General features: G+C 44.5%; 1 protein-coding gene across 4 annotated transcripts; it reads right to left on the bottom strand.

Annotated features, from left to right (window-relative positions):
- Window positions 1–209,902: 209,902 nt before the first annotated feature.
- Window positions 209,903–1,036,075, bottom strand: ITPRID1 (ITPR interacting domain containing 1). Of its 4 annotated transcripts, none has more exons than XM_069613212.1 (15): window positions 1,035,797–1,036,075; window positions 933,490–933,639; window positions 836,006–836,049; window positions 756,191–756,238; window positions 703,678–703,729; window positions 616,172–616,252; window positions 543,081–543,283; window positions 518,224–518,798; window positions 436,800–436,854; window positions 327,862–327,944; window positions 322,050–323,345; window positions 290,610–290,737; window positions 284,237–284,348; window positions 266,467–266,715; window positions 209,903–210,750 (listed from the first exon to the last, which is right to left on the bottom strand). In XM_069613212.1, exons 2-15 carry the CDS (start codon window positions 933,546–933,548, stop codon window positions 210,604–210,606), a joined length of 3,132 nt encoding a protein of 1,043 aa, XP_069469313.1. In that variant the 5' UTR covers window positions 933,549–933,639; window positions 1,035,797–1,036,075; the 3' UTR covers window positions 209,903–210,603. The 4 variants fall into 4 exon arrangements, with proteins under 4 accessions (XP_069469313.1, XP_069469314.1, XP_069469315.1 ...); XM_069613213.1 differs by lacking the exon at window positions 1,035,797–1,036,075 and adding an exon at window positions 1,030,999–1,031,529; XM_069613215.1 differs by lacking the exon at window positions 209,903–210,750 and adding an exon at window positions 232,851–244,118.
- Window positions 1,036,076–1,153,433: the final 117,358 nt, after the last annotated feature.

Here is a 1,153,433-nt window from a genome sequence, read left to right as displayed (position 1 = left end):
GAGTGCTTTAGGAATCATTGTATATCTATGGTAAGATTGTGTCCCATTCATAGCATTCAAAAGCGACCAAAAGGTGCGTGAGTTCGTATTGCACAAGGTAAGGAGCATTGCTTCAGCGTCTTGTTGGAGTAATGAAACATGATTGATCTTTAACCATCTTCCCTAGGCTAATGCAACTTGTTTTATGGCCAGCTGCTTTTCCGCACTAGAGCCATAGGCATCTTTCTTGCTACTCCTGATACTGGCCCGCATTAATCTTCTTTCTCTAATTACGATTGAGTTATAGACATGCCTATGCTTTGGAGGAAGTTTATTCTGCATGTGCCCCAAGGCAAGGGGCCTACCCAACATGTCGGCGACAAACCCCCCCAAATTTCAGAGCACCAAAAGCATCCAATTCCCATTCAAGATGAGAGGAGCTTAAGATAGAAGAATCCATCGAGTTAACCCTCGTTATTCTCTTAGGATTCCAACCAATCTGATTACCAGCCAGATTAATAATGATGTTGCAGCTTAAAGATTCAGGGATAAGAGAGAACCTCATAGGAAACAGAAAGGATGCAGAGGGGTAACTATGATCGCTGTGCAAATTATCGCAGATCAACAAACAGGAGTGGACACATAAATATAGTCTAGAGTGGAACGAACTGAGCCGTTTGACCATGCTCGGAACATCACCTGGAACTGATCCATTGAGCATTATTAAGCCCATCCCAGTTACATTTAGGGTCCAAATGTTCCCATACAGTACTTTTAATGACGAGACTGGTTTAGCAGCTTGGTCGAACTCTACAGAACTACAACATGCATTCAAATCACTCAACAGAATAAGATGGCCATTCTCATGATCAGCCAACCATTCATTAGAGTCAACAACGATATGGGTGACAAAAGAGGCAAGTGGACATACACCGCTATGCCAGTATATATTATATGCAATATTTACCAAACTGTGTCCAGTCGAAGTATAATATGAGTAGCCAGGATGCCATAATTTGTAGCTACAGAAGACACAATAGATGCTGGACTTGCTGTTTTAACCAGAGTCACCAAACACCAAAAGACCTACCCATCAAACCCTTCTTATCTGGCTGATGCACAATTTGATAACCGTCTAAGGCAGGGCATTGGGTGAGCCAAGCCTCTTGTAAAGCAACCACAGTATGAGCCAAAAGCAGGGTGCCCACTCCAATATCTTAAAGAAGAGTCTTGTGGCCCCTAATATTCCACGACAACACAAGTAGACTATGCTTTTGGCATGGAGCTTATAAAAGGGAAATGTGATCACTAGATTTCCCTTCCTGGAATTGAATTACTCGAATACGTGTATTAATTAATCAAAACCAAAAAAGCCATTGCTTCTACAACCTTGGCAGTTGTCAATTATTCACACTGGCTGAGATCAGCTGTATTTGTATTTAGTTTATTTGTTTAGCGCGCCTGGCCCAAAAGCATCTGGGTGCATATTTTAGGTTACAGAATGTTATAATGACATAGTATACACCAAAAAAACAGTCCATACAGAAATAAACATACATAATACTTAAAGCTAGTTACATACAAAAATACTTACAGGATAATTACAGTGCATTTACATAGAGAATGCTAGTAGGCGACTTAGAAGATCATTATGTGGTGGGATTGAGGCCAATGAGACCAGTGGTTTACGTGTCTTGTTCAATAAGCCATAATTTAGCTTTGCTTTTGAAGGAGTGGAAGGACTTTTCTGATCTAAGAGGGATGAAAGTGAGTTCCATAATCTGGAGGCATGGACCAGGAAGCTAACAAGTCCAACTTCTTTGCCATTATAGATTGTCCAGGTGTATGGGGGCAGTGAACTACATGCATATTGCCAGGGCATTCCCCAGCAATGAAGCAGGTTTTTATGACCCAAAGACACAGCACACTCACAATCTGCACCTGATTTGCAATACTATCCTGTTCAATGCACACTGTTGCACCCACTTTCCTGGATCAACACAAAGCTCCATGATCCAATGAAACAGCACTTAGACCAGGTTCATGGAGTCACACAGCCAAACCTGGGTGAGGCTGCTACAAATGTAACAGGAGAACCTCAGTATGATATGAGCTCTCTCCCTCTACCCTACCCTTTCACTTTCACAAACCGTTCCATCCCTCCACTACCTTCCCTTTTAGAATATGAAATAATGACAGCAATGTGAAGCCCATCAAGAAGGATGAGTGATGTGAGCCTCAAGGCATTCCCCGTCACTGCTTTAACAATATACCCAATAAGGTTCACATGTCTGATTATTGTGTCCTTATGCAATTCAACCGTTACATGTGAGACTGGGTACCTTTGCTTGCAATGGCTCTTTATCCCCCATCTGTAAACCAAGAGACCAGCAGGAGGCGAACAGTACTTGAGACATACAGACCCTTTCCTATGCATAGAGCACGCATGTGTCCTTCAAGAGGCCTGCTTGATGTGCTTGCCTCTCGTAGGTGGAGCCCTGCAATACAGCTCAGAGTAGGTTGGCAAGATTGTCATTTTCAGCTGCATGTTGCCAACCATTGCGATCAGGGGCCACATGCCTATCTATGCCTGACCTGCAGCAGCAGAGTCCAGACAATGCATTGATCCTTCTGGAAGGGTATTGGGAAAGATTTCATCGATAGTGAGGGAAGTGGTGAGGTAAGTTCGGTAGTGCAGCAGCCAATCTTGTGAACCACTACTTGAGAGCCTGCCTGGTTCTCACTCTTGGTAAAGATGCAGCACACCTTTACTTGTGTGGTCTCAGTAGCACCCAAAGATGGTCAACACGTTATGCAGGAACTCTGGTTCAGATGGAGAGCTATCATTTAGCTGGGCAATGTGAAACGTGATCCATGCTTCAAGAAGTACCCATTCAAGCTGTTAGGTGTGGAGTGCACTGATCATATATTCAGGATCCAGTGGTTAGGCTGGCAACCACACCAGAGCATTGCCCATATGTTACAAATGGGGTTGTAGTGTACTTTCTCTCTGACATACCCAACAATAAAATGTTTGGTGGGCATGTTAATATATGATTGACTATCTAAAAAAGCTATTTTAATGTATACTTTCTTCTGGATAGCTTTTATTGTGCCTAGAGGCTGCCTTATAGACATATTGCGTAGCCTAATTTAGCAAGGGTTTGCTACCTAAGCAATGTGCTCATGTAATCCTTAACGGATGGGACCCAAATGTATGTACACACAAATAATAAACTAGCACTGCACAAAGAGCACAAATAATGGAATATTAATAACTGCATTAGGCCATAAGATTATCTTGCATGCTAGTATTTGTGTTCCCGTTCCCTCTGAAAGCTGTTGATAACCTACATCATGACACCCTGCTCTCCAACCCCATAGAAACCTCCATGCAGGCCCTTCACTAGCTTCCCTGCCACGTGTCCCCTTACTCACAGGGCAGATGACATAGAAATGGGCTCTTTTGGACCTGGACCTGTCACATGATTGGCTTACTAAGGCTGCACGTAGAAGGAGTTCCTGTTAGGGCCTCTGTTGTCGGTGAGTGGCCAACTCCTTTTGCCCACCCATGTGGGATGCACCACATGCCAGCAGCTGTGCGTGCATATTCATGGGGAGCGTCAGCACCTCAAATCTACCATTTTCAAGAAACAAAAGGATACACGTTCCAGCCTCTTTAGGGTGCACATGATTCTGTCTTTTTCACATCATCATTGTGTGTCTTGTGCATCAATGTAAAAGGTCAGAGTAGCCACACAATAGAGGCTCACGGTGCAGAGGCCCACAGGGACATTTGCAGACATTTATGTAGGCCAATCCACCAACCAGTGCACCCAGCTGTGTGCTCCAGGTAGCTGAATGGTATGGCAGTGATTCCACCATGTTACATACATTGGGTTTGCTCTATCCCATTTCACTGCGTGAGTGGAATTACTGGCGTTCTGACCAATCAGAGGGGCAGAAGGTGGCCATCCAATTAGGGGGCACAACAGACTCACCGTCGGAATGTTCTGCTGTACATTATTGGCCAAAATGCCATGAACTATATAGCCAATTGGGTGGTTAGAATGCTTTGACCTTTCACAATGTCTGCAATGCACGCATGGCATTCCAGCCCAAGCAGGCCAATAAGCAAATAAGCAGAATAGAAAATGCAAATTAGAATCCAGAGGCTGGACTTGCCCATTCTGCTCACAGACGTTCCCCTACCAAAAAAATCTGGATTGAAAGTGGATTGCTACTGGATTTTCCCAAACATTTAAATCCTCTTTAAATCCTCTTCCCTCTCTACTTATTAAACAATAACATGCTCTCTGTAAAGCGCATTGAAATTCCTTGGACTAGCAAGGGCCAAGCTATGCCGTTCATTTTTCGAAAGGCGCACTTCAGAGAAAGACAAACATTGCTTACTCGAATGTATAATTTTTGCAGTGACCTGAAGCAGGAGAGAGCCTCTTCAGTGAGCTACGCTGGAGTTCTAAATGAGCATCGCTTAATTCAGCTAAAGCAAGTGGGAATCAGTGAAATCTCTCTAAGGTTCTGAAAGCATAAACCCTACATTCATAGCTGAAAAAATGCATTGCTCACTATATAATGCACGCTGCCTCCCTGCATGACATCAGCCAATCTATGGTATTTCACAAAACCAGGGCTTTCAGAATATGGAAGCTAACCCCCCCCCCCCCTTTCTTGGCTCCCAGGCTGCTAAGGACAGTTCTGGTGACCGCTGACCTATGACCTCCTTCCTCATTCGTGTGTCACTGGGATATGGAGCGCATATGACTCCCTGCACTCGGCCCATCACCCCACCATCTGTTGGAAGGAAAATGGCTCGCTCGGCACTGCTCATCACCGAGCACTTTTGTGAAGAACGCATACATATTTAATGAAAATGACATCATCATGACACACGAGCGAGCTTCGGTTCTGCATTTCACATTTCAGTGCCTCATTTCATCATCCAGATGGGCACTTGCAAATCAAAAACATGCCGGGGCGCGGCTTCCCGCTCCAGTTACACGATTGGGGTCTGCCTTGCATCATTTACACAGCGCTGCCCCCAAAGCTTTCCATTCTCAAATGGATGGAAGATAAGTGGGCCATTGACGACTGCTGCTGAATCCACTGATTTGCGCGCAAGCAAGCCTTTGCGATGGCAGTGCTGCTGCGCTACAGGAGTCTTCTCTGGGCGCCCATTATTGCCAAGTAGTCTGCCATTATAGAACACTAGGCTTTCCTACGGTGACATGTTTATACTTGAAACGAGTGGACAATGTTTTTTTTTGTCAGAATGCGACACTTTTGTAACCTTTCTTCCATGTCTGGTTATATGTAAGCTACCAGAACATTGGAATCTATGTTTCAGATGCAGCAAAGTGAAATGTTTAAAGTGATAATATTGCGGTATGTTATAATTGATTGGGTATGCGATGCGATTGGTTTGGTTTGTGTTATTTGGAGGAAGGGGGCACTGCAGTTTCTTCGAGTGTGATATTTGGTAAAGAGGGGTATAGAGTCTCCAAGATACAATCACCATTTGCAAGCACCCAAGGCAACTAGTGGACACCATGTAAAAGACTGGACATGCACGCAAGATGGTGTGTGGAAGTTCACACACACCGGGGCCAACTATTTTCTAACATGCCTGTGCCAGATGGGGGCTGCAGCTTGCCACCCACTGCTGCCATCACCCTACGCTGCTCGCCACAGTGACAACATACTTGGGGTTTACAGGTTCAATTCCCAACGGATCATGGGGGTTATGTGTGCATCAAACATGGCAGATGTGTGATTTACAAATACCAATGAAAATATAACTACATCGTAGTTGTGTCTTGAAATGAGACAACGCATTTGTAACAGCTTCTTTAAACACATCACCATTATCATTTTCCTCTGATACTATAGGTGTAACATTTTGACTGTCTATTCACAGAGAAAAGAGAAAATGCTACTTCCTCTATTAAAGTAACAGGAAACACAGAAACATCCTTACTAAACTGCTGAACTTGCCTGCCAAGCACCTTGTCATAATCATAGCTTGTAGCTTGATTATGTGGCTTAGTGCTGTTTAGTGGGTGTTTACATCAGAGTGCAAGTTTAGTGTTCTTACCTGCTTACTGGGCTGTGAGGTCATGTAGAATATTTGAGTCTCATGGAAGGTTTGGGGTTCTGGGATTCTGGGAATGACAGTTGAAGGCTGCTCTGGTTGAGTGTGGATTTCCTGGTATTTTCCTGGGTACTTTCCTGCTTGTAACTACCATACATAATAAACCTGTATTATAACTTACCGGACCAACTTACTTTGATTATATCACTGGCGACGAGGATTCGTGCTGCCGGGAAGGTGTCACTGGAGGAGTGGTCCAGCATGTGGGGACGGCTGGTGAGGTGCCGGCTGTGGGCCTGTGGGTGTCGGGTTCCACGAACCGCAAGGGTAGTCTGCACAAGTTGATTGCAGTGCGCATGGAATGTGTGTTGTGCTGGGTGGTGCTGTGGCATGGAGCGGGTCCGTTTCTGTGAGGATTTTGGCAGGCCGAGGGGCGTGTTGTGCAGGGCGGCACAGCAGAACCGGAACAGTGACATGGAGTATGCCGGAGTAGGTGTGCTGGTAGGAGATGTTTCTCCTTTGGTGCCATCGTCCAATATGATGACGTCGGGTGGAGGAGGGCCGGCGTCGGTTGGAGGAGTGCCGACGTTCCAGCATCATCAGCTGCAATGCAACATTGGATGTCTCAGCAGCGTTTGTTTGGAACACAGAATAGGCAGAGTTGTCAGCGCGGTCCTGTTGGCTTTTCGAGTGATTCCAGAGCGGTGGGGAATGGTTGCTTTTTGGATGATGCAAGGTATATGGAGAACCAGGGCAGAGCAGTTTATGGCAGAAACTGCAAAAACGGAGGAGTGGTATGTGAACATCGCTCAGATGATTAACGTGGAGCCTGGAGGAACCTGTTTAACAGAAAAAATGTGTGTGGTAAGCACTGAGGACGGCGGGTGCAGGATCATGTGCCCTGCGGTTGCTCAGAACTTGAGGGAGTTGGATCCAGACCTAAGGGGTCAATTCAGGAGGATGATGGTGTGCACCAAGAAAAGCCTATGTTGGTGTATCAAGATGTGCACCGTTGCGGAGGACTAATTGGGCTAGGTGTTGATGAGGCCTGTAATGTTCGCGTTGTGTATACGTTGTGGCCTCGGGGGGTAGTTGCCGTTGGGTTGAACCCTGGGTTATTGTTAGTGGTTTGGTCCTGTGATATTGAATTTTGATTGATGTTGCATTTATGTGCGTGGCCTATGGGTCTAGGAGATTGCAGGGTTTTGGTGGACTTGTGGGTGCAGGGTCCTGGTTCATGCTATTTGGTTGAGACAATGATTGTTTTTACAGGAAGGGGGTCTGGATGGACTTTATGGACTTTTCCTTTGGGGTATTAATGTTTTTTATTTTTTTTATTTTCCTTCGGGACTTGAGGGTGTGGGGCAGCGTTGTTCTTCAGTGCATTTGACAATTAAACTATACCTATGTGCATCTTATTCCAGAATGTAATGCTTTGTTGTTTTATCTGTTGTGATGTTGTGTTTTTTTGTTTGTTCGTAGGCGAGATTTCCCCTGGTTATTTCTGGAGTGGCCGGGTGGGCTCTGGAGGGAGGTTAAGGGGCAGTTAGGTGCTGTCTAGGTTAAGGGGCAGTGTGGTGCTGTCCAGTGTAAGGGGCAGTGAGATGCTGTCTAGGTTAAGGGGCAGTGAGGTGCTGTCTATTTTTGCGGTTAAGGTGGCAGTTAGGTGCTGTCTAGGTTAAGGGGAATTGAGGTGTTGTCTAGGTTAAGGGGCAGTGTGGTGCTGTCTAGGTTAAGGGGCAGTGAGGTGCTGTCTATTTTGCAATTAAGGGGCAGTTAGGTGCTGTCTAGGTTAAGGGGCATTGTGGTGCTGTCTAGGCTAAGGGGCAGTGAGGTGCTTAAAAGACCAAAGAAATATCGAGCCTTAGTACAACAAAATGAAATACGCCAATCACGGGTCGAAAGAAACAAGTATCTTTATTTCTGTACAGATTCAAAGCAAAACAGATAGCTATCTGGCTCCCACCACCTCGCAGTGTGTACCAGCAGACACAGTGAGGGGTGAGAGTGCTGGACATTTTAATGCAGGTTCTTTTATACATTTTTCCAATCATTGTCCAGCCCACTCCAAACTAATAATTTACATGCTAGGGTTCGTGCACAGTTCACATGACAAATATGACAATATTGTTTAACATATTTAACAAGTTTGCTTGTCCATGAAGATACAATGGCAGTGTTGGGTCACCGGCTCATAGTAAGCCTAGTTTCAAGAAAGAACACAATATATTACAACCAAAGCACACGGTTTGAGTTTGCTCTACATTGTTCCATTGTTTAGATGAGGATGGGGCTTGTGAGTGCAGACAACACTTGGAATGCAGTTCATACGAGTCACAAGGTTTCTTTGCACAGAACAAACAGTCTGCTCTCGGTCAGCCTGAATGTAGACTTAACTCAAAGGTCGTTCGGCTCGGCTGTAGTTGAAAACACAGTCCATCATTTTAGGACACAAAGCAACAGTTAAAATCAAAATGCCAGATAGTTCTTAAAATGGCGCAAAGTCGATTCGAATCAGAGCATTCCAAAAGTGGTTTTCTGCACAACGCGAATTGGCTTAGGCCATTATTCATAACAGGACGGTATTACACGTATACAGTTTAACATGCTGTCTATTTTTGTGGCTGGCAGTTAGGTCATGTCCAGGTTGTGGTGGATGGGCATGGTGTGGGGTAGTTAGGTTACTGTTTTCTGTATTGGCGGGGGTAGAATGTTGTGCATTGTGGAGTTGAGTATAATGGGCACAGGCATGGTGGTCACATGTCTGTGTGCGGTTTTGGTGTCAGGTTGTGCAGGGTGATTAACGTGGAAAAGAAATGTGTTGTTATCCAGTCGGTATGCATAGCGCTTGTTGTTTCATTGAGCTGGATATGGTGGTTGTGGACCTGCATGTTTAGGTAGGGTGTAGGCATTTTGTTTCAGTGTTGTTTTTGGTTTCATTAAAGGATTCTAGCAGTTTTTCCTGTGACGTGAGATTTTATCTCAAGGTTAATGTGAGTTGCAGGTTTTCTTCACTGGGTTGTGTATGTTGCTTTGTTCTACTTGTTGTTGCACAGTGCTATTGGTGGAATCCTTTCCACCATCGGTTTGTTGCGACAATGGTAAGGAGGGAGATGTGTCATAATCATAGCTTGTAGCTTGATCATGTGGCTTAGTGCTGTTTAGTGGGCGTTTATATCAGAGTGCAAGTTTAGTGTTCGTACCTGCTTACTTGGGCTGTGAGGTCATGTAGAATCTTTGAGTCTCATGGAAGGTTGCCAGGGTTTGCGGTTCTGGGATTGTGGGAATGACAGTTGAAGGCTGCTCTGGTTGAGTGTGGATGTCCCGGTACTTTCCTAGTATTTTCCTGGGTACTTTCCTGCTTGTAACTACCATACATAATAAACCTGTATTGTAATTTACCGTACCCAAGTACTTTGATTACATCACACCTCTTCAGATTCTTCTATAGGTTGGTAATCAGCGCAGGCACTCCCCATTGCCAGTGGCCCTTTCCCAGGCATTCCCCTATGCTGTTGCTTTTGGCTGGTGACTGTCTGGTACTGACTGCAGCCATGTGCCAGTTTGTGTTTAAGTGAGTTGGAGTCCTGGTATGCACTTAGGTATTTGTGCACCCCATGATGGCTGCATTCCAGAAGACAAGTTGAAAGTGCCTACCTTTAATCCAAAGGTTTACAACAAACATACTGAAAGGGAACCCATGATACCTCAACGTGTTTCAAGCCGTACATGGTTGATAATCAGGTGGACCAAGAGGTTTGACCCATGTGGGGTAGTTTCAGCCCCAAGACAAAAGAACATTGCGTCTGGCTGACTGGGGCCTAAAAGTGCAGAAATACTTTCCTGTGATTTGAAAGCACACTGTTGACTGGCAGACCAAAAGGCCAGCCTGGACATTTCAACACTGCTCTGAGGAATTCAATCATCCACACCTGAAATTTGTGCTCACCTGTGCTTTTTTGATTTTTAAAAAATGAAAATACATGATGAGCGATCAACCTCCGAAAATATGTGAGGCCATTCAGCACACATTTCCCTGCTCACTGCATGACAAACACATAGTCACATGTACTCAGGGAAGACACAGTCTACAGGCACCGTCCTCCCCTGTCATGTTCAGCTCTAATGTGACAGCCACGGGTACATCAAAAGCATCTCAGAGGGGGAAGGCAACACCTTCCTCCGGCCATGGTCAGCCTAATTAAAATATCAAAGGCTCCATGGAACCGCCCTGTTCTATTGTCTAAGTTCTGTGTGGTGGCGGCACATACTGATGAGAGTTAATTGAATAGGCCTGGTCACAGAACTTAACAATGGGTAGGAAAACTAACACCTCTTTGATATGCAATGTCTCACCTTGTAGCAAGCTCCCAAGGACAGTGAATGGCATGTCTGGGAATCTCACACAGCACTATAGAGTACCGTTCCAGTAGAGGGAGACACACAGCGGTAACGACAGACTGCGAGATGGCAACAACACTAGTCATCCTAATTACAACACTGTGACTCGATCTTGACGAGGATTAAAATAAATCAAGGTGCACACAAGGCACCAGACACAAGGAATATCGGCCCGAGAAACCGAATACAGAAAACAGATATACTACTTAGCCAAGAAAAAGTTTGGATGAGCAAGATCACACCAAAAGCCCCCTCTCCTTTCTACCAGTCCTGAAGAAAGTATGACAACTACTACAACAGCAGTAGAGACATTGTTCATGCTGAAAACACGAAATGTGTCGGCTTGATATGTGTATTGTAATAAAAGCTACACAATAAGTCACTTAACTTACTAACCCTCTCACTGTGTATTCAGCACCCCGAGGTACCATTATATGATTGTATAATATGACGTGTCAGTGTGGTTTCCAAGAGAATTGTGTTACAACTTGGTAATACATGCAAAAGGTTTTTTTCAGAGCCCCAAGGAGGCTTGTTTTAAATATTTATGATAAATAAAATCTCGATTTTTGTAAAACAAACCAGTGGTGACCTACTGAATGTTAAATACAGTTTTATTTGATAAACTGTTGGTTGTGGTGTACGACATACCTGTAAGTGTTGAAAGGTAGGGGTAGCCTAGATCCTTTCTATATTTAATTTGTGTAAACCCTCATGACACAGGCTCCCCGTAAACAAAAAAGAGGGTCCCTCTACCCCATAGTGTAATCTCTGTGATTTGAGAGAGACAGAAGTCTTTTCTCACCACAAACCTCAAGGGAGACCTGCACTTTGATCAAGAGCTACAGAGTGCTCAGTTAACCAGAGAGACACTTTGATCTACAACAGACAGGAAGATGGGTGGGACTTAGGAGTACATGTTGTCACCTCTTACCCTTCCTGTTGCAAAGCACTCTGGTCCTGACCTCACGCATAGCAGAAGATTGTTGGTGGGGACCCCGGATTGGTTCCTTAAGGCAGGCTTAGCCTGCACCAATCACTGGGTCCCATTTAGCTTCAAAAGGGGGCTAAGCCCCTCACTTAGCAGATCATCTGGAGGCTTCACCAGAAGCAGGAAAGAAGAACTCAGCCTTGGACCTTGGCTGAAGGTACAGTCTACCTTACAGCTTCGGCCAGTGAAGGACGGCCAGGATTTCCAAGAGGGAAGCAAGATTCTTCTCCTTAATATCTCCCAGGGAATAGAGGGACATACCAGACTCGGGGGACCTATTCAGCAGCTCCAGAACCGGTACCCAGCCTTCATCAAAATGCATTCTAGCCACACAATAACACTTATCATGCTTGCTTTATCATGCGTTTTAAGTAAGCCGTTTCTTACTGTGGCATACCATTTTGTACTGGGCATCTATATTACAGTATCAGTAAAAAATGTCAGGCTATAGTAAGAAATGGCTAGAGTGATTGCATCAAAATGACAGTCTAGCCACGCAATGACATTTATCATGAATGCTTTATCATGCATTTAAAGCAAGCATGATAGGTGTTATTACTTGGCTAGGCTGGCATTTTGGTGTTGTAAGTAAACTTCTCATTATTCGTAAATCTTGTGCGTGTGCTGTATGCATGAGGTTGCTATATGAAAGACTGCATTTTGATTTTGTGTTGTTTGCTTGGATCTAGATCAGGAAGTTAAATCTTGAGTATCTCGCAAGAGTTTGCCTTCACCCTAGCAATTATTGCATTTTACCTAAGTGGTGTTTAAACCACCAACAATATGGGATAACATATTTACGAACTGCTTTGTAACATCAATTTGACACCTTGCTAACTTGCTATTCTTGACTGAAACCTTGATGTCACTGTTGCGATTCTGTCCATTTTGTGCACTGTGTGATTGAGCTAAAACGCTCATTTGCCTATTTGTACTCATAATTCCATTAGAAATTCAATTCCCAGACCCCGCTGTGCCTGAAAACGACATAAGTGGTGCATTAGCGCTGGTGCGTTTGACAGGCCGGTTACTGCCAGTTTGTGTGAGGTTTGCGAGAGGGCGAGGCGTCGTACTCCCTACAACCTGTTCTCCCCTGAGGTAAGATCCTACTTCACTCTTTAAGTGCCTCCACACCCACGTTTACTCAACTATCAGTGTGTCTACTACGGGACGGCCTGATTATTATTCTAATCACGCTGCAATAGTAGCAAAATACCTTGCAATAGGTCTACAGCATGTAACGAATGGCAATCGTTTAGGCATTGCTTTACTTTCAGAACCTGATAAACCCACTTGCCGACCATACCCCATGGTAGAATCTGCCATAATGGAAGAACTGAATGATTGTTTGGATGATACTCTCTTGCTACAAGCATATGTTCTGCAAAATATACTGGCCCAAAAATATCCTCTTGCCTTTCACTGAACACTAACAGGGTATCCCAGATCATCGCCCCTTTTCTATTTCCCTTTTGAACACCCGCTCCCCGTGCAAAGGCTGCACTGAGGTAGTGGACTTAGTCAACACGCATAAACCAGACATGTTTGCAGTCACTGAGACCTGGTTACATGATGCTGCTCAGATATCTGCAGATAATGCTACTCCACCAGGCTAAAATATACAGAGCAGATTGTACCGGGCAAAGAATTGGAGGTGTAGCACTTACAGTGAAAGAACACTTAGACTGTCACTACATAAACACACCATATATCGATGGTTGTGAAAACCTACTAATAAAAATGAAAGTGAACCACAATATCTCAGTGACCATCCTAATCTTGTACAGAGCCCCACAAAACCTGCCCCTCTTTGAATGACAATTCCTTGATACATTGAACAACATCATGAAAATGAACCCCCCCTATTATTGTACTGGTGATGTCAATCTTTTGGGTGAAAATCCTGCCAACTCTAAAACATGCGCCCTATTAACTCCATCAAAAATGTTGGACCTTTGCCAAATGGTAAAGAAACCTACTCATCAATGTGGTCACACTCTAGACTGGATTCTGACTAAACATCATTCTGACATTTATGTTGGCACTGATGCCTGTCCATGGTCAGAGCACTCAGTAGTTAACATGACTTTGTCACTACAAATGCGGCCCCCCTTATTCTTGACAACAACCTTAGGATCGACATAAAAATTTAAGATGTAAAAATTCTCTCCTGCGGTTGAGCCCCATTTCCATCGGAGCAGCTCGGCAGGTAAATCAAAGATCTAGCCCCAATTTGCTGTAAAGAAAGTATTGTGAGCCCCCAGGCTCCTACCCCCCTTCCCACGCTCTCCGCTTCCTCCCCGCACTCGCTTCCTGGTCTCACCGCCCTCCCGCCTCCCGGACCGCCCACCCCCCATCTGATTGGTCCTTAGGCCTCTGCCTCGCGCGGTGTAGCAACCCGCTCCTGCGGTCGAGCCCCATTTCCATCGGAGCAGCTCGGCAGGTAAATCAAAGATCTAGCCCCAATTTGCTGTAAAGAGAGTATTGTGAGCCCCCAGGCCCCTACCCCCCTTCCCACGCTCTCCGCTCCCTCTCCGCACCGCTTCCTGGTCTCGCCGCCCTCCCACCTCCCGGACCGCCCACCCCCCATCTGATTGGTCCTTAGGCCTCTGCCCCGCGCGGTGTAGCAACCCGCTCCTGCGGTCGAGCCCCATTTCCATCGGAGCAGCTCGGCAGGTAAATCAAAGATCTAGCCCCAAATGTAGGCCTCTTGGGCCTATTTCCTGGTGTCCCCTGCCCGCATCCACCCCGTTCAGCCCTCCCTCCCCCCAGACCATTTCCCTTCCGTTTTTGTATCTCCTCCCGCCTCCCCTGATTGGCCGGACTGCTTCCTCCTCAACCCCCATTGGTGCAGATGAGAAGCTCCCCATTTCTTTGCTGGTCCTCCTAAGGCAGCCCTCTGCCTGGCAGCCCTGCGGCTGAGGACCCGAGGCAAAGGACGACTCCTTCAGGGAAGACTCCAGATCGTATCTGCAGGCATCCGCAGGAGAAGCAAGAAGCCAACTCCAAGTAAGTGTGGCAAGGGCGGGGCCAGAAGCAAATACTTCAGGCCATACTACCCTACCACTCATCTAACAAAACATCTCCACCGTAAATTCATTATAGTTGCACTCAGAAACTCTGTCCTTTGCATGTGAAAGGTGTACCCAATTGCATTCAGAAGTTGTGCCCAATAGTCCCTCTGAGAAAAGTTGCATTTAGAAGTGTGTCCAATTGCATTTAGAAGTGTACCCAATTGCATTTAGAAGTGTGCCCAATTGCATTTAGAAGTGTACCCAATTGCATTTAGAAGTTGCGCCCAATAGTCCCTCTGAGAAAAGCTGCATTTAGAAGTGTGCCCAATTGCATTTAGAAGTGTACCCAATTGCATTTAGAAGTGTGCCCAATTGCATTTAGAAGTGTACCCAATAGCATTTAGAAGTTATGACTAATAGCCTACCTGAGAAAAGTTGAATTTAGAAGTGTACCCAATTGCATTTAGAAGTTGCGCCCAATAGTCCCTCTAAGAAAAGTTGCACTTAAAAGTGTACCCAATTTGCATTTAGAAGTTGTGACCAATAGCCTCTCTGAGAAAAGTTGCATTTATAAATTTTGCCCAATAGCCTCTCTTTGAAAGTTTAATTTAGAAGTGTGCCCAATAGCCTCTCTGTGAATTTAGAAGTGTGCCCAATAGCCTCTCTCTGAAAGTTGCATCTAGAAGTCGTGACCAATAGCCTCCCTGAGGAAAGTTGCAGTTAGAAGTGTGCCCAATTGCATTTAGAAGTTGTGCCCAATAGTCCCTCTGAGAAAAGTTGCATTTAGAAGTGTGCCCAATTGCATTTAGAAGTGTCCCCAATTGCATTTAGAAGTTATGACCAATAGCCTCTCTGAGAAAAGCTGAATTTTGAAGTGTACCCAATTGCATTTAGAAGTTGCGCCCAATAGTCTCTCTGAGAAAAGTTTCACTTAAAAGTGTACCCAATTTGCATTTAGAAGTTGTGACCAATAGCCTCTCTTTGAAAGTTTCATTTAGAAGTGTGCCCAATAGCCTCTCTGTGAATTTAGAAGTGTGCCCAATAGCCTCTGTCTGAAAGTTGCATCTAGAAGACGTGACCAATAGCCTCCCTGACAAAAGTTGCATTTAGAAGTGTGGCCAATTGTATTTAGAAGTATACCCAACTACACTTAGAAGCTGTAACCAACAACCTCTCTGAGGAAAAGTTGCATTTAGAAGTGTGCCCAACTGCATTTAGAAATGTTTCCAATAGCCTCTCTCTGAATTTAGAAGTGTGCCCAATAGCCTCTCTGTGAAAGTTGCATTTAGAAGTGTGCCCATAAGCCTCTCGGTGAACTTAGAAAGTGTTCCCAATAGCCTTTCTGTGGAAAGTTACATTTTGAAGTGACCACAATAGCCTCTCTGTGAAAATTGCAATAGTGTAATACCATGCCGGACCGAACCGATCAATCTCCCTAATAACCTCTCGGTACAAAGTCCCTAATACCCTCCCTGTATAAAGTCGAATTGAAAGAAGTGCACCTACTAGCGTGCCCTAACTAATCATATTAATATAACTAACAGTATAGCTGTGTAATGTAGAATCTAAAACGGTGACTAATAATCTAATACAAAGTTCATTTAGATTCATGCCTAATACCCTCCCTGTATAAAGGTGAATTGAAAGAAGTTCACCCACTAGCGTGCCCTACTCAACCCTATTAGTTTAACTAACAGTATAGCTGTGTAATGTAGAACCTAAAACGGCGACAATTAATCTAATACCCATCTAAGCAAATTGAATCTAGAGGCTGACCAAATATCTTCTCTGTGTACAGGTGAACAAGTGTACCTAATAAACTAATATCATCTCTCTCTACAATTGTATCTAGAAAAGCACCAAATAGTCTAGTATCGTCTTTGAGCAGTTGAACCTGGAAGTGTGCCTAAAAGCGTGACACCACCGATCTTAGAACTACAATCAGAAAACCCTCCTAAATCAACCTAAAAGCTCAAACCAATCATAAGCACACCCACTCCACCAGAGTCTGTCAGAAACGACCCCCGTAGTCCACCTCCACTCTCCGATCTGCCTTCCCTCCCACCCCCCCTCCCAAATCACCCCACCATCCTTCGCACTCCCTGCCATTCTCCTCTCCAAACACCAAGCCAGGGGGGCACGATGGCGAGCCACTCACTCTAAGACCACTCATCCCCTGAATCCCACCCCCGACCCACCAGCATTACCCACTCCCCTCACTATCATACCTGGCACACCCCACCCTGCAATCACCCACCCCCCGCCTTGCCCTCATACCCCTGCCATCTTCCCCCCCGACCGCACCCTTTCCCCTCCCTAAAAACTGCGTGCCTAGCGCTAGCAAGAACCAAAGCTGCCTCCAAAGCTGCCTCCATCTCCCCCTCTGACCCCCTACCCTCTCTCACACAACAGTTGCAGCAAAGAAACTAAAGAAACGTTCCTGGTCCCCCTCAATCTCTCAGCACTCCTCGCCTCCCCTGTCTCGACCCACCACCTCTCTCCCGCAATCTCCTCCTTCCCCCGTGGCTTCTCCCTTCCTGAAACCCCTCTCCCTCGATTTCTCATCAACTGCAACTGAAACCCCTAACCGCCCACACCCCACCTTCAAATCCCCCATTCCAAACCCGATCATCCTATCACACGCAGCCACCCAACCCCACCCGAAGCCTGCCAAATTTTCTGCTCGCCCACTATTCCCATCTAGCATCACCCACCTTACCCCTCTCCCTCCACTCTCTCTGCCACTGCCCCATCCCGCTCCAGCACCGAGACCTACCTTGCCTGCCGATGTGAACTGTATCCTATTTAACGCCCGATCTGTAGCAAAAAACAGACATTGCATCTTTGACCTCCTCGCCTCTGTCAAACCAGACCTAGTTTTCATCACTGAAACCTGGTTCTCTGACGAATTCGGCCCAATCGCTAATGAAGCCTTTCCTCCTGACTACTCCCTCATCCCACTGAACCGTCCGTCCAGAGTAGGGGGGGTAGCATTCGTCTTCAAATCTCTCTTCCACACCTCAATCATCGACAACCAACCCTCAATTCCATCCTGCGAATCTCTCCTCGTTAAACTATCCCTCTCCCCGTCGCTCTCACACAGCTTCCTAATAATCTACAGGCCCCCTGGCTATGATAGACAATTTGCAAACAACCTTTGCGATTCTATCACCACCCTCCAACTAAACCATCCCAACCTCACCCTTCTTGGAGATTTCAACATATGGCTAGACATCCCCACCAACCCTATGACACACTCCCTGGTTGACGGTTTAGATGCAATTAATCTCCAACCCCATATAAACCCCTGCCGTCTCAACAACCAACTAACCCCTGAGGCCTTTGACTCATGGCTCAACGCATCTCTGATGCGACTCACCTCCCCGTGCAAACCATCAACCCACCGTGGCCTTTTCCCCAGATGGTTCACTCCTGAGCTGAAGACCACTAAACAACATTAGAAATACCTAGAACGCAAATGGCAGAAAGAGAAAACCCACAAGAGCAAGACCAATGCACGTCAAACCTCTAATTAAAAAACCTTCGCTTGACCCTCTCGAGCCCAAAAACTACCGCCCAATCTCAAACACCAGGTTCCTTGCCAAACTCATTGACCGAACTGTCTACTCTCAACTAAATGCCTTTGTCGAAGCCAACAATCTCCTAGACCACGCCCAATCAGGCTTCAGAACACGTCACGGAACTGAAACCGCCCTAACCTCGATCTGGGATAACCTTAAAATGACAGCAGACTCCACAGGATGCGCCGCACTAATCCTTCTCGACCTATTGGCCGCCTTTGACACAATAAATCACTCAATCCTCCTAGACCGCCTCCACTCCCTAGGAATTAGTGCAACCGCTCTTAAATGGATAGCTTCATTCCTCAAAGACAGGCACCAAATAATGACATTCTCCAGCTTTACCTCCCAAGCCCGACCAGTCGACACGGGGGTCCCTCAAGGAGCATGTCTATCCGCCATCATGTTCAATCTCTACCTGATCACCCTCCCACCAATAATTCGTTCACACAACATCGTGTGTTACAACTACACCGATGACACTCAACTAATTCTAAAATTCCTGAACTCGAAACCCAACTCCCGACCTGACCTGGCATCCTGCCTCCTTAACATAGAACTCTGGATGACCCAAAGCCACCTCTTGTTAAACCCCTCCAAAACAAAAATCATGGTTTGCGGCAACTCCGATCTTCTTCCGCACCCACTACCCTGGCCACCCGCCTTGGGCAACTCACTGACACCCTCCAACACAGTGAAAAATCTTGGATGCACCCTGTACTCTGACCTAACACTCTCGCGCCAAGTCAACAATGTCTCAAAGTCCTGCCACTACCATCTTAAAACCCTTAGGCGCATCTTTCCATACCTCTCATTCCCCAACAGACTCTCCGTGGTCCAATCAATCGTTAAATCAAAATTGGACAACGGAAACCCCCTATACCTCGGAATTCATGCCTATCAACTGAATAAACTCCAAAGAGCACAAAACGCGGCAGCCAAAATGCTACTTGCGCTCGGTCCAAGAGACCACGTATCCCTAGCCCTTAAGACACTGCACTGGCTTCCAGTAGCCCGTAGGGTGGCTTTCAAAACCTTATGCCTCTCCCATCGAGCACTGCATAAAACTGGACCTCAATATCTTCAAGACAAGCTCATACCTTTTCATCCCACTCGCACCATAAGATCAAGCTCAGCCGGCCTCCTAGTAATTCCTAAAACAAACTCAGTCAGGTTAGGCGGATCATCATTCTCAGCCCTGGCCCCAACCCTGTGGAACTCGCTCCCACCCCACATCCGCCTAACTGAGGACTTAACGTCCTTCTGCAAACTACTGAAAACCTGGCTCCTCCCCTAAAACCAACCGATTTTCCAAACTAGCATCATCACAATAACACCGACCCAACAAACTACCTGAAGCAAGAAATGGACAGCTAATAAACTCGAATGTAAACTAGAAAGACAAACAGAACTAAACAAGTAATGTAGATCAAAACAGTGAAGTGGATAATAGGAATAAATCATTGGGAAAGTAAGGAGATCTAAACTGAAGAAATGGACATTATGAATGAGGAGGGAACGTAGTGAATGACATAGATGAAATAGTTAGAATGGATGAAGCGCATAGAACAGATGAATACACTAAGTGGAAGAGTGCATTTGTGGAAGAACAGACGACTAGAAAGATCAAATGAGTATGGAGATCGGATGAAATAGATGAACATACTAAAGCCAATGAGTGTGTAGAGTGGTTGGGTGTGTAGAGCGGATGAGCGTGTAGAGTTGATGAGTTTGTGTAAAGTTGACAAGTACGCAAATACAGAGAAGCGAATAGAACGCAGGAGGGCGTAGAACTGATGACTATACTGAACTAACAGACTGGATGAACGTTTGACCAGACGAACGTGTAAGAGCGAACGAGCATGTAGAGAGGATGAGCGTGGAGAGCGGATGAGCGTGGAGAGCGGATGCGTGTGGAGAGCAGAGGAGTGTGGAGAGCGGAGGAGTGTGGAGAGCGGAGAGCGGATGAGTGTGAAGAGCGGAAGAGTGTGGCGAGCGGATGAGAGTGGAGAGCGGATGAGTGTGGAGAGCGAATGAGTGTGGAGAACAGATGAGTGTGGAGAGCGGATGAGTGTGGAGAGCGGATGAGTGTGGAGAGCGGATGAGTGTGGAGAGCGGATGAGTATGGGGAGCGGATGAGTGGGGAGAGCGGATGAGTGGGGAGAGCGGATGAGTGTGGTGAGCGGATGAGTGTGGAGAGCGGATGAGTGAGGAGAGCGGATGAGTGTGGAGAGCGGATGAGTGTGGAGAGCGAATGAGTGTAGAGTGCGGACGAGTGTGGAGAGCGGACAAGTGTGGAGAGTGGACGAGCGTGGAGAGCGGACGAGTGCGGAGAACGGATGAATCTGTAGAGCGGATGACTCTGGGGAGCGGATGAGTGTGTGGAGCGACTGAGTATGGAGAGTGGGTGAGTGTGGGGAGTAGCTGAGTGTAAAGAGCAACTGAGGGTGGAGAGCGACTGAGTGTGGGGAACGGTTGAGTGTGGGGAGCGGATGAGCGTGGAGAGTGGAGGAGCTTGGAGAGTGGAGGAGCGTGGAGAGCGGAGAAGCGTAGGGAGCGGATGAGCGTGGAGAATGGGTGAGTGTGGGGAGCAGCTGAGTGTGGAGAGCGACTGAGTGTGGAGAGCGACTGAGTGTGGAGAGCGGATGAGTATGTGGAGCAGATGAGTGTGTGGAGCAAATGAGTGTGTGGAACGGATGAGTACGTAGAGCGGACGAGTACGTAGAGCAAACGAGTACGTAGAACAGACGAGTATGTGGAGCAGACGAACGTGTGGAGCGGATGAGTAGGTGGAGCGGATGATTGTGCGGAAAGGATGAGTCTGTGGTGCGGATGAATGTGTGGAGCGGATGAGTGTGTGAAGCGGATGAATGTGTGGTGCGGATGAGTGTGTGGAACAGATGAGTGTGTGGAGCGGATAAATACACAGAGCGGATGAGTGTGTGGAACGGATGAATACATAGAGCAGACGAGTAGTATTGTCAAGCGGACAAGGAGTATGTTGTGCCGATGAGTGGGTGGACCGGATGAGTGTTGTGGACCGGATGAGCATGTAGAATGGATGAGTGTGTAGACTGGACGAGTGTGTAGATTGGACGAGTGTGTAGATTGGACGAGTGTGCGGATTGAACGAGTGTGTGGATTGGACGAATGTGTGGAGCAGACGAGAGTGTGGAGCAGACGAGAGTGTGGAGCGGACGAGTGTGTGGAGCGGACGAGTATATGTGGAGCGGACGAGTGTGTGGAACGGATGAGTGTATGTGGAGCGAAGGAGTGTATGTGGAGCGGATGAGTGTATGTGGTGCGTATGAGTGTGTGGAGCGGACGAGTGTGTGGAGCGGATGAACGCATGGAACGAATGAGTGTATGGAGCAGATGGGTATGTAGAGCGGATGAGTATGCTGAACGAATGAGTATGCTGAACGGATGAGTACGTAGAGCGGATGAATAGTACATAGAGCGGATGAGTCTTACGTTGAGCGGATGAGTATGATGAACATAGAGCAGACGAGAAAAATGCATAGAACGGACATGACCGCACAGAATTGTATGACGTACATAATATGCTTTGGAATACAGGGAACATTTGAAAGAGCATACATCATACCACATCCCATGCTTACTCTCACCTTTTCACCACCACTCAGAGATACCATGACGCCATTCGGTATAACTGTTCTCATATTAACATCTCCCGCTTACTCCCCATCACTCGAAGTAAACACTGCTGGTTTCACACCCCCCAGCCAGGCGTTCTCCTCAGGCCTAACGCAGCCACACTCGGTCTGGATAAACCCGGCCAGAGCGAACACATACTCCTGATCTCTCAACCACCACACCTACCGCTAAGAAGCAGCTACCACTCGTATTACGCACCAGCTGCACACATACCTGGTGCGCACTCGCACCTTTGGACTCTCTCGACTCTCTCTACAGACCCGAACTTCGGTTCCCAAGGGCGTTCAACCTACCAGCGCCTTCAGACCATACCAATGGTATATAAGGTGCTATATAAATGCAAAATAACAATAACAATAGCAAGCAATTCAAGATGAGTTCTTGAATAAGACCAATGGCCATCAAATTTACATTGCTAATCAACAGGCTCACCTCGCCTGCCATGGCAGTGTGAAAGACAAAAGGAATGACTCCAAACTCGTTCCCACTTTCGAGTTTCAGGAATGCTCAGAACTTGAAGACTGTGCAATTATCACAAAGCTCAAATCAACCTCTTCTCTAGGGGACTCATGCTCCACTGACATCCTTTAAAAATCTTTGTACGTCTTTTAGCTTTGGATCACTAAAATGGTTAATATGTCTTTCAGAAACAGCGTGGTACAATCTAAAAGATATATGGGTAACTCCTTTAATCAAAAAGAACACCTTAGATCCTTCAACTGCAAAAAATATAGGCCAATCACTAATATGCCATACCTGCTGAAGATCATTGATCAAATTGCCTATGTGCAACTGCAAAGTTTCATTGAACACAACACATCTTAGGCACTTATCAATCCAGTTTTAGGCCATTACACGTGACGGAGACGACACTCCTCATTCTTAAATCTAGTATCACAACCATCATTGAAAAAGGCCATCCCGCACTATTAATGCTGTTGGACCTCTTTGCGGCATTTGACCTCATCAATCATAGACTTCTTGCAGAAAGATTAGCAAACGTCGTCAACTGCTCAGAGAAGGCATCCTTATGGATTCTTTCCTTCTTGGTCCCTAGAACCTCGAGAGTTGCAGTCAAGAATGCCTCTGCCTTCTCCATTTCCACGACATGTGGAGTCCTGCAGGGTTCCTGTATATCGTCCATTTTGTTCAACATCTATATCAGACCCTTACTCGACCTCATTGATGACCTGGGTGTCCAATACGCTAACTACGCAGATGACACCCGAGTCCTACTTCAACTAACGGGAAAATACAGTGATGACAACAAAACACTGAAAAGCATCTACTTCGAAATGTATTCATGGATGGCCTGTAACTCCCGCTCAACAATGAGAAGACTGAGTTTATCATTGTTACATCTGGTCCCCATCTAAAATAATTGGAGACTGCATATTTCTACTTCTCTGTCATGGACAATAGCATTCCCGTGAGTACCTCAGTTAACCTCAGTACCTCAGTTAAAACACTCAGGGCCTCTTTGCGCTGATAGCGTTAACGCCACCCGGTCTGGTGCTATTAGCATATTAACAAGGGTTGGGCGGTCATGGGTATTCCTCATTCCCCATTGCGTCCAGTGGATCCAATGGGGCATTTTCGCCGCAATTAGTGCGCGCTAATTACGCTAGAAAATGGGAATTTTTTTGGCACATTTACACCCAGCTTGGAGCTGGAGGTAAATGCTGCCAGACTCGTGATTGGGCAGACCCTTAAATGCGGCGGTAATAGCGTTACCGCTGCATTTAAGGACTACTGCCCAACTCGTGATGACCCCATCAGTGTCATTTTTGACTCAGTGCTATCCATTAAACATTACGTATCGAGTATATGTTCCTTGTGTGGGTAAGTCATCAAACTGCTTCACCAAATCAGGCCCTAGCTTGACATAAGAAACAGATCCTTATTAGCCACTGCACTAGTGAACTTATGGTTGGACTATTGGAACCGCTTGCTCACCGGTACACCTCAAGCCAACCTAGGGCATCTTCAGACCACTCAGAACGGTGATGTTAGAGCTATTTTTGGACTTCAAAAGCTGACCATGTCTCTGATTCCAGAAGTAGCCTTCACTGGCTCCTGATTAAACAAAGGATCAGACCTAAAATCCTGACACTGGTTTACAAATGTCAGAACGCATCGGTGCCTCAGTGCCTGAGAAAGATACTCTCTGTCAAACAACCCACAAGAGTTTTGTGTTCCAACAATAACCACTTTCTGGTCCAACCTTGCTTCCGATTAAAGACATTTGGTGGCACCTGCTTTGACACCCTTGCCCCACAAGAGTGAAATGCTTTGTCCTTGGCAAGTAGGTCATTGTCCTCCCTAGTTCTTTTCAAGAAAGCGATAAAAACACTCTTGTTTAACTTAGCGGATTAGCTCCTCTAGCTTCCTTGCGGCATGACTTCCTGCTAATTCCTTTGCCTCTTAATATTGTTGTGGGATGATGTCTGTTTTTTTGTGCGCTCTGAGGATTATGGGCATGTAGCGCTCTGCAAAAATCAAAAATAAATAAGTCTAGCCATTTCTTACTGTGGCATGACATTTTCTACAGGCCATCTATGCTCAGTAAAAAATGTCATGCCACAGTAAGAAATGGGTAGAGTGATTTAATCAAAATGCATTCAAGCCACGCAATAACACTTATCATACTTGGTTTATCATGATTTTAAAGCAAGCATGATTAGTGTTATTACTTGGCTAGACTGGCATTTTGTTGTATTAAGTGTAGCCATTTCTTACTGTGGCATGAAATGTTTTACTGGGCATTTATAATACAGTATCAGTTTAAATATCAGGCCATAGTAAGAAATGGCTAGACTGATTGCATCAAAATGTCAGTCTAGCCATGTAATGACACTCCTCATATTTGCTTTATCATGCTTGTAAAGCAAGCATGATAAGTGCTATTATGTGGCTAGACACACATTTTGGTGTGGTAAGTCTAGCCATTTCTTACTGTGGCATGGCATCGACCACAGTAAGAAATGGGTAGAGTGATTTCATCAAAATGCCAGCCTAATCATGTAATAACTCTCAACATATTTGCTTTATCATGCTATGATTAGTGTTATTACTTGGCTAGACTGGCATTTTGGTGTATTAAGTGTAGCCATTTCTTACTGTGGCACAACATGTTTTACTGGGCATTTATAATACAGTATCAGTTTAAATGTCAGGCCATAGTAAGAAATGGCAGGACTGATTGCATCAAAATGCCAGTATAGCCATGTAATGACACTCATCATATTTGCTTTATCATGCTTGTAAAGCAAGCATGATAAGTGTTATTTTGGTGTAGTAAGTCTAGTCATTTCTTACTGTGGCATGACATTTTGTACTGCCCATCTACCACAGTAAGAAATGGGTAGAGTGATTTCATCAAAATGCCAGCCTAACCATGTAATAACTCTTATCATGTTTGCTTTATCATGCTTGTAAAGCAAGCATGATAAGTGTTATTATGTGTCTAGACTTGCATTTTGGTGTAGTAAGTCTAGCCATTTCTTACTGTTGCTTGACATGTTATACTTGGCATAGATGGGCAGTAAAAAAAAAATATCATGCCACAGTAAGAAATGGCTAGACTGATTGTATAAAAATTCCAGTCTAGCCATGTTATCATCCTTTTAAAGCAAGCATGACAAGTTGGTTATGTGGCTAGAATGCATTTTCATGCAATCTGTCTAGCCATTTCTAACGGTGGCATGACATTTTTTATCGGGCATCTATAATACAGTATCATAGATACCCAGTAACAAAATCTCTCACCTGCGACCCCTGGTGACACCCAAATGTGCCTGCTATGTTTTCAAGCTTTTTTTGCAGATCAGCTCGAAGGCAGACTTCAGTATGTCTTTAAATAACAAGAGTACACCCAAAATCTCAGGTCAAGTCCAAGACTTTCTTAACCTGCAAATAGATCCTTTTGCTTTCTTCATTCTGGAAAGTGCAGGATAGTTTCCATTGGAGACCCTGTGATAGATCCAGTCCTTGGGTCAGCCCATTGCAAGACCCCAAGAAATTCTTGGCAATCACCTCTCTCAGTAGGAGGGTGCAGTGTGATCATGCCCACTGCAGTTCTCCAGTATTTGTGAGGAGTCGGTTGTAGAGAATGATGTCATGGGGATCATCAAAGAAGGTTACTGACTAGAATTCCCTTTTACTTTACCACATCGACTAGTAGTGGTGAGACATTTGCCCTGTCTCCCAGCGATCCCCTTGCAATCATGTGGTGATTCAAAGGGTTATTCAGATATTTCCCAAAAATCAAGCTTTTGCTCCAGTCCCACCTTCCAGCAATGGAAGAGGAACCTACACCAACATTTTTCTAATACCGAAGGCTCCAGGAGTTGATCACCTTGTTCTCAGGCAAGGGTCCGGACCACCACTTCATCTCTCTAGCCTTCTTCAAAGTGGAGACTCTTCAAAAAACATCCCTCTCATCTCCAGGTCCAACCAATTAGCATTGTTAGCATGGTTAGATCTGTAAAACCACTTACCCGATCCAGCTAAGGAATTCCTTAAATTGTCAGTACCTTTTAAAGTCTATTTTGTGTTTTTAAATCTTTGTCTCAACACAGGTGTAACACGAACGTCTAAAATTTCACTTCATACAATACCACCCCACAATTCAGGGCAATGACTAGATAGGGTTGCATTCAAAAATCGAAATCTATTTGAAAGAATGATGTAACTTCAATCAAACTGGAGATCAATAAAAAGCTATAGCAAAACCAATTGCCAAGGAAAAAAATGAATGACCTGCCTATATGAATCTCACTATTATCAGTCCATATATTCAGTCTTAATCCATATATATTTTGAATCCTAACTATACTATACATGCTAAATATGTCTATTCTACATTGGCTTCAGCCTAAACAACATATTTGGTCACAAATGATGTTGGCCGTTTTCTGAGTTGCAATCAGCATGATGTGTCAAAGGGTCAATGAATACTGTCTGGTTATTTAGCGCCTCGCATCCTTATTTGAGAGGACTATTGCTAGGATTTAATAGTGCCTCAAGCATAGAACCATGTTATCACAACACCACCCTTAGATTGGGGTGGATGTGGTGTTTGGGGAGCAAATTGACTCCCCCCAGTGTTGTTCTGAGGATAGCACCCTAGGCACATGCATTGAATTGTGTTATTGTACAACCTGGCCAGACTCGGCCCATACCACCTAATTTAATAGAAGGATTAATGCTCTCCCTGTCCAGCCAGAGTGGAGGGGATTTGGCCAGAGATGTTTGTGCAGGACAGACCTGCTACCTACACGACAAGGAGTGGACCTCTTTGCTATGGCTTGGGATGATTACTGGGCTTTGTTGGTCTGCGTACCATAGTTTCAAGTGTTGTCGTGCTCCATCAGATTACTGTATGCCAAGGCTTGAATGCAGGGCACACAATTTGAAGTACGCAGGACCTCCCTTGTCACTACCCACCGACACCAAGTCTATACTCCACCCGCAGTGCCACTCAACCTTAAATTGGTCTCCGGAAATGCAAACTGACACAAAGCAACTCGATGCGGCTGCAACATAGCCTAGCACATGCCAACATTACCATGCTGATACGAAACCAACACTAAAACGGTGTATGCTATCTTTAAATCCAATACTCATTTTCCAATGTTACCGACACAATGGGCCTCATTACACGGGAGGCGGTAGGGGATTACCGGCACCGGTAAGGGCACCGGTGCCAGTAATCCCCACCGCCCTACTATGAGGTCCCTCAGTGGGTCCCGTCCTTAACGTGTGGTCAGACCACACGTTAAGGACGGGACCCGCTGAGGGACTTCAGTGCAAATAACGGTACCGCAAATTGCGGTACCGTTATTTGCTGCTTCCCCATTCCCATTGAGCCCTCTGGGGGCTCAATGGGAATGGGGAATGGTTCCCGGAATGGGGACTTACCGGTCCCACAAAGGTCAGAGTAGGCCGGTAAATCCCTATTCCGGGAACCCGGCCTCCGACGGCGGTAAGTGGGTAGTAGTAGCTAATAGCGCCATGGCTACCGCCTTCCGTGTAATGAGGCCCAATATACTTTAATGTGTACAGTTTGCCACGTGTTCCACCAAGCATTCCTTTGTGTAAGAAGAGGAAGGGACTTTCTTATGGAAAGGTCTGCTCCAACCGTACAATGTCTCAGAACGTGAAGCCTTGGCTCGCTCTGTGAAATGTCTGCTACCCCTCGCCCCCAAACACTAAGATGTATGCCTACTTAAGTCCCTGTCCCATGATAACTTGAAATGATCCACTTAATATCGAAATCAGTTTCATACACAAGAAAGGTGAATCTTGAGCTCACAGGCCCCTACTATAAAAAATGCACACAATCACGAGCTCGTCCGATGACATCGCCAGAGAGGAGATTAGAGTCTGACAAACAAAAATAGTTTTTTTAACAGAAAGGTCGAAAAATAAACCTGAGCGCTCATCCCATTGCTCTCCACAGAAAGTCTGTTCTTTTTCGTCTTAACATTGACTCTTAAAAAACGAAGGCCTGATTCTCAAAAATGTACTCTGCAGCAAATCAGAAAGTGGCCCTGAGCAGCTCAGATTTGCTCCTGCTGCCTTGTGCCTATCACTGAAGCAAACCTGGAGATGCCCAGAGCATCTTTGAGATGCTCACGTGAAAATGTGATTCACAAAGATTTGTCAAGGGCTTCTCAGAGATGCTGCAGGCATATTCACATTTGGTGACATTTTCGGTTTTCAGAATCAGCTACAATGTTGCAGGTGCTCCACTGCAAATCTTTGAGAATCAGCCCTGACTATTTAGCAAACGAGCAGTAATCAATGTCCGAACTGTCCGATCATTTTCTGATCAAGGCAAAATAAACAACTATTGTTTCAAGTGCATTCTCCTAATTTTAAGGTACAGTCCTATGTGATAGTTAGTGGGTAAACTCTCCATGGAACACTAACCATATGAAAGGTTAGGTTACAGGGTCACGGAGGTCTCTGCTACGCTCTTACTGCCTTCTGCTGCCAGAATAATGATCAGATTTATTGATGTCAGCGGTCAATATCTCGAGAGAAAGGAGTACTGCAGTGTTCTAGGGATGGTGCCTCATTTAGGAGAAAATATGTGTAGGGGAAAAGGATCCTTTGTGAGTAACAAAAAAGGCCTGATTTACATTCTGTAGAATAGGTTGGCTGTATTGTGAGCACACAATATGTAAAGCAACACTGGTTCATTAATCCTTCATAGGCGTCGTTTGAACACAGCAGGGCAGTATTACAGAAACCTTCCACCAATGCACCTGCAATGGACACTAAGGCACAACACTTGCTAGTGCAAAGGGAATACCCTTTCCATGCATTTTTGGAGCAATTATATGCGTACCCTTGTTCGGGTGCTTTGTCCTGGTGCAAAAATGCATTGAAATCATTTTTTGTTTTTTTCTGTTTTTATTAGCAACATGTTTGCAATACTACTAATTGCACTTGCACTGATGCAACGTTTCTGTAATTGGGCACTTAATCAGTGGCGTAACACACAATTTGGGGGCCCCTTTGCAAGCCATGCTGAGGCACCCCTGACCCCAACTTGGCAACAAGCGACGGGTCACTCCACACTTTGGGCCGGCCTACATTACCACACTTGTGCAATATGCACAATAGTGCTGCTGCAGGGGTACGCCACACACTGCACTAGGACAAAGATATAAATATGTGTTTTAATGCATTATACAGCACACTTTCTGAGAAAAATTGGCTAAAAGGCCTGAGAGTTTGCTATTGTTTTGTAGGGTAACACTAATCCAGAAATCTAATGCATGCAAGTCACCAACAGTGCACAGGAACATTCATGCTTTAATTAATATAATGCTTTGCTATTAAACATGCCATGAAACAATGAAAACATTTCCAACTGGCTGCACAACGTTGAACAGTTTAGACACGTAATAAAACATCAAAATGTCAGACAAAACAATGACACTTATCATGGTTATTTTATCACAGATTCCCAGAAAAATATACAATGCTGCAGTACGAAACGGCTAGACTGGCAGCACCAGAATGCCTCTCTAGCCATCATGCCTGCTTAGCCTGGACATGGATGACCATTACAGTTGATAGCACAATTCCCATTCCACCCCACCCCACACGTCCCTCTCGCTCCCCCTGCCCCAACCCCCAAAATTAGCTTCTCTGCCCAGAATTACTTCCAGATCCCTTTTCCATGTCCCAGTGCTTACGTATGAGGCTCCTTGCCTCATAGGTAAGTACTGGGATGAGGAAGAGTGTGACTAGCAGTGATGAAGATTGCAGGTAATTTAGCCAGGCATTACCTCTGCCTCATCCGAGTACTTGTGTATGACTCAAAGTGCCTCATGCACAAGTACTGGGATGCGGAAGAATAGGGCTATGAGTAATGAAGATTACCAATAAGTAACCAAGGGATTAAACACAAGTAGTGGCGCAACACCATTGAGCTGACTGGACATCAGCCCTCCCCCTGCCCCATTTGAAAGTTTGGGCTATGTTGACTTGACCTGGCTGACCTACAGAGCCGTTGGCAGACAGAACAGGGCGGAGATGTTAAACGGCACCTGGGTTTCGCTGTTAAAAAGGCACAGTAGTAACTAACGTAAAGCATTTCACTGTAAGTACCTGTATTCAAATGCATAATTCTTAAGGCAATTGAAATCTTGATGTGGGTTTAGTACTTGCATGCCAGAGAAGTAATTGGAAGGGTAGAGAGGGGGCGGGAGACTTCTTATTCTCACAGCAGTCCATAAGTGGGTGCTTTCAGACTTAAAGGAGAGAGTTAACTGCTTGTAACATTGAAGCTCCACTAGAATAGTCTCATTAGAATGCATAAATAAGTGAGATGCCCCATACAAATAAGTTTGCCCCTCCCCCACCACCTGTGAAGTTAGCACCTCTCCCAACATTTGAAGGGTTAGCACCCCCCCAGAATTTAGGTTTTGTTGCACCCTTGAACGCAAGCACACACACCATTCACCATAAACACACATGCACACCCAGCCACCCACACATCTAAGTGTGTACCCTTTCAACATACGTCACACCTAGGGAGCCACCCATATATTTAAGTGTGCACCATTTCACCATACTGGCACACACACCCAGGCAACCACCCATACATGTAAGTATGCACCCTTTCACCATACACTCACACAGGCAGCCACCTATACATTTAAGTGTGCACCCTTTCACCATACAGGCCCACCCAGGCAGCCACCCATGCATTTAAGTGTGCACCCTTTCACCATACACTCGACATGCACACCCAGCCACCCATACATTTAACTGTGTACCCTTTCACCATACACTCACATAGGCGCGCGTCATGGGGGTGAGGGGAGCCCTATCACTTCCAAAAGAAATTGTTTATTATATATAATATATATTTTTGTATTCACTTCTTTATTTTTTTCATCACACCAAAACAATACAATATTATCTAAAATACTACAATATATACAATAACAATATAATACAACAAGTGCATGCACACTAAAGCGAGTTGGCTAAGCACAGTCCATAAATGAAATTATTTCCAAGAATCTCACATTCCTTTATGTAGGCTCATTTTCTTTCAATTGCCCAGAATGACCTTCTCCATCAGAGACATTTTACATAAATCCTCATAATTATTTTTTCCTGAGAGAGCTGCCCTGAAAAACCAACACCTTTGAGGGTGGCTCAAACCTTCCAAGACGGTGTAGTCCCCCAGGATTACAGTTTGGAAATCAAAATCAACATCCATTATCAAAACTCTATTCATTGTTCTAGTCCCCTCCAACCAGAATATTCCCAGATCATGTGCTCAAATGACCCCTCCTTGTGACCACATCTCCAACAAACATACACATCACTCAAGCCTCTTACAAACATCTTGACTGGAGTCCAATACACATTATTCAATAATTTAACCTGCCAGACTCTCTCCCGAGACTCAGGGAAGCCAGTGCAACATTTCCACATACTCATTAAGAATTTGTACATACCAGATACATAGTGACCTTTTGTTTTCAGTGCTATTAGGTGTCTTCTAAATATTTAATCGTCAGACACTTTCAGTTCTCTAAATGCAAGTCTTAATTTGCGATTATCACCATAAGTACAACCACTGAGGCCTTTTGTTTTAGCCAAAGTGTGGAAGGGAATCCATTCATTGTCCTGATCAGATCTCTGGTCCACTGTATGTCACTTACCAGTGTGGCCAGAACAGTAGTTTTCCTTCTACTCGTGCATTTGTGTTCATCCAAAAGTTTACCTTGCCTTTACTGAGTCTTTCTCTCCAGTCAATTCCTCCATCCTCATCCACAATTTCCTTACACAATCTGTTGCCGCTGACGTTTTATAACTTTTATTGTACACGGATGTCAAAAAAGCCTCAGGACATAGTGGTGTGCTCAAACTAGACTCTACCCTTGCCCAATTATCTGGAGATTCCTCCAGGAACGGTATCAAGTGTGCTGCAGAGTGTGAGAGATGGTACAATGCAAAATCGGAAATCCCTAGATCTCCTTTTTTGCATTGGAGTTGCAAATTCCACAGTTTAAGGCTGCAGCTGTTTGTTATCCCACAGGAGGTTTTGCAGCCAGCCATCGATCTCTTTAAAGCTTTTCTTCTTGACATGTAAAGGCAGCATACTCAGTATGTAATTGATTTGTGGTGTAGATGACATTTTGATGGCATTAACTTTCCCCCAGAGTGATAGCTTCAATTCTGACCATCTTGCCAATTCCGACTTCAGTTTTGATATCATGCTCTTCATATTAACTTCCACCATTCGTTGTACCTCATTTGTTAACCAGGTTCCCTTTTATCTGGACACCAACACAAATCTGAACCACAAGACATATGTGCTGATGCAGCCAGACGAAACCGTCACGCCTCTGGCTTGCCCCAATTGATCTTATAACCAGAGAAAGATTGAAAGTTCTCAATTTGCCGCTCCAGCGCCACCAATGAGGAGTTCAGCGTCCGCAACACTAAGACCATGTCATCTGCATATAACCACACCTTCTGTATTACATCCCCATACTAAACTCCTTCGATCTTCCTTGTCATACCTGATCTTTAGCGGAAGCGGCTCCATCGCCAGCACAAACAGAAGAGGCAACAACGGCATCCCTGACTCGTTCCACAGCCCAATTCGAACTCTGCAGATGAAAATCCATTTACACCCGCAGCAGCTGTTGGTTTCGATAAAGTAATGAAATCCATTCAATGATATCAGCACCAAATCCATAGCATTTCAGTAGAGCAAACAGGAAACTCCACTCGATCCAGTCAAATGCCTTTGCAGCATTCAGTGAGAAATCAGCTGCACCATGATCCAGCTTATTGCCTTCTTGTAGGGTCAGTATCATTTTCCATATGTTAGATGAAGTGCTCGGAGCCTGTCTGGACCAGGACATTGCCCTCCGTTTAAGTGGGATGCCACCATCATCAATTCTTTCACTGAAAATCCTGAGCATAATCTAGTTTTAATCAATTCGGGTAGCTTCTTCAGGGCACAACCATCTAGGTAACTTGATAGTCTTCCATCAGCTGTGAGACCTTCGGAGGTATACAACGCAGAGTAGAAATCTCAGAATTCCTTGTTGATCTTCACAGGTTCAAATGGCAACCCCTCGGTGGTTAGGGAAATGGCACTAGTTGTTGGAATTGCCTCCTGCACTCTCAAGCAATGTTCTAGTAATCTGTCACATCGTTCACCCCTTCATAGTAATTACACCTGGTTCTAAAAATGAGTCTCAGTGCTCTCAGTCAAGTGCTTGTTTAGGTGATATTTTTTATGGATTAACTCCTCCTTGGCATCCACTGACGGCTTTAACATATTTGTTCTTTCTAGATCCAGGACTTCTGCTTGCTGTTTATTCAACTCACTCCTCAACACTTTGTTTTGTTTGCTGGACAGACCTATCAGCATACCACGCATATAACATTTAAAGGCTTCCCCGGTCGATATCACACACACATCTGGAGACCAATTCACTGATACAAAGAATTCTGCCTCCTACATAATCCTATCAACCAATTCTGCATCATTCAACAATGCTGTATTCATCTTCCAGTAACTGGATTTGGGGATTATGAAAGACAGTGACATCTCAGTCCATACTGGTGCATGTTCAGAGGTTAATATTTCGTTTATTTCAGCATGCATGAAATTTTGGGTATATTGGCCAGCAATTAAGAAAATATCAATGCGTGATAAAACATGGTGACATCCTGAGTGATATGTGTAGTTTTAACAGTGGGATTAACTAATCTCCACAAATCTACAAAATGAATTTAATCAACTAAAGCATATGATTCCCACCCATACAATTTGCCAGTCCTCTACTCCGATCCACATATGGATCCATTGTTTCATCGAAGTCTCCACCCAGAATTAGATAAACCTGCCCAGTTCCTTGAAGAAAATGGGCCAGAGACCTAAAAAAAAGCCATTCCCCCATTTGGTGCATATATATTACATATCCCAATGGTAGAGTCCTGAATCTTAATTGTAATATAAATGATTTGGCCCTCGTCATCCTTTTTAGTTGAAATTACAGTCAAGGGCAGACCCTTTCTCAACCAAATACAAACCCCTCTTGAATCTGAGCAGTAACAAGGTGAATAAACTGAGCCCATCAACCTCCTTCTAATCAGGTCCACATTTGTGTCCACCCAAAAATTCTCCTGCAGAAGGGCTACACCCGCTTCCTTTCTGTCCAAAAGACCCAGGACCCTGCTTCTCTTATTGAAGTAATTGATTCCATTCACATTCCAAGAAATCACTTTCAGACCTTGCTTGCCCTGACTTGACATCTTGAAAAATCCCCCCACCCTGCCTAACTACAACACCAGATAGACAGGCACACAGACAAATACAAAATTAACAACAATAAAATACAGAATCACTTCCTGGTATTATCACACCCATCTGAAAAGCTCCAAACAAATGCAGTTTTGATGCAAGGGAATGGTGCTCTGCAGAGCCAGGGCAGCCATTTTGCTGGTAACTGTTGAAGTGCAGATTGGTAATGGAGGGGAATTCTGCTGGGTGGGTAAATGTACTCCATACCGTGCTGCCAGATGTCAGCAAACATGGTCTAGCAATTATAGACAGCCTGAACATATTGTACCATTCAAGTGCTTGGCGTGCGCACTTCACATCCCAGTTTCGGTTTTCACTCTAATGCTATCAGAAGTATCCAGACCCACACAATTAAAATACTGCTTGAGTGCTGATACAAATGGTCAGGTTGACAAAACCCAGTCACTGAGCACACACGGAGTCTCCTTTCTCAGGTTGGACCACTCACCAAATGCCCTGTTCTCCTTCCTACTCCTCAGCGCAGGACGCAATTCCGAACCTGTGAACAACAAGAGCTTGCCCGACCCCGTACATCTGACACGATAGCCCTCCATTACTCAATGTGCCACCCAGAAGTTCTATGCACCATATTCCTGCCCTCAGATCTCTGTCTCCATTACACAACGTGCATATCAAGGAAAGGACCTAGGTACCCACACCAAAGCTCCGGGAAACCCCGATCGTACGAGCCAGGGATGCAATGTTTTAAAAGCAAAAATAAACAACTAGCCAACTATAAAAAACAACATTATTTCTGATAACCGATAATTCCAAATGAATTTAAGGCCAGAAAAAACCTTAATAAGTACATTTATAAACAAAAGATTTATTTTAAAAAAAAACATTTAAGAAGCAGTCACACCAAGGGGGCAATATGTTATATTGTGTTATTCCAAATCAATTCTTGTTGTGCATTCCTTCAGTCATTGAACAGCTTCAAGGGGACTTTTTGCACTCCTGGTCAATTTTTCAAGGAAAATCTTAAAAGTTGCTGTTTTGGTTAAAATGACACAGCTCTTCTGCTCCTTGGCTAGTGATTGCCTAAGGGTAGTCAAGATATATATAAACGGCCGCGCCTTCATACGAAATGTTCATCTTTTCCATTACTGCCCTCAAAACCTTTTCTTTTGCACTTGACTTGGTTAATACCAAAAGAAAATGCAGGGGTTTACCACTAATCAATATGGCCACTCTGTATGCACAATCCCTCCACTAGCTTCCACTTGACTATCACCAAAAATTCCCAAATAATTGTGAGGATCCTCTCCATAAAGTTTGTGTCCAAATCCGGGATTTCAAGCAAGCCCAGCAAGCGCAAGTAAAGTTTTCTAGACATCATTTCCAGTTTCAGGTTTTGGGCTTTCAAAGAAGACACCTCTCTCTGCATATCCTTGTAGGCTCTGAAGGTCCTGCCAACTTCAGAGGTCAGACTTTTAGTATCATTTTCCCCTTTCTCCACCCATGTCCCCGTATGTCCTACTTTAGAAGTGAGTTCAGAATGGTACAGCTACATCTCTCCTAAATCAAAACCCACCTATGTAGAAGGTTGTAGATGTCCCCAGCCCCAGGAGCCTCCTCAGAATCAGGAAACTGTTTTGAATTATTTGGAATAGGGTTCTCAGGAACGTCAATCTTCTTCTTATTCATGTTGAGGGTCAAATCAATGGTAAAATCTTCAAAACAGGGAGAGAGCAGGAGCTGCTGCCTGGTCAACAGATATTCTGGAAATGGTTTTATTATCTGTTAGATTTACTGTCATTCTTTTATAGCAATTGCTTACATGCATATAAGTGTTTGTTTTCCTGGCCCTAAATTCTACACTTAATTAAATAGAACATACTGGATACATCCCCACCAAATTAAGAAAGGACCATAATGGAGAAAATCTATTTGGCAAATTGCTTGCTATTCACTATAGGAGTGTCAATACAAGATGCAAATACACTGCACCATCAAATCTAGGAATAACTGTCATGATGCCTACCCCCGGAGCACCAGGCCAGGCCCAGCACCCCCGGGAGCAGGCATCACGCCCCCGGGTAAAAGCCCAGCAGCCCTTTATAGGGGCTCTTTGGACTTTGGCGCCAGGCTCATGTTGGACATCAGTCCTGGCGCCATAGGCGCCAGGCTCATAAGGGGAAGTGTTTGGTTCACTTACCTGAAGCAGATCATGCTGCACACTCACCTGATGCAGACCATGCTGCATGAAGAACCAAGCCGAATGAGGCTTAGGAGGGACTATTTTTCTGAAGGAACTATTTTGTTACTTGGGTGGGGCTGTGGAAGAATACTCACCTGGAACTTCTTCCAAGGCTATTTAAGCCACGCCCGGACAGCCACACGTGCTTCGCGTTGTTCTGCATCCCAGCAGCTGAACGCTCACCGTGTCTGCTCCTGCACCTGGACTCCAGCCACGCCCACCTCGAACCTGGAACACCTGTAAGGAAAGAAGAGAAGAGAAAGGTGAAAACCAAGAACTTATTCAACCTTCTTACCTGCATCCGGAATCTTCACGCCAGCATTCCTGAAGGAAGACTTCCATTTAAAAGCACCGCGTTGCTCGCTGCAGCGCCGCGCTTCACTCACCTGTTCCCGAGACGCCACCCGGCTCCATCGCGGCTCTAGCACAGGTAGCCACATCTCTGCACCTAGGGGAGAGAAGAAGAGACAAAAGGTGAGCAAGGGAACACAAGAGGAAAGCCGAATTTTCAGCCATATTACTTACCGGCTTTTCTTGGTGAACCATTCCACATCTCGGGTCGGCGCCGCATCTTTGGCAGGTACCGCACCCCGGCCCCTATGGGGAAAGGACAAAAGACATTACTGGAGAATTATAAAGACATTTAGAGGGATCGCCCTCATCACTAACTCACCTGATTTTACCACTGGCAATTTAACCCCTCAACGCATCGCCTTTGTTCTGCACCTGAAATAAAGGACAGATCACAGGTTAGGAAAAACAACATAAAGAAGGCTCACACTTGAACTTTTGCATCTTCATACTTACGGCGTATCGCTCAGAAAAGTCAAGTGGATTTGCCAGCGGCATTCTGAAAACCAGTGAAGTAACTGGACGAACGCGCGCCCCGGCACCAGAAGCAGGATGGAGAGTTCATCCTTCCAAACCATAAGGTGAGCTTAAACCGGGGGTTTTGGAGGAAGTCAGAGAAGAACGAAGGGGGAAAAGGGGGAGCAAGCACACTATTCAGCAGACAGTTAATCCCCTTTCTCATCTGCAGAAGGATATTCCTACGGGCCAGACAAGCAAGATTTGGGGGTCCTGTTCAATCGGTGGTCCGAATTCTGCGCATCACGCTTGAAGAGACCACAGCAACCCAGACCAGACCAGCGCCTCCGTGGGAGCCAGGTGAGCGTTACAATAACATATATTTAGCCATGATATGCTAAGAAATGAAGAGAGCAGGAACACTGAATGGTTTAGGTTTTTTTCAAATACAGGTATAGATATAAAGTAACTCCAGAAAGTTTTGCATTAACCAGACAAACAGGGTGTCAAAGGGGAGAGTTCTTGCTAATGTCAAGCTCCGGTAGAGGGATGTTGCTTAGGCCATTGGGATGAATCCAGTGGAGTCATGACTGATTCCCTGGCAGTGACCTCCTCCCATGTGGTCAGGGGACATCAGTCGTTATCTGATTCTGACTTTGGGGTGGATATATGAGGGAGGATCACATGAGAAGAGACAGCTGTCGGGGGGAGGTGGTGACTCCATCAGACGAGACACAGTATGCTCCCCTTCTTCCTGAAGAAGACCTTATAATACTCAAGTCCTTGATGGATTTTGTCATCCCACAAATCCCCCTATTTTAAAAGCCAGAAACCCCTTCCTTTTTGTCACTCTTGTCAAAATCTCATTTATACCTCAAAATACACAACACACATATAGCATCTCCTGTTTCTGATGTCTTTCTGTTTATAACTTTTGAATAACATCATTTCATAAATCCAATAACATTTATGGACTTCATCTCCCATAATCCCTCTGGTACTCAGATGAGGAGGAGGGCAAGGGTTTTTGTGCAGATCGACAAAAGCTCAAAGAACAACAAGCAGTCTAGTTGTTTTCCAAACCCTGAAGTGCGTGGGATTGTTAAAACCAGAAGCCCCACTGTGGGAGGAGAGAGTGCAGAAGAGGACTTCAGGGCCTAGCTGGAGACTCGCTGATGCGAAGCACACTGTACCCTAGAAGGCTGACGGTGCTTGGGGAGGGATGGCACTGATGAGCACGGAATTTCCCAGAGGCATTGGGAGGAAAGCAGAAGCTCCCAGGTGGCGGGTTGCTCGAGAATACAACAATTACATATCCAGACCGAAGAGGTAAGCCGACCTGTAAACACAGAGCCACACAAACAGCTAGAGGGACATCCGCACACTCAAAGCTGGAGAACGGGTGAAGAAATCATCTCACCATGACACCAACGGCATTGTAGGTGCAAAGAAGACCCTGTGACTCCACCTAATTTTGCTGGGGACTCAGTGATGCTCTGAACACAGCATCAGCATGTGAATACAGAAAATATATATTAATTGTTTGAAGACTAAAGCCAAGATTGTTTAAATACAGACAAAACACAATGTTCAAACAATGCCCAAAAGGAAGAATATGTGAATACTGACAGGATAAAGTGCAGCAGCAAAACCTGAATGAATATCTATGCATAAAATGTCAATGTTGGGGGAAGCTGGAGCAAGTTTTATCCTAATAAAGCACAAGAAAGTTGATATGACTGTGACATAGTGAAAAAAGGACAGTTCAAACAATAAGAAGTCGCAGCAAAAGGAATACCAAGTTAGTTGACATTTGGGGAAAGGTACCTGGCAGGGAAGTATACCAGGGGATCTGTAGGACCCCAGCAATTGATTTCTGGAAACAGAGTATACCAGACAATCCACCAATGTTGCATAACATATCTGACATTGTGGAAGGATAACTGGCAGGAGAGTATGCCAGGGATCTAAGAAGTCCATAAAAGGAAACCCTGGCAGCCAAATATACAAGGCATTTTTAAACTGTATAAGAACTTGTAAACTGAGGGAAGATACCTGGCAGGGGAGTATACCAAGGAAATTAAGAAGCACATGAAAGAATTCCTGGTAGGTAGATACACCAGGCAATTGGAGTTATAGAAAGACCTTTAACACTGTGACAGGATACCTGGCAGGGTAAAGAAGTGCACCAGGCAGTCTGCTAAAGTACAAGAGAAGTTCAAGAAAGCTTAGTGTGGCATTTATCATATGAATAAGACATATTGTGAATCTAGTAGTAACTTTGTGGATCCAGTACAAAGAAACCAAGGAAGTGTTGGATGTCAGGGAATGTATTGTACGAACAAGAACATCCTGAATCTAGTATATAGAACCAAGAAATTGTTGTTTGGAAGATACACTTTTGCCATCATACCTAAATATCCATGGGAAGGGAACCACCCTCTGGATCCAAGGGTTTCTCCTTGGGAAACATTTTCTGTTTGCTTCATCTTTGCAAAGTGACACTTTGTTATACCAAGAAACTGTTGTTCGAAAAGGGACAATTTTGGGATCCTACCTAAATATCCTGCGGAAGGGTACCACCCTCTAGGTCCAAGGGTTTCTCCTTGGAAAACACTTTTCTGCTGGATATATCTTACATTTTGGTTATAAACTCTTTTTCACTAAACATGAGTCAGAGACATTTCCTTGTACCCCTTAGTTGTTTGTTTCTAGTGTGAGGGTTATATTCAACTTCTTTAGGATAGGGTCAGAGAGACGTTTATCCAACCCATTTCAGTTTAATAAAAATGTCTGACAATGAAAATATTATAACTTTGTGTCCGCTTCTCATTTCTGACCCCTCACACCATCCATTCTCTGATCCATTTTGTAGCAAGGTGATGACATGCGTGCATCTGAACGAGAAAGTACTACAGAGAGTTTGACCTGGCACAGCTGTACATAGGAGTGCAAGGGAGAGCTCCAGCCACTGCCAAGCTCTCTGATACATGAATAGGATAGAAACAACTGCAGAGGTCTAGACGAAAAACAATTGCAATTCTAATCCATTTTGAGGGAATGCAATGATATTCTGGTCCACCTACAAGAGAAAGGGAACTTAAGAAAGTTATCCATAAACTAGCCACACAGAAAGCTACAATGGGGTGTGTGTGCCACTGCCATAATCTCTGATGGATGCTTTGAGGTAAACTGCACAGGCCTAGGCTACTGGAAATCCATGCCCTAATTCCTTTTCTGAGAAAGCAATATCAGTGGAGTCCTCCTGCAAGAGAAATACATCTATGAGTAGAGAGATTGCCATTTACCACTAAAGGGAAATCTCTACAAAAGGAAAGGATGGAAAGGAAAACTACATTTAAAATGAAATATATGGGCTGCATCCTGCAAACAGCATTTGAATGAAAAACATGCAAGGAAATATTGTGATGTCAGCAGCTCATCTACAACAAGAGTGTATTTGTCCACAGTAAATGACAAGGCCACAAATACATCCTTCAAGTTATATGAAAATATCCAGCAACCTTTATTAAAGGAAGAACAATCAAATGTGGGACGAAAAAGCCTAGTATGTTAGAAAAATGTAAAAATCAAATCGAGGCAAACATTATTTCTGCTTTCTCTGTTGTCAGAGTAGAGCTTCCTATTTCAAAGCCATCCATCTTGGTGGTAGTGAAAACTCTTATGACCAACATGGAAACCATATATATGAGACTCAGAATCTTAATCAACCATTAACCCCACTAAAACCCTTCCCATAGGATATATTCAATAAACAGAGTAAATCAAATAAAGTTGAAAACTACATTCGTGAAGCAAAAAGTAACCAAAACATTGGGGACTTCAAGTCCCACAATACCGTAAGTACTGGGACAAAGAAGGGGGCCACAGAGGCACAACACTGCAGTATGTAGTGTAGTGGTTCAAATGACACACACCTGAGTGGGAACTTTGAATATTAAAAGCGACCTAAGGTGCAGGCCATTAGAACAAGAAAATGGAGTAGTAGCAGGAGATGCAAGCCACAATTGCAGCAGCAGAGACAGAGAAACAGAGCCGTTGGAGCCGTCAGTGTCTTTGAAGTAGATGTCGGTCCTCAGAGGGTCTCCGAGGTTGATAATATGAAGTGCAGAGGTTGCACAGTGGGAATGACTGTTGTTACAGGGTTTCCCCTTGGAGAGAGAGGCTCTCCTAATTACATGCCTTGCACCGGTGGCTTGCGAACACTGGAGTGTAAGGGGAGTGAGAAAAGCTCCTTTTCTGATGGGCGTGGGCCACAGGAAAAAGACCAAAGCAATCAGCAGTGTAAGGGAGCAAGAAAAGCTCCTTTCCCGATTGGCTCGGTCTGTGGGAAAAAGACGGAAGCAGTCAGCTATGCAGGAAGCATCTGAAGAAGAAAAAGTAGCAGCGGATCTAACATAAGCATATAAAGAAACCGGTGGGTTTACCTCTATAAGGTAATCCAGGAAATCTCCATACTAGACCACGGGCTGCTGATAATTATTTTGAATGCTCAACTAATGTAAGAAAGACATATTGGCGTAAAAACAACTTTGCAAGAGTACAAGAAAAGAAAGGTTATAATAACTATTAACAAAGCCAAGAGTATTGCCAAGATAAAGAGGGGGCAATATGGAAGCAAGCTAAGAACCAGCATTGCCAAAGTAAAGAGGGGATAAAACTGCTGAAAGCATCTAACCCACATTGTCAAAATAACAAGAGAACACTATTGCAGAAAGATTGTAACCATTATGGCCAGAGTGAGGAAGAGGCAACCATTGAGAAAGACATCTACAAGCATTGGCTAAGCCCAAGAGGGGCAAGTGTAATAAAGAGACACTGTCAGCAGTTATTTGATGTGAAAGTGGGAAAACAAGAGTGGCATGAGAGAAGCCCTCCTGATAGGAAGTAGCAAGGAGGAGAGCAGCATAACCTGCATTGCACGTGGCAAATCAAACAGTGGAACAAATAGCACACATGTGTATCCTGTTTTCCCAGAAGAAGTTATGAATGTTGTTGCTGTTGAAATTCAAAGACTTTTCTAAAGGTTTGAAGCAAGCCTCACCACAGAATACTTGTAGACGCATTTGGAGTTTTCTCCTGGCAGGAGAGTATACCAGGAAAAGGAACTTTAGCATTAGTCCTGGCAGGTTAGTGAACCAATAAGAAATCATTGAAGTACTACAGTGTGGTTGGAGATTGTGAAGAAGAGGAAGTGGCAAGACCATTAATGTGTTTTATTAATTGTCGTGAAATAACCTTGACGAAACATTGTTGTTTATACAGAAGAATTGTGAAGGTGGTTGTTCTCTCAAGAAGAAGAGGTTATGTTGAGCTATTCATTACGAGTGGAGAGATTAAGGCGTTTTTGTTTGGTTGAACCTTTGTTAAAAGCAAAGTAAAACACTTTTGGAGTAAGAAGAACTTTATAATCAGAACTTGGATAAGAAAAGGAGCTTTCTTATTTAGAACTTTGATTGAAAATCCTGCTTTGAATCTGCTAAAGGGGATCTCACCGCCGAGCTTAAAAGGATACACAGTTAATAGGTATATGTTGAGCATAACTATTATTTCTGTTAAACCCAAATTGCCAAATTCTACCTTGATGAGTTTAATGCATGTATACGTGTGAAGGACAGATTCCTTTTATTAGATTGTTTTCCTTTAGTTTATTTTGATAGGTAGGGAAATCTTCTTTAGGTTAGGGATAGTGAGGCATTTGCCACACCCTTATGAGTTAATAAAATGGCTATTTGTGGAAAACCTCTACCATGTTGTCCACCTCGTATTTCTGACCCCTCACACTTCCTCAGTGCACATTGGCACACAAGAAGAAGGAGGTATATCTCTTACCTGTGCCCGATTTACCTTTATAATTATTGTGGCTATTGGTTTGCAGAAGTGTGAGGCTAAGTGGGCACTTTAGCCCCTCGTCATCCTTGTACTCCTGCAAGGCAAGAGCCAATTCATCACACTCAATACCTGCTTTAATGAACTCTTTAGCAAATGTTGACTAATGCCTCAACTACTCATGAATACATAGTTAATCTCATAACACACCTTCAGCATGATTTTGCATGTGCCCAACACAATCTAGAGCTGTATGTTGAAGTGTAGCATGACCTGAAAACACCATGTGAGGTAGGTGACAGGGTTTATTTCTATAACTTTCTGAGGAACCAATCCAAGGCGAAAAAAGTTTTTACTCTCTTGGTGAGGTGACATGGAAATTGTTTTAAAAATCTCCCCCGTCGCCTTTAATCTGTACTCCAAAGGGAGATCTTGCTGAAGAAAAATGGGTACTTATCAATTAAATAGATGTCACCTTGACTTGCTTTGAGAATGATTGAGGAGCCATCCAAAGTCAGGGTTGAAGACAATTCTGAAGAATGAAACCTGGAGAACAAAAAAAGGAAAGTAGTAGCAAGGGAATTTAAGTAACACAATTAGAGTGCCGAGAATTACTGTTTGAAAATATCAATATTATACAAATTGGTGGTTAATTATAACAATCTCACAATGGAATGTGATTTTTTTTATCTGTGTCGCTATATGTTAATTAACTAGCCTTTCTACCCCTCTCTATGATGAGGTAAAAGGAAATTTGTTCCAGTGCCAAAAGGAGGGGGATGGATCCGCCCCATGGAATATCTGGACAGGGGAGACGACCCATAAAATAAACACCCATAGTACCCTAAAATAAAATGAAGACTCATCCATGGCCGTCGAGATAGAGCCCAGAATAAAAGAGTCTGTTGTCCTCCCCCTTTTGTTACTGCAAGGAGCAAGAGCAAGCGGACGGGGGGCGTAGGGAAATCTTTACAAAAGGAAAGGATACAAAGGAACACTCTGCATTCAAAAATATATATATGGACTGCGACCTGCGCATAGCATTTGAAAGAAACTCATACGAACAAATATGTTGATGTCAGCAGCTCATCTACAGAAAGAGTGTGTTTGACCACAATAAAAGGCCAAACAAATCCTTCCAGTTAAATGAAAGTATCCAGCAACCTTTATTAATGCGAGAACTGCCAATGTTTGGATGAAAAAACACAACAAGTTATAGAACATTTTAAATCAAATTCAGGCATACATTATTTCCGCTTTCTTCTTTGCAAGACTGAGAATCAATATTATAAAATAAAAAACCTACAGAGAATTGAAGTGTAAATCCTTGACAAGAGCCTGATTTCAAACATGTTATAATGTTCCCCAGTTTAAAGAATCAATTATAACATGGAGAAGTGGAAAACAAAGTTACCTTACATACAGCATTTGTGAATGAAACCACCAACTTTGGGGTAGAAAAGTTATGTTTTATCTGACTCCAGCCACATAGATGAGGAGATGTTTTCCCAAGGAAATGAAACCCAAGCCTATGAGCCTGGGATATAAAACACTATGACACTGCCTGGATACAGCAAAGGACCAAATGTTCTAAAAAGAATGGCCTTGCTATGAACCACATGCACCCATTAACTGACTTTAATTGTCTCTGGGTCGAAGCAACAATTCCCTAAAAATACAAGGAATATGTTCTCAAAACCTGGACTTTCAGTGGACTTGATCCAGGTAATCAGCAACTTTCATCAAGCAGGTTACAAGGGAAGGAAAATTATTGCAGTTTTAAATTTCACACATGGGACCACATTTTCTTGAATTTCTTTTGATAGGGATGTCATTGTAACTTACTTTCTTGAATTGTTCTGAGTGAAAAAATATATATTTTGTATAACTGGTAATTATTTGAATGTAGATATTTGTTCACATAAACATTGTACGCCAGTGATTCATATATCCTCTTGTCCATGCCAGCTAGGCTGATATTCTGAGATGGGAATAGAATATTTATGTGAAAGTATCAGAGAATAAAAAGAAACAAATCTGTCATATGCACATCACATGCCATTCCAAGGTGAGAATAGCATTCATTTGATTCACCTAAGTGAGAGGAATCTGGAAGTCTAATTAGTAACTTGACTACATGTGTGGAACATACAAAATCAAAATTGTTTAATGTAGAAATCTTCAAAATGACATCACATCACGTGTGAGGGAAACTGGGTTTATTCCTATCAGACTGCCCTCCTTACTAGTATACCCAATGAGTATGAAGTGGATGGTTTAATGTGATGTCACTTTTGGAACATGGTCCAATCACATAGACTGACCAATTGAAATAGAACAATGACACACACCGCTAAAGGGAGTTGTTTCTAATCTATAAAAGTCCAATCCCATAGATTGAAAGGACTCACTTATTCAAAGATGGACTGACTGAAAGACTAACTGGTAGAAGAAGATAGGAGGAAGTATTGACAACAGGAGCGAAAATAGAATAGCTTGCTTTCCAAATCTTGGATTTCTGGCAGACCATTGTCAGAGGCTTATATGGATTTCAACCCCAGCCCTTCCTCGGTGTTAAAAGGAAACAGACAGGCCCAGTATAGAAGGAGAGAAACCAGACAGTGGAGGGGAGTTGACCCAACTTGCTTTCTGATGCCCACCAGTTACTAGAAGGCGGGAATGCGACCAGTCCTTACAAAGGTACCTACATGCCTGTGAGATAGCCAAAATAAATGCCTGTGCAAGTATAATGCCAATGGGAAATATAATTCTGAGGGGCAGTAAACTCTGAAGGGGAATAGAGTAAATAGCAGTTCCTATTATTTGTGAAAATAGTAGGGGGTTATATCAATTGACTCTACATCCTGGAAAATTAATAAACATTTCAGAACTGACGCAAACGGTGTGTACATTGGGATATTGCTGACTCTGTTTCTGTGCAATGGACAAGTGCAAACTGGGAGCCATATAATATCTCATTTTGCACATGCCTAGAAAAATAATGTCATTGAAGTCATTCCTTGTTTATATCACAAAGCAGAGTCCACCAGCTCTGAACCTCTCAAGGAAATAGGGCGAGGGTTTCTAACTGCAACCCATTATCCCAATTCAAAGTGGCAAATGAAAAATGACAAATGTGCACTTTAAAAGTTTAGAATGTATTGAAGTGACTCTAGCAAAAATACATATTAAAATAGACATTTTTATTTTTTCAAGTGATTTATGTTAGGAATGTCGAGAAGCCTATCTTTAAATTAAGTTTTCTAGAATGCTTTTTGAAATACTGACATGTCTATTGAGTAACAAGGAGGTGTTTATTTTTCAATAAAGAAAAAATGAAGCGCTTTAGATAGCAGGTATGCTCTGATTTAATTTTGTTTTTCTATAAAATGAAACCTTTGACCTGAATGCTTATTCACATGTCAACTCATGCTGAGTGTATGCTCTGGGTAAATCATAGTGATGTGTGTGCTTTAAAAAGTCTACATTCAAGTTAAATGCAGCTTTGACAATTAAATTAACCCGTATGTATGAGCATTCATTGGTGTAGTTATCATTGACATCAAGATTTCATAGTGAATGGAAAAGATGTTGAATGTATTACATTGTGTATTTTCTATATTTATTAAATAGACATTCTGTACAACCCTATGTATTTCTAGTCCATTGAAAGGGGAGGGTGGATGTGGGGAATCAATAATGTTAAATTGGCATATCCCAGGTTCAGACATTTCCACATCAGATACCCACACATCCCCCATCGTCCACCCTCCATACAATGCATTGACACGAGAGCCATATAACCCATCTGTTAATATATAATCAGACTCCCAGACTCCACATCCGACATACAGAGATTCCTTCACCCCTATCAGACACTCATGCTCCCCCACACTCCATCAGACACAGAGGCCCTGCACCAGCCCCCCTCAGACACCAGGGCAATCCTACTTCCATCAGACATCCAGTACCACGTCCATAATGGACACATATCCACCATATGAGAAAACAGGCCCTCCACCCCCATTTCAGACACCCAGGCCCTCCCTGATACAAATGACCAGGATTTCTCCCATATCAGACCCCCAAGCTCTTCCCTCATATGAGATACACACCCCATATCAGACACCCATGACCTTAATTCCCCATTGAAAACCAGGCTCTTGCAATGCCCATGCAAAGTCTCTAGTAACAAAAGTGTCATTCTCTCTGTTACCTAATTACATTCTAAAACACAAACCCCTAGAATGTATGCTCTAGAAATTAAAATCCCAGCTTTGTCCAATTCTAGAGCACAGGGACCAGATGGTTTAGCAAACTCCATCTTAACAATGAATCACAAAGATTGGGTTGTAATTGTGGACTCACTCTACCCTGACTACTTTCTGAAATATAAAATTGGAAGGGGAGCATAAGTATACCCAGTCACATGAAAGAAGACAAATGATCCTAAAGAACATATCTCATGATTGCACTGTTAGATGCTTTTGGAAAACTGTTTGCAGAGCAACTCTTGGATGGCCTCAAGGGCTGGGCCACAGACGCAGATATGTTGGCATTGGAACAAACAGGATTTCAACCAAATCAATAAACTGTGGATAATCATTTGCCGTTGCCAAGACTTACTGAAATAAATGTTCTACGGAAGAATTTATATTTGTATTGTGCATTTGTTGATTTTTTAACAGCATTTGATTTTGTTGACTTGAATCTTTCATGGAACAAGTTATTCTAATTGGACATTTTAGTGGGTTTTCAAGTTTAATTGTAGAATTTTACACTGACACCTGAGTTTGTATACAACTTGACGGGTTGGGAAACACAACATCTACACTAATAACATACCATGGCCTGAATCAAGGCTGTATCTTAACCCCCATTTTGCTTCTATTATATATAGCTAATAGGCCTCCTTTTAGAAAATATAAGAGAAGCCAAAATCACACTCTCCACAGCTTGGCGGTAGACAATGTTAATCAGCATCATATGCTGACAATACTATCTGCAAGGATCTGACCTCCACTGGGCTAAAGCGTACTCTAAATTCTCCACTGGAATATTGTAACATTCATAATTTACGCATTTCTGTTTTTGTATTTGTATTTAGTTTGTATTTATTGGTGCTTTGCGCCAAAACCTTCTACATATAATCACAACACGGTACAATTAAAGGGCAACAAAATTGACAAATAACCAGCGTGCTCCAGTGTCAAGGAGCTAGTAAAGAAAATGAGCGAAAGAGGGCCTGGGAACAGGGTGGGTGGTGAGGAACAGTTAAGAGACAAAGAGACTGTGAGCGAAGAGTACCGGGGAAGAACAAAAAGACACCAAGGAAGAGCAGTTATGAGGAGCGAGATTGCAAAGGGATTTAAAGATCACCGAAGAAAATTAAACTTAAGACTGAGTGAAAGGGTAGCCAGCGGAGAGAGGACAGAGCAGGAGCAATTGAATCACAAGGTGAGAGAGAACAAAGAAGACATATCGAAGAATTGAATATAGACTTGAGAGGACTAAGACTGAAAGCAGGGAGGCCAAGAAGGAGGCAGGAGCAATAATCTGAATGAGATAAAAGTTATGTTTTTACTAAGAGAAGGAAGCACAGTCATTTCAAGTGGTATGTAGAATCAAGACAACTGGAAGCTGTTGATGATTTTATTCATCTTGCTATTAAGTTTGACTCCACTTATAATGGAAATTCTCTCTTGAAAAGGCAGGAACCTATCATTTCTCTAGTCGCTGCTACTCTAATAAAATATTCTATGTAACACGGAATGTGCAGTCTACCAGTATTATGAAAAAATGTTAACGCTACACTCCTGCTTACATTATTGTATGGATGTGCTTGCTTTGGGTTGAAAACCTTACAAGGAATGGAGGTATTTTAGAGTTGTGTATGGAAAGGACTGTTAATAATATGTAATTCAACATCTATTCAAGCAGCAGTACATTTAGAGATGGTTTTTACCAGGTATATAATTGAAAGCTCCTTTCCACATAGTTATATCATATTGGTCATTAGTGCACTCTTCCCCACACACATTCAGAAGATTGTATATGATGATTTTAAGAGGGTATAGGACATTAATGCAGAGTACTCGACAGCCCTGAATACTGCCTTAGAAACGTTAGGCTTAGATAAATGTCCTTTTGCTGACGTTCCCTCAAATTAGTCGCTTAAGAGGAATATTAAGGATAGGGTAGTTTGCTTTCATTACAGAAAAGGGGTAGAATATTGCCATAGATTCTCCCAAAATTATTTTTTAATACGTATGGCTAATCTAGGATCCCCACAAAAGTACTAAGCTGAATGATAACATCCCGAATTCCAACACTTACATTTTAAATTGGGCAATATACACACATATGCTGTTATGGGAGCCTGGAAATGTATGCATAAAGTGCATAGAGTATGCTCCTTGTTTAAAGGGGGCATATAGGATCTCAGACGAGTGATTTTATGTATGTCCTGTTAGCTACAGAAAGACAATTATTTTTAAGGCTGATGTTTTTAACATTTCAAATACACAGTATAAAAGGTCGGTTAGGGTTCTGTATTCCTCCGAATAATATGGATTTGTTACAGTATGTATACATCTTTTAAATCTTATGAATGTAAGATGTGACTGTGTAGGTAATTGTGACCTTTTATGTTTTTGTATAATCTGCTATAAGTGTTGTAATGTTATTTGTATGGCTTGAGAACATGATGAAAATACATGAACTAAACTGATAGATTAACACTTTTTGAAGAGATCTCTCTATGGCCAGCCAATGCACACTTAATGTGTGCGTACACATGTTGTCGGGGGCCCTAGGAAAGATCACAGAAGGGCTTTGCCACCTGTTTTTTCCTGATAGTGCTACAACCTGCTCGGGAACACCATGCACTTTAGCAGACTCACAAGTCTGATCAATGTGGAGACAATGGGCCTCATTACGAGAACGGCGGTAGCCATGGAGGTATTAGCTCCATGGCTGCCACCGTTCCGGGCTCCATTACCGGGTTCCTGCAATGGGGACTTACCCGGTAAGTCCTCCATGCAGGAACCCTTCCCCGTTCCCATTTGAGCCCACATAGGGCTCAATGGAAATGGGGAGGGAGGTAATAACGGGCAGATTACATCTGGCCCCTTATTGCCTCCCTCTTCCCCTCGCGGGACCCAGAAAACACACCTGGTTTCACCAGGCGTGCGATCCGGGTCCCGCGATGGGAAGCTTGTAATCGGCGCTCCCAGATTGAAGGGGGCCGGTGCTGTACCGGCCCCCTTCAATCCGGGAACGCCAGGATCGTAATGAAGCCCAATGTCATGCTTTGTGTCCTTAAGCAATTTGAACAGAAGCACAAGCCTAGTGTTTGATCAAGTAAACTAAATAAATAACATTTAAAAAAAGCTGCTCCGTGCTTAGAAACCTCTGGGTGTTTATAATTATAAAAAATTATAATTTCCCCTAGGGCAGAATGAATGAAGCATGTGGGGTGGTGGGGTTTTTTACTTTTGAAGACCCAGCACCGTGGCCTACAAAAGAGCAGCCATTTAACTCTTCAAATTAGTTAATCCCCTAGGGTAGCATGTGACTTCAAACCCAGAAGTTGTGAGTCTGGAGCAGAGGGAGTGTGTGTGTGTGTGTTTCTGTGTGTGTGCACATTTCTGTGTGTGGCGCGCTACATTTGCAGTGCTGTTTCTGCTGGGTTGCATCATTTTTTGGGATGCCTAGCAATGGCATGTTTTTGCTATATGCGTGCACTGTGCTACATTATTTATGTCATGCCTGGTTTTGAGGTGCTACACTCAGATTTCATATGCTACACTGTGTGATGTTATGCTATGCCATGTCATGTTTTAAGCGGTAGAAACATGTTATGTAATGTCTTGTTCTGCTGGGATCAATGTGTTCTGTTCCCAAAGCTACATGCACATTAACTAGAATGTACATGAGTTCCACTGTATGAACCTATAAACACCTTCTGGGGAGGGTGGGGGAGTGGTGCTGGTTTCCTTTCATACTCGATGTATAGGTAATGCATATGATGAGGTTTCATTATGTTTTGTTTTAAATGTCTAATTTTCAAATGCCTTTCGAAGCTGCCGTAAGACTTCAGATAGCAAAACACTGAACATGGCAACAAAAAACAAACAAAAAACAAAGGATAGACTCGAAAATCGAATCTTATACACCCCCTTTTTGGCCTAACTTTCACATGATGCCCTGAGAGGATCGCCAAAGGGCAACGCGCTCGTCTTGGAAACAAGAAATGTCAGAGCAACACAGGTTTGAATCCCGGCCCTGCACTTAGAGACTGTTATTTGGTATTAGGCATGTTATAAAAGATTAACTATCAACAGGACATTTATTTATTTATTTATTTGCATTTATAAAGCGCAGCAACGTCCCTGAGGCATTGTGGCGCTGTTACAGAGTGCAACTTGACGAACAGAATTGTGTAACAATAAGCAAGGAGGCAATACTATTGTTCATAAGGTTACATTTGAACAAACCTAGTTACACATAATGGATGAGATCTAACAGATTAGAGATGTTTTAAGCATTTTGCGGAATACAGTGTAGGATCTCTCATTTCTTAGGGTAGTGGGCAGTGCATTGGTTGTCCCTGCCACCGTTCCCCACCATCCTAAGTAGATCCAGGTCCTTGCGCACCATGTGGGTTTCCTATATCATTGCCAGTTGTATCCCATGTCACTTCAGGAACCCCGCTACACTCTGGCATTTCCACTTCTTAACTAGACCCTACACATTCCAGGTTCCAATTTTCAGGAAATTTTCAGGCAATCACCCCTTGTTCCTTTTGCCATCATCCTCTTCCTTCCACCTCTTGCCCATCCCTGCGGTTCCCCCTGTCCTCCTGAGGCCCCTTCCTCCATTCCGTTATTTGAATGGCCCTCTTACATTCCATAGGCCTCGCTTACAACTTCAACCAAACCCAGGCAACCGTGCCCAACTCGTATATATCCCTAACTTTCTTCCCCCACCGCCCCCACCATTCCACTCCCTCCACCCTCCCCTTCCTTCCTCCCCCTGAACCCCCTCTGCTTCCTCACCCAACCCCCGCCTAGCCCTGGATCAGTTCCCCACCCCCTTCTTCCATCAAGCTCCCCAACTACCTCCCCCCGGCAGCCCCCCTTCATCCCCGGACTCTCCCCAACCGTGGTCCGAACCCCTCTCCTTCCCCCACCCCCTCCCTCAACCTGCTCAACCAAGACCACCCTCCATCCGGCGCCTGTCTTCCAGCGCGGTAGAGGATTCTCGGTTTCTGGGGATGGCTAACTCCTCTTCCCGCTCCAGCCGCATTGCACTATGCACCTCTGCACACTTTTTCCAGCGAGCATCACCCCCTCCTCCCTGCAAGCTATGCAAGCAGTTCTCAACCAACTTAGTCGCCCCCAACTTAGTTCTCCACCAGGCTGCTGTCGTCCTTCTCCTTCGGGTGACAGTCGCCAGCCTCTTGAGGCATCCCCTTCGGTACTCTCCTGTGCCTAGTACATAGTACAATGTACTCTCCTGTATATAGTAACTGAAGCCCAGAATGAGCAGGCTAGTCAACGGCAGGATTATGTAAATTACTCCCATAAGCACCCATTCTCGGCCTAAGAGGATTCCTGCCTCACACACCAATATAATCATTACCTCAAAGGCCCTATCAGGACACAGAAACCTCCAGGAAGGCCGACTGGGGCTTCGCCTCAAGGAAGCCGTGGTTGAAATCCCACCCTCAATTTAATGGGCCCATATTTCCTTCCAGCTTTCGCATCTATAGCACTTGGCCATTTGTTGTTCAGGGGAGTGAATAGAGGGGCTTTGTACACTGTGTTTCTTTGGGAATGGTTTCTACATACCTTTCCTCACCATGGCCCTTTGGAAGGCTCAGAAGTCTGACCACGGCTAAGCCAGAGAAAGGCTTGCTCTTCTTAAGCACTTTGCTGGGGAGCTGTTGCAAAAATTGGCAAATTCAGATTTCTGTCATGCAACCCCTGCCAAATGTTGTTGGGGGACTAGGGAAGTAAGTCGAAGGGCGCTGCCACCTGTGTTTTCTAGTGCATGGCTTCAATATGCCTCAGCTCACTATGCAGTGAGTACATTCCAGACATACACCCTGGTGCAGCAAATACCTCTTCTCCAGCTACCTCTCCTTTTGCAGCGCCCCATAAAATAGCACAATAAATTAGGTCCAATTGTACGCATAGATCTTAAACCTTTTTCCTCTAATGCCTTCCTGAACACCTGATCTATCCCTATCCCTCATCCCAAATATCTACCGACTATGTCCCTCCCTACCACTGCTGAATGTTCTATAATACTCCTCCTTTGCATCTCTGACAGGCAAAATGGTTTCAACTGCATCAACTATGGCAGTAGGCGCTATACAAATGCAAGAGAACATAACATGACTTTTATCTCCTTAGAGAATATGTGTAACCCATCAGCTACACCTTGTAGCTTTTCTCTGTAGCAAAGATCCTAAATAAAGCAATGGAGGTAGGGGGTGAGTGGCTGCAGATTATTATGGGACAGATGTATTGGCCGCAGCATAGCACAACAAAGCAAGGCAGTCAGCTGGTAGCTGAAAACCTAAATGAAAACTTACGATGCTAGGCCTGGGTAATATATTTACAGAAGTAAGGTGATCTACTTACTGACTGAATGATTCATATATTCGAAGGGAGATTCTTGTACAGACAGTGATTTATTTACAAACTGAGCCAGAGAGAGATTTATTTACAGTATACAGGCTGTCGATATCTTGAGGCAATGCTGAGTGACCCAAACTACATGTTTTAACGGTGTCATGATGCATTGTTTGAGGGCTGGCAGCCCTTGCTTAAACCCCAAGACACTTGTTTAGGCCATGCCCAGCCCTCGTTAGGTTACATCTTGGACTTTGCCCACACCACTTCATGAGACCCTTCTCGATTTCAAAACCCACTTAAAACACTGAGGGCAATAGAGTGTATGTGACTCTGGATGCTCTCACACAACAGTTGTCATTCTCAGCTATTTTCTTTAGCCATGAAACTCCCAATGAGTTGTGAATTCACTTTAATCATTTCTACAAGGATGTGCAAATTATTGTTTTCCTACTCTTACCCTCTTCCCTGAAAATTGCATCCTCTCTTCTGTTGTCACTGAAGAGCTTCCCACTTTGGATGGCTCCCTGGGAGATAGGCTGATGATAATGGTATTTAAAGTTCCTTGACCATGTGGTTAGAGCACCCAATGCATTTATTCTACTGCCCAGTAGGATATACAGGTGCTTCCTCCTCGTTTCCCAACCAACTTCTTTTACTAAGATCATCTAATCATCCTGGGCAGTGAGCGTCTATCAAATACCTGCCTCTCATCAATTCAAATGGTGACCTATTGGTCGTAGCCTTTTTCTTCACTCTATATGCATACAACATGTGACAAATCTCCTCTTCCAACTCCAACCGTGACATTTTGCTCAACTGAATAGTTTCCTTTATCACCCTATTGAAACATTCCACTAACCCATTTGCTTGGAGGTTGTACAGCGGATTAGTGATATGCTTCATTTCGCTTTCCCTCAAAAATGTAGTCATTTAATCTGACACAAACTGAGTCATATTATCCATGTCTATTTCTCAGGATACATTTTTACTGCAGAAAATGTCTTCCAAACTTTTTATCACCACCTCAGTAGTAGTTTCTCTGGCAAATCTCCCTGCCCGACAATGCATATAATAGTCAATCAACACCAATGCATACATTTTCCCTGACTTAACTCGGTGGAATGAACCAATAATATATCCATAGCCACTTTCTTCCAAGGTTCTGACAGCACATTTCCCACCGTCAACGGTGGAGTCCATTTGACCAACACTTTATTACTCCTTCTGTACTGTACACACTCTCTGACATACCTGTGAAGCTCCCTATCCATTCCTGGCCATCAGAAATATCCCCTTAGTAAACCTTTCATGCCTGTCATACCAGAGTATCCTATATGGCAATTTGCTATTATCGGGAGGTATCACTCTCTCTCCTCTCCTCAATATTTCTCCTTCAAATGTCAATTCCTCTCCCACAATCCCATAAGGCTTAACATAATTTGGTTGATTCTTTGGTAGAGGCCACCCTTCTACAATATATCTGCATATCTCTTTCATTTCCTCATTTCTATTTTGTGTCATGTCAACAGGGGCCTTCTAACTTCCATGATCAGTATCCTGGACAAACAATCAGCAGTTTTGTTATACTGTCCTTCTATTGTATGCAGTAATTATATATCAACTTTGAAGCTATTCTGAACAAACCTGGTGGCGCATTCTCTCCCCGATGCTGACTATTCGAAGTAGATGTTTATGATCAGTTCCTAGTGTAAATGAGGCACCCCATATGAATTGTCTGTAATGTTGCACAACCCATGAACATGCTAATGCCTTTCTCTCTTTCACTGAAGAGGCACATTAAGTCTTTGACAATGTTCTCCACGCAAAGCGTATAGTAACTTCCCACCACTCTCTCATAATCCTGCGTGAGAACTGCCTCCAAACCTTTGTTGCGTGCATTAATAGTTGTAATAGGCTTCGTTTTGTATCAAAAGGTTTTAGTGTTGGTGCTTTCACTGTGGGCTGTGTGGGATGTTTTACCCATGCATCCGAGCCCTACCACAAAAACTGTGCAGTACTGGCATGGAAAACATCATGATGGCCAGAGCTTCCCAGAAAATGCCCAGGGAAATGCATGAAGAATAGGCTGCCACCCATTTTTGCCGATGTTATGGGCACAGAAGGGCACTGCCTAAAACCACCATTGGACTACCCACACAGTAGCCTGAAACCATTGGGAATGGCAATGCTAATTGCCAGAAGCAACCTAGAACTGTGGGGAATTCATTTTCTTAAATCCCAAAAATGGTTGCATTACCAGTACTCACCCCTATCAGAAAGCTGGCGTTTTAAAACCACCAGGCTTTTGTGTAAAACTGAATAAATGAACCCAAAGCAGGCCAAAGAAAGACTTACTAAGAGGTGGATACAAATTAAAGTTATATTCTGAAGTGACTTGAAGGTTTATAACAAGACTGGCTGAGCTCTGCAGGTCTGCAGCGGCTTAAACTGAAACTGGATTTAAAATTACCAAAAATCGAAATGTGTAAATAAACTGAGGGACAGACTTGTGACTGCCACATAGTTTGTCACTGTTAAAATGTCCATTCCAGCTGCATGTGTAAAAATTGTTAGTTTTGTTTGAATGCAGAAAACTGGGTAACTAAAAGTGACAGTAGCTGGGGCCTGGCTTAAGGAACTGAATTTTGCCCACCAGCTACCCCCGACAGGAGTTGAGACTTGCACAACAGCTGTGTTCCCAGGCCTAGCTGCCTTTTGCTGTTCCCACCAAAAGGGATATGACACTTCTCTGATTGAATTACCTGGGCTCTGCAGGAAATTGAACAAAGCCCTGTCCTGATTCAGGCAAATGTTTTATTGGGGGGTCGTAAAAATGGCTTCCTCCTGGAAGGAAAGGGGAGGAGCACTGCCTGTGAGAGCAAGCTGGCTTGGCAGAACTGGAAAAACCAGAAATTCAACCTTGTGCTGGGGGGGGGGGGGGAAACCACACCCCTTTGGGGCCAGAACATAAATCTAAAAAGATGTATCATCCATAGAGCGGACTTGTGAACATTTTATAAGTGATATCATTATTCTTGTGATTTTTCTGTGCACATTTGAAGACGTGTTAGGACCCGGTGGTATGTTCAGGGGGGTTTTTAGCGGAAAAGAGGATATTACTCTAAATGTATGTATGTTAAAAATCTGACACTCCACCACCTAATGCCCACATGCTTTGCGAACATTTGTGTAAATGCGGGGACAAATCCAATATTGGTAACCCGACCAAAAAGTGAAATATGTTGCCATTTTTGAACCCAAGCTCCTAGAAACGACAGAATTGGAACAGGGGCTACCATCAGTAAATGCATGATGTGTGTATGCAATGCCAAACAACTGTCTATCGGGGAAGTATGTATTTGGATCAGATATAGATTGTGTGTAAAGTTGACCGGGGTGGGTTCTCTGTATCATAAACAGACCTCATCATGATGACACTTCATTTCATTCCCCCAATCAAGGGGAAGAGGAGGAAGTGGCCAATGACAAGTGGAGAGGGGTAGGGCCTAGAAAGCTAGCCTCTCCACCCACTTTCAAAACACATAAAAGCAGACAGTCAGGACAGATAGAGACATTCTATTCCATCTGCTGCGGGACGCTCTGCCGGGAAAATCCATACTTTACCTCCATCAACCTCCAGAGAGCCAACACAGAGACTTCAATCTATCCACCTTCAGAGACCAAGACTTAACTTCAGAATTTGTAGCAGAGAGGTCAACTACAAGCTAAATCCCTCTTTAGCAGGCCTCAAATCATTGCAACTATTCACAGCCAGGCGAGCTGTTTGAATTCTTTGCAAGAACTCTTGCTATTTGCCAGAAAGCAGTGTTGTATCCAGAGAGAGACCAGCTGAACCGGAGACCGCTGTATCCGGACCCGCAGACCTAATCAGAACCAGAGACTCAGATCAGACCAGCAGAGTAGAGCAGACCCGGACGCTGTGTGCAGAGACCGTCCGTGGCGAGTGAAGAAAACCTGCTGACCAGATCGTTACGAGGCCCAGTCCTTCTAAAAATTAGGAGTGAGTATCCGCCAACACTGTGCAGAACCCAATCTCTTAGTTAAAATAATCTAATGCAAGCTATTTTAACTTGAGTAGAACTGTCTCCTAGAGATCCTGTCACCTGTCATTCTTAAGCTGCGAGCTGTCATATGTAATTCCAAAGTTGCACGCTGTCACTTGTCATTTTGAGTTGTTTTAAATCCGAAAATCTACCTTTACTAAATCGTTCATAACTCCGGAACCGTTTGGGTTAGGAATGAAATTTAACTTTCATCTGGAAGCTGAGATCCTAGGCTGTCCTAGGACCCCAAAATGATAGTGCTACTCCTTGTAGTCCCTCTGTAATCACGCCCGTCGCACTCAGAAAAATCTGCCGCAATTTGACATTTTGCCGCAAATTGAAAGGTTAGCTCACGTGTAAAAATCTGCAGCTGCTTGCCTTCCGTTGCAAAAGAAATTGGTTTGCAACCTGACAACCATTCATAGAGCATTGCTAAAGTGATCCTGAACTCATTCAAAGTATCTATCACTCACCCTTAACCTCTAGAGGGAATTAAAAGCATTTTAGCCTATTTTTCACTCCCTTGCAAACCACATTCAAAGCATTTTGGGCCTGTGTTTAAAACTCCGACCTGTTTTCCTCTAAGCTTGCTGGGGGGGAACTGAATTTTGTATTGTATTGATTGCATTCCTGAGAACTGTGTGCTCTTCTTTCCATCTCCTTATATTTCATAAAGGGGGGAGTGAATTTTCAAAGAAAAGTGATTACATTGTCTTTTAGTGAAGTCCTATCAAGTCGATTTCTGTGCTGCATTCTTTTTCATCTGTGCAATTCATTGAAACCATAAAGCATTCTCTGATACTTTATTCCCCTGTTCCTAGTCATAAGACACCAGAACTGTGCTATTGTAGGATTGCTTATTGCTGATTACTGCTCATATGCCTAAGTGTGCTATCAATTATTAATGTATTATCAAAGTGTGATATATCTATAAATTGTTAATTTCTCAAATAAAACTTTTAAATTTGCAAAACAAACCTACTTCTTGACTCAGTGGGCTCAGGGGGATTCTAAGAGAGGGGTGTTATACAGGGGTAGTCATCCAGAACTCATGAACTGGGCATAAAGATATATCAATAAGGGTTTTCATTCAGTATTCTAGACTAGGCGTTGACTTAGCTGTAGTGTTGGATTGAATCCTCTTACAGCTGGGAGGAGAGCACAGGGGCAATGCATTTGTCTTGGAAGCAAGACAACGCATATCAACACAGGTTTGAAGCCCCATGCCGCGCTTAGAAACCGGTCTCAAGTATTCAGTGTGTTATGAAAGAACAATTATAATTATGCACTCCTTTGCCCTTTCAAATGCAATTTGCTGTCCCTGCAACAACTCAAATTTCACGCCCTTCCTGAGTAATTCTCTGAGCAGCTCAATTATGGTGACAATATTTTTCATGAATTTTGTATAATATTTGCACATTCACAAAAAGGACATGAACTCAGTCTTATCCTTTGGCTCTGGCACTGCTATGATACCCTTCCCTAAGGATTCTTTAAGACTAATACCATCCTTTCATAATTGGTGCCCAAATATTCCACTTCTCTTTTGTACAATTTGCACTTTTGCATTTTAACTGTCATATCATACTCCTTGAGTATTTTCAAGACTTCTTTAAGTTTGCTTGTATTTTCTTCTTCTTCCTGCTATCTATTTTAAAATATAATCTGGAAAATAGATGAGCTTCAGCATATTTTTGAATAGGTTACCTATTAGTTTTTGGAAAACAGAAGCTGCCAAAGCCAAACCAAAAGGCATTCTATTGAAAAGACACAGCCCAAAGTGTGTAATGAAGGCCATCAGTTCTTTGCTTTCTTACGACAGCTCAATTTGGTGATAAGCACTTTGGAAGTCTATAGTTTAAAATATATTGGCATCCTTCACACTATGTATCAGTTCAGTTATATTGGGCAGTGGTGATTTTCCACTATGAAGTTGTTATTGAATAATGGTGTGCAGGATACAGAGTCTGCCATCAAATTCATTGCTATTCCTCCAATTTCTACTGTACACATAGGCCTCACAATGTTGACAAATGTCTGTCCCCATGTGTTTCATCATGATTGTTGTTTATGGACTCTTCGTCGACCAATGCTACTTCCATTTTGTCTTTTGCTCGTGTATTTTTGAAATACCAAATCCTGCATGCCTTGGCAATGTGTCCCATTTTTCCTCAAACATTGCATATTTTCCCTAGAGCTGGCCAATTCTTTGAGGTTGCAATGTGGTTGTATCCCCCACAACTGAAACATTTGATCCCTTAGTGTGTTTTGCTACTTGCCTCATTTTTAAAAGAGTGTTTCTTGTCTCTCTTGTTGTCAACTGTGCATATGTGTGTGCGTTTCTTCACCTTTTCCTTGGTCATTTTCTTGCAGGCCTCCGAAGATCTTTCTTTGCTCTTAGCTATGCGAATCACCTACTCGAGATAAGGCTCGGATTCCTTCCACATTCGTTCCCTAATCTTATCATTCATAATGTGTACCATAAATTGGTTTCATAACACTTACTGCAAAACCTGGCCGAAATTGCATCTGGCGGCAATGCCTCTGAGAGCAGCAAGAAATTAATCAATGGACTCGCCCGGTATTTGATTTCTGGTCTAGGAAGCGTTTATATCCAGAATGACACAATCCTTTTTCTTGTATTGTTTCTCCATTCTAAGTACAACTTCATCAAATAAATGTAAGCCCTCCCTTTCCTGAGCTTCCAGCACTGGTGGTAGTGTCCTGCATACCTCTTGGCCTTCCCAACTCAAGTTATGCAGAAATATTGCTTTTTTTCTGCTTGCTGACAGTCTGTTCCCATCAATCGCCTCAAATTACATGTTAAATTCAGCCTTCCATTGGCACCAAGGTATTGGAGACTTTCCTAGATTTTAGTTACTCTTATGCAGCTCAGTTTAGATAGTGTATTTGCTTTGTAAAAATGTAAAAACTGTAAAAATCAAAGACAAAGACGATGGACACAGATGCTCATTATACACGTGCACTATTGCATTCCAAATATTTGGGACAATGTTTGTAAAATAACCAAGATGAAGAAGATGGTCGCAAAGGCTCATTATTCATGTGCTTCCACTGTATCTCTAATAATGGTGTAGATGTCGGACGCTGGAGGTTTACCGGCTCAGGCTGTAATATTATGGACACGATGAGTCATCAGCTGGTGAGTCCTTTTTTCAAAACCAGCCCGTCTCGCAGAGCCGTACCGCACGCTCCTCAATCAACCCAAAAGCCTACGGGCTTTGGTACGCGGAATGGGCACTCGCCTTATGTACAAAACAAAAACGCAATCCGATCCTGCTGACGTCCCAATGCTGCCTGTAGGTCCAAAGGAGGACTGGGGCCTTTAATTACCTGACGTCCGTCTGGCCAGGAAGCAGTTGTCGGAGCTGGTGGGGCTCGTCATCACTTTATGGTATTTAATTGAAGATCCTTGACCATGTGGTTATAACATCCTATGCGTTTATTCTTCTCTCCAGTAGGATATACAGCTGCTTTCTCCTCCTTTCCCAACCAACTCTTAACTGCTATGTTTGTTCCATTCTAGAATAAAAGAAACAAAACATCATCAGCAGTTCATAAGATACAACAATGATGAATGCTGATAACTGAAACAATTAAGCATTCTACCCATACTGATATTGCTGGACCAAATTCTCAGGGCCTCATTACACGGAATGCGGTACCGGTACCGGTAAGTGCACCGATACCGGTAAACCCTTACTGCCTTACTACGAGGTCCCTTTGCGGGACACGACCTCAACGGCTGGCTTTACCAGCTGTTAAGGAACGGGCCCGCAAAGGGACCTTGGTGCTAATTACGGTACCGCAATTTGCAGTACCGTAATTAGCTCCTTCCCCATTCCCATTGAGCCCTATGGGGCCAAAAATGGGAATGGGGAAGTGCCTTGGTGAATGGGGAATTACCGCCCCCGCTCACCTTGGAGTAGGGCGGTAATTCCGCCATCCACCAAGGCGGACACGGTAAAATACCGGCGGCAACCATGGAGCTAATAGCGCCATGGTTACCGCATACCGTCTAAAGAGGCAAATTTCTGCCAAGCTTCTTGCAGTATTTTCGTATGTTGTTCATGCTGATTTGTTTCGAGCAATATGAATTCATACCTTTTGATCCGGTGGATCTGCTGCTCTGATCTGTTTAATTCCCACTTCTATTCACATTGTATGATTGCTTTTTTTTTACATTCATAGCCATAAACTGTAATTTTTGATTGTTGTCCCATCTTTTGTAAGCTTTGATGAACTAAATAATTATCAATGATTTACCAAAGTGTTACAGTTCTCACTTTGCATATTATCCATTCTCTCATCATGAAACGAACGAAGGTGCAAACATATTGTTCCTATCACTCTATTAAGAGTAACCTGATTTATAACAAGTTTACTTGATCCACAAATCAATGTACCCGTATTCTCCTTTTTAACCAGCTGTTCTTGATATCTCATGTGGTGCAGTCAATCTCTCACCAGTACTGCCCTTTTAGTGTGGAATACAGTTTTAGTTTCTAAGAGAATGGGGTTCCTGCTCTGACCTTTTAGGAAGGCCTTAAGGTCGACGTTATTTCAGTGCAGCTCCATTTGAGAGTTCGTCACTATTTGTCTTCATTTTATGGACAAGTTTAATGTTCTGTTTATTGGTAGGCTGATTTATTGATGTTCTTTTAATATTTATTTTCGGAGGGTTTTGCCTTACATCCAGCATCATGTGCTATTGAATTTTGCATGTAAGAAAAGCAAGCTCTCAGTATCTATGATCAATTATTATTTCACTTACTCATCTCAAACTGTCCCAGTACCAGCGTGTGACTGGGATTCCTGGCCTGTGTACCCATCATCCGTCCTCACTATAACACATAGATTGTTACGAACATTCCTTTAATTATTCAACGATCCACTGACTCCTGGTCTTTATTGTTCGACAATCCTCTCTTATCTGAAGCATCCCTAGAATGAATTATCTGCCCCTAGTTCCAACACAACTGCCATTTAACTGAGCAGATACACCATTTACTTTCATTTCCTTTTATTTTTGTTCTTTCAGTAATGCCTATCCTGTCAGAAGATGTTTCCAATCATTAATTAAACGCTGGTAAGATAGATCAGCGGGTTGAGCGGTAACTGCTGCGATCTGAGCGTGATCTGCAGATCGCAGGTTCGAATCCAGGCAAGATCAACTCAGCTTTTCATCCTTCCGAGGTCGATAAATGAGTACCATTTTCGGTTTGGTGATATTGTATGTAAATATGTGCTCTGTAAAGTGCTTTGGATTAAGGCACTATATAAATATCACATCATTAGTTATCTCTTATGAAAGAGAAGAGCATATACGAATATAGGACCCCTATGCAGCAGGAAACAAGTGTCTTTAGCTGTCACATATTTGGGATACATTTGGAGATACAATGGCAGCATATTCTAGTGCGAAGATATATGGTGGTGCAGAGCTCCAGAACCAAAACATGAATAATTTGCTTGATGGGTACAGAACATCTTTTGGGAAGGCAACGTTAGCAGCCTAGTCAGCTGGTAGCTAGGTATCCCTTTGCTGAGGTAAAGTGACGGCTCACCAACAATAGCTTTTTGCACAAGAATCTTAAAGTCAATAATATGTGGTCTCACTGGCAGCCAGCGTAACATTTTCATGGCATGTGTGGCATGGTCAAATTTCTTTACTACAAAAGTGAGGCAAGCAGCATGAGTGTGTACTCTAAATACATTGCACAGTGTTTTAGCCTAAATACATTTCCAGTAATCCAACCTGAACATAACAACTGAAAGGATAAGTGTGATCCCTGGTCCCCCTTGCAACAAGTCCATTTGAGTTTTGTTGAGGTTCTATTGCCCTTGAACCTGATTGTTGATCATAGTTTGTTTGTGTTTTTTTACACATGCTCCTGATTCCTTCTTTCTCCTCTTTACAGTATCTGCAATTGTGTGGGCGTGTGTCTGTGTCGCCAGTATGTTGCACTCACTTCTGCCTTGCCTTGGACTTTAAATAGACATGTTTTTTCGGTCATATGTATTATTTATAATTGGCATGTTCATGTGCATTTTATTATTCATTTAGGGTAAAACTGTCAAACGCGTTGATAAAATAAAAATAGAGGACGTGGTGGCTGTGTTATAATGTTACGCATTAGAGTATTGTTCTCTGAATATTTGTAATGACATTTAGCTGCAGGTGCTAACATGACTATGCCCACCCTAGCCCGTGTGCTCCAGCACCTTGAAGCATCTTGTGTGCTAGATGGAATTACCAATAACGATCTCAGACCCAAATAACCGAACAGTCTCAAAGAATATGGCAAAGTACTACTTTATTATCAGCATAATATAAAGTAGGGCAATTTGGCGAACAACAAGCTGCAGTCCATTACGCTCACACTGAAACTTGACTATACAAAGGTTTTATACCTTAATGTACGTCAGCTATGCCGTCATCCTACGTGGCAAACTGTAAAACCTATTGAAGGGAGGGAGTGTTTAAGGGAATATATAAACCTATAGTATACATAAATGTTAATACCATCATTGGCTGCCCCATAATTTATCGGCACACCTTGAACCACCTCTAAATACATAGAATACTGATTATAGCTTAAAGAAATAGCAGCGGGTTGGTCTTTGCAACATTGTATAGCAAGTTGCTACATACACACTCTGAGTGGTTGGCATGCCTTCCCAACCTTGGACTTCTGGCTCGTTAGCAGCACGTAAGCAAAATGGACGCCAGGTGCGGAGAGTAACGTCAGACTACTCCTGACTTTCCCAATTAGTCCATCATTTCTCATCGGTCTGGCCCTAAGCCAAGGCTTCTCCTTTGTAGTTGACCTTTTAGCATGTTATTCTCTATTCTGGAACGTTTGAGCTTTTGTAGGTACACCATTATCTTCGCCTGGAGCTTAATGAATAGCCCTTGTCCTTGACTTCTGAATCACATGTGAGAAGACCACAATTGTGTCCATTTTGACCTTTTATTTACTGCTATTTGATTTAATTTTAATGGGTGTCATTACTCCTCTCGGCCTCTAGAGACTTGCTCACTGACCTTGTATAGGCTTTTTTCATCTTAATTTGTCCAATATTTGGCTCTGCAGATGTTTTCCTCTTTACTTAATCTAAGAGAAATATGTCTTACGTAAATGGCTTATCCTTTCGACTCCCCTTGTGTCTTGCAATTATTCCTTGAAGTAGCATCCTTGATACCGGCCAGTAGACTTCTCTTTATTCCTCACACAAAGCTGTTTTTGCCAGCGTCTCCTGATTCTGCACTCCTGGTCTGTCACTGAGGTAGCTTGATTGGTTTTAATATGAGTCCGGCCTCCATCTTTCCATCATGGCCACCCTAGTCACATTAAGTTTTTCTCTGGAGCAAGCTTCTATATGTCTCGTCTACCTTGTGTTTCTGCATATACACACTTATTAGTCATCAGATTACTTTACCTTCTTTTCATATGATTTCTCTGTATTTGATTACATGTTTTTCTTGTTACTTCAGTTACATATTTATTCTTAAGTATTTGCATATCGTTTCAGTACATCTCAGTATCTTTCCTACATGACGTCACTCTGCCCTCGTCAGATTTCTCGTATAGCTCTATGATGTCCAATGCTGTGTGCCGATATCCTTGCACCCTTTCAGTGCGAGGGTACATTTGGTACGGTTGCCTGAGTGCAAATCGTCGCTCATAAACTCAATGTGGTATTGTGATGATACCTGGTGTCCCACGTTGGGCTCTTCTCCTGCTGTTCCAGTATGATGGAGGTTAGGGGGCAAGAGCTAGGGATGACGTGTCTACCTGCTCTTCTACACCAGTGTCCCCCTCCCTCGCTGACCCTAGCCTACACATCATATTTTATTCTTCTATTTGTATGCATGAGATTTTTCCTTATTAATGTACCTCCTCCTTGTACCACGTTCCATTGTGCACCAGCTAGGTGTGTGCTATATGAAACCCAGCACATACTCATACATGAATACATGCCAAGGTCAAGAAAGAGCCTGCATCCACACATAAAAAGACACATCTGCCTTACGTAACACAAATGCCTGTCGTGTAACGAAATATGCATGATGTTTATTATTATTCAAGGTGGACCATGGCGGTGGTCAGTCAAAAGGCCGAAAAAAAATATCGAATGACAAAAATATCTAAAAAAAATCTCGAAAAAAAAAAGCAAATTTTTTATTTATTTGTTTATATTTTTGGGGTCTGGTAAGTAAAAAAAGGGGTAACATTTAAAAAAAATGAAAAAATGGGGGTTTGGGGGGATTCCCCCCATTTAAAAAAATAAACGTATTGATTTTTTTTTTGAGATTTTTTGGTTCGACCTTTTGTTTTTCGATATTTTTTTTCGGTCTTTTCACTATAAACCAACCATGGCTACTTAGCAGTACAAACCTGGAACGATTTTGCGATTTGGTTTCTCTGCTTTACATTTAAATGCGAAATACTGTTTTTGCAGTTAAAATATTGGATCTTTAAAAAAAAGACTGTGCCAGAGGTAAGGGAGAAAGGACGATCCATTGACGAGCACGAGACATTTCCATTCACTTCTACAACAGGAAAGTATTTCATCCTTTAAAAATATCGGCAGCCGTTGGAGCACTTTCCTCTGCAGGAGCTGCGTGTGAGCAAGTCTGATTACAATCTTTCGAGGTTAACGCAGGCTAGACCAATCAGTAGTCAACTCTCCTTCGTGACAAAAAAGGCTCCACAGAAAGCACTAAGTTCGAGGTTAAATCCAAAACAAACATTGAATCAGCTGAAAACGCGTTTGCCTCCAACTCAGCGAGCCCCTGGAGTCGGAAATTCGGAAACACAAAAATACAAGTGGAAACTTCGCCTCCAAAATATTCACTCAGATGGCAACGAAGTTAATTTAAACAGAGGAAATATTCTAAAATTGCTTGCTTGCATTCCACCTTTGCGAGCGATCACATCAGACGACATCAAAATTGTGGAATATGTCTCTGAAATGTCCTCTGATCATGTTCTTCTTCATATAACTTCTGCAGCAGTAAAAAATATGCTACTTCAAGCAAACGAAGATCTTTTGGTATATGGCTTTGACCTCACCCTCGAGCCATTGGCCTCGAATCCCATTTCATCGACTAAAACAAATTTTGATCACGAGGCAAACCTTGGAGCTGCCAAGCGATCAGCCCTGCGTCAGTCTATGGTCTCATCCCCTGACATCTTAGATGCTGCCACGCATCAGTCTTTCGAAAGAAGAGCTAATAACCTGAAAAGATTTCCACATGGGCCACGCAAATAACAACGATCACAAACTAAACAACAAGAGCTAATTCTATTGTCATGGAATACAAGGGGTTTCACACATTTATTCAACACATTCCAGGAATCTCTGGAGAATGTATTCATCATATGTTTACAAGAAACGTGGCTACGAGATCCTCCCACATGTGATGGTTTTTCCATATTAATAAATCCAGCTGGAAAGAACCCCAAAGGCCGGCCTTTTGCAGGATTAATAACTCTCTTGAAAATCTGGAATTGGTGGACGTTGGTGACGTCTACAAACCCTAATCCATTCATGCAAAGCACTTTGATTAGACTATCATTGAGAGCTACGGTTTCTAATCTCTTAATTATCAATGGATATTGGAATCCCGCCATGATTTCATCCTCATCTTTCATTCAGTCAGTATTGAATGAAATTGATCTTACCTTTCTAAAATACGAAAACGTCTCTGTACTCATCTGTGGAGACTTAAACTGCAGCTGGTTTAAGTTTGATCTGCTCTCCAAATCAAATGTTCGGCTGCCGGATTCTGAGGTTACTCCGAGAGGGCAACTTTGGGCCAAAGATCTTCTAGATTGCAACTGTCACATGCTGAATGGAGCAATTCAGGGCGACTCTCCCGCAAATCCAACATGGCATAGCATGACTCGGACGAATACACTTGATTATATTTGGGCCTCGTCTGACTTTTTTGAAAAATCCATCTCTCTAAATGTGCAGCCGATGACATCTAGAGATCATGACTTATTGCGATTCGTTTGGTGCGAAGAGCATTGTGGCATGCCAGAAAAACACTTAGATCGACTTCAAATAAATGCTGCAGGAAATCGACTGAGAACCAACGGCTCTACGATCGCCCATTTAAGTCATAGCTTAAATGTACTTCAGACAGTAGAGTACACACCGCTTCTGACAGACCAAACTCAGATAACCCTTAATTCAAGAGTCCTTGGGACAATCCCGAAACACTTATATAGTTTAGAAATAGCAGAGGAAAAAAAATCATTAAGGAGGGACCTCATACAAATCAAAAGAACACAGTGTGATCAGAATTGTAAGGCTTTGGAAGTGAAGAAGCGGCGGCAATCATATAGAAACTGGTTAAGATCACATCTTGTCATAATCGATCAAGGACGAGCAGAATCCATGTTAAAACTTCTGGTACAGAAAAACACATGTAAAATCTGGGCCATTTTAAATGGAGGTCGCTCGAAATCCAATCCTTCAATTTCTAATGAAATTCCGAGCGAGAAATGGCGTGAATATTTCACTTTATTATACGAAAACTCGGAAGTTTCTCTCCCGCCGAGTGTGTCAAATTCCAGTTGGGACCCTATACCTTCGTGCGAAGAGATTGAATTTGCAATCGCTAAGCTAAAAAATTCAAGAGCTGCCGGCCCCGATCAAATATCAAATCTGATGCTTAAAAAGCACAAATCACATTGGGCCAAATTCATCCACGAACTATTTCTTCAGATTGCTACTAGCAAGAAGCTGCCCTCTTCCTGGTCCAAGGCAATAGTGGTCCCGATATATAAGAAGGGTTGTCGGGCTGATCCTGCGAACTATCGCCCGATCACCCTTCTCGACACTATTGGCAAGATTTTCGGATCCTTCTTGCGCCAACAGCTGGTTAATTGGGCCCTCTCAGCTGGTAAATTTGACTCCAGACAATCAGGCTTCACAAAAAATGTTGGCACCGATATGAACCTTATACTCTTGTCATTTCTAAAATTGTCAGCACTGGAAGCGAAAAAAAAAATCTTTTTTCCATTCGTCGACCTTCGACAAGCTTTTGACGCCATCAATCGGACCAAATTATGGGCAAAATTACGCTTGTGGGAGTGCCCAGATCATCTGTTAGATCCCATCATCGCCCTGCACTCTGACACCTCGATCCAAATCAGAGTCAATTCACAAGGCGACCTCACAGATCCAATAAGAACGTTCAAAGGCGTCAAACAAGGCTGTCCACTCGCAGCAGACCTCTTTAAACTCTTTATAGCCGACCTACCAGAGTGGCTAAAGTCTGTCCATTGCTTTCCTCCCAAGCTTAATGGTCACACTGTAAATCATCTGGTCTACGCTGACGACATAGTGCTGGTCGACCAGACTCAAATCGGCCTCCAACATCTTCTCTCCCGCTTGCAAGAGTTTCTATCCGCCAATGAGCTCTGTTTGAATGCAGAGAAAACAAAAATTATCTGCATTGGACGATCCAAGTCAAAGAAAGATAAATCTTTCCGTTGGCATATAGAGCAAAAAGCCCTAGATGTCGTTAAGTCGATCCGCTATCTAGGTGCAATGGTCAATGACTCGCTATGTGAAGCTGCCTGGATAGATGACTTGATAGCTAAAACAAAGATCTTGAGTCTTCAAGCGGCCAAAATCAACTTTGACTATGGGAAATTTTCCATCACGCCTGTTATCATGTTCGACCTCCAAAAACTAATACCAACAATAACCTTTGGCGGTGAAGCTGCCTTGAACATCGATCATAATGTCTGGAGCCGTCTGGAAGGAAAATTTTGGAGACATGTCTTGAATCTTCCGAATTACATCTCAATATCAGCACTGAGATATGAGTTAGCTCTGAACTCAATATACATGACAATCGTCTGGAAATCTTTATCAACTCTACGTAAGATACTACTTGGTTCCTCTATTCCCGCATATAACATTCTCAAGCCAAGTAAAGATTCCACGGATAACGTACTGATTCATGCATGGAAGCTTAAGCTAAACTTGATTATGGCTGAAGCAGGCATACTTGAAGAAGAGTTAATCCAGCGTCCACAACACGCGAAGAAGAAGCTAGCAACATGGGATTGGATTACAACATACAACAGCCGCTCAGCCCTCAAGTCCACCCTTCCTTCCTCCAGAAGTATGGTTAAATTACATTCTCAACCAAAATTTCTCACAGACTGCCCTTCGCACCATCATAGGGCACAATTTTTGAGGTTACGATTGAATGCTCTAAACACTAATGAGATGCTCTGGATGCGTAAGAACAAAGATACAGTCAACAACAAATGCCGCTTCTGCAAAACATCAGCAGTCGAGTCTCTAAAACATCTGGCAGCAGCATGTCCCATGTTGACTAAACTACGTGAAGTACATTTAAAGGAATTCAAATCACTATCCAATGAGTCAGACGATTGGTGGGACTATGCTGTGGCAGGGCATAACATCAAGCTGTCCTGTCACTTAATTAACTTTTTTGATGAAGCTTTAAAGTCAGTTCCTATCTGAATGGCATAACTGCGCAATCGGAAACAACCCATTTATATTGGATAGTACTCCGTGAGACCGACTCTCCCAATAGTCTAGCTTGAACTGTTAAATAAGATCTGAGTAATACGAAGGAAGAGTTGGAAAGAAGGAAAGGAAGAAATACTTAACTTTTTTTCTCTCTTTTAGATGAAATGTAACAAAAACATGATATAATTTTATCAAGTTGAAGTTTTACAATAAAAAAAAAAAAAAAATTACACATTTTATTATAATCCGCGAGGTGTTACATCAAAAGAGATTTCATCGACCAGATGCTCCGTTCGTGATATAATTCAAAGCAGCTTCTCAATGGCGCGATGGATGCCTCTGGAGTGGCAAGCTCCTTTTAATGAGCCTTTCTCTCGCTGTCTATCCAGGTGCCCGGGTGCAATGAGGTGGAACACACTGGAATTACAAAGACAGATTGTTCTTGTAAGACTGGACATCTGGCCACCTTATTGTGCACAAACATTCCCCATTGTGCGGCTGGGGGTCTACATTGAATCTCAGGCTCCACCTGAAGATGACATTTTAGCATTTGTTTTCTGCTGAGCACTTATGTCAATTCAATCGATTAAGGGTGCTCGAACAAAGGTGGAGGATATTAAAATGGCGACCGTGTGCTCTTTATGACAGCCTTGCAGCAGAATAAGAAACCCCCAGATCCACAAAGGAGTTGAGAACCTGGCTTTTCCAAAATGAACATTTCTTCCTCTAACCCTTTTTTTTTTTCCCTGCCAACTTGCTTGTGTGCTCTAAGGCCTCTCGTGGATTGTAACACTTTGCACACGTGTAAATAAATAAATACATATTGATTACCTATTCATTTTGCTTAGTCTTTCATGGCATATTATCATTGATTGTAATCTTACCATGATCAGACCAAGGTACCACACAAACACGCGATCTCTCTCTTTCTCTCTCACACGCAGACACACTCACACACAATCACGCAAAATGCACTCTGACTCACACTAAATCACACACACGTTCACAATCTCAAATTCTCTCTATCTTTCGCTCTCGTTCTCTCTCTGCTCTCTCACACACTATCACTCAAGCTCTGCAGGCAATCCCGAAAGAGTTAAGTATGTTTTATATGCCATCTACCTCAAGCATAAAACAAATCAAGCATATTTGAGCATTCCGCAGGGGAGCAGTTTGCATAGAGCAGATGGCGGATGCTTTTCTCGTTGCAGACATGATATGTTTGCGAAGTGTTCAAGGAAGATGAAATACTAAAAGGCACCTCCAAGGATCCAGGCAAAGGCATGCGATGGTAGAGCTATCGAACGGCATTAGTGTCACACAAAACATAAATGCGGCATTTTTAAGGAATGCGTTGCACAGTCTCCTTCAAACACCTTGTAAATCCCAATGCTTCATTTGACTTTGTACAAATATGGACCGAGGAGGTGGGCTGCACAGGCGAAAGCGCTGCAAAGTTGAGCAGGGAAATTTGCGTGTGGATGGGCTTCATGAAAAAGGGCCTTTGCAGTGATTTTGAGATGCCCGTTGAGCTACACGTTTGCGTTCAGCGTACATTCATGGTATGAACTAGCACTTCATCCCTTCAATACTTCTCTTTTCAATTTGAGTGCAGGGGCATGTAGGTAAAAAGGCAACTGGCTTGCTTTGTGGGGTGCATTTAAAGGCCCCAAACAGAAGTTCCTTTCACATGAATGGCAGGGTTTTAAACACTGAAACAAAAACTGCCTGGCCTTTGTTGTTGTTTTCCGAAGAAAATTAAAGAGCCATGTGGAAAGGATCCTATCCGTCATTAACAATGGATAAGCAGCATTTTAATGTATAATAGGAGGAATAAAAAATCCATGTCACGTGGAAAACAGGATTTTTAAATATTGAAAACAAAAAACGCCTTGCACAGGTGTGTGCAAATAAAAGCAGTTTTGAAAAGTGAAAAAGTATCACTGCTCTCAGAAAAATGTCAGGAAATCAAAACAGGATGTGCGGGTTGACAAAAGAAATGCATATTATGTTTCACCCATAAAACTCCAGTGACATTTGAAGAGCAATATGTTTTCATGATAAAAATGTCAGCCCAAGGCAGACCTTTTTGCTGACTGTGGGCAAAACTTCACAAGGAAATCTCCCACTTGCAGCCTGGATGTCACATCTCCCATATAAACACCATTTACAATAAAATGGCCTGCTAAAGGTGACAACATTCAGTGTTCTCCAGGCCTGCTGGCTCTGAAAGCATTGACTTCAAGAAAAGTTACACTTGGATGGAGCATGACTATATGTGTGAAAATGGGGGAACCCACTTCAAAGAGCAAGCTTCCAACACAAAGGAGACTGGTAAAAAAAACTCTGCGCACAGGCTGGCCCAGTGAAAACAAATGGCCGGAAGGCAGGAGGAGGGCCATTTACCCCACATGAAGATTCACAATTCATTTAAAAGGACTATTATCATTTAGGCCTTTTTCTCAACCATCATGAGGCAGATGGATTTCATCTATGTACCATTTAATGTAATTTCCAGCCGATTTTGGGGACATAAAATTCATCTACCTGTGACTCGGGAACTGTAATGGGCAGTTAAACTAGGTTTCTGGCTGATCTGAACAGGTACCAAATGTGAGAGTTAGTGAGTGGGGGGAAATGAAATTATGGAGATGCTTAATAACTTGCATATTCATAACTGTTGTGCTCTTTATGGAAACGGCAGGAATGTGCCACATGCCCGTGCTTCATGGTACGGATTTGGTGGCTGGTTTATCTAATTATCCATGATTAGCTGAATCAGAAAATATGTTTAGTATGGCAGTTGCTAGAAAATTATGAAGTTGTGATACATAACTGGTTTTTGCCAAAAAAGTTGAAAGGAGAACAAAGGGTGATTACAAATGGAAATTGCAAGGCGTTGCTCCAGACACCTAAACCAATCCCAACTTGGAGGCTGCGTGAAGGGCAACTGCCCAATCCTAATGGCAGGAATTATTGCAAGGTACTTCCCCAAGATTGTAAAATTGGTGGTGTTATCGCTGCTATATTAGGGGGACTGCACTAGGACAGGAGACAGAAAAAATACAAAGACAGGAACAGACAGAAAGAAGAGATAGACCATCAGGAAGCCTGCTGAAACTTACCATCTGACAGCTGTAAGGCGACACCAGAGGAGATTGATGAGAGTGTATCTGGGTGGAGCTGTCTATTCCTAGGAAGTTTGAAGTATAGTGGGTCACTCTCTCTCGCTCACCAAGCCAGAGACAAGAAGTATGTTTATAAGGTAAGTTTAATTGTAGAGAGAAATACTGAGACATCCACCTTTGCCAGTTCAGCAGCTCCAACTGCCACTGTGGAATCCCCAGAGCCCTGACACACCAACATTCCAGTGCCATCCAGCAACACTAAGGTTCCATGTGACCTCACACACAACACACACTAAAAGCCATGGAACCTTAATTAGCATAACCCATTAATCTGCACCCAGATCTAATTACAACACTTCTCCTTCCCTTAATCGGCATAACCCACTAATCTACACCCAATTGGATATTACAACACTTCACCTTCCCTACCATTTCACGAAGAAAACAAATCAAATCCTCAACCCCACTAGAAGCACGCCCATAACAGCAAGAATTGAACTAGAAAAAGAGGGTCACTGAATAACCTGCACAACACCCTATCCCCAAACCGAACAACATTGGAACAAAGACCAAAATGCCCAATGGAGGAACTATCAACTTCACCACCATAACCGGAAATAAACAGCACCTCACTGCCTGCCAGAAACACCGGCAACCCCCCCAAGAGCCACACTGCCACTCTGTTTACCCAGAACCTAGCTGCCTGCAGAAAACACCGGCAAACCCCCCAGAGCCCACCCGGCCACTCTGGATTACGCAGCACCTAGCTGCCTGCCGAAAAACACTGGCAACCCCCAGAGCCCACCCGGCCACTCTGGATTTCACAGCACTTAACTGCCTGCCAAAACACTGGCAACCCGCCAGAGCCCACGCGCCCACTCTGGATTACGCAGCACCTAGCTGCCTGCCGAAAAACACCGGCAACCCCCCAAAGCCCACCCAGCTATTCTGGATTTCGCAGCACTTAACTGCCTGCCAAAACTCTGGCAACCCGCCAGAGCCCACACTCAGCCACCCTGGATTCTGCAGCACCTCACTGCATGCCAAAACACTGGCAACCCCCCAGAGCCCATACTAGGCCACTCTGGATAATGCAGCACCTAGCTGCCTGCCGAAAAACACCAGCAACCCCCCAGAGCCCACCCGGCCACTCTGGATTCCGCAGCACCTCACGGCACACATAACACTCCCAAAACCCACTCGGCCATCCTGGGAATTAAAAGAATACACCGGGGAAAACTCTGGACATCACTTGCACTGCCGACTCCATGAGGAACACATCGCCAGCCACTTTGTTCCCGCCGGTCTCAGCCATGATCCTGGCCCGCTTTTGTAGTGCCACGCAGCCACTGATAGCCTCCCCTTGCCGCTAACCATCTGCCCCTTCCCAGCAGACTAACCATACTTCACTGGCGACGAGGATGATTAGTCTGCTGGGAAGGGGCAGCTGGCTAGGAGTATGGCCGTCCTGAGGTGACATCCATTTCACCTTGCCAGATCTGGCCGGCCTGAAGGAGTTGGCTCGGCAGATCCTGCAAGCCGGGTGGTTGCACGAGCAGCAGAGATGCCCTGTCAGGGTCCAGGAAGGGGGCCCTAGTGAAGGGGGAAGGATCACAAGGTTCGGTGGTATTTACCGGTACCAGGCTAGCTGACAGGAGGCTGGGCTGGCCAGGAAGAACAGCAGTTCCAATTCCAGCCAATTCCAGATGGGCCGTCAGGAGGTTGAGGTCACCGCTGTAGGTGGGGTGGCTTGTGTAGTGGTCTGGACGCCAGCCAGCAAGGAATGGGCCGGTTTGTGTTGGCCGTGGCTGCGGTGACGGCGATCGAGGAGCACCTGTCAGGAGGTCCACGGCTGCGGTGACCGCGCACAGGGGACAGTCATTGGGAGCTCCATAGTGAGTGTTTGTGGAACGGACTGTATCACGGCCAGAGCTGCTACCCTCTGTAAGGTACTTTGGGGCAATGTGGATGCCTACTGTAAGTTGGGCATTACGGTAACAGGCTGCCGAGGGCATGTTTCTTGCAGTCAGGAAAGGAGCAGACAGCAGTGTTTACTCTACGGAGCCGATGGAGGGTATGGTTACGTCGGCAGGTGGTGAGCGTGCGTTCTAGCATGGACAGCTGGAACGCAACGTTGCTGTAGATGGCGGCTTTCAGTTGGAACGCAGCGCAGGCATGCAAGATTGTGGAGTGTCTCCGGAAGAGCGGGGGTCATCCGTTGGCATGGCGGTGCCTGTTGCAGGAGCAGCAGGTTTAAATGACTATGTCCTGGGTTGCAGGGGCAGACAGAAAGTCATTGGAGCGCCATCGGATCTAGGCGGGAGACGTGTGTCAGAGGAGACCATTACAGGAACTGCTGGTTCTCATGCTGGTGTTGAAGGGCGGAATAATTAGGAGTGTGGCAGAACACGGCAATTATTCCTTGGTTGTGCAAATAGCACGGAGGACGGTTCCAACGAGTTTGTGGTGGTGAACACATGCTTTATTTGTGCCAGGGGGTGGAGCCGGCGACAGGAGTTCTGTGTCAAGTGCTGTGGAGTCGCTGATAACTTAAGAGAGTTGGATCCTGACTTTTGGGGTCTATACATGAGGATGAAGGCTCTCACGAAGACGGAGGACTAATCAGGGTAGGTGTTGGTTGAGGCCTGTTTTCTTTTGTTGTCGTGTGTATGTTGTGGCCTCGGGGGGGGGATAGCTCCTGTTTTGGGGTTGGGCCCTGGGTAGATGTTAGTGGTCAGGCCTGTTAATGATATACAGAGGTTTGTTGTGTTCATGTTGTGGCCTGTTTGTCTAGGACACTGATTTGGGTTTCAGTGAGGACCCGTGGGTGTGGGGTTCCTAGTCATCTATTGTATTTTGGATATTGTTTTGCTTTGCACGGGGGGTGGACTCTCTTCTGAAGGGTTGTGAAACTGCTTCCATTTGGACATTAAGGTGCAGGGTTTAGCGCTGGACTTTGGCGCTGTGACTTTTGTTGGGGTGTACCTGTGCGTTCCAGTTTGGGATGTGATTCTCATTTGTTTATCTGTTTGCTTTGTGGTATTCTGTGTCTGCTTGTAGGGGAATTTCCCCGGGGAATTTTTCGGAGTGGCCGGGTCGGCTCTAGGGGTGTTTGCTTTCATTGGGGGGCAGTAAGGTGCTGTCTATATTAGGCAGGGGCAGTGAGGTGCTGTGTATTTATGGTGGGGCAGTGAGGTGCTGTCTATTTTCGGTAGGTGCGTCTATATTAGGCGGGGGCCGTGAGGTTCTATTTTCGGTGGGGCAGTGAGGTGCTGTCTATATTAGGTGGTGGCAGTGAGGTGCTGTTAGGTGGTGGCAGTGAGGTACTGCCTATATTAGGCGGGGGCAGTGAGGTGCTGTCTATTTTTGGTGGGGCAGTGAGGTGCTGTTAGGTGGTGGCAGTGAGGTGCTGCCTATTTTTGGTGGGGGCAGTGAGGTGCTGTCTATGTTAGGCGGGGGCAATGAGAGGCATGTTTTGCTGTCTATTTTCAGTGGGGCAGTGAGGTGCTCTCTATATTAGTTGGGGCAGTGAGGTGCTGTCTATTTTCTGTGGGGCAGTTAGGTGCTGTCTATATTAGGCGGGGGCAGTGAGGTGCTGTCTATATTGGTTGGGATCATAGGTGCAGTGTTGCAGTTAGGAGTGGTGTTCTCATTTTTAATGGTTGTTGTTTCACCAGCGGGCTGTTAGCTGGTGTGGGCATTTATTCCTTAAGGATTACCTGTGGCATGTTTGCTCCAGTGGTAATATTCCTTAGGGATTATCTATGGCATGTCTGCTCCAGTATAATATTCCTTAGGGATTATCTGTGGCATGTTTGCTCCGGTGGTAAATTTCCTCGGGACTTTTTGTGTAGCAGTTTTCCTTTATGATGATTTTGTTTGTTCTATCCGTTGTAGGCGTGCCATGTCTGTGCTGTTCAGCCGGTTTTGGTTGCTAGTTTTATCTGTTAACAGCTTGTGGGTCATGTCTGGGTTCGGGTGGTGCAGGGTAGTGCTGTCGCTTGTGTAAGGCGGGAGAAGTCTGAAATCAGGGTCTGTGGCTTGATTATGCAGTCGCTTGTGTAAGGAGGGAGAAGTGTCATAATCTGGGTCTGTGGCCTGATTATGGGAATCTGGGTGGGTTGTGGGTTGTGATGTCACGGTGGAACCTGGAAGGTGGGCATTGTGGGGGTTCTGGATTCCAGGAGTGGCGGTTGGACCTGTTGTATTGGGCCTGCTGTACTGGCTGGGAAAGGATGTCCGGGTATTCTTCCACTTACAATCGTACCTACCAATAAACCCACGTTACTACCTGCCTGCCAGAAACACCGGCGACCCCCCCCCAAGAACCACACTGCCACTCTGTATACCCAGCACCTAGCCGCCTGCCAAAAACACCGGAAAATCCCCCCAGAGCCCACCCGGCCACTCTGGATTACGCAGCACCTAGCTGCCTGCCGAATAACACTGGCACCCCCCAGAGCCCACCCAGCCACTCTGGATTTCGCAGCACTTAACTGCCTGCCAAAACACTGGCAACCTGCCAGAGCCCACACTCAGCCTCCTGGATATCGCAGCACCTCACTGCCTGCCAAAACACTGGCAACCCGCCAGAGCCCATACTAGGCCATTCTGGATAATGCAGCACCTAGCTGCCTGCCAAAAAACACTAGCATCCCTCCAGAGCCCACCCGGCCACTCTGGATTTCACAGCACCTCACTGCGCACATAACACCCCCAAAACCCACCTGGCCATCCTGGGAATTAAGAGAATACACCAGGGGAAAACTCTGGGCATCACTTGCACTGCTGACTCTGTGAGGAATACATCGCCAGCCGCTTTGATCCCGCCGGGCTCAGCCATGACCCTGGCCCGCTGTTGCAGTGCCATGCAGCCACTGAGAACCTCCCCCGGCGGCTATCCTCCACTGTCAGAAATGTACAACTTCGGCCGCTGCAACCAGCCACCAAAATGGACCAATCCGTTATACCTTATGGTGATGTCAGCACAACCACACGACCCTCGCCGCCAGGACACTGGCCGTCTGCTTAGTGTTGCCACCCTGAACAACCCTGCTGGGCCACACCTGAGCCCAACTCCAAATAGACTACAAGCCTGTTCATCCCTGTCTCAACTTCGGCCCACTGCCTGTCGGCTCGATGACAGGACTTATCACAGGACTTCCACGCCGACAATACACCTGCTGGTGCTGTTAATGTCCCCTGCCCTATCTTTCCAGAGTGTCCTGGGATGCAGCTGGCTTTTCCTGAACCTTAAACGGAGGCTTGCTGAGTAAGTAGAACTGAGCCCTGGGAAACCAAAAGGTGGGGGAGTCTGCTTGCCTTGAATGCTTTCCATTTATAGTGGGTGGGGCGACAAAACTGTGTAGATCCTTAGCCTATTTAACCAAAAATATTAATTTAATTAATTCCCCATTTGGTGAATTTTGTTAAATTTCGAAAGCCCAAGGTCTTTCCAGGTTTCAAGCAGATGGTCGAGGAAAGGATCAATCTTGGTGATGCCTTAAAACCAAGGAACAAAGAAAAAAAAACGAAAACAAGTCTTCCTGGAATTCCAAGATATCTTTTCAGTGGGCTCATATGACTGTGGACGCACATCCATTCATTCAACCACCATTCCCAGGGATGTCGAGATGGCTCCAGTATTTGCGAAACAATAGCGGTTACCTCTCACATCCATGGAGTCACCCACAGAAAGTATTAACAATTTAGCATCCCGTGGAATTATTCGTCCGATCCACAGTACCTTCAATAACCCGGTACTGGGGATCCTCAAACCAAACAGCTTATGGAGACTATGTGGAGACCTGAGCGAGTTGAACAAACAGTTCCACATGTCAAAATGGCCCCTTCCCTACATCGATCAAGGACTGGCACAGATCCAAGGGTCAAAGGTGTACACCGCCATTGACCTGACCAACGGTTACTGGATTGTACCCGTGATTAGTGAAGACCAGTACAAGCTGGCCTTTATCTTTGGGGGCAGTAGTACACATGGACCCGAACCCCCTTTGGATACATAAACTCTGACAATGAGTTCAACATCTTCCTACATAAAACCATGCCTGATTTGGGCGAAAGGGGAAACCTCGCCTATGTGTATGATGTTTTGATCAAGAGCTCAACTGTGGAGGAACATATAGCAGAAATGTGCTATGTTCTAACCCAGTTGCAGAGGCCAGAGCAAAACTGTCCTTTCAGAAGGTACAGTGGTGTAAGACTCGAGTGAACTTCTTAGGGCACGAGATCACACCTGAGGTTCTTAATCACCAGGCGAAGAAGGTGGAAGCCTTATTGAAATTAAAAGACCCTACCACTCTGCAAGAATTAAGAAGCCTTCTTGGACTTACTAATTATAGTCGAAAGTTAATTGAAGACTATGCAGAGGTCACTCGACCCTTGGTCCATTTATTAAAGGCCGGAGTCAAGTGGGAGTGGGGTTCAGAACAATCTGAGGCAGTAAAACAACTGAAAAGAAGCCTTTCCCAGGCTCTTTGTTTGACTTACCCCATAAAGAACAAGGAATTCTTCTTGGAGACAGGGTTCTCATATACTTGCCTAACAGTGGTATTGTACCAAAATCATGATAAGGTCAACAAAGTCATCTCATACGCGAGCAAGACTTTGACCACTGTGGAGGAAAAATTCAATGACTACGAGAAGGCACTCTTGCAATGGTGTGGGCACTGAAAAATTTCTGCCCATTAATACAGAGGGAGCACATCATTGTCGAGACTCCTCACCAACCCCTGCAGTATCTACAAAGTGACCGAATCTGGGCGGGGAATGTTAGAAATTCCAGAATTACTTCCTGGATTCTGTCCATGCAAGACATTCCCGTGGAGGTCAGATATGGCCAAAACACGAAGAGTCCCCTAGCTCAAGGGTTGGTGGACATGCGTGATTGTGCTCACGAAAACTCGAGGACAAAAGTCTAATGACTGACAACAACATGGAGATGTACTTAACCTCCCCACACAAGGTCTATCAAGAAGACATGTGTTAGGGGATACCCACAGTTCATGTGGATGGGTGCTCCTACCATGTTGATAACAACGGGGAAAAATAACTGGTGGCTGTCATTAGGAATGCCTGGGTGAATGATACCCCAGAACCCTCTGCTGGTTATAAAACAGGATCCCGAAGTAGTCAGGTTGCAGAGTTGATGGCTGTTTATCAAGCCATCCTCACTGCAGTGCACAACCAACTCAATGAACTGGTCATAATTACTGACTCTGATTATGTCAGGAATGGGTTTGTGGAGCACCTGATTAACTGGAAGAACCGAAGCATGCGTTGTGCCAACAACAAACCCCTAAAGCATGCCAAACTGATCCAGTCAATCAATGATTTGGTGACCTCCAATGCGATGAACATCTATTGGAAGAAGATAAGACTGGGAATGACCTGGCTGACCAGCTGGTTAAAACCAGAGCTCTGCAGGGGCATTTCATAGAAACAGAATCCCTGCTCAGTGAAATCCAAATGGCATTTGTGATGTCATCTTTGATGTCCTGGGTGTTAGTCTTAGCAATGCACGGTTGTGGTGTGAGTTATGGTTGCTTAGCTTACCATAATGGCGAATTTCAGGGGTTTTTCGGTTTTACTTGGAACCATAATGTCCCTTTAACAAAGTTTTTTTTCACTGAATTTCATACGTTTTTAGTAGCGCAACTTAACCATAACGTCCCTTTAACAACTTTCTTTTCACTGAATTTCACAGGTTTTTAGTAGCACACTTAACCATAACGAGACATGAGTGAAAACAGTGGTACTAATGGAAGACACTACACTTCTCTATATAAACCAATTATTACCCATTACTGTATGTGTACTTACCAAATTTTACAGAAACAGAGATCTTAGAAAATTATCTGCAGTGAATGGTGTAAAAAATTGATCTATTAAACGAATAGTGCGCTCAGAAATAATATTGTCCCGAGGGGTCGGGCATGTGTTTCTAAACATATGTTGATCGAGCGTACAAACATTTCGTATGCACCTTACCGTAGTTTTCCTCTATTTTACACATGCAAAATCAGTCAGCAGGGCGCGGCCACCTTGTGATAATCTTATCCGTTGTCGCATCGTCCAAGGTAGACTGCTCTGGCGGCACTAACTGATATGCCCCGCTCCTGAGGCTGATATCAACAAACATAGTGTTATTCTCTGTCTATCTCCAGGACGTTACTTCGCAGCGCAGCCAAACGCACCCAGTCATCACCTACGTCATAACCTTAGTTGACGCAGAACCCGGAATATCAAAACACACATCACCTCACAGCACTGCGCGTCCCAATTTTGATTATAAAATCATACATTTAAAGGAAATAGCTAAACTGTACCATTTTTAAAGTACTATTATTTCACAATAAACGCTCCGGTAACATCCGGCATCTGCCATATTCAAGCAAGTGCGTAATTGTTTTCTTTGTTCGCGATCACAAATGTTTATTGTGAGTCACACGGTGTGCCATTTCGGTATAAAAAGCGCATTGGGCGCACTGTGAAGCGCAAGGCTTTGGCATCAGCTTGCCGCTAGGCCACCATAAACAATGTGAGGTTGCTCCTTATCACTGGTACCGCGTAAGGGCATATCAGCGCATGATGATCGTCCCAAAAAAGAGTCATTGTTATGCACCCATTCAGTTGTATATGCAGCTGGCGGTTGAAAAACCTGTCAGTTTGTTAACTGGAATCGATGACAATCACAGAAAGCAGGATGTAGCTGTTTACAAAACGATTACAGAAATGTGTCTCAGTAGCCGATCTTTAGTACAGTTTATCATTTTACCCATTCATTTGGCCCCGTGTTAAAACCAATGATGAACACAGACGTCAAAACAATGGGAACACAAAGACGGAATTTTAATTAAATATTAGCGTTCAATTACGGGTTTGTGGAACGTAGGGGAAAAGGTCACTACACATACGCTGTATTTGCGTGTCATTGCAATATGACACAAACAACAACTGAGTACAATGTAAGGCAGCAATAACGGTCAGCGATTGATAACTTGACTAGTGTGTCTATAAAATTGTCGAAAGTGCAACTTAAATAATATTTGGCATTTCCATTCTGTCGATGTAAAGCTGACACTACATTCAGGGTAACACATTTTCATAAAGTGAAAATACATGTTGCTTTGTCAAGTTTTGGAATGGTGAACCTTATCATGCTTGACAGTGTTACATCCCTGCCTTCATACCTTCCTTTTCGAATGTTAGCTTTGGTTCAAGGTCAAAAAACAATTGAACCTTACACTGTGTACTATGCGTGGGTTTCCTCAGCTCGGAAACAAAAATTCAACACCGCTGACCTTCACTAACAATGGCAGCCAATAGCCCTTCAGACCGTAGTGCATTCAAATCTTTTATGTAAAAAACATGATTTTTTTCCTACCATTCACCAATGCGAGCGACATTTCTACGGATTTACTGTGTTCCTATGCAAAACTTTGCACTTTCCAGATACTTCCACAGGCAGGCCAGACCACCTCTCACCTCAGCCCATCTCCTCTTCACACGCAAAATCACGTGAACATTTTTCGCAAGGAGCAAATCTCGTGCCCTGAGAAAATGTACTTGTACGAGAATGTCCTATAATGTCCTATAATGTGTACATGGGTGTTTGTACTATCCCACTTTGTGACAAAAGCGAAGTGAACGGTGTGGGGGTCTTGCCACCTTACAAATACAGACACATAGTAAATACGTAATAGTAATGTCTCGATTCCCCTAGCAATTTAGGGTAGGACCCAAAGTTACGTAAATATGCAAAAAACATGGGGGATCCTGGGAGTCTCTCTGCCACACATTAAACCTGGGTGCGAGACCCTTACCCTGATTCTTTCGCTCACTATCTTTCACAGAGGAGAAATATAACAATCATATTACTCTTTGCCCTGCCCAGGGGCAGTCCAGCACCGAAAAGCTAGACAATCCAAAATGTTTGCTTCCATGGGTACCTTATGCTGCAGCGCTTGTTTCCAAACACTGCAATCTTGACTGCATGGCATGGCGAAAACTCTTCAGACAGCCTAACCAAAAAAAACCACTAATTATATAATAATTAAACTCACCAGTACCACAACATCACTAAGCAGCCCACATACCACAGTCAATATCTTTGGTAACATGGGTGTGTTATGCTGCAGTGGTTGTAGCCAGGGCCTAGAGTCTTGGATGCATGGCGGAAGGCCTACGGCACTTTGGCCATGCACCCAAGACTCTAGGCCCTGGCCACAACCACCGCAGCATAACACACCCATAGATAGAAACACCCACTAAATTACCACAACCCAAACACATAATACATCCACCTCAAAACCTACCCACTTCCATTAACATTCTAAAAAATAATTACAACCAACGTAGAAACTCTTCAATACATACCCTCTTCAACCAATGCTCTTCTAACGACCCAAAACCAACATCATAGTAAACTAAAATAGCCAGTAGTGCGCCCAGTGTTCATTATGTCTGCGGACACCAGGGACACATCACGGCCTTCTCCCACCTAAACAATACAGCATTTGACCCATCTCTTACTCCCCCACCCTCTGCAAGCACTCATACACACCAACACACTCCCCAAAATTGTATTTATGCTCACTTCCAACGCATGTCCACGTGTCCAATATGGCGGGAATACAGAAACAATTCGACGCACCTCACGCCTCCTTCCAGCCAATCAGAGAACACATTGCGTGTCCGCGGACACAACGCAAGCTGGTTATCCAATCGGTGTCCTGTCTGCGGAGCGAACAGGGAAGTGTGTCCGCAGAGCGGACATAGTTATCACTAATATTTTTGCCCTACATTTTGGTCATTTAAATAAAAACTACTGGATGGATTTACACCAAGTTAACAAAGCGTGCATTCGGGACCAAGCTGCCACCCCTGCCGTTAATTTGGTGAAAATACACCCAGCGGTTTGGGCTGTAGGCGCAACAGACATTTTTTCCCATTATGTATATGCAAAAAAAAAATGTTGGGACCTCCCCTAAAAATTGGGACCCCCCTAAAAATTCAGAGTGGGCCATGTACTTTTTTTGCAAAGTTTGCTGAGGATTCGTCCAGGGGGAGCGAAGTTATAAGACGCCCAAAAAGTGCTCTTCCTATGGGTTTAGCAACTTAACCATAACTACATGGCCGCTACCGCAGGCCATGTAATATATATATATATATATAAAAGAAAAGATTGGGCAGAACGCAGCAGCATTCAGGCTGTAATACAGAGAAGAATAGGGACTCAATCTCAAATCTGGCTTTAAAAATAGTCCTTTATTAATTCATCTTGCGTGGACAGAGTGGGCAGCAAAAAGAAAAATAAACTACGCGTTTCACCCTTAACGGGCTTCGTAGGGTTTAGACATAGACAGTGTACCCGGGTCCTTTATAGCAGAGTTAGTCCTACATTGCTGTTACTGCTGATGAGTACTTAATACCATGGCTCAGTGCAACCATATGCATACAGGAAGACATCTTGAAATATCCTATGTCACTATGCAGCGTTCTGTTTATATATTCCTCTTTGTCATAAAAACCAAACAGATCACTCATGCAATTCAATGTAACGTGACATATGAAACATAAGAGCATAGAAGCCTGTATAGCTGCTATTCACTCGTTCATTAAGATAATGTTTGCCATCCATTGGTTTAACAATCTCAACCACCTTATGAATGACATATGTCTCATGTCAATGGTTTGATTATTTACTATGCAAACACACATCCTCTGGAGTGTAAGTGGTTATAATAGCGGGGGATTTTGTCATGTAAAATCGCGTATAGAAAGTGCAAATCTCATATTGGCATGCTAAATAGCCTATTGTACCAAATTTCACGATATATCATAGCATTCACAGATCTCCCTCTGTGATTAATTCTAAAGTGTGGTGTGACTTGTGCAAAAATGCCAAAGATGCCAACCCAATAAGTTGTACATGGTACCAACCTTCGCACATTATACTGTGCAAATGGCACGCACTCCTCTACATTTGAATTTAAGCTGCAGTGCGCCAGATGTAAGGCATGCCCCCTTGCCAGCTGTATTATTACTCTATGGTTCGCAAGGTGATATAAACATAGTCTGTCGTCACCAGTGGGCGCCCCCTACATCTAATATATTAAAATGTAAGGTGCTATGTGCTATGTGCAAAAGTAATACATCAGAATGTGCGTTTCCGCATTGTATGCTATACCGTACAATTTGCATATGCTCCTTAGTACTTGAATGTAAAGTGCAATGTGCCGAATGTATGACCCATGCCATCACCATACATGACACACTGTCCCAACCTCCACAGAGTTTTGTGCAAATAACAAATCTTCCCCTGTGGGTACTAACAACGTCTGGAAACGTAAAGTAATATGTGCTCTGTAAACTGATGGTACCCAACTGTTGCCCACATATTGCTATTAGGCACCTGTACATACTAAAACATTAGACTGATAATAAAATGCTATGCACTAACATACTGTACAGTGAATTACAAAGGATTGTGCAAATTGCTGATCTTCCCCTGTCGGTACTCTTGACATGTGCTATGTAAACTGGTGGTATCCAGCTAAAACATGAACCTAACAATAAAATGCCATACGCTCATATATAGTGCAATGCATAACAAGGGGTTGTGCAAATAGCTAATCATACAGTTTAGATACTCTTAACATCTAAGAGTTTAAAGTGCGATTAGCTATATGTGCTAATGGTGCCCAACTGGTAACCATCTATGGCTGTTGGGCCCCCCAAATATACTAAAGCATTAGAATGGTAATACAATGCCATGCATTGTGCCAATAACACTATCCATCCACTCTGATATAAAAGTGCCATGTACTGGAGCATCACCAGCCTAAACATATGACAGGCAGTAATTTATTTGGTGTTATTGTACAAATGAAGAAAATAAATAAAATATGTTTTGTGAAATGGTGAAAATGTAGGGGTGTAATTGTATGTTGTTGTTGTAGTAAATTTGATGTAAATCTTCCTGGGAAATATGGGTGTAAAAAGTACTGAAACTCTTTTTCTATCTTTTATTAGAGAACTAACCTCCTTAACTTCCAGCCTGGAGGTGAGAGGGGAGTCTGATGAGAACCTCAGGGACCTGGAAAGGAAGGAGGAAGAAAGGGGGTGCCATGCCATACCCTCCAACCCAAAGATAGAAGGGGAGGTTGGAGTGCCCACTCCCAAAAGAACGAAGAAAAGGGGGTGCCATGCCATACACCCCAACCCAGAGATGGAAGGGGAAACTGGAGTGCCCACTCCCTGATGAAGGAAATTACGCCCAATGAAACCCCACTATGCACTGCTCTTGCCCAACAAAGACTCATGAGAGAATGGGGGGGACATGTGGGGTGCATTTAAAGGCCTCAAACAGAAGCCCCTTTCCCATGAACGGCAGGATTGTAAACACTGAAACAAAAACAGCCTTGCCTTTGTTGTTGCTTTTCAAGGAAAATTAAAGAGCCATGTGGAAAGGGGCCTACCTGTCATTACCAATGGATAAGAAGCATTTGAATTTACAAAAGAAGGAGGAATCAAAGATCCCTGTCAAATGGAAAATATGATTTTTAAACATTGACAACAAAAACGGCCTGCTAATGTGTGTGCAAATAAAAGCAGTTTTGAAAAGTGAAAAAGTATCAATGCTCTCAGAAAAATGTCAAGAAAACAAAACATGATGCACGGGTTGACAAGAAGCAATGTATATTATGTTTCACCCAAAAAACTCCAGTGACATTAGAAGAGCCACTATGGGGGTCAATACGAGGAAGGAGGTAACCATGCTGCAATTTGCGGCATGGCTACCTCCATTCCGGGTACCGGGTCCGGGTTCCCTGAATGGGGAAGTACCGGGCCATTCCAACCTAGGAGGGCCCGGTATTTCCCCATTCAGGGAACCCGGACCCGGTCCATCCCCATTCCCATTTGAGTCCCCATAGGGCTCAATGGGAATGGGGAGCATGCTAACAACGGGCCCGTTAATGACGGGCCGTTGTTACCATGCTGGGCTGCTCGCAGGTCCCGCTAAGGCCGCCTGGTAAAACCAGGCATCCTTAGCGGGTCCCGCGAGGAGACCTCGTAATGAAGCGGTAGAGGGTTAACGGGGCCGGCTGCTCTACCAGCCCTGTTAACCCCCTACCGCCAGGGTCGTAATGACCCCCTATGTCTTCATGAAAAAAAATGTCAGCACAAGACAGACCCATTTGCTGGCTGTGGACACAACTTCACAAGGAAATCTCCCACTCCCAGCCTGGATGTCACACGTCCCATCTAATTACCAATTGCAATACAATGTCCTGCTAAAGGTGTCAAAATTCAGTGTTCTCCAGACCTGCTGGCTCTGAAAGCATTGACTTCACGCTAAGTTACCCTTGACTGGAGCATGACTAATATGTGTGAATATAAGTGCATCCACTTCAAAGAGCAAAGAGCACGCTTCCAACACAAAGGAGGCTGATAAAAAAAAAAAATTCTGGGCACAGGCTGGCCAGAAGGCAGGAGGAGTTCCATTTGTCCCACATGAAGATTCATAATTAATTGAAAAGGACTATTTTTATTATTTAGGCCTTTTTCTCAGTCATCATAAGGTGGATGGATTTCATCTATGTACCATTTTGTATGTAATTTACAGGCGATTTTGGGGAAATAAAATTCATCTACCTGTGCTTAATAGCTTACATATTCATAACTGTTGTGCTTTTTATGGAAACGGCAGAAAGGTGCCACATGGCCGTGCTACATTGTACAGATTTGGTGGTCGGCTTATCTAATTCTCCATGATTAGCGGAATCAGAAAATATGTTTAGTATGGCAGAAGTTGTGATACATAATTAGTTTTGCCAACAACTTGAAAGGAGAACAAAGGGTGATTACAAATGGGAATTGCCATATGTTGCTCCAGACCCCTAACCAATCCTGACTTGGACGCTGGGTTTGTGAGGAGAGAGAAGGGTAATTGCCCAATACTAGTGGCAGGAATGATTGCAGGGTACTTCCCCAAGATTGTAAAATTGGTGTTGTCATCGCTGCTATATAAGGGGGACTGCACTAGGACAGGAGACAGAAAAAGACAAAGACCGGAACAGACAGACAAGAGACAGACGATCAGGAAGGCTGCTGAAACTTACCATCTGACACCTGTAAGGAGAGACCAGAGGAGATTGCTGAGCGTGCACCTTGGTGGAGCTGTCTATTCCTAGCAAGGCCTCAAAGCTGACTGGTCCTATAATGGAGAGCAGGAGGTCATCTTTGAGAGCGGAGTGACCAGACCCCTGCCCTATCTTTCCAGAGTGTCCTGAGATGCAGCTGACTTTCCTGAACCTTAAACAGAGGCTTGCTATGTAAGTAGAACTGAGCCCTGGGACACCAAAAGGTGGGGGAGTCTGCATGCCTTGAATCCTTTCCCTTTATAACGGGCGGGGGGAACAACTGTGAAGATCTTTACCCTATTTAACCAAAAATATTAATTTAATTAATTCCCATTTGGCAGAAAACTACAAGGTGAATTTTGTTTCATTCTAAATTAAAACTCACTTCCCAGTGTGAGCTGAAAACTATAGCCTATAATTTAATTGAGTAATCCTTTTTGTCTTGCTGACCCCGACTTCTTTAAGGAAGAGGGGTGTCGCTGTTCTTAAATCAGTTCAACCTTTTTATCCAGCTGCCCCAACACAGGCCTTTCAGTAAATCATTCCAACTTTTCTGTATGACTTCCCAACATAGACCAAAGCAAGGGGGGTCTGAAAAACAAACCGATAAATCACCCTGTGTTTATTTTAAACCAAAAATGTGGTGGCAAAATCATAATTACAAATCTTGAAATCCTATTGCTAGCCTTTTAAGCCTGCTGGAAAATCAAAATCGGTCAACATCACATGATAAATGCCTTTGTTATTGATCAGTGTAATTATTCATGAAGGGACATTTGCAGAAAGTGAAGAATTGTGATTGTGTTCTTTTTAACTCACTTTTGTGATTTATTTATGCTGGGAGAAGTTGATTGTGTTATGCCACAGATAGAGTGGTGTTCGACATTTTTGTGCTAATTTCTATGATTTTTAATTTAAATAAATACTGATATATTATCGTACTTCGGCCTGGTTCTTGGCTCATTGTTAGCTCAGGGAAGAGGGATGGAAGTGGCATGATATGTGTATGAGATAGGGCTAAGCAATAATCTGCTAAAAACAGTTTGTTGCATAATTCCTTGAGTGGGGAGGGAAGGAACTCACTGTGTTTAGGGCGGCTTCTCAATAAACAGTTACAGCTTTCAAGATTGCCAATACAATGCCAACTATTACCCTTTGTGAAGCGCAAGGGTAACTGACCTTTTGCATCATTGGGGCACATTTCAGAAACATTGAAGCACATTGTAAACACGTTGGGCCTGATTCACAGAAGTGTATCGTAATGGCGCCATCCCATTGGAATACGCTCTGTGAATCAGGCCCATGAAATTTGGAATGCACATTTCATACAAATGGCAACAACAATATGAGTGCAATTAGTAATATTATAATCAAATAAGGGTTAACGCCGGGGGCATACACATTCATCCTACCATTTTTTAAATCCTATTAAAATGTAATACATTGTGGAATAGGACTATAGAAAGCAAATCGAAAGGGTACATATGTAGATTACAAAGATTTGGCAAATTCCACGGCTCAGCAGCTACGTGCTTCCAGTCTGTGCACATTTTGTGGCTGGGACACAGTTTGCTTTGGCCCATAGGCATCTTGGTTTTGGTCGTGCCGAAACTGCAGCGGAAACCCCTTTTGGGTTGCGGTGGGTCATGTGCTCTTTCAGCTCTGGGGCTATGTTGCCAGCAGCACAGTGTTGGATAACTGGTGGCGGTCCATTGCAGTATGGTGCAACTTCATTGCAACGGCAGGAATATGGCCAATGTGTAGTCTAGTTGTGTTTGCGTTTGGGGTCTACAGATTTCCGCCAAACCTCCTTCCATCACTCCTCACTGTTGGAGTGGTTTGAAATGGATGCCATTTCTTACCAGTTTCTTCTCAACTTGTAGAAGTAGGTTAGGTTTCCATCTGGGAGACCACAATTCTGTTCACTGGAGAAACTGGAGTGTGCCCGTGGGATCCATAGGATGTAGAGTGTGAATGGAGTAGCTAGCGCCCAAGGCACACACCCAAAAGAAGCCAGAACTCCATGCAAAAATGCATTTTTACCTATAAACCTATGAATGCAAAGCAGTCTGAACCAATTATGATTTTGAGGGCTTCCCAGAGAAATGTCGGTAATAAAAATCGATTTTATACCTCCCGACTTTCCAAACATGATTCAAATTCACCACTCTTCAACCTCCACTTGATAGCAAATGGCATGCATTTAGCTTTGTTTTGAAAAACTGCTCTAGCTCTATAGCATATACTGACACAAACACACACACACACACACACACCAATCCTCAAATGAAACTCAGGGTGGCACAGGATACGATAAGGTGACCCACCACACATTAAAAATGCATGGTGCATCGAATGCAAATACTCCACATAACAACAAATGCAAGAACAGGGATAGGCAATCTAATTCCCTTACTCCTCTCATGTATTTTGCCCAGTCATCAAATATAACATGTCTTGGAGTAATACGGTGTGAGGTACTGGGCAAGTGTCAAATAAAAAAGCACTGAAAAACAAAAAAGAACACAAATATTTAATAGACAGCATGCCAAATTTACCTGTATGTGCTCCATGTTCCAGTTAAAGTTAAGCTACAAAAATCTTCTGCATCAACCAAAGTGGAGATTATCAGTATCTGTAATCAGGAATGAAAACGGAGCAGATGATTCAGAAAATCACTGAAACCTTGTATATGAGCCTTTTAGAACCATCTTGGACAGCCAACGCCAGGCCCAGTAAGTGGATCCTTCGGCGGCATAGTTTACTTGCAAGGGCTGTAGTATATGATATATCACTCATCAATCCAATTAATCTAATCACTGGAATGAAGGCCATACGTCTCCCAGAACAGCGCGCAGTGGAGGAAGTGCGGTGGTGAAGTGTTGTGGTGCTGTCTAGCTGTCCAGCTGCACCTTTCTCTGTTGGATTTCCGAGACGTGAGTTGCCGAGTGATGGATTGCCCAGCGCGAATTTGATTGGCTATTGAACTTGAGGCTTTGTCCCGCCTTGCATATAACTCCCGAACCCGCGCAGTGGTGCGCACGTAGTGGAGGAAGTGCGGTGGTGAAGTGTTGTGGTGCTGTTTGGCTGTCCTGCTGCACCTTTCTCTGTTGGATTTCCGAGTCGTGAATTGCTGAGTGACGGATTGCCCAGCGCAAATTTGATTGGCTATTGAACTTGGTACGAAGCATTTTCATTCTAAAAACATGCCGGCGGAGCTCTCAACCAGTGTGCAAACTGTTAACTGTCTAGTAACCACTGGTAACGGAGCATTGTTTTTTTTTTGTTTTTTTTTGCTGTAGAGGCTTTGTCCCGCCTTCCATATAACTCCCGAACCCGCACAGTGGTGCGCGCGCAGTGGAGGAAGTGCGGTGGTGAAGTGTTGTGGTGCTGTCTGGCTGTCTAGCGTACTAGCTAACACATACTTGCCAACATTCTGTGACCAAAAAGATGTAGGATTTTTAAAGTTTCAAAAATTAATAATTCCCATAACAATGACATTGCGGGAAAATACATAACATACATTGTTGGCACCATTGAAGTATTCTAAAATACACAACCCATCAAACAGCAAAATATGGAAAGATGTTCAAATTTTGAAAATGTATAATTCTGAAAGGTAACTTAACACCAAATTCAATTACCTAACTTCACAGAAGGTAATTACACAGAGCTGGTGGGCAACGTTTACCTCTGCTCTGTAGCAGCATCCCAGGCAGTACATATTTATTGCAAGTTGAACACTGAATGACATGGTGACTGATACCCCCCTTAGTCTGATAGGCAGATGTTGTGTGAAGGTGTTACACTCTGCCACTTGCCTTCGCTGGTGGTTCACCAAAGGGTTGTCCTGGCCAGAGTGCAGGACAGTCACGTAGCTGTCAGGTCAGTGGATTGGTCTGAGCCCAATCAAAGTAATCACCTACCAGTCCACTGTACAGACAGACTAATTAATGTATTGCATGCTTTGTCCTGGAGCTTGCCTTATAGTCATATAAATTACTTGCCACTATAAAAAGCAGTAGGATCTGTCACTGAAATCTGTAGGCGGTAGGACTGCTTAAAAAGCAGTAGCCTACAGCCTAAATCTGTAGGGTTGGCAAGTATGCTAACAGGTTAGACAGCGTGTGGCAATCACCATCTTAACACCTTAAGGTGAGCAGGCATCCCTAAATCGTGATAATTGTTGTGGCTCGTTTTGAAACTGTATTTTGTTTTCAGTTAGTAAGAATTGTCGCTGCTGCCGGTGTGAGTTCTAGGAAAAATGGTGGCGCGGAAATTTACTTTAAAAACAGGCATGCCGCGTATAGTCGGATTGTCGTCCTCCATGCAATTGCAGGCGGTATCAGACAAACGCCTGACGACTAAATCAATATTTCCCCCAGCAGGTTTGTCGAACAGTAGACCCCGGCGCTCACTTTCCCTTTCAGCAGACATCCGAACCTATTATAACGTCGATACATGCACAGGAACCGAGAGTTTGGTAGATTTAAACAAACCAATGCACTCTCGTGTATGCACGCACATACCACCATCAGCTCTAGTGGTTCTAAGTGAGTCTGTAACATTGCCTGATCAACCTGTGTTCCACCTTAATTCAGCCATTACTGAAGCGCCTGTTGGCATCGCTGAAATACCAAAAAAACAAACTCTTATGTCACTTACAGCTAATATGTCTAATGTGACGTAAAATGAGCTTACCACATTATTAAACGAAGTTACTGACACAACATTAGAATCAGCATGCATTGCTAGCGAGCTCCAATCTTCAGAGCTGCAACATGCAGCATCATGCATGATCAGCGCTAAAGTAGGGCATGTAAATGAAAAGAACGAGCACAATGATTCTCCAACATCTGTGCCTATGCAAACCGCTGTACAAGTTATGAAGCCTGTAAAATGTTCTGTGGAAGCCCAAATAAAGCTTCGCAAAGCATTTGATCACTTGACAGTAATGGTTGAAATAGCCAAAGACACCCTTGATTTTATGGATGTGTCAAGTAGTTCTGAAACTCAGCAATCAGACATTTTGTATATTTGTTCTAATTCTGGTGATTAAATTCAATTGCAAGAAGAACACAGATGTACTAATACACCAGAATCAGCTGAACATGGCCTTGCTGTACTCACCTCTCCCCAGTTCCCCCCCGGTTCCTAATGCAGAATCACAACAACCAAACGAGCCAGAACAGTCACATAACCAGATAATTGAGGAGTCGCTCTCGTTTATAGCGCCCAACCCGCGGCGCAATAGATTTGAAGAAGCAACGCGTGACTCTGAATTCTTTATACAAAAGGCTCAGATGAAGCGCTTCACTTTTCCTGAGGCGCCTGCACTCAACAATACGTTGAGTGCCATGAACACTGCACTCTTGTCCTTGGCAAAATTATATGAAGTTCTAGATAGCAAAATGACTTACCAAAAAAAGTTAATGGAAGAACTTATTAAGGAAAAATCCTCCACTAAAGATACTAATGTCCAACCCTTGAATGTGATAGACCACGTGCAAATTGAGAGTGAACATGTCCATGAAAATGCAAGTGAATCTTCTCACAAAATTAAACAAATACAAGCTGAAAGTTCCATACAGTCCATAAAAGATCTAGTAAGTCACACCCCTGAATCAATAGAAAAAATAGCTCTGACTGTGTTAGCGAATGTGACAAATGTGAACACTCTATCGACTATTAGTCAACAATCAACGAACGAGGATCAATCTAAAATTACGGCGCTGAAACTAGTCAATAGTTCCATTTTGCCAAAATCGACAAATGTTTTTGAGATGTTTTCGTCGAACACTAACATCCAGGCTATGGTACCTTGCCAACCCCACCAATCAAAGGCAGGAAGAAGGAAGCCCATAAAATCTAATCTGAAAAATCAGTCCACAAAATCAAAAGTGAACGGACATAGATTTATAAAAGCTCATATAAGATCAGTGAAAAACACGCTAGGTCCTGACACAATGGTTCCAGTGTTTCCTGTAGTTACAGTGTACAAACCACTAGACGACTTAGTATTATTTGCGACACAATCAGGTCCTCAGAATGTTGCGCCTTCCACACTAAATCCGAAACAAATCATAGCACCAGCAGTTACCATTGAAACTGATCAGGTGAATTCTAGCACGCCAGCGAGCGTATCGAGTCCTGAAACTATATCTATTCAGGTAACTATCGAAAGTCTCTGAGCGGAGATTAGAGCCTCTATTAAAGCATATCACTCACAGCAAGTAATAGCATCCCTAGCACAAGACTCTTCACAGGGGTTCACTGCCAAGTCTACCACTTTGGTAAAGACAACTAATCCACATGATCCTTTGGAGACAATTAGTGGACAAAAATCTGAAGCCTCCTCCATGATGGTAGGCATGTCCATGTTTCCGGAACCAAAAAAAAGTGCTGCGGCCGTGCCGCAAATATGTTGCCCAGCAGCTTTGCAAGGCCAAGTGCAGTCTGTACAGAAAGCCGGGAACACTGAGGCAAGGAGTAGCGATCCATTAGATCAAGCTGTACTGTGTAAAGAAGACCTAAGAGAATTGATTAAGTTATCAGTTGACTCTTATTTAACAGATTCGCAAAATCACACGGCAAGCTTAAACCTAGCGGAAAACATGGCATTTCTGGATTTGAGACCATTAATCCAAGGGCCTGTGACTATGAATAATCCACTAAATTAGCACGCAGACACCAACTCTCACCTTTCCACCCAGGTACAACAATCCCTATTGGCGTTGTCGAAGTTAAACTATTCCGTCTAAACAATCAAGCTCTTATTGCTTGAATCTAAAGTGCAGAGATTTACCCTTTCCGAGATACGTTCTCAACCGAACAAGCGTTCTTAAAATATGCACAGAGGTTCCGACATTAAGAGAGCTGACTACAACTGATATTGACCTAGTTGAATTTGTGAAGCAGGCGGACGCATCTGAAGCGAACATATATGTGCAATCTGGTCTAGTGTACAACATGCTGTGGCAGGCAAGAATGAATTTGTTTGACAGGTTTTACATTGCTCCAGGTCACTCTCCCGAATTGTCGTCAATCGGAAAGATCACAAAGAAAAATATATAGATCTGGCCAAAATGTTCCATCTAAGGGCCCTGAACTGAAACAAAGTCTAGTGCCAATTGCTCACACTTATGGAGGGAACTCATAACAAACACCTATACAGAATATAATCACCCTCGTCTCCTGGAACACTCAAGGTCACAAACACTTCATACATTCTACAGTGAGTGATTTGGGGAACCTAGATATTATTGCACTTCAGGAGACGTGACTCATTGAGACCCCATATGGGAATCTCATATAATTTATAATACCTTGGCTGTTAAGAAAGCAAAGGGCCGTCCATCCGGTGGTCTTCTATTAGCAGTTAAAAAAAAACTTGTGGTTTTAGAGGTATAGAGTGTCCATCTCCTTCCCCTTATTTTCAAGTTGTGAAACTCATTAGAGCTAGCTTTGGTATTGCCATCATTAATATATATTGGAGCAAGTTAAATTTGACATCGAATTTGTTTTTTACTCATTTATTGTGGCATTTAGACAAGATAGCCTTGGACACCTTTGTAATAAGTGTATTTATAGTAGGTGATTTAAACTTGCATTTGCTCTCTGATACTAACATAATGCAGACAAATGATGAGAGCATCTGGACTAAAATCATGAAAGACAGAGGCTTTGTTATGGTAAATAATCATGTAATGGACATGTTCCAGCTAGTGTCACCTGGCAAAGAGGCCCCCAACGTGCTATACTTGACTATATCTATGTGAACAGCACATTTCTCTATCAAGTACAGTCGTTGGAAGTGATACCATCTATAGCGAGTGACCACAGTAAATTAAGCATGTCTTTTAAATTCCCATGTGGATGGCAGGCTCAACATGGAAATTTAAATTCACGGAACGTCAATGTGAACAAAAGTGGCACTCGCTTGAGATGGAATTCACAGAAGCTAATTCAATTTAGAAATAGCCTCAATTAAATGTCTAACTCAGTTTCAACTAATGGTTTGAACTGTTAAGTTAAATAAATGCAGATATTCAAACAAACTGTCATGCCTGATTTAACTGTCAGGCATAAACATCGACACCCGTTTGATGCTAATGTACAGCAAGCAAAGGCCGACTTGAGACGAGCACTAAGAAATCTGATGCACTATCCTTTAAGTATTCGATCATGTATGAAAAGGAATTTAAGACTTGGCTATACACGATGGCTGAAAGAGCGAAAAATGCATCATAATCAGGAAAACGGTGAGCAAATATTGAGACATCTAATTAAGAAATCTACGAGTGGTATTTGGGCATGTTTGAATGGAGCTACCTCGAGAACCCAAGAAGCAGCACTCATTAATCCAATATCAAACGAAGAGTGGAAAGTGTACTTCAAAGGTCTATACTGCTCTCCCTTTCCAGACTTAGTCTGGTCTACTCATCTACCCTTCATGTCTCACTCGTTTCCGATAGATATTGATGACATCTTGTGTTGTATTAAGTCTCTGAGTCGGTCATGAGCCAGCGGCCCTGACGGGCTGCACAATGGCATGCTTAAGGACTACCCTCAAGAATGGGCATCGATCCTATTACAGATCTTTAAGAATGTTTTTGTTACAGGACAACTTCCAGAAACCTGGAAACAATTGATTATAGTGCCAATCTTCAAGTAGGGCAATAGGACTGATCCTAAGGCTTATCATCCTATTTCCCTTCTAGACTGCCCTGGCAAGATCTTCGCACACCTAATCCTGAAACGATTTAATTCATGGCTAAACACAAATTGTTTATGGGACACATTTCAGACTGGCTTCCTACCGGAACTAGGTACTGCAATACATATCATCACCTTAAACAGTATCATTCATCAGGCACAAGAGCGGAAACAAGTCATTTATATGACCTTCATTGATTTCCGTATGGCTTTTGACGGTGTCCCGCGTGAATTGCTATACAAGAAATTAATTGATAATGGTTGTCCATGGTCCATACTAAAACGGATCATTGATTTTCATACCAACACCACTGTCCAAATTAGACTAAATAGTGACGGTCTGCTCTCAGAGTCTATCAACACTGCACAAGGCCTAAAACAAGGATGTTTGTTAGCATCTGCATTATTTAATTTTTTTATTTCGGATATAAGCCGCCGTTTAACTTGACCGTGACCGACTCACCAAAAATCAACAGTGTTCAAATCCAACATCTATTATATGCAGATGATATGGTTCTATTCTCTAAAACACCCAATGGACTTAGAGCCCTGCTGAAGGCATTGAAGGTATACTGTATTAGTAACTGTATAACAGTTAACAGTACCAAAACAAAAGTAATTCAATTTGGCACTCTAAAAGAGCAGTCCAGAGTCCATCGATGGCCTCTGCAGTCAGAAATTCTGAACACAGTTTCAGCATATATTTACCTAGGTACTCTGATAACACATCAGATGGCCACCCGCGAGCAGGACATCTATCTGAGACAAAAAGTTTTAACAACGGTGTCCCAGGCTCGTCTAATCAAAGCCAAGTACTGTAAATTCTCACTGATGCCTATTATTATATACTATAAGCAGAAGTTTATTCCGGTGGTTACATATGGTATGGAAGCATTTAAAATCAAGCTTCATGAATTCTGGGCACTAATCGAGGGGTATTATTGGAAACAAATCTTGAACCTACCTGTATCTGAACCTATATGCATATTGAGATATGAATGAGGGCTGTTGTCTTTGTATGCCTCCTATAAATGGAAAATCTGTTCACTTTACAGGAAATGTTTAATGGCTTCCAATGGCACTGGCATTTTGAATGTTATAGCTGATTATCTGTTAAACTCGTCAGATATTTTTCCATCATTGTGGAGGACGAGGGCACAGGGAATCTTAGATGATCTAGATTTACCTGTAACAACATTACTTGGAAATCCTGATAATGTCAAAAAACATATATGGAGAAATGATTGGATTCTAACAAGGCGTGCATGCCTCACATGTGGTGTGTTTAAAGATAATCCTTTCAATTTGAAATGCTATGGTACAGTTGAACCCTACCTAATTATGTTCCCAAATTCGGGTCAAAGGAATGATTTCCTGTGCTTTCGTCTGAACATATGGCCGACCAAAGAGATTTTATGTAGAAGAAGAATGCTATCTGTGAGCGAATTATCCTGTCGGTTTTGTAAAACTGCCCCTGAAACATTGAGACATCTGTGTACAGAGTGGCCAAAAATGCTTCCACAAAGGATTTTTATTTTTAAACCTTTATTTCAAGGATCTTGTATCATGACCACTGCGGAATTATGGAATTTGTTATATCATACCACGAGGAAATCAGTCAGATATGCAATTCTAAATTTTTTATACAGTTTAAAGCTGGTCACCAAGGCGCCCATCAAAAGTAAACTGTGACCTTTTTAAAGCTAATTTTAGGGCAGCACGTCAAAATTCACTCATCAAAGAAGTGCTTAAATTTTAAATTCACATCTGAAATTATTATTCTGTGCAATGTTTAATTGTGGAGCACCTGATTCTCAAGTGTTACATCCACTATCACTTTTCTTTAAATTTAATACATTGTAGACACCTGTATAATGTATGTTTCTTCTACTTTTATATTGTCATATGTTTTATTTTGCTTCTTTATTTTTTCTCTTTTTTCTGTATGTTATTGTATGTTGAAAAAAATCAAGATTTCTTGATTAAAACAACAATACATTTTATTTTTTAAAAAGCACAAAGACATGTTCTCCATGTACCCAAGAACACTGAACCCTTGAAACACATGACTATGGCAGAAGATCATGTCATGAATGACAGACCACAAAGCCAGTCCCAGGTGGGCATGGCCACTTTAATCCTATGTTTTGTCCCTTGTGGTCATGTCCAGTAGCCAGATTGTCCGGATCATGACCTTATTCCATGACCCGGACAATCTGGCCACTGCCCATTGCCACAGGCTACCCCTCGGTCACTAAAGGTATACCGCTATTTTTTGTAGCTACATTATGACACTTGTGAAATAATAAAACACTGGCACATTTGTAAAACCATGCTTGTAGGTCCTTGCCAATGTTCCTTACGCAAGTTTGCTGGAAATCCACCCATGTTTTATTTTTTCAAAAGTGTCAAATGTATGCACATACAATCGTCATATAACCTAGCCCCCACTTGACAAAATCCATTCAGACTTTACGAAAACATCTATATCAAGATCTATAATCTTTTTGCAAACCTTTGTGTAGATTTGTCAAATGGCACCTCATTTATGAGCCCTTACATTATTTTGGAACCCCACCTCTAATTTTGCCCCCTCATGACAGAATCCCACCAAACTTGGCAAACTCACTCAGAATCGGGTCAGAAATACACATGCAAAATTTCATGCAGTTCCATTAAGTGGCGCCAAAGTTATAAGCCATCCAAGAACTGCATTTCACCAACACTGTAATGCAGAGGTGTTCGTGAACTTTACAGGCCTGTTCACGAACATCCGAACTGTTCGGGGACTTTAGCGGCAAAAAGCACCTGTTTTTTTTTTGCTTCTTGCAGCCATATCCCATCCCATCCTCATCACCCCTCACCTCCACAGAGATTATTTGATGAATTCACCATCCAATCAGCGAACAAGTCGCATGTCCGCGGACATGACGCAAGCTGATTAACCAATCGGTGTCCTGTCCGCGCAGCAAACAGGCAAGTGTGTCCGCGGAGCAGACATAGATATCACTCATTTTTTGTGACCTACTTTTTAGTTGTTTTTAAAAAAAACTACTGGATGGATTTTCACCAAATTTACAAAAGCATGCTTTCAGGACCAAGCCGCTGCCCCTGCCGCAAATTTGGTGAAAATCCGTCCAGCAGTTTGGGCTGTAGGCATGAGCAAAGTTTTTTCCCCATTCAGTCTATGGGATAAAAATACATTTTGGGACCCTCTATAACTTTGCCCCCCCTGGACCAAACCTCACCAAACTTTGCAAAATAATTCAGAGTGGGTCATATAAGTTTTTTGCAAAGTTTGGTGAGGATTCGTCCAGGGGGAGCGAAGTTATAAGCCGCCCATAAAGTGCTCTTCCTAAGGGATTAGCAATTTAACCATAACTACACAGCCACTCCCGTGGCTGTGTGATATATATATATATATAGTAATTGATGATGTGCCCTAAAATCCCTTGAACTCCATGTTCTTTTAGTTAAAAAGAAAGTTTTTAAAAAGTAGAATTGACAAATTGCTATCACTGCTGGTAAATGTGGAGCATCGAAAATAAGAGTGAATATTAGAGACAATATAACATAAATGTATAACAGTTTATGTGAGGAATTCAATATAAAATCTTGTGTAATGAAAGAATTCGAACAAATTCTAGAGAGGAAGAGCCTGGATCTGGCTGAGATCTAGATTCCTGTGATATGGTTGTAGAGCACTGGAGCATTCACTCACACCCCTTTGTGTGCATAGTACTGGTCTGATAGGAAGGGGAGAACAGGGAAACTCTGCAGCTGGACACTTTGAATATGAATGGACATAATGAGCATGTGAAGAGGGAAAATGGCTGCTTAGGGTTGAAATGGCATTACTTCAAGTGACACACTTGTCAGATGAGGGGACAAGGAACTTCAGAAACAATGGAGGGAAAGAGAAGACCTTGACTGTGACTAAATTGCCTCCTTAGGGCTCAATGTACTGATCAGAAGAGGGTGAAATTCGAAAATAGGAAAGGAGATGAAATACCAATGTATATCTATCGAATATAAATCCAGGTCAGACAACACACAATGGGCCTAATTCACAGAAGCGTTTGATAATGGCAAAACCCCATCTGAAAACCCTCTGTGAATTAGGTCCAATGTCTCAAATGGCATGGCACAGCCACAAAGGCAGAATGTCATTAGAAGGGGTGACTTAACACTATTGCTGGATCCAACCCTACACAGAAGCAATGGGACCAAAATTAATGAGAATAGAAACGTTAGAAGGCTGCATATGCTTTTGGGGCGTCTGGACCTATAGTACTCATGGTGTCTTGTGAATCAAAAAGCACAGCAGCCTCTCAAGGATAACTTTATATGTTCTAAGAGATTAACATATACTGTAAATGACTGAATAATTGGTTGCAGACATGTGTCCGACCCATGCCTTGGTTGTGCTGAATATCTGCATGGAAGGAGACCAATGGGGTTTAACCATGCGACTTCGCAAAGAGAAAGACTTGCTTCAGATGCTGCGAGAAGTGACTAAGCAATTGCTGACAATAAACAGTCTTGAATTTCAACACAGTATGGCAGACTTTAAACTGATTCCTCACAGGAATATCATTGTTAACTCGCTACAGAAGAGAAAGAAACGTGCTAAAGAGCTGGCAGACCTATAAAGTGCGCTGAAGGGCCTCAACAAAGAGTACAACAAGGAGACTGTAAATCTAGTGATACATTAGAAAGTGGAAAGTTTGAAATTTGGGGTCAACAAGTATTAGATGAAAGGGGCTGTTCTCAGACACATCCTGAAGTACTGGGAACAAAGTGACATATTTGGGGGGCTATTGGTCTATTGACTGCAGCACAAGCACAAACAAAACATAACCCAGCTCATCAAAGACACGTATTTAATGAATAAAAATAATTGCAAGAAGATAAATGGGGAAATCAGAGAATATGATCAAAGGTTGCACATGAGTCATGAAAAGGATGGGTGGGAGGGGGTTGAAGGCTACATGAACTCTTTGGATTCCAGGGACTGAACATGGGAGAAGGGGCCTATTGGAAGAATCCATAATACAAGAGGATATTAAAAAAAAAACACCTTCTAGGGGATGAGCTACACATCTGCAACACGTCCCCATGGACAGACAGGTTTCATGACAGATTCTGTAAGTCACTTGAGAGCATAGTGCTCTTACAAAACATATATGGGCACTGCCTAAACACGTACGATTTTGATTAAACAATGAAGGAGTTATACATGTTGGTTATCTAAAAAACAGGTAGACATCATCTTCAGTGTGCTAGCTCTCATGCGATCTTTCTGACACACGAGAATCCAAAGATCATAGGAAGGGTAGGAAATTGTTAAGGGCTTAATGAGCAGAACAAATGAAGCTGCATCCTGTTATGCCATTTCTATAACAACACTGTGTGATTTTGCTGACATACGTAACTATGCAATAAGAAACAATAAAGATCCAAGGCCAGTTCTGTAGATGCACACATAGCATTTGAATTTGTCAATTAAAACTATCTGGAAACCGTCTTGAGAGACATGGACTTTGGGTTTGATTTCAGATGATGACAAAACGTTCTGATATGAGAATATCATAGCACCAGTCTCAGAGAATTGGCATCTCTCTAGGAACTTCCACATAGAGAGAGGGGCAAAACAAAGCTGCCCACTGTCTCCCATCTTGTTCAATATCTGAAAATAGTCACTACTGACAGCTATGATAATTAGCCCGAAGGATACTGAATACTGGCTCAGGGATGAAGAGTTCAAGCATTTGTCCTATGCAGATGGCATGGTCCTGTCTGTGACTAATCCAGATCAATCTGCTCTTGCCATTATGACCAATAAGGCAAACCATGGTGCCTTGTCAATCTACAAGGTCAACTGGTGAAAGTCTAGCATTCTGTAGAGGTTGAAGAGTAGAGGCCAAATCAATGTGCCATGATTGTTCAAATTAGTGGATGATCACATTCAATACTTGTTTATAAAATGTAGGTGTAGCAACAGGGGAATACTTCTTTTGAATGTGGATGCTCTCATATGTGTCTTGACTGAAGACATAATGAGTGAGTCAGTGTTGAAGCTTCGCATAAGGGCAATATAGGCATAATGAAAATTAGTTTTTACCAAAGTGTTATGTATCTGCTAACAACATCTAGGTAGTCATTTTACCCATACATGACCCAAACGTAAACTCTGTGAAGTGAGAGAGGAAGGGTATAACAATGGTGATCCAAGTGGCCATTGGAAGAGTGTAATGCCATTTGCAGGATTAAAGATAACCTTTGACCTACCAAGATCTGCGCTATATGAATACAGTAGGATTAAAAGAACACTATAAACACTCATTTCGGAACAGGGAGGAGTAACCCATGAGCTGCCAACGGTAGTGAAATGGATCCTCACTGTGGATAAGAAGATCCCTTCTCATTCTCATCTTCCAGGGGGTGAGAGGGCTGTCACAGGAAACAAGCTTAAGCCAGATCAATATACATTAGATTGAGTAGCGTGGGGAGCAGCATCAATTTCTTCCAAAAGAGAGATGGGTGTGAATTGTGTAAAAAATATCAAAAGCATATGTTTGTGGAATATTATACTGTAACTAGATTGTGGGAAGGATTATTGCAAGGAACCCAATTTATATATGGACAGGAATTGAAATGGAAGAGGCAACTGATCCTCTTCAACAATACATGGGTACACAGATCACTTGGAGATCTAGCATGGAGCTGGGTCAAAAGAGAGATTTTGATGGTAGAAAAAATGAATGCTGCAGCACTGGACATCGCCAAAACTGTTGTGCATTAAAGAGTAGTTGAGTATATGAATGCAGCTACACTGTAGAAAATAGTTATGCAGTTAAGATTCTTTTGATGCAATCTGGGATGATTCCATAGGACTATGTAACTGAATAAATAAAATGCATTGTACAAGCTAAGGGTTCCTTAAGCAGTTGGACTCATCTACACAGTAAACTAAACATGGGGAAAAAAGACCACCCCTTGGATATATTAGGAAGGGCATCCCAAGGAAAGAGCATGTCTACGAAAACATAGCAAGAAGACCCTGGACATGTTTGGGGTTGAGCCGAACAGTATGACATATACTAATAAGACCAATGATAGGGGTGGGGGTTTTAAGATTCAGATCCAGGCTATGTTTCTGGGTCATGATACATTTTTGTGCCATCTTAATGTAAGTCAATTTCAATGTTATGAATTAAGAGAATTCATAACCTAGAAACAATGAGGGAAGGCTTCTGGTTGTTATGCATGGATTGGGAAAATTCAGAATATAACATTAAAATAATGACCATTTTATACCAATTTGAGGTTTGCCTGACCTTGAAGCTAATGTTTGGAAAATGCATAATCTGTACTTCTTTGATGAGTGATGCATGCAAAAAATGAAATAAATATAGAAATGAGGAAATAAAAAAGAGCATGCATCCACTATTGATTTAGCATTGTTCAATGTTGTTGAACACTTCCACTGCTTGGTAAACCAAAGACCTAGGTAACAGTAGTTGTCAACCTTATTTAATGTTACATTATCCATACTTCAATTGCAATTAATAGATCTTTTTTTATTTTATTTTATTGGACATTTCTATAGTGCCTATACACAAGTGTTTCCAGGCGCCACAAGACAAGAAGGGGTGTGGGGGAGCATGGGATATCATCAGAAAAACAGCAACAGGAAAACAAAGAGACAGTTACATTGGCCTTGTGACAATCCTATCGTGCAAGTGCTTAATGGAGATAGGTGCAAGGTGGTGGGGGTAGAGGGAGAGGTGCCAAAGGGGGGGACACACAGGGCACAGGGCAAGTGCGCTACAGGCCAACGCGACAAGTGCCAAGGGAAAAGGGGGGGAGGGGAAGCAAAGTGCAGTTGGCAGGCAGACTGGGTAGGGGTAGTCCAGGGAAACGGGGCCAAATGACAAGTGCTGGCGAAGGATGCTGAGAGGGACTGTTAGAGGGGTGGACTGGTCCCTGTATGACTCAGAAGGGACCAGGCCCCAGTCGCAGCGGCAGGTGGAGAGCTAGCAAGAATGCTGGGAGGGACTGGTGGGGGGGTGGTCAGGTCCTGTATGACTCGGATGGGACCGGGCCCCAGTCACAGCGACAGGTTGAGAGCTTAGCAAGGGAGGAGGAGTTGGAAGGAAGAGGAGAAGAGGAAGGTCTTGAAGTTTCCGTAATGTGAGAAGATCCAGCTCAAGTCTAATGGGAGAGGGAGGCTGTTCCAGAGGGAGGCGCCAGCCGAGGAGAGGGATCTACCTCCCACTCTCTGCTTGGAGAAACATTTCACTGGAAGAGAGTTGTAGCCAGAGGAAAAAAGGGTTCTGGCTGGACAGTATTTAGGGATAGAGAGCTGGAGGTAGAGAGTTCCCAGGCCCCAGACAGACTTGTGAATGATACAGAGTGATTTGAATTTGATCCTTGCACTCACTGGGAGCCAGTGTAGAGATTATTATTTAATATCCCATAGACATAATTTACATTTTGTTCTAATGTATTTTTAAATCCTTGTCCCTGTCAAATGGGTGTTTGGTGAACCAGAAATGTGTAAGTTTCCTAGGTCAAACGTAATAGTGGTTGTGAGCCCAATTTAGGAGGAACAGGGTTTATCCAGGCCAACACGAAAGAGAAATTGACTAGAGAAAAACAAGGTTCAATGCAATATTGTTTAAGATCCCGTTCTTGTTTTTAGTATCTGACAACAATCCCGCTGATGGTATTCACCATACAAATTTTAAATCATATATCCATATGCAGAGATACAATTTTCCTTAAAAGCTGTCTGGGAATACCTCAATGAACAAAAGTATCCAGAGAAGTTCATGGGTGCCACTTTAAAATGGCATGGATAACTCCATTAAACAACAGTACATTTTGGAACCTTTCCCTCTGGTAAATTTGCCCACTACTCAAGCCTGTGTGCAGAGTGGCATCAGAGGGCACTGTACAATGTACTTGAAAGTGAAGGCTGGCATACAACAAGGATGTGTTATGGCCCCCTTAGTGTTCTCATTGTATATTAATGGGTTACACAATGCCTTCACACAGGCTTCTTGTGATGTACCGAGAATGGGAGGGAGATTACTCCTGGTCTTAGCTTACGGCGATGACACAGTTACTGGGATAATTTCCATTGACATAGACCACCAAATAAACTCCAATATATGAAACAAACATATCATTTTAGGTTTTAACAGAGTCAAACTAATATATTTCAAATTGTAAATAAAACATCAATTTTATTTGATCATGTCCATTGTGTGCCCTATTGGGAGGACGGTTACATTTGGAAAATCAAAAGGCACTACTGTCTGTCAAAGTGCTCAAATGCCTCACTTTTTGTGCTTAGTGGAGCAGCTGCTTCCTATTTAAAATGCCAGCTGCTCTTGAAATTTAAGAGTGACGAGAACTCAGGGAAATCCAGAAGGGAACTAATATAATTCTTGTAATAATCTCTTCTGACACAATCCAAAAGTATTTGTTATGGGCAAACAATCCGTCTGAAAGAAAACCATTAACCAAAGCAAGATTTAACTGTATCCCACTAAGAACAACGCTGTCTCGCTGGACAAACGGCAGGGAAGGAAAGGGTTGTCCCTTTTTCCTAGAGGTTGAGAAGGACCTCTTGCACTTGGTACTGTTTTGTCCAGAATGTAGAGATATCAAAGCAAAGACCTAGATGTCTATATTGAGAGACACACAGTTTATGTAATGTCACTTGGCATTGTTTTACCTGCTGTGGGCAGATAACCCGTTAGCAAGTTGGTCCCTATTGCAGTTTTTAAAGCGAGCACTAACCAGAAGGATGTCTATGTTGTCCCAACAAGCTACACCCGGTTGCTCTATCAAACTCTATTCTTGGCAGCATAAATCCTGTCAAACTTGCAGATTTCATGAACAATTGTATTGCATGCAGAGAGGGTTTTTTTCAATACATCTTTCGACGAGGCATTGTGTTGACCTCTTCTCACTCAGGACCCTATGTTTTAGCAAATTATCAGTGATCTGGATAAGGTGAACAGATTGTGATATTCAATACTTATGCTACAACCCATAATAGAGTAAACCTTTGGGGTTTCAAAAAATTGGCTTAAATAATTCACTAAATAATGTCTGTGTGTTGGAGCCATAAGCACAATTTGGTATCCACTGATAATAGAGAATACAATTACAGAGAATGCTATAACAGAGAAACAAAAACAGAGAAAAAACATTATATATTTTAAAAAATAGATATGGGGGTGGGGTAAGGCGGTAAAACAAGTGGGAATGGGTTTGGAGTTGTTTTAAGCACATAGAGAAATGGGGAGTATGGTGCGGCCCAAAAAAAGGTTTCAATATTTTTTCACTGTTATTGTTTTCACCGAAAAAGCCTTCTCTGTTATGTATTCTCTGTAATCACATAGAACCCACAGCTTTCCCTATTCCAAGGCCTAAAAATATGTTGTTCCATAAAACCATCTACTCCTTGTTATTTTGACTGTCTTGTAAATTATTTAACATGCTTCAATTTCAAATACACTATTTCTACTTTTAATCCTTTTTTATAGCTATTTTATTTCCAAATATTTGTCATTTCCATCAAGAGTTCCCTAAGCCATTCTCAAATCCTTCCATGTATTTTATAATGAGAAAATATGATCAAATAAGACTATGACCAGACATTCATCCTTTGAAGAGCTTGAGCTAATCAATTTTTTAAACATCGATCAGTTACCAGGTTGATCATATTCAGAAAAGGATGTAAGGGTTTGCCAAATATTAATATTAGACTGTTTTACTCTTAATTATCCTATACATCTCCCCTTCGGTTGATAAGTAGCATTCCATTTTATTAATGTAGCACTTATACCTTGAAGTAATGGTTGTGCTTTCTAATGTCATATGGCCTCACTTTAAAGAGCGTGACAGTGAAATAAACCAATGGTCACTCTATTTTCAAGAAGTCACCCTCTAAGTAGCACATGGAGGAAAATGAGAAAAAAATAATCAATCATAATCCAAAATTAAGTTGCTAGTGGATGACAAATGGCTCTAGCTTGCAAGAAATTGTACCATGAGTAGGTTTCCAAATTTTAAAAGTCTAAGCTTTCAACCAAAAGGCAACATGCTTGTTTCATTTGATATATGTATTATCTGGAATCAGATTGTGAACTATATTATCATATTCATGTATGATATCACCTGTGATCATCTTTGGATGAACACATGCAATAAATGTAGCCCTGACTCTCAAATTATGTTTTCATTTTGGTAGCACGATCTCTACAGCCATATTCAATTAAAGTCTTGTTTGCATCCTTTCAGTGTTCTCCCCCATTGTTGGGAAGTTAATTGATATTTGAGTCTTACCTAATACTTTATTATCATACTTCATTTCAGTAAAGCCAATTTTGTTTTTCAGTTGTACCAGTGACTCATCAAGGTCAATAATTTTGAGACTATCTGAATATCACCAAAACAGTTCCAGGTCGCCAGCAGACAAGACATACAACCTAAAAATGACAGCCTAATCCTTAAATTGATAGTCTGTTAATGTCGCTCAGTGATATGTAAAGTAGTAGCCACTAATGTTGCTATAGGGCAAATGCTTTATGGTATTGCCTGTTTTTAAACTAGGGACCCATTCTTCCAGAAATATTCTAGTAAAAGTAAGAGTCCATGGAAATACAATTTTTACAAATTACTTAATTAGATGTCCAATTCTCTACTCTAACGTTTTTATTGAAAGGTGATGAAAGCATATAACTGACCCTCCCATTAAAATGTATACACCGGAAAGCTCAGTTATTAGTTATTTCCAATAACGCAGTCAACATAAAATCAAGGGATGTTCTTGTTTCTCATACTGGCCTCAAACCCTCAACCACTGATCAGAATTTGTCTTTGCTCAAGAACAACACCCCACATTCACATTTTGGTTCTTCAGTCTACCTTTTGCCTTTAGGGTATTACTTAAATGTCCTTCTACCATTAATATTGTCTACAACAGCTATAATTCTTGATTTATTTGTTCTATCTTTACTTCTTTTTATTTATCTTTTTTTAAACATAATTTTTATTGTTTTCTGATGCAGAAATAAACATTAACACAAATTATTTCTCCCAACTTCCCTCCCCCCCTCCCCGGAAGAGTGGGTCCTCATCAGTTTTCAGTTCTGGAACATTTACGTACTGAACATGTCTGATATTTTAATGTTATGTGGACACCATTGGTCCATGTAGTCTGATTTCAAATATTCTAGGACTTGTCCCCATTCCTTCATGAACGTGTTGTTTTGGTCCTGGAGATAGTGCGTAATCTTTTCCATGGCCATTTGGGACCTCACCTTTTGCAGCCAGGTGAATACCAGCGGCGGGTCTCGTTTCTTCCAACTTTGGGCTATCGTTGCCCAGGCTGCAATGACTAAACCCATGAAGCTCCTCCATTGTGCTTTGTGGAGTCTCTTGGCCTGTGGGTCTTTAAATCCGCACAACCACACTCTTTCCCCCATTTGGTCTGCCTCTGGGAACATTTTCTGGATTTCCAGTCGCACTTCCTTCCAGAAGCCCTGTACCCCCTGGCAGTCCCACCAGATATGCCTCCAAGTTCCTGCGTCCGGGCACCCCCTCCAGCAGCGATCCGACGTTGCTGTGTACATTGATTTGAGCCTCTCTGGGGTGTAGTGCCATTGTGTGGTTATTTTCAACAACATTTCTCTGGTTTGGACTGCCCTGGTGAGTTTTGGGATGCCCGCCCAGAGTTCTTCCCATTGTTGCCTGGTTATTTCTTCCCCGAGCGTGGCTTCCCATCTCCTCATATATGCCCATTTTATTTCCTCTCCTTGTGTGTTAATGTGGGTATATAGGGTTGACACCAGTTTTTTGTCTCCTGGGTTGGAAATTATGTACTGTTCAAATGGTGTAAGGTCCCTTGAGGCCGCCTGGAAGATCTCTGGTGTACTTAGCCAGTGTTTTAATTGCTCGTATCTATAGCGGTCGGTCTCTGTTAGTTTCCACATGTTTTTGCATTGCTCGAACGATAGTATTTCATTATCCTGGATCATTTTGCCTATTTTCCTGCATCCAGCTGTTTCCCATTTCTCAAAGGCGCCGAATTCCTGTCCCGGGGGGAACTGAGGGTTTCGGCAGATTGGCGTGAAGGGGGCAAGTGGGGTGGTCATGATTCCCTTCCTGGTTTGGTCGTCCCATGCGTTGAGGGTTGCTTTCATGACCTCACTAACTCTGAGGTTCTGGTGTCTGTGTTGTTTTTGTTTCCATAGTAGGTCCTCCAGGGGGGTCCTGGCCACTGCCCTGTCTTGTGTTGCCCAGATCGTCTGTTGGTCCCCCCCAACCATTCCTTGAGGATCCAGAGTTGGGCTGCCTGATAATATTTTTTGAAGTGGGGAGGGACATACCGCCTGCCTTAGTGGGTGCCGTGAGAATGGCTCTGGAGATCGTCGGTGGTTTCCTATTCCACACGTATTGGGATATGGCTTTGGAGAGTGCTTTGAAGAAGGAGTTAGGGACTGTCACTGGGAGGGCATGGAAGTGGTATAGCACCCTGGGGAGTATATTCATTTTTACTGCTTGGATTCTGCCCCACCACGAAATCCTAAGCGGGGACCATCTTTCTAGATCCTGTCTGACTTTAGCCAGGAGATGTGTGTAGTTGTACTTATAAATCATGTCTACTCTGTGTGTTAGCGTCACCCCCAGGTATTTGATACCCTCTTCCACTATTTTTAGACTTAGCATGCCTGCAACTGTTTCTGTTGTCTCCTTGTCTCCGGCAAGGAGCATAATCTCTGATTTATTCTTGTTAATCTTCAGGCCTGAGATCACCCCAAATTCCTCCAATATTTCTATGGATCTTGTCAGGGAGTTCACAGGGTCTTCCAGGGCCAATAGCATGTCGTCTGCATATGCAATAACTTTATGTTGCCTGCCCGCCATCTCGATCCCTCTTACCCCCACCGTTTCCCTTATCTTGATTAGGAGAGGCTCCAAAAATATGGCATATAGCAGAGGTGATAGGGGGCATCCCTGTTTCGTACCCCTCGTGATCTCCACCCTCCCAGTGACCTCTCCATTTATTGCTATTCTTATCGATGGGGAGTTGTAGTTGGCCTTAACCATATTTATAAACTGCTCTCCGAACCCCATATTCTTCAACGTTTTAAGGAGGAAGGACCATTCAACCCGGTCAAAGGCCTTCTCGGCGTCTAGTGAAAGTAGGATTGCTGGTGTGTGGGTGATGCCTATTTTTTCTATAAGGTGGATGACTCTTCTTAGATTGTCGTGTGTTTGCCTACCTGGGATGAAGCCTGATTGATCTGTGTTTATTAGGGTCGGGAGGAGTGGTGATAGTCTGGCAGCCAGTACTCTAGTGTAGATTTTGGCATCTAGGTTTATTAAGGCTATCGGGCGGTATGAGGCCGGGAGAGTGGGATCTTTACCTTTTTTGTGGAACACAAGGACTTTTGCCTCATTCATGGAGAAAGTGACGTTCCCACTGTCCTTGAATGTGTTTAGCAGCCTCGTCAGGAATGGAACTAAAGTGTCCGCATATTTTTTGTAAAATTGGGCCGTGAAGCCATCCGGGCCTGGTGCCTTTGACATGGGGAGCCCCGCTATTGCCCTGTGGACCTCTTTCTCTGTAATCCTTGATTCTAAAGCCTGTTTGTCTTCTTCTGGTATTGTCTGAATGGGAATAGATTGCAGGAACTTGTCTTGTTTCTTTTCGTCCGGGTGTTCCGTTGCATATAGATCTTGGTAGAACGCCTTAAAGGCCCCCCCTATGTCCTTTGAGTTTGTATGAGGTATGCCTTGCGCATCCTTGATGTTCAAGATCGTCATTGCTTTCTGTTTTTCTCTAAATTGTCTTGCTAGATATTTGTCCGCTTTGTTGGCCTTGATGTAGTGTCGTTGTTTTAAATATAGTAGGGAAGTCTCTGCTTTTTTGTTGCGGAGCATCTCAAGTTGACCATGCACGTGTTTCATTGCTTTCTTGAGAGTTCTAGTGGGATGGAGTGTTAACTCCTCCTGTATGTCTGTTAGTTTCTTTTCAAGCGTTCTTTCCCATTCTTGATGTTGTTTGTCTTTAGCTGCCTTTTGTGCTATGACATGACCCTGGGTTACTGCCTTAAAGGCTTCCCATACTGTTCCCAGTGGAACTTCTCAATTGTCGTTTATGTCAAAATATTCCCTGATTTTGTCCCTTAGATCCTCTCCCTGCACCAGGTCCGTTAGAATGTTGGACGGCATTCTCCATCTCCAGAGACCTCTTCCCCTTCCGGGGGCCTGTACATCGAGCCATAGCGGGGCGTGATCTGACAACGCTATCGCTCCCTTTTCGATATCCTGGATCCTACCCATCAGTCCCACCGACACCCAGATATAGTCAATCCTCGACATCGTGTTGTGCACGTGCGAGTAGTAGGTGAATCCTGCATCTTGTCCCCTTATTTCCCTCCATGCGTCTCGTAGTGCCATCTGTTCCATCCTTTGCTTTAATCGTTTGGAAGGGGTCCCATGTGGCTGCGTTCCCCCCGCACTCCTATCTATGTGAGGTTGCCAGGCCAAGTTCAAGTCTCCTCCCAGGATTATCTCTCCCTTCGCAAATTCCTCCAGTTTCCCCAGAGTATCCCGGAGAAAACCATCCTGCCCAGTGTTCGGCGAGTATATTGCTGCTAGGGTGAGTCTATAGCCTTCTAAGGAGATATTAACAAATGCAAACCTCCCTTCCCTGTCTACTCGAGTGTCTATGAGGTTTGCCGTCAGACCCCCTTTCGCAGCAATCAGTACTCCTGCTCTTTTTTCCCCAGCATTCGCCTGCGCCCAGATGGTATATCCTCTGAGGTGTACTTTCTTTTTGTTCTGTGCCTTAATGTGTGTCTCCTGGAGGAGCAAAATGTCCGCCTTTTCCCTTCTCAGCAGGGCCTCCATTTTTTTCCTTTTCACCGGTGAGTTCAGCCCCCTTATATTTTGTGAGAAAATTCTGAGCTTCCCCATCTCTTCTACTCTGCTTGTACAATTATCGTTCCCGTATACTGTGATCCCTTCCCTCTTCCGGATTGTCCCCCACCCTGTTTCCCCCCCCAACTCCCCCCCAACTATTAACATGAATTCAACTTCGATCCCGAGGAGGGCCCAGGCACCTAAGGTTGCTAGGGCGTTGCGCCTATCGCTCCCTGCCCTCTCATAGCTCGGGATTAACTGTGCGGGGGGTCCTAAACCCCGCTTCATCCTCTACCTAGGGTACTTCCCTCCCATTCCCCCGCCGGGCCTCTTCTACTTGGTATTCTGAGGTTTTCTAGTTAACCTTCTTCCGCCCTCTCCCTTCAAGGGGGGACGAGCCGGTGGCCCTGTTGATCATCTCTAGTGGTCTCCTGCTGGTTTCCCCGTTTTCCCCCAGCCATTTGGTTTCTTCTTTTGTCTCACTACCTCCCATCCTCTCAGCCTTTTGTGGGTCTCCCTTTTCGTCCTGCTATCCCCTGTGTCCGTCTCTTCCATTATATTGAGCCCCTCCTCGCAAGTAGTCACCCTTCTCTGCTTGCCCTCCCACTCGAATACTAGGCCGAATGGGAACGTCCATTTGTATCTGATTTCTTTCGCCACCAATTCCTTCACCAATGGGGCCATTTCCCTTCTTTTTAGGAGTGTTGCTGAGGCGAGATCTTGGTACAACTGTATTTCCACTCCATTCATCCTAATGTGGTCAAGGTGCCTCGCTTTCCTTAGGATCAGTTCCTTTTGTGGGTAAGAAGCGAGTGCTGCTAATACGTCCCTGGGTCTCTCCCCTGGGGTGCCAGTTCTTCTCGGACCCACCCTGTGGACTCTGTCTATCCCAATGTTCTCTGATTCTTGTTCTTCGATTATATCTCTGAACACCTCTTGTATCGCTGTTTTAAGGTCTTTGTCAGTCACCGATTCGGGCACATTCTTTATACGGATGTTGGATCTGCGGGAACGGTTCTCCAGATCTTCATACTGGATTTCCAGGTTATGGGTTAGCCGGATCAAGTGTTCTTGTGTTTCGCTGTTCTGTTTCGTTTCCTCTTCTATATTTTGTACGATTCTCTCTACTGTGTCTGTCCTTTCCTCCAGCTTGGCCACATCTATTTTCAAGTCCTGTACCGCCTGCTTCATCTCGTTTTTCATGGAGGCGAATTGGTCCTGGACTGTGGACATAAACTTGTCCTGGAGCTCCGCAAACCAGGCCTTCATATCATCCTTTGTCGGGAGGAGAGCGCTCTGGTTTGGGAGATTCGTGTCGGAAGGGAGTTCTTCTCCTGACCTGTCTCTTGGGACTGCCTGGGCTTCTGAGGACCACATTTGTAGCAGACTTGTGTCCTGTTTGTGAGATTGCGATGTGGATTGAGAGGGGACCCCTTTCCCCTTTGCTCGTGACATCCTCCTTGATTGTAAGGGGGGGTGACTGGTGGTGTTGTGGTCCCCCACAGGGCTGCCGGAGATTTCTTATCGGGGGGGGGGTTGTTGCCGCCTCCCCTATGTCCTCCTTGAGTGCGGGGGTGCCTTGAGTTATATTGGGGTCTTATTCCCCCTCTAATGTCGTTATGGGGCGGGGCACTCCTCCGCGCCCGGGCTGGCGTCTTGTGTATGTGCCCCCGCCTGATCGTGGCCTTATGTGCTGGGGATAGTGTACGGAGGGGGGGGCGCTTGTGCGGGCGCGCTCACCTCTCGATCTCCTCTCTTATGCCAGCAATGCCCGCCGTGCCGTGAGTGCCCGGATGGTACCTCCTCCTCCTCTCGTTGCTCTTCTCCCCCCGTCTGCGGTGATGCGGGGATTCTTCTTGGTGCCGGGCCGGGTCCCGTTCCTCTTTTCTGTGTCGGGATAGTAGGCGGCCCTCTCCCCGTGACTCTGTTCTTCCACGGGTCTGCCGCTGCGCGGCCACCTCTGCTAGGCCGCCGAGGACGCCCTCGGTGGGGGAGGGGCAGTTGCTTCTTTCAGCGGCGGGATCGCCGGGGGCTGTGTTGCCGGGGCTGTCTCCGATCGCCACCGTGTCCACTGTCTCTTGGGTGTTGCGGCTCTGATTCCAGTGCGGGAACCGTCGGAAAAGCTTGTTTGAAGTGCTTTTTTGTTTAGGCCCTGCGGGAGCGCGATCTACATGCGACCTCCACTGCCGGCGGCCATCTTGGAATGCTTTTTATTTATCTTAACATGATGTATCTGGAAGTTATCGTAAGAGTGAAATATGCAAGTAGGGGAAGTTTGACATGTGCCTGGTGGCACTATCTCTTTTTTTTTACCTGAAGAGATGTGCCCTTAATCAGATTTGCCCCAGGTGATACATCTATATTGAGAGTATCTTAAAAGGGAACAAATCATGAATGATTATGGCATGATGTAATGCAACATTATCTGGTACACCAAGAACAAGCTTAAGCAGCAAAGTCATGGTAAATTCATCAGGAACATCACAATCCTTTCTAAATCTAGAACAACATATCTCTGATAACGTTTCTATCTAAGAACATATTTTGTAAGCACATCATTTCACATATTTGATTCTTCAACTACTAATTAAAACATTTGCTCTTACCCTCTCCAATGATCTCTTATTAATTGTCCCTGTTAAACAAGGACCCCTAAATCCTATTATAGGGTAGGGCCATTTTAATAACAAAGAACGATTTACAGGCTGTAAACAATATACAACATCACACAGATAGTCTGGACTAGCACCTATTCTTGTTTGCTGAGATATCCTAGTTCGCCCCATTCTCATAGTTTGATTAAAGAACAAGATTGAAAGAGTCATTCCAAAAATGATATGTAGAGACCCCATATCATGGTGTTTGACCAGCAATGAAGTTTACTTATTGTTTACATGACCCAGAGTGAAGGAGATGAACTGATCCGTCTTAGGCCAGTGCAGAAAGACGACTATTTTATCTAATATCAAAATTCAAATAATTAATATCCACATCCAAAACCCCATCTGACTATAAGACAGACGGGCACAAGTCTCAGCAGGTTTTGCCACATTATACGGAAACCAAAAGAAGGGATGGCTGGAAGGTTTGGAATTACTCCTAACCTCTGGCATTGCTCTGGCCAACCCTCCAGGCCATTGTTATTCACATGCCAAGCCATTACAAAAGAGGAAAGACAATATGCAAATCAGGCTTGGTACAACCCCAAAAGGAGCAGTCCAGCCCGCACTACTTGGTCACATCCCTTCTGCAGGAGACTGCAAGCAGCCCCAAACATGTTTCAGCCTTTTTGGCCATCATCAGTGAGGAGTAGCTTGGGTCTCTAGGTCTTCCTTCCTTCCTTCCTTCCTTCCTTCCTTCCTTCCTTCCTTCCTTCCTTCCTTCCTTCCTTCCTTCCTTCCTTCCTTCCTTCCTTCCTTCCTTCCTTCCTTCCTTCCTTCCTTCCTTCCTTCCTTCCTTCCTTCCTTCCTTCCTTCCTTCCTTCCTTCCTTCCTTCCTTCCTTCCTTCCTTCCTTCCTTCCTTCCTTCCTTCCTTCCTTCCTTCCTTCCTTCCTTCCTTCCTTCCTTCCTTCCTTCCTTCCTTCCTTCCTTCCTTCCTTCCTTCCTTCCTTCCTTCCTTCCTTCCTTCCTTCCTTCCTTCCTTCCTTCCTCTGTTTCCTGATTGTTCCTTCAATTTGCTCTAATTTCACATTTTCTTTCTTTCCAATGCCTCTGCTCATTCTTCCTTCTCACAGGTTTATCTCCCATGTCCTTACTTACAAAATCCTTTTTCATCTTCCCTCCATCCCTTCACTTTTCCGTCTTCTTTTTTGACTTCCTTCTCTCTTCCCCTATTGCTCTTGTTGCCGTTTTACTCCTGCTTTCTTTCACCCAGTCCTTCCCTGTTCCCTCTTTCTTTTCCCCTCTCATATTTTTCTTTTCCTTGTGTACTTTTGCCTCTCCTCTCTCTCAGACACTCTTTTTCCACCATTCCTCCCTCTCAGGTTTCTCTCTCTCTCTCTCTCTCTCTCTCTCTCTCTCTCTCTCTCTCTCTCTCTCTATTTCTCTCACTGAAAACCTCTGGCATGAGAGTAAATCATGACATTGCTGGAGGCCTTTGGTTTAGTCCCAATAGTTTTTTGAGCTCTAGCAAACTCTGTTTGAGAAGGTTCTTAGAGACAGCTACAGTATTCTCACTTTCCTCCCAAAAAAGGCACACAACATTGTCACTGGTTTGTTGATTAACACTAACGTGGATTATGCTGGCTTTGTGAACCATACGATTCAATGTCTTCAGCAAGTTCAAAATCCTGTTGTTTTAAATGCTGGCTTGTTTGTGGCCTCACACATCATAACTCGCCTTTTCCAATAAGTCTAATATGTGGGTTCCTATACACTGTAAGATCTCTTTTAAGGTCCTTTTTTTAGCTTTTAAATGTCTGCAAGGCTTAGCCCCCAAATACTTAGAAGAGAAAGTACCAACTCACATAGACCATTAAGAACGACTTCTTGTGGAAATTCCAAAGGGTACACTTAAATCTAGAGGTAACTAACATTTTTAGTCTTTGCTCCATAACTCTCCCTTCGGATATCTGGAAGATAGGATTATATCTTCCCTTTAGGAGAGCATTAAACACTTTTATATTCTGTTGACTAAATCTCTTGTTCACCAAAAGCAGCTCGTCCATAATGGCCAATGGGGCACTGGGCGGCCACCGTCACCCACTAACGATGAGTCATTGCCAGCACAGTGAATGTGCTTCTAAGCACACCTGGGCTGGTTTTAAATGTTTTCCTTTGACAGTTTAAGTTCTTCAGCATGCATGCTCAATTGGACATGCAAGGCCGGGGGAGTTTTTCTTCCCAAACCTTGCATGCCTACTCAGGATGCGCATGATGAGCCTATGTTGGTGGGCCATTCTGGATTTATTGTCTTATTGTTGCATGGTGTGCTTTAATGGACATCATATATAAAACATGCATGATATGTGTTAGTATGTGGCAAGACTGTCCTACGTTTGGGGATCAGTCTGGATGCATTTACTGATTGTGACCTGTAATGTTTTAATGGGCATCAAGAGTAAACCAAACATGGTAAGTGTTATTATCTGTCAGTGGTACGCCAGTATGGATCTATTGCCTTACTGTGACATGATGTGTTTTAATACGCATCAAGAGTAAAGAAAACACGGTCATTGTTATTACCTGGCTAAACTGTCCTAATTTTTCAGTGCCAGTCTGGTCATATATTCTTACTGTGTCATGGTATTTGTTACTGGGAATGAAATGTAAAGCAAATATGATACGCATTATTACGTGGTAATATTGCCCTATGCTAGTGGGCCAGTCTGGATATATTTTCTTACTTTGGCAAGTGATTTAAAGGGACCTAAATGTAAAGCAAACAGGATAAATATTCACTAACAAAAAACCTTGTTAAAGGGATGTTATGGTTAAGTTGTACTACTAAAAAACCTATGAAATTCATTGGAAAAACGTTCCTACAGGTGAAAGGGGCCCCTAGGGGACCCTAACGTCTATGGAAACAAGGCGGGTTACCACACACGATAGAGACACCAGACACAAGGTTGTATTCCCAAAGCTAGGGTTTTATTGCAAAGCAAAAGTCTCAGTTGGCCAACTCGGTCTCACGCCCCGCGACGTGTATCTCTGGACCTTGAGGGACAAAAGAAGTGAATTACGTACATCAGTTACATATATACAAAATGCATATCAAACAATCAGCTATGACATGTTTAACACACCCCCTTTATTGGGTTTCTTTGAACTTGGTGTGATGATGGACATCTCCGACCACTATGACACCTTCAAACATCTATTCTAGTAACAATTTGCAATTTGTGAGTGCGAAGGCATCTTTTGATTATTGAATAGAACACAGCGCTTCTGTTCTTGGAAGCGAACTACATACGGGGGGGAGTTGCATTCCGGACCTTGCTATCTATCAGGTGCTATTTGCGTCCTGGGAGCCGACATGCTCTAACGGGCTCAGCAAAGGGGGGCCGTTAGAACAGCATAATTCAAGCCTTTAGCGGTATTATTCTAACATATTCTACCATATAACGAGACTGGCTGTCAGCTGTGAAATGATTAAATGCCCTGCAGCACTGCTTCAAGGCTACCTTCGGGAGGGAGCCGGGCATTCCTTCTGGCGCTGCCTACGTTTGTGTTTCAGCAATCTCTTGTTATCCTCACGGCCCTGCGGCCTTGTCCTTTTCACATACAGACAACAATGTTCCACAGTCGAGCAGTGTAAGCGGAAAATATACTGCGAAGCAATAGGAAAAGAAAGCAATGAGCAATGGTTAGAAAACAAAATGACGATTCTTGCTACATCAAAATGGCTGTTCATTGGCAAACTCGAAAACCTATATTTTGTCGTATCGTGCATGAGATGCTTAGTCCACAGCCACCAAAATGCGTTTGCGGTCTCAAAGTAGAGGTATCCGTATTTCTAGACTGACAAACCCTCCTTTGGCCGTATGCCAAACGTCTCATCTATTTATTGAAACCTCCTCTAGTGATGATGAATCTGAAGTACTTATGTCTGAGTCTTGCATGCTATCGTGGACATCATTGTCTTCATCAATATCTATTACCATCAACTCTTTCACTGCTCTCATCTCATTTGGGTCTGGGCTAGTTCGATCATTGTCTTCATCAATATTTATTGCCATCAACTCTTTCACTGCTCTCATCTCATTTGGGTCTGGGCTAGTTCGATCATGAGGTTGTTTTTTCTTTGTTATCATATGCATGCATCCTTCCGTACATCCCTCAGTTACCTCTGCGCAAACTATGGGTAAACAATGTATACAACAACAGGACGTTAGGAATATTCTGAGCACCACTACTAATATTGAGATCAACTTCCATCCCCAAGATCGTAGTATTCCCCAAAACCAAGATCCTATTCCCCAGCTCCCTTCTCCCATGGGGAGTTCAGAGCTTAGAAAGTGCATTTTCTTTATTGCTTCAAAGATCGTGGGGGACATCGACATAAATGCAACATGCTGATCCCACTATTTTGCAAATTCCCCCACGATCAACCAGGATTACATCGAGAGCCATTCTATTTTGCAGCGTCATTAACCTTATTCCTCTTTCTTCCAACGTCATGTTAAATAATATATCTGTTGTTGTGTTTATTGTATTCTTTAGGATTCTGGACAGTTGCCTTATATTATAGGAGTTCACTATCTGTCCTAAGAATGGAATGAATGATTTCGCTACATCAGTTGCTAGTAAAACACCTTTGTCAGTCCTTTTGACTCTAGTTCTGGAAAATCTGGCCATGGCTGCTGTTTCTAAGAGGAATACTCCTGGGAACAGTAGCCCTAGGTAACATGTACCTCCCCAGTTTCTGGGCAACCAAGGGTATGCTTTCTCTCCACATATAAAATAAACTGGATCACCTACATATACTGGTTCTATTTCCCATTTTAGTACCACTGTATTCATACAACCAGTATATGTTCTGACTGAAAAAGAGCCTTTCTTTTTTAGACAAAAAGGGACAGTTCTTGGGCTATAATTCACCGTGTAAAATGGGGGAATTGCATCTTTGTCCCCTTCTGTTCTTACACGAAACGTCATTACAGATGTTTTTTCCGGCAGGGACAATCTATCTCGTCTATTTTGTCGTGTTATCTTCTGTGTACTTTTCCTTATGGGCTCTGGGCCTATTACTTGTGCTTTATGGAAAATGGAACAACCCACGGGCTTCATTATTATCTCCTCAAACTCATTCATGTTGGTTCTGTCCAATTGACCCATATTACTCTTATTCCATTTCCCATAGAACATTGCACCTAAAGATGCACTACATGCAGAACTTAATGGTAATGGCTGCGCATACCACCCTATTCCTTTTCCGGCATGCTGTGGTAAATGGGCATTATCTTTAGTGACAGCATACAATTTGTTTTACCATGCGTTTTTCTTAAATAACTGACTCATTCTCAGCGGTGGTGGTGCAGGAGGAGGCTGGAACCGGTCCCGGCATGTTTCTTGTCATCCTTCTTCTTCCTTATCACAGTTTGTTGTGGATATCTCTCTTCGTCGCGCTTGCTCTGATGTCTATAAGTTCAATGGAATTCTCACAGTTCATTTTTGCCTGTCCTTTTTAGCCTGGATTCGATTATTCGTTTTTAGGCGAGATCACTTGTCCCTTCTCATACTGCTCAGAGGACCTTTGATCAGTTATCGCCTCAGTATCATGTGCGCTCAGCTTGTCCGCTCTGGTTCCGGACACATGTACTTTTTATGATCGCACAGAGGAGCCGCTAGTTGTCCGATTTGCACAATTCTCACGCTTCTCTCCTCTACACCCCTGGTTCCTTCTCCATCCATGGGCTGAACCAGAGGTTGACATAAACACCAAAAAAAAAGAATGCTGATCACTTTGTCTTCCGAGGCAGCAGGTTGTATCGCCTTGCTCATGGTATCGTATGATCCGTGAACAGTGCCGGTGCACTTTCAGATTCAGGCTTGAAGTCAGCCTGTGGCACTACTGCAGGTGCTGGTGGGCAGCGCGCCAATGATGCAGATCCATTTTTTGGCGTGCTGGCAAGTGCTGGCGGGCGCCAAAGGGGTACACAATTTGGTTTTGCTGGTATCTGCAAGGCAGATTTCACGTCGGTCAGCAGTGATGTCGATTCTGCTGGGCAACGTTGGGATACTCTTTGCCCTTCCCCCTTTTCGGCAATCGTCTCAGGCTTTGTTTCGAGTTTCACTTCTCGTTTTGGCAGATTAGGTGGCTGCTCACTGGCAACAGTTTCTTTCATTTCTGGGACCGCTGTCTCTTTCCGGTCATCAGTGTCAGGCAAGACTTTCAGTGCAGTTGGAATCATTTTGGCATGGGTGGCATGGATCCACGACTTCCTTCCATCCACCCGTATTGCCGTCTGCGTCGCCAAAAGTACTTGATGGGGCCCGCGCCACCTGGGTGCTAATGATGACTTTCTTTCAAAGTTTTTTAGCAGCACCCAGTCTCCTGGCTCCAGCGCATGCCCCGGACCGGTGTACCTTACTGGTAATGCCTCCTGCACCTGCTGATGAATCAAATGCAATTTCTGCATTAAAAGGCCACAATAAGTACTAAGCACAGGATGTTCTATCTCACTAAGTCGTTTTGGCTAAGGTGCGCACCAAACATTTGCCGGCCTCCCCATTACGATTTCGTACGGGGAGAGCCCAGTTTTAGCCTTTACAGACGTACGCATGCATAATAGTGCTATTGGTAATGTATCCACCCAACTCAACTTGCTTCCCGCACAAATCTTGCTAATCTTTGATTTAAGAATCCCGTTGTGCCTCTCCACAAGACCGGCAGAACTCGGATGCCTTGAACTATGGAATCTCTTATCAATCTGGAGACCAGCACATATCTGTAATACCACTGCACCCACAAAATGCGGTCCATTATCAGACCATAGGACCCGGGGCAAGCCAAATCTGGAAAAATACTCCTTCAACATTACTTTTGCCGTACTCATTGCTGTGCAATCTTTCAAAGGATATGCATCCACCCACTTACTGAATGCACAGATTACCACCAAGACGTATTTTAATTTTTTGCACCTCTCCATCTCTATGAAATCAAAATGAACTACCTCAAACGGCATGGAGGGCGGGCCAAAACTGCCTGTTGGAGTCACTGTTCCCTTTCCTACATTGTGTTGTAAACACGTGATACAGTTCTGCACCAACCTCTCTGCATACTTTTTTATGTTTACATTCTGCCATACTGTAGAAAGGTGCTGTATCATTTTGTTTGCACAGATGTGCGTAGGGCTGTGGGACATTGTGACCAGTGCAGTCACATACGAATTTGGCAACATCCATTTTCTAGTTCCCTTGTCCACCCAACAACCCTCCAAATCCAACTCAGCAGATCCCTCTGCCCATCCCTGTATTTCATCGGCTGTAGACTCGGCCTGCATTTCTTTGACAGTCGCAACTCCATCTTCTATCATACAGGGTACTTCCTCTGTGTGAACCGTCATCATCTTGGTATTCAAATAAGTGGCAGTTTGTTTCGCAATTCTGTCTGCAAACGCGTTTCCCTCTCCTATTTTGCATGTTACTTTTTTATGTGCCTCGCATTTCACTATTGCTAGGCGCTTTGGAAACATGAGTGCAGACAGCAATCGTACAATCAAAGGGCCATGTTGAATTCTGGCACCATGTGATGTCAGAAACCGTCTCTAAGCCCAGAGTCGACCAAAGTTATGAACCACTCCAAAAGTATACTGACTATTAGTATATATATTCACATTCAAATTTTCAGAAATCTCGCAGGCTCTGGTTAATGCTATTATTTCCGTGGCTTGTGCTGAATTATAGGGGATTCTTTTACTTTCTACAACACTCTCTAGGGTAGTGATAGTTGTCGTGCCATCTGGTAATTTAAAACATGAGCCGTCACAAAATAACTCTCCATCCGGCTCTTTTGTGGAATATCGCTTAAATCAACTCTTCCCTTGGTTTCTTCCTCAGTGACCATTAAGCAATCGTGGGGGGGGGTGATTCGTTCTTCCCAATTTCTTTTATGGTTAGTGGCATTAATTCTGCAGGATTCAAAGCGCTACACCTCATAATTTGGATATGGGGCGCGAACAAGATAATCTCATATCTTGTCAATCTAGCATAGGTGAGGTGGTGTGTCTGTGTCCTATTTAATAGAACGTCTATGGCATGTGGCACCATCAGAATTAAAGTGTGCCCCAATACCATCCCTTCCGTTTGTTTCACTGACGCAGCAGCCGCCGCGACAGATCGCAAACATCGTGGTAGTGCGCGCGCTACAGGGTCCAGCGCAGAAGAAAAATAGCCGCACGGCCTATTTCTTCCATCTTGTTCCTGGGTCAAAACCGCCAATGCACATCCTTCACTTTCACACACAAATAGTCTAAACATTTTCTCATAGTTCGGCGTACCTAAAACTGGAGCCGAGCATAATGCAGTTTTCAATCCATCAAATGCTCTCTTACATTCCTCAGCCCACTGCAAAGGCATAACTGCATCTTTTCTAGTTAAATTCACTAATGGTTTCACAATTAACGCAAAATTACCAATCCATTGTCGGCAATATGAAGCCATGCCTGTTATGGCTCTGACTCCTTTTTGTGTCTTTGGAATAGGCATACAAGAAATACTTTCTATGCGTTCTGGCGTTAGTCTTCTCCCTCCTTTCGAAAGTAGGTAGCCCAAATAAGCCACCACCTTTCGATCATACTGAAATTTCTTCAAACTAGCTTTATGGACATGTGCCGCTAGGTGTGACAGTAGTAATACAGTGCTTTCTTTACAAATCTTCTCTGTGTCTGCAGCTAGCAATAAATTGTCTATGTATTGCAAAAGTACACAACCCACGGGTAATTCCAGCATGTCTAGCTATTCTTTTAATGCTCTACTGTAAATACTTGGACTTTCTGTATAACCTTGCGGAATCCCCGTAAATGTAAATGATCGTCCTCCTAATGTGAACGCAAACAAATATCTACTGTCCTTGTCCACTGTAATACTAAAGAATGCATTTTTCAAATCTATTACACTAAAATATTCTGCTGAAACAGGTATCATTGTCAATATTGTAGTGACGTCTGGCACTAGAGGAAATTGCGGATCTACTACCTTATTCAATGCGCGTAGATCAATTATGAAACGGTATGGTACCTCATTACCTCCTTTTTAATAAACCGGAAGAATCTGGCTTTTGCATGTACTGCCTGTGATTTCCTCTATTACCCCTAATTTCACTAAATCGGTAACAATACACTTCAATCCTTTCTCATCTTCAACCGAAATTTTGTATTGGGGTATTCGCGGTAGGGTAACACCTTCTTTTAAAATAATCTTTACTGGCTTTATCTTTAAACATCCCACATCGTTGTCATGCATTATCCATACACAGGTTGGTACTTTACTTAGTTCCCCTGGTAACGCTTCGGACATGAATTCTGACACAGGGGCATCGTGTGGCCATATCGTTAGAAAAACTCCGTCTGCCGTGCAATGTATAACAGAACCTAGTTTTTTCAACAAATGTAATCCCAACAAATTTTCTCCACAATTTTCTGTTAGAAGGAAAGGACAATGTTCGGTAAATGGTCCTATGGTAACTGGGACTGGTTTGGACACTGGGTTTCTGACTGGTGTACCTGCAAACCCTACGGAAATATTCTTTTGCCCTGGCAGTGGTATATTCGGAACCAAGTGATGGTCTATTGAACACTTCTGTGCTCCTGTATCTAAAAGAAAGTGGTGCTCCTCATTCCCGACTCTCATTTCTACGTAGGGTCCTCTCTGATTCACGGGAATAGACACTGGTTCCGACCCCTGTCCTGGGCTGTCCTATTGGGGAAATAACACATAGTCCGATGTGTAATCATTACTATTACTGTAATACGTGTTTGGCTGTGTATCGAAAACATTTCCACTCTTCCGTCTATTTCCCCCACTCTGATTTCCATATTGTTGATTTTGCTGTCCCTGACTCTGGTTTGGGGCATTTTGGTTTTGGCCTTGGTTTTGATTACCTCCGTTATTATGATGCTGCTGCATACTATTCCTATTTGGTCCATTTGCTCCCGGGTGTCCTCTATGCTGTCTCCTCTGACCAGACCCATTTCTATTCTGTAGATGCGGGCATTGCGCTCGCCAATGTCCTTCCTCTTTACAATATGCACACTGATTAGGCCCCACTGTTCCTCCATGCATGTTCGAACTACTCCCTCCTTGTACGTTCCCTCGCCCTCTATTATGTCCTACTACTTGCTGCACTAATACTCGTGTCTTTAGATTTACCCTATCCCTCTCTTCTTTTTCTTTTCCTGCAGTCACTCTGCGCTCATAATATTGGGCCATATGCAGTACTTCGCCCAACATTTTTGCTTGCCATCCACTCTCTGATGTCATTATTAGATCCTGAATTGGAATTGGAAGTTTTAACCCCCTCACATATTTGTCAACAAATAATCTCTTTCCTGCTTCTGAACCCACATCTTGCCCGCTGAAGTCTGTGAATACTTCTTCAAATCTATTAAAATAATCTGTAGCCAACTCATCTTTGCCTTGTACACATGCAGTCAATTTGTCCCATTGGATTCTTTTCTCTGGGTCAATTGTTTTTAACTTCTGTACTATACGTGCTGGTAATGCCACCAGGTTCGGTCCTGGTGTTCCTCCAACCGCTTTATTTCTATCTTCTATTATCAAGTCCGGCCATGTGGCGCCAAAGGCCGTTGTGTCATCTACCTTCCTTATTTGTTTCCATGTGTCTGCTGGCAGGATCACCGGGAATATTAGGTCTATATCACCCATGGTAAGCACGGATGATTCTAGGCAGGACTCTACTTCCTTGTAAAACCCTGCAGGATTCTTTCTTATATCAGGAATCGTCTGCTTTATGTTGTTCACCTCCTGTCTGGAAAAGGGGACATGCAAATATTGGGCGGTGTAATGGGCTGGTGTCACCTGCGCCGCTGCACCGCCCACTGCGGGAACCACCACTTTGGGCACAAAGGTAGGTGGGACCTCTCTCATAGGAAATGCCCCACTTACCGTCCCTCTCCCTTCTCTTAGATGTAACAATATTCCCAGATCCAATGATAGGGCTGTTTCTCCTGTTCCTCGCTCTACTGCTCTTCTATATACTGCCATTATTTCGGGCGGGCTGGCCTTATCGTTTTTTATATCTTTATCTAATAAATGTTCAACCATCAATTGTAGCGCTTTTCTTTTCATAGGCATGGAATATTCATCAAATATCTCGTGTATCTCCATTGTGGGAATACTAGGATCTGACATCCATCTAAACGCTTCTCGCATATATACTTTTAACTTGTCGCCCCTTTGTACTGACAACATCGAATGTCGTCATTGTATATATGGTTCTACAGTTTCCTTCCTATTTCTCCCAATATCTCTACTCCTGTACCCAGGTGCAGTAAACATTTCGGCATAGTCATTATCTAATTCATCTTTAAGCTCAAAAAGTTTATACACGTGTTCTCTCACTGCTTCATCCCTCTCCCTACAGGCTGTTTCCATTTCTCCACCAAATATTCACCCATGCATTCCTACCCTACCTGTCTTTCGTTGCTTCTACGAAAGTCATATATCGAAGCCAATGCTGCCGTCCCATCATTCCCGTCTATATACATCTCTGCCTGTTGCTGCAATTCCACCATTGTTTCTTTGCTGATTGTGCTGCGGGTTACCCTCGTGCACTACCGTTGGTCAGTCCCGCCTCTTGCCCCCGCGGTTTCAACTTCAACCCCAGGAGGAACGGACGGTACCGAGTCTGTGTGTAAGGCGGGAGGTGCGGATGGGACAATGGGAACAGGGAGTGTCTGTTGTGGGCCTGGTTGGCTAATAGGAAGTGTTACATACGCGATCTGTGGCTGTGGGAGGGCTTGAGCTACCGCAGAGGGAGCTTGGGCTACGGGCGGGGTCTGGGCAATAGCTACTGATGTGTCTGGTCTTACTTCTGATCTTGGGCCTTGTTTTGTATGGGTCAATATATTTTCTATCAATTCATCTGCTATGTGTAATTCTCGCTGTGGGTATATCTTTTCTATATTCAACTGGTCACGCCTGCCTGCCCTTCTTAGACTCTCAGTCCACTCCTCCTCTTCTTTTTCTTCCACTATCTCACCTTTTGATTTATGACTGCGCGCATGCTTTGCTCTGCTTTTAAATCGGAGCATTCCTTCCTTTCTCCAGTCTTTAATAGTCTCAAATGCTGCAGGACGCGCTTTCTTTCTTATCAACACCCTTTCCAAGTTATCTATCCTCGCCATCTCAAAAATACCATTAATCAGCCACTGATGGTCTTGTTGCTTTCTGGTTTGCCTATGCCAAGTCTCACAGAATATTATCGCACCCACTCCATACTTCACATACATCTCATACGCCGGCGTTCCCCCAGGTGGTACAAATTGGCCATCTTCCAAAGATTGTCTACCACAGCGGAAAAACCCAGCTAGGGTGGACAATACTCCAGGCATGTTTCAACCTTCCTCCTGGTTAATCAACCTTACCTAGGGCGTTTGATTTTGCAAAGTCAACTCTCAACCAATATCAGGATGCTTTGAATCGGGGAATGACTCACCTGATAAATCAAATCGTCTGTATGCTGATGCACCAAAGGACGTCGTGTCTGCGTTTCTTGGCTTCCGCCTCGTTTCGGGACCCTCACCTCCTTTTTCTCTAGCCAGGCACGTCGATCAGGGATCAGATGTGTGCAGATCTGCAAAGGAGTCTCTCATCACTTTTACAGGGTGCCCCGAACACCTCTTGATCCCGGCTCGATCGTCCCGTCCTTGCCGTTCTCTGCCTTTCTCAATTACAACGTTACAGGAAGGAACAAGTGGGGGAGGGTCCCTATTCGGGCGCCATCTTGAAAGGGGCCCCAAGGGGACCCTGACATCTATGGAAACAAGGTGGGTCACCACACACGATAGAGACGCCAGACACGAGGTTGTATTCCCAAAGCTAGGGTTTTATTGCAAAGCAAAAGTCTCAGTTGGCCAACTCGGTCTTACGCCCCGCGACGTGTATCTCTAGACCTCGAGGGATGCAAGAAGTGAATTACGTACATCAGTTACATATATGCAAAATGCATATCAAACAATCAGCTATGACATGTTTAACACCCCCCCTTTATTGGGTTTCTTTGAACTTGGTGTGCTGATTGACATCTCCGACCACTATGACACCTTCAAACATCTATTCTAGTAACAATTTGCAATTTGTGAGTGCAAAGGCATTTTTTGGTTATTGAATAGAACACAGCGCTTCTGTTCTTGGAAGCAAACTACATACGGGGGGGAGTTGCATTCCGGACCTTGCTATCTATCAGGTGCTATTCCCGTCCTGGGAGCCGACATGCTCTAGCAGGCTCAGCAAAGGGGGGCCGTTAGAACAGCATAATTCAAGCCTTTAGCGGTATTATTCTAATATATTCTACCATATAACAAGACTGGCTGGCAGCTGTGAAATGATTAAATGCCCTGCAGCTCTGCTTCAAGGCTACATTCGGGAGGGAGCCGGGCATTCCTCCTGGCGCTGCCTACGTTTGTGTTTCAGCGAACTCTTGTTATCCTCACGGCCCTGCAGCCTTGTCCTTTTCACATACAGACAACAATGTTCCACAGTCGAGCAGTGTAAGCGGAAAATATACTGCGAAGCAATAGGAACAGAAAGCAATGAGCAATGGTTAGAAAACAAAAAGGCGATTCTTGCTACATAAAAATGGCCGTTCATTGGCAAACTCGAAAACCTATATTTTGTTGTATCGTGCATGAGACGGTTGGTCCACGGCCACCAAAATGCATTTGTGGTCTCAAAGTAGAGGTATCCGTATTTCTAGACTGACACAGGGACGTTATGGTTACAGGTAAAACCGAAAACCCCCATAAATTCGGCAGTTATGGTAAGGTACGCAACCATAACTCACACTACCGCTGTGCACTGCAAGGACTAACACCCATGACCTCAAAGATGACATCACTAATGTCATTGATGATATCACTGACATCACATATCTGGTCCACTGGTTTTTGTTCACTGACATATCTAGGGCAGGTGGTTTTCTTCAATAACAGCCAGAATATTAAAATGAAAAAGGTGCTGTATATCTAGACGTTAACCTTGTCATATGTTCTTAAAGTACTTTCCTTAGGGTTTGGTCTCAGCTCATGGTGCACATACATGGGGCAATAGGCAGGCTTCAAACACACAATTAATTTGTATAAACGAAGATCAACTTTTATTGCTATTGGCATTTTCTGATGATGCTGCTTCTTTCTTCCTTACTGTAGTTTCCCTGTATGTGCATCTGATGTGTATGCATTGTGGGTCTTCATATGTAATGTTTGTACTAGCAGAAGTTTGTAGTAAGTCTTGAATTGTTAGCTAGTTATTACATGTTTAACATTACACAATCACACCTGACATCTTGTTACCAACATTATAAACACAACCCCTTGTAGGGACTTTTCATCAAAATTAATTTCACATGTGATGTCATCAATGATGTCATGATGTCATCTTTGAGGTCATGGGCGTTAGTCCTTGCAGTGCACAGTGGTAGCGTGCGTTATGATTGCGTACCTTACCATAACGGTGAATTTCTGGGATTTTTCGCTTTTATCTGTAACCATAACGTCCCTGTAGAAACGTTTTTCCAATGAATTTCATAGGTTTTTTAGTTGTGCAACTTATCCATAACTTCCCTTTAACAAGGTTTTTTGTTAGTGAATTTCATAGGTTTTTAGTAGGGCACTTTAACCGTAACATTGCTTTAGGCTAGTTTTTCCAATAAAGGGGAAATGTTTTTAGTAGCGCAACTTAACCGTAACGTCCCTTTAACAAAGTTTTTTGTTAGTGAATTTCATAGGTTTTTAGTAGGGCACTTTAACCATAATGTTGTTTTATCATAGTTTTTTTTAGGAAAGGTGATAGGGTTTTAATAGCACAACCGAACCATAGCATCCCTTTAATAATGTTTCTTTCACTATATTCCATTATTTTTTAACAAGATACGCTTAGTTTGTATAGATGTACTGTGCAGCATACTGAAGCCGGTGGCTCTATAAAAATATCCACAGTGTTTGGGAACACTGATTCTGTTTGCGGATATCGGGTGGAGTCCAATGTGCCGAGAAAGGGAGGGGTGGTCATAAAATGTGGTAGCATGCAGCAAATACAAAAATCAAACAGCAGGAAGTGTGTGAATGGGAAGGGAAAATGCAGTAGCTGTACAAAGTCTGTACTTTCACAACAAAGAGCGCAAAGGCATAGGGTATGTAGCATAATGGAAAGCACCAACAACAGAAGTGACGTTTGCCTTCATCAATATAACTGCACACCTGATTCACAAACGAAGAAAGGACGAAGAGGCAAAGGTTGAGACGTCCACTACCGAGATCAGAACGTCACTGTAACGGGTTGAGTACGCAAAGTTTTATGTTGTAATTGCACAGGCCCGGTAGTGTACAATGGTAGGAAAGCATGATGTTTTCTGTTTGTGCGCAGCAATGGCTACCACCCTAGAATGGCTGGAGGAGAATTTTCCCCATGAAGAAATTTGTGAGGACGATAGCCCCATTGCTACCCGCCGCACTGTGAAAAGGGAAAGAGTTACTGCAAGGGCAAGCACCTTAGAATGGCTGGAGGAGAATTTCCTGCATGACAAAATGAGTGAGCATAGTAATGCCATAGGTAAGGGATGCGATGGCAAGAGTAAGACAATTGCAATGTAGTGCTTCATGTAAATTAACCACATTTGTTTTCCTTTAACAGAACCTACGGGAATACAAAGGTGTATACCAGAAGTGGCACCTTTTGCACAGCAACATATGGCCACTGAAACTGAAGTAAATGCTAGACATATAAAAGTACACCGCCTGGCCGCCGAAATGGAGGAATTGCTCCTCCAATTTGCCACCTTGACATTTTTTGTAGAAGAACATAGTATGGGGAAAATAAGATATCACTGCCCGACTTGCACTTGCCCGCCTTCCCCGTTTCCCAGCATCCCATCCCCGCAAAATGCGTGTCATGATAGACGCTTCGATGAGATCTCAATCCCATCTTCCCCTCACCAGCAGCTTGTTGAAATGGCAAAATCCCTAGTATATGTATCTGTTTCTGGCCCCCCTTCCCTATCGGAATAGTGGCTACGAATGTCTGCTAATAAACATTTATAATTTAATGTGTACTGATTGTACATGTGCCTTTTCCTTTGTGTTAAGAAGGCCATTGTAAGTGTTAAGGGCACAGCACTAGTGCCATGATTGCAAGTGAGGAAAATGGAGGAGTCGTACGACAGCCGCACCTGGCTGCCCTATACACAATCACAATGAAAGCATCCGTAGGACGCCAGTTCAGGCCGCATGTTTGCATGCACAGAACCGCCTGTAAATAGTTGCAGGACCATTTTTTTCTCGGTCGCACAACTGCGCACATGCGTATCTCGTCCTGTGATGCCTGGTAACACTGTCCCATGTCATGATATCCGAAGAAACGTGGGATGTAGTTGTAGTAGGTGGGAGCGCGCATCCACGTCCTGCGAGTACCTTTGCATGTAAACATTCCACCTACTGTTTCGTGCTCACATCAAGCTTATGTGCAAATGTTCAATGCATGTGTGCCATACATTTAAGTAGTCAGGGGATAGCAAGAGTACCCATAGGAGAGCTATGCACACAGCCACAAAGTATTACAGCCAATGTACGTCCCGCAGACAGGCATCCAAATAGAGAACAATGGCGACGTCACCATGGTAATAGAGCAACGCTGCGCATGGTCCCTTATTTGGCAGACACGAGCCACAATTTTCTGCAATGTATGGAGTGTTACAGTGACAGTGCACCCTTACAGAGATCCTACACGCTTCCTTATACATGTAGGAACTGTAGGTGAACTGTAGGTGAACACTTAGGCCCACTTTGCGGTGGCACGTGCTCCACAACACTCCTATAAAAGGGCACACCCCACAAGTGCGCTGCAATCCCTGTTTTGTTTTCCAGAGAAGAGCAGCGGTCCACATTGGTTCATGCAGAAATTGCTTTATCAACAATTGTGTGCCTGCAAAGTACCTCTCCAAGTAATGGCCACCAGAGCTTCTGCTACTACCTCTGACTCAGGAGCCCCCACACCCTCACCACCAATACCTCATGCTGAAGGACCTGAGCAAGGGAACAGGCATCATAATGTGGAAGTCCATCAAAAAGGAAATGAGAATAAAGTAGAAGGAATCCCCATTGCCTGCAGCCAGCGTGAGGTGTGGGTGTGGAAACTATTTCGCACCATTGGGGATGTGCCAAAATCTTGTGCAAACCAGGTAAAATGCACTGAGTGCAAAGGAAAACCTGGCTTGTACAACTAGGGCACCACCTCCATGCGGCGGCACCTGAAAGTGAACCACCAGGCAGCTATTCGGAGGGTTGTCCCCTTCCAAGCAGGCAGTAAGTTATTTTCCTCTACAGCATTCTCCGCATCTGCTCCTACCACCACTAGGGACACTCCAGTGGGCCACCGCCTCCCGCAAGAAACCTTGGAGGACATACGCACTGCAACAGACCTGTACCTTTCAAAGGTCACTGTATTGTGCATATACTTTGATGGGGTATTGTGTATGGGGGAACATTGTTCGCGCTTTTGAGGCTTTCGGTCCGGGAGCATGACAAAGAGTGCCCCCTACCCAAGTGAGGTGCACCGCACATCTTCTACTCTCCACATTCTATTTCTTACCACTGTGATTGGTAGCCTTTGCCACATTCCCCTTCCACTGCTGGCTTTTGCGGCGTGTCTTATAACAACAGGAAAAATTCTACAGAACCAGAAAGGGGGAGGGGACAAAAAGGCTCTTATCAGAGCCACCTTGCACTGTAGAAAAATAGAAGTTGAAAGAAAGCATGCAGGCGGTGGCACAGCCTATGACTGCCATGTACAGAGATGGCAACAATGGGAGGTGGGACTCGGGCAAAAGCATTGTACTCATTTGCAAAACGAAGTGGTGGCTCTGAAAAGAGCCTGTTTGTGCTGTTTGTGTTTGCAATGTTGGAAGTGGTGAACTATCACAGGGAAAATGCTTGCTACACTTGCAGGAAGCGCCCCACTGCATTTTGAATATTACGCAGAAACAGCTCATTGCCAGCATCAGTCAGATGAACTCCATCTGAACGTAAAATGTTGGTACTACGTAACATAATGTTTTCATTGTGGAAGGAGAATATGCCAACGTTGCGAGAAAAAATGATGTGTGAATTTGGAAACATTTCCATGAGTTGCCGAAATGTCTCCTTCATTGCAAACTGCAGTCGGATGCCACTAACATGCCCTAAACTGTTCCCTCCACAATGAACCATAATAATGTCGGATGAGGGAGCGTCACCAAGCTGGCACAAAGAGGACCCATATGGAGCCACTTCATCCCACGTATTCCATACCAGTGTACTGTGACATTATGGAACCTCAGTCCACCTACTGAACGGCACCACCATACCCGTAGCCATCTCGACTCCTATTTGCAAACACACGTTCTGGCACAATCTGTTGCTACACACCACACCGAGAAAATCATATTGACCAATCCCAACTCCTGCACAGTCCCATTTCCATTGCAGCCACCCTGAAAATACCTGGATGTAACACGTGCGCACCACCAAATGTCATGGCTTTCACAAACATATTGCCCTGTGTGGGGGGCTGCACAAACACATTTTTATTGTCATAGAAAATGGCCATCTTGCTGGAAGTTGTGAAAAGTGTTTTTTTACTAATTTTGCTAAAGCGACGTGTAAAGGAATGCCTTTTTGCGTGCTCCTTGTGACGAATTGCTCTCTGCTTTTCCTCCTCACATTACTACATGAGTGTCTGCAGCGTTCATTGTATATAGTGCAATAGATGGTTAATTTCAATAGGGGGAAAAAAATATCAACACCACTGACAAACGTCACACTAGAAGCACTAAGGTTCTCCTGGGAACAAAAGAACATCCTAGCATGGAACAGAAAAGCATACATACACCGGAATCGATAATACGTAGTCCCATTTTCATGACGAGCACATTAAGAAGGGCAGCATGTAGCATGTGCAGTTTGGCCAACTACTGCAAGGGCCAAGCCCCAGGAAAGCAGGGTCAGTCCTTCTTCCCTTTACACTACTCTTTTACCAGCACTCCCTGATTGGCTACTGTTAAACAATTACATATGCATCCACCAATTTAATCCAAGCATTGTTCATGTAACGCTATCACATCTATTGACCAGTCCATACCAACCGTTAAACACGCAGAGGTCAAATGTCCTGTAAATCAAAGCACCTGCACGGGAAAGTACAGTAAAACGACCTACAAGTTCAACACCCACATACATTGTATCTCTACCCATCACAATGCCTAGTAGGTAATACTATTTTTTGTACAGTACAGTGGCAACTGTGTTATACCTTTGTACCAACAGGGTACCTAACAGTGAATCTCCATAACATACTCAAAATCTGTACTGTTATTTCTCCCACACCTACCATTAACTGGCTCCTACTGTGGTAGGTGGTGGCAAAGTTGGCATTTGCCCATAAAAGCCATTGGTATATGGAAACATTTAATGTTCTTTTGGTCCGTGAATTTTACAATGCTTTCCCTGAGTAATGCAACTCCTACCCAATGTGTACAAATCGCACCCAAAATGATCATGCAGCCTTTCCCACCAAACTAAGCCAAGTGCATACATTGCAAGCATAACGACAGTTTCCTGCCGCACATCATACATAACAACAGTAGGTAAGCAATAAATAAATGTATGTGTGCATACACAACAGTAACATGCATAACTTTGCATAAGGAAATTAAAGCCCAAAAGCAATGCCTGCAGTCAAATAGGAAGCGTACATATGCAGAGAAGTACATGCAAATGCACACACAAAAACATTCTGCTTTGCACTATGTACATCTTTCCACACTTTTTTGTCATCCTTCCACAATGCGAAGTAGTGCATTTTGAACGTAAATACACCTACACTAATATATACAAGTGTTTCATAACAAATCATACAATACACTCCCAAATAACGCACCTAACCCCTTAAGAAACATGCTGAGGCTCCCATGTGCCCATCCATACCGCAAGCCTTCCATTTATACACATATTTCCTCTTCCTGCCAAGACATACCCCTATAATTTTGAAGAATGTATTGCACAAATGTAAGCACTATGCCATTAGCCAACATATTTTGTTACCATCTTCTTATACAGGTGCAGTACCCACCTCTCTCTGGAAAGCCACTAGAGTGCGCACTTTAAAATACATCTTGCAATAAACCTACCCTCAGCAAGCAACAAAGTAAGTACAATACCATCATACCGTTGTATGTCTTACTAGAAAAGTACACTATTGTTGTATTGTATCACGTAGATGTGCAGCCATACACCAGTATGTACTCCATTGTTACTGATCACACCTCTACAGGTGCTCAGTGTTTCTTATGTCACCACCATTAACTAATCCCCACATAGTAAGATACAGTCCCCAACCGAAAGGTAGACACCACTGCACAGTGACACACTTCCAGTTAAATGCCTACCCTCCTATTCACCCACTCATGCACATTGCACACATATACATTTCAATTTATGCACACCCACACTTCCCTTTCTTCATGACAGCAACTACACAATGCCTACCAAACTGTAACTCCATTGAAAGCAATGCAGAAAGAGAGCCACGCAACCTAAAAACACAGAAAGTATCCATGCATTGCAAGATGAACGTGAACAGAAAGTTGCAGGAGAAGAGGTAATTCAGTCAATAAGGAAAACAGATGCATCTACTAGTAAAGACAGTGTAGTTGATCTGTCAAACTGTGAGAATGAAAAGAAAACCACTAAGTACAGTGCAACGCACACTACTGCTAAGAGAGCACATACACATGGTAATGTGACCACAAGCAAGCATTCGAAAAAAGTAATTATACAAAAAACGTTCCACCACAGAGTCCTTCAGAACCTTATGAATAGAGGGCAGTAATCACACTCAACCCTCAAAACCTACCGCAGAAAAGTCATCCAAGAAGCTCTTGTAGAAAGTGCAATGAGCGTAAAACGGAAATTTTTCATAGTAATTTTGAACAGAATTAAACCACTAACAAGATTAATTGGTAAATTGCAAGCACTACTTCGAAACAAACGCAATGTCAGCATAGATACCTTTGGCCACATCTGTACAGGTGAGTGGATTCACACCACCAACACAGAGCCATACTTCAATGAAGAATCATACAAACAAGAACAAACACACCAAATTGCCTTACATCGGAGTGGACAAGGGAATGAAAAGATACACAATACCATAATGGAAGAGGAAACACTGCTTTCAGAAATATCCCCATCAAACTTAGATGGCACTCTCCATTCCACCAAAGCAACACGCCTCACCTACAAATGGCCTTGCACATCAATGTGTAACATTCGCCAATGCTTAATCAAATCTTTGCAGCAATTCCTCAATCAGTATGTCAAAGGCAATGACAAAAGAAAAATAACACAAGCTATGGACTTCTGTCAAGTGAGCACCTACATTGGAATACGAGGACATTCCTTAGCTTGTATTTCTGGACCTGCTTGCAAAAGCACCTTCCACCGTATCAAAATGTCAGCAACCCACGATTCAACAGTCAGAAATCTATTTTACAAACTTTACTATGCAAAAAGTCCAGTTTTAGCACTCCAACATTTAAATGATATTCTCCTACACGGTACATCCAAACAAGTGCTCCATGAAATAGAGGACATCCAAAGGAAGTTTGTGGAACTGAAGAGCACTTACAAACTCCAGCATTTTCAGACAACAGTACTGACAACAGTGCAGCTATCAACTTTTTATTTCACATATACAGAAAACAAATACAAAAGTTCAAATGCACATCTGCTGAAATGCCAAACCAAGTATGTGTGTGTTGTCGTAGAACTTTCTATAGAAAGAGCACCAAAACTATAGATATAATGCAGAAAATAAAAGGCAATGAGGAATCGCAATGGTTTCAATTAGCTCTGTACCTTATGGCTGAAAACAAATACGAAATTACAAACACCTCCATACCGTGCACATACTGCACTGCAAAACTTGACAATAACCAAAGGCCTTCACGGGCAATTAGTAATAATTTGGAACTATTTCCACTGCCAAACGCGCTGCAGAAGCTTAATTTGTATGAGACCATTATAATCCAAACAGTGCACTCATTCCAAGCAATAATACGACTTCAACCGAAAACTGCAAAATTGCCTCCCACCGAATTACTGAGAGGCATTCGTGGTAAAGTAGTTTATTTACCATTAGATCTCAAAGAATATGTAGACACTCTACAAGTGCAAAGGCCAATACAAGAATCTTTGATTATCCTGGTAAATGGTGCACCTACAAAAGACAAACATATTTGGCAGCAACTAGTGGACTTAACCAAAGTTAGGGAAGTGTTGCAATGCCTTAAAGAAAACAATGAATACTACAAGGAAATAAACGTTCAAGAAAACCTAAGCAAAACCACCGAAATAATTCAGGGCTCCTCAACAACCAGCCAATTTGAACGTCTAGATCCTAGTGCTGCCTGCAATATTTTAGACCACTACACAATTCACCCACTGCACTCCAAAGACACCATAGACGATGCACTAGAAACATATCAAATGCAGCAAGCCAAAGGAGCCTCAATCAGTATTAGGGAAAAAAGTGTGGAAGCACAAGCCTTTCCTCTAATGTTCCCGACTGGAAAAGGTGGAAGATATGATGAAAGAGGCACACAAATAACAGCATCAGAATACCACTGTTTACAAATGTATTCTGAAGACCCTCGATTTAGACAGAACATGGAGTACACATTCCACCTGCTCTTTGAAAGTGAACTGGCAACGCTATGTTATGGAGCTGCTCGCACATTAAAAACAGGTTCCCACTTTCAAAACATGTCTGCTACACAGCTACTTCAAAAAGTGAAAGAGAGGGACGAAGTTTTACAGTCAAGTATTACAAATCTGTTGGCAAACATGCGTGGTATGAAAGAGTACTGGTTCCAAAAGCACACAGATGAACGGTGTATGCTATGCACCCTTGGCCCACCCACATGGTTTGTCACTTTAAGTTGTGCAGAGTATGCATGGGAAGACTTGCACACTCTCCTATGCATAGCAATCAAAAACAAAACAGGTGTAGACATGAAAACACCAGGAGAGCTTTGCTCTCTCGATCCAGTAAATGTTTCACGCTACTTTCATCATCGCTTCCTTGCCATGCTGCACTTCATTTGCAATAAAACACTTCCTCCCCTCAGAGAAGTGGAACCCTTCTTTTGGAGAAAAGAATATCAAGCCCGAGGAACACCACACATCCACATGCTTTTGTGGATTAAAAATACTCCTAAATTTGGTGAGGAGAGTGATGAAACTGTTGTGCAGTTCATTCACAAATACGTCACTTGCGAAATCACATCGGAAAGTACACATAGTGACCTACGAGCACAAATTTTGCAATTCCAAAGACGCAAGTGTGGCAAGTATTGTCGACGCAAATATAAGAACAGAGGCAAATACTACACCGAATGCCGCTTTGGTTTCCCTAGACCAGTTTCAACAACAGGGCAAGTAAACAGCTTTATGTGTTCGTTTCGACACAGTGTGAACGGAAAATCTCCTAAGAACACATACTGCATAAAAAGGAGCAAAACATCAAGGTACATCAATGATTATAATGCAATTATTGCCCTCCTTTGGAATGCCAATGTTGATGTACAGTACATTGCAGACAATTCCACTGCAGTTGCACGATATATCATCACCTACTTAACCAAAGTAGAGAAAACAGAGCTCAACGAACTCTGGGATGACATATCCTCTGACAAAGCACTGGCACAAAAATTGTACAGCTTTGGCATAAAGTCGCTGACCGTTTAAATGGGAAATCTGACAACATAGTGTGGCTAAGCCTTGGCCCTGCAGCATCCAGAAAAAGAGTACTTAAATCGTACAAAGACATACAAACAATAGCCAAAACCAATCCCAACACCCAGGACATTTTGAAGAACAACTTATTGGACACATACTACCCAAACAGGAATATTACTTTGGAAGCCTTGTGCCTGTACCAGATAGCCCAAAACTTTGCATACAAAAACAACATTAAACCAAATGAGGAAAAATGTAGATACAGAGTGGAAAGTTGTGAAGGCAGCCTGGTGAAACTTACCAAACGCAGCCTAATTAATCATTTGAAGTTGTCATTAAAAACTTCTCAACACAAAGAACTGTACTACATGGCTCTACTGCAACTTTCCAAACCATGGAGAAAAGAAGAGGATTTAATAGCCGCCTACACCTCCTATGAAGATGCTTTCAATGCCAGTGAAAGTACAATTGCAGATGAAAACTTTACACAGTACAAAACCATATTGGACAATGAACGCCAACAAAAAGAAGAACTTCAAGCACAACTAAATGTAGACACTTCTGAGAGCAGTGAACCTTCTCAAACAGGCAGCCAAGAACCACTTGGACAGCTACTCATAGCAAATGAGGCAGAATTAGCTATAACGGAAGTAACCACCACTATGCTTCAGTATGAGCACTGTGCAGAAGAGTCGGCAGTACTGAAATACCAACTAAACAATGAACAGCGTACCATTTTTGTCAAAGTAAGTGAAACCATTGAACATGGTATACAACACGAAAGTAAAACTTGCACCTGTGACAACTGCAAACCTGTACTGCTGTATGTAAGTGGAGAAGCTGGGCCAGGCAAAACATTCTTAATAAAAATGATCAGTAAATGCCTCCAACAATTAACAAACAACAACCTTTCTGCTGTTATAACCACCCTTACAGGTTTGGCTTCCTACAACATAGGTGGAGTCACTCTTCACTGATTGCTACTCCTTCTAATAGAACACCTTTTTATAACTATACACTTTCAGCAGAATCTGCTATGGAGCTACGCAGAGTTCTGAAACACATGAAAGTTTTCCTAATAGATGAGGTGAACATGATCTTCAACCTAATGTTGGCTTTGATTCACCTCAGATTGCAAGAGGTCCTCAAAACAGACTATGAAGAACTCTTTGGAGGAAAACATGTAATAGTTTTCGGAGATCTCCTTCAATTAACACCAGTCAAAGGTGAACCTATCTTCAAAACCTTAGAGTGCCGTAGAAGTCTTGGAAGCATCAGGAATGTAAATCTCTGGCAACATTTCCAATACAGAGAACTAACTCAAAACATGCGTCAGTCTGCAGACCTCACGTGCCAACATTTAAAAAAACATACGGATTGGTATACTATCAAAAGAGGCGCAGTCTACCCTCAATACTAGATGCATCAATGAGCTGTACGGGCGTAACACATGTGCTACTGATGTCATAGAACAATTAGCTCAGAAAAATATCAGCTGTATGTCCTTATGCCAACTCTAGCAAGCTGTGCACAATTTAATGCAACAATGCTACAAAAACAAAAACAACCACTAGTGTAAATTCATGCCACAGACAAACTGGACGTACACGGTATGACAATACCTCTGTGTCAACAAGGCATAGCACAACTACAAACTCTATCTCCAACACAGCTGGTTTGGAGAATATTTTAACATTATGTGTCAACTGTTGAGTTATGTTAAAGCGTAACATTGATGTAGAGCAAGGTTTAGTTAATGGAGCACTTGGTACAGTTGTTGGCTTCCAGACATACCCACAGGACAACAGCATTCAGTTTGTAAATATCAGGTTTGGCAAACATTCAGAATCAAACATATAGGACGCACAACGGCGCAATTCATTCTTTTCAAAGACATGTATGTACGCAAAGAACAGTTATCTCTGTTGCTAGCTTATGCAGTAACTATTCATAAATCGCAAGGTCTAACCTTAGATCAAGCATTGATTGATATTGGCAGCAAAGTCTTTAAAGAAGGCATGAGTTACGTAGCACTGTCACGGCTACGTACACTGGAAGGACTATATCTAGTGAACTGTGATGCAACTGCAGACAGTGCAGACATTCCTTGCATTATAGAGTATAATAGACTATGTGCACTGTACACACCCCATCTGAAATTGTACTCTATTCCTCAGAAACCAAAAGGTTTGACAAAAAGGCTCATGCAATCAGAAGTTATAAATGATTTGGCAACATTACCATTAAATAAATTTAAAGCAACTCATACTACATCAACTACCAAAAGCACATACAAAAGGAGTTAAAAAGACAAACCATACCCAACTCCACCCATAAAAAATGCCTTTGCAAAGAAACCACATGCCCTTCTATCAAAGTGCTCAGACACAGAAGTACCTGGCCCATTCAAATTTTCCAATACAACTGGTGTTAATTGCTATGCAAACGTAACAATGAATGTTCTATTCCAAATACCAGCAATTGTGGAAAACATGTATTTAAATGTTGCAGACCAGTTGTGTTTGCAAATGCTCGTCCTTCACAGAAATGCAGTAAGTAATCCTGCCACCATTTACAGTGTCTCAGGAATAAGGCAAGAATCGGTCTACAGTGCTGGAATGGTGAATTTCACTTTAAACCGACAAGAAGATCCACAGGAATTTCTATGTAATTACTAGAAATACTGGAAAGGAAAAACATACTCATGAATGAAATATTTCACATTTCGTACATGTGGAAACATACATGCACTCTGAGCAACCATGTCATTCAGGAACAAGAACCTAACGAATGCTTCGTGGACAAATCAATACCTAACTGTCTCTCCATTCCATTTCAATAACTGGTGCAAAATGCAAACAGTCAGAGCCCCGCAGACACAAGGCAGGAGCCCTCTTCCTCTCCTATGCTGCAGGAGTAGCTGCATCAACACCCGGACCCGACTGCTGCAGGAGCAGCTAGTCGGGGACGCGAGCTGTGCCGCTCAGCATCGGATTCCCAACAGGCCCACATCAGCTGATCCACAACTGATCTAAAATACCAGAAGAGACAGCCAATCCATCTGGTGCCATTCTGCTTTTTCCTCATGAGCACCATTAGCCTCGTGCTAACCGATGGCCGCCTCTTAGTTTTGCCCACTTTGTTGCTGAATGTGGTTGCTAGGCAACGCATACGGCTGTGCTCATAGGCCGCTTCCAGTGACCGGAAGGCGATAGCTGAGCCCACCTCGATGAAGGCCCACAAGAAAAAGGCCCTACCTGTCTGGGCCCAAAGTCAGAGCCCCGCAGAAACAGTGCTGTAGGAGTAGCTGCATCAACACCCGGACCCGACTGCTGCAGGAGCAGCTAGACGGGGACACGAGCCGTGCTGCTCAGCGTCGGATTCCCAACAGGCCTGCATCATCAGCTGATCCACAACTGATCTAAGGTACCAGGAGAGTCAGCCAATCCATCTGGTGCCATTCTGCCTTTTCGCCTTCAGCGCCATTAGCCTCGTGCTAACCGATGGCCGCCTCTTCGTTTTGCCCACTTTGTTGATGAATGTGGTTGCTAGTAGGGGTGTACCGAACTTCGGCTTCAAGTAAGTATTCTGCCGAAATTCGGCTGAAATCAGCTATTCGGTATTCGGCAGAATACTTCCTGGAATCTTACTCGAAGCTGAAGTTAACACACCATACACTCCTTCACTGAAAAGACCAGCTCCCATGTAAAAGCATCGAGTGTGTTCGCCTTGTATGCAGAGCTTAAATATAACAGTTGCTGCACAAACCATTGAGCCACTAGATGGCAGTCGGATTGCACACAAAAGAACTTGCTTTGAGTGAAAACCGAGCTTCTAGAACTATCAGCATGAAGGGTGTTAATATCGCGTCCCTTCTGTTGCCACCAATACAGTCAGTTTATATGGATTTTCTGCACAATTTGTTGACCAACCACAAAAGTGAAGTTCACACTGTTAAATATGCGAAAGGACTATTCAGCATCGCTCTTCACATCCGCTCACTCCCTTCTCTCATACTGTTGGGCATGTGCCCTCCGAGCTGCAATACCCCGGTGTGTGTGTGTAGAAGAGGCATGGGTCTGCTGCAACTTCGAAGCTGGCCTTCTGATCGGTAGGGGCAGGCGTGGAGTGTGGACTCTGAGCTGACCTTTAGGCTGCGCTGTCAAGTTAGGGGCTCAACTCAGTTTACACCAAAGGACCACCCCTAGTGCCATACGCACAGCTGCACCTGGGCTTTGCATGAACCCAATAATGTTTTTAGTGTGCTCTGCGCAGTGGAGAGCGGACGTCATCGTTCTCGCTGCACAAACAGAAAGGCCTTGTTTGTTTCTTGTGCAGTGCAGATCGGAGACAGTTTTTATGGGTGTTCTTTTGACACTACCAAAAATGAAGAGTCCTGTTTTGCAGTGAAAGAGGGGCCAGGGATTTTGGAGCCAGAAGATATGCACAGGCTCAGCACTATGAAGCTAGCCAGCCAAAACCAGAAGAGGGCTCACTGCACCGAGCTTAGCACAGCCCGCGGGAGGATGCTCACAGTGACTATCGCCCCCCTGCAGTTGTGCCCACTGACAGATAATGCCAGACCCCCTCCCCCCACACCTCAACGGCGCTGGGCAGGCAATGATCATTTTAGTGGCATCTCTTTGTGTGCCAGTACAAAGAAGTGGCCCCTTAAGCATGTGTTGCTGGCTGCATTGTCGAATTTCAATAGCAGTTAGATTACTGAACATTCTTCAGTGAATGCAGGCTTGCTCTGCTAACATGGCTGCCAAGTAAATGTGCACAATGCTGCATCTCTGTGGCTATTTGCAAGGCATGAATATGCGCAAACTCCTTGCTTGCCCCTAATTGTTCGGCCACTTACAGAGATAAGTACATCAGTTTTTAAAAGTTTTATAAATGAATACCATTGTTACAAAATGCTCCGCCAAGTTGAAGTTACACAAATGCAAACACAGAAGAGTGCAACCCAATTACAAAAGGAGCTAATGGAATCCTGTGCCCCCTCCAGGTCCCAGCACACAAAACTGGAACCATCAAGTCCACATCACATAACGATAGAGCTGGGGGCAGATACCCTTCTCGTGTTCCAAGTGACTAGGGGGGTTGACTTGCCATTCTCCTAACAGAATTATGAATAGATGTGAAAAGATATTTCTTCATAGAAGATAATATCTTTGAAAGGGAAGGAATGGGAAGTCACCCTTGTAAAGCTTTAATGAAGGTTTGTTTGTTGCAATTACCTTTGAACAATGGGCCTGTGAATGAAAGTTCTCATTGGGACAATTTATAAGCACTATGATATGATATGACGTTTATAACACGCCTATACACAAGTGTTTGTATACACTGTGCATGTCCTTCACTGAAGTCGTGTTAAAACAAATATTGGCAAAGCCAACAGCTTTTATATGCCTCGGTACTCGCACCATTTTGCACCTGCAACCATCAATAGCCAGTTAATAACACTACGGCGGTGCCTGACAAGTGCCTTTCCCATACCTATACAAAAGCCAAAACGACTATTCGGCTCACTATTCGGTTCCGGCCGGATAGTAAATTTACTATTCGGTACACCCCTAGTTGCTAGGAACACATACAGGTGTCCTCACAGGCCGCTTCCAGTGACCGAAAGACGATAGCAGAGCCCACCTCGACGAAGGCGCACAAGAAAAAGGCACTACCTGTCTGGGCCCATAGTCGGAGCCCCGCAGACACAGGGCACGAGCCCTCTTCCTCTGCTAAACTGTAGGAGTAGCTGCATCAACACCCAGACCCGACTGCTGCAGGAGCAGCTAGATGGGGAGGAGAGCCATGCCGCTCAGTGTCGGATTCCCAACAGGACCGCATCATCAGCTGATCCACAACTGATCTAAGGTACCAGGAGAGTCAGTCAATTCATCTGGTGCCATTCTGCCTTTTCGCCATCAGCACCATTAGCCTTGTGCGAACCGATGGCCGCTGCTTCGTTTTGCCCACTTTGTTGTTGAATGTGGTTGCTAGGCAACGCATACGGCTGTGCTCATAGGCCGCTTCCAGGGATCGGAAGGCGATAGCTGAGCCCACCTCGATGAAGGCCCACAAGTAAAAGGTCCTACATGTCTGGGCTCATAGTCAGAGCCCCGCAGACACAGGGCAGCAGCCCTCTTCCTCTCCTGCGCTGTAGGAGTAGCTGCATCAACACCCGGACCCGACTGCTGCAGGAGCAGTTAGACGGAGACACAAGCTGTGCCGCTCAGCGTGGGATTCCCAACAGGCCCACATCATCAGCTGATCCACAACTGATCTAATGTACCAGGAGAGTCAGCCAATCCATCTGGTGTCATTCTGCCTTTTCGCCATCAGCGTCATTAGCCTCGTGCTAACCGATGGCTGCTGCTTCATTTTGCCCAATTTGTGTTGAATGTGGTTGCTAGGCAATGCATACGGCTGTGCTCATAGGCCCCTTACAGTGACCAGAAGGCGATAGCAGAGCCCACCTCGACAAAGGGCCACAAGAAAAAGGCACTATCTGTCTGGGCCCATAGTCAGAGCCCCACAGACACAGGGCACGAGCCCTCTTCCTCTCCTACACTGTAGGAGTAGCTGCATCAACACCCGGACCCGACTGCTGCAGGAGCAGCTAGATGGGGAGGCGAGCCATGCCACTCAGTGATGGATTCCCAACAGGTCTGCATCATCAGCTGATCCACAACTGATCTAAGGTACCAGGACAGTCAGCCAATCCATCTGGTGCCATTCTGCTTTTTTGCCATCAGCACCATTAGCCTTGTGCGAACCGATGGCCGCCGCTTCGTTTTGCCCACTTTGTCGGTGAATGTGGTTGCTAGGCAACGCATACGGCTGTGCTCATAGGCTTCTTCCAGCGACCGGAAGGCGATAGCCGAGTGTAACAAAGTGGACCTCCAGTACTTCAGGTAAGTTACAGGTTCCTTTATTGTCCATGTCCAGTACTCTTCCTCAAGACACAGGGATGTTAGGGGACACAAGATGACAAGGGAAACACCGGGCTCACCCCCACACCCATCTTCTCAGCTCACTCTTCACTCTCACTCCCAACCGTCACTCACAGAACCCTGCACACCAACATTCTACAAAAACATTCCAAGTAGGTGATGTCACACACCCACCTAACCTGAAAGCAGATTACTACACTTCTCCCCCCCTTAGAAACACAAAAGCCAACTGCTACGCCAACGCTTCCCAGGGAAGACAAAAAGGAATGACAAGGTAGTGTGACCAGCACGGGACCTTAACACCCCAAGACACCACGCTACCAGAAATTCCACAACACAGCGGCCGCCTATGTGCAGAACCTCTGGCAAAACCAAAAACGGGAATCCAACAAAAGGACAGCATTAACAGGACACCAACGGACCAAGAAGGAAAAGATTGCCAACGGCATGCAACCAAAACAAAACAACACCACTCCCTCGGTCACATCTCGAGGCCACAAAAATAAAAAACAGAGCACTTACGCCTGTCCCGAGCTGCCCCTCAGGACCTAGGGCTGCCACCCCTAGCCAAAACTATTGTTAGCGAACACTAACACAATTCACACCTAACCAACCTACCCACCTTAGCACAAATCACCTTCCACTTCGGTCTGCCACCCCAAAGTCTCAGAGCTGCCCCTCCAAGCGCTAACCAACCGCCCCCAAAGGAAGCAACAACAAATGCCCAACAAACCGAGGGACCACTTAAACAACTTTGACAACAGTATGAGGAAGAACCACAACACCATGCTGCTACTCTGCACAAAACCGTTGGCCATTCCCTCTATCCACAAAATCCATTTCGAACACACCAGGAGACAACCTGACATACCAGACTCGGAATCAGGAGGCACACTGGCAAAGCAAAATTGACACCACCTCGTCCAATAGGGTAACACTATGGAGAGTAAGAAAAACTCCACTCAACTCAGGCATAGCGACCAAAACAGAGATAACAACGCTATGAATCACTACAGCGAACAACTGCCCTGAGAATAAGACTCCGCCAAAAGTGACTTACCCTGATTTAAGCTCAGGCACTAATGACCACAACATACAGGCCAAAGTGACCAAACCTGAACTATCAGGCACTAATCACCACAGTAATGAGGGAGATACTAAATCTAAAGTGACCTACCCCGGAAAGACCAGGCACCCAAGAACATCTAAAGTGACCCACCCTGGACAGACCAGGCACCAAAGACCATAATCACACCTCGCTCCAAGACACCTAACCTGAAACCACACAGGTAGATGCAACCAAAGGTCAAGAGATCAACAACACACGCAAACATAGTGACCAACCCTAGCACAACCAATGCCAGGCACTAAGAACCAAATGCAGTTGAAAACACATGACCTCAGATGCGCCAGAACACTTGCACGCACCCATACAGTGCGCTCTCGGACCAAACACTGATAACATTAACCAAACACAACATGACATAGCAATAAGCATTAATGCAGGCATCATAAAAACACATTTCAAGATTGAAAACATTGCACAACACATGTTGAAAACATTGCACAAAACATGTTAAAAGATTAAATGATGACCCCCCCTGCAAAGTCCTCAGATGTAAAATAGCACTAAAAATATGTGCAAAGACAATGTCACTGTTGCTTGCTTGAAATCAGTGTTCCCAATGAAAGTTGACACGTGGACCACCACCCTCAAGTCCATGAAAATTCTAGACCCTACACTTTACTTCATAAGTAAGAACGCACCCCAATCTACACCACTAGGGGTTAACATTAGTCCCAGTAACGTTCCATCCACCAGGTGAAACCTTAACATAGTATTGGCATTTACAATCGCAAAAGTGGTTAATCAGTACACCTCCGAAGAGCATTTAATTACAAACCACCCACACCAACCCTTCAATTGCAAAAAGGGACCACCCTGAGCCCCCTATGCTAGGGTACAGATTCCCCACCGGGCCACAACACAGTGACACCACAGGAAACAAACAACGGCCACCTACACCTAAGTGAGGGAAATCCCCGCCTTGAGACTAATCAAAGGCACTTATATCTCCAAACAAATGGGCCACAACAGATACAACACTCAAACACAGGCACGCGGCCCCACACTAACCTGACCCCAAAATTCGGCAATTCATTAATCCGGAACTTGTTCCAAGGCCCGCACATTATGAAACCAGGCCACAGAGTTTCTATCCGGAAACACGCTCAGGAACACACGGAAGAAACGAAATGCCCTTGAAGAAAAAAAAATAATAATAACATTTCCTGGTCCGTACATCCATAAAGTAGTAGGATGACTCCTTGGCAACCAAACGGGCACGACTCACGTGACTACTCAGTAGTCGTAGTCCTGCCGTGACATCACCACACTTGCTGGCAACACAGGCCTGGCCATCTCAGCTGGCTGCTCCAATAACGCTCCACACACAAAACGTGTGCTGTCCGGCCCCAACGTAGCCTAGCGGGGGCAGAGCACAAAGAAGGCATGCATTCCACTGCAGTCCCGACATAACTCTGAGGACGTGCTGCTCAGAGGGAGACATCACTTCCTGAAATTGCGTTGATAACTCTCACAGGTGAGTGCGCACCACAGCGCCACCTGAAGGTTGCAGGCGAAGTTAGCACCCTGAAAATGAAACAAGCATGTCAAAACATACGGAGGAAATCCCGATACTTCAGCCTTGTTGGACATCCGTCTTAAGCCCTGTTGGACATTCGCACCCGTGGAGCACAGGCTCCCAGGGCTCTCAACCAAGGCTGTACTCGCCGAGAACTGGCACTCCGGCTCCGGACCCAGGGGAAAGGCACCCCACTGCGGAAGAACGGGCAATGGGACAACACACTCCGGTACTCGCTGGCAAACCACAAAGCTCCGACTCTGGACCCAGGGGAAAACTCCGTGCCACAGATCATAACGGGAGACCCCTTGCTGATCCTATGTCCGGCCATACGATCCGAACATCCAGCACACCATGGACCCTTACTTCCTCTTGCGCTGCAGCCGTGTTGAACCACCACTGTCAGGGAACACGCAACGCTGGATAGCCGCCAGTCCAGGTCACCAGGCCGCACCACAAATCACCCTCAACAACGTGACAGAGGGGAGGCCAACGGTTTAAATGGGCAGAGACGACAAACTGAGCCCAACGTAGTCCCACAGAGGAAGGGACTACCCACGACGAGTCAACACGACACAGACCCGCCTGGGTGTGGGGGAGATTCACGGGGGCGGTGTTCCTGAAGTGCTGCACCCCCCCCAGCAGCGCCAACGTGAAGGCAGTCCACCTACCATCCCATCCTCGTCGCCAGTGTAACAAAGTGGACCTCCAGTACTTCAGGTAAGTTACAGGTTCCTTTATTGTCCATGTCCAGTACTCTTCCTCAAGACACAGGGATGGTAGGGGACACAAGATGACAAGGGAAACACCGGGCTCACCCCCACACCCATCTTCTCAGCTCACTCTTCACTCTCACTCCCAACCGTCACTCACAGAACCCTGCACACCAACATTCTACATAACATTCCAAGTAGGTGATGTCACACACCCACCTAACCTGAAAGAAGATTACTACACCGAGCCCACCTCGATGAAGGCTCACAAGAAAAAGGCTCTACCGGTCTGGGCCCATAGTCAGAGCCCCGCAGACACAGGGCAGGAGCCCTCTTCCTCTCCTACGCTGTAGGAGTAGCTGCATCAACACTCGTACCCGACTGCTGCAGGAGCAGCTAGACCGGGACGTGAGCCGTGCCGCTCAGCATTGGATTCCCAACAGGCCCGCATCATCAGCTGATCCACAACTGATCTAAGGTACCAGGAGAGTCAGCCAATCCATCCGGTGCCATTCAGCCTTTTCGCCATCAGCGACAAATGACTCCATTACTATAATACCATCTATGTTGCAATCTGTATGTTTACTGCTAATGTATGCACCAATGTGTTCTGTAACATGTGATTTCAAGAATACTTGATGGGCGGCTTTTTGTAACCCTTAAATATGCCTTCTTACGATCCGTTTTAAGCGCCTCAATGCCCTTGGGCTGTAGAGCGCTCTACAAATGTAAAAATATAAAAAATAAAAATAATAAATATGTTGAATTTCCTGACTACTGCATTGTATTTAACTGCCAACTGTTGCTTATAGACATTCCCACTGCATTATTTGTATCACGTCGCTCTGTGTTACTTGAGGAATGCTATTCCCATTTGTATAACAGTCTTCACGGCCGTTAGTGCCTGATCGCCGCACCTCGCACACTAGCAAAAATTCAAACTCAGTGACTCATGTAATCCTGTGATGCCTATTTACTTTGCGACTGCAAACGGCATAATCTAGCAAACGTTTGATGAATGCCTCTTGCTCAGCTCGGCTCCCATAAACCGCAATCTGTATCCTGCCTAGGGCAACACCTGTTTACTCAGATCCGCTTAACATATCTAGTGTTCAGCTCATTAGTGCCACAGCTGTGCAATTGCGCCCCCGTCCATTCGCCATTAGGTACAATCGAACCATTTGTACCTCGTGTGACCTTTACTAGAAAGGCCATTGTTATAAGTCCTGGCCGGTGCTCTGCCTGACTTCTGTGCGAGTACCATTGCAACCTCTTCTCAAATCTGTCATATCTAGGTAACATGCTTTAAACTGCCAATACCTGATCTATGCCAATACTGCTAGTGCAGAAAGGTCGACTTTTGGGGTTTTCACATATCACCTGGGGGTTTGTCCATGAACTGATCGAAAGTCCGCGCAATCACAGATTGGCCGGTTCCAGTGAATATAAAACAACTACAGTCTTTTTTGGGGTTTGCCAACTTTTACCTGCGGTTCATCGCTGGTTTCTCTTCTATCGTCGCCCCTCTCACTGCCCTGACCAGCCCTCTTACCCCTTTCTATTGGTCCATAGAGCAGCAGGTAGCTTTCGATTCCCTAAAGACGGCGTTCACCACAGCACCGGTGCTTCAACACCCTGATGCCGAACTCCTGTTTTTCTTAGAAGTGAATGCTTCGTCTTTTGCATTAGGTGCTGTGCTTTCACAACCCTGTCCAACAACTGGCCATCTACATCCCGTAGCATACCATTCATGAAAGTTTACGTCAACTGAAGTGCCTTATACAGTTACAGAGAAGGAGCTCTTGGCCATTAAAGACGCAATGCAAGTCTGGAGACACCATCTTCTGGGGGCCAAATACCAGACTGTGGTGTACCCTGATCATAAGAACCTACAAGATCTCGCTTCCCTTAAATGCACGAACAGTCGACAAGTGTGTTGGCATTTATTCTTCGCGGCGTACGATTTTGTGATTAAGCACAGACCCGGGGTGGTTCATGGGAAGGCGGATGCCCTGTCTCACTCCCCTGGAGGGGAGTCCCCCCGTCCTTTCCTGATACCTTGTTAGAGAAGGGACACATTGTGTGTGCTTGTACACCATGACGATCCATGTTGTCCAGCATACGCCAGTGGGTCTCCCAGTATCCGCACACAGTGGCAGAATGGGATCCGGTTTTTCAAGATGGGTTGCCTTTCGTACAGGGGAAGCTTTACTTACCCACGAGTGAGACACGTAATCAGGCACTAGACTGGTCCCATGATGCTGCCATTAACGGTCATCCGGGACAACAGCGCACCTTAGACCTCCTCAAACGCTGGTGCTGGTGGCCATCGATGAAACATGATGTAGAGAAGTATGTAAAGTGTGCGCTCAGTGTAAATCACGCAGGGGCCGTCCACTGGGACTTCTTCAACCACTTCCAATACCCCCAAGGCCCTGGCATACGGTTTCAATGGATCTGATCACCGACGTACCCCGTACACAGGATTATGACACCATCTGGGTGGTGGTAGATTCCTATACTAAGATGGCACGTTTTATACCATGTATTGGGATACCATCTGCTCCATCATTGGCTAAGCTGTTCTTCAAGTCAGTTTTCTGTCTCTTTGGGTTACCACATGTCTTAGTGTCAGATCGCGGTACGCAGTTTACATCCCGATTCTGGCAGGCCCTCGCCAGGTTACTTGGCATCGATGCTCGGTTCTCCTCCGCCTAACATCCAGAGAGTGATGGGCAGACGGAAAGGGTGAACCAGGCATTGGAGCAGTACCTACGTTGTCTGACCCTCCAATACTAGGATACTTGGCTCAATTTATTACACCTTGCAGAGTTCGCTTACAACAATACGCTGCACTCTTCCACTGGTTTTTCTCCCTTTTTCGCCCTTTATGGTCAGCATCCCCGCACCCTTCCTCTCCCGGACTTTTCCTCTTCCAGCACCCCTGGGGCTTCTGCTTGTGCCCGCGATTTGGTTGCTGTCCATGCCCAGACCCTGGTCCACTTGCGCGAGGCTCAGGCTTCCATGAAGGCGGCTGCCGATACGAAGCGGGTGGCGGCACCTATGTATCGGGTGGGGGATCGGGTGTGGCTGTCATCTCGCCATTTACACATCCCTGGTTGCCGCAAGTTGCTCCCTCGTTTTGTTGGCCCCTAAAGGGTTGCCAAGGTCCTGAACCCTGTGGCCCTACGCCTAACGATTCCTTCGGTCTGGTGGATCCACCCGGTTTTCCATACCTCACTGATTAAACCATGTTTGGGTCCCACCCGCCTTGTTGCCCCTCCTGCTCCTGTCTCGGTTTCCTCCCCTGATGTGTTTGAAGTGAGTGCCATTCTGGGTTCCCGTGTCTGCAGGGGTTGCCTGCAATACCTTGTGGACTGGTTGGGTTATGGTCCTGAGGACCGCTCATGGGTTCCCTCCTGGGATGTTCACGCCCCTCGATTGGTTCCCCGCTTTCATCGCGATCACCTGTCTAGCCCACAGGGTCCTGGGCCTTTGGGGGGGCTCTGTCATTTCCGATCACACATCCACCACTCGCCCAGTCCCTTGTGTTCCCCGGTCTCACTCACGTACCCAACGGCAGCGGCAACGGCTCAGCCAGAAACAGGGTTTACCAGCTGGTAGACCAGGATCCTTTCAGCCTTTTCTACATTCGCAGTTGCCGTGGCGATTCCCCCGTGCTCAGCGGCACTACACAGGCGTTTGGGAATCCTTGCTTCACGTGATCAGGAAACCACAGCAGCATCAAGTGAGGCAACACCAATCCCTGTCTACATGGCGAGACACGTGACACGCAGCCCGCGGTCGCGTGACCCACGTCATGTGATTTTCTTTGCATTCAAATGGATTGAGCAAACGTGGAAGCAACGCTTCACAGCTGCTTCCTCAGAGGACTGTTTGGCATTTTGGTTTTCTCTTGCAATTCCTGCCTTATCACGACCATGGAACGTTTACCTGGACTGTCTTTGATTCATCCTTGGATTTAGGCGCAACTTTTGGTTTTCTGGTATCGACCTCTGGCCTGTTTACTGGACACTGAAATGGACTTCCCTGACTCTGGTTTATGTTTTGGTTTTCAACCTCGGATTGTGTTCTGGACTGATCACGAATCAACGATCTTGTTCTATAATTGTCTCAGATGTGTTCTCAGAGTGCCACAAGATCCTCGCCAGCCTGCTGCTGCCGCCGGTTACTTTCCTGCTTCCATTTCTTCAGAGTCCCTTCCCGTTCCCACTAGGTAAGCTCCTGATATTACCCTTATCACACTGAAGTACTTCTCACTGTCACTGTGTAATATAACCATTCATTGCCTTGCAGTGGTCGGAGGGTTCTTCCGGCGTTCCCGGTTCCAGGCTGACGACACTCTACACCTGTGGCCTCAAGGATTGCACGAGTAGTGGTTTTCCTTCTACTCGTGTGCTACTTGGGGACGGAGGTTCCTACGATCTGCACGACCATCAAGACAGAACACTGTATATGTGAAGGCCTACGCAGATTATTTATTAAAGAGAGGAGGCCATCTCTGGTTTCTGCTGCTGCTGATGAATGTATTTGAATAGGCTCCTCAGGATGTTAATGATACAGCATCCATTTTGTAATTGGTAAGACCGAAGCCCCTGCATCCCATTTTCCTTTGAAGATTGAAAATGCATTTATACACAAGGTACCAAAGTGCCCCATATATTTAGGGTGTTCGTTTCCCAGTTCAAAACCTCTCAATATTCAAATCCTGTTACTTGCATCCCTCGCGAGCCTTGCATTTATTGTATTCCTCTTTGCAGTATCCATAGCAATATCCCCTCCACATCCTCGGTGTCCGCCCACACATGCCATGAAGTACCACAGCCCACTTGAACATGCCTTCCGCGAAACGTCTGTTATTGAAATGAGCTACTCTGTTTTACATCTTTATGGGCACAGAAAATAAAAGGAACCTCAGAATCCCTGTTCCAACGAGAGAGCCCGAGAAAGCGAAGGGAGCTTTGATCTTTTAAAAAGGATGATCTTAATGAAATTTAATTCCAACAAGCAAACAGTACTTTCAATATGAGCATGTACATGGATTCTCTGTCTAGAATCAGAACTTGAAAACATGTACATGGTGAATTATTCAATCAATATAATTTATTCTGTGATGAGGGTGAGAGCAGATGTATAGTTCTAATTAAAGGCTTGCATGCTGCTTTGACAAATAGTGAGCCATGCTAGTTCTAACATGCATACTTTTAGATTACGGAAGAAACCCATTTTTCACATTAATATGTGGTCTATCTTTTCCTAAGAACCTCTACTTTATCACAGTTGCCCAATAGATATACTACAGTTAATCTAGCAAAGAAAACACATTGTGCACCGCATCTATTGCCTTAATGTATACAACGCAATGTCCTAAATTGTGGGATTTGTTTCCTTGCTTACGGGGAGTGAAAAATAGGTAAACAAAGTAGTCCTCAGAGAGTGTTCAGGTGCGAGCCCTGCAATAGCAATCACAGTAAAAGTGCCTTTGTTTTGAACAAGCCTACAGTCACAGCCAAATCCGCACAGTTTAAATGCAGGGCAATAGATGGACCGCCACCACCCGACACCTGTTATCTCACTACTGAAGTGGTCTCATGGAATCCCTGTGCCAAACTGAAGTTATATTCATGTCCTTGGCCTCTTCCTTTTTTTCAAAGTCTGGTATGATATGGTATATCATGTATAACACGCCTGTACACAAGTGTTTTAGGCGTGAGACCTGTACACCAGTCTTACTAGACCTGGTCACCGTAGGTCCTACCAGCAGAAAAAAATCACCATGCACACAACAAGATGGCTGCCTGGCCCTGTTGTCCTTTCCTCCTATCCATTTCATTTGACTCAGTTCTTGCTATTCATCTCCCGCAACCATTTAACAGGGTGTGTAATTCTGACAGTATGCAGAGTCTAGGTGTTAGGCGTTATGCAGTCTTCCTTCTTTGCAATTCTGCCACAGATTTCACATTTAAAACAGGTGGTAGTAAGATCATAGGAGGTTGGTGGAGGGAAACCTGTGAAACAGGACTTATTGGACGAGGTTTATGCGGAGGAGTGTCAGATTTAGTATCAACTGAGTGAATTAAAGAAAGTTGGGAAGAAGCAGTGACATAAGAGGCGGAGGATGGAGGGAAAATCCCTGAGGAGGAGATGCTAGATTATAAGGAATGGGAGGAAAGTATGGATTGTCCGTTGTTGGGGGAAGGTGATGGTGACAGAAGAATTGTGTTGTTGGGACCATAGGAAAATGTACAGGAAAAACTTGTAATATGTTTGTGGGTGAGCAGAGTACCATATCCCTGGGTGAAATTTTAGTTTTTGGTGGAAGGTGGGAAACTGAATAAGTTGTGCTTGAACAGCAGGAGGAAGTCAGAAGGAGACATGATTAGAGTGCACAGCCATGGCCAAGAGAGTTGAAAAAGCCAGTAAGGATCCAGAGGGGCAAAGAGAAAAAGGAAATAATTTGGGAGGAACCTATACATGTGAAGAAGGAGTTTAACTCTCTCCTGCCATCTCGAACAGGCCTACTGATCGCCTATACCTGGGCCCGCCCAACCAGCCAAAGACAGACTACCATAAGAGCAAAAGCGGGGTGTGGTCCCCTAGGCCTGCGGAAACATATGTCCTTTTTGTTGATTATGCAGAGAAGGGGTGGAGAGGGTTTGGGTTCCCTAAACCTAGACCTCTTATGTCATCTTGCAAGGTTCTGGTGAGAATCAGGTTGTGGGCCCCCCAAAACCCAACTCTGATGGGATGCCATCTGTGAGGGTGAAAAATGCCTTTGTTTTTAATGAAATGCTGCTGGTAATTCTATTCGTGAAAGCAAGGTCTGGTAATCAGACCACCCCTTTCATAATGCGCCTTGCCAAAAACATATTGCACGCATGTGCCTTTGTTGTGACAATCTCCTAAGACCTCCAGCAACTTGGGGGCAGGACATAATGTATTTCTTTCTATTATTATTTCTGTTATGGTTCAGAATAGGAATCTTTCGTAATACAACAATCAATAAAAACATACATCATATATTAAAAATAACAAAAGAAAAAGGAGAAAAAGAAACATCCAATAAAGATAAAAACAAGTGTACACCTAAACAAGATAAGAACCAAGTACCAAGGTAGCAAATGCCAAAGTGCATATATTAGGCCCATAAAATCAGTTAATAAAATTTACAATTTCATTACAGTTAGCGATGTATGGTTAAAGGAAACACTGATTTCAGAAACCTAATGTCGCCAAAGACAGCAAGATCTGCGACCTTCTGAGTAACTACTGCCACCATCCTCTGCAGTAATGAGTCTACAGTCTCTCATTAAACACTGAAAGTGCTGATGTCTCAGCTCTGATTGTCCATGACTCTCCACCACTACATGCTCCAAGGTTTCAATCGTATTCAGGTCTCTACAAAAACAGCATGTTCAATGTGCCCTAAGACCTTGAAATGCAGGAATCTTTAACACAAAATTCCAAAAGGCAAATGTCGCTTTTTAATCGGCCGTGCTTCTGATTAAAACATAAAAATTATGTACCCCAGTCAGCCTGGTGGCATGTAAATCTGTAAATATAAACAACGCCTGGTTATTGCATAATGGCTACTCGGGGTAACACACTTATACAGTCAGAGCATTTGTATACCACATTAGTATCAGCGTGGTGAACAGTTCTTCAGCCATGACCGATCTGCTGTTCAAACCTTGGTCCTCTCCCATCTGGATGACAGCAATGATGTTCTGAAAGGTTTTCCAGCATCCACCCTGGCACCACTGGGAAGTGTCCTACATGCTGCAGCTTGACTCATCAAATGAGTATGCAAGTTTGGCTGCCTCTTCCTAACCCTCAATGAACTGCACTGGCTCCCACTGCAAACAGGTATCATCTTCAAATCCTGCCACGTCATCTACAAGGCTGTCACTCGCAAGTCCCAAATCTAACTTGCTTAGATGTTTGGCATCTCCCGAGGCCTATAATCCACCAGAAGCAAGGGTATGTTCTATTTTGTTTTATACCACATACTGGTGCTATTTTCATGGTCTCCAGGGACTCTGGTGGATCTGATAAGGAAAGAAGTTTGGGAGGGCTTAGTTAGTGGGATTGAGAGGGGACAGTGCAAGAGCAATTTGATGTGCTGTTGGTAGCTTCAGTTTGAAAACACTGGTCACAGTGTGCTGGTTTGTTTTTAGTTGGAAGAAATTATGTGGTGTTTGGTGCATGAGTGTGTATGCCATGATTTGTGTGTGATTGGTTTAGTTTCCTGTTGGGTGTTGTGCAGTTTGTGCTGGTTTTAGTTTGTTTTCTCTGCGGTGGAGGTGTGTGTGATTTGTTCAGTGTTTGACGATAAGAGCATTCAGAGTAATACAATGTTTTTAGTAGGTTACTGAGAAATCATCAGAGTCCTTTTGTGCCAGTTTATGTTGATCTGTCAAGTTAATATTATTCTGTGGTGATTCGCTGAAGAATTATTTATTTCTTTGGGTGGCCCTGTTTCGCTTTATCAGGTTTCAGTTGTTTTTGGTGTTTCTTTTGTGAGGTGCTGGCAGTTTTCCTTCGATGATGCTTTGCATTTAGCTTGGTGAGTTAAAGAGCCATGTTTTAACAATTTTCTGAAATGAAGGTGATCTTCTGTTGGGAGCAAGTTCCAAAGTCTCTTCGCTATGCAGAAGAACACTGTTCCCCCAAATTTACGCTTTGAGTATTGTTTAGGTTTGAGGCAAATGTCGTTGCTGGACCTTAGTGTTCAATTTGCTTTGTAGATTTAAATGTTTACCTGTATGAATTCTGCTTCTTGGCCATGGATTTCTCTGTGTGTTATGCAGAACGTTTTGAAGAAAATGTGTTTCTTGACCGGTAGCCAATGTAGGGTTCTCCATGCTGTTGCTATATGTTCTCTCTTAGTGAGTCTGAGATTTAGCCTTACTGCTGCTTTCTGTATTTGTTGTAGTTTTTTGATACGGTAGTCTGGCATTCTGAGATAGATTCCTTTGGTATAGCCTATTCTTGACATGACAAGAGAAATGGTAGTGAGTGTTCTATGTGGGAAAATGAAAAAGGGAAGTATCAATTTGATTGTGTGTAGGTGGAAGAAGCTTTTCTTTTCTACTGTGTTAACTTGCAGTTCGAGTGTTTTTGACCACATTGGATGGTTCTGGTCGGTTTCCCAATTTAGTAGGCCATAAAATATAGCAATGGTTCAGCAAGTCAATGGGCGCGATCATGATTTCTGTTTTGTCCGGGTTGAGTTTAAGGATGTTGGTACTCATCCAGAGGTTTATTTCTGCGAGGCAGTTGGTAAGAGTTGGGTTTTGTTCTTTGCTAGCATTGATTTTGTAATTGTGTGTGTCGCCTGTGTAATTGTAGCAGGTGAGACAGTATCTTTTGATGAGGTAGATGAGAGGGGTCATGTATATGTTGCATAGCAGTGGTTAGAGGGGTGGCCCTTGTGGGACTCCACAAGTTGTTGAGCGTGTGGTCGAGTTGTAGGAGGTTAGCCAAGTTGTTTCTTTTCTTTCTGTCATGAAGGATTTTAGCCAAAGTAACGCAGTGCTACCGATTCCTATATCTTCAAGTCTTTTAATGAGTGATTTGTGGTGGACTGTGTCGATGGCTGCTGCTAGATCAAGTAGTATTGCTTCCAATTTGATGTTGGAGTCTGCATTGGTGTTTTTTATCATCCCATTTTGATAGCAATGCTGTTTCTGTTCCTCTCATAGATCTGAAGCCAACTTGTGCCTGGTCTAGTATATGATTGTTTCTACATGCCCCAGGATTTGTTCATAAATGTAGCTTTACAGAAATTTCGTCAGCTATGGGATGTTTGAGATTGGTCGGTAGTTGGTTAGGTCTTCAATATTTCCCGATTCGTCTTTAAGGAGTTGCTTGATGTATGCCAATTTGAAGGCTTGCTTGTGGCACAGTTCCTCTTGCTAGTGAGTGGTTGAAGAGGATGAGGAAATATTCAGCAGGTGTTTTTGGGGTGAGGATAGTCTTGTATATGTCTGGTGGGCAGGGGTCTGTTGTAGAGCCGGCTCTGTTGCTTTTGCTCACTAGGCTGTTGAGGTTTTCTGTCAAAATAGGTAGGTAGTTATTCAGGCTTGTAGATGGTTCCGGAATTGGCTGGTTAGGGGTGTTTTTGAAGTCGACTGCAAGGTCATCGCATTGTTTTTGTGATGGAGTGGGAGTGTTTTTTGCATGCTATTGGGTTTCTTAGCTCATTGATGATAGTGAACATATCTTTCTGGGTGTTGCTTGAGTTTGTGATCCATTGGTTCTAGTATGTCTTTTTTGCTTATTCCAGTTTCTTGTTAGTTTTCTTCAGTGCTCTGGTATGGGGTGTGAACCATCTCACCATTGTTTTTCTTTAGTGGGGAGGTGGATGATCTTTCTGGTGCAATGTCATCTAGTGTTTTCATGATCCATGTTTGTATTGTCTCAGTTCTTTCATCAATGCTGGATGAGTGTAACTCCTCCCGGAACACTATCCATGCCCCCTCCCGATTTGGAAAACTACACTGCATATTGGGTTGACTGATATGGCAATGGGGAGTGCAGCTTTTTGAATTGCACAACAGTAGAATATCTAGCAATAAGGGGTAGCTTGCCTGGGGTGTCAAGTATTTGGATGCCTATAGGGGTATACCACAGCAGGGAGAAGAACGTTTTGATCAATGGATTGATCGAAGGGAGGAGTGTAAATATGCAGATGCAATGTCCACAAGGAGGGCACATTTACAAACTACAAGAGTGATGTGGTGACATAAGGGTCACGTGGTCGGCAACATCAGGAGTGGTGACTTCGAGGCATAGAGACTTTAGAGTATGCATAGTGTGTCACATGTCAGGGAGCTGGTGCTGCACAGAAAACCATGCACGCAAGAGAATTGAGGTCTAAAGGTAGGGTTTTAGCACTTATTTAAGGGTAGGTAGAAGGGCAAAGAGATGGAGTTTACTTTATAAATAGATTTAGTGTCGTTATGTAGGAGTGTAGGTGTTTTTATGAGCAATATGTGAACAATAGGGTGACCATGATTTTGTAGGCCCATGGTAGAAATGTATTTTCAGCCAGCCATATTAAAGGCTGCAAGCTTCATTTTTTAGCTGTTTTTTAATTTTGCCTTGGGCAGACAACAAGAACAGTGAAGGCCAGGATGACAGACAATGCCAGACAGTATCCAAATATTTGTGGCAAGTGGAGTTCTTTCTCATGGGTAGGGTAACACAATCTAAACCAGAGCATTCCCAGCGGATAATGTGAAGGCCACAGTGCCACACATGTAGAAACCCAGGCAAGATTAATAGGGTCAAAAATTAATTCAATACAGTAAATTAAAATCCAGCAACAGTGCTTTGCATGTTTTTTCAAGCACACTTGGCAACGTGTTGTGAGAAGGAAGTTGGCAAGGTAGCATAGCCGAGCAGGTGCAGAGAGGCGAATTTGGCGACAGAGTGTGCAGCAATGTTCTTGACCTAGCTGATGTCTGCACAGCACCTTTTTGGTCAGGCTCACACTTTCTCCAACACAACGGTCCAATTAGCATTAAGCTGGTTATCCCCTCATACTTTGAAGGATGCCAGCCAATGGGAATGTAGGGTTTTTGTCGGTCAGCACATGTTTATGTAATTGAGGGGTGGGATGTTTAGCGTCATGAAGAGGGGTTATGTTTTGTTTTCCAAGAAATGGGGTGTTAAATCCCAGTGACTAATGTATAAGGTTCTTTAGAGGCCTGAGTACGAGCGCCCAATCACTGTGTTAGAAATGCCCTCAAAATGAAACAAATGTGATTTATGCAAATGTGTGGATTCTTTCCTTAAAATGTACTGTCTGCTAGGGGCAGGTCGAGAAATGTTTGACCAGTTCAGTTCCGCTGTGCTCTCTGTCTGTTTTTTCTCCCAGCTGTTTGGTCAATAAAGCTGTTTTCTTTCTTGCACTTGTGTGAGATAATTTTCTTATTACTTTTGTAATTTTACCTGGATTACTTGTTGAGGAGAGCCGCTTTACACAGTGATTGATGGTTTTGTGCTTTCCAGTCTGGTGTTTAGGTCTGCAATGTTTATGAATTTCCACTTTCTTTTCAGAATTGGAGGATTTCTTGGGAGGTTTTATAGTATTAGCGTTGGCATGTGCATCACAAAGGGTATTATGAGGTGGTCACTCCAGAGGATTTTCATTGGAGGTGCAGTTGTGACCAGGTTTTTGTTGCAGAAGATTGCGCTTAGGATGTGGCCTGCTGCGTGTGTTGCTCCCTTCACCACTTGTTGTAGATGCATCATTGCTAACTGATTTGTTAGCGTTTTGGGTGAATCAATGTTTTCTTCTTCAAACCAGATATTGAAATCTCCCCGTATGATCAGATGGTCATGTTTAATGGTGAAGTTTGTGATGGCATCCAGGAGTGTGTCTGTGAAAGTAGGTTTGTATGTCGGTGGCATGTAGATAAATTGGAATGATAGGTTGGTTTGTTGGTCTAAGGGCAAGTGCAGGAGGAGTGAATAACAGTTTGGAATGTTTAGTGGTGGTGCTGTTGTCATCTTTAGCTGGTCCTTGTATGCAACAGCGAGACCTCCTGGTATTTTTCCTTCTCGATCAGTTTGCTTGAATTTGTAGTTTTTGGGTAGGGAATTGTGTGCTGTTACCTTGAAGTTTTGAGTTAGTCAGGTTTCAATGAGGAATAGGATGTCTGTCTCTCCATCGCTTAGCAGTTCGTACATTTCTTTTATGTGTTTTGAAATTGGTGTGGCATTGTCTAGGTTGCAGTGAATCTTTTTGTTTTCTGGGGTTTGTTTGTCCTTTAGCTTTGGCATTTGTAATTTCAGTTGATATTGATTCATTTTTCCATCAGGTTGTACCTTCGGTTTTGTTGTTTCTGTTTCTTCGTTGATTAGGTCAAATAGGTTGCATTTTGGGTTGATGTTTTCTTCCGGTTCGTCTGTTTGCTTACCTTGATGATTCTTTGTGCCATGCCAATTAATAGGACGAATGGTGTGTTGACATTGTTTCTTTCCGTTGTGGTTCTGTGGATTTTAAGTCTTTCTGCCGTGTTTCTGGTGATCCCCCTTATGTGCTTACGCTTCTTTTGGTTGTGCAAGTGGGTGGTAGGTTGATAGGCAGTGTGATAAGTAGAGTGATTTTGTTCTTTTTACAGCAAAGGGGCTCTTTTCCAGTGGGCGGGTAGGTCTGCTATTTCTTGGTGTTGGTTGGTTCCCGGTGTGGTGTTTTGTTGTAGTTAGACTTGTTCCAATTGGTTTGTTCTGTTTTGGCTATTTCTTGTGCAGTGCTTTTTGTGGTGTTGGCTTGTTGCGTGGGTGTTGGGTTTCTTGTTTGTTTCTGGTATTTCCCAATCATGTTAGATATTTGATTTCTTTTCATTGTGGTCTGTTTGTTCTCGTGTTTATTTCTCTCTTCGCTTGGGCTGTTTTTTTCTATTCCAGCATGGAGCATAGGTGTCACATGTGTACTTTGTAGGATAATATCATAGGGCTGTCCCAGTGGTCTACCTGTCCAAGGGGCTTTTCTGTGGGGGTAGCCTTATCCATGTTCTAAATGATATCCCAGGGACACAAACCTTATCCTTGGAGCGAGGCCTATACCAGGAGTGGGGCCTATCCCAGGGGCGGGAGCTATCCCAAGGGTGTAAGCTATTCCGGTGGTGGGATCTGTCTTAGAGACAGGAAATATCTCTGGTGCTGGAGCTATCCCAGGGGCATGATCTAGACCAGGGTTTGGAGCTGTCCCAAGGGCATAACTATCCCAGGGACTGCGTTATTTCAGGGCAGAGCTATAGCTTGGACACAAATTTCAGGGCAAGGGTCTTCAAGGGGTTAAAGTATTCCAACCGCAGAACTGTATCAGGGGCTGAACTATCCAGGTGGTGGAACTATCCCAGGTGGAAACTACCTTATGTGAGAGTATTTCAGGTGCAGTATTATCCCTCGTCCCATGTTTTCTCAGTCTGGTTTTCCTGTGATGTAGGCTTCTTAGTTCTGAGAGCTTGTGATGGGGAGGTGTCCCAATGGCAGGATCTTTGAGTGATATGTCATTACTATATTAGGGTTCCAAGTTGTGAGTCTAAATAGCAATGGTGCCTTGTATTGGTTGATGACTTAATGTGGCTTTAGCTTCTAGATGGTTTGGGCTCACTTTGTTAGGGCCTTGTAGTGGTATCGGGTTTCCATATGTGAAGACTTGAACTCTGCAGGTGCCACAAATAAATAACCAGAAGACAGGCATTCTCTGTCTATGACACCAGACTCTGGAACCTCCACCCCTCTAACACCAGATACACCCCCTTTGATTTGATATTTTAGGTAGGAGCTCAAGGCCCTCCCCTTAACGGAATGGATCCTCCTTAACACCTAGGTCAACACACCTTGCACTCCCCAATTTATCTGAGAATGGGTGATTTGCACCCCCACGTTTCGTCCCCTCATTGCTTGAAGATCCTTTTCTGCCAAATTGCCCAACCTCCCACTCCCATGTTGTCCCTTGTATAATAATAGCAATAATAATAAAAATAACAATATCAGCTATCTGGCCTGGACATCTCCATATCAACATTTTGGGATCCAAGACCTGGAAGCTGCATCTTTGAGAACCCTGAGGAACGTGACTCCTTCCTGCAAGGGCACAGCAAGTCCCCCTTGAATTCCCCTGGGAACTGGTAATTCAAAGGCAGCCTTGATATAACAGTGCCACTTTCACACCAGGATGTTGAACACTGAAGTCCATTTGAATGAGGTAGATGTGGGAAAGGGTTGGAGTTAGAGTAGCCACAGGACAGATTTATACTAAGTGAGGAGTTACACTATCTTGGATTCTGTTAGGGCTCTCTTCACTTCCTGCCCTACCCCACTTCCTATATTTGAAGGTGGCCTTGTCCCCATTAGACCTTAAATTGACATACCGACCTTTAACCCCCTTCTTGCCTTTAAAAGACATTTCCATTGCTGCTAAAATCAGTTGCTTGTGCACCCCTGCCTATCAACTCAGAGTGCCCTTTATTCTCAAAGTCTGCATTCTCTCTGATTCCTTTATGGCTGCTTATTTTTCGTGCTTTCAATTAGTTTTGTGCATTGATCGATTTTATTAAAATTCCAATTTTTCTAGAGCATTGGTTGGACATTCTTTATTTAGCTGTTAAAATGGCTCAGCGGATTGATCGCTGTCTGTTGTGATCTGTTTGTTATCTGCAGGTTCCATGTTCGAATCCCAGGAAGGCAAACATATCCTTTCCTTCTTTCCAGGTTGATAAATGATTACTAACTGCGGCTGGATAATATTATATGTAAAGCTTTGGTGAAAGCGTATTACCATTTTGGTATCACTGGAATATTCTTACTTGTGTTGCAAAAGTATCAGATCACACCCCTCATGAAGAGTATATCCTGCCCTTGGCCTGCATCATCAAAAGAGACACATCTAGTACACCTGTCAGACTGTGCATGTTTCAACTTCATGATTGTGAACACTGCTGGTTTAGTAGTAGTGTGGGGCTGAGTAGGCGTTTTTTTACACCATTTATCCCTGTACTCCAGCAGAACAATAGTCATTTTATCACACCGACAGAAGTACATCCCAGGGAGATCCACCGAAGTGCACTGCAGACATTTGGACCCTGGGAAATGCAAGAAGAACTAACACCTTATTTCACTCCCATGTATTAATTTGCCCACACTTTGTTAATGGTTCCTAAATAAGCACTTTACTTTTAGTTCATGTGTGTGTCTGGTCATTCATCAGTTGGTGCCCATCCTGGCAAGAGGGTGAAGGGAGTGTTTGCCTTAAGGATGGATGTGTGAAGGGTGAAGAAGCAGCAATTGGGAGGATTGAGAGTTTGTGGTGGGCTATGGAATATTATTTCTTTCCAGTCATTTTTATCTTTTCAAGAAGAACGTTCTTTTGAAAGAAAAATCACATTCTTATTTGGATTTGATTTACTTTGTGAAGCGGATCACGGGAATAAGAAAGTGATTTGAGTGATATTAGGATGGGGTTTGGGGTAAATTGGCTCGAAGGTGAATGTAGAATGTGTTAAATTGTAGCACTTAATTGAATGTAAAGTTTGTGTTTTAGTCTTATTGTTTTTCCAACAGCCATTTCAATGATGATGTCATGTTATCAGTGATGTCATTAGTCTACCCTACTTTACAATGATTTTCATTGATGATATCATAACTGATATAGATGATGTCACATGTGTGTATATCACTGATACCATCAGTGATATCATCAGTGTGCTTATTGACTATGCACCGGGAGCTCATAGTCATGGTGGAAAAGATTCCAACCCTTGCTTAATTTCAAGCATTTTGTTGCATCAATCTGGCAATTTAGTCAGTGGCGTGACGAAAAATGGAGGGGCCCCACTGTGAGCCCGGGTGAGGGCCCACCGGCAAGTTCCTCAAAGAACCCCAGGACATGGCGCAGCCTTCCAGGCCGCAACACCAATGCAATGACCATTTTGCCACCATGGTGCACTGTCTGTAAGCTGCATTATCTGAAAGATATACCTTAAAATGTTCACATATCATAGTAGCAAGGGCGGGCAGCATGTGGCCCATTGTGTTGAAACATGCCAGTGGCCACTGCCTTTAGCCATTAACAGAATTATGCAAATGCCAGTGGACCTGGCTACTGATCTGTTTGTGCTCCACGAGTCAGGAGCCGCAGCTGCCAATGGACGAGGCAGCTATTTTAGGAAGGGACTGGATGGAACCGAGCCTAGCAGGGGAGCCATAAGTAATGTTGGTCAGTTGGCCGGGAATCTCCCATGAGAGCTTTTAAAAATTATGCATTGAAATGGTGGACAATTTTTGAGAAAAAAAGGGGGGAACAAACTGTACAATTTAAAATTGGTTCTCAATGGTTACACATGAAAAGATTGAGATTGATGCCATGTCACCAACAGCATACAGGGGCATTTTCCATCATTTGCAGGATGGATGTGTCTAAATATATGCCAGCATTGTCCCTGTGAGTTGACTTTATGCAGCTCCACCTACCATATAGGCCAGCATTGCAATGTAAATCACTTCATGAAGATGCACACATAATATTTTCCAGCATTCCCATTGTAACTCACTATGATATTACAGTACAGGGGACTTTTCTATCATTTGCATGATGGATGTCTCTAAATATATGCCAGCATTGTCCCTGTGAGTTGACTTTATGCAGCTCCACCTACCATATAGGCCAGCATTGCAATGTAAATCACTTCATGAAGATGAACACATCATATTTTCCAGCATTCCCATTGTAACTCACTATGATGTTACAGTATCACCCCATTACTGCGCAGACCATCACTGTGAATGCAAACATTTTGCATGTTTTAAAACAAAATAATGCTAAAATGTAGATGAGGATTAAGGGTATTTTTTAAAATTGGCAGAGCTGCGGGGTGCTCCGCTGCATCTATTTTGCATAATTTGGTCAGAAAAATGTGATATTTTTGCATTCTCAGTGATGGATGCAATTTTTTTCACATAGATCCAATGTTACAGCCACAATCTATGCCAGTATGGTCAAGGTAAACCACTTTCCTGAAGCTGCATCCACAATCTTTACCAGAATTCCCAATATAGCACTTTGATGACGCTGAACACATACACTATGCCAGCATAGCCACTATTAATAACTTTCAGGATGCAGCCTCCTGCTGTCAAATACATGCACACATTGCTCTTGCACAGAGTGCCGCAAAGCACCAATACTAAATCATAGCTCCATTCATTAAGAAACCATAGTGCTTCCAAGTACTGTGGGAACTGTGAGAAACCTGAAGATGTCTCCCTGTCTAAACCTTGCATATCAGTTATCCTGGTGGCAAGGACACGGTTATCACTATTGGATGCAGTTTCTGGGGGTGGACCAGTGAGGGAGGATCATCTGGATGTGGGGTCCTAGAGGAGTGGGAGTGGGACACCGATGGGTGAGACGCGGTATCCCTTTTCCTTTAACACCTTTTCCCCATTCTCTCACGTTGGACATTCAAAACCACTGTCCCCTCCTTTTCTGACATGAACACTTTCGCACAACACAAAGTACAATGGACTAACACCAGAGCCGTTTACCTGACATGTCCCAATACAAGGGCCAGGCAAATTCAGGCAATTAACCTGAATCACACACACACCTGACAGCCCTTTCCCTTGCCCACAGGAATAAAAGATGGAGCCCAAGAGCACAGTACGTGCACGGCAGACAGCACGACGAGGCAGCTAATCAAGTGCGGCAGTTCAAGGGAAGGAGAAAGGCAGCAGGAATTGAGAGGGTGGCAAGGAGAGAAGTGACCTTGGACTGTTAGTCCCAAACCCACGGATCCTTCATGGAAGAGAGCATAAAACCATGAACAATAGCAGAAGTGCCTTGCAGCAGATATCACCGGCACACAGGGCAAGCTTACGGTGATAAGCAGCAGCGAGGGAAGCTCCCATGCCCATGGTACCAGCCTTGACTCTGGAGAGGAAAGAGGCCATGCGGTGAATTACAGATGGTGAGCCGAGAGGAGAATCGATAAGAACCAGAGTGTGTTCATTGAGGATCGCAAAGTGGAATGTTGTAACCAAGTTCAATGAACTATGAAAGAACTGTAAACGTGTTAAGGGGAGACCAGCTGCAGAGGGAAACAGCACCATGTGGGTGCTAACTCAAGAGACTCTGGTCGATCCCCATTTGAATGAAACTATAGAAACCAAGAGACCATAGCAGGGCCACCAAAATAGGTCAAAGTGGTCATACTGAGGGTCAAGCAAAATCCCCATGCAATCAATAGACTTTGATCTACAATCGGTGTGAGAGAAAGGGAAGTGAATCCTATATCGAGTGAAAAGAAATCAAGTCAATCCCAAGATGGGCACAGTCTAAAAGTACCGAGAAACAGTATGTTGGCAGATGTGAACCCCGGTGAGGGATGTCCACTATGAACTGTTTGAAAAGATGTTGAGAACTTGAGGGAAGAGGAATCCTGCAAAAGACAAGAGGTGTCAGAGCCCGAGGGAGATCCAGGGGTGAAGCCATCTCCCAAGCACCTAAAGACAAGAGGGGTTCCAGCCAGACCAAAGGAGATCAGGGGTGAAGCCCTCACCCAGGCACCTACAGAGAAGAGGGGTCCGAGCCCAACTGAGGGAGATCCAAGGGTGAAACTAATGCCCAAAGTTAAGTGATAAAGGAACTGTTAATTTGTGCAATACGATACGTGAAGGGTCAGTGCCCAGAAGAGGGGGACCCAGGGGTTAAACCATCACCCTATGTGAACTTTGGAAAGCAATTGAGAAGGGTTGGTGCCCAGAAGAGGGGAACCCAGGGGTGAACCATTTTCACCCTAACCAACACTCATTTGGTAAAAGGAACTTATTGTTTTAGTCATTTTGAACACGTCAGGCCCTTGAAGGCAAGAGACTTTCAAAGGAGACGAGACTTGGCCATCGACGGTCTTGAGAGATGCCATTGGACCTGTCATCTCGTGCTGGAGAAGCCAGAGACTGTACTGTGCTCGAAGCTCCCATCCTACCCCATGCTAAAAACGTGGGGAAGGGTGACCCAAGCTGCAGTATCCTGACATATTATTTGAGAACACTTCTTTCTTTTCCTGAGAACTATCCCACACCCCTTTTTATATTAGTTGTAAGGTTTGGCAATATGTTTCTTAGTATAGGCCCTTTTTATTTTGACACAACGCTACTAGGACTGCCTTATTTTTCATTTGATGGTTGACGCTTGCTCCCATCTTAGATTTAGGTTTAGATTAGGCGTTTTTCCAAACCTGCATACAACCTACATTGTTCAATAAACACCCTTGAACCGTGATCACTTGTGTTTGTCTTACTTGTTGCCACCATGAGTTTCTTACAGAACCTAACGTAATGTTACACAATATAATCTAAACAAAATGATGAAAGGCTGAAGCTGTCATACAAGAAATGCTTCGGTTTTGTGGTCTGCAGTTGGCCCAAACAGCACAGCATCAGTTGTTCAAAACACTGAGCTAATATCCCAGTACACATTCTTAAAGACCAGGAAGACACAGCCAAGCAGGTTACTTTTCACCTCAACTGGCAGTAATGTGTGTGTATTTTCTAGAGGAAAGATTGGTGACAGGTCCCCTGTTTTTACAACTATTATGTACATGTTACCTTTAACAAATGTTGGGAAGACATTACGACAGCTAAAAGGTAACCTACGTTACAGTGATTTTTATACTTGTGTTTCATTTTTTGCTGTAATAAGATAAACTAGTGCCTTATGCCATTTATTCTTTTTCATATAATTTGATGTTATACCAGCGTTGTCTACATTTTACAATAAATTGTTACTCAACACAATGGTACACAGTTTGTCGACCTAAGAAGGATGAGAGGATGTGGGTATTCGAATCTGCGATCGATAGCTTACATTTATTCAGACATCAGAAGTTGAAGCTCAACGGGTTTGGCTATCTTAACTTGCCTTCCCTTGTTAGTTGCTTCTATAATTGTGATGTTTACAGGACTCCAGAGGCCTATTAACTTTTCAGGAAGCTAAATACATAAAACTTAAAAACTGGTTTTGGGGGGGTTACATCAATGCAGGGCCCAGATGTGAGTCTGTGTCCAGAGAGGGACACAGCGGGCAAATGTGACTTCTGTCACTAAAACAGTACATGTTTCCACAGGAAAGCAGAGGGCTCCATGAGTCTTTCTGCATAAAGATGTAGTTGTAGCAGGGACAGCATCAGGGCGTTTTACCCTTTAGTTCAAAGATGCTTTGAGCCCCAGGGGGACCCCCAGCAACTGCCCCTGTGTTGCCAGTCAACAGTTTTATAAGACGACAATGTATTCCCACTGATAATATTTGTTGTTCTGGGCATGGGTCAAGTCCTAAAAAAAGAAATGGGGGGACTCTTTAGCATAGTCAATGGGAAGTGACAACGCTGGGAGTGACATCACCGGAAGTGACATTGCCAGGAGTGACATCAGTTGTACTGTCTGCTTGTTACAGGGTACTACATACATTTGGCCACAGTAGACTGCATTTCCTGTGGTGCATCCACGCCAGAGAAAACATCAGATGAAAAAGACTCTGTTCTGTTTCATCCAAACCAAAAAAAGGCTTTATACTGAAATTGGGACTAAGACATGTAATACAGTTCAGCAGGCAACAACACTCACCTAAGAGGAAAAAATACCTATTGCATTAATTTGTATTTTATTTGTATTTTTATTCAATTTCTATCGTGCTTATTGCCCAAGTGCTATAGAGTAATCAATGGTACAATTGACATGAACAGATAATCAGAAAACCAAAGATCAACAAGTGCATAGATATGTTTTGAAACATGACTTGAAAAGAGGAAAAGAAGAAATAGAAGGAAGAGAATTCCAGGTCTATGGGCAAGAAGGGCCAATGAATGGGCCACGAGAAACAGCCAACAGAAAAAGAGATTCAGAATGAAGGGAACAAACTGGAGAATAAAAAAGGAACTAAAAAAGAAAGATAAGAAGGGATGAGACGGTAAAGGCACTTACAATTACATTCAAACAACATTAAAAAGTCAGTGATTTTCTAAGTAAAGCCAATGAAAGGAGTGGAGAGCAGAAGTGATTGAATCTCGAGGAGCAAACGTACAGAAGAATGATAAATGGAGCGAAGAGGAGCAAGATGAGATGCAGGAAGACCAAAAAGCAGAGAAGAACAGTCGAACACACCAGAAAAGGCTAAAGAGGAGATAAGAAGCTTAGCACAAGGAATGGTAAGAAACCAATGAACTTTTTGAATAATAAAGAGTTGGTAGCGACAAGAACAATACATAGAACATATGAGCAGAGAAAGATAGTGAAGAATCAAAAATAACATCAAGATTAGGAGCTGAATTATTAACTTTTAATAAAGTTACTTATTTTCCTGCAGTTGTCACATTTGGCATTACATCCTGTTTATTGAATTTACACAAAATCAATGTTTAACAATCCTCAAATGCACTCATTTCTCCTCATCAGGGATGTTTGCATGGTGACAAATGCTGGCATCAAAGAAACTCCCACAAATCTGCAAACCTTTTGTTATGGTGGGTTGTGGGATCTACTTTGTGTGACTGGTTACCATCTGCATTGCGATGTGAAGACAGCCAATTATTCACATATGGCATAGGATCCCAGTGCCAGAGGATGGCCCACGAGGTTTATCAACATTAAGGAGGAGAGACGGCTAATGCTAAGAGTATTTCTTACAGGTGACAGGATTAAGTTCATTCTACTGAAGTTCACAGTGACTAGATGCTACTAGCAGGGTGTTTACTGCCCTTACAATGGGTTGCAACTGTTTGGGAACTTCATCCCCAACGTTGTCGATGTAGTCCTGTAAACCTTCATCTATAGATTTGTAATTCAGCAAAAATCTCCTGTACAGGATTTCCAGATTATGTTCGCTCTCAAGCAACAGACTGTCAATGTTGCTGGGCCACTTCTAAGAATTAAGAACATCTATCTGGGCAACAAGCGCCTCAAATTCATCAGCCCAAGGACTATTGGTTGACCTATTACTTGGGGTCATGACATATAATTGTGAACATAAATTATCTGCCAAATTCTGTAAAATTGGGGCAGATTTATTCTCACCTGTCCTCATGACTCCTCCTGGTTGATAGACGTCCCTTTAAAGGACTCTTTTTCAATGGAATCAGTTACTTCTTTCAGATGTTGCCAGGCACATTCTTGTATCGTTCAATGGCCCGTACAGTTCGGTTGATGAGCTGATAGGCTCTTGGAAGAGTGACATCATCCCTCTGCAAAGCTTCAGAAAGAACCAAAACTTCACTTACTGCATCTGCAATACCAGCTAAATTAAAAAGGAAATCCTCCGATGTCATGATTTTATTGAGCCCAATGAATGTAGCATGATGCTTGCTGTCACGTGAAGTACGTTATTATTACATGAGCTTGCCCTCAGGAAATGATTATGAAGCTCTAGGTAAGACTCCCATACTCCTCGAATAGCCCTCTGGCTCGAGGCAATCCACCTAATAGAAAAGATTTTGTCAATCCTAAGAATTTGAGCTTTGAAATCCTTAGCACATTCTGAAAGTTCACATTGAATATCCATAATATTGGATTCGCATTTGCATTCAAAAAGACATGAAATTAGCTAAGTTTTAGTTTCATGTACTTGCATTTCATGCTCCATTATGGAGTTGCGGTAATGAACAGAAAGAAAATTAACAGGAAAATAATGTTATGAACATATCTTGCATGATGAATTTGTATTGTGGTCATGAAACAATGGCATTATTGATTTGCCCAAATAGCAGACAATAGTACTTTAGAATGTTAAAGGCAAAAAAAGGGATTGCTTATCTGGCCACGGTTTTAGAAAATTATCCACGTCGGTGCAATATTGTATCTGTATGTAGCTTACTTTATCAATAGTTATTGGCCAATACATGCCATGGTTTTACCTCTGCTGTCGACTACTGATGAATCAGCCTCTGTGCTGGGAAAGGGAGGCAAAGTGTTGGTGGGGCCACTGCTTGATGGGACTGTCTGTTGACCTTTGTCATCTCCCAGATGGGCTCGCAACCAGCCCCCTCACGCTGCGGGGGGAAGATGGTCTATGGCAGAGGCATGCAGAAAGTCTTCGAGGATATGCGCGTGGGCCTCCATTTGATTGAATTGCTGACCAAATAACCTGCTAAGCTACATCACAAAAACACTAATATTTTAACCTATGAAAGCTACAGGAATATCTGAAAAGGTTCTCCTTTCTTTGTAAACAAATAACATCATTACATTTCTTATTTGCAAATGAGTTTATCCAGTCATTTTTTTTGTATATACGTTTATTGCTTCATTGCCAGCATAGTTGCTACTTTCTCCAAGAATAGCAGACATTTTCAAGACATTTAGAGTGAGTATTGCATGTTCCGTTTTATGTTCAATTGTAATTGATAACTTCATGAAGCTTCATCTTAATATCTCCATTGCAAATAGGTTTGTCAAATTTTGTCGCTTTCTCAACTAACGCACTGCACCCACAAATCCCTGCACACTGCCCCTTGGCTACTGATAATCATCATAGTTTTTGTAGAGTGCATATTTTAAATGCAGCCCCTGCTTTGCATAGACTTGGCTGTCAAATGACCACCTGTGACCTCTGAACCGACTCTGTGCCGCTGTTAGAGCAGACGCTGCAGGTAAGGATACTGATGCAACAGGACACGGGTAAACACCTAGCTGTCAACCTTTTCTCTCCCCAGTGCGGGTAAAAAACACCCAATTTTGTGAATGGTAGGTAAGCACCCATTAAAGTGAATGGGCGAGTAGGGGGCTTGGTGGGTGTGTGAACTGATTTCATGGCAGGTGACACCCGCCAAAAGCATGTGATTTGAAACATATGTAGACACTATTCTGTTGGCATAGAGCTAATGATAGGCAAATTACCCTTTCAGTGATGGAATTACTGCTTCATTTTGGTAATAAAAAGAACAAAAAAAAACAGGACTTTGACACCCTTGCCAGTGGGCAATATATCAGAGTTGGCATTTTTTCTCAATTTTATTATGTCCCATTCTGTGACGTTATGGGTGAAAGGTCATGAAATGCTGCCTCCTGTGTTGTCATCAGATATGTACATGAGCGCCTCCACACAAAAACTGGACACTTTGCTTGCACGACATTCAAACTCGCAATGCCGATTCTGGTGATAACTGCCTTCCTTGACATGGGTTTGTGAGTCAGACTCGGACAAATAAATCCAAACTATCGTACGATAGTATTGGCACTGGCACGCGTTGGGTGATCATCCATTTAAGGCGATAAAAATGTGGAAGTGAATGCAGCACTTATGTGTACTCAAGCTCTATAATACACTCATATACCTCCTGAGGTGTTGTCAGATAATGTTAAAGGGTGATTTTTCACTTGTGATGGGAACGGCTGCAACTTCGTATTCTTTTATTTTAAAAAGAAACTGATCTGGAATGGTTTTGTTTTAAAATAAAAGTGTAGGAAGATGTTGAAACTTGCACTTCAGTGCACTGTTCTGAACATTCCACGAAACAGCAGGTGTGTTTGGGGTTTTGGACTGCGTGTGAAAGGGGGCGTGGTGACAGGGTTTCTGGGAAGCGGGGAAGGCCAGCAGGGAACAGAGTTCCACTACTTCTTTTCATACACTTCGACCACTGTTCAAAAGGAACTTTTAAAAGCACAGTGATATATAATGTTGCCGGTTTGTGAAGGAGAAACAGCCAAATGTGATGAGGAGCATCTGCTGCGCAGAGTGGCGGGATGCAGAGAGTATTGTGGCATGCATCAAAACAAAGGGAAAAGGTTAGAGTTGTGGGAAATTCAAAATGAATGCGATCTGTCTCCTTGATGTGGTGTGTAGGATGTTTTTTATATGGGGCCTAATTTACACAAAAAAAAATCATTGGGACCGTCCCATTTAAAAACATTTTTGCCCACACACTACTCAATTTTATTTTACTGAAGAGGATAACTCTGGAGAGTCTCACATTTGTTTTAATTGGGATAGGTGCTACAGTTTCAGCCATAGGCATGGTGGGCAGTTACATATTTACATGGCTGTTCTGTGCACTCATTGGGGACTGTTGCGGTTAGAAATGTGCATGATTGGGTCATTATCACTGGGATGAAACACTAAGTAAAAAACGCTTTTTTAAACTTGGAAAGTCGATCAGGCCCACTTACCTGGTGGTCTGCACTTTTATTTACATTATGGGTTTCTACCAGAAGCATTCTTCTTTTAAACAATTACTAACGGCATGCTTTATCGCATAAATGTAAGCCAGGGGAGAGTTTACCATGATCTCATGTTGTCCCACGTCAGGTGTGATATATACAGTTAGGCTCTCATCACTTCCATGTACATTGGGAAACCAAAACTACATGTATAATGAAAGGAATGTGCCTAACAAGCTGGACCTGCCGTACATCTCAACCCCAAGAGGGGGCAAGCAGAGGCTGCTCTGTTTCCACATATTTTTGGAAAATACTTGTACATGTAGTCGTGCTTTCAGCGGTGTAGTCCTAATCTCAATTCTTCCAGAAGATATGGATAATTGGAAATAACACCTACAGGTTATAGTTTTGACCACTGTTATTAAACCAATTTTGTTTAAAATGCAACATGTGCAAACAAATTTGCCCCCAAAACTTCCCCTTTTTACTACTCAAACAGTCTGTCACAAAAGGAATGAATTGCCCCATGCCCCTATTGGACACTTTTTTTTGAGCCGAGCCAATTTTATGCCGCAGTCTGACCCTGATGGCAGTGTATTTGTGGTCTATTTAAGTGCTTGCTTCTATGCGAATGATTGCAGGAAAGGGAGTGAGCCTGAGCTGGAGTGCATCTTTGGCTAGTGTAGATGGGGATATTGTGCAATACTTGACACATTAAGATACTATCATATATATATTGTGAATACCTGCTCATGTGTCGATAACTGACATCAGGGCATCGGGGCATATGAATGCACAAAAGAGGGGCGAGTACCTGGGCACATTATTTCAGTACCTGGAGAATGATACTGTTATTAGGCCTTGCATATCACAATTTCTCCAATTTTTAAAGCCTCTGTGCCTTTTGATACTTGACACGAGATAGGCGATATCCACTCTGTTAGGGAGAATTCTCAGAAATGTGCTAATTCCCTTCTACCTTAGAGACCCCCAGCTCTTTTGCTGGACTTTAGAACTTTTCATTTCGATCATCGAGAGGGTGAGACCTTTTTCCACTCTCTCATGTATTTTTCTTTGATTTAAACACTGTGTTTCTTTTGGTACTGGATTCTTACAAACTCCGTAAGAATCATCTTTTTACATTGTGACACACAGCACCTTCAGTGTAGTGGCACAGGGACGTCCTTTAGATTTTTCAAATGTTTGAATACTTTCTCTTGGATAAACTACTGTTTCTAAGAGCAGTAAAGTGAAATTGACTTCACTTACCTTTTGTAACTTTGTAGAACCAGCCCACACTATCTTACAAACAGTGCTGGGGGGGTTACTTAGCATCCCCTCTGTCTACTTTCTCATGCAACATTTTGATGGTACTGTTTCTACCAATAATGGCTGGTGGCAGTGGTTTACTTTTTCCTACCATTGTGTGTTTTTAATGCGGGCTGCTCTCGCAGCTGCAGTATAGCACCCATGGGTACCCATTTTGTCAAAATTGCCCAATCTTCTTTTTTTGCCATTTCTTGTTGTAAAGGTCCTTCATGAGATTCACTCTGCACGCCAAACCCAGTTTGGCCACTTTGTTCATTTGTCTTTGGCAGGATTCAATGGTGAAGCCCACCTCTGGCTCCAGCGTGTCTGGCAGGGCAGGAAGCGAGGGAGGTGCCCGAAACCCCCTGTGCTTAGTCTCCTTGGTTACAGGAATGAACCCAAAGGTGATTGGCTGGCTGGCTGTGCTTGGAGGACAGCCACCCTGCTGCGTGAGTGACAGCTAGACTGCAAATGAATGGGAGAGACTTGCATAAAAGGCAAAGTCTTTTGCAAGGAAGGCAGAGTCGACTACTGGATGAAGGAATCTGAAGAAGAACTTGGAAGAGAACTCCTTGACCCTTGGTTTGCCAGGGGAAGCCCCGCTGCAGTGCTGAAACTCTGAATTCGCCTTGACTAGAGAACCCCTGCAAAGGATGACTTCTCACCTTGGGTTGGTGGGACCAATCGACCCCGAGACGAACTCGACGGGAAATCCTCTCTGCTGGCTGTACTTCCATTGCTGCTGCAGGAACCGAGTGCCAGGGGACAGGAACACCAGAATCGAGTGCAATGTTTTTAAGCCGGACCTGAGCTCCAGGAAGATACTCCGGACTCCCTCGAAACAGGGCTGACCAAGTCTGAGCCACCACAACAGAGTGCTGGACCCCAGAAGCAAGGAAAGTCCACAAGGTGTCCAAGAACGTGGTGGTGCTATTCGCGAGAAGCTGAAGCCTCGAAATGCTGCTGATCTGAACTTTGTCCATTGCTGCCTCCGACCTTTGGATCGTAGTGCAGGTGTCCCCAGACGTCCTCCCTCTTGTCCCCACGACAGAGGCCCAGGAACAACAGGTTCTGCAGGAACAGCAACAGTAACAGAAGACAGCTGGAACCATTTCTTCAGATCTAAGGTACTGTGAACTAAGGGGTACTTACCTCTTGCGTGAGTAGCTTGCCAGTTCTCATTTGCATTTGCTGACTTCTGCAGAGTTGCTTGCAGCTTTGCCCTTCACAAGCTTGCCAGCTTGTGGCCCAACAGTGATTTCCTTTTCAACAAACTCTCTTTTAACATTGTGCAATACGTTTATCAGCCTTCAGGACATGCCTTAGTTCCCGTAGACTTGGCTCCCTCAAGACTCTTCTAACCTCGACTTTGTGTTTAACTATCCCTTAAAAAAGTCATACATACCTTACTTGTATGAATGGGAAAGGGTTAATCTACATTGCATGGGGGGGTTCAAAAGTGCCTACCTATTGAAGTCGCCTCAGGGTGTAGGAAAACTGTGTTTCATTCCAAAAGGGTATCTAGTTACTTTATTGAACTGAAGGAGTGTATTTTGAAGTATATTTTTTATTATTGCCAATTGCTCCCTTCTAGAGAAGGCTCATTTTAAAACTGACTGTTAAATTAATAATTATTTAATCAAGATACATTGAGCGTGTTATTTCGATTCTTGTCACTGTGAAATTCTATTTTGCAATCCTACAGCTCACATTGACCCTTCTTGAGATAAGCCTGGCTGCTCATTAACTCTACCAACTTGTGTTTTACATGCTTATACCAAAGGTTGGATTACCTATTGCCAAGAGGACAAGTCTGGTGTAGTCTCCCACAGGGTTTCTACATACAATCTTGCCTAACACACTCATACAATCACAGAAGCAAACCATAAACCAACACTCAAAAGCTCTAAATGAATAGCCCCATCTACACATAACAGTATACATTTTAAAGAAGGTACACCTACTGGACTTCACAAGGCTGGCATCGATTAAGAATGAAGGTCCATGTCGGCTTTTCAGATGGGTAGCAAAGGGCCGCTGTTCTCCTACTGGAGAGTGGAGCACACCTAGGAAGTGGCAGGGTATGGATTAGGTGCAGAACAGGGAGGAAAAGAACAGCGGGGGAGCTTCGCAGTACTGCCATCTTTTTTCTAAGATTGTTGAAATCTGGCTGCAAAGTCCTGGCTAGGAATTAATTGGGGGGGAGTGAGTAGGTTGGAGGAAGAACGCACGTGTGGATAGAGCGAATAAGTGGATGGCAAATGGGGTGGGTGCAGAAATATAACATTGTATATTCCGAGGTAATTGTCTCTAGAGTGCCTGAAACCAGACTCCCAGGTCTTCCACCTGTGCAGGGGACACCAGGTTCCTTCTGATTCCGTGACCAGCACTGGGGAAGGGAGGGCCCCATCACCCCGCCACAAACAGGTAACATACAGACATGGGCACTATGGAGACAGGGATAGTTTAGAATGGGTTGTGTTTCAGATTGTCGCAGGGAAATCAGAAGAAAGCTGAACTGAAAATTCATCATTTTGGATTCTAATGCTCTCCTAAGACCAATGTATTCGAAAAAAGTACCCACCCAAATTCGCTAAATCCAGCTTCCAATGTAACCTATTTTTACCACGAGGACTCACAGAATCCATTTTTGGCACCCACTTGTACATTAAATGTAGTAAGTATGTGTTTCGGGTAGAGATTCCCGCCACAGAAACAGTGCAAAAAACCTATGTATGGAGCTCAGTGGGTTAATGCACATTCACGTATTAGCCATTTTAGATTTCTCCATGGATCATATGGCATTCATTCTAGCGTGGAACAGCTTTAAAACTGTGTCAGAGACGGGAAAGAGCTGCTCGCATTGAGCGCGTAGTGACTGAGACACATATTCACCAACACTTACCAAGTACTTTACAGCAAAGAACTGCTATCAAACACACAGAGGTCCTCTCTGCTTCGTCAGTCTCTCAGCTGAGGTTTGGACTCTGCTAGGCCAAAGCCAAACACGCAGTGGCTCAAGGGCTGGACTGGGAACTAAAAGAGGCACTGGAAATAATTACTGGGGACCAAAAGAGGCCCTGGAAATAAAGCTCAAAGTGGCCCCATATGACACATTTTCAGCAAGCCCAATGCTTTTCCTATGAGAAAATTTGGAAATACCACAGAAAAGAGGGAAATACCACAGAAAAGAGGCCCAGGGTGCAGAGGCCCACCGGGAAATCTCCAGAGTTCCCTATAGGCCAGTCCACCTGTGGCTCACAAGGCCTATGCTGGTAATCTGCACGGACCGCACTGCATCAAGTGAAGGCAGCTCCACTATGGCTCTTGTGCGTCACTGCGCCCACCCCACCAGTGTTAACAAATGTCATTGGTTGACAAACAACCCATGAAATACATGTACAAATTCCTCTGTTACTATGCAAATCTATGCTGCAACACGGGAGGCTGTCTGCTATATACAAACTATTTGCACCTATTTAATCAGCATATCTGGTGCAGGGGTGAAGACCCCGGCCTGATGACCGTGCTTCGAATCCCGATGATGGCATTAGTTAAACAATGTTTCGTATTATACACAGTACACATGGCTCCAAAATATCCAGGGGGACGGTATCCACGCCGTCCATCTGCATGTACCCTCAACTTGAACCTTGGTTCTGAGGCTTTAAATGTGTGCTTTGCAGCACTCGTGTTACAAGCTCTGTTTGCTGGAGCCCTTCCGGTCTTCACTTCCCTTGGGGTATGCAGAAGTGTCATCATCTTGATACCTTTTAACACCGATTCCTCCACGTCAGCCCATTGCTGACAGCAATGGATTTATAGCTTTTCAGTTGGCATTTAGTGTTTCAGCTCCCTGCTGACTGGTAGCTGGGGTCTGTCATTATGGTGCTCAGTCAAAGGACTGGGGCAAGTAATACTCAGTAGGGGGCCTCAAGGTGGTGGCTGTAGTAGGAGTTTGGGTTTATGGAGTGATAAGAGGGCTATGGTTGTTTGGGTCCTTTTTAGAACTAGGCAGAGCTCTGACAGTGTGCAACTTCTGCATTGGGTTAATTGGCCATCCCTTGTTAATACTTGGCCTTCAGTGACATTCAGCATTGTGTTCATAACAAATATTATCCTAACACTGTGTCGGCCACTCAACATTTCAGATCTTGGACATTGCTTAGGGTAGTATAATGTTACCATAGTAGCAGTAGTGTTACCAATTGTAGTACTGCACAGAGAGCGTCTCTTTACTGGCTGGATGGATGGCATGAGCCTTTTTATGGATGAGTGATGTAGACAGAAAAGAGGTTGTTGGAGTCAAGCATCTACTGACTACCATTATTGTGGGACAATGAAGGCTAACAATTGACCCTTGAGAGTGCTTAGCTGCAGCAACTGCGTTTTAGTTGCATTCTATTGTTTTATCACCTCGTTAACATTTAACAATGGTTCCTCCAAACAAGTCACTTGCTGACAAAGAAGGATTTGTAGCTTGTTAGTGGGTATTTCGTTTTTCAGCTTCCTGCTGGTTATTAGTCTTTTGACAATCAGCGACTATTAACCCCTGGCTGTATTTCTTTGTCTCCATCATAATGCATGCACCCCACGGGTGCCTCAGACTGCTTTCCACTCTAAGCATAATTTTGAAATGGGCTGCCACTCAGCTTCAGCCTGGTCTGAGTTGTAGCCACGGTCCTTAGCTGTCACTGTCTGCAGATATTCAGTAAGAAATCTGTAAACCAACCAGAACCTCAATCCATGCTCCTTCTAGTCAGTCTCATGAGCATTATTCAGGGCTCCAGTAGAGGGTGCACATGGGTGGACGGAGTCCCCTACTTTCCCAGGAGTCCCCCCACTTTTTTTCCGAGGGCACTTTGATATGCTAATTTCTGGTGATGCTACATTCAATTGAGTCCCTCCTTTTTTTTCTTTTTTTTTAGGACTTGACCCATATATACTGACTTTCAAAGCTGCTCGTTGGGCCTTGCAATACCTCCTCTGCTTCATGACAGTCCAGCCCTCCACACGAATCAGCGGGAAGAGGCAGCTCATGTGCGATCAGAAGCTGCAGTAGAGAGCCGTCTTTCTTTCTGCTGGTATGCTGCTTCCCTGTGAAGCTCGCGCTCTGCGTGCTGAGAAGAGGACGTCACTGACAGGGCTGTCAGTCACGTCCTGTGTGGAACATCACAGTAAAAAGAAAAGAAGATATATTTTATTCTGCTTCGGTGAAATCTGCTGCCCCATGCTGTCAGAGTGCTTGCAAATACGGCTCTCCTTAAGGGGCCCTCCTTAATACAGGGGCCTTCAGAACCACCGCACAGCAGGGGCTGCGGGGGCCTCTGTTAGGCCAGTGACCTTAGTGTTACTTAGGCTAATGTTGTTTTACTGAATTTTGAGTTTTTCTTTAATGCTCTACCTCTGGGCATCAGTGGCATACCCTGTCTTGTGTAAAAACGGTTCAATGCAAGTTTTGGCTTCACCATATGAAGAATCCCCAAAACCACTATCATTCATGATGAACCTACACTTACATGTGTACACCCTCCACCCACCTCGGTACTTTGTGTTCCTCTGCACCTACAAGTTATAACTTTGAAATCTGAACTTGCAACTTTATATGAACTTAAATTTGAATTCAGAGCAATACTATCACTTACTGGTCAAGACTCACATAGCTACAGCCCACTGACAAAAAGTGCCCACTAGTGCATTCACTTTAATTCTTAATCCTTCTGTAATGAACCCCACTACCCACCATTTTCATTTATGCCACCCTTTTTTTTTAAACTTGGAAATAAACATTCCTCTTTTCTTAAACATTTGTCACAGATAGCCTTAAGAAACTGTGGAGTCTCCAGGAAGATTCAAGGGTTTTATTTTAAAAAAAAAATACATTTCAATTTAAGATGTTTTAATTGCTGTTTTCATCAATGGCTGGAAAAGGAGGTAAATAGATACCGATTGTTTCTTCCTCGTATGCTAAAGTTTACATACTCTTTGATGCCGGCCTAAAGGCAAACACATTGGGGGTCATTCCGAGTTTGGAGGCAGCCATGATGCTATTAGCACCATGGCTGCCTCCAAACTCGGGGCTGGGTCTGGGTAGTCGGAATGGGGACTTACCGGGACATTCCGACCTATGCGGACCTGGTAAGTCCCCATTTCGAAAACCATTCCCCATTTGAGACCCCATAGGCCTCAAGAGGAATGGGGAAGGAGCTAATTTTTGGGCCCCCAAATGGCGGGCCCGTTATTAGCTCCATGGTCCCTTTACGGGTCCCGCTAAGGGCGGCAGGTTGACCCAGCCGTTCCTGGTGGGACCCGCTAAGGGACCTCGGATTGTGGCGCTAAAGGGTTAACGGCACCGGCATTCTTACCGGTGCCATTAATCCCCTACCGCCAGGGTCGGAATGACCCCCATCATCTGTCTAAACTCCCCTAGGGACATCCTGTACTGGCCCTAAACTATCAACAATGTTAGTTCTGAAGGTATATGGGGTTGTTCCTTGCAGGTGCTCAAGCCCCTCATTGTCATCTTCAAAGAACAGATGTTTCTCTCCTCACCCCTGCACAGGGATATAGTGCCCTGATCACTTTCCCAATACAATCAATCTCACTTTTCTCACCCCCACACTTCTCTCCTGCACCATACTCTGGCCCTCCTCTCTACTATCTTCACTCTCTCAAAACATCCACTCCCTCTCACTGAACCTACTATCTTCACTCTCCTACACCTATCTCCCACGTTTCCCTCACTGCTACCCCCAACTGCACAAAAACTCTCTCCTTCGTGTCTTCACTTTCGCAAACTGGTACCACTGTCCCTCCTCACAAGTATCTCACTTTGCAAACTGCCTGCCACCATACTGCTCTATACCATCCTTCTTTCACCTGGCCTCTTGGTCTGCCTATGCCGCCTCTCACTCACCCGAACAACCCACACTCCTCTTCTCCTTCTGTCTCCTTTTATACTATGATCCTGGTGGTTCTACCTCCCCCTTCAATTGGCTTCAGCACTCACCTGACTCTATGCACCAATCAGTGGCTGCCTTTTCCCCAGAATCTAGATGACACAGGTGAGAAGGTGTAAAAAGCCATCTAAACCCTCTTGCCCATTTCCAGGACGGTCTCAGAAATAGCCCCAGATGTGGTAGCAGCCAGGGGCTCAGGATACTCATTTCCCTTGCAGCTTTTCTCAGGTGTTGTAGAGCGTTGTTACCATTTTGGTTTGGTGAAGGTTTCTGTCTCTCTGTTGACACCCTGCAGTCTTTCCTTACTCCCAGTTTGTTTTCTACTGGCTCCACATTGGCTTGGGGTCTGTCTAGGATTGTCAGGTCAGGTTGTGGAATCAGAAAATACAATATTAAGGCTTTTACACCATGCAAAGAGAAATACACCGACACAGGCTTGTAAAGATTCCCAGAATCTTTATTGCAATTCTGTACAGTTTACAAACAAAGTACACAAATAGCTATTTGGCCGTCAGTACATCACAGAGACCACCAGCAGGGTTCAATGTGAGCAGTGAACAGGATTTGCTAGCTGGACATCAGCATATTTATACAGTTTTGTTATAACAATTTCCAGCCTCTTACAAGTTAATCATGTAGTGGGCTAGGGTCACGCCAGGTTCGTTCCTAATGTACATATCTTGTGCATGCGGTTTACTTTTTAATACATTTACTAACAAACACTATTATTCTCTAAGTTTAACTTTACACTCTTTACACATTGCTTTAATACAGACCAAACAAATGTTTCGCATGTCGTGTTTAGATAGCGTTATTGTTCTTGTATACTTGTAGGTTAACATCGCCAATTCAAGTAATCCCCTGATCCCGAGGTCAACAAAGGACAAGGTCTACATGACCCTAACATGTAGCCTGAAGGGAGGTTGGACATTAACTCTCCTCCAGAGGTTGAAGAGGTTAAAGCAAGAACAAGAGGACACAAGACGGCCATTTTAGGCCACAGGGTGACTTTGTACAATAAACTAAAATGGCGACTCTAACGTAAAATGGAGGCTTGATTCACTTAAGGTCACAACCTTGTAATACGGATTTCCTCGCAAAGCGACTGGGCATAGGCCAACATATACAATGAGGACGAAACAATATTATATCAGTTCTAACAAACCCTCCTTTTGGCCTATGCCAAGCGCTAAACTACCTTCAATCACTTTGCGACTAACTCCACATTTCAACATCTATACACCCCGCATCATTGTCAGACATATCTATTGCCATTAAATCAGACACTAGAGTTTCTTTCAACACATACTCCTTGGAAACCTTATCTGGGGCGTAAATTTTATGCCCTAATACACTTGTTGCTTGCATGCAACACCCCCCTAATACTGAACATATACCAGGGAGACACTGTATACAACAACAAAGGAACAGAAAACTTCCCAAGATAATGAGCAGGGCAAAAAACAACATCCATCCCCACGACCGTAGGAGGTCCCAAAACGATGCACTAACTTACCAGTTTCCCTCAGGAACATGCACTTCTGAACTAAGAAAATGTAGATTTTGGATAGCCCTAAAGATCGTTGGAGAGGAGTCTGGTACGTAAACACAGCAAGCGGACCCCACTAATTTACATACTCCTCCACGCTCAGCCAGAATGACATCTAATGCCATCCGGTTCTGAAGAGCCACTAATCTTATTGCTTTCTGTTCTAACGTCATATTATAGAATATGTCAGTGGTCCGGTTGATGGTTCTCTCCAATACTCTCGCTAGTCCCCTGATATCTTCTGAATTCGTAATCTGCCCAAAAAATGGCACAAAGGATTTCATGATGTTCCCTAGAGTTTGCGCTGGAGTATCCCCTTTCACACCTCGTCGTGGACGAGTCTTTGAAATTTCTGCAGTCCCCAGGTAACAGAATCCCTAAATAGCAGGTTCCTTGCCAATCCCTGGGCAACCATGGAAATGCCACATTACCGCAAACAAAATAGACAGGTCGCCTACGTACAGAGGTCTGTTCTCACTAGTCAAATTCGCAACGTTGGCGCATTTTCTAAAATTACCCATTGACCGTGTTCCATTCCTCTGCATGCAGAAGGATACTGAATCGGGGCTATGATTAACAGAATAAGATGGATGCGTGGTATCCTTATTGCCTATAGGAGCCATTTTGAAAGAGATCAAAGACTGAAAAGGATGAGATAATCTATCAGAGGGCCTAACAAAAGCAACGTTTGGTTTACTCCTATTTGCCAAAAGCGAGCATCCCAAGGACATCAAAACATGTTTTTCAAAACTGTTCAGATTTGTACCATCAAAGTTCCTTGAGATGCTGTCATTCCATCGGCCAAAGAATAGTGCTCTACGAAAAGCATAACAAGCAGTTGTCAAAGGTAAAGGATGAATATACCAACCTAGCCCCTTATCCCCATGTTGCGGTAGATGTGAACAGATCCAGCAATTGCTCCTATTTAAAATTGCATGAGTGGCATTCATTATTTACAAAAGGGTATTATTCTGATAGTTCCGTCTATGTGAAGAATCTCTAGGCGATAAAGTATGCAATTGCACGGAAGGAGTGGGGGAAACAGATACATTTTCAATAGGTAGAAAGTCTTCTAGCAGATATGCTTCCTCCAGATACCATAACCCAAAACCAACAGTTACTAAAAACCCAGTTATTATTACAAAAAGGCAACAATACACTTTGGGGGTCCCATTGCATGCTTGATCATTGTCTCTGCTAGTCACATATTTATCTAAAAGTTCGGTACGAGCGGAAGCGGGTGAAGGCATTATAGTCTTCAATCGAAAAAACACCAATTGTTCATTTGCTGGCGACTCCAGTCGCACGTCTTCTTAATGTATTTCCCACAAGCCTTAGCCAACAGAATCCTTTCGTACAGTCGGGCCAAAAGGCAAGCCCTCAAATGATTTCCTCAATCGCACAGTCAAACCGTAGTGTACGTCTATTTCCTTGGACGTAAATTATATTTCACAATTTCTGGTGCCGAAGGATCAGAAAGCAAAATGTCGTCACTTCCCACTGGAGGTGGCGAGTGAGCGGAAATGGGATCAGAAAATGATTGATCCGGAAGTACCACTGTTGGAGAGTACAGAGAAAAGATGGGCGTTTTGTCTGGCCTTGCGAATTCTGAAACGGTCTCCAATAGTCTCGTGTCGATTGTTGCTGTTTCGGGCACGTTGGTTACAGCAGTGGAAAGGGATTCTGTGTCTTCTGTATCGTATGGCACGGGCTGCGGGATTCGTTTGGTGTGCAGCACGTGGATCCAGTTCTTACGACCCGCTACCTGCACAGCAGTCTGGGTGACTAGCAGGACCTGGTAGGGACCCCTCCACCGAGGTGCAAGGCAAGACGACCTCTCAAAAACTTTTGTGAGGATCCAGTCCCCCGGTCATTGTAGACTGTGACCAGGACACTCGTAACGTACAGGTAATGCCTCTCGCACCTGGTGATAAATTGAAAACAAATTTTTAGTCATCTGGTTACAGTAATCTGAAAGAAGCACATTCTCTTTATCCCACAGCGAGCGATTTTTCGGCATACCCCAAATATTAGCAGGTCTCCTCCCCATTACCACCTCAAAGGGAGAGAGCCAAGGCTTAGTTTGAGGGGTTTATCTCATCAACAGCAACACGATCGGTAAGGCGTCCGGCCATTTTAACTTGGTGCCAGCACACGTGTTAGCGAGCTTGTTCTTTATAATGCCGTTATGCCTTTCCACTAATCCGGCACTTTGGACATATCTGGCCAAATGGAACTGTTTATCAATCTGTAAAACTTTGCATATTTGTAGGATTACAGCAGCGATAAAGTGTGGCCCATTATCCGACCAGATGACTCTCGGCAGCCCGAACCTAGGAAGGCCTCAACCCACTTACTAAAAGCACAAATGACAACAAACACATATTTAAGATTATTGCAACGTTCCATTTCAATAAAATCAAAGTGAATAACCTCAAACGGAACAGAAGGTGTGTTGGGTGTCCTGACCCACGTTTGAGCTATCATGCTGCAACATTTGGTGCTGTGGGCTTAGAAAATCCAAGATGGCCAAAAAGCCCACATGTGCACCAGAATCCAGGAGAACCACGCAGTTTGTGCGTCCACCAAAATGGCTGCCTAACTTGCCACCCACCAGTGCGAGCATGATGGGCAAGGGTGCCATGAGTGGAATGGGTGCCAAAGGTAAAACAGCAGCGCCTGTTAGCTCAAAAACGCTTTAAAATTACCTTTGGTTTCTCTGAATGCCAGCTCAAAATGCCTATTTTCAAACATTGCAACACATCCAAAAATCTCACTGAACACCAGCGGACATCTGGCAGAATGAAGTATGTGTGCATACAAAATCTGGGAAGATGAAGAGCCCAAAACAATGTTCATAACAAAACTGGCTGAGCTATGCATGTCAGCAGCCTAACTGAAACTGGATTAAAACCACCAAAATCGAAATGTTTAAATTAACTGAGTGACCTATTTTTGAGTGTCACATAGTTTGTAACTGTTAAAATGTCATAGTTTTGAACTTAGAATCAGCATTCTAGCTGCATATGTAAAAATTGTATTGACTTAAACTGGGGAACAAAAAGTGACATTTTAGCTGAAACCTGGCTTAATGAAACTGAATTCTGCCTGACATCTACCCCCACAGGAGTTAAAACCTGCTCAGCCACTCTTCCCCTTGCCAAAAGGAGTTGTCACCTCTCTGATTAGATTAGGGGTGGAGCAGCTGGGGACTACAGGGAGGTGAACAAAGGCCTGTCCAGGACTCAGGCAAATGTTATATTGGGGGCGTCGTAAAAGTGGCTTCCTCTTGGGAGAAGTGGGAGGAGAAGTGCCTCTGGGAGCCACCCGAGCTGGAGGCGGGGACAGGCAGAAGCTTCCCCCATGTGCTTTGGAACCTAAACCACACCCATCTGTGCCAGAGCATAATTTTAAAAAGATAGATAACTCATAGTGCGGACTTGTCAGAATTATATAAGTAATATCATTATTTTTGTGATTTTTCTGTGAACATTTTAAGATGCGTTAGGACCCTGTGGTGTATTCTGGGGGGTTGCTAGCGGAAAATAGGGTCTCACTCCAAATGTCTACATGTTAAAAATCTGAAACTTCATCAATTCATGTCCATACTCCTTGCGTGTAAATTTGGGTAAATGTCCGATATTGCAAAACCAGTTAAAAAGCGCAAAATGTTGTCATTTTTTAATGCAAGCCCCCAGGAAGATCAGAGGCGGACAAGCATGGACCATAAGGAATATATAATGTGCACATGTAATTTCAACAAATTGTATATCTGGGAAGGATGTATTTGAATCAAATATAGATTTGTGGGCAAACTGACCAGGGGAGGATCCTCTGACCCATAAAACCTACAGCATCACTCTGACTCACATTTCCTTCCCCCAATCATGGGAGAGGGGAGAATTGGGCCAATGAGAAGTAGAGAGGGGCAGGCTTAGCTAGGCCCAGGCACACACCCATTTCAAAACACATAAAAAGAGACTGCTGGGACAGGTAAAGAGATTCAAATCCAGTTGCTGCGGAGCGCTTTGCCGGACCACACAACATCCAGAAGATACCAGTTCCAGACTGACTCCAGCTACATACTCCAGAACCTAGAACTTATACTTTAGAACCTAAATCAGAGGCCTAAAACCACAAGCTGAGTTCTCTGCAGCAGGCCTCAAATCATTGCAAGCTACTCACAGCTGGGTGAGCTGCTTGAATCCCTTGCCAAGAACTTTTGCCAGGACCAGTGCAGAGATCCAGGAGCCGTGCAGAGACCGCTGTATCCGGACAGACCAGACCAGTGCCAGACCAGACCGTGCAGAACCGCAGACCCAGAGACCAGATCGTTATGTGAAGTGCCGCTAGCCTGATTGATCAGATCCGTGACGAGACCCAGTCCTTCCAAATATATTGTGAGTACAGCTAGGACGGGGCAAAACCAAATCTCTTAGTTTAAAGTAATAATTCAATCTATTTAACCTAAGTAGAACTGCCTCCTAACTGTCACCTGTCATTTGTAAAGCTGCACCACTGTCATTTGTCAATTCTGCAGCTGCAAATCTGTCACCTGTCATTTTGAGTTTACTTTAAATCCGAAAAAACAACCTTTACGAAATCGTTTATATCTCTGGAACCGTTTGGGCTACGAACTTGGATTAACTTTTCCGCAATCACGATTCACGCACTCGCGAATTTTACCGCGATTTGCGATTTGGTTAAAAATCCAGCCACGTGTAACCATCAGCAGTCATTTCTTTCCTTGCTAAAAATTTGTTTGCCTCTTAATCACCATCTCTGAATCATTGCTAAAGTGAGCCTGAACTCATTCCAAGTATCTCTCACTCACCCTGAACCTCCTAAAGGGAATTAAAAGCATTTTCAGCATATTTCTCACTTCATTGCCACCACATTCAAAGCACTTGGGCCTGTGTTTTAAAACTCATACCGGTTTTCTCTAAGCTTGCTGGGGGGGAACTGAATTTCGTATTGTATTTGATTGCATTCCTGAGAACTGTGTGCTCCTCTTTCCATCTACTTCCATGTCTTACATTGCATAGGGGAGGGGGGTGAATTGCCAGAGAAAAAGTGATTATATTATCTTTTGCTAAAATCATCTCAAGTATTTCTGTACTGACTTTTATTCCTCATTACTTTTCCCTTGAAATCATAAAAGTATTTTTGCTACTTGATCCATCCTATACTAACTCCTCATTGATTATAAAGAAGTGTGCTAGTGTCAGATTACCCATTGTTGATTAACATTATATTTATAAGGGCGATATCGATTATTAATTTATTATAAAAGCGTGGTATCTATATTTTGTCTTATTTCTCAAATAAACCTTTTAAACTTGCAAAACAGAACTACTTCTTGGCTCAGTGGGGTCAGGGGGATTCTAAGAGAGGGGTGTTATATAGGGGTAGTCATCCAGAACTCATGAACTGGACATAAAGATATATCAATCAGAGTTTCCATTCAGTATCCCAGACTAGGCATTGACTTAGCTGTAGTGTTGAATTGAATCTTCTTACAAAGTGGGGGCTCGAGCCGGGATATTCTTGGTTAGATTTACCATTTGTGCAGATTAATACAGTGTGCCAGCTGACCAGATACCCATATCCGGTCGGATCACCATGCTGTGTTACGCTGTAAAGCACTCCTCAAAGGAACACTCTAAGGAAACGGTCTGTTTTGCAAAAATAAAATACAAACTTCTGTAAGTCAGGAAGGAACTCAAATTCCAGAATGACGACACTGGTAGACATCAAAATAGCCAGAGAGCACTTCTTACATAAGCTATTTGTGAGAGGTGAGTGGACTCATCAGGACCTGGTTGCAGGCAATCGCGCAACAGGTCACTGAAACAGGGTCAGATATATGGGGAGATCAGGGTCCCCTACATGTGGCCCTGAGTGAACTATATATGGCCCCTAAAGCCAAAGATGAACATAATAAGATTGCCAGGATAGCAGCATATTTGTATCTTTATATGGGAGCCATGCAGGACAAATGTGCTGAAGGCCAAGATCTGGCAAATAGGCAACAGCTGGCGTTAGAAAAGGCCCAATCTGACCTGGTCTCTTCTGAGCAGAGGCTGCAGAGGAGCCAGGAGTCAGAAAATGATAGTAGACAGTATATCATTAAAATAAAAGAGGACATGGATATACTGCAACAGGAGAAGGCTGACTCCCTTCTGCAGAGCCAGAAAAAGCTGGAGCAACAACTGGACTTCACCAGGGCATGCACAGAACAGGTAGCCACCCTGCAAATTCGATTAGACAGAGAGAAAGAGGAAAGCAATAAATTGATTCTGAAAGACCTGGATACCCAGGCAGAGTTTGATCAGGAGCACCAGAAAGCTGGTGCCTTCCAAAGGCAAAGGGACAACCTGGCGGCACAGATGCAGGCTCTTAGTCAGGAAAGGGACACCTCAGGCCAGGAAGTCTGCCACTTAAAAAGGAAAATGGAAGAAAATCACCTTGCCCTCCAGGGACTGGGTGACCTCCAAAAAGAACACCAGAACTTGTTACAGCACACCAGGAGGGTGGAGGATGCTCTGGCAAGAAAGGAGCAGGCCAATAGGGACACAGCTCAGGAGGTAAACCTCCTGCAGCAGAGACTGGCCCAGTACTCCAGGACCAATCAGGAGGCACAGAGAGAAAATGAGGCTCTCTGTCAGCACAATGATAGGCTCCAGCAACAGGTAGCGATGCAGGAGAGACTGATAGAGTCTAGTAAGGCCTTAACTGAGGAACTGAAAGCGCAGGCTCTTGCATTGCAACAGGGAGCAGGGGCGGATAGAGACCAGGTTCGCTGGGAGAGGGAGACTCCTGAGCATAACCTCAGGAGCCCTGGTACAAGAGGCCTTCATATCTCTCAGTCCCTGGACTCTGCCAACCCCATGTCCCTTGGCGCACATGAGCACCGGGCCACAGGGATGGCAGATTACTATCCAACCAGAAGTATGGGGCTCATAGGCCAGTACCTCCCAGGAATGGAGGGGCGGGCATCCGGGTAAGGGCACCCAAGCACAGTGCAATTTAGTGGGGAACCCCAGGAGAGTAGGCCAATTAAGGGCATTCCTAAAACTTCTGCCCAGTTAGGTCAGTGGGGGGGGTATCCATCAAATCCTGGCAGCAAGGAGGAATCTGAAGACTCCTCTGAACGGTGCAGGACACAGGAGACCAGGTCCCCACATTCTGCCAGCCATTCCCAGGCTCGCAGAATCCGGGAAAACCTGGAAGATCAGACAGGAACCTCTGGGAGCAGTGCCTCTGAGTCAGAGGATGAATGGACCAGGGTTACCCGAACCAAAAAGGCCAATAAGGCAAAAAGGGCCTTGCTTAAGGACCCATTGAAGCAAATAAAGGCAATAAGGAGTGTTATTACGCCTTATCATAAGAACGCCAAGTATTCTGTTTGGGAGCACTTAGAGCTGTTTGAGCAAATGATGGAGACTTTTCATTTGAAGGACAGCCAAAGCTGTATTCAATATGTAAAGTGGACCTTCTCACCAGAGTACTCCAGTTTCTTTGCGGGGCTGGAGGACCAAAATCATTCAAGGTGGTCCACATACAGGGCGGCCATCTTGAAATATTTTTCCGTGCACAGAAATCCCCAAGAGGCTCGCAAGGCAGCCTACAATTTGCAATGTGGGGAGGCTCAGGCCCCACAAGAGTTTGTGTAAGAATTAAAGCGTGCTTTTGCGCAGACCACCAGAAGGGTGCGCACAGACAGCAAAGAGTTTGTCAATACATTTTTCCATGCTCTCCCTAAATATATAATGACCCAGCTCGTGAGAGATTTTCATGAGAAAAGATCTTTAGACTGGGTCATTGAACAGGCTACCCGGATCTATGAGGTGCAGAAGCCTATCGAAAATAAAAATAACGCGCTGAAAAACCCCAAAACCAACAGCACCCCGGCTGCTGCCAAGGTGGCAGAGGTAAAGGTTGTCCCCGTTTTAGATTTGGAGATGGGGGGGCCTAAAAACCTGCCTGCACCAAATAATTCACAGCCCAGAAGGCCCTCGGGCCAGTCACAGACAGGGAGTTGAGGAGGTAGTCCCACAAATGGGGTCCCCCGCTCCCCTGACTATGTAAGTCCCCGCTACAAGGGAAACCGACCAATCCTGGGTTATGTGTGGACTCCTCCAGCCCAAGGGGGGTATCCAGCCAAGCACCTAACCCAGGCAACTTCCCTCCCAACTTCCCACAGGAGGGCAGAAATTCTCCAAATCCTGGGCAGAACTTTTTCCCCAGGTATCCACCCAATTTCCAGCCCCAAAATCCAAAATCCAGTGCCAAGGGTGGAGGGGTACCAAAATCTTCCCAACCAGGGGTACTACCAGAGAAGGGATAGCTACCCAACAGAACCCTCAGATGAGCATGCCACCGCAGAATGCCCCAAACTCTGGACCTGGTGCTCCAGAACAATGACGGGGCAGCACCCCGATATTACACCGGTTCCCAGGGAGGAGGAACAAGGGGAAGGGGGGTGTAAAGCCTTGGAGGAAGCTACCTTCCCAACTTGTAAACAGCCCCTGGAAAACCAGGAACCGGAAACAAAATCTCCTACCCCTGAAAGCCTGCCTCCCAACGAGCAGAGGGGGAGTAGGAGAAACAAAGGACCCAAACAGACCCACTTTGTGGAGGAGGTACAGGTCTTCCAATTTGAGGGAGAGGGATCCTCAGAAGATCCTGGGAAAAGGATCTTCTCCTTCAGAGATGGGGGGAACTCCTCCCAAAGAAAAATGGGTCCCAAGGGATTCCAATCCAGACTGGGGAGAAATGGAGACTGAGCTACCGCCGCCCATCATCTCACCCCAGAACCGACAATACCGAAATCCCCTGGTTCAAACCCATCCTGGTGACTGCCTCCAAAAAGGGGGGGGGCGGCCCAGAACCGGAACCAGGGGAACCCACAATGGCTCTGATCTCCAGTTGCTAACTTTGTCGTTCAGATTCCCAAGACTCTCCACAGAATTCTGCCCAAATCTCTTCTCTCGCCATGTCCAAAACCAGAAAGTTAGCCCACCAGCTGTACAAAAATGTGCATTATCTGTGCCCCCTTGAGGAGAAGGAGGGAAGATACTATGCCCCGGTACAAGTACAGGGGCAGGGTACAATTTTGGCACTGGTGGACACTGGATCCCAAGCTACCCTTCTGTCCAAAAGGGCCTTTGGGGAACTAAATGCAGGAAGGGGGGAGAATTACTGTATTCCGCTCACCTCTCTTCCTGGACAACTGCAGAACTTTGACGGGAAGGAGATTCCTGTCGAGGGGACTGTAGATTTGGACATCAAAATTGGGCGACACAAGGTGAAACACCCGGTCATAGTAATGATTCCAGAGGGCACCCCTTGTTTACTAGGGAATGACCTCCTGAGAAGGTTGCCACCCCTAATAGATTGCGTAAACAAGGTCCTCTGGACCCAGACTAGCCGACCAATAAAATTAAAACAGAGTGTCAACCATGTTAGTTTAAACGGCACCTGCCACATGGTTGAACAAAAATCTGACCAAGTAGAATTTCACTTCCAGAACAACCAAACTCCAGACGTGACAGTAATAGCAGTAGGACAACAGACTGGTGATGGGGGGGTCCTCTCTATTTATGAAAATCAACCTTCCTTCCAGTTTAAGGTGGTATTCACACTGGAAGGAAACACCCTGAAATTCTTTACTAATCCACAGTCAGAAACTCCCACTCCTATAGTCCAGAAAGATGTGAAATCAGCTCAGAGCCTGGCTGATATTCAGCAAATTGGAGAGCAGTGGTTCATCCATGTTCAGTTAAATGATGGGAAGGACTCTGTTCTCGCTCGAGTGTGCGTGAACAACGGTAAGAGCTTCATCAGCGAAGCCATGTTCCGCCAACTCCCAAAAGATCCAGCCATTCCCACATTCAAACTTGAGGAGAACCATCTCCGGTTCCGGAAGCACCTCAAAACCTTCCTCTTTGCTTCTGCTTTCTCTCTCCCTCTCCCCTGCTGAACAGCTAATAGTCCTCACTGAAACTGCACTGATTCTGCAACTGGACCACTCTTAACGGCCTCGGTCCTGGGCCCAGCCACTCTCCACTTGCACTGATGCCTTGGAACCCCTCTGCACTGCGGGACTGTCTCTGTATCCCTACAGCCCCCCCCTTTCCCAGCACTTGTTCTGCACCTACCTTGCACTTGCCACCAGCTGGCCCTATTTATTTATTACTTTACGCCACTTACCTTGTACTGAACTTCCCCTCCTCCCCTTGCACTTTTTCCCCCTCCCCCACCCCTGCACTTGCGCGATCTGAATGACACCTGGCCTAGTAGGATCGTTGTCTGTCTCCCCTTGTTCCTCCCCTCCCTGCCTCGTCGCGCCTTGAAACACCTGTGTATAGGCGCGTTACAAATGCCATATCATATCATATCATATCATATCATATCATAGACAAATGGGAAATGGACCTGGAAGCACCTAATTCCAAACATCTCCTGCCAAGCAGGTGTATGCTCAAAATCTCCATTGGCAACAAGAGCATAGTCCATAATTGTTGAGTCGTGCGAGACGTCACTGCCGCCTTTTACTTAGGCAGTGACATTCTCAATCGCTTTGCCATTAGTTTGGACCTAATAAACTTCAAAGCTTGGTCCCGATTAGCGGATAATCCCATGGGCTTTGATGATCCAGAAAAAGCATTTAGGTCAGCTCAATTGCTAACTTATGCAGTTGAAATTCAGATCAAAGAGGAAGTCACCATCCCAGAAAGGACACGACAATTCTCCCTGGAAGTGAAAGTTAAAAGAGGACAACATTTGAAAAACCCTGATGCTTACATACATCTAAACGCTTCTCTCCAACAGCAAGGGTTGGGGGTAAACCCAACTCCATTAGTCAACATAGAACATGACACCATTCTAATAGAGGTGGATAACAGCGACTTAAAGAGTATTACTCTAGCCGCAGGCACCATTATTGGAATGGCGGTTGATGGCCGACATTTTTCCATCGATTTAGGAAATGAACTGTTAGGACCAATCCCCAAGGTCTGCTTTGACAGTGACAGTGATGACAATACAACACCAGACAGGATTTTTACCCGGCATGGGGGGAACTTCCTGGTGTACACTTCCTGCCCTTATGGTAAGGGAGATGTGACTTGTGACTTCAGGAGGGATGAGGTGATTTTCCAGGTCCATGAGGGTTGCCTTTCCCACCTGAGGCCTCCAGTCCAAATCAGCACTCTGACCAGGGACTTCTCCACCCAGCTGGAGGAGGCCGCTGAGATAGCCAAACCAGAAGTCTTTCAAGGCTTCAGGCAGATGGTGGAAGAGAGAGTCAACCTAGCTGATGCCTGTGTGACTCTGGAACAAAAGCAAAAGTTGAAACAGGTTTTCTTGGATTTCCAAGATCTCTTTACGGTAGACTCATATGACTGTGGTCGCACCGACATCCACACAACAACTATTCCCACGGACCCTGGAATGACTCCAGTATTTGTGAAGCAATATCGCTTGCCTCTTGCATCCATGGAGTCCCTTACTGAAATAATTAAGAACCTTGAGTCCCGGGGAATAATTTGTCCAATACACAGCACCTTCAATAATCCGGTGCTGGGAATATTGAAGCCAAACGGCCAGTGGAGACTCTGCGCCGACCTCAGGGAGCTCAACAAACGGGTCCATACTTCCCGATGGCCTCTGCCCTACATTGACCAAGGGCTGGCCCAGATTCAGGGGTCACAGGTATTCACAGCAATAGACCTGACCAATGGATACTGGACCGTGCCTGTCAGTAGGGAGGACCAATACAAACTGGCTTTTACCTTTGGGGGCCAGCAGTACACATGGACCCGGACTCCCTTCGGATACCTCAACTCCGGCAATGAATTCAACATTTTCCTACATAAGGCCATGCCCGAACTGGGTGCGAAGGGTAACCTGGCTTATGTAGATGATGTCCTCATCAAAAGGTCATCTGTGGAGGAACACATAGCGGAAATCAGTTATGTTCTGACACAGTTTAGGGCCGCCGGAGCAAAACTTTCATTTCAGAAAGCACAGTGGTGTAGAACCCGTGTTAATTTCTTGGGGCATGAGATTACTCCTCAGGGTCTCCGTCCCCAAGAAAAGAAAGTGGAAGCACTCCAGAAACTGAAAGACCCCACAACTCTGTGGGAACTAAGGAGCCTCCTTGGACTGACTAATTACAGCAGAAAGTTCATTGAAGGCTACGCAGAGATCACTAGACCCCTGATTCATCTCTTGAAGGGGGGGGTCAAGTGGGAATGGGGTCCAGAACAATCCGAGGCGGTAAGACAACTCAAAAGAAGCCTCTCACAAGCGCCTTGCCTAGCTTACCCTGTCAGAAACAAGGAGTTCTTCCTGGAGCCAGGGTTCTCTAATACGTGCTTGACGGCAGTATTATACCAAAAGCATGACAAGGTCAATAAAGTAATGTACTATGCGAGCAAAACTTTATCCTCTGTGGAGGAAAAATTCAACGATTGTGAGAAGGCACTCCTGGCAACGGTGTGGGCATTGAAGAATTACCGCCCGTTTATCCAGGGGGAACACATCATAGTGGAGACTCCACACCAGCCTCTGCAATATCTCCAAAGTGACAGAATCCGGGCCGGAAATGTGAGTAATTCCTAAATTACTTCCTGGATTCTGTCAATGCAAGGCTTTCCTGTGGAGGTCAGATATGGCCAAAACAAGAAGAGTCCCCTCGCGCAAGGTCTGGCTGACTTGCATGATTGTGCCAGAGAAAACTGTCTCGAGGACGAAAGTCTAAAAATCAAGAACAACATGGAGGCATACCTTAATTCCCCACACAAAGTCTTTGAAGAAGACAAGTGTGAGGGAATGCCCACTGTCTATGTGGATGGATGTTCTTACCATGTTGCCAACGATGGGGAGAAAGAACTGGTGGCTGGCGTAGGGAATGCATGGCTGAAGGAGTTCCCAGAACCCTCCGCTGGATACAAAATTGGTCCCCGAAGTAGTCAGGTGGCAGAATTGATGGCTGCATCAGGCCATCCTCCCTGCTGCCCAGCATCAACTCCACGAACTGGTCATAATCACAGATTCAGATTATGTACGGAACGGGTTCGTGGAGCACCTGGTCAACTGGAAAACCAGAGGCATGTTATGCGCTAATAAAAAACCCCTGAAACATGGGAAGTTAATCCAAAACATTGACGATCTGGTCACCTCGAATGGGATGACCATCTACTGGAAGAAGATCAAGGGTCATTCCAAAGTAGAGGGACCAGACAAAACTGGAAATGACTTAGCTGATCAGCTGGCCAAAACCGGGGCCATCGAAGGGGATCTAATCGAAATAGAGTCCCTGTTGGTGGAAATCCAGGTCACTGCTATCACTAGGTCCCAGACAAATGCTCACAATGATCTTTCAACTGCCCAATGGAGCAAGGAGACCCCTGATGCTGATTTGATTACAGCTCAGAAGGGGGATCCAATTATTGGTGAGTTTTACCAACACCTTGAGGACCCAGAGAACTTTCCCCTGACGGATACCGAATACATTGGGAAAGAGGACCTAAGAGTGTTGATGAAATGTCCAAAAATGTTTGTTGGTAAGGAAATCCCAAGCTGGCCATAATCAGTGGGTGGTTCCTACCTCATTCCGAAGCCTGATATTAAGTCACGCCCATAATGCGGCCACCGCCGGTCATAGGGGGTTTCACACAACACTGGAAATCTTAAGAGAGGTTGCATACTGGCCACACATGGGCCAGGACCTCAACCAATATTTGAAGGGTTGTCGTGTGTGCACAATTTCAGCCAACATCCCTCACACACCGGGCACCTCTCCAAAAGAGGGGAATGACACTCCCATGGTCAGATTTGCAAATTGACTTTGTAGGCCCCGTGATTCGCTCTGCTAGGGGGAATAAGTACATGTTGACGGTTACATGCTTGTTTACCAAGTGGGTGGAATGTCTCCCAGCCCCAAACTGCAAGGCAGAAACAGCAGCTGCCCTGATGATTAACCACATCTTTTCCAGTTTTGGTCTACCTCAAAGGATTGAGTCAGACAGGGGTAGCCACTTCACCAGTGAAGTAATGACAAAGATGTGGGAGATACTAGGGGTTAAAAGGAAGCTACACATTGCTTACAGGCCAGCTTCTTCTGGAGCAGTAGAGAGATATAACCGGACAATTGTGAGCATATTAAAAAAGTTTGTGGCAGATTCTGGGCCAAGTTGGGATATCCGATTGCCGCTGGTCCTAATGGCCATCAGATCTACCCCTTCATCTGCAACCAAAATGTCACCATTTGAGTTGATGACTGGACGCAAGATGGTGCTTCCCCAGCATTTGCTCTACAGAACCCAAGAGCAAACGTTGATAAATGCCTCCACAACTCATGAGTACGTGGAGAATTTAAGGAAACACCTTCAACATGCTTTTGCCTATGCTCAGCGGAATCTAGAAAGATCAGCCGAGAGTATGAAGACCCACTATGACCTGAAAACTTCCAGGAAGGAATATCAGGTGGGGGGCCGGGTCTATTTATACAACTTCCAAAGAAACCAGGCAAGACAGCGCACATTTTTGCCTACATGGAAGGGACCCTTTGAGATTATAGACAAGATCTCCCATGTGGCCTACAAGATCCGCATCCCCAAAGGCGGTTTGGCAGAGGGGGAAGACAAGTGGGTCCACATAAACCAGTTGAAGTGTTGCCATCCCAGGCACACTTTGCAGCAACTGGAGGAGTCCTCTGTAATCCCACAGGGTACCGCTCCAGAGTAATTCAATTCCATCCCTAAAATATCCTACATATAGCCTATCAAATTCTGTGTTTCTCAAGTTTATGTGTTCCTGTCGCTTAATTTAAAAAAATGTGCATGTTCATATCTGTTGAGTTCTAAAATATATATGCCACCCCACTATATCAATGGTGGGGGAGAAATGTCCATGAATAGGTATTGCCGCTTTTCCTTTGTCATCCTAGGAGAAAGAAAACCTGGAGACTGGCCAAGGAGGACGATCCGGAGACCGGGAGCAGAGACCCAAGGGGCCCGGGGTACCGCCCAATATTCCCATCAGGACCGGCGAGGAGAACCGATCGATCAGTACCGGATGGAGGAAAAGATGCTGAACTGTGCCATTTGCAGAATTGGAAGAAGATTATGCGGACATACCAGTGCATGGGTCAAAACCTTCTGTGCACCCGACTCCCCATCGACTCAAATTCAAAGTGCAGTCGCGTGGGGGGCCTTGTTGGGTGTCCTGACCCACGTTTGAGCTATCATGCTGCAACATTTGGTGCTGTGGGCTTAGAAAATCCAAGATGGCCAAAAAGCCCACATGTGCGCCAGAATCCAGGAGAACCACGCAGTTTGTGCGTACACCAAAATGGCTGCCTAACTTGCCACCCACCAGTGCGAGCATGATGGGCCAGGGTGCCATGAGTGGAATGGGTGCCAAAGGTAAAACAGCAGCGCCTGTTAGCTCAAAAACGCTTTAAAATGACCTTTGGTTTCTCTGAATGCCAGCTCAAAATGCCTATTTTCAAACATTGCAACACATCCAAAAATCTCACTGAACACCAGCGGACATCTGGCAGAATGAAGTATGTGTGCATACAAAATCTGGGAAGATGAAGAGCCCAAAACAATGTTCATAACAAAACTGGCTGAGCTATGCATGTCAGCAGCCTAACTGAAACTGGATTAAAACCACCAAAATCGAAATGTTTAAAATAACTGAGTGACCTACTTTTGAGTGTCACATAGTTTGTAACTGTTAAAATGTCATAGTTTTGAACTTAGAATCAGCATTCTAGCTGCATATGTAAAAATTGTATTGACTTAAACTGGGGAACAAAAAGTGACATTTTAGCTGAAACCTGGCTTAATGAAACTGAATTCTGCCTGACATCTACCCCCACAGGAGTTAAAACCTGCTCAGCCACTCTTCCCCTTGCCAAAAGGAGTTGTCACCTCTCTGATTAGATTAGGGGTAGAGCAGCTGGGGACTACAGGGAGGTGAACAAAGGCCTGTCCTGGACTCAGGCAAATGTTATATTGGGGGCGTCGTAAAAGTGGCTTCCTCTTGGGAGAAGTGGGAGGAGAAGTGCCTCTGGGAGCCACCCGAGCTGGAGGCGGGGACAGGCAGAAGCTTCCCCCATGTGCTTTGGAACCTAAACCACACCCATCTGGGCAAGAGCATAATTTTAAAAAGATAGATAACTCATAGTGCGGACTTGTCAGAATTATATAAGTAATATCATTATTTTTGTGATTTTTCTGTGAACATTTTGAGATGCGTTAGGACCCTGTGGTGTATTCTGGGGGGTTGCGAGCGGAAAATAGGGTCTCACTCCAAATGTCTGCATGTTAAAAATCTGACACTTCATCAATTCATCTCCATACTCCTTGCGCACATGTGTGTAAATTTGGGTAAATGTCCGATATTGCAAAACCAGTTAAAAAGCGCAAAATGTTGTCATTTTTGAATGCAAGCCCCCAGGAAGATCAGAGGTGGACAAGCATGGACCAAAAGAAATATGTAATGTGCACATGTAATTTCAACAAATTGTATATCTCGGAAGGATGTATTTGAATCAAATATAGATTTGTGGGCAAACTGACAAGAGGAGGATCCTCTGACCCATAAAACCTACAGCATCACTCCGACTCACATTTCCTTCCCCCAATCATGGGAGAGGGGAGAATTGGGCCAATGAGAAGTAGAGAGGGGCAGGCTTAGCTAGGCCCAGGTACACACCCATTTCAAAACACATAAAAAGAGACTGCTGGGACAGGTAGAGAGATTCAAATGCAGTTGCTGCGGAGCGTTTTGCCGGACCACACAACATCCAGAAGATACCAGTTCCAGACTGACTCAGCTACATAATCCAGAACCTAGAACTTATACTTTAGAACCTAAATCAGAGGCCTAAAACCACAAGCTGAGTTCTCTGCAGCAGGCCTCAAATCATTGCAAGCTACTCACAGCCGGGCGAGCTGCTTGAATCCCTTGCCAAGAACTTTTGCCAGGACCAGTGCAGAGATCCAGGAGCCGTGCAGAGACCACTGTATCCGGACAGACCAGACCAGACCAGTGCCAGACCAGACCGTGCAGAACCGCAGACCCAGAGACCAGATCGCTGTGAAGTGCCCCTAGCCTGATTGATCAGATCTGTGACGAGACCCAGTCCTTACAAATATGTTGTGAGTACAGCTAGGATGGGGCAAAACCAAATCTCTTAGTTTAAAGTAATATAATTCAATCTATTTAACCTAAATAGAACTGCCTCCTAACTGTCACCTGTCATTTGTAAAGCTGCACCACTGTCATTTGTCAATTCTGCAGCTGCAAAGCTGTCACCTGTCATTTTGAGTTTACTTTAAATCCGAAAAAACAACCTTTACAAAATCGTTCATATCTCTGGAACCGTTTAGGCTACGAACTTGGTTTAACTTTCCTCTGAAAGCTTAGAATCTAAGGGACCGACTTCCTACTCCTTATACTTTTTCCGTAATCACGATTCACGCACTCGCGAATTTTACCGCGATTTGCGATTTGGTTAAAAATCCAGCCACGTGTAACCATCAGCAGTCATTTCTTTCCTTGCTAAAAATGTGTTTGCCTCTTAATCACCATCTCTGAATCATTGCTAAAGTGAGCCTGAACTCATCCCAAGTATCTCTCACTCACCCTGAACCTCCTAAAGGGAATTAAAAGCATTTTCAGCATATTTCTCACTTCATTGCCACCACATTCAAAGCACTTGGGCCTGTGTTTTAAAACTCATACCGGTTTTCTCTAAGCTTGCTGGGGGGGAACTGAATTTCGTATTGTATTTGATTGCATTCCTGAGAACTGTGTGCTCCTCTTTCCATCTACTTCCATGTCTTACATTGCATAGGGGAGGGGGGTGAATTGCCAGAGAAAAAGTGATTATATTATCTTTTGCTAAAATCATCTCAAGTATGTCTGTACTGACTTTTATTCATCATTGCTTTTCCCTTGAAATCATAAAAGTATTTTTGCTACTTGATCCATCCTATACTAACTCCTCATTGATTATAAAGACGTGTGCTAGTGTCAGATTACCCATTGTTGATTAACATTATATTTATAAGGGCGATATCGATTATTAATTTATTATGAAAGCGTGGTATCTATATTTTGTCTTATTTCTCAAATAAACCTTTTAAACTTGCAAAACAGAACTACTTCTTGGCTCAGTGGGGTCAGGGGGATTCTAAGAGAGGGGTGTTATATAGGGGTAGTCATCCAGAACTCATGAACTGGACATAAAGATATATCAATAAGGGTTTCCATTCAGTATCCCAGACTAGGCATTGACTTAGCCTTAGTGTTGAATTGAATCTTCTTATAGGTGGGGCGAAACTTCCTCTAGGAGTCGAGGTACCTTTTCCTACATTATGCTGCAAGCAGACCATGCACCCTTGGACAAAGCGCGTCGCAGTTTTGAAAATCTTATCATTGGCCCATACACTGTGTAGCATTTTAGTCAATTTACGCGCGCAGACATGTGTCGGACCATGAACCATAATAACCATCATTGTAATGTAGGCATCAGGGATTAACCATTTTCCTTCAACATTGTTCACCCAACACCCATCATCATCCAACCTTCCGGCACCCTCGACCCATCTCTTGGTTTCCTCTATAGTAGCATCTGCTTGAATGTCTTTTACAGAATCAATACTTTCACCAAAAGTGCAAATATTTACAGTTTCGCTTACAGCATACATTTCTAAACTAAAATCAGTGGCAGTTTGCTTAGCTATCTGATCAGCGAAAGCATTCCCTTTTCCTATATCATCTGTAACTTTTTGATGTGCTGCACATTTTATAATAGCTAACTGAACAGGGAGTGCGAGCGCTGAAAGTAATCGCACTATTAAAGTGCCATGCTGAATTTTCGTGCCACGTGAAGTCAAGAAACCTCGTTCTTTCCAAAGTCTACAAGCTTGAGTTAACGCTATAATTTCTGCGGCCTGTGCAGAATTATGCATGATTCTTTTGGTTTCCACAATCGTGTTTAAGGTAGTGACGGCATAAGCAGCCGTGGATGTACCATTCGGAAGTTTAAAACAAGAGCCATCACAAAATAGCTCTGCTTGTGGGCTATTCAAAGGCGTGTCTTTCAGATTGGTTCTACCTTTAGTCTCTTTTTCTGTTGCATAAAGGCAATCGTGTGACATTTCGTCACCATCAACAGTATCTTGCGGGACAGGTAAAATTTCAGCCTTATTTAATACACAACACCTCTGAATTTGAATGTGGGAAGCAAACAAGATCAGTTTGTATCTTGTCAGTCATGCAGAAGTGAGGTGTTGCGTTTGATTTCTATTCAATAAAATATCTACAGAGTGAGGTACCATTAGGGTTAACGCATGACCCAGGACCATTCCCTCACTCTGTTTTACAGACGCAGCAGCAGCAGCAACAGCTCTCAAACATCTCGACAAAGCTCATGCAACAGGATCAAGGGTGGATGAGAAATAGCCGCACGGCCTATTCTTCCCTCCATGTTCCTGCGTTAACACAGCCAAAGCACATCCATAACGTTCATGCACATACAACACAAAGGCCTTTTCATAATTTGGAGTTCCTAAAACTGGCGCTGAACACAGCGCGGTTTTGAGCAAGTCAAATGCTGTATGGTGTTCCAAAGTCCATGGCAATGGCAAAGAAATGCCCTTCTTTGTCAAAGCCAGCATTGGTTTAATCGTTAACGAAAAGTTAGGGATCCACAATCTACAGTAAGAAGCCATACCTATGAGGGCTCTAACTTCCTTCTGCGTATTTGGGACAGACATGCCAGAAATAGTCTTTATTCTTTCAGGTGTCAACCATCTTCCCTCCTTTGACAGGAGATAGCCTAAATAGGCGACTTCCTGACAACAATATTGGAATTTTTTGAGTGAAGCTTTGTGGCCATGTTTCGCTAGATGACAAAGCAACAACACGGTGCGTTCTTTACAGGCACTCTCAGAATCAGCAGCCAAGAGGAGAGCATCTACATACTGTAGTAACATGCAAGAAGTAGGCAACTCGAGAGTATCGAGCTCTTTTAATGCCCTACTATAAATACTTCGACTCTCAGTGTACCCTTGTGAATGTGAACGAGCGTCCACCTAGGGTAAACGCGAACAAATACCTACTATCCTTATGTATAGGAATACTGAAAAATGCGTTTTTGAGGTCAACAACGCTAAAGTGAGTGGCAGAAGCCGGAATCATGGTTAGTATCGTTGTAACATCAGGTACAATAGGAAATTGAGGAGCCACAATTTTGTTAATAGCACGTAAATCAATTATAAACCGAAAGGGAATCGCATTATCACCTTTCTTGTATACTGGCAAAATCGGGCTTTTACACAAACTACCCGTAATTTCCTCAATTACTCCACGATGTACAAAATCAGAGATTATACATTTCAAAGCCTGTTCGCCTTCAACTGAGATCTTATATTGTGGGATGCAAGGCAATTTAACTCCATGTTTCAGAATAATTCTAACAGGTTCAATTTGAAGGATGCCCACATCATTATCATCAATTGCCCATAAGCATTCCGGAATATTACTGAATTCTGGCGGTAAAGGTCTAGTCAAGAACTGAGAGGCGAGTGATTGCTGAGGTGAAATTGTTAACCGAACTCCGTCCGGAGAACAATGTATTACTGCATGCAATTCCTTCAACAAATTTAACGCCAGCAAGTTCTCCCCACAGTTTGTGGTAAGTAGAAATGGACACTGCTCCGTGAAGGGACCCAGTGTTATCGGTACTGGCAAAGAGACCGGAAAAACTACAGGTGTGCCTGAAAACCCTACGGAAACGTTGGACTGCCCTGACAGGGGAATATTTGGAACCCGTGAATGGTCAATGGAACATTTCTGTGCTCCCGTATCTACTAAAAATAGATGCTTCCTATTTCCCACCGCCATCTCAACGTAGGGGCCTTTCTGATGAACGGGAATAGGCGTCGGTTCCAAATCCTGCTTCGGGCAATCCTAGCGAAACAGAATATTGTCAAAAGGAAGCTCTTCGGAGAGGTACACGGCAGAAGGGTGATCAAAAATGTTTCTATTATCCACATTTGAAACTTGCTTATCCTGTGAAGGAGGTTGCTGTGATTCTGGTGCAAACTGACCTCTGCCAGGGCCCCCTGCACCTGAGCGACCTCTGGATCGTCTACCCATCTTCCCAAATGACCTTTGCTGCAAGGTCGGACATTGTGCGCGCCAGTGGCCTTCCTGTCGACAATAGGCACACTGGTTAATGGTTACCGGAGCCAGGGGCGTACTTCCCTGTGGAATGTACTGACCTCTAAATTGATTACCCCCTCTAGGGTTTCTAACAATCTGTTGTAATAGGACTTTTGTTTTCAGGTCACCCTTTTTTTCTCAAGTTTTTCCTTTTCATTATTTACACGATTTTCATAGTACTGAGCCATGTACAGTACTTCTGATTGAAACTTCACCTGCGAAGTGCTTTCAGAGGACAAACAGCCTTTTCCCTGACTCTGTGCCTAAGTCTTGTCCACTGAAATCTGAAAATACCTGTTCAAACCGATTGAAGAAATTGGTAGCACCCTCAGACTTTCCTTGGACATAAGCTTGTCCCAAATGATTCTTTTTTCAGGAACTATAGTTTTCAATTTTACAATAATCCTATCAGGCAAAGTTAATATCACTTGAGGCGGTCGCTAGCCAGGTGGTCTTTCTCTATCGAGCCTAACCATGTTATCCCATGTATCTCCTAACCCAGGTACATCATCTATAGTCCTAATCTGTTTCCACAAATCAACTGGCAGGAGTACAGGAAATAATAAATCAATATCACTTAAGGTAAATACCGATGACTGTAAAACCGGTCGGATTCTTTCTTACATCGCAATAGATTGCATTATGGTGTTCAGTTCCTGTCTTGAAAACGGGACGTGAACAAACTGTGATAAGTAATGTGCAGGGATGTCCACCGCGAGTATTCCTCGTGCAGCATCGGCCGCAATCTCAACTTTCGGGACAAATGTCGGAGGGACCTCTGTCATAGTCAACTGAGAAGTAGGCAGCAACTCCGAACGCTTACTAAGCAACAGAGCCAAATCAAGCTCTAAGGCAGTCGAAGAAGTATCAATCGAAAAGGCTCTTTTATAAACACTCAACAATTCTGCGGGACAACAAATCTTTATTTTTACACACTATTTCTGCAGGTATTCTACCATAACCTGTATCACTTTCTCTTGCATTTCTAACGTATACTGACTATATGTGTCATATACTTCATCTGGAGTTATCGACATATCCGAAATCCATCTTATCGCATCCTTTGTACAAATTCATGCTTCCTCACCTTTTAATTCACGGCGAGGAGAAAACCGTTTCTGTAAGAACATAATACCTAAACTATCACCTTCTGCTTCCTCATTCTGTAACTCTTCCAACTCCTTCCTATACACAAAAATCCTCTCAACATGCTCATATACCTTCTCCACAGAATCTCTGGACAACGCTAAGGCGTTCAAATCCCATAACCCTTGTGGGAAATCGACATTGTTTAATCTATTCCACATTATACTCAAATGAATCCCTAATCCTTCAATAAAAATATTTTTCTCAGGAATACCTTTTAAATTTTCGAGTGTGGAAAAAACATCAGCTTGTTCATCCTTCTCCATACAATGTTTAGCCCAAGCAATCAATTCATTCTTTTTTTCTGGGGACACAGTATTACGAGTCACAACCCTTGATCCCGCTCCCTGGTCTACTACAAGCGATGCGGAATCACTTTAAGAGGAAGAGTAGGCACATTCTGAATATCAACAGGTGGAGGCAAGGGGGCAGGCAAAGGAGCTACAGCTGGAAGAACAACAGGAAGAACAACAGGGAGGACCGGAGGAACTATAGGAGGAGGAATAACAACGGGAAGGGGCAAAGTGCCAGGAGGAGGGACGTACGGAGGTGGCGCGGAGGCACCGGGCCTTCGTTCATGCAAAAGTGTATTAATCAATTCATCTGACGTATGAAAATCTTTTGAAGGGTACATTTTCTGAATGCCTAATTGAACCGCCCTGTCCGTGTTCCTAACTGACTCCAATTGTTTATTTTGATCATATAACCGTGCCTTTTCGACACTTGTCATATGTCGACGCATATGTTTCTCTCTACTCTTTTGTTGCTGCAAAGCTTCTGTTTTCCAACTATGCAATGTGTCAAATGCTGCAGGTCTAGCCTTTTTCTTTACTAATACAGACTCTAGATATTCTATACGAGGGATTTCAAAGCTACCATTGGTTGGCCACCGAAGATTAGAGTTATGGATGGTCTGTCTACGCCAAATGTCATTAAATGCTATACTACCAAAGCCTTTCTTACAGTACATAGTACATACCGGCGACCCCTCCTGTGGTGCGGGACGGCTATCTTCCAAAGATTGTCTGTCGCTGCGGAATAATGCCCTAAAGCAGGCAGACAATTTCCCAGGCATATCAAAGTTCTGGTGTTACCTGGTCAAATAATTGTGCTCGCGAGTACAATGCGCCAAATTCAAATTGTCAGGGTTAAATTAAGAATCCGGTCACGATTCACCTGACCAAAGCACTGGGAGGCCCGATCGGGTTACTAAGGACAATGCTAAGGACCCACGTGTCTGGTGATTTCGGCAAATTTACCCACCTCGATATATGGACCCTCGTCAAGACGTTGTCTCGGGCTACAGCTCACCGTTCAGGGATCGGATCGTGCAGTACTGTCGAGGAATTCACTTCTCATCCAGAGGGGCCGTTTCTGTTGGCACCGTCCGATCCCGGTCCGATAGCCGAGCCAACCTTCAACGAGACTAAGTCAATCTTGAGGGTCCCTATTCGGGCACCATCTGTGGAATCAGAAAATACAATATTAAGGCTTTTACACCATGCAAAGAGAAATACACCGACACGGGCTTGTAAAGATTCCCAGAATCTTTATTGCAATTCTGTACAGTTTACAAACAAAGTACACAAATAGCTATTTGGCCATCGGTACATCACACAGACCACCAGCAGGGTTCAAGGTGAGCAGTGAACAGGATTTGCTAGCTGGACATCAGCATATTTATACAGTTTCGTTATAACGATGTCCAGCCTCTTACAAGTTAATCATGTACTGGGCTAGGGTCACGCCAGGTTCGTTCCTAATTTACATATCTCGTGCATGCGCTTTACTTATTAATACATTTACTAACAAACACTATTATTCTCTAAGTTTAACTTTACACTCTTTACACATTGCTTTAATACAGACCAAACAAATGTTTCGCATGTCGTGTTCACATAGCGTTATTGTTCTTGTATACTTGTAGGTTAACATCGCCAATTCAGGTAATCCCCTGATCACAAGCTCAACAAAGGACAAGGTCTACATGACCCTAACATGTAGCATGAAGGCAGGTTGGACATTAACTCTCCTCCAGAGGTTGGAGAGGTTAAAGCAAGAACAAGAGAACACAAGACGGCCATTTTAGGCCACAGGGTGACTTTGTACAATAAACTAAAATGGCGGCTCTAACCTAAAATGGAGGCTTGATTCACTTAAGGTCACGACCTTGTAATATGGATTTCCTCGCAAAGCGACTGGGCATAGGCCAACATATACAATGAGGACGAAACAATATTATATCAGTTCTAACAAGGTGCTGCGTTTCTCATTTTTGTTTGCAGAGATATTCACAGTCCATTCCTTGGCTGTGCTTGTTTCTGCTTTCCTGGCTCTAGTACAGGTTTCTTTGTTGCTCCCAGATGCACTTTGGGAGTTGGAGTACTGAAATAGAAAAGACAGAACACTGGCCAGAAAAAAAATGTTAGGAATTATTTGCAACAGAAGGTGGTGTGAGTATCTACATGCATAGCACATGAGGGATTCTTAGAGGATGGGGTCCACCCATCTCTCTTCCATCCCCTGACAGGGTCATGACCCTGTCACACATTGCAATGTTTACAGAAATAGTTCTTAATTTTCTCTATGCATGCAGGATGAACCCACTTTCATTTCCTTTTTATTATACTTCTTTAGTTCCTCCTCCTAACATCTTCTCTTCCTGCACCAACAATCAAAACAACTCCATTGTTTTGTATATGTCCATTATATGCATACATTGCAGCCCTCCACCGAAACATCACAACCTTTGCCAAATGAGTGCAAAACAATCTCTGCACAGACACTATCAATACACACCCAAGTAATATCTCAAGGGGCTCACATATTATTTCACAATTCGTGTTTGAATGACTCAAAATATAATTCTCAACCCTAATACTAATGTTTTCTATGTTCTGCACAAACCAACCATTACAAAATACAGACTACATGTGTTTCGCTAAACCTATTACATAAATTCTGTTAATAGGTGAAAGGGCGTTTGTCTTTCACATTCTTGTCAATACTGAGTTGATTTCCCAATGTTCTTGAATCTGTCAATCCTTAGGTTGGGTAATTCAATTCTATGTTGCCACACAGTGGGCCTCATTACGCGGTAGACAGTAAGGGATTACCGGCACCGATAAGGGCACCGGTGCCGGTAATCCCTTACCGCCCTACTACGGTATCAGGTAATATTTTCGCCAGCAAAAATATCGCCGAACATATGGTCGTCGGGAACGGCCATAGGCAATATTTTTGGTGGCGAAAATATTAGGTGCGGGGATTGCGGGGGTGTCCCCCGCACATAAAAAAATGATGCGGGGGTTGCGGGGGTGTCCCCCGCAGGGTCCATGTGTTATTTTCGCTGCAAAAATATGGCGATATTTTTGCATCGCAATATTTTTGCGGCGAAAATATCACATGGAACCCCTACTACGAGGTCCCTTAGCGGGTCCCTTCCCTAACGCCTGGTTTTAACAGGCATTATGGAAGGGACCCATTATGGGACTTCAGAGCTAATAACGGGCCCGCTAAGAGCGGGCCCGTTATTAGCACCATCCCCATTCCCATTGAGCCCTATGGGGGCTCAAATGGGAATGGGGAATGGTTCCCAGAATGGGGAATTACCGGGTCCTCCAAGGTCGGAATGACCTCGTAAGTCCCTATTCCGGGAACACGAACCCAGAATGTGGTAAGGGGGTAGCCATGGCGCTAATAGCGCCATGGCTACCGCCTACCACGTAATGATGCCCAATATCTTTTTGATGTGTGTGTTAGAAGGAGCTTCTATAGCCTTTCAGAACACATCGGCAAGGAAAGGTATAGCTTCACTGTGTCTGCATTTTACAGCTGATATGCATTTTCGGGATCCCCAAGGCAACATGAAGAACTTGTAAGCTCCCTCACTTCGTAGTGTACTAATCCTAAAAATCACACAATCCCACACGTGCCAGTTCCCATTCTGAATGAAATGCACCCCTAAGTGGTCAATATGTTGAATGTTAACACCATGCAGTATTAGTCTAACAGAATGTGGTCGTTTCCTACAAGGATTCATATTTATAGTCGGTCAAGTGGCACAGCGAGTACCGTGCTCACTTTGACACCCGGGCAGAGCTTGCTAACGCAGGTTCGAATCCCGGCAGGGCCAAACTCAGCCTTTCATCCTTCCGAGGTCGATAAAGGAGCACCACACACTGTGGGTAATAATAAGCAGCGCTCAGATACCTGAGGGTTCGTAGCGCTATATAAATGCGAAATTATTATTTGATGTGGCAAGGTCATTTAAAAAAAAATGAGAACATAATAGGAGCCATTTCACATCCATGGCATATGCCCCTAGTCTCTGGGAAAGGCTCTGTCTCTTCAACACATTGACCCCATCTTAAGAGGGACCTTATAGCTTTAGAAGTTGCAACGGAATTCCCTGATTTATCAATGTGGCCCATGACAAATCTCAGCTCACATTATCCAAGGCTGCCTTAAGGTCCCCCAAAAAACAATATAATAAGCATTGGGCGGGTGTGGCAGTCAATCAGATTGCTTGGTTAGATTGCTGAGTCACACAATCCAAGCTTGCATTCTGAACAATGTGAACTCTGATCGTACCCGCCCTGCTCCCCCATGCTCCCCTTCCTTCGAGTCTCCTCTCCCTTCCCTCCCCACTTACATACTTCCTTCATCGGCGGTATCACCACTGCTGCGCCCCATCCCAGGCTGCCTTGGAAATTTACTCCTCATGGAGCCCTGCCTTCTATTTCCATGGTGGCTATCTTAGTTAAGTATTTGTTATAAACTGCGGGTCCTGTTCCTTCAAACAAAATGATTGCTATCAGTACCACTGATTAAAAACCGGGGTGTTAATGGTAATAATACTCTGGCTGTCAGGTCGAATCAGATGGTAACGCCACTGGGGCGCCTATAACTTGGGCCCCCGGTCATTACCACCTGATCAGGCACACCGGCTCGGTTGTTATTGCTTAAATCTATGCCCCAACATCCTTGGTGGTCTTCCTATGTTGTTTATCCCACAAAGTAGCGTTAAATGCAGAGGTTAATTTTTTTGTTTACTATGTAAAACGTTTTGTCTTGGTCAGAATGAATAAAACATAATAGATGTTTTAATTAAAGGTTTGATGCATATGCGTAGAGGTGTGTGTTTGGTGTATGCATCATCATGCTATATGCAATGCTTTGACATACAGTGCACATTTCTTGTGTACAAACACTCATGTCACTGCAGAGCACCTGTATTCAGTATATATTACATGATGAATGAATAATTGTAATTTGTGATGTTTGAATGCACATTTATTCTTCACAAATGTAAACTAGGGAATCATGAAACCTTTGATAAGCACATTCAAAAATGTGGTGTAAATGTTATAATTTTGTAACCCCTGACCGCCCTATTCCGAAGTCCCTTAGCGGGTCCCACCAGGAACGGCTGGTCTGACCTTTGGGACCTGGCAGCTAATAAAGGGCCCGCAAATTATTAGCTCCTTCCCCATTCCCATTGAATCCTATGGGGGCTCAAATGGGAATGGGGAATGGTTTTCTGAATGGGGACTTACCGGGTCCTCCAAGGTTGGAATGACCCAGTAAGTCCCCATTCAGAGACACCGGACCCGGACCCGGGTTTGGAGGCAGCCATGGTGCTAGTCGCACCATGGCTGCCTCCAAACTCGGAATGACCCCCTAAATCTTCACATCACAAGCAGGTGAGTGATTATAAAGACGCTATGTTGAATGCCAAAAATTAGATATTCAATACTAGAATACACAATGCCAAATCGGGCATGAAAGAGCTCTTCTCCATATTACGAGAACTGGAATCCCCTGTGCCCCCACTGATGATTGCATCAAGGACAAAACCTGGTGCAACAACATTCAACAAGCTCTCTCAAATAAAATAACCTTACTACAAGCTAAAATAGAAGCCAAAAAAGCCAGTCTCATGGCCAAAGACTATCCAAGCAACCAGCACACCCCACAGCCCCCTGTTTGCCCCCTTTTTCACTTCTCTCCCATCACAGAGGAGGAAGTCATAAATATAACAGCAAGCCTAAAACCTTCTAACTGTCTAGGTGACGTCCTGCCTCAGTCATTAAGGACGGGGCCAGAGACCTTGCCCAATTCATCACATCTCTGATTAACACATCGTTCAAAAATGCAACTGTCCCAAACAAAGAGGCTGGGTCTTACCCCTGCTTAAAAAACCCAACCTGGACCCCAACACTCCAACCAATTATAGACCCATTACAACAGTCCCATTCCTCCTAAACATACTAGACAGAGTAGCCTACCTCCAAATACAACAACATTTCGAGAACAACAACCTTCTAAGACTGTGACAATTTGGCTTTAGACCTAGGCATGGGACAGAAACAGCCTTCCTGGATCTAAAAATCCAGATGGATGAAGCCAAAGACAATGGCAAGCTGGCCATCCTGCTCTTGTTGGATCTGTCCGCAGCCTTCCACTTAGTCAACCACAAAATTCTCACCGAACACCTCTCCTCGGCTGCTGCATTCTCCCAGGATGCCACCAATTGGATTTGGTCCTTCTTATCGGACAGAACGACCAGGGTCTTCTCCCCATCTGGTGGCACTGCCGCCGACCCTGTCCCAATAGAATGCAGAGTTCCCCAAGGTTCCTGTATCTCCCCACACTTTACAACATCTTTACCAAGCTCCTCTTCGACCGCCTTGACAACCTGGGTGTCACATACACTAATTATGCGGATGACACCCAGATCCTCATTGACCTCACGGGGAGTTATAATGAGGATGTTGCTAAACTAAACGAGATTTACCTAGAAATCCAAGCATGGACGGCCACCCACAGCCTCTGCTTAAACGATGATAAGACGGAACTGCTTATTGTCGGCTCACAGAATCGCCTCAATAAACTGGATCCGAGATACCAATTCGTCTCCATTGATGGCAACATCATAAAGTGTCGAAAGAAGTCAAAACTTTGGGGATGTACCTTGACTCTACACTTTCTCTTAAGAAGCAAATTAATGCCACAATCTCAGCCACAGCCCATACCAACAAACTAATAAATGCCTGCAAACCATTCCTATCCAACAAAGGCCGCCTTACATTGGCTAGAGACCTCATACTGTCCAAGTTATACTATTGCAACACCCTATTCCTTGGTTCTACTAACAACAACCTGAATAGACTACAAATAATCCAAAATAATGCTCTCTGCTGTGCTCTGAATCTTCCACGTAAGGCCCACATTTCCACACTCAGAAATGAATCCCACTGGCTCCCCATCCGTGATAGAATTAAATTGCGGATGTTGGTCATTACTCAAAAATGCCTATACCAGACTGCCCCACGCTACCTTTCAGCCAAATTCACGAGACAGAACTTCACCAGACCTACCAGATCCCCTTACCTTCACCAACTCAATATACAAAAGTTTAACCTGAAAACAGCTGGGGGAATTAGCTTACCTGTACAGGCAGCCAAACAGTGGAATGCACTGCCCACGGCAATAAGAGCCGACACTTCATTCTGGTCTATTAGAGCCAAAGTCAAGGAACTGCTTAGCACCCAACAATAATCAGACTATGGCTCTTAGCTATTCCTAAACGGATCCAGTACCTTATTTATGTATTTGCAACTAATCTATTATCTGCCTGCTCAATCAAATGTATGCTATGCTTGCGACAAACCTAATTGTAACCAGCCTGCCATAATCTACTATGCTTGCGGCAAACCTAATTGTAACCGGCCTGCCATAATCTACTATGCTTCTCCCTGGACCACTCTGTAACCAGGTCCCTCGAACAATACTGGAATATATCATTCTCATTTATATGTGCAACAATCTGTAACTACTGCTGTACTTAAAGAATTAGCGCCCAGTTACCCGAGGTTTCGGCAGCGCTTTACAAATAAACTAACCAAAGTAAACTAAACTAGGGTGTTGACTTTGTTGTGCGTGGGGGAGATCACAATTTTCTTAAGATACATGGATGTGGTCAGTGCGAAAAGCGTGCTACTCTGGGTTGTTAAAATCACAGAGAAAGACATTGGCCCTCATTACAACACCGGCGGTAACCAATGGCGCTATTAGCACCATGGTTGCTGCCGGTATTGTAACGAGTCCGCCATGGTGCAATGGGGAATTACCACCCCATTCCAAGGTTGGCGGGGTGGTAATTCCCCATGCACCATTGGCCCTTCCACATTCCCATTTTTGCCCCATAGGGCTCAATGGGAATGGGGAAGGTGGTAATTACGGTTCCGCAAATTGCGGTACCGTAATTACCTTCAAGGTCCCTTTGCGGGTCCCTACTTTAACGGCTGGTCCAGACCAGCCGTTAAGGTCGGGAGCCACAAAGGGACCTCGTAATTAGGCGCTAAGGGGTTAACGGCGCTGCAGCCTTTTACGGCACCGTTAACCCCTTAGCGCCAGGGTCGTAATGAGGCCCATTATATGAATGTGCTAATTTGACAGAGGAGCGTACGTTGGAGATGTCTGCAATGCAAGAGTCACTCCTGTGAGATGGTCTGCAGATGAAGTGGAAGCTGATGGATTACTTGTGTGATAGAGGGAACCAGCAGGTGAGTGATTCAAATGAGCTTGTTCTGGGAGAGGGGATGAGGGGATAATGGAGCATGCATACTCACTCCTGTGGATGATTGCCACTTTGACTCCTGCCCTTCTTGCCTGTTGGCATGTTGGATGCAATAGACATGGGGTAGGAGGATGTTGAAAAGATGTGGGGAGAATGGGGTAAACCATGTTTCAGTGATGAACAGGGCATCACGTTTGTTGTACGAGATGAGGTCAGCGATCTCTGCAGCTTCAGTGACTGCTGCGCAAACACTGATCAACAAGAGAGGGCATAAACCTGGTTGGCAAAGTTACATGTGGTTTCACCAAGGTGGGGCAAAGTTAGAGGGAATCCCAATCTTTGTGAAATCCCAATTAACTTGCATTTTAAAACATTTGTGTTGTACCTAAAACACAAACCACTGTATAGGTTTTCACCAAATTTGTGCAAGGAGTGACAGCTTGGTCCGATAAGTGTGCTTTCACAAATGTAGTGTTAAATCGTCTATCATTTTCTTTTTGAAAATTGCCAGAAAGTAGTTCCAAATAAATATCTAAATAACTTTGGAGTCTGAGGCATGCTCTACAGCCATAGCCAGAAGCCAGAACGAACTGTGCATGCCTGAAGACCATGTCCTGGACCATCTAACCACTGGCCATGACCGCCAAGGACAGGCGTTGTACTTGAAGTGGCCACTGTGTCCGTCCACAGGCCAGGCCTAATATCTACTGAGATCCTTCGAGGGCATTCAACATGGCTGAAGTCTAAGCTCCAGACATTGTTCACATCTGCTATGGCTGCAAGCTATGCACTTGGGCCAAGGGTCCAATTATGTGTTCAAAGTGGCTACTGGGCCAGGCCGCAGACAAGACCCAATGTCTCCTGTGAGTTGCTTGGCAGGGTGTGCATCAAGGCTGACGTCTATGCCCCATGAATTGTGCCACTTACCATGGACTGTGTCCCATAGTCCCATTACGAGGGTACAGTGACAATTGGTGAATCTGCAGGCCACATCCGGTGGCTATTGTGGATGGCTTAGCAGTGAGGCATGGGCCATGCTCCTAACAACTCATCCATTACTTTCATCCCTAGCATGCCCTGCTCAAGGTGACACACATCAATGTGCACTACAAAAATATGTTTGTTAAAGGAACATTATAGTTATGGCATATTTGTTAAAAGAGACAATTTTATTAACTTACAAACAGAGATGGACCCGCATGAAGCAACCACAGTTATAAAGACTTCTCAAATTCTTTGAAATAACTTGGTTCAAGGGACGTTATGGTTCAGTTGCCCGTTTGCAGCACACCATCTTCCCTCCCTCTCCCTGGCATCCCTGCTTCTTTCTCCCCTTTTTCCCTAATCCCTTTCCACCTCCCACTTACCTGAAGGGGTTGTGCTGCCACTGCGCCTCTCAAGTCCGTCAGCTTTCCATGAAGATAGAAGATGGATTCTTCTCAGAGCATTGCTTCTATTTCCACTGGGCTATGTTAGGTGAGTATGTCTTTGAAAAAACAGGCTGCGTGCTCCTTGACCTGTTCTTTCAAAGAAATGCATTCCTATTAGCACTCTGGAACATTAACCGGGACTGCTAATAGCCATAATCCTTTCTTCTTAGTGCTGTACCAGGTGATAACGTCCCAGTGCCCTTGTTAAAGGCTGTTGCTTCATTCGGGCCTATTAACTTGGTCCATGGGCTCTTAACACCTGGTACAGACCCAAGGACACGTGGATATGGCTAAAATACCTTAGAAACAGTGTTGGAGCATCATGAAAAATCTTCAGTTATAAAAACTATTAAAATTCAGTGAAAGACATTGTTATAGGGACGCTATAGTTAAGTTACCCTAATAAAAAACCGGTGAGAATCTATGGAAAAACATTGTTAAAGGGGTATTATGGTTAAGCTGCCCTAAGAGAAACCTGTGAAAATCAGTTGGAAAAAGTTGTTAACGGAACGCTATGGTTAAATAGCTCTTTTAAAAACCTTCAAAATTACACAACCATAACTCCTCCACCATGCACTGTGCATACCGCTATGCATGGCATCACAGATGACATCACAACTTGGTCATTTATGACATCACATATTACATCACTCTCTGTAACAATCCTGACAGGAAATGCTTACAGAGGGTTGTGTTTAGCGTATTGCAACCAACAAATGAAAGGTGGCAAGTAGGCCCGTTTTGAGTTAATACATGTATATATAAAATATACCTATTCAAGCAGAAACTGCCTTCTGAAATTCTGATGAGAATATGGCAACCTTACAATACATTAACCTAGGCAATGGCTACATCATGGACTATGGAAGCAGAGTATTCTGAGCATGGTAGACTTGGCCAGTGTAATTATAAGTCTAAGTCTATTAGAACTCTGAGTAAGGGAGTGAAGGGCTAAATATACAACATATACCAGGCACATGGTTGGATAATTTAGAGCATTGATGCATACCAATCATAAACATGGAGAGTTAACATCTTTTAAGGGGCAAGCAAATACTATGGTTTAAATCATGATGGTCCCACAAAGTGGACCAGGGGGACAGAGCCTCTTTACAGTACCTTTATTCTTGTCTTTGCCCGTCAGGGGAATTATGCCAGGATTCTAGGCGCTCTAGCTGATGTTGAAATGTCTGCTCCAATGTGATCCCATGTGCGTTCAGCGTTGAGTCAATTCAAAGGTGCAGACTCCCGATGGTTTGAGTTGGCATCCGAGACAGCAAGATGACAGTCTCCAACAGATCCGAGCGGTAGTTGAGTCAGCTGTGCGATAATGGCACTGCCGGTTAGAGCCAGCATGAGAGGCACGCAAGTCAATGGCGTCCAGAAGTCAAGTCGGCACTTTAGTTACTCCAAAGATGTTGAACCAGAAAACTGAGTTTATTGAGGCAATCTTTTGCAATGGATCAAGCTAGCATCTGTATGGCTCAAAGTGCAGCAACCCGTTCGAAGTTCATAGAGTTCCAAAAACAGACCATAGGTCATATTGAAGTGCATTGAGGATTGTCAAGTTGGCTCACAGATGTCTTGACGTGGTAGAACTTAATTCCATATGCTTCTTTCAGCTGTCCCAATGCAGGGGCTCCAGGACCATATGAGTCATTTACCTTTGAAGTTCTACTCCACGAGGTTGACTGGCACCTACTGAGGGTCCTTCACCTCCAGTGAACATCTACCGGTTCCATAGCAACCTGCAGAGATGACTTGGTTCACATCTGTTCACCCATATTGTCCCTTCGGGGTGGTGATGTGAAAGAGCTTACCTCTGCCTTGGATGCCTTCTGCCTTCCTCTCTCTGGCAGATGACTTTGGAGTAGACTGTATTCCAAACGGAGGTCCAGTGAATAATTCAACTTTTCTTGAGAGTCTAAATATGAATAAAATAAGGAGAGGCTACTCCCTTCCTTATAAATTCAAAATGTCACAGGCAATCAGTGCAAAATCAAGGGGTCCAATCCAGGCTTTTTAACAAATTAATTTCTGACATAATACCCAGAGTGCCTTGTCCTGCAGAACATAGGTTGGCAAGACGTGGTAGAGAGCCCTAACAGAAGCTAAGATTGTAGAACACTACTCTAAGCCTACCTTTCCCTTCTAAGTACTCTAACCTCCCTCCCTGTCAAAACTGAATTGTTGCTCGCAGAGCTGACATGTGTGTGGTATCCGATTGTTGTGACTGTACAATTGTGTGATCCTAACAACCATTGTGCCATACCAGGCCAAGCTTATATTTACAGTGTGATGTGCCAGCAGGCTGAGAAGGTTACACAATTATTATAATTGTTATATGAGGCATAGACTGTGAATAGGTCCTTTCTGACTAATGTCACTTTGGGTTCCATTAGCTGTTAGGGATGCTCATGTGACCTTTCAACCTGATCTGTGCCACTGCAGGGCTGGTGCTGTAGAGTAGATGTCAGGAGACTAGTACAACAATGTCAACTTTAATAGAGTATGCGATTGGCATGAGATTTATGAAAGTGGAATCTGAATAGAAGACCATCCTTTCTGGAACAGAATTCCCTGCATCATTTTAGGTAATAAAAATGTAACAATCTATTTGTATTATTTATTTATTGCGTGTTAATGTTTAACCAACAAGAAATAAACTTTTCACACAAAATATGAGAATTAAAAATACACAATTCCAATAAACCTTAAGAACAATTCAAATAAAACAAAACAATTCAATTCATCAATTCATAAGAATTATGAATCCAAAGATATTACATCACACCACAAACTACCTAATTCATCATACAATTTTAAAACAAAATACAAATGAATATCGGGATATAAATCATTAGAAGATATTTCACAATTAAAATCCACATTTTATTTTAATTTAATCCCCCCATGATATAGTTCAATAGGGCAATAGATCCAGAAATATCATCTCTAAAAATCTCATAGCTTCAATCATCACAGACACTGGTGGATCACTAAGCAAGGTGTGTCACATTTGTTCAGTCCCTTCAAGTCTTGTAACAGACAGAAACCTTCCTATTGTGTTATCGTGCCGAACTGCAAGTTTATAACATGCCATTACCAAGTGAAAGAGGGTTTCATTTTCAGTATGACAAAGCCGGCATAACCACTCACATCTTGCAATATTTTCTTTAAACCCTTTTATCATGCACGTGGCAAATAAATGTAGCTTCAAGTAGAGCCAAGTGCACATACATTTTTTACAGGGGTATTTTTGTTATGTACCATTCATTCTCCCACTAGCACTTATATCGTAGATAAAGTGCACAAACACCTTATATGATGACAACAACCTCCCATTTTCAATCCAATCCAAATCAAACAGGCAATTCCTGGCTGCATTTGGTCTACACACAAGCATTTCCTCAGAAATACCATACCCTGCCATAATCATAGTACATTTTTCAGCCCATTCAGAGAGAGGTTTACAAACAAAGAGACACCTTGGTGGACAAGAGGGCTTCTATATAGTTGCAGACTACTCCAGTCTATCCTGGCTTGGATTGATATTAATGCCTTGTATGTGTCTTATTGCTGGCAAAGAGGTGCCCTGTGGCAACAAGAGCACCTTACAAAAAAGCTTGCCCCCAAACTTCGGCACCATGCATAACACTACGAATAATTTTTGGGTGTCAAACTTTCCGTACAGGGAGGAGTGAAAATCGACCATATTTCCTAATTGCCTCAACTGAGATATTGATTTTGTGATTGCAGTCTCACTAGGTGACCATTGTCCATAAAGTTTATTAGTGCTACATATATTAGTTCCCAGATATGTAAAACGTTGGACTTATTTCTGTCCATCCAAAGACCAATGAAATGTCCTTGTTTTCTTCATTCTTAATTTATTTAAAATGAGAATGTTGGATTTGGCAACACTCATTTCTAGACCCACACTCTTGAAATAATAACTAGCTGCCAACAATGCTCTCTGAAGACCTATTGGGGTGTAGTCAAACAAAGCCAAATCGTCCTCATACAAAAGGTACGGGATAAAAAAAGGCTCCCAATCGTGAAGGATAGGTAGTAATTTCTGCAAAGGAGGTACCCAAACATGGTACATAGGCTTTAAAGAGGTAGGGGGCCATAACGCAGCCTTGACGTAGGCCCTTCTCATTCCTTATCCACCCTGAGGTATTTCCAGTGGTATCCAATCTCACTTTCAATCGGGTTTCAGAGTAAAGAGCCTTCAACATGTCAAGCAATGCAGGAGGACAACCCTGAGATGTTTGCTTTGACCACAAAAGGGCCCGATTAACACAGTCAAGCACCTTTCTCATATCTAGAAAGGCAATACAAATCTGTCTTTTGGTGACATGAGCCTTAGTCATCAAGAGTCAAATAATGTGGCAATTCAGGGAGATATTTACCCCATTCTTAAAACCTGATTGGTAAATATCATTACACAGCAGTACTTTTGTTTGATTACGTAGATAATTCAAAACCAAGGTTGAGAAGATTTTATACGACCCATCCAGTAATGATACAGTCTGGTAGTTTACTGGATCCAAACTATCTCCTGCCTTATGTCTAATCACAACTATCGCCTCCTTCCAAGAGGTAGGGATGGTTTTGTGTTTTTAATATTCACAAAAAGCTCTGAGAGTTTCCAAGACCAAAGGTCTGTATCGGATTTTATGATGAAATTGAAGTGGACATCAGGTCCAGGCGCATTTGAACTCTTGACTTAATAATGGCACCATATACCTCCTCCGGACTAGTATCTATAAACTAAGTGGCTCTGATTTTTCACCCTCATTTAATTTGCTTACTTCCAGGGGCAACTCCCCATAAAGGTTTGTAAAAGACTCAGCCCAGACCTTACTCGCACTCAGATTAGGCTGCAACGATTTCTGGCAGTTTCTTTCTTTACCCAAGGACCAGAAGGATGAGCCATTTTTCTAATTTAGAGCAGAGAACATTTTTTCTGCATCATGTTGATACTTTAAATGCCGCTTTGCATTAGTCCATTTCGAGTAGTCTTGTTTTAGTTTTTTTAACATAGCTAGTGCTTTCACACTCTTACAGGTGCCCCAAGGAGCAATGTCCACAACCTCTCCTACACTGCCCAGTCCTGGGTTTCAGAATAGTTTCTCTGCCACCAGAGAAGACTGTAAGAGTGAAGGAGCCTGAAATCATATTCATGGTGGTGGTCCCTGGGAAGAGGGTAAAGCTAGGGAATAAGGGAAAGGGAATTGGCTTTGTCCTTGGGTTAAGGACAATGAGTAGCCATGTTTGCCAGTGGCACGGGAAACTACACCTGGTTATCCAGATGCCACAGGCAGCAACCCCTCCTGCAGTGGTGAAGAGTGAGAAGAACACCATAATATTGCCCAGGGCAAGGGTGCAACAAATCTGTAACATTGGTTAAGCCTTGGCAAATCCCCTGCAAATGTCAAACTTGCCTAATCAGTCCAAGGGCCACAATCAACTGTGGTCAGCAGCAGGCTCCTGTTGTTGGTGCCACCTCAACAAGTGATTAGGAGCAGGCACACCACAGGCAGTGCTTGTCTTTGGGAATTACCCTATTGACTACATAATCAGACATCTAGGCATCGACTGCCTTTATTGCGGGCAGTTCCTTAGGTGGGGGAGCTAGTCAGTGTAGTGCTGGCAGCTAAACCTCCTGTAATATGTTGTGCAGAGGGAAGGAATGAGGCAGTAATTGGGGAGTGGTTGGCCTGACAGGGAGACTGCCTGCCTGCATGAGCAGCAGTGGTCTGTGGGTGAGCTTGACTAATTTAGTGGTGAGAAGCCCCCTTTGAAAGAGCTTGAGGCCTTTAGTGGGAGGGTGCACCCTGTGAAAGACCTGAACATTTGTTGGGATGGCTTTGAATTGTGGGAGAACCCAAGAACTTTAAGTAGTGGCTCTGCCTTGTGACAGAACCTGAGAATCTTACAAGGTGGCTGCACCCGTTTAGAGAATCTGAGAACCTTAAGTGGTGACTGCATCCTGTGGGAGAACCCACAATTGTTGGTGGGAGACTGAGCCCTGTGGGTGGCCGCACTCTGAGAAAAACCAAGAACCTTAACAGGTGGTACCTGTGAGATGATGCAAGAGCATTAGTGAGCGGCTGTGACCTGTGAGTGAAGCAGATAATGTTGGTGCTTCGATACGCTCTCTGGGAGAATCTGAAAACCTTGAAAGAGGGCAGTATTCTCTGAGCGAACCGGAAAACATTTGACTAGTGATATGATCATTAGAAAATACAAGAAAATTACAAGAAAATACAAGAAAATTACTCACACCACATGCAGCAACGCTGATAAAACAACAACCGGTCAAGGTCTATCAGTCACTAGGACAGCTCTCCGTTTGGCAATGGCATGTACCATGAAATAACCCCACTCCAGTTTTCAGCACCTGACAAATAACAGGTAACAAATCTTCATCATCGGGCTATTGGTAGATGTTGTTCTTTGGTCTTCTGCAATGAATTGAGCCTTTTGTTTTTGAAATGTCAATTGTTCAACATGGAAATAGAAACAATAATGTCTGGCTGCACTGAAAGGTCCCTCAGGCTGCACACTGGTGAGTGGGCAACTTAGTGATTAAACAGCAAGTTTCGCAAGTGCTTCTGGACAAATAGACTACTTACTGTACCAATACTGTAAGTGGGTCATCATGGTGAAATGTGCAGTAGACAGATATCAAACATCCCTGTGAAGGATGGTCTGTTCCTGTTGCTGGCCCATCTGTATTGAAGAAGCTAGACATATTGATTAGGGTGTCACACAGATTCTCATCTCTGAAGCATGTGTCCACTCTGCTCACACAGCCTTGAACAGGTGTCAGTGATGTATTTCCCATTGGTGCATCAATTTGTAGCTTGACTGCCCAATGTGCTGGGCAGACATTGGGTCTGATTGGGCTGCTTTCCTTCATCAGCTGATGATGCAAGTGCCGCACAAAGCATATTTTTACATCTTCAAGCTGCCCTCTCCTTGTGATGGTTGCTGTGAGTCCACCTTCCCTGAGACATCTGGATGAAAAGCAGCCTTTTTTACATTGAAAGGTTGGTCTGTAAAGGAAGCAACAAAGTCCTCAATGTTTCCTTTAAATTCACCCATCAATGGATCACCTTGCGATGTTGAAAAGAGGCCCCTCATTAGCTGTGCCACATAGGCATTAACTGCCAAGGCACCGGTCTTCCTCAGGTTGGTCATTTTGTGCTCAACCATAAACAGCAGATGGAGCACCATGTATTGTAGTGACTAACCCACCTGGTAACATCCTCAAAAGACCCCATCTAGAACTCTGCTGTGTGTGTTACAGTAATCTGTGATGGCATTGTAATGCTCCCCCCAGCATGTCCGACATGTGCAAAGTAGAGTACACTATGGTACTATGTATGCACATATAACCTATGTTGCACCTGGAGTTGCTGCAGTACATTCTTGACATCATGAATCCAGCTCAAAAGGGGAGTTGCTGTTCTGGGCCACAGCATCCATTTCGTTCACAGACCCGTAATTGCAGATACAGCATGTGACCATGAGGTGAAGAACATAATTGATGCAGGGGATGTCCATTGACACAATGTGTAAGGCAACACAAACATTTACTGTATTGTCTTCTGCAACAAAGCCCAAATGAAATCTACAAGGCCTTAGCCATTGTGCCTCCATCTCCTCCACCTTTCACCAGATGTCAACTCCCTGTGTCTTCTGCTCTGAAACACTTGCATACACAATGTTGCCTGCTGAGGAATGGCATACAACTGCAGCCCCCTTGAATTCCTCTGGGAAATCTCTTGGCTATTAAAGGAAGAAAAGGCCACCCAATGTGTTGTGATGGTCATGCAATCAATGTTCTGTGTCCACTATTCAACATGCCTATGGTAAAGTGGACTGTTTACCCCTTGGACAGATGTAGTGCAATCCCTACTAAAGCCATAGCCTTCTTGTGCATTTTCTGAAATGCTTCACTAGTGACAAAATATCATTCAGGGACATCCCAGTGGTGGTCAACTTTTCCCATAAAGAGCAGGAATTCAGGATTTTCCACAAAACAAATGAAAAGCGATTGATTTCTAGCATTCTAGCCAGGTTATCATCAAATAAGTGCTGTCCGCCATGGGATATTTGATATTTTGGCACATTCAAATGCTTCATCTCAAACCTGTTAAAATGGGGTATCACTGCAATGAACTGCTGAGATACAGGGTGTGGAGCTTAGCGCCCCACTCTCACTCCTAAGCAATAACAAAGTTGCAGTATTTTCAGGGGTAATTATGTGGACTGGTGGAGATATGCGGCTTGTCTAATGGTATGGGGAGGGATGCACCTCAGATCTCATGACTTCTGTAAATGGCTGTACACGACACTGCACCATTTAGGACTGCATAGATGTGGAAACGAAGTTAGTCACTGCTTGTTGTTAGCTGATTTGGTTGTTGTGTTAAGCACTGTCACAGCACTGACTTTATATGTGAGCTAGCAAACATTCTGGGCTCTTGAGGGCATGATGGTGCTGGCGGTGATAGTGCCTGTGCTGCTCTGGATGCCACATAATGATGTGATGTGGTGTCAGATGTGCAACAGGAAGGGCGTTTCTTGAAGAGACACAACACAGATGGGATGGAGAACGTCTATTGATAAAAGATCCTATGCATCTTTGCTGTCATTCTCATCCTCCTCCTCGGTATCAATGTTTACCAGCAGCAAGGCTCATTCCTGTCTAGAGTCTGATGGATACTAATCGTTGTCTGATGATCACCCATCTCCTTATTATTATTGTCTCATTTGTCAATGGACAGGGTTGGCATAGATGGAGACATGGGATTGTCAAACTCTTCTTGTTCAACTGCTCATGTGTTGTTTTTCCCTGATGTTTGATAGATAACATCTGCACACTTCTCCCTTCTCTCCCTGAGAGAGATGATGAAACAGAACAAGCAAACTCTTCTGTTGGTCTTTGTGGATGTCCATCATTGTGGTGCAAAAACCAGGCATTTATTTTTACTGCTAAATGTACCCTATAGCAGTTTGTGACAGTGGGGTGAGGGTTTCCCTACGTTGTACCATAAGCAATTCTGGCATCCCAATGCACAGATCAAGTTCTGTGGATGGAGTGAAAAGACCACACGAGACATGTCTCCCCTACCTTTGGCACATTTGGATGCTGATCAAATGTTGTTCTAAATGTGTTGTGCACAGGGAAGCCATTTCACCAAAATTTCAGGGGAAGCGGAAATGACATCACATGGCCCTTGACCTCTGATGACATCACATGAAGTGATATCATTTGACCAGGCCGCCAAGTGACATCACAGGAGGTGATGTCACATGACCTTCAAATGCATCTAACACCCGTGTATCCAGGCACTCTAATTTTAGCCAGATATAAAAACCGAGGCACAGACGGAGGCGAGATTTGTCCATGATTACACATTTGGGGAATGTCATTTTCCAGATTCAACGTGTTGCACCGGAGCAGGGCCTTGGCCGAGTTTGCCGTCCCTCTCAACCATTCGCATCACACTTGAATGCGTTCAAGGTGAGCAGAGCCCAATCAGTGGCATAGCACACATTTGGCGGCCTCCTGCGAGCCATGCTGAGCCCCCCCCAAGCTCCTTAACAAAGCGCAGAGCATGCTATGGGCCGGCATGGACCACCACGTGAGTGCAATGTCCATGATGATTACGCTGCTGCAGGGGCATGCGCTACTCCAATTAAAAGAAGTAAATATGTTTTTTTAATGAAAGCTTAAATGTATCACCTAGCTTATAAAGAAGGGGGTGGTGCCTGGTCCCAAAATATACCAGCCACCAATGGTGGCCTGTGAGTTTTTTCTTTTGAGGTTGTACATATTTGCCACAAATATGCGCATACGACCGAGCATAGTGAGGGGGTCTGAACTAACAAAAATGGATTAGGGGGCTGAGGGGGATTGTTCCCCCTCCCATGAGAAAATGTTTTGAATAATGGGTTAAAATGGTGCATTACACAGCACATTTTCTGTGAAATTTGGGTAGAAGGACAGACAGTTTGCAATCGGGTTGTAGGGTAACTCATGGAAAAAAGTACAATAGATGCAAGTCACCAAAAGTGCACAAGCACATTTCCCAATGCATTGTCATGCCAGTTCCTCCAATATATGCCAGTATATAAAACATTTTCATGCTGGCTATGCCCATACATTTACATGCTGGCTCCACCAACATATGCTGGTATTCCCATATAAGAACATACTCATGTTAGCTTTGAAATGTTATTTATAGTATAGCTGATATACCCAGCATTGCCCCGGCTTTCATTACCTCATAGGTACAGGTAACTGCAAAATGTGGTGCAGATTGGTGAAACAGTGTGGAATTCTATAAGGAACAAAGCTTTTCCAAGCCACAAACCCACAAACAAATGTTGACTTTTGCTGAAATCTGGGGAAAGGGGTGGGGTGTCCAAAAGTCATGTTGCTTGTAATGGCCAGAGGGTCCTAACAGGTGACTGTGCAATTTATTTTGCAGATTGGTGAAATGGTGTGGAATTGTGTATGGAACACATGCTTAGCCACCAGCCCACACACACATTTTCCTTTTTGATGAAATCCTGGAAAATGGCTGGGTGTCCAAATGTCATGAATCCAGTAATGTCCAGTGGGTCCTAACAGGTGACTGTATAAAATGTGGCGCAAATTGATGAAACAGTGTGGAATTGTATAGGGAGCATGCGTGAAGCCACACACCCAAATCCACATTTTCACTTTTGCTGAAATCCAGGGAAAGGAGTTGGGTGTCCAGATGTCATGGCCCCAATAATGTCCAGAAGGTCCTAACATGTGGCTGTGCAAACTTTGGTGCAGATCGGTGAAACGTATGGAATTGTATAAAGAACATATGCAAAGCCACAAACCCAAAAACCTGCACCCAGTTTTTAACGTTTGCTTAAATCTGGAGAAAGGAGTCGGGTGTCCAGATGTCATGTGGCTAGTAATGTCTGGAGGGTTCTAATAGGTGACTCTGCAAAATGTGGTGCAGATTGTTGATACAGTTTGGAATTGTATAGGGAACATGCACATTTTATAGGGAACATACGCAAAGCCACAAACCTACAAATCCACACCCAAATGTTCACTTTGCTGAAATCCGTGGAAAGGAGTCAGATGTCCAGATGTCATGTAGTCAGTAATGTCTGGAGGGTCTTCACAGATGACTGTGCGAAATGTGGTGCAGATTGGTGAAACAGTGGGGAGTTGTATAGGGGATAGGTGCCTTGCCACAAACCCACAAACCCACACATTTTCACGTTTATGTATATAGATAACTGGCACTAGGCACACAGCTGGCTCTGCCAATATATGCCAGTACTCCGATGTCAGAAAATACTCCCGTTGGTTTGGCAATTAAAAGTGGCACGTCACGATAAGAAAACATGTCCAAACTGGTTCCAATGTAAGACAGTCTAGACCCATAAGAACACTTATCATCCTTGCTTCATCATAGATGCTCAGTTAATAAAACGTCATGCTACAGTAAGAAATATACAGGCCAGTGCACCAAAACGTAAGTCTAGTGAGGTAATACTACTTATCATGCTTGCTTTATAAAAAATGCTGAGTAATACATGTCATGCCACAGTAAGAAATGGCTAGACTGGCTGTACCAAAAAGCCAGTCTAGCCAGGTAATGACACATATGATCTTGGCTTTGCCTGAAAATAGAAGTAAAACATGCAAAATAAATAAAGGATGTGTCAAAAATGCTGTAGTGATCCCCAGTCTCCCAGGGCCTTAAACACAAAGACGCGCGCAGGCATCCCCTTTCACCCACCCCCATACAGTTCCTCTCACATTCATTAACACTGCATTCACCACACAGGCATGCACCCATATACCTTCTCTCACATACACTTACACAGCACCCACTCACCCATAAAATTTAAACACACACTGTCACATTTTTACGCATTCACCCAGCACTCACTGGCCCATACACCTTCTCTCGTGCCCACTCACTTTTCATTCCCCACACAGGCGTACCCATCCAGAACATTGAAACCCAGTGTCACATTCACACTTATTTACCCACCAGTCACTCACTCATACACCTTCTCTTACATCCACTCTCACTGCATTCTCTATAAAGGCACACCCCCACCAAGCCCCCAGAACATTCAAACACACACACTGCCACATTTCATCTCATTTAACCACCACTCAATGACCCATATCACATACATACATCTGGCACACCCTTCTCACATGCAAAATGCACAACATTTTTTTTTAAGCCTTCTTACCTTTTTTTCCAGCTTTGATCCGTCACTCCAGGGCACCCTCAGCTCCTCCATGTTGCTGACAAACAAGAATCAGGAAGCTGGGAGGGCCTCCTGGTTCCTGTATATGAGCCGCGAGGAAGCCAGAGGAGTAGGTGTTGGAGCCGAATGTGGCATGTGACACATGTCACAGTCAGCTCCAAGCCACAATGAGCACGTCCTTCTCACACTCCAAGTTCCGGCCCAGCCTTCACCCTGATGGGTGAAGATTTCACCAGGGCACCCCCAGACCTGGTGTGGCGGGGCCCCTGCATCTCAGGGGCTATAGGGGCCCTGCAATTCCAGGAGCTTAAGTTTAAAATAAAAAAAAGATGATGTTTATTTCTTTTTTTACATGGCTAGCCAGGGAGATTGCAGGGGTAGCAAGGGAGAACACAGAGGTCGTGGCTGTGACCCCTGGCAACTCCCAAATGACATCCCTGGTTGTGCACTCAATTACTGGAATATCATCAGACTCAAAAAGTCTCTGCTGCTTCCTACCCACAAAATCAATGGAATGTGCCTCTCCCACAAGCCACCCCAGGGGATTTCCAGCTCCTTCCTCTCTTCCAAACTGTCACCTGACGGCACATACCTCATTCACCTCACACGAAGAGACAGACACTTACTGGTATGTTATCTGAATCCCTAAATCTCTGCTGATCAAACACAGTAACATCTTGAGAGCATGTCTCTGCCACAGGCCTCCATCAAAGTTTCCCAGCTCCTCCTGCTCATTCTTCCATCTGTCACCCGATGGTGCATGTCTCGTCCAAGCACTTCTAGAGATGGGCACTGCCTGCTGTGTTAGGTACGTGCCCAAATCTCTACCGCACCCTCCCAGCAAAATCGAGCAACCATGTCTCTCCCATAAACTGCTCTTAGGGATTTCTGGCTTCTCCCTCCATGCATCACACAGTCCCTTCAGCAGACAGATACTGACTGATGTGTCACACACCTATCTGAATCTCTGGTGATATCATGTGTTTGCATGACCACTTCAGATCATTTAAGGTGTTGCACAGCCCTGTGTAATCAAAATCAACCCTACATCTAACTCTCACACTGGGTCCCCAATCATTCACTACCTCTCTATACGCAGCTTCCTAATCAACTCCTCTACGTGTAGTCCATTTTATCAGTCCTTACCTACATTTCTAAACATGTTTTCAGTACCGACTTCTCTGAAAGCTGCACGAGACTGAAAAGGAGCTTGAACCAGCATCTCACTTCACACCTTGTGGCTGAGCTCCAGATGAATTAGTCAAAAAGCTTGTCTGAGTTTTGGCCTGCTTGACTCACCTGAAATGAGGTTCATGCAGGAAAGTATTACCAACCCTATAACATGTACATTTGGCAACTTTAATGTAAACGTCTCCATGACAGAGATAATTGGTCATTGCAGTTCCAAATCTGCCACTCTAACCCGCTCCACCTTGTTTATATAACACTTGCTGACACGCTTAACATTCCTTAACTTAATGTACTTAGTTCTCAATCTATTGGCCACTGAAAGATGGTGGTCTGAGAGGGCTATCCTGATTTACGTTTAGCTTTCCATATGTTTTTACTACATCCCCCATCAGCACTAGTCAGCATAGACAAAAAGGTGAGGGATAATGGGAATTGTAGTCCAAAACATCTGCACAGCCAAAGGTTGCAGGCCACTGTGGTATTCCAAACTGGCACAACCCTCAATTTGAAGACAGATCTTCGGAGCAAGTGCTTAATTCACTGATATAGCTTACTATCATGTTCACCATATCATCATCACAATGATTATATAACACTATTCTAATGAGTTTGCACATTGTTGACATGATACAAACAGAAATTAAAGCACAATCCCATTTCATCACTTGTCGATGTCATGTCCCCTTGGCTTTCCCCCTTTACTTTCCCCTTCCCCCGTCCCCTGCACTTGCGCGATCTCAATGCCACCTGGCCTAGTAGGATTGTTGTCTCTGTCTTCCCTCTGTATCCCTTTCCTTGCCTCGTCGCGCCTTGAAACACTTGTGTATAGGCGCATTATAAATGCCTTATCATATCATATCATATCATATCATGCAATCATGGTGTCTTGCTTCAGTAGTTAAGTCATCATTGTCAGATGAATTGCGCACATCCGTTCTTAGTTTCCCATTTTTACAAAGGAATCACAATACAGAAGCTAATAGTTATGTTTTATTTTTACAAAGTGTAAACAAAATGAGAGAGTTTGGGAATCTCCCGTATTACTTTACATGTCACAGCATATCCTCAGACCCATGTTTCCTAGCATTGCTACATCCTTGTCCAACATACATTTTCTACTTCATTTCAGACCTGTTACATGGTTATGAGGGAGATGTTGTTATGATACAAGTGTTGCAGTTTACCCTGAGGATATAATGGATAAACTACAGTGGCCCTGATTCATGGAACGTTTTCCTATCGGATTGCGCCATTATAAAACACGTCCATGAATCAGGCCCTTTGAGGTTTGCTGAAGGCCATTATAGGCAATCCACACATTATGGACACGTTTAAATGACCCAAAGTTTAGAGGACAATGTTTGACTTTCCGCATCTTCATTATATTAATATATATCTCCTTCTCTGCACATCTGTTCTGAAAGCAACCCAGACTTAATTTCCATCAATGTATTGAGGTTTGACTTTCAGGGGAACCAGAAGTGGCATTTTCTCTAGTGATTTGAAGAACAATAGATGACTATTATCATTGGCAGCCACTATTCAGGATCTCCAGGTGATGTTTGCATGCCTAGAATTTGTTTAATAGAGTCTTCACATCCCATTGTTGCAAGAGATTGAAAACTTGCATAAACTACCAACCGGAAATAGAAGTGATGTGATTGCATTCAAAAGTGCACGTTAGATTATTGTTTAATAAAAATACAAGGGAATCTTTCAGATATGGCTAACTTTCTCCCACAATTCAATATACTTAAAACCTCCAAACATTTTATGGGAATTTTGGAGCAACACTTTCCAACGTACATTGAACCATGTCACCTGCTGCACCAGGTCCAATCAGTCTTCAAGCCACTGAGGCAGAAAGTGGTGGTATTGACAGGACTGTTGGCTGCATTGGACACTGTCATTGCCACCATCTTGCTCCCTTACCTCCGTGAAATTGGAAGTGAAGAGCAAGCGTTGTAACTTATCCAAGCCTTTTTTGCAGATGCCCACCACCTGTTCAACACAACACTGAATAGTCACAATACTCTGCCATCTCGAATGGTGTCCCAGAAGCCTCTGCTCTGTTGTCTCTGTTTTTCCGATTCTGCTAATACAAAACAAATGTAATCTTGGTGTTAACTAAGACACCAAGTAATTGTTAAAATGACAGCCAGCAATCCTAAAAGTGTCTACAATTTTCAATTGTCTCGGTTAAAACAGATGGATAGGTCTGTTGAAATGTACTAAAGAAGAACACGAGGCAAACCAGGATTATTGCCGTTGCGAAGCTGACCCACATCAAGCCTCAGAATCTCTGGACCTGACTTTTAGGCCTCTAAGTATAATCAGTGAGCATTGCAACAGACCTCGGGTTTTTTTTTATATTGAAGTATGTATTCCATAGGGGTGGCTACCATAGAAAATAGTGTTGTTGTTTTTTTTTTAACTAGGACTCTAAAGCATGTCTCAATTTCTGCAATGCCTTGCTGATTTATAGCTATAATACTACTTGCCCAATCAAACATGGACGCTTTTAATAGTGTCTATCTCTTTTTTTTTCTTTAAAAATAAGACTGTATTGGATTTTAAAGAGCACAACCAGAGTTGAGAATTATAAAGTCTACATAAGCAAATATGAAGTCACCAGGCTGGTGAGGCCAGCTTTCCATGCTATTCATATTCCAACTCCAATCCAACGCAAACGTAAGACCAGTGTCTAACAAATAAAAACTTAAATTGGTGTGATACAGACAGGTTCCATCTTCTCTATATCAGTATAAAGATCTCATATCTATTGGCTTGTGATATATAGCTGGGTAGTCATTCCCCTGAACAAATTGGATAAAGGGTCTCCATCTCGTTGCCCAGCATGGCTGTATTTTGGCCATTGCTGCTGCGTGCCAGATTCTCGCCCACCATTCCCAAGTCTCTGGAGCCCCCAGTCTCTTTCTATTGTGGGCTATCGTTATTTGAGCTGCCATTAACAGATACGTTATAAGCTTTGAACTTTTACCTGTTATCCTGTACTGTCTATCCGTGGTTTCATTGCTTAAAGGAGGACTATCGGATTCAGTGGCAGTTACATGCCCAGAATTTGTTTAATATTGGAGAGAATTTCTTGCCAAAACTGTTCAATCAAACTGCAGCTCCACCAGATGTGGAATAGAGTACCAGGAGCTTGTTCAAATCTCCAGCACACCAGAGAGGTCACGGGGAACATATTACTCAGCCATGTGGGTATGAGATACCACCACATCATCAGCTTATAACAACTCTGCGTAATTTGCATGCATGCCGAAGAACCAGCCGCCCTACTCCAAATATTATACCAGAATACTTCATTTATTTTGTTTCCCAAATCGTACTCCCATTTGGCCATATAAGTTTGAGGAGAATGATTTTTATTAGCATTTAGTATTGCATAGACGGTGCAGATTTTGTGACCTGGGGGTCCACTATATGCAAACCTTCACATTTCATTGTTTCCCTGCTACCACTTTGTCTGATGCTTCAGTTATCCACCGAATGTTTTATCTGGAGGTATGTACATCCGGCAGATCCCTGAAGTAAACATTCCTGCTTACACTCATATTAAAGAATGGTATTACCTCAAATAGTTGCCCTAATACAATCAGCCCCCCGACCCAATGTGAGAACCTATTGGTGCTAAGCCCTGGGTTATTTAACATTGGCGAGAGTGGGGATGGACAGGATGAGGCGTGGCCTTGCTTTATCACCTGGTCCCAACAATACTGACTGTTAACCTGATGACCAGAAGTGCATAAGATAAGCCTGTCCCTTCTTTCTTTTGAGAGGAACCGGGAGCAGCGACCCAGCACAGTTGTTAGAACACCCCGTACCAGCTCTAGCCATTTCCTTGTGCTTCGGAGCACACCCGAGTTTAGTGTGGGAGCTAACTGCGCCGCACAGAGATAACCTTCCACGTCCGGGACCCCTAACCCACCATATATTTTGGTCACACACATTGTTTTCCTGCGGATTCTGGGTGCCCCTCAGCCCAAATAAATTTAAATATGTGTGTTTGCAGGTCATGTATAGCCTTGATCAGAATCATAATAAGGTGAGCCTGAAACATATATAAACAGTCTAGGAAAGAGGGTCATCTTTACCGCCACGACTCTGCCCAGCCACAATATTTTCTGCTTTATGCACTGTGCTACGTTGTGGTTAATGTACCAAATCTGGGATGTTATATTGATACAGCAGATGATGCGATTTCGCCAAGTGAATCCCCAGATATTTCAGCTTATCCAACTTCTAAGGGAAAGCAAACCTGCCTGCTAATGTTTACACTGTTCCACTGGATTCCGAAATATTCAGAATGTGGAATTTGCTATAGTTGATCTTAAACCCTGTGACTCTGCAAAATACCTCCAGCTGGGCTACTATATCGGTTAATGTCTCCATGGAATTTTGCATGTAGAAGAGGAGATCATCGGCATAAAGTGCCAACTCATGTTGTGAGTGCCCTGAGTCAATCCCTTGTATATGCTGTGAGTTCTGGATTTGTGGCCCAGAGGCTCACTGGTGAGCGCAAATAATAGTGCCGGAAGGGGACACGCCTGACGTTTGTCCCTCCCCAATGGTATGCGATCAGATAGGATTCCATTTACTTTGTAGAGTCTATCGCAAGGATACCAGTCCACATGCAGAGAAAACAGACTGCAACAGCATGGCTTCTGCTCTGCCTGAGCCGCAGTGAATAGGCTATTCCTCTGTTGGCCTCTCTTCACTGCCTGTCAATGACACATGCTGAGCTTAAGACAATCTATGCAGTTTGCCAGACATTCTATGAACAAGGTCCCCAGTTCCTGGCAGAGAAATGTTAACATGAGACCCTGAGGCAGCTACCTAAGTCCACTGACTCCTGAAATCTCACAGTCCTCGGACTTGACAGGGAAAAAGTCAGAGGACGGATGATTTTGGTCACTCCTCAAACAATGAGGACCCGGCGTGCACTCTACTTGAGATGGAACACTGTTCATCTTGGGTTCAAGAAAATACCTACAGCTGATCTCTTTTCCAAATCTTCACGAGACTCGACCTCTATTAACTAAACATTCATTTCTTTTGTGCATTGAAGACATTTCAATGCTAAACTTAAATAAATAACATACTAATATATTCCTTTATTGCGTTTTAGTACTTCCTGTCCTATGTTGTTTTTGTTCTCCAGTCATCTATTTCCCTACAATTTTCAACTTCCCACCTGTGTCGTTTCTCTTCCTCAAACCTCTTTTGACCCTTTACTGCCCCAATTGAAACTGCTAACTTAATTTAAACAGTGTGTTCCATTAAAACATTCTACACGCTTACTTAACTAGGCCAAAGAACCCCCTGCCCACATCACCCTGTTACCAGACCCAGCCAATAATACAATGGTGACAATAATATGTTATATGAAAAAACAGCAACTCGTGCTTGTGTAAGTTTTCCCTGACCTCTCTCTCTCCCAAACCCTTTAGAAAGAAACAGTATCAAATTAGTGCATTCATTATCATCGCGTTATAGCTGCATCTGTTTGACTTGGGTATAGATGTGGGCTAAAGGTCATCGGTGTACCATTCCAGCCTTGTCTAGACAGACTATCTCACCGATTCAGTGCACTGCTCACGTTTTTAAATGATGCTGGTCATCTCAATGAATGCCCCCAAGACCGTATGCACTATTATTGTTCTCAGCTGTGAAGAAACGCACACACATTGGCTGCCTTCCTAAGTGTTCAACTTTGGGGTCTAGCTTCAACTTAGTCTTGTCAAGCTTTCCTGCAGAGTGGGCATCCTGTGGCACTGTGAGAGATACAGTTCAAATTCTCTTACACTCTCGCTAAATATTTTGCATTTTGTTCATCTGAAGCTTGAACAAATCCCAGCTATGTTTCCTATAGCTTTATGGAGGGGTCTTTATCGCCTATGCTTCAACTGGATCCGTTTTAATAGACGCATTGGGTATAATGTAAAAGTACATGGTTTCTCTTCATGAAAGTGAAAGCATTTGTAAGGCATTAGCTTTTACTTTACTACTTTAAAAATGGATGTTGCCTGTAACAATGAATGTGCAAGTGAAAATATTTATGCTGACAAAAAGGGAGTGTCTTGCGGGAAGAAATCTTTCTCAGAAATTGTACTGCTGTTTCTTGAATGTAGAAAAGTGCTTTCTACTGTTTGCCTCTCTGCTACCGAAATCAGAATGCTCCGAATTAACTCAATAACATCAGTTATTGACTGCATCCCCAGCATTCTAATAGTTCCGGATTAGGTCACACATGAATTCCGTGTACTAAGAGAGCTTATTTGGTCTCTTGATTATTTGCCAAACTATGAAGGCATAAGCACATGCGCAGTTAATCATTCCCAGCTTACTAGAGAATCACAGCCCTGTGATCAGACTTCCCTTCCTTAACAAGGTCATGGAGATAAGCTTTGCAAATCAGTTGCAGGGGCTTCCGAGTATTCATTATTGTTTCTCTTTCAACCAAACCAGTATGTGTCCAAATATGGCCCCCAGACTTCTTTTCTAAAGCCTGGTTACACCCTGCCACTAGTCGGATATGGACACTGTGCTATTCTAGGACATCTCAAATTTCAGACAGCACTTAACACTGTAAATCGCCAAGAATTGCACAAAAGGCTACCTCACAGTTCCTCCCATTCTATTGCAGAGTTTGCCTGATTCTTAGAACAGGAGAAGTAGGTATTATACCTTGGGTTTCCCTTCTCTAACAAATGATTCATTGTATGGGTGTGGTGTATAAAGGTCCCCACTGTCTCCCGTGATATTTGTTAGGATAGGATTCCATGTTTGAGGGATCTGTTGTTTCTCTTATGGGACCCCTAAACTTTCTGTGTTTTCCCTTTTGGTTTTTTGATACTCTGACCTCTTTTTGGGGCCAGAAGAACTTCTACTGAAGCACACCCTACCACTGAACACTTTGTATTAGTACATGGTCCTATGACAGCCCATGTGGCTCACAGGACTACAGTGCATTTTAAGGGCGTGCCAGTTTGCCCCTAATGGGATTATTTCACCCCACATTGGTTCTAGAGAATAGGCCTGTGGCAGTTTTAATTAGTTTTGGACTTACCAGGAGTACAGCCTTATGTACTGTCTTAGTTCATCAATGTACCTTTTTGTTTTTTGGGACATTACTTTGTTTGGGGAAACCGCAAAGCCAGCCTAAAATAACCATTGTGCAACATGGACACACTCTGGGCCATCCCTATTCACTATATAGTGGTTTGGACTGGTTTAGATGGGTGCCTAGGCCCAGGCACATAATGCTTGGTTGTGCCTGGGCGTTTGGTAGTTTTTAGGATGAGCCGGATATGATGCCCACCAAAACCTTGAGTGTCCCCGTCTCTGAGTAGAGGGCTGGTTTCGGCCAGCCTATTCGTGTTTCATTATATCTAGGGGAGCCCCTAAACTGCCTCAGTTATACTAGGATTTTGGTGGGTTCCTTAACTGCCTGAAGCTTCTGCTGCTGAAATTGTATAAACAAGTATGGCCATACCCACTGGGTCTAGTGTCTTTTCCTATTTTCTGGTGTCCTTCATGTCAGATGGACCCCATGTTCATACTATTTCCGGGCTGTTTTACCTCTTTCTTCCATAAATACCGCCTTGATTGTGCATGTTGGGGGTGGGAGGATGCCATCATTGAGAAGAGTTGTGGGACACTACCACCCTAACTCTGCAGTTCATGTGGACCATCCTTGGTTGCCAAAAGTGTTGTTTCTCCTGTGGGACCTTATTGTACTGGATAGCTACACCTCTTTGAGCTTCAAGTGGTCAGAACCTGCTTGTATTCTTACTGGAGCCACCTGTGCAGTGCTTTTCACTCCTGGAGGGTGGGCCTCACTCCTGTGAAGGAGTATTGTTCTTCTTTTGGGTCTCCTGTGTCGTTGTTGGTCCAGAATTCAAGTGTCAGGTTTTTCAGTTCCTGCAACTCTCCCTGCAAAGGAAAGCCTTTACTCGCCGGTTTTTCGCAGTCCCGGAGCCATGTTTACAGGAAATGTCACTACGAGTATTTGCATGTGGGACCTGCGTTGATTGTTTGTTCTAGATACCTACCCTCGGGAGTCTGTGTGGTTACTGGTTGAGGGTTTCTGCGAGCCGCCTTGAACCGTGTTTTGCCGTTGACGTAAATTGGCTTGATTCTTCTGTGCTTGACTGCTTCCTAGGGCTGCTCGGTGTTGAACCCACATTGGAGCTCTTTTAGAAGGTGTACTCTGGCGTCTCCTTATCCACACCTGTGGGCATAATAAAGACTTATCTGGCTTTTGCCAATAGCTGCACCTGGGCCTACAGACCTGCTTAAATCCTATTGGGAATTTTTTCACCAACCTAAAACTGTTTTAAAGTGATTAAATGGGTACTTGCATGAACATCAGCACTCTTCCGAGTCCCCCTTGTGTTCTTGGAGTTTTGGGTACAAAAACTGGAATTTTCATATATGTTTCTTAACTTTTAAGGTATTTTTTAAGTATACACTCCTGGCTATTGCAAATACTGTGTTACAATGCGTACCTGTTAGTTTTTAAAGTATCTGTTTTCTGGGAGTCTATCAAGACCTTAGGGATGCCGTATTGTCAGTCTAATCTAAACCTAACATGTGGCTGCCCTCTCGGTCTATCACTCTTGTTGCTGTTTTTAGTATATTGTGGGCTGTGGGCATTTCCTTCCTGTATGCTGCTGCTCTGTACTACAGGTTTGGCAATACTGTGATTATTTTCTGAGTTTGCATTTGGGGTCCTGAATATGACTCTGTGTATCTATTACTCTAATGTGTCCAGGGTTCCCTTCCTTCCCACCCTGTAGCCTTCTATTGTGCCTATGACAAAGTGGTGGGCAAAATATGTAGTTTGGGAGCGGGTTGACTCCTTAGTATTACTAGTTGCATAAATGCACTGTGTTATTACTATGTGTTATGTTTAACTCACAGTACATGTTTTAACGAATAGAGATCTTATATGTGATTTTATAATAAAGTGTACATTTTCAGTATTTCAGTCCATACTTTGAGGTTAACTGTGTGAAATACTTCACTACCAGCCAAACTTCCGCTCTTGACTTAAGCCTGATGCCCTACCACAGCCAGTACCACTGTTGAGTGTTTGGTCTTTCCTTTTTGTTAGAACCCTGTTGCTGTAGGTTCAATGCTTTCACATCCCTCACAACAGGGATGTGGAAAAATTTCCCTAACAATATTCAAAATGTATGTCAATAATCATTCCTTTAAATTAAGGCAATCCACTGGACTGCGAATAGTATGTCGACGACACACACCTATAGCCGGATCACAAGCAACAAGGATTCATTTAATGCACTTGATAAGTATTTGTTTGTATTTGAAGATTTCACGATGAACAGGTGTTTGTGGCCAATACTGAGGGAGGAGCACAGTGTTTAGATGCCCTTCCCCTCATCACTAAAAGTACAAATTGTTACCTTGTTCTGAACACTGTGCTTTTCCTTAAACTAACAGGAATGGCTTTTCAGCTGTGCAACCATAACTTTGTGTTTAAATTAGTCTCACTCTCTAACACACGTCTTGTTTCAGGTTCCTCTGTAAACTGATTGTAGTAGTGCCACCTTTGGTGGCCTGCACACTACCATTTCTCATAAGTTCCAGGTTCCAGTTATCTGCATGGGCTGTTACCTTAACACAAGGTAGCACGTCTTATGTACTTGAATCAGTTTGAAGCCCCAGTCTGGGTTTGAGATCCTTCCTGAGAGCATCCCTTACTCATCTGTCCAACAAAGAACACCACTCTGTCTCCTAATCGGCACTCAGATTATACAAGCATTACTGTTCTTTCCAGTTTAGGCTTGGCTTCAACTCCTGACATGCATTATACAGCACTAGAAACATAGAGGATATTTAGCAGTTAGGCAAAGCTACCATCTTCATTGACATTGTCCCCTCTTGATTCCCTTTGTATTTACCTAAACATGGCATCATCAGGGTCTAAAGGCCACTCATCTTCCAAATGTGCACATATTGTCACTGCATTTCATAGGTTGAAGCAGTTGAATGGTCTCTGGCTGATATTTTTTTTACCTACTTCTTTAACATCTAAGGTCACTGCTGCAACCATCAAATGTATTCTGGTGCACAGGTAGGTGTAACTTCTTTCTAAATCATGACACTACAGCACACATCGTATGTGTGTTGCTAAATTGACATCCCGTTGTGAGCTACAATATGTTCTTATGGGCTACAAGACCTCTTTCTCTCAGAACATTATCTATTTCAGTGATTAACATTCTGCACTATGCACAGTCATTTCTTTTTAGGTTATTTTGTTTTTGTCTTGTTGGAATACATCCTGGTCCAGAGGCTACAGAAAATACATCCACAGAATGTGTTTAGCTTACATTGTAGCAGTCTTTCCTCACAGGTATATGTTGGGCCATGTATAGAGTTCCAGCACTACAGTACCCTGGTGGCCAACCTGAAATAGTTGAACATCATGGGTAAGATATTTTATTATCTACCGTTGCCCAAGTAGGCAACCCACATGTGTTGAGTTCCGCTAAGACATTTACCGGATTTATACTTCAAATTGCAGGTGGGGACTTCAAGTAGCATATGGGGTTATCATTTAGATCAAACATATTACCAACAATTATTTCCTACAACAAACACATATATCATCAGACTGCATCTTAAACTGGTTACTGGAACGATTCCTCGCTTGATTACACTGCACTTACTTGTTTGCTGTGGGATATTTGTGGGGTACCACGCACCACTTTTGAGCCACCTCAGGCAGACTTGATGTAGGTTATGATTACGGAACCTAGGAGTAGGGCATACCTTAGGTTGTGTAAAGGTGTAGCGTAAGCTGGTCAAAGGCTGGATGTTGCATTCTGCTAACTAGAATTGTGGTCCATGGATGTGATAGATTGATAAAGAAGCCCTGGTTTATGAGGAGCCCACAGAGCTTCTGGCCCCTGGTGCTTGGTGGAAGGTGAGGCATCTTAAACAGCTGAGCAAGAAGGTCAGTGAAAGCTTTGGAGAGTCCTGGTGGGAAGAAGAGAGGACATTTCCCTGCGTTTGGGGTTGGAGGCGGGGGGTGTCTGCTGACACCTCATACTGCTTGGCCTGCCCCACAGTGCAGGATCAAGACCTGATTTAGAAATTAATTCACTTGTTTGTTGAATTTAAAAAGAATTTGAGCAAAGTTAATGTCAGTTATCTGCAGTTTAGTGGTTGTGCTTTCTATCCTGGAGATTACATTTGTAGGCAAAGTATTAGGGATTTCATTAGACTTGCAACAAGCTGATATTATCTTTGCTTATTGGTAAAAAATCATTCTATACAGTAGATCTGTTCTAAGAAAATATAAAACAATGGATGCATAAACATGTAATTCCAATACCTACATAAATGACTGCTTCCATAAATGCAACGGCTGCCCACTTACACTAATAACATCAGAGTTTATAGCTCTTGTGAGATGGCGCAACAGGCCAGCATTCGGCCAAAGCACCACGTGTATGACATTATACCAGGGCTTTGATTTAAGATGGTACAAGATTTTAAACCCCAACCTAACATTTCACGAAAAAGTTTACAATTTGTCAGATCAGTTCAACATTTCATTAAAAAGTTGAATACGTTCAATCAGTTAAAACACTATGTAACATGTCTGAAAACGGAATATTTCTAATAACACTATTAAGAACACTTTTTAAATATGTTTAAATAGTTGTGACCATTGATTCTACCTTGTGATCTGTAAACTGAAAGACAAATACATTGCATGCATACAAGCAAATGTACAATATTATTAAGCAACTTTTCTAGTACAAGAAGTGCAAATACAGTGCTGATATGAAGGGGGGGGTCCAAATCCAAAAGTGGAGTACAGCATTGGTGCTAAGTGGAAGGATGCAAATGTGCTCAGTGTATGTGCATTATACAGTAGATCTGCGTCACACTATGTGCCATGTCTAGCAGCTGGGTTATGTCAACAGTACACTACAAATTGTAGGTTCAGTCGTGAACTTGTGTATACAACGGACCACCGCCACATGATCCTGAATCTGACATCTCATGCCTCCTGCTATGTCAATGCCTCTCGCTTTGTGGATTGAGAACATGTCCCCAAAGGTTGCATGATATCCACACTTTAGTAAAAGTGGCTTTCTCTAAAGATCTTCTTTTGGATTTCTTGCTGATTTTCATTCTGCAGTTTCACTTGCAAAGGAACTTCTGAAGGATTTTCTCAGCTGCAAGAAAAGTAATAAATAGTTGTATTGCATTTTTTAGACACAAGCATCTGAATGTAGTACGCGTGTGGATACAACTGTCCACTATCCTTTTATTACGGATGAAATATTCCCCACAATCATTTACGTAAATTACGATCCATAATCATGTACACAGTTGTTCACATGATGGAGATGTTGGAAGGAATATGTTATTGACAAGATCCTGACCAAAGCCAACACTCAAAATGTTGGCATACCCGCAAATGTACTGGACGTGTTGTTTTAAAGGTCTCAAATTGAGTAATTGAGTACAGGTTTTTATCAACCACAGGCAATTGGCATAACTGACGAAATAAAAAAAAGGCAGCATTGGCTTAATAGTATGTATATGTCTATGGGTTTTGTCATTTACCCACATATGGTGCATCATCTTTTGTAAATTCAAAGATGCAACTGTAATCTAAAGGATGATCATAATGACAGGCCTGCTTGTCTTGTAGACAAGCAGCTATACAATCAACCTTTGTATAAATATCTTATCTGACAAGCTTTTTTTCTTCTCCTGCTCTCAGTTTTTCGAAATTCCACAACCGTCTGGACACTGTTTTTACCTGAACAGCAGTATTATTATTTTTGTTAATGGCCCACAACTACTACTTTTCCATTTTGTGCAACTCCACCAGATAAATCAGGACATCTTGTAATTGCCAGGCATGCTAGCAGTAGAGGGGCCTTTTCTTTTCTAAAAATAAAAACAATAGAAACAATAAAAGGGTACAGTGGAAAGTGTATCTTTGCATGTGGACTTAACACGTACACGGCCCTGTGCTGTTTCTCAAAGCGCACATGGGCATACAGGTTCTTTTAACGACAGGTATTGCAATTCTGTCAATGTTCTGGGCGCTGGCATCAAATGAACGAATTCTGTCTAGAGACCTTCCATGTTGAATTGATAATTTGTTACTAAATGTGCTTTAAATCGCCATGGTAAGAGGCCTAACAATGTGTCTAATGGGATCTTGCTTCTAAATTATAATTCTTAAGAGGTTTAAGTTTTGAACTATAATTAACCCAGCCCTAATACGCAAACCCTTGGGTGGGACCAATATGATTCTAGCCATTCCTTTGCTTATAGACTTAGCTGGGAAGCCTAATCATTAATTGTTACATCTGAGCTCAGACAAGTAATGAAACATTTGTTCTGAAATGTGTATGGAGAGATTGTCCACTCCATGTTCAGCATGTGAAGCCCTCGTTCTGTATTGACTCATCATTAGACTTCCCTAGAAAGTGTGAGGGGAGGAGGACAGAGGGGAGAACGCTTTTTTGGAAAGCAGAGGCCTAAACCATGTTGGAATTCTGTGAGATCAGAAAGTATGTTTTGGGATTGTTCAAACCCTATCCCCCTAGATTTGTAGGTTTGGCACCATTCATACCAGATATTTGGACCATGAGAATTAGGGCTTTCTGTAGTACATTTCAATCTAGAGTGACTAACTCTTGTGGAAACCATGGGGTAATAAGTTTTCTGGTTCTCCTGCTAAGAAGACAATCAGAGCCGTTATCTATTATCTAATGTCTTTACCATGGACTAAGGTTTTGATAGCACTGCTGAACATGGCAACTTCCATATTGACTTGCAGGTCGATGTCACTCTCTCCTCTACTGGATTTCCTATCGGACTGTCTTATAGGAACCAGAGTACCTGGAGACTTTGAGAATGACATGAGGGCCTAAAGGGGAGAGACACCAGAAGCCTACAATAGTTTCCTGCATCCAACAAGTCGGTGAATCTGTAGAAAATCTAGTCAACTGAGCGCTGTAAGCCCTGAGCTCTGCAGCTGCCTGCATAGGAACATGACTGAATTTCTGCTCTGCAGAGGTACGGGGAAGGGCTTCCTGATAAACATTAAGCCCAGAGTTGGAGCCCTGTATCCATGGCAGCAATTGGGGTTTGTAGTTTTTAAGTTGAAAAACAGCACTGTGCCATTTCTCAATTTATAAAAAACCAACTATTAGCATCCTGGTAAGCATCCCGGGATGCTAATAGCAATAAACCCCTACGGGCAGAGGGCTTTACTGGGGCAGGGAATGCCTGGTCTCCCGTTAAAGCCCTTGCTTTGCTCTGGCTTCTAACTGTCCCAAGTATTACCTGGCCCGGTAAGGCCCTTGCCCACCGGGTCTTATTGCTTTAGTAGTGGTAGTAGCAGAATTAAAACTTTTAGCTATGGCCCTATAGAACAATGTAGCAGTCACTATTGAGGGATTATGACCCAACACGAAGTGATAAGGGCCTTTAGTTGGGGAAGGGTCATTATTCTAAGTGATAATCACCCCACCCAAGGTCTATACGGCTATTAGCACATAGTAGCAGTAGCAATGCCTGTTTTGGAGTTTTTGTGGTGAAGCAAAAATGCCACTTTAATAGTGGTTGAAGTAAATAGACAAACTGAGTTAGTAAATTAAATGTGGTTTCATACTGTAGTATTTAGATAACATGTTATCTTCATAAGTTAAACATTTTAATTGCAAACAGGTTTAACATGAGCATGCAATAGGTCTGATGTAATAGGACATGTTTTCGGCTGAAGAAAGTTAAAGTATGTTCCCATATTTTAGCTGTCTCATTCACCGGTTAAATATGATGTTCCCGCAAAAATAAGTTGCTCCTAGAGAGGAAGTGTCTTTTTGAAATGAATCTTGCCTGGAAATTGTTTTATTGTTTCCCTGTCTGCTTTTGACAACATGGCCCTCAAAACAAGTTTTCTGTTAAAACACTGGTAATTCTGTCATGCCAGTATTACTGTTTCTCGCAGTCTGGCCGCTGGAATTACCAGCACATTACAGGAAATTGGGCATGCGCACACCCACTGCAGAAAACAGTAATACTGGCACAAAGGAACTACCGGCATCCAGAGTAAATTGCTGGTGTTCCTGGCAGAAATCTGCCAGAAATAGCATTACCAGCACCCAAATTTAGCACCTCGGAAATAGTGACATCGGAGGAATGGGAAGCTCATCAGCGTCCATTTTGAAAACACAATCCACTCTAAATCACCCACTTCCTGCTACCATCCACCAGAACTGGATGCCAAAACATGACTCGGAGCAGAAAATCCTGAGTACTAGAGATCCGGCTGAGGAAGCTGAATGACACAATGGTGCCGCACCCAGTGGCCATCTTTGTGGCTAGTAACTGGAGGACCAGCTAGAGGAGGAAGACAGCCATCTGGCACAAGGTGGCATACAAGGTCACAACTGTGGGGACTGTCCTACGCACACCTCAGGACTGCCACAAGCAGTGGGATAACTTGCAGCATAGGGTCTGAAACTTCCTGGCCAGACACAGGAGTGAATCTGCTATCACAGGAAGAGGGACGGTGGCACCCCTGATCCTCATGCCCTGGGAGGAGACGTGCCGCTCCATAATGCACATGCAGGGCATCGAGGCAGTAGGTAGCAGCCGAGGCTGGAGCAGGGGCCCAAGACGACAATGTTAAGTCCAACAAACACCATGTAAATGCAAATTTTCAGTCCAAATACATGCATCCCGAGGCAGTGAAACACCGAATGGGCAAGGGGACATGTCCAACGCATGTCATCCACAGCAAACGACCCAATCACACACACATATCAGGGGATGCAGGCAGATGTAGCCATGCACAAGCACTGGCCAAAATGCACAGACCGACATATGGACACATGGCTAGCGCCCATGTGGGTCAAGGGACAACAGGACAGGAATCATAGGTCCACTGCACACGCAACAACACGCCACCTTGACAGAACAACAGTCAATGTGCACTCCTAGCACCTACATGTAGAAGCACACATCGGAATAAACAGACCAAAGAACAACATTACAAGAACAGGACACTCACAATGCAACATGAGTATAATGCAAGCCCACAAATGGGACTCCCAGAAGACTAACAGCATGCTCATCTCACCCCAACAGGTGCATCCTCTAACAGCAGCCCAAGGCCCTGCTCCCAGTGGCTTTCGTCGACACCTGGGCCTGCCAAGAGCCCTGTGACAATAAGGCAGTGCAAGTGACACTCATCTTCACAGTTTAATTCACTTTGTGACTATGGGGTATTTGGGGTGTTTGGTGAGGAGGGTGTGTGGAGAGGGGGGGTGTTTGGAGTGTTGGGAGAGGGGATGTATGGGGAGAGCATGTGTGTGGAGAGGGGGTGTTTCAGGAGAGGGAGGGGTATCTGTCAGGGAGGGTGTGTAGGAAGGAGGGTGTTTTTGGAGGGGAGGGAGCACAGGGTGTAAGATTTGTAACTTTTTTCAATACAATATTTTCTAGTTGAAGCAATGAGTGGACATTCCGTATTTTGGTACAAGTATTTATTCTGTGTGCGCATCATATGCAGCAAGGTGCAAAGGAAGTGCAGAGTGAAAGGGAAACTCAGAAAAAGTTCTCTATGGGTTCTTGACGGGCCATGCGTCCATTCATGTCCTCCATGCACATGTGCATGGTCCTGGCTGGTGCTTCATCAGCATCATCCTCTGGCGGAGGAATGTCCAGATCTGGGTGCAGGGGATGCTGCTACTGATGCAGATATTATGAAACATTGCACAGGGCAGGACTATCTGCCCCACTTTCTCTGGCCTGCATATGGGTGTAACCCCAGACCATTGTAGGCATCTGAAACGTGCCTTCAAGAGCCTGAAGGTCCACTCGATTGTCACCCTGGTCCTCACATGCACCCTGTTGTATGCCATTTCCTCCTTCATCTGGGATTCCTCAGTGGAGTCATCAGCCATGGAAGCAGCGGGTATCCTGAGTCACCTGCAAGTGGTGCTGCCTGTGAAAGCAGATTCTCAAAGGTAATTCTGTACATGCATGTCCCATGTCTCACCAGGTCATATATCTCATGACCCTAGGTGGCCTAGTCTAAAGATTCACTGGCATTGGGGGGGGGGGGTGCATTCTGGTACTTGTAGCGCATTAAATGTAAATGTCCTTTTAGGTTTGATATGGCCTGGTCAGTGACTACTACATTTCCAGTCATGTACTACTTATGTGTGTTGTGGCCTGTCATTTGAGGTGTGCGCTGGTTGGTCCTGCATGTGCAGGGCGCTTGCCGCTCAAGCATTTGTGACATAGTCCTCCACCCCTCCTTTGCCTGTGGCCCACGCTGCAATGTAGGTGTAAATGTTCACATACTCACCCAACATTCAGGTCCTTTGTCCTCTGTGACACGCCATGTAATCCGGTAGGGTGCTATTCTGCAGAACCATGGAGTCGTGCGGTGATCTTTGGAGCCGGGCACATCAGTGTGTGATGGTCAGCTCGGTGTCACAGGCCACCTGAATATTGAGGGAATGGAACTGGTTCCGGTTCCTGTAGACCTCCTCCGAGGCATGGGGGGCACCAGCTCTACATGCGTGCAGTCCAATGCTGCCAACACACTGGGCATGCCGACAATCACATAAAAGCAGGTCTTGGTCACGTTTAACTCTGCCTGGGTGGTGGGGAGGGAAATGTGCTGGCCCACATGGAACAGGAGGGCCTCCAGTACCTTCACCAGCACTCTGAAGATGGCAGGCTGCAAAATGCCATGCAGTTGAGCCACAGAGTGCTTGTACGTGCCACAGGCCAGGAAGTGCAGGACCAACACCAACTTCAGCAGCGGTGGTATGGCTGTCCTGATGCCTATCCTGCTCCCAATGTCCTCCTGGATGTGGGTCAGGAGGCCATGAATGATCTCCCTGTTTGGGGCATATAGGTTAAGTATTTGGCTGTCTGGGAGAGCCAGGGTGTGGCCCTTGTGAGAGGGATTACAGCATGCCTCTGCCTCTCCACCTGCATCACCCATATTCCCATCCTCCTCTTCCTCCTCCTCTTTCATCTATGCCTGGCCTCCTGTTACCACTGCTGTTGCTCTAGCACCAGCAGCTGGACATCAGCACGGAGCACCTCTAGGTCCATGGTAGCGGCAATGAGTGGTAGCATGGTTGTGTTGGAAAGTGTTTTGGGGAAGGTGTGGCCCCTAAGTAATGTTCCTGTGTGCATTGGGTGCACCTGGGTGGATTGTGTGCACCTGTGGCATTGCTTCACTCACATGTGTCCATTTACTGGCTGTTCTGAGGCGTTGTTATCTCCATCTTGGTTTCGCTGGCATTACTTTGCAGGACTGGTAAAAGTGCTGGTAAACTGTATTACTGGCACTTTCACCATTTTCCAGCAAAGTTATTACATGATATTATAAGGCATTTATAATGCGCCTATACGCAAGTGTTTCTAGGTGCGACAAGACAAGGGAGGGAAGACATAGGGAGGACAAGAAAAACAATCTTACTAGTTAGTCCCTGTGTCATTCGATCGTGCAAGTGCGACAATAGAAGTGCAAAGAGAAGGAGAGGGGTAGTGCAAGGGAGAGGAAAAGGGGAAAGTGCGATCAGGGCAGCATGGATCTGAGTAAGTGCCAGGGCAGCGTGGCTCCAGGTAAGGGCAGTAGGCAGGGGGGCTGCAGGGGATACAGTTACAGCCCCTAATTGCACAGTAGGCCAGGAGGCAGTGCAAGGAAGACTGGTCGTGGAGGAGCCTGGTATGCAGTGAGAGTCTGAGGGAACCAAGCAACCAGTCAGCGCAGCAGGCAGGTAAGTTAGCAACAGAGCGAGAGAGAGAAGGCAGAGGAGAAAAGGAGGGTCTTGAACTGCTTCTGGAACTTCAGATGGTCTGTTTCAAGTCTGAGAGGGGCAGGGAGGTCGTTCCAGAGGGAGGCACCCGGAGATGAGAGAGATCAACCCCCTCTCTCTGCCTGGAGAAGCATCTGACCCTCAGAGAGTTGGAGGTACCTGAACGAAGGGCTCTAGAAGGAAGGTATTAAAGAAGAGAGAGTTGGATGTAGTGCAGACCCTGGCCCCAGAAAGACTTGTGGGCAATGCAGAGGGTCCTGAACTTGATCCTTGCAGCCACCGGGAGCCTCTGGAGAGATTTCTGGGCTGGAGAGATGCAGTCCCTGGGCTTGAGGCACATGATAAGTCTTGCAGTCCTGTTCTGGATTATTTGCAGGGGGTGAAAAGTAGAGGTAGGCAGATTGAGAAAAATGCTTTTACAGTAGTCCAGCCTGGCGAGAACTAGGGCTCTGGAGACAGTGAGCTTCTGGGGGATGTTGTATGGCCATAATGGTCAGAATTGAACCAATAGTAGTAGTTATTGCCTGCACGCTAAACACTCTGATTGGCTGAGAGGAGGGCAATAACGATCTCTATATGCTAATCAGAATTATTGCATCCTTCAGCATTACAAGTAAAATAAAAGGCATAACATGTTCCATCTATATAAAAATAAGACACACCAACTTGGAAAAAAATGTTTGAGCAACCATCCTCTAGAAATGTACTTTTAATTTGTTAATGCTACTAATTCCAGATATATCAATATTTCAACACATATCTGCAAAATAGCTCTGAGTGATTCATTACCAGAATGGAAATAGATGATTACACACTACTGCAACACTTAGCAGTAGGAACCCAATTAATTCTACTACGCCCTAACACAATACATAATTCAAACAAGTAGTGCTGGCACGCGTCAAGCCCTTCCTCTCTCTGGATAGCTTTAGATCCACCGTTCAAGCACTGGTCCTATTCCACCTGGATGGGAGCATTGCCCTCCTCGAAGGCCTTCCATCGTCCTCCCTTGTGCCCCTGAGAACTGTCCTACAAGTGGCTGCATGGCTCATCAAGGCAGATATGACCACATTACCCTGACCCTCACTGGATCCCACTGCACGCACAGATCACCTTCAAGTCTTGCTGCATCATCTATAAGGCAGTTGCCCTCAAGTCACCCAGCTACCTCGCTGATATACTCAGCATCTCCGATGGACAGCGCACCACCAGAAGTGAGGACACGTGCAGACTTGAAATCCGTTGCTGCAAAAGGAAAGGACCAGCAAACACGCCTTCTTTGTCTATGCCCCAAGACTATGGAACCTCCTCCCTGTCTCTCCTCCTCAACGCCTAGGCCATCACATCGTCCCCGTGCCACCTGACTCGCAAGACGCCATCTGCCCCTCTCCCCATCACACTTTACAGCTCTACCCCTCCTCTGTGCCCTCTGTATCCTACCCCTGATGTATATCTGTTGTGTTGTCACCTCTGAAAAGTGCTCACTTATACATCTGTACTGTTGTATACCTCTGTAAAGCGCTCTGTTGTGTTTCTATACTGTTGCATACCTCTGTAAAGCTGTTGCTTCGCAGAGCTAGGTCTGCACTCAATAAATACCATAGTAAAAATATTAATAATAATATGGACCACCCTCCACCTACCCCATTTAATGCATAAAAGGGAAAGAATACCTTTTTTGCAATCAATAAAAGAAGCAATAATGATAGGATCCACTACTGTACTCATTTTATATCATCAAAATGAAAATTTAAATAGATAACATTCAATAAAAAATACAACAAGCAATATTTCTGGAATACCAGCAATACAACTACACTTTCTACTTGTGCAGTGGAACAACTATTACTAGATGGACTTTTAACAATACTGTCAGTGGTAGTGGTAATTTACTCTGTGGTATTTCTGGAAATAAACTGCCCAGACTGTACTGTACCCAGAAGACTACAATAGGAGTACGTTCTAATACTAACCACATCTTATTACCAGATATATGACTCAACGCAAAGTCTCCAGACACCTATCACTACACAGACAAACCACCCAACACTCAGCAACTCCATAGCTAATATATTAGCCTTAACATAGATATGCAAAATCATAGTCCCCCATAGAGATGTTTACAGTTTTCAGTTTCCCACTGTGCTTCCCAAATGGGATTGTGCATATTGTCAATGTAGCTGGAGAAGAAATGCTATTAGCTTTTTACTTTTAAGTCACATACAGGAACTGTTGGTAATGCAATTCTTTTAGCAGTATCAGGGATCCACATCCTATGTTGAATTCTATGAAAGTTGGGTGAGTTATACTATTTGAAAAAGCTGCAAAGGAAGCTGAGAATGTTGACTGACTGTTGCTGAAATGTCGTGTTCAAAGTTGTCTATAAGTTCTAAGGCTTCTTTCCAATTCCCTTTGAAAAATGTGCTGTTCACCATTTCGCCCTGAGTATGGGGTGCCCCCCACCCCCAGCTTCACATGGTCAGTTGCTTATAATGGGGTATCAGTCTTGGAATTTCAGCCGCCTTTCAGGATGGCGACTGGGATCAACAGACATGATTTAGTGTACACAATTTATTAAAGTAATCCATCTAAAGATTCCCTCATTGGCCCTCATTAGGACCCTGGCGGATTTTTTCCGCCGTCGGCGGACTTTTCCGCCATGGCGCAAAGTCCCTTTACGCCATGGCGGATGGCGGACTTACCGCCCCATTCCGAGGTCGGCGGGGCGGTAAGTCCCCATTGACCCATTTACCCTTCCCCATTCCCATTTCGGCCCCATAGGGCTCAATGGGAGTGGGGAAGGTGTTAATTACGCCACCGTACACTACGGTGGCGTAATTAACACCGAGGTCCCATAGCGCCATGGATTTTTACGCCCGCAAAAAGCGGGCGGAAAAATGACCATGGCGCTATGGGAACTCGTAGTTGGCGGTAAGGGGTCGGCGCAGCTAACGCTGGCGCAAACCCCTTACCGCCAGGGTCCTAATGAGGGCCATTGTGTTGGTAAAACTGAAAGAACCGAAAGTTCACAAACTGTGGGGCCTGGAAGAAAAATGCAGATGTTTGTAAATGATGGCCTAAAAGAACGGTGTGAAAAGTGATTGTAAGTGAATCTAAAATGGACATGAGTAACAAGGGCAAAGTTACAAAGAACGAGGGTGAAATCATTGCTTTATCCAGTCATTTTTCAAGCCTTTCAACAAACTGCCCTCCTTGTCCCTGTGATATTTCTGATGCTCCTAATCTTGTTAGAGTTATTTTACTTACACCTAATAAGGAAATTCCTCTCATATCGATAACACAACTAAAACATGCAGCACCCACTAATAATCGTACACAAATGTATGGCAGATTAACAAAAGGCAGAGGTGCTAAATCTATAAAAGCTCGACCAGTGAAACATCCAGCTAAGCTTTCCAGTTATATAACGCCTAGTCCAAGAAAGGTCACTGCACTAAGTGTAAACTCAAAAATCACATCAATGATGAAACTAATGAGAGATGAACAACCAATTGAGAATACTATTGTTATGTCACTTGTACTGGAAACTTCATTTTTGATGTCAGCCAGTCAGAATCTCAATCAATTGTTTTAAGAAACAACTCAGTCAAGACAAGGGCATAAGACAGTGAAAAATACCCCACCCAAACTAGTCACTTTTTCAAACGAGGGGGTCATCCCTTTAACTATCAAAGATGTCAAGCTTAGTCGGTCAACCCCTGTCTACCTGATATAAGCTCCTAACTCAAAGGTAAACGTTGAATCTACTAAGAAGACAGAAGAAGGTGCCCCAAAGCCACCAGGCCAGTCCTATAAACCACTACATACATTTATGACAGTAAATGGTTTAAGATTGTTTCACTCTCACCCAAATAGTTTATCTTTTCTGAATCATGCAGGAATGTTAAAGCTTCTGCCCAAAGCAGCACCCTTAACAGTTGTCTTAGGGCAAGTTCCAAGGGTACAAACTGATTCTTATAAACCTACTGTCACATTGATGAATCACTCTATACATTGGATTAACTGGAGCTACAGGGGTCCAAGCTTTAATCCCCAATCACTACTCATGGCGAGATGTGTTCCCTGGGTTGCCTCTACTCTTAGAGATCTGGATGACGATTGCATTGTTGCAGCATTTAATAATGCTTTTACTGTGTCTAAGATTATTAACTCGAATTTAGCATTAACCTGTTGAGGTTTAAACATTGGAATTATTCCAGTTAGGGATTTTTATTCCTGCACTATTGACGGGCCACACAAAGTAACTGCCAGAAGACCCTCATTAATTCTGAGAGAGGTCTTGTCTCTCTAGAATAGATTTTCCCCACTATATTCTCTGGATGAGGCAGACTGTCTTACTGCCCAGGAATCTAATTTCTCCTGATAGTACTTCCTCTTTTGCAAACGACTTCTCTCACATAAATTCCTGTGGCTCTTTGCACCCTCCTCTGTCTTCTAGGGCCAATGCCTCCCCCAACCTTTCTCTTTCAGGTTATTTTCAACCTCATAAAGATAAGTCAAACTCTAACCTTCCTCCTTCAAATGTTGTACCACCTGCACTTCAGAAACAGTATCCAGTGATTACAGAGAAAGCAATCACAGACAGTGAATTTATAAAGAAACAAAAACAGCGGAAAAAAAACACCAAACTTTTGTGGAAACATAGATGGGGTGGGGTAAGGGGATACAATGGGTGGGCAAGGGATTGGGGGGCTTTAACGTATAGGGAAACATAGGGTTTGTGGAGTAGCCCTCCAAATAGAAAAAGAAAAGCAGTATTTATTTCACTGTTTTTGTTTTGTAAAAAATGGCCTCTCTGGAATTGTTTTCTCTATAATCCCATAGAACCTTCAGAAACAACCTCTGTATTATTTGTACCTATAACTGTCTTCCTTTACTTCACCTCCACTTTCTTGATATTCCCAACCTACTCCATAACCTGTTCCTTGACTCCAACTCCCTCCTGGTTTCTCCAATTCTTTCCTTAATCTCCTTCTTGCCTCTGTCTCCCTCGTGACATTAAACCTGACTTTACTTCAATTCTTGTCCAGTTCTCTCCAACCACCACCAAAATCCACCAACCACCATCATTTAGTGAGCAGGATACTATATCCCTAAGGAAGAAGGAGGAGGTGAAATCTTAAGAATTCACCTCCTCTACCTTCGTTTGGGATATAGCATCCTGCTCACTAAATGCCCACTCAGGGATATAGTGCCCTGCTCACTGAAATTGGTCCTGGGTTAAAATGTCCTTGTGACAGATTGCCAACTGAAAAGGGTGTGAAATCCCTGTTTTTTTTATTTTTATTAATTAATAAAATTATGGGGTAATTCCATCACTGAAAGGGTAATCTGCTGATCAGATTCCCCTTTCTTATACTCCATACCGAAAGCATAGGGTGTATCTGGGTCCTGCTCCATCAGTATCCTGATTTGCAGTGCCTGCTCTACCAGTGGTCCAGAGTAGGTTCAGAGGCCACAGATGTCCATTTAACGTTGCAATGACAGCCATGTGCTGCATTTATAATAATCGCCCCTGCAGAAAAACTATGATGATTAGAAGTAGCCCATGATGGTGGCAGGTTAAACTCTAAAATAAAGCTATGCCTGAGTTAAGGCATGGTGCATGACACTACTTATAATAAATGCAGCCACATTCAATTTTCTATCACACGTGTCAGCTCCTTTTAGCCAGCTCAAGCTAATGAAGGCGATGTGCATTTGTGCCAGAGAGGCTGAGCCTGCTAAATGAAAGGACAGGAACCTAAATGGCAATGACTCTTCTATTATCTCTTTGTGAGGGTAGGTAACACCCTCCGCCAGAGACAGCACCCACCAAACAGCTGCCCTGGGCCCAGGCATCAAAGGAACACACCCATTCAAAGAGAGAAGCCTAACACCAGGGTGCTGCATTTCAAAAGGCCTTTGATCCTTGTGAGAAGGGAAGAGGGTCACGTTAGGATGCTCAGGAAGGCTCTGTGCAGTGAAAGGAGACTTCAACCATTTTGTTTCTCTCTGCATTTCTCACTCCTTCCTGTCCCTCTACTTTCTCTAGAGCAAAACACTTTGGGTGTGATGCCAGAAGGGCCAAGTCCACTTCTTTCAAGAACAGGGATTGGAACAATAAGGCAGGCAAGCTTTAGTCCAATCACCCGCAGAATTTTACCTTTAAAAGAATTAGCCCCCCGCCACTTCTCTTTTGGGAGAGTTGTGCTTTCCAAAGCCCTCAACCACTGAGGTGAATGGGGACTAATTTAGCCCCCTACCGACTGCAGGGCACATTGAGGGCGACACTTGCTGTGGGCCAGTACCTGCCATTGTGTCTCAGAATCTCCAAGGGCTGGGAGAGAAGACCCTGAAAAGACTCACCCTCTCCTAGAGCCCCTGAATTGGGTTTCACAGGACCTGGTGGATTAGATCTGCTAAGGCGCCCTGTTCTGCTAACTTGAACCCGGTCGGGCAGCCATCGAAATGAAACTGATGCCATCGAAGAGAGATCCTGCCAGTGCTAACTTCTTGCACTCCTCCAAACCTTAAGAAAATGGTTTGCACAAGGAGCCACTCAATGATGCATCGTTCTCTAGCTGAGACTGTCACCTGCTAGGCTCAAATCAACTGATTGATGCCGGGACACAACTCGAACAGCTCGAGAGTCACTTGCCAACTATAACTAGGGGCTACACCACAACTTGACCTGACTAGCCCTCGAACTGCCGTTTCGCTGAACAGCACATCGGACCAACTAGATGACCATTTCAACAACCACCGCCCACCTACCCAAACCGCTGGAGTGTCACTCAGTGACCCTTCCCAGTGGTTACAACCCGAGTCCACCTGGCTGAAACTTGAAGATTTCCTAGTGAGTGCCACAACCTGAACTGCTGAAAGCCACCCTCGGGCTGCAGCGAGCTACAGAATTTGAACCTGCTCGACGCTCACTTGTCGCTTGGACATCCACAATCCAGTGTACACTAACATAGCTTGATCAGCTCCCGCCATTTCTCAAAACCAAAGTTCGCCACTGTTGAACCACCAAGAACTGCAAAAAGGTACAATTGACTATTAACTGCCCGCTTGGTCCTTTTCAAAGAAACGTATGGTTTTCAATTGCTTTACACCCCCTATTTATTAATCAGAGTGCTAAATTGTAATATCTTTGCTTGCTCTCTATTCTTTCCTCATCGGTGGGATTTGTATGGTGTCTTTCTATGTAGTTATTTTTCAGATGGTCTATTTCATTAAAGTATATCTATTTTTATAGAACCTTGATTGGACATTACCTTTATTTTGGACTGTTATGCTTTGTTGTTTGGGTCACAACTAAATCACATTCACACCCCTTTTAGGAGCATAGCCTTCTCTCGGACCACGTTACCACAAAAGGCAGGGCGGGGAATATCTCTTAACTGTGCCTGTTTTACCTTTATGATTGTGTTGGCTCCTGGTTTGTAGCAGTCTGAGGGCTGAGTGGGCATTTTAGCCTCTACTCCTCATTGTATGTCTGCACAGTCCTTCTCATATAAACCACATCCAGGTGTATATGTCATGCTCACTAAAACTACACCCAGGATTATGCCCACATGTTCACTAAACTGTTTCTCCCCATCTACACTCTTACCAACTCCATTACATACTCTGCTCCTCCAGTCTCTTACTTTCTGCTCTTTTTTCTGCTCTCTTTTCACACCATCTCCTCTCCCCAACATATTCCCACCCAACACATTTTCTGAGAGCTTCTTTTATCCTTGCTTAAACCCTGCCAGCTACCAAATTAACTGGTTGCAGCTGTGACTGCATCGTTGTGCTCTGTTCTGAATGGTCATGTGTCCTTCCTTCCTGTGCCTGCTTTAGTTTCATGGGGACAAAGACTTTAAGAGATGGGATGGTCATCGTGGATTCCAGTATAATGCCTGACATCCTCCTGTCTGTCTGCACCCTTCCTTCTGAAGCAAACACGATAGGCTCTGGCTTCTTATTGTCCAGGCTTCCCTAGACAGAAATACTCACACAGGCCCTGCTGGATCCTTTGCTGTGCTAGGCATGTGTTTCCCATTGGTTTGGATTTCCCTGTTTTCAGCAGGTTGAGTTGAATGTTACAAACACCTGGAGAGGGAAAGAGAGGCTGCAATGTTGTTTTTCATCCTTCCTATAGGAGAGGGTGTGGGTTCTCTTGTGCTATTTTCCGTGGGTATTAGAGAGCACCTCTGTGGGTTGATCCTTTCTGCCCCAACTCCTCCCATTGCTGTGACTGCAAATGAAGTTTCCAAGTCTGGTCCAGGTTTACAGTTTTGAGTGACCCCAGGCATTATGAGAGTTGTCCTTCCCTTCCTGCTCGGTCTTATGAAGTTGTTTGCTATTGAATGAGACATGTGACTGTTCCCTGTGTGAGAAACCAGAAGGTGTCTCACCCACTAGTCCCCGGGGATCTGTAATCCAGCTGGCATGGACACAGCCATCAGTTTTGGATCCAGTTCCTGGGGTTGGACCAGTGTGGGAGGATCACCTGAGGGAGGTGTCTTCGGGGAGTGGGAGTGGGACACCGGATGGTGACACACAGTATCCCTTTCCCTGAAACACCTTTTCCCCATCCTACCAAATTGAATACTTTACCCCCCTTTTTACAACACACTTTCTCACGGACGGCCCGCTATGAGAGAAAATGAACACCCGAGCCGTATACCTGATGTGTTCCAATACAATGGTCGGGCAAGGTCAGGCAATTACTGATCATCACACACACCTGACTTCCATCACACTTCCCCAAACGGATAAAAGGCGGAGCATGGGAGCACACTCGGAGAAAGTCAAAGCACACAAGAAAAACAGCAGTTCTGAGATGGCAGCTTCACGAGACGAGAAAGACGGCAAAACAGAAGGGGGTCGCAAGGAGGGAAGTTCGCTTGACCTTTTTGACAAGGAACCGTTACTTTTGCGAAACCTCGAGAACTGAAAGCGTAAGACCAGGAAACCAGGCTGAATATTCCGGCGTTGTGTGTTGGAGGTACCCGGAGCCCTTCCGTATCAGTGATCATGGCGGCGAAAATCTCCAGCGAATGGGGTACCGTCCATGGCTCCAAGTTCAAAGCAGCAAATCAACACAGTCGGTCAGTTGGGGAGACTGATACAAGACCGGTCTGTGTTGAAGCCAAGGTTGCAAGCAGCAATTTGTATGGCGAGTGATGGAACGAACATTGTTAACATGCATGTGATAAGAAACCCAAGTGAAGTTAAACTGCTGATGAGTGATTGAACTTTGAAACCAAGACACAATACCTTTGACAGAGTATTCCAGCACCGCGTAGGTGCTCAATCGAATGTTTCTGTAAGGTATCCAGCTTAGAATTGGCTAAGTGAAAGTAAGAAAGAGAGCACATCAATAAAAGACCAAGTAATTGTGAATCAGAGTGGTCCAACGGCGGGATGAGCAAAATCCAGCGCAAAATGATAAGTCTTTGATTTCTGAAGTAAAGAAAGTTTGGAAAAAGTAGAGCAAGTTGGTCCGAGCCCAGTGGAGGGAGATCAATTTGCTTGCTGTTAAAGTGGGTCTGAACCCAGCAGAGGGGAATCTGGGGTGAACAGTGAATCACCCGAGAAGGTTTTGTGTATTAAAGGGGTCTGAGCCCGGCAGAGGGGGTTCCAGGTGAATCGAAAATCACCCAAGATGTTATACTAGAATCCTAAGGAGAAAGGAACTTTTGAATGTTTGTCTGTCAAATTAGGCCCTCTGAAGTAACAGACTTTGAATGGCAATGCTACTTTGACCTAGAAGGCCCTGATACTGAGATTTAAAGTGCATCCTCGTGTTAGAGAAGCTAGAGACTGTGCTAAGCTTGAGTGTGCTGCCTTGTCCCATGCTGAAAACATGGGGACGGGAGGCCAACAGCTTGAATATCCTGACATAGCATTTCTTGAACACTTTTCTTTCGCATAACATTGTTTTCCACACTATTTATATTTAGAAGTAAGGATTGGCAATAGGTTTTTTAGTATAGCCCCTTTTATTTTGACAAGACACCACTAGGAAAGCGTAATTATTATTTGATGGTCGTAGCTTGCTCCCATCTTTAGATTTATGTTTAGATAGGTTTTTTCCAAACCCAATTGAAGTTCAATACACACCCTTGAACTGTGGTCACTTGTGTCTGTCTAACTGTTTGATACCATGCCTTCCTTACACCTGTTATGAAGAGGGGGTGCTACATAGGTGATGCAGAGCTTTATGGTCACTCTACTAAACACCCCTGAACGTAACTTGTCCCGGCTTCCCAACCTCGAGCATCCCTTTCTGCGTCGCTCCCCACGTATCTTGTCCCTGCTTCCCCTACCTAGCGCATCCTTCTAAGTGCTGCTCCCACACAACTGTCCCCAAACCCCTGGCCTACTGCACCCCTTTAAGAGTTTCTCCCCACCCAACTTGTCCCCGCTCACCCAGCCTTGCAAATCCTTGTCAGCGTTGCTCCCCACGCAACCCAGAACCGGTTCTCTCCTCTCCTTCCTCCTCAGGCTCTCCTGAGCCATGCCCAGTGCATTGTTCTCTGCCTCCTACACATTTGCATCCTACGCCCTTACGTACTGAGACCATTGTATTGTCATTCCACTGTATTGTATTCACTACTGTATTGTCATTTCACCGCATTGCATGCATTTCCTCTTACTTCAAGGTTTCCTTGGACTACCAGTGTTTGTGTATTTTGTTTTGTTGGGTTACTATTGTATTGTATATGTGCTGCATCGCTTGTATTTCATTTCTCTTCTTCCCCTCTAGGGCCCCTATAACTACCAGCTTTGTAGTCTGTACAGTACTGGCATTCTCACGCCTCTGAGTTCCATTGTAGTGTACATTTGTTGCTTGCACTGTTTTCTCCTCTCATGCTAGGACCCTGAAAGGCTCCAGTGTTCTTCTTCTGTGGTGTACTTACTGGCTGTCCCTATTTTGTATGTGACCCCTGTGTGCCTCCCTCCAGTTTGCCCCTAGCGTGTGACCCCCCCCCACGCTTGGGCGGCCCCCCTTACTCTCTTCCCTGCACCCTCTATGGTGCTCTCTGTCTCCCCTATATTCTCTAACTGCTATTCTATCGACTATCCTATCCCTCTCACTAAGTCTGGTAGGAAGAAGCTCCAACACAGGCCTTCCTATTGCTGATACCTACACCAGTGCTTCCTCCAGACAGACCCTCACTGACATCCCCTTCGTCGTTTGCCGACTCCAGGCCTATGGACCCCCATATGGTCTCTGTTCTCTCTCCTTTTTCCTCCTCTGCCATTAATGGTGGCACCTGGTGGGAGTCCCTCCTGGCCCCCTTCCACTCATCCAAGACCATCATTAATGTCTACTTACATGGAACTGTCTTGGTGCAGGGCCATCAGGCCAATCTCCTCCTTTTTGATAGACGCTTCCCGCATCTTATCAACTTCCTTTCTTCTCTTGTTACTCCTATCTACCACTCTCTGGGTCCTCTGCTGCCTCCTTCCCCCGCCACCTCTCTGGCACCCTCTGCTGCTTCTTATGCCACTCTGATGCCTCCTTCCTCAGCCACCTCTTTGGCGCCCTCTGCTGCTTCTCTGGCCGCTCTGCCTTCACCTCCCTCAGCCTCCTCTGAGGTACCCTAACCTGCTTCTCTGCCTGCTCTGCCTTCTCCTCCCTCTGCCACCTCTCTGGCACTCTCTTCTTGATCTCAGACTACCCTGCCATCTCCTTATTCCTCCTCTGCCAATTCTCAGGCATGTCTAACACTTCCGTAGGGCGTATCTCACGCCTGTACCACTCCACGGAAGTCTTGCAAGATGGCAATCTGTTCCACGTCGCTACTCTTAACTCTGGCTCCACTGTCAAACATGCCTGGGACATCTGCCATCTCCTCGAAGAGCTTCATTTGTATATACTCGGTTGCACCGAGACTTGGTTCAAGGCAAGCTCTGTCACAAGTTTTGACATGCTACTCCGTGATGGCTACAAGATCATCTCTGAACCCAGAACCAACTGTCCTGGTGGGGGAGTAGCTCTGATCTTCCCAGCATGGATCCCAGTTTATGTCATTTCTAAACAGGCCTACTCCTCTGTTGAATGTCTGCAGGCTCTCTATCTTCCAGGCCTCTCTCTCACTGTGGCCACCATCTAAAGGCCGCCTGGCCAGGTTGCCCTCTTCCTCTCAGAGTGGGCTGACCTCTCCTCATCCCTCCTTGCCTACACCTCTCAACTTCTCCTCCTCTGAGAACTTAACATCCACTTGGATGCCTCTAGCCCCTCCTCTGGGCTCTTTTGCAGCCTCTGCGACTCTCTATCTCTCTCTATTCTACCCTCTGGCCCAACTCACTCTGCAGGGAACACCCTGGATGTTCTGATCTCATCAGATCTCCCCTCTCCAACCCTCTCACCACTCCTCTATCTTGGACTGACCACGTTCTTCTCTCCTCTCACCTGTCGCTCTCTGCCCCTCAGGTTAAGCTGACCCCAGCACTGCCGCCCACCTTCTCGGTCATCCGGCCCATGAAGTGTGCGTCAGTGAAGGCTTTCGCCAATACTTTCTCTCCTCCTCCTACACCTTTGGCTGACTGACAATCCGACACAACCCTTTCCAACCTTCATCTCTCTATCGCTAACACTCTTAATGTCCTTGCCCCTGTCATGAGGATCTGTTTGAAGCCTGCATCCAAGTGCAACTCTTGGTACGATTCTGACCTCGTCACCCTTAAGCGCAAATGTAGGAGGCCTGAGAGTAAGTGGAGGGCATCAAGCACATCCTCTGACAAACTGTCCTGGCGCCAGCTCCAAAGGCAATACAGATTCTCCTGTACTCTCTAAGAAGAGAGCCTACATCCAAGTCCATGTCTCACTGGCGTCTAGTTAACTCAGCCAAGCCTTTCAACATCTCCCCTGTTCCCTTCCAGGCCCTTTGAATGGCTTCGGCATCTCATTTCACCACTAAAACTCAGGACATCCTGTCTGCTCTCTCGTCCCCTACCTCCTCTTCCTCTGCCTCTACCGTTCCAGGCCACTCTCTGGCCATTTCTTCTCTTCTTTTCTTCTCCTTCCCCCTGTTCACTCCCGACAATTTTTTTAGATAAGCCCGATCTATGAAAGTCTCGTCAAAGCAGGTGCTCCCCTACTCCTCCAGAACCGTTAAGGACCCCATTGACACCCATGCTCCAGCCTTGAGCGATTTCTACAATCACTCTTTTGCCACTGGAGCCTTCTCTTCCCCCCTTAAGCACTCCCTTGTGCACCCCCTTCTTAAGAAGCCCTCTGCCGATCCTTCCTCTCCGGCAAATTATCGCCCGATCTCCATCATTCCTATCCTGGGCAAACTCCTGGAAAGATGGCCATATCCCATCTTAATCTACATACTGAATCTGCTGGTTGTCTCCATGACCACCAGTTTGGCTTCAGAGCAGCCAGAAGCATGGAAACTGCTCTCCTGAAGACCCGTGATAACTTGCTTTCCAATCTTGACTTTACCTTCCTTCTGTCCTCATTACCTTCGATCTATCCTATGCTTTTGACACGGTCAACCACGCCATCCTTCTCAATCGTCTCTGTGACAACCTGGGTATCTCTGGTCAGGCACATGCCTGATTGACCTCCTTTTCTTACTGATCGACCTTCCTCGGTCCAACTTGGGTCTTTCCTCTCTTCTATCTCTCTCTCTCTACTTGTGGTGTTCCCCAGGGGTCTAACCTCTCTCCCAGACTTTTTAAACACTACTTGGCACCTCTGGCCCACTGCATCTCTACCTTCTGCTCTAACTTTCAGTGTTATGCGGGTGCACCCAGCGGTCCTACCGGCTCTCCTCAGCCTCCTCTTCTCCTTCTCTCATACCAGACTGTCTGTCCGCAATTCAGGAATGGTGAGCCTCCAACAATCTCTGCCTTAATGCCAGTAATACTGAGATCCTCCTCATTGGGACAACTGCTCCCGCTTTCCCTCTCTTACTCTGCTGCCCACCCTGGGCCCTCTACCTGCTCCTTCCTGTGAAGCTAAGAACCATGGTGTCATTTTCGACTCCACCCTCTCCTTCTCTCCTCACATTTCTGATGTCTAAAAAAAGTCACACTATCAGCTGCAACTCCACAGAGTTATTCTTCATTTTCTCACCTTACCCCAGAAGATCACTGTCTCCAGAGCCCTGGCCCTCTCTAGGCTGGACTACTGCCTGCCTCTACTCTTCACCCTTTACAACTTATCCAGAACAGGACTGCAAGACGTGTCCTTGGCCTCAAGCCCAGCGATTGTATCTGTCCAGCTCTGAAATCTCTCCACTGGCTTCCGGTGGCTGCGAGGAGCAAGTTTAAGACCCTGTGCATCATCTACAAGGCTTTCTGGGGTCGGGGCCCACACTAGATCCAACTTTCTCTTCCTAAGCATCTTCCTTCTTTAGCCCTCCGCTCATCCACCTCCAACTCTAAAAGGGGGTCAGTCGCTTCTCCAGGCAGAGAGTGGGGGGTAGATCTCTGTCCTCGGCTGGGGCCTCCCTCTGGAAGAGCTTCCCTGCCTCGCTCCAACTTGAGCAGGACCACCTAAGGTTCCGGAAGCAACTCAAGACCTGCCTTTTCACTTCCGCTTTCTCTCTCCCTCTCTCTTGCTGATGCCCCTGTCTGCTGCGCATACGGGTTACCTGGCCACCCACTGAAATTACGTGACCAGACTCCTGCATGACCAGTCGCCCTTGTACTGCCTCCAGGCCTCACAACCACTTAAGGGACTGTATCTGCAATCCTACAGTCCCCTGACTCTCTGCACTTATGAGCCACCTCCAGGCAGCATTTACAAGTTACTTTGCACTCTGCCTCCCCCCCACCCACCCTGGAACTTCTCCCACCCCCCACCCCACACTTGCACGATCTGAATGACACAAGGCCTAGTAAGATTGTTGTTCTGTGCTCCTTCTGTCCTCCCTTCCTTGTCTTGTTGTGCCTAGAAACAGTTGTGTACAGGTGCATTATAAATGACTTATCATATCATTATATCATATCTATCAAACTCACATACACACACAAAGCAGCGGCTAAGCTGGTCTCACAGCACTGTAAGTTATTAGATCTTAAGTTCTCCTTTCCAAATACACTTACCAAGGCATCACCATCAATCCGCGTAGAGTCACTCTGGCACAGAGGACTCTGGTATGTTTGGCCTGCACTCATCAACGCCTCAGTTTTTGCCCCTGAATCCCCTTAAATCCCAATATCAACCCACACCCCACAACCCTCTCTTTCCTGTTGAGCCACGTGCAAGGAAGCCAAAACATGTCCTTACAAGCTTGCCAGTAATTCAGCAGAAAATCCACCACATTACTGCAAAGTAGTGTAAATCTCAATTTTGCATTTCACAGGACTTCATGGGGATTTTAGCAGAATTGCACCATGCAGTAATTTCACCATGGTAATTGTGCTGGTTTTTGGAGGTAAAGTAAATGTTTTACCTCCAGCATCTTGGAGGAGAATCCTCCACTTTACAGCCAAACTCGGGATTCCGCAGTGCGGTGAAAGGGGCAGTAATTCAATTATTGCTGAAACAGTGGCAGTAACGGAATTATTGCCACTGTTTTACTGCCCCACCCCCCAAACTCGTAATGAGGCCCTATTTTATTTCACTGTTCACACCACAGATGATAAATACAATGGCACATTCACAGAATTGGTGATTCTTTTCACACAACAACTTGACAGCGTGGAAACAAACATAACTTGAGTTGGAAACAAACATAACTTGAGTTTTTACATTTTTCAAGAAGCTGCTGAAGTCGGCTTTCTTCTGCTGGTTTGATGCTGGTGTTTCTTTGCTGTCCACTGCCATCTTCTGCAGGTCCTCTGACAAAGAGCACTCGGCTGCTAGTGACTGTGGATACTGCCTGGTTCCCATAAGATTGGAAGAAGAGCGTCGATGTTGTGCTTTGCCTTCTTCCCTCCAATCAGTGAGTTCAAGCTCGGAATGGAGTTTGGCTTGCTCTTCCAAAAGCTGGTTAAGTTGCTGAAAGAGAAAATGAGGAGTCACAAAGGTGATCTGCAAACAGAAGGCATAGAGAGAAAGAGAAAGAGATTGAGACAAGCATGTCGTGAATATGTTGTGACCAAGAAAGATATTGGGCCTCATTAGGACCCAGGCGGAGTGGGTTTCCGCCAGCGCTAATCGCGGCGGACCCGTCCGCCGTACTACGAGTTCCCTTAGCGCCATGGAGGTTTTCTCCGCCTGGTTTTACAAGGCGGAGAAAACCATGGCGCTACGGGACCTCGTTGTTAATTACGCCACCGTATTTTACGGTGGCGTAATTAACTCCTTCCCCACTCCCATTATACCCTATGGGGCAAGAATGGGAATGGGGAAGGGCAGAATGGGGACTGGGGATTTACCGCTCCGCCGAGGTCGGAATGGGGCGGTAAATCCGCCAACCCCCATGGCGCTATCGACGGCTTTCCGCCGTGCTTCGCGGTGCATTTAGCACCGCGAAATCCGCCTGGGTCCTAATGAGGCCCATTGTAACATAACTACTGATACGTGGGCACTGACTGACCCACTGAGACCATTTTTATTCCTGAGTCACTGAAAAAGAGAAAATGAATCAGAAATATGTGCATTTCATGAATTGCAATACTTTGGACCAGTAACAGGAGTGGGGTCATGTACTCCAGGAACATGGATTACACTTCAGCCCCCGTGTGTTAATTACATGTATTCCACACAGGAGCTCAGACTATGTTTCACATATTCAAGGGAAGGCTCAAGAGTAAATGCAAACTGGGGTTAATGACCTTATAATTTACTTAGTCCAAATGATGTCTTCGAGGGAGGGTAGGTGACACCCAAAAGGATCACTAAAAAGTTGTATTAATGAATGTTGCAACACAATTTCCTGAAACATTAGATGCAACCTTTTGGCATGGAATTTTTATCACACAATTGTTCAATGCGACCTTACAAAGACTGTGAAGATCCTAAAGCAGTTAGCCATTACTATTGTGTACTTATTCATCAGCAACATGTGTAGCTATTCAGAGGTTTCCACACCCAGGGCACGGCTTCCCCACACCACTTTACAATGTTTTTCAAAGCCTCACACCTTTCCACCAGGCCCTCCATTACACAACCCATAACCCATAGTTCCTCCTGTTGCTTGTGAGTCACTACAAGACAAGGGACTAGGATCAATTCCGAGTTCCAGTTCTTTGTTTTTTTCCACCCTCATTTTCTCTTCTTGCAACGGGTCCCTAGTCAATATGAAAGGCATTTCGTAAGCATTGATAAATCAAGCAATCTTCTAAAATGCCTTACTTACTGAGCTTTATCCAGGCATGTAAAGGGCATACAGCTGTACATTCTCTCAACTAGCAGTGAGTGACCATTGTCTAAGTGGTGTACTCAAAGCTTCGAGAATGCATGATCTGCCTGTGAAAGAGAAATGCTTATCACTCTTTGGGAATTTCATGCAAACATTCCGCCTGGTTTAAGTGTTTTAGAAATATCAAGCACACATTTCTCTTTGTCTATGGTTTCTATGCAGCGTGGCTTTGTGCGGGTTATGAGCCTGCCCTCTTCGGAATGAAAGATGATGCAGTGGGCACGAAACGTGTTATTTGTGGGTCCTATTGCAGGGCTAAGGGCAAGAAAAATGGCCAGCCTCTAATGTCAAATCTCCCATCAACAATTACAATGCTAAAGCTGTTAAGATAGCCTCTGAAGCAGAAGAGGATAACAGCTGCATGTCCTAAGCGTTTCCCTCTTGCTGATTGGGAAGGAACGTGGTAAATGAACCAGAACTGAGTCCATACTTAAATTTGTACTTGGGAAGGTCTGGGCACTATTCTTGAAATTGGTTAACAAGGCTCTGGACGCATATATTCTCTCAATAATTGTTAGATGTGGTTGAGATTTCAAGGCAAACCTTTTTAGGAGGTGGCCAGGATGGATGGGATATGGGATAAAGTTATCATTTTATATTAAAGGTTGTCACAGTGTGGTAGGGTTTCACGTATTTAGGTTAGTCAATCAATTCAAGTTTATTTATTGACACATATATGATATGATATGATATGATATGATATGGCATTTATAACACGCCTATAAACAAGTGTTTCAAGGCGCAACTGGGCAAGGGAGGGGAACAAAGGGAGGACAGACAACGATCCTACTAGGCCAGGTGTCACTCAGATCACGTGGGAAGGGGGCAGGGACAGTGAATTACATGGGAATAGATAATAACAATAAGTAAAGTAACGGCCAGCATGTGGCAAGTGCAAGGGTAAGTGCAGACATCAGGTGTCAAGAGCTGATAGGGGGACTGTAGGGATACAGAAACAGTCCCAAGTGCAGGGGTTGCCAAGCGGGCAGTGCAGGTTTGTGACGCTGGCAGAGAAGGGACCTTGGCCCGAGATCAGAGGGTGTCCAGGTAGCCAGGGCAGTTCTGGTTACAGCCAGGAAGTCAGCCGGGGAGAGGAGGAGAGAAAGCAGAAGCAAAGAGAAAGGTTTTGAGGTGCTGCCGGAACCGGAGATGGTTCTCCTCAAGTTTAAGGGAGGCAGGGAGGCTGTTCCAGAGGGAGGCACCAGCCGAAAAAAGAGATCTACCACCAACTCATTGCTTGGAGAATCGACTGACCCTGAGGGATAAAACCAAAACGTAAAACACCCATCTGTCTGTGCTCAAATTAAGTCATGATATAATAGGGCCATGTCATAGACACAGGTGATTAACAGTAAACATTAATCATATGAAATAAATACGACCCACAGAGTAATACAAAACAATTTCACCCATTTGACCTTTCACAACCCTACTTTGCCCTCCATCAACTTATTTCTCCTTGAGGAGACTCTCCTTAGATAGCATGCAAAGGCAAACATCTCCCTCACATCTGTTGAACTTAGAAAAAACAGCAGCTCTGGTCGGAAAAGCCTCTGTAAACTTTCTTCTAGTAAAATATGTGTTTTAATATTTGAGCATAAAGGACAAAACAAGACGAAATGAATTAAAGTCTCATGTGCCCCAAAGAGACAACTTTGGCAGTTCCTTCTGTGTAATCCATCAGCCATGTATGTGCCACTGCCTATAGAGGCACAATGTTAACCTTGCTTGGTAATGAGCATTCTGTCTTGATTGTTGGTTACCAACTAAAGATACCCCTCTATTGTGGAAATCAGCAGCTATGCCCTTTCCTGAGGTTGTACAAACATAGAGTATTCTCTGTTTGAACCAAAGCATTGCAAGCCTTTAAACTTCATTGCATTTTTTGGCATACTGAGGATGGTCTCTGGGCTATCAAAATAAGACGTTAAGTTTTAGTGAAGCCGACTGCTCGCCCCCCCCCTTTGACTGCATGTGCGTTTGTTATTGTTGTTGTTTCATGTGTGCCCTGAGACCCATGGACATGTGGCACGGTATAAGTAAACAAAGAAAGAAAAAAGAGAGGTTGTAGATTATTCATACAATAATGATCTAGCATAGACTAACCAACCTCTTTTGTGATAGCCACCCAATGAAATTAAATTCCTAATCAAGGCTTTCGTTAGTGCCCTGTATCCACCAGTCCATAGAGCATTCTGTGCTAATATAGGTCTTAGAGCTAGCATGTCTGTTAAGTAGTTGGAGGTAGTTTTTAAATGAACACTATACAGAGAGGTAGAGGGAGTGGCTACCCGCGCACAGGCTAACAAGGAATTATACAACTTTTGAATATTGTCCAACTTCCAATTGCCCAAATCTACAGCCATCAGAGCCAGCAATTGAGATGTTTCCCCCACTGTTGACCAAACATCAACCTAACACCTAGAATCCCTGATCATGCCAGAGCCCCACACAACCATAGCTGGAAGAACCAAGCCAGTGATCTCTGATCCATGGTACAAGCACACCCAGTAGTCTTCACACCTATGATAATGGTTTGTTCCTGGTCACAAACTCCTCCACCTAAAAGCGTGGGACATTCTAGCAATAGCTACATCTGCCAGTACATATTGCATTTACCTGTTAACTAGTCAAAAATGTCTAGTCATGTGCGTCTCTAGGACCAAAATAAAATGTGCCCTATTTGTCCTGGATGGTCAACAGCTTGACCAGTGATTTTGTTTTGATTACCTGGGGATCGGATTCAATAATAGGCTGACCTGGGACGATCATTTTACTTAACGAGCTGCCAAGATGAGACAGGTAGCAGGCAGAATTGTTATATTTGCGAGGACTTTGCAACATTAATTTGTGGACCATATGTTAAGTGTACCGGGAAAAATTGGTTCCCGCTGGCTCCAATGAAAGTGTGATTTGGCGCTATTGAAAGGTGGACTGTCTGCAAAAGACAGAGACCTTTTGTAGAAGATGGTCCTCACCTATCTAACAGGCAAACATGCCTCTAGGAGAACTGAACAGTTAGCAATACAGGTGGTTTGAATTGCTATTACCCAGAAGGTTGCACACAGAACGTCATGGAGGCTTGATGGAAACATGTTACATTGATATGGCATTGAGACCACTGGCACTGGTATCAGGGAAATCTAAATGGGTGGTCAATGAGACACCTGACATGGTGCCTACCCTGGAGGAGGTGCCCTCCTTTCTGCTCAATGCAAAGAAGTTATTTTACATATTCTATGAAACGTAGATAGCATATGTGTTGACATGTTACAGTGTGCTGCTTTGTCTCTGAGCCTACTGCCTGGCAGGTATTGACAATAATATTCTCTTCTAATCAATTAATCCTGTACTATCTTCTGTGTTCACTCCAGTCCATAAGGTGTCCGTGACTTTGTGCTAATTGTGATTTCCAATTAAAAAAGGACAGAAGGGGGTTGGATAATTATAAGAGCATTTCTGGGATGTGTACCATGCCCTGCACACTCCGAACGACACTGGAATGACAGGGGACATGGATTGGTAAGGTGGCAGATAGGGCCCCCTGAATTCCACTGATTCAGAAACCCACCAGGCCAACATGTGCTGGATGGAGATGATGAGGTTATGGTAGATTGTTCATGAAAAACGTGTATAGTACCAGTGCTAACTGTGCAAAATGTTGCCCATGCTATGGGTTTTGTGGCTCATGCCAGGAAAAATATGGATATAGCTCCCCGCATGCTGGAGAGGAGGGTAGATGTAACCATCTCTGCAGAAGGACAACCGACAGCTAGTTTCCACCAATTCTCCATAGATTTTCAGGATGCAGGAAGCCACAGAGGAGACCAGCCATGAACTTGCATTTGCTCCTCTCAACTTTCAACCCTGTCTCTTTCAATATTCTCAACACTGTCCTCAAACTAAAATCATACTCTTCCACGCCTTTCCCAAATATAATCATATTGTCTTGATACACCAATGTCCCTTGTAAACACTTCAGGATTTGGGTCATGGCCCTCTGGAACACAGCCGCTGCTGATGCCAATCCAAAGGGCATCCTAAAAATAGTGGTACATTCTGAATGGTGTCACAAACACCATCAAATACCTGCAGTTTTCCATCAGTCTTATCTGGTGGAACACACTCCAGAGGTCCAACGTCGTGAAAACCTCTGCATCCTGTATACAATAACATTTCAGCTATTATTGGAAACAGAAACTTGTCCACAAGTAGGTTCTTGTTTAAGTTCCTCAAATCGACACAAATCCTCAATTTTCTTCAATGTAACCAAATGGAGCTGACCCATTGAGACGACTCAATCGTTTCAATCACCTACTCTCTTTCTAACATATTCAACTCTTCTACAACCTTTTCCACCAGATTCAATGGTATCTGCCTTACTGTCTCCTGAACAACTGAAATTGAATCAGGTTTCAGTATGATCCTGTGGGAGTACCCCTTGAGTAAACCCAACCCGGACTGGAACACCTTCACAAACTCTGTGTTCTTGTCAGTGCTATACCGATCATGATCTTCAGTCATGCCTTCCACATACTGGACCGGGTCTGCCTTGCGAGCGACAAGCCTTATTTGTAAAGCCACTTGGTCTCTCCACCGAGAACATCCACAACCTGTTCAGCATTGTAGTTTTTTACTTCTACCACTCTGCCTTTAAATTGGACTACTCTCTTTATCCAACCAATAAAATCAGTCTTCGACCCCCTCAAAACCCCTAGGATTCTTTATATCAGGTTTATGTAACTTCACTTTCAGGCCCTTGACTTTTAAGTCCTCCCATTTATTCTTCATAAAGATGGTATAGGGCGAGCAACTGTCCACCACGACCTTTAACTACCAGTTTTGCACTATTAGCTCACAACTCGGGTATTTAAAGGTTTGATTGCACTTCTCTACACTGCTTTCACAAGCCACTACCACTCTCGCCTCCTCCGATTCTTCATGTACCACCAACACCCTTTTCTTACTCCTGCAGACCATCACAAAGTGTCCCTTGATTTTATACAAGGCACATTCCTGCCCTAACACAGGACAATTTCTGGAATTCGCATAGTGGCCTATCCTGCCACATCTGAAGCACATATCTTAGTCTTTACCATCATTTTTGTAAAAAACCTTTTTCAAAAACATCGTTTGGTCCTCTGCATCACGTTCTCCAGACTTCTGTAGTCTCACCTCATTTTGGTCTTAGTCTTTATCTACATGTAACGTGGGCTACTTCCTCTTCTTTACTATGCTGACATGTGTTCGCGGTGCATCCTCCCCTTCTCTGCTGCTCTCAGTCTGAGTCTGTTGTGCTTCTTTCTTCTTGATTTTCATCTCTTTTGAGCAGAACTGTGCGTGCTCAATTTTCTTCGCTATAGCTATAGCTTCCTGCAAAGATGGGTCACCACGCATACACAACCCTTCTTGGATGGTTGAATCTTTGGTATGGATTATTATCTTGTACCTAATTAGTTCGTCCATCGTTATGCCAGCTCCAAATTGACATGTCAGCACTAAATTATTGACGGACAGCACATCTTCCTCAAAAGTATCATCCTCCTTTTGAGCTCTAGTGTAAAAAGTAAATCTGTTAATTATGACATTTGTCTCTGGAGCATATGGTCCACTCATGCGCATCCAAGTCTCCAGCTTCAATGTCTGTCAGCAGAGGCAACTCCCTGTATTTCTGCTGTCCCTCTGGTACTACAGCATGTAGGAGAAGCGCTCTCCTTTTTTCTGTGGTCAAACAGTCACGTTCCAGCGTCTTGACATAGTTCCTTCAATATTCCCTCCATTCAGACCATTGGATGGACAGTTTACCAGTATAGGGGAGGAAACTTTCTGGAGGATGCACCTTATTCCTCTTCATAATGGGTCACCAACACCAAAATACTTCACCTTTAAAAACAACAAAGGCCGTAATCGTCAATCTCCTATACAGTATTTCTCTGTGTGCTACTGTGTATCCAGCAAATAACTTCTCTCCTTTCATATATTTTATTTTAGTAAAGAGACAGAGAAGAGGGGCAAATAAAGATTGCCATAGTCATTCTGAGAGAACGAAAATCACTTGCCATATAGAATGGTCGCATGTCCTCTGATGCCACTGGGTCCTGTCCTCCTACCCCTTTGTTGTCTTGACAGACACCTCCTGGAGAATGCATGGCACATCTATAGGGCAATTCCTCAAGTCTTCAGCCAATGGCACAGTGGACATTACCAATGAGGTGCATGCGCCTCCTGTTTGTGCACGAATCAGGTTCCAAATGTCACCTTCTAGCAGTGCTCCAGTGCACTCACCACTCAAAGAGGGAAGAGCCCCTGCCTCAATGAGGGACAGGATCATGTCGAGAGTAAGGACAAAGTGCCACACCAATTTGGAGCACAGAGCGTCCGGCTGCCTCGCAGTGAGTTTGGACCGCAGGTGACTCTTGTTGCCAAATGGTGCTGCTCCCCCCACTCCACAAAGGACCAGAAACAAAATGGAAGATGTGTTCCAACCTTTTATTCAATGAAACACTATCAGTCATCAGTGCTCCTTCTTCCCTCCACCAACAGATGAAGAAGAGGTGCAAATAAAGATCACCATAGTCATTTCGAGAGAAGAATAATCACTTGGCACACAAAATAGCTGCATGTCCTCTGACACTGATGGGTCCTTTCCTCCAACCCCTTTGTTGTCTTGACAAAAACATTCTGGTGCATGCACGCCGGGGCACATCTATAGGGCCATTCCTCAAGTCTTCAGCTAAAGTTCACAGCGGATGTTACCAATGAGGTGCACAAGCCTCCCATTGCTCGTGCACAAACTGCCTGTCAAATTTCCTATTGTGGTGGTATTCCAGTGCACTCACCACTCATGGCTGGATAGAGCGTCTTCCTTGATGAGGGAACAAGGACAAACACCCATACCAAATTGGAGCATGGAGCGGCAGGCTGCCACGCAGTGGGGCCGGACCGCTGGTGACTGTCGACACCAAACTGCGCTGCTCCCCCTCTCCGGATAGGACCAGAAACAAAGCAGAAGGTGAGTACCAACCTTTTATTCAATGAAAAGCCAATGTTCTTCAGTGCTTCTTCCCTCCATCAACACACTCGTACTCTCAACTGTCTTCCCACATTCTACAAGCCCTCACATTATATGCCCATCAGAAAAGACACTGAAGACATTAAAGTGTCTATGGTTAAAATCAATTAAGACCTGAACATAGAAACTTGGAACCCTCAACCCTAAAACCATCTAACCCCAGAAGCAAACAGACCCAGGGAAAATATCCCATAAAAAAAACCCCATAGCTAATGGCCTAGTAATCACTCAGAGTCCTTACCCTGAAAGCAAATATGCTCTTCCTGAGCATAGGAGGGCAGGTCAGAGTTTAAGAAAGGAGGACCAAAGAATCATGCCTGGGTTCCTATTTAACTCAAAGAAGCCTAGATTTCAAAATCTTCCTCATCCGTTGATTTTTCAAAGACCATGACCCCAACATCAAAAGTATTGTGCCCAAACACGGAGTGACATCCAAATTGCCAGAATAAGCAGGGCCACCATAAAACAACAATGAATGTGCACAGATTCCAAAATCCTCTGTCAACTCCATTAATTCAATAATGCATGTCTCTACATTGGGCTGAATGGAACATTGCATATGGGGTAGCTATTATCATGTGAACACAGGGTGTTATAGAGAAGCAGATGTGTATATCATTAATACAACCTGCCCCCTCACCTCCGACCTACTGGATGAAGAACAAGAAGACACTGTGCATGACACCAGGTATAATTCCAATACCACACTGAGTATATGAAAGATGTTATGCACTCAGGCAACCATACCGAATGTACCCTCAAATTGAAGTGGTAGCAGGAGATTTGCAGACACCACTGTACATTGAGGAGCTGTAGAGAAAATCTAATGGGTGTAAAGTGATGCCATAAGAAGAAATACAATGACACACAGAAATGATATAAGAAAACTTAAAGAATTAAAATGTAACTGAAGAAAAAAAGTAAACCTACATGAGTGAGAAGAAACCACATATACATGAAGAAGATACGTAGCGAGATGAGTAGTAAATGTATAGACGCTGAAACACAAGGTAGATGATTCACATAGAAGCTTGTTGCAGTAGAAAATACAACATGGAAAAAGCGGGCATGTTGAAAAGATGGACGTCGGCTCTGAATGATTCTAAGCAAAAGTCTTGAAGGAGAGAGAACAGGGCTGCAAAGCTGACAGCTGCTGGAAATTGATTTGTGCATGAACAAAGACTATGCTGTTGGCCAGCGAGCAAAGCAATTGTGGAGTACAAAGGGAGTCAACGACAATAAGAAATGTATGCAGGACATTTTTCTCTTAGATTAAGTAAATGAGCAAAAAATTGTGAATGGCAAGTATTGAACAATTAAAGATGCAGAAAGCATATGTGGGATGGAGAAACCAAGTCTCTAGAGGCCGAAGAGGGTAATCACACCCAGGATAATTGAATCAAACAGCACTAAATAGAAAGGTGAAATTGACAAAATCATGACCTCTTCACACGTGGTGTAAGACCAGAAATGAGGCCTATCCATGAGCTCCAGATGAAGATGACGATGTACCTTAACTCACCTTAAAATTCCAGACAAGAGAACACCCAGCAAGGTCAAGCAAAAGGAAGAGGCCTTGGCTGAAGGGTTGGCTGATGGGAGATGGTAAACTAATTGGGCAAGTGGGCAGCCATCTAACATTGTTATCTGCGCATGGGTTGGAAGAGAATGCCAACTAATTGTAAGGGCCTATGGAATGGTGAGCATACATTGTTGCCGAAGCCAATCCGCTGCTGTTATGCTCCTATAATATGTATTATACGTTGTATAGGGTGTGCCAACCCCTCCACCCTCAACTGAACATAGATAACATGATAGGCAGATCAAAAAGTTCCATCATTGAAGAAATCAGGATTAGATTTCCTTTATTAAAAGTAAAAAGTGCACATGGCACTGTGAATATTAGGGTTGGATGGCCCAGGAAATAAAGGGTGCTTTAAATATCATATACATACCATAACTGTATAAGGATATATTATGAATAAAGCATACAAAGTGAGGGATGCATAATCACATAAAATAATAGCTCCCTGAAGAAAACTACAGTGTCGGACAAAAATATATTTCAAAATGGATACTCAAGTGCAAAATAGTTTCCACTCCTAAGCCAGGTGTGGAGGACTTTGAACCATGCCAAGAGTTCAGACAAGCAACAGAGGCTGATACATTTGAAGACAGTCTTTGGCAGCATCTCGCAGTGAGATAATTCGATTTGTTAGGTTAAACATGGAAATTGGCAGAAAAAGCAGACAAGACTGTGATAAGGCCAGATAAGTAATACAAGCTTAGATACATGTATCTAGGTTTTTATTGAAGAGGGCACAACGTGTGTCATGCAGACTATTCTGAGAGACCAGCTGTATTATTTTGGCAAACATAAAATAGAGTATATATATTTCTCCAATAGTACAAAGCATTAAGTAACTTGGTAGGACCTCAGCAATCAGATAAGGATTACCTATCGGTGTGTGAGAATGTTCTTGGCAGGAGTTGAGCACTGTCATAGTTGTGTCCAGCCAGGTCTAAAATAAGCATATCAGTTTCATGTGTCAGAGAAAATTGTGGATGCCCGCTAAGCTAATGTGGGCTCGTTGTACACATAAAGATAAGCTATCAAATGATACTGAAGGAATGTTTTTTTCTCTCACTAAAGGGACCTATCAAAAGCATACCATGTACAAGGTGGTCATTTGCATAAACATGTTGCATAATATTTAAAGGCTATAAAGCAAGTTAAAGGCAAAAATGTCTTTGAGTGTGTCCTGTTATTCCAGCAAATAAAGACCATGATGAAAATCCTCCCAGGCGTCTGATTTCTATTGCCTCCGTCTGGCCAATGAATTGTTAATTGATGCCTGGTGCTTGATGGGATGGGAAGAGGACACCATGCTCAACATATTTAGAAGGAAGTACATGGTATGCCTGCTAGATGAGGGGCAGCCAATGATGTTACTAACATGTATAGAGACTATAAACGTATATGTTCCCCTAACCAATCCCTCAGTCTCATAGGTTTTATCATTTGCCACGTAAGATGAAGTCACAGTTGACGTACTTTGATGTAGAAAGCCTTTGTGTAACCAAAATGTAATCGAGAGTGTGTGAGCTACGATTTGTTGTTTGCCAGGGTTCCCCACTTTATTGAATTGATAATAAAGTAGTATGTTGCCATATTCTTTGAGTCTGTCTGATTATTTGGGCCGGAGATAATTTATTATGGTAATCCCTTTCTGTGCATAAGAATGCTCAAATGTGCTACTGCATACTTTGAACAATGATGTTGTTCGATCATTAATTACTGGGACTCAGGAAAGAGGAGAGATACCTGTTGTGAGTAACCCAGAGGTGTCTCACCGACTAGTCCCAGGTGTCTCTCTCTCTTAGGTGGTCAGGGCACGGCTAGCACCTTTGGATCCAAACCCTGGTGGTGGACCATTGAGGGAGGATCTCCTTGGTATGGGGTCCTCGGGGAGTGAGAGTGGGACACCTTGTGGTAAGACACAGTATCCCCCTATATTCCCTTTGACCCATCATAACAGGTAGGATATCTAGGGACTGTAACCCCACCCTTCCCTTCATAAACACTGCTACACAGACAGCATGCTTTGGGATAAAACTGACTACTACCCGAACAATGTACCAGACATGTCCCATTACCATGGTCAGGCAGAGTCAGGAAAATGCCATTATAGACTCGCACCTGATCTCCATTGAACTTCCCCACATGGATAAAAGGCAGAGCACGAGAGCACAATTTGAGTGAGGCAGAGCACAATGAGAAGCAGTTTATTCCAGGCCACAGCTGAAGAGAGAGAAAGAGATGCCCTTCACTTTTCGACAAGTGATCATTATACTCTTGAGGATTTGAAAGCAGCACATGTAAAGCCAGGAAGCGAAGCTAGAGAATTCTTTTCTGTGCGTCCGAGATAACCAGGGCCCTCCTGCATGACTGGTCAAGTCAGGGAGGAACAGCAGCTGCTGTGGTATCGTTCTTGGTTCCCGGATCAAAGCTGAAAGCAGTACTTTTAACACAACTGGTGAGTTGGGACGAACTGTACGAGGCCGATCTGTGTTTAAATGAAGGTTACGAGCAGTGACAATGTATCCTCAGAGAGTGAATGTTGAAGTATTTGATGAAAGACACAAGTAAAATACAGAAATCTGATAAGTGTTTTAAACATATTATGAGAGAAACAAAAGATACAGGTTTGCAGAGTGGGCTTGCGCCGCATGGGTGCTCAATCCAAGGTCTCTGGCGAAAGGTGTCTTACAAAGAAATGAAGCAGCAAAAACTTTGACATTTGAATAGCGACTTTGCAAATGAAAACCTGATACAATTAAATGTTTATGTTTATTGAATTTATATAGCGCTTTAAGACCAAAGCGCTTTACAGATTAACAACTGGGTCAAAAGTGAGAGAAGCATAATTACAACATGAAACAAGTCATTAGAACAATAAGTAGAACAATTTACTAAGGGAGGGGGGAGAGTGTGAGAAGGGGGAGGGTTAGGTGATGGGGATACAATGACTGTTTTGAGGTCAGGGAGGTGGGGGGAAGGTGGAAGGGGGAGGGGAAGGGAAGGGGGAGTGGTCTGGTGTTGTCAATCCCCTAAGTGGTATCAGTGATGGTTTTGAGGACATGGGGGAAGGGGGAAGGGGGTAGGGGAAGGGGGAGTAAGGAAGGGGAGAGAGGTGGGGAAGGGAAGTCAGGGGGGGAGTGAAGAAGAAAGGATTTCAGGGAGGAGCGGAAGGATGGGTAGGTAGGGGTGGAGCGGATGGAGTGCGGAAGGGAGTTCCAGTGTAGGGGGGCCAGGAGTTGGAAGGAGCGGAAGCATGAGGAGGCACATGGGGCAGGGGGAACCGTGAGAAGGTAGAGGTCAGCTGAGTGGAGAGAGCGGGAGGGGAAGTAGAATGAGAGGAGGGAAGAAAGGAAGGGGGGGCATGTCATGGAGAGATTTATAGACAAGGCAGAGGAATTGAAATTTCAGTTGTGAGAGGAAGGGAAGCCAGCCGAGTTGAGAGAGAGAGAGGAAGACAGAGTCCTGAGGGTCGAGAAGACAGAGTACGAATAGAGGAGTGGTAGATGGATTTTAGGGGAGTTAGGTGAGAGACAGGGAGACCAAAGAGGAGAGAGGAGCAGTTGAAGAGGCCGGAAAAAATAAGGGAGGAAATTAGGAGTTTGAAGCATGGATGTGAGGGAGGAGCGGATCTTGCGGATGTTGAAAAGGTGGTGCCGGTAGGCTAGAGAGGTTAGAGAAATGTGATTGGAGAAGGAGAGAGATGAGTCGAGGTGGAGGCCGAGATTGCGGGCATGGGTAGATATGGGGAGGTTGGAAGGTGGAAAGTGGATGAAAGGAGGGGGGACAGGGAGAGGGTGTTAGGAGGGAAGAAAAGCACCTCAGTTTTGTCAGTATTGAGGGAAAGAAAGTGGGATGACATCCAGTTTTTTATTGCCGTGAGGCAGGAAGAAAGTGTGGTGGAGATCAGAAGTGAAGGAAGAGAAGGAAAGAAAGAGTTGGGTGTCATTGGCGTAGAAGTGGTGGGAGATACCGAAAGAAGAGATGACTGGGGCAAGAAGGGAGGTATAGAGAGAGAAAATAAAGGGTCCAATTACGGATCCTTGAGGGATTCCAGAGTTCAGAGGGAGGCTGGAGGCAGTACGGCCACCCCAGGAGAAAGTCAAGAATCAATTGGAAAGGTAAGAGGAGAGCCAGGAGAGAACAAAGACTTTGAAGCCGAAAGAGGACAGAGTGCTAAGAAGTAAGGGGTGGTCTACAGTGTGAAAAGCTGCAGAGAGGTCAAGGAGGATGAGAATTGAAGATAAAGTGGTCATGCAAGGGTCTGAGAAAGATCCTTTGCACAATCAAAAGTCTTTGATATAATTGAACTACTCATGAAAGTGAACCCTACCAAGGTCCGAGCCTGGCTTAGGCAGGCATATTGCGGTTGCAAGTCACAAGTGGGTCTGAACCCAGCTGAGGGAGACCTATTATGCCTTTGAGTTGCCAAAAAAGGGTCCAAGCCCTATGAAGGGAGAACCATTGTGGCATTGTGTAAGAGTCTGAGCCTGAGTGAGGGAGACCAAAGTGAATGATATATCTGAAAATGAATAAGAGTGAACTTTTTAGGAGCGAGAACTTAAATTGTTTTTTGGTAACCCGTAGCATTCTGCGAGCGAGAGACTTGTGGAGTACGAGAGACTTGATTGCAGAAGGTCAAATTTGATTTTGAAATGCATCCTTATGCTCAAAGAAGCTAGAGTGTGTTCCAAGCTCATGTGTGATGCCTTGTCCTGTACTGAAACATGTGGAAGGGGAGCTTATCGCTCATCTGTCCTGACATATTGTTATTTGAACACTCTTTCTTTTGCATACACTTTTTCCCACGTGATTTTTATTATGAAGTAAGGATTGTCAATAGGTGTATTAGTATAGCCCTTTTTATTTCGACAAGACTCCACTAGGACTGTGTTATTTTAACTTTGATGGTTGTAGCTTGCTTCCATCCTTAGATTTAAGGTTAGATAGGTGTTCAACCAACCCAATGAAGTTCAATAAACACCCTTGAACTGTGATCACTTGTGTCTGTCTTCACTGTTTGATACCATGCCTTCCTTACAAGGTCTGTGGAGTGACAAGTCAGATTGATGGGTGAAAGCGTAAATCAACTATTGAAGGTGAACAGGATTGCCTGACAAAAAGGTAACAGACTCATACAGTGAGGGGTGGACACAAGGCAACTGAAACACAGAAAGGATCAAACCCAATGGGGCCTCTCACATTTCATAAATGGTGGTGCAAACTGAGAGACAATCAACATGTAATGTCTCCAGAACCTCAACCACCAACCTACCAAATGCATCTTGAAAGATGGGTGATATTAATTAACTCCAAATTCAGTTTTTGGGCCTTTTTTCAATGTTGTGTTTTTTCTCTTTTTTGAAGCCTCATTTTGCCTTATTGGGGGTTTGCTCCACACTACTTTTGGCCCATGTGACGAATCCAGTGAAGTCGTCACCGATTTCCCAGGGAGAGTGAACAGCTCACCAGACGCAAGATTAGTCAATGGACCGGGAGTGCAGACGCTGGTGATACACGAGGAACGCTGAAGATGCTGTCCACGACCGGTAAGCCCAGAGAAAGTGAACAAGTTACCGGGGAGCCATTAAGTGAATTGCTGTGTACCATGCACTAGGCTAGAAAGCCCAAGAGTGAATATTGCCGAAATTAACATTGTTGAAGGAACAATCCTAAGTAAAGGCACAGTGAAAATTACTGATACAAACATTGTTGAAGGAACAAGCCTAAGTAAAGGAAGAGTGAATATTACTGATATGAACATTGTGAAAGGAACAAGCCTAAGTGAAGGCAGTGCAAGTATTATTAATAGGAACCATGTTGAGAGAAATAACCTAAGTAAAGGCATTGCAAGTATTTCTGACATGAACATTGTTGAGAGAAAGTACCTGAGTAAAGACAGTGAAATCCTTGCAAGTATGAACAGTGTTAAAGGCAAAGCCTAGACAAATGTGATGGAAGTACGAAAGGGTCGCTGACCCTATATTGGAACATTGTTGAAAGCTAGATAAAAGAGAAAGTGAAAAATAAAGCAGATAAATCCTGGCAGGTTAGTGAACCAGGCATCCAGTGAGTTGGGACTTACACCCAAGCAAGAAAGTAACAATACTGTGGCAGGCGAGTAAACTGGGGGTAATACAGATAAAGAATAGAAAGGGATGGTCCATCCCCCTTTTTCAGGAACAAGGAACAATACCCTGGAAGGAGAGTGTACCAGGAAAGAAAGGAGGATTGAGAAAACCCCAGCGTCAAACCCCCAATATATAAAAGTGTGCAAAAGAAAAGGGAGGAATCATACCCCTTTAAGGATTCAAGAGAACTATGTTGTGAACTATGTTGTGATTCAAGAGAACTGTGGGGGTCATTACAAGGTGGGCGGTAAGGGCTACCACCCATCTCGTAATGAGGCCCTGTGTTTTGATTCAAGATATTTGTATACTTTTGAGGAGGCTCAAGGGAAGAGTGTTCCACCTTGAACAACTTGGAACTGTGATAAATATTATCAAAACCACTGGATAAAATCAAGGGGAAGGGAAGCCCCCTTTCCTAGTGGAACTTTATTACTTTTCTTTTTTTGCACCTTTGAACTTTATGTTTGAAACTTCAAGAGTAAGCTATAAGTGAAACCCCCATTTTCACCTTGTATTTAGTTTAGTTTAGATTTTAAGGGTCAGTATAGGATTTTGGACACAGGACTGAAGATGCTCTGCTTGTTTAACATCCTGCCACAGACCTTCCTTAGTTTTGTTGAGGTAGGGAAACCCCCATAGAGTTAGCGATAGCTAGGACTTCCCCAAGCCCTCTTATTGTGTTGATAATAAAGGTTTAAAACAAAAGCCTAAGATGCCACTGTGTCTGAGTCTTACTCTTGACCCCTTACATCCTCCACTACATAATTCAGCCCTTACTGAAAACACCTGTGTTCACAGTGAGGGACACTGATGTAATTCCTAAATCCTGAATTCTTTCACAGGAAAAAAGAGCTTAGCTCATTTTTAGATTATTTCATCAATCTAGAGGGTTATCCTGAAAATAAGAGTATTTTTCTTTCATTGCAGAGATTACTCAATTGATTGAGTATGAATTGAGACTTTCAATCTAATCAATCCATTGCGATGCCCAAAGAGGAGGGAATCCCTTTCAAAAGTTTGTCTGAAAGACCAAAAGAGAAAAGGGTTATGTTTGAGACCAAATTGGGAAAATGTAAAGATCAGAAGAATACAACTAGACCATTTAATCATACCAATAGGTCGCAAAAAATACCCAAACGTTAAGGGTCAGAAACAATGAAGTCCTAAAAACATAGACTCCAGGTGTGGGATTCAGAACTAAGTTGTACATCATGAATCTAGTAAAGGCAGGGAAACCTTTAGGTCACACAGGACCTCACAGATTAATGTCTCTCCCGAATATGCCCATAAAGGTAACATTCAGCAGGGCAAGTTGGGGGAAGGAGGGTTGGAAAAACATATCTCTTTACAGGAATATGAAAATTATTTCTTACCAGTAAAATCCCTTCTCTAGTCTGACGAGATCGATCATCCAGCTGGCATTCTAATTCGGCGACTTCCCGATGAACTGCACGACGCAGCACTTGCAGTCGCCTCATCTCCTCCCTAGGGTAAGTTAAGCATAAAATAATGTTAATGTTACATTTGGTAAATATTACTGAAATCCAGCTCAACTCTAAATGGCGCAACATGAAATGGTATTACAGAGCTTTTCATTTCTTATTTGTTGACTGGAGGAAGATAATAGCATCAAATTGTCAACACATCTGTTGATATTGTACATTAGACAACATACGAATATGAAGCTAGGTGGTTAGAAATTGAATTTCTGTCCTATTGATTTGAATGTTTAAAATGTCCTATATAAATGTTTACCTATTTCCTTGTCAAGATCAGCAATGCAGTTGTCTGTATACAGTATTTATAACACATTGTTTAAATGCCTGAGCTTGTTCCATTTCCATGGGCAATAATCAAAATGTCTCTATATTCTCACCTTTGTTTCTGATTATTCAGCTCTTGATAGCAATTCCCTACCCTTTCCATCTACAACCCTGTCTATAAGAGTGTATATCAAAACAGAAACATTCAACTACTTAGGAAGATTACTTGTCATATAGAATTGTCAAACTAGACACAAAAGCCTCCCAGAAAAGAACTGTCCAGGAACAATTACTTTTAGCTGTCTTCCCCATGTCCCCTTTGTCTTGTCACTTGTTGCACACCTTATTTGTTGGTGTACTCAGAAGAAAAATAAACTAACAATGCTTATCAAGCAACACTTTTGGAATCTTAACCTTTTGCAGTGCCAGCCAGAATTTGAAAACAACTAATCGATTGAATTTAAATAAAGGCAAAGGACAAGGATATACTTTATCCCTCTCTTTATTTAATTCAGTGATATACACATTGGCTGCCTGGATGAGAACATATCAGGTATACGTTGTTGAGTAAAAAATACAAAGTGCTGTTATATCCAGGTGATAAAGTAGTGCTAATTAATATTCTTGAAACTACTTGTGCCCCTCTGAGAGATAAATTGATATAATTTAGCAGCAATTCCTTTTCACCAACTTCTACCCATTACTCATTTTCCTTTCCAACCTTCACATTTCCCCAGCGTGTGCTCTCTCCAACTCTCTTTCTTCTCCAGCAACCTCCAAACTACAGTCTCCTGCTCCAACAAATCACAGTGACTGACTGAAGACTGTGAGTTTTTTAGTGTTCTCCCGCCCCTCTTCGTTGTTTGGGCTCTTGGTGAGCTTTAGCACTTGTCTCTTAATTGGGGCAGTGTTGTCATTGGCTGTTGCTGATGGGTGAATCTGAGCTCTCTAAGGGGGGGGGCTTTACTGTTTGAATTGCATGCTGGATAAGTGCTAGCGAGGTTGTTTAAACCCTCTGAATTTACAGTGGATACTAGCATATGGTGAATGTACAACAATGTACATTCAGAGAGTGAATGCTCCGCTGGGAGAAAATACATTGGTAACTCTGTATCACAAAAGTCTGAAGCTAAATGTTAAACAGTCTGGGTGATTCAGCTGATCTCTAGGGAACTCCACAATGTGGAGATATGGGAGAGAATGAAAGGGGACGATCATCCCAGCTTGAGAGTGATCGGCCAGTAAGGAGGTGAACCAGGAGAGGTCCAAGGGCCCGATGCCCACTCATGCCAGGCCATAAAGGAGATTAGTACAGTCAGTGTTAAGTGCCACATATAGATCAAATATTATCAGGCCAGTGGCAATGCTGCCATCTTAGGTCATGCAAAGGTCATCAAGGGCAGCTATCAACACCAATTCTGTACCACAAGTAGGGTGAAAAATAGCTTGAAAAGGGTCCAGGCCAGATGATGATTCAAGGAAGTCTCTGCACGGATAAGAGGCAGAAATCTCAAGCACGTTAGCAGGGGCTGACATTAGCGAGCTAGTGCTAAAACTATATATCATGAGGGTTCACTTTAGGATTTTCTTAATAGTGGAATAAGAGTTGCAGACGTAAGTGGATTAGTCCCCTCATAGTCGTGAGAAAGGGAAATGGCAGCATTATACATTGATCTGCAAGTACTGAATAAACACGTTGTAGCCATAAGGTTTCTTCTGCAGAAAATATCCAAATTACTAACAGACATTCAAGAGGCAGTTGTCTTCTCGCCAATCGACCTCAAGGCTGCATACCCCCAAGTGTGTCTCCATCAAGAATCGGGGTTCACGGCGTCAAATGGTCTATTTGTGTGCAGAAGAATGACGTTCATGCTGTTGTAGGCCGCCAGTGTATTCAAGAGCATTATGCACAGATTGGTGGGAACGATAAATGGAGTTAAAGTCTACCAAGATGATATATTAGTTTTGGGAAAGGGCAAAGCAGAACATGACTGATGATTGTGGAAGGAGCAGAAGACACTGGAGGAAGCTGGACTGTCGGTCAGTCTAGATAACTGCAAGTTCCATCAGACAGAGGTAACCTGCTTGGTCCATCACATGTCACAGAAAGGTGTGGTACTGAAAATGAATGCAGTCCAGGCAATTACAGCCATGAGAATATCTGAGGACAGTAAAGAAGTGGCGTTGTTCCTGGGAATGGTGGATTGTTGTTAGATGTTTGTGAGAAATATGACTAAAAAGACTCGGGAGCTGTGGAAGCTCAAAAGAAAGTGAATTTCATTGGTCTGGTCCTAAGCGTGTGATACAGAAATCAGCAATGACAGGAAATAAATTGTAGAAGCAACAGTCCTCACACTATTTCATGAAGAGAAAGGGATTATTGTGTACACAGACATCAGTGAGACAGGCCTCGGGGCAGTGATGGCACAGTCTAATGGCATACCAGAGAGTACAATAGCTTTTTTAACCAGAACCCTCAAAGGGGCACATACACATTACTCTATAATTTTCTTTAACAGACTCTGGGGAGTATTACAGCAAGATTGCACCAGTGCAAGTGTAATAAGTACTATTCCAAAAATGTCCCAAGTTAAAAAAAAGTGCATTTCTGCAACAGGGTGAGGTTGTCCGTAGTCATAGTCCTTTTGCCTTGGTGCAAAATACATTGAAAGAATATACTTTTTGCGCAGGAAAAATGTTTGCCCTGCTGATTGCCCTGGCACTGCATTGAAGTTTCTGTAGTACCACCCAAGGGCTCATATTATAGAAACTTTGCATCAGTGCAAAGACAATTGGCACTAGGTCAAATGAATTGCCCTTGTGCAAAAAAACATATGTTTTCAATGCATAAGTGAAGCAGGGCAAAGGACTAGGAGTTGAGTAAACAAGGACTGGTATAAACATGATTTGAAAAATATGTTTTTTGCACTCAGACAATTTTTGCCCTAGTGCTAATTGCACTTACACAGGTCCAAAGATTCTGTAATTACCTCCTCTGTTGGCTCCTCTATCTTAGTAATTGTGGGATCTTTACCAGACACCATACTACAGCCATGCATTGCTTATTTTGAGAGGTTACCCTGCCACCAGACTGATAAGGCAGGCAATGATTATAGCATTGGTTCATGTGAGGTTCAGAAATGAAAATGGTGCCCCTAGATGCAGGGACATTATGTCCAGTGGCAGTCAGGAATTCACCTGTGAGCTTTGACCCTGACATATGTCACTGAAGAACATGTGCTGAACATGTCAGAAGACTGTTGCATATATAGATACATGGATGCACTGTTCCAACTATGACAACATACATAATGTGTTGAATTGACTAAATGGTACCCTACTCATGGCCAACAGATGGCATGCACCTATTTGTGATTTTGCAGCTCAGTGACCACTAATTTATATATTTTAGCAACACAGCATTGGCTTTCGTCACCATTTGGTATGTTTGATTCCAACAAATACTAATCAATCCATCATGATAAGTATTCTGTTCACTTGCTTTGTATGCTGTTTTTAGATTTGGAATTTGCCAGATTTTGGGAAAATAGAATGAGTTCACTGAGTTAATGAATGCTTCTTAGGACCCCCAGAAGACTAACATGTTGAGGTGATTGCCATCCGGTCATCTCAGGTGGAGACATTCTCCAGTATGTGGGGGTCTTGAACTGTCTTCCTTTAACAACTTTAGTGCTTATTTCTAATAAGGGATTTGGCTTTGTACTGTGTTCTTCCTTACTTACTATGGGCCTGCATCACGAGTTGGTGAATCGGGCAGAATACCAGCCAATGCAATAACTGTTACCGCCACTTGGTCCAGCGGTTTTGGTGTAAATCCCCATTTGCTTTGAGTCCATTGGACTCAATGGGGCATTTTCTGTGCAATTGCTGCAGAGGTAATTGGTCCAGAGTAATTGTGCCACGGTAATTGCACTAAAAATGGACAGAAAGTCTGCACATTTAGCCCATCTCAGAGCTGGAGGTGAATCCTCCAACTTTCCGCCCAACTCATTGACCTCTTTCCTCTCCAACCGATCCTCCCAGGTGCAACTTCTCCATGATAACATGGGTATCATCGGTCAGGCCCTGGCCTGGCTGACCTCTTTCCTCTCCGACCGACCCTCCCAGGTCCAACTTGGGCCCTTCCTCTCTGCTATCTTTTTCTTTACCTGTTGTGTCTCCCAGGGGTCTAACCTCTCTCCCTGGCTCTTCAACCAATACCTGGCACTTCTTGCCCACCAAACTGCCGCTTTATTCGCCAACTTTCAGTGCTACGCGGATGACACTCAGCTAATTTTCAGGCTACCCTCCGCCACCTCTTCACCGTCTCTCATCACCGAATATCTTTCTGCTATCCAGGAGTGGTGTGCCGCCAATGACCTCTGCTTTAAAGCCAGTAAGACTGAGATTCTCCTCATCGGCACACCCACTCCCTCCTTTCCTGTCTCTATCTGGCCAGCCTCTCTTGGCCCTCTTCCTGCTTCCACCTACAAGGCAAAAAACCTCGGGGTCATCTTCGACTCCACACTCTCCTTCTCTCCTCACATCTCTGACGTCTCTAAGAAGTCACACTTCCAGCTGCACCTCCTCAGAGGTATTCTTCTTTTCCTCTCCTTCCCCCAGAAGCTCACTGTCTCCAGAGCTCTGGTTCTCTCTAGGCTGGACTACTGCAACAGCCTCTTCTAAATCTGCCTGCATCTACTCTCCGCCCTCTGCAACTAATCCAGAACAGGACTGCGAGACTTGTCCTTGGCCTCAAGCCCAGGGATTGTATCTCTCCAGGACTGAAATCTCTGCACTGGCTCCCAGTGGCTGCAAGGATTAAGTTCAAAACCCTCTGCATTGTCCACAAGGCCTTCTGGGGCCTGGGGCCTCAATACCTTCAACTCTCTCTTCCTAAATATCTTCCTTCTTGAGCCCTGCGTTCCTCCGCCTCCAACTCCCTCAGGGTCAGTCGCTTCTTCAAGCAACGAGTTGGTGGTAGATCTCTTTCCTCGGTTGGGGCCTCCCTCTGGAACAGCCTCCCTGCCCCCCACCCCCGGAACTTGAGGAGAACCATCTCTGGTTCAGGAAGCACCTCAAAACCTTCCTCTTTGCTTCTGCTTTTCTCCTCCTCTCCCCTGCTGACCTCCTGGCTGAAACTGTACTGGCTACCTGGCCACCCTCTGATCTCGGGCCCTCGTCCCTTCCCCGCCAGTCACACACACCTGCACTGCCTGGTTGACAACCCCCACACTTGGAACTGTTCCTGTATCCCTACAGTCCCACCACCAGCACTTGACACCTGATTCCTGCACTTACCTTGCACTTGCCACCTGCAGGCAGTTACTTAATTTGGGATTACTTTTCCCTCGTACTGCACTGTTCCATCCCCCTCCCCCTGCACTTTCCCTTCCCCCATCCCATGCACTTGCGCGATCTGAATGACACCTGGCCTAGTAGCATCGTTGTCTGTCCTCACTTTGTTCCCCCTTCCCTGCCCCGTCGCGCCTTGAAACACTTGTGAATAGGCGCATTATAAATGCCATATCATATCATATCAGATCATATTGTTGGGGAGCGCAGTAATGCGGTGGTAACGCTATTCCCGCCGCATTTTTACTGCACCACTCAACATGTATTTTCACTGTATTGTGGATGATGCATTGATTTGTTTAGTACTATCTTGGGGCTTATGTGGGTAATCTGGAACCAACAGTAAAATGAAAGCTAATAATTGTCGTTTTTTGGTATTTTACTTCGACATACATTACACATCAAAGGTGCATGTTATAGTTGTATACATTCAGCATGTCTTGCAAATATTTAGTTCCGCGTCTGTAATTTCTCAAAAACAACTGACTCGACTGTTTGGCCAACCTCTGCCGCAGGCATCAGAAAACATGGTACAGTTGAGAATGAATTACAAAATTCAAAGACAAAGGAACACATCTTCTACAGTAACATAACATTTAACAAAAATGAGGGATTAAAAAATGATTACCTTCCTTCATTTGTGAATTCACTGGGTAGCAGCGTCTGTTGCTCAAAGAGAAGTTGCTCCGTTTCCACTAGCTGATCCCGGAATGTCTGGCAGGATTTTTTCATAGTTTCTATGTCACGCACTGTACACTGTATAATACAACAGGCATGACTAGTCAGGATTTCATAGACTCTCCAGGAGTACAAACACCTGAGATTTAGACTTAACACAGATTTTAAAATGTTACTTATTAAATCCAACTTGCTGTAAAGAAGCCAAATAACATCAAGTTCACTATTGTGCACAGAGGATGCCAGTGGCCGAATAGAAACACTGGGTAACTAAACACACTCACTAGTACTGACACAAGCTTTTTGTGGATCATTGGTCTCCTAGAGATGATGGTTCAGTGTTAAAATATCAATGCATAAACACTGGTGACTATTTACAGAAATGATTTCACATTTGTAATCCAGAGTAGTCAAGACCATGCTTGAAAAACCCATGAAGCCTTGTTTTTATTTATTTTATTGGAGTGCTCGGTTTTACATTTTTTTTATTTTTATAGAAAATACAAAATTAGCTTTTTTCTCTGTGAGCCTTCCTGGTAGGGCAGATGACAAGTGCAATTTAGTTTCCTTGATGTGTTTTCCCAACTTGCAACAGTCTGGACTGTGGCTCGGGACTAGCCTCTGTGTTCCTTTCTTTCACAATCTCTGGGCGCAGATCACAACGTGTCTTTGATTTGATAGCAATTGTACCGTGGCCTTAGCACAGCTTGAGCCCATCAGACTTGTCTCCCATCTCTTTGCAACCCCTCATGATAGTTTCTCTGTGTGTTTGGTCGATGGTGGTTGCTAGCATGTTCCTCTCTGTATCCACTCACTACTTCTTTCTGTACTCTCTCACTCAAACTTTACCTGACTGTTGTCCTCTTCCTTCCTCTATCCATTTTTCTTCCAAATCTGGCACTTCTTCTTTCTCTTAATTTGTCCCTCCTCAAATGGCATTATCTACCTTGATACCTTCTTACCTCCTCCTCATTCCTTTTTCTCTCCTCTTAAACTGTCCACTCCTTCATGTTCTCTCATGCGCTTGTCTTCCTGCTTTGCTGCACGTGGTGTTAAACGGTCATTATATAGAGCCTCCTTAAATATTTATATTGGCCTAAGCCTAGTCACGCTATACGGAAAACCATGTTGCAAAGTTCCGATTTTGGGTCAACTTCGCCGCTATTTTAAGATTCATCCGCCATTTTGATTTCTACTCGTGTGTTCTTCATTCTAAAATGGAGGACTATGTTTTCAACTTGCAACCAAGCCTCCCGACCTTTGCGTTCTGTTAATGTTTAGGCTGTCCGAGAGCCGACTGTTTAGACTAGGCAATGAGACCTTTTACTTCATATAAACTGTTGTTTAAGTGTTGTCTTCGCTCACAAGACTCATCCTTGTTTACACATTGGGACAATGAAGAACAAACCTCGAGCGTATACATAGGCCGAATAGAATTGTAAAGAGACGTTGCACAAGGCTTATCCGCGGGATCCGAGAACATACATCACCATTGTGCCACCATGGAAATGCAAACATATGTAATCCTTTGCATAATATTGTATAATCTGTATGTGAACTAGGCACAAACTCTAGACCACGAATTGTTAACGTGAATAGAGGCTGGACAATATTACACAAAATTGTATAAAAGCATGAATGTTTAGACGTCCAGCACTCTCTCACCTCTCTCTGCTGGGCTGCTACACATTGCGAGGTGTTGGGGGCCAGATAGCTATCTGTCTTGCTTTGCAAACTGTACAGTAATAAAAGATCTGTGAATCCTTTTAGCCCGTGATTGGTGTATTTCCTTTGTGGTACTCAGCCTCAATATTTCCTTGTTCTTTCAGATAGCGCCCAAATAGGACCCCTCAAGATTGATGCCACCTCGTTGAAGAGTTGACACGGCTATCGGACCGGGATTCGACGGTGAGAAAGGGGGCCCCTTCTTGGATGAGACGCGACACCTCAACAGTACTGTATGCCGGATCCATGGACGGTGAGCTCGCGGTCCGAGACGGCATCTTGATGAGGGTCCATATATCGAGGCGGGCAGTTTTTGCCAAAATCACCAACCAAAGTATCCTGATATTTGGTTGTAGTATTGTTCTCGTGTGCGCAGTCGGTGCCAGGTAACACCGGTAATCTGATATGCCTGGGAAATTGTCTGCCTGTTTCAGGGTGTTATTCCGCAGAGACAGACAATCTTTGGAATTTGGCCGTTCGGCACCACACGAGGGGTCGCCGGCATGTACTATGTACTGTAAGTACGGCATTGGTAGTATAGTATTCAATGATATTTGGCACAGACAAACTAGACATGCTTCTGAACTTCAGTGGCCAATCAATGGTAGCTTTGAGATGAGTATTAAGAATCTATATTGTAATAAAAAGAAAGCTAGACCTGCAGCATTTGATGTAATAAAAAATTGGAAAAAGGAAGCTATGCAGCAACTTAAGAGTAAAGAGAAGCATGCACGTCGGCATATGTCAAACTCTGAAAAGGCATTATTGTATGATCAACAAAAACAGTCAGAGTCTGTTAGAAACATGGATAGGGCTTTTCAACTTGGTACACAGAAAATATATCAGTCTAAAGATGTTCATGCATCAGATGAACTAATTGATAAACTCTTAAATGAACATAGGCCTGGTGCCACTGCACCACCTCCTTATGTACCTATTCCTGCTATCCTACCTCTTCCTGCCGTCGTTGATCCTCCCGTAGCTATTCCTGTTTTTCCTGTTGCTCCTCCACCGCCAGTTATTGCTCCACTTCATGTTGTTGTTCCTCCGTCTATACATACACCTTTACCGACTGTTACGGTTCCAATAGATCCGTCTTTGGTGCCAGTAATAGTGTTTCCACTACCTATTGTATGGGATCTGTCTACTCTTTCTTTCCCAAGCGGTTCTGCTCCACTTGCAGCTGATAAATGAGCAAGTGTTGAATCAAAAGTTGTAACTCGGAATACAGTTTCCAAAGAGAGAAAGAGAGACTTGAATGCATGGGGTAGACAATCTATAGAGAAAGGTGAATGATCTGCTGTCTTAGCTACACTCTCTAATCTAGAAAGTATTCCCAGTCAGAATGTATTTATTGAAGGGATGGGGATACATTTGGCTGTGGAATAGACTGACGGACACAGACGTCCTACAAGGTTTGAGGGATTTGAATGTTTTAGCTTATTCAAGAGATACTGCAGAGAAAGTACATGAACATGTAGAGAGGGGTTTTGAGTTCAGAAGGGAGTTAGAAAGGTTGCAGAATGATGAAATAGATGGTGATAGTTTGGATGCTTTTAACGTACAGAAACTGTTCCTTCCTCTTTGTAAGTTGGTGAGTGAAGAAACGCGAATTTGCACGAGAGATGTACTTAAATGGATTTCAGATATGTCGATATCTCCCGTAGAAGTATATGATATGTATAGTCAGTATACTCCAGAAATGCAGAGGGAAGTGATACAGGTAATAGTAGAATACCTGCAGGATGAATGTATAAAGAAAAAGATGTGATGTCCCGCAGAATTATTGAATATCTATAAGAGAGCTTTTGCATCTGACACTACTTCCACCACTTTAGTGCTCGATTTGGCTCTGTTGCTTAGTAAGCATTCGGAGTTGCCTACTTCTCAGTTGCCTATGAGAGAAGTTCCGCAACATTTGTTCCCAAAGTTGAAATTCCGGCTAATGCTTCAACGGGTGCGGCAGCCTATGATGTTGAAGCTCATTACGTATCACAGTTTGTTCACGTCCCGTTCTCAAGACAGGAAGTGAATACTATTAGACAGTCGATTCCAGACATTAGGAAAAATCCAACAGGGTTTACAAAGAAATAGAATCTGTCTTGCATTCGTCAGTTTTTACTCTGGGTGATATAGACTTGTTTCCTGTGATCCTACCTGCTGATTTATGGAAACAGATTAGGACTGTAGATGATGCAGCGGGGTTAGGTGACACATGGGTTAATTTGGTTAGGCTAGATGAAGAAAGGGTAGCTGGTGAAAGACCACCACATGTGATACTGACTTTGCCAGGAAGAATAGTAGCGAAATGAAAGACTTTAATTCCTGAGAGAAGGATTGTTTGGGACAAACTCACTGCTTGTACCCAAGGAAAATCTGAAGGTGCTACCGAATTCTTTAATCGGTTCGAACAAGTTTTCTCAGATTTTAGCGGACAGGATTTAAGCACTGAGTCAGGAAAAAGATTATTTGTGGATACATATGTGCATGGATTGTTGCCTGATATCCAGTCACAAATTATGACTTCCGAGAGTGCTTGGCAAGCTAAATCACAGTCCGAAGTATTACATATGGCTCAGTACTATGAGAATAGAGTCAACAATGAGAAAGACAGGATTGAAAAGAAAAAGGGAGATCTGAAAACTAAGGTATTAGTGCAACAGATAGCTGGAGGGCCTAGAGAGGGTAGTATACAGCTTATTGCAGACAAGAGGGTCATTGGCGAGCACAATGCCCGATCCTCCAGCAAAGGTCGAATAACACATATGGTGTCATGTGTAGACGATACAGAGGCCGCCCTGGGGTTGGAGGGTCCTGGAAGAAGCCAGTTCGCTCAAAATTCTCAGTCTTTTTTGCAAGATAATCAGCAAACTAGTGTAGATAGCAGAAATATCTTTGATAATCTTTCCACTGCCTATCTTTCTGAAGATCTTGTCTTTGACGATATATTGTTTCGTTAGGACAGCCCGAAGCAGGGTCTCGAACTGACGCCTATTCCCGTTAATCAGAAAGGTCCCTACGTTCAGATGATGGTGGGGGATAGGAAGCATCTATTTTTGATAGATACAGGAGCATACAGGAGCACAGAAGTGTTCCATTGATCATTCACGGGTTCCAGACATTCCACTGTCAGGGCAGAAAAATGTTTCTGCAGGGTTTTCTGGTACGCCAGTGGTTAGTCCGGTTTCTTTGCCGGTACTGATTTCACTGGGTCCATTTATGGATCACTGTCCATTTCTTTTGACAACGAACTGTGGAGAGAATTTGTTGGGGTTGAATCTGTTGAAGGAATTAAATGCAGTAATTCATTGTTCTTCAGATGGAGTACGTTTGACGATTTCACCACAGCAATTTTCTGCCTCACAGTTTCTGAATAGACCTTTGCCACCAGAATTTAGTAAAGTTCTGGTGTGTTTAAGGGCGACTGATGACAATGATGTTGGTATTTTGCAAATTGAGCCTGTTAAAATCATTTTGAAACCAGGAGTTAAGTTGCCACGAATTCCACAATATAAGATTTCAGTTCTTGGTGAGCAAGCTTTGAAGTGTATAGTTTCCGACTTTGTACATCGTGGAGTAATTGAAGAAATTGCTGGAAGTTTACACAATAGCCCAATTTTACCGGTGTACAAGAAAGGGGATAGTGCGATTCCTTTCCGTTTTATTATTGATTTACGCGCTATCAATAAGATTGTTGCTCCACAATTTCCAATTGTGTCTGATGTAACGACGATACTAACAATGATTCCAGCTCCTGCTACTCATTTCAGTGTTGTGGATCTTAAGAATGCCTTCTTTAGCATTCCTATGCACGTGGATAGTAGATTTTTGTTCCCGTTCACCATAGGGGGACGCTCCTTTACATTCACCCGTGCGCACAAGGGTACACGGAGAGTCTGAGCATTAATAGTAGGGCTTTGAAAGAGCAGCTCGATACACTTGAGCTGCCTTCTACTTGTACATTGCTGCAATATGTCGACGACCTTCTTTTAGCTGCAGACTCAGAAAGTGCTTGCAAGGAAGGCACTGTGTTATTGCTTATTCATATAGCAAAGCATGGACATAAAGCCTCATTGAAAAAGTTTCAGTATTGTCGACAGGAGGTCGCCGATTTAGGCGATCTCCTGTCAAAGGAGGGAAGAAGATTGACACCTGAATGGATTAAGAGTATTTCTAGCATGTCTGTCCAAAATACACAGAAGGAAATCAGAGCCTTCATAGGAATGGCTTCTTACTGTAGACAGTGGATACCGAACTTTTCGCTAGTGATCAAACCAATGTTGGCATTGACAAAAAAGGCCATTTCTTTGCCATTACTGTGGAACTTGGAACACCAGAGAGCTTTTGATCTGCTCAAGACTGCACTGTGTTCAGCACCAGTTTTGGGCACACCAAATTATGATAAGGCCTTCGAGTTGTATGTGCATGAACGTGATGGATGTGCTTTGGCTGTGTTAACGCAGGAACATGGGGGAAGAATAGACAGTGCAGTTACTTTTCCTCCACCCTTGATCCTGTTGCATGCGCTTTGCCAAGATGTTTGAGCGCTGTCACTGCTGTGTCTGTAAAGCAGAGCGAGGGTGTGGTCTAAGCCATACTCTAACCTTGTTGGTCCCTCACTCTGTAGACGTTCTATTAAATAGAATGCAACCACAACACTTTACTTCCACACGATTAACAAGATATGAACTGATCTTGTTTGCACCGCATATTCAAATTAAAAGGTGTTGCGTATTAAATCTGGCTGAACTGTTACCTCTTCCGTAAGATATTGCTTGCAGTGACGAAACGTCACACGACTGCCTTTATACTACAGAACAAGAAACTAAAGGCAGAATTAATTTGAAAGATACACCTTTGAATGATCCACAAGTGGAGCTGTTTTGCGATGGCTCCGGCTACAAACTTGCGGATGGTACATCCACTGCTTCTTATGGCATCACTACATTAAGCACGATTGTGGAAACCAAGAGAATTTCGCATAACTCCACGCAGGCCGCAGAGATTATTGCACTGACTCGAGCTTGTGAACTTTCCGAAGGGCTTAGAGTTAATATATTTACTGACAGTCAGTATGCCTTTGGGGTGGTTCACAACTTCGGTAGACTATGGGCAGAACGAGGTTTTTTGACCTCACACGGAACAAAAATCTAACATGGCACCTTGATAGTCCAGCTACTCTCAACGCTTGTGCTTCCCACTCAACTAGCAATTATGAAGTGCGCGGCACATCAGAAAGTAGTAGATGATGTAGGAAAAGGAAACACTTTTGCTGACAGGATAGCCAAACAGACTGCTACTGGTCTATACTCAGATATGTATGCTACAAAGGAAGCCACAAACACTTGTATTATAGATGAAGGGATTGACTCGATAAAGAATATTCAAGCAGATGCCACTCTAGAAGAACTTAAACAATGGGCTGAGGGTTTCGCAAGGTTGGATGAAGAAGGGTGTTGGGTAGATAAATCAAAAGGAAGATGGATGTTACCCAATGCATGTGTCACCGCCATGATCACATTGGCCCATGGTCCCACTCATATATGTGCTAGCAAGATCTGAAAAATGTTAGAATCTGTTTGGGAAAATGTTAACATCTCAAAAACTGCTGAGCGTTTTGTCCAGAATTGTATGATTTGCTTACAGCATAATGCGGGGAAGGGTACGATGACCCCTAGGGGTAGTTTTGGTCCACCCTCTGTGCCTTTTGAAGTGATTCATTTCGACTTCATCGAGATGGAGTGCTGTAATAATTACAAGTATGTTTTGGTAGTCATTTGTGCCTTTAGCAAATGGGGTGAAGCCTTCCCTGTGAAAGATGCCACAGCAATGACAACGGCAAAAACCATGCTTAAGGAATATTTTCCTAGGCTTGGTTTGCCAAGGGTCATCTGGTCGGATAATGGTCCACATTTTATTGCTGCTGTTATTCTGCAAGTGTGCATGGGATTACAGATCGATAAATGGTTCCATTCGGCTAGACACGCTGAAAGTGCTGGACTCGTAGAATACCACAATGGTATTTTGAAGAATAAAATTGCTAAGGTCTGTGCCAGTAGTAACTTGAAATGGCCGGACGCCTTACCTATAGCACTTCTGTCCATGCGGACAACCCCACAGACTAGAACTGGGCTCTCCCCATATGAAATTGTCATGGGGAGGCCAGCAAACATTTGGAACCTGCCCAAGCCCAAACATTTGAAGGATGTATAGCATTTGCTTCTCTCTGAATACTTTGACCAGTTAACTCAAAACTTGTATTTGATTTATCAACAGGTCCGAGAAGCCCTCCCAGTTAAATACGAGGGGCCAGGTCACAGAATTCGACCCAGTGACTGGGTGCTGACAAAGTCATTTGAGAGAGCATCCAGCCTCGCACTGCATTGGAGAGGGCCATTTCAGGTCCTGCCGTACGAGTGGCTGGGAAACGACACTGGATACACGCTACGCATGTCAAGAGGATACCTTTCCCTTTGCCACACGACGGAGAAGAAAAGAAGAAAACTACTTGCTCTGTTTCTGACGATCATTCGGTCTTGAACAACATCGAGGTATTTCGGAGACATTTCCTGAGCACGCGGGGCCTGGGGAGACTGCTGCTTTGTCTCTGAACTCTTCTCAGGATCTTTCTGCACTCTTGCATGATTCTGTCACTATTTCACCACTTCCATCAGATCACGCAGTACCTGGAGTCTTGAGGTACGAGCTGCGTCCACGGCACTAGACTTACTGCACAGCATGGCTGTGCCCGCAGGAAACGACTGTTGAGCTTGTCCTTTGCCACTTTTGTGCTGAAACATAAGCAAGTGGCTGGGGACTGGGAAAAGCTATCTTCAATCAAGATCACGTGGTCAGGAGATCACCTGTAAACGGACTACAGTGTTTTTCGCAGAAACTTTTCTGGAAAGAGCTTTGAGGAACAATGCCTGTTGATATCTCTACTCGTACGGAGTAACCGATCGATTGTGTGGCTAATAAAGACATTGGACAGACAAATACATGGTCCTTGAGGACATATTGTTTTCTTGTAATTATGTTAACTGGTCTAACAGTAGTAATTGCTCTTGGGTTTTGGTACATTGAAGGAGTGCGTCCACTTGAAATATTTTTGCCTACTGAGAGTGTTCCCACTATGTCTACACCTTTTGTGCACCTGCACACTCTATCTCCTAGGGACTCCCAACACAGACCTGAATAGAACTAACTGCTGTATCTGTTTGCATTTGCAACAGAACGGGGAAAAAGGGTTGGGCTGGTTTATTCATCCTTTGCCTCTAACTACTGCATGTTATGCCTCTCTAAGGGCACTATTCTTTGGTCATTGGAATGATAGCATCTCAGGGAACTTTGATGGGACTAATTTAAATGAGTTTGAAAGGAGAGTCCTGACACCTCTGGGATGCTCCCTTTTTGCAAATAGGAGCAAGCTTAACATTGCTTCTATTAGGCCTTCCGATAAACTATCTAGACCTTTTCAATCGTTAATCTCTTTCAACATCGCTCCTGTAGGCAACCTGGATGCCACGCCACCTTCCTATACTATCAATCATAGCCCCAACTCTGTTTCCTTCTGCATACAAAGTAATGGTTTTCAGTCAATGGGTACTTTTGAGGGTTGTACCAATGTTGCGAATTTGACCAGTGAGGACAGATCTTTGTCTGTAGGTGATCCTGTTTATTTCATTTGCGGTAATGACGCTTATCCGTGGCTACCTCGGGATTGGCAGGGTACTTGTTATTTGGGTATCTTGCTACCAGGGATATATGTAGCTAGTACCACTGAGGTCTCTAGGGCTCGTCCAAGGCGGGACGAGAACGGTGATACTCCTTCACAAGTCATGGGTGATGTAGCAAAATCCTTTGTCCCATTTTGGGGACAGATCATGAATTCTGAGGATGTTAGGAGACTGGCAAGAGTATTGGAGAGAACCATCAACCGGACCACTGACATACTCTAGAACATGACTCTAGAACAGAAAGCAATTAGACTAGTGGCTCTACAGAACCAGATGGTGTTAGACCTCATCCTGGCTGAGGGTGGTGGAGTATGTAAATTAGTGGGATCCACTTGTGTTTTTGTACCTGACTCCTTTCTGACCATATTCAAGGCAATACAAAATCTGCACGTCCTAAACTCAGAGTTGCATGTTCCTGAGGGAAACTGGGATCTTAGTACTTGGTTCTGGGACTTCTTACGGTCTTGGGGATGGAAACTTCTCTCAGTCTTAATGGTAATCCTTGGTATTCTGTTCTTCTGTTGTTCTTGCATACAATGTCTTCCTGCCATATGTTCGATGTTAGGAGGATGTTGTGCGCAAACTGTAGGAACATTAGGACCAAAAATACACTCACCTGAGAAGATGACTAATGTTTTTGTGATGAAGGATATTACTATCAAAGATCTAACGGCAATTGATATATCTGATGAATGTGATTCAGGATGTACGGACATTGAAACGTGGAGTTACGAGTAAAGCGGCTATTTTTAGTAAAGCTCTTGGCTTGGGCCAAAAGGAGGGTTTGTTAAACAGTAATTATATAGTGCCTCCTTAAATATTTATATTGGCCTAAGCCTAGTTGCGCTATACGGAAAACCGCGTTGCAAAGTTCTGATTTTGGGTTAACTTCGCCACCATTTTAAGATTCATCCACCATTTTGATTTGTACTCGTGTGTTCTTCGTTCTAAAATGGTGGACTATGTTTTCAACTTGCAACCAAGCCTCCCGACCTTGAGTTCTGTTAATGTTTAGGCTGTCCGAGAGCTGACTGTTTAGACTAGGCAATGAGACCTTGTACTGCATATGAACTGTTGTTTAAGTGTTGTCTGCGCTCACAAGACTCATCCTTGTATACACATTGGGACAATGAAGAACAAACCTCGAGCGTATACATAGGCCGAATAGAATTGTAAAGAGATGTTGCACAAGGTTTATTACTGGATCCGAGAACATACATCACCATTGTGCCACCATGGAAATGCAAACCTATGTAATACTTTGCATAATATTGTATAATCTGTATGTGAACTAGGCACGAACTCTAGACCACGAATTGTTAACGTGAAGAGAGGCTGGACAATATTACACAAAATTGTATAAAAGCACACATGTTTAGACGTCCAGCACTCTCTCACCTCTCTCTGTCGGGCTGGTACACATTGCGAGGTGTTGGGAGCCAGATAGCTATCTGTCTTGCTTTGTAAACTGTACAGTAATAAAAGATCTGTGAATCTTTTCAGCCTGTGATTGGTGTATTTCCTTTGTGGTACTCAGCCTCGATATTTCCTTGTTGTTTCAGTGGCTCTTCTTTATCAACCACCATCCTAATTCCCTCACCACGGGTCTGTCTGCATCCCCTTTTATATTCATGGGCATGACGGAATTAGGGCACTATCGGTTTATTGTGAGACACAGAGATCTTCATGGTGTTGAAGCACTGGATTGGTTCATGGCCATTGGGTCATCCTCCTGACCATGTGTGTTCAATGGTTTTCTGATCCCTTGTTGTGGCCAAGTATCTCCATGAGCCACAGCAACAAATAGTGGGGTCACAATCTGGAAAACCTGTGACCCTGTTATGTCAGTCACTTGACCCCCATCACGGTATCTCTTTGTCTATGTGTGTGCCTTGGCTCCACCATACCCTGGCCTCATGTTCCCTGACTGCATGCTTCTTATTCCCTGGGCCGTGTTACAGAGAACCATGGGTTCTTTTAGTTGATGAACGGTCTGATGTGGCTGAGCAGTCGGCGGTGGTATTGGTAGCTCTTGTTTATTTGGTTCACATGTAATTCTGCACTTAAGGAGCCCTCCAATGAAATGCCTAGTGGTAGTGTTTTTTTCTTGTACTGAACCAGCTTGACAGATTTCTTAATATGGAAGTTTTTATACTCCGGGATAAGTTTAGTGTGGGCCTGTCAAGAGCCAAACATAAGTATTTCAGTTTTACTGCCATTTAGGCACATCCAGTTCATGGTCATCCAGGACTCCACGAAGTTTTAGACTGTCTGGCGATTGCTAGCATCCTGCTCATACTCCCCAATCAGTTCCAGTAGCAGCTGAGTGTCATTAGCATCATTCGTAAAGAAAACTCTGGTACCCTCAAGGAGAGAGCAGAGTGGTCTGAAGTATAGGTATAGGTTAAACAACACAGGTGCAAAAACTGGCCCCCTGTGGCACGCCACTGGACCTTCAGTTGGATAAGAATGATTGGAACAATTTTACCAACCCCCCCCCGTTGTGTAGTTACTCAAATGTTTCAAGGACCATAGGATCTGTTCATGGTTAAGCAATTCGAAGGCCGTGGGTAAATCGAGTAAAACCAGCATACCCGATTTACCCTTATCCATGATGCATAGCATGTGGGTCTGCAAGTTGATAAGTGCTGTTTCGATACTGTGAGCAGGCCTGAACCCTGATTGTTGTTTATGTAAAGTGTTATTAGCTTCTACAAAAACTTGCACCTGTACCGTGGCACACTAATCCAGGATTTTGAATAGGAAATTGGTGAAAAGCCTTAAATTGCTTGGGTCTTTTGGGTCTTACTCAGGTTTCTTAACTAGTGGTGTTACTGTGACTTTATTGATTGATTCTGGAACATAATTGTCTCTGAAAGAGGCGTTTACCATACGTATAAGGAATGGGGTGAAGAGGTCATAATGTTCCAGTATTATCCTGGGGGGCAGAATGTTCTCCGCGCAGGAGGTTGGTCTCATAGCGGACAGTAAAGTCTTCATGTCTCTGGTCATCATAGGTGAGAACATGAAGCTGTCGACTTCGTGTGACTTATGCTGGATACCAGTGAGGGTTTGTGTCAAAGGAACTTGAGCTTGGATGACTCTGATAGTTTCCTTGGCCTTGAGAATTCTTGCCTCAAAAGCCTCTTGCACCCTTATGCAGTCGGCCTGTGTCGGTTGGACCAGGGCGGATAGAGCCCTGGGCATTTCTAGAGATCTCAAGATCTCAAAGAGCTTGCCTCTAGAGTTGGATGCCTTATTGATTTGGTCATTGAAGAAATTCATGTAAGGGATCCTGCGATATTTAAGAACTTTGTAATACACAATCTATAAAATCCAACCAGCCCCAAGATCACCCTAAAATGTTTCTTGCTCATCCGTTAAGAGATTATCTGGACATTTTCAATTTTTCCTGTTTAACCTGTCCACCTTGAGCACTGTGTAATTGACAGTCAGTTGTGCAAGATGACATGTATATTGGTTGATCATCAGGCTAGTGTTCATTAAGGTCTGTGCCACCCAATAGGGATGTCTCATATGGTCTTCCCAGATCTTGTCATTAACATAAGTACCTACAAACTCATGATGTCATTGCAGATGGCAGTCTATGCATCATTGTAATGTAGCTGGGGCCAAAAGTAGCTCAAAGGGATGCACAGTAAACGGAAAGAACCCATCAAAGGTAGAGAGTGTTATTCACTCTATTCTCTAGTGTTCACCGGGCTTGCCAATATCCCTTGGAGGGATCCAAGATGGAGATTTTAGTGGAGCTTCAAATCATTTATGTCATTTTATCTATTTGGGAAATAGGGTATGGATAAAATTGGGATAGCTTAATGACTTTCATAATATCAATACAGGAATGCCAGCTGCAATCTGGTACATAGTGGCACAAACACTGTCTCCAGGAACATTTAAAAACCCACAGATTAAACAGTTTCAGGATTGTGCCATTGATTGATTAATGTTGGGCTTCAGGTATTTGATTGAGGGCTTCAGGTATTTTATTCATAAGATCACAAAACAACCAAGTTCCCTGGAGTTGTATGGATGCGATAATACAGAAATCCTGTTCTCTCTCTGGTTGGTCCAAAAATACTTCATCTAATTGGGCCACAAAATTCTGCAGGCATTGTATCTGGAATTGTTCTAATCCAGGGTCTATCTCCATGACATCGGTCCTTTCTTTTCTTTTTGCAGTAGCTACTATTGGTTTCTTACCATTCCCTCAACCAATTGGCATGCCATATTTGTGAAGGTTCTTAGTGACCCAAATGTTTTTCTTTATAGTTCAGAGCACTCACCACTTTAGTTCTCAAATTGAATCTGCACCGCAAGGCCAAGAGCTAATTCTTAAAGGTGGGAAACAACACTGACACCTTATCCCTAATCTGGAACTTCCATAGCATGGTCAAATGGAAGTATAGTTTATTTTATGCCTGCTTCAGTTATTGATGTACCATTTCATGGACTTATATCATTCGGTATCGGTTTGCTGAATTAATTAGACAGTGTGTGTGTGATTATCTTGAGCATCCCAACCTTCCCTGAGCATATCCAGCATATCATGAATTTCTCAAGTGTAGATAAGTTCAAAAGGTGAAAACCCAGTCGATGCTCAGGGAATTATTTGGACTGAAAAGAGGGTCCATGGTAGTAGGTCATCATATTTTTCCCTACTTCCACCTCCAGCTCTGTAAAGGATTCTTCAGTGTTAGATTAAGTCGATCCACCAAGACATCTATCTGCAGTCTATCTATAGTACTGGTAATCAGAATTCAAAATATCGTCCAACACGTTAGGCACTGTTTGTGCTGAAACAACACCTGTTATCTCTGTGACTGCCACTTCATTAATTTGTTTCCTTTTTCCATTGTCACAAGGCCTAAAGAGAGTTCCACGCTTGTGCTAGATGGAAACTGTGTTGCCAAAGTGCAAGGTTTTAGCCAAGCTAAGCACATGGCCATGTATGTGGATGTTTGAAGGCTTTCTATGGGTTTCATGCTTATGGTGCTGGTGTGAAATGTATAGGAGACACATGCTTTTGAAAGAGGTGAAGCTTGTAAGAGCTAGGTTTGCATACACATCCTCCAATGCCTTTTGTAATTGCCTTTGTATTTTTTTATTTCATTTTGTTGCTTTTGTTTACCCATTTACTAATGGAAAAAACATACATACTTAAGGCAATTTGGGCTGAAAGCTTATGTGCTCTTGAAGCAGCAATTATTCTTTGTGTCTTGCTTGGCCCATTGGTGCTTTCCACAGGTCTGGATAAAACATCCAGGGAACATACAGTGTTTGGAATATTCTGACATCCAGTGTATTATTTTTATAAATGCTATTAATTAGCTTGATTCAAACCATGGGTCAGGTCATTCCCACCCAACAAACAATTCCCAATCTTTCTGCCCACCCACTGAACATCACTATGCCATGCTGATGGGTCAATGTGTGTGTTGCTTAGTAATAAAAACCTAAAGAACTTGGGGCACCATGCTGATAGTATAGTGTGTTAGCCTCCTGCAAAGGTATGGCCTTTAGTCCCTTTGTGGCTTACGACATTACCGACACCCAGCTTGATAACCACATCCATGGGGGGGCGGTTCTCCCTCATCTTGTGGACCGAGGTCACTTTACGACAGCCATATTGCACTGAAAGTTCAGGTACATGAGCCCTGCAACATTCACATGATGGAAGATGGACGGACTGGTTGGGGCCAATAGGCTGGCATCCCTTATGGATAAAGTTGGAACATGTATAGGGTTCATTCAATCAGCTGTGCAGTCTTTTACTGTATGTTGTTGCGTCATTATGATGCTGTGTAACTTTAAACGTTTCTGCTTATACCTCTTTTTGGCAGAATGTTCTTGGCAGCAGAGTTCTTTGCTGTTGCTCTCATCTGCGTGTGAGATTAAACTTGTTATCCTTACAAGATCGACTTGGGCCTTTCTTGTATTCTCTCTAGTGTGAGCATTTAGGGGCGTGCCGTCAATGGTCTAGCAATTGTGAGGGGTCAGTAATGCGAAGCGGACAATGCTTGAAGATTTCTCATAATAGGCCATTTTGGTAAACAAAATATAATGAAATAATTACTCACTTGCCCTACTCTACTGAGGAATTCCCTCCCTAGTCTAAAGAGTGAGGGAAAATTCTCTAGCATGGCTAAACTGTCCCTTGCTCTAAACAACCAATATAAAAAGAAAATGATATAGCAGCACACTATAATAAACAATATAAACACAATGGGCCTGATTCATGTTAGTGTTTTATAATGGCACAATCCTATAGGAAAACGTTCCATGAATGAAGCCCAATATCTTTATGGCCTTCTCAGTCTGGGGCCGGGGAACACATTATCTACAACTGTCTCTCACCAAATACTCTCCCTTTAGATTGTTATGCTCCTTTCGGCACAGCAAGTTGGTGGCCAATCTCTTTCCTCAGCTAGCTCCTCCTCTGGAACAACCTCCCTTTTGTCTCCGTCTTGAGCTGGATCTCCTCAAATTCCAGAAGCTCCTCAAGATTTTCCTTTTCACCTCCTCCTTCCCCCTCTCCCTCCCTTGCTAAAACCCACAGTCGCTGAGATTGGTGACCAGGGCCCTTATGTGTCCTTCTGGGTCCTGGCCTCCCCCGCACAATCATCTTCAGCCTCTGTCTACTGCCAGCACTTGCCTTTGGGCACCCATTGGCCTGTGCTGTCTCACAGGCCTGCACTTATTGTATTGACAGTTGACTACTCTTACTAAGTAAGTGATGTCTGCCAGGCACTTAACAGCTGCTTGCAACTTACCCCCTAGCACTTCCCTCCGTGGAACTCGTAGCACTCACCCCCCTCCCATGTCCCTTCTCTCTCTATGCACTTGCATGTTCTGAATGCTCACATGGCCTAATAGGACTGCCTCTTTCTTTCTCTTCATTGCTATTATATTTGCCTTTTGTTCCCATGTTCACTCCCCGTTGCCCTGTGGGCGCTTTGAAACACAATTTACTTGATGTATAGGTGCCTTACAAATGCACAAAAAATAAATAAATAAACAAAATAAAACTCAATCCCCAGGCTTCAAAGTCACTTCCAAACGTTCAACAAAAGAATAGAAAGGTTTCAACCCAGTACTTGAAAGTTCAAAGTCAAAACAAAGATCCGCTGGTAGCCGCTCTTTATCCTTGGATGAAAAGTTCCTCTTCCAACTTTCAGGAATAAAAATAGTATAATGGTAATCCTGGTTATGATGATCACTGGTCTCTACGTCTGGATAAATTGCCACAGTTCAAAGAAAGTGTGATATTCTTCAATTGTCCATAATATACACTTGACAACTTCACCTGATAGAACTTTACATCGGGTATACTTGTCAGGATGTTCTGCTGCTTCTACTTTCAAACACCACACTTTTACTCTTGGTACTATGAGAACAGTCAGTTTTTCCTCATAGCACAATATTGCTTCAATCACTTTGACGTGACATCTGCTGACAATGTTATACACCACCACAGTTCAAGTGTAACTACTACTACTTCAGTATGTATGACTTGTTAGGTAGATTTTAACCAAACACTCAACCTCTTCAGTTAGGCAAGGCACTCTTCCTTTTAATGGTTTTCTTAAAAGGGGCAGCCTCTTTGCCTCTTCAGTCAGTCTACCTACCACCAGAACAACCTGCTTCTGCTCACATGACCCTTTCCCTTCTATCTTCAGTAGTCTGTTGCACCACAGGTTGTTTTCTACATCAGGTTATTCTTCACAAGCATCTGTTTCCCCGTTCCCAGCTTTGCACATACCCTTCCGCCAGGTATCAATCTCAGCAGTTACCCAAAAACTTCTGTGCCACTTTCTTAGCTTCAGGTAGTAATGGCGTACCTGCTTCTTATGCCACTTAACTGTTAACAACCTCTGTAATGCTTAGCAAAACAAGTTTCAATCTGCAAAGTGAGGTCTACTGCCTTGGCTAATGCTTGTTCTTCTCCTTGAAGCTTTTAGTCTCTTTACTTCTTAAAATGATGTGAATGTCAATTCTGGATACAATCCAGAGTTTCATCTTCAGCGTGAAAATATAATAAGGCAGACACAACCTTTCTTTCAGGCAGTTCCCAAGGTTTAAAGTTGACACAAAACCTTGCGTTCCCGTGTAATAGCAAAGAATGAAGTTCAGGCTCCCTTTGGAAATTAAAATTAGGCACACACAATTTCCCTTTGTTAATGTTTTCACTCTGCTACTTGTAACTCGTTTAGAGACAAAGTTCACTATTCAGTCAGGTTTAGGAAGCATTCTCTCAACTTAATTAGAGACACACGACCGCTTCATTGTTCAGCAAACAGTATTGGATACATCAACAATGGGTTTCAAGTGTTTTAGCTTCTTCTGTGAACAAGAATCTTCAACGTTATACGCAGTGCTACACCTTCATTGATGGAGAGACCTTTGATACAACAAACAAGGGTTTCTCGCATTAACTCTAACACAAGTCAATTAAGAGCTGATTACAGTTACCAGCAAGATTTTTGCAGTGCACCTGGAGGCCATGCTTCACTCACCAGCTTCAGTGACACTAGTTCTGCGGGACACGCTGCTTCCCTGGCTTCTTACACTTCTTCTGATACTTCTGGCCTGCTGGAGACACACACCCCTCTCCAGGACGGGTGTCTTTGGCCCAGCCACTTGCTGTGGAAGATTCCTTTTCTCCCGAGACCTTCTGCTTCTGGCCTTAGACTCCTTCAGCACTTCCACAGCTCTGCAATCACTGCAACATGACTCACATTGGGAACACTCAGCCTCCTGCACGTCTTCAGGTCCTTGCTGAAGCTCCTCGCACAAGTTTGATGGAATCCCGTCCAGCACTTGGGTCTGTAGCCGCAAGCAGAATTTCTTTACCCATTCAAACCTAGTGCCTCGGGCATGCTGCATGCCCAACAAGCAAATCAGAGGAGACATTTGCAAAACTATGCTTTTAGGTCTTTTCTGATGCTCTTCACACACGTTTGCTGCAATTTCATCCAGCACTTCGGGCTGCAGCCGCATGCAGACATTTTTTTCCCTTTCACACCTATCCTGATTTCAAAAAACATCACCACATTACCGGAACCTGGTGGCCATGCCCACTTTAACCCCATTGCCTGTCCCTGGTGGCCATGGTCAGTGGCTATTGCCACAGGCTATACCTCACTCACCAAACACTATTTTTGTACCGACAACATGACACTTTAAGAAGAAAAACACTGGCAACAATTGAGAAACCATGCTTTTTGGGTCCTTGCCAATGCTCCTCACACAGGTTTGCACAAAATAATGATATAACTTAGCCCCCACTTGACAAAATCCATTCAGTCGCTGCACAAACATTCAAGGTATGGTCTATAATCGTTTTGCAAACTTTTGTGCAGATTTGTCAAAGGACCCCCAAAGTTACAAGTCATCTAAAAATGTTGAGACCCCCCATTAATTTTGCCACCTTTTGGCGAAACGTCATCAACCTTTGCAAAAGCATTTGATGTTGGGTCTAAAATTATATTGCAAAATGTCATGCAGTTTCATTGAATGGCGCCAAAGTTATAAGCCATCCAAAAACTGCTTGTCTCTATAATGCAGAAATAGGCATGGATGTCCTCGAACTTTTGCCAAGTTTGCGCACATTGCAACAATATCCCCAAAGATGGTTGCAGCCGTGGGAGAAGAAAAATCACCTGTTTTGTGGCTTTTTCTGGACATATGCCATCCCATTCTCATCACCCCTCACATCCACAGAGATTGTTTCATTAGTTTGACAAGTGTAATTTTGCATTTTTTTGTATGCTTTTGCTGCAACATCTGCAGACTACGGGCGCAGTTTGTGAATCAAACATGGCACCCATTACAAAAGTTTTGATGCACCTCATGTTTTTAATTGACCAGTCAGCGGGCGCATGCGATGTCCGCGAATGTTACGCGGCTCTCTGATTGGTCCAGAGGCGTCTGCGGATACAGAATCAGGAAGTGAGTCCGCTGCCGGGCGCAGATATGACACATTCTTTCAACCGAAGTTTTGCCTTTACTGGATAGATTTACTCCAAATTTGCAAAATATTGGGAAAGGTTAATTAAATATGAAAAAAGTTATTAAGAATGAAAAAATGCTGTTTTTGGTCTACTCCCATTCATTTTCAGGACCAGGTATGAAACAACTTGGTTATGAATCATTGTCCTGATTTCTGGGAAGGGGTCTGTGGTTATTCCATCCAGTAGTTGTTAAAATATTTGGCGGAGAAGCGGTTGCCCCCTTTTCTGCGAAAAGTATAGCTATATCGCCCATGGTTCATTGCAGCAGAGAGGCTGAGAGGCTTTTTAGAAATGGTTTTCCCCAATATTCTATTGCGAATCAGTGTTGACTTGCTGGGAAGATCTGGATGGAATTTTTAAAGGAAAACGTTTGTCAAGGGCCCCCCAAAGTGAACATTTTGGGAACAATATGTTATGAAATGAAAATGCTATTAAGAAAACAAAACACCCCAGTTTACAGTGTTGCCTTTTCATTTTCCCATAGAGCAAAAGTGGAGTTCTTGAACGCCCATAACACGAAAAACCGCTGGGCAGATTTCGACCAAATAAGAAACAAACTGGGCACAAAGCTGTGACTTAAATTTCTTGACAGGTCTGGGGTAAATCCATACAGTAGTTTTTTTTAATATTTGACAGATAAAGGGGTTTCCTCCTCTCCTTAAAGCCTTTATATCATCCTTGGTGCTTTTACAGCAGAGGGGCTGAGCAAGGATAATAACTTTTGACTTGCTGGATGGATTTGGATGGAATTTTCCGAACAAACAGTTTGTCAAGAGCTCTACTAAACCAGAGATTCTGGGAACAATTTGTTAGAAAGAAGTAGGAGGTTAAGATTGGAACTTTGCTAGTACAAAAACCACTATCATGGTTAATACTAATAATAATTTGCACTCATATAGCTCTACGAAACCTCAGGCATCTCAGCACTGCTTATTATTACCGACAGTGTGTGGTGCTCCTTTATCGACCTTGGAAGGGTGAACGGCTGAGTTTGGCCCTGCCAGGATTCAAACCTGCGTCAGCAGGCTATGCATGGATGTCAAAACGAGCGCTCTACTCGCAGTGCTATCTGACCGGCTAATGGTGTCCCGATAGTTATGATGGTGGATTCAGGAGCGAAATACACACTAATTCCAGAGGTTATATAGAGGAAATCTGGACCCAAATATTTGCACAAAGTGGATATCAAACTAAGAGCGTAAGGTGGTGCAAAGATTGACCTGATTGGTAGGTTCAAAGTGCCAAAGTAATATATTTAACAGCAACTGTTATGTGGCGAGACCTTGTAAATAATTGAACCCATGAAATGAATGTATTTGAGATTGATATGTTGTTTTTGTATATATTTTTTATAGATTCAGTTGTTCAAATCTACTGTTGGGGTATAAAGTCTATCTTGACTTATTTTGAAGAAATTCTGTCCTGAAGATGGCCATAAAAAAGAAAGTTTAAAGACACTATGGATAGTGTTTGGAATAAATTAAAGGCCGAAACATGTCGACAGCGATCTAGAATACCCATGTTAATTCACTGTGGGATTATGTTTTATATGAACAAAGTGGTCAGAATAATATGAAACCTTGTTATATAATTGTTTGTGTATCCCTCTTCTTTGACGTTCGATTGTTGCGCAACATATTTTTGTTTTTGAGATTTACAGCTTTTTAATCCAATGGCAAAGTGCCTAAAATGTGCATTATCATGTGTTTGGCACTTAGTGCCTTTTTAATGTTATACAACATGTGAAAACAATAAATTTCCAAAAAATATTTATGTAAATATTGTATACGCATTGGGTTCATGATTTTAGACAGTAGCTTATGCGTGAGGCATCTGTGTTTGGTGTAATTGTGGCTTCTCTTTAGAACACTGGGGAATGGAAAGAGGGGTACCAGACTCGCTTTCATGTTTCATATTGTGCTCGTTTTAGAGCTAGTTCCCTTTGAGTCTTGGTCCCCTGATAAAAAAGTTGGGAACCTTAGCAAAGTTCCAATCTTAACCTCCTACTTCTTTCTAACAAATTGTTCCCAGAATCTCTGGTTTAGTAGAGCTCTTGACAAACTGTTTGTTCGGAAAATTCCATCCAAATCCATCCAGCAAGTCAAAAGTTATTATCCTTGCTCAGCCCCTCTGCTGTAAAAGCACCAAGGATGATATAAAGGCTGTTTTTCGGTAACACTGTTGAGGACAGCCCTTTGGCTGGCAGGTTGATTTTTTGAATCAATCAGTGGGTATTAGAGTGATCTTGTTAGACATTCTGACCACATCTTTGTGAAATGGAAAATGTAAACACTGTAGCGTTTTCCGACGAATACTTTCAGAGGTTGATAGGCCTTCCCTCGATAGTAGCAACTGACCGTCAAGGGGATGTTCCCCTGACTGAATTAAATGACTTCGATACTCTGATTCAAAAAAAGAAAAAAATGACTAGAACAGAGTCTCACGGTCAGATGATACTTGCATATTTAAAAGCTGGCATTATTCCTGAAGGCCTACAAATTAAAAATGTTCCTTGCGTCTTCACAGATAACCCGAAGTTTAAAGGCCAGTTCAGTGCAGTAGGCAATAAATGTTCTAGAGATTTTCTGATTCTCATTATAGACACATCTGTGGAAGAAGCAGATAAACAAAAGGAAGAAATCGCAACCCTAGAAATCAAAATAAAGGGCAGTGAATTGATCAAAAACATCAAAGAAAAACTTGAGAAAATAGAAGATGAGATCCAGAAATTTAAGAAATTAACTCTAGATAAAAAGATCTGGAAATATAAGAACGATATAACCAACTATGAAGAAACTACAACATATCCTTACCTTGTAGAGTCCTATTACACTGACCAAAATAAAATGACACAAAACAGAGGGCAATTTGGAGGATGACGAAAAAACAAATATGTCAGTTTTTCAAACACATCCAATTCAAGTTCTGGAAGTGATTCTGATACTATAGCCCCCTCAACATCGGCCAACACCAGTGGACAACCACATTTTTTCCGCGGGAAAGGGAAACGTGGCCGCAACAGGCAACAGGGACCACCAAGAATGCAGACCCGCAATTGGCAGGGTCCACCAGCGACTTGGTGATCCCGGTGTTTAATCTCTCAACACATGTTCTAACTGCCCTAGAAAGCGACATTTTAAGAAACGGTCTTAGTTTTGTCCCAACCACTAAAGCTCGGGATTTTGAAACACAGATCGAATTACAAATGTTTTTTCGATCAATACGCCTTAAATACTTTTTCAATAACGCCCCTTCTTCGAATAAAGAAAAAAGCATTACAGGCTTAAAACCTCCTTCCACCTTTATTCCGAACAATTCAATGGTGTCGCCAGCTGTACTGGCTTTTGAAAACAAAGTTCTAGAGGACACTCAGGTGCTTTTACAAACACGGAATCATGTAAGAGATAATATGTCTCATGGACAAAGAGAGGCTTTAAAATCTCTTCAAAACAACTCCTCTTTTCTGATAAAACCTGCGGATAAAGGCGGGGGAATAGTGCTGTGGGATACGGTGTTATATGAAAGAGAAGCTCTGGCTCAACTAAACAACCCTGTGTTCTATAAACAACTAGACCGTGATCCCACCCCCAGAATTAGGGATGAGATAAAAAGCCTGATGGATCACACAATAAGAGAGAGTTGGATTACTGTTGATGAACATAGTTTTCTGATCAACAAAAATCCATCTATCCCGGCTTTTTATCTATTGCCAAAAATTCACAAGAATAAAATTACTCCACCAGGAAGACCGTTTGTGTCGGCTTTAAATTCGATTTTAGAACCCCTCTCTGTGTACACGGATTGGTTTCTGAGACCTTTTGTGAGGACTATGAAGTTCTTTATTAAGGACACCACCAGTATGATCAATCATCTGGCAGATTTGGTGATCGATCAAACAGATCTGTTAGTCACTTTAGACGTAACAGCGCTATACACTAGTATACCGCAACTAGAATGTTTAAAGGTCATGGCATTCTACCTGAACAAACGCACTACAACCCAAGAAGTGGTACCTACAAATGTTATCTTAGAGTGTATACGTCTTGCTTTAACAGAGAACTTTTTCCTATATGATGGTTTATTTTTCCAACAGATTCACGGGACAAGTATGGGTGCGACATTTGCCCCAGACTTAGCAAATTTATTTATGGACTCTTTTGAGGCAGCATCAGTTTTCCATGAAAATAACCCTTTCAAAGGCAACGTGACCAGATGGTTTCATTACATTGACGATGTGCTGATGATATGGAAGGGCGATCAGGCTAGTCTAAATCTTTTTCTGAATTGGTTAAATGCACAAAACAACTGCATTCAATTCACTATGGATAGTAATCCTGAACAAATATCTTTTTTAGATATTTTAATTAAGAAGATGTTTTCGGGACACTTGCAAACCACTCTCTTTCGAAAACCGACTGATAAAAACACCCTGCTGAGATACAACAGTTTCCACCCGCTCAGTCTTCGAGATAACCATCCAGTGGGGCAATTTCTGAGAATTAGGAGGAATTTTTCCTCTATTAGTGATTTCATGAACGAAGGTAAAGATCTAAAACTTCGCTTGAAGTCACGTGGGTACCCAAAAAGAATAATCCAACGAGCCTTTAAACGAGCCCAACACACCAACCGAGAAAGGTGCCTTCACCCAGAGAAAACCATCAAAGATGATAAAATGACATGTGTCACGACATATAGTCCCATTAGTAACGATCTGAGAAGAATCGTGAAAAAACACTGGCATTTCTTAAAAACTTCTGACTTCAACCCGACCATCCCAAAATTTGCATTCAAAAGACAACAGAACTATTGGGACCTTTTGGTACATACCTATCCCTTTAAACAAAGTGGTACGCCACAGTCCACACTTTGGAACTTGCCACGAGTAACAGGCCACCATAAATGTGGTCGCTGTTCCGTGTGTGACCTTACAAAGAATATGTCCTCGGTTGACTTAAATGGTAAATTTTGGCAATTACGATCTTTTACGACCTGCACCACCGACTGGGTGATCTATGGGATTAAATGACCGTGCGATTTACTGTATATCGGAAAAACGACTAGGCCAATTAGGCAACGTATCTGTGAGCACAGATCATGCCTAAAAAATAAGGTGGCAAATAAACCTTTAGTTGCTCATTTTGTACAAAGAAAACATAAACACACAGATTTTCTGTGGTTTGTTATTGAAAAAATTGCTAATACCCCTAGAGGGGGTAATAGAGAAAGGAAACTGTCGTTGTGTGAACAAAGATGGATTTACACTTTAAAGACTGCCCAACATGGCCTGAATTTGTCAGTAGAATGGAATACCCTCTTGTAAAGCCATTATCTGTAATCGGTTGATGGCGAGGTTTTTGTGATTTTTTTTTTCCCTATGATAATTTTCCATATGACATTTTTGTACTGTACACTGGGTCCGGTGCGAGGTATTTGAGGAATCATTAAACAATTACAGTTTCCCTAAATTGTAACCCCTGTGGATTGGTTATTGCTGTCAAAACTCTGAGAATACTCCACACCAGAGAATCAAAATCTTGTTCATGTACCTTTAAGAAAAAAGTAGACCGTGTAACAGCACCTGTTTTTGATTCTAACAGTGCATGTTGATATTTAGGAATTAGAAAATAACACACAATGTGACATTAACCATACCCGGATGTGATTTACATCATTTAAACACACCGTGAGATCCTTTAATTTAGTAACTATTACGGGAGTTGCAAAAGCACTCACGTGATAGGACGTGTCTCAGACGGGCCGCTGGAAAAACATCATGTGATTTCAGTCAGGGCTATAATTAGCAACCCGCTCAGTGGTTCGCTTGTGAATGCAGTTGAAGCAACACTGCGTGAACGTGGACACCGACGGAAGATGATAAGCGTATGCAATAAACGTTGGAGGATAATTGTGCTTTGATCCTGTGAAAAGACAACAGCTTGGCATGCCTGTTTGACTGCATTGTGCGTGTATTTGTTCCTTTCGCTTTCTTGATTGTTCATAGATTGATTCCCGTGAGGTGGTTTACGAACCTTGAAAGGAATTTTTCATTGCGCTGCAATGCCGCGAGATCCGAAATATAAGCAACCCGCGCATGCGTTTAAAAACAACGTGGTCTCTGCTGCAATAGGGTAAGCACATCATTAGTGAAGTGGTTTTTAAATAACCTGATGTGGAGAGTTTTGTGGAAACAACAGAATGACTGCCAGCGTTACCATGACAATAGTAACCTTTTCTTGGAAAAGCAGTGGTGACGAAGTTTCTTTTGTCCCTTGTTTTTTCAGGACAGTGTAAATGACCTTTGTAATTTGGCATTGGCTCCACCCGGATGATTTTGGCAGCACAAGAAGCTGTGTAGCAGTGCCGCGGTATAGTTTCTCTGAGAGGCCTGTATATATAACAAACTACTGGCCATAGCTGGGAAAAGGAAAATTTGTATTTTCAGATGACAACAGTAAGTGGAATCATTACACCATTTTTTCATGATTTATAAATAGAACCAGGCTGATTAAAATATGCACGGTTCGTATAATACTTCGTCCCTTTCAGGGGCCATGATGGGTGCTGGTGGAATGTCCTTGACCTGTAGGTTAAAGAACCAATGCCAACAATTATGAGCAGATAGTTAAATAAATAAGTAGATTACAGGGCTCATCCTGGTGGAGTAATTAGATGTGATACCTGGCATTTTAAGAAAGATTATATAAGAGATGAAAAGCTTATTAATGACTAGCTCTAATTGAATTTGGAGAAAGATTGCAAGAGTCAACATCATTTATAAGTTGTAAATTGAGTAAAGGAGCTGTATTTTCGAACAGCTCGCTTACATTGCCCTGTTGTGCCCCAAAGTTTTCTTTTTTTAAAGTGAAGCATGTTTAGTGTTGTTTTAGTCTTAAACAGGTCTATTCAAATGAGTAGTAATGTGCCAAAGTAATATATTTAACAGCAACTGTTATGTGGCGAGACCTTGTAAATAATTTAACCCATGAAATGAATGTATTTGAGATTGATATGTTGTTTTTGTATATATTTTTTATAGATTAATTTGTTCAAATCCACTGTTGGGGTATAAAGTCTATCTTGACTTATTTTGAAGAAATCCTGTCCTGAAGATGGCCATAAAAAAGAAAGTTTAAAGACACTAGGGATAGTGTCTGGAATAAATTAAAGGCCGAAACATGTCGACAGCGATCTAGAATACCCATGTTAATTCACTGTGGGATTGTGTTTTATATGAACAAAGTGGTCAGAATAATATGAAACCTTGTTATATAATTGTTTGTGTATCCCTCTTCTTTGACGTTCGATTGTTGCGCAACGTATTTTTGTTTTTGAGATTTACAGCTTTTTAATCCAATGCCAAAGTGCCTAAAATGTGCATTATCATGTGTTTGGCACTTAGTGCCTTTTTATTGTTATACAACATGTGAAAACAATAAATTTCAAAAAGATATTTTTGTAAATATTGTATACGCATTGGGTTCATGATTTTAGACAGTAGCTTATGCGTGAGGGATCTGTGTTTGGTGTAATTGTGGCTTCTCTTTAGAACACTGGGGAATGGAAAGAGGGGTACCAGACTCACTTTCATGTTTCATAGAGTGGTGGATGTCAGACTTATTGTACAGTGGTTATTGATGTATTGACTAGATGGGCAGAGCTGACAATGACCCTGTATGTAACAACAAATAGAGTTATTAAGTTTATTCAAGAGTTGAGTAGTGGTGAGTAGAAATATCGACTGATAATGGTTCACAATTCAGGTCACTGGAAATAGAAAAGTACCTTAAAGAAAGGTCCATTGCTCGCACAACCAGTGCCATATATCATCCCCAAATAAATGGCATTGTAGAGAATCAATATAGTGATTAATGAAGCAATTAGGTGGGCGTGGTCCAATGGGAGAGATTGGAAAGAGGTTGTGAGGAATACGATTGTGGCGCATAGGTTCATACCCCATAGTATAACCAGTGTGTCTCCTTTCGAGCTCAGCAGTGGGAGGAAGGCCAACACCAAATTGTTTCCTGGTTGGATGGGAGATGTGAGTGGTATGGAGGTGGAGCTTAATGCTGTGAAGGGCAACATCAGGAAGAGACAACTAAGCAACACGTATTGGCAAGACAATAGACAGTTTAAGAAAGCCAAGGGTCCTTTGGTGGGATGTTGGGTTAGGATCAAATTATCAGTTGTGCTAAGGGAGGATGGCTGTCAGTGGCCCAAACCACTTGAAGTTGTGGAAGTGTTCAAGCATGCTGTGAGAACGAAGGATGGTAGAGTGTGGAACAAAGAAAGAGTGATTGTGCTGACAAGAGATGGTGAAGGAAGTAGTGGAAGGAAAGTTGAGGGGATGAATAGAGAAACTAGAAGAGCATGGAGTGGAGTTTCCTTCTCAGAAGGTACAGCCACTTTGACGATGACATTGAGATTCAGTAGAAGCTACCGGAGACCAAGATATCTGGACGACTATGCCAAATTGTAATAAACCAGGAAGAGCTGTTCGTGTGACGGAAGGGGGATGCTCAGTATATATATATATAATAAAACGTACTTGTGTTCCCTAACCCATGTCAGCGGATTCTTCATATTGCCAGTTTGCAACTTCCCAAATGCTGAAAGTTCAGCATGGGAAGACAGGTTTAATTAGGCATTGCTACCTGCCAAGAGATTCTCATGCTGGAGATACAAAGATTCCATTTCCCCACATGCTCAATAAACAATACTATAAAGGCTTACACAGTGTGTTTCAAGCCTTTAAATTACATGTAGGAATCTTCGAAGAGGACACCACATGTGGCACATGAGTAGTTCAGAAAACGACGATCAGGAGCCAATATGGTGTACAGGAAACCTATCGACCTGATCAGGCCTCCTCGGCTTAAGGAAGACAGCCAATCCCAGTTCTCACTAAATCACAACCCCCCAGGTACAGACCCTCACTTAAAGACATACCCAAGTGAACTCACTATAAATGTGACCAGCTCCTGCCAGGCAATATAGACTGCCGTAACAGGAGGCTCATGTTTGGGGGAAGCTGAAGACTGTAGAGCAAAGGAAGACAAAGTGGTGGAAGCGATGGAGGAAAGTGGATAGGTAGCAGCAGTAGAGAGCAGGAAGTGGTGATGAGAGCTAAGCTGGTCAAGGAGGAGGTGGTGCAATAACAGGGTGAGAGTGAAGAGGAGGGGGATAGTCAAAGAGGAAGTAGTGGCAACAGAGGGTTGTATTATCCAGGAGGCTGGAGGAAGTGGTAGCTAAGGAGGAGATGGTAACAACTGAGGAGAAGGTGTTACAGGAACAGGAGTTGATAGCCAAGGAAGGAGGAGGTAGACACAATAGAGGATGAGAGTACCCAGGAGGAGGTGGGGAGAGTAAAGGAATCAATAGAGGTGATATTAACAGAAAGAGATTGCCAATATCAGGAAGAAGCTATCACATCAGGGCAGAAAAGCTGAGGATAAGTAGAGGTAGCAAAACCCAGGGTGTAGGAGGAGGTGGTGACACACAATGAGGTGAAGGAGGTGCCAACATCCGAGAGTAGACTTGATATCGAGGAAGTAACATCAGTGGGAGAGGCTAATATGGAAGATGAGGAAGAATTAACATGCCAGGGAGGATGTGGCAGGAAAGGTGTTAGTAAACTTGGTTCAGAATTAAAAGGAAGCTGAGATTGGAACATCAGGTGGCAAGGAAAGCTACAGGGAGAGCATTCCTATTTGCATTATTGCCTTACTACAAAGAGGCAGTGGTTTTTGCATCTTGCCAGAGCCACGGGCCAGTAAAAAATTGAATATGGCAATCACTTGGTCTGACCGGATTCCCTGCATCAGGAGGCAAGATTTATTCCTTGCTTTCATGAAAGACCCTGCCAGTTATGCTTGTTATCCAGCCCGGTGCTCAAGTTTGGACTATGCATCTTCTATGGTGATTTTATGGAACTGACAAGGGGTGTGTTTACCCAAATTTATTTTTCCGAAGACACTGACATCTGCCCCTGATGATTAATCTGCCTATTGTGCGTCAGGAACAGAAACATAACATGTTATGTAGGGCATATATGCACACAATGATATGTGTGGATGATAATTGAGTCTTACTATGAAGCACAGGGCTTGCATGCACAGCATGTTGTGTGCTGGTATAAATGGATCCTCACAATCAGACAATAGTGTTTTCCCTTTGGATACATTTTGAGGACAATTGGTTGTAACCATTGCATTTTGATTATGTTTGTTTGGGATTCATTTTAAGAAATATATTTGTGCAAATAGAGTGATTTGTACATTTTGTGAGTGCTTGTGGGTAATGGTTATTTTTTGTCACTTGCAGTAGGAATGTCTGGTTTTAATTTTTGCACGGGTGTTCTTAATGACTACATTAATTATGGAATGACACTCTTTTAACAATTGTATTTTTGCTAAACCAATAAAATTGATTTTAGTTATACAAAACCCTTTCCAGATGAGATGAGGATAATACCTTTCTGCACACAACCAGTTTGATCCAGACTGTGTTGTTGCTATTGGGCAAAGAAAGGAGCCAGGAGGTGAGAGAAAAGCAGGAAGGTCCAGTGAGTCAGTCAGCCCAGGAAGGACCAGAAAGTAGGAGGAGGAATGACCAATGGCCAAGGAGATCACTCTGAGAATAGAGAGGTTGGGAAATTGAACCCAGGAGAAAATCCAGACAGGCCCCAAGAACTCTGCTCTACTACTCCCCACCAGACATGCCCACAGACCCTTCTTCTCGTGAGCCTTTACAACAGAATGAGCTGTGGTTTATGAGATCTCAGAAAGCCCACATCTAGTTCAGACCAAGAAGAAGGGTTTGATTCACCTTAAAGCTGACAGTAACATGATAGGGGCACAGAAGAGGGGGGGGGTGATCCCTTTTAAACTGTACACACCTGGACCTTCATTTGATTCTGAGGCCAGGAAGGTGTTGCTACACATATCCCACATATGACAATTGGGCATGGCAAGGTTTCTGAGGAGGAAGGGTAGCAAACCACAATAAACCTTTATTTTGTTTCGATAGATCCCATTTTAATTTGTTTTGCATGTTCATATAACCAACTATCCTAATATAGATAGTTGAAACTAAGAAATGACTTTGGCACCCTTTCTGGTCCAATGTGGAACCCTGCAGCAGGTCACCAAGTATCAACAATTACCTAGCACCTATAACCTGATTTCTTCCCTGCTTGAAACAGACTGATCTCACCACCTGACTCTCAGAACCCCATTGCTGTTGGCACTGTTGATTTGTCCAAAGGTAGACCTCTATCTTAGACCTCACTGCCAACTTCCTTCTCCTGTTTGCCCCTCCACCGTTATTAATATTATTATTATTATTATTATTATTGTATTTATTGAGTGCTGACCTAGCTTTGGGAAGCAACAAAACATTTTCCAATCACATGGGGAAGAACACAGTGCGGGAAGCAGAGAATAAGGGAGCAGGACGCTAACAGGGGAATGGGAGGGTGAATTGTCAGCAGGGGATATTCATGCAATGAAGGGAGGAGACAGTGGGGAGCAGATCACAGAGTTTCAGGTAGGCTCGGGAGTCCTTCTCTAATCGTTCCATTCCTCCAATGTTCTCCACCTTCTATGAGGACAGAGGTAAGCCTCTGACCTCTGGCACAGACTCAACAACACGTGTGAACCTGTTTTAACCCTTTGCCCTCCTCCTTCTACCCTGCCCAAGGACAGCATACTCTACCTTTGCTTGCCACCATTCAACTAAAATATAACACTGGGTTGATTCCTATAGATAAATCGATTCGTCCTGTGCACAATACAAGTCACTTAAATAAAAAAAAATAGAATACAAAAAATGCTTAAATTTACATGAACTAGACTAACACAAATTTGGATGAACCCAAAAATTTAAATGTTATATACTCACAGGAGAAATATTTTTCATTGAATCTTGAAGGACTTTTAGCGTTCTTAGTAGCTCCAACTCCATTGTGTTATAATTGGTGCAGAAGGGCATCGAGCATGTTGGCTGTGATGGTATTGCAAAACTGCACAGAGAACAACAATGATGATGAAAGCAGAAACAACAGCAATGGCAGGAATGGCCACTCTTTATAGGACACATTTGAGGGGGATTTGTTTTTGATGGCTGTGTCCTAGCAAAAAGACCAGTATCTACTGAGGATGATTCTGTGAGCGTACCACGCCTATGATGCAGACAGCAGTTTCTGGTGATACTTTCATAGTTATCCGTTTGACTTGATGCCTCCTTCATCTGTTTTGCTTTACTATCATTCATAGCTCCAAGACCTAACGAGTTGTTATCTTCATCGCCAATGTTTTTTGAATCCATTCTTGGACATTTGTATGTATAATCTTTAATGATATTGTCATTTGAAGGAACATTCTGTAAACTTGATGTTAGGTCTGACGACATTTGGATAGTTACAGACTTATAGAAATGGGTCGTCTTTTTGGAAGTTTGATTGGGGTCTTTTGTCTGAACATGTGTCGCACTGCCAATGTTACCAAATTCATTTGCCTGCAGGATTTCCTCCCAACCTGTTTCTGGCATGAGAGTCTGTTTGAGATTGTTGCTCCTGCCTTGAAGATTAGCAAGTCTTTCTACGCTAGCATGTGTTGCACTTTGTGCTTCAGAACAGACAGACATCTCCACTGGTGGATCAATAACAGGGAGATTATTCTCACAACCATCAATATTTTCTTCAAATTCATGCTCATGTCCTTCTACATTTTGCTGTAAAATGTCCAGGTGTTCATTTTCAGTATTCCCATCCATTGGCTTCTCTATTTCTTGAAGGGTGTGAACCCTATAAAAGAGTTCATCTGTCCACTGATTGTAACCATGCCAACTTGCCAACTTATCATCTTTCTCTTCTCCCATTTCAATTGCGGCTGGATGAGCACCAGAGAGAGACATATTCCCATTATGTCCATCTGGATGCATATACAGGCTGTGATATGGAGAATTGTCTTTTTCTAAGAAATTCATTAATTGGCCCTCTTCTCTATGGCCTCCATATTGTGCATTTTCATGTGGTACGTTAATGAATGTATCAGAATCTGTCGTTGTGGTGCTGTTGATGCTTCCTTTTAGATCTTGTCTGTAGTCCATGTGCGCACTTCCCATACCACTTAAAAGAGTTGTCTGGCTATCTGAGCTGTCAGAACTCATATTCAGGTTTTCAGGAAGAAGTGAATTCTATAAGAAAAATATATTTGCATTTAGTTTTGAAGAAAAGTATACATGTTCACATCTAGCACCAATCACCATACGTTCCCTTATTTATTCAACCCTAAACATCTATTATTTTCTTATTTTCATAAGCTCAGATTTTGAGGTTTCACACAATCTCAAGAATGCCAACTTTCAAGAAAGGCACGTATTTTAGAATGATATGCTGAATGTGGTATATTACATATCTTCTTAACTACTACATTCAGCTAGCACTTAATTTAGCAACATAAATAGCAATATGAGTGAAGTATAGTGCATATAGTCACGTAAATGCACTACTGTTTAATGGAAAAAGAGGGAAGGGCATGGACGAACTGCACATTGGAGGGACACAATTTTCCCTTTGCAAAGGAGGCAGAATTCGAACCCGGAAATTGTCTGTGGTGATTGCAAAAGGGCTGGTTCTCATTGTAAGATCCGTTTTACCATAGACTGTCCTGGTCTTTAGGACAAATCGTATTGTGAACGTCTATTTGTGAGTTGTCTATCAAATTTGAGAGGGTTTTTATAGGATAGGTTTCTGGATTGCCAGCATGTTGTTACCAATTGTTGTTTTAATTGCTATCCTCCATTTGTGTCATTTAGCTGGTTGAGATTGGAGGATAGGAATGGTTGGTATTATGAGATAGGGTTTATCAAGTATGTTGGTCCTTATTCCCAGTTGATTTTGTGGGCCATGTTTTATCTGGCTCTTATTGATGGAGAGCCATTTAGCGTGTTTAGGGCTAACAAGATATATTTGCCTTTTTTAGGCCAAAGATGTATCTGGCTGTGCTCTTCTGGACCAGATTTATCTGTTTAGTATGGTACATGGACAGGTCAAGGTAGAGGTTGTTACAGTAATCTAGTATGTGCAGAGCTACTGGCTCAATTAACTCGTCCTTGTTATTTATCCCCGAATATGGAAAAACTGGGCCTCATTACAAGTCTGGCGATAATCCCGCCGGTGCTACCGGAGGGCTGCTGCTGGACTTGCAAGATTTACCAGTGCCTTTGTTTGCCGGTAACACCGGGGGATTACAACCCCGGCGTTCTGGGAAGTCAGGAGTTGGTAAATTGTAAATCCCCATTCCCCTTTGGGTCCGATAGGACTCAATGGGCATGGGGACCATGGAAGCACGGGGTTCGTTTGTAACGCTACCCGTGCTTCAGTGAAACTCTGCGGGTGGGTGCCGTTCCACCTGCCAGTTCTGACCCTGGGGGCGGGAGGGCACCCACCCGTAGAGTTGTAGTGTGCCGGTGCTGGTAGGCTTATCGGCACCATTGTTATAGGACCGGCACAGTTGTAATGACGACCACTGTATTTTAGTAGGTTTATCTGCAAGTGAGAGGTTTTGATCAAGGGATTCCTTTGAACAATGATGGAAAGAGAATTGTCAAAGTGGATTCCAAGTTTTGTGGACCCCTTTGAGGGTATGGATAGAGTTTATAGGTCTCTTTTGCAGGTGAAATTGATATGCTGGAGATATTTGTAACCAATGTGGATGATGTCAGTTTTAATATGATTAAACAAAGTGGGCCTCAGTACAACCAGGTGGTAGCCGTACCGGTTTACAGCACTTGGCCATGGCGAATTACCGGGGCATTACAGCCCCGGCGGTCCCGGTAATTCCCCATAGCCAGGCACCGGGATAAATGACTCCCCATTCCCATTGAGTCCCTTCGGACTCAATGGGAATGGGGAGGACGGATGCACTGGCACAGTTAATAACGGTACCGGTGCATCCCTCAAGGTCTGCGAGCGTGTGCCTTTCTGCCTGCCAGGTCAGAACTGGCGGGCAGAAAGGCACCCATTTTCAGAACTCGCAGTATGCCAGTCCAGTAGCAACAGTGCTGGTAGCTTACCGGCAACATTGTTACCGGACCAGCATACTCATAATGAGGCCCAGTGTATTTTCTGCCATTCATTGGTGGATATTAGCAAGATGTTCTGTTTGTGTAATGTTGTTGTTGTGTCCCTTTACCAACAGTTGTGTATCAAATGTTACAGAACGGTGTCACCATGTTTCATCACGTGTTGTTATTGTTTGGAGTCCTTATCTGTCTGCTAACTCACAAAATGCTGAAGAAGCTGTTTTCCTGGCTAAAGAGCATTGATGAAGTTCAAGCCAGAAGCACAGCATTGCACGTGCTTGACAGAAAGTGTACGGCTGGAGCCAGAGGGCAATACAAGCATTCCTTAGCCAGTGGCAGGCAGAATTGTAAAGGGGGGTCCCTCCCTTGCTCCCCACCCCATTGCTGAAGTGTGAGTCTGAGCTCTTAAATATCTTGACAACACGCCATTTTCCTGCAGGCACTGTCATAGACTAGTGTGAAGCAGATCAGCAAGTCCAGCTTTACAGGGGCAAGTGACAAATATCTTGACAGGGCATGTTACTTGCAAGGTTAACCTTTGATACATCAAAGAATGCACACATGGTTTGGAGCAATATATCCAGCCACCTCTGAACATACACATAAATAAATGGAGACACAGTAGCTCTGTAGGCGAATTATAGCAACCACATTAGACTTGTGCTTTTATTGTAGCGGTTTCATTCAAATGATTTGCTGTAACTGAAATCAATATCTTGTGTGCTCTCCCCACAGGAAATAATATCCTTGTTCCAGAATTCTAAGGTCTAGTGAGGTAAATGCCAAAGAAGTGGGTGGTGTTGGTTACAAAGTGTCACTGTGCCAATCTATTTGTCCATGTCAGTAATATTTTTCTTCCAGAAACTAGGCACTGTTAGCATCAGGTGGGGGGGGGGGGGAGACCCTGACACCTGCCGGTATGAAAATGTGTACAAGAAATGAAAGGTAGTCCCCTCACACCTGTGTGCTCAATATAAGTGATCAGTAATTCAAAAAACGATTCTGTTCCTTGTTAGCTTTGCTAGAAGTGCTTATTTAATCAAGTAACTTGCTATGAGGAGGTTACATCATAATGATCAGATGTGTACTTATGAAATCATAATCAGCCATCGCATACAATGAATGCAGTAAGAAACAGCCAACAATAACCGCTTGGTGCGCGTGCCTTTTGTTTCGCCAAACAACTACGTTAGTTACACAATATCTGGCGGAGATATCGTGTAACTAGCCTGGAGGAAGCCATTGTTTGGCAAAGCAAGAGGCACGTGCACCAAGAGGTTATTGTTGGCTTTTTCTTACTGCATTGTATGCAATGGCTGATTCTATGCCTATTCCTAGAACAGTCATTGATGCTTGCTTTCCTCTGAATGTTTTTGAAAAAGGTAATAAAATCATTAGCAAGTCAACTGCAGGCAGGTTGTTTTTATTTTCTGTTAGCAAGCTTCCTGTATTTATGTCGAATATTGTGGGTGACGTACCCAACATTGCAAGTTAGGGTACCACCTTTCATTTCATGATTTATTATTTTGAAGAAAGCAGGATATTCAGATTGTTGGGTAGGATTGCTGTAGCGAGGGTTATGGGATCAGGAATACTTCTATGTAAAAGGAATTAATTATTTAAAGGGTAAATACATTCCGTAGACAGAAGTCATTACAATATGTTTGAGGACGTTTCCTGGTCGCAAATGCTACTGCTAGAAACCTGTACTAACCAGAAACCCAGGTTTGGTACCTGTTAGATCACATTTTTCATCTTCTTGAGATATTGAGCTTTAGGTCAGTAAGACTAGTTGCTACAATGTTCTTTTACTGGCCAAATCTGGTTCCAAAGCATGTCATTCTGGTTTCTACACTACAGGCTATCCAAACAGAATATCAGAAGCCAGTGACGTGTGAGGATGGCTTTGCATGCTCCTCGGATCACAGCCCTATTGCCATGAGGATTTGAAGATTGCTAAAAGCAATGGCGTGACGTTTGTCAGCATTTTTCAAATCATCTCCCTTTTCACCATTCCAACTCATGAAATAAAGACAGCTTTCTGCAAAGCCCTCAGTAAACCGCCAGCAGGTGTTATTGTTCCTATGGTTTTCGTGACTTTGTTCTTAATGGGACCCATTCTTATCTTTCTGGCCACACCTTCTTAGGTTCCCGGGGTGATCACTCTTCCCCTTCCTTTCCTCTCTGTCATGGTGTTCCTCAGGTCCTGCGCCCTCTCCTTTTTCCCCTTTACACCTCTCCACTTAGTCCCATCAACTCTTCATTCAGTTGCTCCTATCATCTTTGGGCTGAAGACTCTCACATCATTTTAACCTAGTGCACAGCCCTAACTAGAACTGACCATTGTGCGCCATGGCACCGCAGAATGGCTTGCCCACAGGTACAGTCAATTGTATTAGGGCTCAAGAAAAAAAATATATATATCAGTTTTTGAGCAGGGGACACACATGAGAACAGCCATAGCTGTGTTTTACTTGTGTTGTACAAATCATGTGCAGATGAAAATATCAGAATATAGGAGAAAAGTTACCAGCAGGATATTCCATAGCTGCAAATGGAAAGACATGCAATTATGAAATGCGAGACACACGATGGAGTGAGTGAGTGAAGAATACCCATATCCTACCTGCAAAGGTACATGCTCAAGTGGTTCCTCGAGAAATCCGCTGCTGTCCGACTGGCAACTGTTGGCTCGGGTTATCTCCGTTTCTGAAAGAAGAAGTAGGGGTTTAAGCGAGTTGCAAAGTGAGAAAAAAGTGAACTCACGGTAACAGTTTCACAATTCCAATTATTTAATGATTTATGTCAACACATTTTGGTGCCCTAATCCAAAAACTGTGTGAGGGAGGGAATACAATATCGAGATGTCAACCTGCCTCCACGAGGCCCCATTTGTGTCTGCTGAGTCTTCTGTGTTTGATGTGTGCCTTTGTCACTGTGAGAAGCAGCAAGGAGACTTCTCAGCACCAAAGATCCTGCCGCACCGTCAACTGACAGAGAATGGCGCGCCTGGAGGAAACAGTTCCCCTGTTCCTTCTGCAATATATCTGTGAGAGACTTTTTGGGTGAACACCATGCACTACCTGCCATATATTTACTGGGCAGCAGCTAATCAGAATCTATGACAATAAACCCTGGCACTCTGCCACTCAAGACAGTGCTTTATTGTGCACGTTCATGTATTTGTATTTTCCTCTTGACAGTTTCCACATACATGTTTCCCATGATTTCCAAATACATTTTCTGTCCACCTGTTCTTTTCATCCGGTGTGTTAAAGAAAAACATGTCATTTAAAGTCATTCTCTGCTGGATTCTTTCATGATCAGATTAAGGGATTGGCAGTTTATGATGTCATTAGAAACTCTCAATAGATATGGTATAGATCATATATCCCTAATGCTGACCTGACTTCAAATTTAAGGCGTGAGGAGAGCTGCCATTGACTCTCAGTTTAACGTGGTTAAACCGAATGATGGCAGCAAGATTTAGGGGCGCATTACAAGTTTCCCGTTATCCCGTCAGCACGCTCCTTCACCTCGAAAGCAGACGTCAAAGCGAGCGAGCTGAAAGAGTCCCCATGAGGAGGACTTTAGGGTGTGGAGAGGCAGGAATGGGTGGGACTGGCCAATTAGCATGGCTATGGGCAGGGAATGGGAGGGCTCATACCCAAATAACACCTATACACTGTGTGTCCCTCCACGAATGGCATTGCTGTAGGTGCCTCATATGCCATTCTTCCCTATGTGTACATGAATCTGTATTTGAATGCAATAGTTTGGGCTTGATAGAATAGCACAATCTAAAAAAAGACTGCAGCAGGCACTATAGGCTGCCTGTTGCAGCTAAGTAGCCAATGTATCCTCGGAGAAAATGTCCCTGGATGTTATCTCACCTATGGGTGCCAACTTTTGATTTTCACTAATAGGTCAAAATCCCCCCCCCCCCCATGAGTATGTGCATGCGAGAGATCTCAACCCCTCGCTAGGTGGGAATGGTAAATTTTTGGGTATATTGTACAGAGGGAATTAAAAAAAAAAAAAAAGGTTTATATATGCCATAAAGTACCCGCTACCGTACATTGTAAGGATATTGTGAGGAGTTCTGTGACCAAATAGAGGAACAAGGTCAGAGGCCTGGTTACAGAACTCCAAGGTGACTTGCAATATCATTTTTACTTATGTTGAGTGGTATTTCATTCCTTATAATGCATGGCCTCACACTGATATTTCCTTTAATACCTGGCCTCTTACTTACTCTAATGTAAGAGACCTTCAATTTGCTGATCGTTATAATCAGTGTAGAATCTGTTCGGATTTAAAAAGCTAACATGCAAGTCGTAATGTGTTGCAGAAAAATAGTTTAAACAGTTTAATAAAATGATTTGAAAAAAACGTTTTTATTGTGTGCTTTAAAATAAGTAATGACATGCAGATTCTTGCACAGATGTCTTAACCTCCAGCAGTGTGAAGTGCCACAGAACACTATTTTATAAGCACGGAATTTGAAAAGCTTGTCACTGCTTTAATTAAGTGTTCAGTGACAGTTGGAATTCTGCTCTCCACCTGCTCAAGCAGCAGGCATTTTGACATCACAACTGACGTGTAAAAACCAATTACAGAGTGGTTGTGATGTAATTTTCTTACTGCAGGTCAGTTGTGATGTCAAAAGTAGCTTTTAATAAGCACATTATTTCCAGGCTTTTATATAGATATTGCAGACTGACATGTATTGTAGGTTGATTTCAGCATATGTTATATCTCAGCAACAGTCACCTAAACTGCTGTGATACCTTGAGTTTTCTGCTTTTGGGGCTGTTACTCAACTTTAAAGAATTCAACATTGCAGGTGAATCCCTGGTAAGTTTCAAAGTCACTGCATTTGCAACAACGCAGTTCATGAATTCATGGCGTAAAAGTCAATTGTGCCTTATCTCCTGCAGCATTGACAATGCGTGTGGTCTCATCTGGGAAGCACAGTCATCCGATGAATAGTCCAAACATCTCAACAAGGAAAGTTTGGTTCCTGCCGCTGCTTCTACAGAAGGGGGCAACTGCCACTTTTGCCCCCCAGTACTCTGTACCTACGTTCCACACTTGCATGAATGAATGGCAGGTTTAATTCTTGTTATAGCCTGTGTCTGTCTGTGCCTTAAACAAGGACACTGGAGGCTGAATCCATGATGAAGTCAGGCATGGCAAGAGGAATTCACACAGCGAAAGACTGACACATTTTTGGAATCTGTCATGGTCCAGCCACACTTTATAGCAGAAGTAATGCAGCAGGGACAGTAGAGGGCAACATTTCCATTGAGTACCTTCCTTTCCTCATGATGGTATGTGTTTTTTCTGGCCTCACTTCTCATCTGAATAACATAATTGTTCTTGGTAGACGACATTTGGTGGGCTCCATAATATTGATGGGTTTCTGGGGGTACAAATTGCACTCCATGCCCTTTTAAAGGAATAGTGCGCTCAGAAATATTATCTGCTAAAATGATGGCCAATAGTCTAAAACATAGTTTAGACATATTTTGAATGAAAGTTACTATGTGAACACTTTGAGCAAACGAGGCTCAAAGCATTTACATGGGAGCATCCATTTTACCATTTCAGGCAGCCTCCTCAGCTCTGCCCTGGCGGCACTAAACAAGCAGCAAAAGCCCCCTACTGGTAGCTTTTGCTTACTGCAGCCAGAGCAGAGCTGCAGAGGCTGCCTTCACGTTCAATTTACGTTTTCAGTGCTCCCCAAGCCCAGGGAAGCACAGAAAACATAAAATGAAGGCAAAAAGCCATGGCGCGTCAATTAAAAATATAACGTCATTGTATTTGTATTTGTCGTGGTTGGAAAACCACGGAAATCATAAATACAACAATGTTGTTATTCTGACTGCGGCGGCTTTCGCGTGGAGTATCCTGGGCTCCCCCAACCCTGAGGGGTTGCATTCAGAATAACAACATTGTTGCATTTATAAATACCACAGCATTTACAAATACAACAAAGTTGTATTTCTCACTGCGGCAGCTTTCACTTGGAGTCTCCTAGACTCCCTCTGGGTTGGGGGAGCCCAGGAGACTCCACGCGAAAGCTGCCGCAGTGAGAAGCACTGCAGCATTTCAAAACACAGCCGTGTTGTGTTTCTGCCTGCTGCGGCTTTCACTTTGGGGCTCCCGGGCTACCCCAGGGGAGCCCGGGAGACTCAAAGTGAAACCTGCTGCAGGCAGAAACACAGCGACTTGGAAACACAACCACGTTGTGTTTCTGCCTGCCTTGGCTTTCACTTTCGGTCTACCGGGCTCCCCGGGGGAGCCCCGGAGACCCAAAGTGAAAGCCAAGGCAGGCAGAAGCACTGCAGCCTTTTTGAAACACAACCGCATTGTGTTTCTGCCTGCCGTGGCTATCACTTTGGATCTCAGGGGAGCCCCGGAGAACCAAAGTGATACCCATGGCAGGCAGAAACACAACACGGTTGTGTTTCAAAAATGCTGCGGTTTTTCTTTCTAAGTATTTCGGGCTCCTCCGGCTTGGAGGAGCGTGAGAAACTTAGAAAAAAACCTGCAGCGTTTTTAAATACAACATTGTTGTATTTAAAAACGCTGCAGGGGGCTCCAGGCTGAAGCTACCACAAACATAAATACAACGTTTTAAAAGCTGCGGTTTTCTTTTTTTTTCAGTTTTCCAGGCTTCTGCCAGCCCAGAAAACTTAGAAAAAAAACTGCAGCTAGTGCTTATTTAAAAAAAAGAAATGAGCACTTACCGAGATGCATCTTTCTCTGTCCTCCGGCACCAATGAAGCAAAAGCCACCCAATGGTAGCTTTTGTTTACTACAGCTGGCTGGCTTTTGCTTCATTAGTGCCACAAGGGCAAGCACAGGCGGCATCCATTTCACTAAATGGATGCCTCCTACTGCTTCCCATTTTAAAGTTTGAGCTTAATTATCTCAATACTTTACATAGGGACTTTTAAAAAAAATAATGTTTAGATATTTTTTTGATTATTGGCCATCTTTTTTGCCAATAATATTTCTGAGCGCACTATTCCTTTAAGTATATCCCAAGCAGGTAAAGGGTACATGAAGAAAGGTTGGTAAGCCGGTGTCCAGCCATAACCCCCACGCCCTTATCTCTGCCTTGCTGGCGCAGGATGGGTCTCTGGTGCCCTTGTTTATGAGCATTCACACAACTCTAATTTATCATCCTGGTCAGTTTCTGGGACTTACTGGCTTGAGCGTGTGGAGAGAAGGCAACGTTGGAAGTGGATCAAGATTGATGGATGTCTCTCCCCTTCTAACTCTAACAGGAACATTTGCACTGTTGCAGTGATTTGGATGTGGCCTGCAAGACTGTCTCTTTGGTCTGCAAGCAGTGTGGACGTATGGGCATATGCCCTTGTCTCTTCACAGTCTGTACCAAATGAAGGCTTATTGCTTTCCCAGATATAAAACCAACAAAGTTGTCAAAAACGTTCATAGTTTTACCCTACTCTTTATGGGGAGAATAACACCCGCCCATCCTTGTCCTCTGCCTGTGTTTTTCTGTCGTCATGCAGAGACCTATGAAAAGGCTCAAATCAAGCTGTTTTCATTTCCAGTTGCATGCTTATGAAAGGTAAGAACGGGTCAGCGAGGTTGTGCTGTTCAAAACTTCAAACCATATATCCCCCCCACGCTCCCTTTACCCATGGCTACTTACCTGCAGGCTTGTTTGGTTTCCTATTCCCTAATCCCTACCCATGGTCCATTGTTGAGGGCTGTACAAAGGCAAAATAATGAAATTCACAGTTTATGTAGTCCAGAAATTGCAGATTTGTGCTCCTTGAAATTGTTCTGGTGCGCATGCCAGGTGAGTCACACATTATGAAACAGAATTGCAGCCTATAGCCACACCACACAAACTCTGATGATCCTGTGAGGTTGCAAATCTGGCTTTAAATCATGTGATTCCTGGTGCTAGCCTTCACCCATGGCAAACCAGACACCGTAATAAAAAAAGCATTGGCAACACCAATAATTTGGGCTTCTGTGGGCATCTAATAACAGTGCGTGCAAAATTCCTAATACTTATACACATGGTCAATCAATGGGTGGGCAAATAACCAAACATATACAAGCTTTGCTTCCTCTCCAACATACAGTACTCACACAATCCAAAGAGATGCTACAAAATGCACCAAAACTGAAGTGCCTGTCACTTCAAGTAATCAATTCTGTTGCATGCTTCTGTGAAGACAATAAATAGCACGGCTCAATATGGATTCAGTTTCACTGTAAATGGAAGAGGACACCATGTCACCAGGGCCACAAATACTGAGTACTGACTAGGTTATGAAAATGCATTCTGGGACTTGTAGTCAGATCATTTTAACTGACGCAAATGGACAAAAGCACCGGGTTGCAATGTTTAAAAACATAAATCACATATGCCCCCGCAATCAGAAAGCACAGCTGTAAAACAGACCATAGTTGAAAGGCTCAAGAATGCACTCTCGATCAGTAGCCTTTGCAGCAGAAACTGCATTTAACATTTAAAAAAAATAATGCAACCCTACATCTATCCCCTATGGGTCAGTGAAATAAGACGTGCATAACGCAAACTGTTGAGCACACATCAATTATAGGTAATTTAACACTCCTGCACTTAGATTTCAGAAGCCCCTGCTGAGCCTTAACCAGTTTTGGAATTGAATGAGCAAAAGGAGTGCTCCCATACATGTTCCCAATGGACCCTAGCAACCCTACGCCTCCTTCTCATCATGTGAGTTACAAGTTACGTACTAGCTTCTGACGTGGTTAGTTCTGGCGACTAGGATGTGCGTGTCAGGCAAGGGAAAAGAGTTTAAATATGTTCCTGAGTGCGACTATAGAGCGATGAACACAGACAGAATTATTTCCTGAGGTCCCACAGCAGACAGCACACAAGAAAAATAAAAACATATTTGCAATAAAAACATGGTGAAATTTTAAAAAAGATTATACACAAGAGATGCATGGTATCTTTCCCATTCAAAGATGCCTGCTAGTTTCGGCTTGTTTCCAGAGAGCTTCCTTCATCCAAGATGGCTGCCTCTATGAAAGAGCTCCCAAAATCTCAAAGGGTTCCGAGATGGGTAGGAATTGGTGGCATTACCCATAGGGATTACTTTGGCTAAGGACAGGGAATGGGGGATTACAACTGTGAATCCCTCCTCAAATATCTTTTCCATTGGAAAAGCATAACAGGCCCTAATTCAAAGCCCATATTTGAAGCTCTTGTGTTAATGACAATAGTTTTGGCTTTAAAGGTAGCGCTTTCAGCGCCACCTAAAAGGAGACACAGTATATAAGGGTTGCATACTTGTGGATCGAGTTTGGATATCTACTACTTGTTTAAAGATGATATTGGCTCTCAATGCATTTTCCCATACCTTCTAGCTAGAGTCACAGATAACACCTCAGACCGTATAAATAGATTCACTTTGTAAATGCTCTCATCACATACAGGAAAGGGTTATTCTAAGACTAATTCACATGCATAGTCAGCACTGAATGTAATGTGTTGCTGGCAGAAACTGCATTTTTCTCTGTAATACATTCAGGACATGAATGCTGTTCCCTGACAGATGGGTGCATTGCCATGTTTATTGATTTACAGCAGGTCTGGGGCCTTGCAGGAGTATTGTACTGCAGTGTGACCTTTATCCGCAAAAAAGCTCTAACATCAATGAACTAATATAAGTGGTTTCTCTTCACAGCCAGCAAGCATGTTGTCTCAGTTTAAACATATCCCTTAAGTATTGCTGGCTCAGCATAATAATTCCTTCATAAAATGGTGCACCCAAATGGCACTTACCAATAACTTTTTTCAGTTCATGGGTCAATTCTATAAACAGATTGAGGGTACAGCAATGGGGGCAGCCATGGCTCCCAATGTGGCCAATCTATATGTCAATATGTTCGAGGAACAGTAGTGTACTCCAATTTGAACCCATTTCAAGACAATTTAGTCTGTTGGCTACGCTATATAGATGACGTTTTCATCATCTGGAAAGGGAATGAGGAAGAAGCACAAGCTTTTGTCAAGTGGTTGAACCAACAAAATAGGTATTTGAAATTGACTAGCGACACCAGTAATGAACAAGTACACTATTCAGATATTTTTATATATCATGATCAAGGAAGTTTGTTGGTAAGGCCATATACTAAAGATACCGACAAGAATGCATTACTGCACTTTAGCAGCCGTCATGCCCAGCATGTGAAAAATAACTTGCCATTTGGGCAATTTTTGCGCTTGAAAAAGAACAGCAGTACCAACAAATCCTATGAAAGAGGAGCAAATAATCTGATTGATAAATTGGTACATCGAGGGTACCCTGTACCCATGGTCAAGCGAGCAGCTAAAAGAGCGTTTAATAATAATCGCAAAGCTTTACTTGACAAACAAATACAAGGAGACGATAAGACAAAAGAGACACCTCTTTTGTTTGTGAACACATTTAGTAATCTATCATACTAAATCAAAAGCATCATCAATAGAAATTGGAAAAAAATCATGACAAAAGAAGCAGGTAGACCACTTGTAGCATTCAACAAGAATACCATTGTATGAAATCTAGTCATGAGAAATGATATAGTCAACAAAAAGAGCAAACAACAAAAGACTAACCTATGGGCTCTTCCCCCGGTTTTAGGTCACTATCTGTGTGGCAATTGTGTAATGTGCACCCAAACGAATGTAGATTTGGGTTCAGATAAAATGTGGAAACTCAGTGAACAGACAAACTGTAATACCAGTAATGTAATTTACCTAATCAAATGCCCTTGCAGGAAGATCTATATAGGCAAGACTAACAGAAAATGTAAGACAAGGATGATTGAGCACAAAAGTTGCATAAAAAACAAAGTAGAACAGGCTCCCCTTGTAAAACATTTTTTGGAAAAAAACCATGGTTGTAATGATTTCGAATGCGTGATACTTAAACATATTAAAGGTCATTCACAAATTGAGATCAATAAAAATTGCTACATTTGGAAAAAAAATTGATTTTTTTGACAAAAAGCCATATCCAAGGCCTTAACGAAAATGTGGAATGGCACAACGCATAAAACAACTTTGAGGTGCTGGATCATCCTTGGGCAATAGAAACTGAACTGCAATCATTATGAAGTGTATGTTGGAATAGTGGACGGTTCCCATCTGTTTTGAGTCCACGCATAATTGTTGTATAAAGTGTTACAGGGTATTGATGACTCCACACACCCTGGGATCACATCATAAGGGATACATTTGATCAAGTGGTGATAGTGATATGTGTGTATGTATACATTAGTAGAGACCAATGGTTTCCACACCAGAGATGCTATATTTGTTCTATATGTAGATGCTCCATGAGATAACACCTGCACTATGTAATGAAACTTTGACTATCCCCTAAGACTGAATACCTGTTTAACCAACCTCTTTGAGTCTCCTGGAACGTTCAAAATACAATTATTGGTAACATAGAGTACTGCCAGTGAGGTGTATACTTCATATTATATAGGCTGCTACCCATACTAAGGAGTCCTTTTCCTTTTGGCATCCTGGGTAGATCGCTATGGAATTGAGGCCATTATGAATATTGCATGTGAATAGTAGACTAGGATTCTCCGGCATCTAACATTATACGTAACTAAATAAAATTAAGCAGGCTTATTTCAAAAAAGCATCTACACACTTGGGAGGATATTTGCCATTTTCCGATGTCCCTCAGGGTTATTATACACTTGGGACTTCAATTCAGGGTTTTTTACGCATACGCGATGACGTCATGACGCATACACGATGACGTCATTACGCGATGATGCAGTGATGTCATAAAAAGTGCCGATTTTACATTCGTGGCATTTTCGTGCTCGTAAACAGGAGTTCCGTTTAAAGACAGTGTGGCTTACAACTAAAGGAAAGCCCATGTGAGTATTCAGAGGCCTTTTTTTTAAAATAGAGGCCATAAGACAGAGTGAATACTTATTCAATTATTTAACCTAGAGGTGGGGGCTCTTTGTCGTTTTGTCTTTTTGGGTTTTGTATCAGGCTGGATAGACCTTAAGAAGAGTGGTTTTGCCTGTACTGCATACTACTCCATTGGGAGGATTAGAAGACTAGAGTGGAGAATACCATTTTCATATGCAAGTAAGTGGGATTCTGGACATCTACGTTAGGAATGGGGTACCTCTATATACCTCCATAGCTGACAAATGTTGTGGCTTGTTTGTTTTATTTGCAGACAACAACAAGCATTATTCCTGAACTATTTTGGGTGTCTTTAGACCAGCAACACCCAGTAGGTGTTTTACAATAAGCGGACAATTGAAGACCCAGCCAATATTGGGTAAGACTTCTCCCTTTCTCATGTTTTCTATTAAGTGAGTTAGGGTGACATTTTTGACATTAGAAACTTCTAAGTCTGATTATCTATTATGCACTAGGTTGGGAGCTAGAGGAAAACAAAGGCAATATTTCCGCAATCAATTGGAACCTGCTATTTATAAACCAAGTTAAAGGTTTAAGAGACTCCGGGACAATTATCTCACGAGACAGAGAGGTATGTGATTAATACTATACCTTGCACCCTTGGGGGTTAGGGTTACTAAATGGTTAAATTAAAATGACCTATATAGAGAGATGGGGTACTAATTAGTGCCTTCTTTTTTTACCTGCAGGGTATCCCCTCAATGTTAGAAGCTTTTTTGAATACAATCGACATTTTATACCCCTGAAGAATGTCCTACATTCTGTGTGTCTAAGGGACAGAAACTTGTGCAAGTTGGGAACCTATTGAATACATCAAAGAATATGAAACAGCCAGATTCTTCTGTGGCTTAAGGATCTGAGTGTGAATTGTTGACACTGTTATTGACCTTAGAAAAATTGTACCATTAGGACCCACTTATACAGATGTACTTGTGTTGCCTTTTTACTTTTGTAATTGTTTTATGTGATATGATCATTTTTTATGATTGTTTTTATTGAGAATGATCACTACATGTGAGTAATAAAATGTGAGTATATGTTAATGAAATAATATGGTATGTTATTGTTTGCTAGTTAGGATATCCTTTCAGATAGGCACTTTTGAATTGTTAAACTTCTTTTTGTATAATATAAGTATTTCTCCATGGAGTAAGACGTTGTGAACCCCCCACTGTGGATCAAGCCGTTTTGAGAATAGTGTCAGCATAATAACCTCCACAAGGTCAGGCAGTGGAAGTGACTAACTTTCTAATTCCTGGGGACTCACTGGTGCTTCCAATTGATATAGCTTCTGCTAATTATGCAACTATCTGCATAAACCTCCTCGTAGATTGGTATGCTAGCCACATCAATCTAAGAGTGGGGTGCACCTTATGTAGCAAGGAAATACACTGACAACTTGCCGAAACAAAGACCGTGTGGGTTTTTGAGAATAAAAACTCCTGCTGTTTTTTAATTTTTTGCAACGTCACAGACCAATAAATATTCCTAGGAACATTATCTTTTTTTTGTGGTGGGGCAAGCACCATTAGAATTGCTGCACTGGCAGCAATAACACAGGGGAAACAAATAGCTCAATGAGTAGAACATGCATTTATGTATTTATTTATTCATATACAGGACAAACAATGCTCTTATGATCACAAAAGAAAGTATAATAGATAAGAAATCAGAGTGGATGGGAAGCAGTGAGCTTCCTACAATGGGGTCAGTTTGAGGGATATTTTGACCAGGTTGTGGAGGGGAGTAAATGAAACAGTCACCGTGGACAATACATTAGTGGACATACAAAAAGGACAACAAACATTCTACATTTCTAAGTGCAGGTAGACGGGACGGCCAGCTGTGCTCGGGATGTGACCATGATGGGTGAAGTACTAGAGTGGAGGCAGAGGAAGTGAAGGACAGAGGCAGGTTTGAGGTGAGCGAAAATGTTAGCTAGCAGGCAGATGAAAGGTATGTTAATAGGGTAACTCGGAGGCAAGAAGGTAGGGTTTTAGTTTGGTGGACTGTTTCAGATGTCCAGGGCAAGAGAATTCCATGCAAGTGGAGCAAGAACAGAGAAGGAGCAGAAGGAAGAGGAAGCACAGGGAGGACGAGAAGCTAAAAAGGATAGTCAAGGAAGCAGAGCAGAGATTACAAGAAAGCTTGTAAAGTTAGATGGAGGAGGATAGATACAGTGGTGCCTTAACATGGATAGATTTGTGAACCAGTAAAAGAGTCTGGCCCTGTTTTGCATCGTCAGCCATCCAGCCTGGTGACGATACGAGGAAGTAGGTGTGAAGTGAGTGAGTTCAAAGAGAGTGCTGGTAGCAAAGTTAATGATCTTGTTGAGAGGACAGAAAGCATATTTGGGGAGACCAAAGAGGATGCTGGCCCAGTGGTCCATTTTAGAGAAGACAAGAGTGGTTAAGAGATGCTTGATGGTGTTGAAAGGAAGGAGGTGCTCAATTTTCCTAATATTTAGGAGGTTGAGGCAAGTTACTTTTCCAGTTTTGGAGATGAAAGTAGAGAAGGTGTGAGAAGGGTCATCGATTACGCCGATGTTTCTAGCTGAAGAAGAGTAGGGTAGAGTGTCAGGTGGGAACTGAATAGGCAGAGGAAGAGATGAGAGAGAGCTTCTGGCAGGGAAGAAGAGTACCTCTGTTTTGATAGACTTTAACATCAGAGAGTGTGATGACATCCAATATTTAATGGAAGAGAGGCAGTTGGAAATTTTGATAGAGAGATCAGAGGAGAGTTAGGGAATAGAGAAGAGGATTTTGACGTTGTCTGTGAAGAGGTGGTACAAGAAAGCAAAGGATGAGATTAGTGGCCCAAGTGCAGAAGTGTAGAGTGTAAAGAAGAGTGGAACCAGGACAGAGCCTTGTGGTCCACCAAAAGTTAGAGGAGTGAGTTGAGAGATGTCATTGCTCAGGAGACCGTGGCTGTTTTGAAAACGTAGGGAAAGCAAGCAGAGTCAAAGGACAGGTTGATGAGTTCAGCGAGGTGAGAGCCCACCAAAGGGCAATAGGACTGACTATCCGAGGAGCAAGAGGATCTGATGGGGCACAAGAGGGATTAGCCTTCATCAGTAGAGTTAGAACTTATTCAGTATTAGTGTGTCCAAATTGGGAATTAATTGGCAGAGGATGATGGTAGAGAAGGTGAAGTGTAGAATCTCGGAGGAGTGAGTGTAAGGAAGGTCAAGAGAGAGTCCCTCATTTTGAACAGTGTTGCAGCAAAGTATTCAGCTAGGTCATTAGCTGTGAGAGTGGAGCTGATAGTCGCAGATTTAGGAGGGGTGAGGGGGGAGTTTGGGGTGCCCTGTAGCTGGCAGGGATGGTTGGAGGGAGAGTCAATGAGGGTTAGGTAGAATTCCATTTTCGCTTTATCAAGAGCAGACTTGAGAGAGTTCAGGGCAGAGAGGTAGTGTTGCAGTTCCTCATGCGAGTGGCTATGCCTTCATTTGTGCAGCAGCCAACGCATGTCTGTGCAGAGGGCGTGTATGTGGGTGACCCATGGTTGAGGATGCAGAGACATAGGGGTGAAAGTAAGCAGTGGGAAGTGAGAGAGGAATAAGTCATATAGTAGGGATTGGAAGCTGGAGAAGACAGTGTTGGTAGAAGAGGCATCCAGTGTGAAGGAGGAGAGTGAGAATTGTAGGTCAGAGAAAAAGGGGGAATGGCAGATGTTTTACATTTCCTTTTACTAATAGGTGAAGAATGTGGCAAGAGAAAGTCAGAGGGTTGAAGGGTTATGGTAGTTGAAAAAATTGATCAGATTTGGATGGTGTGGCAGTAGTATTAGTAGCTAAGAGAGAGTTTAAGACGAATAAGAGGTCTAAAGAGTTACCACATGTGTGGGAAGGTAGATTGTGATAGAGCAGAGAGTGTGGTCACTAAGAAAAGACTGAAGTTCAGATTTCTGAAAAGTGGTTGGAGAGGGAAGTCACCTAAAAGAATGAGATGATATTTAGTGCAAATAGAATCAAGGAGTTGCCGAAGATCATCAAAGAATGGTCCAGTGGGACTAGGAGGCAGTAGATGGAGATGATGTGAACCGAGTGAGGCAGCGTGATATTTGAGATGGTGAATTCAAAAGAGGTAGGAGAGGACGTGGCTTTGTAAAGTTGTGAGGCATTGAGGCGGGAAGAGAGTAGGTGTCCAATGCCTCCACCTCTGCCAGTCAGTCGAGGCGAGTGAATAAATGATAGTTTGGGTTTTGTAGGTCTGCCAGAGTAGCAGTGGCAGATGGAGAATTCCAGGTTTCAGTGATAGCAAGAAGGTCTGGGGGAAGAGTGCTGGAGTGAAAGTAGTCAGTGATCAAGAAAGTTTTGTTGCATACAGAGTGAGCATTCCAGAGTGCAATGTTCAGTTGATGAGGTAAGGAAGAGTAAAGAAGTTGTGTCTTAGCGGAATAGAGGTGAGGTGGATTGGTGTTAGAGTAGGTATCATTAGCTCATCAGCTTTATTTGTTTGAAGCAGGTGGAGAAGAGATGGAGTAGTGTGAGTTTTGAGTTGTGCGTTCTGTAATTGGGATAGCAAAGAAGAAGTTGTAGTGTGATTGGAGAAAGCGTAGGGAAAGCTGAGTAGGAGGAGCAACAGGAGGAGCAGTAGTGAATGCATTATAGATGGGTAATACAGTGGGGAGAGATAGTACAGTAATTAGAAAGCTTGGGGTACTCACAGGTGCAACATGGAGAAAGGCACAAGCAATGGCTCATAGGTTAAGATGCAAAGAGGCTGGTCAACAGCTTGTCTTCACCCTTCACTATTCGACCCTTAACTGGGACACCCCTGCTGGATGCCTCTAGGGAATTCTAAAGGGATGACACACGTTTTTGTCACCTGATCACCTAGTCCATCAGTGGTTGGTCTCTCTAATATTGTCCCTGGTGTTGTTGGGATGAGGTGATTTCCTCCTGTTTGGTGTTCCCAGAGGAGCCTCTTGTGACCTTCAGCTGGAGATGGGGTTGATACAAGATGGCTGCAGAAAGTGATGTCACTGATTTAAGATAGCCACAGGAAGGGATGTCACCAATGCAAGACGGCCAACACCAACATGAGACTAGCATTGTTAAGTTTAGGTTTCCCAGTCCCCCATCCCAAAAACGCATGATGTTGAGTAAACATGCAATATTTAACTTCTACATGTCTTTAAAAACAGGATTCTCTATTTCCAAAATACATGCAAACTGGCTTTGTTCCTATGTGTGCCTGGTTTTAGTACGGTGAGTGGTTCAAGAATGGATCCCTGCCTCTTGTTTCAGGGTTCAAGGAAATAATGTTATACTTTTTTCTGCACCATGATTTCGGCAAACAGGCACAAGCTGTTACAACTGTACCCATGTTTGGCCGAACCAGCTGAACATGCCAGATGCTTTCTTAGGGTGGAAGTTAAGCAAGAACAGGCTGGGCTATTCATTTGATGGGAGACTGACTTGAAAGGATAGGTTTACTTTTTGCATGCTAGGCGTTCCCCCTTCCAACCACTATCAATACAGATACGTACACAGTAGCATAGTATGAACAATATTGAGCATTCCAAGACATGGGCTTCTCTCAAATGTTGATCACTCACACCTTGATGTCACCTCTTTATTTTCTTCTGGAGCAGATGTTTTTCACTCATAGGTGTTAAAATATACTAGGTCTCCCAGTAACCGCATCAACAATATCCCGCCAGATGGAAGTAGGATTACAGGCAAAGAGAGCATGGCACAAAAGAAACCTCTGCTATGTTGGATGAGTATTTAGACTTCACCATATAGGGCCACACTTAAGGATCTGTTATCCCAGGAGGGAGGCCAGTCAGGCAGGTATGTGGTGTCATTGCATCAAGGAAACATAAAATAAGCTATGGTTAATTCTGGACTAATATAGAACTCATCAATAACACCTCTAAGGAAGCACTGAAAGAAAGTATGCTTTGGTTGAAGAGTCAACTACAGAAAGCAGGTTTGCTAACTCTCAAAGGAAATGTTCCATTGATTTCAAATGGTATTTAGATGTACTGAACCCGAAATTCTTACGTGCACTTTACATTAAATTTAGGATGGGCATTTTACCCCTAACTGCCCGAAAAACCCATAGTAATGCCAATGTCAAGGTCCAGTGTCTTGTGATATAATGGTAGAGAATAAACTCAATTTCTTTCTAATTTGCCCCGCTACCTGCAGTTACCAAAATTGTACTTGAAACCATTATTCATGATGAAATCAGAAGCATTACTGGCGTGCTGTTACAAGACTGATGAGGAATTTATAGTGTACGAAACAGCCAAATATCTCTTCAGGGCACGGACAGAGAGGCAGACTGAATTGCATATGGCCTTATGATTGTTCAGATAAGTCTGTGGGCATAGTATCACTAGGATGTAAATATGTTATTTATTATTATTATTATTATTATTATTATTATTATTATTATTATTATTATTATACAATTCTTGGAGGGTGGAACCCGCTCGAAGGCCTCAGTGCACACAAGTGAGGAAGAAACCAAAGGGAGAGCCAAAGAGAAGGAGTGAAGAGATAAAGTTGGGTCAGAATCAGGACTCAAGATTAGAAGGGGAAAAAACATCAGGGAGGTCTAATCATCAGAGTAAAAAAAAAAAAAGAAAAAGTCTTAATTTTTTTTTTAAGCCAAGGAGAGAGGGGGTATTTTTCTGTTCCAGTGGGATAGAATTCCAAAGACATGGGGCACGAACATTAGCGCTCGTGCCACCAAAGTTCTTGAGTTTATGTCTAGGAATGTATAGATGTTCAAGATCGCTAGAACATACAGAGCGCTTAGCTGGGACTTTCTTCCACCTTTTCACTAAGTAAGACAGAGCTTTCCCTGCTAAACATTGATGTGTCAATGTGAAGATTTTGTAGTTGATGGAGTGGTGAACAGGTAGCCTGTGGAGAGATCTCCGAGCCTGAGTGACATGAGCAATTCTTGCCTGTCCATAAACAGCTCTGACCGCACCGTTTTGTGCCACCTGTAAAATTTTCGGATTATTTTTGGAGGTACCTGCAAGAAGACTGTTCCAGTAGTGTATTCTTGAATTAACCAGAGCCGTGGCCAACATAACAACATTTTTATGAGACAAGTAGAGTTTGATCTGCATAATAAGGTTTGTCGTATAGGTGCAATCTGTATTACATGTTTCTTCATGTTCAGATTACAATCCAGATGTACCACAAGCGTTTTCTCCCAAGCACACAGGAATAACACAGTCAGCTACTTTGAATTGACTGTATCTAGTCTCCAGCTTACCCAGAAGTTGACTTGAACCAACCAGCAGAAATTATGTCTTACTGTTGTTTGAAGCCAAGGAATTGGCATCCATCCATCCTTGCATCAGGCAATATATCTAATTGATTAACTGGGTATCAATCTCGTAGAACCCGACAGCTCAAAGGTCACCTGGGTGTCATCTGCATAGCTGGTGTATGTAGCGCCAGCCAGAAGGTGGGAGAGCGGTCGGGTACAGAGGTTAAATAAGCATGGAGAGAGACATGCTCCCTGTGATACTCCACAGGTCAGCAACTCTGGAGGTGCCTGAAATCCTTCGACAGCCACACGCGTCATCCTTTGTCCAAGAAAGGAGGCCATCCATTGCAGTGTGGATTGGGAACAATTGGCCATTTCTTCCAGCTGCTCGAGCAGCAGAATCATCAACAAAGCCACTTTAACATACCACAATACCAGCCAAGTTGTTTCTCAGGTCTAGCATGGCCATTTTGGTGCCGTGAATAGCACGGAAACCAGACTGTAGTTCACCTAATAAGGCGTAATAGGAAGATAATTCCCCATAAACCCAGGATCCAGTGTTTCTTTTTTAAGAATGGGAGTTATCAATAAATCCTTAAAAAATAGGAGGCACCATGGATGAGACAAACAAGGAGTTAATGATATTAGTAACATAAGGGAAAAGGGGAGTAGTGGCATCCTAAATAACACTGGCTTTTTATACATCTCCACTACAGGTAGATGGCTTCAGACTCTTTACAGTCTCTAAGACCTCCACCTCAGTTAGTTGATTAAGGCGGACCACGGGCAGACTTTATATTTTTAAGTAATTCAGTCCTGGATACGTTGCTCTATTTGATTTGAAAAGATGGATAGCCACTACAATAGTTTTTTCAGAACCCAATGTGGTATTATTGGTGTAGTGAAGACATGTACTCTTAACGGTCAGCCGACACGTGTTTTGACCTCAAGGGTCATTTTCAAGGCTGTTATTGAAAATACATGTAAAATACTGATAATTTGTGACAAGTGAAGTAATTGTGACATATGTAGATTTAAATTATAGATGTGTTTAGAAGAACAGAAAGAGGGGGTGGCCCCGGTCGTCATAACAGATATATGTCAATCATACAGGCGATATACCATATATTGCAAATACAGAACTGTCATATAACATGATCTTTCATGTTTAAGGTTAAAAAACAATTCAATTTTCAGAAAGTGTACAAAGGGGAGAGAGGCGAGAAGAAGGAGAGAGACATAGATTTGAAAGGTTAGTGTCTTGAGGTTTAAGTTAAGCGTGATGCCAGCATGAAAGGCTAATATTATTGTCATGCTCATGCACTGTTCTTACCTAAAGCAATTGTTATGTCAAGCCATCTGTGAGTTCTTGGGCTGGTGTTGCTGTCCTGGTTAGGCTGGGGAGAGATGGCATGTATATAAGGTTAGAGGGATGGGTGGAGGGTGCGGGGATCACTAATACCCCTGTGTTCCCTATGCGTCCTTGTGTCTATGACAGTGCCTTTGTGTACTTGTGCCTGTGATGGTGGTGTGACATTAAGTAGAGGTCTATATCTCCATATCAAGTTATCTTTACAAATTGTTCTATGAGCACAGACTGATTGTTAGAGGGAGCAAGATCTTCAAAAAGAGGTATAGGCAGGTCCCCAAACATTTCAGGAGTAACTCTATGGGTGTTCCTCACTTTAGATACTATCCTTATATGGTTGTTAGTTTTTTCCAGCTTAGTGGGGAGAAAAGGTGAAAATGTAATCAAGCAATGGTCTGACCAAGGGCACGACGTGATCGTCATAGGAGCGATAAGTAATTCATGGGTAAACACCCAATCTAAGATGTGCCCCTCTTCATTCATTGCAGTCTTAACCAATTGGGATATCCCAAGTGCCTGGAGTGCAGTAAGCAGAGAGTCTGCTTCTGGGTCATGCTTCTGGGTCATGCTTATTGCTAGGTGACTTTAACCTTTGGTAGGCCCAAAGGTTAAAGTCACCTAGGTTAAGTGCAAACAAAGTAGTCTTAAGAACAAGGAGGCTAATAGTGGTGTTAACATTTATACCCAATTTAATTAGGGTATATTCACTATTGTCCAAATTGGATAATGTGCAAGTGTGCACTCTAAATGACTCCCTTAGAATGATAACAGTGCTGTCATCTTTTCCAGTCTGACGGTCTGTTCTGAAGCTTCTATAGACCAAGTGCAGATGCAGAAGAGCATTTGAAGTATCATTAAGCCATGTTTCTGTTATACAAAGAATATCCAAAACCATGCTCACAATCAGGCCTGCTACCTAAGTGGTGTTTTTCACAAAAGAGCGTGTATTAAGGAGACCAATTTTTATATCTCCCATATCGGGTAGGAGTGGGGAATAGCGTCCATTCTTCCTGTCCAATGTAGAGTCATCTACGTATTTATTTGTTGTTGCTTTGGGAAGAGACCATTTGGGCCTTGTAGCCATCCTGCTTGACAGCAGAGATTTCTGTGAGTTGTTCCTCCGAGCGTTGACGTACATCAGAATGCCTATCTTCACGATCATCCGTAATGGAATTAAGTACAGAAGTGATAGTGTCTGCGTCATGAGCTTCCAGAGGCAGATTGCTCGCATCGTTACACGGCAGAGTAGGAGTGTATAGTGCCATGTAATGCTTCGCTATCTCCTCCCTGTTTTTCGTTCCCACCTTACCCCTAGTCAACCTAGTGGCTTCATTCATTCCTACATTACTCTAAGTCAACTTGATGGCTTCAAGGGGATGCACATTGAAAGGTGGACTTAACACAATATTATGATAACTAAAAGGACACCGGCATACCTTACAACAGCTAGACTGCTACACGATCGGCACGCACCGGCAAAGACTGGTTGTTACTCCCACGCCTGGTTAGCAAAGAATGCTGCTGGGAGATGTCGTTTAGAGATAAAAATGAAACAAATTGAATGTCAGCTTAGACTTTTCTACGGCACTACGCTTTTGTCTGAAGTTGTCCCGAATTACAAGACAAATACAAAATATATAGCCCTCATAATTATTTTTCAAAACAGAAGCTAAAATATAATTGCTAAAAAGAGTAAACCAAGTAGAAGCACAATTAATAAATATGAATACATATTTTTCCCAATATTTGTTGATTTTAGGCTGAGCGAAAGGAAAGTAAAGTCATTTGACACTTCTACCATTTATGCTTTTCATATTATAAGGATGCTGTTTTTGAGTGACTGATATTTGCTATGACCCTGATGTTATTTTCTTGATAAAGGAAATAATGATCAAAAAGATAAAAAGGCGATTGCCTGCGATCTTGGATGGTTGCTGTTGTTGCGCTTTATCTGTTTATAGATGTACTCTTTTACATTTTTTTGAGTAGGTTAAAATAATTGTGTAGGTTTAATTGCTGTTTATTTTCTCTTTTATGGCGTTCCGCCAAAATAATGTACTTTGACCGACTGACTTAGGGGTTACGGTCGGCACACGGAGATACATATTTCTTATTAACAATGTCTCATTTGAATAACTGCCTGGAAATCCTTAATCCCGTGGATGAAGCATTGGCTTCCTTCCTTGTAATGTTTTTTTTTATTCTCCAGATAATACAGAAATCCTTGATCAAGGAAAGGAGACATGCTTTGGCTATGCTATGGATGGTTGTTACTCTTACAAGAAATGTCCAGGTCAAGTCAAATTAGGGCCCCATGTGTAGGTAAACTTAAACTGCAGTAGTTCTCTGTATGATCTTCAGAGGGTAAGTATGCTACGGGTATGCCTGGAACATCAAGAGTCGGTTACAAAGTAACTACCCTCTACCGCAAGAGGTGCTGTTCAGGGATAATGGGGCTTTTCTCTTAAATGCAAACACAATATTATTCCCTCCAAGGGTTAAAGAATGGAATGGGTTAAGCTACAGCTAATATTCTCCAGGAATAGATATTTCGCTTTGCCAAGTCAAGCTTTGCCATGCAGCACAGAAGGGGGAAACATACCAAGCTGCTCTGCTCTGTTGGATCAGAAGCTGGGTAATTAATATGGTATTTCTTATGAACGAGCAAGATACTGGGCCTCATTCCGAGATTGGTGGTAGTCATGGCGCTATTTGCGCCATGACTGCCACCAATGATGGGTCTGGCACCGGTGTAGTTCAATGGGGACTTACCGGTCTAGTCCGACCCTGGCTGGACCGGTAAATCCCCATTGAACATGCCATTCCCCATTCCCATTTGAGCCCACCTAGGGTTCAATGGGAATGGGGAGGACGCTAATAACGGGCTCGCAACGTGCAAGCCCGTTATTAGCGCCCTGGTCCCTTAGCGGGACCCGTAAGGGACGTGTGGTCTGACCACACGTTCTTTACGGTCCCCGCCAAGGGACCTCGGAATAGGGCAGTAGGGGATTAACAGCACCGGTCTCTTTACCGGTGCCCGGTATCCCTTACCGCCCTACTTGTAATGAGGCCCACTGTTTCAGTAAAAAGAATGGGTCAGATGACACCTTCTTAGTGATACATTTTCTAACCAGGCCAGATCACCTGTTGTGTAAAACATTCATTCCTCAACGCTAATCCATCCCAGTCGCATCCTCTGTAAATCTATGGTCAATCACATATCATTCATCCTCTAGCGCTTGGAAAAATGTACGCTATTTCTTTCAATAGGCCTTCTGCAGGGTAACCAACATTGATGGGTTCACGCCTAGACAGGGGTGCTTGCCAGTTCGTGTAGACAAATGGCTTGATGAAGTGTATATGCTACTTGCCTTCTGCATGCTTGGGTTTCATCTAAGGTGGAAGTATGGACAGATCCCAAGATGGGCCCCCCAACTCGTGTCACGCCTTCATTGTATACATGGTGCTTTTCCAACATGGGTAGTAATGGTTGATGTTCTGTGGTCTGTCTTCCAGACAATAAATGAAGGGCATTCTCGCTGCAGTAGATTTTCCATTCCCTAATAAGTAATGGAGAGCTTGTCTACGAATGGGGGCTGCCTTCTGTCATATCCCCCAACACAGAGGGCCTCATTGTGAGTTTTCCGGTCCGGAGACAAGGGTACCGGTAAGCTTGCTGGTACCGTTGTTTCCAGACCAGCAAATTACAAGTTCTGCAAGCGGGTGGCTTTCAGCCCGCCAGCTCTGACCTGGCGGGCAGAACGGCACCCTCTCGCAGACCTTGATGGATGCACCGGCACTGTTGCACACATTCCCATCGAGTCCAATGAGACTCGATGGGAATGGGGATTTTCTTTTTTCCAGCGCCCGGAGCTGTAATGTAGTTCCCCATTCCCAGGTGCCGGTAAATAAATTACTCCGGCACCAGCAGTGCCAGTATATACTGGCTAGGCTACCGCCAGAGTCATAATGAGGCCCAGTATCTTTTTATTTATGCTCACATATTGTGTCATGTTGCTGTGCTTTGGTGCTATGCTTATTGTCTTGGGAGGATAGCTCAGGGGCAAGGTGCTCGCCTTGGAAGCAAGACGATGCAGAGCAACACAGGTTCCATCCCCTGGTCCGTGCTTAGAAACCTGTGGGTATTAAGTGCTTTATAAATAACCACTTACAGTTACAATTACAATTCACCGCCCTGTTGTGTCAGAACACTGAATCCTCGTCCGTACAGGGTTTTCTGATAGTGGTCCCGTTCTCATGTCAGTCGCCCAGGCAAAATACTTTATTTCGGCAGAAGATCATAAAAGTGTCCAAGAAACAACAATGAACACGTAGAGTACTGTGGGCACATTATGAGATAAACACATCAAGATTCAGTGCAAAATTAACAAAAGATTAAAATGCCATCTGATCTCAGCATTCAAATACATTTATAAAAAAAAGTTTTTGGGTGATGCAACGATAACGATGTAAAGTGCAAGTGCATTTCACCACGAAATCGACTAACGTCTCATTAAGGGGTTCGACATCTCATACTGGGCCCGCAGCTGGCATGCTCGCATCTTGGCAAATTGGAATGCGCAGGTGCCATGCGGTGGTCTTAACAATAGTAATCATGCACACTATTTTAAGTTGCAATAAAATAAAACTGGGCACAATTCATGGGTAAAGTTGAAGCATGGTGTAACAACATGAGTGCTGCATTGTGGCTCTAATTGAAACAGGAGGTTATTCTAGAGGTGACATGTAATATCAATATCGAGCACACTCAGAAAGCATGCGCATAGAATGCACGAGGTACAGGATGTACAAATGCGCATGATATAAGTAGCCAATAGTAACAGCACCAATGACCGCTTGACCGATGACACAATGGTTATCTGTAATCAGACCACTGGCCCAAACAGTATGCCTGTCTATTCAATAGATCTCAATAACATAGATCTTCTCAACCAAGATCTGTTGAAAAACCCGGCTGTGGCAAACAAATTCTCAAGATTGGTAAACCTTCTACAGAGAATCATAGCCTCGTTTGGTGCAGTGATTCGATGTGACAGAAACCTTGGTCTCAAATGCGTCCTCCTGAAATGAAGATACAGGGGAGACGCTAAAAGATGCTCTATGCCGGTTTTTATTCTATTCACACGGGACGGACATTTGTCTGAAATACTATGGTCCGCCTTGTGCAATCTGTAGGCAACCGGCAGTATTATAAACCTTAGCTTGATGTACGAAGGAATCTGGGTTTCAAGATATCCAAATACGATTCATAGCCCAAAGTGCACTTGTTCTCCCAATAAGTGCTGAGATGAAGTAAGTAGCTCTTGCGGGCATTTTTCATGCATGATGTTTGATGTGTTTTGCAATGTTTGGCCCTCAAGTACTTGCACAGTAAGTGTGCATGAGTAAGGGACATCATGTCCCCTGGCATCGTTTGCTTCTCTGTTTTAGGTCTACTTGAAAAGAGAATGATTCATGGAGAAGATGTTGCAATATTCTGCCTGGTGGTTCAAGGCGCAGTGATACACCACAAGTTTCTTTTTTCTCTAATACCGCCTTGTTAATAATATTGGCCCAGAATCACTTGGGGTTGTTTTGAGTGTGTTGTCCATGACTATCCTTCACATGCATATGCATGTGTAAAGTTCTTATCAACTGCCGGGGTAAACGCTGAATTTTCAGTTTGGTCTCATAACCTCTGGTACCCAGAGTCATGGGGTGGTCAGCCCAAGGCACCCATTGTTTCAGTGGACAATGGATATCAATGAAAGGTTTGTCATACCTTACTTCTCACAGGTCAAACAGTTGATAGGTGAGTAGATTTCAACCACAGCTTCTCAGTGGTAAGGATATGTTTCCTCGATCACAACAACATTTTACCAAGGGCATCTACGCTGAAAGATACAGAGTTTTTTCAGCCAGTCTACATTGTTATTTTTGAACAACGTTGACTGAATTAATCTCTTTGTATTTCTAAGAATGTTAAGGTGAGCAGGCATCATTTTGGAGACTTGCTGGTCACAGGCAAGACTACATCCTTGGAATGTGCATTCATACTTAAACACGCATCTACCAGTACGTGTGGGTAGAAACATGCACATACACTAGAGGAGCTATCAGTTACTGACTCCCTCTCAAATTCTACGGTCACTCACTCATCCTGCAGACCCTTGATAAGATTCTTTTTCTTCCATTGCTCCTCTAGCTTGTCTGGGTACTCTATCCCTGATGTCCTTGGCAGAAGTATATAGTATACTGCTCTTCATATAATCATTTATTAAGAACTATGATGAGACAAGGGTGGACATGAGGTAATGGACCAGAACACACCCATCAACAGCCACTGCACCCCGCCTCTGTTCCACTTCACCAATGTCTCTGAGGATGAAGTCAAGCCATCCTCATTGGCCTCAAGCTGTCCCGCTGCAAATGGGAAATCTGTCCTGCAAGTCCCTAAAAGACTGCTCAGACCACCTAACTCCACTCACTACCACCTTTATCAACGCATCCTTCACTACAGGATTAGTCTGTACCAGCCTCAAAGAAGCCTGGCCCTCCCACTTATCAAAATGCCCACACTGGACACAGCAATCCCTACGAACTACTGTCCAATCACAATTGTCCCCCTTCTACTTAAAATCCTTGACAGAGCAGCCTACTTACAAATTCAATGAAACCTCAAGGCCAACCAAATCTTGGGTATGCACCAATCAAGCTTTTGCCCAGGCCATGGGAACAAATCTGCCCTTATCGACCTAAAAATCCAAATTGATGAAATAAGGGACAACGGCAACCCTGCCCTGCTACTACTCCTAGACCTCTCAGCTGAGTTTGACCTAGTCGACCATTCAATCCTAGGTCAGCACTTAACAACATCAGCCAACTTTTATCCAGAAGCCTCAGCCTGGATATCCTCCTTCTTAGGAAACAGATCCATGAGGGTATTTGCAGAGGATACTAGTGCACCAGCAGCTCCCATCTCCTGCGGGGTCCCTCAAGGATCCTGTCTGTGACCCACCTTATACAACATATTTACAAAACCACTATTCACTCTCCTGGACGCCATTGGCATATCCTATAAAATTATGCGGATGACACGCAGATCTTACTCCCGGTCTCTGGGAACTACCAAGAAGATTCTGCTTCTCTTAACTCCGTATACCTGACAATTCAATCCTGGATGGCCTTGCCCAGTCTATGCCTTAATGATGAGAAGGCCGAGCTTCTCATAATAGGCCCCCCTCATTAATCAAAAAACTAAACCCCCAATACTCCTCATTTAACATCAACAAAATAACTATCCCAGTCTCCCCAGTAGTGAAAACACCTGGTGTATATCTGGATGCGTCACTATAGTTAACACGACAAGTGAGTGCCATCTCCTCCAACGCTGCATACACAACCAAACTACTCAATGCTGCTGGACGTTTCCTCTCCTCAGACAGTTGCATGACTATAGCCTGTGCCACCATAGGGTCCAGACTTGACTACTGTAATGCCCTTTTTGCAGGTGCCATAGACTAACATTCGAAAAATGCAAGTCATCCAAAATAACACTCTCCAAGCTGTGCTTAACATCCCTAGAGCTGACCACATCACTGAAGCAGGAAGACTTGCCCACTGGCTCCAGATTTGTGAACGGATCATCTTCAAAACCCTCTCTATCACACACAGATGTCTATCAAAACTGCCCCCTTACCTATCCCAAAGAATCACCAAATCAAACTCATTGAGACCAACTAGAACAGCTCACACACACTGCATTACTCAACCTAAATTCAAACTGCAAAAAGCCGGAGGATCCATTTTCCCTACAGTTGCGGCCAGGCAATGGAACCTTCTCCCTCCCACCCTCGGGCCGTACAGTCCTACTGGACCTTTAGGAAATCTTTAAAAACCTTATTGTTACCTAATCCCCGCTCCCACTTTTCCCCCTAACGCCGAGTAACAAGCAATGAAGAGCAACCAACTTTTTTTTACCACCAGTTGCATGTATCGATCACTGGTGCAAATTCTTCTTTTTAACATCAATGTATCACTGCTGTATATATTCTGATTCTGCTATGTATAACTGGTTTCTGTTGTAACAAGCTGCACCTTGATGCCCACGGGCTTAGTGCGCTATACAAATGTAAAAATACATAAATAAATGGCCTATCACCTGCGATAATCCTTATAACTCCTTGTTCACCCGTCTCACCACAGTTCTTAAGGCCTACCCCGTCCCCTCCTGGGTCTTTCTGCCTCCTTTTTTAGAGCTTCATACTCCTTTTATGAAGTAGGGGAACATTCCAGACATTTTTGGCAACTGTGTTGGTTTCTGTCTGGGAAAGCAGGGAGCCACCATCTAGTAAGTACTGACATGAGACTTGTAGACTAGGCGCAATGAGGATTATCATACAAAATCAGTGATTTCTGCCAATTTCGCCTCCGGGTTGTCAGTTTAGGGCTGACCATTACTATTATTTTTGCTCGGCATAAGAGGCAGACTCAGATGAATCCAGTCATTCACTGACGGTGGGGCTAAGTGGCTGCACATGTGCAATCTGTGAAATGCCACACCCCCAGGATCTTACTTGAAACTCTTGCTAAACGTTCTACAAGTGATAATAAGATAAGGATGGCCTGAAGCTCTGATTTCCTTTGTACATTATGAAGGCTCATTGAACCCTTCTAGTTTTGTTCATTTAGAGGGCTGCAGGGCTAGCTGTTTTTCCTACACTCTTACAATACAAAAAAATACAACAACAAAAAACAAAGGTAGCTTCATAATGGCTTGCTTGAGAAAAATCCTGTGCTGTAGTATAAGATGACGCAGGATAAATCTTGGCTAGTTGCTAGTCTTTACTTCCAGCAGGCTGCAGCGGCTTGCTATGTTTTAGGAGCTTCAGATTTCTTACATCAAAGACTCTCAACAACCATTTCCGATAGGGTATCCTGGCCCCCTCAGTGCAATTAGGTTATATGTACCAAGTGACTTTTAAATCATTAAAGTACTTAGAAGAGCAACATAATCACTGACGTTGGAATATATAGGTGAGAAGATTTTGGATCCGGTACTATCCCTAGAAAGAGTGGTGGTGCGTCTACTTTCTTTCAGTGATGTCCATGAATGGACAAGTTAGATATGGGTTCTATTAGTTGACCGCCATTGGGATCTCTATGTCCAGAACACACAAATGTTGTGTCCTTCAGTCAGTTCATTACCACCTCTTATAGATAATCCTACAGACTTATTTTAATTTTTTTAAAAGCATCATCAGTGGTCTCTCATAAATTTAATTTCTGGAGACACTACCAAATATTTCTGTGAAAACATAGCATAAACATATCTAGGGTCACGGTATCTATTATACTAATGATGCACCATCTGTAGAATGTCTAATTGTGTCATATAAACGTTTTAATATCAGCTGTTTTAAAATAAAGAATATTCCACTTTCCCAACCACTCATCTGCAGGATGTAACATCAGTGTCCACACTGTAAGTGATCAGCTGTTAGCACTGCTGATACAAGCCTCGGCATGATTTAGTTCCATAGTTCTCACTCCTCAAATGTTTCACCCTATGGCGAATCAAGCGTGATATCACTGCAAACTATTTCTGCAGTGGTACCTCTACCTATTCGTGCTGGATGCTGAATTATACCCACACTGTCCTCTACATGTCCAGTTAAATGAAGCTTAGAGATACCGCGAGATAGATGTATTACTGGAGGACTGCATCGCACTCCAACACCACCAAACACTTGCCTGTGAATCTGTCACGCAACCGCCTCTAGGAACTCCCAATGCCACTGAATTGTAACCACAAAGCTAAGCAAAGTATCATAACTGGGGTTGAGTGGGCATCTTTTGGTCAACATCAAGTAACTCCCTCCATGCCAACAAAGAATACCAACCTTGTGGATAATGACTTACAGACAGTCCTCAACTTTCTTAATAGCTTTTTGCCCACTGCAGCAAATTGACCTACCTCAAGCTTGTTGAAGTATGTGTTCATAACAACATTGTGCAGTCATTCCTTTATTTAAAGCAGTACTGTATTACTCTGCTTTCATGCCTACCCCACCCCCCACCTGAGCAATGATCTTGATAACTCGACCACAGCGACAACTCGATGAGAGAAGAGAAGCTTAAAGAAAACCTGTATCGCTAGGTTTAAGTAGTTTGCTTCTGGTTCTAAGCGCAGGTCATGGAATCCTCCTTAATATGTGGCCTTCTCTATCTTATGTGCACTCTAAACCAATGGAGAAAAAGGTAGGCTAACGTATGTGCTAATCCCTAAACATATCTACAAGTATTTGCATCCTGTCCCCCTGACAAATAACATTTGAAGTGTCAGTATCCATGAGTTATGTGTTGTCATTGGTTTACCAGAGCACACTGCAAACTTGGGCATTTACCAATTACCAACCACCACACATATCCTAAGTATAAATTATGAACAGATATCATATTTAGAACGTATATTCAACACACTATAGAACCTGCATATATCCATTCTAATGCCCAACTATAGAGTTTAGAATTACTTTATCTGAAAGGATGATCTTTCCAGCAATTATAAGAATCCTTATGAGATCCACCATTTTTGACATCTAATGTATTCACTAAGAGCATAGCCGAACATGGCCAATGGTATAAGAGAGATAAAGGTTCTCAGTTACGTGCACAGAAAAACTTCAGAAAAGTTTTTAAAGAAGTATCCCACATGCACTTTAGACCCCGATGGGATAACATGCCTAGCCTCCAAATCGCAAAACCCATCAAAAGGAAAAACAGAGGGAAGAGAAAACCCAACTAGTAGGATGAAGTCTCATCCAGGATGAAGACAATCATTGCAAGCATACATGACATTCTTGTGCGTAATTGCTGAATATATAAGGTCATGACATAGATTCAAGAATGGAAATTCTAAAGAGACACATAAGCTTTCAAGAAAATTATTGGCAATAGATGGGGGAAAAACATGTCACCCTTTTCACCAATACTGGCAGGCAGTGTAGAAATGATGCTTGAATGGCCCTGTATTTGGCCCAAAGAAGGAGCAGAGCCTCAACTCCTGCTATGTCCATCATAGGAGGCAGCCCCAGAAAGGATGGGAAATAAGCACTTGCATTCAGCAGAATGTAGGCAACAGTGAGCCCAGATATCACACGTGCTATATGTTGCAGTGGGGAAGAGGACACTGATCCTGTGTCTTTGCTGGGACACAGAACCAGGGAAATAATATAATCCAGTGGACTATATGTCTTGATCTCCATTACCTGATCCGTCTGATGATGTCTCCATGGTGGAAGAATATGTCAACTTCCGCACCCAGATGCTCCTATCTGGCCCAATAACTTCAGACAGCATTGGGGAGTGTACTCAGCAGGATGACACACTGCAGAAGGTATAGGAGCTGATAGCGTCACAGCAATGGGGGTCGGTGTTTCCAGGAGCATCTCCAGAGAGAGACATTTTAATGTTTGGATCTGTACACTTTTCAACAGGTAAAGGATGAACTCTCTGTGTCCAAGGAAGGCTTCATCATGAGAGGTAACAGACTGGTAATTCCCTCAGAGCGTTGATAGCAAATTGTTGACTTAGTGCATGAAGGCCATCGAGGGATTGTGGCTACGAAATGATAAATTAGAGACAATGGGCCTCATTACGAGTCCGGCGTTAACCGAGGCGGTAAAACCGCCTGGTTAACGCCAGACTCGTATTACCATTCTGCCTCCGTGATTCCCGGAATTACCGGGGCATCACAACCCCGGTTTTCCGGGAATCACGGAGGCGGAATGGTGTAAATCCCCATTCCCATTGAGTCCTATGGGACTCAATGGGAATCGGGATCATGGAAACACCGGCAGCATCTTGTAATGCTGCCGGTGTTTCCTCGTCCGCCTGCAGGCGGGCGGTGTTAAACCCGCCAGGTCAGACCTGGCGGGAACATCACCTCCCGCCTGCAGGGGTCGGGATCAGGCGGTCCGGAAACAACGGTGGCGGCGGGTTTACCGCCACCGTTATTTCCGGACCGCCACGGTCGTAATGAGGCCCAATGTGTAGTTTCCTGGGATTGTTACGCTTATTGAACACACCACCAGATCCTTTCATCTGTGTCAGAGCATGACGTGGGTGGACTAACCAGAACCTCTTTGAATTTTGGAGTTACCAGGTGCTGTGTCGAGCTATGTTGCGGTTGACATCTTTCGAACGTTCAGAGATGGCTAGTACTGGCTGGTTTTCATGGATGAATACTCCCGGTTCCCCATTGTACAGATGCTTTCCTCCACTGCTCCTAGTAGGGTCATTCTGGAACTAGATAATGTATTCTCAGCATGATGAATTCCAGAGATACTCAAGGCTGGCAATGGGCCTCAGTTTAGTGTATTGGAATTTGCATGATTCATGCAATACATGGGAATTCATCATAGGGAGGTAACTCCTCCATGGACTCAGGCCAATGACATGGTTGAGAGATTGATGGACATACTCAATAAGGTTTTGCAGCAAAACTAATTGTGATCCATGTCACTAAATCAGGCTTTGTGTAAAATGCTGTGGGATTTTAGGAATTGGCCGCATGGGACCACGGGAAAGTGTACTCAGATTTAATGTTCAGGAAAAAGCTGAGGATGCATCTTCCTCATCATTCTAGGCCCGTTTCCACTCTTGATCAAGAAGTGACTACGAGGGATCATGCAAGCAAACAAGACATGCAGAGATATGCTGAACGACAGAGACATGCTGTAGAATCATGAATACAAGCTGAAGGCCCAGTACTCGTTTGTCGCAGACAAGATAGAAAGTCAGACTCCCGATTCAATACAACGGCCCTCACAGTGTCACATGTAAAGGGGTCAAAGATGATGGCGTGATAGCCGATCAAGTAATAACTCGACCAAGAGGTATGTTGAGAGAGAAGAAGAAGAAGGGGAAGGTGACAGTGTGCATCCCAAAGAGGAAATTGGAAGTGGTCTCAACATTCGAGACCAGTACTGTGTGTTCGAGGCCAGTGTACCTTATTGAAGAAATATGAAACTGACTATCACTATATGGACTGGGGCACTTGTTTGTCTCACCTTGGGGAGATGTCATGCCATAAGCACAAAAGGGTTAAACTGGCAAAAGCATCTCGCGTAAGAGACGCGTTTTGCGCACGGCTGCCTAGGAGCACCCTTGCGGTTGCGCATGCGTGTTAGAAGGAAAAAACACGTATGGCCAGCAGGGTCCATGCACATAGTGAATGGACGCAGTTGCAAGTACACCTGGTTCCTCTTGATCATTTCCACCAACCACACACTACATGCAACACACCCCCTGCGACAAACTCATTTGACAACCACAAGGTTGCATTCATTCAAACCTTTGGTAGAAATACAATCACCCAGAGGCTGCCACAATCAATTTTCACAGGATTCTCTACAGGCTTTCTGTCAGATGAAGATTCAAATTCTGAATACAGGCCGCATTCGCCAACAGGTCATATTGGGTTCTTTCATATGTAGCGCTTACTCTTTGAGTAAGGCAGTAGCCATGAGCATTTATGGCAACATACCGATGCCTCTCAGTCTCTCATAGGAACAATGTCTGGTCACTAGACTAACTACCGGATTTACATGGGGGTTTCAGATAGGGAAACAGCAGGCACAGGTACCGCAGGTTGCACCCGACTAGAATCCAACAAAGACTGCCATCCACCAGTGGGGCAAACAAAGACTTGGGGTACGCTAACCCCAAGAGATGTATCATCTGCCAGGGTGCACAATCAGTATTTACACCTCTATTGAATCATCTGTTTAGCAATTGCGGAAGTTTGGGTAACCCAGGCAAGTTTCAATCAAAAATACTCAGGGCCTTGCACTAATTACTAAATGGTGTTTTCAGTTTCACACACACCTTATCATCCGGGATTAAGAGCCATCTTTACTTTTACAGAACTATTAATTACTATCTGAAACAGGATTTAGGTCCAAAGCAGCCCTTCCACGGGTGTACATTGTTTTAAGGACCCTGGGTGTGCTTACAACTTGCCTTCTCGGTTTATTGGCTAGAAGTACTGGAGCTCAAAATGGCTCTGGAGTACTTTGCCACATTGTGCGACTTAGAGACTGCAGGACACCTTGAGCTGCTCCAATGTCTAGCATGGTCTTGTATAGCTACGGATTGGCACAGCCAGATACATTTCTGATTCAGGAATCCGTGTGTGATTTGTGGTTGCACCTTTTATGCCTGACATGACCACCTGTGCATGTCATTCTTCTAGGACGATGGGTAAAGTGCCATTGCACAGGGTGATAACAGCTTCTGTTGTTGGAATGCTTAGAAGTGGCAGGAATTTGGGCATGGCACTTAGTAAATGCAACGTCTCATTATCCTCTACAGGTTTCCCTTGTATAGATGACGTTGAGTGAGAGCTGAGGGATATATGTCTTAGCTTTCCAGTTTATAAATTGCTCTGGTTATTGTGCTGTTCAATATCAGAAACACGTTTCTGTCCAGTGCTAGTTCTACTCAGTTGCACAACGTTCAAGGTGTATTAAAGCGCATCACTTTGTATCAGATACAGGCTTAGCCGTTCATCAACATGCTGTGTTCTTTCACGCAGGAATCAAGATTCCCTCTTTCGTCCCTAGTCTTCCATATAGCTTTGCAATGTTTTTTGTTGCTTATTCTTGGGACGCAATAGAGAATAATCCTTGTTGAGTTAATGTTGTTCAGTGAAGCTGAAAGTGGACACTGCCCCAGGAGAGGGAGTATGAGGGGTCTAGGGTGGTAAACACTGGTTGTGAATGACGTTCTTATTCATACTCTTCTTTGTCAAAGACTGTATCTCTTCCCAAACATTTCCCTTTTTTCTGCTCAGGAGTTCCTAAAAACCGAATTTATTAAGAGGAAGTGGGCTAATTATGCAGGTTCCTTGCTCAGGGTACTGAAAAGTACAGAAGAATAAGCCAAAAGAAGAAACTTGTTCTTTATCAACAGCGCACCAGTCTTGGTTGTGGACACACCTCACTGTTAAGGACTGTGAAAAGGAAGAGAAAGACCCAGAGCAAAGAAGGAAAATGTCAGAATTCAGGCATGACAAACTGTTTCCATCCTGCAGATCAGATGACCAGGAAGCCCGATGCCCAAGCATGCCCAAAACCATGGGGAGGTTCATGATCTCCTTGAAAGGAAAGCGCAAGCATCCGTATTCTGATCCGTGTCTCATTGGAGAGGCCCTCGCCTGGAGCCAAGCCAACCTTTGCTGCTGGTGAAGAGGGAACAATGAGGGAAGGCTGTGCAGGTTTAGGACCAATTATTATTGGACTTCTATTACTGTAGTTCTTGATGGGGAATGTTAGCACTTGGAGGAAGTGCATTACAATAGCACCATCCTATCCGGTTCTTTTATTACAGTCTGAGTTCGGGTGAATAGGTCTTACTATTAATTATTGATCACTATTTAAGACTGGCACCAACAGTGGATTCCTGCCTCTTCACCACTCAACTGATTGGACTCTTAAGGGTGTATGGCTCAGCATGGTTGGTAGGGGGACCTGCCTCTGAATATTGCAAACAGGTCTTTGAGGCGAGCGCTTAGCTGGATCAGGTATCTCACAGGCATGGGGCTGTCACTGTGAATTGAATAGCCACATTTTCAGTTGTTTTCTGAAGGCTAGCTGATCTTCTGTTGTTCTTATTTCCTTTGTCATAGAGCTCCATAGTTTTGCTATCAAATGGGAGAATGTGGTTCCACCAAATTCCCTCTTCTGATAGTGTTTTGTTTCGATTTGGAGATCATTGTTCAATCTTAGGTTTCTCCTTGGTTGATAGTTGTTTTTGGCTTGAAGAAATGCAGCCCCTTGCCGTGTAGTGATTTGAGAGTTATGCAGAGGGCTTTAAATGTAATATGTTTTTTACTTGAGGCTGGTGTGATATGGTCTCCTCTGTTTAGTCCCAAGAGTAGTCTTGCTTCAGTGTTTTGGCTGCATAATAGTTTTTTTGTGAGGCATTCTGGCATTCCAAGGTACAGGCTGTTTGCATAGCCTATTCTTGATAATACCAATGAGATGATTACAAGGGTTATGTGTGGGAAGGTGAGGGGGGCGTGGCTTGGAAGCCATGTGAGAGGACGCGCTCTTGGGAGAGCTCCCGGAGATCCTACATTCATCCTGTGCAATAGTGCATTGGCACTAACTCCCGCAGGCCAGAAACGAGAGTACCTGTCCATGAATATGAGCTGCACAACTATGGAAGAGCTGGAACCTCCACAAGCCCGGCAACGGTAGATAAATGCCATCGAAGTTCCTGGAGTCGCGGACCGGACGGAATGAAAATGGCGGCCACACCGGACAATGGAGGGGACACAAACGCGTTGAAAGGAACACCCTCGCGGTGATCGGCGGCGACGTGGGCGGTGCAGGCCGTGGAGATACAGATAAGCCTTTGGGAGAGCGTCAGCGCGTCTCTGTGGGCACCGATGACCTAACGCGGGCCTGGGAAACGGTCGGCGACGGTCGGCGGTCGGCACTAGGACCCGCCTGAGCTGACTGGTGCAACGGACTACGTGCTTTGGCCCTGACCTTTGGGGGACACTCGGATAGTGGTTGATCCTACGACGGGGTCGCGTGCACGGGCCCACGGCTTACAGCGGCTGTGGAATGGCGAATAAGGCCGTCAGACAGAGAGCAAAACAGCCCACATTGGACGAGTTTACCAAGACACCGACGGGCCCAGAGAGTGCTCGGACCAAGGAGAAGCCACCCATGGCCGCGGCTAGCCCAAATCAGGACGTGCTGGCTGCTCTCGCTGAACTGAAAGCGGACTTGAAAAGCGCTTGGGAGGCCAAGCTTGAAATGGTGGTGGCGGACCTGAAAACAGCGCTCGACCTCAAAGTCGGAGAAGTTCGGGAGGAGGTGAACCTACTTCGACAGGATGTGAAGGCCCTATCGGAGCGCACAGAGAGTCTGGAAAAGGAGGGCAGCGCCAACACGGCAGATTGTGCCTCACACAAGGCCGACCTGCATATTTTGGAACAGAAAGTACGCAACTTGGAGAACAGGGCCGAAGAAGCGGAGGGGCGCGCCCGAAGGAACAATATCCGTGTTGTGGGCATCCCGGAAGGATTAGAGGGTCATAATCCCACGGACTTCATTGAAAATATGTTGCTCCAAGAGATCACCGGGGGTGTGCTGTCGCAGGGTTTTGCGGTGGAGCGAGCACATAGAGCATTGGCTAGGAGGCCTCCACCGGGCGGTCCGCCCAGGCCGATGATAGCCAAAATCCTCAACTACCGTGACCGGGAAAGGATTTTAGAGCATTTTCGTAAAGGAGGAACCATCAAAAGGGGGGAGGCCACTATAACGGCCTACCCAGGCTACACCATGATGGTGCAGAGGAGTCGGATGAACTTCGGGGCGGTCAAGAGAAGATTGAGAGAGGCAGGGAAGAAATATATGCTCCTCTACCCGGCCAAATTAAAGGTGATCGACAATAATAGATCCTTGTTTTTTGAGTCACCGGAGGAAGCCATGGGTTGGCTGGACATGCAGGGCAGCCCCCAGGAGTCGGAGGTCCGGGCGGATGAAGGTGGCAATGAGAGATAAGTGCTCTACGACGAGAGAGGGTGTTGTCGGAGACTATGGGACTTGACTATAGTTATTGCTATGGCCTGGGGAGGTCGGGCCTAGAACTGGATGTTAAATGCACTGTTTGCACTGCAATTGTTGTCGTACATGGGAGCCTTTCGGGGCTGGTCCATTCACCCCCGTTTAGTATTTCTTAGTTAAGTGGCCGCTAGGGCGACTTTACCCTACTGGGCTCTGTGTGTAACAGCCGGAACTAGATGTGGGGGGGCCTGAGTTCCCGGGATGGAGCTGGGCAACAGTTGGGGAGGGAGTTGGGGGGGAGGGGATGGGTAGGGGGAATGGGGGGGGTGGGGGCAGTTGGGGTGTACATAGTGTTGGGAGGTTTGAATGGGATCGCGAGCCCTGAGGGAAGATTTTGGATGAGACTTCTGGATAGCATGAACGAGCAGGGATGGTCGGGGGGGAGAGTGCAAGATATCAGTACATCATGGGGGAGCTAAAATTGTTAACATGGAACGTCAGGGGCCTCAATAGCTATCTTAAACGGAACAAAGTTATGTTGTACTTGAGGCGACAAAAGATAGACGTCGCATTACTGCAAGAGACACATTTGACCCGAGACAAATTAGAGCTGGTGAAGAAAAAGTGGGGTGGAACGGTGGTAGGATCCGCATACTCAGCTTATGCTAGAGGCGTGCTGATCTGGGTGGCGCCGCATGTCCCGTTTCAACTGCAGCAGGAACGTGTGGATACTGAGGGGCGTCTGGCTATGGTGAGAGGGGTAGTCGAGAACAGAGAGATGTGTGTAGTGAACACGTATGCCCCGAACCAGGGCACGGCAGAGTACTTCCGGACCATGAGTACCAACTTGAGTTGGTGTGTGGGGAGTGCGGTGTTCTGGGGAGGGGATTTCAACTGTGTGTTGGACCCGGGGATGGACAGATCCGACGATAAGGTGATTAGGCCCGCCCCGGCAGCCCGGGTGCTGCGGACGCTGCTGCGGGACTTTGAGCTCGATGACGTGTGGAGGACCAAGCACCCCAATGAGAGACAGTACTCGCATTACTCGGCCCCGCAGCGGCTGCACACCAGGCTAGACTATATTTTTGCCACGTCGGACGTCCTGGGGGATGTGTCTAGTGCGGAATATAGAGCGAGGGTCCTCTCGGACCACTCGCCTATGGTGGTGGGATGGCAATATGGCCGCCCCAGAGCGCGGATCCCGACGTGGCGCCTGCGGGCAGAGGCGCTTAAAGACCAGGCTTTTAGGGAAGACATGCGGGAGGAAATAGTTAGCTATTTCGATACCAACACTGGCAGCGTTGACTCGGCGGGAACTCTGTGGGAGGCCTTTAAGGTTGTGGTACGAGGGGTGGCGATTGCTAAATCGAAAGGTTTGCAGAATGGGGCCCTGGTCGATTTACAGAAGGCGGAGAGAGAGCTGGAAAAGGTGCTGAAGAGCGAGCATATAGATAACGAACTGGTGCTTAAACTGCAGCAGCAGTGTACAGAACATTGGGGGAGGCTCTGTAATCTAAATTACAAAAAGTATATTGAAAGGCAACATGCGGGAGGAGATAAAACGGGTCGTCTTTTGGCATGGTTATATAAAAGAGAAACCCCGAGGCCCCCGATTAGGACAATAATTAGAGAGGATGGGGAGCAGATAAATACCCAGGAGGGTGTCAATGAGGAATTCGCAAATTACTATAAAGCATTGTATGGGGATCCGGGTGGCGGCGACCGGGAGGAAATGTTGGAGACCCTGCAAGATATCGGGCTGCCCAGGATAAGCACGGAGGAAAGAGAGGAACTAGATGCCCCAATAACACTAGGGGAGTTGGAGGCGGTCGTCCGGCAGCTACCCACTAGCAAGACCCCAGGAACGGACGGCCTGCCTAGTGAATTTTATAAAACTTTTGGAGCGGAAGTGCTCCCCCCGATGCTTGATATGCTTAATGAGGCGTTCGAGAAGGGGAGGTTGCCGGAATCGCTCAGGGAAGCGATTATTATACCGCTCCCTAAGCCTAATAAACCCGGGCATAGTTGTGGGTCGTACAGACCAATATCTATGCTGAATCAGGACAGCAAAATACTAACGGCTGTCCTGGCCAACAGACTGCGGAGAGTGATAGGCAAACTGGTACACCCGGACCAAACGGGATATGTCCCGGGGAGAAACATTGCCCAAAACCATAGACGACTCCACCGGGTGATTGAAATGGGATTTAACAGTGATGGGGAAATGGCGATAGTGTCGTTGGACGCTGTTAAAGCCTTCGACTCGGTTAATTGGAAGTGGCTGCTGGCGGCCTTGAGAGAATACGGACTGGGACCAGGATATATTAGATGGGCGGAGCTGCTGTACAGCGCTCCGCTGGCTAGAGTTCGGACGGGCATGATTATATCCGAGAGATGGCAGCTTAGTAGAGGCACTAGACAGGGGTGTCCTTGGTCCCCGATGTTGTATATCTTGGCCCTGGAGCCTCTGGCACTGTACTTGCGGCAGCAGTATGATATCGCGGGCATTAAGGTGGGGGGAGAAAACCATCTGATATCCCTGTATGCGGATGACTTGTTACTGTACTTGAGTCATCCGGAGGAGAATTTACAATATATCCTGGACGTGATGGGGAGATATGCGAGGTTGTCGGGCATAGCGGTCAACCCCCAGAAATCGTACATTTTCCCGTTGGGCTGCTATAGGGGTGTTCCCGCGGAGCGGCTGCCGGTGCTCCAGGTGCCCTGGTCAGTCAATACATTCCGTTACCTGGGAATAGATATCTACCACACGGTGGAGGAAGAATACAAGCGCAACACAGAGATGGCTGTTGAGAAGATACGCGCATGTATGAGCTTTTGGCAGAAGTTGCCCTTAGCGATGATGGGGCGTGGGGCGATGATCAAGATGGTAGTTCTGCCTAGGCTGCTACATTACTTTAGCAACATCCCATACATGATCCCTAAGGGTTTTTTCACTAAAATAAATGGGGTTTGCAGAGAGTTTCTGTGGCATGGTACTCGTAACAGAGTAGCGCTCTGGAAGTTACAGAACTTTCATGAAAAGGGGGGAGTCAAACTCCCAAACTTTGAGGCGTATTACATAGCGAGCCAACTACAGTTTGTGTCTAAATGGCTGTCCGACGAAGAGACCCCAGAACTCAGACTATTCGGGCAAGATTGTGCCCCATTTTTCTTAAAGGAGGTCATTTGGTTGCCCGAGGCTGTCACGAGAGGGTACCCGGCGATGGTGAAGCTGGGGTGGAAGGTGTGGAGACGGGCATGTACAATGATGGGTGACCCACTTCCGTGTTCTCCGCAAATTCCACTGGTTGCCCTGGCGGGGGTGGATGGACAGCTGAGGGAGATTATTAGGACCTACTGGGAATCGGTGGGGTTGGTGACATTGGGCGATGTGTGGCAGGAAGGTGCTATTAAGGGGTTTGTGGAACTTAGCGAGGAGATTGGATTGCACGAAGGCCAATATGTTACATACCACAGATTGGGGAAGAAAATACGGGAACTGTGGCCTGAGAATATCATGGCAGACGAATCGGAGGTTACGATGGCGGGGATATATGATACAACGGAAGGGGGACATGAAATTTCTAGGCTGTATGAGATGGTGATGTCGAAAGTTGGGAAGGAACTGGCATGCCTACGATTGGAATGGGAGAGTGAGGTGGGGATCGAAATGGGAGATGGGATGTGGGAACGGGCTTTGGGGTACCACAGGAAAGTGTCTCGAAATGCCAGACTGCAGCAAATACAACTGTACGTCACGCACAGAGCGTACATGACCCCGCTGAGGATATCCAAATTTCGGAATGTAGGCAGACAGGCGTGCCCCAAATGCGACGAAGAAAATGCGGACATGACGCATATGTTTTGGGCGTGCCCAGTGATTGAGGGGTTCTGGAGGGAGGCGGCGCGCAAGCTGAGAGAGAGAGGGGTCACGTTTGCCATAGACACCGCCTGGGCATGCCTTCTGGGTGGGTTTCCCAGACCTCGGCAGCAGAAACATGTAAGCAAACTGAAAGACTTAGCGTATGTGCTGGCCAAACGACGAATAGCCATGGCCTGGAAAAAATGTAGTAAGCCACGGGTTGAGGTGTGGTGGAATGACCTACAGAAATGGGCGGAGGCTGAGACAGCGGTGTGGCAAGAGGCGAGTTGTATGTCTTGGGAGGAGGAACTGGGCTCTTTGATGGCATGGAAGACACTGATATCCTGCATATTCGGGACAGGGATGTTGGGAGATCCAGATGATGACGATGCTCGCTCATGTGCAACAGAAGCGGAACAAGACATGGAAAATGGCTCGCGAGGGGGGAGGGATCAGGGGAGTAGTGCGCACTAATGGTTAAATGTTTATTGAAATATTGTTTATTGCACTGCTGTTTGGTTTGTATCGTTGTTTGTGTTGAAAAATCAATAAAAATCTATTTAAAAAAAAAAAAATGTGTGGGAAGGTGAGGTAGGAGAGTATCCCTCTGATTAGTCACAGGAGGCAGAAGCATTTCATTGTTATTTCATTGCCTTGTGCTTCTAGTGAGAGTCTGTTGTCCCTGAGTATTCCCCTCCGTTTGGGTTCTTATGCATGGTGGCCAACTCAGGTCAGTCTGTGTTGCGTTGTCCTCTGGTGGGAGATCACTATTTCTGTTTTGGTTGGGTTTAGTTTGAGACTGTTGATTGTCATCGAGGTGTTTATATCCACAATTGTTGAGGGTGTTGTTTGGTTCTTCGGTTGAGGCTATCTTGACAATGTGTTGGGTATTGTATGCATATTTGTAGCCGGTTAGTCCATGGGTGTGCATGAGTTTCATTGGGGAGACATGCAGATGTTGAAGAGGAGGTGGGAGAGGCTAGATTCTTGTGGTACCGTTGGTGGGCATAGGGCACTGGGAGATCCGGTGAGGTTGGTGTCTTTTATTAGTTTGATGAAGGTTTCTTCGTTTACAGGTTTGAAACGGTCGAGTGTTGTGGCAGTTGGTGGTACGCTGGTTTCTGGAGGTTCCAGATTTGTGTTTGTTGGTGCACAGCTTGCATTGATGGTCTGTTGGATTGTTTCTATGTTTGCTCTTAGATGGTTTGTGATGTTGCCACATAGGGATTGTGATGGTATGATGGATATGTTTGGACAATGTTGAGTTTTTGATTTCCTTGATGACTTTCAATAGTTCTTTTTGTGGGTTTAATGCTGCTTGGGTTCTTGTGGTGCAGTATCCTTTTTTTTGTTTTTAGGACTGTTGCTTTTTACATCCTGAGATGTTGTCGGTATTTGTTGTTGTCTGATAGGTTGTAATGGTTACTCCACTGTTTTTCCAGTTTGCGGCTTGCTTTTTTAATTACCTCAGTCCTTCTGTGAACCATCTTGCTGACATTTTTTTGCAGTGGCTTTGAAGAGCTTTGTAGGTTCTATTTGGTCAAGGGCCTCTGTGATCCAGGTGTCAAATTCTTCTTCTGCTGAGTCTGCAGCCATTCTGTTTAGCTCAGAGAGGTTTGGTTTGGTTGATTCCATTACTTCTGTTACAGTTTGCGTTCATGGCTCTTCGAGTTTCTTTTGTTGCTAGCATGTAGTATTACATTTCTGGGCAGTATGTAGTTCGGAATTTTGACTGTGAATGGGATTAAGTGGTGATCACTCCTTATGATTGGTGGGGCATTGGTCGAGAGTAGATTACTTCCAACGTGTGTCCAGCACAGTGGGTGGGTCAGTTCAGTATTTGTTTGAAGTGGAGGGTTTCCAGTAGAGTGCTGACAGGGTTTGCTGAGGTTTAGTTATCCCTTAAGTTAAGAACCAGATGTTTAAATCCCTCAGAACAATTATGTTATCATGATATGTGGAGAGTTTCACAATGCTGTTGCAAAGTTGGGGTTGTAGGATGGTGGTCTGAAGATCAGGAGGAAGGGCAGGTTGGCTTGGTCATTGATCTTGATGTTGATAAAGAATGATTCACATTGTTTTATGTTGGTTGGAGGCGGAGTGTGGGACAGTTGTGGGCTTTGTGTGCTATCACAATTCCACCTCCTTGTCTGTTTTCTCTGTTGAAATATATTTATTTGAAGTTGTGTGAATTGGCTTCATGGGTGATTGTTTTGTGGTTGTCCGATAGACATGTTTCTGTGAGGAAGAGTGCCTTGGTTTTCCCCTTGCTTAGCAGGTCATGCATTTCAGTTTTATGTTTGGCAATGTATCTTACGTTGAGTAGGCTACAGTGTAGGGATTGCATATTTTCTTTATTATCGTTGCATGTCCCCTCCTGCGTCTCGGTCAGTGTGACGAGTGTCCATTTTTTGTTCTCTCTTGGAAGAGGCTGTTATTTTCTGATAGTGTGTGTGGTGCTCTGTTTGTTAGTTGAGAAGTTCAATTCAACTGAGCAATTTTTTTGTTGTTCCGGTTCGTAGTAGTGCGTTGTTCGTTTGTACATGTGGTCTTTTTTCCAGTTTTGGTTATGTATGATTTGATATTTTATTTATAGCACGGCTATGCACTTGTGTTTCAAGGTGCTCCGAGGCAGGGGAAGGGGACAAGGGGGCACAAGACAGCGATCTTACTATGCCCAGTGACATTGAGATCGCACAAGTGCAGGGGAGAGGAAAGGGGAAAAGTGCAGTGGGAAGGGGAAGAGGAGCAAGTGCAGAACATAGGACCGTACATCGAAAAAAACAAAAAGTGCAGCCAGCAGGTGGCAGTGCAAGGGTTAAGTGCAGACAGCAAGTGTTAGATAGTGCAGGTAGGGGGACTGTAGGGTTGCAGATACAGCCCAAGTGCAGGGTTGCCAGGAGGCAGTGCAGGTGTGCAACTGGGAGGGCAGGGACATGGGCCGAGGTTCAGAGGGTAGCCAGGTAACCAGTGCAGTATTAGACAGGAGATCAGCTTGAAAGAGGAAGAGAGAAGGCAGAAGCAATGAGGAAAGGCTTGAGCTGCTTCCGGAAACCAGAGATGGTTCTGCTCAAGTTTCAGAGAGGCAGGGAGGATGTTCCAGAGGGAGGCTCCAGCCAAAGAGAGAGTTCTGTTCCCAGCTTGTTTCTTGGAAAAGCGACTGACCGTCAAGGAGTTGGAGGTAGAGGAGTGAAGAGCTTGAGTAGGAACATACTTCAGAAGAGAAAGCTGGAGATATTTTGGTCCCAGGACCCAGAAGGCCTTGTGGACAATGCAAAGGGTCGTGAACTTGATCCTTGGAGGGTGTGGAAGGTTAGGAAGTCTAGTTTGATTTTGCTTCTTGTTGAGGTCTTCCCAAAGATCTCTTTAGTGTTACTGGGTTCTGTGTGTTGTGTTGTGGTGTGCGGTTCGGCATTCTGTTGTGGTCCAGGTTTGTTTGGGGGTTTCTTTGTGGGTTGTTTCTGAGTTGTTTGTTTTCCATTGAGGTGGGGTTGTAGGTGGAGCGGTAGCAGGAGATGTACTCTGTTTTCGTTCTTGTCTTGGTCGGTATCCTTAGTCTGTTTAGTGGCAGTTGATGGGGATTTTTAGGTTTTGCGGATCCTGTTAGTTGTTTTCCATTCCACAGGGTTGTGATTTCCTTCCAGGTTCTGTTTTCCATTCTTGTTTCTTTATCCTTCTTATATTGTGGCCTGTTTGTGGTCTAGGTGTCTTGATCTAAGATTTGGGTCTGTGGTATATTGCAGGGACAGGTGCCCTCCTGGGAAGCTTACTTTCCAGGACTTAGTTGTTGGACAGTTGGCACTATACAGTGGTGTTTGCCTCGCTGTGGCTGTAGGTTGTATCCTCCGTTTTGGAATAAGTATTTGATTGCGGTAAATTGCATTATTTTGCAGGGGAGGGTGTGCCCTCCTGGGTTGGTTTTTTTCCTGATCTCTGGCTGGATCAGTGTGTTCCAACACCCACTGGTCTCTGTCTCTCTGTGGTTGTTGTATTGTGTTTTGGGTTTGAGGTGTATTTGTGATATAGTCCAGGCGCAGGTGTTTTCCTGGGTTGGTTTCTTTCCTGGTTTTGGGTTAAATCAATGTGCGCTGACACACAGTGGCATCTGCCTTGCTGTGGTTGCTGTATTGTGGTTCCAGTTTGAAGTGTTGTTGTGATATATTCCTGGGGCGGGTGTCCTCATGTGTTGGTTTGTTCCTGTTTTTGGGTTAGATCGGTGTGGTCCAACACACAGTCGCGTCTTCCTCACTGTGGTTGCTGTATTGTGGTTTGGGTGTGAGGTGTATTCCTGATATATTTCTGGGACGGGTGACCTCCTGTGTTGGTTTCTTTCCTGGTTTTGGCTTAGATTGATATGCTCCGATACAGTGGTGTCTGCCTCACTGTGGTTGTTGCATTGTGATTCGGGGTTCGTATGTTTGTGATATATTCCAGAGGTAGGTGCCCTTCTGGGTTGCTTTCTTTCCAGGTTTTGGGTTAAATTGTTGTGCTCCAGTACACAGTGGTGCCTGCTTTGTTGAGGTTGTTGTATTGAGATTCGGTTTTTGTAATTTGGGTTTGAGGTAGATTCGTGATAAAATGTGATCTACCCACTCTTTTCCTTTTGTGGCGTTTCTTCCGGACTCTGCAGAACAGACATTTGAACTGACCGAGATTTCTGTTTTTCAGCTTAATAGTTATGCAGCATTATAGATTCAAAACCACCTTAGTCTGCTACCACCACTTGGCTTTTAACTTGTTCTCAAGAAGATTGTGAAAGGTGTAGAAGCCTACTGTTTGAAAATGTTCTTGATCACGATGTCCTCCCAAATTACCTATTTTCATGCAAATGCCTGGGCTTCTTGTAACTATTTTGGGGTATTCATAACTTTTGCCCAATTAGCTTTCTCTCACGATCAAAATCATTGCTACATAGCGAAATTAAGAGGCACTACTATGTAAAAGGAATAAGAGGCCATCTGCATTAAACACTTGAAAAGCACATGCGTCAACATTAAAACTATAAATTCAAATGGCAGACAACTTATACTGCTTTTAAAACAAAATCTGTTAATTACCCTTTTCACTGGAATGCTTTTACAGAACTTCGAAACATTTTCACGGAATGACCTCCAGGGGGCAGCAATTCACAGTTGTGCGGAGGATGAATATCTAGCGACGCAACCAATGTATGTAAAGTTAAATCGTCGTTTTAACAATTTAGTTATATTAACTTGTTGTTTATAAAAGCACCATGAAGATGTAGTTACCGTCCCATTTAAAAGTCCAATGAACAATCATCACCTCATGAAGTCAATTAGAAAATAAGGATTTTGACAGTGAGGCTAGTTACTTTTATTTCTGCTGCCACCTAGTGACGTAAAGGTGGATGAGAAGACCAACAGGGGGAAGGAAACACGTCCTTCCGAATGCTGCGAACATCCCCCCTCCCCCCCGCGCCATGAGCACGCGCAGCAAAATATATCGTTTGTAGCCGCGTGTGTGAAAGGTGCTATGCAGTTTTATTCAGGAGGTCGATTAATAGTATTTAGACAAGCCGTTTCTCATTTCCACACCAAGTATAGGCACAGACTCCCACCAAAGGAACACTTGGGTCAGGAGGCATGTGCCTGTGACCATATTCAGTAGCACATCTTTGGAGACTGTCATTAAGAACGTTTATCTGTAGGCACCTGTGTGCTTTTAAAAGCACATTAAACCTGAAATGAAATGTATTTCATCGAAAAGATTTAAACAACGAGAAAGTTTAACTTTGTTACATTTTACCTGAACACATTTTTATTTAATTGAAGTAAAAAGTCCATTGCGTGCCATCAGCACGCGGGAGTGGGTCACGTTTATGAAGCCAGTTTAGATCCAGCTTCTCGGAGAGCGTGTAAAAGATCATAGGGCTGCATGTAAAACCATGTCTCAGCGACATTTCCAGAACATCGTCGCGGATATTTTTTAAGTCTACGAGAAAGCTTTAGCCCTGTTGCAGGGCTCTCGGGGATATTAGAAAGGGAACCCTGTGCTAGTCACCTCTTCCGTGATGCAGCCAGAATGGATGCATCGCAGTGATAGCTCGGCTCCAGCCACCATTTTGTATGGACAAGTGAAGATTTCTACATTGGAGAGAGACTTGTAAATCATGCCTTCAAATGCAAGATTTTCTCTGTATAATGGTGAACTGGGGTGTTTTTCAAATCACTGCTGCATTAGGGTTTTGTTGTTATTTTGATTCCAAAGCCTGCTCTGTGTCGTGGGAAGAAGAAAATGTACATTTATTAAGCAGGACTTATTCATTTAATCCAATCCTTATTTCTAACGACAAACCATTCCCCCTCGGTGGCTAAAAGTTGTCTATGACTATACTGAATTCAAATTCCTTAAATGGCCTTGTACAACCATTGACACTGTTGGAAGGTCTGGATAAGCACTGGCAAAATAATATCTTTTTATCACACATCACTGCAAGTACTCCCTTGAAGCAGTGTGCTACAGAAGGGAAAGGATTTACTGGTTTGAGGAATGAGTGGCAGCAATTATTAAAAGCTATATGATTGGAAGACCTTTTTTGTTTTTCTGGAAAGATTGTTTTGAATTGTTTCTATGCGAATACTTCAATCCCAATACGCCTAAACATTCTACACCTATTTTGGTTGTGTATGGCTAAGTTGATACAGTAAAGCATCAGGCATATATGCAGACACAAACGCCTTCACAAACAAATTAGAGATGTGGAGAAGTTACCGCCACAATGTGTCGAGAGACAGATTAATGTGTCATCCATGGCGTCAGCACCACCCTTTCCTCTATATCATAGAAATGAGAGAAGCCTATCAGTCCTGACAACTGCCCCCTAAGACGACCCTATCGGCCTTACCCTGGAGCGATCGAAGAGTAGATGAACCTGGAAGATCTAGGATACATGAACATGCGGTAGCTAAAGAATAACGAAAGCAAGTGACGTCACCCCACTTCCGACACACGTAGGTGCATGAGACACTAAGTAGATATACATTCATCACAAAGTTACATGAGCATAAGGTCAACCTGCATGTATACATGAAGAATGTACATTTTACTCAAGAGACACTAGAAAACATATACTCAAATATATCCGCTGTAACTCCAGATGCATAAGAAGACTCCAAACAGAGGTTTTGGGGTAGATCTTTATCCTCTGCAGGTGCCTCCCTCTGGAACAGCTTCCTTGCCTCTGCCCGTCTTGAGCCAGAGCACCTGAAGTTCTGGAAACTCCTCAATACATTTCTTTTCCTCCTTCTCTCTTCTTCTCCCCTGCTAGTCTCCTTGCTTTTCTCTCCAGCTACCTTCCTCCTTCTCTTCCCTAACTCTGTTTAGCTTATGCTGACTGGTCGCCTGGTTCACCTCCACAGCCTCACAGGGCTCAGGCTTTGCCGCCAGTCCTTGCACTTGCCTCTGGGCCTCTGTGCTATGTTCAGTGCTATTGCACTTACATCTCACGCTCCATGAGTGGGGCAACCTCCCTGCACTTATCGCAGGGCCCTGCTGGACTGGGCACACTTGTTCCCCCCGCTCCCCGTCCTCGCATCTACGTCTGTTTACATGCATGACCTGAATGTTCAAGGACTAAAATGTTTGTTTGTCCTGTCCGCCCCCCACCTTTTGTGTCTCCTCTCCGCAGCCTGGTCGCGGCTGTAAAACTTCATACACTTGCACTAGGGGAAATTCTGCCAGGCCTAGTACGCTAGTTATTTCTGTTATTTTTGTTATTTTTTGTTATGTCCTTCGGAAACATTCCAAGGCCTAAGAATAATCACTGTATTCCCTTGCTCCCTTCCTCCCTTAATGCGCTTTGAAGCACTCCACTTGTGTATAAGCGCTGTATAAATAAACAAGTACAATTACAATTACAACACACATAATGCTTGCTTAATGCAGAAATGTGACAGTGAAAAGCAGACATTTTGGATAAAATGGAGAGCTCTGCCATGCCCAAATGAATGGGAGAGCTTGGTGGAGCATCAAAGCTGCAGGAAAAACAAACCAGCTGAATTAGCCAAAAAGAACAGAGATTAACAAATCAGACAGTAGCTGCACAGATTGCTAAGGTTATTACAGAAAAGGGAGGTTTGGACTCATATCGAGGAGTGCACGAGATAAACAGTTCCCAAGTTTAAAACATATTTCTCATAGATTAAATAAAGAAACAGACAGCCATCAAGGAGCAGGTGCTCATTGATTAAGACTAATACTGAGAGAAAATAGCTCAAACAAGTCTCCAGTGGACAGAGAGGGTAATGGCACCCATGGTAAAATAGATTAAAATCTTGGTAAACGCTGAGTTTAATAATTCAAAACGTGGTCTCCTCACAGGTGACTTAGAGCTGGAGCACAAGGGCTATTCATTAGCTCCAGACAAAGAGAAGCCAAGACCTTCACTCCCTCCGAATTCTCTGAATAGAATATACAAGATAGAACCCAGTTCAAACAGAAGCCGTGGTTCGTGGCCTAGGAAATCAGAGATGGTGGGTTATAATTTAGAAAGGCGGAACCTGAACGTCGATCCCCCTGCCAAAAAATGTTGCTATTGTGTTGATGACCTGCCAAGGAATAGAGGCTGGTGAAGCCAATGCCAACCAATCATTGCTCTCAAATAATGTTGTTTTTCAACAGTTGCTTTAACCAATCAAGGAGTGTAGAGTTGACATGTATTCACCTTTATCAATTTAGAGGTGCTGCCAGGTGGAGTCATCAGATAGAGAAAAACCAAACAGAATGTTGACTCCTTTAGATTATATACATATATGATACAGCTAACCCAATCCCACCTTCCTGTAGGTTTTACTAACCCAAATAACGTTGAGACGTCAGAAGTGACATGTTTTGCTTTTAAACTTTTGTTTTGAAGTAAGAGAGTTTTGAGCTTACTGTTGTCCCTATTGTACAATTGTTAAATAAAACAGTTACATCCCAGGACGATCTGGGATCATCTGGTTCATCCATATAACACTACAGACCCCAATAGGCCTGTAGAAGAAACACAAAGGGAATTATGGTAAAATGCATGACTCATGGGACATTCTCCATGTGGAGCTTACGCTGTGTGCCCACAAACCAAGCGCAGTAAAATAATAGGTATTGGTTTGAGATACTCTTCGGTGCAAAAAAGACTTTACCAATTGTAATACAGAAAATGTTGTTAATCTGATTACATGCCATGCAATTTTGGATATATCGGCATGATGAACAGACCGATAAAAATTTTTTATAGAACATAACTCATGTATAAGAACAAAAAACATGACAGCACTGTTAGTATAACTCTTTGTCCAATATAATCCTCTAGCGGACAGCCCATCTTGTACTATTCTGGAACCAATCACAAAATCAGTAAGAGGCAGCAATTTAACCTCTGCTATTATTTATAGAACAAGGATGTTCAGGCTGCACACATACGGGACTGGGCTCAATGAGGAAATCCAATGGCATTCCCTAGCAACAAGACGAATGATCAACTGTGTTGGGAACACTGAATATGATGTTCTTCAAAACATAGACCAAGCCCACAAATGTTTTTTCCACATGTTTTTTCCAAATGTTTATTCCAATTTCATTCACAGCTCCCATGTTCTACTTGCACTTTTTTGCATTTCATAGATACATTTATACAAATGCAATGCCTCTCCTAATAAAATGTGAGCATTTTAACAAATAGTAACGTCACGCATACGCCCTCTAACAGAATGACATCATGTGTGCCGTTGTGAACACATGCATGTTTAAAGTCCAAAATGGTGGACATAATTTAGATAGCATCGTACAGTACTTTTGCAGTGTTCTGAGCCAAGCCTCTCACTCTTTAGGTAAGTTGTCAATATCTTCTTTCTCCTCTACAATATCACAGGTATTTTCCCCACTGAATCATTAGCAAGATTTGTGTTTTTTCAGTAATTCGCACATTGTTTGTTTTATCATGTTTCCTCATAGAAATGAAAAGAATCTACCCAGATGTGGAACACCTGCTCTGGTTCTCTGAGCCAGAAATCAGATGAATTAGCCATTTCACAATCTTGATAAAGGTAATATAACTGATTACATTGCAGAAACCGGTTCACCATATGTCGATGGGATATCCTTTTAATGTGTTGGAGATACCTTTCTCTTGCTTCAGTACTTTTGGTACTTCTTATTAACCATTGAAATCTATTGAACAATACATATTCAGATGTGGGATGAATACATTATCAGAATGCATTCTCAGATGGATGATTTTTAATGTCACCGCAGTTGTGTGTCATATTGGAGTAGACTTGGTTAATCTGTGCCCTATAGAGCGTTAGAATCACATAATCTTTAGGAGTATTTCTTTATCCCCTTTAGATAGGTAGCACGCCGCTGACATCTACAGAAAACAGACACTACCAGGGACAGCATAGTTCTTTGTGAGAGACCACTTTGCACTTAACATTTTTAAAAAAAGGTTTGCCCCCTTTTTTGTGTTATATAAAATAAAGCATCACCATAGATGGTTTAAAATACATGGTGTTTAAATGTTGACTCTAAAAATGGAATGACATTCCAATTTTTTACTTCTAATATTATACATACACTTGATTTGTGTACATCTTTGCACGGTTTAACATGAACTTGATATCACATGTTTAATAAAGTTAAATGCAAGAATACATTTACATTTTTCCATATCAGCACTCACATGCTGTGGTTCAGACGATGTATGCACATCGAGTGCAAGCACACAGATGTTTACTTGAAAACTGGATCCAATCTGTACAATACAGCATTATTTGTTCTTTAGACAACACAGAGCTCATTCGTGTTCCCATGAGAAGAGCACATGAATAGTAGACGAGAGAGACAACATAACCAAAGCTACCCGGTGGAGGAAGAGTCAAAACATAGCAGTCCCGCTCTAGTACTCTAGCACTGGCTGACCTTACTGTACTTTTCTTGGCAATCGTCATTGCTCACTTTAGGGACAGCCAAATATCCAAAATGGTCAAGTCACAATTTTGTTTTCCCCCTATGTTTTCTCATATGTAAAATGGATGGCATGGTATGGTATCTTATGTAATGTGGGATTTATGAAGCTCCCCTCTGATTTTTAAAGGACTGCTTGGGGCTGGTGATCTTGTATGATTGCTGAGTAATCAAAGGGGCTGCAAGGTCAAAGTTTTACTGATGGGCAGGTCGGGGGGGGGTTATTGTGGTTTGGGAAAATGGTTGGAAGCCTAGTGGCCCTCCTCATCACCTTACCATCCGGGTTTGTAAGGAGAAGGCCTGCTGATAACAATTTTAAATAATATCACTTTTGTGATCGATTTGGTATCCCAGACCTGTCTAGGAAGTCACTATATATGAAGTTTTCATGGATCAGCTATTTCATTATTTAGGCAAAATAATCTAGATATGTAGTTACAATAAATTATGAGCGGGGAGTTGATTGCTTTGCCATTTGATTTGTTTTCCATGTTAGCTGCTACAAAATGGAGGGAAGCAATTGTTGTGGTGTACTTTTACATGTGATCCAATTTGAGATCCTGCCTCTGAAGTATCAAAAATTAGGTGTTCCACGCATCAAATCCATGAACTTGATCATGATCAAGTGATCTGTGATAAGGACAATTCTTAGATTTAATGAGTCTGGAAAAATAAAATCTGGGTTTTATGCCACTGCTAGGCAGGTAAAGGCTCTGTCTGACACCCTGTCTTTGCCCGTTGTCACAGTGACGTGTTCTGGAAAATGCATTTGTGATTCATCAACTGTTCTGGAAAATGCATTTGTGATTCATCAACCAATGTGTAAATGCAAAACAAGATTATCAAGGAAGATGGAGGAAATATTTTTGCTGAACACATCATCAAAAGAGAAGTAGCCGGGGTGGAGAGACAGAGATCTTTTTGTGAGTTGAAAAGAGTGCTTAATATTGAAATTAGTTTCGACCTTTGTTATTATTATTATTGTATTTACTGAGCACTGACATAGATTCAAGAAGCAACAGAGCATTTTACAGAGGTATTGAACAATGTAGATACACAAAGGAGTGCTTTACAGAGGTATACAACAGAACAGATGCATAAAGGAGTGGTTTCCAGAGGTAACAACAGAGCCTATATACAGTGGAGTGAAGGATACAGAGGGGCACAGAGGAGGGGTACAGCTGTACAAGGTGGCAGGGAGGAGAGGGGTGGATGGTGCCTAGCGAGTCAGGTGGTGCGGAGGATGATGTGATGGCCTAGGTGTTGAGGAGGAGAGACTCCTTGAAGAAGTGGATCTTTAGTTCTTTTCTGAATTGAAGGAGCGTGGGGGCAAGTCTGATGCTGATGGGATGGAGGTTCCATAGTCTTGGGGCGTAGGCAGATAAGGCTTGTTTTCTGGTCCTGACGAGTAGAAGTTCAAAGTTCAGTGCACTGGTTAAAAGAAGGTGTGGTATCTATGTACTTCATTTTATTTCATCTGGTAATTGTGTAGAGTGCCAACTTTTAGTGGTAGCACTTCAATGTGCTAAGACAGGAAATGAGATCTACAATGCAGGCTGCCTGGTAGCGTATTGCAGGCTGCCTGGTAGCGTATTGCAGGCTGCCTGGTAGCGTATTGGGATGATCAGAAAGGCTGCTAGTCATACATTGGCTGCAATAAATGTTATGGTACTTGATAAGGACACATTAAAAGATTTAACTTAAATGGGAGAGATGTAACAGTTTTTCACAGGACAAATTTAACCAGCCATATATGTAACAGAGTTTAGTGTGGTAGAAGTATTGATCATAAACTGTCAAGAGCATACGTGAAGGTGGCATGCTGTTAAGGTCAATAAGCTCATGGTGAGTGGGGTTCACCTGGGGATTTTAGGGGTGATTGCTTGTGGATGGTTTCTGGGAGCCGCGGTTTTAGCGGTTTCTTCCTCCTGCAGATGGATTTTTTTTCAGTTGGGGTGGGTAATTGCAGTGTTTGGCTCCTAATGTTAACACAATGGGCCTCATCACGAGTTGGGCGGTAACGCCGGCTATTAGCGCCGGATCACGGGTTTGGCGGTAATGGAATTCCCCATTCCCCACTGAGCCCATTTGGGAATGCCCCATTCCCCATTGGGCTCAATGGGGAATTTTTGCGCTCCTACCGCCGGCGGATTTCCCGCCGGCGGTAATAGCGCACATTTTCAGTGGATTTCCCCCTAGCTCAGAGCTGGGGAGAGATCCGCCGAAGCCCTGATAAGGCAGACCCTTAAATCCGGCGGTAATAGCGCGACCGCCGGATTTAAGGGTTATCGCCAAACTCATGATGAGGCCCATTGTCTGCCATGTACCGTCGAGATGACAGGTTATTGTTAAGAGAATATCTAAGGGGCTGTTCTCCCTCTCCCTGTGGGGGTTATCTACTGGTGGCGTTCAGGTAGGTAGAGCAGCTTCTCTTGAGTATAGGGAAAGTTAGACAGAGGGCCTTATGTGGAAATGAACAATCTCTCAATTAGTAGCCATTTTAGGGATTTAAGATCTGATGAAATATGATCTCATTCCTTCAGCCTAAGGATAATCCCGGTTGTTCTAATCTGAATTAGTTGGTGTTGTTGTAATTGAGACTGCTTTAAACTGAGCTACAGGCTATGAGAATAGTCTAAACATTAAAACAGTAGGCCCTGCACACATAAATGTTTTGGTTGGTATCCAGATATGGATATTTTTCCTATGGATATGAAACTGGGATTTTTGTGCCATTAGATTGTTTGAAGGGTGGGTTTGTTCTTAAATCCCCAGCCCAGATTCTTGAATACTTAAATTCTTCAGAGGAGTTAGGTGCCACTCCCATCATCGTGGGACATTTAAAGGGTAGAGTGTTATGGGTTGGAACACCAGAAGAGAATTATCCCTGCTTTAGATACATTCACAACAAGGTCATTGCCAATGGTTCAGTCTTGGATTTTCTTAAGAATAGCTATGATTTGCATATTTTCATCATGGTATGCTAGATTGAGGAATGGTTGTATATAATCTGTCTATACAAGAAATGAAGGGGGGGCGAAGCAGTCAATGAAATCTGACACCAATTTAATATTAACATTGCAACGCTATGGAGACATTGGGGAACCTTGCGAGGCTCCATAAGTGACCTTAGCATTTTAACATTAAAAATCCCCCTTTTTGAAGTCAGCTATGCAGTTGATTAGTTGGGTATCCACCCAGATAAATACCATCAGTGTCTGTTTGTGGTACGCGTCTCGATAGAAGGGTATTAATGTTGACCATGTCAAATGCATTAGATTAAGAAGTAGTAGTGCTGCAGGCATATTTTTGTCCAATGATTTCAGTATTTATTTTTTCATATTCAGGAGTCTAGTTCTACTGGTCCTGTTTAGGCAGAACCACAATTAAGTTTTGTGTAGAAGATGGATGTTTTCACTTAACGTAGTGAGTTGAGTGGAGGTTATTTTGTGTAGTAACTTGGAAATGAAGGGGATGTTGGTACAAGGGCAGGAGGTGTCTGGGAGGTCAGGTTTTGCATTTGCTTTGTTTAGTTGAGTTTTAGAAATACTTTTTTTGAGGGATAGGAGTGGTTTCTCTGTAGACAAGGAGGCATTGCACAGTTGTTGCAGTAGTTTGACTGTGGTGAAAATGTTGTCCTTGAACCATGTTGGTGGGTACAGATTGCATTGATCGTCTTAGTTTCTTACGTTATTTGTTCCATTTCCTCTGGTGAGGTTTTGGAACATTTCTGGAATTCTGGGGGAATAATTGAATGATCTCCTGTGACACTGTTAGATTTTTTGAAAGTTTTGTATTCTTTTGGATTTTATGCATGTAGTGTTGGAAAGAGGTTGCTAAGGAGATTAGGGCAAATTATTGTTTTTGCAAGATGTCTTAATTAATTCCTTAATTTGAAGGCCAGTTTAGCATTAGATGTGTTCTTGAAGGACACTATTTTCCATTCTAATGTCTTGAGCTATCCTCAACAATTGACCTTGCAGGTCAGTTTGCGTTAGGGTAGTTGGTTCTTCCTTCACTTATGTTTGTGTCTGGTCCTGTTTTCTTTATTATTGGAAGCTCCATCCCTAACAATTTGCTGTATCTATGGGATACTGGCTGTAATTACTACTTGGTTGTTTTGTTTAAAGAATGTCTATTGTATTTGTATTGTTCTTGCCTAAATTATCCAGCGGGATGTTGGGATTGTTCAGTGAGGCTTGATCAGTTATTTGTTTGCTAAGGTTTACAGATACCTGTTTCAGTACAAGTGTATGTTTGTTCCGTTTGGTATCAGCAATTTGTTTGGGAATTTTATTTAGGGGGCACCCGCATTCATTAAGTAACTGTATTTGTATTATCAGGCACAGTTTTACAGCATGCACATATTTTAGGTCCCATTCATTTTTATGATATTAGTGCTTTATCATGGTTGTACAGCAAAAGTACTTACAGTCTCTAAAGCTTTTATGCTGCAGACTTTATGACATGGGTTCTAATTCACTTTCCACTTCATGATGTTTTTAGCTTGGTGGTGAATTAATTTGCCTTGCATGGTATGTTCCATCTCTCTTCATATTTTCCATTCGTAGGCATGTATTCTATGACACTGACGAAGGCGGCCATATTTATAGATACACGCCGAAACTAGATGATCTTCTGATGAAAAATCGAACCTTCAAAACGCATAGGCAAGCTATGCATAATATATATTATTGGATGTAAATCATGTACAATACAGTGAATTATTGCTCCACCAATTTAAAATATGAAGCAATGGGCTTTCAGATTCCTCAATGGTGATGTGAACAAAATTAAATTTCAATATATAGTGTGCCATCAATTCAGCAGTTTTTACGCTTGCATGTTAAATATTTCTATTTTGAATAAATATATGCAATTCTTAATGTGACACCCCAAAGCAATTATATTACTTTTGACCTCTATATACATCAGTTTGTATTGTGACTATGGATCAGTCGAATTTACGTATTATATCAAATTGAATTTAGCTTTCCTCAAAGTATTTTTTTCATAATAGATAGTGTTACCCCTGAAACCTGGGTATATATTGGGGTTTTTCTATCCCTTAGTTTATAGGAACAGCCTTTAGCTTGTTTCTAGCAAGTGTGTGCCGACACTGACAGTATGTCTTTCCCCCACCATTTCTAAACAAGAGAACACGAGGCAAAAAAAAGGAACACTCATTTTCTTGTTAAGCACCAACTTACTGGAACACTATCTCGATTGCAATTCAGACAGCCACAATGCTCTTGCTGTTCAGGGGAACCGGGAGATAATGCTCTTTAGGGAGTACCTAGGGAACACCTAGGATCCTCACCTCATCCTCCCAGGAGGAAACCATAACTGTGAGACAGGGCTGGCTTACATTGTACATTACTCCTTTGCTCGCTAGATCGGTTTGCACTACATACGCCCAGATACAAAATACAACTACTAACATGTTTGTTTATACACCTGAGTTCATGAATTGTACTGCAGGTCCATGGTGGCCTCAGGATCCACAATCGAGCCATCAATATTTGCTGGTACCCAATTCTTAAGGAGTGACCTGTGAATATTTGTTGGTCACATCTTATGGAGCTCGGGCAGAAATAACTAACACAGAAACAAAGGAGCGGAGAAAGCACTTTGGTTGCATATTATTGACATATATAGCAATATGTTGGGAACACATTCACCCACGGTTGCACATGAACACTTTTGGTAGTAGTGCCAGCTTAGCCATACAGTGATGGAGCGGTATTAAGCAATGTATGATGGTTATTGGTGTTAGGCAGTATCGAAAGGATGACCTAGTTGAAGAGCTCCCCAGACACTGAAGACAATTCAGAACCATTGACATTCCCCTTCAGGTGGCTCAGAAATTCCTCACAAACAGATTATATAAATATTGCATACCCATAGCAACGTAACAGATAGCTAGAACCCTGGACAACCTGGCAGCAGAGAGCACGGGCAGATCTTGTTTAGCTGCATGGCACGAGTACTTGGTGCTCAAAAACGAGTAAATGAAGAGTGGGCAGTTCTCCAGAAAATGTTCTTACTGCCACAGAGCCCACACATATCCCTTAAATAGACAATCAATATGGCATACAAATAATTCTGCACAAATGAGAACCGCCCAAAAAACCTTTGTAGGTTGTAGCTCTAGAACACTGTACTCGTGGTTTTTAACATACATGTCCTCAAACAATCTTCCAAAGACAGTGTGTGCAGCACTAACAGTGAAGCAATGGACCTCTGCTCAGCAGAGAACGCAGATCAGAGGCAATCAGATTATTCAAATTGCACGTGTTTCCAAGATGGAGCAATACAACCACACAAAAATATTTCACAGCAATATAATTGTAAAGTCCCCCCTAACTGCAAATTAAACATAATGACATAATAGAGCTTAAAGAGTATGTGTCAGAAATCGCACCACTTTATCACTGACAGAAAGGGAAGAGGGCCCCAAGCCTCAAGGGTTGCTCAAGCCAACGTGCTACCATAGAAAAATAGGAAGTGGGGTTGAGCCAAAAGGGAGGGGTGAACTGATTGAGGGACAGTTATTTCCTCTAAAATGTATTTGAAAAAGATATATTGGATCACTTTATTTTCCACACTCCCAAGAATACTCCTCCACAAGAAAAATCAAAATATTGCTTTATTACCCGCAACTGAAGAAGAATAACATACCCACACACCTCTCTCGGGAGAGGAGTCACTCTTGTAATCCCGCAACCCGTATTTTGACCAAAGCGAGCCACCCGTATCCCTCCTCCTGAAAAATGGGTGGCGAAAAGGAGCCCTCCCTTGAGGAACATACCAATGGAGGTTTCAGGAAGCGTTCTCGATCCGAGAATCTGACAGGTGAAATGGTTTCTCCAAGCCATAGCAAGATGGCGCCAGACCAGTGAGTTAGCCTAGGCCCTTCCTGGAGTGCCTGGATGGAAGCGTCTCCTTGGGTAGTGACTGTGATCACACAACCTTGGAGTGAGCATCCAATATACGCCTCCAGCCCAGTGCATATCAGCACAACTTTGAGTATGGAGGGTTTATTTTGGCCTCGTTCGCAAACGCGTGAACTTATAAATTATCTGAGGCATAAATAAAAATCTCTCAACAGTCAATCTTACTTGTCATTATTTTCCAGCCTTTTCCTCACTTACATTTCTCGTCTGAAGGGGCCTTTTGCAACATGCATTTAATAAGGACCAGTCACGTTACAGATCTACGTCATCTACCTAAGTCTGCTATAGGTCTGCTCTCGTGAGTTTCCATTTTTTTCCCCATTTTCTTTTCTTAATGATCTCTAAGCATAAAGGTTATTCAAAATTATTGCTATAAAAAAAAAATGTTTGGCTTCTCCATCTTGAGCAGGTACCAAACTAAACTGATAGGCTTCTGTGTGTGTTCACTGAAATACGAGGAGGCCAAGATTCTTGAGAACAGCATAAGACTTTAAAAATAGCCTGCAACGTGAGCTCGTTGGCACAGGATTGCCAATCTAAACAGAAACTAATGGGATTTGACCTTCACGACAGAGTTCGCAAACAAAAACGTAAGAGAACAAACCTGGCAAAGAAAAAACATTCAAATCACCTTTTAATCTTCTTCCTGTTCCTAGGTAAGAACTGGGCAGCCGGCCAAGTTGTGAGCTTTTATAAATTATATATATTTGAACATAAACATTTTATCCTGAAACAGATAAATACAAACCCCCATCATTTTCTAGACGCTATTAAACAAAAATGCATATGGGCAGCCGGTCATTACTAATGAGGAAAGGAGAAATAGTGATAGGGTTGAGTGTAAAGAAATTTCTAATTGCTAATACATTTCAGTGAATAGAACATATATCAACAATGGATTCTGCAAACCCTACCCACACTGTACACATATTGAATAATATGTTATGAGGTTTCTGCAGGATAGTATCACACAGTGTATTTCCTTAGAAATGTTATGTCATGATGTCAGCTGACATTTCTCGGCTCCACCAAGTATTGCAAACTCTGAAAATAAAACAGAGTCTGCTTAATATCTGTGGGTTCTGTTTAAACTTGATTTTTTTTTTATTTTTTTTTTTTTTTTACACGTGGCCCTCTTACGACAAACGTTCCAAACGGTATTGACTTTAACATATTTATGCCCTGGTTAAACAAGCACACATATGCTAAGTGTCAAAACAAACAAAAACTTGGCATGTAATTACAGTGACCAGAAAGGGTATCACTATGCTTCACTTATGCTCACCTCCCTGTCAGAAAAGTAAGTCTAAATGAGCACTTGCAGTAAGCAAGTGAGCCAGATTTTCCAAATTGTTTTTGGGGAGCAAGTGATGTGCTCAACTCATAAAAGAAAAACTTGTGGCCACATTCAGATGCCCTGTCCCACCCACGTTGCACCTCTGCGCAATTAAGGGCACATTTCTGTGCTTTTCAATGCATATGCCAATTCAGATCCGGACGCACTTTGAAATAAGTAGAAATGTAACCCATTTCTCGGTGCTAATTGGAGTAGGCACAGCAGGGTGCAAAATGCATAACATAAATCAACTGCTGCTATCCCACTTGCATTCCTATCCTACAAACAAGAATAGAAATGCTTTCTTTCCTTACATTTCACACTCTGCAAAATCCATTATTAGTAACCATGAGTGTGATGGGAGCATGTAATATACTAGTGTTGTTCCCGACACTAATGTAATCAGGGGTGGTCGCCGGTACATTTTTGCACTGCCGCGAGTCATGTGACCTGCAAACTTAAAGTGCACATGTGTTTAGGGTTACAAAGGTGTAAGCATAAAACGTTTGATTTCTTTGAACTAAGAGACATAAAACAACAGTAATAATTGATTATTAGACTTTAAAAATTAAACTATTGACGTCAATCAGAGAACATTAGAATCAAAGTTGAGAAAAAATAGTGAAAGAAGTTTCTAAAAAGTGTCAATAATAAAATCGCAGAATAGCAAGAAACAATAGGACTATGAACAAAAGAATAAAGATGACATTATTGTATAGGGTTTAAAAAATTGGTTAAAGAATAGTTTTTGGGTCATGGGCGGTGATTGGTCGTGCTTGCCCGAATTGATTGTTGTGGTATAATTGATTAAAGCATGAAAGAAATAAAAGAACCGGTAGTGCTGACAGTTAAAAATGCCTTATCATTATGGGTGACACTCCCCTCCAACATATATGTTAAACATTAACAAGATACACACCCAATATTAGGAAGTACCATGATGAGCGGGTAAAAGGCACGGTTCATAAAATGTTCATGCCGTGGCCTCAAGAAGGATTGTTATCAAGAACAGAATTGCAACATATGCCAACATACCTACAGAGATTAGCCATTTTAGAGCTATAGAAAATAGAGAAAGAGGACCCGCCCAAAAAGGAGTGGATGCTATATCAGCACAAAGGGGAAGACACAATGCCCTCCGCTCCTCTTCCTTCTTTTGAAAACAAGGGTATAGACACTGAGAAACAGGGATTTTATCCTTTAAAGTAGTTAAAAGCAGCAGTTGGGTATGTTACTCTGACATATGTGCCCCCTTCTGATAATAGTGAGAACAACATGGCAGAGTGCAACATTAAAGAATGCCAATATATGTAAGCACACAATGAATATAAAGAGTGTGATGAAAGAAGGGACAGACAGATAGAGATAGAAGAAGAAGCTAAGAAACAAAAACAAGGGAAGGACAAAGGCAAGGAAGTGACAATAGTACAGAACGAGTGGATGGGAGGACAGATATTCAAATTAGACAGAAAGATTTTAGAGAGAGAGAAGAAAGAGAGGAACAGGAAAAGAAGGGAAAAGAACATGAAACGGCATACAAAGAGGAGAATGAAAAAGAGAGGAAGCAAAAGGAAGAACAAAGAAAGTATGGAGAACAAAATAAAGAGAAAGAGAGAATAGAGGAGAAGAGACGTGACAAAATAGATACATAGAGATTGAAAGAACATAGGCTGCAAAGAAGGCGAGAAGAAGGGAAAAGTGTGATGAGAAGAAGGGAAGAAGAAATGAGAAGGGAACAAAGGGATGACGAAATAGATCACAATGTTAATAGATATATAGTACCAACCAAAGCACGAGAACAATGGGAAGAAGACAAAGGGTCACAACAGCCCCGCAGGGAGCTGCAAGGGATACCGAGAATACAGATATAAGCTGGTGAGCATCAGGCAGAAAGTATAGGGAAAAGGATTGGGGATTTATAATGACAAATGAGGGAGAAAGATGGCTACCAAACCAAAGGGAGTATCGAAGGCTCTCCACCAAAGGAAACAGGAGAAAGATTGGATGACATAATGATGGATGAGCATAGAACACTGTACTTAAGCAGATTAGATCTTGATGACAAGGAAAGGGATAACAGCCATATAAGAGTGCAGAGAGAAGGTGCATGTGATTTTTTGATAGATCCAAGAATGGAAAGAGGGCTAAAGTGGTCAGATTTAGAGGACTCAAAAGAAAAAAACACCAGAACTGACACCATATTCATAACGACCAGTGTCACGCAGTGCAGGTGATATATCCCCACCTTATGTAAGAAGATTATGGTCATTGCTAGGACAGAGACGAATAGGCAAAACTAGCCCTAGACATGGGGTGTAGGTTGATATGATTGTGGACCAGGGTTTAAACAATTCCCATAATTAGAGAAAGGAGGAGGACAACCACAATATATACCGTGGCCCTAACTTGATAAAGATCATTTTGAATGTAAATTACCCAGTTTGTCTGCAGGTGCGGGAAAATGTATTTATGAGATAGAAATAATGACAGCGGGAATTATGTTAGCAGTGGGTGACATAAAAGGCCATCTAGCAGCTATCCCAGGGGAGAGAGCTGATGACATTTGGTGATGAGTATGATATGCAAGTCTGACAGCACAAAACATGACACATAAGGGACTGCCATTTAATAATTGCAGAGCAGATGTATGGAGAGCGCTTGAGTACAAAATACTGTCACATCAGACATGGGTGTGATTATGACAAAGAGAATGGGTGAGGTTGAACATCCTGTTGCTTTTATTCAAGAGATCCAAGAATGTTGGGGTCTTGAGATGAGGAAACTGTGACATAAAAAGGTGGCATTATTATATCATATTCTATGTAAAGGACCGCCCGAAACAGATGAAAACAACAGGTAGGGTTGTAAGCGAAACCATGGCCAGAAATGCAGGTGACTATTGTCCATCATTTTCAATTGTTACAAGAGTAGACTAAGAAGAATGCTAAGAGTAGAAAGAAGGAGGAAGCAAAATAAGTTCAGAAATAATTGGCAAAATTTGCCATACGAGGAGCATTATTGACAAATGGTGAAGGTGTGGCAACATGAGAGTTACAGCCAACCCAGCCAACTAATCTAGGGTATCCTATAGATCAAGGTGGGTATGACTTCTGACCAAGAGGTAGAGGGAAAGGACCAAGAGAAAGAGGCAGATTTCAAAACCCTCAAGGGGGCGGAGGCTTTAATGGATGAAAGCCGCAATAATGCTGGAATTGTGGGAGAATCTAATTTAGCAGTTCCCAATTGGTGCACTGTGTTTCACCTTGTTCTGCCAAAATCGATATTAGCTATGTCCAGCTGCTGCATTGTTTTTTGGACATTGTCCTGCCAAAATGTATTTAGCTGTGCTTAGTGGCTGTGTGGTGTCTTCATTTCTGTTGTGCGCAACCCTCTGTCTCACTCCCACCGTGTGCCTCGCACCCCACCCCACCCCACCCTCTTCTCCGTGTGCATCAGTGCTTCAGACTGGTAAGTGCCCCCCTCCTCTGCAGCCAACCATGTTGCTATCTATCTCTCCTATCTTCTGTAACTGCTCCACTATCTCCTATCCTTCTCCTATCACTACCACTGGCAGGAACAAACTTAAGGACATTCTGGGCTACAATCCAGGCCTTCCTATTGCAGACACCTATGTCACGGCTTCCGCCAGACAGACTCTCACTGATATCCTCTTCTTCATTAATGCACCTGACCTATGGATCTGTTACATTGTCGGCTTTCTCTCTCCTATCGCCTCTTCTCCCATTAATGGTGGCACTCGCTGGGAGGTTCTCCTTGACCTCTTTGCCATTTCCAGAGTCATCATTAATGTCAGGGTCCTCAACCCAACCTTCTTCTCTTTGACAGTCTCCTCCCTCAACTTTCTAGCCTCACATCTCCCTCAGACCACCTCCCTTTCCCACTGTGCCTTCCTCCCCTACGGCCAGGCTCACTTGCCCTCTGTGCCTTCCTCCTCATCTGTAAAGGCACCCTCACCCTGCCGTACTGTCCCGGCCCCCTTGTCGGCCATGGCTCCCTCACTATCCTCCACCTTCCCTCTGGCCCTCTCGCCACGCTCGGGTGGGACCACAGTCCCCTGTGCCCCCCCGATGAAGACCCTCAAAGATGCTCCACAATGCCACTGTGGTGCCATGGGAATCTTCTTGGACCATGAATGGGCCTTGAAGCATAACATTCCTCGAGAAACTAAGGAAACAATCCAAGCTGTCGAAGGAATTGATGGGAAACCACTGTCTTCGGGACCCATAACCCAGCAAACCACGGAATTGTTGCTCTCAATCAACAACCATCAGCAGATGCTTTGTTTTGATATCATCAAGGCAGCACACTACCCCATGGTTCTGGGGATGCCCTGGCTACAAAAACACAACCCATACATCCATACATCAATTGGGCAGCCAGATCCTTATTTCTAGCCTCCGATTTCTGCTTGTCCCATTGTTTATCCCAAAACATGGTACAGAACATATCTATGGAGCCCCAGATCCTCGAACAACCATCCATCTGTGTCTCCAGTATTTCCCAAGTACCTGAGATTTACCAACAATACTCAGATGTGTTTTCAACAGCCATTGTCCAATCACTACCACCCCATCAACCAGAAGATTGTGAAATCGATACTGAAGACTCTGCAGTGATACCATTTGGAAGAATGTTTATTCTTTCCAAACCTGAGAAAAGGGCATTACGGGTTTACCTGGACACCAATCTTGCCAATGGAACCATTCGACCTTCTAAATCTCCAGCCGGTGCCTCTTTGTTCTTCGTGCCCAAGAAGGACGCTAAGGAACTTCGACCCTGCCTGGACTATCGGGGACTGAACCAAAGCACCCTTAAGGATCGTTACCCTCGGTTGCTCATTTATGACATATTGGAAGCCATTCAGGGTGCTGTAATCTTTACTAAACTCGACTTATGGGGCGCCTATCATCTCATCCAGATAAGGGAAGGCGATGAGTGGAAGATCGCCTTCAGGACCCCCTTTGGACATTTTGAATTCCTGGTAATGCCATTTGGTCTTGCAAACGTCCCTGCGGTGTTTCAGCGATTCATGGACAGAGTCTTTTCGGATATGTTGTTTCTCTTTGTCATAATGTACTTGGATGACATATTGATCTATTCCAATGATTCCCAGTTACATCAGGAACATGTGGCATCGGTCTTACAACGCCTACAAGAGAACAAACTGCTGGATAAACCAGAAAAATGCATATTTCATGTCCAAACAGTTACATTACATTACAGTTCGTTCTGAGTGCAAAGGAAATAGAAATTGACCCCACCAATGTTGAATCTATCCTATCTTGGCCAGCCCCTACAACAGTAAAACAGATTCAATCCTTCCTGGGACTTGCCAATTTTTACCGGAAATTCATTCCCACCTTCTCTGACATTGTACAGCCGATAGTTGCACTGTTGAGTTGAAGAAGGACATTCCCTTCATTTGGTCTGATGCTCAAAAGACAGCCTTTCAGGAGTTAAAACGGAGATTTACCCAAGGTCCCATCCTGGTCAACCGGATATCAATAAACCCTTCCTGGTAGAAACAGATGCCTCAGATCATGCAATAGGTGCTATGCTAAAACAAGAATCCGAGGATAAAGCGGAATATCCCATCGCTTATCTATCCCGAACATTAACTCCCAGCGAGACCCACTATTCAGTCCTGGAAAAAGAATTGCTCACCACCCGGCAAGCCTTTACTGAGTGGCGTCATTTACTCCTGGGTGCCAAATTTCCTGTTCAAGTGCGAACTGATCACAGAAACCTGCAGATCCTGCAATCCCTAGAATGCAGGAAGAGTCGCCAAGCTCGTTGGGTCTTTTTCTTTGCCCAGTGTCAGTTTTGCATACATCATGTCCCAGGAACTAACAACATAATCGCTGATGCATTATCCAGGCGTCCTGATTACGAGCTAATGGAGGCCTGCGCCTTTCCGAATATGTTTCCTGCCACAGTGTTCGTGGCTCAAGCCAACTCCTTATTGGAAAATATCTGTGCTAAAACACCACCTTCTGATCTCTGGAAGGATTACGTCAAGACAAACCAATGGACCTTAGTCGCAAAAGATGGCTACCTCTTCAAAGATAAGAGACTGGCAGTACCCACGAAAAAATTGAGAACCAAGATTATAAACCTCTGTCATGATACCTTCCATTCCGGGCATCGAGGCATTACTGCTACTCTTCGCCACATTCAGAGACAATTTTGGTTGCCTAACATGACTGATGGAGTAAGGGCGTATGTCCAAGCCTGCCCTGTCTGCAGCCAGAATAAGTCTGATAATAGAAAACCTGCAGGTCTTCTCCATCAACCCACATTGCCAGAGAGTCCTTGGGAAATAATCGCTACTGACTTCATTGTGGAACCGCCCCCTTCTAAAGGGTTTACTACCATTATGGTTACCATCGATCTATTCACCCACATGGCTCACTTCACCCCGCTGTACAAGTTGCCTTCAGCACAAGAAATGGCAGGAATATTTTTGAAGCACATCTTTAGACTACATGGCCTCCCTTCCAAGATCATTTCAGACCGTGGTCCTCAATACATTTCCCAATTCTGGAAACACCTATGCCACATGCTGGGCATCCAACGTGCCTTGTCTTCTGGATACCACCCCCAGACCAATGGGATAACAGAGTGAGTAAATCAGACCCTAGAACAATACTTTCAGTGTTTTTCAGCCAAGGTCCTGGATGATTGGTCGATTTTAATTCCAGTAGCTGAATTCGCCTATAAGAATTCTGATCATTCTGCTATCAAGACAAGCTCTTTCTTCTGTAGTCAAGGTTTCCATCCATCTGTCCTGCCAACAATCCTACCTCATTCCACCCCGGTTCCATCGGTCGATTCCTGGATTGAAAGACTGGTCATGACCATAAGGATGCTAAAGAACAGTGAGAAAAGGCTAGAATGGATATCAAAAGACATGCTGATGCAAAACAGAGACCTGCTCCCGTCTATGGAATTGGTGACAAGGTCTGGTTGTCTTCTAAACTCTTGCCTCGACATCTGCATCCTAATAAACTGGCCCCAAATTCTATGGGCATTTTTCTATCAAAGCGGTCATCAACCAAGTGGCATATCGACTTCAGTTACCAGACTCCTGGAAGAGGATTCATCCCGTTTTTCACACTTCCTTGCTCAAACCTTCTATTAAATCCACCAGATCAGCTCAACGCCCTAACCCAGTGCTTGTCAACGATCAGATTGAATTAGAGGTTTCCAGGATTTGTGACTCTAGATATAGAAGAGGTCGGCTACAGTACTTAGTGGAATGGAAAGGATATCCCCCCAGCGAACGAACACGGGAACCACTCTCCAACATGAATGCCCTTCACTTAGTGCGGAGATTCCATCTAGCTCATCCAGACAAACCCGGTGGATCGAGTTTTAGGAGGGGGCATGCTCTCATGATTCGCTGTTTACACCCCTTCTGGACTTCCTGGTCCATGATGCACCGCACAGTTGGAGCCGTTCTCCTCCCAACATGGCCGGTGCCACAGTCACGTTGCGGTCTAGCGTTTACGCAGGAGCCCTGGCTTCCAAGAAAACATGCATACCCCCGCGGCGCTGCGCTTCTCAACTCTCATTTTCGAGTTCACAGCTAGTGTGTTCATTGTTTCCTTCCTTTCCCTTGTGCCATTATCCAATACTTTTCCATATTCCTTTTCCTTCCTGGAGTGTTAGAAACGGCCTGTTGCCTTCGCCTGAGGCCGTCCAATTCATTCCTTCCTGGACCCACTTCCATGCTTCCGCGCTCACAGCCTCATCCCAGTACTCTGTGAGTAGTGCTTCCCTTCCCTGGTTCCGCACTTAATCCCGGATATTGACTGCTGATTCCTTACCTTCCTGGAATCCTGAACTCTTGTCTCCCTCCGAGTCTGCTCTCGCTCCACACTGGATACGGAGGACCACCGGCCTTACCTGTATAAATCCCGGACAACCCAGAAGATGGAGAAACCTTCAAAGAAGAAGATGACAGAGGACAAACAGGTAAGACCGGGGGCACAGTGTGACAGAAACTCATCGGGCGGGCCATCTGAAAAACTGGCCTGCAGCCTCCTTCAAAGGCAATATCGTCTCTGCATCCACCCCAAGAAAAGAGCCTTTATTCAAGCCTGCATCTCTGCGGCATGAAACAGCACAGCCACACTTTTCAAAGTCCGCAAGCAACCCACCAATCCTGCAGTAGCCGCTTCTTCTGTCACACTCACCCAGGACCTTTGCTCTGCCCTGGCTGCACACGTCATCACAAAAACCCAAGACATCCTTTCCTCCCTCTCTTTCACTCCACAGCATACACCAACACTAGAGCCTCCCTTGGCCCCCCTCCTCTTACCCTCTCCTCTCTATCACCTGGCACACCTGATGAGGTCACCAGACAAGTCCAGTCCATGAAGATTTCATCCAAACAGGTGGACTCCTGCCCCTCTAAAACCATTAAGGACAATATTGACTCCCTCGACCCAGCCTGGCTGATCTCTGCAAGCTCTACTTCTCCACTGGAGTTTTCCCTACTGCCCTTAAGCACTCCCTTGTGCACTCTCTGCTCAAGAAACCCTCTGCTGACCGCTCCATTCTGGCAAAGTACCACTCTATCTACATCACTCCTTTCTTGGCCAAACTCCTGGTGAAATTGGCTATCATTTAGCTGGCCCTCCACACTGAATCTATTGGTTGCTTCCATGACCATCAGTCTGGCTTTAGAACATCTGTCCTCATTCTCCTTCACCTCTCCTCTGCCTTTGACACAGTTAACCACAACATCCTGATCGCACATGTCTGTGACACCCTGGGAATCACAGGTCAGGCTCTGGCATGGCTAATCTTCTTTCTCTCCGACCACTCATCCCAGGTGGAACTTAGACCCTTTCTCTCGACTATTGCTCTCTCAACCTGTGGCGTTCCCCAGGTATCTTACCTCTCCCCTGGTTCTTCAATGTCTATATCGCTGCCTTGGCATGTGTGATTGCCCGTTTTTACCTCTAACTTCCAGTGTTATGCAGATGACACACAACTATCCTTCAGGCTACCTTCAGCCACCTCCCCCTCCTCTGTGTTCATATCTGACTGCCTGTCCGCGATTGAGTCATGGTGTGCTGCAAACAACCTCTGACTCAATGTCAGTAAGACTGAGATCGTTCACATTGGGACCCCTGCTCCTGCTTTTCCACTTTCACTCGGGCCAGTTTCCCTTGGCCCTGCACACAAACCCACTTGTGAGGCAAAACACAGTGGGGTCATCTTCGACTCCACTTTCTCCTTCTTCTCTCACATCTCTCACATCTCTAAAAAGTCTATCAGCTACAACTCCTCAGAGGTACTCTACCTTTTCTCACTTTCCCCCAGCAGCTCGTTGTCTCCAGAGTCTTGGTTCTCTCTAGGCTGGACTATTGCAACAGCCTCTTCCTCAACCTTCCTTTTTTGGCCGTGTGCCCTCTGCAACTCATCCAGAATGGAACTGCGAGACTTATCCTTGGCCTCAAGCCCAGGGACTGCATCTCTCCGGTGCTGACATCCAGTCACTGGCTCCCCGTTGCTGCAAGGATCAAGTTCAAGACCCTCTGCATTGTCCACAAGGCTTTCTGGGGCCTGGTACCTACCTACCTGCAACAATGCCTACCTAAATACTGTCCTTCATGAGCCCTCTGCTCATCTACCTCCAACCTGCTGCAAGTGAGCCAGTTCCCCAAGCAGAAATTAGGATGGAGATCCTTATCCTCAGCAGTTGCCTCCCTCTGGAAAGGCCTCCCTGCCGCCCTCTGTCTTGAGCTGACCTTCGTAAGTTCTGGAAACTCCTCAAGATCTACCTCTTCTCCTCTTCCTTCACTCTCCCTCTACCCTGCTAACCTTGTTCTCTGCTCTCTCCATCTCTCCCTCATCTTCTCTACAGCTTGCTGACTGGCCACCTAGTGTACCTCACTGTCTCACCAGTCCTGGGGACCCTCGCCAGTCCTCTTTCACACTTGCCTCAGTGCCCTACATCCACCCACCTTCACAGCACTTAGAAATAACCCAAGAGAGTGGCTCTCTCTGCACTTAACCTGTCTCCACCGACTGGTTGCATTTGGACCTCCCCCCATGTCACCGTCTATGCACTCGCACAATCCAAATGCAACGTGCCCGAAGATTTCTGGCTGTTCTCCCCTTTTGCACTGGTAAAACTGCAGAATCGCTGTCAGGCCTATTTGCTGTGTATCAAATGTTAAATGTATTTTTTTCACTTACTCTGCCTGTGCAGACTGTTATCGTCTCAGAATTTCAAGGGCTCTGAACGACTGTTGTTTTTTCCCATGTTCCCACCCTCTTGAGCGCTTTGAAACACTTTCCTGTGTATAGGCGCTATATAAATAAACAATACAATACAATACTATAGACCGAACGTGCAGAAGTAGAGGGGGCATGCAGCAGAATTGGCAAGCTCCAAGAGGGGAGATGGATATTCTCCACAGTATAATAAAGAACAGCAGGAGTATTATGGCTAAAATCACACACAGAATCGGACACGTGCGCCACACATACAGCAAGCACAACAAGTTCAATCGCAATCACAATCACCACAAGGGCAACCACAGCAAGCACCTATGCAAAAACAACAAGTACACACTCAGCAAGCACAGACACAACAAGCAATGGTGCCACAATGAAATCCAAATACACAAGCCAAAGAAGCATCCACACCCAGGATAGGGAGTGTGACCGTGGTAGGAAGAAATACTTTCATGGGTACAGGGATGAATTTATATCCACAATAAGAAAGCCCACAGCACGACCTGATGTGTTCAGTAATATCAGTGACATCAGACCACCAAGAGGAACCGAGGGCCAGGTTAACGATAGGTGGCAAGACATTTTTGTTTCTTGCAGATACTGGAGTGACTCATTCCTGTGTTTGAGAGGGAAAGTACCCGATATCTGGCAATGCCATTAATACACAGGGATTCTCTGGGGCTATGAGTTTAGTTCCTTTTACTGATGAATTACCAATCTATATAGGACAACATGACGTGTCTATGCCACTATTCTATTCTCAGCAGACACCAGTCAATATATTAGTACATGACTTGATGACAAAACTAAACATAACACTATCTTTTACTGACAAGGGGATAGTGTGTTCCACTCCATGGACACATGAATAGGCCTGATTCACAGAGTGTCTTTCTATGGGATTGTGCCATTCTAAAATGCTTCTGTGAATCAGGCCCATTATATAAATGTAAGAGAATTCATACTAGCATTTGCAGGCCAAAAGGTAGTACGAGGTGTCCCCTTGGATCCAGAAGTATTTTTGTACGGAGTAAATATTTTGTTGACAATATGAGAATACTTTAAGAATGAAGATGTAACAAAGTAACAAAGTGAACACTTATGTGAATAATGAAGAAATCATATACACTGAGAAGATAACTGAGAAGATATGCAGTAGATGCAGTAGATGTACGTATGAAGAAACGCAAGGTAGATAGAAATATAGAAGCTTGCTGCAGTAGAAAATATAACACGGGTAAAGCAGCCATGATGAAAAGATGGACATCGACTATGTATAAATAATAAGCAAGAAGCCTGAAGGAGAGAGACCAAGGTTGCAGAGGCTGACATGCACTGGAAAACAGCTTCATGCAAGGAACAAAGAATATCTGTTTGGCTTTGGGTCAAGGATACCACATCAAGAAATAATTGCAAGCCACAAGTGGAGTCAAAGAAGTTAAGCTACATACGCTTGACATATTTATTTTAGATTAGGTAAAAGAGTGAACATTTGCGATTGCCAAGTATTGAACAGAAAAAGTTGCCGAAAGCATATGCAAGACGGAGCAACCAAGTCTCTAGAGGCCAAGGGGAGTAATAGCACCCAGTATAATTGAATGAACAAAATTGTGGTCTCCTCACACTTGGCCTATTTATTAAGCTTCAGATGAAGATAGCAATGTGCCCTCACTCCCTTAAAAGTTCTGGAGGATAAACAGTCAGCAAGGTCAACTACAAAGAAGAAGCCTTGGCTTAAGGCCTAACTGATGAGAGATTGTAGGCTAATTGTCCAAGTGGGCTGTGGTCTGCACTGTTCCCCGCACCTAGGTTTAATTTTACTTACGTGCTGCTTAAGAGCCGAATGTCCAAGATTGGGAGAGAATGCTAACCAATCATGAGGGTCTATGTAGCGATGGACTACACATTGTTGCAGAAGCCAATCTGCTGCTGTTATTCTGCTATTAATCTGTATTATACATAGTTAGAGGTAGTTCAAGGCGTTCCTACCAGATAAGGGGCAGCCAATTGTCTTACTAACATCTTAACAAAGTATAGGTATATATGTTCCCCTAACCAATCCCTCCTCGATAGGTGTTTTACCATTTGTCATGTAGGATGACGTCTGGTAAAGATGGTGATCCTACCGAAGCTCCTGTACCTGTTTACCAACATCCCGATCCTGTTACCCTTCTTGAAAAAACTAAAGAGTATGGTCCTGGAACTGCTATGGGTAGACAAACCTGCCAGAGTAGCCCATTCAACACTTACCCTCCCGGTGACCAGTGGAGGACTGTCCCTCCCAGACCTCGAAAGATACTTCTGGGTGGCACAAGCACACTTCCTTAGTCACTGGTATGCCGAGCAGTTTGTTAGACCCCACTTTCAAGTGGAGCGAGCCCTAGCAACTCCCAATCTACTCTGTGCAGTCATCCTCAGCCAGATTCCGGTTCCCAATAACACATTGTGCTCTCCACATACAAAGTCTGGATGAAGATTGCCCAAAAATATGAAGTACAGACCCGATACTCACCCCTCCTCCCTGTCAAATTCATACCGGGCATACCACTGACATCGGAGACGGGGGGTTGAGGGATTGGCGCAAAGATGAAACCACCCTAATGTGGGTGTGAATGTTTGTAGTTAACGTTCTCTTTTGTCATAAAAACCAAAAATAAAGGTTTAAAAAAAAAATGTAGGGTGACGTCATAGCTGACCATTTGTGTAACTGAAATTAATTGAGAGTGAGTGAGCTGCAATCTGTTTGTTCACCAGGTTTCCTTACTTTATTGAGCTGCTAATAAAGTAGTATTTTGCCATATTCTTCGAGTCTGTCCTGTTATTTGGGTCTGAGATCGTTTATTGGTAATTCCATCTGGCACTTGGAATGCTCCAGGTGGTACTGAACAAGTTCCTCCCCACAGATGCAAGCAAACATATAACAATGTTATATGTTGCTTCCCATTCAAGGGAAAGGAGCTGATATGCACACTTGCTTTTAGTTCAGCATAGAAGCGAAGGAAGCCTTTCTGAAACTAGCAGTGATAAAGAGAGTTGCATGTTAGCTCATTATGTATGTATGCATGCATGTGTGCAAGGAGTGCGTATGTAATGTATGTGCAAATGAGTGAGTGTGTGTGAATGAGTGTATGATATATGAGGGGCTGGGTCCGCAGGTAATGAGCAAGTGTATGGTGAATGGGATGTTGAAATGAGTGAGTGAATTTGTAGCTGTGTTTGTGTGCGCGCTTATGTGTAATACTGGGCCACTACCATTTGATACTTGGGCCACACGCCAGATAACCCTTGGGTAGAACAGGGGAGCAAAGCATCCACGTTTGCCCCACCCAGTTTCTGAAGTGGCCCCTCCGATCACCACTTAAGCCCTGCAAAGTGCAGGTTTTGTTGTGCCCCTGAGTGCCTAACACATGAACCTATTAGTCAAAAACATATGTTCACTTGCTGGTGAAACAACAGGTGATATTTTAAATTTTTCACAAAAGTGTATAAAATATCAAAATGTATTAAACATTGAGTGATGGTTATTAGTGCTCTTTCTTTAAGTATACATTGCATATGCACTATTTCTAAATCAAGTGTGAGGAATTGTTCATGTCTTTAAAACAACATAAGCGGACATTGTCAATAATAAACATCCATTCAAAATAACAGGTTTGATGGTATGGTGTCTTGTTAACCTCTAGGGTGGGGAATTGAGAGGGTCTGTGCTCTTTTGCACTGGGGTTACCGGGTGGTTTTTAGGTACAATGTGGGTTTTTGCCAAAGTGTGGCATATTACAGAACACTAAAATAGGTAGTTTATGGCAGACAAGTTTCCAGCATCCTATGTGTCCATGCCATGTGCCCTACCACAGACCAAATGCCATTGGTGTCTACTGTGTTAAACTCAACAGCAACAAAGCAAGTACATTGTTAATTGCAACAGAAACACCAGTTTACTGTTCATCATGGGGTTACCAACACCAACAACAGCACAACAATTAGTGGAGGTTTGTCTACAAAAAGTATCTGGAAGGAAAAAGCTTGCTGCCATACACGTATGGATATATTGAATTAAAGGTATGTGTCCAGTTGTCACGTGCCTTTGTGCTATTGCAGTGACTGTAAGTTAGTGAAACTGCCTGTGAAGGTGTATTGGTTGAATAAATGTACATAAACCTACTGTTAACACACTTGTTTATCTCAATCGTCATAATTTGTCTCTTCATTCAATACTGTTTTTCTATGTGATAATGTGGAGTATGCAAACTAAATATGCTACCAAAAAGTCCACATGATACCTGGAAGAAGGGACGGGCACCAGAGAGTGGAGAGCTTTCCTTAATTCTCTGAAGAAGGAGTGAGCAACAACAAGGATGTAGCCTTTAAACCCATCAGAGGGTTAGAATTGTTGGACACTATAGAAAGAAAAGAATTACTAACCCCATAAATAGGCAGAGAGGCCTTGTGGACCCCAGAAGAGGGGCAAACAAATCAACACCAGAATCAGCTAAGCAGCCAAGCAAGTAAACAGCAGGCCTGAAACTTTGTGTTATTCCTTTTGTTGTTCATTTATCTCCAACCATTTTCCCCAAGGACTACATAATCAAATGACGTTTAGGTTAGCATGATCCACCATTCTTATGCCTTACGTTTATTCAATAATAACCCATGAACTGAAACCTATTTTGGTGCCAGTATATGTCTATCCCCTTGACACTGAGACATGTCAGACAAGCAAGACTTTTGCAAAATCTAGTCATTTTGGGCATAGACCACTAACCAAGGAAGCAGTGATACAACACAGAGATATAGCTACGAGACATCGCTGAAAGGATTCCTTTTAGCACAATGGACATGGTCTTTCTATACAGTTTAGCAGCATAGACCAGCAATTTGGATCAAAGGAATGATATGATATGATAAGTCATTTATAACGCACCGGTATACAAGTGTCTCTAGGTGCGACAAGAAAAAGAAGAGAAGACAGAAGAGGACAAAAAACAATCTTACTAGGCCGTGTGTCATTCAGATCATGCAAGTGCGGAGGGGGTGGATAGGGAGAAATGCCAAAGGGGGAGGGCAGAGTCCAAAGGAACATGTAAGTGCTGCCAGGGAGGTGGCTCATAAGTGCAAGAAGTCAGGGCACTGTAGGGTTACAGATACAGTCCCTAAGATTTAGAAAGAGGCTGTTGCAGTAGTCCAGCCTACAGAGAACCAGGGCTTTGTAGACAGTGAGCTTCTGGTAGAAAGTGAGAAAAGGAAGAATACCTCTGATGAGGTGCAGCTGATAGTATGACTTTTTTGAGATGTCAGAGATGTGAGGAGAGAAGGAGAGAGTGGAGTTGAAGATCACACCAAGGTTCTTAGCCTCACAGGAATGTGCAGGTAGATGGCCCAGGGTGGGTGGCCAGAGTGAGAGATGGAAGGCGGAAGCAGGTCCCAATGAGGAGGATCTCAGTATATCTGGCATTGAGGCAGAGATCGTTGGAGGCACACCGTCCCTGAATTGCAGAGAAACAGTTAGGTATGAGAGAAGGAGCAGAAGAGGCTGAGGGGACCCTGAAGGAGAGCTGAGTGTCATCCATAGAACACTAAATGTTAGAAGAGAAAGTAGAGACGTGGTGGGCCAGGTAGTGGTTAAAGAGCCAGGGAGTGAGGTTAGACCCCTGGGGAACACCACATGTAGAGAGAGAGAGAGAGAGAGAAGAGAGGAAAGACTCAAGTTGGACCTGGGAGGGTCAATCTGAGAGAAAGGAGTTTAACTAGGCTAGGGCTGGACCGGAGATACTCGGCTGTCATGGAGACAATTCAGCATGGTGGGGTGGGTGACCATGTCGTAAGTAAAAGACACATCTAGGAGAATGAGGACAGAAGGAAGGCTAGAGTCTAGATTAGCAAGCAAGTCTTCACCTGTGTTTAGGAGAGCAGTTTCCAAGCTTCAGGCTGCTCTGAAGCCAGACTGGTGGTCATGGAGACAACCAACAGATTCAGTATGTAGATTAAGCTGGGAGATGGATAGCTTTTCCAGGTGTTTGCTAAGGAAAGGAGTGATGGAGATCGGGCGGTAGTTTGCCGGAGTGCTGGAGAGAAGGATCGGCAGAAGGCTTCTTGAGGAGGGGGTGCAAAAGGGAGTGCATAAGGGGGAGGCATGCAAATGTTTGACCTAAAGTAAGTCTCTAAACCATTTCAAAATCTCTCATAATAACGAAATGAATGCTAAAGTTTAGCCTCAAGAAAAATGTATAAATATTCAACAATATGTTTTTCAAACAGGAAACTGGCATCAACTGTGTTCCATGTATGCCAACCTAAAAATGGGTCAATGCAGGAACTTCTAGGGACAGACATAAAACTAAAATACACAGAGACTGTTGTACTTTGGCTTTGGTATATTGAGTACCTCTTGACCATCAGGAATAATGAAGAAATTGACTAGAAGAAGTTAACAAAAATCTTAAACAATAATAACTTCAAACTAAGAATTACAGAGTAACACAGTAGATTCACCTTTGCATACCTTAAGCCATGTATTGGAGAGCAGTGGATACAAAAATGTTAAATATTTCCAAATCAATAATACATGCTATCAGTAATCACTCAAAGAACCTTAAAAGGAGAATTACCTATGGGGAATTCATCCAGATGAAAGGTAACTGCTTCATGGAAACTGACTTTGTGACTCAAGTGAAAATCACAGGAAGGAGATTTAAACAAAGATGTTATACCAAATAAGTATTGGCGGACACATATTCCAATCCTGGGAAATGGGCCAAAGATAATTTACTAGTGATAAATAAAGGCCCATGCAAAAGGAACACTTCTAAATCAGAGAACAAGATTGATTACTACTTTTCACAACAGATTGAAGCAAATGAAAAATATCACCAATAAGAACTAGAAAATACTTCAAGGTCATCTAGACTTAGAATCAATTCTAGAGAACAAAGCATCAATAGCTTATCTCTGCCTCAATTAAGGACACAGTGTTTCTTAGCTGTTTCCATAAGCAAATTGAAACTCACACACCATGGCTACCAATCAGAAAACTGGGTTTAACAAAATGCAATGTGTGACCAATCTATGGCATTCCTGCTTGTCACATCAATTGCATAAGAAATGGATGTGGGAGTGCTTCTACTGGACGTTACGGGATAGCATCCATCCTTGTTGAAATGCATATATGATAACTGCTCACTTTTCAAACCAGTATATCAACATATATCTTACTGTAGAAGTACAAAATGTTAATTTTCTAAGAATAAACACAACAGTAAAACATTAAAAATAAGTGTTTAATATCGCAAGAGAAACTTCTACTACTGGATCCCAATAGTATCCCATTGTTGTGGCCCACAAGCCACGGAAAGATATAGCCGGCTCCTTCTCCCAGAATGTAGAAATAAAAAGTCAGGAAGCCTCACAAATGCACATAACATCTAGCACCTAGAAATGCTTCCCTCTTCAGCAGAACATAACGACTGAATTTGTAATTAAAATTGTTAATGACTACCTTTTCCGAACCTGTCATGCAAAATGATAAATATGGTTTAGATACTTACAAGGGGCTCAAAATAAGATAACACAGGCATAAAAAAGAGAAAACATTTATTCTGTTTATTTTGTTTTTACGGCAACTGATTTTCTTATTTGTTTTAATGCAGCACCTGCACACCTTTGCAGTCACTTTGTTGTGCTTGATGGAGATGCAACGAGAGTGGCACAAGAAATTACCAGAGAACCTGTTCAATGTGTTATTGCTGATGTTATGTAGATAGTCAGGGCGAGATTCAATGATATAAATTACTGGAACATCTCGACTTGATCATCAAATTCACAATACAAGAGTTGCACTATGGACTGGTTTCATGACCATCCATTATCTGAATGTTGGATGTCAGGTGTCAGGAACTTAATTTCAGACTACAAAGCACCCAGGAACCAAAGGCACAAATGAATATACTGTTCCTGCATATTCTACAGAATCTTGAGAAATTGTATTCAAGCCTCAGGCCGAGAAGGGAGGAAAATTAGAGGGTAGAGGCTTGTGAATGGGGAGATATCTACCGAAACTCTTTGCAAATGGAACTCACAGTGGCTAAAATCCTCCTTGGTGATGACCATAACAGTCTGGTTTGAACATCTCAGCAGAGTACCTCAGAGTTTTGAAGGAAATTCTTTCCCTGATCAGGCACCAGTACACAGCTCTTTCAGGTTTTGTTATGGTGCTGAAGCAGACCAAGCAAAGGTTGACATGAGTAGCACAATTCCAATACTTTGGAGTTATGCCATTCAATTTGCAGAACGCCCTCTGCATTAGGTTAGTCAAAGCATAATTATTCCACCACAAGGACTGGGATTATCCTTTTTATTTTGTATTTGTTTATCACGCCATATCCCGCAGGCATCAGGGCGTTCAACAAACAAACATTATAATAACAGAACATGGCAATTTGCTGAGCTACTCGAACAATATTGTTTTCACATTTTTTCAAAAGGTGATGTATTGTTCCTCTGATCGCATAGATATAGGAAGCTCATTCCAAGTACTTGCAGCCCTGACAGGAAAGGATCTGCCTTTTCCTCTGGCTTATTTGGCTGGTGGTATAGTAAAAAGATGTGCAGCACTTCAGCGCAAGGTCCTGCTTGGTGTGTGTTTTGCCAAAGTTTGCTTTAAATAGTCTGGTGCCTTCCCCTGTAGATACTGTATGAGCTAGGGTTAGTGTCTTAAATTGGATTTGGTTTTCCACAGGCAACCAGTGAAGCTCTCTCCTGTAGTTCGAAATATGTTCTCTCCTTGAGAGATTATGGATTATCCTGACAACATCTTTCTGGATGCTCTGCAGATTCTGGATGTTCTTATTGCTAGCTCCACAAAGTAAGGCATTGCAGTAGTCCAGCCAGGGCATGATTATGGCTCTGACTAGAGTTTCACAATTTTTCCGTGATGCCAATGGATTTATTTGACTCAAAATGTTGAGGTGATAATGTGCATTATTTGCAACATTATTGACACGGGCATCCGAGGTAAGTGATGCCCCAAGTACTGTGCCTAGTGTGTTAACCTTATCTGCCACCTTGATGGAGCAGGTATCTAGTATGAAACACGTATATGCTTGATTAAGCTTGCTCCTGGCTTGATTTGTTCTAAATATCATGAGCTCAGTCTTTGTGCTATATAAGCACATTCAGTTACTAATCATATATTCCTGGATCATTGAGTAGATTTTGTTTTGGTTTGTTGTGTTAGTAACATAGTCACCACTGAGATACAAGGTGAGCTGAAAATAGTCAGCATAGTTGGTGAATTGTGACATGGGCATTATTCCGGTCAAGAGGGACAGCTGCTGGAAGACATTTTTGGTGACCAACTTGATTTGAAGGAGGAAAGTCAGGTTGTTCACAAAAATTACTCATAGATTTTCACCTTTTTCACAGTTTGGGGCAGAGTACCCAAGGAAGGATGCACATCCAAAAGGAAGGAATGCTGGGTTTTTCGTTCAAGCAGATGAGCCTCAGGTTTGGATGCATTGGGGCAAAGTTTGTTTTGGTGGTCCATCATTAAACTTGAGAAAGGTTATCTTAATCCTTTCATTTAATCCTTTGTAAAGTTTCAGGAGTTGCTGAGTGTTATCAGCATAAAAGTGATATTGTGTTAATCAAGCAGTAGTGCGAAGTTAGCTTGTTGGAAAAGATCAGGTACAATATCCATTTACTGAGGGGACTCTGTAGGTGATGTTGATCAGCTGTAAAAGAAATGTGCTGTGCTTTATTTGGTGACAGGTGTGGTTTTTAAAGAAGAAAGCAGTGCTACATCACAAATAATTGATAACTCAGTAAAATGAGAGAAAGATATCTTGTGATTTTGGCTGTCAAATGCTCAAGTTTTGTTGCTAGGGAAAAGTAGATCATTTTGTATATTTAAACATGTTTTGAGTACTCAGAGAGTATCAAGAACACTTCCGTATTGTTATTCTTGGATTTTGCTCTATGCAAATAAGTCACTGCTAGTGAGCAATCCTAGCCTTGAGCATGGTTGCTTGTACCCCCATTGATGCATTACAAATGCTGTTCTACCAGCTAAAAGTTGAAACAGATGCCCTTGTTTTCGCATTGTCTGTCCAATGCACTTTACACTGTCACTGATGTGTTGTCTGAAAGCTGAGACATGGCAATGTCTTTATAGAGAACCATTTTTTGCTGATGTTTTTGAGATTTGATTTTTTAGAGAGTTTCATTGGTGTCAACTGGACTGGGGCATTACTGATACTGTCCTCAAGTTGGATCAAAGTGACTGTCAGGCTGCTGCTGATTGTGCAGAGTGTTTATGACTGAAATGCTTCCTGAAAGATGTCAAGGTGGACAATATTTAGGTTCTACGTCAGGGCAGCAGAAGGTTTCCTCCTCATTCACAACAACATGCTCAGACTAGGCAAAAGGAGTGTAGCTGGTTGTTTTAAGACATCAGTAGATCCAGTCAGTGGGCCTCATTAGAAGTTTGGCGGTAGCCTTGCCGGTAAAACCGGCAGGCTGCCGCCAAACTTCTGAAAATTCCTGGCGCCCGCGAATAGGCAATTCCTGGGTCATTATGGACCTGCCAGACCCGGTAATTGACCTTTCACGGGCGCCGGAATGAAATGCTCCCCATTCCCATTGTGCCCCGTAGAGCTCAATGGGAATGGGGAGGTCGGATGCACAGGCACCATTTTAAACGGTGCCGGTGCATCCGAAATGCTGTGCTCACGGGTGCCTTTCTGCCCGCCTGGTCAGACCTGGGGCGCAGAAAGGCACTCGCAAGCACAACTCGTAGTTTTCCAGTCCGGGACCTACGGCACCGTCAATATTACCAGTACCATAGTTCCTGGACCGGCAAACTTATAATGAGGCCCAGTGTCATCTTAACTGTGAGGGTTTAGTGAGCAATTTAGAGAAGTCGCAATTATCTATGTCTGTTAATAAACTTTGTGTGCAGGTGTTCACCTTATCAAATGTAATGGCAATCTAGGAAATTATTATTTCAGATAGTGGGATTAGATATTAGGCTAGGTGCATCGGGTAGTATCGGGAATGAGAATCCCATTAAGGGGGACATGTGAACGTGAAGGAGGTAGCTTGAACTGTGATGCATTTAACAAGTACATATTACAATTAAATACATATATTTATAGCCAGGGTTTCACACAATAATATTTCAGTGGCAACAAAGGTATCTCATCCTCCACTGCCTTGTTCTTAGTTATTGCATATTATGTTGAATTTCACTGGGCAGAGGTAAATGCGTCCTGCGTAACTGTTGCTGTTGAACCACCACTCCGTTGTGGCAGGGATCAGGGCCAACCTAAGGAATTTTGCGGCCTGGTGGCACAGACTCATTAACAGCACCCCTCTCAACCAAAGAAGTTACAGGATCCAAAATCTCTGATTGCCACAGTCCTCATCCCACCTTCACAATCTCTCTCAGCCTCTCTACTTCAAAACACCAAGACCGACATAAAGCTTTTAAGGAGCAGGCAACACCCCATTCTCTGTCGAATATTTTAAAAGTACTGGATGGATTTACCCTGAGTTAAGAAAATTAAGCCAACGCTTTGTGCTCCAAATATTTCTTGTTTGGTACAAATCTGCCAAGCGGTTTTAATGCTACATCTGTTCAAAAACTGCACCTTTCTCTAAGGGGAAAGTGAATAAAGTAGGCTGAAAACTGCATTTTTTATGTTTTCATAATAGATTTTAAATCTTTTAATGACTTGTTCCCATACTTTCTGGTTTGAGGTGTGGGGGGCGCATGGCAACCTTTTTGTTTGGAAATGTCATCCAAATCCATCCACCAGTCAAAAGTTATTAGCCTAGCTTAGCCTCTCTGTGGCAAACACAGCAAGAACATAAAGATTTAAAGGAGCAGGGAGCACCCGCTTCTCTCACATATTTTGAAAACTACTAGATGGATTTACTGCAAACTAGTCAAAGAAATTACATCAATGCTTTGTGCCCAAATTGTTTATTATTTGGTCCATATCTGTCCCACAGTTTTTGTGCTACAGCTGTTCAAAAACTGCACTTTTTCTTTATGGGAAAACGAATACGCTGCAAACAGTAGTCTTTTCTTTTGTTTATATATTTTTCATTTTATATCGCATTTGGGGGTGCCCTTCACAAATGTATTGTTTTCAAAATTTCACCCAAATCCATCCAGCAAGTCAAAAGTTATTTGCATTAGAATTTTGGAGAATAAGTTGCTGCTTTTTCATTTCTGAAACGTCTCTCAGATACTCTGCTGCAGAGCACCAAGAGAGATACAACTCTTGTTTTGGGAGCAGGAGGCACCCTTCCCAATTGAATTTTTTTTAAACTCCTGGATGGATTTACCCCAAAACTGTCCCAGAAATCAAGTCAACGCTTCGTGCCCAAGTTGTTCTCACTTGGTCCAGTATCATCCAGCAGTTTGTGTGCTTCGGTACAAAAAAATGCTTTCTTCATGACGTTTTCATTGTTTAACAAATCTTTCCCAAGATGTCCAATCGGGGGGATCCGTGACAAACCTTTTGCTTGGAAAATATCAGCCAAATTTGGATCTAGGCAATAACCTTAATGATAATGCGGTGACTGGCATACTATAATATATCAATATCAAGGTTTCGGTTATCATATAGCGGCATCCAGATTTCATTGCTCCATGAATTCCCAGAAAAGAAACAATCACTCGGGCACTCATTAATAGAATAAAGTGCTACATGCACATGTGCAAAATGTATTATTTGGTTAGCAATAATCAGGCCATGGATAGATGGAAAAATAAACACCTGCAAAGTTGAACATTTGGCACACATTCTGTCCACTGACTGGACTCGAGGAAGGGCCCTTGTTATGTATTTATTTATTTATAGACATCACAGGGAAAGCAATGCATTTTTGGCACAAAAACTCGTACAAAAGTTGCCATTGAAAACAGTGCAGAGGACATGACTCCTTGACAATGGGGTGAGAGAATGTAATTTAAGACCAGATGTTGTAGGGAAAGGTGGAAAAATGGTGGAGGAAGTGCTAAATTATGGATAAAGGGGTGATGGAAAAGTGCTGTAGGGTAGTCTGTGAGGGTAGGGAGAGGGGGAAGCAGTGTGATGGAGTAGTGTAGAGTGCTAGGAAACAGCTTCTTCAGAATGGAGGAGAGCTTTTAGGTTGGATTTAAATAGTGGTAGAGTTGAAGTAGTACAGAGAGGCAGAGAAAGTGCATTCCAGAATTAACGAGTCCTGGGACCTCATTATGACCCGGGCGGTAAGGGATTACCGGTACCGATAAGGGCACTGGTGCCGGTAATCCCTTACTGCCCAATTACGAGGTCCCTTTGCGGGTCCCTACCATAACGGCTGGTTTTACCAGCCGTTAAGGAAGGGACCCGCAAAGGGACCTTGGAGGTAATTACGGTACTGCAATTTGCGGTACCGTAATTACCGCCTTCCCCTTTTCCATTGAGCCCTATGGGGCAAAAATGGGAATGGGGAAGGGCCAATGGTGAATGGGGAATTACCGCGCCGCCAACCTTGGAATGGAGCGGTAATTCCGCCATTCACCATGGCGGAATCGGTAAAATACCGGCGGCAACCATAGCGCCATGGTTACCGCACGGGTCGTAATGAGGCCCCTGGCGTTTTTGACAATAAATCGCTGCTCACTAGGGCGTGCAGAGAGCAGGGAAACTGTAGTTTTCTTGAGGCATTGAGCCAGTTGACAGCTATGTCATTTTTGTTAATCAATATAACATACACATTTATCAAATTTACATCACCACTCATGCTTCCGTTATGTGGAAAAATAGTATACTTCCACAATATGTTTTTACACACTCCTGAATGCAAAAGCCCAAACAGATTCAGAGCCCCTAGAACCTATGCATTATACACAAGACAATGTTAAGAGGGGCGGACTAGAAAACCATATTAAAATAGAAATTGCTTTCTCAATAACAGACTTCCCATTGTGCAGTATTTGCAACAGATGAGTGTGCTGGTGAGCTTCCATCTCATGAGGGCAGGCGCGCAACACACAGAGCAGCATGCCTACTCCCCGTTGCCCTTCCAGCTCTTTAAAATATGAGTTGCATAATCCAAAGAGCCAACTTACTAGGCAATAACTGCAGCCCCTGCCGGGTGCCAACTCGGGCTGTTCAGCAGTTGCCGGGTCCTAAAGCGGGGCAGCGCGTACAGCTTCATTACCGAACAATGGGCTTGGCTGCCAGGGCCTACAGATTTGAATAATCAACAAATAAGCAACATCTGCTCTAGCATATGTGTTTGGTGAAAAAAGTCACAAAATAAAAGAATTTGTAAATGCCAAAAGCAACACTAAACTGCCAGTGCAACTGTAGAGTGAATTTTTAATTGCACACGCATGCAAGCAGGCTGTGGGTGTTAGTGGCACATATGTCTTCCTCCTGCCAACCTGGGAGTATAGATGAATTTAATTAAATAAGGATTATCCCTTTTCCCCTGTACAATTACTTATTTATAACAATGTTGGAATCACCTAATAAAACATGTGTAATATTTTGCACAAAGCTGGAGAATAGATCTTGTTAACTGGGGGACTTTCAAGGATTTGGGGTTTTTATAGGCCCTCTAAAGTGAAACCTCTTCCTGCTGTCAACCCGTGCGCCAAATTGCCATTTTACAATGTGGGATGCAGCCTGGAACAGAGAAAAGTGAAACATCACAGGTGCCTGAAACAGCACTTGCACTCGGGGAAGGGGCAATCAAGCTGCTGCAGGGGCATATGGGAACATGGCATTACATCATTGGGCAAAACATGTATCGGCAGGCATTCTGATCAAAGCTTTATAATATGAATACATGCATTTATATATAGGATAAAGCACCCCCTACCATAAGTCATAAGGATATTGAAAGTGACAGGTGAGTTCTGTGGCCAAACAGAGGACCACGACCAAAGGCGGAGTTCCTTTATAAGGTCACAGAACTCCAAGGTGACTTGCCGTTTCTATTTTACATACAGTATGGGGTATTTTATTCCTTATAATACATGGGCACAGGCTGTCATCCACTTTAGACTGCTCTAATACCTGCCCCCTTGTCTCATCTAACTAATGATAGAAATATTCCAGGTGCAGATACATAATGTAGAATCTGTTTGGATTGAAAAACAAATAAATCCATAGGCAGCTGTAAATTTGTTGCGGAAAAATCGTTGAAGCAGCTTATAATAAAATGCATCAAACATGTTGAGTGATTTAAAATAAATAATAACATGTAGATAGATTCTCGCTCTCATGTGTTTAACTCCAGCAGCGAACACAATAAACATGCGCCAAAAACAGTTCCTTATCATTGAATTGCAATTGAAAAGCTTGTCACGCCTTTAATTAAGTGCTGCAGTGACAGCTGGGCTCTGTTTTGGCTCAAGCAGCAGACCCTGGGATGTCACCACACAATTGAAATAACAGATTATACAGAGAAGCAGGTATGTCATTTTCTTATTACAGGTCAGTAGTGATGTCACAACTAGCCTATCATAAGAATATTATTTACCGGGTTTAATACATATCGTGTACATGTTACCCATGTCGCTATGATACACAAAGGACCCTTCTGTGCTCGCACACAGAAAAACCATTCTATTTAAATGTGATCGAATACTCCATAGCATCCAATTACAGTTATGCACATGTGTAGTAGCAAAAACAGTGGCCACTATGGCACTTCCAAGTGTTCCATGTGATAATATCCCCGCAAAAATGTTGCCATGCAAGAATGGCGCCGTATTTTTGCGCCGGCATTATCACATGGAACCTCCAGGTAATACCCCTGGAACACCCACATTTTTTTTAATGTAGCGGGGGACATCCCACAACCCCTACTCCTGTTTACCCCATATATTGTCCCCATAAATAATGTCACCTTTGCCGTTTCCCGGCGACTATATGTATGGCAAAATTATTTGTGCGGATATTACCTGATACCCTTCCAGGTAATTTGATACAAGTTGACAATATAAAGACATAACACACCATAACCAAATCAAACATACTAGCGAATCACTATCCAAGCCAATTATCCTCAATGCCAAGGCCCACCATAAAGACATGCGCCAATGGATGCCCAAAACCAGTCCTCCTCTCTCTTCCAGCCCCCACACTGTTAAACAGTACACCCATTTGCTATACAAAAAAACACCTTTGTCCTGGAAACCTGCAAACTCAGAAAACAAAATAGAAAAAGGCATAGTTACCACTTTTGTACAGGCATTGCCTTGGCATTTGGCAGGCACTGGCATCACATGTCGAAGTACTCGAACCATTTCACCGATATTGTCATTATGAGCAAAGAGAGGTGCCATCATTTGCCAAATATTGCCATACCAGGCTCTTATCCCCACAGCTGGACATCATCTAGCAGGCATTGCCATCAGAAGCCTAGGTGCTCATATCATTTCCATGTATTGGCATTAACATGCCACACACACACACACATTAACGCAAACCAAGGGCCAGTGCCTCAAATCATTTCTGCGTGTTATCTTCAGTCAATGTAACAGTGACCCTGGCCATTATGCCCACATAGTCCAGCTTGAATTTCTTTATGCCGAGTTTGCATAGCAGTGCCATATTCTCCTGTTCCCACTTAAAAAAGGGGTGCCAGATACCATTATGCCCAGTTAGCACAGCCAGTAAGTTCCATTATGTTCATTAAGGCAGTGGTGCCAGATTTCACACTGACAATGCCGTCGAGAAATGGTGATTCCGTTCTGCCCATTAGCACAGCAAGACCACTTTTAATCATGATAAGTTAGCGGAACAGAGGCAGCCCTCATTGGGCACGTTTAGCGCTGCAATGACGGATTTAAATGTGCACAGATGGTAACGCAGTGACACATTCCACTATTGCATTACGAGGTGCATTTAACACCAGTTTGCACAAGATAAACATATGTTATTATGCCCACCCCCTATCACCGAAGTGCCAGATAACACACTGTGCATTAAGGACAGGAGTACCAGATTCCAAATTACAAGGAATCATACAGTAACACAACTGAAGAGGGATGGGTGGAGGAATTTGCATATAGCCTTTCACATTCTCTAACGGAATGAGAAGCTGAAAAAATATTTGTTTGGGTGGTTGCCCTGAGTAGTGCTAATGGACTGGACTCATTCAAAACCTTCCATCTATCGCTCTTCAGCAGCAAGGCCAGATTACGCCCTGCCTAGTTAGCATGCAGCACTAGATTCCATTACGCCCAACTGCACCCAAAAGTGATCGGGTACAACAATTAAGCCTGGACGAACATCATTAAAAGACACCAGAGGTACCTTTACATTTCTTAGGGGCAATTCATTTAATATCAGGATTGTATGATGGATCTGGTGCTGTTGCATCCCAGGTCTTAACCATGGTGGGTTTCCATGTCTCCTGCATTCATTAATGCTCCAATCAGGAGGCTGCGATCTCTGATCAAAATCTTTTTGTTCATCCAATTACAGCCCTCGGATCCCCAAAAGAAAATGTGAGACTCTAAAAAAGACCCACATCCCTTTAAGCTGCTTAGCGGGGTTGGCAAGGCTGTGATTGGAGATGGCATACAGAGTAGCCTCGCAATTGGAGGGGGGTTTGAGCGTTTTTAAGGAGTTTTAGGAGCAGATTTGGGATGTTGGTGTTTGCTTTGAGTAGTAGGGTGTAATTTGTAGAGTTCTTTTGTCTGTTTTCTTCCCCTTTATCTGCTTATTGCTTGTTTAGTGTTTTCTAAGTTTCCCCCTGTTAACAAAGCAGAAGCAAATAAACTACTGAGCATCCCTTTTTTCCTTTTAATTCCCCTAACAACATTTTAAAAATAAAAAAAAAACGTTCGAATTGCCATTCATTTCCCCCAGAAAAAAATACAAAACACCAAAACAAGTTGTTTATCCTTTCTCAGTTTCCGGTGTGTTAGTTGTCATTGCAGATTTGGATTACTGTGTTGTTTTGCAATTTGCATCTTATTCCTTGGGTGTGGTTCCCTGGGTCATTTTGATTCTGTGGTTGTCTTGCGCTCGATAGTTCCAGTTTTCTTGTGACGGGTATCATGATTCTGGAAAAGTAAAGAGCTGGCAGTAGAACTGCAGCTTTGGTTACTGACAGCGAACCCAAAATATCATCCTTGGTAATTGGCCCGGGTATACATGGTGGGTATACATGGTGGTGCCGCAACCTGGACCCTGCAATGCCGTTCCTGTGCGGAGATCTGCTGAGTGTCTGCCAGCGTAATGTGGGGTTGTGTAGGTGGTTGAACCGCAAGAGAGGACAGTGTACATGATAGGACAGATAGCATTGGGTGTGCGCTGTAACTTGGCAAAGTTACGCAGGTGGAATAGGGTGTAGTGATCAGATCCTGGGCTGCAGACACAGGCCGCTAGGGACACGGAATGCTGAGACGACCAGCAGCAAGAACAGAGGACAAAGCGGACGTGGTCAGCCACGGCAGGAGCTGCAGCGCTGCCTGGCACACAATGGTATTGAATGATTCCTGCTCCGGTGTCCGCGCCGGCCTAGCTTGTTGCTGCCGCTTGAAATTGAATTTGTCAACAGGCAGTGAAGTGCATCCAGCTGTGATTACAGTAGCATGGTGGCACTGGAGGCCGGTACTGCCCACCCCCCACCCCCCTTGCAGTGAATGTGGCTCTGGGTTTTTAGAGTCCAGATCCCTCTATGCCTTCATACCCTGTGCATTCAGGCTATGGCCATTGTGTTCATATGCAAAGCTGCTGTTGCTACTGGTAAGGCTTTTGCATGTACGCCTACATGATATGATATGATAGTTTATTTATATAGCACCTATACACAATGTGTTTCAAAGCGCTTGAAGCCAAGGGAGGGAACAAGGGAAAAATACAGTGACACTCTTACAGGCCATGAACAATAAGAATGTGAAATTAACTATTGTACTAGGCCTGATGACATTTCAGATAATGCAAGAGCTAAAACACAAATCAGGGAGGGAGGGTGTGAATGGGAAGGAAATGGGAACAGACAGGCGACTGCCGTACTAGGCCTGACAACATTTCTGGTAGATCTGCAGATTGACAAGAGGAAGTGGGAGCAGAAAAGCGTAGAGGAACAAATCAAGCGACTATCGTACTAGGCCTGATGACTTTTCAGATAGTGCTGGACGGCAGGGGGCCAGGAGAAAAAAACAAGTTGGAGGAGGGGGAGGCGACAAACATGGTTGCTACCATACTAGGTCTGAGGAAAATTCTGATAGAGTAAGTGCATAGAGAGATGTAGGGGAGGAGGGAGGAGGAGGGAGGAAGGAGAGAAGAGAGTTAGAGCAGTTGCAGAAGTCAATAATAGCACATGATATTGCAAGAGAACAGCAATGCAAGCAAGGATTAAAGATGACAATGGGCATGGCATCGCCACCCAGCATTCAAGACGCAGGGGAATTCACCATGAGAATAGAAGTACAGAAGGGTAAGTACCCAGAATCAAAAGGGTCCATAAAAGTCAAATTCAAGCATTGGTCACAGGTCGGTGATGGCAAACTCCTGCAAAGATTAGCTAAAGGGGGGGGTAGAAGGAGAGGGCTTACAAAGGCAGCCAGAGGGGGCATGGGGGACACAGCGAGCATCAAGGGCAGCAAGAGTGGGGTGGGGGGCACAGCAAACATCACGGGCAGCAAGAGGGGGGTGGGGGGGAGAACATCACGGGAAGCAAGAGTGGGGTGGTGGGACAGAGAACATCACGGGCAGCAAGAGGGGGATGGGGGGCACAGTGAACATCACTGGCAGCAAGAAGGGGTTGGGGGGGCAGAGAACATCACGGCAGCAAGAGGGGCATCTTCGTTCACATATTCATGCTTGGAAGATTGTGCCTGTGATTGAATAATTGGGCACTGATGTTGGTGAGGCATTCTAGCCTGGTGAGGCTCTGTTGGGCAATTGCAGTGCCCCACCTGAATACCTATTATTGGGGCTTGGGAGTAAGATTTACAGGTTAGCCGGAATGGAGTATTAGGTCTTGAATGGGAGGTCGACCTCCAGTCTGCCTGCAGTGTTCTGCGGGAGCTGCCTGCTCAGGCTGAGGGTCTATGGCCTCCCAGCACCTAATTGTAGGCCCACTGGGGTCCTTTTTTGAACTCCCATTGCAACACATTGTGACTTCTGCAACTTGCAGCAGGTGGAGATTTGGGCATAGAACCTACTGTGTGGAACTGCGCATTTGCTGAATACAGGGGTTTGCCTACTCCTGCATATTTCTACTGATCCATCACCCAAGAATTACAAGCATTACAAGACCACATGGTAAAACCCCTCTAATCAGCATTGTTCGGCATTGTACGGCCTACCTAGTGGATGGGCAATTAATCCTGCTTAGCTGCCTCCTGCAGCCAAAACCTTCCATTTGACTCTCTCCACTGGGCTGGACTTCCCTCTCTTGCCCCTTATTCATCTGCTCTTGCCTTGTTGTTAAGCATCCTGTTCCCCTAACTGTTTGCCTACCTCCTCCGATTATGGAGCTGCGCAATAACCCGCTGTGGCCTAGCTGATGTCGTTCACGTGATTCGTCTGTGCCTGTCTTGCTGCTAGGCCGCCTGGTGAGTTCATTGTGCTTTGTGCAGTCTCCTTCCCTCTCTCTCCCCCTCACATCTCCCTGTCCTGTCCCTCCATGGTGCTCTCCATTTCCCCTGTCTACTCTAACTGTTACTCTACCACCTATGCTATCCCCATTTGCGAAGCCTGGAAGGAAAAAGTTCAAGAAAAATCTCGTGGTCTCTACCCAGGCCTGCCTATCGCTGACAACTACATCAACGCTTCATCCAGGCAGACTGTCACAGACATCCTCTTCGTTGCTCCCTCTCCAGACCTATGGACTCCCCACATGGTCTCAGTCCTCTCCCCTTTCTCCTTGTCGCCCATTAATGGTGGCACCAGATGGGTGTTACTCTTGGCATGCTTCTCATTGTCTAGGTTCATCGTTAATGTCTATCAGAATGGCACTGTCCAGGCCCAGGGCTCAGACCAACCTCCTCCTCCTTGAAAGGTGTCTTCCATCTCTCCTTTCCCCTGCCTCTGCTCTGTCTGCCTCCCTCTTACCCCTTACCCTTCTCAGCCATGTGTACCAGATCCCTGTACCCCTCCTCAGAAGCCCTTCAATGGTTACAACCAGCTTTACCTAGCTACTGTCAACTCTCTCTCTGCTGTTAAATAAACACTGTTAAATAAACACTCCTCAACATTTTCTCCCTTGAGCCAGCCTTGGTCGATTTCTGTAATCACTCATTTGCCACTGGCTCCTTCCTGCTACCCCTCAAGCACTCCCTTGTGCACCCTCTCCTCAAAACTCCCTCTGCTGACACTTCCTACCCCCTACCTCAGCAAACTCCTGGAGAAGCTGGTCATCCCTCAACTGATCCAACACACATAATCTGTTGGTTGACTCCACAACCTTTTCTCTCCCCTATCACACTTTCCACCTGCGGTGTCCCTTAAGGCTCTATCATCTCGCCATGGCTCTTCAACATCTACCTTGCCCCTCTGATCTCCTCCTTCTCTCCTCACTTCCAGTGTTATGAGATGACACACAGCTCACATTTAAGCTTCCCTCTACTGTACCATATTCCTCCTCTCTCATCCCTGACTGTTTATCCTCTATTCAGGTATGGTGTGCTGCCAATGATCTGAGCCTTAATGCCAGTAACCCCCACTCTCTCCTTCCCTGCTAACCTCTGGCCTCTCTCTATGGGTCTCCTCCTCACCTTCTTGTGAGGCAAAGAACATTGGTGTCATCTTTACCTCCTCTCTCTCCTTCTCTCCTTACATTGCAGACCTTGCCAAGTAGTCCCACTATCAGCTGCACCTCCTCAGAGGCATTCTTCCTTTCCTCACATTACCCCAGAAAATCAAGCTCTGGTCCTCTCTAGGCATGACTACTGCAACATCCTCTTCCTCAATCTTCCTTTATCCTCTCTTTGCCCCTTCAACTAATCCAGAATAGGACTGCAAGACTAATCCTTGAGATCAAGCCCAGGGACCACAACTCTCCATCCCTAACATTTCCCAACTAGCTCCAGGTTTTTGCTAGAACTACATTCAAGACCCTCTGCAGCATCCACAAGGCTTTCTGGGGCCTGCGACCCCACTACATCCAACTCTCTCTCCCTAAATACCTCCCTTCTAGAGACCTTTGGTTGTCCTCTAGCTCCAACTCCCTGCAGTTTTGACGCTTCGCTAAGCAGAGAGAGGGAAGTAGATCTCTCTCTCCTGCAGGAGCCTCCCTTGGATTGATCTCCCTGTCCCTCTCGGGCTTGGGCCGGATCTCCTTAAGTTCCGGAAGCTCCTCAAGATGCTAATTTTCTCTTGTTCCTTCCCTCTACCCTCCTAACAAACCCCTCTGCTGCAGTGTCTGGCTGCCTGGTTCCCTCTGAGTTCTATAGGGCAGCAGCCTCCCACTCATTCAGTCCACCCCCCTCCTCGTATTTAGGTTGTGGATCCTCACTACCTGCACCCCATGCAAATCCCTGGCAGTTGCCAACCTTACCTCCCCTTAGCACTCTCCTAGCCCATGTTTCCCTTCCCTCCTCCACCCCCCTACACTTGCATCTTCTCCTTTTACCCAGCATTTCCCTACCCACACTAGCACTTCGCGCTTGCGCAGACTGGCAAATGTCTGACACCCTGTCCCTTCTTGTACTGCACTTGCACAACCCGAACGTCACACTTCTTAGTCAGAACGTTACTGTTATCTTTATACCCTGCCCCCCACATTGTTTTGCCTTGTGGCACATTGAAACACCCTCTGTTGTATATGTGCCTTACAAATAACCATTAAAATAAAATAAAAAATAAATACTAATCTATTTGACTTTCTCCCTCAAAATTCACACAAGTGGGAATCTGGCAGATGATGCCATCAGAGATTCTTCCCTCCTCCGTCTATCCCTCCCAAGTTTCATCCGATGATACATTTCACATTGACTCACTTCAAGAGGAAGACAATGACTGGTTTATCACCAAAAACCCTATCTCTCTGGTCATTTCTACCACAAAAATCACTTGAGCGTGTCTCTCACGCAAGCTGCACTCAGGGATGTGCTGCTTGTCGCCCTCCCCCTTCCAAGTGTCACCTACTGGCAGGCTCGGGCTGTCCAATAGGGCAGTAGGGCAATGCCCGAACCAAAAATGCAAAATGGTAATGTGGAATGTTTTTTTTGGTCAAAGTGGACCACATTTTTTGGCCAATGTGGGCCAGGAAGATAAGTTACTTTACCATGCAGCTAGTAGTTTTGACGAGCGTTACTGAATAAATATTCTTTAAAATGCAAAATTTGCATCACATTTTATCAAAAACTCCCCTTTGGGAACATTATCATTGGTGTCCGAGACAGTTTTATGCCACAGTCCGACCCTTCCCATGGTCATGTGTCTAGTTTACGTGCATCACTTTCTGAGGTATATAAGAGGGTCTGCCATGATCGGAACACATCCTCCTCTGGCGGGATGAGTTCCATCATGGCTCCTTCACTCATATCTTTTTTATGTAAGTATTTCGGAGCCGCACAACGGCTATTCTTGCATTTTGCTTCTTTAAATCTAGCTTACACTACCTTTTGCACTCTCACTTGTCTTTGCAGTTTGAGCGCTGGAAGAATATTTTCTGGAATTGAATTTCATTTCCTGGGTCTAGCTCAGTGTGACACCGATTGACTTTGTTTTAAGTGTAGACAAACATTATTCTATTATTTAACTTTATACTATAGCATAGTACATTTCGTTTACTGTTGGTATTTTCTCTTGATTTTAGCACAACTCTCTACCGGTTATTGGACTGATAGACCTAGAAACTTTCAGATTGTCAACCAATCTAAAATTATTCACTCTTAGTGATAAGTGATGCTTTGACCTGGGACCTTAGTTTTCAGTTGTTATTTTGTTTACTTTACCTTCTGAACTACTTCACATTTGACTGGGTTTACTCCTCCTAGATTCCTGATTGTGAAAAGGGTTGATAATCTCTCTAAGTAAGGTTGACCACTTTATGAATTAAGTTGAATTAGCTCTCTAACTTTGTTCAAAATTGTCAAATGGATGTGTTGATTTCAAAGGAAATATACTTTTGTTAGCTTATCAAATTAATTTGAAATGCTGCTTTATTGTTTATGGAAGTACAATTACAAAAACATTCTAAGATGTACCCTCTTCAATTTTTTCTAGAAAATGTAAAGAATTGTGATATTGCCTCTGAAGAAGAGTGCAAACTCGAAACGCGTTGGGTTTAACATTGTACAATAAAAAACTACGATTGTTTTGATTCATAAAATTGTCATATTGAATTTGTTGATTGCTAAGAAATTGTACTAAACAGTTTATATGAACCCTAGATTACCTTACTAAATGACTGATCTGTTGTACAGATAATAGATTGTGTGCAGTGGACGGGAGTTCCTAAAAACCCTTTGGGAACAACCACCCTTTTTCTATGTGTCTAGTTGAATCACATCAAGAGATGGACACTGACACATGTATTTCCCACATCACTGAATCGCTTACACTTTCTCCCGAAAAAATCACTTGAGCATGAGTATTGCAGAATCTGCCTCAGTGAATCCCTGCGACTCTTGATCTACCTCCCAACTGTTAACCAATGACACCTCTTTTTCGATCACTTCAAGAGACAAACACTGACTGAAATATCTCACATGTTTGTGAATATCTGCTACTTTACCTCCAAAAAAGCATCCAAAGTTAAGTCTCACTCAAGCAGCCATCACGGTCACTCTGCACCTCCTGCTCCTTCTCCCAACTGCCTCATTTGCTCACTTAAAGAAATGGACATTGACTGGTGTATCTTCTGCCTCCCTGAATCTCTACTGCTTTCTCCCTCAGAAATCAAGTGAGTGTGTTTCTCAGAGAAGCTTCCCTCAGGGATTTCTGCTCCTCCTAACCATAGGAACAAAGACAATCTGCCATAGAGCATACACATATATACCCTAATTCTTATTATCTGAGCTCCAGTAAACTCACTATCTCTCCCAAGCTTCTTACATCTTAGCTATCATATATCCATTGCATTTTAATAAACCTTAAATAAATGTCTTTATCCTGCCTGCTGGAAGAACCTCATGCCTTTCTGAAAGTGGCCAAGAGTGAAAACAAGTTCTAAACTTGGACAAGGCTGCAGTGTTGTGCGACACAGTTACGTAGGAGACACTGCCCCATGACACATAGTACACAATGCAACTTTCCACTCTCCTGAGTCTTTAAGAACAGAGGATCGGACTCTATGCAACAAAGCCCTTGCAGGACAAGGATGCAGTGTTGTGTCCAACTTTCTAAGCTTCCGAGCCTTTAAGAACCAAGGATTGGACCCTATGTCGCAAAACCCTCACAGGACAATGCTGCAGTGTTTTGCAATGCAGGTATGCAGGAAACACTGCCCAATGAAACGTAGCATGCAATGCAATTTTCGACACTGCCGAGCCCTTAAGAACTGAGGATCGGACCCTCTGCGGCAAAGCCCTCCCAGGACAAGGCTGCAGTGTTTTGCAATACAGGCATGCAGGAAACACTGCCCGATGAAACGTAGCTCGCAATGCAATTTTCGACACTGCCGAGCCTTTAAGAACTGAGGATCGCACCCTCTACGGCAAAGCCCTTGCAGGACAAGGCCGCTGTGTTGTGCAATGCAGGTGTTTGGTAGCGATGAGATAGCAGTGCAGATTATGAGCACGGACAATTTCTCCCTCCAATTGCGTCCATAAGGTAAGAAGGTGCGGGGAGGGAGAGTAGCATTGCTGCACTCCACCAACTCCCTGTCCTTGTGCATCTATCCCATTCCCTTCTGCCCCTCGAACATCCCCCTTGCAACAGTCTGAGCTCCCCCCGCTTGTGCCTCTGCCCCTCCTACCTTCCCCATGTGCGCTCCCTAGCAACTTAGGCCCTGCTCCCCCTTCGCCTGCACGTCGATCTCCTCTCCCTTTCCCCACTTGCATTCCGTAGTAACTTAGGCCCTGCTTTCCCCTGCCAGCCCGTCTGCACCTTCTCCCTTCCCCAAGTGCCTCCCTAGCAAATTAGGCCCACTTCCCCCCACCTGTGCGTCCATCCATTTTCCCTATTCCTGCTTGCGTGCCTTTGCAACTTAGGCCATCTTGCGTGACACGTGCATCTGCATGCAATAGTCCCCTCTCCCCCTGCTTGTGCGCGCCCCGTGCTACCCCTTTGCAATTTAGGGCCAGCTCATCCCCATCTTGCGCACCACGTGTGTCCCCACGCAACTTGTCCCCACTCCCACGGCCTAGCGCATCCTACTAGCATTGCTCCCCATGCAATTTGCACCCGGTCCCTGTCCTAGCGAATCCCTCTCTGCATTGCACTCCACGTAAATTGATCCTGCTTCCCCAGCCTTGAGCATCCTTCTCAGCGTTGCTCCCCATGCAACCCAGGCCCGCCTCTCTCCTCTCCTTCCTCTTCAGGCTCCCCTAGGCTGTGACCATTATTTTGTTCCCTGCTTGTGTCTCTGCATTGCACGCCCTATCATATTGTGTCTATTGTACTGTCAATCTATTTCATCGCTTGCATTTCTTCTTACTTCCAGATCTACTTGGATTACTAGTGTTTGCATATTTTGTTTTGTAGTGTGACCAAAATCTGCAAGAAGCAGGCCAATCCTGTTGCAGACTTCACCTCTCCTGTTCCCTCCAAGGCCCTTTGCATTGCACTGTCATCTCATTTCACCACTAAAACTCTGGATATCCTCTACCTCTCCCTCTACCACTACAGGCCCCTCTCCGGCTGTATCTCCTCTTCCTTTTGCCTCCTTCTCCCTTTTCACTCCAAACAATGTTTCAAAACAAGTCTGATCTATGAAAGTCTCATCAAAGCAGGGGCTCCCCTGCTCCTCCAGAACCATTAAGGACCACATTGACACCCTTGCTACAGCCTTGGCCCATTTCAGCAATCACTCTTTTGCCACTGGAACCTTCCACTCCCCGCTTAAGCACTGCCTTGTGAACCCCCTCCTTAAAAAACCCTCTGCCGATCCTTTCTCTCTGGCAAACTTCCGCCCGATCTCCATCAGTCCTTTCCAGCTTAATCTACATACTGAATCTGTTGTTTGTCTCTTTGACTACCAGTCTTGCTTTCAAAAAGCCAGAAGCACGGAAACTACTCTCCTGAACACCCCTGAAGACTTGCTCTCTAATCTAGACTCTAACGTTCATTCTGTCCTCATTCTCTTTGATCTATTCTCTGTCTTCAACACAGTCAACCACGGCATCTTTCTCAATCATCTACTTGACAACCTGGGTATCACTGGACATGCCTTTGTCTGGTTGACCTTCTTTCTCTCCAATCGACCCTCCCAGGTCCAACTTGGGTCCTTTCTCTCTCTTCTCTCTCTCTCTCTCTCTCTCTCTCTCTCTCTCTCTCTCTCTCTCTCTCTCTCTCTCTCTCTCTCTCTCTCTCTCTCTCTCTCTCAATGGGGTGTTCCCCAAGGGTCTAACCTCTCTCCCTGGCTCTTTAACCACTACTTGGCACCTGTGGCCCACCACATCTCTACCTTCTGTTCTAACTTTCAGTGTTATATGGATGACACTCAGCTCACCTTCAGGCTCCCCTTAGAATCTTCTGCTTCTTCTATCATTCCTGATGTGTCTGTCTGCAATTCAGGAATGGTGTGCCTCCAATGATCTCTGCCTTAATCCCAGTAAGACTGAGATCCTCCTCAATGGGACACCTGCTCCCGCTTTCCCTCTCTCACTCTGGCCGCCCACCCTGGGCCCACTACCTACACCGTCCTGTGAGGCTAAGAACCTTGGTGTCATCTCCGACTCCACCATCTCTTTCTCTCCTCACATCTCTGACGTCTCTAAGAAGTCACACTATCAGCTGCACCTCCTCAGAGGTAGTCTTTCTTTTCTCACTTTCTCCAGAGCCCTGGCTCTCTCTAGGCTGAACTACTGCAACAGCCTCTTTCTAAATATGTCTGCCTCTACTCTTAGCCCTTCACAACTAATCCAGAACAGGACTGTGAGACTTGTCCTTGGCCTCAAGCCCAGGGATCATATCTCTCCAGCCCTGAAATCTCTCCACTGGCCCCCCTGTGGCTGCAAGGATCAAGTTCAAGACCCTCTGCATCGTCCACAGGGCTTTCTGGGGCCGGGGATCACACTACATCCAACTTTCTCTTCCTAAGCATCATCCTTCTTGAGCCCTCCGCTTATTCACCTCAGATTCTCTGAGGGTCAGACGCTTCTCCAGGCAGAGAATGGGGGTAGATCTCTGTCCTCGGCTCGAGCCTCCCTCTAGAAAAGCCTCACTGCCTCTCCCAAATTTGAGCAGGACCACCTACGGTTCCGGAAGCAACTCAAAACCCTCATTTTCGCTTCCGCTTTCTCTCTCCCTCTTCCTTGCTGATGCACCTGTCTGCTGCAGAAACTGGTTACCTGGCCACCCACTGAACATACGGGACCTGGTTCCTGCACAACAAGTTGCCCTTGCACTGCCTCCGGGTCTCCCAACCACTAAGGGACTGTATCTGCAACCCTACAGTCCCCTGACTCCCTGCACTTATGAGCCACCTCCCTAGCAGCACTTATGCATTCAATTGCACTCTCTCCTCCCCCCTCACCCTCTCGCACTTCTATGCTTCCAACCCCCAACACTTGCGCGAACTGAATGGCACAAGGACTAGTAAGATTGTTGTTTTGTCCTCCTGTCTTCACTTCCTTGTCTTGTCACGCCCAGAAACACGTGTTTACAGGCGCTTTATAAATAACTTATCACATCATAAGCGTGTCGTTCCTTTCTTCTGAATGTTAAAACATGTTCAACACAGACAGCGTTATAGTTAAGATTTAATGTACTGCCTCCTGCCTCCTGTCTATGTAAAATTACATTGAAGTTCTCTTTGGGCCGAGTGGCTTCCTTTATGCTGGGGGTGGGGGAGGGCAATCTCAGAGTATATCTGTTACTGGTGTATCAAAGGTGTGTGCAATGTTTCCCACGATACCTCACAGCCTTTCATTAAAGAGCTAAAGAGATTTCAATAATTTAGAATTCCTCTTCTGTCCATCCAGGCAGTTTCTGAAAGATTTGCACAAATCTTCTGGCTGATTCGGATACACTTTTAATCAATTCTTTCATTAATAATTGTAATTTCAATTTAGAAAGGCAAAAAGTTAGCATATGCCTATACTTGTATGTAGAGCCTCTGTAAAGGTTTAGGCAGCCAGAAACAAATCGCAATTTTGGTGCAGACTTCCGTTGCAATGAGGCCAGATTTGTTGTTTGTAGCACCAACATGGTGCCCTACTAGTGCCCCCCTGAGGCTGGTACCTGAGGCAACTGCTTGTATTTGCCTTATTGCACCACTGGCCCTGATTAATTAGGTCGATGGACAAACAGGTGTAGTTGGTTAAGCTAATAATGTGTATGCCAACTTGCGATAATAGATTGCGACTGGATCCAGCAGCCCCAAAGAACCAAGTCCAATATAGACATGTCTCGTGCATGTTGAAAATAGCAGGTGCAATTGGTCGAATTCACAAAGCAAGTGCACTTGCAACTAGAAATGTTCGGTTCTGTGCAAACACATCAAGCAATGTGAATGTTACCCTCTTGTTTTTATTGACCGTATTACTCACAGCGTAGTCCTTCATATGGGCCCATTGGATGCACGGTAGCTCAGGCCCAACCAGTGACTTATTTAGCCAATCATATTTTAAGCATGTAACATGTTTGCTGAAATGGAGAGGACGTACATCCCTTCCCCTTCGGCCAGAAGTGCGAAAGATCTTATTAGGGCCTGAGATGAGTGACACATTAGACCTAAGATACACTTATTTCAGCTAAACGCTTCATGCATCAGTCCCCTTGTGTTGTTGATGCTGGTGTTCGACAGCTTTTGAGGCAAGATGACATAGTTGGATTGTTCCATTGTGCACCTCAGGCGGGAGAGATTGTCTGACATTTTGTTCAAGATCCATTCACAGTCTCTTAATTTGTTCCCGGAAGACAGGATGAAAGGGCTTGTAATGTATTCATGTTCTTATTCCGTTTGAGGCTTTGCATTGCACAGACCAGACCCCAACAGGCATGGCAGCGCTGATCACATCCATGTGTAGCTGAGTGCTATGCAGGGGAATGTGGATGAAGTACACACAATACATGATAGTAAGGGGAACAGTTAAAGTAAGGATTTGGGCAAAGTGTAAGAGTGTTAAACCTATACCATTCTAGTGATGACAAGTTACACTAAACAATAAATAGAGCACATTGTGCGAGAGTAATCTACATATGCTGGCATTTTACAAAATGCTTCACGTACAGTGACTCTGACAATCTCTTGATTTTATGTTACATCCACCACCTTGTATCTAGTGCCCATGCCGCCATGGAAGGTGTTAACCAATGTTCAGTTCCCCTTGCCCCCCTTGAACAAGAGACTGTTTCTTCATTTTTGACTTGCATGTTTTTTAATTGTTGGCCAATTTCTGTGTGGGAGGAGCAGGTGTTAAACATAAGTAGCCTCTGGGAAAAATGACTGCTCACCAGCCATAGAGGTCTCTTTGCATTCCATGATTGATTCTGGAAAAAACAGTATTGGCTGTGGAATCAATCCTCTCTACCAATCTATTTTTTTTCTGAATATAAAGACTACTGTTGTGTTGTGCTGTCCTCCTGCCTTGCCTGACCTGGATGGATGTGATGTCATGAGTATTCTAAGAGTAGATTGTGGTGTGAGTGTTCTCTGTTGAATTTTGCCGGGATGACAATTCGTGAGAGGCTGGCTCAGAGAGAGGCTGTGCCGATGGATGCTCCCCAATGTACCTTTGTCATGTAACCAGTGGGCTCATCCTATCTATGCTGTAACTAATAAAGGGCAATTTCTTTTCTACATGGAGGCTTCTGGGTCCCCTGTGAGGAGGCTACCGTGCTTCAACTGCTGTACCTTTATAGCAGGTGTTTGAATTTGTTTTCATACACAGCTTTTTGTCTGGGCAGTTAACATTCATGTTAACTGCATGAAGCCACTTCATCATCAATGAACACATGTGGCCCTCCAAATCTGGTGCACCTATGCCAGAGGGTAATAGTTGAGCAAGACGTACTGGTTGAGTCCTGAAAATGCTGTCATTAGTTGCAATTCAAATGTGTCGCCAGTTTGACCCATCCAACACAACCAGTAGTGGTACAGCATGGGATACATACTGTAGACAGGCATCTTAATCATCATCAGTAGAAATCGGTAGATTTTCCTCAGTTTGTCCACCTTTGGTCAACCAATGCCTGTTTACTCCATGATTATTTAGGATACAGATACGCCAAAAAGTATTTCATGGTAATCAGATAAGTAATTAGCCACAAAATACCATTTAAACTTATTTTTTACTCAAAGACTTCTCCAGCCAAAGCTGACATTATTTCACTGTTAACTGAATCCTTGCAATTTTCTTGACTATCAACATTGTCCCTACATATTTAGCTAGCCAGTGTTCATCTGTTCCCTCATGCACAATCTGTCATCTGCATATACATATCAAGTGTAGGTCTACAGCCTCAAAAGCCTCAACAATAGCCATAAAGCTCAATTTTCATTCACAGGTAGAGGCAGGCAGCAATGACCTAAACATGTGAGGAAGTGTTCTTCCTGCATGATGCCATGCCAGCATCATTAAACACATAGGCCCTCATTACGACCCTGGCGGATTTCGCGGTGCTAAATGCACCGCGAAGCACGGCGGAAAGCCGTCGATAGCGCCATGGGGGTTGGCGGATTTACCACCCCATGCCGACCTTGGCGGAGCGGTAAATCCCCAATCCCCATTTTACCCTTCCCCATTCCCATTCTTGCCCCATAGGGTATAATGGGAGTGGGGAAGGAGTTAATTACGCCGCCGTAAAGTACGGCGGCGTAATTAACAACGAGGTCCCTTAGCGCCATGGTTTTCTCCGCCCGGCAAAACCAGGCGGAGAAAACCTCCATGGCGCTAAGGGAACTCGTAGTACGGCGGACGGGTCCGCCGCGATTAGCGCTGGCGGAAACCCACTCCGCCAGGGTCCTAATGAGGGCCATAATAGTAAGTAGTTAAAGCCTGAAGGGCACATTCAAGGAGGGTACAGTAGGCAAGGGGGTAACCGGTTGTATATTGAAAATGCCATTGTTAGAGGGAATGAAGGACCCCCGTTGGATCTCTCCTACATGACCAACGCTAGAATGGGACTTGGACTGTAGAAGGGCTTAATCTAATGTCAATTATTTCCTCAGTTAGGCTACCTTTAGTCAAACAATGCTCTTGTATACAATGTCTATTTGTGGAAGCAATCATCCAAAAACAGTATTTCACAGTGGTCAGTTGAGTACATACAAATACATTCTTTTTTTCTGCAGACTCATCCGCTGACCCAGTTAGTAGATGGTGACTATTTTATGGTTCCCTCAATTACTGCAATTTTCTTCAATATTACCACTCTCACTAAAATGTGCACATATGCCCCCTCACCCACACAGTGCCAGCTGCATTTGCATATCAAGTTGGTGGGGAGCAAATGCCCCAAAATCCTCAGTAAAACCATGAAAGCCTCAATACATTTTCAGCTGTGGATGCTTTTGGGGTGGAAGCAATGATCATAACATGCTGTACAGGAGTCTGGGATTTTATTCTCTGTGAAATAAATTAAGGAACTTTTATTAATAGGACCTGTGTAAGGGCTGACCTCAGATGTCTGCACTCTAAAATAGCTCACCTCTCAAGAAGTGAATGCATGTTAATGTTGTCATTAAACCAAGTTTATTTCACAACGGCCGCTGCCAGAGTGGCTAGATAATTCCTTGGAGGTTGAACTAACCTTAGTCTCCCTGAACCACAGAACAGATACAGTATATATACATTTCCAGAACCGTTAACACATTCGCACATCTCCCTCATGTTCCCTTACAAAGTTATCACCCAAAATACAAATGGGTTGGCCATATACAAGGAAATCTAAACCCTACAATCACATTGGCTGCCTGCACCGTGGCACCATGCCTTTAGACATACAATTGTCATGACATTGCAAGTTCAAGCCCAACCCTCTTCTTGGGTTTCTTTCTGCAAGAAACACAAACCTAACATGGGATTCCACTTGGTCACAGACCTGCAATGCTAAATCTGACATGCATGGTTTATATATGGACACTTTATGAGGCTATAGAGTGATAACAAAAAGGCTCCTTTGATTGGGCACTAACTGGTTTTTCCAAACACTCTGACCCTCTGGATATTTATTCTTTGCGTCCTCTTGTGTCCTTTTATTATGCGATCACCAGTTCTATCCACCTGGCCTCCATTCCCATTTTAATCTTTTTCCTGCTAATCTGTTTGACCTTCGGTCATCTCCGCTCTCAGTCACCCTTTTACAGTTTTAGCCACTAACTCTAGATTGACACTGGTCAGCTTCAAATAGCCACTTCCATGCTGTCACAACTGTTCCTCTGCCAATTGATACTTTCCACCTTGGCCAGCAAGTCTTCCGAAAAGCTAGAAATCTATTTTACAACCCCAGGCCTCAGCTTACATGTGTTCAAAACAACCATATCTCCTCGTAATATGTTTACCATTCAAGAGCCTTTTTCCACTTTGTATGAAGCTCTGCGATTTAAATCTGATTCTGCTTTTGTACACCATCTTAATTATGTTGCTATATGTATGCAAATCTAAAATGTATCACACTAGACACAAAATAAGTCTAACAGTAACCTTTATCAACCCTTAATTAGCTAGCCTAGATACATGTAAAACTTCAACATTGTAACAATATCACATTCACTCTTATCATTACTATGGTAAGCGCAACATGAACCTATCCTTCCCATTGAGATAAAATTCATCTACCCCAACATCTGCTAATTTAATTCAGAAAGTAACTACCCACCAATGTTTTCATTAGTAATATTAAACTCGAGATAAATACATTGCCTCATAGAAATGTAAACCCTCACTTTGAGGTGAACTTTCCATCAGTCACAGCTCTGAAGTTTGGTTCTCTCATATTTGTTCTATAAACAGTAAAGCACATTTGAATCAAGCACTGATTGGCATTACAATAATAAAATGTAAATAGCTGAGAGTTCTTTGCTTGGAATGGTGAAAGATAATGTATTTATTATTATTATTATTATTATTATTGCTATTATTTGTGTGGTTCATAAAGACCTAAAATTACAAAGATTATTTTTTTATTGTTATTAATATTATTAGTAGTAATATAGTTAGTAGTCATAATAATATTAGCAGAAATATGACTATGTGTTAATTGTAGGCCAATATAGGCTCTTTTAGGTCATCCATTTTTCAGATGAAAATGAAAGCAGTAAAGACAGGTTTTTAACCCAGCTCTCATGGTTGCTCTCTTCTTCAAGTCTAGTGTCCAAACCTCTATACTAGCTATGTTGCGCTCAATAAACAGCTAAAAGCATATATAGGCTTAAACATGGCATGATTTGTCACAATTCTATCTGCCTCTCATTACGATGGCATTGAGTGGCTACTCTGCAGGACAACAGCTAGTGCAACATGTTGGGAATTACTATAATCTAGCCCCTTGTCAGTGCAGGCTTCACCTAGTGAAGGTTCTCCAAACTGCCGCTCTCCAGATGTTTTGGACTATGACTCTGATGATCATTCACCATTGACTATGCTGGCTGGCGCTAATAGGAGTTGTAGTCCCAAACATCTGGCAAGCCAAAGGTTGCAAACCTCTGTTCTAGTACCACACCATGGAGAAAATATAGAGGGGCAGTTAGTTTACCTTGTGACCTTATAGATGATGGGAAAAAAAACAATGTGTTAGAGGCTGCTCACTAAGATGCAGGGTCCTGTATTATGGCCATGCTCTTGTGTGCCTTGCCATCAATCAACCTGACATCAGGAGAGCCACAGAGGTTGTGTAAATCTCCACCAGAACCACATTTTAACAATCCAGCTGGGATAGCGCTAAGGTTAGAATGACAGCTGTAAATTCCTCTTCCCTCCACAGAAATATTTCACTTAAGACTCATAACATGGCATATATGGTTTTTACCCAAATGGCTAACACAAGAATGCACGTTGAATTTTGATTACAAAAGAAATTATAGCATGTCATGTCTGATGTTTCCAATGAACAATGCACATCACAACCCAGACCATCACAAGAGTGCTCAGAGATGTTGAATAAGGTAAATAAAACAACCACAGTGAGGTAAAAAAAAAAACACAACCTGTCTATCATGAAATAAAATTTTAGGTAATATAAGGTCACCCAGGTTTTAAATAGTATTGAGAAATTCACTCTACAACTGGGCATGGTAGGATTGAGCCCGTGGTATTGCAATAATGAGAGTAGCTGGTATTGTGGCGGATTCAACCTTATTTAATAGTTTGATGCGATAGGTCAGGAAAAAGTTAACCCAAGAAAGTCCTTAAAGCTAATAAGAGTTTTCATTCTGTTAATCAGGGACTGGTTTTTAATGGATGAGTGATCAGTATTTACCAACACATAGTTAGTCAATTCATCCAGAATGCAATGTACATCATTAAGATTTTGTTGAATAGCTATCTCAGCACTACTATGTAGCCTTACAATGATAACATTGTAGCAAGCTAGCATTGCAACACACATGTGTGCATCAGAAACCAAAAGGGGGTGATTTTGGGGTACTAACAACTATTATAGGAATCATTGAGGGGACTAGATTTGCAGGCCACAGGCTCTGTGTGCACTAAATATGCTAGCTGATCATGGTCAGTTTCAAAATAATATAAAATTGAGAAGCTGACACCGGTACTTGTAAAACAAAAGGGCCTTAAACATAAATGCCCATTGTTCACTCAAAGCAAGCATAGCAAGAGAGGCTGGTATGTTGCATGTTCTTCCGAGCGCAGGAAGAAATTGGTAAGTGTGCAGCTTGCCAAAAATCCAGAGCGCTGTGCTGGAGATTTACACGGCATGGGTGAATGGGGGGACAGTTGGATTTTTCACAAAGTCTCTGTCTTGTGTTAAGATTGGGAGTGACACAATAGATACGTTGGAGTGAAGGAAGTGACATTGTCAGAGAGGTGTATAGAAATGTGCAGGATCTATATGTCCTGGGCTAGGTTCGGAGAAAGACATTAAAGGAACTGCGAGCTGGAAGGAAGGGCTTTTTGCCTGTGACTCATTCCACAGGGTTTTTGCATGTGACTCATTCCATGTGCTTTTTGCACATGACTCGTTTCATGGGGCTTTTTGCCTGTGACTCATTCCATGGGGGCTTTTGCATGGTCCTTTCAGCGGGGCTCCTTGATGCATAATGGAGACAGCTCTGGGCCTTGTGACAGAGTAACTTTAAAGACTGGGCATGAGATTTAACAAGCTTTGATTTTTTTGAGTAAGGCCCGGAGCTGTGTTCTACGAATGTTGGAAGACTTTCCTCGATTGTGAGAGCTGGGCTGTGCTGTCTTAGCATAAAGGCATTTTGGCAAAGCTCGCTGGAGCCTTGAAAGCTGCGGTGAGCTGAGTGGTTATCTGTGTGCCAGGCTACGTGACAGGATTCCAAGGCAGTGTTCCGGATTGGCTTGGGCTGAGTGGTGTGGGCTGTGACCGGTGGTGAGCCAGGCCAAGCTGCGGATACCCGGTGGATCTGGGGTCAAAGAGGTCTCAAGTAAATGTAAAGTGAGTATCAATAGAGATCCTAGAAACTGCAATGTCTTGCAAGGGGTGATTTGGCCAGGTAAAACTGAACCAATGGCAACTCGCTCTTTCTACATGTTACGTGAAGACCAAGGAAGTTGCCTGAACCAAGACCATGCAGGTTGTTTTGGTGAAATTAAAGCAGAGTTACAAAGTGAGCTAGTAGTTTATGGGTCTACCCCAAAAAAGAGGCTGTAAATAAAAGTAAGCATTGACCAAGATTCAGGATTTAGAGTTTAGTTGATAAGTAGAGGAGAAACATGCCTGTCTTTAAGGTACCCCAAGGAAGGCTATGCACATCAAAGAAAAGTAAATAGGAAGACAGAGTAGCGGAAGCTTATCTAGAAATAAGCATGAAAGGCATAATTTAAAAACTGAGTATACTTTGTAGTGACCACGAAGCTAACAACATCAGCCGAGGAATGAATGCCGCATTCTGCACACATATCTGAAGGTGTTGGGGTCAGAGAGGAAAAGGTATTAAAAACAATAGGAATTAATGGAGTAATACAGTAACAACAATAGGTGGTGGAAGTCATTCTGAAAAAGACAGAAGTGGCTGAGAACAGAATATGTTCCACTTGGTGGCTTTTTTCAGGCTTGGCGCAGGGTGGGCAATAAGTGAAACATACAAAGAGCCCTGGAGCTGAATCCAGGTAGCTCATGAGTGGGCAAGGCCTTGATGAGGGTTGAACCTGTAGTAACCCTTTATTTATTTTGGAAAGGAAAAAAGAGTTGTACAACATCACTGTACTGTATGAGGACCGGTTCACAAAGTCCCATGTGCCTAAGGAACCAGCAGTTGGTAACCCAACCTTACATAGGCAAAATGTATTTCAATTAGGCAAAGAATCCTTAGTTGGACATATGAGATTCTTAGAGTGTGTGGATATGGCTTTTGGACTATCTAATGTCCCAGTGACATCCCACATATTTATTGTTAAGGGTTCACATAATCCTGAAAAAGCATCACATTACTACCACACTCCTGTTGTATAATAAACAGTCCAAAGTCCAATTAGGGCATCATACTGTCAAGTAGGGAAAGTACACAATTAAAGCTTGCCTAATGGTTCACCTTAAGTAGCTTCATCGAGGCAAAACATTTAAAATATAAAGATCAATTCCTCTTGTGGACAGCAAAATTGTACCATTATTTCAATCATTTCTAAAACCACTAATTAACACTAATGCCCAATTAAGTAACATGAACAGTTATAGCAAGAAAAAAAATATACAAAGCCACGTGCAATATACCAAATTTACATTCAAAGCTGATCAAGGTTATACTAGTTCAGTCACATGGTGGCAATGTGTTTAATAAGAGTTTCTTCTTTTTCCTCTGTGTGTTGTGTTAATGAATTAAAAGTGATGATAAGGACAGATAATCAAGTAACATTCCTTAGTCAGTTAGATACAAATTGAACTTGAGATTGAACACAAAGTTCGACCTGAGGGAAACTGCTGAGAAAACCATATATGCTTTTTACATTAGGGATTTGGGAGGTAGTCGACCTGAAGCTCTTCAAATGTTTTCCCCTATAACTTCCATCATTCCTACCTAGTAAAGTTGATGGGTGAGAGATCACAGTAGTTGTGGGTGGTGGTAAAAGCTGGTGAGCCAATGGTTGCCCGTCCCAGTGAGGATATCAAGGGGTGATCAAGAGATTTAAAATAACCAATTTAAGATGTCATATAAGAATATGGCTACTTATTTCCTTGAGAAACGCAATGTGACATGGCATGAGGAGATCCTGGAAATACTGGTGATCATACACAATACTGTCTAAAAAGAAGAAGACACATATGGCAAAGTGCAGTCAAATAACATTTGCATACAAGGGTTGAAACTGCAAGGAATGCATGCTAGCCAATCCTCGACATGATGTGAAGGATAGTTTATTCACAAATGTATTAGATTTAATTAGTGCCTCATAATCCATAGGGTTCACTATGCAAGCACAGAATATTGTTGAGAACAAATATTAAATGTCATAGTTTGAACAATGACATATGGAAACAGAGTATGGAGGATGAAAAGGATACTCATGTTTTATTTGTTGCAATTATGTAAAGGTGTTACTGCTAATTCAATATAATGATTGAAAAGTGTAATGTAGTTTGCTGGCAAAAAGTACTTACATTCATCAACACAATTCATCATCAACACAATTCATCATCGTCTTATTGGGAATGATACATTCATAAATCAAAAGTCAGATACATTTCAGAGAACATCTCCACCCATTGCTTAGCAAAATACACACTCTGGACCGTGTAACAAAATTCCAGTGATTCATCAGGCTAGGCTGCATAAACAGATCCTAACTTGACAAGATTCCTATTCTTACACCCCTGGCATAAATAAGGGAATGTAATTGATATTTAAACTATATCCTAAAAGACTGACAAGTTCCTTTTATGACTTTCAAAGTTCCAGTGTGCTGATTCAGGTTTGCATATGTATTTTTCCTTCTGTAAAGAATATGATTTTGAAGTAAACCCGTGTCCACCCTGCCCCTTCCAGCTCCCTTGTAGCTCTGCTTCCTTCACTGTGCCCTTCCCTGTATGATTGCAAAGTGTTTTGTTGCTTCCCTGAGTACATACGTAAGGAATAACCCCCTTGATGCCAAGGAGATTTTAATAAGAGACTCCAAAAGAGGAGGCAAAAAGATGTGTGGGCAAAGGGCATATCCTCTGTGTTTCCTGACTTGGAAAAAGGTTCAGATATCCTAAGTGTGCAAATGTGCAAATCTGATATATCGCACAATATACAAATGAGTAATTACTGATGATATTAAAGGAACAATCTCAATTATCCAAGGAATCCGCCACAGATAGAATTTCAGTGGCATCAATCGACAATATGTAAATTATTCCCTGGAGTAGGGTATACCAAATATATCGTCATGTTCTTATGTACTACAGTGTTCACATATTCATCTAACATGTACCTAATTATAAGCAAAACTAAAATAAAACTAATAGGCAATTGGTGTATTTCTCTAAATGCTAGAAAAATGCTGGATTGCAATCTGCAAATGCAAGCCATCAAATGAAAAACGCATTCAAACTAGTAATAGTTCAAAACCAAAAAAAACAAAAAAACAAAGAGAAATGCATGTTGTTTTATGCACTAGAAAGGGAACCATGAAAATTATTTCTCTTTGCAAATGAGCAACATGACCACATTCAGTAGGGTGCACTTGTTCTTGTTGCCTTGAAAAAGTTTTTCTTCTTTCCAGAAAAGTAGTACATTCAATTAAAGTAATGACTATATAATAGTGGCAGACATATTTACCTTCATTGTTTTTCTGACTACTTACTTACCAGAAGGGTTTTCAAGGTTACTTCCTCTTAAAACTTCCTCTTCAAAGCTCTGTATCTGTGAAACATGAACAGAGAGAACAGATGAACGAAATCGGCTTGTCGTAAAAACAAGAATAAACAGGACAAAATAAGGAGTGTAACATGCTGAATATGTGGAAATACAATGTCATAGCACCTCAATAAGGCAATGGGCCTCATTATGAGTATGGAGGTGGCCATGCCGCTACCCCCATATTGGGTACCGAGTCCGTGTTCCAGGAATAGGGAATTACCGGGTCATTCCAACCTTGGAGGGCCTGGTAATTCCCTTTCCCGGGACCCGGACCAGGTACATTGGGAATGGGGAGGATGCTAACAACGGGCCCGTTAATGACGTGCTCATTGTTAGCATCCCGGTCTGCTAGCGGGTCCCGCTAAGGACGCCTGGTGGGACCCGCTGCAGACCTCGTAGTGAGGTGGGACCCGCTGCAGACCTCGTAATGAGGTGGCCCGGAATGAATGGTGCCAGTCCCTTACCGGCACCGTTCATTCCGTGGCCGCCTTCCTCGTAATGAGGCCCAATGTCTTGACTTGCACAAAATAAATACAAACATTTTTCAGCCCTTTGCTTTGATTAAGGATGAAGATCGATTTTACACCATTTTCCTCATATTGCTGCATTACAAAGTGTATGTGATCCTCTCATGTAGTTCTAGAGAAAATCCAAGGGAATCATCAAAAAGCAGAAGTCTTTGTTCTCAGGAAAGGCAGTACAGGAGGATCTCGACTGTTTACTCAAATCATAGTTTGAGGAGCAGTAGGCATTGTAGGTTTGAGCACAAGGTATTCCATACTTTCTGGTCGTGGGAAAGGAGGTACAAAACTAACTCAACTGTTGTAGAAAATCATAGATTGAGGAGCCGCAGGGATTATACGGTTGAGCATAAGGTATTATTACATCCTTTCAGGTCTTGGGAAAGGAGGTACAGGACTAACACGACTGTTGCAGCAAATCAGAGATTGAGTATCAGCTGGCATTATAGGGTTGAGCATGTGGTATTCCGTCATTTCACGTCTAGGGAAAGGAGGTACAGGACTATCTTGACTATTGCAGCTAATCATAGATAGAATGAGGAGTTTCTGGGATTATAGGGTTGAGCACAAGGTATTCCATCCTTTCAGGTCTCGGGAAAGGAGATACAGGACTAGCTTGACTTTGCTGCAAATCATTCAGGAGAAACTAGGATTATAGGGTTCAGCACAAGGTAGTTCATCCTTTCTGGTCTAGGGAAAAATAGCTACAGGAGTATCTCGAATGTTGCAGCAAATCATAGATTGAGTAGCAGCAGGGATTATAGGGTTGAACACAAGGTATTCATTGTTTCAGCTCGCAGGAAAGGAGGTACAGGACTATCTCGACTGTTGCAGAAAATGATAGATTGAGGAGTTTCTGGGATTATAGGGTTGAGCACAAGGCAATTCATCCTTTCAGGTCCAAAACTGCTGTTGGAATCCTAAAAAGTGTTTCTATTCACCATGAGGTTCATATTTGGGCTGAGGATCAGAACTCAGTCAGATATTAAACTGGGAAGAGGAACCTTTAAGGGGAAAAATAAAGGTTTTAATTGCCTTACGGCGTAGCAGTTGGATGTTCATGAGTCAAATGTTGCAAGCGATGAGAGAGATGCTTCTTTTTCTTAAACCCACTCTACAAATCTTGGGAATGATGAGGAGACACAGTGATTAAGATCTCAATTACCATTTGAGCTTTCTTCATCAGCTATCATGCATTGTTCCTATGAACCCCTCTGTGTACAACAGATTGAGCCTTAAAATCAAGTCACCTTTTAGCAGATAACCATTGCAGGAACTCAGCACAGAAAAGCATTAAATTTGGCCCTTTGTCTCACCTGTCTATTTGCACCTGTTGAAACATGGCAGTGGTGTGTGATGAGTTACCTAAATATACACTACTGGAAGCCATGAAGGAAGAGACCCAATCTACTCCTCACTGTTGACACCCAATGAGGCCGAAATATGTCTGGGGATGCTTGTGGTCTCATGCTGAAGGGATGTGGTCTAGCCTTTCGGGCTGGACTGCTCCTTTTTGGTAGGGACCAAGCCTGATTTGCATATGGTCTTTTCCCTTCTGAAATGGCTTGGCAGGCTGAATAGTGATGGTTTGGGGGTTTGCCCAGAGCAATGCCAGAGGTTACGATTATATTGAACCTTCGAGGCCATCGCCTCTTTTGTTTTGCATGAGTTATCCTGAGTGGGACAGGTATATACAGATGTGGGTCTCGAGCCTGCTGCGCCTAGAGGCCCAAGCTACTCCTCATGATGGTGCCCAATGAGGCCAAACATGTCTGGGGATCCTTCTGTTCTGTGCAGAAGGGATGTAGTCTAGCAGTACGGGCTGCACTGCCCCTTTTGTAGTGGGACAACCCTGATTTGCCTATGGTCTTTCGCTTTCAGTAATGGCTTGGCTGTCTGAAGAACAGTGGTCTGGAGGGTTGCCCAGAGCAGTGCCAGATGTTAGGATTCATTCCAAACCTTACAGTCATCAACTCTTTTGTTTTGCATAAGTTATCCCGAATGGAATGGGTATGCACAGACGTGGCTCCCGAGCCTGCTGGGCCTAGAAACCCAAGCTACTCCTCTATGATGGTGCCCAATGAGGCCAAAACATGTCTGGCGATGCTTGTGGTCTCGTGCAGAAGAGATGTGGCCTAGCTGTTAGGGCTGGACTGCTATATACTGTGAATCTGTGAAAAGCGTCAAGCTCCCTAAACTTATTTTAGGGAAGGATTCATAGTGCAATCGTTGTTTGTATGTCTTCCTTTGTATTGTGTACATTATTGAAGTGTCATATGGTTACAATGCAACCTTATAAACTGTATGCAAACATTTATAAGAGTGATACATTACTTAGACAATAATACAATCATTAATATAGTGCATACAATTCAATGTATGCTACACCTGCAAGTCTTATAAACATCCTTAGTGTTGAGGTAGTTACTAGTGACTGAATACTATCTCATCTTCTAGCATGTCATAACTAACATCCTCTACTCCATAAGGGCATGGGGATTACAGCATACAATGTCCCCTCTTGTCAGGTATAGAGAGTTTCTGGTTTGCTACCATAAGTATTGTTATGACAATAGTCATGTACAGATCTAACGGCCAGTCATGTTGGAGGCCTGACCGCAGAGGAATCCTTTGCACACATGAGAGTGGCAGTTGTCTGTGGGAAAGTTGGAGAACTTGGGAAACACAGTGTGGAAGAGCATGAGAGTTTTACTGGGAGACTGCACTGTGTGAAAGAGCCTGAGACCCTTGGTCAGTGTCTGCACCCTGTGCAAGATCACAAGAACCTTGGTGGGTTGTTGTGTCTTGTAGAAGAACACTAGAACCTTTTACAAGTGGTGTGACAATTAGGTAATCTAAGAATCTAAAAACACTACTCACATAGTAGTCAATGGGATGTGAAAGACAGCAACTGGTTAGCACCTCTCATTCACAGTCTCTACTTCAGCTATTAATTTCCCAAACACATGCAGCATAAATCAGCAGAGCTCCATCTTTAATGCCTGACATATACCAGATAACACATCATTGTCATCATATAAGCTGATGTGTTGCCTAGGGTTAATCTGGAGCAATTAAATGACGGTTCATTTTTATATATGTCAATTGTTCAATATGCAATGCTGTTTAAAATGTTCCTGTGATTAGAGAGAATAACCCCAGCCTCACTAAAATCATTCTTGGACTGAACACTAGCTGGGTTTGGTGAGTGGGCAGCTTAAGGATTCTACACAATTCACACAAGTGCCACTGTCCAGACAGACCACTTTCTGTGCCAATAATTCAATTACACTATCCCATCCCGCGAGTAGCGTTTGCTGACGATGGGCATCAATCATATGTCTGGCTGGGGCTCTGCTGTCTGTTCTTTTTGATGACCCATGTGTATTGAAAATGCCTGTGTCACTGTGCAAGGTACCCCATAGATTCCTGTTCCCCTTGGCTGCACCAAGACTGCTCACACATCTTAAAACAGCTGTTAGTGATGCAATGCCTACTGAAGCCATAAGTGGTGAGCTTAATAATCCTGCTGTACTTGGCAAAATGTGGTCTTGTTGGTGTTCTTCCTGCTGCCTGTGTTCTTACTAAAATTAAAGTCGCAGGTGCTGCAGCAACGCATCCTTGCACATTTACACAGTGTCTCTTTTTTATGCTTTCTGTGAGTCCTCCTCCCCCAAGACATGCAGAGGAAAAGCGTCCACTTTTACATTGAAACATTGGTTCTCAAAGTAAGCCAGCACATTCTCAATTACAACTATTAGCGGATCACCAGGCAAGCTTGAATCCAGGTCCCTTACCTGGTGTGCTGCATCGACATCAGCTGCCAACATGCGTGTTCTCTAAATGTTGATCAGGTTGTGCTCAGGCACATCACCAGAGGGAGAACATCACTCAGGGAAGCATTGGGACAACTAACATGCTAAGCAGACTACTTGAAATGTTGTAGCACTGGTCAGACGTTGCAGGGCATCTGCAACTGGAATTGTGTTACAAATGCCCTGATGTGAGTGTTGCAGTAATCTGTAATGGCATCACGCTACTCAAGAGCCTGTCCAAATTGTGCACCTGCAGCTGGCACGGTGCATTTTTGCATGGTAAGCCCTTCTGAAATGAGAGCTGATCTTGCTTTCACAGGCTTACACATTCTGAAAAGGGGTTTGACCACGAGCTGAAGGACATGCTAAAAGCAATGGATCTACATTATACCTTAGCGACTGTGCATCCAACTTCCACCATATGCCATCTTCCCTGTGGCTTCTGCCTTGAACCCCTTTCACGCATAGCATGGTATGGTGACAAATTGCATTCACCCCTTAAATTACTCTGGGTTCAGCCCTGGCTGTGTGCTGTGATGGTCATGTAATGAATGCTATGCTCTGACCACTGGTCTGCATGTCCAAGGTAATACTGACTTTTTGCTGGCAAATTTCTGGATGTCATGTAATAATGTGATGTGCTTTCTGGGTCGTGGACTTCAACTCATCATATTCTCTGTCTTCATCACATCCATCTTGTCATCATTATTACTGTCTGGCCTATCAGGTGATGGGGGCGATAGGAGATAGAGACCTGGGATTTTCACTCTCCTCCCACTGTTCATGCACTCCATGTTTAGTAATTTCCTAATCTTCTGTATATGAGATATGTAGACCCATTCTGTCCCTGATACAGTGGACAGAACTAAATGTTCTGTCTTCTCTCATGGTCTCAGTGGATGTTCATTGTCATGCTAAAAATCTTGTGCATTTTCTTGCAATGGCACATGCATTCCAGAGTGAGTAGAGTCTGGTCCAAGAAATGTGAAGTGTTGGGTAATACCTTTCATTGATTTTGTTCAAGTATCTTGTTCAAGTCACTCACCCTCACACACAAGTGGCTCTACCAGATGGCACCCGCCTACCCATCCAACAGCTTCACGCTGACACAACGCTCCAGACCCACCCGAGCAACCTATCGGCACTGCCTTGCCACTCCCAGATTCAAGCTTCAAAAGGCCTGCGGTTGCAGCTTCCCCACGTTTGCCAGCAAACTTGGGAACTCACTTCCTCTACCACTCAGAGCGCAAGGCTCCTTCTGGATTTTGAGGAAACAACTTAGAACACACCTCTCCACCAAAAGCTTAATCCACCTAGCCACCCATCTCGCCTAGCTACTCACTACCCCATCACGCTCCCACCTGTTATCTCTAATTCTGTATGTTAATTGTTACTCTCTGTCCAATTGTAAAGTCTTTTTATTTGCATGTGATATCCTGGTAGCACAAGGATATCAGGCAACCCTGTAACACTGTTACTTCTGGTTTTTACCGGCAACCTTGTAATGAGGCCCACTGACTGTTGTGTTACCTACTTGTCTAAATCTCTGTCTTTCCAAGAGAAATTAGTCATGTGAAACCTCTTTCACAAGCTGCCCCATGGATTTCCAGCTCCTCCACAGAGGTGCCACAGAGGTGCCAGCTGCTGGCATATGTGTATCCATGTACTTCAAATGAATGACTGGTGTGTCCTCCCCCTCCTCAAATCCCTCCTGTTCTGAGTTTGACTTCCACCAGCTGCCCTCAAGGATTCCTGGCTCCTCCTACTCCACCTTATATGTGTCACTTGACGGCATATGCTTCATGTACTCACCTCAATAAATGTGTACTGACTGGTGTGCCACCCACCCAGCTGAATCTGCTGCTCTCCACCAGCAGAACCAGGTGTATTAGCCTCTACCACAATTTGCCCTTAGGGACTCCTGGCTTCTCGTGCTTCACTTCCCTGGTGGCACCAGATGCCATTCTTCTTGTCCTCTCACTTCAAAAGTTGAACACTGACTGGTGTGAACCTTCTCAATTCTATGCTCCGACATTCCAGCAAAATCAGATAAGCATTTTTTCCCCAGAGGTTGCCCTCACAGATTCCTCTCTCCTCCTGGCTCTCCTGCCAGATGTCTAACTGGTGTCTAACCCACCTCCCAACATTTCTGGGGATGGCACTTCTGTTGTTCAACCTCTCCAAATCATTCAATGTTTCACAACGTGCTGCATAAGTAAACTCCAAAGCTTCTCTCTGTTTGGATTCATGTCACCCATTTGAAACTGAAGTTAATAAAAACAACTCTTATGGTTAACAATAGCCTTGTGCACATTCCATTCCACATCAGTCCAAGCAGGGGTTTGAAGATATCACACTTGATATGATATGATATATGATATGGCATTTGTAACGGACCTATACACAAGTGTTTCAAGTGTTTCAAGGCGCGAAAAAATTGACAGATAACCTTTAAATCAACATCATCAATCAATGCTATAGCCAAAACAAAACCATATTGTGTGATGTCATGACTCACCAACATATCTCTTACAGATAAAACCCTCAAGAACAAATGCAACATCCAACTATTCTCTGAAGAAATTATGCAAAATGGAAACAATTTCTGTCACTAACTTTCAAATATTTCCCAAACATCCATCTGTCACTCACATAAGGCACATTTGTATTAAGACAGCATCCTCAGAATCACAGTATTCAAGTCCCCTAACAACTGATAGCTCACCAATTTATGAAACATGATGAAAATAAAAATTAAAACACAAAACTGTCAACATCCTCAAATTCTTGCGGATGCCTTACATTTAGCCTAACTCGGAAATGACTTCCTCATCACACACTCAACTACTGCTGTTTAAACCTGGGGACCAGCAGAGGCAAAATGTTCTTATGTTTGGTGATCTTGGCCCCCCACAGGAAATCACCAGCGTATGCTCCATAAAAGCAGTTTGACCTTAAACAAGCACTGAAATGGCTATAATGCATACATTAAATGTTATGAAGAGTCAAAGAAGTATCTTTTAGACTTACTGCTCACCTGTGGTTTGCTGGTGGTCTTACTCTTGGTGTCCTACAAATAAGGACGGTTCTCTCTGCCCGCCAGGACTCCCTAAGGTGAAACAGGGTGGACCAGACAACAGAGAGGCCCATCTCCCAAGGAGAAAAAAACCCATAAGGGGTAAAAACCTTTTTCAGGAGTATGGTGTTGCTGAACAACCGGACTGACGTTGTTAGAGGCTGTTATGTGTTTACATTAATAATAATCTAGAGACCATAACAGGTAAACCTCATCCTTTAATCTTCTTCATATAACTGCCTTCGCCACATTCCAAAATCCTCCAAACATTCTTTATATTCCATTAATGACCTCATAGCATTCTAAATCTGAATAACTATAAACAGCACAACAATCCCACCTTACTCATCATTTAACTTTTCATTATGCCATTTACAAAATAGAATATTACTAAACTCTGTACTTACAGCTTGTTGGAAGTTGACATTTACATTTGCTCAAATAGTCGTTCTGGCTTACGTACCACTCGAAGAGGACGGCTTCTCATATGCATATTTCTAAAATCAGGTTCTCCACTACATTCTAAATCACCAGGAAGTGGCACGTTATTTTCAGGATTTAAATCACACATACTTTTATCCCCAAATCCAGTAACTTCTTTATTAGTTATAAGATCTCCGGAGTCCACAGAAATACTGTCCCTCCTTGAACTGTCAACCTCAACCACCTCACCATCTGGATCAAGTTCTCCTTTTTCCCCAGCAACAACATCAGAGTCAGCGCCAGTGTCTTCTTGAAACATTCACCTAAAGAATGATGCATTTTGTGTAACTTCATGATTCTCCTTGTCAACCGCAGTGATCATGGATCCTTTTACCTTTTTCACTTTCAAAACCACTGGCCTGTATTTCGAATCCAATTTGGAGTACACTCTTTGTCTCACCAACACCTTCTCTCCCACCACAATTTGATTGTCTTTGGCTTTCCTCTTCAGATCAGCCCACTCTTTGACCCTCTTTCTCTTTATTTCTTCCCTCCGTCTTATTTCTTCGTCGTCTTCCAATGCATCATCATTTAACTGTGGAATCTGAATTCAGGCCTTATATCGAACCATTAATTCGGATGGTGAGTATCCAGTCAATTAATGCAGAGTGTTGCAATAACTCCTAAGCATTTGTGACACTGCCTGGGTCTTCGGCATATTATCTACCATTGCCTTTTGTCTTATTCTTTTAAGATTAAGCATAAACTTCTCAACCACGCCATTTGTTTGTGGCCACAAAAGAGTCATCTTTTGATGTTTAAATCCCAAGTATTTTGCAAATCTTTCAAATTGGTGTCCTTGTAATGGTGGACCATTGTCCTTTTTGATTATTTTGGGAACTCCCCATTCACTGAATAACTCATCCAGGAAACCTACTACATGATGGAAAGCAGTTGATTTTACATGCTTCACTAGCGGGAATCAAGAATATTCATGCAATAATACTAATAAATATCCTCCATCTAGAGGCCCATAGAAATCCATTGCTATTCTACTCCACGGTGCCTCCGGTAATGGCACAATTTGAAGTGGACCAGCATTGATAACGTACATAGCTACTTGACATGCGAAACACTTCTTCACAACGTCCTCAGTTATTGTATCCATCCACGGGAACCAAACGTGATTTCTCAACATTTTTTTTTAATTTGTTATTCGTCTGTGCCCTTCATCTGCTAGCATCACCAGCATTTTCCTTAAGCTTTTTGGTGCCACCAATCTATTGCCTCTCAAAAGCATTCCATCAGCTGTTGATGTTAATTCCCTGCTTACTCTAGCTATTCTTTCTAGATCCTTTATGTCCACTCCTCTTTCAACCTTCTGTTCTTTAACCAGCTTTTTCCACTGGCCATTTATGATTAAATGTATTGCTGCTTGGATTGTCGGATCATTTCTACTTTGTTCTGGAAACATTTCTCTCGATATTGTTGGCGGCAGGGCATTAGTAGACAAATATGACACATAGTTTTCCGCTTCCCTCTGCATTTTATCATCAGACTCTTTCCGAGGATGTTGAGATATATAATCTGCAGGATTGGCTTCCTTCCCTGGTTTGTGCACAATGATATAATCATATTCTTGTAGGCGTATTCCCCATCTCTCAATGCGAGGGGGCATCCTAGTTCTTGTATTCCCAAACAGCGAGATCAAATCTTGATGATATGTGATAAGTGTGAATGGCCGTCCGATCACAAAATTATTACATTTCTCACAGGCCCATACAGCAGCTAAACTTTCCCTTTCTGCCTGTGAGTATGCTTGTTCTATCTTATTTAGTGCTCTACTATTATACAACGCAATAAGTCTGATGTCCTAGTCCTTTTGTGCCAAGATTGCCCATAGTTCCACAGGACTGGCATCTACTGTGACTTCAGTTTCCTACTCCAGATTGAAATAGGTCAACTGTCTACCACTGACAAGTTCCTTCTTTATTGACCCAAAACTATTTTTACATTTCTCATTCCATGTAAATGCAGTTTCTTTCTTTCACAATTGTCGTAGAGGATCTGTCAACATTGCAAAGTCAGGGACATAATGAGCACAATATCCTGTCATCCCTAAAAATGATCTTAACTCCGTTACATCCTTTGGTGGCTCCAAGTTAAGAATGGTATTCACTTTCCCTGGATCTGCTCTTATTCCCTTTTCTGAGAATATATGTCCAAAAAAACACAAACTTTGTTTATATCACATTTTGATCCATTCAAGTTTATTCCACTATTTTGTAACGCTGTGCACAATTGCTCTAGTGCTTCATCATGCTGTTTTTGAGTGATCCCATACAGCAGGATGTCATCACTATAATTGAATGCATTCTTCACAGGTGCAATGGCTTTCCTTATTGTCTCCTGGAATATTTCTGCTGCAGATGATATCCCAAAACTCAGCCTCTTGTACCTATATAAACCCTCATGCGTTGTAAATGTAGTGATGCATCTAGACTCAGGATCAATTTCCAGCTGATGATATCCTTGATTTAAATCAAGTTTCGTAAACCTAGTTCCTCGATTTAATCTAATAATCATGTCTTCAATATTAGGTCCCAGGTGTCTTTCTCTTTGTATAGCCACATTAGGGATTCTCATATCTATACATAGTCGAATGCGTCCATCAGCTTTCGGTACCACTACTATTGGGAACACCCACGGTGTGGGACCACTCTCTACCTTCTCAATTATGTCATTATCCATCAATTGCTTTAGTTCTTTAGAGACTTTCTCCTGAATATGAAATCCTACCTTCCTTGGATGCTGAGGAACCAGTTTAACCTGTGGGTCAATATGAAGATGTATCGCACCTCCTTTCAATTTCCCTACTCCTTCGAATAAGTCAGGAAATTTCTCTTTAAGAATGTCTATGTCCATCTTTCTTTCTGTCATTCTTTGTACATCTTGTCTTTGTGAAGGTATACCTTTTATCATCTCTGACTTGTTGTAGTTTCCATTTATACGCTTTAAGCTGCTTGCAGTTTTGCAGCTAATGAGACCTATTCCTTCTACAGGGCTGTCTATGATAAATATTTCCACAGGTATGTGAATGTCCTTATGCACCAAATCACATGTATATTTTCCTTTTACAACTAATGGTTGCATGGCTCCCCACTGGAATATGTTAGCCTTTGACGGTTGCAGAGGATATAATTGTGCTATCTTCTTATATAAGTTGTTGCTCATCACATTTACTGTGGCACCAGTATCCACCAAGAATGGAATGTTCTGATCTCCCAAACTTATGTTCACTTTTATGGCTGTACTGCCATCTGATATATCATTATCAATCTTACATATTCTTTGCTGTAAATGTCATAGTCTACATACTCATTATTCATATTCACATTCATACCTCTATCTTCTACTGGAAGATTTTCATATGGATCATCGTATTTTGCCTTTGCTTGGGACTGATCGTTATCTACTTGTGTTACCAAGGTCTGTTGAGGCTCTGTTTCTCTACTCTTGTCGATTTGTAGAGCATCCATTGTCCTCACGAACCCTGGCTGAATATTTGGTTGAATTGAACTTTCTCTCACACGTTCATTTCATCTTTCCATATTTGGTCTCATTTAAAAATGTCTTTGGTTGTCATATCTTTGAACTGGAATCATTTGCGAATTTGACTTTTGAATAGGTGTCCAGGGTATCTTTTCTCTACACATAGGTTGAAAATGATTTTCCTGACCACAACTTGGACACATGTGATCCAGAGCTGGACACTGACCTCTGTGTGGAACCTCAAATCTGCACCTATTGCATTGTCTTTCCCCACCATTTGTGCGATTGCTATTCCAGTAAGGCTCTGTTGTGTCTCTTTTTTGCCATTGTGGACTTTGCCTTTGATTCATGGCGGCAATGGTGTCCAAACCTTTAGGATCTTCCATGTTGGCTACTTGTGTATCCACTCTTTCATAGATCCGTGCCATTTCCAGCACCTCTTTTAGAGGAAAAGATTTTTTTAGCAAGTGTTTCCTAAACTGAGATGATACACAACCTTCAATAATTCTTAGTCTGATTGCTTCGTCATCATTAAAGTGTGAGAAATCACAGTACATCGCTTTCCGCTGAAAACGTAAAGCAAATTGTGCCATAGTTTCCTGGGGCTTTGAGTGCACTGATTAAAGATGTAACGCTCATAGTCATGGTTTGGTGGTATTGTGATTCTTGCATTTATCAATGTCACCAACTGCTGATATGTTGTCTTTTCTTCTGCTGGTATTATTTTAATGACACTTTTCATTTCTCTTCCCACCAAATTTGTGAAAATGTCCAATTTGTTCATAGCATTTTGGTTTCCTACTGCTCTCAGAAATTCTTCAAATTCATCAAGCCACTCCTGCCATCCCTGTCCTTGTTCATCCTGCGGTTCTAAGTTAAATGGAGTAGGCTTTCTCAAATAGTTTGTTGGATCTGTTGATATTACTGGTATTCCTGTCATTGCTTGTGCTGAAACGTTCCCATCACCGCCTGCATTCTCAGACAACATTGTTTACTTCTGGTGTAATGTTGTGATATTCAAGTGTTCTGTGTTTTATATATTATTATATATTTTTTATATATATGATGCTGTTTTTATATGATATTCATTCCATCTGTGTTTCCCTTTGTTCATTTTTTTATGTATATTTCACTTTGTTGCTTGTCCAATGTTCACAGTCCGTGTTACAGACACAATAAATATTGTTAGTGAAGACGTCGCCGCTACAAGAAGATATATACTGCCTTCAATATTATTTTGTTGTGAGGTCGTTTTAATGTTATCACCACATGTGATACAACGTGCAACCCTTATTATTGTCCGCTTTACTTTGTCATGACAACGTCTCATTAATGGTGGCTTTCAAAATGGAGGCGGCATGTTTTATGACGCTTCTGGGTGCTTTTTTCTAATATGTGCGCATCCCCTTTACAGTAACAAGCAACTCGGAAGCTTGCGCTTTGTCACTCATGCGCGTACGTACGTTGCTTACTGGTTTAAACCATGCAGTTTTTTTTTTATATACACGCTTCAGTTCCGCTAGTATTAATAATGACTCTTTGCCCAAAATGTTATCCAGTTTGGCGCATCCTACCAGTTGTATGCGTTTTCTTCTTTCTTCTGCCTTTTTTCAGGTTGTTTCCTGATTCACTCCTATTCTTTCCTGTTGTTTCAGCTTCAACCCTTGTGGTAGAAGTCAGCATCTTTCCTGCGTTCCGCTTATCCTCGTCGCCATTGTACTGTGTTTACATTAATAATAATCTAGAGACCGTAACAGGTAAACCTCATCCTTTAATCCTCTTCATATAACTGCCTTCCCCACATTCCAAAATCCTCCAAACATTCTTTACAGTCCATTAATGACCTAATAGCATTCTAAATCTGAATAACTGTATACAGCACAACAGAGGCCAACGTTATTGCAGGTATGCAAGTAAAAGTGGAAAGGCAAGTTCAGCAGCATAAAGGAAGCAGTATCCAGCTGACGCCAAAAAAGGATGGGAAAGGCAGTAGTTCACAAGGTAACACAGCAGCGTGCAGGAACCAAGTAACACGAGCAGGAAAGAGCAGAGGAAGGCAGGAGAGGAGAACCCCGAAGGGAAGAGTGCTCAGTGGAAATACAGACCTGGAGCAGAAAGAACCAGCTGAAGCATGAGGAGAACAAAGCCTTATAAACAAACAAAGTTGCAACACGAAGGGCCAGCATTGCATTCCGTATTTGTTTGGGAACACCAAAGCCCTTCCTGAAAGGTTGGCCACGGCAATGTGTCGCCGAGTGCTTGGCAAGTCAGCGTTGGTTTTCCAGCGGTGCAAAAAGGACCAGATGGGACACCGAGATGTAACAGTGGCAAGTGAAACAGCTGAATACATCAAGCTTGGGAAAGGGAACACTATTCCCCCTATGAAGTCAGTGTAAAAGTAAAACACTAGAACACAGATGATGTTCTTAATGTCAAAAGGAAGAAGCGAATGTTTTATCTAACTTGACTGGTCCAACTTGGCACATGTTTGATGTGCAGATCCTGTTCAACGCCCATTAATCTAGAGCAACCTTGCAGTGTTTCCCGTCTTCTACAGCCATTGGAATAGATTCTGAGAGCTCAGAGGATAAATAGAATTTTGAAAGAAGGTATTTTATAATTATTTTCATTGGTTTTAAACAATACATTGCAACACATAGCATCAATACCCCAAATTGACAGCAAAGAATGAATGTTGTCAAAGCAACAACTAAGTCACATAGAGATAAGTTCTAATTGTGCAAATTATTAGTGTCACATCTAAAGGGATGGCTGAGGAAATGTAAATAATAGCCATCACTGACCTCTTGAGGGAAAGTGTTTAGTTTAAGAACGGTTATAGGTAGGGGCTTAAAGGTTTCTTTATGTGTTCTAAAGTGTAAAATGTAACTGGAAGACTATATTGATATGGTACAGCACATATTTGTTTCATCGGAGAATAATATGGATTCATAGACAAAGGGAGAGGTCATTTTCACCGGATAATGAACTCCCTCCTTTGCCTCGGGCCATAAGTTGGGGAAGGGTCATTTTCCCAAGTGATATTGACCGCTCCCGAGGTTGATACAGCTATTAGTACATGGTGGTGATAGCAATACATGTTTTTGAGTTTTTGTGCTTAAGCTAGTTGCCACTTTAATAGTTTGTAAAGTAAATAGACAAACCTAGTGAATTAAATATGTTTATATTATGTAGTATTTAAATACAGTTGTCTTAATAAGGTTAGCATTTAAATTCAATCTTGGTTACAATGGAGCGGATTTAACATGAGCATGCATTAGGAGCAAAGTAAAAGTAAATCATTTTAATATGAGAAAGTGAAGGCATTTTCCTATGTGTTAGCTTTCACGTTGTTTTGTTCAATAGGATGTTGCAGTAAACTAATGCTCCTCCCAGAGAAGACGTGTTGTGGAAAGAAATCTTGCCTGGAACTTGCCTTGCTGTTTCCCTGATTGGTTTTGAAGACAGAATGCAGTCAATACCAGTAGACTGAGGCACAAAAAATCCATGCACAATAAGCTGAAACAAAGCAATTCTGGGGGGACTAAAATGGGTGTCTCGCATACCATGGGCGAAGCACATGCCTTCATAGGGCTCCCAATGTTCTTCATGTCCCCCACTGGCATGGTCTTTGCCATATGTCAGGTGATCAGATGATCAGATTGAGGTCACAAGATCACAAGACATAAACCAACACACATGTACATGTTTTCTTGCATGTCCACAGCTATCAGAAAAAGGGAATACTATGGTCATTGGTACGATAGCTGACAGCTCATATGGCTGAAAGGAACCAAAAAAGCCAGGGTTGAATAAACAATCTATCAACTAACCCCTTCATCCTTCAAGGGTTGGTAAATGGGGTACCATTAAACTGGGTTCAGCTTAAAGTGCTATAAAAGATGTGATATTAGTATTATTATGATCTTCAGAAGGGTAAATTGATAAGTCTGCCATGCCAGCATTTGAGCATGTGATCTCCGAATGCACAACAATGTCTGCAGCAGGTCTGTTAATCCATTGCTCTATCTTGTTAAATGTAGATTAAAGTTTGTGGCTCGCAGGGCGATTTGTGAAGATTCAAGGGGGGTCACAATTTTTCATTAACCACATCAAACTATTTGATTCGCTCAAAGAAACTTTGAGGTTCAATTGAAATTATTTTTGCCACTTTCAACCATGACTAATTCTCAGTGACATATAACATATAGGCATTAAAAGAAATACAAGTAGGCGTTTCAACCCTTCAAAAATGAATAATGCTGTCATTTGAAGATTATTCATTAAAGATCTAAACAATGTGCAGTGTTTTGTTTTTCACTATGATAGATGTCATTCAGTACCCACAATGTTATTGCAATATACATGAACCACTGGCTTTTAATATGGCATTCGAGGTGCTTACCACATTATTATGCCATCATATAATGTCAGTCTTCCTCTTTGAATACTCACTGCATATGTCTTGCCAAAGCTCAACTTTACACCATGGGTTTTATTCTGTTGGCTGGCTTGCCCCCCATCAAAAATTCGAACCCAGGGCCAAATGCCCCTCTGCCCCAATCTAATTAGACTTCACCTTACCTTCAGTGCTACAAAGCTTCTAATTTCTTCCTTAATTTTCTTTTTATTATTCTACTGTTCTGTTCTTCTTTTTGGTCTTCCTGCCTACTGTCTAGCTCCCATTAAATCTATTTTCAATTCCTCTACCGGTCTCTTGTATTCCCTACCTATTTGTGACTCCATTCCCCCTTCCTTGGCATCTTTTCACTGGCTACCTTTTCACTCTCAGCTTAAATTAAATGTTCTCTGTATCATATTTTTTAAATCTCTTTATGGACTTGCTCCTCTTACCTTGCTTCTCTTGTTTCCTTCTATGCCCCCTCTTGTACTCTTCGTTCCCAAACCCACTTTCTTTGAACTGTTCCTTGTCCCCCTTGTGCTTCCTCTTGTTTCCGTTCTTTTTCTGTTCTGGCTCTTCTGGCTCCTCTTTACTGTAATGCTCTACCTCACTCCTTCTGTTGTATTCATTCTTACTCCATCCTCTGTTCTGCCCTAAAGACCTTTTTACTTCTGCCTTAATTGCCTCTACTGTCAACACACCTCTCATCTCTGGCAATTTCCCAGCAGAATTCAAAATCTCCTACATCAAGCCCCTGCTCAAAAAGCCCACATCCATCTCCCTTGTCCTGACCAATTAAAGACCCATAACAAACAACCGATTTATAGCTAAACTAACCCACCAAACAGCATACTCTCAACTATGCTATTTTACAGACCCCTGAACCAGATCCTCGACCATGCCCAATCCGAATTCAGACCCTGACAAGGAACTGAATCATGCCTTGTCTCCACATGGAATGATCCGAAAAGTCACTCAGACTCGAAAAGCTGTGCCACCCTAATCCTACTCGACCTCCCGGTAATCTTTCGTCACCATTAACCCTCACACACAGACTCTACCTAAGCCCCATTCCCACACTCATCTGATCCCATGGCCTATCCTGCTATAACTACGAGATGACTCCATAATCATCATCAAAATTCCAAACCACCCTCCCCCCCCTTTACCTCCCCGGATCTCACAAGATATCGCTTAGAAATCAAGTTCTGGACACTGCCAACCACCTCCTATTCAACCCAAGCAAAACAGAGATCATGCTCTTGGATGCATTATGGACACGGACCTGCCCCCATAACCTCACATCAACTCTGTGACAAAAAACTGCTACCTACACATTATACTTCTCTGCTGCCTTTTTGCCTTCTTGATTTTCCCACACAGAGTTTCCGCGATCGTCACTATCATCCTTTCACGCTTAGACTATGCCAACACCCTTTACCTGGGGGCACCTGCATAACAGCTAAGAAATTACAACAGGTACAAAAAAACTGCAATGAAGCTCCTCCTAGCCCAATGCCCCAGAGATCACATCACACCCGCCCTCTGCATCCTTCACTGGCTTCCAATCGAGCAACAATCAATCTTCAAGGCAATGTGCATCAACCACTGAGCTCTCCACAATATAGGACCGGAATATCTGCAGCATACACGTACACTCTACAGGCCTAACGAAAACCTCAGATCAGGGGCATCACTTTTATTCCAGTGACAAAATCAGCCAGAATAGGGGGCTCTGATTTCTTTGTCCAAGCACCCACCATCTGGAACCTGATCCCATTAACCATCCATTGCATAGAAGATCACCCTGCCTTCAGGAAGGCTCTCAAAACATGGCTCTTCCCAGTTGCACCCTCATAGACTTAACCCATCTCCTGGGTACACTATTACTCACCCGCTAATGGGAGTGAGGGGGCACCTGAGGAGTCGACAAGGTGGGGCATATCATTCCCCTTTGGATGCATCTTGTCAAGGACTTTATGATACACTCTGCAATGCCCCATCTAATTAGGTGTTATTCTTTCTTCACTGCAGCATCAAACAATCCATTACAACAGAAAATAGGTGTATCCCGCCTGGGGCATGGCCCTCCCTCCTACATACATCTGCAATAAACACAGCTGGACTACACCCAGCACTTCACTTACCATTCCCTTAATGCACAGTACTGTAATGCTATTCCCAAAATAGCCCCCACCTCTAAATATAGGAGCCCCGCTCAGTGAGGCCGTACATTTAGGGGTTGGGGCTGGCACACACAATGCACAAAACACTTCACCCGCACACTCACAAACAACAAACACCAAACTACATACATACATGCATACAATCCATACATGCATGCAAACATAAATATTAAATACAAAAATGCACTTACGTTGTCTGCATGCACATGCCCGTGCAGCCACAGGAGGACCGGATGGCCCTCCCTGCCTCTCTGAACATTGACATGCTGCCTGAGATGCGAGGAGACGTCTCCTGTCAGTCAGCGTGTTCGTGTTGTGGTTCTCTGCAATGTGAACAGTCCTCCTCTCCTCTAAGGCAGAGTGTCTACACTGCTGGTGTAATAATGATAGCAGTTGGGGCTGTCTTCCTACACCCCGCTGGCTCCCATTATTCACTGCAACGTTTGTTGCGGAGCCCAAGGGCTCCGCAACACACAAATAAGGTAGCATAGTGTGGGATACGGCCCTCCAGCACAGTCCCCCATTGAACATAAAGAAAACAGCGACTCTGCTGCCTGTAACTCAAAGTGGCGGTCTGCCAAACAGGCCACCACTGGGAAGTATTTCATATATTCGTAGGCCCCAGTGACATCACATATTGTAATATTGAATACTTGTAACATGAGTAATATAATAACATATAGTATTAAAAGCCATTTAAATTATTAAACATATATTAGCTATGATGCTACCTCAATTTGTCATGGGTGCTGCATGTTATGCCAGGGGCAAACCCAGCAGTTCTAACGCATGCCAGTAGCAGTTCATTGTTATGCCAGTGTAGCTAGTCACTTCCATTTCAGGCCAATATAAACCTCAACCATAGCCATAATATGCTAAAGAAAGCTTTACATAATCAGTAACTGAAGAACCCACATGCATGCATACTGTAGGCCGAACCCCGACCCTCACCCGGAATGATTTGTCTCACAATGTTTTGTCAAGTGTTGACAATAAAAGGCCGTAGGATTTTATTGTAAAGATATGGTTATGCAGATACACAAATAATAACATATCATAATAACATCATACTTTTGGGCACCAGGTCCCGAGGTTACCCCCTCTGGCCCGTGCTGCCACACACGGGCAGGTTACCGGCTGGCCGTGTTCCCCCAAAAGTATCTCCTAATAACAGTCTCTAGATGCAAGAGTTGCCGTGATTTCTAGAAAGAAATGTTCCATGCCTTGGATTGATAGGTGGGTGCCATCCTTGTGAAAAAGATCAGGGTCACCCAGGGTAATGGCCGGTGTTTTATGAAACCCAGCCCTCTCGCTGTACAGAATTTCTCTAATTCCCTGTTGAGTTTTCTTCTAGCAATATCTACGGCTTTGTAACAGTGGGCCCCCCAGCCATTTCTTTCTGGGAAGAATGGCCGAAAAATATATTTCCGTTTCCCTCCTGTTTTGGGAAATGCCTGCCAATGAGGAGCAGATTTCCTCAAATAGGTTTTTCCTTCCTGAGTTCACCAGGTCATTACTCCCTAAATGTATTATGAGAAATTCGGGGGGGTCTCTGTATGCGACCAGCTCTGCTAATGTTTCGTGGATGTCGGTCCACCGTAGGCCCATCGGCCTGTTCTTAAAACAAATGAGTGGCCGACAATCCATGCTGAGTTGAGCGAGGTCTTCCTGGCGCCTGTAGGTTCTGCAGGGGGGGAGGGAAAGGAAGAGAAAAGGTGGGGATGGCTATATTAGCTGTGGTCTGATGTATCTTTTGTAGCAATCTGACTTCCAGCCCCCTATGTTTTTTAGTTGTAATGGAGCCAGGCCTCCTTGCCATGCTGAGGTGGCTGCACCTATTCTGAAGGAATGGGTGCCAAAGTCCTTGAGGTCCCACCCTGCGGTGCTGATTGCTTTCATCAGTACCCCTTTAAATTGGTAGTGGCTTAGTGCCGAGGCTTACCTGTGGATCAGGAACCTCCCCCCAACCTTGGGCCTTTGTGCGCAATAGAGGTTGGTGATGCATACTGGGCAGTTTGTTGCATCGTCGATACAACAAATGTTAATGGTTCTTGTGGCCCCAGTTTTTGACTGTTGGATTTCTATGTTGACGCTGTCTTGTCTGACCCTGACCTCCATAACACCTAAACCGTTTGTAGCCTTGGTGCTGGAAGCGATAAGCTCTCCCACCCAAAAAGCCCCGAAATAGGCCAGAAAAAATGCTGTTTTGAACAATATGAACTCACAAGGGTGCCAGCATATGCATTCTAACTGGTCTGCTATTTTTACCAGTTTGTTGAAATCAAGGGGGCGGCGGGTGTCTACCTGGGGCCCTTCTGCTCTGGTCCATCCTTTCATGGCATAGGAAATGAGGGCGTTCTGGGTGGGGTCTGGGTCACCCCGTAATTTTGAGAAATATGAAATTGCCACTAGGTGTCTTTTAGCCCAGTCTCTATTAAAACCCTGCTTGTGCGTCCATTTTAAGAATGTTTCTATGTCTTTAATCGTTATTAACTCGACATGGTTTAAACCTGTGGCTCTAAATACTGTTTGCAAGCACTTACTGTACTGAGATGCTGTAGTGCTTGCCAGGGCTTTCTCTGCCATCTCTATTAAGAAACCTGTGCCAAGGTTCTTATTTTCTATTGGCTGGGGCTTGTTGGAACCAGTCTTAAAGGTGCCTGTATCACGTTGGACATCCCGGCCTAGGCTCTCTGGCGCTGGCGTTGATGTCGGTATTTTGTTGGCACCCATTTTTGAGGTGCCTGTTTTTTGAGCACCCAAGCCATTGTTCTTTGGCGCCGGCATTGATGCCAACATTTTTGAGGCCCCCATTTTTGAGGTACCTGCTTTTTGTTGAACACCCCGGCCATTGCTCTTTGGCACCGGGGTTGATGCCCAACTTTTTGAGGCCCCCATTTTTGAGGTACCTGCTTTTCGTTGAGCACCCTGGCCATTGCTCTTTGGCGCCGGCGTTGATGCCCTTATTTTGTTGGCACCCGTTTTTGAGGTGCCTGATTCTTGATGGGCAACCCGGTCATTGCTCTTTGGCGCAGGCGTTGATGCCATTATTTTGTTGGCACCCATTTTTGAGGTGCTTGGTTCTTTTTGAGCACCCTGGCCATTGCTCTTTGGCGCTGGCGTTGGTGCCGTTATATTTGAGTTCCCATTATTGCCCAGCATTCTGCTGGTATTGGCGTCATTGGTTCCTGGGCGTGCAGTGCTAGCTCCCGGAATCTTGGCCACTGAAAGCGAGATAAAGCATCTACAATATTATTGTCTGCTCCTGCAATGTGCTTTGCTTTCACCACAATGTTTTCTTGTAGTGTGACCGCTGTAATGGCTCGTAGGACTTTCAGCACTAAAGGGCATTTAGTGGATCTTCTGTTTATGGAGCCTACCATGGCCATGTTGTCGCACCAGACCAAGAGTGCCGAGTTTGCTAGCTGCCTGCCCCAGAGATGTAAAGTAAGCCAGATGGGAAATATTTCTAGGAGGGTGATGTTTCTTGTCCCCCCTGCAGCTTGCCATGTTATGGGCCAGTGTCCTGCCACCCATTCTGCTTCTAGTATGGCTCCAAAACCCCTGCTCCCGGCTGCATCAGTGAAAAGGACCCTTTTTGTCGAAGTGTTCAATGGCGTATGCCAAAGTGTTCTCCCGTTAAAATCTTTAAGGAAAGTTCCCCAAATTTCTAGATCTTGTTTCACCTCTGCACCTAGTCGGATGTGTAGGTGGGGTTAGGTGTAAGATTTGATTTTTAGTTCCAGACTTCTGGAGAATACCCTCCCTTGAGGGATAATTCGGGCTGCGAAGTTAAGGCTTCCCGCTAGTGACTGGATTTCTTTCACTGTGCCTTTTTCTTTTGTTGTCAAGCTTTGTATTTTTTCCAGGAGTTCTGCTATTTTTGTTTCTGGAATTTTGCATAGGCCTTTCAGTGAGTCTATTTCAATGCATAGAAAAATTATGTTGGTTGGTCGTTTTTTCGGCTGCCAAGTGGATGCCCCATTTCACGGCCATTTCTTCTAACGTTGCCAGGGCTCTGCTGCATTCTTCAGAGTTTGCCGGCCCCATTTCCATGAAATCGTCGAGGTAGTGTACTACCCTGGACCCTGGTCTCTGTTTTTGAAAGGCCCATTGAAAAAAGGAACTGAATTGTTTGAATAGGGCGCAAGATACTGCGCATCCCATGGGGAGGCACCTGTCCACATAGAATTTATTATTGAAAGTGAAACCTATCCATTGCTGTGAGTCTGGGTGGACCGGCAGCAATCTGAAAGCGGATTTGATGTCCAGTTTAGCCATCAGGGTGTTCCTGCTGCATTCCTGTATGAGTCTTACCGCTTCATGAAAGTGCAAGTACGATACCGCTGATTCCGTGTGCGGAATGCCGTCGTTTAGTGATCGGCCTTTGGGATAGAATAGATGATGAATTAGCCTCATTTTCCCAGGTTCTTTTTTGGGGACCAGACCTAGCGGTGATATTATGTAATCTTTGAGGGGCATGCGGCCCCCAGGTCCCGCGATACTGCCCAGTAGTAATTCCTTCTCAATTCTGCTTTCGACCATTTGTGGGTTGTCCCTGGCTGACTTTAGGTTTTTAGGGACATTCAGGGACCCGCTGCCCATGAAGGGGACGACAAAACCCTGGGTGAAACCTTGCCGGATTGTTTCACTGGTTTCTCTGTCTGGGTAATTCATGAGAGCCTCTCTAAAATTGTCTGGATTGATGGGTGAGCATCCCGGGGTTAGATAAAGGGTTGGCGAGATGCATTTGATGTTATTCTTTTGTATTTTTGGCTGGTAGTTTGGTGCAGTTAGTCGCTGAGTGGTCACTGTTGCAGTTTGTGCACGTGTGCTTGTACCAGCATTCTTTTCCCCATGTGCACTGGTTTTTCCCAAAGTTTTTACAAGGGGTGTTGGCTTTCTGGTTTTTGTTCTGCCTGTGGGCATTAGATTTAGCCCCCCCATGGCTGGTTCTTCCGAAAGGGCTGCTCCCCTTTTCTGTGGTCTTCATTGTCGGAGGGTCTGGGGCCCTGTGAGTTTTTGTTTTATTTGTGGGTTAACTGCATGGTCTCTTCTTCTGAAGGAGGCTTTGCGTTTAACATGTATAGGTCATTCTGTACCTCGTCCCATTCTATTGATGGCCTCTCTGACATGCTTCTCCTGAATCTAATGTCGTATGCTAGCCAGGTTTTCCCTTTTTGAGCAACTTTAACTTCTCTGATTTTGAACACGTATGCCCATATTTTTCTGCCATCGTGGGGGAATTTTTCTTCGTAGATAGTTGCCAAAATGGCGAAAGCCTGTAGCCAGTTGTCCCAATTCTGTTCTACCTGGGCGTTTCTGGCTATGGCTTTCTCTTCTATCTTTTTGGGATCCCTAAATGCATCTTTCCCTTTGCGTTGGGCTCCTATCAGTGAAAAAATCTCAATGAACTCTTTCGCCCATATGGCTTCTTTGATTGTTTGGTCAATGTTCCATGCTAAACACCTTTTGTATGTGTTCAATATTTCTGCTTGAAAAAATTTAGTTTTTGATCTAATTGGGAACTACTAATCATTACCCTGTCCGATGGGTTGTTGTTGCTTGCTCCTGACAGCCCTGGGGTATTTGTATTGGGGACTGACCATGCTTTTAAAGCACCCATTGTGTCAGTAGCTGTCACTGTTGTCGTAGTTACAACTGTGACGGTTGATGTTGGTGTTGTTGGCAATGGTGGTGCTGTAGCTGTTGTTGGTGGGAAGGTGGTAACTGTGATGTCTGGTACTAGTGGTAAGGTGGGGTCTGCCTGGCTGGACTCGGCTGTGGTATTTGTTTGCCCCTAATTTCTAGCAATAATTGCTGCATCTCACTCATGTTCTCGTACAATTTAGACAGTTTTTTGTTACCTTTTCCCATGCCGTCTGCAGACTTCCTTTTCTTTGCCGGTGTCGTCTCGTCCTCATGCCTGGTTGGTATGGGGATCCCTTCTTTTGGTAAGCCGTACATATTTTCTCGGACCCAGGGCCAGCTGTAGTGCTCCGCTGCTAGCCATGGCTGCAAGCAAGTAGGGTGATTTCAGTTTCTGTGCCGACCCTGGAGGTTCCCGTGATTTTTTCTTGGGACCCATGTCTTTCCGGTCTGCAAAAGCTGAAAAAGACACGGATGTCTGCGTCTGTGCGCTTTGTCTGTTTTTCCTCCGCGCTCGCTCGTGCCGGCCTTGGATCCTGCTTCTACCGCGTTCTCCCTGGGGTGTCCTCTGTTTCAGCGCGGTTTCTCGCTGCTCGCCTGTAGTTGAGAGTTTCTGAACAGGACAGTGTTCAAAGGGGGGAGAAAAGACACTGCGTAAGCAGTGAACTTTTAAAGGTTGCTAAAGAAGCAAAGTGTGGAAGACGCTGAGTGAACAGAGAACCTCCTGTCAGTTTGGGTCCCCGTTCAGGGTCCACAAACAGATTGTGTTTTCTTGGGTCTTTCCTGGGTCTTTGATGTGTATAGTAGTGGGGGCTGTGTGCCAGCCCCAGGCCGGGTAGCCAACATGTCTGGCCCCCTGAGGAGGGGGTCGGTCTTTGAACCTGGACCCTGCGTGCCTGTTGGTTTTCCGTAGGTGCTTAGCACCTTGTTGTTTGGAGGAAGGGCTAGGCGCATGTTTGCACCTCACCCTTCCTCGGCATTGTGTGACAGAGACTGCGTGTATCTTTGCTTTTGGGGGAGAGGAGCAGGCATGGGGGTGGGAGCTGCCCCTCTCCTGGCCTGCCGAATGGTAACATCATTTACTCTGCCTCGTCTTGGGCGGCCCTGCGTCATTTCCCAGGACTGCTATTATATGACAATAGTTGGCTCATATACCCAAGTAGTGTCTTTTTATGTCGGCAGATCCGTATATGCTGTGTATAGTAACAGCATGCACGGTGAAGCCTCAGAAGCCCAAGTGATGTTAGCACAAGCCAAGTGTAGCCTCAATTGCCTAAGTACTGCTATTGTATACTAAGTAAAGCCTGATGTGCCAGTTATAATAGAAATATGTAATATGCAGGGTTGCATGTGCAGCTGTTCCCATTACATGTTCAGTGTGACTCATTCACCTAAGCACAATATTGTGTCAGTAGGCCATCCGTACGCCATTCGCCCCACACCCCCAGCACTGGTAGATTTAGCAGAAATGGCTCTCTAGGCAACAATGTCATAGAGAAACAGAAATGATAGTGTCTGGGTGTGGGTAGATGGGAGGCTTAGTGTTTGGGTGAGAGACAAGGGCACATTTAAGGGTTAATGATTCAGCTTGTTGATTAGAAAACATAACTGAACCACGTTAATGTGATCTCAGTTTGAGCAATTATGGAAAATAAGACCATATAAGTAAAAGAGAATTGCCTAGAATCACACAATTTGCTCAAGAACAAAAGCCATGATTTGATAACAGCTGCTCTTCTTTCAGAACCTTTGATTTACCAAGTAGACCATATCTTCTGCCTTCCCAGATTTACATCAACATACTTATATTTTGCAATTGTTTCCTTGCATGTGCCGAATCAGTTGCTTTTGTTTAATAAAGCACATATGCAAAGCATCAAACCGTATTCTAAACGAAAATAAAAAAAGAAAGTTAGCAAAACTGCCTGGGCAAAATATCTATGATTTACTCGCTTTCTTTACAGTGCTCGCTAACTTCGTATTTTCATTTTTAAGCACTGCAATCTACAGATATCAATGTAATCCAAATAACGGTATACAATTTTGCAACACTGTAAGGATAAACGTCAAACCTATGATGAGCTGCAAAATGATTTTATTTACAAGCAAACACAGTTTAACTAAACTGGGCTATGTCCATCACTTACAACTGTCAAAACCAAAGTATTTTATTTTAACTGTATAGGCATCAAAGTGGGAAGGTTAATAGGTCCTGGGTCGACAGGCAGTGCGGGGGGGTGGGACCAAGGAAATGCCAGGGGTAGCAGCTGCAGCCTCTGCATTCCCCCAAGTGACGTCGATGCAATCAACCACCATTTGCAATTATCAATATTTTTGGTATTTGTACTGCATAAGCCACCTTAAGGAATCTGTTCACTGTATAAGTCAATTTTCTGCCTCCAGCTAACAATAAGTGCAGCTATGTATGTAAAACCTCTTTCCCTGAACAATGGGATCATGGTCTCCATTCTTATTTGCTCATGATCGGGACAGAGAAGTGTAAAGTGTATGTGTTTCAAAATCAGTTGGACAAAATGGACACCTGCATTCAAAAGTTGTCATAATTACACCATCCGGCAGTTATATTGTTATGGTGCAATACATAAAATACTTGAATAGAGCCAAATACACGTGTATACTTTGCAAGATGGCTGACATTGAGTCTGGAAATCATCTACTGTGCACTTACCAGAGACTCACAAAGTAAAGACTACACACTCTACGAGCAAAGGGGGCCACTGACACTCTGTGGAATTTGATACTGAGGGAAATGACATATCACTCATCTATCACATTTTGAGAGAAGATTAAGATCAAACGAATTGGCACTGAAACTCCCATTAAATGTGTTGTTCACACCACGATGTAAGCAGACTCCAACTGTAATTCATTGTGTTTTTCCTATTTCTTATTTCGAATGTATTAATTCTAAACTGTAGATATGTAGTAGACAATTATATATCATTGGATTGTTTTTACAAGATTGTTAAAAAAACGCCATTATTGGCTGTATTATAATTAATAAAAGTATATTCAATCTAAATTTTTTATATAGAACACGGTCAAGGTTGCATTGGCATAAGGCTCATAATTCGTAGGCCTTATTAGAGGGCTCACAGCATTCTAAAGTCTGCCTGACTGCATCTTGCGTCTTCAGGAACTTCCCCTTAACAACCACCCAGCTATTCTTCAGTATATTGATTGTCTCCTCAAACTAATGAAATGCCCCTATAAACATATTTATTACATATGTGGGACATGGACTGTTCATTACACTGTGAGAACTAATAACTTCTTTCAGTATTAGGTTCGAGAGCGCAATCTGCAGATTAGTCCAGATGTCAACCCACCGCAATACAGGAGTCAATGCAATCCAATTCTACTCGTAACCCAATCCCAGGTCCAAATGGGCCACACATGACAGAGACGAGAATGGGAGTGGCAATATGCTATTGCAGAACGTATTTTCCATCCCTTGAATTTGGTTACAAGATTCATATCCCCAAATCTCTCTACCATTCTTAGAAAAAAGGAGTGCACATCTGAAATCATTTCAGAACTGTGGACCTGCATTTGTCTTCTTAACCTAAATATCCCAGCCATGTCCTAAGGGTATCAGGGGTTCCTTTGTTTTCCAAATGTTTTAAGCCTCTACACACAGAGGAGAAACAGACCCCCATATAACTAAGATGGCATAATAATTTTCTAAGTTTGTTTAAATTTAATAAAATTGGTCTGAATGCTCCCTTCCTTACTTCCATGACCACTGATTTAAGCTAATTTACTTTCAAAACTCTTCCCTTCATAAATGATGCCCGGGTATCCTTAGGGTCTAGAGTGCACATGGAGTCCTGACCATCTGAACTGTGTCATCAGTGTAATAAAGCATGTATATTATAGAGGTCCCAAAAAGTGGGACATCAGAGGAAGCTTTTTCCATTATTGTCTGCAGGCCATTCACACAACACTTGGGGTGCTGACAGCAATGTAACTTTGTATTTGAATGAACGGGACATGCTCAAGACATCACGTTCAGTCAAACAAAATACTTACCAAAGATGGCCACTGTGGAGATGGAAGGTGTGGGTCCATTCATTGTACCTCTTCCATTTTCATGGCAGCCACCAGGGAGTCAGGTTTTCAAAAAGAGTCACTGCCGAAGGAATCAGGTAAGTGGGGAAGGGAAGAGACAGGAGGGTTAGGGAGGGAAGAGGGAAGTTAGTGGGGTGGGAGTGCAGCCTTCAGGTTGCTCAGAATGTGGCTTGGATACTGAGATTCGATCCAAGCAAAAAGATTGTCTGTCTCCCCCACCCCAGGTGTTAATTTGTGACAAACTCATGGACCTTGAATGATTGTGCCTCACCCCAATAAAATGTTTAACCCATTCTACTGAGGGGACATTGGTTTCAATAGTATTTATGGTATTATTTAACACTATTTAACAAACTTAGACTATGATTGTCCAGAGGTTATGACAATTCACTTCTCTCGATGCCTCACAAAACTCTTCCCACAGTTCTGCTGACAGGATCACTACCGTTTACTCTTTAAGTGCTTGTACAATTGGCACTTCTGATCCCCTGCGATTCTTTGACCTCATCCTTTTATCAGCCCTTCCAAATGGAATCACGTGCCTTCCTAACACTCGTTATGAAACTAACCTGTTTTCTGCATTTTGACACCAACTTTGATGTTCCTCACAAATTTCTTTCCTAGGGCTCCACCAAAATCTAAAAATTATTCTCATTCTATGAGGATATTGAACCATATGTAGAAAGTCAATGATATATATCCCTACTGCCCCCACTATGTTTTGCTCTTCTTTTGTTCTATTATAATGCCTCCCATCTTATGTGCTTTTTTGCAGTACCCGCCTAAGTATACGACTTTCTTTATTCTAAGCTAATTATATATTTTTAATGATAGTGACAGTGGATAATGGTCACTCTCTGCTTGAAGCGGCACTCTCATTTCTAATCATTTTGTCCATAGATTTGCACTTAAAATAAATAATCATTTATTTATGAGCCTCTTCGTCCAGAGGATGTTACCTTCCCCAAACACTGACGCAGTGTATATACATTAACTGACGTCAGGCCTTTTTCACGAACAAGTAGGTTTAGAGCTTGAAATTGTACATCAACTGGTTCTGGTGCTGGACTTCCACGCAGGCCATATTGTTGGTCATTGAAGCACCCATCCAGTAAACCTGCCCCCAACCTTAGAACATCTCCTCCCAGTACTATATAAGGTGGTGAGAATATGTGATTACCTAAAATATAAAAACATTTGCACTTAAAATAAAATAATCAATTTTTGATGAGCCTAAGAATGATACCTTCCCCAAACACTGGAGCATCATACGTCCATTAACTGACAACAGACATTTTTCATTAAAAAGCCGATTTAGATTTTGTGACCCTGGTCTCACTTGTATGCAACCCAGTTCTGGTGCAGGATTTCGAAATTAGGCCATCTTTTTGGTCATCAAAACACCATACGGGTAACTCTTTCACCAACCTTAGGTTAAAATCTCCATCTTATTACTACACAAGGGTTGGGAGTACGCTATTACATAGAATATGTCAAAAATAAAATCAGACTGCCTGTAGACGAGTCACTGGAGATTTAATCACCAGTGCACTGACATTGCAATGAAAGAAATTTGTCACTGGAATATAAAGGGCACTTACACAATATTACTAAAAAGATCAATATTAATTGTGTTGCACCTACATCCCAGACCTCTGGGACAATTTCCACCAAATATGTTCAGGTGGTCTGGTATGGAAAGCTTCCTTTCATACATTTGGTGGAAATCTATCCAGTATTATTTTGAAGATTACCAAAAAGTAGAACTATTTGTGATACAATCTTGGCACCTGAGTTGTGGCTTGAAGTAATGGCCACCGTGGACTAGATATGCGAGAAAAGTAGGGAATGTGTTTTTGGTCCATGGTCACATTTTGGGAGCCATCTGACTATTGTGAGTAAGTTGGTGGGGCCTGGAGCATGATCAAACCTCATGCATCAATGCAGCTATAACTTGTAACCCCTGCATGCACTGCTAGAAAGTGACACATAGCAAAAACCGCAAATAAACTATTTGTTAAAAGAATATCAAAGGCAGAGAGTTGCAGAGAGTGTTACCAGTGTACCAGTGTAGTGCTGCAGTCTGTCTTCTGTTTATATGGGTGAGGAGGAGCATCGGCACAAAACCCCTTTGCAGACACGGAGCATAGCAGAGAGTTGCAGTGTTTCCTGGGTCTCCCGAGTTCCCAGCTCAGCGGCATGGAGCTGGACGTGAACACGGGTGCCCCTCTGAGGACAAAAAGACAAACGCGGCAGCAACTTCTATCTCAGACAGAGAACCCGAGGCAACAACAGAAACAAGAGTTCCAAGGTAGGTGTACACTTTGAATAGTAGTAACTGTACCTTCACTCCGAACTTGGAAGTGGGTATTTTCTTGATGGAAAAGTTGGCAAACTCCTTGAACCTACGTACCACCAATGTCACGTCAAATAGTAAAGAATTGTTCATAATCATCACAGAACTAGAAACTCCCATCCCACCACTTAGCCCAGCTACAGTAAGCAAAGCCTGGTGTACCACCATGCAGGACGCGCTAGCTTCCAAAGTAAACACACTTCAAAACAAAATTGCTCTGCAGAGAAAGGCTCTAGCACACACTGCTGAGCTCACCCTGATGCCCCCGACAGACACTACAGTGACTACACCTCTATTCCACTTCACCGCAGTGACCCCTGCCCAGGTACTTAATACTATAGCTTCTCTCAAACCCTCTAATTGTAAAGGTGATACCTTTCCTGCTAAACTAGTTAAGGCCGGTGCCCCCACCCTAGCTCCCATCATCACCAACTTCATTAATACATTGTTCAGCTCCAACTCCATCCCAGCCAACATCAAAGAAGCCTGGGTAACACCCCTTCTTAAAGAAAACCACACTAAACCCCACTAACTATAGAGCCATTACCACAGTTCCCTTCCTGCTCACAATTATAGACAAAGTTGCTTATAGCCAAGTTCAAGCCCACCTTGAAAACAACCATCTGTTAGGGGACATGCAATCTGGTTTCCGACCTAGGCATAGCACTGAGACAGCCCTAGTGAACTTAAAAAAACAGATGGATGCTATCAGAGATTCAGGGAATCTCTGCATATTAGTTTTAATCGACTTGCCAGCTGTGTTTGTCTTAGTGGAACACAACAAACTTTGTCTAACATTAGCAAAAAACTTTCACTTCTCCAAAGAAGAAACATCATGGATTAAATCATTTCTGGCAGATTGTACTTCTAGAGTAGCCATAGGTGATGAAGCAGCTAACCCCAAAACAGTCCCTCTGGGTGTCCCACAAAGCTTCTGCCTCTCCTCGGCTCTCTACAATGCTTATACCAAACTCCCCTTCGCTGCCTTAGACCCCATGGGAGTAATATACACCAATTTCACCGATGACACACAGATTCTCATACCTATCACAGGCAATCTAGACCAGGATACCATCTGTGTAAACAAAATCTACTCAATTATCCAGAACTGGATGGCGACCAACAGCCTCTGTCTGAATGGAGAAAAAACTGGGATTCTTATAGTAGGTGCCCCCGCCCGCTTAAGTAAGCTATATCCAGAGTACAACTCCATCATCATATATGGCACCCCAATCCCCAACTCAAACCAAGCCAAACCCCTAGGCATGTACCTTGACTCGAGCCTCACCATGAAACACATTAATTCTCTGGCCTCCTCCACTGCTTACACAGCAAAACATATTACCCTGAGTCGACCTTTCATACATCCCAAAATTACATCACACTTGCAAGAGCCCTCATCATGGCCAAAATAGACTATTGCAACATACTCCTACTAGGGACCCTTAAGAAAAACAAATAAAATGCAACTATTACAGAACAATGCCCTGAGAGCTGCGCTAGGTATAAATAGAAGAGATTACATATCACAATATAGGAGAGAGGCTTACTGGCTTCCCATTCAAGCCAGAATACTGCACAAAACACTCACCATCACACATAAATGTGTCACCTCTAACACCCCTAGCTATCTCAATTAATGCCTCACATGCAAAACAGTAACCAGAACACTCAGATCACATTCGAATACGCACCTACTCATCCCCTGATTCAAGAACTCCAGAACAGGTAGCTCCAGCTTCCCGGTAGCTGCCCCCAGAACCTGGAACTCACTCTCATCCAATTGATGCAACAAGCCATCCCACCCACAATTCAAGAAACTCCTTAAACCCTGGCTGTTCAATACATTCTAACTCTATGTGAGTATTCAACTCCCGCTGGTCCCAGGCCCGAATTACTGTATTCTTGTTAAATGTATTGTATCACTGTCTTATCATTCAATTGTATCAAACCATCAATGATCTAATCCAGTTTTTCCTCGCAAATTGGCCCCTTGAAACTACTACTCTTGTAACCAACTCAAAGCTCCCTACCTATGCAACCTATAAGTCTTTAGGTTCTGTAAGTTCTGTGTAACCAATTAAGCCTGAAGTACCTTTGTAACCTAAGACGTGACTGCGTAACCAATTAAGCCTGACGTACTCTTGTAACCTACGCCGTGACACCCCTGGGTTTGGGTGTATAATCAAATGCAATAAATAAAAATAAAACAAAATAAATGGAGGTGACGGCACTTCTCAATGTTGTGGGTGCCAAGGAGGAGGAGTCCTACCGTTCAAACCCCTACAAGACTCTGTACCTCCCTGGATTCGAAGTTGGTGAGTAGACCTATTGCCCAGATATTTCTGACTGCTAGTGGAAGAAAGAAATCGGCTCCCTCATCCTCTATGGAGGGAAGTAGATTATTTGTGGTTAGATCCCCTTCACTGCATAATAGCATTAATTCTGAGATTGAAGATTCAATTCCCCAGGTGAGTAGAAGGGAGAACTATGGGAATGGTCAAAGCTGGAGGTCCCCGACATGCTGGTGGGACTGTCCGGAGCGAAAAACACCATCAATGCTGATGTTGTGGAGGGAGCCGTGATGCTAAACTCTCTGGTTGTGCAGATCAGTGAACCACATACCTATGCTGAAGGGTGTTTGGTCTCAAACATAACAATATCAGAAAATTGTAGCGGACCACCACATGGGATCTGTTTGGATCTACTTATGGACACAGACCAGCTACCAAACCTGGAAGTGAATCTTGCCTCGCAGAGCATAATTGGCCCTGAAGACACATAAAAGCTGCCCTTTACAGACTCACTGACTTCTGTCCTTAACGTGGAATTTTCTAAGAGAGTGGAATCTGTTATGATTCATGCTGCACTGGTGATTGCGCATACAGCTTGGAAGGCACTAGAGGTAGAATAAACCGTCTGTACTGTTATGTAGTGGCCTCCTGTATGTGTGTGTGTCTGGTAAGGGAAGGAGATGTGTTATGTGGTGGCTGTCTGTGTAATGCTGTCTTGCTGTGAGCCTGTGATGTCACATGGAATGTCACTGTGTGGATGGTGGAATGTTTATCTGAGGGTTCCATACTGAGGCAGTTAGAGCTCCCCTGCCTGGGTGATGGGGCCAGTGCTGATATAGTCCAAACTCTCATGTATTTATCCTTCCTGTAACCATGTCCTTAAGTTCCTGTAATAAACCTAAGAAGTAACCAAGAAAGCCTGTGTTGTGTAGTTACCTTCTGTGTGTGTGTCTGGTAAGGGAAGGAGATGTGTTGTGTAGTGACCTCCTGTATGTGTGTGTGTCTGGTAAGGGAAGGAGATGTGTTATGTGGTGGCTGTCTGTGTAATGCTGTCTTGCTGTGAGCCTGTGATGTCACATGGAATGTCACTGTGTGGATGGTGGAATGTTTATCTGAGGGTTCCATACTGAGGCAGTTAGAGCTCCCCTGCCTGGGTGATGGGGCCAGTGCTGATATTGTCCAAACTCTCATGTATTTATCCTTCCTGTAACCATGTCCTTAAGTTCCTGTAATAAACCTAAGATGTAACCAAGAAAGCCTGCAAGTCACTCCATAACAATGGCGACGAGGATGTCTTCAAAGATGAATCCCGCATAATAAGAAGTTGTTGAAGCCTGAAGGAGCCTGCTGCGGGGGGTGCAGAAGAGAGGAGGACAAAGTGGTGGTCAGCACTGCCCCCACATACAAGTAAGAGACCCATCACCCAGGGCCAGGGGGGAGGAGCAAGGAAGTCCCATTACAGGCGCCCCTGTAATATGTGAAGCCCCTAGCAATGGATGTGTAGACAAGGGCATTGTCACAATCCCGGAAGATGTTTGCAGCTGCAAATGAAGGCTGCTTATTTTCTAACGTGAAAATGAAGTGTAAAGCTAACCCGGCAGTCTGAGGCTTGTATGGGTGCCCCAGAGAAGGGTGTCTTATTGTGGGGAAATGAGATCACTCATACCAGGAGCGCCAGTGTGTGCAGGAAGCTTTAAATCTACCTCGATTGTCTGAGGGAATTGAGTTGGCCAGCCACAGCGAATGTCCCGGCTGGGTGACGGTTGGCTGGAGGAGGTCCGTACTGCTCCATTGGAGCGGTGTGACTGATGATGTCACAGAGTACGCGGCAGGAGTTGGTGGACAAATGCGCGTCATGCTGATGGAATTGGAACTGGTGAATGTCCATATAAAGTTACGACGCTCCCTGTCTGTATGAAGAGCATTGTAGTGAAGTTTCGAGTAAAGAACCTGTTAGAACGTGGTTCAAGACGTGCTGACGTCCAGATCTGCGGATAGCGAGGCCGTTTGTGTGAAAGTTGGCCCGTGTAAATCTATACATTCCCGTGGAGTGGGGGAAGTGGCGCCGGTAGCCGGTAGAAAGATATAATGACTTGGCGCAGATGTCCAAATGGAAGTGGATCTGTGGAAGAGAGTCTCTGTAGGGAAGGAAGACACTGTCCATTGCGAGGCAGATTGGTTACGTCAGTTGAAGGACTCGAGCAAGAGTGCGTTTTACTCTGTCCTGTGGCTGAATTCGTGTTGCTGCAGAACTATCTCGTCGCACTGCGATTTTTTTCCCACATGGACAGAGAGACAATTAGAAATGCGTCACGTCCGTGTACAAGGGTGGAATGCGTCTCGTTCGTGCACGAGAGCGAAGAAGGAAGACCTGAGTCCCTGAAAATTAATATATCCTTTTGTGAATTTTGTTTTGCTAGCTCTAATGTCCATCTGAAATGCACTGCGGCGCAGTTATCGCTGTTAAGATGTGAAGAATGACTGCGGGTGTAGATAGTTTGTGGATGAAGTCATATAGAAGTTTATGTGACATGGATAATATATTTAGGATTCAGGGTCATTGGTGTGGAAAAGTAAGTTTTATGTGATGTATAAAGTAATTTTTTTTGTGGATTTTCAGGATGGACATTTTGGACACTTCATGGACGATATAGTTTTGAAGTTGTTTGCATTATAGAGTAAAAAGGAGATGTCCAATTTTGAGGATTGGAGTGCTGGATGAGAGTGCTAGATTTAATCATTTTGAGGCATTTTAGGGTGCGTTGCAAATGACAACAAGGGTTATAGACCTTATTACATGTGCTTTGGGTGTTTAACAGGATGTGTACTGAGGTTATTATGAAAATATGCACTAGCACTAACGTTTTTGAGGCATTTTAGGTGGGGTTAGAGACCAGTATGGACTTTTAGGTATGTTGTGGTCCTACTTAGGGTCATAAAATGGCCATGGACTTGTAGGACTACACAAGTCAGTTTAGGGTCATAACCTGGCCATGGACTTTTAGGGCAGAGATGTTGAAACGTATGCTGTTCTAAAGTTTTGAGTTGCATTTACATTATACTACAGTCATAACAATACATTTAAAAGCTGTGTACTGCAAAATATCTTATGCCTGAGTTAAGGTTGACTGTGTAATGGATGCACAAAGAAAGGCATGAAGGTAATATGAGGCAGGTTGTCACTCAGAGGTAGCGCCTTTGGTGTGAGTGACGCTGTGGTTATAATGAGAGGTAGCGCCTCTGTTGTGTTTGTGTCACGATTGGTATTAGCATGAGGTAGCGCCTCTGGTGTGAGTGACATTGTAGTAGTACTTAGAGGTAGCGCCTCTGGTATGTGGGTCACGAATGAGAGAGGTAGCGCCTCTGGTGAGTGTGGCTCAATTGGTATTTGAGGGAGGTAGCGGCTCCGGTTAATCTGGCAAAAATGGTAATGAAGAGAGGTAGCGCCTCTGATGTGCGTGTCACTAGGGTGTTTGATGGAGGTAGCGCCTCCAGTTTGTATGCGAAGAATTGTAGTGGAGAGAGGCTGCGCCTCTGGTGTGCATGGACCCAAGTGTACGTGAGGGAGGTAGCGCCTCCGGCTTGTGGAACATTGTGTTGTGAGAGAGGTAGCGCCTCTGCCAGTACGGAGTAGGGCTGGTATCAAAGTAGATTAGTGTCACGTTGGATTGTTTCCACAAATATTGAAAGGAGGTAGAGCCTTCTTTTTGTGATATTTTTTCTATATTTTTTCTATATGTTGCTGTGCCAAAGACTGCGCTTTCTCCAGACAGTCTGTTTGACATGGTACTCTTGTAATGCTGTTTTGGGTCATCAGTAGTCAATTGCCGGGTACGCAGATGGATTTGGGATGTCTGGCCAGTGTCTCATGGTGATCTGTGGTATTTGAATGTATTGACTGATCTGGTTACACCTGATAGGCTGTGTCTATTTGGAATTCTGTATTGCTTTGCCTCTGTGTGTGGGTGTGTCTGGTAAGGCAAGGAGATGTGTTGTGTAGTTACCTTCTGTGTGTGTGTCTGGTAAGGGAAGGAGATGTGTTGTGTAGTGACCTCCTGTATGTGTGTGTGTCTGGTAAGGGAAGGAGATGTGTTATGTAGTGGCCTCCTGTATGTGTGTGTGTCTGGTAAGGGAAGGAGATGTGTGATGTGGTGGCTGTCTGTGTAATGCTGTCTTGCTGTGAGCCTGTGATGTCACATGGAATGTCACTGTGTGGATGGTGGAATGTTTGTCTGAGGGTTCCATACTGAGGCAGTTAGAGCTCCCCTGCCTGGGTGATGGGGCCAGTGCTGATATAGTCCAAACTCTCATGTATTTATCCTTCCTGTAACCATGTCCTTAAGTTCCTGTAATAAACCTAAGATGTAACCAAGAAAGCCTGCAAGTCACTTCATAACATGTACAAGCGTGTCTGGCGGGTTATCACAGAATATTTAGGATTTATCTCTACAATTAAGTGGATGACAAACAAATGTCTTGCCGAATGCTGGATACCTTAGTAAGGAGAGTACGAAGCTGCTACAGAACCCCGAGACAAATCTGGCAAAACGAAGAAAGATGAATGACACTGCCCTGTCACAAATGGACTCTGGGGAGCATATTAATGAAGCCCGTGGGATAGACACAACAAGTAAACGACTAAGAAGTGGACCCCTGGTGGTTCGAACCAGGGAATGCAACAAGTGTTAGGAGTGTTCTATCATCACTGTCTCCTTCATCCATGTATGCAAGTTCATCGGAAAGGGAGCATGAGGGCCCCCAGTGTTGTCCAAAAAGGTCTCTCCACTCATTGATAGCGGGCATACCGATGGCCCCAAAGCCAACCGTCCCGTTGAACACCAAAGCTGTACGTATGTCTGCATCGAACATCTCTTTAGCTCCCTTCTTGAAATTGTATGGAAATATTAATGACGACTTTTAGGAGCAAACAACCCTAACTGCTCTGATGCACTCGAAATGAATCTACATTGAGGCCTTTATCGCTAATGTTAAGGGTAGCTGGGAGAGAGACAGAGAGAGAGAGAGAGAGAGAGAGAGAGAGAGAGAAAGAGAGCGAGAGAGAGAGAGAGAGAGAGAGAGAGAGAGAGAGAGAGAGGTGCAGAAATAGCAATTAGGAATGTCCTTCTAGGTCTTCTTAAAGAGGTGAGAGAGGAGAAATGGTCCCTGATGGATCTAGTAAAACAACCCATAAATACAAGATCCAAGATGAAGCTGGGGGTCCAAATCTGATGTCAATGGGGCCCTCACTCCTAAAAGAAGATTATGTGTTTTTGGCAGATTTGCCAAAGTCGAATTCTGAAATAATCATTAACAATCCCTAAAAAACACCTATGGGGGCGATCCAAGTTGGAGAGGTTGATCAGATTGAGAGGCAGGAGTTACCAACCCAAAGCAATCAACAAGGGTGACATACTTTCCAAAGGGCCACATCGGAGAGGACTGCTAACACTGACCGTCAGGAAGCGGCGCAGGATCACAGTCTGATTGAGGTGGATGTTATGGGCCCTCATCTCGACTCCCCTGTGGAGCAAGGTTCACAGAGCCTGGCTCAGGGCTCTGCTTCTAAAGGGTCTTCCAGGCAGGAACAAAAGTATATGATAAGCAATCCCAAAAGAAAACCAAGATCCCCTAGCAGGGGTAGGTAAAACAAAACAGACAAATAAAATAAAAAATATGAAGTTAACCAAGAAAGCTAAATGAAATGACTGAAGAATCTTTTTTCAGAACTTAAGATTCGAACTTCCAGAGCCACCTGCGAAACAAATAAATAAATCAAAGCCAAACTTCAATGAAGAAAATGTAATATCAGGCAATCCACATGAAGATGTTGATGACTCACAATTGAATAGTATTGAGCAAACTCTTCTGGATCTCTCTGTCCACGAAGATGATGATTTAGTCGAGATTAATAGAGGGATCAAGGATCGAGGAGGGATTCTTCCTCCTAACCGGTACCGAAGGAAAGGAGCAGGACGGTAGTCATCGGTAATCAGATGGTAACCAGCATGGGGACCAATTGCTCCTCAAACCGGCCTTTTAAGACCCTAGCTGAGAAAAGGACCTTATCTGATAGGATTCACCAAGATGCTAAAAAGCAAAAAACAGGGATAAAAAATATAGCAGGAAATTGTGTGAAGGGAGCTAATCAAGCACCATTGTGCTATCAATCTAGCAGAACCTCGCATGGCAGAGAGTTGGCAGAAGTAAATCAGGGCCTTGAACACTGTTTAGCCCCAGAGAGAATAAAAAGCGGTCCCTAGCCCAACTTTGGAAAAATCACTGATATTTGACTGTATCCTTAGTATAGAGGATGGATTAATTCTAAATCGGAATAACATTCTGCGCGCATTCTGTCGCGTTTCAAAACTAACCGCCATAGACTCTGCTGATAGAACAGCAGTAGAGTTTTGTGACAAATATAAAATATAACCTAGTGTGTCTACATATTCCATCAGCTTTGATGCGTAACCAATTAATGGAGGAGGCTTCTGCCTTAAGTGCTTTGGGTTTTGACATTACGGAGAGTAAAAATGTAAACCTCAATTCCAAAATTCCAAAAAAAGAGTATGTTCCTCGACGAGTAGCTCCTCGAGAGATATTTCCATTTGCTCCACCAAAACACCTGCTAGAGAGGCCTCTCAATATGTTCATAGTATAGCAGAAATACCACAAAGAGAAGTGATGAAATTTTGTACAGACTTTAGCTCGCTTAAAGTGACTATTAATACAACAAATAGTGCGAGGCAGACCCTCTGTGAAGTACAAAACATAGAACAATAAGATGACCAGGCTGAATCCTGGGATTGGTTATCACGAGCCCTGGCGACTAGCCATAAAAATGAACGTTCAGTTGAAAGCCTTCATGAAGGCTAACCATTAAGTATTGGAACACTAGGGGCTTGGTCCATTTATTTAATAACTATGAATGTAAAGGAATGTCAGCTGATATCTTTTGTATGCAAGAGATGTGGCTGAGGGAAAGCCTTTGGTTGATGGCTACTCTCTATACTTGAATGTGGCAAAAAAAGGCAGGAACGGGCGACTTATGTCAGCCTTACTAGTTATGGTAAGGAACGGCATAGGGTTAAGAGTTAAAGATAACATTGACCCCAATCCGTACCTTCAGGCACTAGTGGTTGAGATGGTAAAATATGTATCCGAGAGGTGTGAATGGTTGTGTCGGCTAAACTTGTATTGGATTCCTCCTGCAAGAGAAACTATCAAGTTTGCTGATCAGGTGGCCAGAATACGGGAAAGAGACATTACTAGCTTACAATTGCTCACAAATGGGAAAGAAAGCAGGACCATAACATGGCTGCAAGCTATGGGGGAGAGACATATGTATATGCTAAATGGCAACACTACGGAGGAAAGTGCACCAAATTGGTATTGAGGTTCCCAGAGGGCAACTCTTGATTATATATTTGTATCAGCCAAAATCTAGCAAGAATGTACAACTTTGGAAGTAGTGAAAACAAACTTTAGCAACCATGATATGGTGAATCTAGCCTGGTCATTTCTTTCGAGGAATAAGTATGCAGGCTGGCCTAGTAATGTGAAGGTTAATCCAGGGAGAAATAGACTAAGGATTTCACCAACAGAGGTACCTTCCCTCACAAAACATCTGTCGAAAAGGCATTACTAACTATGCTAGAGAGACAGATTATAGGCCTCTCCTACTTGACTTTGTGGAAAAAAGAATGGAGGGGGCAAATCCCTTTTTAGTTGAGTATATAGGTTTGATAAAGATCTGGCTGAACAAAGGAAAATGATGCGATCAGATATAAAAAAATATGCAAAATTTGCCGACTGTGATAAGAGAAGAGCAAAGGAGAAAGCAGAAACAAAGATATAGAAATTGGGTGGCCTCCCATAAAACTATCATGCTGCAGAATGATGGTGAAGTAATGCTGCAGGCAGTTTTCACAAATAACAGTAGGAATTTCTGGGAAATCTTAAATAATAGAGTATTACCACAGGATGCCTTACAGAGCAACCCAGTAACTGAAGAGAGATGGGTCTCCCAATATGGACCCTTATTTGATACACTCAAAGATAACTTGAACCCCTTTGCTTTGGAGACTTTAGATTATTGGCCTACTACCTTTGATAGAGATGAGATCCAGTATGCAATCACAAAACTCTCTAACTCTCGTGCTCCAGGCTCAGATAGTCTTACAAACTCAATTCTGAAGTCCAGCCCTGAAAATTGGACGGAATTATGTTTTATACTTTTCTCTTAGATCGTCAAAAAGGCTAAGATCCTTCCTTCCTGGAAACTGCCAATTCTAGTCGCCATCTTCAAGAAGGATTATAGGTTGGACCCACAAAACTATCAACTGATCGCCCTTCTAGATGTGCTAGGGAAGGTATTTGCAGCCCTATTGTTGACTAGATCAAATAGGTCGGTGTTATACTCAGGAAATTTTGATCACCATCGGACTGGGTTTATCAAAAGTGTGGGTACCAATCTTAACTTAATTCTTATCAATCTACTGAAGATACGATGCCTAAAAAATAAAAGACCATGGTACTTGGCCTCTATCGACCTTCAACAGGCCTTTGATAGCATTGAACAGAACAGATGATGGCAAAAGATGAAAAATTGGCATTGCCCGCTGTAGGTGATCTCTGCGATTAGCGCTCTTCATGAGGGGACCATGGTGCAAGTTTGCCTGAATAATCAAGGGCTACTATCGAGAACAAATTAGTCATTTAGAGGCTTAAAGCAGGGATGCTCTTTGGCCCTAGCTCTTTTCAACCTATTTCTCTCAGATCTTAGGAATGCCTTAAATCTACCATCTACCTACCCACCCTCCAAGGGTCAATGGTACCCCATTGGGGTGGATGGTCTATGCTGACTATGTAGTAATTTTGGACCAGACTTCCATAGGTCTTCAGAGCAGTCTTGATGCCCTAAAGGGGTACACTGAGCAGAATGGCTTGAAAATCAATGTAGAAAAATCAGAAATTATGGTGTGGAGAAATTTGGGGGGAAAGGAAAAAAAAGGTTGCTTTTTCGCTGGAAACTGGGAGATGACATGGTCATGGTTGTAGAGTCAATAAAACATCTGGGAATACGGATAAGCTTGAATAACAACACCCCGTGGGCAGTGGATTTGAAATCTAGAGCGAAAAACCTGATGGCTCAAGTTTTAGACCTACACAAGAAATATGGAAAATTCTCTCTAATCCATATGATTAAATTCTATAAGCACAAGGTCATACCTGCCCTACCCTATGGGGCAGAGACCTCTTTGCCATTACCATGGAAAATTTGGGAAGTACTTGAGGGATCATTCTGGAGGCAAATCCAGTTGTAGTCATACAAGATGAGTTGCACCTCCTATCATTGTACATAAGGGTGGTCTGGAACTCCCTAAAACTGTATTGTAAAATGATCTCGGAAGAGAGACCGCCTCAATTCGAAAATCTTCAGCGTTAAATCTGGAACCCCTCCAGATTCGACCTTGAGATCATAGTATTCATTAGGTAAAAACATTCTACATAATATTCACTCCTCAGAATGGTCCCTCAGGTTCAGGCCTCAACTAGTTAAACGCAAACTGTGGTGCTTAGATTGGAGAGTGACTGAATGTAAGAAGCTAAAGTGTAAGTTGTATGCCTTGATGAAAGGTTGCTCTGCCTTTTTAAACGTGGTTCCAAAGTATTTGACAAAGGTTTCGAGCCAAAGACACAGATAGTTTTTTAAGGCTCAGGCTGAATATTTTGCATACAAGAGAGGTGCTGTTTAATAGACATCAAGAGTGTGTGAATAACATGCTTCGCAGATTCTGTAATGACAACACAGAGTCAGTGCAACATTTAGCTATTCTCTGCCCAAGCCGGAGCTCGATGAGAACAAGTTATTTGGGTACTACAATCGCTACGAAACCACACTTAAATGCCAATGAGTAGTGGCCGTGCCTGTGTGAAGGAAACAATTTTGGGATGATTTTTGCTCTGACGAATTTTATGAGGGGGATTCTGTGATGAATTTATGAGATAGGATTTGGTGGGATTTTCGTAATGTGTATTATATATGGATCTTTATCCTTTATTATATTATTGTGCATTTCCTTTACTCCCCTTTTTCTTGCTCGTATTTGATTGTTAAATAGTTTTTAGAGGTAAAAGTTTGTAATAAACTGTAAACCTAAACAAAAAAAAAAAAACAGAAAACAAAATACTAAATAATCTGAGTTTGTTTTATATACACTAAACGAGAACTTTTTGTTAATTTACATACAGCATGAAAATATTATGATACATCTTCTTTAATAAAAAAAACATTCAAGTTCAGTGCAAAACGTTGATAATGGGATGTTGTGGTTATGTTGCCTTAATAAAAACCTGTGAAATTCAGTGAAAATCCTTATCAGTCAGTCAATATGTTTATTCAGATTCGAAATCCATCAAACACATAAAAATACACAACAGAAAATGAGTGACGCTCAATACAATCCCTTCGCTCACACATCCACATAAATTCAGCACCACATATTACATATCAAATCACAATGCATAAAATATCAATTTATACTAGAAAACTAATACTAAGAACATGGGATAAACAGCAAACATTCATAACAACAGCCCTGTTGAAGATAAGATCCAATAATCACATAGCCCAATTCTTGGGGAGGAATAGAACAGTACAGATAGCCAGATACAATCATTCAAACAACCCCTTCCTGAGTTCCTGAGATGCATGGCTCTTTAAAAAAAAAGAAAGTAATGCCCACGCAGTTAAAACAGAGTCAGCACTCAGAAGAAGCGGGATAGCAGGCTTATGGAAGTGAATATTAGCCTCACTTAGGACTGGCAATAGGGTTGATCTATCCCCACTGTAACCAGGGCAAAACAATAGCAGGTGTGCAAGTCCTCTTTTATGTGGCCCCAGACCAGATACCCAGCCAAGTCCGGGTCACCACTCCATTTAACTGTGTTTCCCCTCAGGAGAAGGCAATCAAAACTTGCCACGTGTGATTAGCCAGCGATCTTTCCTGGTAGAGCCCCACATTAAATAGGGCTGTATCTCCTTTGCCCGGCTAATCACTGTGTGCTCTTTATCTGAAATAATCATATGCTCCCGAAAGGTTCTTTTCATTGCAAACACTTCCCCCAAAATGCGTTTGTAGCTTCTCAACTGAACTTTAGTCAGGAGTGCATCTGGGGGAGAAAGAACCCTTTATATTGCCCTCTACCAAGGCTTTGTCGATATAATCAAGCCACGGGATTCTTCTTCAACCTTAATTAAAGGGGCCAACGGGTCTCCTTCACATGTATCTAATGTGCTTTTTGAAAGCCCCATAATGGAGCGCCATACAGCATAACCACTTTTGTTTGTGGTGAAAAAAAAATTTGAGCACGTCATCTAACGGTTGGTCCTCACAACGAGACAGAAAATGGGATATACCCCCTACTTGTTGATTTGGTCTGACTGATTGTTTTTTTACATGTCCCATCCCAATTACAGATTCGGAGAATCTGATCCAAAGGTAATCAAAATCCTTCACCCTTGGGATGATTTCTCCATTACATACCATAGGACGCATTTTATTTTCGCGGACTGCTTTCTGCCTACACAGGCCATTACATCCGATTTCTTAGTATTGACCTTGAGCCCCAAGTTACCCATAAAGGTTGCATATGTCTTAATAAGAATCTAATGCTCTTGGGGTCCTGGCTAGCAAAACGGTATAATCTGCATATGCCAGCACAGGAAAAGCCCTTCCCCCAAAACCAAATAATCTGCCTTTGTAACAATCAGATCCTTTACGAGCCCATTAATATACATACAAAAGCAGATGGGTCCCAGAACACATCCCTGCCAGACACCACACCAAACCTTAAAACAGCCTGTGCAGTGTCCACTCGGGCCACTGCGAACACAGGCCTCATTATCACCGTGAATTTCCACCAAAACCTTCAGGATATCCCCTGGGCAACCCATGGACCTGAGCACGGCCCATAATGTTGACCTATTTACTTTGTCAAAGGCTGTGCTCAGGTCCATGAATGCAGGGTGCACCCCTTCACCCTTACAGAAAACTGAATTGGCCACCAACAGGTACAGATTGAGGCTCTGCTCAATGGTGCCCACACCGGGGTGAAAACCAAACTGCATATCGGACAAAACTGACTCCTCCGAGAGCCAGGCCTCTATTAACCCCCGCAAAACCCTCCCAAAGATCTTAAAGGGCGTGTCCAAGAGCAAAATAGGTCTATATGATGTTGGGCTCGCTGGGTCCCTCTTCTTAAACATAGGGAAAATAATGGCCTTTTTCCAAGAGGAGGGATAACGACCCTTCTCCATACAAGCATTAAACACTACAGTTAGTAGCAGGCACAAAGATCCAAAGGATCCTGAAATAGTAGCGGCCCACAGATCCAAAACCTTTATTAAGCAGATATCATGGTTAAGTACCCCTAATAAAAAAACGTTACACTCAGTGAAAACACTTTGTTAAAGTGAAGTTGTGGTTGTGGGGCAAACCTATAAAAATTTGCCAGTTATAGTAAGCTAGGCATCCGTAACTCAAACCCCCACCGTGCTCATACCGACACATGACATCACATATGACATCATAAATTGCATCATCATTGACATCACCGGAGACATCACATATGACATCCACAAATATATAGGTGTATGTTAAAGTTTAAAAACCTATGCAAAAAGTTTAAACAATATGTTCCGCCCACACAATGACTTATTCTCTGTTCGTTCTAATGATTTCTTCCTAACCAGCTGTTAGGCACGGCTAGTATAGCACAGGTTCCAATACCAGGTCTGTGCTTAGAAACCTCTTTGGTATTAACCGCGTTATAAGTATCCAATTATAATAATTACTTGACTGCATCATTTTTCGTTGCGCAAATGTCAGGAGCCCTAGAGAACGTGATGCCATATGTGATGTTATCAGTGATGTCATCCATTATGCCATTTATGATATCATCTGGGATGTCGTGCGTGTGGCTATGTGCAGTGCAGGGAGTGGGAGTAAGTTATGGTTTGATAGTAACTATAACTTGTGAACTTCTATAGTAGATTAAATCACAGGGACATTGTGATTGCAGTGGTAAAAAACAAAACCACAAATATGTGTTGCCCATGTTTTCTAAACCAACTATTTCAACTCGGAATTGTATCTCTGTAGAATTCTCCAAGGCAGGAGAGAGAAGTTCATGTAATAGTTCACTCTTTTGGACTATAAATGAGTCATGAGATAAAGTCTCTGTAGTTAGAGATCACTGAATGGGCTCCACGGGTAGCCCCACTTCAGACAATTCATGAGCAAATCAAGCAATGAAATACATAGAGAGAAAATTACATTCCTCAATTAATGTGTATTATTTCATACAGAAATATTTAACTAAACAAGACTTACATAATGATCACAGTTACATACATAGTTATTGCACTGACATGAAAAACAACAAAAATCAAAATAAAGAACAGTTAGAATTCTTATTCAATGGACATGAAACAATAGTTACAAATATGGTGCTCCATGACGTCTCCTATGGCCATGAAGAAATCAGTATTCTAACAATGAACCAATTTCTTTTACAAAGACAGTGTGTAAATTGAGGAAAACACATTGTGAAAAGCAATTAAGAAATCTTAATTTTCGGCCATGAAATTTCGAGTGCAGATACTCTAAAGCATTAGGGAATCAAACAATAAAGACAACTGAGAGAAAGTTTAAAGAACAATTAATTAGATTCGGTTATAATAGACTGAATTGTTTTGTGTCCCATGTTTCTTGTTAACATTAGGAGAGTACGGCTCTTACTAGTACGTGTTAGAAATGTAATGTTATGTCCGGGTCTGGTTTTGGTGATAGCCTAAACCAACTATGACTGCTCCACTGTGACTCAGCCAATACTCTGCACTGCACATGCTGCCACAACATAACATACATTTCCTGGGAAATCGTGTCAACTATTTTATTTTTACATTTCTTATGTAGTATTTCTTTGCGCTTTCCATCATATGAAAAGTAAACACACCGTAGACGTTATTTTTCTCTGTTGGCCCTCCCATGAAATATAAACAAACCATTATGTTTTGCAATTTGTTTTATTGTTTCTTTTTGTTATTGATGTCAGTTGAAAGTGTGTTTTTGTACATGTCATGTGTGGTGCCATGGGCAGTGCTTGGATGTGTCTGAGTTTTGATGCAGTTGCTTTAGAAGACGAAACTTGGAAACGTTTGAGGTTTTCCTTTCCTGAGCTGCAACAACCATGTCGCTTCAAGAAAAAAAAAATCACTGCATTTAATCGGTTTTTATTTGGTCCACTTACCTTTAACGTCTTTTTAAGCAAAGTTCGTTCACTGGATGTCAGTGTTTTTTTTTAATGCTATCACACCTACACGGCTCATTAGGTTTCTGCCAGGCCGCAGGCCTACTAAACCACGCAAAGTGTATTTGGTCCTTGCCTGCAGCGAGCCAGTGGCCCCTTCACACACTTTTGTGGCCCATGGGCCACTCGCTATTGCCTGTAGCATGGCCAGGGGCACCTTGGCCCAACGCATGGAATTTGGCAATTTCCAAGCCTACCAACATACCCAAAGTAGCTCTTGGACCAGCCCAGTGGCTACTTCATCTTCGTTGTGGTTTGTGCAGCCATGGCCATAGAAAGTAGCATTCTGCAGAATTACCTTCCGCTATGCCCACTCCCCATCAACACAACCAAAATGAGCACTGTGCTTGGTCTGCAGCCAGGCTCATTGGCCACTTTGCCCACATTGTGCGTGTGTGAGTCCCTAGCCATGATGGAGGTGGCTCCAGGGAGCCACCCAAACTGGCAGTGGCTAACCTGTTTTCAGGCTCAGTGGCCACTTTGCTCCTATTCCGAGTATGTGGAGGTCAGCTCTCTGTGGCCCACGAAAGCATTTGGCAGCTATGTGTCCTTCAAACATACAGAGCCTGATTCACACATGGTTTCTAAACGAGATGCGCTGATTGACAAACATTTGGCGAATCTTGTCCTTTAACTGATGGAAGTTAGCAGTTTTACTTGTGAATAAGACCGAACTACAGACTCCTACTGCAGCTTGGAGACAGCCTCTGCGTGCCAAATACATGTTGTAAATCAAAGTACAGTGCGAGTGCTGTCAATTTCTGTCACGTGAACGATTCGGGGCGACGGCGACTCTCGCATCCCCTAGGCACATTAATCACCGTCACATCTGTGCCTCGTCTCCGCCATGATGGTAATATTAATAGCTCGCGTGGTATTTAGAAGTGGCATTTAGAACCGCGCTGCACACCTGGAACGGGCAGGAATCCGGCTGAACACCAGGGAGATTCCTGCTAAGGACATGGCCTTTTCAGACGCCGTGCCTACTATTGCGAATACCTGAATTCGTGCGTATATTGAAATGTATGTATGCAGTTATGTATTTTATCAGTCGTTTTTATCGAGCGTTGCTCGCCTGGTTGCACAGCTTCACAGCGCATCCATGGGAGGGGTCGGATTCCAGTTTAGTTTTCTAGCATGAAAGTGGTTCATTGGTGGGGGGGGGGGGACTTGTAGGTCTATACAGACAGGAACTTAAGTGTTTTGGGACATATCTGCGGGGAAAAAAAGCGATGTTGGTCTTTTGAATCAACGGCAGCCTGAGCCTGCAAGATGCCAGTACCTCTGCGTGGGAGTCCAGAGAGCAAGATGGATTTGCTGGGATTTCTTTATTATCCCAATTTGAAAATAATTGACGAGCAAAGCCAGAGATCTTAAGTTGGTCAGTAGTGAGCAGCCCATGCCGTCCTGCTTTTATGTTGCAAATTGCAATCCGGGGCTTGTGCTCCTGGATGAGCTGCTCGCGGCTATGATGGGACAAAGCTGTAGCTCTGGGAAAAGGCAGGGTGTGTTCCAGTTCCACAGTTGTTCCTGAAATTATGATTAACAAATGTACTTCAATTTTTTGTAATCTGTGTAATAGGTTCATAGATCAGGTTAAAGCACAAGCAAGTCCCATTTTTAAGCCAGTGTGGTTTTCCTATTACAAATACCTATGTACAGGCACAGTTGAGAGTTCAAAAGTAACAGCAACCTACATACCGGAAATTCGCTGTCTTCTTAACTTCACGGTTGAGGATATAGAGACTATTATTAGCATTTAAGATGTAGTGGTGCTGATGGGTTTGCAAATGTCACTCTTAGACACCTTATTTGTGGGCAGCAATACTATTTAAACGTTTTGATCAAGTACTGGAAAAGCGTTGCTTGCCTGTATGTTAGCAATCATTATACATAGTGCCAATTCACAGCAAGGGCGATAAGTCAAACTTTTTGAATTAAAGACGTATTGCCCTTCTTGATGTAAGCAGTATGATTTTTGCGAAATTGGTGCTCAAACATTGGCAGCTAAAATCAACACGTTGCAAATTTATCAGACATGTTTTGTAAGAGAACGCAAACTAGCATACATGGCTATGTTTACCCTTCTGCAAAATCAAGCTAGCTCTTGTCCTGGAGCATAGGCCTACGTTGCTTGTATAGACCTTGCTGCTGCTGCATTCAATAGCAATAATCCATTAACAGGGTAATTCATAGAATTCAGCGGCTGGCGCACAGTGTGCACATGCGACAGTCTGCACCAGCCACGTGCGCTAAAATCCATTTCCGTGCACAGCGTATTCATGGATTTCAACATCCAAAACGAGCCGTGGTGCAGAGTGGCACAGCGACCCTGCAGCAGCGCCAGTTACACCCCCAACCTCTCCCCGTGCGCCATGCACAGCGCACACATCCCATACATAGCGCACAGGCCCCCAACCACGAAAACGCGAGTAAAACTCCCAGCGCACCACTCCGAATACATGTACACCCCGGCGCGGGGAGTTTCACACGCGATTGGTCCTGTGCGAGCGGGTTACGTGTATTACTTGGGTTCGCAGGAAGTTTTACATGCGATTGGCCATGTCCGAGCGGGTTACGTGTATTACTAGGGTTCGCAGGAAGTTTCACACGCGATTGGCCCTGTGCGAGCGGGTTACGTGTATTACTTGGGTTCGCAGGAAGTTTTACATGCGATTGGCCATGTCCGAGCGGGTTACGTGTATTACTGGGGTTCGTGGGAAGTTTCACACACGATTGGCCCTGTGCGAGCGGGTTACGTGTATTACTGGGGTTTGCGGGAAGTTTCACACGCGATTGGCCCTTTGTGAGCGGGTTACGTGTATTACTGGGGTTCGTGTGCAGTTTCACATGCGATTTCGCTGTCAGAAGTTTCACACGCGATTTCGCTGTAAGAGCGGGGTACGTGTATCCAGTGGGATGCGCGGGGAGTCCCACACAGCCCACACCACAGGGGACTACCCTGCAACCCTGGCCATGTCATGCAGGCAGCCCATCCACCATGGGCATGCCCCCCAGCCAAGCCACATGTCAAATTGCAATATGATCACCAACCCATGTCCCCCAGCACCCCCACCCCTCAGCAGTGAGGGTCACCTGCCAGCAGGCCCCCACTCATGTCCCCCAGCACCCCCACCCCACAGCAGTGAGGGGCACCTGCCAGCAGGCCCCCACTCATGTCCTACTCATGTTCCCCAGCACCCCCACCCCCCAGCAGTGAGGGGCACCTGCCAGCAGACCCCCACTCATGTTCCCACTCATGTCCCTCAGCACCCCCACCCCCCAGCAGTGAGGGGCACCTGCCAGCAGGCCCCCACTCATGTCCCCCTCCTACATGAAATAAAGATGCACAATCATGGCCCAATTCTACACCAAAATACCACAGCATGCCACCCCATTCTTGAGACGCAATGATTTCCCAATCCACCACACACTGACATGCCTATCTCAAGACACAAACAAAAAGTCAACTATGTACATCAACACATGTCCGTCACACACACACACTGGTTGCCATTGATTGAGTAAACCCACATGTCGACATGCATGAACCCAATGAGCAAATCCCACACATTGAAATAAAACATCAAAATGTATTAACATGAAAATCATTGTAAAGTAAGTAAAGCATAAAATAATGGCAAACATGAAATGAAATGCATGTCCAAATGAAAAAAAAAAAATCCTCAAGAAATCCCAAGTAATCCAAAAGAAAAATGGCCAAAACTCTCTGTCCACCAAACCAAATCCAAATGAAACGCAAAAAGGTAAATCCATTGATCCATGGTGAAATTAAATTAAAATGTCGAAATAAATCCAACGTCCAACTATGTACAATCCAATTTTCAAGGGTCCATGAGCCCAACTAAATAAATGAAACCTATCTAATAACCTACCTAACAAAAAAACTATATACAAAAGTGTGGGGCATAGTCCAAAAGCCCCAAAATAAAAAAAAAGAAAAGGAAACCTAACACTATTTACAATGGCGGCGGGCAAGTCCTGCGGCTCACTCAGTGATGTTGTCGGCCAGGGCATCATCGAACTCCATGTCTATTTGCTGGAGGCGGGCATTTGTCCTGGCCCCGAGGTCTCTCAGGGAGGCACTCATGGCCTGTTCCAACTCCCTGCGAGTCACCTCGCGGCGCTCTACCCGCCTCAAGGCCCGACGCATGGAGAACTCCGCCCTGACCATGGTGAGCCGCGCCTCTTCTGCCCGCCGCTGCTCCGCACCTCTATGCTGGCCCAACCACAGCCACACAGAAGAGACACCCATTCCAGGGTCCTCCTGCCCTCTGGCCGATGCCTGACCCCCTGATGTCGATGGCCCAGAGCCATCATTGCTCCCATCTAGAGCCTGCTCCTGCTGCTGCTGCTGCTGTCCATGTGCCCTGTCCAATGATGCCTGCACATCCTTCATCAGCTGGTCTCCAGTTGTGGTGTCCACCCCTGCTGGACCGTCGACTCCCGACTGTGGCAGGGATGGGATCTCCACCAAGCTGGCTGTGTTTGTCAGGCCAGGTCCACAGGGGGCCCTGGTAGAATCTGGGCCGGAAGACGGCAGGGAGAATGACTGGCGCATAGTCTCCACAGAGGAGGAGAGGTCTGCCAGAGTGCGCGTCACATGTAGGAACCCACCGACCAGGGCCCCTCCAAACAGTGCCACGTCGCAACACTGCTGTTCGTGATGGCATACGTTCTCCGCCCAGGAAGAACGCACGTCATCACGAATGTCACGCGTGTGCAACGCAACACCAATCAGGACGGAGCCCATACATTCATTGGACCCCTCGTCCGCAGGTAGTGGAGAGGCAGATGACATGGCACTCTCCCCTACCTACGGATGGGCCTGGGACGGGGCATCCCTGCTGGTGCATGGTGGTGCAGTTGCAGGTCTAGGACAGAGACATGCACAGGCCCCTCCGCGGTGACCGGTGCTGCCCCCTGGCCCTGGACTGCACCACTTGCACCAGTGGTACTACCCCCACCAGGCCCCTTGTGTGGCTCAGTAGCGGGCTCCTCCTCCTCTGTGGAGACCACCAACCTGGATGTCTCTGCACCGTCTTCCACCATTGCAAGCCCCTGTGTGGGCTCACCCGGCCCTTCCGCCACAGCCGTAGTGGCAGACGCGGCACCATCCCCCTCGCTCCCGGATGATGACAAGTCCTTGGAGGTTGGCTGAGCCTTGCGTCGCTGTCCGGTGGAGGCATCCCCGCCGCTTGGCTCCACAGCGCCGTCTCCGCCCTCTTCTTCACTTGACGCTGCGTAGAGGGAGACATAGAACACAATCATCAGAATACAGTACAATATTCCCCTAGACAGGAAGCAATAACACATGAGTGCCAGTGTTAAACATCACTTCCATCCTGTCCCTCCACAACACATGGGTGCATGCACGCAACACACATGAAGAAACAGGCACAGCGCCTGCAATCAACATCAGCATCGATGTACATGGGCCTCTATTAACCAAAATGTTGCCTTCAAACTCACATGCATCATGGCTCACACTGATCCCATGCACACACATCACCGGAGGGTCATGCATCATGGCTTGTACACCACACAGTGGATAGACACAGTGCATACAACGGTGACCGCACTGCATGAGTGAATCTACACATCACCACAGACATGTGTCATGCATCCATGGTGTTTCAAAGTCACACACACACTTTTCAGACACACACACATGTGCACCATACATGTACATGACAGCAGCACCCATCCCTCACACCCCCTCCATGTCCAAGAACAGAGATTGGCATGCTTTCATGTGTGCATTTGGCATACAGCTATCCATGTTGCATTGTAACACATGCACCAACCATGTGGTTCACACATTACTGGTCTCACATGCATGACCATGATGTCCCTGCACACATACATCTATACATGGAATATGACACACATACAGGCAAGTATCAGACTACCATCACACTGAAACATGCCCTGTCTCACACACGAATGCTTGGCCACTCACTGCTCAACTCCAGACGTGTCTTCCTCCGAAGGATCTGTGCGTGGAGCGCTGGGCATACGGGTTCCAGGACCTTCATCTGGATGTCACTCATGCTGACCCGGCCCTCCTCCGCGAGGCGCCGGGCCTTGTAGAGGGTCCTGGACCTGAAGTCCTCCGAGCACTTCTTGATGTGCTTCATGTCGCGGGTTGCCACCCCCTCCGCGTTGATGGTAACCACTACGTCATCCCAGATCCTCTCCCGTCCTTCCTTGTTGGCGCGTGATGTTCTGAAAGAGGGCATCAAAATGCCCCAGGACATGCTACACCAGGACACCAACTTCCTTCACACTGAAGCTGGTGGCCCTCTGCCTCTCTGGCTGGGGGTCACCAGTGGTCTCAGATGGTATTTGCCCCGACATGGCGACCCCCGAGGCAGGCGTGGGTGGGCAACTGGGTACTGGGCCTGGGCTGTGGAGCGATGGTATCCCAGTTGGGAGTCTTCTGTTCCAGCAGGGGTGGACACATCAACTGGAACCCTGGCTGAAATGCAGGCACCAAATACCAGGGCACGTGGGCAGCAGGCAGGCAGGGAGCAGCAGATGGCAGGTGGGAGCGTGCTCGGGTCTCTGGGGGGCAGTAATTCGGCCTTCTGGGCAGGAGCGTGGTCTTCCGTGTGTTGTTGCGTGGCCAGCTTGATACGGAGTGATTTGGCACGTGAAAATCTTGCACGTCTGCGTATAATTCGAGGAAAGGCCCTTAGCGTGGGCATAGTGGTTCAGCGTGCGTGAAAAAACCGCACGTCCGCATGTGAATGAGTGTAATCCGAGGAAAGGACCTACGCGTAAGTGACGTGACGTGCACAGGTGTTTCCCTCAGCACGGGTTAAATGTGAGCAAGGCCAGCAGTTCGCTGTACGTGCCTTTCGTGGAGACCGAGTGTGTTGCTGCTTTGTGTTGTTTCGTGCGCCATCACAACTTCACAGCGGATCGAGGACGTATCTCTTCTTTTGGCGGGGGTATTGGCTACGTGTGTTTTTCATTATCACACTAGTCAGATGGTGAGCCGCACATACTATTTTTCCCACTGCGGGTGCTCCTGTGTATCGCACCCGTTTTCGAGGTCATATTAGACTGCGTGTCCCACGCGTATGCGTTTTTCGCGTTCCTGGGTGCCACCGTGTACTGCGAGAGGTTGATTCCATGCACGTAGACCTCAGGGATGCATGCACGGTTTTACTGCAGTTTTGGGGTGACTGAGTGTTGCGTGACCCGTCACTACATCACTGGGGTCACATACAGCCTTGCAGGTGCAGGGGGGCTGTTAACATCTTGCATCCCACCCTCTTCACCCCAATTGCCCAGGACAATTGTGGTGTACACCTCTCATTGGCACTCCTCCATCTGTGCTGGCACTACTCCATTTGTGCAATGGTTGGGAGGCCACCAAAGGTGAGGGGCGCCTCAGCTGGGCGTCCTCCTTGTGGCGGGCATGGTCAGGGACGTGGCCGGGGTGACCAGGGAGTAGGGGGACTCCAGGGTGTCCAGGGTGGCCGCAGAGGGGGAAGAGGCAGGGGTGCAGCACTTGAGCACAATGTTGTGCCATGTGTCAGTGCAGTCTTGCCACCACCCCCTGTGGTTCCGGGAGATGCAGCTTCAGCATCTGACACTGGCGCCCGTGTGACCCGGCAGTCTGTTTCATCGACTGCCACTGGCTCAAGGGTAGTGGCAGCTGCAGGTGCAGCTGTGGACACCACCACCCAGGCTCAGGGTCTGCCAGTGCAGGCTGTGTTGGCACTTGAAGAGCCCTTGGTAGATTTCCAACAGGCCAGGAGGGAAACCGTAGGTGCACGCAGGGCTGCCGTGACCAAAACACGTGTCCCGGGGGCAGTAATGTCATCTGCTGCCCCGACCAGCCGGGTGTTGGCAAGTGCAGGGGCAGATGCAGCCAACAAAAGCCCGGTTGTGAGTCTGCCAACCAGGACAGTCGCGGTCAATGACACTGCCACAGTGGATGTTGCTGCGCAGGGCCCATTAGAGGGCACCCAGCTCCCACTGACGCAAGTCAGGCCTTTGGTCGACCCTCCACCTGTCACTCCCGTGGCTCAATGCACTGGTGCTACTGGCCATAGTGATCAGGGCGGCATTTGCCAGCCAGGGTCTGCGCCACAATCCAAGAGGAGGAAGGTTGCACCTGCAGCACACAGCCACGACCTCCAACACGTCAAGGAAGAAGCCTTTCTGCAACCAGGAACTGGACTGCCTCGTGGACTACGTGCTGGGCCACAGCCGTGACATGCTAGTTGGTCCTAATTGTCAGACTACGGTTGCCCACCGTGGTACCCACTGGAAGCAAGTTGCGGAACATGTGCGTGCATTCGGCCATGAGGTGTGCATGGCGCAAGAGTGCAAAAAGTATTGGAATGACCTCAAACGCAGCGCTAAGGCTAAGCGTGCCTCAAATTACAACTTGACTCTGGTGACTGGCAGTGGGCCTGCACCTGAGGAGAAAGACCTCACTCCGCATATGAGTCACTCGTTGCAGAGTTCATACCATCTGAATCGGTCGAAGGAGTGGGAGAGATGCCAGACTTTGATGTCCAGTCCAGTGAATGTTGCTGCGTGTCTGTTGTGGACATGTGTGTTTCACTTGTGTGATGTGTTGTGCATGACTGCCCCTACATGTCACGTGTACATGATTCTGATGTGCAAGTAATGCAATGCTTCCCTGATGCATGTCTGCTCTGCTGGATGGTGGACATGTGGAGCAGACGGGGAGTGTCCGCATCACCACTATTGCACCCTACTCACATGCTGGTCACCAGGATGGCCCTCAAGTCCATGTTCCAGCTCACTGGCCCTTCAGCATGTAGCGTGGGGTGACCTTCCTCTCAGCCCAGGGACTATGTCATAGCATGACTGACGTGCATGTGTCCTGTGCCAGCATGCAGGTACTCCATGTAGGCATGCTCCATTGCCCCTCCACCCCCCCTCTGCACCCCAATTCCACCTTAACACTGGTATGCTTCAATTTTGCCATTGAGTACTTCCCTGTTCATGAGTCCTGTGTACATGCTGACTTCCAGCAGCCAATCTGCCAGACATATGCTGTGTGGTAGATCCTTTGTACTTGTTGAAAGGTGTCTTACTTGGTCTGTGCCGAGGTCAGATGCCCAGCAGCGACATGAGTGCCCATTCATGCTCCATGTGTATTCCACTCATGCCCCTATGTGTCCTTGACTGGATGATCATTGTGGTAGGAGTCCAGAGGGACCAATATTGCATGTTCAAGAAGTACAGAGTATCGGTGAGCTCCACTAGGATTTCTGCTAAAACGGTAGTTATATTGCTTGCACTGTAATCTTTATAGATGTTTTGACCTGGAGCTTCCAGTCTGAAAAAAGATCCTATGGCATCCGGATCTCAATGAACAGTTTAGAAGAAAAGTAAAGTAGCATTACCTTACTTACGACTAGAGCTCTCACTTGACCCCTGGCAGGTTGCGCAGTTAAATTCAAATATTCAATGAAGTATTCAATATTAATTCATTGATACGCAAAGGTTGTAGTGAATTCTTCAACAAGAAATGTTTTATTCACATTTCTAGGTTAAGTGTCACCAATTCAATTCTCATATAGTGAGGCAACTTCGAAAAACATAGGTTGTTTCATCAGTAAGCACATATGCCAATGCATTTCGTTCTATGACCATCTTCAGGGCCATGCTTTAGTGAATATACCATCAACTAATCATTTGTTTAACAATGCAGCATTTCAACGCAAAACATATATTAATAGTTTCAGGATAATACAAGAATAGGTAAAGCACATACCCCCAGGTGGATCCGTGTGAGTGAACAAGGGAGAAAATAAATGGAAAGTGTATCAATATCGTTAAACAACTATGTATTTCCAGTGTTTAACTATTCCCAACGTGCGGCAGTCTGTACCTGCTTTAAATTGGTTGTCCTCTCATATGGGTATTCTCAATAGTTGTCTCCAGCATTCCTGTTAAGTAACAGTAGGAGAGTCTGAGTGCTTCTACCTGTTCATTTACATACAACTAATATATCCGCACTAAAGAGTATCTTACCTTCGTGCGCGGAGATCGCACGCAGAACCGATCGCGTTGAAAGCGAAAGTGTAATGCGCGCGAGCCCAGACGCCATCTAAGATCGCCATGGGAACGTGGGCGGGGCGACGCTGAGCAGCGTGAACGCTGCTGCACATCCACCTCGGGTCCCACCTCTCTGCAGTGTTGCAGAGGGGCCGATTGTTGCCACGGTGACCCGTTTGTCATGAAACGTTAGCAATATGATACTGTGCTCAAATGTCAGTGTGTAAACGATCGCTTCATTACATAATCCTGAACCAAATAATAAGAATTTAGACATAAGAAATAAGAAAGAAGAACATTAATATTAAAAAACCATGTGCAAATACTAATCCAAATGAAACATCTTAATTAAGGAAAGAACGTATAGCCATATCCGGAATTCATCTACTATACATTATTACGTTGACCGCATGATGTATATGGAAAAAATGTAACAATTGTGTCCACAATGTTCTGGTTCACAGTGCTACAGTAGGGAACTGCAGACATGCACTTGTTATCTAAATTAGAAAAAACACATGTGATAGATACTGCTTCCCAGAATATCGGTCCAGAAGCAACATCTGTTTGTGTTTATTACAGGAAACACATGTAATTGATATCTTCATTAATTCCTTTTGGGGTGAGAGATCTCAATCTATCAATCCAAAATGTCTCAAGTTTGTCCGGTCTTCTCTGTAAATCCTCATGTTTCTCTCTTCTTTGGACTCTCTCAAGGATCACAAATTTTATCTGTGCCAGATTGTGTTGTTTGTTCTGCCAATGTCTTGCCACCGCCGAGCTTATAGTCTTGTTCCTAATGCGTGATCTGTGCTCGTTCCACCTAATTTTAGCTATACGTTGCGTTTGTCCAACGTAGTACAATCCGCATGGGCCTTGCAACCTTGCAAACCTTGCAAGAGGAAGCACATGTATCACGGGAGGTTCTGCATGCAGACTTACGTGTGATCGGCGCACAGAACCAGGCTCACCAGCCCGGCAGACTTGCTGCCGACGAGGGGCAAGCTGCGGCTAGGCATGGTCAGGCTCCTGTGCCATGTCCTCCTTTCCAGGAAGAGCCAGACTCGGACGACAATCTATCTCCCACATAGGTCGGGCTGTGCAGGCAATGAGCCCATGTTTTTTTTTTTTCCTCAACATCATTGCATGTGGGTGTTGAGCAACACCCTGTACCTCCCCCTTCCTGTGTGCCTCACCCCCCCCGGGTCGTATGTGGCCATTTTTGATTTTTCTTTTAGTTTAGTTAGTTTAGTTTAATTTTGCTAGTTAGTTTAAATAGGTAATGTAGGTTTTTCATAGTTAGTATAATTAGTTAATATAGTTTAAAATTGTTTGTCTATTGTGCTTTCATGTGACGGTGTGATGCTTTGTGGCTTTTGAGAGCATCCACTGTCTGTTCCAGCTGGGCCATTCAAGCTTGTCTTGTGTATGTGTTTGTAGCTTGGGGTCCTTGACTCACATATGCCACTCCTGCTTCCCTTACCCATGGGCTTGCAAGGATGGTTCGGTGTAACAGCCTATTACACACGGGTTCTGGACTGTCATATCTGTGGCATGTCTGCTGCTGTGAAACTTGTGTTAACACCCCTAGTGGGGATGAAAGGGGTGTTATTGACCACTGTTCTTCATTCGCTAGATGGGGGTTTCATGATTGATGTGTACATTCATTGATATTCATTGTGTAGTATGTTTATTATCTATACTGTACATGTGCTTGTTGCAATTCATGGCGTAGATGGTGTGTTCAACAGTTTGCCTGTGAAAGACGGACTGATGGTGTGATTTGTGTTGTACGTCTCTGACATGGTCCAGTCATGTAATGCCTGAAGAGACACACACAGATGATTTTAAAGCATTAATCATGTGTTTCATGCCCTTTCTGCAGGGGGATGAGCCTCCAGACCACCTTTGCCAGCAGACATGGGCCTTTGGAAGTCTGGAAGCTGGACACGTTTGGTGGTGCCGACATGCGCATGTGTGCGCAAGCAGAGCCACAGGGATTGCGCTCATACATCCGAAAACAGCTGACGTATTTCAAGGGACTCCAGGCAAGGTGAGCAGGACAGGGGGGCCACAACGCAGCAGACCTTCCACCTGGCCAGTTGCACATGCATGCTTAGTAGCAATACTGACGGTGAGCTTGGACAAATATTGGTGTTGAAGCGCACAATACAGCTGAGATGCGTTGGTGGACTAATGGCTAGTTGATGGGAAAGTTGTCTGGGGCACCTGCAGGGCCAGTGGCACATACCCTCCGGTCCACCATGGACCATTGAGGAACTTGTATTAGCCATGTAGCATTCCGAGACATGGAAAGAAGCAGCTCACAGGGACAGACAGCAAGGGACAGACTCGTGTGCAGTGCATTTCATTACCATGTAGAATTTGGCACATGCACTACCTACTTTTTTTGGGGTCATGGTGGAACATGACTTGTTCTGAAGTCATTCCTTGCTATATGCGTCTGGCTGCTTACCCAGGGAACATTGGATGTTGTGTGATTCGTGACACATTGGTCTTCCATTTGCAACACACCCAGAGGCGCATGACTACAGGGGTAATGTTACGTATGGGTATGAAGCATCCACACCAGATTGTTTGTTTGTAGAGTATTTTGTTACTTTGGGGCATATATGGTGGTGTGTTTGTGTGTTATAGGCACGCACAGATTAGTAACTGTGGCTCTCTTTGCAGCATTAAACTGCTCCTGTTACCGGACCTGAGAGTGCGCAGGCAGGAGGCCAGCACTCACCCCAGAGATAAGTTTCTGTTTGTCTTCCATTTCAGTAATTTGTTACTATATGCATGATGATCAGGTTTGGTGTACTTGTGTATGTGTTAATGTGAGTGGTACAGTTTTGTGCATGTCCTACTTTCCCATGTGAATCCTACTCCGCTCTCCTGCCCCTCATTCCGGTTATCCAGTATAGCAATGCTTGTCCCGACTGCATATCCCTGACCCTCCTTCCCCACCAGGGTCTCAGAGGCCTGTGTGAGTTTAACCTTGCAGGCACCCAGCCACAGTGGGGGTGGTTGGTTCGTGCCACTCCTGCACCTGTACACGGCAGCAGTGACTGTACACATCAGTTTGTGGTGCATTATTCTGTGTTATGTACCACACAAGGTACACATCCTGTTGTGAAATTGATTTACTGTACTAACTTGGTTGTTACGTCATTGTGGTAGTAATTTGGCTTTGTGACGTACTGCTACTTCAAGTCATCTACTGGAGGGTCTTCTGGTTTGTTTTGCTGCCTGCAGGCTTTTTGCTTGGCTTCTGTGTTGGCCTGCTTTGAGTTCTCTTTGATGTGGTGTTTTTGCAAGTCAAGGTAGTATCTGAGGGTGCTGGACACTTTTTGCACACAAGTTGGGAGATGGTGACAAAGGGGAAGGGTGATCCTGTGGCCAGGTGAACTTCAAGGATGAAGGCTAGATAACCCATGTGCAGTTGTTCAGTGGGTCATGGTGATTTGTGAGGGGGGGGGGTGTTTTGTTGTTGACAGTTGCCTTGCCCTACATTGTGATGCACACCCTGACATTGCAATTGCAGTATCCTATGTACATGATGTATTCTGCTGATCAATGCCTGTTCATGTGTTGTGTTTACCTTTCAGGTGTGAGGGAATAGTTGTGGCTTGACATGCTGGGGTATACACATGATGAATGTCCACATGTGATGTGTAGAGGAAACTGATGGTCACTTGATTGCACATGCATATATTGAGTGCATGTCCCTACTGACCCACACACTCGCTCTATGATCCACTACATATACAACCACCCTGCCATGTCCACATGTACACTCTGTTTGCCTTCTGGTGCCCACTGTGTCCCTGCAGCACATGGTCTATGACCAATTGTGGATCCTGTACATGCGTAATTTGCTTTTTGATGTATTTTGTCACTTGGATGTGATGCTCAGGGTGTGCATCACACACAATGGCTGTTCACTATACTGTGCACTGAGCAGTGTGTTGCATGAGGTGGGCACGGCACACAGAAGCTGCAGTGTTGATTTTGCAATGCACAATGTGCATGTAGACAGGCATTCATTGTTATGTTACAACTACAACTGTTGGAATGCATTTGGGTATGACTTCTTTTGGGTGGGAGGTTGTTGGTCAGTCATTTCATCTGATTCCATGTCAGGCATCATTGTGTGATGCCACTTTACATTTTTCACATGTCAATGTGTACCTTATTGGTACTGTGTTGGTGTATAGCTATTGCTTGCCATGTCATGTTGTAGTTTGGGAGGGTTTGGGTGACATAGCAGTGATAGTCATGTCCTGTTTTGCAGGTCTGTGTGATTCACACCTTGCATGTGTGCCTTTTGGTCACACAGGATTGCTTATGTTTAAAGAGCTAGGGATGCACACAATGTGGCACTTGCATGGCAACATTCTCAGGGTGGTAAGGTTGTGACAGTTGACTGTCTCTTTGTCATCATCGATTGTCACCTGGTATGTGCCAGGCCTGTGTGCATTCCGCAGGGGTGGGAGTTTAGGTGAAAAATGTGGCCACAAGCTGGGTCCGGGCTGCCTCACCACGTGCCCTGTTCCCTCCCATGGGCAGCACCTGTGCCTCTGGTTGGGGATGTGGGGGCACCACCATGTCCACCTGTACGCCCTGCCATGTTGCAACATTGTGCAGGACACATGCTGCCACAACGATCCTGCACACTACTGGGGGTGCATAGAGTAGCTTCCCGCCAGAGCGGTCAAGGGAGCGGAAGCGTGACTTGAGCACTCAGAATGTGTGCTCCACTATGGCCCTGGTTGCAATATGGGCAGCGTTGTATCTTACCTGGGGTGGTGTGGTGGGGTTCCGGATTGGCGTCATCATGTGGTTGTTCAGAGGGTAGGACCTGTCCCCTGTAGAGGTGATGATGGTTGTGATTATTGGGCTTTGTGTATTTGTGTGTGTGTGTGACATGCATGCATGTGCACAGGCATTTGTACTCACCTAGGAGCCATGTGTTGCCATGCTGCCCAGCTTGCAGGGCCCGGCTCAGGGCGGACATTCTGTATATGAAACTGTCATGGGTGGAGCCAGGGTAGTTTGCATAGACAGAGGTGATGATTCCTTTTGTATCGCATACCACCTGCACGTAGATGTGCTCAGTGGCCATAGGTGGACGTAGGGCCACATGGGTGCAATCTATGGCACTGAGCACTCTGGGGAAGTGTGCCACCCTGTAAAAGTCCTGGACAACGGCCTGCCTTGCTGCGGGTGTTCTGGGCATGTATATGCGCCTGCGGACTGAGGGGCGCGCTGTCATGATTGCCAAGACCTGGTGTAGGCAGCGTGACTGCGTGGCCTGTGAGACCCCCCCCACTATGGCAGTAGTCCATTGAAATGACCCAGTGGCCAAAAAATCCAGGACATTGAGCACCTTCTCCAAGGGGCTCAATGCTTGGGAGCAGCGGGTGGGGGATGTAAGGGCATCTTCCCACTCCCTGACCAGGTCTAGGATGATACGAGGTGGAAACCTATACCTGCCGTAGACCTGGTCGTCAGGCATCCCAAAAAGGCTTGTCCGGGGTGAAAAAATGCATGCCCTGGCTATTCTCCTCCTCCTGCGGTGTCCCACGATCAGTGCTGCGACAAATGGGGCATTCATCATAGCGGTATATACGTGTTTGTTGTTTGTGTGCACTTTTATACTGTGGCCGGGGAGGCTTCCGCCTGCCTTCCTCTGGCGGGCACGTTGACGCCTATGCACGTCTTTTGCCGTGCGCAGGTTTCCCGTATTCGGATCCATGAATACGGGTTGTTCGCGTGCGTGTGGACGTTCCGTGTAGTTCCCTGCAGTACTTCCCCAGTTACGCCTTCTTTTTCCGCATTATTCCCCATTCCACGTGTTACGCCCACTGTTCCGTCCACTTTTGTTGTGTGCGCCGCGCTATGTGCGCTTTCACTGTGCGTGTAGCGCACGCCGTTTAATGACGTGTGCGCCCGCGTGCGCCACGCACGGATTCGGCGCACAACCAGTGGTATACACGTGCAGAGCCTTCCATGAAGCGTACGCTTTCTCACGCTTGCGCCACCTTGCGCCTGCTTGCGCTGGGATTTTCGGCACACGTTTGTTTCATGAATCGGCCCCTTAATGTATGGGTCAAGTAAGCTTGGTGGGCTATGCCTCAAGGATTTCTGAACTTGCTAATTGCATTACACACTAATACAAAGATTCATATAAGTTTAGACCACCAGTTGTCTCTCTCCCCAGCAATTAGCTACAAATAGGTCTTAGACAGTGTTGCGTTCTCACACCCTGCCTATTGAACTAATTTCAATCAGATTTAGAGTAAGCATTAGTTAAAGTTTCCATTTCCTCCTCGTTTAGACCAACCTAAATTTCCTTGGGTGGCCTACACAGACTATTTGATGATTCCTGACATTCCTCCAATAAGACTTCAAAGATCTATTAAGACTTTCCAACACTATCAAAGATCTATTAAGACTTTCCAACACTATGGCATGAGCAACGACTGGCAATAAACTGGTGCATGTTAACCAGTTGACCTGCCTACGATTTGACCTTTACAAAAAAAGATGTGCCAAAGATGAATTTACAAGACTAAAAATGAAGGTGGCAATGTTTGCAGAGAATATAAAAAAGGTTAACCAAAAGTGTTTTCCATGTTATCAGTTATTAGGTTCTATGAAATGAAAGTGGTTCCAGCTTTTACATAGGGTCTGCAGATGACGGCCCGGAGCCTAATTCAGAAACTGAATGAATTAGAATGCTTGCTCTGGCGAAGAGTCATCCCCCTATCCACATATGGTATGTGTTAGGGTTGTTATCATGGTCAGCAATATCTAAATGGAAAAGGATGCAAATGTATCAAAATGTACAAGGATGCCTATTAGGCTCTCGTTCATTTCAATCACCCCATCAACAGTATTGCACCAAATAAGAAAGGATCCCTTATGAGCTTACTATGCGCTCACCACAAGTCACTATCTCTCCCTCAGAAGAAAGAATCTATTGACCCTCAGTAGCACATCAATCCCTAGGCAGCGGTTGTGTGCTGCCTATCTAGGAAAGGGGATACCAGGAGAGACACCCTAAAAAACGTGCTTCTTATCAAGGGCACCATATCTAATATTATGTCAAAAATATAAAATGCAAATTAAAATCTGAGGTAAATCCCCAGACTTTATTCCGACCCAATATCACAAATAAATAATAAAACCGAGCTTATTATCCTGGGTACACCGACCAACTTTAAGAAACTTAGCCAGGAGTATTCATCCTTTATAATTGATGGCAACCTCATCAAGGTAGCCAAGGAGGTGAAGACCTTGGGGATTTACCTTGATTCCACACTCTCCTTCGCCGAACAAGTGAACTCCATAGCCTCCGCCACCGCTTACACCTGTAAACTCATCAGAACCGGCAAACCATTCCTTTCTGATGACAATTGCATGATCCTAGCCAGAGCCCTCATACTCTCTAGGCAGGACTATTGCAACGCCCTATACATTGGCGCCAACAAATCAATCACCCAGAGGATACAAATCCTCCAAAACAAGGCCCTAAGCGCGGCACTCAGCGTGGCAAGAAGATCACACATATCTGTGATTAGGCGCCATAATAATTGGCTCTCAACCCACAACAAAATCCTGCTAAAAACGGCATCCCTTACCTACAAAGCACTGAATAATGCCGCCCCCAGCTACCTCACAGACAGATTCCACAGAAGAACATCCACTAGACCTATGAGACTATCTAACACCAATTGCCTCACCATCCCAAGGTTCAAGCTCTCGACAGTTGGTGGTTGCAGCTTACCCGTCAAAGCAGCCCAACTTTGGAACTCCATGCCATACTCCTTCAGAGAAGACCTGAATTTCAGACTTAACTACATTAACTGGCTTAAGTCTGCAGATCAGTAAGACCTACCTTTGATTACCTACATTCACTTACTCCATCTACTTGAACTAGACTCTGTGGGCCTCATTACGACCCAGGCGGTAAGTAAACTACGTTTACGCCATGGTGGTTGGCGGACTTACCGCCCCATTCCGACCTTGGCGGGGCGGTAAGTCCCCAATCCCCATTTACCCTTCCCCATTCCCATTTTTGCCCCATAGGGCATAATGGGAGTGGGGAAGGCGTTAATTACGCCACCGTAAATTACGGTGGCGTAATTAACTCCATGGTCCCTTAGCGCCATGGATTTTAACACCTGCTAAAAGCAGGTGTTAAAAGCACCATGGCGCTAGGGGACCTCGTAATTGGCGGTAAGGGGTCGGCGCAGCTAACGCTGGCGTAAACCCCTTACCGCCAGGGTCGTAATGAGGCCCTGTATATAGATTGTACATATTATGCTTGCTGTATTTCATTGATGTATCCACTCCTGTATCTGTACCTTTCCTGATGACATCCTGTAACTTCTGTACCTAAGCTTTGCATATCCTTAACTGCTGCACCCTAATACCCTGGGGTCTGGAGCGCATTATAAATGAATAAACAAACAAACATAAGCACAGAGTTCCCTGTCAGAAGCTGAAGGGTCATACGTAAGTAGAGAAATCCTACTTGCTGAACAAAGATGTCATTTTCTACATTGACAATCGCTCTTCGCTAACAGTTTTTGTAAACCTAATCTTTAACCAGTAGTAAATTTTAATAATGGGATCATTCATTAAACCTTCCAACACCACAGGGATTGAGCAAGCCGGATGCATGGAATGCTGATTAAGTATGCAGTTAAATTCATCACAAATAGATTGCATTTAAGTATGATAACATGCCCATTCTTCCATATACCTCTCTTTATTCACATATGTCTATACCTACTTCCAGTTACCCAACTACCCAAGACCTACACACATCTCTGACCATAGTACTTCTCCCATCATCTCCCCCAATGTACTGCATTACTTACAGAGCTTCAGGAAAGCTGGAGTAGCTGTCAAATCCACACATCTTCTCTGGGGATATATGAGCCTGACATTAAAATAGGGTGGTACGAGAAAGAGTACAGCTAGCCATTAAAGGGATTTTTACCTGCAATGCAGCAATGCAGTTTCAGACTGTGGAAATACAGAATATTGTGGAAAACTATGGAACAACATCTACCAATAGCAAATCCAGCAGCTAGGAGGATGACAGTGACTTGTTATACGATACATGTCAAACACTGAGAAGTCGATAGAGGTCGTTTCACGGTCTGTGTGGTTTGGAAACAGACAGCTCTATAAGTGAATGAGAGACCCTGATCAGTTGCTTACTTCATGATAAGAACATGCCTTGCTTTTTGTGCCAGTTCTTGTTTTGAGTCATACTAATGTCACAATCGCAACAACCACTTGTTCCCCAGCTTTCTCATGAGCTGGTTAGAATGCTTGATTTGACGTCTGTGTGCAGCCTCCTGACGCAGGTTTGAATACCGGCATGGCCAACCATCCTTCCAAGGTCAATAAATTGAGTAGCATGCATTGGGATAATGATATCCACCTTAATCTCAGCACTTAGATGCCTATAGGGTTTGTAGTGCTATATAAAACCAGAGATGATTATTATTATTATGGAGTGTCACAACCCACTAAAATTCCCAGGTCCCCCACAGATTTCAGCAACCCCCTAAAGTTCATAGGCTATCGCTGAAAGCACTGCCATGCACTAAAGCTCTCATCCACTTCCTGTGAGCACTGCCATGCACTAAAGCTCTCATCCACTTCCTGTGAGCACTGCCATGCACTAAAGCTCTCATTCACTTCCTGTGAGCACTGCCATGCACTAAAATTATTGGGGTCTCCTCAGAGCACAAAGACTACCTAAGCCGCTTAGGCTCTACCACAGAGTGCAACCACTCCTTAAGATCTTGGGCACACATTCTCCATAAATATCTACAGAGCAACCTAAGTACATATTTCCAACAGAGCGCTGCCACTCCCACATATGAGGAGTCTTCTTGAAAGGGCAGTTACTCACCATAGACTGAATCATTCCTTCCCTCTGCACAGTCACCTAAAGGAGGAAAGGATGTGCTGTAGAAAATCATTCTCCATGGCAGCTTTAATTGTGTAAAGTCGAGCTCCCCCCTTTTTTCAGGGCCCAAGTAAAGCAACCTGTAGGTGCCCATGTGCCTCATTATGCAGTCTTGTGGATTGTGCCCAGACATAGGGTGATGCAAGTGATTTTGTGCCTCCAACCACTTTTTGAGACAGCTTCAGTAACACTGGTCGTAAATTGGCCACAGTTGCAGGTGCCTCTGGCACTGATTCTGGAGGTAGGGCCATTGCAGGAATTCCTTGATGTCTGGCATATCTTGCAAAATTATGGCATTGTGCTGAACGATAGCCCTGGAAGTTACTTTGACCCACATCATTGCCACATTTGAAGGGGCTGTGTTGGCAGCCAGGACACTGGTCCGGTCATTGGTTGGTGGGAATCATATGCCTGGTAAATCTACTGGTTCCAACAGCAAATGTGGTTGTGCATGGCCACCATCCCCAGTTTGTTGCCCTTGTATCTCTGCCTCTGCCCCAATGTGCAAACTACCTCTCACTTGTCCATCTAAAAAGTGTTCCTTTTGAAAGGTAAATATACTGCCACACCCAAAACTATGAGTGCTTTGTGGGGGAGACTCATTGCCCCATAGAAATCCTGTACCCGTCATGCCACCTTTGTAATGGCAGGTGTATGATGAGGCGTATACTCCACCACATCTTTGTCCCCCTCCTCCATCCACCTCTTCCTGCTCAAGCAGGACCACCACCTACTGTGGCATCACCTTTGCATTGTCCTCCACCTGAAACTCGAGAGCAAGGACATCTCCCACCTTTGCATTCTCACACTTATGGTTGAAGACCACTTTCTCCTCTGCAATGAAATCCACACAGCCATGAATAGTCACACTGTACTCCAGTGTGTTTATGTCTCTGCCCCCTCCTGCCACATGTAGGACAAGCTTGTATCCTCTCCCCAAACCTCGACGTGCCCTCCTGTTCCATCATGGGGTATGCCTCTGTGGGGGCCCTCACCATATGCCCTCACCCCCTGTCTCTGTGAGACCCTAATCCCAAAGCCATACCACCCTGCATCTGTGCTCATGGGGGCTTGTCAAATGGCCCTGTCTCATTGTCCACTGCTCCTTCTCTGGTAGCCGCCCTCAATTCCTAAACCTCCCACTCCAAATCAGAGGCCTGGCACTGCTGCATGGCCTGTGCCCATGAACATGCACCAACAAATATCCTGAGGATCCAACCCTCCTTGTCAATCACCAGGGAGCCCCCTCCTCCTGCTAGGATAAATACAGCTCATCCCCCTCTTCCCTAGGTTACTTCCCTTCCCAGTGCCACAGGCACACATTTCCCCTCAAAACAGAATTTGAAATGTGTAAAACATGAGAACCAATAACATCAAGAGAAATGCACCCAAGGAACAACACACACAGCACAAAAACAGGTCCACGGATAGGACAACAGAAACAAAACATGCACAGGGTAAATGCAGAAATGGACAACTAGCGTTTATTTTGGATTTGTTCTTGTTTTTTCGGGAGAAAAAAGGATAACACCATGTATTTAAAATGTTATCAGGTGAGGCCAAAGGAGAAAAGGAGAGAGGCTATTTTCGTTCTTTTTCAACATGGAGAACCCAATAAAACAATGAACATACATTAAGAAGGTAAATGGCCCAAAAATAGACAACAGAATATCTGCAGACAGCACCAAAATGCGCACAATTAAACACTAAAATTCCACAGCTGATTGTACAACTCGTCATAATACTGCAAACACCCCCCAATTGTGAGCCTGCCCTGGATAACCCCTTCCAACGCAGCACAGAAATACAAACAAATGAGCAGTGAGATGTGCCTTTCAAGCTTCCTTTGTAGGCTCTGACGGGCTGAGCAAATATGACAGATCTGTAAGAGAGCACTTTGAATGTCTGGACAAACCTGACAGATACCCTGAGATCCCACCCTGGAACCGCTCCCAACTACGGCTAAACAATCTGGACCCCCGTTACACATCTATCAACATAGACGTTAACCAAATCACTGTAGCCAAAGAAATCAAAACCCTAGGGGTCTATCTTATTCCACACTCTCGCTCAGAAAACAGGTGAACGCTACAGCCTCCTCAACAGCTTATACAAATAAGCTCCTCATTGCCTGCAAACCCTTCCTTTCGCCTTCCAGCTGCATTACACTAGCCGGAGCACTAGTGCTCTCAAAAATGGACTACTGTAATACCCTCTTTCTTGGCACATCAGAACGTAACCTGAACAAATTGCAGGTCATGCAGAATAATGCCCTCAGAGCAGCTCTGAGCATCCCATGGCACTCACACATCTCCAACTTCAGACAAGATGCCCATTGGCTCCCGGTATGAGAGAGAATCACCCTCAGATCCCTTGTCATTGTCCAAAAATGCCTATCTAATGAAGCCCCCAAATACTTGGCAGACCAGTTCAACAAACACACCTCAACCAGACCAACCAGAATGCTGTACTCTCACTGTCTTTCCATCCCCAAATTCTGACTAATAAAAGCAGGCAGCTCCAGCTTCCCGGCCATAGGCACCAAACAATGGAATGCCATACCACTGAACCTTAGAGCAGAACCCTCCTTCTGGACCTTCAGAGCAAAAGTGAAGGCCTGGCTCTCCAACAAGATCTCCACCTCGTTCTGACTCACCAACTAATGTACTTATCCTGTGTCTGCCTATCGACCACCATGTAACCCGGTCATCTGCACTTACTGCCATTATCTTGTATGTCTATTTTCTACGTGTATGTATTTACTCTGCTGTAACCGCCTCTAAGTCTCCGACACCCAGTTACCTTAGGGTTCGGCGCGTGGTACAAATAAAGAAACTAAACTAAACTAAACCACAGTTCCTGATCGGAGCACAAATTAACACAAGAAAACCAAAACATGCTGCAAGTTTTATCTGGGATTAAACATCGCCAAAAGCATTGTGTACACCCAGAAGATAGGACAAATCAAGGTAAAATAAATGATTTGAGGGAACTAAGTGTCATGTATATTAGTGATCTGTGATTACTTTTAATGGATTCCAATATAATATCCTGATTTTTAGGCAAGTCTCCTTTTTGACATCATTTTCTGGTTGAACGATTAAACAATTAACAACTTCATGACTTCATTCTCTCTCCCTGCCTGTGTGTGTAAATATAGCCATTATCAACATGTTGCTGTATCTAGTGCGATGTGGCAAATGCATGTCATTGAGTATGCATGTAATTCTCAAGATGATGCCCAACAATAGTTAGCTGTTGTCACAGATGGCCTCAAGAGCATTTCAACTTTTGAAAATAGTTCAAGGGTTTCCATTATATTATTTAAGGGCAGCTAAGTAAAATCCTTCCCTCTCCTACATCCAAGCCTTGTGTCCTCCAAGAATGATGATGGTCTTCAAAACTGAAATTATACCTTCGAAAAAACCCAGGTTTGACTTGCTCTTGTTTCACTTGCTCTTATTCCCCTGAGTTTCACATTCCACACCCTGATATTCCTTCCTTACCCTTCATTCTACTTGCTCCCTTCTACTCCTCCCATCTCTATTTTAGCCCCCTCTTTCTCTTGCCTGTAACTCCCATGTTATCCTACTGATTAATCCTGTCCTCCACTCTACTCTCCATACCATCAGCTCTCACCACTCTCCACTACTTTCCATTCCCACTACTCTGCAATCCCACTACTCTACATTATACACTATGCTCCACCCTTCCTTCTCTCACACTCTCCCTCCTTTTACTCTCTCACTCACCTTTTTATCACACAACCTCGCTCCCCTTCTCTTCCACTTAGACTCACTCACCTAACTCACAATACATTCATTCTCACACCCAAGTACCACATTCTCTAACCAACCAATACCTCACCTTCAAATCTCTCCCAGCTAGTCTACTTCACACTCTCCTCCACCATCCTTCCACCACCTGGTCTCTTGGTCTGCCTCCTTGCCCCTTTATCTCACTCAAACAACCCACACTCTGCCCTTTCCTCATCCTTCTTTTATATGACTCAGTGTGGGTTGTAGCTGTCTCCTCCCCTTCCCATTGTCTGCTCCCATGAGCCAAACTCTACCTGACATTTCCATGGGGGCTGAGTTGCACATGGGCACACGTATAAAATATACATTTAGTCTGCTCCTTTTTCCAGCACAGATCCACTGGCCTCAGCACCCCTGATACAACGCAGTGAGGCTCTGCCAATGGGTGCAGGATGGGTGCTTCATCACTTTGTTTTTTTGGTATTTCTCTTTCTCATAGGTTGGATATGATCTTGTTCGCTGCCAGGATTTCTGGTAACTGGAGTTGTTGGCACCTCTCTCTCGCTCTCCATATAGCCCAGGGTTCCCCTCAGAGAGTGCTGAAAGAGAACAGAGAATACTGGACAGCATGTTGTATAGCAGGCAATTGGTTATTAAAAGCTGTACTTCCCATTTGGCAGATGCACATGTGATGCTGGAAATGCATTAAAGGGACAGGACCTCCGTGCCCTTGTCCTGTACTCCCTTATAATGTCTGTTCTGTGGTGTTTTCTGCACTGGAGTCCATGTGGGACTCCTGGCAGTGCAGCTCTTCCTCTTCCTGGTTGTGGTGAACAGACCCTTGGGTTACCCTTATGGCACCCTTGGGTGGGGGTACAACCATGTATCCCTAGTGTATGTTTTTGGGCACCTTTGTGTGGCCCACAGAGCAGGATATGGACTGGTGGCAGCTTCATGCAGAATTTGACAGGTGCTCTGAGTATCCTCCATTTTGGGATACCCAGGCCCAGATAGGAGACAAGCTGGCCCCTGTGGCCTCTTGGTATATATCACCTTTTACCTTGTTTTCCCAAAGTCCTGGGAAGCCCTGACTCTATCCCTTCCCCTGACTGGATGTTGGGTGGAAAAAACATATATGGTATTGTGGGGAAGTCCAGGCCAGGCTGACTGGAGCCTTCCCAGTGACTGTATGTTGTGGGTACACCCTTGGGCTGAGACCTGAGTGAATGGAGTGTGTGACCAATATGCACTTCATGTTATGGGTGTCTGGTATCTGTGTGTGTGTGAGACACAAAGAATGAGGCAGCCCTGCCCGAAACTGACATGCATGCAGTGTGGTGTGCTGAAAGGCTGGGTGCTTGCCCCAATCCACATTCCTTGTTATGGATGTCTGGATGGAAGATAATGGCATGAATGCCCTTCTGAATGCTTCGCTCAGCAGTGTGAATGAGAGACAGAACAGTATATCTGGGGACCTCTCACTTACCACAATTGTTCAGAAGCTGAAGTTGAAACTTGATACTTAACCTCAAGTCAAGCTGGAAGGAGAAGGTTCTGTCGCTGCTTTCTTTCGATTCAATCTGAAAGCTGCTGTGTCTCCATCCAAGGTCCTCTCTTGGATCAGTTCTCTTGAACTGATCCAAGAGAGGACCTCCTCTAGGAGGTTGTAGGTCAAATGCTCGAATCTAAATGGTCGACTGGACAAATGGTCGACACCAAAAGGTCGACAGGTCAAATGATCACATTTTTTTTGGTTGTTTTTTCACATTTTCTTTTTTCTGGGGGGGTGTCCACCCAACCCCTTATTTTTTGCTAAAAACCCCTTTTTTCCCTAAACAAAAACCTAAAAAAATATATATAACTAAAAAAAAATTCGATCATTTGTCCTGTCGACCAAATTGTGTCGACCATTTGTCTGTCGACCATTTGACTAGACACCGCTCTAGGAGACCTCTTCCCGAGCTTGTGCAGAAAGCTTATCTTCACCGAGGTACCCTGGAAGTCAGTCCCGAAAGACTGTCGACCAGAGACGGGGCCGCCGAGGAATCCTGAAGTGAAGCACCCGGACATCGAAGTCCATCGTCATCGAGCAGGGTTCAGAGAACCGCCGTAACCGCTGTCAAGTCCTGTTGTCCAGAAGCAGGGACAGCTTGACGCTGTTCTGCCGACGACTGCTGCCACAATGCTCCACCTTTGACTAAGACACTTTGAAATCAAGGACTCCCTTGCCATCACCGTCAACCGTTTTGTCCTGCCGCAGAAAGTTGAGGTTTTTGGCGAATCGAGGAGAATCCACCGGTGGGTTTCCCGCCACCCGAAGTCTACAAAGGCGCTGACAGAGATCCCAAAGCCAGCCGCGGTCGAGTCTCAATCATTGACGCCAATGCCAACACACGACGCCCGCTGCCGGGCCTACGTTCTTCATCGAATCATCTCTGCTGCAATTAACTCTTGCCATCGAGGTGCACTGTATGCCTCATCTTCACAGGACGTCCACGACCAATCGTCGACGAGCACCACAAAGGTCGAAGCTTCTCTCTCGACGACAGTGTTCCCATTTTCTTCAAGGAATCTCGATACCCTGTGGCTCCTGCTCTAGAGGGAGTTCACCCTCGAGGGATCCGTTGACGAACCATCAAAGAAACTGCTAAACATGGTACATTCGGGTAGTAGAACATTTTTAGCAGGAAACAAGACTATGTTAAACATATATGGACTGGGCTTATTGATACACTTTATTTACAGGTTGTCCCGGTGGGGGGATCCTCACACAGAACGGTTTCATGGCAGTGGATAAACTATTCTGCCATTGTTTAACCTAACTTGTTTTCCTTCCTATGCCTGATGTTGATTTACTTTACTATTTGATGTGTATGCCTTTGAAACTGTAAGCAGTTGGTGCATTTTAAAGGAGTCAAGAGTGAACTGTGGTACCACATAGATATTGTACATATTTATCATTAGTATTGCCAAAGCACAAAGTGTGTTATTGATTGTGAATATACATTGAACCTTATTTACATTGAACCTTATTTATAAAAAGAACTGTGTTATCACCTAACATAGTGTGTGGACATTCCTTTGTGTGGGCTTTGGGACTACACTGTACTTAAGAACCGGCCTGCATCACCTCCTGAGAGCTTAAGCCTTGATTGCTCGTCCATTGCTACCGCATAGAAAATCTTGGCTTGGGTGCTCCGTGCTTCTACTCTGCCATAATGAGGGCAGGAGTACAGATACCCCCCTCCATTCTTTACAGCACATAAGGGGGGATCAGAAAGTGGGGCCCTCCAAAGGTTCACCCATTCCTCTGGGGCAGGATTGCCTCTGACAACCTGCCTCAGGTTGAAATGGGTGCTCACCCCCCACCCCTTGACACTCTCAGTTCCCTGATCCTGTTGCACAGTTCAACATGGAAGCAGGAGCTCTTGGTTTCTATTCCTAAAAGGAACACATATAAAAAAAATAAAATCTGTATTTCTCTTAAAATACACATTTCATACAGTGCTGCATTGTTCACTTAAGTCTATACTCCAAATGATTCATGGTAAGGTGGATACCTGGTGGCTCAGCGTTTCACAAATCGGCCATCTGGTCCGGTGGGGATTTAAAACACATGTTTTGCCACCCAGCCAATTCGGTTTCCCCAAACGTTGTACCAAACACCCATGCCCACCTCATTAGAAGTGTAAGAGCCTGACCAGGGTTATGAACTGGTCTAGACCAGTTCAACCCACTAAAAATACTGACATTGTGGGCTCATTAAGAGTCCACATGTGCACAGAGGCCATGTTAGGCTTGTCTCATTGTTTCCTCGAACAAATGAAGCCCCTTACATAAAATGGATGTGAGTAGGACTTACAAACCCGATTAGTACCCAAATGTCTACCATGTAGGTATAAAGGGCTATACATGTGGAAAATTCAGCTTGAACCCTTGGTGAGGCCAAAACGAACTGTTTTCTGCCACCAGCCTACCCCAGTAAAATCAATGGAGGATGATATAATCACCCTGGAGTACAAAGGAGGTGCTTAAGGAAAACCAATTACCTGAGAGCATGTTGGCAACCCACAACCATATACTCTTATGGTGTGAAAAAGGGATGTAGTGGTAGGGGAGCTCTAGCACAAGTCCCTCTGACCAGGAAAATAGATCAGAAAACCCTAAAAATAAGGATGAAAAATGCAAAAATATCAAGGGTCCCTAAAATGACACTGCAGAAGCCCCAAAACCAGAGTTCTGCCCTAACTCCATGTTCATCTTTTTTCTGGCACTAGTCTTGGATGTTATCTTACATTATGGCAGGTACTATTTGTAGAGCACAATGTTCAGCATTCCCATTGCTTGGTTGCACTGACCATAGTCATAGATTTCATGGATTATTTTTCCAGGGCTTTTATTGCCATCAGGAAACATGCCTGGGTGCCATTGTCAAAATGGAGGTGTTGAAACAAGGGACAGGTATGGAGTAAATTCCTTTCTATCCAAACCTTATATCCCAAACATCAACAACGAGTGAGGTTCTCTAAACAGAAAAGATGAATGGAACTATGGAACTTTTAGACTAGGGTGGGCTTTAAAGTGTGTCCCATATGGGAGCAATGCCCTGAACTGGGCTCCCTGAAAAAGATCTAGGACTCCATGAGCTTTGTGAGGACGGCTACATGGTGTGGAAGGATGAACGCCCCCTGGCTTTAATAAAGGCTCTTTTAGGAATTAATCTGCATAGTCTAACATGTTTTACCACTCTGGACCTGGGACACGGTTAAACCCAGTTCTGTTCAAAGAGGGGAGCAGAGTAATCGTGGGTCCGACAAGTTTGTAGGGTCAGCTCACCAGCTTATATGACATTACATGCATGGACATTAGAATTACAGCCTTTTTGATGGACTGTATGACACTATATGTGGATCATTTCCTTGTATAGGTGTTTTGTGCAGTGTTACATGGCACAATTGGCTTATTCAAAATCTTTTCAGCCTTGTCGATGGTGGCAGGGTAGAACGTTCTGGCTTTATGTACTTAAGTCATTGTGATTGTCTTATCGGACCATGGATACATTTGCTTGCTATAGAAGAGAAGCGGCCAGTGAAGGTAGTCTTTCTAAATGAATTGAGTAGACTACAGATAGCACAACAATTGCCCCAGCCAGCACTGGTGTTTGGGGTCAAAGTATACTGTTTTGATGTGTGAGATATTCAGCAACATAACAGAACCAAACTGAACTTGTGGGCATTTTTTTTTATTTACCTAACTACGGTATGTCATACACTACACAGTAACATGGATTGCAAAGCTAACCGTTTTGGCTTTTGTGTAGGCATAGGATTGTCATTTGCTAGGCACTGCCATTATTGTAATACCTGGGCATAGAACATACCAGTTGGAAAATTGGTATGAGTACCTAGGCATATGATAATAGTGTCTGGCAAATGCCTATCAAATACATATACAGATACCAAAACTATTGGCTTGTCCAATGCATGTTTTTAACAAGGCTCAAGGTGTGAGTACACCCATACTGCTTTTAAATCAAGTAGCTGAAGGCACAGTTGGTTAAGACATTTTTGTTGCACCAGTAGCTCATTTACAGCCACAATAAACATCTTTGAAATAATACTTTCATGCCCTTCACAGAAAACAGTTGGATGTTAATGATTGGTAGAGCTAGCTCAAAGGTATCCCAAGGAGTGTTTTTGCGGTGGAGATGAGCAGGTAGCTGGTGGAAATGTACACATCTACTAGATGGCCAGCAGTGGTTAATGAGTTTGTAGATAACCAGACTGCACCCACAAACTGTCTCCCTCACCACATCTCAGCTCTCTCGTATCTTGAATGTTCACTTCCCATGATATGATATATGATATGATATTTTATTTGTATCACGCTCGTACACTAGTGTTTCAGAGCACAACTAGGCACAGGAAGGGAAACAGGGGAGAACACAAAACAACAACGATCTTACTAGGCCCAGTGACATTGAGAACGCACAAGTGCATGGGAAATGGAAAGGGAAAAAGTGCATGGAAGGGGTAGAGTGGAAAGTGCGGAGCAGAGGAGAGCAGATAAATAAATAATAAATATAATAAATAAAAATGAATAGACAGTAGACAATGGTAGTGCCGCCAGCAAGTGGCAAGTGCTGTGTTTATGGCATCAGACTGGGTAAGTCTGATAAGTGCAGAGAAAGAAGAAACAGGGGGGCTGTAGGGGTACAGATACAGTCCACCAGTGCAAGGGGTGGCCAGGAGGCAGTGCAAGAGGGCGGCAGGGTGAGCAGGTACCTGGGCCCAGGGGAAAGAGGGTGGCCAGGTGCACAGTGCCAAGAGAGAGCCGGTCAGCAGGGGAGAGGGGGAGAGAAGGCAGAAGCAAAGAGGAAGGTCTTGAGGTGCTTCCCGAACCGGAGATGGTTCTCCTCAAGTTGTAGAGTGGCAGGGAGGCTGTTCCAGAGGGAGGCCCCAGCCAAAGATAGATATCTACCCCCAGCTACTTTTCTGGTAGCTGAAGGTATTTTGGACCCAGGCCCCAGAAAGCCTTGTGGACAATGCAGAGGGTTTTGAATTTAATCCTTGCATCCACTGGGAGCCAATGGAGAGATTTCAGAGCTGGAGAGATACAATCCAAGCGCTTGTGGCCAAGGACAAGTCTTGCAGTCCTGTTCTAGATAGGTTGCAGAGGGCGGAGAGTAGAGGCAGGTAGATTTAGAAAGAGGCTGTTAAAATATTCCAACCTAGAGGGAACAAGAGCTTGGGAGACAGTGAGCTTCTGAGGGAAGGAGAGGAAGGGCAGAGTACCTCTAAGGAGGTGCAGTAGCAAGTTTGACTTTTTAGAGACCTCAGAGATATGGGCGGAGAAGGAAAGTGTGGAGTCAAAGATGACCCCGAAGTTCTTAGCCTCGCAGGTAGAGATAGGAGTGGGGCCAAGGGAGGCCAGCCAGAGAGTGGAGGAAAACGATGGAGATGATGTGCCGATGAGGAGGATCTCAGTCTTGCTGGCATTCAGACAAGATCATTGGCGGCACACCAATCTTGAATGGTGTGCAGTCAGAGATGAGAGGGGGAGAGGAGGTGGCTGAGGGCAGCCTGAAAATGAGTTGAATGTCATCAGCATAGCACTGGAAATTTGAGCAGAAAACGGCAATGAAGTGGGCAGGTATTGGTTGACAATAGTTTTCACTTATAGACAGCGATTTCAGCATCACCTAATAACCAACATTTTAAATGGCTAAAAGTTGAGGAAGGAGGCAGCTTTTGGCTATGCCATCAGACAAATAAGGTAATAGCACTTACTGTTCAGGACCTCAAAGCCATAGTCAGCTATATATTAGCTGTATGCAAAGATTCTACCTTCAAATTACTATTGCAAAAATTAAAAAAATAAAACTAAATGCTTATTAAACACTATGATGAGTAGGTTCAGTAATGTTATAAGGTCTAGTGTTTCTGCAATGTACACAACCTGCAGCATTTGCTCTGTCACGCTGAAGTCTCTCTCCAGCCATTTCTGTTCCTCTGCAATCTGGTATGAAGACGGTGGCCAAAGAGCTGACTTCAACTTTCCAATTCTTTGTCAATCTGCAAAGATTCCACCTGCACAGTGCCCATTTTCTGTGTCACATGATTCCCTTCAGTATATACATGATGCCCCCCAGCAGTTCATATTAATGACTGTACTCTCTCCACCACCTCTCTCTCCACATGTGGTATCCCCCAGGGCTCTACCCTCTCTCCCTGGTTCTTCAATGTCTATCTGGCCACTTTGGCCCACGTGATCTCCACCTTGTCTTCTAACTTTCAGTGTTATGCGGATGACACCCAGCTCTCCTTCAGCGTTCCCTCAGCTGCCTCATCTCCCTCGCTCATCCCAGACTATCTATCCATGATCCAGGATTGGTGTGCCTCCAACGATCTCTGCCTTAATGCCAGTGAGACGGAGCTCCTTCTCATTCCGACCCTTGCTCCCACTTTCCCTCTCTCACTATGGCCGTCCTGCTTGGGCCCTCTACCCTACTTGTGCGGCAAAAAACCTTGGTGTCATCTTCGACTCCACTCTCTTTCTCTTCGCACATCACAGACGTTGCCAAAAAGGTCCACTTCCAGCTGCACCTCCTCAGAGGTATTCTACCTTTTCTCACTTTCCCCCAGAAGCTCACTGTTTCCAGAACCCTGGTTCCCTCCAGGCTGGACTATTGCAAAAGCCTCTTTCTCAATCTACCTGCCTCTACTCTCCGCCCTATGCAACTAATTCAGAACAGGACTGCAAGACATAGCTTGGCCTCAAGCCCAGGGACCGTATCTCTCCAGACCTAAAATCTCTCCACTGGCTCCTGTTGGCTGCAAAGATCAAGTCCAAAACCCTCTGCATCATCCACAAGGCCTTCTGGGTCTGGGGCCCAAACTATATCCAACTCTCTCTTCCAAAATACCTTCCTTCTAGAGCCCTTCACTCTGCTACCTCCAACTCTTTGAGGGTCAGATGCTTCTCTAGAAAGAGAGTGGGGGATAGATCTCTCTTCTCTGCAGGTGCCTCCCTCTGAAACAGGCTCTCTGCCCCACTCAGACTTGAGCCGGATCACGTGAAGTTCCGGAAGTAGCTAAAGACCTTCCTTTTTGCCTCTGCCTTCTCTCTTTCGCCTCCCTGCTAACTTACCTGTCTGCTATGCTGACTGGTTGTCTGGTACCCTCAGAGTCTCACTGGGTACCTGGCTCCTCCTACACCAGTCTTCCTTGCACTTCCTACTGGCCTATCATGCACTTAGAGACTGTAAGCTGTAACCCTTATAGCCTCCCTGTCTCCTAGCACTTACCTAAAGCCACCCTTCGACGGGCTGCACTTACTCGGAGCCAAGCTGCCCTGTTTGCATTTCCCCTTCCCCTCTCACTTGTGCTGCCCCCTCTCCCTTCCCCTTGCACTTCCTGTTGTCGCACTTGCTTGATCCAAATGACACAGCGCCTAGTATGATTGTTTGTCTTGTCTTTCCTCTTTCTTCCCTCCCTTGTCTTGTGGCGCCTAGAAACACTTGTGTACAGGCGCAAAATAAATGCCATATCATATCATACTTTGCCACCTCTGCATGCTTCAAAATTCGCTCACTATTGCCTTCAGTCTCTTAATTCCCCTATAGTTGTGTAATGTTCAAGAACAACAGTTTCAATGTGTTCCTTTGTAAGACTGCTGCAACTGAATAAAATGTATTTTATTTTCAGGACAGAACAGTTATGAATCAAAGGTGTCCTAAGTAATCATTTTGTAAAGTTAGCCATCACAAACCCAGTCAATTTTTCCCTTCACAGTGTTTTACTTGACTTTTTTAGACGCATCTGTGCAATCTCCGATTCACTTCTCTATGAAGCTGACAAATGGACGTTTGACAGCTAAAATATCAGCTATTATTGAGTCAGAAGATTGAAGTCTCCATTGAACACATTTATCAGGCATTGGTGCTCAGGGCAAGTCCGCCAATTGTGCTTCTTCTCTTTATTTTCCAATTAGTTTAGTGGTTTGCTGGTAAACCTATTCTGGAGTGATCCCATTTGGTAGTCTATCCCCTTATGTCCATAAAGTCCCTTATGTCCATATAGTCAGCTGTTATATCACTCCTTGGTATGCTTATGCATTGGTATTTCCAAATTGCTTATAAATATTCTGCGTTTATATTTAAAAAAAATGATGCATTCTATTATTACTATGTAAGTCTTCCGAGATTGTTCGTAAATTGCATGTAATTCTTTCTTACTTTTGATGCAGGGTCTTTTCACATTATTTGACTGGGAGTATGAGGCAAGGGTGCATTACACTCCACTATGCACCCTTGTCTCATACTCCTAGTCAAATAATGTGAACTTGGTGTTGCACTTCATATTAAGTTTACAACATTAGAGATGTGTGATTATGATGCATACATGAGCCCATAAGCATGTCAGGTTGATATCCAGACATTCAGTTCAGTTGGAAATGTAAGAAAGGGCGGTTCTATACGAATTGTTCGAACTAAAATTGTTCGAATTACAATTGACCTTTGCACAATTGACCGAATTGTGAAGGTCAATTGTTACATATATGTGGGGGAAACCCCCAGCAACCCCCCATTATATATATATATATATATATATATATATATATATATATATATATATATATATATAGTCAATAGTGCAAAGGTCAATTCGGACCCTTGACTTTCGGTCAATTAGGTAATTCGAACAATTGCGTTCGAACAATTTGGGTAATACCCAAAGGGCACATCTCTAACGAACTTGACAGGTCTCAACATAACCTTTACTGACATTCTGTATAATGTATTTGCAATAGCACAACATCCAAACAGAACATGTTTGCCAACATTATTTTTTGTATGGGATTTTTAAAGCGTGAGGCTAGCAAGGAAGCAACTGAGCAATGGGTACAAACATAGGGAGAAGTGAGAGAGGGACACGTGGGGAGGAGACATGTGTCTTTACCCGGCTGTCAAAAAAAGATATGTTTCCCAACCTTATGCATTAATGTATGTATGGGTTTTACATAGCATGAACGTTGCCAGAAAGCATCGGAGCAGTGCACAAAAAAAGAGAAGGGCTGCATATAGAGCCATTACAATGGCTTGGTATGTGTGTTTTGTGTTAAAAGTACAGATTTGTACTGTAATATACAATAAATAAATAATGAAAATAATAATAGAGCGAGGGGACAAGGCGAGAACAGGGAGAACAGGGAGAGAGGGAGAAGTACAATCCAGAGGGTCAACAGGTAACAAGAGCATGTGCTAGCTGATATAATTTACACATATCAGTGACCTTACCTCTTCCATTTCAAATGAATCTGTAGGATGCCTGTGAAGACCCGATGCTTTTTTGAGTGTTTTGGTGAGAAATAACGTAGACTTCTTCCGTGTTCTGTCTTTTAAAGGCATTTCTGAGGAAAGGAGAGGCGGCTTTAAGGCATGTGCAGAAAGCGGCACCTTGGCCTTCAGGCCGCCCGCTGACTGAGGAGGAACGTCTTCTTTATCTTCGCAGGCAGCCTGCTCTTCAGTGAGGAGCGCTAGAGATTTGGTCTCGGGGAGGCGCTTTCTTGGCTTTCTCACTAGTTTGACTCTGTCTGATCTACTAGTGCTGGGTGATTTGTCTTCTGAATTTTTAATAGAGTCTGTTTTTCCTGTGCCCATTAGGCTCTCCTGGTGCATTAGGGTGTGTTGCCTGGAAGCTTTTCTGAGCATCTGGCACACTCTCCTCCTTTTCCCTATCTTGATTTCTTCGGGGTCCAATAACTTTTCCTTGTCATCCACATCCGACTTCGGCTGCATTGTGTTTACATCTGACAGCAAAGAGGCGAAGGCGCTGGTCACCTGGTCCAGGACCTCCACCTGCCGAAAACGTCCTGCAGTTGTGAAGGAAAAAAGGGGCTTATTATTGCTACGATGTCTTAGTATAATGTACAATACAACAAAATACGATACTATGAATACTGATGCTGGAAAAAGTAACTGCATTTTCCACCTTGTGTTGTTTCATGCTAATCATGACGCTTGAATACTCAACCCTATTGGCTATATTATAGAACATTTATAGGGATAAACATGATTTTCCACCACCTCCCCACCTGTAAATACAGCTCTGATTCAGATCAGATCAACTGTTATAAGGAATTGGAAATGCGGCCTTGCCTTCCTGTGGCCCACTAGTCAGGAGCCTCCACCTGACACATGGTTATGTTCCTGTAATGGCACACCATTCCACTGGCTAATTATGCACCTACTTCGGGATAACCATGCTGCAATTTACTATGTTTCTCTGCTTTAAAGCCTTGAATATATGCCAAATCACCCATGAAAGTGGCATCTGAAGATCCTCTGTTAAAGAACGAAGCTTAAGTATTTAACTCCATCAAGTTCATCATATGTTTATGCACATTCAAAATGTTAAAATAATACTGTGAGGAATTGCCATCTGGCAAGGTTGCAAAGCCCTATCTTTTTTTGCTTTGTATTAATACATGAATACAGGTAACTCCATCTCCAAAAGGGTAATCTGCTACCCATATTCCCCTTCTTTAACAACTCCATGCAAAAAGCATAGTGTTCTTGTGCCGGATCAGATCAGGCTACTTTGCCAGTAGCCTGATCTGCAGTGCCTGCTCCACTCATGTCACTCACTTTAAAGAATCGTGGTGGATGTATAAACTTCAGGCCATTACAAAAGGCCTGAATGAAGCACAGCCCCAGAACCAACTATAAAATATTTAATCTCAATGCTCTATACCCAATGAGTGCATTTTTTTGCATTCCCCATTCCGCTCATTCACAGGAGTTTACACATCCTCCACTCCATCTAGTGTATAGGGGCGGTACCTGACAGCTATCCAATTTTAGGGATTTTTATTGCACAGCCATTTTGTGAGTAACGTCCTTCCTTGTCGCTTACTTCAAACTGCCTTGTTTACCATGATTTATAGGCACCTAGCCCGGCGCTACAACCGAACGAAGGTTCGGGCTTAGACTCCTCCCATCAGGATTGTTTCTTGCCGGTCACTCTGACATTCCGGAGCTTCATGCGCGGAGCCGTCTGTTGAGTTTAGAACTCCAGTGACTGTACGCATGACGGTTTACTTCTGCGCACACGTTGCCAGGCGACCTAGATGCAGACCTTGCAGAGCCCTACAGCACATGCGCGCTGGATCAGCGCACGAAATAAGGCGCATGCTCAGTACCGCATAGCCCTGCAATGTCGCATATCTCCTTGCCGATCTGACACAGGCAGTCGGAGCTCCGCACTGTTGACTGACTCCCACGTTTAAGGTAAATTATTGCCCTGGCAGTCAGCCATTGTCTGTCCCTCCAACCTCCCTCCATACTAGGCACTAGGCATGCCATTTTTCTAACTCTGATCTTTCCTTTGCTTAGGCAGACGCTTGCTGCTCCTCTCAGCTTCATGTGCAGAGTTCAGCACACCATTTCTTTTCTAGCCTACGCACTCCATAGCAGCCACAGAATTCCATGGGATTGCTTTGCGGCACTACAGCTTTTCCAATACACGTTTCCTCCATCTGGTGTATTTGGGCAGTATGTCCTTTCCAAATTTTTTATTTTTATTTTCAGAGGAATATTTGACATATTTTATTACATTTTTATTAGCAATTGCCTTCTTTTCTGAATTTAGGTCGATGTGTGGCCAGTCATTGGTCACCAATTTGAGTATAACTAGAAATGTACTTCCGAGTTTAAATCATGGGGTCTTGTTTTCTTGTGACAATAACATGATTATGTACATATCCCCGCTTTTTACCACTATGTGCCTTTCACATTTCTTGTTACTTCACTCTAGTAACCCTAGCTCCCCTAATTTTTCACAGGGGACTCCTTTCCTTGGCTCCGTGAAGAAGGCTGTGACCCACTAAAGCCGAAACGTCCTGGAACTCCCCTACCCAAGGGGTGTGGTGGGGTCCCTCCCAAATCCAAGTAGAGATTCATTTCAGTGACGTCGATCAACTACTTTTTGGTCACCCTTTAGCCTGGCTTAGTTAGACCTATCCAAGGACTTTTACTTTCGAGGATAATTTTCTACAATTTGTAAAATAAAATGTATGAGCAGCAATGGAATGTCGTTATATTTCTGTCAGTATGCACATGTATGACTTTGTCTTGTCTTTTGCTACATGTCTTTTTTCTACTTTTTCTATATTTGTTTACATTTTTTATGTGTGACTTTGGTGAAAAAATGTACACCCATATATTTTGTACCTACAGTTTCTTTACAAAAAAATATGTAAAAGAACAAGGACAGCTACTTAATAAAAACTGTTCCTTTGCAGACTAATGGTTTAGTACTAGTGGATTATTAAGGTTCTCTCATGTACTGCTATCCTTGGTAAATATACAAATGGTGACACCCAAGGATAACACATTGTCTTTAAACCTAGACTGCAATCAATAAGCGGCAGTTGGCTTAGACTTTTCCAGTCAGGACACCCCCACTCTTTGTCCACTCATGTCATAGAGCAGGTTCAAAGGTTACAAGGTTACCACTCGACCGCTGCAACACTGGGGCAACATTTTAGATAAGCCCCCAGAACCATAATGAATATGCTCATAAGTAACCTGTGTTGGTGGCAGGGAAAACTACAACATAAAGCTTTGCCTGAGTTTAGGCATAGTGAATGGTGCTACGTATGAACATGGCCGCCCCATCCCTATCGATATCACACAACACATGTGTCAGCTCCTGTGGGTCAGCTCTGCTGTGGAAGGTGATGTGTATTTTGGTCAGACTGTTTGAGACTGCCAAAGGGTAGATCTGAAACCCAAAGACCAATCCTCCTCTTTGATTCCTTTGTGAGGACCAGTAACACCCTCGTCTAGAGAAAGCCGCACAGCAGGCAGTTGTCCGGGGCCCAGGCCTCAAAGTAGCACACCCATTCCAAATCAGTCGCCTAACACCAGAGTGCTTTATCTTCAACATTTTTATTGTTAGCAGGAAGGGAAGGGGGCAGGATGCAAATACGTAGGAGGACTTTGGTCATTGGAAGGAGACTTCCACCATTTTGTTTCTCTCTGTCTCTCTTCACTTCCCCTGAGGCAAAGCACTTTGAGGGCTGACATTAGAAGGGCAAAGTCCACTCCATGCAGGAGTAGGGATTGGTCCATTAGGGCAGGCTAGCTTTAGACTAACAAGCTGACCAACCACCTTGCCAGCAGATCCTCCCGGATCCTTTTAAATCCCTCAGGAAGAATTCTCTGCACTTCCTTTGGGAAAGTTGTACTTTCCAAAGCCCTCAGCCAGAGGTGAAGAAGGAGCCATCCAAGGCAGAAGGAAAGTCTGTTCCATAACTCTCCCAGGGCATATTGGGAGTGACATTTGATGTGGACTAGGATCTACCACTCTGCACCGGAATCTCCTAGAGCAGGGAGAGCAGAACGTGAATGGAACCATCCTGTCTTCGAGTCCCTCTGAGTGGGCCTCACAGCAGCCGGAAGGCCAGGCCATCCGAAGCTCTCTGTTCTACCGCACTGAACCGGTCGCTCCATGTTCACTGCATCTTGAACAGGAGGGAAGGTGCTGGCTTCGGCTTTTGCACTCTTCCACCAATCGGAACTATTTCTCACACTTGAAACACCTAGACCCTGCATTGTGCCCTAGCTAAGCCCGTCACCTGCTAGGCTCAAATCACCAGCTCAATGCTGGGGCCCGATGCTAATCACTGGTGAGTCACACACCAAATCTGACCATTGGTTGCAACCAAGGCTCAACCCAGCAAGCCCTTTATTGGCCACCTCATCGGCCTGCACATCAAGGGACCCAAGATTGCCACTTCGATGACCGTCGCCCACCGACTGAAATCCATGGAGCGTAGCTCATCGAACCTTCAGGGTGACTAAAGCCCAACTTGGCCTGGAACAACTGTGAAGCGATCCTGGGACCTCCTGACCTTCACCCTTGAGAGCAGCCCTCCTACTGCACCGAGCAAGCACATTTGCCACTACTCGATGTCCACATGGTGCTTGGGCCTACACAATCCAACTTGCTTGAACTGAGATTGATCTGCTTGCATTAACACTTGACACCGTGTCTGACTCCATGAACCCACCAAGAACTGAATCCAGGTAATGTTGACATTGAACTGCCCCCTCAGTCCACTTAGTTCCTATAGACTAGTTAGGTCATGATTGCTCCGAGTTTCATCAAAGACATATCATTTTTGAAACTATGCTTAGAGGGCTACTTTTCTCAGCCTGTTGCATCTCTGTGCTCTTCCTTTGGTGTGAGCTTTTGTACAGGGTTTTGTATCTGTTCTATGATCATGTGTTTGATTAAAGTATATATATTTTTATAGAACCCTGATTGGACAGTCCCTTTATTTTGGACTGTGACACTGTGTTGTTTGGGTCACTACTGGTTCACATTCACACCCTTTTAAGAACATAGCCTCCTCTCGGCCCATGTTACCACACAGCCTTTATATTCTTGAGGTACGTCAGAGTGATGTCATCCTATGTTGCAAATACCAAAACCTATCAGGTGCTGGGATTGGCTAAGGGATACATCTAGTTATACAATCATATAAATGTTACTCCTGCAGGTGTCTGCCTTCTATCAAGTGGGCAGCCTGAGCCTACCTCTCAACACGCAAAACACAAGGAATATCAGTTATACAGCCGCTGATTGGCCCTTCAATACTATACAGTCCATCATTATACGGATTCTTATAATTGGTTTGGCATGCTTGTACCAACCTAGGACATTTGGTTCATTAGTAGAATGTAAGCTGAGGAACCAGGTGCATTGGGTTTTGATTTGTAGAAGTGTAATGGCTAAATGGGCCATTGTACCCCATACTCATCGTTGTACTCCTGTGAAGCAGAATCCAATTTGTCACAAATACAATTTTGTCCTTCATGAGTACAATTTCATAGCCATTGTTGTGTAAGAGATATCAAAGTTCTTCTATTAATCAGTGGTTTATGAGGTACACTTTAGTTTTGAAACCACTAGCCATTTGGTATTTTGATTTTTAAGCCAATACATTATTTGTGATACAGATTGGGTTTCTTGCTCTAAGACCCCTTTTCATGCCCTTTATGGTGCTTTTCAAGCTCTGAGTCTGCATAGTTATCTGTTTTAAGATGTTGATATTCTTCAATTGGGAACTGCCTGTAGAGAAACAAAATCTAACGAAAGAAAAGGTTTGGTCATTCATATTACATTACTCACTATTTTGTTTAGAATATTTGATGATGCTTTGTCAAGGTACATGCCTGTTGCTGGGAACTTTGTAGTGGCATGTATGATCATGAACTGCCTTATGGAATTGATGGGTAGCATGGTAACTAAAGCGAATGAAAGTGTCAGTGAAAAAAGGCCATACTTTGTCCCACTGAAATATGGTGAGAAGAACGTTGGGTACTATGATATTGGCTTGCGGGTGAGGTTGGTTGAAGTGCTTTGCCCAGTAGTCTCCAAAGTTCAGTACAGCAGACCAATGCTTTCTCAAGGATTGTAGCCATGATGGGCACTTTGGTTATGGGCATAGACTTTCAGGTGCATCTTAGTTTCTTCCATAGCAGGGGAAACACTGCATATGCTAGAGACTCTGGAACAACAGGGTATGATGGCAGTTCTGAGGAGTTCGATAATATGAAAGATTATCAGAGGATAGGATATATGATGTAATCATTATAATAAAATGGTTTTATATTTACGTTATTGCTGGGGTGAAAGTAAAATTAATACTCTTTTCGCACATAGTTGTGGACTGCATTGAGTGTGTGTACATTTGGTTTTCTGGGCAGGAGAGTGCACAATTAACTGCAATGGTAAAGGGTTAAAATGGGTACAATCAAATGTGTTTTCTTGGTTGTGACACGTCTAGGACTAGGTGCTTTTCTGTAGGTAGTTTGTGGCATAACAGTTCTTTCTTGTGGTTTTTATGAAGTCGTTGTCTGTTTTGTTGCAGAAAAAAAGATTGGGTATAGCTATTATCGCTGAAGACTGCCAAAGATTGTAGCACATGTAATCCCTCTAAAAGTCTGTAATTGGTATTTCCAGTTCATCTAGACAACATCAGTGGCCGGATGATCAAATATACACCGCCTGTGCAAGCGGCACAACGGGGTGCACCTTGGTATTACAGGATGTGCTACAAGCTTGAACATATGCTTTGGGAGTGTAGTCAGATAGGTAGCTTTTCTAGGAAGGTTACAGTGACCATGAATGGAATCTTAAGAACACACATGGGCTTTACATTTGAAGTTCTGATTTTGGGGGGAAACTCCCGGATTGAAGACTCGTCATTTGCACATAGATGTTGGGTATTCAGGGAGGCAATGACTGGGACAAGCTGATACTAGGGGTGTGGAAGAAGACACGGCCACCCTTAGAGTTTGAATGGGTGCAGGGAATGCACAGGATATCACTGTTGAAGAGGGTGCATTGGAACAGGATAAAGAAGAAGAATCTCTTTGAGGAGATTTGGTCACATTTCATAGAGATTTCATGGTAAACTACACAATGAGGGAATGGAAGGTGGTCTAATTCTTGGGATTGTACTCTCTATGAATGTCAGTTTCATGTATATGGCCCTCATTACGACCCTGGCGTTGGACCATGGTGCTAATAGCACCATGGTCCATGCCGGTAACTTACCGACTCCGCCATGGCGGAATGGGGAATTACCGTCCCATTCCGAAGTTGGCGGGGCGGTAATTCCCCATGCCGCCATGGCCCTTCCCCATTCCCATTTTTGCCCCATAGGGCTCAATGGGAATGGGGAAGGCGCCAAGTACGGTGCCGCAAATTGCGGCACCGTACTTAGCACCAAGGTTCCTTTGCGGGTTGGTTTTTAACGCCTGCAAAAAGCAGGCGTTAAAATTTTCAACCCGCAAAGGGACCTCGTAATCAGGCGTTAATGGGGTAACGGCACCGCCACCTTTTACGGCGCCGTTAACCCCTTAACGCCAGGGTTGTAATGAGGGCCTATGTGTTTTAAGTCTTTGTTTCTCTTATTTAATAAAGGCAAAATTCTGTAGTACCCTGTGTGTGCATGCTTTGTGTTACTGAAGCATTTGTGCAGATAATTGTGCCAATATCCAAAGCACAGCACTGCTGGCACTTTTGGAGAAGGAATAGAGAATCTCGGGCACCCAGCAGTCGGCTCTTCCATTGTGGTCAGTCAGGTATCCTGAAAATGACGGTCAGTGCACGTGCGCTAACCTTGCCAGCATGGAAGCATATATGAACATGGGGTGCCATAGAAGTATGCTGTGCCACCATAGCACACGGCGACTGCGTGGAAGGACAGCGTCTTTGTTTGGTAATTCATGCAAAGTTGGGGTATTTACGTTGCTAAGCTGGATGTTTGATATCTCATCCTTAGAGAAGGGCTTTATCTTAACAGTTTCAAATAGCAGTTTGCTGGTTGAGTGGTGTTCTTCCTATAAGGCTTTAGGCCCTGACAATCCTAACTCAAAATTGCCGAAACATTTGTTTTCAGAAATATTGATGCTCTGTCAAGACGTCACTCTCCAGTTCATGGCGTGTTAACAGGGCCATGGGAAGATATTGGAATGTTACAGGTAAGATGAAGCTGAAAAGAATGTGTATGAAGAATGCCTTTCTCTGACACATGGCTGTTTGAGCAAGTTGGACCTCTGTCTGTGCCTGATCCACAGGAGGTGCTACTTAAAATACGCTGTTCTATTTCTCCTAGACATTACAAATGGGGCAACAGCGGGGACTACTAACGTTTCCCAACTCCCAATGTATATGACTTTCTTTTTCACCCTAAAAAATGGATTAAATATCTGGAATATTCCATCAGAAAAGATCGGCCATTAGGCTTTCCACTGAGTGGAGGCTGATGTCTTGATAATGGAGGGGTCAAGGGGCCAACTGTAGGGATCTGAAGAATATCTCCTGCTGCCAAATTATATGCATCAATAAAGCTGAAAAGGTCAAATCTGACTCAAATAAACATCTTTATTAGGAAACAGAATGTTGGAGAAGCATTGGCAAGTCAATGGGCCTCATTACACAGTAGGCGGTAGGGATTTACCGGTACCGGTAAAATACTGGTACCGGTAAATCCCTGCCGCCTTACTACGAGGTCCCTTAGCGGGTTGGTGCTTTAATGCCTGCTTTTTGCAGGCGTTAAAAACCAACCCGCTAAGGGATCTCGGAGCTAATTACGGCAACGCAAAATTGCAGTGCCGTAATTAGCGCCTTCCCCATTCCCATAGAGCCCTATGGGGCAGAAATGGGAATGGGGAAGGGCAATGGCGGAAGGGGGATTTACCGCCCCTCCAACCTTGGGATGGGGCGGTAAATCCCCTTTCCGCCAAGGCGGTGCCGGTATTTTACCGGCATGAGCCATGGCGCTAATAGCGCCATGGCTCACCGCCTACCGTGTAATGAGGCCCAATGACATGTCAGGTAACCCAAAATGTAATGTTTCCTCTTCCTGGATATACGTTTTGGCATAATGGGGTATTTTATGTATGTAATTCCCATGTCGTGTTTTGATATAGATAAAAAACAGTTTCCACTGAGCAAAGTTCATTGTGAGACTTCATCTTGGTGTGGATAAAACCTGAGCTTACTTTCCAAGGAACTCATAGTAGAGAGAGCAAACCAACAATCCATAGAAAATAGAGCCTGTATTCTTCCCGGATACACTTTTGGCATCGGCTTCAGGTTATACATGATAAAGTTATCCATCAGCGGCGATCGGCTCTTCGAGCTGTGCTGACTAATGCTGTAGTGATAGATACAGGTTAGAAGGCAGTTATTCACCATCAGGTGCGTGCATGGAAGGTCAGACGATTTGGAGCCAAGATGATGGGTACGTTGACTGATGTAGGCAAGGTGATGAGGGCGTCGCCACATGATCAATCTGCCCATCTAAATATCAGTCAGTAAAGTGGTAGGTGGAGCAGTCTAGATGCCAGAGGTGTCAGGAGAGCTGCGTCCGTGCTCTCCCGCTCCCTCTATTCGTTAAACACCTAGAGCTGCCAGTGATATATGGAGCTGGTTGGGTGCCTGAGATGTCTTTAGAGATCTGCATCTTTGCTCATCTGCTTGCTCTGTCAATTAAAAACCTAGAATTGAACAGAGGGGAGTGGTCGGCGGAACAGTCTGGGTAGTCCGGGCTATTCCTCCCTTCTCAGGAGGTGCAACAAGGTTTTTTATTCACTTCCCCTTTGCACATCAGCAACCTTTCCATTACAAACAGCTAATGTCCTCATGGCCACATTCTACATGACCAAAGCATCCCTCTTTCCCTGAGCACATCCTCTGAGGTCAAGGTAGCAATTCTTTTTTAAATTCATAGCCACATAGAGTTGCTCAGATGTGGTTCCTTCTTTGATTTATTTTCCGACAAAGGTCTGCAGTGCTTTATAAGACCAAGAAAAATATCATCCTTTTATATTGATGCTATTTGCCTCTGGCTGGCATCTCTTTCTTTGACTTTAGACACCATTGTTCATGTTTGTTTGGTACCGTTATTTGAATCAACTGGATTCCAGCAATGTATGTCCACTGTCAGTCTGACCGACTATGGCCCCCGCTCATTGGCTCTGGACATTGATTTATTGATTCATAATCTGACACAAATGGATTAGAACTGATTTTTTAGAAGTCAACTATGTGAGTTATGTTTCTTGAATTACTGTAGCCCTCATTACAAGTCAGGCGTTAAGGGTTTAACAGCGCTGTCGGCTCCGTCAATCCTTAACGCCTGATTCACACTTTAACGCCTGCTTTTTGCAGGCGTTAAAATCCAAGGCGCTAAGCGGCCTTGGTGCTAATTACGGCACCGTAATTTACGGTGCCGTAATTATCGCCTTCCCCATCCTATGGGGCAAAAATGGGAATGGGGAAGGGCAAATGGTGAATGGGGAATTACCGCCCCACTCACCTTGGAATGGGGCGGTATTTCCGCCATCCACCATGGCGGAATCCGGCATGGACCATGGTGCTAATAGCACCATGGTCCACCGCCTGACTTGTAATGAGGGCCTGTGAGCGGAAAAATTGCACAAATAAGATTGCTCTGTCAGTAGCTAATTTGTGTTTTTCTCATACAACATTTGTGTCTTCCATTTATTTGCTTTGCTCTCCTTTTTTTTGGGTGTCTGTGGGTAATTTATTTAATTATTTTTTTTATAATGCGCCTAAAATCCAATACCTGACCTGAGTTTGGTTTCTAAGGGCGGATCCGTGATTTGAACATCTGTTGCTCTGCGTGGTCTTGTTTCCAAGTCCAGTGCCTTGCCCCTTTGCTATCCTCCATTCATGGATATCCCTTGAGACCAGTAACACATTGCCCAATTGGCAGTACCCACATTTGATGCCTTTACTGAGCATCTGCTTGAATTAGCTTTTGAGCTCAGTGTTATTTTGCTTCTTTGGATGCATCCATTTGTATTACAACTGGATGACTGTGGGTAAAAAGCCTTTTAACGCAAGGTTCATTAGTTTATTTGGATGTAGTAGCATCTGCCTCTTTAGCTGAGTCTCTGTGGGCATTAGCCGTGAACTTAGTATCACTTTATTGGCATCATTTTGGCCTCAGGATTTAATTTGAATATCTTAATTTATGTAGAAATCTGTGGGCAATAGCATTTGAAACCAGTAGTGTTACGGTCTCTCAAAGCAGCACCCCTGTGTGGGCAATAGTAAGGTAGTAGATGAATAATTGAGTCACTGAGCAAATGTCAGTTGCCTCCTTGCGCTCCTATATTTATACCATAGTTTCCATTCAGCTTACTACTTAAATCATTTGTAGCAATCATTTAATTTTCAGTTTCACCAAGACACACACTTCCTTTTATCCTGTATAGATTGATAAAAGGTCAGTAACCCGCACAGCACCATTACTGAAGCTCAGGCATTTATTGATGAAATAGAGTTGTTTTGTTATAAAGTCTTAAACTAAAGGGAGAGATAACGTGTCTTCCTTCTAAACAAGAATAATCCAGGATTAATGGCTCTCACAAAGGGTTTAATGCAGCCCAGCCGTTGTGCAGGTGTGCAGGGTTACCCTATTAGTATCTAGTGTATAGAAACACACAGAGAAATACTCTCTTGCTCTTGAGCGAGGTCTCCCAATTGTACACCAACTTGTGAGGACCATCTAGAAAGATATGAGGTGGCCCACAAACTGTACTGAGCAGGCAGGCAAAACTGTGCTTTCCCATATTGCCCAGAACATTAAAAATACAATGTCATTGAAAGTTTGGAGGAGGAGGATGTATTTAATAACAGGTCTCCACATCATGATATTGCTGATGCCATTCCCTTGGAAAACCAATTCACTCCTCTATTTCAGGAAGATGACCAATCTAACCACGTTATTGGAGACACTAGGAGGAGTGAACATGGAAACATGCAGACACTATGAGAGAGAGAGAGCAAAGTGTTCCAGACCATGCACATGTTGCTTGCTCAGGGTATGCAGAAAAATGAAAGTTGGTGATTGGTATGCAGTCTGAATTAAAAGAGCAAAACATTTCTGTCCATTATCTTCATTCTGTATCAGTGCCTCCTCAAATCCCTGTATGTCCCTCTGCTTTTTCCCCCACATGAACCTTTTCTCTGCGTGATCTATGCAAATTTAAACCCTCACTCTTTATTTCTGCTTATACTTCTGTTATTCTGCTTGTACTTCTGTTCTTCATCCTTGTTCCTCTTTCTAAGCTCTCACTTCTGACGAGGTTGCTTCTTCTATTTCCTTGTGCCTCTTGTCCTCCCTTGACTCGCTTTACCCATTATCTCCCTTCCATCCTACCCACAAACCTTACCAACCATGGTTTTCCCCTCATCTTTGCTCTATGCACCGTTTTCTCTGCTGTCTTGAAAGACACTGTCTAGTCTCCACAAAGCGTCTCTACTTTTCTGATCTCTTACCCACTGAGTCTTCCCATAGGCATCTTTTTCCAATACTCACTCGGCTTTTGTCTCCTCCTACTTTTGACTATTCTGCTAATTCTACCTTATCTGCCTCTGACTGTGCTAAATTTTTCTCCTCTAAAGTAACCTCTCGTCATAAAGATATCGAAGCTTCCATCCTATCTGAAGTTGGGACTCCTATCTCTGCACCTCTTACTTCTATTGCCAGTTTTTAACCTATCTCTAATACTGATGTTTCCCTTCTAAAGCTCATCCTACTGCATCCCCTACTGCCCTGATCCCTTCCGCCCTTATTCTTAAGGTCTATCCTTCACTAGTCTCTTATCTTACTTCCTTTTTCAATGTCTGCCTCTCTACCACTAACTTTTCCACGTACTTCAAGCACACCTTCATTATCCCAATTTTAAAGAAAGCTACCGATTATCCACTGATTGTCTCTAACTTTTGTCCTATATTTTTACTACGCTATCTCTCTAAATTATTAAAATGGCTTGTCTACTCCCAAGTCTGCACGTTTGTCTCTGACTCCTCGTCTCTCGATGCTGAACTCCCTTCTTTCTGTGCAAACTCTAAACACTCATCTTTTCTCATCCTCTTGGATCTATCTGCTGCTTTTGACACCGTTGACGACTCTCTACTTTCTGGCATCACTTTCTTCCTTTGGTCTGACGGGTTCTGTCCTGTCTTGGTTTCATTCTTATCTATCTAACAGAACATTTTCTGTTTCTTGTGCCGACAAGTCATCTAAATCTTTCTGGCTTGCCCACAGTGTGCCTCCAGGATCCGTCTTGGGCCCTTTTCTGCTCTCTCTTTACACCTCCCCTCTTGCAGCTATCATCTCTTCCTTTAGTTTATCACATCACTTTTATGCTGATGATACTCAACTCTTTCTCACTTTTTCTTTATTTTCATCTGAAATTCACCATACTCTTTCTGCCTGTCTGGTTGCCATTCAATCCTGGATGTCCTCTCACCATCTTATGCTTAATGCCGAGAGAATGAAGTCCTCTTTTTTCCCGGCTAACACCTTCCTCTCACCCTCCACCTTCCTTTATTTATTTTCCTCGATCACAGCCTTCAATTTTAAATGATATCTATCTGCAAATCCATGTCTGGATGGCTACCCAAGGCCTGTGCCTTAATGATTATAAGTCTGAGCTTCTTATCATAGGCTCCCAACCTCATCTTCTAAAGTTAGATAAACTCTGTTATGTTATGTTATGTTATGTTATGTTACTTGGCATTTATATAGCACCTTATGTATCATTGGTATGATCTCAAAGCGCTGGTAGGTTGAACGCCCTCGGGAACCGTAGTTCAAGTCAGTAGAGAGAGAGAATGTGGTATGGTGTGTGGGTGTACGGGATATGCGTGCAGCTGGTGTGGATGTTGGATGATAGCTGCTTTCTAGCAATAGTTGTGGTGCTGATGAAATCAGTTGGATGTGTTCAGTCTGGTGGGCGGACACCCAGACTGGGTTCTGACTGCGTTAGGCCTGAGGAACGCCTGAGCTAGCCGGAATGTGCTCAGCTAGCTGTGTTTTATTAGGGTGATGAGGTGTGCGTGGGGTCGTGTTCGTATGAGAACAGCTAGGCCAAATCATCATGGTATAGCTGTGTTGTAGTTGAATGTATAGCAGAGAGTAAGCATAGTGGTGTGATATGGTGGATATCAGTGAGCAGGATAGTGGGGACCAAATTAGCGACATACATATATATATTGACAGGATGGATAGTGGTATATATGGGATACAGATACCTAAGCAATACCGGTACATGGCATATATAGGCGATACAGGCATTAGGTAGCTTTGGGACTAAATAAAGTGAGACAATTAGGCTTTTGGCACGCTGTCAAGATGTGAAACCCGACACAGTGAAACAATTTGGGTACCTTCGATGATATTTGGGCGCACGATCTAGAGGTGTGACTCAACACGTTGGAACCAGATGGGTATACTCAATTCTATTTGGGTACATGGTCTAGATGTTACGCTCGGCACAGTGAAACTCTATAAATCCTTTAACATTGATGGCAACATCATTAATGTCTCCAGTGAGGTCAAAACACTTGGTATCTATTTAGATTACACCCTTTCCCTCATGAGGCATGTCAATGCTACTGCCTCAGCTACTGCCTATACCACTAAACTGACTAATGCCTCCAAACCTTACCTATCCTACCAGAGCTGCATAACCTTAGCCATAGCGTTGATCCTTTCTAAGCTTGATTACTTTAACACCCTATATCTAGGTTCTAATGAATTTAACCTTAACAAATTACAAGTGCTTCAGAACAACGCACTCAGATCGGCCCTAAGTATCCCTCGAACCAGCCATGTATCTGAAATCAGACGAGAAATACACCTGCTCCCTGTCTGTGATAGAATCTCGCTCCGAACATTAGTAATTACACATAAATGTCTTTCTAACACTGCACCAAAATACCTGGTCCACATATTCACCAGGAACTAATCTTCCAGACCTACCAGAACAAACTACTCACATTGCCTTCACATTCCCAAGTACAAACTCCAAAAAGTGGGCGTGTCCAGCTTTCCGGTACTAGCTGCCAAGCTTTGGAACTCCCTTCCTAATGCTATCAGAGCCAAACCGTCATTCTGGACCTTCAGAAACAGAGCAAAAGATTGGCTCTTTGTGCAGAAACAGTAATTCTGCAGAATCACCCGCAGGTCTTGCTTTCTGCACCAACATTAATGAATCCCAGTCAGTCATTGTTCTCTATATCGAACCATGGCCTGGCTTCATATCTAGCTGCACGCTTACTTCAACATGCTGTTTTATCTGTTCACATTGTATTGCTTGTACGGTACCTACAGGCACTTTGTCGCCTGCTAGCTGACCAGATTTGTAAGCTGTATCTCCTGCACTTACCTTGTTTATCATTTTTGTAACCACTATCTGTAACCTTTGTTCAAGTGCATGCGCCCAGATACCTCAGACTTAGGAGCGCTCTATAAATAAATAAACTAAACTGATCTCACCTACGGTCCGAAATCTTGGCCTTCACTTTGACTCTGATCTTTCCTTCTCCCATCATATCTCTCTAACCTCGTGCTCCGGTTGCTTCCACCTCAAGAATATTTTCAAATCTCATCCATTTCTCACCTTTCAAGCTTCTAAACACCTAATTTCCTCCTTAATTTCTTCCCGACTCTTCTATTGCTCTACTGCCCTCTTTGGACTTCCTAGCTCTCATCTTACCCGTCTTAAATCTGTATTCAATTCTTCTATTCATCTTCTATGTCTTCTCTCTTTTTAAAGAGTTTATTTCCCCTTCTCTTGCCAATTTGGCTGGTTACCTTTTCATACTCAAATTAGATTTAATTTTATTTGTCTTGTTTTTAAGTCCCTCTATGGTCTTGCTCCTAGCTTTGATAATTTTCTATACTCCTTCTTGTTCTCTCAATTTCTATTGGTAGCACCTCGTCCTCCCTGTGCTCAATCTCGTTTTCGCACCTTCAAGCTTCTAGCCCCTCTTTGCTGGAATGCTATTCCCTACTCTCTTCATTCTATTTCTATCTATTCTTTATTTCATGGGTCGCTGAAGTCTCATTTGCTGCAAAATCCCTGATTGATTGTATTCCGAACATTTGGTTTATTCATTATTTGTGTATTTTCTCTTATCCTCTGTACAGTGCTTTATAAAATACAAATAAAATACAAAATATCAATACCTGCACAGGTGGTTTGGATCCCTCCATGGGGCTAGAGACTTTAAATCTTAGTTTGTCCAGTGATTAGAGTATTATCTGCAAGGAACGCTATTCCTCCTAGCTTACAATCTTAAAAACCTCTTTGTCTCAGCTCTACTCCCCACATAAGGGATCTACATTATAATACAGAAAAAGAAATAACGAGGCCAACAAAAACAATTTTATTAACTGAATTCCAAAAATACCTTTTCTTTTACTGCACTTTTTTCCATTGTAAAAGTGGTGCGAGACCCCCCTAAAATCTCACCCACATTCCGCACACCTTAATTGATTCCCTTACACCACCCCTATCTATTTGTTTGGGAACAAAGTGCAAGAAAATCAAACAATTCGATTACAAAAATTCTGCCTTTTCGGCCTTGCTATGTTCAACATATTTCTTTTCAGTTGCGTCCCATATAGGAACTCCCATTCATCATGGTTCCAACAAATATCCCACTACTTCTAGAATACTATAAAAGGATGGTGCCATCCTTGTGACAAAGGATCACACAAAAATATTGTTAAAAAAACACATGGTTGAAATGATCGTATTTCGGCTGTACCAATATTACGTACAGCCGAAAATGCCGAACATTTAGACCATCCGTTTTCATTATAGCGAACAAGGGAAGTGTAGGGAACTGCAGGTCTTCGGTGGCACAGAGCAAAGTGTGCCGCCAAAAGGTAAGTAAGGGAGTGGACCATTTAGCTGTGGGGTGCTTAATTCGAATACAAACATTTAGAATTCAACATTTTTGTCTTCAAAATGTTTGTACTCAAAATAATTACATACATCCTTGTGACAATACTACAAGATATGTGCATATGATCATAACTACCCAAATTAGCTAAAGGGGTATACAGGATGAGGGAGTCCCTTATAAAGAAATGCATACATTGGCTAAGACAAATAATGGGTGGTCTTTCAGTATTTAGGAGTGGCATTTGTTTTTGAACTCTAATTAATGGTCCTGAGAATCCTTCATTTGATACCATAAAGACTGTTTTAGTCTGGCTGCAGGCCACCTGTCAATGGAATGTTTCCCCCTACTGGATTTTCTATTACCTTATGCCCTCCATATACCAAATGAAATGCTCAAATTGAATCCATATTAACATTCTCAGCTTAGATCTTAAAGTATTTACAAAGCACAGGGTAAAAGGGTGATGTCAAAGACCTCATTATCTATGTTTGATGTATTCCAGCCCAACTAGTTTCAATAACCTCAGAAGGATCATCACACCCAAAAGAGGATATGGTGGTGACCATGGGGGGAGGGGATATATAAAAATAACTTGGAATGATGCAGGTCTATACATTAAAATATAAAATATCGACTGGCAAGACTTTGTCAAGCAAGCCACCAAGAAACCTGGGGTACTGGTCCTTTTTATTTCCAAGGTTTTTCCTTCTGTTTTAAACAAACTGTCCAAGGCAAGATGGGTTGTTCCTACGAGGGTTTGTCTTTTTTGTTCTCCCTTGATGTAAGTGTAAGAATCAAGCAGTTGGACTTGTTCTGCCAAGGTCATCTGGCATTTATATTATATTTTATAGGAGGTGTCCAACATTTGTTAATTAATATATATCTTCATATCAAATTTGGATACTATAGTTATATTCAATATCCTGCTCAGCCTCTTGACTGATATCACATAAATAAAATATGAAGACCATATAGTGATAACAAGTGATTTGAATGTTCATCATGGAGGGTATTCAAACTTAAGAAGATGAGGCATTGGATAAACCAGGCATGACCATCCCAAGCCCCACAAAGTAACACTACTCTCCTTTGCATTTAGTGAACATTATGAATGGGGCAGGTTTTCGTGCATGCAACTGGCAATACTATGGAGACACCCGGACAAACCTGACTTTTCGTTGTAATTCACGATTCACCTATATTGACTACAAACTAGCCTATCTGCTTGGTTAGATGTTTGTAGTACATTTTTCTGTCATATAACATTTAGAGAGTGACCGTGATCCCCTTCCGCTTATGGAGAATCCCCTGATGTAGTACTCTTGTCCTACATAAGAGCACAACATACTACCACTGTAAGTGTGTCATCCAACAAACTGAAAGTAAAGTTGTTAGAACTGCCTGGCGAGTTTGCTTTTTCCTGTCTAGCATATTGGCATATTTATTAACTGATGCTAATCCAGACATGATGTGACACCCTAACAACAATCACTGAGCCCTATGTGATGACATCCCAGGTTGTTGAAGAGACCACCAATTCTGAGTGAATTACCTAGTTTGATTGAAGAGTGTAAAATGGCAAAAAAAAGGCCTTTGTTACCACATTAAAGGCTGAACCAAAAAGTAATCTTGAGTTAATTACATATCTGAGAAGAGCATATACATCTTTAATCACTACAATAAAAGGCATTAGAAGTACTGAGATGGGAAGCTCAGAAGCTGGCAATTGATACTAAAAAAATACAAAAAGGTTTGACAGATTTTGTAGAAGTGTTGCCCTTGATTGCACTGGAAGCTAATACCCAGGTGAAGATGTGGAATTCATTTTTTAATTTCTTATATGGCTAAGGGGGCACAACTCAGGAATGTGTGTCACAGATATTCCTGAACCTGAAACATGGCAATAACGAGTCTTGCTTTAACTTCACGTTGGAGGAAATCAACACTGCATTGCTGGAAAGGCCCCCTAGCCTAGACCATATGACCATTAATCTATTTAAACGTGAGCCAATAGAATGGTTTTGATATACCCTTTTTTTAATTTTATTAATCACCATCATGTCTTTTCTACTTACTAGTAGAAAGAGGGCTGAAGTTATACCTAGCTCTAATTCCTACCAACAGGTTCTGAGGGATTAGCACCCAATATCACTGGTTAATAATATTACATTTATGTCAAAATTATATTGGATCAATTCAATGAATAGTGCATGGAAATACAAATATCGCATACCCAAGAAGGATGTCTCCAAGGAATCAGCACAGTGAACCAGATGTTTCACCTGTCACTGATGATGCAATAATTTGTTGTTTTAAGAAAACAGACTCTTTATTCTGTATTTATTGACATTACAGCTGTATTTAACAGCATTCCAAGACACAAGTTATGGATGATCCTTGAATAATTGTTCATGTCACAAGTGTGACATTGTCTGCCATCTACAATGCCTTTAATGGCAGCTATGCTAAAATTAGATTTGGGTTGGTAGGTGCATGCACTTTATGGTTAATAGGTGTGAGTCCTGGTGCCCCGTCTCTATTATGTTTAGTTTACATAATGGCATGGCAGAAGATGTATTGAATTTGGAAGCAGGTGCTCTGTCTATTTGGAATCCTTCTATTTGCTGACAACTTGATACTCATATCCAAATCCTTGTTGGTTTCCTGAAACAACACTCAGCATTCAATTAGAGATGCCAATCTAATGGTTTACAAATTACTACATTTTAAACTAAAGGTATGGCTATTCATTTTCAGAAAATAAACTGACATTTCAATTGTTTCTGATGGATTGCCAAATAGATCACGTCAATACATTTGTCTACCTTGGCATTTAAATAAGCTAGAATGTATCGGCACCACTGGCGGAAAAGAACACATTAAACTTGGCTTGGCAAGGAGCAGAAATTAAACATTTTGCAAAAAAGAGGTGTGGTTAATGCATTGGGTCTTATATAGCGTTTAATGTAAGGAGCAGGCTTTTAGCATCACCACATACAGTGCAGAACTTTGGCGAGCTGAAAATATTCAGATCCTCAAATCACAGGAGAAGTGCATCTTGAAGAAACTACTCACCCTACCCAATGTAATCCAAATGTATCCCTGAAATTACAATCTGGCTATTTGTCAATCTCGAAGAGAACAAGAATCATAAATAACGTTATGGAACTCATCACTCTATCAAGTGTAAGGAAGCACTTGAGGATGTGTTGTGCCAGATTAGAGCTCCTTCTCTGCTATTGTACAAGTCAACTAAGTAGCTTGCATTTCAACTGGAACTTTCAGTCATCTGGGAAAATCAATCCCCATCTGTGTCTCAAAACAAAAAGAAAGCCAACAGTTATAACATGACTGGACCCTTTTGTCCAAAGGCAAAGTAAAATTGTGATGTCTGTCTTGAATTTAAGCACAACGATGATTTGGAAATTTACTTGAACCAACTAGCACCATATACAACAAAAGCCCTGTACTTGAAGTTGTTGGAATGTTGCCCCTAATCTCATTCACATCAAAATGGTCCAACAAATCTTTGGATATCTGCTCTCATTTTAATTCATACAACAATGACATAGGGCATTGTTTTGATCCGCTACCTGTTATGTAGTAACAAGTGAGCTAAGTGGCTAAAACCAGCTTTTAAGTTCAACCACATTAAAGCAAGACATGAAGCAGCCCTTGACCTCTGTCGCTCTACAAGGAACAGCAATGTTATGTTTGTGGAAGCACAGTTTTTGGGTAGAGCATGGCTTTAAACTTGAGGTTTTCTGAAAGCATACAAGTGAATTACCCGAATCTTAAATAGTGAGACATCTGCTCTTCCAGCAGAATCTTGTATTCATTTGTTGATTAATGTTGTGATTGCATTTATTTTTTAATATTAAGATATTCTGATTTTAACTAGTTCTACAATTATGTTTTTTCATTTGTATTTCGTAATACTTTTTGGATAATTGAACTTGTACTAGATGTTTATAAATAGTAACTTTTTTATGGGTATAAAATAAGTGCTTTTATCAAGTAAAATAGAAATTATATTATCCGAGTCATCTTCAAATGTAAATTTCAACATATTTTGATGTTTAGAAGAGAAGAGATAAGTGTTAACCATCGAGAACAATATTAAAGAGACCCTATGTCCTGTAAATTAGGGCATAGGTTACGAAGACCAAAATGGACTGCAGTCCTCCACAGGCTGGTCTCTGCCTGATGGATTGCCATGGCATTCACACATATGGGTGCCTTGCTGTGCTGAGTTGCAACTGGTGATAGTTCTACAGGCTTATGTGTTTAGGCTAGAAAGGATTCAAACCACTTTTTTAAAACATAATATTTCCGAAATGTAAGTAACAATGATGGGAGATCCACACAATTGAACATGGCACTGAAGGACAGAAGGCCAATATATATATAGATGTCGTTCCGCTGGTGATTTCTGGTAAAATACAGGCTTGGAAATGTTGACTTTGATTTAGCTTTCAGCTCATTCTGAATGTGTATATTTCTCCTTTTGGTAGAAACGATTTATGGGAACTTGATCAGCTTGCTAAACTCTTCCATGCTTCCCTCTTCCAAACTGAGAAGCACCAAGAAGACTGAGGTCCAGAAGGCCACTCACTCTCCTAACAGCATTCCCACTTATGGGTATAGGATTTCTTTGGTAACAGGTAGATATTATTGTAGCACAGCAATGATTCAGCGTTGGAAAAATGAACATTTATATATTTTGTAAGATAAGTTAAGTCACATATAAGCTTTCTGGTACCTCAAACACATCAAGACCCCATACATCAATGACATATTAAGTGAGTTTCCCTTTAAGGATAACAGGTCATAAGAATGTTGACAAATGTTTCTGAAGTATAGTGTGGGGGTCACCAGACAAAAATAGAACTATGTCTGTGATAGTATGTAAACGACCATGGAGATATTACATTTCAAAAGATATATACTACATTTGGGAATCAGTCATACAATTGACCAGGGACCAAGACCATGTTTGCTATTTGGACCAATTTAACTTTTAACGTATACAAGACACAGAATATTTGGGTAGAAACTGAATCTAGACAATTCACCCAACACAGTTTAAAGTACAGAAAACCTTAATGTTAAACTTGATGTAGACAGATAAATGCCCCCAGGATCTTGGAAATTAGCAGTGCATTTACCGATTTTTAAGAAGGGGAATATTGCTGCCCCTGCTGCTATAGACCTATTTCACTACGGGATGCTGTGAGCAAGCTTTTTGGGAGGGCATACTATGACAAAAATTTGACCTGGACCAGCGTTTCCTATCCCTTTTCAGGAATACAGTATGGTTTCAGAGATGTGGTGGAAACACAGGAGCACATATTGAATTTAATTGTAATATTATTGAGTTTAATGCCAGATATGGGTCACCAGTATATGCAGCATTTGTGGACCTCCTGAATGCTTTTGACATGTTCTAACCACTGTTGCATAGCCATACAATTTTAAATCCTCTGCTAGGAATGGTGAAAGCTCTCTATTCAGCCTTTAAAATCCAAATTTGGAATGCCCCTTTCTGATAATTAACATCTGCATTTCCCTCCCAGCTGGGAGTGAGGCAGGGATGTGTATGTGCCCCCTTATTTCCCAGTCCTTATGTCAATAATTTAGGGTGGCATTCCGAAACCTGTATGGCTATATTTGGTTGATGCAGTCCGGCTGGTTACGATCCCAAAGACTTTGAAAAATATGATAGACGCCTTTGCACATTTTATGAACCCTTAGGGGTCTAACCATTAATAAAGCAAAATTTAAGGTCACCACCTAAATTGGTACTGTGCAGGCGTGAAAGGCATTAATGGGTTGAAAGTTATGACTACTTGGGCATTTCCATTGTGAACAAATTGACATTGTCAAAACAGGTGGTTAAAATAACTGCCAGTATGAAACAGGCCAATGCTGCGCTTTTTCTTGTTGCTTGCTCAACGGAGGGGGGGTGGAGTCTAATATGAAGATGATCTGATAACTCAGCCCGTTGTTTTACCGGGTTCAATCACGGCTACTCAGTAAATATTTATAACCAGACATCTTGTGTCTGATGTTATGATGAGCAAGGTTACCGGAAGAATACCTTGGCTTCCTTACATCAAAAAAGAGCGAACTCACTTTGGCATAGATATGTGGTACACAAAGCCACATATAATTCAAATTAAAGCTAAACAGCTGGATTTACAACAGGCCAATAGAGAACAAGTGTGCTTAGAAAAATGCACAATAAGATGATTCTACTTTCATTTAAAACCATCTTGGCCCTAGAACTATACCTAGTGTGGTTAAAAAACACGTTTCCCCACATAATTATGACAAAATTGAAATTAAATATGTTGCCACTGAATGGGTTTAGAGTAGCCTAGCAAGATGCTACACTAGAGAGTACATTATGCACCTGCCCTTTACCTGTTGCCAAAGATTTGCTACATTTCTGAATTTCTGTCTAAAATGTACTGCTATTTAATGCTCCTCCGGTGTGTTTTGAAGTCAAAACATGTTTTCAATGGGTGCAATTAAAATTCTATAATTTCTGCAATCTTTATTAATCTCCATGTTTAAAGGTGCAATATTTCATGTTCTATTTCTAAGGCAATATTTAATTCATATATACTTTTTTTCCAAAATAAAGAGGTGCTTGATTGATTGATTGCAATGCCACCCCCAAAGGAGCACACTTAAACTAAACATGTTTACAAAAGAACTCCTTTCCCTCAACTATTAAATGGAGATCTTCATAGCACTAGTGTTGAAGACACTGGTCTACAACATCACACCCATGCCACTCCCTATGAAACAGATGCACAAACTGATGCAAACCTATGAGTAGGCAGCTACTATTTCCCTGGATTGAAAACATTCAAATATATCATACTAACTTTGAAAATACCCTTGCATCTTCTTCTAAAATACAGTCACATTCAGCTCACAGCTATCCCCAGGATACTGTACCCTAGGCATGAACCCCATACAGACTCAGATCAAACCACTCATTCTTGATAAGCAGTAACAAATTCAAATGTCTTCAAGACAGATCTAAATCTGTTAGAGACATGGCTCTCAATGCCGACATGTAGTTAAACCCTCTATGAAAGTCATACATGAATAATGTAGTCTCCGAGAACATTTTGAAGATGGTAAGCTTTTGGAAGATAACAGAGTAGCAGAACAACATTCCCCTACTGCTGGCTCTGACCACTGACATCCCTTAATACTCACCGCTCCAATGGACCAACTAAGTGGCTTGCTCATTGAGGGTTTTCTCCCAGCAGCAAACATCTCACTATGATTTGAAAGCTGACTTTGGAAACCTATGTCGAATGTGGTATGATTTGGATCACCAATTTCAGGTTGAAAACAAAATGCACATTTGAAAGTATTTAAGACACATATAGAGACATGCACTGTACCGAATAACGCATTGCAAAATGTTGTTTCAATAATGTGCAGCTTCTTACCATCAATTCTCCTCATCTGTTCCTTCCTAACTTTTCCTAATCTCTGTCTTTGGGATAAGAAAAGGATATTCTAGATGTTTGTACCAAACTAAAGTAGCCGACTTATGTATATTATGAATGTATGAATGCATTGTACTAGTTACCCCAAGCCGTTTAAAAATAAAAAGATGGAGGGATGTAGGGATAGGAGGAGCCATTTGGAATACACATCATGTACCCTGCTTTGGTGCAGGATCAATTACTGTGCAACTGTATTAAATGCTTTATTTAGACCCTTCCATGTAAACCATTGTCTTCTGCATTACTCTAAAAACATGATTTTTATTGATTGTGACTTTTGATTGATGGTTAAGGTAGCTCACCGTATAAACTGGCATTCTCAGTTGACATTCGGTGCTTTTGGGATTCTAGAAAAACCCGAATGTTGATGCCTTTTGATGAGGAAGTACTGTTGATGAATCGAAAAGGGATCCTACTAGTGATGTCCGGTTCCTCTTTACCGAAGCCCAGGTCTAGAAGCAGATCCACTGGATCAGCGTTCCATTGCTTCATCAGTTCAGGGATGCTGTGCCAAAGACAGGAACAAAGTTATGCCACAGATACATAGGATCAATGTCAAAGCACATATTTAGAGCCTTAAGACTATTGCTAAAACATACATTATTCATATTGTCAACTAGCGAGTAAAACAAATTGATTGCAAACATGCATTGACTTTCGCAGTGATGATGTTAAACATTGAAATACTGTGATTGTGGAGAAATGACAGAGAACATTATAATCATGGAACTTTGAAAAAATTCTGGTGTGAAAATATGCCATTTGCTTTGTCTGAAATAAGTTTGAAGGCTGAATTGGAAGTACAATGGGTGAAGCAAGTAAGCATATGCATATGTAAGCCATAAAACTCTTCATAACAATCTTGAGATCACATAAAGGGAAGGTGGAAGGAGTGTGAAAAACAAATGATTTTCTGTATTTCTTTTGTTAAAAGCATGTAATTGGCAACCTTGATGCCAATATTTAGGCTTACTTTTTGCTCTTAATTTGTGCATCTGTGGTGGGGGACTGTAGGAAACAGTCGTTTTCCACCAGCAGTTGCAATTCAATTTCACCTTCTAGGTCTTAGGGATTTATTCTGTGCAAGCATTTGTAGACAAGGTATTGATATTTGGATGTGAGTCAGCATTCTATTAGGAGCTGGTGGAGATTCCTCAAGAAAAAGAAGATTGGTCAGTGTTTTCAGCTGTCAGTTCCGAGTAGCTCAGCAGCCTTTCGGACCAATTACAAGTGTCTTGATTTCGTAGTCTGGAAGCCAAGCACAACGAATGCTGATATATTAACAATCAGAGATGACACAAGCACCACTAACATCTGCATGACTCTCATGAGGGATAAAGGAGAGGATTTTCTCAAGAGTCTTGAGTTGTAGATAACAGGACTTGACAACCACCCTCATTTGGTAGCTGGTGCTTGCAGCTGTAATCAATATGACAACGTGGTTTGTGAACTTCAGGATATAAGTGTAAGTGAAATTATGTGAAAGAAGGGATAAGATTTGTTTTTTTTAATAGATGTTTTGATCCACGTTTCAACGTTTTTGCTCTTGTCATTTAGATGTGATAATGTATCCATTCTTCAAAGAGAGCCAAACCCCCAAAAATATTTTAAATGTATCCTTGTCCTCTGAAACTCTCAAGTAGATGTGCACATCATCTGTGTATGAAGAGAAACTCATCTGTTTTTCATGGACCAGATGCATGAAAGGTTTTATATAATTATAAAGAGGAGAGGCATAAAAATAGACCTGCGGGTCTCCACATGCAAAAGACACAATAGGTGATACAAAGTCCTCTTCTTCTCTAAACTGACTCTTTGGTAGTGGCTGGTGAGTAGCTCAGACCACTGATTAAAGGTCTAACCACACACATCAGACACATGCTCTAGAGGTTCAAGGATTCAAGAGTGCGTGTAAGTAGGCCTAGATGAACGTCCCCACAAAGAAAACAAATAACCCACATTTTTGTCGATTCCTCAAAGATGAACCCCAGATGAACATTTGGCAAAGTTTGTCTGAATTCTGTCTAAATAGATTAAAGGGGGGAACAGGGCATCTTGCCTTTGTATTGTTGATGTTTAAAATAAAACATAATACCAGAGAGTTAGGAGGTTGTTGCTTTTGTGATCTCCAGAGGCACTGTGCACTATGATTATACCTAGGTTAAAAAAATGTAGTATGATGAGTTGGATTTGTAGGTGATCAAAATGCTGATTGGGGCAAAGGATATTTGCGAGATATGAAGGGTAGATTTGACAATGGTAGATAAGAATCCAGAAAAGACATTGGGATGTAAACTAAGAGATTGGAATATTGGACATTCGATTCAGTGAAATTGAGAAATTGGGAAATTAAGTATATAGTGAAATGGTATATTTTGTGTAAATGGCAGATTAAGGAGGCTTTAGCTGAATTTCAGGGGTTTTATTGCATTCAATTCTCACCTTAAATTCCCTGCAACCAAAGATTTTCCTTGAATTTCAAGGGTTTTGTTACAATGTATTTTGCTCACCTGAACATCCCTGCAACTAAAGTTTTTTTTCTTGAATTTCAAGGGTTTTGTTATTGATTACATAATTCACATTAATAATACAGACAATCCAGCTCATGAAAACATTGTATTATGTATAGAAAGTAAAATAAAAAGCAACTAGACCCCCACATAAACCTGTTGTTAAAAAAAAATGAGCCACAAAAAATGAGTTCACATATATACTTATCTTGTTAAAGTATTTAAATGTATATGTACTGTTCATGAATAGTTATTAAACTCTTACAGTAACTGGCAATACATTTTAAAATAAATATTTACCAGACTATACATATGCAGATATATGTATATTTTTTGTAAACATTTTTTTTATAGCCGCGTCTACTATGGATACATGCGCGGCTATGCACAGCAATGACTGGTAGGGCGGGGTTAACCCGCGTGTGTGAAATGAGCCATTAGAACTTCTGCATCCTTTCACATTGCAACCACGCCTAAATGCCCTCATACTAAATAAGATCAGAAGACTGCACTGCAACAAACCTCGCCACCTCCCACTTGCATTGCGTTTAAATGAGTTAATTTAAAAAAAAATATATACAGCCTTCAACCCTGGTTTGCCAGAATTGGAGGCCCAGCTTTTAACCACTAAGCTTGGTGCTTCATGGGGCCTACATTTCATACCTTGCCTATAATTTAATATGTTCAATGATAAAAGGCTAGGTATGAAACTCGTAAAAATCCAAACAATAACATCATTGTATCATAATGGTGCTACATCTCCATTTCCTTAAGGGTAGGGCTCTCTGATAGCAGTGTCCAGCATAAATGTGTTTTTACTCGTCTTTTTTTCTGTTTTATAAAAATGCGGATGGTGTGTGTTATGAGATATTTAAAACTAAGAAAACACACAGCATTCATGACCGTGGACTGACTGCCATCCATGCAGTAACCAGGACCAACCCTGGTTCTTTTCAAAGCGAGGAAGGATCCAACCCCCTTAGGCCATGTTTCTCTAACTGTTCTTATAGGTAGGGCCCCATATATTAGGCAACATGGCCTTAGTGGGCTGACCAGTTTCTCACTTTGAAGCTAAGCAGGGTTTGTCCAACCAACTGTTGCTGTAAAAATACCTAGTTTTTTATTATAGACTGGGAGAATACAAATACCAGAATGCAAATCAGCAAAAGGTAAATAATTGCAAAACACAAAGCTTTCTGTAGCCTCGGCTATAACCTCGAATAGCCGACATCTGAAAGCAAACTGCGTCACAGAAACAGCGGGTGTTGTGGGTGAAAATGGAGAGGGAAGGGGAGGTAAGGAGGCCATCTGGGGAGTGGGGGGAGCGGGCATAGATGAGGGGGGCACTTTGTGAGGGACTGGGGGGCAGGAAAACATATGTTCAGCCTTTTTTCTGATTTTCGCAGCTATATACGGGGCTATAAAGGACTACATATACCCATGAGTAAGAGTAGTTCCATGCCCGCGGGTATACATTTTATGATGTCATCAGCATAATTAGTGAAATGAACACCCAACCTGTACAGGAAATCACAAAGCGGGTGGCAATATATGTTAAGAAGGGAGGGAGAAATACAGGCACCCTGAGGTACACCCCATATAAAAAGTTCCTCTGATGACCATACATTGACCCATGCTATTTTAAACATGCAACCTGTCAAAAAAGACTTAATCCAAGCCAAAGCGTTGCCTGATAAGCCTCCTGTGTTCCTCAAACTACCTAGAAGTTTGTCATGACCGACAAGGTCAAAGGCTGCTGATAGATCCAGCAACATCAGCAGCCCCGCCTTGCCTTGATCCATGATCTTTGTGCCATGATCAGCCAGGAAGCCTGATTGTCTATAATGAAGGGCTCCAGAAGTTTCTATAAATTTGTGAAATTGCAGGGTGGCCACCTTCTCCAAAATCGTCAATAAAAGGGGGGCATTGGAAATAGGCCTAAAGTTGGAATAGTCTTTTTGATCCAGGCCGGGTTTATTTAGTAGGGGGTGACAGATACCTTCTTCAAGGCCGCAGGGACACAGCCATCCCTAAAACTAGCATCAATAAGGCATATGAGAAAAGGGAGAAACAACGCTTTATTATTCATAATAACTTTAGATGGAAGAATCTCTCCTACACAGGTGGAAGGCCTCATATTGGTCATGATGTTGGCTAGAGCTTCCTTCGTTATGGTGCTGAATTCAATCCATGGGGGAGTACATTGATCTATGTTATCAGCAGGTAGGGTGGGGTTAGTACGCTCCATCCCGACCAGGCTAGCATTTATTTTAATTTGTGCTGCCAATATTTTGTCTGCAAATGCTGCCTGAATGTTTTCACAGTGTGCATTAGTGGGAGTGATTTGCTGTAACATAGATGATGGTTTTTGAAGATCCCTAACAATCTGAAAAGTTTCTTTGAATTGTTATATGCCTGAACAATTTGATTGTCCAAGAAAGACTTTTTGGCAAGGAGGATCTCTGACTGATACACTCCCTCAATCGCCTTCCATTTATCCCTATTAGCTGGAGTTCGGTCCTTCGTCCAGGCTTTTTTTACCTTCCTTTTTTCCTTTTTTTTAAATGTGTAGGGCCTCACCATACCTTGTGTGATCATTTGCTTTCTCTCTAATCATTTTAGTAGTGATGGAAGCAGCATGGTCTAACATATCTGAGAAGCAGCTCTAGAATTGGGACACTAGATAACTGGAGGAGTCCAGGCAGATGTTGATGACAGCAAGGATAGAAGACAACCTTCTAAATCCTCTTGACGAATTTTGTTAAAATATCTACTTGATACCTTACAGAGAGGATTGGTTCTCTGGACATGTAAGCAGGGCAGAATAAAAAAATGACAAGGGAGTGGTCAGACCAGACGCAAGGTTGTACAACAACTGTGCTTCATGTTAAATTTTGAATAGTCACCCAGTCCAGTATATTGCCCAAATTATGCATTGGTTCCTTGCCATTTCCAATGACAAATTTGTTTATAGTAAGAAATTGTGCAATTTAGCACATTTGGAGTACTGTTTTGATGTTGTGAAGGAACACTATGTCCTTCATGGGTTAGGTGTACTCCATCATGTCTATGGAAATTGGCCATGTAGAACTCTATGTTGTTTTTTGAACTCCATAATTGGTTGTGGTCTCTCATGAATGCTGAAGCTACGTTATTAATAGTTCTCTGTGATTGCTGAGGTTTACCATTAAATCTGGTGGTCCATCTCCATTTTTGCATGTGACTCAAATTGGAAAAGATATAGATGGTGTGAGGAAATAGTTCCATTAGTTTTCCCATGTCTTGTTTCAACATAAAAGTAAGGGACACACCTTGTACATTTCCCAAATCATTGCCTCCATAATGAATTAGTATGACGTCTGGCTGCCATGTACTTCTGAGACTGAACAATGTTGGAAAAACTTGGAACCAACGCATTCCCCGCAATCCAAACCATTTAATTGTAAAATCTCTCAAACCAAGGTCCATGTTAATATTTAATTTCTCGCAGAAAGGAAGTAACCAAAACAGCCAACTGTCTCCCATCAGCCACACAGTTTTCATACCAACCATGATATCTGCAGTCTTTCTCTGTTTCCAGGAAAATGAAACCTAGTTAGAATTTCTAGTAGTTTGTATGAGAAAGGTACGTATGATATGTGTGTTTTGGAGCTTGTATTTGGTTTATGGTACTGTTGTAATTACCTGCAGGTATCCAGAAGCCACTCAGTATGCAGCATTGGTACGCGTGGGTAGATTTGGACCCCTGCGCAGCCGCGGCTATATTAGTGCAAATGGAAAGTTGTGTGTTTGTGGATGCATGGTACCTGCGGCTATCCGATATTTTGGTTGGAGTAGCATCATAGATGTATTGAGTTTTGGGGGGATGGGGAGAGGAAATACATTTTTAATTAATAGTTTTTGAGAATAGCGGCGGCTAACAGCAAATGTCCATGAAGGACTTTTGTAAAACCACATCTGTAAAAAACACGTGCATAGGCACATCAACGGTTTCCATAATTTTATTGGTTGTGCCCATAGACGCGGTTATATTTATAGCCGCCTCTGTAAATATAATTATGCCATGCAATAATCATATTCTTATGTGGATAATACAGCACAGAATTTTATATGTGTGTGTTATTTGATCTGCTTAGCTGTTCTCTTATTTCATTTGAAGTTTTGAAGGCCGGCTTAGTATGATTTTGGACTTGCATAAAAATTTAAGTAAAATAGTGAATACGAAGCAAGCTCTACAGCCACGTCTAATACCTGCAGCTAGGAAAGATACAGGGTGGGGAAAACATTGATTTCTGTGAGTTTCAGTGTTTGTTATTGGTTGTTCATACTTTTATTTTTCTGCAGCTGTCTGTGATAGGTTGTGGTGAAAATGTGTCATCCATTTTAGTAGTTTTATTTCCATATAGTCCTCTTTTTGGTTAATTTTGGAAAGTGTAAAAGCCACCATTTTCTGCAGTTTCATCATTTTGATTGCAGAAGTGGAGTGTGGGTGATGTATAAGTAAGTGTTATTAAAAATGGACATGTTTGAGTGTTTATTTGCAGTATTGTGTGTGTACGTTATCAATTACTGCTATCAGATGGTATACACTATCATTTTTCCATCTGCTCTGATTGTGTGGCAAGTATTTTTTAATGTATTTTTCAACTTTCACTAGCATGGACCTACAAAATTAGATTTGTCAATCAATGGCATTAATGGGCCTCATTCCGAGTATGGCGATAAGGGATAGCGGCCACCGGTAACGAGACCGGTGGCGGTGATCCCTTACCGCCATACTCCGAGTTCCCTTTGCGCCCTCGCCCTTAACGCCTGCTTTGAGCAGGTGTTAAAGTCGAGGGCGCAAAGGGGCCTCCAAGCCAATAACGGTGACCGTAATGAACGGTCACCGTTATTTGCATCTTCCCCATTCCCATTGAGCCCTATGGGGGCTCATTTGGGAATGGGGAAGAGCCTTGGTGAATGGGGAATTACCGCCCCGCCAACCTTGGAATGGGGCGGTAATTCCGCCATCCACCAAGGCGCTGCCGGTCCGGGTACGGCGTCAACCAAGGCGTTAATAGCGCCATTGGTTATCGCCGTACTCGGAATGAGGCCCAATGTGTAGGCATTTAGTTTGTATTCATGTTAGTGAGGTTGATTGTATTTGTTGTCATTTAAATACAGTTTGAGCTTTGCAGTGTCTCTTAGCTGTCTTGAGTGTTCTGTTAGGTAGTACATTTGATGGTGATTTGTATGTTCATTTTAGTCGTTTTTCTTTTTTTATTGTGTTGTAGCTGTTTCGTTCTCATCATCCCAGTGTATTTGCATTAGTTGTTGGGCAGTTAACTTCTTTGACAGGTCAACCTATATTCAAAACATAGTGGTACTGCTGGAGATTAGAGTTGCACATGTGTAGACAGTTTTTGAAACACCTTCTTTTTTAACCACTCTAGCATGTCTGATGATTCTTAAAATGGAGTGCTACAGGTGGTTTAAGTCTCTGGTTGTTGGTGGCAGCACCTTTAATGTGTGGAGTTTGATTCGGCACAACCACTGCTCACATCTACCTTTTTTAATGTATTTTTTTAATCCACGTTTGATTTTTTTTTTTCCAAACACCCAATGATTACTATGTGGCAAGAGAACAACAGTGTTGCATACACAAATGCTGTATCTTATATAGCACTGCATACAAGATATGATGGTCATAAAAACATTTATATTAAATTGTGTTTCTTAAAGTGTGTGTGTTGTTAAACTGATTATGTTTTCTTTTTTTCAGATAGGATATTATTTTTTTTTAAACATAGATGAATAACTGCGGCTACGGTGAGGCTCAATGGGACGTTACATATTGGAGGCGCGGTTAACCACAGCAATGACTGGGGAGGTGGTAGCCACAATTCATTGATCCATAGCTGCGGCTACAAGCCACAATGTGAAACAAGTACACGGTTTGTACCTGAAAGAGTCCTTTCTAGGACTGATCTATAATACATAAATTTATAAAGAATCTATGTGACTTGCCACCTAAGGTTTAATATTGTAACCGTGGCTAGAAAAAAAGTCAATGAAAACTAGCCACGGCTATGAGTAAGGAGTTATTATGTACTTTACATCACTCTTTTTATATACTCTTTTTACTGTCTCATTTGCTATTCATATTCTACGTTCAGTTACTTAAAAACATATAATCCTATAGCCGCGGCTATTGCAAATGCAGCGCCATTGGTATATTAATGATTGCGTTTAGGAGTAGCAATGACTGTGGGGTGTTTGTCGCGGCTATACCAGACCCACTCTAATGTAGCCATGGTTATGGAACATTTTGGGGGGAAAAATTACAGTGGGTGGTGTTTAGTGTAGTATTTGTAAACAGTCATTGTAACATTTGAAATACTATGTATTCATTAATTATACATATAACTGAACATACCTGAAAAAGTAAATACATAATCAAAGTTTGTTGAAAACACATATAATTGGGGGGGTGTGGCTCTGGGTTTCCTTTTTCTTTTAGTTGGAATACATGACACATTTTCTTTAGCCAATGATCTGGATTTTTACTATCCATGATTTGTCTTTGATTTTCAATGTTCTTTTTGATTGATTGCACTTGTTTTTTTAACACTAATAAATAGTTGTTTTAATTCTTCTAATGAATCCATGAATAATATTTGGGGTAGTTTTTGTGGGGCTTCTTGTTTGATTCTTCGTGATACTTGAATGACTTTGTCATCTGTTCGAAAATATTTGAAATATTAAAGATGTAATACACTTTAACTTTAAAAATATTTGTGTTGCTTGTATAGACATTTGATAGTAGGTAGATGAAGTATGTTTGGCGACTGATATTTGTTCCTTCCATTATTATTGTTAGTCTCATTTTATATAAATATAAAGAATGGATTTACAAAATCCTGAATGCTGTGTATGTTCTTTCTCTACATTTTCTTCAGCGTCTTCTTTTTTAATTTCTCCTCTGTAGGATAATTGTCCTCCACCCATTGCATGTAGTTTTTCATTTTAGTGTGGTATAGAGAAATACTGCTTGTCATTTCAGATATTAGAATTAGCAATAGAAGAAGAGTAAATTAGGAGAGAAGGTGGAATGTTTGTATTTACTCTCTGATCGGTTCTTCATTTTCTGTGTGGTGAGTGGCTGCCAATAGGATGTCAAGGACCTCAGATACTGTTGAATTTTTGAACCTATCAGAGAATGTATTTTTTGAGTGATGTTTTATATGCCAGTACAATGTAGATTATATTGTATTGTACTAAGACTTTTTCTACATAGCACCTTTTTGTTGCTTGAGATTGAGGTATAGTTGTAGGAGATTGTGCTAATTTTGGTGTTATATTTGGATATTTTAAACATGCAGCCAATTTCAGAAGGAGAACATTTTGATTGTTCAGAAGACTGTGGAGAATTTGAGAATTTTGAGACTGGTGTTCATAGTGATGTTGACGACATAGGTGATGTGCTGTCAAAGCATTGGCTTACATCATTTTTTTTATATATTGGTAAAAGAACCCAAAGGCTCTTTTAAGAGCTACCCAGAGATTTTTTAAAGTATATTGGAAAAGGAAACAACCGCTAATGCCTTTTTTTTTAAATAGTCGAGGTCACGGCAGCAGCCAATGAAACGTTGTGCCCTGTCAGATTCAATTATAGCCGAGGATATCACCAAGCCAATGCGACATTGTGTATTTTTGACAAGTGCTGCCATGTCTATGACTATCGCCTTAGCCACAGGTGTGGCAATTCCTATTTCTGTGCATTGATCATGTTGTTTCATTGGTTTTACACTACACCATTTTACATGTGTTCATGATTCTATGCCCTCATGTGTACCTTTATGTTGTTTAAATTGTCACACCGTGTTAGTATGTCTTTTTGAATCTGTAAAAATGTTACCAGTAGCAATGGCTATAGATGGTTGATTCAATCCACGGCTACGAATGGTCCAATCGTATTTGGTCATTTCCAGCAGGCGTTGGTAGCTGCAGGTATGAATCTGCTGATTGTACCCGTGCTTATAGCTGTTTGTATTTTGGTGCAGTGATCATATTTTTTTATGGCTGTTTTAGCACAGATTTTTACATGTGTTTCTATTTGGATTTTCTCATGTCAAGGCATGTCTGAGTTAAATTTGAAACATTTGCAATATGTGTTTTCCAGCACATTTAAAGCATTTATGTGTAGCCGCATCTATACGCGGTCTTCACTGTGTAACCAGGGTTATAGCCGCGGTGATGTTATTTGTCAAATTAAGAAAAAACATGTTTTATTTAATTGTTTTTGATGATGTTCTATAAAGTATTCTTTGGAAGGATTGTGTTGAGGTTTATTGAATGTTATAGGCTGTAATAAAAATGGGTTGGCCATTTTACTTGTTTGCTTTCTACAGTCCTCTTTTTGTGCTATTGATTTCTGAAAGTTAAGAAAGTGACCTTTTTGTGAACGTTTGACATTATAATTCCAGAACTCAGAGTGTGCACATGATCTGTGTTTGGCTATTGTGAAGATCTATTCATTATTTGGTGCAGCTGCCATTGAGTGATTGTGTGTTTTTCAATAATTTATGTATATTACGAATTGTTGTATTTCTAAGATAAATTAAGTATCTTTAGGTGCCTGATTTAGTCAAGTTTTCAGTGTTTTAGGCAAGTGAAGAAGCAGTATCACATTTTATGCTATGATTATTTGTGACAGAAAATGTATTTGCAATTAAAGGATGCTGCTCACTGACATTGGATGATGTGATATGAACGGTGGTGCATAGGACATTCTAGTGTCTACCAAGCAGCATAACTGTATCCTTGACAAAAATTACATCTGTGTACGTGCCTTGTAGTTGGATATTGAGGTGTTTTCAGTGACCCTATATTGATGATTTCCTACTGTGGTAGAATTGTAGAAGTGTTTGAATGTGCCTTTAAATTGGAGAGGTTTTATGAGGCAGTGCACATGACAAATGCAAAATTGGTTAAGATGTTTGACAATGTTCTTTTGCTTATTTGTGGAGATTTGTGGATTCTGATAGCTTACTGGGAAAGTTAATTTTAACTGGTAAGTTTGGAGTGAACATTGTGGGGGTAATTCATAGAATTCAGCGCACAAGTGGCGCACGCGGCTGGCGCACAGTGTGCGCGTGTGAATCCCTGCGCCAGCCGCATGCGCCAAAAAACATTTCCGCGCACAGCGTATTCATGGATTCCAGCCACCAAAACAAGCCGTGGCGCACAGTGGTGCAGCGACCCTGCAGCAGCGCCAGTTACGCCCCCAAGAACGCCCCTTGTGCAGGGAAAAGGCATCAAAATCCCCAATCCAGCGCAAAGGGCTGCGCTAACCCTGTACCAGCACGGCAAGCGGGGTACGTGTATCACTGGGGTGCGGGGGAAGTTCCTCACGTTATTTCAGCTGGGTACGTGTATTTCAGGGGTGCGCTGGAAGTTCCACACGCGAATGTCCTGGGTACGTGTATTTCGGGGTGCGCGGAAACTTACACACGTGAATTCAGCAGGGTACCTGTATTTCTGGGGTGCGCTGGAAGTTCCACACGCGAATGTCCTGGGTACGTGTATCTTGGGGTGTGTGGGAAGTTTCACACGCGATATCAGCAGGGTACGTGTATTTCAGGGGTGCGCTGGAAGTTCCACACGCGAATGTCCTGGGTACTTGTATCTTGGGGTGCGCAGGAAGTTTCACACGCGATATTAGCAGGGTACATGTATTTCAGGGGTGCGCTGGAAGTTCCACACGCGAATGTCCTGGGTACGTGTATCTTGGGGTGCGCGGGAAGTTTCACATGCGATATCAGCAGGGTACTTGTATTTCAGGGGTTCCGTGGAGTACTACACGTGAATTGGCCGTGTGGGTCCTCCCAGGTGTTCGCTCCACAACCTCCACGGCCCCTGCAGACAGCCCACACCATGGGGGACTAGCCTGCACCCCCACTCATGTCCCCCAGCACCCCCAGCACTGTGGGGCACCCTCCAGCAGGCCACAACTCATGTTCCCCTGCACCCCCACCCCCTGGCACTGTGGAGCACCCTCCAGCAGGCCCCCAACTCATGTCCCCTTGCACCCCCACCCCCCAGCACTGTGGGGCACCCTCCAGCAGGCCCCCACTCATGTCCAACTCATGTTCCCCTGCACCCCCACCCCCCAGCACTGTGGGGCACCTGCCAGCAGGCCCCCAACTCATGTCCCCCTGCACCCCCACCCCCCAGCACTGTGGGGCACCCCCCAGCAGGCCCCCACTCATGTCCAACTCATGTTCCCCTGCACCCCCACCCCCCAGCACTGTGGGGCACCCTCCAGCAGGCCCCAATTCATGTCCAACCCATGTTCCCCTGCACCACCACCCCCCAGCACTGTGGGGCACCTGCCAGCAGGCCCCCACTCATGTCCAACTCATGTTCCCCTGCACCCCATCCCCCAGCACTGTGGGGCACCCTCCAGCAGGCCCAAATCATGTCCAACACATGTTCCCCTGCACCCCCACCCCCCAGCACTGTAGGGCACCTGCCAGCAGGCCCCCACTCATGTCCAACTCATGTTGCCCTGCACCCCCACCCCCCAGCACTGTGGGGCACCCTCCAGCAGGCCCCCAACTCATGCCCCCCTGCACCCCCACCCCCCAGCACTGTGGGGCACCCTCCAGCAGGCCCCAACTCATGTTCCCCTGCACCCCCACCCCCCAGCACTGTGGGGCACCTGCCAGCAGGCCCCCAACTCATGTCCCCCTGCACCCCCACACCCCAGCACTGTGGGGCACCCTCCAGCAGGCCCCAACTCATGTTACCCTGCACCCCCACCCCCAGCACTGTGGGGCACCTGCCAGCAGGCCCCCAACTCATGTCCCCCTGCACCCCCACCCCCCAGCACTGTGGGGCACCCTCCAGCAGGCCCCAACTCATGTTCCCCAGCCAACATGTCATCACAATCTAGATCCCTGGTCCCTATGGTCAGCCTCCAAATGCCAAACACCCACCCGAGTATTGCATCCACCCGCTTAGAAATGGCAATAACATGATAGAACCCCAATTGCAAGTTTGGAAATGAACACATGTCCCTCACATACACCCAATGGGTGTCAGTGAATCTCAAAACCCATATCATGATATGCATGAAACCAATGAGATGATACTACACATTTAAGTTTGAACAAAAAATATGTATTGAAGGAAACATACATTGAATCAAAAATAAACAAACAGAAATGGGAATTCAAAAAAATAAAAAGCAGCATGTCCGTGAAATAATGCAAAACCAAAAATCATAATCCAAAGGAATGGTGTCCAAAGTCACAGTCCACAAAAGAAAATCCAATGGAAAATTATAATTGAAAGCCATTGCTCCATGGGTAAATTGTAAAAAAAAAAAGAAAATCCAACAGTCAACTATATACAGATGAACAAGCCAGGGTCCATGATCCCAACAGAAGAAATGAAACCTATCTAATAACACTACCTAATAAAAAAAACTATATACAAAAATGTGGCCCATTGTCCCAAAGGTCCAAAAAAAATGCAAAACCAAAGGAAACCTAACACTAACTACAGAACTATTTACAAGGGCAGCGGGCTAGTCCGACGGCTCACTTTTGGATGGCCAGGGCATCATCGAACTCCTGCTCAATGTCCCGGAGGCGGTCCTCCTCCATGGCCCTGAGGGTCCGCAGGGCCGTCGACGTGTCCACCTCCAACCCCCTGCGGATTGCCTCGAGGCACTCGGCCCGCCTCAGGGCCCTCCACATGGAGTTCTCCGCCTTGACCATCGTGAGCCGTGCCTCTTCCGCCCGCTGCCGCTCTGCATCTATGGCGTGGCCCAACCGCTGCCACACGGAAGACACTTTCTGTCCTGGGTCCTCCTGCCCTCCGGCCGATGCCTGCCCCTCCGATGTCGAAGGCCCCGACCCATCATGGCTCCCACCAAGTTGCTGCTGCTGCTGTGCCTCTGCCCGTGCACTGCCTCCTGCTGCCTGCACATCCTCCGCTGGCTGGGGTGCAGTCGTTGATGTGGCCACCCCTGCTGGATGTCCGACTCCCGACTGTGGCAGGGATGCCTCCTCCACCAGCTTGGCCGCACCGTCAGAGGCAGCTCCACAGGGCACCCAGGTGACTGATGGGTGGGAAGATGGCACGGAGGACTACTGGCGCATAGGGGGTTCAGTTGAGGAGGGGGTCGCAGCGAGCCCCATGAAACGGAGGAATCTGGCCTGGGTGACCTGTCCCAGTAGGCCGACGCGGTCAACGAGCCATTCAAGATGACGTGCAGTCTCCTCATGAAAAGACTGCAGGTCACCTCGCATGGCCCATTGATGCAACGCCACCCCAGTCAGGACAGGCTCAACCCGGACCCGGATAGCCACGTCCGCAGGCAGAGGAAGGCCAGTTGTCATGAGCTCATCCCCTGCCTGAAAACGGGTCTGGACGTAGGCATCCCTGCTGGTGCAAGATGATGCAGGGACAGGATCAGGGACAGGATTGCACACAGGCACCTCCGCGGCGGCCTGTGCTGCCTCCTGTCCCTGGTCCTGCACTGCACCACTAGCACCAGTGGAATCCCCACCTCCAGACCCCGTCTCTGTTGCTTGAACGGCCTCCTCCTCCACCAAACCCCCCACCAACCTGGATGACTCCGTGCCATCTTCCCCCGTTGGGCCCTGTGGGGTCCCAGCTGCCCCTTCTGCTGCCAAGGAGTCCAACTCCAAACTCTGCCTCTTGGACCTCCCCCCGGCAGCTGCGTCCTGGGACGAGGCACCGGACTCCTCACTCCCCGACGAGATCACAACCTGGGAGGGGAGCCGGGCCTTGCGTCTCCGGCTGGCGGTGGGATCCCCGCCGCTGTGCTCCACAGCACCTTCTCCGCCCTCTTCATCAGTTGACGCTGCAGACAGGGAGAAATAAAACACAGGCATCAGGGCACTGTACAATGGACACATACACACATGACAGTTGTACATGAGTGGCATTGGCAAACCTCAGACATGCCATCACAATCCCCAACACACGTCATTTCAACCTGCACACATGAGCCATACCACAGCCATACCGCAACTGCCAGCACCATCCATACACATACAACAGCATGAGCAGGCAATGGTGAGCCAGACATCACATGCAACACAGGGAGTGCACTACACTTGTACACACACCACCACACTTGCATGCATGTGTACACCTCTGCCAAGTGTCGCAGTGTTCAGATGGGCATCCATGTCACATCTGCCAATCAGGCTTCCACATCCTGCTGTCACATGCATCCATGTTGCATCACTGTTGCACCCTTGTCAAATACACACACATGCACATGTACACAGTGCTGATACTTGCAGCTGAAAACAACATACATGCGTGACATCATGAACATGCCTACTTACATACACATTCATCCAAACATGTGTGCCCACACAACTGCATTTGGCATGCAAGCCTACACACACAAGTACCATCCCTGTCTCACACATTACAGCCCTCGCATGTGTTAGCCTCACGGCCCTGTACACCCCCACCCATACTCAACCCCATACAAACAGATGTGCAACCTGCACACTACTGAAACATCACCACACGCACAGCTCACAATCAGGATGCATGTACACTTACCGCTCGACTTCAGATGGGTCTGCCTCTCAAGGACCTGGACGTGGAGCGCTGGGGATATGCGTTCCAGGACCCTCATCTGATCTTCCGACAAGTGGCCCCGGTGCCCCTTAGCATCCGCTGCCTTCAAGAGGCGCCGGGCCTTGTTGAGGGTCCTGGACATGAAGTCCTCCCAGTGCTTCTTGACATGTTGGAAGTCGCGGACTGCCACCCCCTCTGCATTGATGGCAGTCACGATGTCCGTCCAGATCCGAGTCCGTCCTTCCTTGTCGGCGCGGGAACTTCCGAAGAGGGCATCATACTGCCCCAGGACTTGCTCCACCAGGACACCAACTTCCCTGGCACTGAAGCTGGTGCCCCTCTGCCTCTCTGGCCGGGGGTTGTCAGTGGTGCCAGATGTTGCAGTGCCCGACATGACAACCCCAGAGGCAGGAGTGGGTGGGCAACTGGGTCCTGGGCCTGGGGTGTGGAGCGATGGAATCCCAGTCGGGAGTCTTCGGTTCCGGCAGGGGTGGTCACAGCAACAGCACCCCTGGCTGATGTGCAGGCAGCAAATGGCAGGGCACGTGGGCAGCAGGCAGTCAGGCAGCAGCAGATGGCAGGTGGGAGCGTGCTCGGGGCTCTGGGGGGCAGTAATTCAGCCTTCTGGGCAGGAGCGTGGTCTTCCGTGTGCTTACGCGTGGCCAGTTGAATACGGACTGATTTGGCACGTGAAAATTCTGCACGTCAGTGTGTAATTCGAGGAAAGGCCCTTAGCGCGTAAGCGTGTCTGCACGCATACGCAATTTCATAGGAGAGAAGGCCCCGCAAGCGCCCCTGTGATGTGACGCACGCAGGCGTGCATGGGCATTTCAGCGCGCGTGAAAAACTGCACATCCGCGTGTAATCCGAGGAAAAGGCCCATGCACGTAAGTGATGTGACGCGTGTGGGCGTTTCCCTCAGCACGGGTTAAAGGTGAACGGGGCCAGCAGTTCGCTGTACGTGCCTTTCGTGGAGACCGACGTGTGTTGCTGTTTCCTGTTTCACGCGCCATCACAACTTCACAGCTATCAAGGACGTATCTCTTCTTTTGGCGGGGGTATTGGCTACGCGTGTTTTTATGCATCGCACTAGTCAGACGGTGAGTCGCACACGCTCTCTTTCCCACTGCGGGTGCCCCTGTGTATCGCACCCATTTCCGATGTCATAGTAGCCTGCGTGTCCCACGCGTACACGTTATTCGTGTTACTGGGTGCCACCGCGTACTGCGGGAGGTTGAATCCACGTACGTAGGCTGCAGGGTTGCGTGCACGGTTTTACTGCAGTTTTGGGGTGCCTGAGCGTTGCGTGACCCGTCACTACATCACCGGGGTCACATACAGCCTTGCAGGTGCAGGGGGGCTGTTAACATCTTGCTTCCCACCCCCTTCACCCCAATTGCCCAGGTCAAGTGTGGTGTACACCTCCCATTGGCACCACTCCATCTGTGCCGGCACTACTACATCTGTGCCATGGTTGGGAGGCCACCAAAGGTGAGGGGCGCCTCAGCTGGGCGTACTCCTCGTGGCGGGCGTGGTCGGGGACGTGGCCGTGGTGACCAGGGAGTAGGGGGACTCCAGGGTGTCCAGGGCGGCCACAGAGGGGGGAAGAGGCAGGGGTGCGCCACTTGAGCACAATGTATTGCCATGGGTCGGTGCAGTCATGCCACCACCCCCTGTGGTTCCGGGGGATGCAGCTTCTGCATCTGGCACTGGCGCCCGGGTGACCCGGCAGTCCGTTCCATCGAATGCCACCGGCACAAGGGTAGTGGTAGCTGCAGGTGCAGCTGTGTACACTGCCACCTAGGCTCAAGCTCTGCCAGCGCAGGCGGCGTTGGCACTTGAGGAGCCCTTGGTAGATCTCCAACAGGCCAGGAGGGAAACCATAGGGGCAGGCCGGGCTGCTCAGACCAAAACACGTGTCCCTGGGACAGTCATGTCATCTGCTGCCCCGAACAGCCGGGTGTTGGCAAGTGCAGGGGCAGATGCACCCAACAACACCCCGGTTGTGAGTCTGCCAACCAGGACCATTGCGGTCAATGACCCTGCCACAATGCTGCGCAGGGTCCATTAGAGGGCACCCAGCTGCCACTGACACAAGTCAGGCCTTTGGTCGTCCCTCCACCTGCCACTGCCTCGGCTCAATCCACCGAACCCACTGGCCATACTGCTCAGGGCGGCATTAGCCAGCCAGGGTCTGCGCCACAGTCCAAGAGGAGGAAGGTTGCACCTGCAGCACAGGCTGGGACCCCACACATAGCAACGACCTCCTGCATGTCGAGGAAGAGGCCTTTCTGCAAGCAGGAACTGGACTTCCTCATGGACTACGTGCGGGGCCACAGCCGTGACATGCTAGTGGGTGCCAATAGTCAGACTACGGCTGCCCAACGTGACACCCACTGGAAGCATGTTGCGGAACATGTCAGTTCATTCGGCCATGAGGTGCGCACGGCGCAAGTGTGAAAAAAGCTTTGGAATGACATCAAACGCAGCACTAAGGCTAAGCGTGCCTCTAATTACAACTTAACTCTGATGAGTGGCGGTGGGCCTGCACCAGAGGAGGAAGAGCTCCCTCCGCATGAGGCACTCATTGCGGAGTTCATACCACCTGAATTGGTCGAAGGAGTGGGAGAGATGCTGGACTTTGATGCCCAGTCCAGTGAGTATTGATGCGTGTTTGTTGAGGACGTGTGTGTTTCACTTGTGGGATGTGTTGTGCATGATTGCCACTACATGTGACGTGTACATGGTTCCGATGTGTAAGTACTGCAATGCTTCCGTGATGCATGTCTCCTCTGCCTGCATGCGGTGACTCCATGTAGGCATGCTCCCTTGCCGCTCCTCTGCCACTCTGCACCCCAGTTCCACCTTTGCATTGGTCTGCTTCAATCTTGCCAATGTGTACTTTCTTGTTCATACGTCCTGTGTAGATGCTAACTTCCAGCGCAGAATCTGCCAGAAATATGCCGTGTGGTACAGCCTTAGTACTTGATGCAGGGTATCTCACTTGTACTGTGCATAGGTCAGATGTCCCGCAGGGACATGAGTGCCCATTCATGCTCCATGTGCATTGCACGCAGGCCCCTATGTGTCCTTGACTGGATGATCACTGTAATACAAGTCCTTGGTTACATACATTGCATGGCATCTCATCAGCCTTCCCATGTCAACTGTGGCTCAGTACTGCGTTGCACACATGTTTAGGGTCTGACAATCTGTGTGGCTCACAGGCCTCAGCCTGTTCAATGGCCAATGACTCTGTCCAAGTGTTGTTGTGTCTTCTTCACACATGGGCGGAATCCAGAGTTTTCATCATGTGTCCTGCTTACTGTCCCATCATCATTTGCAGTGTTGTCACTTGAATCACATTAAGCTGTTGATGCCAGTCAACACTGCCTGTCAATACACAGGTGTATGGTCATCCTTTTGATAACATGCTAGGCATGCCTGCTTTGGTACTGGGGTGGAGGGGTGCTTGGCTTCTAGATATGGTACACATTGAATGCACAATGCACGTGATGCCAGAATTTGACCTTGCACTGCCTTCACATTTCCTGGCACACACCATGGAGTCCTTGTACATGTAGGTAGTGAGTGGCGTACACATTTTCTGCACTGCATAGACCCACTTCCATGGAAACTGCCACCTTTCAACAGGTCTGATCACAGAAGCAATTCAAAGTTGATCCAGCATGCATGCCAGGTTATATGTTGTGTATCACATGTCTGCTTGATGCGTTTGCTGTCGGTGTGTGTGTGTGTTGTGTGCTTCTGACATGTGCAGTGACCTTTTTTCTCTCTATTTTTCAGGTGATGATGCAATGGAGGCGGAGGATGGTGTTGTCATGCCAGACACAGGGTTGTTACCACTACATCAACCCGGCACTAGTGGGGGTTGTGGGGTGTTAGGCCACGAAAACCCCCAAGTGCTACAGTCCATCTTGTCTCTTGCTGCCTATGAGTCCAGCCTTGATGACGACTCTGACGTCCATGTTGAGTTGGATGAGCTTCAAGTCCATGTGTCAGGGGTGAGTGATTCTGATGTTGACACTCCTCTGTTTGCGACACCTGCACTGAGGGATCAGACAGTCTTGGTTCCTCCGCCCGTGGTGGATCGGGACGCAGGGTCACCCTCCACACCAGTCACTGATGTGCCTGGGACATCACGTCGACGGGGGCATGTAGTCGTGCAGCCGCGGGCGGTGCCAACACAGCGAGGGTCCCGCAGGGGTCAAGCCCGGCAACGCGGTCGCCGCGCGCAACCGCAATATACTGAGTCGGAGCAAGACATGACTGCCAATTCCGAACGGCAGGGGTCAGCAATGGAGAACATCGCTGAGAGCATTGAGCGTGTGGCCCGATCTGTGCTCCCCCCTGCTAGGCAGGTGCTTCTCCAGCAGCAGGCGGCACGGTCCACGGCTCGCTCGCTCAGGCTGGGCATGGCGGCCTCAGACAGGGCACGCCAGGCTGAAATGTCGTCTCTGCGTCAAGCAATTGCTGCTCACGCAGAGGCGCACATGGATGCCCTGAGGGAGGAGTATGCTTCCCTCAAATCCACTCTGGGTGTCCTTATGATGTCCCAGAGGCAGCGGGCAGAGGAGAGGTTTGCACAGCTTGAGCGTACCATCTCGGCTGAGCTACAGGCTTGCCGTGAGGTGCAGCGGTTGTCCAGCCAGGCCTTGCAGGAGGAACTCCGTGTTACACGTGCTACCTTGCAAGAGGAAGCACGTGTATCACGTGAGGTTCTGCATGCAGACCTACGTCACATCGCCACTCAGAACCAGGCTCACCCGTCCGGCAGACTTGCTGCCGACAAGGGGCAAGCTGCGGCTAGGCGTGGCCAGACTACTGTGCCACGTCCTCCTTTCCAGGATGAGCCAGACTCGGACGACCATCTATCTCCCACATAGGTCGGGCTGTGCAGGCGTTGAGCCCATGGAGTTTTTTTGTTTGGCTCAGCATCATCGCATGTGGATGTTGAGCAGCACCCTGTACCTCCCCCCTCCTGGGTGCCTCCCCTCCCCCCCGGGTCGTATGTGGCCATTTTTGATTTTTCTTTTAGTTTAGTTAGTTAAGTTTCTGTTTGACAGTTAGTTTAATTAGGTAATGTAGGTTTTCCATAGTTAGTGTAATTAGTTAATATAGTTTAAAATTGCTTGTCTATTGTGCTTTCATGTGACGGTGCGGTGCTTTGTGGCTTTTGAAGGCATCCACTGTCTGTTCCAGCTGGGCCCTTCAGGCTTGTCTTGTGTATGTGTTTGCTGCTTGGGGTCCTTGACTCACATATGCCACTCCTGCCTCCCTTATCTATGGGCTCGCAAGGATGGTTCGGTGTCACAACCTATTACACAAGGGCTTTGGACTGTCATATCTGTGGCATGTCTGGTGCTGTGTTACTTGTGTTGACACCCCTAGTAGGGATGATTTCGGTGTTATTGTCCACTGTTCAGCTTTTGCTAGATGGGGTGTTTCATGATTAATGTGTACATTCATTGCTATGCATTGTGTAGTATGTTTCTTATTTTTACTGTACACGTGCTTGTTGCAATTCATGCCGTAGATAGTGTTCCATGTAATCCAGAATAGGCGTCCCCAGCACCATGAACTCAGGGGAGAACCAAAACAAAACACACCCACCAAGGGGGAGAGAGGGTTCATGCGAACAAGACCATAGAATCAATCAGTGGAATATACTGCCCACTGTGAGGGAGCTAAATATGGGGATAGATCAGGTCAAGGGACATAGAGAAGTATTCAATCAATCTTTAATAAACACATATTCAATTACCATACAAATAAAAACAGCATAAAAACACATAATTAATGCTGAACGTATCCAGTTAAAGTGCATATTATTTTACTAGCCATCCTAGGATGTAAGCATAAGTGCATTGTGCATAACTTAATTCAAAAGTACACAACATCCGTAGACAGCAAAAATCCTCAATTGGTACCCAATCTGTATTCAAACAAGGGGATATTTTGTAACCAATTTATATATATGCAAGAATTACTTAATGAGGCTTGAGGAGTTATATAAGGCACCACAACCAACGCAGGTCAACAATAATCAATATTTTCTGCGGGATAGAGAAGGTTGTGCCTTAATCAAGCCCACCAATTCGTTATAGAAAACAGACAAGCGGGGTAGCATCAATATATACTACAGCAAAACCTGTGCTTGTCTCCAATCTGACCAAAGTAGTAGATAGTGTTCCACACTTGTATGTGAAAGACGGACTGATGGTGTGATTTCTGATGTAACTCTCTGACATGGTCAAGTAATGTGATGCTTGAAGAGACACACACAGATGACTTTAAAGCATTAATCATGTGTTGCATGCCCTTTCTGCAGGGGGATGAGCCTCCAGAGCACCTTTGCCAGCAGACATGGCCCTTTGGACGTCTGAATTCTGGACACGTTTGCTGGTGCCCACATGAACATGTGTGCACAAGCAGAGGCACAGGGATTGCAGACCTACATACTAGAACTGCTGACGTGTTCCAAGGAACTCCAGGCAAGGTGAGCAGCAAAGCTTGCACCAGGCGAGTAGCACGTGCAGGCTTAGTCACAGCATTGAGGGTGAGCTTGGAGGAATATTGGTGTTGAAGCACACAATGCAGCTCAGATGTGTTGGTGGACTGATGGCAGTTGATTGTAAGGTTGTCTGGGACACCTGCAGGGGCAGTGGCACATACCCTCCGGTACACCAAGGTCCATTGAGGCACTTGTATCAACCATGTAGCCTTCCGAGACATGGAAAGGGGCAGCTCACAGGGACATACAGCAAGGGACATACTCGGGTGCAGTGCATTTCATTTCCATGTACATTTTGATAAATGCATTGCCAACTTTGTTTCGGTCATGGTGGTACACAACTTGCTCTGAAGTCATGCCTTGCTATATGGGTCTGTCTGCTTACCCAGGGAACATTGCATGTTGTGTGAATTGTGACACATTGGTGTTCCATTTGCCACGCACTCACCGGCGGCTGACTTACTGCATTGACTGTGTATGACCCATCACAGGGGTAATGTTATATATCGGTACGAAGCATCTACACCAGATTGTCTGTTTGTAGAGTAGTTTGTTGCTATGGGGCATGTTTGGTGGTGTGTTTTTGTGTAATGGGCACGTACAGGTTGTTGACTGTGGCTCTCTTTGCAGCATTGCAGTGCTCCTGTAACGGGACCTGAGAGTGCGCAGGCAGGAGGCCAGCACTCAAAACCAGAGCTAAGTGTCTTGTTGTTTTTCTTTCAAACTGCTCTGCATAGGCTTGCTGGGGGGTGCACTAATGCATGGCTGAATGGGTAATTCAATTTGGTATGTTTTTTTCCACCTAATCACCCGGAATCCTATCCAGTTTTGAACCCTGTACCCTCTACCCGGTGTTCCTGCTTCCCGTACCTATCCAAGCAACGTTCCCTAACCCTCTTTCCCCGCTGGGGCTGTAGATGCCTGTGTAAGCCCCAAACTTGCAGGCGCCAAAACCCTAGAGGGGGTGGCTGGTTCGTGCCACTCCTAAGCCTGGACTACAGAAGGACATGACAATGATGTCCAAGATTGTTTGGATTGTGTATGTGTTCATGCAGGTAGTACATTTTCGTGCATTCACTACTTTCATGTGTCATTCCTCCTCCCCTCTCCTGCCACTCATTCCAGTTATCCAGTGTGCCAACACCTGTCCCGACTGCATATCCCTGACCCTCCTTCCCCACCAGGGTCTCAGAGGCCTGTGAGTTTGACCTTGCAGGCACCCGGGACACGGTGGGGGTGGTTGTTTCATGACACTCCCACGCCTGTACACGGGACCTGTGACAGTACACATCCGTTCATGGTGCATCATTCTATGTTATGTACCACACATGGTTCACATCCTGTTGTGACATTGTTTTACTGTGCTACCTTGGTTGTTACATCATTGTGGTAGTACTTGGCCTTTGTGAGGTACTGCTAGGTCAAGTCATCTACTGGAGGGTGTTCTGGTTCGTTTTTCTGGCTTGTATTTTGTGAATTTGTAAATGAGTGTGGACTCTGAGGGTGCAGGCACCCTTTTACACACAAGGTGGGAGATGGTGACGAAGGGGAAAGGTGATCCTGTGGCCAGGTGGAATTGAGGGTTGAAGGCTCCATGACCCAGGTGCAGTTGTTCAGTGGGCCATGGTCATTTGTGAGGGAGAGGGGGGGTTGTTGTTGATAGTTGCCTTGCCCTGCAGTGTGATGGGAACCCTTACATTGTAATGGTGGTATCCTATGTACATGTTGTGTTCTGCTGATCAATGCCTGTTCATGTGTTGTGTTTACCTTTCAGGTGCGAGGGGATAGTTGTGGTTTGACATGCTGGGGTGTACACATGGTGTATGTTCACATGTGATGTGTAGAGGACACTGATGGTCACTTGATTGCACATGCATATGTTTAGTGCATGTCCTTACTGACCCACACACTTGCACTCTGATGCACTACATGTACAACCACCCTTGCATATCCACGTGTACACTGTTTGCCTTCTGGTGCCCACTGTGTCCCTGCAGCACATGTTCTGTGACCAATTATGGATCCTGTACATGCCTAATTTGCTTTTTGATGTGGTCTGTCGCTTAGATGTGATGCTCAGGGTGTGAATCACACACAATGGCTGTTCACTGTGCTGTGCGCTGAACAGTGTGTCGCAGGAGTTGGACACAGCACACAGAAGCTGCAGTGTTGATTTTGCAATGCACAATGTGCATGTAGACAGGCATTCATTGTTATGTTACGTCTTTAACTCTCGTAATGCATTTGGAAATGACTTATTTTGGGTGGGAGGTTGTTGGTCGGTCATTTCATCTGATTCCATGTCAGGCATCATTGTCTGATGCCACTGTACATTTTGAACATGGCAATGTGTACCTTATTGTTACTGTGTTGGTGTATGGGTATTGCTTGCCATGTCATGTTGTGGTTTGGGAGGGTTTGAGTGACATAACAGTAATGGCCATGGCCTGTTTTGCAGGTGTGTGTGATTCACACCTTGCATGTCAGCGTCATCTGCTTCTCAAAGCAACTAGCTGGGGGTAGATCTCTCTCCGCGGTAGGGGCCTCCCTCTGGAACAGCCTTCCTGCCTCACTGGAACTTGAGGAGAACCATCTCCGGTTCGGGAAGCACCTCAAGACCTTCCTCTTTGCTTCTGCTTTCTCTCTGCCTCTCCCTTGCAAAATTCTTCACTGGAACTGCACTGGATCTGCAACTGGGCCACTCTCACCGACCTCGGTCCCTGGCCCAGCCACTCTCCACTTGCATGCCTCCCTGGCAACCCCTGCACTGTGAGACTGTCTCTCTATCCCTACAGCCCCCCCTTCCCAGCACTTGTCTGCACTTACCTTTGCAGTTGCCACCAGCTGGCCTATGTATTTGTTTTTTAGTCTACTTACCCTGTACTGCACTCCCCCCCTCTCCTTCCCCTTGCAGTTTTCCCTTCCCCTACCCCTGCACTTGCACAATCTAAATGACGCCTGGCCTAGTAGTATCGTTGTCTGTCTTCCCTTGTTCCCCACTCCCTGCCTCATCGCACCTTGAAATACTTGTGTATAGGCCATATCATGTCATGCCATATGTGTGCCTTTTGGTCACACAGGATAGCTTGTGTTTAAGTAGCTAGGGATGCAGACAATGTGGCACTTCCATGGCAACTATCTCAGGGTGGTAGGGTTGTGACAGTTGACTGTCTCTTTGTCATCATCGATTGTCACCTGGTATGTGCCAGGCCTGTGTGCACTCCGCAGGGGTGGGAGTTTAGGTGAAAAATGTGGCCACAAGCTGGGTCCGGGCTTCCTCGCCACGTGCCCTGTCCCCTGCCATGGGCAGCGCCTGTGCCTGTGGTTGGGGATGTGGGGGCACCACCATGTCCACCGGTACGCCCTGCCGTGTTGCAACATTGTGCAGGACACATGCTGCCACAATGATCCTGCACACTACTGGTGGTGCATAGAGTAGCTGCCCGCCAGAGCGGTCAAGGGAGCGGAAACGTGACTTGAGCACTCCGAATGTGCGCTCCACTATGGCCCTGGTTGCAATATGGGCGGCGTTGTATCTTACCTGGGGTGGTGTGGTGGGGTTCCGGATTGGCGTCATCATGTGGTTGCTCTGAGGGTAGGCACTGTCCCCTGGGGAGGTGTAAATGGTTGTGATTATTGGGGTTTGGGTATTTGTGTGTGTGTTTGTGACATGCATGCATGTGCAAGGGCATTTGTACTCACCTAGGAGCCAGGTGTCGCCATGCTGCCCAGCTTCCAGGGCCCGGCTCAGGGCGGACATTCTGTATATGAAACTGTCATGGGTGGAGCCAGGGTAGTTTGCATAGACAGAGGTGATGATTCCCTTTGCATTGCATACCACCTGTACATTGATGGAATGCCAGTGCTTGCGGTTTCGGTAGATGTGCTCAGTGGCCCTAGGTGGACGTAGGGCCACATGGGTGCAATCTATGGCACCAAGCACTTTGGGGAAGTGTGCCACCCTGAAAAAATCCATGACAATGGCCTGCCTTTCTGCGGGTGTTCTGGGCATGTATATGTGCCTGCGGACTGAGGGGAGCGCTGTCATGATTGCCAGTACCTGGTGTAGGCAGCGTGACTGCGTGGCCTGTGAGACCCCCCCACTATGGCAGTAGTCTGCTGAAATGACCCAGTGGCCAAAAAATGCAGCACATTGAGCACCTTCTCCAAGGGGCACAATGCTTGGGAGCAAAGGGTGGGGGATGTAAGGTCATCTTCCCACTCCCTGACCAGGTCTAGGATGATATGGGGTGGAAACCTATACCTGCCGTAGACCTGGTCGTCAGGCATCCAGAAAAAGGCTTGTCCGTGGTGCGAAAATGCGTGCCCTGGCTATTCTCCTCCTCCTGCGGTGTCCCACGATCAGTGCTGCGACAAATGGGGGATTCATCGTAGCTGTATATACATGTTTGTTGTTTGCGTGCACTTTTATACTGTGCGCGGGGACGCTTCCGCCTGCCTTCGTGTGGCAGACGCGTTGACGCCTGTGTGCGTCTATTTCCGTGCACGGGTTTCCTGTATTCGAATCCATGAATACAGGTTGTTGGCGTGCGTGTGGGCGTTCCGTGTAGTTCCCTGCAGTACTTCCCCAGTTACGCCTTCTTTTTCATGCGTTATTCCCCATTCCGCGTGTTCAGCCCACTTTGGTTGTGTGCGCCGCGCTATGTGCGCTTTTGCTGTGCGCGTAGCGCACGCCCGTGTGTGCCTGTGTGCGCCATGGCAGGATTGGGCGCACGGACAGCGGGAAACACGCGCAGCGTCTTCCTTGAATCGCACGCGTGCGCTGCGTTTCTCACGCTTGCGCTAGCTTGCGCCTGCTTGCGCTGGGATTTTCGGCGCACGTTTGCTCCATGAATCGACCCCTTTATCTCTTGGGAAGAGTTTTGGGAATTGTACTGTGTGGTATTATTAAAGTCATTTGGCATTTCAGGCAAAATACACCAGGTAAATGGTTTCTGAGAAATTATGAAGCAAAGTGAAGAAGAGAAATTCATAGTGGCTAAGTGGGTAGGTTCTTATAATTTGGATTTTAGCTTTTATGCAGTAATGTATAAAATGTGTTTGACTGTTTCTAAATAGGCTAGACTTTGTCAATGACATGGTCAATGCATATATTTCTCTTAATATGTGCATTCTTTATTATGAGTTGTTAGGTTATGAATGAAATGGGTACTTTGGCATGTAAGATTAGCTCACTTTTCATTTCGACTTAACATTTAAAAAATGTACTGTGCCAACCAAAGATATATCATAGCCTGGCAAACTTAACGCCCACCTAGTGAAACTTCACTTGCCTTATTTACACTTTATGAGTTGCTGAATAGCATCCCACATGACTCAAGCATTATTCCACTCCAATTTAATTAACCAAGCAGCATACATATACCATTGAAAAATATTGGTGCTGTGTTTGTGCTCTGAAGTTGGATAGCAAGCTTTTCACTATGATGCCATATTTGTAATTACTTTTGTGTTAGATTTGTGGACGAATTTGAATGTGGCTTTAAATATGACAAGTCTTATGATGGAGTGCAGCTGATGAATGCTAACTTGGTTTCGATGTTATTTTTTTATTTGTGGTGATTTATGGATCCTGCTATGTTATAGGGAAAGCTATTTTCAATTAATACGTTTCCAGTGAACATTTATTCTCTTTAGAAGTGGTTTGGGAATGTTACTCTGAAGTTATGGTTACAGTATGTAAGGTATTACTGAAGAAATGCTCAGTGGGATGCAGCAAGGGTATTTTAGATGAGGTTTGCAAGGGTATCTTTCTGGGGCTGCCCAGGGTACTTTGCCATTCAAACACTAGTGAGAGTGGGGATGGGTAGTGGAGGAAGGATACACATGTTGATATCTTTTGTTGAGTAGCAGTAGTGATGATTAGTTTGGAGGTGAAATTCAGGTTAGCGGGTCAGGCCATTGGCCTTACGATGCTTGAATAAGTGCAAACAGGTGAGATGCTTCCCTTTGTATGTTCTTTGATGAGGATGCCTAAGAAGGACTGATTAAATGGGTGGCGGGAGGAGCAAGGGTTAGGCAGGGCTCAGTTATGTGACCAGCAGTAAAATGAATGCTGTCTGCCTGGTGTTGGCCTACTCTTGTTAAAACAGAGGCTTTTAAGCGTGAACACTTGAGTTGGGTGGAGTAACGAAGTGGCAGTGCATTATCTTGCAGCTCTCATCTTTTATCACCTTTGTAATGAATTAAGGACAAAGCAGATATGCATGAATGGTAGATTGGTGCATCAAAGCAAAGATATGTAAGAGATTATCGTGCAACACCTTTATGAATGTGAATTAAGAAATGATGCTAATTTCTGATATGTTTACTGTGTTTAGGGCTAAGATGCCAAGTTTGCACCGTTAGTTTATAGTGATCAATACATGTAGAGAGAGAAGAGCATATGCCCTTCTTTCAAATTTCTGGTAAAGGAATGCGTTTTGTTTAGTAGGCTGACATAATTTTTGTAGATTGGTCTCATATGATTGGCGAAGGTGTGTGAAGGATTGCATGTAGTGTAAACAAGATTAGCAAAGTAGAGTTTGAATGGATGGTAACTGAGTTTCCCAGTTTGTGATGCATTTGTGGTTGGGCATTTTTTCGAGATGGTAAAACTGCTTGAAACCTGAGGTAATTGTACAAGTGATAGTGAACATTTGTTGAAGAGCCTTAGAAATCGTGATAAGGGATGCATAACTATAGCATAACATGTGCTACTGTTTGAAACCTCATTAGAAAACACTGAAATAGAGGGGGTAATTCATAGTATTTAGTGCACAAGAGGCGAACGCGGCTGGCACACAGAGTGTGCGTGCGACAGTCTGCTCCAAAACCCATTTTAGCGCACAGCGTATTCATGGATACTAACATGCACAATCAGCCGTGGTGCAGGGTGGCGCAGCGACCCTGAAGCAGCGCCAGTTATACCCCCAACCCCGACCCATGCGCCAAAACATTGCACAAATCCAGTACATGGCGCAAAGGCCTGTGGACCAGCATACATCCCCACAACCACGAAATTGCGTGTAAAAATCCACACGCACCCCTCGGAATACACGTACCCTGCTCGCACCAACGAAATCATGTGTAAAAATCCACACGCACCCCTTGGAATACATGTACCCCGCTCGCGCCAGGGAAATTGCGCGTAAAAATCTTGCAATTTTAAATCAAACACTTCTGACTGGAACTGTAGAAAGTTTAGTTTCTACAATGCAAATGATAAATACCTAGATGGAACAATTACAGCAAGAGGAAATTATGATCCATTGCTTTCAAAGGATCTGATTTTTCAACAGTACAAAAAAAATATTGCAATATTTGAGTTGTCTTCTATTGAAAGACCTGACATTGTTTTTATATTGTGTTGACACACTTTGAATATGTTTCAAGTGCATTTAGGAGAACATTAAACACAGTGTACAAGATGTGTGGAAATAACTATTTGTATTTGTTTGTAGAAAAATGATTTGACTCAAGTGAGTCACATCATGTCTGTAGACACGGTGTTGGGTTTTTTTAATCCAAGAAGTATTCCTCTTAGAAGTGTCTTGAATAACAAGGTAGTGCCCGATATCCCTGTTATGTTTCAAGGGACTGCATTCAAATCTGCCTAAAATATCATTAGTGCAAGGTGTAAGAGGCAACATTGAGTATTTGCATCTCAATTTGGAAGAAAATTGTCACGGAGTTCTAAGAAAGAAGCGTGACACTGCAAGTTCTTTGTTTGTTTTAGCAAATGGTGTTGCCACTAAAGATAAGAGCATTTGGCAACAGCTTATATTGTATTGTATTGTTTATTTATTTATAGAGCGCACCTGGCCGTTAAGCACCTGGGTGCTTACAGAAAATAAATCTTGGGTTACAGGTACATAAATAAGTTACATTTCTTATGTTACAAGATCATATATCAAGCATTTCTTATGTTACAGTGTCAGAAGACTTACATTAGAGATATGTTACATATATCAAAACATTTCTTACGTTAAAATGTCAGATGACTTACATGAAAGATATGTTACAGTTACAAGTGTTTACAATAAATATACAGAGTATTTGGTACAGTTGGGGCATTTAGCAGTCTTTGGTGTTAAGCCAGAGTTTAACGTTAGCTTTGAACACATGGAAGGAAGGGGTGGCTCTAAGTGCATCTGGGATGGAGTTCCAGAGATGAGCTGCTAAAACCCGGGAAGCTGGACCCACCAGTTCTTTTCAGTTTAAAGTTGGGGACTTTGATACTGTTTGAGAGGGCCTTTCTGATGGGACGTTCAGAAGTGTGCTTTGTGAATTTTTCTGTGAGGTATGCAGGAGCTTTGTTGTTCAGACAATTGTGTGTAATGTTCAGAGTTTTAAGTTTGATACGGTCATTGATGGCCAGCCAATTGACAGCTCTTCTATGGGCAGCTATGTTTTGCCCTTTGGGAATTCCTAGCGCTGTTCTAAGGGCATTGTTCTGCAGGGTTTGGAGTTTGTTGATGTTATGTTTACTGGTGCCTAGGTACAGTGCATTACAGTAGACTAATTTGGAGAGGATGAGGGCTTGTGCTATGGTGGTGCAGCTATTTGTGGATAGGTATGGTCTGCAGGCGTGGATAAGTTTGCAGGTGTAACTGGTTGCTGAGGCTGTAGCATTTACTTGCTTGTCGAGGGTGAGAGCTGAGTCTAAGTAGAATCCTATGGTTTTAACTTCCTTGGCTACCTTGATTTTGATGCCATCGATCATGATGGAATTGTACAGCTGGGGTAATTTATTCAGTTTATTGGCAGACCCGATGATTAAGAGCTCAGTCTTGGCGTCGTTAAGACATAGGCCATGTGTGGCCATCCAAGTTTGGATGATTTGGTAAATTTTATTTATGAGTCTGGTGTCCTTTTCATAGTCACCCTGGATTGGGATAAGAATCTGGGTATCATCAGCATAGTTGGTATATGAGACACCTAGTTTGTCCAATATATCAAAGAGAGGCTTTGTAAAAATATTGTATAATGTGGGGGAAACACATGACCCTTGAGGGACTCCACAGGTGATGGGGACTGGATCCACTGCTGATGAAGGTGAGAAGACTCTTATGGTTCTCTGGTCCAGGAATTAATGTATCCATGCCGTGGCTTTTGTAGAGAAGTTGGCTGCCGATTTGAGGTGATTGCAAAGTACCTTGTCATCTACCAGGTCGAAGGCAACTGATAGGTCTAGGAGTAGGAGAATAGAGATGTCTCCTCTGTCTTTGCGCTCGTCTAGTTGGTTTTTAAGATCAAGGAGAGCCGTTTAGGTTCCATGTCTTGGCCTAAATCCTGATCGTCTTGTCCGTAGTAGATTGTTGATCTCCAGATAAGCTTGGATCTGAAGATATGCAGCTTTATCTAAGATTTTAAGGAGGAACGGGACAGTTGTTATGGGCCTATAGTTCGTTGGGACATTGGGGTCCTGGTTATCTTTTTTTAGGAGAGGTAATATCCAGGTATCTTTAAGGTTAGTTGGCACAGAGCATGATTTAAATGAGGAGTTAATAAATGATGTGACGAAGGGGGCTAGTTCATGTGCAGCCTCTTTAATAATTGGGGCTGGACAGGTATCACCAAGGCATCGATACGGTTTGAAGGACAAGATGATGTTCTTAGTTTCCGCAGTAGAGATGGCTATAAAGCTAAATTGGTTAGGGGGTTTAGTTTGGTTGGCGGCAAGTTCCTGGAGGAAGCTTTCTTGCGTAGAGAGGGCAATGTTGTGGAGGGCAGATTTTTTGGCAAATTTTTTGTCTTGTAACATTGTGATTTTGTTGCATAGGGCTTTTTGAATGTTAGTGCACCAGGCTTTGTCTTTGGTACAAGAGTCTATGGGTGCAATTGGGGATTCTAATTCTCTCAGAATGGAGAAGATTTCCCTGGTATTCGAGTTCACTTTATTGATTATGTCATTAAAAGTCTTTTTTTTTTGCCTGAATGATTTGTTTTTTGTAGCTGTTAGTAAGGGCAGTGAGAAGGTTTTTGTTGTGGGGAGAAGGGTTTTTTCTCCAACAGGCTTCTGCATGTCATTTCTCTTTGTGTAGGGCTTCTAGTGTGGGAGTGAACCAGGTGTTCAGATGGGCAATAGGTTTAGATTTAGTGAGTTTCAGCGGCGCAATGGCGTCAATCGCCGAGTTGATGGTGTTATTGTACAGGTCGACTAGATCATTAGGGTTAGAGATCTGGCTAGAGTGATTAGTGATAGGTTGCATCAGGGGGAGAAGATTTGCGAGTGTTATATTTTTTTTGCAGCGGGTGAGGGCAGGTGGAGCATGAGGTTTGGTAGATTTAGGTTGGGGAAGGTCTGAAATGGTCAATAAAATCAGATAGTGATCTGTCCATATGCAAGGTTCAATTGCTGTTATGAGGGAAACGCAATTGATATCTGCGACCCAGTCCAATGTGCAGCCTTTAGAGTGCGTAGGGCCATTATTCCAAATAGTGAGGCCTGCTTCCCCAATAATGTTACCTATGGTGGAGGCATTGGAGTCTTTTAGGTCCTTGTAGCCTAAGTTAAAATCGCCTAATAGGATGATTTGTGTACCCTGTTTGGCATTAGTGTTTAATAGGGTGGTTAAGTCGTCTTCAAAGGTGCCTAGTGGACCAGGGGGTCTGTAGATAAGGTGTATTGTGATAGTACATGAGGCGGAGATTTCTAGTTTTAGGGAGAGTAGGTCAGCTGGCAGCATAGTGAAGCTGTCTATTTCTTTGATGGTGAGGTTGGTTCTGCAGATAAGAGCTATGCCTGCTACTTTGGAAGTTTCCCTGTCTTTTCTGAAGATGGTAAAGTTTGGGGGTATGGCTATCATAAGGGCAGGGCCAGCGGCTTTGTGTAGCCATTTTTCGGTAACTGCTAGGAAGTCGAGTTGGTTACAGGTGATGATGTCAGCAATTTCCGAGGCGTGGGCTATTAGAGATCTAGCGTTGATATAGATATTGGAAAGTCGAAAAAAGCATTGGCATTTCTATTGGATCACTATGATTTATACAAGGGCAATCTGAGTGTACCAGAGTTGTCTATGCTTGATGTTGAGTTAACAAGCAAAAGCAGTGAAGGCCAGTTCCAACGTCTATCTGTTGCAGAAGGGAATAGTTTTTATGAACATTACACTATTCATCCTCTACACTCACGTTAAGCCATGGGTGACATTTTAGAATTGTATCAAATGAAAGCAACGAAAGGTGCACAAATCAGTGTTTGGGAAAAGACATTAGTAGCTTGTTGTTTCTCTATGCTTTTTCCTAATAGTACAGGAGTCAGATTGCATGATCGGAAAATAAAATCTCTTCTTCAGAATTTTGTTGTACAAGAATGTATTCTGAAGATTCCCGAGTCAACACCAATGTTGAATATATTTTTCACTTATTGTATGAAAGTGAATTTTCAACATTATGTTATGATGTTGCTCATACACTTCAGACTGGAACTAGACTTCATAATCTTTCTGCATGTGAGATGCTGCAACTGGTGAAAGAAAATAAATGATGTTTAAGAGGGTAAACTTACCAATGTTCTTGCTGCAATGCGAGGAACCAAAGAATATTGGTATAGGAGATATGCCGAGGTTGGTATTCGGTCATTTTTTCGAAAACGTATTTTCGAAACACCATTTTCTCAAAGATAGTTTGCCAAAAAAAAATTTCTTGAATTTATCATTTTTTTAATTTTATGTTTTTTTGGGTTTCGTAAGTAAAAAATGTTTTCAAAAAGGGGGGATTTGGGGAACCCCCATTTAAAAACAAAAATTAAAAAAAGAAACATTGGAAAAAAAAATTGGCAAAATTGTGTCGAGAAAATAGCATTCGAAAATATGCCATTTGAAAAAATCACTATAAACCGCTGAGGTTAGATGCATGATCACAAACTTGGCTCCTCCAACTTGATCTGTGACCTTAAATTGCACTGAGTATGGTTGGGATGACCTTGCAGAGTAATCCACAGAAAGAAGGCATAGAACACATGACACCAGGAGAATAGTGTTCCCTTGACCCTGTAACTGTATTGCGGTTCTTTCATCAGAGATTTTTAGCTATGTTACACTTTATATGTAACAAATAAAATGGTCCATTATGCACTGTGCAACATTCTTTTGGAGGAAAGAATAGCAAGCACGCGGGGCTCCACATATACATGTGCTGTTGTGGATTAAAGATGCTCCTCAGTTTGGTAAAGAAAGTAATGGCTGTGTGATGGAGTTCATAGAGAAATAAGTTACTTGTTCTTTTCCTGCTCTGCATGTGAATGCTGATCTATGGAACAAAGTGGAAAGGTCTCAAAGGCACTCCTGTGTAAAATACAAAATAAAGATGAGCACTACACTTAGTGTAGATTTCGCTTTCCAAAGTCTGTGACACCAGTTGGTCCTGTGAATAATTTGACGCCATCTGTTCAACCCCATGTTATGGGTAAGTCACCACAAATACATATCATTTAATAAGCAACAAGGAATGTCAATTCATTAATGTTTACAATCCTGTCATTGCTCAGCTTTGGAATGCAAATACTGATGTACAGTATATTGCTGATGATGCAACAGCTGTTGTTCATTATGTTACAGAATACATGCTAAAATCTGAAAAAAGCAATGCAGCTGAGGTCTGGGCAGATTTATCAGCTGGTAAAAGTCTTAGTCAAAAATGGCTAATCTTTGGTCTGAAGATGGTCTCAGATAGAGAGTGTGGTAGCTACGAAGCTGCAGATTGGCTAACTAGTTTGTCTCTGTATGGATGTAGCATTAATGTACTTTGGTTAAGTTTTCGTCCTGCTAGTTCTAGAAATTGAGTACTGAAGGCTTTGAGTGATATTTGGCAGTTAGATGAAGCAGTACCTGACAGTACAGAGATTCTGAAAACAAACTTGATTGATACATATTATCCAAATTGATCCGTAGCATTGGAAGATCTTTGTTTATATCAAGTAGCAGAAAGCTACTCATATCGAAATACTTAAGCAACCAGTGACAGAGGATGGTTTAAAGTACATGGATGTGCTGGTTGTCTAGTCAGACATGAGAAGGCAAGTCTTATGAACAACATGAAACTGTCTTGCCAAACTGCAGAAAAAAATGTATTCTTTTATTTTTGACTTTTGTAGTTGTTCTTCCCATGGCATGCAGAGAGTAATTTGCTTGAAAGTTTTGATACTTTCGAAGAATCATTTAAAAATAAAAAAAGCTTAAATACATATCCAAAATTTGAGCAGTACTTTGAGTTAGTCGAGAAAGAACTACGTTAATAAGAGCTTTTGGTTGCTGAATTGGCAAAAGAGACTCCTGAGGGAAGACAACATTCTGTAGCAGGAAGTCAAAATGTGCTTGGTGAGCCAATTATTAAAATTGATGTTGAGCTTGCCATGGAATAAGGGAATTGCCCAAAAAGACCAAAGATAAATTACCAAATGGGAGATTTGGTCGAATTGTGGGCATACCAAAAGTTTGCATGGCTAAAAATGTTGACCAAATCCCCCATTCAGTGTCATTGTAAAGAACAAGGGTTGTGGCGACTCTGGGGGTATCCCCTGCACCATTTTCCACTATAATGTCACTAGTGGTTACAGGGGTGGCCCCTGCAGCCATTTGCATAAATGAAAAAATAAAGATTGGACTCTGCGGTGCCTGTTCCCGATCACAGAAGTGAATGGATTCAGGCATGGCAGCGACTCAGCAAGTCAGCCGCAGACAGTAAAAGGCAAAGCTGCAAGGTGAGTATGTGGCAGTGGGTGGGAGTGGGTAATGTATGTGATCTGCATTGTTTTACTGTAACGAGCAAACCATATTTTCAGCCAAAACCACTACGGTCTGTTCAGCCACGGTTTATTGCATTACGGTAGAACATTCCAAATTCTGAAGAAGTAGAAAGTGCAATGCAGCAAACTAAAGTTGCAGGTGTGAATTGTGATAAAATAGTTAGTAAACTGAATGTAGAGAAAAGAATAGTTTATTATAAAATTAAAGATAGCTTTTTACATGGTTTACAGCATGACACGCATGAATGTTCTTGTGTGTGATATAAACCTGTATTGTTGTATTTAAGTTGGCAAGCAGGAACAGGTAAAAAATGTATTTATGCAATAAGAGCTATGATCCAAAATGATTGCTCTTTGTAATGTATTGTAACTACTCCAACAGGGTTAGCAGCATTCAATGTAGGAGGTGTTACTTTACATTGGCAGCTAATGCTACCAGTGGAGCACGACAACAAACTAGAGTATGGAAAACTTGTATTAAGTGCAGCACAAGAAGTAGGAACGTTTATTAGAAAAATAAATACTTTGTTTTTAGATGAAGTAAGTATGGTGTCTAACTTGATGCTGGCTTTCATTCACTTGCAAATGCAAGTGATTTTGAAGACTGACCACAATGTTTTGTTTGGAGGCGAACAAGTACTTTTTTTTTACACTTGTTAGAATTAACTCCTGTAAAAGATCAACCAGTTTTCAAAATGCTGCAATCTAAGGATAGTCAAAAAAGTATAGGAAACATTGGTCATTTTAACCTTTGAAATTGTTTTGAATTCCAGGAACTTACCATTAATATGAGGCAATCTGCAGATTTAGAGTATGCAGACATACTTAATGAGATTTGTATAGGTGTTTTTGAGGAGAATGTGAAAGCAGTATTAACAGGAAGACTGATTTCTAACATGCTTCATGCAGATTGCAGTCCATCAGATGTCATGTTGACTCTTGAGGAAATAAACATTTCTTGTGCTGGTTTGAGTGGACACTTGCAGAGTATGATGTTTTAGATGGTCATGTTATTCCATTAGAGTTGAATAAGACAGCAAAAACGTGATTAGGTCAACTAGAGAATTCAATTTCTAAAACAGCTGATCTAGAAGCTGTTTTAAAACTGAGCATCACTGTACGAGTAATGTTAAAGAGCAATTTGAATGTAGGAATTGGTCTAGTCAATGGAGCAATGGGAAGACTGATTGCATTTCACACATTTCCTTACAGTACAAATACTGAACATGTTGAAGTGAAGTTTGATCAGGTAAGAGAAACTCATTGGATTTCTTGGAACTCTGCACGTCTCATGCTTCTTAAGGATACTTTGTTTCCATTGTTCTCTGCATATGCAATAAATTCATAAATCACAAGGGTTGACTTTATTTTTTTTAAACTATATTTTTGGTTTTTATTTCTCAACATGATACAACTTCTCACCCACATTAGGGTGGATTCAACTGTGCGCCTCGCTCCCTCTCAGCCTACCTCCCCACCCTACCTCCCCCCCTCCAATCCACACTTCAAAGTTCCATGCCCTCGAGAACAATTGTTTGTTTCCACACTCCAGCTTTGGAAGCTAGGTCACTATGTCAAGCCTCACGTCTCGTCGTGCTGGGTTATTCGCTGAGTTCTTGCTGGGGAGTTCGGGCTATCAGCAGTTTCTTCCATTAAAAATATTCTCATTGGGCCCCAGATATCTGGTGGCCGTGCGTGTAAAGGCAGCGATTTGATGAAGTCCGTCTCGACGTCCTGGCGTCCTGGCAATAGAGGATATTTTTGCGCCAATTGGGGATTGTGGGAGGGGGCTTCGGCCCCAGGACATGGCCACTCTCCTGATGGACAATGTTAGTAGTAGTCCAGCTAGTTTCCAGATTGACACCAAAAGGAGTCTCGTCATGCCCAGCAGGGCTGCTGTTGGGATGGGCTGTATTTCTTCTCCCACGATTGCTGCTGTTGTCTCGAGGACTTGGTTCCAGAAGGGAGTTAGCTTGGGGCAATCCCATGCTAGATGGACAAAGTCAGCCATAGGTGCTCCACATCTTTCGCAATTTGAAGAGGATTCAGGGTGGTGTTTGTTGGCTTTTGCTGGTGTATGATATGTTTGGTGGAGATAGTTAAATTGGATCAACTTAAAGCGCGAGTTGAGGGCTATTTTTTGTGCCTGTCGGAGGATCCAGGACTAGTCCTCTTCTGGAATGGTTATGTGAAGGGCTTCTTCCCATCTGGTCTTTTTACGGTTGTTGGTAGAGGTGTCGGTGATGATTGCCCTGTAGATTTGTGACACTAGTCTGCCCTCCCCTTGCGCTTGTATAATGTTGTGGAGTAATTGCCAGGTTGGGGGTTGTTGTGGGAAGTCTGGCAGGTGTGCCTGCAGGGTGTAGCGAGTTCTGAAGTAGAGGAAAGTGTCGAGGGCGGTGGTACCTCCCTTTAGTTTTGCCTGTTGCGGGGTTAGGAAGCCTTCCTCGGTGAAGAGGTCGCCTATGGTATTTTCGTGGAGTTTGTCGATCCATTGGAGGAAGACTCTTTCTGATGTCAGCGGAATCCCGGTTATGAATTTAACGGGAAGAAGAGGTGAGTATCTTGTCTGTATCTTGTATCTTTGGGTGATTTTCTTCCAAATCATGTAGGTTGAAAGCATCACGTTCATGGTGGTGTACGGGACTGAGATTTGACTGATTTTGACTGCAGTTAGGAAATTAGGAGTTGCCAAGGCCCTCTCTATTTGTACATGCGGTCTGATTACAAGGGTGGAGTACCAATAGTTGAGGAATTGGGCTTGGGCCGCCCAGTAGTATTTTTCTAGATCAGGCAGAGCCATCCTCCCTTGCGTTACTGGAAGGGTCAGGGTCGTGTACGCCACTCTGGCTGGTTTGCCTGCCGAGAGGAGTTCAAGAACCCTACTTTTTAGCTTTTTCATAAAGGATTGTTGTAGCAGTATGGGGATGTTAGTAAACCGGTACAGGAGTTTCAGAAGGATGACCATTTTTACCAAAGAAGCCCTTCCCCACAGGGTCAGTGGTAGGGCTTTCCAGAGTGAGACCTTATCTTGCAGGGTTTTGATGACTTCTTCGTAGTTGTCTCTGAATACCTTGTGATGGTTTAGTGACATTTGAATTCCTAAGTACCAGACTCGGGAAGTTTTCCAAGTAAATTGGAAGTCATCTGTGAATTGTTTGGTCGCCGGTGTCAGTGGGAAGATGATGGATTTTGTCCGACTGATCTTTAATCCGGAGGCCATCCCAAATTTGATGACTTCTCTCATGACTGGGTTTAGGTTTTCCTCGGGATCTCGGATGAATAGTGCCACGTCGTCTGCATATAGGGACATGATCAGCTTATGTGGGCCTATGGTGATTCCTCTGGGTTGACGCTGCTCGCAGAGATTGGAGGCTAGCGGTTCCATTACCAAGGCAAATATTAGTGCCGACAGCGGGCAGCCTTGTCTTGTGCCGTGTTGTAGTTCTATGGGGGATGACTTTGCCGTCCCCACGATGATACTGGCTTGTGGTTTAGTGCATAGAAGCGATGCCAGTTTTATGAATCAGGCTCCCAGCACCATTCTGGTGAGCACCGTGAAAAGGAATGTCCATTCAACTGAGTCGAATGCCTTCTCCGCGTCGAGCAGCACCGCGATTGCTTGCTGGGAAGGGTCGAGTGCAGCCATGACGCCAAAGAGTCTTCTGATACCAAAGGTCATGTTGCGACCGGGAATAAATCCTCCCTGGTCTGCCAGCACCAGTGCCGGCATTAGTGGCAACAGTCTGTTTGTGAGCACGTTTGCAAGGATTTTGTTATCGAGATTAAGGAGAGAAATGGGCTGGTAAGACGCGCATTCCTCTGGAGGTTTACCTTGTTTGTGTAAGAGGATTATGTTGGCATTGCGTGTCGTCTGGGGAAGGACTCTGTTTTCCAGTGCTTCTTCATAGACTGCAGCCAGAAGGGGGCCAGGATCTGGGCAAATGATTTATAAAATTCACCGGTCAGGCCAGTTTGGGAGGGAGTTGATAGCCTCGATGATCTCCTCCGGGGAGACGAGTTTGTTGAGAGGTTCCCGCAGTTGACTCTCGACCCAGTAGAGTTCTGTGTTTTCGAGATATTCCAGTGCAACTTGTGAGTCTGGTTTGTGGTGGGTTCTGTATAATTCTTGGTAGAAGAGTCTGAATTCTTCTGCGATTCCTTCATCTGTGTGTGATGTTTCACCCTGCGTGGTGCGTATATTATCTATTGGTGGTAATGAGCTCTCCGCCTTGATCAGTTTTGCAAGGAGTGCGCCGGGTTTTTGGCCTTCTCCATATTGTCGGATCTGACTGTTAGGGTTCAGAAATTTCACTTCTCTGTCTGCTATGTCATTGAACTTTATTAGTTCTTCTTTGAGGGCCGCATTTGAGCTGGGATCGTTCTTACCGGTTATTTTGAGTTTGAGGAGTTTGAGCTTCTCTTCGCTGGTTGCCAGTTCTCGCCTGATGAGCTTGAGCATGCCATTTTCCTTGGCAAGGCAGACTCCCCGGGTGAAGCATTTTAGTGTCTCCCAAATTATACTTGCTGGGGGACCCAAATTCATGTTTGTTTTGAGGAATGATGTGATCTCCTCTCTCAGCTCAGATGCAAACACTGCGTCTCGCATCGAGCCGGGCTTGAAACGCCAGCGGTGTAGCGGGTGACTGGGGTTAGCTAGGTTGAGGGTGAGGGTCACAGGCGAATGGTCAGAGAGGAGCCTCGGTAGGGGCCGCAGATTAATGGTCCGTTTGCTGACGAGAAGATGTAGTCGATTTTGGAGCTCGAGTTGTGGACAGCCGAGTGGAAGGTATACTCTTGTAGGTTCCCATTGCCAGCTCTCCAGGCGTCTTTTAGGTTGAATGCTTCGCATATTTCTTTTATCTGCAGACTGGCTTTGGATATGGGTTGTGGCGTGGGTCGGGTTCGGTCTCTCAAAGGGTTGAGAACTGTGTTCATATCGCCACCTCACACTATTGTTGCTGAATCTTGAGTGGAGAGGTGGGTGGCTACCCAGCCGAAATTATTGCTACCGTCAGTATTGGGTCCATAAGAGTTGAATAGGGTTATATTTTGGCCTGCCACAATTCCACTTACTAGGATTGATCGGCCCTCAGTGTCTTTTTCTGAATGGATAAGGCGAAAGTTGTTTTTTATGCTAATTAGGATTGCGACCCCTCTGGCGTATGACGAGTATGAAGAGAAGTATCAGTGACAGCACCAGCTCTTGGCCAAGAGGTGGTCTCTGCTTGGAAGTAGATGCGTTTCTTGTATCATGGCGATGTCTATGTCGTGCCTCTTTAAGTACTGGAGGATTTTTCTTGTTTTGGATGGGATGTTACCTCCTCTTATATTCCAGGTAGCAACCTTGACTGAAGCGAGATGTCCAATGTCTTCACTCTGGTATTGCTTGCTTCAAATGAAAGAGTTATGGGTGGGCTTGATTTCCTTAGTGGGTAGTTGAGTACCGGGTCCGTAGTTGGATGGAACTGTTGGAGTAGAGGTGGTCTAGGGGTTCCGACTCTTTCTCGAAGGCTCTGTAGAGGTAGTGGGCTTGCCAGGGCGGAGAGGCATGGGTCGGGGTCAGGCATAAACAAGTGGCGCATGTCCAAACTGACACCTTTAGAACTTTTCCCATAGCGCAGACAACCCCCAACTTGTCCGTCGGGTTCCCCCCAACTTGAACGAGGGAACAAATGCAGTGCTGGGGGCGCTTGCGGCTTCCCCAATGTCCCTGCCCTGCTGTGTTTACTATATTGAGCTTGTTCCGGTTGGTTTGTTGTGATTAAATAGGGTGATTTCTGGTCACCGTTTCCTGAAGGAGGATTCCTGGGGTTTCTTTCTCTCGGGGGACGGGGCTGACGAGGATGGTGATCCGGGCATCCATTCTGGCCTAGGAACGTGTGGGCCTCTTCCGGAGACTGGAAGAAGTGGACTCCTCCGTTGTGTTGCACTCTGAGCCATGCTGGGAACAGCACTGAGTAGACCAGCTGGTTGTCTCTAAGTCTTTGCCTGACATTGGTGAAAGCTCTTCTCTGTGCTTGGACTGCGGCCGAGAAGTCGGGGTAGAGGTGGATTTTGTCCCTGTCGTGAAGTAATTCTCCCTTCTCTCTGGCCAGGCGGAGCATGGCGTCCCGGTCAATGTAATTAAGTAATCTTGCAATAATGGGTCTGGGCAGGGCACTAGGGGCTGGTCTGGCGGACGGATTCCTGTGCGCTCTCTCTATCATAAACAGTTGTGAGGGGGTTCTCGGCCAAAGAGAGAAATGCAAAGTGATTCAACATAATCTTCCATCTTTGTCTGGGGTTTGTCTTCTCTTACTCCAATGATTTGGATATTGTTCCGTCTGGAGCGGCCTTCTAAGTCCTCGCACTTGGCCATGGTTGCAGTCATTTGGCTTTCAAGCCTGGCTACCTTGCTCAATAGGGACGCAGCGCCATCGTCCAGGTCGGAGACCCGCTGTTCAACCTCAGTCAGCCGCTCCATGTGGGTATCGATGCAGTGTTGTAATAGGTCTACTTTAGAGGACAGGCTGTCCATTTTACTGTTTAGGCTGCCGATGCCCACTTTCAGCTCTAAGAGGAGTTATTTTATTTCTGACAGATTGCTCCCTGAAATCAAGCATGATGTGAGCCGCCAGGTGTGGGTTCACCCTCGTCTTGTAGGCGGTGGGCTTTCGGAGTCGTGCCATTTTCAAAGGTCAGCTTCCTCTGCATTTTATCTGCTTTCCCCATCTTGCTTTGCTAAATATGTGAAGTTTCTAGGCAGTGGGTGTAGGTTTACCACAGAGCAGGGGCCCCGTGGTGTCCCTTGCAGGGGCAGAGGTTGACAAATGCAGGCGAGAGCAAAGAGGGTTTGGGCTGTTGTTTCTGCTTTCTGGTGGAGTGCTTCCCGGTTGCAGGGAGGACACAGCTGTGGCCTTGGGGTATTTAAGAGCTTGCACTGCAGCCTTGACGGAGAATAGGAGTGGTGACTGCTTGATTCTTGATGTTTGATTGGAGTTGGTCGATGAAGGCTTTCCACTGTAGAGGGTTGCGTGCGGTGAGTGATGCTTTGTATGTCTTGGAATAATGGAGGCTTTGACTAGGATAAGTATGATCGTGGCACTGTATGTATCAGGTTTCAACTGCAGTCTGAGTGCCTCGCTGGTGAAGAGGCCCTGGGGGTTTTATTAGTTGCAGCTGTGGATTGCGCCACATTGCTCGCCCAGGGTGCGGAGTCCTATTGCCGCGGGTGTCGGAGAGCAACGCGGCTTGTAGTGGGGGACCAGGTGGGCTCGCCCCGGGAGGGGAGGGCTTGGTGTGAGCGCTTATACTCGCGATCTACTCCCCTTCCAAACCCCCGGGCCCCGCTGCCTGTACCTCAGTCTGTGGTCCCGACGTGGGTCTGCCTCAGCTTCCACCATCGGATCACGTCAGCCTTGGCCACTCCAGCTCCCACCGTGACAGAGCTTCGATGCGTTGGCTCTCCGGAGCCCGTTCCGCGTCCGGCCAACGCGACCCAGCGTGAGGAGAATGTTCGTGCACAGGGGACTCCAGGGCTGTCTCCGGGTCTGAGGCACCAGCAGACCTGCCGGTGTGGCGCTGATGGCCAGTGCCCCCCACGGCGATGTCTCGCCGGCCTGCACCTGATGTGGTGGGTGTCTGGGAGGGGGTCTTTCTGGTTTCCTCTGCGCTTTGTGCTGCAAACGCCTCTGATTGAACTGCGGATGATAGAACAGCCTCGGGGTCGGAGGTGCCAGGAGCCCGTGTTCTCTCGGGGCTGCTCGTGCACCAAGGCAGCCCGCCGGGTGCGTGTGAGATGATGGGCCTCAGCACCAGGTGGGTTGTTCTGGGGTATAGAGAGGCCGATTTTCCTCCAGATTCGAGGGGAGGAGAGTCGTGAGGTTTAGGAACCGGGAACCGCACTTGGTTATGTAGAGCCAAGCCGGGAACAGCAGGATTCGTACGGATTAATCCATGGCATAGTGGGAGCTCATCTTGGGTGGCCCTCTAGCACACAGAGAAGTAGCTATGTGTGGAACTTTCAACTCTTAAATCATTCGGCAATGTCAATCCGAAAATGTAGTAACTGTTACAAGTGGAAATCAACAATTTTCTCAAAATACACAGGAAGATAGTCAAGCATTTTTAATGACTGTCTTAGATTTATTGGTGTAGGAAAGTGTTAGTGTAAATAGGTATGTAGGAATTATATGTATCCACAATGTAAGAAAGATTACACCACTCAAGATCTTTCTAAGAGATTTGCATATGTTTCTATTCGTGATCAGAAAAGTGTAAATTGTTCTGATCTTCTAGCTGAAGCAAATCATGACATGCAGTGCAGTGACTGTGGTTGTAATTAACAATCAAGACTGCAAAATCTAGTTTTTAATAAGTATGTATTTATTATGTTTCAAAGATACAATGTAGATTTAGGAAAATGAACATGTCAGTAACTAATTTTGTATATAGTCAAGTTTCTATTAGTAATAAAACTTTTAAGACGTGTGCAATTATTTTTCATGAGGGGGCATACATCCACTGAGGACTTTTCACAACACGGGTGGCTTGTTTGTAATGAACCTATCTTCACACACCAAGCTAGATTACCAAAGGTTTTAAAGAATGCTTACTTAATGTTGTTAGAACCAAAGTTTTAAAATGTATGTTTTGTACACGACGCCGCACGTGCTGATTGGACAGTTCAAATGCATGGATGTCCTCATACAGAGTGGGCATACTCGCAGTAATACATTGCAGCATGTGATTGGACTGTTCATTGATGCAGATAAGAATCACGTGCTGGCGCCGAGCCGCAGCGCGGGATATGATTGGCTGACATATCAGGCACGAAGATGCATAGCTGCATTGAAGGAGCTTGATGTCCTATTGGCTAATTTCGCACGCGTGGGTTTCATGAAACGGCATGGGCGTACTTGCGTCAATACATCACAACATGTGATTGGATTGTTCCTTGACAAACATAAAACTCATGTGTAGGTGGGAAGCCGCAGCATGTGATATGATTGACTGGCAGATCAGGCACCAAGATGCATAGCCACGTTGAAGGGGCTTGATGTTCTATTGGTTAATTATGCATGTGCGTGTTTTCGTTGGCTCTTTCAAAGATGTGTCTACACAGCCCATAATGGGATAGGCCGTTACAAAGAGGCGCAAAGCCCTATAGCCGCGTCAACGTAACTTTCAAAGTAATTGGGCATTCCATTGATGCGGCTACTGCCATATGCAGACGCGGCTCCTCATTGGGTGATGTGATTGGTCAATCATTTAGGCACGAAAACATCATTGCGCTTGGGTCTACCTGCGTGAATGTACAACACATTCCGGTTGGCTATATCGTGTAATCGCGGTTACACCCCTCTCCCAAATCTTTTTTTCATGTTTTCTGTCTTTGCTTTTGGTCTCTTGGTGGGTGAACTTCATTGTGAGCCTTAGGGAACTTTTAAAAGCAGTGCCTTGATGTATCTATTTCTTTTTTACCTTTCTTATTCCTATACCTTTTTCCTTTGTATAGGGCTTTATAGATTGTCAGTTTTTATTTGAAATTCAAGGAAAAAACTTCTGTTGCAGTGACGTTAATGTGAGTATTACATTGTAAAAATTGAAATTCAGGGAGAAACTTTAGTTGCAGGAACATTAAGGTGGGAAATACATTGTAAAAATGAAATTGAAATTCAAGGAAAAACCTTCAGTTGCAGAGATATTAAGGTGAGAACTTAACACAACTAAACCCTTAAAATTCAGCTAAAGCCACCTTAACTTTGAGCCCCCTTTGCGCAGCCTATGACCACAATGATGACATCACAGATCACATCACTGATTACATGACTAATTATATTTTGTCATTGATGTTTTTAAAGGAACATCGCATTTCTTATGACAGTTAAGTGAACTCTGTCATGTCTATAGAAATTGGCCAGTAAGAAATGTATGTTATTGTTCGAAATCCATAATTGGTTTTGGTCGCTCATGAATGCTGAAACTGCTTTATTAACATGTCTATGGAATTTCTCAATGTTACCATTAAATCTGGTGGTCCATCTCCATTTTTGCCTCTGGGTCAGATTGGAAAAGATAAAGATGGTGTGAGGAAACAGTTGGATTTGTTTTCCCATGACTCATCATTAAAGTAAGGGACACACCTCATGCATTCCTCAAATCCTTGCCTCCGCAGTTAATTAGTATGAGGTCTAGCTTCCCTGTACTTCTCAGACTTAACAATTTTGGAGAAACTTGTAACCAATGCATTGCCCGCAATCCAAACCATTTTATTGTAAAATCTCTCAAACATAGGTCCCGGTTAATATTTAGTTTCTCACAAAAAGTTTTTAAATCAGCCATGATATCTGCAGTCTTTCTCTGTTTCCAGGAAAATCATAACTAGTTTGAATTTTCCAATGGTTTGTATGAGCAGGGTGTGTTTGATGTGTGTGTTTTTAAGTTTTTGACTGGTTTATGGTACTGTTGTTCTTATACGTGGCTATGCGGCAGCCACTCTGTGCGCAGTGTTGTTACCTGCGGGTAAATTCAACATAGTTTTGCAGCCACGGCTATATTATGGCAAATGGGATGTTGTTTATTTTTAGCCGCGTCTATTACAAAGCATGTGTGTAGGCACGTCGATAGTATTCAGCATTTCATTATCTGTGTTTCTAAGCGCAGGTATTTTTAAAAGCTGCATCTGTAAACTTACATTTTCTGTGCAATAATCATATGTTTACATACAGAATGTTATTTGGTTGTTTTATTTTATTTACTTTGTTTACTTATTTGATTTGAAGGTTTGAAGGCCCATTTAGTTTGATGTTGGGATTGCACAAAAAAATGGATGTAGCCACGGATACAAAGCAAGGACTGCAGCTGTGTCAAATAGTTGCGGCTATGAAAGTGACTTGTTGGGGAGAAATAGATTTCTGTGAGTTCCATTGTTTGTTATTGGTTGTTGTTACTGTTCTATTTCTGTAGCTGTCTGTGAAAGGTTTTGGTGAATATGTGACATCTATTTTAGTAGTTATATTGGTAAATAGTCCTCTTTTTTTAAAATTCATTTTGGAAAGTATAAAAGCCATAATTTTCTGCAGTTGTATCCTTTTGATTCCAGAACTCTCACTGTGCACATGGCAGGAGTGTTGCTGATGTGAAATTAAGTGTTAATACTTATTTACATGTTTGGAGGTTTATTTGCAGTGTTGTGTGTGTTAGTTATATTAATTACTGCTATCAGATGGTGTTTATTGTCATTTTTTTCATCTGCTTGGATTGTTTGACAAGTATATTTAAATGTATTTTTTAACTTTCACTATCTTACAAAATTTGATATGTCAATCATTGGCATTTATATGTAGGCATTTAGTTGGTGTATTCATGTTAGTGAGGATGAAGGTTTATGTGTTTGGTTTGTATTTGTTGTAATGTTACTGCAGCTCAGCTATGCAGTACGCTTAGCTGTTTTGAGTTCTGTGAGGTATTACAATTGATGATGTTTTGTTACGTACATTTTAGTCATTTTCTTTTGTATTGTGTTTTAGCTGTATTATTCTCATCATCCCAGTGGATTTGCACACAATGTTGTTCAGTTATATTCTGTGAAAGGTCAACCTATATTCAAAACATAGTATTACTGCTGGAGATGGAATCAGCACATTTGTAGACAATTTATGAAAAGCATTTTTTGATCCTCTCTAGCATTTCTGATGATTCTTGAAATGGAGTGCTGCAGGTGTTTCAAATCTCTGGTTGGTGGTTGCAGCACCTTTAATGTGTGGAGTTTGATTATGCACAAACACTGCTCACACCTAGTATTTTAATGTTTTTTTTTAATCCAAGTTGGATTCTTTCCCAATGACCCAATGATTAGTATGTGGAAACAGAACAACAGTGTTGTGTTCACAAATGTTGTATCTTGTATAGTGCATGTGATGGACTGCATACAAGATGTGAGGGTCATACAAACATGTGTATTAAATTGTGTTTCTTAAAGTGTGTGCGTTTTCTAACTGATTATGTTTCTTTTCGATGGCGGCCATTTAAAACAGTAAACAAACTAAACAAATAAGATGGCCGCCATGGAACGGGAGAAGGCATTACATATAGTCTCTTTTATATAGTATCTCCTCCCTTTCCATGACAGCCATTAAAAAGATAGAAAAAAAAGAAACTAGTTGCCATGGAAAGGGAGAAAGGAGTGCATGTAGTCCCTTATCTCTTTCCATGGCAGCCACTCACAGAACAAACACCAAGGGATGTAGTGGTGACCGGTGCCTTGTCAGGATGCTAAAGACTCAGTGATGGCCAATCAGATTGTTTGTAAAATACGATTATCCCTTGTCGGGTACTTTAAACTGCCTACTTGGATAACATTAGAAAAATTAACACATTCAAGAATAAAACTGTTACATGATCCGATTACCTGCTACAAACAGGTGTGAAGCCGCGTAGCTGAGTCAATGCAGCTTTCAAAGTGATTGAGCCTTTCCTGAACGTGGCTACGGCTACATGCAGGCACGTCTTTTCATTGATTTAAGTGATTCATCAATAATTTAGGTATGAACATGTCAATGCGTTTGGGCATTTCCACTTAAATGGAAAACACATTGTGGTTCGCTATATCACGTAACCACCATTGTACCAATCTCTCAAGCACCTTGTTCTTGTTTGCTATCATTGCTTTTTGTCACTTGGTCTGTGAACTTCTTTGTAAGCCTTCACAAACTTTTAAAAGCAGTACCTAGATTTATCCATTCTTTTATTTACCTTTCTTCTTCCTATACCTTTGTCCTTTGTCTTGTGATTTGTACTTTGCTATTTTGGCTTGTGTAGATATATATATATATATTCAGTAAAAAAGTTTTGTTAAAGGGACGTTATGGTTAAGTTGCGCTACTAAAAACCTATGAAATTCAGTAAACAAAACTTTGTTAAAGGAACATTAGGGTTAAATTGCGCTACTTAAAACCTATGAAATTCAGTTAAAAAAACTTTGTTAAAGGGACCTTATGGTTCCAAGTAAAACCGAAAACCCTCTGAAATTCGCTAGTTATGGTAAGCTAAGCAACCATAACTCGCGCCACCACTGTGCACTGCTAAGACTAACACCCACGACACTGCTAAGACTAACACCCAGGACATCAAAGATGTGCGGACAGTACCCAAAAACTCAGGGGGTATCTTAAATTGTTATATCATGCCATATGAACACTGCACAAGTTCAAAAACCAGCACACAAACAAATTATATGTAGTACTAAATAAGAAGTGGAACCTATATATCTAACACATCAACCATCCATTTAAATACCATATGTACTAAAATGGAATATACCAAAACAACAATGATATGCTTCTGACATTATTACCTCACAGAAACTTTACAACTAGGAGCAACAGCAGATCTACAGACCAGCAAGAACACAACGTACCAGAAGCTAGTACGTAAACTTCATTTGTCTTACATATTTCTAAAATGTCTGTATTAGATACAATAAAAGTAATATATATTTTTTTTTCTCACAGAAATGTCCAGTACTTTAGAGTGACTTGAGGAGAATTTCCCATATGAGGAAATGTCTGAAGATAATGATACTAATGAAAAAAGTACAACAAAAGATACATTGGAAAAGACTCTCCAGCGCATGGAAGAAAAAATGGACATGCTCATGGCAAATTTCAACGATTTGAAAAAGTTTGTGGAGGAACACATAAAAGAAAAAATTAAATACCATTGTCCCACATGTACCTGTCCCCCATCTCCATATCCCAGTCAATTATCCCCAAACACTCTCCACGAAGAAAAAACGTTTTGATGAGACTTCATCCCTTCTTCTCCTACTATGCATACTCTTGAAACCCCCAATTGCCATGTGTTTGTGTCAGTTTCTGCTTCACCTTCTCTTTCATAAATTGTACATCTATATATGATAAAATAAATATTATGTGTGTTTGAATTCAGTCCTTTTTCTTTTTTTTTTAAAGGCAGTTGGGCTGTCCACAGACAGTGCGGGTGTCCGGGATGTCCATAAATAAACAAAATGGGGGGTCTTAAGGACACTATGCCTGTCCGCAATGTCCGTAGTCAAGTTGAAACTGTTCTAAGAACACATGCAGTGTCCGGGATGTTCATAAATAAACAAAATGGGGGTGTCCTAAGGACACTATGCCTGTCTGTAATGTCTGCAGTCAAGTTGAAACTGTTCTAAGAACACACGCGGTATCCGAGATGTTTGTAAATAAACATAATGGGGCTGTCCTAAGGACACTATGCCTGTCCATAATGTTCGCAGTCAAGTTGAAACTGTTCTAAGAACACACCCGGTGTCCGGGATGTCCGTAAATAAACAAAATGGGGGTGTCCTAAGGACACTATGCCTGTCCGTAATGTCCGCAGTCAAGTTGAAACTGTTCTAAGAACACATGCGGTGTCCAGGATATACGTATATAAACAAAATGGGGTGTCCTAAGGACACTATGCCTGTCCGTACTGTCTGCAGTCAAGTTGAAACTGTTCTAAGAACAAACGCAGTGTCTGGGATTTCTGCAATCAAACAAAACATGGGGGTGTCCTAAGGACACTATGCCTGTCTGTACTGCCTGAAGAACATCTACGCACATGCGCACTGCACTCATAAATTCTACGAACATCGTGCCTGTCCGTAACTGTTCGTCTCACTTGTGTCGCACTTTTATTTAGTTTCAGGACCCGAACACTGTCCCTTGAACACCAGCGTGCATGTGCACAACCGTTCATGTGCATTTGGTGTCCCGCGGACACCTGTTCCCTTCGCGGACATGTTTGCGACGCCATCATGTGACTGCACCCACGCTGAGCGTGTGTCCTGAATTGCGGACACTGTCCGGGTCCCCGAACATTTTAAAAGTACCTTTTCAGGCAATCCACAGTATTTTATAGTAACAATTCACCATAGCACCATTGCATGTCCCAGCCAATGACCCTCACTTTCTACATACTTTTTGGAACTTTTTGAGCCTTATTTGGGTGTTCGATCTGTCCGCAGACAGCTCGGGTGTCTGCAGAGCGCGCACACGCACCCCTATAAAAGGCCACACCACAGAGCTCATCCTCATTGTGCTTTTGGCTATTTGACAAAGCATTGTGTACTTTGGCTGGTATTTTGCTGCTCTTGCTGCTGCTTCAATGCTTGCTGCTCCAGCTGGTGCTACATCTGTCTCAGCACCACCCCCACACCCCACACCGCCACCACCTCCCCAGGGGCCTGAAGAGGGGAACAGGCATGAGGATGTAGAGGAGGAGAATGAAGAGGATGACGAGGATGAGGTAGTGGAAGTCCCTACTACCAGCACTCGCCGTGAGCCTTGGGTGTGGTGTTTGTTTACCATTCTTGGTAACGTACCCAAGGCGCGTGCAAACAAGGTCACCTGCAACCAGTGCAATATAGTGCTGAGGCCTGGTTCGTACAGCTTTGGTACGACAACTATGAAGAGACACCTAAGGTCGTTCCACGGTGGGGCCGTTCACAAGGTTGTACCTTGTGAGGAACGGAGTAGGTTGAGTTCCTGTACTACATCCTCTGTTTCCGGTCCTCTTACCACAAGAGACACTCCTGTGGGAGAGTGCATCCCTCCAGCTGCCTCACAGGCCATTCACAATGCTGATGACCCTTACCTTTCGAGGGTCACAGTTTTGTGTATGTACTGCAACGCAGTACTCTGCAGGGGGGAGAGACTTCAAAGTGCTTTCGAGACTACGGTCTCGAAGCACGAGAAGACCTGCCAACTACCTTAATAAGGCCCACCCTACATCTTCCTCTCTCCACCTGCATTTTCTTATCCTTGTGGTTGGTGTCCCTCCTTTCCCCTCCTCTCCGAGTGTGTCGTGTGTAAAAAACCCAAAAAATCTAAAACAACAAAAATCCCCCCAAAAAAGCCGCCTTTCACAGTCTAAAAATAGAAGTGGTAAATAAATGTAGCAGGGCCTTGTGCATTTTTTTTAGAAGTCAGTGGACATCTAAAATTTTGGGGTGCTGCCCTATCAAAAACATTGCACTTTTCTCTGGGAGGAAGTGTGGCTCTGAAAAGAGCCTTTTGGTGGTGTTTATTTGTGTTTCAAAAACTTGAAATAATCAACACCTACTGCAAAATGATGGCTGTAATTCCAGAAAAGGTTGCAATGCATTTTGTACATTTCTCAGAAAAATCTGATTACCAGCATAATTAAGATGAACTCCATCTCTGCAAAAAAAAAAATATATGTGCTACAAAACATAATATTTTCATTGTGGAAAGAGGACATGCCAACATCTCTTAGTAAGGCACAAACGGCCTTATTAACATTCCGCCTTGCTTTCTCCATTTGTGGACCAAATGAAGAAGAACACAGCCACATTTGTCTCTGCGCAATACGAGAAAATATTACTTGGGAATTTGGAAACATGTCCATGGCCTTCCCAAGTCCTTCTTACTCGCAAATTGCAAAGAAATTCCTGACACATGTCCTAAACTGTACCCTCCACAATTAATTATAATTATGTCTGGATGAAGCTCTGTCTACAAACTAGCACAGAGAGGTACCAAGTCCAGCCACCTCATTCCACGCAAACCATGCCAGTGCACTTCCACATGAGGGAATCCAAGATCTGCAGCTACTCCACAGCGTTCTGCATGCACCTCCAACCAATGTATCCATGAGTCTCCCAAAATCCAGACAATCTGTTTTCTGAAACACACAGCCATAGCTAACTGTTCTTCTCTCAGGGAAAAAGACTTTCTGACAAACTCTCTCCTTACACAACACACCCAGTAAACTTTACTGACCAATCAGTTGCTCTGCTCATTCTCATTTGCATGCCTCTCCACCCCAAAATCCATGTATGTAATACTCGATGTCCGCAGACTACCGCCATGTCCGCGGACATATTGTAACTTGGACAGCCCTTCTACCATTCCCACTTCACTCTCTGTGTCATTCCCTCATTGGATACAGCTAACCAGTCACACAACCATCCACCAATCAAATCCAAGACCTCTACATCTAACTCCATCATCAGAGTTCAGCACTTCAAATGTACTGTTGATTACTCTGAGTACCAGTCTCATATCATTGGAAAGCACCTACTACAAAAACTACTCTACAAGTCTCCAAGATTTCTACTTGCAGCTGCATGCATATCCACATGCATGAATACAAACTACAGGTATGCATATTTTCTGCACATTACATGTACAACTCTTATAAATGCATATAAACAGAGTAACTGCCACTTAACTTGTACAGCCTATAAAATGAACTTATTGTCATTTTTTCCATCTGCTATAATCAAATGTCACTTCCAAACCTGTCTGCTATCTAATTTTCGTTTTACACACACACCTATCCAAACAATTATAATATTAGAAGATGGAAGAAATAACAATATAATTGTGGAAAAACACTTAGTAGTGTATCAAAAAATTATACACAGACAGTAACATTCCTTGCATCTTCATACACTCGCACACAGACATTTTCATTGAACTGCTCCAAGCTGCAATAACACAACTACCTGTAAATCACATCCTTCTACTTTATTACCCACAGCTTCACAAATACATGTATTCCATGTTTTTCTATACAGTTTCTGCCATTTACCTAATAACAATTGGAAAATAAATATAACATTATTTCTTCTTTTTCCTATCATTCTATAACACAGCTTTAAAAACCCAAGTGAATTTCATACACTTAATATTCTACTCATTTACAAAGCATGTTGAACTAACATATTATAAATAAAATATAAAGGCTGCACATAGTCAAATGAAACTGCATGCAAACACTATGTTCAGAAATCAAACAAGAATACTACTACAAAGACATACAAATGAATCTCTCAATTAACATCACTGCTATAAACACTCAAAAGTACAAACTTCTTTTTTTTACAATTGCAGTGAAGACCACTCTCCTGGAAAACAGCAACATCTGAACTACAAACACCAACTACATAGAAACCTGCTCATTCCACAAAAAAAGAAGTTTCTCTGCCTAGTCTTTAAATCTCTCCACAATCTTGCTCCCCCATTATCTCTCCTCTCTCCTCTCTTTCTGCACTCCCTCCCACTCCTTTCACTCTCCTAACCACTTTCTTCTCACTGTTCATCCTTCCCCTTTTACCACATCCCGTTTCAGCTCCTTCCATCTCCTAGCCCCCATGCACTGGAACTCCTTACCTCTCTCACTCTGCTCTATTTCTACCGTTTAATCTTTCTGCACTTACCTCACATCTCTCCTTCTACATTCCACACCATGAAACCCCTCTCACCTTCTTGCCCCCTCCCCCCTTGCCTCATCTCCTTAATCATCTCCCTCCCCTCCCTTCTTGAAAAAGGATAGGGCACTCAACAGCTCGATTCCTTCTCTTCAAAGACATGTATGTACGCAGAACTCTTGCATACGCAGTCACCATTCATAAATCACAAGGTCTTACCCTAGACAAAACATTGATAAATATTGGTAACACAGTCTTTAAAGAAGGCATGAGCTACATAGCACTATCACGCTTACGTACACTTGACAGTCTATTTCTAATCAACTTTGATGCAAGTAAGATAAACGCTGATATTCCTTGCATTTTAGAATACAATAGACTCAGTTCACTATACACCCCCCCCATCTAAAACCATATCCTTTTGCACGAAAAGGAAAACATAAAAGAAAACTAATTCAAACAGAAATGTAACAGGATCTCACTGCAAATCCTCCAAAGAGAGGAAAAGAAGGTAATACTTCATCAATTACCACAACAAAAGAAGAACCTATTACTCAAAGTAACTCAGGTACTTCTTCAAAGAAGCAACACACAGACCTATCTGGTCCATTCAAATTTTCAAATATAACTGGTGTAAGTTTCTACGCAAATGTAGCAATGAATATTCTATTTCAATTACCACCAATTGTTGACATTTACTTACATAGTACAGACCAATTGTATTTGCAAATGTTAGTACTTCATAGAAACGCAACAAAAAATCCTGACAACACGTATAGTGTTAATGGAATAAGACAAGAATTGGACTACTGTGCTGGAAGAATTTCTAATGTACTTACTACAAGTACTGGAAAACAAAAACATACCTATAAATGAAATCTTCCAGATTTCATACATGCGGAAACATAAATGCACTCTCTGCAAAAATGTGACACAGGAACCAATCCCTAATGAGCGCTTCGTGAATGTATCCATACCTAATTGTGAATCTGTTCCATTTCAGCAACTTGTACAAAATGCAAACCATGGTAGATTATGTACTATCTGCAATTAAGAAAATCGCTCCACCTTACTAATACAAACACATAGTAAATACGTAATACTAATGCTTCTACGTTACAATGCGGATGGTACCAAAAACAATTGCAAGCTGACTGGATTCACACATGGTCAAGTATCACTTGGTAAGAAAATCTTCACAACAATAGGTATAATCTACCACACTGGAGCCACAACCAATGCAGGTCACTACACTGCATATATTAAAAAGAAATGTGGATGGTTCGAATGTAATGATAGTACCATTACCCTAAAGCAGAGATTACCAGCAAATCTTACAAATGCTTATTTAATCTTCTTAAAACCAAAATTTAATAACTAATCTGTACTTAAACATTAACAAAACTTCAATTAAAAAACTATAAACTGTTAGAATACGCCAACAGGTATCTAACTGCCCCAAGATTCTATAACAACCAAACAGATAAATCAATACCACTAAATTATAACAAAAAATAGACAGTTAGAATACGCCAACAGGTATATAACTGCTCAAAAATCTGCAACAAGCCAACAGATAGAACATTAGCCAGAAACAACAAGTGAACACTGAAAACAAACAAACAAATAGACTGTAGCATAACAAAAAAGGTTTTTTTTTTATCCGACATGGATTTTTTTTTTCCCACAGACCCACTGATTTGAAAAACAAACACAGGAACTGAGCAATTTGCACAGTACACTGGTTTGTAATATACTAAATATGAGGGTCAAAATGAATAAAGAATGTCTATTATTCAATGTTATAAGTCCTTACAAACTACCAATACTAAAATGATATTTTCTATTATCACAAAAATTGACAAAGAATATGTGTACTCCACTTACCAAACCAAACAGTAAGTACATTACAATAAGTAGAACTCAAATACTGCTCCATAACACAACCATTGAAGCAAACAGTGCATATAACTTCACTCTTGGGTGCATGTGCACCCAAGACTCTAGGCCCTGGCCACACCACCGCAGCATATCACACCCATGTTGGCTTATAACTTCAGTGATTATAACTTCGGTCTTGGGTGCATGACCTTCGGCCATGCACCCAAGACTCTAGGCCCTGACCACAACCACCGCATGCACCCAAGACTCTAGGCCCTGACCACAACCACTGCATGCACCCAAGACTCTATGCCCTGGCCACAACCACCGCAGCATATCACACCCATAGATCACACCCATCGAATCAAACATTTTAACTATGCAATATGGGCATTTTTTATGTCCGCAGACACGTGAGTGTTCTTAGAACAGTTTCAACTTGCCTGCGGACAGCACGGAAAGGTATTGTGTCCTTAGAACACCCCCATTTTGCCTGATTACGGACATCCCGGACACCATGTGTGTCCTTAAAACAGTTTCAACTTGCCTGCGGACAGTACGGACAGGTATAGTGTCCTTAGGACACCCCCATTTTTGTTTAATTACGGACATCCCAGACACTGCACGTATTCTTAGAACAGTTCCAACTTGCCTGCGCACAACACGGACAGGTATGCAAAATTTTTACTTCCATGGATATGTTATACTGCAGTGCTTGTTACCACACTCTACAATCTTAATGGCATGATGTAGCCAAACTTCATATACAAACTTTGCAAATCAATCACTGCGTAAAGTGTACATTTGCAAATATTTCATACATATTTGATTCTATTCGTGTGATATGCTGCGGGGGTTGTGGCCAGGGCCTAGAGTCATGCGCCCACGACTCTTGGCCCTGGCCACAACCCCCGCAGCATATCACACACATGGTGGCTTATAACCTCAGTGCTTATAACTTCGGTCTTGGGTGCATGGACGGAGTGTTTTGTAAAATAGTGAGATCATTAGAGGCAGGTTATATTTGAATGTATATAAGCTGCCGGTGATTGTATACCATTAATGGTGACTTCACCAGCATAAGGTTAGTTGTCCATGTTTGGTTTTGATTGATTAGTTTAATACATTTGAACATTTACAGGGTAATTCATAGAATTTCGCAGAAAAGTGTCGCAAGCGGCTGGCGCAGAGTGTCCGCGTGCGATTGACTGCGCCAGGCACGTGCGCTAAAACCGATTTCCGCGCACAGCGTATTCATGGATTTCATGCTCCCAAACCAGCCGTGGCGCAGAGTATCGCAGCGACCCTGCAGCAGCGCCAGTAACGCCCCCAAGAACGCCCTCGCGCAAGGAAAAGCCATCAAAATCGCTAAATCATCGCAAAGGGCTGCGCTAACCCTGGACCAGTTTACAGGGCTGCCAAACAAGGAACGCAAAGCGGGTAACGTGCATATCAGGGGTACGCGTGAAGTTATACACGCGATTAGCCAGGGTACGTGTATTACAGGGGTACGCGGGAAGTTCAACACGCGATTGGCCAGGGTACGTGTATTACAGGGGTACACGTGAAGTTATACACGCGATTAGCCAGGGTACGTGTATTACAGGGGTACGCGGGAAGTTCAACACGCGATTGGCCAGGGTACGTGTATTACAGGGGCACGCGTGAAGTTATACACGCGATTAGCCAGGGTACGTGTATTACAGGGGTACGCGTGAAGTTATACACGCGATTAGCCAGAGTACGTGTATTACAGGGGTACGCGGGAAGTTCAACACGCGATTGGCCAGGGTACGTGTATTACAGGGGTACGCGTGAAGTAATACACGCGATTAGCCAGGGTACGTGTATTACAGGGGTACGCGGGAAGTTTAACACGCGATTGGCCAGGGTACGTGTATTACAGGGGTACGCGGGAAGTTTAACACGCGATTAGGCAGGGTACGTGTATTACAGGGGTACGCGGGAAGTTTAACACGCGATTGGCCAGGGTACGTGTATTACAGGGGTATGCGGGAAGTTTAACACGCGATTAGCCAGGGTACGTGTATTACAGGGGTACGCAGGAAGTTTAACACGCGATTGCCCAGGGTACGTGTATTACAGGGGTACGCGGGAAGTTTAACACGCGATTAGCCAGGGTAAGTGTATTACAGGGGTACGCAGGAAGTTGAACACGCGATTGGCCAGGGTACGTGTATTACAGGGGTATGCGGGAAGTTTAACACGCGATTGGCCAGGGTACGTGTATTACAGGGGTATGCGGGAAGTTTAACACGCGATTGGCCAGGGTACGTGTATTACAGGGGTGCGTGGGAATCATCACACGCGATTAGGCTGGGTGGGTCCTCACAGGTGTTCCCTGTACACCCTCCACGGCCCCTGCAGGCAGCCTACAAAACAGGGGACTACCCTGCACACCTGCTCATGTCCCCCTGCACCCCCACCCCCCAGCAGTGCAGGGGCAGCCTCCACCAGGCCCCCACTCATGTCTCCCACCACCCCCACCCTCCCGCCACCAGGGGCAGCCTCCACCAGGCCCCCACCCATGTCTCCCAACACCCCCACCCACCAGCACTGTGAGGCACGTGGCCAGCAGGCAGTCAGGCAGCAGCAGATGGCAGGTGTGAGCGTGCTCAGGGCTCTGGGGGGGCAGTAATTTGGCCTCCTGGCCAGGAGCGTGGTCTCTCGTGTGTGAACGCGTGGACAGCCTGATAGGGAGTGAAATCCCACACGTCAAACCCGTCAACAGCATATGCGCCTATAGTCACCTGCACGTGCAGGAAATTGTTGCGTGACACGTCCCAGTGTCAAAGCGTGTGATTGGTGAAAATGGATGTACACGCAGAAGTGACAAAGCGTGTGATTGGTGAAAATGGATCTACACGCAGAAGTGACAAAGCGTGTGATTGGTGAACGTACACGCCGCGTAAGTGACGCTGTACGTGTGGGCCTGTATATAAGGTACATGTAGAACACCATTTCCTTGTACGTGCTTTTCGTGGAGAGCGAGTGGGTGAAATCTGTACTTCTTGTCGTTTCACACGCGATTTACTTCACGGCGTTTCCAGTTCGTATTCCCTGTTACCTCTGACAGCTTTTTCTCTTTTTTCTCTTTTACTGGTTTACCTGGGCCTGTTCCCTCAAACAGTGTCCCCTTCTACTGTTGTCCTGTCTTCTCAGACAGCGTACACATCTTCTTTTGGCGGGGGTTTAGCCAGCCAAACGCGCTCATTCTTCACGCTCTTTTACCTGGCAGACGGTGAGTCACGCACGTATCCAACTTCTGTGCTTGCCCCGTGTGTAGCCTACCCCTTCAGAGGTCATTCTAGGCTGCGTGTGACACGCATACGTTCATTCTTGTGTTACTGGGTGCCACAGCGTAGTGCAGGTTTTTCTTTCTGCACACGTGGTCTAGGAGGGGTTGCGTGCACGTCATCTCCCATTTTTGGGCCTCCTGTGCGTTGCGTGACCCGTCATCTTTCCCCAGGGGTTACAATCAGCCGTGCTAGAGCACTAGGGTACAATTACCATCTGGTACCCAACCCCTTTGACCCCCATTTGCCCAGGACAATTGTCTACAGCCACTCCCATACGCACATTAATATCAGTGCCATGGCTGGGAGGCGAGGATTCCGTAAGGGTGGCAAAGGTGGAAGAGCCACAAGTGGTGGCCGTGGTGGATCCGGTAGGGGACGTGGTCGTAACTTGCAGGGTGAGCCTGTCCCCCCACGTGTGGAGGACCAGTCAAGGGCACCCATCATCCCCCCCCTCCCCCCCTCCCCCCTCCCGTTGAGGCTGAAGTGGCTGACACCATCCATGCTCAGCCATTGTTGGACCAGCCCATTGTGGCACCAGACCTGGCTGACTCCATGGCTGACTTCCAGGTCAGCAGGGCTACGACACGTGCGCTGGTGCACGTTGATGCCATCATGCCACGTGGATCTGGGGCAGCAAGGTCATCTGCTGCACCAAGGAGGCAGGGCGGAGTGGCTGCAGGGGCAGCTGCGGCTCCATCCACCCCAGCCCTCACACACCCAGCCAGGACAGTGTCGGTCCTAGTCCATGCTGCTGACATTCCCCCTGACACCATCACACTAGAGCCAATGCCTGCACCAACTCCCATGCTGAGTGTGCAATCCCACACTCCTGATACAGAGTCCACCAGGGCTCCTGCCCCTAGTGTCCAGAGCTGCGCAGGACACTCAGGATCACCACCACCTTCCAAGCGGAAGAGGAAGAGTGCTCGTCCGGCACAGGCTGATGCCCCAGACACGGCTACACAGTCCGGCCCGTCCAGGAAGCCCAGCTTCACGGATGACGAACTGAATGCACTTGTCGAGTATGTGTCCGGACATGACAACGAGATGGTCATTGTTGCAGGATCCAAGACCACACCTGCACAACGCCAGGCACACTGGCAGACCGTTGCGGACATCGTAAGTGCCCTTGGAATCGTGAGGCGCACAGCCAATGATTGCTATAAGCGCTGGAATGACCTAAAGCGCAGGGCAAAGAGTAAGCTGGCCTCAAGTCATGCCGCAACTCTAGTGACTGGAGGTGGGTCTCCAGTAGTAGACATGGAACTCACTCCACATGAGTCAGTCGCTGGGACCTACGTCACGGAGGAACAGATCCAAGGCGTGGGAGATCTGGCTGATTACGAGGCATTGTCCGGTGAGTGCACATGCATGTGTGTGTCATCCATGTGCATGGTGTGTGTGTGAGGGCTTCTGTTTGGGTGCCAGGTGAGAGTGTGTGCGCCTCAGTCGTATGGGTCAGCCATGTGCTTCATGCAATACTTCCTGCGCAGCTGCATTTGGCCATAGCAGTATCCCTTCTGCCAACAGTAGACATCTAGCACAACTGCACGCCAGTTGCCCTTGAAGTGTCACCTTGACACAACATATTTGCTTATTTTTCACTGTTCATTCAGTCAGTTTGTTTGCATTCCACCACTTTCACTAGGCATGTCGTTGTCCACTAGTCACATGTCTGACATGGGTATGGTAAAGTGGAGTGACTTTGTTACCTGGATATCATTTGTACACACATGTCCCAGTGCAATTTGACCATTTCAGACTGGCAGCTCCAGGTGAAAAATCTGACCTGTTAGAATCAGAAAAGCTATTAGATGCGGGAACTGGACTGAATGAATAGGTGCTGCCCTCCTCTCCATCTTCACTCAATAGCAATAGTACATGCCATCTGTGTGATGGCATGTGTGTTTTACCTGCCAATCACAGGCCAATGTGTGATGCCACTGCCAGGCAGCATGCAGAAAATTTGTTCATCTTCCATCTTGGTGTCATCAGTGTGTGCCATTTGCCTGCACTTCATACGCAGTGAGGGTGCATGCATGGGAGGGTTTTAGTCATGTGGGACATGTGTCAATCAAGTACTTGTTCTCTTGCTACTCAGCCCTCAATGTGTGCCATGGTGCTAATGCCTGTTTCCATTACTTTGTTTTCATGTCTTTGCAGGGGAAGACGCACCTGATACTGCTGGGGTTGTGGAGATGGTGCAGACCCAGGAGGTGTCCCAGGGCCGACCAACCACCAGTGAGGGACGTGGTGTGGTGGTGGGGGAGAACCCACAAGTGCTGCAGGTCGTGCTCTCAAGGGGTGTCTCTGGCTGCACCTCCCCCAAGCTGTACTCAGGTGTTGATTCGGATGAGACCTACGTGCCGTCGCTGGTGAGTGTTCCAGGGAGGGATTCTGTTCTGTCTCACCCACCTGCACCAGGGTCAGTACCCTCCATGGGGATGTCAGTGTTGGCAGCTACGCCTTCGGTGGTTACGGATGCAGGGTCACACTCCGCGACATCTGACCCTGTTCCTGGGCCAGCAGATCAGAGGGGGAATGCAGTCCTGCAGCCTCAGGCAGTGCCGGCACAGCAAGGCGCAGTTCGCCTTGCCCCAGACAGGTGTGGTGCCCGCCGACGTGGTGGCCGTACGCCACCCAGCAATACCGCATGGGAGCAATCCATTTACGGTATGGCTACCCAACAGGCTGCATCATCCGAGATGATGGCTCAGGCCATGGATAGGGTGGCCACTTCCATTGTCCCCCCAGAAAGGCTGATGGAGCGACTAGAGCAGGCAACCGACTCCATCTGCCAGTCACACAGGGAGGACATGTTGGGGTCCAACAGGGACAGGCGGGCGGCACTGGCGACTCTGCAGGAGGCCATCTCCATTGAGTCCCAGGGCCACAGGGAAGCCCTGAGGCAGGAGCTCCTACACCTCAGGACGACTCTTTTTGAGCTTGAGGCTTCAACACACCAAAGGACAGAACAGCAGCTGGAGCGTCTCACCCGTACGCTCTCAGCTGAGATGCAGGCAACGAGGGCGGAGGTCCGGGCATCCCGTGAGTTGTTGCATGGGGACCTCCGCACACTCATCCTCCAGAACCAGACCTACCACACCCGCATGCTTGCAGCCATGGAGGAGCAGACTAGGGCCTTGCGTGGGCTGCCTCCCATAGTGCAACCACCTCCGGATGCAGCTGCACAGGGTGATAATAGCGACAGCAGTGATACTCCCACAATAGGGTAGCCGTGTGGGCCATGAGCCCATGGAGGTGTTTTATCTTCCCAGGATCCACGCAGGTGGGTTCTGGTGTGCATCCTGTCCTCGGACCTCCTGGGTGGCCTCCCCAACCCCCCCGGGCCCATCAATGGCCATTTTTGATTGTTTCTTATTTTTATTATTATTTTGATTTCTTTTATTCCCAATTTTTTTGGTACGATCTGTTGGCTTCGATCTGTTGGCTCCGATCTGTTGGCTCCGATCTGTTGGCTCCGATCTGTTGGCTCCGATCTGTTGGCTCCGATGTGTTTGCTCCGATGTGTTGGCTCCGATGTGTTGGCTCCCATGTGTTGGCTTCGATGTGTTGGCTTCCGTGGTTCCTGTGGGCATACGCTGCATTGTGGCTGGGCACATGCAGGCTTGTAATGTATTTGGTTCAGATGCTTGGGTTTGAGTCACACACACCCCTCCTGCTTCCCGTTTCCATGGGCTTGCAAAGGGTGTGCCCAAGTGACAGTGAATTACACAGTGACGTTGGACTCCCATGAGCTGTGTGGCCAGTCTGTAGTCAATACTGTGTATACATTCATAGTGCATATTGCTGTTGTGTTGTACACTGCATGTTGCATTGATGTGTAACTCTTCTTCTGTGTCTACCTCCCAATTTGCAGGTCCCTTCCTCAAGTCCACACAAGGACCTCTAGTCTGGCGATGGGGACCATGTTGGCAGCAGTGCACCTACAACTCTACAGGGCGCCAACACTGCACAGTTGGTAGTGGTGGGAGTGCAGGCATTTCCAGGTGGTGAGACTACTAATATGTAACATTTTTGATGTCATGTTAATGGTACTACGTGCTCAAGTATGTTGTTGGTCCGGCATTGCTGTGAGCATTTCAGGTGTTGCAGGTTTCGAATAGTGCCACTGTACATAGTGAGAGTGATGTCATGTTGTGGGGATTACTTTGTTTACCTGCAATTAGCATGACATGGCACGGTGTGTCGTGTGGCAGTGCTGGGGTTGGGTTGGCTGACATGGCACTGTCCTCTTGTTGCATTTTGCAAGTGGGTATTCATTTTAGCAGCTTCAATGTGTAACTTCACAAAACTGCATTGGTGGTGTCTGTGTGGGTAGGGATGCACACATTGTGACACTTCCAGGTGAACAATCTCAGGCTGACATGGAATTCCCGGTTCATTCTCCACACATTCAGGATCAGTGTCAGGTTGAGTCATCATTGATTGTCAGATGGAATGTGCCAGGGCAGTGTGCACTCCACAGGGGTGTGATTTCTATGTGAAGTAATTAGCCACTAGCTGTGTACGGGCTGCCTCCCCCCGTGCCCTTTCCCCTCCCATGCGCAGCGGCTGTGCATGTGGTTGGGGATGTGGGGCCACCACCATGTCCACGGCCAGGCCCCGGCGTGTTGCAACGTTGTGCAGGACACATGCTGCCACTATGATCCTGCACACTACTGGGGGAGCGTATAACAGCTGCCCGCCAGAGCGGTCAAGGGAGCGAAAGCGTGACTTTAGCACTCCGAATGTGCGCTCCACTATGCCCCTGGTTGTAATGTGGGCTGTGTTAAATCTTACCTGGGGTGGCGTGGTGGGGTTCCGAATTGGCGTCATCATGTGGGGGCTGAGAGGGTAGGCACTGTCCCCTGTGGAGGTGGGGATTGGTATCATTGGTGAGGTTGTGACCTTGCTCAGTATCCAACATGCATGCATGTGCAGTGGCATACATACTCACCAAGCAGCCATGTATCGCCATGCCGCCCAGCTTCTAGGTCCCGGCTTAGGGTGGACATTCGGTAAATGAAGCTGTCGTGGGTGGAGCCGGGATAGTTGGCATATACTGAGGTGATGATTCCCTTGGCATTACATGCTACCTGCACGTTGATGGAATGCCAGTGCTTGCGGTTCCTATAGATGTGCTCAGATGCCCTGGGGGGACGTAGAGCCACATGGGTGCAGTCGATGGCACCTAGCACTTTGGGGAATCGTGCCACTGCGTAAAAATCCAGGGCGGCAGCATGCCTTTCTGCAGGTGTTCTGGGCAGGTATATGTGCCTGCGGACTGATAGGCGTGCAGTCATGATGTTCAAGACCTGGTGTAGGCAGCGTGACTGGGTGGCCTGTGACACCCCACCCACTATGGCACTTGTCCGCTGAAATGATCCAGTGGCTAAGAAGTGCAGTACATTGAGGACCTTCTCCAGGGGACTGAGTGCTTGGGAGCACAGGGTGGGTGATGTGAGTTCATCCTCCCACTCACTCACCAGGTCCAGTATGATGTGTGGTGGAAACCTGTACCTCCCATACACCTGGTCATCAGGCATCCCGAAAAGGCTGGTTCTGGGTGTGAATATTCTGGCCCTGACTATCCTCCTCCTCCTCCTTTGGTAGCCCACTGCCACTGCTGCTAGGAACGGTATGTTCATCCTGGCGTCTGAGCTTGTTATTGTTAAAGTCCGCAATTTATGCTTAGCGCGTGTTCTAGGCGAGCGTGTGACCCGCGCACCCCTGGAATCCAGTTCCCAGTCCAATAGCGTGTGGAAATTCACACGCACCACGGGATACAGCGTGTGACCCGCGCACCCCTGGAATCCAGTTCCCAGTCCAATAGCGTGTGGAAATTCACACGCACCACGGGATACAGCGTGTGACCCGCGCACCCCTGGAATCCAGTTCCCAGTCCAATAGCGTGTGGAAATTCACACGCACCACGTGATACAGGTTCGCTGACGTACTTGCGTGTGTAAGTGGCCGCGCTCCCATTAAATACACGTACATAGGCCAATCGCGTGTACGCGCACTTTTGTCCAATTACACGCGATGACACTCTGACGTGCAGTATCTCCACTTGTGCCCCGTCATCACGTGCTGAGTGGGGAACACCCGTGCGGGTCACGTCACAGACGCGCTTACACGCTGAGGGACTCTGGTCCAATAGAATCGCGTATGCGTGCTGACGCGCTTACGCGCTAAGGGCCTTTCCTCGGATTTCACGCTGACGTGCAGGATTTTCACGTGCCAAATCACTCCGTATCAAGCTGGCCACGCGAAAACACACGGAAGCCCACGCTCCTGCCCAGAAGGCCGAGTTACTGCCCCCCAGTGCCCCGAGCAGCCTCCCACATGCCATCTGCTGCTGCCTGCCTGCCTGCCTGCCTGCTGCCACCGTGCCCTGCCATTTGGTGCCTGCACATCAGCCATCTGCAGGGGTCCAGTTGCTGTGTCCACCCCTGCTGGAACTGAAGACTCCCGACTGGTATTACATCGCTCCACAGCCCAGCCCCAGGACCCAGTTGCCCACCCACACCTGCCTCTGGGGTTGCCATGTCGGGCACTTCCACATCTGGCACCAGTGGCAACCCCAGGCCAGAGGGGCAGAGGGGCACCAGCTTCACTGTCACCGAAGTTGGTGTCCTGGTGGAGCATGTCCTGGGGCAGTATGATGCCCTCTTTGGATCGTCCCGCGCCAGCAAGGAAGGACGGCAGAGGATCTGGGCCGACTGTGTGGTTGCCATCAACGCGGAGGGGGTGGCAACCCGCGACGTCCTGAAGATCAAGAAGCGCTGGGAGGACTTGAGGTCCAGGACCCTTGTGAAGGCCCGGCGCCTCGTGGAGGGGGGCCGGGGCCGCATGAGTTCCATCCAGATGAGGGTCCTGGAACGCGTACGCCCAGCGCTCCACCCCAGATCCTTGAGAGGGAGGCCCGTCTGGAGTTGAGCGGTAAGTGTCCATGCATTACTGTGTGAGACAGGGCATGTTGCGGTGTGCTGGTTCTATGATACTTGCCTGTATGTGTGCCATAGGCCATGTATGCATGTATGTGTGCAGGGACATCATGGTAATGCATGTGCGACCAGTGATGTGTGATGCACATGGTTGTTGCATGTGTTGAAATGCCGCATGGGGAGCCCTATTCAGATTTTGAACATGAGAGCATGCCAGTCTCTGTACCTGGACATGGGTGGGGGTGAGGGATGGGTGCTGATGCCAGGTACATATATGGTAGCCATGTCTGTGTGCCTGACCTGCGTGTCTGTGACTTGTGCATGCCATGGATGCATGACACATGTGTGTGACAATGCAGAGATTCAGTAAAGCAGCCAAATTACCCTTGTATCCGCTGTGTTTGGTGTGTTTGGGGCCAGATGGATGTGACTGAGGTGAAGTGTGTGCATGTGATGGGCATGAGGCATGATGCATGTGAGTTACATATCATTGAATGTTTCAAGAGTCCATTGGACATGCATGGAAATGTCCATGGCATGCACCATGCCTGTTACTGTGTGTGTTTTGCCTGGACTGACCCATGTGTTGTGGAGGGACATGATGGAAGTGTACTTTGACAGTGGTGCTCATCTGCTATTGCTTCCTATCTAGGGGACCATTGTACAGTGCCCTGATGCTTGTGTTCTTTGTCTCCCTCTACGCAGCGGCTAGTGAAGAAGAGGGCGGAGACGGCGCTGTGGAGCAAGGCGGCGGGGATGCCCCCACGGCTGCAGCGGAAGGGGTGGGTGAGCCCCCACAGGGGCCTGCTACGGTGGGAGACGGTGAGGAGCCATCCAGGTTGGTGGTTTGCACAGAGGAGGAGGAGGCCGCCACTGGGGCACACATGGGGCCTGGTGGGGGCATCCCTGCTGGTGCAAGTGGTGCAGTCCAGGGCCAGGGGCAGGAGGCAGCACAGGTCACCGTGGAGGGGCCTGTGCATGTCGCTGTCCCTGACCCTGTGAGTGCACCACCATGCACCAGCAGGGATGCCCCGTCCCAGGCCTGTCCGCAGGTAGAGGGGATGTCCATGTCACCTGACTCCCCTCCACCTGCGGACGTGGGAACCCCTGGCCGTGCGGAGAAGGTCCTGATTGGGGTCGCGATGCGCACGGCTGTGATTCGTGATGCCGTGCGTGCTTCCCGGGAGGAGCACGCACGTCATCACGAAGTGCACCGTGCCGACGTGGCCCAATTGGGATCGGCCATGTTCGGGGGTTTCCTGCATGTGTTGGCCAATGTGGCGGCCCTCTCCTCCTCTGTGCAGGCTATCCACCAGTCGTTCTCCTTGCCGTCTTCCAGCCCAGATGCCACCAGGGCCCCCTGTGGACCTGCCCCGACCAATGCAGCCAGCTCGGTGGGGATCCCACCCCTGCCACAGTCGGGAGTCAGAGATCCAGCAGGGGTGGACACCAGAGCAACTGGACCCCAGCAGATGGAGGATGTGACGGCATCATCGGGCAGGGCACGTGCACGACGGCGTCGGTGGTTTCCATCAGCCTGGATGCCGTCGTGCTGGCACAGGCAGTTGCGTCGGAGGCAGCAGCAGGCTCAACGTGGGAGGCATCATGGCTCGGGGCCATCAACATCAGGGGTGCAGGCATCGGCCGGAGGGCAGGAGAACCCTGGAATGGGAGTGGCTTCCGTGTGGGAGAGGTTGTGCCAGCGGATAGGTGCGGAGCGGCAGCGGGCAGAGGAGGAACGGCTCACGATGGTCAGGGCGGAGGACTCCATGCGGAGGGCGCTGAGGCGGGCTGAGTGCCTCGAGGGTCTTCGCAGGGAGTTTGAGCTTGACACTGCGTTATCCCTGCGGGACCTCGGGGCCAGGGAACATGCCCGCCTCCAAGCCATTGACCAGGAGTTCGATGATGCCCTGGCCCATGACAACAACCAGTGAGCCGTCCGAATAGCCCGCTGCCTTTGTATATAGTTGTATAGTTAGGGTTAGGTTTCCTTTGTTTTTTTGATTTTTTTTTTGGTTGCGATTGGACAATGCACCACTTTTTTGTATATAGTTCACTTTTTAGTTAGTAGTCAGTTAGGTTTAATTTTGTAGGGCTCATGGACCCAGGATGATCTTCTTAATTGCCTTATTTTGATTTTTCAGATTTTTTCCTTGGACATTCATCTTGTTTTGTTTGATTTGCTTTGTGTTTTTTCTTATTTGCTGTTCAATACATATTATTTTTTTGATCTTCAATTTGTCGTATCATCTCATTGCTTTCAGGCATGTCATGTTGGGTGTTTTGTCATTCACTTGCAGCCATTGTGTGTGACAGACATGTGTTAAATTGCATTATTTACATTGGGGGTTTAACATGTAATTGCCTTTGATATGTGGGTGGGTGTGATAGTTGGTTGGGCCTTTTAGCAGGGGAGGATGGGCATTACGGACATGATTGGGGAATGTTGGGACCCAGGTGCAGGGGGGCATGGATTGGACATGGGTGGGGGCCTGCTGGCAGGTCCCCCACAGTGCTGGGGGGTGGGGGTGGTGGGAGACATGAGTTGGACATGGGTGGGGGCCTGCTGGCAGGTGCCCCACAGTGCTGGGGGGTGGGGGTGGTGGGAGACATGAGTTGGACATGGGTGGGGGCCTGCTGGCAGGTGCCCCACAGTGCTGGGGGGTGGGGGTGGTGGGAGACATGAGTGGGGGCCTGGTGGAGGGTGACCCTGGTGGCTGGGGTTTGGGGGTGGTGGGAGACATGAGTGGGGGCCTGGTGGAGGGTGACCCTGCACTGCTGGGGTGTGGGGGTGGTGGGTGACATGAGTGGGGGCCTGGTGGAGGGTGCCCCTGGTGGCTGGGGTTTGGGGGTGGTGGGAGACATGAGTGGGGGCCTGGTGGAGGGTGACCCTGCACTGCTGGGGTGTGGGGGTGGTGGGAGACATGAGTGGGGGCATGGTGGAGGGTGACCCTGGTGGCTGGGGGGTGGGGGTGGTGGGAGACATGAGTTGGACATGGGTGGGGGCCTGCTGGCAGGTGCCCCACAGTGCTGGGGGGTGGGGGTGGTGGGAGACATGAGTTGGACATGGGTGGGGGCCTGCTGGCAGGTGCCCCACAGTGCTGGGGGGTGGGGGTGGTGGGAGACATGAGTTGGACATGGTTGGGGGCCTGCTGGCAGGTGCCCCACAGTGCTGGGGGGTGGGGGTGGTGGGAGACATGAGTGGGGGCCTGGTGGAGGGTGACCCTGGTGGCTGGGGTTTGGGGGTGGTGGGAGACATGAGTGGGGGCCTGGTGGAGGGTGACCCTGCACTGCTGGGGTGTGGGGGTGGTGGGTGACATGAGTGGGGGCCTGGTGGAGGGTGCCCCTGGTGGCTGGGGTTTGGGGGTGGTGGGAGACATGAGTGGGGGCCTGGTGGAGGGTGACCCTGCACTGCTGGGGTGTGGGGGTGGTGGGAGACATGAGTGGGGGCCTGGTGGAGGGTGACCCTGGTGGCTGGGGGGTGGGGGTGGTGGGAGACATGAGTTGGACATGGGTGGGGGCCTGCTGGCAGGTGCCCCACAGTGCTGGGGGGTGGGGGGGGTGGGGGACATGAGTTGGACATGGGTGGGGGCCTGCTGGCAGGTGCCCCACAGTGCTGGGGGGTGGGGGGGGTGGGAGACATGAGTTGGACATGGGTGGGGGCCTGCTGGCAGGTGCCCCACAGTGCTGGGGGGTGGGGGTGGTGGGAGACATGAGTTGGACATGGGTGGGGGCCTGCTGGCAGGTGCCCCACAGTGCTGGGGGGTGGGGGGGGTGGGGGACATGAGTTGGACATGGGTGGGGGCCTGCTGGCAGGTGCCCCACAGTGCTGGGGGGTGGGGGGGTGGGGGACATGAGTTGGACATGGGTGGGGGCCTGCTGGCAGGTGCCCCACAGTGCTGGGGGGTGGGGGTGGTGGGAGACATGAGTTGGACATGGGTGGGGGCCTGCTGGCAGGTGCCCCACAGTGCTGGGGTGTGTGGGGGGGGTGGGAGACATGAGTTGGACATGGGTGTGGGCCTGCTGGCAGGTGCCCCACAGTGCTGGGGGGTGGGGGGGGGGTGGGGGACATGAGTTGGACATGGGTGGGGGCCTGCTGGCAGGTGCCCCACAGTGCTGGGGGGTGGGGGTGCAAGGGGACATGAGTTGGTGTTCATTAGTTCAAGGAGACATGTGCCTTTGCTGGGGGGCATGCCCATGGTGGGTGGGCTGCCTGCGGGACATGACCAGGGATGCAGGGTAGTCCCCTGTGGTGTGGGCTGCCTGCAGGGGCCGTGGAGGGTGTACAGGGTACACCTGGGAGGACCCACACTGTCAAATCACATGTGGAACTTCACGCGCACCCCTGAAATACACGCGCCCAGGCTGTTCGCATGTGGAACTTCCCGCGCACCCCTGAAATACACGCGCCCAGGCTATTCGCGTGTGGAACTTCCCGCGCACCCCTGAAATACACGCGCCCAGGCTGTTCGCATGTGGAACTTCCCGCGCACCCCTGAAATACACGCGCCCAGGCTATTCGCGTGTGGAACTTCCCGCGCACCCCTGAAATACACGCGCCCAGGCTATTCGCGTGTGGAACTTCCCGCGCACCCCTGGAATACACGCGCCCAGGCTATTCGCGTGTGGAACTTCCCGCGCACCCCTGAAATACACGCGCCCAGGCTGTTCGCGTGTGGAACTTCCCCCGCACCCCTGAAATACACGCGCCCAGGCTGTTCGCGTGTGGAATTTCCCGCGCACCCCTGAAATACACGCGCCCAGGCTGTTCGCGTGTGGAACTTCCCCCGCACCCCTGAAATACACGCGCCCAGGCTGTTCGCGTGTGGAACTTCCCGCGCACCCCTGAAATACACGCGCCCAGGCTGTTCGCGTGTGGAACTTCACGCGAACCCCTGATATACACGTAGCCCGCTCCCCCAGACCCGATCGCGTGTGAAACTTCACGCGAACCCCTGTGATGCACGTACCCTGCTGAAATCGCGTGTTAGACTTCCCGCGCACCCCGGTATACACGCACACGTATTTTTTGTCAGCGGGTGTCCGTGTTTGTGGGTACCCCTTTGCACGTCTTTTTTCCTGGAGGGCCACAGTATGGGACATTCATCATGGCAGTATATAGGTGCGATTTGTTGGCGCACCTTTTGGCGCACATTTCTTACAGCCGCAGAGACGCTACCGCCTGCTTTCTTGTGGCGGTCGTGTTTGTGCCTGTGCGCTGGTTTGAGCGTGCGCTTTTTTCCCCTATTCTATTCCATGAATACGTGTTGTAGGCGAGCGTGTGGGCGTTCCGCGCACTTGTGCCCTGTACTTCCCCCGTGACGCCCACGTTTTGGCAAGTTGTTCCCCATTCCGAGTGTTACGCCCGTGTTCCGCCTACTTTTGTTGCGTGCGCCGCGCTATGTGCGATTTTCGCTGTGGCCTGTGCGATTTTCGCAGTGACCTGGCGCACGCTGTTAGATGGCCTGTGCGCCAACGTGCGCCGCGCACTTTTTTTCGCACATCCGCTGGTTTTCTCGCGCACGGCCTTCCATGAATCGACGTGCGCTGCTTTTCGTGCGATTTTCGCAATTGCACTGCGATTTTCGCTATTCCACTGCGATTCGCACGTTTTTGACCACTTGCGCCGCGCTAATTATTCCATGAATCGGCCTCTTAGTTTTTAGATCAAAAACAGCCTGTTTCTTGCCTAAAACCTTGGGGTGTCATTATTTTAAAGTGGGTTTTGTTCAGGGGATCACCTTGGTAGAACTAGTCTATAAATCAATAGATCACTTGACAGCTCAGAATGGAAAAACACATTTGCACCAGTGTAGGGTTAATCCTAGTACCATTTTCCCCCCGCTCGGCACGGGTGACCCCAACCAATTCATGCATTAGTGTTGGGGCACACACACAGTTTATGCATTTATAAGGGACTGGCTGTGTGTGCAATCAGGTGATGTGACTAACATTCTGTGCATTCATACTTCTAGACACAGATGCAGCTTGAACTCTGTATCCAGAGATTCTTTGAACACCTGCCTCTTTCTTTCTTTTGTGTGCATCTGCTCATCTCACACCTTCAGCATTACAAGGTGCAATCTCAAAGATATACCTCTTAATGATGGGATTAATTCAGAACATAAGTAATGGAAGAAACATGTACTTGAGTCAAAAATTGAACAGCACTGCCCCTTGTTGCATGGACAAATATATAGCGCATATATAGCGCCTATCCAATAAGGGGCTGTTTTCGTTGGGAGTGCCAACCCATGAAAGGAACCAATGGGAAGACTCAAACAATGAGACATTATTATGTTAAAAAAACACTGCATGGGAAAATGTAGCCTGTTTTTAAGTACAAACCCATACAAAGTGGTGAGAGCTTTTAGCTTTCTCCCATGTCTGTTCTTGTGCTTTTTGCAGTCAGCCAGTCCCATCCATATGTTTCATGCCACCTCATGTTTCACAAAAGGTTTCAATACAAAATTAGATCCATTTTACAAAGTTGTCTGTGTCCCCTTCTACTGAAAGAGCCTTTTACAAATAGTTGCCCTTCAGTGATGCACTTGAAAATATCGCATGTGAAAAGTAAACAAGTTAAAATCCACTGCCCACTTTCAAAGGTTATTATAAACTTGCAAACCTTGTAGGGTGTACAACAGGTACGTCTGATGAATCTTGCCTTGCCGAGAGAGGAGGAGACTCTAAGTAAGCCTTCAGTGACCTGAAAAAAGAACACAGAGTGAAATGAGCTTTCTACCTAACAAATCTTAATCTTCAAAGTTGAATTCAATTAGTGCCCCTTTTATGAGTAACCTCGGCTAAGGTCAATGTAAAGAAGCTGAATAGTATGACTTATGAAGATTCCTAATAAGTTTGTAGATTAAAAGATGTGCACCTTTTATTCACAAAAGATACATATGTTATGTGATTTCTGAAAATACATCTCTGTGAACAATCACTAGTTCATCTGTGCTAATGGTGAATGACTTGATGTGTGGTGGGATTACTCTGAGGTAAAATTGGCAGCCATGGTTGCCTTTAACAAGTAATAGTATCATAGATGGAATTGTGCATGTTCTATCATGTGTCCTGGGCCAGAGGCAGAGTGGACCTGTGACAAAATAACTACTGCTCTGCAGGAGTAGATGGATGAGCAGTGGCTAAACCGCTTATTCAGCCCTACACTACTACGAGCAGTGATCCCAATCATAAAGGTCAAACCAAAACATTACAGTCCGATGGGTATTCCTCCTTCCCCTTCTGAGTTAACATGGGCCAAGAGGAGGCTATACTCCCAGGATGAATGTGAAATACTAACAGTATAAACCATAACAGCAATAGTAGAGTCTCCAAAATAAAAGAACATCCATTCGAGTTTATGTAAACATATATATCAACTTTAATTAAGCAATCAGCAATCCAATCAACTAATTAAAAGCACAAGCAAAAACACACATCTAGGGGGAGAACATAGAAAATAAAAAAAACTGGTATAGAATAGTACTGTTGGTACTTGAGCAGGGGTGATCACTGTTCAAAAGAAGATGTCTTTCAAGAAAAAGTATTGAAAAGAGGGCTAATAAGTGACTATGGTACAACAAGTGTAAAAAGGGCACAGGCCTCTTGACACTATCTTTTTCTTGGTGATCCAGGCAGCGAGTCTTCATTGAGTCAACATTGAGATTGGGCACTGTGCAGTTTGAATCAGTGTTTGATGTGTTTAGTTTTGAACAGCCCAACATGTTCGGGTTGGCAGTCGAGTCAGTTCGAGATGAGGTTACCTGGGGTCAAGTTGTCACATGACACAATGCCATTCAGCAGTTAGAATTGGTAATCAAGTCAGGTCAAGGCAAAGCCAGTCTGGTTTGACATATTACTTAAAGGAGTGGCAAGTCGGAGATTTCCACAGGGGTTTCAGAGTGTTTGAGTTGAGGAGGCAATGCTGGTGTGAAGCACCATTGAGCTAGTTCCAAAATGCAGGCGAGCAGTCCAAGATGCAAGAGAGTCGAACATATAATTGCAAGTCCATTCAGTGGTTTGAAGCTGCTCTTCGGCCTTCTGGTTGCTGGGACAGGATAAGTAATGTTGTTCTTAACTCCCACTTCAGGGGTCCTGGTTTGCACCTATAGAGGATCCTTCACTTCTAGTGAGGAGCTGGCACATGGGCAGCACTCATCACCAGTAAACACACAGGGATTGCTAGGGGAATTAGCTCTCATCTGCCTTGGATGTCTTCTTTTTTCACACACTTTTGGAGGACTTTGGAATGGACTGTACTCCGAAATGAGGTCCAGTGAATTATTGTCGTCTGGAAAGTCCAAAGATGAATTAAAGAGGGAGTTGGAGACCCCTTGTTTATAAACCAAAATTTCACAGGGAATTGAAAAAAGCAAGCCCAATCTATGTCATTGTAACAAGTGAACGTTGCATTTTTATATTTTACCAAGAGTGACATGTCCTGCAGGAAATGGAGAGGACAGGAAGAAAAAGAGCCCCAACAGAAAAGCAAGATGGTTTACCCCTTTCCCATGTCCACGGTTCCCTCTCTTGCTACACTAACTCCAAACGTTTCCATGCCTGTTGACTTCAAAAACCCAATGTAGTGCAGCACTCTGGTGTGAGGCTGGCCGGTGTTATGTGAGAGCCTCTTTGAAGCTGGGTTCTCAGAAGATCTGGTGGTGAGAGATCCCGTGTCTCAGTGGAATCAAAGAAAGGCAACAACCTTGCTGAAGTCAAGACAGGCTACCATGAATAAACATTGTCCTCACATAAATTGTATGGGCTCACAGAGCTGACACTTGTATGATATCATTTGTTGTGGCTTTTATAATTGTCTGCTCTCATTAGTTGCTATAACATGACCAGGTATGGCTTATTCTTATAGATTATCCTGCTGCCAGATGATGCGCCAACCACTATTACTTTGAAGATCAGATATGCACAGGTTAAACTGCCACCTCTGGCTGCAGTGACTTTGGGTCATGCCTGCTGTCAGGGATGCATATGTGATCTTTGAACCTGCCTTTTACCACTGAAGAGAAAATGGGGATGTTTTAGTAGACCAGTGCAACAAAGATACATTATTCACTTTGCTTTTGGGATGTAGTTTTATGAAAGGCAGTCTTATTAGCACACTCTCACCAGAAGCATTCTGTCACAGGTACATGATAAGAATGACACGGTTCACATCAATGTGAAAAAATGTATGTGTGCTGCCATACTGCATTTTCACAGAATGCCACACATGTGCTACTTCAACATCCACAGCAATAATCTTTACGCTTTCTGTGGAGATGAAGTACATTTAACAGACCCAGCCACTCAATTTAATACCACAACACATTGGATGTTGGGTTGCAGTTGTTTTAAATATTGTTGTTTTTTTGTTGTTAAAACATTGAGCTTTGCATTGTGCACTATTCATTCCGTGTTTGGTGTCCTGTGCCATAGAACGTACAGCCAGTGTTTTTGAGATCATTCCTGTGTTTCCTTTTTAATGGTGGAGGGTGATTGGTGTTTGGGCGAGGGCTTTCTCTGTAGTATACACTTTACTTCTGTGTGTACATCAAACCATATTTGTGTGTTGGCTGGCTGTGTGTGGTTTTGAGTGTTTGGAGGAATAAATATAAACTGACCTTTCTGTCCATGTTTCCGATGTTGTGTGCATTGTTTATTAATGTTTTTGTGTGGTGAATGTTTGAAATTTCAATTGCTTTAACCCACCACACCAACTGCACAGTATAGAAATATTGTTAATTATTTTGCCGCTAAAAGGTGTGACTATCTCGATGTATGGCTGATGTGATTTATTACGTTTTTGTGGCATTCACTACTAAAGCCTAACACCTTTATGTGAACCAAAAATCTTAAAGTTTTAATCAGAATATGTTCAGCTATTGTGGTCTAAAACGTGAAATAGGGCATTTTACAGCTTCTATCAAACTCCAAATGCAAAATAAAAGGAAAGAAATACAGTTCCTTATTCAGAAATCACTCTGGGCATTAAACCGTTAATGAAAATCCACCAAATTTGGTAAGTGTGTTTGCATTCTGCCTGCTTAGTTGGAGAACATTCCAAAACAAGAATTAAAGTTTCAGAGGAAAATATGTTTACATTTTCCTATGTACATTTCAATGTAACCTTAACTTAAACTCACATGTACACGAACAAGCACAATTTGGCTGGCTAATGACTTTGGCTCCAGACCCCATTTGAAGAATCTGCATGACGCATTTCCAAAAAGGAGACCTGACTCTGAATTATTATTAAATGTGTTATGTGGATTTGTCAAGGGGGGAAGTTATCTGGGGGGATTCCAAAATGTATGTTTTCCCATTCATTCACCATAGATTCATTTTCTGTGACCTACAGCCCGAAGTGCTGGACAGATTTTCATTAAAGTTTCTGCATGAGTGCCCTTTATTTCCAAAAGTGTCCTAAAGCAAATATGTTGGATATCTGTACAGAGGGTTCTATAAAAAAAAAAGCATTGAAAAGTAGGCACAAATTACTATGGTGATATCAGGCTTCAATCTACGAACTTACTTCCAGGTGTCTGCATTAATGGTCCATTTGGAGAAGAAATAGATGGGATATATGGGAAATGTATAATCTTATTGGTTGGGGACACATAAATATTTTGAAATGTCCACCAGTGTGGTTTGTAAACTTTTGCAGTTACTTAACTTTTAATTTACAAAATGTTTTCCAAGGGGCATATTGTTACCCACTTGGGGCACCCTCCAACACTAGGCCAGATGAGGCAGGATCTTACATTTTTAGTGGTGTCTTCAAACCTGAGCCAGGTTCCTCAAACCCAAACTCGGATTTCTGAACTTTCCAACACTAGACAAACAGGCATATTGCTGCTCTCTTGGCTGCCTCTAAGCCTAAGCAAGGTGAGGGACAGACAAAGAGGAGGGCAATATCTCCCCAAAGGGGCAGAAAGATGCATTTTGACCCTGGGATCACGAAACATGAAAACAGATCCCTAAACTTGCCTCCACAGCTAAACCTTTTGAAAGGAGCATGTCACAGACTCCTTGGCTGCCTAGGTAAGTTGACGGGGCTTGGGACACGGTCAAAGACCATGGCCCAGTCAATGTGGCTATGGTCAGTGGCCCATGCTTTGTATTTTGCATTTATTATGATTTATATAGTGCTTTCAAAATATGCACTTTACATAAGGAAATGGCCATGGTACAATAACAAGCAGAGTAAAAATGAACTGCAGATCATTCGGTGGAGGTGTAAAGAGTCAGATAGAAGAGAAAATAGATGAGCCGTTAGTTGGGTATGAATGATGGGATACTTGGAAGACGAGCGGATAGCAAGGGGAGAGAGTTCTAGTGATATGGTGCTAATAGAGAAAAAGAGTGAAAACTAGAGGCAGCATAGGGGCTAAGAAACTACAGGTCAGAAACTGAACTGGGGAGAGAGGGGGTTGGAGGAAGAGTAAAAAGAGACTTGGGAAGAAAAAATGTAGGGGGGCAGGCCATGAAGTCATTTGGAAACTACAGAGAGAAAATGAAAGAGCAATAGAGAAGGCAAAGCAGGGAACTGGAGGAGGCATGGAATAAGAGAAGCTATTTTTTGGTAGGATTCAGATACACAAAGTTAGAAGGCATCCACGATTGAATTGCAAGAAGAAAGACATTGCCAAGAGAATAAAGGGTTACAGAGAAGTCAGAAAAGGAAAAGAAGCTTTAGGAAACATTGGTGTAGAAGTGGTGCGAAAGGTTGAAAGAAGTGAAAAAAGATGACTATAATACAGAGAGGCTAGGAGAGGATCAAGAGTAAAGTGCTGAAGGATACTATATAAGAGAGGAATTGGGAAAGAGAGGTGAGCAGATCATGAGACAGAATAGGAATGGTCAGAAAGGTAAGTGAGGAGAGAACTGGAAAGACCATGGGAAGAAAGAGCAGCCAGACGTGTACGGCGGTTGACAGTATCTAAAGCTGCAGATAGATCAAGAATAACTATCAATAAGTGTTTATTGTGACGAGCGCTAAGAAGAGAATTGGAGACATATAAAAAAGCAGTTTCAGTCCAATGGATGGGCTGAAATGATATTGTAAAAATATACAATGGCCAATGGATCTGAAATAGGTCTAAAGTGGCCATTAGGCATGGCAAAAGGCTAGGACTACTGGCCACTATGGATGGCTTGGTTGGGCATATTGCTTGTGCAAAGAGGCCCTGCCCATGGTCACACAACCCACAATGGGGAAATTGGACTTAACCACACGTGAAGCCTAGTGGTTACTATTGGTGGCTTGCTGGACCTGGGACACGGTCCCACAATAGGGGTAATTGACACACTGTCATTGCCAGGGCAAAGTGATCACAACTATCTCCATTGATCCACAGAACCACAATGGGGTAATTGGCCACAAACTCTGGTCACAGGCACGTTCCAGTGGCAACATGTTATGCATTTTTGGCCATGTTCAAGGCAAGCTGAAGATACTGTAGATGTATTGTACATCAGTAAATATTGACCTTGTGTGTTGTGTGAAACAACATTTGTAAAGGCACATTATAGTTAAATTGGCCTAATAAATAACCATGAAATATCAGTGAAAAAGCTTTGTTTAAAAGATGTTATGGTTCAATACATGCATTGAATGCATAAAAATGTATAATATTCCACCAATCCACTGATATATATTTTGGTAAGAAATGGGGTCAGAAAAGGGAAAGCTCCTTTTATGTCAGGACTGTTAGAGAACTATTGAAACTTGCACTGTTTTTGAAATAAAAAATATATCTTCTTTGTTGCAGATTAATCACAACTTTAATTTATTCTGTGGTGACCAAGCGCTACAATTCAAATAGTCCTCTTGAATTAATAAGATAGGTATCTTGCACATCGACTGGTATGGCATTTCACTCTTTCCCAGAACTTTTAAATATTTTATGTCATGTTTGAATATGGTTTAGATTTTTTCAGAAAGAAAAAAAATATATTTGCTGGTCCTGATTTGTATTTTGAATTTATTAGTTATTTATCTAGCGCCATGAAGACTGTTGTCAATTTTTATGATTCATTATTTTGTCTAGTCAAAACTACCAGTAAGGAAGGTCTCAGGAATTTGAACATTGTAAATTTTGACACGTTTCATTGAAAACAACAGGATGTTTATAAAAGAGATGTATTGTACATTCATGACCTCAGCTAGTAGGCCATGTTTGGGATTGTTTTCTTAGTATATCTTCACTATGTGGAGCTTTTTCTCTATCGGTCCTTTGCAATTGTGGGTCTATAGTTTATGTGACATGCCTGTGGTTATACCCCTCTTTTTAACCAAGCACTGGTTTGCACTTTATCTTGTTCTATGGATTCCTGCATGGATGTTGAAGCTTTCAGCATTTTAGCAAATGTGTTTTTTTTATTATTAGTGATTTTATCATGTAATATGTTGTTGTATATAACAGCATTATTATTAAATAGAGACTTGGTTGCTGTGACGAGTTTCTCTTTCGAAACAGTGCGGCTTGACGGTACGATCACGCACAGAGGTTCTTTCCTCTAACAGAGGAGCAGTGGAGTGCTGTGTGCACAGCGGAGCACAGCGAGCAGAGAGCAGCTTTTGAGCTGAGCTGTCCAGCGTCAGCTGTCCAGCGGAGCGGCCCAGTGAACAACCGAGGACAAAGGAGGGGCCCATGTCCTCTGTACCGTGCTACAGCACAAGCCTGCATAAGCCGTAGTAGCTGCCCGCACAAGGGCGCGTGCGCTTTCACCACAGCCGTTGCAGTGCCTGCTGGCAGCTGATGCTCTTTTGTGGAGCCCCCCCCCACTAAGACTCCCACTAAGACTCAGGTAAGAGCTAAGTAATTGCTCATCACGTTCAAAGCAATCCCATCCAAAACACCTAAGCGTAGTTCAAGTCATACCCTGCTTCATTCCCATTTCAGGAAACTACTTAAGGCACCCTGCACAGGCTATCCAGGCTATACTGAGGTGGCTCCCAAGTCCTGTGTCTCATCAGACTTGCCTCCCATTATTGCACCCAGAGACTGTTGAGCCTTTGATCTGGGTAGCGCTGGTGGCCCTTGCCTCAGCTAAATCAAGCCTGTTGTGGATATACCGCATTGTGAACACTTCACCTGAGACTTCTTCTGGATGCAATTTTCGGCGGAGTTGCTGCAGAGTCTCTGCACCCGGACCGGTTAGAACAACCATGGTGGCAAGGGCTGCCATTATTTGCTCCGACCTACAGCTACAGCTACAGCTACAGTTACAATTACAGCTACAACTAGAGCTCGACCAGCAAAGTAGGCTGAGGAGTGGACGTCTCAGGCAACATCTTACCGCACAGCCTACGATAAGTTCCAACTCAAACAGCGTGCTTCACGAGCAAAACCAAACACAGGCATGCAATAACACGAACAGATTTTCGTTTGAAACAGATAACGAACTGAAGTCGGGGTCGGAATCGGCTTTGGCCCCTCCTACCTTGCCTTCTCAATCTACACCTACCTTGCCTTCTCAATCCTCATCGTCTTTCCCGTCTCCCGTCATCAAAGCCGCTCCCCCATCGCCCCTGGGCGCAGAAACACCTCAGATTGCCCCACTCACTGGGGGACCCACTGCGGCGTTTCCGGAGGTCTTGCAAGTACCTGGGGAGGGGCTGGGTGGTGAAGGGAAGGCAGGAGAGAAAGAGGACAACAGCCCGCTAGAAGGAGTCTCTATACCTCCGAAAGGCGGAGACCCGAGACTCCCCCACGATCTAGTGCCGCCGGGACCACTACATAGTGAGCAGTGGACAGAACAGACATCACCACCCACAACAAAGGCCCTGCTCACTGCCCCGAAAAAAGAAACAACCTCTCACCAGACGCAAGAAGAAGAGAGAAAAAGCCCCATAGACTGGTCAATAGGAGGAATCAACCCCCACGCCACACACCCAGCCCCTCGGAATGACACTCAAGAGGCTGGAGGGGAAAGAACAAGGAAACCCCACTAATATAACAGCAGGAAAATTGACTTGAAATCCACCCAATGCTTATAATGTCAGAACTGAACATTCTACCGACAATTTGACCTGGTCGGAGCCCTCTGAAAGAGAAATGAGTACCTCAGAAGACGAGGACAGTAGCCCACAAACCCAAATGGTGACACAAAATGAAACCCAAAAACAAGAAAGCAAAGCAAAAACTGGGAAAATAGCAGATAAGGAAACAAAACGGGACAAATGAAAGAAGACAAATAAAAAGAAAAAAGAAGGACACCTCAAGACCACCGAAACCTCTACGGCAGCGAGCAAACTAAGCAATGACATGGAACCGAACAGGCCAAACACAAATTATATGACGAGTATGAGTAAAGGCCATGGCCCGCTAACAGACCCCAATCCAGGAGAGTAAAAGGAGAAGAAACCAAGTTGTCACAGATTTGGCCCACTAGACAACTTTTTCCTTAAACAACTGAAAACCACCTCAACGCCAACAGAAATGTCGGACGCGGAAATCCTAGAAGGAGCAGAAATACCCACCTGGAAACCATTACAGACGGCACAGAATGAGGAAGGAATCAAATCAACTGACAACGACCAACAGAAAGGAGGACAGATACAAAACATAGCCACTCCAATCAGATGGCACTTTGGAAAGCGCCCAGAGCAAACCTCTCCTAGCAAAGATGGAGAGAAAAGTAAAATGGAGTCACAAAAAAATACCAATTGCCCTAATGAAACACAAGAGAAATTGAATACACCAAGTACGCACAGCAAAGAAAGTAAACTGAGGCAGAGTAACACCCAAGAAATCCAGATGCTTAAACAATACAATCTCCAGGCGACCCAACCAAAACAGAGGCCAAAAAAACAATGCCAGGCAGTAACAAAATCGTACAGACTGACGAGGGAGGAGCTCGCAGGGAAACTGTGACAACAGGCACAAAGAGGAAGCAGGTCGGGCTAGAAATCAAGGGGCAAAGAGATAAATCGACCTCAACCCATACAGTAGAATTCTACTCGGCACCGGCGAAAAAGAAAAGACTGAGTGCTGTACAGCAATCCCCAATTAAAGAATCACCAAGTAAAAAACCAGACCTGCTGTCAATAATGTCCACTGTAACCATAACATTGACCCCAGTCAGTAAACTGTACCAGTCGATCAACGACACCCTTAAAGACCACACAACTATGGTGGCGCACATGCAAACGAAAATTACCTACCTAGAAGGGTACCTCATGTCGCTTGAAGCGTATAAACAGAGCACCAGAGAGTGGGCCACACAAACGGAAAACAATGACAAAAATACCAAGACACAGGCGACACAGGCAGACCAACAGATGACCCACCTTAAAAAAAAAGAGGGGGAAGAGAGACACAACATCCCAAAAGAAAACCCTAAAGTGGACCTGACAAAAGACCGTAAAAAAGATAACTCGAAACCTCTAACAGACAAATCTCAGAACTGCTCAAAACTACAAAAAGAAGTTGCAACTGAACCAATTCCAAAAAAAATTACCCTAAACGCTACACCAATACTTAAACTGGCCAAGGGGTCCACTCAGCAAACAACAAAAGAGGACAAGAAAACACAACAAGTGAAGAAACAACAAATCTTAAAATGGACCACCAGACAAGACGACAATGTGGAAAACACACAATCAACAGAAACTAGATTGCTCATGCTTTCAAAACATAAAACGGAAGCCTCTAAGAGACAGCGTGGGAGAGGAAAAGGATCCGTCAATCTCAGATTTACTAAACATCAGCCAATACCCTACAGAAGATGTAGAAAAGGGGCAGTACGTCAATACAGAAAAAGGAACCCAGCCGGCGACAACCAACCGAAGAAAAGAAACTCCCTAACAGCGCCTCCGGAATCTCCAATCTTTGAAACCCCGGAGCAGAAAAGAAAAAAAATAATGAACCTAGAGAGACGAGACAATCGATCGCAGCCAAGACACTAAGTTAAAACCAGAAGTAGTACAGAAAGAAAAGGACATAAAAGGGAACACAAACCCTGTGCCAAAAAGACCGACACCAGCCAGTGGGAGGCCAATAACAGCAACCTCAAAAGGACAAGAACACTGGAAAAACGTATAAGGGGCCGGGAAACATCAAAGCCCCGCTGCCACAACAACAGGAGCAGGTCAGGACAACAGAGAAGATCTGTCTCAAATAAAGACCGGCGCAAAGAAAGCACATAGAACAAACAAAGGTCTGACAGTAGAAGAACATCATACCGGGAGTCGATTACAAAGAAAACAAAACTAGACATAAGGAAAGAAGAGCCCTTACACAGCTCGAGAGAAACAAAGAGATCACAAATGACAAGAAACAAGAGATCAACAAACACAAGAACCTTCAAACTAGAAAAACTCCTAGCAGAGGGAGGAAAGGTGATCCTGAACAGGAAAAACGTGCTAAAACTATTAACGCACATAGAAGATCTGAAAAACATCAAAACAGATGATATAGACATCATAGAAATTATGGATAACAACCACACAGACAGAGTATACCTTCATATATCATCTGTGTGGGTGAAAAGAAGGATCTCAGAAGCCAGAGACCAACTACGCGCTATGGGCTATGATCTGAGACCGACATTCTCCACAAGAAAAACGGAAGAAGATTCAAAAGACAGAGATGAAAGACGAACTTACAAAGACTCAGCCCGACAACAAGAGCAAGAGAGGATCCACATAGAAGCCCCTAAAGCACGCAATCACGCAGAAGAAAGGAGGACTCTAATACATATAGAATGTGGAAATGTGATGACACTCGGGACCACAATAACAAAAACAGATCAACATATAGATCCCGAAGAGAAAACGAGAGAAGAGCAAAAGAAAAGACCCAGGAACCAAACTACCTCGTTAAGAAAAATAGAGTATAAGAAAAAATTCACCTCAAGAACGGAATACCAGCGAACAAAAGAAGATCACTAAAATCGCTACATCAGAGAGTACGAAAACATGTATAATGAAGAAGAGCGCCTACCAAAAGGACCACTACAAAACTGGAACATCACAATCGACAGGGAACAGCCATCTCGAACCCCAGCCGATCAATCACACCAGAATGAGGATAACGAAAGGAAAATAGAGAAAAGCAGCTGGGAATGGCTACCCAATGTGCTAGCGGAGCCTAGAAGATCCTAGCAACGAAAACAGCTCACTGAATACAGACGGATCCAAGATGAGCATAGAACACCAGAACAAAGACCAAACTTAACAACTCTGGGATCATGGAACACACGTGGATTCTCACGCCTCATGGACCCAGGTGAAATCAACTTAGGAACCTATGACCTGATATGTCTTCAAGAGACTTGGCTACTGAACCCTCGAACCCTTGATGGCTACGAAATAATAATGTCGCCAGCAACAAAAGGTAACAAGGGATGACCAGCAGCACGACTGTTAATTGGAATAAGATCAGGCAGTGGATACAAGCTGGAATCCATTGAAAGGAAAGACACCTTCTTCTTAGCTGTGATGATCTCTGGAAACCAATCCTACATAGCAGCAACAGAAAGGGAAAAAACACTCCTACTGCTAATTACGACATACTGGAACCCAAAAGCCCAATCAGATAAAACCTTCTTAAGCGAACTGGAACGTAAGATTGACGAAGCATCAGTTAAAAAGCTCATTGGCCAAACGGTGCTATGTGGAGATAAGAACACAATCAGCTGTGATCTTATAAAAGAAACGCCCAGGCACGACATCAAGAGCAAGGCAGCCGACCCAGAGAGGAATTAAGTTATATCGCCTTTTACTATTATAAGACCTGCACAACCTTCAAAACCTAAGAACAAAAGAAAATATGGAGAGCTCAACCTGGGAAAAGATGGTTTGGGGGCCAACATAGACCACATTTACGTTTCAAGCTCAATACCAGCTCTAACTACAACCTTAGATGTCAGAAGAACCTCGAAAAGTGATCATAACATTCTACAAACTGGTTGGGAGATGGTGGTCGGTCAAAATACCGAAAATAAAATCTCGAACTGCAAAAATCTCGAATACAAAATCCCGAAAAAAAAAATATCGAATTATTTATTTATTTATTTATATGTGTTTTTGGGGTCAGGTAAGTAAAAAAAAAGGGTTAAAATAAAAAAAAATAGAAAAAAAGGGGGGTTGGGGGGAACCCCCCCATTTCGAGAAAAAAACGTCATAAAAAAAATTCGATATTTTTTTTTTTCGGCCTTTTGTTTTCGAGATTTTTGTTTTCGAGATTTTTGTTTTCGGTATTATCACTATAAACCTTGGGAGATACCACCAACTCCCGCACCTTACTTCATGAACCAACAAATCGAACTGACCCAACAGTGCAAGAGCTTAAAACTGTCGGATGCAGCAATAGAAAATGTCACGGCCAAATATCGCGAAGCCAAAGGAGAGTTGACATCCAATCGGGCCCTGGGAAAACTGGACTACAGACCATTACTACGGCATTATCTGCGAGCAAGAAAGAAGAGCTCCATGCAAACTACAACATAACTATATTCCAGGAACGAGAAATTGATGGAGATAAGAAAGGCCATGAGACACGCTATTAGAATAGCCAAGAAAAGACCAACCAAAAAAAACATAATAGAAGCTAACATGGCAAAAAATTCTACAAATCTTGGCTTAAACATCACAAACACATGCTGTACCAAGACTCGGAGGCAATGCTAAGATGTCTCAGTGGCAAAAAAACAAAAGATTTCTGGTCTCTGATCAACTCGACAAATCAACTCACACAAGACACGCTGATGAATAACGTAGGAGAAAAAACATGGATCGAACACTTTTCAAAACATTTCCATAAACCAGAAACAGACATCCAGTATAAAGAGCCACAAACAACTACGCCATGGCAATTGGCCTATGACAGAGACTCGATTGAAGACAAAATCAAAAATCAAAAATCCTCACGGGCCCCAGGCCCGGATGGGATCACCAATCAGGACGTGAAAGGGAACAGAGAGACCTGGGCCCCTTAATCACAGACATCTTCGATACCTGTATCAGATCAAAATGTTTACCACCATCCTGGACATCTGCCAACATAGTCCCCATCTACAAGAAAAATGAAAAAAACTGACCCTGTGAACTACCGCCCGATAGCACTCCTGGATGTGCTGGGCAAGCTATTTGGATCCTTCCTCTTGGATGGCTTTAGTTTATGAGCAACATCTTCGAAAAGTATAGATCCTTTTCAGGCAGGTTTTGTCAAAAACTCGGGGAACACTGGCAAAAATCTTTGCTCTAAGTGCCATGAAGGCGAAAATCCTGGACAGGGGACCAAGAATATTCCTGGCGTTCGTGGATTTAAGCCAAGCATTCGACAGAGTTAACAGGGACAGACTCTGGCACAAACTGACAACATGGAACTGTTCAAATATAACTCTAGCCCCAATCAAAAGTCTCTACTCAAACACCACCATGCAAGTGAGGCTCAGTGGCACTGGACAGCTATCAAAAGAAATCAAAACTGCAAGAGGAGTAAAACAAGGCTGCCCACTAGCACCTGCATTGTACAACGCTTACACAAGCGACGTTGAGCACCACGAGATGAACCTAAGGATTTTTCCCCCACAACTAGGAACCACCAAAATCACTCGCCTGTTGTATGCAGATGACATAATATTGCTTGACCACATGGCAATAGGTCTTCAACAGCGACTAGACAGGAAGCAGGCATACACTAAGGAAAACGACCTGGAAATCAACATCCAAAAAACGAAAATATTAATCTTGGAAAAACACCATAACCCAAAAGAAAGCGTAAAATGGTCATTCGTGAGACAAAAGCTTGAAAAGGTCACCTCTTCTTCATACTTAGGACTGACTATCAACTGCAGCAGAAAAGAATATCAAATGCAGGAAACACTGTGGGCAAAAACAAAACTGGTGATGGCACAAACAAAGAAAATGGACAGAAAACACGGCAGATTCTCGATACAAGCAACAATAAACTTATAATCGAAAGCTATCCCGACCATTCAATACGGCGCAGAAGCTATGACCGAGATTCCAGACACCATCTCGTCCAGACTAGAAGGTTTTCTATGGAAAAGAACATTAAATTTACCGCAATCAACTCCAATCGCGTCAATAGGAAGAGAACTCATGCTGGTCTCTATGAAAGCAACGGTCTTGCTAAATCTCTAACTTCAAAACTTTTGAACTAATCAGAGAGGAAATGGAAAATAAAAGAAACTAGATGCTGACAGCATGGGCAAAAAAAAAACAACAACCTGCCCGTAGAAAGTTCGGAAAGTGAATTAGAAGAAAATCCAAACAAAACCAAATCATCATTAAAAATCTGGGATTGGATCCAAACCCTGGAGGAGGCAGCAAAAAACAAACTCACTCAACATCTGCCACAAACTCACAAAAAGTCAATGAGACAATTGACTACCTGAAAAAATTTCCGAACAAAAGAACACAATCAACTTTCTTAAGAATCCGCCTAAATCTCTTGAAAACAAATGAGATACTTGCTATTCGAGGAAGATCACCAACCAATAGATGTCGCTTCTGCCAGACCGAGGAAAATGTGGAAACCATAAGGCACTTACTGTTAACATGCAAGGGAACAACACAAAACAGAGAAACCCACATGGGCCACCTGTTTAAAATCGCATTGATCGTAGAAGAACAATACTGGTGGGACCAGTTGATGTCTGGTAAATCAACAAAAGGGGTCATTGCAGCGGTAAAATTCTTCGACAGCCTACATCTCGACACACTAACTGAGAACTTACATGAATAAGAATAAAACAGGACCATAAATTACAAGGCTCCTCATCAAAGAAAATAAACAAAGACAGTTAACCAAAGATGACATGAAACTTGTAAAAACTGCAAAGAACAGGTAAACCAAGTATAAAATAAAAAATAAAAATATATATATATATTCTCATTATTTTTTTCTTTCAGTGTTCTGGGATTCGGTTGGTGACATACAAATTGATGGTTTTAGTATTAAGTTTTGGTAATGTATTCTTTGAATCTATCACATGCACCACCAGTTTATTGTTGCTATGCGATTTCATACATAGAGCACATTTCTGTAATTCAGGGGCCAGATTTTGGTCTGACAGTGTGTTTATGTTTATGGATATTACTGCTGTGATTATCCAATTGGTTACATTGGTGTGCCTGGTGGGATTTGTTTCCAGCTTCTCCAAGAAGATCTGTAAATGTATTTGGATTGGGAAGTGTGAAGTATCAATCAGATTGTGGTCAATGTCTCCCCCTTTCTCAGTAGCTTTTATATCAAAGCCTTAACATGGTGAAACATACAAGAAAACACATGTAGAGTATTGTTTGATCCTACTTCATGCACGAAAGACTATTTCTCAATTTATTTTGCTTACCCTCATGAGAACTCTTTTAAGACGTCATGTGAAGGACATCTGACCTGCATTGCTTTGGAATCGTGTGGAATCATACATAAGCTCTGTTTATATTGAATTGATCTGATTTTTGATGTTCCCCGTGTTTTCTTCTTTTTTGCGCTCCTTTGCCTATGAATGGACTACCTCATCACCAGGTGATTCCAATGTGTGTATGTTTGAAGTTTGTTTTGTTCATGTGTATTCTAAATAATTATACATAAAGATGTTTTGAAAATCAAGAACATTGTGGTTAAGTCTTCATAAAAATTATGAAATATCGGTGCAAAACCCTTGTTAAAGGCAAATTATGGCATCACTGATGACATTGCAAATTATATTCTCCAATACATCACTATTAACATCACATATTACATCAGCATCCCTTATGACATCACCAATGGGTACACACTGTATTGTATTTTATTGTGTAAAACGCTGACCTAACTCGAGATCAGCAGAGCACTGTAAAGCGTGCATAGACAGGGTTTGGGATGGCATCTTTTTACACTAGCACAGTACTGTTAGTTGTGGTCTGTGCATACATTGGCATTAGTCCATAGTCATGTGTTGTTGAAAATGCCACATTTTGAGAGATTTAAAAAAGTGAAGAATAGTGGGTGGGTACGTGACAAGAAAATAGGTGTGCCAGCTCGTCGATTTGCTGCGCGAGGAGTGTAGGCCACAAGAAATATGGAGCTTAGCTGCCAGGAAACCTATGTAGTTCACGTAGGATGGAGGTGATTTGGTTACATTTCCATTGCTTCTGTAAAAAAGACGTGTTGATGCATGGTGGACTACTTTTAGGGAAGCCAAAGGAGTGGCTTGGGATTGGTCTGCAAGATCACAAGGGCCTGCACTAAAGTCCAGTAGTCCTGCAGTGAGACAAAGGGTTTGATTTCCCAAAGGGGAGAGATTTGGAGCCAGGCTGTCTGGGTGCTCTTGGATAGGTGTTTCTTGAAATACAGGCTGCTATCAATGGCAGATCCTACGAGGCTGAATCTGAGAGTTGTAGATACAATCCTTATCGGCGCATATCATTGAGCCATTGTTGGACACATTGTTGTTTAGTGTGGGGACCGATGAGGATGAATTCTTGGATGGGGTAAGTTTGAGGTAGGCAGTTAACATCCAGGACTGGATACTTGCTAGGTAATCATAGTAACGGCTGATGTCCTCTGGGCTTTTTACTCTCATGTATAACTGAGTATTGTCTGTGTATTGGCAGATGGCTATATCAGGATCTTTGAGGAGTGTACCCGGAGGCTTCATGTAAAGGTTAAAAAGGATCTGTGAGAAGATGAAGTTGTGTGGAACTCTGCAGGAGACTGGGAGTCTGTTAGCACAAAACGTGTTCAACTGGAAGGATAGGTGTCTGCCCGAGAGGTAGCCAATTCAGGAAAAGGCCACAGAATCCCATCCGTCTGTGAGGATGGAAAGGAGGATGCTGTGGTGGACAGTGTCAGATGCAGCCAAGATGTCAGGGAGGATGAGAAGGCATGAGTCACCCATATCCATGATTTCGAGGGCATAATACACCACCTGGATGGTGACGGTTTTCAATGCTACATTTGGACAGGACCTCAACTGACACTGATTCTACAATTAAAAGTAGCATTAAGTAAGCGTTGCCTATTTTGCCATATGTCATGGAATTTCTGTGTAGTGAGAAGAATCAATATGTGTGCTAATTATCAATTTTAACAATATTCCTAGTGGTTCTTTCCTTCGCCAGTGGATATAATGTTGCCTTCTGTCCCACTTTTATAGTAGTTACTTTATATACAGACAGGTGGTTGTACTTGATATATGTCTATAATTAAATGTGTACAGTTCTGGTAACCAATTTCTTCAGATGACACACTTTGCCTTTTAATCATTGTCAAAGTAATATTGGCTTATTAACTACGACACGCTAAACTAACTTTAAATTGCATGTTTCAGAGCATGTACCAACATTGGTATCATATTCTATGTCAAATGTGATTAATGAATGCCAATATATGTGATGTCATCTATGCTTTTATAGGTGACATCATAAGCAGAGCAGTACAGTGACGAAGCTATGATTCCCACTGGCATTAGTTATGGTTTCTAGGTCAGCCAAAACTGCGCCACTACCAAATATGGCTCGTGATGTCTCTCCATATGGTGAAAGTTCTATTTTATTTTTACAGATGTTAAGTAGGATTTGTTTACATTGTACCTTACATTAAATATAAACTGATCTTAACCAGTAGGGATATTCCACTTTTTCCTTTGATTTGTTTAATTGTGCTGCTCATGTTTGACGTTTGATTACATGCATGCTCTCAGTGTTGGAATATTTGACCTCAAGAGCAGTGAAGGCTGGTGGCTGAGAAAAAGTTGTTTTTCCCATGGTAGTGGAACATTTAAAGTGCCTCACAAACCACAAGTGGCAAGTTATTTGGCTTTAGTTTTCTTTCATTGCAACCATAATGTCCCTTTAAGAAGGTTTTTCACTCAATTTTGTAGCATTTTATTAGGCTAACTTAAATGTAACATCCCTTCAATTGTAGGGAAACGTAATTCAAAGGAAAGCTGCAGAGAAACGCACCATTTTCAAAATAAGCATGTAAACTGCGCACTGGGAGAAAGCATTTGAAAAACACACATGCAAGCAAAATGTCCAATATTTTGCAGTCCCTAAAATCCAAAGATAATTGACACAACCCGAGACAAACATTCCAAGTACAAGGTCACATTCAGAAACTCCTGTTAAAATGGAGAACCGATGAATCTGAAGAGAAAACCATAGTATTCAAAAAGAAATGTGCATGTTCTGCTGCTGTTTGTTCTATTTTCCTTTACAGAAATTGAGAGTTAGGATTAGGAAACCTACAGATGTTGAAAATGTAGATAATCTGCTGGGTTTGAATACGTAAACTCTGAGGGAACAGGAAAATGTAAACCTAAGAGCTGCATTGTGAATAGGGCCAACTTAAATGAAGCCAGAATGTATCTCTGACATCTGGTATTCTGTTCAATCCAACAACCCCCAGCAAAGCAACAACAGAATTGATGTTCCTTGCCCTCTCAAGGAATTAGATTTCATGTGAATGTGAGCCATACAGATAAGGACTGTCCAACAACTGGGAGGCTGAACCTGCAATTCATTCTAGGGGGACTTCTTCTTCTTTCTATCTGTATGTAGTGTCCTGCATGGGACCTTTGTTCTGCGAAAGCCCAAGTCCACAGTTGGCAGATAATATGGGCCATGTAAGATCATTTTCTGGGCAGGGAGCTGGCTGGCAAAGCCGGCCCCCTCCAAACGCCTCATTTAAGGGCGATGGCTGACCCCTGCCTGGGCCAGTCATTGCACATATGGTGCCTCGATTCGACAGCCTCATCTGCACATTTCAGGAGTTTCCAGTTGTCGGCTCCAGTGCACCAACAACATCAACCCATATCTATTCCTCCCAAGACATCGTATGGTATGATATGAGGGATTGCTAACCTTACAAGGAGCAACCGAGGTATGACACAAGACCATTCTACAGTTCAGAGGGAAGAGAAAATATCTCTCAACTGGAACAACACGTCAAGCAATTGGTAGAAAAACATTGGACAAATGTTAAGGGCAAACAGTCAGGCTACCAGTGTTTCCCAAAATGTCCCACATCCGGGTCAGATGCCGCAGGAGGACAGTGACAAGAGGCAAACATTCCAAGTAACAGTGTCCTAGTGGGAGAAAACAAAGATGTTAGGGAGGAAAGGATATGCTATCCGTGGAGGAAGCTTTCTTTCTGATGCATACAATGACCCCTGAATTAAATAAAGAAGTACAATAAAATGGTAGCGTTGACTCTTTCCACTGGGAACTAGACCCAAAAGAACAGAGAAAAAGAGTGACATTTCCAGAAAAGAAAAATAGAACATTCACCATTGAGACAGAGGAGAATACAGAAAACCCTGAAAAGAAAGTCTTCTCTTTTCAGAGATGGAGTGACGCCTCCTGAAGAAAAGTGGGTAAACACAGAAGACCCTGAATCTGAGAAAAAGAGACTGATAGTGAAAATAAACCCATAGATATGAAAGCCAATCTGATAAACAGATATCATAATCCCTGAAAATCCAGAAGCAGTAGGGGTACCCACCCTCCTGGAGGATTCTGAATATTGTCCTCTGAAAAGAGAATAGAGTCTGTGAATAGGGGGGAAACAGCTACTTATATATATCTTATCTCAAAATGCATATTTATTACAACAGGTTCCCAAGCTAACTCACGTGAACTTGACCTCAAGGAATGAAAGACCTTCATGGCGCCGACCCAAGTTGAAGTGTGAAATATTAGTGACATCAAGAAAATTCATGCCAAACTGTCTAATACCTCATTCTTTCTTTGTAAACATGAGTGCAAAGAAGGTATATTCTATGCTCCTGTCAAGGTACAAGGTCAGTGTGATTTATCAGCTTTGGTAAACACAGAGTCACAGACGACCTTGATTTCAAAGAAAACATTTTATAAACTCAATCTAGGAAGGGGGGAGAGTCATACAATTCCTCTCAAACCTCTTCAAGGAAAACTGCACTATTTGACGGAAAGGATATTTCTGTCAATGGGATTGTGGCTCTAGACATATGGACCTCATCCAAACATCTCAAAATTAATCTCCCTTCCAACAACAAATGGCTTTCTATTTTCCCTTTTTTAAATTACCTGCTTTATGGCTTTACAATAAAAGCTTTAGCACAAATACATAAGTATTTATTTATTTGTTTTGTGCATTTGTAAAGCGCAATAAACCCGGAGGTGTCAAGGCGCTGGTTACATAGGGTCATGGCCAAGGATACTTACATGAGGTACATAGGGCTGGTTATGTGTACAAACGGTACATAGTGCATAACTACAGATAGTACATGAGGACTTTGTTTGGCTTAGAGTGTCAGGTGTGAGGAGAAAAGTGATGTTTTGAGATGTTTTTGGAGCACCCAGTAGGAATGTAAAGATCTTAGTGACAAAGGTAAGGCATTTCAGTTCTTGGAGGCAAGGACTGGGAAGCAGGTCCCACCAGATCTCATTTGCCTGAATATAGGGATAGTGAGTTGGTGAGAGTAAGAGGAGCGGGTAAGTCTGGTATAATGTACTTTGGTAAATGATTGCAAAAGATACTGCGGTGCTGTATTAGAAAGGCATTTGTGCGTGATAGCCAGAGATTTAAAAGTGATACGCTCCCAGATAGGTAGCCAGTGTGCCCTTCTTCTAGCAGCTGAGATGTGTTCAGGCTTTGAAATTTTGAATGCTGCTCTGAGTGTGTTATTTTGAATAATTAGAAGTGTATTGATTTTGCGCACAGATATCCCTGCAAATAAGGTGTTGCAGCAGTCTAATCACGAGCATAGTAGTGCTCTGGGTATGGTGATGCAGCGTTCAGAGGTTAAGAAGTGTCTGCACGTGATAATTAGTTTGGAGCGTGATAATTAGTTTGGAGGTGGGGACTGCAGAGGAGGCAATTGCATTAACATGCGTTGAGAGAGACAAGTTGGTGTCCAGGTAGACACCCAAAGTTTGAACATTTTTCTGGAAACCTTGATTGTGATGCCATCAATGATGAAAGATGTATACACTTGGTTGAGCTCACTCAGTGTAGTCTGTGAGAAGGAGAAGGTGGAATGCCATCGAAGCCTGGATCATGTGGTAGACTGAGTTTAAGTTGTAGGTATCAGCAGTATAGTTTCCATTAAGGGGTAGAAGTATCTGTGTGTCTCCCACATAGTTTGTGTACGATATTCCTTTGTCATCAAGCAGGTTGAATATGTTGTATAGGGTTGGGGAGACACACAAACCTTGTGGTACCCTGCAGGTGACAGGGGCTGGGTGGGCAGCAGCATTGCAGAACACTCTCATAGTTCTCTTGGATAGGAAGAACGAGATCCAGGCGATGGCATTCGGAGAGAAATCTGCTGCTGAGGTTAGATATCTGCACATGATTTGCTGGTCAACAAATCCAAAGGCTGCCGATAAATCTAGCAGCAGGAGGAGGGCTGGCTTGCCTGCATCTTTAATCTCAAACACCTGTTTTTTTGATCCAGCAGAGCATTTTCAGTCCCATACCCAGGTCGGAAGCCAGCTAGACATAGGCCGAGGCGGTTGTTGGATTCCAGGTGGTACTGTATGTGTAGGTAAGCTGCACGGTCCAGGATTTTCATAAGGAAGGGGACAGTAGTGATATGATGGTAGGTGGTAGGGATGTTGGGGTCCAAGGTTGTTTTTTTTTGTAAAGGGAGGACCTATGAATCCTTTAGGTTCATAGGTGCTGAGCAGGAAGAGAATGAGGTGTTGATGAGGGTGGCAAAGAAAGTTGCCAGGGTTCCGCACAGTCCTTGATGACTTCTGCTAGGCAGATGTCACCCTGACAGTGGGAGGGTTTAAGGCCTTTGATGATTTCAGTGAACTCTGTTTCAGAAATAGGTTTCAAGCTAAAAGGGGGGAGGTTTTGTAGGGTGGCTTGGAGCTCGGTGGGGGAGGTGTCGGGAGCAGAAATGCTCAGTGAAGATTTTTTGCTGATGATTTTATTTTGGAGAATGCACATTTTGAGTAGTAAGGCATTTTGGATATTAGTGCACTAGGTGCTGTCCTGTGTGCAGTTGGTGGGTTGGGCACAGGCGACAAGAGTTCACCCATGATGGTGAAGAGCTCCCTAGCGCTGGATTTTGAATTTTTCATTCTAGAGTTATAGGTAGATCTTTTTGCTAGGAGAATGGAGTTTTTGTAGTCCATTGCCGATAGGGAGAAGACAGATGTATTAGGCTCAGTAGGATTGTGTTTCCATTTGGTTTTTGTCTGGTGTTTGAGTAGGTAGAGGGCTCTGAGATCAGGTGAAAACCAAGCATTAATTTGCAGGACCGGCTTTGCTTTTCGCTAGGGGACTGGAACCACAGTATTGATGGCCTTGATGAGTGTAAGGTTGTAGCTATCTATCAGGATAGCTTGGTGGCTGAGGAGAATGGAACGAAGGACGAGCTTGTCCAGCAGTGGCAGGATGTGGGTTTTAGAGATGTTTTTGGTACTCTGTGTGGCTGTGGCAGGAAGAGGGGAGGACAATAATGAGGGGAGGTTGGAAGCAGGTAGAGTAAATGAAAATAAGTTGTGATCAGTCCAAGGGCAGGGCTGATTAGAGGTAGTTGTGACATTACAGTTCAGGTCAACAAGCCAATCAAGGATTCAGACTTTGGCTTGTGTGGGCTTGAGGATGTGTTGAGCGAAGCTAAGGGCTTTAATAGAGCTGGCTAGGGAGAGTGCATTTAGGTCCACTTGGTCTTTAAGGCCAAGGTTGAGGTCAGCAAGGATAATAGTTTTAGATGTTGGTTAGGAGTTGGAAAGGAGGTGTAGGATATCTTCTTCCAAGACAGGATGGGGCCAGGAGCACGGTATGCCAAATGTATGGTTATCGTGGAAGTATGAGAAAGGTTAGGTTTAGTGCTCAGGACTTCTCCGGTAGAGAATTGCGGTTATAGTATTGTCTGAGTAGTAAAGAGTCTCTAGCAATGAGGGTGACCCCAGCACATTTTGCAACCTTTCTGTCTTTATGAAAGATAGTGTCATTTAGCTGTATGGCTTGGGACATGCCATACCGCTTGGGACCTGAGGCGGCATGAAGCCAAGTTACGGAGATCGCTAGGTGAGTTGGCTATGATGAGGTCAGTGATATTGAGGGCGTGGGCGGTGGTCGAGCTGGCATTCACTAGTTCTCCCTTTAGGTGAGAGGCTATGGGATTATAATTAGAATATTATTTTTACAACATACTTAATACAGAGCCAGTTTCTAAGCCCGGGCCCGGGATTCAAGCCTGTGTTGCTCTGTGTTGTTTGCTTCCAAGACGAGCGTGTAGCCCGGGTGAGTTGATGAGAGACTGACATGAAGAGACTGTCCCAGAAAGGGGGGGTGCTCCGGGTGGTCGTGGGTAGCGCAAGTTGAGGTGCAAGGAGGCAGTGTCCTAATGCCCAGGTGGGAGGTGACGGGCATACTGGGAGGTGATGTCGTGCTTGAGGGGTTGCTCATTGGGGTGCTAGAGGTGGCATGTTCAAGCTGGTTCAAGGGGGTCTTTATGAAGGGGCAAGGTGTCAAAGTAGCCATATTAGAGTAGTCGATTGGAGGAGGCATTAATGTGCATGGTAAGGTTGTGTTTTTGTCCCAAGGCAAGATGATAATGCACTGATCAGAGGTTATGGCGGTCAAAGAATTCCCACAGTTTGGTAAGTGGTTGGTTACCAGTTGATTGGAAGTTGCCAACATAGGAGTCAGGTTGACACAGGGGTTGGTTATAGAGTCAAGTAGGGTCTTAGTTTGTGAGTTGGGTGGTGAGGATAGGGGAGTGGAGCTCAATGGTCCATTCCCTATCCTGGCAGGAGTAGTTCAGGGATAGGAATAGGGTTCCTGCGCATGCAAGGTACCCGCTGAGAAGCGATTTGTTCTATTCCGACCAAAGTATGGTCGTGAAGCAATGCATGGATTGGCAATGCAGGCTCATGTCTGCTCTGTACATTGTAGTTAGGTGAAAGGCACACTGAGTAGCGAAGGTGCGTGCCAAAAGGTGCTTTGTTCATTCCTGACCAAAGTATTGCCATGAAGCATGGAGGGCTCTGCAGGCTCATGTCTGATTTGGGCATTGTAGTTAGGTGAAAGGCACACTGAGTAGCGAATGTGCACACCGAAAGGCGCTTCATTCTTTTACATCCCAGGCATGGTCGCAATACCGATGACTGTAGACTGTTCAACTTGAGGTGTATTCTGGGCAGTCTAGAGAGGTGTGAGGTGTACTGAGCAGCAAGAGTGCATGCCGGGAGGCCGGTGTGACAAGATTGTTCAGAGTGAGCCTCCAGCATTTAGCAGTCAGGGAAGTTAATAGGGTGTTTACTAAGTGCGGTCATAGCTGGAGTGGGCATAGTCAAAGCTAAGCTTGTGTGTGCAGATAGGCAGGATGGTGTGGGGAGAGCCGAGTACAGCTGAGGGTGTACCAAGAGTTTACATATGACCGTGATGGGTGGTAGAAAGGTGGAGGGAGGTGTAAAGTCATCGGGCGACAACATTAGTGGCACAGTAAGACATAATAACATAATAACATTAAAAAGGAACATTAACAAATATAAATCATAAATAAACCTCACAAAATACATTATCTGTGATCATTTTTTTAAAAGTATGTTATAAAATGTAATCACTCAATAACTCCCCAATCTAGTTCCTAGAATCAAATAAAACAATAACTTCTCTCCAAATATAATAAGCAGCAGCAGATAGGACCAACGACTCGGCATCTTAAATAGTATTCCATAATTGGTCAGATTTAATTCTTTGAATGTTGGTGATATAATTACTGTAACCCCTATAATATGTATTCAGTATTGTCGGGCAGGAAGTAAGAAGATGTCTGGAAGTCTCAAACACCCACAGGTCAGTATCTTCTATCCTCCCGCAGGATTTCCCCCCAAGCACCAATATAATCAAGTATTGGACGAGTATTAAAGCACAAGTATGTTACAAAGTGCATTTATTCTGTGGCACAAGGTTTCAACAAATAGGTACGAGGAGTTCCAAGGCAGAACCCTTGGGTAGAATATTCAATGTATCTCTTTTTATGGGATGAGACTTCAATATTTTGTGCACTATCCCAGATTGCATTTTTAAACTTCAACTCCAGTGTAGCTAAATGGGTTTCCACTGCACATTTTAAGTCACAATAGGAGCTGTTTGTTAAGTTATTCAAATCATTATTAGCTATAGTCCTTAATAGCACCTCGGGAGGCCACCCATGCCCCTATCAGTTTTGCATAAAACTTGCATTGGTATAAAAGCCATATTGACCACAATGAGACCAAACTCACATCGTAAGGCATGGATGAGAACTGCTTTCGGACACGCAACAGGGAGCACAACTGGTTTTCCACATTGGAAGGAGACGCTTTGAAGTTCTATAATTCAGAGGACCCCAAATAAATCCAAATATGACGACATCCAGAAAACGGACGAACACATATTCTTCCCCATTCAGATACATGGAGGAAAAGATCATGTGCTCGCCAGAGTCTGCCAAAACAATGGAAAAAACTTCATAAGCAAAGCACTGTTTCAGTGACTCCAAAAAGATCAGACCACTCACTGTTTTAATTTTAATACAAAATAGGAAGTTGGTCTGCAAACCCAACATTCAAAACATGTACTACCTAGCAGGTGCACATGAACAATTTTGATTGGGAATAAAAACAAATCACTGTAATTGTTGGAATGTTAGCAATGTCACTTCTGAATTTTATCTGAGTAGTGATACTCTCCATCGATTTGCAATTAATTTCGATTGTATTAATGGCAAAGTTTGGTCAAAACTGGGTGGTAACAGAATGAGCTTTGACAATGTTGATAAAACATTTCAGTCAGCTCAACTCTTGCCCTTATACTGTTGAAGTCCAAGCAAAGGTAGAGGTTACCATCCCAGGACAGGTGTGCCAATTTACAGTACCAATAAAAAATAAATAGAGAACAAACCCTGAAAATTCCAGAAGAATTCATACATTTCAGTCATACCATCCAACAACAAGGATTGTCCCTAGATCCAACACCACTGCTCAATCTAAAAGAAACACCATTCGAATATTGGTTGATAACAGCAATCCTCAAAGTGTTACTTTGAGCCCAGATACCTCTATTGGAATGGCAGTCAATTCCCAATACTATTTGATTGATTTAGAAAATGAAATCATATGCCCAGTTCCTGAAGATTGCTACAACAGGACAGACAGTACCCAACCTAAACAGATCAATAACCGACAGACTGGGCATTTCTTGGTGTATTCTTCATGCCCTTATCGGGCCCTTCCAAACAATGGAAAACCCTGTCATGGTAAATACCATTAAAATAGATCTCTACACCCAACTAGAGGACATTTCTAAAATATCAAAACCAGAGGTGTTTCAGCATTTCTGGCAGTTGGTAGAAGAACAGATCAGTCTGGCCGATGCCTGTGAGACCGATGAACAGTGGCAATGACTGAAAGAGGTATTACTGGATTTCCAGAGTATCATTTCAGTTGACTCCTATGATTGTGGGCTTACAAATATTCATTCCACAACAATACCAAATGACCCTAAAATTGCTCCCATGTTTGTAAAACAATACTGGTTGCCTCTCATGTTGTCTCGGAAGGATAGCTCAGGGGCAAGGTGCCTTAGAAGCAAGACGACATGGAGCGACACAGGTTTGATCCCTGGGTCCGCGCTTAGAAACCTCTGGGTATTAAGCGTGTTGTAAATAACCAATCATATCATATCACATCATGTAATCACTGCCAGCGCTCATCAGAAATCTGTAACCCTGTGCTATTATTCGTCCTATCCACCTTACCTTTAACAACCCAGTAGAAGGGATTCCAAAATCCAATGAACAATGGACTCTGAGAGAGTTGAATATATGGGTTGGCATGTCATGATGGCTTATTCCCTATATTGATCACGGACTGGAACAGATCCAATTATCAAAAGTGACTTGACTTGACAAATGGTTACTGGACAGTACTCATGAACAGAGAAGATCAGTATAAGCTTGTCTTTACCTTTGAGGGGCAACAATATACCGGTATGCACTTGGGATACATCAATTCAGGTAATTATTTCAACATTTTTCTTCACAAGGCCATGCCTGATTTGAGTTAAAGAGTAAGTGTGGCCTATTTGGATGATCTGTTGATAATAAAGCTCAACTGTGGAAGAACATCTGGCAGAAATTAGAAATGCTCTTACCTGGTGCCCTGGTGCAGAATTATCTTTTTAGAAAGAACAATGGTGTGAAACCAGAGTGAACTTTCTGGGACATGAAATGACATGGTGAGGGTCTCAATCCCAAGAAAAAAATGGTTGAGGACTTACAAAAAAAAAAAAATCTGCAACTCTGTATCAGTTGCCGATCCTCGTCGGACTGACAAATTATAGTTGAAAAATCATTGAGGGTTATGCAGAGATTACTCAGTCTTTGGTCCATTAATTTATGGTGGGGATACAGTAGGAGTGGGGTGAGACACAATCTGAGGCAGTTACAAAGGAGTGTGGGAGCCTGTCTACTGAGAACGAACATAGGTCAAATACCCTGTTCCTTGGAATTTATTCCACTCAGGAGGGTATACAACCACATTTTCGCTCACTGCACCCTTCACAGAGGAGAAATAACAATTTGCATATCAGTCTTTGTCCCACCCACAAGGGCAGTCCAGCACCGAAATGCTAGGAAAATCTCCTCTGAACAAGAGTACCATCAGCAACCCAAGACACGTGTTTCGGCCTAATCGCGCCTCATCAGTGAGGTGAAGCTGAGCCTCTCTTAGACACACTAAACTAGAGCTCCATGTCTGGATTAGACTGGGTTACTTACCCAAGTTTTACAAAGGTATCAAGGAATGTGGGAGCCCTGCTACTCTGAACAAACATGGGTCAAATACCCTGTTCTATGGAATTTCTTCCATTCAGGAGGGACAATGACTGATATGCACATGGATACTTCTCCCCTGTGAAGGGTGCAATGTGCTAAAACGTAGTTGTTGACCCTCCTGAGTGGAAGAAATTCCATAGAACCGGGTATTTGACCCACATTTGTTCTCAGTAGAGGGGCTGCAACACTCCTTTGCCAATCTGAGGCAGTGATGCAATTGAAAAGAAGCCTGTCACAAGTTCCCTGTTTAGCTTAACCCATCAAAAATAAGTTCTTCTTACAGACTAGCTCCTCAGATACCTGTTTTACAGTGGTGTTATACCAAAAACATGACAAAGTCAACAGGATAATGTCCTATGTGAGCAAAACATGATCCTCCATAGAAGAAAATGTCAATGATTGTGAGAAAAAGCACTTCTGGCAGCAGTGTCAGCATTGAAAATCTACCACCAGTTTATCCAGGGGAAGCACATCATAGTAGATACCTCACACCAGCTTTTACAATATCTACAAAGTGATAGAATACGGGCTTGGAATGTCTCTAATTCAAGAATCACTTTGTGGACTCTGTCAATGCAGGGCTTTCCTGTGGAGGCTAGGCACGGCTAAAATAAGAGGCGATCTCCAGCTCAAGGATTGGCTGACTTACATGATTGTACTGAAGAACACTGTCTTCAGGACGAAAGTCTATTCACCCATAATAATATTGAGACATACCTGGCATCCCTGTGCAAGGTATATAAAGAAAACACTTGTCATGAGATGGCCACAGTTTATGTTTAAGATGGGGGGAAAGAATTGGTTGGTGGCATTGAGAACGCTTGTGTAAATGATCTACCCTCTGATGGTTACAAAAAAGCTCCCTGAAGTAGTCAGGTGGCAGGGCTGATGGCAATTTATCAGGCTGTCCTCACTGCAGTAAACCACCAACTCACAGAAGTGGTGATTATCACTGAATATCACTGATTCTGATTATGTGTTAAATGATTTTGTAGAACACCTGATTCACTGGAAAAACAGAGGCATACTGTGTGTAAATAAACCTTTAAAACATGGTAGCTTGAGCCAGATTATTGATTAGCTAGTCTAAAGAAATTACTATATGTTGGAAAAAGATCAACAGTCATTCCAAGATAGAGGGTCCTGATAAAACTGGGAAATTACTTGACTGACCATGGATATGTAACACATCCTGGGAGAAATCCAGATGACAGCAGTGACCAGGTCACAAACTCACAATGACAGTGAATTTACGGCTGCTCAGTGGAGTAGAGAGGCTCCTGATGTAGACTTGATCACTGCACAAAAAAAGCCCATTATAGGGAAATGCTATAAATAACTAGAAGATCCAGTCATATTTACTCTGGCTGAATCAGACTATAAAGGTAAGGAAGTCCTACCATTCTGATGTAATTTCAGAATATGTTCAAGTTTCAAAATCAGCGTTTGGTGAGGAAGCCCCAATCAGGGTATGACCAGTGGGTGGTAGCAACCTCGTTCAGAGGTCTTATGTTAAACCGTGCCAATGACGCAACTTGTGCTGGTCATGGGGGGGATTTCAAAATACTCTCTAGATACTGCAAGAAGTCACTTACTGGCCACACATGGACCAGTATCTCAATACATAGTTAAAGGGATGGCTTGTAGTGTGCTTAGTTCCAACCAAGTTCTCCCATGCACAGAGCTCTTTTACAGAAAAGAGGAGTGAATCTACCATCGTCTGATTTGCAGGTCAACTTCATTGAATCTACACCTTCCAGAAGATTAACGCCACATTCAGGAGATGAGACAGCTACATCCTCATGTGTTAACTCTGGTAGGAGACTCGAAGAAAGACCACTAACACCCCCAAGACAACATTTCTTAGGAATAGACATAAGAAGGAGAGAACCAGGAGGGGCCCGAGGCAATGGAGGAGAGAAGCCACAGCCCAGATAGCCGAACAGGAAAATCTAGTGATTAACATTTCTAATCGGTCTCTGAGTCTTCTAGAGACGCACATTCTGCAAAAAGATTTGAGTTTCGTTTCAACGTACAGCACCAACTTCTACAACACATGGTTTAAAATCTTCAAAAATTCATACGTAAATTAAACTCAAGGCATATTTTGCAAATATTGACAACGAGATGACGCATCAACAGCCAAATATCTTGAACTGAAACCAAAAAGCAACTGTGTACCACCACTACCACACGGGACCATTGAGGTATTTCATGAGACTCTTTTGAAGGACCTGGGAAAAATAACCTACACGATTCCACAATACAAGAATCAGTGTAAACGGCTCAGTAATAAAATTAGAGTGTAAGAGAATGATTGGATGAAAATGTAGCATCCATTAATGAAGGAAAAGAAAATAATTCCATTCCAAGCCATACTGTTTTCATAAAAATGTTTGTCTCAATGTGTCACTAAAGCAACCCTTCTCTGTATTAAATTAATGGAAGAAATCTTTCTAGGACCTGTGGAAGAGGATTCCAATAAGGAAAAAAAGAAAACATCAGAGAGAGGAGAAAGTCCAGCTAGAAAAATAGATCTCCATCGTACCCTGGAAAGGTTTGGTGCAGGAAAAGACTCAACCACGATTAACCTGGAATTATTTTTTAGATAAAAGTCATTGTGATCCCCCTTTTGATGCTACAAGGAGAAAGTGCAAGGTGGGTGGGATTTGTCAGGACATCTAATTCAAGGAAAATATGCAGAGCAAGGCAACATTTTAAAAACAAACATGTAAATTGTGGCTTGAGCACAGACTTTGAAAAACACACGTGCAAGCAAAATGTACTTTGTTTTGCAGAACTTAAAGTCCAAATATAATTGACAAAGCCTCAGCCAAACATTCCATGTACAAGATAGCATTCTGCAACTTTTGCTGAAATAGAGAACTGATTAATCTGAAGAGAACAAATGTGCAGATTCTGCTGCTGTTTCTTGTATTTTCCTTAACAGCAATGAAGGGTTAGGTTTACCAAACCTACAGATGCTTAAAATGTGGACCTTTGATAGTTGATAAGCCAATACAATGGATATACTGCTGTGCTTAAAACATACAATCTAGGGGAACAGGAAAATGTAAAGTTAAAAGCTGCAATTGTGAACAGCACTGACTTAAATGAAGCTAGAATTGAACTCTGAAATCTGGTATTCTGTTAAATCCACCAATCCCACAGGAAAACAACAGAACTGATATGCCTTGCCCTCTCAAGGAATTGTTTTTTGTGTGAAGTTGAGCCATAAAGATAATGACTGTCCTGCAACTAGGCCCCTGGGAAGCCGAATATTTAATTAATTCTAAGAACTAAATACACTAGATGATCTGTTATAGGCAGACCCAACTGCAGATGCTGTGTATTGTTTTATATCAGAAGAACAAATGCCTTTTGAATGTTCCAGTGAGATTCACTATTTTGCTCATATTTCTTGAACATAACCTTGTAGAGAGTTGATTTCTGTCTCAAAATGTTCAACTTCAAATGCCCTATTAGGTGGCATAAAAATCAAAATTAGTTTGAGGTAATTTTCATCATGCAAATTAGGGGAATTTTCCTTTTGTTGCATAGTAACAGTGCACAGCAGTGATATATATGTCTGATCTTCCAGATTATCATGAAACTGGGCATAGACATTACTCCCATCAGATTGCGCCCTTTCTTAAAATGCCTAAGGATTATGAAGGGATAGATCTAATGTGATGTCACGTTTGGAACACTGTCCGATCGCATACATTCACTAATTAGACTGGAGAAATTATAGTCACCTCAAAAGGAAGGGGTTTTTCTTCTGTAAACAGGTCCAATACATACACTCTCTAGGGAACAGACTCATGGGCTTGCTTACTGACTGATGGAGAGGAAGAAAGATAATTGATAAAAACAGGAAGGAAAATGAATAGACTGCTCTCCTTTGGACCCATTTTGATTAATACTAGGGGCATCTAAGTGAGGCCCAGAAGGAGTTGAAGCCCCAGGACATTTTCAGAGGAAGAGATAGCAGACAGGCTATGGAGAAAAGCGGATACAATCTGTATGACCAATGCCTGCTTGTTCCTACAGGAGGGACATTGAACCAGTCCATAAGAGGGTGCCCACCTGTCTTTGAGACAGCCAAAATAAATTCATATTTGAGTATAATATAAAGCGGAAATAATCCTGAGAGGAGTGACATTATAAAGGGAATTAGATTATATCCTTGCCCCTGTTATTTGTCAGTACTGAGGTGTGGGAATATATAAACTGATTGTGCATCCCGGGAAGTTATGGTACATTGCAGAAGTGTATGTGCTTCTTGCAAGAAATATGTTTGATAGAATAGGTCCAATGGTGTGTCTACAGAAAAATTCCCTCACTCTTTCTCTGTGCGAAAACGTCTAGTAAGGAGGATTCAGTAGGGAACTTACATGGAATTATTCCCTCACTCTTTCTCTGTGCGAAAACGTCTAGTAAGGAGGATTCAGTAGGGAACTTACATGGAATTACACTGTGTGCATACCTAGAAAAAGAATATAATGGAAGTAATTCCTGGGTATACCATCAAGCAGAATATTGCTGTTAATGTTAAGCAGTTCCAGACAAAAGACAGAGGGTGATTCATTGCTATCTGTTTTCATGTTTTTAAGTTGCCCATTGAAAGTGAGAAAGGCATGATTTTACACAGTAACTAAATAGAAACACCACTGAAGGGAATCTAGCCTACATACATGTTGAACATACATATCCTTTTCGCAAGCCATTTACTTGCATGAAGATCCAGTCATTTGTTTCATGTGAGTTTAGAGTGTACCACCATACCCAATGGACACTTGACCAGTGCTTAATCTTTGGCCATTCTCCAGACTGTCCACTTTCAATGATTTGTGGGTCCCCTTGCGGGTCTGTGGAATGTTGAAATCTGGTCATAGCTAGTTGCTACTTAGTGTGGGTCATGGCTGCAGGCCATGTGCCAAGCCCTGGCAAGTGTCCTGAATACCACATTTCCCCCATTGTGCACCCTTTTTCCTCTTGAGACTTTGTCATCAGCTATGTGTAGGCCACGCCAAGTCTTGTGGCAAATATATCCTATAGCCAAGGGCTAATTTGCCCATTTCGTGACCTTCGGCCATACACAAAACCCAGCCAAACAACCTGTACCAGCCAGTGGGCCTCGCATTTGGGCAGGTGCATTATTAGCCTCTTTACCCACAATGTGATGTCTGAGACGTCACAATGGTATCTGCGGTATCCAGTGTGCCTCTCCTGCGGCCAGCCACAGTGACCATATTATACCATTATGAGTCCATTGGTCTTTGGTTGAATTTTCTCACGCCATGGCCTCAGTCGTGCTTCACACCCCACTAAGCCATCTGACATAATCCTGTGCCTGCCCAATGACCAGTTGGAGTGGCCCCTTTGCCCTTTATGGGTATGTTGAGTAGATAACATGCTGCAAATTTAACTTACACATAAGATGTAAACAGCATAGAAATTGGGCCGGAACAAGCCAGAACAGCACTCCAACAACATTTAACTTGTCGTGGCGATGAGGCCCAGGGTCTAGCCCAAGAAACACCCAGATCTGTTCTTAAGCCCAGCTCTTACACACAAGCAGCAGCCCATGCTTCAGAAGAATTGGCACGGGAGACTGAATGCAGAAACAACCAAAGCATCACATACTATTATGCAGATGTCCAAATTTGATATATTTATGTAATTTACAAACTTTTTTGGTTAGGGTAAGTATTGCGACAAATGAAAACAGCAGAGTCCAACTTCTATTATTTACTCAAAAGCTTTTCTTGCTGGGGGGTGTGCTGTTGAGCAGCCTTAGAAATATCAGCTTAGTTTTTGAGATCCACACGAACCTTGAAAAAATAGTGGCAGTTCCAGAGACCATCCCACCCTGCAAATTCAGCTGTACAGAACTGAAGCAGTGGTGCTCCTCCTGTTCGCTTCCTGGATGGATTGGACAACCCAGCGAGCCACACAACCCGCCTGTGGCCTGTGGCACGAGACACGGCCGACTTGGCACTCTGCTGGCAGTGGAGGCCCGCCTAATACATGACTGCTGAGCCGTAAACTGTGGCGCATGATATGGCCAGCTCTGCGCTCTCTTGTCGGGGGAACCCTGCCGGGTTTGGGATTGTTGCGTTGCTGGAGGGTGAGGCTGCCTGGAGAAAACCCTCTGAAAGAACTAGCATCTCTTTCCGGACCCAAACAAGGACCAGCAGCCGGTGACGCAGGGCTGGAGCCCGCTTACAGCCGAAGGGACGGGGGCGGACCCCACCCGGGTCCCATCCCCGCCGAAGCCACTCCAGACTGAGCTGCCTACTCCAGCTGACGAGCTCAACTATGTCGTTGAGGGGTTGAACCTCTCCCCTCGCTACACTCGACCACGCGGCAGACAGCCTGGGGGGTGAGGCGGCCGACTGGTGCCCATGACTGGCTATCCACACTGAGCCAGCGGGCCTGGAAGAGATAGCTTCACACCCCCGCACACGGACTGTGATCCCTTCTGTTCTACCTCCTGCGCTGGGCATGGGTGGCAGCCCCCCTGGGCGGCTTTCGTCTGGACACTGGTGAGATCGCTCGTGGAGGGCAAGTGCGGATTGTATGGCCCTGTCTGATTTATAAGTGGTGGCTAAAGACCTGGGACCTTTCTTGGTGGGATGCCACACATCATTGTAGCTGCTGCACTGCCTGCCCAACGAATGCTGCGATTTGCACAGTCCAAGTAAGTGTGGTGGGGCTGGGAACTTCACCATGAAGCATCAGGGCATAAACATTGCACGAGGCGACCCATGTACCTGGCGCTGAGCCAAGCTCCTCCTTGGGCCCCCACAGGCCTCTCCTTGGCGGCACTGCAGCCCCTAATTGCCCACTGAAATGGCAGGTGGTTACCTTGTGCTGTTAATGGCCAATATTTGATCCTTATTCACCTAATCCACCACTCTGAGCTGCAATACTGGACAACCAGGATCTGCATTGGCCTCAAAGGCTTAGACATCAGAGACACGTGACCTCCACAGGTGTGACACTCAACTCACCACTATTCTCTGTGCCATTGCTCTTGAGCAGGTTCCAGACCAAGCCTCTCCATATGCCCCTGCAGCCGTTGAGGGTTCATCCAAGGATCCTGCTGACGTGGCCACATTAGGGTTTCATACACATACACGTGACACTACTATACCTGCAGCCTCGCATTGACCTATACCTGAATACAGCCCCTATAGCTTTGTGAGCTCATAGGGTCCATAAACTGAGCAGTCGGCTCAAGGAGGCGACTGCCTGCCCAGGAGAATGTCCTACAGATCGCAGGTATCTAACAAGGTCGGAGCCATGGCCAAATTCACCAAGGCAACGCTCAGACCAGAACAAGGGCAATCCTCACCAAGTCAAGACGACACAGCGCAGCCAGCAACTGCGATTGCCCTGGACCTAACAAGTATGATGGAGTCCATGGCCAAGAATTTTGCATCCTTCCACGAGAAGCTAGATGACATAAATGCAAATGTTGCGTCATTCAAAACGCAGCTTGTCCACGCTCGCACTAGGATAACTGAGGCTGAAACCAGAATTGGGGTGAATGAGGATGGCATACAGGCGCTCCAGGTCACTGTGGCCTCGCTCACCCATGACATAAAATTTGTCAAGGCAAAATACGACGACTTGGAATCCCGATCATGCAGGAACAACATTCGCATAATTGGAGTGCCTGAGGAGGCGCTTAAGGGGAAGATGGAACTAGCGACTGAAAACCTGTTGAAAGACCAGCTTGGCAACCCAGATCTGTCCCCGTTCTTTACCATGGAGCGAGCCCATGGGCGCTTACTCCGTGCCCGAAACCTGGGGACTTTCCTAGGCCCATAATTGCAAAAATCTTAAGCTACCGGGAGAGGGACCACATCCTACGCCTCACACGGGAAAACAAGGAATTGAGGCTGGGCTGACAGACCATCAGGATCTTCCTGGATTTCTCAATGGGCATGCAGATGGACAGACAGCAATTTCTTGGAGTAAAGAAAATGCTCAGGGAAAGAAATATCCAATATGCTATACTGTTCCGGGCACACCTCAAGTTTACTTTAAGGGATAAACTTTATTTCTTCACGGTACCGGACGAGGCGGTGAAATTTATAGAGGCGCACATCCCATTGCATGACCCTGCCGAGGAATTGATGGAAAATGACTGAGGAAGAAGAACACAGCCTACTCAGGAGATCATACCCATGTGCCCTTTATCCTACTGGCTGGGTGTTGATAGTGGCATAAGCAAAGGTTAACCTCCCTTCATATGTTCTACTATGTGGTGGTAAACCACAGATCCTGAGTTGTCGGTTGTGTAGCTGCAGCGTTCCCCACTGTGGCTGCAATGGTTTTTTTGGAAGTTCTGTTGTGGTTGTGGTTGTGGTTGGGTCCATGTTGGATCCCCGGGTCAGGTGGGCCAAGTTGGGGTAGGCTCACTGTTTGCAGAACTAAGAGGAAGGGGAATTACACTGCTTGTTAGGTAAAGACAGTGGGGGGCGGGAACAGTTAAAGGTAAGAGGTAACGCAGTGAAGCACACATCAGGTATACGACAAGTGTGCATACCGGGCGCAGCATCCTATGTACAGAGGTATGTCGTCTGTGATGTACCCTGAAAGACAGGCATGGCGACCAAATTAATGTCATGGAATGTGCGTGGAATTGGCAACTTTACGAAGGCTCATAGGATCATTGCATATGCAGTATAACAAATATATGAAACACAGAAAAATAGCTGGAATTGGTATGTTCCAGATAAACTTCAGACAATTAAATGACTGTTGGTATGTTCCAGATAAACATCAAGCAATTCTTAGAAAAATAAACAAATTCAATGTGAAAAAATAAACTGAATTAAACCAATCACACTCAATGTGACATATGTATTAGGGCAGACTAAGTCTGTCTGTATGTCTTAATGTGCTGGCTAGACCATACATGGTTACCTGTCCCTAACTAAATTGGAACTGATATCATCAGTCTCTATAAGCAAAAAGTCAACCAAGGAGCTGTGTTTTTTAGTTGGATGCTACATTACGCCTTCCGCTATCCTGATGGTGAGAAGCGTGAAAAGCCATGTTCACTGGTCACAAGTGTAGTCACAGCCCCCGTGCCTTCAATGTGTTGCAAACAGCAATAGGTATGAATGGTACCAGAGGAGCAGCATGTAACATGCAAGACCGGGCATTCGTCCTACCTGGACAGGTCACCCAGGACATCACCCTTCTAACTAGTGATAGTGACCATGCATCTCCCAAGTAGGTGGACAAAACAAAAAACACTGCATTCATTGAATGCACATACTTAAGAAATAACATAGTGCTATAGTGCCATTCCCACTGAATTATTTGTGAGATGTTTATAAGAAAGAAAAGAAGAAAGAGAAAACCAGGATAAAGTTAGATGAATTCAAAAGATATCAACTTGAGTAGAGCACCGTTGCCTACCTAAAGCATTACTTCAATGACAAGCATACAAACGTGGTGCTGTCATGCTATTATCGTTTACATTCCCATGACGAAATTCAGTGGTAGCTGGAACTCTCCAAAAGACTTCAGTGTAATCTGATAAGAGTGGAGGAGACCAGTAATAATATTGATTTTCTAAATTTGTATATGTCCCCTCTTAAAGGGACCAAAGAAAGCTTGTAAGTAGAGCCAGGCACATTTGAAGAATTAGCATACCTGCTCAGCGTGATGCAAACTCTAGGCAATGAATGCTGTCTATTTAGATGATGTCCGCGAATGGAAACAGTGTTGCAGGTGGCTCACTGCAGGGCCGCGTAGTCCCGGCAAAGAGAAGGTACACATGCCTATAGTACAGAACGTACGTATTAGTACGGAAGCTTAACTAAATTACACTAAGTATTTGTGGAATTTCTGTTTCCCAGAGTCTAACCTGTTGGAGAAGGTGTCAGGATGCATTGTGCAGACGCCGACGTGATGCTGTTTGAAGGTCTCCCGAGTTTGCCGCGGGAGGAGATACAAGTGCCCCGAGTTCTGGGGCATGGATCTAGGTATAATAATGAATCCGGAGTGAAAAGAGAAAGAGGACTATCAGTGAGCCAGTCAGATTACAATGACGAGTAGGGAAGGATATATTGTTTAAAAAACAACACTTTACCTTAATGGGTGTTCATGTAATAGATTGCTGTGAACGACTACAGCAAGGAACACCTCCCTATGGGGGTGGTGAGAAAAAAAGGGGGGCCGAGAAAAGAAGGGGGGGAGAAGAAAATAGGGGGGGATTTAGATTTATGCCAAAACAACTTGTATATCTCAAGAAATGTAAGAAAAATAGAATATATGTGATGAATAAACCATTAGAGTGAAGGACACTAGATCAATTGAAAAGTCAATAGTCCTAAAGAATAGATATAGAAATGAAATACTAAATGATTAATCTATAGGTCTTGAGAGTGCAATTATTAGTACGGATACCATAGATGAGTGCTACACTGCAGTTACCTCATCTGTACAATGAAACTGACCCTTGGGGGTGATGCCACTGTACTAGAAGAGAAAGGAAGAGATTAACCCCGTGGATGCTAGTCTTCTGGGCTAGAAGCAGGAGCTAAATAGCTCCCAGCAATTTTGAACCCTGAATTTTAGGATCACAGATGTGTGCCCGCATTTGATCACCATAAAGTTGATGAGCGATTTCAACAATGTACTATTTTATGCATTAACATAGTTATAATAAAGCATAGGAAAATAATAAAAGCACAAATGAAAGTTTGTTGATTCTATCTTGAAGAAACTCGAAGAAGTAGCGCTTGTACTGTGTGTTAAAATGATATACCTTGTGCTATGTAGGGCACTGGGACAGACGCCACAGCTGCCAGGCGGATCTGCGCCACTCTTATGTTTAATTTGTAAAGTAAATAGATGTGAAGTATTTGCTAAGTAATTCATACTTGAAGTCTCTGGGGTTGTGCCTGGCCCTTTGAGCTTGTTCGATTCACTGCCAGTGTGGTTTGAAAGGGAGTCCAAAGCAGGTGTCCACTAGAAAACCTATCACAGGGCACCACAGTGTACAACTCTATCATTGCAGGAGTGGCTAACTACTTCATTCTGATTTCGGAAATTAGTCCTGAAGTTAGCCCAAACTTAATCATCTCTGGGCTACTCTTTGCTGTAACCTGGCAGGGGGAAATTAAATAATACAAGAAGAGCAATTACTGGATCCCTGCATGAATGAGGTCTTAACACGTGCATGGTGTAACCCCTCACATTTTACCATATGCTTGGGGTAATTTGCAGAATTTTGCTACATGCAAGAATGCACACGGTTGCCAAAATACACATTGCCCCTCCTACTTCACATAGGAAGGCCATGTTCTAATGTTACCTGGTGGAGGGAGTGAACAAAGAGACGGGTTCTGAACAAGAAATGAGCAGTTGATAAGCGAGACGGAAAGACATATTCTCAATACTGCGACCACCTTGAAATAGCTATTTTGTTCTCAGTTTCGCTTCTATGAGAAAATGGTTTTGGCCCTGAAAAATGCCCAGTGGTGTTGTCCAAAGTGCTTTTTTTTTTTTTAATATTTTTTATTTTTTTATTATTGCGATATGGCTAAAAGAAAACCTTTCACAAAACATTTACAATGTTCAAATTTAAATCTCATAATCTAGCAGTACAGTACAGTTCATGAAGATAAGTCATAATATATAAAATATACAAATACAGTACAAACATATTAAAAATAATTCAGCAATTCATAAAAATATACCATCCTGATGAAACCAATCCAGAAAAATTGTTGAGAGGTGGTTCCAAACAAACAATGCACATTCCCGATACTCAGGCTCCCAGGTTCCTCTCTTAATCTGACTTAGATAGCATACAAATCTCAAAGCTGCAATTATTATGGAACTAGAAGAACCAACTATGATCCGTTGCCAGAGAATATCTTCGTCATATAGTTTAAGGTCTCTTAGATATCTTTCAAAGAATAATTTCTGCGTTTCCCTCAAATGAGAGCACTGATAGAGTATATGCTTCAAGGATTATACGGTACCAGACATGATGAAGAATTTTGAATATAAAAGTTGTGTTTTTATGAAATTCAACGAGATTGTGCTTTGCGACGTCCATTGATGTCCGTTGTAACTCCCTGTGGTAGACAATTGCAAATAAAACAGCACTAAGTTTTGCCAACTTCCTGTCACGACCCTTGCCAAAAAAAAACCCTCTGGCAATCCCATTGGCCAGGTGGAGTCAGGACTCGGGCCTCTAGAGCCTGGCATCCTCTTCAAAAGCCCCCATGGGGCCAGTCCTGGTGCCTATGGGGCCGGGCTCATACACCATGAAAAACAATGTGCTTGGGAACTACTTTCTTGTATTGTCAGCCAACATGGAGGCATCCACATAGCTTGGTTCCTAAGAATCAAGCTATGCGGTCTAGTGTTTTGGGTGTGGTAGCCTAGGGAATACTTTACCTGGACTATTTTGTTGGGGCTATTTAAACCACACCCGAGCAAGACAACACGCTTTGTGTTACTTTGCAGCTTGCAACGTGACGCTCACCGTGTCCAGCTATTCCCTCGAACCTCGGAGAAGCAGAACCTGCAAGGAGACAAAAGGAACATCATTAGCAGCAGCATCTTACCTGCAGTCTTCATCTTTAGACACTCGCAGCTACTGAGCACAGCTTCCTCGAATCTGCATGCCTCCCGGACAGAACAACCTGAATGAGGAAGATAGAGGAAACATTAAAGAAAGCAGTAGAGACATTTACAAATTACGAACTGCTCAAAAGGCTTACCTGGCTGGTCGCCTCTCGGCTGGCACCACTCTGGACATTCCACTCGCACTGAAGAACACCGCGACCTACAAGGAAGGAAAATAGAGGTTAGCAAAGGCAAGACTTTGCAGCGCTGCGCATAGCGCTTACTTACCGCATCATAGCGCTCTTAATGCGCCATCATTTACCAGCGGGGCTCAACCAAGCCAGTTCGCCGCGCTCAAGCTCTGCATACCTAAGGGACAAAAAAGAGACATTTTAAACAAAGAAAGGCATGCAGGATAGCAACAAAACTAAAGAACAGCAATTAGACCTACCTGAACAATATCAAACGGGCCGGCGTCAGTGAAGTAACTGGACCGCACTCGCCCATGAAAGACAACGCACCCCTGCAAAGAAGGCAGGATGGAGAGCACGCCTAATTCTACCACAAGGTGAGGAGAGGGCGCCAGAGGGACTGAAATCATACTGGGGTGGAGGGAGGATACTTACCCCAGTCGGTCAGTCTTGAACACAGTCCTCCTGTATTTTCAATATATACAGGAGGGTCCCTACTGCTGTGAAGTATAATTACAATGATTCTAGTCAAAAATTATTTGGAAATCGTACCGGAAACGGTATCACACAATTTGTTGGGATTCTCTGAAAACAAAAAGGGCAAGTTTCTAAAGAAAAAATGGGTGTTTATTTTACACAAAGAAATTAAAGTGGTTTACATGTGGAAATTGTGTCGGTAGTGAAAAGCATAAGAAGCATAAAAAGCATGAAAAACGTTGGAAAACGTGGTGCAATAAGCAAATAGCTGCATACATAAATAGTTTCAAAGTTTGGAGTTATTCATCAAGAAAACACAAAGGGAACAAAAACACAACAATTCAATTATGCACTTTGGTTAACTAAAAACAGAAAGAAATCAGTTATAACATTTGATTGCAAAAAGATAGAATACTCATAGAAACTAGATTCATGGACTGAGAGTAAAGGGGGAATAACCTAATTGTCGATCAACAAATTGGGTCTTTGGAATTTCCTGGGCAGACCTGTCATTGAAATACAGGAAACAGAGTATTCTTGGACTTGCCCAATTAGAGGAAAAGGAAATTCCATATCATTTTACACACTTGCAAGTCATCATTAATAACATTACAGGTTAGCTTCAAGTTTTGGGAAGAGTAATGTTCCCACTCTGTCTCTAACATTATGTCATAACCCAACTTTCTTAACTTCTAGTGATGTCATCAATGACATTTGTGATGTCATCTTTGATGTCCTGGGTGTTAGTCTTAGCAGTGCACGGTGGTGGCGCGAGTTATGGTTGCTTAGCTTACCATAACTGGCGAATTTCAAGGGTTTTTCGGTTTTACTTGGAACCATAACGTCCCTTTAACAACGTTTTTTCACTGAAATTCATAGGTTTTTAGTAGCGCAATTAACCATAACGTCCCTTTAACAAAGTTTCTTTCACTGAATTTCATAGGTTTTTAGTAGCACAACTTAACCATAACGTCCCTTTAACAAAGTTGTTTCACTGAATTTCATATGTTTTTAGTAGCAAAGCTTAACAATAGTAACTTTGACTTTATGTACATGTAATATGGAACATACTGAACCACTTCTACTGAATGTGATGTCCGCAAACTTTTTTGATGTCCGCGGACATATTCGGACAACAGTACCACTACCTAAAAAGTCTGGGGGGGTATGTTTAATTGTTATATTACAACATGATAACATTTAAAAAAATCACAAAGTAGTACACATACATATTATATGTAGTAATACATAAGAAATGTAACCCATATATGTACAGCACTAACCATTCATTTAAATACAATATGTTCTAAAAATGGAATATACCAAGAGAAGATAAATTGGCTTCCAACATGATTACCTCACAGACACTCCACAACTAAGACCAAGACCAGACCTACAGAGTACTGAGTACATATCTTACCTGAAATAGTAAGTGTACATCATTTTACTCATATCTTTATAAACTTTCTGTATTAGATTAAAAAAAAAATATTATATATTTTTTTTTTCTCACAGAAATGTCTAGTACTCTGGAATAGCTAGAGGAGCACTTCCCACATGATGAAATGTCAGAAAATAGTGAAGCTAATGGTACACACTTTACAATATAAACCATTTAATTGTTATTATTTTATATATATTTAACATATATATTTCTTTTTGTACAGAGCATACCAAAATAGAAAATATGTCTGAAGAAACTGTTATGGAAATCACGCTTGACAGCTTAAAAGAAAAAAATTATTTATTATTGAGCAATTTTAATAATTTGAAAACCTTTGTTGAGGATCATTTTAAAACAAAAACCTCATACCATTGTCCCACATGTACTTGTCCCCCCTCACCATATCCCAGTCAATTATCCCCAAACCCTCTGCATAATCCAAAAACGTTTTGATGAGACTTCCATCCCTTCTTCACCTGATACCAATCATGTTGAAACCCCTAATTCTCCTGTTTTTGTTTCTGTTTCTGCCTCACCTTCTCTGTCATAAATTGTTAATATATGTTAAATAAAGTTACATTTTTATATTGTGTTGTAATTAGTTCCCATTTTTTATTTTTTTAAAAACAATGTAGATGTCCGCGGACAGCGCGGGTGTTCTGAAATGTTCGTAAATAAACGAAAATGGAGGTGTCCTGAAGAACACTATACCTGTCCGTACTGTTCGCTAGCAAGTTGAAACTGTTCTAAGAACACAAGCGGTGTCCTGAAATGTTCATAATTAAATGAAAATGGAGGTGTCCTAAAGAACACTATACCTGTCCGTACTGTTCGCTAGCAAGTTGAAACTGTTCCAAGAACCCAATTGGTGTCCTGAAATGTTTGTAATTAAACGAAAATGGAGGTGTCCTAAAGAACACTATACCTGTCCGTAATGTTCGCGAGCAAGTTAAACTGTTCTAAGAACACAATTGATGTCCTGAAATGTTCGTAATCAAACGAAAATGGAAGTGTCCTAAAGAACACTATATCTGTCCGTAGTGTTCGCTAGCAAGTTTAAACTGTTCTAGAACACACGCAATGTCCAGAAATGTTCGTTTGATGTGTGATGCACTTTTAATTAATTCAGGACTCGAACACTGTCCGTAGAACATCAAAGTGCATGCGCAAACCAATGTCCGTGCATTTGGTGTCCTGCGGACAGGAGCTTCCTTCGCGGACATGTTCGCGAAGGGATCATGTGACCGCGCCCATGCTGATCGCGTGTTCTGAATGCGGACACTGTTCGTGTCCCCGAACAATTTAAAAGTACATTTCCGAGTAATCCACAATATTTTTCCATAAAAACTGATCATGGCACAAGTCCCATATAGTAATCCTGAGTTTCTACTTATCTTTTGAAACTTTTTTAACCCTTTTTGTGTTTGATCTGTCCACGGACAGCGCGCATGTTCGCGAACCGCGTACAAGCACCCCTATAAACGACCACGCCCTAGAGCTTATTCTCATTGCGTTTCTGGCTATTCTTCAGAGCACAGCTATTTCTCCAGCAACTTGCTGATTACACCATCGAGATGGCATCCCTGGCTGCAGAACTGCCACCTGGTGCTGCACCTGCTTCAGCACCACCCCATCCCCTCCACCACCACCACCTTCCCAAGGGCCTGAAGAGGGGAACAGGAGTGAGGATGCAGAGGAGAAAGAAGAGGATGATGAGAATGAGGTAGAGGAAATCCCTACTACCCGCACTAGACGTGAGTCTTGGGTGTGGCGGTTATTTCCCATTTATGGGAATGGTCCTAAGGCTTGTGCGAACCGTGTTATCTGCAATGAGTGCAAAATGATACTCAGTCGCGGGAAGCACGGTTCGTACAGCTTTGGGGCCACGACCATGAAGCGACACCTGAGGTCATTTCACTCTGGGGCTATTCGCCAGGTTGTACCTTGCGAAGAACGTAGTAGGTTGATTTCCTCTACTTCATCTTCCGTTTCTGATCCTGTCACCACAAGGACCACCTCTGTGGGACAGCGTCTTCCTCAAGCTGCCTCACAGGCCATACAGAATTCTGATGACCCTTACCTTTCGAGGGTCACAGTTGTATGTATGTACTGTGACACAGTACTCTGCAGGGGGGAGCGACTTCGGAGTGGTATCTTTTCAGAGCACAAGAAGACCTGCTCACTACCCAAATAAAACCCACTCTACATCTTCCTCTCTCAGCTCTCCCTTTCTTATCCGTGTGGTTGGAGTCTCCCCCTTTACCCTCCTTTCCCCCCTCTCCTAGTGTGTCGTGTCTAAAAAAACAACAAAAAAATACAAAATTACAAAAATCCAAAAAAATAAGGCTCTTTTCAGAGCCGCCTTTCACAGTTAAAAAATAGAAGTGAAGATAAATAAAGCAGGGCCCTTTGTATTTCTTAAAAGTCCGAAGACAGTTCGCGAACATTAAAAAAATTGGGGTGCTACCCTATTGTAACCATTGCATTTTTCTCTGGGAGGAAGTGGTGGCTCTTAAAAGAGACTTTGGGAGGTGTTTGTATGTCAAAAATAATAAATACTTAACACCTACTTCAAAATGGATGCTGTATTTCTAAAAAAGGTCGCAATGCATTTTGTAATTTCTCAGAAAAATCTGATTGCGAAAAATGTATGTACTACGAAACATAATATTTTCATTGTGAAAAGAGGACATGCCAAAATCTCTTAGAAATGCACAAACAGCCTTATTAACATTGTGCCTTGCTTTTTCCATTTGTGGACTAAATGAAGAAGAACGAAGCCACATTTGTCTCTCCGCAATCTGTGAAAATATTATTTGAGAATTAGGAAACATGTCCATGACTTTCCCAAGTCCTTCTTTCATAGCAAATTGCAAAGAAATTCCAGACACATGTCCTAAACTGTTCCCTCCACAATGAATTACAATTATGTCTGGATGTTGCTCTGTTTCCAAAGTAGCACAGAGAGGTACCAACTCCAACCACTTCATTCCACGTACTCTATGCCAGTGTACTTCCACATGTGGAAATCCAAGATCTACAGCTACTCCACAGCTTTTTGCATGCACCTTCAACCAATGTATCCACGAATCTCCCAAAATCCAAACAATATGTTTTCTGAAACACACAGCCATAGCTATCTGTTGTTCTCTCAGCAAAAAGAGTATCTGAGAAACTCTCTCCTGGCACAACACACCCTCTAAACTTTCCTGACCAATCCCTTTCAGTGCTCATTCTCATTTGCATGACTTCTGAACCCAAAAATCCCCGGATGTAACTACGATGTCCGCGAACTACCGCCATGTCCATGGACATATCATAACATGAACAGCCCTTCTACCATTTCCACTTCACTCTCTGTGCCATTCCCTCATTGGATATGGCTAAGAAATCACATGACCATGCACCAATCACATTCAAGACCTCTACATCTAACTGCATCATCATAGATCAGCACTGCAAATGTACTGTGAATCTCTCTGAGTGTCATATCATTGGCAAGCACCATCTACAAGAAATACTGTACAAGTCTCCAAGATTTCTACTTGCAGCTCCATGCATATCCATATTCAACTACAGGTATGCATATTTCTGTACAGTACATGAACACATTTTCAAACTGACTTTTAGCTTGTGTAATCTGTAAAATGAATCTACTGTCTTTTTTCCAATTTCCTAAAATCAACTATCACTTATAAACCTTTATACTATTTACTTTCTTTATACAAACACTATCAAATCATGTTAAACTAACATTGTTTAAATGAAATTTATAGACTACATATATTCAAACAAAATTGCATGCATGCACACTCAAATCTGAAAAAATAATACTTATACAATTACATTTATTTATTTATTTATTTATATGATTACTTTAATTTAAGCATGACATTAAGGCACTATTACCTAGAACAGCTTAGTTACAGAAATAGTGGTATTCAGTGGTACATTATGAATTTCACAAGACCTACTAAAGATCTTTTGTTTGTTACAGTTACTCATTGCAACACAATTTGTTCATTAAGAACATATCATATGTATTGAACTGGTACGACGTATTTTATGTGAATAAGATAGTTTTAATGGTTTTAAGGAAGGCGCTGAGGATTTCAATTAAAAAAATCAATATCTAAATTAAAAACAATGCTATATGCAAACAAAATTACTAGTTTGTTTCTTTTACAATTGCAGTGAAGACCATTCTCCTGAAAAGAAGCAGCCGAATTTGAAGAACAAAGAAGAACTAAGAATTAACCTGTTCATTTTAGAAAAAAAGTAAGTAGAATATCACCATAATATTTGTTTAATTACTCAAACATACTGTAAAGTTAATTCATGCTATTTCTGTGCTTAAAATTAGAGATTGTGCACCATTCTGTCCAAAAATCCCCATGTCTTAAATAGCGATTTACAGCCAGAATGGTCCACAAATTCCTACTTTTGGACGCACAAATTACCCAACTCAACCGCTAGAATTTTCATATTATAGAACAACTGTTTTAATTGTATACATTAGATTTACTATTTGTACTTCTCCACACCACTAGCTTATTTTTTTCTGTCATCTGAACCTGAGTTTAGTAACATATTAATTGAAGAATACACATCCCTACTAGTTGTAGTTCCCAATACACAATCAGACACCATTACATACATCATCTTACTCAAACATTCATGTACACAGCACACATACATTGCAGAATACCCCAACCCATACCTTCTTTATTTTTTTCAACAGACCCTAAAGAATGCCTAACAAAAGTCAAGTCCTTAGAAAGCAACGCAGAAGTAGAGCAAATGAAAATAAAATTGTCCCACATAAGCATCCATCTCTAGCAGAATTTGTAAAAAAAAGTTGAAACAAAACAGCTAATAGAGTCATTTAGTGAAACACAAGAAGTTTCAAGTACAAAAACTTTGCCAGTTTATCACTACAGATAAAACTGCTTCTTTAAATTTTAAGATAGTGCAAAGTAAACATACCAAGAAAAGTATTTTAGCCAAAATTTTCCGTCACAAAGTCCTTCAAAATCTTATAAAACCAGGAGAGAAATCAGGTTCAATGCTTAAAACCTATCATAGGAAATGAATTTTAGAAGCGTTGATAGATAGTGCAATTCTTCTCAAAAGAAAGTTATTTATTTTAGTGTTAAACAAAATGAAACCACTAACAAAACTAATAACTAAATTACAAAAAAGACTTCTCAATAAACAAAATGTCAACAGAAAGAACTTCTTAAGTATCTGCGGAGGTGAATGGAGTCACACTACGAGCACAGAACCATACTTTAATGAAGAAGCGTACAAACAAAAGCAAACAAATACAATTGCCATACATAGCAGAGGTCGAGGTTATGAAAAAGTTAATAATACCATAATGGAACAAGAAGTACTCCTTACAAAAATATGCCCTGAAAACTTAGAATTACCCCTCCATTCAACTGAATCAGAAAGTCTAGTGTACAAATGGCCATGCACGTCAATATGTAACATTCCCAAACAATTTTTCAAGTCTTTACGCCAATTCCTCAATCAATATGTAAAAAGCAAAGACAAAATCAAAATGAAACTACTGCAAAATATGGATACCTGTCCAGTGCGCAAATACACAGGACTACAAGGACATTCATTGGCCTGCATTACAGGACCTACTTGTAAAACCACCTTCCATGATATCAAAAGAATATCAACAGATCATTCAACTATAAGAAATCTAGTCGATAGACTGTACTATGCTAAAAGTCCTGCTTTAGCACTTGCAAATTTAAATAACATTCCTCTACATGGTACAGCGAAAGACCTACTTCAAGAAATTGACTATATCCAGAAAAAATATTTTGGAAGTGAAAGCCATTTACAGAATGAAATAGCTTTAAACCAAATTAGCAACAATTCTACACATGGCAACCTTTTGCTAAACACATACAAAAAAGAAATACTAAAATTTAAAAGTACATAAGCTGAAGTACCAAACCATGTATGTGTATGTTGCCGCAGAACTTTTTATAAAAGTAACACAAAAACTGTAGACCTATCATATAAAATAGAAGACAATGAAGATTCTAAATGGTTTGAATTAGCTCTCTACCTTGTAGCAGAAAACAAATTTCAAATCTGAAAAACGACCTTTACCATATCGCCCATATCTCCGTGACCGTTTGTCTTAGAGACTTGCAGTAACTTTCCTCTGAAAGCTGGGAATCTTGGCTTTTCAACGAACCTAGAACCGCATTCCTATTCCATACACTGTTGCCGCAATCGCGAAAAACGCACTCGCGAATTTTGCCGCGATTTGCAAATTTCTCCACGTGTGAAAACAGCAGTTTCCTTGCTTTCCTTGCTAAAAATTCGTTTGCCTCTTAAGAACCATCCCTGAATCATTGCTAGAGTGAGCCTGGACTAATATTAACTAGATACCACTCACCCTGAACCTCTAGAGGGATATAAAAGCATTTTAGCATATTTTTCACTTCATTGCCAGCACATATAAAAGCATTTTAGCACATTTTCCAATATAGTGCTATCACATATAAAAGCATTTTGGGCCTATGTTTCAAACTTCTGTAGTCTAAGCTTGCTGGGGTGAACTGAATTACATTTGATTGCATTTCTGAGAGCTGTGTGCTTTCCTTCCATTTCCTTGCATTGCATAAAGGGGGGAGTGGATTGCCAGAGAAAAGTGATTACATTGTTTTGGTGAAATCATATTGAGTATTTTCTGTACTGCCTTTTCATTCAACATTGCATCCATCTGAACCCTATAAAGCATTCTCTACCACATTATTCTTCTGTCCCTATTTACCAGTGTTGCTATCTTATCCATCCTATAACCACTCATCATTGATTATAAAGAAGTGTGCTAGTGCCGGACTATCCATTATTGATTACTGCTCAGATTAAGTGTGATATTCAATTATTAATTTATTATAAAGTGTGATATATATATATATATATATTGTTTAAATTATCAAATAAACCTTTTAACTTGCAAAACAGAACTACTTCTTGGCTCAGTGGGGTCAGGGGGATTCCAAGAGAGGGGTGTTATATAAGGGTAGTCATCCAGAACGCATGAACTGGACATAAAGATATATCAATAAGGGTTTCCATTCAGTATCCCAGACTAGGCATTGACTTAGCTGTATTGTTGAATTGAATCCTCTTACAAATTGGGGGCTCGAGCGGGATGTTTGGGTTAGATCTATCACTTGTGCAGATTAATACAGTGTGGCAGCTGACCAGATACACATATCCGGTCGGATCACCACGCTGTGTTACTCTGTAAAGCACTCCTCAAAGGAACGCTCTAAGGAAAAGGTCTGTTTTGCAAAAATAAAATACAAACTTCTGTAAGTCAGGAAGGAACTCAAATTCCAGAATGACGACCTTAGTAGACATGAAAATAGCCAGAGAGCACTTCTTACATAAGCTATTTGTGAGAGGTGAGTGGACTCATCAGGACCAGACGGTCTGGTTGCAAGCAATCGCACCCCAGATCACAGAAACAGGGTCAGATATATGGAGAGACCAGGGTCCCCTACATGTGGCCCTGAGTGAACTATACATGGCTCCTAAAGCTAAGGATGAACAAGACAAGATGGTTAGGATAGCGGCATACCTGTACCTATATATGGGAGACATGCAGGATAAATGTACTGAAAGCCAAGATCTGGCGAATAAGCGACAGATGGCGTTAGAGAAGGTCCAATCTGACCTGGTCTCTTCTGAGCAGAGGCTGCAGGGGAGCCAGGAGTCAGAAAATGAGAGTAGACAGCACATCATTAAAATAAAGAGGGATATGGACATCCTGCAACAGGAAAAGGCTGACCAGGATACCAGATTTCTGGCCTTGCAGAAGGAGTACCAAGAAGGTTTGGACTCCCTACTACAGAGCCAGAAAAAGCTGGAGCAACAGTTAGACTTCAATAGGGCATGTGCTGAGCAGGTAGTCACCCTGCAAAGCCACCTAGATAGGGAGAAGGCAGAGAGCAATAAACTGATTTTGAAAGACCTGGATACCCAGGCAGAGTTTGACCAGGAGCGCCAGAAAGCGGGTGCCTTCCAAAGGCAAAGGGACGACCTGGCGGCACAGATGCAGGCTCTTAGTCAGGAAAGGGATACCTTAGGCCAGGAAGTCTGCCACTTAAAAAGGAAAATGGAAGAAAATCACCTGGCCCTCCAGGGACTGGGTGACCTCCAAAAAGAACACCATAACTTGTTAGAGCACACCAGGAAGGTGGAGGATGCTCTGGCAAGAAAGGAGCAGGCCAATAGGGACACAGCTCAGGAGGTAACCCTCCTGCAGCAAAGACTGGCCCAGTGCTCCAGGACCAATCAGGAAACGCAGAGAGAGAATGAGGCTCTCTGCCAGCACAATGATAGGCTCCAACAACAGGTAGCGATGCAGGAGAGACTGATAGAGTCTAGTAAGGCCTTAACTGAGGAACTGAAGGCGCAGGCTCTTGCATTGCAACAGGGAGCAGGGGCGGATAGAGATGAGATTTGCTGGGAAAGAGAAACTCCTGAGCATAACCCCAGGAGCCCTAGTACCAGAGGCCTTTATCTCTCTCAGTCCCTGGACTCTGCCACCCCCATGTCCCCTGGCGCACATGAGCACAGGGCCACAGGGATGGCAGATTACTATCCAGCCAGAAGCATGGGGCTCATAGGCCAGTACCACCCAGGAATGGAGGGGCGGGAATCCGGGTATGGGCACCCAAGCACAGTGCATTTTGATGGGGAACCCCAGGAGAGTAGGCCCATTAAGGGCATCCTGAAAACCTCTGCCCGGTTAGGTCAGTGGGGGGGGTACCCATCAAGTCCTGGCAGCAAGGAGGGATCTGAAGACTCCTCTGAGCGGTACAGGACACAGGAGACCAGGTCCCCACATTCTGCCAGCCATTCCCAGGCTCACAGAATCCGGGAAAACCTGGAAGAACAGACGGGAACCTCTGGGAGCAGTGCCTCTGAGTCAGAAGATGAATGGACCAGGGTTACCCGGACCAAAAGGGCCAATAAGACAAAAAGGGCCTTGCTTAAGGACCCCTTAAAGCAGATTAAGGCAATCAGGAGCGTCATCACGCCTTATCATAAGAACGCCAAGTATTCTGTTTGGGAGCACTTAGAGTTGTTTGAGCAAATGATGGAGACTTTTCATTTGAAGGACAGCCAAAGCTGTATTCAATATGTAAAGTGGACCTTCTCCCCGGAATACTCCAGTTTCTTTGCGGGGCTGGAGGACCAAAATCATTTAAGATGGTCCGCCTATAAGGCGGCCATCTTGAAACATTTTTCTACTCATAGAAATCCTCAAGAGGCTCGCAAGGCAGCCTACAATTTACAATGTGGGGAGGATCAGGCCCCACAAGAGTTTGTGCAGGAGTTAAAGCGTGCTTTTGCACAGACCACAAGAAGGGTGCGCACGGATAGCAGAGAATTTATTAATACGTTTTTCCATGCCTTGCCCAAATACATAATGACCCAGCTCGTGAGGGATTTTCACGAGAAAAGATCTTTAGACTGGGTCATTGAACAGGCGACCCGGATCTATGAGTTGCAGAAGCCAATAGAAAATAAAAATAATGCGCCCAAAAACCCCAAAGCCAACAACACCCCTGCTGCTGCCAAGGTGGCAGAGGTAAAGGTCACCCCCGTTTTAGAGTTGGAGATGGGGGGGCCTAAAAACCTACCTGCACCTAATAATGCTAGGCTCAGAAGGTCCTCGGGCCAGTCACAAACAGGGAGTCAAGGAGGTAGTCCCACAAATGGGGTCCCTCGCTCTCCTGACTATGTAAGTCCCCGTTACAAGGGAAGTCGACCCATCCTGGGTTATGTGTGGACCCCTCCAGCGCAAGGGGGGGATCCAGCCAAGCACCTAACCCAGGGAACTTCCCTCCTAACTTCCCACCGGAGGGCAGAAATTCTCCAAATCCTGGGCAGAACTTTTTCCCCAGGTATCCACCCAACTTCCAGCCCCAAAATCATCCATCCTTCGTTCCCCAATTCCCTGAGCCCAGACAACCTAATCCGGGAGAGGGGAGGCCAAGGGTGGAGGGGTACCAAAATCTTCCCAACCAGGGGTACTACCAGAGAAGGGATAGCTACCCTTCCCGGGATCAGCCCAGGGGAGAAATTAGAGCCCCATATCAGCGTGAGCGGGTTTCCCAGTTAGAGCGCCAGGTCCAAAATATGGCACGGGATCTGGGTCACATACTGAGGGCGCAGCAGAACCCTCAGATGGGCATGCCGGCACAGAATGCACCAAACTCTGGGCCTGGTGCTCCAGAGCAATGACGGGGGCAGCACCCCGATAACTCACCGGTTCCCAGGGAGGAGGCACAAGGGGAAGGGGGGTGTAAAGCCTTGGAGGAAGCTTCCTTCCCAACTTGTAAACAGCCCCTGGAAAACCAGGAACTGGAAACAAAATATCCTGCCCCTGAAAGTCTGCCTCCAAAGGAGCAGAGGGGGGGTAGGAGAAACAAAAGACCCAAACAGACTCAGTTTGAGGAGGAGGTACAGATCTTCCAATTTGAGGGAGAGGGATCCTCAGAAGATCCTGGGAAAAGGATCTTCTCCTTCAGAGATGGGGGAACTCCTCCCAAAGAAAAATGGGTCCCAAGGGATGTCAATTCAGACTGGGGAGATGTGGAGACTGAGCTACCGCCGCCCACCATCTCATCCCAGAACCAACAGCAAGAAAATCCCCTGGTTCAAGCCCATCCTGGTGACTGCCTCCAAAAAGGGGGGGGGCGGCCCGGAACCGGAGCCAGGGAAACCCACAATGGCTCTGATCTCCAGTTGCCAATTTTTTCTTTCAGATTCCCAAGGCTCTCCACAGAATTCTGCCCAAATCTCTTCGCTAGCGATGTCCAAAACCAGAAAGTTAGCCCACCAGTTGTCCAAAAATGTGCATTATCTGTGCCCCCTTGAGGAGAAGGAGGGAAGATACTATGCCCCGGTACAAGTACAGGGACAGGGTACAATTTTGGCACTGGTGGACACGGGATCTCAAGCTACCCTTCTGTCCAGAAGGGCCTTTGATGCACTGAATGCAGGAAGGGGAGGGAATTACCAAATTCCTCTCACCTCACTTCCTGGACAACTCCAGAACTTTGACGGGAAGGAAATTCCCGTCGAGGGGGCGGCAGATTTGGACATTAAAATTGGGCGACACAAGTTGAAACACCCGGTCATAGTTGTGACTCCAGAGGGCACCCCTTGTTTACTGGGGAATTACCTCCTGAGGAGGTTGTCACCCTTAATAGATTGCGTAAACAAGGTCCTCTGGACCCAGACTAGCCGACCAATAAAATTAAAACAGAGTGTCAACCATGTTAGTTTAAACGGTACCTGCCACATGGTTGAACAAAAATCTGACCAAGTAGAATTTCACTTCCAGAATAGCCAAATTCCAGACGTGACAGTAATAGCAGTAGGACAACAGACTGGTGATGGGGGGTCCTCTCTATTTCTGAAAATCAACCTTTCTTCCAGTTTAACGTGGTATTCCACACTGGAAGGAAACACCCTGAAATTCTTTACCAATCCACAATCAGAAACTCCCACTCCTATAGTCCAGAAAGATGTGAAATCAGCTCAGAGCCTGGCTGATATTCAGCAAATTGGAGAGCAGTTGTTCATCCCTGTTTAGTTAAATTATGGGAAGGACTCTGTTCTCGCTCGAGTGTGCGTGAACAATGGTAAGAGCTTCATCAGCGAAGCCATGTTTCGCCAACTCCCAAAAGATCCAGCCATTCCCACATTCAAACTGATAGACAAATGGGAAATGGACCTGGAAGCACCTAATTCCAAACATCTCCTGCCAAGCAAGTGTATGCTCAAAATCTCCATTGGCAACAAGAGCATAGTCCACAATTGTTGGGTCGTGCGAGACGTCCCTGCCGCCTTTTACTTAGGCAGTGACATTCTCAATCGCTTTGCCATTAGTTTGGACCTAATAAACTTCAAAGCTTGGTCCCGGTTAGCGGATAATTCCATGGGCTTTGATGATCCAGAAAAAGCATTTAGGTCAGCTCAATTGCTACCTTATGCAGTTGAAATTCAGATCAAAGAGGAAGTCACCATCCCAGAAAGGACCCGACAATTCTCCCTGGAAGTGAAAGTTAAAAGAGGACAATATTTGCAAAACCCTGATGCTTACATACATCTAAACGCTTCTCTCCAACAGCAAGGGTTGGGGGTAAACCCAACTCCATTAGTCAACATAGAACATGACACCATTCTAATAGAGGTGGATAACAGCGACTTAAAGAGTATTACTCTAGCCGCAGGCACCATTATTGGAATGGCGGTTGATGACCGACATTTTTCCATCGATTTAGGTAATGAACTGTTAGGACCAATCCCCAAGGACTGTTTTGACAGTGACAGTGAGGACAATACAACACCAGACAGGATTTTTACCCGGCATGGGGGGAACTTCCTGGTGTACACTTCTTGCCCTTATGGTAAGGAAGATGTGACTTGTGACTTCAGGAGGGATGAGGTGATTTTCCAGGTCCATGAGGGCTGCCTTTCCCACCTGAAGCCTCCGGTCCAAATCAGCACTCTGACCAGGGACTTCTCCACCCAGCTGGAGGAGGCCGCGGAGATAGCCAAACCAGAAGTCTTTCCAGGCTTCAGGCAGATGGTGGAAGAGAGAGTCAACCTAGCTGATGCCTGGGTGACTCTGGAACAAAAGCAAAAGTTGAAACAAGTTTTCTTGGATTTCCAAGATCTCTTTGCGGTAGACTCATATGACTGTGGTCGCACGGACATCCACACAACAACAATCCCCACGGACCCTGGCATGACTCCTGTGTTTGTGAAGCAATATCGCTTGCCTCTCGCATCAATGGAGTCCCTTACTGAAATAATTAAGAACCTTGAGTCCCGGGGAATAATCCGTCCAGTCCACAGCACCTTCAATAATCCGGTGCTGGGAATATTGAAGCCAAACGGCCAGTGGAGACTCTGCGCCGACCTCAGGGAGCTCAACAAACGGGTCCATACTTCCCGATGGGCTCTGCCCTACATTGACCAAGGGCTGGCCCAGATCCAGGGGTCACAGGTATTCACTGCAATAGACCTGACCAATGGATACTGGACTGTGCCTGTCAGTAGGGAGGACCAATACAAGCTGGCTTTTACCTTTGGGGGCCAGCAATATACATGGACCCGGACTCCCTTCGGATACCTCAACTCCGGCTATGAATTCAACATTTTCCTACATAAGGCCATGCCCGACCTGGGTGCGAGGGGTAACCTGGCTTATGTAGAAGATGTCCTCATCAAAAGTTCATCTGTGGAGGAACACATAGCGGAGATCCGTTATGTTCTGACCCAGTTGAGGGCCGCCGGAGCAAAACTTTCCTTTCAGAAAGCACAGTGGTGTAGAACCCGTGTTAATTTCTTGGGGCATGAGATTACTCCTCAGGGTCTCTGTCCCCAGGAAAAGAAAGTGGAAGCACTTTAGAAACTGAAAGACCCCACAACTCTGCGGGAACTAAGGAGCCTCCTTGGACTGACTAATTACAGCAGAAAGTTCATTGAGGGCTATGCAGAGATCACCAGACCCCTGATTCATCTCCTGAAGGGGGGGGGTCAAGTGGGAATGGGGTCCAGAACAAGCTGAGGCAGTAAGACAACTCAAAAGAAGCCTCTCACAAGCGCCCTGCCTAGCTTACCCTGTCAGAAACAAGGAGTTCTTCCTGGAGACGGGGTTCTCTAATACGTGCTTGACAGCAGTATTATACCAAAAGCATGACAAGGTCAATAAAGTAATCTCCTATGCGAGCAAAACTTTATCCTCTGTGGAGGAAAAATTCAACGATTGTGAGAAGGCACTCCTGGCAACGGTGTGGGCATTGAAGAATTACCGCCCGTTTATCCAGGGGGAACACATCATAGTGGAGACTCCACACCAGCCTCTGCAATATCTCCAAAGTGACAGAATCCGGGCCGGAAATGTGAGTAATTCCCGAATTACTTCCTGGATTCTGTCAATGCAAGGCATTCCTGTGGAGGGCAGATATGGCCAAAACAAGAAGAGTCCCCTCGCGCAAGCTCTGGCTGACTTGCATGATTGTTCCAGAGAAAACTGTCTCGAGGACGAAAGTCTAAAAATAAAGGACAACATGGAGGCATACCTTAATTCCCCCCACAAAGTCTTTGAAGAAGACAAGTGTGAGGGAATGCCCACTGTATATGTGAATGGATGCTCTTACCATGTTGACAACGACGGGGAGAAAGAACTGGTGGCTGGCGTAGGGAATGCATGGGTGAAGGAGTTCCCAGAACCCTCCGCTGGATACAAAATTGGTCCCCGAAGTAGTCAGGTGGCAGAATTGATGGCGGTGCATCAGGCCATCCTCACTGCTGTCCAGCATCAACTCCACGAACTGGTCATAATCACAGATTCGGATTATGTACGGAACGGGTTCGTGGAGCACCTGGTTAATTGGAAAGCCAGAGGCATGTTATGTGCTAACAACAAACCCTTGAAACATGGGAAGTTGATCCAAAACATTGATGATCTGGTCACCTCGAATGAGATGACCATCTATTGGAAAAAGATCAAGGGTCATTCCAAAGTAGAGGGACCAGACAAAACTGGAAATGACTTAGCTGATCAGCTGGCCAAAACCGGGGCCATCCAAGGGGATCTAATTGAGATTGAGTCCCTGTTGGGGGAAATCCAGGTCACTGCTATCACTAGGTCCCAGACAAATGCTCACGATGATCTTTCAATTGCACAATGGAGTAAGGAGACCCCTGATGCTGATTTGATTACAGCTCAGAAGGGGGATCCAATTATTGGTAAGTTTTACCAACACCTTGAGGACCCTGAGAACTTTCCCCTGACGGATACCGATTACACTGGGAAAGAGGACCTAAGAGTGTTGATGAAATGTCCAAAAATGTTCCGAATCCAAGACGGTTTGCTGGTAAGGAAATCCAAAGCTGGCCACGATCAGTGGGTGGTTCCTACCTCATTCCGAAGCCTGATGGTAAGTCACGCCCATGATGCGGCCACCGCCGGTCATAGGGGGTTTCACACAACACTGGAAATCTTAAGAGAGGTTGCATACTGGCCACACATGGGGCAGGACCTCGACCAATACTTGAAGGGGTGTCTTGTGTGTGCACAATTTCAGCCATCATCCCTCACGCACCGTGCGCCTCTCCAAAAGAGGGGGATGACACTGCCATGGTCAGATTTACAAATCGACTTTGTAGGCCCCGTGATCCGCTCTGCTAGGGGGAATAAGTACATGTTGACTGTGACATGCTTGTTTACCAAGTGGGTGGAATGTCTCCCAGCCCCAAATTGCAAGGCAGAAACTGCTGCTGCCCTGATGATTAACCACATCTTTTCCCGTTTTGGTCTACCTCAAAGGATTGAGTCAGACAGGGGTAGCCACTTCACCAGTGAAGTAATGACAAAGATGTGGGAGATACTGGGGGTCAAAAGGAAGTTGCATATTGCTTACCGGCCAGCTTCTTCTGGGGCAGTAGAGAGATATAACCGAACCATTGTGAGCATATTAAAGAAGTTTGTGGCAGATTCTGGGCCAAGTTGGGATATCCGATTACCTCTGGTCCTAATGGCCATCAGATCTACCCCTTCATCTGCAACCAAAATGTCACCATTTGAGTTGATGACTGGACGCAAGATGGTGCTTCCTCAGCATTTGCTCTACAGGACCCAAGAGCAGACACTGATAAATGCCTCCACAACTCATGAGTATGTGGAGAATTTAAGGAAACACCTTCAACATGCTTTTGCTTATGCTCAGCGGAATCTAGAAAGATCAGCTGATAGCAAGAAGACCCACTATGACCTGAAGACTTCCAGGAAGGAATATCAGGTGGGGGACCGGGTCTATCTATACAATTTCCGAAGGAACCAGGCCAAGCAGCGAAAATTTTTGCCTACATGGAAGGGACCCTTTGAGATTATAGACAAAGTCTCCCCTGTGGCCTACAAGATCCGCATCCCCAAAGGCGGTTTGGCAGAGGGGGAAGACAAGTGGGTCCACATAAACCAGTTGAAGTGTTGCCATCCCAGGCACACTCTGCAACAACTGGAGGAATCCTCTGGAATCCTAGAGGGTACTGTCTCAGATTAATTCAGTTCTAACTTAAAATATCCTACATATCGCCTATCAAATTCTGAGTTCCTCAATGTGGGTGTTTTCGTTTTTGAATGCAAAAAGAAATGTGCATGTCCATATGTTTTGACTATAAATTTATATGCCACCCCACTATATCAATGGTGGGGGAAAAATGTCTATGAATAGGTATTGCCGCTCTTCCTTTGTCGTCCTAGGAGAAAGGAAACCTGGAGACGGGCCAAGGAGGACGATCCGGAGACCGGGAGCAGAGACGCAAAGGGCCCAGTGTACCGCCCAATACTCCCATCAGGACCGGCGAGGAGAACCGATCGATCCGACCGGATGGAGGAAAAGATGCTGAACTGTGCCATCTATTGGAAGAAGATGAGGAAACATCCCAGGTCTTGCGAGTTCCATCAGTGAAACAGAATGGCCATCGCAAGAGGGGGGCTTGTGGGATGTTTTTATCCACGCATCCAAGCCCTACCTCAAAACTGTGCAGTACTGACATGGAAAACATCATGATGGCCAGAGATTCCCAGAAAATGCCCAGGGAAGTGCATGAAGGATAGGCTGCCACCCATTTTGCCGATGTTATGGGCACAGAAGGGCACTGCCTAAAACCACCATTGGAGTACCCACACAGTAGACTGAAACCATTGGGAATGGCAATGCTGATTGCCAAAAGCAACCTAGAATTGTGGGGAATTCATTTTCTTAAATCCCAAAAATGGGTGCATTACCAGTACTCACCACTATCAGAAAGCTGGCGTTTTAAAACAACACCAGACTTTTTTCTCTTTTTGTGTAAAACTGAATAAATGAACCCAAAGCAGGCCAAAGAAAGACTTACTGAGAGGTGGATACAATGTAAAGTTATATTCTGAAGTGACTTGAAGGTTTATAACAAGACTGGCTGAGCTGTGGATTTCAGCAGTTTAAGTAAATTTGGACTGAAATACACTAAAAATCTAAATGTTTAAAAGAAATGAGTGACCTACATTTGAGTGTCACATAGGTTGCAATTGTTTAAATGTCATAGTTTTAAACTTAGAATCAGAATTCTAGCTGCATATGTAAAAATGGTTAGTTTTATTTGAATGCAGAAAACTGGGTAACTAAAAGTGACATTAGCTGGGGCCTGGCTTAAGGAACTGAATTCTGCCCACCAGCTACCCCCGACAGGAGTTGAGACTTGCACAACTGCTGTGTTCCCAGGCCTAGCTGCCTTTTGCTGTTCCCACCAAAAGGGATATGACACTTCTCTGATTGGATTACCAAGGGACTGCTAGAGACTAAACATAGGACCCAGGCAGAGGGTTTATTGAAGTGGCCATAAATGGCTTCCTCTTGAACAATGGGCCTTCCAGGGCCCAGGCAAATGTTTTATTATGGGGGCCGTAAATGTGGCTTCCTCCTGGAAGGAAAGGGGAGGAGCACTGCATGTGAGAGCAAGCTGGCTTGGCAGAAACTGGGAGGGGGAGAAGCTGGAGACAGAGGCTGAGCTTGAAGAAAGTGGAAAGACTGGTTTCTGTACCATGTGACCTGAAAAGACACACCCCTGTAGCCAGAATATGGTTTTAGAAAAAGATGAATAACTCATAGTACGGACTTGTCATAATTATTTAAATGATACCATAATTCTTGTGATTTTTCTGCCCACATTTTAAGAGGTTTTTAGAACCGGTGGCATGATCTGGGGGCAAACTAGCAGTTAAGAGGGTATTACTTGAAATGTATGCATGTTAAAAATCTGACACTTCATCAAGTAATGTCCATACTCCTTGCGCACATGTGTATAAATTTGGGGTAATGTCCGATATTACGAAACCAGTTAAAAAGTGCAAATGTTGCCAATTTTTGAATGCAAGCTCCCAGGAAGAGCAGATTTGGACAGGGTATACCTCCTGTGATATGTGATGGGTGCATGTAATTTTAAACAAATGTGTACCTGTGCAAATATGTCTTTTGGGTCAAAATATAGATTGTGTGTAATTTGACAGGGGTGGGTTCTCTGTACCATAAACAGACCTCATCATGATGACACTTCATTTCATTCCCCCAATCAAAGGGAAGAGGATGAAGTGGCCAATGACAAGTGGAGAGGGGTAGGGCCTAAGAAGCTAGCCTTTCCACCCACTTTCAAAACACATAAAAGCAGACAGTCAGGACAGATAGGGACATTCAATTCCATTTGCTGCGGAGCATGCTGCCGGACCATACCACATCCAGAGATCCAGACTTCAAATCCATCAATCTCCAGAGAAAGCTGTGCAGAAAGATCCAGAAGCAGTGCTGTACCCAGAGAGAGCAGAGCTGACCCAGACCACTGTTAGCAGAACCAGAGAGCTGACCCAGATCACTGTGAAGTGCCGAGACCAGACCAGAGTCCAGTCTAAAACCTGACCAGATCCGTGGCGAGGCCCATTCTATTTCTAAATATATTGTGAGTACCTAGCAGAACTGTGCAGAACCAATCTCTTAGTTAAAATAATATAATTCAATCTATTTTAATCTAAGTAGAACTGCCTCCTAACTGTCACCTGTCATTTTGTAAAGCTGTCACCTGTCATTTCTAGTTGCTAGCTGTCACTTGTCACTTTGAACTTTAAAATTTCAAATATGAAAAACGACCTTTACCATATCGCTCATATCTCCGTGACCGTTTGTCTTAGAGACTTGCAGTAACTTTCCCCTGAAAGCTGGGAATCTTGGCTTTTCAACGAACCTAGAACCGCATTTTTATTCCATACACTATTGCCACAATCGCGAGAAACACACTCGCGAATTTTGCCGCGATTTGCAAATTTCTCCACGTGTGAAAACAGCAGTTTCCTTGCTTTCCTTGCTGAAAATTCATTTGCCTCTTAAGAACCATCCCTGAATCATTGCTAGAGTGAGCCTGGACTAATATTAACTAGATACCACTCACCCTGAACCTCTAGAGGGATATAAAAGCATTTTAGCATATTTTTCACTTCATTGCCAGCACATATAAAAGCATTTTAGCACATTTTCCAATATAGTGCTATCACATATAAAAGCATTTTGGGCCTATGTTTCAAACTTCTGTAGTCTAAGCTTGCTGGGGTGAACTGAATTACATTTGATTGCATTTCTGAGAGCTGTGTGCTTTCCTTCCATTTCCTTGCATTGCATAAAGGGGGGAGTGGATTGCCAGAGAAAAGTGATTACATTGTTTTGGTGAAATCATATTGAGTATTTTCTGTACTGCCTTTTCATTCAACATTGCATCCATCTGAACCCTATAAAGCATTCTCTACCACATTATTCTTCTGTCCCTATTTACCAGTGTTGCTATCTTATCCATCCTATAACCACTCATCATTGATTATAAAGAAGTGTGCTAGTGCCGGACTATCCATTATTGATTACTGCTCAGATTAAGTGTGATATTCAATTATTAATTTATTATAAAGTGTGATATATATATATATTGTTTAAATTATCAAATAAACCTTTTAACTTGCAAAACAGAACTACTTCTTGGCTCAGTGGGGTCAGGGGGATTCCAAGAGAAGGGTGTTATATAAGGGTAGTCATCCAGAACGCATGAACTGGACATAAAGATATATCAATAAGGGTTTCCATTCAGTATCCCAGACTAGGCATTGACTTAGCTGTAGTGCTGAATTGAATCCTCTTACAACTCACAGGAAGATCCACAAGAATTTCTAATGTACTTACTACAAGTACTGGAAAACAAAAACATACCTATAAATGAAATCTTCCAGATTTCATACATGTGGAAACATACATGCACTCTCTGCAACAATGTGACACAAGAAGAAATCCCCAATGAACGCTTTGTATATATATCTATACCTAATTGTGAATCCATTCCATTTCAGCAACTTGTACAAAATGCAAACCATGGTAGATTATGTTCTACCTGCTATTCAGATAATCGCTCCACGTTAGTAATACAAACACATAGTAAATACGTAATACTAATGCTTCTATGTTACAATGCAGATGGTACCAAAAACAACTGCAAGCTGACTGGATTCACACATGGTCAAATATCACTTGGTAAGAAAACCTTCACAACAATAGGTATAATCTACCACGCAGGAGCCACAACCAATTCAGGGCACTACACTGCATATATAAAAAAGAAATGTGGATGGTTTGAATGTAATGATAGTACCATTACTCTAAAGCAGAGATTACCAGCAAATCTTACAAACGCTTATTTAATGTTCTTAAAACCAAAATTTGATAACTAAACTGTACTTAAACCTCAAGTAAACTTGTAGTAAAAAAAATAAACTGTTAGAATATTCCAAAAGCTATCTAACTGCCAAAAGATTCTACAACAATTAATCACATAAATGAATACTACTAAATTAGAGCAAAAAATAGACAGTTAGAATACGCCAATTGGTATCTAACTGTCCCAAAATTTAACAATATCCAAACAGATAAATCAATACCACTAAAATATATCAAAAAATAGACAGTTAGAATACGCCAATTGGTATCTAACTGTACCAAAATTTAACAATATCCAAACAGATAAATCAATACCACTAAAATATATAAAAGAATAGACAGTTAGAATACGCCTGCTGGTATCTAACTGCTGCAAAATTTCATAATTTCCAAACAAATAAATAATGTTACTGCTCCAAAAAAAATGCAACAACCCAATGTATAAAGCATTAGCCAGAAACGAAAAATGAACACTGAAAACAAACAAACAAATAAACTGTAGCATAACAGAAAAAGGGTTTTTTTTTAATCCAACATGGATTTTTTTTCTCCCACAGACCCAATGATTTTAGCAACGAACACAGAAACTGAGCAAATCGCACAGTACTCTGGTTTCTAATCTACTAAATACGAGGGTCCCAAAAAAGAAAAATGTTGATTATACAATGTAAAAAGTCATTACAAAATACTAATACTAACATGCTATTTTCTTTTATCACAGAAATTAACAAGAAATACATGTATTCCAGTTACTAAACCAAACAGTAAGTATATTATACACTCTATGCCCTGGCCACAACCACCGCAGCATATCACACCCATAGAGTAAATCATTTCAACTATGACCTATGGAAACTTTTAACGTCCGCGGCCATTACCAGTGTTCTTAGAACACTTTCAATTTGCCAGCGAACAATACGAACAGGATCTTCAGAACACCCCCTACGAACATTTCAGGACAACGCGAGAGTTCTTAGAACACTTTCAACTTGCCATCGAACAATACGGACAGTGTCTTCAGGACACCCCCTACGAACATTTCAGGACACCGCCAGAGTTCTTAGAATACTTCAGGACAACGCGTGTGTTCTTAGAACACACCCCCATTTTGTTTATGTGAGAACATTTCAGGACAACGCGAGAGTTCTTAGAACACTTTCCACTTGACAACGAACAATACGGACAGCGTCCTCAAAACACCCCCATTTTGTTTATTTGCGAACATTTCAGGACACCCCGAGTGTTCTTAAAACACTTTCAACTTGCCATCGAACAATACAGACAGCGTCTTCAGGACACCCCCTGCGAACATTTCAGGACACCACGAGAGTTCTTAGAACACTTTCAACTCGACAACGAACAATACGGACAGCGTCCTCAGGACACCCCCTACGAACATTTCAGGACAACGCGTGTGTTCTTAGAAAACACCCCCATTTTGTTTATTTACGAACATTTCAGGACACCGAGACAGTTCTTAGAACACTTTCAACTTGCCATCGAACAATACGGACAGCGTCTTCAGGACACCCCCTACGAACATTTCAGGACAACGCAAGAGTTGTTAGAACACTTTCAACTTGGCAACAAACAATACGGACAGCGTCATCAGAACACCCCCATTTTGTTTATTTGCGAACATTTCAGGACACCCCGAGTGTTCTTAGAACACATTCAACTTGCCACAGAACAATACGGACAGCATCCCCAGAACACCCCCATTTTGTTTATTTGCGAACATTTCAGGACACCCCGAGTGTACTTAGAACACATTCAACTTGCCACAGAACAATACGGACAGCGTCCCCAGAACACCCCCATTTTGTTTATTTGCGAACATTTCAGGACACCGCGAGTGTTCTTAGAACAGTTTCAGCTTGCTTGCGAACAAAACGGACACATATTGAGTCCTCAGAACACCCCCCATTCAGTTTATTTAGAACATTTCAGAACACCCGTGATGTCCGCAGACAAATCGAACACAAAAAGAACGTCTACCACATAAAAAAGCACAACATTTCCCCTATCTCATACCCTCCCATCCTTCCCAAACACTTCTACACACCAACACACTCTACTGAATACACATTTTGAACAAACTTTCACCGCGCTGTCCGCGGACGTCCGCGAATCCAAGATGACGGGCGCTACCGAAAATCTGATGCACTTCACGCTTAACACCGTCCAATCAGCGAACACGCCATATGTCCGCGGACATGACGTAAGCCACTCGGCCAATCAGGACACTGTCCGTGGAACGAACAGGGCAGTGTGTCCGCGGAACGAACACAGATATCACTAATTTTTTTGTACCTACTTTTTGGTCATTTTAAAAAAAACTACTGGACGGATTTTCACCAAATCTGCAAAAGCACGCTTTTGGGACCAAGCTGCTGCTCCTGGTCCAAATTTGGTGAAAATCCGTCCAGCGGTTTGGGCTGCAGGCGCAAGCAAAAAATGTTTTCCCATTCAGTCTATGGGAAAAAAAGAAATTTTGGGATCCCCCCCTATAACTTTTCCCCCCCCCCTGGACGAATCCTCACCAAACTTTGCAAAAAAATTGCAAAGTTTGGTGTGGATTCGTCCAGGGGGAGCGAAGTTATAAGCCGCCCAAAAAGTGCTCTTCCTACGGAAACACCAACTTAACCATAACTACCTGGCCACTACCGTGGCCATGTAATATATATATATATATATATCAGTGAAAAAACTTTGTTAAAGGGACGTTATGGTTCAAAGAAAAACCGAAAAACCCCTGAAATTCGGCAGTTATGGTAAGATAAGCAACCATAACTCGTGCCACCGTGCACTGCTAACGCTAACACCCAGGACATCAAAGATGACATCACAAATGTCATTGATGACATCACTGATGACATCACATGTCTGGCTCTCCCTTTTTTCCTTTTTTTCTGACATATCTAGACCACATAGTTTTCTTCCGTAACAGTCAGGAAGTAAAAATTGAAAAGGTACTATATTTCTAGACTTAGGGTCAAGTCACATCACATGAAACATATACATAGCGGAAGACACAGGCTTGAAAGAGAGCAATCCTTTCTGTGCATGAAGATAATCATTAGGGTTATCAGCACTTTCTCATAGTTTTATTTTTATTACTCTACCTTCCCTGTATATGCTCATATTTGTATACATTATACTCACTCTCCTTTCCTTTGGGTGCAGTCACATCATGTGATACACATACATATGCTAAGTAGCAGCTTTGAAACAGAGCAATAGTTTCTCTGCATAAAGACAATCAGTTAGGTTAAGAACTATTTCTGCTACTACTTCTGCTTTTTTGTTTACTTCACTGTCCCTGTATATAGTCATATTTGTATGTGTTGTTGTCTCTTTGAGTTTTGTCTGTAATAATTATGTATTAAGTGGGTTTTATTATCTACTTATTACATGTTTCACAGTACGCAAAACTCTAATAAGAAAGCAGTTATCATTTCACTATTCAACATGGCAAGATTATGAATATGGCACCTTCATCATGTATGCTGCACACACTGCCTATGTTTCTGCATGAGTAGCTTAGTATACTGGATAGAACTTCATAATAGAATGCTATTTATATCAATGCAATGCTTAATGCACCAATTAGGTCATGATATTTATCCCAATAATCATTGACAGTTTTTGGTCAGCATTATAAGAATCCCTCGTACAGAGTTTTTCTGAAAAGTAAATGCACATGTGATGTCATCAGTGATGTCATCAATGACATTTGTGATGTCATCTTTGATGTCCTGGGTGTTAGTGTTAGCAGTGCACAGTGGCGCGAGTTATGGTTGCTTATCTTACCATAACTGCTGAATTTCAGGGGTTTTTCGGTTTTAATTTGAACCATAACGTCCCTCTAACAAAGTTTTTTCACTGAATTTCATAGGTTTTTAGTAGCGCAACTTAACCATAACGTCCCTTTAACAAAGTTTTTTCACTGAATTTCATAGGTTTTTTGTAGTGCAACTTAACCATAACGTCCCTTTAACAAAGTTTTTTCACTGAATTTCACAGGTTTTTAGTAGCACAACTTAACCATATCGTCACTTTAACAAAGTTTTTTTTACTGTATTTCATAGGTTTTTAGTAGCACAACTTAACCATAATATCCCTGACTTTAAATACATGTAACATAGAACATACTGAACCCCTAGCTAGTGATTTCGATGTCCGCGGACTACCGCCCTGTCCGCGGACATATCGAAAATCTGAGTGTGTTGAATGTAAATTTAAATGGTGTGCCCCATTTCCCCTTTGAGGTTGGCTCTGAAAAGAGCTGTTTTTTTTGTTTTTTTTGCAGGTGCTTGACAGACACCTGTTATTTTGTATTTTTTGTCTTCCTTTTTTTTACTTTACTCCTAAAATCTTCACATAACCTTCTCCAAAGCAACCCTTACATTCCAAAACAGCATGGCATTTCCCATAAAAGATAAGGAAATGCCATTTTCTTTAAAATAAACAGCATTACTGGAATCAATATTCTCATTATTACAGATGAACATACTAGCTCTAAGCATGAAGGCACACATGCCTCGGTTGATTACACACCTAGCATTGTTTTGCTGAGGATAAAAAACTGAACTATTGTCCCATATTGCCCTAGGTAGTAATCCAGAAAAAATTACTTTGGCATTTGGAAGGATGTTCATTACTGCTCGAACCAAGTGTTCCAAATCTGCCAACAAAGTAGGGGCACTGACATAGCCCAAACGGAAAGCACCATAGTGCAAAACTACCACATGGGGACTGTTGATCCTGCCCATATCTTCACAAACTTGTACAATTCCCTGTACATTGCAATCAGGCACAGTGCTCCACACGACCTCCACCCCTTTAACATCAAAATTCTTTGCAACATGCCTGCATTGAGCATACTGTTGTAGACCATGCACAAACATATCTCCGAGCACCAACACCCTGACTTTCTCCACTTCTGCCATCTTCACTACACACAGTCTCTTTGAACAAAAATCCACAACCTCAACATCTGATTGGCTGATCCCTACAGTCTTCTTTCCATGCTGGATTTGCTGGAAAACCCTGGATGTAGCACGCCCTGTCCGCAGACCGCATAACTCTTAGACAGCCCTTCTACCATTTCCACTTCATTCTCTGTGCCATTCCCTCATTGGATACAGCTAAGCAGGCACACAATATGGAGAACGTCGTCAGAACACCCCCATTTTGTTAATTTTCGAACATTTCAGGACACCGCAAGTGTTCTTAGAACACATTCAACTTGCCAGCGAACAATACGGACTACGTCCTCAAAACACCCCCATTTTCTTTATGTACGAACATTTGAGGACACCGCAAGTGTTCTTAGAACACTTTCAGCTTGACAACAAACAATACAGACAATGTCTTCAGGACACCCCCTGCGAACATTCCAGGACCCCACGCGTCTTCTTAGAACACTTTCAACTTGACACCGATTCCATTCTGTTTATTTACAAACATTTCAGAACAACCGTGTTGTCTGCAGACAAATCGAACACAACAAAAGCGTCTAGCACATAAAAAAAACAGAACATTGAACCTATCTCATACTCCCCCACCCTCCCCAAACACTCTTACACACCAACACACTCCACTAAATACAATTTTTAATCCAGGTTTCACCGCGGTCGTCCGCGAATGCAAGATGGCGGGTGCCACAGAAAATCAGCCAACACGTCGGGTGCCCGCGGACATCGCGCAAGCCGCTCGGCCAATCAGGGCACTGTCCGCGGAGCGAACAGGGAAGTCCGTCCGCAAAGCGAACAGAGATATCACTAATTTTTTTGCCTTACATTTTGGTCCTTTTAAAAAAACCTACTGGATGCGTTTACACCAAATTTGCAAAAGCACGCTTTCGGGACCAAGCCCCCGCTCCTGCCGCAAATTTGGTGTAAATCCGTCCAGCGGTTTGGGCTGTAGGCGTGCGCAAAGTTTTTTCCCATTATGTCTATGGGAAAAAACAAAGGTTTTGGGACCCCCCTATAACTTTGCCCCCCCTGGACCAAACCTCTCCAAACTTTGCAAAGTTTGGTGAGGATTCGTCCAGAGGGAGCGAAGTTATAAGCCACCAAAAAAATGCTCTTCCTATGGAAACACCAACTTAACCATAACTACATGGACGCTACCGCGTCCATGAAACTCCAGACATTACTGGCTACATGGCATTTGGACACCACACCCCTTTTCCCCTGGATGTTAGCACCTTCACACATGAGACAGTTGCCTGAAATTGGAGAAACATCAATGTGGTCATAGAAGCACCGGAAAAAACTAATGTTATGCATCTCAAAGCGAGGAACACAACTCAAGGTCCCTAATATTTCTAGACACTAGGATGCACCATTCCTGAGATATTTTCACTGCAACACATTCCACCACACCATTGTGAGCAATAGGTGGGGAGAGCACACAGAAGGTCCCAGAATGCTGCAACACACCAACGCTCGCCTCCCCTCCACATCTACTCTGGGGTATGTCAGTCAGCCACACTCGCTCATTCTCAGTGCAGTTTACCCTCAGAGTGCAAAGCACAACAAGCGATAAGCAAATCGGAACTTAGACCTACAGGAATTGATTTTCAATAATTGATGAGCGTGTTATCATGTTGGTCTACAGAACCCATGAGGAATACAGGTACTTTTTGCTATTTACAAAAAAGGGAAAATGATCTAACTCTTGATTTTTCATGTTGCTCAACAGCTTTTTGGTTGCACTCTGACAAGAGTCTTACACACACTCCCATGATTTTATATTTAAGTTCCTTTTGAATTTATTGGAATGACTGATGCAGTCTTCTGCATATGTTCATATCTGCATTGATAAATACCCTTAAAGAAATGACGTGACAATAAATAAAATCGGGTTTGGAAAACATTTTGGATAAGCACGACCAGGGCTCAAGTCGAGGGTACAAGAGGGTGGGCAGAGTCCCCCCCTGTTTTTGAAGGAGTCCCCCAATTTTTCAGAGGGCTCCTTGATATGCTAATTTCTGGTGATGTCACATTCAATTGGTATGTTAGAGTCCTCCCACTTTTATTTTTAGGACAGGTTCCTTTCAACTACAGATCTGGCACGCGTCTGCCTCTCATTATAGCCATACAGTAACAGCACTCACATGTCTCGCAGGAATACACATTAGCAACCAACTAAAAACATATCATCTGTGTACATAGTGGATTGCTCGTACACTTAGGCACTGTCATATATGAAGGTTACTGCACACCACTGACAACACTGATGACCCTTTAGAAGAATGAGGAGGCTGAGGCAAATTACTTTATACGGTCATAGAACTGCAATGTGACTTGAAATATCTGTTTTACCTATGGACGAGGAGGCTGCATTCCTTGTAATATGACACACCATCATACTCTTTCATACATCTGCTCTTGTTTGCTTTAATGCTAGATAACTTTCAGTTTTTTAGATATTTCATCACAGTAGAATCCATTCAGAGGTGAAAAGAAAACACTAATATGGGGCGTGTAATGGGATGCCAAAAGATTTCAAGTCGTTTTATATAATGCGTGTAAAAGCTGGCCTCATTACAACCCTGCCGGTAAAACAGGCACGGCTGCCGCCGGAGTTGAATTTTTTCCGGTGCCCAGAAATGGGCAATTTCCGGATCATTACGGCCTTGCTGGACCCGGTATTCGCCAATTACTATTCCTTGATGCCGGAAAAAATTCTTCCCCATTCCCATTTGAGCCCCATAGGGGATGGGGAATGGGGAAGCCGGATGCACAGGCACCGTTACCAACGGTGCCTGTGCATCCGGAATGCTCTGCTCGCGGGTGCCTTTCATTCCGCCAGGTCAGACCAGGTCAACTCAGAGTTTGCTGGTCCGGATACAACGGTACCGGCAAGCGCACCGGTACTGTTGTATCTGGACCGGCAAGCTCGTCAAAGTAGTATGCAGATAGACTCTTGTTCTCCAGTGTTAAACTCCAACAATCCACAAAAAAAAAACTACCATAAACAGTCACATAATTAATGGCAGTAAATTGCCACGGAAAGGAATTTACGAATGAAGGAATCTGAATTAACTGTCCAATTGGCAGCTCGATTTATGTTGTGTGTTGACACAAACAGCAGAGATTGTCACAAACCACTGTAATAAGTTATTACACCTGCGATTGTGATGTCATTTTCCCTTTAAAGCTGATTTGAGGCCTGATTTACTAAATGTTTTCCAATCGGATTGCGCCAATTTAAAACGCGTTGGTAAATCAGGCCCAGAGTAGGCCATTAGTAAACTGTAATATGCGAGATAAAGCACCTTATAGCATGGGTAATAATGTTATCGCAAGCCACACAGGAGGTCTGCGATCAGACAGCGGATCAAGGCCAGAGGCCGAGTTTCCTTAATAAGGTCACAGAACTCCTAGGTGACGTGAAATAGCCTTTTTTATGTATGGTAGAGCTGTTACATTCTTTAGAATGCATGGCTAAACAGTGTTCTTCCAATTGATAGCTGGCCCATTTCTTAGGATAATATAAGAGACCTTCCAGTGGTTGATACATATAATCAGTGTAGAATCTGTTTTGGGTTCACGTTTGTCAGGCAGGGAAAAGCTTGTTTTCTTGTATTGCTTTTGCAGAACTCACTGTGTTTAACGGAGGTTTAAACATCATCCAGAAGGCCTCTAAAAGCGACACCTCCCCTGTGCTGGTGAAACCCCTCCCCACTAGTGGCACAAATAGATGGAACATTGCACAGCCTGGGTGGGCCTCAGAGAATGAAAAAAGGGAGGCTAGGAGAGAGTGGATGACAGAAAGCAGGTGGAAAAAATGGTTTTAAAAATATGACAGTGTATTTTAGTTTACACTGAAGTGAAGGATTGCGGCCCGAAACAATACGTCAGTGCTTCTGTTCCTCGTTACTGATAAATATCAGAGCCAGTCAGACCCACGTTTATAAATGGCAGCGGACGAGAACAGACTTGCCTCCTCCCGGAAGAATGGACCGTGCTACCACTGACGATTTTCCTGGAGTTTAGTGTTTCTAGAAACATCACTATCAACACTCGCTGGACTCGTGCCAGCAAGCCCAGGCCGGGCCCCGCGCGGGTGTTTGCCACCGTACATCCTGGACCTCATGACGTAGGCTGCGCTGATTATGGGAGTGGGAAAGGTAGCATAGTATTTCTCAAAAATTGCAATTTATGCTTCACGCCCTCCTCAGTCAGCGCACGTGCATTTCTGCGCTGGTCACTCAGTTAAATGCCAGTTTTGCACCGGTAAATCGGTGCTAATATCAGTTCGAAATTGCCCATTAGATGGATAAAACTGTCCTTAATCTCGCCAAATTTCTTTTTACTGTTGCACCTCATGTGAGTGGGTGACCTGAGGGCAGCATTCAGTGGATGTACAAAGATTGCTTGAGTTTGGGCCGTCTCTTGATGGTGCACAGTCTACATAGCAGCTAGCTTTGGAACCTCTCTCACTGGCCTTAGTCTGTGTGGTCTTTTTTTTTTTTAAATCACCTTGCAATTTCCCCCCATCAATCTGACTTGAAGGCACTTTTTAAAATGTGAGAGCATTTTTAAGACTAAGAACTTTATTTGCTTAATTCTGGGCCTTCACCCCACCTGTCTTCCTCGCGAAAAGCCATTACACTAGAACCACACGTTGGTCGGATGTCTTCACTTCCTGTACCATGTCGGCAGCCCCTGAAATGTGCACAACAGAACTCCTTGTATGCAGAGCGCGTAATCCTCGCATGTGTGCTCTCAGCAGGGGAGTTGCTAGGTCTGGTAAAGACCCGGGGCTAAGCTGATGTCGGAACTGTTTGGACTGGGGGCTAGCTAGACGTTTGGCTGTAGCTCCTGAGATTCTATCCGGGGCTACAACCAAAAGATCAGGGGCTATAGCCCGCTTAGCCCCCCCCCCCCCCTAGCAACGCCCCTGGCTCTCAGGGTTGCAGATTAAAAATAACATGATCTGGATTTTATGTATCATTCTTGCCAGATTTCCGAATCTTGTAAGCAGGTCTTCTTGATCGTTTTAATAGAACTCAGTATATCTGTTTCAGAAAACGGAGGGACTGAGTGGTCCCTGCCAAGATTCGACCTTGGAGAGTGTTGGCCTGGCCACATGTCAGAGATGAGCATTTCAGTTATGATCTATTCACTGAGCAGCGAAGATGCAGCCTCACCTCAGTTGAAATGTTGTGAACTCTGCCTGATCAGTTTGTGTATACCTTTGATGAGCTGACATCCATTATTGGACGTACATTAGCTGGGGGTTGGGTCCTTCCTTGTTGTAAATGGTGTTAGCATAAATTACACTTTCTGCTGTTTACACCTACTAAATGCATCGTAAAGTCTCCTTTCTTTAATACCGCTCAATTGTGGAAGATAGCTCAGGGGCAACGTGCTCGTCTTGGAAGCAAGACGAAGCAAATCAACACAGGTTCGATCCACGGGCCACAGTTAGAAATCTCTAGGTATTAACTGCGTTATAAATAACCAATCACATTTACTGTAATACATCTTGAAGGGCACTGATAATCAATCCCAAGTTCTTGCGTATGTGTGATAGCCTCTATTAGCGTTTTTGGAATGCGTGTGCAGTGTTGCAAATTAATTAATTACAAAGTAAGAGATAGTGGAATCTTTCCTGCAGCATGCACGCACCACAGTTTCAACTCAAGCAACTCCCATCCAAGTTTACCACCACAGAACGAAAATATGGACAAGGCATTTGGAATCAATATAGCCTTATAGATGGAAGAAGGGGTCATTATTGTAGGATAATGACCCACCACCAAGTTCGCCTCAGGCCATAAGTTGGGGATGGGTCATTATAACAAGCGACAATGACCCCGTCCAAAGGTCTATAAGGCTATTATCACATGGAGGTAATTGCAATAAAGGTTTTGGATTTTGCAGTGAAGTGAAAACGTTACTTTAACATTGAGTAAAATAAATAGACTAACTGAGATAGTAATTTAAATGTGTTTTTATTTTGTAATGTTTAAATAAGGCTGTCTTCTTAAACTAAGCATTTAAATTGCCAACTTGATTATATTGGACCTGGTTTAACACGAGCATGCATTGTGGGACATTTATAATTGTATTGTTCTTTCCGTATTTGCTTTTGAAAACAGATGTTCAGACTGCATTAAATACCAGTAGTTATTGCCTGCTTTCTGAACCTTCTGACTGGTTGGAAGAAGGTCAGTAATGATCTCCATGTGCTAATAATAGAAAGTCAGAGATCAAGGAGAATGTTAGGGTCAACCACAGGCAGTTTAGGTAGACAAAGATAAACAGGGGTGCATACATTTTCTTTACTTTAAGAAGAACACTGGACCAGTATGAATACATGTCACCAGACCATCACTATTTGTTCTACTCTTGTTCTTCTTCTGTGCTCGAGTTTCTGGAGGAGGCCTCTTCCTATTGGCTGCAGTGCCATAGAAGGTGTCAGATTGAGATTTAATGTATGGGAATCCTCTTTGATACAACACAATGTTCTGGCTCATAAGTCTCAGAATCCATCCCCAAATCCTCCTCTGCTCTCTTGTATTTCCACATGCTAACTTCATGGCTCTGACTTTGGACACATTCCTGCTTTTCTCTCCCTAACTACTCTCCAATACGTCTTGCATAGCCATTTATTTTTAGTTTCTTCTGTATGATGAGAAAGCTAACTGTACTAAAGTATTACCACTGTCTAGTGTGGAATTTCTGTGTAAGGATACAAAGTACTTTGGTTTCCTCGCTCCTTCTTGTACAGCATTCATCAGATCAGATTTCTGGCTGGACCTTATTTGACGTGAAAAGACAGGGGTTGTTCGGATGAATACTCCTGCCGCTGCATCATAACACTCCCTCTGGCCCCTCATCTCATTCCCAGCCATAAGCCGGAAAGAATGTGCACATATATGCTAAGTAATCAGGGTTGGACGATTGGGCTATTTCCTGCTCATTTGGGCATTACAAAACCGAGATAGCTAGAAAAAAAGGCATGTGCGCGTTTTCTGGGGGTTGGGCTTCCTTTTGCCTTACATTGCAGAGAAAATATTCAGTATTACTCATCTTGGAATGCACGGAAGATGCAAGGGTGGGACCCTTCCGTGGTAAGGGGTGGAGCAGACACATTGGGCCTCATTAGGACCCAGGCGGTAAGGGGTTTACGGCGGCGTAAACAGTGCGGACCCTTACCGCCTGATTCCGAGGTCCCTTAGCGCCATGGAGGGTGTTAAAATCCATGGCGCTAAGGGACCATGTTGTTAATTACGCCACCGTAATTTACGGTGGCGTAATTAACGCCTTTCCCACTCCCATTATGCCCTATGGGGCAAAAATGGGAATGGGGAAGGGTAAATGGGTTAATGGGGACTTACCGCCCCGCCAACCTCGGAATGGGGCGGTAAGTCCGCCAACCACCATGGCGTAAACGTAGTTTACGCCATGGTGGTAAAGGTACGGCCCAGGCGGTAACTTACCGCCTGGGTCGTAATGAGGCCCATTGGCTTTTCAACAAAGTGAACTAGCTGGTGCATCACATCTTCCAGGGCTGGTTTCTGGCTGGCTTAAAGCCGCCTCACTGCATGGGACCATTAGCTCATGGCAGAGTCAATTTAGCAATGGGTGTTCATGTTTTCCTTCTCTGGCGCAGTCACTCTGAGAGGAGAGGCATTCACAGAAGTAAGTGTGGTGCAGAAACTGTGTCAAATGGTTCAAAAGTTAAGCAAAGAAATAAAAGCTGATTTGAACCCACTTCCATTAACTTTCGCATAGAGCATTAGGTGCTCCCATTGAACACCCATAGCCCAAAAACTGCTTGACGGATTCACACCAAATAAGAAAGCAACGTGGGCAAAAAGCATTGCAGAAGTCCTTTTTTGGTTTGTTGTATGTCCATAGTGTTCATAACATTTGGCAGAGAGGATGGCCCCCAGTACTGAAACTTTAAATATCTCCCATGGTGCTTTGCAGCACTGAGTCTTTTCAGAAATAAAAAGCCACTATTTTTGTTCAATGCAATCCACACAAAAGGTGCTCAAAACGATGGTTGGAAGGGAAAAAGGAGTGGTTTTGCATCAGTGTAGTGGTGGGTAGGGTGAAAGAGTACCAAGAGTAGTTGGAGAATTTGGAGAGGACTGGACAGCCGCTTTAAGGCCAAACATTTGTGTTTTACAACTGGAATTCTGTGGGATTCCCACGAGATTCCTGCAGTAACGTCACAAGATGAGCTTGAAAAATATTTTCCTTGGATCTGGTGGGTGAAAGTGGATACTAGGAGAGGTCTAGGAGGAGTGGCACAGTGGGAGAGAGGGAGAGAGGTGGGGGCCAAGAAAGGGGAGGGGTGAACTTGGAGAGTGGCAGTGGGGATGAGGAAGACATACATTTTTAAGCATTAGTCGCCCTGTAGTTAAGGTGTAACTTATCATCGATAGGACATGTCAAACATCCATGTCTAATAGCTTTTGAGCTGTACGACGGATCAGGACAAAATTAGCGAAACAAGATGTCTGGCCCAGACACCCCAAAACTAGACAATAGCATGCAAATCCGTATTATGATTAAAAAGATATAAAGGATCACAAAAAGGGTGTGTTGTTCACTTTTTACCTTAGCTTTCCCTACGGAAAATGTCAAATTTTTGCTCATGCATACATCCCGAACTGTTGGATGGATTGTCACCAAATAAGAAGCAAGTTGGGGACAAAGTGCTCAGTGGAAATCCTTTTTTGGTTTGGCATAAATCCGTCCAGTATTATTTATTTTCTATTTGGCAGAGAGCGAGGTGCCCCTCGACTCAAAATGTTAGTGATATCTGCCATGAAGCTTTTCGTTTCTGAAAACCAGCCATTATGAAGATTGAAATTCAGATCTAGATTTGTTTTGAATGGCAAAAGAAAAGAGTAATTACTTCACAAATAAACAATATTTAGATGCAGCAATCAAAGAAAATGCTAGTTAGGGGATGAGGAATATTTTAAGTTATTTTGGAAGCAATCCGTTTTTTCATTAAAAGAAATTACAGGCATTGCTTCCCAAATTAACCACAAACGTGTGGGAGGAGGGCTTTAGGGGGCTATTATTGGTTTATGCCATGAAATTAAAAGTGCACAACAGAGTGTCCAGTGGTGGCGATGCATGCTTTCAAAATCCTCTGTTTTGATTGGACAAACTTTTAATGTAAATTGAGAGCAAATGCATGTCAGCAGTGACGATTTCTCCATTACCCCACATACCTCTTTTTTGTCCCAGAACCACAAAGGTAATCAGTCATTGCTCCTACATCCCTCTTCCTTGTCCCAGTACCCCAATAGTAATCCATGTTTTTACCCTCACATACCTCATCCAAGTAACCCAATATTAGCCCATGTCATTAACCCCACATTCCTCTTCCTCGTCCAAGTACCCCTATAGTAATCCATGTCATTACCCCATATTGCTCTTCCTTGTCCCAGTACCCCAATTGTAATCAAGTCATTACTGCCATTATCCCCACATCCCTCTTCCCTGTCCCAGTACCCCAATAGTAATCAATAGAATTATCCCCACATCCCTCTTCGTCATCCCAGTACCTGAATAGTCATTCTAATCATTGCACCTGCATTCCTCGTCTTCATTCCAGTACCACAAAAGTAATCCATATCATTACCCCATCCTTCCTCTTCCTCATTCCTGTACCCCTATAGTAATCTATCTCACTACTCCCACATCCCAGGTACCCAACAGTAATCCATGTCATCACCCCCACATCCTTCTCCCTTGTTTCAGTGCCCAATAGTAATCCATGTCATCAGCCCCACATACTTCTTCCTAGTCTGAACACCCCAATAGCAATCCATGTCATTACCCCCACATCCCTCTTAATCATTCCAGTACCCCAATAATTGTCCATGGCATTAACACAACATCCCTCTTCCTCATCCCAGTACCCCATTATCAATCTGTTACATTATCAGCACTGCCCCCTTCCTCCTGCCAGTACTCCATTACCCCCACTTCCCTCCTACTTGTCCCAGTACTCCATTACCCTGCCTCTCTACCCCAGTAGTAATTCTTGCCATTGCCCCTGCATTCCTCATCATCATTCCAGTACCCCAAAATGAATCCAAACCATTACCCCCACATGCCTCTTTCTCATCTCAGAACCCAAAACAAATCCATGGCATTACCCCCACAGGCCTCCTTCTTGTCCCAGTACCCCAATAGTAACTCATATCTTACCCCCACATCCTTCTTTGTCGTCCCAGTACCCCAAAGGTAATGCATGCCATTACACCCAATCCCACTTTCTCATCCCAGGACCCAATAGTAATCTTTGTCATTACCTCCACATGCCATAAGCCGGAAAGAATGTGCACATATATGCTAAGTAATCAGGGTTGGACGATTGGGCTATTTCCTGCTCATTTGGGCATTACAAAACCGAGATAGCTAGAAAAAAAGGCATGTGCGCGTTTTCTGGGGGTTGGGCTTCCTTTTGCCTTACATTGCAGAGAAAATATTCAGTATTACTCATCTTGGAATGCACGGAAGATGCAAGGGTGGGACCCTTCCGTGGTAAGGGGTGGAGCAGACACATTGGGCCTCATTAGGACCCAGGCGGTAAGGGGTTTACGGCGGCGTAAACAGTGCGGACCCTTACCGCCTGATTCCGAGGTCCCTTAGCGCCATGGAGGGTGTTAAAATCCATGGCGCTAAGGGACCATGTTGTTAATTACGCCACCGTAATTTACGGTGGCGTAATTAACGCCTTTCCCACTCCCATTATGCCCTATGGGGCAAAAATGGGAATGGGGAAGGGTAAATGGGTTAATGGGGACTTACCGCCCCGCCAACCTCGGAATGGGGCGGTAAGTCCGCCAACCACCATGGCGTAAACGTAGTTTACGCCATGGTGGTAAAGGTACGGCCCAGGCGGTAACTTACCGCCTGGGTCGTAATGAGGCCCATTGGCTTTTCAACAAAGTGAACTAGCTGGTGCATCACATCTTCCAGGGCTGGTTTCTGGCTGGCTTAAAGCCGCCTCACTGCATGGGACCATTAGCTCATGGCAGAGTCAATTTAGCAATGGGTGTTCATGTTTTCCTTCTCTGGCGCAGTCACTCTGAGAGGAGAGGCATTCACAGAAGTAAGTGTGGTGCAGAAACTGTGTCAAATGGTTCAAAAGTTAAGCAAAGAAATAAAAGCTGATTTGAACCCACTTCCATTAACTTTCGCATAGAGCATTAGGTGCTCCCATTGAACACCCATAGCCCAAAAACTGCTTGACGGATTCACACCAAATAAGAAAGCAACGTGGGCAAAAAGCATTGCAGAAGTCCTTTTTTGGTTTGTTGTATGTCCATAGTGTTCATAACATTTGGCAGAGAGGATGGCCCCCAGTACTGAAACTTTAAATATCTCCCATGGTGCTTTGCAGCACTGAGTCTTTTCAGAAATAAAAAGCCACTATTTTTGTTCAATGCAATCCACACAAAAGGTGCTCAAAACGATGGTTGGAAGGGAAAAAGGAGTGGTTTTGCATCAGTGTAGTGGTGGGTAGGGTGAAAGAGTACCAAGAGTAGTTGGAGAATTTGGAGAGGACTGGACAGCCGCTTTAAGGCCAAACATTTGTGTTTTACAACTGGAATTCTGTGGGATTCCCACGAGATTCCTGCAGTAACGTCACAAGATGAGCTTGAAAAATATTTTCCTTGGATCTGGTGGGTGAAAGTGGATACTAGGAGAGGTCTAGGAGGAGTGGCACAGTGGGAGAGAGGGAGAGAGGTGGGGGCCAAGAAAGGGGAGGGGTGAACTTGGAGAGTGGCAGTGGGGATGAGGAAGACATACATTTTTAAGCATTAGTCGCCCTGTAGTTAAGGTGTAACTTATCATCGATAGGACATGTCAAACATCCATGTCTAATAGCTTTTGAGCTGTACGACGGATCAGGACAAAATTAGCGAAACAAGATGTCTGGCCCAGACACCCCAAAACTAGACAATAGCATGCAAATCCGTATTATGATTAAAAAGATATAAAGGATCACAAAAAGGGTGTGTTGTTCACTTTTTACCTTAGCTTTCCCTACGGAAAATGTCAAATTTTTGCTCATGCATACATCCCGAACTGTTGGATGGATTGTCACCAAATAAGAAGCAAGTTGGGGACAAAGTGCTCAGTGGAAATCCTTTTTTGGTTTGGCATAAATCCGTCCAGTATTATTTATTTTCTATTTGGCAGAGAGCGAGGTGCCCCTCGACTCAAAATGTTAGTGATATCTGCCATGAAGCTTTTCGTTTCTGAAAACCAGCCATTATGAAGATTGAAATTCAGATCTAGATTTGTTTTGAATGGCAAAAGAAAAGAGTAATTACTTCACAAATAAACAATATTTAGATGCAGCAATCAAAGAAAATGCTAGTTAGGGGATGAGGAATATTTTAAGTTATTTTGGAAGCAATCCGTTTTTTCATTAAAAGAAATTACAGGCATTGCTTCCCAAATTAACCACAAACGTGTGGGAGGAGGGCTTTAGGGGGCTATTATTGGTTTATGCCATGAAATTAAAAGTGCACAACAGAGTGTCCAGTGGTGGCGATGCATGCTTTCAAAATCCTCTGTTTTGATTGGACAAACTTTTAATGTAAATTGAGAGCAAATGCATGTCAGCAGTGACGATTTCTCCATTACCCCACATACCTCTTTTTTGTCCCAGAACCACAAAGGTAATCAGTCATTGCTCCCACATCCCTCTTCCTTGTCCCAGTACCCCAATAGTAATCCATGTTTTTACCCTCACATACCTCATCCAAGTAACCCAATATTAGCCCATGTCATTAACCCCACATTCCTCTTCCTCGTCCAAGTACCCCTATAGTAATCCATGTCATTACCCCATATTGCTCTTCCTTGTCCCAGTACCCCAATTGTAATCAAGTCATTACTGCCATTATCCCCACATCCCTCTTCCCTGTCCCAGTACCCCAATAGTAATCAATAGAATTATCCCCACATCCCTCTTCGTCATCCCAGTACCTGAATAGTCATTCTAATCATTGCACCTGCATTCCTCGTCTTCATTCCAGTACCACAAAAGTAATCCATATCATTACCCCATCCTTCCTCTTCCTCATTCCTGTACCCCTATAGTAATCTATCTCACTACTCCCACATCCCAGGTACCCAACAGTAATCCATGTCATCACCCCCACATCCTTCTCCCTTGTTTCAGTGCCCAATAGTAATCCATGTCATCAGCCCCACATACTTCTTCCTAGTCTGAACACCCCAATAGCAATCCATGTCATTACCCCCACATCCCTCTTAATCATTCCAGTACCCCAATAATTGTCCATGGCATTAACACAACATCCCTCTTCCTCATCCCAGTACCCCATTATCAATCTGTTACATTATCAGCACTGCCCCCTTCCTCCTGCCAGTACTCCATTACCCCCACTTCCCTCCTACTTGTCCCAGTACTCCATTACCCTGCCTCTCTACCCCAGTAGTAATTCTTGCCATTGCCCCTGCATTCCTCATCATCATTCCAGTACCCCAAAATGAATCCAAACCATTACCCCCACATGCCTCTTTCTCATCTCAGAACCCAAAACAAATCCATGGCATTACCCCCACAGGCCTCCTTCTTGTCCCAGTACCCCAATAGTAACTCATATCTTACCCCCACATCCTTCTTTGTCGTCCCAGTACCCCAAAGGTAATGCATGCCATTACACCCAATCCCACTTTCTCATCCCAGGACCCAATAGTAATCTTTGTCATTACCTCCACATGCCTCTTCCTCTTCCCAGTACTCCAATAGTAATCCATGTCATTACCCGCACATCTTTCTTCCTTATCTATGTACCCCAATAGTAATCCATGGTATTACCACCACATCCTTCTTCCTAATTTCAGTACCCCAAAAGTAATACATGTCATTACCCCACATACCTCTTCCTAGTCTCAGTACCCCAACAGCAATGCATGTCATTACCCGCACATCTTGCTTCCTCATACCGGTACCCGAATAGTAGTCCATGTCATTAACACGACTTCCTCGTCCTATTCTAATCTTACTCCATGACCTCCAACACTCTGGACTGCGGTCCCCGAGGGTGTTTCCACCACCAGTGCATTGAGAGTATAATAATGATAAAAGACGCTATATAAATGACAAATGCAATACAATAGTAATCCTTCTCATTACCCCACATCCGCCTTAAACTTCCCAGTAACCCAATAGTAAATCATGTTAGTACTACCATTTCCCCCACATCCCTCTTTCTCATCTCAGAACCCAAAACAAATCCATGGCATTACCCCCACAGGCCTCCTTCTTGTCCCAGTACCCCAATAGTAACTCATATCTTACCCCCACATCCTTCTTTGTTGTCCCAGTACCCCAAAAGTAATGCATGCCATTACACCCAATCCGACTTCCTCATCCCAGTACTCCAATAGTAATCCATGTCATTACCGCACATCTTTCTTCCTTATCTCTGTACCCGAATAGTAATCCATGTTATTATTGCCACACCATTCTTCCTCGTTTCAGTTCCCCAATACTAATTCATGTCATTATACCAACATCCCTCTTCCTTGTCTCAGTACCCCAATAGTAATCCATGTCGTTACCCCATATACCTCTTCCTAGTCTCAGTATCCCAACAGCAATCCATGTACGTACCCCATATGCTTCTTCCTCATCCCAGTGCCCTAATAGTAGTCCATGTCATGAACACCTCATCCCTCTTCCTTGTCCCATTCTAATCTTACTCCAGGACCTCCAACACTCTGGACTTCGGTCCGAGATAGTGTTCCCACAACCAGCACATTGAGACTATAATAATGGTAATAGGCGCTATATAAATGAAAACTGCAAAACAATAGTATTCCTTGTCATTACCCCACAACTATCTTAAACGTTTCAGTAATCCATGCCATTACTACCATTACCCCCACATCCCTCTTTCTTGTCCCGGTACCACAATATTATCACATGTCATTACCCCCAAATCTTTCTTTGTCGTGCCAGTCCCCAAAAAGTAATGCATGCCATTACACCCAATCCCTCTTCCTTTTCCCAGGAGCCAATAGTAATCTTTGTTAATACCCCCACATGTCTCTTCCTCTTCCCAGTTCTCCAATGGTAATCAATATCATTACCTCCACATCCCTGAAATCCAATATACGGTTCTCTCTTCCACACTACTGCCCCCTCCCCACACTACTACTCCTTCGGTCACATTACTACTTCCACCTCCAAACTACCACTCCCTCCTTCCTACTACTACTAGTACTCCCTCCTCCACAATATTTACTCACTCCTCCAAACTACTCAAAAACGTTCCTTTCACACAGTACCATCTGCTTCACTTCACAGTCACTCCTTACACTAATCTTTCTATCCACACTTGCCACCTAAACACTCAGACTCACACAGCAGTACCAATTTCATCTACTAGCCAATAGCTCACCTTCTTTGCCTATCACCTCCAAACTCCACTGCTCTTTATTCCCTCCTACTGGTCTCTTTGTCGTTCACCTCCTCCATCTCTGATCTCACCTGGATAACCCAAACTTGCTTCCTGTTGCTCACTTATATTCGCCCATTCTTCCTGGAATTGATCTTCTTTCCATGGCCAGTCTAGCCCTATCTTCCCCACCTGGGGGTGGTGATATGTCATGTGAAGTTAGAAATAGCGGGCTGAGCCACACCCGCTTCAGTTGTACAGACACAACATGGAACGACGGGCAACGTGGGCGGTCGGGGAAGGCAAATGTTAGTGTGTTCATGTTTCAGGAGTTTCTGAGGTAAGGTCAATGGGGGAGGATGGGATTTCTCCCCTTTTAGTTTCTGGTGGTCTAGGTCTCACTGTGGGGTCATACCAGAGTCCCTTAGAGTCCCTCTGTTGATATTCCCTCAACCTCATAGGGACGCAGAGTTTCCACGCTCCTCTCTCCTTCCATGGCGTAAGTCAATGAAGCCGGTGGTGCCCATCCACATGGGTTTAAACTGCTTCTCACTGTGGGTCTCTTCCCTTGTTCGGCTGTTGAGTGTGTAGCAATCGGGCATTGGTTTGCTTTTCTGGAATGTGGGGCGAAGCATCTGATGTTGCCTTTTTATGTTCTTTCTTGGCTTCTGGACTGTATGAGGTATCACTTAAAGAAACAGATAGACTTGGCAAGTATCTGGTCTTGGAGCCACAAGGTTTGAGATAAAGGTGGTCTGCGCAGAAACAGCTGGGACTAGAAAGGGGAGAGGAACTTGGGTCCTCTCAACTGCCAGCAGCTACCTCGGGGTTAGGACTGGCTCGGGATCTCTTCCTTGTTGCCCTTGCACCCCAGCAGATTGGGGTTCCCATCCCCTCTTGACAAGCCCAGGTTACACTCCTTCCCACTATAGTATATCAGAGATCAGATCTCAGAGGACGAGAGGATGTGTGCAATTTCAGATGGGCTTTGGAATACAGGTGGCAAATTTCATATGGTGCTTTATGGGTAACATTAAGAAGTTTAAAGGTAATCCTGGATTTAATCAGAAGCCAATGTAATTTCTTCAAAACTGGAAATATGTGCAAGTGTCTCTGAGTGTTAGTAACTATGTCAGCCAAAGTTTTTTGCAGGATTTGAGGGTGTTCAACTGTGTACACACAGGTGCCTGGAAATCAACCCTGGATCAGACTATGACTCTTGCAATTAAAGCCAATCAGTTTCTGAACAAAAGGGGTGCATTTGTCTCATTGACATAGGCTTGTAATAAGTGAAAACTGAGAATGGAATTCATCTGGGGTTGCATAGAAAATGGGGAGTTAAAGAAGACCCCCATCTTTTTGCCTTAAATTGAATGGTAAGTATAGAAACCGAGGGAGGTAATTCTGGGCTGTTATTGACAGCTAATTTTAAAAATAGTGTGTTAGAGATAAGAAGCAGCTCAGTGTCAGAGGATACACAGGGCACCCAGGTAGGTTTGGGGTGGCTGTGCTGCTGTAAGGGGACTGGCAAGCCTACACAGCAGGGGGCTAAACAAGAAGGAAGAGTAAACAAGGTAATTCAGAATAACAAAACAGGAAGAAAGTGCAGACCTCAATGGTGAACAAGATGGGATGGGGACCATGCAGTGGGCAAACACTGAGGAATCCTACTAGTGGTGTATACACAAGTTGGACTAGAGACTACCCACAGATATAAGGGAACCTCAATACCTCTGTGTAAGCTACTTTTACAGGCACCACTCCTTGCAATCCCATGGAAGGGGAAAGCAAGGGTGGCTTCTGTGCCTGGACCCTTGGCCACAAACAAGGAGTGTACTTACTTGAGACAAGCAGGTACGAGTCAATCTACAAGTAAAACGAGATAAAGGATGGGGCAGAAATTGCCTGCTGGGAAACCCAGCAGCCAAACTCTGAACAAATGATTAACAGATACATGAGTGAGGTCAAGACGGTAACAAAAAAAACAGGGAAAGAATAGGCAGTCAAAGTAAACAAGGTTCAGGACAGAGACCAGGAATGCAAGAGGAAAAGTAAGGAGCAAAGAATCTAAGTGCAATGGTACAGGAGACTGGAACTGCAGACTAGAAACTAAGGACCGGAATCATACAACAGCGAACTGAACTATAGACCAGGAATAAGGTAACTGAGCACTGAAACTTTGGACTAGGATAACAAGGAATGAACAGCAGACTGGTAACATGGAATTCAAGGAACTGTAAATCTGGACTGGAATAACAAGGGTCGGACTGCAGATAGATAACAAGGAAACTCAGGACTGGAAACTTGGAAGCTAAAGCCTGATAACACAGACTATGGGCGTGGAACAAGGATCTGCAGGCAGGAACCAAGATAATAGGTGGTAGAAAGCAAGGGGCTTCAGACAGCGATCAGAAGACTGCAAGCAAGGGATCAGGGCTGCAGCGCAGGAAACATAGAAGATCAGACCAGAATGCAGGGGAGAGTAGGCAGAGTAGCAGGATTGCATGGTATGGAGCACAGGGCACTGGAACAGGAGCAGGAGCAAGTTCTGGCAGCAACAGGAAACAGCAGAATTCCGAGTCTCAAGGCACAAAGTGCTGGAAGCACACTCAATGCAAGAGCCCTGTGCTCCTGCAGGCAGCTGTTTACATACTGACCTGTGCTGAAGCAGGCTCATCAGCAGCACCTTGAGCAGCACACCTGAAGGTAATCTTCCTCCTCCCTCTCAGGACCTGGGAAAGTGAAAGCAGCACTGATATGCAGGGCTTCTGGGGATTGTGGTTCCAAGGCTGATGCATAGGTATAACCAGGGAATGAGAACTGCCACAAGGTGCATTATGGGAATTGGAGTCCATGTTTTTGGATATACATATTCGTGAAAGTAAATGTTAAATAATGATGCATGGTCTTCTCTGAAAATGGTAGAAAACACTCTGCAGGTCTGCAGACAGTGCCACCCAGAGGCAGAGGTTCAGAAACATGATGCTCAGTTTAACAGGGTGTGGCCCCAAACAGTTGTCTGCCATCCACCTTTCAACCTAAATACGATCTGTTTATTATCAGCTTAGTTCTGAAATATCACTCCTAAATCCATCAGTAAGACATGGAGGGGTAATATATAGGCGTTAAATATCAATTGAGAAATGCTGGAGCCTTGGGGCACACCACATACCAAGACCTCTGGTTGGGATATGCAGTCCCCGATATATCCCTGGAAATTCTATTGCAGAGGTAAGAAGTAATCCGTGAAAAAGAATTGTTTGATACTTCTAAAACCTCCTCAAGTTATTGGATCAGGGGATGTCTAGGGTGTCAAATACGAAGGTTACATTTAAAAGCAAAACTAGCCAATGTCTCACGATCGGTAGCTTGAGAATAGGCACCTATAATACACATTAAATCAAGGTAAGATCAAAACATCTCATTGGGCAACACCTGGATTGGTGATCACCAAGCCCACTAATCGTTTTCCTGGTTAAGTGGCTCAATGGATAGCTGAGTATTATTTTAATTGATCCAAAGTAGTTCTCGTGACAGAAAGAGTTGGTAAGCCATTGTTTTCTATTTGGTATATTTACAATCAATGCTTTCTGTGTGTCTTTGTTTTCATTTTATTGTTGTATTCCTTAAAGATGCAATATGTTGATATTTCTATTAGTCGTTAACTATTTCCTAACTATCTTTACTTGACATACAACTGTTTGGAATTATCAAAAAAATAGGGTTCATTCAAAATGTTTATTGAATAACATCAAGCTCATGTAGCCTTCTCAAAATGTTCAAGGAATAACACCAATCAATAAATGCATGCCTTATGACACTAACCTCATATAGTCTGTTACAGTCCAGTGCAACATTCCATTCTTATATGAGGAAGCTGGAAAAAAGGAAACATTATGGTTATTAATTTGACATTATGATCAAGCATATTTTGAAACACACAAAATGGCATACAAAACCTGGAATCAATAAGTGAGCCCTTAGTATATGTTTATGTCTCAGTGTCAACTTGTGTTGCGCTTTTCAGATCAAAACCCATAGGCAGGCATTTGGAGAAGGGCTCATGTGGATAGTCAGTGACAAGTAGCACATAGCATGAATCACTGTAGCCACCATATCCTTTACAATATTCACTGAGAAACTCCGCCTTGTAGAACCTTCAAAATAACCATCAACCACATCAAGACAATGGGAAAAAATACACATCAATGTTTTACTAGAAAGACTGCAAGCAACAAATCTATTGTCGCCACAGATGGACGAACTACCACCCTGAATGTTTTTTCAATTTTGCAAATTTATTTGATTTATTGTGATATGGTCGAAACAAATTGACCTTTAACATAAAAATAAGAACAATACATAAACAAATAAATTACATAAAATGCAACAATATATCTCATATAAAAAATTAGGGCACATAACATACTACATCATATCTTATTAACTTTAATAATAGCATTCCATTTTGAACATTTCTAAAATTCCTATAAACTTTACATCACAGCAATGTTCCTAAAAACTTTAAAGCCTCCACAGTCAAAAAGGTCTCAGTCCCCTTACTCAATCTGTGCCAAAATTCCTCTGTATTTAGCTACTCTTTTTTGTCTACAATGCATTAAAAAAGTCACGCTACACTCCTGTACGGACGGACAATAATCCATAAAATGTTTTAAGGATTGTAACTCATACATTCCTTGACACAAATGTCAATTCCCCTCCCATCCCCCCTGCTTACTACGGGCTGCTAAAACTTCATTAGTGTTTAAAAGATGTAATCAAAATATTAAAAACGGACCTCATAGTATTGCATTGGGGAATTTAGATAAATATCTCGGAGGCAGCCCCAGCGTCCTGTCAGTCTTTGAGAAAGTGGTATGCAGCGAATAACTACATGCTTGTTCAATCGTAGAAATCTAATCTGACTTGAACTCTGATCTTTTTACAGTATCTACATTTTCACATAATTCATTCTCGGATCTGCCAAATCTGACTGACATTGTATATGGCATAATTTTCAGTTTTACCAAAACCTTTGATTAACCGTATTCATAATGGATTTTAGATCATAATACATTGATCATTCTTATGAAACAATAATCTTTCTATATAATGTTACAATTTTCCAATTGAACCACACATTCAGTGACACCAGCCCCAGCTCAAAGTATAATCTCCCATGGGGAGGTAGGGCAGAAGGTTAAGAACCTTTTTCCAAAGTCGCCCCTACAATCTGATCAAACCCAATGGGGATACTGTTCAGTGCCATATAATAGTGAGGGCACAATCTTAGTTGTATAAAAATCAATGAGAGGTTTAATAGAACACCTACAGTACTTAGGCATAATCTTTCACATTTGATATATAAATGAATACATGTTCCCCGTTAACCTGTCTAGGAACACGCCCTATAAACCACTCTCTCCATAGGGAAAGGCTCAGCAGCTTCTACAAATCATGGGAATCCATGAGGTTTGCATTTATTTTCAGCAAAACAAAATATCTGGGATTTTTTAGGATTTATCACCAACTCATTATTGGCTGTGCATAAAGCTGTAGCATTCTGAAGATGTGAGTGGCCTATGGGGGTGTGATCAATTGAAACCAATTGAAACCATATCATCAACATAGGCCATCCAGCTAATCTTCAAGTCTCCAATATTTGCGGTGCAAGGGCAGTTTTCTAAAAAAAAACAGCAATGTCTGCCAGGAACAAATTAAAAAGGTAGGGAGCAAAAATGCATCCCTGCCAAAGACCTCTATGTGTTTTAATAGGGTCAGTAAAGTACCTCTGTCCATCCATTCATACTTGAATTGCCGAATTCTCGTGAAGATGTGCAATAATCACTAATAAAGATACAGGATTTTCCATGCTGCCAACTTATGCCCTAACAAAGCCCAATTTACAGTATCATACGCTTTAGAAAAATCCATTAAAGCAACATATAAATGAGCAGGATTTTTGTCCCAGGAATTGGTCCGCATACGTGTTAAGGCCAGTCCATGCCTTTGCAGGAGCAAGTTTGCAATTTCCTCAATACACTTGCTTCCTTCCCCCATATCTCCAATTCCTTCAAAATCATAGCCGTGAAGATGTTACTTTCTACATCAAGATGGGCAATCGGCCTCTAGTTTGCTGGGTCAGCACAATCGCCCTCCTTGAATATCGGAATGACAATAGAGACTTTCCAAGATGATGCAATGGTTTGAGAATGAATATTATCCTGAAAAAGTAAGATTAGGACATTAGACCATAGAATCTTATCCTTTTTTAATGTTTGATTAGTTAAGCCGTTTGGGCTGGCCGCCCTCGAATTTTATGCTTTGCTTATGTCCTCTGTTATTTTCTCTACATCAAAAGCTCATTTCCAGTCTAGACAGTTATAAACTACCTTTAAATGTCCTTTCTGAACAGCGTATAGGGTTGTGAAATATTGTTTCCAAGACAGATACTGAATTACTTTGTAGGAAGACTTGTGGATTACTTAACTGGTTTATAACTGACCAGAAATTATGTTTTTTTAGGTCAAAATGTGCAGCATTCAAAAACTTTTATATTCCTGCATATAGGCTCTCTTTTTTATATCATAATCTTTATTAGATATAATTGTCTTTTTTAACATTCTCAAATTCCTTCTTAAGGACTATTTATTTTTTCAAAAACTGCATAATCAAAGCAATGATGGTGTGCACTAACAAAGTTACCATTTGTTCCTTGGGCATGATCGTTACTCATCAGAAACTGCATACAATTTAGAACTGTCAAAGTTTCTACTTTTTCAGTCCACATTGTAGTCATCATAAAATGTCCACACGTTTTTAATCAAGATTGTCTCATCAAAAGACAAACTGGACACTATGTTACCCTTTGGAAAAACCACCAAATTAGTGTGTAAAAGTGAACTTAATGGAGTCATATCAAAGTCAAAACTAGCATCCAACATATTATGATTACTAAGGGATGTTGTTTCACCTTAGAATTACTGCATTTCACAAACATTGATGGAGAAAGGAAAATATAATCAATTACTGATGAACCCATGCCATTTTCCAACACTGGACTTAACGCTCTATCTTCCTCTATAGTCCCATTTGCCACTCTCAATTCCCACTCAGAAAAAATGTCTTCCATCCTTTTCCCTTTTTAAAACAAGCATCTTTATTATTGTTCCTTATTGCCTCTGCTACAAGTTCTGAATTTAAATCTTTTGCTAAAATGACATTATTATCAATATGTAACATCATAAAAATGCCCAAAATCTCAGCACCATCCTTCAAAAATACTTCAATATCAACACACGCAGGATTCCAGTAAATATCTACCAACAAAAAGGCAGAAGATACTTTCTGATCCATTAACTCGATTGTTGTGGCCAAAATTCCGCCTTTGTCTGCCATTACCACCTTCATTGATTTTATAACGGAATTGCTGGTAACAATTAGCAGACCACCCAATGGCCTGCCTTCAATTGGGATTTTAGCCAGTTGTTGATTACTGAAAAGCCAAGTATGGTTAAGGGAAATGTCAGCCAGGTTTCCTGGAGAATGATGATATCAAAGTTCCCAAATACAAAAGCCCTTGTTAAGTCATTTGTAAAGCTATTATGGCCCTTTATATTCCAAACAAATATTTTCACACTCTGATGGATTGAAACCCTGTTCCATTATCCCCCAATATCCCAACAACCTTTGGAGAGGGCAGCAGATAGCCAGGACTAATCGGTACCCTTCCCTGGACCTGCATTAAAAGGCAGAATATCGAAACAAACAGTATGACTATTGTCTGGGGAATTTTCACATGTAATTTTTAACTTATCACCCACATCTTTTTCTCCAGGGTATCTACTTACAGGGTCTGAGTAAAACCAAAAACTACAGAGATGTTCATATAAGCACACAGGTAACCTGTACTTCCTACCTGCATCCATCAAAAGTACAGGTTTATGTATCTGCCTTCTCACTATCCAACTAACACACCCTGCCCCCCCTTTCCTACAAAACCATGCACATCGATGCACATCGATGCCAGCAATATTAGCAGAAGGGCATTGTATAAGACCACATTGCATTCCATTACAGGTGGATGCATGTGGATCTACAGTTTAAGGGAAAAAGATTATTCTGAGAATCACTTCACCTGTCAATTTCAGGAGTGTGTGGGTTTAAGGTATACATAATTCTCTACTGTAGCGTAATTTATTTTTTGTGAAACCATAAATGTCAAGCTGTGTATAGTAAAGTATCTGTGCATATTGTCTAGAATAGGCATTCATATTTGTTTTTCTATATGAATGTTCATATGAAGATTCAAAGTAGACGAGATATGTTACACTAAATGAAAATTGTTAGTGAGACAAAAGTGTAGAGGAGGTACTAGACCCTCCCCGCTACCCCCAAGCTGGGTATGGATGGCATGGTGGGCCGATCAGTGGTACCAGTATTGCAAAAATCAGAATTATAGTGCTTTTTGAAGACTAAAAGTTCATATAAGGCGACATATTTGTTTTGCGGTCAGAATGACCCAGGAAGTAAAGGGTGTCTCAGTTATTATACACACATCATGACAATCTAAAAATATAATTAGAAAACTGGATAGAAAATGAGTTATGTAAAAATGTAGATTGGTTCACCTTTTGGTAGCATGGCCGAGTATTCAGGCTGAACAGTCTGGGATGGATTCTAAGATGGATACCAAAATACAAAACGGTGTCTTGGGTGCATGTGTCAAAAGCCCTTATTCATGCAGAATAATGAATATTTGTTTAGCAGCAGTTCACTCTAGAAAAGCATGGTTGGGATTGGTATATTTAGAAATTGGTGGCAGACAAAGCAGACAATGATTGAGAGTAAATCAGATAAGTGTATAGGAAAGCTACCAATTAGACCAAGCAGCTGTCTACTTTGCCGCAAATAAGATTAGCTCATGGAGGCCTTCACTGCATTTAGCTGCCAAGTAGATTTTGTCAGGCCTCAAGGATCAGATAAGTGCTGCTTCTTGGCAGGCATTTAAGGATTTCTAATTCGGTCCGGCTGGATCTCACGCAAGCATATCAGATTATGTGTCAGTCAAATAATGCTTGCTAAGATTAAGTCATGTGGGCTTTTTGAGAGACAGTTAAGCCAACCAATCACAGACAAGTAGGGGGTTGCTTTTGGCTGAAGGGACCAATTAGAGATGTATTTTGTAATTGTATGAAATGTTGCATCATTCTCAAAAGTATATAAAAGCAAGATGATTTTAGGAGCTCAGTGCTGCTGCTTCTGCTGTCTTTTGAATCTGTATTAAAGATGACTTTGAACCAAGTGCCCGGGTGTCTGTTTCCTGCTCTTACCTTGTATAGTCTCCAGTACCTGAGTCTACAGATGTCAAAGTTGATGTAGGGCAGAGGATCCTCCAGTTCAAAAGTAACAGGCTGCAGTGTATTTATGACAGTGGACCACCTTTATTTCACATGACAAATAAAACAGCCAGTTTCTTGTCCCAAATTGTTGAGTGGGATTTTTGCAGTGGGGTCTTTTTGACTGGGGATATTTCTCCATAATCAAAGAACCAATTCTGAGTAAACAGACATACTCAGAAATATTTCATCACAGACGGCAGAATGCAGGGACACAAAAGCTTGCACATCCATTCACAACCTATGCACAATGGTAGATGAAAAGTCAATAAGAAAATGCACAAGCATGTATGGCCGTGCAGTTGCACTTAAAGTCACTATGAACAGAATTAACATGGAAAATGGATGTGAGCCGACTGTATTTGTGGTTGATTATATTCATAACATATAACAGGGCACTAAGTAAAGTGCATACCACACCATTGTGAAAGGTTGACAAGCAAATCCCCATCCCAAAAACTGTCTGTGGGCCTGTTGGCATATAATATTAATATACATGCACTCCAATTCCTTTGTAGTAGTAATGTATTTGTATGCTCATCACATAAGAGATAAAAAAAAAGGGCAAGGCTGACATTCATGAAACAGAGGGAGGCATATGGCGTGGTGTAATCTAAAAGCAACACAATGACATAGCATCTCAGGGGTGTGGCACACTCAAGACCTTCACCATGAAGAATATGGCAATAACATGTTGGTTCAATTCTAGATCTGAATTCCTTTCTGAGATGTCCAGATAATTTAACATAAATGTAACACGAGTTTACAAAATAAGGTGCCTTGTGAATGGCTTTTTATTGCGATAATGTTAATCTCACTGAACAAAATTGTTCCATGCAAATGCTCAAGGCAAAACAGTGTTCCTTTGTGAGGCATTTTACAATATAACCCATAAAGTATATACTAATATTCGTATAAAAATGACCAGTTGACACAATACATATTATACTGATTAAGTGAAATTGCTGATAATTTTTATAATTAAAACATATAGGAGGCGATTAATTGAAAAGTGTGCATTTCTCCCGCAATGGGCACGTGCCGAGAACGACACTGGATGAGTCTCTGTGCAGAATAAAAAATGCTTGCCCCGCGTATTCATGTAATTTACTGCGCAAGGTAACCATATATGCAAGTCGTGCCTGGAACGCCCTGACACGCCCCCACGCAAAGCAAAAACAGCCACCTTGGCGTACACCCTGAGGCTCGAATAGATGCACCCTTCAAACAGTGTGTGTGGCCCCTGCAAGTAGCAACGGGGTCCCTGGTGTCATGATCTCTGCTTCCAAAAGGTCAGGGTTTTCCCAACTCCCTTGGAAGCAGATCCATAACCCAGGTTCCGAGTGCCAACCAGTCCCAATTGGGACCTTTTGGACCCAGTCCTGGCGCCAGTGGCACCAGGCTCATAAATATGCCCAGTCCCAGCGCTGGAAGCGTCGGGCTCATAATGCTTGGGTGGACTTACCTGCAGCAGACCATGCTGCTTACTTGCCTGCCAGTTGAGTCTCTGATCCTCTTCTGTTTGGAACTACTTTTCCTGTTGGGTGGGGCAGGAGCCACTCCCTAGATTCAGAACACTGGAACTCTTCTGGAAAGCAGGAACTCTTTTCTTACCTAGGCGTGGCTGTGGAAGGAGACACCTAAGCACTACAGGAGGCTATTTAAACCACACCCGATGGATGAATCTTGCTTTGCGTTATTCTGCATTCTCAGCAGCAGAACGCTCATCGTGTCTTCTGCATCTGATCCTGGGCCTAAGGAAAAAGGCTTACCATTCTGAATCCAGTCTTCAGCAACACCTATAAAGACAAGAAAGAACAGGTTAGCATTACGGTCTTCAGTGACAGCTCTTCACTTACCTGGTCCATCGGCTGTCACCAATGCCTCGCGCTGCATTCCGGCATCTGAAAGACAAAGGCTTACCTACTCTTCGTGCGCTCCGGAGGTCTTCACATTGCATTCCGGCATCTGAAAGACAAAAGCTTACCAACTCTTCGCACGCTCCGGAGGCCTTCGGCGCTGCATCCCGCATCTGAAATACAAAACAAGGTGCGTTTAAAGACATTGGGGAACTTTAATACTCACGTGCCATTACTCCTTTCCACATCTAACCCAGTGGGTATTCCGGCACCCTGCAGCCGCCCCGAACTTGTACCTGCAAAATAAAAAGACAGTTAGAGTGCATCGTGAAGCAGTCAACAAGCGCTTACTTACGTGCTTCCAGGCGCTTCTATTCATCACACGGGCTCCATCTTCAACTCACTTCAGCCCGCCATCCGCCATCGCCGGAACCCTGCAAAACAAGAGACATCATTACTAAAGACTTTAAAGACATTAGAATTACTCGAAACTTACCGTTCGTGCAGTAAACGACGGACAGCAGTCCTCTGAAGTCAAGAGGCCTGCTCCCCTTATCCAGTGAAGAAACTGGTTATAGGACCCTGCCTCGAGGCAGATGGAGAGTACGGCGTTCACTTAACTAAGGTGAGAGCGTTAACCTTTGGGGTTCTACAGGAGAAGAGAAAGGGAAGAAGAGAGAGACATTCAATAACCCAGTTCATTAATCCCACATTTTCTATCTGCAGACATCTTACCCATCGAGCCAGACATACAGTGCACAGAGGTCCAGCCCAAAGAGCCAGCCGTGTGTTACACATCACCTTTGAAGATACGGTATACGCCCAGTCAAGACCGGCGCCTCTACCGGAATCAGGTGAGCGTTACACCTGGTAACCGATACGAGCACAATGACAACATGCGTACGATGTATCGTAACTCGGGTAAAACACAGAAAATCTGCCTGCAGACCCTGTAAACCGTTCCTGCTCCACACTAAACTGCGCACACGCACCTCTAAGCTCTTGCTTCAATTGTACATCAAGACATAACGGGTCCAGCACCTCCTGACCCAAACACAAACTTCCTTGCACTACTGCTACTGCTCCACCTGCCATGTCGAACCTCACTAGTAAAATCATATCTCAGAAAGCAACTAGAACTCCAGTATCTACCACACTTACTTCTTGTGATCCAATCATCAAAGGAGCACTCATCACCTCAAGCTCCCTTATCGCTCATGCCATAGATATATCTGATCTCATCTCCACCAACCAATTTGACTTCCTGGTGAAAACCAAAACCTGGTTACACCGAGCTGCGGGCCCAGCTCTGTCTTTAGCTATCCCTGAAGGCTACACTATCATCAGAGCAGGAATAGTCTCAGGCAGAGGCGGTGGCGTGGCCTTCATTGCTAAAACCTAACTTGGCATCAGAGAACTCACCAAAGAATCCTTTCCCTCAGGCAAACTCCTATTAGTTAAACTTCCCTTATCAGCATCTCAAACTCTTCTGCTTCATCTCATATACCGACCCCCTGGTCCAATATCCACCTTTGAGGAAGACATCACTTCTCACCAGACACAACCCAAGAGGTAGAAAACATCATAGCTACCCTAAAACCATCTAGGTGCCAAGGGGATATCTGCCCAGCCACGACTATTAAGGAACGAGCAAAGGTTCTAGCACCCTTCATCACTTTCTTGATTAATGCATCCTTTGAAAGCTGCGTAGTCCCTAATGACCCTAAGGAGGCTTGGGTTATGCCCCTCCTCAAAAAACAAAATTGAGACCCAGACACCCCTACCAACTATAGACCCATTACCACTGTGCCGTTCCTCCTGAAAATCCTTGACCCAGCGGCGTATCTTCAAATACAAAAACACTTAGAAGACAACAACCTCTTAGGCCTGCGTCAATCTGGATTTAGACCAAGACATGGCACTGAAACAACCCTCTTTGATTTAAAAATCCAAATGGATGAATCAAAAGATAAAGGAAACGTAGCTATCCTTTTGCTGCTGGACCTCTCAGCAGCTTTTGACTTGGTGGACCACCAGATCCTAACCAACCACCTTACTACAGCGGCCTCCTTCCCTCCTAATGCCACCTCTTGGATTCATTCCTTCTTAGCTAATAGGACCATGAGGGTCTTTGCACTTACAGCTACTGCTAAACCAGTACCTATATCATGCAGAATCGTTCAGGGTTCTTGCATCCCTCCCACTTTATACAATATCCTTACGAAGCTTCTGTTTGACCACCTCGACAGCTTGGGTGTCACCTATAGCAACTATGCAGATGACACCCAAGTCCTCATACCCTTATGGGTGCTATGATAAACACACTAAAATGCTAACTGATATCTATCTTTACATTCAGGCGTGGATGGCCACCCATGGCCTTTGCCTAAAGGATGACAAGACAGAGCTACTTATCATAGGCTCTCAATCTCAACTAAAACAACTAGATGCACGCTACAACTCCTTCAACATCGATGGGAATATCATCAAGGTCTCCAATGAGGTCAAAACCTTAGGTATATATTTATGCTCCACACTCTCTCTCACCAGGCAAGTCAATGCAACTGCCTCCACCACAGCATATACCACCAAGTTGATCAATGCCTGCAAACATTATCTTTTCACTAACAGCTGCATTAGGTTAGCTAGAGCTTTGATTGTATCCACACTCAACTATTGCAACACTCTCTACCTGGGCACCAATGAACGAAATCTGAACAAACTCAAAGTGCTTCAGAATAATGAACTTATATCTGCTTTAAATATCCCTCGAACTAACCACATCTTTGCTATTAGTTGGGATATACATTGGCTTCCAGTGCGAGATCGAATCTCACTGCGAACATTAGTTATCACCCACAAATGTTTGTCCAACACAGCTCCTAAGTACATGGCTGACAAATTCAACAGGAACCCATCCACTAGACCCACCAGATCAAACTACCTATATTGCCTCAACATACCCATATACAAATTACAAAAAGCGGGTGGCACAATCTTCCCGGTACTAGCGACCAAGCTGTGGAACACCCTGCCAAACCCTCTTAGAGCCGAACCAGCATTCTGGTCCTTCAGAAACAGCACAAAAGCTTGGTTATATGACCAGCAAAATTAAGACTACTACCCGTCCACCCCGCATTCTTGGATTAGCTGATCATTGTCTCATGGTAACCTTAGGTCTTCATCTTCGGATTCCTCTCACCATGCACTCGGGGCCACTCTAGGGCATCTTCTGTTTACGCAGCCTAACCGCCTACTTGTTTGGCAAACTTGATATGTTACTTGTGATATCATCTTACCTGCTTCACCTGTTGCACTTTTTACCTAATGCACACTGTATTTTCACCTTCCTACTGTTTTGTCGACTTGATATGTAACACAAGTCAACTGGTACTTGTTTTTTCTCTGTAACTGTAAGCATAAGCGCTCAGATGCCTATTAGGCACGCTCTATAAATAAATAAACGAAACCCTATATCCGATCAGATATCTGGTTCGGTACATGCACCCATAAATCTGACATGCAACCCCACCTCCATGCTGTGATTCGTATGCGCAAGTGTACTTACGCCTGCCTGCGGGTGGCAGAGAGATGGAAGGATTTGCATGGGCATTTCGCAGCCGAGAGGTTGCGAGGTCACATCCATGAATACGCTTTCTTGTGCGCATTTGTGGGTGTGCTATGGAGTTCCTGTGGGCCGTACCTCATAATGCCCACTTTTCCCCTTGTTCTTCCTCATTTTCAGTTGCGCCCTTTAGCCCGCTCACTCTCTGCAAGGCACTCGAACGCTCGCAGAGACATGCCGAGCATGCGCAAACCCCACGCAAGTCCCAGAGAAGTCCTGCACAGTCGATTCCATGAATCGTCGAACTGAGATTTGTGCGCAGAATGGCATGAAAAACCCCCAATTTCCCACTCAAATAATTTAATTCATTTGCCCCATAATGTTAGCATTACATTTTGCTTGTATGTCATATTAAATTCAGCTGAACTCTTGGAAACCTGGCCTATGTTTTATATAAAGCTCAGTTCTCACAACAAAAGCTCTAAAGGTCTGCTTTGTGGTAGAACCGACACACCATTAATTAGTAAGTAATCCATTAGATGAGCTGATCGGACATAGCTGTGGGTATTCAGACAACATGGCAAATCTGACAAATACAAGAAAGGCAGGCTTTTGCATTGAAGAAGCCTCGTTTTGGTGAATCATCACAGTTTATGAGGGACGCCAGAACAAATAGTCATTGATTTGCTCTTTTAGTGAAACAATGCTTCAAAGACACATTTCATACAGCCTTGACTCTTTTGACCAGAAGCAGAGCAAAAAAACAGTACCTAACTTTGTCTGCTTCATGGCCTAGGATCTCACCGGCGCTTGTTCAGCTTAAACAAATTAATTTAAAAGACACCAAAATTAAATCACATTATCATTCATCACAACGTAGGTATGGAACTAAATCATATTGATGAAGGTGACTGGCATGCAACTATCAAGAGCCTATTTTATAATTCGGACCATCAATATTTATTTGATCATAAATATGCACCATCTCTGGGATTTGTTGAAGGATCTTCGCAGGACAATATAGTATTAATTATTAATTCCTTAAACAATTCCCTTGCACCAGGACCGGTTACACTATCCAATTCTGTTTTTAAAAAGAACCCTGCATTTTGGGCTTTTGTCCTTGAGCAATTGTATAAGGAAATACTGGATGAGGGTGTTATCCTGTCCAGTTGGCCACTATCTATTTTGATACCTGTTCATAAGAGGGGTGATGGAACTGACCCCTCTAATTACATCTATTGGCAATACTTGATTTATTTATTTGAATTTGTAAAGTGCCAGACTGCTCTCGGGCATCAATGCTTGCCAAAAGACAATATTCTATTGTTGCTGCCATGCCAAATTGGTTTTCATAAGGGATGTAACACCTTGCACAATAGTTGTGCTCTTCAGTATGCCATCACGGCATGCAAGCAGACACCAAAGGACAGGTTATATCTTTCTTACATCGACTTTAATAGGTCTTCAATTTGGTGTGACGCCCATTGCTCTGGTCGAAACTACGTCAATGGGGTATTGATCTATCACTTTTACAATGCATTATTTTGTTACCTTCAGATAATTCGGTGGTGGTTCGATTTAATCAGGAAGGTCGCATATCGGAAGTGCTTGTTAATACTGGTATGAAACAGGGATGCGTCCTTGCGCCCTTGTTATACAATTTATATGTTGGTGATATGGGCTCAGCAATTCAATCAGTTTGTAACTTTCCACCTCACATTGGAACGCTGACGTTGTCTTGGCTATGTTTCGCTGATATTTTATTAGACCACACGCCAATTGGATTAAAGAGATCGATGAATGCTTTAGCTACATATGCACAAAATAATAATAAAAACCTTAATTCACAAAAAAACAAAAATGTTAGTTATTGGGGCACAATCTAGAAAAGCTTTGTTTACATTGTCAATGAATGGGCCGACCTTGGAAGTTGTTGACCAATATATGTACCTAGGGTTTCCTATAAGCGATTACCCCATGCCAGAATTTTATAATCACTTAATTCGTTCAAAGATATTGAAGAAATAGTTTATTTTTAAATTATAGAGGTAATAATATAGAAGGACAAATTGCTTTATATTAGAGTAGTATTGTTCCAGGAGTATTATATGTTCTGGCCAACCTCCACGAATATCTGATGGGATGGGTGGATAAACTAGAAGGGAAGATGTTGAGATCAGTTTTGGGGGTCCTGCAGTCTGTGCTGGATGAGGGACTTCTGTGCAAACTCAGTGTTCAATTTATAAGATCACGTTGGCTAACACAAAATAGTAATCTATTTATTATGATTTTACCTTTGGCAAATGTCCTTAATACCTTGTTGAACTATTTAGCGTTTTTGAGTGCAGAAGCCTGTAAACACGAGTTCTAGCTGCAGTGAACTAGGACACCTATGGCGCAGCTTGTGGATTTAGATATTTCCCTGGAGGAACTGCTAACTTATCCTAAGTGGTCTTTGATTTAAAAAAAGAAAACTAGAAACTTTGACCATTGTAAAAAAGTAGATCAACTGGCCTCCATGACCTTATACTCCAAATCTAGTCCTCAAAGCATCTGTAAAAATGCAACTTGTTCCTATCTAACAAAAATTATATTCTGCTTCTATTCGAAGATTTATTATTTATCTACGTTTTAGTATTTTGACAACTTTAGAGCATACATGCAGATGGAAGAAATTGCCAAGAGACAAGAGAACATGTCATCTTTGTACACTGGGGATGGAATCGGCTTGCCATATTTTGACACTTTGTCCAGTAATGCATATTTATTTTTCGAAATTACTCCAATTTTATAACTAGTCTGACCAGGAGAGAAGGTGACCAGTTTTGGAGTATGATATTTGGGGTAGAATAGTTTATTATGGCTGCCGCCTTTTATATATGGAAATTAGTCCTTGATTTAATTAAGGATCACCATCAAGTTCTATAAATCTTTTAACAATTTGATTTTGAGAAAACCCAACTATCGATTGATTGATTAATTGTCTGTGTATGCTATTTTAAACATTGTTATTAAGTGTTTTTCTTGTTTTTAATTCATGACTGTGTATAAGGCTTGTTTTTAACCAATACAAAGTAAAATATATATAATGGGCCTCATTACACGTTGTGCGTTAAGGGATTAACTTTACTGGTAAAGGAATACTGGTATTGTTAAATCCTAACCCCAATTACGACCCTGGTTACCGCTATTAGCAGGACCGCTAAGTACGGTGCAACCAATAGCGGCTAGTTCGCGGGTGCGTGACCCTTCATCCCGTAAATAGCGGCATGTCGCTAATAGCACACCATAACAAACCATGCGGGCATGCAAATAGCGGCATGGTAAAGCCCCAAAAACCCCTTACCGGCATGGCGCTAATACCGGCATCGCGAACCACCCATTAAGAGAACTGAGCAGTGTTCCCACCTGCCACAGGTGGACACAATCAGCACAGGTGGAGGCAATGGAGACAGTGCCAGCACAAAAGGATCACACCACACCCCTTCACACACCCCTTCCTACACCAAGATGGTTCCAATACTAGCAGCATTACATGGGCTGTTGGACATGATTGCAGTGCAGCAGCAACAACAACAGGCAGCACAGAGGAGACGCAGGAGGAGGGCAAGACAGGCACAGCAAGCACCACCAGGGCCAGTAGTAATACCACAGAGGCAGCCACCAATCCCCAGGATCCGAGCCAGTCCATTTAACCTAACCCCTGAGCAAATACACACCCTGTACTGTCTGGACCGGGATACCATCACCAGCATCATGGACATGCTACATGACGACATTGTGAGCCTCATAGACATCAGAACTGCCATCCCCCCTCTACTGAAGGTGGTGACCGTGCTCCACTGCATGGCATCTCACAACCACTATTCTCACGCACGCTGAACCAGGTACTCGATGCCCTCCTGAAGCATGCACGTGAACACATATTCCTGCCACGGACTGCCCAGGAGATCGCAAACACCAAAGTTGTCTTCTATTCACTGGCAGGCATCCCAAGTTGCATCGGGGCCATCGACTATAGACATGTGGAATTGGTGGTCCCACATCACAATGAAGTAGTCTACCGAAACAGAAGGCAATTCCACTCTATCAATGTTCAAATGGTATGTGACGCAAACAAGATAATCACACATTGTTGTGCCCGATTTCCCGGATCAACCCATGATTCAATGGTCCTGCGGAACTCAACCATACCACGCTACATGGAGCGACAAGCCGGACAACGTTCGTGGCTACTTGGTGAGCAGTGTGATGGGGGAGAGATACATACTCCAACTGGGTGTGATTGGGGGGATACATACTCCAATTGGGTGTGATTGGGGGGGGGAGATACATACTCCAACTGGGTGTGATTGGGGGGAGATACATACTCCAACTGGGTGTGATTGGGGGGGAGATACATACTCCAACTGGGTGTGATTGGGGGGGAGATACATAATCCAACTGGGTGTGATTGGGGGGGAGATACATACTCCAACTGGATGTGATTGGGGGGGATACATACTCCAACTGAGTGTGATTGGGGGGGAGATACATACTCCAACTGGGTGTGATTGGGGGGGAGATACTTTCTCTAACTGGGTGTGATTGGGGGGGGATACATACTCCAACTGGGTGTAGACAGCCGTCCGTAGGATAAATGGACATACAGATGTATGATAATGTCCATCAGGGAAGGCCACAATGTACTTGAGAAGAACCCACATGCAATTTGAAGCTGCACAACAATGGGAACAATCCAGGTTTCCAAATATCACACATCCATCCACATCCACATTGCACATCATGCCACACCACATAATACACAAATCAGCAACATGGCGTCAAGATAGTTATACAGAATTAGCGCAGCACAACATCAATAAAGCAATGTGCCCTTGAATGCATGCAAAGGGATCACCCCTAGCCATAGCATTGAACCACGCACCTATAGCACCACTGAAGTGATGCTTCACAGCATGGCAACATCGATGTCGGAATGGCAGTACAGTAGCAGTGTGGTACCAATTTTGCCTGGGCCCAGGGACACCTAAGACCTGGCCTCCCCCAGGACATGTCAATTACTGTTGGAGGCATGAATCGGGCATGTCCACTTGCAGGGTCGAGCTCACCTTTGCACATTGCAGTCACACAGATCGTGGATTTCAATCACAATGCAAAGTTGATTTGTGTGATATGTACAGGCCGCTCTTGAGGTGAACAGTAACAGGTCACCATTCTTCCCCCCATACAGGTGATGCCGGCTATCCCCTGAAGAGGTGGCTCCTTACCCCTGTACGGAACCCACAGAACAGGCACGAAGAGGACTACAATCGTGCACATACCCGTACCCGTGTCGTGATTGAGCAGACTTTTGGCCTTTTGAAGAAACGGTTCTGGTGCATAAGCAGGTTGGGTGGGGCTCTCCTGTACGGCCATGAGAAGGTGGCCAAGATCACCATGGCATGTGTCATGCTGCACAATATGTGTATCAGACGGAATGTGCCACTGCCCACTGACCTTGAAATGCAACCACCTGATGAGGATGATGCTGTTGATGAGGACGGAGGTGATGGGGATGGTGGTCATGCAAGAGGCGATGGCCAGGAGGGACGCGATGTGCGACAGCATCTGATCAACCAAATATTCTGAGACACAATTTAACTCTGTAGGATGGATATGGGTATTAGTGCACTGGTGTCTGTGGTGAAGCGCAAAATGGACCCTGTCATCAATAAAGTACACATACACAATGATGAAGTCCAAGCCTGTGTTTTGACTAGTCACCAGTGTATTAATGTATAATGAGATGATAAAGTGCATGTCCCCAACTATCCCACCATCCTTTCCCACACCCCTCCCCCCACAACACTCCCGAAACACCATTTCCCCCTCCCCCCACAACAGTCCCGAAACACCCTTTCCCCCCTCTCCCACAACACTCCCGAAACACCCTTCCCTCCCTACTCCCCAAAACAACCCCATGTGTGCCTTGCACAATGTCGGTGTCCTCCTGCACATGTGCCAGCTAGACCCTTCCATCCCTAATTGCCATTGCCACCACCACCATTTGGAGGTTGGGATGATGTGCGCTGAGTGGTGCGCATGGAGCGGCGGAGGGGGCTTGTCTGCCTTGAACTCGCAGATGATGAGGAGGCTGTCTGCCCCTGTGGTGGTGGTGGTGGGAATTGGTGGTATCCACGTGTCCGCTATACGCGTAAGGACCTGCCTCAGTTGGGCAATTTCAACGCACAGCCTGTTGGTACAGGCTTCCATCGCCTCCCACGACTGCCTAGCAGTCTCCGTGATGTCCCCCCTGAGACGGGCAGCCTCTTCCACATGCTATCCAACCAGCACTGTGATGTCCTCCTGGCGCTGCCTGATGGGCCAGGTCATGGCCACTGTGGCCAGCTCGTGGTGTGGCTGCTGCACCTACATCTATGTCCCAGTCATCAGGTGAGGCCACCGGTGGGCTCCAGCTCCCTCCCGTGTTTTCCTCGCCAGACTGGCCATGGACACAGGATCCTGGTGTTGGCCACGGAGTTGCTTCTGGGCTTCCCGGGGGGTTTGGGGTGTGCATTTGCATGCTGAACTCCATAGGATCCTCCACATCTGACAGCGGCGATGTGGCAGCTGCCTCACCAGTGGGACTTGTGGCAGTGGAGTGTGGCCCCTCCGTGAGTGTGACCTGTGGTGGGGGGTTCACGTCAGAGGGCGTGGCAATTGTTGCTGGTGTGGACTTCGGTATTGGCACAGTGGCGATCTTGAGATGCTTGCCCCTCTGCAGGGGCTCACTCCTCCCTGTGCCACTTACTGTGGTGGGGGTGTCCCCTGTCTCCTGTGCCCTGGGTTTTTTCTTTGCAGGGGGGGCCTGAGTAGCAGTGGAAGGTTCTTCACTGTCTGTATGTGAGCCTGTGGGGGACAAAGAGGGGGATGGAATTGGTGATGGTTCAACGTGCTTCATGCAGATTCAGTTCATCATGCTGTTCTGTGCATCGGGACTTCATTGGTGGGAGTTCAGGTGATGGGGCTGTTGAGTGGGTATTCCATGCATGGGTCTGTGTGGCACTTGTCTGTGGTGATGCATGCATGTGTGTGTGTTGGGGTGTGACACTCACATGGGCAGGGTTGTGTGCATGTATGAATGTGGCCGCATCCATGAGATGAATATGGCCTCACATTTGGGGGGTGCCTCAACATTCACAGTGCAATGTTTCATGTGTACACTTACCTCCATTTGATGTAGTGGCCACACCATGCTCCATGCTCCCGACTCCCTCGATTGATTCGACACCAATTGTGCTGGCGCAGGTCTCCTCCCACTCCTTCAATTTAATTGGTGAATCTGCACCACCTCCTGTAGCCATGGCCAGGTTGCGGTTCGCAGACAGTATGCTGCGGACCCGGAGGCGGAGATCGTCCCACCGCTTCCTGCACTCCCGGACGGTGCGGGTGGTGGTGCCCACCGCACTCACTTTCAGGGCGACCTCTGCCCAGATGGCCTTTTTCCGGATCAGGGTCTCCCGACGCATTTCGTTGGCAAATACCACTTCAGAGTTTGCTGCTAGTGTCTCAGTCAGCATAATGAGTTCCTTGTTGGTAAACTTCTCTTACGCCGGCGGTCAGTGTTTTTTTATGGCCTTTGGCATGGTGAGGGGATCCACGTGGCTTTGGGATGGCACAGTTCTCAACACAGGTCCAGGGGGCAGAGGATGGGAATGGATTGTGTTTTTAAAGATGGCCGCCGTGCTCTTTCCCGTTCCTGTGCGATGACGCTATTTCTGGTTCCGCTGTTTAACGGTGACCGCTAATAGCGGTGTCCGCTATTTGCGTGCTTCTGGAGGTCGGAAGTGCTATCAGCGCTTTCGTCGGTACCGCTAAGGGCTTTTTTGGGTCTTTAACGGCATGTCGATAGGGTCATTACCAACATGGCGCTATGCTCGTGTCCGCGTACTCGTAATGCTACGCAATTAGCGCCCTCTTGACTAGGCGGACACGTTAATAGCGCCATGCCGGTAAATGCCGTTTTTTACCGCGTACCTTGTAATGAGGCCCAATGTGTAAAAAAAAAAAAATAAATATATATATATATATATATATATATATATATATATATATATATATATATACCATTTATACCTTCTGAACACTTTGACTGATTTAAAAACTGAAAACAGATTTTAAATTCAGAAAAAAAGTTCCTATCATACACTAGGAAAAGAATATATTGACTTGTGTGAATTATTTATAAATGTACATATTTCAATGACTTTTTCATATAACCAGTTATTAGAACATAAAGGATGTCTGCCAATTCAGCATGTTCTTGCAATTTCAAATATTTAATCCTCAATAATGGGACAGGTCATAACAGAAATTATGATGCAAAACTATTTTTCAGTGCAATTTGATCATACCTCTGGATAGGAGGAGAGAAAAACCCCCATTGTCACATGGTAAAATGGATTGGACTAATCAGAAAAAGGGAAGAATAATTGGAAGTGTCAGTATATGAACAGAACCTATAGTAGTCACCATCCAATTAAAAATATTTCCATCAAATGCATGAGCTTAGTTCATCAACATTTTAAGTTCCGTTACCAGCTATGCCACTGAATATGGACAGGGCTGTAAACAACACTTTGTGGAGGTATATTTAAAATAGTGTGCCCCAGAATGTATTATTGCACAATGCACATAATATTCTCTGACAGTACCCAAAGACATGAATTCCTGAGTTTTCACAGGGTCAATTTATGCCTGAACTTTTGGCATGGTGTACAATGTGTTTCACAAAATTTGCAGGAATTGTTAGACTTCCTGGCCTGTGGAAATCATAGTTTATAAACAAAGCAAAATCATGAGTAGAGCTATACCCTTTTAGTGGAAAAGGAGAGAGGATGCCAAATTAAATAACCAATGTCATTTTTCCAAATAACATGTCATGGAAAAGAATGGGTTCTGCCTTAAGAGGACTACTAATGCCAAGGGAAATAAAGTGTTGATTGCTTTGCTACTTGAATTGTATACTTGAATCAAAAGGTTGTGCTCTCCAAAATGAAAGCTTGTATTCTAAACCCAATCCTGTAGACTAACCAAACGTAGAATACTCTGTACTTTATATTCATGCCCAAGCAAGAAACCAACAGTACCCTACATCTAGAGTAGAATTACCCTAGTATAAGAACATTATATATTACTCCAATGCTGTTCTCTGATGCTACCACTTTTCCATGCTTTGGCATGTTAGAAAATTAGGTGAAATGTATTTTATATGATATCTCTCTAATTCCAACACTTATCAATGGGTTAAGAGAAAGTTAAGTGAACTAGATATTGCAACACCTGATGAGAGGATTTGGTGTTTTTATTTGAAATGTAATAATGACAAGACGTGAAACTGGGATGTTACCATTGAAGAAGGTTATATATTTTCTTTAGAATAATAATTTAGACTTACTTTATGCAAATGGTTGTTTGTGTGCATTCTGAATGTAAACTTAAGTGAGTTAATAACAGGCAGGTCATGTTTTTATTCTTTAGATAAGCTGCCTGTATTTCTATGGAATATTGTGAGCAACGTGCCCAGCATTCAAAGTTAGGAGATCACCTTTAATTATTTTGATTAATTATTATTTATATAAAACAGAACATTCAGATACAAACAAACTAATTCTTGTCCGAGCATTTTAGGGTGGTATTGTTGTGGTAGGGGGTGTGAGATCAGAAGACATTTCTTTGTACAACAAATCTTCAAAATAGATATATTTTATTGATAACGTCTCTACAATACGCTTTCACTGGAAATGCCCAGCCCAGATTGTTTGACCGTTTAGAGGTAGGGCATGTGATCTTCCCAATACCTCTGATCTTAGTGGACACCTTGGTACATATCGGGTGATCATTTCTTTTAGGTAAGCCTGAGCCTGCCCAAATAGACATCTGTGAACTATAGTCATGGTCTTGAAGTGCACCCTGTCTTCTATGGCCAGCCAGTGTAGGGCTTTTCTGTCAGCTGTAATGTGCTCTCTCTTTGTTTTTATTTTTACTATTCTGAAGGCATTATTCTGAATGGTCTGACGCTTTGTTAAGCACCCCTTAACTGCGCCTAGCATAACAGCGTTACCATAATCGAGCCGGGATAGCGGGATAGTATTGTGGCCTTGCTACGGTAGCACTATTTCCTTTGCTCGTGTATGGTCTGATGGATTTAAGAAGACGCAGGTAGTATTGCCAATTTTTTTGGCGATACGTAACCTGTGCTTCTGCACCCCTAAATGCTTCCAAGAATAGGCCCAAAGTTTTCACTTTCCCTGCCACTGAGATAGGGGAGTCTTTGATAGGAAATGATTTGTACTCTTGGCTTAGTGTGGCTCGAGCTTAGTGTGGTCCAAAGATCATCAGCTCTGTTTTACTTCCATTTAAGCACATCGAATGTTTTCCATCCAGGCTTGGGTGGTTTTGTATAGGGTTGCCATCCTAATACTGTAACTGGAATAGCAACCACTCAATTCCACTACCAGCTGGGTGTCATCTGCATAGTTCGTAAAATAAGCTCCGCTGTTGTCGAGCACTATGCAGAGACACCTTAGATAAAGATTGGAAAACAATTGAGATAAGCTGGTGCCCTGCGGAACACCACAATGTGCATTTCACTTGAGAACTTTTCCCCCCAGTGAAATTTTAGACTTTCTGTCTGATAGTAATTAGACTACCCATCTGGTGGCTTCTGTGGAGCAGTTGGCCACATTTTCCAGAACCCATTGGAGCTGTTGATGATCTAGTAGGTCAAATGCTGCGCTTAGATCTAGTAGCACTAGCAGACCCATTTTCCCTTTATCCAAAATACTCAGCATATGGGTTAGTAGATCCAACATAGCTGTCTCGGTACTATGTCTGAGTACTATGCTCTAAATCCTGATTGTTATCTATGAAGGATGACCCTTGACTCCACAAAGGTTTGGAGTTGTACAGTGCCCACCATATCCATGATTTTCAACAGGAAATTACTGTCGGTTATTGGGCAAATGTTACCTGGATCCTTCTGGTACAAGCCAGTTTTTTTTACCAGGGGTGTGGTGGTCACTGTCTTGATACACTCGGGTATCTTTCCATCTATAGTTTGCGGCCATAGAATCGTATTCTATGTAGCACTGTGTTTTCTTTGCTGGCAAAGCGCTTGAAAATTCTTCTGACAGCCTCTTTGTACACATCGTCGTTCTCATCCACCCCTGCTTCGGGAGTAAGGCCTGCAAACATGTGTTGTCCTTCTTCCCCCAGTGCATTTAAAAACATTGCTCTGTGCCTCGCTGCTGTGTACCCCACACCTCCTAGCACTTCCAGGTAAGTTGTGAACAGGGGTTGCCATTGTGGCCATGGGATTGCAGGCTTACCTGGTGTTTGCAGACACGGCGGGTGAGGTGTTGCTCCTTGCATGGTGATCTGTGGGTTCCAATCCTGATCCTCATTGCCAAATATGTTGTATAATAATGAGGATTCAGCCTGCTTGATTTGACAACTTTATTAGTTGTAATAACGAACATGTAAGTAACAATAGAACTAAGTCCATACAATGCTCATGGGCTATGGGTTGAAGGTAGTGCAGGACTAAGGTATCCTGGGCTGCTCTTTTGTTCTTTGGCAGTTTTTTATTCCTTTATGAGGAGGAGCGCCGGGAGCACAACCTGCTCCGTGGTATTGCCGCCTTCAGGATGCCGTTTGCCGATTTGCGCGGCGGTCGCACTGTATGTGGGAAGTCTTGTGAGACTGCAGCAGTGTCACATCTCGCAAGCTCCCTACACCCCTCTTAGCCATTTACAACATGGATACTTCGGCCAGGTTGTTAATGATCTCGCTTTGCTATCAGCCATTACCCAGGAGGTATTACACCATCATGTTTATATCCCATAATTAATAGTCCTCCATTAGACAAGTACCATAGTGTACATGGCGTTGCCACTATCAGGGGTGTCAAAAATCATCTGACTACATCTGCTGAGGATCCCTGAGAACTAATGTGGTCCATATGCTTTCTGGAAAAAAACCTGATTCTTTACATGATTTTTCGAAGTAAGTTGGACTATGATGGTTATCTTTGTGCATAGTGTGGTTATTTATCTAGCTATTTGTTGAACACACCAAAACTTAATGATACGGGAAAATGATACCTCTTTTATACAATATATCTAGACTGAAATAAAACACCTGGGTGTAAAGATTCCTGAAGATCATGTGATTTGTATTGAGTACATCTTATTGTTTTAGCAGAAATACCAGAAACACCGCATGGCAAAAAGATTTGCATTTGCATTGTTGCTAGAAGTAATTATGTTAAAATGTAATTTTACCTATAACGTTATTTTTGTTTTCATATTGTTTGGCAAGAGTAAAAAACTGGCATAAACTCATGTCTATTCAGACATTACAACAAAGGCAGAAATTATTCACATGAATCCATGGACTCCAAATCACAGAAGATATGAATGACAGTGGCCATTAAAATTAAACATCCCATTTACCAGGCCAGGATCAGTATTTGCAGCCAATTTGGATATTACTAGTCCCCGTGAAAAGTTGCCTGTACGGCTAAGGAGCTACGCCATGTCCAACCAGATCTATACTCACATGCAAGCGAGAAAATAGCAGATTAAAACTTTTAAAAACCTTGCATTACATATGATCTGGTGCAGAATTAGAATAATTCCCTAGAATACATCATGTATCGGCTCTTTTCTGTTCTTCAACTGACAATGTAATACTAATTCAGCATTCAAAATGAATTAATAGATCTCATTTTTAAAATTCTGCATGGCATGAAAACGGGCTGTGATTAGACAATACATAGCATTTTATTTAATTCAAAATTGTAATGCCACATCAACAACCTAACTTTGAGAGAATACAGGGCAACAACACACACCGAGAAAATGACTCTACAACAGCGTCCTCTTTTTTTATACCAATAGTTACTTACTTTGTAAAATTAGAAGGTTTGAGGCCCCAAACTTGTTAACAGGTTCCTAAGTCCTAACATAATGGATCTGTAATTGTGAGAAGTTTCTCCGTGTCATACGCAACATGTGAAGGTAACAAACATGTCACAAATAACAAAGCTGCAGATATACAACCCGTTAGTGATTAGTGAAAACTCATTTGAGTAGAATTATAAAAAAATAAATGAATCATCCTTAAGAGACTGGCCTCGAAGCACAGCTCTAACCTGATTACCGTGACCAAAAGTATCTGAACATAAATTGCATGAACCCTTTCGTCACTGTGACCAGCTCTGCAGGTGGAGTTTGGGGGCCTGAAGCAAAGACATGCAGACAGAAAATGTACACTGGTGACCAGTTATTTATCTCAGGATCCCTGTGCCTTTACAAGAAGATTCTTGATAGTCCCAATGATCCTCTATGGTCTGCAATTTCCTGGCCACCTATATCGTTTCCCACCATGTGCCATCAAGATTCATTCACCAAAATCCCAGGACAAAATGGTCCACTTGAATGAGTTTCTGCCCTTGTTTCCCAGCCGTCAACCACATAAACAAATAACAAGGCATACGCAGAAGCATATGTTTCTGCTGCTGTCTGCAGCTGCAAAGTTTCCATGCTGTTTGTGTCTGGGCAGCAAAGAGGAAAGAGCTATGCTGGCCCTCCAAGGGTCGTTCAGTCCAAAGCTGTGCACACAAGACAGGGACAAGGATTAAAAGCTCGATGTGTAGCCAAGTCACATGTGCCCATCCAATCAGGTCCCCACTGGAGGAGTATGCACTTCCTCACTACCAATGCACATGTTGACTCATGAAAGTCTCACATCCGTAGTTCCTTTAGCTAAGGCCAGTCCTGACAGAGCATGCACCTTTTGGCAATCCTTAGAATGGTACTTCAAAACACAAAGACCTCTTCACACTGAAGTGCTGCTCTGCACCAACGTGTGTTCATCTCTTGTGTTAGGCTATATGTTCATCTCAAAGACATTTTATGCCCCTGTGACCCACCGATAAGAGCTTGAGACAGGGTGAGCTTTTCACAGCCATGCAAGCTGAAAAGTAGATAAACATTCATGCAGACAACCATTAATACAGACCTGAGAAGTTGGAGTCTTGAAATACAATGACCACTGATGAAATGATTAAGATCAGAACTGTACAATGCTGCATATATTTCCTGCTGTACTGGTAGGTGGCTTTTTTTATTCTCAACTGTGCTAAATTGTAGCACAGCTGAGGTCGGGGGCCGGAGGTTGCCAGTACGTCGATGGGTGTCTCCCCTTCCTTGAGTTCTCATATTACGGTCTCCTCAATGGTCTCCTTTATTTTCAACATTCCAGGATTTCATTGATATGTGTGCCAATGTGGCGACTTAAGTAGGTTTCCGAAAAGGGATGAGGGCAACACTTCCTGGCGAAGGCAGCCGGTTTATCTTAGCATTTACATCACATTAAGACAAGGGGATACCCATTCACCACATCATTCATTCAATCTCAGCGCCATCATTCACAAACAGGTCACAACAAATGGTAAGTGAAACATTGTTCTTGTCAACATGATGACATTCATATATATCAGAAAAGGGTTTTATAATTATTTTAATATCTTGTATTTCTTTTCCTGTTTAGCCCCGAAGATCAGTCTAATCAGGAGTATGACACATGCATTGTCTAAAATTATCATTTGGTTACATACTATGCATCCTGTTGTAGAGTAGACTCAATCTCTTGGGGTGTCCACCTGTCATCTCCAGTGCCTGCCTCGCATGTAGGAAATGTTGGTTGTCCTCGCCAATGTATCAGCCCATCTCGCTGTACGAGAGCCTGTGGTCCCCATTGACACGAGCCAGTGCTGAGCCACACACATAGAGCGCCTCCAGTCACTCCACCCCTTGCAAATAATGGGAGTCCAAAGAGTCCATGGAACCTCACTGGTCCCTGCCATAGGACCCACATGCCCAAGGGAGGGGGGCATATGGAAGGCTGTGCCCATAAGGAAGTTCAATCTGTACTTGCCACAGGGAATAACATCGCCTTGCACGTGGCAATCAAGGTGACATGAACTGGGTTATTTTTGGAATGTACTCATTTCTACAGAGACTACCAAATGCTAATATCGTAACCCCACTCTTTGAGAAAATGTAAAGTAAAGTATGTTCCACATTTCATAAAGTATGCCAAGGTCTTCTATGTAATCAAACCCTCTTTGGTACAAAAAGAGTTTATCTTCAGGTCAGCACAGTATTAAACATCATTCATGAAACATGGGATAAGATTTGTTAGGCATTATTTTCCTTTCACAAGACCAATCTCCCTCTTACTTAGTAAAGTGCATTTCAAAGCTGTTGCATGTAATTTGACTTCTTATTTGCTTTGGCTGATGTACTTACTGCACTGTAATTTTCAGCTTTACTTGCTTAACCTTTGTAAGTAGAATAGTTGGCATTCTCCAATGTCTTGGTACTGCAGTTATCACTAGTGGCTATTGCAACTTTCTGCCTGTGAATGTATTCATATTTTACTTAATTCCGTGACAATGCCATGATGTTGTGTATCTGCCAGCGTTAATGTATACTCACAAAGCTCACAAATGTAAACGTGTTTCATATATTCAATCCCTCGTTCTTAGTTCCACACTTCTTAGCCTAGAGGATTTTTACCAACAAGGTTCATAAAATAATAGTTTGGGACATTATATTTTATGATGAAATACATATTTGTAAATGTATGTATTTATTTATGTATTCATGCATTTATTTATTTATTTATAAAGCACCAAAGCCTGTAAGCATCAGGGCGCATACACAAACACAAAATACTTCAGGTTACAGGACAATACATAAAATCTTAAGCTCATTATCCATACAAAAGCTCACAAGGTCAGAAGAGGCCAAGAGGGCGTAAAGTTATTTACAGCTCTGCAGCTAAAACATTCGATACTTGAGCAGCAAGGACAGCAAAGGAATGTCCCGAGCCTTTAGCTCTTTTACATCTGGGAACAACCAGTTGTCCACTGAAGCGGAGCAGTCAGCGGGGCACGTAAGATTTCATTCACTCTTTGAGATAAATGGGCGCCTTTTAAGTGGAATAAGATGAAACGGGGGAGACATAGAGAAATACACTCATAATATATTCACATGTTTTTTCTCATAACAATAAGGCATGGCGAAGAGATCCTTCTGCCATTATTTGTCTCTCAAGAATATTTCATTTTAGTTTTTTAATTTGCTAACAGCTTTTTCCCGTAGATTTTTTAGCATGGCTCTAGAGCGCTCAGAAATTCATTACAACCAGACTTATCAATGGCCTGACAAAAGGCTGTTTCCCAGGTTCTGCAGAACAACAATAAAGTATACTGGTAGGTGGGGGTGGCGCTGTTGAGCAGCCCAAGATAGCTGCTTAGTCTTAGAGCTCTGTGTGGCTCCGGCCGAACTCCGGCCGAAATCCGCCCTCAACTGCGGTACTTTTCAACTTTGCAGCCTAAAACTTTGTGGAGCCACTATCCTATCCCTCCTGCCTGCTCCCCTTCAATCTCGGCCCAAATCGGTCCCGGGAAACCAGTGAACGGGACTTCTGGACCAGCTGGCTGTCGACCTGCGGAGGCCTCTGCGTGCGGCCGGCTTCCGCTTCCTCCTCCCTGCCTGCTCTCGACTACAGCGAGCGGTGACCGCGGAGCGGGACTCTGCCATCGGCTGCGGCAGCCCCCCCTGGAGTGCGCTGTCGCGTGGGCGGCTGCCGTGGGGGCCTGCGCTGGAGCGCGCCCCGACTCCTTTCTCTGCTATCAGCACTGGAGCGCTTGCCTCGCCGCAGCGTGAGGTGGCTGGGCCTGAGCCTAGCTGCCCCCCGAATTTGTGGGCCACGATCCTGGGCTACAGACAGTCACACCCAGGTGAGGAGCGGGAGGGGGGGCCTGCGCTGTGGTGTTGGCGGTGCCCCGGGGCTGGCCCTCATCTCCCTGCCTTGCTGCCTTTGTGAGCCCGGAGCCTCTCGCTTCACCCTAGGGGGGGACGCCATACCCTGATTGCCTGCACCTGTGGGGGCCTCCGGGGAATCTAGACATTGGACACCTCACCACCTATCATCACTGTAGCCTCGGACTGCACTCGGGCCCCCCCCTTGCACGAGTGGCCTGAGGTTGCGGAACCCTTGGACTAGTGGGGTGCTTGGCCTTCACCTTCCCCCCCATTCCATTGAGGGCACCCGACAAACTAAATCTCACCTGGGACTGCACCGGCAATGTCTAATAGATCCAGCGGGAACTCGAAAGGGGGAGCCATGGACAAATTCGCTAAGGCCGTCCTGAGGACGGAACCTGGCCACACGTCATCCCTGCAGGAAGAACCGGACCCAGACCCTCATCCTTGCGCAATGGCCCCCGACTTGACTACACTCATGGAAACTATGGCCAAAAATTTCCCCTCATTCCAGGAGAAGCTTGACGACATCAATGCCAATGTGGCCTCCCTAAAAACACGAGTGGACCAGGCGGCTACCAGGATCACTGACGCTGAGAGTAGAATATCAACGAATGAAGATATATTCAAGTCCTGCAGAACACAGTTGCCTCCTTGTCACGCAACATGAAAAACGTGAAAGCAAAGTGCGACGACTTGGAGTCGGGCTCTCGTAGAAACAACCTGTGAATCATTGGGGTCCCGGAAAACGCCCTGAAAGGGCGCATGGAAGACGCTGTTGAAACCTTGCTCAGAGACCTCCTCGGCAATCCGGCCCTCTCGTCCTACTTTACAGTCGAGCGCGCCCACCGAGCCTTCTCACCGTGCCCCAAATCAGGCAACATCCCAAGGCCCATCATTGCCAGGATTCTGAGTTACCGCAACAGAGACCTCATACTCCGCCTAGCGCTGAGAAGGGAGACCTACGCCTTGAGGCCAATACCATCAGGATTTTCCCAGATTTTTCAATAGCGGTACAACAGGAGAGACGCCAATTCCTCGGGATCAAAAAATTGCTTAGGGAACAAAGTGTCCCGTACACCATCCTGTTCCCCACACGACTCAAAATCACACACAACGGCAAATTGTATTTTTTTACTGTGCCTGACTAGGCGGTGAAATTCATTGATGCGCACATCCCTCTCCATGACCCAACTGGTGGCTGCGCTGACGAGGATTGATCTAACGTATAATGCCCTAATGTGGCCTAACCTGTCCAGTAATTCTTCAACTTGAATATGTCAATGGCAATAATGTACTGCAAACCCAGCAAATTCAGCCCCTTCTACAGACATCCGGCTTCAGGCTTGCCCTTGGTACTAAGGACATTGATCTCCGTTCTCCTTCCAGAGCATGGAACTGACCATGAGCCCTTGCTACCTCCTCACCCCCATCCTGTTTTCAATGGCCTACCGACTTTGGGACCTGAAATAAGATCCGTTTACCGCAGAACCTGTCTTTGACAGCTCTCGCTGTCCTACATGATGCTCAAACGGCCGTCCACATGGCAACAGCACACCTCACTGCAATTGCAAAGTTTATGTTTGGTTGGGTGTTATTGCTGGTTGGCCCCGGTTGGGCCATAGTAGGGGCATATCCCTGTTGGATAGTGCCCTTTGACCTCGTCTGCTCAGGGAGTGTCGAGTTAATTGGTGATACCTGTGCTTGGGGTGGGGTATATACACTGCAAGTTGGGGGAGGGCAGCGAGGGTTGGTGGTGGTAATGTTGGGATTTTGGAAACCGTTATTGCAAAAGGCAGAGGCAGACAGGCAGACCACATGACATCGGGGCGCCCACTTGAGGGCTTGCTCCGCCCTACTTGTAGACCATGGTGACAGTGGTGGGATGTTCCTTAGAATACTAGAATGCCTACTACAGTGATGTCCCGGAACATTCAGTGTTTAAGTAATTACACCAAGGCACGAAAAATCATGACCTACGCCAATAGACATGAATGCAAAATTCTACTGTTACAGGAAACACATTCCATGGGCGCCCTGTCCAAATGTATGGTACCAGCATGGGGCCCCCACAGATATTCCACCTCTTACTCGACCGGGGCCAGAGGGATACTGACGATGATTCATAAATAACTCAAGTATTTACTCCACAAGAGCTATATAGACCCAGAGGGAAGGTATGTGATACTGCACTACACTATAGCTAACAGTGAATATTTGCTGGTAAACACCTATGGCCCTAATGTGGACTCCCCTGACTTTGTTGACGGGGTGGTGTCTTTATTACTGGGCTATGTTGGGGTGCACATTATCTGGGGGGGTGATATGAACTTCATTTTAGACATTGAATTGGACAGGACAGAGACAGCCCCCAGACCACTATCTGGTGCGGCCCGAAGACTCCTAGCACATAGTACAACACTCGATATCCAAGATGCATGCTGAATTATTACATCCACAAACACGCGAATGCACCCACTACTCCTCGGTGCACGATAGCTTGTCCAGAATTTACATGTTCCTTCTGTCAAGCGCAATACTGGGGAGGGTGGTGGAAACACAAATCTTGGCCTACACCCTGTCGGACCACTCACCAATCTTGATGTCCCTGGAACTGGGAGTGCCTCCTCCGACCGTCAATACTTGGAGGTTCAAGTCTTCTGCATTGCAGGACATAGTGTTCAAGGCGGACATTCTTGCCGATATTCAGACCTACTTTGAGTTCAGCACACCCCAGTCCACCCCCCTGGGAGTCCGATGGGACGCTTTCAAAGCCTGAATGTCTATATCCAGGGAGGCAGGAGTCCTTAAGACTATAAGATGAGCCCTTGGCCGCTCCGAAACCAAATTGTGCGAACTGGAGAGGGATCCCGTCCTCGGTTGACCCTGCCACTCTACTCCAAATCAGTAAAGAAATCCAATTCTTTAACGAGCAGGCCACTAGAGAGGTGCAATACTTTAGCCGCCTGCAGGCTGCGTGGAAATATGGGGAGGGCGATAGACCCGGGAAAACATTGGCCACCCTGGCCAGGGGCGATTGGGGCCAAACTCAGATCAATTGTGTAAAGGACAACCAGGGGACAACTCTCTGGTCCGACCAACAGATCCTTGAAGTCTTTACGGACTTTTATACAGACCTATACTCTCAGCCCACGGAACACAGCAATTCCTTTATGCAAGACCTCCTCGAGCAGATTCCCACAACCTGTATCTCCCCCACAACCAGGGACCAGATAGTCTCCCCCTTCCAACTAGATGAAATAGTTGAAGCCATATCTAAGTGCCCTAAGAGTAATGCACCGGGCCCTGAAGGGCTGACCGCAGAATTTTATCAAGACCACATGGCCATACTAGCCCCTAAACTACTCGAAGTATGGAATCAGTCACTCCAGCTGGGTTCCCTTCCCCCAACGTTACGCGAGGCCGTTATAACAGTTTTACTTAAACCCGGTAAGCCCAACGATGAGGGCCGATCATACAGGCCCCTCTCGCTAATGAATTTAGGCACCAAACATTTTGCTAAAGTGATTGCCATTCGCTTCCTCCCGGTCATGCCATATATGGTCCATGATGACCAAGCAGGCTTCGTGCCTGGGAGGTCCACATCCCATAGCATTAGGAGGTTGTTCAATGTTATGTCTCGTATTGACCAGGGGGTGAGTGCAGTCGCAGTTACACTAGATGCCCAGAAGGCATTTGACATGGGGTCCTGGAAATACATGTGGTTGGTGTTGGAAACTATGGGCGTAGGGCCCAATATGATGGCATACATTAAGTTACTGTATACCTCCCCGTTGGCCAGGGTACGTGTCAACTCCCAGATGTTGGGCCTGATCCCCCTTTTTAGAGGTACCCGACAGGGCTGCCCATTCCCCCGATCCTGTTCGCCCTTGCAATAGAGCCAATGACGGACTACGTAAGGGAGTGACATTCACGCAAAGGCATACGGCTGAAAGACTCCCCTGAAATTATTTCGCTCTATACTGACAACGTGCTGTTGTTTATAAGAGACCCGGCTGTTCACCTTGACCCAATCCTGCGCGATATTACCCGTATAGGCATGCATTCTGGGTTCACTATAAACTATACTAAATCCGAAATCTTTCCCTTCACCAGCTTCACGCCACAACCTGCCACTGAGTACCCGCTCCGCTGGTCCCCGGGTGGGGTCAAATATCTGGGAGTCCAGGTGTCCCTGACCAAAGACACATTGCTGGCCGACAACTACCTAGCTACAGCAGAGCAAGCGGAAGCCAAGATAGCACGCTGGCGCACCCTTCCACTTTCACTGGCCGGGAGGCTCTCGCTGGTGAAAATGATTTTGCTCGCAAAATTATTGTACATATTTAGCAATGTCCCTATCTGGCCCGGAAAAAGATACTTCGTAAACTTACACAAGCTGTATGCCCAATTCCTATTGCACTCTGGTGCCGTACGTAAAAAATGGTCAGACATGACACTCCCCTATGACAGAGGGGGATTCACCGCCCCCGACAAGCTGCGATACTGGACCACAGCACAGGCGCAGTTTGCCTCCTACTGGTACCCCGGGCCCCCACCTTGTCCCCATGTCAAGCTGGAAACACTGGCAGAAATAGGCACCAACATAATGTCCTTAATCCTACACCAACACTACGAACCTGATTCACCCATCGACCCATTCTATACCACGGTGCAGGCTTGGGGCCGGATATTAGAGACCTGCACCGAACAACACCCATACTGCAAATTGCTCCCCGCCTGGAGATTCCCCGGGATGGAACCCACATTCGACACAGCACTGGCACGACACTGGGAAGACCTGGGATATCATGCCCTAACTGACTTCTACCCTGAAGGACAGTTCATAACGCCACAAACTTGGAGACCAGGCCACTCGGGTTCCGCACTGGAAGCCTTGCAGTTCTGTAGACTCTGCGCTGCTTTCAGAGATGCGTGGCCTGACTTTCCCAATGAACCTCTGGATTCCCCTGGGGCTGCCTACATCGCCAACTCGGGAGGCGCTCGTGGGGTGGTATCCTCACTGTACAAGCTCTTACTGACCACTGGCCCCCCCCCGGCCCTCCAAGGCCCGAGACGACTGGGCGTCTGAACTGGAGTTGGAGCTCACCGAGAACCTATGGGAGAAGATGTGTTCTCATACCAATAGGGTCTCCCTAAACTTCCTTTACCGAACCATACAGTATAAGTTGTTAAATAGGCTGTACTATACCCCGCGCAGGTTTTCCAGCTTTGCGCACGCTGACCCACGACCTTGCCCCCGCTGCGGCGCGGAGGGGGCTGACCATCTACACATGTTTTGGAACTGTCCAGACCTGACTGCGTTCTGGGGCAGGGTTTTGGAAACACTATCTGAAATTACTGATTCTGTGGTTGACACTGATCCGTTGGGTGTTCTGTTTGGGATATGGCAGTCTGAGGGAGCCAAGAGCATGGCTAAGTTCCTGAATATTGGCTGTATAGTGGCAAAAAAATGTGTTGCAAAACTGGAAGAGTCCCACCCCCCCCCTTCGATCCAGAAATGGTTAAATCTGCTCACATGGTCCCGAAACTGTGAAGAAGGGTTTATTGAAATGATCCCAGCTCGCTCTTGACCCCGAAACATATGGTCTGCCTTCAATAGATACTTAAATGGCTTATATGATACTTCCACAGTGGATGATTCCCCCCAGCCTCCTTCTTGAAGAACTTGGGAACTTATTGCCCTGCGATGTGTCATCCCCCCCACGATGTTGCTCCATTGTCTCTGTATACCCCTGTATTCACTCATGTATGTACATAATGCTTTACCTGCTCTGATGTATGTATATGCTTTATACCTCTGCTGACGAAAAATTAAAAATAAAAATAAAAAAAAGTATACTGGTAGGTGGTCCCGTCCAGAGAGAATAGATTGGGGGCCATTACGACCCTGGCGTTAAGGGTTTAACGGCGCCGTAAAAGGTGTCGGCACCGTTAAACCCTTAACGCCTGATTACGAGGCCCCTTTGCGGCTCCTGACCTTAACGGCTGGTCTGGACCAGCCGTTAAAGTAGGGACCCGCAAAGGGACTTCTGAGGTAATTACGGTACCGCAATTTGCGGTACTGTAATTTCCACCTTCCCCATTGAGCCCTATGGGGCAAAAATGGGAATGTGGAAGGGCCAATGGTAAATGGGGAATTACCGCCCCGCCAACCTTGGAATGGGGCGGTATTTCCCCATTTACCATTGGCGGACTCGTTACAATACCGGCAGCAACCATGGTGCTAATAGCACCATTGGTTACCGCCGGTGTTGTAATGAGGGCCATCGTCTCTAGTCCGTGGGATAGTTATATTGCACCCTAGAACAAATGCCAAAATTAATTATGGAAGAGAAAAAGTAGATATGTACCCATATCCGTTTCTAGGGGCGGGCGGAGCAGGCAGCGGCCTGGGGCTCAACGTGGGGGAAGGGGCACTGCAGGGGCGGGTGTGTATCAGTCTCCCCGCATCAGGGACAGGTAGTGAGGACCTGGCAGTTTCATCAGATGAACGTCTGTTTCAGCAGCGCACTGACCACGGACAAAAGACAGAAGCCTGCTTTTCCCTCTAGCGCTCCCCCTCCCACAAACACAATCCTAAATGGTCCTAACATTAGCAGGGCGCTGCCAGCCTTAGACAAGTTGGGACCATTACTCCCCCCCTCACCACCCCCACAGCGAGGGGATTGTCAGGGCTGAGTGGTTGCTGAAATGCCTTACAATAAAAGCTGAATCCAAGTAAAACTTAAGAGAAGGGGAGGGTGGGTGATGGGAGATCTTGAGGTGCTGGATGGGCTTAGTAAGAAAATGAGGGGGAGAAAGATCATGGACGGCGTTAGCATATGGAAAAGGGCTGAGAATATGAACATAGGAATGAAAGGAGAAATCAAAGAAAGAAAATGTACACGAATCAAAGAATAGAGGGGGAAAGGAAGAAAGTGAACATTGCATGAAAAACAAAAGGCAGTTAACGACGAAGAAAGCAAATCAAGTGTCAAATGAGAAAAAAAACAAGTAAAAGAAAAGGGGTAAAAGATCAAAAGAAAACAGTGGATTGAACAAAAAACAAAAGGAATACAGAAAGGAATTTAAAAAAAGGAAATTATGTACGAGTGAATGAGAGAATGCTGGCCGAAAGTAGGAACAGGTTGCAGATAGGGATCAGGAAAGGTTGTGCTGCACACACAGAAAAGGGGAAAAAGATGAAGGAACAAATGCTCTCATCTCTCCCGGGATCTTGGGTGCCTCCTACTCCATAACAAGCTGTTTCTCTCGCTGGACAAGTTGCTTGTTACCTGATCGGTGGTGGTGGCCCAGGTAAGTGTCAGAACCCAGCCCTATCTGACAGTTACTGGTATTGGTATTTAGGTCGGTTCTCAACAGTTCCTGAAAACATGTTGCAATCGCCATGTGACTGGCTGACACATGAAAAATGTCAGATCATTTTCCAGCCCACAATACACCATTCTGAACTCCCCCAAAAAATCGTAGGTTTGCACTATTTGTATACATAATGTTGATCATTTGTGTGATGTGCACCAGATGCTGATGTGTGCCTTGTCTCACTCATGGCACCATCACATGCAGGGTATCATCCTTTCCTAACAGAATGGTGAGGCATAACTCGCAACTCACACAGCTTTGGCGCGTGTCACCCACTATGGAGCCAGTTCAAAAACACAGCAAGCCAAATACCAGCCATACATTTCAACCGGCTTTCTATGCTAAATCTGATTTCATCCACTTAGGCGACTCAAAGAGATTGAGATGTATGGGTGATGAATAACATACTGCAGTGTTTGATGGATCTGAATGATGCAAGGTCTTTAACTGGGTGGGGAGCCAGCCTACACACATGCTTTTGCCAACCCCCGGTCATGTGGCCCATAGTTGTGGAAGATGTACCTTCTGCTTTGATATGTCAGAGGCAAGAGCGGCACTCTGAGGTTGGGTATGCCGCAGGGAAAATATTGCTCATGGGGGCACGTTTGCAGCATTTGAGGGAACTGTGCGCAAGTTGCAGGGTCACACTTTAGCTGTTTTCCCTGGGCACCATATTGCCTAGAAACCAGCCTGTATGTACCACCCTGCCCCTCCACACTCAAATGTTATGTGGCAACATAAGGGATGCAGAAATAATTGTGACGGAGAAAGAAATGTGACCAGAGTGATGTGGCTGTTACTATGCAGCCACACCATGAGTGGATAGGATGAGTCCCACCGGTCCTCTCTGATGCTACTGGAAGGTTTACACAATGCCAATAGAAAATATGTTAGTGATGCTAGACTTGAGCAATCGTTAGATTAGATGCTTTGCCAAAACAAATGCATGAGCTTACTGCAAAATGTATCAATGTAATACAGCCACCAGTTTGGGATGTGTTTGTTGTCTCAAAGGACAACCTTACAAACGCAGTCTGGTGTTCTGAGAAAGTATGGGACTCTCTTCCCATTTATCATTCATTATTGGTCAGGTGCCAATTCTCTAACAGCTGGACAGGTGAGTGAACTTTTCACATGGTAAAGGCACTGATACACTGACTCTGGCTAGCTAGGACAGAATAGGGCACTTCTGATGTATTTATGTATTAATGCATTGTTGATTTACAAGGCACCTACTGCAAAGGCAGTTTATGTTACAGAATTGGCACCTGCCCATCGGTAAATACTACAAAAGCATTCTGTTTTACAGACAATGATCCTGCCTATTGATCAGTGATATGAAGGCAAACTGTGTTACACATTCTGATGCTGCCCATTGGTGATACAAAGGAATTCAGCCTTTGGTCCTTTCTGCTTATTGGTAAGTATAAAAGGCATAACGTGTTATAGTCTTTGATCCTGCCTTTTGGGAAGTGATACTCGGGGCATTCTTTGTTACAGCCTTTGATCCTGTATATTGGTAATCTTGCCTATTGGTGATACAGAGGCATGCTGTATTACATACAGACTTTGATCCTGCCTATTGGGAAGTGATACAAAGGCGTTGCAAGTTACAGCCTTTGGTCATGTCTATGGGCAAGTAGTACAACGGCACACTGTGCTACAGCCTTTAACCCTGCCCATTGGTCTGTGATACACTGATGTGGGGGTGCATGGTTGGTGTATTTGATTGCAATGAAAGACATTGAGTGACATCAAAACCGCTATCAAGAATTCCTGGCCTCTACTCTCCTGCAAAGCAAAAGCACAAAAAAGTGTCAGGAATGTGGTGAGCAGCCGCTTCTTAGCTTCAATCAAAGTCTTCTTCTTAAAGCACCCAGACACTGTCACAGTCCAAGGAAAATAACATTCAGCTGTTTCTTTGACTCCTGTCTTCTTCACATGTGAATTGTCAAATGCTTTCTGTTTGTAATCAACATCAGAAGGGTAGTGCCTGGTGCAATGCTTACGTATGCAGTGTCATCATGTTCCATTTCACTGTGGAACTAAAGATGTTCATCTCACTCACTAAGGAATCACTCATAACTCTGTTCCTCTCCCTCACTTTTTTATGAAGGATTAGAGCTCCCTCCCCACGAGAAGGGTTTTCTCTGGCCTTCTCGTTCTTTGTCCCAAGGGCTATAGTGTCCTTCTCACTCCAAAAGATATGGTGGAATTCTCACCCTAGGGGATTCCTCACTATTCTCTGGTATAAGTGACATGATGCATTTCTCACCCAGAGGGATATGTTAATTTTTCAACCCTAGAGTTATGATGCCCTTCTCACTCTAAGTACATTATTCCTGCCTATGCCTCTCTCTCTCTCTCTCTCTCTCTCTTTCTGTCCTGTGACTGAATAAGGGATAGGGTACCCATTCCAACTAAGGGTTTTAGTGCCCTTTATGCCCTCTGCCAGCTAGCAGTAGGCCTCTCAGTTGTCCGTGCCCCTCTTGGTCTCTCACATGGTCCTGGCTCTTGCCCCTCTTGCACTGTCCCCCAAATGGTACAGGGCTAATCCATCCCCATTACCACTGCTTCGCCTGCTCCAGCTCATCCAAACAAGTATGTATTATTATTAAAAAGGGCATTGTCAATCCTGTACACTCAATAACATAAATGTAATGGACTGAATATCTCCCAACCGGACAAATATATTTTTAAAAAAATCCACAAGTGCAATTGATAGACATAATGTTTTCTCCAGCATTAACTGTTTCCACAGACTGTCCCCAATAATCATGCTTGTAAAGTAGACACACATCCCCAAATATCAAACTCGGCTCTCTTGAAGACTATCACTTTAAAGTGCCTGAGAGATTCCAACTGGTCTGTTTTAAAGAGCTGGCATGACCTTCTTTCAGGCACCATGCCAATACGTGGACCCAACACTTCTAACGTAAGTAAACAGTTCAGTCGAACATTTTTAAATCCATATTCTGAATGATTGTGATGGGGATTTCAGAAGGTAAGGTAAGGGCAACTGAAAACCAGCTGATGTACACTTAAATTCCCATAAAATTGTAGATGTTGGATGCTATCCCAATTTTCAATGCAGTCCTATTGCTTTAACGTTTTGTTTAATACCAGATAATCGTTGTCAGGGCCTATAGAAGCTTTCCTTACAAATTCTATACACAGATCCATAAAATCTGTCACAGACACACCACCCATCTCTTGGTAGATAGTACCCAATGTATTGTAAAGGGTTTCACCTTTATCCTCCTTATCTTAAAATATAGCCTCAATGTATAATATTTAAAGATGTATCATCAGGAACTAAGTCCTAGTTCTAAATAAATAACAGCAAAGGGCACTGACTTGGGCAGACCCAATACATCACGCCATAGCTTACCCTCGAAAACCCCCAACCACTTCCTTAGAGTCACAGGTAATACTCCCACACCATATAAAAACTTGGGTATCACTCTCTTCTTATATCTTATAAAATTGTAGCACTGACTCAAAGAGTAAAACAGAACTTAACATGAATCACCTTCATTTGTATAATTAAAACCTCTAACTTCCCTGCCACCGTTATCGTCACTAGGTGGCTTTTAGATGAAACAATAAAACCTAAATAAACTAGTGTCTGAACCTCAACAATCACCTTATTATTACTGCATGTGCAGGCCTTATAATGTGCCCTTTTATTATACAAAAAAATCATATGTGATTTCTCTGGGTTAATTACTAAATAATTTTCTGACACGTTTTGCCCCACTGCATTTAAAGCCCTCTGTATACCTATAGGCATCCTATCGTAAATGACAATATCATCCGCATATGCTAGCAACCCCAAATTCACAGAACCTAATCTTGGAGGGGAGGTGGCTACTTTGTGTAGCGCATGACGAAGAACAGAAATATACAAATTAAAAAGGGTCGTGCCAATACAAACTCCTTTCATAAACCAGTACTCACTCGTACCTCTATAGGCAGGACTCCTTCTAAGTTTACTCAAACTCACACCTTATTTTTAGAGTAAAATAGCTTTAATATGACTATGTGAGATCCCCCAATTAACTAGTTTACTCCACACACGACTTCTGTCCACCCTATCAAAAGCTGCTGACATATCAAAACAACCAACATATAGCGATTTGTCTTCTCCAACACTGTCTCCGCATGTAATAAGGTGAACACAAGCCCATTCAAAGCCATTCACAGACCCTTTCTAAACACTGTTTGACAAATGCTAAGTCTAGAGGTTCTGTCCACCCATTGTACTAATTCCTATTTAAAAAAAAGCCTGCTAGAATCTTACTCATGGAATCAATCAAGGAGATTGGAGGATAGCTATTAGGCTCCTGTCTATGTCTGTATATTGGCACTCTAATCACATGATGCCGGGAAGGAGGCAATAATAGTTGCTGTGCAATTTGGTCAAATAAACAAACAGACATTTTGCCCAAAGTTCTATATTTCCTTTTAGCACCATATTGGAAATCCCATCAGGGCCTATTGCCCTGGAGTTTTTCAGTTTTCCTATCACTAACATTACATCCTCTAGATCACAATTTAGTTCCCAGGGCTCTAAAGCTTCTCCTGAATTAACTCCCTCTGATGAAACGGCACTGTCTAAAGGATAAGAGATATGGGCCACACAAGCTTCCTCTTTAATACAATTTGCTTGGCTTGACCGTTGATGTATTTCATTTCCATTTAAACTCTGCAAATTCCCCAATCATCATGATCCACCAACACTTTTATCAACTTTTCACTGTTTTGTATATATCCTAACATTTTATGTATTATAAGATAATTTTTACAATTCTGTTTTATAACAAGACTCTGGGGGTCATTACGACCCTGGAGGAAGCCATGCCGCTATTTGCAGCATGGCTACCCCCATTCCGTGTACCGGGTCCGGGTTCCTGGAATGAGGAAATACCGGGTCATTCCGACCTTGGAGGGCCCGTTATTTCCCCATTCCAGGAACCCATTCCCATTCCCAGTCGAGCCCCCATACGCCTCAATGGGAATGGGGAGCATGCCTGGTTTTACCAGGTGTCCTTAGCGGGTCCCGCGAGCGGAACTCGTAATGAGGCGGTAGAGGGTTAATGGGGCCCTGTTAACCCCCTACCGCCAGGGTCGGAATGACCCCTTCTGTCTCCTTTTTTCATCACAGCTTCATTTGAAATGTTCCTGAAATCAGTCACGTATCTCTTTCGGTCCCTAACCTCTCTATCAAACTCATACCTATGAGTGCTAAATAGGCCTTTGCTTCCAACTCCTTTCTGAATCGAGCACCCCCACCCACCTCCTAAAAGCCCAAAGGGAAGTGCACTGGCCATCATCTTTCACATAGAGCCCATCAGCCTCAACTATCAGGTTGAATGTATCTATATTCACAAATTGTTAGCTGAAAGGTGTTTGCATGACAGAACAGCAAAATTACTCTTATCCTTCAGAAAATGTAGATTAAGGCTTAACATAGCCTGGTCACTTTTTGGGTTACGCTTTACATGTAATGAGGTAACCTTGCGAACATTGTATCCATGATAGATAAAAAGTTGAGTGTGGGCTGCGGAAAGGGGCCAAGCCAAGTAGGATGGCAGTTCGTTCCTGTCCCCATCAACATTGCCATTAACTCTAATCAGGTTCCATCTCTTCATATATATTTGGTCAATAAAATACCCCAAGACACTTTGTTTCTTTATAACTTCTCAATTCTAAGCTATCTGTCTCAATTGGACAATTTAGTTCATCATTAAAAGTGTCAGGGTATGGACAAAAACAATTGAAATACCCCACACTTATAAACATGGATTTCAAAAATGCAGTGTGCCACTTTAGCAATAATGTATCAAATTCAGCTCTAATATCATCTTTGTCAGCACTAAGTAGATAAATATAAACATTAATAAACAAACACGATTGCTTAGACACAGGATGGGTGTTGGTTAAATCCACCACTAGGATCAACTAAGAGCAAGATTTCCATGGCTGAGGGACCCACACTGAGGCATTTTATATGGCAACTAATAGTTCCCCAAATGGTCAACCACTTTCCCCCTTTGTTGCCTTCTTTATTACAATCGAGAACCAGGTATCTCAGTTAGCCAGGTTTCTTATTATGCCAGGAGATCATACACTTTTGAATCCTAACATGTTTCACTGCTTATAAAGCTAATATAGCTTCTGGTATTCCAGCACAGAAACAATGGCCCCAACAACTGAATATCCCCGTCAGGGATCGCTTCTGCACTGGAAGGAGCTAGACAACTACCCCCATTCACATTCACTTGAGGCTGGTGAATTGACAAAAACCTGCCTCCATCCTGAGACGTCTATTTTACGTACCACTCCCCCACAGAGTTCCCCCACACTTCGTCTTCTCATCCAGGCAACACTCCAACTCGTTATATTTTGGTACGTAAACATTGTAACCCATCTGGAGAAAGTCCTCCTGAGCAGCACAAAGCAGGTCCTAAACCAGTTCTGTAAGAAAGTGCATTGTGCATTCATTAAAAAAAATGTTTCATATCGCCCGAAGGTAATATAACCAACGCATGAACACTTTTAAAAATCGACAATACCCTTGCTCTATTCAGAGGAAGTTCAATTTCATTTCTAAAAATCGTGGACATTTTCAAACAAAAAGGGCCTTTAAAATGAGTCAGGGTGCTGCCTGTGATATCCCCCCCCCCCTAAACTCCCCCACCTTCCTCTCATTGTATCCCCTACCTTTCACCTCCCCCTTTCATAGGCACCTTCCCCATCTCCCCACTTCTGCTTGGTGCACTTTTATCACCCGAGCAGTCCTTCACTTCAAACCCATCATGATTGTCTTCCCGCCTCAGGGATACAACACTTAGATTCTCTGTATCCTGCTCTTCACCCACACTCACAGGATAAAGCAATTGCCATATATCTTCTTTTCCTTTGGAGGTTTTCTTCCTTTTCTTACCCCCCCACACTTTTATTTTCTCAGATGGGCGATTATAGTCTCTTCCTCTTCAAAAGGATTTTCTATTTCCTCACTACTGATCTACTAGCAGCACTCAAACGTTTCCCTGCACCCTGACAATATGTTTTCCTGTCGTCCACTCATTTAAGATCTCTTTCATTTGAACTACCACCTTATCCTTTTCTCTGTACTGAGCAGCTCACTAGATATTCTGCAGGAATTTGCGAGACTATGCTGCCTATAGGGCAGTCCCTTCTTTTGATTTTTCTATTTTTTTCCTGCCCACCTTTCACCTCACTCTTTTGTTGTTTTCGTGGACTATTCACAGTTCGTTCAGCAGTTTGTACCTGCGACTCCTCAATCACAATCAGGCTGTTCAACCAAACAGAACTGCTGCTACTACATGGGGAAATCACCCTATATTCTTAAAGCAACTTTGAGATTGAGGGATGCCAGGCGTCTGAAGCGCTAGGGCTAATGAAGTTAATTAGCAATGTTTCTCAAACTGGTGCCAACAGCTGCTGCACCATAGTGGAGCTAGTAGGTGCCTCCGGCCTACTCACACAAAATACAAAGTAAAAATAATGGTTCCACTACTTTGATGCGCTGCTTGTATGGAGATTAAAGAACACCCAATTGTATTGCCATGTTGCTACAAGTAATGTACTAGCTGAAGCAGAAAAACGGTTGACATGAAATCTTGTATTGCGTTCCTCTACAAATGTCTGGAGCAAGTCTGCCGACACGTGTTTCGACCTATTACAAGGTCTTTCTCAAGTCAAGACTGAGCATTACAAGAGTAAAGAGAATAATGTCTACATTGCACATTGTATAGCATATAAAAGAACAAGATATGCAAGACGAAACAAAATGAAAGTATGCACAAATATCAGCAGTGGGTTAAACCGAAAAGTAAAACAAAAGATGCAGTTTATATTTCAAACGCGGGAGAGTAGACAAAGGGTCGGAGGCCAGACAAAACATTAAACATATAAACAACCCAAAACATATATAAAACCGATACATTACCATAAATGAGTTGACAGGTGAATCACCCAATCATAGCGTCATGAGATGAATCCAAGGTAAAAACAAAACAAATAAACAAAACGGGTCATAAGCCCCATTACAGATTCACAACAAAATACACATTCATGTCCACATTGTAATGCCTACACAGCCATGTTTAAAGGACAATAAGCAAAAATCCCTGCATAAAGACAAGGGGGAGTTCACCTTATTTAATGCAAGCAAGTGCCTTCAGGTGCAAGTGGAGAAAAGCTCAGTGTAAGAACATGCTGTCAAATCGCCACTTCCAGATCACAAACAGATATAGTAGAGACATGCATGCTGAGCAGGCTCTCATGTTAGTGTTGCAACTAGTTAGGAGACCTGTGCCCAACAGTGAAACAGTAAAAGTAAAATACACCAAAGTGCTGCATCTGGAAACCTATTCCAAACAAAACCGAATGCAAAATCTAAATCCTGCAAATATTACCGGACATATACTGCTGGTGTCTGTAGCCTGAAAAGTCGAATGCAGGTGCTGAATGTGGTGGATGCGCATTGACAGCCAGTCCTCCTGCAAGATATGAAGTAAGTGATGAGACCATGTCTCAAAACCAAGGATTGGTAATCCCTAATTGAAAGGAAAAAAAGAAAAAAATGCAGGCACTGGAAATACCTGATAATTGTTCCTGTTGTAGTAAACTGGGAGTGAATGATGAAGGCTGTGCCAGGCAGTGTGAATAAATATGTCACTTGTATATCAAGCGGTCTGGAAAAGAGCGACACCAATTGTATAATCCATAAACAATATGTAATTTAACTGTGCCATCTGCACCTGGTGAAGTAATCCGAGCAGATTGTGCATGTTCGCGTACCTCAATACCAGATACGAGTCTCCGCAATTTTTGCCTCTATTTCTTACTCGCGAAAGCTGCGTGTGTGGTTTTAAAGTTGAAATGTCCAGTTTCAATGCCATTACCTGGTGAATCACGTGATGTGACTTCACGCCGTTACGTGAAAAGAGCTAGACCGATACATTAGATATCGTGTCAGCACGGGCAGGAAACCCGTGTTGTATCCGTAGCAATATAACTATGTCGTGAATACACACAATGCTATTGCTAATGGATGTTATATAATAAAATGAGCTGCATACGCGTCCCAGCCCGAAGGCGTCTTGCTAATTTATGACAGAAATGTGTAAAAGACATCAAAAGGGGTGAATATTGGGAATAAATACTGATAGTATTTGACCGATTTGACGCAAGCATATTCTTCAGTCTCATGCTAGAAATAATACAGAACCAATGTAGAACATAATGGATACAAGAGATCCAAAATAAATGAAGGTTGGGAATGAGTAACAGAATGTTAATCAGAACATTGACTGCAGTTTGTGAAAAGGAGGAGACCTAACAGCATGACTCACACTGAGGTTCATTTCTAATCATGGCCACTATTCTTGCATAAACCACGGAAAGAAGAAGCAGGAGATACTGCCATACAAGGTAAGTGTTATTTTAGCTGGTGACAAGTGTTACAGGAAAACATGTAGTTCTGTGTCCTTGTTTAAACCCAAAGTCATGCTTCTAAACTGACAGATGATACATGCTTCAAGTTGACACAGTAATAATTGTCGATCGCCTCCTCTCGGATGTGCATGTGCTTGAAGTAGTCCAATGAAACGCGTGGCTTTCACAGAATCTAGTTGATGATGTTCTTGCCAATGGTTGGCTAGAGGCAATTTCGGATCTTGGCTATTCAGATGTGCAAAGTGTTCCCTAATGCATACTCGCAGTTCCCTAATGGTAGATCCTACATATAATTTTCCACAAACACATAGAATGGCGTAAACCACAAACTTTGATTTGCAATTAATGAAATCACGTATTTGCACGCTAAGGCCATTATGGCACATGAACAGATTGGTGCACATGGTGAATTTCTAAAAGTTACATGTACCACATTTGTAAAATCCCTTAGGTTTGGATGGCAGCCACATGGTGTTGTCCAACAGGACAGGCTTTGGTGTGAGGAACGAGGGGCATAATTGGCCTCTAAGTGTCTGGTTCCTGGTAAACACCAGTTTGGGACGTTCCGAAATATAGGAGTGAAGATCTGGGTCCAATCGGAGCAAATACCAGTGTTTATTGAGCAATTGAAACAAAGTCCCACTGTTTTGTGCATATTTGGTAATGAACTGCACTTCAGAGTGTGTCGGAGTCTTCTTAGTACTGGTGGGGGTGACAATTGAATCACGCTGTATCGAATTAGCTCATTTCATTCCTATTTGTATGCAATCATGGGAATATCCTCATTCCGAAAACCTCTGCCTGATCTGTGCACACTCATGTTCATAAGAGATTTGAGTACTACAATTCCTGCATGCTTGATAAAATTCACCAAAAGGAATATTGTGTATAACAGAGTGTTTATGACAACTGGTGGTATGTAAAATAGCATTTACCACAGTTATTTTTCTGAAGGTTTGTGTTGAATAGACTTATTAATGATACTGATTGTTAGATCTAAGAAATTTAACTGTTGAGAGCTGACATGTCCAGAAAATTCAATACCAAAAGAATTACAATTGAGATACTTGGAAAATTCTTCAAAGCATTCTGGAGTGCCATTGCATATGAGCAAAACATCATCGATGTACCTTTTCCATATAATGATGTTATCATAGAATTGATGATGCCTGTAAATGTAGTTATGCTGAAAATACACCATGAAGAGGTTGGACAAGGATGGAGCATATTTGGCTCCCATGGCCACACCCCTGGTTTGCACATAATATATGCCATTAAACAAAAATTGAATATGATCTAGGGTGAATGCTAGAAACTCCTTAATCATTTGAACATGTTGAGTATGTGATGAAGAATGATTGCGAAATGTAAAATCTGTAGTGTCTAGTGCCCAATTGTGCTGGATGGATGTATAAAGTGCTTTAACATCAAAACTAGCTAACATGTAATGTGGACACCATTTAACAGTTTGCAGTATTTGTAAGGTGTGTGTCGTGTCTCGTAGATAAGCTGGGAGAGTTGGAACAATACTCTTGATGGCAGTATCAATGTATTGGGATAGGCCTTCAGTGGCCCACCCTAGGCCACTCATAATGGATCTGACCTCCGGTAGCACTGTAAACTCTTTGTGGATTTTGGGGAGAAAATACATAGTCGGAATGACTGGAAATGGCCTGAGAAGAAAATGTTTCTCTTCATTGGTGAGCAAACCACGTGAGTGCCAACCCTGAATTAGGATTGAAAGGTCCATTACCGTTTGCTGCGTTGGATTTCCTGCAAGTTTTTTGTAACACCCTGGGGTAGCAAAGTGTTCATTAACCATACTTAGTAATCTTGAGTATTGAGAACAACTATATTGCTGCCTTTATCACCCTATATTCTAACCACTCATATGTTTAAATTCTGCTATTCTAGCTTGCATGTCCAATAAAGTGCACCCTGACTTCCAGATTTATATGATCGTAGCACCAGATTGAGGGCATATATTGTGTTTGTCCCCAATTGTGAGGTCTCATATGGGTATGCTACCATCTATCGATTCTCTAAAATCACCACTACAAGAATCTCCATCATCTCCCAGGAGATAGACTGTGCAAATAAGCACTTAAATAAGTTGCTGGACTGCCCAGTTCCAGAATCTCACCCGCAAGGCTAATACATGCATTCAGGAGTGAGCTGTTAGCCATATCCTGCACTGATTGAGCAGAACTAGGGGGGGTGGAAATTCTCCACCCCTTGTCCCCCATCAGCTGCAGCCTGTTGCACTACCTATAGGGTGAATGTCATTACCACAGGATCACCCTCAGCTGTATCTTATTGCACTACCTGTGGTGGTGTGGGCATACTAACCACCCTGCTTACATGTACTCCAGCATAGCGAAAACATTTTCAATGAAATAAAAATAACAAAGAAAATCACATTTTTTCTCTTGTTTAATTTGGGCTTTCCCCCTCCAAGACCCCGTTTCCCCAGTTTTATTACCCCCACCCTTTTTAATCCCTCAGCCCACACCCCATATGTATGTTTACCAAAAATGGGAATTTTTGGTTGTTATTTTTGTTTCACTGAAAAAGGTCCCGTGAGTGGTTGTACCAAAGCAACCAAGGGAAATGGCTGGTGTGCGCTGCGCTTTCCTGGCTGGCTTGCAGAAACTTGCTATCCTCTGCTAGTTCCCTGGGACGGGCATTGCAGGGAAAGTACAAGCAGAAATGTCTGGGCAGCATGGGGACTGGTCATTGGTTGCACATTAAAATTAACCGAACTTCAGATCCTTCTAGAAGAGTTTCGAGAGGACCAGCTGTTCTTAGTTGTTCGGAACTATGTGGTATGCCCAGCAGACAGTCGCTGACACATCCTCATGCAGGCAAAAGGCGGAGCTGAACTATGTTCCTGACTCAGCATTTACTCTGTTTATTCTGATTGACCACAACGTTATCACCACGAGTCAGAAATGGTTCCTGATTGGGCAGCGTCAGGTTTTTATTCCATATACCTAAGGAAATTAAAAGTAGATGGCTTCTCTAAAACGTAGTTTTCAAATACAAGACCCTAGGAGCTTTAGCCGTTAACCGAATTTATAGAGTTCTGTGAAGTGTTGTGTTTTGTAGAAATAATATAACCCACTAAGAGGTCCAGTAAAAGACTGTAACTAGAGCTAGGCAGCTGCTTCGTTTACCTATAACCTTTGGATCAATTTCAAATTGTAAATCACTGAACATGTATTGGGATATTTAGTTTCTGGTGTCCTTAGATTGATCTCTGAAGTTCAACACTAGCCGAGATTCCCTTGAAAAACAACACTGCTCTTTAGAGAAGGGGGGGAACAGCTACCACTTTACAGGAACGAGCCAGTGCACGGTTGGCAGACGTCATTTTACGACAGTGGAAATTGTTTATCTGTATGTGTGCATTAGTGTACATGTGTCGAATTTGGGTGATTGGTGACTGTATGACAAGCTAATAGCTTGTAACCTGAAATGTTTAGCCCGTTATAGCATGAACAAGTGTTGGGTTAGCTGCACCCGCAGTTAGGTGATCTCCACAAAAGTGGTACATTTTACAGTGACATCACCATTTACATATGTCTTTTTATACTGTGTTTATTCCTGGAAGATAGTAAAATCATTCTGCTCCTTGGCTGCACTCACAGAACATTCCAATGGGTGGAACCTCGGTTTCAAAGGGCTTGCTTGTATTTATGTAAGTAAGATCCAGTGGTAAAGATTTTGCACTGGCATTGTTGTGGCACTGTAGATCGAAAGGTATAGTTTTGGGTCAGTTAGTGTGGTGTTTATTGGCTTGTAAATTAGTACCAAACATGTACGTGTAATGCATACAACCACTTGGAGAAAGTGTTGAGTTCCATGAAAACTTCTGATCACAACAAATGATTCACAATGTTTAAGCTGAAGTGTATTGGATAACACACAAGTAGTCTGGTTGTAGGATTTGGATTGTAAACCGCTTTTATTTGGGGATTTTCTACAAGTGCTTTTGCGTAAATCATGAGGGCTGAAGCCCAAACTATTGGCATTGCCAATGTTTGTTGTATAGACATGTTTGGACATTCCTATTATTTTAAGGTTTACCATATTGTGGTTGTTTGGACACCTCCCTTTGCTTCCGGACCTCTCTGGGGAGTACAGGGTGCCCTCAGACCACTTTAACAAATGTGAAGGCAGTATTTTTAGTCGCACTATCTGTTTACCTTCATGATTTCAATACCTCTGAACCAGGTTGTGTTACTCCTTTGGGCGTTGTGCATGGAAGCCTTTGACCCCCACTCTCCACCCGGTGCTTCTTCTGTTCAGAAAAGGATTTTGTCACACCAAGCTTTACTTTCATTCGCACAAACGTAAGTGACATGACAGATTCAACTGTCATCCTGTCTCCAAAACACTGACACAAGAAGAAAATAGGTGCAATTTTTATGAAATATATTTCTTTTTTTATTCTAGTATATCATTTGATGGATATACACAAATAATAACCCACAACGATTTAGGTGGACATGTAATCAGTAATCACTCCGGGGCACGTAAATCATCTGCGGACTAAATAACGAGATGCAAGAATGGAGTTCTGGAATGAAGGAGATGCAGATATGTAAACATGATATGCAACCTTGTATTGTGTGTGCCAACTGATCTATTATTGGATATTTCCCAGTGGAGGGTGAAATCATTGGGCTGAGCAGTGGGGCACAGGGGTTCTCCCTTGATTGCTTTTGTGTGATATCCACTTAGGCATCAACAGGTCTTCTGTGTGAGATGACTCGTGAGATAATATTATTAAATAAAAGCAAGCAAGTGATAGATCATATATTTTAAGGGGTGTGCTATAAGCCTTGCACGTTCACCTTATTTAGTAAAGAAAGGAAACGGAAATACCTATGCTGGTTCCACCCAGCAACTCAAGAATAATTGCGAGCAATAACGTCCAGTATATGCATTAGTTAAAATGAAAAGCAAACAAATCATATGAATAGGCAGTGAGTTCAAGTAGATACTTAATTCATAAAAAAGGTCAGAGAATTACCTCTATAAAGCAGCTTCAAAGAGAACTACAGACACTACTACAAACATAGATCGAGGAACAAAGACATACTAAGGACTGAACTGATATCGGTGCTTAACTATGTACGCTTTCCATGTATACTGAATCTTACATGGAAAACCACCCGGCATCGATCTGCACACTTAAACAGCACTGCACAACACCCTTTGCCATCCCCAAACTCTTGGCCTCTAATGCAACGTAGATTAAAAAAGATGCAAGGAAATCTAAACCTTAGAACAGGGCTAGACGCAGATGCGTTGCTAGGGAGGGCCTGAGGGGGCTATAGCCCTGGGTCTTTTGATTGTAGCCCAGGATAGAAGCTCAGGGGTTACAACCAAAAATGCTAGCTAGCCCTGAGTCCCAACAGTCCCAAAATTATCATTGCCCAGATCTTTTCCAGACCTAGCAACACCCCTGGCTAGATGACTGTGACCCTCAGATGTTTTGGCCTGTAACTCACATCGACTATGGGCCGAATGGTCAGAGGCGAGAGATTATGAGAATTGTGGGGCAGAATATGTAGGCTCCAAGTAATAAATAAGCATGCATGTCAGTTACTGCTGACTTTAATGAAATGTAAAGCCACCAAAACGTTATTCCCCCCAGAAGTCACTATTATGGAGCAGAATACACCCAGACGTTGGCACAAAATAAGACCAGCCTGCAGCTGGTCGGAAACATTGTAAGACCCATTCACAGCTGCTATCTGATGGAAACCGTGTCCTGTATAATCTGTACACACATACGCAGTGATGTTGGAGTGTTCTGTGCATTTTGCGTCACATAAAGGTCCCAGAAATGTAAATATATAACCAGCAATATTTTCAGAACAAGCAGTTATTACCGCTATTGGCATTTATTGCAATTGTATTTTTATAGCATCTGGAAAATCATGAAAATACATTCCATCACACGTATTTTTGAACATTAGTGGTATTTACACTTGGTGGCAATGTCATACCACTGGTGGCCTGGTGCGATTTTAATAAGAGCAGTTATATTGTCTGGTTGAGTGGTAACCTCTGCCGAACAATACTTTACACTGGTGGTATTTCCTTTTTATAAGAAGGTGCATGGCGGGTGAGAGGTTGGCTTCCCCTGACTTAGATAATAAAAAGTCTAACCATGATCTTTTTTATGCATTGCTTTAGGTTGTGACACATTAAATTGGATAAGAACACAAGTTCATGTTTATAATTGTGTATTGTTTATTTTTGCCCTGAAAATGTTCAGTGGAAACAGTACCGCTATAAGGGGAAATTTGTAGACCCTAAGTCTTAAGACCTTTATGGTATGCTTCCCTGTAGACAGATAGCTAAATTAATACTCTCATTTTAGTCTATGTAAATATCATTACTGAAATTATGGCTAAATAGAGAGCCAGTCCCTCATTAATGTCTGTCACTCTTTTGATTGGGTGAATCTTTTTTTTTTTTTTTGCTCACCTCGTTAATTCTTGTTCTGTCATTTGGAAGTTGTGCAACTGAGTATACTACTAATAGCAATCCACATACAAGAATCCTTTCTCAATCATTGCATGTTCACCGTGGGCCTCATTCCGAGTAGGGCGCAAAGGGATATCGGGCACCGTTAAGGACATAGGTGCCGGTAATCCCTTTGCGCCCTATTCCGAGGTCCCTTAGCGGATCCCGCTATGGGTGCCTGGTTTTACCAGGCACCCTTGGCGGGAGCCTCAAAGGGACCAGGGAGCAAATAACGGTACCGCAAATTGCGGTACCATTATTAGCTCCCTCCCCATTCCCATTAGCCCTATGGGGGCTCAAATGGGAATGGAGATTGCCTTTTTCAATGGGGACTTAGCGGTCGCGCAAAGGTCGGACTACACCGGTAAATCCCCATTGAACCAGGTCGGAGTCGGTACCAGTATTGGAGGCAGCCATGGTGGTAATAGCACCATGGCTGCCTCCAATCTCGGAATGAGGCCCCTTGACGTTTTAAGAACTGTGATCCAATGGACATACCATTTCCTCCTGGGAAGTACTCCACCAGGATGAAGAAAAGAAACAATTAAGAATTTTGGGCAGAACTATAGAAAATGACTTTCAAAGGACCCCATATCCCATGAGTTTGAAAGGAGGCCCTGCTATAACTACCAAGGGTGTCTAGCTGTGTCACGAATTACACAGGAAAACATTATTGTCCTCTTATTTGTATTCAGAAAAATTATTAAGAAAGGCCTGTAGTCATTTTCATTTTTGCAGTCCTGCTAGTGGCTTTTCTGCTCTATGCATGTATTGTTCATAGCAGCTTTATATTATTCTACAGTTTTCTCAGAACTTTCCGCAAAGATGCCCCATTTTAGACAAAAGGCACTTTTCTTTATTTTTGTGGAAGGAGAATTAGACTCACGCTTTCAATGTCCTCTTAATACTGTTCTTCAGATTGTTTGAAATTACATTATAATTGGTTATTTATAACTTGCTTACTACTCGTTTCTAAGCACGGACCCAGGCATCGAACCTGAATTGCTCTGTGTCGTCTTGCTTCCAGAACGAGCATGTTGCCCCTGATCTATCCTCCCTGCCCAGTAAGTAGATACTCATTTTCACCTGGGCCCTCCTCAGGTTTCAGAGGATAAGTAGACGGAACATTCCGGGCAAATTATGCAAGTTTTCCTTAAGGTGGAAATATTGGGGTCTCTGTTTCTGACCACACACTGGTGGTCAGGGTCTTACCTTCTGCTCCTAACACCAGGTCATCTTCACAATTATGCCACCTCATCCCTGAAACACAGGACACTGATATTAATATCCAGCTGGTTCAGGAACACAGTTTATACTTATTGTTGAAATATTAACTTAGGCCATGCCCATTAGGAAACAGAGATAGAAGTAGGATAACAACTTCATTCACAGCGTCAGGTGGTTACAGTTTTGTCAGGTATGGTGGGCAACATATTCTGAGAATATTCGAGCGTAAATATATCCTTACAAGTTGGCAGCCTGTGTCAGTGCAAACATTTTCAAGTTAGGGGTTGGCCTGGCACATCATATATATAAAATGAATGAAATCTAAAGTATGAAATTGCAAGTTAATGGATCAGTGCACGCGCTAGAGTACAGAAACAATATCCTGATGGATGCTGGGATATTTCAGCAAGTGAATATTTGTATTTGTTTTATTTGTATAGCGCGCTAGGCCCGAGGGCAACCAGGCGCATATCTTGGAGTTACAGACAGTCAAAGATCATAATCACAGGTTCATACATTAAGGTACAACGGTACAAAAGTGGCAGACTAGGGTGCAGGCAAAAAACTGTGATTTCACAATCCAGGTGCAAGTAGTGCAAGAGTAGTGGGGCAGCATAGCTTATACTGGTGGTGAGTGATGAGTAGTGGATACCCATAGCTTGGCAATGTTTTTGAAGAGCGTGGCGGATGAGAGAGTTCTGATGGAGAGTGGCACGGAGTTCCAGAGTTTGGAGGCAAGGACTGGGAAGCTGACGCCACCGGCAAACTGCAGGTTGTATTTCGGTATAGTGAGCGATTGAGCTTGGGCAGATCTTAGTGTCTGTGAGGGGATGTATTGTGAAAAGCGGGAAGTTAAGTAGGTAGGGGCCTGATTGTTGATACATTTGTGAGTGAGAGTCAGGGATTTGAGCGAAATTCTTTGTGCGACGGAGAGCCAATGTAAGCTCTTCCTGGTGTCAGAGATGTGCGCCGACCTAGGGATGGCGGGGGCTGCTCTGATTGCATTGTTTTGGCCAGTTTGAAGTTTGTTGAGGTTACGTTGGTTAGTGCCTTGATATAATGCGTTGCAATAATCAAGTTTAAACATAACCAGCGTCTTAGCGAGAGTGATGCAGTTCTGGGTGGAGAGGAATGAGCGGCAGGCAGTAATCATCTTGCAGGTGTAGGCTGATGCAGAGGCGACTGTGTTGGTTTGTCGGTTAAGGGACAGCATGGAATCGACATAGATCCCCAGGGTTTTGGTCTCTTTAGCCACTTTGATGGAATTGCCATCAATATTGAAAGTGCTTAAGGACGGGTCAAGTTTGCTGAGTCTTTGTTGGGTACCAAGGATGAGGAGCTCTGTCTTGTCATCATTGAGACAAAGCTCAATGATGACAAGACATCGTGACCGTTCCACACCCGTAGGTAGTTGCTTCGAGTCCTTTCGATGTTTGTATGTTTTGGAAATTACTCATTTTTATTGGTCCCTGCTGATTCCAAAAATGGCATTCTTCTTCCGTAGTAAACCTGGTGAACGGTGGGCATTCGGTAATCTGCAGGCAGCAACCTGATCTCTGCTGGAATACCTGATATGATATGATATGGCATTTATAACACGCCTATACTCAAGTGTTTCAAGGCGCGACGAGGCAAGGGAGGGGAACAGAGGCAGGATAAAGACAACGATCTTACTAGGCCAGGTGACATTAAGATCACACAAGTGCAGGGGAGTGTGGAAAGGGAAAAGTACGGGGGTGAAGCGATAGTGCAATACATAGGATCAACAGTAAAATAAATAAAATAAATAAGAACAATAGGTAAAAGTGCGGCCAGCTTGTGGCAAGTGCAGGGGTAAGTGCAGATATCTAGTGTCAAGAGCTGGTAGCGGACTGTAGGGATACAGAAACATCCCTCAAGTGCAGGTTTTGCCTGGGAGGCAGTGCAGGTGTGCAACTGGCAGGGGAGGGGACCTGGGCCCGATATGTGGGGTGCATTTAAAGGCCCTAAACAGAAATCTATTTCACCTGAAAAAACACACTTAAACACTGCCACCAAAAACGGCCGTTCTTTGCTTTTCCTGTCACATGATTGGCAAGCAGTTGAACACTGTAACCCAAAAACGGCCCTGTGTTGCTTTTATTTCACCTAAATGACAAGAAGATATGCACCGCATTCAAAAGGGACCCTGCGTTGCTTTTATTTCACCTAAATGACAAGAAGTGAGGCACTGCATCCAAAGTGGCCCTGCGTTGCTTTTATTTCACTTGAATGACAAGAAGATATACACTGCATCAAAAAAAATGCCCTTGTTTTACTTTTAATTCACATGAGGGGCAAGAATTTCAACACCACAACTAGACACAGCTTTTGCTCTCCTTTCACTTGAACAGCAGCCCTTGAAACACTGCAAACAAAAAACAGCTTGGATTTTTCTTTTGTTCATGTCAAATCAGAGAACCATGTGGAAGGGGACCCTTTCGTTGTCAATGGACCAACAGCAAATGCAAACTTGCTCAAAAAGGAGAAATTAAAGAATCACGTGAGATACAAGACAGGATTTCAAACGTTAGAGGACAAAAAAAAGGCTTGCACACGTGTGAAAAAGAAAATTAATTTTAAAGGTAACAGTGAAAAGTTAGCACTGCTCGCACAGAAATGTCAGGGAAATATGCTGTGGGGGGGGTGTACTAAAGCAATGTACATTATGTTTCCAGCCACAAGACTTCAGTCACCTTTGAAGAGGCACAGACTACCAGTTTGGGCAAAGGCAGGAAGCTTCACAATGAAAAGCCCTGCTTCTCACTGGAAGTCGCACCTACCAGTGAACCATCCCACAGACAAATGTGATGTTACTGAGGGCATCATCATTCCTTGCCATGCCAGACTTCAAGGCAGGGGCTCAGGGATTTTAAAGAAAGCAAGTGTGGCTCAAGCTTGACTAGGAGGTGTGAGCTCCTTCCTGAACCCACTACTAAGAACAAACTGACAACTTGAAAGGGTGCATAAAAATCTCTGGTCACCGGCTGTGGGGGATGAAGCGCCCCCCACAGAGTGGGACAGATCCTCCCCATGGACATTAAAGGACCCATTTCATTTTAGGCATCTTTCGCAGGAATTGGAATGAGAAATCATTTTGTTTCATGCTATGTTTTTATGTAATTTCCAGGCAGTTTTAAAGAGATAAAGTGCATTGTTCTAGGACTTTAGAGACTGAAATGGCCAGTTAGAATGGTTTTCTGGCTGATCTAAAAATGAGAAAAATATGACAATTGGTTGAAAGATGGGAAATAAAATTATGAACATGCTTGATCAATTGCAGATTTATGACTGTTATACATTTTGTAAAAAGGACAAAAATGTGCCACCCCGACATGCTACATAATACAGTCTTGGTGATTGGCTTCCCTAATTCCCTACGACCAATTAAAACCACTAATCTTATGCATATAGCAGGGGCTAATAGAATTATGAAGTTATGAGACATGATATGATATGATAGGTTATTTATAACATGCTTAATACCCAGAGGTTTCTAAGCGCGGACCCAGGTATTGAACCTGTGGTGCTCTGTATCACCTTGCATCCAAGGTGAACACGTTGCCACTGAGCTATCCTCCTGAGAAAAACAGTTTTTTGTTAAAAAGTGGCAGAGAGAACAAAGAATAGTAATAAATGCAACCAGACAGATGGTGTTTTCTTCCCTTGAACCAATCATGCCAGGGTGCAGAGAGAGGAATGATAAACTGCCCTATCCGAGTGGTAGGGGTAATTACAGCATACTCCCCCTAGATTGTAAAGTGAGTGATGTCATTTGTACTATATAAGGGGGACAGTACTAAGTCAGACACACAAAAATCTAGGGAGACAGGAGAAGGAGGACGGAGAGAAGGTGGCTGTAGCTTACCATCTTTGAGAGTGCAGTGACCAGACCCCTTGCCTAGCTGTCCAGAGTGTCCTGAGATCCAGCTGGCTTTCCAGAATCCTAAACCAAGGCAGTTTGCAGTGACCAAACCCCTTACCTAGCTGTCCAGAGTGTCCTGAGATCCAGCTGGCTATCCAGAATTCCAAACCAAGGCTTGCTGTGTAAGTAGCAAACAACCTCAGCCCTAAGTTGTATAAGCCCTTCCTTTTGTAGCAGTGCACCCAATAATTCCCCCATTGAAAACCCCACATTGCTAGTGTAATTCAGGCACCTTCCCATAGAAGAATCTGTGTTTAACCTGTTTGTGTTAGCATATTCCCTTGGTAAACCTCTCAGTGTCTGTGTAAATCCTTAGCACATTTTTAAGTAAATCAATTAATTCCCCCATTGAAATGCACAGTAGCAGATGGTTGGAATTCAAAATTTACCACCTTGTCCCTGGTGTCTTTCTTTAATTATTATAGTCATTAAAGTGTTGCCTCAAAAGAATTAGTCTCCTTGTAACTGAAAACCGAGTTTGTCACTGTATTGTGTATATCACCCCACAAATTCCTATTTGCATCGGTCCTATTAAAACCCAAAACCGTAGACCCATTGAGAGCAATCCGTTTTGCCTACAAGTCGATCTGTTATGTGCCTCTGTCTTCCTATTCTGAGCTAAACCCCTTCCCTGAGCTGCCAGTCATTGTATATCCAGTGAAAACCAAAGTTCTGTTTGCTATTGTATGTTTCCCTTTTGCATTTGCTTTCTCCCAAAACGATGTTCCCATTTCATTTCTACTTTGCCCTGGTGTGCTGATTGGTATTATCTAAGCTTCCCTATCTCCCCAAGTGTAAGCAACACGAATATCCTTTCATTTTGTCCCCTAGACGTTGTGAGTAATAATCAAAATCCCATTCTGACATTTTGCTCCAAAAACGGGTTTTCACTTTCTTTGCTGGCTTCCCATCTGGGGGTGATGGGCTTTACCCCAAATCCGATTTTCTCTCTCTACTCCTACTCCGTGCCACTGCCTTCCATTCAAAGGAATCAACTTAGCTGATGATTGGGGGTGGATGTTGCAGGGGCGGGTGCTAAACTGTTGGTGTTATCTCTTTATAAAATAGTTATTTTTCTGTGTTGCCATTAAAGATTGTGTGAATGGTAACAGGATATCTTAACCTAATTGTGTTGTAGAGATTAGTGCATTTGTGTTACTACTATATTGGTGGCTGTGAAATTGTTTGATTTTCCTTTTGCATTAAATAATATATTAATAAATATCTTATTGATACACACCGGCCTGATTCCTGGTCCATTGTGACACGGGGTGCTTGTGGAGTTTTATTGTGAGACGGGTTGGAGGCCTACTCAAAGAAAAAGAACCTGTGGTTTATTAAAAATACAAATCATTTTATTGTACGCCACATTCATTGTCGGGGAAGGAGTTCCTGGCTGGAGTGTGCAGTGTAATAAAACTGCCAGAGATCAGAGTGTAGCTATGTGATCAGTGCAGTTCCAGTCCGGAGGTCAGCAGGGTAGAGGAGGAGAGAAAGCAGAAGCAAAGAGGAAAGTCTTGAGGTGCTTTAGGAACCGGAGATGGTTCTCCTCTAGTTTCAGGGAGGCCCCAGCCGAAGAAAGAGATCTACCACCAACTCATTGCTTGGAGAAGCAACTGACCCTGAGGGAGCTGGAGGCAGATGATGGAAAAGTCCGAGAAGGAAGATATTTAGGAAGAGAGAGTTAAGGTATTGAGGCTACATGCCCCAGAAGGCCTTGTGGACAATGCATAGGGTTTTGAACTTAATCCTCGGAGCCACTGGGAGCCAGTGCAGAGACTTCAGTCCTGGAGGGATACAATCCCTTGGCATTTGGCTCGCAGTCCTGTTCTTGATGAGTTGCACAGGGTGGAGAGTAGAAGTAGGCACATTTAGAAATAGGCTGTTGCAGTAGTCCAGCCTAAAGAGAACCAGAGCTCTGGAGACAGTGAGCTTCTTGGGGAAGGAGAGGAAAAGAAAAATACCTGAGGAGGTGCAGCTGGTAGTGTGACTTCTTAGAGAGATCAGAGATGTGAGGAGAGAAGGAGAGTGTGGAGTCGAAGATGGCCACGAGATGTTTAGCCTCACAGTTGGGAGCAGGAAGAGGACCAAAAGAGACAGGAAAGGAGGGAGCAGGTGTGCCGATGAGGAGAATCTCAGTCTTGCTGGCGTTAAGGCAGAGATTGTTGGCGGCACACCACTCCTGGATATCAGACAGATAGTCAGAGAGGAGAGAAGTCGAAGAGGTGGCAGAAGTGAGCCTGAAAATGAGCTAAATGTCATCCGCATAGTACTGAAAGTTGGGAGAGAGAACGGCAATGCAATGGGCAAGAACTGCCAGGAATTGGTTGAACAGCAAGGGAGAGAGGTTAGATCCCTGGGGAACACCACAGGTAGAGATTGAGATAGAGGAGAGGAAGGATCCAAGTTGGACCTGGCAGGGTCGATCGGAGAGGAAGAGGTCAGCTAAGCCAGTGCCTGATCGGTGATACCCAAGTTATCACAGAGATGGTTTGAGAGGATGGCATGGTTAACCGTGTCAAAAGCAGAAAAGAGATCAAGTAAGATGAGGACACAAGGGGTATTGGAATCATGGTTGGAGAGCAGGCCTTCACAGATTTTCAGGAGAGGAGTTTTCGTGCTTCTCGCAGCTCTGAAGCCAGACTGATGGTCATGGAGACAGCCAACCGATTCAGTATGATGGCCAGCTTTTCCAGGAGTTTGCTAAGGAAAGGAGTGATGAAGATAGGGCCGAAGTTAGCCGGGCAGGAGGGGTCAGCTGAGGGTTTCTTAAGAAGAGGGTGCACAAGTCAGTGCTTCAGGGGGGAAGGAGTGGTTGCAGAAGTCAGCCAAAGCAGGAGCCAGGGTGTCAATGTGGTCCTTGATGGTTTAAGAGGAACAGGGAGAACCTGTTTTGATGAGACTTCCATAGTTCAGACTTGTCTAGAAACCGTGTCTGAGGAGAACAGGGGAAAGGCAGAGAAGAAGGGAGGAAAGGTGGCCACAGAAGGGCCAGAGGAAGAGCGGGGAGTAGATGGAGGAGGAGGAGAGGAGTAGAGAGAGGACAGGAGAGGTAGACACTGCTGCAGGATTGGCCAGCTCCTTGCAGATTTTAAAGAGTTTGGCCGAGCTGTTGTAACGCTCACCTGGTATCCACGGGGACATCAATCAGCCTGTTCTGACCTCTCACGACCTCAAACCCTTCCCTGGAGTCTACTCAACTGGAGACTGGGCCTGTAACACAGGATTGGTAGAGTTGAACTCCCTATTGTCTCTGTGTGCTTGAACCACTTCTTGCCCGGGGTCCAACCCTTCCCTTTGATCCACAGCTCACCTTGTTTTCTTGGAAAGTGTGCTCTCCGTCCTGCTTTCAGTGCAGGGGCGCGTTGATTGATGTGGGCTTGTTGCTGCCTAGTTACTTCACTGGCAAGAGTCCGACAGGTAAGTATAATGAGTCTTTTGAGCAGTTCTCTAACTTTGTTTCTTTCCTTTCTTAGATGATGGCTGGCGTCCGGGGATGGCGACGTGCTGCTGAGATGAGTAGCGCTGAAGGTGAGTGAGAGCGCGATGCAACCCTTTCGTATTTGTATTGAACTGAGTTATTTTTCTCTGTCTTTTAGGTGCTGCAATGTTTTCAGCTTGGATGCTGGTTATGAAGAAGAAATGCGGTGAGTAAGCGCGGTATGCGGCGCTTCTAGATGTTTCCACGCTAACCTGGAGTGTCTTTTCCCTCTTGCAGATGGATGAGAAGTTCCAGAGACAGAGTTCCCCCAGAGCGGCTGGGAATCAGGTAAGCGTTTGAAGCTCGTAAAATCTTTAAAAATAAATGAAGATTTGCTGAATGCTTACTAATGCCTTTTTCTTTTTCTTTTCCCTTTTCCTTAGGAAGCGGCATGCCGGGATGGGAATGACACTGCCGAAGATGCCAGCAGAACAGAAGGAGCGATGAATGATGGGCAGAAGCGCCGCAAGTTAAGGCTGTTCCTAACAGTGTTCTTGTTCTTGCAGGAGCTGGGCGCAGAAGAAAGATGCAGGCCTACTGGAGACCGATCCGAACACACTGAGTGTCACGCTGCAGGTGGAGAAAACACAAAGCATGTTTCTCAGCCTGGGCGTGGCTTAAATAGTCTCTGGGTATCCCAGGTGTATCTGGGCTGAACCACACCCAAACGACTAGACTGCACATGCAGTTCTGGGAACCGAAATATGTGGGGGCATCCATCTTGTCCCCATCAATGCACTACAAGTCCAATCCCCAATGTTATCCTATGGGAGTGAGTGAGTCTGGTGCCACAAGCGCCAAGTCTGACTCCAAGTGGGTCTTTGGAGGGATTGAGATGCACTTGAGGGCCATGTAGGTGATTGTGGCCTGGCTCCAGCCTGGCATCTTGGAGGGCTGGGGACATGAGGGGCAGGAATCATGACAGCTGTTGGATGCTGCAGAGACGTGGGCTTGGATGAGGGCTCTCTTCTTGGTGCAGCCAGAGAGCCAGTATTGCTTTTAGAGCAGGTGGCAGGCCAGTTTGTCAGAAGATGTACAGGAAGCACGCGATTTCCTCTCAGCCACCCTGCACTTGCGTTTAAGTGTGACGAGGTCTGAGTCACACCATGAGTTGCACTTGGCTTTGGGCTTCCAGCAGATCCTCATGACAGGGACAAGAACATCAAGAGTATCAGACATAACAGAGTGGAGCATTGAAAGGGCTGTGTCAGGGTGTGAGACAGCCGAAGGGGCAATGGGGGTGAGAAAGTGGCAGCAAAAGCCTCAACTGACACATGATTCATGGGTCAGATAACCGAGGAGGTAGGTGGCAGTGCTGGAGTTGGATTGGCCAGAGGGGTAGAGAGAGTGAGCTGGGAGGAAAGGAGAACGTGATCACTCCAGGAGAGAGGAGTGGTGAGAGAGATAGAAAGGGGAAGGTCTGTAGAGATCAGAACACCCAGAGTGTGCCCTGCAGAGTGAGTCAGGCGAGAGGGGAGGATAGAGAATAAGAGAGAGTTGCAAATGTTGCGAAAGAGTCCAGTGGAAGGACAGGAAGCATACAGGTGGATGTTGAAGTCTCCAAGAAGGAGGAGTTGAGTGGTCAAGACCAGGAGGGAAGAGCAGAGGTCTGCCCACTCAGAGAGGAAGGAGGATATCTGACCAGGTGGCCGATAGATGGTAGCCACAGTAAGGGAATAGCTAGGAGAGGGAGAGAGATCCTGCAGACGAGGCATTCAAAAGAAGAGTAGGCCTGCCTAGGAATGACAGAGGCAGGAATTCACTCAAGGAAGATCAAGGCTACGTCCCGTCTGGAGCAATTGGTCCTGGGCACAGAGAGGATCTTGTAGCCATCAGGAAGAAGAGTGTCAAAGCTTGTGACAGAGCTGGCCATTAACCATGTCTCGGTGAGACCGAGGACATCAAAGTCAAGTTCTTCAAGGAAGCGGCAGATATCAGAGGAGTGTTTGACAGCTGAGCAAGAGTTTAGAGTGACAATATGGAGAAGGTTGCCATCCTTGAAAGACTTCCAGGTAGGGGTACAAATCACAGGTATGCCCTGCGGAGGTGTAGAAGAAGCCAGAAGGGGGAGAGAAGGGGAAGGAGTAGAGGGCAAGGTAGCCAAGGAGGGGACAGCGGGGGAGGCAAGGAAGCTGTGGAGAGAATAGAGGGGACAGCAGGAGAAGAAAGGAAATTGATGAGGCACTGGAAGCGTCTATCAAAGTGGAGAAGGTTGGCCTGAGGGCTTTGGACCAAGACGGTACCATTCAGGTAAACATTAATGATGACCTTAGAGGAGTGGAAGGAGACCAGGCGGGCCTCTCACTGGGATCATTGGTAATCGGCTAAATCTTTATAACATCAGCATGTTGACCTGTTCCTGTGTTTTGTACCAGAACATGATGTCATATTTGGTAGTATTGAAATGTAGGTCCCGCTGTAAGTCATCCACAATTAGGGTTAATTGTCTCTGTGCCATAATTATATCGTGACAGTATTGTACTTATGACAAGGGTCTTCAACCTTTGCCTTGCTAGCTGTTTTGCACTACAATTCGATCAGCTCTAGCCAGTGAAGGTGAGAGAATCATGGGATTCGTAGTCCAACACCTCCGTAGAGCTGTATGTTTCAGGGCCCAGATGTATCAGATAAACCGAGACTTACTGGGAAGACTGCCATGTTAAAATCATGCTGTGCTTCATCTTTGCAAGCCATGGGAAACTGTTAACCAGTGCCTCACTGTAGAAAGTATTGTTTTAAAAAGGACAGAGTGTTAAAGATTATGCTAGAAGCTGTTATCGACTGATGAAGTTTAAATTCCTCAGTAGCACGACTACAAGGAAAGCCATATTTTGCAATGGCAGCGACCTGCACACTTCAGACTACATTGAAGGTAATATTTTGGAAACTTATACCTGTCTTTAGTTTGAAAGTGCTATCCTTTAGCCTTGAGTGTGCTTGTTTGGTCTGGCTGTGATGTGACTCAGACGCTGCTGGAACGTGTCCTTACTTACATACAAGTGCCTTGGCAGGAGAAGGAGAAGACTGTTGCTCCGGCAGGTGACCCTCATCATGAGTTACTTATGGGTAGACAGTGCTTTTCTCTGAGAAAAGGGGTGGCTTCCACATGATCTACACAATGAGTTGGACAAGTTACTCAGAGGGTCTGTGATACCTTGGTAACAGCCCCCACAGCTCCTTTTTGACAACAGTGAGATTTGGGGCAGGTCGATTTAGGAGTGCAGTAAAGCAAACCCTAATGGGACTTCACTTTGCTTGTCCCTGAAAATAATTGTCCCATTTTAGGGAGATTCGATGGCTGGCATTCCCCCACGCCAGATTGCAATGAAGTTTAAAAAGGCAAACTGTAGCCCATATGCTTTTATTACTAGGGAGTAAGTCCCCAGCAGGCACACAGATATTTTGTCCGAAGACGTCTCTACATAAAAAGGAGTGTCATGCTGCTTCCTGACTCATCCCTACGCCCAGAAGGACACTCAGGTCTCACTGCTGGAAAGTGGAGGACTCCATGGCACTCAGCTCTTCAATGTCCTAAGGTTGCATGGACCATTGACTGAAAAGGATGGCTTCTCTCCCAATGTATATGAGAAGAAATCACCCGTGAGTCCTCGCTGTGGGTCAAAAGCAAGGTTTACTTTGAGGAGCTGCAAAGAAGCACACAGTCAAGCTAGCTCAGTTGGTGCTAAAATGCTATATGTTAGTGGGCTTTCTCATTGGGCAGCCAGACGTACAATTAAATTGCAAAAATCTAATGAAGCACTAAATAAAAAAAGTGATCATCCTTTCTGTGCATCTGCTTTATGTATTTATATATTTATTTTATATGTACTCTGTGCACAAAGCTCTTGGGCATCAAGGCGCTGTTACAACCAGTTACACTCAAATTATCATAAGGACGTGGCATAGATAAACAGCTTATGTGAACAACCAGGTTTTCAGTGCATTTCTGAAGGTCCAGTGGGATTGTTCCACTCTTAGTTGTGGTGCAAGAAAGTTCCATTGGTTAGCAATCACAAAAGGGAAACTTGAACCCCCACTTTTTGCCTGTTTGGATTTCGGTTGGACAAGTCTGTGGGTGTAAGCTCTGCTAAAAGTTCCGGAGGACTGGGCCTTCGTGAATCTTTGAGGAAGGTAGGGCAGGGCGGAATTAGACAGGCATATGTGTGTGATAAAAACAGTTTTAAAGTTAATCCTTTCCTTGGCAGGCAGCCAGTGGCGATTCTTCTAGCCTCTGATATGTGCTCTCTTTTAGGAATGTTCAGTGCAGCTCGGACAGCATTGTTCTGAATCACTTGGAACTTGCGACTGTTGTGCGCCGATGTGCTTGCAAAGAGAGCCTTGCAATAGTCTAGCCTAGCTCCAATGATGGCTCTTCCAATAGTGAGACAATTGTTTGGTGCTAGGAATGGTCTAGCGGAATTAATTAACTTAGTTGTGTAAGCAGCTGAAGTTGCAATGGCATTGACCTGATCTGTCAGGGAAAGTGTAGAATTGAGGTAGATGCCTAGGGTCTTCACTTATGCAGAGACAGGTATCCAAAGCCTGTCAATACTGAAGTTGGCATATTGGGGGCAGAGATTTTTGATTACAGATGGAGGCCCAAACATTATCATCTCTGTCTTTTCGTCATTTAGACAGAGGCCATTTGATGCCATCCATGCTTGGATAGACATGTATATTGTGTTTAGTGCTTGAGAGTCTTCAGGTGGCTGGTGAGGGGTAGAAGAATTTGTGTATCATCGGCAGAGATTGTGTAAGAAATGCTGATGAAGTCAAGTAGATCCACAAGGGGTTTGGTGGATATGTTGTATAGGGTGGGGGATACAGAGGACCCTTGTGCCACTCCACATGAGATGTGGGAGGGTGGGGCACAGATAACTTCAGAGAAAACTCTGATTGATCTGCCAGCCAGGAAGAATGCTACCCAGGGCGAGGTGAAAATTTGACAGCTGATGTAAGGTGGTGGCAGAGAATTAATTATGTGGTCAACCAAATCAAAAGCGGCAGAGAGATCTAATAGGAGAAGGAGGGCAAGTTTGCTTTCATCTCTGATTAGGTCAATTTGGTTTTTGAGGTCCAGCAGGGCTGATTCTGTTCCATGGCCTCATCGACCATGCTTTGATGGTGAATTTGCTGTTAAGAAGAATGGTCACTGAGCAACCACCAGGTTTGTAGAAAAATGCAGAATCCTTTTTCTTCCAGGGTAGCTGCCACTGGTAGCGCCATTTTCTTTACATGAGACTCCAGCATGCAGAGCAGTTTATGGAACCCAACTAGGGGCATTGAATCATCATAGGAGGGGCCTGCCATTGATTGGAGGCTCAATATCCTTATATAGAGTAGTAAGTGTACCTACTCCCATCTCTTTCTATTTTCATTTTTTCCATCCATCGCTCAAAGCGCTCCCTTTGGCCTGATCTGAGATGGTCAGACCACCATTTCCAACTTCAGCCGGCAAACCCACTCCTGCTAAGGCCTGAGCTCAAGAAAAATAGGAAGCCAGGACAATCCACAACAATGTATCTGCGGGTTCTCCTTTCTCTCTGCCTTAGTCTTGTCCCAGTCCAACCCAAGATGACAGTCGGGGATTTCAAAGACTATTTTTAACATGATCAATATTCATAAGGTCATTTAAAACACGCCTATTCCATGACCCTCTCAATTAATCCCTATTGCCTTGAAAAAGCATTTGAACCTGACTGCTAAATGTGTGCACCTATTTTACCCTTAAATAGTTGTTAAATATGTATACATTATATTGGTACCGCTCTCTAGGTGACATAAATGTATGTTGCATTGTGCGCAGTGTATTCCTCATTTCTTGCTGTCATTTGATGAGTTCTGCTTGGACTGACAAACGCTGCCAGAGGTTAACTAAAGTATCCTTTCAAGGGGCAAATGATCCAGAATTGCTCCTTTTGAGAATGAGACAGTCGGTTGTGGCAGAAGCTGTGATCTAGCATATTGTGCCTTCACCTACTTTTCTGCATCTTCCAGCAAAGGATTTCCTCACAGAGAAATGCAATTATGCCTTTGTTGGTGCTGCCAACCCCATACAGAGGCCGCAAGAAGGTATTCCATTAACTTGCACATGATAAGAATCCTGACAATGCATCACACTTAAACTGCACCTTAGCAAAACAATTCGATCTTCAGGGAGGAGGACATTCAGGCACATCGGATCCCTCATTTATAGTTGTCACTGTATGTTGACTTAAAAGCATGTGAGGGTGAGTCACGCCGCCATAAGGAAACATGAAAGGGGGGCCTTGTTCGCACTAGAAGGAACTAGAGGTGGCAATTTAACGCTCTATGATCCTCTCAGAGGGTATTATATATTCATTTGGCACTTAGATTGGCTGTGAAGCATAGCACTGATCCTTGTACATAGATGGAACCCAGGATGTAAACCAGGGGTCAAGTCCTAAAAATTAAAGTGGGTCGACTCATCAGCAAACGCAATGGGATGTGACCTTGCAAGAAATTAGCATATCAAGGTGAAATATGCAAATTTCATTAAATTGGCTTTGCATAACCACTCAAATTGAAAAGGACGAATGGCATTTGCCTTTCATAAAATCAACACACATAAAAAACCAAGACAGGATATTTTCTTCTAACAGTGTTTTTGAAAACGTTAAAATGTGTGCATGTGTTAAACTCCAATAACCAATGTTATTTTTGATCAAGTTATATAGTACAGTGGTGAAGTGTCCGGCCTACAAACCTGACTGCGGTTTGATCCCTGACGTCTGCTTTAATTCAAACATTCAAAGAGGACATCCAATGTTTCTCTTTTAGCTGGGCGGACTGAGTCCACCCTCTGAATGAAGTGGGGGGACTACGTCCCCCGCGTGTACCCTCGACTTGAGCCCTGATGTAAACATTGTTGTTTGTTCAGCTAAACCATTTTCTACCCTCGCACACCGCACCTTTGCAACTAAGTGGAAGGAACGGGCTCATTCCACACACCCTGCACTCACATGTAATACAACCACTACTGCACAACACCTCTGTCAAAAGAATTAAGCTACTTCTAATGACATAAATTTGAACGGTAGATTCTCACATAATTCTCCATTTTCTTCAACACAAACTGCCCTTCTATTTCAAAGTTTACCTCTACTGCTCCCATCCACACGCCATTTGGACCTGGGTGGCTAGCAGGATCTTGGACACCCTGACATAACTTTAATGGCTGAAATGCACACATGCATAACAGCACATCACAACTTGTCCCAAATTTGGACTGCGGTTCCTCTGAGGGCATTCAACCAACAGCACATTGGGACTGTAATTATGGTGAAAGGCGCTATACAAAAGATAAAATTAATGAATATGAACTCAGTGTGCTGTTGCTTCAATTTATTCCAAAATATTCTCTTATTTAGTGACTAAATGATCCAGTAAGTCACCTGAAAATATATGTATGTGGATTTACAAATAGGTGTAGACCAAATGGCACTCGTAGTTGTCCCATTGGAATCCAGCGGGTATATTAAGTACACAGTGGGAGTGACAAGATACACTCTACCTGCTGGGTTCTTCTTTTTAAAAACAGATTCAAAAGCGACATTTTACATTTATTTTCTACCAGATGAAATGCCAGTGATTTATCTCTGCATTAACATCAACGTATTCAAGTTCCACATTTACCACACGTTATATTTCCTGATTCACTTTTATGCGTTTGGCTAAAATATCGTATCAAACTGACAACCAATTATGGGAGTCAAGAAACATAAACAACCCGCAATGTCTCACTTTGTGCCAACTAAAACACCTACAAATATGCAATACATGCATAAATATCAAGCTGTATCAGAAGCAGGTGTGTGATAGCTGAGCAAAATTACAATATCCCGCATTGGGTGGTGAAAAGTCGAGACTAGGGCAGTTTTTCATCCTTCCTCGGGGACTGATTAATCATAGTCAGCGCAGTTCTTCTATGCATGTTAATTGGTAATTATCTTGTGATTAATTGGAGGGAAAGTTTTAAAAAAACACAAAATGAACATTCAAGAAATGCGCAACGTCATGCCTTTGGAAAATCTGATTTTGTAAATGGAAAGTATAGCGTTTTAAAAAGCCTGGATTTCGCTGCTTGATTACACCCCGACTTGGATAGTGCATTGATATGCGGGATTCAAACACAGCTATATTGACGCCAATCAGAGGTGGAAACAGAGGACGGCCGGATACTTTCAGAGCTGGAAATGAGCACTGTGTAGGCAAACACCTCTAGGCAGAGCCCACAATCCCTTCTCTTTCTCTGCATGTGCCTTGAGGGGACACAGACCTTTCCATCTATATTCAGTACGCATTGGTGATCTACCCTTGTTGGTCAAAGAGAATGTAGAGATAGTGGCGTCGCTGGGTGGATCCCGTGGAGAGGGGGGCAGGGGGTCCTGGGCCCCTCCTTTGAAATCCTTGGCCCCCCTTTGGGCCCTCCTATGTCAGCTTGGCTATTCACTCTGCACTGTCTGCAGTGCTGTGTTTGCCCACACTGCACACACAGGGCCGCAATCTACAATGCAGAGCTGTTAAGTTCCCTCTGCCGTCAAGACCAGTCCCTCCAATTAAAATGTAGTGCATATAACAGTGAATGATGGGACATTAGTGACTTAATGGTTTTGTGCCTACATTCTTGATGGTATGGGAGATGCAGTGGGGTTTGGTAGTTGGTGTGCTCAAAAGGTTCTCTCCAGGAGTGCTTGTGACATCACACATTCCCTTTCATAGGCGGCCCATCTACTTTTGTCTGTGGCCCCCCTACTTTTTTCTGTGGCCCCCTCTATGCCCCCCTAAATTTAATTCCTGACGACGCCACTGCATAGAGACCATCATTCACATTCTGATTTGATAAGCAGGACATAGCGCCAGGTCACTATATTGAGACACGCAAATTAGTTCATTATTTGACCAATCGTGCCCACACAGTAGTGACAATGGGACAATATGGGTAGTAGAGCACACATTGCAAACACAAAAGGCAAATTATTATAATTTTTTAGGATTGAAATTATTTTCTTTTGTTCATAGTGTCCGTGATTTATTTTTGTTTCTCTTCTTTCTCCCACTCTTCTGCGATTTGCTCATGTTGATATTATCGCATTTGTCGGATATAATGTGCAGTATTTCCATTTAATGCACTCATGTATAATCAGCCCAGCCTTGCTAAAGACAGTGAAAGGGTTGAACCACATGTTGACATTTGGGCACTTGTAACTTCGCAGCCCACGCATGGTTTCCTTTAAGATATGGAATAAATGGTTTCACCAATTTGAAAAGTGACTAATCCTCATTTACAAGAGAGGAAACACAACTACAGAGACTGCAAAATCGCATCTCGACTCAAATATAATTCTTAGCTAATGAGCTATTAGCGTTTAGGGACATGTGCAAGGATTGAGGTGTAACATTCTTTCACGTTATATGTCTATAGACTGTGGGGAAGCCTAGATACACCCACCCAAGCAGCAGTCCACACAGAATACATTTTCCAAGGCACAGCCGAACAAAGTTTGCCCCACAACTTCTTCAAGTAGGTGTCTTGAAAAGACGATGGGTAGGATGATGTGGCACATATATAAGGGCATAGAGATGAAATATGAATGGCATGTGTAAATGCTTTCTGCAAGCGGGTGGACTTAAACACACCATTGTATTTGTGCAGACACATTTGATACGGTCTGCTGGAGAGTGCGGATTCAAGGTTTGAGTCATGACAAGTCTCTAATGTACAGATTGAATACTGCAATGTCATTGGGTCAGTGTTGTTGATACTGGTGTTGGCAAACATTGAATGTGTAATTTGATGCAGGGGAAAAAGCTAGCCGCAGTATGTCAAGTGTTGTGTGGCTGTTCTGAGTGGAGGCAATGTGGTGAGTTTCGCCTGTCATGTGGCTAGTGGGTTGTAAGAGGCAATGGCCCGTGGGATGTTGGCTTGTTGCCATTTTGAGGATGGGTAGCACAATTGTTAGGCCTCCAATTCATGACATGAATGCCTGCTTGTGTGGAAGGGTCGCATGAGTATTTGCTTCGATGAAATGCTTGGATATGGTTATTCTATAGGCTTTCTGTTCTTTCTGTTCTGTTCGAAGTAGGAGCGGCCGGTGGTCTGTGGCTCTTGTTCTCTATTTGATGGTCAATAAGGTGGTGTATGTGTGGGATTGTGTGTAGATGTTTGGTGCTCTGTGATTCAGATCAGAGTTTTGTTGAGTCCCTGATCCTGTGAACCGAGATCTCTTCCAACTTTTCTGGAATGCAAGGCTTCGGGTACCACACTCTACAGTGTGGGCATAGTGTGGCTTACTGAGCGTACACATTGTGATGAGGAAGTGGGGTGGGTGTGATAGACTTGCTGGGCTGAGTCTATCAGGGTGGGTGTTTGCCCATGCTGCAATTTCCCAATGGAGGGGGTCATGTGCCATTTCCTGGTAAGTCTAGGGGTCACCACAGTGGATCCATCAGTCCAATGTGATTTTGGAGACCTTTTAGGCTGAATTGACTTTGTGACCAAATGGATTTACGCCTCTTCCATGTGGTATGGGAACTCTGTTTGGGTTTGCCCTGTGTGGGTTGCTTGTGCATATTTGCAATCAAACGTATTGAAATTAGAGTGTTGATGCTCATACAACTAGCTTGTGCCTGAGCCACATTATCTGGTGCTGTCACAAATTTGCAGCTGTGCTGAACAAAGTATGTTCAGTGTCGAAGGAGAGCAGGCAGGGCCTATAGTGTTTGCTCAGAACCATCCATACTGCTAGAAGCAAAACTTCCCAGGCAGGCATGGATGGCCCCAGCTTAAAAAAAAGAATTGATAATAGTGTGTAACAGTTATTTTCCATTTGCACACTGTCATAATATAATACAATATAGTTATCTGTGTACCAACAAAGTAGATAGAATGCATTTCATCGGTCCTTATAAAGACATCATTTTAAATAGAAATTCAATGAAAAGTAATTCATATATAGATAGATTTAAAATAAAAAAGTACACAATACAAAATCAATGAGAGCATTATTAAGTCATTCCTAGAACAATTCTGTTGACTTTCCAAATACTGTATAGACATTTCTAAGACAATTCCCACAATTTTCCAAATCGTTTATGTCTGACTCTCTTAATTTTCTCTAACAGTATTAAATTATACCCTGTTAAGTTATCATTAATTGTCCTTCTATTCTAATCCATAAATGTATTAATGCTATTGCAAGGAAAACTCGATGACCCATCAGACATCTTCTCCAAAATTCCTCAGTTTCAATAGTCAATTCCCGGTGTACAAACTTACCTAAATATGCAATATGCAAATGTTCAATATCCCTAAACTAAGTTAGTAGATGGCAGGGTTTTCCACCGGCAAGAGATTCCTGCACAGTCTGAAGAACCTCTTCCCCTTGGGTATGTCCATTCTTGGGCCCGCAGCTATTAAAGCTGGCAATAGATGCATTCTAATCAACAATTCAAACAAATTTAAAGAGATCACATTGATCTACAAAAAAGCTATATTCCAAGCCAAATACAAATCCTATAACCAGAGATTCTCTAAAGCCAGCTCCAAATCTAGAGAATTATTCTCTATTTTCAAAGAACTTACCACACCCACTTCCAGCCCTGACAAAATCATCAAGGATGAAGCATGGTGCACAGGCATCCAAACTGCCCACCTTAGAAAAGTAACAATGCTCCAAGATAAAATAGCTTCCCAACGCAAAGCTCTCAATACCCACACCAGTCCTCCATAACCTCCCACTCACAACCCTTACTCGCAAATGCCCCTTTTCACCTTCAGAGAAGTCACAGAGCTGGAAGTCTCTGGCCTTCTCAAAAGCATCAAACCATCCACTTGCAAAGGGGATATCTGCCCACCTACCATCATCAAAGAATGCACAGAATCACTCACCCCTACCATCACAGCTTTCATCAATGCTTCTTTCTCCCCTGGAACTGTACCGCAATGCCTAAAAGAAGCCTGGTTCGCCCGCTCCTAAACAAACCTTCCCTTGATCCCACCTCCCCCAACAATTGTCGCCCCATCACTACCGTCCCCTTCCTCCTCAAAATCTTAGACAAAGCTGCCCATAACCAAATCCAACACTACCTGGAAACTCATGCCATTTTCGGTAAAAGACAATCAGGTTTCCGTAAAGGCCATTGGACAGAAAATGCCCTCTTAGATTTAACGAATCAAATCACCAAAATAATGGACACAGGCAAACCTGCTCTCCTTCTATTGCTCGATCTCTCCACAGCATTTGACCTTGTGGACCATGGCATCCTCACCTCTCACCTATTCAATGCAGCACACTTCTCTCATGAAGCTATCACATGGATCACCTCATTCTTAGAAGGTAGGGCCATGAAAGTGTTCTCAGACCAGGCCAATGCGCCCCCCACCACCATCAACTGTGGAGTCCCACAAGGATCATGCACTGCACCGACCCTATATAGTTCTCCTCCCCCTCACCGGAGATTATGACCAAGACATTGAAGCTCTCCTTAAGATTTATAAAACTATCCAAACCTGGATGGCTATCAATGGCCTTTGCCTAAACGGCGATAAAACCAAGATTATCATCCTAGCCACCAGCGAAACCCTAGCCAAACTAAGCCATGAATACTCACACATGACCGTTGACAATACCAACATACCTGTCTCCACAGCTGTGAAAACCATAGGAGTCTACCTTGACGCTACACTTTCCATGACAAGACAAGTCAGCGCCATCTCGACCGCTTCCGCACTGACCACCAAACTCATCTATGCCATCAAACCCTACCTTACCGCACCCAATTGCCTCGCCATCAACAGAGCTACGGTAGGAGCCAGACTGGACTACTGTAACACCCTTTTAGCTGGCACGTCAACCAAAAACCTAAAAAGGCTCCAAATAGTGCAGAATAATGCCCTCCACGTGGCACTGCACATCCCCAGATTTGACCATGTATCACAGGCCAGAATAAATGCACACTGGCTCCCAGTCAAAGAAAGAATACCTTTTAAAATACTCACACACAAATGCATCAATCACACTGCACCTCCCTACTTATCTGAAACCATAACTAAGAATGTATCCCTCCGTCCAAAAAGAAGCCACCATGCTAACCAACTCCAAGTCCCCACTATTAGAAGAGCCAAAGCCGGCGGCATTGGCTTCCCTCACATAGCACCTAAGCTCTGGAATGCTCTCCCAAACTCACTCAGAACAGAACCCTCTCTGTACTCCTTTCGTAAATCTCTCAAACCACACTATTTACTTAACCCCTTACCCTTGTCTCCACCCTCACTCTTCTGTACCTTTAATGATATGTCTATAACGCCAGTACATGTATCCAAACATGTTCTTGTAATGCAAACTGTTTTGTAATGTAATGTAATTTGCCTGTAACCATTCGGCCTTCCTCTGAAACCAGCTTTATGTGTATATCTGTAACAGCGCCACAATGCCCACGGGCTGCTGTGCGCTTTAAGAATACGAACATATAAATAAATAAACAAAAAGGTTTACCAATAATTAGGGGACATAAATTGAAGAATATATGGATGTGGCTTCATACTTCAAATAGTGTAGGCATTATAACTATCAAGTGTTTGTTTTATTACCAACTTACTTAAAATTAAATCTCCACTCCCACAATCAGCATTTTTCCTTCAGATTCCTAATCAAAGCGCTGGATGATGTCCGGAGACCTGTGTATTTTTTTTTAAAGAACAATATGTTTATATTTTCAAAATCATTAGTTGCTCTATTAGTTTTAAATGTAATAGTTTTCCCCAGTAAGGGACACCCAGGATTTGTTAGATCTTTTATATAAATGGTGTCACTCCTAACTCCTAATAGCTAGGAGAGTGCCTAATGACATGATCCCCATTTCTAATCGTATACGTTCAATAGGTACACATTGGGGTGGCCCAAGTGCAGATTGCCATACAATTCCCTCTAAGGTTTTCAACCAGCTAAAATGGGGGTGATGAACATATCCACTCCATCCAATATATTTGTTATCATGATCAATGTGTTCATTAATAGGCACCCCTACATGCTAAACCCACCTGTTTTAGAGATGTAGCTCCTGATAAACACCATCAAGGAAACAGCATTTTTACTTTTTCTCTTGAATGAGGGCTTCTTCCTTTTACTTGTTGCTTACCATAACACCCATGTTGTGAAAAATGTAAAAACATCAACAATTCTAATCGTCTGCTCCAATATTTCATGGGTCTGTTTTGACTCTATGTTTCCATACGTGAATGATTTTTGTTTTGTCAATATTGACCCATAAATTATTATTTTGGCAGTTCTCTGCTACTACTCTAATGCGCTATCAGCTATGGCTAAATCCTAGGGCTTTACATTGGACTCAGAACTAAATCTGGTGTCTTCTATTAAGTCTTTGGTTAAAGCTGCACAATATCATCGTTTCAATTTAAGAGCTGCAACATCTTTTGTCTCTTCCACTACTTTTCGTTCAGTAACTTGAACTTTCCTGCATCGACTTTTGTAATTCTGTTTTAATTGGGCTCCAGACCTCTGTTTTGGCCCAGTTGAAAGCAGTATTTAATGCGTCAGCACACTTAGTTCCCGGAGTTCAAAGGTTTGACCAGACGACATAACTCCTGTTTAAACGACCCTATCGCCTATAATGACATCCTCCTTCCACTATCTTAGCATCATAGAAATTCTGTTCACGATTACATTGCTCATGGAAACATTTCTTCTGACCAATGCAGCCAAATTTCATAGTTAGCTGTTTTATCCACTTCTCTATTTTGTTTGCGGTATTGCCAGGAGAGTGAAGGTCATTTAAATTTCCCCAAACTGTTTATATATTTAGTAATAACAATTGTATTATGCATAGTCCAATTAATTATATTCCTGTTCCCACTCACAGCTATAGCTCCTACCTGTTTACTTATACTAATCAATGGTCCAAGTTGCAAATTTAATTTCGGAATAGAAGGACCACTACTATTCAACAACCAGTCTATTCACTTCATAGTAATCTTTCTTTGTATGAAAAAGTAATCAGTGGTGGCTTGTGCAAGTGCAGTTACCGGGTAGATCTCTTATAGTCCTACCATTTAGCATGATGAAGTCCCATTCTATCATAAATGTTTGCCTTTTGCTTCCTTTGATGTTACCTCTCTCTTTCTACAAATTCATGGCAGGATTAAGCATATCTAAATTGTGGATGAGGGTTGCACCATCTAGGCCACAGCAATGACTTTTAAAATCAATCACTCTAGGGTGGGCGGAGAGGTGATCATAGACATTTACCAGCTGCAGATTTTCCATATTATCCCTCAGCTTCATTTTGACTAATTATGATATGGATTATTTATTAGGGTAGGTAACAACTTTCTTATTTGATTTCTGGTGCTAGCACCCATCAATTGGCATCGAAATGTACCCTTTACATCCGGATTCATTAACATAGAAATACCATCAATTCTTATGGGAGTAGGAGCCAACTTTCTTGAATTAATAAGCTATCAATCCTGCACATTTTAATTATTTTATTGAAATTATTAATACTAAGTGTATGACCCCTCGTATTTCATGAGACTTTGTGAATCAAATCAGAGATGTTTTTTTTAACTCAGCTTGCAATTCACCTGGCAACCAGAACCAGTTCTGCTTTAGTAAATTGAATGTGATATCACACGCTTTCAGATGTGTACCTCATTTTGCCTTCCAAACGTTGAACCACTTGTCTAGCGGGGCTAACTCCTTCTATCTCAAAATTTCAAAGGGACGTGGGGTATCCAGGTCATGCACTTCCTATATAGGAACATTATTTTCCAGGCCAATACTGCCTCCATCGATTGTAGCCCCAGCTCAAAACGAATGCAAGTCATTGGGAGGGAGATTGGGAGTCTCAAAACATTCCTCCAAAACAAACCTTCCAAAACACCCAATTCTTTCCATGATAGGTTGAGGATCGATTCAGAGCCATACGTATGTATCTGCATTACCTTTTGTTTATAGAACATCATCACAGGGAGTACTGAGAAGGTCCCATATTTCCTATGCAATGCCAATCCCTGGGTCGATAGGCTCCCGACCTTGGCCCGCAGAATTTCTAGGTGTGCACTCGCATCCCGATTTTTGTTAATTGTAGTGCCTAGGTATATTTTGGAGTCTACCTTCTCCAAACGTTCAGACCCCACTCTCCATGTTAAACAGCCATAATGTTTTTTTTGTTGGATGAAGACATGATGAGGTAAGTAGTAAAAGCATTTCAACTGCATTGGAGTCCAATCAGCGTTTGGTCGAGGAAGACCAAGTTGTCATCATAAAGGAAGGTTCATTTCACCAAATTTGGGGTGGAAGGCTCGGATCATTTGTTGGGACTCCCTAAGATCGGTCATATAATGATTAAATAATATGGGCACTGGGGAGCATCCTTGCTTCAAGCCACAATAAGTAAAAACCTTTTTTGATAGTGCCCCTCCTGAGGATAGCCTCACTCTGACCAATTTGTTGAAATACAATAGCCTAATCGCTTCTACTAGATGTGGCGGACAGTTCCAATCCCTTCATTTTAACCATAACCTCTCTCTGCTTACTCCAACAAAAGCTTGTTCTAGGTACAAAAGGCCATATACACGTTCCTATTAGCTTCAATCGCTCTGAGCTTCAGGAGATTTAGCAGAAAGAGGTTTAGTGGGGTGCCCACCCTCTTCACGAAACCTGTCTTTTACGGTCCATATAGCGAGATTGGTACACCCATACATTCAGGTCCCTTAATAGTATTTCTGCTAAGAGTTTGTCTAGAGTATCTAGGAGGGCTATCAGGCGATAGTTTTTAGGATCGATACAATCTCCCTTTTTAAATATTGGCACCAGTATTGCCTCTCCATGTAGAGGGAATCTGCTTAGTTTCTATAACCTGATTAAAAATCTTTACCGTAAGATTAGCCCAAACATCGACATTTGCTTTCAGGACAGAATTGGCCAGGCCGTCCAAGCCTACAGCTCTCGATGAGCTTAAACTTTAGATCATTGTTTTAATTTCCTGTATGTCAAATCTGAATGTCCACCTTCCGCTCGATTTAGGGATATCGCCTAGGGCAACTCCCCACAACCCTTCGAGAAGAGATTGGTGTAATGCTCCTCCCATCTGCCTTCCATTACTTGTTTCATAGTGTGTGCAAGCTTAAAATTTCCCCCATTATATAGCCCTACCCACAGATGTCTGGTATTATTTTTTACAAAGCACCCGCAGCATGTGCTGCATCATACTGGTGCCTGGATGCTTTGGTTGCAAGGAGCCAATTGCAGTACCTTTGCTTTCACTTCTTTCTTTAAGTGCCAGACCTGTCTTAGTTATCTCTTTTTAACAATCTCATGTCAGCTCTGAGTGCTTTCCTCACCATATCTGTTTTTAATTTGATTCTTTTTTGTTATTTTATCCTAATTTTTTTGAAACATCTATGATGCTTGCTTCAATGGACCAAATTATTGTGCATGGCTGTCGAACATTAATTGGTACAGTCTGATTTGCATATGGTCCGCTTTCTGTAATAGTTTGGCAGGCTGAAAAACGAACGCCTGTATGGTTCCCAAAGCAATTGAAAGAGGTTTAAGATCAATTCTAAACCTTCCAGCCATCACCATTTAAAAGCTTTTTGAGCAGTGTGGGTATAGCCTACAGGGAGGAGATGATGTCGGACATCCATCTCCATAATAGAGACATCTTGAGTACAGATAGGTCATCAACAGGAAGAGACAACAGACCTTCAGTTAAATAGATGCTTAATGCCCTTCCACAATACATCACCTGTGGGAGGGATGATTATCCAGCATAGTATTGGTAGAGCACAAAGTCTGTCTGGCCTGCAGCACTTCTGTGAGTTGATGTTGAATCTCTAAGGTGGCTGCACACAATACAGTCATTTGCAGTATTTAGAGCAGTCAGGGCTAATGTCTCAAACATTAGGAGAAGCTTTGCAGTGGCTCATGCTGAATAATTAACATGTAATAAAATGAAAACTCATTTAATTGTGGAAGACTATGAAATAATATCTATGTAAAGCCAACAGACCAGCCAAGAGGCTTTGTTACACTGTACATGTCAGACACCGAAAAGTGAAACAATGTTGTTTTATAGTGTGTTTGGCAGGGAAAGAGATAACAGTTGTTTTGAATCCTACTATTGTCACAATTAGCCACAACATTTCAGAGGTTATGTGTCACTGACAAAGAGTGCTGCCAAACCTTAAAGTCGGCAGGTGCTCCTACAGAGGATAGTAACAACAGAAACTTCTCAGGCTCTTCCACTGGACACCTTTACCCCTTAAACTTCTTTAGGTCACCAACAAGGCAACAGCACCCCTTTAAGTTCTCAGCCCCCATTCCCCAGAGCACAGCAACCCCTTTAAATTCAAGGGCTCTATCAAAAGGTACAGCCACCCTATCAATTTATTGGGCTAACCTGCAGAGCACATCTTCCCTTTAAAGTTCACAAACTAACCCACAGAGTGTTTCCACTCACTAAAGTTCATATGCTTTTTGATAGACTGGTGTCACCCTAGCATGTGGGGAGTCTCCATTTGAGGCCAGTCTCTCCCCAATGACTGACTCATTCCTTCTCCCCGGCAAAGCCCAGTTGGGATATTGTAAAATTCGACCTCGACTTCTTTCCATCATGCCCCCGCTACAGCGAGCACTGAAGTACTGTAGTGTTTAGCAGCATGCGGCTCGGCATTACAGCTTGTGCACCCTGCGCGAGATGAAGGCACGAGCTGCGGACGTAAACGTATTATAGAATTTAGAACACGGGGGGCGAGAATGACAGTTGAAGAGACGGAGGAAAGAAGACACGAAGCCTCCCTGTTCATGTCCCCTTTTACATTAGTATATAGCCTTTACATAATTATTATAGATGAAACATTCGTAAGTTATTTATATGTATATGAATAAATATACAATTACATCCTACCACTTTATGACTATTCTTCAGTGGCTACGAGGCGAACCTTTTGCGGCCGTTGAGAAGGATCTTCGGCTGCGCATCAGGTAGGAGCAGCTCTCATCCCTTATCCGAGAGTTGCCACTATAATGGACTTTGCCGCTTAATTTGTTTTTCCGACGGCAGTCCTGTGAGGAAACCAAACCTCCTAATCACTTCCCGCCGCTCAGCTCTTTATCTCCCCGACAGCTGCCCACATCCGGCTGCACTCCCTCCTCGCCTCGATACCACCGGTTGGAAAGGAGGCGGATCGTAATATAAGAAGGGCCTGGAGAGGCGGGGCCGGTCAACACTAACGAGCTGCGCACACGCTGTCTAAACAATACCAGCTGTGCAATTGACATTGAGACGTCGAGTGAAGGAAAGCTGAAGGGGAGGGGTTTGCTAACTCAAGAAAAAAAATAAACTAAACTGACACGCGTTTGTACGCATTGAAGCACCTGTGCTATTTAAGTTTCTGCAGTTTCTCAAAACAGACTCATACATTATAAATAAAGGTTCGCACAAGCATTTGGGAGGATTTCAATAACATTTCATAAGGATCAGTACTATCATTCCAAGTCTCAAGTGAGATAGGTAATCCTCATTAATCCACTCTTCCTCCTCGCAGTAGCTCTTTTCAACTGACAATCTTTATAGACTCTCACTGCTCTTCCTCCTCACAGTGATTTCTATATTCAGTAATTACACGAATCATTAACCACTCAAGTCAACATGGCAATGCAAGGAGTCCAGCCACCACATATGTTTCTGCCAGAAGTAGGAGAACCTGCACTTCCGTGGAAATGTTGGCTTAAAGCTTTTGAGCATTATGCGCAAGTTGTATGTGGGGCAAATTACAGCACAGAGAGGAAGAAATCTCTATTGTTACATTGTTTAGGTCCAGCTGGACAAGAGAAATTTGAAGACTTACCTGATTTAACAGATGATGAGACAGGGGACAGGAACGGATACGAAATAGCTATTGCTAAACTTAACAAGCATTATGACAAAAAGATGAATACCAGAAAGATATAAGTTTGGGAAAAGAGTCCAAGAGAAAGATGAATCTGTGGAACAATATGTCACGGTTTTGAGGAAAATGGCCCGCAATTGCAAGTTTAATCCACAACTTGATGAAAGAATCAGGGACCAATTTATGCTTGAGTGCAGAAGTGGCAAAGTGAGGGAGAGACTATGGTCCGAAGATGATCCTACTCTTGACACAGTGCTAAGATTAGCCAAAGAGGTGGAGCACACCGAGACATGTGTGTCCACTTTAGAAAACAGAATGAAAGATATATCTGTCAAACCATCGATCAGTTCTGTACAGCCAGACCAAGATGATGAAATAGGAGTGGTAAGAGGCAACAAGAAGAAGAATATGGCACCATATCACAATGAGATGCAATCAAATTACTACAATTTGCAACGCAGAAATTCCGGTGGTGAGGAAGTGTACAGGAATCGCACGATGGTGAAGAGACCTGACAGAATTGAAGTCAGAAAGAGTAATAGATTCAAATCAACCAGAGTGCCTACATCAGGATGAGATCGCCAAAACAAAGAACAGCTTACACAGAGCGGAAGGGGGAGAACCAGACAAAGAGGGTGTTACAGATGTGGTAGTCCAAGTCACTGGACAAACAACAAAGAGTGTCCTGCTCTCAAAATGATTTGTAGGAGATGCGGAGGTAAAGGACACATAGCCAAATGTTGCAGGAGCAACCTGAGTGAAGACCAAAATTCGAATTGGATTGGAAATGATGATGAAGAAGAGGAGTGTGTGTTCATGGTCACAGATGAAGATGAACATGTTGAAAGTCCAAAGACACAAATTGCTGTGAATGGTTTACCGGTTGTTATGATGGCAGACTCAGGAGCCAAGTACACACTTATACCAGAAGAAATGTGGAAGAAATGTGGTCCAGAATACCTACATGAAGCAGATGTAAGACTTAAAGCGTATGGTGGAGCCAGAATAGATTTAATTGGATGGTTTATTGCTAAATTAGAGTTTAAAGGCAGACAAGCAAGTGGTCGCATTTATGTCTCAAAGAGAGGGGAAACTGCATTACTTAGCTGGACCCATCAAAAACTATTCAAAGTGCAACTAGATCCAAATGCTGATGAAGCAGTTTATCAAGTTGACGGTACATATGTTGAAGATATTAGGAAAGTCACCGATTAAATATTCAGAGATGATGTGATTGGGTGTTTAAAAGGTTTTTCACACCGCATATTACTCAAGAATGGTTCAAGACCCATTGCCCAGAAACTCAGAAATGTACCTTTAGCTCTCAAGACAGAAGTCAAAGAAGAACTGAACAAATTGGAAATACAAGGCATAATTGAGAAGGTTGATGCTGCAGAATGGGTTTCGCCGTTGGTTATAGTAAGGAAAACCACTGGAAAAGTAAGGTCGTGTGTTGATATGAGGGAATTGAACAAGTGCGTGATCCCAGACAGACATCCGTTGCCCAATATACAGGAACTGATATCCACTCTAGGACCGGCAAAGGTGTTTTACACTTTAGACCTCACGGCAGCATATCACCAAATCAAGTTACACGAAGACTCCAAGTGTTTAACTGCTTTCATCACACCAGAAGGACTCTACCAGTTTCGGAGAATGCCGTTTGGGTTAATTTCAGCGGCTTCTGTTTTTCAAAGAGTTATGCAAAGGATTCTTGGTGACATGGAAGGAGGAGTGTTTTTTCAAGACGACGTATTGATATATGCCAAAGATCAAGAAGAACACACTAAGAGACTAAATAGAGTTCTCCAAGAGTTGTACAAAGCTGGGATGGTGTTGAGTAAAACCAAATCTAAGATAAACAGGAAGGAAATAGAATATTTGGGACATGTGATATCGGGAGAAGGTATCAGACCAAAGAAAGATCTGACAGATTCCATCAAATCTATGAATGTACCAGACAACAAGGAACAGCTAAGGACATTCCTTTGGATGGCAGAATATTATGCTAAATTCATAGAAAACGTTTCAGAACATACAGTTGAATTGAGAAACCTATTAAAGATGAACAAGAAATTTGAGTGGAACAAGAAATGTGAGAAGGAATGTCTTTTCATTAAAGAAGCCTTAACCCGAGCTCCAGCACTTCAAAGTTACGTTAGAGGTAGGAAGACTATAATAACGACAGATGCAAGTCAAGTAGGTCTGGGTGCATCCTTGTCACAACATCACAATGGACAAGAAGTAGTAGTTGCATTTGCATCCAGATTGTTAAAAGGAGCAGAGAAGAACTATGCCACCATAGAGAAGGAGGCTTTGGCAATGAAATGGGCCACTGAGAAGTTTCGGACTTTTGTCTAGGGAGTACAATTTACTATTTACACAGACCACAAGCCTTTAGTAGAGATTTTCAGTACCAAAGGACTAGATAAGGTATCTAGCAGAATCAGGAGATGGGTTTCAAGATTACAAGAATTCAACTTCAAAATTGAACTTATTCCTGGTACACAAAAATGTTACAGCAGATTGTCACGACTGACTAGCTTAGATGATGTTGAAGATGCTGAAGATATGGTTGAAGAACAAGATTTAGTTTGTGTAGTGGAAAGTCAAGCCGTGACTGAAAAAGAATGGAATGATGAGATGGAGAAAGATGAAACTTTACAGGAAGTAGTCAAAAAGGTCAAGGAAGAAAGGTGGAGAAAAAATGAGATAATATGCAGGAATGTCAAAGCATTCTGGGACGTAAGAGAAGAATTATACCTGCAAAGTGGGTATTTAATGAAACAAAACAATTCCTCCTACCAACCTGAGAAAGAAGATTATGGAGATGGGCCATGAAGGACACCAAGGGATCGTAAAAACAAAGAGGAGGATTAGGAATACCCATTGGTGGCCTGGATGTGATCGTGAAATTGAAGATCAAGTCAAAAAATGTATCCTTTGTTCAAAAAGTGATAAAGTATGCATGGGTGCTAGTTATCCAATGGTGTTGAGAGAGATCCCTGGGAGTCCCTGGAGTAAAATTGCTATGGATGTGATTGGCCCAATTTGGGGCGATGGGTGTTCAACTTATTGTTTAGTAGTCATTGATATGCTAACCAGATGGGTTGAGATTATTTTCTTGCCACAAGTTACTACACGTAATGTTATTGAATTCATGGAAGAACTGTGTGAAAGAGAGGGTTATCCAAAAGAAGTTCTCACAGATAATGGATCCCAGTTTAAATCCAGGGAAATGGAAACATATTTGAGTGACAGAGCCATTGATCATAAGTTTTGTGCTATTTACCACACACAGACCAACGGGATTGTGGAACGCTTTAACAGAGTGATAAAGGATGCTATCAAGTTAGCATGGGCAAATGGGAGAGAGTGGAAGGAAGTTGTTAAGGAGACTTTAATAGCCCACAGATTTAAACCCTCACAGCTCCACTGGTGTTACTCCTTTTGAATTGAGTAGGGGCAGAAAAGGCCACACAAAAATGTACCCAGGATGGATGGGTGAGCTTGTGAAGAAGGTAGTTAATGTAGAAGAAGTAAGAGAGAATATTTTGCAGAGACAAATGAATAATAAAAGATTACATGACAGAAAGTGTTTCAGGAAAAGGCATGAGTTTCAAGTGGGGAGTTGGGTCAGAATAAATCTTCCAGCAAATCTTAGACAAAATGGATGTCAATGGTCCAAACCAGTCAGAGTAGAAGATGTGTATTCACATGCAGTTAAAACGCAGGATGGCAGAGTCTGGAATAACGAAAGAGTAATGATATTAAGAGATGAGAGTGTGAAGAATAAAAATGATGATATGGTAGAAGTGAGCAGAGAGAGAAAGAGAGAAAGAAAGAGAAGAGGTGAAGTCATAAACAGGGATGATGAGTGTGAATGGGGAGAGAATGGTGGTAGAAGCAGAATTTCTTTGAGTGTGTCTTCCTTGCCAACTTGCACAGATAATCAGCCGGAAGAAGGAGATAGAGGAGAAAGGATGCGAGAAGAAGGAGATAGAGGAGAAAGGATGCGATCTAGAACAGGAAGGAATTACAGACCACCGAAATATCTCTCTGACTATGTGGACTAGATAATCTAAATAGACTCAAGACTTTGTTCTGTAAAGAAGGGGGATGTGTAGTGTTTAGCAGCATGCGGCTCATGGATACAGCTCGTGCACCCTGCGCGAGATGAAGACACGAGCTGCGGACGTAAACGTATTATAGAATTTAGAACACGGGGGGCGAGAATGACAGTTGAAGAGACGGAGGAAAGAAGACACAAAGCCTCCCTGTTCATGTCCCCTTTTACACTAGTATATAGCCGTTACATAATTATTATAGATGAAACGTCGTAAGTTATTTATATGTATATGAATAAATATACAATTACATCCTACCACTTTATGACTATTCTTCAAGTACCTGCCTTTGCCTCTCAGCCACTGCTATGACTGGCCCAGCCTGCACCTTTAGGGCCAATCAGGGAAGCTGGCAGGTGAAAGCCAGCCCCCTTACCTAGGCCCTGTCCTAAGGCCCTTGTCTGGCCTAGATGGCCGTGACCACTGTTCCGCACATCACTTTTCACATCACATCACCTGCCACCCTGCTTTGTTTTGACCGCTGGCAAGCAAGGAGTTCTGGTGCTTTTTCTATAAGATGAGCATTTCCACTCTGGTTTGCACTCCATCCGAAACTACACGCTTGCACTAAGTGACATTTTCATCCTTCCTGGCCTCACTGAATTCTTCTTGATCCTAATCCCCCAGACGTCCTTGGACTACTTTACAGTTGCTATCTAACTTCCTCTGGTTCTCGCTGTGTCTTCTACCCTTGCACATTTTCAGTTCACTGTGATTTACTGTGTTGTGTGCTCTCTGTCCTTAAGCATTTCTCTGGGCTAAATTACTTTTGATGTTAGCCTTTTTTTCTGTGCTAAATGATTCCCGGTTTTAGGCATTTCTCTGGGCTAACTTACTTTTGATGTTAGCCTGTTTTCTGTGCTAAATGATTCCTGATTTTAGGCATTTTTCTGTGCTAAATGACTAGAATTTGGAATTTTCTTCTTGGGATTCCGCATCATAACATTGTAAATGTGTGCCCTGCTCTAACAATCCTCATGTACATCTGATCTACACCTCTTGCACCCCTAACTCTGCTGCCCTCACTGGGATTTTGTTTCAGTGCCTACTTTTTTATGCTCTTGTTTGGATGCTAGGCCACCTGGTGAGTTCTGTCGTCCACTGCGCATTTCTGCCCCTCTGCCTCCCCTGTGTTTCTCTTTGTTTCCCTGCCCCCTCATCCCTATGGTGCTCTCTATTTTCCTATCTATTCCAGCTGCTTCTCCATCACCTATCCTCCCTCTTTCTCGAAGTCTGGAAAGAAGACATTTAAGTGAAGGCTCTCCTGTCCTCCAACCATAGTCTGCCCATAGTCGACACCAGTGTCAATGCTTCCTTCGGCAGACTGTCATAGCCATTCTCTATGTAGTCCCTTCTCCTGACATATGGACTCCCCATGTGGTTTCTGTCTCTCCCCTTTCTGTTCCTCACCCATTAATGGTGGTACCAGATGGGATATGCGATTGGCACACTTCCATCATCGAGGTACATCATCAATGTCTATAGCAATTGCACTGTGATGGACCAGGGCTTCTCCACATGCGTTTACTGTCTGGTTTCAACTCCACCCTGCCACCTCACCGTCTTCCATCCCTCTTCCTTCCCCCTTCCAGTCGTGGTGCACCGACCCTGTACCCCTTCTCAGAAAACATTCAAAGGTGGCCTCCAGCTTCACTTAGCTACCCTCAATTCTCGCTCCCCTGTCAAACACTCTGCCAGTTCTTTTGACATCCTTCTCCCTGAGGGCTAAAAGATCCTGTCCAATCCCGGGTCCACCCTATATAGTGGCGGGGTGGCCCTTTTTTTCCCTCAGTGGATTCCAGCCACCATCATTCCCGCTCAGTCCTATTCCTCCTTTGAATACCTCATCTGTAGGCTGTCTGTCTCGCCTACCCTGTCCCTCACCCTCGTCACTATCTACAGGACCTACGGATCTACCCCCCTTTCCTCTCGGAATGGGCGTACCTCTCCTGCTCTCTCGTGGCCTCCTCCCCCAATCTTCTCTTCTTTGAGGACTTCAACATCCATATTGACTCTACAGATTTTGTCTCTGTACTCTTTCGAAACCTCTTTGACTTTCTTTCTCTCAACATTCTTCCCTCTGGCCCTACCCACTCTGATGGACACACCTGGGATGCACTCATTTCAACTGACATCCCTCTCTCCAACCCCGTAACTACTGCTCTCTCCTGAACTGACCACTCTCTCCTCTCCTCCCACCTGCAACTCCCTGGTACCCTGGTGATACCTCTGCCCGTACTGCCGGTCTCCTTCTATGTAATTCGACTGATAAAGCGTGTGTCAGTCACTGCATTTGCCGGCACCTTCATCCCTCCTCCTGCACCTATTGTTGACTCTCCTACTGACTCTGCTATGGCTGAACTCAATCTCTCGATCTCTAACACCCTGGACATCCTTGGCCCCATCATGAGGATCCATATATAGCCTGTCACCAAATGCAACTCTTGGTATGACTACAACATGGCAGCTTTGAAACACAAGTGCAAAGATGCTGAGTAAAAATGACAGGCCTCAGATAAAACCTCAAACTAGCCTGCCACCTGCTCCAAAGGCATTATCGTCTCACCATTGGCTCCAGTAAGAGGGCTCATGTCCAAGCCTGCATCAGTGGGGCCACCAATAACACAACTGAACATTTCAAAATCTGCAAGGAACTGGACAATCCTTATGCACTAACCTCCTATCCTCTTCCCTCCCAGGCCCTCTGCTCTGCACTGACCTCCAAATCTCCACCAAAAATCAGGACATCCTGTCCTCACTGTCTCGACTCCCCTCCGCAATCTCCTCTTCTCTTGCCTCCCTTGGAGCGCCTCTGCCCACCCCCCATACTCACCTCCTTCTCCCCCAAGGAAATGGATGAGTTCTCCAGAGTAGTCCGCTCTATGACAGTCTCCTCCAAATAGGTGGTCCCCTGCTCTTACAGAACCATCAAGGACAACATCTCCTCTCTTGCCCCTTCATAGGATAACCTTTGTAATCACTCCTTTGTCACTGGCTCTTTTCAACAACCCCTCATGCACTCTCCTGTGCACCCTCTCCTACAAAAGATGCCTGCAGACCCTTCATGCCCGGTTAACTATCGTCCTATCTCTATCATCCCTTTCTTGGGCAAGCTCATGGAGAAGTTAGTCATCTCCCAACTGACCCACCACACTGGATCAACTGACCACCAGTCTGGTTTTAGATCATGCAGAGGCATAGAACTGCTCTCCTGAACACCTGTGAAGATCTTCTCTCGAACCTGGATTCAAACTCTCCCTCTGTTGTGATCTTTCTAGATCTTTCTTGTGCCTTTGACATTGTCAATCCTACCATACTCATAATTCGTCTCCTAGGTATCATGGACAGGGCACTAGTGTGGATGACCTCCATTTTTTCAAATAGACCCTCCCCAGTGCAATTGGGCCCTTTACTCTACTCCACCTCACTCTCCATCTATGGCATCCCACAGGGCTCTATCCTATCACCATGGCTCCTTTATATCTAATTTGCCCCCCCGGCCCACTTGATCTCCACCTTCTCTCCTTACTTCCAGTGCTATGCTGATGACAGGTCTCCTTTAAGCTTCCTTCGTCTACCTCCACTCCTTCCTATCTCATACCTGACTGCCTGACTGCTATAAAGGCATGGTGCTCTGCTAAGGATCTCTGCCTTAATGCCACTAGGACAGAGATCCTTCCCATTGGGATGCCTGCTCCTCCTTTCTCCTTCACCCTCTGGCCACCATCCTTGGGTTCCCAACCCTCACCCTCTTGTGAAGCTAAATACCTTGGGATCATCTTTGACCCCTCACTCTCCTCCTCACATCACAGATATTGCCAAGAAGTCCAACTTTCAGCTCTACTTCCTCAGGGGCAGTCTCCCTTTCCTCCTTCCCCCAGAAGTTCAATGTCTCCAGAGCTCTGGTTCCCTCTAGGCTGGACTACTGCAACAGTCTCTTCCTCAGTCTGCCGCTGTCATGATTCCTGCCCCTCATGTCCCCAGCCCTCCAAGATGTCAGGCTGGAGCCAGGCCACAATCACCTACATGGCCCTCAAGGGCCTCTCCATCCCTCCAAAGACCCACTTGGAGTCAGACTTGGCGCTTGTGACACCAGACTCACTCACTCCCATAGGATAACATTGGGGATGGGACTTGTAGTGCATTGATGGGGACAAGATGGATGCCCCCACATATTTTGGTTCCCAGAACTGCATGTGCAGTCTAGTCTTTTGGTTGTGGTTCAGCCCAGAGACACTTGGGATACCCAGAGACTATTTAAGCCACGCCCAGGCTGAGAAACATGCTTTGTGTTTTCTGCACCTGCAGCGTGACACTCACCGTGTTCGGATCGGTCTCCAGTAGGCCTGCAGCTTTCTTCTGTGCTCAGCTCCTGAAAGAACAAGAACTCTGTTAGGAACAGCCTTACCTTGCAGCGCTTCTGCCCATCATTCATCGCTCCTTCTGTTCTGCGGGCATCTTCGGCGTTGTCATTCCCATCCTGGCACGCCGATTCCTAAGGAAAATGGAAAAGAACAGAAAAAAGTCATTAGTAAGCATTCTGCAAATCTTCGTTTATTTTTAAATACTGTACGAGCTTCAAATGCTTACCTGAATCCCAGCCGCTCTGGGGGAACTCTGTCTCTGGAATTTCTCATCCATCTGCAAGAGGGAAAAGACACTCCAGGTTAGCGTGGAAACATCTAGAGGCGCTGCATACCGCACTTACTCACAACATTTGTTCTTCATAACTGGCATCCACGCTGAAAACGTTGCAGCACCTAAAAGACACAGGAAAAGAACTCCGTTCAATACAAATACGAAAGGGGTGCATCGCGCTCTCACTCACCTTCAGCGCTACTCGCCTCAGCAGCACGCCGCCATCCCCGGACACCGGCCATCATCTAAGGAAGGAAAGGAACGAAGTTAGAGAACTGTTCAAAAGACTCATTATACTTACCTGTCGGACTCTTGCCAGTGAAGTAACTAGGCATCAACGAGCCCGCATCAATCAACGCACCCCTGTGCTGAATGCAGAATGGAGAGCACACTATCCAAGAAAACAAGGTGAGCTGTGGATCAAAGGGAAGGGTTGGACCCCGGAGAAGAAGAGGTTCAAGCACACAGAGACAATAGGGAGTTAAACTCTACCAATCCTGTGTTTCAGGCCCATTCTCCAGTCGAATAGCCTCCAGGGAAGGGTTTGAGGTCGTAAGAGGTCAGAACAGGCTGAGTGATGTCCCCGTAGCTACCAGGTGAGCGTTACAGCCTCTTTACTCCCTTCGCCCCCTTCAACTAATCCAGAAGAGGGCTGCAAGACTTATCCTTGGTCTCAAGCCCAGTCACTGCATCTCTCCAGCCCATAAATCTCTCCACTGCCTTCGGAGACCGCAAGGATCAAATTCAAGACCCTCTGCATCATCCACACGGCTCTGTGGGGCCTGGGACCTCTCTACATCCAGCTTTTTCTCCCTAAATACCTCCTTTTTAGAGTTCTTTGATCCTCTAGTTCTACCTCTCTGCAGGTCAGACATTTCTCCAAGCAGAGTGGGATGTAGATCTCTTTCCTCGGCAGGAGCCGCCTTCTGGAATGGCCTCCCTACCCCCCTCAGACTTGAGCCGGATCTGCTTAAGTTCAGGAAACTTCCCAAGACTTTCCTTTCCTCCTCTTCCTTCCCCCTCCAACACCCTTGCTAATGACCTTCTGCTGCTGCGACTGGTGCCTGGTTCCAGGGTCCAGGCCCTCCTTGACCAGTCTCCCACAGCATCCCTAACCAGTGCTTGCCCTTGGGCACCCTTCGCGGACTAACCTGAATCTGATCCACCCCATCCATCATACTTATTTTTTCTTCCCCTTCTACCCTGGCACTTGCCTTCCTGGCTCCCCTCAGCACTTGCTCAACCCCTTGGGCTCCCACTCCTGCACTTCACCCACTCCTCCCTCTACCTTCCCAGCAGTTTTTGTCCCTGCACTTGCATGATAAGAACATCACAAGGCCTAGTACAACCGTTGCTGTTGTTTTCCTATACCCCCCACCCCTTTTGCCTTGTGGCACCTAGAAACACTTGTGTATAGGTGCTATACAAATGTCCAATAAAATAAATACAAATGAATAGCAACCAACAGGAAGGATGAATGGAACAGCTGCATATTTGGTATTTTTATATATTTGCATTTCTTGAGCGTTTCACCAAAGCACTTTACAATAGGTTGAACAATAGGTTAAACAAAAAGCGATAAATCCAATAATATTCCAATGAAATAGAGAGACCAGACACAAATGAGACACAGCAAGAGATAGGCTGTCATGCGGGATCGAAACATCTGAAGGGAAGGAGAAGCTCGGATATCTGGAGGGAGTTCATTCCATAATTTAGGAGCGAGAAGTGAAAATTAATTGAACCGCATGGGAGCACACAGGGGTTTAAGAGATGTAAGGTGAAGATGTTGGGGCCAAAGAGAGTGTGCAGAAAAATGAGGGGGAAATAAGAGAGGTGAGACATGGGGAGCAAGACAGTGATAGCACAGAAATGAAAAAGAAGTTGAGAGTCAAATGGAAAAAGGGAGAGAAGAGAGTGCTTGAGAGAAAAGCGAGGAGGTAGTTTAAAAAGAAGACAGCAGAATTGTTAATGAAATCAAGAGTGGTAAGATAAGAGGGTGAAAGGTCCATAAGCAGGGCAGAGCAATAATCTGGTCCAGAAAAAATAGAAGAGAAAATGATAGCCTGGTGGCGTAGAACGTGAGAAAGGGTTGAATATTGTGTAGGTTGAAGAGATGGAAATGACAGATGCATGCAGTGGAAGAGATATGTTGTGAGAAGAAGAGTGCAGAGTCAAAAATAACACCTATGTTGCAAGCAGTAGGGGATGGTGATAATGAACATGGGGGAAAGGAGATGGGAGAAATAAAGTGTGAGGGAGAAGGAGATAGTGGAGAAAAGTAGAGATTGTCAGTTATAGAAGGTTGAGAGATAGCGAGAGGATATCTATGATTGAAAAGCTTGAAGACAGAAAGAGACGCGAGTATGAAGAGTCAGAGAACGATGAAAAGAAAAAGAAAATCTGTGTGTCATATGCATAGAAGTGATAGGAAGGTTAGTAGTAGTTTATTAACGAGTTGAAAGAGGCGATGGGGTTGATGGAGGTCGATGGGGGTGATGGGGCAGGGTGACAGTAAGAGAAAAAAAGCTTTTTTTTGGTAGCTAAGAGAGAGGAATCCTAGGAGGAGAGCAGAGAGATGTTAAAATCATCCTGAGAGCAAGATTCTTTCCAGCATCAGTCAGCCTTGCAAATGGTTGAACAAAATGAGTAAAAACATATGTTAGCCTAGTCTGCAAAGTTTTTGTGAAGGAAAAGGAAAGAGGGTAGATAACATGCATCCATACTAGAGGACAGACTGTCATGCAAGGTGGAGACAGCACAATCTGGAGATAAGCTATAGAAGAGACCAGAGCGCTGAAGGGTGGAAAGACTAGTGAGAGAGGAGGAGGGCACGACAGGAAGAGGGAGATGAGATGAGAACAACAGAAGAAAATGATCAGAGAAATAAAGCAGAAGGGAAGAAACAGGGGGCAGAAGGGAATGGATGAAAACATCAGATCAAGAGAGGAGCCAGAGATATGAGAGGGGGCAGGGTAGAGCAGATAAAGAGTACGATTGGAGTAGGGGAATAAGTGGTGAAGAGGCATGAGTTGAGAATAGATGGAGGTTAAAGTCACCTAGTAGATAAAACGTGGAGTGATCGGGAAGAAGAAAGGAAGGTAGTAGGTCAATATCTTCATAGAACCTCGAGAGAGGGCTAGGTGGGTGAAAGTGGTTGAAAATGCCAGATGATGAGCTTTAGAAAATGCAGAAAAGTGATATTTAAAAGAGGAAGGGGGTGGTATGTTGGGTAGGGGTGGAGAGAGGGAGCCGGAAGGATGGTAGAGAATACCGGTGCTGCTCCACGGGAATGAGGCTGTGAAGTGTGCAAGAATGCAGTAGAGGGGGAGAATAAGGAGCCAGTAATAGCAGATTGTTTAGGTGAGAGACACATTTCAGTGAGGCAAAGAAACTGAAGGTTATTCTGAGTAAACAGATTGAGGAGAAAATCAGTTTAGTTGTAGATGGAGCATATATTTAGAATGCCGATGAATATGACTGGGCAAGGGGTCATTGAAATAAAAAGATAGATTAGATTAGATGTAGAACTGTTAGAATATGAGTCAGGGGAACTAATAGAGTGAGAGAGGAGGTGAGAGGGATGAGCAGGAAGCAACATCAGGGAGCAGAAATAGGGCACAAGAATAATGCAAAGTAACAGATTTGGAGAGAGGCTTCTGATTGATTATTGGTGCTACAGCAATGAAAACAAATACAGTATTATGGATAGATAGAGAAACATGAGGAGATGTTGCATTCCTCAGTGTGAACCGGAGCACTCAGGATAGTCAATTGATCATGGAAGGTGTGCCTTTTGAATGGGATGCCCGGGCAGGATGCCCTGGAGAGATAGAATATCAAAGACTGAGCATTGTCACGTGACAGGTGATGGCCGGCATCAGGTATATCCTCAGGAGGGAGGAGGGCATGGGAGAACCTTTGCGGTAAGAGCCGCAGTGTTTCTGGGTCTTGGGCAGCCCCTTGCAGATGTTAGCCAAAACTACCATGGATTCAGAACCTCTGACTAACAGACATGGGGCAATGCAAGCAAATGTGTGCGGGCATGCCTCGTCATCCAGTTCTAGGTATTCTGCCCAAATGTGAGTGCTCCCAATGGCGTGATATGCCCACATTATTGTTAGGATGGCAGGAGCAACAATGGCTTGCTGCTGGTGCCCATGGCATTGATTGAGCAGACTGGGTGGTTGCAGGGATGTAATGCTGCTTCTGGGCATGGTGGGCCTGATGATTCCATGCTGTACCATGTTGATGTGATGTACTAGCACCCACATACTCAACAATACTCGTGCTGATGGTGGTACCCAGGTCACTTATGGGGGCATTCATTCACCAATACATTTATTCATGCCATCAGCAAGTGTGCTTTCACACAATGTTCATCCGTAGCGTATGACCCTTACCTTTCTGATTATACTTCACTTTCTTCTTATAGTCCTTCACACTGCAGAATACACATTTCTCCTCCCATTTGATGGACTAACCCAGTGCCAGCTCCTAGTACTCCTACTCCCAGGACCATGTAGGTTTTGTTGATGGGGTAAAGGTGTTTGCTCTCTTTGATTCACCCTCATCTAATTCCTTCCCCTGACATAGGCACATTACCTGCTATGGCACCATCATGAGCAGGTCATCCCCTCTGGCTCAACCTGAAGGAGCATCCCCTCCCCAGCACACTGATCCTGCTCTAAGTGTAGACCACATTATCATCAGGCATGGCTCACAACAACACACACGCTATACTGTATATTCTTCCTCTAGAGTACTTGCCTCAACTTCCCCCTCTGCCCACATGAGTAATATTCCCATGTACGTCTTCTCCACCTGCTTACTCTCCTGCTCCACCACAGGTCCTGCCTCCATGGTGGTCAGCACCAGAGGCGGTGCCTATCTTCTCTCCATGGGAACCTCTCGACTAAAGGCCTTGCCTCACTTGCCTCTATGCTCAGGTCTCCTTTGATGGCCATGCCTTCTCTAACACTCCTTCTCCTGAGGCACCTGCAATGCCTCAGCAGCCTCCAGAGCAGTGAAGCTGCATTGCCCATGAACCAGCACGATGTGGGACTTATCCTCTTCCTGTGAGAGGAAATGTATCTGCTCTTCCCCCTCATCTCCTCCCAACGTCTCCCCTTTCTAGCTACACATGCAGTCCATTCCACCCCTCAAGAAAGAGAACCAGGAGAACTAAAAAAGAGAGAAATGAGAAACAGATACAAGGAATAAGAAAATAACCCAAGTCAAGACTCAAGACATAACTATGCACTAATGCGAAACCAACTCAACAGCAACTTGGGAGTCTAGACAACAATAAACATGTAGGGGGAAGCTAGGAAAGGGTGAACACCAGAGTTTGTGGGATAGGACACCAGACAGGAGAATGTTTTATCTTTGATTTATGAGTTTTAACAGGCAAAGTGAAAGAGGAAAAAGGGGCAAGAGGGAAAAGATATTTATTGGTATATGCAGAGCTAATGAAACCTTGCTCAAACACTAAGGAGACACCGGGCCAAGCACATGGAGAACAAACACACGCCTAAAAACAGCAAACTACACACAAACAAAAACCTGCAAGCTACAAGCTACAATTGCTCCTAATACTCTCTTCAGAATTTTCCCAAACTCTCCAAAGCACTAAATATGCTGTTTGTGTGAGACTACCAAAAGCCACAAAGAAACAGCAAGTGATATATGCTTTATATAGATCCTCAAACTTCTTTGAGAAGAGTCTATGGCTGATATTGGCAAACTCACAAAAACTTCCTTTATGAGATTTTGGGTGTCTATTTTACTTAACAAACTCAATGAATTAGCCTAAGATTTGTCTAGGAAATACAAGCTCCTGATTGGTCCACAAATTATTGTGATAAACTCGAAGCACGCTGGGATGTTGACCTGAGATTTGACCATACCAAAAGCAATTGTGCACTCACAGTATTAAACAAACTGCGCCAAGATGATTTGAGGGGCTCATTGGCCACATTTTATGACATCTGTCAAAGCTTATTGACCAGGAGGGTTCTATCTAGATAATATGACAAGACCAAAATAGACAAGATGTAAAATACTGCAAATCTTTACCTCGAATTCACATACAATTTATTGCTACTAAAAGTGCCCAGTGGTCAATCATGTTAGAATGTCAATAAGATTGTGGAGATACCTTGCCAACGCCAGGACCACATTTCTTTCAATACTCAAAACTTGGCATGAAACCTTATTTGAATAACTGAAAAATGTTGCTCCCCTCTCTATAACTGTATCATGAAAGGGAAGATGAGTAGGTGAACTCCAATTGCCTCAGTATGATTGAGTCTATCTTTCTAATAAAGGGTTAATGCACCCTGATTTAATTTTGCTGGAACACGTTCTCTGGGTCCAGCTTGGCATTTGTAGTCTTCATCACAGGAACACATGTCTCTTCTGTTAAGCCAAGTTTCAATTTGCAAGTTGTAGAAATTGTACCTAAATACAAGTATTACAAAAAGCGTAGTGCTTAGTTAATCTTGTGAATTGGAGGTAACTAACTATATAAGGTGAAAATAAGGACTTAAAGGGATACATTTCCCTGCACATACGTGCCCCAAATTATGCAATGCAAATATTGTTGTTTTTAATTTCTGAAACATGTATGATTAAGTTATACAGACATTAGGGCCCTTACTGGCTAAAACAGTCTACATAGAATGTTGTGGTTTCAAAACACAAACTTCTTGATTTTTCACTTGAAATGTATATAGGTTAACACAAACTTTGTTTTCTTGGCAATCCAGTCAATCTACACAGTTCATGTTTGTTTTGTTTCATCAGAACCACGTGAACGAGAATAATACACAATTAAAACCACCAATTCCCGATTTACAATTTCACAAGCATATTTTGGAGTTGTAAGTCATCCACTTTTAACAGATCTCTATCTTTTAAAGCTGTATTAAATAATGATATAGTACAAATATACAGTCTTAGGAGCCCAGTACAAGATAATAACCCCGTGTATGTGTGTCGTGAGTTATGCTTTAGTTCCTAACATGATATATGACATGCAGTCAAGGTCAATAATGCTGTTCAAAGAACACCCTTTGTTTGTTAATGTTAGGTAATTATCAGAAACCCATATGCATTAAAAAGAGAAAGCGAACTGATGGAGATGTAATCTTGCAATTTTAGCAGTCGCCTGAGAAACCACTAACTACTATTATGGAAGTTGATCTTTGACCTCTGGGTTCTGGAAACCTGTGTTCTACCTGTTACGGAAGGAGACAGTAGTTGCAATGTTTGGAACTCTAATAGAGGCCGTAGAAAGACATGAAACCTGGGAATTCAGATTAACGTGTCTCAGATATTCAAATTACTTTATAGCAAGTCTGTTCATGTGATGAGATAATGAGGCCATTGTAAATATTTACAACCACCACCAACATGTCATTATGTTTACTTAAACGTTCAAAGTAAGAGACATAATATAGAACGGTTAGGAGATGCACATTTAAGCAATACATTAATCGTTTGTGTAAATGTTAGCAAGTTTCTCGTAGTAAGGCTAGTTTACATGCTTACACTTTTATGTTTCACAAAAATTCCAGACTTCTTGCACTTTAAACAGGTCAAACCCAGTGATCAGAAGGCACTACTTTGCAGAATGTGAAATGTATGTGAACCTTTGTATGCTGTAATGTCACTAGAGAGTTTTTTTTTCTCCAGAGGGAGCTCCAATATCAGAAGCTTAACACATCTTCCATGTCCCTTTCCACACGCATAAGCAAAAAGAAAACTGGAAGTGGCATTTGCCACACAGGGCATGATCAATGATAGCGTAGACAACAAGCACGCATGGAGTGTTAACACTTTTTCACTAATAAAATCAAACTATATTAGAGTATCTCGATTGTGGGAAGGATCAGGAGGCCTTTTAGGACATGTCTCAATGAAAAAAAAGACAGTCCGCCGGATAGCCAGAATATACGAGACAGCAGATGGAAGGACATAGCAAGAAAGGAACACATGCATATGTGGAATTGGGGGAGCAAGATTCAATAACGAAGACCCCCTGAGCCAAAATGCATCAGAGAAGTGGAGATTCTGGCACCTAGAAGCACATTTTAGGAGTGGAGACATGTTTCCATGACATGGTTCCCAGTTATTCCACAGGCTCTGATGAGTTCCACTGAGATTGGAAAAAAGCAAGTGCATTCCAGGAGAGATGGATTCCTGCAGACTTCAGAGACGGATTCCTGCAGAGTCCAGTGGAGTCTCAGAGTGGGCAGGAGCCCCTCCCTAGCCATCATCCGACTCGGAGCAGCACAACCTCTTACTTTCCCACCTACGATCTGGATCAGGGCATCGAGTCACCAGATGAATCCCCGACCCAGCGCATGGATATGGAAGCCCCAACCTCAGCTGTGAAGTCTTTGTTGTGCTCCGGTGCTCCCAGCCCAGCAGCTGTGCCATATCAGCTGTGAAGCCCTTTCTCCACACGACCACACGAGTGCCGCCTGATTTCAAAATGGCCGACCGTCGGGAGCGGCATGAAAGTGATGCTTGTGCCGGTTGCTAGGCAACGCCTCCGCTTTAGTCCCAGAAGCACCCGTCAGCAGGCGGAAGCCGGCCCATTCTGGAGAAGGCCCTGAGGGAAAAGGCCTGTTCTGCGCCTGTTCGATAATGAGAGCGTGGTGTGGCCATCCCTCTAAGCGCTTGTACAAGCGCCCAGTACATTTTGCTTCAGACTGGAAGTGCACCTGTTGTGGCTTTCCCAGTCTTGACCCCATAACAATATAACTTCAACTTCATCTTGTCATCCTAAAGTAACGCCATTTGAAACCTTGTGCAAAGTCACTGAACAATCCGCAGCTGCCACGACTCTATCTGTCCTGCTCAGTCATCTGCTTCCCGGATACGCTGACTCAGTGAGTACGTTATACTAATTGTGTACACCATAACGTAACCAAGCATAATTGTAAACAAAGGCATACTCCATTACTGTTCCCGTGCTGTACTGTTTTAGCTTATACGCACATACTATCAGCTTCTAACTACCTCCCTACAGCACCTGCCCTCATAAGCCTCACCTATACTATGCACTTTGGTATGTACCCAACTGAGTCATTCCAAACCAGATTCTCTAAAAAGAGACCCAACCTTGCCCACACGTGCTTTAATTACTGCACTTTAGCTTAAACAGCAGAGAAACTACAGATTGCAATTGTAGTATACATTGTGTTTTGCATATAGGCGAACCATGCTGCTAAATTTTGTTCTGCATTTCGTTGAACCTTGCTGCTAAACTGTGTTCTGCATTTAGGTGAACCGTGCTGCTAAATTGTGTTCTGTATTTAGGTGAACCATGCTGCTAAATTGTGTTCTATATGTTGGTGAACCCTGCTGCTAAATTGTGTTCTGCATTTAGGCGAACTAGGCAGTATTTAGGTGAACCGTGCTGCTAAATTGTTTTCTGTATTTAGATAAACCGTGCTGCTAAATTGTGTTCTATATGTTGGTGAACCTTGCTGCTAAACTGTGTTCTGCATTTAGGTGAACCTTGCTGCCAAACTGTGTTCTGCATTTAGGTGAACCGTGCTGCTAAATTGTGTTCTGTATTTAGGTGAACCATGCTGCTTAATTGTGTTCCATATGTTGGTGAACCCTGCTGCTAAATTGTGTTCTGCATTTAGGCGAACTAGGCAGTATTTTGGTGAACCGTGCTGCTAAATTGTGTTCTGTATTTAGATGAACCGTGCTGCTAAATTGTGTTCTATATGTTGGTGAACCTTGCTGCTAAACTGTGTTCTGCATTTAGGTGAACCGTGCGGCTAAATTGTGTTCTGCATTTAGGTGAACCGTGCTGCTAAATTGTGTTCTGTATTTAGGTGAACCATGATGCTAAATTGTGTTCTATATGTTGGTGAACCTTGCTGCTAAATTGTGTTCTGCATTTAGGCGAACTAGGCGGTATTTAGGTGAACCGTGCTGCTAAATTGTGTTCTGTATTTAGATGAACCGTGCTGCTAAATTGTGTTCTATATGTTGGTGAACCTTGCTGCTAAACTGTGTTCTGCATTTAGGTGAACCGTGCTGCTAAATTGTGTTCTGTATTTAGGTGAACCGTGCTGCTAAATTGTGTTCTATATGTTGGTGAACTCTGCTGCTAAATTGTGTTCTGCATTTAGGTGAACTAGGCGTTATTTAGGTGAACCGTGCTGCTAAATTGTGTTCTGTATTTAGATGAACCGTGCTGCTAAATTGTGTTCTGTATTTAGGAGAACTAGGTGGTATTTAGGTGAACCTTGCTGCTAAATTGTTCCACCCATTCAGATCTTGCTTTGAGTACATATTGTGTTCCTTGAACTTAGACAAACCGTGTCACCAACTGCTCCCGCCTACTGCCCAGTATGGTATTCTAGATAATCCACCTCATACAACTATGTATCTGCCAGCCATATACACAGTCCTACTGAGGACTTTCCTACACGTGATCAGCATGCTAGATGTTAACCTACCTCACACTCCGCCGCCCTTAGTGTCTGCGACATTCCTGAACTGCAACACTCCTGGCCAATACTTACATCCTAGTTACAAGTCCCCCGAGACAGTTACCTTTGTATCACTACCATGTGCCACACTTAGCAGAAACCTTAGACTTCGTGCCAGACTAACCAAATTGCACAGACCTCTCCATAGGTCTCTTCCCCCTACCAACATCAAAACTAACTGTCAGCAGGTTTGTAAACCAAGTCATACCAGGCCACCCTTGCCACACTCTACAGCCAATTCTGACGCCGGCCCTATTCATAATAATAAGCCTAAGCCACCGAACTCATCTACTACTATATCCCTCCAAACTACAGATGTCACTAAGGCCCCACCCATCGCAGGAGCACTCGTTAATGTGACGTCGCTCGTCGCCCACGCCCTTGACATAGCCGACCTAATCACAGTAGGCAACCTTGATTTTCTCGCGATTACTGAGACATGGCTACATAATACTGCAGGACCTTCGCTTATGCTAGCCATCCCTGATGGTTACACAATAGACAGACAAGACCGTGAAGGTGCAAGAGGTGGTGGTATCACCATAATCTCCAAAACGAGCCTCTCCCTCAGACTAGTCCCTACCCAATTGTTTCAATCATGCGAAACCTTATCTGCCAAATTCCAAATAAATAATAATCAATCTCTCACTATTCAACTATTATATAGACCTCCAGGCCCTTTAGGCACCTTTGAAGAGGATCTCCATAACTTACTCACAATCATCTTTAAACCATGCTCCCAACTAATCCTTCTTGGGGATTTTAACCTAGGATTCCATGACATTACGGATACTAATGTCTCAGTGGTAGCCAATACGATTCACGTATAGGCCTATCTCAAAAAGTTGACAAACCCACGCACTTGAAGGGGAGAAAGCTAGATTGAATAGCAGACTATAACTGTTCAGTCACTATTTCTTCCATAATGCCCTTACCCTGGACAGACCACTCACTGGTATCCTTTAACTTAGCCACCTCCAGACCCAACCCTATAGCCCCTTTTCTAGCGCTGCCATTTTTAACCAGAAATAAAAAATGCATTACCGTAGAGAAAGTTATCCCAGCTATACTACCCACTCTCAAAGCACTTTCTTCAGAAAATCTAAATCCTAGCACCTTAGTGCATGAATTCAATAACATTATGCTCTCTACTCTAGATAATCTGGCACCTCTTAAACTTAGATCTAGCAAACCTAAAGCTCATCTAAACAAATGGTTTACCCCACAGCTAAGAGACCTATGTATCCTGAAAATAAAAAGTGAAACTACTTGGAGGCTCTGCCCTTCAGTTGATAACAAAGCCAAATTAACTTCCCTCTCTGCACTATACAATAAAGAAGTTTGCCAGGCAAAACATAATTTGTACAATGATCGCATAACCAAATCCAATTCTAGTATGAAAGAGCTCTTTTCCATTCTAAAATAACTTGAGTCTCCAATTGCCATACAGGACACTTGCACCAAGGACAAATCCTGGTGCACAGATATCCAACAAGCCCTAGCAAATAAAATTATCACACTCCAAAATAAAATTCAGCAAAAAAAAGAAACACTGAAAATTCAGGACTTGCCTAAAATGCTTCACACTAATAATGTACTGGCGCACAGCAATACCTTCCACTTCTCCAAAATGACTACCCTGGAAGTAGAAAAAATTATCCTCTCGCTCAAACCTTCCAATTGTAAAGGTGACATCTGCCCAGCACAGCTAATAAAAGACGCTGCCAGAGAATTATCTCCCTTTATCTCTAAACTGATTAACGTATCCTTTGCCTCGGTCACCATCCCTGCCAACCTTAAACAGTCCTGGGTGCTCCCCCTCCTTAAAAAGCAGATCTTAGACCTCCTCATCCCTACTAATTACTGCCCCATTACCATGGTACAGTTTCTTCTCAAGATACTGGACAAAGTTGCATATAACCAGATTCAAAAGCATCTAGAATTACACAACCTCCTAGGAGAAAGACAATCAGGCTTCCGTCCCTTACATGGAACAGAAACTGCCCTAATTGATCTGAAGTCCCAGATCGACGAGCTGAGAGACAAAGGAAGGACAGTACTCCTGCTACTTCTGGACCTCTCAGCTGCCTTTGATTTAGTGGATCATAAAGTCCTCTGTAGCCACCTGGACTCTGCCGCCAACTTCTCCCCAGAGGCCATCAGATGGATTGAGTCATTCCTGAGTGAAAGAACCATGAGAGTCTTCTCTCCCTCAGCAGCGGCAGATCTTACCACCATCTCGTGTGGTGTCCCCCAGGGTTCTTGTGTATCCCCAACTCTATATAACATCTTCACCAAGCCCCTGTTTGATGATCTGGACCATCTGGGTATCACCTACACTAACTTGCAGATGATACACAGATCCTCCTCCCGCTTTCTGGGGATCACGTGAAGGACACGGAACTGGTGATCAAAGTATATCTTATCATCCAGGCATGGATGGCCCACTCACGGCCTCTGTCTGAACGATGATAAGACTGAGTTGATAAAATCCCTGACCTCCTCTACGGCTTACACCTGCAAATTGAAAAGAGCCGGTGAACCATTCCTTTCTAACAACAGTTGTTTAATCCTGGCCAGAGCCTTAATACTCTCCAGAATCGATTACTGCAATGCACTATATTCTGGAGCCAACAAAACAATAATTCAAAGATTACAAATATTACAAAACAATGCCTTGAGAGCAGCACTAGGCATAAACAAAAGAACCCATATCTCGTCCACCAGACGCCATCACAAATGGCTGACCACGGAAACAAAATACAACTCAAGATGCTATCTTTGACCCATAAAGCCATCAATAACTCCGCCCCCAGATACTTGATAGATAAATTCCACAGGAGAACCTCTCACAGACCGACCAGACCTGTCAATTCTAACTGTTTGATAATACCTAACTTCAGACTCACCACGATCGGGGGAAACAGCTTCCCTATAAAGGCTGCTTAAACTTGGAATTCACTGCACAAGACCTGAGAGGGGACCTGCCCTACCTTCGCTTCAGAAAAAATGTCATTCACCTCCTAACCTCTACTGACCTGAGCTGACATGTGTCACCTACCTCCCATTGTAATCATTCACGTTATACCTTAATGTATACTTCTGTAACTCCTATTGACTATACCTTTGAACATTGTATATCCTGTAATTATTTGTGATCTAGACATTTATTGTACAGTGTATATCATTCTATGTTGTAACCATGTAAGCTTTGCATTATCTTACTATTGCGCCCTGTTACCCAAGGGTCTGGCACGCATAAAAAGTGAATAAAACAAACAAACAAACAAACAAACTTACAAGTCTATGTTGAGTCCTGGTGCCCTATTCCTAACTAAACAAAGCAAAACTGATCATTCCCAAAGGTAAGTGCGAGTGTATTAACTGATGCTTCCCTTTGTACATAAAACACAGGAGGATAGTTTCCCTTGCCAATAAAAATGGACACCCTCATTCCCAGACTTTTGCAGAACGAACTGATCTAAAAGAATCTGCAGCCTCTGGGTGGCCACCGGATTCCACAGATTGGCAGCGGGATGCAGGGCCTGTTCAGCATCTCTTTTCCATAGTACCTATACAAATGCTAAAAGCTGTGTACGAGTTAAAATGCCTATAGGAATGTGCGGTCTGGACAAGGGTCTATTTTACACAGCCCTAAAAAAAATGAATTGCCATTTTAAGCCGAACCATTAAATAGTCCTGAAAGGCATTAAGAGTTATAGAAATGGTGGTGTTTTGTCCATCAAGTCAACACTACAGCAACCTCTAAGTAACTGATTTGCATGCGCTTTAGATTTCAACTATTCTCAAGATACATGTTTTCAGCGGGTTGCTAAAATGAACTTGGCTCGACCTTACACAATCGAGTATTCAATGCAACACTTTTTAAATGCCTTTTTAACTGTTGCACGTGTCTATCTTTTAACATACCATGGAAAATCTCTCAAAGTAAAAACAGAACATTAAAAACAGAGGTAAAAAAAAAATCCAATTGCAGTAAATGTAAACAGCACTGATTACAAATTGTATAACAAAAATGTAAAAAGATTGAATTTCCGTGTGCAGAGAGAAATAATAGTGCCAACCATTCGAAATGGAAAGCTCAAACAAGAAAAGAATAGCTGCCCTCAACATTTGGCACAAGCTTTTAAATAGCGAGTGCTTGATTTGCGGTTAATTTGTGAGCGCACGCTTATAACTAAGAGGTATAAGGCTGTTTTAGTCAGAACAACATCTAAAAGGTTTTTGTTCACTCAAGGGTCATCGTGGAAGGAGCTAGCAATCAACTCAAGCACTAATTATGTCGGAGAGTGGGAGAACCACTGTTCCTATTTCGAAACAGAAGGGTGGGCGCCGGCGGAGGTGAAAAACGACATTCCTTGCAGTCTGCTGCGGAGGCCTGATAAGAGCAGGTAAACGAGGGAGGTCAGAGGTTGTGTTCCCCTGTCCTATGACCGACACCTTTCCCACGCCCCATACTCTATTTCGCTGCATCACGCTGAGCGTCCTGGAAACAGCGTTCCGTCTTTGTTTGCGTCACGCGTGTCAGTAAATCATCTTATGCTAGTGCTTTGAAGGTGCACGTCCGAGTTTTGAAATGTGTGTTTTCTGGTTCAATAAAGCATTATGATGGTTCCTCTTCTCTGTAGATCACACGTGCGCCATAGGAAACCAAGCTGCACCTCACTGAGCAGACCCAACAAGGCCCAAACATGTCTGGGGTTGCTTGAGTTTCCGTGCAGAAGTCACCTGGCCTAGCAGTTTGGGCAGGGCTGCTCCCATTGGTGGCAGTAACTGACTGATTTGCATATGGCTGGACCCCCTTGGCAATGGCGGAGACGGGCTAAAACGCTGTGGTGTGGAAGGTTGACCAGAGCACTGATGTGGTTCAGTTTAATTCAAAACCTTCCACCCATAATCAAAAAAGTGATGGGTGGAAGGTTTTGAATTAAACTGAACCACATCAGTGCTCTGGTCAACCTTCCACCCATCACTTTTTTGATTATGCATGTTCAACGAAAATACCACAATTAAAAACACATGTTCGCTGAAAATGGTGATAGTTTGACCTGTCGTTATTTTTCGATGCATGATTTGATCAATATGACTATAACTTTTTTCATAGTATGCCATAAGACGTCCTAACCGAAAAAAGGTTGCACTATTCAAATTCAGTTAAGAAGAGAAAAAATGGGCTTAGGTGTTATTCAGAAGACTTATATAAGTACTGATGTCAAATCCATTCTATTTTGTCTATTCCTTTTCAATAGTAAGAATACAGAAAGCAGGCTGCAAGGCACTGCATTTTTTGTGCATTTTGGTTACAGACTGGATTTGCCAGCACTGTTTCAGGCAAACTTACCTTTTGTCAATAGGTATGACTAATCTGCACTAGATAAACTTTTTTATTTAAAAAAAAAAATATTTGTGTTGCCAAGCGGATTATTTCCTTTACCAGAGTGTGTGGATGGAATATGGGTGGGATTGTTTTATGTTGAAACCACTCAACAAAGATGACTGCCATTGAATTAGAAATAAATAATTATTCTAATCTGATTTTGGGATGGATTGTTAAAGTGCCTTGAACAGATGCTGGCCACTTCTGACGTTAAGACATAGTCACAAAGTGTATTCAAAGTCAAACCATGTCAACTAGGGGGCCTTTAGTGTGAGCAAAGGAACACACGGAGAATGGGTGTAAACATCAGAGCATTGCACTGTGAGACGAGCCTCTGGGCAAAGGACACACGGACTCTTCCCAGGATAGAACAAGTGGCCAATGGGCATGCTCAGGGCAATGGACAGAGCACCGTCATGGGGACTGCAAATGGGCTCAAGGAGGGGGCATTTCACAGGGGCAGGTGGGAACTTTGCCTAGTCTCAGGAGTAGGAGATGCACACGCGTTCAGAAATGGGCTGGCACACAGGCCCAGGGAGGGGAAGCACAAAGCCTCCTCCCTTTGTCATTCTTTTGCCCTGTCATGTGGATGATACATTTCTTCTGGGAACTAAGTATGACACCGCAGTTCTTCATTCCCGGAATATCTGCGCCATTATGATCCGGACGGACTCATGCCACTATACCCCTTTTGCAGCATGCCCTTAGCGTCAGCACACACACTGGCTAAAAACAGGCTTCCGTCAGTTTCCATCTGAAACAGCTCAAACAAGAACCATTGCACATCTCTAGCTCCAACTTGCTGGTTGAAATCAGAATAACTGTAATGTGCAAAGTGAGCATCCTGGGACTTCAGGTGGCGAGTCACATGGAGCAGGAACACCCAGGATGCCGGTAAGTACTAAAGGAACATACTCCATTAAGTTGCAGTTAAGTATAGCAGTTAGGCAGGAGGTTATAGATGGTGCATCTTTATGGTTCAAGCTCCTACTCTGAAGTCATGAGGAACTGCCTTCTATGGAATCTGGGGCTACCCAGATTCTACATTCTATGCATCTAATGACATGATAGATATGCAGTAGGATACCACAGTAACTATGTAAGCTTACTTTACTATGAGGAGTTATAGGGACAGATGCTCCACAGAGGAACCTTGAATCTTCCTTTGCATGCAGGCATGTGTATTCCTTGGTGTCATAAACCCCATAGGAATGGGGAGGCAGTGGAGGTGAGCATTTCAAACACTTCTAACAATTCACCAATATTCCTGCCTCTCGCCAGTATCATCTGAAGAAGGATTTATAGGTGATTTAGAGGTGAAACCCCAAGAGTGTGTGTGGATTGATAAGGCCATGTGTGCACATTTTTCACCCCCCTTCTCCCCTCCTTCATTCATAAGATTCTGCAGGATGTGGTGTCAAGGCATGTATCATGCTGATTTGGGCCCTTCCATCCAAAGGAACACGGAATCAACATGTAACCAACTATACAGGAAGCCACAGATCATACAGACACAACTCCTGCAAGCTCCACAATCCCTGTGGTCCAATGGAAGATGGGCACCGGGATTGTGTGCCTCAAAAGCCCAAGGCAGCTGTCACATATGCTCAAAGAATGCACCAAGTCCCAAAGGCAGTTTAAGGGCTTTTATTGGTGGTTTGTGGGCTCTAGGTCCATCTCTATCTCCCACGTGTCGGCCCAGGGCGATTCTTCTAACACAGGTGTCTGTAAACCCTGTGCTGTTGAATGGTAAACCCCCCTGTCTAATAGCTGACTTTGAATGCTCATGGTTCCCTAAGTGGTTGGTTTCGATACTCCCACTGGGACCTTACAGCTGTCCCTACTCTGACCAAAGGGTAATGTTCTGATGTGGGTTGGGATAGTGCCTTGCCACTGCTCTGTGGGATTCAGGTTGTTCACTCATGCCCACGCTCACCACTTCCCTCCTATACTTTATACCTACCCCTCAGCTTACTCCTCTCTCTGATGTTTCACTCCTCCTATATGTCACCTTCACCCATTGATTTTATGTCTCCTCCCACTCCAATTGACTATTCCTTATTTTTCCACTCCACTACTACTCTCCTCTGCCCCGCTACTATGCACTTCTGCCCACTGATTCACTTTTCTTCCCACTAATACTCTCCTCCTTGCACTACTGCTCACCTTCTTCTACTACTATTTCTGTCCTTTAGCTACAACTCTCGTCCTGCCACTACTTCTCTTTTCCTCTGACTAGTACTCTCCACCTTCCAGTACTACTCTTTACTCTCCTCCTCCTGCTACTACTCACCTCCTCAAACATTGCTACATAAACACCCTCCTTTCAGCCAGTACCATTCAGTTCACATTTAGCTCTTAAACGTACTCCTATTCACCTGCCACAAAAAAGGAACACTCACATTGCAGTACCCTTTCACTCACAAAGCTAATACCTCACCTTTCTCGAATAAACGCTACTGCACTCTGCCCTGCCTTCCTTCCTCCTTCTGTTTTTTTTGGTCCACCACTTCCACCTGCTCTGAACAACATTTACATTCCTGTTTCCTGTCTCCTCTCTTATACTTCCTCTATTGGCCAGCTTTCCCTTGCAGATGGTCCTGCTCAACGAGGCCCGTGAGGTGTTATGGAGCATTGGATGAATAATAGGTGGCTAAGGCTGTCCTCTTTCTCTGTGTGGGGGCCGTCGTGGTTCTGTAATGGTGGTCTAGCCCAGGCAATGTCCTTTTTTGTGCCAGGGGCCTTTGCTGGACATATCCCCCAGTAAGTACAGTCCTGTCCGGGGTCTTTGCCCGTTGTGTATCCCCCTGTCAGACTAAGGGTGTAACGACTGGTGTAGGTGTATGCATGCCGACGCTTGGGATCTGTGTGTGGGCAGGCTCTCTGATTTGTAAGCAACAGTCTGTCGGCATGCTCTCTCTCACTGTCTCTTCGGGTTGCTTGTGTAAGTTTCAGTGGAAGATTGCTGTCAGGCCTCATTACAAGTTTGGCTCTAGCCTTGCCAGTAAAACCGGCAGGCTGCTGCCAAACTTGCATTTTTTTCTGGCACCCACGAAAGGGCAATTACCGTGTCATTACGGCCCAGCCAGACCCGGTAATTGCCCATTCGCGGGCGCCGGAATGCCCCATAGGGCTCAATGGGAATGGGGAGGTCGGATGCAACATGATCTGCTCGCGGGTGCCGGTACGGGGTACGGACGCCAGGACAAACCTGCTAGCAGAACTGCTAAGGAACTACGGTACCAGCAAGCATACCGGTACCATAGTTCCCAGACCGGTAAACTTGTAATGACCCCATTGACAGATTTCAGTCTTTGCTGCTTCTTGGACATCTCCATGGAGCACTGGAGCTTCCCTTATACTCTGCAGATCTGATGAGCTGTTTCTAGAAAGAATTGAGAACAACTGGTGAGCATTTCTGCTCAGAGGCATGGTGTGAGTCAAAGGTATACTGAGTTTATGTAAACAGGCACAAAGTGGAGGGGTCCCTCACAGCTGCCACCAACCCCCTCAGTGGTAGAGCTGGTTTTGGGATTTCCACTTTTTAGGCTACAAACCCCTGGCCGAGAGGGGTCCTTATCTCCTCTTGAAAAGGTCACCTTGTCTCATAGCCGAAGATCCCAACAGATGCCCTGCCCTGTCTGAGCTCCACTTCATCCTCATGGCCCTCCATGGTCCTCAGGCAGTACACAACTCAGGAACATGAAGCACCAGGGAAGGGTGCAGACCTCCCCACCGCTGAGCTCTCTTCCACACTCCTTCACCGAATTATTTAATTCCAGATTGGGGAAAGATTGCCTTCACCCTGATGTTAAATATTAAACAATAATGATTTTTTTAATCAACAACATATGATGTTGTGTTAAAGACCTGATGGTTTTATACAGAAATCTGAAATGTAATTAATCATTTTCTTGTCAGTTATATCAGCGTACACAAGTAGAAACTTAATATTCCTAATTATAAAACATATCATCCATAAGAAAAATAGCAGCAAATCACAATGGAAAACCAGCCCTCAAAGAAGTGAGTCCCAAATATCTTTTTTTAGCTACTCACCATACATGGTATAAAGCGAAATCTACCAGCATACAATGACCAGCAAAAAAATAACTCCCACATTTGGTCAGATTGGTAGTTGGCGATAGTGTATTTCAAGTTCAGATATGCCATACTTAATGAGGCACAATTTGTTGGGAGATGCCTAGAAGTCTCAGATTCTTTTACAGATAACCTACACAATCTGTTATCATATTCGATTTTGGACCAAGCTCTCACTGTCGTAGGGAGCAACTCCGATCTTAGTAGTAGAACAATCACCCATGACATCAATCCTTGACATTGGAATCCTGTGTGCAGTGTTTCTGTAAGACAGGCTTTCCTCGTATTAAAGAATTATAAATAACTGGAAATATCCAAGTAAAATGTATTGAAAATCAAAACAAGTGTCTATAAATGCAACTGAGGAATCCTGCAGTGAAAAAGGGAAAAACACTTGCATTGGCAGGTCCAAAAGAATACGAGAGGAGCTGCATAATGATGAGGGCCATTCGAAGTATTTGGGGGATTAACTATGCATACTTTTGATTCTTCTCTTCAGTCAAGGGTGGCAATTATTGACAACTTTCTGTAACATCTCCCAATGTGCTCCTATGTAATCCTTCTAAGTGTATTAATATGATTGCATCTTATTCTCATATGCCCGCATTGTATAGTGCTCTGTTGGCTCACAGATGTGCACTATGTGAAACCCAATCATTACATGGGGCAGGGATCCCCAACGTGTAGCTCGGGAGCAACATGTTGCTCGCGGCACCCTAAATTGTTGCTCGCCAGTTGCTCTGGGCCATGATGTGGAGGCCTAGAAGGAGGTGCTGAATGGATGAGCCCTCAGTAGCACTGTAGTCAGGACAGAGTCCTGGACTGTGCAAGAATGTTTGCCAATGAGCCCCTGTGTTTCCAGCTGGCTTATTTTTATACATGTAAGATTTGTGTTTGGTGCCACCATGCACATAGATTTTCAGTAAATGTCCTTACTTGGTATAGTAGTGTCATTGCTAAAACCCTGTCATCTCCAGTTACTTTGCCCAGCTGACAAATGTATTAATGAGTACAATATTTGATCCATGTGTGTGTCATGGAGAAAATTGGCATATTCTGTTCCTTGGTACAGCTAGTATGAGAATAATGGACAAGGAGGTGGCATGCATACCCAAGTTACTTTTATTAAATAATGTGCATGCACACTTTCTGTACAAGTGAAGTTTGTGTTTGATGCCACCATGCATATTTATCGACAATATTAATTTTGGTGTCACCTGTATTTAATATTACATAGTGTCCTAGCGGATAAATCGTCATCGTTTGATACTCTGCCCATCTGGCACATGGTTAATGGGCAGATACGGTAAATGCATGTCACATTTTTCATAATTAATTTGACTTGTATTCCAATCAAATTATTGTTAATCGGTTTAAACTAACAAGCCAATTAATTGATTCAAATACTTAGTTAACACCACCACACCCCTCCTATAAAGTGGTCATCAAATGCTCAAAGGTTTAACCAATGTTTCCCACTAGGTCTTGTGTAAAATTCCTTTTGGGCAGAGAAAATAGGCTCCAAATAATTGAGAAAGGTTTTATTTTTATTCCTAACCACTTTTTCACCAATGCAACAGCTTTCTGGAGCTTTAAAAACACAACATTTGCCATAGCATTTCCAAATAATTCTCTGGAAGTAACCTCCAAAGGCCCAATGAAGTGATCTTCAAAGCCTACCATGAAATGACCTGAAGTACTAATTAATATTTAATCGTATTTCTCCATTAAGTCAGCAACATTTAAAAACAGGTTTCATATTTTTCATACAATTCACACAGAACAAGCCCAAAATAAAACAGCAACTTTAACATATTCAAACCTGCTATATATAAAAGCCTGATCATTACAATTAATTATATATAACATAGCTCCCATGCATTCCACGCTTATGCAAAACAGAGAAACAACAGCAAATTAACAGAAAATTAACCAAATCTTTGACTCCTATTTTGCAAGCACACTTTATGCTTCCTCCTGCACACCTTCTTAACTTATTGAGGAGTGGGTACATTTAAATGTACCATTACCACCAGCCTCCTGCATTCTGGGGATCATATTTCACAGATTTCTCCTTGTCCTCTTATATGTGTACGTAAGTCTGTATATAAGGCTAAAGTAGGCAGCCTATGTATATTTTGGACTTCTGACTCTTTTTCGATCAGACAAGCTCTTGCTTTTGAGCTATTTTGAGGTGACTTAATGCACCAAATTTAGTTATATCCCATCCCCACCCAAATGGAAAGTGCCTTACAACCGCCCATAACCACAGTATTTTTCTTCACATGGGGAGGCTACACTTGCACTTTATCTGAATTCACTTTATGATTAGCAGAAAATCCCAGATGTGCTTTTAAAAAATAAGGAAAATAAAATCTTAACTGGCCTGACACTTTCAAATTGAACACCCCCAAATCAGCTCCAAGGCGCTAGCAGGTGCATCTGCAGGGAGACCTGCTATTTGGCACATGCATATATATTGCAACTCCTCCAGGAAATGACAGTTCTAACCACCCTAGATTTTGCGCCCTTAAAATCATGGAGCAGATATACCTCCAGACACTTCTCCAAACAGAATGCATCAAACTTGAAATAACAACGTAAAAAGCCATTTAATCATTAATTATGTCTTTTCACCTATCTTCTTAAAATGACTGACGCAAGCACTGCTCTTTCAGAAGAGTAGGCTCAAATAAAAATGAGACTGCCCCCTCATCTCTACATTCATTTTAAAACTAGCTGCAAGGTTTCACGCTTTGCCTGAACACCATCATTTTTGTTTTTTATTATATTTAATTTCAAACTGTAATTTCCAAAATAGTAACTTGTGTTTAGCAGGCCCTGGTGGAGACCTACTGGGGGCAAGTCCAAAATAGATGTGTCTTCTGCATAAGGAAGCATGCTATAAAATGAGCCATTCAGTTGGAGGGTGGATTAACTTTGCTAAAGAAGTACTAGAATCACCATCCAAAAGGAATACATTGGGACCAACTGACATCCCTGCTTATCACCTTTATTGATGTTGGAAAACAATGTATAATTCCACAATCTTGTATATTGGACAGATGCTGAGATGTCTGCGTATCATGTTGGATAAGACTTAAAAAACCATTAGTGACCTTTATGAATGTCGAAGTAGGACTCGGACACAGTGGGCTCATGTTGATTGACCTATACTTTTATTGAAAGTAAAAGGGTGGGGGACTGGGGAAACTCCTGGCTTTCCCTAAAGCTAAGAGGGCTTTCCCTACCTCAACCAAAACTAAGGAAACTGTCAGGATATCTTGTCTAAAGTAAATTGTACACCATCACAAGTCCAAAGCCTATTTCCATCGCTCAAACTATTGACTAACCTATAAAAAACAAAAGGTCTTCTAAATTCAGAAGAATAAGTTGTAGATCCAATCAAAGAGTTCCAAGTAACAAAAGTTCCAAACAACAAAGGTTCCAAACCCAACGTTCTTAAATGTAAAACAAGTTCCATGAAGATCTTAGATATTTCTCTGGTGCACAAACTTTGCAACAACCAGGGGCAACGACTCCCTTGTCCTGGTTCCTTCTCTTGGCAACACTCTATTTATTGGACCACAACCAGGGGCAATGACTCCTTTGCCCTGGTTCCTTCTCTTGTAGGTCTCAAATCTCTGCTTCTCTCTCTTTCCGCTTGGGCCAACTTGGTTCACTTCCCTGCCAAGTATGGTTGTTAGTAAATTACTCTGCGGTTTCCCTTCTTCTCATGAGATTGTTCCCCAGGCCCCTCTTGATGTTCGGGAACTGGGAGCCCTCTTCTCCCAAGTACCACCACGAGGAAGAGGACTTGTGTGTTTCTCGTGTAGTGGGTCCCAAACCCCCCTTCTTTGCATGAGGGTACTTGGAGCCCTTTCCTCCCAAGTACCGCCAAAAGGAAGAGGACTCATTTTGCTTTTGTTTGGTGGGTCCTAGACCCTTAAGTTTCTCTTGTTGGGGGACAGCCATGGTCCACATGCCTGCCAGGTACTGTGACTATTAAGATGCTGACTGCACCGTCTTATTTTCCCACCAGCCAGCCTGAGTGCTCCCCCTTTGTAGTGGGCTCTGGTCTGCCCGGGAACACTGTAGTGTCAATCTTTCCCAGGGCAGCGTGGTCTTCCTTTCACACGCTTCCCTGTCTGCAGGAACACCAGGTTCCTCTCTGTCAGCTCGCCTTCTGGTCCTTCCACTGTGGACTGGCCCCTGTCCTTCCAGCTCCCCTCTTGGCATCCTGGTGTGCTTCCTTGCACCTTCCTGCACTGTGCTGGCTCCTGCAGCTCCTTCATGGAGGACTAGACAACTTCTTCCTGAGTCCCTCTTTCTTTTCTACTCTGCATTGGCCAATGAGCAGTCAGCAACAACTAAACTGCTCATTGTGGTTCTTAGGAGAACTCTTCATGCCCCCGCTCCTCCTCTTCATCCCAGTACTTATTCCAAGTTGTCTAGAATGCTCATGTTGGTTATGCGGTACACTCTACATTCCTCCATGCATCTTCTTTGTCTCAGTGGTTGTCAATAGCATATCTTTCAACTCTTCCCCATTCTTCCTCGTCTCAGTATTTCTACCTTTGATCTCCCTTGGGTCGGTTGTGCTCTTCATAGTCCCAGTACTTATCTAGGGAAATGGCAGGGCGACTATAGCTCATGAGTCTATTAGGGAAGGGGTTGTTCTTTGGGTTATAGGTAGGGGGGTTCTAGGGTCCGGTGTTTGGCAAGGATATTGCATTCTCAGGGTAGGTGTGACCCTCCCCCTGTGCACCACCCTCAGGGGAACTATTGTACCAAGGACGTACCGCCCTGGCCGCATGGGAATGGTGTCCCCCATAGGGGAGAAGGGACAGCATCCACAGATTTGTCACAGACTCCAATAAAATGTAAATTACACCACATTAGGTTTCTATCAATCAAATACCGACGAAATCCACCCTGGAGTGCTAAGGACTCCATAATTGGGGACTAACACCGCCAAACCACCACTTGTAATCTGGCAGTGATACCAGTGGACCAAGTGGCAGTAACGGTACCGGTGAGATGCCACCAAACTCGTAATGAGCCCCAATGTCCAGTAAGGGAATTGGCCTATAACCGTGAGGGGCTGGTGGTCCAAGAAATACTTGTCTAAGGGGATGGCATAATGCCTGTCTTGACAACAGCAATAAACATAAAACGATTTGGTGTCCTTCAAAAAAGCTCCCATTGTTTTTCAAATTCTTTTTTTGTCTTAAGGCAATTTTATATGCCATTTTGAAACTATAAATCTGACCAGCAGTGTACACACCCCTCATTAAATCATGGTTCAGTTTTCTTTTCGAGATTCTACATTCTGCATCGAACCATGGTGCATCCCTTTCTATAACCTGGAACTCCTGAACTTGGGGGCACGGTTTGCCAATAGCTCTGTCCTCAATAGTTTCTCCTAAAGACTCAATCAAACTGACACTTTCCTTTGTGGCATCTGAACTGTTCAACAGTTTTAAGAGAATATCTTAATTTCTTGTGAATTAGTAATTCTTTCCAATGCCTCCTTTTCGAGCGTAGGCATCGCCAACCAGCCTCTCTGGCTGTCAGATATCTTCTTCGTGGTGCCTACCCTGGCCATTGAAAAATGTACTCAAGAGGATTGTGTTTACTCTTTGATCCATAAGAAATGTAACATTTCAGAAGAAAAAAACCATCCACAATACAGTCATCAATAACTGTGGAACAGTATTGCCGATCTTGCATGCTTAGGAATGCACCATTTGCCATTAAAGATTCCATAAAATCCAAGGCTGAATCTCAGTAGACCTGAGAAATCAGTGCTCTGTTTGTGGCCATTTTTACCATCCATACATTTGCAACAATATTTTGTCCGGGAACCTGAAACCCCTGGTAATGTTTATTTACTCCTACTTTATTTTTGAACAGCTGGACTGGTCCTACATGTCTAAAAATGTACTACTGACCACTCAGTTTCCTCAACATTTCTTGTAAAAAACCACTTAACGTCAAATGAAGTTAAAGGCCTTGCACATTTCCTTGACTAGATAACACATGGTCTAGATAACTATTAAGTACTGTAAATTAAATGTTCTATACACAGTTTTAACTTTGTTACATTTCTAATTTGTGTTGCAATCATTTGTCCACCAACTGTGCGGCGATATGTTCGGTCGGAAAATTGATGTTGCTCACCATTTAATTTGATATGCCAATTTTGCTCATTGCGCACAAAAGGTTGGGGACCCCTGACATAGGGTTTACTATGAATCACTATAACAAATTGTTTCTAATGCACAACCACAGCAAAAAATACAATGCACACAAAAAAAAACAATTAGAGTTCATGTGAAATGTCAATTATTGAATAGCAAATCCTTCTGGCATTCACCAATGGCAAAATAGCAGCTAATGCCAGGATGACGTGATATCATCACACATCAGAAAAAACACTAATATTTGCCTGTTTGAAAATCAAGCTGAAAAGTTGTACCCATTCTTATTCCAGAAAATGTATTATTATTATTATTATTATTATTATTATTATTATTATTATTATTATTATTATTATTATTATTATTATTACTATTACTATTATTATTACTATTATTATTACTAGGGTATTTATTGAGCAGGTGATAGAGTGCTTCACAAGTCATGGGTGAAGGACACAGTGTGGGAAGCAGAGATGCAGGGGAGCAGGGAGCTCACAACGTAGGAGTGTAAGTAATCTGGCAGCAAGGGATCTACAAGCAACTAATAAGAAACAGGGGGGAGCAGATCACCCAATCTCAGGTTGGCTGGGTAGTGGATGGTATGTTGTAAGTGGTTTCAACCCAGCACTACACCTAAGTCAATGCTTAGCGTGGGATGCACAATTGAAACCCTTAATTTTATATTTTTATGTCTAAAGTTATTTTATTTCTGAATGATGTACCCTTATATCACGCCCCTCTCTTTGAATCCCCCCCGGTCTCACTGAACCAAGAAGAAGGTTGTTTTGCAAAGTTAAAAGATTTATTGTATGGATTTGAACAAGATATATATCACACTTTTATGAATTTGAACAATATCCACACTATTAATATTTATAAAATGATAAGCGTTGGGTGATATTACAATCAACAATCTCTTTAATCAATAGGAGTATGGATGAGAAGAATAATGTAGCATAGAATAAAACTTTGTGTGGGTTCAATGAAATGCAATGATAGGAAATTATTGCAGCACAGAAATAATACTTTTGTTTGTTCAGTCAAATGCAATGTAATCACTCTTTCCCCCTGATACTACTCAATCCCCCCTAATATGCAATATAGAGATGGAAGAAGAGAAAACAGGTTTCAGGAATAAACCCTCTACAACTGTAGTTTCAATCCCAATTCCCCCCAGCAAGCTTAGAGAGAAAAAGGAATGATTTCAAAACAGGTCAATTGCGTTTGAATGTGATTTTAAATGAATAGGAAAAATGCTAAAAATGGATTGAATTCTCTAAATTTGATTCAAAACTAGTGGGAGCCGCTTTGGATAGTTCCAGGTAGACACTAGCAATGATGATTGAATGACTAGCAGATTGGAAACTGAATTCTGAGGTTCAATGCAAGAAATAGCAATTTTGCATGTGTTGAAATTGAGACAAATGCAGATTCGTGCCAAACTTTTCAGCGCGCGAGAAACGTGATTACAGAAAAACTACAAGTTGCAATGCAGTTTTAGATTCGTTTGAAAGCTGGGGATGTTAGCTTCAATTTGACATTTCTATTTCGTTTCTAGCATGTACGGTTCAGAAGTTATGAAGGTTTTAGTAGAGTCTGACTTTTTTCAGAAAGAGTCAAGGTTTTCAAATGAAAGATGCGCTTTTGAATATTACAAACAATAATTTTCTTGGCACTAAGGAGGCTATGAAGATGCAAGATACCCAACGGTACAGCCACCAGAACAGGGCGCCTTCGATCTGACTGTTGCCCGCTCAGACACTTGTCTTTCTTCAGCAAATATATTAGCGCAAAGTTGATATTATCACTACAATTAACAAAGGACTGTATGAATGAGGGTAAGATTCAGAACAGACAAAAGAGATTCTAGCATGCAGTTCTGGATATGTTGGAATGGGTTGGATAGAATTACTTAAGGATAAGAGATTGGCTATGGACAATTCTATGCTAAATCCTCAAAACTATGGTTTTGGAATAGGCCCGTCAGGATCTGGTCAAAGATTTTGGACTGGAATTCTGCTAGCCCACCAGACAGGATTCAGGCACCCGGTTCTGCACTCAGCACGGCACTCTGGCCTCTGCACGGCACTCTGGACTGGATCTGACGGGTTGGTTCTGGAGTTTACAGCTACCTGGTTTCAGCTCTGCTCTACTGGTTTGGATCTCTGGGTTCTGGCAAGAGTTCTTCGCAAGAAGCAGAAAACAGCACAGCCAGGCTGTTCAAATTTTGAAGTGCCCTTTGGAAGTCTGGGGTAAAAATCAGATTGCAAGATTTTAAAGGCCAGCTGAGAAGGGTTCAGCTTTGGAATGGGCCTTCTGCTTTCAGAGGTCTGGAATCTTGGATCTGGGTTCTCCTGCGGAGCGTTTCACCAGTAAATCAGTTGATGGGTGAATGTGTGTGTGTGTGTGTTCCTAGGTCCTAATACAGTCCCTATGTATCTATTTCTCAAAGGGGTGGATAGGCTGATTATACTAAGCCCTCCCTATAGGAATCCGATTGGTCAGAGTATTCCCCCTCTCCTGATTTGAGAAGGAAACCTAGTGTCATAGTGATGCTGCAATTTACAATCCAGGGAAAAACCTCCCCTTTGTTCCTACACATAAAATCTATTTTTCATAGAAAGCATATCTGCAATATCACCAACTTGCTAATAATACATATTCACATCACATATTTAATAAAGCACATATACGTCCGAGAATGATCTTCTTGAGAGTTTTGGTTCAAAACTGAAAGTTTTTCACACTTTTGGTTGGTTACCCAGTGTCAGATCTGTACACATTTTTCCACATACATGCACATGGCATCTGGGCATAATCCTGTAAACGTTCATATTCCTAGCATGATCACAATTGCTACAATATCAACATTTTAGTAGTCCGGTCTCTGAATATCACACAGGGTTCAGAGTAGTTTCAAACTGTGAGTAGCAGTTTCATATTAACAACCTATAAAACACAGATTTTTCCAAATTGTTCACAGTTTTCTATGAGTCTTTTTCCGAAAAGATATTTCCTTGAAGTTTCAGATACACATATCAGTCTAGCTCCGCCTCCAAGGTTTGGCTGGGCCAGAGCAACCTGAGCCACTCTTCCTTTGGCAGTTGGTTTCTGTTGATGCCCGAATTTGCACTTCCTTTCATTCAAGGGAGTCTTTTGTGCCTACTCAGAGAAACAGGCCAAAATCTCCTCCCACTTCCATTAACAACTCAATGCCAGTTCCTGAGCAAAGAGCAGTAGGAAGATTCCTTTGTTTGGGGAGAAGCTGTGGAATGTCGTTGAAGTCCAGTGTAGCTGACATTAGTCCACTTTTAAAATACAGTTTAAAATGGTCCTTTCTAAAATACAATTTACATGTTCTACAAATATCCACACAAATCTCTTCATTCCAGTCTTTTTAAAACATAGAAATTGAATTGTAGCAACCCATATTGCTATTGATGGCAAGTCTCTTTTAAACTGACAGTATAAGTAATGACAGGTAGGATGCAGGCGAGTGACGGTACTGCGCCCATATCTGACATATTTCTCCAAGGCAAGCACCTTTTGAATGTGGATTTTTTATGATGAAAGGTGTTTCTCCTGACATTGTGCTTATGAGGATTCCTTAAATAAGGTGATGCTGAACACCCCAAAAGGATGTTGGATCTTCTCTGCTGTTTGGGAATCATGATTTTGCACTTTCAACAGCCAAGGACAAACAGATTTTAAAACACTTCTGGGTTTTCCTTGCAAAGTAGCACTGTCTTTTCAAGCAGTTCTATTCCACTCTGTGGGAAGCTCAATGATAGGTTTTGGCAGTGTGATCTCCTGTTTTACCACGACATATTTTTCCCAGGCAAAATGGATTGGCGGCCTATTTTTCAGGTTTTCCTGCGCACTTCTCAGAGATTTTTAGCACGTCTTTTGGCAGCCCTTTTGTTGTTTTTGATGACAGCAACACACAGTGATGTTGCAGGGCAGAGCCAGTGGGTCAGAACATCCCACAATGTTGAAGCTGGTCTCTGACATGAAGTGTGATGTAATTTTATTATTTATTTTTAATTATTATTTTTTTAATTATTATTTATGTGCAGATAGATATTAGATAGGAGACATTCCCTGAAGAGGAGGGTCTTGAAATGTTGAAGTGCGGGGGCCAGTGTGGGGCGTGACAGGAGGAGGATCCAAAGTCTGGGAGCATAGACATAGAGGGCCTGTCTCCTGGTTCTTTCCTTCATGCACCAGCAGATTTCAGTTCTGCACATGTCCTCAATTCTGGTAGATTCACTGAGATGCTGAGTTTCTCCTTGAGGCACCTTGGCGACGTCCGGGCGACATCTTTGTAGATGATGCAGAAGGATTTGAAGATGATATGTGCTTGCAGTGGGAGCCAGCGCAGTTCAATGAGGTTCAGAGAGATGTGGTCCAATTTACTGAGTCCTCTGATGAATCATGCTGCAGCATGTAGGACACATTTCAGGGGTACCCGGGTATCACTGGAAGGCCTTCTGAAAGGACATTGCCACCATCCAGATGTGAGAGGACCTATGTTTGGACAGCTGATCTGAAATTGTTTTTTGGGATGAAGAGCTTGATTTACCACAGGAGAGAATGTTGACACCAAGCCATGGGTGTCTTCCTTGCAATGTGCGCTACAAGGAGAGGTGTCTATATTACCAAAGTTCATTAACTTGTGCTACTACAGTTAAATAAATATGACATATTAGATACATCATTCTTTAAATTGTATATCAATAAACACCATCAAACAGTGGTCACCATTAAAAACCAGTCCTAAAGATTCACTCACCATTAATTATCACCAGACAACAGATAGCGACAAGTAAAAATTCTGAAGCATGCGTAGAACGGGACTGTCTGTTTATAATTTTGTGTGACATTTTAGGCTGTAAATCCCTGGAATGTCCACACTCTCTGAGAGATATGATTGAGAGAGAGAGAAAGAGAGAGAGAGAGAGAGAGAGAGAGAGCGAGAGAGAGAGCTAGAGGAGGACAAGACATTGAAATAGAGATCAGTTGAACAGCAAAATCTACAGCTATAGCCATTGAATTCTAATCTTCACATGTTCATTATTACGCATAAATGTGTGGCGATAGCAGGACAAAAACACGGCCACATACATAGGATGTTTATATTTGTGTACTTGTCATTGATGATCCAGGCAGACACATAATGAGCCCTTTGACAACATACAATCGCTGAACAACGATCAAAGCACACTCAATGGGCCTCATTAGGAGTTTTGAGGTAGCCATGCCATTCTTACCGGCATGGCTACCCCCAAACTGGGTACCGGGTCTGGGTCCCAAAAATAGGGATTACCAGGCGATGCTGACTTTAGTGTGCCCGGTAATTCCCATTCTCGGGACCCGGACCCGGTACATCCCCATTCCCATTTGAGCCCCCATAGGGCTCAATGGGAATGAGGCGGATGCTAACAACGGGCCCGTTAATGACGGGCCCGTTGTTAGCATCCTGGTCTGCTAGCGGGTCCCGCTCTGCACCTCTGGTCTGGCCAGGTGTCCAGAGTGGGACACACTGCAGACCTCGTAATGTGGCAGCCCGGAATGAACGGTGCCGGTCCCATATCGGCACCGTTCATTCCGCGGCCGCCAGCTTTGTAATGAGACCCAATGTTTTTGTTTCCTCCCAGACTGCTGTGCCAGAAAAGAAGGAAACACAGCTTGTGGAACAGTGGTGGAAATCTAGGAATAACAATTTCTGCCACTATTTTGTACAGCATATGCTAAAGTATTTACCATAGCCATACATCAATTGCCTGATTCCACATACATGCATGTATAACTATTTTTGTATTGAATGTTGCTGATGTTGGAGCATTTTTGAAAGTGAAAAGCATACTTCTGAGTTGTTAAGTATCTGCATTGTGTAAAACAATTAATAAAGTGATATAGTGCAGTGCACATGAAATAACATGTGACTACCCTCTGTTCTCATTCAAAATATGTTTCTTTTCATTTGTGAATGACCATATGAAGGCAGGGTTGTGATTCGAAAATAGAGGGAGACAATGTTTTCTTTTCTGATTGCTACAAGCTGCATGTTTGGCCAGTCACCATCTTAATAAGGGGAACTGCAGATCTACAGTTCTATGCCTGGTTAAAGTCATCAATTTTTCTAAGGGATCTTTCTCATTTGACATGCTCACCTAACAAGCGTGTGCAGCAAGGTAAAAATGTAATGCATCCAATTGACAATCTTAAATGCAATATAAACAATAAAATCATGGGTTTTGCAAGTCAGAAGAGATTGGTCCAAAAGAAGACAGTATTATGGTTAGAACAGCAAATAGTTAAACAGGGTTTTATTATAATACAATACAAAGACATACATAGAATATGCTGCTTGCATTATTACGTAATGACATTTACTAACTAGTGAGTACATTTGTTTGTGTAAACCATACTATTACCTGAGTCAGTTCTATGCATTCTTTTTAGTTCATGGCTAGCAAAATATGCATGATTAAGGGCATTTATGTTTGAGGTTCTCAACAATGGTGGAGGCAGTATGACAGTGCCATTTAGAGTGCCTCGACTCTACACAAGAGCACACCAGGGCAATTCAAATTCCAGGCTCTTCCATTCCTGGGTTCTCTGCAGAAACATCTGAATAATTATGGTTAAATACGATAACGAACGAGACTCCTCCATGCTAACGAGTTACATGACCCCCAGCGAGAGAAAGGAAAAACTGTGATATAAAAAAGAAAAAGACAAAGTGTGACCTTGGAGAAATAAAAGAAACCTTATAAAGGAACTTGTGGTACTGTGGTGCTATTGGAATGAATTAGCTCACATTGTTGCAAAAATTAACCTATTTATACAGTTGGCACAATCAGGGAAATACCCAATACAAATATAGATCCCAATAATTGTGCCCTTTGTTGAGGAATGGGCTATGCACGTTTGGTGCAGGAGCCAATATGTAAGAAGGATTGAAAGAGGAATATGTACATCTTTGCTAGAGTAGAGAAGACTAAAGACAGACACTGGCAAGTGCCTCAGATAGGCAGGCAGTGTTGAAAATACGGGTCTGTCTTCCATCCAACTATGGATATAAATCAAGTATCATCCAATGTTAGTGCTAGTCCTTCCTTGCAGCAAATGGAATATAACTGTTTCTAGCGTGGATGTACATGTGGTATGATATAGCATTCTATGTGTGCTGCAAACACCACCTTGAAATTAAATAAAAAACGATCATTAATAAATGTGTTCGCAAACATCAGCCATGTTTGCGAGCAGTCACTAATATCCATACAGGAGCAATGCAGAGAAACCGACATTACTCCCATGGTTACATGGATCCATTGTGCTGATTTGGCACTCCATGAGAGGGCAAATGAGGCACCAGCCCCCAGTCTGGGGGCGCCCACCTGTCACCAAATTGGGGGGGGTTCCAATTACTTGCCATACTCCATTGCAAAATGTTGTTGTGTCACTTGTTTGCCCTACATCTTTAACTGAACTGCACAGTTTCTCTTTCATTGTGAGGCTGCAGACGGTGTCCAGTCAATTGGTCGAAAAAAAACTGGTCGACTGCAATTTGGTCGACGCAATTTGGTCGAAAACCAAATGGTCGAATTTTTTTTTTTATTTATATATTTATTTTTCGGGTTTTCGTTTTGTAAAAAAAAGGGGTTTTTAGAGAAAAAAAGGGGGTTGAGGGGGGGACCCCCCCAAAAAATAAAAAAAAGGGTTAAAATAAAAAAAAAAAAAAAATTCGACCATTTGGTTTTCGACCAAATTGGTTCGACCATTTGTCTGGTCGACCAATTTTTTTCGACCAAATGTCTGGTAACCGCTGCAGACAGCACAAGGTAACTGACAGTGGGAATTCGCTTGAGGTGGCTCTCTGGCCCAGTCTGTTTTATGGGCCTAACTTTTGCTAGCATTAGCTTGGCTTGCATGGCAGTTTGTAAGAAATCACAGGCCCTAGATCTCCATGATTAGCTTGTTTTTCTTTATTTTCAGACACATTCGGCCTGGGGTCTGAACTCGGACTGAGTGCTTGTCTTGGAAAGAGCAGTGCACGGTAGACCCTTACTTTGCACCATCATATTTTTAAGATGACATTTTGCAGCAGATGAAAAATGTTTACAAAATCAAATAGGATTGTGTATTATCACTAAGGATATCTACATGTTGTTGGAAACTGAGTGACACAATCAATGGCAATATATGGCTGTGCCATTTATAACTCAGACATCTATTTTCCGGTAAGATAGCTCAGTGGGTGAAGTGATTGCTGCTGCAGGTCACAGGTTCAAATCCTGGCAAGGCCAACTCGACCTTTCATCCTTCTGAGGTCAATAAATGTGTACCAACTTCAGTTGGGTGATGTATATGTGAATATGTTCTATGTTAAGTGGTTTGGTGAAAACGCTATATAAATAACACTTCATCATCTATTGTTTTTGGTGCAAAGTGTTCTATTCTCTGTAATACCCCATACAGATAAAAGCTCTCAATAGAGATATATGTGCATACTGTGTATGGACAGTTTGATTTCTGAATAGTCAGACTCAGCCTTTAATCTCTTTTTAATCTCTTTTAGGCTGTTAGACTGAACTGAACTCATTTGTTGCAGTCTACATTCTTAGACAAAGATGTTAGATCTTCTTCTGTATTGCATGAAGCTGTGTTTTTCCTCACCTTATCTACTCGCAGAGAGGTTTGATAGGAGTAGATTTCACAATGTGTCGTGTATTAGTAGGCCACCCTAAGTAGCTGCACCACTGCCCACCTCTCTTTGATTTTCCACTGTCAGCTGTGACCTGGTGGGAAACAGCCTGTAGGACATCTGACAAGCATTTTAGTAAATACTGGAGACAAAAAACTGGTCACTGCGCAGCAGAGGGCTCTCCTTTAGGGGAACAGCAGGGCAACCGGGGTCTGGTCACTGTGGACAGCAGGGTGCATCAGGTGGGCAAGGACAGGTCCAGTCACTGGATTCACCCCAAAGGGGTCAGCAGCCTTTCCAATGTGGGATGTATTAACCCGCTTATGCTCAGCCCTGCTGCATCACAAAATGGCCGCAAAACCCCTATGCCCGCCAAAACCTATAGAAATTGTGCTATACAACACGAAACGACGGCTGCCAAATCTACCATGCATGTTGTCAGTGGTGGAATGGAGACCTAACTGCTGAAACATGTCACTGAGCTGCCCAACAAGTAAAAATGGAGACTGTATGAAAAGCAGTGCTTTGATGAACGAAATCCAGAATCTGGCCTTTAAATCCTTTTTCTTGGTTGCTGAACTGCAGAAGGCCGGCACAAAACACCATCAAACATCAAATATTCTTGCTGGGTGCTACAAATCACTTCATTCAATATATCATTATGAACAGACAATGTCCTGAAAAGCTGAACCTATCATCAAAACATTCACAGCTAGAATGTGCTTGCCTGTAAAATCTGTCAAAATCTGGGCGCAGTAACAGCAGCCGCCTGTATGACAGCTGTCAGTTGATCACATCATAAGGATTTAAACTTGTGTGATTGAAATCTAATGTCTGAAAACTAAGCGACCTGTTATTGAGAGTAACCTAGGTTGTAACTATTTAAATCCCAAGGTTTAGAAGCTGGAATAAGTGTTCTAGCTGCTTGTTTGAAAATTGCAAGTTTGTTTTAAACCAAGAAAAAAAAATGTAACAAAATGACATTGAATTTAAGCTGCCTCAAAGCCACCCAATCAGTATGATAGCTTCACCCCATGAAGGCCAGGAAATCACACCTATGTGAGGATTAGAGCAGGGGAGGAGATCTTGGGCTGCAGGGGAAGAGGACAATGGACTTCCTCTGGCTGAAAGGATATGCAGAGTGTGAAGAGGCATAAACGGCCTCTCCCAGAAGGAAGGGGGTGATTGCTTCTGAGCTGCAAGAAGAGGAAGGAGGCGGGGACAGACAACCATTTGTTGATTCACTAGGACAAAAGGCACATTTTTAAAAAGACTGATAATTTACTGTGTAAAATTGTAAAAAATATGTAAACCCTGGACTTGAGAACCTAATTTTTGGCTTTAAAGTCAAACTTTGGTTTTAAAGTAAATGTATTTATTTCAAAAGCATGAAACTTCACACGCTTATGCCCCTATACAATGCACACATTCGTGGAAATTTGCTCCGGAATTGGACCATGGGTTACGGACAAAAAGGGCAGAATTCTGTCAAAAGCAGACCCAAGATCCTACAGCAACGTGGCTTGGAAGAGTATCTGCTCCACAAAAAATGTGATCTAGATATGTTATCGTTATAAAGGTTGCACAATTGTAAATATGTATTGTACTAAAAGTAGATTTTATGTTCAAAAGGCAAGGGGAGGATTCTCTGACTCATAAACCCACATCATCAGGGTGACACCCTGTTTTCTTCTCCAATCAAGGGGGAGAAGAGATTCTAACCTATAGCCTGCCTATGGGGTGCGCTTAGGATAATTCAGCACACACACCCCTTTACCATATGCATAAATAGAGAAAGCTGAGGACATAGAAAGACAGACATATTCACCCACTATCCTGATCCTGGCGAAGCACCCTGAAGCAGATCCATCCATATCCCTTGCTCCAGATTCCAGAAACTTGGCAAGCAGAAAGGTCCAATTCATTAGTTGAACCATTTTCAACTAGGCTTTGAGTTTCCAGAACCAGAAAGAATTCCCCAAAACTAAAGGGGAACAAAAGAAACAGCCGGGCTGTGCTGTAACTGCTTTCCTGCTAAAGAATTATTACCAGAATCAAAAGACCCAATCCAGTTGTGGCGTGCTGTGACCAGATAGCTGTGACCAGAGCCATTGCAGACCCAGTCCAGTCCGGTGTGCCCAGCAGCCTGTCCTGTCCGGTGTGCCCAGCAGAATTTCTGAGCAGAATACCTGATCTTGACAGACCAGAATTCCTGACGGTTCTGTTCAAACATATATAGTGAGTATCCGTAGAATAGGACTGTGTCACTAGCATATGTACTATCCATAGTTCAATCCCTATCCAAATCAATCCTATCTTGTCCTCAGAACCTTCATTGTTAGAAATCTTTTTGAATTGCCTGAACTCTCTATTTTATCCCTACTATTTTCCTTCTGTACTAGTATTTTTGAAGATATCTTTGCACTGATATATTTCATCTGAAGAAGGCAAGCTCTTTGGCAGGCAGTCGCCAGATCCAGTGGCGTCCTGGTCCAGTGGCTGTGCTTCCGTGTGGTATTTGATTCTTCATAGTCATCCCCTAGTGTAAAGAAATCCTGTTTGTCTTTTGAAAGCGCATCCATGTTTTCCCATTCTTGCGCCTATCTCAGAAAAACGACCCCCCCTAAAACGTCCATAACTTTCTCAATTGTTATGCTAGAAACAAACGTCCAACTTCTGCTTCTAGCTAACATCCTAGGCTTTCCATAGAACCTAAAATTCCAAATCCATATAGTTCTTCCACGATCGCGATTACCGCACACCGAAAAGTTTGCCGCAAATTTTGTTTTAGGAAATTTCTATAACGTGTAAAACAGCTTTTCATTGCACCCGACTCTATTTTAAGTTTTCACATTGCTTATTAGTGTCAAATCATTGCTAGTGTTTGTCTGCAACTATCCAAAGTGGCTCCCATTAGAATTTAAACAATTTCAGCAATTTAGCTCATATTTAGTGCTTTACCCAATCCTTCAAGGTAACTTTAAAAACCATTTAGACAGTTTGCCAATCAGTTCTGTTTCTCTCTTGTGTTTGCTGGGGGGAAATTGGGATTGACATTTTGCTGAATTCTGCATTCCTGAAACCTGTTCTCTCTCCTCCTATCTCATTATATTCCTTGTTGGGGGTTGCGTTGAGGGGTGTGCAGGGGGAAATAGTAACCACATTGCTACTTGATTTGAACACTCACAAAAGTATTATTTCTGTGCTAAATTGTTTTGCTCACTATTACTCTTTGTGTTTAAAGAGATTGCTTAGTGTTACCTCACCCCATTGGTGATTATTGTATAACCATTAAACATAGTGTGATTATATTGTGAACTACATAAATAAATATTTTAACTTTGCAAACCAGCCTGTTTCCTGGTTCAGTGTGATCGGCGGGGTTCCAAGAGAGAGGCGTGATATAAGTGGTAAATCGTTCAGAATAAAATAACTTTTAGACACAAATAAATAAGGATTTCAGTTGCGCATTACATGCTAGGCATTGACTTAGGTGAAGTGCCGGATTGAAATCACTTACACCACCTTTCTCCCTGAATTATTGGGATTTTAGTAGGGTTTAATTCTGGATAGGTGGCTCTGCCTGGATAAGAACAGCTACCTCTAGCCTGGCTCTGGAGTCTAGAGTCTTGCAGGGTGAATGTTGAATGTCTGAATCTCTGGATCTTGAATCTCCTGAATTTAGAATGTTGGATTTTTTTTAACGTCCTGACTCTATGCTTCCTCCTTTTATAAGCAGGATGACATCAGAGAATGTTTACTATTTGGGTAGAAGTAACCTGGAGATACCTCTAAAATGGGATAGGTCAGGCTATTCCTGTCGCGTCTCCCCCAGAGCCGATTGGACTGAAGGAAGTGACATCAGTTTAAGTGTGGGTGGTTTATGATGTGCTTTGTTTCACCGAAGTTTCTTTTGTCAAAATCAGTTATGAAACAAAACCCTTATATTTACAATTGTTACCCTTATAAAAATCTGATAGGCAGATCCCATATTTTACAAAGAACATGCCCTTCCAAATCCCAAGTCTGTGCTATGCTGCTTTGCCCTTCTGGCATTCTTTGTCCTTGGGAGCATCTCTGCCAGGGAGTCTGAGGCACCCTGTGATTATCACACCTGTCAGTCCAAATAACTGGGTCCCTGCCCTGACAGTATCAAATCATGGGGAGGTGCAACATTTGGCCTTTAAGCCAAACCGGTCTGACAGGAATGCCTCAGCTTCAGCCAGGCTGTTTAAGTTCTTTTTGTGAGGAAAAATAAAATATACAGAGTAAAATATACCTATATTTTTGCAACTTTTCTTCCCAAAATACACAGTTGTGTTTCTGTGCAATTTAGAGTATTCTTTCCCATTTAGCTTTCATAATGTCAATTCACTGCTTTACAAATCAAAGTAACACATGCTCATTTTTCTTTTCATGTTCATTTAACCAATGCGGTTTCCCTCGCATTTTGCTTTCATAGCTCTGGTCAATTTCTACACACAGGGATAGGTTTAAGAAATGGGTTCTTTGAAACTGACACCAGGCAAAGGAGAGAGGGCGCTTCATTTTGAAGTGCTGTGCAGGGGTTCATTTGTTTCCAAAGTGAATGCTATCCGTGCGGGCTGAAATGAAATTCCTGCTTTTTACAGACTTTATTTGACACAGCAATGCCGTTCAGGGAGGGAAGGCCCCCATTTGATGATGTTCAACCTGAATGTAGATGGACATGGCTGTGTTTTACTGGAACCAAATGGTGTGATCTTTAAAGATGAAAATAGCACGAGTGCAAGATCTTTTTAAACCCATAACATTTTCTTTTGCAGTTTTAAGTTTTTGCAAATTACAACCAGCAGCGCTTAGCCATTCTACTTTGGGATCCTTCTCTTAGGGTTCACATGAAGAAAACAAATGCAGACATTCTTCTGTAACAGCTAAAACACAGTTTTGTGATGCAGGGGAATATGTGCTCAGCAGACACAGTGCAGCCATGATTTTTTTGTAACTGCTAAAATGCAGTTTTGTGATGCAGGGATTTCTGTTGGGCTGGTAAATGTGCCCCACACTACAATATTTCTATGTGTTTACTCCTTTCTTAATTTTCTTCCTCATCCTTGGTATCTGTGCACACTCTGTTGTCTTCCCCCATTTGACTGGCTCTTATTTTATATGCGTCCTCTGTTGTCTTTACCTATTTTTCCCTATTCCTTATTTTTCCATGCCCTATGTTTGCCTCGCTCCTCCTGTGTACCTTCCTTTTCTCTCTATTTTGATCCCTTGATTCACTTTCTGTCTCCACTCTCTACTGAGTTGCTTCTCTCTCTCTCTCTCTCTCTCTGTCTCTCCCTCACTCTTCCCCTCACTTGCAGTCTTTCTCCCTATGTCACAGTCGTCCTATCACATGCACTCTCTCACTCTCTCCCTCTCACTCTTATACTCACTCACACTCCCTCTTTCACTCACCCTTCCTCTCACTCAAACCCAACCTCTACCTCATTCACTCCCTTCCTGCTCGCCCCCTCCTACTTTTATTATGTCCTAACCTTGTTGCCTATCCTCCCAATCTCTGTTTATCTCTCCCGCTCTCTGCCATTGCTCCTCCCTCTCTGCTGCTCTACGATCACCACCATTGGTGTGCCAGGGCTCTAGCAGCATGGCTAAGTGGGTCAATCATTTGCTCTTTGATTTCCATGCCTGCACTCATGACAGTGTTTGCTGCTAAAACATTAACTGGCAGGCTATAAACTGGCAAGGGGAAGCATATACTGATAATCAATGCCCTGGTGACATTTACATCTGAGGGCAAGATTTTTGAATAAGGTTGAATAATGTAATGCAAAAACAAAGAGGTGATGGCTGGAAGGTTTAGAATGAATCCTAACCACTGGCATTGCTCTGGGCAACCCTCGAGACCATTGTTCTTCGCATGTCAAGCCATTACAGAAGGGGAAAGACCATATGCAAATCAGGCATGGTCCCACCTCAAAGGGACAGTCCAGCCCGAACTGCTAGGTCACATCCCTTCTGCACAAGACCACAAGCATCCCTAAACATGTTTTGGCCTGGTTGAGCCTCATCAGTGAGGAGTAGCTTTGGTCTCTAGGCCCAGCAGGCACAGGACCCACATCTGGGCATTCCCGTCCCACTCAGGGTGACAAAGCAAAAACAAAGAGTTGATGGCTGGAAGGTTTAGAATGAATCTTAACCACTGGCATTGCTCTGGCCAATCCTCGAGACCATCGTTCTATGCCTGCCAAGCCAATACAGAAGGGGAAAGACTATATGAAAATCAGGCTTGGTCCCACCTCAAAGGGGTAGTCCAGCCCGAAATGTTAGGTCACATCCCTTCTGCATGAGACCATAAGCATCCCCAAACATGCCTTTGTTTTTGCTTTGTAACCCTGAGTGGGACGAGTATGCCCAGATGTGGGGATGGTTGTGGTCTCATGCAGAACAGATGTGACCTAGCAGTTCGGGTTGGACTGCCACTTTGAGGTGGGACCAAGCCTGATTTGCATATGCAATAATAATAATAATGCAACTTTAAATGTTGCCTGCACTAGTGTATCAAATACTGAGTTAACTCCCTGTGATGTCATTTTCTGTATTTTCACTTACAGTGTTGTCGATACATACGAAAATACCTGTAAAAAAGAATACAACATAACCTAATTCAGAATTCTGTTTATTCACAGTTCTTTGCATAGTTCATATCTGTTTTCCATTGTCCAGCTCATTCATGTCTCTCATATGTGTTTCTTGTGAGCCTTAATTCTGCCTTAGTTCGTTATATTAAGAAAACCTTTCAGGTAGCATACTTTTGTCATCTTGCCGTGTTCCTATGGAACAAAATACCCCATATGAAAAAGATAAAGGGTTTCATGTAGTTAATAGCCACATCATGAATTATATCCTCAGAATTTCTGGCGGAATCTTACTACAGCCGTTTCTTATTTAGCCTTTCTATTCATCGCCATTCAATTGTAGCTGGTAAATGGTAGTTACATTTTCTGCACACCAAAAGGTAGTGGGTTATGTTGCATTCATGTTACAAGAGTACAGAGACAGAAGAGTGGTGTGCATCTATTGCCCTTCTCCCTGCACCATTATTGGTTTCAGTAAATGAAACCTCATTTTAGGAAAGAGTCGCTAGTGTTACTTCTTCTAAATTTGACTTGAGGCATGTAATACGTTCATTTTGTTGGTTGGGGGTGGGGGTGGAATGGGCTTTGGGAGGAGGCCCCCAAGTCTATGTGTGCCCCGGGCCGCCAAAACTGTTAAAATGGCCCTGCATCCAGACACAGACTGTCTTGAGCAACCTGAACAGCAGGCTTGACGTGTGTGGGAGCAGACAATTTGAGTTCCGACTCAACCTACTGAAAGCCATCAGGCTCGATGTCGTGAATGCGGACTCGACCCAGCAGAAGCAAACTTAAATTCTGCTCGAACTGTTGGTAGACATCGTTTGGCCATCTCAAATGCTGACACGTCACTTTGCGAGCCTGCTTCATTGAACTGACTTCACGCCGACCGCCAATCGTATTGCACTGACTCAAACCATTTTGACATGGCTTGACTGCAAATAAAATACCAAAAAGCTTGGCATGATGCTGTCAACCCCCTTAAGTCAAGAATAGGGTACTGGTAAGAGGCCATGCCCCCCTGATCCACTCTTTGTAAGCATAGTGACTTGTAAACACACTTTTCCATTTTGTTCTTCAAAGATGTATCCTTTTGTCCAGTGACATTGATGCAATTATTTGCCTGAACGCTCCAGCTCAAGTGCCCAGAGTGCCATACACAACAGTCTGCACCTTCTGTGTTCTCTTTACAAGGTTGGGTTATTGCTTGTGTATGTTGTAACATATGTGTACTATTATTGGCTAATGAAAAGTCTAGGGGCCTCATTACGAGGTTGGTGCATGACTAGCACCAATAACAGGACTGTGTCCGCCCTCGTTCAATGGGGACTTACCGGTCCAGTCCGACCTTGGCGGGACCAATAAATTCCCATTGTAAAAGCCATTCCCCATTCCCATTTGAGCCCCCATAGGGCTTAATGGAAAGGGGGAAGGCGTCAATAATGGTACCGCAAATTGCGGTACCGTTATTGACCCCGGTATCCCTTAACGGGTCCAATCCTTAACGCCTGGTACAACCAGGCGTTAAGGGAGGGACCCGCTAAGGGACCTCGGAATAGGGTGCAAAGGGATTACCGGCTCCGGTGTCATTACCAGTGCCCGCTATCCCTTTGCGCCCACCTCAGAATGAGGCCCTATATTTCTGTAAAACCTTGATTGGACATTCTTTTATTTTGGACAATTGTACTTCAGTTGTGACAACTATCATATCACAACCATACATAAGAGTACAGCCAGCCCATGGCTCACGTTAACACAAAAGGCAAAGGAAGTATATCCATCAGGCTTTGCCTATTTTACCTTCGTGATTGGGCTCAGTGCTGGTTTAGTAGTAGTGTGGGGCTGATTTGGGGGTTTAGCCGCTACTCATCCCTGTATGCCTGCAGAGCCTTACTCATGTTGTCACAATGATAACTTAGTTAGGCTAAATATGTAATTTATTTGAGTGATTTGAAGATTACAAAAGATTGCAAATAATGACATAGTTAGCCTAACTAAGGAATTAATTATTCTTTTTTTGTTTGTATGAACACTTTTTATATTGCACTTGGCAAATATGGTACAAGCAAACGGAAAATTCAAAACAGGTTTAACGAAAGAAAGTCTTATTGTCTTACCTGTTTCTTTCACGCCAATACCCAATTCGTCACTTGCTGGCAAGCTGTAAAGATTAGAGGGAGGGTGAACAATAGTTTCATTGTTATTATGCACAATCACGTGACCTTTACTGCAAGAAGTAGCTGACATTGCAATAGATAAACATGCATTTTAGTGGGGTGGAAAAACGAGTTGAAGTGGACCGAGTCATTGTGGAATTTTCCGTAAAAGGACTTTAAAATTAACCAGACCCTTGAGGGAGAGGGAGGTGGAAACACCTGCAAGGCAATCATAAATCTACATCGCAACATTCCACATGGTAAAAACATGCATTAATACAACTGGAAAACAATGGTTCAAAGTACCTAATCAGCAACCCGCCTATCCCAGTTTACTAATGCATGTCTGATATTTTTAGTTGTGTGTACCACTGAGTATCTAATAAGTGTAATTATGTGGCCTGATTCGCATGTTTATGTTTTGGTATTGTTTGCCTTGATAGCTTACTACTTTAGTCACTCAGCTTATGTCAGAGAAAAATAACAAGCAGGGCTGTGCAGTGGACAGCATTCTTTATATAACATTTCGGTTTGTTTAACAGTGAAGCAGCACGCAGAAGGGCAAAAAAAACACTCCCTTTTTGCTCATTGCTTCACTATCTTCAGCGGAATCCCCTGTGAAAAAGATGTATGCGAAAGCAATAGAAGCACAACAACTTTGCATGTCATCTTTCTGATGATCCTGTCACATTAATATCGGGTTGCCAATAGCCTATACAATAATTACGGGGTTGTTTGCTAGCAGTATCTGGAAGAAATCACATCAAGAACTGAGAGATGTCATGAATGTGGGAGCATTGTGGGAGACCACTATGACTCTATGATCAGGCTGTAGGTGCAAGTGACTTTATGGGCCTCATTATGAGTTCGGCAGTAACCCACTACTCGTAACACCGCTCTGCCGCCTGATATCCCAGGGCCACTGGGACATTAGTCCTGGCGGTCTGGGATGTCAGGCGGCAGAAAGTGTAAGTCCCCATTCCCATGGAGTCAACGGGGTTGCGAACGGTGCCGGTGCTTCCAGGAATACCATGCCGGAAGGGACCGGTGCCCCCGGCAGGTCGACCTGCCGGGAGCAACGGCCCCTGCAAGCATACTTGTAATCTGATGGCCCGGAAAGGGTGACGGTGCGCTGCTACTGGCACCCTTATTTCCAGACCGCCAGGCTTGTAATGAGGCTATGTCCCCAAAGGGCCACCGTTACCATCTTTGGATGTCCTATCTTTTATATCACAGTTTTAATTTTGTTTTATTTTGAAGAGCAAGGATGAATATATATATATGTGATGAAGCGGTCGGAGTACCACGAACCGCATCGCCTTGTTTTTTGCTTTTTCCCTTTCAGCACACTATTAATAAAACTTAAGTGTTCGCTGGAATTCGCTGTGCTGTTTTCTTTACTTTGCCGGACGAACATTATATTCTCTGGCTGCTCTGGGAGTGCATCCCACTTGGCCTCACATACTTGCTACGAAGGGTTTTTCTACATATATATATATTCATTGAAAAAACTTTGTTAAAGGGACGTTATGGTTAAGTTGCGCTACTAAAAACCTATGAAATTCAGTGAAAAAACTTTGTTAAAGGGACGTTATGGTTCCAAGTAAAACCGAAAAACCCTTGAAATTCGCCATTTATGGTAAGCTAAGCAACCCTAACTCGCGCCACCACCGTGCACTGCTAAGCCTAACACCCAGGACCTCAAAGATGACATCACAAATGTCATTGATGACATCACTGATAACAAACGTCCCTTTAACAATGTTTTTTCACTGAATTTCATAGGTTTTTAGTAGCGCAATTTAACCATAACGTCCCTTTAACAAAGTTTTTCACTGAATTTCATAGGTTTTTAGTAGCGCAACTTAACCATAACGTCCCTTTAACAAAGTTTTTCACTGAATTTCATAGGTTTTTAGTAGCGCAACTTAACCATAACGTCCCTTTAACAACGTTTTTTCACTGAATTTCATAGGTTTTTAATAGCGCAACTTAACCATAACGTCCCTTTAACAACGTTTTTTCACTGAATTTCATTGGTTTCTATTAGTGCAACTTTACCATAACGTCCCATTAACAAAGTTTTTCATTGATTTTCATAGGTTTTTATTAGTGCAACTTAATCATAACGTCCCTTTAACAAAGTTTTTTCATTGAATTTCATAGTTGTTTATTAGTGCAACTTAACCATAACGTCCCTTTAACACATTTTTTTAATTGAATTTCATAACCATAATGTCCTTTTCAATGGATGAAGACCACTAGCATCCTAGGTTCTCAAAGTGGGAACCCGGGGTGGTAAAAACAAGATTTCTCTTCCCAAGAAAAATCTTTTACCTAGATGGACACCATGGAAAGGGAAGGCGGGGTGTATAAAGAGAACACAACAGGGCATGGGTAGGGGGGACCAGGAGGGAGACACGGGGCATGAGAGGGGGGGTGGGGGTAACAGGAGGGAGACACGGGGCATGAGTGGGGGGTGGGGGGCAACAGCAGGGAGACACGGGGCATGAGCGGGGGATGGGGTGACAGGAGAGAGACACGGGGCATGAGCGGGGGGTGGGGGGAACAGCAGGGAGACACGGGGCATGAGCGGGGGTGGGGGGCAACAGCAGGGAGACACGGGGCATGATCGGGGGTTGGGGGGGAATACGGGGGAGACACGGGGCATGAGAGGGGGGTGGGGGGTAACAGAATTGAGACACGGGGCATGACCGGGGAGTGAGGGGCAAAAGGAGAGAGACACGGGGCATGACTGGGGGGTGGGGGGCAACAGGAGAGAGACACAGGGTATGAGAGGGGATTGGGGGTAACAGGAGAGAGACACAGGGCATGAGCGGGGGGTAGGGGGCAACATGAGAGAGACACTGGGCATGAGCAGGGGGTGGGGGCAACTGCAGGGAGACACGGGGCATGAGTGGGGGTGGGGGGAACACGAGGGAGACACAGGGTATGAGAAGGGAGTGGGGGTAACAGGAGAGAGACACGGGGCATGAGCGGGGGTGGGGGCAACAGGAGAGAGACACTGGGCATGACCAGGGGGTGGGGGCAACATGAGAGAGACACAGGGCATGAGAGGAAGTTGGGGGTAACAGGAAAGAGACACGGGGCATGAGCGGGGGTGGGGAGCAACAGCAGGAAGACACGGGGCATGAGCAGGGGTGGGGGCAACAGCAGGGAGACACGGGGCATGACCGGGGGGTGGGGGGCAACAGCAGGGAGACACAGGGCATGACCGGACGGTGGGGGGAAACAGGAGAGAGACACGGGGCATGAGCGGGGGGTGGGGGCAACAGGAGAGAGACACAGGGCATGAGCGGGGGTGGGGGTTAACAGGAGAGAGGCACGGGGCATGAGCGGGGGTGGGGGGCAACAGGAGAGAGAGACAGGGCATGAGCGGGGGGTTGGCGGTAACAGGAGAGAGACACGGGGCATGAGCGGGGTGGGGGCAACAGCAGGGAGACATGGGGCATGAGCGGGGGGTGAGGGGCAACAGCAGGGAGAAACAGGGCATGACTGGGGTTGGGGGGAACAGGAGAGACACACGGGGCATGAGAGGGGGTGGGGGGTAACAGGAGAGAGACACGGGGCATGAGAGGGAGATGGGGGTAACAGGAGAGAGAAACGGGGCATGAGCAGGGGGTGGGGGGCAACAGCAGGGAGACATGGGGCATGAACGGGGGGTTGGGGGTCAACAGCAGGGAGACACGGGCATGAGTAGGGGGTGGGGGGAACACAAGGGAGACACGTGACATGAGTGGACAGTGGGGGTTAACAGGAGAGAGACACGGGGCATGAGCGGGGGGTGAGGGGCAACAGCAGGGAGACACTGGGCATGAGCGGGGGGTGGGGGGTAACAGGCGAGACACGAGGCATAAGCGGGGGGTGGGGGAACTGGAGAGAGACACGGGGCATGAGCGGGGGGTGGGGGGCAACATCAGGGAGACACGGGGCATGACCAGGGGGTGGGGGACAACAGGAGAGAGACACAGAGCATGAGCGGGGGATGGGGGGCAACAGCAGGGAGACATGGGGCATGAGCGGGGGTGGGGGGCAACAGCAGGGAGACACCGGGCATGACCGGGGGGTGGGAGGTAACAGGAGAGAGACACAGGGCATGAGCGGGGGGTGGGGGGCAACAGGAGTGAGACACGGGGCATGAGCAGGGGGTGGGGGCCAACATGAGAGATACACGGGGCATGAGCGGGGGTGGAGGGAGACATGGGGCATGACCGGGGGTGGGGGGCAACAGGAGAGAGACACTGGTCATGACCGGGGGGGTTTGGGGGGCAACAGAAGAGAGACACAGGGCATGAGAGGTGGTTAGGGGGTAACAGGAGAGAGACAGAGGGCATGAGCGGGGGTGGGGTGCAACTGCAGGGAGACACGGGGTATGAGTGGGGGGTGGGGGGAACACGAGGGAGACACGGGGCATGAGAGGGGAGTGGGGCTAACATGATTGAGACACAGGGCATGAGCGGGGGTGGGGGGCAACAGTAGGGAGACACGGGGCATGACCGGAGGGTGGGGTGCAACAGAAGGGAGACACAGGGCATGACCGGGGGGTGGGGGGCAACAGGAAAAAGACACGGGGCATGAGAGGGGGAGGGGGTTAACAGGAGAGAGACACGGGGCATGAGAGCGGGGTGGGGGTAACAGGAGAGAGACACGGGGCATGAGCGGGGGTTGGGGGGAAACAGCAGGGAGACACGGGGCATGATCAGGGGTGGGGGCAACAGGAGAGAGACACGGGGCATGTGAAGGGGTGGGTGGTAACAGGAGAGAGACACGGAGCATGAGAAGGGGATGGGGTAACAGGAGAGAGACACGGGGCATGAGGGGGTGGTGGGGGGCAACAGCAGGGAGACACGGGGCAGGATCGGGGGGTTGGGGGGAACACGAGGGAGACACGGGGCATGAGAGGGGGGTGGGGGTTAACAGGCGAGAGACACAGGGCATGCGCGGGGGTTGAGGGGCAACATCAGGGAGACACGGGGCATGAGCGGGGGGAAACAGGAGAAAGACATTGGCGGGGGTGGGGGGTAATAGGAGAGACACGAGGCATAAGTGGGGGGTGGGGGGAACAGGAGAGAGACACGGGCATGTGCGGGGGGTCGGGTGCAACAGCAGGGAGACATGGGGCATGACCGGGGGGTGGGGGGCAACAGCAGAGAGACACGGAGCATGAGCGGGGGTGGGGGGCAATAGCAGGGAGATACGGGGCATGACCGGGGGTGGGGGGTAACAGGAGAGAGACACGGGGCATGAGCGGGGGGTGGGGGGCAACAGGAGGGAGACACGGGGCATGAGAGGGGCGTGAGGGGTAACAGGAGAGAGACACAGGGCATGAGCGGGGGTGGGGGGCAAAAGCAGGGAGACACGGGGCATGAGCGGGGGTGGGGGGGAACAGGGGAGACACGAAGCATGAGTGGGGGGTGGGGGGAACAAGAGAGAGACACGGGGCATGAGCAGGGGGTGGGGGGCAACAGCAGGCAGACACGGGGCATGACCCGGGGGTGGGGGGAAACAGGAGAGAGACAAGGGGCATGCGAGGGGGATGTGGGGTAACAGGAGATAGACACGGGGAATGAGCAGGGGGTGGGGGGCAACAGCAGGGAGACACGGGGCATGAGCTGGGGGTGGGGGGGAACAGGGGAGACATGAGGCATGAGCGGGGGGTGGGGGGTAACAGGAGAGAGACACGGGGCATGAGAGGGGGGTGGGGGGTTAACAGCAGGGAGACACTGGGCATGAGCCGAGTGTGGGGGGCAACAGCAGGGAGATACGGGGCATGAGAGGGAGGTGGGGGTAACAGGAGAGAGACATGGGGCATGAGTGGGGGGTGGGGTCAACAGGAGAGAGACATGGGGTATGAGCGGGGGGTGGGGGGTAACAGAAGAGAGACACGGGGCATGAGCGGGGGGTGGGGGGCAACAGGAGAGGGAGACACGGGGCATGACTGCCAGGGGGTGGGGGCAACAGGAGAGAGACACGGGGCATGAGAAGGGGGTGGGGGTAACAGGAGAGAGACACGGGGCATGAGCGGGGGGTTGGGGGGGCAACAGCAGGGAGACACAGGGAATGACCGGGGGTGGGGGCAACAGTAGAGAGACACGGGACTCGAGAGGGGGGTGGGGTAACAGGAGAGAGACACGGGGCATGAGAGGGGGGTGGGGGGCAACAGAAGGGAGACACAGGGCATGAGCGGGGGGTGGGGGAACACGAGGGAGACACGGGGCATGAGAGCGGGGTGGGGGTAACAGGAGAGAGACACGGTGCATGAGCAGGGGGTGGGGGGCAACAGCAGGCAGACACAGGGCATGAGCGGGGGTGGGTGACAACAGCAGGGAGACATGGGGCATGACCGGGGGGTGGGGGGCAACAGCAGGGAGACACGGGGCATGAGCGGGGGGTGAGGGTAACAGGAGCGAGACACAGGGCATGAGCGGGGGGTGGGGGGCAACAGCAGGGAAACACAGGGAATGACCGGGGGTGGGGGGCAACAGGAGAGAGACACGGGGCATGAGAGGGGGGTGGGGGGTAACAGGAGAGAGACACGGGGCATGAGAGGGGGTGGGGGGTAACAGGAGAGAGACACAGGGCATGAGCAGGGGGCGGGGGGCAACAGCCAGGAGACACTGGGCATGAGCGGAGGGTGGGGGGCAACAGCAGGGAGACACGGGGCATGAGAGGGGGTGGGGGTAACAGGAGAGAGACACGGGGCATGAGTAGGGGGTGGGGGCAACAGGAGAGAGACACGGGGCATGAGCGGGGGGTGGGGGATAACAGGGGAGAGACACGGGGCATGAGCAGGGGGTGGGGGGTAACAGGAGAGAGACACAGGGCATTAGCGGGGTGGGGGGCAACAGCAGGGAGACAAGGGAAATGAGCGGGGGGTGGGAGGCAACAGCAGGGAGACACGGGGCATGAGCTGGGGGTGGGGGGTAACAGGAGAGAGACATGGGGCATGAGCGGGGGGTGGGGGGCAACAAGAGGGAGACACGGGGCATGAGCAGGTGTGGGGGGGCAACAGCAGGGAGACATGGGGCATGAGCGGGGGTGGGAGGAACACGAGGGAGACACAGGGCATGAGCGGGGGGTGGGGGATAACAGGAGAGAGACACGGGGCATGAGCGGGGGGTGGGGGGCAACAGCAGGGAGACACAGGGCATGAGCCGGGGGTGGAGGGCAACAGCAGGGAGACACGGGGCATGAGCGGGGGATGGGGGAACACAAGGGAGACACTGGGCATGACCAGGGGGTGGGGGGCAACAGGAGAGAGACACGGGGCATGACCGGGGGGTGGGGGGCAACAGGAGAGAGACACGGGGCATGAGAGGGGGGTGGGGGGTAACAGGAGAGAGACACGGGGCATGAGAGGGGGTGGGGGGTAACAGGAGAGAGACACAGGGCATGAGCAGGGGGTGGGGGGCAACAGCCAGGAGACACTGGGCATGAGCGGAGGGTGGGGGGCAACAGCAGGGAGACACGGGGCATGAAAGGGGTGGGGGTAACAGGAGAGAGACACGGGGCATGAGTGGGGGGTGGGGGCAACAGGAGAGAGACACGGGGCATGAGCGGGGGGTGGGGGATAACAGGGGAGAGACACGGGGCATGAGCTGGGGGGGCAACAGGAGAGAGACACAGGGCATGAGCAGGGGGTGGGGGGTAACAGGAGAGAGACACAGGGCATTAGCGGGGTGGGGGGCAACAGCAGGGAGACAAGGGGCATGAGCAGGGGGGCAACAAGAGAGAGACACGGGGCATGAGCGGGGGGTGGGAGGCAACAGCAGGGAGACACGGGGCATGAGCAGGTGTGGGGGGGCAACAGCAGGGAGACATGGGGCATGAGCGGGGGTGGGAGGAACACGAGGGAGACACAGGGCATGAGCGGGGGGTGGGGGATAACAGGAGAGAGACACGGGGCATGAGCGGGGGGTGGGGGGCAACAGCAGGGAGACACGGGGCATGAGCCAGGGGTGGGGGGCAACAGCAGGGAGACACGGGGCATGAGCGGGGAATGGGGGAACACGAGGGAGACACTGGGCATGACCAGGGGGTGGGGGGCAACAGGAGAGAGACACGGGGCATGACGGGGGGTGAGGGGCAACAGGAGAGAGACACGGGGCATGAGAGGGGAGAGGGGGTTAACAGGAGAGAGACACGGGCATGAGTGGGGGGTGGGGGGCAACATGAGAGCGACATGGCATGAGCGGGGGGTGGGGGTCAACAGCAGGGAGACACGGGGCATGAGCGGGGGTGGGGGAACACGAGGGAGACACGGGGCATGAGAGGGGGGTGGGGGGTAACAGGAGAGAGACACGGGGTATGACCTGGGGTGGGGGGCAACAGAAGGGAGTCAAGGGGCATGAGCGGGTGTGGGGGGCAACAGCAGGGAGACATGGGGCATGAGCGGGGGTGGGAGGAACACGAGGGAGACACAGGGCATGAGCGGAGGGTGGGGGGCAACAGCAGGGAGACACGGGGCATAAGCTGGGGGTGGGGGGCAACAGCAGGGAGACACTGGGCCTGACCAGGGGGTGGGGGGCAACAGGAGAGAGACACGGGGCATGACCGGGGTGTGGGGGGCAACAGGAGAGAGACATGGGGCATGAGAGGGGGGTGGGGGGTAACAGGAGAGAGACACGGGCATGAGTGGGGGGTGGGAGGCAACATGAGAGCGACATGGCATGAGCGGGGGGTGGGGGGCAACAGCAGGGAGACACGGGGCATGAGCGGGGGTGGGGGAACACGAGGGAGACACGGGGCATGAGAGGGGGGTGGGGGGTAACAGGAGAGAGACACGGGGTATGACCTGGGGGTGTGGGGCAACAGAAGGGAGACACAGGGCATGACCTGGGGGTGGGGGGGCAACGTGAGAGAGACACAGGGCATGAGAGGGGGGTGGGGGGTAACAGGAGAGAGACACGGGGCATGATATGGGGGTGGGGGGTAACAGGAGAGACACGGGGCATGAGCGGGGGGTGGGGGGCAACAGCAGGGAGACACAGGGCATGACCGGGGGGTGGGGGGCAACAGGAGAGAGATACGGGGCATGAGAGGGGGTGGGGGTAACAGGAGAGAGACACAGGGCATGACCGGGGAGTGGGGGGCAACAGGAGGGAGACACGGGCATGACCGGGGGGTGGGGGGCAACAGGAGAGAGACACGGGGCATGAGAGGGGGGTGGGGGGTAACAGGAGAGAGGCACGGGGCATGAGCGGGGGTGGGGGGCAACATGAGAGAGACACGGGGCATGAGCGGGGGTGGGGGGCAACAGCAGGGAGACACGGGCATGAGCGGGGGTGGGGGGAACATGAGGGAGACATGGGACATGAGAGGGGGTGGGTGGTAACAGGAGAGAGACACGGGGCATGAGTGGGGAGTGGGGGGCAACAGCAGGGAGACACGGGGCATGACCGGGGGTGGGGTGCAAAAGAAATGAGACACGGGGCATGACCGGGGTGTGGGGGGTAACAGGAGAAAGACACGGGGCATGAGAGGGGTGTGGGGGGTAACAGGAGAGAGACATGGGTCATGAGAGGGGGGTGGGGGTAACAGGAGAGAGACACGGGGCATGAGCGGGGGGTGGGGGGAAACAGCAGGGAGACACGGGGCATGATCGGGGATGGGGCAACAGGAGAGAGACACAGGGCATGAGAGGGGGGTAACAGGAGAGAGACACGGGGCATGAGAGGGGGATGGGGGTAACAGGAGAGAGACACTGGGCATGAGCGGGGCGTGGGGGGCAACAGCAGGGAGACACGGGGCATGAGCGGGGGGTAGGGGGCAACAGCAGGGAGACACGGGGCATGAGCGGGGGGTGGGGGAACACAAGGTAGACACAGGGCATGAGAGGGAGGTGGGGGTTAACAGGAGAGAGACACGGGGCATGAGCAGGGGGTGAGGGGCATCAGCAGGGAGACACGGGGCATGAGCGGGGGGCAACAGGAGAAAGACACTGTGGGATGTTTTTACCCATGCATCCAAGCCCTACAATAAAACTGTGCAGTACTGGCATGGAAAACATCATGATGGCCAGAACTCCCCAGAGAGTGCACAGGGAAAACATGAAGAATAGGCTGCCACCCATTTTTGCCTATGTTGTGAGCACAGGAGGGCACTGCCTAAAACCACCATTGGGCTACACACACAGTAGCCTGAAACCATTGGGAATGGCAATGCTGATTGCCAAAAAAGCAACTCAGAACTGTGGGGAATTAATTTTCTTAATCCCAAAAATGGTTGCATTACCAGTACTCACCACTATCAGAAAGCCGGTGTTTTAAAACCATCAGAATTTTGTGTAAAACTGAACAAATGAAACAAAACCAGACCAAGGAAAGACTTGCTAAGAGGTGGATACAATGTAAAACTATATTCTGAAATGACTTGAAGGAAGTAATTATTTAATGTATAGGTACAAATTGTCAGTTTGATTTGAATGTAGAAAACTGGGAACAAAAAGTGACATTTAGCTGAAACCTGGCTTAATGAAACTGAATTCTGCCTGACACCCCCGACAGGAGTTGAAACTGGATGCTCAGCCACTCTGCCCCTGGCCAAAAGGAGTTAACACCTCTCTGATTAGATTAGGGGTGGAGCAGCTGGGGACTACAGGGAGTTGAACAAAAGTCTGTCCTGGACTCAGGCAAATGTTATATTGGGGGCGTCGTAAAATAGCTTCCTCTTGGGAGAAACTGGGGGGCAGCTGTGCCTCTGTGAACAAGCTGGCTTGGGGGAAGTGGATAAACCAGTTATTCCACCATGTGATGTTAGAAGCCACACCCCTTTTTGACCAGAGCATAATTTTAAAAAGATAGATAACTCATAGTGCGCACTTGTCAGAATTATATAAGTAATATCATTATTTTTGTGATTTTTCTGTGAACATTTTGAGAGGCGTTAGGACCCTGTGGTGTATTCTGGGGGGTTGCTAGAGGAAAATAGGGTCTCACTCCAAATGTCTGCATGTTAAAAATCTGACACTTCATCAATTAATGTCCATACTCCTTGCGCACATGTGTGTAATTTTGGGTAAATGTCCGATATTGCAAAACCAGTTAAAAAGCGCAAAATGTTGTCATTTTTGAATGCAAGCCCCCAGGAAGATCAGAGGCGGACAAGCATGGACCATAAGGAATATATAATGTGCACATGTAATTTCAACAAATTGTATATCTGGGAAAGATGTATTTGAATCAAATATAGATTTGTGGGCAAACTGACCAGGGGAGGATCCTCTGACCCATAAACAGACCTCATCATGATGACAATCCATTTCCTTCCCCCAATCATGGGAGAGGGGAGAATTGAGCCAATGACAAGTAGAGAGGGGCAGGCTTAGCTAGACCCAGGCACACACCCATTTTCAAAACACATAAAAAGAGACTGCTGGGACAGGTAGAGACATTCAATTCCATTTGCTGCGGAGCATGCTGACCGACGACTTCACATCCAGAGATCCAACACTAAGACTTCCAAGCTAAACAGAGACTACAGAACTTTGAACCAAGAAGGCCCACTGCAAGCAAAAGTATTTGTCAGCAGGCCTCAAAATCATTTGTAAACTATTCCACACCCGTGTGAGCTGTCTGGATTCTTTTGCCAAGAACTCTTGCCAGTACCCAGAAAGCAGTGTTACATCCAGAATCCACTTGATCCGGACCGGAAAGCAGAGCAGTATCCAGAACCAGAGGCCGCTGAATGCAGAGAGGCTAGACCAGCAGAGCAGAGCTGACCCAGACCGCTGTGAGCAGAACCAGAGAGCTGACCCAGATCACTGTGAAGTGCCGAGACCAGAACCGGAGTCCAGTCCAAAACCTGACCAGATCCGTGGCGAGGCCTATTTCAAATTTATATTGTGAGTACCTAGCAGAACTGTGCAGAACCAATCTCGTAGTTAAAATAATCTAATCCAAACTATTTTAACCTAAGTAGAACTGCCTCCTAGAAATTGTGTCATCTGTCATTTTTAAAGCTGCACAACTGTCACCTGTCAATTCTGCAGCTGCAAGCTGTCACCTGTCATTTTGAGTTTACTTTAAATCCGAAAAACTACCTTTATTTAATCGTCCGTATCTCTGGAACCGTCTGGGCTAGGAACGAGATTTAACTTTCCTCTGAAAGCTCCTTATACTTTTGCCGCAATCACGATTCACGCACTTGCGAATTTACCGCGATTTGCAATTTTGGCTCAATTTCTCCACTTGGCAAAATAGCAGCTCCATTCTTTCCTTTGTTAAAATCCGTTTTCAACTTGGTAATAACTCATAGAGCATTGCTAAAGTGAGCCTGAACTAATAGCAACACGCATCTCCCACTCACCCTGAATCTCTAGAGGGAATTAAAATCATTGGCACATTTTCCCATCCATTGCCATCACATTTAAAAAGCATTTTGGGCCTGTGTTTCAAACTCCTACCTGTTTCCTCTAAGCTTGCTGGGGGGGAACTGAATTTCGTATTGTATGTGATTGCATTCCTGAGAACTGTGTGCTCCTCTTTCCATCTCCTTCCATTTCTTACATTGCATAGGGGAGGGGGGTAACAGGAGAGAGACACGGGCCATGAGAGGGGGGTGGAGGTGTAACAGGAGAGAGACATGGGGCATGAGCGGGGGTGGGGGGCAACAGCAGGGAGACACAGGGCATGAGCAGAGGGTGGGTGTCAACAGCAGGGAGACACGGGCCATGAGCGGGGGTGGGGGGAACACGAGGGAGACACGGGGCATGAGCGGGGGGTGGGGGTAACAGGAGAGAGACACGGGGCATGAGCAGGGGGTGGGGGCAACAGCAGGGAGACACGCAGCATGAGCGGGGGGTGGGGGACAACAGGAGAGAGACACGGGGCATGAGCGGGGGATGGGGGGCAACAGCAGGGAGACACGGGGCATGAGCAGGGGGTGGGGGGCAAGAGCAGAGAGACACGGGGCATGGCTGGGGGGTGGGGGGCAACAGGAGAGAGATACGGAGCATGAGCGGGGGGTGGGGGGCAACAGCAGGGAGACACGGGGCATGAGCGGGGGTGGGGGCAACAGCAGGGAGACATGGGGCATGAGCTGGTGTAGGGGGAACACGATGGAAACATGGGCATGAGCGGGGAGTGGGGGGTAACAGGAGAGAGACACGGGGCATGAGCGGGGGGTGGGGGGCAACAGCAGGGAGACATGGGGCATGAGCAGGGGGTGAGGGGCAACAGCAGGGAGACACGGGGCATGAGTGGGGGTGGGGGGTAACAGGAGAGAGACATGGGGCATGAGCGGGGGGTGGGGGGCAACAGGAGGGAGACACGGGGCATGAGCGGGGAATGGGGGCAACAGCAGGGAGACACGGGGCATGTTCGGGGATGGGGGAACACGAGGGAGACATGGGACATTGAGCGTGGGGTTGGGGGATAATAGGAGAGAGACACGGGGCATGAGCGAGGGGTGGGGGGCAACAGCAGAGAGACACGGGGCATGAGCAGGGGGTGGGGGGCAACAGCAGGGAGACATGGGGCATGAGCAGGGGTGGGGGAACACGAGGGAGACACTGGGCATGACCAGGGGGTGGGGGGCAACAGGAGAGAGACATGGGGCATGACCGGGGGTGGGGGGCAACAGGAGAGAGACATCGGGCATGAGAGGGGGGTGGGGGTAACAGGAGAGAGACACGGGCATGAGTGGGGGGTGGGGGGCAACATGAGAGAGTCACGGGGCATTAGCGGGGGTGGGGGCAACAGCAGGGAGACACGGGGCATGACCGGGGGTTGGGGGGCAACAGAAGGGAGACACGGGGCCTGACCGGGGTGTGGGGGACAACGTGAGAGAGACACAGGGCATGAGAGGGGGGTGGGGGGTAACAGGAGAGAGACACGGGGCATGAGCGGGGGTTGGGGGAACACGAGGGAGACACGGGGCATGAGAGGGGGGTGGGGGGTAACAGGAGAGAGACACGGGGCATGAGCAGGGGGTGGGGGGCAACAGCAGGGAGACACGGGGCATGAGCGAGGGTAGGGGGGAACATGAGGGAGACATGGGGCATGAGCGGGGAGTGGGGGGTAACAGGAGAGAGACACGGGGCATGAGCAGGGGGTGGGGGGCAACAGCAGGGAGACATGGGGCATGAGCAGGGGGTGGGGGGCAACAGCAGAGAGACATGGGGCATGAGCGGGGGGTGGGGGGTAACAGGAGAGAGACATGGGGCATGAGCGGGGGGGTGGGGGGCAACAGGAGGGAGACACGGGGCATGAGCGGGGGATGGGGGCAACAGCAGGGAGACACGGGGCATGTGCGAGGGTGGGGGGAACACGAGGGAGACATGGGGCATGAGCGGGGGGTTGGGGGATAATAGGAGAGAGACACGGGGCATGAGCGAGGGGTGGGGGGCAACAGCAGAGAGACACGGGGCATGAGCAGGGGGTGGGGGGCAACAGCAGGGAGACACGGGGCATGAGCAGGGGTGGGGGAACATGAGGGAGACACTGGGCATGACCAGGGGGTGGGGGGCAACAGGAGAGAGACACGGGGCATGACCGGGGAATGGGGGGCAACAGGAAAGAGACAAGGGGCATGAGAGGGGGGTGGGGGTAACAGTAGAGAGACACTGGGCATGAGTGGGGGGTGGGGGGCAACATGAGAGAGACACGGGGCATTAGCGGAGGTGGGGGGCAACAGCAGGGAGATACGGGGCATGACCGGGGTTTGGGGGGCAGCAGAAGGGAGACACGGGGCCTGACCGGGGTGTGGGGGACAACGTGAGAGAGACACAGGGCATGAGAGGGGGTTGGGGGGTAACAGGAGAGAGACACAGGGTATGAGCGGGGGTTGGGAGAACACGAGGGAGACACAGGGCATGAGAGGGGCTGGGGGTAACAGGAGAGAGACACGGGGCATGAGCAGGTGGTGGAGGCAACAGCAGGGAGACACGGGGCATGACCAGGGGGTGGGGGGCAACAGACGGGAGACACGGGGCCTGACCGGGGTGTGGGGGACAACGTGAGAGAGACACGGGGCATGAGAGGGGGGTGGGGGGTAACAGGAGAGAGACACGTGGCATGAGAGGGGGGTGGGGGTAACAGGAAGGAGACACAGGGCATGAGAGGGGGGTGGGGGGCAACAGCGTCGAGTCACGGGGCATGAGCGGGGAGTGGGGGAACACAAGGGAGACATGGGGCATGAGAGGGGGGTGGGGTATAACAGGAGAGAGAAATGGGTCAATGAGCGGGGGGTGGGGGGCAACAGCAGGGAGACACGGGGCATGAGCGGGGGGTGGGGGGCAACAGCAGGGAGACACGGGGCATGAGCGGGGGGTGGGGGAATATGAGGGAGACACGGGCTTGAGAAGGGGGTGGGGGTAACAGACGAGAGACACGGGGCATGAGCAGTTGTGGGGGCAACAGGAGGGAGACACGGGGCATGACCGGGGGTGGGGGGCAACAGGAGGGAAACACGGGGCATGACCTTGGGGTGGGGGGCAACAGGAGAGAGACGCGGGGCATGACCAGGGGGTGGGAGGCAACAGGAGAGAGACACGGTGCATGAGAGGGGGTGGGGGTAACAGGAGAGAGACACGGCACATGAGCGGGGGGTGGGGGGCAACATGACAGAGACACGGGGCATGAGCGGGGGGTGGGGGGCAACAGCAGGGAGACACGGGGCATGAGCGGGGGGTGGGGGGAGCACGAGGGAGACACGGGGCATGATAGGGGGGTGGGGGGTAACAGGAGAGAGACACGGGGAATGAGCGGGGGGTGGGGGGCAACAGCAGGGACACACGGGGCATGACTGGGGGTGGGGTGCAACAGAAGGGAGACACGGGGCATGACCAGGGGGTGGGGGGCAACAGGAGAAAGACACAGGGCATGAGAGGGGGGTGGGGGGTAACAGGAGAGGGACACGGGGCATGAGAGGGGTGTGGGGGGTAACAGGAGAGAGACACAGGGCATGAGCGGGGGGTGGGGGGCAACAGCAGGGAGACACAGGGCATGACCAGGGGGTGGGGGGCAAGAGCAGGGAGACACGGGGCATGACCGGGGGGTGGGGGGCAACAGGGGAGAGATACGGAGCATGAGCAGGGGGTGGGGGGCAACAGCAGGGAGACACGGGGCATGAGCGAGGGTTGGGGGCAACAGCAGGGAGACACGGGGCATGAGCGGGGGTAGGGGGGAACACGATGGAAACATGGGGCATGAGCAGGGAGTCGGGGGCAACAGCAGGGAGACACGGGGCATGAGCAGGGGGTGGGGGGCAACAGCAGGGAGACACGGGGCATGAGCGAGGGTTGGGGGCAATAGCAGGGAGACACGGGGCATGAGCGAGGGTAGGGGGTAACAGGAGAGAGACACGGGGCATGAGCAGGGGGTGGGGGGCAACAGCAGGGAGACATGGGGCATGAGCAGGGGGTGGGGGGCAACAGCAGGGAGACACGGGGCATGAGCGAGGGTTGGGGGCAACAGCAGGGAGACACGGGGCATGAGCGGGGGTAGGGGGGAACACGATGGAAACATGGGGCATGAGCAGGGAGTCGGGGGCAACAGCAGGGAGACACGGGGCATGAGCAGGGGGTGGGGGGCAACAGCAGGGAGACACGGGGCATGAGCGAGGGTTGGGGGCAATAGCAGGGAGACACGGGGCATGAGCGAGGGTAGGGGGTAACAGGAGAGAGACACGGGGCATGAGCAGGGGGTGGGGGGCAACAGCAGGGAGACATGGGGCATGAGCAGGGGGTGGGGGGCAACAGCAGGGAGACACGGGGCATGAGTGGGGGGTGGGGGTAACAGGAGAGAGACATGGGGCATGAGCGGAGGGTGGGGGGCAACAGGAGGGAGACACGGGGCATGAGCGGGGAATGGGGGCAACAGCAGGGAGACACGGTGCATGTGCGGGGGTGGGTGGAACACGAGGGAGACATGGGGTATTGAGCGTGGGGTTGGGGGATAATAGGAGAGAGACACGGGGCATGAGCGAGGCATGGGGGCAACAGCAGAGACACACGGGGCATGATCAGGGGTGGGGGGCAACAGCAGGGAGACACGGGGCATGAGCAGGGGTGGGGGAACATGAGGGAGACACTGGGCATGACCAGGGGGTGGGGGCAACAGGAGAGAGACACGGGGCATGACCGGGGGTGGGGGGCAACAGGAGAGAGACATGGGGCATGAGAGGGGGGTGGGGGTAACAGGAGAGAGACACGGGGCATTAGCGGGGGTGGGGGGCAACAGCAGGGAGACACGGGGCATGACCAGGGGTTGGGGGGCAACAGAACGGAGACACGGGGCCTGACCGGGGTGTGGGGGACAACGTGAGAGAGACACAGGGCATGAGAGGAGGGTGGGGGGTAACAGGAGAGAACATGGGGCATGAGCGGGGGTTGGGGGAACACGAGGGAGACACGGGGCATGAGAGGAGGGTGGGGGGTAACAGGAGAGAGACACAGGGCATGAGCAGGGGGTGGGGGCAACAGCAGGGAGACACGGGGCATGAGCAGGGGCAGGGGGGAACATGAGGGAGACATGGGGCATGAGCGGGGAGTGGGGGGTAACAGGAGAGAGACACGGGGCATGAGCGGGGGGTGGGGGGCAACAGCAGGGAGACATGGGGCATGAGCAGGGGGTGGGGGCAACAGCAGGGAGACACGGGGCATGAGCGAGGGGTGGGGGTAACAGGAGAGAGACATGGGGCATGAGCGGGGGGTGGGGGGCAACAGGAGGGAGACACGGGGCATGAGCGGGGGATGGGGGCAACAGCAAGGAGACACGGGGCATGTGCGGGGGTGGGGGGAACACGAGGGAGACATGGGGCATGAGCGGGGGGTTGGGAGATAATAGGAGAGAGACACGGGGCATGAGCGAGGGGTGGGGGGCAACAGCAGAGAGACACGGGGCATGAGCAGGGGGTGGGGGGCAACAGCAGGGAGACACGGGGCATGAGCAGGGGTGGGGGAACATGAGGGAGACACTGGGCATGACCAGGGGGTGGGGGGCAACAGTAGAGAGACACGGGGCATGACCGGGGGTGGGGGGCAACAGGAGAGAGACATGGGGCATGAGAGGGGGGTGGGGGTTAACAGTAGGGAGAAACGGGGCATGAGTGGGGGGTTGGGGGCAACATGAGAGAGACACGGGGCATTAGCGGAGGTGGGGGGCAACAGCAGGGAGACACTGGGCATGACCAGGGGTTGGGGGGCAGCAGAAGGGAGACACAGGGCCTGACCGGGGTGTGGGGGACAACGTGAGAGAGACACGGGGCATGAGAGGGGGGTGGGGGGTAACAGGAGAGAGACACGGGCATGAGCGGGGGTTGGGGGAACACGAGGGAGACACAGGGCATGAGAGGGGGCTGGGGGGTAACAGGAGAGAGACACGGGGCATGAGCAGGGGGTGGGGGCAACAGCATGGAGACACAGGGCATGACCGGGGGGTGGGGGGCAACAGAAGGGAGACACAGGGCCTCACCGGGGTGTGGGGGACAACGTGAGAGAGACACGGGGCATGAGAGGGCGGTGGGGGGTAACAGGAGAGAGACACAGGGCATGAGAGGGGGGTGGGGGTAACAGGAGGGAGACACAGTGCATGAGAGGGGGGTGGGGGGCAACAGCGTCGAGACACGGGGCATGAGCGGGGGGTGGAGGGAACACAAGGGAGACATGGGGCATGAGAGGGGGGTGGGGTGTAACAGGAGAGAGACACGGGGCAATGAGCGGGGGATGGGGGGCAACAGCAGGGAGACACGGGGCATGAGCGGGGGGTGAGGGGCAATAGCAGGGAGACACGGGGCATGAGCGGGGGGTGGGGGAATACGAGGGAGACACAGGCATGAGAGGGGGGCGGGGGGGTAACAGACGAGAGACACGGGGCATGAGCAGGGGTGGGGGGCAACAGGAGGGAGACACGGGGCATGACCGGGGGGGGCAACAGGAGGGAGACACGGGGCATGACCGGGGGGTGGGGGGCAACAGAAGAGAGACGCGGGGCATGACGGGGGTTGGGGGGCAACAGGAGAGAGACACGGGGCATGAGAGGGGGGTGGGGGTAACAGGAGAGAGACACGGGGCATGAGCGGGGGTGGGGGGCAACATGATAGAGACACGGGGCATGAGCGGGGGGTGGGGGCAACAGCAGGGAGACACAGGGCATGAGCGGGGGGTGGGGGGAGCACGAGGGAGACACGGGGCATGATAGGGGGTTGGGGGGTAACAGGAGAGAGACACGGGGCATGAGCGGGGGTGGTGGGCAACAGCAGGGACACACGGGGCAGGACTGGGGGTGGGGTGCAACAGAAGGGAGACACGGGGCATGACCAGGGGGTGGGGGGCAACAGGAGAAAGACACGGGGCATGAGAGGGGGATGGGGGGTAACAGGAGAGAGACACGGGGCATGACCAGGGGGTGGGGGGCAAGAGCAGGGAGACACGGGGCATGACCGGGGGGTGGGGGGCAACAGGGGAGAGATACGGAGCATGAGCGGGGGGTGGGGGGCAACAGCAGGGAGACACGGGGCATGAGCGAGGGTTGGGGGCAACAGCAGGGAGACACGGGGCATGAGCGGGGGTAGGGGGGAACACGATGGAAACATGGGGCATGAGCAGGGAGTCGGGGGCAACAGCAGGGAGACACGGGGCATGAGCAGGGGGTGGGGGGCAACAGCAGGGAGACACGGGGCATGAGCGAGGGTTGGGGGCAATAGCAGGGAGACACGGGGCATGAGCGAGGGTAGGGGGTAACAGGAGAGAGACACGGGGCATGAGCAGGGGGTGGGGGGCAACAGCAGGGAGACATGGGGCATGAGCAGGGGGTGGGGGGCAACAGCAGGGAGACACGGGGCATGAGTGGGGGGTGGGGGTAACAGGAGAGAGACATGGGGCATGAGCGGAGGGTGGGGGGCAACAGGAGGGAGACACGGGGCATGAGCGGGGAATGGGGGCAACAGCAGGGAGACACGGTGCATGTGCGGGGGTGGGTGGAACACGAGGGAGACATGGGGTATTGAGCGTGGGGTTGGGGGATAATAGGAGAGAGACACGGGGCATGAGCGAGGCATGGGGGCAACAGCAGAGACACACGGGGCATGATCAGGGGTGGGGGGCAACAGCAGGGAGACACGGGGCATGAGCAGGGGTGGGGGAACATGAGGGAGACACTGGGCATGACCAGGGGGTGGGGGCAACAGGAGAGAGACACGGGGCATGACCGGGGGTGGGGGTAACAGGAGAGAGACACGGGGCATTAGCGGGGGTGGGGGGCAACAGCAGGGAGACACGGGGCATGACCAGGGGTTGGGGGGCAACAGAACGGAGACACGGGGCCTGACCGGGGTGTGGGGGACAACGTGAGAGAGACACAGGGCATGAGAGGAGGGTGGGGGGTAACAGGAGAGAACATGGGGCATGAGCGGGGGTTGGGGGAACACGAGGGAGACACGGGGCATGAGAGGAGGGTGGGGGGTAACAGGAGAGAGACACAGGGCATGAGCAGGGGGTGGGGGCAACAGCAGGGAGACACGGGGCATGAGCAGGGGCAGGGGGGAACATGAGGGAGACATGGGGCATGAGCGGGGAGTGGGGGGTAACAGGAGAGAGACACGGGGCATGAGCGGGGGGTGGGGGGCAACAGCAGGGAGACATGGGGCATGAGCAGGGGGTGGGGGCAACAGCAGGGAGACACGGGGCATGAGCGAGGGGTGGGGGTAACAGGAGAGAGACATGGGGCATGAGCGGGGGGTGGGGGGCAACAGGAGGGAGACACGGGGCATGAGCGGGGGATGGGGGCAACAGCAAGGAGACACGGGGCATGTGCGGGGGTGGGGGGAACACGAGGGAGACATGGGGCATGAGCGGGGGGTTGGGAGATAATAGGAGAGAGACACGGGGCATGAGCGAGGGGTGGGGGGCAACAGCAGAGAGACACGGGGCATGAGCAGGGGGTGGGGGGCAACAGCAGGGAGACACGGGGCATGAGCAGGGGTGGGGGAACATGAGGGAGACACTGGGCATGACCAGGGGGTGGGGGGCAACAGTAGAGAGACACGGGGCATGACCGGGGGTGGGGGGCAACAGGAGAGAGACATGGGGCATGAGAGGGGGGTGGGGGTTAACAGTAGGGAGAAACGGGGCATGAGTGGGGGGTTGGGGGCAACATGAGAGAGACACGGGGCATTAGCGGAGGTGGGGGGCAACAGCAGGGAGACACTGGGCATGACCAGGGGTTGGGGGGCAGCAGAAGGGAGACACAGGGCCTGACCGGGGTGTGGGGGACAACGTGAGAGAGACACGGGGCATGAGAGGGGGGTGGGGGGTAACAGGAGAGAGACACGGGCATGAGCGGGGGTTGGGGGAACACGAGGGAGACACAGGGCATGAGAGGGGGCTGGGGGGTAACAGGAGAGAGACACGGGGCATGAGCAGGGGGTGGGGGCAACAGCATGGAGACACAGGGCATGACCGGGGGGTGGGGGGCAACAGAAGGGAGACACAGGGCCTCACCGGGGTGTGGGGGACAACGTGAGAGAGACACGGGGCATGAGAGGGCGGTGGGGGGTAACAGGAGAGAGACACAGGGCATGAGAGGGGGGTGGGGGTAACAGGAGGGAGACACAGTGCATGAGAGGGGGGTGGGGGGCAACAGCGTCGAGACACGGGGCATGAGCGGGGGGTGGAGGGAACACAAGGGAGACATGGGGCATGAGAGGGGGGTGGGGTGTAACAGGAGAGAGACACGGGGCAATGAGCGGGGGATGGGGGGCAACAGCAGGGAGACACGGGGCATGAGCGGGGGGTGAGGGGCAATAGCAGGGAGACACGGGGCATGAGCGGGGGGTGGGGGAATACGAGGGAGACACAGGCATGAGAGGGGGGTGGGGGGGTAACAGACGAGAGACACGGGGCATGAGCAGGGGTGGGGGGCAACAGGAGGGAGACACGGGGCATGACCGGGGGGGGCAACAGGAGGGAGACACGGGGCATGACCGGGGGGTGGGGGGCAACAGAAGAGAGACGCGGGGCATGACGGGGGTTGGGGGGCAACAGGAGAGAGACACGGGGCATGAGAGGGGGGTGGGGGTAACAGGAGAGAGACACGGGGCATGAGCGGGGGTGGGGGGCAACATGATAGAGACACGGGGCATGAGCGGGGGGTGGGGGGCAACAGCAGGGAGACACAGGGCATGAGCGGGGGGTGGGGGGAGCACGAGGGAGACACGGGGCATGATAGGGGGGTGGGGTGTAACAGGAGAGAGACACGGGGCATGAGCGGGGGTGGTGGGCAACAGCAGGGACACACGGGGCAGGACTGGGGGTGGGGTGCAACAGAAGGGAGACACGGGGCATGACCAGGGGGTGGGGGGCAACAGGAGAAAGACACGGGGCATGAGAGGGGGATGGGGGGTAACAGGAGAGAGACACGGGGCATGAGAGGGGTGTGGGGGGTAACAGGAGAGAGACACGGGGCATGAGCGGGGGTGGGGTGAAACAGCAGGGAGACACGGGGCATGATCAGGGGGTGGGGGCAACAGGAGAGAGACACGGGGCATGAGAGGGGGGTAACAGGAGAGAGATACGGGGCATGAGAGGGGGGTGGGGGTAACAAGAGAGAGACACAGGGCATGAGCGGGGCGTGGGGGGCAACAGCAGGGAGACACGGGGCATGAGCAGGGGTGGGGGGCAACAGCAGGGACACACAGGGCATGAGTGGGGAGTGGGGGAACACGAGGGAGACACGGGGCATGAGAGCGGGGTGGGGGTTAACAGGAGAGAGACACGGGTCATGAGCGGGGGGTGAGGGGCAACAGCAGGGAGACACGGGGCATGAGCGTGGGGGCAACAGGAGAAAGACATGAGGCATGAGCGGGGGGTGGAGGGTGATCAGGAGAGACACGAGGCATAAGTGGGGGGTGGGGGGAACAGGAGAGAGACACAGGGCATGAGCGGGGGGTGGGGGCAACAGGAGAGAGACACGAGGCATGAGCGGGGGGTGGGGGGCAACAGCAGGGAGACACGGGCATGAGCAGGGGTGGGGGGCAACCGCAGGGAGACACTGACTGGGGGGTAACAGGAGAGAGACACGGGGCATGAGCGGGGGGTGGGGGGCAACAGGAGGGAGACATGGGGCATGAGATGGGGTGGGGGGTAACAGGAGAGAGACACGGGACATGAGCGGGGGGTGGGGGCAACAGCAGGGAGACTCGGGGCATGAGTGGGGGGTGGGAGGGAACCGGGGAGACACGAGGCATGAACGGGGGGTGGGGGGAACAGGAGAGAGACACAGCCATGAGCGGGGTGGGGGGCAACAGCAGGGAGACACGGGGCATGACCGGGGGGTGGGGGGAAACAGGAGAGAGACACGGGGCATGAGCGGGGGGCAACAGCAGGGAGACACGTGGCATGACCAGGGCGTGGGGGGCAACAGAAGAGAGACACTGGGCATGAGAGGGGGGTGGGGGGTAACAGGAGAAAGACACAGGGCACGAGCGGGAGGTGGGGGGCAACAGCTGGGAGACACGGGGCATGACCGGGGGGTGAGGGGTAACACGAGAGAGACAAGGGGCATGAGTGGGGGGCGGGGGGCAACAGCAGGGAGACACGGGCATGACCGGGGGGTGGGGGGCAACTGGAGAGAGTCACGGGGCATGAGAGGGGGTGGGGGGCAACAGCAGGGAGACACGGGGCATGAGCAGGGGGTGGGGGAACACGAGGGAGACACGGGGCATGAGAGGGGGTGTGGTGTAACAGGAGAGAGACACAGGGCATGAGCGGGGGGTGTGGGGCAACAGCAGGGAGACACGGGGCATGACCGGGGGGTGGGGGGCAACAGCAGGGAGACACGGGTCATGAGCGGGGGGTGGTGACTAACAGGGGAGAGACACAGGGCATGAGCGGTGGGTGAGGGCAACAGCTTGGAGACACAGGGCATGACCAGGGGGGTGGGGTGCAACAGGAGAGAGACACTGGGCATGAGAGGGGGGTGGGGGGTAACAGGAGAGAGACACGGGGCATGAGAGGGTGTGGGGGGTAACAGGCGAGAGACACGGGGCATGAGAGGGGGGTGAGGGGGTAACAGGAGAGAGACACGGGGCATGAGCGGGGTGTGGGGTTTAACAGCAGGGAGACACGGGGCATGAGCGGAGGGTGGGGGGCAACAGCAGGGAGACACGGGACATGAGAGGGGGGTGGGGGCTAACAGGAGAGAAACACAGGGCATGAGAGAAGGTTGGGGGGCAACAGCAGGTAGACACGGGGCATGAGAGGGGTGTGGGGGGTAACAGGAGAGAGACACTGGGCATGAGTGGGGTGTGGGGGGCATCAGCAGGGAGACAAGGGGCATAAGCGGGGGGTGAGGGGCAACAGCAGGGAGACACAGGGCATGACCAGGGATGGGGGGAACAGGAGAGAGACATGGGGCATGAGCAGGGGGTGGGGGGCAACAGCAGGTAGACACGGGGCATGACCAGGGAGTGGGGGGCAACAGGAGAGAGACACGGGGCATGAGCGGGGGGTGGGGGGCAACAGCAGGGAGACATGGGGCATGATCGGGGGGTGGGGGACAACAGGAGAGAGACACGGGGCATGAGAGGGGGGTGGGGGTAGCAGGAGAGAGACATGGGGCATGATCGGGGGTGGGGGGCAACAGCAGGGAGGTAAGGTGGCATGACCGCTGGGGGGTGGGGGGTAACAGGAGAGAGACAAGGGGCATGAGCGGGAGTTGGGGGCAACGGCAGGGAGACACGGGGCATGACCGGGGGTGGGGGCAACAAGAGAGAGACATGGGGCATGAGAGGTGGGTGGTGGTAACAGGAGAGAGACACGGGGCATGAGAGGTGGGGTGGGGGGCAACAGCAGGGAGACACGGGGCATGAGCGGGGGGTGGGGGGAACACAAGGGAGACACGGGGTATGAGAGGGGGTGGGGGGTAACAGGAGAGAGACATGGTGCATGAGCGGGGGGTGGGGGGCAACAGCAGGGAGACACTGGGCATGAGCAGGGGTGGGGGACAACAGGAGGGAGACACGGGGCATGACCCGGGGGCAACAGCAGGGAGACACGGAGCATGAGCGGGGGTAACAGGAGAGAGACACGGGGCATGAGCGGGGGGTGGGGGGTAACAGCAGGGAGACAGGGAGCATGACCGGGGGGTGGGGGGCAACTGGAGAGAGACACGGGGCATGAGAGGGGGTTGGGGGGTAACAAGAGAGAGACATGGGGCATGAGAGGGGGTCGGGGGGTAACAGGAGAGAGACAAGGGGCATGAGCGGGGGTTGGGGGCAACAGCAGGGAGACACGGGCATGACCAGGGGTGGGGGCAACAGGAGAGAGAAACGGGGCATGAGAGGTGGGTGGTGGTAACAGGAGAGAGACACGGGGCATGAGAGGGGGGCGGGGGAACACGAGGGAGACACAGGGCATGAACGGGGGGTGGGGGGTAACAGGAGAGAGACATGGGGCATGAGCGGGGGGGTGGGGACAACAGCAGGGAGACACGGGGCATGAGCGGGGGTTGGGGTAACAGGAGAGAGACATGGGCATGAGCGGGGGTGGGGGGCAACAGGAGGGAGACACAGGGCATGAGCGGGGGGTGGGGCGCAACAGCAGGGAGACACGGGGTATGAGCGGGTGGTGGGGGGAACACGAGGGAGACCCGGGGCATGAGAGGGGGTGGAGGTAACAGGAGAGAGGCACTGGCCATGAGCAGGGGGTGGGGGGGCAACCGCATGGAGACACGGGGCATGACCGGGGGGTGGAGGGCAACTGCAGGGAGACACAGGGCATGATGACCGGGCCGTGGGGGGCAACAGGAGAGAGACACGGGGCATGAGCCGGGGGTGGAGGGCAACAGCAGGGATACACGGCGCATGAGCATGGGGTGGGGGGAACACGAGGGCGACATGTGGCATGAGTGGGTGGTAACAAGAGGGAGATACGGGGCATGAGCGGGGGGTGGGGGGAACACGAGGGAGACACGGGGCATGAGCGGGGGGTGGGGTACAACGAGGGAGACACGAGGCATGAGTAGGAGGTGGGGGAACAGGGGGTGGGGTGAACAGGGGAGACATGGGGCATGAGTGGGCGGTGGGGGAAACAAGAGAGAGACATAGGCATGAGCGGGGGTTGAGGGGTACAGGAGGGAGACACGGGTAATGAGCGGGGGGTTGGGGGATACAGGAGGGAGACACAGGTAATGAGCGGGGGTGGGGGAAACGGGATATCCGCTCCTCGGTCCTCTGCAGGCCACCATGTACGATGGCGTGTCTCCTGCAAGTCTGCAGCAGCCTGGGATGTTCAGGAAGTGTAATCCACATGAACCTCACACAGCCCCATTGGAGGCCCTGCTGTCCTCTGATCTTATCACATCAGAATTTTCGCTTGTTATGTTGTGATAATGACTTGTGAAGTCTGAAGTCACCACAGAGCTTGCCACAGATGCCAATATACGAACAATAAACTAAGATGGCGGGCGTCTCTGAAAATAAGACGCACTGCACGCTTTACTGCAGTCAATGGGAGAGCACGTCAGATGTCCGCGGACATCACGCAAGTCGCTTGCCCAATCCCCATCCGCATCCGCAGAGCGAACAGGTAAGTGTGTCCGAAGGGGGCACAGATATCACTAATTTTTTTCACTTACATTTTTGTCTTTTTAAAAAAAACTACTGGACGGATTTACACCAAATAAAAAAAAAAGCACGCTTTCGGGACCAAGCCACCGCTCCTGCTGCAAATTTGGTGTAAATCCGTCCAGCTGTAGGCGTGAGCAAAGTTTTGAGTGGGAAAAAAAAAAGTTTTGGGACCCCCCCTATAACTTTGCCCTCCCTGGACCAAACCTCACCAAACTTTGCCATGTAATATATATATATATATATATATATATATATATATATATATATATATATATATATATATATATATATATATATATATATAGGCTGCTTAACATATACATGGTTTTAACAAGTTAATGTATTGCGAGCATTGGCACTTTATTTTGCTGCTTGGAAATTATTGTATGTAATGGCACCTTGAATGCATTTGCACTTTATAGCACTGATCACTTTGAAGCACTATGCTCGTTATCATGTTTGATAAAGATATTATTTATCTTTGCACTGTTATTGCATTTTGCACGTTATGGCATTTTCCAAATTGATATTTACCATCGCTTTCAATGTATTTATTTACCATCGTCTTCAATGTATTTATGTGCCTTGCAGGGTATTCATATCCTGTTGTGGATAGGTATGATTCATTTTGATTAATTAACATTGTGTTTGGAGCTTTTCTTCAATGTGTCTACAGTATGTAATTGAATATACTATCCAGTTCTCTGATGTGCAGTATGTCCATGTTTCCCACTTTGGGTTAAAATTTCGTTCCAAACCTTTACAATTATGAATGGCATTTCGTTACCGTTTTTCAACATGCAGTTTTGTAATAATGCACATGCATTTAATGTGTATCCCTTAGTTGGTTAAATGTGTTATGCAGTTTAAGTAATTCAAGTGATTCAACTATTTGGGCATGAATCTGCATCATTATTGGTCAACTCAACCCACATAAAGTTGGCCTCAAGGTTGTGGCTCCAAAACATGATGAATAGTCCATTGTAACATGGCTGCCGGCATTAGCTGCATTTCTGTTCTCATTTGCCAATGCTATGTGATTGACAGCAAAGAAGGACCAGGCCACTTTAAATGTCCTGTAAAGATCATGTTACTTTATTGTGAACAAGCACTCAGTGAGTGCAAAACACACCTTTCCTGTGTTTTTGCCCTTCGTGTCAATTTCATTTATTTTTCTATTAAAGACCTGTGCCTGACATCACGTTGTTTTTTTTTTCTTTGCCCCTGACCTTGGAGTGCGGTCAGCGCCATCTTGTCGGCACACATTTATATTTTTTTGGGAATATATATATACTTTCCTTAGAGTTTGATCTGAGCTCATAGTGCACATACATGGGGCAATAAGCACACCTCAAACACACAAATTGTGGACATGATGATTAACTCTAATGTTATTGTCTTTTTTTGGTGCTGTTGTTTCTTTCTTTCTTACTTTAGTTTCCCTGTATGTGACTCTATTGTGTATGCATTATGCATTTTTTCTACTAACACAAGTGTGTGGTCAGTTTTCAATTATTACCTACTTTTTCCATTACTCAAAACTCATATTTATTGTTTTAATATCGGAAATTACGAGATTATAAATATTGCACTTCTATGGTGCATGCTGCAGCCATTGCATATATGTATGTATGATTAGGTTAATCTACTAACAACAACACTAGAATATAAAGATTTGTTTACATAAGTACATTCTTTAATACATTAAGTAATTCATGATTGGTCTCCCAATCACCCCTAACATCTTGTTTCCAACATTATAAACACAACCCCTTGTAGGGACTGTTTATTAAAATTAATTTAATATGTGATGTCATCAGTGATGTCATCAATGACATTTGTGATGTCATCTTTCATGTCCTTGGTATTATTCTTAGCAGTGCACGGTGGTGGTGCGAGTTATGGTTGCTTAGCTTACCATAACTGCAGTATTTATGGAGTTTATTGGTTTTACTTGTAACCATAAAGTCCCTTTAAAAAAGTATTTTTATTGAATTTCATAGGTTTTTATTAGTTCAACTTAACCATAGTGTCCCGTTAACACATTTTGTCAGTTAATTTCATAGGTTTTTATTAGTGCAAATTAACCATAGCGTCGATAGCGTCCCTTTAACAAAGTCTTTTCAGTGAATTTCATTGCTTTTTATTAGTGCAACTTAACCATAACGTCCCTTTAACAATGTTTTTTCAGTGAATTTCATCGCTTTTACTAGTGCACACTAATTTCCTACAACTTACTAATATCATACTTCCCCAATATAGCAACATTTGTGTCCAATTTTCAAAGTTTCACCAACTCCATTCCCCACCTTCTAGCATAATTTGTTACACTTCTATACACTTTCTGCAACTTTTTCCACTGTGTTTGTGTTTGTTGACGTCCACAAATGTCTGACGTCATTGCTCCATTTCTCGCTAGCAAGCTAAAATCAGGTCATCCATCCTTGCTTTCTCTCTGCTGCCCTATGGCAGCCCAATTGAACAGTCCCTTGTTGGCCCCAATCTTGCATTTGCCACTCCTTTCAAACACCACAAACCTGATCACTCTTCCCCACACCCTTGGTTCACCCATCTGATTCACCAGCTGAAGACATCATGTGGCTCTATCTATGCCACTCGTGTAGGTCCTGCTTGACCACCCTTTTGCTCCCTACAATGTATAATTTCATGCGCTGTCTACTAGCATCAGCACAGATAATGTTAGCAAAAGCACTAACCTAACCTCACTGTTCCACTCCCATCCACAAAAAATATCCTCTGGTCTGAAAGCCACTCGTACTTTCCTCGTCCTCTCGTTCACCTCATCCCTCTCAACCGATGACTTTCCTTCCTACTTCTCCTAAAGAAATACAAAATCAGACACTCTGGCCACCCTCTTATGACCACTACCACCTTCTTCCCACCACCACTTGCCCCTATTCCTCCCTCTATGCTCTTGTTAATTCCCAATACTCCCATTGAACTAAAGCCTATCAGCTGCTGCCTGTGGTGCTCCTGTGGATTACTTTGTTCATACCTGTCCCTCTTTTGAAGATTAATTCTGTCCTACATAACAACTCCCTCTTCTGGCTCTAACGCCACTGTCAGATATAATTATGTGGCTCTCCACCATCACTACCCCAGAAATCTATCTGAAATGTGTTATGTTTAGCCATATAACTTTTTCCTGCAGTGCAATGACCTTTGTTACCCCTCTGATTGGAATTCTGCAGCTGATACTTCACAGAAAAAACACTCACCCATGTACCAAACTTCCAAATCACTGCCCCAACTTTAAACACTCCTCAATGGTCATCCTCCTGCCTTTGATACAACCAATCCATCTTCCCTTTTCCTCACCCTCCCTGGCAGTGGCATCTGCAAGTCAGCCTTAAACCTCACTGTTTCCTATTAATCCAACCAGTCCTTCGCCGTCTCATTGAACACCAGTATCACAAATCACACTTCCTTTTCATTGGCCTTTCCATAAAAGTCTGTTCTTGGCCCATGTCTTTTCATGGATTACAAACGGACAAATTGGTCTTTATTTGGCTTTTCCTAAAACAAATTTGTGGCAGCACCTAAACCTTCTACTTTTGGTGCCTTTATTTCTCCCCTGATCTCTCCTCCCACATACCAAACTGTTGCTCCAACACCCACACACAGGTGCCTCATGCACTCATTATCCAAGATGATAGTGATCTACCTCACAGCTCCTCATTCACTACCCACATCATCCGGATCGCTTCAACCCAGATCTCAAGGAGCCAAACCATGGGGTCCTCTTTGACTGCGAACTAAAGATCCAGAATCCATGACCACAACTGCCTCAACTGCTAGAGGAAACATTGTGAATATGCACAAGATCCATTGTAACATTTCACTCTACAATTGGCTGCAGTTCCACTATGGTCCTCAGCTGTCTACCCTAGCTCCAGCCTCCTCCTTGGTCTTCCACTCTAACCTTAGCTCCCAAGACAAAATACTTACCTTTGCAGCTCACACAACCCCCAAGCTTCTCAACTACATTAGCAGACTCTCTTCATGTGGGCTGGCACTCTAGCATAGGCTCCTTTCGAACGATTTGTTCTTGTATATAATGCATCCATGGATAGCTCCCCCTTTACCTGCATGACTCTCTGTGCTCCAAATACCCACATCACAGTCTGGGCCCTTAAGTCTTACTCAATTGGACAGGTAGTTGCCACCCTCGCCCTGGGCACTGCCACCATGCCTCTGCTCATTCTACCTTCTTGCATTGCAATTCCCTTTCCCCAGTTTTCAGAAAGTAACCTCTTTACCGACATTCAAAACACCTTTCTAATAATTTTTCTACACCACAAATGGGGCTACTGAAGCCTACAGTCGAGTCATCTCTTCAGCCTAGCATCAATTAATTTCACTCATTCTACCTATCGTAATGTAACTGTGCTGAATGTAAAGAATATTTGCATATAATATCCATAATTGACATTGTTTATCTTCACCTCACACCACTGGGTATTTAACCTACTTCTCTATGGTTTAGGTCGAAATGACCGGAAAAAAAGGTCAAAACTACCAAAAGTTCTAAAAATACTACCACCAAAGGATCGAACACCAAAAGTTCGATCCTCTGGTGGTAGCATTAAAAAAAAAACGGGGGCTGCGGGGGTGTCCCTCGCATTGCCCCGCTCACTATACTTTATGGTGATAGTGAGCAGGGGCTGCGGGGGACACCCCTGCAGCCGTCCGTTTAAAAAACAAAAACACAAAAAAAAAACAAGAAAAGAAAAGGACCCTGCAGCGCCAGTTCCCAATCACAGAAGTGAAAGGGAACTGGCGCTGCAGGAACCAGCGTGAAGGTGAAGGTAAGTGGGGTTTCTTTATGTTGGTGGTGTTGGTGGGGGTATGCTGGGGGGAGGTGTTGTGGGTGTGTTGTGGGTGTCTTGTGTGTGTGTTGTGTGTGTGTGTGAGAGAATGTGTGTTTTAACAAATTATCGGGGCTGAAAGGTCCGAAAACAAAGTGTTCAAACTTTTGGTCATTCGAGCACTTTGTTTTCGGATATTTCACCCTCGATACTTTTTCATTCGGTCAAATCACTGGGATTCCTTCTCTATTACTCTATCACTGGTAAACTGCCCTGCAAAGGATTGCTCCACCCACTGGCATTGGGCCTCATTACGAGCTGGGCGATAAGGGGTTAATGGCGCCAGTAATGGTGCCGGTGCCGCTAACCCCTTACCGCCCTATTACGAGGTCTCCTTGCGGGACCCGCAAAGGGCACCTGGTAAAACCAGGCGTCCTTAGCAGGTCCCGCAAGGAGACCAGGGAGCTAACAACGGGCCCGTTGTTAGCTCCCTCTCCATTCCCATTGAGCCCTATGGGGGCTCAAATGGGAATGGGGATGTACCGGGTCCGGGTTCCTCGAATGAGGAATTACCGGGTCCTCCAAGGTTGAATGGCCCTGTAAGTCCTCATGGACCCGGTATGCGGTAAGGAGGTAACCATGCCGCAAATTGCGGCATGGTTACTTCCAACCTCGTAATGAGGCCCATTGTCCTTTATACAATGTTTCTGTTGAAAGAGATTTCCCTTTTACACAATAAGAACAAATACAAAAAATGCAAATCTTGTGTTAGGACTGCTGATTGTGCATTGTAGATGTGATACAACCACGTTTGTATAGTGACTAACCTTCCAAAGAGCAGTTTAATCACAGTGATCTCATGGTTGGCCAACACTTCCCAGTCAGTGATTTGTGAATGCCTATACTTCAAAACTTTGAACTTATGATGGACTCACACATCCCAGGTCCCACAAATCAACAAATTGAATAAGACCATTTTTTCCCAGATAAACCATGTAGGCATATCCTCCCCATCTTGCCCACAGAGGCTCATGCCATGCTTAACTCTCTGCTAGACTTTTGCAATGACTTGTATGGTGGCCTACCCATGACCCCCTTGATTAACTCCAGACAACTTAAAATACCACTGGTAGGCTAATATTGGTCTTTCAGAGGGGCAAGCATATTTCAAGGGGATGATAAAGTAAAACATATAATCCACTTTAAGATTCCTTTTCAATTGCAAATATGTCTTTGGGGACCCACTTCTCCTTTCCACCTTTACTCTCCTTCACTTCTAGACCTGTATGATCTGTCAGCATGGGGCCGCTGGTAATCCCAAAAATGTTGGGCTGCACATGAGGAAGGCAACATTTTGTTTGGGCCCTAACAGTAAAACACTCTGCCCACCGTCATCAGATTCTACACCCCAAAGCCCCTCGTGAAGCTCAGTCTTGTCACTTGGGTTGGGATTTCAGCTTAGTTTCTTCTCTGCAGTGATCATGACTAAAAATAGGTGGCTGCGACCTCACCCAAAAACACATATGCACCTTCGCAGAAGTTGACCAACAAGCCCATTATAATTTATTCTATTATGTACAGGAGCAGTTTGACTCCATGACACACAGCCCAAGCCATTACTTTTTACCATGATGGCTTGCATTCTATATGTGTGCTCCGATGGCGGGTCACCAAGCTCTTGACAATTTATTTGATAGCTTTTATGACCACTCTCTGTGCACATCCATATAATGGATGTGCAGGTGGGACCACTGTACTCCTGCTTCCGGCACCCATCTCATTTGTACGAATGTCTGGCATTCTCTGCATTGTAAGATCTGCCCCTGGAACAAAGTAAGATCTCCATAAAATGTTGGTGCTGAAAAATGTAGCTTTGTCATTCATGCTGCATAATGTACATGCTTGAGTCATCACTATACATGCATACCAAAATGGGCTCCCCGATGCAAAGCAAATGTTTGTTACCTTTTCATATTCTCTACTTTCGGAAGTGAATAATTCTTAGCTCAGACCGTACAAGAGCTACGTTCCTACACAGTCTGTGTCTTACTTCTTTCCCATCTAACTTCTAGTGCTTGTAGCACATTGTCCCGCTCCAGTCTGCTTGAATCTGTGCAAACCAGATGTATGTCCAGAAGTATCTTGAGAGGTTTGTTTATTTAATCTCACTTTATGCTTATTCTTCCCGCCCTCTGTAGCGTCTCACGGTTTATGAGTCCATGGTCTGTTCCTTGAGTGCTTGGTTTAATCAGTTTCTGTATTCATTCTGTTTTGTACTCCTTGCATGTTTCACAATTTAAGTACACTTAAGCGCGGCCACTTCCTTGCTGCCTCTTCACAACAACACTAACCAGCAAATTGTTTACAAACCTAAACTAGCTGACCTTAACTTACCCATGCCCATCCATGCCACAGCCAAAATTGAGTCACCTCTCCTTAAAGGAGCACTCATAAACGCCAGATCTCTGGTTGCCCACGCAACAGACATTTCTGACCTAATACTAGATGGTAATTTGGACTACTGGCTACATGACGATTCAGGACCCGCGCTTATGCTAGCAATCTCTGATGGATATACTATAGATAGACAAGATAGAGATGAAGCTCGAGGCGCAGGTATCGCCATCATATCTAGATCCAGCCTCTCCCTGAGACTAGCCTCCCTACAAACTACCAAATCCTGTGAAGTTCTCACTGCCAAACTTTCCCTAACTAAGTCCCAGTCACTTACTATCCATCTAATATACAGACCGCCTGGCCCACTTGGGACATTTGAGGAGGACATCTACAGTCTACTATCTAACAATCTTAAAGCAACTACCCAAATGCTATTACTAGGTGATTTAAATCTAGGATTTAACGATCCTGCAGACAAGTATGCCCTCAAAGTTGCTAATATCCTTGCAGAACTAGGCCTGTCACATAAAAATGAATGAACCTACTCACAATAAAGGGAGAACCCTAGACTGGATAGCTGACTACAATTGCACAGTCACCATCACCTCTATCACACCGCAACGATGGACAGACCACTGCCTCGTGTCCTTCACACTATCAACCATTAGACCACCTCCGTTGACCTTACCCATTGCCCTCCCTTGCCTAACAAGTGTATGGGAGTGAGGGGTCCCCAGGCCCCCTCGCGCCGTACACTCCTCAGTACGAGGTTTGGACCACGTGCCTCCGGTAGTAGGATTGCCCCTTGCCCTTATGTAAAGTTAACCACGGTTGACTGCTACATAGATGGGACTACTGAGCAGGACACGGGGCATCCATCTTTTGTGCCCCCTTTCGACTCCATCTTGGGTAAACAGGCCTCACTGCGATAGTACAGCAATGCTCAGCTCCGCTTCCACCGCAGCAGCCATACACACACACAAGGCGCGCAGGCAGGTGGCTGGCCCCCACCCTTGCACTCCCCCTGCGAAGGAAAGCTCTGCGCTCCCATTCTCATGCAGAAGCCGGAGAAAGTTGCAACAACCAATATGATACAGTTTTCTTCCTCTGAGATCACTGCTAGCATGAGAACCAGCATGTGAACCAGGATGAGCTAAGCACTTTCTGCTCGTTTGCCCCCATAAACGTGCAAGCCACCCACCCCCATTTAGAACAATTTATTGCCATCTGGACCCTGCGCTCCCTGTAAGGTATTTCTTGCAAGTGCCAGACCCTCGCCTGTGCTGCGAAACCCACCCAACACACCCACTACTAACCTTAAGCATTTTAGTACAATATATGTTTTTTTTCTCATACTAATAGGTTTGAAGTTTAGGAGATATGTGAAACACAGCTTGATTCTTTTTACATGCACAATAAAGGTCAAGGCCTCTAATTAAAGCCACGAATTACCCAATTGTACTGACAATAAATATTATGTGTAACTTGTGTAGAAATATGAAAAGTAGCATAAAATGTTTTAGATAATTTGTTTAGTGTTTTTCGAATACAACATATTAGCTTAGGTAGTGACCACAGTGACCGGACCCTGACCTGCGTGGAGCACAAGATATTTGACGTCCGTCATCTCGTCAGCCACTCAGCCAACCAGAAGGAAGAGATGCCACCCACACCTACAGCACCACACCGCCTGGCCAATCGGGTCCATTTAGCACTTTTTGTTGAGTTACTTTAAATGATATATATGCGAGTATGATGTAAATGTTTGGTTGGGGTTTTTTAGGTTTTTTCCTAGCTGGAGAAATAAACCATCCTTTGAACTCTTGCAGCCGGGTCTCAGTGCCTCCTTCCCCGACAGGGGTAGTGTTGGTTATTTTATTTCCTCTCACACGTAGTAAGCCGGGGAAAGGCACCTACATTTTTGGTGACCCCGCGACGTGATTTAGAGAGGTGCCTCGAGGCCTGCACCGCCCGGCAGCGAGATCCAGGGCACCCCCAGCAATACCATTGCCTCCGCGTTTGACCAGACTGTGCACACCAAGAAGAAAGGGTTAAGGGTTCCCGGTTGACAAATACCCGATCGAAAAGGCTGCTCGCCAAGGCAGGCCACGGCTTGGTTGGGGGACAGACCTGAGTGAGGTCCGGTCGTGAGCGCGACCCTCAGAGTACCTGACTGAACACGTGGAGTCCCGGTTGCAAAGACCCCAAAGGAAGGTAAGGGGAAAAATACAGGAAGAAAGGAATTAGCAAACAAAGGGAAGGTAGTTAAGAATGGGGTCTGTGTGAGTGATGGTGAGGCTTTTCTGATCTATCCTTTATATGGCCATTAGGTGTTGTAAGAAGTGAGAAGAAGAGAAGTGGTATTCTAGCCCGTACGGGGTAGAAGGCGGTGCCGCATAGCATTTGTCCCGACCAAGTGCAGAATAGAGATAAAGAGAAAAATAGTAGGGGTCTCGTATATTGAGTAGACTCGGAGTAGTTTTTAGAATATTCTTTTTCCGTGGAGGTAAGAAATCTTGAGACATAATAAAGGTGAAAGAGGTGGGGAGCAAATGCGAAATAGTAGGTAGAATCGGGAAGAAGAAAAATCAGGGACAGTAACGGGAATAGGGAAAGAACAAACGCGCGCAGGCAGTGCATGTGTATGTTGCATGATTATATGTTTGTCGGTCTGCTTTGTGTACATGTCTTGTTGAACACGCTAAAGTATTTCAGTACAAGTAACCTTTTTGATTGATGAATAATAGGCAAAGAAATAAATTGTGAGAGGTGACCAGGTAACACCTCTTAGAAAGAACAGCTAATGTGACATACCATAATTGCAAGCTTTGATAAAGAGCGTATTTTTCACATATTGTAACTGACATATCAAGTGAGAGGTGGGAAGGGACTCAAGGGTACCAGAACACACAAGAAAGGAAAAGAAGCATTGCCATGGGGGGAGTAACGCCACTGGCACATATTTGCCAGCACCTTCCACTATATAGTGACACAATAGAGAAGTATCACGATCAGTGGATCACTGAGATAAAAGGAGATGGGGTTATACCAATTTGGCCAGGAGGAGGGTCATTCGACAAAAGAGTGTTGGACCTAGTATCAACACATATGCTAGCACGATACAAAGGTAAACAGTTACAGAACCGGAGAAAGGTATTAGATTTATGGCGAATGTTTGAGGCAGTTACCCCCACGGCAGAGGTAGGTACCAGCCGAATGATAGAAAAGTAGAAAATACCTGAAGAAGTAAGCGGGACACCAAAAGGGGAGTGCTCAACAACTACAACCGAGAACAAAGTAACAAAAATCTATCCCTTAATGACCAGGCCAGCAGTAGGGTTTAGTGAGCCCCTGTATATACCACCCACCCCCACTGCTCAGGGCGGGGCAACAGCCCCCGAGCCTCCACCATATGACAAAGGAGGCCTGTACGGCCCTACAAGTGCGCCTCCTGTGGACATAGCCAGCTAGCACACGCACAAATGGGAATAACGTGGTTAAGAGCTCTATGTGACAAAGGGCAAATGTTGCCAGGGGGAGGGGAGGTACCCCCACTGTCACTGGTAGATCTCACACCCCTGATAGGGGCAGTAAGCAATGCAACCCCAGCAGCCTCGGTATCAGGGCAATCTATAGCATCGCAAGGGACGTCATCACAGCAAAGACAAGAACAAGAGTGGCAGTCAGGACAGTTCCTGTTCCAATTGAATAACAAGCCAGTAAAAATTATACGCCCAGATACACCGGAAAGTCAACAAAGTGGAGATCTGGGTAAAAGACAAGGAAGCGAACCCAAGGAAAACTGGGAGGATAATAACGAGCTAGAGTCAGAGATAGAAGAAGTATGGGATGATTTAGATGAATACGAAGAGGCAGCTGCCGCAGAAGGTTCCCCACTGCCAAACTGCCATTACCCAGACACACTATCACCATCATTATGGCAAGGTAGATTAAGACAACGAACAGGGAGGACAGGAAACATACTGGTAAGTAAAACGAAAAAAAGGAGAACGAGCAAAACAGGAAAGAAACAGAAACTATAAATGCCACTGATACATAAAGGAGCAGGTAGGCCAAATTATATTCCGTGGGCCCAAATGGACAAAAACAACCTGTTAAAACTCCTCCCCCTGCTGACGGGAGGAGCAGGTAAGTCGATACATGTATTTGAGAAGAACACGGCAGGCGTGCTGTTAGCTATAGGTGATGTGAAAAGCTTATTAGTATCAGCAATCGGGGACCAAGCAGACGCAATCTGGGAAAGGGCAGGGTTCCCGGGAGTAACAATGAGCTGTGATCGCCACGATGGATCACCATTCAATAATGTTCGAGCACAAGTGTGGGATGCATTGCGGCGTGCATTTCCAGACGTTCCAGATTTACATGCAGTGATGCAGTGCACGATGGAGGAGAACGAGGACCGTGCGCAATTCATTTTGCAAGTGCAAGACTTATAGAGAAGCGAAACTGGTACGGCATAGAATCAATCAACAGCTTTGTTTTATTTTATCATTAAAAAGGGGTTGCCGAAAGAGGTGCAGAAGGCCTTGGACAAAATAGCTGGGATTGAAGCGAAAGGGTGGACTGAAATTCAGAGCATAATTGTACACCATTGGAGGAGGATCAAAGAGAAAGAAAAGGAGGTCACGCAAAAGAGGCTGGCCGACGAAGCAAAATTAGTGCAGACGACCTTAGTGAAGGTGGCCGCCCTTACTGCCAACGTAACCGTAGACAGAGGAAACGAAGGATAGGAAAACGCGGGAGGAAGATCCATTGGGATAGCAGCGCAGTGGGTTGGAGAGGACCAAGGACAGTGAAACGGAGAGGAACAGCCATGCCAAGGATCACAGTGGCAGAACAGGCTGGCTCAAGGAAGAGGGGAGGATACGGAGGAATGGGAAACAGAGGGTATGGTGGGCAGGGACCAAGAGGAGGACAACAGGGGTCATGTTGGAATTGTGGAAGGTGGGGACATTATTCACGAGATTGTAGAATGCGACCATCAGGGTATTTTCAGGGGCAGCAGCAGCACATGCACAATGAACAGGGGTGGGGCTGCCCACACCCAGGTAGCCCTTGTGGAACTCCAATGGGGAGAAGGGGACAACAAGATCAGTACTGCTATGACCCCCAAATGCAACAGAGACAGTCAGCCCCACAACAGCAGCAACAGCAGCAGCCACAACAGCAAAACGCACTGCAGCCCATGGCAAGACAAAACTCAGTAGGGAACATAAACAATAACACTTTTGCAGCGGCCGCAAATGGTGCCCCTGCACCATTCCGTGGCGTAACGGTCGTAGGTGACAACGTTTTTTCAGTGCCAGGTCAGCAAAGATACCAAGACTAGGAGAGCCCACAGGGAGCACTTGCGTGTCCAGTCCGGTCCACCACACAAAGTGCAAATGAGGAACCACTAGTGGCGGCAGAGATAGGAAACAAGCAGTTTATCTTTATGGTAGACTCTGGAGCAGAAAAATCATGTCTCACAGAAGGGCGGTTTCAGCTCTCGGGAAGAAATTTGGAGACGTAGGGGTTCTCTGGGGCTATTTTAAAAGTTCCTTATACAAAAGATCTTGATGTAACAGTAGGGGGAAAAACCGTGCGCGCACCCTTATTGTATTACGAAGACGCGGCAATCAATTTGATGGGACGAGACTTGCTCAGTAAATTACCATAGCCTTTACTGAAAGAGGGATAGTGTGCTCAATGCCAGGGGTATGCCCTGTACGAGCACTCCTGATAATAAGCACGATTACAAAGGAAGTTGCACTAAAAGGGATCCCCATTGACATGGACATGTTCGTCTATGGAATACAGGTATTAGCCCGAGTAGTGCCTGAAATAACACAAAAAGAGTGGAGAATACCATCAGACTTTATATTCCGCCCAATCACACCAACAGATCTAGTGCCAGGCACAATTATGTCTATAGACATTGAGGCAGTTCAAGTTTCCAACAAACGCATTGTGGTCATAGGCCTGGACGTGCAGGGACGCGAGTGGAGAAGTGTGCTATGCATAGAGCCGAACATAATGCTAAAAGATATAACTGATGAAGAATTGTTTACCGATTACAAGGGGGATGGAGAAATAATAATGGAAATAAGCATACCATGTGACATTATGATCCAATATAGAGAAATACACAACCCACTCATGGCTAACATAAAGGCCCCACTGACAATATTTGAGGAAGACATGGCCAGGGTAGCACCTGAAATTTGGACTACAGGGCCACACGATGTGGGATTGTTGCATGAGGTAACTCCCATAAAGATAAAACTGAAACCAGGTGCTCTCCCACCCAGCGTGAAACAATACCCAATATCCAAAGAAGCAGAGGAAGGTATTAGAGAAACAGTGAATGCACTCCTAAGTCAAGGTATCTTAGTGCCATCAACTTCCCCATGCAACACAGCAATTTTTTTGATTAAAAAAGCGAAAGGAGGGGCGTGGAGAATGGTCCAGGACCTGCGCCCACTCAATGACGTCATCCAAATAGAGTTCCCATTAGTGCCTAACCCAGCATCAATAGTGTGCAGTATACCAAAAGAGGCAACTTGCTTCACTGTCCTTGATTTGAAAACTGCCTTTTTCTCTGTGCCACTTGCACCAGAATCGCAGTGGCTCACAGCTTTTACATTAGGAAACAGCAGATATGAACACCGCAGACTCCCACAGGGGTATTGCGAGAGCCCAAGCATTTTTAACAGAGTACTACGAGAAGATATAGGCAACATAGATGTGAGGAGCACCATTATACAGTACTTAGATGATTTATTTGTCTGCAGCAAAACAGAAGAAGAGTGTAGAGAAGACTCGATAACACTGCTTAACGTATTGGCTGCCAAGGGATACAAGGTGGACAAAGGAAAGTTACAATACTGCCTTGCAGACGTTGTATATCTCGGTCAGCAAATATCTAAATATGGAAAAAGAATACTACCAGACAGAGCTGCTGCCATTCGACACATTATCATACCAAAAACAGTGAAGGACATGCAGAAATTTCTTGGCATATTTAACTATTGCCGAGCATGGATCCTCGATTATGCAGCATACACATGGCCAATGCTACAAGCACTGAAGGAAGCACAGAAGAACAGGGCCCCAACAAAATGGACACCTGAGACAATTGCCCAATTCTCTCGATTAAAAGACCTTATTGCAGACGCCCCAGTCCTTGCAAATCCAGATTATGAAAGGGAATCACACAGCAATGGAACATTGATGACAGCAGTATTGACACAAAAGACATTGCTAGGCCACAAACCATTAGCGTACTACAGTGGAATATTAGACCCAGTAATGCAGGGACATTTCGCTTGCGAACAGGCCCTCGCTGCAGCGGCCTTCGCCATTGAGAAAAGTGCCACGATCGTAATGGGATGTTCAGTGACGCTATATGCGGAACACTCATTATTTGCTATCTTGGAAAGATCAAAATCTACTCTCACAACACAGAGAGCATCTGCTTATGAAATAATAATATCCAGTCCAAATGTACATGTGGTCAGGTGCAAGACAGTGAACCCAGCAACATTCATTACAGAGCCATGCACAACTGAGGATTTACAGGAACACGATTGTAGCATGTATGAGGGAGAGGGCGATGACATTCCCAAAGCAAGAGAAAATGCCCTTACAGAAGGAGAAATCTATTTCATAGATGGGTCAGCATCCATAAACTCAGAGACAGGAGAGAAACATGTGGGGATGGCAGTAGTGCGCATGGAAGAAGACACATACAAAGTGATTGTTCAAAAGCGCCTCCCCTCACATTACTCTGCACAAGCAGCCGAACTGACTGCACTAATCAGTGCATTACAGAGCCAAAGATTGTGCCGTAACAATATATCCAGACTCAGTTTACGTCACCACCACAGTTCACTCAGGGCTATCACGCTGGCGAAGGAGAGGGTTCAGAAGAGCAGACGGGTCCCCCGTATAACATGCCACGTTACTAAATGAACTAATAGAAGCTTTAGCAGAGCCATCGGTAGTGGCAGTGGTTAAATTCCAAGCCCATACCAATAACACAGACGCTGTCTCATTGGGGAACGCGGCAGCCGACAAAGCAGCAAAGGAAGCCTCGCACTTCAATAAGACACCAACATCAGAGTACGTTGTAAAAACAGCCACAGCAGAACCACCAGCAGAAGCATACAGTAACACGCCCCTAGCACAATTGATAGAACTCCAGAGAAGGGCCCCATCGGAAGAACAGGAGTTGTGGGGCCAACGAGGATGTAAACAATCAGCCACAGATCTCATTTGGAGACAGGAAACGACAGGCAAGGTAGTGATGCCTGTAGAATTATTAGAAGTAGCGTTCCAACAACTGCATTTCCCAGCTCACGTTGCAAAACAACACATCGCCTCAGACATTCAGGAGGATTGGTTTGTTCCCAATCTGCACAAATACTTTTCTAAATTTGTGATTGAATGTACTACATGCCTAACTTACAACTCAGGAATGACATTACGAACTCTGCGTGGCACTTTGCCACGCCCTACAGGTCCATTCAGAGAACTACATATCGACTACGCCGATATGGGAGAAAGATGTAATGGAGCGAGATACATGATTGTGGTGGTATGCCCTTTTTCACGGTGGGTGGAAGCGGGCCCCTGTCCCCATCCGGATGTAAAATGTGCTGCCAAGTTCCTTGTGCGAGAAGTATTTTCGCGGTGGGGAATCTGTGACGTGATCCGTTCAGACAACGGCACGCAATTTGTGAATGATCTCTTCAAAGAAGTAACCTCCCTTCTGGGGGTGAAACATAAACTATGTTCAATTTATCATCCAATGGCCAATGGAGTTGTGGAAAGGATCAACGGGCTGCTCAAAAGCAATTTATCGAAATTATGCAGCACATTGAAATAAAATTGGGTATATTTTCTGCCCCTAGCACTATTCCAACTTAGAAATCAACCATATAAGGATCACCATCTAAGCCCGCACGAAATCGTGATGGGGAGAAGAATGCACACGCCGCTCTCTCCTGTTACGAGGGCGTCTGACGCACACAGGGCTGCCACAGTGCTGGGGGAAGAGTTTAAGGAATACCTAGCACAACTAACGCGTGCAGTACGCAGCATAGCAAAACAAATTGCTCTGCCATTTACTGAAGATGTAGCAACAGACACCTCCATGCCGGCAGCAGATAGCCCGGAGGGGCCATTAATGCCAGGGGAACACATCTATGTTAGAAGCTTTGTAAGAAGGTGGAATTCACCAAGATTTCATGGTCCATACACAGTGGTATACAGCACCCCAACTGCAGTTAAAGTGAAGGGACTGAAATACTGGGTGCACCTCTCATATGTGAGAAGGGCGCGCAGTGTCGCACTCCCCCAAAATGAAACAGACTGTGTGGATGGCATCGCTAACACAGTCTGAAACAATGAAAACTGCAACTAAGACAGGGAAAGAATAGTGAAAAAGCAAAATGTTTTTTTTATATTCGGTCTTTCTCTCTCTCTCTTTTTTCTTTTTTCTTTTTTAAATCTCATATGAATCGTGTTATTTTTTCCATTTTTCTTCATTGGTTTCATGATAAATGGAAAGAAATTGTTAATAGCCTAATTGAGCAAAAAGATAAAAAAGAATGAACAATTGCAATTATATATTTCTTTTCATGATGACTTAACGAATTTGTCTCGCCCACATAGGTTCAACATGAGCCAATGCGATGAAACGGCTGAGCAGGCTGAAATGTTACATAGAAATAGGGATGCCACTAGGGCCAGTAGATTGAGCAATGTAGAATGCATTATAAAATATGCTGCCATATTATTTGCAATAATGATGTTTTATTTTATTTGGTATAATGTTGTTTTATTTGTGGCAAATGAAATTAACAAAGGGGGGAGCGGGGCCAATATGACAAAACCAAGGTCTAAACTAATATGGACTGGAGTAACAACCATTTTGAAGGACACTTATAATGTTGAATCAAATAGCATAAACTCAACACCACCCTATGTAAAATTACACGTGAACAAAACTGCTATGCCATTGTTGAGTAATACTATGGCTAAGGAAATAGAGCTTGGATGGAATGTAAATGACGATTACTATTGGTTGACTAACTCCAGAAATGCAAGCATACACACACACACACGGCACCAGAAACCACTACTGAATACACACATGTCACCATGAACAACATTGATGATGCATGGTCGAGAATATTCCCGCTGCAATATCATCTTGTTGGTAACCAATTAAAAAACAAAAGAAGGAGGAGAAAAAGGGGGGCGGGAAAAAACAGATATGATATTTATCACAATCTGGGGTTAGATGAAATAGAGGACCCCCGACACCCTGACCAATCAAATAAATGGTATTCAGACATGAGCGCCGCAGCAAAGCAAGCAATTAATGAAAGTTGCTACGTGTGCTCACTTATTCCTCATGCAACTGGAACCCCAAAAATGTTAGTTCCACAGAAAGTACCCTTGTCTGAGGCCCAATGTTTGATTCATCTGATGATGTGTAGAATAAAGAAGACATTTCAGGCACACACAGTCGCGATGGAAAAATTGGAAAACGAACAAACATGCACCAGCAGACGACAAGGAGTAATCTGCCTCCAAGAGCCATTTTTCATCATAAAAGGGACAAGGTATGCAGACGACAAGTGGCATGATGAAACGATTAAATGCAAAGCTGAGGGGCTTCGAGGGCTGCCAGATGAAACATACGAATGGGCAAAAGAAACGTGTATCCCCATCTGGTCACAGCGTATCACCAAGCTGACATGGGTCACACCCCTGGAGAGACCCATAAAGATTCAACGGGAAATACCGCACAAACGTTGCTTCCGTGGAGAAGGGAAGGTGAATATGGGAACCGCACAGCAGTGCAATAAGACTTTAATAATACCAGATATGAAAAAAGGCACTGCTGCATTAATGGACATATACTGGATCTCTGGCAAACGAGCTTACCTGCATCTCCCAGCATCCTGGAGGGGCACTTGTGCCCTAGCCACACTTCACTCAGCACTAATGGTGATACCAGAGAGCCACGTTCAGTTTAAAGCAAGGCCTTCGGCTGACAGTTCGACAGCAGGCCAATCGGCTGACATATCAGCAGCAGGGCAATCAGCTGAACCATCGACAGCGCCCGATGAGACAATCACAGAGCCCCCAGCATACGAACTATTGTCAGAAGAAACATTGAGAACCAAGTTGTCATGCAGCAAAAGATCCAATTATATTTCATCCAAATCGTCAGAACTCCTTGCTGAAATCCCACAGCAGTACAAGCTTTTCTCATCTGCAGAGACATTCTTTGCATCATTTCTAGCACCAGGCGTTCATGAAAGGACAAACGCGAAATGGCTGCAGATAACCTGCTGGGAGCTCATCCAGCTGGCTAATGACACTGAAGAAGGATTCAACATCATAAAAATAGAGCTCCGTGCACTGCGCCTGATTACGATGCAAAACAGATATGTCTTAGATCTTATCACGGCGATGGACGGCGGTGTTTGCAAAAAAATTGGGGGGGCGTGTTGCACGTTCGTACCAACTTCAGATGCTGATAACGGGACACTGTCCCACGTGATAACAGCAGTGCATAATTTAGGAGAAAGAATGAGAGCAGAAGTTGGAGCAGACAACAACACGTGGTTCGACAATCTGTTCAGCTGGATACCATCATGGGTGAACATAGCAGCGAAGATACTCATTCCCATTATTGTCTTTCTTCTCCTAATATTCCATGTGTGCCAACTGGGACTAAGATGCTGTGAAAATAATATGCCTAATTCAGCGATGATTATGGTAACAGTGGGCCGACAAACAACGGTGGCTACCATGATAGATGCCCAAGTACAAACTGGAGAATACACCACACCGCAGTATAGAATGACTGCCATCTATAGGCAGTATGGGGACGTGGTTGATAGTCTACATCACACTACCATTAAAAAACCAAAGAACTTGCTGTGGTATAACGAGGTTTGGATAGATTTAGATGGGGATGGTGGGATATACTTAATGGTCACCCAGAAGAATACACAAGAAGAGGTAACAGCTTAAGATGTGTGTGCAAAGCATGGATGCCAATAAAGGGTACACCCGCTTGGGATGAGGCTGTGGCTGAAGCTGAGCGCTACCGAAGGGAGAACGGAAAGAACGAGATAAGTAGTTCATTACTTTAGATGTAACGAAAGGGGGGAATGTATGGGAGTGAGGGGACCCCAGGCCCCCTCGCGCCGTACACTCCTCAGTACGAGGTTTGGACCACATGCCTCCAGTAGTGGGATTGCCCCTTGCCCTTATGTAAAGTTAACCACGGTTGACGGCTACATAGATGGGACTACTTAGCAGGACAGGGGGCATCAATCTTTTGTGCCCCCTTTCGACTCCATCTTGGGTAAACAGGCCTCACTGCGATAGTACAGCAATGCTCAGCTCCCCTTCCACCGCTGCAGCCAAGGACAGAGACACACACACACAAGGCGCGCAGGCAGCTGGCTGGCCCCCACCCTTGCACTCCCCCTGCGAAGGAAAGCTCTGCGCTCCCATTCTCACACAGAAGCCAGAGAAAGTTGCAACAACCAATATGATACCGTTTTCTTCCTCTGAGATCACTACTAGCATGAGAACCAGCATGTGAACCAGGATGAGCTAAGCACTTTCTGCTCGTTCGCCCCCATAAACGTGCAAGCCACCCACCCCCATTTAGAACAATGTATTGCCATCTTGACCCTGTGCTCCCTGTAAGGTATTTCTTTCAAGTGCCAGACCCTCGCCTGTGCTGCAAAACCCACCCAACACACCCACTACTAACCTTAAGCATTTTGGTACAATATATGTTTTTTTTTCTCATACTAATAGGTTTGAAGTTTAGGAGTTATGTGAAACACAGCTTGATTCTTTTTACATGCACAATAAAGGTCAAGGCCTCTAATTAAAGCCACGAATTACCCAATTGTACTGACAATAATTATTATGCGTAACTTGTGTAGAAATATGAAAAGTAGCATGAAATGTTTTAGATAATTTGTTATTTAGTGTTTTTCGAATACAACACATTAGCTTAGGTAGTGACCACAGTGACCGGACCCTGACCTGCGTGGAGCACAAGATATTTGACGTCCGTCATCTCGTCAGCCACTCAGCCAACCAGAAGGAAGAGATGCCACCCACACCTACAGCACCACACCGCCTGGCCAATCGGGTCCATTTAGCACTTTTTGTTAGGGTTACTTTAAATGATGTATATACGAGTATGATGTAAATGTTTGATAGGGGTTTTTTGGGTTTTTTCCTAGCTGGAGAAATAAACCATCCTTTGAACTCTTGCAGCTGGGTCTCAGTGCCTCCTTCCCCGACAGGGGTAGTATTGGTTATTGTATTTCCTCTCACACGTAGTAAGCCGGGGAAAGGCACCTACACAAGGAATAATAAGAATATCACAGTGGACAATGTGATCCCTGCCATTCTACCCACCTTAAATTCACTAGCCGATACCCTAGACCCCGGTATACTGGTCCAAGAATATAACAAAATTATGCTTACCACATTAGACAAAATTGCTCCACTCAAACGTAGACCGAGTAAACCTAAATCTCATCTAAATATGTGACTTACCCCACAGTTAAACAACTTACGTCTTCTAAAATGCAAATGTGAAACCACCTGGAGAATACGCCCATCCAATTACAACAAATCTAAGCTAGCCAAAATAGCTGTGCAATACAAAAATGAAATCTCCCTGGCTAAACAAAATTCCTATAACGATGCATTGCCAAAGCAAAGTCCAGTATGAAGGAATTATTCACCATACTAAAAGAACTAGAGTCTCCGATTCCCACACCTGATAGCTGCATGAAAAATAAGACTCAGTGCTCAGATATCCAGCATGCACTATCTAATAAAATAACTACTCTCCAAAATAAAATTGCCCAAAAAAATGACTCTCTGAATTTACCACCACAATCAGACAACCTTAACCCCTCCATGTAACACCTACCGACCAGACTGCTAGATTCCACTTTTCTAAAGTTTCTACACTAGAGGTAGAGAAAGTCATCCTATTGCTTAAGCTGTCCAACTGCAAAGGCGATCTCTGCCCCGCTCAGTTTATAAAGGATGCGTCTAGAGATCTTGCACCATTCATTTCTAAACTGATCAATGCCTCCTTCACATCTGGCATTATTCCCTCTAATCTGAAACAATCTTGGGTACTCCCACTCTTAAAGAAGCAATCCTTAGACTCACTTATTCCTACTAATTACCGTCCTATCACAACGGTACCATTTTTACTCAAAATACTTGATAAGGTCGCATATACCCAGATCCAAAATTATTTAGAGCTGCATAAGCTCCTAGGAGCAAGACAGTTTTCGTCCACTACATGGGACGGAAACTGCCCTCATCGACTTAACAACACAGGTTAATGAGCTGAGAGATAAAGGGAAAACCACCCTCCTCCAAATGTTGGATCTCTTAGTGCCATTCCACCTAGTAGATCACAAGGTCCTTTGTAATCACTTGGACTCAGCAGCTCACTTCTCTACAGAGGCCATCAGATGGATAGAATCATTCCTGAGTGATTTGAGGGTCTTCTCTCCTTTGGCTGCTGTGGACCCCGTCCCGATCACATGTGGTGTATCACAGGGCTCCTGTGTCTCCCCCACATTATACAATGCCTTTGTTCGATGATCTGGACCTTCTGGGTATCACCTACACTAACTATACAGATGATACTCAGATTCTCCTTCCACTTTCGGGGGATTATGGCAAGGATTTAGCATTGGTGAATAGAGTGTATCTCATCATCCAGGCATGGATGGCCACCCACGGTCTATGCCTGAATGATGTTAAAACAGAGCTCATCATCCTGGGCACCCATCATAACCTCAAGAAACTAAGCCATGAATACTCAACATTCATCATCGATGGAAACACCATCAAGGTAGCCAAGGAGGTGAAGACTCTCGGCTTTCATCTTGACTCTACTATGTCCTGTGATAAACAAGTAAAATCCTTGGCCTCTACCACCTCTTACACCTACAAGCTTATCAGGGCAGGTGCAGGCAGACCTTTCCTCTCAAATGACAGTTGTATAATCCTGGCCAGAGCACTAATACTCTCCAGGCTAGATTGCTGTAATGCTCTTTACAGTGGCGCTAACAAGGCCATTATCCAGAGGATACAAACACTCCAAAACAACGCCTTAAGAGCTGCACTAGGCGTGTACAAAAGAGAACATATCTCTGCAACTAGACGCCAATACAAGTGGCTCTCCACCCACAACACAATTCTACTACAAATGCTCTCCCTTACGCACAAAGCATTAAACAATGCTGCCCTAGTTATCTTGCAGACAGATTACATAGAAAAACGTCCATCAGATCAACGAGAGCCAGTAACACAAACTGCCTCATTGAACCAAGATACTGATTTACCAAGATTGGCGACAATAGCTTTCCTGTGAAAGCTGCCAAACTATGGAACTCCTTGCCACAACTGTTCAGAGTAGATCAACCGTACTTACTTTTTAGAAGTAATTACATTAACATGCTCAATTCAACTGACCACTAAACTTTGCCGTTGCACCAGCTCTACCTAGGATGCCCTAGACTAGACTTCCTTCACAGTGTAACCAGGATTTGTGTGCCTACCTACCCCTACTGTCCCTAACCTGCTCTAACCTGTATTTCTGTACATATGTCTACTGTAATATACCTGTAATTATATATGCCTCATTGTAACCATACCTGTAACTATGTAAGCTTTGCATTTCCTTATGGCTGCGTCCTGTTACCTATGGGTTTGGTGCGCATTAGAAATCAATAAACAAACAAACAAACAAACAAAACAAACATCTGGTATGCTCCCTGAGAACCACATTTTTTTTTGTTTTTTTTTGTTTTACATTTGTGTTCTTTCTTCCATTCTGCCTTACTGCTATGGCACTAAATACTTGCTAGAAATAGACCAAAATCGCTCTACTTATCGCAATACCAATCAACCTACCACCCATTCTCAAAACCAACCACAAGAACTGGAAGCACATAAGGAGGATAGCTGAAAACACAACAGACAGATGTGAAATCCACAGAAGATCAATGGAACGAAACAACCCCAATATGCCATTCATCACAAAATTGGCACAACACAAAGAATCATCAATGTGAGTAGACAGACGACTCGGAAGACAACATCAACCCAAAACGCAACCTTTTTGACCTACTCAACGAAGAGTACGTCAAAAGGATAAACAACTCCAGAAAACAAAGAGATACGTTGCAACCTAGTCAACGCCAGATCAATGTTAAAACCACAACAGAAATATACAAACTGCTCAGCGATGGAAGGACAGACATCCTATTCCTCTCTGAAACCTTTCTAACGCAATAAATCAAAGTAATAGCATACAATTCCCTACCAAACAACTTTAAATTGAAACATGCCCACAGAGAAGGAAAAAGAGGAGGAAGTCTCACTGTTGCATACAAATACCAGCAAAAGAAAACAACAGCACCTCCACTAAACACCCCAAATTGCAAATCACTCCTCCTACATTTAGCCTTAGATCACCAAAACAACCTATCATTCCTAATTATCTACAGACCACGGACACATATTTTAATAGAAACACCTGTGGACGCAATAAACAACATCATCATTAAACATGATCACCTGAGACTTGGAGATTTCAACATCTGGTTTGAAGAAGAAAACATTGATTCACCCAAAACTCTAAAAAATTCAGTGAGCAACGATGCATCCACAACAAATGGTGAAGGGAGTGGCACACAATGTAGGCCACACCCTAGATGATCCATTCCACTGAGGCCCCCACCAAGAGGAAGATGCCCAGCCCGTGGTGAGCTCTGCTGTCTTTATTTATTCTGAACCGGAGCAGTTTCTCCATTTAAACAAGGAACCTGTGGTCTCCGCAGCCCTACCTTGGTTTTACCAATCACCTGATTTGCCTCTGGCAGCCCCGGATAGGCTGCTGACATCATTTCATGGCCTACGCACAGGGAGCTGGCAGGTGATGTTGGCCCTCTTGCAAGGCCCTCTGGTAAGGGCCTTAACCCTTGTCTGGGCTCTCATTCCATCCTGCCATCACAAAGAAGCTGCAGAGGGTGCACCAGCTGAGTGCAAGTCCCTCCATTCCACGAGACCCCCAACAAGAGGAAGATGGCCCTACCCATGGTGAGCTCTGCTGCCTTTATTTATTGTCAAATGGAGCACTTGCTGCATTTAAAAATAGCACCTGTGGTCTATGCAGCCCTGCCTGGGCTTTACCAATCAACAGATCCACCTCCGGCATCCCTGGATAGGCTTCTGATCATGGACTATCCACACGGAGCTGGCAGGCGACACCGGCCCCTTTGCAAGGACCTCTTTTAAGGCCCTTTACCTCTGCCTGGGGTCTCATTCTATCCTACCTTCATGAAGAAGCTGCAGAGGGTGCATCAGCTGAGTGCAAGTCCCTTCATTCCACTGAGGCCCCCAACAAGAGGAAGATGTCCCTGCCCATGGCGAGCTCTGCTGCCTTTATTTATTGTGAACTGTAGAACTTGCTCCATTTAAAAATGACACCCGTAGTCTCCGCAGCCCTGCCTGGGCTTTAACAATCACCTGATCCACCTCTGGCAGCCCCGGATAGGCTGCCGACATCATCTCATGGCCTGTCCACAGGGAGCTGGCAGGCGACATTGGCCCCCTTGCAAGGCCCTTTTTTAAGGCCCTTATTCCCCTGTCTGGGCCTGTCCGGGCATGGACGGGGCCACCGTTACAGGAATATCACATTTGAAAGTTTGATGCTCCATTCACTCCGCTCCGTGCCATTCGATGATCACCTCCATTTATGAGAACCTGCTCACATTAATCAGCACTCTCCAAGGTAAGGAATACTATGTAAATATAAACCAACGTAGGCATCATCACTTAGCTGCTCATGCAGCTCTAACCCCCCCACTGCCAACACATACCAAATGTCTTTTGCCTTTTCTGCCTGCACTTCTGCGCACCATTTGAACTATCCATTGTTTTCAACACTGATTTAGCCCTGACCACTTGGGTGCAGTGTCTACAGTATTTGTCTCGCATTACTGCTCCCATATTACTTTCTATGCCCCTGTTTTACCACTGTTTTTTGCGGTTCTCAGTACTTTGAGCCTGCCTTCACCCTTCCTACTTGACATGCCAGCATAACGTCCTGCAGCTTTGTGCTTCCATGATCTACATGTTTATGCTGCTCTGGATAGCCCCACCATACTGCTTCATCCAGAAAGTATGCAACATGAAACTACGATCTCTGCATCACCTTACTTGGACTCCTATCATCAAATTAATCACTGACAAAGCCCCCAACCACCTGGGTGTGGCTTTTCCAGTGTGTGACTCTTTTAGTATTCCTTTATTTCCTTGCTGCACTTTGCTACTCCACCACACTTCGCTGGTCTCAGCAGAAAGGGCTGACCACTCTTTCACATTGAGATAAGCTAGCACAATGTCCTGCAATTATTTACCTGCAACTGTACACCTGATGTAGCCCCCGTAACATGTGGCGTGGCTTTTCCAAACTGTGCACATACCCTAATGTTTTCTTTTTGCATATCTGTACACTTGATATAGCCGTCCGCACCATGTGGGGAGGTTTTGTTGCCAACTTGTGCACCCACACTAATGTTGTTTTTTACACTTACCTGTACCTGTAGACCTGATGTAGCCCTCGTAACATGTGGCGTGGCTTTTCCAGACGTTGCACCTACCCTATTTTTTTCTTTTTGCATATCTGTATACTATCATTGCTTTGCCCCTTATCATTACACATGACGTAGCCCCCTGTACCATGAGGCATGGCTCTGCGAGATTATTCTTTCAAGATACACCTGTATGCTGTAATCCTTAGGTGTGGTCTTGCACTTTGTCGAATGTCATTTCGAACTTACTGTAACTAGCGCCTAGATGCCTGAGGGTTTTGTGCAACTGCTATAAATGTAAAAATAAATAAATAAATCTTCTGCAAACAAAGCTTGGTCACAACGACACCTCCAGTGCAAATCCTCTGGAGAGACCACCTCATAATATCCTTCTTGATCCACCCACCAAAGTGAATGCTTACTAACCTCACAAAAAATCCTCCAAGAAACTGGAAATACATAAACACTGCAGACATAAACACCAGACTGGAAGTCATAACATCACCTATCACCATCTGGACTCATCCAGCATTGAAGAAAGAACTGAGAAAACAAAAATATGTATCACAAAAACGCTAGATGAAATTGCACCAGAAAAACCATTTACCCCCTCACTAAAGAAAGGGCATCAGGGTGCTGTTGCAACCAGTTATACTTAATTAGCAGTACCAGACAGTAGAGGGACATGTGGCCTTCAACATACAGACTTCCACAGATTCTGAGGCAAGAAGGTTTCTAGGATTAGTATGGTCACATTAGGTGAACAGCCAAGTTTTTAGGGCCTTCCGGAAGGGCCAGTAGGGAGTTTCTGCTGTGAGTTCTGGAGGGAGGGAGTTCCAATGTTTGGCTGTGACTAAGGAAAAAGTCGACCCTCCTCCTTTTATCCTTTTCACTCTTGGTATTGTTAGGTGGTTTGCATGTATTTATCTTACTGGTCTGGTTGACAGGGATCTTTCAATTTTCCGGGATAGGTATTGGGAGGCATTGTTGGATAGGCATTTGTGAGTGATGGATAATGTTTTAAAGATGATCCTTTCACAAATGGGTAGCCAGTGTACCTTTTTTCTCATGGCTGAAATATGGTCTCTTTTGGCAATGTTCTTGGCTGCGCGGAGAGCTTTGTTTTGGATTACTTGCAATATATCCACGTTTAGTTTTGAAGTTCCAGCGAGAAAGACATTACGATAGTCAAGTCTTGCTCTGATGATTGCTCCGGCGATGGTCAGGCAGCTTGAGGGGGAGAGGAAGTGTCTAGCCGCCTTAATTAGTTTATTTGCCTACACCGCTGAGGAGGCGATTGCATTTACTTGTTTGGTGAAAGAGAGAGTGGCATCCAGGTGACCATCGAGAAGACTAGAATCTGGAAACCGTCTATGGTAAATGAGGTACATTTGCTACTGAGTTTCTTGAGCAGGAGCCCACTAGGAGAATCTCTGTTTTATTATCATTTAGGCGTAGGTGGTTGTCCGCCATCCAGGTTTGGATGGTTGCATAGATTTTGTTGATGCTGAGTGTATCATCCAGGTAGGATCCAGATAAGGGGAGGATGATTTGGGTGTTATTGGCATACTTAGTGTAGGAGAGGCCAATGGAGCCTAGCAGGTCATACAAAGATTTGGTGAAGATATTGTACAGTGAAGGGGAGACACAGGAGCCTTGGGGACACCACAGGGTAACAGTATCGGGGGGGAGGGTTTGGGGGGCAGGGCTTGTTGTGTCAGAGAAGACTCTCATGGACCTGTTGGACAGGAAGGTATCTATCCATGAGGCAGCTTCAACTGAGAAGTTGGCTGCAGTTGTGAGATAATGGCATAATGTGTTATGGCCAACCAGGTCGAAGGCAACTGATAGGTCCAGAAGGATAAGGAGCGTGGGGTTGCCTTCATCTTTGAAGGTGTCAAGTTGCATTTTTAAGTCCAATAGAGCAGATTCAGTGCCATGGCCCAGGTGGAAACCGGATTGGCGCATCCCTAAAATGTGATTCTCTTCAAGAAATGACTGTATTTGGATGTAAGATGCCCTGTCTAGTATCTTGAGGAGAAAAAGTACTGTGGTGATAGGCCAATAGTTGTTAGGAGAAGGGGGGTCTAGGGAGTTTTATTTTAGCAGTGAGAGTACCCAGGATGCTTTTAGACTGTTTGGGACTAGGATGGATGAGAAGGATGTGTTGATGAATCTGGTTATGAACGGGACGGCGTTGCAGAACATTCTTTGATGGTTAAGGCTGGACATACAGTCCCCTTTACATCTAGAAGGCTTAAGGGTTTTGAAGATATTTACTGTTTCTAATTCCGTTAGATTTCTGAATTTGAAGGCTGGGGTGTTGTGCTTTGTCCTGGTGTAGGAGAGCAATTTAGTAAGGCTAGCTGATGTTTGTTTCTTGGGGATTTATTCTTGTAGGGAGATTATTTTTGCTTGCATAGCGTTTTGGATGCTGATGCACCAGGTTTCATCCTTGATGATGGTGCCTGGTGGTGAAGCTAAGCTCTCTAATTTTCTAAGGATTTTGAAGAGTTCTTGCGAGTTTTATATTAGCATTGGCTATTCTTCGGTTGTAAGCTGATGTTTAGCCTCTATGACGGCCTGTTTGTATTCATTAGCTAGGCTAGTAAAGGTGGATTTGTTGAGGTGGGAAGGGTCTTTCTTCCATGTGTTTTCCACTTGTCTCTTTTTGGAGGGTAGGACCAATCGTTCAGGGGTGAACCAAGAGTTAATACGACTTGGCCTTTCTTGAGAGTAGAGGAGCTACCATGATAACTGCATTGGTCAAGGTCGTTGAGTAATGGTTAGCTTCTGGGTCTGATGAGTCTACCTAGTCTGTGGATCAGGGGGTGAAGAGGGGGGTAATGGAGTCTTTTCTGGAGCATCTGGTCAGTGTGGGGGGTAGACTCTGAGTGGTTGGCAGTGGTTGTTTCTGCATGGGAGTGAAAAGCAAAGGATGTGATGGTCTGACCAAGGGCAAGGGGCACTCGTTGTGATGTAAATCTAGCTGTTAAGGCCCGATATCCAGTCCAATGATCTTCCTTTAGTGTCGGTAGGTTCTGTGCTTCAATGAGTAAAGCCTGGGTCAGTCTTGGCTAGGGCTATCGCAGCTGTGTCTAAAAGGTTGTGGAGGCCTAGTTTGAGGTCTCCTAAGAGTATGACTCTGGACGCGGGTTTGAAATTATTACCAATTGAATGGATTAATTCTTCTTCAAAGAACATGGGGAGGCTTGGCTGTCTGTAGATAATGTGAATGGTGATGGAATCAGAGGGGGGAGGTGAGTTTAAGTGAAAGTAGTTCACAGTGTGCAATGATGGGGGAATTAATAGGTCTGATTTGAAGGGAGTCTTTGTAGATGAGGATGACATCTCCACCTCTAGCTTCAGTTCTGTCCTGTTTCAGTATGGTGAATCCCTCTGGTAGGGTCAAAGTTTCAGAAATTGCTAGGAAATCTAATTTCTGGGAGGTTATGAGGTAGTTTATGTCCAAGGCATGTGCAGCGAGTGATCAGGCATTAATAAGGGCTGCATGGAGGAGCAGGGGGTTGGCGATCACAGTAGGTTGAGGGATTGCAACTGCGGATTTCTGTGATAGTGGGTGAGGTCTGAGTATGTTGTGTGGGGAGGACGGTGGCTATTGTAGATTTAGTGACAAGAGGCAAGGTTTTCTGCGTGACCATGCAGATTGAGGCTTTACCTTTGTTGGTGAAAGGTTGTAGATGGACAGTACAGGTTGTGGCCCTCAGGTGGTCAATTCTGTTGAGATCGGAGTTGGGCGGTAATGCAGGGGTGTCATGAGCATTCTGCTTGCAAGTATGGAGTTTCTGGAGGCAGGAGTTACTGGTGTGTGGTGCATAGTTGTCTGAGGGCTGGTGGTGATAGATGGCTGGGGTAGAGAGATATGAATGAGCCTCTGAGCTGAGTGAGGGCATGGATATTTTCTCGTTGCTGGCTTGGGCTTGCAGCCTACCGTTTTACAAGCACATTTCCTGTGTTTTACACTGGTGTCATTTTGGACTATACACCTAGATGGGTACATGGGAGAGCTTCGGTGAATGGAGGGGCTTGGATCATTTTCCTAGTCTGATTGTTAGAGGGCTTGTAGGTTATGGATGCATACATTGGGGGATTTCTCGTGTTTGCTCTTAGGGGCTGTACTAGTTGGCATTGGCAAGTAACCATTGCGGGTAGTGTCCAGTGTTTCCATGGGTATCCAGCACTTTGTAGACCAACGGTAAGTTACAGCGCGTGACTGGGATGATTTCATTTAGTGTATTGGGGCATGGCAGAGGCGGTGGTGGGTTCTGAGCGTTGGCTAGGAAGGGAGAATAGGACTGGGAGCATGCTGGCGTGTGTAAAGCAGGTGTAGAAGGGAGGCACAGTGTTGGACATGGTACTGGGAAGTGTCTAGGACAAAACGCGTTAGCTGGGCCATTCCTGAATGCTACATAAGCGCCATGAGTACAGTACAGTATAGTACCTGATGTTGGCTTTAGAAGCCTAAGCATTGCTACTTGTCAAGTTATAAAATTAGTTTAATTTTTAACAGTGATAGTGTGAATAAGGGGGGGTTCAAGTCAAGGCAGATAAGCAGATTCACTGTGGCTGAGTAGCACTGAGTGATGATGAAATTGTGTAATGCTCTTGACAGACAACTGTGTTAAAACATCCAGAGGCTAATGAAGATCATGGTCTGAAAGTGTCAGGACGTCAGAGAGGCATATTGCAAAGCTATGTTTAAAGTGTGGATGAGTAGTGGACTTAGTTAATTGCTGAAGGGATGGAAGCTTGTGGCTGTGATGGTTATCATGGAAGGGTACATGGGCTGACTGCTGATGAAAGTTCACAATTGTTTGGTACTTCTAGTGATGAGGCATTTCAGGTGTTTGATAGACTTCAGCACATTTTTACTGAGATCTCACAATTAGTATGGCACACTCTTCCTTAAAGTATATGAACCTACATTCATTAGTGCTTCACAAACATGTCTTTTTATTCCCATGAGTGACAATTGATAAGGTGCTTCCCATTCAAATGTATCAATGTCTAAGAATAAATGCTTTTCGTAGCTTCCCAGGGTAGTCTTTGCATTTTTTATTTATATATTAGAGCTTTTATAAACCCTGCAGTACTGGCTGTTGTAGTTAGAGCAAGAAGAAACAAGTTTATCTCTTAATGGTGTTTTTCATGTAACTGTAACAGATAAGTGAGTGGTCCTACAATAGTCGAGCATTTTAAATTGAAATAAGTAACTTCTGTGCCAGTGCCTGTATTTCTACAGTCGAAACCTCCTTTGGAATCTTATCAATAATGTTAACCAGCTGCTTGTGATTTTCTGAATATGATGGAAACTCCTTAGGTATCTGCCCTGTGGTACACTCCACTACCGCTTCTTTGCCTACATGGCTCACCACCATTGGAGTTAATTCCCCCATGACATGAAACACATTATTATTCACATCTTCAAAATTGCCTTTAAAAGACACCTCCTATCCATTGTTAGTTTATTGTTGTAAGTGTTGTTAATATGTGCCTGGTAAGTATGGCTTGCCCCCCTCCTCATGCTCTCATTTGCTCTTCACCAATTGGTTGCTGTTCCATCAGTAGTACTACTCTGTTTACTATTGTCACCCTGTTTTTGTCTAAACACTATTTTACTAAAGACAAATAAATGCATGATAGGTAGGCACCCCTTTAGGAGCTATTTGAAACGTATTTCCGACATCTGAATGGTGATGTGTGTAATCAACCTGCAGGGCCCAGGCGTTTCAGTATTGAGGGTTCCTGGCAACGGAATGTATAATTGTATTTCATCTCTCCAGCAACATGCCTGGTCTGTTAGAGAAGGTGAGTGGAGTGACCAAGCATAGCGTAGGGCCTAGTATGGGATAAGGATTAAGATCCTCAAACCAGGGTACGGGAGGAGGTGTGTGCTCAAGTTTGCTGCCTCCCTTTTCAGAAAGTTTCCAAATATGAAAGTAAGGGCACCTTTTAGGCCTGTGAGAGCAGATCTACTCATTATGCAGCACCCAAGCTTCTTTCTGCTAAACAATGGGCAGGATCCCAACCCCATGCTGTTAACTACCATTAGAATAGCCTGGTGTCACTGGAATGACACTTCAGAGAGAGATAGAGAGAGCGGGAGAGAGACAGACAGACAGACAGAAGGGGTTATTCCTTTCTGAGCATTAAGAGGGGCTTTGGCTTCCTGAATCGTCCAGGAGCTAAGACTGGGCTGATGGCAGTGTGTTAAATAAAGAAAACAACCCTTTGTGTACTTTCCTGGGTCAATAAACTCTAGCTCTCCATAAGGGAACCAAATGTGGCTGTGCCTCTCTGTCTCCCCTTCTCTAGCCACGACTCCTTTGAGATTTAAATCATGGGGTTCATACATACTTTCCTCATGGCCAGTCCCTTTACCTCTTGCCTGGTGCAATGTACAACCACTTTCTGATATCTCATAAGCACTTGAACACTACAGACCCCCCTCTCGTCCACCTTGGGTAACACTTTCCAACCATGTCTTCTCCAACTCCCTTTCACCACAATAACACTTACCTGATATGCACTTTCAAACCACATAACATTTTTATCTCTTCAGTAAACTGCATTGATTTTCATTCCAACACTGCTCTCCATTTATAGCTCCTTTGCCATGTTTTGAATTATCTGCGAAATTGCAGAATAATGAGGGCAGTCCAAGCCGATTCCAGAATCGAATTTCAAAGGGTGGGTACGTGAGCAGAGAAGGATTGTTTGTGGATCCTCCCCTTGCAGATGAGGAATGGTGTTCCATCAGATATGTGGAACTTGGCCACCAGATATGCTGATGTGCTACTTGTGTCTGCTTTGTAGATGATACATGCAGTTTTGAACAGTATCCTGGCCTGGAGAGGAAGCCAATGGAGTTTGCATAGGACGGTGCTGATTTGGCAAAATATCTGTGCACCCATAGTAAGACGTGCTGAGGCAGGGTGGTCTGCTTTTAGGGGAGCCAAATGCAGGCTGGGAGGACCCTAAGGAGGGCATTTCCCCCATTGATGTACAAGTCGCACATGTCTGCATGGTCTGGAATTCCTGGGGAGTGATAAAGGGTCTGATTTTGCGAGGGTGCCAAAAGCCTAATGTTTTTGCTGAATACGAGAGTTGCTGATCATTGTTGGACAAGTTATTGTTGAGCGGGGGGACCAATGAAGATAAATTCAGTCTTGGATGTGTTAGGTTTGAGGTAGGCAGCCGACATCCAGGACTGAGTGAAGGCTCGCTAATCACAGAGAGGACTGATGTCCTGTGCTTTGTATTTTCATGGACAACTGAGTATTTTCCACGTATTGGGGGGTGGCTGTATCAGGATATTTTAGGAGAGTGCCCAGAGGCTCCATGTAAAGGATTGGTGAGAGGATGGAGACTTGTGGGACTCCGCCTGAGACTGGGATTTGGTTAGAATGTGATGTGTTGATCTGAGCAGCATGTTGTCTGCCCAAGAGGTAGGAAGTAAACCAATTCAGGACACTGCCTGAGAATCCCATCCTGTCAGCAACAAGGGAGAGGATGATGTGGAGGTTGATGGTGTTGAATGCAGCCATAAGGTCAAGGAAGACGAGGAGGCATGAGGCACCATTAGTCATGATTTGGAGGTCACCATCCACCAGCTGGATTGTGACTGCCTTGATACTACAAATGTGGGGTGGAGAGGGATCCTGTGTGTGGAGGAGGACATGATTGTTATGATTGCTCAGATAACAATGCTGAATCCACATTCCAAGGTAACAGTAAACCAAACAGTAAAGTGCATGTCCCAGCTTGACCTGACAAACTAATGGTGGAATTATTAGGGGCACAGAGGCCTTTTTACGCATGAACATCTTGTAAATACAAAAGGTTTATTCATTTCCTGTGTACATTTATGCACAAGTTTAAGGCAGAGGGCAGTGCAAGAAGGTTACTTGACAGAAATCAGAACGCTTCTTCTGATTTTTATCTACATGGATGTAATTGCAAGTCATGCAGAAAAGCCTCTGAAACAGAATTTATTTCTCTGATGCCTTTCAAAAATAGAAACTGCACACTGTGATAAACGGGATGGTTTTATTTCGATTCACCTTCTGCTGTGTTATGTGTAGATGCTCATGGGGCAAACAGAAGCACTGTGCATATTTATTTTCCTAGCATTTTAGAATTGTATAATAATAAGATGTAAAACTAAATTGCAACAAATTATGCTTTTTTTCTATTGAAAACAAACCAGAATTGCACAATTGTATTTTTCTGAGTTCCTGTGCTGTGTGCATTATCATGTGGAAGCAGATCATTCTTACACTTTAATTATAACAAGTGGGTACAATTATGAGTATGGAGGTTCTAGTTTACATCCATTCAACCTTGCAGTCAATGAGGTATTTTACTATAAATGGTCAGTGGCAGCAGAGCTTTTGCTCAAGGGTGAGTGATTGTCATTACACCAATCACAGGAATTATAGCCACTCAAATCTTCAAGACTACAATTATAACATCCAAAACCTGACTCTCCAGGAAGTGTAAGCACTGTTCAAAAGCAAACAAATGAAAGTTAAATTTGTAACTGAGATAGAAACTCAGAAAAGCCTGTCCCTGCGAAAATCCAGATAGGTATTTTACTTTATGTAGCGCTTCATACATGGTTTGTTCAACATCTAGGCACTGTGATTTTTATACCTTGGTCGATAATCAGTTTACCGACCTCTGAAGGACGTTAGCCAATACGATAGCTCATCTGGTTGAGTGCTCATTGCTGCGATCTGTACGTGATCTGTAGGTTGCAGGTTTGAATCCTTTCAAGGTCGATAAAGGAGTGCCAACTCCGGTTTGGTTATAATTGTGATAAATGTGTTGTATGTACAGCACTATATAAATAACCATTTGACCATGAGATGAGGTATAGAATTTAGCATGGAGTCCTTACCTCTCTGCACTGTTATCATACCATTAGGTAATAATAGTTCCAGGAAATTTGGACTTTCATTAAACATCAAAAGACAATTCTGCTGTCGCAACCTCAAAACACAATACAATTAATGTTTGGTTTACTATGTAATTGTCTAGGTTTTTGTGTTTTCAGCATTTAAATATATACAGGAGAGATCAAATGGCCAGACCTTGGAAAAATAATGAAAAGTGTATTCTGTCATAATGCAGAAAGCTGCCACATGGTAACGATTTCCATACAGTTTCTGCTCATATCAGCTGGATGTCACATACATTTTACTCTTTTGCAAAGGAGAAAAGTCATTTTTACTCTCTTGAAATCACATTTACTCTCAAAGGCTTAAAAATAGAGAGTAAAATACTCCCACCTCAAAATCTTATCGGGAACACTGAGGGACACACCATCATTAGCCTCCCTTCAGTTCACCATGTAGAGATGATTTTTATTCCCATGGAAGGTGGGTGTAAACTTTAAATGTACTAAAAACCAGGCAGTGATGATGAACCTATATTCGAATTTATTAGATAAGATGTATCATGATTTACTAAAACATAAGCATGAAAGGAAATTCCCCAAGCCAAGAAAAGGACACTTCCCATCTACCAAATATATTGCAATAAAAAATCAAGGAGGGAACACAGGCCCTGATCATACTAGTAGAGACCAATGCTTACAAAGTAGTCCACACATTTGAAGAATGTCTGGAAGATATCTATAAATCTAAGTCAACCATCCATATAATCCTAGAGAATAATCCACTGGAAGGAACATTTAGAATGGTTCAATACAAAGTGTGCAAGAGCCGAGGGACAGCTTCATTGGGCAGTCAGACAGCTATAGCCTATTGGGATACTAGGGAACTTAGTATATCCTACAAACAGTGCATACAGACTAAAAATCTCCCCTGCTACCACTCCGGATGAAATCATCAAAGACAATGCCTGGTGCTCTAGCATTCAGGACGCCCTCATCAATAAAGTTAAAATGCTCCAAGAAAAAATATCTACAAAACGCAAAGCCCTTCCCAATCAGGTCAACCAACTTCCCCCCCACCCCCAAACCCCTGTCTCAAACACCCCTCTTCGTCTTCAGAGACGTCACCGAGACAGAAGTTACTAATCTCTCAAACATATCCAACCCTCCACTTGCAAAGGGGATATCTGCCCCCCTACCATCATCAAAGAATGCTCAGACTCACTCACCCCCATCATCACAGCATTCATTAATGCTTCCTTCTCTTCTGGAGTCGTACCACAAAGCCTAAAAGAGGCTTAGTTTCGCCCACTCATGAAAAAACCTTCCATAGACCCCACCTGCCCCAACAATTACCACCCCATCATTGCCTTTTGCTTCCTCTTAAAAATCTTGGATAAAGCCACCCACATCCAAATCCAACAATACTTGGAAGCCAATTGTAACAAGGAAGTATCCGGGACACTAAAGGTAAGTTATACAATGATTTATTGTCCTGGTCCTGTACTCCTTCAATATGCACAAGGGATGGTAGGGGACACAGATGACGAGACATCAGAAGGGAAACACCGGGCTTACCCCCACACCCATACACCACAGCTCTCTCTCTCAGTACAAGCCCAACGGTCAACATTAGAACACTCCAACCCTCACATTCCACCAGCTCATGACCTCACAACACTGCACACTCCAAGCCACATTACAACTAAATGCCATCCTAGGCAGAAGACAATCAGGCTTCCGCAAAGGCCATGGTACAGAAACCGCCCTCCTAGATCTTAAGAACCAAATAACCAAAATAATGGATAGAGGCAAACCTGCACTCCTGCTTCTCCTTGATCTCTCCAATGTGTTTGATCTTGTTGACCATGATAGCCTCACCTCCCACCTCTCCAACGCCGCCCATTTCTCTGACAAAGCCACCTCATGGATAACCTTGTTCCTAGATGGAAGGGCCATGAAGTTCTACTCTGACCAAGCCAACGCAGACCCTACCACCATCAATTGTGGAGTCCCCCAGGGATGATGTACTGTAGCTACACTCTACAATCTGTTCACCAAACCTCTGTTTGACCTGTTGGATGCGTTCGACATAGCCTATACAAACTATGCCGACGACACTCAAGTGCCCATTCCCCTTACTGGAGAATATGATCATGATGCAAAAGCTCTCCTCCAGATATATACCACCATTCAAACCTGGATGGCAATCAATGGCCTCTGCCTAAACAGGGATAAAATGGAGATCATCATCCTGGGCCCCAAGGAAATTCTCGGCAAACTAAACACCAAATACACATACTTCACCATCGACCACACAAAAATATCAGTCTCTACATCTGTAAAGACCCTCAGAGTCTACTTAGACTCTACACTCTCGATGACAAGACAGGTCATTGCCATCTCTTCTGCCTCTGCCCACACCACAAAACTTATAACTGCAATAAAATCCTTTATAACCACTCAAAACTGCCTTTCCATAGCCAGAGCCACAATAGTAGCCAGACTCGACTACTGCAACGCCCTTCTGGCAGCCACCTCTACAAAAAACATCAACAGGCTCCAAATAACAGAAAATAACACATTCCGTGCAGCCCTGCAGCCCTACACATCCCTAAAATTGACCACATACCCGAGGCCAGACGCAAAGCCCACTGGCTACCAGTCAAGGAAAGGATCAACTTCACAATTCTCACCCTTACGCAAAAATGTATCAATCACTCCGCCCCTTGCTACCTCTCAGAAACAATAACCAAAAACAGCTCTATTTGCCCCACAAGAAGCCACGATGCAAAAGCAATTATACAAAACTTTCTTATGTTACCACCTGAATATATTAAGGGTTTTCGGCCACATGAACTAGAGATCTGCCTTTTGACTATTACTGTCATCATCAGAAGAATCTGTTGTGTTTACATTTGCTTTCTTCTTACAATTAGTATGGAAAAGAAGAGCCATATTTTTTACTTAACCTACCTTTCTTAGAGTGATTTATAGGAAACATATATTAGATGTTTTATTGTGACATTTTTATGTAGGGTCTCCTGCAAGAATTGCCAAATGACAACACTGTTTTAAAAAATATCTTCCATCATGGACATTGAGAGAAAAGAGGGGGTGAGGCGTGCACTCTAGTTCCCAGCTTTGTGTACCTTCTGCAGTTCAGTTGCTCTTCTCCTCTAAGCGCTTTCATGCCTCTTGCAATCTTCAGGGAGGCAGTCTGTTCAGGTGTGGCTGATTAGTGCCAATTTTGGCCTCAGGGAATTCTGGTAGCTGTAGTCAATGCTGGTAGCCAGGAACCAACTCCCCTCCAATTGCACAATATAAATCCCATGGTGGGGGCAGGGGGGAAAACCAGCATTATGGCTCTCCTAAATGGGGCATGGGTCACCCCTGTGCTGCACCTCTGGAGCCCGGGACTCCTGAATCAATATTTAGAATAAAGAGCAGGTGAGGCGCGCACTCCAGTTCCCAACATTGTGTACCTTCTGCAGTTCAGTTGCTCTTCTCCTCCAAGCTCTTTCATGCCTCTTGCAATCTTCAGGGAGGCAGTCTGTTCAGGTGTTGCTGATTAGTGCCAATTTTGGCGTAAGGGAATTCTGGTAGCTGCAGTCAATGCTGGTAGCCAGGAACCAACTCCCCTCCAATTGCACAATATAAATCCCACGGTGGGGGCAGGGGGCAAAAACCAGAATTATGGCTCTCCTAAGTGGGGCATGGGTCACCCCGGTGCTGCGCCTCTGGAGCCCGGGACTCCCAAATCAATATGGACATTTATGTAGCTGTTGTTGCACCATGATGTTGTTTTGTAATCATTGTAGTATACATGTTATATTTATGCATGTGTTTTGATAATGTTTTTTTATGGATTATTTTCAATCCGAAATAAACTGAACTGAAAAAAACTGACATGGTTTCCTTCTGGTCATATGCAGCTGAAAGAAACATGTCTAAGGGTAAAACAGACTATCAAACTATGATATGATATGATAGGTTAATTATAACGCACTTAATACCTAGATGTTTCTCAGTGTGGACCCGGAGATCGAACCTGCGTTGCTCCGTGTCGTTCGTGTTTTCAAGGCGAGCACGTTGCCCCTGAGCTATTCTCCAAAACCAGTGGAAATAATTAGCTGAAGCAAATACAACTTTCCACTCCAGCGTACTGGTATGGAACTGCATTGCTTCCCTATCACTGAAGGGCAGTGGACTAACCTTTATAAACAATCTCTGATTGATGTGCATAATGTAGATGTTTCATGTTCCCCTGATTCTAATTCAGTGTCACTAATGGGAAATAAGCACCCCATTTATTTATTTATTTAGATTGGTGTGTGTAACATGCACAATTGCAATAACAAGCATCAGTTCAAATAAGTAGTTGGTTGGAGACATGGCATCTTCACTGCCGCTAGTACAAGATTCATAGCTGCCAGGGCAAAGGGGAGAAGAGAAATGATGGGGTGAAAGAGCACAGTAACAGTTATGAGGTGAGAGGATCACATTCAGGTCTTGCTTAGAAGACAGAGAAGGGAGAATGGTGGTAGGGCAATAAGGTGGGAAAGAAATCAGAAAGGAGGGACATGAGAAAAATACATAAGCCCATGTTCATAGCAGCAAAGATTAGTTTCTTTAGACTGGTAGGAAATTGCAGGATATGCGGGTCAGTCATATGACACAAGCTCACAAAGGAATGGGGTCAGAAACTTGGATGATCCCTAATCTGATTAACTTGCAGGGTACAGAAGAGAGGGGAAGCAGAGGTGCAAAGAAGGAAGTCTGCGTGGATGGATGGTCTCCCTCCAAACATATTGCTTGTCCAGCTGAGTTGATGGGCAGATATTTTGGAAACAATGGGGATAGCCATAGCTAAATTGTTGTTGTTCAAAGCTTTATTCAGAGTGGTCCTTTAGCACAAAACATCACAATCACAGTCACAGTTGCTACATTCACATTCAATTGACATAAAATACAATAAGGACAGCAAAACGAAAATCGAAGGATAAAACCACAAGATTTAAAAAAGAAAATTATGCAAATTAAAAGAACATCTATAAAATTGAGTTTAGCCCTCAAGAGGAGAGCAAGCACGCAGCCTCAAGAGTGATCTATTGTTGCAATGGATCGTTGCCCATCAACTTAATTCTTAGGAGCCAAGCGGGGTGGACATACCTAGCTGAAGTAAATACAACTTTCCACTCCAGCATTCTGATAAAGCACTGCATTGCTTCCCTTGTGCTTCTTAGCCCCATATCAACTAGAAGGGGTGTTAAGTACCTGTGCCTAGGCTCAATTAGACTTCAACAAATCAACGTAAAATGAGTTAGTGTTTCATCAGCCTGGTTACAGAGTGGGCATAGACCAGAGTTGTGTGAGGACCATTCACGAGTACACCAAGCAGTGTGTTAAAAGCCCAGCCTAAAACGAACATATAAAGAATGCTCGTAAAGTGGATATATTCCATCTAGAAAAGGTTTGCACTTCCCTAGCGAATTGGGTAAGAGAAATACTGGGCCATTTTTCAAGGCATGCCTTTGAATCTCTAAATTCCTTAAAGCTTTGCATTTAGCAGCTGTCTTTAGGTCGACCTTAAGTGAAGGACGACACTCACTTGGGTTTTCCCAAAAATGTCTAGCACTTAGCCCACACAATAAGAAAACTCAGCCCTAGTTTTTTGCACCTTCCAATTGCAAGAAATTCCTCAGAGCACCTTTATAGAGGGTCAAGATAGGGGAAGACCGAAGTCTGACCCAATACAGGGCTGGATTTAGAGCAATAGAGTCAGCTAGAGGCAACATTTGAAATTCCAAATGAATAATAGTGGTTGGAGCGTTCTTAGGCAAGAGCAATAACTTCTTTAGGAAGTTGTTCTCAACAGGCGATATCATTTTTGTCTTTGCAAAGCTCCAAATCCTTGCACAATAAAGTGCCACAGGCAATGCTTGTTTATTGAATAGCACTAGAGCCGGTGAGATTGCCCTGCTACCATGGCCTGTAATAAAAGAACGAATGGCCCTGCTAAATTTAGTTAGGTTTACCCTGGATTTAAAAAGTTGGTCTGACCACCCCGCCCTCGCGTTGAACCTAATCCTCAGATAATCAAAGTGCATAACTTGATCCAATACGAGGCCATCAACCTTGATCTTCACCTGGCAGGACTTTGAAAAGGGGGGTTTAAAGACCATGGGCCAGATTACAGAAACATTGCACCGATGCAAGTGCAAAGTTGTTGCTATTAGCACTATGGCAAAATTTGCCCTATTTTTAAAAACACTGGGACTCAGTAGAAAACCATTGCACCGCGACAAGTGCAGTTTGAAATATTAAAAGCGTCAGGGCAAAAATTGCCCTAGTGCAAAAAAGATACATTTTTGATGCATTTTTTATCAGGGCAAAGTTTGCTCTAGTGCTTTTATCATTCCATATTAGCACTAGGGCAAACTTTGCCCTGGTGCAAAAATGCAGTGAAAATGCATCTTTTTTGCACTAGGGCCATTTTTGCCCTGGTGCCTAAAATATGCCAAACTGCACTTGTCACTGTGCAATGGTTTTCTAATGTGTTACAGTGTTTTTAAAAATAGGGTAAACTTTGCACTAGTTCTAATACCGTGCAATTTTCACTTGCACCGGTGAAAAGTTTTGGTAATCTGGCCCCATGACTTTAGTTTTGGTATCATTGAGCTCGAGGCCAAGCTCTTTACATTTTGCCGAGAAGATGTTGAGGGCCACTCTCAGCCCAGATGGAGTAGTTGAGAGAATGACTGCATCATCTGCAAAAAATTAGGTGGGCCATTTTTTGTACCCAACTTTTAGGGGCGTCAAAGGCACCTGCCTCCAATGCATCCACAATTTCCTGATAAGCAGAGCCAGAACGCATCCCTGATCCCCTTCAATACATCGACACAATCGGTATGGTCCCCTACCAGACCATATCACACTGTGGCCTGTGTGTGCACGTAGAGTAGTTTAATTGCATTAAGCCGCTCTTTCGGGACTTCCTGCTTCTTCAGAATCAGCCACAATAATGCTCTTGGCACAGAATCAAATGCTGTTTTGAGATCCAGAAAGATGACATAATTTAATTTTTAATAATGTTGTGTATTCCTGGATTATTAAAGTCAACAAAAAGCAATGATCCACAGTGCCTCAACCAGTTCAAAACCCGGCCTGGGCATTACTGATGGGCCCTGTATCCTCCGTCAATTCTGCAATTTTCCCAACATGACTTTGCCAAATGTTTTTCCCAGCGCAATCTAGTAGGGAGATTCGGCAGTAATTTTCAGGCTAAATTGCATGTGGTCTTATGCTTGTGGAGAAAGGGATCTTAGTGCCCCAATCTGTTAAAAGAGAGACATGGCTAGTATGTTATCATATTGATTGACAAATCAGACCAAGTGTGCGGGAAGTAACTCATAATGAAAGTGAATGAGTGGGTATACTCTAATAATCTAATCCGCTATACACAAGCCAGGTTTTGTGTACGCTAGACCACAATGGACCACTGGGTCCTACTGACATATTTAATAGAAAAACATGCGGTAGTAAGGAAAACAAAACACAACTGTTTGACCCCTTCCTTTACCTTGCAAACACCCTTTGACTCCCTTGACAGAAGGTTCCTGTGGGCCCATCTGGCAGAGTGGGCAGGGATAGAGGTCTGCTCTTACGTATCCAGGTTGTCTTTAGTGGTTTGCATCAGCAGTAAAATGTTGGATTGCACGAAAGTATAGAAGACTTTTGTACAAACATGGAAGTCTGCCTTCGATGTCCATTATCATCAATACAGTCCTTATTATTTTGCCCGACATTTGAAATAATCATATTTAGGAGAGATCCCACTAAGTTGGAAAGAAGCACATTTAATAGTCTATTTTATGCTGATGATTCTGTGATATTGGTGTCTGCAGCCATAGCTAGCTGCCATTTATGAGTATTAATCAGGCAGAGATATGATAATCAACTTTGAAAAAGGAAAGGCTGCCCAGTTTGGCAACCCATAAATGCCAAATTAAGCCAACATAAGTTCAAATGCCAAACATTTGGTAGTAAGGTGCTTGTGGTTCAAGGATCCAGAATCTGTAACTTAGTCCAGACAACAGTAATAAATCAACCGGCCCACCTAACCTTCAGAATGACGCCGTAAACAGAACTGTTTCGACAGGCTTTTGACTATATGAAAATGGATTGATATGGAGGATGAGTAAAGCTATCCTTGGCCAGACTCCAACCTCGACACAATACACCAAAATGCTTGGCACCCAGTATCTACCTCTCTTCCATCGTGCCCTTATGTATTTAAATATCCACTGTCCCACTTAAACTATTTACCATTACATTTCCTCATCAACTCTGTATATGAGTTGCCCTTGGCTACCCATCCCCACCTTCTCCGTTGCCCAGTGAACAGTAACCAATTACTTAACTTTCACAAACACTCCACTTGACAATACCGATTGTTTTGTTTTGTGTGTGTCTTTTCAGGACAAAATTGCTCTATGAACAAATATGACTGCAAGGGGCCAAAAAGACAACATTGTGGAATGATACAAAACTCTTAAATCATAAATATATATAAATGGTTTGTCTAGAGTTATACTACATGTGTTAAATCATAAATCTATTTGGGTGAGACATTTGCCAGTTCCGGAAGATGGAGACCCCACATGAAAAGAGCTGTATGCTCTGCGGGTAGTGAATTTAGAGGGGTAGAGAGATGTTATGTTAACTATGGGGCTTAGTCCCATCCTGCAGTGGACCAGACAAAGGGGGTAGCTATTTTATCATATGCATTCCATGCCTGGAGATGCCTTCCAGCTGATCTTTTAGCAAGCAAGCAGAATACATTTCTGCAGACAGTGTTTTGTGAAGTTCTGAAACACCCATGTCACACTCGGTTTTGTATGGTATGCAAAGAGAGTGCTAGAAGGCAACAGAGATGTTAGAAGAGACTACAAGAAAAGAGATGAGATGGTGAATGAAATATCTCTCAGTAGATTTACTTCATTAAATTCCCTGCAAAATAGATATTACCTGGAACAGAACCCCCCACGCCCCCTCTACAGACTCACCAAAGACTAGCTAGCTTACCACCAGGACCTCCAAAACCAACTTCCAGCGAATTGAAGAGAGTACACATGGTTTAACAACAGAAAACATGATACATATTACTCCTGTGTAACAGGAGTGAAGGATGATGTTGAGCTCTTTCTGTTACAATATGATGACCTATTAGATCACTGCAGGAAATACATATGACCATTTCTTTTCAAACAAGCTGGGCTTAAGACCGAACAAGAGGCACTACCTTGTCCCCAAAGAGTTGTAAGCATCTTGTTCTGTTATGCATCAGGTGCATTGACATTCTGCTGGGTCGGAGATGGTATTGCTTGGGCTCATTCATTTCCTGTATGTACTGAGTAAAAGTCTATATTTTAGCCGGAATGTGTCACTGCTAGTGGATTTTGATGTTTGATAGTTTGGAATTTTAGCTGAATTTGACTCTTTCTAGTTTTTTATGTTGCAGCTACGTAACATGTATAGTTGACAAGAATGACAGAGGAGATATGATAACAACTGGAGGTTTGTATGCACCGACCACTTGATAGTGAAGAAATGAATGGGATTTGTATGGGATCTATGTGAATAATTCCCCCAAAAATATTTGAGCTTGAAAAGACCACGTATTTTTGTTCAAATTACCATAATATTTGGGGGCTTTTTGCACTTTTTTTTAGCATAATGCATGGGGAGATGCTCATAACCCGCCCACTTCTCCCTACCTTAAGTTATACCCTTACTCCACCCACATCTATTTTTTAATACAAATGTGCGAAATATTTCGCAAAAATTCGGCCAACAAAACTCGTTCTTTTCCACCTCAAAATGTTTGCATTCTTTTTTTTTTTTCCATTTGCTTTGTGCGGGATTTGCAGGGTTGCAAAAGAATGTTTTCAAATGTTTAATGATCTATTGTATGGTTTTTTTTTTAAAATGTAAAATGTATTCATAACATTTCTTTGACCAAATCTGAGCCTACTGGAGGTGGCAAGGTGAGACTGTCTTGGGGGTCTGTCATTTGCTCCTGTGCAGATGGTTGATATGAATATTGATTGAAATGATTCAAAGTTTTACTGTCACCCTTATGCCCTAACATAGTTATAAAGGCGACACTAGTGTACACTGCGCTCCTTTCCTGGAGCAGTTTGTGAAAACTCCAGGTGGCAACAAGGGGAAAGTGCATGATATGTTTTGGCAACCAAAACAATACAAGGAAGAGGAAGAGTAAAAAAGGGAAAAACCGCGACGGCAAATGACAATGACTGCATAGGTGACTGTTTTTTGGGGGCTATTATATCAGACTGATAATATAAACAGGCTGGCCTAAAGGACCTGCTCTGTAACCTCAAGCTAGTGCAATGCACCTCCGTAAGTATTAAGGGTACTGTTGAATTTGTAGTAGATTTTCCACTTTATATTTTGTTCAATCATTGATTAACCAATATTGACCAAATATGCATACGTTGATGAAACCAGCGCAATTTGTAATGCAGAGTCAAAGTACAAGAGCCTAACAAAGAACCCTTGAAGGTTTGCAGCCAGATTTAGTTGCAACGGGTTATTGAGGCAAGGCTATACATTACAGGTGTAAAAAGTTGTGTGATAGACATATAAGTGACCAGCATCAGTTGTGTCATAAATTAAAAGGGAATATACTCTTTGAATTGTAAATGTCTTCTCTATATGTTGCGCTCATGCTCAAACTGAGCCTTTCCTACTTGCAAGGTCGTTTGAACACACAAATGTATATGATGATCCAGACATACATGTGGAAAAGATTTAGTAATAGAATTCAAGCTATATTAATATTTAAAAAAAAAATGAAAGCAACGTTCTGATCCTTTAACTTTGATTATTAAATCTATCAAGAAAGTACATCATTTACTTCTAATAGGTGTAGTTTAATAGGCATGTGGACCTAAAGTAATATGTATGTACTTTGTGAATAGGATCATTTGTTCAGTTAATGAATACTAATAAAACAGGTGGTAGACTTTCCTTGCCAACATATGATAACCCTGTGGCATGTTGGTTTAGGTCAGTGCCAGGTATGTGCCTCACAAGCCAAAAACCTAGGAGCTTTGATCAACAATGAACTTTCACTGGGGACTCAGATTAATTAACCTATTGGAATAGGGTTTACCACCTGTGACTACTGAAGAGGCTATTCGTAAATCTAAATCCATTACATAAAACTCAGGCAATCATTGTGCTTGTAGGATTCAGCCTTGGATCAAACAGAATCTATGTGGGACACCCCAATGTTCTTCTTGATCATACATAAATTGGTGCCAGCTTTTAATCAATGTAAGTCATGTGTCTGCTCCTTTTCCCACCTACCTCACTGCCCGGTTTTGAACCAGATGATCTTTCATGTTCGATCCATTGACAACCACCCACTTTAGCAAAGCTATGCAGTCCTGTATATTTTGGCAATAAGGGGTCACATATCATCTGCTCTCTATTTCATAGCTCAATGCTTTTGCATCCAGACACCACTTGTTGGTGATTTCTATGCTCGCCGTACACCCCTCCAACACATGCCTACTAATTGCATCCACCCTGTTAGGATGGTTAACACCAACTAATGGGTTGGTCAAGCCACCTACATCACTGACCTCATCATTAAAAACGATCTCAATATGCTTTTCATAACTGAAACTTGGTTTTCAGCATCCTCCCCCTAAATCCACTTACCCCACAGCTGCAGTTTCCATTACACTGACCGCACAAGACACACCCAAGCCCGCCACCACTAAATGCGTGAGTTACCTTGAGAAAAGTGTGGCACAAAGACCACAACTCAGTGGTTCTCTCATACATCTCATGATCTCTGAGGCAGAGTCAGCTTACTACACCTACACTATTCAGACAGTCTACAACAGGAGCAACGTCTTATTCAAAGAAGCCAAGCACTGTGCCAAACCCTGAGATTTTCCCTGGTGCCTGCTTCACAAGAGAAATGCAATAGAATAAATACCTTCTTCAATAAGAGAATTGGTGTGATAAGAGGTCTCGGTGATGCCTCAATACCAGGCAAAGCCATGCTACCTATCCCCTAGTCACTGCTTTCTTGGACTGACTTCACCCGTCTTCACTTCTAAGGATCGCTCAGACATAATTGCACTTCTTAAACCCACTACTTAAGCAGATTACTTCCTGCCAGCCTCCCTTATTAAACAACTCACCAGCCCGGACTCATTGCACTCTTCAGCATAATGGACACCTGCCTCAATGTAGGTACCTTTCCAGATGCACTGAAGACAGGTTACATACGACCTTGTCTCAAACAAACACCTTGCTAGTCTCATCGGAGCTATCCAACTACAGACCTATCACGACCCATTGTTTATCGATCCCTAGGTTCAAACTTCAAAAAGCTGGGGGCACAAGCTTCCCCGTCCATGCCTCCAAGTTTGGAATGCTCTCCCTATCACCATTAGATCTGAAGATTCCTTTAACACATTCAAGTCCAAAACGAAATCATGGCTCTTCAATCAGCTTTGAAACATGCTCTGCACACCACTGCCCTACTAGCATTGGCCCACTCGTCTGCTGTACACCTTTGGCTCCATGTCCATTGTAAATATTTGCTCTGTAAATTATGTATATTGATATGCTCGTTGATTATTATGTATGTACATTCGCCCTGTGCCTAAAAGTATGTATCTATATATGCTCTTCATGTAACTCTGCTCAAGTTGCGCCCTGATGCCTCAGGGCCTGATGGTGCGTGTTACCAACTTCTTGTCAAACTTGACTAGCTTAGCCCTCATCATGATTACCAGCCTGGTTTCTGCCCCATGCGGCAGCAAGACTGCAACCATCCGAGTGGTGGATGATATGCTGTGAATCACTGATACAGGGTACTTGTGTCTCCTAGTCGTCTGAGACCTCTTGGCTGCCTTCAACATAGTCGACTATCTAACACTCCTCTCCCCACTTTGCTGACAGGATGGCTTCTCTGGAACTGTCCTAACTGGTTCATGACCTACATATCCAGCAGACCCCACACCCGTCATGGGTGGTATCACCCAAAGTTCCATCCTCTCCCCAATTATTTTCAATCAATATGTGGAACCCTTATGAACTCAACTAAATTACCACAACAGAGCCATCCATCAGTACAATGATGACACTCAAATATACCTTAAGGTCAGAGGCCCCCAAGACATCACTTGCCTCTGGAATGCCTGGCTACCATCCACCCATGGATGTCAAATGCCTACCTCAAACAGAACCCCACCAAGACAAATGTGTGCTCATTGTTCCCCACCACACAACAACTGATTAAACAATGGATGGATGGCACAGTCCTGGAAGGATTCACACTGCAGCTGTCAAACTCAGACAATTCCTGGGCTTCTTTGTTAGTAATAGCCTTTCCTTAAAAAAATCATACTGCCAAAAAAGCACAAATATAATGTATACAGATCTTCCCACTTCTCTAAATCAAACCCTTCATTCCCCTATATGACTTCATAATGTTGCTCCAACCCCTAGTGATCTCAAACATAAACACGGAACTGTTTCCCTTCTACACTGCGCAGGATTCACTGGCTTCCCCTGCCCACCTGGATCATATTTAAAAGTGTATTACCTTAAAATCAAAATCCAAAGGAACATCAACATTCTTGGAGGATAAACTCCACATCTATGGAGGCTGTCATGCCTTGCGTAGCAAAACCGTCACGGTTGGAGTCTAAGCTAGCCCATAAAGAGAAGACTCACAAGCTGCCCTTCTCCTGCCATGGTACGCCCATCTGGAACTCAAGCCCAGCAGAGGTTCAAGTTGGCCCCCATGATCCTTAAATTCTGGTAAAGCTCAAAGAATGATGGCTTTTTCAACAACATATGCCATAAGTTGTATGGTCCTGCGCTACTGAATAAAATGCCAAGCCCAATGCTGGCACTCTCCCACTGTAAAATGATCCGCTGCTCAAGAGCCAGGTTTGCTCCATAACCAATAAAATAAAATCTGTAGCCTATATAAAACATTCCTAATTGTCCAAACAACAACAAAATGGCCTTTCACGAAGGCTGGGGTTTATCACAATATGTATTCTGGTATGCACTCCCTATGGAAACCTGCAAAACACACTTTCAGTTCAGAATTGAGACATTTGGCAAATGAGTGTCCCAAAACATTGTACCTATGTCTCAAGTTCCAGTACTGAGATTTCTTGGCTTAAGGTGCTTACTGTTTTCTTTGGTGCCAACATGTTGCCCTTCAACCAATTAGCCTGGGATGTCTTTTCTTGAATTCAAAAGATATGAATGTCATTGGATCCAGCCATTTGAAATGGCGGAATGCAAATTGTGCTAACCTGAATATTTTTGGTAAGTTACCACGTGTTGCCTTCTTTGATTAATGTTATACCTAAAAACGAGTAATGGCCTGCACTGTGAAATGTGTGTTCGCTGCCGGTAGGCCGGGAAACCAGAAGATGCAAATGAAGGCAGCCAGAGCCTGCAGCAAGTACGTGGGGGTGCCCTTATGGTGGTGGGCTGCAGGAGCCCTGCAGCAGAAGAAGGCATAGCTGTGTGGCCTTCTCAGCATGGAACCCGCAAGGGTCTGTCTTTTGCTCCTGACATTCGAACAAAGAATTGGAATTGTTTAGCTCATGACTGTACCTGAGGAGTAACCCTAGGAAGAATGATTTGTCTGAATCCCAAATTTAACTTATTTGGATTTTGCCAAACTCTCAAATGTTTAAGAGATTCAGGTAAATGCATTTGAGAAGTCGGATTTGCCTCGCTATATATGAGGGAATCTGATAGAGCTCTTCAACAGGCACTTTGAATCATGCAGAGAGGGAAGAGCGTCGTGTGTACTGGTGTCTGTTGCTGTTTGAGACCTAAAGCATGTTACTTTAAGTTTAGGTAGTCTTGGAGTTTGAAACAAAACATCATTGCTTCATTGCATCTTGTGTTAATATTATGGAAGAGAACTTGGGAAAGGTGATATAAGCATAAGGAAACATTTTTATTTTATTTTTGCATGCACCATTTAAAAGCAATCTGACTTTCACTGAGAGGAAGTCTAGCTGTTGAGATACGTTTTGTAGAGATGTTGCATTCTCTTCCTGGCAACTCAACAAAATACTTAGCATATATGCACTGGGGCTGTTTGATTTCACACACACTCACAAACATGCCGTTCAATTAAATGTATTTGCCACAACTTTGGTGGAACAGAAAAGCATGTGGGGGTGCTGTAAATATTGTTGGAGGTAGTTTTAACAGGTGGTCAGCATAAATGGCAGATTGATTGGCTGTGGATATTTTTGTGTGATTTCACTTCCTCTATTGTGATCTCAACAATTTACTTTGCATATAAGCACTTGGGCTGCTTGATTGAATACACAGTCGCACACAATCCGTTTTTTTGTATTTGTTTGCCACAGCTTTGGGCAAACAGAAAATACATTGTGGATACAGTGATAATGAATGGACGTGGTGATCACAGCGGGTGGGCTTTAGTGGTAGATTGATTGGCCGTGGATTGTTTGGGAGACTTCACTTTCTCTGCCAGGGCACCTCAATAATTTACTTTGCATACATGCACTGGGGCTACTTGATTGAGCATGCTCTGACACACAAGTAGTTGAATTGCATTCATTTGCCTCAACCTTTGGGGAACAACATTAAAGTGGGAGTTATATAAGCATTTTTGAAGATAGTGATTAAAGGCTGTGGGAATTAGTGTCAGGTTGATTTTGCTCACACAGGAAGTGTTTTGTCACATTGCTACTGAGCAGAAGTACAGAGGACGAATTTGTGCAACCAACAATTAAGATGTCCTCAGAGCCAAAGGCCAAACTTGGGAGGGGCGAGGAAGGTGATTTGAAAATGTTGCATAGTTCACTGCCCAAACAGTAGTTGCTGAATTGCTGGAGATGTACATATTATGGACAGTAGAGCAATGTCAGTTAATAACCAGAAGTTGTACATCCACTAATGCTACAACCAATACTGCATGCCCAATTGCCCATGTTAGAGGAGCAGGATTTCTATAGGCCTGGAACAACCTTTGCATTTCCCCCACCCCTTCACCCCTGTGGTCTGTGATTTTGATTTTGTCAATGGTTGTGATGATGATGATGATGATGATGATGATGGAGATGATGCCCACGATATTGACTACACCCCCTATTCACATAAGAGAACACAAAGAGCGTTAATTACTGCTACAAGCACTCATGCTGAGTAAAACCCCCACAGTGGCCCAGAGGGAGGGTTGGAGGGTTGGAGGTACACACTGAGCCTGAAGTGGCACATACTACCACCACATTCCCCAGACAGGCTCACAGTGTAGAAATATCACCACAAAGCAGATGCCCTGTCTAGACTCTTCTTTGCAACAACTACATACAAGGTGGCATTGGTGTACATCAATGAACAAGAACACCTACAAAAAGAAGTGTGTCTTGCTGAGCACCTTGTTATTTCTTATTCTGCCTCTGCTCAACAGCTAATGACACCTACTGTGAGTCCAAAGCCCATATCTACAGTGTGGAATTTATTTCTGCAGTGTCAAGAACAGCATCTTGCCACCTGCATTCTGTGCAGAAACATTGTATCCCATGGAGAAGCCGGGTTCACTCTGGTCCTGTCATCCCTGCTGTGGAATATGAAGCAATAACATGAACAAGATTGGGAGAAAAATATTACAATGCATACACCCAGGAGCCAACAAACACTTAACAGCATGCTAGCGCTGCCCTTGCATGTGGTACCCAGAACTGGGAGGTGTGTCAGTCCTGTTGCAATGTAGTGTTTCTGCTAGCGCATACAGCAGCACTCAAACACAAAGCAGCAGTAGAGCAATATGGTCTATGTGCAAGCCCAGCCTCAATATGTCATTTGAGCACAGTCAGAAATATCTTCATAACTAATCAAGAGTACAGGTGCTTATTACATTAATGAAGATGGTGGCAGTAGACCATCTGCCATGCGCCTTTGTTGAACAGTGTTGGAGAGCTGGTGCCTAGTGCTGCTGCCTGCTGGCATATTCCCATCCAAAAAACATTTTCACACATGGCTCTACGTCCATTGTGTGATGCAGTAGTTTATGTGGTGACAAATGTCTTGAAAAGTGAGAAAGTGGGAAAGTCCACTTCAATATGTAGATATGGACAAGCAGGCCACACACTGATTAGATACATCTAACAGTGCATTGGGTAGATTTTTTTCTCTAGTGTTGAGCAAGGAAAGTGATCTGAGTATTTCCAAACTGGGCATCAACAAGACCCTTTGTGTATGCAAGGTTTCAATGGTAGAAGCCACACAGGAGCAAATATCAGAGATGAAGCAGAGTAGATGGTGGCAGACTGGCTAACATCCCACCAGGAAGTACTAGGCTTTGTGGCAGCAATGACTCACATGACATTATTTATTATATTGTATTTATTATATTTTATTACATGTCGAAAAACCCAACAGGCATCAGCGCATGGACAAAATCACTTGAGACAGAACCTAAATCACAGGACATTAGGTAACACTCAGGCAGCAAGGAAGGCAGTCAACATATGCTTATTTATTCGAACAGGTAAGTTTTCAAATGTCTCCGAAAGGCTAATAGATTTGTTTCAAGGCGCAGGCTTGGATGGAGAGAATTCCAAGCTATAGATGCTGTGTAAGAAATTGTTTGCCATTGGCTTTCATACTCTTTGGATGATGGAGGTTGAATAGCATAGTCTTGCTTGAGCACAGCATTTTGGTAGGCTCGTAAAGAGTTATTCTTTTTTTTCAAGTAGTTCGGTGTTGCACCATAGACCACCAGTCATTTTAAATTATATTATAGCCCTGATTGGGAGCCAGTGAAGGGATTTCAGTGATCTGTGATGTGATCCCTTCGTGGTACTTGTCTTATGATGCAAATCGCATCATTTTGGACCACTTGCAGTGAATGCATGCTTTTCTTAGATGCCCCACCCAACAGGGCAATACATTAATCAACTCTTGATATGATGGTGGCTCTAGCCAGTGTTCCACGACTTTTCTCTGAGGTCAATGGTCAGATTATCCTTTAAAGCTTCAGATGATAGTGTGTGTTGTGTACACAACCCATTATTTTGGGATTCAGAGCTAACAGTACAATCCAGGTGGGCACCTAGGGTTTTAATCTTTGTTTGAGTTTTGATGACACACCCATCTAGCAAGATATTTTCGTATCTGAGATCTAGTTTAGATCTCCTGTGTGTTGAGCCAAAGAGTAAGAGCTCTGTTTTGGCATCATTTAAACACATCTAGTGTTTTGTCATCCATTGCTTCACTAATTTGAACGTTCAGTTTGGTAGTGTCCTGGTCATAGTTTCCTTCCAATTTAAGCAAAAGCTGCATATCGTCAGCATAGCTGGTGAAATGGATATTCATATCCTCCAACAACTCACAAGGGGTTAAATAAAAATATAAGGATTAAACAAGACACGAGATTAACATGCTCCTTCTGGGACACCAAAAGTTAATGGGGCATACTTTGAAGAGGCATATCCCAGTGGGACACCCTATCTTACAGAAAGGAGTGAGTCCACTTAATTGCTTTAGAGGAGCATTTGACCATTTAGGGTGAAGGATATTGTTGTGGTCTAGAAAAACCTTAAATTGTTTGCTGGCCATTTTATCTAGTATTTCTAGAAGAAAGGGTGTGTTAGTGATTGGTTGCAAACATATTGCTGCTCTAAGGCTCGGGAACACGAGACCATGATTTGCACAGGTTCTTCACCTTGTGGTGATATGTTTTTTTTAATCATTGATTGCTCACCGATCTGTGGCTTGCTGTGGCACACAAGATCTGCTCTCATTTCAGGCAGTCATACAGCACTAGGAATGCTTTGAGTACTTTGAAGGTGCAGCACATACTTCCACATCACCAGCTAAACATTTCTGTTCTAACCCCTTTTATTGGCAAAGCTTTCCACTAGTTGCAGGCAACCATACATCCTAAATAACGGTGTTGTTCTTACTGTGAGTGTTAGTAACAAAAGTCAACAGAATCAAAGTTCCTATATCCAGAACTGCAAATTTGCCATGAATAAATGTGCCATCCTCTCGGCTTTCTCAAGGCAATACTAGCACACTTTCCTTGTCTGTTATTATCATGATCTTTGGTCTGTTGTTGGCTAGTGTTGCTTAGACAGTATGTTACTGGTGCCTGGCTTGCTGGCTCAGGATGGGAATCTAACCCGCTATACCATAGGTTAAACAACACTGAATTATGAACTTATCAACATCTAATTCAAACTGAGAAAAATAGATAATCATAAACAAACAAGAACAAAGGAAGCAGTAGGACATTTGATGGCCTACTGACAGGGTGTTATCCAATAAAGAATACATGATTGTAATCCTATCCAATGGAACTTCATTCTGAATACTGAAGTAGGGTGACTGCTGTTCAGATTTCTACCATTAATTGAATGTGTATTCTTCAAGACCAAAAACATTAGACCAAACTAATTGTAACAAAATGTAACATTTCATTTTTGGGGTATTGTATCATAGACGGATACTTCTGAACTTTTCTAATTGTGATATACCTATTTGCCTGATATAAGGCTAGCTTGACCTGCTCAGGAAACACCACAAGATACTCACTGTTCTTCTCAATATCCACTAGAATAGATGAACATAGATCTCCCAAAATAACCAAGGAACAGTAATTACTTTGAGTCTGGGCCATTCTCAGTTCCTGATAAAGTGTGTTGCCAAAAGGCTCCAGTATGCTTCTATACAATACTAATAATCTACACTTTACTCTAGCCTGTAAGGACATGAGTCCCAATTCATAACATATTGGCTGCAATCGGGACGGCATTCAAAACTCTCAGAGCTGTAGAGGAGCATGTAGAGATGTCATCCCTTGCTCCCACTCCCCCCCCCTCACCGCTGTCATCCTGGAATAGAAGAAAGGCATTATGTGGGATACAGGTATTATCACAATAACACATTGAGTGTATGAGAGATGTTATGCACTCAGACAACTGCATACAATGTACCCTCATACTGAAGAGTAAAAGGATGTCTGCACACACCAATGGACATCGAGGACCTTTACAAAATCCTGACAAGGGTAAAGTGATGTCATGAAGGAAAGATACAAAGACACACTGAAACAATATACACATACTTAAGGATAACGATGTATCTAAAGAAACAAAACAACCATATAAATGAGTACGAATAAATCATAAGAGTAAAGAAGATAAATAACCAGACAAGTGGTGAATATATATGCACAAAAACGCAGGGTAGATGAGACATATAGAAGCGTGCTGCAGAGGAAGACATAACGTGGCTAGGGTGACCATGATGGAAAGATGGACTTCGGACTTGTGTTGAAATCAATCAAGCTACCTTAGAAAACAGAACAGGGCTGCAAAGTTAGGAGACGCTGGAAAAACAGTTCAGTGTGAGGAATGAAGAGGAATCTATTGGCCCTGGATCAAGGATGCCACATCAAGAAATTATTGCAATGCACAAAGGGAGTCTAAAAGGATAAGCCATGTCCTTAAGACATATTTCTCTTAGATTAAGTAAAGGAGAGAACATCTGCAAGAGTCACGTATTTGAAAATTAAATATGAAAAAGCCTATATAAGATGGAGTGAGCAAGTCTCGAGAGGTCAAGAGAAGTAATGACACCCAGCATAATTGAATCAAATAGCAGTAAATGGAAGGATGAAATTGACAAATGTGTGGTTTCACAGTTTGCCACATAGGATAACATTATAGATGATGTATATCGAGGTATAAAGCCTCTGAATTATCAAATTTGGTTGTGAGTGTGTGAATTGACTTGTGTCATTCGCCAGATTGGTTAAGAATTCGTGACAAGGCGCGCACTCTGTTGCCAGTCAAGTTTTCCTGCATTGACTTCTCCAAACGCATGTTTTCATGACTCCATCAATCTACAGGGAGGCTGTGTTTCTTTACCTTTTCAGGTGTGTCTTCATTTCCTTTTCAGGTGTAGCAGGTTAATTGACTATAGTGTCTCTAAGGATTCAGGTACCTGTATTGTTTTCACTTAATTTCTCTTGCAGGTGACTGGAAACAACAACAGATTTTACCCTTTATAGGGGGAGGGGGAAAGCAATGTTTGTGGCTCTCTATTGTAAGGCATGATGGCCCTGGTGCTGCAGCCTTTTGCTCTACTTTATAGATGTGATAATAAAGTAGTACTTTGCCATATTATTTTCCACAGGGTTTTTGAATCCACAGCCGACACCAGGGAAGATTTGCCAAGCATCAAGGCAAAATAGTCAAACCCAGACACAAACACTGCAGCAGCTCGATACCCACATGAGAGAGCTGAATCTAAGTGATACTGCTAGTGCTGTAGCATGCACTTTTGCTGCACTTCCTCTGTATTGACTTTTTGAATTTCGTATTACTCTTAAATTTCGGAAAGAAAACATACCTAACTCCCCTACTGAATCAAAACAACAGTTATGCACAAAGGTATTATATGCTACGCTGTACCAACAAAACTCTCAGCATGTTTCACTTAACTCAGGGTGGTGCTTCTTAAAAATGATAAGGTGCACTGTCCATTACAGCATTATGCACCAATTCTCCCCGACTGAAGGTGTTTCTTGGCACAAAGTCCTGATCTGCCAAAGCAATGTTGTCTATGGAACCGCCCTCTGGGTTAGTGACCGTATCTCCCACATTCCATATTCCATGGAATGGGACCTCGGTCTTGCCTAGCCCATCTGTGGGTAGGTGCCAACCCGTCACTGCATGAGGAGAACCTGCTCACTGCTACGGCAAGTCAGTGCTTCCAATGATGGCATTGCCATTCCCCAGTTCCCACCTGGGAGTTCCCTGCTGCAGTCACATCTGATTGGTATGAGGTTGTGGTTGGTGGAACCTTTACACATCCTGGAGTAGCATTTCAGGTTGTTTAGGGGGCTGTGTTATCTAGGGAAGTGTAGCCAAGATCTTGTGTCTCCTAAATATCCTTGACTCTGGGCACAAGGTGCACTGCAGGGATCAGCCTCTGATGCTAAAACCCCACAAGGCACCCTAAAGTACTCACATGCCCATCGAGGATGGTGGCAAATGGGGACCTCTCTTTCTATCCTCCCTGTACTTTCAGAGGAACTCCTGGGACTTCCTTGAATACTAACTGGGCTTTGGGCCTCCTTCTGGCCCCTGCAGTGCTGCCTCTCCTCCTGATTTCCATGGATATGGCTCTGCCTATGTGTTATTGGCACCATCACTCCACCATCACCCATATCACTCCCAGTATTAGCCACATCACAACTAATCAGACAAACACATTCTGCAGCAGCAACAGGGGGGGGCTGTATCTGCGCCTTAAAAGTAATGGCCTTAAAAGTAGAGAGAATGACAGATAAAACATCAAATCATAAATAACATATGCAGTGCCCAAGAAGAAAGAACATCGTCCCTAACTCCTCAAACATTGCTTTCATTGGCAAACTCATACAACCAGAAAGGAACCTGGAAGTTAATGGCTCCTGCGCAATGTCCAAATCAGATGATTGAGCCTGTGGGATTCTCGCAAGGGGAGTTTGGAGAAATTCACCTAGGTTTACTCATGAGATGCATACAAAAGAATCCTAGCTTTGTATTTGGATGTCTCTTAATAAACACTTTTCTAACAATCTAAACAATCAATATTTTTACCAAAATTGGTTCTCATTTTCACGTGTAACGTGCATTTTGTATTTCGCCTTATTTACAGGGTTTTTTTTCATGTAGTGCACGTAGTGTTTCCAAAAGCACATTTAAAATGTAATAAACTAAACAGAATGTACTATGTGCAGACTTTGTTTAATATTCTCACTGCACGGGGAACGCTAAGCAGTTTGGAAAAATTGATTGAAAAATAAATATAAAATCAACTTGCTTTTTCCCTAGATAAAAAGTGTGTTAAAATAAGGAAACAAAGTTAAAAGAAAACAAATTTGGAAAAAGGGAATAGCCAAGAGTATTAAAGTATCACATTGTCTTCCAGTAGGTCTGGAAAAAAGAGAAACTAAAGAATGATAAAGCTAGTCTGAGAAAATATGTTATCAAAGATGTGCGATAAGAGAGCCATGAAATATAAGTTGTATCCCAACAAGATGGAGTTTAAACATAGCCAGCATGGCTGAAAAGTATTCATTGACACTTTTACTTCTCTGAATTTTGATATGTTCAATAAATGGTGACCAATGGAAATTCCTACAGTGGCAGACACAGGAGATCTGGGTATACATTGTCTGATATTTGCACCAGTGCCAACTAAAGAGAAAAAGCTAGCTAATATGGAATGGAACAAAACCGATTCTGCGTTAGGGCAAACATGAATCATGCTGTTTCTATATAATAGCCATCATTCCGAGTATGGCAGAGAATGTAAAAAGTGGTGGAAACGTAATTACCACCACTTTTCCCACTTACCCAAATCCCGAGTTCAGGCTTGAAGTGGTGGAGGTAAATCTGGTCTTCAATTGCACCAAAGCGTTGCCTGAGCTGGTGAACAACAGTCAGTAGCAATACTTTTAGGTAAAACTAAGTGCTATATCTTCAAAGTCTGACACATTGAGATGGCACCCAGATACAATGCATCCAATTGTACTGTATTCCAGAAGACTTGTGAGCTAACAACTCTCTGGGCCTCATTACATGGTATGCGGTAAGGGTTTACCGGTAAGGGCACCGGTACCGGTAAACCATTACCGCCTAACTATGAGGTCTCTTTGCCGGACCCGACCTTAACGGCTGGTTTTACCAGCCGTTAAGGAACGGGCCCACAAAGGGACCTTGGTGCTAATTACGGTACCGCAATTTGCGGTACCATAATTACCTCCTTCCCCATTCCCATTGAGCCCTATGGGGTAAAAAATGGGAATGGGGAAGTGCCTTGGTGAATGGGGAATTTCCGCCCCCACTCACCTTGGGGTAGGGTGGTAATTCCGCCATCCACCAAGGCGGACACGGTAAAATACCGGCAGCAACCATGGCGCTAATAGTGCCATGGTTACTGCATACGGTGTAATGAGGCCCTATGGCATCCTTGGTGAGGCAAAGGAGAGGACAGCAATGTGTGTGGTGCACATTCATAGATCAATAAACACAATTCTAAGGGGCAGAGATGACTGAGCTGACTGAATGTCCACCCGTTGTTAAATAGTCCGAGTGACAAACTGTGGGCACTGAAAGCAATGTGTTCCTGGATAAATTGCCGTTGGACAGATAGGAAAGATGAAAACTACTTTTGGACATGCCCTCTCCATCTCCTACCCTGCTGCATGTGTACGGACAGGATTGATAAACATATGCCATCACTGATTGTGTGTAAAGAAGCCGAAATATCAAACAGCACAAGCATACAAATACTACCTAGCTGCATATGGTGTGGCCAAGTTCCGGACTGGTATTTCCGAAACAGGTGATGTCATGTGAGATTGACAGCGAATTGTTGTGCACCCTTAAGGTAAGAAGGATAGTCAAATTATTGAATGGACATGTGCCTGGTCTTTGGTGTGAAGAGTAGAGGTAACTGCCCCTTTGCCACCCTAATAAATACAAGGAACACAAATTGATTGAATGAGGTCGTGATGTGGATGCGCACATCAGTGGTGAGTGCAAAAGGAATGGCATTAATGAATGAGAAGCTGTCAGAACATGAATCTCACCCCATTGAAGATGAGTCCAAACTCATTGGAGTAAAAGAAGTTCAACAATTAGACTGTTATTTAAGATTTGCAGCTTGCATTGCATACATGCTGTCGAGGAGGAAGAGGTTGATCTTGTTAACTGAAACAAGAGACTATGGAGTGAAAAGGATCAATTTGTAGAATGAAATAAGATTTGACTGAAGGGAAAACACTCTTGCACAAATTAACACTTCTGTAAATTAATGAAAGTACTTCTCTGTTCAACTTTCCCTCCTTCGTCTAGTTGTAGGTCGAACGGATATACTGATTTTGACTTTCTTAAAGGAGCTGGAGCTCTGCTAGGGGACACATCCTTGAAACCTTTTTCATCATCCTCTGATACTCCCCCCAGCCATGGTTCTTGAAGAAAATATACAGATTGTTGCTGAAGACTTGGCTCTTTCTATTATTGCCTCCCTTCAGAGAGACATAGGGCATCATTATGTGTGTGCCTGTGTGGTAATAACGTACCAGCAACAAAAAAAAAACGGTGCCAGTATTACCGGAAAACTCCCCAATGGAGTCCTGCAGTGGGGATTTACCAGCATTTCCGCTCACTTGGAATCTGCCGGTAATTCTGGCTGACGGGATGCCGGCCAACATGTAATGAATATCATAGTGCCTGGCTGCTTGAAGGAGGCACTTGTGCTTTTTTTTAAAAAAAGCCTAGCCTATTACTTTTCAAATGGAAAAATGTCCAACCTCCCCTTCATAGGAAAAATTGTTACAGGAGAAGAAACATACAATGATTGCAGTATACTTTCTGAAGCACTGGGACTGCTAGGCTTCTAAAGCATGATACATTGTTACATTTTAGGGATAGGAATTGGCCTTTAGCACTTATCACATTTCATCTAATGGCAGCCTTTGACACCAATGACCCCAAAATCCTTATCCGTTGACTGTGCAACTTTATGGAGCTAAGAATCCCAGCTAGGGAATATAGGGTAGGCATGGTATCACAAGTATGACAATTTGTAAAACCGTTATTGAAGTTTCTGGGGTTGAAAAAACTCCTACCATAACTAAGACGGCAATAGTCTCGACCATCAAATGATAAACAAAACAGTCCTAGTGGAGTCCGTCAAATCTAAATGGCCTATGCTAAAAAAAACGAATGCCTGTCCTATCTCTTGTACAAAAAGTGTATAAAGGAGAAATGTATGTAAAGGAAAAATCAGTGTTCAAAAGAATAAATGCAGCTGAATCAGCTCTCCTCCCCATGTTAGACCACACAGAGTAAGGCGGTTCCTATAGGCAGGATGACACACTCTGGATTGGGTTTTCAACACAATAGTTCCAAAACGTGGATCGAGACCCGCCTGTCCTTCCACGTTAAAGTTTCTCTTTCAATATTTCCAAAGAATGTTTTAACAAAAAGTTCACTTAGGCCCCCACTCTTTCCCGCTCAGACCTCTTCAAATCACATTACACGTGGGTCCCCCTCTGTCAGGCTCAGACCTTTCACAACAAAGTCCAACAAGACTTGCAAGGGGGCTCCCTTCCCCAAGCTTATTACACTTCGGGTCACCCTCAGTCAGGCTCAGACTGCTTTTGGATGTCAAAGACTTTTGAATTTGCGTGCCTTTCTTTACAGATCTTTGCAGGACCACTTCGACTAAAGGTTCAAGGATCAACTTTAACTCGGGCCTTCTCTAGGAGTTTATTTTCCTTACTTCGCTATTGCAGTTCATTCGCTTTATTGTTACATACAATGCACCTTTCACAGAGACTTTTGAGTGGGCTATTTCCTTTTGCTGGACCACTCCATTACTCAGTATTGCTGATTTCACAGCTGTCCTTACTTCAAAATTCATTCACAGGTCTGCCTTTCTTCGCATCTCGTCCAAACGCGTCCAGCCTTCGCTTGCGATATAATGTTGCCACTTCAAACTTCCTTTAACACATCATGGTTTCTCAGGTTGCTTTCCAACTCACCGGCTGTGTGCGTTTCTTTCTTCGTTTTACGATTTCCAATTCACAAACCAAGGTTAGTACCACAGGCTTGCCCTCCCCTCCCCAACTCTGCCGTTTCCCCCGGGAGGGTCGCTGGCGTCCGTGAAACACAATGCAACTTTCTGATATGGGATCTGCCTTCTCCACGTGTCTTTCATGGCCTATCAGAGGCAACAACCTCCAGTAGGGAACTCTTGGGGTTTTCCACCGCTGCTCTCGTCCCTTGGTCCGTTGCTCTGCTCCAGTCGGTTTGTCTTTTCCCTGAAGTTCTGCTCATACTGTTGTTCCACCTTGCTCAGAGTGTGTCTCTAGATTCTGCCTTGTATCCCTGTGAGGAGAACTAATTGGTATCGGGTGTATGCACTTACAGTCAAGTGCCTGACTTTGCCTTACCTGATTAACGGGACATGCCCAGTACGATGTATGAGAGTTAGGGCCTCATTACATGGTAGGCGGTAGGGGTTTACCGGTACCGGTAAGGGCACCGGTACCGGTAAACCCCTACCGCCTTACTACAAGTTCACTTTGCGGGACCCGACATTAACGACTGGTTTTACCAACCATTAAAGTAGGGTGCCGCAAAGGGACCTCGGAGCTAATTATGGTACCGCAATTTGCGGTACCGTAATTAGCACCTTCCCCATTCCCATTATGCCCTATGGGGGCAAAAATGGGGATGGGGAAGAGCCTTGGTGAATGGGGAATTACCGCCCCGCTCACCTTGGAGTAGGGCGGTAATTCCGCCATCCACCAAGTCGGGCACGGTAAAATACCGGCGGCAACCATGGCGCTATTAGCACCATGGTTACCGCCTACCGTGTAACGAGGCCATTAGTCTTGTTACTCTCAGTCACCGCTACCTCGGCCCAGTGTATGTGTAAAAATGGGAGGGGAGTTGGAACCTCAAGAATCCTAAAAAATAGGATGGGTTAGATGATCAAAAAAGGAAAGAAAACCGCATCTCACCATCGTCTGCCTCACCCCCACTCCCTGAAGACCCCTCACCCAGGAGATACTCCCGCACTGGTCCACCCCCAGTGTTTGGATCCAAAGGCGATGGACATGCCCAGGCCAAATGAAAGAGAGACTCCTGGGGACAAGCAGGTGAGACACCCTCTATTTTCTCAGAAGAAGCACAAAATTACATAGAATAATTTTATTTTACATGCCCATTTGGTCACTTGCAGAGTGCCACATGGGTCACCTCTCTCTCTCTCCTCCTTTGTTCAATATTTATATGTTTCTTTTGGTCCTGGTGGCGGTGAGGACTTTGGTCGTCAGTAACAATTGTAAGAGGACAACACCCACATTTTAAAAACTCTCCATGGTGGTTTGGGAGAATCAGTAGTTGTAACTGACTGCTTGGACATGGTGCACTGTTGGATGCATGACAGTGGGCATCTCCTAAATGGTGATAAAATAGAAGCCTTGCTCTTGGGCTGACCAAACCCAAAGACTCTTCCTTTCCACTGCCTGGAGTTCTTGGGCCAATCTCTGGTTCCAATTGATGTTGTTGGGAATCAAGATGCTTTATTTGATAATCAATTATCATTTGGTCCTCAAATGGCCTCGGTACTAAATAACGCCAGTTAGATACCAATAATATGCCATAAAAAGAATATTGCCTCTGCTGAGGTACCATCATTGATTACTTTAAAAAAATAAAAAAAAACTGGAGTCTGCATAAATCGGACCACATTTCTTAAGCTGACCAATCATTATGCTAACTAACAATTGACAGAGAAATGTAGGTACAAGCTATATGTTCAATTTGCAAATCTGTCTCTGAAATGCTTCATGCCCACAAACATTGTACAAACAATGAACTCTGCTGAGCCTGTCGACTTAGACCCCTCAGCATCTGCCTTGTAGTTAGGCAATATTGCAGTCAAATAATGACAGTACTGTCAACAGCATAAAGAAAACAAAAGTCTAGCTGTCAGGGATCGGGCTTTCACTATTGTGAATCAAAGCCTGAATTGAATTATATAGTTGTATTCTCTGAGAACATGGTGGCAGATTAATCTATATATAAGCCATTTCTGGTTTTGACATGGTGGTCTCTGGGAATCCGCAATTATACTGGTCAAAATCGAGTAGAGTGCAACAATTGTCAGCTTGCTTGATAGTAACTCACTGATAGGGCCTTATGCATATTGGCATATGGGAACTGGGTTTCATCAAAAATCATGCATGCAAAGCCCGGATAACCCACCCTATTGATCTCTCTGGGAAGGCATGTCACCTCCTCTAGAAGACAACAACAAAAACAACAACAAACACTTGGTTGAGGGGCTGGATATCCCGGAATGAGTACACAGACACCAGCGTGTAAATTTCGTACCGTACTTTATTTCATACATGCAGTGACTGCCGACTCCTCGGCACTTCCTCCCTTGCCTCCGTCACTTCCTTCAGTGACGTTTTCCCTCCCAGGGGCTGCCTTAAAGGGGCAGCCACCCGTAACAACACCCCCAGACAAATGTCCTTGCAACAACTTTAACTTAACTGTCTGACGTGCTGTCAACATTCCTCCACTAATCTGGGAGGCCTCTTGATGCTTCTCTGGGGTCGTCCTCGCGGCTCCGGGTGTGAGCCGCCGTCAGCGTCTCCATCAGGGTTTGGCTGACGTTGAACCTGTGGTCCGAGGGGGACCCATGCTTCATCATGAATGTCTACGTAATCTGGGTGTGGATCATCAGGTGGTGGCCTTTCTTCTGCACCTCTCGTGACATGTTTGAACTGAGAACTGTTCCGGGTCACTTCCTTTTCTCCATTTGCGGCCGTTATCATGGTCCCTTTTATGGCAAATACTTGTAGTGACTCAGGTGAGAACTGAGGGTCTGTCTTTTTTGTTACGACTTGTTGTAACCACACTTCATCTCCTTTTTGGAACTCCTTTGATTGCGCCCTCCTCCTTCTGTCAGTCTGTTCCCTTGCTTTTTCTTTTGTTTCTTCATCTTGTCTGTTGACTTCCTGGTCAGCCTCGGGCCGCACTGTTGGGCTATTGACCAACCTGGTCCTGACTTGGTACTTCACCATGAGTTCTGCTGGGGTTCTGTTGGTGGCCTCATGAGGCGTATTTCGATAGTCCCTCAACATTCTGCATAGTGCTTGATGCAGGTCAGTCCCTTCTATGCGTGCCCTTTGTATGGTCTTTTTGATGGATGCCATAAACCTTTCTGCCATGCCATTAGCCTGAGGCCACCTTGATGTTACTCTTTGCTGGCGAAATCCCATATGTTTTGCGAACACCCCAAATTCATGTCCACTGAAGGGTGCTCCATTATCTGATTTTTTCGTGTCCGCTATTCCCCACTCGCTGAAGACTTCATCAAATGTGGCAGCGACATGGGAAAATGCTGTAGATTTGACACATTTGACAATAGGAAACCTGGAGTGTTCATCGATGAATAGTGGTAAGTAGTCTCCTTCCTCCCGTGGTCCATAGAAATCAACCGCGACTCTTTCCCATGGGTGCTCCGGAATTGTGGTCACTCTGAGCGGCACTGGGGGTTCTGGTCTTGCGGTACACTGGCATGCCGTGCAGTTCTTGACCCACCGGTCGACCATATCGTCCATGAAGGGGAACCAGACGTTGCACCTTAACTGTCTTTTCGTGTTCTCCGCCCCTCTATGGCCTTCGTGGGCAGTTTTGATGACCTCTGATCGCAGTGTGGTGGGAATGACTATCTTGCAACCCCGTAGTAGAATGGACTTGTCCTGGACCGCTATTTCGGAATGTAATCTGGCCAGCCTCTCGATCTCATCTCTGCACACCCCCGGGTGTCTTTGGACCGCTCTGCGGAAATCTTTCCATTTATTATTTTCCGTCAAGCTAATTGCCAGAGCCATGGATGGGTCTGCCGCTGCGGCAATGGCATCAATGGATATAGCAGGGGGTAGAGTGTTGGCAGTGACGTAGCTGATATATTCCGAATCACCTGGCCTGTGCGTTGAACTGCCAAACGGGTGCCTTGAAAGGTAATCTGCGGGATTGTTCTCGCCCCCAGGACGGTGCATGATGTCAAAGTGGTACTCTTGTAGGTGGATTCCCCACTGTTCAATCCTGGGGGGCATCTTTGTACGTGGATTGCCAAAGAGAGATAGGAAAGCTTGATGATCTGTGATTAAGGTGAATTTCTTTACGATGATAAAATTATGAAAATGTTTGCATGCCCAGACAGTCACCAGACTTTCTTTCTCTGCCTGGGAGTATGCAGATTCCTGGGGAGCTAGGGCTCTGCTGGCATGTGCAACCACGTGCCATGGATGAGTGTCTTGTCCACTGGCGGTTGGATCACCCCAGTTATTCCGTTTGAGGGTACTTTCAGATGTTTGCTGGTGGTGGGAATCACCTATGTGTTTTCTTGTGCGTCCCAAGAGGAAACAGGGACGAGGAAGATGATGTAGAGAAAAGAAAACATTTTTTTTGTCACAGGCGGGCCCTGCAAGCTCACACACATGGGTTTCAGGATGTGGAGGCTCTGGGCAGTAGTAGGAAGCTCGACACAGCGGGATCGCACGTGTCTTTGAAGATGGATTAGTCCGGGCACAGCGGGATCACACGTGTCTAAACGGGGGGATCGCACATGTTTTTGGAGGCAGGGGAGTCCGGACACAGTGGGATCATATGTGTCTGGGGATAAAGGAGTCCGGGGGTGTTGCTACGTAGTGCTCTCACTTGGGCGCGCTGCCGGGTGAAGGAGTGGAGGACCGTAGGCCAGTGGGATCACTGCCGTCCATAGGCAGACACACGCAGTGGGATCACCGGTGTGTGCCTAAAGAGGACCGCTGGGGGGGGGACGTACCTCGTCGCCAGTTGTTGAGGGGCTGGATAGCCCGGAATGAATACACAGACACCAGTGTGTTAATTTCGTACCATACTTTATTTCATACATGCAGTAACTGCCGACTCCTCAGCACTTCCTACCTTGCCCCGTCACTTCCTTCAGTGATGTTTTCCCTCACAGGGGCTGCCTTAAAGGGGCAGCTGCCCGTAACACACTTTATTTCGGTTTTCACCATTAACCTCAAGTAAAGTATAATACAGTTCTAAATGTTAAAAAAAAATCAGGTTAAAATATACAATAAAATTGATAAAATTAAGAGAATTGAAAAACCTAAAGTTTTCTTACCATGAGTTTAAAAGCTGCAGTAATATATCTGTATAAATAATTAATTAAGTGAGCATCAACACAAGACAAAACTAAATTCATACCATCAGAGACATACCTGATATTATTGACACTAAAATGTCTTCTCAACCATAGTTGTCTTAGATCTAAAAATGTATGGCAAATAAATAAAGTCCTCATCAGCCCCACTTCCACATGTGCAAAGCTTTGTGTTGAACAGCCACATCATCTGGGCCCTAAGTGGTAAAACATTCAATCACACAATTGCGATGATGCGTCTTTGCACCGGAGAGCTAATAACACTTGATGAAAAATTCTCACAATATGTGCGGCGAGCCCTCATCAAGTGACCCAATAGCGTACGTTTTCCATGCTATTTATCACAAAGTCTGAGTCTCTCCTTCTGACTTTCATAAGCAATTGTGGTTTAGTAATCAGGTCACCTCTTAATTCATCAAAAACAATTCCCAATTTTGTGCACAAGATGGAACATTTCATTTACCAGGGGTAAATAACATATGTCACATAATTTGCTAATACTTCCCTCAATTCACAATATTAGGGTTCATCAACGGGAAAAAATTCATTTTACGTAAATACTCTAAAAACCTAAATTCAGCCTGAACACCATTATTTAGAATCCAGAAGACAGGAAATCCCCTCGTGGGATTAGTTGGAAACCACTGCTTCAAAGTAAGACCCTGCCAGGGCAATGGAGAGCTCACACAAGTGTAGTAATGAACAGAGACCTTTTGCCGTAGGTGGATAGGAAAAGGGGACAGAGTACAATAGACAAGTAGAGGACCTGCCAGGAAAAGTGGAGTTCCACCATCTTTGGATTAACTAGTGCGCCCACACTTCCTGTGCCCCTTCCCCACTTCCTGCACACAAAGTGCTCTGGCTATGACATCATCAGGCCGAAGATCCTGAAACAGCATCCACGATTATACCCCTGAAGTAGGCTAGAAAAACCCATGGTAGATGATTGCCTATTTCAGAGGGTGACACCAGCCTCCGTGGAATCATATTTGGCTACTGTAGAAGAAGGATTACAATTGTAACTGTGTTGGTGGTACACTCTGCTCCAAAGTCTTCTTCTGTAGCGGCGACATCAAAGACTTCCCAGAAGAGAGCAAATGTTTACCCTAAAAAATCCCAGAGAACATTTGTGATGAGGTTGATATTTGGTACCAACTAAAGGGGGGAGACAATGCAAGTGTTCTTTTAAAATCTTACTGGCTGGGAGGTGCAGATCAAGGGCTTGCTTTGACCTTGGATACACCAGATTGGTTTTGGAATGTTTGTTTCACTTGATATTGTAATGTTTATGCTGTATTTCTCATATTTTATTATTATTTTCTTCGTGCTTTGTCAATGTATTGTGATAGCATAGTGAAGCTAGTTTTTCTGCTGACTCTTTTGCACTAAATAAACAACGCTTACTATACTAATACTCAATACTTCAGACATATCCTGGAAACGTGAGCTCAGGAGACAATCCAAATTATTTTGTGAGCTTCTTTTCATTTTCTGATATTTGCAGCTGATAGTTCACAGTGACTGTTACAAGATCATAATTTAGCAGTGTCAGGGGCTGCTGAAAGAAAGTACCATCAAGGAACACTTGCAACAGAATCTAGTTTGAATGTCTAATTAATCAAATGTCCCAATTTCCTCTTAGTGGTATGTTTATTCTCAATATTCTGTTGGGAATTGTTGCCCGTTTTTACTAAAATTGGTTTGTACAGCACATGTCTGTAGAGCCTTCGTCATTGCACAGCTATCTGAAATGGATCTTCATGTGGCCATCAGCTAAAGGGATAACCCATTAATTTCCCTTAAAAATGTAATGACTGTCGCACAGTCTTCCTCACTCAATGGTTGTACTCATGCATTTCCTGGTACAGTGCTGTGTCTTACATGCAACTTCTTTAGATCATTGTATCGGAGTTGCATCCAAGAAAAAACATATTGACAGACCACTGATTTCGAGGAAGGCATATTGACTATTGATTATTATTGCCTATTGCCTTTCATGTGACTCACAGTATTACCACAGAGCCATTACCAACACAAATTAAATGACTGCAGTAATAATGTCTTCAAAGAGGCTGGCTGCCTCCCACATGATTGTAGATGCATGTGTCTTTATTATGATTCCTTCTAAGTGGCTTATCAACATGATTGATTTAATGCGATAACAACCTCCTACTATATCTGTATCCTATTCCATCACAATGCAACCTAAACTACTTCTACTTGTCCATCCTTTCCTACGACAATCCAACATAACAACATCCTCCTACAGCCTCCCTATGCTTCACCATGCCACTACAAGCTGAGAACAAGTTCCTACTTGCTTTCCACCCTCTCTCCGAGCAGTTCAATCACATTAGAAGCCCCTGTTATACTTATAGTCTCTCCCACTACAATCTGTGCTCAATGAAACCTCACCCCCTCCCCATCAAAATATAACCTATAAATATTAAAGACATATGGTGACCTGAGCTTTAATGCCTGGGGACCAAGGGTCTGGAACCAACACCCCTTTTCTATTAGGCAACTGCCGTCGTCCGCCCAATTCAGGAGAGGCCTCGAACCCCATCTGTTTGATGGAAGTGGTAGCTAGACTGGCTCCCCTGATTCACCCCTGCAAATTCCAATAGAATAGAAAAGAATAGAATAGAATAGAATAGAATAGAATAGAACAGAAAGGTGTCCTATATCTCCACCTAACAATATCCTCCCACTACCTTCAACCACAGTCTAACCTAACATCAGTCTCCTAGTCCTTTCCATCCTCTTCCACCACAATATCATTTAGCTACAGTCTCCTACTACTTCTTCCACTAAAATATAATCTACCGAAAACCTATTACTATATTTTCATCCCACTCAGCAGTGTTCATGCCATTTGCACTACTAGCCGAAAGTTTGAATTGTAATAGTTGGAGAAACTGGGTATTCACCACTTTTGACAAATAGCAATTTAACCAAATTAATTTTTGCAGATTTGTTTCCCAATTTCTTTAAAGCAAACTTGCAGATGGGAGGTTTTGGTAAGGTATATACTATGGGAGTGTGGAAGGTGGGGCACAGGGGGGGTCTCTCTCCACTGTTTGTGGTAGCACATTTGGCAAATATTGTTTTGCTGCAAATGCCATTCAACTAATAAAATGGCAAACGTTCATAGAACCAGGAATGGGCATGCGGGGCTAATTTTTTTATTGGCTATACCGTTAATTAAATGCACACAAGTCCTGCGTAGTAATTGTATGCATCCCCATTCCTCTATGCCATACAAATACTCCACGCATTTGTGCCAGTATATGTTGTCGTGCTGGCACATATGCTGTGGATTCGTATGGAGTCTGCCTGCAGTTTACACTAGTAAAAAGCTGGCAATCTCCCTAGGAATTCATTGTAAATGCTGCAAAAGCGTAGTGTACACTTGAGTACACTACCACTTTACACACCCCCTTTGCACTCTGACTAACAAATGAGGATAATTGCAGTGAGCGGACCTGTGTATGCCAAAATGGAAACATAATAGGTTCCCTCTTCATAAAGGAAAGGAAACTCGTACATGAGACCAATGCTTTTTTGAGTTGACACTATGGGCCTCATTACACGGTAGGCGGTAAACCATGGTGCTATTAGCACCATGGTTCCCGCCGGTACCATACCGGTTCCACCATGGAGAAAAGGGGAATTACCACCCCATTCCAAGGTTGGCGGGCGGTAATTCCCCCTTTCTCAATGGCCCTTCCCCATTCCCATGTTTGCCCCATAGGGCTCAATGGGAATGGGGAAGGGGCTAATTACGGTACCGCAAATTGCGGTACCGTAATTAGCACCATGGTCCCTTTGCGGGTCCCAACTTTAATGGCTGGTGTACACCAGCCGTTAAGGTCGGGTCCCGCAAAGGGACCTCGTAGTAAGGCGGTAAGGGTTTACCGGTACCGGTAAACCCTTACCGCCTACCGGTTAATGAGGCCAGGCCAAAAGCTTCCACGAAAATTAAATGCCTCTCTCAAAATAAATTACACAAACAAAATCAATATGTTCTGACAAACGCCAATAATGTTCACCCATCCCCTACACACCATATTTCCCAGAATTTTGCAGCTGTGTAAATATATATATATATTTATTTATTTATATGTATCAACATATTTAAAAAAAAACGGTTCTCACCAGTCTATCATTTTAGCCGCAGGAATGCTGCTGGAGTCTTCGTGTTCAGTTGAATCCATTCTCTTTTCTTCAAAAGGGGCGTTTGTTCCTTGGTGTGTTCAAAGATGATCAGTGTCACATGGCAAAACGACATTGAATCCATTCCAGTATCTACATAGGGGAGATACAAAAAATCAAACACACTGTGTAAGTTATTAGTATACATTAATATTAAAAATGCAGAAAGGTTGTTAATCAAAATCTAATTCACTGTGTAATTGAAATTTCAATTTCTGACAATTATAGTTAAGGGATTAAAGTTGGTGTTTTCAATTCTGTACAACATTACACAGTAATATGAGATACATGTGTTCATATATTTCATTAAATTCCTTTCACTTAAAAGAAATGTAAAACAGCAAATGAGCTGATATGCGATGCAAGTGGTATCAGGAAGTGTTCTTGGCAGGTTTTTTAACATCATGACAGTACCTCACTGAATTCAACTGCTTGACTGATGTGTCTGACTGTGACATGCCCAACAGATGCACTGTGCACTTTACATTATTAGCTAACATTACATTACAGCTGCACTTGCAGATGTCACACGGCAAGCCATGTCTTGCATTGCATGTCTTGGCAAATGTGTCACTATCCCTTCTGTTTCGAATCATTCTTCATACATGTGGGCCCTTGCTTGCTGCTAGCATCTTGGTTCCTACTCTTCAGTACCATGTGGGACAACTCTCTGCTTCAACAACAATTGCAAAACGACTTTGAACGTGTCTGAGCATTCTTAGAAGCACAACAAAACAAACAAAAACAACAACTGAAAAAATATTAACTACCTTGGTGACTTGCGTTTTGTTTCATTAGCTCAAAAGATGACGTTTCCATTCACATTATAACCCACTCATCTGCAATGTCTATCCAGATCTTATATTCATATATAGATATTAGTAATTGGGTTTGAGACATATGTGAATGTTTACTAACAATTGTTAAGAAGATGAAAACATAGTTTAACATTGACTGTATTTCTTTACATATATAATATTTTCTGAAACCAGTTGATGCTTTAACACTAAAAAGGAGCATTTTCTGGACAGCTGCACCCTTCAACAGAAATCTAGCAGATGTACTGTAAACTGGTGTATTTCAAGAATTACTTCATGAAGCCCTTATATGTGATGCCGCAGCTATGAAGGGTATCCTGCTCGAGATGAGGAGCCAATGTGACTTTCTCAGGATGGGGGAGATGCGGTTACATCACATTTCTAAGATCCCATTATGGGGAATGCAGCGGCCTGTTGAATGTTGAATGGCTCTGAAGGGCCGGGGTGCTGGTGATGAGGGCATCCCCTCTCTATTGAGGTGTGAGATTTCCAAGGACTGAACCATGGTCCTGAAATCCTCATGTGGGAGTAAGGAGTTTATCTTCCGGAGGAGTGATAGGTGATACCAGTTCGTTTGTGCTTTTTTTTAGAAATGTGTTATCGGAAGGAAGCATTGCTATTATTAATGAACCCAAGAGAGTTGGCACATGGGGCCAGCTGAGGTGTGAGTCTATCAAGTGAAAGTTATTCAGCCATATAACTTCACTTAACTGGGCTCATTGCAGAGAGCATTGGACTGTGAAGTGCATGGGGCTCCCAATGAGAGAGTTTGTGTGAACTGGGTTTTGAATACCAGGCATCCAAGTGTAAAGTGGTTAGGCCATGAGACTCTGAATGAGGAGATGTTTCCAGAGGTTGATTTTCAATATCACCACCTCTAGAATCTTTATGAATTGGTGTTGTGTTTGTTTATTGTAATGTGTTTTATTGCTTTTGTTTATCCATTGACAAATTAAGCACAGGCATAATATAAGCAATATAAGATTAAAATCTATGGGCCTCATTACCCGGTAGGCGGTGAGCCATGGCGCTATTAGCGCCATGGCTCATGCCGGTAAAATACCGGCACCGCCTTGGCGGAAAGGGGATTTACCGCCCCATTCCAAGGTTCGAGGGGCGGTAAATCCCCCTTCCGCCATTGCCCTTCCCCATTCCCATTTCTGCCCCATAGGGCTCCATGGGAATGGGGAAGGCGCTAATTACGGCACCACAATTTTGCGGTGCCGTAATTAGCTCTGAGGTACCTTAGCGGGTTGGATTTTAACGCCTGCAAAAAGCAGGCGTTAAATCCCCCAACCCGCAAAGGGACCTCGTAGTAAGGCGGTAGGGATTTACCGGTACCGGTATTTTACCGGTACCGGTAAATCCCTACCACCATCCGTGTAATGAGGCCCTATGTATCTCAACAAACAGGTCAAGCGGTTTGCTACGCATGTGATATTTGCGGGTGTGTTAAAACTATTGTGCGCTGGATATGCAAAATACCCTTGTGGTGTGTTAGGACCAAAGTTGGAGCCCCCTAGATACAAATGCTGTAAAAGCAGAGGTTTACAGTCCACATATATTCATTTGATCTGTTCTGGGGTATGTGTACATTGTTCATACGGCTATTGATCTAGCTGCATTGTAGTTTTTTTTTTAATTTTTATTTTAGTGTGTTGTTTTTTTAAAAGAGAACAATATGATCCAAAGCTCTATCTTCTCACGGAAGGAGGCACATTCGGGAGGGTAGCCAGTCCTAGCTAGTGCAGTGCAATGTGATTCTCACTTACTGTAGCTTTCCAAGGTTGTTTTGCAGGAACACAACTCATTATATTCTGCAGATTCTTGCTGGTTTTCATTCCTAAGGTATTTGTCTTTCCTGTCATCATTTCAATGTTGGATTTTAATTGCTGTGGGGTGAGTGTGCCCCACCAATATGGAGACGTTGACCTCCTGCAGAGTGCTGACACTGCCTTTGGCCCGTTCCAAGATGTTCACAGGATTTCACAAAGATTATTTCTGTCTGACGGAATGTAAAAAACATATAGGCCCTTATTAATGTAGCAATGCTTTATGGCTGTTCTTAATATTGTAATCTACGAAACAATTAAAATACCGATTTGTATGTAACTTGTGTACCCCACCTTCAACTATTCCATGCCATGTAAAGGACCCTGATCTGAAGATGAACAAACAGCTTTTCATTACGACTTGAAGCGTAGTTGCCAACATGACATGTTCCAATCCGTAGGTGATTATCCTGGCCTGGTTTTTTCTTTGCATTCTGGGATTTGTGGTCCCGAGTTTTTTAATGGTAAAAGTGGAACTAAAAGTCCCAGAATGCAAAGAAAAAAAGCAGGACTGGTCAAGCACATACAGATTGGAATGAGTCATGTTGGAACGAATGCTTGGAGCCCATGCGCTGCTTCTATATACAGTGTCTGCTGTATGTACAATGCTGATTAAAAGCATCATTCCATTATATAAATCAATTATTGGCTTGTAACTCTCATGATTTCTTTCACATGTTCTACCATCTACTACCAAACGGGTGTGTAAGTGAACCCAGGGAAGTGGATGATTAAGCATCAGGATGGACACATGGTTCACAGTGATCTTTACTGAATCAGGTGGAGGAGGTTTAATACATGTTTTGGCCTTTTTTCTGCACTTAAAAAAGGGCTTAAATTAAGAACTAGCTATACAATACACTCATTTCTAAAAGCTGTGAGCGTCCACTCAGTTCATGTCATCCTTCTCTTTTTGGAAGTTCAGACAACCAATGTATTAAACCAAATTGTTGCGATTTTTCATAATTGTTCATAGCTGTTGTTTCTGTACGTTGCTAGAGTAGCAGTATATTCTGCTTGCTCTACTCTTTATACATGTGTGCCAGACAAAAGATGAGCTGCTGCACAAGATGATGAGAGGACTGTCTGGCAGCTGAATTAGATCCTGTTGCAAGAAGGATCTAGTCTGGGGGTGGAAGACTGCAAACTCACTTATATTTGGGTGGCCACATAAACCATGTATTGTGTTACAATGGTGCCTTCGTCTGACTCCTTGGAAGTTCCTGCTCCCCTTTCCATAATGCGTTAGTGGTAACATGGACATTCTTTATCTCTTGTGTTATATACATGCATTATTCTGACTACTTGGACCTCCAACCCAACTGTGCATGTATTTTTGGTGGTATCCAGGACAGTGTTTATTTTAATGTCTTTTATTATAATCATGACTTATTCTCACTGCTTGGTCTTACCTCCTCCCCCCATGCATTGTTTTTGGATATTCACCCGAAGAATGTTCATTCTTTTTATCATACAGTACCCATGCCTTATTGGGCACCGCAACTTTGCCCTATGATCTTCAACATCAGTATTGAGAGGTAGGTGACCCCCGAGGAGGTCTGAATGGACAAGGGACCACTTTAAAAATGTATTGTTCATGGCCAAGACTACCATTGCCTTAGAATGGTTCAACAAAGGATGTCTTTCAGGAGGAAAAGACACCTTACAGGCAAGCCCGCCCGAAGCATCTACTCAAAAAACATTGTTGGGGATGGCATTAAAACGAAAGGCCCAATACCTATGATTTATGTAGAGGATATAAGGGTCACATGTTTGTGGCTTGGCGAAGTGTTGGCGTATGGGAGGCAAAGGCATACGAGAGGCAAATGCGAGGTATATGGGAGGCGAATGGACCTGACAGGTGAAGGGAGGTATGTTAGGCGGAAACCTGTGCAGTTCCCTCTGGGACCACTGCAAAAGATTTAGGACTACAGGTGTTTGGCAGTAATCCCACTTGGTAGCAGTCTGTACCACACAGATTCACTTGGTAGCTGTGGCTGAGCAGTCAGACTTCCCTCAAGAAGAGTTAAGCAGTATGTGGAGTATACAATATAGGGCAATTCTTCACAGTAAGACAAGCAAACACGCAACAAGGCTTCAGTGTAAATATATTAAGGTATTTATTTATAACGGAACATCTATAGAAAACACTATGGCACTATCACGGCAAACACTTCAAATTCAATTACTCTACGAAGAAGAAACGATCAATCCCCCTAACAATATTTATACAAGTCTAGGTTCTACCGGCACCACTTATTTGCAGACAGAGGTGTATGCCTCAACCTAGATGGCACTCTAATATTAGTTAGGGCGGGAGAGAAAAATAAGCAGGTTATGAAATCAACACAGTTCAATACTTCACGGGAAAAATGCAAGGCAAGAAGGCAAGAACCACAACAGATCATAAAGTTCAACGGCCAGGCCCACTCGGAGAGAGGCAAGGCGCGATGTCCCAAAAGTCTCTAGGGGAAATGCGTTCGAGTCTTTGTAGCAAATTGTTATCGGCAGATTGAACCAGTTCAGAACAATACGTGAGAAAGCTTGGAGGCGACCCAACGGAAAGGAGAGCATTAAGACACCTCACTCGAACCGATTGAAAGGGAAGCCAGGTGGACACGGTACCTTGTTGTGGAGGGCAGCTCCGGCGGGGGCAGTTGTTCCTGGTGGTGGATGCACGTCGGGTCTTTGCCAAGAGTAGAGATGATCTCGTCGTCGAAGAAAAGTGAAGTCCGGTGCACCACCAGGGAAGAGACCAGCCGCGGAGTGCTCCGTCACAAGGCACCGCTTTTTGGTCACAGTACAGGGGTAGTGGCTATCCGGTTGCCGAGGTGCTCTGCACGGGCAATTCGACCACTGCGTCCTGAGGCGAAGAAAAAGCAAAGGGGACTGGTTGTTCCCACCAGTCAGGGGAAGAGACTCTCCGGCAGGGAGATCTCCTCTGTCGTCGGGAAGTGGTGAGTCGGTTCAGCAGGGCTCCACCGGAGGTGTCGTCGTTGCAGGTCGGCTCAGCTTTACCCTCGTCGGATTCTTAGGTCCTGTGGCAACTTCTGAAGATCCAGTCCCAAAAGCCCTGCTTTTATGCAGAAAACCCCCATTCATTCAGCCTAGCTGTCAATCAACACATGCTAAGTGGTGAGCGGGGAGGCTCACCACTTGGGCCAATCACACCAGAGTGCGACCGGAGTTGGCAAGGCAACTCGGTCCAGGGTGCCTAAACCCCCTCCCACACCCCTGTGGGAACCCAGACAGAATGGCACCACTTTGGAGGATCTCTGTACAGAGGCCGCCAAAAGAGGAACAAAGGGCTCGACCTTTGGTTTAGGAGTCACAGAGACGAACACAGACGCCATTTTACAAACCGAGTTCTGGCAGAAAATACCATCCGATAAACTTATTTAAGATAAGTAGATCGGTGGTACGTTAGAGATTAACGAGAAACAGTATCAATCTCTAACAATGGGACGAATCCCATAGGGTTATGTTCGGGGTCGAACATAACAAGTAGTTTCCACTGCCACCAGCCAAAACTCAACGAGGGGGGACGGGACAGTGCCCCCTTGAATAACAGATCCAGGAGTAATCGAATTACCCCTACTCGTACGTCCACAATAAGATGGTTTGTACTAGTTCTGTTAGTAAATTTAGGTCCAGTAAAGCCAATGGTGACTTTACATGCCCGGGGAGACAGTAGTCAGTCCCGGGGTATGGAGTCTATGATGGAGGTCCGCTAGGACGCCCCAGTGTTACGGCATGTAGGGTGCGGTGTAACGCACATAGAAAAACATATGAGACCCTATGGAGTAAAAGACCCCATAGCCCATAGAACACATTGATATTCAAAGGAATTACACACATTCATGTCCAAGAGTGGGAGAAAAATAGTCTCACTCTTGGCAGGATGGAAAAAACAAACTCCAGAAATCCAGCAAAGCTGCTGGGGGACTCACTAGGTTAGGAAATTCAGCCTAAACAGAGAATTCTCCCTAACACTCGCCCCCCCAGACTAAGGGACAGGAGGATTTAATCCACTCCTGGATGAATCTCATACCTCTAGTCGATGACATATATCCTAGAGAGACCATCAGAATTTTGGTGGTGACATCCTGACCTGTGCTCAATGGTGAAATCAAAGGTTTTCCGTTGTAAGCTATATGACGTACAAACCTTCCTAGGAACATCGGTCTTTTTAGGTTTATAGGGGATCTGGTTGACCAGTCCCTCAGAAGTTGAGACAACTACTGAACCTATGATAGGCTTTTTTGAAGGAGTCCTTATAAAGAAACTCCTTAGATCTAGAGGGGCCTCCAGAGGTCTTCCCTACCTCTCTGTTGAGGGTAGGTTGGGTTTTAGGCCTCTTGGTTGGAGGGGATGGAGATAAGCAAGGTACATGCTTCTCCTTCCTCTGAGATCTTACCTTACCTACTTTAGGAGTTTCCCCCTTAAGTCTAGGAATTGGGTTGGAGTCTTCTGTGGAAGGTCCAACAGTCTGAAGGTTTTTGGCCTTAGACTTTTCTTTTCTGGTTTTCCACCAGCACTGAGAATTACCAGTTCTCTGAGGCCTAGTTAGGGTTCCAGAAGGTCTATCCACCTCTTCCTCAGAAGCAGGGGGAGTCACAGACTCTATAACTGGGGGAACAATGATGGAGCTTGGTTGGGGCTCCCATTTCCCTAACATGTTAGCCTGAAATTTGCCTGCGTCAGAGGTCAACTTACCAACACCAGGGCTTGTCGTGGAGTTCTCAGTAGAGGTTCCCACAGGCTTAGAGTGGTTCCTTAAAGTGACCTCTCTAGCCAATTTGGTTTGGTTCTGGGTCTCCCTACTGGGAGGCCTGGGGGTACTGGATATTACTCCTAGAGTTTTTAGATCATTCCCCAACAGGACTCTCCCAGGCACCTCAGTCTGAACACTGACAGGAATCAACACTGTCATGTCATTACACTGAATGAGGGCTGATAGAATTGGAACCATTTGGACAGGGCCTCCAGACATCTTAGCGGGACCTTTGGGTGCCTTAGCAACATCCTCAGACCTGAAAAAGCTTTCGTCCACTACTGTTCTGCTGGCCCCAGAGTCTCGCCTGGCAGGGGTATCCTGGCCATTGACAAGAACACTGTCCACATAATAACATTTAGAGTTTTCTGGTATGGAGTCATATACACTCCTATTCTGATTACTAACCAGGTCCATTGACTCTACTGATACACTTGCTTGAAGAGCCCAAGGTTCGTCAGCAAATACTTCAAAGTGAGCACTAGTCATTTGGACTTCCTCCTCAGGAGTGAAGGCCAAGGAGACTGTGCTGATCCCAGTAGGTTTACCCTTACATTTTGGATCTCCTTTGATATGGTCAGTCGCCCCACAGAGATAGCATGTTCCAAATGCTCTCTGGAATGGAGGCTTGTTCTGATCTCCTTCGGGTTTGTGGCCAGAAGGGACACTATTCTGTTGTGGTTTTCCCTGGGGTCTACCCTGGTTATTTTATTGTTTGGGGCCCTCTTTGGGTTGGGAGGTATTAGAATTCTCTTTTGAGTCTTTGTTAGGCTGTTTTCCCTCATCCTTTTTCTGAGTTGCCCCAGAATCCTTATGAGTAGCCCTGTTGGCAACCCACAAGTCAGCAGCCTTAGCTAGCGTCCGGGAATCCAACTCCTTCGAATCAGCCAAGTGCTGTCTGAGCTCAGGAGAACAGGCATCATAAATCGACTCCAACATAAAAAGATTCTTCATACCCTCATAAGTGTTCACTTTGTAACCCTTAATCCATCCCTCTACGTTTTTCAACCCTTCACTCACCCAGGTAGCCCAAGGGGTACCATCATGCTTTTTGAGGGTTCTAAACCTCTTAAGATACTGGGAAGGGGTCTTCCCGAATCTAGCTATCAAAGCTAGTTTCACACTTTCGTAATCCGTCTTATCCGCCTCCCCCAACTCCATTACCACATCAGTCGCAACAGGAGGGAGCCTAGAGAACAACCAGGAAAGTAAATAATTCCCGGTGATGTCCTGGAGCCCATGATTGTACTCAAACAGTTTTAACCAATCCAACACATCCAATCTCGGTTCATACATACCCACTAATTCCTTCGGCATCCGGGGTCTTTTGGGACTGGAGCTCCTAGAGCAACCAGAGGAGAGAGAAGCATTTTCCATAGACAACTTTTTCATCTCTAACTCGTGATTAAGTTCTATTTCCCTGAGTCTTAACTCAGCTTGCTTCTGCTCAGCCTGGGCATTCATCCGTCTGAACTCGAGCTCTTGGTTTTGTTCAGATTGAGCCAAGAACCGTTTATATTCTAATTCGAGCTTCATTTTTTCAAGTTCAAAATAAGCAGGGTTACTTGTGGGACCTGGTATGGGCCCCGTAGGCACAGCTGGCAAGGCAGATAGAGGAGCAGGGGAGACAGTTTTGTTAGCCTCTCCTTCCTCTTCAGCCTCTTCATCGCTATCATCAGAATTACGATTTAGATCAACACCATCACTGTTATCTACATTTGCTGGAGAAATTGGTTCCTCTGAACCAGTACCCAGACTTTGGTTCGCCAGCAATCTCTCTATTAGTTCTAACTTCTTGCCTCTTACAGGAAGATTCTCTTGCCTACAGAGAGCTCGCAAACTCTCAGTATTTTCACCTGACAAGGACCCTTGACTGTAAGTTTCCATCGCAGACATGTTTCTGAAAGTTGCTTTTTAGTGCTAAGCTTTGTGGTTAGTTATCCTAAAGTGTCGAAAAGCACTCTAAACTGTATACTCGATACAAATCCCACTGCTGTACACCAGTGTTAGGCGGGAACCTGTGCAGTTCCCTCTGGGACCACTGCAAAAGATTTAGGACTACAGGTGTTTGGCAGTAAACCCACTTGGTAGCAGTCTGTACCACACAGATTCACTTGGTAGCTGTGGCTGAGCAGTCAGACTTCCCTCAAGAAGAGTTAAGCAGCATGTGGAGTATACAGTATAGGGCAATTCTTCACAGTAAGACAAGCAAACACGCAACAAGGCTTCAGTGTAAAGATATTAAGGTATTTATTTATAACGGAACATCTATAGAAAACACTATGGCACTAGCACGGCAAACACTTCAAATTCAATTACTCTACGAAGAAGAAACAATCAATCCCCCTAACAATATTTCGACAAGTCTAGGTTCTACCGGCACCACTTATTTGCAGACAGAGGTGTATGCCTCAACCTAGATGGCACTCTAATATTAGTTAGGACGGGAGAGAAAAATAAGCAGGTTATGAAATCAACACAGTTCAATACTTCACGGGAAAAATGCAAGGCAAGAAGGCAAGAACCACAACAGATCATGAAGTTCAGCGGCCAGGCCCACTCGGAGAGAGGCAAGGCGATATGTCCCAAAAGTCTATAGTGAAAATGCGTTTGAGTCTTTGTAGCAAATTGTTATCGGCAGATTGAACCAGTTCAGAACAATACGTGAGAAAGCTTGGAGGCGACCCAACGGAAAGGAGAGGATTAAGACACCTCACTCGAACCGATCGAAAAGGGAAGCCAGGCAGACACGGTACCTTGTTGTGGAGGGCAGCTCCGGCGGGGGCAGTTGTTCCTGGTGGTGGATGCATGTCGGGTCTTTTGTAGAGATGATCTCGTCGTCGAAGAAAAGTGAAGTCCGGTGCACCACCAGGGAAGAGACCAGCCGTGGAGTGCTCCGTCACAAGGCACCACCTTTTGGTCGTGGTACAGGGGTAGTGGCTATCCGGTTGCTGAGGTGCTCTGCACGGGCAATTCGACCACTGCGTCCTGAGGCGAAGAAAAAGCAAAGGGGACTGGTTGTTCCCACCAGTCAGGGGAAGAGACTCTACGGCAGGGAGATCTCCTCTGTCGTCGGGAAGTGGTGAGTCGGTTCAGGAGGGCTCCACCGGAGGTGTCGTCGTTGCAGGTCGGCTCAGCTTTACCCTCGTCGGATTCTTAGGTCCTGTGGCGACTTCTGAAGATCCAGTCCCAAAAGCCCTGCTTTTATGCAGAAAACCCCCATTCATTCAGCCTAGCTGTCAATCAACACATGCTAAGTGGTGAGCGGGGAGGCTCACCACTTGGGCCAATCACACCAGAGTGCGACTGGGGTTGGCAAGGCAACTCGGTCCAGGGTGCCTAAACCCCCTCCCACACCCCTGTGGTAACCCAGACAGAATGGCACCACTTTGGAGGGTCTCTGTACAGAGGCCCGCCAAAAGTGGAAGAAAGGGCTCAACCTTTGGTTTAGGAGTCACAGAGACGAACACAGACGCCATTTCACAAAAAGAGTTCTGGCAGAAAATACCATCCGATAAACTTATTTATGATAAGTAGATCGGTGTTACGTTAGAGATTAACGAGAAACAGTATCAATCTCTAACAATGGGACGAATCCCATAGGGTTATGTTCGGGGTCGAACATAACAAGTAGTTTCCACTGCCACCAGCCAAAACTCGAGGAGGGGGGACGGGACAGTGCCCCCATCGAATAACAGATCCAGGAGTAATCGAATTACCCCTACTAGTACGTCCACAATAAGATGGTTTGTACTAGTTCTGTTAGTAAATGTAGGTCTAGTAAAGCCAATGGTGACTTTACATGCCCGGGGAGACAGTAGTCAGTCCCCGGGTATGGAGTCTATGATGGAGGTCCGCTAGGACTCCCTAGTGTTACGGCACGTAGGGTGCGGTGTAACACACATACAAAAACATATGAGACCCTATGGAGTAAAAGACCTCATAGCCCATAGAACACATTGATATTCAAAGGAATTACACACATTCATGTCCAAGAGTGGGAGAAAAAGAGTCTCACTCGGCAGGATGGAAAAAACAAACTCCAGAAATCCAGCGAAGCTGCTGGGGGACTCACTAGGTTAGGAAATTCAGCCTAAACAGAGAATTCTCCCTAACAAGGTAGTATTCTAGATGTTTCCAAATTGTTGCTTTATAAAGAGGTGTGAAATGCGTGTGTTAATTAATGGCTACCCAATGTACTTGAAGTGACAGTGTTGACCGGGAGGGGAAAAGGAGGAGATGTATTGAAGTAACATTGTTGCCCGAGAAGGGAAAAGGAGGAGATGTATTAATCCCCCGTATTCCCGGCATTCCACATATTCCGACAGTCATGACGTTCAGTTTCAAGCACCTTCAGTTCCCGGTTATGCTGGCATTCGGTATCACTATTACAAGGTACAGGGTCAGTCACGCAAATGCATCAACTTGGAACCTCCATTTTTTTCCCACAGGCAGTTAGTTATATGTGGCGTGTTCTAGAGTCGGTTCCCCGAATCTGTTGTATATCGTTGCTCCAAATGGAAAAACAAAACATTTTGTTCATAAACAAGTCTTATTCCTGGCTGAAACTGAATCTGCACTGGTCACCTGGCTACCCTCTGATCTCGGGCCAAGGTCCCCTCCTGCCAGTTGCACACCTGCACTGCCCCCCTGGTAACCCTTGCACTTGGGTCTGTATCTGCAACCCTACAGTCCCCCTACCAGCACTTTGGACACCTGCTGTTTGCACTTACCCTTGCACTTGCCACAAGCTGGCCGCACTTCTTTTATTGTTTGATCCCATGTACTGTACTTCCCCCACCCCACTCCCCTCTCACTTTTCAGCACCCCACTCCCCTGCACTTGCGCGATTTCATTGTCTCTGTTTCCCCTTTGTCCCCCCCCTTTTGCCTCGTCGCGTCTTGAAGAACTTGTGTATAGGCACGTTATAAATGTCATGTCATATTATATCATATCATATCATACAATGCAACATGTACTTTGGTAAAACTAAACTTTTGGTCCGTAGTTGTTGGCACCCTCAGCTTCATGTCATCCATCATGCTGCTCAGGAATCTCCATGTTGTTCTCACGTACAGTTATACGTTTCAGTATGAGCTTTTAAGAAGAAAAGTTGTGTTGTGTAGTCTTTATAAGAAACCTTTAACTGTGGGCAAAGGTTTTATTGTGGCAGTAAGAATGCAAGTGCTGCACGATATTGTGAAGTGTATGCAGCAGTTGAGGCAAGAGTAGCTTACTGTACAGTGGGGCTGAAATTGGGTACACCTTACAAACAGTCAGAGTTGGCACAGAGTAAAGGTTGATGGCTCCCAGAAGACCACTCACTGGTCAAGGAGAAAAAAGGTGGAGGGAGGTTGAGGGTATTAGGGGAGGTGTATGGCTGTCAGTGAACCAGCTACTCATCGATGTACTAAGGGGGGAAAGAAAAGATACATAGGGCACAGGGTGGCATATGTGCCTTTGTATCACACAAGAATGTGCTTAGTTTATTCTTACAGTGCTGAGTGTGGTCCTCCTCAAAACATATATGTATATATGGGAGGTTGGTGGTTCATAGAGCCACAGGAAAGCCTGCTGGGTTCTCCAATCCAGTCAGTTTCACTAACTTGCACCAGAGCTCATGCGCTCAAATGTGGCAAACTTTTTGAGCAGCTGGCAGACCATATTGCCAGAGTCATGCTTATCGATACTTATAAAGTCGTGCTAATCTTGTGCTGAAATGGATTGCCTTTATATTTCTTACAAATTGGCAAATCAAAAGATATCAAGAAACGAAAAATCAAGTAATTAAAAAAGAAACAACTACCAATAATCAACAATAAACCCAAAAGATAAATGTGCAATGCAATGGCCAATTATTATACACATCAACAAATCAATCATTAGATTTTGGAAACTGCATAAATAAATTCATTATAAAAAAAAAAGTGTTTCGTGTGTCCTCGTGCTAAAAACGATGTCTTTCACAGAAACACATGGGAGACATTTCAAGGAGCCAATCAGCTCTCTCAGGTGAAACCCTAACCTTCTAATGAAGTGCAACAGATGGACAAGCAATAATCAGAGCTTTAGACACAATACACAAGAATTGCCTCTCTCTAAATGAACCAATGAGCCAGGACAAAAAGTTATATTATAAATATCTAACACCACTATATGACCTGAAATATTGTTTGTATTTTCAGTAAAGAATGGCCAGAATATTTTCAGTGAAGGACATGAACAACAATATCGTTGCGCTCTGCAGACAACTTTCCAACCTGTGAGCATTTAAACACCTTCCCTAGATGCCAAGGATTGACTGTCTGAGGTATAACATAATATACAAATGATAAATGAGTGTGGTTTGATTGAACTGAAATACTGAGGTGAGGAGAGCATACGACATTTCATTAGCTTTGTATATTGACTCAAGCTCCTCAACTTAGCCCTTGCTGTTTGGGAATGACAGTTAACGGATTGTGTATGGTGCTTTTAACCTTCTGTGTATCTTTTTTTGTGGTACTGTGCATAGGGGGGGAAACGTAAATTAACTGTTTTTATTGTGGAGTCGGTTTTATTGATTGGTGGTTTAGTAATGAACTATTGAATATTTTTATCTTTTTCTACTATTATAAGGTTTTCTGAAATGTGATGAATTGTTGTGAAAGGTTATTGTTTAACTATATGACAATAACTACAGAAAATAACAATTTATTATGGTGTAGCATATATGTAGTAATTATTATGTTATTCCTACATTCCTTAAGACTCCACAACATAAGCACCTCCAGGTGATGCCCATGGAATGTGCACCCAATATAATGCAGGCCAGGTACATTTTCAGCCCACCTTAGTAAACTGGATATAATAAAAGGACATTGCCCCTCACCTTTTCACCTTTTGGCTGAATATCATGTGGATTACGTCAGAACATTCAGCATGCAGGGAATTGAATGATAATCTGGCACCTAAAGATATGTCAAAAGGTCAATTTTAGGAGGAAGACACCTAGCTTTCACATGCTTGAAAGAGCACATGTAATTCCCTTAATGCAGCACTCTCAAGTTTCAACACCCACAGTTCCCATACATAAATTGCCCATTTTAAGAAAATGAGTGGGCGTGATGTATTATGCCATATTAAGGAGAACATATGAAGTTTATGGCATTGTATATCCACCCATGTGGGCATAAATGCCAGCAGTCCCTTCAGTTGGACCTTTTCTAATAATGTTGGGTTATCGTTTCAAGAGTAATTAAGACCAGCATATTTGAATTGAGATATAGAGATCAGCTTGCTCCCCAATGTTGTCACTGATCTGATTTATTTTGGCAGCCCCAGTGTATAGAACATAATCTGCGAGGCACAGCTCACCTTCATTCCATTCCTCAAAGCCTTGAACAATCCCTTAATGCCCCTGTGCGGTGCTTTCTGGAGTCAAATTAAGACTACAACCAGAGTATGTATTTGACTAGCTGACCAACTTGTCAAGAACATTTTGAACATTTTGAACACCTTAGGATCCATACAAATGTTGTCAATATATTAATCTTGACCAAATGTATCCATTCAAGAATAATCATATGTAGAGAAGACCACCATTTAAACAAATGCGTGTTCTCCTGAAGAACCAGCCAGCAGCCAAGCTCCTGTTGGCTTTTAGCATAATTCAGCAATATGATATCTAGCCCAGCCATTCCTACCTCAAGTAAAGGATGAGACCATCAGATTTAAGTTTTAAGTCCTAGCTTCATTTCGACAATAAACAGATGCCATGACAAATGATTTCGCACAGGAAAGCAATTCCAGGATGCATGACATTGGTTCTGCAGAGTGGACCATGATGTTATCAGCATGCAGTGTGATGCTGAAAGTGCCTTTGTTCAAAAATATCCTCCTTAACCATCTGTTTGAATGGTTCAATGTTGATGGTCAAAGACAGGGGGGAACAAGGAACCCCTGCCAATGTCAATTCTTTAAACAAAACTCCTGCGATTGTTGGTCCTGATACAAATGTTAAAGCCACAAATTAATCCAACAAGGGCAGACAGAAAAATAGTCCATGACACTGCTGCCCAGACGAAGCCCTAAGCCACCTATCAAATGCTTTTGCGCCATCACTGAAGGAGCATAAGTGCAAGAACTCCCAGAACTACAATGTTGAGGACTGTGTATGCCACGTTTGTGTGCTCTGCTGTAGACCGGTCTGGAATGTATCCATGCAGCCGGTTGGCCACAACCCTTGTGATAACCATGTAACTGACAGTTTGTGTACATTTTCAATTATTAACATTCAAAAGGAATATAGGCTGGCAGGATATGATAAACCCAGGATCTTGGGGAAGACGGAATTCCCCTGTACCCCAAGAAGAATGAACCAATTTGCTTGACTCAATTCCGTAAAATAAAGTAAAAATCTAAGGAAGCTAAAATATCAACAAATTATTTACATATCTCCAGCAGTGGACAACCCTCCCCAGTGGCTTTCCCAGCAAGGAGTTCACAGATTGCAGTTCCAATTTCATCTTCAATGATAGGGGCTTCCACCAAATCATGGCTAATCTCAATTAGCCATAGTGACCTCAGCTCATAGAGAAGCTGGTCAACATCTATCATATCAACGCTGTCCTCCTACTTACAGAATCTTGCATAAAACAAAAATAATTATTTACTGATCTTGTCCCTAACATTAAATGTATTCCTGTTTTCTCTGATCATGTTCTTCATTTTATCCTTCCTTTAACCATCCGCCCCATACTAGCCAGAAGACTGGTGATATTTAACCTACTCTTCATGCTGTTCATCTTTACAGGATAATAAATGCTTCTCAAACTTCGGATCGTAGATGTTTTTTTATCGCACTGAAAACAACCTGGAGTTGACACAATGCTGCCTCCTCATTTTGCCTATTTTGGGCTGTCTGGTGATATTGCTGTTGTAAAGGAACTAGCATATTTTCGAGCTTGGAGTTTGTACTGGTGAATTAAAGCCACCATATTTGTGTAAAAAGACCACAGGCCAGATTTATGGAATGTTTTGCGCACTGAAAAGGGACTTTGCACACTGTTCAGCACGCAAAACTCCTTTTGTCAATTCATGGAACCAACGTTTTATTCCTTTTCGGGACCTTGGGGGAAGTCTTCACAGGTCTGTCATGGCTTTGCATGCAGTTGAGCACTGTGCACGAGACTCCATATATAGGGGGACAGGCCTACGCGGAGAAGTAAATAGGGGGCGGGACATGCATATTCCCCATTTAACCAGCAAAATGAAGAAGAATGTGGGTGTGTTGAGGGATGGGCCACACAGTTTAATCGCTAAGCCAGTCATGCGCATACCAAACCGAATTCACGGAACCCAGCGCAGAACCTTACATCAGGAAAAGTTACACGCAAACCTCCTGGACTCACCGCCACATGATAGGAGACACAGACCACTGTGCGCATAGGATCCAATACGCTAAGGTACGGTTCATGTAGCGATTTAGGGGTACCGGCATGTAGTTGAGGTGCCGGTTGAAGTTAGGGTTGTGCGTGTGCAGATTGGTGGGGTACAGCCGGCATTTACAGGGATTCGCATGCAGACTTACTGGGGTCCAACTTGGGATACATAACATGCAACACATTTTTACAAGGTGCTGTTAGGAGTTACGGGGGACCGTGTGGAATGTCACCGGAATACTGCCTTGATTGCAGGGGCATGGACCGCACTATTGACTGAGTGCATGATGGCGTGGATGCAGACTGCGCAAAGGTTGCTATATGTGGCTGGATCTGCTTTGCGTGGGGGCGTGTTGTGGGCGTTCTGGCAGCGACTTGTGCCTAGGGTTATTTTGCAGGAGGAATTCCATGTATACGCAGAACGCGCATAACATGCAGTTGCTTGCAAGTACACGCAAAGAGGTGTTGCGTGCAGTGTACTTTGCAGGGTATATGCGCCTTTTCTATGAATCAGGCACTAAGATGTGATCATAGTGCTTAGAAAAGCTTTGAATGAAAAAATGGTATGACACATCTAGTTCTCTCTTTCAGGGAGATAAACTCCAGTAATAATATAGGTGCTGTTGGACATGGCATCGGGTTTACACCATACCCAATCCAAAATGACCATGCTGATGTTCCTCAACAAAGTCAAGTCAAAGGTGAGAGCAGACCCCTCTTTCTCTACACCAGAATCTCCTAAAGTCACATTGCGTACTAAATGAGATTAATGTCGCAAAACGCTTCCTGAGATCAAAATGCTCAGGGAACATTTGCTGCATACTCAGTGCTGTGTATCGGGTGAAAAGAACAATAAAAAGGATAATAACATTGGTATATTTAGCTAGCACGTGTTATCATCTTCCAAAACCAGGTTGATTTCTTCATTAAACTTAGATTCATATGTGACTGACACAGATTTAAACCTACAAACTCCAGGATGCACACACATTTCTGCATTGCATGCTTAGCAAAATAAGCTATCTCACTTGGAAGACGCACTAAAGTTTTATTTTTTAAAAGTGAAAAAGCTAAAATCAAACATTTGAAAGTAACATGAATTAAAAATTGAGACACTTTCTTGGCCCAGTGTTGTTTTTTATGCTTATGCTTCCAACAAAGCTTTAGAAAAATCTCTTTTGAAAAGAAAGACCCGTAGGTTAAGAATGTGATAAATCCTGTTCCGTAAATCAAGCAAGTTTCAGAATCTGAAACTACTACTTCTGCTTCCATAGAAGTAAGTATTGTTGTGTTGTGAATGCCTTACATTGTGTGAGTGGAGATACAAAATGGCATTTACAAAATATGTGCTGAAGTCAAGAATCTTTTGAAACAATCGTTCATTAATCTCCTACCATATCTTGGCCACCGACAGATTCCTCTGGGACAATGAATAGACATGTGTCACTATCATTGCACTTAGTTCCGTATACTCTTTGCAAAGGTAAATGTGCAATCTTCTTTTCCAGTGAAGAACAATTGTGCAATTCTGTTGTTGAAACCTCTGTCATAACTTCCTTGGAGGAGAGTCAAAAATGTCTGGTTCTATTTTCTGTAGATGTTGTAAAGTCCTCTTCGAGGGACTTAGCACGCATTCTCAGCTCAATGTGGCTTACTTGGTACCAAGAACCCAAAGCACAGTATGCTTAATACATAGAGGGTAATGCGCATACGACGGCACCAATAAGATGAATAAGATTAATCATGTTGCCTGGGGTAATCAAAAACAAATGCACCCCAATGTATAATTGTTAGTAGTAGGTGAATTTTAAGAAAAGGACATTGAGAAGATGACTTTCCCAAAACAATGATGGGAAAACAACTCTTATGGGTATTACCTGTTCACTTCGTCAAAAAAAGATTGCCAAAAAATGAGAAGGCCATGAATCTACGAAAGATATGGTTTAATCCTTCCATGCAACTGGATGAAAAAATGTGGCCGCTGTAAATAGAGGGAAATATCCAAGCCTTTCTAACATCAGTCTGGTTGGTAGTGGGAAAGGTCATCAGCAAATGCTCACAAAACTTGACAGCAATGCCTATTTTGTTGTCTTTCACCGGGCCACTGTCTATTGGAACGTGCTAAAGTCAACTGTTGGGAGGCAGATGAATAGTCCCGAATAACTGCCCCTCCCAGGCCTAAAACCGTATAGGCGAGAAACGTTACTCACTTAGGCAACTGTATCATCCATATCCCAGTCAGGTACAGGCAAGAATAAACAAACTGACAATGAAACAATGCATGTGCATGCATTAGACACAAACAAAATGTGCACTCAACATGAAGAACGCAAACTCTAGGTAATACATTCATTTGAACATGGCATCCATAAGACATGAAGAGCACTAATATAAGCAATCCATATACGCTGAATGCAACATACAAGACAAGACATACAAGACTATAGCATACTAAGCAAAAAAACACAAGAGTAACGGGCAGCAATGTTTTCTAAAATAGAAGCTGCAACAAGCTTCTAAATAAATGAAAGGCCTCAAGACTTCATGAGAACTCAAAGTGCTGAAATAACAAAAATACAGATAGAGCTTAGATGGTAGCAGCCAACGTTACTGTGAATTAAGGTAGTGTCAACATATTGCAGTGAAAGCACAAGATAGTAATTCCCTGGAAAACAGAGGCATACTCCCCAGTTAATTAAAGTTTTATAAGAGAACAACCAGTCTTTGTAAGCAAGGTGAAGGACAATTATAAGCCCAAAGACTCCATGGGGAATAGCCCAAGAGTGTCCCCAGTGGTAGAGGAAACCATAACACTCACACCAATATTAGCCAAACACAGTCTCATCACACTTGACCTATAATTGAAGAACACTGTTTATTCATGAGCAAGAAAAACATATAGGACACCTGCCTCACTCCTCACGCATTTTCCCAGACACAAGGCACCACACAAGGTCCAATACAAAGAAAACACCCTAGCTCATGGTTTAGTAATGAGGGATGGTATTTTCTTTAATTGAAGGGAATGCAGGCCATGGACCACTTTCCCCCTACTCCTGTCTGGCTCATTTCTTGACAACCTGTCAGTTGCCCAAGGTTGGTTAGTATAAAGCCAACCAATTAAAACCCCCAATATTAGGCCGCCCATTACGTATCATGCCAACCAATAGTTCATTGTAGAGATGATGTATTTTTACTGCTGTCAGTTTAGAGGTGGTCTCAGGAGGAGCCATCAGATCAGACAAGTGTTACTGAATCAGAACTTTAACCCCTATAGAATGTATACGTAGTCACTATTATTATCCAATCCCCGTTCCCCGTAGGTTTTGTAAAACTGATACGTTATGACATCATTGATGAAACAATTGCAGTATTAAACCAACTGTTTTTGATAAGCACGCTGAGAGCAATGACATTTTATGCTTGCATGCTGTCCCTCATTTATTTAGATGTTAATAAAGCTGGGTGTTGCCTTGCACTTTGTCTATTTTCATTATTGAGTCTGGCTTGATCTGGCTCCAAAACCTCTGTGTAAATGTGGTACTTTCCAGGCTGTCTTAACACAACCTTGCATTTAAAGATTCTTTCTCCACATGTACTTCTTGGAATTGTCAATAAAATCTTCCATGATTACGGTACTATGGCAATAGAGAGGGACAGTTAGATCATTTCAGCTACAGAACAGAATTATCATTTTAAGATTACATTCAGCATTCGCCTGTTCACGAAGAAGCCGAGGAATTTTCATAAGGTGGATGAAACAATGATTGAAGCCTTTTCAAATGTTTTTTTCTTTACAAACTCCCACCCCCTCACCCTATTTTGGCTGTGGCAGCCCTCACCGCCACAGCTGCTCGTTCTTCTCACCTTCCCTTTCCATGGTGGCCATCTTTGCAGAGGATTTCCCTTCCTACAGCGCAACGCCATGCACGTCCCTCTGTAGGAAGGAAAATCCTTTTTATTTAGCACCCCGGGTTAATGCTTTGGTAACCCAGGGTGCTAATGGCATTCATCCCCCGTTGGAAGTGCTGGAATGGAGGATAAGGTCCCAGAGCCCTCATTATTCATCCATTCGCTCAGGCCGATAACTTGGGCTGCTGGACCGTTATCCCCATTCCAGCCCCTGGAATGGGGGATGAACGCCATATTAGCACCCGGGTGGTGGGAGCAACCAAACAGGTTGCTTGGATTGCGGGCTGAATCCCACGATCCAAGCCTGCCTGCCAGCCCATGGAACGGGTGAATATTTCTTAATTATGAATGCCAGATGCACCTAAGATGGTTGTCTACAGGGAAAGTTTAAATCCCCAAATATTCCCTATCAGTTCAGTTGCTCACTAGAAGTCTTACTTGCTCATATGCGATTACAGAGGTATTCTACAACCCCAATTCAGGATTTCAATAATGAAGCTGGGCTTGATCGGGAGCAGGGTTATACCCAAGCAATGGCTGATTAGTTTAGCTAGGTGTGGTTCTAGTGCTGAGAGTTACAATCAGCACCTATAGCGAGGTATGCATTTATGTTTGCATAAATGAATCATTCCAGTGCCTTCTAATTTACGGGCCTATTTATTCTGATCACCCTTTGAGTATCAAGTGCTGCAAAGTTGAAAGTGGTCAAAAACGATAAGCTTGGGCCAATGAGCAGTACAACTATTTTATTTTATTTGTATTTATTTGCATTTATAAAGCACACAGAACTGCCCTGAGGCATCATGGCGCTGTTACAGCTATGTGAACGGTAGCTGGCGGCTGGGGCATTTTGGCTTTTGTGGGGTCCGAACTGCATGGATTTGAGTGGGTAACGCTCTGTAAGGTTTGTCTGAGCAGGCACCATACTGCTGTACAGCGACAGTGTTTCTCTGTCAGAGCAATTCAGAAGTCTCAGCGTTGTTGATAATCTTTAGAATCAGATCGCAAGCCAAAACAGTGCCCCTGAAAAATAGCAACATTCGAGCTGTAAAATGATCAGAGAACCAGACCACATTTTTAACATGAACAGCCCCCCCACCTCCTCTGCCCCCACCCCAGCAGACATAGTAAGCATGAATGGACAGGCCCTGCAAATGAGCAGGTCCCCTGCCTGGACTGAACCCTTGCATGATCAAAACCCATTCTTCAACCATAGCCTTATAAGAACCCTGAAATGTTCCTGCTCTAATCAGAGCCCTGGTCAAATCACAGTTGTGGTATCCTTGCATAATTTGAACCATGCCCTATGTGGGGTCGTGCATAAGTCACATAATACAACCACAGGTTCTGAACCAATTTGCATTATCACAGCACAGGTATAATTAGAAGCCTGTGATGGGTACCCTTATATAAACAAAGTGATGCCATGTGTGGTGTTGTTTCATTTGAAGAGGCCTGTTGGAACTATGCCATTTTCATAGCCCTAATGATTTTAGTGGCATGGCATATTGGGGCATGCATTCTACCCAGTCTTCATTTATGGGATTAAGAGGCGATTGTGAGAGGGGAGCAACTCCACTAATGTAGCAGGTAGATGTTCATTTGCAGGGGAGCTAGACAGTATCCCCGTAGAATCTACACAAAGAGGACTGGATGCCTAACGATTCAGTTCACATGTGTGTGGGAGGGCGTTAGAGAGAAAGGACCAAGCCAGTGTAAGGACCCTCCCCCCACCCTCCTATGTGCACCCACTACCGGCTATTGACCTGAGATGATCTACCAGCCTGACATGATCAACAGTACCAAAGGCCACCAAGAGTGAGCATCTTCGTAAAATTAATAGTGATGTCAACTCTGAGAAGATTTCCAGAAATTATTTCTTTCTCCATCAGGGGCAAGATTACAGAAACGTTGCATTGGGTGGCGTGTAATTGTGTGGCAATAAGCCACGAGACTGCGGGCCAATACCTCCCCAGGTAATGCCCCCGGGGCCGTAGTTACAGGCCCAAGCGTAGAGAGGGCCTTAACGAAGCCCCGGAGGCATTACCTGGGGCGGTATTGGCCCACAGTTGAGGGGCTTATTGCCATTAGTACCCCGGCCCGTTAGACCGGGGTACTAATTGCTTTTTTTTCTGTTCCAAAACACGTTTACAAAAAAAAAAAACGGCAAAAAAAGGTCCACCGGGAAAGGGAAAACGTAGTCCGTTTTCCCTTTCCATGACGGCCATCGGGAGCGGGCGCGTTGGGAACACTCTGTTCCCAGCGCGTCTGCTCCCGAGATAAGAAGAAAAAAGAAGGTAAGTGGAGTGGGGAAAAAAAAAAAATGTACCGCGGTCTCCGCCGGGGGATGATGGAAGCCTCCAGCCGTGTGGAGGCTTGGAGCGGGGATGGCCCCGCTCGGAGTCTCCACACGGCTGGAGGTTTCCATCGTCCCCCTCCGGAGACTGCGAGATAGAAGGTAAGTGGGGTGGTTTGGGAGGAGAAAAGGGGAAAACAATTCTTACCTGAGTCCCCGGCGGGGGATGAGGGAAGCCTCCAGCCATGCGGAGTCTCGGAGCGGGGATTGCCCCGTTTCGAGCCTCCTCATTGGCTGAGGGGCTGCCACGCCCCTCACCAGGAACAGAGTAGCCGGCACGCACGCCGTGGATGGGAATACCATGTGGTTTGGCTCACAAATGAGCCAATCACCACACAGTATTCCTGTTCAGCCGCGCGTCCCGGGTACTAATGCACAGTATTAGCCACAGGGCAAACATTGACCTAGTGTAAAATTGTTGCACCATGGCAAAGGTCGTACTTGTGTAAATAGTATCCTAAATTAGTACTCGGGATAAGTTTAGCATGGTGTAAAAATCCATTGAAAGAATATGTTTTTGCACATGGACATTTCTGCCCTAATGCTACTACTCTGCTTTATTGCACTGCACTGGAGCAACGTTTATGCAATCTGGCACCTGAATTGTGTAGTCACTAAGGGCCAGCTGATGATTTGTGTGCAACCTGTGGGCCAGAAATTCAAATCTTGGCAGGAGTAAATAATTGTCTGTTTATTCAACTCAAAGGAATTTATTAAATACCATTATAAACATAAACAGCTTTTATCCCTGCCCAGATCTAATCGTTGACCTACAATGTTTATATGGTTCTCACAGCAAATACATTAGCACAAAAGGCAGGGGACATGTTTACCAAAGCTGACAACAGGGAGAAGGTGTGGGAATGCATTCTGGATATTTACAAAGAACAAGACGAATAGATGAATGGATGAATGAATGAATGAATGAAGCAAAGCATTATACTTTCCATTATTTCAGAACTTTTGGGTAAGCATTTTTGTAAAAACACATCTTTTATACTGATTAAAAATCCATACAGTGGCACCACAGAAATTATTTTCTTTTAGTGCTTTCAATGTCAGTAGTTAAGAAAGCCCAACTGAATAGCTCGAATGTTATCCGCTTCAGAAAGTTGAAAAGCTGACTCAGGCACACCCTCAATACTGCCCACCTCAATGGCAGCCATGTAGTTATTTTCAGAATAATTAAGGGCAGAATCAGACACACCTGGTTTATGGCGGATTGCTCTAGACCTGCCAGTCTTTTAGAGGCGCATTCCTGTAATGATATTGTCTCCTTATTAATACCAGCATCGGTGATACACATGTGTGCAGGCGTTTATGATGTCTCCCTAATTAATGTTATCTACCTCAATAGTTTTGGTTTTCTAACCCTCAGAAAGATGGTAGGCCTAGTCAGGCCCACTTGACAAGCACGCGAGTCTGCCCCTGTGTCTTATCATTCCTTACATCATTGGTACACATTTGGTCACACTCACCTTGGAAGGATGATGGCCTTTTAGAGGTACTTGCTGTCATGATAGCTTCCTCTTCAATTTAACCCAACTCTGCAATGCTTTTGATCCCCCTGAAAAGGATGAAAGGCTGAGCCAGGTCCACCTAATTAATATGCAACTGATATTTCCTCAGTCCTTTTAGCCCTTTACATTAATGAACTGGCCAAGAAGACTCACATTTTAATAAGTCTCCCCGTTTTAATAACATCCTTTTCAGCAGAACTCAATTGTATTAAGGAAAGAGCCCAACATATCTTACATGTGACTATTTATTATTACTATTTTCTTTTTTGTAGCTCTACTGGGCTTTAGAAGGCATGTGCCTTTCATTACATCTCTACATTTAATATGGTCGAACTCGATGTCACTCATCTGGATAATAGGTTGCGTAATCAAGACGCAAAAAATGACAGATTTTTTCTCCACCCTAGCATAGTCCATCAGGTATCACCTTTTTACATGGTGTTTAGCACTCTGCAGTAAGGGCCGGCCAGCATGAGCCTTTGCAGGCCCAGGTGAAGCAGCAGTCTAAACAAAACGCAGGCGTGTTAGTGCCAAAGTCCCCCTAGAACAGGGCACTTAATGCTGGTTGCAATCCGGGCTCATAGCCAGGGTGTTAATAGTTCTTTGTTCTGCGTTTTGTTTTGGAAAAGCAGCTTTGGGTGACTTCCACATGATGATTTTCCATAGTTAAAACAAAAAAAAAAAAAATGGGAGCTCAGGAAACAGTGACAGGACATTGGGTCTAATTACAAGTGTTGTGGTGTGGGAAAAAAGTGGCAGTAATTCCGTCACTGCTACTTTTTTCGCCAGCAATGGAATTAACACCATTTTTTTCCACACCACCGAATCTGCCAGCAGAATTACTGTGTAGTAAATCTGCCAATTTTTGGAGGAAAAGTGGCAGATTCACATTCATCGTGTTGCTGGTGGTAACTCCTACACTTTACCTCCAAGATTCGGTGGATTTACTATGCGGTAATTCTGCTTGTGATAAATCTGACAAAAATCCCCATGGAGTCATATGGACTCCAAAAATGGGGAATTAATACCACTTGTGAACCCATAGTTACCCCACGAGACAAGTGGTGGTAAGAGTAATCATACAACAGTAATTTGCCCGAATTACTGCCAAACTCGTAATGAGGCTGCCCGATTATGAGTTTGGTGGTAGTGTTAAAATATCTTTCTTTAAAAAAAAATGTAAAGAAGATGTTTTGCCACTCTGAACAATTCTGACATACAAACCACATCTGGAAAAATGGATGTGAAATGACCTTATCTAGTTCACGCAGTAACAGAGAAATACTTGATCAAGAAAATACTGTACGCGGAACACCTTACGGTCAATATTACGTATTCCCAATAACCAACATTGACATAAATAACAGATAAACCACCTCTAAAATTTGCCTCCTTCGCAAAGGAAGCAGAATTGATTGTCAGTGTCTGCGAAATGAAACACAAGTGCATGCAAATGATCCCCCAGAACATCACTTGACTTTACGCGCAGAGCATTGCTGCTGCTGTCACTTGGGGAGTTGTCCCTACTTCTTATGGGCAGAATTAAGGACCTACTCATGCGAGAGAGGGCCCTGCAAGGAAGGAGCAAAACATGCAGGTCTCGCAGGGCTCAGACTGTCCCCTCGGTACCGAAGAGAGAAATAAATCCTGTGATTGTTTCAGTTGGACCAGCCCACCATATTCTACATACACCAGCTCACTGAGGAAGGATAGCTCAGGGGCAAAGTGTTGGTGTTGAAGGAAGACAGCGCAACGCAACACAGGTTCCAATCCCGATCCCGCGCTTAGAAACCACTCGCTGGTATTAAACGCGTTATAAATTAACAATAAATTAAAAGCCAAATAAGAACATGACCTGCCATTCCACCTCTATTAAAGTTGGTCGCTGTATTCCATTCACTGTCAACAAGATCCTTCCAAAGCACTATAACCATGTTGCATGGCCTGGCACAGCCAACATTTCCACGCATGCTCACATAGGTGTTACCATGCAGCAGCACACATTGCCTTACCCAAAACCTCAAAGGTAATAAATGCCATCAAAGGATGCGTTCACTTTGCACAGTTACCAAACACAATTGGTGCCATAAGGCATGAACTGATCTTATCTAGCATTACTTGGTCATTACGACTGTTCTTAACATATGTTGGCATCACCAGGCCGCATGCCACTGCCCTTTTAATATTATGGCTATAGGTCGCATTTGACTCTATATTTGGGAAACATTAGTCGAACCTGAATAAAAGAGACTGCGCTCTTCATAATATGGACTCCCCATGGAATTTGGGACTCTTTTTAGCATATCATGGTTATACCTGGTGTGCGAGGCTATACTTGATATATGATGGCAGTAACAAGCCACATAAAGGTGTCCTCTCAGATAAAGGCCGTGTCCCTGGCCTAAGCTGCTTCTACTGTGTGTACCTCCGGCCTATCGAGTCCCACCATGGTTATAAAATTGGTTGCAATTAGCTGCGTGTTAATTCATCAATCTCAAAGTTCTACTTTTTAGTGTGGGCTACTAGGTGAGGCTTCCAACACCAATAAGCCTGAACTATTGCATTAGAGTAGAGATAGGGAGAAATGGCATATGAGGAGAGACACACAGTTTTTAGGTGTTGTTTGGTTATTTGTCCACCCATTAACTGGCTGTGGTCATGTTAATCCATATGCCATTCCCACCCAGTTCCTACCCCTGCGCGCACAAAGCACCTCCTCATGAGAACTCTTTCAGTTTGCTTTAATCAAGCCTTGCAATCAAACTTTGCCTGTCAGTGTTGTGATGTAACGTCTGGTATCCCTAGCATGTTGGTGAATTGACGTCCCTGACCCATACCGTAAACAAATCCTATGCACTCCAAACCTGTAATTAGGATGTGGTTTTGAAATAGGAGAAATGTGTAATACCATTTTCTTTTAACGTTACCACCATCATGGGTGTCAACATTTGACTTTCATTATTGGGCCAGAAATTCCCCCACCCCAACATTCAGTGAAAGGAGCCAAGAAAAATGTGGGAGCCTGACCCACCGCCAGGTTAAATATCTTCATTTTAAGGCACATATTTCAGATGGTATTGAAAAAACAATATAATGTACAGGCATCTCTAAATATATAATATATAACATATAACATTTCAGCAATAGTCTGGCTGCTTTAAGACTAATCGCCCAACTTTCAAAGAATTCAACATTGGGTGTGAATCCCTGAAGCTGCTGACAATCATTGCATTCCCAACAGTGATTTCAAGTGCATTCCTTAAAAGCCAATAGTGTTCATTCTCCAGGAACGTTGACACTGCACACACTTAGAGCTTGGCGAGCCTGGAGGGGCAGAGGTCGGCCAGGGTCACAATTTGGGCCCTGGCCTGCCCAAAGCAGGGGCAGGCCACAAGCCCCTCCAGCTACCCGCAACCTCATAATTAAAAAAAAAGCATGTCACTCATTGATTGACTGGGACAGGACAACAGGAAGTACCGGGATGGACAGGAAGTCAAGCAAGCTTGCTCCTGTTATGTCGTGGTGAATTCAAAGGTGCGTGATTTTTTTTTCTAATGTCAGTAGACTCTTGCAGCCTATGCACGAGAGCTTAAGGCTTTAGAAAAAAAAGACCTTGAATTGTAGCTCCCTCTCCTTTTCTTCATAATTGCAGTGACGACCCCGCCATGCATCCCTTTAACTAAAGATGCAGGCATCATCCTCCTTGAACCTGAGAGGGTGATGGTTGCTGCAAAGGGCTGCCTGGCCAGGATCTGCGCCTTGCGCCTCAATTAAGGAGCAAAAGGAGAGACAGGAGGTGGTCCTTACCAAGGCTGCTTGCCGTCATTTAGAGCATGCCCCTGTTAGAACCCCCCCCCAACTCCATTGGCTTCTGGCTTAAAGCCCTGGAGGTTCTGATCTCTGTAGCATAAGAGGTAAGTGGGTAGGTGCCCCTATTTCACCCCGTGTGCTCGGCTGGTAGGACCGCCACACCTGCAATGATGCCCTTAGTCTCCGTTGCTCCTCTGGACTGTGTCAGTTCGTCTATACCAGCATTGTCCAACTCCAGCGCTCGAGGGCCAGATTCATGTTGGGTTTTCAGGATAACATTCATGAGATTCATTTGCATACAATGATTCTAAATGTGGGCACATCTTTGCTCATGAATATTAATGAGGGATATCCTGAAAACCTGTCTATACTATCATGTGCTCCCCCTAGCTGGAGAAGGACGGATTGTATGGCTGTTCCAGCAAGTGTTTAAGATTAGATCAGCGCAGTTTCTGTTTGAATATGAACTATGCCAGCGACTCACATAACTGCTCCTGCTGTTTACAAACAAGTAATCACAAGTAAGTGTTTGAAAATGAAAAGAACACTCAAAACACTCCTTTTTCTTGGTGCTATCTAGGTTCCCATAAAAGCCCTTTTAGTACCATTCAAACAGGCCTTTGTTGTTCGTTAATGGCTGTTTTTTACTTTGTGGAAAACTTCCGGGCTTTTGTCTTACAAGTCATGCTTTGAAGTAACTACCAAGGAATTCCTTCTCGTTTGCTGCTGATTGCTATGGATATTTGCACAGTGCTGTTAAAGCGAAGCAAATAGTTACACTCTCGGGGTAATAAATAGGAGAGGCTGGCTTATGGCCCAAAGGTGTATGCAAACTTCGCGAAATACTACTCGTGCACTGTCGCTTCCTTGCAGAGCAGGATACAATTGAAGGAGATATACTCTTTGAGGATCTGCTGACACTCGCATGTGCCTTTGTGCATAGCGTATGCATAGAGGAAGAATGTGCTAATTTCTTAAATAAATGAATACAAATGTCAGTCTTATTGGAACATGAAGGTACACAAACACAGACGAAGTAGTGAGCGATTCACCAGCAGCATCTAATGCCACGTTAGACCCAGACTCCAGTGTGACCACTTCTGCCTAAGAAATGTGACGATCAGACGGAGAACATCAGGTGAGAGTTTGGCAACAGATATGCGTGGAACTATTGCACCGAAAAACACTTCCCTAAGGGCCAGACAGCACCCAGAAAGCCAGCCAGCAATTCAATCAGTACATAAAAATGGATGTCCATACAATAGTTACTGTCTGCCTGGCTGGATGAATACTATTAAACCATATATAAATGGCCAGGTAGTGGCATTACACAACGGAATCGCATCCTGTCAATACAGGGAAATTGAGGAGCACCCACGTTTTTCCTCCCAAGTCTCCTCAAGGCAGCTGGATGGAGAAGTGAAAGCGGGGCAGAAGGTGCAGTTTGGTATCCTCCAGCGACCCATCTCAGGGAGTATGAGGCCACGAGTCGCAGGGGTTGGGTTGCATCTCCCGGAATATGGCTGGAAGGAGTTCCTTTGTACCCCTGCTCGCACACACCAAGGTTTCATTTTTGTTCAAGAAGAGTCCGATGGGGACCACTTAAAAAAGCTTCATCAGCTACATGCTGGTTTTAATCTGAGTGGATTCTGATCATCCCCGACCAACTCTATAATACTCATATGGGATGCAAAGCCAGCAGAGAGTGAATGCAGTAATGGCCGTAGGGCGTATGCACAGAAGAACACGACACACCTTTTGGGTAAAGGGTAGCTTAATGTGGATAAATGATATATAAAAAAATAAGAGCGAGTTCCCACTTGATGGACTGAAACAAAACCCCACATTGGTTAAAAAAACTTTTATTTCAATATGATTGGATGCAAACAATTCAGAAGATACAGGGTTACTCTATGTATTACAGTTTCTCCAAGGTCGATAGGCTGCTGGGTTATCTCCCAAAGTATCTAACGCGCATGGGAGAAACCTATATCTAAAGTTTAGGATACATCTGATTGCCGCAAATAAAGTTTTATCGATGCGCTCACGAGATAATGAAATATCAAATTTCTGTAATTTATATCAATCCGACGAAGAAGTGCAATTGTTAAACCATTATCTGTCCACCACTACAAGATTTAAGAACGATTTGTCTCTGATGCGTATTGGTTGGATACAGAGGACTTCTGGCCTAGAGCTGCTGGTTGACATGTCATTTTATTTAGCAACCATAGATTTTGTTGCTTAGTACGCAGATTATGTGAGCATGCGCTAGCCTCGTTATGGCTCGCGCATGCATTGTTCAATAAAGGAGGTCCCGGTCGCCAGTTGCAGCCGGGACCCCGTATCAGCAACATGTGTCCCGTGTCTGTCTGTGGCTGACTGCGTGTGTGTGTGTGTGTGGTTGTGTGCACGGTGGGGCCTGGGGGTCACACGTCACCTCCAACATTGGCGACGAGGATCCGCCACGGCGGAGAATGTGACATTGCTCCAGCGGTTTTGTCGGAGAGAGTGTCTCTCCCCACGTGGTCACGGACCTACGCAGATGGCAGGCGGCCATTTTTAGAACATGCGGATCACGGTGGTTGCGGCCCACCTGGGTGCTCATGCGCCGGGCGTGATCCACAGGTCGTTACTCAATTTTTGGACACTCCAGGGCCCTGAAATATAAAAGGGGCTTTGGATCTTCGATTTGGAGATACCCAAGGGCATCACCTGCTGCAGCTGCAGGCCTGCCACATCATCAGCCTGGGCCATCTGACATCAGGCACCTCTCTCCACCCAGAAAAGGTTAGTGGAGTCCACCCCAGTCATCACCATGGGTGAAGAGGATGGAGAAGAGGGGGCACCCATGCCAGTCCCACGCAGGATGCATAGCACTTTGGCACCCATGCCCGAGTTTGACACCTTGGGCCCACCATCCAAACTGGGGCCGAAGTGGCTACTGTGGGTGAGGAAACTGGAGATGTTCTTCAGGGCCTCGGGTGAGATGTATGATGATGCAAAAGTGGCCACGTTGGTGTACTCGGCTGGTACAGAGGTCTATCGGATCTATGACTCCCTTGCGGTGAAGCAGACCCTACAGGATCCTCGCGAGCACCTGCAGATGGGTGAATGAGGAGGAGATGGTGAGGAACCAACTAATTCAGGGGTGCAGTTCTGGGAAATTGCGGAGGCAAGTGCTTAGAGAACCAGGCCTGACACTGGCACAAATCCTGGACACTGGCCGTGCCTATACACTGGCAGTCGAGAGGTGCGAAAATGGACGCTGCAGTGCACCCGGGGAAAAGTGAGGACGCTTTTGCTGTTGGGCGCTCTACACAAGGGAGGTCACGCTGGGGTCCCAAGAGAACGGACAGTCCCTCAACGCCCGGCAATCCGCAGTCCTGCCCGTACTGCGGGTACGACCGGCCACATGCGGGGGAGTGCCCTGCAAAAACAAGAGTCTGTGGAAGATGTGGCATGCCAGGACATTACGCGAGGGTGTGTAGGGCCACGACCGCGGTAGCGGCATCCAGGGGCCAGCAAGATCTGTAGGGGGAAACCCCAGGTGTTTGAGGAGCGTGTCTACAGTAGAGCAAGGGGTGCAGGATTTGGACATTGCTGAGGAGGAGGAAGATGAAGAGGAGATCTTTTTCATCTCCAGCATTGCCACGGGAGCGAAGCAGAGCAGGCAACCAACATGCACCGTGAACATTTGTGATGTGCCCACCCCCGTCTTGATTGATACAGGTGCTTCGGTCTGCGTCCTAGCAGCATAACACTATGAGGCTCTACCGGGCCCCCCCAAGCTGGAGGAGTTGCGAGCTTGGATATACTCCTGTGGCTGGTACACGCCCCTGCCAATTCAAGGGGTCTGTGTGGCTCCCGTATCACACGGGCTGGACAAAATCAAGGCCAGGTTCTTTGTGACTCATGTGAGCCTGCACTCCCTGCTGAGCTGTGCCACTTCCGAAGCCCTGGACATTGTGCACTTCACTCTGGCAGTATACCATACAGACATTGATCGCCGGCTGCATCGTTTTGAAAGCATCTTCCAGGGCATAGGCAAGTTAAAAGGCGAACCCATTAGACTCCACATTGATGGTTCAGTGACCCCGACAGCCCTCAAACACAGCAGGATTCCATTTCATCTGAGGGCACAGGTGGAAAAGGAACTCCAGTTGCTCATTGACCTAGACATTATTGAGAAAGTGGAGGGTCCAACTCCGTGGGTCTCCCCAATAGTGGTGGCACCAAAGCCCAAGCAACCAGGGGCTGTCCGCATCTGTGTGGACATGAGACTGCCGAATGCCGCCATCAAGAGGGAGCGTCACCTCAGGCCTATGCTGGACGACATTGTGGGCGAGCTGCAGGGGGCGAAAGTTTTTTCCAAGCTCGATCTGAGGTCTGGGTACCACCAGCTAGAACTCCACCCAGAGGCGCGGTACATTACTACATTTATGACACACGAAGGGCGATATTAGTTTAAAAGACTCTGTTTTGGTGTCCCGTCAGCGGCGGAAGTGTTCAAGAACGTCATCCGTAGAGCCCTGGCGGGACTCAAAGGTGTCATTAACATGTCCGATGACATTCTGGTCTTTACCCAGTCCGTGTCCGAACACCTGAAGAGGCTGGAACGAGCGTTGGAAAGACTCAGAGGTCAGGGGCTGACATTACACCGGAAGAAGTGTGAGTTTCTGAAGGACCGGGTAGAGTTCTTTGGGTTCGTAGTCCACGCAGGGGGCATCTCGCCCGACCTGGAGAAGGTGAGAGACATTCGTGAGGCGCCCCCCCCCCCGGAGTCACCGGCCGAGATAAGAAGCTTTCTCGGCATGGTGAACTACTGCAGGCGGTTCATTCGCGACTTGGCTTCACTGTCAGAGCCCTTGCAGGCACTGACGAGGAACAACGTCACATGGGCCTGGACCCCCAAGAAGCAGAGAGCATTTGCAGAGATCAAGAATGCCCTGTCGGGTCAGGAAACCATGGTGTACTTCAGTCCGGACAAGGAATCGGAGATAGTGGTTGATGCCAGCCCAGTTGGCCTTGGCGCAGTCGGACTCACAAGGACTCATGCGCCCGATAGCGTATGCCAGCAAGGCGCTCACAGAAACGGAGAAACGATACTCCCAGATTGAGCGGGAGGCCCTGGCCATTCTATGGGGCTGCAAGCACTTCAGGATGTATATCCTTGGAAAGCCTGTTGTGGTGATCACCGACCACAAGCCCCTCATTCCGATCATGGTGGGTGCGTCATCCAAGCCGCCCCCCGCATCGAAAAGTGGATGCTGTCGCTGATGGAGTACGGTGTCAAATTGCAGTACCGCCCGGGGACTCACAACCCTGCAGACTTCTTGTCCAGACATCCAGGGGCCGGGCGCCCCCATGACACAGCCAAAGTAGTGGACTGCATTGCGATGGTGCACAATGTGGTGGAAGCAGCCCTGCCAGTGGCCCAGGCATGCCAGGAAACTGTGAATGCCTCCAGAGAACACAAAATATTCCTGGTCATCATGGAGACGATGGACAGTGGCGAATGGAAGGAAGTGCTCACCAAAAACCCCAGGTGGGGAACCGGAGCTCGGAAGGCCCTTCAGGCGCTGTGGAGGGTGCGCAATGAGCTCTCTGTAACTGAGGACGGCCTTCTGCTGAGAGGCCTCCAGATCGTCATCCCGCAAACCTGGGTGACCAAGGTGCTACACCTGGCACACAATGGACACCAAGGCGCCGCCAAGACCAAGGCGCGCCTAAGACTGAAGGTGTGGTTCCCGGACCTGGAGAAAAGAGTGGACGAACTTGTGCGCACATGCATTCCGTGCCAGGTGGCCAGTCCGGCGGAGAGAGGCCCGCCCATCAGAACCATGGAAAGGAGTGAGCAGCCGTGGGGCACCGTGCATGCTGATTTTGGCTCCACGGTAGAGGCATGTACTTTCTGGCGGTTGTGGACCAGTGGTCACGGTATCCACAAGTCGAGCTGGTAGAGTCGAGCTGGTAGTCGAGCTGGTAGAGTCCATGGCCAGTGACCACACCATCTTGGCACTGGAGAAGATGTTCGCAACCCACTCAAGGAGATATGCTCAGACAATGGCCCGCCATTCCAGGGGCAGCAGTTCGCCAGATACTGTGAGGAGCGAGGGATCAAGCATCGGAAAGTCCCCCTGCTCTGGCCCAGGGCGAACGGGGAGGCAAAGCGCTTCATGCGAACACCCAACAAGATCTTCCGCATCTCGCTGGATGGGGGAGGGGAACTGCGTCAGAACCTCCTTGAGTTCCTGCGAGAGTATCGGACAACACCCCACCAGTCCACGGGGGTTGTGTCGGCTGAGGCCCTGTTTAATCGATGCCCCAGAGGGCTGCTGCTGGAGGTCGAGGGGCAGCGCCCCGGGGTGATTGACAATAACAGAGTGCGCCAAGAGCGTACAATCAGGAACGAACAGGAAAGTGCCCACCGGAACATGCAGGATAAGACGATCAAAGTAGGGGACACTGTACTGGTCCGGAACAGGCGGCCGAAGGGAAGCTATCCCTCACGTATGAGGCCCAACCACTAGGAGTAACCCATGTCAAAGGATCCATGGTCACAGCGGCCAACCAGAGGTGAAACGATCACCAGGAAAATATCCTACTTCAAGTGAATTGAGGCCGGCCCCCAGGTGGCCCCACCAAGAGCTCTGCCAGAGGCATCCGACCCTTCTCGTAGGAGGCCGAGAACTGTTCCCGGGCACCCAGGTTTTGTTTGTAATGTTTGTGGTTTACACGTGTTGACTGTTTGGGGGGAAAGTAGGGATATTGCGTAGTACGCAGACTATGTGAGCATGCGCAAGCCTCGTTATGGCTCGCACATGCGTTGTTCAATAAAGGAAGTCCCGGTCGCCAGTTGCAGCCGGGACCCCGTACCAGCAACACGCGTCCCGTGGCTGTCTGTGGCTGACTGCGTGTGCGTGTGGTTGTGTGCACGGAGGGGCCCAGGGGTCACACGCCACCTCCAACAGGTTTGATTTTAATTAATTGCCGTTTCTTTGAATTCATTATTTTATTAACTTATTTGAAATTCAGGTTGTAAAACATGTTAAGGAATCTATATGTAATTGATTCTGAAGATTGTTAGACCAAAAGGAACTGGCTTTTAAATACCATGTCATTGGATGCATAATTTAGAGTATTTTGTATGTGTAAAACGATTATGTTATATTTTGTGTTATGTGTAAGGTTGTTGTGCAACCATATCACACTGAAAAAAAAAATATATCTTAATTGAACTGTCCATAAGTCAGATTTAGACTTGCGTTTTGTTCATCGCACCATGTGGTCTTTTGATCGTTCATGCACTTGCACTTTATTTTCATGTTGCTATGTGCACTAGCACCTTATATTGTCTTATGTTCAATGATCCTGATTCTATGCTGCTAGCACTTGCACTTTATTAGAATTGTCCTTGAACCAGACGCAAACTGTTGTGCTGGTTCTTTCATTAAAGCATTACTTATGGATTTTGCAGCGTATCTTTCTCCCTTTTGACCAAGTATTATTCTTTTGAACTTCAATTGGATGCACTGCCTTTGATATTACTTGTTCTCCTCCACTCCAATGTGTCTGCCCGCATACCATAGTCTACTGGCCTCATATAATTGTGCTGTCAACATGAAAAAAGGACTCTACATGAAATATAAATTAATGTGTTTCTTTGTAACCCTTGTGTGAACATGCGCTCTACGAGCGCGACACTGGTCATCCACGACACCCTGTCCCTGCTGTACACTGCCTCTGCTGTCTGGTGTGTTTTCTACTATTAAACTTCTGTGTTATTCACTGACTGATTTATATATATATATATATATATATATATATATATATTTATATATATATATATATATATATATATATATATATATATATATATATATATATAACCCATGCCACCAAAGACAATTTTCCACTGGCTTTCACAAAATGAACCTTTTAATCGAATGTAGAATGCATTTCCACTGTTCCACCTAGTCAGCACATGCCAGCAATGCATACATTCCACAGTGCAAGGTAACACACATGGTGTTTCCTTGATGGAATAAAAACGAACACCAGTTTGAAACTAGAAACACAACAACACATGTGCTGCATATGTCAGTTGCCAGTCGGTGCCATTCAACATGTTAACTGCAATGTAAGTTCAATAAAGTTCAAAATCATTTAGCTTGGTAGTGGTAGGATCTGTCAGAATGCCAGAAACAACACAGGGAAATAACACAGGAAAATAAACATAGCAGAACATGGGTTGCATATATCATTGAGCAGTGAATGGCATTCAAAACATGAACTACATTGCCCATTCAATAAAGTACAAGATTATTGAGCTCTTGACTCTTCTCCTTTGACACGTCTCGCAGCCTGGAACGTCTCTCACTTATTCTCGAGTGCCAGTCTCTAAATGCCAATCACTCCACCACACTGTTCCTCCCCGGCCTGTCCATCCATCAGACTTACTAACAAGCTATTCTGTTCAGTCATACAGTTCTTGAACCGCTTACTGCCTTCTTCCAACTCTACACAATTTCATCAAACCTTGTTCGCATTGCTCAAAGCCTTGCAATATACTGATTTCCATGGGACACACTTAATCACCACTCTTAACCTCCATCTCTTCCATCTTCACATCTACATTTTTACACCTACATAGTAAATAAATGGTCCTTATACTTCCTGTTATGACACCTGTTTTTTCAAACCCCATTTCCAGGTCGATCCTTGCAGCTCCCTGCATCCTGGTAGGATGCATGTCTGACTGTGGCTTCTGTTCCTTCATTATTACAATCAGTGACTCCCCAGTAGCGGTGTGGTAGGAGTCTGCAGCACGCATGTGATACATTAGCAGGGGGCAGGGGGAACACAGAGACACTGGTGGGGGCAGAGGGAACACGGAGACACTGGTGGGGGGCAGGGGGACTCAGAGACACGGGCAGGTGGAGCTAGGAGACACTGGCGGGGACAGGGGGAGTTAGGAGACACTGGTGGGGGGCAGGGGTAACACAGAGACACTGGTGGGTGGGAGGGGGGTTAGGAGACACTGGTGGGGGCTGGGGGAACAGAGAGACATTGGCGTGGGCAGGGGGAGTTAGGAGACACTGACAGGGGGAGGGGAACACAGAGACACTGGCGGGGGGCAGGGGGAACACAGAGACACTGGCGGGGAGCAGGGGGAGTTAGGAGACACTGGTGGAGGGTAGGGGGAACACAGACATTGGCGGCAGGTGGGGGAGTTAGGAGACACTTGTGAGGGCAGCGAGAGTTAGGAGACACTGGTGGGGGCAGAGGGAACACAGAGACACTGGCGGGGGCAGGGGGAGTTAGGAGACACTGGCGGGGGCAGGGGGAACACAGAGACACTGGCGGGGGGCAGGGGGAGTTAGGAGACACTGGCGGGGCCAGGGGAAACACAGAGACACTGGCAGGGGGAGTTAGGAGACACTGGTGGGGCAGGGGGAACACAGAGACACTGGTGGGGGCAAGGGGAGTTAGGAGACACTGGCGGGGTGCAGGGGGAACACGGACACACTTGCGCGGGCCGGGGGAGTTAGGAGACACTGGCGGGAGCAGGGGGAACACGGAGATACTGGCAGGGGGAACACAGAGATACTGGTGGGGGTAGGGGAGTTAGGAGACACTGGCAGGGGTCAGGGGGAACACGGAGACACTGGCAGGGGGCAGGGGGAGTTAGGAAACACTGGCAGGGCGCATGGGGAACATGGAGACACTGGCAGGGGAGGGGAGCTCACTCACGGGCATAAGAGGGGTGATTAGTGACGTACCGTGGAGGACAGGGGTAGACAGGGCCTTTGTTGTGGGCTTTAGGCGGTGTGGCCATTGCCTAAAGTGGCCATGGCATTCAATGGGAAGGGGCAGGGGCTGGTCCACAACAGGACAACAGAATGCAGGCAGTACAGGAAAAAACAACAGCCATCTTAGAGGGCCTCAAAGCATGGAGGCAGCATACGGCAACAAAAAGATTTTAAATGTACCCAAGTGGGTTTCACGCAAAGGGCGCCATGCAGGTCACGCCAGACCAAGAGAAGGCAAGCACAATGATAAAGTGCAATTGAGAGGCAGTTCAAAGAATCACTCGCCGTGATTAATGTAAAGTCGATCCTTGCCCCCAGCAATGCTCAATTTGATGGGGAATCCAGTGCAATGGTATCCGGTGCTGGGGAGCAGAGGGAAGTGCCTCCATCAGTGTTGAGGGAAGGCAGAGAGACGAAAGGAAATGGAGGTGGGCCCCGTTAGGGGCCTAAGGTGGTGTGGCCGGCTCCCACCTCCCGGTTTCAGCCATTGGCTAAAGGGGCCATGGCAGCCAATCGGAGGGGGGGCAGAGGGTGACCCACAACAGGACAACAGAATGCAGGCAGTACAGGAAAATATGACAGCTATCTTAGAGGGCCTCATAGTGTGGAGGCAGCATATGGCAACAAACAGATTTTGAATGTACCCAAGTGGGTTTCACACAAATCGCATCATGCAGGTCACACCAGACCAAGAGAAGGCAACTCAATGATAAGGTACAATTAAGAGGCAGTTCGAAGAATCACTCGCCGTGATTAATGTACAGTCCACAAAAAGTCAAACCTTACCCCCAGCAATGCGCAATTTGATGGAGAATCCAGCGCAATGGTATCCGGTGCTAGGGAGCAGAGGGAAGGGGCTCCATCAGGGTTGAGGGAAGGCAGAGAGATGAAAGGAAATGCCATTTATTGTAGGAGCTTTGAACCTGCCCAGACAGTAGTTCATAGCCAACGCCAAGGTCAGATGCATGAAAGGGAATAATGGATGTGCAGAACGCAGAGATCAGATAAACGTTCCCAAGAAAAGAAGCAGTATACTCCCGAGTTCATTAAATTATAATAAGAGCACAAACAGCTTTTGATGTCCAGAAAGTGTGTGTCCAGTGGTCAACACAAGCACAACATGCACGTTAGAATTAGCTCAAGTCCAATAAATAGGAAGAAATTAATTCTCCAACGCGGTCCCCTAACACATGATCAAGACATGAAGAACACTAGCTATTCATTATACACCAAGTACAGATAAGAAACCTGCTGAACTTGCTAGTACAGACACAGACACAAAATGATACACAAGGCAAAATGCAAAGGAATAGATAGGTCGCATGGCCTGGGAATTATAGGGAGTACTTTTAATTGGAATTAGAGCAGACCATGGACTTCTCTCTGCCCCACCCTATGTGCCTCACATATCTTGGTGTCCCGTCAGAGTGTCCAAGGTTGGTAAGTAATGTGCCAACCAATGGAAATTCCTCTCGCCACAACGCCTATGACAAATAACGCGAACCAATTAATGGCCAATAGAGTGATGTAGTGAAACTATTATCTATGATGGGTTGGGCTCAGGAGGAGCCATCACAGATGTGTAAATCAATGAGGAAATTAACACTTATGTATTTCATATATCTTATATCATCACATATTAACCAATCATAACCACTTATAGGTTGTGTAACTGATATTGTATTATTACATCATTGCTGACATAGTTTTAGCACTCTGTAATTTTGAGAGCTGCGTGTATGCTATACCAGCCGTTATTCTCTGCTTTGAATAAAGCTGGGTTTTACCGTGTACTTTAAGTACTCCATTATTGAGTATTGTTTTTAATGCTGGTGTGGAAAATTGGCACCATCTTAACAAAGGTGATATAAAAGCACATTTGTTGTTCAATGGAGTGAAGGCCTGATGAGCATTGAATGAGCTGCTGATAATGTAGGTATATCTCTTCACATGCACCAAAAAGTGTTTTGAAAATCTGGCCCAATGTGTTTAAGTCTTTGGGAATAATTCACAAAGATTCCCAAAATGAGAAACCTCCTTTTAAAAAAGAAAAAAAATCATGATTAATGGCTTAGATCCCAATTCATCTTTTAAGATCTTCTTCGTATTGCCTTCTTTAGCAGCTATTGTACCTATTTATAAATGGGGGGAGGAGACAGTCCATTATGGCGCATGTCACTTCTCTTTGGAACACACTTCCTCTGAAACATGCCAGAACAAGTGGGTATTTAGAAAACCACATTATACATGTATGTATCAGTAAATATACAGTAGCATAACATAAGAATTAGCAATACCATTTTTTGAGAAAGAAACAGAGATATATCCATATTGTATTTAGAGGGCAAGGTGCCTCAGTGCACCACAGACGAATTGCAAGGGAAATAGGTATTCCATAAAATTCAAAGCAGAAGACCCTGAAGACTGGGGGGCTGCTTCATGCACCGGAAACATACACTACCAATAGGCACCAATTACACACAAAAACATGGAAATCAACCCCCCCTTCCCCAACCTGCTCCTTATCAGCCGCAACCACCATATGTTTCCATATCACTTAAGTAACCTCGGCGCCGGTCGATTTTTCACCTGTAATAGACAGTTTTGCACTGATGCCTGACAATTTTGTACTGATATTTGCACCAACCAAATGATGAACTGTCACGTTGTGGTGGTTTCTAACAGTGGCATATCAAGGCTTTTCTTGAGGGGGAAATGACAACTCTCAATGTCCCAAGGACGAATCTTCCAAACTGGTAATAGCTCAGTTCAGACCAGTTTTTGGCAACTGATGGTGTATATTTTACTTGTTTGATGTACAAAAATGTTTGGCATGTTTTTCTGAAACTGCATTGTTATGCATAATAAAAGGCCTTGTGTCAAAAAATGAATACAAGCCTGTGACTTTATCTTCTCGGCACATCTGAAAAGCGTCTAAGTCTTTTTTTTTTTTTATAACTCTGTTTATTGAGTTTTAAAGCATAACAACATAACAAGAAACATGAATCATCGGCATACAACAAATGAGAAAGGCATAGCATAGCAGCATCAAAGACAATATCAAAGGCAAGAGGGGCATTGCAGGGCCAAGGGCCAAGGACAGTTGCAGGTCAAGGCAGGCAGATAAAGTTAATCAAGATATTGAGCTGTATCGACTGCCGGCGTTTACTGCGCATCAAGCCATTTGTCCCATATTTTCCTGAATTTGTGGGGGCAATCCCGTGCATTGTAGATCCGGCGTTCCGAAGCCGCACACCTGTTCAGGTCATTCCTCCATCGGTTCAGGCACAGTGGGTCTGCGGAACCCCATTTAGCCGCGATACGTCTCTTGCCAGCCCCTAACGCTATAGAGAGGAACAATTTCCCATGTTTTGTCAGGTCTACTTCCCCCCAGATGCCCAGGAGTATCATTTTGGGGTCCCTAGGGATTGGTGTTCCCATGGCAGCAGAAATCATATTAATACAGTCCCCCCAGAAGAGCTGTAACACTGGGCATTCCCATATCATATGGTAGAAGGTGGCAGACTCAGTTTTGCATCTAGTCCCCCCCATCTGGCCATTGCAGCCTGTGAGTGATAAGAGCGGTGGAGAATTCTCAATTGTATTAATCTGAGTTTATTTTCTATCCCAATTTCCCTGGGGGACATCAACGCATCGACCCAGTCCTCCGGCTCCAGTTGACCCACATCCCTTTCCCACTTTGCTTTGAGCCCATCTAGCTGCGTAGTCCCAAAAGAATTGAGGGCCTGATAGAGAGTGGAGGTGACCTTTGAGGGGATGCCTTGGGGGAGGATATTGGTCTCAATGGGAGAGCATGGGGGTATGACTGTCGTGTCTGGGAATTGGGTGTGGATGGCGTGGGTCAACTGCGCATGTCGAAACCGGTCCATGGGCGTCAGATCGAACTGTACTTGCATAGTCTCGAAGTCTAGGAGGCGCCCCCCCTGTATCACATGTGCCAGTGTATGTATCCCTTTTGCGTGCCAGTGTGCGAAAGCACCCATTTTCACTACTTTTGGGAGGAGTGCGTTGTGCCATATAGGTTGGGACAGTGTTGGAATTCCTTTCCAGCCGACCAGTTTGTGTGCCTCCCGCCAAGCTCGGCGGACATGGTGAATCATCTTGGGAAGCCTCGGGAGACGGTTGTGGGTGGCATAGTGTCTGGAGTGGGGATAACAGGGCCATGGTCTCCAGCTCGATACGGATGTGCGGTAGTGTGGGGTCTGCATGCATCCAATCGTTTACCACTCTGATCTGTGTTGCAAGGTAATATGTACGTATGCAGGGCAAGCCAATACCCCCCTCCCAGACCGATCTTTGGAGCGTATCAAGGGCAATTCTGGATTGCTTCCCTCCCCATAATAGTGTGCGGAGATTCCTATCGATAAGTGTGAAGATTTCCTTGGAGATGGTGATTGGGCGTTTTGAAGGACGTGGAGGAGTCTGGGGAGGGTCATCATCTTAAATAGTGCGGCTCTACCCAACAGTGACAGGGGGAGTGATTGCCAGTGGGAAGTGTCTCTGTTGAACCGCTCAAGCACAGGTTGTAGGTTCAGTTGGTATGGGCAGGACTCAGGAATCGCGGAATCACCCCCCTGGATTGGGAAGTAAATCGTTTTGGTTTCATTCACTTTCAGACCCGCAAAGTTCTGATATTCCCTAAGGATGAGGGAAACAATAGGGCATGAGATGCATGGGTTACTGAGATAGACAAGGAGGTTGTCCGCATATAGTGAAAGGCGGTCTTCACCCCCCCCCGGCCAGGCGAACCCGGTCCAGTTGGTGTTAGTCTGAGCTCAATAGCAAGTGGTTCGATAGCCAGGAGGAAGAGAAGCGGAGACAGCGGGCACCCCTGTCTCGTACCCCTACCCAGTGGGAATGGTTTAGAGGATCTGCCGTTTACTCGTACCGTGGCCTCCGGGAATGCATAGAGCAGCCTGACCCATGATATGAATGCTTGTCCCAGGTTCATCCGGTCCATGATTGCCCACAGAGCATCCCACCCCACCGAGTCAAATGCCTTTTCAAAGTCCACCGCCAGGAGGGCTAGTGGGGCCGGTATCTCTTTGGCTCTGCACAGCGCCAGTTGGACCCTGCGTAGGTTCATACGAGTGGACTTGTTGGGCATAAATCCACACTGGTCCAGATGAATAAGGGTCTCTATCACTTTCAGAAGCCTGTTAGCGAGTGCTCTGGCGAGGACCTTGGCTTCTCCATTAATTAATGAGATGGGGCGATAGGAGGCACATTCCTCCGGAGGTTTCCCAGGTTTATGTATGACTATGATGCATGCCTTCCTGAGGTCCGGGGGGGAGCGCCCCAAGTTCTTTGCTACGTAGGAACATGCGGTGCATATGGGTCGATAGCCTACCTCCGAGGTATTTCCATGTTTCTGTCGGGAAGCCGTTGGGATCCGGGGTTTTCCCAGGTTGGAGCTGTGTTAGCGCCTCTTGCACCTCGGTCTCTGTGAGTTCCGCGTTCAGGAGTTCCGACTGGCGTCGTGAAAGTTTCGGGATCTCGATCCGGTCGAGGTAATGGGAGGGTGCAGCCGGCGAGCCCTCGGCGGGTGGGGTATAGAGCTTCTCATAGTAGGTGGCAAATGCTTCGACAATGTCAGAGTCGTCCGTGAGTAGTGTGCCATCCGGTGACTTGATGGCACGCACATGTCCCCTGTTTTGTTGCCGCCTCTCCAACCAGGCCAGTGTCTTATTTGCTTTGTCGCCGTGTTCATAAATTTGACTCCGGACGAGCTGGTGGGCAGTTCGTGCTGTGTCCAGAGCTAGATTACTGAGGGCATCTTGTGCCTTGGTCAGGGCATCTTTCGTCTCCCGGTCGCTGCGCTCCAGGGTCTGTCTTTCACACTCCAGGACATATGCCTCTGCCTCTCCGATCTTCTGGGCTTGTTTTCTCTGGTGGGCAGAAACTGCCGAGATAGCTTCTCCCCGAAGAACTGTTTTATATGCCTCCCAGATCGCGATCGGGCAGTCCACTGAGCCCTCATTGAGCTCGAAGAACTCTGTTGTCTTTTTTTCCAGTTCCTCCGCTATCTCGGGGAGCCGCAGATGGTATGTGTTCAGACGCCAGTTGCGATCCGGACCTGGGCAGGCGCTCTTCAGGGTTAAGAGGAGTGGAGAGTGGTCCGAAACGCCCCTTGCGAGGAACTCAGCAGCCAGGAGTCTGTGGTTTATGCTACTGGGGATGAAGGCATAATCAATCCTGGAGAACGACTTGTGCACGCCAGAGAAGAATGAAAAACCGGCCTCGCCGTCATGGAGTGAACGCCATGTGTCCGTCATTCCCAGGGCTTCGGCGAACATGTCGAGTGGCGTAGAGGCGTGGCGGCATCCGGATCTCCTATGAGATCTATCGAGATCCGTGCCCATGACCTCGTTAAAGTCCCCTCCTATCACCCACAGATCGGCCTCTTCCTCCAGGAGGACATGCCGCAGTTCAGAAAATAGTTCCTTCGTGAGCGTGGGGGGGCATAAATTGCTGCGAGGCCCCATTTTTCGCCCCAGACATCGGCGAGCAGCAACACATATCGGCCCCGGGGGTCAGTTCTGACCTTTCTAAGCTGTAGGGGGACGCGTTTGTGGACTAGGATCATCGTGCCCCTGGCGCCTTTCGTGAATCCAGCCTGGTAGGTGTGTGGGTAGATGGACCTTTTGAAAAAATTGGAGTTCGTACGGATCAGGTGTGTTTCGTTTAAAAGATCTGTGTCCGGCGAGTAGCGATTAAGGTATTGGAGCACCAGCCTTCGCTTTATGCTGGAGCCCAGTCCATTAACATTCCAGGACAGGAAGGATATCTTGTTGGAGGTCATCCTATCTGCGTGGGTGCTGTAGCTCGTCATCTGGGCGGATCAATGGTAGTTGCATAGTGTTCAAGGGAGAGCCGGGGTGCTCCCGCAGAGGAAACGCCAGTGGGTCGCTCCGTGACGACCTGCCAGACGCTTGGAGAACAGTAGTGTTATTAGCCGTTTCGCCCGGAGGCCATGCGCGCCCCCCTCGCCAGTGCCTGTCGGTCTCATGCCTTCTCGATCCATAATTCGGATTCCTTATATACCTAAAACGCCCCCCTCCCTGTACTTCCCCCCCAACTGGGAGCACCTGTCGCCCAAACATCAAACTTATAACTTATTGAAATTCCTCGGGGTCGCCCGGACTGCGTCTAAGTCTTTAATGCAGCATGATATAATATGATATGTAATTTATAACGCGCCTGTACACATGTGTTTCTAGGCGCGACAAGACAAGGGATGGTACGGAGACAAACGTTCTTACTAGGCCTTGTGTCATTCAGATCGTGCAAGTGCAGTAACACAAGTGCAGGGGAAGGAGAACAGGGGAAGTGCAAGGGGGCAAGGGGAAAGTGCAATCAGGGCAGCATTGCTCTGAGAAAGTACAACCGATTGGGCAGGCTCTCAAGTTATCCCTTGCCTGGTGTGAAATGCTCAACTGGTCTTGGAATTTAGGGCTCACATCAAATTTCATTATAGGCCTGTATTTTTGACCCGTTCGGGAATGCAAAATGGCCTATGTTGACAACTCTAGGTCTTATTAAACATGATTTGAGAGCTATCCGTAGCATATTTTAACAAAACAAGAGTGTGAATTAAATATTTTGGTGAAAAAAGGGGCCAGTGTTTGTATCACTATCTTTTCACATTCACTAGTTATGTTTTAATCCGTTTGCAGTTGTACATCAGGAAAGAAATCCTTGCACCTATGCATATAGAGAATGTATACGGCTCAAACCTATCAGCAAGCAATGGACTTCAGTATGAAAACAGGGTTGGAATGAAAAGAAAGATCGACTGGGTGAGCCGTGGGATGGGAATCCAATTTGGAGGGTTCACCCCATTGCTCCAGGTTCACACATAGGTAGATCTCCAGAGATCTTTGTGGAAGATGCATGCATCCATTTGATTTCTGGAAGGGTCATCTTTACCTTTCATCCTTACACAGCTGATAGAATGAGTACCGCTTTCAGTAGTTGAACACTATTCACATCTATGCACATGACATACAACTCATAGATATGTCAAGCTTGCCTGGATGTAAAGCGCACAAAAGAAAGAATTGTCATGAAATAAACATATTGACCCACGGTTATAGGAAACCCTAAACTAGGCATAGGTGTATATGATGCAGGCCCACCCTGTAGGGAATGTCAGGCTACACAACTGGATGGCACACATGTCAGTGTGGAATTGCAGAATGGTCTAGCACCAGTGAAAATGTGCCATGTATTTGTGAGGTGTATGTGCTCTGATCCTTTCTCAAAGGCCAATATTAGCACAGCAAAGAGCGTCCTCACGCCTCCCTCGCACAGCCTGCCATGGGGCTGTCATGAACACTGCTTATCTCTTGATGTGGAGTCGGAATATGGTCACAAGAGTCATACGCCCTCCAATGCGCGGTTATGGGACCACCCTTGCAGATGAAGAAACAAACATGGAGCTGATTATATTTAGGCAGCATAGGGTACAGAATGTACCCTATGGCATTACTCCGAATTATAGTGCATTTACCATTCAATAACTTCAGGTTCAAATATGGAAATACACGCGGCATTGTCATGCCTGCATTTTAAACAGCAATGTAGCTAAATTGTAAAATAGTCCACATAGCGTGCAGTGGTCATTGACTACTGAATGAGGCAGGTATCAATTGCTCGATATGTATGCCAAGGAAGAAGGATTCCGGTGATCCCTGAACCAACCATCAATTAAGGGATCAGACTTGCTTGCACAAGGTGCACTCTTTGCAGCCACTGAGACACGTCACAATCAGGAACCGGAACAGCACATAAAGCATGAAAACGAGATAAGGGGTTGGCTTGCAGGAGAAAGAGATATGGAAACAGGGAGGGGGTGTGTGTGTGTGCGTGTGTGTGTGTGTGTGTGAGAGAGAGAGAGAGAGAGAGAGAGAGAGAGAGAGAGAGAGAGAGAGAGAGAGAGAGAGAGAGAGAGAGAGAGAGAGAGAGAGAGACCCAGAGATAGAGTGAAAGGTGTATGCGAACGTGAGAGCACAACAGAGAAAGAGGGTGGGACAATTGACTTCTGCCCTGCACACTACAAGCAGGAGCATAGGTGAAAGCACCTAGTTAGCCCTAACACTTTTACAAATCAAGAGCCAACACAATCATAAGGCTAAAACAGACAAAGTTGAGAGTAATGCCACTTTCGCCTTTTTTTGGTAACGCAGAAGGAGACATATGCTCTGAACAGGCCTGTGAATGTGATTCAGTAGCAACCCAAACAGAGAAGTGGAACAGTCCACAATAAAGAAATGCCCTCTCAAGGTTCTATAACAATATGTGTATGTTAATTAAACACACAATGTAAAATATAAACTAACTAGAAAACATTACAAAAACCCTCCCCTGTAAAAACGAACCCAGAATATGCAAAGATAGCAGATGCAGCGCTCTTGGTAATGAGACAGGGGGAGAAAAGGCAATTAAAGATCACATTGTTCGAAAAGAGTATGTTCTTAAATTGGAAAAAGGATTTAAATGATCTATCCCATCTCTACGGCAGAAAGTTGGACCAGGAGGGCAGATGTTAGTCAATAATACCCATACAGGTACCTTGGTAGTTAGATGCGTCAATCCCAGCTTTTTGGTGTGATTTGATGGTTCGATTCAGTTCCTGGATTTGCCGGTCGCAGAGATCCAGCAGCAAGGAGGTGTTCAGCAGGGGTCGAACAGAAGGCGGCTGTGTTTCAAAACATTACTCAAGCTGTGGAACGCAGGCGGTTACCAGGTTTGGTTTGGCTGTCAAGGTTCCAGGGCCGAGCTAGTACCAGGATGCGCAGACGAGTCCGTTCAATGCGGAGGCTCGAATGTTATGTTTGGAAGACACCAGGTTCCATCAACTTGCAGTCACAACGATGAAGAAGCTGGTGCTTCAAATAGCGGTTCAAGCAACTCAGAGGCAGTGGTACTTCATGGTTCAAGCAGAGGCAATGATGCACTTTAACTGGCGCGTGGCGGCGGTGAACTGGTTCAAAACGGGCAAACTGCAGTTCAAACAAAGATGAATGCCAAAGGAAGCTGTGCATGTCCTCCCGGTTCAAACAGTGTCAAACTCACTTGAATCACGTTTCGAAGAAGTTTAGCGGTTCAAAACACAGGGATCCTCATTGTTCTGGCTTCTAGGTGCTGTGAAGCCCAACCCAGGGTTCCAGGGACAAGATGGGTCCTTATTCCTGTGCTCCCAAAAATGGGGGAGGCTGGCAAACACCCTCAGGGGTCCTGCAACATGGTGAGTTCCTGGGTAACGGTGTGGCTGGCAGAGAGGCAGGTCTTGATCGCCTGGTTAACCTCGTCGCTTGTTAGCAAACCGTGAAAATCTGACGGTTTATAAGACGATTCAACCGCAAGTGCAGCGTCCAGCCAACGCTGCACTTGCGGTTGAATCGTCTTATAAACCGTCAAGCGACGAGGTTAACCAGGCGTTCAGAGACTCAATGAAGAATAAATATACAAATATATCATGTAGAGCTGTAATACTGCCCTGATGAAGGTTTTCACCGAAATGCATTGGCACTAACACCACAGTATTATGGACAATTTTCGATGGATGCTCTATGTGTTATCTATTAAGAAGATTTTCATCCAACAATTCAGAAATGTGCATTAAACATTTTCTGTCTTACATTCATTTAATTAAGAAGTTTTTGTTACTATGAGCATTTATTCAACAAACAGCAACCATTTAATGGGGCTAACTGAGAAGCGCCTTTCCTAACGAAGTGGATTCACTTTGTTTTTTGGAGAATATAGGTCTTGATCCAGAAACAGAGTTCACTTCCAATGGTCCCTGGAGAGGATTAGGGGACACAGCTCGCCTCTGGCTTGGAAGACCTGCCTTCACCTCATAACTGGAGGACTTTAGAAAAGACTGCTCTCCCAGCAGCGTTCAACAAAACCTTCTCAAGGGTTGGAGTCCAAACATGATTCAAAGAAGTAGTTTGAGACCATTTTGTTTAAAAGGTAAAACCACATGGGTGATTGCACTAAAGCATGCCTGCTTTAGGGAGTCCAATCCCTGTTCTTGAAAGAAGTGGACTTTACTCTTCTGGTTCACACCCAACGTGCTCTGTGCTAGAGGAAGTGCAGAGGACAGGAAGCCGAGGCAGAGAGAAACAAGATGGTGACATCTTTACCCAACTGTACGGAGCCCTCCCTGTCTACACTAACCTTACCCCCTTCTCTTCTCAATCGAATGAAAGGCCCCTTTTGTATACAGCACCCTGGTGTGAGGCTACTCCTTTTGAATTGATATGCTCCTTTGATGCCTGAGCCCAGGAAAGTTTCAAATTAAGTGGTTGTCTCTTGGGGACTGTGTTGCCCACCCTCACAAATATTTCAAATCAGAGGCATGGCCATTCTGGTTCCTGTCCTGTCACTTGGCAGGACTAGCCTGTCTGGCTAGAATACAGATCACCTTGAACAGCTGAGCTGGTTAGCGGCAGCTGACACGTGTGATATCAAATTGGATGTGGCTGCAATGATTATGAGCAGCGCCATACAACATGTCTTAACTCAGACATAGCTTATATTTAGACATTACCCGGCACCAGCATGGGCTGCTTATAATCATGATATTTTGGAACAGGGGCCCATGTCTTAAATGGTGCCCTGTGCTGCAGCGACTTTCGGTGTCACTTCAGCCATCAAGAGGGTACTGATGACCTAATCCTGCTCTGTGCCACTGCAGGGCAGGTGCAGCAATCAGGCTACTGATGCAGCAGTGCACATGTGTACACTATGCTTTTGGCATGGAGCTTATGAAGGGGGAATGTAATCAGCAGATTACCCCTTTACAGATGAAATGACCCCCATCATTGTATTAATTAATACAAGTAATAAAAGGCCAGGGCTTCCCCACGCTTGCCATATGGCAATTCCTCACAAAGGGAGTATAGACAGGAAAAGAAGAGAGAAAGAGTTAGAGGAGAGAGAGTTATAACGATAGGTAAATTGAATGAGCAAGGAATAAAGTGTAAAAGGAAGTGATTGTTTGAGGGGGAAGGAGAAAGAAAGAAAAAGGGAAAGGAAAGCTGGGAAGGACAGAGGTAATACAGAGAGTGAGAGAAAAACACAAGAAAAAGTGAGAAACATGGAACGTAGAGGGGAAACATGAAAATAGATGGGCGAGAGAGAGAATGGTGTGCGATAAAGACAGAGAGAGAGGTGTGGGCAGTTGAGGGTTTTAACTCTAATTACAGCAATGTTTAATCTTGCTCCAATTATTCCCAGCTGAGGCTTGTAAGGTTTCCCTCAGCACAAGCTCTGGTATCATTAGAGTCTTTACCATCGGGCCCTATTGTTTGCTAAGTTGTCTTCACCCTCATTAAAGGTCCTGACCTTTGGCTTGGGGCCACTGACTTGGGTGAACAATACTGACCACAAAGTGGAGCCCGATGATGAGGTATGTAATCAGTGGTCGAAGTGCACAAAAAAGAGTAGTGGAACGGCGTTCCTTCTGCACTGCCCCCTTACCCTGCCCCCTTTTCTGCTCCCTTCATGCCCAAACACCCACCTTCATTCCTCTCACTCCCAGGCCCCTCCTCCCCCAATTCAACTCCTGGGTCCCCCCCCTATGTTTTTTTTTAAACCAGTTCTTGCAAGAGTGAAGAAAATAGTGAAATCACACACCATTCGCACCTCTAAAATAACACGCCCAGGACTATAGCCACTGACACACCCCTCTCACTACAAAAGCAGCCCAGCGCCTACAGCAATTGCCAGATTGCTGCCTGGCAGTAAAATCAGATTACTCACGGAAGGAGCCATGTTTACATATGCATTTATTATTTATTAGTAAACCATAACGTTCGTCATGCAAAGTTGTTTCGCTACAGAGCGCTTAACAGGGAAAAGGTGAAAGAGCGTTCACAGCTATCGCTGAAACTTTCATTCTCGAGTATTCACCATTGTCTTACAACAGTAACACTCGAGAGCCTTTGACAGGCCTAACCTGAAAGAATACCGAAGCTCTCAAGGAAGAGGCTCTTTGTTTGACTGTTAAGTAGCGCCTCACTGAATTTGAGGGCAGCTCGCGCCTCATTAATACCCGGAAAGCCTCGGATCTCGAATAAATCCCAGATGTTTTGCTTTTTGGGATATTGTGGGTTGGGTTTAGGTGGCCATCTGCCGCGGACAGCCATTTTAATCGTACGTTTTGGAAGATGTATTTCAGTTAATAGGCTTTCTGTTTTTATACTCTGTAAACAGGTTAGAATCCATCTTCCGTTCCGTTCTCTGAGCTATTGCGGCAGGTTTTAATATTGTTTGTTTCCTGAGTGCTGTCATTTGAGCTATGAACGCGCAGAGCAGTTTTCGGTGTCAGTTTGTTGGCATAAGAAACATTCACTATTCAGCATAAGACATTGAGAAATCATGCAAGGTGCCCTAAATATGCCCCTGGAAAGCTTTTCCAGACAGATACAGCCTGCCCCATGAGATTCGAATCCTGCCTACGGTTTCAGGTGGGTGCTTAAGTACTGCTGTCTAATTGGAAGGCACGGGACTCAACAGGGGAGATCGATTGGCCAATCAGAGACCTCGAACCATCTATAAAAGACCTGCTCAATTGTAGCTTCCACTGTGGGTTTTCCTTGGCCCAAGATGGTAGTGTCTAATGTAGACAAAAGTAATGTGTCATCATGTATGAGCGCATGAGGGCCTGCATACACAAGTTATTCTGTGGATAAACATAGCAATGTATATCCCCATGTCCTTTATTCCCAAGCCACACTTGAACTTTTAGTCTTTATTCATGGCACACACATGGCAGAAGTCTTTCCTGCCTCTGGGGTGCACATGTAAACTTGTATTTACTTCTCCTGTGACATAGGGCCTCATTATAAGGTTGGAGGTAGCCTTGCCGGCTACCTCCAAACCGGCATGAAAATCCGCCACCTGTAAATGGGCACTTACCGGGGTATTCTGGCTCGTTTCCGTTCATAACGGGGCCGGTGCTACAGGCTTGCTGTGCTCGCGGGTGCCTTTCACTCCGCCAGGGCAGACATGGCGGAATGAAAGGCACCCGCGAGCACAGCTCGGAGCTTGCCGGTCCGGATACAATGGTACCAGTAAGCCCACCGGTACCGTTGTATCCGGACCGGCAACCTTGTAATGAGGCCCATATAATATAGTCCTTCTGACCCTTGCATTGGGTAATCGCCTTATTGAGACCTGCGTTTAAATATTGATAAATCCTGATGAATAATTACACATAATTATATAACACCTCGCACAGCGAAACAACCTTTAGAATGCAGCTGCCCCCACAATAAATTCAGCCGAGCTGCACACATAATCTCACAAACTAGCACCACCTCCCCTAGAATGCAGCAACTCAGACAACAATTCGGCCTAGTTGCACACATACTACCCGTCTCACATACACTGCACACTACTTCCAGCATTAGAATGTAGCTACCCACCACGGAAAATGCGGTCTAGCAGCACACATACACAGTGAGCACACAGACTATCTCCACTGACCTGGACTCTGGTCCCCGAGGGCGTTCAACCTACAGCGCATTGAGACCATCCCAATGGTGAAAGGCGCTTTACAAATGTTCATTATCATAACATAACATAAGACTGCATGCATCTCGTTTGTATTCATGCAGACTCATACAAGGATCCTTCGGGGCCGAATCAGAGTGAGGGAGACATCCATGCCACTGTGGTCCACTAACAGGATTCTGATGCTGCTCTTTACGCAGCAGTGAACAGCCTGGAAAACCAGGCAGCTTCTGGGGTGTTTATGTGTAGTGAATCGAGAATGTTCGGTCTGTGCAGCCATTCGCGGTTAATATCTACAAGCGCGGGTGACATGGTGAAGATGTTTGACATCATTGCACCGTTGTGTTCACCAGACTGGGCCTGCTTTTTGCAGTTTTCGGAAAATTGGGCACAGCCTGCTGAAATTCAGCCAGTGGACAGGGGTCACAATACTGACTGCTTCGTGCCACTGCCAACACAAAGAGCTCCCGGCTGTCCTGGCTCCTGTGCAGGCTTCTGCTCCAAGCGGGACCTCCTCATCACCCTCTCACGAATAGCGCAGATGAGGGAAAATGCACTCAAAGACTTTCTGCATCAATCACAATGAGAACCTTTGAACGAATGGAATTTGTCAGCAAACATCTGGATTTCTGGACCTATGAACTTGTATGCACCAATACGTCTTAAGACACTTTGGCAGTTATTGCACTGGATAATGTACATAATTAAAGGAGGGCATACTATTTAAACACTGAGCCAATACTGCAAACACTTTAAGTGCACTGGAATTAAGCAATGCTAGTGTGTTAACAGTGCAGGGCCCAAGTTACAGGCCCGAGCACCGCAAGGGCCTTGACGATGGGCCCCGGTGCCGTTACCACCCAATCCAGCCCACCGGATTGGGTATCATTCCCATTAGCACCCCAGGATTACAATCCGCAAACCCGGGGTGCTGACAGCAATGTATTGTGTATGAATGACTGGGACACCTTGCGGCACCCTGTTCATTCAAACAAAATATTTAAGATGGTCACCACGGAGCTGGAAGACGGGGCTCCAAGCGGAGCCCTCTTCCATTTCCATGGCGGACTCGGTGGCTGGAGCGGCGGCTGAAGTTGAGTCGACACCAAAACAATAAGGTGAGTGCGGTAGGGGGTAGGGAAGGGAGGGAATGGTGACAGAGGGAACGAGAGAGTTGGGGGAAGATGGTGGGGCTGGGGAGCAGCCATCAGGTTGCTAGGAACCTGGGCTTGTATTGTTAGATTCAGCCCACAATCCAAGTAACCTGATTGGCTGGTTTCCCCTCGCAGGGCACTATTCGCTTGCTAAAACATGCTGATCTGAATTTCAAGGCCACTTAATTTAGGTTTGAATGATGTATGTCTCCCTATCTCTCTGTATTCCAGCATGTTCTTTCCCTTACATCCCCTCTCCATCTCTTTCTCTCATGCTCCGTCTCCTTCTCATTCTGTCCTCCTCCTTTTGAATTCATGTTTTCCGTGGAAGGATTTCCTTTCCAAGGAAAGCTCATTCGTCGTCCAAAAGGACACATGTTAGGAGATGTTTACCTGTACAGAGTGCGCACACTGCATCGCATGTGGCAATGAGGATGGATCATAAATGTGTGCATAGGTTTCTTTCTGTGCATGTGGGTAGGTTTGCTTACTGCTTGTACTGGCACATGCCAGTATGGCCTATACGTCTATTTAGGGCACAGTGTAGCGGATTCATGTTTAGAATGTTCAAACATGTTTGTCCCAGTGCACATATAGTGGACATGCATGTACACTGCTGCTAACGTAATTCCGCACGAGAAAACAGCTAGTGCTCCAGGGCAATTTGCGTTTCCGCATATGCAATTGTGTGGTAATCACGCTCGTAGAGTAGTGGCATACGTGGCATACGGCATGTCCCGCTCTGAGTGCAATCCATCAATATTGACCCTGAGTCACTGTAACTTTTCCCGCGTAACCCACCCTTTTGCACCAATTCGCCTGCATGCCAGTGGTCGAAGTGTAAGAAAAGAAGTAGTGGAACTATGTTCCCTGCTAGCCTGCCCCGCTTCTCACAACCCGCATTGCCCTGCCCCCTCCCACACACAATACAAACCCCAAAACAGATTTGCCTGCTGTTTAAGGGAATGTTCAGTGCAGTGCACTGAAAATGCAAGTTTCAACTTCTTCCTACAATGTTATTTTAAAACGAAACCGTTCCGGAACGGTTTCTTTTTAAAATAAAAGTATAGGCGCTGTAAAACTTACTTTAAAAAAGTAGAGGAGCACCGCTCCCAACCGCTCCCGCTCACTTCGACCACTGCTGCATGCACAGTGCTACCTTCACAGTTATGTAAATAACTCATGCCTTGAGGGACTTTTTCCAGCAAGCCACATCTTCTAACCATGCGGGCGGACTGGTTAGAGCCGTTTTTCACGTTCCCGTGGCTGGTCAAACCTTTACCAGCTGAAAATGCAGAAAAAAGCAATCCAACACAGTGCCCTGGAGACAAACAATGTCGCCAGGTTTTATTACTCACTTACTAAGCCAGAAAGAACTGGCAAGCTTCTGCTGAACTGGGCTCACATCTTAGCTTTAAGTGTGTTCTTTCTGATTGATGCTGAGGAGATGCGATTGTATAAAAGTGTTAGAACTCCGCATAGCCCCCCTTACTGCAACATTACGCTTCCTAGGGGATTCGGTGGGTCGTCTCGCACAATAACCTCCAGCGCCTGCTGTCTGTATATTCACTATTTGAGAGTGCGGTTTGTTGAAATTGCGCTCAGGAGACTGCCACTTGATATATCGAAAACACACAAGACTGAGACAGAGAGTGAGACACAGAAAGAGCGAGACAGAGAGAGGGAGAGATATGCAGAGAGGGAGGGGTAGTGTGCAAGAGACAAAGAGAGCAAAACAAAGACCCATACAAACACGATTTCCAAGATTTCGTATAAGAAGTTTTTAAGAATTTTTGAGAAACTAAAGGAATAATGGAAACAAAAGAAACTTTATAATAATGTTCATGATGCTCAAATACTTATTGAACCTTATCAAATCCTATACCTTCGAGGTAGAATTTATGCAAGATCTTCTAAGAATCTGAAAAGATCTTAAAAAGAAAACCAATAAGAAATGTTTGCCAGGGGACAGAGAGGGAAATAAAAAGGGAGAGGGAGCGTGCTCGCATAATGAACCTTCTAAAAGGCCACGCCCTGAGCTCTAACCTTTACCGCCCTCTGCACCCGCTAAAGACTACTACAAAAACACAATGGCATGCAGCTAGATTTGCAAAACATTTGCCTATTGATCACTGGCAGAATTCACGAATCACTCACAAACCCATCAGAGGAGGACGTACGGAAATGCAGTGCAATGTCTTCCAAACACATGCCAGTGAGCACGCACTCCCACCAGTAGCTCGGGCTCTACTATAGTGCCATTCAAGCCAGCTATGTTATGTTGGCATCAGAAGTGAAACGAGCGGAGGCTTCAGAATTCCCGAAACAACCCTTCTGGGCTGCTTGCAGGGGAGAGGGGAGGCAAGAACTGAACTTCCCCGAGGCAGCGAAAACCCTTGCACCCTCCTTCATCAGCAGAGCTTTATTTATAAGGGCAGGCCCCTGATGACGAGTCAATGCTCTCATTCGCCCGTTATCCACTAATACCCCTCCATACATGGACCATACCCCAAACGCAGGCCCCTACATTAGCTGGACAAGATGGCTGCCACACTCGCTACTCTGCTGTTTTGCAATATGATGTTAAAGAGAAGCTGTCATTTCCACTCACACTAACAGAACAAAAAAAACGTGAACAATGGCAGAGATCACTCCTGCAGACCCCTTTTAAATATAAAAACATCCCCACTGTGGCGCAGCCTAACTCAAAGGAAGAGCAGGGCGCCTTAGAGATAACAGTCATTTTAACAGATGCAGCACAAGCAAGATGGTGTATACCTCATTAGCTGTGAGTACATCAGGTTACGGAAACCAGGCAGAAGGATGAGGACATGTAGCTGGGGCATAGCTTGATGCAACGTCGCTTAGAGGGGATGTGAGGGTTCAGATCTCCCCAACTCTCCTTGCCAGCAGCTGGCTGTGAGCAGAGGCTGGGCTGCAAGCTCGCACGACCTGCTCATCCTCTGCAAGTCAAGCACAATCAGGGGATACAAAGCAAATGGCCCCCTTTGCATGACCGTTTTCACCAATGGACGCACCCACTTCCTGGATCCCACAAGCTTTTGCAATGTCAAGTGCAAGTTCTCTGCTCTGAGGTGCAGCCAGCCAACAATTCAGGGTTCACAATCCGATGTGTACCCCTGGCTCGGCTTTTGCCACCCCTAGCCTTCTACCCGCACACTTAGATGTCAATCATGTATTGCTCAGTGAAAGAAAAGAAAAACACTGCTGACCTATAATAAATCCCTTTGAGTTCAGCATGTGTGTTGAGTCGCATTCACCATTGAAATGACGACTGCTTGCACAGTGGAGCCGCTGGCAGAAGTCATTCCTGAAGGCGAGTACACTTTGGCCACTTGCATAAGGAAACTAATCATGTTCCACACAAAAAAAGCACTTGCCGTGGCATCCTCATATGTATTGCACTGTGGGTAGCCGTACTTCTATGCATACATTGTCTGTGTGTTTTGTGTATACGTGTATGGGCATGCATGTGTTGGCATGCTTTTGACATACGTGTTTGTAGTTTGCTTAAGTGTGAAGTGTTATGTATGCCACTTCCTCACTTCCTTGCAAAGTGTGCAAAAACAAAACCGTTATTTCTATGCACTTCTGCATTCGTACTAAATTCACGTTTTAATGCATGTGTGTGTATGTGGATGGGGTAACTCAGTGAATTACATGATTACTACACATGAATGTGTTCCTACTGCATCCCAACACAATAAATCCAATCTGCTTTACACAACAGGTTTTAATACAGATTTCTTCCACGTATTCCGTTTAATTTAGAATGTTTTTTGGTGCTTTACATATCAGCTTTATTAAACACAAACAACTGTGTCTGCTCATGAAAGAATACAATACACAATTCTGAGTATGTTATACAAATAAGGACGGGGCAGTTGGAGAGGTAATCTACTTCGTAATTTGTAGACTGTGAGATAGGCACAAATCCTGACTTCTTCGCTTGATCAACATGTTTGATCCTGGGCAAATGTTTACCTTGCCGGACCTTATTTTTTCCTAATTAAGATTGCCTAAAATGATTCAGTTAAATTTGCACCATAAAAAAGGCCACGCTGATTCATGTATTTAGAATTGTGGGCATGACCTGGCCGAGGTTTAAAGTGTTTGGGGGATTGAGCCAGCTCTTGGCAATGATCCCAGAAATTGGGATTGTGAGACTGCAACGTCTATACGTTGGCTATGCATGTTGCATGAGGTTTAACCTGGTATTCAATGCCACTAAAGTGCATATGAGCTTGCACTTAGAATGTTATAGCAGTGCCTGGTATCTGAGGAAGTATTTAGTATATTCTGATTAGGATCTGTGTGAAAACCGCACAAAAAAACGCAGAACAGGAAAATGCTGATTTGAGAGCCCCCCTCCGCTTACTCCCAATTGCGTGGAAATGTGCAGCTCACATTTCGGCATTTTCGTGTTATTGGCTGATGCCTAATGAGTATATCTGGCATGTAAGGCTTTTACATATATAATATGCCAGTGACTGGCCATGTGAGACAGTGCTCTGGGCCTATGATGGTTCTGCCTGCTGTGCCCCTGGCATATTATGAATGCCCCCATTACATATTGCAACAGCACTGCAATCAACGTACGGTTGAAAATACCCTTTTGTGCGTGTTTAATGCATTTGCAATTTTATTAATGTATTCATTCTACACTTATTGGATTTTCTTTTTAGTTTGACAAAGCCAACTCCTGTGATGTCATTATAACAAAGGCTTACACGTTTCTTTTTGGGATTAAGTAAAACAGAATTCTATATTAGCCGTTCTCTAAGCATTGCAATTGAATGTTTTAATTCCTTTGTTTACACCATGCATACATGCATTCATTTAAATCTATCAAAGATGCATTAAGTACTTAAAACCAAGTTCTCTTTGGCACCAAGGCCCTTACCCAGTGCACCACAGCACAGCACACCACCCCACAATATGTTAGCCTTCGCACAGTTGATAGGTTTGTTAAATGCTTTTTGTGTAGGGGAGTAGTTCCAGGCCACCACAGGAATTAGATGTGAGACACGTGATGCATGATAGGCCCCGCCATTAGATGATCAGGTCAGTGCTAACTGTATTGGGACACAGGATGATGACACTTCTCCAGGGTGGGATTACTTTATTGTTTAGTGGGGCTTTTTCATGCCTGTGAACAAGGACCATACATGGTAAGATTACTTTACACAGAGCTGTTGGGGAATGCTTACATGTAGGGATATTGGTGCCCTTTGAAAGTATTATATTTGTGCACTTTGTATGAGGACATCTCAACATCAAGGGATTGGGCCCTAAGGATTGATGTGAGACCTCCTTTAAGTGGTGGGATTAGAAGGGCGAGGAGTGGTTTTGAGTAGTACTGTTGGGTGGCTGCAGGTAAAAGCAGTAACATAGCCAGATGTGTTTTGGAAAGAAGATGGGTGATGATCAGATTTGATGGGCTAAAAGTGGAAAAGAAGTTGTCATATATTTGGCTACACCCAGTGAAGGACTGTCTTACATTTGTGGAAAAAGTATGTTTCCAAATTCAACATCATTTTGCTTCTGCTGGCCTTGGGCCCAACCAATATGAACTACAGTCACTGGATGGGCCACTGGATGGGCAAGCCAATTCAGCTGGATGTATGCTGGTAGCAGAGTTCGGAGAAGTCATATTAAGATTGATGTAATGGAATCAGATTGTGGACACAAGGGAAAAAGAGCTGCTGTGGTAGATTTCATGGAGATTTTCAGGTGGAGAAGTAATGGTTTGGGGAGTACTGTTAGTAGGGTGTTTCTGCAGTATGAGCTAGGGAGAAACAAGACTTTTAGAACACATCTGAATACAACATGTAGAGTTAAGGCATGACATATTTTTAGTAGTTGCAACTACTATTGCACAGATTATATTAATATGTGTTGTGTACAATTAGGAGGAGATTTCGGCAGTGTGTGGTTTTGATGGGCTACCAGCATTTGCAGGGCTTGTCTCATTGAAAGAGGGTTAGTGGTGCTATGGGCAAAATAGGAGAACCTATTTTGGTGATGTTGTTTTGTGATAGTAATTTTCAGCCCATGTCCCCAAGGGGCCCTGTTAGTAGGGGCAACATGTGTGTAATGGGACCTAGACATAAAGATGCAGACACCAAGGAAATAAAGTGTGTGTGTGCGTGTGTGTGTGTAAGAGCAAAGAATCCGGCAGGATCGAAAAAATGAAATGACAGTACGAAAAGACAGTTGGAGAATGGAGGGAGAGAAAAAGAAAGCAGAGAGACTTACCTGGGTGGGCACTGCCATGTGTGCCCCCCTGCCGGGTCTAGATCTCTCGATGGTGGCACGCGGCATGTGGGGAGCCCCACAGAGACTAAACCAGGTGGCTGTGCTGCTAATGTTAGGGGCAGCTCATCTACCCTGGGACCTTGGCGCCTATCGGCCCACCTGGGAGCCAGACCGGATGGGGCCGCAGTATCCAGGAACCAGGCGACGTGCCTAGAGCTACCTGGGTTAACTCAGAGAAGCCCAGGCCATGTGTGGGGAGTGGGCCAGACCAGGCTGCGCAGCGAAGCCCCTAGCAGCCCACCTCGTGATCCGTGTGGCGGGCCCTTCAAAAGAGTCCTCCCGGGCTGCGTATGCCAGGTGCAGCCTAGAAGGTGAAATGTGGCAAAGTAGAAGCACTCTCCACCCACTTGGGTGGAGTGTGTAGCAAAACACTGCCTCGCCGGCCAACCAGTGTGAAGAGGAGAAAGTACAGGGCTGCTTTGTTGGGCTGCCCGGGTGAAGACAGCGGCCCACCCATTCCGTCTTGAGATGCATGGCTCAGGGGGCGGCTTCTGAACCAACAACATACACCTACTTAATATTTAATCTACTTAACATTCCCCTTAACTCCCCTACTCCTTACTTAACGTTTAATCTATTTAACAATAAATAAATGCACAAATATAAATTCACATTCATATATATATATATTTATACATATTACATAAACACATAAAACACTGTCACAATGGGGGGAATACACACAATATCAAGTACATCCGGCATGCACTTGATAGTGTGCGTTCTCTAATGTTCTTTAAAGATAACCTTGAGCCACTCAGCTCTTTAGACCATAACACTTTAAAATGGATGTGCTGCTCTTTGGATCACTCTGCTACATGGCATACCATACATTTAGAAGAAACAAGTGCCTCGGTGGCTGCCAATATAGTCTTTATGGGCAAAAGCGAATGTTATACATTAAGGCCCTGATTCACAGAATCGTTTCATAATGGTGCAATCCCATTGGATAACTCTCTGTGAATTAGGCCCTAAGGGTCATCGCTGTGGCGCAAACCATTGCAAAAAGTTAAGGTTGCATCCCATATCTGACTTGTTTTTGGGCGAGGAGGGTAAAGACTTTGCATTCTGTGCACACCTGGATGAGGCATTGGGAATAGGCGCCAGTGAAGTTCTATGACATCACAAAATCATGTGATTGTGAAGGAGGCCGACCTGCTATCAATAATTCAAGGTCAAAGAGCATTCCACTAAAGAGAGTGAAATAATGAAATGCAACATCTCAGTGTGCTAGGCCGTTCAGTCACATGCTTGGCACACAGCCATGTGTTGACTATAGAAGCATGCATGATGTTGATTGCAATAATGCATATAATATTTTGGCATAGAATGAGCACGAGAAGTCATGTACATATTCCATGGAACACTTTTCAAACACAAAGAAGACATCACCAGAGCACCTACTTTGCTGTATGGTTTTAATCAGCCTGCATGAGAACAAACATTTTGAAAAGGCGCTCTGTGGCCCTTGTCTGTTTACAAAGCTTAGAAAGTTAAGCTTCTGACGTGAAGGCCTTCATCCATTGTAGGTGCAAGAGTATGGAGGAAGGTAAACAGTGATCCATCACAAATAAAGAATGTTGACTCACGGCAAAAAACACCAACACACAGCTACTCCCACGAGGCAGGCCATACATTTCGTCATGTATAAGTAGTTATACTAATGTCTTTTATTGGAGATGTTTATACAACACTAGCTTGCCCTGACTGGCTGCTGGTGAAGCATCGCATCCAATAGAAGGTGATGTCAATGATGCAAAAATGCATCCACGCCGGTAGTCCTGGTTATCCGAGTGCCCGTTGAGTCGATAGAACTCTTCATTTCAATTCAGGCATGTGGCCAGGGTCGGATTGTCCCCTCGGCCTTTCGGCCCGTGGCCGGGCCGAAATCATCCCTGGGGAGTGGGGGCCGGTTTCTGGCCATGCCTGGGCGGAGTTCGGGCAGAGTTCCAGTCTGCTCCAGTCCGCGCCAGGACAAGGCTCCAGAGTTCCAGAGCCCGGTCTAGGAGTCTCAAGGTAACTCCTGCTACTAATCTGTGCCCGAAGTTTACAAACTACCAGCCGCCCTCTTCCTTACCTTTCCTTTCCCCACCGGTCCCCCTACTTCCCTACTCCCCTACTCCTACCCCCCCCCTACCCCCCCTACCCTCCTACTGTCTCTTTCCTTTTTTAATTTCTACGCACCAAACACTCCCACCTTCCATTCCTTCACTCCTACCCTCATTGTGATCCGTCCCCCCCCCCCCTTTTTCCCATTTCCCATTTCCCCTCACCATGGAGGAAGATCCAGACCAGCGCAGGCTTAGAAGCAAAGTGCGTAAGAACTTATGCGCACCACCGGCCGCCCCGGCCTCAGCTCATTCACAGCAGTCGAGGTCCCTGGCGACGACCGCTGCGCTGCTGTCCCCTGCCTTGACTCCTCGTGAAGATTCCCCTCTTCCCCTGTTGAGCCAATCTGAAGGAACTGCTACAACTTCTGGGCTACAGCCACCGGCCCCCACTAGGCCCGAGCCTCGGATCGTCCATAGGCACCCTCCAGTGCACAAAGGCGGACAAGCCAACGCCACAGCAACGGCCAGCTATACGACTCCAGCCTCTGACGCGACCCGCCCTCGTACCGCCTCGGCGAGTGACTCGTTCTGTGCAGGGACCGGAGGGTCCCTGTCAGTGGGTCTGAGGGAGCTCGCGCTAGCCAGCTCATCTGATACAGTCTGGCCGGATTTTGCTGTATCAGACGGCATGGCGGAGCTGAACAACTTGGCGGCGCCATTAGACACCTCACTCAACTTGACTCCGACCAACAAGCCGTCACCTGTGCCTGACCTTCGCTCCGAGCCTCCATCACGCACATCCAATATATCCATCGAGGCGATGATCCATACAACCATGGCCGATCCCAGGAACTTACCGGATAAGGCGGAAAAAAAGCACTCAGCCTCCGCACAGGACCCAATGGCGCTCAGAAAGGCGCCGGCCCTGATCCCAGCCAACCCCGCACAAGCAGCCGATATTGAGCTCAGCACTTTACAAGACAATATATTCACGGCTGAGTTTCCTTTTCTTATCCCTTCTCCAGATAAACAACTCCAGCCGCAAAAGAAATCTAAAGACACATTAACGAACTCTCTTTCAGAGCTAATAACTGATACAGACTCAGACGAGGACTTCATTTCCTCGGACACTGCTTCGCATAAAAAACTGCTCCCCCAACCTAAAAAAAGACCACCCTACAAAAATCAAGCCAATACAAGAACGAAACCTGTGCCAGTGACACAATTGCCCAATAAACCGGTGGCACCAACAAAAAAAACAAAAAAACATCAAGCCCTGAGGTCTGTATCAACAAAATCTACCAGGCACCCAACAAGTGAGGCACGACCACAGCTCCGGAAAAAGAGAGGTGAACCCAAACTCTCTTTACCTACGCCTCTCTTGTCATCTGCTCTGTTAAATTTCTTCAAGAACCAAGGGAAAAGAAAATTATCCACCGACTCTGAGCTGTCAGACGCGGAAATTTTAGAAGCATTTGACGAAGCAGCACCTGCCCTAAAAACCAGAAAAATTGTGGATACTGAATGCCCCCAGCCACCTATTTGCTCTACAGACCCGAGCCAAACCTTAATTTCCAAAAGCAACTTACAAGATCTTCCGATACCATCTACGTTGTCCCCCGAGCGGTCTCATTCTGTTCCACTTATCGTCGCTCCAGACAACCAAACTGAGAAGTCCCCCTCTAGAAACTCGGAACCCAGTTCACTTTCTTACTCAATACTTAAAGATTGCCCGGCAAACCAGGGTCTCTTGGGCATTCTAGACCTATTACAACCCAAGTCCGATTCCTCCCACAATGTAAAGTCTGCGCAATCGGAGACCAACTCGCACCCACCCATTTCCCCCCCCCTGGCGTTGCTGGCAGATCCCCCACCCAGTATTATTATACAAGATGAAAGCGACCAACACCCGAGCTCCGTCACAGAGAGATACTCAAGTGATGTCGAACTCGAAGGAAGATCAGTACGGCGCAGGCATTCCTTGGCGAATCTGGCATCTTTAGGACCCAGAGACTTCCCAAGAAATAAAAGATCAGCCTTGGACCCTGCCTCCACACCTCATAAAGACACATCGGGCAGTAGAAAAGATTTAACGACAATAATGTCGGCTATAACCATCGCAATGGCCCCCTTTTGCAAACTATATGAAACATTAGGAGATGCATCAAGAGACAATACGGCCATTTTAGCTTCTATCCAGTCTAAACTCACCTTTCTCGAAGGCTACATCACTGCTATCGACTTGAAACATGACATATTTCACTCTTCAAAAGATCCAGCACCGTTGAGCCCGCCGCAACCAGACTCACCAGCAATAAGGGTGACGATCCCCCCTCAAAAGACTTGGGCTGATAGCTCCACACAGACGCCCCCAACTAACCTCTACATTGACCTTGCTCCAATATTCTCGAGCAAACCAAAGCTCACGTCAGTGGCCTCAACGTCCACTTCCAGTTCTCACCTCCCATCCGCTCAAAACCCGGATCGGACTCAACGGAGACTTCCAGGTAAAAAGACATTAAAACTAGTGCCAAGCGATCGCCACTCCTCGCCGCCGACCCATCCCTTCAACCACCTGTCAGTAGGCGGTTTAACAACCTCCAGCCACTCTATCTCAAAGGATACTCTGGTGCTGACCAGGCCACGATCTCAAATTATAACAGCCCTGGTTCAGTCTCCGAAAATCCCTGAAGACTCCTTTGATTTGAGCCTTCTATCTCCAACCCCAGTCCAAGAAGTGGACGATTTGCCCACGACATTCTCATCCACCCAAGACGCTGGACAAATCTCTCCTCGGTCGCCAACCGTACAGGTCCTCTCTGTCGTCCAATCCACTTCAACAGGAGAGTCGACTGGGAGGAACCTCGAGTCCCACCATCTGCCCACAACTGCGGCAACTGCTCTGATCAAATTGAACACTAACCACGTTCAAAATAGCGTGGAAGATAACACAAGGCCGTCAAAGTTATCTACTTCCTTCAAACCTACGGAAACGACCACGGCCAATGTTAAGACGACCAGCACCATAACTCTATTCAAAATGGAGCAGATCTCAAGCAAAGACAAACACATAATTCTCAATAGAAGAACTGTGTTAAAGATATCATCGTCAGTATCCGCCTTAAAACATTTGAAATCGGATCACTTCCAGCGGGTTGAACCATACCATAGAGACAACAAGGCCAAGGCGTACCTTTACATCTATACCTCGGCAATACAAGATATTTGTAAACAAGCTGGTGAAGACCTAAAGGCAATGGGGTTCCTCCTCTCAGAAATAAAAACCTACGCCGACAAACCAACCCCTCATGGGACACACTCAAAGAAGAAAACTACCAACGACCAGAGTCCATCTAGACGCCTTCATGATCGCAGAGACAAGCTAAGGTCTCACTTTAACGCCCCATCAAGAAAAAAGTCAACTTCCGACCAGGTCCACGACCATCGCACAGACCCTTCTAGGGAATACTCCTCCCAACACAGAACCTCATCGAAAGTGGCCTGGGCAGACGCATCACCCCAAAGGTCCCTTGGTTACAATGAACACAGGCAAGCCACACCTACCCGGCGCCTGTCTCAGTACCAGCGGGACAGACAACGCACGGGCAGATCAGCATACGCCCGGAGCCACTGTTCACCTCAAAGTGCCAGCCATGCCAACAGGTCTCAACACCGACATTCAACTTTTGTCTCATCACCACCGAAAACTACTGTAAAGCCAACTGGACCATGGCATTGGATCAAAAAAGTCCTAGCTCCAAACAAGGCAAAATAGCAATCATCAGAGGAAGCCGACGTCCCCCTACACTTAAAACCTTTAACGCTGGCCTCCTGGAACACAAGGGGACACGCTCATTTAACGACTCAAAACAATATTGACTTACAACAGTTTGATATCCTTTGCCTCCAGGAAACATGGCTGCTAGACAAACCTGCGTTGGATGGCTATGAAATTGTGACATCACCCGCGGTAAAGGGTCTTCTGGGTCGTCCCTCAGGAGGTCTCCTAATAGCGGTGAGATCGGACCAAAATTTAAAAATTCTCAAAACCACTGCTAACTCCTACGGGGTTCTGGCGGTCCTGTTGGCATGGAACACCCCGCTGGTCTCTTCCAAACCATCTTCTAAACCAACCTTGTCGCCCCCCCTTGCGCTGATCACCACCTATTGGAATCCACAGAGAACTTCTCCATCTCTCTTTTGCCAAACTATGGAGGAAACAATCGATGACATCTGTATTGAATGGGAGACGCCATGGATCATTATTTGTGGTGATCTTAACGCAAAATGCGACCAGCCGAAGGCGATCTCTTTGAAGGACACGGAACCCACGCAAGCAGAACGAAGAGGTGAACTATGGATGACACTCATGTCCTCTAGGAACTTATATAACGTCGCCAAGATCAGAGAGGGCCAGCCTCTCCCCCCAACATGGAAAAGAGGCCACTGGTCGGCCACTTTGGACTACATCTTTGCCTCTGCAGCCCTGTGCACAGAAGTCCAAGACTTTCAAGTGGTGGAAACAACGTTAAGCGACCACAACCTTTTGTCCCTTTCCTGGGCCTCCAAAGCACTCTCGAACGGCAACTATCTCCCCGAGGTGGAGCTCAACCCACAACAAACGCGTCTGCGTCTGTCTGCCACAAACATAAGGGCAATCACCTCTCAGTACGTGACTAATCAAGCCGCTGAGTTACCCTGGGCGCCTCTTGGTAGACCAAACTACCTTCCGTTTCTTCTACCTTATAAGCACCCCTCGACGGTGGGTCCAAAAACCCAAAAGATCCATACTCACCACTTCGACAAACAAATAGCACTCAAAAAAACGGCATTGAGAAAGCAAAAAAGACAAGCCAAAGCAGCCAAAACTGTCGAAGCATGGAACAAGTGGGCCAATGAATTTCGAACGTATAAAGCATGGCTAAGAGCCAGACGGGCAGACATCTACCAGCGGGACGCTGAACTTATGCTCCGAGTCCTTACAACTAAAAAGACAGCAGATTTTTGGTCCCTAATAAATCACACGCAAGCAACAACCTCTTCAAATATGATTAACGCTGTTCCGGAGCAAGCGTGGGTCATCTTCTTTACTGACCTCTTTTCGAGTCCATCAGCAGCAAAAACCCAGTGTATCACCATGTCAGACTCCCCATGGGTGGATCTCTCAGCCGTATCAGACATATCTCTTGCAATCAAAAGGCTAAAACCGTCCAGAGCGCCAGGTCCGGACGGGCTGTCCAACATAGACCTAAAAAAACATCATCATGAATGGTCCATTTTCATCTCTAACCTGTTTAACCATTGCAGATTAACGAGAAACATCCCCTTATCGTGGTGTACATCCATCATTATTCCCATCTATAAACAGGGAACTAGAGACGCCCCGGGAAATTATCGCCCGATAGCTTTGCTGGACATTATGGGCAAGATCTTTGCGTCTCTCCTTCTAGGCCACTTTCAACAATGGGTCAAAACAGCCCCTTGCAGCGACCCTCTCCAAACGGGCTTTAAAAAGAACGGGAGCACGACACTGAACATATTCATCCTATCCCTGTTGAAAGCGAAAACGAAAGAAACGTCACAACCCGTTTACGCTGCTTTCATTGACCTTTCACAGGCTTTTGATAAAGTCGACAGAAGGAAACTATGGGACAAGTTAAAAAACTGGAACTGCCCAGAATCGGTCTTAAATCCACTAATGGCCTTGCATACCAATACCACTCTCAAGGTCAGGCTGAACAGACAAGGCACTCTCTCTAGGGAAATCAGTGCGAACAGAGGGGTTAAGCAAGGCTGCCCACTGGCCCCAGCCCTCTTTGTCGCATTTCTTGGGGACTATAAAGATTCTGAACGACTCGTGCGTTCCTTTCCGCCAAAGCTTGGAAACACGGCCCTGTCTCGACTCCTCTATGCGGATGACATGATTCTGTTTGACCAAACGCCAATTGGCTTGCAAAGACAGCTCGATAATCTTGCAGCCTACATGTCAGCTAACAACCTATTAATAAATCAGGCCAAAACCAAAATTATGATCCTCTCAAAAGCCACTCGTCCTCACAAAAAACTCACATCGTGGTCAATAAACAACATCAGAATTGAGGTGGTTTCCCACTTCAAATATCTGGGGGTGATCATTGACGGTTCAAGCAAGGAACAGAAAATGCAAGCTCACCTCTGGACAAAAACCAAGCTTTTGACCTCTCAACTCAAAGCGATCGACAGAAAATTTGGCAAATATTCATTATCCCCGGCCATTACCTTCTACAAAGTGAAAATAGTGCCAGCATTAACGTATGGCATGGACGCAATGTTCACAATCCCACACCAACTATGGCGTAGGCTAGAGGGACACATCTGGAAATCTCTTTTGGGCCTACCAAATGCAATTCCCATCGAAGCAGTTAGAAGAGAGCTGGGCCTGCTCTCGTTAAGTGCGTCTGTCAGGGTGGCTTCCCTTGCCCTGTTTAGAAAGACCTTAATAAAAGATGGCCTTCCAATCTGTAACTTTATTGGCCAAGAGCTCTCCTCCTCGTCCTCCAAAGCCGCTCTGCTCTGGGTGAGTAGACAAGAACACATACTGGAAGAAGTGTCATGTTCCAAACTTGATCTAATTTCGAACCCCCAAAGGGTAAATGAAAAAGTAAAGAACCAAGACTGGATCTCCACTATTGATAAAGAGGTAGCTATGAAGTGCTTAAGACATCGTCCGCCAACATTTAACAAGTTGAAGTCGCCCATAGGATACTGTACAAAATTCCCAGATAAAAACTTGCGAGGAATATTTTTGCGAGCACGTCTTAACCTGCTCCACACAAGAGAAATCTTGGGGATAAGATCTTTAACTGCTACAACCACCTGCAGGCTATGTAACGACCCTGACTCCATGGAGTCAATTCGCCATCTTTTGTTAAACTGCCCCTCGCTGCACCGAGAACGGATGGCTTACCTTCTTCCATTATGGCACGATTCAATCCTGATTGAAGAAAACACATGGTGGTGCCGTTTGATTTCCGGTGAAAAACCCAGTTGGGCAACGGCTACGGCAAAAATAATGCAGGCGGCTTTTCTTAAAATTGCGAACCAAAGCAAGAACTCTACACCGGAAGCGCTTGCTGCTGGACATCAACCTGATAACACAGGTGCATGTCATGAGGCTACAACAGGCGAACCTGGCTCCGGTGGACGCTCTCCTCTTAATTTGTAAAAATCCCGCCCTGATTCGTTCTCATATCAACGCTTCAAAACCTTGCCTGACTCCCGGCTTTGCACCTGTGTGGGTTCTCGAAACTTATGGAATTAAGAACTGATACCTCTTGTAAAAATCATGTTTTTTCTTTCTTTGATTATGTACAAGTAATAATAAAAAAAAAAAAAAAAAAAAAATTGGAGATGTTTATACAACACTAGCTTGCCCTGACTGGCTGCTGGTGAAGCATCGCATCCAATAGAAGGTGATGTCAATGATGCAAAAATGCATCCACGCCGGTAGTCCTGGTTATCCGAGTGCCCGTTGAGTCAATAGAACTCTTCATTTCAATTCAGGCATGTGGCCAGGGTCGGATTGTCCCCTCGGCCTTTCGGCCCGTGGCCGGGCTGAAATCATCCCTGGGGAGTGGGGGCCGGTTTCTGGCCATGCCTGGGCCGGTTTGGAAAAAAGAAATGTGAAAAATAATGTTTTACATTTTTCCAATTATTTTTAAAAATGTTTTTTTTTCAAAAAGCCTTTCATCCTTCTAAGGGTGATAAATGAGTACCAACACAGGTTGTGTGATATTGTATGCATATTTGTTCTATAAAAAAGAGCTTAAGCGTAAGTGCTATACAATAACATATTATCATTTGGCCTTGGACGTCTGCTTGGATTCACAGTAATTTAGTGTACTTAGGAACAATGCTATTTGATGCCACTTTCTGTTTTGTCAAGGGGTGAAGGGTCGTGTTTCATTGCTTTCGGGATGTCATTTTGGGGTGGTAGTCAAATGACATCACTTCCGGTGATGTCATCAGAGGTCAAGGGTCGTGAGGCGAGGGGTGGGCCACTTTTTTGAGGCGAGGGGTGGCCACTTTTTTTTTGGGTGACCGGGCCTATTTCTTTTCCCAGTCCGACCCTGCATGTGGCTATGTCAACCAGGATCCAAGATGACCAAATCTGGAGGCGACAGTTTTAACAGCAAGGCCCCGAAAAAGTGGAATCTCCTTACAGCTGACATTTGGAATTTATCTTGTGCAAAATAATTCCAAAGGGGTTTGAAAACATTTCTTTTCAATAGTAACCCTGGCTGATCTGTCTTTTTTCTTCGTCCCCCCTGATTTGTGATTCTTGTTTTTATTTTTTTATTTTTTTTTAATGTTATGTGCTTGTTGCTCCTGGTGCCCTGAGACCCCCAAGGTGCGTGGTCTCCTATACAAATATGTAAATAAATAAATAAATAGAGTGCTTTATGAACCAAATAAGGAAGGCTTAAATCAGGAAAAGGGGCACATTGAGATGTTTACTTATGTCTCTGGGTCACACATGATTGACGGCGGACAGTATAGTAAACAAGGTGCCTGTTGATGGAGGGAGAACAGGATGGTTTTTATTTCTTTCCTTCAGCTCAGTAGGGAGGGTGTGAGCCTAAGGTGGGAGACCACTGATTTCAGAGTGTGGGTCCTTAGTTTGAGAAATCACGTGCACTTGTCTTTTCTTTATCAGCCTTAGAGGGTCCAAGTATTAACAGGTGGTATGTGTTTGTCGAGCATGGGTAGCCCATCCCTCAAGTGATCTAGTTTTCTGGTGTTGAGGACTTTCAAGAAGATATTCAGTGAGATTAATTTGATGCAGTCCTTATAGGGGATCAATTGAGATCCATACGCACAGGGTATCGTAGTCATAGTCCCACTGTCGCACTAGGACAAAAAACAAAACCTGTGCAGCAAAAAAAAATAGACTCCACCAACCGAAGTGGGCCACAATCACGAATGCCAGTGGTTCAAGACTTTTCATAGCAGACTGTTGGGACAACATTATTATACATGGAAGAACTATTGTCTATTAAACCGTGAGCAGGGTTATTTCTAAAATGCCCTGCAAAATGAATTCAATTGATTCTAATGATTGGCTCGGGAATGGAAGGTGCATTGGGAAGCCAGAATTTTAAGAAAGTTTCCCACAATTGTAAATGGTAATTTGTTCCTTTCCGTGACAAACTGAGGGCCAGTACTTCCTAATAGGGACGCGCTTGTACGCTACTCTTAAAGCCTCTGGGCACAGTATACTATGAGGAAAGTAAAGCTACTCATCTAAAGAAATAAATAATGTTCCTTCCTAAAGACAAACGGGCTCTTTGAGGAAAAGACTGTGCCACTGACTTCAGTGAAGGCAGCTTTTGGTGCTGGGGAGTTCAGTGGCTACAGAGGTGACACCTCTTGTTTTTTATTTGTAGAACCTGCAGGAAGAAAACCTTTCTTTGAACCCCCTCACACAGTTTCAGCTGTAATGAAATCTGTTTTGCCTGACCAGAAGACATTTAAAACAAATCATGGCGGACCTCTTTGTTTTGCCAATCCAGCCTCCGTAATGAACTACCTGCACGTCCCTCCTAACCTCTTAACACACATTCTGACCCATGTTCCTGCTTTCTGCCCGTGGCTCCAGCTCCTCTGAATGGAAAATCATGGCCTTTGATCCCTCTAAGCAGCGCAAGCAGCTGTGGTGGAAGTGTACCGGAAAAAGAAGTGGGACACCGCTCCCGACCGTTCCCGCTCACTTCGATCACTGGCAAGCAGTCTGCATACTGTAGCTAATGTGAATTGTGCGGCATAGTGCCTGCTGCAGCTGTTCTACACGGCGCGTTGCAGTGCCCACCACATTTCATCTGGCGCTGCCTGGCAAGCCAGTATGCCTGCTGCACTAGGCTCTTTCGAGTGGTATCACACAGGCAATGCACCTAGTCTAGCTGCCCCAAGCAGTACAGTACAGGCAACGAAACTCCTGACTTGTACAGAAGAGGTAATGCATGAGACAAGAGCCTGCTCCCCTGAAATGTACAGCAGGGATGTATGCTTGCAAAAGCATCTGACAGTAGTGCATCAATCACCTGGATTGGGTGTATTGCCACTCCCAGGCCAAGCCTTTCACGGAGGATAATGACTCTGATACCGTTTCACTGTCTAGGAACGTTTCCATCTGAGTTCCCTAAACGATAGTTATCAAGCAGAGTCCTGCTCCCCCACTCCCCTGCCAATGTGGCCATCTACGTTGTCGGGCACTGCCGAGAAAGCCCTCCTTGCCATCATTAATGTCATAACCATCGTCCATAGCAAATTCAAATTCCCCGGGCGGATCCTGTTTTCCAATGCCACGAAGCTTCGTTTTAGTATTACCTTCAACAATACTTTTCAAATGCAAAAATATTGTGTTTGCAACTGAATTATAAATATATTCATCCCATCCCCTTTTGCGTGACTTGTGGGTTCTCTCCTTGTTGTGGTGTTCATAAGTGCAGCCGTATTTTACTGTGACTTATCATAGTGTGTTGGCTGCATGATTTTCTAGTATCTAGTAAGCAATGAGTTGGTGGTAGATCTCTTTCTTCAGCCGGGGCCTCCCTCTGGAAAAGCCTCCCTGCCTCTCCGAGACTTGAGGAGAACCATCTCTGGTTCTGGAAGCACCTCAAGACATTCCTCTTTGCTTCTGCCTTCTCTCTTCCTCTCCCCTGCTGATTTCCTGCCTGATACTGCACTGGTCACTGGCTACCCTCTGATTTCGGGCCCAGGTCCCTGCCCGCCCAGTTGCACACCTGCACTGCCTCCCGGTAACCCTTGCACATTGGGTCTGTATCTGTAACCCTACAGTCCCCTACCTGCACCTTTGGACACCTGCTGTCTGCACTTACCCTTGCACTTGCCACCTGCTGGCCGCACTTCTTGACTTCTTGTTATTGTTTTGGTCCCATGTACAGCAATGCCCCCCCTTTCCCCTGGCACGTCCCCCCCCTCCCCTGCACTTGCACAATCTAAATGTCACCTGGCCTAGTACGATCAGTGTCTCTGTCCTCCCTCCGTTCCCCCCTCCCTTGCCGCGTCACACCTTGAAACACTCATGTATAAGCGCGTTATAAATGCCATATCATACCATATCATTACGGGCCATCAAAACCTCACGGGATGATCTGGATTTGCAGAATGTTTATTGAGGATCATCATGCACTTTTCTCTATCTGAAAAGTGCAGCAACTCCTCTGTATCCTTTCACAATTATAAGCGTGCCTGTATGACCTTACTCAGCTCTAATACAGTCAGGTTGACGATCGTCATTACTTTAATCTCTAATGAAACAAAGTCCCCTACCTGACCTTGGTAAACCCCTGGAGAAGATCAAAGGGGCCGAGTGCCATGCCAGTGCATGCTGGGCCCAAAGCAGGCGTAAGGGGATCCCCAGAAGCCTCCCCCCACTGGCTCCACATTATAAAGCAGAAAGACTCAGTCACAGCAAGACTCGCCTGTTTACCACCCCTACAGATATGCAGAATTTCCCAGGGATAGGCACATGTGCATTTACACTCCCGCCACTCCTACAGACAAGCAGACACACAATGAGGGTACATTGGTCATGGCCCCCAATCATGCCTCCCAACAGCTGGTGACAAGGAAGTACTCGTCAGAGGCTGCCACCACAGGGGGGCTGTTTGGCCTGATGACATGATGCTGCACGGCATTGAAGCAGCGTGATCTGTTCATCTGTGTGGGCCAGCAGGACACGGTGGTCGGGTGACACCAAGAAAAGGGTGCAGATATCCCGGTGAACACGGGAGGAACATGGAAGGAGCAGGCGGGCGTACGGGGGTGCTGAAGGGTACGCCTGCAGCTCATGTCCTGCTACCATCCTGTTCCCTCTTTTGGGGTATGCACGGATTGTGCAGTAGCATTGCTGTCACGGAAGTCCATGGAAAGGCTAACTTGAGTAGTCCTGTCTGTAGCAAACCATCTTTTGATTGCAGTTATGTTGGTGTACTACAGCCTTAGCTATAGACCCGGCCCGCAATTAGCATTCAGGTTCCGCCTTTTTCTCTTGCCTCTACCCATTATCCAACCACTAATCTCTAATTTATATCATATTATATCGGATTTTTACAGCCAGAACTCAACAAGTGTGTGTTCCATATAGGTACCCCAGATACACTGCTTCAAGATGTGATTCAGGACTTAGAAACACTGACAGCATTATGTTTAATACTGAGCTTATAGAAGTCCAAACCAAGTCCCCCACAGTCTATCAAGGTCATATTTAGGAAAAACTGCACGCAGGCACGTTTTTTGGCTGGGAGGATGAAGGAGGCCTTAACTGGCCACACCCCCTTCCAACGCTGCGCCCGCAGCTTCACAAAATCATCCTCGGCCCACCAAACCAGTGCAAAGGTGCGCTGTTCGGCTGTTCCCCTGGGGCTGCGAGAGGCTGCTGGGGTTGCCAGTTGCCTTCAGGCTTTTGCCTGACCCCATCTCCCATACAAGGATAACCTTGGATTACTGCCAACAAAGAGGATACCTTGGATTGAGACAGAGAACTACCAAGTCTTATGTCCTAACCCCCACTTGGCTGGAGACTCCTTACAACTAAGCACTTGCCCAAATTCAGCTAAAAGTCATCCCAAGACCTAGATAGTTACACGGGGGTTGGACTCAGGCAACCCTCGAGCTATTCGGGCATCCCCCCCAAACTATCTTTCTCTGACATTTACTCTTTTTGAACTCAGCCTTTTTATTAAATATGGAGCTTGTTTATCTTCAAAGTGGTGTGCTCTCTGATATATTGAGATTTTGTCCTTTGCACTCTGTGATTTCATGTCGGTTGACTGGAGTTCATGATATCCGCATTCAGTCCTAGTTTTGCGTTCTTTGTTAATTAGTGTCCACTCATTTATTGATTCCATTCAATGCCCAAAAATACAATTTCGAGGTGTACTTTACATAATCGAAACATAAAGCCAAAAGTAGTGCCTCCCCAAAGCAGGACCCTCCCAAACAAAACTACCTGCACCTTGGCCCCTCTAAAAGAGGTAAATATTCTCATTGATGAAATGGAGACATTGCTAGACGATTGTAGTAATGACAATTTGGGCGTAAAGCCCAATAATACTATTTGCTCTCATTCAACCAATTCTACCAAACAACTAAAGCCAGGTACCAATGGTAAATCCAAACAACCCAAACTTCCCTTTGGTACAGTAAACAAAGCTGCCAGTGGTACAGTTTAATTCTGTGATTGTGAACCAAAAGCTTTACTGAGGAACCGACATCAAGAGGAAGAGGAGCAGGTGTTCTTTCTCATAGAAGTTCACAAAAGACCAACAGCTTGGCATTTATCACATGACCAGGGAGTGAATTAGTTGATGACGAATCATCAGAAGAGCTAAAGGACCATAAGGGCAAAGGCCAATTAGACCAAACAATAAACAGTGTTATGCTTGTAAATATGCAGGTACAACATTTTAAACGTAAGACAAAATATAGGTTTTGTGAATAGTATTGAATACTATTGAAATGAATGGCTCTGCCATTTATCAAATTCACTTCTTCCATTTATTGAATTGGGTATTGTTTCTATCGCACCCTAGAAGGTCTTTAAGACTGCCAAGTACACAGCAGGGTGATTTGGTAGCACAAAATATGAAGTCATTGTCCCAAGAGTTAGGCCTCTTTTGTATTCTCCCAGAGAAACCTTTCCCAAAGACGAGAATGTTCCAAGAACTAACGGTTTGTGTCCTTGACATAGGCAGATGAGCACGCGATAATTACAAGGACAGGCTCCAATGTTGAGGAGCAGCAGTCCCTGGGCACAGGATATTGTCCCAAAATGTGTGGTTGCAAGGTAGGGAATATTACTGTATATACGTTGTTGCTATGTGGGGTAGATTTCGCTCTTCATATTAACTGCATGGAAAGGCCTCTGTAGTGGGATGCACATGACATACCACGTTACTGTATTAGCCAATAAGGGTAGGCTGTGAGACAGGAGAGATGCAAAGGTTGATTGTATGCCTTCACCTTTACGAGGCTGGGGAGATGTAAAGAATGGAGTGTGTGCCCCAACTTCTGTGAGATAGGAGAGATGTAAACATTTTGGCTGTGCCCCCACCCAGCCTGCGAGACAGGATAGACATTGTATGTGCATCCAAAAACCTTTGAGACAGGTGAGATATACTAATTGAGTGTGTGCCATCAGCGCTGCGAGACAGGAGGGATGTAACAATTGAGTATATGCCTTCACTACTGCAAAACAGGGGAGATGTAGAAATTCAAGCAACAGGATATGGTGCTCATTAACTTTAAACCTTAAGTTGTTCTCTGTGAGCTATAGAGAGGCTTCTCCTGTGATCAGGGACAATAGCGTCAGCAGCACTAAAACCTTGCTCTGACTGTACGCTAGCTGGGGGAGCTAATGATATCAGTGGCTACATGGACAATTGCTGCTGGCCACACAGACCATTGGGGAACCAATACTACAGTGGATTATTATCCTTGTCCAATTGACATATGTCACTAAAATAAACATGAACTATCTTGATAGCTGTAAGCCCACTAGCTGTACCTGTTGCTCTTCCAGCCCTAAAAACACTGAAGAGCACAAAAACTGGAGGTCAGCCCCATAAGAGCGTATGTGTGAGAGTTGAACACCTTAGAATGGGTGCCCCTGCACCTGCACAGATGCACCAGAGAGGACACTAGCAGAAGAAGACAGACTTCTTAATGGAGGTTGGGGGTACTCAATTGTTGTTCTGGCCTGTCCTTTGAGCCTCTGATCTACAGGCTAGTGATCTTGTAAACATATCCTGAGTGCTGTCTTGCACATTCCCCAGATCTTTTTTAAAGGTGTTATTGCTTCATTTTAGCATTGTTGATATTGGGAAAAATAATCTGATACTGTTTTAACCTTAACTATATTTCGTTTGGCCTTTTGGCTGTTAGGCTCACTGATCGCACCTCTCACATACGGCCGCTTCAGCATTTTGGGACTATATCTTCCGTTTGCTGTGCACCAAGCTTGTGTATCACTCACCTGTGCTCGGCAGGCATAACAGACCTGCCTCAGCACTTTTGCAAAGCCTGTTATTGCCTGTTGTGGCCTGGTGTCACCTAAGCACGCTGCTCTTGTGGTATCCGGTCATTTACAGATTCATCTGCCCTATGGTCAGTATCTGCATCTTAGCGCAGTGTGGATGTATTATTGTTCTAAGCTGTTTCCAGTGGTTGTAGGTCATATGGTCGAAAACAAAAGGATTGAATGCCTTTTGATCGACAGTAAAATGATCGGAAAAAAAGGGTGAATTTTTTTTAATTTTTTTAAAAAAAAATGTATGGGGGGATTCCTCCCCAACCCCCCGTTTTCTTTATTAAAAACATTTTTCTACCAACCCAAACTAAAATATATATATAAATAAATAAATAAAAAAATTCGACCATTTGACTGTCGATCAAATGGTCATTCAATCCTTTGTTTTCGACCATTTGACTGTACACCATTTCCAGTGTGTCTAAATGACATACAGCTATATCAACCAAATCTGTGCACTTGTATTAATCCAACCATTTAATCCCGCCCACAGATCATTTTGATGCACCTGCTATTAGCTCTGCATTTCCTTCTTTAATCTCTCTTAATCGGCAAACTCCCCACAATAGGTCCTTGGTGCCGACTGCCCAAAACATTCATGTACTTCTTAGACCCAGCTTATCAGATCCTGTTGGTTCTTGGAAACTATTTTCTTTGATGCCTTCAGATATTTCTTCCCAACACTGTTTGGGCTCACTGGGTGACTTTAGTGGTGCTTGTTCTTTCAAGATAAACATCTCAAAGGCAGCCCATCATATCGGCACTCACAGTCAATGGGCTCTTATCAATGTTTGCTCTATTCTTTGTCATACTCTTGAAATTAATGACTTCATATCGCAATATAGTATTGATTTGCTATCTGTCTCCGAGACATGGCTTATTTTGACTACTTTAGCAGAGAATTATGCCATCTTGGCAGGGGTGGTGAGGTAGCTCTACACTTTAACCAAGAACTGGAGCTATCCTCTTTGATGTGACAGGAGCTTTCTTAATTGAGCTACTGTGCCATGCTATGAACTCTTCTTCAGCAAGGCCAACTTAAATAATTGTTATTTATCAGCATCCTCCTTTTTGGCACCCATTCCTTTCAGAATTGTATAGAATTGGTTCTCTCATTCATGAGAGTTTCTTATCTTCGGCTTACATTGGGATCTTGATTTTTAGCACAATAGGAATATTACTGCTTTTATTCTTTATAACATTCTTATATCAAAGGAATGTCATTGTAAGCATACACCTACCACGCATATTCGTGGATGAATATTGGACTGGATGATCACTTGGAATATCAGTCCTATTAACCTTCTGTTATTTCCATTGATTGGTTAAATCATCCCGAATGCGGAATATGTGTCCATTTCATTTCGCGATATGCCTAAACTCATGGAAAACTCATTGAACCCACTGTTTCACAATATCCTTAAGGACCTAGATCTTCAGGATAATGTTGCTCACTTGGTAGAATCCTACACATTTGGAATTGAGCAAATCATAGACATCTCTGCCGCTTTAAAGCCAAAACATATCAAATCCAGTCATTTAGGCAGGACATGGTTTTTTCCTGGACTTGCTGCTTCAAAAATGCCTGTTAGCTGTCAGGAGCGTAAATGAAGGAGGAATTCTAATAGTTTTAACAGCCTGGATGTTAAATCGTCTACATCTGCCTACAAATCAGCCATTGTGCAAGCACAAAAATCTGTTAATGTTCACTCTATTGGGTTTGCTTTCAACTTTTCTAAAGAGCTTTCTAATATTCATAACATTATGAAAAATGAAGCTGCAGTCATTTTACAAGGGAAAAATTCTGCTGATTTGAGATCGAATTAAAGCTTCTCCTCCCTGTATTTGTGATAGCAAGGATTTGTCTCTTACTATCGATATCTCTGATAGTAAGGATGGATCTATAGCTAATAATCCTACGTCTTTTAGCTACTGGACTTTGTCTGTCTATGAACCTTCTGGCTTCACTTAAAGCCTCTGTCTGTCCTGGTGTTCCCTATTCTGCTTCAATTGTTAAAAAATACGCTCAATCTATTGGGCCCATAATGAGCAGTATCATGTATTCAACTTTTAAGGAAGGCGTAGTCCCAGACATGGTTCACTCCATTATTGAAAAAACCCCACTGGATCATTTAGATTGTGCCAGTTAAAACCCCATTACAAATTCGCCTTTTCTTCTTAAGATATAAGATCAAGCCACCTTATTCAAATGCAATTCCACTTAGAAACCTTCCATCATCTCGGGGACACCCAGTCTGGATTTTGCCCAGGTAGAGGATTGGAATTGGCCCTCCAGGATATTAAGGATTCTCGCTAACATATTTTAGATGATGGCCAGATGGGCCTATTACTGTTACTTGACCTCTTGATACAATTCATCATTCACTGTTATGCCTGCGCTTCAGGGAGGTGGCAATTGCACCTGAGTCTGCAGTGAACTGGCTGGCTTCCTTTCTTAGGAACCACTCTTTGCATATAAAAGTTGGTTCCTACACCTCCAGCACTGAGCCTGTTGAATTCGAATTACCCCAAGGATCCTGTCTGTCCCCTATTGTTTTTAATATACATATGAAACCACTCCATGGCCTTCGGACAGACCTTGGTGCTGTGTTCCAAAACTATGCTGATGACACTCAGCTGGTATTGTAATTGTGACCGTCTGCAGGACTCTGAACACCTACAAACCATCATGAGATGCATAGTTTCTTAGAGGGCTCATAGCTGGTTGGTCCTCAATCCAGATAAAATGGACATGCTACTGGTTGCTCGCTCTCGTGGTTGCTGAAAAAGTGGTGTTTATTTTCTGTTATTACTTTTGGAGATCACACTATACAGAACTCAACTCAGGTTAAAACCCTGGGCATGGTTTTAGATTCCTCCCTATGATTCCATAAATAAATCAAGTTGTTAAAAAAATGGGAGTACTTCTTAATGTTACTCCGACAAATCAGACCCTATCTTTCGGAATATCATTGTGGCATTACAGTCCGAGTGCTTACAGGTTCTAGATTAGACTATTCCAATTCCCTTTATGCTGAGTTTCCGGATTCTTCTATCCAGCATTTACAGGTTATACAGAAGTCAATGGCCAGGAATGTAAATCAACCCCCCAAATATGCTAATATCGCCCCGGCTTTAAGAAGGCTGCATTGGCTCTCTATAAGAAGTAGATTATATTTTAAATTGTTTACTGTGGCTCATAAAGCCCTCTTCAGTAATGGTCCAGCATACCTGAAGCATTGTTTCAAATGGGGCATACCCATAGATGTATTTACAACAAGGCCGACTAGGTACAGGCCTAAGGCAGCAGATTGCCAGAGGAGCAGCATTTTATTGCAGTTCATTTTCAATGTAGTGGTTGTCATTTTTTAAATAAAGAGAATTTTGTTTCCCCGAGTCTGGCTGATCCACAACACTACATGTAATTTTGATCTCTTAACAGTCAACTCCACTCTGACATCTAAAATCTTTGATGGCCAAACTTCTATATATGCTTGATGTTTGCAAAAGCTGTATTGTTAAGGTGACATTTGTTTATATAAAAAAGTGTACCAAACCCAGCATGCTTTAGGTATTTAGTAATTCGGTAATACAACTCTCACAGATATATATAACAGATATAAGGCTCTTTGATCATCTTTATCTTCACAAAATGCTCTTTAATATGCAAGACAGCCAAAACCTAATTGTTTTTTTTTGGTGCTGCTTCACATTATCTTTGTAGTTCTTTATAATCAATACACACATACACTGTGTTAAGTAATCCCTTTTATTTTCAAATATATGACATGTATTTTTTAAACCTTTGCAAAAATGAAGGTTACACATTATGCATCCTTTTACAATATTAAATGCATGCCTATGCTTAAGTAAAGCAGAGAGTTTCCACAGGTGGCATTAAAATGATGTTCGGAAGCTAGCACTCATTTCCTCCCCCAGCCCCACATTTCAGAGGTCTGTAGCTGCTCAGAAGGTGCAAGCATGAAAAAGATCATAGAGAAGTTAAAATGGCAAAGAGTAAAACTGAACGCGTAAGTGCATCAAAAAACCTTGTGAAAGGATACCCAAGGCCATAGAAGGGTGAGAACAAACACTGTGTGCCAAAGGTGCACACTGTTTCACAGCTGTAAAGGTGTCCCGTAAAAAGATATCCATTCAGCCATATTTACAAAAAGCTGCTCAGCGCTAACCAGGCAAATGCCATCCTGATGTCATTCTGCTGCACGATCTGTACTACCAGGAGAACCAACTGCAAAATATGTCACACAATGCATAACTGTGATGCTTATACGTAATCTTTACATTAATTATATTTAAAATACAAGGTTTATTGTGAAACACTACTTCAAATGACAGCAGGACATCTATATCTATACCCACACACCTCAAAATGTTCCTTTATATTGTACAGTCCAACCAACTCTACAGAGTTAACAAACATTTTAAATTACCTTCAACAATGCAAGCTGCCAAGACCCATAGCCCAAACCACACCCACAAAATGTAATATTGTGCTGCAACTTCCGATCCATTGCTCAATTTTACTCTTGGAATGTTGGGTATAATGAAGAATTGTACAAACAGCAATGATGTAAACAGTATGTACAATTGTATTTGTTTTAAAAGGTGCCTCCATTGTGCAGCTACAGGGCATGCTGTTGCTTCCCACACATGAAGGTTCATTGACGCCCTCATCCATTACTCCACCGTGAGAATACACAGCCAAAGTTTCCAAGAGCCTTCTCCATCTGTCTTTACTCTACTGAGGTGTTTATGCCCAGGCAGAGTTTACAAATTTCACTTGTGAGTCTGCCATATTTTAATGGCGTTCTAGCCCAAGGGATTGGAGGTGCATCGACTGCAGCAGGTAACTTGCATTATTTCCAATTGGCCCACTGCTAACACCAGTGCTGCGAACATGAGAAGGGGGATGAGTCATTTTTATTCAACATTTCTATAAGATGTCCCTGTACCACTTTCATTAATTTCATATGTAAACTTTACCATTTGACAAGACAGATGTAGAACTTTAGTTATATTGAATTAATATTACAGACGAGTTTAAGTGTTTCTCATAGAGTGACAGCAGGCAATTTGTGAGAGAAACCAGATATTAGCATTGAAACCAAAATATCTCATTCTCATCATCTCTCACTTAAGTCCAGTTGGCAGACAGTTTATGTTCTTATCACCTCCTCTAAAAGATTGTTTTCGGACCTAACCGAAAGTAGACAATTAGCCGTAACAATTACCTCTAGTGCACTCAATTGTAGAACACACTGCCTTCTCCAAATTTTGGGCAGCAGAGATTTGAAAACACTCTTCAACTAACATAACAAAGAAGATGAGAGGCTTGAATTAATAGAGAGTAAGCAATCACTTTCTAATCCCTGCAACCTTAAAAACGTCTTTATAATGTTATGGAGCCAAATTTGGGGACAAAATGAGGGTGAAGGGGCATAGTTTGGATAGCATGGACAGAGTTTCTTGAAGGGGTGGAATATGGTGAAGGTGCAGAGTCTGGCAGAGGTGGAGTTAAGATGGGGAGACGCATTCATTTATTTGGGACTAGGGCAGTAGGAAGCCTAAATACGTCAGTGGGCGTACCTGCTAAACCTAAACATGGCTCTACTTCCAGCCCTACGTTTATTTACAGATTTAAACACTGTGGGGTGTTTGGCAGATCCAGTGCATTGAAAGCTGCCAAAATGTGGTTTCGTCTGCTTACAGAGATTTGCAAAATCGATGAACTTCTTGAAAACATTTATTTTCTAATTCTGTATTTTATTTTTCTTAGCTTCCCTTGATCTTGATCAAGCAAGTTTTTTTTTCGCCAAATCAAGTCAACTGCTTGGTTGGATATGAGTGTCCCCATTCAAAATAGATGGCCGAACACAAAATCCCTCCTCCGACCTACTGCTCACAGTGCACTCAAGCAGGTGGTGTGCTGGCGTCAAAGAGCCAGTAAACAAACACTATTTGTCCACCACCTCCATACATTTTTCTAACACTCCCAAAATATGTATCTTCCCTATACAAAATCCATCTTTTGTTTTAAGTGTAAGTGAACCCATTCAAACATGGTGGGCCAGAGCCAATTCCTCCTGTATGTTACTGCTTAGAGTGTGCTTAAGTAGCCGGTGTGTTTCATCACATAGCCAATCAACCTGCAACTAATTGCCCACCACCTCTAACAATTTTATCAGCACTGCCAAAAGTTCTCATTCTCCATAATAATTAAACTGCTGGTTTTGAGTTTTACTGGGTCTGTTCATACAAGATGGCCCGTTGCAAATTCCACCTCAGGCCTACTGGTCACGATGTGCTCAGGAAGGTGGTATGCTGCATGCAGGCAGTCAACTTGCCACCGAAAGACCACCCACCCTGTAAGCACCAGTTCTAACAATGTTTGAAGCACCCTAGATCTGTTCTGTTTCGCCACATTTGTTGAACAATGATTCCATTTAACAGCTTCTTTGAGCATGTGTTTGATCAAGCAGCTCAATTGCATGAATGGAAAGTATATTTTGGAGCTGTCCAGCAGCGAAATTGAAATCTCTCACAAAAGCCCAAAGTCTAACCTGCCCTTCTGTGAAATGCAGGATGCTTTTTAGTGGTGTACGCAAAAATAAAAATACATTTATTTCTGTTGAGCACTGCCTCAATTCACCCTACCCATGTTCTCTCCAATAATATTAAAAGCACAACATGAAATGAAGTTTTGTTTCAAAATGCAGAAAGTCCTACCTACAAATGAAAGTAAAATCTGTCAGCTTTCAAACACCTAAATCTTCCTTTCGTTTCAAATGTTCCTTCTTTCTGTCTCTCAAAAGCCCTGCCTATGAAACAAAGTTGAATGTTCCAACTCCCAAAAAAGCATGGCAGACAAGTCAATGCAAGCTTCACCCCTCTCTGAATGGGACTGCTGAAGAGTTCCTGTACCAGCTCCCAAACAACAAGGGAGACCAGTCAATGCAACCTTATTCCCCTCTCTGAATGTTACACAGCGATTTCTGAAGATCTCCTTTTACAGCTCCCAAAGAGCAAGAGTGACCAGTCAAAGCCATCTTCATCCCTCTCTGAATTTTACACAGTGACTGCTGAGGAGCTCCTGTTTCAGCTCCCAAAGAGCAAGGGTGACCAGTCAAAGCAACCTTCCTCCATCTCTGAATGTTACACAGTGACTGCTGAGGAAAGAGCAAGGGTGACCAGTCAAAGCCACCTTCATCCCTCTCTGAATTTTACACAGTGACAGCTGAGGAGCTCCTGTTTCAGCTCCCAAAGAGCAAGGGTGACCAGTCAAAGCCACCTTCCTCCATCTCTGAATGTTACACAGTGACTGCTGAGGAAAGAGCAAGAGTGACCAGTCAAAGCCACCTTCATCCCTCTCTGAATTTTACACAGTGACTGCTGAGGAGCTCCTGTTTCAGCTCCCAAAGAGCAATGGTGACCAGTCAAAGCAACCTTCCTCCATCTCTGAATGTTACACAGTGACTGCTGAGGAAAGAGCAAGGGTGACCAGTCAAAGCCACCTTCATCCCTCTCTGAATTTTACACAGTGACTGCTGAGGAGCTCCTGTTTCAGCTCCCAAAGAGCAAGGGTGACCAGTCAAAGCCACCTTCCTCCATCTCTGAATGTTACACAGTGACTGCTGAGGAAAGAGCAAGGGTGACCAGTCAAAGCCACCTTCATCCCTCTCTGAATTTTACACAGTGACTGCTGAGGAGCTCCTGTTTCAGCTCCCAAAGAGCAAGGGTGACCAGTCAATGTCACCTTCCTCCACGGATGTTTCTTTTGCGTAGGGTGAACAGATACCTGTTTTTTTAAGTTATTATTAGACTTGCAATTGAAGATGAATTTGTCATGTAGATGTTCTGAGCACAACATTTTCCATAGACTTACAGGCTACAGCAAATACCATTGGCACCATAAGCTATATACATGGCACTGACACGTCACCGTCATTAGTACACATGTGCATATGTGGTTTATTATTACACAACACACAATATGATAATATCATTATTGTCAGGGGAGTCGGCATTATCTTGTGGGATAATTGCTCATCCCAGTGTATTCCACTCTCCTTTAGCCATATACAGAGACAGGTCTCTATGTCGCAATAGTGAACAGTTCCCTGTTCAATAAAATACCATTATTCAATTCCTAATTGATGTTTGTATTCTCTAATCTATTTTCATAAAGTTGAATACAAAATAGTTTCACATTGTAGTTGCACTTCAATGAATAAATTCAATAAAAACACATTTTATTTGCGGTGATGTGTCTTCAAATGAGTTTAGTCTAAATATTAAGTTCGGTATTCTGGTGTGTAGAAACGCCTGAGTTTTAATTCCAGGAATGAAGAAAATGCAACTTTAAATGTAAATCACGTTATATTCGCAGAGTGCTGTGCATTCTTAATATATGAGATGTGAATCGTGCATCCGAGAAGCCTGACTATTGAAGTTAACAGAGTTCTAGATACATGTTTCCTTCATTAAAAAAGTTGCGATCACGCAAAACACTATCACACATTTGCAAAAATCAACACATTGAAATTAGGTTTTCGTGCAAATGATTGCACATGTGCACACCTCTCCAGCAACAGGACCTTGGCAATGACAGTCATAACATGATCCTACAGTATGAGAAATATGTAATAATTGCTGCAGCGATTCTCTAGTAGAATACACGAGAAGCGTTCATGTCTCGTTCACAAAAAAGAAACGTAAAACAAAACTGCTAAACCATCGACGCTGCATTTGGCATGTAAAGTGCACAAGCACAACCAGATTGCATCTTTTCCAGAAGACCGGTTGCTTTTCAACATATATGTAAGCAAGTGAATGCATGCATTCGCCATACATGTTTATGTCTAACGTTAACTATTCAGGCTCCATTGGTGCAAAGGTCTAGTACAGGAGGGTACAACCTGCAACTCTAGATGGTTTAGACTACAACTCACATGGTTCCTCCCAATATACCATACTGGCAATGCTAATGGGAGCTGCAGTGCAAAACATCCGGAGAGACAAGGTGTCTCAATAAAAATAGACAACACCGGGTATCACCCCATCCAATGAGAGAGACCTGTGTGATACAGCATGTGACCAAACCACCAACCTGCACTAGACAGCAATTGGAAACTGTTACCCTAGAAGGTGAAAGCCAAATGTGACTCTGGCAAACAGGAAACCAATGCACCACACGTTAGCATAGTCAAACAAAATGAACCTTTCATACTCGGAAGGAAACACTTACACATGCTGGGAAATATGCTAAAGCAGTCTCTCTCTCTCTCTCTCTCTCTCTCTCTCTCTCTCTCTCTCTCTCTCTCTCTCTCTCTCTCTCTCTCTCTCTCTCTCTCTCTCTCTCTCTCTCTCTCTCTCTCTCTCTCTCTCTCTCTCTCTCTCTCTCTCTCTCTCTCACAAACACATACACACACCTAATCAGAAACAGAACTGAAAAGATCCCCTAGTACCGAGGGCATCATGGGACAGCACATTCCTCCTGCATGCCAGCCTGCCTGACATTACTATGACTGAAGAAAGTCATACATGGCTCAAGATCTTTTTAATGTAGCTCAGTGTCCACATCAGCGAGGCCATTTTAGATGACAGTTAAAAGAGGCCCATTAATGTGCCTGCAGACACAAGCACACACACAATGGTGGTGGCAATCTCCACACACATAGTTTTCGTTCCCAGGCAAGTGCTCACAGGAGGCGAGCAGTCCACAGGGATATCCACTGGTGTGGATATTTCACAAGATAAGCTCACTTTAGGTACAGGCAACAAGTACTCGGTTGGGTGTTGCTGAGAATAAGTCACGGTCCCGCTTTCAACCTGCCTCATATATATTGGAAGCCCATTATTTAGAAGAGGTGCTACATGTGACAGAGGTGACGCCCACACATGTTGCCCCATAACAGCGTAGATGGAAAAAGATTTCAGCACCCCACGAGTGATACTTTTAAACTTTGTCTGCTGGATTTGATATGGTGTGCAAAATATTAAAAGAATCACCTGTAAACGTGATCAAGCTACTGAGATATCTGGCAACATGTGCACAACTGGAAAAAGGGTTGGTACGCAGGCAGCCTAAACTCCCTCGTAGCAAATCCTCAATCTGTTAGATTGGGGGGCGCCAACAGATATTTCTCTGGGGATGGAAGTCGTTCTGATGAAGGGCACGGTTTAATCAACTCAATCACATACTTTGAGGAGAGCCTTTACAAGAGTCATTTTATACGAAGGATCTTCTATTTCCCTGTTTACTGGAGTTCAATGAAAAACAAGATGGCCAGGCACATTCTGTACACCTTAGAGGGATTGTCGATGGGCAAGTCAGCCAAAACTTGTGCTACTGACAATATCTAACTTGGCATTGATAACATACCCCACCACTCCTGACGTAGTAAATAGGAGTGTTATGCAGACTTAACACATGTTCTAAAAAGGCCTGTGGAATAGCACCTCTACGCAGGGAAAATTAAGTGCAAACGCAGAATTTCACAGGTTCAAAGTTTACCACAGTCCAATAATAATGCACAGAAATATTATAGATTTGCACTAGGGCATACCCATTATGAATAATCCGCCCAGGACTTTCTACCACAATGTTGTAGAAACTATGGTAATTCAAAAGTGGAATGTTAAATATATGGCCAAAGGGGGGGGCACTCAGTGCAAAGCTTCCTAGAAATATATAAGAGCTGCATTGTACCGGGTGCGTTATATGCACTGGAGTCCCTGGTGGGCAGATCTATCACTGGTCTGGATAAAATAGAGGGAAAATTATGGAGACCAGTTTTGAGACTTCCTAGGTCTACACCAATTGAATCCATTAGATATGAACTGGGAGTGACCTCATTAAAGACATTGTGGAAGATATACGCTGCTGTAAACTGTATGTCAAAATGATGGTATGGGAAAGTGACGAAGTGGGCTTGATGAGTGTGATTGGTAGGAGTATGAAAAGAGGGAAAAGCTGAGTAACTTAATGAAAGACCTACAGACCACTGTCCATACATTTTTAAACGACATTGGTTTGTGTCTACTGAAGGAGCTAAGTGTAATTAAATATATGTATAATCAACTAAAAACAATAGCTATGGAATGGGATGTAATGAATAATCAGGCTATATTGTCAGGAAAGAAACGTTATGCCACATATAGCCTACATGGGTTACACTCCGATAGTTTGTCTGAAACGTGGACATAATAGGTCAAGTTCATGACATATTCCTACTCATAACAGGCTTGAGAGGTGCAATCAGGTTCGAAATGTCAACCAACATTCATAGTAAACAATTAAATAATATTAATGTCCAACTGAGGACAAATCTAAATGCACATTTTATCAGCTAACTACTTTATAGTTAAGGCAACTTTAATATGTAATCAAAATAAAGAATGTGGATAAAATACCAATATTGACAAGAATAATTGTTTGAAAACTTTTCAATAGAATATCAATGAGATCTTATAGAGTACAAGTGTAATCAATGGGAAGCTTAAATAAATAGGAAGCATTTACTAATCAGTTTTTGTGGGTTTTCAGACCAAAAGGTGCCTGACCAACAAGCACCCATAGTTAGATACAAGACCTAGGTTTGTTCCATTCAGAAAAGGTGACTTCTGACTGAGTTGTTTTATGTAGAAGACGACATCTTACCACATGAGATAATCTCAAGGCTGGGTATGATGAGGACTCCATGAAGTTGGGCATTCTTCTTGAGTCCACACTGTCTGTTAAAAAATGAAAATGTACCAGCATTGAGAAGCGAGCAAAAGAAAGTAAAAGCTGTAGTTGGGTAAGAGTTCTAATGCTTTGGATGTGTGCCCTGGGTTTCCTGCAGTAATCCAGAAAGCAGTATATAAGGAGAAAAGAACCAGGAACTTAAAATTTCTGGAGCAGGTTTAGCAGCCCACAGCATCAGATCCCATATCAGTAGCTCTTTGAGGCCCCTACAATGCTCCAGCCAGTCAACTTGCCAGTAGTGCCTGCAAATGTTTTGTTTTGTTCAGATATGCTCAGTGTGTACTGCAGTCCTCTAGATGAGTCTGGTCTTCTAGAGGTTTCTTTTCTGCTATGTTCACAGTCTACCATGGGCAGATCAACCAAAAGAGGTTTTTTGAGCTCCTGCAGTGTACTTCCAATCAATGGGTTGTGCCTCGGAACTTCTAGGGTCGTTCTAGCTGACCATGGGTCATTATGTAGTCAAGAACTCTCACAGCCACAAGTGTAGGGTCTTGCAGAAAGGTTTCCCAAGCAAAGCAGACAGGTATGGCTCACAGTCCAGTCCTGTCTCACCAGCCCACAAAATACATTGGTAAATTGGCTTCTTGAAATCTGCAAACCAGTTCAGCGGAAAAGCAGAGAGACATTCCTTTTCAGGGACATTATGGTGCAGGCAAAACTACTTCAAAGCAATGTCAGCAGCTCCAGGCAAATTCTTCATTGCTGTCCAGACACTAGGAATGTTATAGATCAGAGGCCCAAGATCAGGGTCTTTTTTCTCCCATTTTCAAATTTTAAGGCTTAGAATGGTGTCCAATTCTGCTAAACCCTACTCTAATGTCCACCCTGCTATTACTACTCCGCATGGGGCCTCGTTTCATTTGCTTAGAGATTGTGTTTTGTTTGTACCCTTTTATCAAAATGGTTAAGGGCTTCAGTCAATTAAAGGAACTTCTCCCAGTGAAAATCACCTCCCTCCAAACTTTGAAGGAGAAGTAATCTGGTGGACCTGCACAGAAGATAAGGGGCCTTGACGTGAGCATAGCTATCCAGGTTGGCTTGGCTTACTAGAGCTCAAAGTAATCTCTACCCTCTACAGTTTGGGTGGGAAGGGTCCCCACTGCCCCTCCCAATACCATCTTCTGGAGGTAGGATCCAGAGCCATGATTCATCAAAGGTGTCACATAGCTGCCAGCTCTGCTGCTGAAGACGAATGAATGTATGAAGAATAAGCTCATCAACCTTTGATGTAACAAATCAAATGCATTAGGATCAAATTTGATTGGACATCAGATGCATTTTTAACATTCCACAATGCATTAACCTTCAGGAAATTGAAAATGGAACATGCCCTCACCTGGAGTTATAGCTTTTGCAATTTCACTCCAATTTGTAAGGTTAAGGCCCTTAATTGAAACATCCAAGAGGCCTTTGCAGTGATGTGGCGACAGTAAAGGGCACAAAGTGAAGAGGTGCAGTGGGCCCCACATTTGTGTGACAGTAGGTGTATACAGTTTTAATAAAATCAGCATCATGTGCAGGCTTTTAGAGACTGGGTCCTTCCCACAGTGCTAGGGTAAAGATTGCCTCCAAGGCAGGATTATCACTTTACAGAAAAGGTGGCAGCTGAGGGCAGTAGTTTCTAGGCCTCAGGAACACAGTCGAGTCCAAGATGGGTGCAGAGTCCAACTAAAACAAACATTGGAGAAAAACAATTCTGCAAAGATCCACATCAAATGCCCTGCCCTCTACCTTTGAGGAAGCACATCTTTTAGTTTTGCCAGTGTTTATTATTCTAGATGTGGCCTTAAAAAATTCCATAATGCTTCCACTTTATAATGTCTTCCATATTGTTGAGCTACCTGTTTGCTCTGGGGGACCTTTTGATGTTATTTATTCTGGCACGCACCTGGCATGCAAGTTCCAGAAATCAGCCAGGTTGCATTTCCTTAACCATGGAGCCTTCCTGTTTTGATTCAACACTGTTAGTTTATTTTAATTCATATTATATGTAGGACAGATTACAAAGGGTGCAGTGAAGAGGGGTGAGTGGCTGGACAGTGTTGTGAGGGTCACCCACTCAGATCACAAGGCTGTGTTCCAATGAATCACTCCATCTCCAAATGCTGATTGCTTCCTATTCCTCCCCATGAGGACAAGTTATGATTTGCCTAAAATCACAATGTTCTACTTGCAACAGTCAAGAATAACCAACTGCATTTCGTACTATGTTTCAAAGGCAGTACCAAATATCACTTTTTCTTGGAAAACTCAGTCCTGAAATCTGGAGAGAAATCTCTGATTTTGACTCATTGAAGCAGAGGAAGCTCTCCCTTGTCCAGTGCAAGATCTGGTCCAGACATTTTGCGATGTTGCTCTGATTTCCCCTTCCCTTCAGACAAATGAATAAGCGTGTCATCTGGAACCGCAGATTCCAGATGTGATGGGGAAAGTGATGACATTGGAGAACACTTTGTATGTGTTTCTAAGAGGCAAGTTCGGAGTATCCCACTTAAATGTATCAACTGTAGCTGCTGAGGAAGGGTTGCATCTGATTCGGAGCAAAACCAGAGCAAAACCAGTTCACTCATTTTGGTTACTCGTTTTAGTAAGATGGGTGAAATAATGTATAGTATCACAGACCACTAAAACGTCAATGAGAATAAGGACTACCTGTTGTTCTTCTAGGAACGACCTTCAACCAAGAGGTCCTCTTTAAGTTTAACAGTGTAGGTTCCGTTCCTCTCTTGTTGCTTTCAGAGATGTGACCTAGCATTTGGTCCGCACTGCTCCCTTTGCAGTGGGAAAAAGCCTGACTTGAATATGTATTTTTTTTTCTGTAATGGAATGGCAGACTAAAAACAATGGTTTTAAAGGTTGCACTCAGCAATGCCAGTGGAAAAAATCTATGTACATCCCTTCATCCCAAACTTTCTGTTACAGCAGAAGTGACATCTGGGGTTCAAGTAAGGCTGAGATCATTCAGAAAACAAACACATTCATCAAGGTATCATATTGTCATTTTGAAGTGTACACCTCTAAGTCATAACATTGATAGTCTCCACAGAATGCGCTGCTTGTTGATTGTACCTTTAGTGCCTTGTAGATGCTGGCAGAGCATCTTCTGAAACGCTCTGCTTTGAAATTCGTGGACGGTTAAGGAGACTGCACCGATCAGGAAATTGATGTGAGGACAGTTGAAGTCCCTTGAAATTGCTCGTTCTTGAAGCCCTACATCTACCTGGGTTAGAATGCGTGGCCACAATCTAAGCGGGGTTGCTCCATATCATGTTTCAAGGAGAACATAGTTGTTGTACTCCAGAGAAAACTACAATTGTGCGTATTCAGCTACATTAATACTGTCTGGGATAACCTGCCAAGTCCACTAAATGTGATCCTATCTTTTTCAGTCCCTACAGGATCCACCTTTCTCTTGAGATTTCCTTAAGATAGCAAAGACACTTCCTCACAAGCTCCCACAAGCTTGATCTGACATTTTGAAACCATCCTCTTCCAGCCTCGTAAAATGCTGTTTTTTTTAGACTTAAACTAGTTGTGGTATGGCATTGCTTATAAATCAAATGAGTGCTTCTGGGTATTTCCCCTCTTCCTTGAAGCACTCACTTGTACGCCCCTTTCTAAAAAGACCTTCTGCCAATCCCTCATGTCCGGCTAACTATCGCCCCATCTCTATCACCCCCCCCCGTCATTGGGAAACTGCTGGAGAAATTGGTCCTCCCACAACTGACTCAGCATACTGAGCTGGTTACTTACCTACATGACCATCAATCTAGATTCCGAGCACCCAGAGGCACGAAAACTGCTCTCCTGAACACCACTGAGGAAATACTTGCATCTCTCGACTCTAACTCTACCGCTTTTCTCATTCTACTCGATCCCTCCTCTACATTTGATATGGGCAACCACTACATCCTGGTGTACAATAGCTCCATTATACTCTTGGTATCTCAGAGTGGGCACTGGACTGGCTAACCTCCTTCCTCGCCGACCATCCCACCCAGGTTATCTAAGGCTCTTTCTCCTCTCCCACCTTCATCTCTACCTGTGGCGTCCCCCAGGGCTCCAACCTCTCAAACTGGCTCTTTAATATCTATCTCGCTCCACTTGCTCACCTTATTTCCACTTTCTCTGCCCACTTTCAATGTTATGCAGATGACACCCAACTCTTCTTCAAACTTCCCTGTGACCCTCTTGCTACTTCCACTACCATTCCTGACTGCCCTTCTGCTATCCAGACCTGGTGTGCCTATAATGATCTCTGCCTCAATATCAGCAAGACTGAGGTTCTCGCTATCAGGATTCCTGCTCCCACTCTCCTCCCTTCTCTCTGACCACCCTCTATGGACCCCCCGCTCATTCATCTGAAGCTAGAAACCTTGAGTCATCTTTGACTCCTCTCTTTCTTTCCTCCCTCACATCATGGACCTTGCCAAGAAGGCCCACTTACAACTTCACCTCCTCAGAGGCATCTTTCCATTCCTCACCTTCCCCCAGAGGCTCAATGTCTCTAGAGCCCTGGTAATCTCCAGGCTGGACTACTGCAATAGCCTCTTCCTTAATCTACCCTCTTCCTCTCTCCGCCCCCTGCAGCTTATCCAGAATAGGGCTTCAAGACTTATCCTTGGCCTCAAGACCAGGGTCTGTATCTCTTCAACTCTAAAATCCATCCTCCGGCTCCTGGTTGCTGCAAGGATCAAATTCAAATCTCTCTGCATCATCCACAAGGCTGTCTTGGGCCAGGGACCATGCAATCTTCAACTTGCACTCACCAAATACTCTCCCTCCGGGTCTTTACATTCCTCCGGCTCCAACTCTGTGTGCGTCAAGCGCTTCTCTAAGCAGTGAGCTGGAGGATGATCTCTTTCCCCAGCTGGCTCCCTCCTCTGGAACAGCCTCCCCCTCCCTCTCCTTCTTGAGCTGGATCTCCTCAAATTCCAGAAGCGCCTCAAGACTTTTCTCTTTACCTCATCCTTCCCCCGCCCCTTCCCGTGCTAAACCCCTCAGTCGCTGAGATTGGTGGCCTCGGACCTATTTGTCCTTCTGGGACCTGGCCTTCCTCCCAATCGCCTTCAGCCCCTCCCGCTCCCAGTACTTTCCCTTGGGCACCCACTAGCCTGTGTTCCCTCACAGGACTACATTTTGTACCGGCAGATGACCACTCTTTACTATGTCACCTCTGCCAAGTACTTAGCAGTTCCCGGAAAAGTACTCCCTGGCAGTTCCCACTCCAAGCACTTACCCCGTTCCCCTGTCCCTTCTCTCTCTCTGCACTTGCACGATCCAAATGCTCACAAGTCCTAGTAAGACCACCTCTATCCTGTTCATTATTGTATTCTATTGCCTTTCTTCCATGTTCTCCCCCGTTCCCTGTGGGCGCTTTGAAACAGAATTTCTTGCTGTATAAGCGGTTTACAAATGCACAATAAATAAACACTTGGCTAAGAAATTTCTCTTGCCCCAGGTGTGACATTACAGCTGCAATTAGGTGGTTCATTTGCAGACGTCTGTTTAACAAAAACAATGGCTGCCCCAAAAGACCACGCAGTTGGTGCTACTAAGAAATAGAGCTAAATCAAATAGATCTGTGGTGGTGTCTATGGGGGGGAGCTGTGGGTAGTGGGTGGGCATGTCCATAGTGACGGGAATGATATTAAGCCGTCAATGGGTTAGAACAAGGCCTCACAATACCCACAGGCTGAGTATCTCTGTCCCCAACCCATATCTCTTCTAGCTCCACTTTCCATTCCTAGAGTTTAGGTTTATTGGCAGCACTTAGAGTGCCACCTCATAGTGAAACCTACAAATCGACAATATCTATATACTTTGTTCCTTTTTACGTACTTGTCTATTATGGACGTACAATGTGTCAAGTGCAAAATAGCTTCAGGGTGGCAGGGAATAACGGGTGGGGGTGGAGAATGCGTTCTCACTTAAAATGAGTAAAAGTATGCTTTCTCTAGTCGCTAAAGCACACTTCGAAAAAATGGATGAAAGAAACCCTGCTGTTTCATTTTGCGCTATTGCAAACACGGTTATGTAATAAAGCCTGGAGCAGAATGTGTTTATTTGCTTGCTTGCTTCTATGCACAGTGAAAAACTGGTGCTATATTAATTTGTTCCATCCTGAGTACAAGCTCCTACATTATGTAATCTGCCAAAGACGTCTATATAGGAACACAGTCAGCATCCCTGCCATTCAATGACATACCATTGGAGTAAATGACAATACCTCTGCCAACTTAACTTCCCTCCCTGCCAGCTCAGAACTCCTCACTCTCTTTTAAATTGGAGACCCTCAACATATCATGTTTTGTTTACAGCCTCCTGGTCTTAGCATGACTTTATAACCTTCAGTCTCTCCTACCATTAACATAACAGGCATATTTGTAAAGCACGCGTTCACCCCGCGAAAGGGCATCTTGGCACTAATAACAGATAAGTTGTATAACAGATAAGTTGATAACTAATAAAAGATAAGTTGCTACCCAACTTAAAGGCACGCATTTTTTATCAACCTCAGAAGGATGAAGGGCTGAGTGGACCTGCCGGGATTCGAACCTGTGACCATGAGGTCAAACACAGGTCCCTATAGTGGATGCATTATTCCACTGAGCCACAGGCCCGGCTTTGGCCATTGACCGCTTGTGAAGCCAAAGACCACTCAGGCAGCTTCCTTTCACCAGAGTTGATTGTAAACCACTGCAATCCTAATGGTGCCCACCTGAGTACAAACCATCCTTTAAAGAGACTGACTCCCACCCACATGAAAACAACCGAGACTTTCAACTATTCGCTTTAATTAAACCAAAAACTGTCCAAAGATTCACCTATATACAGTATAAAATGTTCACGTCCCACTTCTCACAAACCAGAAGAATATCCTGAAGACTTGAGCAAAGATGGAAAGAACAGAGTTCCAAGTCCAATAAAATGGTGTACCACATCTAGCAAAGAGGCCTCAAGCGGTCTATCCCAAGAGATAAGGAAGCCAACTTCACCCTGGTTACAGGTACACCTGAGAACCCCATCTTTGAGCTCTTCAAACCCTTCCATTGACTAGCCTAGCCAAATATCATGAAACAAGAGATTACTACATCTAAAGATCTTGCAACAAACTCCTGGACTTATTCAACATTTAATTTTGAAGCATTTTTCCAAAAATCTACAAGAGTTTTTCAGAATCGTAATCAATAATCACACCTCAGGAAACCCACTGAGAGGCCACAATGCTTCGCTGAACATACACATTTAAGCAAAGTGTCCTCTATTACAAAATGCAGATCTCTCATGGTTTGTCAAGAGCGTCTTTCTTCGATCGAAGGGATAATGTCAAGATGCTGGTTTTAGGTCTTAGCATGAAATGACTCCACTGTCTCCATTGACAACAGCACCTTCTTAGCGCCAAACACTCGGGCTACCGAGACCTTGCGTGCCCCTCAATCCAGATCAGTGAGGGCCGACCAGCTGAAAATCTCATTGAAATTACTTGATTTGTTTTATTGAAATAGCGCATAAATAACCTGAATGGGCACCAAAGGGCCATGCTAACAAAAGAGCAAAGTGCAGATGTAGTGGAAATCATTGAGATCATCTTCATCATTCAAGGCCCCATTGTGCTGTTAATTCATACATTGCAATGAACTTTGGCACAGTATACGTGATAGAATACAATCCTTTTGAGTGTACATCCTTGAGTAATTTGTCACCACCACACGTCTTCCTTTAAAGAAACATTTCACTGTTGAGCTCAGGCTTAAGAAAGCCTGGATGCCTCTGTCTGTATACAGTTATACATGTTTCCAATACTTAGAATAAACATTTTGATGAAGACACATGACTGTGCGTGCGTGTCCTCGCTCAGATCTACATGTGCCGAGCTACTTCACATGAACATCATGGCACTGTGAGTTATGTGACTTCTCGAGAGCACGCATGGGCTACGCACTTGTATCATGGGGGGGGAGGGGGGGTAACATGCACATGTTCTCCACCATATGTCGTTTTTTAACTTCTAAATTCAATGCATTTACTCTTTAACTGGCAGAACGGTGCATGCACTAGCATAAGCAGGTCCCCGGGGAAATACGCACTGTTCATGGAGTAAGCGTGCTTATACATGCGCAAATACATCGAAGCATTATGCAGTAATGGGCCTTTTCCCCATATAGAGAGCAATTCAGGCCCACACATTTCCGCACGCTACTGTGTTTACGACAGAATGGTTAAAGCATTGCAACTTACAGGATTGCAGAATGCTCGCGAACTCTGGGAAGCGAGGCCAGCATATTCCACAGTGACTCGGTGTTTACGTTGCAGTAGCCCGTGGCAGGCGGCGGAGCTTGCATTTCATGGCAGCGCCGCTGGATTCAAGCCTGTACTCCTTGCAAACGCTCGCCTCAGGCTGCCGCCCTGCACGGCTCAGAGCACGGCGCAGCGTGGAATGCCACAGAACCACGGCGTGGCACTACGCTGCCTGGAGCTTTCTCATCGGGGGTCACCAGTGCCCGCTAAACCCCCCCCTCAACGGGAAACCTCGCCAAGAGCCTGGCTTAAATAAGCACCGTGTGAGTTGTCAGGGACAGCAGAGCAGACATACTTTGCATTCGTTTAGCCTAGGAAGCCAAAGGGGGAAAGTACATCGTGGAGTGCGAGAATGATGAGCGAAAGGAAAAAAAAAAAAAAACGAGGAGGTGTCCGTGCAAGAAGTATTGTTTCACCGGGCCCCCATCCTTTTTCACGCACAGTATCCTTGTTCATTTATCGCAGAGCCTGACGCGTTGCCTAGTCCACGGCAGGAGGAAGTCCACATCCTCAGCAAGTAATACACGTGTGCCTTTAACTTGGTTGCCATGGATACGACGCCGTTCCATCCCAGACCTTTCATTTGCATTGCAAACAAAGTTAAACACAAACAAAGACTCCCAGAACTTGACATGCAGGGCGCAGGGCTCCCGCGGAAGCCGAGCAGGGCTCGGTGGCTCATAAGTCAAGCACGCAGCCTGATCCCGCGGGAGCGCGAGGCTCTTTAGTAGGGTGACCAGATTTTTCACACAAAAAACCCGGACAGGCCATAGACATAAAAGTAGGACTATCATAATTACATTAAAAAAATACAGCCCTACTTCTATGTCTATGGTCTGTTGCGGGGGTTGGTGGGGGGGTGCTCACATGCACAACCCTCTCATCAGAGGAAAGTGGCCAGGGACGGGAAGGGTGAAGAAATGGGGCCGTCAAATGCTTTTCACCAGGGACGTTGCTAGGGGGGGCTAAGGGGGCTATAGCCCCTGATCTTTTGGTTGTAGTCCCGGATAAAATCTCAGGGGCTACAGCCAAAAGACTAGCTAGCCCCGAGTCCCAACAGTTCCGACATCAGCGTAGCCCCAGGTCTTTTCCAGACCTAGCAACTCCCCTGCTTTTCACGCCCCCATTCGCGCAATTAGAGTTGCGCCGGGACCCGATTTCGGGATTTCGAAATCGGGTCCCGGCACAAACAGTGACCGTGGGCACCCACCATTGCAAACCCCGGACGGGGTTTGCAAAATAAAAAAACTATCGGGACCCCGGGCCAGAGGACGATTTCCCCGGACTGTCCCGGGAAAACCGGGACGTCTGGTCACCCTATCTCTAGCCCAGAAGCAGGGCGACCCGTCCGGGACACAGTGCACGGCAAGAGACTGCCATTGACAATGGAGGCCTCGTGCATCCCACTGCACAGTGAAGCGAAACACGTCTAATTCAGTGATCACGCTGCCACCAGGCGGCCCGAAAGGGCAGCACGTTGAGGACATTCAGGTGCACCACGTTTGCAGAGGTGGTCTAAAGAAGCCTGGCCTCTTCTCCTTCCGAAAAGCACCGGACACAGGTGATTCCAAGGTTTTGCGAACAATCCCACATACACGCGGAATGCAATGTGCAGAGTTAACTGCACATTGCATTCATGCAGCGTCTCCACATTTAACTAACTGTGAAATAGTTTCTGAAACGCTATTATTATTATTATTATTATTATTATTATTATTGCTATTATTATTATTATCATTATTATTATTATTATTATTATCATTATGAGTTGCTTTACCAAGAACAGTATGGTTTGTGTGGTCGAGTTGAGGTCATATCACAGAGACCAGCATCCAGATTAAGAGAAAGGACTCACAGTGCCAGTGTGGGAATGCCCATGCATTCATAGCCCCAATGTGGGAAAGTACACGCATGCACAGCCCCAATGTGGGAAGGCCCAAGCATTCACAGTCCCAGTGTGGGAATGTACACGCATGCACAGGCCCAATGTGGGAATGCCCACGCCTGCACAGCCCCAGTGTGGGAATGCCCAAGCATGCACAGCCACAGTGTGGGAATGCCCAATCATGCACAGTCCCAATGTGGGAATTTACACATATGGACTGCCCCAATGTGGGAATGCCCAAACATGCACAGCACCCGTGTGGGAATGTCCAAGCATGCACAGCCCCAATGTGGGAATGTACACGCATGCACATGCCCAATGTGGGAATGCCCAAGCCTGCACAGCTCCAGTGTGGGAATGCCCAAGCATGCACATTCCCAGTGTGGGAATGCCCAAGCATTCACAGCCCCCATGTGGGAATGCCCAAGCATGCAAAAGCACAGTGTGGGAATGTGCAGGCATGCATAGCCCCAATGTGGGCATTTCCAAGCAAACACAGTCTGCGGAATGTGCAGCAAGCTGCCATGCAAAGTACGCCCAATCTAGAGCACAAAGGCTGCACATAAGATGGGGGCAAGAAGCAGTCAAAAAGTGGCACGTTAACCTAATGTTCTACCCAGTGCTGAAGGCAGCCTCAAATGTGGGGGAGGAGGGAGGCTGGAGGACAGTTTTTAATAGTGGGACAAGCGAATCACGAGCAGGGCCTCGAGGGATAACAGACGCCCCCCCCCCCTTGCTGTATGCCAACCACCAGTTGTGCCTTTACTTTGTGTACTCTTGCCTCGATAAACATCCTACATAAGCTGTCTCACTTCTCCCAACTGTCCTAAAACATGGAGCGAGAGAAAGTAAAGCATAGGGGTGAGTGGTGATATGCTTCTTGTGCTGGAGCAATCTGCGCACCTTTTTGCAGGTGACGTCAGGTGACTGCAGGTACCAGCAGAGCAGGCACCCCCGTGTCAGCATCTCGCAAGGAACTAGATGTGTTGCCTGAAGGTTACACACAGAGAGCTACATAAAGTGCATTAACCCATTGCACTGTCGACTCTCTCTAGGCACTCTAAGACCAGGGGGGTGAATTGCGATTCCACCTTCCTTTGTACCGTTAGATCCATCCATCTTTCACCCCAATAGATAATCTTCAGTTTCACGAAGACATGTGTTCGCATCAGTCGGTGAGAGTCATTGAAAAGCCACGCAGGTGCGTCCTTGGCTTCCTCGTGGGGGAGTGTACAGAAATGGGCTGGGCAGGCTTCTGTTCTCAGCCACTGTTTAATGAGTGTTCAAACTTAAATACTCTGTTCTCAGAGGAGCAAACTTTGACAGGCTCTTGTTGTCATACCCCCTTTTTGTAAGCGTCCCAGGCTGAGTGGCATGGCAGAGAGATGCCTTATGCCTTCATGTGGGAAGCCTTAGCCAGTGGCAGGCGCTGTCACTGGCCCTACCTCTGTATGTGAATGCCCGCTGCAAATGGGAGAGAGCTGGAGGCTCCAGGAGGGTGGGTACAGACTCGTTCTAGACCCTCCGTGCATAGGGGAGGTCAGGCCCTGTCAAAGCCTAGGGCAAGATGCTCAGAAAAGCAAAAGCTCCAGACCGACTGGCAGCGTTTCTGCAGCCCGGGCCTACCTGTGGAGAAGAACCAGGGACCCCACACAAAAGGTGGCACCCGGGACTAATTGCGGGGTGCGAAATGAACCTGTAGTCCTCATTTTCCCTGGGGTCCTTGAAGGTCATATCAAATGCCCAAAGCATGCTTAGTCTCAGGCATTCTGTGTGCTCCTGGCCTGTTCAGTAAAACAACTGTGCACACACCAGGTAAATGGCATTCCGATACTTGGATGAGGGTCCGTCACCCTGCAAATGACGGGAGGCTCCCCCTTTTTAGTGCAAGCCCACAACAACAGCCCTGCGGTCCCTTCGGGACCCGCTACATGCAGTCCCAGCAGAGCATGTGTGCCGCTTCCGCGGGGGCAGCAGTGTTATTATTCTGCCACCAGGATGCCTTCTGGGGGGCGGAGGACATCTGATTGGGCTTGGAGATAACAGCAGAAGACACACTGTACGATGGCGTTTCCCCTCATGTTTAACTCACATACGTTTTCGCAGGTGGGCAGGCAGGCTGTTATTAAAACCAATATTTCCATGTTTCAAAATAAATCATTTCAAATTAGTCTCCAGACAAAGCCCTTCCTCTATTTCCTCCCATATTACTATAAGGCTGGCTGCCCTGCCTGACGGGTAGCATGAGACACAATAAAATAAAAGACGTCGGTAATGAAGCTAAAAGAAAAACAAACACTCCTGAGCATTACAAACAAGAAACTGAAACGAGTCATACTACTCCTCTAAAAAAAACAAGAGCAAACGAGGAGGGGTCAGAGGGGCAAGGGGGTGCGCTTCAAGTAGCTTCAGGTTGCAAGCGGAATATTGAAATGTGCAGACTGTGCAAGCCGTACCTTTAGGCGGCTTTAAGTCTGGCCAAAGAAGACTGGGGATTTTATCAATCAGTTATTCGGAAAGCGTCCTGGTTACTTTCCTAGAGTTGATTTCTTCCGGGACAAAGGGACCTAGGTAGTTTCGAGAGATAGTAGCAAACGGTGCGAGGTAGAGGAGTAAACAGTTAAACCCCACAACACAGTGTATTTATTATTTATTTTTTAAAGCCGTTTTTTTTTGTTGTTCCTATTTCTAAAATGCTATTGACTCTCTGTATTGAAAGATAAAACCACGCGCGAAAGGCACCCCAGGGCTGCAGTCACTTGCCTTAAAAAAGTAATCTGTTTTATAACATGCACCATATGGAAAGCACTGCGAATAATCAGCATCACTTGCACATGTGCCCCATTGCCTTACCTACTGACAAGCAGTCACTGCGGGCTCCCCGGAGCTGCTGTAAAGAAACCGGATGTGAAGCTGAGCATGCCCCCAGCCGTCATGTCGTGGGCCACTCTGCCGGAGCTCCGCTCTCTTTAGCTAAGTACACTCAAATGGCTGTCACACAGTCGTCAGGCAGGGAAAAGCAGAGCAATTTGCCTAATGTCCACGGGTATTTTCATAATCCCTGCCCACAATGTGGAAAGAAAAACCTGTTCCTCGCGCGCACATGACTGCGCTGTGTTTACCCTAGCAGTCCTTGTGGCAAGATGGGGACGAGTGGCAGAATGAGAACGAGGGAGAAGGACGCGGCAGGCGTTCCTTCACAGAAGCAGCAAACGTTTTGTGACAATGAGTTGAGACACCTTCAGGGAAACTATTAATGAATAAAGTGTTCTTCCCTGTTTCGCAATTTGGAGCTGTCTGTGGCGTGTCACACTTCTCAGGAGAAGGCGGGTTTAGCAGAACGCATTTCTAAACGCATTGTGTAGGCCCTACATGTTCCACTTTTCTCGGACCAATATCACTGACCCACTGAGCTGTAAAGAGCACCATCGCCCACGAATTGCTGCAAACATTACTGGGATAGAAACAACCCGTTCCCACAACACCCTCAACATACCGGTAATGTGTTAATCATATAAAGTGCTAATCACTATAGCCAACTGCGTATTAAAATAAATAATTTGCCTCTGGAATTTCTAAGAATTTCTTGGAAAAGAACCCCGAAATCCCTTGCAAACTGGTTTTCAAATACTATCGGTGCCCGCCGAGCACAAGACCGGTGCGCCATGTGTCTGTGCTGGAGCACTTGGAGTTGTCATGAACCGGATGGAATTACCATAAAATAACTTTGGGCCCAAATAACCAGACACACCCAAGGAAATTCGCAAAGTACTGTTATATTGTCAATTCTATAAAACAGGGAAATCTGGCAAAAAACAATGGCAGCTCACATACTCAAACCACATTTTACTCCAGCAAAAGGTCTTATTCCCCAATGTGCGTCAGCTATGACGTCATCTGACATGGCAAATAATAAAAACTTATCAGGTGGAGGGATTGGTTAAGGGACACATCTACATAACCATTTATATATGGTGTTATGAGCCTCTGTGCCTTTAAGGCAGCCCGAAGCAACAGGCGAGAAAGGGAGGAGTCAGGGTTTCCTACGAGCAGCAGTTTCCTGATTGTACGCAGTGAAGGAAGGAGAAATAAAGTGAAGTCCTTTGCATGTAACCGGTGTCAAGTCCTTCTTTAGGAGAGAGCAACAACTGGCGTCGAGGATCTTGCTCGCGCATCAGCATACGCTCCTCCTCCTGCTTTGGGCCGGTGATCCCACTGGGCCCTCTCCTTACACAGCGATCCCGCCCAGGCCCTGCCCTGAACTTCCTGGCACACCAGCAGTTCCTGCGCCCAACTAATAATTGCTCCAGCCTGATTTTGACCAACACGGCTCCAGGGCAATCCCGCCCAACAGTAAACCGCTGCTGGGCGTTCCTACCCAGCAAGGACTCCGTGAGGCAAGCACGTAGATCCTGCCCTTCACCCACAAAAACAGCGTTCCACCGCACAAACGTTTCCCGCAGCAGTCCCTCAGTGAGGGACAGGCATCAGCTCCAGATAAACTGGACACAGCCGACAGACATCTCCTGCTGCAGTTCCACAATGAGGTACAGACCTCAGCTCCAGTAAAAGGCCATGCAGCAGACTTTTCATGCCAGCTACACGCAAGCCTCGGAAAAGACACAACAGACCGGCAAAGGGACACAACATGGCAGCCAAAACAGAGGTACTGTGCAACCCCTGCAACCCAACTTGTAGCGTCACTGCCACTTATCTGAGGCCACACCTGCTCCACAGCCACCATGAAGAGCCCAGTCTCCCCTGCTCACCCCAGAGCTCAGGCCCCCACCACGCCACTTGCGTTCAAGGCAGCCCTGCTGTGAAAACCACTCCCATTCACGCTCATGCCTCAGAGTGACAAAGGGCCATGGTGGATTGAGTGAGTAGAAGACTTTAATAATTTTGTCAAGGCGGCAGGCAAAGACACATCCCCCACACTAAACAACATGCTTATCAACCTGCTGGGTGGGGACATCAAAACCATTGTAAAAACTATGCCCCCAGAAGAGAAGACTGGCTTTGCTGCCCTGATCAATGCCCTCAAGAGAAAACTCATCATTGAGCCCAACTGTGACTATGAATGGTACATGTTCAATCAAAGCAAACAAAAACCGGAATAATCCATTGACGAATTCATCACGTGCCTACGCGTAAAGAGTGCCCACTGCTGATTTCTGTTATTCTCCATGGATGAGGCTATAAGGTTACGTGGGATCGAGGGTTGCATGTCACCCGCTTTCCGGAAACAACTACTTAAAATGCCTTTGACCATAGATGAAGTGAGCAAACTGGCCAGGATATTTGAGAGGGTGGATGCCCAGGATGCCTCCATTGAAAACAACTGAGGACCCAAACATGACCGTCATGAAACCATCAAGGCGATACAACCACATACACAAAGGCCGGGCAAAAGGGGGATGCCAATAGGCAGATCAAGCGGGCAGCTACCTCCCAGGCCACTCCGACAATGCTATCGATGCAGCATGAATTTCTCACATTCAGGGACCTGCCCGGCTCTGATCCAGAAGTGCTCCAACTGTGAGAGAGAAGGGCACTTTCAATCCGTCTGCAGAGAAGGGAGACCGTTTCCCACACCTCAACCAAACTTACAGCCACAAGGGAGACCCTACCACCATCATACCCCACCTCAAGTTTACCCATGAGATTCAACCTATCACACTACCAGGGCCAGAGAAGATACATGAGGGCAGTGGAAGAGCTGCCACTGCAAGACCTGAACCAAGAGTATGACCCGCAGGACCAATACACCGGCTACAGGGATGAATTTGATCAACCCTCACACCCTCAAAAGCCATACAGGGACCAACAGTACCAATACCAATATCACTACAATGCCAAATACGACCTGAGTCAGCTGGACGAATAGGTCAATCTCATCCAAGATGATCAGGACGTGAGAGAAGCACCTAGGATCCCTGTCAACATAGGAAACAAAACAGTGAGAAACAGTGTCCACGGTCGGTGAAACACTCGCATCCCATGCACATTCAGTGAGATTGTACAAAAGACAAAAAAAAATCAAGAAAAGTCTGTATATGATAAAGTTCAGATCATGGACACAGTTTCTCACTGTTTGGTTAACCACAACCCAGTGTCAGGGTCGTTATGCACTCCTATGCACCTCACTACTCACTATACATTAGTTACTCTATCTGTATCTAAAGGTGTGCAACTGTACACATACTTTTAACATAGGAAACAAACTCTACTGCTTTCTGGTCGATTCAAACGCAACAGTAAACATTATGGAAGTACAGGAATTTCTACACATGCCAGAGAGACCAGAACTCTCGAGAAATGACACAAGAATATACCAATGGGGTGCGGCACTTCCCCTTCACTCAATAGGGGAGTTCCTACGAAGACTGTTACACAATGGACAAACTCTTGACACCACCATTCACATCATATGCAGCCCAACGAAAGGCAGCTGCCTACTCAGCTACAACACAGCGAACTGCCCTGGGCTTATCAACATCCAATTTCGGAAGGAGAAGTGATTCAGTCAACCACAGCGCCGACAACCAAAAGGGAATCCATGTCAGGCTCGCCGTCTTGCGCGGAGGCAGCACGTACACCTACCTCCCCGTTGGGTCTTGGTGCCTGGTTTGTTTAAGAAACACAGGCCACCGCGACCCGCCGGGGAAAGAGGGTTAGGGTCCGCTGGAGTGGATAGGTAAGGGGAATTAGGGTAACCGGGTAGGGGGTAAGGGAGTGGTTTTGGGTTGGGTAAGGAGACTGGGGAAGAGTCACCTTGATGTTCCCTGCTGGAGCTCCTGAGTTCGAGGTACACTTTCTCAGACTTGTGCTCCCCAATACCTCAGGCTTAGACACGTATTCGAACATTAACACTAAACCATATGCATGAGCGTTTCCATCACACCCCAAATCAAGCTTTTCCCTGGTTGGTATCTCCCAAGCACACTACTTGCCCAACAGGTAGAAATCAAAACTGCACTTAGCTCTGAGTGTTTCTGCAAGGCGACTGCCTGTTCTTGCCGTAATGCCTCAGCGCTGATTGTTCGTGCTGTCAGTTCTGCGGAGCTCCGCTACAAGAGAACCAAAACATACGTGAGGCCAGGTCAAATCCGTGTTGTTTTCACACGGCGTACATACAAACATCAACATACGACTCCACTAGACGCCGAGTTGCTGCACTCGGCGTTACGGGTGCTCGTAAAGGTCTGCACCAAGTCTTGCCACAACACGTGGCATGCCCAAGCTTTCCCCAGCTGTCCGGCGCGTACGTGCGCCTGATTTGCCAAGGGAGTATTCCCCACGAGGGCCTCTACATATAACAAGCGATCCACAAACTCGCTTGTGCGAAAGCATGCACAGAGAAGGAGAAGCACTTATCTGTCTGGGTGCGCGGGGCCTGCAGTTCTCACAGGCGGGGGATGGCCCCGCACGTCGCTGCCTGCAGGAGCCCTCTGCTGTAAGAGGATTCAATTCAACACCACAGCTAAGTCAACGCCTAGTCTATAATACTGAATGAAAACCCTTATTGATATATCTTTATGTCCAGTTCATGCGTTCTGGATGACTACCCCTATATAACACCCCTCTCTTGGAATCCCCCTGACCCCACTGAGCCAAGAAGTAGTTCTGTTTTGCAAGTTAAAAGGTTTATTTGATAATTTAAACAAGAGATGTATATATCACACCTTATAATAAATTAATAATTGAATAGCACACTTAATCTGATATGATAAAGATTAACAACGGAGAATCTGGCACTAACACACTTCTCTATAATCAATAAGGAGTTGACATGAAATGGATAAGGTAGCACAGTGGTAAATAGGTACAGAAGTATAATGTGGTAGAGAATTCTTTACAGAGTTCAAATGGATGCAAGGTTGAATGAATGAAATGCAGTATAGAAATACTCAATATGATTTCAACAAAACAATGTAATCACTTTTCTCTGGCAATCCCCTCCCCCCCTTGATGCAAGGCAAGGAAATGGAAGGAAAACACACAGTTCTCAGAAATGCAATCAAATGTGATTCAGTTCACCCCAGCAAGCTTAGACTACAGAAGTTTGAAAACACAGGCCCAAATTGCTTTGATATGTGCTGGCAATGAATTAAAAAATATGCTAAAATGCTTTTAATTCCCTTTCAGAGGTTCAGGGTGAGTGGTATCTAGTTAATATTAGCTCAGGCTCACTCTTGCAATGATTCAGGGATAGTTTTTATGAGGCAAACGATTTTCTGGCAAATGGAAGGCAAGCAGCAGCTGATTTTACATGTGGAGAAATTTGCAAATCGCGGTAAAATTCGCGGATGCGTGTTCCGCGATTGCGGTAAAACTATAAGGGGTACGAAGGTGGTTCTTGGTGCGATTCGAAGCTAAGATTCTAAGCTTTCAAATGAAAGTAACTGCAAGTCTCTAACGGTCACGGAGATATGAGCGATTTTGTGAAGGTCGTTTTTCAGATTTGAAATTTTAAAAGCTCAAAAAGACAAGTGCAGCTTTTGCAGCTAGAATGACAGGTGACAGATTTGGAGCTATCAGGCGGTTCTACTTAGGTTAAATAGATTGAATTAGATGAATTTAAACTAAGAGATTGGTTTGGTACAGTTTGGCGGTACTCACAAGAGATTTTAAACAGGAAGGCGGCTTTGTCACGATCTGGTCAACAGGTCTGGACTTCGGACGGTCTCTGGGCACAGCGTCTGGTCTCTGGAACTGCTCACAGCATCGGGGTCAGCACTCTGGATACAATGGCCTTTTCTCTGCTAGGCACCGGTTCTCTGGGTCGGGTCCTGCCTTCTCTTTGGATATTTCTGTCACCGGGTTCTTGCAAAAGTTCTTGGCAAAATTCAGACGGCTCGCCCGGCTGTCTGAAGACTTCAGTTGCAAAAATATTTTGAGGCCTGCTGACAAATACTCTTGCTGGCAGTGGCTTTCTGGTTAAGGTTCTGAAATCTCTGTTTATCTTGGAGTCTAAGTGTTGGCTCTTTGAAATTTGATGGAGGTAAGTATGGATTTTTCCGGCAGAGCGCCGCTGGAATTGAAGGTCCCTATCTGTCCTGTCTGTCTGCTTTTATGTGTTTAGAATGTGGGTGTGTTCTAGCATCACTGACCCTACCTCTCTCTCAGCTTCTAATTGGTCAAACTTCCATTTCTCATTTGATTGGGGAAGGAAGTGTGTGTCAGCGTGATGTCATTTTATGGCTTGCAGAGAGTCCACTCCTCCTGTCAACTTACACACAAATCTAGATTTGAAACAAATACATATTTGCAGAAGTACATATTGTTTTAAAATCATATGCACCCATCATGCATTACAGGAGGTACACCCTGTTCAAACTCTGCTCTTCCTGGGAGCTTGCATTCAGAAATGGCACATATTTCACTTTTTAACTGATTTTGCAATTTCTGACATTGACCCAACTTTACATACATGTGCGCAGGGAGTATGGACATTAACTGATGAAGTTTCAGATTTTTAACATGCATACATTTAGAGTAATATCCACTTTTCCGCTGACACCCCCCTGAACATACCACCGGTTCTAAAAACCTCTTAAACTGTGGGCAGAAAAATCACAAGAATTATGGTATCATTTATAAAATTTTCACATGTCCGCTCTATGAATGATCCATCTTTTTAAAGTTATGTTCTGGCTCCAAAGGGGTGTGGTTTACCCTCAGCACAAGGTTGAATTTCTGGTTTTTCCAGTTCTGCCAAGCCAGCTTGCTCTCACAGGCAGTGCCCCTCCCAGCTTCTGCCAAGAGGAAGCTACATTTTACGACCGCTGTAATAAAACCTTTGCATGAGTCAAGACAGGCTTTGTTCAGAGCTCCTGTAGAGCACAGGTAATTCAATTATCAGATAGATGGCATATCCTTAGTGTGAGCAGCAAAAGGGCAGCTAGGCCTGGGAACACAGCTGTGACTCAAGTTTCACTCCTGATGGGGGTAGTTGTCAAGCAAAATCAAGTTCCTTAAGCCAGACTTTCAGATAACTGTCATGTTTTTTGTTGCTTTTTAAATTAACTTGCAATTTTACACATGCAGCTAGAATGCTGATTCTAAGTGCAAAACTATGACATTTCAACAGTTACAAAGGCATGTGACACCAAACATAGGTCACTCATTTAATCTAAACATTTTCGATTTTAGTGTCTTTAAATCCAGTGCAACTTAAACTGCTGACTCCATAGCTCAGCCAGTTTTGTTATAAGCATGGTTCTGGGCTCTTCATTTCCCAGATTTTGTAGGCACACAAAACTCCATTCTGCCAAATGTCTGCTGGTGTTCAGTGAATATTTTGCACATATTGTAATGTTTGAAAATAGGCATTTTGAGCCTGCCTTCAGAGAAACACAGGGTGGTTTTAAAACGCCGGCTTTTGGATAGTGGTGAGTACTGGTACTGCACCCCTTTTTGGGATTTAAGAAAATGAATTCCCAACAGTTATGGGTTTGCATTTGGCAATCAGCATTGCCATTCCCAATGGTTTCAGACTACTGTGCGGGTAGTCCAATGGTGGTTTTAAAGCGCTTTGAAGCTAACCGGCGCTACTGTTTTTCCTTTGGCAACCCATTTCCCTCATGGCAACCCGGCCTATCATTCTCGCACTGGTGGGTGGCAAGTGAGGCAACCATTTTGGTGTGCGCACAAACTGCGCAGCTTTCCTGGATTTCGGCGCACATGTGGGTTTTCCGCCATCTTGAATTTTCTAAGCCCACAGCACCAAATGTTGTAGCATGATAGCTTAAACGTGGGTCAGGACACCCAACACTGCCTAGACGTCTTCTCTGCTCCGTGTCCATTAGCGCAAGCAGGGATCCTTGCGCGCACCGCGCGCATGCCCTGAAAGTCGGGCGTGGTCCGGAAAGTAGTTCTTTGGCTCGCGGACCCGCGAGCATGCTGGGCAATGTAGTCTTTCACCAGTCTAGGTGCCGGATGGCGTTCTCTGCCGCCCCCAGCCCATCTCCTGCAATAAGGACACAACAGAGTCCTGAAATATAGTTGTCTGTACCTCATCACCTTTGTCCCGAGTCCAGGTTGCTCCCTTCCATGCAGCAGATTCACCTTGGTTACAGTGGTAGCCCTGACAATCCATATGCACACTCAACAAACTCCCAGAAGGATGCAACACCATCACAAAGGAGCTCACCCAGTCCAGATTTCCAAGCCTATGCACTGGGCTGGGGAAACTTAAAGGAATGCTCATCAAATTGCACGTTGCTGAAAACGTCCGTCCTGTTCTGCAACATCTGAGAATAGTAGGATTCCACCTTCAGAATGCTGTCTCACAGGAACTGGACCAGCTTCTCCAAAAAGAGATCATAGAGCAGCCACCGGGCACACCCTGTGGGTTTTCACCATTAGTGATTGTCCTCAAGATTGAGGGTCGCATCAGGCTATGTGTCAACATGAGGATGGCCAACACTACCATATAGCAGGAAGGACACCCAGGACCATGTATCGAGAACATGATAGTCCAACTGAACAGAGCGACCAATTTCTCCAAGTCGGACCTTGTGCAAGGATGCCACCAGCTTGAGCTACACCCGCAGTATAGAAGCATTACAATGTTCGCCATCCATGTGGGGCTTTTCAGCTACCGCTGACTACATTTTGGCATTTCCTCCGCAATGGACATCTTTCAAGTGGCCATCAGGCAGGTCATTTACCCTGTCAAAATGGTGCTAAATTACAGCAATGACATCCTGGTCTTTGGCACGTCACAAGCAGAACACGACACAGCCCTATTAGAGACCTGCACTGCCCTTCAAAATGCAGGTCTGACCTTAAACCTAGAAAAATGCATGTTCAGCAAGAAAAAACTCAGATTCCTTGGGCACATGTTCTGGGACTCCAGACCCCGAAAATGCGAACACCATCACCAACCTCCAGGCCCAATGCAAGTGGCAGATGTGAAATCTTTCCTCGGCATGGCCGGGGACTGTGTGAGATACATCCCGTACTACTCGTCACACACCGAGCCCCTGAGGAGACTACTACAGAAAGACACTGATTTCAACTGGTCTGAAGAGTGTCAAGTGGCATTTGCAGACATCGAAAGAATCGTGTCAACTTGCTTAATTCGACCCGCTATGGCACACTGAAATCATGGTTGATGCCAGCCCTGCGGGCCTAGGTGCTATCCTTGTCTAAACCAGTGGAGAAGACACTCACCCCAGACACATAGTTGTGTATGCAAGCAGAGCCCTGTCACACACGGAATCACTCTACTCCCATGCTGAAAAATAAGCCTCACGTCAGTCTGGGCATGCAAGCACTTTCACAACTTCATCATCAGCAAAAAGTTTACCCTGGTGACTGACCACCAGGCTTTACTCTCCCTATTTGGGAACCCTCACACAAAGATCCCACTCTGGATTGAGAGACAGGGCATCCGCTTACAGGAATAGGATTACAAAATCATTAATAGACTGGGGGGTGACCAAAACCCTGCAGACAACATTTCACGTCACCCCCTCAGTGCACCGACAACCATGGAAGGAAACACAGAGGACATCAACTACGTCACAGTCAATGCCTTATCACCCATGCTATCGCTGGAGGCTTTCACTAACGCGTCAGCAGCAGACACGCCCATGGCTTTGGCCATTGCTCTTATCAACAACAAGTGGAAGGACTACCAACGTGCCATAAAAAGCCACCCACTGGTGAGCCAAGAAATATTAGAGGGATTAGCAAAGGTACACAATGAACTAGCAGTCATGGATCATTTCCTACTACTGAGAGGGTGCAAGCTCATCATTCCAGCCACACTCAGAGCAGAAGTAATCAAAACAGCACATGAGGGACATCAGGGAGCCAATAACACAAAGAAACAGCTAAGGTGCAACGCCTGGTTTCTATTAATGGACTCAATGGTGGACAACTGGGTGAACAGCTTTCTGCTATGCCAGTGCGCCGCGAAGGCAGAGGCATTAAAGACAACACATATATCAGACCAACCATGGGAACGGGTTGCGGTCGACTTCTATGGACCCCTGGAGTCGGGGAATACTTAATACTATTCATCAACTAACACTCCAAGTTCCCCATCGTGAAGAAAGTTGCGACCACAGCATATCCCCAGGTACCCGCTGTCTTCGATGATGAACTAAGTGAGTGGGGCATACCTTGAACAATCAAGTCAGATAATGGGCCCCATTCAATGGACACGATTTCTCCACATTTGCACATGGGGTTCACCCACCAAAACATCACGGCAAGATTACTCCACGAAAATAGGATGGGAGAACGCTTCATGGCGTTGATCAAAAAGATGATACAAAGAGCATACACAGAGGCCACCAACCTGCACCAGGCTCTATGCAGGATGCCCAGGGACTATCACAACACACCCCATGAAGCGACCAACAAGGTACTGGCAGAAGAAATTATGGGGTACAGGGTCCACACCAGACTCGTGAGAAATGTAGATTATCAAGAGGAGATTGATGAAGAAACCATATTGAGAGACACTTGTAGAAAGGAAAAGGCAAAATATGACACTGATGTCAGAAGGAAAGGTTTATCCAATGAATTCATGATAGGAGATGACGTACTGGTGAAATAGACACCAACCAGGAAGACAGATTTAAGATATTCGCCAAACTCCTTCATGGTAGTAGCCCTCAAAGGTTCGATGGTGACAGCACAGAACGCAACACAGGAAATTACAAGAAACAACTAACATTTCAAGCACCTCATCAAGTGTGAAGAAAACATCGCAGCCCGAATGGTCCACGAGCCAGAAGCAAAGGAACCCTGTGACGACTTGTGGATACCCACACAGGAGGCGAGAAGAATGCCACCAGAGATTCCCCATGTCCCTGGGGGTGCAGGACAGAGGGACTAATGGACTTGCCCCGCAGTGCATCATAAGACAGCCCATGCACCTGGTGGAGGAATGTTAAGTTGAACTCAGAACATTTGTCCGGGGGTGATGTTATGAGCGTCTGTGCCTTTAAGGCAGCCTGAAGCAACAGGCGGGAAGCGGGAGGAAAGGGAGGAGTCTGAGTTTCTGACGAGCGGCAGTTTCCTGATTGTACACAGTGAGGGAAGGAGAAATAAAGTGAAGGTCTTTGCATATAACCAGTGTTAATCCTTCTTTAAGAGAAAGCAACATATGGGTTAGTAACATAATTGGATGCCTCCTACCTGGTAGGCACACCTTGAACTATCTCTAACAACGTAAAATACAGATAACAGAAGCTCAAATAGTAGTTGATTGGCAGATGCAACATAATATGGTCCACCATAACATAGGCCCCTATGATTGGTTTGGCACGCTTGCACCAATCTTGGACATTTGGCTTGTTAGCAGCACGTAAACTAAGAAACCAGGTGCAGCAGGACAGTGGAAGACAACTGTCCTCTCAACCAATTAGCCTACCATCTTTCATCAACTAGGCCCTAAGACAAGTCTTCTCCTTTGTTGTTGACCTTGCTGGATGTTTTATTCCCCGGACATTAACAGGAGTGATGGTAAACCGCTACCTTCATCTGGAGCTTTATGAATAGGTCCTATTTCCAGCTTCTAGACCACATGTGAGGAGACCACGATTTTGTCCATATTGTCTCTGTATGCTATTTGATTTGTGTTGTATTGTGCCTGTCTGAAGTGAGGCAGCTTGTGATGTCACGTGGAATGTTTATGAGTGGATGAGGGAATGTTCTGAGTTAGTGTTCTGTGTTGTGGCAGTTACAGGTGGCTGGACCTGGGTGATGGCAGCTGGTGTTTGTCTCAGCTTATGTCCTTAATGTCTTCATGTGGAACTGTATCTAATAACCTGGAAATAAACTTACATGAAGTGAACTTAAAGAGCCTGAAACTTGCTCTTTAACAATGGCGACGAGTCCTTTAACAATGGCGACGAGGATGGGATTCGAACCCACGCGTGCACAGCACAATGGATGTTGCATGTTTCCTTTCGGTTGAATCCCTGCTGTAGTGAGGTTGTGGTTGTCTTTTTGGGAGGCTTTGAGGTCTCAGTACTCTAGAGTGGCAGTCTAGAGGCCTGCTGGAGTTCCAGGGTGGCAGCCTGGACACCCACGTTTTTGAAGGCGGGGGCAGGTGGTAGGAGGTGAAGCAGTCTTGTGGTTGTTCAGGAATTTAGGTGAAGTAGCCCAGTTTAAGGGTTGGCCAGGTCCTGTGGTGAGAGCCCAGTTGCTTGTTTGTGGCAGGAACAGTCAGATGGATGTCAGTAATTTTGTTATTTGTACATGGAATGTAGTTTGTCAGGTTGTGATGTTTTGATGGCTGGGTTCGGCCGTGGAAGTGTCTGTCTACTAGTTTAGTGGCATGTGTGCGTGTATCTTGGAAGGTGGTAGTTGTGTTGTTCTGGTATGTGACTTGTTCTGTGCATATATGGTTGATTAAAGGAGGGAGGTGTGTTGTATTGTGCCTTTCTGAAGTGAGGCAGCTTGTGATGTCACGTGGAATGTTTATGAGTGGATGAGGGAATGTTCTGAGTTAGGGTTCTGTGTTGTGGCAGTTACAGCTGGCTGGCCCTGGGTGATGGGAGCCGGTGTTTGTCTCAGTTTATGTCCTTAATGTCTTCATGTGGAACTGTATCTAATAACCTGAAAATAAACTTACATGAAGTGAACTTAAAGAGCCTAGAACTTGCTCTTTAACAATGGCGACAAGTCCTTTAACAATTAAATTACTTAATTCATGGTACTTCTTCTCTTGCTTCATGTCAGCAGCTACTGAAGGTGCTAGGGTCTTGCCTTTGTAGATCTTAACATCATTCAGGTGCATCCAGGCTCGTCTTCATGCAACCCTAAATGCTGTGAGAGAAACCTCCTCAACTAGGTGTGGTCCATGAAAACGGGGCTTGTGTCACATGTGGGTGACATTTTTAATAAACAATTAGTCCCCTGAGTACAAACAAGGATGTTTGAAACGTACATTTGGATTGATCATCTGGCTATCCTCCTCTTCTTCGATCCTACCCTCTGATGTTTGACCTGTTGGGAAGTAAATGAAACACCAGCTCTCATATTTGTTAGGTAATCATGCATTCCATCCGCTAATGTATTTACTGCACCATGAATATCATTCTTTTCTACAGTAAGAGGAACAATGGGTACTATCATACAGCATCCAGTCCCCAACTCATGTGGAGCCAGGTGGTGATCTAAGCCAGACTGATTTCTCTGTGCATCCAAGGCAAGGGGTAGGCAACATAGCCATCCATTTTTTAAGGACATTTTAATCTTGGCTATCCTTTCCTTAAGAAGCTTGTTTAACCTCTCACATATTCCATTCACCTGTCTGTGACAGGCAGAGGAAACCCTGTGATTTATGCCTAATAAAAGAACTATCTCTTTGAACAATTCATTCAGTGAACCCCATTATCAGACCATTCCACTTCACACACACCCCAGCTAGGGAACACCTCATGTACAAGAAACTTGGCAGCGCATATGGCATTGGGATGAGTGCATGGTCCTGCCTCAATCCATCAAGAAAAGGGACATACCACCACTAATAGCTAAGTATAACCATGACATGTTTGCAACATATCAACATAATCTATATGAAGATGCTGAAAGGGACATTTGGGTGAGCTATTGCTACTCTTACGGTTTGCAGGGTATGCCCTGTTAGGAACTTTTGGCATTCGATGCAGTTCACAATAAAATAAACTGTGCAACATGCTTTAGTAAATCTGGCGAAAACCAGTCTTTTGCGATCATGACTGGAAGACTCTCTTGTTATATGCGCAGGGTAGAGGAGCTGGTCCAGCACAACTTCCAACAATGCTAGAGGCATAACTGTCTTTCAAGTACTATCTTGACTCCAGATAGCTTCTGTCTGGGATAAAGAACATCCCCTTCTTTTTCACAAATCCTGCTCTTCCTGTGGGGCTCTGCCTTGCAACTCAATTAACTGTACGATGGATAACATATTAAAGCCTTCTCTCATCATCATGCAGCAAGCTGGTCTTTTCTTAACATCTTTTGTTTTGAAACTAGAAATATCGTGAGAACATGCTACTCTTTTGGCTTCCATTTCTGCGGCTTCAATTCCATGAGAAATTTTGTTTTGTTTGCCCTTTTAGTATGGGCTGTGCACTTGACCATGGCGATAGCCACTGGGAGTTTGTTGGGTGTCCTGACCCACATTTGGACTATTATGCTGCAACATTTGGTGCTGTGGGCTTAGGAAATCCAAGATGGCGGAAAAGCCCACATTTGCGCCAGGATCCAGGAAAACCACGCAGTTTTTGCGCACACCAAAATGGTCGCCGGACCTACCACCTAAAAGTGCGAGTGTGATAGGCAAGGAGTGCCATGAGTGGAATGCGTGCCAAAGGAAAAACAGCAGTGCCTGTTAGCTCAAAAAGCGCTTTGAAATCACCTTTGTTTCTCTGAAATGCAAGCTAAAAATGCCTATTTTAAACAGATATTCAAAAATCTCAATGAACACCAGCAGACATTTGGCAGAATGTAGTCTTGTGTGCATACAAAATCTGGAAAGATGAAGAGCCCAAAACAATGTTTATAACAAAACTGGCTGAGCTGTGGATGTCAGCAGCTGAAGTGAAATTGGACTTAAAGCCACTAAAATCGAAATGTTTAAAATAAATGAGTTACCTACTTTGAGAGTCACATAGGTTGTAACTGTTTAAATGTCATAGTTTTGAACTTAGAATCAGCATTCTAGCTGCATGTGTAAAAATTGTAAGTTTGATTTGGATGAAGAAAACAGGTAACAAAAGTGACATTTGGCTGAAGCCTGGCTTGAAGAGAGTGAATTCTGCCCGGCAACTACCCCCGACAGGAGTTGAAACTTGCTCAGCCACTCTTCCCAGGCCTGGCTGCATTCTGCTGCCCCCACCAAAAGGAGATGACACCTCCCTGATTGAATCAGGGGAGGAGCACCTAGGACTGGAGGGAATCAGAACAATGAGCCTTCCTTGGCTCAGGCAAATGTTAAATTAGGGGGAGTCGTAAATGGCTTCCTCTTGAGAGAAACAGGGAGGGGCATTGCCTCTGTGAGCAACTTGAGTTGGAGGAAGTGGACAAACCAGAAATTCCACCATGTGCTTTGGGAAACCACACCCTTCTGGGCCAGAGCATAATTTTAAAAAAATTGGATAATTCATAGTATGGACTTGTCAAAATTACATAATTAATATCATTATTCTTGTGATCTTTCTGTGCACATTTTAAGAGGTATTAGGACTCTGTGGTATGTTCTTGGGGATAGTAGCGGAAAATAGATTGTTACTCCAAATGTATGTATGTTAAAAATCTGATAACTTATCACCTGATACCCACATTCCTTGTGCACATTTGTGTAAAATCTGGAAAAGTTTAGAGGTTGTTATCTGGATGAAAAGGGCAGAATTCTGCCAGAAGTGGACACAACATCTTACAAAGACAGGGATCGGATGGTTTGGTGCTACAGAAAATATGTTAACTGGGCATATGATATTAGAAAAATGGTACATAGATAAATGTGTATTCGGATAAAGAATAGATTTGTGTGCAAATTGACCAGGGATGGATCCTCTGACCCCTAAACTACCTCATTACGATGACACTCCATTTCCTTCACCAATCAAGGGAGAGAGGGGGACTTGGCCAATGATAAGTTGTGAGGGGCAGGCTTAGTAATGCCGCGCACACACCCATTTTCTAAAGACATAAAAGGAACACCAAAACCCAGGTAGAGACATTCATTTTCCACTTTCTTGCGACGCATTTTGCCGGACCAGACAATATGCAGAAGGACCATCTCCAGAACGAGAGAGCAGAACACTCTGCAGTGCCAAGAACCTTTGACAGAACCAGAGACCAGACCACTGTGAAGTGCAGAGCAGAGCTGACCCAGAGAGCTGTGACTTCAGAACCACCCGCCAGGAGTCCAGTCCAAACCTGATCAGACCTTGACGGCCTATTTCAAATTTATAGTGTGAGTACTCAGCCAGAACTGTGCAACCCATCTCTTAGCTTAAAATAATCTAATTCAAACAATTTCCACCTATCTAGAACTGCATCATAGAATTGTATGTCCATCCTGTTGATCCAAAGCCTTCCACAGCGCATCTGTCATTCTGAAACTTTAATTTAATTTCTGAAAATCTATCTCCACAAAATCGTCCGTATCTTTGGAACCGTGTGGGCTAGGGGCGAGATTTAACTTGCATTTGAAAACTAAGATTCTAAGCTTTCTGACAAGCCTAAAACCCTACTCCTTATAGTTTTTATGTAATCGCGCTCGACGCATTCGAAAAAATTGCTGCAAATTGAAAAATTAGCTCCTGTCAAAATAGCTGCTTTTGCTTGAACTGCTAAAATTTGTTTTCAACCTACTAATCCCTCATTGAGTATTGCCAGTGTGATTTGAACTAACCTTAAGTAGCTATCACCTACTCTGAATCTCCTATAGGGAATTAAAATCATTTTTAACATATTTTCACTTCTTTGCAAACCACATTTAAAGTATTTTGCCTGTGTTTTAAAATCATCCCTGTGATCTAAGCTTGCTAGGGGGGAACCGAACTACATTTGATTGTATTCCTGAGAACTGTGTGCTCTTCTTTCCATCTTTTTATATTGCATACGGGAGGGGTGAATTGCCAAAAGGGGAAAAGTGATTACATTGTCTTTTGTTGAAATCAAATCAAGGTTATTCCTGTGTTGCATTCTTTTCCATCATTGTTTTTCCTTGAAACCATAAAAGCATTCTCAGTTACCTTATCCTCCATATATTAACTCTTAAGTAATTGAATCAGTGTGCTAGTGTAACATCACCCATTGTTGATCACTGTCATCTGCCTAAGTGTGATATCAAATATTAATTTATTATAAAAGTGTGATATATATATATATATATATATATATATATATATATATATATATATATATATATATATATAGTTTAATTTTTCCAATACATTTTTTAAATTGCCAAACAAACCTACTTCTTGGCTCAGTGAGGTCAGGGGGATTCAAAGAGAGGGGTGTTATATAAGGGTTTATCATCAAGAGTATAACTTGTCATAAAAATATATAAATAAGGGCTTCCCTTGGGCGTCCCAGACGAGGCACTGACTTAGTGGGATTGCTTGATTGGAGTCATTTAACAGAATTGGGGGCTCGTCCAGGATTCTGGATTAGACCTATCACTTGTGCAGATTAATACAGTGTGCTAACTGACAGGCTATATAAATTCTGTTGGATCACCACGCCATGTTACACTGTAAAAACACCCCTCAAAGGAACGCTCTAAGGAAACGATCTGTTTTGCAAAATAAAATACACACTTCTGTAAATCAGCAAGGAAATCAAATTCCAGAATGACGACCTTGGTAGATATCAAAATAGCCAGAGAACACCTCTTACATAAGCTATTTGTGAGAGGTGAGTGGGCTCATCAGGACCAGGCGGTCTGGTTGCAGGCAATCGCACCCCAGATCACTGAAACAGGGTCAGACATATGGAAAGATCAGGGTCCATTACATGTGGTTCCGAGTCAACTATATATGGCCCCTAAGGCCAAGGATGAGCACAACAAGATTGCCAGGGTAGCAGCATATTTATATTTATATATGGGAGCCATACAGGACAAATGTGCTGAATGCCAAGATCTGGCAAAATAGGCAGCTGATGGCATTAGAGAAGGCCCAATCTGACCTGGTCTCTTCTGAGCAGAGGCTGTAGAGGAGCCAGGAGTCAGAAAATGATAGTAGCCAGTATATTATTAAAATAACGGAGGATATGGATATCCTGCAACAGGGAAAGGCTGACCAGAATACCAGATTTCTGGCCTTGCAGAAGAAGTACCAAGAAGGTTTGGACTCCCTACTGCAGAGCCATAAAAAAGCTGAGGCAACAACTAGACTTTAACAGGGCATGCCACCCTGCACATCCGACTAGATAGAGAGAAAGAGGAAAGCAATACATTGATTTTGAAAGATCTGGATACCCAGGCAGAGATTGATCAAGAAAGCCAGAAAGCTGGTGCCTTTTAAAGGCAAAGGGGTGACCTGGCAGCACAGATGCAGGCTCTTAGCCAGGAAAGGGACACCTTAGGCCAGGAATTCTGCCAATTAAAAGAAAAAATTGAAGAAAATCACCTGGCCCTCCAGGGGCTGGGTGACCTCCAAAACGAGCAACAGAAATTGTTAAAGCATACCAGGAGGGTGGAAGATACTCTGGCAAGAAAGGAACAGGCCAGTAGGGATGGGACTCAGGAGGTACCCTCCTGCAGCAAAGACTGGCCGAGTATTCCAGGACCAATCAGGAGGCACAGAGAGAAAATGAGGCTCTCTGTCAGCACAATGATAGGCTCCAGCAACAGGTAGCCATGCAGGAGAGACTGATAGAGTCTAGTAAGGCCGTAACTGAGGAACTGAAAGCGCAGGCTCTTGCATTGCAACAGGGAACAGGGGCTGATAGAGATGAGGTTTGCTGGGAAAGGGAAACACCGGAGCATAACTTCAGGATCCCTAGTGCCAGAGGCCTTCATCTCTCCCAGTCATTGGACTCTGCCACCCCCATGTCCCATGGTGCACATGAGCCCAGGGCCACGGGGATGGCAGATGACTATCCAGCCAAAAGTATGGGGTTCATAGGCCAGTACCTCCCAGGAATGGATGGGCGGGCATCCGGGTATGGGAACCCAAACACAGTGCAATTTAGTGGGGAATCTCAGGAAAGTAGGCCCACTAAGGGCATCCTAAACACCTCTGCCCAGGTAGGTCAGTGGGGGGGTACCCATCAAATCCTGGCAGCAATGAGAGATCTGAAGACTCCTCTGAGCATCCCAGGACACAGGAGACTAGGTCCCCACATTCGGCCAGCCATTCCCAGGCTCGCAGAATCTGGGAAAACCTGGAAGATCAGACGGGCACCTCTGGGAGCAGTGCCTCTGAGTCAGAGGATGAGTGGACCAGGGTTACCGGAACCAAAAAGGCCAATAAGGCAAAAAGGGCCTTGCTTAAGGACCCCTTAAAGCAGATCAAGGCAATAAAGAGTGTCATCACCCCTTATCACAAGAACGCCAAGTATTCTGTTTGGGAACACTTGGAGCTTTATGAGCAAATGATGGAGACTTTCCATTTGAAAGACAGCAGTAGCTGCATTCAGTATGTAAAATGGACATTCTCCCCAGAATACTCCAGTTTTTTGCGGGGCTGGAGGACCAAAATCATTCAAGAAGGTCCACCTACAGGGCGGCCATCTTGAAACATTTTTCTGTTCACAGAAATCCCCACGAGGCTCGCAAGGCAGCCTACAATTTGCAATGTGGGGAGGATCAGGCCCCACAAGAATTTGTGCAGGAGTTAAAGCGTGATTTTGCGCAGACTACAAAATGGGTACGCACGGACAGTAAAGAATTTGTTAATATGTTTTTCCATGCCTTACCCAAATACATAATGACCCAGCTCGTGAGAGAGTTTCACGAGAAAAGATCTTTAGACTGGGTCATTGAGCAAGCCACCCGCATCTATGAGGTGCAGAAACCAGTGGAAAATAAGAATCAGCCCAAAAACCCCAAAACCAACAGCACCCCTGCTGCTGCCAAGGTGGCAGAGGTAAAGGTTGCCCCCGTTTTAGATTTGGAGATGGGGGGACCTAAAAACCTGCCGGCACCAAATAATTCTAAGCCCAGAATGCCCTTGGGCCAGTCACAGACAGGGAGTCAAAGAAGTAGTCCACAAATGGGGTCCCTCGCTCCCCTGACTATGTAAGTCCCCGCTAAAAGGGAAAGAGTCCAATCCTGGGTTATGTGTGGACTCCTCCGGCCCAAGGGGGGGGATCCAACCAAGCGCCCAACCCAGAGAACTTCCCTCCGCACTTCCCCCAGGAGGGCAGACATTCACCAAATCCTGGGCAGAACTTGTTCCCCAGGTATCCACCCAACTTCCAGCTGCAAAATCATCCATCCTTCTTTCCCCAATTCCCTGAGCCCAGACAACCTAATCCGGGAGAGAGGAGGCCAAGGGTGGAGGGGTACCCAAATCTTCCCAACCCAGGGTACTACCAGAGAAGGGATAGCTACACTTCCTGGGATCAGCCCAGGGGAGAAAATAGAACCCCGTATCAGCCTGAGCGGGTTTCACAGTTAGAGCGCCAGGTCCAAAATCTGGCACAGGGGCTGGGTCGCGTGCTGAGGGCTCAGCAGAACCCTCAGATGAGCATGCCGGCGCAGAATGCCCGAAACTCTGGGCCTGGTGCTCCAGAACAATGACGGGGGCAGCACCCCGATAACCCACCGGTTCCCAGGGAGGAGGCACAATGGGAAGGGGGGAGTAAAGCCTTGGAGGAAGCTTCCTTCCCCACTTGTAAACAGCCCCTGGAAACCCAGGAACCGGAAACAAAATCTCCTACCTCTGAAAGTCTGCCACCCAAGGAGCAGAGAGGAGGGTGGAGAAACAAAGGACCCAAACAGACCCATTTTGTGGAGGAGGTACAGGTCTTCTAATTTGAGGGAGAGGGATCCTCAGAGGATCCTGGGAAAAGGATCTTCTCCTTCAGAGAGGGGGGAACTCCTCCCAAGGAAAAATGGGTCCCAAGGGATTCCAATCCAGACTGGGTAGATGTGGGGATTGAGCTGTCGCCACCCATCATCCTATCCCAGAACCAACAATACCGAAAACCCCTGGTTCAAACCCATCCTGGTGACTGCCTCCAAAAAGGGGAGGCAGGCCCAGAACCAGAACCAGGGGAACCTAAAACCGAATCAATAGACTGGGTAGATGTGGGGATCGAGCTGTCGACGCCCATCATCCTAACCCAGAACCAACCATACCAAAAACCCCTGGTCCAAACCCATCCAGGTGACTGCCTCCAAAAAGGGGGGGGCGGCCCAGAACCAGGGGAACCCAAAACCGCATCAATAGACTGGGTAGATGTGGGGATTGAGCTGTCGCCGCCCATCATCCTATCCAAGAACCAACAGCATGAAAATCCCAGCGTTCAAACCCATTCTGGTGACTGCCTCCAAAAAGGGGGGGCAGCCCAGGACCGCACCCAGAGGAACTCGAATATCCTCTTTCAAGTTGCCAACTTTTTCTTGCAGATTCCCATGACTCTCTGCAGAATTCTGCCCAAATCTCTTCTCTCCCAATGTCCAAAACCAGAAGATTAGCCCACCAGTTGTCCAAAAATGTGCATTATCTGTGCCCCCCTGAGGAGAAGGAGGGAAGATACTATGCCCTGCTACAAGTACAGGGGCAGGGTACAATTTTGACACTGGTGGACACTGGATCCCAAGCTACCCTTCTGTACAAAAGGGCCTTTGATGAACTAAATGCAGGAAGGGGGGAGAATTACTGTATTCCTCTCACCTCTCTTCCTGGACAACTCCAGAACTTTGACGGGAAGGAAATTCCCGTCGAGGGGACTGCAGATTTGGACATCAAAATTGGGCGACACAAGGTGAAACACCCGGTCATAGTAGTGACTCCAGAGGGCACCCTTTGTTTACTAGGGAATGACCTCCTGAGAAGGTTGTCACCCCTAATAGATTGCGTAGACAAGGTCCTCTGGACCCAGACTAGCTGACCAATAAAATTAAAACAGAGTGTCAACCATATTAGTTTAAACGGCACATGCCACATGGTTGAACAAAAATCTGACCAAGTAGAATTTCACTTCCAGAACAACCAAATTCCAGATGTGACAGTAATAGCAGTAGGACAACAGACTGGTGATGGGGGGTCCTCTCTATTTCTGAAAATCAACCTTCCTTCCAGTTTAAGGTGGTATTCCACACTGGAAGGAAACACTCTGAAATTCTTTACTAATCCACAATCAGAAACTCCCACTCCTATGGTCCAGAAAGATGTGAAATCATCTCAGTGCCTGGCTGATATTCAGCAAATTGGAGAGCAGTTGTTCATCCCTGTTCAGTGAAATGATGGGAAGGACTCTGTTCTCGCCCAAGTGTGTGTGAACAATGGTAAGAGCTTCATCAGCGAAGCCATGTTCAGCCAACTCCCAAAAGATCCAGCCATTCCCGCATTCAAACGGATAGACAAATGGGAAATGGATCTGGAAACAGCTAATTCCAAACATCTCCTGCCAAGCAGGTGTATGCTCAAAATCTCCATTGGCAACAAGAGCATAGTCCATAATTGTTGGGTCGTGCGAGACGTCACTGCCGCCTTTTACTTAGGCAGTGACATTCTCAATCGCTTTGCCATTAGTTTCGACCTAATAAACATTAAAGCTTGGTCCGGATTAGCGGATAATCCCATTGGCTTTGATAATCCAGAAAAAGCATTTAAGTCAGCTCAATTGCTACCTTATGCAGTGGAAATTCAGGTTAAAGAGGAAGTCACCATCCCAGAAAGGACCAGACAATTCTCCCTGGAAGTGAAAGTTAAAAGAGGACAAAAATTGAAAAACCCTGGTGCTTATATTCATCTAAATACTTCTCTCCAACAGCAAGGGTTGGGGGGTAAACCCAACACCATTAGTCAACATAGAACATGACACCATTCCAATAGAGGTGGATAACAGCGACTTACAGAGTATTACTCTAGCCGCAGGCACCATTATTGGAATGGCGGTCGATGACCGACATTTCTCCATTGATTTAGGAAATTAACTGTTAGGACCAATCCCCAAGGACTGTTTTGACAGTGACAGTGATGACCATACAACACCAGACAGGATCTTTACCCAGCATGGGGGGAACTTCCTGGTGTACACGTCTTGCCTTTATGGTAAGGAAGATGTGACTTGTGACTTCAGAGGGGATAAGGTGATATTCCAAGTCTGCGAGGACTGCCTTTCCCACCTGAAGCCACCAGTCCAAATCAGCACTTTGACCAGGGACTTCTCCATCCAGCTGGAGGAGGCCGCTGAGATAGCAAAACCGGTAGTCTTTCCAGGCTTCAGTCAGATGGTGGAAGAGAGAGTCAACCTAGCTGATGCCTCTGTGACTCTGGAACAGAAGCAAAAGTTGAAACAAGTTTTCTTGGATTTCCAAGATCTCTTTGTGATAGACTCATATGACTGTGGTCACACCGACATCCACACAACAACAATTCCCACGGACCCTGGCATGACTCCAGTGTTTGTGAAGCAATATCGCTTGCCTCTCGCATCCATGGAGTCCCTTACTGAAATAATTAAGAACCGGTGCTGGGAATATTAAAGCCAAACGGTCAGTGGAGACTCTGCGCCGACCTTAGGGAGCTCAACAAATGGGTCCATACTTCCCGATGGCCTCTGCCCTACATTGACCAAGGGCTGGCCCAGATTCAGGGGTCACAGGTATTCACTGCAATAGACCTGACCAATAGATACTGGACCGTGCCTGTCAGTAGGGAGGACCAATACAAACTGGCTTTTACCTTTGGGGGCCAGCAGTACACATGGACCCGGACTCCCTTCGGAAACCTCAACTCCGGCAATGAGTTCAACATTTTCCTACATAAGGCCATGCCCGACCTGGGTGCGAGGGGTAACCTGGCTTATGTAGATGATGTCCTCATCAATAGTTCATCTGTGGAAGAACACATAGCGGAGATCCGTTAAGTTCTGACCCAGTTGAGGGCCGCCGGAGCAAAACTTTCCTTTCAGAAAGCACAGTAGTGCAGAACCCGTGTTAATTTCTTGGGACATGAGATTACTCCTCAGGGTCTCTGTCCCCAAGAAAAGAAAGTGGAAGCACTTCAGAAACTGAAAGACCCCACCACTCTGCGGGAACTAAGGAGCCTCCTTGGACTGACTAATTATAGCAGAAAGTTCATTGAGCGCTACTCAGAGATCACTAGACTCCTGATTCATCTTTTGAAGGGGGGGTCAAGTGGGAATGGGGTCCAGAACAATCTGAGGCAGTAGGACAACTAAAAAGAAGCCTCTCACAAGCGCCCTGTGTAGCTTACCCTGTCAGAAACAAGGAGTTTTTCCTGGAGACCGGGTTCTCTAATACGTGCTTGACGGCAGTATTATACCAAAAGCATGACAAGGTCAATAAAGTAATCTCCTATGCGAGCAAAACTTTATCCTCTGTGGAGGAAAAATTCAACGATTGTGAGAAGGCACTCCTGGCAACGGTGTGGGCATTGAAGAATTACTGCCCGTTTATCCATGGGGAACACATCATAGTGGAGACTCCACACAGGCCTCTGCAATATTTCCAAAGTGACAGAATCTGGGCCGGAATTGTGAGTAATTCCCGAATTACTTCCTGGATTCTTTCAATGCAAGGCTTTCCTGTGGAGGTCAGATATGGCCAAAACAAGAAGAGTCCCCTCGCGCAAGATCTGGCTGACTTGCATGATTGTGCCAGAGAAAACTGTCTCGAGGACGAAAGTCTAAAAATCAAGGACAACATGGAGGCATACCTTAATTCCCCACACAAAGTATTTGAAGAAGACAAGTGTGAGGGAATGCCCACTGTCTATGTGGATGGATGCTCTTACCATGTTGACAACAACAGGGAAAAAGAACTGGTGTCCGGCGTAGGGAATGCATGGGTGAATGAGTCCCCAGAACCCTCTGCTGGATACAAAATTGGTTCCCGAAGTAGTCAGGTGGCAGAGTTGATGGCGGTGTATCAAGCCATCCTCACTGCTGTCCAACATCAACTCCACAAACTGGTCATAATCACAGATTCCGATTATGTACGGAACGGGTTCGTGAAGCACCTGGTTAATTGGAAAATCAGAGGCATGTTATGTGCTAATAACAAACCCCTGAAACATGGGAAGTTAATTCAAAACATTGATGATCTGGTCACCTCGAATGGGATGACCATCTACTGGAAGAAGATCATGGGTCATTCCAAAGTAGAGGGACCAGACAAAACTGGAAATGACTTAGCTGATCAGCTGGCCAAAACTGGGGCCATCCAAGGGGATCTAATAGAGATTGAGTCCCTGTTGGGGGAACTCCAGGTCACTGCAATCACTAGGTCCCAGACAAATGCTCACAATGATCTTTCAACTGCACAATGGAGTAAGGAGACACCAGATGCTAATTTGATTACGGCTCAAAAGGGGGATCCAATAATTGGTATGTTTTGCCAACACATTGAGGACCCTGAGAACTTCCCCCTGGCGGATACCGATTAGATTGGGAAAGAGGACCTTAGAGTGTTGATGAAATGTCCAAAGATGTTCCGAATCCGAGACGGTTTGTTGGTAAGGAAATCTCAAGCTGGCCATGATCAGTGGGTGGCCCTACCTCATTCCGAAGCCTGATGTTAAGTCACGCCCATGATGCGGCCACCGCTGGTCATAGGGGGTTTCATACAACACTTGAGATCTTAAGAGAGGTTGCATACTGGCCACACATGGGGCGGGACCTCGACCAATACTTGAAGGGGTGTCTTGTGTGTGCACAATTTCAACCAACATCCCTCGCACACCGTGCGCCTCTCCAAAAGAGGGGGATGACACTGCCATGGTTAGATTTGCAAATCAACTTCATAGGCCCCGTGATTCGCTCCTCTAGGGGAAACAAGTACATGTTGACGGTCACATGCTTGTTTACCAAGTGGGTGGAATGTCTCCCAGCCCCAAACTGCAAAGCAGAAGCAGCAGCTGCCCTGATGATTAACCACATCTTTTGCCGTTTTGGTCTACCTCAAAGGATTGAGTTAGACAGAGGTAGCCATTTCACCAGCGAGGTAATGACAAAGATGTGGGGTCAAAAAGAAACTACATATTGCTTACCGGCCAGCTTCTTCTGGGGCAGTAGAACGCTACAACCGGACCATTGTGAGCAGATTAAAAAAGTTCATGGCAGATTCTGGGCCAAGTTGGGATATCCGATTACCTCTGGTCCTAATGGCCATCAGATCTACCGTTTGAGCTGATGACTGGACGCAAGATGGTGCTTCCCCAGCATTTGCTCTACAGGACCCGAGAGCAGACATTGATAAATGCCTCCACAACCCATGAGTGTGTGGAGAATTATAGCATGAAGACCCATTACGATTTGAAAACTTCCAGGAAAGTATATAATGTGGGAGACCGGGTCTATCTATACAATTTCCAAAGAAACCAGGCCAAACAGTGAAAATGTTTGCCTACATGGAAGGGACCGTTTGAAATTATAGACAAGATCTCCCCAGTTGCCTACAAGATCCGCATCCCCAAAGGTAGTTCGGCAAAAGGGGAAGACAAGTCGGTCCATATAAATCAGTTAAACTGTTGCCATCCCAGGCACACTCTGCAGAAACTGGAGGAGTCCTCTGCAATACCCGAGGTCCGCTCCAGAGTAATTCAGTTCCAACCCTAAAGTATCCCACATATAGTCTCTAAAATATTATGATTCTTGAATGCAAATTGTCTCCTGATAAAAAAAAATGTATATGTTCTTGTCTCCTGATTAAAAAAAAATGTATATGTTCATGTCTTTGGATTTATAAGTTGAATATGCCGCCCCACTATATCAATAGTGGGGGAGAAATGTCTACGAATAGGTATTGCCGCTTTGCTTTGTCGTCCTAGGAGAAATGAAACCATGGAGACTGACCAAGGAAGACGACCTGAGGACCGGAAGCAAAGATCCGAGGGGCCCGGGGTACCGCCCAATACTCCCATCAGGACAGGCGAGGAGAACCGATCGATCCACCCTGATGGAGGAAAAGATGCTGAACTTTGTCATCTGCGGAATCGGAAGAAGATGATGCAGACATCCCAACGCGTGGATCAAAACATCCTTTGCACCCGACTCCCCCTCGACTCGAAATCAAAGCGCAGTCGGGTGGGGGTGCTTGTTGGGTGTCCTGACCCACGTTTTATGCTGCAACATTTGGTGCTGTGGGCTTAGGAAATACAAGATGGTGGAAAAGCCCACATTTACGCCAGGATCCAGGAAAACCATGCAGTTTTTGCGCACACCAAAATGGTTGCCTGACCTACCACCCACCAGTGCGAGCGTGATGGGCCAAGAGTGCCATGAGTGGAATGGTGCCAAAGGAAAAACAGCAGTGCCTGTTTGCTCAAAAAGCACTTTGAAATCACCTTTGTTTCTCTGAAATGCAAGCTAAAAATGCCTATTTTAAACATTGCAAGATATTCAAAAATCTCAATGAACACCAGCAGACATTTGGCAGAATGTAGTCTTGTGTGCATACAAAATCTGGAAAGATGACGAGCCCAAAACAATGCTTATAACAAAACTGGCTGAGCTGTGGATGTCAGCAGCTGAAGTGAAATTGGACTTGAAGCCACTAAAATCGAAATGTTTAAAATAAATGAGTGACCTACTTTGAGTGTCACATAGGTTGCAACTGTTTAAATGTCATAGTTTTGAACTTAGAATCAGCATTCTAGCTGCATGTGTAAAAATTGTAAGTTTGATTTGGATGAAGAAAAACTGGGAACAAAAGTGACATTTGGCTGAAGCCTGGCTTGAAGAGAGTGAATTCTGCCCGGCAAATGACCCCGACAGGAGTTGAAACTTGCTCAGCCACTCTTCCCAGGCATGGCTGCATTCTGCTGACCCCACCAAAAGGAGATGACACCTCCCTGATTGAATCAGGGGAGCAGCACCTAGGACTGGAGGGAAACAGAACAATGAGCCTTCCTTGGCTCAGGCAAATGTTAAATTAGGGGGGGTCGTAAATGGCTTCCTCTTGAGAGAAACGGGGAGGGGCAGTGCCTCTGTAAGCAACTTGAGTTGGAGGAAGTGGACAAACCAGAAATTCCACCATGTGCTTTGGGAAACCACACCCCTCTGGGCCAGAGCATAATTTTAAAAAGATGGATAATTCATAGTACGGACTTGTCAAAATTATATAATTAATATCATTATTCTTGTGATTTTTCTGTGCACATTTTAAGAGGTATTAGGACTCTGTGGTATGTTCTTGGGGATAGTAGCGGAAAATAGGTTGTTACTCCAAATGTATGTATGTTAAAAATATGACACCTTATCATCTGATACCCATATTCATTGTGCACATTTGTGTAAAATCTGGAAAAGTTTTGAGGTCGTTATCTGGATGAAAAGGGCAGAATTCTGCCAGAAGTGGACACAACATCTTACAAAGACAGGGATCGGATGGTTTGGTGCTACAGAAAATATGTTAACTGGACATATAATATTAAAAAAATGGTACATAGATAAATGTGTATTTGGATCAAGAATAGATTTGTGTGCAAATTGACCAGGGGTGGATCCTCTGACCCATAAACTACCTCATCACGATGACACTCCATTTCCTTCCCCAATCAAGGGAGAGTGGAGGACTTGGCCAATGATAAGTTGTGAGGGGCAGGCTTAGTTATGCCACGCACACACCCATTTTCTAAAGACATAAAAGGAACACCAAAACCCAGGTAGAGACATTCACTTTCCACTTTCTTGCGACGCATTTTGCCGGACCAGACAATATCCAGAAGGATCATCTCCAGAACCAGAGACCAGACCGCTCTGCAGTGCCAAGAACTTTTGCCAGAACCAGAGACCAGACCGCTGTGAAGTGCAGAGTAGAGCTGACCCAGAGAGCTGTGACTTCAGAACCACCCGCCAGGAGTCCAGTCCAAACCTGATCAGACCTTGACGGCCTATTTCAAATTTATAGTGTGAGTACTCAGCCAGAACTGTGCAACCCATCACTTAGCTTAAAATAATCTAATTCAAACCATTTCCATCTATCTAGAACTGCATCATAGAATTGTGTGTCCATCCTGTTGATCCAAAACCTTCCACAGCGCATCTGTCATTCTGAAACTTTAATTTCATTTCTGAAAATCTATCTCCACAAAACCGTCCGTATCTTTGGAACCGTGTGGGCTAGGGACGAGATTTAACTTGCATATGAAAGCTAAGATTCTCTACTCCTTATAGTTTTTCTATAATCGCGCTCGACGCATACGGAAAAATTGACTCGAATTGAAAAATTAGCTCCTGTCAAAATAGCTGCTTTTGCTTGAACTGCTAAAATGTGTTTTCAACCTACTAATCCCTCATTGAGTATTGCCAGTGTGACTTGAACTAACCTTAAGTAGCCATCACCTACCCTGCATCTCCTATAGGGAATTAAAATCAATCATTTTTAGCATATTTTCACTTCTTTGCAAACCACATTTAAAGTATTTTGCCTGTGTTTTAAAATCATCCCTGTGATCTAAGCTTGCTAGGGGGGGAACTGAACTATATTTGATTGTATTCCTGAGAACTGTGTGCTCTCCTTTCCATCTTTTTATGTTGCATAAGGGGGGGGGGGTGAATTGCCAAAAGGGGAAAAGTGATTACATTGTCTTTTGTTGAAATCAAATCAAGGTTATTCCTGTGTTGCATTCTTTTCCATCATTATTTTTCCTTGAAACCATAAAAGCATTCTCAGTTACCTTATCCTCCCTATGCTAACTCTTAAGTAATTGAATCAGTGTGCTAGTGTAATATCACCCATTGTTGATCACTGTCATCTGCCTAAGTGTGATATATATATATATATATATATATATATATATATATATATATATATATATATATATATATATATATATATATATATATATATATATAGTTTAATTTTTCCAATACATCTTTTAAATTGCCAAACAAATCTACTTCTTGGCTCAGTGAGCTCAGGGGGTTTCAATGAGAGGGGTGTTATATAAGGGTTTATCATCCAGAGTATAGCTTGTCATAAAAATATATAAATAAGGGCTTCACTTGGGTGTCCCAGATGAGGCACTGACTTAGTGGGATTGCTTGATTGGAGTCATTTAACAAGTTGTAGTTCCCTAATAAGTCTATCCAATAGGGACACATGTTGCACTGGAGTGCCATCTGTGCGCAGGTAGCCCCTCAATTTCCATCGTGACAATCCTGCGTGTACGGTTGATGTCACATAGGCAAAGTCAGAGTATACCGTCACTTCCTGATCCTTATGTTTTTCAAGTGTGGCAATACGCACCACTAATTCTGCTGCTTGTGTTGAAAAATGTGAGGGCAATCTTGCACTTGCCAGTAGCTCGAATTTTCCATTCTGTCTATATCTTATTATTGCCGATCCCATTTGCCTTTCTCCCATTGTTTGATCAATTTTTGAAGACCCATCAGTAAATAGAATTCATCATAAAATTCAGTATATTCTGTGCAGTCAAGTACATAATCACCTTCTTCTACAGGTTCGGCTATGAATGCAGCTGGGTTTTTTACTCTACAACTAACAATCTGAATGGCTGGATTCAAAATAATTCCTTCATACCCATATGTTCTTCGCATCGTCAACATGCTTTTAGGTTTCTCTAAAATGGCAAATAGATTGATGGGAACTAGCAGTACCCTTGTGGTAATCTTGTGGTAAACGTGTGTGTTTCAGGTGGATATTTCTATAAGAAATTGAGGTCAAATCTTCGGAGCCCCCGGGAAGGGGGAAGGAAAAGAATGTGTTTTTTCAAACTACTACAGTAAAATATTTGGCTGAAACAGGGATACTTCATAATATTGTGGCTGGATTCGGGACCAGTGGCTATTCTGCTTTGACAATATTGTTTAGGGGTCTCAAAACTTGTGTGAAACTCCCTTTAATTTCTTCAGGGTACACAGCTATGTTACATGGAGAGTATGATGGTACCAATATTCCTTGCTTCATTAAAGCGGAAATGGTTTCAAATATCCCTTCATCTGCTTCTCTGGACATGAGGTATTGTTTTGCATTTGGTAGAATTGCTCCTGGTTTGAGCTTCATTTTGACTGCTCCTATTCCACTCAAAATACCCACGTCATATGGACCATTGGTCCATAAGATGCTTGGCAACTTTTCTAAATGTTCCTGGTAAAATGGTGGTTTCTTTTTTACTAATGCCATTCTCTGCAGGATTTCCTTATTCTCATTTATTATCCAATAAGTTAGGCTGATGAAAAACATGAACCCATCTTCAAAATATTAATCTCTAAACAATTCTTCATCTGTCAGATCTGTCAGTCTATGCCCTTTGTCAAGATCTATTACTGTTCTCCACCCTCTTCCTTCGTCATCTGTCCCATGAACCGTCACCCTCTCCTCTCTCACTACTGCTGCTTCCAATTATATGGGAATAACCTGTCCTTCCTCATCATCCATAGACACTTCTTGTCTGAAAGAAAATTCATCAGGTATTCTCAGTATTGTACCTATTAATCCAGGAAGCCATGTCAACAAAATATTCAGTCCATACATAAACACTTCTGGGTCTAAGGGAATTCCTCGTAAGGCCTTTTGGCGTCTAAATGCTAATGTAAATTCCCTCATGTTCATGTTGTGTATCCCTGGAGTGGAACACACTATCCCTTTGTCAGTGAAATATAGATTGTCATGTTAATTTTTGTCATCAGGTCACGTTCTAATATGTTAACTGGTGGGTGCCGAGAATAAAACAACAGCACAGACATTCGTGCTCTCCTATAGAGAATGGTAACTCATCAGTAAATGCAACTAAGCTTCTTGCCCCAGAGAATCACTGCACATTCATGGCAATGCCTGACATTGGATATTTTCCCTCTGAAATACAAGAGTTAGTTGCTCCTGTCTCTACAAGAAATGGAAATGTCTTGCCCCTTATCATCACCCTAACCCTTGCTTTCTCTTGGGGGTCTGGTGTAACAGATAGTACTAAACACACCAGGTCGTCCTGTGGGCTCTCTAATTGTGGCTATACATTCATCCCCGTACTTGTTGAAGGATTTCCCCCTACCACAGTCACACTCCCTATCCTGGGTGTAGGTGCCTGTGGCGGTCCCATATTTGCATTTCAATGTGGTGTTGCTGCTTTATGCATCAGAGCATGCTGTTGTGCTTGTGCTTGCTGCCTTTGCATAGGCGCATGCTGTGGCTGCCCTTGTGGCGATCGTGACTGCAGCACAATCTGCTGTGTCTGCTGCGTTTGCGTTGCTTGTGCTCGATACTATGTGTGATCTTGGTCATAACACTCCAGTGGCTCTTTACTGTATGGCAGAGGATAACTCATCCCCCATCTTGGATTTCGCCGATTCTGTTGCATGTTCCCTCTACTCCTACATATGCGTGCAGTATGTCCTATACCATCACAATTCCAACACTGCTGTGGCTGTCCTCAGGTGAATCCGCCATTAAATCATGCAGTACATCCTCCATTGGGGTTCTGAAATCCACCCCCTCTTACTCTAGGTCTGTTCCCTCTGCTTTGTTTCCAAAAGTTATACCCACTTTGTTCTGCGTGGTGTACTACATTAGCTTGTGATGCGTATGATGGCTCTTGCACAATCATTCGCTCCCCACTTGTCAGTACTGCTCCTTCTATAGCAAATGTTGACAATTCTTTCTGATCTAGTTTTGTTTCTTCAAGCTTTCTATTTTCATATTTATTCTTGTTTTTCTCCTGCAACAATCGACAATGATGTACAATAGTAAACTGTATTTCTGGCCATGGCTTCGCTTCCATTCCTAACTGTTTTGTCATCTGCCATTGCACTGGCTCCGGCAGTTCCTGACATTAAATATGATAAAATAATGCCACTGCTTTGTCCCACGGTTCATGAATCTCCCAACGCCAACATTCTTGAATCTCTTCAATAAAAGCAACAGGGTCTTTGTTCTAACTCATTTTCTGTGTCATAATTGCGCCCATGTCTGATATGTCTGGCTACTGTACTCTAAGCGCCCTCCATATGTCTGCTCTGCAGTTATTAAATGGCACTAAATCATGTCTGGATTTTTGTGCTGTTACACTTGCATAACCTGCTCATCTCCAAATGTCATCAGCTCTCTCTCCCAGAATAGCTGCTAATAGGCCTTTTATGTCACCCATCGCTAACGTCATTCCCGCTGTCATTTATCTGCTTCTGAAGTCAAACTGGGCAGCTTACATACCAAGTTGTCTTTATCCATCTGTGGCCAAGGAATACATTGTGGTCTTCCTCCCCCATTCTCTAGTAATGGGAACTGTGTGAACTCTGCTTCACAAACGTATCCTACATTTTTTGTTTTTAAGGCAGGGCTAGTTTTGCCCATTCGCATTTGTCCTGGTACGTAAGTCAGGGATATTTCCCCTGTACTACTCGACCATCCTTGTGGTGGCTCAGGATATAATATTGTTCCTGGCATCTTTTTGTTTGTGTCTTCTAAGTCTGACCACTTTACCCCTCTCTCTGCGCTCGGATGTATCAAAAAGCCAAATGCGCCCTCTTCTCATGCTCTCTCACTGGTATGGCTGTTATCCCTTTCCTCATCATCAAGATTTAGTCAACTTAGAGACATTGTTCTATGCATCTCCATTATTATGTCATCTGACCTGCCTCTGGCCTCTCTCAGTGGAGATCTTTCAATGCTCCCTCTAGTCTCGTACCCATCTTATTCCCTCATCTGTCTATATAGCTCTCCAATCCTTTTTCCTATACCTTCGGCCTCATTATCATCGGCCCATGTTGGTACCCTAGGTATTGTGTACAAATCCCTGTGAAGCTGTGGTCATCTTCTCTCATCCTCCCATCGTTCATGATCCTCGATTGGTATTACACAGCTTTTAACAAGATCACCTATTTCACTTTTGCTTTGTTGTATACTTCTCATTTCGTTTTCTTCGTCTTCCCACCATCTCATTTCTTTCTTTGCTTTCTCATCTTACTTTCTTTGCATCTCTTCTCTCTGCCCCTTCCCTTCTTCTCTATAATCCTTTCTCCTTCAATCTTTGTGCTTCTTTTTCCTCACATCTCTTTTCCTCTTTATCCCTTCCTTCTTTCTCCTTCACCTGCTCCTCATATCTCCTTTGTTCTTCCTTCCACTTGCTCTCTTTTTCCTGCTCGTCATACCTAATTTGTTCTTCCATTCGATTCCTCTCCTTTTCTTACTCTACTTTGCATTCCCTTTCTTGTTCTTTTTCTTTCCTTTCTCGTTCATCTCTATATTCTCTTCCTCTAACATCAGCAAAGCCCTTCCTGACTAACTTAAGTATTATCTGTCCTCCCATCCATTCGCTCTGTGTTACTTTGATGGCTCTATATTTCTCTTATTTTTGTCTCTTAATCTCTTCTTCTATCTCTGTTAATGCATTCTTTTTTTCACTACCCACCTGATATTTATGGTGTCTGGACCTATATGTGCATTCTTTGATTTTGCTTTCTTCCATACTGTCTTCACTACTATAAGCTGGGGGTGCATATATCACATTACTATACCCCGCTGCTGCTTTTGATTCCTTAAAGGGATAGAATTCCAGCTGTTCTTGAGTTGTACCTCTGTCGTTAGAAGGAGTAAGAGGAGCCGAGAGCTCTATGCCCTCCCCTTCATGCTGCTTAAGCATCCACTCCTCCTCATGCAGGTCCTCTTTCTCGTTCTGATTCATCTTTCATAACTCTAAAACGGCTAATCTTTTGTATCACTTCTTCCCTGTGTATGCACCATGCAAGTGTTTTGTCATATGCTGTAATACTGTTCTTAACAACGACGCTCCCTGAGACTATGACATATACATTTTGTTTGCTATGCCTTCCACCCATTCTGCGCTGTACTTCTTGATTTTAAGTGCATGTCTTGGTAATGTTCTGCATAAGTATATAAGGGGTGTGGCCCCCTTAATGACAAGTGGTTTTTAACTGTCAATGCTTTCCGGACATTTTATTACTTTAATTTATCACTATTATTTCAAGGTTTATTCCTTTTTGTCTTTGCTCAATGCTTCATATACTAAAATAACCAACATGAGCAAGCACCATCAATCGCCGCTAATTTCTCAAAAACTCTTATTCTTTCAACAATTGCATCTTCTATGACTGGTGCCAATTGTTTGGAAAGTCTAATAAACAACCAAATTACTACTATCATTCTATGTTTTTCAACGTACAACCTGCTTTATCTCGACTTAATACAAAACACGCCAACATTATATATTGTACACTGATATATTTTCAAAACACCCCAAAACATGTGTGCATACTTTTTCTAGGCTCGCCTTGTCCAGCTCCTTATTACTCCATTTTGGAGTGTGAAATGCATCCTTCCTATCGGCCTTGCCTCAGGTATCTGTCTATCTAACTCACTCCGTTCTGGAGTTTGATGCGTCCTCTTTCCCCCTCCTTGAGGACAGGTATTTGAGGTATCTCCTTTTCCCCAATAAATCCTGTTATGTATCCCCACTTATATATTTTACACATATAATATATTCCCTTGCCTTTAGTTTGCCACTTTCTTTGGTCTACTTACATCCATCAATCAGCACGAGACCTTTGGTATTGACTCGTTCCTCAACCGACCGCTTTGCCTTCCGTTCGCGGGCACCTGTGGGGACCAGGCAGGAATTTCTTCAAAGGGGAACCTGCAACCCATCTCGAGTTGTGCACGTGCTATGTCGTCCGCTCTCCAAAGGTAACTGCGGTCTTCCGGCTGATGGTGGAAGATGTCGATGATCCGATACTCTGGATGTGAACTAGTTTGGATCTTGAACCATCCGCACTGCTATCAAAATGTGCTGGACAACTTGGAGCGTGTCATGAGCTGGTTGGAATTACCATAAAATAACTTTGGGCCCAAATAACCGGACAAAGTCAGGGAAGATGGCAAAGTACTGTTTTATTATCAATTCAGAATATCAATTCAGTAAAACAAGGAAATCTTGCGAACATCAATTGCAGCTCACACACTCTCACCACATTTTAGTCCATCAAAAGGTCTTATACCCCAATGTACGTCAGCTATGGTGTCATCCTACGTGGCAAATAATAAAAACCTATTGGGTGGAGGAGTTGGTTAAGGGACATCTCTACATATACATTTATATATGGGTGGGTTAGTAACATAATGGGATGCCCATCTGATAGGCACACCTTGAACTACCTCTATTTACGTAAAATACAGATAACAGCAGCTCAAATAGCAGCTGATTAGCAGATGCAACATTGTATTGTCCACCATCTTATAGGCCCTTATGATTGGTTTGGCACGCTTGCACAAACCTTGGACATTTGGCTCATTAGCTCCACGTAAAATAAGAAACCAGATGCAGGAGGACAATGTCTGACAACTGCGTTCTCAGCCAATTAGCCTACCATCTGTCAACACCTAGGCCCTAAGCCAAGGCTTCTCCTTTGTAGCTGACCTTGCTGGATGTTCTCTCCCCTGGACATTAACAGGACTGAAGGTACACCGCTATCTTCGCCTGAAGCTTGATGAATAATTCCTATTTCCAGCTCCTAGACCACGTGTGAGGAGACCATGATATTGTCCATATTGTCTCCTATTTAGTGCCATTTGATTCACTTACTTCAGGTGTGATTACACTTCTCGGCCTCTGGAGACGTGGTTACTCCATTCTGCAAGTCCTTTTTATGTCTTTCATTTAATTTAATTGCCCAATATTTGGCACCCAGGAATCAGCAGATCAAATTCCCATTTCATAACCTCCATGCCAAACATATAGTGAGTACTTATACTGTAAAGAATTCGACCACCCGCACGGTGGATGTGCACTCGCCTATTTTTATTTTTAGATTGTAAAATAAATTGAATGATGGTAGATCATCGGGTAGCATATCTCAGTGGCAAGGTACTTGTCTCCAAAGAAAGACGACGCAGAGCAACACAGGTTTGAATCCCGGGTCAGCGCTTAGAAACCTCATTGTTTTTAAGCACTTTATAAAAAATCTATCTTAATTATAACCTCCGGAAAATGTCTGGGGCTAATCTGCAGACATTTTTCTATGCTCACTGCATGACACACACATAGACCTGTGTGCACTGGGTGGACACAGCCTACAGGCACAGTCCCCCTGTCATATTTATTTGGGATGTCACAGGCAGGATTACACCATGTCATCTCAGAAGGGGGAGGGCAAAACCTTCCCTCTGCCATGGCCAGATTAATTAACCAACAAAGGTTCCATGGCTCTGCCTTGTCTTTTCGTGTACCTCTGCTGCTGGTGACAGTTTCACATACTAATCAGAGTTTAATTCAAACAGGGCCACATGGGGCCTGGCTGCAGGAGCTAACAAATAAGACAGGAAACCCCCACAACCTTTGATATGCACTGTGACACCCTGCAGCCAGCTCCCACCAGTGGACATCATGTATTACAGTAGTCTTCCCCACAGGGGAACCCCATTCAGAAGGTACGAGTATGTGGATTGATGGCGCCAGGAAGTTTGTTCCCACTGCAGCTTCAAGGGAGACCTTCCGCTTTAATCAGGAACCACAGAGAGCTCCATTAACTAGAGCAACCTTTTGATCCACAACAGACAAGTAGATGGGTGGGACTTAGTGTTACATGTTTTCATCCGTTTCATTTTCTGTTGCCAAGCACTGGTTATGACCTCATGCACACAGGAGATGGTTGGTGGGGACCCAGGAATACTAAGGTAAGCTTCGCCTACACCAATCCCTGTGGTCCATTTGGCTTTAAAAGAGGGCTGAGCCCCTATTTTGGGCAGATCATCTCAAGACCTTGCAAGGATTAGCAAGAAGAACTCTGCATTGGACCCTGGCTGAAGGTACAGTCTGCCTTACATCTTCTGCCAGTGAAGTACAGGACATCCAAAAGGGAAGCAAGATCCCTCCAGCAGCTCCATAACCGGTACCTACCCAACCAGCAAACTGCATGCCCTGCTAGGCTCTGCAGCAAGCTTCCAAGGCAGGAAGTGGGGAGTGGCAGAGAGTATCTGAATCGAACTATGACAAGGAAGCTGCCTGCAACACTCTCCTCAGGTTTGGGCTGTCTGCCTTACAGGATGACAAAAGCCCATTGAAGAAGCTAGGAGGAGTGCATCAACAAGCTCCTGGCGACATCTGCCTTAAAGGACATTATTGAGCCAATCGAGCCCCTCAAGCTGCAACCCACTGCACCGCTGACTGCTGTTATGCTGCAGTCACTAAAGCCATCCAAGATGCCTCAACCAATGCTTCAGAACCACTGACCAGCCCTGAGACAACAATCCCTGACCTTGAGCCACCCTGTAGGCCATCCTGCAGCCGTCTGTCCAGCCTTGCTCACCAAACTGCCTGCCGCCTGATATCGCAGCTGTCTCATGTCTTGAACTCTTTCTCAGCAGCTGCAAAGTGCCCTGAAACAGACTCTACACTGTCAAGCACCAAGCACTTCTACAAGCACGAGGTACATTATGGTTCTGTCCCACTGGTGCTTCTCTAAAGGCCCCTAGTGACATGTTACGACTCATTGCTCCCTTTGTGCGGAAACCAAGTATCCTTGAAATATTGTGATTAATTACTATATCGACTACCCTCCTGTCAATATCCAGAGTGCACCCATTTTCCTTCTTTGAAACTGTCTGTGATCTGCATTCCTTTACAGCAGGCTTGTCCAAACTTTTTGAATGTGGGGGCCGAAGCATTGACTTTTTGTCACCCAGTGGGCCGGCGAGCCAAAAGTCAACAATCTCACCCAAAGCAGTATATTAAAAAGCAATATTGTATGACCTTTGACACAATAGCATCAAAGGCAGTGATGCGCCATGCAGTCCCAAAGATAGCTTTTGGTATCAGGGGCAGTGAGTATCTAAGGGAGGACCTCCATCAATTGATCTGAGGTCAGTTGCTTGTGATTTCTTTCAGTGTGTATGTGTTCATATTTTCCTGAAATAGTGGGGGCGACCGAGCGTAGCGAGGGAGCTATAAGGATCTAGGGAGGGTTCGGGGGATTCCCCCTCTAAGAATTATTTTTCAAATATGGGTTGACATGGTGCATTTTACAGCAGAAAAACTGACCAAAAAGCCATAAGTTTATAATCAGTTCTAAAGGGGAACATGAAAATTCCATGTCACCAGCAGCAGACAAGAACATTTTACAGCACAGCACATTTTAATTATCTATGTGTCCACAGTGTAAGACAGCACTGTCACTGATGTAACACATTGTCATGCTGGTTGTGCCCAAAATATTCCTCTGTAGAAACATGTTTATCCTGGCTTTTCCCAATTTAGGCCAACATTGTCCTTTACAGAGCATGACTGATGCTGCCTGAGCATGTGCAGTGTGCCCAATAAATATACTAGCTTATCTCTGTAATACACATTCATTACTTATGTGTTAATGAATGATGCTGCCTGTGCAGTGTGCCCAATACATATGGCAGCTTATCTCTCTAATAATGTGTTAATGAGTGATGCTGCCTGTGCAGTGTGCCTAATACATATGGCAGCTTATCTCTGTAATACACATTCATTACTTCTGTGCTAATGAAAGAAGCATAATCCAATTCAACAGATAAAATGGATAAAAGCGATCACCCAAAGGTGAACCTAATTGAAGAAACGCAATGTGAGCACAATCTTAAAGTATGAAGCACTAGACATGGCCGGGTCCCCTCCACTCCCAGCGCCCAGGGGTGGGCGGTGCACCGGAACTCGGATCACTCCAGCTGAGTTGAGGGCCATGTTGTAGGAACCGGGGAGGGAATTGACCTCATGGTGTCTGCTGTAAAGCCCACAGTGCATTGGATCTGGTGGACTACGGTGTTATGAGCGCTGAAAATTCCCTCCCGCAGCTGGCCTTCCTCCGACATGGGCACGGACACCTCCCAAGGGCAATTTTTCCTCGTCCAGGTTAGCACTTGTCAGTTGCAAAAACAAAAACTGGATAGAGCCCCAGGCATTTTACCCACTGTGTTGCTTTTCCGGGTGTGGATGGCGTGATTGTGTTGCCTAGCCATTTTGGTAAGGAATTAATTCCCACATTCAGTAAAATCATGTGGGAATTCATTCCTTTTGTGACACAATTTGAACAGTACCCAAGGGGGAGTTTTTTTTCAAAAAGTGATGCAAATTGTTCCCTCCCTCCCGAAGCGGAATGTTCAAATATTAAGGCAGCCCACGCTGCTTTTGAGCCTCCGAGATACTGCTGGCTAGATACTTGTGTTTTGATGTATCTGGCCAGCAGTATCTTGGAGGCTCAAAAGCACTGCATGCCGAACACATACGTTGGAAAATATGGCAGGCAGTACTTCCCACTGCTGGATGCAAGGAGAACTAGGCTTTGGAGTGTACCGCACGTAGCACTGTGAACCTGGGCTGGGCTGAGCTGCTGGCTGACGCAGGCTCTGCCCTGGGCTCGGCAACGCAGATGTGGGAAGGTGGCACTGTGTGCCCGTCACTCCACCCACACACATTACGTGATTATGATTTTCATTGGCTGAGAAACAGTTAATGGAAATACTGTTACCATGCAAGGCAGTTATTTATTTTATTTATTTACACTACTACATGTGCCTTGCATGGTAACAGTATTTCCATTGGCTGTTTCTCAGCCAATGGAAATCGTAATGTGTGTGGACTACAATTCCTACCCTGAAACTGCAGCCACAACACTTGCTGTGAATAAAATAAATACACAACTTACAAAGTCCTAATTCTTTGTCTGTGCTCTTGGGCTTCAAGGGCCACATAAAATGGCTTGGAGGGCTGCATTGCAGCCCTCTGGCCGCATGTTGGACAACCCTGCTTTACAGGGTGGGTTGTATTTCATAGAGTGCTAGAACTTTCATGATAACAATCAAGTAGATATTGTTATACAACCTTGACTGGACAGCTCCTTTTATCATTGGGTATTAATTGTATATTTGCTGTGTTGCAACTAACCAATGATCCATGACCTTGCAGAGATAAGCCTGCCATTCCATCCACGTTACCAAAATTGGACAATGAGGTTCATAATTGGTTTGTGTTTCCAATTTGTACTAGAGGTGTGGGGCTGATTGATGGTGTAAAAACCTATATTCATCTTTGGACCACTGGTGCCCAGGATATTGATTCATCACATATGCCATCCTGCATCAGTATCCTGATTTACAGAGCCTGCTTTACCTTTGGCACATAGCAGGTTCATAGCTCCCAGGTGCTCCCCTAACAGTGGCAGTGGCAATCAAGGTTCTGCCACACAGGGGCTTTATTTGAGATATGCATCCCTGTTCCAAAAACTGCATAAATCTGAGGATCCTGCCCTGGCGGCAAACAAAACTGTAAATATAAGCCACACCTGAGTTAGGGTATAGTGGCCAGCATCTCTCATAGTTATCCCACCCACATTAAACTGATATCACTCATGTGTCAGCCCTGTGGGCCAAGTTCACCTGTGGAAGGGTTATGCATATTCATTCCAGATAAGGCTCCCTTTGCCCACTGACAGGACTGTACCCTCAGGGGGATTGCCTCTCTTTGTTCCTATGTAAGGGCAGTTAACACCCTTTCCATAGGGACAGCCACTCCACAGGAAGCTGGCCTGGGAACAGGAATCAAAGGGCACACTCATTCACAAATGACTAGGCGTCACACCAGGGTGCTGATTTTCTAAAGGCCTTTGATTCTATTAAGAATGGTAGGGGCTGGGTTAGAGTAGCCAGAGACATATCTGTACCATTTGGGGAAGATTCTGCCATTTAGTTTCTATCTGCCTCTCTCCTTCCTGTCTCCTCCACTTCCTGTAGGACAAAGCAATTTGGGTGTGATGTCACCATGGCAAAGTCCACTTCGTTCAAGAGCAAAGATTGGACCCCTAACACAAGTTGGCTTTAGTCCAATTACCTGTGGGCTTTTGCCTTTAAAAGACGGGGTCTCACACCACTTTGTTGAATCATTCTTTGGACTCCATTCCTGAACGAAGATTTTGTTGGACTCTGCTAGGAGAGCAGTCCTTTCCAGAGTCCTTCAGTTGTGAGGTGAAGGCAGGTGTTCCAAAGCAGAAGTGAGCTCTGTCCACTAACCATTCCCAGGGACCATTGGCAGAGATGCAGTCTTGGTTCAGAAGCAAAGGTCACCCCAATGATTGGACATTCTTTAATTTTGGAACTGCTGTACTATTGTTGTTCAAGTTACTACTGTCTCAGTCACACCCCTCATAAGAGTATAGCCTTCCCTCAGCCCACATTACCACAAAAGGTGAAGGAGGTATAGCTCTTGGCTGTGTCTGTTTTGCCTTTAATTATTGGAATTACTCTAGGTTTGTAAAAGTGTGCGCGCTGAGTAGGTGATTTAGTCAAGATTCCTCCTTTTACTCCTGCAAAGCGGAAACCATTTTGTAACAGACTGCTATATTTTCCTGGGTAAATATCTACTCTCTCAGGTTTAACACTGATAACACAGAGGTTATTGCTTTCTGCAGTGATGTCATTCCTTAGTGCCCCCAATTTGGCCCATCTTCCTTTGGGAACTGCCCTATTCCCATTCCTTCCGTGAAACATTTTGGATTTAAACTGGATGACTCTTGTTTCTTCTTCAACTTAGGTGTCTTCTTGTTGGTACCTTCTCTCTTCATGAAATTCTCCCAGGCATTACCCACTCTGCCCAGATTTCTACTTCTTCAACTCTCATTGAGTCCTGGCTTAACTACTGAAACGATGTCTATATTTTGGACTCCCCTGTCTTTCGGTTTAAACACCTCAAAGTCCTACTAAACCCGTTTCCTGCATTTTCTTTGAACTTCGTCATTTCTCACACGCCTCTTGATTTCATATGAAAATAGACTGGCTGCTGGTTAGGCAGCGGGTACAATCTAAAATACTGTCTGCTGCCTCTTAGGCTACGCCACTTCTTTTCTCTCTTACAAAATCATTCCCTGCTCACTACCTGACATCTTTGTTCATCAAATATTAGGCAATTTTTTGCTCCCAAATTTAATGTTCTGGGTAATGGTGGACCTGCCTAATCTGTCTTGGATTCCTCCCTCTGGAATTATATTTCTCTTAATCTTTTGTTCGGTTGACAGTTTAAGACCTTGCTTTTAATACATGCTTTTGGATGCCAGCTTCCCCTGCTCTCTGTGATTGCCCTCCTTGGATCTTGACCTGATGCTTATCGCTAGGCTCTCACCTTACATAAGTTGTTCTCCTGGGCTATGTGTGTTTTACTCACGTCTATACCTAGGGCTAGGAAACCACTGTGCTAATTGTGTATTTTATGAAAGAGAAAAATAAAAACAAAATAGAATTAAAAATAATCTAAAATGCACTATTTATGTTTATACAATAATACACCACATTTGTGAATATTTCACTGTCTAGTAACACTCAATTAGACAGGGAATTTCTGAAAATGTTTCCAGGGTAGTTTCTTTTCCAATCATTTACTCATCAAAAGTAATTTGTTATTCAATGAAGCAAAACAACTCCTAGTTTCGAAGGCATACATATAACATGCACCCGTTTAGCATAGTATTAAATACCAAACACATGTTTGGCAGTTGCATAGACATCCTGCATTCGGATCGTGCGTTATTCTGAGTTAATAAAAGTTAAAATGACTCAAGGTGTGCACGGATGAATCATTTGTAAATTGCTTCCAGAGAAAACGACAACAATCGTCTAATTGTATGCACTGGTGACCCAGGGCCCTATCAAGGAAGGTGTTGTATGGTCGCTAACAGGTGTAGGGGGTGACTAACAACTGAGATAACCTAGCCTACATCTCCTGTACATGCAATAGTCTCGGGAGGGATAGCTCAGTGGTAACTTGCTCGCCTTGCAAGCAACATGGCACGGAACACCACAGGTTCCAGGTTTAGAAACCTCTGGGTATTTAGTGCGTTATTAATATCATATCATAGGTAGTAAATACACAGAAGCATCTTTATTTGGTAGCTCTGTTCTGTTGCCGTACCATTTTGGACTTTAAAGAACCATTGTTGACGACAATTCTGGACTGGCTCACAGAGCTGACATTCAAATATATATGGCCCCACCATTTCAACCAGCACTTAGCCAAAATCATCAGACCTGCTGCCTCTTTGCGGCTGCTTGCTGCACCTGCACAGGCGTGTTATCGTGGCCTCCCAGCTGTTATCCGAGCTTCAGGCCTCAGTTATTGTCTGACTCAACATTCTCTTTCCCGCTGAGATGTTCCATGGAAAGTGGCGTCACTGCGTGGAGCAACTTTAGAGAGTGATTTTTCCCTGTGTGTTAGATTTTGCAACGCTTATCTAGAAGGATGCAGTGGTGCCCAGTGCCAGTCTTGGCTCAAATGATTTTATGTGATACGTTGACATGTGATGATAAGTTGTGCTAAACTCGTCAATGTTAGGACTTGATTCTGGTGCGGTTTTTGTGCCTACTGGCAGAGGGCGCGAGGGTGTCCTTTGTCTGCACTTCTGGGGCCAGATTATCAAAGTTTTGCACTGGCGCAACAGAATTTAGCACCGAGTTTACTGCTTAGATCATTGGGAATGGAGCAGATTTATTTAGCCCACATTTCTATTCTCTAAAAATTATTTCGCAAGGGCAAAAAAGGAAACAGACTGTTTTATTGACTGTGTTTGATGAGTAAGATAAAAAGAAATGCAGCAAACAGATTTACTTTAATGTTAAACAGCAAACACAGTACCCAAAAGTCTTCTTTTTGGGCCTTCTGCAAATGTTTTTAAATAATATGGATTGTGACAAAACCTGTGTGATCCATTCTAGATTATCAAAGCATTTGCTCACTTTTTTGAACTCGTGCAAATGTTAGATAATCTGGCCGGAGGGTCTTCTCTAACAGTATGGGCCTCATTACGACTTCGGCGGTAGCCATGCCGCTATTGGCGGCATGAATGCTGGCAAAATCGGGTCTGGGTTCCCAGAATGGGGAATTACCGGGCCATTCCGAGTTCGGAGGGCCCGGTAATTCCTCCCTCCAGGAACCGGGCCAGGACCTTCGCTATTCCCATCTGAGCCCCCATACGGCTCAATGGGAATGGGAAAGGGTGCAAACAACGGGCCGATTACGAGCGGCCCGTTGTTTGCTCCCTCTTCCCCTTGCGGGACCTGGTAATGGCGCCTGGTTTGACCAGGCGTTACTTACCAGGTCCTGCGAGGGGAGCTTGTAATGAGGCGGAACGGGTTTAACGGGTCTGCCTCCTTTAGCGGAGCCCGTTAACCCGTCCGCCTCACTCGTAATGAGGCCCTATATCTTCATGCCGGTGTTACCGTGCTCCAGTGCTTACTTTGTAAAAAAAAAAAAAATGCCCAAGCTCAAATATTTTCTAGCACTCCTGCAATACTGGGGCTGGGCCGTTGACCACCACTGCTACCACCACCATGGCTGCTCCCCACAGTATCAACATGTTTGAGGTTACAGTACAGCACGCACCTGCTCTTTGTGTTGGTTGATGGATGCCCTATCACAACTTCATAAGTAAAGTGAGTCTGAGACAATAAATGCCAGGGCTAAAAAATAAGTACCAGGGCTGAGCCCTGGCAAACACCCCCACAAATTAATGTAGTTCTTAAAGGCAGATGGAGAAATGGGGAGAGTCCGGGCATCTATGTTAAATACCACATACATGATGTACTGTCATGTACCTGGCAGGTGAAATATCCCTCATAAGATAGAAATTCGACATGACGCACATATAGGGCTGTTCTACAGAACGTATTCACCCATGCACGTGCACATTTGAATGGCATACGCCAGAAAACATTTGCTGTGGTGCAAAAACAAATTATTTTAATTAATGTTTGCACTAGGGCACAGTTTGCTCTAGTTCTAATACCATTCCATATTAGCACTAGGACAACCGTTTCTTTTGTTCTAAAATGTTATGTTTATTGTCCCAGTTGCCAATACTCAGCGAAATTGCACTTACTTCCTGTAATCTGGACCATGCAATGAATATGTGCTCTGTATGATTTTCAGGGGGACGTTTGCTGTATTCACTATCAGAGCATTTGTTTGGTTACAAGCCCCCCTTCAAGTACAGTATATATGGGTCCCCACACTCTGAATCTGTGATGGAAGGCATGTTCACTGGTAGAGCGGCATGAAACAAATGAAATGATATAGCGGTGTGTGGTTAAACATGTACTGAAGGTAGCGCTCACAGGGAACACGCAGCAAAAGAATGAGTTTAGGTCGTTAGCTGAGAATTTTGCTTTTTGGCAGAAATATATTTTCGGACACTTTTACGCACATTTTAATCAATTGCAAGTGCTAGCGCATGTTTCATTCGGGCCACCTAGTTCCTTGTCAAGGCACCATGCTGTCCCTTGATTTCGTTGTGAGGAGCCACTTCTTAAGGAATGGCGCCCTGTGTTAAGTTTGTTTATGGGTGAGATTTAGTATTGCATTTCGGAAGTTGCTGTACATGGCCGCGCCTTGAGGTGGAGGACTGTGGGTGACCACATAGGGCTCAGGGTTATCTTTTGCAATGGGGGAGTTGGGTGCAGTGTGTGTGTGTTGGGTGTGTATGTGTGTGTGTGTCGGCAGTGGGTGATCCTTCAGGCGAAGTTTATGTGCATGTTGGAGGAGGGCAGGTTGCAGGGTCATGCGTGTGTGTGTGTATGGTAGGAAGGGCGGGACATGCCATGGAGGCATGGGCCTCATTATGACCCAGGCGATAAGGGGTTAACGGCGCCATAAAAGGTGGCGGCGCCGTTAACCCCTTACTGCCTAATTACGAGGTCCCTTTGTGGGTCCCAACCTTAACGGCTGGTTTTTACCAGCCGTTAAGGATTGGACCCGCAAAGGGACCTTGGAGGTATTTATGGTACCGCAATTTGCGGTACTGTAACTACAGCCTTCCCCATTTCCATTGAGCCCTATGGGGGCAAAAATGGGAATGGGGAAGGGCCAATGGTGAATGGGGAATCACCGCCCCGCCAACCTTGGAATGGGGCAGTAATTCTGCCATTCACCATGGCGCAATCGGTGAAATACTGGTGCTACTAGTGCCATGGTTACCGCCTGGGTCGTAATGACCCCCATTGACTTACTCCTCATTTGCTGCTCTGTGCTGGAGGTTGCTAATTGCATATTGTAACCCACGGTTTGGCATTTCCAAGTAGTGATGTGAAAACGGAGCACTACTGTTTTGGTTAATGATTGCATTCAATTGGTATTATTTTTTTTTGTACTGATACACGCAATATTTTAGAGTATGGCTATGGCAGAGAAGCATAACTTTTTAAAAAATGTATTTATTTTGAGGGCTGGACACTTTTCCATGATTTGAACAGCAACAACACTCATATTTCTTCCTTTCTCATTCGTTTGTGCATTATGTCACATGCCACTCTTGACATTCCCTTAAACCCATTATTTCGGTGTACAATTGTTTAAAGGGTATTGTATGGAGTGGTTATGTCGTCTGGAAGGTTACACATGGAGGCGTGGCTTCCCTAGTTCCTTTCCCTGTAGTTCTGTTAGGAAGGAACTGGGTTTAACTTTAGGTTAAGCTTAGGAAGGTATCCCTTTCTTTGAAAAACAAAACCACAGAACGACAATTCATAATTGATTTGGCTCAATGGATCGAAAAGCAGACACCATAATCAATCAGAATACATGGAAGGCATGGGTACTTCTGTGAATACCTTTATCCTAGCTATGCTCCAACAAAAGGCAACAAAGACAGGCTCCTTCCTGTATTGCGCCTTCATTTGACATTGGGGAATCGAGATAAGCTCTGGAAAAAATAAGACGGCTTTGGCTGCTCTAGGTCCTTGCACAACGTCATTAAACATCTACATGCTGATTCTCAGGTAAAATTCTGTTTAAATCTGGTATGTGAAATGTCTGTCCCGGTGTTTTTTTCTGGCAATAGCTCTCTTTAACATCAATATATCAGATTTGGGTGCGCCAGGATGTCTCTGGGTGCTTCTTATCCCCTGTGGCGAGGACATGTCCCTATTCTGCACCTTGTTTACATGGACGATACTGTCATTTTTAGAGCTAACGCCTCCTGGTCTACAGAGATCTTCAGATGTGCTGTCCCCTTACCTAGCAGACCTAGACTTGTAGCTAAAAGTTTCTAAAAACCAAAAAAAAACACTCTAGAATCTAAAACCAGGAAAACAAGGACATTTTCCTGGTTCCAAGGTAAACATAATTTAGAAGAGGTGCAGTTGCTGCAGAATCTAGGCGTAATGATTAACCACAGTAGCCCGAAAAGAACCTTTGAAGACTACCTGGCTAAAATCATAGCCCATTCCACCCAGCTTCGGAAAATAGACAATACATATGGGAACTTTTCTTTTCTCCCAATAATAAAATATTACAAAGGCGTAGTAGTTCCCTGTATTGCATATGGAGCCGAATCTAGTCCGGCCTTCATCCCTTGGTCGAAGATCGAGGGAGGTATCTGCAAACAAATTCTAAATTTTCCCCAGGGTACACCCATTGCAATAATACAATTCAAACTGCATTTGCTTTCTCTGGAAGCCTGGATCACATGGAAGCTCGTGTCGATATTTGCAAAAAACATGTTGCCACCCCCAGAGTCATTGTATTCTACCCTTATTGACTACATGCCTTGGTCCTCCTGCAATTTTCTTAATAAGTGGGTTTCTAATTATAAGGTAATACTGGAAAAAAAACTTTACTTTCCCCCTGCAGAGCTCTGCCAGAACCTTATCGTTGTGAAGAAAAAGATACAGAAGTTGGATTAGATCTCGACCATTGAGCTATGTATTTCACTTAAGGGTAAATCTGAGGCCCTCAATGGAAATTCAGTGAATTCAATGGAGATTGTCAGTGAAGCAACACCTATGCAGATTTTGTAGGGACAAAGACAAGATTGACACTTTGGGACATGTATTTACTACATGCTCCTTTTAAAATAATATTTGCTACATGTTTCACGGTCGTTTCTTAAATGATCTCACTCCAACTGCTTTCAATAATCTCCTGTTATTGAAAGTTGTAAGCATCATAGACCTCTTTGTCAATTGAAGTCTTGACATTTGCACAAACCTTTTTTAAAATGGTACAAAAGTGAATTTTATTTTAGTTGTAGAAATATAATGAAATGATTGGATGTGAGGTGACAAGGAAATTCACATATGTAATGAATTTGTATTTTATGTGATACTAGCAAAAAGTACCAGTACTCTGCACGGGTTCTGTAGCGAGACATGATAAGACTCTCATCAATGGCTGAAAATAAATGATCTTGTTGGTCGCTGTTCCGAGTCTCTTATCGCTTGATGTGCTTTGCACTCTGAAGTAAACTGCACTTAGAATGGGTGTGTGTGGCATACCCAGGAACAGATGTGGAGGGGAGGCGAGAGTTGGCGTGCTGCAACATACTGGGACCTTCTCTGTGCTCTCTCCACCTGTCGCTCTCCCCTGACATGGTGCAGTGCATTATCTCAGAAACTGTGCATCCTAGGGCTTGAAGTGTAGTTTTTTAGGTCCCATGTGGACCTTTGAGTTGTGTTCCTTGCATCGAGATGCTTGAAATAAGCTTTGCCCAGTCCTTCTACGACCACACTGATGTTTCGCCAATTTCAGGGAAACGTCTCATGTGTGAAGGGGCTGAAATCTGGGTTAAAAGGATGGGGTGTCCTAATGTGATTTAGCTAGTAATCTCCGGTGGGACCTTACAGTTAGCTCTGTTTTTGGTTCAAATTGGTGGAACAGTGTGGAATTGTATAAGGAACAAACAGATTTTCAGGTTTATATATATCGCAAGATTACTGAAAGGTTAAAAGCATAACATTAAAAAAAAGAAAATGTATGATGCTACGATTGCAGTGCCTTGTGGTCTTTGGCTGCTACTAGATGCATGAAGCAATGTATGGTACTACGCACTGATATTGCACTCGTCTTTATACGTTGTATTGAGATTAACCAGAAGACGACTAAGAGTCCGAACATTTCCCTGGTAGAGAAGAATGTGTGTACTATATGAGATTTTGATGTGACACTTTTCACCCCATGGAAGTCTTAGGGCCTTATACGACCATTAGCAGGAGAAATAGGGTCTCTACACAATAACCAAACCAACTGCTGCAAACTGTTGAAGTACTTGTGAGTTGAATGTCCTGGAACATTGGATCCCAGATCCAATGATTGTTCAAAGTACAGCAGCTATTTCTGAAAAACATTTCTGGCTAAGAATTTTACAGAACTTAATATCACTAAACTTGATTGTAATTGATTTCTGCAGAAAGATTTTAATTGAGGAATTTATGGAGACAATGCATTGTAATATTTTATATGATTAGACCGTAATTTCATAGCTCGACTTTGCTTTTTACTTATGCATGTGTCTATATATTTCTATTTGTTTAATTGTCTTTTTTCTCTGTATGATCAGAGCTGTCTAAGGTTTACCAAAACTGAGTAAAAATAAATAACACAACATATTTAAAAAAATCCCTTTTGCCTCGGCAGCCCGGTGGCATCAATTGAGAAAGTCTACTGTGCCGGCATCCCACAGCACGTAGCGAATGACGTGATGTGCTACACTGTTTACAGGCAAAACACACAAGCCAAACATGTCATACGTGGGTGATTCATTAACCAAAATAGCACCAATTTAAAAAAGAAAACACACACGACTGGTGGTTAAACAATATCTTTCACTTTGTGTACCCAAGCACAGCTGAACAGCACAGGCTCCTGACTGGCCGGAAATTGCAATTGTGGGATGGATGAACATCCAGGAACTGGAAATCCTGACACAGTCATTAATAAGCACTGAAACAGAGCTCTGTGTGCCAAAATTCAAATCTCTCTCTGCTAATGGCATTTAAATGGGGTTTTCCAAAGATTCACGTAACACAAACCTATTAATAAAGCAGCCTAATGCAAAAATGTCAGATATCAAAGTACATATCTCTGCTAGCAGATAAAGCAGCAATCGAGAGGTGACGCTCCTTCTGGGTTTCAAATGAGACTGCTTGTGTCTTTGTCTGACCTGAGATAGAAACACACACTGTCGAAGAAATGTCCATCCAAATAATTTCCAAGGCTTCTGAAGATACTGGAGTTAAATACCATACTGTAGATCCATGCCTCAAACTAGGTATGGTGGCAGTGCCCCCCAAGTGGCCCATGACTATTTAGGGTCTACTCTTCAATGATTCAGTGGCCACTGAATATGTATGTGCAAGTCACTCGAGAGAAGGCACATTTTCACAGACTTCACTCCTATTTGTTTCTACTTCTAGTACGAGAATGGCTGCTGGAAATGGAAAACGCTAATCCGGTTTTCAAGAAATAAAAACGTTTAAGTCCCAGGCTGGGATAGGATGGGGCATGCAATAAGAGCTGGGCATGCAATAAGAGCTGGCGGGTATGGCAGCCTACCTCCTTTGTCGTTCCCTTATTTGGTTGAACCTCATGCTTTTTCAGCCAAATCTTGAAATAATGTCAACTTGTCGATGAACCTTGAACCCCTAAAAAGTCAAGTGACTAGAGTTTTCCGCAAACTGGTTCATCCAAACTAACCTGAAAGGATATTATGAGTGGTATTGAAATGCCTTCTTCAAAATGAAACTGCTCATAAACGTAGAAAAAGTGCAGGATACATTGAATATGCCACATATAATGCAAATTCTCTGTAGACTTTCTGGTTTTAATAAGGGAATAAAAGATTTTGTATGTAGCAGGGTTATAATCTCCCTGTTTTTCAGCCTTTAAGACTGAATGAAGGGTCATTATTCTGGGATAATAACCCGGCACTAATTTATAACGCTAGGCAAACCTGAAGGTCATAACTTGGGGAAGGGCCCTTGTGGGGTTTAAACACAGCCCCAAGACACAAATGACTGTCCCTGGCCATGTTGTACCTAAACGTGCAGAAATGGTTTCTGGAAATTGGAAAGCACACTAGCAGAGGTAGCAGAGAATAGCAGAGAATACCTTTATGGTTTCAAGGAATGCAGTGATGGAAAAGAATGCAGCACAGGAATAAACTGATATGGGTTCAACAAAAGCTAATATGTTCACTTTTCCCCTTGTGGCAATTCAACCCCCCCCCTTTATGCAATATAAGGAGATGGAAGTAAAGCACACAGTTTTCAGAAATACAATCAACATGCAATTCAGTTCCCGTTCCCCCCAGCAAGCTTAGAGAAACAGGGATGATTTTAAACACAGGCAAAGTACTTTAAATGTGGTATGCAAAGAAGGGAAAAATATGCTAAAAATTATTTTTATTCCCTATAAGAGATTCAGGGTGGGTGATAGCTACTTTAAATTAGTTCAGGATCACTTTAGCAATGCTCTATGAATGATTGCCAGGTTGCAAACAAATTTCAGCAAAGGAAAGCAAGAAGCTGCTATTTTGACAAGTGAAGAAATTTGAGCCAAATCGCAAATCGCAGCACTTTTTCCGAGTGCGTCGGGCGTGATTACGGAAAAAGCATAATGAATAGAAAGTCGGTTCTGGGTTCGTCGGAAAGCCTAGAAGCTTAACTTTAAAATGAAAGTTAAATATAGCACAAACGGTTCAAGAGATACGGACGATTTTATGAAGGTGGTTTTTCAGAAATGAAATAATGATTCAAAATGGCAAATTACATTTTTACAGGTTTAAAATCGGAGAAGGGACACACAATTCTATGATGCAGTTTTGGACAGGTTAAATGTTTTGAATCAGATTATTTTAAGCTAAAGATGGGTTCTGCACAGTTCTAGCTGGGTACTCACACTCTAAATTTGAAAGGAATGGTCTCGTCACGGATCTGGTCAACAAGTTTAGCTGCGGTTCTCTCTGCTCGGCGGGTCAATCAGGCACCGGTTCTGTTCACAGCGGTCTGGTCTGGGTCTCTGGTTCTGCTGGTCTGGATCAAGTGGATTCTGGATACTGCACTGCTTTCTGGGTACTGGTTCTGTTCTGGATACACAGGAATCTTAGCAAGCAGCAAACCGCACAGCCCGGCGGTTGAATAGTTTGCAAAAGATTTTGAGGCTTGCTGAAGAGTTCAGCTCTTTGGAGTTTTTGTTCTGGAGGTAGTCTGGATCTCTGGAGTTCTGGATTCTGGAGTTCTCCATCAGCGTGCTGTGCAGGAATTCAGTTGAAGGTTGGAAAATGAATGTCCCTGTCCGGCTTCCAGTGGCTCTTTTTATGTCTTTTGAAAATGGGTGTGGGTGCTAACTTTCTATGCCCAACCCACTCACGATTTGATAGGTCAAGGATTTCTCTTTGACCTGATTTCAGAAGGGAGCAGTGAGTCAGAGTGAGTCAGAGTCTTACAGTCTATTGAAGAAACGCCCCTTTGCTTTTACTTTAGAAAATCATTTTCGTAACTAAACACATTTCCCAGATACACAAGTGGTTGACATTACATACACACATCATATATCACATAAGGTAGTCTCTGTTCCAACTCTGATGTTTCTAAGAGCTTGGATTAAGAAATGACAACATTTTGCGCTTTTTGGTTGGTTTTCCAATGTTGGATTTTTACCAAAAATTACACAGATGTACACCATCTCTCTACACATATTCCAGTAATTTACTGTGTCTCTAGCATAAACACAGTGTCTGTAGTATTAATAATTAGTGGGGTTTTTCCTCCGAACATCACAGAGCGACCAGCGTAGTTTTGAACTGGGAGTGAATGTGTCATTTTAAAGATCCCAAAGTTGTACATTTCTGTAATTTGGTTACAATTAGTTATCAGTATTCTTATAAAACATATATTTGCCTTCAATTCACTTCACTTCAGTGTTTGGGTCCGCCCCCAGAAGCTTTGGGAGTCAAATGGTCACATGGCCTTCTTTGCTGGCAGGGCACTGTTTACAGTCAACACCCAAATCAGCATATCCTATTCGATGGAAAGAGTCTATTGTGTTGGGTCCTGCAGGCTGGAGGAGAAACCCCTCCTTTTCAAACAACAGGGCCATGTGATATTCTGCCTTCTTTGTGTGGAGTTCTGAGGTGAGAAGGTTTCCCAGCATCTTGGACTGTTAATTGAATCAGCCTGTCTTCTGGGAACAGCAGGTGTTTAAGAATTTTAATTAACCAAAAGGCGTTGAAGTTTCCAGCTGGCTCAGGATCCTTTTGCAACTCCTGAAGTACAGTTCTCCTGTCAGAGTTTAGACCGCTAGCGCCGGTTTGGGTCCAATGCCGGTACTGCACCCATTTTTTTAGGAGTTGTCTTGAATTAATTCCATTTCAAAAAGGGGATTTTCTTGATAGTATATGATCGTTGCTCAACATGGCATTGGTGTGGATTCTGCAGTAGAATAATTTTGTGCCCCTAATTTTAGCCATTCTTGACATTAATTAAAACAGATTTTGAACAGATGGTCTCCCGTATTAGCTATCTTGCAATGTTTGAAATGGACATTTTAAGCTTGCATTCAGAGAAACAGAGGTGGTTTAAAAGCGCTTTTGAGCTAACAGGCCCTGCTGTTTTTCCTTTGGCACTACCTTTCACCCCTGGCGCTTCCGGTCCATCACGCTCACACTGGTGGGTGGCAGGTTAGGCGACCATTTTGGTGTGTGCAAAACTGCGCGGTTCTCCTGAATTCTGGCGCAACGTGGGCTTTTCCGCCATCTTTGATTTCCTAAACCCACAGCACCAAATGTTTCAGCATAATAACTCGAACACGGGTCAAAACCCCTGACAACAGGTAGGGAGAGCACAGAGAAGGTCCCAGTATGCTGCAACACACTAACTCTCGCCTCCCCTCCACATCTGTTCCCGGGTATGCCACTCGCACCCATTTTAAGTGCAGTTCATTTCAGAGTGCAAAGTACATCAAGCGATAAGAGGCTCGGAACAGCGACCAACAGGATGATTGATTTTCAACCATTGATGAGAGTGTTATCATGTCTGTCTACAGAACCCGTTCAGAGTACAGGTACTTTTTGCTAGTATCAAATAAAATACAAATTCATTACATAATGCTCAAAAAAGAAAACGTGAATTTCCTTGTTACCTCACATCAAATCATTTAATTATATTTCTACAACTAAAATAAAATTCACTTTTCTACCAAAAATTGATTGCGCAAATTTCAATGCTACAATTGACATAGAGGTCTATGGGCCATGTAATTAGACCATTCCCCTTAAAACCTTGGGAACCAGAGTTAGAAGCTGAAACCTGAAGCTAGCTTCCAAGAAAATGTCATGAAAAAGAAATTCAGTGAGTTGATATCTTGCTGAATTAGATCTGTATAGAAAATCTTGTGTTGATAACTGTTATATTTATTGAATACATTTACACAAATATATAATTCAAACCTGCAACAGTGTGCCAAATTGAGACACATTTAATTAATTTGGGCATGGTCTCACCAATTTAGATATTTATATTTTATGGCTGCTATTTATAAATTAAAACTTTTTGCGATGGTGTCGTTTTTAAGGTCATAACTGAAGTGACAATACTGCAATTTCAAAGGGGTGGTGTCCTACCTCTGAAGTGATGATGCCAAGTGACTAAAGGAGACTAATCAGAGACAAGTGGAGAACAGTAGATGTCCAATCCAGATCAAGAACCAATAAACTGGAACCTGATCATTTAGATCATTTTAGGAGTGGTTAAAGATCTTTAAGGAGATGCACAATGGGAAAAGGGAGAGCTGTTTGATTTCATCTGAGTGGGACTGCAAGATTATCCATGACTGAACCAGGAGATGCCATCTCATCAGATCCCTGTTCCTTCCCTATGAGATGATACAGGAGGTGGTATCTGTTCCTCACCAGAAAACTTGAGATATTTTATGTAAGTAACTTGTCCAACCAAACCAAGCCTTGTCGGAATCTTTTTGAATTGATATCTTCACCTACTGATTGGGTGGACATATCAAGTATTTCCTTAGTATTTATACTAAATAATAATCTAATTAATTCCCCTATAGCCAACTGAAACGGTTTGATTATGTTGAAATTCAAAATCAACAACATCACCTCCAATGTGGATAAAAAGATAGTATGTTAAAGTAATTGGGTCCTCCTATTTATTTTTGCCAACCCCAAAATTCCCTGAAGGGAGGGGTGTATTAAAACAAAATTCCCAACTGCTCCCTATTCCAAAAACCCTGCCTTAAAACAGAGGGGTGTTAAATGTAAACAGAATATCCTGGCTTGTGCTAGGGCAGAGCAGTGTCTTGCCAAAGTCAAACAGAGTGAAGTCGCTGATTTAAAAGCACATCTCTGCTGAAAGTGAGAAAGTGACTCCTGACAGAAGAGAGATTGTTCATTGCATAGAGGTGAAGTAGAAAGAGTTCCATGTATAAAAACATGTGTTGTTCTCTACAGTTTGCTGTGCTATAATACTGCTAACATTGCCACGCGTGCAAGGAGATGAAAATAAAGACTGCTGCACATGTCAAATATCTTTTTACCAACAGAAAAGTGTTGCTGATTATTTAAAGTAGACCCTGTGCACACATTATATTGTGAAGTTAAATTGTTTTGTCATGTCCAGGGTGCTGCATATTTCTGTACATTAGAAGTATTTTGTGAATGAACCAGGTATCTAAAGTACTCTAAAGACCAGTGTTTCTATGTCCCCAGGGTGGAAATAACCAAATAAGGAAATCTGTACATGGTGTGGGGAGATAGAGTCTGTGATCTTATTTATTCTAAACCAACCAGTATTTCAATTTGTGTCAAAAGTGATTGTATTGTCAGGAAATAAAACCATTTTGTCCACGGAGTGAGGTGGTGTGTAGTGTGATTTTGTGCAAGATTTAATTTTACATAGTAATTAATTTCTTTTTTATTTCATTTATTATCATTTAGTTTCAATAGAAATCTTTTTGCTATTGTATATGCATTGTTCAGATGAAAAATTAGAAAAGTAAACAACAAGGGGAAAAAAGAATACTTAACTTAGAGTGAGCAAGAGAGTGAAAAAGAAAATGAGTAAAAGACAAGAGAACAAGAAAAAGAAACAGGTAAATAAGAGAGAGTCACACTCTCTTATCCACCTTAAGTTTCACAAATATGATTTAGTAGAGCAAATGTCAAAGATAGCCTGGCCCCTTGTAACAGGAGTAGCCAAATGTCTCTTTTAGTTAGAGTTCGGTTTTCAGCAAAAAATCTTTGCAGTAGATTGTGTCTGATGTGATCCACGCCTTGACAGTTCATAATCAGATGGCGTAGCGATTCCATTTTGTGGCTACATAACCAGCAGCCATAGTTTCCTGTACCTTTGGTTTTCCTAGCTTCTGGAATCTACCTTAGTTGGGAGTATGTTAAGACGAAATTTTAAAAATTGCTGGCGTAAGACTGATGAAGGGAACTTTCTTAAGTATATAGGAATTGTGCTTCGTTTGCTTTGTGCTACACAGTACTTTCCATAAGGTTTTGCAGACGATGCATGATCTAGGGTCTCTACCCAGTCGTACTCATACAGTCGCCTTTTTACATAGTCTGGGTTTTCAATAAGTAGTTTCTCTGTTGCATCAATCGATTTTAACAAACCCACACATTTCCCGCCCCTTTCCACGAGAGACTGCTCCCTTTTCATCCTGAGAGCCTCCCCAAGTAGCATAAAGCCACTTTCAGGTGGCGGCAGCAAGCATTTCCGATAAAAAGATTTTTTTTTCCAAGTCATCGATGCAGTTAATGAAGTGAGGCCTAGTTCTTTACGTTTCACTGCTATCGGGATACAGTTCGGTAGTCTGATTTCAGACCTCAAAAAGAGACCCTCTAAGTTTTTCCACAACGTCCAGCTCAACTGTAGTGCACATTCTGCCCTGTAGGTCAAAATAGGGATGGTCTCCATAGTAATTAATCAACATATACCCTTTCTACCCACCAGCATGGTTTTTGACTTATCTATTGCACAGTGGTGAGGGCTGATAGTGGTGTGATATGGTTCACAGACAGGGCTAGATTTAATGATATCAATAGGTATATTGGTGTGGTGTTGTTATTTGGGAGGGGGCTCCCTGCATTAACTGTTGCCCCATAGATATCTCCTACATAAAAAGGAGTTCATCTGAGATTTAACTTTTTGTTTTTGTTTCATGAGAAGTGCATCGTTAACAGGCCATCCATTTAGTGCTACTTCTGTAAGGTGAATAGGTTGTTGATGTATTGTTAAAGTACCACTGTTGGCTTGACACCTGAGAATCAGGGAGGAGTGCAGGGGAATAAGATTGTGTAGAAGTAATACAAACATAATTTGATTTGGCAATGATTGTTGAATCTAGCAGGTATAAAGTGCAAGGTTTTAGTTCCTGTGTAAAGAGAGTTTATAAGCCTGCAAAAAGCTACTTTTAAAATGAGTCCCACTGAAACGTAAGAGGCCAAAAAAAATATCTCCTAGCTAGGCTGTTCATTCGGAGAGACTGGCATGAGCAGGACGCTGAATGCTGGTAGACCAGAATAGTACAATAAATTAAATCAGTAGGCACTGACATTTGGCAGGATGGTGGGATGTTACATCAAGCTCTGTGCGAGTTTTACATGACTCAAAATGTGCTTGAGGAACAGACTAAAATGGCCCAACTCACTGCTCAGTTATATTTTCATTTGCAATTAATAGGAGAGCAATTGCAAAACAAAGGTGATTGTCTCCTACAAGCCCAACAATCATGCAACAATCATGCACACAGCTAGAAGATACATCACAACAGAGCCAAATTCTTGAATTAAAACAGAATAACCTCATTGATAAATTTCAAAACGAGGTAAAAACCTCCCTACAGGCTAGCGCAGAGCGAGAAATGGCATTCCCTGCACTGCAAGACACACACACACACACACACACACACAGATTTTAGAAACCATATGCCACCTTCAACACCATTTGCATGACCAGACTATTCACAATAGAGTATTATTGGATGCAATTATGGAATCCAAACAGTACATGAAGGAGCCTAAACATGACAACAGTCAGTTAATTATAAAAGGGATTGACTCCCAAAAAGATTTTGATAAGATGCACCAGGAATGAAATATTCTGAAACAACAGAAAATGCAACTAATTAAGGAAAAACACATCTTAGACTGTTACAAAAAGGGAATCAGCTGAAAGTGGATGTAGAAAAGGGTAAACCTGATTCTCAGCAGCTGACCAGAATCAGGGAAGAAAATATAAATTTTAAGCAGCGCTTGAGACAAGCAGAAGATGACTTTGTAGATACAGTGCATAGTAGAGATGCCCAGGAGAGAGAGCTTGTCATTTAGAAAGAAAAGCACCATGAACATGCACGCATAATGCACGACTCTCAGAGAGAATATGAAATTCTTCAAGATGAAGTACAGACAAAGAAGGATTGATTGCGGCTCAGAGAGGTGTGCTTGAATCCAGCCAAATTTCTGTGTCAGAGTCAAAAGTGCAAATCTCTCAATACATGCAGAACATCCTGCCAGAAAGAGACACCTGTGAGATATTAAATAGTTGAATCCACATATGTAAAAAGGCATTGAGATACCCTGGCCAATCAGGGCATGGAATAAGACCCTGTGACCAAGGAGAGAGGACACTCCAATCAACAACCTCATGCCATTTACCTACACCTCCCACATAAAGATTGGAACTTAACTTATGAATATGATTTACAGAGAACAGGGACACATGAGGTAGGTGTCCTTGTCTATTCCTAGTCAACCTGACCAGGAAGGTCATTCCTTATCTGACATCGATGCAGAAACACCTCCACCAAATAGAAGGGAAGGTGGCCAGACCAGTGTATCATGGGAAACCAAAAATAGTCCTGTGAGTACTTCTGACCCTGAAAACTCATATGATGTTATGTTATGTCATGTTATGTTATGTTGACTTACACTTCACACCACTACCACCCAGGGGCAGCCTCCAGGCACTCACGTGGTTCTGCAAGAAAGAGGACGGGGTTGGTTTGTGAGAGTAGAGGGATAGGATAGGTCCAGACCCAGGAGAAACTGGCTTCTATGTGTGTTGGGTTACAGATGCGTTGATTTTATGTACTGGCTTATTGTATCCGTAAGGGTGGGGCCCAATGCCTGGGTTATTTGTTGTAAGCGAATGTCTGTTATGTTGGGTGTGTGTTGGTGTATTTTATGTGTACATTGGCTGGTATTTAAGGTTGTGGTTGAGCGCACTGGCTTGTTGAATCTGTTAGGGTGAGGCCCAGTACCTTGGTTGTTTGTTGTAATTAAATGCCTGTTATGTTGGGTGTGGGGGGTTGTGTCTTTTATGTGTAAATTGGCTGGTATTTAAGGTTATGGTTGTGCAGACTGGCATGTTGTGACCATAGGGGTAAGGTCCAGTGCATGACGTTGTTGTATGCAAGTGTTATTTCTACTGGGTGCATGTTTGTGTAGTTTTGCTAGCCAGTGGGCCTGTATAGTAGTGTGGGTGGGTAGGAGGTAGCAGGAGTGAGGTAATTAGTACACTCGGTACTCTCAAAGTTTTTCTAGGTGGCTAATCTTCACGATTCTTTCTAAATGTGACGCATGGCTAATCTTCACAAATATATCTACATGTGATGGATGGCTAAACTTCACAGATCAATCCAAATAAGACAAATTGGTCATCTTCTCAATATGTCTATTGTAACACTTTTCCTGCGCCCTAGTATACATGTAGGTGCAACACATGTCCTCCCACAATTCCGTACAATGGCTAACTATGAAGCGTATCACAATGGGCCTCACCACGAGTTGACCGGTAGCCCTTAAGTGCGGCGGTAACGGTATTACTGCTGCATTTAAGGTCTGGCCCTATCACGAGTCTGGCGGGTTTGCCAAGTCTCAGAAATCACCAGCATTTCGGTAGGAGAACCAACTGGTGATGGGAACTCTTCTCAAATTTTGAAAATCAACCTTCTTCCCAGTTGCAAGTGGCATGCCACACTGGAAGGAAACACTCTGAACTGTTATACCTGTCAAATTAAGAAGAAACACGGATTCCCTTCAAAGAGGAAGGTGTAAAACAAGCTCAACGTCTGACCAACATTCAGAAAAAGGGGAAACACTTCTCTTTCCCCATTCATATAAATGCAGGGGAGGGGCAAGTACTCCTCAGAGTGTGCCTGAATAATGGAAAAAGCTTCATCAGCAAAGGATGATTCAGGAAACCCCCCAAAAGATCAGACCATTCCCACATTTAAATTGACTGATAAATGTGAAGTGGAAACACCATATTACAAGCATTTCCTGCCTAGCATGTGTATTCTAACAATTTCCATTGGCAACACAATTATAGAACACAATTGTTGGGTTGTTAGAGATGTTGTTTCTGACTTTCTTTTGGGTAGTGACATTCTAAATCAATTTACAATTAGTCTAGATTTGATCAACAACAAAGTATCGTCATGACTGGGGGGTTAACCGTATGAGCTTTGACAAAGCAGAAAGAACATTTCATTAAGCTCAATTGGTGCCTTATGCGGTTGAAGTTCAGGTGGGAAAAAAGGTCACCATCCCAGGGCAGGTGCAACAATTCCGCATTCCTTTCAAAATTAAGTGAGGATGAAACATCAAAGATAAGGACGCCTACATCAATTTGAACTCTCACCTCCAACAACAAGGTTTATATTTACATACAACATCTTTAGTGGATCTAGAACATGACACCATTCGAAGATGGGTGGATAACAGCAACCCTCAAAGTAGCACTTTGGCCATGCACACCTTTATTGGAACGTTGGTTGATGCCCAACACTTATGCGGTTGAAGTTTAGGTGGGAAAAAAAGGTCACCATCCCAGGGCAGGTGCAACAATCCACCATTCCTTTCAAAATTAAGCAAGGACGAAACATCAAAGATAAGGACGCGTACATCAATTTGAACTCTCACCTCCAAAACAAGGTTTATATTCACATCCAACATCTTTAGTGGATCTAGAATATGACACCATTCGAATATTGGTGGATAACAGCAACCCTCAAAGTAGCACTTTGGGCACGCATAACTTTATTGGAATGTTGGTTGATGCCCAACACTATTCTATTGATTTAGGGAATTAATTCATCGGACCAATCCCGAATAACTGCATCGACACCAGTGATGATGTTCCTCTAGAAAGGATTTGTACCCATCATGGGGGGAATTTCTTGGTGTACACTTCATGCCATTATGGGGTGGAAGAGGTAACATGTGACATCAGGAAGGAGGAGGTGATATTTAGAGTCAACTACAACTTCCTCGAATCCAAGTAACCTCATGTCCAGGTAAACACCATCAAAATCGATCTCTCCTCACAAGTGGAAGATTCCAATTACATTTCTGAACCTGAGGTCTTTTCACTTTTCAGGCAGATGGTCGAGGAACGGATAAATCTCACTGATGCCTGTAAGAATGGGGAGCAAAGACAGAAGCTGAAACAGGTATTCCTGGAACTACAGAAGATCCTCTCAGTAGATTTATATGATGGTGGACATACATCTATGCATTCCAACACCATACCCACGGACGCAGAGATTGCTACAGTATTTGTTAATCAATACTTGTTATCTCTCACATCCATGGAGTCACTCACAGAGATTATTAAGAATTTGGAATTGCGTGGGATAGATTGTCTGACCCACAGCGCCTTTAACAACACAGTACTGGGGATAATAAAAACCAATGGACAATGGAGACTCTGTACAGACCTGAGGGAGTTCAACACACGGGTCCACATGTCAAGTCAAGATGGCTACTTCCCTACATCGATCAAGGGCTGTCACAGATCCAACGGTCCTAAGAGTATGCAGCCATTAATTTGAGACGACAGATACTGGACAGTGCCCATGAGCAGACCAATACAAGCTTGCCTTTGCCTTTGATGGGCAGCAATGTATGTGGACCAGAACACCCTTTGGATATATAAACTCTGGAAATTAGTTCAACGTATTCCTTCATAAGGCCATGCCCAACTTGGGCGAAAGGGTAAACCTAGCCTATGTAGATGATGTATTGATCAAGAGTTCAGCTGTGGAAGGACATATTGCAGGGAATCGCAATGTTCTGGCCCAGTTGAAGAAGGCTGGAGCAAAACTGTACTTTCAAAAGGCACAGTGGTGTAAGACCAAAGTGAACTTTCTCAGGCACAAAATCACTGCTGACAGTCTCAACCACAAGGTGAAAAAAGTGGAAGCCTTATTGAAATTAAAATACCGTACTACTCTGCAAGAATTGAGAAGCCTTCTTGGACTCACTAATTATAGTCGAAAGTTCATTGACGACTACGCAGAGGTCACTCGAACCACGGTCCATTTTTTATTAAAGGCCAGAGTCAAGTAAACAACTAAAAAGAAACCTTTCCCAAGCTCTTTTTTTGTCTTACACCATTAAGAATAAGGAACTCTTCTTGGAGACAGGGTTTTCAGATACCTGTCTAACAGCGGTATTGTGCCAAATGTCAGACAAGATCAACAAAGGAATCACTTATGAGAGCAAACCTTTGTCCTCTGTGGAGGAAACATTCAACAAGCATGAATAAGCACTCCTGGCAATGTTATGGGCATTGAAAAATGACCGCTCGTTTATCCAGGGGAGCACATAATTGTAGAGAATCCTCACCAACCCTTGTTTCACAGCATGCAGGCTGCGAATGTACGTAATTCGAGAATTACTTCCTGGATTCTGTCCGTGCCAGGCTTTCCTGTGGAAGTCAGATATGGCCAAAATAAGAAGAGTCCTCTAGCGCAAGGATTGGCGGACTTAAACGATTGTGCTCAAGAAAACTCGAGGACAAAGGTCTAATAACAAAGACAATATGTAGGCGTACCCAACATCCCCTTTGAATAAGACACTTGTCAGGGGATACCCACAGTTTATGCGGATGTGTGCTCCTACCATGTTGTCCATATTGGGGAAAACGTGTTAGTGGCCGGCATTAGGAATTCCTGGGTTAATGATACTTCTGAACCCTCTGCTGGTTACAAAATAGAACCCAAAGTAGTCAGGTGGCAGAATTGATGGCCGTACATCATGTTATCCACACTGCATTATATCACTGACTCAAAGAACTAGTGATAATCACTGACTCTGACAATGTCACCAATGGATTTGTGGAACACCTGACAAACTGGAAGAATAGAGGCATGCTTTGTGCTAACAACAAACCATTAAAACATGTAAGACTGATCCCATTTATTGATGATCTGGATTTATTGATGATCTCGTGACCTCTAATGGGATGACCATATATTGGAAAAAGATAAAAGGTAATTCTAAGACAGGGAATGAACTGACTGACCAGTGGCAAAAAACAGAGCTCTGTAGGGGGATTTCATAGATACCGAATCCCTGCAGGTTAAAATCTAAGTCACTTAGATGACCAGGTCTCAGACTCATGCCAACAGTGAACTCTCATCTGCTCAGTGGAGTAAATATGCCTTGGATGCAGATTTGATCACTGCAAAAAAGAGGACACTACTATTGGAAGATTCTATCAACAGAATCGGATTATACCAGGTGAGAGGATCTCTGGGTGTTGAAGACATTTTCAAAAATATTTTGAATCCAAGAAGAAGGCTTGTTGATACAGAGATGCCTATTTGGATGTGACCAGTGGGTGGTACCTACCTCATTACAGAGCCTGGTGTTGAATCACAGCGATGATGCAGTCACCACCAGCCATAGGGTTTGCATATGACATTGGAAATCTTGCCAAAGGTTACATACTGGTCACGCTTGGGCCAGGACCTCAATGTATATCTAAAGGGTGTCAACTGTGTGCTCACTGTCAGTCAGCCAAATTCCTTTACGCAAAGAGTTCCCTTTGATTAATCCAATGCAGTCATCACAGATTCCCCAGCAGTGATCTCCTCCCATGTATTTGTATTTGTATTTTATTTATTTGTAATGCGCACCTAACCCGAGGGTAGCCAGGCGCAGAGGCAGCAAGAGGGTTGCAAAGCTTTGTTACAAAAGGTGTGGTGAGGTCCAGCTAGGGTTACATTGCCGGACGTATCACGCCAAATAGGAGAGTAGAACATGTACATTAAAGGCAGTACTATAAACGTATTTACATTCAATGAGTAGGGGTAGAGCATGCACATTAGGGCAATACTATAAACATATTTACATTCAATGAGGCGCCACATGGTAGTGGCGAATCTGGGTCTCTAAGAGTCGTTATGAGTCGAGAGATTTGAGCCAGTGGACGGTCCTAGCTCTGAACTGGTGGTAGGGTAGGTCCTCCCTGCACGACGGAGGGAGGGAGTTCCAGAATTGTGCTGCTTTTACTGGAAAGCTGTTTCCTCCAGATGTAGTAAAAGATGGGAGTGGCTACCTGATCCTGACCGTGGCGGTAGCTATATGAGGCAGGATCACATGGGAGGAGATAGCTAACAGGGAGATTTTATGGCTTCATTGGATGAGGCGCAATATCCTCTGTGTACCCATGAGTAAACCCCCCTGTTGCCCAATACCTTAATGGCCTATTGCCATATGTTTGTTACCACCGATTGGGAAAATAAACACACCATCTCCCAATATTCTTTGAGTCAAACTCCCATTTATGACCTGTAGAATAGAAGCTCCAACAAAACCCTTTGCACTCCTGGTTCCCCTTCATTTGGAACTGAGCTTTCATGTGGAATCATTGAGAGGATTTCTCCAAATGCTGTGCAGCAAGAAACACCCATGGTCTCCAAATCCCACAACCATCTAAGTACTGAGACGAGGAGGATGAAGGGATTGGTGCAAAGCAACAGGAGTCTCAAGCTCAATGAGTGTGTTAGTTGTTCGGTGAAAACACCTGTGCGCAGGACATTTAAAAATGACAACTCCACTATGAGAAATGGTTCAAGAGAAGACATTACTTCTTCGGCAGAGGCGTACAAACACTAGTATGGCGGAGCAGTGGAGGTCACCTGCAGAGAAGGTTACACACGTTGCACAAGCAGGACGTGCCATGGAGAAGCAAAGAGCCACAAAAGAGTTCCTGGGAACTTGGCAGCTCGAAGAGGCAGCGTAATCCTTACCGAGACCTGAAGGAACGCAGGCATGCAGGAGCGGAGATGGGAAGGAAGCCACAGAGATGTCTGAACAGCCCAGAGTGGGAAGTGAGTGGCAGAGCTATGCCACATAAGCACGACTGGGAGGGAACATGCTATATAGAGTCAATGAGTCAGCCCAGAACTAGTGGGCATTTCGGCGACCGCCCCAATGACAATTTGAACATTATGATATTGCCAGATCAGAAACAAGAAGATTGCTTGAAAGCAAAAAGGGCAGAGTGAAGACCTAAACCCCAATAACATATAAGTGTATGAAATGCAAGTGTGGGGAAAAACCTGAACGAACATTGAAACAGACAGATATACTGAGACAACAACAGTATATGCAGTTTTGAATACAAAGAGGAACTGTAGCGCAAAAGAGAAGTTCTGGCAAGAGAAATACACTAGGCAGTTGAAACTAGATGAGAAGTCTTGGCAGAGGAGTATACCAGGTTTTTAGAAGTACAAGAGAATTCCTGGCAGGATAGTACACCAGGCAATTGGAAGTGCATAAAGGGTCCTTTGAGGTTATGATGCCAGACAAATTGCAAACGCTTAAGAAATGTTAAAGAAGAACAGTGATTGTTAAACAAAGAAGAAACTTGTGTTAAAGAAAGATCACTACAGAACCTTTTACCCAACAGGACTGTGTGGGCCAAGGAAAGAAACAAACAGCAGTTAGGTCAAGCGACATTGCTATCCCATTGAAGAATCCAGGGAAAGGAATCACCCTCTGATCAAAGGGCTTGTTCATCTTGGAGAACATATACATTGGGGCTATTCTAGTTTTTACTTATGAACACTTTTTCCCAGGTTAAAGACATTTCCCTTCTCACTTTATTATTTTGTTCGTATTGTGAGGGTCAGGATAGAATTTTTGGACACAAGGACACCTTTTGATGTCTGACATCCTGACACAGACAGATGCTTAGTTTTTGTTTTTTAGGTATGGACATTCCTCTTTAGAATAGGGTCAGAGAGGCATTGTCCCAAACCATTTAAGTTGAATTAAAGTTTATAAACAAAACATGAAAACTTTGTGTCTTACTTTCATTTCTGACCCCTCATATATGGTGTCAGCAGTTGAATTGGATAGCATAAACTGGGGAACCCATAGATTTGAGAAACTCAGCAACCAAGCCTCAGATCCATCAATTGCCACAGAACATTCTATTGGATTTGACTTGTGCAGTAGCAGGGGGAGTTGATCCAAACAGCAGACCGAGTTTAAATACCCACATACTTAGTCCTAATTCCCCTACCTGGAACTTACATTAGACTTGCCTCTAAGTGGGGTATAGCCTGGCAACATGGCCTGGGTGTCTTAACAGGCATCATAGACCCTGACCATGGAGGTGACAAAAAAATCGTGATGCAAATTAACAGAAAAGATGCATATCAAGTGAAGGCAGGGGAAAGAATAGCCTCAGAGTATGGAAAAGTCTCTGTTTCCCAAAGCCAAATAAGTTAAAAACTCTAACAAGACCAAAAGGTGAACCAAGGGTTTAAGGGAGGCAGACGTAGATTCTCAAAATGCACCAGAGACAGTCCCACCTCAGATATCCAGAGATGAGGCCAAGCTTATTCCTGATTTAGCATTTGACCTAAAGGAATGATCCCTTACTTGCTGAGCCTTTCCTTCAGGTTTTACCCAAAGAGGAGGGTAAGTAAAAGGGTGGGCCATTTTCCTTCAAAAAAGCTGGACTTTTATACAGAGGAGATAGTGGGCAGGATGCTACCCCTAGATCACAAATTATGATGCCAAAAAGTCATAAAAAAATAGTACTGGAATTTGCCCATTACCATTTCACAGGTGGACATCTAGGGACAACCAAAACTCATGCACAGATTCTGAATTGATTCTATTGGCCCGGGAATTATGCAGATGTAAAGTACTTTTTTTCCACTTGCTCTCTATGGCAGAAGGTCAGTTTCCAAACTCCCCCTTCAGCTCCAATACAGCTCTTGCCAATCCTTGATAAACCTTTTTCATGCATCAGCCTGAATACAGTGGGACCACTTGAGCTTTCAAAATTGGGAAACTGATACATACTGGTAATATTAGATTACCCAACCCTTTTTCCTGAAGCCTTTCCTTTACAGAATAACACGACAAAACACATTCTGATGCATTTAATTCCATTTATTTTAGAGTTGTAAGTGATTTCAATCCGGCACTTCACCTAAGTCAACACCTAGCGTGTAATGCACAACTGAAATCCTTATTTATTTGTGTCTAAAAGTTATTTTATTCTGAACGATTTACCACTCATATCAGGCCCCTCTCCTGGAACCCCCCCCCCCCCCGGTCACACTGAACCAGGAATCAGGCTGCTTTTCAAAGTTAAAATATTTATTTATGTAGTTACAAATTCAATCTCACTATGTTTAATGGGTATACAATAATCACCAATGGGGTGATGTAACACTAAGCAATCTCTTGAATGCACAAGGAGCAATAGTGAGCAAATAAATTCTGCACAGAAATAATACTTTTGTGTGTGTTCAGATGAAATAGCAGTGTGGTTTCTATTTCCCCCTGTATACCCATCAACCCCCCAATAGGCAATGGAAAGAGGTAGGAGGAGAGAGAGCAGGTATTCAGGAATGGCAGAATTGAAACAAAATAACAAGCCCCCCCCACAGCACACGAGAAAACAGAATTGATTGGCAAGCTGTCAAAAATGGTTTTTAAAGTTATCTTGGGAATGGATTGGGTAAAACACTAAATATGGTTTAAATTGCTGAAATGGTTTAAATTCTTATGGAAGCCGCTTTACATAGTTACAGACAAACACTAGCAATGATTTAATACTAAGAAGCAATGTGACATCTTAAAACTGAGGTCGGAAGCAATCAAAAGCTGTTTTACACGTATCAGAAATTCCCTAAACGAAACTTTGCGGCAAACTTTTCCATGCGCGATAATCGCGATTATGGGAGAACTATATAGAATTAGAATGCAGTTTTAGATGCGAACTAAAGCCATGGATGTTAGCTGCAATCAGAAGTTGAAATTTTCTAGCATATAAATTGAAGAAGTTAAGGACGTTTTAGTGGAGGTCATTTTTTCAGATAGGCGCAAGAATGGAAAGCAGGAATGCACTTTAAAAAGACAAATGGGATTTCTTACACTAGATTATGACTATAGAAAAAGAGAACACCACACATGAATCTCCATCAGTTCCTGGCCAGGGAACCCATCACGTGGTGGATACTCAATTTCTTTCTGGGATTCACTTTAGCTACTCACAACACTAATGACTTATGATTTTAGAAAACAAATGAGAGAAACTCAGCACAAGAAAAGTTCTGACAATACTATGATTATGAATTTACGGATAGGATGAATTGAGATTGGAATGAGTCTATGTAAAGTACTTAGGCTATGTGACACAGTTCTTTCTATAGATATTCACTAGATAGGTTTTTTTTTTTTGTTTTGTTTTTTTTAATCTAAAAGATTTTTTTAACAAAGATTTTGAGGTGATGTCTCTTAAAACTTCTAGAACGTCTAAGTCGTCTAGAAACGGCAACGGGAACTGCCCTACGTATTTGGCGATCCGGTTGGTGGAGCGTTTCGTGAAGCCTGCAGCGGAAGAAGCACGTTGAAAATGTGTGTCATAATATTTATTGTTGCGAGCTGCCATGACTGTTTGTCACCGTCTATCAGTTTGTTCCAGCACGATTCTTCGTCTAGCAGGGTAAAGTTTGTAAAAATGTCTTTCAAGTAGATGCGTCGAATGTCTGTCGTTGACGGGGAGGTCAGAAGCAGATGACGTATGGATTCCTTTGCCGACGTCGATTGACAAAGCCGGCAGCTGCTGGTAGCAGATAAGTGTCTGATCGCTAAAATTTCATTTGTTTCCAAGAGATTAAGCCGAATTCTTAAGTAATGATTTCGCGCGGATCTGTTTGGAAAAAGTTTCAGGTATGGTTGAACACAGTCCAGTTTCTTACAGAAAACTGGAAGATGGTTGGTAAGTTTGTATCGGGTAGCGGTATCGATGGTGGTGATCCAATCCAGTTCCTTCATTTTTTTGGTGACTCTGACTGGGTTACTTGTGAGGTCCTCCGTGCTACAAGCAACTGAGTCTAGGATGGATAAGATTTTGGTTTCCCAGCGAGCAAGCATTCGGCAAGTTCCAAGACAAAGTTCTTCACTTATCAACTTGTAGGCATATGGGGCGTCTTTCTGGATGCATTTCCGATAGAGCAAGACGCTATTACAGTCGATAGTTGCTTTTAATGATGAAAGAGTAAGTTCGCGTCTAATCAGTATTATTGGGGTGGTTTTAGGGAGACCTAGGACTGTTCTCCAAAAAGATGCTTCCAGGTTTTGCCACAGGTCTTGGGGGAGGTTCGGCATTGCGTCTACACCGTATGTCAAGGATGGTATGACTTTCTTTTTATAGAAGTCTCGTACTGGTATGATTGAGAATCTGCCAAATTTAATGTCAATGGCTTTACCTTGTGTCGCTAGTTTTGTGGTTTTTCCATGTAATGCCTCTTTCATCGCGTTGTCTCTTTGTGAGCTGTCTAGGATGACCCCGAGATACTTAAAACTAGAGACTTTCTCGATGGTTGTCGCGCCTAGTTTTAGGGGTAGAGTGGGTTTCTTTTTTGCAGATTTCTCTATAACCATCATTTTAGTTTTTGATTGGTTGATTTCCAGGTTGTTTACCGTCATATATTGTTGTAAGTTTGTAAGTTGGCGTTGCAATCCTATTGGGGTATTGTCCAGAAGGATTAAGTCGTCAGCGTATAGGAGGCGACTGATCTGATCTCCTCCGAGTTTGGGGGGGAAGGCTCGAATCTCTTTTTCTGTGTCTTGGAAATCGCCTAGATAGGACCAAAACAGGGCCGGGGCCAGAGGGCAGCCCTGTTTAACCCCTCTGGCTGTTGTTATCTCTTCTGTTAACAGTCCTTGCTGGTTCAGGCGTACCCACATAGAAGTGTTAGCATATAGGGCTTTAATAGGGTTGAGTATGTCTGGGGGACATTTCCATCGAGCCAGTTTCTTCCATAGACTTTCCCGATCCACCTTGTCGAAAGCCTGCGTCAAGTCGACAAAGGCGATGAATAGGCGTGGACGTCCCTCCATGATTTTGCTTTTCAGGGCACTCAGTATTAATATGTTGGCGTTTGTCCCGAGATTCTTTTTGAAGCCGGTTTGTAGGTTGTCCTGGCAGGGAGCTTCGTTAGCCCATGCAGTGAAATGGTTTAGCAACAAAGACCCAAACAACTTTCCTATTGGGTCGAGGAGAGCGATCGGACGATAGCTGGTAGGATCTGACCTGTTACCGTTCTTGAAGATAGGTACCACGTTTGCACTTTTCCACGTAGGGGGAATAGATTTTGTGGTGGAACAGCATCTGAAGATTTTGCTCAACAAGGGCGCCCAGGTTTCCGGATGTGCTTTCAAATCAAAGTTCGTAATGCCGTCAGGGCCAGGAGCACGTGATGGTTTTAGTTTTTTAATTAACATTAAAATGTCTTCGGTGTTGTCTAAACAAATCCAAGAGGTGTCGTTGTTTGCCATCCTAGAGGCTGTAGTCGTGGTGCTCTTAAAGAGGGTGCTAAAATGCTCTTCCCAGGCCGACTGACCAATTCCATTCAGCTGACATGGTCGCGCGCCTGGCGTTGTTGAATGTAAGAGGGACCAAAAGTCTCTGGCATAGTTTCCTGTTATGGCTTTCAGGATATCTTCTGCGTCTTGTTGGTAAAGCTTGTGGTGATGCTCCTTTAGCCAAGATTTGTATTTTGTGACTGCTTCTTTCATGATGGCCGTGGCCTGTGGAAAAGCAAGTTTTCGAGCTAGTCTTTTTGTTTTCCTTAGCTCTCTTTTTCTTTCAGCGACCAATTTATCATACGTGTGTTTTTGGTCAGCTGCAGTTGACTTTTTGTTCCTATGTGGGACTCTACAAACGGTCAACAAAGGTGTGTAGTCCACCGCCATCGTGTGTGGATGTTTGGCACGGTCATTGTAGAGCTTTGAGATAGTTGTTATGGCCTTTTCCGTGATCTTGAGTCTTGTCCCTTGAGCGTTGAGATCAAATTCTGCACTCATTGTGTGGTTTTTCGGTGGGTTAGTGGACCAGGTAGTCTCGAGGAGGTTGTGGTCGCTATCCCTTGTCTTGATCACTTTAAAGGAGTTGATGTGGAGTAATAGGGGACGTGATACCAAAATATAGTCAATTGTGGAGTTTGATTTCGCTCCTTCCCATGTAGGGAGTCTGTTTGGGTCTGCAAAGACTTGGTCCAGGTTGTCAAAAGATCTGGATTTCATGAGATTTTGCCATTTGATAGATCTCTGGTCAGTTGGACGTTTTTTCAATTTGGACTCTTTTGTCTTTTCGTGGTGCTGGCTAGGGATGTTTAGGTCTCCACATAGGACTACGCAGTCTGGGTGGTGTGTGACTTGCGCCCAGTCCAGTTCTTGTTCTATTGTTTTGATGAATTTCACACAATCGACAGTAGCAGGGTTCCAATAGATGGTGACAATAATTATTTTCTTCATTGTTGATTTGTTTACTTTTTTGTCTGTAGTTGTCCAGTTTAATTTAACCATCATCATAAAGTGGTTTTCTTTTACTAGATAGGCTTTTTAAACGGAACTGTCAGGATTCTGGTCAGGGATTCTGGTCAGGACAGACTGCTGGGCACATCGGATTTGGGCAGCGTCAAGGCGATCTGGACACTGCACGGCAGGACTGGACTGGATCTGATCTGCAATGGCTGTGGTCAAAGCACGGCACAAGACTGGATTGGATCTCTTGGTTCTGATGATAATTATTTTAGCGGCTGTTTGTTTGATTTTCCCCTTTGGTGGTGGGATTCTGGTTCTGGAATTTAAGGCCTAATTGAGAATAATGGTTCAGTTATGCAATGGGCCTTTCTCTGCTTTGCCCAGTTTCTGGAGACTGGAGCAAGTAAGATGGATGGTTCTACTTCAGGGTGCTCCACCAGCAATCGGTTAGTGGGTGAATCTGTGTGTCTTTTTTCAGTGCTGAGCTGTCTCCATTTATGCTTATGATAAAGGGATGTGTGTGCTGGTTTTTCCTAAGCACGCCCCTTTTCCAGGGATTGGTCAGAATTTCCTCTCTTCCTTGATAGGAGTAGAAAAACAGTGTGTCACTATGATGATGTGGGTTTACGAGGCCTAGAGTCCACCCCTAGCCTCTTGAACACAAAATCTACTTTGGTACAATACATATTTCCATGTGTGCAACCTCTATAATAACAACATATATAGATGACACATTTTGTGTAGCAGATATTCCTCCAAACCCCGTCGCTGTAAGATCTTGTGTCTGCTTTTTACAGAATTTTGCCCTTTTTGTCCGGAACACAATGTCCAATTTCGGAGCAAATTTCTACAAAAGTGCGCATTGAACATGGGCATAAGCGTATTAAGTTTCATGCTTCTATCAAAAATACATTTCGTGTAATATCACATTTTCTGCCGTTTCTTCCTATAACATGTCACAGAGTTCCGGCACCTTTTAAAATGTGCAGCCAATATTTACAATGCTGTTATTTCTATGTATTTGACAATTTTACACAGCAAGTTATCAGTCTTTTTAAAATGTGTCTTTGGTCCTTGTTAAGCAACAAATGGTTGTTTGTCTCCGCCTCCTTCTATGTCCCTGCAGTTCAGAAGCAGTCTCCTCCCAGTTCCTCCTGGGCCCAGGCCATTTTACAACCCTTCACACTTGACAGTTCCTGTAGCTGGAGGATGTCCATTGTCCCCTTCCCACTGAAGCCCAAATCCTCCTCCCACCCTATACTCATCACTTAGGTGTGATTTCCTGGTGGAGGGAAGCAGAAGGGAGAGGCCTGGCCTCTGTGGGGGAAGCTGTTATACTGGTTTGGTTGTTTTTAGTCAGGCTTAAATTCAAATGTTATTCTGTTACATTTTTTCTTTGATTAAAATAAACTTGCAATTTCAAACAAGCAGCTAGAACACTGATTCCAGATTCTAAACCATGAGATTAAACAGCTACAACATAGGTTACTCTCAGTAACAGTAAAAAATTAATGAAAATACAGGACTCTGCGCCATCAAATAAAGTTGAATTTATGTCATTGTTGCTTTTTTATATTGCATCAAAAACGTTTTTGATGCAATATAAAAAAGCAACAATGACATAAATTCAACTTTATTTGATGGCGCAGAGTCCTGTATTTTCATTAATTTTTTACTGTGTTTGGGACGGTTAGGCTTGTTACCGTCCTTATACAGTCAAACTGCAACTTTTTGGACCGGATCTTTGATAGCTACTTAAGAAATCTCAAATCAAACTCTTAATTTGCACGAACAATTTATGGGATTGTAAGGAGTCGCCTTTTCAGAGCAAAGTTCTTTAAAGCCACAGATCTTTGAGAATACTCTCAGTAACAGGCCACTTAGATTTCAGACAGTAGATTTCAGTTGTACAAATTTACAGTTTTAATGCAAGCTTCTGACAGCTGTCATTCAGGCGGCCAAGGGTACTGCGCCCAGATTTTGACAGATTCCACAGGCATGCAACTTTTGCTGTGGATGTTTTTGTGACATATTCAGCTTTCCAGGACATTGTAAGTTCACAATGATTTCTTGAACTAAGTGAATTGTAGCACCCAGCAAGAATATTGGATGTTTGAGGGTGTTTTGTACCAGCATTCTGCAGTTTCAGCAACCAAGAAAAAGGATTTAGAGCAAGAATTTGGATTTCTTTCAGCAAAGCACCGCTTTTCCCTCTGTGCTCCATTTTCCCTTGTTGGGCAGCCCAGTGACATGTTTCAGGAGTGTGATCTCTGTTCCACCACTGACAACATGCATGGCAGATTGAGCAGCCATAGGTTTTGGTGCGCACAAGGGTTTTGCGGCCATTTTGATTTTTCTGGCACCATCAGCACACAGGGATGCCGCATGGCAGAGCAAAAAGTGGGTCAAGGCATCCCACAGAGCCCCCCTGCCAACTTAAGTTTGACCGCCCATCAAGGGGAAGTCGGGAGATTAGGATGTTCTTTCTTTCTTTTTGGTCCAGATGGAGAAAGTCGTCTGCTTCTCCTATTAGTGCTGGATCGACAGGTTCTCCTCACCGGTTCCAGATGGGAGTATGGAGCAATACTCGGGCCCCACGGGTCTTTCCTCACGGTCCCCAAGTGGTCCTCCTTGGTGCTTAGAATCCATGGTTTCAGTACTATACGACAGAACAGAGCATGGTTATGGACATTTCCCCACCACTATTCATGTAGTGGGGCAGATACATACATTTGACATACACTTGACAATCTTTCCCGCCTGTAACTACTACTGATTTTAACAGGTGGAATGGTTTTAAAGTTGGATTTTTCTAGGGAGCCAGAATGTCACCCTCTGGGTTTACGGATGGCTCCTCTATTTGCTGCAGAGTATGCCTAGGATGGCAACACTTCAGCTGGTTGATGTGGACTCACTTGTCTTCCCCCTCTGCCAAACTGCCCTTGGGGATGTAGATGTTGTAGGTGGGTCCTGGGAAGGTCACCTCTCCTCCATTTCTGAAATTCCATTAATCACTATGGTCCAAATTAATATCAAGTTGGTTGAGGAGTTCCCGGCTCATATAAAAGGTGGAAGGAACACCTCGCACAACCCAACAAGTATCAACTATGCTTTTGTTATTCCTAGAACCTTTAATCATGCAACTGCTAAGCAGAGGATGTTTGGAGTAGGGTGGTGCTAGATTCCGTACACATTGCTGCACTGACTTTACAGCTGGTAGGGTCTGGTCTTTTGGGAGTTTCGCTAATGAAGCTTTCTTCGCTATTCAAGACAACTCGGGCGAGGACAGACTCCTTCCCGTCATTTAACTGAATTGGGAGGAAGCGCTGTTCACCCTTTTTCAGAATGCCAGCTAAGTTCTGCGCTGGTTTGATGTAAATTTTGGCTATGAACTTGGGGTTTTTCAATTGTACATCAGTGTAAAATTTCAATGTATCTCCCTCCAGGGTGGAATGTCAATTGAGACTTTGAGGGAGGCTGATTTGCAGAAATGGAGAAGAGTTCACCTCACCCTTGGGTGGTCCCAAAGCTATGACAGTGACGTGGGATGCGTCGTTGTTCTGGAAGTAGAACCTGACTAGGTCTGGTTTTTTTCTCAACCATGTGGCATGTGCCATTTAGACTCATATGGTTGACGCTTTGCTTTAATTTAATTGGCCTGTCGGTCTGGGTCCAGAGGACCTTGTTCACGCAATCTATGAGGGGAGACAGCCTGCGGAGGATGTCATTCCCTAATAGACTGGAGGTTCCCTCTGGCACCACAACCAACGCCGGACGCTTCATTTTGTGTTGCCCAATTTTAATTTCCAGCTCTGCAGACACTTCAACAGGAATTTCCTTCCCGTCAAAGTTTTGGAGTTGCCCTGGAAGAGGGGTGAGAAGAATTTGGTATTTTACCCCCCTTCCTGAATTTAGCTGATCAAAGACCCTTTTGGACTGCAAGGTGGCTTGGGATCCAGTGTCCACCAGTGCTGGAATTGCCCATTGCCCTTGCTCATGGACGGAGGCGTAGAATCTACCTTCCTTCTCCTTCAAGGGGCAAAAGTAATGGGTGCTCTGGGCAAGCTTAATGGTCAATTTGCTTATTTCTGACTCTGACACCGGGGTGGTTGGGTCAGGAGACGGTGTCGAATTGGGAAAATCTCGCACAGGAGTCTCACACACCGCTATTTGGTGAGTCACAGGCTCCCTTTGTTCTGTTTATGGGTTGCCCCCCCCTTTCTGGAGGCAGTTAACAGAAGTGGTTGGTGAGGTTTGGGGTTCCTCTTGGGCTGGTTCTGTGTTGCTCCCCATTCTAGGAGGCAGTCCCCAGAATGGAGTGGGATAATTTGGGTATCTGGGCACCCAGTATCATGCTCAGTGATTTGAGGAGTCTCAGGCTACTCCCTTTCTGATCCAGGGCTGTACCCCCCTTGTTGGAGGCAGTCCTTAAAAGGGTTTTGGGGAGCTAGGGACTCTTCTTCCTCTGATTCTGGGCCGCCCACCCCCCCTTGTTGGATGCAGTCCCCATAATAGGTTTGGGCATGATCCTGTGTGGGATCATGGGAATCTGTAAGAAAAAGGTGACAGCTAAAATATGGGGGAAGTTTTGGGTTCCCCTGGTTCTGATTCTGGGCTGCCCCCCCCCTTTTTGAGGCAGTCACCAGGATGGGTTTGAACCAGGGGATTTTCGTGCTGGTCATTCTGGGTACTGATGATGGGCGGTTCTAACTCAGTCCCCACATCTACCCAGTTTGGATTTGGATCCTTTGGGACCCATTTTTCTTTGGGAGGAGCTCCCCCATCCCTGAAGGAGAAGATCCATTCCCCAGGATCCTCCTAGGATCCCTCTCCTTCAAACTGGAAGATTTGTACCTCCTCCTCAAAATGGGTCTTTTTGGGCTCTTTATTTCTCCTACCAGCCCTCTGCTCCTTGGGTGTCAGACTTTCGGGGGCAGGAGATTTGGGTTCCGGTTCCTGGGTTTCCACGGGCTTTCCACAAGTGGGGAAGGAAGCTTCCTCCAAGGCTTTACACCCCACTTCCCCTTGTGCCTCCTCCCTGGGAACCGGTGGGTTGTCGGGGTTCTTCCCCCATCATTGTTCTGGAGCACCAGACCCTGGATTTGATGCATTCTGAGCTGCTGCTCATCTGAGGGTTCTGTTGAGCCCTCAGCATGCAACCCAGATACTGTGCCATGTTCTGGACCTGGCGCTCTAGTTGGGACACCCCCTCTGGCTGGTATGGGGTCCTCGAGTCTCCCCTGGGTTGATCACGGGAAGGGTAACTATCCCTTCTTCCAAAATACCCCGGGTGAGGGAAGTTTGGGTACCCCTCCACCCTTGGCCTCCCCTCTGCCGGATTGGGCTGTCTGGGCTCAAGAAAGTGGGGACAGAAGGATGGGTTGTTTTGGGGGTTGAAATTTGGTGGGTTCCTGGGAAAGAAATTTGGTCCGGCATTTGGGTGATTACTGCCTTCCTGGGAAAAGTGAGGAAGGAAGTTCCCTGGGTTTCCTGCTGTCTGGTTGTATCCCCCCCCTTGGGCGAGAGGAGCCAACACATACCCCAGGATGGGTCTATTTCCCTTGTAGCGTGGGCTGATGTAGTCAGGGGAGTTTGGGGTCCCATTTGTGGGGTTACCTCCCTGGCTCCCTGTTTGGAATTGGCCCGAGGGCCTTCTGGGTTTGGGGTTGTTTGGATTCTGTGCGGGAAGGTTTTTAGGCCCCCCATCTCCAGATCTCAAATGGGGGCAGCCTTCAGCTCCGTCGCCTTAGCAGCAGCAGGGGTGTTGGTTGTTTTGGGGCTTTTGCTACTATTTTTATTTTCCAACAGCTTCTGCACTTCATAGATGCACATTGCTTGTTCATTGACCCAGTCTAGTGATCTTGTGAAAGTCCCTCACTAGCTGGGTCATAATATACTAGGGAGAGCATGAAAGAAGGTGTTCACAAATTCTTTACTATCAGTATGCACCCTTCTAGTGTCTGCGTAAAGGCGCGTTTTAATTCCTGAACAAATTCTTGTGGGGCCTGGTCTTTCCCACATTGTAACTTTACCTAGTTACCATAGCATTAAGAAAAGCTGGGCTCACAGCAAATTCACAAAAATTTCACTTAGCAAGATCAGCAGTCAAGTATCTTGGATTTTCTCTAAGAAACAGGCTGGTCCAACCCCAAACTTAAAAAGTCATGGCAGTTAAGGAAACCCCAAGTCCCAAGAAAAAGAAAGACCTGGGAGGCTTTTTGGGTTTAGTAGGATATTATAGATGTTTTATCCCTAGTTTGTCATCCATCACGTCTTGTCTTACTTATAAACTAAAAAAATGCTGAACCACGGAAAAGCAAATGGCAAGAGGAAGATCAGTTGTGTTTTGATAAGCTTGAGCACATTCTGTGTAGTGAGCCAGTGTTGAATGTGGCAGATTTCAACCGGGAATTAATTCTAGAGACAGATGCTTTGCATATTGGCATGGGTGCAGTTCTTTCACAAGATCATGATGGCATTGAGCATCCCCTCCTCTACATCAGTAGGAAATTGTTCCTGTGAGAGAAAAACTATGCCACTAATGAATTAGAGGCCTTGGCGATAAAGTGGGCTATAACCTACCTCATATACTATCTAACAGGTGGAAAATTCAGACTGACTACCGACCATGCCCCATTAACAAAGATGAGCCTCTGCAAGGATACAAATTCAAGAGTCATGCGCTGGTTCTTAGATTAACAGACCTATTGTTTTACAGTGGAACATGGGAAAGGAAGAGAATGGGGTAATGTGGACTTCCTTTCCCGTTTTCCAATAGGTGCTCAGAGAACCAGTGACATTAGAGGAAGGGTATGTGCTGAATCCAATAGAGTCATCACATATTCCCCGGTATTGACCTCCTCCCATGTGGCCAGGGGACAGCATTTACTACCAGATCCTGACCCTCAAGGCGGCTATATGAAGAAGGATTACACGGGAGGAGACAGCTACCAGGAAGATGTTCTGGCTTCATTGAATGAGGCATGCTATCCCCCTTTACCCATGAGGAAGATCCTTAATACCCACTACCCTAATGGCCTATTGCCATAAGTATGTTCCCCCATGTAGGGAAAATAAACACACCTTCTCCTAACATTCTTTAAGTCAAACACCCATTTGTGACATGAAGAATAAAACCATTTGCACTCTTGGTTCCCCTTCATGTGGAATTGATATTTCATGTGGAATCATTGTGAGGAATTCTCCAAATGCTGTGCATCAAGTAACACCCATGGACTCCAACTCCCACAACCACATAAGTACTGAGACAAGGAGGATGAAGGGATTGGGGTAAAGCAACAGGACTCACAAACCCAAAGGGGGGAGTTTTTTGCTCAATGAACCTAATGGGCTTTGCCCGAGCTATAAATGTTAACACGAAAGGGATGAGAAACCAACCCAATTCTTTAAGAGGCAGATAGCACATCAAGCGACCACACTGTTTTGTAGCAATATAGAAAAAAGAAGCCATTTTTATTTTAAATAATTATTTGCAGGCAGGCATACTAGGCACTGGGGTGCGTCTCAAATTTACCTAGTTTCTCCTTTTCTTGCCATATGTATATAAACCAAATAAATACACATATATCTTTTCTACCTCAGCAGAAAATGTCCTTATTCTGCGCTGTTGGGTTGCCTATCTAAAAGTAGATAGAAAAAGAAAGAGAAGGAGGAGAGGGATAGTTGGTATTTGTTTCTCAGTATCTTTTTTTTCCTCTTTTCTTTTTTCCCCGTTATATTCCCCCGAGCCAAAGGATTTTGTATTTGTTATTGTTTATTTAAAAAAGTGCCAATGCCACAGAATTAGTTGTCTCCACACCTCATTCACAACAACTTAAAGTGGAAAGAACATAGAGTGGAACACAGTACAAAGAATAAAAAGAACTAGATCACCTAGTTAAGTATTTTGGCAATGACATCACTTTATTAGCCACTACTCTAGGTGTCATAAAAGTGCATTTAACATATTGTAATCCTCTTTGAAAAACTATGAAGACCTACTTGAGATGGGAGTGATGTGTTAGCCTCTCTCCTCATCTTGTACAACGTAGTGTGTGGTAGGCTTTTGCTACCCATCAATACATGTGTGTCTACCGTTTTCAGTGTCTATTTAATTAGAGCCACTTTCTTCAGGACTGTCTTCCCAAAGCTATATGTATCTGAAACTCTAGTTAATATAGTTCCTTTTAGTGTTAGTTGTGTCAAAGCCAAGGCTTTTCTTTGCTTTAACAGCAAACAAAATAGAGAGATCTCAGCTTGTTACTTGACAAGATGCATTTTTCGGTTCTGGCCACTGACATGCAAGTATGTTACGAATCAAATCACTTCTCTTTATTATTATTGCTTGGACAGTAGTTCCTTATTTTATTTTATTTTACTCATTTTAATAGATGTTCACAATACTTATATTACTCATGTTTGGTGGCCCTTTATTAGGAGCACCGGGATGTTATGTTGGTGTCCTTTTCCTCTCTAAAAGAGGGTAGCTATACTCATAATATGGAGGTATTTAGATTGTGATTTACCTCCCAACTTTATGAGACAGTTTCTTTATTTTTAAAGTTGAAAAAAAACATCAGGCACCATTCAAAGCAGCATTGCTTTTTTGGTAAATTACAGCTCATATTCAAGAGTGATCTCCTGTGTTTTATTAGAAGTGCTCTTCAATCCATTGTAGGTGTGTGCGTCCATTTTTTCTATCCCTCGTAACCCCAGCAAGTGCATATAGTTGCAGGAGCCTCGCTGGGCAACCGCAGCGGTTTGCTTATTTACTGAAAGCATATTAAAGCAAACTGTTTCATTTTAAGAGAAATACTTGCGACGGGGAATATATTACGTTTACTGAGATTTAGGGCATGTGTATGCTAACAGCATTAGATGTCCCACCGCTATGCTGGCTAGTATTGTTTTTTACCGGGTATTCTCGATGTCTGTGGAAAGACACCACTTGAGAGACTCCCACTTGAGAAGTTCTGAATGCACACGGTTAGACAGTCCTATATGAAAACACACATTGGGCCTCATTACGAGTATGGAGGTAGCCATGCAGCTTTTAGCAGCATGGCTACCCCCATATCTGGTACCGGGTCCGGGTTCCTGGAATGGGGAAATACCGGGCCATTCTGACCTTGGAGGTCTCGGTATTTCCCCATTCAAGGAACCCGGACCCGGTACATCCCCATTCAATTTGAGCCCTCATGGGGCTCAATAGGAATGGGGAGGATGCTAACAACAGGCCTGTTAATGACGGGCCCGTTGTTAGCATTCTGGTCTGCTCGTGGGTGCCGCTAAGGACGCCTGGTTTTACCAGACGTCCTTAGGGGGTCCCGCGAGCAGACCTCGTAATGAGGCAGTAGAGGGTTAAACGGGGCCGGCAGCTCTACCGGTGCCATTAACCTTCTAACGCCTTCCTCGTAATGAGGCCCATTACGTCTGCTACGCACACTAATGTGACTGGAATAAAGCCTTCCCAATTGTGCAGAATGTCTTCATGTAAAATGCATTTGGCCATATTGGAATGGCATATCAGCTATCCAGGCCTACTGGATTTTTTTATTTTTAGTGCCCGGGGAACCTGTTTCACTTTTTCAATATGGTTGTTTGTATGTCCCATACTTTTCAGATCTCTAAAGTAATTAAAGTTAGTTAATCAAAATATTTTCTGAAATTGTTTGCCATATGCCCTCAGCCATTATGAAATGGCATGTATGCTATCATTTTTTAATTTCTGATGCCTGGGGTGCATATTTCACTTTTTCAGTTGGATTTTGTGTCTGTACTATACTGATCTCCAAAGTAATTGAAGTTAGTCAAAATGTTTTCTTATGTTTTTGCTTAAAGCAGGAATATATACTTGGGAATGTGCTGTAACATGTTTTTTGCATGTGATGCACATAGATGTAACTCTCTCATGTGTGCAACCTCTATAATAACAACATATATATATTACAGTGTGGACAATGTTTGCCATTCTATCATGTCATTTAGTCCTTTGTGATCTGTTATTAGATGGAAAATCCATCTTTGTTTCCTCTTTAAAAGGATGTCCTACATGTCTCCATATCTCGGGAGTTGTGTTACTTTTTCAATGATGGTCCACTTGAGATAATTTTCTGTATGGGACATTTGCTCAAAATGTTCTACCAGTGGTGCATTGCTCTGACTGCTGCGTATATATGATTTATTCTCTTGAATCCTTTTCTTTATTGGTCTGCTGGTCATTCCAATGTATCTCAGGTTACAATGGCATATTATTAGGTAAATTACATCATTTGTATTACAGTTTGTCAAGTGTTCTTGTCTCCACAGGTTTTTTAGAGCGAATTCTCTTGTAGTTGATCTTATGGTTTGTGGGCATACTGAGCATTGGTCGCAGGGTGAGTGGCCCAATGGACGCAATGTGTTCCACAAAGTGGGCTGGACTGCTGCAGGGTGAGCTGGTTGATATGATCTAACTAAGACATCTTGTATGTTCCTTTTTTGCGCTTGACCACAAACCATGGAGTTTGTAGGTGAGTGGTCCCTACCTTTAGGAAAGCCCACAACTTCAGAATGTCTCTCCTGTTTCTGTTTAGATTTGATGAAAAGCGTAGTATTGCTGTAAACCTCTGGTTGTGTACTGGTATTTTTCTTGGCGTAATAAATATGATCTCCCTCTCGATAATAAGTGCCTGTTTTTTTGCTCTTTTTAACAGTTTGAGAGAGAGGGGATGTAACGCTAACCTGGTAGCCACGGGGACACCACCCAGCCAGACTGCTCGCTGGTATACTTCTCAGTAATTCCCAGCTGCGGACTGCGGGGAAGGTTCTGCTGTTTTCAAGACTGGCCGATCGAGGTAAAAATCCTCCCTCCACCCCGTATGATTTCAGCCCCTCTGGGCCCTCTCCTAACCTTGTGGTAGAATTAGATGTGCTCTCTGTCCTTCCTTCTACGCATGGGCGCATTGTCGTTCATGGGCGTGTGCGGTCCAGTTACTCCACTGACGCCGGCCCGTTTGATGTCTTTCAGGTAGGTCTTATTGCTGTTCTTTTGTATTGTTGTTATTCCTGCATGCCTTTCTTTGCTTAATAATGTCTCTTTTCTCCCTTAGATATGCAGAGATTCAGCGTGGCAAACTGGCTTTGTTGTACCTCGATTGTAAATGATGGCGTGTAAGGAGCGCTATGATGCGGTAAGTAAGCGTTATGCGCAGCGCTGCAATGTCTTCCCTTTGCTAACCTGTTTTCCTTCTTTTCTCGTAGGTCGCAGTGTTCTCCCAGTGCGTGTGGAATTTTCAGAGTGATGCCAGCCGTGAGGCGACCAGCCAGGTAAGCCTTTTGAGCAGTTTGTAATTTGCAATGTCTTTAATGCCTTCTTTAATGTTGTCTCTACCTTCCTCTTTCAGGTCGTTCGGTCCGGGAGGCGTGCGGATTCGAGAAAGCTGTTCACAGGAGCTGCAAGAAGATAAAGATGAGGATTGCAGGGAAGATGCTGCTGCTAACAGTATTCCTTTTGTATCCCTCCAGGTTCTGCTTCTCCGGGGCTCGTGGGTATAGCTGGACACGGTGAGCGTCACTTTGCAAACTTCAAAGTAACGCAAAGCGTGTTGTCTTGCTCGGGTGTGGTTTAAATAGCCCCAACAAAGTAGTCCAGGTAAAGTAGTCCCTAGGCCACCACACCCAAAACACTAGACCGCTTAGCTTGGTTCCTAGGAACCAAGCTATGTGGATGTCTCCATGTTGGCTGAAAGTCTCAATAAAATAGTTCCCAGAACACATATCTTTCATGGTGTATGAGCCTGGTGCCATAGGAATTAGGACTGACCCCAGGAGGGCTTTTGAAGTGGATGCTAGGCCCTAGAGACCCGAGTCCTGATCCCTCCTGGCCAATTGGCTTGCCAGTGGGGGTTTAGGATGAGGGTCATGACAGCACTTCCCCCTAAGGCCCCTCCCACAATGATTCTTCTGTCTGGCCCAGATTTAGTTGGGAAGTTCTGATGAAATTTCCTGATTAGACATGGTGTGTGGATGTTCTCACTGGGATCCCAGGATCTATCTTGTGGTCCGAATCCTTTCCAATCGATGAGATAATATAACTTGGACCTAGAGTATTTAGAGTCCAGGATATCTTTGACTTTGAATTCTGGTTCTCCGTCAATAAGTAGGGGCTTTGGTGGTGTCCCAATCTGCGTACCGGGTTGCATTGGTTTCAAGAGGGACACATGAAATACCAGGTGGATTTGTAGATTAGTTGGTAAATCCAGTTTAATGGCTACTGGGTTGATAATTGCCTTGATGGCATAGGTTCATAAGTATCAGGGATGAAAGGTCCGGGTTCCCTTGATGGGTACAAATTTAGCGGCTAACCAAACTTTGTCTTCTACTTGATAGTCAGGGGCTTTTTTTTCGGTGTTGGTCGGCAAATTTCTTTTGTTTATCTTTGGCATGAATAAGATGTTCCTTCGCCTTTTTGAAAGCCTGAGTGATGGTGGTGTGTAGAGTATTTACTGCTGGCATTTCCAAGCTGGCTGGAAGGTCAAGTTCAGAGGTACGTGGATGTCTGCCATAAAGGCTATAGAAGGGCGTTTGTCCTGTGTCTGAATGCAAGGAATTGTTATATGCATATTCGGCTATCCATTGTAAGTCTTTCCAATTCCATTGTTCGTTGTGCAGCATGCACAGTAAATATTGCTCGAGTGTCTGATTGATCCTCTCGGTTTGGCTGTCCCTTTGGGGATGATGACTGGTAGATAACCGAACGTCAATCTGTGCCAAAGCACAACATTTCCTCCAGAAATTAGATACAAACTGGCTTCCTCAATCAGAGACCAGAACTGATGGAAAGCCATGTAGTTTAACAACTCCCTCCAGGGACACTTTTGCTAAAGTGGATGCATCTGGGAGGCCTTTGAGAGGAATAAAGGGTGCCACGATTACAAGGATGGTGTTGAACCCTTGGCTGGGAGGTAGATCAGTGATGAAGTCGAGGGAAAGAGTGTGCCATGGAACGGGAGGAATGTCCAATGGTTGTAGAAGACCAGATGGTTTTTGTTTTTGTGATTTATTTCGTGCGCAGACACCGCAAGACTGAATATGCTGAATGAAGTCCTTACGCCAGGTAGGCCACCAAAGTTCTGTTTCACCTTAGCTAGGGTTTTGGCGATCCCAGGGTGCCCTTCGATTAGTGAATCATGATAACCTGAAATAATATGCTGTTGTACTTCCTTCTTGGGTACATATAGACGATCCCTAAAAAAGGGTAAATGGTCCTTGATGGAATGTTGTTCTCCTTGAGTTTGCCATGCGAGAAAAGCATAAGGATTCATTGTCCATTGTATTTATTTTTGTAGTTCTGCTTGTGTTAAGGCTGTCGTGATACCCAAGAGTTTGTCTTCAGGTATAATAGGTACTGGGTCTCGAGTTGTATATACCATTTCGTCTATGCCCATACGAGATAAGCCATCCGCCTTTCCGTTTCTGACCCCTGGTTATCATATTCGGTGAAGAAAAGGGTCCGCCGCAATTGGCGCAAGGACTGGGCTTTGGCTGTTTTGAGATATTGCAGGTTTCGGTGGTCCGTGATGACTGTAATGGTGTGTCTGGCCCCCAGAAGGTAGTGCTGCCAGGATTTAAAGATTTGATAGCTAGGAGTTCTTTGTCAGTGATGGCATAATTAATCTCTGGAGGTGAGAACTTTTTTGACTAGAAGGCCGCAGGATGTAGTTGGCCGGTTTCTGGGTCTCTCTATGAAAGGACAGCCCCCCTTGCCATACTGGAAGCATCAGTTTCAACGACATGAGGGAGGTCTGGATGAGGATGTCGCAGGATTGGAGCGGAGGTAAACCTTTGTTTAAGTTCCTGGAAAGCTTCTTCTGCTTCTTCGGTCCACGTGAACCTTTTATTGTTTTTTCGTAATAGTACTGTGATTGGGTGCACAACCTGAGAGAAGTCTGGGATGAACCGGCGGTAGAAGTTCCCAAAGCCCAGCATGCTTTGAACCCCTTTCGTATACCTTGTGCACGTCCATTCTGATTCCTCCTGCAGTAAGGATAAAACCAAGAAACTCTACTTCGGTGACGTGAAAAAAGCATTTTTCAAGCTTTGCAAACAAGCAATGTTGACGGAGCTGGGTGAGGAATGAACGAACGTGCCTGACATGATCTTGTTTCGAGGCTGAGTACACTAAGATGTCGCCTATGTACACTAGAGCGCAAACATCAATTAATTCCCTCAAGACGTCATTCATGAAGTATTGGAACGCCGCAGGAGCGTTGCATTACCCGAAGGGCATGACTTGATATTCATAAAAGCCGTACTTAGTACAGAAGGCGGTTTTCCATTCATCTCCGTTTCTGACTCGGACCAGATGGTACGCTCCTCGAAGGTACAATTTGGTATAAATCTGGGCATCTTTGACTTGGTCTAGCATCTCAGGGATAAGTGGCAAGGGGTAACGGTTCTTCACAGTGATCTGGTTCAATGTGCGGTAGTCAATACAGGTTCCCAAGTCCCCTTCCTTCTTCGGTACGAAGAACAGAGGACTGGCTGCTGGGGACTTCGATGGGCGGATAAATCCATTTGCAAAGTACTGGTCTAAATAGGATTTCAAATGAAGGTTTTCTGGTCCTGTGAGAGCGTAGATCCTGCCGCAAGGGATTTGTGCACCAGGAACAAGGTCGATCTGACAGTCATAGGGCCTGTGCTGCCGCAATGTATTGGCTTGGTCCTTTCAGAATACATCTTGGAAATCGTGGTATTCACTTGGCAAGGTATTAGTTACTCCCAGTGTTGATACTGTCGCTTCGGGAGTCATGGCAATACAGACGTCGGGATTCTTCTCTTGATAATAGCAGGCAGGGGAGCAGTCACCGGGGAAGGTTAATTCTCGTGCCCGCCAGTCTATCAAAGGGTTGTGAGCAACCAACCATGGCATCCCTAGTATTAGCCGGAACTGAGGTGCCCTGATGAGATCAAACGAAATAGACTTCCGATGTCCATCCTGGCACAGCAAGGTTACCACGGCTGTGCACTGGGTTACTGGTCCGGAAGCGATTTCTGTCCCATCCACGGTGGTTACCTTGTCCATAGTCGGCTTGGAACACAAAGGAAGCCCCATCTGGGCTGCCAGTTCTTGATCAATATAATTTCCAACTGCTCCGCTGTCGATGAATGCTTCAATGGCATACATCCTTGACGACCCTTGGTGGTTAATTAAGATCACTGGTATTGCAAAGTGCGAGGTCAGCAACTCTTTCTTCTCACTCGTCAAACTGACCTCTACATTTGCCGAGCTTGGTAGTTTTCCGATTCCTTATCTTCATCCTTTTCTGTGGCCCGACTATTCTTCTTGGGAGTTTTACTGGGCAGCCCTTCAGGAAATGTCCTGGTTTACCACAATACAAACAAAGTTGTTGTTGTCTTCTTTTATTCCGCTTTTGTTTTGTTAATGGAGGTTGTATCCCTCCGATCTGCATGGGTTCTACAGCATTTTCAGGTACACGTGATGTGTTTTCCCTTGGTCGAACATAAACGGACCGCGGGTCCGTTTTAGACTGGTCTGCTTTTCGGTCCTGCAACCGGTAGTCTAGCTGCACCACCAAATTTATGAATTCGGTACAGTCTCTGGGAGGATCAACCACCTGGGCTAAGATGTCCTTCAATTCGCCTCGTAAGCCACGATGGAATAACGTGGTTCTTTTGTTTTCTGGCCACCTAGCTTCGGCAACCAGTCTATTGAAGGTGGCAATGTATGTTAACAAGTCCTGATTCCCCTGTCGGAGGGATAAGAGTTCATTGTCTACTGCTTGTTCCTGGCTATGGCGAGCAAATCGTTTTTCCATTTCTCTCTGGAGCCCCCCAAAGTCATGTAATAGAGGATCGTCATGGGTCACCAACGGCACCAACCAATCTGCTGCACTGCCACTCAGGTATGATAAGACAAAAGCTACCTGAGCTTGGTCATTTGGAAATGCTCCAGGCCTACATAGAAAGGGAATGCGACACTGATTTATGAATGCCGCATACTTCCGTGGGTCGCCTGAGAAACCTTTCTCGTGGTGCCAGGGGAACTGTTCCAGGTAACGTGATCTGTACTGGAGTGGGGGTAGTGGATGGTAAGGTGGGGTTTTGCATCAGTGGACTGCTCCAAGCCAGAGAAGTCTGTCCTGCCTGTGATTGCAAGATCTGCCTACTGATCTCCTCAGTACAATCCTTGGTCACTAGTAGGTCTCTCCGGAGAGCATTAGTCTCTTGTCAGGCAGAATGAACCTCGGCACGAAGTTCCCCCAGTAATTGGGCCAATTGGTCCATTTCTGAAGTCTCCATGGTGGCCAGGTGGAATTGTTATGGTAGGCTTCACGTTCTGTTATGCTCACCTGGTATCCACGGGGACGCCACCCAGCCGGACTGCTCGCTGGTATACTTCTCAGTGATTCCCAGATGTGGTCTGCGGGGAAAGTTCTGAAAATGCAGGAGGGCTATTTTCAAGACTGGCTGATCGAGGAAAATATCCTCCCTCCACCCCGTATGATTTCAGCCCCTCTGGGCCTTCTGCTCACCTTGTGGTAGAATTAGACGTGCTCTCAGCCCTGCCTTCTTTGCAGGGGCGCGTTGTCGTTCATGGGCATGTGCGGTCCAGTTACTTCACTGACGCCAGCCAGTTGGATGTCTTTCAGGTAGGTCTTATTACTGTTCGTTCAAATTGTTGTTATTCCTGCATACCTTTCTTTGCTTAATAATGTCTCTTTTCTCCCTTAGATATGCAGAGCTTCAGCGTGGCGAACTGACTTTGTTGAGCCTCGCTGGTAAATGATGGCGCGTAATGAGCGCTATGATGCGGTAAGTAAGCGATATGCACAGCGCTGCGATGTCTTGCCTTTGCTAACCTGTTTTCCTTCTTTTCTCGTAGGTCGTGGTGTTCTTCCAGCGCGTGTTGAATTTCCGGAGTGATGCCAACCGAGAGGCGACCAGCCAGGTAAGCCTTTTGAGCAGTTCATAATTTGCAATGTCTTGAATGCCTTCTTTCATGTTGTCTCTACCTTCCTCTTTCAGGTCATTCGGATTCGAGGAAGCTGTTCACAGGAGCTGCGAGAAGATAAAGATGAGGATTGCAGATAAGATGCTGCTGCTAACGATATTCCTTTTGTCTCCCTGCAGGTTCTGCTTCTCCGGGGCTCGTCGGTATAGCTGGACACGGTGAGTGTCACGTTGCAAACTGCAAAGTAACGCAAAGCGTGTTGTCTTGCTCGGGTGTGGTTGAAATAGCCCCAACAAAGTAGTCCAGGTAAAGTAGTCCCTAGGCCACCACACCCAAAACACTAGAATGCATAGCTTGGTTCCTAGAAACCAAGCTATGTGGATGTCTCCATGTTGGCTGAAAGTCTCAATAAAATAGTTCCGCGAACACATTTCTTTCATGGTGTATGAGCATGGCGCCATAGGCACCAGGACTGGCCCCAGGAGGGCTTTTGAAGTGGATGCCAGGCCCTAGAGACCTGAGTCCTGATCCCACCTGGCCAATGGGCTTGCCAGTGGGGGTTTGGGACAAGGGTCGTGACAGGGGACCATCTGTCTCGTAATTGTGTGGTCAGTTTTCTGCCTGTCTGTCAAATTCTCTAAGTTCAGAACAGTTTCTCTTACGCCTCAGGTATTGCCCAAAAGTCACATTTTGCTTTTATGTTTTTGGATGCAAACTTTTGCTCCATAACAAAGAGTTTCGGTCTGTGCCTTTTCTGAATACAGAGGTTCATAGATGTCAATTTGTTGCCCAAATCTCAAGGTCCAGAAAGTGCGCTAATTCTTTAGTTGCATTGAAGGTAAATTTTAGGTACCCATTAAATACTTAACTAGGTATCTAGTTCTGTTTATTCTTTGTACGGTTTTCATCTCTATGTTCTTTTCACTTTAAGTTGTTTTGAATGAGGTGTGGAGACAATTACTTCTGTGCATTGGCACTTTTTGAAATAAAAGATAAAAATTACAAAATCCTTCGGCTCAGGGTAATATAAGGGGATAAAAGAAGAAAGAAAGAGAAAATAAAGATACTTCTGAAAATACTCTCTATTTTTCTATCCATACTCTCTCCTTTTAAATCCACTATTAGGTAGGCGCCCCAACAGCTCACACTAAGGACATTTACTGCTGTGGTAGGGACAGATAGATTTTTCTCTGTCCTGGTTTATATACGCAGACAAAGGGAAAAACTAGCCGAATTTGAGACCCACCCCCGTGCTTAGTATGCCTGCATAGCATTTTGTATAAAAATTGCTTCTGTTTTTCGATATTGCTACAAAACTGAGTTTGCTTGATGTGCTAACTGCCTCTTAAAGTGTAGGGTTAGTTGCCCATCCTTTTCATGTTAAAATGTATAGCTCAGGCAAAACACATTAGGTTCATTGAGCAAAAAACTCCCACCTTTGGGTTTGTGAGTCATGGGGTATTGAGAGAGAAACAATATTTTCTTTAAAGATCTCTGCTTGTAAGTTTCTATGTGGCAGTAGTGATACTCACACTGGTGATTAGTCCTTGCGCTTGGTGGTGTCCGGCATTCAGTAAGGGGTTACTATACTCACAATTTTTCATAAAACAGTTTATACATGGGCAAACTTAATTTTCTGACATTTGCAGAGGAATTGATAGATGGGATATTATCCACCACCTCGATAATTGGAACCACGGCATTGATGGAGTTAGTGTCCACAGATGATGAATGGAATGAGTTAGAAGGACTCAAGAAAAAAATTGATATGGACTGAACTTCATGGTTCAATGATGAACAAGTATTTTAGGTCTCAAACCTCACCTAATGGCCTAATCATCAGGATAGAGCCCTGGATTTTCCTAAATGAGCACCACTTCCATAAGGACTGGAGTTTCCTAGCAAATAAATGCACCAGGGATTGGATCATCCTGATAATCAACATGGTCAAGGCGGTATCAGTCAAACTTGTGAATGAAATTGAACAAAAACAGTACATATTAAATTAGAAACAGTCCTGGAAGCTTACAAGAAGAAACTTGATGAGTTGAATGCTACCATTAAAGAATTTAAAGATTTAAATCTAAATCAAAAAGTTCAGAGACTAAATAAAGACATAGGGCCTCATTACGAGTCTGCATGTCCGGAAACAACAGTGGCGGTAAATCCGCTGTCACTGCTGTTTCCGGACCAGCTAATTACGAGTTCTGCAAGTGGCAGGTGTCACTCCTGCCAAGTCTGACCTGGCAGGAGTAACGCCCCCCGCCTGCAGGTCGGAAATGGAAACACTGGCTCCGTCATAGACGGAACCGATGTTTCCATTCTCCCCATCCCCATGGAGTCCTATGAGACTCCATGGGAATGGGGATTTACGGAATTCCAACTCCGGAATTACCGGGTCACCGGGGTTGTAATGCCTCGGTGATTCTGGCAATCATGGAGGAAGAATGCTATTTCGGGTCTGGCAGCAACTTGCCGGTTTTTCCGGCACGGCTACCGCTGGACTTGTAATGAGGTCCATAGTACTGTTCACCCATGAACATATATCTACCCATACACCATGAACACTTACTATGAGGAAAATGTTTCTAGCACCAACAGAGGAAATATTATAAGAAAAAAACAGCGGCACACTGAAGTTTCTCCAGTGCCAGCTCCGAAGAGGTAGGACAGGTGAGCACAGCAGTAACTGACACTAGAGATCAGTCCCGAGATAGAGAACACAGAAGGGAACCAGTTGTGCATTTTCAAGATGGCAGTAACCAACATTACCAACAGAGACATAACAGGCCTTTTTTAGAGTAACCAGGCAGAGGTTGAGTCAGAGGCAGGGGATAGGAACACAGGTCACCCCAGATCATCAGGAGCCGGGGAGAGGGAGAAAACCCCTCAAAATGATTAGTAATCAATTTATCAGATTACTCTCTCTCTGAGTTTGGGACACAGGTACTACATACAGGGTTGAGTTTCGTACTAACAGCCAACTTTGACTCATTCAACACATGAATAGAAGTGGCCCAGTTACTGATTGAAACAATACTTCGGAGACACTTATCTGAGAGACAATGTAGAAGATACCCCTGACACCACAGCTCTACATGCAAAATTGAAATTCTATCCCTCCAATATTACAGCAGAATCAATTACCTTTGAGAAGGCATTGACCAAAAATCTGGAAGAAAAATAATTGGATGTTCAACATGACTACCAAAACCTTGCAAAAGAAGAATGTGAAGCCCTGAATAATCTGAGAAAAAACACTGCAATAACTATAAAACCAGCAGATAAAGGGGGGTCAATTGTCATGAGAATAGTATTGACTATAATGACATGGCAACTCCCCTACTTGGCAATAATCAGCATTATCAATGTCTCCGACGAAATCCTACAGAGAACATCTGCATAATGATAATATCATTAATAGAGGAGGGGAGCCAGTGAAAAAGAGGCAACATTTCTGTGCCCACCTTTTCCACGCACCTAAGCTTTCTACGCTCTCCAAAAGGTACATAAAGGGATGTCGCCCCCACAGGCCATCACATTGTTGCAGGGATGGAATCCATTTTAGAACCCCTGTCCAAGTTTGTGGACTTTATGTTCTTTTCACTCTAAGTTGTTGTGAATGAGGTGTGGAGACAGCTGCTTCTGTGGCATTGGCGCTTTTTGAAATAAAAGATAAAAAATAAGAAATCCTTCGGCTTGTGGGAATAAAAGGGGAAAACAGAAGAAAAATGAGAAAAAAATACTAAGAAAAAAAGTAACAAATACCCCTCTCCTTCTTCTCTTTCTTTGTCTATCCACTCTTAGATTGGCGGCCCAACAACGCAGACGAAGGGCATTTTTGGTTCTATGTGAAAAGACCTCATTTTAAATGTCGCAGGAGAAAAAGTCCAATTTACAATGCCCGATTTTCTTTTGATTGTAAAAATGGTACGACGTTCTTTCATCGTCAGGCATTTCAAAGCCTGCAATTCAAACGTGTTTGACAGTTCATCACATTTTTTGTGGGGGTAGGGTTTTGAAGGGCATATAAGTGGTTGGGGGGATTGGGTATAGTTAAAAATAGGTGCAGGAGGAGAGATTGGGGGGACCCCCCAAAAAAATGAAAAATTTGATGAACTGGCAAACACATTTAAATTGCAGGCTTTGAAATGCCTGACGATGAAATGACATGGAACCATAAAAACAGCATTGTGTTTTTAAAATATATATATATATATATATATATATATATATATATATATATATATATATATATATATATTTGGGGGGGATTCACCTCCGAGCACCCCATTGTTCCTCCCTGCATGCTCCGCCCCACCCTCTCCTGCAGTATTTCAGCCCCAGCCCCACTCCATGCCAGTGCCACCCTACCCTCGCCCATCGGATTTCAGCCCCTGTATGTATGTGTTTGGTTCGGGCCGGGATGGGGATGGCGGGGGGCGCCATCCCCATCCCAGCCCAAACCAAACACATACATACACACCCAGTAACACACACACCCACTTACCAGCTCTCCTCACCTTCCGCTGTAGAGCCTGCAGAGCCTGTCAGCGCCTGCGCGGACTCATGTGTGGCAGGGGCGTGACAGTTTTATTTATAAAGACCACTCTGTGTGAGCACTGAGAGCTCTTTCTAAATTGGTCTTTTAGTGAAAATATCTTTACAAAAAGATCTTTTCACTTATGACCACATTTTCTGCTGAGATAGGGACAGATAGATTCTTCTGTGTCCTGATTATATATACACCAAGAAATGGAAAAACGATCTGAATATGAGAAACACCCCATTGCCTAGTATGCCTACACATCAGTTTTTAACAAACATTGCTTCTGTTTTTCTACATTGCTACAACACATTGAGGTTGCTTGAGGTGCTAGCTGTTTTGGGTTTGTTGCTCATCCCTTTCATGTTAAATGTGTAGCTCTGGCAAAACCCATTAGGTTCTTTGAGCAAAAAACTCCCCCTTTCCGTTTGTAAGTTCTGTTGTTTTGCACCAATCTCTTTATCCTCCTTGTCTCAGTACGTAGGTGATTGTGGGAGCTGGAGTTCATAGGTGTTACTTGATGTACAGCATTTGGACAATTCCTCTCAATGATTCCACATGAAATATTGGTTCACATGAAGGGGAAACAGGAGTACACACCACAGTGCCTAGCATGTGTCAGGGTGCCCAGGTCCTAGGCGCAGGAGCGATGTGGTACCAACCACCCCCTCAATGGTCTCAGTGCCTGCAAGTCAAAGCTTACACAGGCCTCTTTAACCAGAGCGGGGAAGGAGGGTTAGGATCTCGATGAGTGGATAGGTAGAGGGATTTTAGGGTAACCGTATTGAGGGTTAGGGAGAGATTATGGATGGGAATGGGAATTTTAGGGTAAACGATGACTGCACACTTTCCTCAAACTGGCTGAAGGTTCTGTTTAAACACCTTCACATGTAAAGGTGTTTCGCTTCACATTTCCCTTCAGAACAAACATGTACGTGCTCCCATGAACACTAAGACTAAACATATTAGAATTAACATCAAACAATTGTTGGCAAGAGCCCATTGCAGTTTCATGAGCACAGTCACATGCACTAGCACACTTAGCTTTTTGCTTCAGTCTTTTTAGTTCTGTCCTGCAAAGGCTGTCGAGTCCTGTGCCACGTCCTTGCAATCTGAAGTCCAGGTTCAAATCAGGTTCAAACTAAAAGAAAACAAAGGACAAGCATTAGCGTATGCTTTTTAGCTCTGTCGGTCTCTCACTGCCATTCACTCGTACAACACGCATTCAGCACTTAGTGTGCTCCAAGAATCTCAAGTTGCTATGGGTGCGCTGCCGCGCGTGGCTTGCTAATTCCAGGTTTTGCGGTTTTGCCCAAACGTGGTCTTTCTTCAGACTGGGGTTTTACGGTTTGCCCAAACACGGTCTTTCTTCAGACTGGGTGCCTTAAGTTATACTTTTCCATCTCATGCGCCTTTCCGGCGTTTTCTCCGTGAGACGAATGTAAATAAAATTATAAACACTCTCTTTCTTGACTTTCACACATGCGCCAAGATGACTCCCGTGAACCTGCCCACTTAGCTTCTACGTGGTGCGCAGGGGCTCTGAAGGGGTCGGGAAATGCCCCCTGCACTTCCCCTAAGGGTCTCAGGAACTGCTTGAGCTGAGCGGTACTTATCTTTTCTCTGCGAGGGGCCGGATCGCTGTTCCAGAGGCTCTGGGCCCCTCGCGTGTGGATTCCGGGGAGCTGCTGGGCTCACGTCCTCACTCCTCGGCTTCTCAAGCACAAGCCTCGTGCCTTGGGGCTTGTGCATGCGCATTCATCGCGCGCCACACCCAGCGCGGCTTCTCATTGGCTCGCGGGCCGGCGAAGCCTGCTGGGTATTGTAGTTCTGGCGGGCTGATGCTGGATTAGTCTGCAGAAAGGGCGCAACAGCCCTTTAAAGTGTGGGAACCCTCTGGATCTGGGTTTCTTCATGGTCCCTGGCCCCACAGCCCCAATAGTACTTGGCCTAAGGCCAGCCTTACCCCTGACAGTATGCCTTCACAGCGTTTTTTAAATAAAAACTGCTTCTGTTTTTCTATATTGCTACATCACGCTGAGGTTGCTTGATGAGCTAGCTGCCTCTTAAAGTCCCCATCCCTTTCGTGTTAACGCAAAGCAATAGGAGCCTCAAGCTTAATGAGCATGCTAGTTTTTTTTTAATGAAAACACCTTTGTGCAGGACATATTAAAATGGCAACCACACTATGAGAACTGGTTCATGAGAAGATGTTTCTTCCTCTGCAGAATGCTGGAGACACGAGCTGGTGTGGTGGAGCAGTAGAGCTTGTGAGCTGAAAAGGAGACACATGTTATGTGAGCAGGATATGCTCTGAAGAGACCGGAAGCCACGAGAAAGTTCCTAGTTGCGTGGCAGCTTGAAGATATAGTGTAATCCTTACCGGGACCTGAAGGGAAGCAGGCGTGCAGGAACAGAGACACATGTGAAGCTGGATAGACATCTGAAAATCCCAGAGTTTGAAGCGAGTGGCAGAGCTATACCGTGTAAGTGCGAACAGGACCTGAAGGTGATACACAGAGCCAGTGGGTCAGCCCAAACCCAGCAGGACCACAGGGTGTTTCAGCGACTTCACCAATGACAATTTGAACATTATGAGATTTCCCAGACAGAAACAATAAGAGGATTGCTTGAAAGTAAAAAGGCCAGAGTGAAGACCCACACCCCAATAACGTATTAGTGCATGGAGTGCAAGTGTGGGGAAAAACCTGAATGAACATTGACACAGACAGATATACTGAGTCAAGAATGGTGTATGCAGATTTAAATATAAAGATGAACTGTAATGCCAAATAACAATCATGGGAAGACAAATACACCAGGCAGTTGAAACAAGATAAGTAGTCCTGACAGGGGAGTAAACCAGGCAATTGGAAGTATAAGTGAAGTCTTGGCAGGATAGTACACAAGGCAGTTGGAAGTGCATAAAGGTTGTCCTTAGCGGAGTATACCACGCAAATTGCAAACTCTCAGGAAATGTTGAAGAAGTGCAGTGTTTGGTAAACAAAGAAGGAACTTTTGTTAAAGAAAGTTCTCTACAAAACGCTTCACCTAGCATGATAGTTGCAGGACACAAAGAACTGCTAGATCAAGATACTTTGGCATCCCATATTGATGAATCTAGGGGAAGGGAATCATCCTCTGGATCCAAAGTCTTTTTCATCTTGGATAATATTTACGTTGTAACTTTTCTAGTTTTAATTTATCAACACTTTTTCCCAGTATCAGGTTAAAAACATTTCCCTTCTCACTTTGTTATTTTGTTTGTATTATCAGGGTCAGGATAGAATGTTTGGAACCAAAGACTTGATTTCTGACATCCTGGCACAGACAGATGCTTAGTTTTTAGAAACTCCTCTTTAGAGTCAGGTCAGAGAGGCATTTTCCCAAACCCATTTAAGTTCAAAAATAGTTATAACCTAAACATGACAACTTTGTTTCCTGCTTTCATTTCTGGCTCCTCACATCCCCTACAAAAAAGGGGAAATGACACCACCTTGGTCAGATGTGCAAGTTGATTTCATCGGGCCAAAGATTTGTTCCTATAGAGGAAACAAGTACATGTTGACTGTAACATGTTTGTTTACAAAGTGGGTAGAATGTCTTCCCCCCCAAATTGTAAGTCGGAGACAGTTGCAGAGCAAATGATCAACCACATCCATCTTTTCTTGTTTCGACCTCCTGTAAACTATTGAGTCGGACTGAGAAAGGCCATTTTACCAGAGAGATGATGACCAAGATGGGTGAAGATTTGAGGTGTAAAAAGAAAACTCCACTTCGCCTTCCTCTGACATCAAACGGAGGAGTTAAGAGATATAATAAGACAATTGTACGCATATTGAAGATGTTTGTGGCTGACTTTGGACCCAGTTGGGACATTGAATTACTGCTTGTCCTGATGGCTATTAGGTCTACACCATTTTCTGCAACTAGAATGTACCCATTTGAACTTATGACCGGCCAAAACATGGTGTTACTTCAGAATCTGCTCTATAGAACTCAGGAGCAGATGCTGATTAACGCAGTCACTACTCATGAGTACATTGAGAACCACAGGAAGCACCTCCAGTAAGATTTTGTTTATGCACAGTGCAATTTAGAGAAGTCCTCTGAGGGGATGAAATCATACCACAACTTAAAGACCACACAAAAGGAGTATGAGGTAGGTGACAAGGTTTACTTGTGCAACTTCCAGAGAAACCAAACCAAGGAACATAAGTTTCTTCCATCTTTGAGTGGTAGTTTTCAAATTGTGGACAAAATATCAGATGTTGCCGAGAACATCTGCATCCCAAAAGAAGAGACGGAAGAGAAATGGGTCCATATCAATCAATCAAAAAGCTGTCAACCCAGACTAGCTTTAAGAGTGATTGAGGAGCCCATTTAAGTTAGAGCAGAGGAACCATCTGAGGAATGAAAGGCAAGATTAGAACCCCAGAGGGAATCTAAAATATATAAAAGGCATGTAATTCAAATAAATATTCATCTAAAATGTTTGATAGGAAAGGAAAGAGTGTTTTATTGAATATTTGAAATGCAATCAATGGGCCTCATTACAAGTATGCCGGTAAGAATTCCCAGTTTACGGCATGGCAGTGCCACTGTTTCTGGCAACTCATGATGCCGGAATCTCTGTATGATTATGTGTTGTTGTGCACGTGCATTCCGGCATACGGGAAACAGCAGTACTGGCATGCCATAAGAACCATCAAACCCCCCCCCAAAGTGCCAACCCCGACGTCCTCAGTGCTGGTGGCTCCGAATCTGGCAACACGTTCCCAGAACCACCAGCACCGGTAACAGTGGTCCTGCAAATACCGTGACCGGAAACAAAGTGATTGCCGGAACAGGAAATCGGCCACCGGCCATTATGAAAACACAATCAATTGCAATCCTGAAACCAAAGGCAACATCCACCCTTCCTGACCACACACACTCTATTGAGACCATGAGATCAAGGATATGTGGGACCCGAAAACAGAAGCCACGCTTCAGTGAGGCAGAATTGAACACGCTAGCGATCATCATTGTCCAGCATGCTGTAGAGCTCTTCTCCAATGACCAGCGCAGGCAGGCAGGCCCAGCTGCGCAAGAAGAGCATCTGGCAGGAGGTGGCCCAAAAGGTCTCTGCAGTCGGCACAACACCCTGCACAGTGCAAGACTGCCACAAGCAGTGGGACGACCTGCGATTGAGGGTATGTAACCTCCTCTCGGCCCAGCACAGACAGCGCATGGCCACAGTTGGCAGGAGCACATCCCCAATACGCCTAGTACCCTGGGAGGAGACATGTAGCAGAGTGCTGCATCTCAAGGCCATTGAAGGGGTTGGTGCTACAGAGGCTAGAGCTGGGACACTTGAAGAGGCTGGTGTGAATACACGAAACCTCAATGTAATGTCAACCTCCCTGTCCAAATTGCACCCACTACTGTACCAACATATGACATGAATGTCAATTGCATCGTACACAAGACTAAAAAAAACCTGCATGCCCCCCCAAGAGTGCAGCAACCTGGGTGGATAAACCGACATACACCCTGGCCCCCACAACATGACACATACCTCTAATTGCTTCCACACAGACACACATCATCCTGCCATATCTTAACGCATTTGTGCCTGCCATGCTTCCGCTGGCACAAAGTCACAACAGTGCTAAGGCCCATCTCCACTCATAAATGACCACTGTCACACACAAAGGCAACATGTGACAACCTCGTCCCATCCAGCCCGACCCATGAGAATAAATGTTTATTAAGTTTATGTTTATTAGGTTTATATATCGCTTTAATCTAAAGTGCTTTACAATATAACAACAAGGTACAATAATGAAAGAAGCATATTTACATTCCTGAAACAAACCCGTGAGACACTATTTAGAACCATTTACTTAGGTGGAGGAGGAGAGGAAAGGGTGAGGAGGAAGGGAGTGGAGGAAGTCAAGCGAGGGAGGAACACTATTTCAAATATCTGATACAAATACAAGTGGGTGTGAGAAGGAAGGGGAAGGGAGGGTAGAAAGGGGATAGGAGGGGGAAAGGGAAGCTGGAGAGGAGAGATTGTAGGGAAGGAAAGACGGGGGGAGTGGAGAAGAAGGGCTTTCAAGGAGGTGCGGAAGGAGGTGTAGGTTGGGATGGAGTGGATAGAGAGAGGTAAGGAGTTCCAATGTAGGGGTCCAAGAAATGAAAGGAACTGAAGTGTGAGGAGGCACATGGGGACAAGGCCACAGTGAGTAAGAAGAGGTCAGACGAGCAGAGAGAATGGGAGGGAGTGTAAAATGAGAGAAGAGAAGAGAGATAGGGGGAGTGAGGTCATGGAGAGATTTGAAAACCAGACAGAGGAATTGAAATTTAAGTTGGGAGAGGAAGGCGGAAATAGAGTCACAAGGACCGAGTAGACATAGAGTACAAATAAATGCTCAACTTACCCTGTAACTGCGACAGGCAGCAGGCACATGCAGACCCCAATAATCGTGAATAGGCATGTTAAAAATGCCATATCATATCATATCATATCCATACCACAAACCCCTCCCCAACCCAACATCCCACTGTGTGAAGGTCCCACTGTACCCAGCAATTGACAGTTGAACGCAACAATATCCCCAGCACACTACTCTACCACGTAAAAACATCACACATCTTCCTGCACGGTATGCATGACACAAGCATGTCTGCACCATGACATCTACCCCGCCATGTCCCCAACACAGTACAGCCACAACCAACATAATCAATGTATCTCTGCCTCATCAATCCACACCAGGCCCGGTTCCAGGAATTTTCATCTGGGTGGGCCAGGGTTGTCACCAGGGTGGGGGGGCACATTCCACTGGGTGTGGGTCTAGGAGTTCCCTAATCAAAGTGCTGGCATTGATCCGGATTTCCCAGATCCGTGATCCAGCAAATTGTTTTCCCATATCTGCAAAACTACATGTTCACCCCTCTATAAAAAACAGTACATAGCAAAAGAGAAGCAAGGAAAATAGTGTTGCAACAATAATCTACCTATCTTCCCTTCCCATTTGCTCTCCCCTTTCTGTTATATCTGATCCTCCTTCACTTTTCACCATCCAGACTCTTTCCTTGAGCTGTCCTAACCACTGTTCCCATTTACCTTCCCTCCCACCTATTCACACCAACACTGAGGATTCCTTTCCTGGCCTAGCTTGGGATAATTGAGGGTGATGCCTCCCCCTCTTCCTCTGAGAGGGCTGAGCCGTGAGGCCCCCAGTCTTTGTAGCATCTCAGATGGTGTCTGCCCAACAATACCTTCCTGAGCACTGTGGCTACTCCCAGCAGGGCACGGAGAAGATGCTTGTGCTCCATCCATCTTGTTGTGAAAGATAGACCCCCCCAGAATACTGAAGCAAGGAATGAGAGATTATGTTGCCTACAAAATAAAACATTTTTCAAACTTATTTTTATTTCAAGGACAGAACATACCATGCCCAATCAATACAGGTAGTCTTGTTGATCTTAACAATATTTAGAGCACAACAAAATATCCTCCAATAACATACACATGTTTACAATACTCCCTTCACGCACCCATTCCACAACCCCTTCCTTTCCAACTGAACCCCTATAGTAGTCCCATTCTGAATGTCCCCCATCAATGGTTCTTGTTCAAAATTACATTTTAAACACAAAATGTTATTTTTGGTTGCATTTGTGCAGCACATTTTAATTGATTTGCGAGTGTAAGGCAGTGCTATGACTGTAAGGGCTGCATCAGGAGGCAGATGGTGCTGGTTGAGGGGTTTCCAGCCTCCTGGTATCGCTCCCGGTGAGTCGTGGCATGAAGGAGAGGGCCTTGCTCCCTTGCCTTGCCCCTGTACATAATTGCCTGGAACATACTGTTTACATACTGGTTATAATATGCAATTGTCCATAATTACTCTTTGTTTGATGTGTTTACTTTGATTTGGTATTGAGTAATGACACTATTTTGTTCAATAAATGTGGCCCTGATATTTTTAAAGTTAGATGTGTGTGTGTCCAAATGCCTGTGCTGCCCATTTATTAAACCATAAGAGAGGCTTTTTGAATAGCTTATAATGCAAACTGAATCACTTCTAGGGGCACCTAATTTTAACAGGCAAGGCATGGTGAAATCAAAAAATATGTTCAGGATCACACACTTTGGTTAAGTGGTAAAGCCATAATTTCATCTTAGCCTGAAATTTAGATACTTGACCACACATCTGCCGAGCTCAATTTGGTACAAATTTGTGTTGAGGTTTGGCTTTGAATAGCTAAAATAATACTCAATTTTATGCAGATTACTTAAAAAATGCACAAGTCACATGATAAACCAACCTGACAAATTATTCTTCATTCAAGTACTGGAAATGTAGAGTAGAAAACAGGCGAAAATCGCCTTTCCTCTTTACTTTACCACTACGTGTCTGGAAAAGTGTAACTCACTTGCCCAATTAACGATTGTAGGAGCAATTTACAATGGATTCCTTTTGACTCTGCTCGCTTTTACCAGGTGTAAAAGTCAAGCAGATCCCATAGGAAACAATTGGTTTTCTACCAACGTAAAAATACATGCTGGTGGAATACCAATCGGATTTGGCAGGGGGACCTTGTTGAGTCTGATCTGCTCTCCAACTTTGCCTGTCAAATCATCCAAAATCCTGCAGCACGCAAAAAAGTGGCGTTAAAACCATTTATTGCCACTTCTTCCACTCAGCTTGACCTGGAAAATAATCCCCTATGACTGTAGCTTTATTTTCCCCATCATGAATGGAAGTCTACAAGCTTCAGCATAGCAATTAATAAGAACTTACACACAATCTCATACAGACACAAAGTGAAATGAAATGCATGACAAGGTTATTGTTTCACACAGCTTGTTCTGTATCCCCTTAATTACTGATCACCCAACAATCACACTTAAACAGCTTCTTAAAAGCCTAATACATTTTTTTTTAAAAGTTTCACAGCAATGGTCACTGCCTTTTTACCTTTTCTCATCTCTAATTTATTTATTTGTTTAATTTATTTCTAAAGCGCTAGGAGGCATAAGAGCGCTGACATGACATACAATAAAAAACATAAAGCCCAGAGAGGCCTAAGGAGAGACCTGAGAGAAAATAGTGGAGGCCAAGGATCCATTTACGTGAAAAGAAAGGTTTTCAGGACACGTTTGAACCTGAGAAGACTGGCACACAGCCTCAAATCAGGCGGAAGAGTATTCCACAAGTGAGGAATTGCGGCTGCAAAGCATTAATTTTGCATCTGTACCAGTTTGGCCTTTGGGGTGACAGCCTCAAATCAGGCGGAACTGTATTCCACAAGTGAGGAATTGCGGCTGCAAAGCATTCATTTTGCATCTGTACCCGTTTGGCCTTTGGGGTGAAAAGTAACCCTGTGTTATTGGATCTTAGATTACGCCTGTTCGATTGCCACTTCAACTGTGCTGCCAAATAAGAAGGGCTTCTTCCATACATGGAAGCATGTGCAATGCAAAGGGTACAAAAGTGGATTCTCTTTGTAATGGGGAGCCAATGTAATGCTCTGGGTGCTGTTGAGATATGATCTGTTTTACGCATACTCATAACGACCCTCACTGCGTTGTTCTGGACAACTTGCAGACGACTGAGTTCTCCTTTGCCAACCCCATGTAGACTGCTGGCACAGTAGTCCAGGTGGCTCTAAATGATCGCCCTGGCTAGGGTGGCTCCACTGGACGCCTCAAGGAATGGTCTGATTTGTGCCAAACGTTTAATGTAGTATGATGAGTTAGACATTAGGCAACTGATATGGGACCTCATTGAGAGTTCTTGGTCAATAGTGACTCCCAAGGTTTTTACTTTTTTCAAAGTGGGGAGCAGACAGGCTGCGATTTGAAAGAATGAATAGGAGTGATCAAGCTGGTGCAATTTGGGGCTGGTGCCCAGGATAGTAATCTCAGTTTTTGAGTTATTCAGGGCTCGGCCATTATACAGCATCCAGAGCTGGATTTGGTTGTATGTGGCATTAATGACATCAGTGTCTTTGTAGTGGTCACCTGATAAATAGTTGGCATGGCACTTCCTGTTGTAAATAATCTGCCTCTGAGACACGTTAAAAAGATACAATCTCAATGGTAGGGCCTGTTCAGCCCTGGCTGTTGGTATTTGAGGGGAAAAGGAAGAGCAGGAACGGGGGGCATTGGCATTTGTCCCTTGTCCAAATGTTAAATCCACCTCTGATTGCACTCTTTAGAAAATATTTAAATACTGCGTTTTAGTAATAAAAGATGTACAACTTTTATACTTTGCCCGCAACGTTATAGAAAACGCTCTTCTTTTTTGTTATTTTACAGGTGTTCATGTTTCATTTCTGGCACTGCCTAAGCACCCAGCACCACGGATTTACATCATACTTTCCAAATAAATCCCACAACATGCATGACATATTCTGTTTTATGCCAACTCTATAAAGTTACTCAAATAGAATGAGGTTACCAAGTCAGTACTTATCAGTTTGAATCATGAAACGTTCTGGTAGAGTAGACTAGGCTTCCAAACAAAGATACATTCTATTTAGGTTGGAGCCCCACTGGTAAGTATGCATGAGACAATCAGAAACTGGCCAATACTTGCCAACCAAGACTTATCATTTTCAGGTAGGGCCATGTTGGACCAGCTGAGACAGGTGCAGCTTGATTCACTAGGCATAGTAAGCAAGACACCCACATCTGGGCATATACACATTCTCTTAGGGAGACAAACAGAAGACAACCTGCATTGGCAAAGCCAATAGCTTGGGGTTTTGTTTAGGCATGCATAGGCATTTGCCAGGTACTGCCATGAGGGTACTACCTGGCCATAAAATGGGAACAGCTGGAAAAAGGTGTCAGTAACTGGGAATATGATGGCCTTGCCTCACAAATGTCTGCTAATACCTATACACAAGCCAAAACTGCTTGTTTAAAACAGCACTTCAGTGCAAGTCACAGAGGCATTGACAAATATATTGCTTATAAAATCAACTGGCTGAAGACACACATTAAGATAATTGTACTACACCATGAGCTCATTTACAGAGGCAATTAAGTAATTAAACACTCAAAAGAATGCTAGATATACCACTGGCAGGCCCTATACAGCAACACGTATGGTGTTACTTTGTGATAGAGCTTTCTCAAACAGTTCTAGAAAGGTTAGAGTTTGGTGGTGAGGCATTAACATAGCCATGACTAGTCATTAGGTGGGTAAGTGACCAGACACACTGATAGGATGTGTGTTTCTCCTTACATTTTATCGCCACGCTATCTGTCTCCCACTTCATGCATTCTGGTTGTACCTAATAGGTAAAACGTTTCTGAATCAATTAGAACCACTGTCATTGCACTGGCCAGCCTTCCATACCATTGCTTGCATATCTGCCTGGGCCCTGTCACTAATATCAGAAGTCTGTCCCAAACTGCTAGACCACAGGGCCTAAAAATCCATGTGGTTGCTTGTGTTCCAGTGCAGATGGAACACAGCCTAGCAATTGAGATTGTACTGCACAATTTGCTAATGGCTTGTCCCCTTCTCTAATGGAACAGACATACTACAGAATTATGGCATGGAATGTTGCGCAGAGCAACGGTAGTGGTAATCTTTAATTCAAAACCTTGCATTGATCACTTTTTGATTTTACTACACTCTTCCCCTCCGGAATAACAGTTTTGTTACTACCATCCTAATCTTTTCACTTATACTCAAGTACTTAATGCAGCATACTTTGAATGTAATTTGTAAGGGCCTCCATCAGGTGATGCACATTCTGCAGAAATCTGTGTTCAAGCAACTTTACCTGTCATTTATATTGTTTGATATAGTTGACCATTGTATTAAGCATGATGTGAAAAACCACTATATTCCCACAAAAAATAAATGTACTTTAAATTACAGAAACCAAAATTTGGATTTTGAGAAAATAGTTGTAGGCAGCCTGTTTGAGTAAGTTTGTTCACTTAGAGGTGTGAATGGCCCTCCATTTCCCTGTTCATTTGTGCTTTCATAGCTGTGGGGTATAAATCATTGTCTAGGGCAAGAAAACTAATCCTGGCCAGGCATTCTGCAGGGCTGCCTCTCAGAATGATGTCTCTGAGGTTGCTGATGAATGTTTAGAGTGACATCAACCCCAATCCCTTGGATACTGTGGTGTATAACACCACTGACATGGCTTCCTTTCTAGGGGGGGCAGGGGCTGGCTCTGGGGTGGCCTGCCCTCCCCCCCGCTACTGGAGCGGGGCCTGATCCACACTATTCAATGACAACCTGCCTTTCTGACTCCCTCAGGCAAATCATCTGACAATGAAGAGCCCCAACAAAGCACCTCAAGGGGCAACAGCCATCAACGCTGCAGGACACCAGAGACAACCACCACCAGCACCACCCCCTTCACCCAGGACACCACAGCCTCAACAAGCACAACTGCCACTGCCAACCCAGCTGCATCCATTGAGGCAGCCCCAGTGACCCCAGCTGCACCTGGTGAGGCAGCACCGGTCACCCCAGCTGCACCTGTTAAGGCAGCACCGGTCACCCCAGCGGCACTCATCCAAGCAGCACCGGTCACCCCAGTTGCACCCATTCAGGCAGCACCAGCTGCTGCAGTACCACCACCAGGGCAGCCACATGTATGTGCACATCTGTCCAGTGCAGAGGATAACAGACAATGGTGGACAGGTGAGACCACTAACCACAGCACCTAGAGCAATTGGCATTCAGTCCCATTGAAACAATGAGCCCACAACGCCCACCCTTCCTAGGTGTGCTTGAAATGGAAGGCAGACTCTGGCGCATGGAGGAACGCCAGGATGTCTTCCCAATCCTAGTGCAGCAGCACCTCCAGGAGGTTCAGTTGATGCGCAAAAGTGTCCAGGCTAGTGGGCGTCAGAATGCTCATGCCCTTGGCGTTTGTACGAATGCCATTGTAAAGATTTGTCTTTGTATTTGTATTTGTTTATTATTTATATTGCGCACCGAACCCTAGGGTAACTGGGCGCTTGAGAAACGTAGGAGTTACATACATGGTGAGGCAGTATACATTGACAGGCAAATATAGAGACCGAAAGAGGGACCCCGGTTACAGCTGGGTCATTAAACAAGAGGCATTGTACAGCAACATAAATAAACAGAGGACAAATAAATGAAATTGCAGCAGGAGGTGAGTGGCAGTGCGATATGGTAACAAGATGAGATGGGTAACAACTTAATGTAGGGGCTTGTTACTCAGCCAATCTTTTATGTTAGCTTTGAAAGTGAGGAAGGAGGGTTCTTGCATGAGAGAGATGGGTATGGAATTCCATCGTTTGGCAGCTTGGATTGGGAAACTGGCCTTTCCAGCTGTTTTTAGGCTAAACCTTGGTATCACAAGGCTGTGAGAGTGAGTTGATCTGGTGGTGTGTGAGGGTTGGTGTTTGCAGATTTTATCGGTCAGATATTTAGGGGCTGAGTTTGTGAGGCATTTGTGTGTAATAGCCAGGGTGCGTAGTGTGATTCTATCATGGATAGGCAGCCAATTGTTGTTGTGTCTAAGAGTGGAGATTCGGCTGGATCTGGGTAGATTGCTGCTCTCAGTGAGTTTTTCTGGAGGACCTGGAGTCTCTTTAAGTTGTGTTCAGAGGAGCCTAGGAATAGTGTGTTACAATAGTCTAGTTTGGACAATGCGAGTGCTCTGGCTGGGGTTAGCCAGCTGCTAGTAGATAAATACGATTTACAGCTGTAAATCAGTTTATTGTTGTATGTTGTGGAAGTCACCATGCTTCTGACTTGTTTTTTAAGGGACAGTGTTGAGTCAAGGTAGACCCCCAATGTTTTCATCTCCTTGGATACATTGATCACGTTGCCGTCAATGTCAAAAGATGAGTACCTGGGGTCAAGTTTATTCAATCGTGCCTGAGTGCCCACGATCATTAGCTCAGTCTTATCCTCATTGAGACATAAGCTGTTGGTGGCCATCCATGCTTGCATTTTAAGATAAATATCTTTCAGTAGTTTAGAGTCTTGGTCATAACAGCAAGTGATGAGGATGAGGACTTGAGTGTCATCCGCATAGTTGGTGTAGATGACTTCCAAATTGTCCAGACGATCAAATAGCAGCTTTGTAAATATATTCTATAATGTAGGTGACACACACGAGCCTTGAGGGACTCCACACAGTGTGGGTGTTGGGTCTGCTGAGGCTGAGGGGAAGAAAACTCTGGTGGTCCGATTGGAGAGAAAAGAGTTAAGCCAATCAGATGCACTAGTGGAGAATGCTCCAGCTGTGGTGAGGTGCCTGGTGAGAATTTGGTGGTCGACGAGGTCGAAGGCAGCAGATAGGTCAAGGAGTAGGAGGATTGCTAGCTTGCCTTTGTCCCTCACCTCGTCCATTTGGATCTAAAGGTCTAGGAGTGCTGTCTCAGTTCCGTGTCTGGGCATGAAACCCGAGTGTGTAAGGCTTAGAAGTTCATTTTCCTGTAAATGCTTCTGAATTTGCAAGTAGACCACCTGGTCGAGGATTTGTAGAAGGAACGGGATGGTTGTGATGGGCCTGTAGTTAGCGGGGATAATTGGATCAAGGTTGTTTTTTTAAGAGGGGAATAACCCAGGCTTCCTTGAGGTTGTTCGTTACCTGGTTGGACAAGAAGGAAGCCTTTATCAGGGTGGTGATGAAGGGAGCTAGATTTTTTGCTCCTTCCTTGATGATGGAGGCTGGGCAGATGTCCCCTGACAATGAAAGGGTTTTAGGCTTTTTATTATATCTTCTACTTGCTTTGGTGTTACTTGCGAGAAAGTGAAGGGAGTGCCGGTTTGTGGATTTTTTGCTAAGTGCGGTGTGCAGAGGGAACCGTTTGGGAGACTCGCCTTTTTGGATTCAATCTTGTTTTGTAGAAGGGTAATTTTGTCCGCAAGGGCTTGCTGGATTTTAGTGCACCATTCTGCATCTTTGATGAAGTCCTGTGAGGGAGGTGCTGGGGATTCAAGCTCTTTTAGGATATTAAAGAGCTCATTAGTACTTGATTTGGCATTGTGGATTCTGGAGTTATAGGCTTCTTTTTTTGCAGATAGGATAGTCGCTTTATAGATTGTGGAGGCTGATGTGAATGCACTTTTATTAGTGTTGGTGGGCGATTTCCACCAAGTGGATTCAGCTGATCTTTTGGTGTTTCTGAGGATTTTTAGTTGTCAGGTGTACCACTTATTAAGATGTGCGATGGGTTTCGCTTTTCTTAGTTTGAGTGGTGCTGCTATATCTAGCACTGATTTGAGAGTGTCATTATAAAGGTATACCAGTTTGATAGGATTGAGGCTGTTGAACTTGGACTCATCGAGGATGTTGTTGATGAAGGGCTGGAGGCTATCAATGGTGATGCTACAACAATTTCTAGATAGATTGGGGGGGCTGAGGTGGCCATGGAAGGCGAGGATCCAGGGATGGAGAACAGGATGAGGTGATGACCCGACTAGGCTACTAGGTCGTTTTGGAGAATGGTAATGGAGCAGTTGAGGTCTAACACCACGTCCAGCGTTCTACCTTTGGAGTGAGTCGGTGTTGTGACTATGTTTGAAACCCAGATTTGTGATGGTGTTTTCAACAGCTAGGGCATGAGGATCGTTACGGTCCTGAAGACCAAGGTTGAGGTCTCCTAGGAGGATGGTTTGGGGTTGGAGTTTGGTGTTGGTGGAAAGGAGGTTCATGATGTCTCCCTCAAAAGAGGGAGCGGGGCCAGGGGGATGGTAAATGAGGTGAATGAGTATCGTTTCAGTGGGTGAGAGTGCAAGTTTTACCAATAGGAGCTCTGCAGAGGGGAAGCTGGTAAGGGGTGTGGCTTTGAGGGCGAGGTGGGTTTTAGCGATGAGGGCCACTCTTCCACGTTTGCCCGAGTTTCTATCTGCCCTGATAATGGTGTAGCCGTCTGGTAGGGCTAGGGAGAGTGCTGGGCCTGCTGCGTGGTATAGCCACGTTTCTGTAATAGCCAGGAAGTCCAGGCTGTTGGATGTGATAGATCGGCAATCTCTGTGGCATGGGCTATGATAGAGTGAGCATTGATAAGTGCTCCTTTAATGTCGGTTGGTGGTGGAATGGGGCTGGGATCTTTTGGCGCACGTGCTAGGGGTGGAGGGTGGGTTGAAGGTTGGGGAGCACAATTCAAGGAGAGTTGGGGGTTAGCAGGATGAGTTGTTTTAGGAGTGATTGCTGAGTGTGCAATGATGCTACTTGTGTCATGTCGAATGTATAGATTTTTTTGACCTAGAAGTGACTTTATGGTTCGGGAATCGAGAGCCTAGTCTCAGGTTCCTGATGAGGTCCGACAATGAGATAAGTGCCGTGGGAGGTTTTGAGAAACGTTGTAGCCATTCAATAAGGCTGAGTAAGTGCTGGCTGATATGTTCATGTATGCTTTGATAGTTGGATTGTGAGTGAGGGTGGGTTGGATAGCTGGTAGGAAATGTGTTGGGGTGATTGTGTGAACTAAAGATAGGAGAGAGGCCATGGCCAGTGTAACTCTGTGGAATGAGGTCATTGTGGTAGGTAGGATGGCAATGTCAGGTTGGATGATGGTATGCAGCTGGGAGATTAAGGCTATGAAGGCAAGCAGTTAGGGCTGGTTCAGTAATGAGCAAGGAGCGAAAGACCTAGCATGGTACGTGGCAAGATGCAAGACCTATCACAGTAGGCTAATTGAGTGAAGACACTCTAAATGGAGTACAATGGGATGGCAGGACATGAGTCAAGAGGCAAGAGGCAAGTGAAATGCTTGTGCAAACACAGTAGGCTAGTTCAAATGATGACGTGCTGGGCATAACACAGTGCATAGGCAGTGAGGAGCATACCAATCACAGTAGGCTACTTCAAATGGTGACGTGCACACACAATACATAGGCAGTGAGGAGCATAACGGTCACAATAGGTTAGTTCAAATGATGATGTGCAGGAACACAGTATGTAGGCAGTGAAATGCCTGTGCAGACACAGTAGGCTAGTTCAAATGAAGTCAGGCGGGGCAGGACACAATACGTAGGCAGTGAGGAGCATAACAATCACAGTAGGCTGCTTCAAATGGTGATGTACGGGGCAGGACACAATACTTAGGCAGTATTGAGGAGCATAAAAATCACAGTAGGCTGCTTCAAATGGTGATGTACGGGGCAGGACACAATACATAGGCAGTGAGGATCATAACAATCACAGAAGGCTGCTTCAAATAGTGACGTACGGGGCAGGACACAATACGTAGGTAGTGAGGAGCATAACAATCAAAGTAGGCTGCTTCAAATCGTGACGTACGGGGCAGGACACAATACATAGGCAGTGAGGAGCATAGCAATCACAGTAGGCTACTTCAAATGGTGACGTAGGGGGCAAGACACGAAGCGTATGCAAGAGTATTCACATTAGTTATAATTGTTTTAGGTGAATGTTAGGTGTTTAGGTCTGGGGTGGTACGTACTCACAAAGTTTCTGGGCGAGTGCTGGATCGACAGAGTATCTGAGCGATGGCAGACCGGCGGCAACGGACATGCACAGTGAGGCTACATGTACCTTAAGAGGTGCCTTAGGAAGGAGCCGGCTCGCGCCTTCTGGTGCCAGAGGTTTGGGGAAGTAGGCCCACTCACCAATAGGGTGCAGGCAGGTTGCCTAGCAACCTAGAAACAAAAATAAGCAGTGGCCATTTCAAGTGGCTCCACGAGGATAATGGCAGCGGTGGGTGCCGGAATCAGCTGAAGTGAGGCAATCAGGTCAGTTGTGAGATGTCCAGGAGGGTATGGCTGGGCAACAGTGTGATGTCCTCAATAGCTGAGACAATGGTTATGTTCCTTCAGGCATTCCTAGACAGACGGCCCTCGGAACAGGCCCACACACCATCTACCAGTTCAATGCCTACTAGTCCTGTGCCCAGCAGCACATGGGGGTGTTCAATGTGGCTGTCCAGCTCTGCGCACAGTCTCATGCCAGACACAAAAAGGGGACACAAATAGGGCCAGAACAGACATGTGCCCTGTATGAGACTTGTGCAAGTACTACTTTCCCAACATGACAGGAGTTGTGGAGAGACAGTTGAGGATAGGAAATGGGGAGGGATAGTTGGGCAAGGGCAGTGGGGAGGGATAGTTGGGGAGTGGGCGGGATAGTTGGGGAGGGGGAGTGGGAAGGGAGAGTTTTGGCAGTTGTTGTTTTGGTTCCACATTTGTTAATCATTCCATCATACACATTATGATTGGTGTTGCATTGAAATCAGGTCTGGACATTGCTTTTTTAGTGTAAGTGAGTGATTTATTTATTGTGCATTGCTCAGTGCGTTAGCTGGCCTGTGCCAGGTGCATGTGTCGAGTGATTAAAAGTAGTAGTGAATCGGTGCATTGGGTGAATCACGGCCATCCATGGCATCCCTGCGATCTGCCAATGGCAGTTCATCATCACGGTCATCCTCCTCCGCCTCTGGTGGGTGCATGTCCATGTCAGGGTGGTAGGTGGATGTTGCGCCTAATACACATGTTGTGCAACATGGCACAGGCTATGACTATGTTGCTCACCTTCACAGGAGTGTACATAAGTGCCCTCCTCCCCCCGATCTACTCAACAGGCCAAATCTCTGCTCAATCGTACGAGTCCTGATGTGAGCACGGTTGTATTCCTGCTCATGCTGGTTCTGTGTGCCTCACAGGGGTCTTCAGCCATGGCATTAATGGATATCCAGCATCACCTGCACGTGAGCAACAGAAAGGGGAAAAGGTCATTGTTGGGCCTGTATCATGTTGGAATAATCTGCATAGTGTTCACTGATCAATGCAAAACTTTACATCCAAATTGCTGAAGACATAGCATATGTCATAGTTGAGCATGTGCATTGTCAGTGGGAAAGGATGTCCATGCATTGTATGGACGTTTCTGTGTGGAATCAGGGTGATCTTAGGGATTTATGTCTGCAGTCATCAATGTCAATGTAATGACACGTTCAAAAAGCAAAATGTGGCATGTCCGTGTGTAAGTGTGCCAGTACCATTACCAGATGGTATGTTTCTGGGCCTGCAAGATAGTATTCGGCCTGTCAGAGCCGGTGTGCCCGACACAGAAGCCCCTGCCGGGGGCCACAGGCTTGGAAGGCAGAGCTGACACAGGTAAGAACATTTATTTGCGTTATAATATGATTTATGATTAAATTGGGATTCACTACTTGCATGAAGGGGTACTTGTGTTTTGATATACATGTTTTGCTGCATGGGAGTGGTTGCACAGCATCAATTAATCTTGCAAAATGATGGCTGTTTATATATTCACAGAGGGGGTACCATACGAGGAATTGAATGAATGGCGAAGGCGATGACAGCCCAATGATTGCCAACCAGCCAATACGCCATGTCAATATGCGTGGTGGATGTGTGGTTTGCAGTCGCTTTTCCATGGCTCATTCACACCCACCTTGACCTCTGACCCTTTCACTATGACACAAAGGAATGAGACTAGTGTGTGTTCTTGTTGAGTTTAAATTCATTAGTCCTATGATGGGCAAATCACTCATCCATAGATATGTCTGGCAAATTGTTTACGGGCCAGGTCACATGCATATGTGTATGTGCACTTGTAACAGGCAGGGGACCTGGCTACTTGGTGTGCTAGTGGTTTGGAGATGGGGTGTTGTGATGCATTAGAATGATTAGTCTGTGCTGCTGGTGGTTGTGTGTTGTGCTGAGTGTGTTTCTGCTGTGTTCTGGGACATTGGTGTGATGCATTCTGGTACATGTAATGCACTTGATCTTGCAGTATAACTTTGATGTTGTTATGCATGCACATGATCTGTTTTGTCATTTCGAACACGTTAGTCAACACCTTCAACTCAGGCATGCTACTTCTGTGTCAGACATTTCATTGCATGCATGCACTGCAGATAGGGGTTGACATCCCTCCATTCAACAGTGAACATGCTTTGGTAAATAGACTCACCCAACAGCCAGGTACGCTATGGTGTATCATACCCCCCCATTCAAACATGCACATGTTTTGGTAAATAGACTCACCCAACAGCCAGGTACGCTAAGGTGTCTCATGCCCACCCCCATTCAACGGTGCACATGCTTTGGTAAATAAACTCCGCTTACAGCCAGTTATGCTCTCTGCTATGACGTGACATGCACCCTGGCAGCGTGGAGTTCTGCAGCACCATGGAATCGTCGGTTGAATCCGTGAATCTGGCACAGAGGTGGGTGATGAGGTGGCGGGCATCACACACTATCTACACATTGAGTGAGTGGTATAGTTTTCGGTTATAGTTTATGGAGCGAACCGTACTGCTATTTCCAGACCGCCATACTTGCAATGAGACCCAATGTGTCTTATTCTGAAATGTTATCCGGGGACATAAGGTTCAAGCAAAACCACATAAGAATATTTTTTTTCCTCCTCTCTTTAGAACATTGGTATATTCCTTCCAGCCTGGGCACTGGAAAAAGGCGAGTCCTGGATGAACTCCTGGGTCCCTAGAGAGGAACCAAAGGAAGAAAACAAAAAGGGATGAGTCCTTTTCGCAAGCCCTGGAATGCAAAATCATGAGGTGGAGACCAGATCCCCCACTCCCAGAGGAAGAAAAGAGAGTGGTATGTGTTCCACCAAATAATTTGACTTGTGAGAAAAACTCCACTCCCACCTGCCCTTTCACACGAGTTACGTCAAGAGAATAAAGGACAGGGGGGGATTTTTGGGGTTTAAAGGCAGTCCCAAGACACACATGAACTGCCCCTGGCCACATTGGTCCTAAAACTACAGAAAAATAATCTGGTAATTGGAAAGCATACTTTACTAGCAGAGAAAAGGCTGGCAGTTCATCTCAACTGCAAAACCATGAAAACGCTGTTTCATTTGCTAAAATAGAGAGACCATGGAAATATGTGCAATCTGCAGCTTGGAACAAAGAACATTGTAAATATGAAACTACACTGCAGAAGAGAATTCAAAGGCACACTGTTTGCTGACAGACAAAAAGGCAGCATTTCACTCGCAACTGCCAAACATCAAAACGCAGTTTTCAGAGAAAGATAACATCACAAAACACTTTAATTAACAACAGCATGTTTGATACTTTGACCCTTCTATGCTTGGTTAAGCCAAAAAAGGCCTCCAAACATACCTACTGTTTTAATGCAGATATAGTTGCATTTAGGAAGAGTAAACGTGCATGTGAACATAGTTGCAGGAAGAAATCCTGTGTCTGCACACTCATGGTCTCCATGTTGGCTGTGGACGAATATAGACATGCTATTTTTAAAGATAAACTAGCTAATTATAATGATAGAATTAGTACAGAGAGTTCCAGTTGTGTGGACATTTTTTGATTTTTCACAAACTGGAAGGAAAAACAATCCTTCTAGCTGTGTGGTGAATGGCAATTGGTGCCAGAAGATCCAGGATGAGTTTTCTCAGAAAGTAACTCGTCATGAAGAGGCTATTGCAAAATGTGTTATGAAGTTGAGGGAACAGGTGATTGAACCCCAAGCTCAAGTGTTTTTAGGGGATTTGAAAGAATTATAGTTCCTTTTTCATTTTAAGGAACTATCCGAAATAGAGACACAGGAGCAAAGAGAAGACTTTAAATTGTATGCAAAACTGGTTCCAGAGACCTTCGATACAACAATGTACCTACATATTTGGTAACATTTCCAAATAGCTTGTATCGTGCGCAATACATGTGCTTTAGATTAAACCTCTATCCTAAGAGGCAGATACTAGCTACACAAAATAAAATTGAAGGAATTGACTTATCATGTAGACAATGTAAACTGAAGGGTTCTGGGGATACCATGCATCATTTGGTATTATATTGCACTGCTCTGACAGAGCTAAGATCGAGAATATTGGGCACATGAATTAATGAACAAAGCTCAAGGTGTGCTGAACAATGGTGGGTGCCATTTATTAATGGAGAACAATTGTCCTTGATTTTAGCACTGGTTAATATGTTGGTTAATATGTTTAGGATGTGTTTTAGTGACGATATATATGAAAAATTGGTTTTGTTATCCGATCTTCTTACCTCATGAATGAACTTTTACAGAGCATGACTAATTTTACCCTCTTACCTTATGGATGAATTTTTATAGAGTGTGGTTTCTTTTTTTAGTGTGATGAATTAGCTGATGTAAATATGGGAGAACTGTGTTAATGACATATGTAACATGTTGCTTCTATTTATGCAACTGACCATGGCTAAAAACATTGTAAAAGGTTTGCTGTAAGCCAAATAGCATAAATAAATAAACAAACAAATAAATAAATACATTACCAAAAATAGAGACACAAAACATTGTAAAGGCTATAAAACATGTTTCATGTAAGGGTGAAGTTTTTTCTGCTTCTATGTTTAAAGAATGTCTTCCATCCTTCGTACCATTCGTGACAACATTAATTAATATGTCCTTTTCTGAATCCCAGGTTCCAAATTGTTTGTTGGAAGCCTGAATTTCTCCTTTACTAAAAAAACGATAACTTGGATCCATTTGTAGCTGCAAATTTCCACCCCATAACAAATATTGTGGGTAGGCCAGTCAGGTTTTCACTTAAAACACGGGATGGAAACAACATTGCTGGATCTGAAGTCGAATACTGTAAAGATTATTGACAAGGGCCAGACTGAATTACTCCTGTTGCTCGACTTATTGACTGCTTTTGATTTATTTGATCATGATCTGTTGACTTAGAGACTGGCTAGTTTTCTTAGCAATCCAGTCTTGGATGGCAACTAATTCATTAGCCTTAAATAAGGAGGAAAGCAAGCTATTGATTGTTGGAACCAGTGCAAGGATGAGGAAAATGAACATGCAATACAGTCAATATATGATTGTGGATAATGTCATTCAGTTGGCCCAGCATGTTTAAATGTTGGGAGTCTATTTGGAATCCCAACTAACTTCAAATAAACAGGTAGCACACCTGAGTTCTTCGTGCTCATACATGACTAGCCTGCTCCAGCAGATTTGCCCATACTTATTTGCTCAGAACAGGTCAGTAGTGGCGTCTGCCACGATCAACACAAAACCTTACTATTGTAATAGACTTTTGGTTGGCACTTCACAGCACAATATGAAGGAACTGCAAACTGTTCAGGATGGAACAGTCCGAGCAGCCTGTGTGTGAGGGAAACGTTCAAATGTATCCGATACTAGAAGGAAGCTACACAGGCTATCCATAGAGCAAAGAGTTTGGTACAAAGTAAACTTAATTGTTTATAAGTGTTTTTTCTGGGGAAGCCCCTGGTTTCTGAATGAGAATCTGGCTCATTACGAGGTTGGAGGTAGCTTTGCCGGTTTTACTGGCAAAGCTACCTGCCAACTCACATCCGGGTCCGGCACCTGCGAATGGGCAATTACCAGGCTATTCTGGCCAGCAGGACCCGATAATTGCCATTTCGAAAGGTGCCGGGCCCGGTACATCCCCATTCCCATTTGAACCCCATAGAGCCCATACGGCTCAATGGGAATGGGGAGGGTGGTAGCACTGGTACTGTTAATAACAGCTCCGGTGCTACCATCATGTTCTGCTCACGGGTGCCGGTACGGCCACCAGGTCAGACCTGGTGGCTGCAAGGGCACCCACAAGCAGAACTCCTATTAAGGCGGTACGATAGCAACGGTGACGGTAGCGATATTGGTGCCGTTGTTGCCTGACCGCCAGACTTGTAATAAGGCCCACTGTCTCGGTGTGAGAGTGAGAGAATGCTAGCGATAGGCTTGCTGTTTTGTTCTTAGAATAGAGGACATGTTGTGTCAATGTGTTCCAGTATATGATTATGCTGGCTGAAATTATGTATGTACGCACATAAAATAGTATACACGTAGTTTGAAATGGAATACTAATGTCTACTCAGAGAATTGTAAAATGAATGCATCATTGCTCTGTATAACAGTGCCTGTTCTGTTCAGTAGGTTCAGCTGGCTCGGTTAGGTTTGGTTAGGTTCATCGAGCTAGAGCGGGCTGTCCCACAGTTGTTTGACAGAGAAGGGAGACAGTCTCACAGTTTTAGTCTTGGAGGATGGCTGGGTTGGGGTTTGCTAAATGCACTCATT

The sequence above is a fragment of the Ambystoma mexicanum genome, chromosome 5p (assembly GCF_040938575.1).
Source record: "Ambystoma mexicanum isolate Mex_15411 chromosome 5p, UKY_AmexF1_1, whole genome shotgun sequence".
Classification (NCBI taxonomy): domain Eukaryota; kingdom Metazoa; phylum Chordata; class Amphibia; order Caudata; family Ambystomatidae; genus Ambystoma; species Ambystoma mexicanum.
This window is presented reverse-complemented; position numbering and strand designations above follow the sequence as displayed.

Excerpts from the sequence above, each read along its gene's own strand:
- ITPRID1 (XM_069613212.1), bottom strand. The coding sequence starts at position 933,548 with ATGGATTCAACTGAACACGAAGACTCCAGCAGCATTCCTGCGGCTAAA. Across the intron at positions 518,799-543,080 it reads TGAGAATGCCAGTTTATACG|GACGTTTTCGGCAGGTGGAG; the intron begins GTGAGCTACCTT and ends TCACAACTGCAG. Across the intron at positions 290,738-322,049 it reads CAATGAAAAATATTTCTCCT|TGTACAGTGCGTGACATAGA; the intron begins GTGAGTATATAA and ends TGTATTATACAG.